This window comes from Falco punctatus, assembly GCF_963210335.1.
Source record: "Falco punctatus genome assembly, chromosome: 3".
Taxonomy (NCBI): Eukaryota; Metazoa; Chordata; class Aves; order Falconiformes; family Falconidae; genus Falco; species Falco punctatus.
This window is the reverse complement of record NC_137582.1, coordinates 72,018,063-73,171,495: the sequence shown is the minus strand read 5'-3', so window position 1 is coordinate 73,171,495 and position 1,153,433 is coordinate 72,018,063. Positions and strand designations below refer to the sequence as shown.

Genomic DNA, 1,153,433 nt, shown 5'->3' with positions numbered 1-1,153,433 from the left:
TGAAATTACAAGGGGAGAAAGCTGCCAGACTGGTTAAAGCCAGGTAGATCTTTAAATCTTGAGAGAAAACCTGGTGCTATTAGATTTTAATCCTGTTTTCCAAACTTTAGTTATATTCAGATAACTCAAATACTCCTTAGGAAGAGAAACAAATGCTATGTTTCTTACAAGACCCAAACTTCCAATAAATCATTTGGGACTGAGGCAGTGAAAGCAATGCCAAACTGGGTTAATTTTGGGGTTGACCCCCATAGCTAATTTGACAAACGGCACTGAAATTTAACTGGTATTTTTTTCTATGCATGCCATTTTTGTTTGGTGACTGTAGGGGTTATTAGCATGGCTTGTTTCCTTCATGTTACTGCTTTTCATAAAGTTAACTAGTAGAAGTGGTGCCAAGAAAGAGAAAAAAACCCCAACACAAACCAATTGGTTCATGAGTTAAAGTAATAAAATGATACAGTATTAAAATAACAACAATCCTGGCCTTACTAAATTGGCTGGTGCAAAACTAGCTAGTTGGTTAAAAACTGTATGCAAAAGACAAAGCAAAAAAAGAGAAAAACATATTTTCCCATTGTTTTACTGAATGTCATAAACAACAACTAAAATTCTGGAAAGTAACGCTCTGCTTGTTTTTTTAAGTAATAGTAAAAAGCAGCTTAACTTAAATGGTATACCATGAGAAAATAATTTCTAATTATTTTAAGTATATTTGGATCAATTCATAGTAATCTTATTATCTTTCATGTTATGTCAGTATTAGATTACTTTCATGTTTGTTTAAGCTATTTTGCTTTTTAGAATGTCAGTTTCAAAGGCAAATTGAGTACAGTTAAAATAATCAATGTCCTTTGTGGTTTCAGCATATGCAAATAACAACAGTTGAAAGGAATGTAGTGCTTTCTTATACAAACTATTAAGCTTTTACTGAAGAAAAACTGAATTATCTAGATAATTATATCATTCATTATTGCTACCTGCATATAGTCAGTAACTTACATCTATTTAAGAAAACTATAGTGAAAGAGATATTCTGTGAGAAAGAACAGTGGCTGGGCAGACTCAAACCTTGTACAGTATTGCTCAAAAAATGCTCATGTGAATGACTAGTATTAAACAGTCTGGTGCTGAAAAGATTGGATTTCACCTGGGAAGATCTGCATTCAATTTTTTGCTCTGCCACAGACTTTCTGTATGACCTTTGGCTGATTATTTCATTGTTTCTGAGCTTTGGCCCGGAGCTAAACAACGAAGCTGAGGTGTTTCCTTCCTCCTCTCCTTTGCCTACAGCAAGACCATAAGAAACTTGCAGCAGGGGTTATATCCACACTTTGCAATGTGCTGGTGTAGTACGTAGCCTGGTAGGGTGCCTGTCTCGGCTGCAGCCACTCTCGCAGGTTGTACAGTGAGTAATGATACTAATCCAACAGGCCGTCTGTACATGAAAGCACTCATTAGCTTCACTAAGATTTCCACCCGAGCCATAATTGCAGTGGTGAAGTGCTGACAATTTCTCAGCATGGGTCACCTTCTGAAATGTTTAATGGCAGTGAAAAATACCTGAGCTAATTGCTAGTGTCTTATTCTTTGTTGTTTTCTCTTCACTTCCTCCTCTTGTGCTTTGTGCCTGACTGTCATGAAAGGGAAATGGACATTTTGCTAGGAATCTAAGGGCTCAATTGATACAGAAGAAGCAATGGGTGTAAAGGGGTGGCAACAGTCAACAGGCCACTCTGTGCTCCCAGTCTTCTCATTATTCAAAGTGGAGAGAGGTGCCTGGGGTATGCTGTGGTTCCTGCTAGTTTATGAATCTAGGATTTTTACTGGCAGAAGAAACTAAAGCATGTCAAAAGAAGGATGAAATGCATACCCAAGGTACAGCTGAACTTTTCCCAGATCCAGGAATACCAAAACACTATTGAGAATGGTTAAAAATTTTTAATAATCATCTTACAGGTTTCTGCTGCTTCTCCATCTCAAATGTAAGCGATGCACGTCATTACAAGATACCATACCATCATCACATCACTGTGCACAGAGAGCATCCATGAGATAGCGCTTTGATAAAAAAATATATTAACTGACCTGCTTGGGTTTAAAATTATTTTTGTTAGTTGATTTTTGCAGGAGAAAGACACTTCAGATTACTCTCTGCAAAACAGTAGCAGACTGTGTTTTCTTAGTAGCCATCATTTTAAACTGCCTTAAAGTTTCAGCTGCCTTTGCATAGATCAGTTAGAAACTTTTTATACTCTGATAAAAAGATAGAGCCTTCTTCACAAGATCCACAGATCAGATTTACTTAAAAAACCCAACCAGTTTCTTATTACTGCAGTTCTTATTATTGCAGTTCTTATTACTGCAATACAAACATAATGTTGGTATATGACAAATTTTATTGCTTATGTTCAGTGGTAATGCTGGTGTAGTATTGTGTTAGCAGACTAAAATATTTTTATTCTAGCAAGTTTCTCTCTTGGAGTTTTAAATTCTGGGCAGTAGCTCAGACCTCCAGACCATTTGGTAGTGGGAGGTAAACACAAGGAGAATATTTATTGCAATAGTTTCAATATGTTTCAAAGAAGAAGATAACTTTTGGGTTTGTATCCCATTTGCATTATTTTTATGAGCTCTGCTGTAAATTTATTTGTAGAGTTCAATATTTTCAGAAATATGCTGCATGTTGAAAGCTGCTGATGGAAGTAGGAGTCATCTTCACAGTCTTGTTTTGGATTCTTTGCTCAAGGGGACTTCTGATTCTTTAGCTGCAGGTTGGTGAGGCGAGTGTGATATTTCCCATCACTGCATAAGAATGGTACAAAATCTTCACTTCCTTTGTAAAAGAGGTGTTCATGTGTGTAAGAAAAATGTTTGGTAACTGTAGCTGTGTTTAGCCAAAATGTCCTGGTTTGCATCAAAATCACTCTCTTTCAATATTCATATGTATTCAGATCTAAGGTTTCAGGTCACACATCACTGGAAATAAAGGAGAAGGTTTCTATGTGGGCAGAAGATCCTCCCCTTCTGAGAAGGGCTGTGCAGTAACAGTAAAGCTACTAGAATCTGTGACTTTCCCAGATGAAGCTCCAGAGGGATTTCCTTCTCACAAAACTGGAAACGAGTGATTCTGTTCCCTTAATTTCTCACCCACATCAATATCCTGGCTAGTCTGCAGGAGCAATGGCCATGGAATTTCAGATTCACAGGCCTCCAAACATTCTCTGTGCTGGATAACAATGGAATAAGAAGGCCCAAAGGAAAATGTGATGACCTAGACAAATATCAAAACAAATGAAGATTTGAAACACTTAGCAGAAATAAACTACATATAGGAATCAAACTTAACCATGAAAATGCAAACTAGAAAATCAAAAAGGAGAGATTTTTAGAAATTGCATGTTCAACCTTTTTGCTGTAATGGATTGTAGGAAAATTATAGATACCATAAACTATACTTGAAAGGTCATGAGGTGAGGCAGAGGAGAAAAATGTATGTGAAACTATCTGAAGAGAAGAATTTTCAATAGCCAGTCAGGCTAGAAACAAATAGTTATTACTACAGAATTCAAAATATGTAAATCAAAACTTTTTATCATAAAATATTTGAATATGCCAACAAAGCAATCTGAAAGTCAGAAAATACTGATTACTTTGTAATATCCTGCATGCAATTTGAACTTGTTTAGGAAAAAAATGCAATCATACTTAACCTGATATAGATGTTCTCAGGAAAAAAACCTAGAAGGGAAAATATATACATACAGAAATCAAAAGGGAAACTATATTTATTCTAATAAAAGATATTCTTTAACTGCACACTTCAAGGCATCCCAAAAGGCAATCATGAAGCAGGGAAGAAAGAAAATGAATATTCTGTTACCTGCTTGTTCTATATGATAAAAAAGGTATTCTTAAAAGAGGTGCAGTGTTAGCAAGCCCAAATTCTCAGAAAACTTGAATTTATCTTTAAAACTACAGACTACACCAGTGCATTTGAGTGGCTGTACTTCAGTGGGACCAAGAACTTATTCTGTGTCACAAGCAACACCAATCAGCAGTAAGATTAAAAAAAAATTAGCTGAAGAACAAAATAATTGTTGCCAATTCTCATTATTTTTTTGCAAACATTATTTATTATCCATTTCAAAGTTTATATCCCTGGTAGTCAGTTTTTTTCCTGAGAATCTCATCTGACAATTAAAAAACAAAACAAAAAAACATTTGACATGCTGTAAATATTTTTCATTCTTTAGAATTTTTTTTTTTTCTTCAGTCTCATGAATTCTGAATGCTTGCATTTGACAATAAGGGAAGACTAAGAATTCTATAAAAGGTTGTTTGAAAAACAGAAGACTAAGAGGCTAGTTAATGGTTAGCATATAATTTAATAATCAGCCTTCATTCCAGACAAGACTAACTATATTTTATGTAATAAATGAATAAGGGAATACCTGTTTATTTCAAGCACAAATTTTAAACAAGTGCAAGGAAATAATTTGCTGCTTTTAAAATTAACTTGTGGGATTCACTGTTGCAGCACATTTTATCCTAAATATGTATTGAATTTATATGTATAATTATTATGTATAAAAGTATAAACAGCCATAAAATCATAATTCTATTAAGAATACTTTCTGATATTTCACTAAGGTACAACTAGGAGTGTTAGTTGTATTTAGTAAACAATGTCCCATTAGTCAGAGAAAGAGTGAAGTATTCTATTGTAATAGAATTCAGGAATTATTGGTGGTTTCTTATGCATTAAATGCTAAGCATTTATCGTAGCTAACTTCAAGTGCCCAGCCTGTGTTATTCCTGGTTTACTTCAATAGTACAATAAAAATAAAATAAAAATAAAATAAAAATTAAAATAAAAAGCAGTGTGTCAGATCATAGCATGTGTTGACTTGCGTTGTGAAGATGGTTATTCCTCTGTGCTGCAGTGGGTCTAGCTTAGAAAGTTTGACTAGAGGACCTCTTGAGGTCCCTTCTATAATCTAACTTACCCTATGAATTATTCTATGTTCCTTAGTCATCTTAACTAAGAATCCAAAGGCTTCATCCACATTAATGGTTTAGTTCAGCTCCTGAAATTTATCTCCCAGTTTTCTCCCCATTCCTGTGCTTTAGTTCACACTGGAACAGATGACCTGGATGAAACAAAACTGGAAGATGCACCCTAGGAGTGCACTTACAGAGTAAGTGGCAAAAGGGCATTCAGTCCATGGGACTGCACTGGATCTACTCCAGACTGAAACACACTGCAAATATGTACAATGAGGATGTTGGTCCTCACCACCAGCTGCTGTACTCTGCATATATAGCCCTATTGTTCTGTATTACTTGTTAATGTGGATGTAGCTAGGGCTGGTAGTAACGAATCCAAGACTCCAGGCTCAGTGTATGAAAGAACCCACAAAACACAGATCAAACATATTTACAGTATCATCTGAAAGTGAAGCGGATTTACTTCATTAATGTTTTAGAAGAACTTCCAGTCTGCTTGTATACAGAAAAGTGCAAGCACCAAAATACTCAGTCATTTAACAGAGTTCAACAGAACCACAGAAATAATTTGGAACAATTTTACTACAAAATTATACAGTTTTCAAAACATTAATTTTCCTTTTTTTATTTATTTCTCTTGGAAATGTTACAGACTTGGTGCAACCATGTATAAATAGAGTAAGTATCAAGTATAAATTTTCTTTAACCTTCTAAAACAGACTTTATTTATGCAGAGCATAGCTATAAATATTGTGAAAAAAATCAAATATTGGCAGCATTTGAAATAAAAATGCCTTATATTACCAGAAAGACTAATTGCGATTTCTGATGCATCCCGGATTTTTAAAATGGCCTAATCCACAGAAATAGGTTACTAGAAATCATGCATAATGCTAGTAAATATTTGAGACTGCATACGTTCATGCTTGATATGAAAAAGTCCATGATCAGTGTTGCTTTTCAAAAAGAAGCAGTAGTGCTGAACATCTTACTATTTCACCTCTAAAGTTACTGGACCGTGTCACAGTAAAAGCAATCAATATTGGTTAATAGGCCAGATCTGTGTTATTAGTATTCTTTACAACCTTGACATACTTCATTTTATGTACAGATTGCCTATGAAAACTTGGGCTTATATCTTGTCTAGACAATGCCTTACATGGCCATTCAAATTAATAATGTGCCAGAATTATCCTATGCTTAATGCAGCTGTGCTCTGTATTGACTCTGAAAATTAAATTTACTCCATGGTGCCTATTGACAGCTGGGTCTCAAGCATATTTAATGGATTTGAATGGAGTTTGGGCTATGGCTTATGCCTCCAAGCAAAATGTTAATAGCTAATAATTTTCATTAAAAGTCAGAAGGTTTATCTATAAACGTTGCATTTCTCAGTATATGAAGTCAGCATAAAAAGAAGTTTAAGATCACCTTTCAGTTCACTCAAAGCACCCAGAATGAATCAAAAGAAATGAAAAATAACTTGTTTGCTGTCTTTAAATGCAATTCGTTGGCTTGTATTGCCAATACATCGTTGCAATGTATTTGCAAATATGTGGTAAGGGAGTCCTATTCTAGTCAAGAAAAATAGCTTTACTTCCAAGAAGGCAGAGACAATACCTCAAGTTGCATCTGAACATAATGAAAAACCTCATACATAATATATTTATTTACAGCCCTGGAAATTGAACTTCTTTATTTATTGACAGCCTATATATGGCATAGGCGGTGCAAGTTTCTTTCACTGCTGAGCCAACATACTTTTTACCTGGACAGAAGAAACTACTTTTTCTGAAGGAAATAGAAATTAGTCACCACATCCAGCTCTTCTTTGGGTTATCTATGAAATGTCCAAAAACGGTATAAGCCAGTACCAATTTTTGTGGTCACTTTTCTACTCCAGAATATGTTCTCAAGAGGCACCTAACAGAATCAAATTTTACACACTAATATAAGACAGACTTCTGCCACTAAAGCCACAGGTAGACACTTACGCATCTAATTACTGGGAAGGCTAAAAGCCTCTTAGGTAAATAACCAACTAACTAATAATTTTTATACTTATTATCAAAATTGATTTTTTTTGTCTTAACAGCCATCAGGTAAGCAGGTAAAACTGAGGGAGTTTTTGCCACCCTCTGTTGTCCTCCCCAAAGTAACAATTTCTTAACACATATCCTTAGTAGGTACAGTGCAAATGGCACTATTTGCTTCAGATAAGGCATAAAATCTACATGGGTTTTTCCTCCCTGTTCTCCAATCTTTAAGTCTGAAATTATGACTTTTTATTTTTAAAAAAGGAAAAAAATGAACATTTCTGCCATTTTAAAACACAAGAATAGTGAAAAACATGCTTTCTAACTTTCAAGTGCTAAACTTTCTTCGGCAGTATGACAGGGAAAACATATTAAAGCTGGAAAATTAAAAACCGAGAGGATAGACCTTCTTGTCAGGCTGCAAGTCTGCAATACATTTTGCACAAGAATATTTCCTAAACTTAGAAACAGTCAGCTTAGGAAGGACTACACTGGACTTTAGCAGAAGTCAAAGCAAGCCTGACATTCAGATGCAAGTGCCACATGCTCTAGCAGGCTTTGTGAAGTCCATCAGCAGATATCCAGGCAGTTTACCTTACATGCAGCAAAATTGTTTTTATTTAGGACCTTCCAAAATGCTGTGTGTGCAGTACAAACCACTGAAAAAAAAATATTTCTTTTTTTGCTTGTTTCCTCTCTTTTTGCTACAGACTCATTCACTTGCTATAGACACATTCTATACAAAATTCTGGTAAGATTAGGAAGAAAGAAGAAAGTGTACCTATTATACATGTAATATCTGTACAGATATAGAACAGAGGAATGTTGTATGTACACACACACATATACATAGAGGTAAACATGCACATAAACATACAGAATAATGCATAACCCAGAGAAATAAAAGTGAGAAATGCATTACAAACAGAAAACAAATATGACACCTGGCTCACCTTCTTAGGAACTGTCAGAAACAACTGCAGTCTCTGACTCACATCACAGGCAGCAATAATTAAAACAAAAAAAATGAGTAGCAGTTTGATGTGGAAGAATGTTTAAAAGATTAATCAGGGGTTGCAGGGTATAATGTATATAAAGATTAAGGATGGGCAGTGGCATACAGGTGAACACACTGCTGAATTGTAATTAAAAAGAAAAGCAAGAAAGCATGACATTACCAGCTGGCACATCCTCATAGTATCACTGTGTGATACTCCATGGTCTCAGGTGAGACTTGTGCTGTGAAAAAAATACACAAAGGCTTCACAGATAACCTTAATTTTCACATTTTATTCTTTTGGATGGTTCATCTTACAGTTAAGCATTTTAGGGATTGATAATATCTTTAATTGGAAGTGGTTTTTTTTTAAATAAATTTCTAGAAGATTCTTCCTCTTGGACTTTCCATTGAACTCACTCTTGATGAGAAGGGCTTTGCCTCCATACAGAAGAAAATCAGGTTCTACACCATGAATGTTTCATATACCACAAGATTTGAGACATCTGACTGAATTTAAGAGCTTTTTAAGCCAGAGTCCCATGACTACATCCTCACCTTGTGACAACACAAGCTGACTACAGTTGTCATACCTTCCACAGCATTTTTTCTGCAAGAAACCACAAGAATAGTGTGCACTTTCTTACAACAGTGCTTAGATATGTCTTTTATCTTCTGACTTATTTTGATTGCTGGTGGTCCTGATATGCATTTTGCCTTTCCAACAATCTGCACAGACTAGAAGTCCAAAGACCATAATCCCATATGTACCTCTTTTCTACAGGGAAGCATTATTTATAACCTGAAATGTATGGGTTTTTTCTTACATTAAACAAATCAAGAAACTATTTAAGTTGATCTTATTGGAAAATGAGTGACTTTTAACTCATGAATACAAAAGTGAATGTCTTTTGATACTCAAGGTGAAACACTAGCTGGACAATATATTCTCATTTTGATAAAATGTTGATATTACTAATGGTGCTTCTTGATGCCAGAAGTTTCTCTTCCTGTGACTCTAAGCAAACAAAAGAACAAAGAGTGTTTCTGTAACACTGTCAGAACTGTCCAAATTTTTCAGTTATGGTTTTTTATTCTTAAGATGAAACCCAGGAAACTCAGCTTGTCCTCACAAGCACAAAAGAGTCACCATTTTTCCTTTTTATGCACTTACCTTTGGAAATGTATCAAACCTTTCAAAATTGTCTCCCTTAAATTTTTGCCACTGCTAATGATGGATGAAGTACATCACATAGAAGTGAAAATGCATCCTGAAGGAGTACTTTAATAGCAGATTCCCCCCTGCAAATGTCAGCAGTTTTTTTCCTGCTTTCCTTTCTCTTTCTTTCCCTTCTCTCTTCTTTCTTTCCGTAGGGGAAAAAAAAGGACCCTGTAGTCTTTTGGGGCTTACCTTGTGATAGAGTGATACAGCAGGACTAGATTCTATAGATTCCACACATTTTAAATGACAGGAATTGGAGGCATATTTTTGGCTCATCGAAGTAAGCCTGCTTTCTAAATCTTACACAATAGCCATACTGTGACACTCTGACTTGAAATTTGCAGGGTGTATACTTTTAAAGTAGAGACAACTAAGACATTCCTTTTACGCTATTTTGCTCTTCCATAGCTACAGAAAACAATAGCTATGAACTTTTAATTAGTTTCTATAATACAGATCCTGATAACATCCACTCATGGGCCATTTTTAATTTTGAAATAAAAGAAACTAAATAAAATAATTTCCTAATAGCTATAATAGATTCCGGTTTGCTAGAATACATAATCTAATGAACTACTGACAGCACTGAAAATTTTACTAATTGTGAGCAGGTTTTTCTTCCTACTCTCTACACCAAGCACACTAGCATTCTGCACAAATCAGGGTCCCCACCATATAGGAGAAGATGAAAATACTGGTGCAGGCTATGGAACATAAGATAAATAATTGAAAATGCATCCTTGCCTCCTCTTTGGATGCTGTAATCACTTCCTCTTTATCACCAGATGCCCACTGCACAGCTCCGTTTTCTATTTGAATGTTACCTGTAAAATACAAGTCAGTCAGTAAACTGTGAAAAATAGTAAATACATAAGTTATATGCATATTTGATATGGGATAGAGTTCAATAGTTTTGGGAGGACCTCAGGGGACACTGATGATGCATGCAGCAGCACTCCAGAAAAACAGTGACTAAAACATATGTTGGTAGCTTGGATTTTCTAATGAAGTGTGTTTTTATATCCCTTTAAATCCTCCTAAAAATTAAGTATATTGTTTATAATTTCACCTGCATTACTTCCAATCTCCAGATGGATTTTATTTGCATAACAGTTCCCAGGAGGGCTTTGCTATAAAGAAGCCTTGCTGAACAAATTACAGAACTAATCATTTCTTTAAACAGACATTTGTAAATAAAGTAAAAGATCTATACAATATGTCAGATGTGAAAGGTTAGCCACTGTGCACAATAACAAAATAATTTAATTTTAAATAAATGACTTTGCCTTAATTAATTAGGAGGTGAACTGAGCCTCAACTCCTAACATAGTTAAGGGAGAATACTCATGCTTATGCCAAAAAGTAGATTGTAAAAAACATGAGGCTGGAAACCACTTTCCTTTTACTAACTAGTGCAAGCCTAAAGTTTCTTCAAGCATGGGAAGCTCTTAAGAGTCAGCTCTCAAGGTTGCTTTGTATTACTACATGACAGGAAAGTGGCTATAAAGACTACAGAATGGACACTTCAGTGCTTTATTTGACCTTTAGATATGGTTCCCAATCAGGAAGAAGAGCCTTCAAAGGTAGCAAGGTGACAAAATCAACAGGATTAAATCTCTTAACTACTGGCAAGCATCTTGAGTGAAGTTCAACAACACATTTGAGATCCATTTTTTTCCCCAATAATCTCTGTAGTGGTCAGCAGAAGTATCAGATTTAAACCCTAATATTTTAATTGTTACCTATAGGAACAAAAGAATTGACAAAAATCCCCAGGGGGTATCAATCTTGATTCTTTTCTACCTTGAAACTTTTTTTTGGAATCATTATCATGACTGTCCTTTGGAACTACAGTCACAGTCCTGTAAACAGGTTCACATGCAACTGATGTTACCTCTAGGGACTTCCAGTAAATCCTGTAACTCTTCACAGAGGCAGAATTACTCATGTGCATAATTATCTGGGGGACAGATAATTATCTAATAATAGTTTATTTTAGTTTGAGGTTTAAAGCATTAATTTATAATAGTAACAGTGTATCCCTTTTAGTGGAATATTATTGCAATTGGCCTAATATGTGGTTTTTATCTTTTATCTCCCAAGACCTGAGGGACAGAGGGAGGGGGGAAGAAGAGGGCAGAAAAACAGTAAACTGGTGACTGCTCTTATCTTTGACATGCTGTGAATAGAAAGGATATTAGACTAATACCCACAAAATCACAGATAAATTATTATCTTGTCTTGATTACTACTGCCCTTTAACAGGCTCTTCCTTTTAGCCAAAGACATTAGTTCTAATTTATTTGACAAAAATTTCAAGGCCTTCTGCCAAAAGGAGAGCAAAAGCTTCATGAAAATGTTCTTAGCATAAATTTGGGACATCACTTGTAAAATGAGTCGATAAAAAGAAAGGTCTTTCTACTGAAACCAGAGGATCTCCCAACTTAAAGCAGTTCCAGTTTCTATATTTTACCATGTATTTATAATAAAGACTTAACTCACCTTTGATGTGAACTTCCTAGCAAAAGCTGAGGCTTAGAGACTGTCTATATTATAAGCACTTAATCATAAAGTACAGGAGAGCACACTTCATACCTTCATATGATTTATTTCCTTACAGGATAACCTTTAGGAACAAGAAGCCTTTCATTTGTTCTGTTGTGTTCCTGTGCTAATTAATTTTCAAGAAGAGTCAACACTTTATTTCAGCTGCCAGGGAAATTATTTGCCTTGCCATAGGAAAATACATCACTGTATTATGAATCTCATCTGCTACTAGTGATATTCCTAACAGCCCAGGGTGTCAGTGGATAATGTCAGTGTTACTTTTTTACGTGTATTTTAAAAAGCATTTTTAAAATTTTTTTGATCCATTTCTGCTAAGTGATATGTACTATCACTTTCACAGTTACACAGGTTTAACTTGAAATGGTTAGTTTGGCTTGAGTTTTGTTTGGTTGGTTTTAACTTTTTGGTAATTCTAATGTCTGGTACATAAGAAACAAAAGCATTAAAAAGTATATTTTGCCCTTGTTACTAAGGGTCTCTGGGTGAGGAGGAAGGTATGTGCAGGGGGATTCTCCAGTCCAGCAGTGGATTTGCGGTTACTGCAGTTATCATTTTCATCTTTGTTTTGGCTGGTTCCTGTTTTGTAACATTTCTAAGCGGTTTTGTGTGAAATGAGGCTATTGTTCAATAACAGGAAGCCACATTTTCTCTCCTTCTGCCGTAGCTTGTTTGGGCCCTGGTACAGGTAGTCCTTCTTCTATTCAACCCACACTAGATTTAATCTTAGATTTATGGAATAATTTGTGTTGGAAGAGACCTCAGTTAGTCTAGCCTTCTGCTTCAAGCAGGGCTAACTTCAAGGTTAGATTGCATTGATCGGGGTCTTGTCCAGCTGAATTTAACCATCTCCAGTCTTTAGTTTTAGATAAACAAAAATGGGAATTCTTCCAAAGACACAGTTTAAAGAGACAGTGGCTACTTCAAGACAACTAATTCATTATAGTATAACTTCTGCATACATACAGTTCTGAGTAGGACCAAATCAATAATGACAAGCACTTTAATTAATATTACCTGAGCATTTTGCAAGTACTTGAAATTTACTAAGGGTCTAGAAGGAAAAGAGTGAACATTATTAACTAAATAAAAAGTTTTGAGTAGGCTACTTTTCAATTTTTTTGCTCCTTCATTCAGAAGAAGCACTCATGAATATTCCCATCAAAGCAGTCTTTTCTCCAGAAATGATAAAATATATTTCTACTCTAGCCTTGACTCTGAAAAGACTCAGATGTCTCATTAAATTCAGAAATTGGGAGTAGTTCCACTGAAATAATCCAGCTACTAAAAATCCCTATGCAATTAAATCAAGGAAATAGTTTTGAAACCCTTATACTTTTATTCACAGAAGGTAAGAATGATCTGATTAGAAAATAACAGAAAAGTAGAGAGAGATATTCATTCTTATTTTCTAAATTGTGTGCAATTTTCTTTACATAGATTATGACATTTTCATCAGACTTCTGACAGAAAGACCAAAATTAGGTAGCTGTAATCTTGGTATCATTTTTGCGTGGACCCAAATCCTCACTTATTTACCCATTGAAATTTCCATTCACCTAATTGGAAGCTCTCTGTGCTTAAGGAGTAAAAACTAACTGAAAAGTTCTTTTCAGAAAAAAATCTGTTTCATATCTAATTCAAGTCTTTATGAGTAAGAAAGGAAATTTACTACAAATGCTAACAGTGACATGTTAACATTGAGACTTGTAGTTAACGACTAGAGTTTTCGAAGACAATTGTTTAACAGCCTTGTGCAATAGGAAGCAAGAGGGTTTGGAATAATATTATTTATTTGGATTAAATGCCACATAAGTGAAATTTGCCTGAAGCAAAATTACACTGAATAGAAAATAGAAGCTGAACTGATTGACTTTAATAAATCTAAAGGTTGAACAATCAAACCTTAACTGAAGAATACAGAGGAAACATTCATCCGGTTCTTTGTTAGAGATTCTTTTTAGAAATTTGCCAGAATAGTCATAATATGAAGGGTAATTAAGCAATCAGCCATTTCAGAGATACATCTGTAATAACTGCCAACAATGGTGTCTTATTGTGGACTCTACTTCATGTAATTTAAGAAAAACAACTGTAATTGTAAGTAAAGCTTATGGCATCATACCTCATGTTTACACAGGTGTGATGTTATAACTTATCAGACTGAAAGCTTCCTTTAGCACAAGAACAGTAAAAAAATATCTTACAACATTGCCAGAACCAATTGCATGGTTAACAAACAAGTGTATTCACCTGTTCGGAAACAGCTCTGCATGCTCTGCATGCAATGTCTGTGCTCCATCACTTAAAGCAAAGTGCTTTGAGCGTGGATGTAAGGTTAAGCCCTTTTGGACTCTTCCGGCTGGTCAGTTTTGTACTATTGACAAGACTGCTGCCACCGGGTCCCAAATACATGAATGGCCTATGCAGTCTGTGGTGGGAATAGCCATCCCACTTTGTCTCCTTTTGTGTCAGTGTTTCTGGACAAGGAGAAATGTTCCTGTTGAAGGCGTTGATGCTGATCACACACAGGGATCCAGCCAACAGCTGGCAGCAGCAGCAGCCACTGGCATCACCAGATGCACTGAGAGGCCGCTGCCAATACCATTGTCTGGGAGCTGCCTGGCTGGGCCAGGCACAAGAAGATGGCAGCAAATCAGGAGGGGTTTCCAAACACTTCTCTCCTCTGTGCTTATTGGTGTGGGCTGGAATGGTAAGAAGCTGTTTTAGGGTGAAGAGTGCTTGCTGTCATGCAACCACTCAGTCACATCCCATTTCCCACCAGCAGGCAGCACCCACTTAGTCCATAGTATTCCCTCCTTCCACGCTCAGCTTTGCTGGCTCGTGGTACACCTGATACAAAGAATATCTCACTGGCACCCTTCCATCTTGCTTGTAATTGCGTATACCACCTTCAGTCTATTTGTCACCAGAGGAATTCCCTGGACAACAACTTCAGTGGGAAAGGATTTGTATATTTTTTGCTGCTTTTGGGCCATGCTATAGAGCAGTTTTGAGCTTCTATTCTCATCTACAGTGGTAGAGCCTGGAGACATAAAAGGACATCTAGAAATATAATCTTTACATATATATATTAGCAGCAAGGGAGCAGAGGACTACTTTTGAAATCAATATTTAAGGGAATCTCATTCACTGGCCAGTGCTGAAACAACATGGCTTGTTTTTTAGCCTGTTGACACACCATCCTTTTCAAAGGGAAAGCACAGTAATCGTGGCAATTACAGTAACTGTTCTTGCATTGGGAAACTTTAATTTTTGCAGAACCCGGGCCTTGAGAGTGTTGCCTATCAGTCAGTTGTCCCACAAAGGTAAAATAAGATAGTCTCCTCTTATTTCCAGAAATAAAATGTGGAGCTCAATACTTGTATATTTCCAGAAAAAAATAATTATAAAATACTAAATTAAGCACTCTGACATCATATGTTCTTGACTTCCAGTGATTGAAAGGTTGGCTGTACCTGATCCATGACACTAAATCCAAATACATGACCCCATGAAGTAAACATAAAGATTTTTCTATTATCTTCATTTTATGTGCAACCTTTAGGCCAGATTGTCAGCTACTGTACTTTAGCTCCTTTTCCCTCACTACAGTTTTATTGTTGATACCACACTGGGACTGTGTCCTTATTTTAAAATGTGTTTTCAGGGTTTTTTTGTTGCTTTAATTTTTATTTCTAAGTGCAGGAAAGAATGGAGGAAACTTATGGGGAGAAAGAGTTGAAGACCATTCTGATAGTTTGTTACTCCTGTCTGAAGTTCTTTTCTTCCATCTTTTTTTTTTTAATTATTATTTTGTAAATTTCACATCTTACATATATTATCATTAGACAAAGATTTAGCAAGGTAAATAACTCCTGTGTAATAACACGCACACACACAGAGATGTAAGTATTTGCCGCTTTCCAGTCTGTTACCTCTGTGCTCTCTGACCACTGCTACACCCAGCTTAGATTAATTCTAAGAGGTGCAAGTATAATGGAAAGAAATGGCGTGTCTCGTAGCAGTAGGGTTGTGTATTTAAGGGACTCCTTTTCTCTGTGGTACCTCAGAACTGAACTGCTCAGGGAAAATTCTGAAGGACTGGCTAGATTATTGTCATTTTCATGCTATTATGAAAAGAAGCCCTTTTCATTTAAAATTAGTTCTCTATTGATATTTTATCTGGGAGTCCAAATCACAGATTAAGAACCAAATATCTACAAACACAAAACAAGGGTGATATTTTTGCCACAAATGGTTTACAAGGCAAATCTAGGTACATTCCCCTTGCCAATGCCAAACTGACGGTTAAAAACTCAGTATTAAAGTTTGATCTTCCCAAAATCATCTTTGTGAAAAAGATGTGGCACATGGTTAGAGCTGACCAAAAAGATATTAAATACATGGGATTGCATCCCTTTTAATATATTGATTGTTTTTTTGCTCCTAATCAGGCAATTAAATCTGATAGTCTCTCACCCTCTCCTAAAAAGTCCTGGAGTACCAGCCTGTTGTCATGAATGATCTAAATCTGTCATGTTGTAAGGGTGGCATCAACTCCTAACATTAGAGTGCGAGAAGAAAAGGATCTAATATTTTCATTAGTTCAGCCCGTTTTTTCCATGTTCTCAACATAGCTTAAAGGAATTCAAGGAAACTTAGTGGGGCCCTGAATCTAATGTGCAGTCTGTATTCCTAAACTTGGAGAGTCTCTCTTGGTGGGAAAAGGAGGTGAGAAACTGGAAACTACCTACAAAAATGTTAATAAAATTGTGGAAAGAAATAATTTGTTGTGCATATGTTGTTGTATGTTCTTTTAAAATATTTTAATAACAACTAATTGGCCAGTTAAATTAATATGGGTATACGGAGCCAAAAAATTCCAGGCATGTGAAAATAAGCGGTTTAACTACATCATGCTGAAGTGAAGAAAGAGCAACTTGCTGCACACCATGAACTATGCAAATGCCAACAGTAACAGAGAGTGCATAAATGGAACATGAATAAAGGATCATAAACAGTAATTTTAAAAAATGTATAGTCTATAGTGTTCTGTTTCAAGATTAGGCTAATTGAATGTGAAATGCCAGTTTAAGGGGAAAAAAGTGATAGATTAAGATTCACAAATTCTGAAGATAAGTGAGTTAAGGAATACTGGCATAACTGTAAAATAAATTTGACCAAAAGAGCATCCAGATAATCATAAGCTCCTTTATCTTCTGGACCTTTGGGTTTAGTGCTTTATTTTTTATTTTACTGTTTGAAAAATAGATTTTAAAGATTTACATACTTGCCACAGAATAATATCTTAAACATGTCTGGATAAAATTATGTCTTAGAGGAATTCAGCCATGATAGGCCTTGTATTGAAAAACCTGCCATAACAAATTTTAATTCATAATTGTTATTGAATATCAAAGACAGATTTAATTATCACCATTATTGACCTGTTCTAAGCAAGTACTTTATGTTATAAATCCACACATTATTGCCAAAGAGCAGGCTGAATGCATAAATTCTCTGCCAGTTCTCTCAGCAGGTTCTTTATGCCACAGGAAAACTTCTAAAGGAATAAAATATGTCCAGCTTCCTCCGGCTCACCTAGCTATGCAGACACAGATTTGTCAGTGTTGCAGGCCCACAGCAAAATAAAATTATTATTTGGGGATTCACAAGAGTTAAATAAGTAAAAAATTGAAATATTGTATAAGCCAGATTAAAAATTCGATGGTGAAAAAGTGTTTTTGATTGGTTGTGGCACCAGACATCAATTACACAGAAACCCTTCAGCAGCTCTGCCATTCAAACCCATCTGTTCCACAGTCATCTAAAGGAGTGATGACACTGTGTGAAAACAGGTAAAATGTGGGATTCTTTTTCTTTGCTGGAGAAAAGAAAAGGGGGATATAATAGCAACGATGACCTTGGTACAGGACATTTCCCAGGGAATTGATGACCGCCGTGGACCATCAACTCTCCCAGCTAGTCATTAATCCACAGGAAATGCCCTGTGTCTGCCTTGTTATTGCTTAATTCAATTATTTGTGGTTGTGGCATTTATTCTGTGAATATTTTATTGCTCAATCTGCTCTCTGTCTTACCTCTGCTCCTCTTAAAGTCCATCTCACTGGTGCAAACTGGCTCAGCTCAACACCTCCCATTTACCAGAGCAGACTACAGTTTACACATTTCTGTGTGCCTATTTAATTAAGATATGATAGCTAGAATGGAGTAATAAAAAATGTACTTTTCTATCTATCTGAAGAATTTCATAAATTGTAATTACCGAACGATGTAGGTGGAATCAGGTTTTACTGGGCATATACATTGTATATATACAAGCACCATAAGAAAGACAATTGATCCTACTACTTGAAATATCATCATTATGCTGAGTGAGTTTTAGCTATGCCGGAATGGTAGGATGCCACAATAAAGGCAGGAAATAGGATGGTGTGATTACTTTTTGTTAGTCTGTTATTTTCTCCTGCCTTGTATCACTCTTGTTCTTATGTCTTGTTCTGAGGATGCAGCATGAAAAGCATTTCACCATCAGCCTTGTTTCTCCCTCAATACTGCAACTCGGTGTTTTTTCCTCCCCTTATTTCTGGCAGTGGGGCTGTTCTGTGGGGAACAGAAAGATAAAGGAGCTGCATTTTAAAAATCTACAGAAAAAAAACCACCCTAGTTTTAACCTCTGCAAACCATTTCACCAAACAGCCACACAAACAGTTGTATTAGCATAATGGAGGGACTTGTCTGGAGCCAGGAATAAGTGGTGAGGAGTTAAGGACGGCTTAGCCAGCCTGCCATGGAAAGAAACACTCCTCTAATTACACTCTGAGAGTTGTATTCTCTTCTCCACCACAGGCCTTCACAGTGCTTTGACTGTTTGAAGGAGCCATTAAGCAAGTCTAAATATAATCTATGTTTGTGCTACTACCGACATGAAAGAAAAAGGACATTTCTGAACCTATGAAAAGCATAGGTTTACAAAAAGAAATTACGAGACAACGTAATCCAATCACAACATATGCACAGAGGTCCATGGGATCACATGCGATGCATGCAAGAGTGTTGGAGTCAGCCAATGTCGTTGTGAGAACACTGTGCCATCTTTTAAAGCTCATGGCAACTGAGCAAGGTTACTAAGAACTGGAATAAAATTAATGGGAACTGGAAGCAAGCTCAAAAGAGTGAATTCAAAGCCTTGCATCTGATACAGAGTAACTACCCACACCCATGCAGGCTGGAGACCAACTGTCTAGTAAACAGCTCTGCAGAAAAGAATCTGCAGGTCATAGTGGACAGCAAGTTGAAGATGAGTCAGCAGTGCAGCAGCAAGGGAGAAGCAAAGATCAGCTGCATCCTGCTCTGTGTTACAAAGATTGCGGCCAGCAGATCTAGAAAATTTATCTTTCCCTGCTATTCGGTGCTTGTGGAGACTGCATCTGTAGTGCTTTGTCCAGGTCTGGTCTTCCCAGTACAATAAAAATACTGACTTATTTCAGCTAGTCTAGTGGGTGCACCAAAATGGTTTAGAGCTGGAGCATGTGACCTATCAGGAGAAGCTGAGAGAGAGCTGTGTTTATTCAGTATGGAGAAGAGAAAGCAAAGGACGACCCTAATGCAGTTTGCAAATGCATTGAAGAGGGGATTCAAATAAAAGAGGTAGAAGCCATGGCAGGGGTGTGCCATGACAGTCCAGAGGCCACAGATACAAGCTAAAACATGGAAAATTCTGGTTAGATATACAGAAAACTGTTTTACTGTGTGGGTGGCCAAATACTGGAGAATTCTGCCCAGAGAGGTTGTGGAGTCTCCATCCTTGTAGATGTTCAAGACTTGGCATGATAAGACCTTTATCAAATTAGACCTGCTCTGAGTAGGGCATTGGGCTATATGATGTCAAGTGGTTCCTCTTAACTTAGGTGTGAGTCTATGATTCCAAAGCCATATTTGAAAAAACATGAGGACAACTTTTCAAGCACACACACAAATGGTATGAATATAACTATTACTACGGGTGCTAGTGTGTCTCTTTCCCTTTGTTCACTAAAGGCCATCCCCAGGGAGCACATCTTGAATTATAACATTTCCATTAAGTTCTGTGCTATCAACACAGTTAAAAGTTCATGTTAACACAGTTTAATAGCTTAAAGAAAGCTACCCTTGTAAAGCTAGTAATTAAATATATTGCCTACATGGATTGGCATGTTAGTATGCCACGTACAATAAGATGGAAAAAGTAGTAATGTTTTATATTTGCACTTCTGCTATACTATAAGCCTTCAGAATCTTAAGATTCAAAATGATATTTTGGAAATGTGACGGGAATTGTTTTTGGTTTCTTCTTGATATCATTGTCACACACAAGAAAATGCAGGAGTTGTTTGCTAGGAAGTAACATTGCTTTGCATCAAGATTGAATAGTGTTAGAGCACCTAATTTCCTTGAGATCCTTTGAAATAGTGCCTAGCCTAAATTTTTGCCATATTCTATTGTTTTCTTACTACAGGCAACCCAAGTGATGGTGTCTCTCCCACCCAACCTTTTATGTTCAGAGGAGTCAGTGAACTATCTGCAAGTCCCACCAGAAATTTTGTAAACCCCCTGCAGGTTTATAGATACAACCTTTAACTTCAGCATAACTTGGTGAGTGATAGGTCCAAGGATGATTGCCTAGCCCGTTGCATTTAATGCAGCTAGGCAGACAGACACCACAGGGATGTGTGATTGAGCTCATTCCCCAAAAATCTCAGTTGTGCCCATTAAAAGTTTATAATCTCCATTTTGTCAGTTTTTCATTAATATCACTAAAGAGGCCATGAATCTGAAGTATAGGGTTGGAACTCAGAAGATTTATACACCGGTCCCAACTCTGTAACTGATTTGTGTGATTTCTTGCAACTCACTATGCATTTCTCAGTTCTGTAACTTGAGAATATGGGGAAAAAAAGCATTGCACATCCATCTTAAGCTGCACATGCTTTACTGGCGATTTTTTCCCCCACTTTTTGAAATGGTTTTATTGTTTATAGACAACAAGCCAGAAGGATAAACTTATGAAGATGCTGTTGTCAGAACCAGTTTGTGACTTTGCTTCTCAAAGTGTTCAAAAATAAATGCAAAAGGCACATGTAAGTCAAGATGGTTTAGACACAGACAGACACATGACTGCCTATACACACACAAACGAAATAGTTCCTAAATTCTTAAATGCTGCACTCCTTTGATAGCACAACCATAGTTAATGTTGTGTCAGGGTTTCCACTATAAACCCTCTCTTTTATAACTAGGCAATAAAATTTTACCCTAGGCATGAAGTACCAGGTCTCAGCACAGCGGCTGACATTTTTATATGTACATGTTTTCACACACATAAAAAAAAAAAAAATCGGTTTCACTACTTTAATACATGCAAGTATAGCTAATATAAAAAAAGTTTAAGATACTTTTCAGTTGAACATATATAATGCACATAGATGCATATATACACATGCATAACTCCAAACAGCTTCTCATTTCTGAAAGACTACTGAAGAAAAATATAGACTTTTCAGGTAGAAAACATTAATTACTTATATCTAAAGAAATAATTGTATATGACCAGATATTTGATTGAAAGTTACTTTATTCAAGAAAATACAAGCCCTCCCACATGGCCCTACCTCCCACACCACCAGCAGGTCCCTCACCCCCGACATGATACAGTTCATTAAACACAGAAGTGCTTTGTTGCATTAGGGGGTTTAAAAGAAGTGGAAAGGTAGGCTCCTTGCACTTCCTATGAGAAATGAACATCAACTTCCTCTGAAGAAAATGTAAATGGATTTGCTTAATTGGACTTGGGGCACTGGAGCAATTAATAATAGATTGTGTCATAGTAAGGGCTTTGTTTATATTTAAAGCAATAAATTACAAGTATTAAGTTTATATTTATTCCAAGTTAAACTCATTTGTAATTGACATGTTACTTAGCCCAAGGCTTTTAAGATCTTTTAGTATAATTAAATTAATAGGGAGCTATAGATCACTGCATGATAAACAAACAGCATGGACTTTAATATGACAGATATGCAGAGAACAGGCCATGTAAGTAGATCATTATTATCGGGTTTACCTTCAGCAGAAATACAACTGGAATAGCAACAAAAGATTCAGTGCAAAGAACGGTAAGTGTGAGGATGGTTTCGAAATAAATTTTCTTTTCCTTTCCTACCTTGATTGTTAAAAAGCATATTTACCAATGTGAGGGAACATTAGTCAGTAAAGTAAGCTTCCCTATCCCACTGTTCCATCATTATTTTGTTTCTTCCACTCTCACAACAAATACTTTGGATTAAGTTTTCAAAGTGGTCACACCATGCAAAGTTTCACTAAAATTTTGGCCACTTTTGATTTCCAAGGGATCTTTCTAGTCCTTTGGCCTTCCATGTGATAAGGTTAAGCATACCATTCCTAACAGATCCTTGCTTAAAGAGTTAATAAAGTCTCTAATAGCTGTCATAGAGACCAGTGATGAAGATCCCACGCGTGCTTTGGTAACTTATTTTGACATCTAATAATCCTGGTTTTTGACATGTAACCAAAACTACTTCGTAAATACAGCCTGTTTCTTCCTGTTTACTGTGACCACGGAGAAAAAACAATTCTGTTTCTCTTCCAGCAGCCTTTGAAGGCTGTATGAGTCAAACACTCTCCCTGTTCTTTTCTGTGCATTACACACATTAAAAAGCAGATAGCTTAGCCTGTCTGCACAGGAGCTGCTTTTCAGATCTCTGATCATTCTCTTTTCTCTCCTGCAGAGTCTCCCACACCTCTGTTGAAACGCCCCATGCAGTACTCCTCCTGAATTCTTACAAATGCTGAGCTGAGCAGAAAGATATACCGTATGTTTATTCGCTTTGCTCCTTTTAATCTTCCCAGGACAGCGCTTATCTTTTTCTCAACAGCATGACATTATTGACTTGTGTTCCACTTGTGATCTACTAATACTTTTAAATCCCTGTCTACTGGCCTGTTGCTCAGCTAGTTTGTCTGGATCCTGAATTTGTGTGGCTGATTAGGCCTGTCTGTCTGCACTGTTTCACTTGTGCCTCTTCAACTGCATTTTGGTTTTCTTCAGACCATGCTTTCAGTCTGTCAAGATCTGTTTGAACTGAAATCCCATCCATCAGTATAATGCAGTGCCTTCCATCTCAGTGCCACCTACAGATTTAATTAACTCTCCCTTGCCATCGTTCCGGTCATTAACAAAAACAGAATAGTGCCAGACCCCTGACAGTCATATGCAGAATCAGACTCATTACTTCCTTTCATTTTAGGGGTAGCCCGTTAATAAATACTACTTAGCAATGATTTTTGTATTGGTTTTACACTGTCCTAAAGTACACTTAATAAGACACTGTTCCCTTATAAGAATATAATGAAATACAGTATCAAAGTCAAGATTTTAGTAAGGCTAAAGTTAAGGTACATATGGCATTTTCTTCTCTGTCCATAATGCATCTTTATCATAAGATAAATTTACATGGGCTTGACATGATTTGTACTTAAGTAACCCATGTTGACTGCTACTAATCTCCTTGCTTTTTTGCAGCCAAACAGTTTCATTAGTTATTCCAGTAGGTTTTTTAAGTTGAACAGTCCATAACTTTCTAGGGGTTTCCCCACTTTTTTTAAAGATGTGTACCACGTCTCTTCTTTTTCATGTTTTTCATACCACTACTGCCCTTGTAAGCTCTCAAATGTAAATGCAACAACCCCCAAAGTGGTATTTTGAGTTCTTTAAATACCATGGGATCAGACATTTCAGGACCAGCATATATCAAAACAATTATATTCTCTGACCTATTCCTTCTGTATACCTTGGCCTTCTGAGTTAGTTAGATGAGTCCTTTCAGCCCCTTATCTGACCTCTTTCCTCTCTGCTACTATGGACATAACAGTATTCTCAACTTCCCACCCAAACCCATTAGAAGGCCAGAAACTAACGGTCTTCAAAACCTTTCTGCTGTAAGTGGAGCTTATGCTGACAGTTTATAATGTTAGAATAGATCTGTTCTTTTGGGATACTTTACCTTTGAAACTATTTGTTACCACCTTCTGTGGATCAAGTGGAGACAAAGGAATAATTTGTTAACTTATGAGGTCAGTCTTTGCATTAAAAATTTCCTCTGCTCCATGATAAAGCAAAGAATTCACAAATTTTACTGACAGGGTCTTCCTTCCAAAGAGTTAAAAATGGATGTTGTTTTCTCCTCTTGTTCCTCATAGACCTTCCTCCTTTCCAGCTTCTTTTACTTTTTGTTATTCCACATCAAGCTAAAATCCATTCCTTATTTACCAATTCTATTCTTACATACAAATGTGTGCATGTGCAATGATAAGATATGGAAATGTAGATATATATGTATGTATATTTTTGTAAATATATAGTTATGAATATATATTTATATACTTTCATATATATATATATAACTTCAACTGTTGTCCTAGGGTTTTTTTTCTAAACTCTCCTTTGTACAGCTTGTCCCATATTAATAATTCTTCATTGGATCTATCTACTCTGGATGTCAGTTTAATTATGCTGAAGTCTGTATTATTCACTGTGTGATGTGAATACATCATCATTTTCTCAACTAATCTCAGAGTTGAGAAAGTCCTTCTCTTTTCTTGTATTCACTGTCCCAAGGAATGACCGTTCAAGGAACAGAAAATGACCTTTCTGTGTTGTTGCTCTTTCTGATCAGCTAATTGATTCCAAATAATAGAAAACATTTAATATTACCTTTTTATCAGCCTTATTTGTCTGGATCTGTGCACTAGGCCTTTTGCATGTTTGTGGGGTTTTTTTATTCAGTAGGTGGCTAATGGTACATTTGTACCCATACATATCTTTTGTGTAGTCTTCTCTGGTCATAATTGTTAACTCAGAGCATTGACATTTTATCAGTATTTTTTATTTTTTATATATATATGTATGTATAAAAGTATGTACATAATGTTATATATTATATTTTAGAGATTTGTGGCTTAAAAAGTTATTCCTATTTAATTTAGAACGAGGTATTATAGTACCTCATTGATTTTTGTCATTGACTATGGTATATTAAGGTCTTCCATTCTCAGGTGTTATAGCATCCTGAGTTTGAAATTTTTTGCATTAAAAACCTGACCTTTTATCTCAGAATATTTAATCAAGAATTTATAGTGAAAGGCCGTGAACGTAGAGATTACTTTAAACAAATAATCATTTTTTGTTCAAACTGTATTGGTGGAGAAGAAAAAGAGTCAAAGATCAGAGTTACAAGCTCCTTAATTTGATGAGAAAAGATGCTAAGCTAGCAGACAAAATCCCTACATTCTATACTACTAGAAATTAATGAAACAGATTGTTTTGGGTTTTTTTATTTAAGATTTAGTGGCAATCATAAAATTATCTTACAATATTATCAATACTGAAACTGAATGTATGAATATGCATTTTCTTTGGTTATGAAGCTTTACTAGCAAAGGTGAGGAAAAAAGACCTGGAAGTAAAGAGAGTTATCCTTTTAGATTTACCAGCTCCACTCATCATGTTGAACATCCGTTTTATTTTCTTATGCATGGTAGCTTTCTTGCACGTGAAGGTCTGTAAATATTAGCAGCCCAGAGAATAAGCATCCCCTTCTGGGATACACGTATGACATTCCAGCATAGATTGCTGTCACATGAAATAATTTCATATAACGAAATTCTCAATGAAATTACAGGTGACATTAATTACTTCACATGTGCCGTAGACACCAGTGTAAAGTAAAAAGCTCCTGAATAAACAGAAATCTAGCTTTAAAAAAAACCAACAACCTAATAATAGTAGAGTTGCCCTTGTCATGTGCTCAGAAACAGTGGGTTTTTCCCTTGCTTAGTACCAAAGTTATTTTTTAATTTCTTCACCTGACATGCTTAAGTCACTAACCTTACTGAAATATACACCAGGCAATCATTTGCTTTCAAGAGAGTTGATAACTGATATGAACATCAGTCTAGAAGTTTTTTCACATCATCACCTCTTTAAAAGACAGCTATTACTGCAAGTACTAATGCCCTAGTATTTAATTTTCCAAACATCTACACTATACACTGTTTTTTTGGCTAGCTAACCATTCCTATCTCTTTTAGGCAGCTAAATCGTTAGCTTTGACTGGTATTTTTCACTGATACAGGCTTAAAAGCAACCTGTGGCTAATTTGGTACCTAAATTTGCATTTAGTGCTTGATTTTGGTCTCTCAAGTTTGAAAACTGTAATTTAAATGACTTTGCCAACCTCATCATGTGATGATAATTGTTACGTTTAGGGCTTACTAGAATTAGACTAGGAAGGAAAAAAACCTGTCTCAGATATTACTGTGTTAAGTACTGACTCTAATTGTGACTGGTAACTGCGTAACACAGTGTCATAACCAAAACTAGTTTCTGGAGGAAATCCTGAGCCCTTGAAAGTTAATGGAAGTTTTGCACTTTTTGATTTCTTGTGGATAACAGCAGCTCATTCTGACTCTGAAATGGAGATATAGGCATAGCTGCCACCTTCAAAAACTGGCCAAGAGCACACACTGTGTCTTCACTTTCATGGTGATCTTGTGTGGAGCCAGGTTCTGACATCACCTGCTAATATGCAGAGCATGGACTACATTTTTAAAAATGTCATTAACAGCATCAGGAATGTCTTCTCTTTTGTATGTTGGGTTAAACTGAGAAATACAGATAACTTGCTTTAGGGACTTCTGACTTACAGACCTGATCATCATCCTTGCTCAGCTTAATTCTCCCTAGAAAATACATAAAATTTTGATACAAGCAAAGATGGGGAAAATATTTCAGCTGTGATGTTATACATCACTGTGTCCGAACGGAAAGATTTGCATCTATGAAAAATCCCATGTAAAACATTAGAGGATTACAGTAGACCACAAAAGTCAAACAATAAACTTACACTGAAATTGTTATGTGCAATTTTCTATTAATATTATCTTCATAATATTTTTAATGAAAAGATATTTTTAAAAGCAAGCAGAGAACAAACAAGGTGATTTTTCAGTGTTGCCAGTATGCCTCTGACTCCATCTTGCAGTAATTTAGTTCTCTAAATAATTCCAGTTGATGTACTCTTTGGAGCAAATCCCTGCAGAGAACAATGGGGTTGATTGTTTTGTTGACTGCAATTGTTTTATGTGTGGGTTGTTTCTCAAACCTCAGTGCTAGGCAGGGAAAGGAGTGGTTCAGAGAAGCCCCTCTAATGAATGGGTAACAGATGACTGTAAACCATAAGTATTAGACCCTTTCAGCATGGATCTTTAGGGACTCAAAATGTTAAAAAAAAAGACAGAAGAAAAACTGTGAACACATCCTAAAAGCTCAATGAATTCATTGTCTTAAACTAGGTAATTTGTGGCCAACCCTAATTTGGATTTTTAACATTTTTGGCAATGTGGTTGATTTTGCAATGCACAAATAGCTATACAATGTAATATCAAATGTACTTTGACATTTTGCAGAAGATATAACTGGCTATAGGGCTTATTAATACAGAGTCTCAGAATATATGATGGTGGTTGCAACATTTCCAGGTTTTTAACCATCATTCCAAGTAGAAAAATTACTTAATAAACCAATAAAAATTAATTAAAATGAGGAACACATTGCAGTAAGAGTTGCCTCAGATACATTCACTCCCATTCACAGCTATGCTCAGCCTACTCCTTTTGTTTGATTTTGATGCAGCATCTCCTGACTCCTGTAACAATTCCTCAGATGCTAAAGTATTTAATTAAATTCCTGCAGTTCACCATGATCGCAGATGAGCTAATCAAATATAGGTCTATGAAATAAGATATCTTCTTTAGCCAAGTCTTCCCCACACAAAGTAAAATAGAAAACTATAGGCACTGCCACTGGTTGACAATTTTAGTGGAAATAGAATTATATAGCAAAACATCCCTGGGATGCTACCCACATTTTTGGTACTTTGTTCACAACTTAAAATCAGCTAGTTTCTACTGTGAAATCTTCTTTGGCAATCATTTGCATTTCATATTGCTGGAGTCAAAGGCAAATCTTAGATTAGATTATGTGGGACAGTTGTCCCATTCTGTGCCTGGGAGTGGAGGCAAGCTAACAGCTAGAAGATCCAGACAGTACATTCTGCCTTACCTGTCTTTCAGACCTTGAAAACCTCATGAGACCAGCAATCCATAAAAATGCCGTATCTTATTAGCACACCTGTATGCTCAAAATGATTTATTTTCTTTTTTTATGCATTAAATTGAGGCAATATTGAGATGAAATGTCACTTCAAAAATCAAGGTACTTTATTTTGCAAATGTTGAAACAAAATCTGGGACTTTGCATTCTTTTCTTTCTTCTAAAGCTGCAATTTTCATCAAATAAACAATGAGCCCAAAGAAACCTTTCCCAGTATCTAACATCTAACATCTGTGTCAATCACAGAAAACGCTCTTATGGTTCTTTGCATGGAAGCAAGCATACCCTATCCTCCTCCTAGCTTCAGTGATTAATGAAGTGACTAAAACGTTCAAGCATCTTAAGGAATGTGGACACCTAATCTCCAGTTATTTTAAGTCAACTGATATGTCCACGAGGGAGCTTTCAGCTCCGTACATGGCCGTAACTTACACATGAGCCTTTCTATGTTTTTCTTGATTTCTTTTCTCTGTGAAAACAAAAAGACTAATACCTGGAGAAAACAGCAGGATTTATAGTGCACTTTTTGAAAGGCTGCAGCACTGCAAGTGTTTGTTTTCTGCTTTTCTCTATTACTGGCTAATAATTGATCACTGGCAGTTTCTGTCCCAGTCTCTATTCACCCCGCTGTTATTCTCTTGCCCACTTCCCTGGGACTCTGAAGTGCACTGTAAAATGTCCGCAGATGGCCTTTACTGTTCACCTACAGAAGTATCCTAATTTCTTTTACTGAAGTTCTCAGATTCATTTATTTTTACAGATACAGGCTTTGTTTTTCATCTTCTGCATTCTCTTGTTGTTCCCAGTACATCGATGGTAACTTCCGCACCTGGACTCACAGTGTTATGATTGCCATTCTCTCTAGCAGACCTGTTTCTCCCATTCTAGAAGGACTATATCATTCATTAGCTTCATTGATTGCAAACCCACTTGGACTCAGGAATTTGCTTCTGTAATACAGGCAGATCTTCTCTGTGGCATTTTTGAAGTCTATGTATACCAAATATACTAAGGCATCTCTTTGCCTCTGTTGAAGAATACCTGGCAAGATGAGGAAGTGACTTTGAGAACTGTGCATATCATTTTGCCTTTATGACATACAGGACTTACACATCAGCAGTTCATCCTGCTCTTGAGTGGCTGTTGAACAGCATCTAATATTAGGGCAGTAATCAATGTTAGAATTCGAATTTCAAAGCAAATTAAAATGACCATCACAGTTTCCTGGTGGATGTCAATGTGTCGTTATTTCCCTGGGAATTATAGAGGCTGACGATTTCCAGAATAAGCTTGGCTTGTGCAATCACAAGCCAGGTAAGGTCATAGCAGATTTACACTTTGCTGCGTATAGATGTATTTTCTTTACTGTGGTTGCAGCTGTTCTTGTAACTAGCTACCAATTAGAAGTACAATGCCCATGCCACTGGGGGTGGGTCCACGCCAGCAGTTTGGGGAGCAAAGCAGAATGAGGAGTGATTCTGCAGGTCTCTGAAAGGCAGGACACGGCAGTTCATTGCCTATTATATCATCCGCTGTATCACCCCTGCTCAGCTAGTCATTTAGATCCCTGTCTGTCTGTTGCTCCTTCTGGGTTGCCATATGCACTTACATAGAGGGACAGCATCCTAATTCTTGGCCTCCTTCCTTTTTCTTCCACTTTCCCCTTCCTTCTCTTCCCCTGTACCTTACATCTCCACACAGGCATACAGAGTCTCCCCTTACATGAGTAATATATCATTACCTTAAAATTCCTTCTCCTCGGAATTATTATGCCATTAATTCTAACACCCTGTAATTTACCATAAAATAATGCTTTAACTCCTGAATCTTTAAACAAAAGAGATATCAGTGGTCTGCAGAGAAGGGCTGTTGGAAGCAAAAATAAAAACTCCCCATCCTAAATCTTAATTACAGATTTTATTTGCACAATGAAGAGTAAGATTTCAGTAGTCTTCTATTTGTTCAGAATGTCTTTATCCAGGTTTTCACAGCAAATTAATTTACACAGGAGGATTTTGCTACAGTTGTGACTAGACTAATGTCATTTTGGATAATCTTTGTAATGTCTAAAACTTCAATATCTCCCTGAACAGTAGAAGCAGTAAGAAAAAGAGAAACTTCTTTCCCCTGCCGTTTATGGAGTTATTTGCACTGGTCATGTTAAGAACTGCAAATAACTTATTTGGTGGAATTAGCCTTTTCTGTTCAAGACATCTGAAAATAAAACCTTCATGTCTATGACCATGTGTTTAGGACACTCTCCCAGAAGGGAAGAACAGGATAAGAAGGTGCAAGGAGAGGTAAAAATGATAACTGCACTGTTTGGCAAAGTATTTGACAAAGAATATACTGTAAACAGATGTTACAGTCTGCATCAATTACATATCAAATAGTTCAGAGAGTGAGCATTTGTACTAAGAACTCCTTTGATAGTTTAAGGCACACATTCTGTTCATTAATTAGATAACATAACCTTTACCAATTAGTTCCACTTTCAGTTGAATTCAATAATTGGTGGTAAAAGGAACTTTACCGACATTTTCAAATCACTAGGCTATTTTGCAACCAGGTTCTGTAGGAAGGTTTCTGCTGGTTGTTGGGGTTTTTTTATTAATTGCAGATATTTATTTGGAGGAATTATCAATTTCTTGGGCTATCCTGGTTTGAGCATGAGGCTGGATTAGCAACCTCCTACGATCCCTTCCAACCTGAATTATCCTATGATACTGTAAGCCTGTAATAGAATATTATTCTATTATAGTTATTGTAGAATATACTAATACTGTATCTTTATATAAAGACAAATTTAACTGTTGCTATCCTCTATTCACGTTTTTCTGACTGTTGTTCGCAGATTGTGCAGCATTCATTAAAAAAAGCTAAGAAAAATAGGTCTTTAATCAACAGACTTTGCCTGTACAAGGGTTCTTATCTATACTGAGAATTTATTAGAGGCCTGCAACAAGGTTTAAAAATAATGAATTATATCAATCCTATAGCTTTTAAAAGTAATCTCCAGTAATTTCTTGAGGATTTAAATAGCTTGTTAGGCTATCAAGATTTTGAGAAACTTGAAATAACCTTCTGCACCCAAACACTGCAGTATCATTTATTTTTAAATACATATAATTGAGGTCCTCATGAGAAGAGCTCTGCCTACTGGGAGCTGCTCAGTCCCTCAGACTGGTGGCTAAGGAAGACATTTACTGAAAATTAAGTCTAAACCATCAAGTCCCTTTTAGAAATTGTTTCAACATTGGCCTCTCATGCCTATCTATTACTGATTATTTGGTTTAAGCAATTTTTGTCTTTGAGAGGGAACACTGATACTGTAATTTTAGTCAGAGAGTTCCAAAGCACTGCGGTTCTTTTCAAGCCCACAAAGCTTGCTTCTTTTTCTTTTTTTCCTAATCTCAAAAAGCTATTCATCTTTTCCTTTTTCTCCTGGCCCATCTCTTCTGCGGTAGCTGCAGCGACTGGGCTGAAGTTAGAAGAATTTAGCTAACAAAGTTCAACAAGTTTATGGTGTTAACAACAGGAAACCACCACACTAATCTGCAGATTGCCTGCCTTCACATACAGGGCTATTCATGAATTTGCGTTGCTGTTTTCCTGCATTTCAGAACTTCCATTGTTTTATATGGGAGCTTGGAGGCTGGTTTAATTAAAGTGACCTGAATAGAAGTACAGTATGCCAGATGTACATTATAAATATAGAGCAGGTTATGTAATGGTAAACCATTAGGAAATATATGGGAATGGTTTGTGATAACTCATTGTTAACTAAATATAAAACCTAATTTATTTCACTGTTTTAATCTTACTACTTTTTTTTTAACTAGCACAAATGAACTTTCTTAGCATTTTTACTTTTTCTTTTTTTTTTTACTACAGCTTTCCTGTGGGGAAAGTCTGCTTCAAATTAGTTCATTCTGGTGAACAGGTACTATTCACTGTGAATAAGAGCTGTAGCATCTGGGCTAGATACACAGTGGAACTGAGATGGTATGCTGCCGTAGTTGCTTCTGCCCACAATGAAGATATCTTAAAGCTATGATTTCTCTGCCATCTAATTGTCATAAAGGCAAAAAGCATTTTGTTTCAAAATTTAAAATCTCAAGGTCTTCACAAAATATAGTCTTGCTACAAAATACCTGCTTTTCATTATGTTGAGCTGCTGAACTGTATGGTCCCATGGTTCACCCATCAAGTGTTGCCTCTCCTAATTTACTTATGTGGCCAGCTCAATACAGAATTTTCAGCATCCTTTTACAGAAAAGGCAAGGAGAGTGAGGTTCTCATTCCTACCTCTTTTTATTTTATTATTTCTTTGCTGGCATACCCCAAACACAACACTAGTTCCCTTTACACTTCCCCTTGCTGAAACTCACTAAAACAGGGTGAGTGGAAGCCCCTGGTTCATGCATTCAGAGCCTTTTCATCTCACAGGCAAAAAGCTCTTTGTGCAACCCTGGTTCAAGACACACAGCACTGGCTTTCATTGGGTTAAAAGGCAGAATGAAGGGTATATCCTTCAACTACCTGTATACTACCATAGAAACAAAACTCAACCCAGAGAGTCAGTTACCGCATAAGTTGTGGGTGCAGATACATTTCATGTATTATTTACTTTTTTCTTCAAAAGACCATGAGCAATTCATTTAATATCAACCATTTTCAGATTTTGGACTATGCTAATTTCTAAATTATGATACTTTTTGCATTTCCTTTTAGACTATTTGTTCCACTTGACTAGCAAAGAGGCTTTAAATATTGGAGTAACTTTTTATAAGCTACATTTTGTATCAAAATGGAAATATTTCTAACAAGAAACATGTTCCTACATATTCATTCAGTGCTTTTTCTGTCTTTTGCCTAATTAAGTTTCACCTGGTAGACATTTTCAAAGCTGACTGGGCAGGAGCTGTAGAGCAGACAAATCCCACTGTTTGCTAATTAATTTCTCTCTTCTTAAGATCACTAACAGAAAAATCAATGGTCATCTAGCACATGTGTTCTTTATAACCTGCCAGTGCTTTACCGTAATTTGTTGAAAGATTACCCAAACACTGTACACAAGAAGGTAAAGGTATTAAAAGGTCATTAAAAACAGAATAGTAAAGAATATTACAAATATTTCTCTAAGTGTGGAATTTTCTTCCTGAAGAACTTACACTTCACAGCAAATACACATCCTAGACTCCTGCAGAAAGCTCCCAAATTTTAACCTGCCTTTCAAGGAGTTTCTGCATCAGACAGAATATCTGACTAGCCTGAGAGAGTGAAAATGAGACACAACTCCTCTAGCTTCATCATCACAACTCGCTATATGATTCCACTTGTTTCAGTGGGTGAAATAGGAATGAACTAGAGTAAGAAATCAGCCTGTCATGTACGAATTGTCTCTTAAAATCCACAAGAGGACTGGATGTGACCTAAAGAATGAGTCAATTGGGCAGTGATTTCCAAGTTTCAGATGTCTGTCTACATCATCACTCACATATCTGATGCTGCTTACTGCAAGAAATTTTGATGAATGATTTTAAATAATTTTCATGAGCTTTGGAAAACTGGATAGGGCTCCTAAAATTAGGCATAAAAGCTTGCATTTATTTATGTATGGTCTTCTAACACTACATATATTCAAATTGCTTAGAAAGCTGAACATGTCTTTTTGTTCTTTTTCTTTTCTCTGAATCATTTCAATTACAAGAAAAGGAATGTCCCCATCCCATTGATTTATTGTAACAGATAAGACGCCAGTTATGTTAAGGACTTCTGTAAGACATTGCTGTTCTTTTAGATTCCTCATAAGCACCCAGCAAAAAGGGAGCAAATGGTGAATTTGGTGATCATGAAGCTATAAACGTGTTGTTTTGGATAAACACAGTTTCAGTCATGACTCAAGGCAGGTGGGAGGTGGGTTGGAACAGCTCTGCCAAAACAGGCTGCCACCAGCTATAGCAGCCAGATTCTAAGGGTCTTGACAATGGGGGATGATGGCCAAGCTGGTCAGAGGACAGGGTATTTCAGCACATTTCTTCTTCAGCCTGAAGCCTCTGCCCATGCTGATAGGAACCCCTCAGTGGTTATCTGTGCCAGTCTTTCCCAGCTGGATCTCTCTTGGAAAATATGCAGGTGATAGCACCTGCTGCCCACACTCCTGACTTGATTTAGATAACTTGAACAGGTTAAGCACAGCCAGAGGCTGCAGGGATGTACATGTTGCAGCCACCAGCTCTGGGCTTGCAGTGATGTTCAGAGCTTTCTGGGAATTCGTTGATGCATGCAAACACTTTGGCAGTTGCATGGCTTAGCCTTGCTTGCTCTTGTAGTTTTTGGTGATTGGCACTCAGTGCATATGCAGGAGGTTATGGAGTACGAACATGGTCATGTTTGTGAAACAGGAAAAGAACATCACCTTGTGGTTATATATTTACTATTATTTTGAATATGATATTCATATGTAGTAACATATTGAAAACAAATCAGAGACTAGCACTGTTCCCTGTAACAAGACACATGGGTCATTTTTAGGTGCTTTATGGACCTGCAGCTGCCTGGGCAGTGTGTGAAGACAGCAGCTGACTCACACCTGCCAGACTCATTGAAATCTTGTCTTAAATATTCTGTTGTTGCAGATTAATCCCTGACTTTCTTCTGGTTGGGGAGTCACCTTTTAGGTCCTGGAAGCAGCATACAAGAATGTTGTGGTCATCTATGACCATGTAAGATTCTTGTATTGAAAACCTGGAAAAAGGCAGCTACTTCCACAATTATTTGGGTTTTATTTGTTGTTTTCGTTTGGTTTTTTGTTGGATTTTTTTATTATTTTTTATTTTAAGTGGGAACAGTACTAAGCCCTCCTGCAAACAGCAAAAGTAAACACAGTCCCAGAGCTGCTGAAAACCCATGGTAAGAACAGTCACTAGAAATGGTGCAGACCTTTACTTCAGTGTGCATTCCCTCTGTTCTAGAGGACAGATATGAATCTCTGTCCTGGGGGAGTATTGCAGGCAGTACTCTCTGCCTCACCAGGACTCTGTCATGTTACACTAGTATTTCAACATTTACCGAGACCAACAGGAAAGCTGTTGACGCCACATCCTTGTATATTGGATCACTCAACTGGAATGAGAGAGACTTAACCATTGAATCTTGCTTTCCAAATATTCACTGGAGCAGTTCCTGAAGAAGACTCCAAATGCAAAACTTCCAAAGTGTTCACCTTGTAATGCATAGTCCAATCTTTGCTCATATCATCCCAGTCTACCAGTGGTACATGGGCCTGGTTTAGTACTTATATACAGTTAACAAAGAAAATAAGAAAGGGAAAGAGATAACCAAAAGTGTTGTATTTCTAGTACTAGTGACAGGACAAGAGGAAATGGCCTCATGCTGCACCAGGGGAGGTTTAGGTTGGATATTAGGAAAAAAATATTCAACAAAAGGTTTATCAAGCACTGGAAAAGGCTGCCCAAGGAGGTGGTTGAGTCACTCTCCCTGGAGGTATTTAAAAGACATGTAGATGTGGCACTTAGGGACATGGCTGAGTGGTGGATTTAGCAGTTCTAGGTTTTCAGCTAGACCCTGTGATCTTAAGGGTCTTTTTCCAACCTAAATAATTCTATGATTCTATTTCGCATATATAGAACTCAGTGTTCAAGATCCCACAAGTTTTTGGAGCAATTTACACTTACAGCATTGTTTTAACTGGAACAAAACAAGAAAAAAAAAGGAAGTAGTCCTACCCCCGGCACTGCCCACTACATCATATGATTGTATAGTGTCATGTCTTACCTAGAGCACAAATATACATTCCTCACAGAGAGAGGGCAGCCTATGAGAGGTACCTTGAGGGGATGATTAGTGTTAAGTGTATATATCTAACACACACATGCTTTGGGTTCCTAAGAAAACTCAGTAAGATCACAATCTTATCACACATGTCATCATTTTAAATTGACAGGCACACCACTCCTCTTATAATTAGAAGCTTTGAATCTTAATTTCCCAAATTCCCACATCATCAGGAGGATGAAATTTAATCTCCACATATGTCACAGTGGACTGAGCCAAGGGTTTGATATGTTAGGAGATTTGTCCTGGACCTTGTGTATTTTTAGGTGGAAGGAAATGGCAACATTTCAGTGTAACACTGTACTGTGCTTGCCCCTCAGGGGAGGGTTTATATGAAGAGTGTTTCAGTAGCGTAGGGTCATTTTTGAAACTATCAGGGCATTGCTTTCTTTAAGATCACAGCATCTAGCAAGACCCCATAGATAGCAGCAAGTCAGCCTCTAAGACTCAGAAACAAAAGATCACTAGAACAAGTGAAGTAAATGGTGGTTGGTGGATGCTACAAAATGTGAGACAGAAAAACAGTGAGCTAGTGGGATACCAAACTGGCTAAAAACCTGTTGCCTGAGAAACTATCAAACTAGTTGTCTGTGTGAAACTAAGGAGTGCAGACTTACGTAGAAGCAAAAATGAGAGAATGACTGTAAATGAAAAGACAACATTTTTTTGATCCATAATAGGACACTGTTGTCACCCTGAAAACAAAAAATCGTGAATAATTTAAGCTGTTATTAACACCTTTTAACAACCTCTAATAAGGTGAACTTTTTATAATTTATCTGGGGAAAAAAAGTAGTCATTTTCATGAACTTTCCAGAGGAAAGCCAGTATGGGCATTTACCTGTGCCTTGTCAGCTCTCCCTACCAAAATTATCTTTATTCTTTGGTGAGTGAGCACTCTGCAATAGTACATGATCATGCTATCTTTTTCCACAATCCCATATGTGAAATAGCTACATTTTTGCCCGTGATTAATGAAATAAGTTCAAATAAAGGTTATGTGTTTAACTAAACCTCAGCAGCAGTTATGAGACATGCATATATTTTTTTTCCTCAGAAGCTACGTGCTGTTCTAATTCACTGATTGCCAAATTATGTCATCCAGCTGAAGAGAGGTTTTTTTGTCGATATTCAGGACTACAGAGATGTCTAATTTAAATAGCAAGATAGAGAGAAACTATTAATAAGAAGGGAAAAAAATATTAAACTACAAAATATGGTTATCAAACATTGTCAATAAATCCCTCTATTAAATGAATAAATATGATCTGAGACTACCCATATAATTCTTATATGTAAGACCATGGTTAAATTAATACATCTCCTACTGGTATAGATTTACTGCATAAAGAAGCAGTAGGCTAGAGAGGTTATGCAATCTTCACCTCTTTGCATTATTTGGGAGAAAAATGCATGGGAATAAACTATTTTTACTTTTTCTTCTAATTTGCTCTCCTTTTCTTCTCTCTCACACCAACAGATATAAACCAGTCACCTCATTCTTTTGAAAGGCTTGTCAACTCATGTCATTTGTTCAGGCATCTTGCTACCAGCTGAAGAATGCATACAATTAAAATATGAGGGAAGAGATAAAACTTTCCCTACAGAGGCTAGAGTGCAGCACAAAGGAATCAGCTGAGGGTTTTATGATAATAATTTTGGCTTATGCCTGCACTGAAGTCTGCAAGGCTGTGCAGAGCTACTAGAGCAAGATTTATATGAAGCTATTAAGCCATGGCAGTACCAAGCCTGGTGGGATCAAGGTGATCACAGCTCTCCCAGGGAATCTTTTCTCACTCCACATGTGGTCTCTAACTATTGGGATATTTCTGAAAGGATTTCAGCAAAGTTTGCAAGGTTTGTATTTGTACCAGAACACAGGAAAAATGTATTTAGGATGTTGATTGCCCCATGCAACTCAGTCAGAACTTGGGCATAGGGAAGAAGGGTCACTGAAGAGCTAGTATCACTCTGACAAAATGTAACGAGAGCAGAACTGACCAGGGAAAACAGAAAAAAATTGACACTAATATGAAATCTTCAACCATGAGTCCTTTGGTTTTAACCAAAGAATCCTTCCTCGTTTGGGAGTGATAAAAAGAGCTATAAGAGTGCAAACGCTGCAATGGTAGATTCAGTCTTTCACGTTTTAGAAAATCTTTGAATTTCAGTTTTGTCTGTAAAAATATTTGTGATAAGACCACAAATTCTTTACTGTAACTCAAAAGGGATAAGACAATAATGCGGGTCCAGAGGATGGCCACAAAAATGATCAGAGGACTAGAACACCTCTCCTATGAAGAAAGGCTGATGTTCAGGCTGGAGAAGAGAAGGCTCCAGGGAGACTTTATTGCGACCTTTCAATATATAAAGGGAACTTAGAAGAAAGACAAAGAGGCTTGTAGTGATAGGATAAAGGGAAACAGTTTTAAACTGAAGAAAGTAAATTTAGATTGGGCATAAAGATGAAATTTTTCATGACAACTGTGGTGAAACACTGGAACAGGTTGCCCAGAGAAGCTGTGGATGCCCCATCATTAGAAGTGTCCAAGGCCAGGTTGGATCGGGCTTTGAACAACCTGATCTAGTGAAAGATGTCCCTGCCCATGGCAGGGTGGTTGGTTGGCCTAGGTGATTGAGGGAGGGGGCTATTCAGCATGAAACCCTAGCCATAAAATTCAGAAAGATAAGTTCTGTGAAATACTATGTGGTGCATAGTCTTACAGCCTGCATGTAATGTGCTATGCAAGTCAACGTGCTGAATTATTATTAATTACTGCCTTTCTTAGGTGTGAAGTTAAGTTCCGTTACAAACAACTTTTCTTTTGCCAGTCAAACCCAAACCTCAACTGGAATTGAGCAATTGAAAAGATTTGCAATATTGTTATAGAAACTTAATGGAATGACAACCTGAAAACAAAATACAGTAGAATTTAAAAGGATGTCATCCAGGTAGTTTATCATTCCTCAAAATATTTTCAAAAAGGCATGCTTGCTCTCTGGACATATCAGGTAACTTCATACAAAATATTCTGTAAGTCTATAACATTATATTGAGTTGACCAGTGCTAGAAATATCCAGCTCAACATCTACACAAAAGCAGGAAAATTAACAATTTCGACAGAGACAAAGAGTGAGATGTGTAATTGTTAACCCATATCTTGAATACAAAAACTTCAGTAGGTAGAAACATTAAAATCACAATTCCATATATGTATATATATATATATGACACAATTCCATATTTTTTATATATATAAACTTAAATATTGATGTCATTTCTTGTTAAACATTGTTAATTCTTAAATGCTTTGTCTAGCTTCCCTTGTCAGTCCCTAGTCTCTACTCATTGAACATGAAATCAGAAAAAACAATAGCAAATATAGACAATACACAAGATCTTAACTTGACAACAGGGCTATTCCTATGCATAAAACTATTATGACTTCTATAAAACACTAGAATTATTACACAAGCACAGGATTATGGATTAACTGAGGGCATGTGTGAAAATAACCATGCACTGATCTGTAATTTTCAAAATAAAGAGAAAGCTAAATTAGATTATTTTCTAGATAAAATGCTTTATACATTAAAAAAAGCAACACTTGAAAAATGTCATATTATCTAATAGAGTAATGAATTTCATTAAGTTTCAAACAACTTCCCCATAAATTTAAATAATCATTGTACACACTGCTATCTATTTCAAGTGCATTTACACAGGAAGTATTATAAAGAACCAATCCTGTGTGATAACTGCAGTAAACATGGCTGAAGTTCACTATGGGTACAGATTTTTAATTTTATAAAACAAAATATTGAAATATTAAGTTCTTCACATGATGAATGGAAGAAGAAAGCACAAAAAAATCCAGATTAATCTCACTTTGCCAATTCATTTTAGCATAAACAAAAATACAAGTATTGCTAAGGGGTTCTGTGCTTGGTCTTACAGAGCAGAAAGAACTTGCTATGATCCATAGATTAACTTACCCATTTAAACATCTTTATATTTTTAATAAAAAATTACAGATTTCACTTGTTAAACACAGGCACATTCTAAGAGATAAACGTTCAAACAATTTCACTTGAAACTTGATTGAGACATTTTAAAGGAAAGGGGAGAGGTTTAAACCACTAGGTTGGATTAATATAAATTGATTTGTCCAAGGTTATTTGTTTAGATAATAGAGGTAATAGAAGGAAGGCCCTGGGTCTCACAGAAGTGATGCTCTGAGACGTCCCATTCTGTCATCATGCTCAAAGCAGGTTCACAACAGGGCATACTCCATTTAGGCAGGGAAAATTCAATTAGGATCATTCTGTGGACTCAGGCATCCCAGTGGGGATCAGGATAGGCAATATTCAGATTTCATTGTCTCACAACAATATACGCCAATGAAAGAAATTTTTTGCCCTGCCTTGTGCTCCCCCTTGTGTTTTCCTGAAGTCTGTTAATAAGATTTTGATATCAGGAAAGAGAAGATTATAATTTTTTATGGTATATTTTATTAATTATACTTAAAATAATTTAAACTAGCAATAATTAACTACTATCAACAGTGGGAAAAAATTGCCAAACTTATCCAAAATTATTGTTTTGGCACTGCATAATGATTAGAATTAAAAAAAATTTCAGCATATACTGAAATACAAAACAATTAAGGAAGAAACATTAAAGGAAGCCCCAACAATTAAATAGTTTCTGGGATCAGATATAATTTTTCCTGCATTGTGCCGTGAACTAAATAATGTATGTCATCAGGGTCTGTATGTGGTAGCAAATACTCAGGAAAGCTGGGAAACACTTTAAGAAAACTTAATCATTTTAAATGTGCAAATACCAAAGTTACCAACCTAAAGTTTCAAAATCATGAGCAAGACATCTAAAGTCATAAGGTTCACTAAAGTGCTGATTAAATGTGAAACTGTGTTTGATCTGTCCTTTGGAGTTTTAATGTCTTCTTACCCTCAAACTATGGATGCACCACAGTTACAGAGGTGTCAATTGTCCGAAATACAGGTGAGATGGTTCTGGTCCACACAGCAAGAGTTGTTATAGCCTGATGACCAACTTCATCCAGCTTTTCCAAAATATGAGTCCTAATTAATCAGTCGTTGATCCTCAGCTACATGAACACCATTTTCTTACCTGTAATTCTTTCCGTCCACTGAAGTGTTAGTGGAGGGAAGTCTATACTTGCAGCAGTTTCTGTTGGCTCCTTTTGCACAGGAGCAGCAAAGGTGTGTATTAAGACACACGTCCTGGAGGTAGAATTGAAATTCGTGTGACTCCTATTAGCTGTATAGTAGACTTCTGTGGAGACTTAAGACACCATATTGAACACAACAGATGACAATTAAAAACATGAAGGCAGAGAAGAAAAGCTTCAAGGACAATGTCCAAAGGGCATAAAATTAATAAACACTATTTTAAACACATCAGGAACAGGAAACTTCTCAAAGCACCTGTAGGGCCAGTAAGTAACCAAGGCATAGAAGGAATGTTCAGGGAAGATAATTATAGTTATAATAGGAAAACTCAGCAAACGTTTTCCATCAGTTTTCCCTGTGGAGAAGCATAGGAAGGACTCTCCAAAAGACCCCTTCTTTATGCAGAGCATCTTGCTCATACTAAACGGCTGGAAGAATGTGGAACGAAAAGAACAAATGAAAAATCTCTCATCAGGATGATCTGATACCTGCTGCAGAGTTCAAGGAACTCAGGTCTCCAGTCTTGCTTCACAGAACTATTGTAGTCCTTTAAAAGAACAAGGATGATCCCATAAGGATATGTGGAGAATATAATCTATCCAGGTTACCAAATTGTCTAAAAGATGCCAAAGAAATGAAACTGCTATGGTGCAATGTGAAGGTCCTAATCTGCACAGGTAATAGATTAAATAATAGGAATAAGACAGTAATAGAAGGTAGACAGCATAAGAGAAATAACTCTGCACTTTCATCATATGCATAGGAAGCAAGTTTATCATTCAGTTACAAATAAGATGATGAATAAAATTAATCTGTAACACACCCTGTCTGCCTCACCATTCACATACACAATTGTTTTTCAAAAAGTCATTGGTCTTAGCTTAGAATTGCTTAGCTCTACTGTTTACCCTTGGGAAGGACTTCCAAAACATACCAACATACATTCTGCACTTTAATTTAAATGCTGTCAAGTTTTAGGAAGCTGCCTTAGCTTCTCTGGTAGGTGTCTGCATTTGTGATAAAGGTAGAAGCCTTCACTATGTAGGTTTCATTCCTGGATGTTGGGTCAATATCTGAAAAGAACAGAGATATAGCAGACAGATAACATTTTGTTTCTGTCAGTCTATTGGACCAGCTGTCTGCATAGCAGACTTCAGCAGATAAAGAAAACACTTCTTGTTTATTGCATTTTAATTATCTGGGAACTGAGAACCAGTCAATATCTTTAGTCTGCAGCTTTCTATGCCGCCATCCATATTTGCTCAATTCAAAGTTGCTGCTTACGTGTTTTCTTGTCCTCTGTTTTCATTTTGGAATTTCATTATAATTTATATATATACATATATATATATATCTTGTTTTAGCAGTGCCATCATTTGCAGTCATAGAATCATAGAATTGTTTACATTGGGAAAGACCTTTAAGATCATAAAGTCCAACTACAAAGCTAGCATTGCCAAGTCCACCACTAAAACTTGTCCCTGAGTGCCACATCCACAAGTCTTTTAAATGCCTCCAGGGACGGTGACTCAACCATCTCCTTGGGCAGCTTTTTGCAGTGCTTGACAACTTCTTCAGTGAAAAATTTTTTCCTTATATCCAACCTAAACCTCCCCTGGTGCAACATGAGGCCATTTCCTGTTGTTCTATCACTTGTAGCTTAGGAGAAGAGACCAACACCCACCTTGCTACAGCCTTCTTTCAGGTAGTTGTAGAGGGTGATAAGGTCCCCCCGAGCCTACTTTTCTCCAGGCTGAACATCCCCAGTTCCCTCAGCTGCTCCTCATAAGACTTGTGCTCCAGACCCTTCACCAGCCTCATTGCCCTTCTCTGGATACACTCAGCACCTCAATGTCTTTCTTGTGGCAGACTGATAATTATGTGGAAAGACCTTAATTTTGGTATTCAGTACACAGCTAACCACAGATCTTTGTTTTCCTTTGAAATATGTGCTGTTTGAATTTCATGTCAGTCAGACTATCAGAGCTGGAAGAGAAGATTTTCATAAAATCCTAGGCTTACTCTTTATACATTGAAGACATATGCAAAAAATGCAGAGAGAAATACAATTGCTTCCAAGTGTTTGCAAGGAAAATTGTATGTATATAGAGATGAATGTACGTGTATTTGACGTGTACCAATGGTTGTATGTGCATAACAGCAATTCCATGTTTTCATTTGTCCCAGCAAAAATTGGTGGCTTTGAGAGCCATGGCTGTGAATTTTGTGTACATAGCAGTGCATCATCCTGATTGCACGAGCAATAGTTTGCACCTGTTGTAAGGGGAAGGAGCTTATATGACAGCACAATATGGAGCTCCAAGAGGGTGGATTACTGAAAATAAGCAGTTACACAGAGAATCGATATAAATTATTACAAATATGGTCATTTCAGTAGGAAGTCAGTAGGAAGAGTGAATGAGATGACTGAAACGATTTAATTCACATGAAAATTAATAAAATGGGACAAAATAATGAATAGTTTTAAAAAGACATACAGGGCACCTCTGTACAGCTTTTTTTCGTAATACAATAGCAAGGAGATATTAAATTATCAGCTGAAGATAATTTGAAGTATGACAAATCTGAAGGTGAGAAATGGCATTATATTTCCAAGCAATACCATTAACTGATGAAATCCATCTATGCGTCAGAAGCTTCACAGGTCACAAAAAAACATTTATATGAATAAGAGAATAACAATGAAATTATTTAAAACTCCATTCTCACACACAAAAAGATCCCAATTGCTAAGTAATTTTGCTTAGTGCATGTATTTCTCTTTTGAACATTTAAAATTTTTCACACATTAATAAACCAAACATGTTTTTTGTTATATAATTCTGAGAAAATTCTGGAGCTTCGCATGCTAGATGGCGTAACAAATTAAACAGGTAGACCTGTTTTCACATCAGTTGTAGCAGTTTCTGTGTTGCATTGCTACAGAACTCAGGAAGGTGGGCTTGAGACTTATCTGCAGCATTTTTCAGTCTGTCCCATGATGTCTAGGAGGGACAGCACTTGTTCCTCCATCTTTCCCCTAAGAACACAATTATGTTTTTGAACCTTCATATGTTTTTGTCCCCACACATTTATGGTTAAAGACTATCACTCGTTACATTTTTTACACCTGCTTCCAACCTATCCCTGTCAGAGATGTATGAGAGAGAAGTGCCAAAGGAAAGAATGAAAACAACAAATCGGACACTATTGTCTCCTGATTAAAAGGAGGAAGCAGAGTGCCTACTGCATGTGCAGGATCACCTTGCTCGAGTACAACATAAGATGGTGATATATTTATTGGATTATCTCGCTGTGGGAGCCAGTGATGCATTTTTCCCCCTCCTCACTAATGGTTTTGATAAAGGACAAGGAAAACAAAGTGTGTTCACCTATTTCTGAAGAATTAGAAATTAGGCAGGGCTGAGGATAAGATAAAGCAGAGTGCACAACTCTACTTGTATGTGTCTCATATAGAATGGACAATTTCTAGAAACTCTTCAGAAACAGATGCCTAATTGCATGACTGCTTTTTACTGTACCGGACAAATCTGGTGACCTAAGTGAGTTTGATGTCCTAAGCGTCTCTCCCAAGCCTATGGATCTTGAACCTGTGTGTTTCTGAACATGTTTGGTCCAAATGCAATGGCCATTTCAGACAGATGGGGAAAAGTATTCTTCAAAATACATGATTATTTCAGATGAAGTATAAGAAACTCCTTGATTCACTGAAGGAAGCGTTGACAATACCATTACAACAGTATTACTATTAGTAGTTTGGTCTATCCAAGTAATGGCTCGCAAAAAATGATCAGCCCAGTGGTGTGTTGTCCTGAGCATTTTCTGTGTTTTGAAGCTGTTTTTCAGCTACATTTACAGTAGAAAAGCAAACAAGGAAAGCTCAAAATTGATAACACTACTATTTTTTTTTTAATTATATGTCAAACAAATTGAACATGTACATCTCTTATTTGGAAAAAAGAAAAGGAGCCAGAAAGACTAGGCATGACACAAGCCAACAACTTAACTCAATAACCAGTCAGTATTTTTCATCTCATTACTTAGAAAATGAGCCTGTATGACTGCCTCACCTGTTTGTACATCTGGCAAACAATTGTCCCTCCCTCTAGAATAACTTTTGAACCAAGTGACCAATTTCAGTCAAATTCAGCTCAGAGGTTAAGGTCTCAAAGGTTAAATTCCTCCAAATTCCTTGAAAAGAGACAGACAGATAAAGCAAAAAGAAACACCTAAATTAGTGTCACCACTAAAGGGAAAATTGGACTCTGAGCTGAAATGGTTTTTGACACCACAGAATCTATTTCGGATAGAAATGGAGTATAAAAACATTATTGTTCACCAAAAAAAAAAAATATCTTGAAAGGCACTTTATATATGATTTTGAACATTGCCAACGATATGAGAACCATGGTGGTTTGCAGCTAATTCAGATTTTCATTCTGGATCATTTCTATAGCGAATATTATAAAAGTTTTGTTAAAATTTTACAAGACATTTTTTCATCTCCTAAAGCACCCAGTATTATTAATTCTCTTAATTACAGACACCAAGATATGAAATACAGAATTAAGATATGATGTAGGCAACAGAAGCTCAAGGTTCATTTCCTTTGATGAATAAATCATTAGTTATTTGATTAATAAATAATAATATTTTGTTACCATTTTTCTCAAGCACTTTAAAAAAAACCCCACACTCCTCCCTGACATTGTTTTATTGGATATTACCTAACAGTACTCTTTTGGGTTCAGGAAACACTTTTGCCTAAATTTTTCATCTGGAGAAAGTGGGGCACATGGTGATTTAGAAATATATTTTGCCTCCCTGGTAAGTCATAGTTTCTGTGCTGCAAGCTCCTGTGTTTTTTCAGATGCTGTGAACAGAAGGAGGAGTGAAGGGAAGGATGCCCAAAATGTGAGCATTTGGGTTTTTTCTAGAAATGGATTTGTCCAGCCAGAGAAGAGATTAAGTGTGTAATTGCTCCATTTTGTGACTGCCATGGAATCATGGCAGCAATTCTACAGATACAAATTTTACTGAAAAAGAATATTTACGCCCTTTATGATTTTTGGCCTGGCTTCCCTTCCCACATGTGGTGTGTGGGAGTGTGCAGAGGAACAGTGCAGCCCGGAGTATTTCTTCTGAGGTCCAACAGGCAACAGTGAGTAAGCAACAGTAGTAAAGCACACAACAGTCTTGTCTTTCCTTTTGTTTTGTTTATTTAGTTCCTTAGTAACTGGACCACCTTGCCTTCCCTTTTTATGTTTTAGGTCCTGATCTTCCTAGCATTATTTTGAGAGACATCTCTGAAGAAGGATTAACACATTTTTCAGCCCTTGTCATTTAAAGGATCAAAAGAATTTCAAATAATAGAAGAGGGTGAAGAACTACAAAAATGTCTAAATTAAGGATACAATGTAAACATTTTAATTCTTTTTTTCTCACTTGAGAGAATCTCAGTAGAACTAAGAGAAAACTGCCCAGCAGGTCTAATGCTGCCTTACTGCATGAACTAAAACCATGAAGCTGGTAACAGCTTTCCAAGCACTCAGTTACAAGCCTATTGAACCAGTTTACCTGTAAGGATACAAAGAGTATTTCCACCAGATCATTCTAACTAAAGGTTGCCTATCTAGTCACTTGGAGTTACATTTCCAAGGATAGAGTCTGGAGATGTCTGCTCATGTGGATATGCCTGGGATAGAGGAACTTCTCATGTCCCTCTAATGGGGTGAATGACAGTTTTCAGAATTTTTGCATTAAGCAGAATGTCAAATCTCAGATACCTTGTGGGACACATATATAAAATAAACATTATTTGCCAGTTTCTTGTCACAAACCTGTATCTTCTGTAGAGGAGATATTCTGCAGCTTACTGTACAGCTAATTGAAATAGAGAAAAATAAATTAGAATCTCTAATTAGAATGTTCTGAAAGATGCACTCAGGTCTGATAATGAACAGCACAAAAAGCTTAGTTTTCAAATAACTCGGAAGAAGCCAGACAGCTAAAACCCCCAGCACGTGTATTAAAGTTGTGATTCAATTTCCAGACTTACTGGCTTAGGATAAGTAAAACAAGAAAACAAAAAAAAAAACCCTCAGAAGCATTTTTATTAGACACGAGTTCTCCTTGGATTGTTACTTCTAAAATTGGTTCATTAGTGAAAATACTTTGATAACTCATCTCTTTGCCAGAAATGTTATTTTGAGAATTTTTGGAAAGGGCCTCCAATCAAAGATAAATATTGTAGCTTTTATTTGTTGGAAGTATCATTCTGACAGTGTTTTCTATTAAACAGTACCATAATTAAAGCAATTTTTTCATGTCCTACTACTGCTAAACATTTATAGTACTTTTCATGTTATGAACACTTTGAGATCTTATACAAACAGAAGACTGATAATGTCTTGTCCAAAAATATAATTATAGCATGCTACAAATGGCTTTATTAAAATGCATTTAAAAGTTTTTCTGAACATATTGTTTGCATTCTTCAACCTTTCTGTGACCACCAGATCTAAATTTCCTACAAAACGGTTTTTGAATAAAGCTGAAATTTTGCTATGGATTTCAACACGATGAACACAACTTATATAGCATAAGCAACTTACACATCTATTTAAATTGACTGTAAAAACTGGCACAAAAACCAGTAATGTATATTGCTATTAAAGAAATAAACATAATAAAGACCTGTAAAAGTATTACAATATTTCTAATATTATATGTGCACTTCAAGCTGCAGCAATACCTGGACTAATTTTAAGCAAACTGTTTCAACTATTGACTGAAATCAACCTCACTGCAACGTCGTGGAGTTTCATGATAGCTAATTTATTTTGCTTTACTTTTACTATGTACAGCGTAGGTGTACTTTTACTTTGCTGAACTTTTGGGTACACGAGTAAAAAGAACATTGTATGTGTGTGTATTCATATATGCTATTTTGCATGAGAAAGCTTGCATCAAAGTGTGTTTCCATAAAGGCAAATGTTTTATTGAAAGATTTTTTTGTTTTAAGGTGAAGTTTTACAAGCTGCAGCAATGAAAGCTCAGTATATGAGGAAATGCAAGAAAACTACTAAAACAAAAATGTGTTTATGCAGGTTATATGGTTGCTGCTACTATTTGCATCTGTCCAACTAAAAGGTCACTTTAGAATGCTAGTGCCATACAATAATATTCTTTAAAGAGTAAAATATATTCACCAAGGATATGTCATAACTTGATGTATTTAGGGATATCGGTACACTGGATTGTTTGCATAGCACATCTTAAACTTGGATTTTAGAATCACTGTGAGTAATAACTAGCTGGGAGCAATGTTATTTTGTGTGTTATTCTCAGAAAAACTGCTGAGTTTGATCATTAAATGAGCTAAGAAAAACTGCTGCCTTGGTTGTTTAATATTTTCAAAGTAGATATTCCAAAAGTGTACAGGACTTAATGGCAATATTAATTCATTTCTTATTACTATGGAATTTAATTGATATTATAGAGGAACTACAGATGGTAACTCTAGAGAAAGTATTGCTAGTTTGTTGTGCTTTATTTTTTTAAGTATATGACTGATATACAATAAAAATGTGCTGCAAACAGACCAGAATTGAAGGGGTTGAAGGGGCAGGAGGAAAAAAATTTTATACCATACTGTTGTGTAGTTTGAATACTTTGCCAATAAAAAAAAAAAAAAATAAGAGAAGACACTACATCATTCCTGGTGATGCCAACTGTTTAGTGAGAGAACTGAAGAATATTGCATTTGAGAAAATTTATGAGTGACTGAGAAAAACTGGACCTACCAAAATCAAGAAACAACTTACCAGAAAAACTGATTTGCTCAAACAAATAGAATTATGATAAATTATTTTGATGGAAACCCATATGCTTTCCAGTCCTAGTAGTTGGTGGTATTTTATAATACTATTTAAATAGAATAAATAATTTTTATAACTGCTCAAAGTACTAGTGCAGAGAAAATGCCAGCAGCAGAAGCATCCTTCCTCCTCTGTAGCCCCTTTCTATTGCTTTCAAATGTGCCTACCAAGATTTTAAAGAGCTGAGACACTGTCAGCCATGTTTTCAGGACCCAGAGGCCACAGCACGGAACTCAGACACTAGCAGGTAAAAATGGGAGAAGAAATCATTATCATGCGATTATAGAGCAAAAGCTTACATTACCGCCAGACATCTTATGCCTGTGTAGTTGTCCTTCTGCTTTCCTCCTGAGTCCATTAGAGCACCCACAATACAAGGAAAAAGTAAATCTAATTAATATAAGCAGTCCTTATTCCTGATAATTTGTTTATCCTCTCACCATTCATCTCTCTTATGTGTTAATGTCATTTTTCTGTTCAGATTAGACACTGAACAATTTTTTTCTTTAGATTTGAACCATGTCTGGTAAAGGTTGGGAGAGAGAAGTAAATTTTGACAGACTTCTTAAAAAAAAAAATTAACGAATTTAATATCTCTGCTTACAAGAAGAGGGGGAAAAATCTTTCCAATGAGAAATCCCATTCTTCCATTTATTATTCCCCACCGTACTAGCTTACAAATACAAAACAAAGCTCATTTATGTTTTTTCTGACTCTTTACTTACTACTACTTAAATTAATAGGGGTATAGTACTATAATATTGGTTATTCTGCAGCTGTGATATTGAGAAAGAAAAATGAAGGAAAGATGTGGATGTTGCCTGAAAAAAAAATAAAATACTGGGCTCTTTTTGGTTTCTTTTTACTACAGCTAACCAGAGGACTTCTGGCTCCAAAATTGTTAGTCTGTGTCAGCTGCAACATCTTCTCAGAATACGGAAGAATTTTCTTTGGAGCACTTTGGTATAAACTATAATGCCCTTTTCTGGGGACTTTTAAAGGTTACTAATGTCACTAAATCACTGATATCTCCCTTCATTGCTCCTGACTCTGAACAGAATACCTTTCCTTTTAGAACAGTAGTCTTCTATCTAGCTAGAGAAACCATTTCCCTTCAAAACTGAGTTGTGGGATAGAGCCATACAAACTGCAGCCCAAAAGAATGCTTTGCATCCCAGCACAGGCACACAGGAGGGTCTATGCTAATATAGATCCTCCTATGGTCAAGATACTATTTCATAATTATGAGACCTCTCCATCTTTTTTTAGCAGTTAGCAACTATAACTGAAGAAATACTCACTATTTCATATACATGCATAGCCTACCAGTTCTTTCTTCCTTATTTAATTTTCATTATCAACTAGCATTAGAAAAGATTATTTAAGTTGCAATATTCTGCTGAAGAATTTGGTAAGTCAGAAGGGACACAGCTCAAACCTTGACTTTTACATGTTTACTTTGGCTTGTAAGCTCACAGTTTGAAACACTCCCTTTTTCTTCCTGACAGACAAACTTGATATGACATTTACTGTAACATGATTAACTCTGGTGCCATTTTCACAGTCACTTTTAGAATATATCCATACTTCTAAAAAAAGAACTGCAAGCAAGAGGATGGATATCATATAGTATCTAGAACAAATTAAAAGCATACAAAGTATAGTTAAAAATATTTTTGGAAAATTTCCACAACCAAGAGAGAAACTTTGTATTAGAAGTTCTGAGATATTCTACGTGTAAAGACAGAAATTATGGAGGTGAAAAAATTGCTACACTTTTCCATGCTTTATTTTTTATAGTTTTGAATTCACTAGTTAATAATAATACTGGATTTTCTTTCTCCCTCTTCCCTCCCTGCACTCCCTCCTCTCTTTCATCCCCTTCAACTATATTCAAGGCTGCCTGATCAAAACAAATTACAGGACAGCCTTATAAATTAGTTACAGTAGACTAATGTCTAATGGTGACATGTCTGTTTTGCCATGGTGATGCTCATCCTCCAGAGGTAATGTCACCCAGGTTGTCAGACAAGCAACAGCATTTTCATAAATAATCCATGTGATGCTAATACAGGATGATTTGTGATGCCTTATAAAAAGTTTGGTTGGGTTTGATTGAGTTTCCCTCAAGATACTGCATAGTTAACACTCTGACCTGAACTGACTTGCCTGACTCTGATTTCTGAAAAGGCTACTCTAAAATACTGGTGTGCAACATGAAGGTACTATGTTACCCAGACACAGCTACACTGGTAATACACAGAAGACTGTAATATTCTGCATACATCTCTGGTAAGATTAAAAATTCACAAATGTGTTAAAATACCTATAGAGCTAAAAAATCTCTCTGACATTTTTCAAGCGTGGATTTATTGGGTGAGGAGAGAAAACAAAGGGAGTTGAATCTCTTTCCCCTGATTACCATGGCCTAATACAGTTTGCATGCTCCAGTTCACATGACACTGACCTGTCATTCAGCTGCACAACCCTCTCTCACCCCTCCTGCCCAACCTGAACATAGCTGACCTGGACCCAGTTTTACCTTTCAGAAATGCAAACATCCACACTGGTACTGAACAGCAGCTAAAACTAGAAAGGGAAAATACTTTGTGAGGTTATATACCTTATTTATAGAATATCACCTCTTTTTCAGCTAAAGGCAAAAGTACAAACACAGAACTGTAATATAAGTCCCTAACTGGTTTACAAATATGAGCCAGATACTTGCTGTAATACTTGAAAAATCTCAGGATGTTCCCCTACCAGAAATGTTGAGCTAGAGACAACCACCAACCTACATGTGTCTCAATGCAACTGTTTTAGTTCTACTGGTTGATTAACTGCTTCTGATTAAGGACATCCTGGGCTTTCCGAATGTGCTGTGGTTACTTCTCCCCTTTGTTTAATAGGATGTATTTTGCCAACATCTTGACATACTTCCCAGTAAATTACATTGGCTTCACTGTTGTCATGGAGAGAAGACCAATCCTGTGACAACAATGTGGCTCTTACTTTGAAAAGAGTATTAACTATAAATGTGATTCTTAGCATCTCTGCAACACTTATCAGGATCTGACTGAGGTATGATACAGTTTAATACTTAGCACTGTTTGATGGAAAGAAATTAACTAGATCTTTAAAAGCCATGACGTATTTTCTTGAGGGTCAGACTGTATGTGTGCATGGGCATGAGAAGATTCAGACAGTAATGGAGAGGAAAGACAGAAAACATGTAGGAAGGTAGAGGACAAAGTGCTGAGCTTAGGAGGAAGAATTTAGGATGGACTGTCTTTACCAAAAGATGAGAATCAGGAATGCCTTCTCAGATTTCTTGTAATCTTTGTGGGTTTTTTTAAATGCAAAGGCAACAATATAATGCCAAAATAAGAGAACAATTCAATACTGAGATCAAGCTACAGAATAACACCCAAGGATGCAAGGATCAACACAACTCTCTATTTAACAAGAACAGAAAGAGAGTTTTAATGTTGCTGCAGTATGATCTCTTGGACATGCAGTTTTCTGAGTTGGTGGCATACCCAAGCCCCAGTGCTTCAGTCATGTAACTCCAATTGTTCCCCTTAAACCCTTATGCTTCACAGTAAGCTGGCAGTTGTAGTATTTGACAGCATTCCTGGAGAAACAGAGACTGTCTTTGTTAAAGTGCTGGTGAAATTTGTTCTTAAAAAGTCAATGCCTTTTAAAGTCCACAGGTTTTCTCTCTTATCTTCTCCTCAAAACCTTTGTGGAAACAAAGGAAGCCATCTTGGTAAATAAAAAGAACTCCAGTTTTCAACATCTGGACTCTATCGTGCCTCCCCTCTGACATTATTAAGGTGCTCCAAGAGCACTTAGACCTCATAAGGCAATTCATTGGTGAAAACAAAACAGTTTTTCCTTGAATCTGGAATGTCACTTCAATTAGATAATATCCACCTCAAAATCAAGACTGTTAGACTACTTTTCTTCTGGTGACTTATTCCAAAGGATGAGTGTAGCTCTGTTAAGCAGTCTGTGCCTCCAGCCATCAGTGCATACCTTCAAATTTCAATTCAGACTTCTGTTTACAGCTATGGTGTGAGGTGTCCAAGATATACAGGTTGCTCAAGCCAGTTCTCTGCATGACAGCCAGCTTCCCTTTCACAGCAGTGCAGCAGGACTACAGAGGACTTCAGAGGACTTTCTGTAAAGCAACACTCCTTGGTTTAAGCAACATCTGATACTGTCCCTGCTTATTCCTCTAAAACCACCTACTCTTTTCAGAGGACAGACTGACACACCAGAAGAACGGCTGCTGAAGATTTTTCTTTGCTCTCTGTGGACAACCAGTCAAGCAGGCACCAGGTCTTTTATTTACCGGGCTGTTTTACAGCTGTAGACCCCTGCTCCTCCAGGGGGGGTTGAGATAGCAACTAGAAGGGACTGTGATCAATTTTTCATTAATTGCGCTTTAACAATAATTACTCCTCTCTTGAACTCACAGATTCACAGAACGGTCAGGGTTGGAAGGGACCTCTGGAGATCGTCCAGTCCAACACCCTGCTAAGGCAGGGTCACCCACACAGCAGGTTGCACAGAGTCACGTCCAGGAAGGTTTTGAATGTCTCCAGAGAAGGAGACTCTGCAGCATCCCTGGGCAGCCTGTCCCAGAGCTCTGTCACCCTCAAAGTAAGAAGTTCTTCCTCATATTCACATGGAATTTCTTGTGTTGCAGTTTGTGCAATTTGGTACAGCTTGTGACAGCTTTTGCAAACATCATTTCCAGCTGGATATTTGCGGTTTAAGACATTTCAACAAGCACACTGTTATAGTCTTTTATTCGTAAGAGTTTATTAATATGAAGACCTTGTGAAACCAAAATTAAAGTTTTAATTACTTAAGGAGAAATTTTATGCACTAATTAAAGACATCTTTAAAACCAGATGTGCCCTCTCTGTTTCAATACAGGTATCTATTATAAAGGAAAACAGTAACCCCATAAATGTCCCATTCTATGATGTTTTGAGATGTTATTCACCCTTCAGACAGCAACCATGAAAATGCTGAGCAGCCTGGAAAGATCTCACCTCCCACATACAATGTCAGTGCCCAGAGGCACTGCCAGCCCTGACTGTCCCTTCCCCCCAGCGTCCCAGGACCTTCCCCCACCCTGCCAATGGCCCAGGACCCCATTTCTGCATCCCCCAGGGCTGTCAGTCTCTGCCTGAGCTGTGCTGTAAGTCTCCCAAAAACAGAACATGAATGAACTTCCAGAAAACTGGAGCCGTAGTTAGAAAGGATTTTGGGGATGATGGTTGAAATGTTTTAGGGTAAGCTTATGCTCAAGATTCTCCTGGCAGTTATATACTGCTTAGAACAAGAGACTGGAAGATGAAAGCAAGCAGCCACTGTTTCTAAAGCTTAAAAACCATATACCAACATCTGTAACTGAGCAACATAGGAAACAGCTTTATACCACAGCCATTGAGCAACATTAGCTGCTGTTTCCTAGTCAGCAATCATTGGCAATGGATTTTCTTCCTTCTCCCAATGCTTTTTTTTTTTAGAGAGAAGTCTTATATTAATCATGTTCACAGAGAAAGTGTTCTCCTGCCCCTCATTAACATCTGTTAATGAGATGCATATTCACATGTCCCAGTATTCGTTTTATCCTACCAATTGCATCAGGGCTCTGTTCTTCCCTGACATAACTTGAATACCTACTAGATGAATACTAAAACCTACTAATTTCTTTAAAAATTAGCTTCAGAAATGTCCTTTGTAACAATTAATAAAGTATGTTAGAAAGAACTAAAATAGTATTTTCCTGCATGGCACTTGTATGGCGTACCTGCAGACTGTTGCAGATCTTCTCTTCTCCGTACTTGAATATACTTTGGATGGGATACTGTTTTTCAAGAGCCATTTTTCTCAGGCCTTCTCAGACTGAATTGAATACAAAGGCCCAAGGCACACAAATTATCTAAGCAGTTCATCTTTGTAGGAAACACAGGACGCAATTAAGGTATAGTTTCCTCAGGAAGAGAATACTGGCCGTGTTTCACAGGAAATTCTGCTTCAGTGTATTTTATGTCACTTGCCAAGTTTCATTCTGTATGTGAAATGGCAGCTGATCTACAGCAAGGAATGGAAAGTAGACATGATCCAACAGAGAGATTTGTTTATTACAAAACCACTCAGTTTTGTGAGAGGTATAAAGAGCATAAGATCATCTGTTTAGCAGACCAGTGCTTTGGGAAACACTGAAGCTAATATTTCTGAATATTTCCATTCAAATTCCTTGATCGGTGACATCTATTCCTGAATTTTATTAATATTTTAGGTGTGAAGATGGATGTCTTCCTACTCTAGAAGTGCAAACCCTGTTCACCAGAATGCCTATATTTTCATTACACTTTTCTGAGTGATCCTAGAAATTGTCACATTATTTTTTTAACTTTTCTCCCTATTCCTCTTTTAATCCTCTCCTTACACTTTTGTTTCAAAGTCTGCAAGATGGTTTCAGTGTGACAATTTCAGTGATCAAATATCTCTCAATCTGAGTGTGGAATTGCCAGAATTATGTTTAGTGTAAAGTTATACCACAAAATACCTCAGAGTCATTCAAATATAAAAAAATACTGACCTTTACAGTGATTAAGTGGTAATAAAAGGCAACATTAAAAAATCCTGATATTTGATGAAACATTTTCTGAAACATAAAAAGTGTTTTCACATTAATATCCAGCAATACCATCTTTATGATATTTTTGAAACTATCAAGCTATACCGCACCTTTTTGTAAGAAATCAAAACTGAAGATCCATACCATATTTATCATTCACTTGATGAGAGGAATAAAGCTCCTAAAGATTTGAAATGAGTTTGATAAACATAAGGAAAATAAATTCTAGTTTTTCTTAAATGACTTTTTAACCAACCAGAATGCATGAATTACTGGATAAAATTGCTGTAGCCTTCAGTATTATTGTCATTTGAGAAAGCAAATGATACAAACCTATTTTCAGTTAGTTGTGTGCCAGTAGTTGTTTCAACGATGTAACCATACCTTCTCTATTCATGAGTGAAGATAACTACAGAACATTCCTAATCCTTCAGCGAAAAATACAACCCTGCTGTCTTCCTGTTTTTGTTCATCCCTCCACAAACACAGACAGCTACCCCTCAACTCAGAGAAGTACAGTCAATTGTCTTGTTATGTTCCTTTTGCATTACAGATGCATTAGAGCTCTGCTTAGGTTTCATAATTGAGTTATAGCAGTCATCCACATATTAGATTCTAGGCTGAGCTTTGGCAACACTAAATAATAGATTGAAAAATACAATTATTGCTTACCTACAGAATTCCTTTGCTTGGGAGGTAAAGCATATCTATCAGAAAAGTTGGTTGTTTTTTTTTTCCTCAGGCCTATTCAATAAATAAACGTTACACCAGGATTCTTACACAGAGTATCTTTGAAATGGGTTTTGTATTGATTTTTGTAACTACCCTGTTAGATGACGTTATCCCTTAGTGTGTCATGTTTAGATGGGTCTGCCCGGAGCAGGTCACTGAGGTGATAACTGTCATTTGGAGGGACAGAAAAGCAATCATAGCTTTTTCATTACTTACTGTTTTCCCCCTGCAAGTGTAGGATCATTTGACATATTATGGCTTCTGTGATTTAAGCTGCATTCTGAAATTAAGTGCTAGAATATCAAGCTGTGGGTTTAGAAAAATAAACTTCATGTCAAAGAAACCACATGCCCTGTAGGTCATAACTTAGATCCAGAAGAAGTAAGAGTCTCCAGCATTTAAAAAACAAAACCAAACCCAAACACACACCTCCCTCAAAAAATCCACCAGAAAAGTAATATGTTTTTATAAGAGGCAAAAGTATCCAAAATTGTTGAAGTAATTGCAGACAACACTTCCTATATAAATGAAAAATTGAAAAGCAATTAGTTTTCCATGTTAAAAGAAAATAATTTTGAAAGTATCACCAATTTGCTAAAACATTCAGTAGGCCAATAACAGTTGAACATTAGGGTACAAAAAGAAGCCAAAGAGCATTTTTTACCAGCCTTCAGAAAAACTGCTGTGCTTTCCTGCAGATCTTTTCTGAGTGTGACCAAGTTTGTAGGAAATTCTAAAGTGAGTTTTAAATCAATCCGAACTCATTGTAAAACAAATCCGTATTAATGGGTAGTTGCTGACAGAAAATACAGAATATGGTAGTTATTAAACTGTTTTGATATAAAACAAGGAAACATGTTATACTTAAGCTGAGCTTTTGCAATTTTTAAAATTTTATCAAATACCAAATTAAAAAACAGGTTAATTAGTTAATAAACTAGTATCCTGTACCAGGTATACTTTTCTATGAAATTATTTGGGTGTTTTTTGAAAAACAAGGCACAAAGTCATCTTGCCTAATGAATCTTGAACACTTACTATGAAAGAACTGTTCATTGTAAGGATGAGACCTAAACTGTCAGGTTTGGGTTTGGGTTTTTTTCCATTTATTCAGCACCTTTTTTGATCAAAATCATATTTCATTCACAAGTCAGACCATATGTCCCTTGCATGAAACTTATTTTTACAATTCTCAGTCTGTAATTCTCTGAAAACTCCTAATACTGTAAACTATCATTACAGCAATGCTCATATATTACATTGCCATTGGATAAAATGCACAAAGAACTCTGGAAAAAAGGACTGGCAAGCAGTATTTCAAAATATCCTACATAAATGCCAGGTTACAGAACTTGCTTTCTCTTGTCTTCTTTCTCCCTCTTCAAACCCTGTAAATGTCAAAGGTTTTGCCATATAGTTTCAGCCCAAGGCGGGTTGTAGTCTGGTGGTTCAGGTACCCTCTAAAGAGCAGAATGTCTTGGTCTGAACAGCTTTAGGCTGAGGAATCCAGGCCACCCACATGCTGTGCAAAGGTTTTAACCATGAAGTTATGTCCTTCTACTATGTTTTCAAGGAGCAAGTCTAATCTATTTCTCCAGAAGAAAGCTTAAAATTCTCTTTTATGATTCCAGAGTGGATGAGGTTCCCAGGCACAGTACAGAGACAGGCATATGCGTATGTTCAAGCATGTCTGTCTGGGCTAGTCCTCAGCAGCTCCCTGCTTAGCAGTCAATTTTGATTTCATGCTGAAAAGCTTAAATTGCCATACCATCTGTGGGGACCACAAATCACTAACTGAAATACTACCAGACAGGGATAAAATTCTCAACAGGTTAAGAGTAAGATTAGCGAAACAAACCACCATCTCTATACCCTTCCACTTTCCCTAAAGTAAACTAAGTAACTCACAAAATAACTTAAAAAAAATATAGAGACAACTGTTACAATAACCTGTACTGACATGGTTATGGACATTTTCTTCCCAGACTCCTAACCCCCCAAACTGATGAAAGTCATAAAGTATTGCTAGGTTTCATTTACCTTAAAATGTTCCACAACAGATTTGCAGTCTTGCAGATAAAATTAAAGCCTTTAATAGATGTCATTTTACATTTTACATATGGGTCTGTAAGTAATGCTTCTTACAGATTGCTACCTCACATACCTAGGAAAAAACTGACCATAAGTAAACCCACTTACTGTTTGAATACGCTCAGAAGTACTCTGTCTACTTGGTGCTGATTACATATAACTGGCCATAAAAATATAATGTGATCGAGTTACATACTTCTCTTTTTCTAGGATTTCTGAACTATTGTTGGATATTAGCACTATTTAAAGAACTACAGTATACAAAATCAAAAGAATAGATGTTATCTGAGTTGAAAAGTAATCATTTGGCAGACCTCATAATAAAAATATTGAGAAAGAAATTGGTGGGATTATTTCTAGTGAATAATACTGGTCAGTGCATTCAGCAGTTCCAACATTCATAAGAAATAACTGATCAAGCTTATTGATGTCACAGTGATTGGTTGACTAAAAATAATGATGAGAATAGGTTGCTTATTCAGAGATATCCAGATCACGTAGCACCATGGGTGTATTTAAGTAACATACATTTTAATATACATTTAATACATTCAGTATTCAGCCAGAGGCATGTTTTGAGAGAGCTCAAAACCAGGTTTCTGATGGAATGCTAGTCAGAATCTTATTAATTATGAAAGCTTTTTTTTTTCATTCAGAGGATAGTTTTGAATTTATTTAAGATTTAAAAGAACTTTTGCATTTTTCTCTTTCGTATTTGCAGGAAAAGATATCACTTGAAAATATTCAAAATCAGTTGTTTTCATTTAGTGGTTTTATCATTGATTTTCTTATGCAAAGTCTTCTGGCTTCTGGATGTCATAAAATTCAAATTGCAGGCACACATTTTTCCCTTGGAAGCAAATGAAATCATCTTAACATTGATTACTGCAGTCATTCTCTGAGATTCTAGAGGAGTTCTGAGAATCTAAGCTTTTTCAAATGATTCAAATGAGCCTCACTAGATATATCTACTGTTAATTATAAGGAATTAATAAAAGATGTACACTATTCTTTTCAGCCATTAATATGATTCCTCCAAAGGGAAAGTAAGAGACTATTGTGAAGGAAACTTTATTGTCCCTACAGAAAGATATAACTGTGGGTTAACTGTCGAGGAAGTATGACAATACTATCCTTTTTCCACTGACATTATATTTTGAAAACACAGAATATTAAATCAGGATACTATCAGTTATTCTTCCTTACTTAAACTGAAGCCACAAAAGGTATTGAACATTGAGTGAAACTGACATTTTTTAACTTCTCAGATCTCTTTCATAATAAAAAATCAGTTGGTTGGATGTTGGTTGTTGTTTTTTTTTTTTATTTTATTAAGCATACTTTCTTTTCTACCTTACTGGGTCATAGACTTGCCAAATGACTTCACATTTTATCATCTTAAATAGGCATTATTGCCTATCATGTCAAATTTCAGAGATATAATTCCAAAAATGTATTCAGGTTGTTTAAATTCCATGCATATAATTCTGATAGAGAAAAACTATAAGAATCTATTGTAAAAAAAAAATCCATTCAACCACAATGTATTTATAACTTGTCACAGACTATTAATATGCATCATCCCAACAAAGACTGTCTTTGTTCCAAACCAAAAATGGAAGAACTGAGTGAAGCTGGGAGGATTCTTGATCCAAAGGCTTCTGTTGTTCATTCTTAAGCCAGCATGCCTTCTTTTTCATGGATATACTTATTTACTTTTTCTTCTTTCAGGAATGTAAAAGGACTTTAAAGTAGCTTTAGCTGGGCTGCAAGATTGGGTTAATAAGATTATAACAAATCTTTTCAATTCTTCAGTCATCTTGCTTTAGGTTTGACTATGTGGTCTGAGGAAGCCTTTGAGCTTCAGCTGAAACAACTTTCACATTTCTCAAAATGCAAAGTTCTTTATTCACTCCAAGCTTCATTAATAGAAGCCAACTTCTAGAGAGTCATTAAATATTCACCATATTGCAGCTACTTTGCAAGTCTACTCTATCTTTATGACATAACTGACCAGATGACCCCATTGTGTCTAACTGGGTTCAAGAAAGTGGCCAGAGAGATAGGAAGCATCAGCACAATGTACTCACAGATTGCTAGATGTTCCATACATTGAGGCGGCACTACACTTCTGGGAGCCTTGGGCAAAGGTTAAGTCATGCATTTCTTCTTCCTCACATCCACACACTGTCTGGCTTCCTACTTAACTTAACCTAGCATAGACCATGTCCCATTCTTCTCCCACTCTCTGTCAGAAAATTCTCTATTTTTTGAACAAAGTATGTACCCTTTCTAAATATGAGCAGACCATTTTGAAGAAATATCAAATGTTTTAAGGAGCTTAGGTACCTTTACATCGTGCTCACCAGATACTGCCCAAGAGAGAAACCTACCATAAAACCTAAAAAAAATACAATAATATTATAGAGTCATCTTTATTTTACTAAAAATTCTTTATAATACAGTGACACCCCATTTTGGTAAAATCTTCTATTAAAACAATATTTCTTTTACTGACTCTACCCTTTTATAGTCAAGACTTTCCACAGAATTTGGTTCAATGCATGATTTTTTGTAAGTAAAGTGTTACATTTTAGGAAAAAAAATAATAATTCTATAAATATGTGTCATTCAATGCACCTAATACAAAGGGAAGAAATTAAATTGTTAGGAAGTCAGTACCAGTCATTCCAAACATTGATTTACACATCTGTTCTTAGCTTATGTTACTTTTGTCAGGAGTTGTGATACATAATACCAATTTCTAAAAAGTGTGACAGTTTGTAAACACAGGATACCAAATTTTTTAAATGGCTACAGTGGAGAGAAGTATCTGGGGAACTCCAGATCATTAAGTATGGCACCAAACCTGAGTAAACTTGTATAAACTATTAATAAAGTATAGAAACAACAAGGACATGTGATTCAGCGGGGAAGAAATAATCTGGTATTCATAGAGAAGCACCACGCTTACAGTTTAGTAATTATCTCTGTAGGACTGAAGGTGAGGGTGATCTGGTTGGCATACTGTATTTGGATTTTTACAAAGTTTTCTACCACGTCTTTCGTGGTAGGCGCTAAAAGAAATTAAAATTTGGAGGGGTGACACAAGCACCCATCTACATACTATGGAACAAAAAGTAAGATAAATGGTGATTCTGTAGAGGTAGGTCAACAATGGAACCTGATAGGAACCTGCACGAGCATCTGCAATGTTCAAAATAGGCTAATGTTACTAAATTATTCAAGGTTCTCAAATTGGAATAGGTAAATGGAAACACCTAGTACAAATGTTCACTATTATTAAAGGGGAAAAATAGAGAATCAAATCAGGTGCCATTCTGCTTCCCACAAAGGGTAAAATAACACTGGAAGAGGTAGAGAGAAGGATGTGTGGCACAGTTTCCATATGAAGAACAGTTAAAGAGATAACACCTCTATCATCTGGAAGATAACAAAGGTCTATAAACTGATATATGAGAAAGTGATATAAAAGCAAGAGTGGCCTAGGTGAATCAAAATCATGAAATAGCCTGTTTAAAAAGGGCGGTATAGTATCACATAATGAACACAAAAGCAAAAGCAAAAAATCCTAGATATGTTTGTGGAAGAAAAAATGCTGTTTCTGACTCACCGAGTCCACACATTGCTGGCAGCTAGGAGGGTACACAGAGGGAATTATCACTGTATGCTTCCCTAGGCATCTGCTGCTAGTCATCAACGAAGAAAGGCAACCAAGATAAGATGGACTCTTTCATCTGATCCAGCATGGCAGCACTAATGTTTTTATTCAGCAGCCCCTGGCATTACAGAGGCGAAACAATGTCAATTGGCTGATTAGCAGTATCTTGCAACAGGGAAAAGCAGATGCTCTTAAACTAAATTGCTTTATTTGGAATGCAGACAGGACTGCAGCAGAAGTTCCCACAGAGATCCTGCAGACTGGCCAAATGCAGTCTTCACCACAAGTCCATGTCCAGCTTGGGGGATAAGGAGGGGAGGGAGGGTTATCACATATCTTTTTGATATACCCATCCAAGCTCACTGTAGGAACACCTATTTTAGAAACGAACCAACCATACAATCCTGGTATTATCTGCTTTTTCTTCTAAATTACTGACACCAAATTCACAAACTCTTAAGATCAAGGCTGTCTGTATACATGAAACAGATGAATGTCAATGTCCACCTCATTGTTTTACTAAGTTTAATGTCCTTCATTTATGGTCCTTGTAATTATAAAAATACTTTGACCCTACAGAAAGAACCTCTCAGAATCAAAGTTGATACATCTCCCCTTAGTTACAAAGAAGAGGTTACCAGTTGGGAGGAACTAAAAGGAGACAGAAGGAATCTAGTGCCTTTAAAAAACTTGTTAATGTAATTTGGATCTCCAGGGCTAGTACTCTGTAATCGTAAGGGTTTGGCCACTGCAAGGCATCATCAGAGATCAAAAACAAAGTCTTTGTGGTGGTTTGTACTTTAATACTCTTGGATTTCTCTTGAGTGCAACTTAGCTCTGAACATCTTTGATTTAAGCATAGCTACTTTATCACTATAATGTTTTATTACCATTAAATGGCACATTTACTTTCAGCTGTAATTGAAGTTTTTCTTGTGTGGTAATATAGGATCTGGTTATAGGACTTTAGCTAAGATTCACAGTTTATAATTCATACAGCACTTTGAGATTTGCAAAAAGAGTCTCGTAAATCAGTTTAAAGAATAATAATGGAAGGCAATGGAATTAAATTATTAACGTTACATATACACTCAATTTCATTTCAATTGACTTTTCATCATGATGGCTTTTTCTTGACACATAAATATGAAGCTCTACAAAAGAAGGAGCTTTTTCGATGTTGTGAGGGAATGAGAGTATTACAAGAAAATTAGTCATTTATATAAGAAAACTTCAGCAAGTAACCAAGTAGTACTACAGGTAAAAGCAGATATTGCTCACAAGGACTGTGCAAAATAGTGAACTCTAATCATCTGTCTTCCTTGTTGCATTTAAGCGTAATCACCTGGAAAGTCTCAAAATGCAGGGAGTGTCTAGGCCACATGGTCTTCCAGCCTACAGGAGGTGTGCGGTTGTCAGTGATCTATATTGCCAAGTAAAAGAGCTGCAGAGGAGGTCTCCAGACTGCACAGAGAGGATGAAAAAGAGACCAACTCTATCTTCTCTGACACCCAACACCTTCAAAAGCCTGAAACTTCAGCTGTAGTGGAGGGGCAGGAAGAACCTGTGTATCTTTTGGATAGAAAACACTTCCCTTGTGTTTTTTCACAGTAATGAAGTATTGGTAAAGACTGCTCAGAAGAGTGCACAAAGTCATACACTTCTCCCACATAGAAATATGTAGAAAAGCTTCTGGAACATTATCTAAAAATGGTGCCAGTACAATAAGCTTCCCATAACTTTCTCAGTTCTTCTAGGAATGCTAAATAACTGTTGTCAAACTCCATTTTATTCAACGTATGATAGCAGTTTCAAAAAATATACTAATTTTTCCAAATACATTAGATTACAACCATATTTAATGAAAAAACAAGTCTCTAATGATGTTCCTAAAGCTGAACTATTAAACAAAGTATCAGCAGTGTCTCACATTGTTACCTGTAGTACAGTTTACGAACTGTAAGACATGAATAAGTTAATCATATCTCTGTTGCCTCAATAACATGAATTAATCAGGTATTGAATGGATTCTGGAAGTGAATTTATTTTACTGAAATTGTATTATATGTTTGTATGGAAAACACTGAAACTCTGTTCTTGAAGCCAAAAAGAAATTAAAGTTTTAATAAGAAAATGCACTGTAGCCTCACAGAATCATAGAGTGGTTTGGGTTGGAAGGGACCTAAAAGACCATATACAGTTCCAAGCCCCCTGCAGGGTCACCTTCCACTAGACCAGGTTGCTCAAAGCCCCATCCAACCTGTCCTTGAACACTTCCAAGGATGAGGCATCAACAGCTTCTCTGGACAATCTGTTCTGTCCTCTTTCGTCTTAATATCATTCCCCCTTGTCCTATCACTACATGCCCTTGAAAAAAGTCCCTCTCCAGCTTTCATGTAAGCCCCCTTTAGGTACTGGAAAGATACTATGAGGTGTCTTGGGATCCTTCTCTTCCCCAGGCTTAACAACCCCAACTTTCTCAGCCTGTCTTCAAGGCAGAGGTGCTCCAGCCCTCTGATCATCTTTGTGGCCCTCCTCTGAACTTGTTCCAACAGGTCCATGTAATTTTTATGTTGGGGGCCCCAGAGCTGACCACAGTACTCCAGGTGGGGTCTTATCAGAGTGGAGCAGAGGGGCAGAATCAATTCCCTCAACCTGCTGGCCACACTTCTTTTGATGCAGCCCAGGATATGGTTGGCTTTCTGGGCTGTAAGCACACATTGCCAAGCCATGCCGTGCTTCCTGTCAACCAACACCCCCAAGTCCTTCTCCTCAGGGCTGCTCTCAATCCATTGTCTGCCCAGCCTCTGTTTGTGTTTGGGATTGCCAGCCTCATTGACCTTCATGAGGTTCACATGGATCCACTTTTCAACCTGTCAAGGTCCCATTGGATGGCATCCTTTCCCTCTAGTGTGTCAATCACACCACACAGCTTGGTGTCATGTCATCAGCAAACTTGCTGAGGGTGCACTCAATCCTGCCATCCGTGTCAATGACAGAGACGTTCAACAGCGCCAGACCTAAACACCAAACTCTGAGGAACACCACTCATCACTGGTCTCCACTTGGACATTGAGCCATTGACCACAACTCTGCGTGTGACCATCCAGCCAATGCCTTTTCCACCAAGTTGTCAAATTCATGTCTCTCCAGTTTACAGACAAGGAAATCATGCAGGACAGTGTCAAATGTTTTGCACAAGTCCAGGTAGATGACATTAATTTCTTTTCACTCATCCACCAACACTGTAACCCCATTGTAGAAGGCCACCAAATTTGTCAGGCATAATTTGCCCTTTAGTGAAGCCATGCTGGCTGTCACCAATCACCTCTTTATTTTCCATGTGCCTTAGCATGGTTTCCAGGAGGATCTGCTCCATGATCTTGCTAGGTACAGAGGTGAGACTGACTGGACCTTAGTTACCTTAGTCTTCCTTTTCTCCCTTTCTATAACTGGAAGTTATATTTTCCCTTTTCCGGTCAGTGGAAACTTCACCGGACTGCCACGAATTCTCCATGCTTAGCCACTTTATCTGCCAGTTCCCTCAAGATCCACAGATGCATCTCATCACATCCCATGGGCTTGTGCAATTTCAAGTTCCTCAGATGGTCTTGAACCTGATCTTCTCCTACAGTGGGCGATTCTTCATTCTCCCAATCCCTTTACCTTCTGCAACTTGGGCGGTATGGCTGGACTACTTGGTGGTGAAGACTGAGGCAAAAACATTGAGTACCTCCTTCCTCCACATCCCAAGTAACCAGGTCTCCCGTTTCTTTCCAGAGAGGACCCACATTTACAGTAGTCTTCCTTTTATCACCAACATACTGATAGAAGCTTTTCTTCTTGTCCTTGACATCCCTTGGCCAAGGATCACTCTAATTGCTCAGATTTGGCTCTATTAGGGCTTTAACTTTCCTAATCTGATCCCTGGCTGCTCAGACAACTCCTCTGTATTCCTCCCAGGCTACTTGTCCTTGCTTCCACCTGCTGTAGGCTTCCTTTTTGTGTTTGACTTTGTCCAGGAGCTCCTTGTACATCCATGCAGGCCTCTTGGCATTTTTGCCTGACTTCCTTTTTGGTAGGATGCATCGTTCCTGAGCTTGGAGGAGCCTTGAACCAATTTAGCACATAAAATAATCACAGTACACTTTTAAATATGACACAACCAGGGTTGCAGCATGGTTACCTCTGGACTAGCTGCTGATATTCTCTTCTCAGCGCATGTTAATTATTTAGATCTTACACATGGGCATACATACATGTTTCAGCTTGCACACTAAATGCACATACACAGATCTGTATATATAAGCTAAAGACTTATGAAGAATATTTTGGAAGCAGCGCTGGTAAAATGGCATTAAGAGAAATAGGAAAGTATAATGAACCAGTAGAAGCACAATTAAAAAAATACAGCATTAAAGACCAAAAGAATTTGGCAAATTATATAGTAGCCCATATACCTAAATCAGTCAGTTATTTTTGTTATAATCTGCAGTTTCCTTTTTTTGCTGGTACTGAGGTGTCTATGCACTGTAAATAGCTGCTTTTATAAACCAACGCACCTGCTTCATAATATAGCATTGGCATGACACATTTCCTCAGCAGTTTTAACCTAATTATTAATTTATCCATAATTCCTTGTGGTCACTTTTAAACATTGTTCTTTATGTCTTATATTACCTTCAGTATTTCACTAGTGATGTTTGTAGCTGCAAAACAAGTACATATATAGTGGTAAAGGATTTATATTTACAATGGGTTTCATTTAACTTGATAAAAGAAATTGACCTATAGCACATATTTGTTACATTGCTTTCACTTTTTATAGTTTTTTTTTTAGAAGAGCAAAAAATAAACTTTAAATTATGTTCTATAGAATCTTAATATAAAATTACAATATTTTGGATCATGATTTACATTCAAAACGAAGCTTGCAGGCAGTCCTGCAAGGGAATTCACACTCGGACCCTAAAAGGAGATTGGCACACATGCCTGCCTTCCCCTAACCTCTCTTCCTTTACTGAAAGACAGCTATACTTGGGAATCTGTAATACAGTTCAATTTTTGTTTTCATTTCAGAATACGTTTATTAGAGACACCTAAATCTGTATTTACAAATTAAATCATATCAGCTGTATTTGTTCAAGTTCATATAATTAATATGTATTATTAATACTAAAATACTTAACTATTCTTTTATTTAGCCGTAGCCTTATCCTTCTACTTCTACTAAAGTCAATATAAAAATCTCCTTTGACAGCCATGAGACCTGGCAGATGAATAAAATGATTCAATTCCTTCAGAAGTAGGAACTGTTGCTTATTATAATGAAAAGACAATTGTTACAACCAAGATACCATTTCTGTAATCTTGACTTCTAAAACCAGTCCCATTAACTGTAATAAAATGCATATATTAGTTTAAGTATTTTATAAATTATTATATTAAATATTAGGAATATATTGGTTACTTATCCATATGCGGTGAAAAGTTTATGCAAACTAATTTGCATTAGGAGTGACCAAGAATCACGTTTTAACTTTCCTGTGTAATATTTATCTTATATGATAATAATTCACCTTCCCCAAAAATAGGTAAAAATGTAGAGGCAATAATTGATATAGCCACAACAGCAATAACACATTCATCTATGCAAAGTACAGTTGTTTAAACACCAGTATGAACTAAATCTGATTTGCAGAAATGTCAGCGTGATCTGACCACCTTACACTCTTGTGAAAAACAGCTGTTCAGCAGGGAACAAGTGGTAGACTAGTCAGTACTCACCCCTTGCCTGAGAGCTGTTACTTTATCATCGATGTGTGAGAAGCTGTGAATGCCAGTGAAGAATTGCCACACGTGTTAAGTATACATTACTTTACATCCCCATATAAAATTAATCAACAAATTATTTTGAGCAGACAATGGAAGAGCATCACTTTTTATTCCCCAAGACTGAGACGCACTTTAACAAGATGTGTTGCATATGAACTGTGTGGAGTTGACCAAAAATCTTCCACCTCAAACCCTGTGTAGCTCAGCAATCTGGCTGAGTGCCTATCCCTGGGCAGACACCTCTGCTGTACCCTGAATAACCCTCCCGTGACACCCTTTGAAAAGAAACCCAGGGAAGTGAATAAGAAAGGAACCACTCCAGTAACATCTCCAATCTGGGCAGTCCAAAAGCCTCATGTGTGCAGTTCATGGGGTAGTTATCAGCCTCACATTGGCAGCACAGCACAGAGACACAACTCTCACAACTAATGTTGGTGACTAAATATTGAAAGAGAGCATGCACCCACAAAAACAGCCGCCACCTTGCCCCAGACATATTACAAGGTGGTTAGACATAAACTGAAACCCGAAGGATACATTAATGTATCTCTATGTCCCTGCTTTCAGCAGGCTGTCTTAGCTCAGATACGGTGTTGTGGGAACACTAGTGACTGGAGCTGGCTGGTGTTAACTAATATTAGGGTTTTGTATATTTATTTAATTTTTATCAAACACTATGGCTTCAATTAACAATTAGCTCAAGACTACTTCTAAAACATCCATTTTTTTTCAAATAGCCTCACATATGAGCAAGCAAACTGGTGTAAGATGTACAGATTCAATCCAGCTGAGAATCTGGCCCAGAAAGAGTGTCCAAAACTGAAAGTGCCTCTTCTGGTGCACCATTTTCCATAGCTGTCCATACAACTTTATTTTCTACAGTGTTATGTTATTATATATAGACACAGCACAGGTGCATACACACGAACAACCATGTGGATAAATTTCTGATGTGATATCAGGTGCCTTTCCTTTTGGTCCAAAGTACTGCTAGACACAGCTGATTCCAAGATATGTGCTTTCAGGAAGTGTATTGGAATAACCTGAAGAACATTTCTTCTGTTTCTGCTAATAAAGGAAAAGATTCAAGCCACATCTGTAATGCTGTATTTCTGAACAAGGTGTGCTTGTTCTGCCAAGGGTATGCCAATAATTCAAGGTAATCAGCAGGGTACATTACAGAGGAAACCCTGAACCAACAAGCTGTACAAACAAAATAGCAATCAGAAGATTTAATGCATTTCTGATGTACATTTAAGGCATTGACACTGGGCCACAGATGTACATGTGTTGTGTTTTATCTTGTTGAGATATGGCCTGTGAGAACCTATTATAGCACATCATCACCCACAACTACTGGGCCCAGCAAAGGAAAAATTCCATCACACATTACTCCTGCAGATATATTAGAGAAACAAATTGTACTTGAAATTGAAAAGTCACAGGCTTATTCTGTCTTAATAAATTCCTGCCAAAAGGCTAAGTGTAAAACTAGAAATACTTCCCAAATGTTGTTACTGTATTATCATCTCTGACATCTCAAGGGCTGCTCAGGGGATCATCTAGATATCATTTCAGAGTTCTCACAATAAATCTGCTTTTTCTTAACCTGTGCTTGGTTTTATGTAGCCATTTCTAGTTTGCTGTACTTGAAATTTAACATCCCCTTTACAAAAAGGCAAAGGCTGTTTTATAACAAGAGCTTTGACGTTTTGGTTATCTGATGATACTATACACTTTTCAAAATCATAGATATACCTTCAATTGTTACTTTAACTTCTCCGATGACAAGGTCTGAAATCCCATGATGCATCTGAAGAATCTTAATAGATCTGATTCTGTCCCTGCACTGTCATCTTCCTATTCTAGATTATGCATTATATTTTGATCATTTTTTATTCTCTTATCAATACTTGCAAAGGCTCTTTTGCACAAAAGCATTGCAACTCTTCCATATATCATTGTAGTATACAGCAATATTGTAAAGTTCTCAACTACACCTGTTATTTCTGTTACCTTCTTTTATGTAATTCTCTACCTCTCTTAATAAATATGAGGAGTTTCTATTATACTGTTATAAGGATAACAATATGCTAAATAAAATGTGAGAAGAACATTTTTTTGAAGTTATTCCAAGAAAAGAAGTCTTTCACATCAACCAGCAAAACCATTTTGTCCCATTTTATTTCTTCTTCAACTAAACAGAGAAAAGAACAGGAAAATGCAGATGGTGTGCCTATGCCATTTATTTAATTGATCAGTTTCACTCTGAGCTCCTTCTTCTTTGACAGGCCACACTTCAGGACTGCCAGATATTTCCTGGGATGGAGCGATGAGGTCCTTACCCAGCAGAGCCCAGGCCTGGCCAAAAGCTAGCAGCACTACCATGTTTTTCTTATATTAGGAAAAAAGGTAAATAGCAATGGTCACCCTACTTTTTCTGTCATGTACCTGTTACGATTCTTCTTGTGCTTCCTTCCTAAAATGTCCCAGCATTTTTTTATATGAAAATGTTGGCAGTTCTGGATTTATGCAGTGTCATTCCCTCACAAGTGATGCTACATGACATAATTTTTCCATCGATCATTTATCTTCATCCTTGTCCATGTCCTTATGTGTTCTTTGGGAGGTGGGGAATGAGTATGGTGCTGTGAGAACTCTGAGTAACCAGGATGCCTTATCCAGTATCTTGCTTGTTTGGGAGGCATCTTTCCTCCTTTTCTTTCTCATAAGTGTCATTTTTCCAACAGTTAAAGTCATACGGCTACTGCTAAGCTTTATATGAGTTCACATATACTGTTTCAAGAGAGCTTCAAACCTCCTCCAGTATAAGTGCCTAATGTGTCAGTACGCAGTGATCAAAAATTTCTCTTTGTTTCAGTGTTTTGCAAAATTGGAACAGCACACTGCTGTTGCGTGCGTAGAGGCTCTGCCACACAATGCTTTTACATCAGCAATCAACAGGTAGGCTAGCCAACCACAGACCTTGAAATAATCAAGTAGCGACTTGTCATTTCAGCTGTGATGAAAGCCAGCCACTGTGGTGTGAGATGTGAAAGTGCACCGCAAAGAGTGATGATCTCATTTTTCTGGCATCTGAATAGGACAAAGAAGACAACCAGGTTTCACAGTTGTGCATCAGTGCCTCATAGTTTAAAATTTGTTAATGTTACCAGGCTCTGGTAAATGAATGAAAAGAAAATTGATCATTAAATGGTGTGATAAAATGTATGAACAAGACATCGAGATACCGGGAGCTTTCTACATACTGAATGTAGCAGCCTTATAAGCACAAGCTTACAATGTACACCTGCAGACCCCACTAAATTGTTTAGATTGCACACTTTACTGTAGGTCAGGGCTGTTAATCACCAGAATGCCCCAGGGCAGCCACATACAGCCTTATTTATGGGCAAATCAAGAAACTGAAATACTGAACCGTGCCTGATTAGCTGCACTAATATGCTACTTGTGGCTAATTTCTGAGCTGCTTAATTCGCAGGTGTTTGCCCCAGCCAATAAATCATGCTTTCTACCTCCTCTTTGCACTCATGACCTGCCATGCATATGTGCAGCCTGTTTAAGTGACAAGCAGGAAATAATTGATGGTGCATTAAATGACTCTAGTGTTTAGTGAACTGGCTCCACTTTGAAACAAGCTTTGCTACGTTCCCACTCCCAGGCTCATTTCAGATGTTATTGTAACCCAAGTCTTCTGCGCCACTGCTTGCAACCTTTCAAAGGTACAATGTGTACATTTCCTCATTTTTATTTGTTTTACTTGTAGAGCACACTATTTGCATAAGACATCTCTATTAAATTTTCCACAACAGCTATTCACCAATACGATGAAGCAGAACAAAATTCTACTGACTGAGAAGTTGGAAGGGAATGTACCAGGAGCCTTAGAAGCTCCAGCCCTGCAGTTTCCCTTTACAAATATTCTTAAACGAAGCTGTCAGTAGGCAGGGGTTCTCAGTCATGTTTTGTATTGATCATCGCTAACTTGATCGCTCCGATTTTTTTCCTTCAGATGAGAGAAAAGGTTCTGAAAGTTGAACTCACAGAAACAATCAACTCCTATCTCACTCTAAGTCAAAACCAGGCAGATTCAGATTCTTCCTTGTATCTTGATATAAAACCACAAAGAAACTGCACAATTCCCAAATTTTAACTGAAAATGCTGTTGAGGGTATACTGGGAAACCTGAAACTAGGGAAGACCCTAACGTCTTCATCTGTCTTTTGGTTCATCCCATATAAGCATGTGGGTACCTGAAACGATTTTTATTTGGGGGGAAACTCTGGTCTTCAGCTTGCATTGCAGCTGATATGGTAGTTCCTCGAGGAATTCCATATGAGTCACATATATCTTTTTTATATGGCTTATGGAGAATGTCCTTAGGAGCAAAGGATAAGAGGCAAGACCTGACCACTTCTTTTTACTTTAAGGAGTCTGTTACCATTGTCCATGATAAAATTCCTTTGCCATTATTCTGGGATCTAAGTAAAATAATTTCAAAGTAAAGAATTTCAGCAATAAATAAAGATTCTGGATTTTAATTTTTTTACTAGCCACATAGGCCTTATGTTGAGACCAGACAGCAGACACTGAAACTATTGGGTTACGAGGTTGTCTGCTTATTTGTGTATCACACAAAAAGCTTATTGGTGTCCTGCAAACCACAAGGTTGCCAACAGTTTTGTGCTGATAGCTAGAAGTGGGGAATTCTGGAGATATTTTTTCTGGGGATACTTAAAAGTGATGATCCTAACTTAGCAAATTGTTACATTGTTTGAGGTGCATTTACCTGAGACTTTTTCTCCTGCTGCAGCTAAGACCAGTAGAAAAAGTTCAGCTCTCCAAAAAGAAGGTAGCTAGTTAAAATTAAATTAAAAGGAACAGCAAAAAGGATAAAATGTCTACATGTGGAACAAAAAATTTTTAAAGATAATGTATTAGACATTGACAATAACAATTAATCAACCCTACCATCAGAAGATACTTCTCATACATTCCATAGGAAAATATATGGCTGAACAGAAAAGGTAAAAGAGGCAATAGCAAATCTGGGGGGAAAAAAGGAAATTATCCTCCTTAGTCATATCCAACTGAAGAAGTTTTTTTAAAAGCATAAAGTGAGACAAATTACATATAAAATCACAGGAAGGCACACAAAAAGAATTTGGGGGAATAACTACACAAAAGCATTAAAAAAAAAAATTAGTAACAAAACAAGAAACTGTTTTGATTTTTGGTTCCAAGTTTAATATGTAACCTATGAAGTGAACAGAAGGTCAAAGTTTATAAAAAAGAGCTTAAATACCCTGTAGTAGCCATGGGTGAAGATGCAATACTGAGTTACATGGATATTTAGCTTGACCTAATATGGTAATTTTATGTTCTTATCTTCTGAGGTTATAAAATGAAAGTTCTGCTGTCAGGGTGTTCTCTTTTGCTTTTACCTGCTTTCCTTGAATGTCAAGAGAGGATTTTTTAGCTTCTGTGGGACCTTTAAAGCCATGTTTTGCCATAGACTTTCAAAAGAGTTGGGTTATGAACCAGATTATGAGACAATTTTAATACATTTGTAAATTTTAAGGCCAGAAAGAGCCATTATGTTTGCCCAAATTAATTTCCTTTGCTATCTGATTATAACATTTTTCCGGAGTAGTTTCTGAATTGGAAGGACTTATTATTTTCCATTATAAATGGGTTTGTTTAGATTTAGAAACTAGTAACTTAACCTGGAATATATTTTTATAATTTGGCATACTTTTTCAATTTTTTTTAGTGGTAATTCAATTATAAAAATAAGAACTATGTTTGAGATATTGTGTTTCAATTTATCATAATTGATTTAAAGGAAGTTATTGACACAAATACCTAACAAATAAACGTAAGTCATAATGTCTGATCTGAAACTTTAGGGTGAGATTTTCAAGCTCTTCTACATTAAATTATTACAAAATATCTAGATGACCCCAGTATAAAGAAATATGCATTTCAGTATAAGGGCTTGATGTTTTTCTACTATTTATTAACTGAATATTTCATTTTGGGTTTGATGCCTGATTTTCTAAGAATCCAAATCAGAAAAATAAAATGCTTGCATATAAATTAATACCATTTTAATATAACAGACTACAGTGATTTGACTCAACAGAGGGTTTTTTCCCTAAAATGGCTTTTGTTGGAAGTGAATGTGTGGGGTCAGGGATTTTTTTAGTTAAAATAGACTTTTCATTTGCTTTCTGCATTACCTAAAAATTTCACAGCCTTCTTATTAAATATTTTCAGTGTGGTTTCTTGAGGATTAGAAAATAGTTATTGAAACTAATTGTTTAATCAAGCCCATGGTTGTACGGGAAGAAAAATTAACATTTTCTGTGATGAGTTCTGCAGATATTTCAGGTAAGTAGCACTGTTGAATCGCATTACATTATTTGAATAAACAAGTGCAATAAATTTAAGCTTGATGATACGTCACAAAAAAAATAATGATATGAATGAACTGGAGAGGCAAAGAGTGAGCAGATTTGTACAGAGCTTCAGTTTTTCATTTATAACCTGTTGGAGGAGTTTGCAAGAATAAATTGCTTTTTGGTCAGCTGAAATCCATGGGAAAACTCCAGCTGAATTGAATGGAGACATGTGAAAAATTACACATGAATGTTGTCAGTATTTATAATCTGACTTGATATTTTTAGTATCTTAGGATTTTTTTGTGCCAATCTAGAGAAGTTTAATGATCATTGGCTCAGTTCTTTGTTCTTTTTAAAGTCCAGGACCTTGTAAACATGATGAATTGGACATGAAAATTGTTTTCTGGAAACTAATCTTTAAACTAATTTTGTTGTTTGTTCTTGGAATTTTTATGATATTTTAAAGAATATTCCTGAAATGTTCATCAGGATTTTCACACAAGACTCAGATCAGGATAATGAAATAAATTCAGTTATTTTTGTTTGCACTTTACTTTTCTTTCCCCACTCACCCTGTTTAATAAAATAGATATACCTCACTCATGTCAACTTCATACTTAACAGATACATGACAAACTCTGACTCAAGGATCATCACTGGGCATTTTCAGACGAACTTGTCACACCTCTATAATTGTCTGGAAGTCTAATGTGAAGTTTCTGCTCTTTCAGAAATAGTATCATAAAATAAAAAGGACTTTGAAATTTCTTTAGACTGTCTTGAGTTTTATATGTTTGTGTTCTTTTTAACAATGTATTTTTCCTGATTAAAACTTTAATGAATTCAATAAAGAGATTCCTCTGAACCTTCAAGGGTTGCGAAACAGTCCCAGGCTGTTACAGAAAATCTCACAAGTATAAGCTGAAACTACAACAAACTCCTATTTTATGCAGTCTTGGAGAGGTTTAAGACAAGGAGTAACATAGGCTTGCAATCACTATTGAGGTGTACACTAGCAACATTCTGATGAGAGTTCATTGAAGTTTCACTACTTCTTTCAAAGTGATGTGGTAGGGAGTCATTTTAAGATTGTTTGGGTTACCTTAATTGCTCCTTTCCATACTCATGATGCTCTGAATGTTTTGCAAAGTAAAATTACCCATGTCATTTTTGTGCTTTATTTTGCTTTTGAGAATAAATCTGAGAATGCAGTCTAAAGACATCTGTGCTAGAAATAATCAAAAGGTATCTGCAATTTAACCCCATATTAACAAAGATCCTTATTATTTAATCTGAGTTTTGTATGTTTCATTGGTCTTGAATTACTTTCTCAGTTTAAAATCCACTCTGTATTTCATCATATTGTGGATAAACACCCAAAGGAATAATGTCTGACAACTCAAAAAAAGGAAAAAGGAAATGTATAATGCAACTTAGCAACACTGTGTAATTGTCATATTGCTGAAAAGTAAGCATCGGAGAGGGATATGGGAATGTCAGAAAACGTGGTTTCTGTATTTAAGAATTAAAGGTGTGCCAGCCTTTGCTGTCAGAATACACTTTCAGGAGGCAGCAATGAAAGTTTATATTACAAAGGTCACTCAGAGAAGAAGAATGTCAGAAAGTTAAGTATATCCTGGGAAGACCAGATAATAAAGAATATCTTTTTCAAGCTAAAACGATAGATTGCAAGAATGGTAAAATAGTGCACATAGCAGATAGATAGAAAGGGAAATCAAGACAAGAAAAAAAATAAAATAGAAGGTTAATACAATATAAGTGAAGCTCTAGAAATCATAAAAGAAATGCTTGGAAACAAGAGTGAAACTTATTGAATAAAACAGAATTTATTCAGAGCATTCAGATGGCAAGATTCAGAAAAATAACCAGCAGAGTGGCATCTTAGCTGATTGCAAGATGCTTGACGAATACATTTTTTAAAATTGTCATGTGTTTTCATATAACACCATATGAATAATTTAAAAGCAATGCCAAGATTTATGAAAAGAGTATTATCAGTGAAATGTTAATGCCTGAGACAAGAAATTGTGGGGGTTCAGGGTGACAGTACAGTTCTAATTTATAAAAACTTACAGCATTTAACATGGACTTCTAAAGCCAGGACAAAATCTTTCTGGATTTCTACAGTATTAGCAAAGATGAAAGCCTGATGATATTTGGAAATTCTGTGATAGTTATCATTTAATACAATCTTTAGCAAACAGAATATGTATAATACTGTCAAAGCAATATCTATACTGAACAGAAGGCCTAATTATTTTTCATTTAATATTTCTTTTCCTTTGATGAGCTCATCATTAAGTGACCCTTTGTACTGAACAAGAAATTTTATGATGTCATTAAAATGTTACAAACATGATCATTATGTAATGTTAGTCTTTTTGCCTTTGGAAAACCTGTAAGGAAGAACATGGGCAGGCAGGTTGATTGGATTGCTTGTGTGCCTGGCCACACCATGACAGACTTCTGGTTTCCTGTGGGAAGCATCTGTTGCACCTTGACAAAGAAACCCACCTGTGTGAACCATCTTAGGCTTTCCCATGACATGTAGAAAAGTTGATGAACAAGCACAAAATTGAGAGTTTTCTAGCACTTCACCTTCCTAGCCCTCATCTGTAGGATTACAACAGTTCCTTGCAGTAATGGGAAACGGTTGGGGAAATTCCTGAGAAGACCAAATGGGTGGCACAAAAATACAGGCAGTGTCTGTTTAAAATTTATGAAACCATAACCATTTTCCAGCTTTATCTGCCTTATTGTCTCTTGTGGGGAGAAGATACTAGGCCGAATTGCCATGGTTGTAATATGTGTATAACCAAGACAATATGATCCTCAGGCACTAAACCAGTGATGCCGAAATCAGAAATTGTGAGCATAATAATTCTCAAAAGAACATTTTCATAGGGAACAACATCATTTTAAGTAAAATTATTTAGACAGTAGAAATATAAATTGTGACCAGAAGAGTATAGATTATGGCTTCAAGCCTTTAGGGCAAATCAGGTTGAAGGCAACCTTTCTGCTAAACAGCATGTTTAACTATCTGTTCTTTGCAAACATACCAGGAGACAGACAGCATACTACTCTGATAATGTGATGTTTTCCACATTTTCTCTACAAGTATTAAAAGTTTCCTCACATCTAAAATCCTGCTAAAGTGCAAATAAGCTCTGGGTCAAAAATTATTAACAAGAATCCCCATTTCCTCTTCCTCCATTGGTGAGCTAAAGAAATAATGCAAATTAATTTGCAAACTACATATAAATGATAGTGTGCTTCACAGTGACTTAAAGGGCATATTCCCTTCCCTACACATCATATGATGTGTTACCTACAATAATTTCTAATTTTTCCAGTACTTTATTTCAATTAAATGCTACACCATCTTTCACCTTGGATTATAGTTGATTCTTAGCTATAGAAATCACATACTTAATGAACATGGACCTCTCTTAGAAAATATTCTAATCATAAAATTTTTGTCAGCAATATAAAACTCACATATACACTGAGATACTATAAAGTCTGGCCATGGCCTGGACCATGGGATACCTCTAGCTACAGGAACACAAGCCTCGTACCAACCAACCAAAAAAAGACATCTTGTGGTGGACATGCTGACTCCCAAATGTTTGAAGATTCTGGGGTCATTACCCTTTAGAACTGTAACAACTGACAAAAAACCAGCTTGGAACAGGCTTTTCAGCTGGACCTCTCCAGAAGTCATATTGACAGGAGAGCAAGAAAAAGCACAGAGAGAAAAAACATCCATGAATCCATGGCATGGCCTTCAGGAATCTTGAGCTAGAAAACTCTGTTCCTTCTAGACTGGAACCCAAACTATGCTGTGTAGTCTGCAAAAACAAGTGTGTAGCATCAAGGACTGGACATGAGTAGGACTTTAAGAGAGAATTTCATGAAGGTCTGTCAGCTCTGAATAGGGTGAAACCTCAGGCTGTTAGTCTTGCTTGTCCAACTAAGACTTCTTTATGTGATCAATTTTTATCTAAAGATATGTCTTCAGCGAGTACATTTAATCATGAAAAGATGAGTTGGATTTTATGCTGAAGTTTTCACTTTTGTAATGTATTTTTGTAGTCCATTTTTAAAGACTGCTTTGCATATGCATGCAGACTATTACACAGGTACTTTATGATTATAAAACAAAACAAACACATTCTTTACTTTCTTTAATCTCTGCAGTGTGGAAGATTGGAACATTCCTGCTTTTAAGCTTTTCAGACTGCTGTATATCAGCCATGACTACCAATAACAGTTGTGGCTATTTTTCTCTTTTCATTCCTTTCCAGTATGTTGTGTCAGATTTTGAAAAACAGCTCCTATTTTGAAACAGAAAACAATTGAAAACTCTTAATAAAAGAATGGCTGTTTTATTAAAATACTACACTTGTATATTGCAGTGCAGTGGCATATGATATTAAGGGTGAGACTCAGGCTGATTAAATAGCTTCTTTACAATCTTATATGGTTTCTTTTCACCACTGTGGTATAAAAGGTCTCACAAAAACTATAATTAGGCCTCAGGGCTTTTCTCCTCTCTGTCTATAAGTAGTTCTCTGATTTCAGCAATCATGATTTATTGCTATGATAAAATCTACTGATTTGTGAGCTGCCAATGTACTTGGTCATCTGTTCCTACACAAGTCATAGGAAATAGGAAAGGCAGAAACTACATGGTCACTTCATCCTTCTACCTGCCCAGGGCTACCTCTGCTGTTATCATTCATGACAGACACTTGTTCCAACTCCTTTTGGAAACTCCTGTGACGGAGATCCCGCAACCTTCCTGGCAGAACTGTGCGCTTGTTACTTTAAGAGAAGGATTTTTTCTTCTTTTTGTTTTAATGCAGAGCACATCTTTCACGGAAAAGAAAAAAAAAATGTTTATTCCCATCATATAAAAACCCTATAGTTATATCTTTCTTTCTTTAAGCTAAATAATACCATTTTAATAACCTTTTATCATAGGACACATTTTCTAAATTTCTGATTTTTCTCATTACAAATTTGATTTTTACATTTTTTTACATTTTTTGCATTTTATTTTACATCCTCTTTCTGAAAGCATGGTAATAACAAATTGAACATGGTACATCAGCTGGGGCCATTCCAACTCTGAGCAGGGTAGAAGTATCAGGTCACGTATTTTTCAGGATATATTCTTGGCAGCCCAAGGTGGTGATTGTCTTTTTGCAACATCACTGGCACTTTTGACTCAGGCTGGGGTCATTAAAACCCTCCAGATCCTCTTGTAAGCCTATATAAGACTAGTCAGCTTGTATTTGTTCTTGCAAGTATTTGTTCTTGCAACTATCTGTTCTTATTTAAGCACAGTGCTCTACTGATTCAGTATCTTTATCTTTTCAATTTGTCAGGAACTTTTTTTTTATTCTAATCATGTTCACTGATGCACTTTATGCCTCAGCCAATCTACAGATTCCTTAAGCATCCTCTCAAGTTCTTTACCCAATTCTCTAGTGACAAACTCAAACCAGGACAGATCCCTGTCAGGTCTCATTCACTGCAGTGCTCCATTTTAAACATATACTACTAATAGCTATAAATCGGGTATAATTTCACATTAGATTCTGTGTGAGTAACAGTTTAACCTAAACATTTTCCAAGCTTTCTTATAAGACCATAGTGCAGAATGTCTTACCAAAAGACATATACATTTAATTTCTTTTTTCATCTATAATGCAACAGTTTTTATATGATTTTCCTCTCAGATTTCCCTGATGGGTGTTTATTCTGCTCTGTTATCACTCAGCTGTTTGCAAATTATTTAATGATTAGGTGCATGGTTTTGTTCTAGGAATGGAAGTTTCTGTAACTACGTTATATTTCCTACTTCTTCCTCTTTTTCTTGTTTATGTCTAAAGACCTGCTTTGCCATTTTCTCATTTGTGGAACTTCCACAAGGTCTCAGAGAAAATGGTTTCTGCTCTGCAACTGCTTCAGCCAGATCTGTGAGCATCACAGGGTGCATTTCACCTGGCTCACGTGATTTACAGCACCTACAGAACAGCACTTTCACCTAATCTTTCCCTAATGTAGAGTGATATTTTTTTTCACCCAGACAACAGTCAGTGTTACCTGTGTGATCACAGCCAGGCCTTAAAAGGCTGCAGTGTTCTGCCTTGTGGTATGCTGCTATACTTTCCAGTAGCCTTCGTGTTACAGCACATCTGTAAATAGCAAAAACATAGAAGAAGAGTGGCAGAGTGAGCTGTTAGCAGACTAGCAGAATATGTTCATTTTCTCTAATTGACAAGCATATTATTTTACATTATTGTTTCCTAGCTTTGGCCTGATATATTTCTTACAGGTAAAGGAAAGCTCTCTCCTTCTCTATCTCTTTCTATATGTCTGCTTTCTTTCTTTACTTCTTGTTCTCTGTCTGTTATTGGGAGTTACAATCTTGCATGATCTAATGAGATGAATGTTATGAAGTGAGAATGGGAAGCTCTGTGCTTTCACTGAACTAATCTCTACCTTGGTCTAAGGGGCTTATTTGCAGCTGAAAGTCCTGGCAGTCTAGAAATAAATGCCTTGTAAAGAATTACTTAATTTAGTTAATAATGTTTGAATCAAGTCATTCTTCATTTTCCATAAAACTAGAATAGGCTAGAAGTAATTCAATTATTTTTTACAAGTACTAATGAATAAAGTAAATGTGTAATTTCCAATAAATTACATAGTTACTTGTGGTGTGAAAAATTGTGCACTCAAAACAAGTAAAAAATGTGTCACTTTTATTTTTATAGTATGTCCTTTAGAAGAGATATTAAAGCACTGTTTACTTTATCCCATGGTACTCTATAGAAAACTGTAGATTAATTTTCCCTCAGAGAAGCCATATAGTATTTTAGCTCTGTAAGAAAAAATGCCTTAGAGAGAATCATTCAGGTACCTTGTATAAATTCTTGAGTAATAAGAAAAAAGTATTTATGCACTTCACACATAGCCTGTATCTGTTGAAGAAACATATCCTTGCCCTGGTAAAGATTTGGGGGTTTTCTGTCTGAGTTTTTTTGCCCCTCTTTTAATTAAAATGCAAACAGGCATAATCCTGCCCTCTCAAACAGTGTTTTTCTGTTCTGAAGCATGTGGTTATACTTGCTTTTCTATGGGCAAAGGGTAGGACGGAAGATTCATAACTGGGAAAGGATGAAATACCCCTCATACAATGCAATTCCTTTCCCTCCTGTTTTCCTTCCAAAGCTCAAGTAAATCTTTGTGTGTTCATTGAAATGACGAAGGACTTTATTTCATATTTTCAAACACAAAAAGAGGCAACTTAGAAGAGTACAGTATTTATAAAAATGTACTTACTGCGAGCTGGGATCCCTCTTGGCATAGCGTGGAAGCACTGTCTATGAGTAATGCATCCACTGATTGTGCTGGTGCACTGGGGCGGAAGGGGAGAATACAGAGATTCACAAAATACATATCTCAGTAACCATAAATGAAGCAAATCCACTTTAGCTTGGCTGTGACCTCCAGGAAGCAGAGCATGAACTGCTTTGATTTATCACAAAATTGTAGCTTGCATCTAGAAATGTAAGTGTGAGATCATTTACTTAAAAGCTGTAGTCATCACCATAATCTTTAAGGAGCCAGATCCTGAGGCAAATTGCTGATGTGCTGATGTACTAAGGCCTAGAAAGCAAGTCAGACTACCGGGATTCTTTACAAATATGGCAATATTGACAGGCTGTAAATTGGTTTCTTTGTGCGTGCTGCCTAGCCAAATAACCCTTAAGGAAAGCGTGATAATAGCATAAGTCACCAAATACATTTCACCAGGCCTCTGTGCAGATGTAACTCTTCAGAATAAAATAAACCAGCTATGCTAGTTTTGAAGACAAGGTACTCTTACTTAGTTGTGAAATAAACCGCCACCTGGCACAATACAATCTCTTCCTCTGCAGTAGGCTTTGTCTACAAGACATGAAACCAGTATCTTCACAGATGGCTCTTGCTCCAGAGCAGAAGAGCGACAGACATGGACTTAGTGAAGAAATGTACTGGCCACTAAGACAACCCAGGAAAAGCCATGCCATGCATTCAGATAGGCATAGAGGAACAATGATTTGTAAGACCTCCAAGCTCTATGTTTCTGGGCCATGGAGGTCAACATAATCTTTGACAGAATTTCTTTAGATGTTATGTCGCTTTGGTCAGAGTGTTTGCACTCCTGGTAGACAGAAGTTAGAGAGTCACCCTTGTTTTGGCTCCACTGATTAATGACCCATCACCTTTTTCCAAGTATGCCTCATTACTGCATTCTGTGCTTTACAGCAAAATTACCCAAATACAGAACTGTTAGTAAAACATTAAATCTATGTTGAATGTGTTGACTTCTTACAATGGATGACTCTAGTATCATCCTTTCGGTAATCTAAAGACCAACAAACATAAAGCACACAGTGAACCAGAATTTAAAAAGGAAGCAGGATGACAGGATGATAAAATAAATAAAAAACCCCAACAGTTTAGGTCATTTTTTTCCCCAGTAAGCTGATTCAGAACAGAATCTTCAAAACTAAACAACACGTAATCAGCATGTGCAGTTATGTACTGAGTCCATATAATAAGTGTTTCTTATTGTTAGAAATGCCTGGAGTACCTTATCTTCTGTAATATGCTAATGACACATGCTGATTTCCAAAACAGTATCCACTGTAAGCTAACTACTGGCAGCTATAAAAATATTTACATAGATGAACAAAACTGTGTGTAGTAATATACTTGCAAATTTATCTTACAGATGTCATTTCCAGACACAAAGACATGATAATTGTTTTCTAGCTAGCTCTAATTAATTAGGACTATAAAAAGCTATAACAAATTACCATCAACATATTTGAAAGCATTTTAGAAATATATTCCTGAATTTTTCAGTCAATGTAGAAATATGGCAATAATTCTGCTCTTCATACTTCTTCTGAGATTTGTTTCCACAGCACACATTATACTTAGAATGAACTAAGAAATTTTTTTTCTTCTTAATAATATCAGTGCTTTCCAAGTTGCCAGTGCATATTTTCTAGTTTATTATCCTATAGGGAAAGAAACAGAGCTTCACAGCTATTTTAAATTTATTTTTGCAAAAATGTACAGCAGAGTAAATCAAAATTGAACCACTCCACTCCCCAAAATTAAGAGTGGCTTATATATCCTGCATTTATGGCAAACTATTATAACAAACAGTTCAAAAAGGAACTAACAAATTCCAGAAACTGAACAAAAAGGGATCTGAATTAGCCAGTAAGAAATGGTGAGAACCATGATGCACCCAGTCCTGGGCAGAAGGCAGATGATCCCTTACCCAGCACAGGGATCCCAACAATTCATTCCTGCCAATACAGCTCTCTGGCCCCATGCTACCAAGTCACACACCCTCTTGAGTTCACCTTCTCTGAACTCAGGGTTTTTGCATTCAGGACTGATCTGTTGCCCAGCTGCAATAAGAAAACTGAGAATCAGTCCTTTCCTGCCAGCCTCATAAAGCCTGGTGGTTATGCTGCATCTCTATGTGACATGAAAGTTGTAAGCTTGAACCCATCTAGGCCAAGCCACCGTTTGGTCCATCTTAGTCACTTTTCATTAAAGTTCCATCAAGACAATTGAAAACCCTGATCAATGTAAAGGAAACTTAGATCAACCCACTGAAATCTATTCCTGAAAAGTGTTACTTAACTTCTAAGTGTTGTACTTTTTTGGTACTTTTTTCCCTAACAACTGTATCCATCCAAAACATCCACTTCCCAATGACTTTCAGAACATGCTCTGTAAATGTTGTTTTCTCATTTCCTCACATTACGTTCATAGAGCATATTTTTAGTATGCTACTATTTTTGTTTTAAAGTTATAGACATACAAGTAGCATTTATATTAAGTTTTGTGCAGATACAAATCTTGGTAGAAGAAAGCGTGACCAATACCAATGGAACAGTTTTAAACATCAGCCTGACTTCTTAACACACAGTTAAGCTTAACTTGTGAGGGCTTATGAAATCTGACATGTCTGAATTGGGAAATCAAGCAAAATTTCTTTTAGAATAGGGACATTTTATTGTGGAAATTGGCTTTTTATATTCCTGAATTATTCCTTTTTAATTTGGTTTATTTTTTTTTCTGTGAAAGGTTTTGAAAAAAGGTCCCTTTTCCCCCCCTTATCATGGAGTTGAAAGACTTTGCAAATATTCCAATTTAAAAACCATAATGAATAATGACAGGAAAAATTACATGACCACAATTTCAACATACTTCTTTCACCAAAAGAAGTACATATAACTTTGGCTACTCTGCTTGGGAACATATGCTGAAGATATTTTGTCCAGTGCAGTGGTGCCATACTTTCTCAGAATATTTAAATGATAATCATTATGTTAAAAGTCAGAAAACTATGATGTTCTATTAGAAACTGAATCAGGACTCTGCCTTATATATGTGCTGTATGGAAATGGTGTATGGAAGCAGTTCTCATGTTGAAACCAACTGTCTAGGACTTGCCTTCCTGCCATTATATGGGTTCTGAGCACCTCTGAACATAAGAAAGTTACATTTGTGGCCCTTGAACTGTTCAGGGCCATTAGGTGCACAAGAGTAGGAAAAATAAGCCTCCCAATGCTTGACCTGAAACAGGAACAGTATCTCACTTACACTGCTCAGCACAACCTCTGTCTGTTTGGTGATGCAGATTGTCTGGTGATGGTGATCAGGGAATGGTACCAGCAGAAGAAGGGAGCTGATCCTTCCGGGGAAGCTACATCTGAAGTGGTGAGTCCAGGTCTCTCCCTAATACAAGAGAGGTGGAGCTACTGGAAAGAGTCCAGCAAAGGGCCATAAAGATGGGGTGGGACTAAAATATCTCTCTTATGAGGGGAAGCTGAAACAGCTGGGACTGTTCAGCTTGGAGAAGAGAAGCTTGGGGGGATCTGTATATAAATACCTGAGGAGAGGTGCAAAGAAGAGGGATCCAGGCTCTTTTCAGTGGTGCCCAGTGACAGGCCCAGAGGCGATGGGCATAAACTGTAACACAGGAGATTCTGCCTCTGAAAGCAAACATGCACTGGCACAGGTTGCCCAGAAAGGTCTCCATCCTTGGAGATACTCAAAAGCTGTCTGGACATGGTCTAGGTGGCCCTACTTGAGCTGAAGGGTTGGGCTGGATGATCTCTAAAAGTTCCACCCAACATCAACTATTCTGTGATACTGTGAAAAATGTCTCAAGTCAGAATTATGGATATGTAACAAAACCAAGCATTTCATGCCCCTCTCCTGGACCCACCCAGGAAGCCATCAGGTTCCCTTTACCCATAATTTTTCTTACAAGGCTATGCACTCAGTGTTCCATGGAGTTCATTTTTTTTATGTCCTTAAACAGACTGTGCTTTCTGAAGATTTCCCTCCATTTCAGAAGAATGTCCCTTCCAAGTTCTCCATCTCATGAATGTCCCCCATGAATAATTTCTCTTCCTGAAGTCAGCATTCCCCCTGAAGGCTGATTCATGGTGAGAGAGTCTTCCTCAAGTTGTGCTCTTCAGTGATTGAGGTCCCATGTTTATGGAAAGAAAAAAAAAATCTTTTGAGAGTCTCAGGGCATTGATATCTTGCATCTCAGCAAATTGCCATGGGGTAGAGCATTCTGGTGTTATCTGTTAATACCAGAAGGTGCAGTCTTATAGATTTTTATGTTAAGATGCAAAACAGTGGCACCTGGTGACTCCAGCTTCTTGAAGAGAAACAGTATTTTTGTATTGAGACTGTTCCATTCCTGTATTCATCAAATCACTTTGCAGAGCAAGAACAGATCAGTTAATTTTTTTGGCCCAGCTTGCTGCATAGCCATAGTAATTGGAATTTTCCATGAAGGATTTATAGGGCACAGTTAAAATGAAATATACTTGCTAACACCTCTGCAGAGGAGTTTATATTAGAAAATAGATGAGGACTAACTGGGTTGGTTCCCTTTAGAAAACAAATGTATATGTATGCACTGCACATTGCAAACCAGATAACATACTTCGTTCAGGGTATGAATTAGACACAGAAAAGAAAACAAGAAGATCAAGAACTTAAATCTGTAAAGCTTCCAGTTGTCTTTTCCAGAAAAATAATAACGCAAAATATTTTTCTACTTGTTTTTCCCACACACACAAGCCAGCTACCTCTCAGCCACCGGGTGGTAAAGTTTCACTCTAAATAAAGCATTGATGGTATAAAAAAACAGCTGCAAAAAAACAAATGACAGTCAGTTCTGAGTGTCAATCTACACATTTAATGAGAAACTCTGCTCAATTTAATGAATTCTGGTGCTTCAGTCTACCATCACTTTAAGTAGAACCTGCATACAGAACCACGTATAGTCAATTTGGGGCATACATTATGGCAGTACAATACACCTCTGAAGGGAGAACTTCATTTTCTGAACTATTAACCATATAAGCAATTGCTACTAATTTACTGTGAGAAATGTGTGTGAAAATGTATGTGCACATGATTGACTTGGTGAGACAGCTTGAAAATATTTAATCAAGGCTGAATAATTCTGTGTCTACAGTAGCAGTTAGATTAAAAACAATAAAAGGAAAAAAAATACTATCACTTCACCAGTGTGTCAGGGGTGAAAGTCTAATTGGTTTGTAGTTGAAGATAAACTAACTTCACTGTGAACTGACTAGTTGAAATTGGGGGCGGGGGAATTAATTATCTCGGGCTTGACCTTTGATTCCTGAGTCTGATAGAAGCTGAAAAGAAGTACCCTTCCTCCAAAAGTGTATTTCATAGGGGGGGGGGGCGAAGAAATAAAAAGGAAAAACTCCAAAAACTCCTTGACAGCTGCTGAATGACATCAGAACGGGGTGGCTGATTACAATGCCTCGGTCAGGACTCATTGTAAGTATACAGATATAATGTTACCTCTAACAAACGCTTACATTTATGCATGTGTTTTTCAGCCAGAAGGGCCAGCACGAACAAAACAGATTATTTTAGGAATCCCTCTAAAAGGCTACCCTTAAAATTCTGCACAGTTACCTATTTTAAAGACAGTGCTTGAAGGCTGGCTCTGAACATCCAAGCCACGCTCGTCACAGCCAGCCATGAACAAGCCCAAACCTCTTCCCCTCCACCCCACGCTCCCTCCCGTAAAGCCATCCTCGCACAGCTATAATGGACTGTAGCCCAGTTCCTCTCTGCGTGAGGCTGAGAACCGGCTCATGTAAATACAAGCTGGAGAATTTAGATTGTGTCACGTAGCAAAAACAATGAGTGGAACAAATGAGTCGAGCAGCTCGGAGAGCTGGAAATCTCTAATTACCAGACCCAGTCACAGACAAACACTGAAGGAGGGGCGGACTATTTGCACCTAGTGCCACTCAACCAGGGTGACAATAAATTTATGAAAGGTCAAAGAACTTTCCATATGTAAAACTTGCCGCGGGAGCGAGGCGGGGCTGTCACCCAGCCGGGGCCGCCAGGCCCGTGGCGATGCTGCCACCTGCCGATGTCGCACCGTCCTCCGGGATCCTTCCCCGGGCTCCGCTCGGCTTTCCCAGCCTCGATGTTTCTGCGGGTAATTTATACTGCATTTGTTCTCATCGCCTGACAGGATTTCCAGTTACTGGCTGAGATTATAACACTTACTTAGGACCTACCTGGGTCAATTTGGCATCTTCTTCTCTGCTGAGAACCCACGAGCCTGCGTGCCGCGGCCGTGTCGCTTGCTGCAAAGGCAAACATCAGTGTTAGACAGCTACTACTTGCCTTTGTTAAATATAGCCTCCTTTTCTAAACAGAGCTCTCGCTCCTAGTATTTGTATCCCTGTGGACTACGGTATACCTCTTGTGAACATGCCCCTTATTGCTTAGTTATCAGACTGTGGAAAATGGTTTTCTTATAAAAATGCCTCTGCCATAAACATACAAAAACTTCCACATCAAGCTGTCTTAATGAAAACCCCTGTAACAGCAATGTCTCATTTATAAAACCTACACAAAGACATGTATAAATGTGCACAAATAAATATACACACAGAGGAAAACAGGATTAGTAAAAGGATTATTTTTTTAAAATTATAAATATAACCTAAACATATTCAAGAAATATTGAATTCCTCCTGCTACATTTTTTGGACAGTTCATGTAGCTCAAGCTAAAAAAGCTGGGGGGGGGGGGGGGAGTGTGGAAACATTGCAACAGCATTCTCATTGCAGCCTATGGATTGTTCTTTATCTTTGGGTATCGGGCAGGGCTCCAGCATCAAGAAGTGCTGAATTATAGGATGAGCACTTTGGCAACTACTCCTGCTGCCCAACTGTACAGCAGTGCAAAAAAGCAGCATAGATTCTGCTGCAGCACTACCTGCACATCATTCAAGATTCATCATTCAAGAGCCATACCTGGACAACGAGAAGGGCTGCAAGAAGCAAAAATATGCTGTAAGGACAGTCCTCGGTGGCACAGGACTTCCCACTGTCTCTCCGGGGCTTTTGGGATGGCTTCCTGACTGGTCTGTGGCCTGCTAAGCTCCCTCTCCCCAGGGACAGCTTTGCAGGGGATTCTGCAATGCCTCGCTCACCCCACGTCTGCACTGGTACAGTCCCATTGCTCGGGTTTGTCCACATCACCAGAGGGCTCTGTGAAGAAGCATCTGAAGCAAAGCTCCTTCCAAAGAATTGCCTGAGTAGGGCAATCTTCAGTTGAATTCTCAAAATTAACTCACCAGCTAAGTGTGTCCTGTGTGTGCTGCCCCTCCCCAGCACACATGCATAGGCACACACACATGTTTTCAAGTAGCTGTTGAAAAATGTCATAAGGTGTTTTGGAAGGACTACCTTGACCCTTCTCCCTCAAAACCACACATAATTATATGTGTGAGACTGCTTAGACAGTGGCATCCCAAGGTTTTATTTAGCTCTGTTGTCTGCACTTTCCTGCATATGTGTCTGAATCTTCATGTTCAGATGCTGCACATGCCATCATTGTATTTGCTTGTTCTGCAATTACAACTAGGCCAGTACTAAGTCACAGTGTACTTTGGACTTGCAACAGCAAGCTGCAGAAGCCAACCCATCTTCACATGACCAAGTGAAGGAAAGGCTCCTTCTAGCTGTGCAAGCAATTGCATCAACCTATGGTGACCACTATGGTCAAACCCTAAAGGCAGCATGTGGCAGTGGCAACAGTACCTGTCCTCAGAGCAAATCCACCAACTCTCCCACGCAGTCAGCCCAGCACAAGCATAATTCTTGTTTCTTTGTGCCTGATTAAGGACTCTGCACCTGAATTTTAATCATGAGAAAATCGTGTCCAATACAGAGCAAGAGACAGAGAGAGGTGCCCTTGGAGGACCTTCTGTAGCAATTACTTGGCCTAAACCCTTGAATTCCTTACATTATGTTTAATCATTATCAGATAGATAGACTAAGGGTAACAATTCCAGCAGTGGACAAGCCCTGATGGTTAGCTAAGGTACCTAAGGGTGTGCATTTTAAAAAACATTTGCATAATGATGTGGCTGTTTAAAAATTACATAACAGTACAATTAAAATGCCAGAGAATGGCACAGTTGAGCTGTTGTTTAGGTTAGCTGATGTGATCCTGAATCTCGCTGCCAGCTGCTTTCTTCTCTGAAACTGCTTGCCCACTTGAAATGTAAAGACACACTTTTCCAGTGGCTCTCACAGTTTTCACTTTAATCTAAATTCTCTGGTGGGCTGCATGGTGCTTACTTAAAGAAATATTTCATACCTATAACATATATTAGCATCTTAAGATTTGCTGCCAAAACAACACCAGCATTTAAAGGTCACCTTTACTGGCTGTTATGAAGTTGTGGACTAAATATTGTTTATAAATATCTATGATAATGCTAAATGTATGTACAGAGCAGTTTTCTTTTTTATTAAAAAAAAAAAAAAAAAAACAAAAACAAAAAAAAAAACACAACAAACCAAAACAAAACAAATACCAGTATTCCCAACCTCCTGCTAAACTTCCAATATATCCTATTACTATAATCGAACTATGGGTCTGACTTAAAAATCTAACAACACTAATGTAGGTTTCAGCACTTCAGCTTCAGCACCGCTATATATGATTTAAAATCTACATTTAAATACCGTTCACCTTTGACATCCACAAGTGTTGAAGAGAGTGCTTTTTTTCTTTTTCTTGCTGAGAAAATTCTTCCTTGTCAAATGTTTTAATAGAGCCACTAACAGCTGTCATGAGTCTTATCTGCTTTGACAATCATGATACCAAATGGAAAGACACAACTACCGTTGCCTCTGATTTTCAAGATTACAAAGGACTCAGACCAGAAGTCCAGAATTAAATATTTCCTTGTTCAGATAAGACTGATTTGTGAGATCAACTCTAAGTTTAAATTTTGTGTCTGGGTTTCATCCTAGTTCGACATGAAGTGGTTCTGGGAGGAACATGATGGGCAATGGAAGCCCACTCTATACTGAACTGTAATGGTGTTTCCCATTTCTAAAAATGAAAATGTAATGATTAAACTTGCAATTCTTGACTGAAAAAGACTATGAGACACTTATTTGTGATCACTGATATTTGCTAAGAAATAAATTAAAATTAGAGGAAGGTCAAATGCAATCTCCTGTCTGTGCTTCAGAGAATTAAAGATACTGACCACTGAGAACCCTGCCTAACTTTAAGAACTAGGCTTCCTGCTGTCTATTAAAAGTTATGTAAGATTAATGACAAATGGTAATCAACAGTAATCTTTCAAGAAATTGCCAACCGGTGGAATTCTTTAACAAAAACCTGCATAAACATAATTAATTTTTTGTAAATAAATAATTCTTTTTCAACTGAAAAGTATTTGATTTAATCCCAATTTCATTTTGCCAAAAAAACACTTTTCTACCATGAATTCTGAACTGCTGCCAGGATTATTGTTATGTAAAAGTCCTCATTTAATATTGAAATTATTTTTTTTTTCTAAGAAAGTTTTAAATTGAATCAGAAGCATCCTTTAACTTTGCCTACCAAACGAATGCAGCTTCTGTGATGGGCAAGAAGCATCTTGCAACGAGCATATGACAAACTGTCTCCAAAGGGACTTTCATCAAGCTAAAAAGATAAGGTGGTTTTCACTTGCCAAAAATGCATTGTTGTTTTAAAGAAGCAAACAGATATTTAAAAAATGTATTTTACATTTAGGAACCATATAAGAAAGGAGAATTATTCCTCAGCAAGAAGAAAATAAATTAAAAGTTTGAAAGCAACTTCCCCACTCCAACACCCTCCTCCCCCTTCCCCAATATGTGTTGACTGACATGCCTTCAGCTTCTTACTGGTGCTACACTGTTTATTTGCTACTTGCAAAGGTAACAACAGGAAAAAGGTATGTGGAAGTAACTCTTTTTCTCAGTATAATAGACCTGAACTGTCCAAAGAACATAATTCTCAGATGAACAAATATGAAATAAGTAGGCTCAAGGACTCTATTAAACAGGTGAGCAGACATTTCACAAGGAACATGTGGCTGCAGGTAGAGACAAACAAAGAAAAAACATGTTTGCATTTCTTTAAATCCTGGATATTATATAGCTATGTTATAACGACTGTAATGTCACTTTCACACGATAGTTTGTAAGAACAGGCCATTATTCAGTGAACTGTGAGTAGGTCAGTGTATTTCTTTTCATAATGTCAATATGACTCTTTCCTGAAGAAATGTACACTGTGCATCCATCAGGAATGGATGAGAACTTTGGAGTCAGGCACAGTGCTACTCCTTCTTCAGAAAGTTGCACTTCTGAAGCCACACCTGCAGTAGAGGTCAGTGAGAGGCATATCTTGACCAACTGGTAACATCTACTGTACATAAATGGCACACATTTGTCAGCTGTTTAAGGCCTGTAATTGCTGGGCTACTGCATTAGGTAGGGAAGGAGGAAGACCAGGTCAGAAACTTTTTTTACATATGATCATTTCATACTACATTTTATATTTGCTTGGGCTGAAAGCCAAGAGAATGGTTTCTTTTTCTTAAAAACAAATAAAAATTGCTTTAATTATCCCAAACATTAATACTTGAGACTGAAAACTGAAGTAGCAGGACAGTTACAAGAATCAGTAGAATGGCATTGTGCCACAGCTATAATGAGAATAAACACAACAAGAAAACTATTTTATCTTCTGGAAATTAGATGCCATGGACATAGAAAGAACAAGATGCAGTCTTCAAACACACATGTATGCTACACATACACAAGGAAAGGTTTGCATGCAGATTTACTCTGAACAAAAGGAAACATTTTGTGAAGGGTGTTTGAATGTTATTTATTCAATCTGAACCATACTGTTCCTATTGAGTAGACAGATTGGAGATATGTCTATTAGAAAAAAATAAAAATCAAACCAGTTGAAAGTGGAGCACTTATTTGTTCATCTCCAATACATGTAAGATAATACCTTATGGATGATCTATGTACTGATCAAGAAGGGTTTAATATACTTATTACTGGAAACCAAATGCAAATAAGTCAAGAAACTGGACTAATTACATTGTTTTGCAGGAACCAAATGAGGGGAGAATCAGTTATGATCAAAAATGTTCTTGTTCTGCAAAATACACTATGATTCTATGCAATATTTTAAAGTTTGTTCAGTACTATGTAATGTAATGAAATGTTCTGTAGCAATACAGATCTTCTACTTCAGGTATTGTAAATCACTATTATTTTCAGTGGAGGCAGGATCAGGTTCTTAGAAATGATAACAAGCCAATTCTGAATTCTCTTATACTTACCAAAGATGGTCGTCATCTCTAACAGAGATGAAGAAATGGTAAGAAAATCTATTCATGTGCTTTAGACACTGGCTTTTAGCAGCAGGAAAAAAGATATCAAAGACCACAGCTTTACAAGCATATGCAAGAGCGGCATTATAGATTAATTTCCTGAACAAAGGCTTGCATGATCAGGCCAAATTGCTTGTGAGGCTTTCAACAAGCTTTCCGATTGCATGAAAATGAGGGGGAAGATGGTGTTAAAAAAGTATTTTTAAACCTGTTGCAGTATACTGACTGGGTTTGAATTAAATCGCAGACATTCAATGTCCCTGCATTAGTACTTTTTATTAATGGACAAAGAGCACTCCATTAAACTTCTGTTTCAAATCACACTACTTGTCATTAGACAATCAGAGCATGTTTTCTTTTTCTTTTGACCTTGGCAATTAACATATAAACTTTCAAAGCACTACACTCAGACCTCTGAAAAGAAATATGATATAGAACACAATTAGTGACATAAAGATGAAGGAGACAAATAAAGGGTATCTAAATATAAAGAAATTTCCTAAAAATTCTTCCTGAAAATGAGACACTGTTATTAGAGATTAGACAGTTTAAAGTGAAAAGACATCTGACATTTGCATTGATGCTGTAGTAGTGTAGCTCTGACTTACAGTAGGTGTAATTAGAGCATTCAGTCTATGGAGGAAGAAAGACCTGTCACTCTGCAGCAAAGCCCCAAGCAAGGCAGGATAGCTAACAATGTCTTATCCTTAAATTATGCTTCTGATTTGAAAAAATATTTTAAAAAAACAAGGTTTGAGGTGGATTGTGTAGTGTTAGTAACTGAACCTTTACCTGCTTCTCTGTTAATGTTATTACAGCAAGTTATTACATATTTTTGGAAGCCCAGAGGACAGCTCAAGATTCATCCGCTTGAGCAAATGCACTGATAGGATTAATTTGGAAAAGCATGATGTAAGCAGGCTCTTTCTAATAGAATGAAACCCATCAAGATACTCATAATTAAATTGATTAATTTGGCTTGCAAAGGTCCACAGTGCCATCTGATTTTGGAAGAAGACAAATATCCAAGATACAGAATATCAGTGTCATCTTTTCCCTTCTTTATTTAGGGTTAACATACTACCAGCTAACATAGGAAACATCTCAGACAAAAGCTGCTTTTCAGTCAAGTTGATTGAAAATAGTTGGAAATTTCAGTTTTCCTCAGTCCTGGACAAGAAAGAATTTCCACACATTGGAAATAGATTTGAATGTTCTGAAATACATGAAATGTAAAAAGTTTGGTTCCTGTTCAACCTTGAAGATATTCCCTGCAAACCCTGCTGTTCTTAAAAACATCTTTTCTTCTACCAACGGAGGTTCAGGCAAAACAGATGAGGCTCTCACTTCTACATGACCAGGGATAAAGTGGATGATACCTACAATGATGCCTTCTGCTTTTCTTGCAATGTTATTGATCTTTTTGTCACCTGCCCCCAGAGATCCACTGGCACTATTTTGTCATTACAGTGCTTGCCGTGAGACAGAGAATGGATAACTTAATGCTGCTTTCTGAAATACCAGTCATTTTACAGACTTCAAAATGGAGAGTGAGACTGAATGTCAGAGAGTTTTGTGAAGGGTGGCTGACTTCCAGATAATGGCCTCACACCTACTCCTAAAGCAAGCCATGAAGGTTTTGTCTTGTAGGGATCCCTAAATCTCCTCTGTTTAGAAGCAGCAATAGCTTTCCAGGGAAATGGAAAACAATACTAAAAATTATTGACAGTTTCAATTTGTAAGGATCCCCTTGGCTACAGCCACAATGAAAAAGAATTACTTGGGCCTCCTTTGCCAAATTCATGAAAATCCATAACTGAAATCTATGCCAGCAAATGAAATAAAAGACACATAACTAAAACCAATGAAATATAATAGAAAATCAGAGCTATTTGGTCAGTAATCAATTTAGGATTACCATGTAACAAGGCAAACTTCTTCAAAGAAGGCTTTCTCAATGGCTTTACTACTTCCGTTTAGTAGGCATTGCATTAAACTTGATCATCATTTGAACTGCTTATGAATAATTGATTTAGGAATAATTTCACTGACAAAAATCTTGAAGTTCATTTTACTACGGTTTGTGGAACATATTTATATCCATTTATAACAATGCTAATCGACAGCAATCCAGACTTTTGAACCCTTAAAAAAATTAATGGAACATTACAAACTCAAATACTGTCGATCAACATAATTTAATAGAGTGTCTTCCATAGATTACCTAACAAAGATCAATCATAATCACAGGACCCTCAACCGCTTCTATTCTCCTGTGGTTATTAAAACAGATGGGATTTTCCAGTATGTCTAGAAGATTAATGAATCAGATTTCTGGTAAATCAGAGTGAGATACTAAATTAGGAACAAGTAGTTCTCCAGAAGAACCCTCACCAGTAGCCTGTCCCCACATGCAGGTTTTGTCAATGGAGTACCACTTGGAATAACAGAAGCGTGTCCCCAGGCTGCAGAATTTTAGTGCTTCCAAGATCCTTAGAGGAGAACTGGACCTACGGGTGCACTACAAGATGAAAAAAATAGCCAATGGCAATCCTGAGATGCTATATGTTGTCTTAATGAATTTTTTATTATTGTTGTTCTTGATATTAATATTGCTATTGATATTAATAGTATTATTATTGATATTATTATTATCATTATTATTATTATTGTTGTGGTGGTTATTATGATTATTATGATTACTACTACTACTACTTTTGTTGTTGGAATTGATAACTGAATGTGACGTAGTTAGACTTTTAATGTGGTATCAGTTATGGACATGCAGATAGCTGAAAAGAAAAATGCATGTGTCCTGTAGCCCTAGACAGTGTCTACTTACATACACCAAGAGATTAATTACATTTAACTCACTGCAATAGCAAGAAAACAATGAGCTATTACAATAGCTCTGGGTTTTATGCATCTCTACATTCGAGCATGTTAAAAGTAAGGTATCTTTTCAGCTAATACTGTTTAACTTTTTGTTGGTTTGAGGTGTGTATGTCTACCAAAGGAAGTAACTTTGCTTTCATAATAAATACATTTTCAATGTAAGAGAGCCTATGCATCGCTCTGTTGGACATACTGAAAATAACAGCTCATATGCAAATCAAAAATATACACACAAGTAGGAGAAGGGTCATCAATACGAGAACTGGTAACAGTACAGTACGTTCTACACAATCAAGAGACATAGCCTAGGGTACCTGAGGTGATTAGTGTAGGGTACTGAGTCTACTTTTCCTCCTGAGTACAAGAGGTGTAATGTTCAGTGATAGCAATATACTTCCTCTTCATAGACCCTTCACATGATGATGAAAGTGGCAGCTGGTATAGAACACCTCTGGCACTGAGCATAAATTTTGGCTACAAAGACATTACTTTTTTCAAGGTTTCTTTTAAATCAAAGAAGAAACTGATGTGTGTACAAAGCAGTTGTTTTTATTACACATTTATCCAGAAATAAGCCTGAAACAGCAATATTACCAAATATTTGGAAAATTACTATGTTCCAAAAGCCCTTGTAGGACAAGGAAATTGAAATCCCTTCTGGAACAGTCCAATGAATCCTGAAAGAATCAACAGCAGAACATTGCTCCTGTCTTCCCTCCACCTGCTTTCAGAAAAGAGGCTACAGAGCATGAGGGAGCCACTGCAATGAGCATGTACATGGTTTGCTTTCCAGACTAGTTTGGTAATTCTCTCCCTGCCAAGGAGAAGAGAATACCTTCATGTTTCAGGAGTGGGGCGCAGCAGCTAGCAAGAGAGATCTTGATGGGACAGCTTCATCAAAGCCATACTGCCACGGGTTCAGAATGTCAAGGACAGGTGAGGGTGAGGAGGAATCCTCTGCACAGAGCAAAACTGAATCTAGTGGCTCATCCCAGATGCAGATTTTCCTGTTCGATAGATGACTGCCAGAAAAGAAGCAAATCCCAAGTGAGTTACACAGTGAGGATGTCACCAGATTTCCTGGCTTCACTATCTCTTAAAATGACCTGAAGAAAGGTGTTTTGTTATCTAAGAAAATTAAAGCAAGTATTTATCTAGAAGACATAATTTCCAGAAGACTGTACCACCACCTTGTAAACCACCTGAACAAAGGTCCATAACTCTCTCCCATCAGTGCAAAGAGAGGACTCAAATGTCACCCAGACCAGTGAGCTTCAAAACAGAATGGTAATGGTCGCAGTGAGCTGGCTGCTTGGCGTGTAAGTGGTAAGGGAAGTGCTGGCGCGCAGCAGCTGCCCCCCTGCAGTGCCAAGTGCAGCACAGAAGTGTTCTGCTTCCTGCTTCCTTGGCTGAGCGGGCAGCAGTTGGCATTAGCTGGCAGAAGACAAGTAACCTGTCACAAATTCCTAGGACTACCAATGTTAAACTGAAAGGTCAGAACAGGGTGAACATTCATTTGTGATATAAAGGTACCAAGGAAAAATCAGAATTTTGTTCTTCCTTTCTCCTTTTAAGATGTTGCAAAGTCTCTTGAGCTGAGGCAGTTAATCATATTTAGGACTAATACTGAAGCAGTCATAAGATTTAAGAATATCATCTTGAAAATGACAGATTTATACTGATGACGCATGCTTTTCCTGTAAGGAGCTTCACCATTTCCTTTGGTGATGCTTGAAATGAACCAGGATCTAGAACCACAACCTCCAGTAAAGAAGCGGCATGAAGCTGTGTAAGTATTTATAGGATACTTTTGTTAACATTTTCTACATATACAAAGAATGCTTACCTTGGTACCTACATATTCCCTTTTCTGCTGCATCCTATCTCCTTTGTCATGGTCTGGCACAAGAATCCAGTTTTGTAACACACTGAAGGTCATTGTCCCAGGAGACCTCTCAGTTGCGTGTAGGCAGTTATAGGGGCAGCACAGCAGTGGGGTTGCTCTTTCCTGAGACCCTCCAGAGAAGAATCCAGTTGTAAGAATGAAAATCACAGCAGCTGCTGGAATGTGGAGGGGAGGTAGCAGGCAACCATCTCCTAAAGCAGGCCTGAAGATACCATGGAGGGCATACAAGCTCAAATTTTGCAGCCCCTCTCAACAGGCCTATTATTTATATATGAGACTGAAGAGGCAAAACAGAGTTGATACACACTGTGGATAACACGGAAATGAATTTTCTTTATCCATTTGAGGCTGTTCTTCAAAATACATGGAAGCATATTTTGCTTCGTGTTCACTCAGACTTTTAATGCTACAACAGGATATTCAAACTGGTAGGAATTTCATATTCTCTTTCAAGGAAAGAAAAGTAAAAGTGAACAATTCAAGAAGTTACAAGACTTTTATTCAGGGAGTAATATGCACTGGCGTGGAACACCAGGAGAAGACTTGGATTATAGGTTTATCTGTCCCTTTTTGTGGATGACCTTGAAAATGCTTAGACAAAGCTAGAGAGAAAAGCAATTACATTTTTGAAATTACACACCACTGTTCTCATTCATCTTGATAAGCACTTTTAAGGAACCCAAAAAAGGCTAGAATATTGCTTTTATAAGAGTTATAGAGACCTTGGTTCTGCAGAAACAGTTTTAAAATAAATTTAGATGTACAAAGATGAATTTTTATTTCCTTTGTGTTGCTAAATTGGCCACTTTTTAAAAAAATGCAGTTCTATACTGAGGTCTTTGGCAAAAAAAAAAAAAAAAATGTACCAGACTTTATTTTCCCTTGTTCTGAAAAGATACACAGCAGCTCAGCTTATGTTGTGCAGTCATCCCTACTGTGCCACAAGCGTCTGCATTCATCCTTTTCTGTGTGTTTATAAGTGTGATTGAAGTGTTGATAGGAAACTGCATTTATAAAAACAGGATGTTATGCAAACAATAGGCACAAGATCTTAGCTATTCTTATTCCTGCTGGTTAAGCTCCCCTGTGTTCATTTAGGCATGATCTGTCTTCGTGTCTCTTTTACTTTCATTATTATCTTGCCTTACCAATTAGGTAAGGCACTGAATAGCCTGTTATTCCAGCCTGGGAGGGCTGGGGGTCAGAAGGAGTCATGCTTAATGTTAAGTAGCTGTGAAATGTTAGAGCCTGTAAATTCATCAGGACAGTTGGCCTAGCCCACTGCAGGGCAAGGGGTGTAAGTACTTTTCTGCTTGAATTACGCATGGCGCGGCACTGGCTTTGAAATGCCAGGATCCATGCTGAGCCCGGCAAACTCTCTCCAAGTGCATAGCTCCAGCTTCAGCTCTAATAGCAGAAGCAATAGGGGTTATTTTTGGAAGCTCTTGGCAGTCAGATAGAAAAAGAAACTTCAAAAATCATTCTGCCACTTTACTGAGGACCCCCTTAGGAGTACTACTGGGAAGAAGTCTGTCGACCTGCCACAGCTAATAGTCACTCAGCAACCCGGCATAACCACCGCTCCAGAATCAATGCGCTGCAGCTATTCAGTAGTATCCCATCTGATGCTTGAAAGGATGGAAAATATGATATGTGACAGCTGCTTATGAGTGATAGTGATAATGAACAAAAAGCCTAACGGGTACTGGAATCTTCCTGCCCTGTGTACAGAAAAGGCAAGGAAGGGTTGATGACTATTTCCTAGCATGGCTGCAGTCTTCGGTGGGCAGCGTCCTGTGTGCCAGATTGGCATCTCCAACAGCTCAACCGCAATTATTCACATGCCACCTCCTAAGCTGTGGTTTGGTACTCACATAATCTCTGCTATATCAACTACCAGACTGCTGACTGCACATCAAGAGGTTTTTCGCTTGTTGGACAAGACAAGAAGGGACCAACAGACAGAAAACAGAAAAGGGCCAAATCTGTTAGTCTAGAATTTGTACAAGGGAAGCAAGAGCTTTTGTAATCAACACGCACAAGGCTGAAACTAAGCAAGTTTAGCTATGGAAAGAAAGGGTTTGTAGTATGGTGTTTTACCACAGGCTACACTGGGAACTCAGTTGTATATCCTCTTGGCCTACTTGAAACTTAACACCCAGCAATATTTAAATAATTTCTGGAATTTTGGATTATTTCCTGAAATCCCATAGTCTCCCATTTTAATGTATATTAAGACATTTCTTTGGCAAAGGCAACTTTGCTTCTGTTTACTGTATGTCTTAGAATCTCAAACTGTTGACTCCAAATCTGAATAGATTCTTACAGTTATACCTCACCTTCATGAAATTCACTCTTCATTGTGTGAAATATAAAAATATGAATATAAAAATATTCACTTGTTCTGAGAGGGAAGCATATTTGTTAATGTGGCTGAAACTTTTTAAAATATGTCTCAAAACAGATGTCATCATCTAGTGTGGCAAGGTTCTATAGAAAAAATCTTCAATATAAACCAATAATGTATTTCTAGCATACTGAATGACGAAACACCTGCCCAAAAGGGAAAAAAGAAGACAAGAAGAAATTTCACCAGTACAGAGACTAATTATTAAAGAGATTATAAAAGCAGCAGAGGTGACTGCATTTGGGGTAGAAAGATGAGTTTGATCAAAGGGTTAGTTCTACACAAGTGCTGCCCTGACTTGTCAGGAGCTCTTCTTGACCTATTAAAAGTCCTAAGTGAGTATTATTTTATAAATCTCAATTGGAAAGACTCCATTAATATTCCTATGTATGAGAATAATCACTTAATATCTATTTTTACTAGTTATTTTTCACTCAAACTTCTGTCATTATCTTCTACTTTTTATACTGTAAGACCTTTTTTAAATCTTGGTTTAAGATACAGAAACACCCTTTCAAATGTTTATACACCACCAAGAAATATTTTCAAGGCTACCTCTGTTTGTGATTTTATCTTCATGCTAAGGGACTCAAAAGGTTAAGATTTTAATCCACTGCAAGGGATTTGCTGAATAAATATCTTGTTTGTAAGAGCTGGATTAAGACAGCACACTAAACCTACTCCATCTAACTACAACACAGTGAATCTTGTCAAGAAAATAAACTCTTCTGTTTATCCTTACTTATGCACAGATCTATGAATAACTCCTATAACCAGCTAGCAATCCTGCCTACATTATCTTGTCTGTAAACATGCTCTGCATGCTGAAACAGCTGAAAGGAACATACAGGATTAGGAAAAATCACAGAAGCTGAAAACATGTTTTAATGCAACCATGGGAGAAAAAAATCCTCTGCTTCAGGTGAAAAGCTTATATTTTCTCTCATCTCCCCTTATCCTATCACATTGCCCAGAATTGCCCTACTTTGTCAGAGAGAAGCTATGATGAAAAGCTCCTTAGGATGACCCAACTTGAAGGAAAACCTCCCACTTTAATTTCCCCTAAGAACAAATAATTTGTTTGAGAAAAAAATGGTACGCTAGCACTAGTTAGAAAAAAAAATAAATATTATATCCAGGCAAATAAAACACAGACCCAAAATGGTTTGTGAATTTGTAAACCACTGCTAAAATCTTAAGTTCCACCATTCAATTTTTAGCCCAGGAGGTCCCAAGCATGTTGCAAACTTCGTCAGCTATCCTGTACCTGTACCAGGATTTTGTTTGGCAACATCAGCTGGAGAAGTAGTGGGCTGCTTGTTTAAGGACAGCATCTAGAATTGGCCTGCAGAGGAGCAGCTGTTTAACAATATAACGGAATGCTGCACAGCAATGTAGGACAAAAAATACATGGCCATATTGTTCTGCCTTCCTGACGTACTCTCCCAGTGACCCAAAATGGACTTAAACCAGAACACATTTCCTGAAATCTGCAACTTCTCAAGACTGCAATTACCCGGCTGTTCTCCTCAAAAGGATTCTGTACTGGGATTTGGAGACACCCTGTGTCGCAGGACAGGCAACTTCATTCCAACTTCTCAGGTCCTACAGGCATCTGTCTTTGTTAGGTGGAATGAGCATAAAGCCTTTAATTTATACTATGATAGGATCTAACTTCTCTCACATTATGAATGTTAGTAACACCTCTGGTTTTGTAACTGAGCTAGGAGACTGTAGCTGTGGCACAAAAGGGTTGCTAATACCATTATTTTAAAACCTGGGTTTCTTACTGAGTCTGTCTGATAGAAGGCAAATGCACTTTACTGTTCAGTGCAGTCTCGAGCACCTCAGCCTCACCCAAGGCATGAGGGTGGCATAGTCATGTAACTTCACCTGTGACATGCTCTGCTGATGTGATATATTTAAAGGCTGCAGGATCTTGAAAAAATCTCATAAGAAAAGCAAATAATGGTATTAAGATTAATTTATCCTACTTTGTGATTGAGTGCATCAAAAACATTTCTTGAAGACCTTTACCTTTCCACAAACTAGCTGACACCCTGAGTCTAGACTGACTGGGGAAGGGACAGCAAGGAGATACTGACCTTCATTCAGAGTTCCAGGGACATGAAAGCAGCTAGGAAAATACATTTCTGGGTATTGCTGCCTGCCCTTTTTGAGCAGAGAAGCCTAATAAGCTGATGTTACCTAATAAGCTGATGTTACGAATATATAGCAGGCTCCAGAGAAGCCCTTCTCTCAGCACTGGAAGAAACCACAGGTTGCAGCTCTACATTTCTTATAAGAACTTGCCGCTCCACACAAAGAAAGAGGTGTATCACCCAAGGCTTAGTCTCGGCAAATCCTTCACATCAAAGATGGAACGATCCTGCGCTTTGCTACCTTGAGACTGTACTTTTGTCCCACTCAATATCTGCTGACAGGAGGGATTGTAAGATGATGCTCTGCCTCCTCAAGAGTAACAAGAACTTGCAAGCAAAAGAAAAAAATGCTTCCTTGCAGCTCACCCAAAATTACCTGACTTGTTTGTCATTTGGTGGGGGAGGGAGGTGGTGAAAGAGAGGAAAAATTTGGTCAACAGCAGCATGTTCAGGGGATGTATGTCAGTTTCAGCAAGCCTCATGATCCCTATGGAAAGATCTCTGATTTTCTGCCTCCTGGTTTCCAGGCTTCAAGCTCTTAGACCCCAGGTTTTTAACTTTTCAAGAAAAAAACATCTGCTCTTGACCAGTTGGTCACCCCACCATAGTATCACATGACATTAACCTGGGAACCCCAACCAGTAAATCCTAACTCACCACTCATGCAAAAGAAGATGAGGTGTTCCCTTCATAGAAACAGGGCTCAACTACCACTCATAGGCAATAATTTCTATTTCCTTGGGTACATTTATGTTTCTATGAACAGGTTTTTGTTCTGGAGTGCTCTGCATGTGAAGGGTCAGATATACAGTTGCATCCAGCCTGATGTTGTCACACATGGTTAGGTTGTGTAAGATCAGAAATACAGGCCAAGGTCCTTCACCCATAGTTTGACCATGGCTGCTGGCATTTCTGATGAAAACAGTCAGCTCTAGCTCAAAGCTGTACCACAAAGATGAAAGCCTGGCATAGTCTATCCTTAAAATCCAGTGGTACTATTTCGGCTTTATGATGCAATGCAGTTAATGTAGCATGGGACACACCACACACAAGACTCCTGTATGGCATTTTTGGCAATTAGCAAAGTTTTGATGTTGCTGTACCATTATGTCTTTCAAAATACTATTTTTTACCAGAAAGGAATACAGTGATGAAATACAGCAAATTAAAACCAATGTTTGAAACCTACCTGTCCTCGTTGAACCCCAGCCGGCAACCAAGCCCAACACAGCTGCTCGCTCCCTCCCCCCGGTGGGGTGGGGGAGAGAATTAGAAGAATAAAAGTGAAAAAACATGTGATATAAAGACAGTCCAATAGGTAAAACAAAAGCCACGCATGCAAGGAAAGCAAAACAAGAAATTAATTCACTGTTTTCCATCAGCAGGCAGGTGTTCAGCCGTCCCCAGGAAAGCAGGGCTCCATCGCGTCTAACAGTGACTTGGGAAGACAAAATGCCATCACATTGTATGGCCCTCTCTCCCTTCCTTCTTCCTCCTCCAGCTTCATATATTGAGTGTGACGCCAAGTGGTATAGAATATCCCTTTGGTCAGTTGGGGTCAGCTGTCCCGGCTGTGTCCCCTCCCAGCTTCTCATGCCCCCCCAGCCTGCTCGCTGGTGGGTGGGTGAGGAGCAGAAAAGCCCTTGGCTCTGTGTGAGCACTGCTCAGCAGTAACGAAAATATCCCTGTGTTATCAACACTGTTTTCAGCACAAATCCCAAACATAGCTCCATTCCAGCTACTATGAAGAAAATTATCACAGGCAAAGCCAGCACACTACCAAAGACTCCTCAGAACTAACAGTGGAAAGAAATTTAAAAACATCAGTACAAATTAATATCTCAACAGCACTGTTAAACTATAATATTTTAAATCCAGACTTTTCTTGCTTAACTTTCTACTGTAGAAGAAGTGCCAAAGGGGCAAAAAATGCCATGACCCTGAATTTCTGAGTGCTAAGAAAATGATTCTTCTTTCCACCTTTACTGGAGAAACCTATGCATTCATATGTGCAACCTCAGAATCAGATACATATGCAGTGTCTGTTTAATAACTGTTACAGCATTTGCCAACACTTAAATGCTTTTCCAATTAGCGTATTTCCCATTTACCTCCTTTAGGCTAAGTTATCTCCCAGGAAATTATCTCAGTAAAGCTGTTGTCATAATATTTCCTCCCCCAGTCTTCTGCTATACACCATTACGTGCTGTACGCATACATGCACACACACACACACATATATATATGCTTTATTTCAATAGTGTTTTTCTTCTCTAGTACTTGGCAGAATGTCGTCTAAGCCCCCTCTTCTTATTTAGTTTTACAGTGGAGTAGTCTGACTGAAAAAAGACATTTTTATACAAACAGTGAGATAAGATCATGATTTAACAGCAACTGAATGACTAATACCTCTAATTCCAGAAATGAGCATGAGAAAGAAAATTTATTCCATAATCAAAGTGTGTGAAATGCTAAAATTAAAATGAAACTTAACCACAGAAATTGCATAGCAAGAGGACTAGTCTGGACAAGGCGAATATGAGCCCTCCTGTGACGGCTTACTGATTTTGACCTGGAGAGTAAATTTTAGGGAGAAAAGGATAACCAATTATGTATATTCATTCATCCTGCAGTTTCTCCTCTGAACCTCTGAGATTCCATAGTAAGACCTAAAATGTGCCTTTATTTTATGTCTCTCTCTTCCCTAAGAGGTGAACTGAGAATGTCTGATTAACAACAGAAGTGCTAAATCTCATCTTTTCCTTAGAGTTCATTTTCTAACACATAAGATTAAATTTTTATGTTCCTAAATACAACTTTGATAGTGCATGGAAATGGTTTTCTGCTGCAAATTGAACATTAATGAGACCCAGCAGAACAGTTGCATGTAGAATGATCAAAAACAAGGACAGAAAGACAAAGATCAATCACATGATCTTCAAAAACAGACAGAAGAAGACAGGAGCTAGAAAGAAAATGTAATGCTACTAGTACTCTCTGGTAATTTGGTCAGTTTTAATTCATACACAAAGAAATATTAAAGGTCCAAGAAAGTCATCCGGAAACATCATCTATTTCATTTACCACACCTCTTTTGACACAAAACCTCAGGCCATAACTGAAGCATGCACTAACAGAAGTTTGGCTCTAATGAAAAAAAGAAGGTTTGGAAACATACATAACTGTTACTCATTGCACATAAGCACTGCACAATGCCAAATGCACATGGTATGTTTTTTGTCTCAACCAGATCACTGCATTTTACATATTGCCATACTCTGAATATTAAATCACAAAATCAACTATGAAACAAGATCCACAGATGTTAATTTTTTTTCCCATTCAATGTCCAGAAACAATTCCAGTGGATATAATTTTGTAAAATTAAGCTAAACTTTCTGTGTAAGATGCTGATTGGGAAAGAGTGGATAGGGAAGAAATTATTGCAAAAAAAAAACCCATGTAATTTGCTGCCTGTAGAGCATGGACTCTAAAAATCTGAAAGATGGTTTTCTTCACGTTTTCTCTTCAAATTCAAAAGAATCCAGCTAAGAAGTTCGTGCAAAGTTAGAATTACACCACTGAGAAAGTATTTCAGATATGATTCTGCATACCTTAATAATATACATGGCCAGAAAGTTTCTACCTTTCTAAATGTGTAAAGAACTATTTTCTCTAGTAGCTATGGAAATGAAAACAGTGAACTCTAAATTTTTCTAATTTCACACTTGCATCTAAATGTTGAGATTTTTTTCTATGAAGACAAAGAATGGAGATTGCAACTCTCATCATTTCTCCTCCCTAATCAAATATCTTTTGCCATTTCTTGGAACCCCTTTCAGAGAAAAAATATTTTTACAATTTTTTTTACAATTTATTGGTAAAACAAAGCAAAACCCTACAGTTCTTGTTGCTAATACGGAAAATACCCTCATTCTGCCTTATATGTTTCATAAGGCACTGCATGATATTAAATATTTTTTTAAGTGTTGCTCTTGCACTATACAGTTGGAGGTACACAGATTTGTCTGGTAACTAAAGCATATTTTATTATTCACATTTTTTTTTTCTATTATACAATGAAAAACAATGTGTAACCACCAGAACTATCAAAAAGGACAATTAAATGATCATTTGGTATACAAACTAGGACATTCCAGTCAGTTAATTTGCTTTTCTACAAGAAGCATAGCTATCTGAATTTCCATAATGTAAAACCATTTACTCTTCAACTGAGTAGGAATTTCTGAACAAAATAACCCTGTGGCATGGTTTAAGGACCATTTCAACAGTAAAACATTCGTTTTCTTAATATATATGAAATAAACATACAAATACGCCATTTCTCTCATCAGCAGAAGTAAAAACAGCAAATAGTGAGTTCAGCAAGTGGATCTCAAGGAATCTTTTACAACTCTGACAGGATTTTTCATTGTCTGGTCCAAAACATCAGCCACTTCTCCAATTATTTGTAAGTAAAGATGTAAAAAAGTGATCACTACTTAGTATTCACTGATGCTTCTACAAGTAAAATTATAACATGGATTTATTCATAAATTAAAGCACACTCAGGATATGTGTTAGTTTTATTCCCTCAAATAGTTTCATAGGATCAGAAGTCTCTTCTCATAAAAAACCTACCATTCTTAATAAAATGGTGGAAAAAATTGTACTGGTGATGAAACACACACAGTTCATAAAGATGAATCACTACATGTACTGGCTAATGATGTCTCAGTTTAAAACAACAGAATTCCTGAAAGTTGTGATCATAAATCATTTTTTCATTTGAGCAGTATTTGCGGATTTGTCAGTATTACCAGAAAAAAACAAATGCTTTTTAATATGCAGTCCTAAAACTTACATGTAAGCATGCACTACCCAAAAACTAGAATCAGAGCTAACAGCAATATAAATGTTAATTTATTTCCAATCCTGTAGAGAGCTATTTTCTCTAATAGTTACAGAAATGGAAATGATGTCTAAAATGAACATACTGTATTTTTCTTCTTCAAACACCAAGTATTTCACCTGAATAGTTTTGGATGAGTTGTCCAACATATTTTGGGAAATACATATTTGTGACATAAAAAAATGAACATCCCAAACAGAATGCAATAATACATTGGAGAAGGCCTTATAAAACAAAACACTGGAAACTTTGAGAATTGCTGAAGTAGGATTCATTCCCTTGGATCAAGAATTTGGGAATGCACATACTCTGATATTTCATATGTGGTTACATATGTATTATTCTTGGGTATTCAGCCTGTATGTATTGGCAAGTCATCCATTCAGCATTGACAAAAGAGTTATGGAGAAGTCTTTCAGAGTGATATTCTGCAATCTCTGGCTTGAGGAGAGATAGGATTTTCCCTCATCTTTCCCATCTATTATAAAAATCATATATTTCTGTGGAAAGAGATGCTACAAATACAACAGTCTATTTCATATGTCTGTGTATGCCAACACCTTAAATCGGGGGATTTTTTTCTTTAAATGCATAACTCTTTCATCACTCCCAAAATTCTGCTGCTCCTGTCTGCATCAATGGACCCAAGACATACTCGGTACCTACACTGAGGACAGTCAATTTCAATCTAAATGCTGAAGGAACAGGAATGAAATCACAGAACTGGGCGGGGGGAGAGAAGTTAAATACATTGTAAAAATAACATTTGCTGATCTATTGAACAGATTGATGAATGATTTAGGCTTTTCTACAGGTATGTATACATGCTTTCAATAGTATACATAATGATTATATTAATTTATAAAATGTCCATTGTGTCAAAATTTTTAGCTCACTGGAAAAAAATATTTTACTCTTGGAACAATTTTTCTGGTGTCATTGATTCCAAATATTACACAAAGAAAATGTGGCATTGTTCTGATTTAAGGCAGGCCATAGTAAAAAGTTTCGTGTTATCACTCAGAGAAAATGGGGCAAGAAACTTAGAGCAATGTCTGGGTGCCCAGCATAATTTTTTTGGATCATTTCACCTCACCTTTGATGTGCCCCAAGAGATGAAATGCATGTTTCTGAGCAGCCTTACACGTTTTGCACCAGAGTCCCATAATATCCTCCTTTCGCTCTTCCAGTCCTCCTGACACTTGTTTCTAGTCTGTGCTGTCTGAAAAAGTCCAGACCTTCCCTTCAAGATCATGAAGAAAGAGAGCCTTTCCCTAGAGGAAAGCTGCAGGTTGGAAGAAGAAGTCATGTATGAAATGAGGACTTAAAAAAAAAAAATCACATTTGTGAAGAGTTCTGTTATCTGAACAGGACTGCATTTTAACTGTGACTTTCACTCAGGGCATCTCTCCACAGTGTACCTTCCACCCACAGCAGTGCTTCAGCAGAGTTTCATGTTGTCCTGGCCCAGCAGCTTGCACCTTCCTAAGCCAACCCAGGTGAATGGAGTCTAATATCTGTGTTCCATTTGTGTGCAAATACTTCAAAGACACAAATAAATTCCACTGCTTTATTATTTAAATTGTTTGGAGCTGTGGCAATGGACAGGTATTGATTCACATTCAGGGCCTTTCTAGTCTGAACAGAAGTTCCAGTGCCAACTGTAAGCCACTATTTGTAGCAAAACTGAGATGCTCATTGAAGGCAATGACTTGAGAGGGGGCATCTCACTCTGAAATTTAAAACATACCACAATGCTGTTGTTACTGGCAATCTGAAATGTATCTCTTGCGATTGTTTTCCTAGGATTACCATCTGCTCTGTAGTGTTGGAAAGCTGGGGTAGGTGGAGAGAACCAAAAATCAGGCAAGAGGGCTTTCTTAAAAGATACCTATACCTGACCTATTCCCATGCCATTCTATTTCAGATTTTGGACATGCTCCAGTAATGTGGGACAAGTGCCTGCCTCAAGGCCAACCAGTTGCTTCAAAATATGAAAACCATTTCTGAATTTTCCCATAACTTTCAGCCTTGCCTAAAACCATTCGGTAACTGTCAACTTTTTGCTTTCTTTGTCAAGGCAGCTGCTCCTGAAAGACAACCTGAACCACCTTATGCCAGAGGATGTAGATATATTAGTACTTCTAGGCCAAGTCAATCAATTAATTGGTAATAACTACTAGAATTAATCATCCTTGCCTATCTGGCTTCATTATTCAGAAACAAAGCATCAGTATCTTTTTCCTGCTGTCACTTCTGTTCATTTTTCCTATTTATTTTGTTTAGGCTTAGATGGCATTACATCTGAATTTATTTAAAAGTCAGGTCTCATTTTTCAGTATCTGTGCTTTGCCCTGTACCATCACAGTTTAATGAAATAAGGTGCTCTGCTGGCTGGGCTGCATTTTTGTGAGTGGAAAGAGAAACTGAGAGTGTGTTTTAGGAACAGTGCAAAACTAGGCAGATCCAGTGATGCTATGGCTTCTACCTCTGCACCTGCCAGTATGCTGAAAGTGTGATGATGGGCTCTAACAGGTATTTGAAGTAGGATTAAAATAAGATGCCAAAAGTCACTGTTCCTTGCCAGTCATGCTATATTCATCACCCTAAATGCAAAGACTTTTTTTTTTGCATAGGCTGTCAGCAGCCACAGTAATACACTTGGTAATATTAATATAAAATGCTGGGGTGAAATCTGTGAGGGTTTAGGAGAAAATAGATTTCACTGCCTCAAGAACAGAAACATATGTCAGACAGCTGGAGGTGATACTGGGACTGTATAGCTTCAGCTTTCCTGTTGTTATCTACTCCTCGTTGTTTATACAGTTCCTGTGCTACAAGTTTGACCCCAGAATGGAAATGCAAATACAGTGTATCCACAAAAATGGACCAGTTACAGCCATTTTACAAATACTGTCATCCAAAAGGGTTCTTTTATATGAGCAAACTCTAGAAATCTTTGTTGAACATACAGCTAGTGTGATCAAACTCACCCATCCAGTCCTGACCTCCTTCACAAGCTTTAGTTATTCTTCTAGATATTATTATTTAAAGTCTTTCCATGATCTATAGCACATTACTCCACACTTTTGTTAGCTTCCAAAGCCAGGTCCTAAATAAAGACCAAAAAACACTTCAAACAGCTTAATCCTTCCTAGAAAAGGCTGTTAGCATTCAAAGATGACATTACATCAAAAGCAAAGGTTAAACTCCAGAATGCATTCTTTGAATGAAGTAACAAAAGCTCTATTATAGCCTTTGATCACTTGAGCTCACCTGTAGGAAATGTTACACCTTTTTATTAAACTATTGAATTGTCTTTGCTGTACAAGTTGGAGACATTCTTGACAGGCTTAAAGTCGTTAACACCTCTGAGGAATGCTCAGCAGAGCCTATAATATTCTTTCATGTCTATGCATGTTAGCACAGCAACTCTATAGTTTCCTAACATCCCAGGCACTCTTTCCTCTTCATATTTGTGTAACAAATTTATTGAAATGAGCGAAATAATAGCACATTGGCAGAATTCTCTATGACACAGATGTGCACAGTAAAATATTTGATGTTTGCAAATAAAAACTCCTAGCACTAAATTAGCAAATTCTTTGAATTACCATGACACATTTGTAAAATAAATCACCGGTTAATTACTGTAAAAAAAACCCAACAACTTTGCATTTACCACTGCCCATTACCAACTACTGTATACATAGTCAATCTATCTTCCATTCATATAACATACGTTCATATTTTCACACAAATAGAAACACACACAATGCACTTTCCCTCCCTCCCTAGAAATATCTACTTATATATAAATGCATAAACATGCAAGTATGGCTTATTAAAATAAGATTAAAGATCAATACTACATCTTTTGTTTCTTTTCTTTTAAAGATTTTGTTATTAAATTATTTTGTTTTAGAAGCATAGCCAACTATATACGTGCTTTTTCTTTAAAATAAATAAATAAATAAGTTTATAAGGATTTTCTTGCAATCCAGATTGCTATTTAGTTCTAATATCTTCAGTAATGAACACCTGAAAGCTATTTTCCCCCCAGCCTCTGTGGATCCTTTGTTTCCTTTCATTCCTTTGGTTCTTTTGCAAAGCTCATCCCTTCATGCTTAAACAAAATTTTTATAGACTAGCAGTCCTACATGGATGCACTCTCTCAGACACACAGAGAACTAGAAGCTGATTCTTCTCTCCTTCTCAAGTTGTGTTATATATACATTCATTCTTACATGTCATAAAGCTTTTGAATATTTCTGATACACTTTACACTTCAGATTCTGAGACATCTGCTGAATAAGCACCCATATACATGAAGGCTTACTGCCAGACCATCGCTACATATACATACAAAAAGAATTCTAATTCTTACATAGCAATGAATGCTATGGGACAGCTGAGAAACATGGTGCAAACAGCTACCAAATATAAATGGTGGTAGATTTTAAAAAGAACGTGTACCCTTTAAAAAAGGAAATGCACATGCTCTGTATTGTAACAAAAGCCCCCCACACAAGCTAATGTAATCACCAAAAAATAAGTTTACATCCTTCTCTCATACTTGGCCTATGATTTTCTTACAGAACTTTTGACTTACTCATGCTTCTGTTCTTGGCCTATTTAGAGATAACTATTCAGTGGAGGCTTATAGTGAGCTTCTGGATCTTAATCCTGTTGTCTCGATTAGTCTCTTTAATGATTACACAGTTTGATTGCCTCAGAGGGCGGTGGAAAAGAATGGGGTAGAGGGAAGGGAGCAGTTTGTATAGTCCCCATTAGCTTCTGATTACAGGAAAAACAAGATAGTGTCATGTTGGCTGAGTTCAGTGGGGAGGAAGGCAACGCGCCTTAGAAAATTCCGTACAATCAAGAGATTAGAAGGATTAAATGTAACCAAACCTTTCCAAAAACAGAAGGATGAGCAATATGTTTTTAAATAGTAAACACTGGCTAATTTGTTGACTCATCTGTGAGATAGTCTACTAACACAGTGAAAACACTAGTAAGAATAAAGCAGCTGCCTATACCTGTTTCCCGGCAGAATCATGTGGAATGGATTTAAGATTGCTGTTCCTATCTTACTTTGTTAATGGAAGAATTATATCTCTCTCCTGCCCTGGACTCAGTTGGGCAATAAAAACTGAGTATTTTCTAAAACTATGAATCTTTCTGTACCTGTGAGTAACCAGAATGAATGACTAAAAGCTACCTCACTTGGATGAATTTTTCGTCATCAGTTTCTTCTTAAGTTTTGAGTGGTTTAGAACTTGTATTTTTCATAAAACTTGAAAATAGCTTTCATAACAATTCAGCCAGAAAAAAGGCCATAATTTCTTTGCTAATTTCCTTTGAAAAATTATACAATGCAAAAATTAGCCTAATACACATTTTCATTTTCCTATTTTTTATCCTTTCTTAAGTTAACAATTAACATTGTCCTTATTTTGAAAATAGCTCATTTTTTGCAGTATCACACAGAAATTCTTCTACTTCAAATGTCTTCAGTTTCTGGAGAATAATTTCATTTTTTCTGTAATCACACTGCTGTCTGATACAGAAAGCAAATGTCAGTCTGCCCAGAGAAGCCCTTTTCAGTCCTCACAGGAACTCTAATACTGGAAGTAATATTCACAGTAGTGAAAACACAGAAACATATCTGGTGCTATCCTCCCCTATAAGCTCATAGGAAGTGATGTCTTAAACTAAGAACAGCAGCTCCTCTGAATGGAAGAAAAAGTCCCTTCCTTACCAAGTACTTTAGTCTGTGCTGCTTACTCACTTTTAAAAGTCATGTAAACCCACTTATGTCAGGCCGCTCTTCTCTTCCAGTCAGAGCATTCAGCAGTGAGGGCTAACTGCAGTGAAGTATGCAAGCTACATGATCCAAAAGAATATAAAAAGTAGTAGCAATTCCCCCTTAAATGTGCAATAACACCCTAAGAGTGGAGGAGCTGTGGCCTGTCAGTTCCTATTCTCACAACATTGAAATCATGACATTAAATAAGACTTTATAAGGAGTTTACACAATGGGTTTAAGACTATGTATCATGTCAACAGAAATCAGTAAGGCAATATCTGTAAGGAGAGAGAATATCTTTTATGAGGTCAGCCAAAGTAGCTAGAAAATGCAAACAAATTTCTGAAGTCCTTCATCAGATGAAATAGAGAAGTCCTTGGCTGCCGAGTATGTTTTAGCCCATGTAACTCCATTTCCATGTAACAGCCAACTCAAGGATCTAAAAATGAAGGTAAAAACACATGAAAATTCGAAGTTCACAGTTTATGTAGACATGTGGGCTGAAGCTCACAGCAAACTCAGACACAGCCTGGAAAAAAAATTGAATTGCTCTTGGCTTCAGATACCTGGCCTTCAGTCATCAGGATGAGCCTCAGATTAGCATTCCCAGATTAGTTTACTTCATAAACTCTGTGTTTACCATAGAATCATAGAATAGTTTGGGTTGGAAGGGACCTTTAAAGGTCTTCCAATCCAGCCCCCCTGCAATGAACAGGGACACCAACTAGATCAGGTTGCTCAAAGCCCTTTTCCAACTTGACCTTAAGTGTTTCCACGGATGGGGCATCTACCACCTCTCCAGACAACCTGCTCCAGTGCCTCACCACTCTCATTGTAAAGAATTTCTTATGTCCAATCTAAATCTAACCCCTTTTAGTCTAAAACCATTTCCCCTTGTCCTATCACAACAGGCACTACTAAAAAGTCTGTCCCTATCTGTCTTATAACCCCCCTTTAAGGTCACAATCAGGTCTGCCCAAAGCCACCTTTTCTTCAGGCTGGACCCCAACTCTCTCAGCCTTTCCTTATGAAGTAAGCACAGCCCTTCACATGAAGTTTCCACCAATGTCTCAACCAGAGGGCAGTCAGCAGCACTCTTCCCATTAGGAGTCAAAATCTGAGGTTTATTCAATTTGTGATAGAACATGAAATGAGTAGGGGGAAAAGGGGGGTTGTTGACACTCACAGGACTGAAGTTTCCAAATACATGCACCCTTCTTCTTGGGAGCTCAGCCTCATTTGGAAAAGTAAATATACAGGCAGTAGCTGAACCAAGGATCTGAAAGATCAATGGATGCTTTAACAAAAGGAAAATGATTATTTGCAAATAGTGACCCTAAAGTTGGATTGTTTTCCAGATCATTTGTTCAGCAACCTTTGTAATCAGTAAAGGAGTTTAGGGATTCCTTTGACACGTTATTCATCACAAGCAGAAACTAGAAAGTCATAACACTAAAAAAAAGTTTGTTGCCCTAGGCATGTTTTAGCTTACTGTCAGCTCAGTCTGCTCTAGTGTTTCACTTGTAATAGTTCCTTTGCTGTACTTACAACTAATAACAATAAAATATTAACAAAATAGTTCTGCTTGGTGGTGACTCTAGAGATGAGAATGAAATGTGTTGTTATGTCCTTTGCTTTGTTTCAAGTCTGACAACTAATTTTGCTCCCAATACCACTGTATTGTTTCAGTGCCAAAAGGATCAGTGACAGCATTAGCACGGTATTCCTCACTGGTGTAAGAATAAACAGGCCAGTATGGTCTCTCACCCTAGAGGGAATTTGTTTTTCTTTGGTGCTGCTTCCTTCTCAGCTTGAACTCCTCAACACTTTCCAGCTTCCTCGCTGATGTTGTTAGAAGACATGGTGATACTTTTCTTCCTTGAGCTGCCTCACTGGCTGTGTTGAGCTCCCTTTCATCTCTTCCAGCTCCTCCTGCACTCATTCTGCCTCCAGTTTCAGCCCTTACAGCTGCTGCAATTCAGTCTCCAGGGTGATGTTTACTTCAAAAGCCAAATCCCTCTCCTGCTCTGTACTACAACAATGGATGTGAAAGGTTCAGCAGTTCTCAGAAGTCACTCCCATAAAATCACCCCAAAATATCTGTCAGATTGCTTTTGAAAATTTTAAAAACATATATTTAAATGATTGCAATTACTGCTTGCTTATAATTGTGCCTACAGGTCCCAGCTGAGATTGGGCACCATCTCTACCATAATAATAAACTCAATGCAGAGTTTGCAGTATAAGCTTAATCAGACCAAAGATAAGGGAAGCAGATACTATAATTCTTATTATCTCATTTCATCCCAAGGTACAGCTGAGTTTGTTCAAAATCTTTTGACAACAGCAGCAGAAGCATTCAGGCAGTACTATGAGCTTGATGCTGGGTATACTGAAATGAGTTTGTATCATTTATATTATTTTTCACAAAAGCTTAATGTGGTTCTAGTACTTACAGAATTATAGTCTACTGGTGTCAGCACTAGTGCCTTATGAACTAACAAGGCATATGTTACGTGGTTTTCAAACATTTCATTTAAACTAAATTCTGTGTAAATTTATGTTTAATTTCTTTGAATAAACTAAGGTCTATGTTTTTAATCCCTTGGGTGATATCACATGAACATACAAATTTATGGGCAAGCTAGAATAGATTCTTAGAATGAGGGGAAAAATTTAAAAAGAGAAAATAAAATTCTTGAAAAAGTCAGGTATTAACAACTGGCTAATATTGAGGTTCACTTTTACATTTTCTGTGTAATTTGTCATTCAAAGCAAATGTTGCCTTCAAAATCTACTTTGCAAACAATGTCACAAGATTAAATAAGATCTGTGATCACACAGTGATCCCCTTTTGTCCTACTGCTGTGGTCTTCACATCTTCAAGGTATTTCAATTTCCATAGTTTGTCCTCTTAGACTTTTGTATTCTGGTGCTTTTTTAAAGTTAACACCAGTTGACTACAGATTGCAATATCCCTTGGCATTATAGTGGTGATATGATTCACATTACTACTGGCAGGTTATCTCCTGACAATTGCATAATTAACTTACTGTGTAATTACCATTGTTTCCAGCAACTTGCTGTATGATTCCCACCTTGTTACCATAAAGTAGCACATGTTGGTTTTGACAGGGTCAAACCATGTGGTGTTTAAAGGCTTGTGAACTTTACGATGTCTGGAGGGCTTGCCAAGTTAGTTTGTCATAGCTGGGAGACTGAAGTGGGAGCTGAGTCAACTTGAGAGGGACCACCATACTTACATGGATACTTGCAATCCCTCTAACCTCCAGAACAGAATATTTTGGGGAAAATACATTTTTAAAAACAAATAAATTCTAGATACATGGAAGCTTCTATCAGTTAGGGAAATCTCAATGCATCTAGATACACTAAGCACTGCTTATTGTATGTTGTTTTTGAAGTTTCTCTAGGTGGCTCTTTCTTATATACTACAGTCCCCATACTTTTCCACATTGTCTGTTCTTTGCTCTTTTTTTCAATCCACTTATTTTTCCTTAAGATTTCTATTCTGTTTCTCTAGCCATTTTTTTCATTCACTCCACTTTCAACACAGGATTTTCAAGCCTATTCAAGAAGAGCTAAATGTGGTCTACTCATCCCACACTCTTCTACAGAGCTCAGGATAAGAAAAGTATCCCTAGTACTTCACTATAATCATGAGCTTTTTAAACATCAGTTGTTATCAGGGAGATCAGTGTTTTCATTTTTCTTATACACAGATTGATTGCTCAATTGTGTTCCAGCTCTGTTCAGTTTTGCTAAATACTAAAAAGAAATAGGAACTCCTTTCAGCTTAAACTGACAAATTTTCCCAACATCTCTGGATTGTACAAGCATTTAATCACCTATGACCAGACCAATCATTGACATAAATGCAGATTATGTCTGCAGATCAGTAGCAGAAGCAGAGGTAGGACAGATCTGAGCAATCTGGGAGTCAATCAACTTGTTTTTTTATGGAGGTACATGACACATTTTGCTTCAATTTCTTATGCTGAAGACCAGGGACACCTATTCTAAGCCAATCTTCTAAACTTCCCAGAGAATGCTGAACAAATTACACTGGATATACCCATATTATTGTTATATATAAATAGTTAGAACTGAGTCTAGATTCAGATGAGACCAAAACACTTTTTCTGTTGAAGACTTCTCCAGCAATACAGGCCAGAAGGGTGATGTTCACTATTGTTTAAATATCTGCCAAACTGCAGCTTTAATATTAATGGCTTATTCAGGTCATGCCATTCCTTAATGTTTTTTTGTATCATCCTCTATGATATCTATGCTAATGGCCAAATGCTTTCAGTGAACCTAATTTCCAGCTTCGGTGAAATAATTTCTACACATCTAATTTAAAAAGTAGAACACTTAATTTAAACAGAATATACATAAAAGGGGTTTTTTTTCTCTCTTTTGCCTTATACTGCTATTGTTAAGCCTGAATCAGATATGAAATCTAAGCTAGTTACTGGGGAAAAAAATCCATTCGCATTCAAAGTTTAACGTTACTCAGCTTTCCTTACAATCACTGTAATAACACTTTATCTGGCTATTATGAGTGTCCTTGACAGAACATTCCTGGAGCTAATAATTTACAGAAAAAAATCAGAAATGAGGGTGAAAGGATATGTATTTATATATATATATATATATGTATATATACACACACACATATATATATGCAATATATATATATATGCAGGTGAGTGTGTATATGTATAAGTATATATACAGTTGGAGTTGATATTTTTTTCTGCTCTGGATGTTTGCAGCTTCTCACTGAAGCCATAAGAAGTTACTGTAACCTAAGCAGGGAAATCAGGGCTTCTGGATGCAGTTATGTTTTTTTTATTTTTACAATTACATACATTGGTTTGAAATTCTTAAAATAACAACCATTGTTGCATTCTGATTCACTACCTGTATTAAAGAAGATATTGCTGTCAAATATAATCCTACTCAGTGTTTATGGTGAAATCATATACCCAAGTGACAAAAACTTTCAGAAAGTTATGACTCCATTCAACTATTTACAGCTGCTGGCCTAATATACATTCTGGTACAACTTCTTTTTTAACCTCCTAATGAAACCTAATACTGCAGATCGAAGTCTAGCTCCTTAAAACTGAAGCTTACAGGATACCTTTGTGGTGCATTAATCTTTTAACCCCTTGAGGCATACTGAACATCAATTACACAGTGCTGTTGCCCAGAGGTGAGATATGTGAGCTGAAGCTGAAGACAGACGACAGCAGCGATTCTCACACACGGATCATGAACAATCCATCTTCTTCAGGATGTGCGGGCAGAACAACTTCAGAAAGCCATCAGTGCATAATACAGTATTTGAGTGCATTTGCAGCTAAAACTAACTTGTCGCACAAGGAAGGGCTCGCAAATCATCCTGACCTTTCTGACTCCACACAGTCTGATGCTGAGGAGCATAGGCTATTAAAGAGCCTTGCAAGGTCCATACAAAAGGAGCAAAAAGGGACTCATATAAGTGCCTGGATTTATCAGAGCATCCAGCTTAGCCAGAGGATGGAAGGTAAATAACACCACCAAAGTTGAGAGTTGCTGTTGGTATTGCTTACAGACAAGACAGATCCGCTCTCAGAAAAAAAAAAAAAAAAAAAGAGGGAAATCGGTTCAAAAAACATTACATGAACTCCCTGCTATTGAGATTTCCCAGCAGTTCCAAACATCATAAAGTGATCTTTTCCAGCATAATAAGGCTCCTGTGGAAACTACAATAACTGTATGTTTCCTCTGTAAGTTCTGCTACATGATAAATTTGTTCTTAAAATGTTTACAGGTTAAGATAGTAAGAGTCTTATTGGCTTAGGAAGTAGAAATCTGAAACATACAGAGTGGTTCTTACAAAATTCAGCATGCTTAAGGATGGATAGAACTGGTACCATCACCTTTAAGAGTACAGGAAGTACTCTTCCTGATAGAGGACTAGCTGCTTGTCATGAATATATGTACGCCTTTCACATGCAGCTACCTGCAATTTCATCAAGGCTTGCCTTGATGCTATGACATCCCACCTCTTTGAAAACTCACCAAAGCAGCTAGTTCAAGAAACCTCTAAAACACTGAATAAAAGATGCATTGACTGAATAAAGATAACAATAGAGTAAATAAGGGATGTGTTAGAGTATGACAGATTTCACGAAGATTTTCACTGAGGCATCCTGGGGCTGAAAAAGGGAGTGAGTGGCCAGGAACCAACACTGGTGTCAGGCTCCAGAACTAAGAATTTATTACCTGATTTTTATTGTTACTCTATTTGACAAAATAACATGTACGTAAAGGAAGTCTGTGCCTGTCTGTGTTCAACATTGTACATGTCTTGATACCTATTGCACAGCTCATGAACTGTCAAAACTAGTACACATTACTAGATGACTTCTTTCTTCAGAAAATTCTGGGTACACCTCTTTGTTGCAAATTTTTGTTAAGGTTGGTATTTAATACTTGCTCAATTCCTTCTGTGAACAGGCTTACTCTGAACTTCTTAGTAATTCTTGTTTCATCTGACATTGCTACCTTCTGTGTTTCAAGAACATTTCCCATTTTAGAGATATCCTTTGATATAAGTAATGCTCTGTGCTGGCTGAATGTGTAAAGGCATAAATATTTCCCTAGCAATCAGATAGAAAAGCCACTACTATAAAAGCCCATTATCTTCTGTTTGCCACAAGTCTGACTATTGCCTGGGACACCCTTAAATCAGACGAGGTGCCTGCTCCTGCTCACAGTCATCAACATCCTTCAAAGGCAGAGGTTTTCAGAAAGAAAACCAGGGACCATTGGTTTGTGGGCCTGCCTGAAGTTTCTCAGTAGCATAGGCAAAAATGAATTTGTCATCTTTAAGATAAGGAACAAGTAACTTTGTTTTCATGCACGTGGTAAAATCCTTATTTCATTGCAGCAAAGCAGGTGCCACCATCAACTCATGCTCAGTCTCTGCTTAAAACTGGCTGCAGTTATCTCTGTTTGCCTATCTTTTCTACTCTTGCCTTCATTTGCAGACTATCAGTATTTAAATACGTGAACATGAAATATTTAGTCATTTCCTTGAACTGTATATCCAAAGAATTAAATGCAGTAAATAAACACCCACTTTATGAAAGCACAAACATTACACAGGTTATAGCTTTTCCTAGATTCATTATGTTGCAGCTGCAGAAACTTGCTGTGCTTGTGAAATAACCCCACACAGTCACAACCTTTATCCAAGGAGGAGGAAGGCCAGATTGAAGTTGGACATTTTGCACACATGTAAATGGACTAGAACCTGGCAGCAACAGTGCTGGACTTGCTGAAGTTTGTGGAGTCACCAGTTTTAGTAGGGCCAGGGTCTCATTCCCTCTGTTTTAGAAAATAATTGGAGTTGGCAGCATCTTTCACTGATGGAGCAGTAAGGGAGAGCCTTGGATCCATTAGTTCTTTATCTTCTAGATAGATAGAGCTAATCTTAAATAGGTTCCCTCTATAGTTAATGGATGCAGATAGACATCTCCAGAAGCTGTTTCATCCCACCTAGTTTTGATGTATACCAAGGAAGAACTGGGTTCAGGAGAGGCATGTTTTCCTGTGCTGATTATAAAGAGAATACAAATGACTAGTGCATTTAGATGTCTAGCTTTCAGATAGCTAACTTTACATTAAACAAATACCACTCTGAATAGATATTTAGAGGTAGATATTTCATAATGTCTCATGATCTCACTTCCAAAATTGCAATAAAAATGCAGAATAAACAAGTTATGTATTAAAACTGCTGTATAGATGCATACAAAGAAGATATCGGGTTTCTCCCAACACCACTAACTTTTCCTTAATATGCTAAATAACTTTTATTTCTTTGGTCAGTCAGAGTAAAGCATGTCTATGTTATGTTATCTATAAAGCCACACAGCTAGACATTCACAGAACGTGAACGTAGACATAGACGCAGAATAGACATTCATTGCCTTCATAGACAGACACATAATATCTTCTCTGTGTGGCTCTCGGAACTTCTTACAAACATTAATGATTTTAACCTCCCTGTGAGCAAAATATAGCTCTATATAGCTCTAATTTCTATATAGCTGTTGAAAGTACAGCAGCACACACGGGGTAGATTCTAGTGCTTGAGAATTAAAAAGTTTCATTTCATGTTCACCCTATGAATGTAAATATGAAACAAAGACCTTTGAAAGCTTCTTTCTGGAGGAAATGGTTCTTGGCAGCAGTGCCAAAATTGCAACCGTCTCTCATTTTTGTGCAACCTGTGATTGGCAATTATCATATAACAGAAGATTAAAATCAGACATGCTGAGATAATTTAAAATCTCGTCAAATGAAGAAATATATTTCTAAGGCAGTTTGGAGGAAAGTTTGCAACTCAATGCATTTCCATCATAGTATACTATGCATAGTATAGTGACTGTATATTATAAGACTAGTTGGGAAACAGGTATCACCATTATTTTTAATATGTTTACTGTTTGAACACAGTGTTTATTCTGAATTAGAATAAAAATAAAAATTATTCTTAAAATCTTTTTATTTAAAATATTGTACCTGTCTGCTCCCTCATCTTACTCTGCCTAAAATACCAAGTTCTTCAAGGTGGGGTTTCTCCACTGCAAGAAGCAGATAGTTCACAGGAGGCTGCTCTTTCTCCAAAAGTGACATTTCTTACCTTCCAGCTTATCGGAGAAGAATAGATAACACTGGCTGAAGACTCAAGACAAAGAACACTGAATGTCTGAAGCATGCAAGGAGTTACAATACAGGGCATTTCTCCCTCTCAAGTTAACTGTCTGTTGCAGCCACAGGGCTTTTCTCATCAGATGAGCTTACCTGCCTTAGCACTGTTTTTGGATCTCAGTGCCAGAAATACCTAGAAAAGTATCTACTAATTATCTGATAAATGTGTTTGTTCATGTCTTAAGTGCAGCTTATCTAATTGCCAGTGCCCTTCCTATTTTCCTCTAAGGGGTGGGTTTAGTTGAAAATTCTCCCAAAGAGCTTGCTTTTCATGTAAGTAATTATGTGTTTTGCTTGCTTGGAAGGGATATTAGCTCATCTGCCAATGGCAGCAAACAAAAAAAATATTTTCAAGGAGATTCAGATCTAAAATAAAACAGAGGCAAAGAATTTTGGATTTGTGGTATTAGACTTTATAGAAATTAACATAAAGCTAACAGTGAGGCTTGCTAGAAAGTACTAGCAGATCTGTGTTACTGGAAGTGCTGTCTCAAGGGCATAAACTTGTAAGGCCAAGTCACTGATCAGCTTTGACTTGGCAGCCAGGAGATTGAAAACTTAATAAAAACAATATAACAAACAAGAAAAAATTAGATGTTATTAAGAGGGTAAACTCTTGCAAACTCTTGCAAACTTTACAAATCCCTTGGCAACCACTTCTAAATCTGAAATTCCCACTACTTGTTGGGTCCTACCAACACAGCTTCAAGGCCCAGGTGTCCCTTTCTTGATGTTTTTTTGTAAGTCTTCAGGAGCTACTATGAACCTGCAGGAGACAGAATATGGTTCAGCTTCTTACCAGGTCTCCTGGACTTGGAACAAGAGGAGAAGGACTCAGTCCTTTTCATAGGATATGTAAGCATTAACTTAGGCAGAATATAGTTCAGCTTTATTCAATAAAATTGAAAGCATTGATCTGGATAATACTGAAAAATATATTTTTAACAGATATATATTGTATACAAAATAAAATAGTGTTTACATTTATCATTGGAACAAGCATGTGGATGAATGGGAATGTTGAGAGTTATAGCAGTTCATTTGATGATGTCCTTCACTAAATGCTTTTAAAGAACCTAAAATTCAGTGGGACAATATATACCTGCACATAGAACCAAGGAAGCAATTAAAAGGCAGGAAGCTGTGAGCAGTTTTCACCGTTTCAAGGGGTTGTAACTGAAGTCTGACAAAGAGCTATGCCATGGATGGTGTTATGCAATGTAAACATTCTTGAAAGGGGATAAAATTTATTGTTGCTTATCAGGGCCGACTGCTAAGAACTACAGGCTAACCTCACTATACTTATTGATCTAATGACAGGTGAACTTCAAGATAGATTAACATATAAAAAAGGAGGGTATGGAGCTTTCCTTATTCCCAGACATGGGGATGGTCCCTTGACTTACCCCAAGATTAAAATAGCTTGAGAATATACCGGGAACTTTATGACTATGTCAAGTCAGTGTTAAAAAACAGTTTGTAAACCAAAACAAATATACAGGCTAGGACTTTTCAGCTTGAAAAAGCAGTGACTGAAAATGATATGACATTTATCTATTAAATCAAAAGTGGCAGAACACAATGAACTGAGAACAGTTGTTCATCATTTCTCATCAATGCAGGAGCTAGAGGCAAGACCTGAGACTAGTAGATTGCATATCAAATACAGCAACAACAGAAGAGATTTCTTGATACAACCCATGTTAAGTTGTGTGCCAGAAGATACTGTAGCTGCTAAAATTCACATGGATGCAAGAAATGACCAACCAATCCATGGAAAACAAAGCTACCACCCACTATTACAGAGCCCATGGGTGTAATTCAGAAGGTCCTGTGCCATAATTTGTTGAATGATGAAGAATATACCTAATAAATAATATCACATATGCTCTTCTTATGCTGTTCCTTATGTTCCGTCTGTTGTGAAGTTACATTACCAAGTTAGAAAAAAATTATTAAAACCATAGAGATGAAGTAAAATACAGGACTTGAAGGAACCTGGTCTGGCTATCAAAGCTAATCAAAACTACTTAAATGTCTTCATACAGTTTTTTACAAAAGCTGAACAAGTTCTGCTTTAAAACGTGTCTGATGGCTAGCCTCCACTACCCTTACAAAATCTTACTTATACAGAGGTTAGAAACCTCATTCTCAGTCTTGAGTTGTTCCAAGCAAATTTATAAGCACTGGTTTTTTAGCTATCACTGTATTCTAAAAGCTCTTTGTCCCCTCAGTGTCAACTGTTTCTCCCTCATCTTCCCTTCATCCTTAATGAGCAACAGACACAGATCAATTATACCTCCTTCCAGACTTCATTTTGCTGTTTAAACAAATATAGCTGTTAATGAAATTAAACCTTCAGAACTGATGAAATTGCCATTATTTTATACACTTTGTTAAAGCTAGAAATATTTCATTTTGATGACAGTACCTTTTTTAACGATGGCATCCTTCGGCCCTTAACGAACTGTGCAAAATGCAAAAATGCAGTCTGGCTGAAATAACACTGCTCAGGAACCCCTAATTTTGTACCACCCCCACTATCATCTGGCATGTCAGCAAAGCTAATTTCATCAGGGAAAAACAGGAGATCACATTTGGTTGATTTTAGTTTTGTGTTTCTTTGCTTTTCTTGGGAGTTACTTTCTGGCACCCTAAATGGAAAAAAAAATAATAATTAAAGATAAAATGGAAATATGACAATGAGAGAAATAAAATAATAAAAATAAAGTCATAAAAACATTCCCTAAAGTAAAAATGTATTAGTAGCTAGTTAGATAACACAGTGATGAAACACAGTTGTAAAGATCTGTATAAAATGGAATGTACAAGTAGTGTGAAAGGGTCATTGAGGACTAGCATGTTGCTGGAAAACGAAGATCATAAATGGGGGCATATGCATAATACAAAAGATATAAAATACATTTCTGTGTGCAATACTGGAGATAACTGGACTTTTAATTTCCTTTTTTCAATGTCTTTATGTCCTTTTCAGCATGTGTGCAATAACTTTTCAATGCATGTGAAAATGTTTAGGTATTCGTAAGTACTACTTGTAGGTTCAATATTCTGCATATATCCATGTGCTTATGGTTTAATATTATTTAGCAATGACAGTCTTCCATCTTGAACATCCTTCTCATGCAGCTAGATACTACTCCTTCTGTTAGTACGTATGATACAGCCTCGTCTCAGCAAAACATATCATAATTCAGTATAATCTCACTGAAGAAGAAATCACAAGATTGATAAAATTCATATAAGACAAGCAAGGATAGGAGATAAATGTATCTTTTTTTTTTGTTTTTGTCATCTCACCATAAGTATCCTCACACATTCAGAAAGAAAAATGGGTGAAATAGAAGTGAATCAAAAGTATGGCCATTGTCCAACACATCTTAATAACAAAGAGGTAAATCTTTGTTTCTCACTGGACTTGACTTGTGCAAACTCTCAGATACCTTCATCTGACTATAAATGTACCTTTCATACACCTGGTCACCCTCTATACTTTTTTTTCTCTGATTAGACTGCTACTAACATTGTTCGCCACAAACCCCACCAAAGTATGAAATTCAATTTAGTAGCTGTCTATTGCTAAGAGTATTGCAAAAAAAGCCGGTATTCCTATAGGAATATATTTCAGCAAGATAGTACAATTTGATGTGGCTGTCTTATCTAGAAGATGTGTAATTTAACCATGGAAGTAAAGTATTCCTGGCTGATTGGAATTATTTACATCTATGTTATTTTGATACATTATCTGTATCACAGCCAATGTCTCACAGCAGATTTCCATGCAACTGCTGTCTTGTGAGCGGGGAGGCCAATACTGAAACAGAGAGGTGCCAGCTCACAGGGGTACAGACCTTCACCGACAAACCTCCACACTATAGCAGCCCAGTCATTGCAGTAACTTAGCAGGGTCTTTAAGCTTTTGAAAAGAGGTGGACAAAAGGTACCCTAAGCAAAATGGACCACTGCACTTTACTGCTACGAGTCTTTGTCCCAGTCACATGCTCCTTTCCAAAATGAGATAGGGAGAAATCCAGATGGCTTCTGTCTGAAGCACTATGGAGAAAAGTGTAAGCAATACTACAACCAGTTCTTTGATGCTCAGGCAATTAACTACAGGGAAGTATGAGGAGCCAATGGCAAGCTGAGGGAGAGAGATGTTCAAAGTTCCCTGCCACTGTTATGAAACATGCACACTCCTGCAAAGTACTTTTGCTTTAAATCTGCAAAAAGCAAAGACTTCCAAGTAGCCTGAAGGGAACTGTGATGAAACCTCCCTTTCCTCTTCTCTTCTGACCTACTCCTCTCCCTGCCTCCTTTCTTACTCTACTGCTTTCTCTTCAGCTAATCATCCCTGAAAATGAAACAAGAAAATAAGGCTTTTTCTTATTGTCAGGCTGGAATGATGCACAAATGCTACCACCAAGGGGGTGCCCCATCATTCTGGCCATTATTTATCTTGTCTTCTGTACTAAGATCATGCCTTCTTTTGGTAGGGAATGATATTTATTCCATGGTGTCTAGAACAACCTCAGGTTTGTCTGGCTCCTCTTAACCATATAAACAATAAACCTAACTGTATGTTAAAAGATATTGTGAAGAATGCACTTAACTTCCTTCAGCTGAAAGGCTTGTCTTCATCCAGTATAATCTGGGATGAACAATGAAGAGAAGGTGAAACATCTGGTATAGTGCCCCCCTCCCTCCTACATTATACTGTGCACTTAGACTATCTAAGTGAAGCAAGACCTGTTCCACCTGGCCAAGAACTTTTACTCTCTACTCGGAAGATTACCTTAAGAAGAAAGTTTTTTTGTTAAGAAAAAAACCAGAATTAAGAAATCAATAAATGCCCAAATTAATCTTGCCCCAAATCCTATAATAATTGAATATTGTCTGACATCCTGACTTGCTCTCAAAATTTCAGCAATTTAAGAAAGTGAAAGAATTACCCAAAAGGTAAGCTTTCTTATACATACAAAGTATCAGCAGATTCTTACTGATCTTATTTTGTCATTTGTGAAGCAGTACAGCATTCTGAGTCAGTGTTACTTGAGCCTTGGTTCAACAAGGGTGACATATTTGACCTGTCTACCAAGTCCTGTTTTTCTTCAATTTAGTTTTTCAGTGTATGCATTCAATATGTCACTTACTTTGTAAGACAACGAGTGACTGCTGATTATCTGTCACAGACATTCATTAAACATTTAACAGCAGAACTACACAATCCTTGCTATGACATTTTGTGTGGGATTCATTTCTTGTTTTAAATTTAGGAGTCTGTATTTAAGAGTCTACAAGTGAGATGGGCATTTGAGCTTCTGTTGGTGGATATCTATGTCTCAATTCAGTTGTCTAAACATAGGGATCTAAAGCTCTTTGGGTTATCTGGGATGTTTATAAGGCAGATATGACACAGGTCCTATGGGAGAGTTGAATCTTTCTGGGATGGCAGCAAAAACCAGGTTGGGATACGTCAGCTTGTCTACAGTGACAACAGAGGCTTGTGTTTAGGCAACCGAATTAAACCACAAATCAGTGCAGTCAGTGCAGTGAAGGTCCCTTCAGTCGGTGTCTATTTTTTGTCAACCGATTTGACTCTTTTAATTGGATCAAGGGCTGTCTTGTCCTCAGTCCACCCTTGGTGGTGGAGAACCTACCGAATTAGAGGGAATTTACAACATGTTTACATCACTGGTCCAGTGATGTGAATTTTGTGATAAACAGAGATCGATTGGGTGCAAAATACAAGATCTCAGTAAGGAACATTCAGAACAATCCTCTCCCTTTCTGAAACTGCTGAAATTCTAAGATCAAAGCAGGATGTCACATGATATTCAATTATTACAGGATTTGGAGCAATTCTTATAGCAACACTGTGCAGGCAGAAAAAGGATGAAGTTTTCCTGCTTCTTTCTGAAAAGCTGGAACTTAAATTGCTTCATATGTTGAGACTGATGTCCAGTCACTTCACATGAAGCTTACCTGATGTTCTGACTGATTCTTATCACTCAGATTTTCAAACCACCACAACCAACCTTCATGATGGAAAAGAGACTGATACTTTGGCTGAGCAACAATGGCCACCTAAGAAGCAACTAGAAGCCTTAGTTGCAGGTATTTCAAAAATAATAATAATTGAAAAAGCCTTGTGCAAATAAGCATCCAAACCATTGAGTTCTAATAACATTTGAGTGTCTAAATACCTTAAGCTACTTTAAAGATGCATGTATAAGAGCATATCTCCCCTGCAGTTGCACTAACTACTGAAGAGAGGCGTAAGGAAATGTTGCGCTAGCTAGCAACACCAGAAGCAGTCTAGACACAGCATCCTGAGGTTTTTTGCAACTGACTTCCTGAGTTTCTCAGGCAGGTTTTGAGCCTGCAATGATCAAGGCAACTGAAGTTATGTTACTTACACTAATTTACTGAGTTGACAGCACACTTAGTTTAACTTATGTATAGTACACTCTTTAATTTCAGTAACGAGTTTCAACTCGTAAGCCTTAATGTTTTAAAATCAGTAAGTACCAGAGCTACAAGTACAGAGACAGTTAAATTATTTCACCATAGCAATACAAAAAAGATAACTTAAAGTATCCATGCCTAAAAGTAGTTTGAAGCCAGAGGCTTTTACCATGGTGGTAATTTATTGTCACGTGAACCTGTCATCTTCTCTAGATGTAAGTTTATATTTGTGAGTTTTAACATAAGAATTCACTGATTTAACATATAGTTAGACAGAACATCACCTAGCATGCTTTATATATATACTAAAAAATGTGAGCTATTACTTCAGTGCTGATATTAAACTGTTTAATTGCTCATAGTTATAAACCACTTTGACCATTAAAGGTACGCAAGTTTCTTATCACGAAATTCAATAAAAACCTCATTAGTGACATGAAGGAAATCAGAATCAGGTTCTCAGTGAATATTTAATGGATGGCACTAGTAAGGTTAGCTGTGAACAAACACTACTAGGGAAAACGGTTTTTCAACTACATTGAATTAGTTTCAGTCAAATAAATATTCAGTTAAATTTTAGTTTCAAACTTTTCAATTACTTACATTTATTACTTTCATTCAGCCAGTAGCAGATACAGAGTTTCCGTTAGATCTTACAGTTTGACTGGCAAACTAATAAAGATCTCAATAAGGATCTTGGTTCATTTTTCTATAGGATTTGAATATGTTTGCCTTTTTAAAATAATTTTGACTCTATTACTTTGATTTATTATTTCTTGCTACACCCTGTCTTGAAATCATTAATTTAGCCATCGTAAACATGAGTATATAACCACTTTATTATAATTTCTGTTCTGATTAATAATCACCAGGCCTATATTTCATTGCAAGCAATCTGCATTTGTGAGAAACATGCTAAAGGACAAGCAATCCTGAACTGCAGTTATTTTACTAGCACATGTCTTACCATAATTACTTTGTTGTTTTGAATGCAAGGAAGAAAAATAGGTTACCACTTCATAATTATCATCTCTCTTTTCAGAGCAGAATTTGAAGTCTGGTTCCAGTCTATTGTACTATACATGGACTACTTTTCAAATGCTTTGATAAACTTACCAAGTATACTTATGTACTGAAATACGAGTTCAGCTGCTTTGAAAGGCTGGACCTAAAGGCTTGATCCTGTACGATGCTGGACTACACATACAGTCTTTACTTTCCTGCTGCCTCAAAGTAAATCTTCCCTACCACTGCAAAATACACTTTCATATTCACACACCCAGACAAACACATACACAACAGTTACCCCTTGTATTTTTTCTGTACCTTCTCTTTCCTTGAACCCCTGTATGTACATCCCTTCCCATCCCTTTAACTTTCTTCTGGTGCACCCTTCTAAGAAAAAGTTCAAAGACTGAGAGGTTTAGCACTGTTTGGATAAGCATGAAATTCTAGTTGCTTATCCCAATTACACAAAACCTCTAAGTCTTTTGAACTCTCCCTTAGAAGGCAGCATGCAAAATTTTTATGCTTATCCAGGACACCTGGATTTTCAAACCTGAGCTGGAATTTTATGAGGACAGTCTCTTTCTCATGGAGTAGTACATGTACTAGAGTGAACACAGAAATAAGAGAAAAACACTGCTTTATAATGCTGGATTTACTGCTGTTATTTGAAAACTTTGCTGACCATCCTCCTGTCTCATCTTATCTTTCTGTAAAATGAAATAAATGAAATTACCTACCTATTACAAAAATGCTGTTGGGGCTTTTAATTCATAACCTATTGCATATGCCTTACTGTACAGAACGAACATAATAAGGCTGTTACCTCTTAATGCATTTCAGCACCAAAAGTTCCAGACTGGCCAGTGCAGGAAAAAAAAAAAAAAAAAAGAAAATTAAGGAGAAAATTATTTTTTTTATTATGGTAACAATATTTAAGTTTGTAAGTATTTAGGTTCTCATATATTTCATACATTCCATTTGGCTCATGATTTAAGTTCTGGCATCATAAAATGACATTCAAATCTCCCTTTATGACTTTGTAGGTTGAACAGAATCTGTGAGATTATGATTTACTTTTCTGTCTTGAAGCTGTCCTCCTGTTCTTCAGCAACAGTGTCTACAGACTGGCTGAGCACTTCAGTTTAAGCTTTCTTTACTATAGTTGTCATTGTTGGCAAAAGTATGATTCTGAGAATGGCATTAGAGAATATTATTGCAATGCAAGAACAAATGGTCTGAGTATTGCCCCACAAGAATGGAGTGACGGAGAGAGCAAGGCTTCTGCCCTTGTGGTACCCATAATAGGCATCTTAGCTGAGTTTCTTTCAGTGTCCCTGGTTATGACAGTACCGTCAGAAACATTTATGTTTCATACCTGTGGTTCTTATAAGAGTGCAGCAGACACACAGTAAAATAATGAAAGTGGCATTATTAACATTGAATGTCATAACACTTGACAGCTTCATGTAAATGAGGACCTTACTAGGCAAAAAAAAGCAATGAATGCTGCTTTTTCTTTAAAGTGAATTCAGGACTAAAATAACAACTGATCCAGGCTGAAACCCAGGAACACAGTGCCTGTGACACAGAGGCACAAATTAGCTTCTCTTACTCTGTCTGCTTTTTAGGTCAGGAAAGGGTAATCTGCCTATTTCAATATGAGTTGCATAATTCTCAGCAAAGCTTTCTGCTATTTTACCCTTTCTTCAGTTGTTAGGGAGGGAGGGGAAGAAAGAGACTGGAAGGAGGGGAGGGAGGGAGTGAGAGGGATGCAGGCTGGGCTGAGTGGCAGCATAGAACAGGACCAGCACTTGGGGTGCCCACCTTCTCCCCCTCTCTGTCAGAAACACAGCACAGGTGCTTTCAGACCTAAATGGAGCGAGTCAGAGCATTCCTCCCCTGTTGTCACAACAGACATAGCAGGTCCTCCTGATGTGGCTTCCAGCTTTGTCATCTTCTTGCCTTGTCAGAAGGTTGCCATCATTTAGAAAGGTACACAGTGTTTTGAAAGGAATAGGGTATAAAACACAACTCAATCCTTTAGAAAAGAGAGACAGAGAAGGGGAAGGGGAAAAGCGAAGTGTCAGGTGCCACAGAGCGACTGGACAAGAACAACATGAACAAATAAAATAGCAAATTGATTGAACCTCTGCTCCTGTGAAGCAGGGGCAGAAAGAAATGATACATGACAAATACTGCCAGAGCAAAGCAGAAGGAGCAAAATGTACATTATGACAACATATGAAGGCAGAGGATTAGGTGACACCAGCAAGGGAGAGGTTCCTTGTGCACCCACCCCCACCCCCCCCAAGCACTAGTTATACATTCATGTAATACTGACATGGGAAGCTTCTGCTTTACTGTTAACTCCATATTAACTGCGGACATTTGCAGTAATGGCAACAAACGCTGCTTATTACTGTAGTAGCAAAGCCTGACAAGTTTCTTTTTCCCTTTCTTGGGCTTTTCTCTTAAACTGCATGTCACAAAACCCCCTTAAATATTCAGGTTGTCCACACCTCTTCCCCCTGACAAAAAATGTCCTTGTGGGGTGGGGGCTGCAGATTTTTTTCCATTCTATTTTACAAATTGTTGCCCTGCTCATGAACTTGACACATTTAAAATATTTGTGCTGAGGAATGAATGAACATTTACTCCATTAAGAACAAATCCCATTAATAGGTCAAACATCTATTATTTCATTGGGTATTTTGAAAGTACTAACAGCAGGATGTATAGTACATATTCTGTTATGCAAGTCAGGAGCTGGTTATGATTTGGCACCAATAGTGTCTAACATCAAACACTGAAACACACCATTCATTTAGAGAGTTTCTCATGTTAAAAAATTGAATACACCACTCATTTAGAGAAAGCAAGATTAAAAAATCACATTTCTCATCACTTGAGTATATTTTAATGATTTTCCTCTCAATTTCTGCAGCAAATAGAAAATGAGATGCAAAGGTTTGCAATACTCTTTTTACCAAAGAGAACATTTTACTTGTTTCCCTTAAATGAATGTAAGGCTGTTCATGGCGATGTTTACAGTCACAAAAAAACATGATTGATCACAGCTAACCAATTCTCAGGGGCTTCAATTTGCAAGAAGTTGATACAGAACAGATTTCATTAGTATCTACTGCCAAGATGTAGCTATTTTAGTTTTAATTTATGTTTTCTCCATTTCTTTCTTTTCTTTCTACGTTACAGTATTTTTGTTTAGACATCAGTGGTTACTTTAGGTAAGCCAATATGACAGTAATCACTTGCATACACAGATTCTGGAGTGTGATACACAACAAACCTTTTTCTACTGTAACACTGCCCAACAGGCTTCACTAAAATGTGCATGATGGCCAGCCAGCCTATCGACTGACTGTTCATGGGAATGTGAGGTGTCTGCAAGTGTGGGTTCCCGGTGCCACAGGAAGAAGTCCATCTTTTGAATTGCCTCAGTCACCTTAAGCACTTCAGAGACCTGAGAAAAACGCCTCCATTACTTTGCCCAGTATTATTTCTTAAGAAAAAAAAAAGAAAAAGGTAATTTCAGTGGAACTAATAGAATTTATAATAGAAAGGCTGAAAGCAAAGAAACAACTTTGTATTCACATGTTCTGAATTTTTAGTGCATCTCTAAAGAGTGTACTGCCTCTCAGCTCTTAAAAAGACCTCTCAATTTTAAAACTTGTTAACACACTTATTGCAATAAAAATTATTGAAATATTTATTTTAAAATACCTCACATCTATTTTACAAGATATTTTAATGCTTTTTAATTAGAATTTATAATATTCAGAATCTTACTAGAATTGTGTGTTTGTTACTAAATGTCAGTATCACACATTTACTCCTTCTATCACATAAAATTTATTGCATGCAGCAAGTGATGCTGTATTCTTCAATTTTTGCTCTAGTTCTTAAAATGTTTGGTAATGTCACTAACATGGCATCTCTCTAGATTGTCTTCAGCTTTCTTGCAGATGTGAACAAGTGGCAAATACAGGTAGGTAATCTCATTCATCGTCTGCTTTAGCTCATCACTATGCAAATGTCTCTGGTCATTCCCTGCCACTACTAGCTTTCTTCTATCCACTTGTGGACAGGATAAAACAGACTTACATCAGCCCTGTAAATTAAATTCTCCCTGAAAGAGAAGCAGCAACCATGCAGAAGAAACCTGTAAAGAAAAGAGATGGCAACGCAGGCCTAATCCGGAGTCTTGCTGCCATAAAGATTTCTTTCAGTCATGGAAATCTGAAACTTCCAGAAAAATAGCATGTATGTAAAATGGAAGTGTTGTTCTTGTCCATTAGGGTTTGTAATAAGGAAGAGATTCATTATCTTTGTTTTGTTGTGGGTTTGTCTGGGATTTTTTATGAAGGTTAGTGGTTACATTGCTCCAGGTTACGTCTAATCATATATTTAGCAAAATAAGGAAACCAGGTCAGCAACTAGATGGCCAAACAAAATAGGTGTATCAGTCTGGCTGTGCAGTGGAGTTTATAAGAAAAGTGTCATTTATGATCTTTTGAGCAGCCTGACCTGCAGAAGGAGGATCCTACAAGGAAATAACTTGGCATGTGCCAGTTATGCAAGAATAGTAAGCACCTCTGCTCAAGGGTGCTTACAACCGATAGAGTACCCACTCAGATTATTATGGCACTGGTTACCTACACTTCATTCTCATTTGTAAATAAATCTCTGCCCACACAGGTGGCCTTCTGTCTGGCCTCTCCTGAAGATGAGTTCACTCCTAAACTCCCAGCTGAGGGTAACTGTCTTATACCACTTCCCTTTATCTTCCCTGTTGCAAACTATATCCTGAGGGAATTATTCAGTGAATTATAACAAGCAGCAGGAAACGCTTTGGTGTGTGATGCAGCTTGAGGTAGCAGTTTCTACTAAGGGAAAGATGGGGCAAGATGATCCTGGAGCATAACCTCCAGAGATACCAGGAAGGCACAGGAGAGCACCAATTCGTTAGCTGCCAAATAAAACAAATCCGTTAGTCTGAAGGATATCGGTATCTTTCATTTCAGATGCCACACTGATCAGTCTCCCCATAGACACTAGTCTTCAATTAAAAAAATAATAATAATAAAAATTAATATTCCGAGGCAAGTAACACAGTTCAGATATGTCTTATCTTTAACTTGTTTTACTTACTATGTTTTTATTTTTTTGTTTTTCCTTTATTTAGCCTTTTTTAAAAAAAATCACTCATCTAATTCACAGAACAAAGAAAACCCAGTTTTTCTTAACACTTTCTAATATTTGCTCCTCTATCCATAGCTGATGAATCCTGGCTGACAGCGAACACCATTGTAATTCTTAAGAACAGGACTGTAAAGCCAGGAATGAGCTCTACTGAAACCAATCAATTTGTTAATTGCTGAGAGGAACTTGACTTAATGTGACAATGCCCACCCTCAATCAAGAGTTTCAAAAGATTTTGTGTTCCTAAAGGGCTGTTTTGGAAAGGATGTTACCTGACTCAGAAATTACAGCAGGATGTTGGCAAGCTTTAAGTACTCTGGGCAGGACTTCAGCAGTCCAGCTAGAGCCTTTTCTATGCTCTCAGCATCTACTTGGCCACAACACAATTCCATTTATCCTGGAACATCAGAACCAGCCTAAGACAGGACCAGTCCAGACAGAAGGGGAGAAAATAGTAAGCTAACTACCCTAAGCACATATAGTTCCTTAAATGGCTGTAGTCTGTCCTGAACATGATTTGAATCAACAATTTGAAGCATGTGGACAGAAAGTTCACAGTAATCTGCAGCTGTGTGACACACTAGAGATCTGAGAATTAAAGGGGAAAGTCCTAGTATATGTCTAAAATATATTCTACTTATTATTTAACTGTTATATTCTATTTTCAGTGTACTTAATGCTGAAATAACTAGAACATTTAAAAGATGTTATCAGATTGCTGTATTAATTAAGAAAAATAGCAGTTGTTATATAAATGATTTAAAATAAAAAATATGTGATATTATGACAAAAAAGGTAGTGGAAGAACATGAATGCAACCCAGCATATGTGGGCAACTAAGTCTGAAAGCAAAAGCAGATTTTGTAAAAAAAAAAAAGTGAGATTTTGTAATACTCACAGGAATGTTGCAGGTATTTTATTACTCTTACCTATTTTGTGTAACTCATCAGAATACACAGAGAAAGCTAACACTCATTATAATGGACAGATACAGAATCTTAATCCATATAATCAAATTTGATTAAAGACTGGGCAGTAATACATAGAAATAAATCCCTAATTTTGACCTTTACTGATCTATAAGTTGGTCATCACACTTCTTTACCATCTTCGGAACGTGTATACTTTGCATGATATAAGTAAAGCTAGCTGACTTTCAAAAGAGTTGTTTTAATAACAAAAGTTATTCAAATAATAACTGTGTGTAATCTGTGTAATTTTATTATCCAGTTTAAGTATGACCCACACTTGGTTTTGGCAGTTTTCGAATGAGGTTTATATACCAGCTGAGTTTGAGGGACCGGTTGCTCTTACTTTCTGATGGCTTTTCATTCTTATCTGTGATGAAAAGGCCAATGATATACAAACAGGCATTACAGAGATGGACCATTCTCTTTTCAGTAGCTGCAGACATTTTTAGAAATAATTTTTTGCAATAAGCTAAACTTAAAGCTTACATAGAAACTCTGAGCTATTGGAGAAATTAACCCTTACACTTTGGATCATTTCATATCACATTTTTCATCATTAGTGGTGTGCCATGTTACTACTCCCTACCAAAACCATTATGGTGTGCTTTAAACAAGCTCCTCCAAGCTGAGAATGACAGACAGTCAGTGCATAGCACATTTCATGATAAGACAAGAAAACTTGGTCAAAGATATCCAGATCCTACTTTTTACAAAATGAAGTTTATAATGAGGTTGTAATCTTCAAGCAGAGCTGTGCAGGATCTCAGTCTATGACGCTTTATCCTAAAACTTGTACTGAGAATTCCAAAACAAATTTGAAAAGTCTGCAGAATTAAAGGGCTATAAACTGACACGCAATGGATAGTGCTTAGCATACATCAAATGTATGTCAGCAATAAGGACTGCCACTCAAGAAAGAAATTTTGCTGGACGTTGCAAGTTGTCATCTTTAAGGCTGCAGTTCTGATGCAGACAGCTCATCTATTATGCTCCACAAGTCTTCAGTTTGGGGATATCTTAGTACAGAACTATCCAATTAATTGCTTAAAGCTGTAGTAATGTTATGCATGACAAGCAGGAAAATTGCTCTGATTAGGCAAAAGTGCAGAGTCAGACCTCAGAACAATGCAGTTGTATTTCCTCGTGAATACACAGAATAGAAAAACCAAGACAGCTCTTTGAGTGGATGTGAAATATGTACTTGATGCTTTCATTAAAAATCAAGTAAATGGCATTTTTATATCACCACTGTCACAGAGGGCCACCAGACCCCTTTTAATGAAAAAGAAACATCTGTTTTTGAATGGCGTGCTTGGAACAACATCTTTTACACTTTCCATTGGAACATAAACAAAAATCCTCTCTACTAGAAATACATGAAGAGAAGCAAGTGTACTTCAGCTAGGATCACTGCAAATATATCACCATTTCTTTCTCTCCTACCCTTGAGAATGATCTCCATTTTCCTAGGAATCTATCTGGATATGCTGGTAGTAGAGACACTGCACTCTGACTGTTTCAGCAGAGCACAAATTCCAGTCCAGCTGCCAAAAGGGCATTAAAACTGAAACAAGTGAATAATTAAATATGATAGAGAAAAATGAAATCAAATCAGCAAAATGTCCTACATTAAGACAAAAAATCAGAGGAAGATTGGACATTCCATAAGCCAAAAATAACAGACACAAATAAGATGGCTCATGTTCTAGTTTCACCGGTAATAGGTACATATTCCAGCAGCAAGACAGAGGTCAACCTGGAACTCAAAGAAAACTTAAAATAAGAAATTAATAACATAAGAGAAATATCATTAATAACTGATTAACTTTGGAAAGCATCAGGAAAAAATAACATGCAAGTAATTAAATGCAGACCCCTGCATTTTGGAATTTCTTTTATTTGAAGTCCATCGACCTCAGTCACTAAGGCCATGAAATGAGAAAGGAAATCACCTAAATAAGCTGAAAAGTCTTAGTTAAAGCAGTAACAGCCAGGATTATTGTAATCATTTTTCACAGTCCTAGTAAACCAATTATTTATTTATATTCTTTTTTACAGTTATATAGGGATATACCACAGTTTGAAAGGTGTATCAATACATGTATGTACACTAAAAATGTACAGTAACTTTCTGACATTTTTCTGGACCAAGGACCTATGTAATAAGCATTATATACATAAAACACTATACACATAAACAGTAAATAAACAAGAAATATGAAGAACAAGAGAAAAGTGATATGACTTCAAAGTTAGGTCTGCTCTGAACAGGAGGTTAGACCAGACAAGTTCTAAAGTTGTCTTCCAGCCTCAACTATTGTCTGATTCTACAGTGGTGGGTTTTTTCCTATAAACTACAAACATCTTGCCTTGTGAAGCCTCTTGTGGTTCACCACTGGAGAGCAGCTTTGGGAACCACTGGCTGAGGGAAGTTGGTGTAACAGGGTCCCACATGATCTTACAGTTGTGGGGCTGATGGCAGAGATGATATTCCCAACACTTAGCAGCCGAAGAGTGAACACGTACTGCCTTCTGCCCATTTGACAGATTTCTTAGATATAATGTTTTACATAATTGTTAGCTCTTGCAATTACTATAGAACCAAAACAGTCAGAAAGTATGAGTGGAGCTATAAATTGCAAAGACAGTGTTAAGCTCTTGAGAGATATAATACAAATGAGACAGATACACAAGACTTTGTGTGTGCAGTTCTGGGGCTACAAAACAGTTTACAGCCACTCTAATGCAAGTCTTTTTGAAAAAAGTTTTTTTCTGACAAATGTTGAAAAAAGCAGGAGAAAACACAGTACAGATAGAAATTATAACGGCCATAGCACTTGGACAGAGTTACAAAAACTAAGGATGATGAGCAGAAAGAACTGAAAACAGATTCCAAAAAAATGCCCTTCAGTGTATTTATGTTTGGGTTTCAAATCAAGTTTGTTCAGTTATCGTTTATTATAGAGATAAAGGGCTCAAAATTATGGAAACTACACCAGGATTTTCAAGGAAGTGGTAAAGAGAGCTAAATAGCATGTCAATTCTTAACTCTGCTGTAAACATATCCACACAACTCCATTCATCCTAAGAAATACTTCAATTAAATGCTACATCCACATTATGCATTTGGCCCATAGTTATATCTGAAGACTGTATTGATGACTTTTCTCTTTCCCTGCGCTAAGCAACCATTCACACTCCAGGTGGACACAGAAAAGCTGTCAGAAATGGCATGTAGAGATTAGTGGAAATCAGGCACGTCTCTTTCTGGAGCCCTGTATTAGGACCAAAAGCAGCTCAGAAACTCAGAAGACAGTTGACAGCGGACCCAGAATAATCCTGACCCTCTGCTGAAGTCACATTAACTACTTTTGGGTTTGCAAGACAGAGGATGAGACAGCACCAAGACAACTAGCCTGGGGACAGGCTTCAGGTTATTAAGACAGCTACGGGGTTAGCCAGGAGGGATACAAACTTCGGTGAATTTTCCTGAGGGGAAGGGGGAAAATGGGAGTTAAGACCAACCAAGTAGCCTGCCTGGTAGCAACTGTTACATGATGGCAGCCCTCAGCTAGCCAGAGGCGTCCATGAAAACTGCACAGAATCAGTTCTGAAATCCAACTGTAATGTCCATTTGTTGTAGAAATTAATTCCCCAAAGAAGAGAGCAAAGGAAAAAAAATCAAACATAGCAAATTTTTCTGACATTACAAAATGAAGTGCAAATCTTTACCCTTCTCTATATACTATCTCTGTTAAAATAAGTACTTCCTTGGCAGTTCATTTCTGATGACAGCCAAATCCCCAAATATTAGTGCCATGAATCATTATTAGATATTGAACCAGTGAAGAAGTACTGTAGCAGAATAAATAGTGACATTGTTCTATTTCTTTGAGCTAGGTTTTTGAAACAAAGCATGGGTCTTTTTGATAGCTACATAGATGTGACAGAGAAGCAGTATGGCTGAATAATGAAATAAAATGTTTTTCTATTACATACATTAAACCAGTAAATGCAGATGAATAGGTACTGCTCACTTGCTTTCCAGTAGCATTGGCTTGCAAATTATTTGCAAGAGGATGCTAAATTCTCTCTTTGGTATGGATCCAGGAAAACTACTGCCAGATCACACCTCCTGGGAAATGTGGGACTTGGCATGGGATTTGGCACAAGACTTTACAAATGTCAGCTTTCCTGTAAAAACATCAGGTCTGTTGTCATGAAAACATCAGTTATGAGTAATTTCTTTTCTTAATATTACTAGCCAATACAAATAGAGAGGGGATGAGATGTCAATCATGTGCAGCCATGCACTCAGGACTGCATTTTTTGTAACACAAATACCCAGAATAGAAATATGAATTTGGGATTTTGAAATGGATGTCCACACTTTGGATCAGTACATGTTGTATTTTAAAGTATATCTGCCCTGTACTTCAGAATACCTGTTATTACGAAATAACTGACAGTCAGGAGGGAAACAGTACTCAGGAGGTGGGTACTCATATTCAGTCCAGAGTTCCTGGGTATCACCCTATTTCATTTTCTTTACAGATATTTGTCTCTGAAGAGCATGTTGGGGTTTTTAATTAATATTCTCTAAGAATATAAAGCACTAAAGAAAAGTTAGGATTTGATCAAGACAGTCATGGCAATAAATTCAGCAGTCTGATAGATTTTTTTTTTTTTTCCAGTTTGGCAAACAACAAGCTGCATGAGTGCTTTACTGAATAAGTACACATAAACTAAGCTCCTGTCAGGTCCAAACCTTTAAGCGGTTAACAAGTAACTCATTTCTAATATAGTGCCTAATTTGTGGGAAAGCAGAGAATACCTGCTCCAAGCAAATGTAAGTCAGTCATCTTTTGGAAGATGGCTAGTAAGTTTGAAAAGCCGGAAAAAACTTTTTTTCTGAATGGACAACTTACTCCATGCAGCAGCCATTCAATAGAACTTAGTCATGTCTGTCTGCATCAGCCTGCCAACACATAAACATTCAGCCCTCTGAGTCACATATATTTGCACTGGGATCTCCTCAGAAATCTCATATTGATAGCAACAGCAGTTACATCTGAACCTTATGAAAAAACACTGCTGATGATCCCAAAATTAAACTTTGCCCATAACACCCTCTTTTCTCAAATTCCCCTTTTAATACAAAATTGATTTGAATGTATATTTTTATGTCTAGCCCTTGTGTAGAACAGTTATCCAGGAAGAGGTACACAGAACAAATATCAGAGGTAAAAGCTTCAGTATGGGACCAGTGTCAAAGTAGGTCAATTTTTAGGACTAACAGCCTTGACAGTGTCCCTTTAGTATGTTGATCTGTTTCTGTAAAGCACATTAAGAAAAGTTTAGCGTGAAAGAGGCTACAAATGTGTTTGATATGATATGGCAATAAGTGTACATTTTGAGCATACTAAAGCTGCCAAAGTACATTTTAAACTGCTTTTCTTTAATAGCTAAGGGCCCAGTTCAATGAAAAAAAATCCGGACTTCTGTACACTGGAAGCTGCAGAAAATCTGGTTTTCTGTTACATCTGTGACCCACTGTATATATTTTCAAGGTGGAATCTACATCTTTCTTCAAGAGATAATGAATATTATTTGACTGTTTGGACCTCTAAGAAACCGCAAGTTGAGGTCAGGGCTGGATGTTGTCCACATAAAGCTGGGCGAAATCACTTGCCTTGAGGATTTAAAAGTCCTGAGTACATTGTTTTCAAGAATACTGCTGAATCACCTCTCCTGCTGCACTGTATTACTAGTGACTTGCTTCTGATCTCCATTATAGGCATGTGAATCTATCTATTTAATGAAAGTTTGATGCTGCAAGAGATATCCAGTCTGCATCACATTTACAGGTTTTGCTAAGGAAAGCACACTTGCCAAAGAAAGTTTTTTTCAGTAAAACTTATATCCAAAGAGATCTTACTAGGTTTTTTGTTTTCTTCTTTAAAACAGATGTTAATTCAATGGTTAATGCATACAAAAAGTGTCTAAATAGTACAGATAGTTCAGGGTGTGGTTCTCTGTAAAAAGGGTAAAGTTTTGAGGCAGTCTCAAATCTTCTAAAGAGCCCTTCCTAAATAAACTTCAGTGAGGAAATCCAGGCTGCTTTTGGTTTTGTAATGTCTTGCGCAGTATCTTTCCAAAGTACTGTCTATTATCAATCACTACTCTTCTGAAGTGCTTACTGATGCTTTATGACTATGTCACACTGGACTTTTCACTGTTGCCACTGTTGTACACTACTAAAATAAGCTGGAAGTACATTCAGTAGTTCTGTTTTACTGCTTTCCTTTTAAACAAGTTACCCTGTAGTTTTCACCACTTTTCTACCATCTCAGTAAAGAGTATAGTAATCACAGGTTGCATTTTAATAATGTTTTCATAATGATAAGCAGACAAGTTTTCAAGCACAGAAGCCCTTCTTCAGGTCTGAAATGGAAACAGCCAAACTTTAAGCACGTAAGTTATACACACATACAAGCCTGTTAAGTGAGCACAATGAAATAAATTTATTTGGATAGCATTGCATTCAAACCATTTCCTACGAACATTTCTGGAGTTGCTTCCAAAATATTTTCAGAAGTGCAAACATTTAAGGAAAAGCATTTAAAAATATGGCAAAGTAGCCTACTATTAGGACATACTTTAAAAACTAAAATCCCATCTCAAAGCAACTACTAAGGCTTAATGAAATGAAGGCTCACACCTTTTTTTTCAAACATAACTGTAAGATCTTTTTTTTTCTTCTACAAAGTATCAAAGAATGGAAAGACATAAAGTATACATTAACACAATTTTTTTCCCCAAATAATATATGTACAACTGTTATTTAGCAGCAAACAAGGATCAAATAATTTTCCTATGCAGAGCCACAATTAATGAAGTGTAAAACACGACTCATTGTTCAGCATAAATATAAAACAATTAGATCAACAACAGGTGCTTAATATCTCCATGTGAACAACTCCCAAGACCTCATCTTCAACCAAAATATCCTTATGCTAGCTTTGATTTATGGCAATGTAGTGTTTCCTTTGAAATGGTGGGGGAGATGTTTCAGTTTCTTAGTTTTACAATAGAGTTTTGTCTCCTTGTATTCACTCTCAGCACAAGTAGATAGTAAGCAGATAACAATATTTTGGCTGCCAATATTTAGTGTTTAAGTTAATTTTTTCATTCTAAAATTATAATGATTAGAAATGTGTCCCTACACCGTCTCTTTATTCTTCCCAGAAACATGCCTCCTACATTGACACCACTTTTATAATGATGCTGTGATGGAATCTGAAAAAAAATCATTTTTTGCAAGAAAAAAATGGAAAAGGGCTGATTCATACACTAGTTTCCATATCTAAATACACACTGAGCAATCCCCAAAACCCTTCTGAAATTCTTGTTAACTGCAGAAACAATGATGCAGGGCTAGTTGTCAGAAATTTTCATTTTATCATGCCTCTGTTTCTTCTCTTTCGGATTTTATTCTCCTGGAAAAGTAAACATTACCTAGCCTTTTTTTCCTCACATACTCTTACATTTTTTTCCACATTTACTTGTTCTAACTGGCACACCCTCTATTTCATTGCTTCTTTCTGCAGTTACAACATATATAAAGAAACTTTTCATTTAGAATGATCGAATTAAGAATATAATATATTACAAAGGCTTATTTCTCTACAATTTCATCAGCAACATCTTAATTAGCAACAAAGGCAAAGAAGTGGTAAGGCAAGATTCATGTGCTGCAGGGCATCTCAAAACAGCTGCCTGATTGCTTGGTATTTCTCTCAGATCAGACCCCAGTGCACAAAAACATGATCACAACAGAACTCTGCACCACTCTGATTTAATGCAGGGCAGCAGAAAAACAGGTGCCTCATCCTTGCAACAAAATCCTTTTGCACTGAACACCTTTGATAAGAAACTTTCAAAAGCAACAAGTCTTTAGGTAAGTGGTCTTTTTAAGTCTTGCCTAGATGCAACTCACCGACTTTTCTACAGAACAAAAATCTCTGAAATGAGATTAAGAAGTGGTGCTCTTAGCCACTGCTGATGTGTGAGAGTCAGTCCTGAAGCTGAGCATGCAGTGGAAGAAACCTGAAAGCTGCAGCAATGGTCTGCAGTATACACCTCTTCCCTACAGCTTTGTTAATGTGCAGCCAAGCCCAAATCATAAATCAGCCCCAGCTAGCCAGAGAGCCCAGCTTTGCATATGGCTGCATCCAAAACTGGGAAGGTGCAGCCACAACAGACTCAGAGCAGTGGGAGAAAGAATTTGAGTGGACACTACATCCCAGCAACACGCCTGCCAAAGCAGGAACATAGCTACTGTTCCTACAACACTGGCAGGCAGCCTTGGATGAAGGAGGAAGCCATAGCCAAGTGTTGTTTAATTAATAATGCTAATGAGGTATCTGAAACATCTCTACTTTCTTTTTCTTTGCTAGCAGTCACATACTGGCAGAGCTAAAGTTTTGTGCAGACATTAATAAATGAGGTACTGAGAAGCTAACTGCTGAGGGACTGGGGAGGGTTTTTGGTCCAATATCAGCACAGCCTTGCTGTAGTGACCACATACCTCGTTCTCTTACAGAGGAAATTCTGCATTCACAGTTTGAAGACAGGAAGGTCAGATTTAGCACTATATCTGAATGCAACAGCTCTTGTTGGATAAGCCTTCTGATCTGAAATCATGTGAATTGGTGTAAAACCAGCTTTGCACATTTGGCAGCCAGGAGCCATAGGTGAGAATCACTAAGTGCATCTAACCAAACATAGCCAATTAAGTAACAATCACCAGAAATTTAAAATAACTTTTTTTATTATTTCTAGGAACCATCTTTTCAGTATTGTGTTAATGCCACCATTCTTTTAGCACAAAGATAACCCATTTATGTAATTTACAGCAAACAGGGAATAAGCTTCTTACAAAGCAGACTGGAGACACTACACACGCATTGACAATCTGCTACCCCAATCCCATACAAAATATGAGAAAATACATAATATTGCACCTTCTCAGCAAAAAGCCTATCACTGAGCCTGGGCAGACAAGAAAACAATCCCTGCTTCAGGGCACCGCATTGCAGAGTTTCAAACACAGAAGAAACAGCATAATGTGAAAAGCAAGTTCCTAAGAGGTAGCACTGTCTTGGAGCACAATACTTAATATCTGTGCACACAGAAGTACAAATAAAATAAATAAAAAAAAATGAACAGAGAACACGGTGGTCATGAAATAGCCTACAATGAAATAAATAAATAAAAAAAATCACAGTGAATGACAACAGCAGAAAGGAGTGAGATATTCAAGACTAAGGTACTGAAATAAATCCTTCCCATTTATAGAGAAATTTATATTGTATTATACAATATATACAAAGTATTTAGGATTTGAGAAGGTAAAGATCAAAAGGCTGAAATTATGTTTCTTTAACTGTGTTTATGAAAGGGTATATTAAGAGCTGAGCTGCACAAATAAATTAGGTTTATGTAGTTTTGACATACGCAACAAAGGGTAATGAAAACCGCAGCTACCACTGGGAAACAACAGCGAGTAACCAGCTCCTGCAAGGGAGCGGTTCGGGAGATGTGAAAATTATGATGATCCCTTGATAAAAAGATTTTGGGAAGAGCAAAGCGCTACTGCATTATGTCTTCTGATACTTCAGATTGCAGCTTTGCCATGTTTTACTATAGTCAAAACACAGGTACCGACACAAAACAGAAATGGAAAGCAAGCCTTGCGCTTACTTTCACTTGAGACAGAGGAGTTGCCACATAAATTGCTGAGAACTATTTGGCCTCCAGAACTCACTTGGCCTCTTTTGACTCCAGGAGATAACAAGGCAAATATAAAAATTCAGACTCCTGCCAGGTGTCTGGAAGTACCTGGTGGAGTCAAGGCTGCAAATACTTGGTAACTTCTTGTTTTCACATCACTGTAAGTACTTGAACTCTTCTCCTCCAATCCTGGCATTCCACACACACGCACACACTCCAGGTGATACTTCACTTGTTAAAAAAAGAAAATAATCTAAGATACAACTCTTTCAGCCCATGTCCCGAGTTACTGGTCAAAAGTATTGCTGAAGAGATTCCAGTGTGTGGGGTACACTTAAAGCCACCATTTTATAACCTATGAGTGTAAGAATACCACTGCATTGCCCAGTAATAGTATAAAACATTATTGCTAAAAGTTCACACACGTTTCCAGCTGCAGATTGATTCACTTGTGTTGGGAATTCCTAGGATTTTTAGTCATCTCAGGCTAGATCAGTCTACCTGTTAAGTGATCTTTTTGCATGGCTTTACAGAAAACTCTTACAATTTATTGTTACACACGTGTTTAGGTAAAATATTTTCATGTTCCTTAGCTGCTCTGAGATCCAAAATGCTAATTTTGGAGTTTCATTCTTTAATTCTGTCATTTCTAAACTTATAACTCCTTAGCTTCCAGACAAAACCATATTAAAAATAATTTTTACTGTGCATAATATTATATATATATCAATCAGTTCAAATAACACAATTTCATGAACAGGAGGAGGCCTAAATTCATTGAAAAATATGTAACAAATAATGCTGCCACTTATACAGCTGATTTGGTACAAACCATTTCTAAATAATTTCATAGCTTTAAATGAATGTGATGCCAATTTTCTTCCACTTTGAATATAACATAGTTACAATCAATGCTTTAAAAGTTAGCACTGAACAAAAGATTTTATATGTCCTTACAATATTTTTATAGATTGACAGTAGTTTAAGGACTTGGAATTAACTAAGTTTATGGTCTTGCTTTAAGTTATGCTTTTTAAAGTGATCAGAATGATCTTGGTCCAACCTGTAAGAACTAAAATAAGACTTTGGAAAAGCTGCAGATGGTAAGTGCAGAAAAGGAAAGAATTAAACCAAGGATTTTACCTGTTCTTTTCACCGAAATGTGATTTTTGAAATGGTTTGGGATATTATCCGGTCCATATAGATTCTCCAGATGTAAATTCCTCTATTTCAAAAGATATTTTTTCCCAGTTTGTGTCATAACAGAATAAAAGCAGTTGAGTATTATCAGTTCTAGCCATTTTGGCATTTTCATTTCAAGAAAATCTGCAGGTGGTTTCACCTGGCACCTCTGCCTAAATCTCCATCCCCAAAAAACCTAGCTATTCTCTGAATTTTGCTAAGAGACACAAAAGGTCTATAAAAATTGGTCTGATAAAAATTAGAAGCACAAAGCACAAATAAAAACTGAAAAAAGGTACGGCTACAGAGCTATCATATAATATGTATGAAGGATAGCACTTGTAACCTACTAATGTTTATGATATTTTGAGTAGTTTAACAGCTGTACCACCTCTTTTGCTTTTTCCACTATTTAATACTATGACATATAAATAGCAGGAATTGTGACTGGGCCATGTTTATGCTGCCTTTAAATTTTTCATTCAGCTTTCTGTTTCTGCATTTGGTATGTAATAAAAATTTCTACAGTCATTCCAAGAGTTCAACATAGCATGCTTCGGTATTGCTACAGAAAACATTTTTATAAGCAGAGATCATGAAGAGATCTGCAACACTACAGTCTGTATTATCACACAGCCATTAATCATTAAAAATGCCCTGAAACTGTAGCCTTACTTAGAGCTTCTGGATATTTCATTAATATTTTCAGTGGAAATAAGAGCAATCATCTTTATTACTTTAATATCAGCATTTGCAACTGATATTTTCCAATAAAAGATGTATCCTTCAGGTTTGGAGAAAGGAGGCTAGAGACAGTGAAGGGAAAAGGAGATACAATGATACGTATTTACTGCATTTACTTTGTAAGACAAAACAGCAAATTTCTGATAGGAAAAGCAGCACTTGATGTCAAAATAAAAGAGAAACCAAGAAATAAAACCTGAGAATCAGGGAAAGTGTTTCTTTCTGCTTCAAATATGATATAGGAGTTAGCTGCCAGCAGTATTAAATATTTTGTGGTTTAAGACCTCTGTTTCATATTTACATTGCACAGTACTATGAGATTTTAACTTTCCCCTTGGAAATTACTCTTCTAAAAATTAAATACAACTAAAAATCTTTTTGTATCACAGTAGCTTCTGAGGGTTAAAATTAATCCTGGAATTGCAGTAGGAGATGGAAACAGGCATAGAAGAACTATTAATTGTTGGTGATACAGTTTTACCGCTCAGGAGGGTTTGCAGGATTTTTTTGTCTGGTTTTGTTTGACTCTTAAAAAATTAGTTTGATTATTTTTTCCTTATCAGGTTTCCTATTACTACAGTCTATACAAGGAAGATCATTAAATAGTAAATGATTTTTTCATCAGCCATATGGTCACCTCAGAGATTTAGGAACCTAGTTTAGGCCCCATCTGTGCCAGGAAGAGTTTAGTGGCAATGTCAAGAACTCCATGCTGTACACAAGTGGACATGTAGTAGAGGAAACCTAAATCTGAGGTGACATAGTGCCATAGAGAGTTTGTGTATGGATCCAATCTCTGATGCTCAAATTCTGCCCTGGGTCATACAAGTAAAGTCAGACATATTATGGAAAAAAAGAAATTCCTAACTTGACTGATGTAAGGTAAGGAGGGAACTTCTGATTCGTATTAAAATTTACCCCAATGTAAAATAGTCAGCAGAAAGAAATTGCCTTTTGGATAACTATGGTTCCATGTCTTGGTATAAAGAAGTTAGTTATTTAGCACTACCTGCTGAAAAGAATTGACCCTCTAACAGTCTTTGAGGTGGAAAAGTTGAAATCAGAACTCACCAATTTGCAGCATCTTGAGATTCAAATCAAAAAAAACAATCCTCTAAAATCAGGGCCCAGCTATGAAAAATTGTGTAGCAGATAAGTTTCTAAATGAGGCCAAAAGTTTGGGTGATTACCTGAAATCACTAAACTAGAAATTAACTCTGAAAGTTTGGAATTCTATCTGAAGCTGGCATTGAAGAAAGCGGTTATGAGTAATCTTTGGAAATAAAGCTTATCAGCACCTTCGTTCTAGCTGATCAGATTTGCAAATAAGGATGTAGATTTTATATAAAGCTGTTCCTTTTGGAAAATTCTCCACTTGTTCATGCTATTCATTACAAGCTAGAAGAGAAACAGGTTTATACTGCTTATGATTGCTTTCATTGATCCTGGGCTAGGCTGAAAATGGGAAGTAAAGCATAAGAAATAAGGTTTTGCCCTACTGGGCTCATTAGGAAAATAGGCTTTCATTCATTCAATGTCATTCATAAATGTGCAGAAAGATATCTCAAAAAAAAAAAAAAAAAAAAAAAGGAAAAACTTAAAATGTCTCCATTTCTCTTTTCTTTTCAGTGAAACACGGGGAAATGTGTACTTTTTTTTTTTCCACATTTTAGAAATTCAGGAAAGAATTGCTCAAACTAGAAGTAAAGAATTTTGTATAAAAATCGGCTACATTTTTTAGATAGCATTCTTAAGTTTAAATGAAAGACCCATTACATTCATTGAGAACCATTCTATAATGAAATGTGCCAGGCAATATAGTAAGGGCAAGATATTTTTTAAAAGTGGTTGTAATTTCCAGATGTACATTTTAGGGCACTGAATATGAGAAAGACACTTTTTTAAGAATATTTTTTTAAGAGAGCACATGGTCTCAATTTCCACACAAAGTTTATCAAGTGGGTGACCCAATTTAGGGAGTAGAGTCACTATATTCATGTCACTGTCATAAGCAATAGCAATAGCAACAGTATAATCACTACGAGTAGTACAGAGTTACTAGTAATCATGTACTAAAGAACAGACTTGAATGGTTTCCATTTCCCGGTAGGACATACCTTGGTTGAAACAAATTGTGACCCTACTGAAACCAACGGGGTTGATGTGATACAAATCAGCACAAAACTTAGCAATGTCATAGTATAGATTTAGTGAGAACTAGCTGTTTACAGAGTCAGAAGATTTTTTTCCTGTATCCCTTACAAAAAATTATTAAGGGTCAAAGGCAATATAAAGAAGTGTCACACTGTCTTTTCAACTATAGTGGCTCAGTTACAACCTATGGTCCTAGCTGGAGCAAAGGTGGCAGTGCTCAAGGCCAAGCCCCCTTCCTTAATTCCCTTTTAAGACTTCATAAATCAAAGGAGCACAACTAGAATTGCTGCTGTCCCGAAAGCACAAGAGCTATATGTGTCTTGCAAAAGGATTAAAAGTGGGTAGCCCCAGTGCATGTGTTCATATACAAAGCTTTCCACTATTCTATGACTACATGCAAATGGAAAATATGCTGCAATTCTATACTCACAGAAGAGAACTCCTGAGAGTTTATACACAGGGTATGATTATTTCAGGTGGATTATCATGGTCTCCTGCAATGTGAAGCCATAAGTTTTTGAGTTTTAGATGTGGTTGACCACAGATTGACTTTTACATGATCTACTTGTCATCACATATCACACTTAAGAAAAAAAAAAGGCAGAAGTAGACTTCTATCTCCTTTTTAAATTCTTAAAAATAAAAATATATTCATGCTATGTGTATGCTGACAGCTGAAACATCAACATTCAAGAAACAGTAAACAAAGAAAAAGCAGAATATCTGCAAATAAGTTTGGAGCAGCTCTAGGTCTGCTGTAATTTAAATGTACTGTCAAAATATGTAGGGGAGCTGTGCTTCAAAAAGCAAGAAACAAACAAAAAAGAAGCCCCAAACTGACAAAGCTATTGGTGAAACTCACAGTGCTTTTTAGGTGAAGGTTCAGAAGTGCTCCACTGAACTGGGATGATCTGGGAGCTAGGTATTGCTCATGTATACGAGCCATTTCCCTGGTGAAAGGCTCTTATAGTTGCACATTTTTAATTCTGTTAGCCAGACATAGTGTTTCAGGATAAACAGTGATGGTTACACCTCAAGTTGGGAAAAGCAACTTGCAAAACTTGCACCTTTCTCCACTCATTAAAGAAGGAGCATACCTTAAAAGAGAGAAGTACTTTGTCTCCATCTACTTTGGGAATTAGAATAAGGACATCATCAGACTTTCTGACATCATTACAGCCCTAGAACGTGCGTTTTAACAATGCAGCTTACAACAGTCTGTTGCTTGCCCTTTCCCAACAATTTTGTGATTGCTTCTCTGTTGCCCCTTACCTAAGTCTCTAACCTAAGCCATAGGAGCCCAACAAACGATTGTGACTCCATGATCACAAACTATCTCACACACTCTGTTCAAGGCTTTCTTGTTACAGGGTAGTACCAATTGTTTACACAGAAAATAAATATGTGCAAGAGAACTTGTATGGCCTAACATCCATCTGAATATTTTACCTCTCATCTGAGACAGTGGTCTACACTTCTTCACTAAGCAATGGTAGATTCATCTCAGGTTTCTTTGACCCTTTCCTGAAACAAATCCCACACTATCTCCTAATTACAGGAGTTTAAGGAACTTAAATTTGACACAGTACTTTAAAATGCATTAGATAAGCTCCACCTATGCACAGTACAGTTTTCTTACTCAAATTCTGGATCTTGTTCAGTTTCCCAAAGCTGTTACACAGTAGATTTGGTATCCTGAGCATGATGCTCCAGGGCTTCTATGTCAAACACTTTGAGAAAAGAAGAAAGAGGAACAGAAGTACTTCCTTCATTCATGCCTTATATACAAATAAAGACAAGTGAAGGTGATCTTATCATTTTAACAAGTGAAAACAAACCTCAACTATGCTAGAGCAACTAAAAAACCCATTTTTCCCTTTTGATACAGCAATATGCTTTAGGCCAGTTTTTGAGGGCAAGTTAAAACTTTGGAGAGTGTTCTCACTGACGAAAAGTTTTTCAAGATCTTGGGCTCCATTGAGCTAGGTGCTGGACAGAAGATGCTGCATACTGCAGATCTCAGAAAAGGGAACATGGAATCTAACCCGAAACAAGATGCAGTTGTGTTACAGTTGTGTTTTGCCAGCTTTCACCAAAGAGAATAAAAACAAAACCTTTTTTTTAACCCTTTTTGGATGCTATAGTTGTTATCTCTCTTGTTTTAGTCCTCTTTCATGTTTAAGAGTATGTGCACTGTAAATGTATTTAGTGTGTATGTACACAGTAAATTTACTATTTACTAATTAAATTTACAATTAAATTACAATTAAAAAGAAATCAAAAAGAAGGATGTCATACTTAGGGCAAAAGACATTTTAATGAGGTTTTAGCAATTAATCATTAATTGGTATTCATGCTTGAATTGAAAGGATGGACGGGTAGATGGAACTATGTCACCCATGGATCCAACAGCAATTGTTATACTATTTTCCTTTCCTCTTCATTTACCTAGAAAGGTTACATAAAAAGAAAAAAAAGTAATATTTGCAGAAGGGGACCATAACTTTTACCTTCTTTTAATGAACATCAAAACCGTACAATGAAAAACAACCACATACAAATACATTGAGGAGTAATGGAATGCTCCTAAATGCTGTGTTTCAGTGCACTAGGTGGTAAGAAATCCAGCATTGCAATAAGGGTGTCTTTTTGTAACAGAAAGATTACCAAAAACTTTTAAGCCTTAGATCCACAGTCTGAGATCGGAGGAGAAAATAAACTCGACTAATCTTGATTCCTGTTGTTTTAATGTATCAGTTTCGACTAACTGAATTAACAACAGTAAGTTGTCTTGTCAGCTTTGTTTCTATTTAAAGTGATAAGGCCTAAGTCCCCCATAGTTTTGAAAAATTCATTACCCTACAGCCTCAGACATCCAGAAAATCTTAGACAGCTCACCAGAGTTCCAATGCTAAAAAGCTTTAAAAACATGGGCATTCATGAGTGAGATATTCCCAAGCAAGGCTGAGAAATTACAAGCCTGGAAATCATATGTAATGACCAAGCGATGGTCACCCAGGTAAGTGTTGAATAGCTGGAGTGCTGGACCTGCATGCCACTTTATTCACAAAAATCAAGGAAGAAATACAATTTCATAAACAAATAAGCTGGTCACCACACCACGTTGGAAGGGATTTCTGGAAAATCATTTCTCTTCTTCTTTGGGACTTCACTCAAGCTTTGATATTTCATTATGAATCCTTACCAAATATAGGCGTGAGTTTCTACTGAAAAAGCAGACTACCCATCCAGAGCACCTCAGGATGCATGCCAAAGCAGATGCATAAACAAACACAGCTGACAAAGCACAGGCTTTTTGCACATCACCATAGGTTTTACATCATCACTAATGCTCCATTTAATTCACCTTTGGCTGCGTTACTATGGGGCATGTGGGGAGGGGGAAGAAAAATAAGCAATCTGTCACGGTTGCAGGGATAGATGCATCCCTCTTCCCTTCCCTATTTCTCTGAATACACCTTGCTGTCTCAAAGGATATAATTCTCTAATCCACCCACTCTGGATGGACCACTGCACAGCATGTGCTTGCCTCCCTTCTCTGCCTGTGCTCTGATCTGGCTGAACACAAGTCAGATCCAGAAGCTGGATAGCCATTACATTTGGCAAACGCCACTGAGACACTAACGGCTGCTGGCTCATGTCCACACAGGCAGATACTTCAGCTCCACCTCAGTATACAATAACATGTGCATCAGCTGCTCTTGTACAGCCTGCTAAGCGGATAACGGCACCTATAAAATTTCTGTTCAGAATTCCATGATCAGCAGTAAATACATCAGATAAACCACCTGATTATTTAACAATGCCTTGACATATGAAGACCAAAATTTCTGTAAAAGGTTTGAAAGTGAGAGTTTACATTCAACTCTACTGCAATTCAAGCCTTTCTATTCTTACAGTGAACAGTAAAGCAAGCTACTCTGGGTGCCTCAGACCTGGTTCCTCCACAAAACTTCCCCCATCATAAATTATTGCAGCCTCACTGGTCATCTGACCTCAAAGTCTAGGATCTACCCTCAGAAATAAGTCTCTGCCTGGGCTCAAGCAAAGCTAGCAGTTCAGTCAACTCTTTAATGCTGAAGAGTAGCTCACCTTGAACAACTGTTTCCTTGAAAACAACAGTTGCTCCCTCAGTCAGCATCTTTGCTAATGCCAGTGGACAGAGACAAGGTAAAGATTAAAATGCTTTCCTGAGCTGTCAGCAGACGATGTGACTGACAGGAGATATGCCCATCCTACCTTCCCTTTGATTTTGCTCTTCCTGACAAACTTTCCCGGTGAAAGGAAACCAGCCTTGGTACACACTGACTGAAGCACACAGAGCAGCTGCTCTGTTGCAGCTCTGTCCCCGCACCACTTGGGGCTAAAAACTGGAAACTTGCCTCATTTCTCAGCGGCAATTCCTTCCTTCCCCATCCCTCACACAACTAGGGTTTAGGTGAGTTAATGGCTAAAACACGGCTTTGAGACTCCACCTGTCAACATCATGATTGATGCTGTCAATAGGAATGCATTTTGCTAAGAGAATTGTCCTGCTGTACATTAACTTCCTATGTGAATTGCATTTCCAAGCCTGAGCTCTTAACCAATCAATTATGCCCAAATATTTCAGTGCTCCTGAGGAGCCAGATCTGGTCCACTGGCTTCAGCCACCATTCAAACTGACAGTGAGGTGGTGTAGAACAACAGGAAAGTCAGAACAAGCTCACCAAGGTAATGCTGTAAGCACTTCAGCTAAACATCAAAGAGACCATCTCTTTTCTTAAATTAACACTGAAGTTCCATATACATCAAATTTCAACAGGTGCTGCTTCATGAAGATTTTACTTTAGGGAGGGGAAAAAAATGCCTACAACTTGCCAAGTCTTCTAACAGTCTAAAAAGCCGACAAAAAAAAAGGTGAGCTGTATTAAAAAACAACAGAAAAGATATGCTGGTGCATTATCGCCTATGATCAGCCCACTGTGCATTGCTGATCCAGCTCAATGTTTGAAGCCAACAGCAACACGCTTTGCCCATTAGTGAGGCCCTGGACAGGATGACTCTGTAGGGGTGGGGTTATCACAGAATAATCACACCCTTGGGTACTGGGTACACAACCACATCTCAAATCTTGTAACACCCCAGAGGTGTGATTATCTGCTGTCATGCTTTAATTCTTAATTAAAACAAGAGCTGCAGCTCAGATAAGATCTGTGAGAGGATTATGGTCATTCTTGGTTAGACAAGGGGGAACGTGTATCTTTGGAATTAAAATTCAGGTGCTTGGGTGAACTCTGCAATGCTGAGCCATGCTTGAATCCAGCTCGTCTTAGTTTTCCCTTTGATATGATTTAACCAGGAGGCAGCACACACAAAAAACTGCAATCCCCAGGAACCAAACACTGAATAACCCAATAAACTGCTCAGAGCTGCCATCATTCAAACATTTTTGTACTTTAATCACGTCTCAGCATTTTGACTTAAATAAAACTGTAAACTTTAAGTGTGCTTCTAATGATGTGAAAAGACTAGGTCTTGCTACTGAACATTAGTACAAGTCACAGCAGCCATAAAAATACTGGAGAAACGTCTTGATGAAATATGTACTAAACTATTCAACTTGCAAATATAAAGATGGATATACGGCCTGAGGAAAAATGAACATAAAGCACTTCTGAAATTTTTTTGAAACTTAATTTTATTTTTAACAAATATTAACCCAACTTAAGGTCTCTTTTAAAGGTTACATTTGCATTTACAAAGAACTTTCAAGCAATTTAACTACAATGAATTTTAACAAGGCAGCTTCCTGTCCTCACTGCTTACCTATTTTTAAATTTTATGAGACTCTTCTGGCAGAGTTTCGTAGCCATTAAGATGAAAGCCTGGATGCATGCATACTTTAAAAGTGGAGGAGGAGAAAAAAGAAAGAATAAAAAGAAGAAAGGAAAATAATCAATTTGGTATCAAATTTATTCCAAAGCCGAAAAGTGCATTTTTTTCTGATTGTGAAAGAAGACATGCAGGGAGGTCAAAGGTCAAGCAAAGAGGAGACAGTATTGTGTAGGAACTGTCACGCATCACCACCTATTTTGACATGCACAGGGCCGTTTGTTGTCTGTCGAACATGCAAATTAAGTGCCTGCTGTCATAGCTAGCCGATATCTGAAAGTGGAAAATGAGACCACCTGTAACCAGTGAATGGAGTGATGGACAAGCATTCAGAACTCGTCATTTCCAACGCCATTCACACCACCTCCGAATTGCATATGACATGTAAAAATCTTTTCTTAATATTCACAACCGGGAAGTTTGGGGAATTATGGAGGCTTCAACTGCTGCATCTAATGGGTTCTCCAAGCAGACAGCTGTGACTGTGAGCTGGCTTGATAATTAGGTGTCCAGGAAGATTTTATGCTATGAATCAGTTAAAAGGGAGAAAAGAAAAAGAAAATAATGGCAAGCAAAACTCGCTGGAATGGAAATCATATTAACCCTTGCATGTCTTCCTCAGCACTTGGCTTTTACAATTCCTGTGAAGCAAGATTTGCAGAAATCAGGCACATAATAATTTGTCTTCTGTCTCTGAGTAGCACTGTCTTCCTACTCAGAAAATTGCACTCCAACCCTGTTTGATGCTTTGTTTTCCTGAAGAGAACTTAGAAGCGTTAAATCTAAATATGCCAATCCCTCTTCTATTTGAAAGCAAAGGCAAGGCTTTATTTGAATTTCTAGTTAATATGGTGCATAGGATTTGAAGGAACACATTCATTGTGCTAAAGTCATGTCCTGTCATGTGCCTGTACATATGAAAATCAAATAGTTTAGCTAGCTCTTCTGTAATCCTTTGTATGTTATCCCTACTTTTGTATGCGTATCTGTCTTTGTGCATGGGATGCCATAAATACTGCAGTCAGTGTAATGCCAAGAAAAAATGTGATCTTCCTGATTTTTACTCCTCCTTGATAAATAAAGCTGCTCTAAAATACTTAGGATAGTTTAGATGCATCCAGCTGCACAACAGGCTAACAAAACCTATTATTTTATTCAGGGCCTAACTAATTAATGTCAGTGTTCATTCCTAAATAAAAAATTAAGCTCTTCAGTCTGCCACTTCTGTATTGTGTTCTGAGAGCTATTCTGGCTGGGTTTCTTTTCAAACATAAAGAAAACATGCCTATGTACTGCAGACAGTCAGCATTCGGGAAGGTTATTCAACCGACTGAGGATGACTCCGAATTCAGCCATGGACTATTGTCCACCAATACTTCCAAGAATAGCTAGAAAGTTTGGGGACACCCATCTGAAGTCCTGCTACACAAAGATTGCAGCCCTTCTCCAAACTCCTAAGGAGGAAAGCCAGGCAGTCAGAACCAGAAACAGGTTAGTAACTGGTATGATAAACAAGCTTCTCTGAGTCATGCAATAGAAAATCTGTATTTATATTGCTTGGTGTCTTTTTTAAAGCATTACAATTCTTTATTTACATTGGGCCAAGCTATAAAACATGGTAGCTGTTCCACCATTGCCCAGAACATGCATTCACTGTGGCTACCATTCAGGTTTCTGGTGATTGCCTCTTCGCCCCTGTGACAGGGAGAGTCTAGAAAAGCTGAAACAGGACTCGACTCATTGACCCCTCTGCCTGGGACTTGTTGGGGAGATTAGAAAAGGAAGGAATGAACAGAAACAGTGAATAGATACCCAAGGGAAAAGGAGCAGAAAAGACACTAGAGAAAGAAAGGTTCTACCTGCACATGTTCAAAAGCCATCCCTATCCCATCTTCTCTTGAATAACGTGGCTACCCTGTCTGTTCCTCTGTGTTCTCGTCCCACTTTTGACCTGCAAGTTTTCTTGGAACCACTATTTCTCTGAAGTTTCCATATGCTTTATGGAGAGAAAAAAAAAAAAAGAGAGAGATAAGCATCTCTCTCATTTCCCAGCCAGAAGTCAGCAAACCCCATTTGATGGTTTACGTCCCTAAGACTGTTGGGAAACAGATTAGGCGAACCTAAATCAGATACCACTCAGCCAGTACTACACTGCTAGGCACAGCTGAGAAGTGTGCAAAGGCATAACTAAACTCAACCCTGAAATACTACCACTCTGTTTCCTTGTTTCTCTCACGCGTTCGTTTGCTGCTGGGCAGACAGAGTAAAAAAGGCAGAAAAACCGGCAAGCTTTCTGTTTCATCCTTTCACACCCACTTAAGAGAATAATCTTGTTTTTCTGTGCCTGAAATCAAGATCCACACAGGACTTGAAGACAGGCAGCGCAAGGGTGGCGTCTTACTAATAATATTCTAATCTACATAGAATAGAAAATCTAAACCACCAACAGTTAAAAAAATCCATAAAATTTCCATAAAACAAAGTGCTTGGCCACAAAGACAGATTAAAGATTTCTTCTTCAAAATGCCTTCCAATTACTATTCACATGCAACACACTCACATGCCCCAGCAGTGTCTTTGCAACTGCGAGACTGTCACTGTGACCAGGGTTAAAAATATCCCTCATCTTTGACCATATTCCAGCCTTTTATCTTTTTTAACTCCCTATAAAGTGGGAGAGGAATAAGCATAAGCCTCACTGATGAGCTTCTGAGCCACCTCACTGCCTGCAAATATGTGTGCTGGCACAAGCAGGAAGGCAGCACATGGCCATGCAAAACAAAACCTGCAGCTTCAAGTAGGACTTAACTGGCATTGTTGTTGAAGGACTATGTAGCACGGATCTACAAGACTGTTCATCTGCCTACTGGGGAGCCAGGTGGGAGTCCGAGAAGTTGAGCTCCACTTCTCAGTGTGGCCCTAGGCAGTCGATTCACCTCCAGCAGCATAGATACACTGGGGCCCTGAGGTCATGACTGCTCTTAAGGGACAACATAGATAGTCAGTAATAACAACCATTCCCTTATACGTACTTTACTTTGTTGCTATTACATGAATTAAAGCAAGTTTCTTTTCTAAGTATTAGCTATTAAAATACAACTCTACAACCTTCAACATCTGGCAATGTACTTCTCAATATGGTTTACTCCAAGTTTCAAATAAAAGCTAATAATTTTCAGACATCAAAAATGGGCCACTGGATAACACAAGGTTGTTATCACCATTACGCAAGAAGTTAGAGATCAAGGTCTGTCAGAAAGCTCTTATGAAGGTGAGAGGGGAGAAGTGACAAGCCTTCAAGTCAAACCAAGGAGTGACTTGGGACCACAGCTGAGCAACATAACGGTGAGACTACCAAGTCTCATTCAGGCCTCACTTTTTAGCCAACAAGCATATTTCCTAAATTTTAATTTCACTGGAAATGTTTTGAACAGGTCACAAGCTGGCACTAAGTATTTTCCCAGCACAGGTCTGAGCAGCAGGGACAGGGGGCAGGTTTTTTTAAAGAGAATCCTGTTTGCTAACATATTGCAATACCAGGAACCCAAAACAATCATATTTGAAATGGCCACCTGCAGTACTTCAGGCCAAGTGTTGCCCGCTCTTCCTTTGCAGTAAGCAACATGCCAAGCAGAACAACTGATTCACCTGTCAACACGGGTAACAAGGGCAGAGTATTTGTGGAAGAAAGATCTCATGAACAAAGTTATGTAAGTCCTCCTACTCACTGTGGCAGGTCACGTTCCTTGGAGCAAATAGTCCGTGGGGTAAAGTGTTATACTGCCATCCTTGTCTGACTTGGACATGCCCAGGTCAATATAAGCCACCAAATACTCAACACTTATGAAAAATCATCCATTACTTGCATTCCTTCAATAAGTATTTTGCCACCTAATCTGAGACTTGTGTTTATGCAGATACTTCTTACGGAGGTTTTATTTGGTTTTCTTAACTTATTTAACGTGCTTAACTTGAACACTTATCCTGTTGGTAGGAACACAATCCAAGGACCCAGAAGTTCTCTTTATTTTGGAGACTTGCAATGTAGGTTGGGCAGACAAATAAGGCCCTTCTCTTTTTTGTGATGTCTTTTATAGAAATCTGCTTATTCTGTCAAAAGAATCTGTCACTGAGAAGCAGTGTGACTGAAAAAGACACAGTAGACGACAAACTGAACTTTATTGAACTAGGTCCAACCTTAAATAAAGCAATGCAATTGCTCCTTCTGTATGTATGGAATTTACCCAAATACAAGACCTGTTTATCGTTCAAACAAAAGTCCATTTAACACTAACACTAAAAGCTAAGTGCAACTTAAAAGTGGTGTAGACACACTGAATTTTCCCTTTTCACAAGGCAATCTTTCACTCTAATTAAGCAAATGAAATAATAAAAATTTTCAAGAGATTTCTAGTAAAATTTCCAGGTTCTTTTACTTAAATATTATATTATCATTAATATATATTTAACAACTACCTGTATTATAAATAATCACCTGTACAGGAAAAATACTTTGCTTGTTTTCATACACACAATAATTAAAATATTCAGTTAGGCTTAATAGTTAAAAGCAGCACCAGACAATTTTTTTCCCTGTATTAATATGCACATGGTACTCCTTTTTTCTGATTATATCCTTCAGTTTCCAAGTTAATATACTGAAGCTTTCTAACAAAAGGATTTCCAACGATAGATCGTGCCAGTAATAAGGGGGGGAAAAAGTACAAACATGCTTTTCCACTCACTTTCTAGATAAGCATAATTTCCCATATCATTTTTAATTGATGGTTTTAGAAGTATTTTTCCATGTGACTAACTGTTTTAGAAATACTCTAACCACTCTCTACAGATTTGTGAAATACATACAAAAGCAACTGAGAAGAAACCAGTGTGACTATAAAATGTGCTATAGGAGAAAGTAAACAGCAACAAACAGCATACAATAAAAAAAGTGAGCCCTGTGCATTGTGATGAAGTCCTCAAACTGGAGTTTTATGATGGCAGCTTAAAGTTTCTTACATGCCCTTGTGCTGCAGCACTGAATGAGCCAGGGACAGCTGCACCAATTCTACACAATTAGTCAAGGTCAGACAGTGGAAAGGGAGGACACTCACTATTTGTCAAGGGAACAATGGCAGGAGGCTCGGCCTTTCTCCACCAGGAATGACTGTTCACTACATGCATTCAATCAGTGGCGAAATTATGCCTGGCCCTTTTTTTGTGTAGTAGAGAGGGGCAACCTTTCCAGACAATCGAAGTGTAAGAACTAACAAGGCAGAGCAACAGCACAAAACCAAGCTTGTTTTAAGTACTGAAAGCATATGTTCTTGACACAAATTAATGTTTTGACACTTGCGGAGGTGAAGGTAACAATTTCTACAAGCTTTGAGTAAAAACACTAAACCCACTTAAAACTCTTCCTTCATTCTCGTTATTGGAGTTGAGATTAAAAAAAAATTAAAAAATCCTGACAAGTTACTGGCAGTTATTTTGCTTATTCTGAGGGCTTTTGCTGTTTTGTGTGTGGTTTTCTTTTAAACTTGTATTTTTTATAAACATACAAACATATTCAGGAAGAAAAAAGTCAAATGTTGGGCAAAGGCACTTCCCTCAACATAGGTAGGCAACCAGAAATGGAAAACAAGAAAAAACAAGCCAAAGCATCTGTCATTAACAGGAGGGGAAAAAAAGAAAAACACAACGTTCTTAAGAATGAGATTTTATTTTAGTATTTAACTATGTGGACTTGAAGCTGTATTTTGAGTTTCTTTATGACACAACATAAATACAGAAAAGGCAAAGAAGTAGCTATAAATAAGGGATATGTAGTAGTTTTGATACAGAACTCTCACAGTACTTCACTGGAATAAACCTGTTTGTGTAAATTCTGTCACTTGTATGAACAAATGTGGGGATACAGAATGTGCTTAAACTATTATGTGGAGAGTGTACTGAGACCACCATTTTAAAAAGAATGCTATAAATTCAGATGTATTAAAAATTATTCACATTCACTGCAAACAATATTTAAGTAAGTTTATGGCAGTTCTGAATGCTAACAGACTTTAAAGTGTTTTATCATATTTGCATTCATCAAAGGCAAACAATTTTTAGATACTTAAGGCAGGAATTCTTACAATTAAGGAGTTTGAAAGCATTACTCTAAGTACGTGCAATTAAAAACATCAAAGGGCAAATATTCTTTTTCTGGACACCACCTGAAAACTAGATCACATTAGCTTTGGAAGAAAGGAATTTCTTCTTCAGGTAGTTCTTGCAGCTACTAAAGCTGCACAAGCCACACCTGCAGTTGCACACTACCATAAAAGAGGGAAGGATGGAAATCCATGAACTATTGTACCAACTCCTTCCTCCCCAATAAGAGGAGTAAGGCCAGCCACCACAATATCTTCCTCTTTCTTTGTTGCTGTCCTGCAGACACATCAAGATGTTTGAAAATGTGGGGTTTTTTAAATGCTCACCATCCCTTTGGTGTTCTTTTCCTCCAAAAATTTTTCCCCCTGTGACCTGAAGCTGCATCAGCCCTGTATTTAAGGAGCCATCTGCCCCAGCAGAAAAACTGATTCTGGAAAGATTCAATAAGGAGAGGAAATGGGAGAGATTTTACCTTGATCTAACTTCATACCCAAAACGTCCTACATTTATGATAAATATTTTCTTAATTATATCTGGAATTTTTAATAGATTAATTTTAGAACATCTTTCACTTGGAGCAATTTAGAGAAATCCCTTAAACTAGCCCAAATTTAGTTCTTCATATATCTAATAAAGACTGAGATTTGCATGTGTGAACTGTGTTTGTTAATTGAGAAAAGAAGCTAGTGCACTAAATCCTTAAAGGTACTTTGTTATTGCATTGTTTACAAAGCAAGGCATCCTTGACTGGTTTATCATATTTCCAGTGTCAGCTGAATAAATTAGGACGGGAAAATGTCAGGGTACAATGTACCTTTTCAAGCCATTTGGCTTAGTGAAGCAGGATAGATTCAGGCAAAACTACCTCTTTTCCAGTCTGGTGGCTTTCCAGGAAGTCAGTGTCTTTTTCTTCGTGTTTAGCAGTGCTTTCCCATCCTCTCTAGAAAGAAGCTCTGTGTAGTAGATGAAATTTGCAAATGGAAGTAACCACTAAGGTCACTTTTAGGCTGCTTGCCATGCACCTTCTATATCAACAGGTAGAGTTACTGCTTCCTGTGATGAGAATTTAAACCTAAATTTTGCCCATTCTAATCTTCCTCTCCCCCAACCCAAAGCAGCAGCTTTGCATCGCCCTCCCCTCACTGGCTCTTATCTATTTGCTACGAGGTGAAGACAGGCCACATGTCTGAAAACAGTGCTGATCAACAGAAAATAGTCAATCTCATCTAACACTGAACAAGGAAATTTATTAGAAAAAGAAGACAGAATTTCTTAAGCTATTCCAGTCTTTTCGCTAAATCTATCATAAATCAAACAGACCAAAAACCCTGCTTGGGAATTACTGGATCTGAGAAAGAACTTATTCAAATGAATTCATCTAGCTGAAGGCAACTGTTATTTAACTGCATATTTTGAATTTTCCGTATGAAAAACTAGATATTTCTATTCCATACTGACTTTTCACTTATTTGGAAGGCTGAATTTTGAAATCTCAGAGCACATTAGGAAATAATATTTTGTGGCACTATTGAGAGGGTTTTTTCCCAAATGTGTCTACTGCCATATCTAGTATCAGTACCTGACTGGTTTGCAAATTTTTGCATGCAGCCCAAAAATGGAGAAGTATTGCTTGAAACATTTATAAAGTATAAACTATGCAAATGATAGCATTTTACATAAAAGTTTTAGCCACAGGTAAAAGCAGAATAATGAAAGCTATACTAATGTTAAATACCTAGTAACTTACAAGCTATTTTTACAACATTCATAGAAAGCCACTATGTCACCTTTTCTCCAAATACCATTACAATCCAAAGAGAAATGTTTCAAAATGGAGCAAAATCTTTTAATAGTATTCTCCCTGAACACTGTGGGCTGCAGAATGTTCCAAACGTATCTATTCAAATATACACATTCCTCACAATGAGTACACAAATGTTTTTACATGAATGCAGAACATCTCTAAAATGCTTTAATTCATTAGCATTTTTTTATGATAGACACATATTCTGCTTAAAACTAGGTCTAAATTTGATCAATCCATATATATCATATAGTAAATAATAATACAGCAGCTTCAGGTAGTTTATAAAACAGAAGTCACCGGTGGTGAATAAAATTCTATAAACATTCAGAATGGTATCCAACCTGTCATTTTGATAGTACAATAGTACATTTATGCTTTTGACAGGGAGTGTCTTCTCTTAAAGAGCTTAATAGAGTCATAACTTATGTATCACCAAAGTTGAACTGATCTATACAGACTGTCAAGAGAAGGGCAGATGGATAGGTAAATTAGAAAATAGTGAAATAACTTTCTCACTGCTATAACAAGGAGGGAAAAGAGGAAGAACGAGGACTCTGAGAATCATTAATTCCTTTCTGATATCACTCATAGTGCATTAACTTAGGTCCCTATTAACCCTTAGAGCTTCAAACACAGAAACGTCAACCAGAAAGACCTGGACATAGAGCAAATTATATACTGATGCACAGTCATACTCCAAACACATTGTTAACTCTTAATGCACATTAATGAACCAGAAGTATCACTGACTGCTGAATTTCTTCATTCTAAATGCTATGCTGTACTGAAAACCTCTGAAATAAAGTTGAAAAAGGACAAACTGATCCAATACCAAAACATTATGGACTGATCAAATAAACCACCTTCATTTAAACCTAATAAATCTATTTCTAATTTAACAATATTCGTTACTAAGAGAAAGCACTGATGCAGGCAAAATGCAGCTCACACAAAATTTGCATCATAAAACAAATTATCATTGGAGGAACTGGTGTTCTTTAAAGAGGAAAAGCACAGCTGAACTCAAATTGAAATAAGAACCTCTTTCTGGCTTTCTAAAATTAAAGGAATCATGATGACAAATGTTCACCTCTACAATACAGAAATTAAAATCTAAGTATTCTCTGAAATTGTATTTGAACCGGCTACAGAAATTCTACTATGAACCTACCCAAATATAAAGAGAATTAGACTATAAAGCTGAAAATAAATTCTTACTTTCATAATACAATTCATGAGCACGTATTACTGGACATCAGCAGGAATTTCTGCTACTATAAATCCTATTTTGTAGAAACACACTTTGAATAATTTCACTCTTATCTGTTAGTTCCCTGGAATACTTGCAGAAAAAGAATGACATAAAAACAGGAGCATCCATCAAAGCATCTAATTTAAAAAGCAATAGTTGAAAAAAATTTTGAATCTGCATTTACTGGTTATTACCTCTAACATCTGCTAAAACCAATGACTAAGATAAGACCTCAGATTCTGGATATTTGATAAAGGGCCTTGACTTTCAGAGGACAAATGCTCACCACTTTCTGAATCATTAAGTAGAAAATTAAGGGCTGTGTTCCTCCATCCTGGCAGAAGCATACCATATGATTTAGGTGATGAGTCACTGAGCTGGAATTTCGATGATCAAATATTCACAATGAGATCCTTGAGAATGAGCTACAGACCAAGACCAAGAATTATTCACAGAAGTTATCGGGTGAATAGTTTTGAATAATGAGCACATATGAGAGTCTTTGCTTATACAATCTGTGAAGAAAAAAGTATCAATTGTGGGATAAAGTATTAATTTTAAGTTATGTATCCGGTTCCAAAACATATTTACTACATTATACTGTAAGCCTGACTGTAAACTGACTGTCCTTTGTATTTTCTAAGTGCAAAGTTTTCACAATAGCCATTCACTGCAAGAATAAGTGTATGAATTGAAGTGATAGTGCGAGTGCATTGTAGAACACAAAATATATTGCTTCTTTGGTCAAAGGTCAAACCTGGAATAGTAATGTAAACACTCACTGGCTTGGCATAGGTAAGAAGTCTTTCATAAATCTAGCAGAAGTGAAAGTTGTCACTAGTTCCTTTTTATGAGCTTGTTTGATGACAGTGGCCTGAGGTACCAATTAAAGGGAGTTACTTTATGACATTATTAGTGCAAAGTGTGTTCAAAGGTGAGCCTATTTGTCATGCCTGATTAGCACCAAGTATGTGAAAAAAATAAAATGGTAACAAACCAAGGAAAATCTGTTTTTAAAAAGAACCAGTCAAATTGATTTGACTTTCACTTGCTCAACTACAAATTCTAGTTTCTGCCGGCTTTGTTTTGGCTTATTGGAGTTTTTTTTAATTAATGATTCAGAATATAATTTCTTACCATCCCACTGGTACTATGACAGCTATTAATACTATAGTGCAGATAATTTTGCTGGGTATTTGGGTGGGAGGTTTTGATTTACTGGAATCTCTAATCATGCTGTTATTTCACTCTTTGCTTTTCTCATTCTAAGCCACTTCAGTAATTCTCCTACCAGCTTGTGACTGAAAAAAAGAGCACGTAAACTAAAATCTTCATCCATTATACTGGGTGACAACTAAGCCTGCTAAGCACATTTTCAAGAAAATCTCAAAATTCCCTTGAAAAACTCCAAGGCTCTTGCAAACTTTTCTGGAGAGTTTAGAACAACACGTTTCATCCTGAAGTGAGGAAAACAGATGAAACTTTGACATTTGATATCCTGTAAGGGTAACCTTTTCCTAGAGTGTAATAGTCAGTGGGATTTTCCCATTTTCCCACTTCCTTAACTAAAGAAGTTTTGTTAACAACTCTCAAAAATTCCTGATTTTGAAATCTGAGATTGATCAAAAGTCAGCCATTTCAACAGCCTCCTATTTTATTAACAATCCATAACGCTTTCTTCTCCTCCTAGTGTGGAATCAAAACAAAAAGCTACAACCAAATTCAATCCTATGTCAGAAAGCTTAAGGATGCATCTGTTGATTTAAATACTAACCCTCAATTTTTAACTTTTAAGTGCACTTAAGAAATGTGTTAACACATCCTTATTTATCTAAAAGATCTCTTACAACGATATCTAGCATTTAAACTCTGAAACTAACTCTTCTTGCCATCTGTACTAAATAGGATTCAACAGAAGCCAAAAAAGCCCTGCATCAGATCTGCATAGCTCTTTCCCTCCCTCCATAATATTAAAACCCAAATTTTCATTTCATTATGAATCCTAAATATCAGTCAGAATTTTGTAAGATGAATGGCATTTCTTAGGCAGTAACATTTTACCTGAAAATATGTACTTGAACCTAGTCCAACATTAAAACAGCAGTTACATCTAATTCATCTTAAGGAACCAGGAGCATGTAGATACATTATATACATATCATGTACCAAGAATTTAGTCTCAATCAGTATGTATGCAATGTATAGTTTCCCACAGATGCCCAGATCCAGCACACAATGCATGTACTGGGTCCTCAGATCACTGGCTGAGATCCCCTTTACAGAGGGAACACACAGATCTGTTCAACAAAATTATGCAACTGCCCATTGCATAGCATTGAAAAGCTTGTTTATACCCTTCTAAAAATGCAAAAGATGTTACTGCTTTCATTAAAACTACTGCAAAAACAGACTTCTGCCACTGAACTGCATATGCAGCTCATGTCTTTTCACAGATTCTATGGGAAGAAATTTTGGCATGATCCAAATCACATTTTCAGCCTAGGGATTTTTTAATGAAAACCCTCTGGAAGTTAAATGTGCCTATAAATATGTATTAAGTTCCGCTGCCCAAAACTTGAAGTGTTTTAATAAATTGGGATTCCACTGTAAGGCAAGACAATTCTATTCAAATCCATTAAAAAAAAAAACAAACAAACAAACAAAAACACACACTCAGAAGTTAAATAAACAAAAAACCAGTCATCAAAAAGAAATGTTTCTCCTTTGACAGAGAAGGAATAAGCAATGTTTATTTTAGATTTTACAAGTCTAGCCATATTTCTTAACTGTATACCTATGTATCTTCATAGCAAATTTTCCTAGGTTTCAAATGGTCATGACTAAACTTGCAATAATTTCTCTTTCTTTACTCTCTCCTTGTCATGTGCAAGCCGACCTGATACTTTAAAAAGTAGCCCCACTTGTGCTCAAACCCTCATTTCTGATTTTTATCCCTTGTTTATGTCTCTTCTTTACCTTATTTGTCATTTGTTCAGTGTGTCTTCCAAAGTTCCCATATAAATGTTAACAACAATCTCCCTTTACATTAAAAACATGCAAGTAAAAAGAAGTGTTGAGAAAAAACAGTTTTCAGCTTCACCGCGTTAATTACAAATGACTTTTGGCTCCAATCTGGGTATGAGTCTTGGAGCACTTATTAGAATAGGAAAATGAAATACTGAGAAAAACTTAGGGGCCAGGTGAGGAAAATGTACAGACAAGAAAAAAATTAGTAAGGAACTGTGGGAGGCCTATGAAATCTCAAGAAATTGTTGTGGAACTTCACCACTTAAAGTCAGGGCACGAATGCAAGATGATGAAAAACAGGTAATTACACCATTTTGTAGAAAGCTATCCCTTCTAATAGAAGGGCCAACCAAAAAGGCAATAAAATAGTTGTATGGAATCCCACATAAGCCTTTTTATTATGAATTAACACCAATAGTAAAACAATTGATTCTTTCCTGAAAAGATTGGGTCACATTGAGTCACAACAGCCAAAAGGTTTACAAACCCAGAGAAAAGAGTTGACAGCAGCAGCAGCAGCAAAGTAATTTCTCATTTTCTTTCAAAGTCTTCCTCTTCTTATTAATTAATGGGAGATTGAATGTTGATCAGCTACTTCAGAGAAAACTGAACTGAGGAAATTTTGTTTTGCATTCTGGTCTGAAATTGTGGAGACTGTCGCCGTTCTTGGAGGAAGAAGCCAAACTAGGATCTGCCTCTGGCGTTCACCAGCTTGCCTTTAATACTTGACATTTCTGCTATCCCATTACAGGGTTTTACCTCATCACCAGCTCACTGTCTGTTGGTGCTCTGTCATCAGCATTTTTCTCCACTGACTCCAAAACAGTCATATTGGTAAAATATGTGAGTGTGTTGCACCAGCATCAGAGTATTATTCTTTAGAAAGTCTATGGTAAAAATATTCTCCAGTGGAAGTGTTTATTAAAATATAAGTAAGATCAAAAAACCTGAAAAGCAGATTGAGATTGCAGTTCTCATAGAAATGCTGGAGCAACTCTAAAAAAAAACTCATTCAAAAAAAAAGAGTTTTGACATCCAAAGGACTGGGCCACAGTAAGAGTCCAAATAATGTTAGAAAGAGGTTAGTCTGTTAGGAAGTGGGCAATAGTTGGGCCTTTCTGCCTAACCTAAATATATACGTTTTTACTCTTTCTCTGTACGGGAGATGCTCTGAATGTTTGTTGTTCTATGCTACATTAAAGCATGAAAGCAAGTCTTCTGTTCCAGGAACTGCCTGTAGAGCTGGAAAGGATTATTCCTCTCCTTCATTGTCTGTGTAGAGGTCTGGACAGGTTAGAAGCATCAGAGACCACGTAATGGCTGAGGCAGGGTATTGAGCAGTGTGAGAGAGCACGAGCTGCAGCGAATGCTGAACATCATTCCCCACATTGGTGTGATATTTCTTGATTAAATAGCAAGCATCACACCAAGCACCAAAGGTGTGCTGAGAAGGAATTATCACCATTATCATCTGATTCACAAGACTACCCAATACAGAGTAATACTGGGATTGTTTGGAGGTATCCTGCCTTATCAGCTCCCTAATATCGCTGAGGCATTTGGAACTGATGATGTCCCAGTCGCTCCTGTTACTTGCTCAACATGTGCAGGAAGGCAACAGAGAAAATGATATTACAGCAATGTTCCCACTGTGTTGTGGACTGGATACCCAGGGAAAGATGACTGCAGAATGCTGGCTGCATCACTTGCACATTTCCCATACCAGCACACAAACAAACTTGATTTCAAGCTCAGTAACATCCCATGTCTCAGGACGTATGCACATTGCCATCCACATGCAAACATAGATCAAAGACTAATGCAGACTGCATACTTTAAAAAAAAAATAATGTTCTGCTGAACTGTTACGTACAGGACATACTGAAGCAATAAGAATTATTATTTCTCTTCTTACACACTCTGTTTAAACACATAGGGGGATAATCAAATGTACCAATGTTACTTTATATAACATTTCATTACCCTATGAAGCCCATTTACTCAAAACTAATTCTCAGACAGCTAGCTCTCGATCCACGATCCTTTGTTTGCGCTTTGGCGCTTCAGAAATCCAAAACTGCTCTGATGATTTTTTTTTTTTTTTAACATGCTAAATTCAGGCAGCTGGGAAATAGCCTAAGATAAAACTCCACACTCCTATCTTGAAATTTAAAAATAAAGTTACCACCCACAACTTACCCCAGCAATGCCTGCTGGCATTAAAACACAGAAAAGAACAGACAGTTAATTCTGAGCTTTGTGCTGCTGTACTCTTTTCTTTCAGGTATTTTCAGTTCTACAAGACCTACCTCTTTCTTGTCAATTGCAAAAATATCCCAAAATTCTGTTGCTTAATGCTGTTAACATCCACTTTGAAATCTTCTAGAACTTTTTTTTTCCCACCAGATTTTCTGTTTTCCAATTTTAGATTTACCATGGAAAAATCAAGAGACAAAAAACATAAAGGAAGTGTAAAATATGCTGTAGTACTTTCATTAGTTTGTTTGTGGTTTGGTTTGGGTTTTGTTTGTTGTTTTTTTTGTTTTGTTTCATTTTTATCTAATAGGAGGCCTTATGAACCTATTCTAATCTTACGGGATTATCCAATACTTATCAGTTTGAACACTAAACCCTTGATGTCCTGTCTGCATTGTTGATAGTCAAGATGACAAAAATCTTGCCTACTTCATTGTGCAGCAGTTGACCTAGTCAATGTATTTATGACTTCTGTTGAACTGTAATTCAAATTTAAGTGTTCCCATTATATTGCAAACTCTGTTTGGTGTACCAAATGTTACAGGACTGTTACCAGATCAAGTGATATTTTTAGAAAAGAAGTAGTTTTATTGCTAAGAACATGTGATATGCTCTTAAACCTAGTTAAATAAGTTAGAAACCATTTTCAGATCTTGAAAAATACAATTGGCAATCTCATCTCACATAGTATGGTGAAAGCTCAGAATCATTAGGAGAAACAAAGAACTGTTTACAATCAAACATTAGACTGCCTTCTGTCCTCTACAGCACCGGCTTCTAAGGAAAACACAGAAATATTCCAAGTTTCCATTGCTGCATATTCCACTTTGTTGTTTAAAAGCTGCAATGTTGAGTAATATTTAAACAAACAAAATACTTTGTTTTCAACTATATTCAGAAAAAAACTCATTGTTTGATCAAAGAGACTTTTTACACTGCCACAAAGTTGAAGTTATCTGTATGTTTGTAAATAAAAACAATAGTAAAAGTAACACAATGGAAGCGCCATTTAACCTGTGAATTGCAAGGTTATTTTTGTAGCTGTGTCCTGTCTAACCAGTGCAGCAGATGATTTATGGTCTCCAGCAGAGCTTCATCATCATTGTTCTCACCTTTATTTCCATCATAGTTAATTAAAGGGAAGGTCATTGTCACCTTATGTTTTAAACCTTCTTAACATAATATATCACCCTGGGTATGCTTTAATAAGGGACCTGTGAAGGAATGCTGTTATAGGAAAAAAAAACTTTACAGCATAATCCATCCTGTTAACAATTACCCTTAGATTTACACATAATGAAAGTTAATAAGCAGACAGAATGAAGGCTACATCTTGATACTCATTCAAATCTTGATTAATTGGCTGTGTGATGTAATGGAATAAACAGTAGTATGCTTTTCTTGACTTCAGGCGTATGTATGAGGAGTGAGATTCTAAAGAGATCTTCCCTTGAAATAATTTTAGCATACAAAACACTGTGCCAGTGGGAAAGAAAAAAAAAAACACCAAAAAGCAAAGCACATATTTTAAATATTACCAAAGAAACCTCTTTTGATGTTAAATGTACAAAATAAACCCCCTTTAAGTTGAAGATTGGCTCAGACAGATTACAAAATATTCAGACAATGAAGACAATGGTTCTTAATACAGTTTCAGTAGGTGTTAGCATTTTTAAACCCCCTGAGGGAAAAATTCAAACTGACTTGTAATTATCTACTAAAGACCAACTCTCTAAAACACACACAGATCTAGGGGGAAAAACTAAATATATATTTAAATATTTACTCCAGAAGATCTCAAAAAATCTTCTATGCTTAATCTGTGTTAAACATTTTTTTTTCAACTATTATGCAGTTTACACAATCAGTCAAAATATGGGCTAAACATACATGGAAAATGTAGTTCCATAGCACTACTGTACTCGTTAGCCACAGACAGTTATAGAAAACCTGAATGCTGAGACTTTTATGGCTACCGATGCTTATCTCCATGCTAGAAAACAAAGCTGATTTTTATTGTAATATTAGTGGACTGTAGTATAAGCCACAGAAGAGACAATGTACAAAAATTGTGGTCCTTGTCATTTGCATGTATAGTGCCTCCTGTCCTCATGTAAATACAGCAGCTGCAACTTGCCTCTATGAAGACAACTTGCCTATCTGGAGGCAAGTTTTTACCTCAGCCAGCTGGCCTGTGAAGGTAAATCACAGACCACAGAATCGATCTGTCCACCAATAGCTAAAAAATGGGATTCAGGGATCAAAGTCCTGCCCATCAACTCAGCTGGAATCACTGATTTTTTCTTCCTTGCTATACACGCCAAAGCTGCTCAATCAGTGGAGAAAATAACTGGTCTATATGGGACCAAAAAAATAGCAATTCAAGACATCTTCATCCTGGCTGAAGTGCTTCCAGTGGCTTCCAGTGTGGAAGCATGCATCTCTGACACATTAGTATGCTTTTAGAAGGTGGTTTTAAGATTTGCCTTATCCCTACTCAGTGGTCTGAGGAGTCAGGAAGCAATTTCACGGCTGCCCTGAAAGAGAAACTTTTATCAGCCCCTTTTATCAACCAGCTTAGCTGGAGACATCAGGAGAAAAATGGCTAATAAACTGCCACTTGGACAACTTGCTCTTGACACCGGCTATCCTTTTCAAAGTATACCTCTCCAGACCATAGAAATATGATAGCAACTCTATCTGGAGACAATATAAACACATTATTTCTTCATTTGTCTTGACTTGTGTCCTGGCAGCGTTAACAAAAGCCCTAAAGGCCTGAGATCCAGACCGGTGAGAACTTCCCTGGAAAAGTCACCAACCAGGTAAAGACAGCACGAAAAAGGGTTGCCATACACCCAGGACCGTGCTGAAAAAAATTGTAGCACCTCAAGAAAAACATATTAGCATATTCATGCAATAACAAAACTCATTCATGCATGTGCAGCATAATTGTTGGAGTGGTAGATTGTGCACTGTATTCAGTCACCAGAGAAGTAGCCTTTGTTTTTAATACACTGATGTAAAACTTTTCTTAAACACCAATAAATAATTTTGGTTAATAAAATAAATAATATATTGCAACAACACTGATCTTTTCAACAAATCCTGTGCTTATGTCTAGCCAGCACTTCAGGAACTCCAGGCTCTGTATTCTGCTATAGAGCAGGCAAAAAAGCAAAGCAGGGAAGTTGGCAAGGATGAATCTAGGTTTATGCTTCCTAATAATCTAGCTGTATGGCTTATTCTGCTGTGAAATTATCAGTCATACTCATTAGAGCAGTTCATTTTGCTTCAGGACAGAGGAATTTTACAGAGCAATGTCTAAACCCAATGTTGTTACTTTAAATACCCAACTAGAGAAACGTAGCAGACTTCTCTTCATACACATTCATAAAGGGAAGAACCATGACCACAAAATGTAATCTACACCAGTCTGAACTGCTGGAAACCTGATGCACCACCAGATGTTTTAGTTCATGTCCCAGGCCTTCCAATAGTATTCAGTTTTCCTGTGTTATTGTACAAAATGAGATGTTTAGCTAAAGAATATCCGTTCCATAATCAGTGTATTGCTTTAGCTCCTCCTGAGATGCAAGGAGACCTCTTGAAGTCTTGAAGTCTTATCGTTTCTCACTTGATACAAGTATTACCGATCTCAAACATTCATATGTCATGAATCACACAAAAGAAAAATTCATTACCTTGATGCCAAAATCCCACTGAAAAAAACTGTATTTCTGTTACATATTTGGCAAGCCTTCTGACCTCCCATTAAGGCAGGTGTGTGCAAGTTACTGTGCCAGCTCTGCCTGACATACAAAGATAAACCTGGTCCCTGCTTCAGAAGCTCCCGCTGATTAACAGGTAGCATAGAACTTAAAACTTCTTATCAAATCTAAGCTACTAATTAACTAATTACTAACTGCATGAAGCTTCTCTGCTTTTCATACACCCATCAAAGACCCACAATTAATACAACCTTCACAGTGCCTATATGGCTTTGCACCCCACCCTGAGAGCAATGTACTCACCCTTGCTGCGCCTTCAGGGTTTCTGCATTAACCTCTTCTCCTCAGGCTTGACATTAATGGGAAAGAGAAAGGATGACCTATACTCTCTTTTCACAATGACTTTCACTACTTGTCCCTTCTATGAAAACTAGGGAGCTAGAGGTGTCAGGCAATCAGGTGAAGAGTCTTTATGGGCACGGAGTCTGGCGCTTCTCTCCCTCTGATGGTGCTTGCAGCAGAGGCCAAAACGAAAGTTATGCAACATGTCAGCTCTGACAGACTTCTTACAAGGCAAGAGAGATGTTATGTTAGCAAACAATGGGATCCTGCCTCAGAAGGATGAGCAGTTCTATGCAGCCACATCAATCATTGTCTTCAGCTTATTTGAACTTTGCAAAGATGGATTTGTTCTGATGTGGTAAAAAATTATCTCCTCTACAAGCAGCTTTGAACAAGGTTCACAATGTCTGCTAACTACACACTTGCCAAAATTTTCATACCTCCACTAATCTGCAATAACTGATCAACCCTGACACCGATTATCCAGTAAACAGCTCTGGTCTGTCTTCACGATGACTCTTGCATGGTTTCTCAATGTGAGATTATGAAAATGAGAGAGATGTCCTAAAAGAGAGACCTTGGGATACCCCTCATACAGGAAGTGTCCTCTACACAGGTGAGCAATTCCCTTGGCAGTACCACCTGTCTCTTGGCACTTGGCAATAAGCCCATCTGCATTAGGAGGCTCTCCTTGGAAAGGAACAAGCAACCCAGGCTCTAACACTGCAGTGACCTAAGCCTTCAGAAGCAGCTGTGGAACAGACAACATGAGGTTATCTTAGACCCTCTTCCAAATATCAGGGTATCATCCAAGCCTCCTTTTTCTCCTCCACAAATTAGATAATGACTAAATATTAGATACCTCAAGGAAGAACTTCTGTTCAGGTGGTCATCATCAGCAAGAATGGGATAAATACAAACTGGGAGAGAAGGTAAGTCCTGTAGTGCCCTAATTTATAGTGGAAGAAAGCATGAGATTTTTGGCCTGAGGGACTTGGAGTCTTTACTTGACACTGGCATTTAAAGTGACAGATGATTACCCAGAGATGGAAATAATGTGACATTAAAATACTCCCCAAGACATACGGCATTTGATACCCTAGCTCAAGAAACCTACTCCAAAAAAAAAAAAATCCAGACTGGCTGGGAGGTAGCATAGGAAGCCTGGCTAAACAGTGGTTAAAAAAAAAAAAAAACACTATTAAAATTACTCTGTATCTATGTCTAAGACCAAGATGTGGTCTTAACGCCTAACAAAACCATATAAAGATTGGGTAGAAATCAGTAATGAGACTCACATAGGAACCGCAGTGAATGAATTTTACTTACTCTCATGCCTGCCTATCCTGATATGTAAGGTCTCATGATCAATATCATATTTGTAGCTGTATATCCGTCTACAGGGACACAATCTAGTATTATATATACCAATACATTCTTAACATTGAAAAAAGCACAATCATAACTCACTGATGACATCCATAGGTTATAAGTTAAGTTTGCACCCCTAAAAACTATGGCAGTTTATTTGCCCTCCCCTCCAAAACACACCTGTTTCTATTTCCTTCCAACACTTAGGAAATTCACACTGTTCAAAAGTACAGACAGAGAGTTCTTCAACACAGAAAAAAAAAATCCATCTGTCAAAAAGCCCCTACATTTTCTAGATTTTTATGGTTTAAAATATGACAACAATGCCACCTAGTAATAGCCTGAGAGTGTATTTACATGACTCTTTAAATTTCCCTGATTGTTAGGTTTCAGAAATCTAGCTGGTCTCACAGTTGCCTGCCAGTTCAGCATGCCCCTCTCCAACCATTTGCTGGAGACAAAAAGTTAAAAATTGTGAAACAACTGCAATTTTCAGCATTACACAATGAGGTTAGAGAATAGCTAGCAATAATACACATATATATTTCAAGTACTGTTTACTATTTATATCTTTATAAATCATGTATAGCATCCTGCTGTATTCATATTTTTACAGCATAAATTACATAGGTGACAAGTTGTGCCAGTCATACAAAATCTGATTTTGTGACATTTTTCCACTTGCTGCCTTTGGTATTAAAAAAATCAGGTTAATGTCATTCTACTTCATATTTATAGTTCCTATAGAATGACATGGAGAAATTTCAGAGGAGGTTAGTCACATTGATATTCATTTGTTTTCCTACATGAGACTGTTTATATATAAAATCAGTAAATTTACTGTAATCCACATCTCAGCAAGCCAACACTGTTTATACTAATTCATATGAAAATCCTGTACACCAAGAAATGGCTATAAATATCCTCTTTGGGATTTCTAAATTCACCTGCCTTTTTCACAACTATTCCCATTTCTCTAGTGACTGAAGAGAAAACACACCAAAAATATAATGCACTATTTCTACTCCCCTCAAAGCAACCAGTATTGTGACTTACTTTAGTGAGAGTAGGACTAGGTAAAACCTTTCTAACTCAATGTAATTTGCAAATCAGGACTAGTCAGTTAACACTTTCCTCTGTATAAATGTTTTCTGTTTTGTTTTGTTTTGTTTTTTTTAAAAAAAAAAACTTGTCCAGATGACAGCATTCCAAACACAAGTCAGATTTTCCTTTTTCTTAAATCAGGAAAACAGCAAAGAACACTATGAATTGCCTCATATAATAGAAAACATACAATATTGCTTATGCTGCCAGTACCTCTTGTAAAACATGTAATAGCAAATACAGACACACACTAAAGAAACGATTGGGGTTTATTACTTACATTATGGCAAGCAACACATCCTGTAGACTTTTTCAAATTATGGCAGGAAGTTCTAGAGAAAATGATGATATAGTTGTCTGGCAAACTTGAACAACTTTCTTATTCTCAGAAGAAAACTAGATAGAAAACTATTTCAAGGTCTATCAGAGTTATCATAACAAAGACAGAACTAAAAAAAAAAAAGCCATTACATTTGTTTTTCACACTACACTTGTTTAGCACAGATGATTGATCAAAATTTCAGTTATGACAAAACTTCCTTGGACATCCTAAAAAGGAAACATGCAAAGCACTTTTTCTGTTTGTATGTTTTTTGTTTATTACTCTTTATTTGGATGATTTGAGGTTTGTTTTGTTCTGGCTTAGTTTTAGGACGATTTATGAATATTAGGGCATTTTGTCTGTTTGCTTGCTTTCCCATTTTTTAATATTACCCTTCCATACAGCATGTTATCCTGCATAATGCATGATACTCCTTGTCTGGAATGCAATTCCTGTTCCTTTTGCCCTGTGAGAAGAAGATTCAGGATTCTGTGCTAGCAGGGTTTTAGGGCTGATTGTCCAAAACAAGGTAGAAGAGGGGAATCCAGGACATAGACCTGCACAGGATCTATAGCATGAGGCAAAAAAAGAGACAAATAAAACCCCCTCATGGGCAGGAATTTATAGAATCATGTACTCCATTTCAGTCAAATGAACATTTCAAATTTAAAATATTTGCCAGATTTCATGTTAAAATAATTTTGAATAGCTAGCCCACTAAATATAATACATTTTTTCAGGTATTTTTTGAGGCTCTTGGACAATTTTTTTTAAAAAAAAAGCTTAAGTAGTTCCTATAAGATAACAGTATTTTTGTATATCTGGAATACTGCTCAGCACTGCAAGTGTTTTTATCTTCATAGCAATACATTGTTTAAATTCATTTACATGCATCTTTTCCATTTCTGTTTTCTTGTAAAGCCATCAGGATGTTTTTCAGACCAATGCAATATTTCTTAAAATAGCTGTATGAAGAATAAGGTTTGAATATCAAGCAGAGCTATACTAAACCTTGCTGATATTCAGGTTACGAGTAACCCCTCTGTGCAGTTTCAATTAATTGGCAAATGTTGTCCTAGACTCCAGAAGGCAAAACTCATTGCTTAGTGAATACTACCAACCTTTTACTAAGCAAAACGTTTCTTTTATTGTAAAATTTGTGATGTGTTTTTTGCATCTTTCATTTTCTTCTGCCAAAGACCTCTCTAACGGTGTCCTTTAACGAAGCTTCCTAAGGCACAGGCAAACATGTAAAATCTCCTCCAATGATGGGAAGCCAAAAGACAAGAGTTCTTGTAAATCCCACTGTTTCACTTTACTGTAGGTCTTTCGAGATGCCTTTACAAAAAACTCTACAGACCTTTTAATCTTTCAACAGGTAATTTCTGCACTTTCATAAAAGGCAATGGTATTTCAGCCCTTCCAACAAGTTTTTGAAGAATATGCTGGAACATATCTTACATCACACATCACTCGGTCACAGTGTTTATTAGAAGACAATCCCTATTGAGAAGGTAAGTACCTTGGAAGAAATGCATTAAGTAAATGCAAAAGAAACTGGTAATGACTATGCAACATGTTAATCTGAAAGAACTACTATCAATATCTCATGTTAATTCTGTCTCAGAGGAGCACCTTCTTGTATGACTACCATATGCTTTTATCTTTTAAAAATGTCGACCCTCTCTAGTGCCTATTAGAAGGATTTCTCCCAGACGTTGTGATCATGTTTCAAACCACTTATACTCTTGGACAGCCAAGGGACTGCGTTTGCTCTATCAGAAACCTGATGCTGAATACTCAATACTTCAATGTGTCAAATTCATGTACTAGCATGAATTAAAAAGCATCAGGCAGTGAACTAGCAAAACTTCAAGGAAAACACACAGTACTATTCTGATCTAATTCGTGTATCTCTGTCAAGCTGCCATCTTTCATTGGTTCAATGGAACATTACATATCACAAAATCCAAAACATACTACATTGGCTCAATAAATATTTTTAACTTCATGATGTTTAGATAAGACTTAGGTAAAAATCAGAAATTTGTATTTCAATTATGTTGGCTTAGAAAATAGAATTTGAAATATATTTTTTTCAACTTAAATTCTGTAAGGAATTTATTTTCTAATTCAAGGAGAAAGATAAGCCAAAATACAACAATAAAACCTCCAGAATTATAACTGTCAAAAATACTTCAAGACACAAAACCTAGCCTAAGTAGTACATAATTATGTGGATACCAGTTACTCCCCCTAAATTCTTACTGGTTTACACACACGTCTTTCCATGCACAGTGTTTCCTATAGTTTTCCTTTCTCTTTCATTGAGCACTGCGTAGTTGCCTGGCTCAGCCCCAGTCGAAGCACAAAAGCAAAGACTTGTACAGTTTTCTTCTCCTTTTTACTGTGCAACTGCTTAAATCATGTCCCCATGCATCCTGGTTGGAGACTTCAACCCTTCAGGCCTGGAGTGTGACATGGCAGAAATAGCCTCTCCCCCACTCCACATGGAGGGCATGAAATCCGGGCGGTCAGCTAGAGTTTTGTCTTCAAGGCCAGGATTTCACACAGCTTGTCCATAGTTGAATGACTGACACAAAAGAACTTGAAAAGTGCTACGCTCTTAAGATAGATGTCACGGCTGACGGTTATGGCATGGAGCTGTCAGCTGGGAGTGACAATACATTCACTGCCTAATATTCTGCTTTCTCTCCACCCCGGGGCTGGCACTGCCCAGCTTTCGGATAACTGCAGGCCAAGATTTGGCGCTTAAGGAGTAATTCATGAATACCTGTACCTTCAGATATTTCATTGCTTTCCATAGATCACCTCTTCAAGTTTTGTGAGCTCTAGGCTAAAATTACAGGTTTGGAGCATGCTTTGTCAAGCTTGTGCTGATCAAGGGAACTGACAACATAATTACTTTATCAAGATGAGTATCTATTTGATGTTCTTTTAAGATTCTGCCCAGCTGGACTGCTAAGCAGAAATTTATGAGGTTTTAGAACAGATGTAACCAGGTTTAGAGCTACGGGGATCCTTTTCTTCCTCCAGATGTACATATACTAATGTACAAAAGTTTCATATTTATTTTCAGCTCGCTCTCCACCCACCCACCTCCACCCCCATGTTTCTTGAGCAGATAAGGCCATGGACATTTAATTATAAAAAAAATGCCTAAAATTATATATTATGTTTGCAGTATTGGGGGAATTAAAAAGATTAATATTACTTTAAAATACTTTCAGCTCTACTATATACTGTTTCAGACTATAGTTATCCCCTAAAGCTATTTGAAAGTTGCCTAATCTTTATATTTGCCAGTACGCACAATGCATGGAAGGAATACAGCAAAGTATGTTCCTAAGACTAAATGCAAACTACTTAAACAAGCATTAGGTAACCTCTTGATTTGAAAGGTAAAGTTTATTTCACTGTAAGGAATATTATGAAATTTAGAAGATCTATTTACTAAGCAAAGTGTGCATCTAAATACTATACTTTTAATAAAGATATTTGAGTAATTTTCTCCATGTAATGACTGCAGTCAGCCCAGATTCAGAGGAAGTTAAACTCACATTGTCATTAATATTTTATATGTGAATTTAAAATACTTTACCAAGAGAATCCCTGGGAGGAACATTTAAAATAATTGCATGCTTACATTAGTTAGTAGCAATTCAGAATGATGGTTCTCTAGCACAGGGTCTGAAAGAACTTTTATGAAGTTACGATGAAAGCTTTAAACCCATCACATGCACAACATTCACTGAAGTTTAATGTGATTAAAGGAAATTATTTAAAGTTATATAAATAATCCAGTATTATATATATATTTATCTTCTGTAAGATTCTTTTGTGGAGAAACAGAAGATGATCGCAGCTGGAAGATCTGTAGGAGGATAGGTCTGATGATTGAGCTTTGATTATGTGTTGTGTTTGAGATAGAAAGGATTAGTCCTTCACTAACTAGTTTACCATCCAGCAATCAAGAGGTGGTAACTACATAAAGAAATCACTTAGTATAAGACTCAGAGAGACTCTATACAAAGGTCTAGTTTATTAAGGTAGACTTCCAGTTAACTAAATAAAAATGTATTCTGTGATAATACAAAATGCTAATAATACTGATAATACTCAATGCTAAAAACATAATTAAATTATTTTAAATAATTTCCTCATTTTAAATAATCTGGTTAAAGTATTTGCATTCAAATATTGACACTAATTCTTCAAATTCTTACATTCCTTCCCCATGTTTTTTTCCCAAAAATAAGAGGTAGCTGGCTCTGGACACTGAAGGGTATTTGTTGAATACAAATTTGATTCGTTATATCTGGTGGGTTAAATTTTAGAAAATTAGTCTCAAAGTTCTTTCTAAAGCTTTTAATACTAGAAAGGTATCAGTGAGTTCAAATGTTACTAAGTTCTGAGCAGTGACATGCTGAGGAAGAGTCATTCAGAAGAAAAGCAAGATTATTCTAGTCCTGGCGTCAAATCTCGGCTAGAGTATTAATTCTGATGTAACAGCATGCTACACCTTGAAAGATATTCTCAAGAGATTTTGGTAGCATCCAAACTGAAACCAGGAAAGGAGCTCTTCCAATGTAGGAGGCAATGGTAAGCAAAGAAGCAGGGGTAGATCCAGATGAAGCAATTAAAATCACAAAGTAATCACCGAGCTCTGTCTCCACACAATTCAAAGGATACTTGTTCACTTTGTTTTATCTGATTTTCATTTGTTAGTTTCTGGGGTTTTTTAAAAGCAATAATTTTCCTTGTTATCTCTTTCCCTTCTCTGCTGCATTTTTTTCTTTACGTCAAGTAAAGCCCCCGTTCCCTTCTGTCTTACACTTTTCACACCCAAGATTCTGCCACTGCAGGTGCCTCAGTCTTCCAGAGATACCTGTTTTCACTACTGGTAAATCTTTTTAGGTGACAAAAAAGGGCTTCACAGCCCAAAACCCCACATATGAAAACCAGAATTCTATATTCCCTGAACTCCCATGAATAAGAGAAGGAGATCTTTATCCGTGCGCTGAAGGTCAAAGACAACTGCAATGCAAAAATTTACAATGTGAATAATTACTCCCCCATCTCTTACTAACAAAAGATTTTTCTCTGAATTTGAAAAGAAGGCAAATAGAAAGGTGAATAAATAATAATTTAATAAAATCCTGGAGTTCTATGTGAAGGTTTCCCATTTAAACTCCTTTTCTTTTTAATATTCTATTAAATAAATTGTCAAGTCATTATATTATCTGAAATTTAAAAAAAATACTAGTTCAACTCTACCTGTTTTTCAAGCACACTGTTACAGTGATTTTAGTAGAAATACATTATGTTTAAGCCTGGGCAGATTATGGTCTATTGTAAATGCCTCCTGTCCTATAATGGTAGTTTAATTCCAATAAAACACAAAACTGTTGTATACACCTATATTCAAACACAAGCTAATATGCATATTTGAATATTCAGCTTTGTTCTTTGCTGTGCCAAGCTCTTATTTATTTTTGGTTTGTAAACCTTTATGTGTGTAAGGAATATGATTAATTTGTCTGAGAGTTTAACTCTGATTTCAGAATTAGCCTGAACCAAATATTCTTATTTGAAATGTCATTTAAATTTCCATCAATATACTTTTTAGAAGAAAAGCCAAGTATGAGATCTTACCCACACACATTGTTTTCTCCCCTACACTACTATAAATCAAAACAAAAAAAAAAAAAAAAAAGATTAGGTAGCCATACGAAAAAAAAGGTAGGATTTCTATAAGACTCCATCTTGCAGCTATAAATGAAAAAACATATGAACGTGTTCAATGGAGCTGAAGTTTAATATTACTACCCAAATTCCATTTTATCCCACTGTCACTGCCACCAAAGGAGGGGTTTTATGTTGGAGATAATATGATACCACAGTATAAGCCCTCCTCAGATTTCAAACAGGTCAACTTGTCAAAGCTTTTTAAGGGAGCCAATTACATTAATTTTCCACAGCAGAGAAATACATATTTCATTTCCATCTCCCACTAGAGATGGGGCCCAGGGATTCTGTTTCGAAAGGCTCTTATCACTAAGTAACATTCGTACCCCCAAAGGAACCTTTGGCAGTCACTGGTCCATTGATATAATTGAGCAAGGTATGAGCTGTCTGACACTGCCATGGCATTGCTCAATAGTGCTGTGCACTAAGCACTCGGAACAATGAAGCTTCAGCAGACGGCCGCATTGTCAATAAATTTCAATTACACTAATTGCCAAGAGTTCAATGAGTGCACTTTCAAAGGGGAGGGGGAAGGACGGATGAAAGATTAAAAAAAGCCTATGCCTACTAGGTCTAAAGAATAGGATGCAATAAATAAACTGCAGCTTCTAATAGGGGTATTAATGTATTTTTTTTAACATGGCTTAACAAGATTTTACAAGCTGTTCAGGGACCCTGTTTTACATTTCTTTGTTACTGTCTCCAAACAACCTATACAGAGACTCAATTATGTGGCATTATCTTTGGGGGAAGAATCATTTTCTTAGTTTTTATGTTGTTCATGTTCTGTTCAGGATGGATAATGCATTTGAAAGCAGAATGCTGTAATGTCAGTTCCATGAGCAAATGAGGCTGCTTACTGAACAAGCATATAGCAACCAAATACATCACCTTACTGGAGTGACAGTCACATATTCCAAATTAATTAGAGCTACGCAGAAAACTTACATATACACGTGTGTATTCACTCCAATCACTATTAACATTAGACACACAGCAATGTGCACAGTATAGATATAAGTAATTGATATACTTACCACTTACTCACAGATTTAGTGCCATGTCTGAACTTGCATTAAAATATTGTTGACTATTCTGAGCTAAATCTGAGAACAGTCAGTTTGCCTTATATGGGCCCAGACCTCAAACAATTTCCTGTTATTTTTAGTTTTGGTTTGGTTTGTAATACAGCCTTCTGCGTAAAAGGGGGCTCAAAGGAAAAGACACTGTGCTTAGTATATTTTCAAAACTTTACAGGAATTCTAAGAGAGTAGTTAAATATTTAAACTAATAGCTATATGATTAAAAAGTATGAGAACCTACAGGACTGTTAACGGTTCCCCCTTCTGTAGGAACTGTACGTATGAATGGAGTGGATAATCATTTATGCCAGGGGAGACCTAAGGTCTCTAGCTCAACCTTCGGCTGGAAGTAGGGTCAGCTCTGAGGACAGAGCAGGTTACTCAGGATGTTATCCAGTTGGGTTTTGAAAATGCCAAGGACAGAGTTTGCCTAATCTCTCCAAGTAACTTGTTCCAGTCCTTGACTGTCCTCATGGTGAAAAAGATTTTCCTTACATCTGCTTGGACTCTCTTATGTTTCAAGTTGGATTTGTTGGCTCTTGTCCTCGCACTGTGCCTCCCATTTATCTTCCAATGAAAGTCCTTGTTCTAAACACTATTTAAGTGCATAGACACTGTGCAACTGTTCTAATGAATATACAGCCCAAAGATATACACAGGCAAGTATGGTGATTTCAAGCAAAGGATTTGAAAGTGAGCTTCCCCCAGTCCAGTCTACTGGCTCTTACTGGTATAAAAAAAAAAAAAAAAAAAAAAGTGACTCATCTTTAAAAAGCCATACATAAAACTTCAGAAAGTTTTACTGCAGCCCAAAATAGAAATCTCAAAGAACTCTGCAGAGGAGAATGACAGCTTCAAAATCAGTCCAGGAAGGAAAATGCACTTGTAGTTTACTATTATTCAAGATCTGTTTCTTTAATAAGAAACTAGATAACGTAATAAAGTCACTTTGGTTTGTTAAAATTAGGTCTTCAACATCTCAGTGCACCACTGAGGGTGACAATGACTAAAGCTGAAAAGGGCTCCATAAGACACCAGAATTTACAATACACTAGCTCAAGGCACAAAAGTTAGAAACAGTCACTTATCTACACAGGAGTTTTTTTAACAATTTAGTTGAGAAACATGAGCAGATGACCTCAGCTTTCTGGGTAAAAAGAACAAATACTTTCTAGCAAAAGAAAGGAGGAAACAGTGGAAGTGGAAGACTGTTTCCTGCTCTGCTTGATTACATTTATGAGTTGATAGACATCTAAAGTTTAAGCCCTTTTTTACACCTCAGAGAGACCAGATCAAGATTTGCCTGTGGTCATACAGGAAAACTAAGGAAGGGTTGAGAGCAGGATTTAAACTTCTTGGAGGCAGTATTACCCAATCCCAGTATGTGGAGATTTCTGCGGCTGGCATGCTAAGCAGCTCAGGACCGAGAAACACCACAGCAAGCAGCTCAGGACCAAGAAACACTACAGCATCAGAATGAGACTCATCACTAATCCCACAGTTAATAAGACTACGTATGCAGACTAGAGGTGAATAAGGTATCGCTAAGAATGAAGGCCAGAAGTGATGTCCTTCTCAGAGAGCATGAGGTTGTGGAGAATCTCCTGGACTGCTCTGGAATGGAAGAAATAATAGGTATTTCCACCTCGAAGAGTAAAGCAAGGCTTACACAGTAGAGTTAATAAATGACATTTAAGAACTATATCCAGCAAGCTGTGAAGATTCTAGAACACCCGAAGAATGACCTCAGATATCACAGTACCTCAAATAAAAAGCTGTTCTGTTTTGGGGTTGCTTTTTTTTTCAAAAATTACTGCAAAAATAAAAGCACATTTTGATGTATCAGGCTTTCCCCTAACCCAAAGAAACCAAATTTCGGAGTATTCACTATCAGATTCCTCTTTCCCATCCATCTTTCCCCATTAAATTTCCAACAGCCAATCTGGAAGTGGATTTCAATATGAAAAACATGAAAATTTTAAAGATGCTTCTGAAAAAAACCCAGTGCTTGTAAAAAAGGAATAAGGACCAATTGTTTTTGCACCAAAACAAGGTGAGTACTGCCATGTGCTAGCCACCTTGCACACCTGCAGATCTGCCTTACTGCAGTTTGCATTGCTGCTTATTTAAGGCAGGGTGCTGTGGCCAAATGACGCAAAGTTTGTTTCCCCTACAGCTCACAAAACAGCTTGTTCAGGGTAAGAATTCTCTGCCAGGCATTTTTTTTAACTCCAGCATTTCCTCAGCGATTTCAAAACTCTAAACCAAAGTAACAGTTTCAAGAGTTTTGAAGTGAAACATGGCAGAACAGTTAATTTTAAACTGCATTAGCTGTTCTGATCGCAGATTATTTTTGTTTACTGATGACATGATATTAATCTTAACAAAACCAAAAAATGAATAGATTTATGCAAATCAAAAGAAGAGAGCATCAGAAATGCTCTATGCGCGTTTGACATGAAAATCTACCCTGAAACAAAATCTACATTATCTAATGTACATATACTAATATCAAGTTACATATGTGTTTCCTGTTTTTCATAGAATATTTTGTTCATGGGTTGTAGGAATCTAATGGAGCTTTTTATACAAAATACCTAAATCACACATGAATTAAATTAACACTTATATGAAACAATTAATTTTATATTTAATATAATAATTCTGGAAAGTTATTCATCCTCTGGAAACTTTTTCTAGGATCAAATTTTGTGTACACTGTGAGGTACTCCACTGGCAAAACAAATTTTTTCTATTCAATACCATATTTATGAATGAGACCTGTGAGACATAACAAGTCAGGAACAATCTCTTCATTTCACTTCAGAAACAAAGATTTTTCCCTAGTGTAAACAAAGAAAAAAAAATATTTGCTTGTGAAGTGTTAGCAAATAATGATGATTTCATTTTTATTATTTTGGAATGTCAAACCCAAGTAATCATCAATAGTATTTATACTATCATTCCAGTTATTTATTCAAGAAAAAGAAAACTATTCTCTTTTGTAGAGAGGCATGCTTGATGCTATTTCACCATAACACCATGAACAGTGTGGTTTATATCAGAAAAGTTTGGTTGTGTGCTTTCTGAGCTTATGGCACAATCAAGTAAATTCATTAAAACAAAGTATTTTTAAGCTTAAATCATGATAGCTTTGGAATACTAACTCTTCAACTTGAATTTATTTAATATCAGCTTTTAATATTAGTATTTTAATTTACTCTGCTTTATTCTTCAAATTACAAAAAATTAAGTACACATTTTCCTGGTTCAACCCCATTTTGCAAGAGACCTCTGAGACTTAATGAGGTTGAAAAATTGGGGTTTTTTAGTAATTTTTTTGGTTCCTCCCACTTACACAATAGAGTGCTACTTCCAGGATAACAGGACTCAGCTATATGCAACTTTCTGCATAACCCTGCAGCATTTCAAGACACTTCTGTTTTCCACAAGCATAAATTAATTTTATAGTATTTACTGTTTATACAGATTGGAATGAATGCTCTTTTTAAACTCCTGAATATTTAGTTCATCTCAGAACTTATGTCTTAAAAAAAATATCTTGTAAGTGTTGTTGAAAACTCTGGGAATCTATGAGAACAGTGTCCTGTCCAAGTGTACTAGAGAACTATGATATATTAAACCTGACAGGATGATGTTCATTAATCTTTGAAATGTAGTCGGGACACTGGTAATTCCAAGAGGCATTACATTAAAATGAAAAGCCCCCTTATGGCAAATGAAGGTGGTTTTTTGTTTCCTGTCATCATCCATTTGTAACTGCCAATAGCCGCTAGTTAAATCAATGCACCTGATAAATATTGCTTGACCGAGGAAATCTAGAGAATCATCATTTCTTAGCACTGGGTATTTATCTTGTTTCCTTATTGCATTTATTTTTCAGCAGTAGTGTACTCTGAAAACCTGCTCATACCGTTTGGCTTTTCAGCAATTAACATAGGCCTAAGGGCAAATTGAGAGAGGGATGGTTTCAAACCAAAGCATATACTACAGCTGTTGCTTTACTACTCTTCCTTGCAGAGGATGAGGTTTGTGGACAGAATTTCTTGATTCATGATGGTTTTATTCAACATCTACCTCTCTCAGGTGTATATAACATTTGGAAGACTGAAACAGAAAAGTTCTATTTCTCATTCAACTTGGCAAAACCAAAATGAAATACCATACCTACAACAAGACTTTAGCAATGGACCTATATCCCAGAAGCAGGTGAAGACTGGATCTAGTCCATCATTTACCCTTCCCTCATCCTTAAACCATTACAAAATTCAGGAGAAAAAGAGGAAAATGTTCCACTGTTTGCTGTTTAACCTTTTTGCTACAAATCATAGTTACAATTTGTAAAGGAAATGCAGAAACTGAGTGGGAGCAAAAGACATGTATACTTGATAAAGTATATTGATACATACTTGATACAGAGATTTAAAAATCTCATTTGTTTGTTGCCTTTGCCTGTATTACCAAAAAATGAAGTGCAAATTTCAGGCTTATCCATATTTCTTAACACTAAATATTTCTGTCTCTTGCTTATAAAAAGGCACTATTTTTCAGAAATGCCCATTTACCTTGATTGTTCCATCGTTTTCTGTGTCTAGCCTGTGATCCATACATTTGGGCAATCCAAGGTTAGTGACCACTAGATTATAAAAGTACTGATATGTATTTGTGTATTTTTCTTCAGTGGTGAGATTCCCAAAGTATTAAAATGTTCCCTTCAGTGACATGCAAAAACCCTTACAAGCTGCTAACTTTTCCTCAGGGCCTAGGAGAAGCTATTTAGTTTAACCACAGAAAGAACCTTATTTTAGTGATTTATTGATGACATTTGTTTGCCAGATAGACAAAGAAGCAGAGAAAGCAGCACTTTGAATGCTATTCTGAAGCATAGGGTCAGTGGTCTTCTCTGCCAGAAATTTCCTGTTTGATCTTGAGCAAGCTAATCTGAACACTAGCTCTCCACCTTTCAAACAAGCCAAAAATTCCACTTTACAATGCAGTAGTAGTGTGTAGATACAGATAATACAGAACATGAGGCACAGAGCTAGCAGCTTTGAGAGCGTTGGAGATATTAACAATATAACACCTAAGCCAGATAATGTCTCAAGGGGAAGTTATTTCACAAGTATGGCATTTGACAAGCAAAGAACTAAAACATACCTGACAAATTTATGAAGAGTTTTGGTCTACAGTTGGTTCTATCCAGTGCCAAATCACTCTTCTCTCCCAAGGGAGAAAATACATTAAAGATTAATTTTGCTTCATTTTCATAAATAGGTTTTGGTCCATGACCTCCACACCAATTTAGCTGGACATGATTTTATTTTGAGCTATACTCTTACCTGAGGTTTTATAGGCAGACTTCAGAATAGAATACTAAGAATTTGTATTCATACCCATAATAAAGTCTCAATCCAGTAAAACACTTAATTAATGCATAACTTGAAGCATGAAAATAATGTCACTGAACTCAGTCCAGCTGGCTACATATTTTAAGGTTGCACCTATGTATACACCCCTTGACCAAAGTCACAAGTTTGCAAGTTTGCCTTGTGTTTTGATCCAGTTACACCACACCATGAAGGCGGCCACTATTTTAACTGAATAACTAGGAAGAAATGTTTCAGCACACACTGTATGGTTTTCCTGAAGACAAATGGCAAGGGAAAGGAGGGCACAGAGACTATACTGCTGCCTGGCACCACACAGGTATGAAGAGAAAAGCTGCCAGAGGACTGCTCTTGCTCTGTGCCCCACCCTGCATGTGACAAACATAATATTAACGCAGATCTCACACACAATGGCCACAAAAAGAGCTATTAAAAAAAAAATCCACCAACTTAGAAAGTGGAGAAAGGAAGCACTGATGTAGTTTGTCAGAAATAACCGATATCAATAGCACATGCATATATAACTGCTCCCATTCCATTTCTGTATCATCTTTTAATATTATTTGGCAAAGTCTTACACTTTTGTCATCACTCCCATTCAGCGGGATTTATCATAACAATGGTCATCATCAGGAATGCTATTATTATCTCTGCCATAAATATAAATCTATAATCTCTGCAGTAAGCTTTAAGATCTGGCTTCAATACGAACAATACAAGCTTACTCCATTGATCTACCTCCACCTGCAAGAACTGAAGGCCAGTTCAGTGCCTCAAGAGCCAATTTTAGTGGAGATGCCTTTAGAAACCTAGCCCTGGCAGACTGGCATTTACTATCATTCTCACATCCTCATTTTCAGTAAGGAATAGCTTGCTCTTATGTTTGACAATATACATTTCACCTTTGGTAATTATTTTTCATCACATTATCATAATGTACCATATCCTAAGGGCAACAGCCCTTTGAGATTCAGTTCTCTTGGCCTCTCCCATTAATACAGGCCTACTGGCTGTTTTACATGATTGAGGTTTGACTCACAGAAATACAAATAACATAAATTTAGGCCACTGGCTTTATAATCTCCCCTTGGCTCCCCAGAAAGGCAGATGACAATATTCTAATCTGTTTTCCATTATAATTAAGGCTCTCATTTAGTTTATGATTTTGTAATTGGAGTACCACACCTCAAGAAAAATCACAGGTCTTTTCCACTTCACAGGCAAATCTGGGAAATTCTGTACATAACAGAAGAGGCCATAGGCAGTTACAAAAAAAGATATTTATATAGAAGAAGAGACATGGTTCAAAAAGGTTCAAAATTCCAAGGTGATGAAAAGCATGTCCACACAGCAGAATTGAGCACATGTTAAAGAGCATTGAGCAAGCTCCGAATTTGTTTGTATCTGGTGCAATAAAAGAAAGCACTGCCCTATAAGCATAGCAGAATTAGCATGCCTCACTGTACAAGCTGTTTAGTCCTACTGACAGGGTCTGGTCTGTAGCCAACTCATTTGATACCAGCAATGGGTAACCCATGCCATGCCCCATGACATGATTTAAATGCGCTCATCACAGTAAAAATAGTTCAGGATTTACAATAAAGCTTCCCTCAGACAGGATCCTTCCAAGAAGGTTAAGTCTTTGTGTTGACTTTGGAGAGCAGTTCAAATTTCTTGGCTTTCACTGAGGGGATGAAGCCAACCGAAAAGATGGTTCTCCTTATAGCAAGGAGCGATGAACAAGGGCTCTCAGCTAAGAAAGATGAGAAGCAGAGATAGGCCAAAGGCTGGACTGGTAATCCCATACAGAACGACTTCAGTTTTGTTCTGAATAAGGTATTTTAGCTGTTAACAACAGTGGAAGCCAGAAGTGTGTGTCCCTTCTGCTGTGAGTCATTAATGTCATTCCAAATCAGGAAAACTCCAGTTAGACCCTTATCAACCTAAACACACACTGTTAGTTAAAAAGAACATTTATAGAAAATGTTTTACTTTTAATCAGTCACAGACAGGACAACATAGGGTTCCAAGAAATAGAAAAGTGATGATACAGGAGGTTTTTTCCTCCAGAGTTCAGAAGAATCAGAGGACAGAGACTTAAGTCAGAAAGAGCAAAGCAACACACAGATAATCTAGCCCTTCATTCAGGGGCAATGAGGACAGGGCTGAACTGTACAGCAGCAGTTAGGATCACTGTATGTGCCAAAAATCATCACCCATCAGCATGGGAAAAACAAGCATGATAACAGCAGTGTGCGCAATGAAGTCAGATTAAAGGACTTCCAGTCCTTTCCGGATGCCCAGAGCTCCTGGACTTCACAAGGGCCAGGACCGCAGAGCTGTTGGAAGGTTATATTCAAAACAAGTGTCTGCCAAAAGAAGTACTATTGTAATGGCATCTCTGGGGGAATTTCTGACCTGCATTTTCTCAAGTAGCTCTGCTTTTTCCAAGCTGCTGGTATATACTCAAAGCTGGTGTTTAGTGAAGCAGATGCTATTGTAACCGACAGGTGAGCTGGCCTCTCTGCGGGAACACCGAGACGCACATCTTTATTAAAATAAGCCAACCCCTGTTATCACAAGGTTATTCCACGAGTCAGGACGTGGTCCCAACAAGGACAATAATGACAGGATTTGTACCATAAGCCTCTTCAAACACTAATTTATAAACTGGGATATGGCCCGCATGAAATAGTAGCTAACTGCTGTTTACTGTCAGGCACACAGTTTAACATTTAACATCCACACACCATATGTCACTTTCTGCATCCCCACCCTCCCACATATTTAAGTTTAAAAGAGCTGTCATTCTTTACCTAACTTTTGGGTTTGGGGAGGTGGTTCCATATCATTTTCCCTTTGGTTCTCAGTAGTATCAGATTAGGTATTACTTACATGAGCTATAAAAATAATTAAGAAAAGCTGATGTAAGAAGTTATTTTGATTTGCTTCCAGAGAACAGGTTAAAATCAACTTCACTTATACTACTACAGTGTTGACTAGCAGTCAAAGAACTACACCATGAAATTATTATGACTTAACTGCTAAGGGAGTATATTTTTACAATTACATGGTAAATATATTATCTGCCATACTGGTGACACAAGAGAGACTGCACATAACACTGAGAGTGTTCAAGGGGAATATGGAACACCTGTACCTATTGCACAAAGCCTGTCCTTCAAAGAAGCCCATTGCAGAGGTGGCTTCCACAGTTCCCAACAAAAACAGCCTTTAAATTTTTTTCTTATATTTCCAGAGCAATAGATGTCTCAACTTTTCAAATGGTGAATCAAACTGGCTACTAACAAAGACTCAAACTGAAATTATGTCACAGACAGGAGAGGAAAAAAAAAAGGTTTGGCATTCTTGTACCCCTTTTTTGTCCCCTATTCAAGATAAAATATAAAAATGAGAAATAGGTATTTAAAAATTTTTTATTGTTATTCTGCAACTTCCTAAAGCTGCAAGAGGCTCTGAAATTACAGAACAGTAAAAGAAAAAACAGGAAGAGACTAAATCACAGATATTATCAATTTCATTGCAAGAAGAAAGATAAGGATGAGAAAAAAACATGTTGGGCCTGCATAATTTTAATGTTGCCATTTCATCAATGTACAGTGTTTTCCAGAAACGGAAAAAAAAGAATCAGATAAAAGTTGCTTTATTTTATATCATGTTAAAGGTACAAATTTTGAAGTTTCTTCCATTTTGGTGAAACTGTTCTGACATTTTTCAGCACAATCTACTGACATGTTATCTGGCTTCATCAAACACATGAAAGACCTAGGAAGACAAGAGAGGTTTAAAAAGGTTTTCTTAAAAGCAGTCAAGTATTTCCAAAGACTATTTGTATCAATAATGTAAGTAATACGTACTGTTTAAGCCAGAGCAGAAGTGGCTGCAAATCAGTCTGCATAACCCTAAAATCTTACCACCAACTACTGACTGAGCTGAACAGTGTTCAACTCAATTTTAATAAACCTTAGAGGTCACATACCCCAGGGAAACAGTTGACAAATGGCAATTTTTGCCAGGCAGACCGCAATACCTGAATTTACTAAGGGGTAAAAATGGATTTTAAAATAAAACTAATTCAAATTTTACTAATTTTGCCAATGTAAAACAGTTTCATAGAAGCTGAACTTCCTTCATTCTTTGTGGAAGTTTTAGAAAACGATGTACCAAACTTAATACTGAGTTAATACTGAGTGTCTGAGCCATGTAATCTTAAAGCGGATAGGACAAAAAAGCACACCGAAGAACCAGAAAGTTTAGGTGTGTACACATGCTTCAAAATTCACAGAATGCTACAGTATCTGTCAATCTTATGTCATAGGGATAAGATGTTATCTCTCATTAATGAAAAGCCTAATTAGCACAATTATCTTGTGCATTAGGTGCGATACTTTAGAATTAATTCATATCACACAGTGGATATAAACACTCCAAAGTGTCATGAAATCCAGGAAATAGAAAACTTAACTGGTCAGTATTAACTTACTTTGCTATACAATTGCATAAAAAAAGTGATGCAAAAAATTACTGCACCTCTGTTTAGCTCTTATGTGGAATTTTAAAACTTTCTCAGAATTCTGCAGCCAAAATCGCACTCAGGTCTTAGTGACACATGGGCCAAATGAAGCTCTTGAAATACAGGAGTCTTAACATTTATGTCAAAGACATTAAACTTAAAGGTCAATAAAAAAATAATAATCAGGAATTATGGCCAAATAGTCTTAAGAAAGGAAGAACAAAAGAAAACAATCACTGGCAAATGAAGTAACAATAAAAATTTAATTCATTTTATGATAGAAACATGGGTATAGCCACAGAATTCTAACAGATATATTTTGTAGTCAGAAAAACACAGTTAATCAAATATAAAGATATATTTTTCCATGGGTAAATTTTTTTTAATATCCTTTTGATACTAGGTTTTGAAGTTGCACTTATCTTCCTTTAAGGATCTGAGAAGAAATTGCAAACTGGAAGCTACCCAAAGGTAAACTAAAGTGCCCAGGCTGGACGCAACCACCACATGTGTGACTAGAAATATTCACCTCTACAATTGGTACTCCTAAATTGAAGGAAGCAGCACACATTTTCCTCCCTGTTTTTTTTAAAGTATTTTGCTCAAAGCATCCAAAAAATGAATACAACAAAAACACAGTCCTAGGAAAGAAGTCAGGACATAACTATCAGGATGTAATGGTACTGAATAGAACACTTTGCAATACCTTTCAAAGAGTAACTAACAATTAATTCCCCTCGATAATTCCCCCCAGGAAGTAAATATTACTATTTTCCACATTATAGCTGGAGAAACAGGGAAAAAGACTGAGGAACTCCCCTCTGGCTGGATATCATGTTAATGGTTTCTCAGAATCTATGTGGTGCCCACCAGCTCACACAACTACTTCATCACGATGATTTCAACTGTATGTTGCACCATCAGAAACATGAGCCTGACCTAGCACAAAATCATGATGCAAACAAACAGAAGACAAAGCCCACTGTAGTGGAAGTAAAACACAAACACAGACGATGCAAGCTAAGTGTTTTTCAGATATGAACACAGGACTTGCCATTCTGGCTCAAACTTGCTACCCACCAGGCCTAATACAGTTTCCAGCAGTAGCCAGCACCAGATGCTTCCGTGAAAGATACAGGAAGCCCCTGCAGATGCGGGATAATCTGTCTCCCTTGAAGGTCTCATCCTAATCCCTTTAGTTATAGATTCCCTTAAATCCTGATGCATGAGGGGTTTTATCCCTTCAAATACTCTTTTTTAGCATTACTATCATAACCCTGGATATTCTTGCTATCCATATAAATACCCCTTCCCTCTCTGAAGCTTGCAAAATTTTTGATTTCATCTTCATCCAGAGTCAATGAGTTCCACAGTTTATATAGGCACCTTCTGGTAAAAGCTTCTTTATTCTTAAGGGACAGGGGAAACTGTAGCGTCCTGATCTTTGTTCTCTGTTGCATTACTTTTTTTTTCCTTTTTTTAAACCATATACTTTATCACTCCCACTCTCATCTGACTCCTCAGGTAAACAACCACTTCAGATCCTCACGGCCCTAGCCTTTCTCTCCACATCTGGGCCTGTCCAATTCTGCAATATCTTTCTCCAGCATGGACTTTCCATTAATGCCCAATAAATTTTATATAACAATACACTGCTGGCTGATACAATGACTGTGCATGCAAGTATTTTAATTTTTTTTATATATATTTCTTAAAAAGAATGTACCTCACGGTTACCTAGTCTGACAGAGTCCATGTGAAATTCCTTAAGGCTTCTCTGGTGTTGATTAACAAGTAACCTACAAAGAGGTTATCTACCAATAATGTGGTGTTGCTGCCTTATTTCTTCTTCCTCTTTCCAGATAACTAATAAATACATTACAAAACAGCCAAACTAGTACAGAAACTTGTGGCTATTAACCTTTTGCCACAATGAAAATGGACCATTTGTTCCTGCTTTGTCTCCTGCCTCTTAGCTATTTTTTGGCCCATTGTCTCACGGGTACTTGGGGGTTTTTTTAGGAGACATATTATCAGTCCACAACATTCCAAAAAATATGTGTGACTAGCCACAGAATCATGCAAAAGCTTATAAATCATGACATACTAAGACATAATAACAATTCTGTTTCTCCTGGTGTCCAGTTTCTGAGATAGACTGACTCATGATCATGATTCCTGAGCTTCTAGGTTGTTTTTTTTAGAATTCTTTATTTTTTACAAAAACTTACCATTCCATTTCTTGACTTCCACAATGAAGAATTTGAAAGAAACAAAATCAGGTAATATGGGGCTTAAGAGAAAACCCCGACAGCTAGCAATGCTGAGTAGTCTCTCACCTATGACCCTGTCAGAAGCCTTTTGAAAGATACTCTTAACATCCCCACTATTCATTTGCTGACACATTCAAAGAGTTTTGTGACATTAGCCAGATAAAATTTGCTTTGCAAAACTATAGGATTAGTTCTAAATTATTATCTTCCAACTCTTTTTTTCTGTTTCAGTGGTACTCCAGCTAAATACACAATAAGCTCCTCTGGAACCTTTTTAGAGTATATGGTCAGCATTTCTACCCTCTCATCATCTGGCTAGTTAGCCCATTTTTAAGCAAGGTGTTGGTTTTGTTAGAAATTCAGCTGAGTCATACTTCAAACTCTTTCAGAACTCTTGGATATATACCACTTGGGCATGATGACTGACTTCTTTTTAAATTATCACTCTTTTACTACACTTTTCAAAAGTATAGGTTGAAAAACTAGCCTGTACTTTAACAGAACCACTGAAAGAAAATAAATGTAAATAATCAAATATTCTATGTTAAAGGATATATGAATTGTATAGAAAACTTTTCTGAATTACTTCAACAGTGAACTTCAAGCACAAAGGGAAAAAAAAAAAAACACAACAGATTAGAAGCAGAGAAAAAATACAAAATATTCATGGCAAGTACCATACCAAGATTACCTGAACAACTGCAGAAGCCACATATATGGCTACTTATATTTTTTAAAACAGCTCACACATTTAGTCGCATTTCCTCTAGCTACCTTTTGGAGAAGAGGTCTCATACTAGGATAGTATCTTGCTATCAGAGCTAGATGAAACAAGTTTTATAAGACAGCTTACAAAAAGTATGCACTCTTTGGAAAGACCCGTGTGCATTTACATTTTAAAATGCACACTGTGAGGCCTTCACTTCTGCTCAGTTGACACTGTCCTGCTCCTTTGAGTCCCATGCATTTGTGGATTTACAAGGGAAACTTGCAAAATATGCAAGTCCCTCTACGAAATTCTCATACTAAAGTTTTGAAAAATCTTACAGGACCAGAGGGTACACAGGCTATAATCTGAGATGGTCTGCATAATTCTGTTATCTGCAGCACCTAAAAGCAGACCAGTAAAAATGTTCTGCACGTTGCTAGTTGCTAGCAACAAGGAAGACAAGCAGGGAAGACAAGCAGATGAAGAAAGTAGGCCAGGATTTAAGGGGGGGGGGGTGGGGGGTGTAAGATAAATAACAAATGTCTCAAGGTATATGATGTGGGATAGAAAACATGGTTCCTTTCTGAAATCACTACTCCAAATACTGGCAAGAAGTTGGGAAACATATCTTGCTCATTTCACTCGATAGATAAAAACCTTTCGTGTGACCAAGTACAAAGTTAAAGATTTATCTTGTGTTACCATGCTTGTTCCACCATATATTTGACATGTGGGTTCCAGAAACTCGAAGTTTCAAAGTATTTGGAAAGTGGGATTTTAAAAACAAGAAAAACAATTCTATTCTCTTGTGAACTTTGACGTGGCAGACTGCATAAGTTCTACTTACCAAAGCTCACAAATCAAAAGGAAATCCTGCTGCTTCTGACTTCCATGTCAATCAAGAACTTCTGAACTGGTCATTCCAAACGCAAAACTATGAAGCATAACAGACGACACGGGCCAAGTCCAGCCATCTTTGTAAATCTCCTGATTTTGTACTGTATATTTTTGTATTGTTATTATGGTCTGACAAGGTCACCATACAATGCCATAGTGATACTGCTGCACCATTTTGGGAATGAATTGCTTAGTTCTCCTGCATCTGGAAAGCACACCACGTGGGAAACATTGGTTTACATATAATTATAAGGCAAAAGTTGATTTCCAATAAAGCCTGTAATTGCAAGAAGATATGAATTTACTCACAAATACCAGAGAGCACTTAGAATTATCCAAGACATTTTTTGCCACAATAGTTATATTACAGTGCCATCCACTGACTTTCTCCTGCAAGTACATGCACTGACACACAGCTGCTTTTACATCGACTTGGCTTAATTCCCACTGAAGGGCCAACCATCCCCAGACAGATATATTCCCAATTCATTTCCTCCTGCAATGATAACTGTGAAATTTACCCAGCTCACAAAGGAAGAGAAATAATTTCTCTAATAGCCTTAATGGGTTTTTAGAGACCTTGGCTAGCAGCCAAGAGAGACTTAGACATGGCTTTGCAGGCAGTATGAATACAGAGCTTACTTTCATATGTGCGTGTGTGCATGTGCACTGTGTGCATGGTTTATTGTGAGATACATTTCAGAAAAAAAATGTATTAATTGAACCCCATCAGCACTGATGTGCCCACCAATAGTTTTCCCTCACTGACATCAAGGGATATGTATGAAAACTAATTGTGCTTCAAAGAAAAGGCAAATCACAAGTCTGTTGTAGGATTAGGTTTTTCTTTAATTAAGATTGTTGAAATAAACAGCAAGAGAGCTGTTATGGAGTTTTTCATGTATACTTTAGTTCCAGTTTCTCTATTGAAATGTGAGACTATCATGTTATTACGAAGAAGATCAAAGAAAAGAATACACTAAAATAAGCCTGAAAAGCTTTCAGGGAATAACAAAAAAAAAAAAAAAAGAGCCAAATCATTAAACTGTACTTAAGTAAAATTCCCTGAAATAGTCCATGAAAGAAATGTTTTTAATATTTCAGTTACAAAGAGTTCAACAATAAACTCTTACAAATAGAATTTCATAGTATGTGCCTTACTCATACTCTCCTTCAAACAGAAGTAGAGCATATAAAGACAGATTTTAGAAGAAATAACTTTGAAAATTCAGGGGCTGCTATAATTACCACAGTAAAATACATTTACTCACTTTTTGTTATAATATGTGCTATTACTGATAGTTACTAAGTCCTCTTTATTTGGCACCTCCCTGAAAGGTCCCCAAAACTCTGTTACCTCTTTGGTTACCTGTCAAGTTCAGCCACTTTGCTCATTTGGTGAAACACTGGCACAGGTTGCCCAAAGAGGTGGTAGACGCCCCATCCCTGGAAACATTCAAGGTCATGTTGGACAAGACTCTAAGCAACCGTATCTAGCTGAAGATGCTCCTGATTGTTGCGGGGGTTGGGGATTCAGGGCGTTGGATTAGCTGACCTTTAAAGGTCCCTTCCAACCCAAACTGTTCTATGTTCATTGGCTGGCACATAACGTGCCAGCACTGGAGGAGGCGTCCACGTACCAGCATAAACCACTGCAGAGACTGTAGAGCTTTAAAAATGCTATAGAGGAGGCTCCATTTTTGTGACAACTCCCGTACATAGAAAAAAGGGACTGAGCCATGAAGAGCTTCACATTAAGAGCAGGTTAGGAAGAAAGGAGCCTGAGGAGTACAAGGGAAGTCCAGCTGGTTCAACTATTCAGTGGCAGTTGTGCATCACACATGTTCTTACAGAGAGTAAGGGCATCACAAAGCACTATGCTATGTATTCTACCATGTCTGTAATGAATACTGTGTGAACAGAGCTTTAAAAATCCTCCTCTGTGGTACACTGTCACTGCCTGCAGATGGATTTGAAACATGTTTAGTTACAACAGAGTTTTTAGCCACTGATGCCCACACAATAGGCAGAAGAAATACACCAACAATGCACTTCCTCAAATTATCTTCCATAAATACCTGACCTGGCCATACAGAAGGTCAGGAAGGAAACTGTGATTTGGAGCAGTTCAGCAAGTACATGTCCTACATCACTTGCCAGTCTCTGAGGCCCCTCCTTCTCAATCTTTAGCCCCTTTCTCATTCTGCTGGTGACAATCACCCACTACATACGCTCTTATGTTTCCTATTACTACCTACATTGGCAATGGAGCAGCAGTTGTACTGCCTCCATACTGTGAGCTGGCTGCCTTCCCACATGTGAACTTTTTAGCAGCCAGGTACACAGTGAGCCAGGAGCCATCATTCAGACAAGAGCTGCAGAGCTTCACAAGCACCAACCACTATAGTGCGACTATTGCTGTTCCATAGTTGCCAATTGCTATATGGCAATATTTGCTATGGCTTCTCACTGTTAGCAATTAAAGAACATACCCAAGTAGCTCGTCAGTCACAAAGTGCTACAGATTTCCACAATCTGTGATCTTTGTCTTTGGGTACAGTTGGGGAAATCTAAATGTCTATTACCATTATATCAAAGGGTTTTAGCACACTGATACTGATGCATGTATGCTTTCATAGTGCCTGCATGGAGGAGTTTTAATAAAGGCTATACTCTGTTACTTTATGAAAGCTGGAAAAAATTACTCCAGGAAAAAAAAAAAACAAAAAACGTTGCAACTGGGAAGTTCTCCCTAAGAAGCTGAATTCTGGTTATTTTAACAATAAAAATGCCCCTCCTTGGATTTCAGGTTAGTTCAGTGATACCCTACTGCAGGGTCCGGGTGTACTGAAAGTCTGCTACATACACACAAGAAAATGTTAAGACACAAAGCTATAATATTTGGAAGGAGGAAAACTTTTCAACAAAGACAAGGGTCATGAAGCCTACATTTATGCTTCTGAATCCCAAGACATTGTATTTTAACCTATTCCTTTTAGCGCTGCTAGAATAGACCAGTTTTATTTCAGCCAAACTTCATATCTGAAACCATCTTGATTTTTTTCAGTTTCAAAATGTGTGAGTTATTTTTCACAATAGCATTAGAAGCATGCACTAATTTTGTCCTCACAGAAAAGGAACAAAAGTCCAAATTCACCAGTTTTGCTTTAAACAAAAATTCTTTCTCAAACCTCTAGTCTCAGCATAGCAGAGATTAAATGATGGTTTAAGCTTGACTCTCTTGAGACAGGTACTTAAAGGTGTTTGAACATATCTGCTTTATCCCCTTTCTAAGAGCTACAGTGCTAAAAAGAATTCTCTTCCTCAAAGAACACTGAGGTCTGACAGAGATAATATCAAAAATTTGCTGGATTTTAGCACTCATGAAAGTTGGAGACTGAGCATATGCCCTAGAAGCATGCTTTATATATGGATCTCCAGAGGCAAAGTTGCCACATGCCCACAGTAATTTTTTTTTGTTTTAATTTAATATTATTTCCAGCACCTGGAATCTCATATTCTGTTTTTCTTGCTTTTTCCAATATCCATTAATGTCGTTTGCTATGGCTTCTGCAGCACATGTATATCAACTGGCCAACATTTTACTGTCATCTTTAGGGGCCAGGAAACTCAAAATAACTTTAGCATAGCCACTAAGTGTAGTAGACATCTTACAGCGCCTAACCTGACAAAACTGTAAAATGAATAGCTGTGATTGGAACCTAACATACTGCATTTTAGGTCCATAACTTTAAATAGCACATACCCAGTACTGCTCATTGTTCAGAACTATTGCAGTCCCAGGTCCAGCCCTGCCAGCTGAAAATCTGGTGCCCCCAAGTACATCCAGACTGTTATTTGAAAGGAGCTCTTTGTTCAATTCCAAATTCACCTTCTATCTAGGTAGCAACCCCAGACATGAAGCCCTAGGCAAAGCAGAAGGCCATCCTCTAAAACACGCAGAAACCCATTTCCCTAAGGACTCTGGAAGGCTTAGTATGGTTAATACGCTGCCAGGCATACCCAGGCAAGGTTTTACTCAGCTGTTTGCAATGCCCAGGAGGTGGACAGAGTGCAGAACACATCATGTCACAAACACTTCTGTGGCCATTTATCAGAAAAGCCATATAGATTTAGCCAACAAAACTTAACTTTAACCAAGCAAAATCCCATTCAGACTTCTCTTGATTGTCATTCTTTTCTTGTTGTTCTTGTTGATTGTTTGTACTCTACCAATTAAGCTGTGTTATGGTTAGGTTTTCTTACCTAAATTCCCCACGTTGCATTGTCAGTTTTGTTCTACCTGGATAAAACACAACAGCGATGTGGATTTATACCTCTTCCAAAGAGCTAGTGGAGAGACAAAACCCACACACATATATAAATTCAAATTTATATGGTTGTCTCCACATCATACAAGCAGGGCAATTTTTCTTCTCTTATTTTAATTTTGCAACTAAATTAATCCATCTTGTCTAAGACTGTAGTTATACTCTATAGAGAGAGAGAGTATAACTATTCCACCTACATGGAAATAAACACATGCTGACCTGCAATATCATGTTCTCCAGGCACTCTTATTATAGTCACAGCAATGGCTTTTCCGGCATCATCTTACAGGAAAACTTTAGATCTTCCCTGTTTGGGGTCAGTTTCAGAATTATCCAAGTCCTCTGTTAGGATCTCTACCTGCATTACTTCTCCTTGAGCTTAAAATTTCAGCATAATTTTTTATCCTGTTTAATTAAGTAGGTGATACATAAGCATTTCAAATTTAGAGGAAATCTGACCAAACTAAGCATTCTATGCATGTTGTTTTTGCAGCAAACCCCTTAAAAGTCTGTGGCTTAGAAGTATACCCTAGATTCACTTTGCATGCTCAGACTTTCATTACTATGTGTCAATGTGTGGGTCAGCCATGGCTAACAGTCAGATACCCACCCAGCTTCTCACTCACACCCCTTCTGTAGCGGTGCAGCAAGAGAAAGTGGGATGAGAACCAGGGAGACTGGTTACCAATTACCATTGCAGGCAAAACAGACTCAACTTGGGGAAAATTCATTTACTTTATGGCCAATTAAAACAGATTCAGGTAGTGAGAAACAGAGACCAACATTAAAACAACACCTTTCCCACGCACACGTCAGTATACAGGGGTTCCTCTCTGCCGCTCCTTCCCCTTCACACTTTTCCACCGCTCTCACTGTGGGCTGCAGTCCAAGAACCTGCCTGGGTGGTGTTTTCCACCTTTTCTGACAGAAGCTTTCCCCGAGGCCCCACCACCTGGGCTGGGGGCCTGGCTGTGCCCTGCAGTGGGTGTGTTGGAGCCGGCTGGAGTCAGCTGTGCCAAACACGGGGCAGCCCTGGCCGCTCTGCACGGAGCCCAGGGCAGGTCCCGGCCAGCACCTGGCACCCACCTGGTACAGTCAGGGTGAGAATTCACACATATGAAGGCCATAAGGGACCAGCCAAAGGCTCAGTCTAACACAGTGTTATGTTTTACTCAGATATGCCCTGCTCTGGCTATAATCTTGCATTCATCTACAAGACATCTTCCTCCAAAAGGTAGTCAGTCTTGATTTGAAGACTGAGGCTCAGACTGCACCACTCATCAGCTTACTTCATTTCACTGTTTAAGATGTGTGCTTTATTTTTCAGCTGAACTTGCTTGTTTTCAGTTGAGTTACTTGTTCTCATTAGTGAGAAAACAGTATGTAGCACTCCCGGCACCTGTCTCACCAGCACTACAAATACACTGCTTTGGGCATCCTGAAGTTCTTATAGCATTCAGTCCCCAATTTCTCAATATTACTTATTACTTATACTTTACCAAATCTCTGACAGTGTAACATTGGTCACTATTTTCTCAGCTGTCAACAATTTTATTGTTTTTTCACTGGATTTGAACAGCTGAAATAAAAGCCTTCTGGGTGAAAGGCTGCCACCTACGTGCTTCTAATCTCTTATTTTCCAGGCAGTGTTTGACTCAGTTCAGTAGCCACCTTCGTTGGGGTTTCTGGCTGTAGAGGACCATTTGTTTTTCTCCCACAGAGATTATGGGCTCACGCATTGTAAGAAGCGGCATTTTCTGTATACTACTTTATTTAGTTTATAATTCTTTACCAATGACTTCTCTGATGGGCACTCAGAAGTTGAAAATCAAAAGAAATATCAAAATCCCTCTCTATAATATTGGCACCTGTGGAGCTGGGGAGAATAAACACATCAGAGTGTTTACACAATAACCACCACTATTTTGTTTCTTTCGGCAAATATAAAATAAACAAAAATAGAAATGGTAAAAGAATCAGTAATGGCTATATTTAATAGAAATAAAAAGAAGAACTAAAAGCTTAGCCAATGTTAAAATAAGCAAGTTGTCCCCTACTAAACAAAGTCCCATATCATCACATAATCTGCCCCCGAAGCATCCTCAAGAACTGCATACAGAAGTAGACCCACCACCAACAGCATCCAATCCAGCACCCAGAGGAGAAACCCCCTCCCCACAGCAAGGATGACAGAAAGCTCCCACACACTAACAGTTGCGGTAATATAGCATAAGTTCTAAGGTAACACTCAAGACTGCTGAATAAAGCAGCTTGAAACTAGAGGTTTGGAAACCTTTACCTACTCTTCCTTGCAGGGATGCCCTTCCCTTTAGCCCTGATTTTCAAGCTAATAACAAACTCCTCATATGCACGAACCTCACAGTACCCTCTGGAGCTCTAAAGCAGCCTTTTACCACCCCAATCACCTCAAGGCTCGGCTGCATGTCTACCCTCCTTTTATGCAAATCCCACATTTCTAAAACCCACCTCACATCCAGCCATCCTGACCTGCACAACCCCACAGCCTGGACACCTTTCCCAGCTGCACAACAAGATTACTCTGAAGGAAAGACACAATCTCCCCTTCATATATGGAGTTTTCCTGATCCTGAACACAACATGCTGCTCAGCTGTAGGCCTGTTAACAAAACAGAGGACACAGTGTGTATTCAACGAGCAAAACAAATAGTTCAACCATCCATCGTGCTGTTCTTCACAGAATTTTAAAGTAATAGCGAGCAAGTGTGATGCCAGACTGAAGTGCATGTACAAATGGACAAGCTGTATGGGCTGAACGTTAAGAAACTGTATGTTATACTTCAGAGAGCATTAGGTCACCACAGTGGGGAAGGCAATATAATAATATTTGCGCACTTGAATAAACTTCACATGGGGCTTTTGGAAGTATCCTCTGGTGGAATAGCACCAGTCCAATGTTCAGTGCTTTAGAAATTACACCTTGCATTTTTTTATTTCTGTGTCATCACATCTGTTTTGCTGTTTCTTTTCTTTTAAATGTGTTCAATCCTTAATTTGTTACTGTTGTTTCCTTTTTCTTTCTTTTTTTTTTTTGGTACTTTCATTGAAGTATTTTTTTTCTGGTTCTCAGGTCTTGCAGGCTGCAGCACAGAAGTGGCGTCACCCACTCCTGGCAAGCAGTACTGCGTATGCCCTCTTGAACTCACTCCACAGATAGAGGAAACAAAACAGCTTCATATTACAGGAGGATGCACTTATTTAGAAGGACCCCTGTTTTATAATACAGAGGGCAATAACTAGGATGATTTACTAGTAAGTTTAAGTTCCTCTACACTGCTAGACCATAGTGGCATATCAAAGCACTGTCAAAGCAGAACTGAATGTCATAACCAGGAAACAGAGGCACAGAAGGTTTAAATGATTCACATCAACTTACACAGAAGAATAAACACAAAGCCAATTAAATAATGGTGTTCTAGGGCATTTAGATCAGATTGAGTCTTGACTAACATGTTCACACATCGCAGTATGGCCATTGTGTTACATAAGACACAGCCAAAATGGAGACAAGTGGGTCTGAGATTAAGAGGTTTGGCTTTTAGTGTTCCTCCCCCCAAATTCTGCCTAAAAAGTTAGGCATACAGCTATGGGTTTCTGGTATAGTTCATTTAGTAGTTAGCTGTGATGTTGAGCTCTTTATTGTATTACTAAATCACAATATCTCAATTATCTTCTGTTATTATACTGAAATATTATAGTATTCTTAACTCCCAAGTGACTACAAGAGACACAAAAATATGCTCCACTGTACACAGCATGAAAATTAATTGGCCTCCAGATATAGAACAGTATCTGGAGAAAAGGGGAAATGTACTGTAGATAATTAGGTCAGACTTGAGGGCCTCCTAAGCCTGCTTTTGACCCATAATATTTCTAACTCATGGACATAGTCACAGTAAAACCGTTATACTCCAGAGGGAGCACAGATTTAATGGTCTTTGCTCATCATAGCATTTGGGATTTTTTTATAGATAGTAAAAAACAGAGACCAAAATTTGTAGGACTGAGGATTAAAATTATATATTTATTTTGGCATCATAACTGAGCCTAATAACATTGTTTTGCATCTCAGAAGAGATGCTAATTTTAATACATTTTAATGGTTAACAGTACATGCAATGGTGTGGGACTTTGACAAATACTAACACGTTTGTAATTCCAGATTTAATTAATTTGTGGAGTAAATATATTTCTCAAATCTTAAACACCTCACTTCATCCCTCTGCTTAACCCACTCACCAGTGCAAGCTCATTCAAAGTAATCTGAAGAGTAGAATCCAGTAAACTGCAACTGCTTTTCTTTCTGCTTTTTTTTTAATAAGAATGTATAATAAAACTTTAATTTGGTTCCATGATTATCTAAAATCTAACACACAGCAAGCCTACTTCCATGAACAATAAGGAGTGTGTCAGTGTTTTGTTCAACTAAGGAATTCACTTTTGAAGCAAACCGCTCAATCTACCCAAGTTACTGCGTTTTCATTTTCCTTGTGTAGCAGTCTCCAAGAGTCTATTTGGATGAAACGAAACTGGAAGATGCTCACTCACCAGCAGCACACCTAATGCACATCAGATGAAATCAGGCATTCAGACCATGTGATCAGCCTACAACTAGCCAAATGTAACCCTGTGGAAATGTGTATAGTAGGGATGTTGGATGCTTTAGCACTAGAAGTCTGTTCCAGTCATGCTGGACTAATTTAATAATTAATATTGACATAGCCTGTGAAGGTGTGTCTATAGGCCTAATTTCAGAGGACAGTTCATCTTGACATGCTTAAGCTTTAACTAATAGGTTTGTAAGCCTACAGCAGTAGAGTGTTATGTATAACAACGGGACAACCTGGGCAGCTGGAGTCTGGCAAGGCATAGATCCATGTTGAAGTACTCTACTTCCCAGGCGGGTTTTATTGTATCAGTTTTATATTAATTTTAAATCCAGTTTTAGCAGTTATGTCCACAAGCTCTGACTGTTGTTCAAACAGACCGTGCAGTATCACTCAAACACACCAAATGCATTAGTCTCTCTATAAAGACTGGGCAGGACAAATCTGCACAGAATAGGAAGTGGAACATGAGAAGTCTTCTAAAATAAATAAAAGCACAGTGCCGATTAGCCAGGCAATCACAGTCTGAACTGGCTTGGATTAATTAACCCTGCTGCTGCTCTGAATGCAGCAGCTTACCTAATGTAAGTACTGTAGTGAATGAGGCTCAAAGCTTTGCATTCCAGGGCTAAATAATGTAAATCCTATTTTACACGCACGCACGCGTGCACACACAGACATACACCTGCTAGTTCATACAGTTTCAGTCCCTCTAAATCTTATGGTCAGTGAACTGGAGGGGTCGTGTCTCTGACGCCAGCTTCTCGCTGTTTCTGAAATTAGCAAACCAGTACAGCACATCCTAACTCTTCCACATCTATAACACTTCTTTTTAAGAGCCTGAAGTGAGTTCCATGGTAAGTCTGGATCTAAACAACTAGAGATGCCTTTGTTTTTCATTCATTAAGAATCCAGTGGTTTCCACTATCTTTGGAGCTGCTAGATACATGGCAGAAGTCCTGAATCTCCTGGAGGATGCAGCCAGTTTACCAAGAAAAAGATCAGCGAACAAAACATCTACTAAGGATTACTCCATGTAGCCAAAACAATCAGATGGTTTATCTGTGGAGTCAGTAGTCCTGAAAACTCAGTTTTCAGAAGATATTAATGGTATGTGAACTCCTACAAAATATTCACCATTCCCTAGTTCACTGTATTAGCAAGATCTACCCAAATAACTGGGTTTCACATGGGTCTTCACAAGGTGTACCTAGAGTTTCTGTGGCTGCTCAGTTGTAAGACTTAAAAATCTCTAACCTGATAAAAATAGAACTTCTCAGGTAGCCTTTTTCAAATGTATTATTCAAAGAGTACTGCTGTTATTCATCAAAACCGTTCTTCAGCAAATAGCTTTTAGCAACATTTGACCAATTCTGTAGCTGGTTGAATATTGTTCACTGAATAAATTAATTAATGTATAATGGCAATATTCATTGGATAATTTATTTGAGGAATATTTTTCAAGTATTTGACAAGCTCCATTAAATTCCAATAAAATCTAAGACATTGTCTAATTAAAAATAATTAGAAGTCTGTTTACAAAAATTTCACTTATTCTTTAGTAATTTGTACATGTTTTATGGCATTTGACTAACTCTCCACTTCCCAAATAAAGTTCAGATAACCTAGACAGGAAAGCAGATTGAGACTGCTCAGAGCTTTATACTCATATTTCACACTATTTACACACACCAAGACATAAAATATATGCTGAAAGAATCAATTCCTATATCTTGCAGGCCACAGTTAAGGTTTCTATCCAACTGTGCAATCTACATTTCAAGCCATTAATATAATACACAAATTATTAGGAAAAATATTAATTTATGAATTATCAACAGAAATAACATCTGATGTAATATATAATGGGGTCTAAAATGTAATACATAATGGGGTCTATAATGGGGTATAAAATCCCCCACCCAGCAGCACAGGGGGACAGGGGATGGGGGCTGCGGTCAGTCCGTCACACATTGTTTCTGCTGCTCCTTCCTCCTCAGGGGGAGGCTCCTCACACTCTTCCCCTGCTCCAGCCAGGGGTCCCTCCCTCAGCCTTCAGAGGTGCAGGTTAGTTTGAGTCAGTAATACTTTTCCCTGTTTGTTTTGCTGAGTTTTTTTCACCTCACTTGTCTAAATGAGGGAAAGCTTTATGTTTCTCTCCTTATAGTGCCCCAATGAATGAGTCCGTACCCAGCTTGAGGGAAGTTTTCCACCACAGTTCTCTGAAAACTTCAGCTGGGCCTTACTGTAAGCTCAGAAAAAGCTGACTTTTTTTCCCAGCTCCACATCGCAGCTCAGAAATTCCTCTCTACAATCCCTTCAGCAGCAGCACAGTAGAGTGAAGCTCCACAGAGGCTGGAGATTTCCTTCGATATACAGGCTGGCAAAGTCAAACGAGAATTCCCAAAACTCTGGTAAGGCCCTTCACCTTTAAAGTTGAGATCAGAGGAGCTGGCTTTTTCCCTACTCATAGTACTCACTCAAGCTTTGCAATAAAATATACAGGGCATACAAACAGTAAACATCCATATTTCACATGGCAGTTAGTCACAAAGGTTTCTTCCTTGCACAGCTCTACCCTACTGTGAGGAAAGAGAGGGGAAAAAAATATCTAGCAAGTACAATCTCACAAATCAGCTCTGTGGTTTGCGTTTCAGGTAGTTCAGTGTGCTGTTAGATCAGTACGAAGAAGCCTTTTTTTCTTCTTTTTTTTTTTTTTTTTTTTAAATTTTGTGGTTAGCATAAGGATCCTGTGTGCTGCTTAAGGTTTCTTTATGTTTAGTGTTGAAAACATCTTTAACCAGCTTCTACATTCTTCTGGCAAAGGTTTGATTGATCTTTTCAGCCTTCCTTTTATTCACATAATAGACAAAATAGAAGAAAAGTCTTAAAAGTAAGGCATTGTTTGATTGACAGACAAGAAATTAAAGGAATAGGGGGCAGAAAGTAACTGTACACACCTTTTATAGAAGCTGAGTCACTGTGCAGATAGGAACAAGGATTCACACCCTAGTTCATGCCTAGCCCTGTGAGTGTGTGTAGGTGAGTTTATAGCATACCTACTAGTAAAGATCAAATGGGATTTAAGTGCTGCTCATAGAGTCACTGTTTGCTGCCCCATCACAGGCAGGTATCTACCTGTGCAGGTGACAGCAAGTACAAAAGGGCAAGGACAAAAGAAGAGCAGAAACATGAGGAACTTCCAGATCAAACTAGAAAGCATCTCCAGTACCAGACAGCTGCTGAAAGGGAAGTCTTTTTCAGATCACAGCTTTGCACCAAGGTGTCCAAGGGTTTTTTTTCTGATATTTGCCTAAGTAAAGGAATTTCAGCTACTTCAAGGCAGGTGTTTTGCGAAAATAGTCCTAGCTTCTGGAGCCCAGCTATTACACTTTAATGGAGAAGAATTGCATCTTTGTGGTTAATGGATCAGTGGCTGAATAAATAGCCACTAACAATGGTTTATTTTACCACTAACTAGTATCATTAATTCTCTCTCCTTTCCAAAAGGCAATGTTAGCCTATTGCCATTCCTCGCTAGGAAGTCATTCACAGTTAAGTTCCTGGTGATTCTGTGTGCCTTGTCAGCTCTTCAAAACAGTGAAAAGCTACCTGGCTTTAACATTTCATAGCATTGTTCATTAACTTAATACTAATAAATATCTGCAATCTACTTCATTATCTCATTTGTAAAAGGACATGGAACTAGAATCCATCTCTAATCCAAACCAAATATGTTACTTTCAGCAACAAGATGCTAGGCTGGCTTAATTTTGTACAAATGCTGCTTAAGAAAATACACACTATCACAGAATTTGCCAAAAAGGAACAGGGATATCTGCAGGGATATATAATTAATTTAAAAATTAATAGCCACCACAAAGAATCATACTACCAAACTACGTAATCTATTAGCTCAAAAGAATAGCTTTGATGAACAGAGAATGAATTACAATGAAAGGTTAAACAGAAGTAAAAGTAGCTATACATCTTCTATTATTTGTGCTTGTTTTAAAATATCTATTTTTCATTTTGGAGTTTCTCATTCCCTTAGGTACAGCATGAACTTAAAAGCAACCTAGATTCTTCATAGGATTTTTAGAGTATATGATGGATCAATAATTTGTTGGTTTGTTTATGAAATATGCCAACTTACTGGGACAGAGTCATTTTTAAGAGGAAAGAAAGATCGATATATATGTGCATAGATTTATGGGTGTTTTTGTTACAATCAAAATAAGTCCTTCTGTTTAAAGAACTCTAAAAGGCAAGCTTGGCTTTTGTTTTTCATTGAAGTATTGGCTTGAGCAGGCCACTCTATTCCACACCATTCTAAATGCTATGAAATGCTACTTGTTAATCTTTCATTCTGTTAAAATCCTTTTGGAGTTTAAGTAAGTTCTAAAAACACAAGCAACAAGCCTACTAAGACTTTTAAAACATTATGACAACTACAGTTTGTCCACTTCTTTAAATATGTGAAATGATTGCCTAGAACTATCAATCTTATCCATTGCTGCACTTTTTCTTCCATCATGTTACATTGATAGAAGTTTCTGGGGAGAAAAAACAGCACTAAATGGGAGGAACCAAGGGCTTAGGCCCCCCTAATTCCTAGTTCCATCCCCCACACAGGGCCACAGGGTTTTCCTAGTTCTTGCAGCAGCAATGCAAATGTGACAGGGAAAAAGATTGAGCCTGATGAGGAGATTGGAATCTCTGACCCCATGGCTGCAGGATGCAGTACACAGCACATGCAGTACTGTCTGTATGGGAGTAGGGAACTTCCTCGTCCACATCAGTCTTGTGTTAGCTTTCAATACTTTCAGTGCCATGCCACTATCTAAAATTTAAATACTAAATTAAACACTTTCTGCTGCCAAATCTGAAGACAAAGAAGTCCCTCAGGGTTTTTATGATGCTAATACTATTATCCAATTTTTTGCTACCAGCAATAAACAGAACTAGCTATCCCCTGATGGCACACAACTCTTTTGCAGCCATTCTTCACAAATTAGCCAGATATTCAGACTACACGCATATCTGCCTATCTCACCTCTAGGGTTCACTTTGATTATTTTCATATTCTTGGACTCCATACAAACCATAATGGTTAGACAGTGATAGTGCTGTATAAACATCCAACCTTTACCAAGCAGATACAGAATTTGCCTGGCATAGAAGTAAGAATAGTCAGTCTTTCCTCTTCCTGGGCAGGCCAGGTCACAAGACAATTCTGTAAAATATTCCTAGGAAGAGGGATAACATCTTCTTAAAAATGCTGAGCAAACCTTTTATATATGCAGCCTAAGGACTAGAAATTTTGTCTCCTAGGTAGTGTACTGTAAGGTGATCCTGTAAGTGATGGGAATTTTGACATCTGTCTGCCATGAAAATAGGCTGGATCCATCAAACCCACCCTAGTCACTTAGCAGCTGTTATCTCACACTGACAAGTAGGCTTGATGCAAATCTCACTGTAGTCAGTTGTTCACTGAATCCTAGTCACTGGATAGTCTTTCACTGAACACAATAGATCTGAGATCCAGACTTTTCTATTTTGTCGCTGCTGATACAAATACATTCTAAATTTACTGAAAAAAATTCAGAACAAACTGGCCACTGGCCCCCTTACCATATCTGTTCCACTCATAACAGGAAAGGTCTGTCTTTCAAATCAGAGTAAACACTGTAATCAAAGATACACCATTTTTTCCCCCCATTGTACACACAAAGGGTGAAGATGAACACATACTATCATGTACACATTATATAATAATAATAGAAATAGAGTATATATTGGAAGAAAATTAACTGTTATTCTATGGATGGATATCTGTACTAAGTGATAAGCTTTTGTTGTTTGAAACTGTCATTAAAGAATGGAATTTAGTACTGCTTATTAAAGAAAAAATATACAATTGCATAGTTTCAGTCCTTCATGGAGGTTAATTTTTTTCCATGCTTTGTCCATAATTACAGTGTAATTCCACAAATTTTGCTTGGAAAACAAGATACCACAAAATTGATTTTTACTGCTTGAGAAACTAAGCTAGTTTATTGATCTTTCAATTCTTTGTGCAGTTTCAGATATCTTCCTTAAAATACACTAGAACAGCCACTTACTAAACACACGTAATTCAGCTGTTTGCTAGATTCTGTTTTCATCCTTAGTGAGCACATTTACTTTCACATTTTCTTTTTCTCACTTTCCCTCTCCCTGTTATAGCATTCAGAGATAGCAAAGGCATCATTCAAGAAACAAAAAAAGAGAAATAAAGGAAAACAGCAAGATCACCTTGTTAAAAAAATTCAAACCATCTACTGAAACAAGCAGAAATAGCAAATAAAATAATTTTTAAAAAATTTTAAAGATGCTATTATTAATGTGTGTCTCAGAGTCAGTTCTATTTGAGAAGCAGAACTGCCTTTCTTCAGTATTATGCCGAAGATTTCCAAACTTAGCTATTTAAACAACATATTTTAACTTCAGTATCTCCTTATTCTCAGAATTAAAACAAATGTGCAAATTATCTAGGAAATTCATTTTTCATTGTTCCAATGTACAATTTCATTACAGTCTCAAAAAAACAGAGTTGCAGAGTTGCCTGTAACTTTATAAAAGTAACCAGAGGAAATTTACCTTTCTTGTCTTATTCTGATTCTTTGGCTGTCATGGATAACATTCTTGGTTGCTGTCCTACTGATTAAAAAAAAAAAAAGCATCAAACCACAACATTCACTTCTGTCAGGGCTGTCAAAAAGGTGGAGAAAATTACCCAAGAGTTCTGGCTGTTCTTTGAATAAAATTAAAATAAAATAACACATTTATTTCCTTCATTTGTATTTTTATTTCTTTCAATGTAGTTGTCCAAATCCAAACATAATTTCTTCTTGGGCTTTTTCTACCACTGTTGATTTTATTGCCTAAGTTTTAAATTAATTCAGTGCAACTTAAAGAGATTACACGTAGCAGATAAGTACCCTGGATGTGAGTGACTATACAAGGGTGGCCAACTTCAATGGATAATTTACATATATCTATTGTGCTCTATAAAATCATATCACACTAAGTGTTAAATATTAATAGTTATTAATCCTATTATGAATTCTGTTAACTGTCAGAACTACAGTGAGATAAGCAAAGTGTGAAACTGTATAACCTACTTTTTATAAGGGACCTGAAATAATATTCTATTAATAGGTAATAAATAATATTCTTCTCTTTTGTCCTTTATAGTTTAATTCACAAACTCACTCAGTGGTAATAAAAAAATGTCTATATCACCCCAGAAATTATATATCTAAGATACTGTGCTAACAGAAAGTAAGTATTGAAGATGTGCTAAATTTTGTATTTATTTATCCCACAAGTCTTCAGATTAATTCTGTTTGTTGAATTTGAGCTGATTAAGATACACACTCCCAAATAAATACATTAGACTTCAATAATGTCTAGTTAATTGATGAGTCTACTTAAAACTACTAAACTGTTTACATTAGCTGTATTAGAGATATTGTTTTCACTTTTATTTTATGCATGACTGTCCAATAATCGAATACATTTATTCTATCAGTCATTGAACTATTCATCTTTTTTCTTAGTCCCTGTTATAGACAAAAATACTTATTTCAAGAAGCTCATGTGTTCTTTAGTATAGTAATACTCTGCTTTTCCAAGTTTCTACAACATGAACAAATGATTCCTAGTAGTAATAATAGGAATAACCTAATCTAATGAAAGTCATAACACAGATGTTGTTTTAGGAATTGTGTTATCATATGGAATGCCCAAGTAACGTGTTAACTGCTTTTGAACTTCCAATATGAAAACTGGAAATTACTTCTTGAGGATGCTTATTTACAGATTTCATTGGATTTTGTTGAACTGAGTAGGAAACTTGTTTTTATTTTTTCAATTTGCTAGGTAAGATGTTCCATGACTGAGTAGTTGTTGGCTGTGCTTAATGTTAGAATTCCTGAAACAATGGCTAGTTTTGTTAAAACTCTTGGAGATCAGATTACACTTCACCTTCAGAGTCCCAAAGGAATGAAATTCATTACAATTGTGAACCCATTCTTTGTGCATGTTGACAATGTCTTGAGAAAAAAAAACCCACAGTGATTGAAAAGACCACACAAAACAATTTCAAAATGCTTTAGGCACAAACTATGTGAGTGACAACTACAAATTTAAGTGCTGTAATTCTTTGATTAATATAAAGAAAGTGATTTAGATTATTTTGATAACAGCCTTTAGGGAAAAATTGACACTTAAAGGAATATAAAATTTGAGGTTTGAATTACTTGCCTAAGATGTGTTTTTATAAATAACCTGTCACCTGTATTTTGTAGGGAGAAGAAAAAAGCTGAGTTACTGGCTTTTACAAAGCAAACTACCTAACATATACTCCAGAAGTGACACTTACATTTTTTTTCTTACCATATCCAAAACCTCAAGAACTTTAAACATATAATAACTTATTACAGAACCAGAGTGTAGACATGATAAGAAAGCAAATTCAGCATTTACTTCTGGTTCACTAAAAAGAGCAAAATTATGCTCTTTTCAAAAAAAAGTTTCCACAATGACTTCTCTTTATTAATAGCAGTTTTGAAGACTGGCTGCACAGATCAATAATATATAATCATTTAGTGCCTAGTACATTTAGATGAAATAAAATTACCTGTTTCAAGAAGTGTATTTTAAGCCCAATTCTGTTCATAGGTTCTACTTGTTTGCCGTAATGGAAAATAATTTACATCACTTAGGCAGTCAAATAAAGAAGTAGACACCTAATTTTGAAACTTCTTGGTTTACCATCATTAATTTTTCACAAATAAATATCTGGTACTTATCTGTGCTTTTAAACAACACCTTTTGCAAAACTCAGTATCTCCTCAGGAAGGTGATGCTTGGGAACTCTGCAGATTTGCAAAGAAATCCAACATGCTCTTCTCCTCTAGTTGTAAACCTCTGAAGCAAATGAACCCACATGCTGCCCTTCTTCACTGAGGCTTGGCCCCTAGAATTACTCTGCCACTCACTGTTATATCTACAGCCTGATTTTGTGTAAAAAGCTAAAAAAGAAAGGGAAAGATCTTGAAAAAGAGTATGTTCCTCCTGTATCATTTGTTTCCCTCTCTGATAATCCAAAAGATCCTTGCTGTCTTAGACTATGTTTCAGCTGTTAGACCAATCAGTGCTGATACCAAGTAATGTACACTTTAACGGGAAGCCAGAGACAGCATTTGCTGAAGTCATCACTTTCTCACTTTTGTAGCTACTTGCACATCTGATCCTTCAACTCATTATTCAAGAAAATAATTCAGTCTTACTCAAATAAGATATTTTTAATGCATCTTCACACAGCAATTTTAATGGGAACTGTCAAATACATGATTGTATATTACATGATTATTAAAGAAACACGAAATTTAAACTTCTTTCAGCTTTCTTGGTGCACATAAGTACCAATAAATTTGGGAATTTGCAGATGTGCCTAACAATAAGCTCAGTCAAAAGTCATAGGTATTTTGTACCTCGTTATTATTTTGCTGATAGGAACAGCAAAGTCAAATAAAAACTTATAGCATGATTCATTGCTGAGGGGCCTAAGAGACAAAGCTCACCTGGGCAACTGAAACTACAGATGTCACAGGCTCCTCTGAATGTGAAGAATCACTGAGTCAAACAGGAAGAGGAAGAATAATAAATTTACCTGTGTCAAGGCATTAAAAAAACCACTTTTATCTCTCTTCATCCTCCTCGGAAGAAAAGACATATATAGCACCAGCATTCACATAGAGCACATATAAAAAACACAAGACAGAAATGCAGTCAAGTTTCTACTAAAGGAACCAACCTATTAGTAAGCTTATATCATCATTAATGTTCTAGGTGAAATTTTAGGTGAAAGTGTCACAAAAACTCCTATTCACAAGGGTTTTGCATATTTGGGATTGTCCACTGTGAAAAGGATTCTTAGGATAGGAGCATAGGTTCTTTGTGTAACTCAGGTTAGAAGGGACTAATCTTGTAGTCTTGTATTTGTACTCTTGATCACAAGTCTGACCTTCTGCATGCTCTGTTGAATAAATAGAATAAAAGAGAAAACAACAGAAAACAGAAAATAGAATGGAATGGAACGAAATGGAATGGAATAGGTAGTGCAGTTGGAAGGGACCTACAACAATCACCTAGTTCAACTGCAACTTGCTCCAGTTTGTCAATGCCTTTCTCTAGATGGGGTCTACAAGTGCTGAACAGGTGGGAATAACCATTTTCCTCTGGCTATATTCCTGTTCATATAGTCCAGGACCTTCTTTTCTGCCAGGACACACTGCTGGTTTATGTCCAGCTTCTGCAGTGCTGTTCCCCTGCCACTCTGTCCGCTGCTTGTATTCTTGCAGAGTTCTCCCTTCCCTTACACAGGACATTTTTGAATTTCAAAAGGTTCCTGTTGGATCCATTCTTTCAGCAGGTGCCTCTGAATGGCATCCCTGGCCTTTATCACAATTGGTCATTGTCGCCCAGTTTGGTGTCACCTGCAAGTTTGAGAAGTAAGGACTCCATTGCTTTCTCCAAGTTATTGATAAATGTGTTTAAAGGGAGAGGTTCCAAAATAAACCACTGCAGCTCTTCTTATTCAGCTCCTGGTAGGTTATGACCAACTAATAACTGCTCTCTGAGCTTGATCATCCAACCAGTCACTAGGGATCTTCACTGATACCCATGTCTTTTCAAAGAAGTCATAAAATCACAGAATCACAGAATGGTCAAGGCTGGAAGGTCATCTAGTGCAATGCCCCTGCTCAAGCAGGGTCACGTAGAGCTGGGTGCCCCGGACCACGTCCAGACATCTTTTGAATACCTCCAAGTTGGGAGACTTCACAACCTCTCTGGGCAACCTTTGCCGGTGCTCAGTCACCCTCAAAGTAAAAAAGCGTTTCTGTCAGAGACAACCACCTGTGTTTCAGTTTATGTCCATTGCCAGTGGGCACCACTGAAAAGAGGCTGGCTCTGTCTTGTTTGCACCCTCCCTTGAGGTATTTATATACATTGATAAGATCCCCCCTGAGCCTTCTCTTTCCAGGCTAAACAGTCCAGCTCTCTAACCCTCTCCTTACATGGCAGATGTTTCAGTCCCTTAATCACCATAGTGGGCCTTCACTGGACTCTTTCCAGTATGTCCATGTCTCTCTTGCACTGGGGAGCCCAGAACTGGATCCAGCACTCCAGGTGTGGCCTCACCAGTGCTGAGTAGAGGGGAAGGATTACCTCCCTCAACTTCCTGGCAACACTCCTCATGCAGCCCAGGATACCATTAGCCTTCTTTTCCGCAAGGGCACTTTACTGGCTCATGTTCAATACGGTGTCCACCAGAACCTCAGGTCCTTCTTTGCAAAGCTGCTTTCCAGCTAGTCAGCCCCCAGCATGTTCTGGTATATGGGGTTGTACCTCCCCAGATGCAGGACTTTGCACTTTCCCTTATTGAACTTTGTATGCCCATTTCTTCAACCTGTCGAGGTCTCTCTGGATGGCAGCACAACCCTCTGGCATATCAGCCACTCCTTCCAGTTTTTGTCCTCAGAAAACTTGCTGAGGGTACACTCTGCTGCATCATCCAGATCATTAACGAAGGACTGGACCCAGTATTGACTCCTGAGGTATGCTGCTAGTTACTGGCCTTCAATTAGACTTCGTGCCACTGATCACCACCCTATGGGCCCAGACATTCAGCCAGTTTTTGGTCCATCTTGCTGTCTTCTCATCTAGCCCACCCTTCATCAGGTCGTCTATGAGGACCTTGTGGAAGATGGTGTCGAAAGCCTTCTGAAAATAGAAAACAGCCTCACAAGAGCTCTTGCCAGCTCTCTCAACAACCTTGGATACAGACCATGGACTTGTATGGGTCAAATTTTCTCAAGTTATCCCTGCTTCTGTCTGTATCCACTGCCCTGAGCCCTTTCACTAAGCACAGAAGCCAGGAATATCTTGTTGGTGAAGACCGAAGCAAATAAGGCACTGGGTGCCTCGGCCTTATCCGTGTATGCTGTTACTAAACTACCCATTCTAATCAGAAATGGGCCCACAATTTCCTTGTTCAGCCTTTTATTACCGATGTCACAACAGAAGTTCTTCTTGTCCTTCATATCTGGCACAGTGTCAAGTCCAGCGGAGGTTTAGCCTCCTAACACCTTCCATGAATCTTTGGGCAATATTTCTAAATTCTTAGATCACAGCCTGTCCCTGCTTGCACCACCTCTGTATACTGCCTGTCTGCAGTGGAGCTCTACCACGAGTTCTCTGCTTAGCTGTGTGGATCTCTTCACAGTGGTGTTTCTAGACTGAAGCACCAAATAGGTACAGGAGTTATACTGACATGTTTATAATAGAATGACAACCTAGAAAAATCTATGTGTATCATCAAACGTATTGGATGAACATAGCTAATGAAAGGATGACGTACTGCCCCCTTAAAAAAAACCTTAGCAGATCCACACAATCTAAATGAAAAGAGAGGTGAGGGAAATATACTTTAACTAAACATCTAATGAGGTACACATTTAAGATTTAACCTGTTGAGGAAAATTCTTAGGTCTGCCATTTTAAAAGGCATCTAAGGAAATTGGGCAGCTAGTCCCACAGCAATGCCAATGAAGCTGAATACCCACATATTCCTTCCTTGCAAATCCCAGCTCACACCTATATAGGTTTGTGAAAACTTTGTAGATTAATGATAACAGAAGGTTTCATCCTCACATGCTTTGAAAGACCACAATAAAATTTTAAAAATTAACATGCGATCTGACAGGGAGCCTATCCAGAGGACAGAGAACAATAGTGGTCACAGCATAATCACTAGGAACATGTGGTTGCTGAAGCATTTAAACATTTTGGCACAGGAAGCAACTTATCTGACAGTGTAAATAGTAAAAAGTACAGTACTGTTACCTCAAGTTGATCAAGCATACACCAAACTCCAGCATAATTCTCACAATTCATACAGCTCCACCTAGGAGTGACCACACAATAAAAGATGCACATATTGTACACTATTCTACAAACAATTAACATCACAGAATAGGAAACAGGCATTTAAATTATTGTCAACACACCACCAGGACCTAGAACAAAAGGCCACTGAAGCTGGCCAGTTCCATTGACTTCAGTGGAATTTGGATCTATCATACTGCTGAAATATTACATATTTAGGGAGAAAAACAAGTACTCTTCTCAAGGAAACTACTGTTTCAAGCAGGCTCAACATGGCACACTAAAAAGAAGATGGAATGCACATGAGGATGCATATGTAATATGTATTACACACCTGCATATGTATATATATACACACACATATATCATTGTATTTATCTGATCAATATTCATGGCTTTTGTTCCTTTTTGCTTGAACAGGATACTAAAACTGTAATCCTGTGTCCAGTCTACATTTGTTCATGGTCAATAATGAGACTGAAAAAAACAGCTAACAGCCTACATACATAAAATATATTTTCAGGTATTTTATAATTACACTAGAAAGCCAGGTTTGAAAGGCACAAACAGGTTAATATTGAGAAGAGTTTGTTTAAATGATCAAATTTTTCTGTGCTGTGAATGAACCTGACGTTATCTCATTTAAAAACACAAAAGTTTTTCTGATTTATTTCAGGAGAGGAAAGAATTAGGACAGGGTTTTTTTATAAATATATATCCATTGTCAGGTGATCTGTTGGTTGGTGCCAAAAGACTATTTGTTGGTAGCTAGCGTTTTCTAACACTAAAAAACAAATCTTTTTCCTGAAACTCTGAAAGAGATGTATAAAAGTGGTTAGTAAAGGTCCCATGAAATAGGTCACGAAAACTTAAGGTCTCCTTTAGAACTCCTTTAATTCACCAAAGTCCTTAAATAAAACATCATCTATAATGAAGATTTGTGCACCAGCTGTTTTAAACTCCATGAACAAGAAAAGGTAAATCCACAAAAGAAAGCTAAATAAAAAAAAAAGCCTCTGACATTAGTGACAAGGTTTTTTGGAGCCGTCACAGTTGCTTCAAATGCAGCTTTGGAAGATCTACGGTATCACTTGGAGGCAACTCAGGCATCATATTTTCCACCCCTCCTTACATACTTAAAATATGATCAAATTAAAATTTTTGCCCAGAGATTTTACTGATGTACTGACAGAGTAATTTGAGCAGTCACAGAGTAATTTAGGTATGAAGGCACCATGGGAGGCCATCCAGTTGAACATATGGCTCAAGACATGCTTAACATCAAAGCTAGATCAGATTGCCTAGGGCCTTGTCCAATCACATTTTGAAGCTCTCTGAGGATGGGTATTTCACAGCCTGTCCAGGCAAACTATTCCTGTGCATTAATGCAGTAACAGTACTAGAAAAGCAGTGGAAGCAATGGGAGCAATCTGACAGCCACTGGGACATTAAGGATTTCCTCTGCTTCCAGCAGTAAGTGATGCAGGGCTCCAGGCCATGCCAGACTGCTTAGATAGTGGGATCCCAAGAAGTGGGCTACATCCAGGATCAACAGCACTTCCACAAAGACTGAAGACTACAAGCCCTGCAACCACATGCAATTCTGGCTAGACCAGAACCTAAGACAACTTTGTAGAGGTGACCCTAGTCTGAAGGGGTAGAATAGTGTCAGTGATGCAAAAAAAAATGATCTAGAAAATTAGAAAACAGTTTATGTTGATATTACAGGAAACAAGAACCAGGTGGAGAGGAGCTGAAAAGCTGTGATAAGCCCCAGGTTCCCTTCAACTGGTCTGGATGTTACCATATGATGTAAAAGTGGGTGAAATCAAGTTGCTTACATGCTGGCAACACAAAAAAGTACGTTGGTCTCAATAAATGTATATTTGAAAGAGATTCTGAACACATATTTAATGTTAGTCATGAGATTGATTTTCTGTTTTGGAGGAGAGGTGACTCCATAGTAGCTGATTGCCTCTTAATGATGTAGTTCTTACTTTGCAAGCAGCCCTATGGCCGACACACACCTGGCTTTTTCCACATTCTTCCTTTTACTGCCCTTCAATCACACCCCAATCAGCTTCCTTTTGCTTCAATTTTTGACTGATCCATCAACCTAAAATTAATTGTGGAGCTGACTAGATGGATCTTGCTATGACCAGTTTACTCCAGTTACGCTTTACACTATTTGCAACTTTTCTATTTAGATTGTCAACTCTGTTTGTACAGGGCTTAGCAAAATGGGGATCAATACTTGGCTGACCCTTAACCACTGCAATAATAAATATGATTGATAACAATGTCAGGCTTTTTCTTTCTTTCCTTTTTTTTTAGGGAGGGGGGGTAGGGGGGGGGGTGGAGGTGGTGGTTATTAGGTCCAAGAACACTAACAGAAACAAATTCTTTGAGGAAGGATGAAAACCACAGTGGTTCCCACTGCTCTATTCTCTCCATTCCACCTGCTGTTTAAATCCAGATTTACAAAGCCAAATAAACAGTCATTCTGCCTCAAACTTTGCTCACTTTTTTCACTGTATGAAAGATAAGCCACTGCTACTATACAGAGAGCAATAGTTCATGCAGACTCCAATATCTGATATCCTTTACTCCCAAAGTTACCTTTAGATCATTAAAGAATTTTATCAGCTAGACCTTTTGCACTCTGATACTCATCAAGAGGAGCAGGGAGCCTCCAGTGTCTGCACACTGATAAGAAAGTCCTGCTCAGAAAAAATAAATTACCATCTTCTGTCTTATTTAACACTTATTCCTTTTTTTGAACTATAGTCTGTCTCAGAGTGTGATCAACTAAGATTATTGCTTTTCATGCAAAACGAGATCATTATGCTGTCCTACCACCTTCTCATCCTGTATTTATCTGCTTATAATCTATTGTGCTTGTCATAAAATTACCTTATAAGCATTTTTAGGCAAGTGTATTTATATTACTTTTTATAAACTTAGCACTTTTTAATCAGGGCACTTTTATTATGAGTACTACAAATAATTTAAAAGTGGGGGAAAGAAAATTCATATTCTTTTATTTAAACAATTGTAATGTTTCTATTTGAAAAGGTGCTGAATGTTCAGGGATTGACAAAGGTTCCTTTGAGGTAAAAAGGAGTCAAAATCTGATAACCCCTTTCACTTCTGTGAGCAGAGGGGACCCAAATGAACAGCTTTTGACTGCGGATGGACCTATGGATATCACCTGCCTGCAATTAGGCACAATCACTATCACAGCAGGCAGTTACTATCACCAGATGTAATTTCTTGTGCAAATGTTCATATTAAAATCAGAAGTGTAAGCAATAGCCACTCTACCCAAGACTGAATATATGTGGTAAAAGTAGTTACTTAAGAATAACTGGGTTAGATTCATAATAATTTTGCCAGAAAGGTTTTTGCATAGGGAAGGGAAAAATGTATCATTGACATCTACTTTTTGCCCTCCATAACTAAATGCATTTTCACCTCTCTTCTCTATACCCTGATATGCTTATGATGTATTCCTAAAAAGCCCAACAGCTCACAAATTGATGGGTAGCAATTTTTCCCATGAAAATTACTGTGACGGAGGAGTGATGCAGGCAAGGACTTAAGAAATACATACATTCTAAGTACATAGGGAAAGTGTGCATAGGGTGGGGGATGGAGAGGCAAGAGTCAGATCATCCTTATCATCAACTGAAGGAGATGCTTTTTTTTTGTGTCTGGCTTTACAGCAGCTGAAATCTTTTGAAATCATCCTTCACCAATCAATTCATACTGAGCTCTGCTAACTCTTGTCACTATGCTGTTTTTCTGTCCTTCCCTCTGGATGGTCTTGCTGACCTTGATTCAGCAGAGGAAGACGATGAGGATGAAAACATAGCTATTCAGAGAGCAAAAGCACTGACGCCAAAAGATTTACACTGGATATTCAGGACCACAGATGAGGTGGCTGAGTCTGACAGTGCATAATGTTCAGAAAGGTCTCAGGTACTGAAAAGCCAGCACCTTCTCCAGCAGGTGAGCCTGATGATCTTGCTGTATGTTTAGAATAGGGAAATCAGGGTCTAAATAGCATGGTGGCTGGGAGAACTAACAATTACAAGACTGTTAAAGCTAAGGAACCAGAAGTTGAGTGACTGAAAGAACTTTTAGCCAAACTTTAAATTTGGATTTTGTTTCTGCAAAAATTATCACATGTAGCAATATCAACTTAAAGACAATGTAAAACTTTCAGTTGTCACACAATTTAATACAATAATACTTACACTAAGGGTTATATTTTCTATTTTTGATCACCGTATTAAAAAGTAAAAAAATTCTTTAGATACAACAACCTTTCAGCATAACTATGTCAACAAGAAACAGAAAGAGAAAATAAGTCCATTTTTAATGTTGTGTAAGACTGCAGAAAACCTAAATATAACACCTGTCTGTAGTCAGATAGGCAATTAAAAAAAAAAAAAAAACACAAAAAAGAACAAAAAAACCCCAAAAGTCTCCCCCCAAAAATGCCCAAACTTGATAAAACAGATTGCTTAAGTCTAATGCCTTTGTGCAACATATTTAAGCAGATTCTTAAAGCATGAAGTAGTTTCATTTGGTTTAGTCATGTAATCAATATTGTCACACTAGGCATTGTTGTAAGAAATAAACGGTACTTACAAAGAGGTACCACAGTGATACTGTGACAATGAGAAGCATCAAGCCCTGCTCTGGATGTTCTGACTAGGGCTGGTAGCATGCTTGCTGCAGGATATTGTCTCACAAAGCTTTGCACAGTTAATCATTTCTACTGGTTGCAGTAAAGGAAGGGATGCAGAATCCTCACACTGCCTCCACATAATTTTCTCTGCTTTACTAGAAAAATAATACAGGTTTAAAGAGAGGAAGATAGCCATATTCCAACTGAATGCAAGGACTGCTTCTAGCTTGCTTTTACAATTGTGGCTTAGTGGCGGATACTTCCCTTACCCTTCAGCTATGATTCTGGGAATACTCTGGCCTCCAGAAAGTTGGCAAGCTAGAAAGCAGGACCCAAGCCCAACACACACAGCAATCAATGTGTTATGCTATCAATACAATTTTTTAAGCATAAGGTAGAAGATTCCTGACAACACAGTTCCAGTAGAGTCAGTCAGTCCAAAGATGGTAGAATATGACCACTGTATCCCTAACATGAATTCCTCAGATATCCACAGAACTGAAAGTCAAATTGTGCTGCACTTTGGTAGAAGCCAACTCTGCCCAGATCTGCCAACCAGAAAAGGGAAAGTGTAAAATGACATTGGCTAGACAGAGCAGGTACCATTGCCTGTGAGGGCTTCTCTTTCTCATGTTGTCAACATAAGCTTTAAATTCAGTGATAAATAAAGTGTGAAGGAGAGAGCTGTATATCAAGCCTGGGGAAAGGCAAGTTATAATGATTCCATATTAGCTGTTAAAAAACCTCATTCAAAACACAAGATCCAGGATTTTGCAGCAGTGCATAGTGTTTCAGGCTTCATAAAGACATATATTCAAGGTTTTAATTAGCACGGTGACAGTTTCGAAACTGCTGTCAATCAATCTTTGGAAAAAAACCCCACTTGTCAAGTTTGCATGCCCAGGGAGACTTAAATTGAAATTAAAGTGAATTTTAAAAGATTGGAAATAATTAGGACACCAGGAAAAAGAATCCAGAGAAAAAAGAAAGCTGTGAGAGGAAAAGTATGTTACTAATTATGCTTTCTACTTTTTCTAATTAATTCTCATTCCAGTCCCAGCCCACCTTTAATAAAATTAATGAATGATTATACAGGGAGTGTTATGCTGTTCAATATTTGGTTATGCAGATTTGCCACACCATGTGCACACACAAAAGCATGCTCAAATGACAAAGTGTGTGACCATCAGAAATGCAGCAGCACAATCTACACTATATGAATGAGATTACCAAACTCATATGTACAGTATATTAGCATATTCACGCAGCCCAGTTTCAAGTGCAAAACCAAAGTTGTGTATTCCCTAAAGCCCACTTGAGAAGATTACAGAGGATGTTCACATAGAGCAAAAGGGTATCAGCATCAAACACTTCCATTTTCAATCAGTGCAGTTCCCATGCAAAAGCTGAAATCTGGGAGGACTGCAAACATTAGCTTGTGAAAAAGAATTGTGGGAAAGGCATAAAACTACTGTGAGACAAGCACCCAAATCAGTAAGCTAACAGAGACTGCACAAAGCAAAAGCAACAAGGTAGTGAAACATGGAGGAAAACCTGACATTTTGTTTTGAACAGACAGCTGGGGGAATACACCAGAAATCCTCACTGGAGAAGACAGGCGAGACATTATTTCACTAAGGGAGAAATTATAATCATTGTCATAGTTCCTGAAGCCACCACATTCATAATAACACATATATTGGAGTGAGAGGATGTGTACATATGTGGTTTATAGATATAAACATACACAAAGCATACAAAATGTAAGTATAAACGTAAAGTTTATACGTAAGTATAAACAAAAACCTCTTTATCTACAAGGTCAGTGAAGAGATGCAGTGTCATTTGCATTTTCTCAAGCATCCAGCTGTGCATGGTGCATACCTGAAATGTCTGTATTGCTTTAAGGCAAAGATCCTGCTACTATTGTCTTTGCAGAGAGGTATAAGAAATAGAATGAAATTACACACCCAGCAAATAAGAATGATATCTATAACTGCTACAGCTGTCCTGAAATGCGGTTAATACCTTGTCTGACTCACTGAGCAAAAGTGGCATCCTTCTGCAATGTTTTGTACACCTGACAATTAAGTGGCAAGTAAGACAGGAGAAGGAAAACTCACATCCCAGTTAGCAAAGGGATTCAGTTCCCATTCACTGTCCTACTTCAGAAGCCCTAGCTTTACCTTTAAAGGAATATGCAAGGTCACTCCAAAGTGATAGTTCATAATCCTAATGTCAAAACAAAAAAGCTTTGATAAGGGTAAACTTTAGGTTACAAGATTTTATACTATAGACTCAGAGGAGCTGCTCTTGCATAGCTGCTTTGTGCATACATGAGGTTCTGCTTCTGGGAAAAAAAGGTGATGCACAGTATTCTGGAGAAGTCTATGTGCACTTTGTTCTTTCATGGCCAAGACCTCCACTAAGAAGGTAATATCCTTCCCAGCTTTTTCCCTTTCTTCTCCAAGAAAGCAAGTAGAGTTCAGGCTTGTTTAAATGTGAACCTAAATGCTAGATGATATTGACACAAGTAAGTCAGAGACACAGTCTCTTTCACTCCCATTTCATATTCATTTTAAATATGAATATTTAAAATCTTACTCAATACATGAAAATAAATCCAGGACCTCTCCATAGCTCACTAATACTTCTTGATAATTCTGCAGCTCACCCGTAAGATGAATGGGCAAGCCAAATCAGCTCCTGCATATTCACTCTTTTTTCTAAGCCAATTTTCTTGTCCTTGCTTTCTCTTTTATTTCCCAAGGTAGAGATGCTGGACCTTCAAACAAGAGACACAACTGAACAGTTTCCTGCAATGCTTCCACTGAAACTGTAACTGTATTTTATCTCAGCTTTTAAACAAGAAGGGTATTGCTGTTTTTAACAGGCATCTAAGATATAAATAGCCAATGTCTACACTCTTTTTTCTTGAGGATCACATTGAAACAAGGAAACGGCGCTAAAAAACGTATTTTATGAAAGTGCTGTTTTATTTCCAAAACACGCAAAAGTTATTGGAACATTTCTCTGCAGAGAAGTTCCACCTGCTTCAGAATGACTGTTGTTAAACATTTCTGCAAGAATATGGTTAGATGCATCAAAACAGCTATGTTCAGTTTCAAAAACTGCTAATACTTCAAACTGCCAACATAAACAGCTTTCCTTGACTCCTGCCTGCCCTTATGCATCCACCGTTCTTCTGCTGACAAATATATAGTATTTGAAAATGTATTGCAAATTGAAATGATATCAGCTGCTTAACTTAGCCCTGTGCATTAAGGCTATATTTGCTGCTACTTCTGAAACATGCCCTGTGAGAAGTATGTTTTTAAAATATATATCTTTTAGCGTCTACAGTTTTAACAGACATGTCACTGCAAACAAGTACAAATATTGTGACACTTGAGTTCTTCATTAGAACAAATACTGATCTATACAGTTTTCTTTTGTGCATAGAGTAAAGCATCAGATAGCTTCAGAAAGACAATTAAAAAGAGAGACAGTGCATCTTAATCACAGGGCTTTTCCTATCTATTTTTTCCAGTAGTTACTTAAAACCACTAACTTGAAATCAGTCACACGCTGTCTTCAGAAGTTCACTCAATCAAAGGGCCAAGCTCTGAGTAATCAAAGATCTTAAATCACTGCAGCTCCCAACATCAGCCACAGGAGGATTAAAAATCCAGTAGCCAGAACTCAATTCTTCGATCTAGCGAGCACCAGCGTATTATGAGAAGTCCCTAAAGCCCTAGATCACAGCCCAGCCTTTGCCTACTGTGGAGCTAAGTGGAAACCATCTTTAATTCCTTAGGAGATCCTATCTTGCCAGATGAAAATAGATATTGGCCTCTGTGTGTAGGATGATTAGAAGAATGCAAGAGGATTAAACAAGATGCAAGGGGAAAGGCTCAGAGTGGCTCATTTACATGGTATTACTGCTGACAGATAGGTGTTAACAGAACAGAGCAACCTAAAGGCAAAACTGTATCTGAATTAAAGCTGTATTTATTTACTGAAGTTATAAAGGGATTAAGTCCTGTTTATTTTACCACATCCAGCACTGTTTTATCTATTAAGTGCTTTGATGCTTACTCAATTGTTCTGTGTCATGCATTGCACAGCTGTTTGGGGATGTGTTTATCTTCATTTAAAACAGAAGCTTTTAAATGTTTCAAACATAAAATATAGATGCTAATGGCAAGTTAAACATTCACGGCTGTCTTTTTGTCTCCCAAAATGGAGACATTTTTAAAACAGACAACAGGAAAAGTAAAAAGCACATTTATAAGTACTTTGTAGACTGCTGACAAGATGAACCAAGTATAGGAGAGTATGTATCACACATACACACTTGTGAACACAAAGGCAGTGTCACTGACACAAAGTCGTTGTATTTCTATTAATTTCTATTTATTCAAAAAGCTTTAATTAGGCAGGAAAATTATTTAGCAAAAATTCCATCCATCCCAAACAATCAGTCTTTCTGGGAATCAGTGAGTTTTCTCAAAAGCCAGTTTAATATCTCATAATGTAGCTACCATTTTACTCTGAATGAAACCCTGTAACAGCTGCTCCCAGGTGACCCAGTTCCTAGAGGACTAGAGAAACTTTCCCTGCTCTGCCAGCAACACTAGAAAAATCAGTTATTTGTAAGACCCAGTCTCAGCACTGCTTGACTGCTCTTGTAGCCTTAGCTGTCTCATTTACCATCACAACTTTGCACATGATCCTTATTATCTTCTGGGAACCTAAAAGCTAACTGTACCACTTTAGCTCACCCTTCCCTGCTTGTGCTCCAGTTGATCTACTTTGCTTCTCCTCTCTTCTTCTCTTCCTGCTCATTGCAATAATGCCCCTTTGCAAATGTTTGTGTCGTAGCCCGAAACTAGCCAGCCGATTTTGCATGAAGTATGGTGAGAAAAGAGGAGATGATGAAGACAGATGCATAGAGTCTCAGTTTCATTTTTCAGTCCCATACAGAACTACCACGGCTCAGTGCTCTTATGTGTTTGTCTGTGTTCATGTTCTCCACAAGGAAATATTTGCAAATCCATCAGGACTCACTTGAGTGCAATCACACTCTCATTAATCCTGTCAGTAGCATCAAGAGTTTTATCTTCTGATGCTACATTTTCTTGTTCCAGCTGAGACAGAACTGATATGCTAAGAGGCTGTGGGAATGGGCTTCTGCATGTTTCTTTTCAGCAGAGAAAAAAAAGAGCGGGTAAAAGACAATGTTAAATAACTTCTGTCCCAAACTGTAGAAACATGTTGCTATTTCTTGTACAATCTGAAAACTCAGCTCCCTGCAAAACCACAGCTAATAACACTTGCCATCGTACCCTAGACCCGTATAATAAAAGGCCCATTCCAGAGGAAAGAGAGGCAAAGCTAAGTGCTTGGTAGGAAAAGCTTCCAGGTATTGCTGGAAAAGGCAGTGCTTCTTTTCTCATTAAGGCATCTAACTCTTCTTTGTGGAAGGCTTATTATTCATAGGAAGATACCCATGCCATGATGGCCAGTAAAGTCTGTGCAAACACTTATGAAGCCAAGCGCCATTCCCCAGAAAGGTTATCATCAAATGGACAAGAAAAACAAACAAGCAAGCAAGCAAGCAACTCCCCCTTTCCCCTCAAAACAAACAAACAAACAAACAAACAAAAAAAAACAAACAGAAAAATGGATTGAAGACGTAAGTAAAAGATTCAGTCCTGCCTGGAGAAAGCACCTAGGAGCCTGCATGTCATGTAGGGCAAGTAACCCCCTGTAGGTATGAGTCTGGAGCTGGATTTTTATCTCCATGTTCATCACAATTAGGTCTTCCTTCCAGTCACCTGACCTGTCCCTGGCTGTCTCAACTTGCTCCTCAACCATCCCAAGCACTTTTTGCAGAAATGTTCTCGACCCTGCCTGCAGTTGAAACATGACCTACTTACAGCTGATTTTGAAAGACAGTGTGACCCTGACATTGTTGAAGATTTTTTTTCTCGGTAGTGCAGTTCCTTGTATTCTCCTACAAGATCAGATTCTACCATTAATACTTTAGATGTGAATACTGGCCCTGTTACATCAGGTACACTATTATGCACAAAGGAAACAAGCTTGAAGTAAACAAGATTTCCAGGCATTAAATAATAATAAAAGAACCCAGAGACTTTAACTAGTCTTTTCATACAGCTTCAGTGCCTCTTAAAATAAATAGGTCAGTGTTGATAGAAAGACCAGCCTCTGATTTTATCCTTCTGTATTTTCAGAATGCTTTCCAGCATCCACACACAATATGAAGAAAAACCACAGGCCTACCTGCTCCTGCTTCTCTAGCTTTAGTATTGATATTAATGCCAACAAAATTAGTAATTTGACAATTAGTTTTCCACTTACCTGAAAAGACATGAAAGGCAGAAAGAAAGTAATTTAACTAGATTATAATGTGGCTGTGACAAGTCAGGTTCCTGTCATGTTATAGCCTTCCAACTTTAACATTTTCATGTCTGCTTGGCAGGTTATTAAAATAAATGAGGGTGTGTTGGACTGCTGTTGCACTTTTCTCTAATGGGAGTTCAGGAATTTGCAAGCCGCTACCATAAATTGACCGATGGTGAAGTCTGAAAGAAGTTGGCTAAAGTGGACAATTAGGAGCATTTCTCCACAGCTGAGTGAAATATTCCTTGTTATTTTAATAATTCAGGCACAGGCTAATTTTCGGAGGCTGAGTTTGTCAAGGTAATGTGCCTTGTGCTTGTCTGCTTGTCATTTTTAACTCAATCCCACATGTTATAGGTGCAGTCTAGCTTACAAAACAGGCAAATCACTCAGAGTGGAATTTGCATATGGAATATAGATATATTATACTAAGGAAAAACAGTCCAAGAAGTCAACAGATAGCTGTGATAGGAATGCACATGGTGATAAAAACTTTTGATGTTTGATAGCTGTTGTATCCCTCTTTATGCTGGTATAATTAAAGGTGTTATTTGGCACTATGCATACACAAATATGTATAATGTAAAGCATCATGTAGATTTCTTCATAAAGAGAGATGCTAAGGCCACAGGAATCCCATGTGGCATGCAGATGTTCTGGGTAGACTCAGTTACCTTTTTGAACTTAAAACATCTCAATGTTAAAAAATGTGTAACATGCAGTTAATTCCTTCAACTGAGAGGGTGAAGTCTCCTTTATAAAAGATGAAGCAGCTTGTATAGACATCATGATACCCAGCTTCTGAAGGCAAAGGCTACCCTACGGAGTCAGAATTTTTAAATCTCCAGTTCTCTTTTCTCTTCTATGTCACTTACCAGTAGCTTCTGAGAATACATTCTCACCATGCATTTTTCTCTCATTTTTTCAAGCTGGATTTCTGGCCTAATCTTAAAACATGCAGAAGCCTGTGCTGAGGTTCAAACTGGTTGAGAAGCTCTGTAACTTGCTACAAGCTTCCCCTGCAGATTTGAAACTTAGCGATGAGCCAGGAGAATTCATTCCAAGACAAAAAAAATGCAAGCTTGCAGTAGATGAAGCCTTTCTAGGACAGCTTCTTGAAAGTTAACTCAGATCTCTAGAATACCAGCCTATAATGAAGACACCAGGAACTATATCATCCTAAGGAACATCTTCACACTGCAGCAACCTTGAGGAAGGCACTGCATACCTTCCCTGACATGCCTTGCTAGCTTCATAACCCCAGAAGCCCATTACGATGACTGTCAGGGATGCACAGCTAGGGAAGAAACACTGTACTCATGAGAGTGCAGTTAGATGTTTACACAGAGGGTAAAGAATTCCAAATTACTTGTGAAGGCTGGACAATATCTGCCTTTTAGCCTTCTCCAACATGAGATCTATACACGCACACACATGTATGTGTATATGTATCCGGTTTTTATATATATATATGAATATGTATTTGTATATATGCATTTATCTATTTTAAGGTGTAGGCAAATTCAATTCATTAGTGCCATTTCATCAACCAGATTTCTCCCTTGAGGTTATGCAAAAGAACTCTTTGCTAGAAGACAACACAACATACCACTTCAAGGTCCCCAGCCAAGAGAGTCATGATGACACCTGATCTCTGGTACTGCCATTACCCCCGAATACCCAAGCAGCAATGGAGAAATACTACCATCTCCTACTATGAAACAGAACTGTAGGCAATTTTATTAACTGGGTTGAGAGAATGGAGGATACGGATCCCCAAAGGCAACAAAGAAGAGCCCATTAAAACTTGCAGGACCATGAAAGGTCTGATGGAGAGAGTGCATTTAAACTTAACAGTGATGTGGTATGAATGCTTAAAATAATGCACCATGAGAGTTCCTGTTCTCAGGCTATTCCTAGAGATATTCTAAACCACCAAGAACAATCTGAATTCCAATATTTGCATGCAAACCAGGCTATCCATGTGTGAACATGAGCATTTATCATATATTATTCATTTCTGATTGCATTTTGAAAGTTTCAGTCGTTCAGTCAGGGCAATTGAGGTGGCCACTCACTCAGCATGAGGAATGAACTGCACAGAGTGAACAGCTGAAGCAAACAGTTTAACAATTCACTTTCAAAGACTATTCGTATAAAATTGTCCATGTGACAATGCATATCCATAAACAAGGAACTTGCACTCAGAAATTTGCAAACAGAATTAATAGAATTAATTACATGTTAGAAATTAGTCTGAACAGCTCTGATCTTCACACGAGGAGCAAAAGTCTTTATATCAGACCTAAGACATTGCTAAATAATGAAATAGTGGAGACAAGGATTTGAAATCTACGCACACTGCCACTTTCCAAGAATTTAACTTCAGAAGCTTCAGAAAGAGGACCATGGCTTCAGTATCTGGACTTGAGGGAGGAAAAGGACAACATAAGCGTAAGACCATTCTCAAGGAACTTGCTATCACTGCAAGGAAACAATGAGCAATAGCAGTAGCCAGCAAAACTCATCTCTGGTCAAGCAGAGCACGAAGCACCCAAAGATAAACACTGAATCAGAAGTTAGACCTCCAGTTCAAAAGATGCCTTCAACAGGGAATAAACCAAAACTGACAAATCACTGTGTTACTGAGATGGCAAAAATGTCTACAGTCTCATCCCCACAACTGTCATCCTATGGTACCTCAGGCTAAAAAATTTAAAGCTTTCCCAGGAAAGGCAACAAAATGAGCAGAAGCAGCATGTAAGCTGGTGACTTCACTCTTCCTGCAAAAGAAAAATGTCTCAAGAAGTTATTGAGGTCTATTTACTCATTTATTTCCCCTTCTCTTCAGCACAGTTTAGCAGAAAGCTCCTCTCCATTGTGTTCCCCAGCCCCCTGGTCCTCTCAGAGGAGAAAGGGGAAGAAGGGGATAGCATTCTTGTTTGAGTCAAGCTTATACCAATGTAAATATGATAGAGTTGTGTTGCTTTGTATTAGGTCACAAGGTCGAGAGGCATGACATCACTTCTGGTAGTATAGATTCCATGCCTTTTCAGGACTAGACAACATACAGCCAATTACCTCTGAAAATAATTGGAGACTCTTGTCTGTTTGTGATTCAAAAAAAAAAAAAGGTACTTCTGTTAAAGACAAACAATGGAATCCAATGTATGTCAACAATATGAATTAAGTGCACTGAATATGGAACTTAAAATGTCAAGAACATTATACCTGACATTTTAAAGTTGTAACAACAGAAAACACAATGTATGTTTGGACCTCAAAATACATTTTAGTGGCCAAGGCGAAGAAGAGAATTGCCATTACCAGCAGCAAATTGAGACCAAAAACTAACCGTAAACAATTCTATAATATTTAGAGATTAAGGAACTTATTCACAAATGCTAGTGTTTGCCTAATTATCTACATGTCTACTGTTGAGCAAATCTTGAGCTCACACACACACCTCTTCAGTTTAACACTAGAGAGAATATCTTAACACTTAGAGAATTGCAGACATTACAGAATGAGACCACACTACTGTGTATGGATGCAGGTATTCCCCATATGTACATGTAAAAATATAATCTTTTAATGCAGATGTGGTGAAGGCCCTTCTATAAACTTATTTTTAAATTAAATTAAAATAAACTTAATCTTAAAAATGCTTACATTAAAAAAATTACATGTAGAACTGATTTCGAAGCAGTATATGTAAATTCTTATGTGCTGTACTATCAGCCTGGTTAATATCTGCACTTGTCTTTTGCAGAAACATACAATTGTTAATTTTCTTACAAAGATGTAGATTCAGAATCCTGAATTTTCCAACAGAACAGAGCAACTGCATTTCTATTGTCATGCTTTCCTCCTTTTTTTCTTCAGTTTAATTGCTAAACAATCCTGTTGTCTGAATCATTTTTGCAGCTTCACCTGATATTTAATGAACAGAGACTGCAACTCATTGAAACTCTCTCCTAAATGAAAGAAGATATGACACCTCTTTTTAACAGGGAAACTGTAGTTCCTTCAAGGATTCATTTACAAGTATACATAGACACAAACATACATCCAAGCCCATTTAATTCTGCATTGTTACACATAATGAAGCCTGAAATATGTCACAGGGAATAAGCATTTGACATTGATAGATACATTTTACTATAAACCATATAGTATGGCTTACCTTGTATGTTTGTAACAGAAATGTTAAGGATAACTATCAGACAGGTTAAAGGAGCCTTGATATTTCTAAATCTCCTATAGAACACCAGCTTGCCAAGACACAAATGTGGACAAAAAGCATGACAAAAGCTTAACAACTTTTGTAAGTAATTATCTCTTATTAAAAATAAAAATATATTTTATATATATAAAAAATAATATCTGACATTATCAGTGTATGCTCATCAAATATATATGGCACTTGAAGCAACTTTGTGATAAAAAGGTTACATTCCTTCGTATTTGAGATTTTATCTACCTTGGTCCATTGTAAAAACGGTTGTCTGGCACCTAATAAGTGAGCCAGTAGAAAATGTAGAAATATGCTGAAATATATTTTCATATATTTCCCCCAAAACTCCAAGGTGACTGTAACTTGGTTTGGAATTCTCAATTCACTGTCTGAACATAACAAATAAGACCGATTATGTAATGGTTTGTTATATCATGATGTATGTGGATGATAGCACACAATCACATTATTATACAATTATGTAACTATTAATATATACATAATATTGCATGTTAACATTAAAAAGAACCTTTCTACAAATAACTCTTCTCTTACTGTCTTTTCCCCTTGAGGAAGCTCTTACAGAGAAACCTACCCTTCACAGAAAAGCTATAGTGATTAGTTCCAATAACTTGGACAGCTAAATAAATATTTACAGTATCACAATATACAGTAAAAACTCATTTCCATGGACCTAGGTGACCTCATATGGATTATCAATTTCTGCAATTAGCGTGTAAATAAACAAACAGGATTAAAGAAGTCAAGGATACTGCATCACAGAGTGTACTTTGTTCATTTATTTTGACAAGCACTGTTTTCTTTTAATTGTGAATAATAATGCTACCAATCATTTTATAAAGTATTATGGGATGTTTGATGAAAAGAAGGTACTTTGAAAATATATCTGCAAGGATACAACAGGGAGATAAGTTCAAAAGCAAATGTGATCTAACAATATCTGTTTTTTCAAGGGAGTTTTAACTTTTTTTCCTTTCATTTCATCACAAAATTTCATTATAAGTTTTAGTTTCAACAAACCATAAACAGTTTTTCCAGTTATCAGTTGCTGAGGCAATTTTTTTTTTTTTTTTTTTTAATTTCACGCTTCCACATGCTTTTTCCTTACTTTACTCTTTTTCCGGTGTTTTCAAGGGTATCAGCTTAGTTGTGTAATGTCTGGCAAAGCAGATTCTCCATGCTTTGGCTTACCCACCTATAAAAACTGTGTAACATGCTGATTGTGCAGAATTAGTATGATGTTTAATCAATCTTCATAGAAGCACTCAGCTTCAGAATCCTAGTAGCATGTATGTAGGAAGCACTAACACATTTGATTTCCTATGTTTGCAGCATTGACAGAGTGGTAAAAATGGAGTGTAGTTCCACTTTTTAAATGTTAAAATTATGAGTCATGTTTTTTGCATTTTAGAGACAGAACATGCCAGTATTTCTCCAAGCCAGAGCTGCCATTTTGCTAATGCAGCACTGAATGTACTGGAAGTGTGTTAAGGTATACATGCATCTCTATAGTAGTGCTTCTGAGACAGAAAGACTGTCAGAATTTTTCCAATATGTTCTATTTTATTTTTCTCCAGTGTGTAAAAATGTTAACGCTTAAGGACAAGACTTGCTATATCTCATCACATTGTCTTTTTAATGTCTCCCTGGTCTGAGCTATGTTCTTTATGACCAATTTTGTTATCAGATTGCTAACACAGCAGCTGCTTAAACAACTGTTAAAGATTAATTATTGCCATTATTTCACAAGGAGTTCCCAAAATATATCAAATGCTAGATAAACTTTACAGCAAGATGGGGACTGTCCCCATGTTCAACTCCCCACCCTCCTGTCCATGTGATGGAAAAAAGCGTTCAGAAACATTCTTAGTGCACTGCTTATGAAAGTCAATGGCCCTACTCTTGCAACTAGAGGTCATGATTAGAAAGTTGGTAACACCGTACTGCTTCATAGACATGATAGCGATTGTAGGGCAGATCAATCAGGCCCTACTCTTGCAACTAGAGGTCACGATTAGGAAGTCGGTAGCACTGTACAGCTTCATAGACACGATAGCGATTGTAGTGCAAATGCTTAGGAAGGAAAACAGCATGTTTTTCTCATCATTAATGTTGTTTTTACCTGCTAAAATATATCTCTTTACATACATTTTTTTGGTTAGTAATATTTTAAATTAATGCCTTGTGTTGATCATTAAAGAACAGATTGGAAACTGAAGTAGCTATGCTTAATTGAGTAACTATTACTACCCCTGTAATGGGACATGGTGAGGCACTTTATCTGCTTTCTTTGCAGATTGTTAATTTAAACGGATGGTATAGTGATAAACCAGTTAGAGTTAATCAGCTGAACAAAACTGTAGAAAGACAATGTAAAGATCATTTTAATACAGAAAACTACAGCTGTTGCAAAATATAATAATTAATAAACTTTATGAGAAACTAATTTCTGAAAAACTGGACATAATTCTAGAGTTACTCACGGGTAAAAGTCCCTGAATTTCTTCAGCATGACAGCCTGCAAAGGTCTCATATTCTAATGAAAAAGATTGAATTGTAGCAAAGGAAACTGGTACTTCTCAGCCTCTGTACCTGCAGTGAAAGCAACTGCAAGGGCCACATACATAGCCACAGCCCCAAAGGGCTCTACTTTGAAACATAAAAGCACAGAAATGTTCTTTATGTGCTTTCAAAATTAATTAAAAACCTCATTACTACCTACTCAAGGTTTCGGTTGCCCACAGACCCTTAAAAAAAAAAAACACGGTGCTTTCAAATTATCAGTGCTGAATAGCAAGGTTTTGCTGCAACAAGGCTTTACCGTTGGTCAGATTCTACTGCCTGTGCTGTTTCACCTTCCTCCAGAGGTCAGATCACACTACCCCTCCTCCATCCAACACCCTCTCCCACACTCCTCAGGGCTATTTAACCACTTAGCGGAACAAGCTGCAGCTGCACATCATCCATGTCAATCAACCCACTGCCTCTGAGGCAAGGCCACAGCTGCATGTTATCAATGCTGATCAACCCACGGCCTTCATTCCTCTACAGGTTTTTTGTACGTGTTTTCTCAAACATTAACAGAAATTCAGAGGTTTGAGATATTAATTTTTTTTCAGCAATACAAAATGGATAGTATACCGCTTAAAGGACTAGGACCCTGGCCCTATTGTATGGATTAATGTCAATTTATCTGTAGTATGGCACCAGTTCTATCAAAGTTTAAAATAACTCTGGATGCCTTTCTTCTGTTTGGAATCAGAGCAGCAGTGGAGGGAAAACTCTCTTGTCTCAATATTAACGTCTGATTTTGTGAACTCAGAAGATGTCACATAACATTGAGGGTGTTGGATGCTCATTGTGATCCATTCCTTGGGAACGTTTGCCTATGCGTCCATGACAAAATATAACTCCAAGGACCCTACAGCTATTAGAGATCTCTCCAAACAACACTTCTATATCAGAACATATGGGAAACAAATGGAAAAGTATTTAACAGACAACCTTTTCAGACCCTATAATTCTTCTTGGTCTATTCACCTTGTGACCACCATAGCAATGTCTTGTTTATAATAGCTCTTCAACAAGTCACTGGAAATATATTAACATGAAATTTGGTCTTGAACTCCTGCCTCAGATTTGTTCAGTTTTAAACAGTAAGTCTCTTTAAAGTTGGCATATTGTAATCTGATTACTCAGGCCTGTAGAGCACGAAGAATTACAATCTGTAAACATGGTTTCTAGGTTAACATTTGGGGATCTCAAAGGGGACAAATCATTACACAAATACACTGAAATCAGTAGGACTGAACAGCAGAAATGATCTGCTGGATCTTAATGAAGTTTAATAATGGTCTGGATTTTAGGCTAAATAAAATCACTATGTCTGAACAGATTTTAAGCTGAACTCCATGGAGATGTGTTGGAGTTCCTATGCAGAGCCATCCACTTCAGATCATGAACAAATCTGGGACTGATATTAAACACTGCCACAGAATGAAATTTGTGATGTCAGGGATAATTTATACAAAACAGACCATGACTTACATAGTAGTTTTGATGTTCCATAGATCTATACTAGAGAAGAGGATGAAAATATCTTTAATAAAATTATGAACATGACAAATATTGCATCTTTTTAGAATCTATAGGTAACAACTTCATAGCAGGGGGTTTAGTATTGTATGTTTTATAAAACTCTTCTGCTTAGAGGAATAGAGAAAGGAAGAAAGCTGGCTTATGTTTTTGCATAAATTTGTGAAGTGGAAGAAGCAGCACCTATGTTAAGGTACAGACATGAAAGATATTTATATACAGGTTTTTAAAGAATGACTTATCAAAGACATTTGCAGGAATATACACTGGGTCACTCAACCTGATAGAATGAGGACTGCAACATTTAAAATCTCTTCTCCTGAGTCCTCTCAAAGTTGGAGTGATGTTTAAAATAAACTATGAGGTGAGGAAAAACAGAAGAGCAGGTAAGCCAAATGTTGTACTTATCTGCCTTGTCAGCCTCCTTTGAACCAGCAGGCAGAACAGCCATGAACCAGCACAAACTCAGAATGCCACAGAGATGCAGATGTCTTTGAAATGTCTTCTTCTTAAACATCTGTCTGGGCAAATGCATCAGGAGGGTTTCTCGTCTCAACAGCCCTTTACCAGCCTGACACTGATGTAAAAATTGCCATTTCCATGAAAATGCCAGCCCTTATTCAGGAATGTATCCAAAGTCCCTGCGAGCACAGAAAGCTCTGTATTCATTATATGCATATTGTTTGTATCACAGACCTGGATTATTTTTTGGTTTTAAGTTGATACGCTTCTTTGCTGATGCACTGTAAAAAGTACGAATGTATTGTTCCTCTTTCCCAGCTGGAAACTGCTTTCTATTGTGAGTATTTTTTAATGATTATCAGCCAGAAAGGCAAATATTGGGTGAATCATTATTAAGCACAGTAGGCGTGACTTTTCCTATGAGTCCTATAGCAGTTTTGTTTTTGTTCAGGGATCACTCAAATCTCTTGATTTAAGTTTTTTAAAACATTGTCCTCTATCTTTTTAAAAGAAAATAGCAAACTTTTCCTTTTATTCTTCTAATCCTCATAATTTCACAGCAACACTGATCCATAAAACTCCTTCCTGCAGGGGAAGCCAGCTGCCACTGCACTCCTAATGCCAGGCAGAGATCAGTGAATGATGGCACATTCCCCCAACCCCCAACTTACTGTAAGGGGATACAAACAGGCAGAATCACTCTGCAAGTCTCCACTGTAATGATACTTCAGAAAGTTGAAAAGGGAACCGTGTCTGAAAAGGTCACATTCCCATTCCTCCACCGTGGTGGTGGACAAAGCTAAGTGATGAACAAACCACTAGAATCTGCTAAGTCCATCTGGGGAGTTATAAAGAAATGGTGGGTTTACTCTCATCCTGGAGAAAGACAGAAAAGTCTACTGACACTTCCCTCTGTGGTAAAAAGAGCTTAAGAAAACTTGGGTTTTGAAGCCATAACAGCACTCTAACATATCTTTCAATTTAAAATTACAGTCTTGTCGAACACTCCACAACTGCATCAAAAATCATGCTATCTTCAGATACGAAATAAAAAATTCTTATTTTTCTGCTTACATTGTGTCATGGGATCAGTCTAGCTACTTGCATTCATGAGGGAAGAGACACCTTAGGAATAAATGTGGTCTGTAGAGCAAAAGCTTCTCTCTAAGAAGTCATCTATCATAACCAACTACTGAATAGCCAGAGAAGATTCATAATTAATCATGCCTAACACTACATGGTACAGGTCACTCCAAATAAAAGGAAAGTTTAATTTATAAATTTTAAACTCCTCTGGTCCTGTCTTGATGTCCCTTTTCTGCTATTCCACAAGTCACAGATGAAAAGAAGAATCTGATGTTTTGGCTCCTTGGGTCCTGTTCAAGCCTGCACAGAAATGCAGCTATTCTAGATGTTGAAATATTTCCTGGCATCAGTGCCTTCTCACAGCTAAGCACCAAATGTTGCCATGATATCTCCCTCTCTCCCCCACGCAGTATTTGACAACACAAAATGCTGCTCATCCAGACATGAAAACCATATATGGATGCAGCCTTCAAACAAGTGCTGAGCACTCCAAATCTTATTTCAGATCCAGCTGCTATACACATCTGTCTGTCAGTACTAAGCTAAAGCTTATTTATGCTTTGTCAGCAAGCAGACTTTCTGTTCCAGGCTTCCGTAATACCCATATTAATAGTCCACCGAATGCTGAATTATCAGAGGATGAGAAGGAAGCAAAGCTGCTCTAGTTGCTTGCTGCAGGGGAGAGGTGGAGAAATAGCAGGAAATCAGAACATTCAACAACTGCACATGTAGGTGGCTTCTCCGAAAAACATCAAAACAAAAAGAGGGAGGACAGATTAATTCCCTTGGCAGCAATCTTCTCTTCAGTTCCTCTAAAGGGAGCATGGTCTACCTCTTCATAATAAATTCAGTCATTCTCAAAGCTTAAAATACAACTAATTCTCCATCAAATACAAAATACCAGAGGGAAAAAAAATTAAAAGGACAAGAATACATGAATGACATGTATTCAAATCTGCAGAGCCTGGCAGAAATCATTTGAGAAGAGATGGCCAATTTTTCTGTAATCAAGGCATATTTGAGAAATTTAGCACCATTCCAGACTTCTGTAGGGAGAGTTCCTCGCCTCTCCTTCCTTGCTATCTCAATCTCAGCATGGCTGCTGTGCTTCCTCTACCACAAGAATGTGCCTGGCAATGATTTCTTAGCTCGGAATCCCTGCTGCCTCAGAATACCTCTGCTGCCTTGTCTCTTACCACTTGCTGAGAAACTGGCTTCCCTGGTCAGGAATCAGTGCCTTGCAACATTTAGGAGTCAGTGTGATCACTAAACCCCTCATTTTTGAGAACTTGGAGAGATTAGTAGAGTAGCAAAAGTGAAACAGAGTACCTAAAAGGAAGGGAAATGAAGGTGGAGGGAACTACAAAACAGCTCTATTTCAAGACCCTAGAATGATGTTTTAAGCAATCGGAGTTTAAGCACACAGAAGACAAAGAATTTGCCAACACATCAAGAACATGTAGCATCAGTTCAAGCTACTTATCTTCCTTGATAGCATAACCGGTGTAACTGAAAGAGAGAAGCAGCAGATGTGATATATTAATTTCTCTAAAACTTGGTATTTTCTCTCATGATAGTCTTGTAAGTGAACCAGCAAAGGCAATGGAGATTGTTACAATAAGGTGACCAATCACTTGGTAGAAACCATGCACATGAGGAATATCAGTGTCAGATCAGGAATACGTTTCAATTGGAGTAGAACATGAATTTGTCTTTGGCCAAATTCTATTCAACACATTAATTTAAAACCTGAATGGCAGAGGGAAAAAAATTACCAGTTTACAAATGTCACTAGTCTGGAAGGCATCATACCAGAGATAGAATTGGTATTAAAATTAACCTAGTAAGTCAGGAAGACATTCAATATGCAAGTGCAGAGAACTGTGGCCTGAAGAAGCGATGTGCATAATATGATATAAAGACTGACCGCACAGCTAAGGCGTAGAGGTCCATAAACTGACAGACTCGACATTGTGATGTTGCTGTTGTGAACAGAAAATCTTTTTTAGCATATACTGGTAGGACTGTCATATGCAGGACCAAAGTGATGAAGATCATTCTACTCTGTGTTCAGCCAGCCTTGGCTGGAACACAGCGCCCAGTTCCCAGCACCACAGTTCAAGAAAGCAGAGAAATGAGAGATATGCTCAGGAGAAGAATGGTGACAGGTTTAGACAACATGGCCATTGAAGAAAGATAGAAGGGATTATGTTTGTTCAGTCTTGGAAAAGAGTACTGAGAAGAATCTCTAAAACTATCATAGGATTTGTAGTAAAACAAAATCATCAATTCTTTCATATTCAGTGAGAGGGAAACAAAAAGTAATCAGCTTCAGTGGAAGCAGGAGATACTCAGGTTAGCTCTCAGGTGAAATTTTAAGAAACATTCCACTCTGGACAAAATTGCCTGAGATGCTGCAGAATCTCAGTCATTACAGCTTTTGAAGAAAATATTACATGGGTATCTGTAAGGGGTGGGTTAGGTATATTTATCTATGCATGGAAAGGCACTAGCTGGCCTTCTTTAAGTCATTCCCAAACTTACATTGCTATGAAAGTTATTATCTGCTTTGTTGATTTTAATTTAGGAATGCCACCAGGACCCTGGGCGCAGACTGCAAGGTGGGGAAAGGTTTTGCACAGCCCAAAGGCCAGGCTCTACAGTGCTTGACTCAGGACTTAAGAAGGACCAAAGCAACCAACAGAGAGAAGCAAGGGCTAGCTGCTCCACAAGAGCAGCCAGGCAGCAAGGCAGGCAGCAGCTTCATCAGCAAGGGCACAGGCACACAGTACCTAAAAAAGAACAGCAAAGCAGGTCTAGTGGCAGCAATCAGAAGTAACATCCCAGACTCTTGGATGAGTCCATAATGATGAAGCAGGTCCACAGTCAAACCAGGTAGTTAAGTCCGCAAGTCAGTGTCTGGCTCAGTGGGGTATGTGGCCAAGAACAGGCATAGCTGCAATAAAGGTCAGGCAGCAGCAACAAGCAAGGATCTGAGCTTAAATATACAGCACTCAAGCAAAATGAGAACAAATCCCAACAAGACTTCTCATAGCTCTTTTTCACACAACTTCTTTCACAGCAGTTGGATCCAAGGCCATGCAGCTGCGCCATATCAGCACCGACACTGAGCCCAGGCTACCAGTTGCGGAGGGGAGTGGGTGCATTTAAGACACCCAACATACTTAGGAAGCAACATGGAAACCAATGCTGCATTCATTTACTTTTCCTCAGTAGATACCTCCTAATATTTTTGTGGTGTAAATTCCTATTCTGGCAAAAATCAACATCTTCAGTTCTCCCTTCAGGGGTGCTAGCACAGTTCCAAGGTGAAAAAACTGAACCAACATAATATAAAAACCTGGCACATGTATGGATAATATTAATATACTAAAAATATTCCCTTCTTGGAATGAATACACATACAAACAGGTAGAAAATTATAACAAATTAATATAAATGTTTAGATTGCTGATAGTAATCACAATGTTTTTAAATGTTAATATTGTTTTAATAAGTTACATTTTATTAAATAGGTCAATTGTGAATGCATTCTCTAATTGCAGTATCATTAATAAAATTAAGAGAGGCAAGGTTTGCAGGTATTCTTATTGACGGAAAAAATGGAAGCACTTGAGAGTATGCCATCTGTTGATTAAAAATCATAAGGTAAATGTGATTAAAACTGTATTAATAATTAGTAGCAATTCAGCAAATACTTCCTTTTAAAAAAGCTTCATATATTTCAAAGCTACACCATTACAGGAGTGGCATACCTGGATTTCATATGGGGATCAACTACATCCCTTTATAGTAGATATTTCACCTGACCTTCTAATCTAAAGCTTGTGCTTGCTACTTTACAGTCAGCTTTTCTTCAAGCCAACTTGTCAAACACATGGGTTGTATTTTCCAAATGCCAGCGATAATCTGAAGTATGATCACCCAGAATGCCTTATCTTCGGGAAAGCAAGAGGTGCGGTCACCCTCTTCTGTTAAGAAAACAAAAATAAGTGTTCAACATGACAAGTCTCAGATCTCTGAGACTCAGCTAGCCATGCAAAGCTTCTCTTATCAGAACCCACAATTCCCCGTCAGCTTGGATTCCTCCCTCCTTTCAAAGAAAAAACCTGCCAGCTTGAACTGCCGCATAAGGCCTGGGCTTCCCCACAAACTTCCTCTAGAATGAGTTGCTCTTCCCTGGCCTGCCATGCTCCTACAGCCGAGTACTTTGCTCAAGTCTCAACAGAAGGATCAGCAGTAGCCTGATGATAGACTGGTAAGAAAAACAAATAGCAACTGCAGTAACAATTATAGTTTTAACTATAAGGAAGCTCCAGCACTGCTGAAATCAAGGGCCAAAGATGCAGAGCAGGATTTTAGTTTTAAGATGGTCTAATCTTTTCGTCTTTATAGTAAATACGAGTTCTCCACTATGTTTATTTCAAATGTTGCAAATTTAATGTGTTATTTGTTGGATAAAACTGTGATTTTCAGAGCTAATCTAGGTAGGTGATGGAGGTGATGATGCTTTTGCATTTGCATTCTATCTGTCCAACATTACTGGCAAATGCTTGAGAAATTGTGCTGCCTGTGGTAATTCCTATCAAATCATTCAATGAATACAATATATGCAACTGAATTATTCTAATATTCTACCATAGAATGTATAATTTGATAGGTTAAGTCAGTTTAGTTGATGATTAAAAAGGTGGAACTTGCCAAAATACACTGACTTGCAATGTTAAGAATGTGCCAAAATTTAAACCTAGAGTTTGGTGATAAATCAGATTATGAGGTGTCATGTTAATCAGTCATTTTAAGATTCCTCCACTTCTAAGTGCAGAGTAGTTTTGGATACTTTGGCATATTTTTATAAAAAGGCCTTTGTGTTATTAACAACATCCCAAGAGCAATGAGTGACTGAAAAAAGGCTCAAGAGTTGTGAGATCACAGTTTGTGGAGCAACAGTATCTGGACACAAACCAGTGAATTGACCAAATGTATTGAGGCAAAAAGGACAAATGAGGACTTTTCCCTTTAGATGTGAAACGTGATACCATTTGATATATTAAATAATAATCCTCTTCTCAATAAAATGCTTTCCAACAACAACAACAAAATGTTGTAGTTTTTCACATTGAAGTTACTTCTAGATTGTGGACTCTGGTTCTTCCCCTTATCTTCTAACAACCCTCATTTTCTTAGAAACTTACTGAAATGATTCCTCTGGTTCTTTTTGTTTAAAAAAACATGCAAGATACTTTTGTTCCATGAAAATTACAAGCAGGTAAGAATTTAACAATTAACACTATGTTTTTCATACTAGTAGCACCAATTATATGCTGTTTAAGCTTATCATCTAATTGCACGCTAGTGCTGGCTTCAGAGATGGCATGGCATTGTCAGACTTGTGCTCCATTCCCCAGCAGTGGAATATTCAATTATTTGTTCTGACTCATGTAATTCCCTGTATTCCAAGCTTGTTAATGTCATTACAGGGCTGAAATAAAGTGATTACTCTAAATGAGTATTTATCCGATAGGCAATGCAATTCCTGACTCCTCCAGCTGACAACAGATGATTGCAAGTGTTCTTCTCTACTCCCTCACCTGCACCTCCCCCTCCTTTCCCTGTCAAGGAGGAAACCATAACATTGTGGTGCTCTGTGAAATACTGTCAGATGGCGTAAAATATATATAATAAAATAAAAAGAAGCGCAACCTTCCCCGGCAGAGTTAAAGCTAATGACCACTGCTTCCACTCCCAGTCAGTGATGACAGGTTGAACTAACTGATAATGGCATGCCTGCTGTTGAGCTGGCCACTTATGTTATTTCTCTTGACATGGTTCTGGGGAAGGCCTAATTTTTTTGACATTTGACCATGCAAATTTGAGTCCTGATACATTATTCTGCATTTACATCCTCCCAGTGTTGCTGTTTAAAATGTGCTACAAGCTCCTTGAGCTCAGCTAATAAAGGCCACAGAATGAAAGAAAGTTAAATATGAATGTAAGAGGAGACCTAAATGAAGGGCTAGCTTGTACATCTCAGAGATGACCTTCTGGAAATGAGCAAGTGGAAAATCCTTTTTAAAGCAAATGGTAAGAAGTGTAACATTGATTTCTTTTCTTCAAAATTTTTTTTAAAGATTCTAAAATATTCGCAAAAAGGAAAACATTAAGTTTTACACAGACATTTCTTCAGTCAGCAATTCAGCTTAGTGTATTTCAAGCCTAGGTTCCATTAATGACTCTTAGTAATACACCTTTCCCAAAGAGCCAGAAATTCATAGTGCTTCATTAATTATAAGGAAAAAATATGGCTTGTTCTCTCTCTCTCTTTCTTTTCACTTGCTCTTAAATTTTTCACACTGTTGAAGTCCAAATGTATTACCTGTGAGCAAACTCAACCTTTTTCCATCTCTTAAAATTAATTTGTATAAATTTACTGCTTATGAACAGCAATAGCTTGACAGCTCTGAGAAAAACACATCTTGTTTTAGCTACAGAGTGGGTGCAGGCTGGACCTGCGGCTCCTCAGCTAAGGCTTTTACATCAAACCTGAAGGGTTCACATGCAGGAAGAGGTCAGCATTCAATGGGCCTTTTATGCATCTGGATTCAGGGAAGCAGTGTAAAACTTTCATTCTCACATTTTCTCTGTTGTCTTCTCTCTTACTGACTCTGTTTATTACAACAAACCTCTCGGTGCAGAAGCCAATATCCACTGAAGTCAATAGAAATTTTTCTGGTTATGTGCTCTGCTTCACTCTCACATAAAAACTCCAGTAATGAGATGGCTGCAAGAGGATTATGTTGCATCTAGCCTCCAGTGTCTGACATGCAGATAGCACCCAGAATGTATCAGATTTCCCTCATTCAATCACTCTGGAAAATAATAGGGTTTATAAAGAGCATAAATCATGACCTCTAAGCACAAATAAAACAGCAATCTACAATGAACAGGAGAACTTTGAGCACTGTGCAATCTGGGCCTCCAAGGAAACCATCAACTCTACAGCAACTGTAGCTTGTTCTTTAATGATACTCATTTATACTCTTCCTACTTTCCTTGCAAGTTCCTCTGATTTCACGTGTTTGCCAACAACTAAACACTGCAACACAAAACGAAAGACACTGTCTGTGTGATATTGGTATGTTTTAGCTAGAAAACTTGATGTTAATATTGCACTGTATCTTGTTGCAATTACATTATACTATAACATACTGTTACCAGCTTAGGATATTATGTTATAAACAAAGCAAAGTAACAGCAAAGGGCTGATTCCATTTTCTTTTTAATTTCTAATATCTGCTGGTATCAAAACTCAGTTTTCAAATTCCTTTTTGATGCATATATTAAATGTGCAACTTAAATCTAGCCCAGACTGAACAACACTTGGAAAAAAGGTCAATGATCTTACGATTGGTCGCGAGCCATGTAAATGTGAAGGTTCTTCCTCCAGTTTTGAAATGTTTCTTTTGCAAAACCAACACCAGTGACAACTTGATCAGTCATGGAACTGAGGTCAAGGAACATGAATGATTTTTGTACTCACTCTAAAAGGATGGTCCCTCCACAAGACACAGTCAATTTGCAGACATCTGATTGTTAATCCTCAATATTGCCCCTCTCCTTCTTGGAATACCTCAGTGAGAAGGAAGCCATTTGTCCCACCTGTGCCCCAAGACTAAGGCAGAGTCTCTCACCATCCTCTTCTCCTGTCTCTGTGGCTTACACAGGCAACAGGGAAATGCCCCCCACACACCCCTCCTCCCCCTTGCCTTGTGGAGAAGCAGGTGACCAGCAGGCAAGTACCCAAACCCAGAAAAAAAAAAAAAAAGGAAAAAAAAAAAAGGGGAATAAAGCAGTCCAAATAATTGTCTGCATATGTGCATATGCTCGTGCATATGCTCATTTTGCTCATTTTTACCCGAGTATCATTGCTTCTCTTGTGATACCTGCCGTTTTTAAAATGTTTCTTCAAGCTGTCTGGAATAACCCAGTTTCTCCTTTCCTCCAATTTTAAAGAAACCCGATTAAAAATAAGTGGTAGATTTATAGCATTGTACTGACCAGAAAGTGCATATCATTTAACAGCAACAAATCAAAAAAAACCAAACTGGATTATGTATTCACTGTGCTAGACAGCGTTGTGAGTAAAAATCAAGGGAAGATGCTAATGACGTTTAAACAGCCAATAACTAACTCAGAAATCAACTAGATTACTACCAGAAACCCACCCCTTGGGCAAATATCGCTATCTCTAGTTGGTGAGAAAGTGTCAGTAACAGCAGCAACATCTTAAAAAATCCTGTACAGCTGTCTAAAATATGTTCTCATCCCGCTAAAGCATGAATCATCCTGAAAATCCCCCCACATCAAGTGCTGCTTCATCCCACAGCAGCTGAGGCTGCAAGGGAAGCCACATGAAACAGCTGACTATGCAATATTCTCTCACCAGTTTCCTCAGTCAAACTATAGAGGATACAATCTAAGGCACATATTCCAAATCAAATAGCATTTCCCTCTGCACTACTTTAATTCCATGAGGACTGATGTCTGAGATACAATTTGAACATCCATGTTGGACATCCATGCTACAATTTTTAAAATGACAGTGTAGGCGTAAGAAGTCCGAAATTTGTTTTGTAATTTTCCTTTGAAATCTCAACAGATACCTGCAACATTTGCTTCACTAAAAGGAAATCACATTTTAGCACTGTATTTCCCTGGAGGGAAAAGTCATGAACACCCTAGTATTCATCACCAGTCTGTTTTCGTAATCCAGTAATACAACAACCATGAATCCAGTAATACAGAGGATAAAAGATCTGAAGTAAACAGCCACTGTCTTTTTAAAGAATTGTGGTGCAGACAATTTTAAAACACTGCAGAGTGTGTTTGGGGGAAAAAAGATCCAAAGGCACAGCAGCATGAGCAGAAACTGGAAATGGGGAAAAGGACACTGGCCAAAGCTATAAACACCTTGAAGATTGATGATTCTTCCCATTTACTACTGGAAAAAATTTCCACTGAGTGCCAGCGCTGCTCAGTAGTTAGTTAGAAAGGTTGATGTCCAGCACTGTAAGCTCAAGGGTTTCTAGACCTACCCAAGCTGTCTCCATTTCACTATTGATATTTCTCACCTAAACACTTTCCAGGGAAATGAAGAACTAAAATAAATGCTAAGACATGACAACAGAATGGGATCCTATTGATCCCTTAGTAGAGAGTGTAAACATGAGAGTTGCTATCCTGTTTCAAATACATAAGGCCCCTTCTCAAGGTCAGTTTACTACACCACTCGTACACCTTTCCAACAAAACAAAAGTTAAAACTTGCAAATACCTTACAGTTCCAATCTAATTAGTATACCATATAACATAATACCACATATTGTATGTACGCCATGTATGCTGTATAACTATCTAATTTTTATATCATGTAATATAGAACAGCACTGCACACAACATGTATGTGGTTTTGGAACCTGGAGGCCAGGAAAATGATGATGTGGATGAAAGCCCATCCAGGCTGGAGGAGTTGCCTAGGGAGAGCTGGTCAACCTCATGCATCACGACTAGCTCTGCTAGGAAGAGAAGAAAGGTGGTTGTCATCAGCGACTCCACTATTAGAGGAATGGGGGGCCCAATGTGCCAACTGGGCCCAACCAACATGGAAGTCTGCTGCCTCCCTGGGGCTCGGGTAAGGGACATTTTTTGAAAACTCCTTTGTCTGGTACAGCCTTGATTACAACCCATTACTGGTCTTCCAAGTGGCATTGATTAAATCCAAATGACAAGAAGGCTGAGGACAGTCAAGAGAGACCTCAGGGCCTTGGCGCAACTCATTGAGGGATCAGGAGCACAAGCAGTGCTTTCATCTATTTTGCCAGTTGCAGGGAATGGTGGGGCGTGTAATCAGAGGATCACACAGACCAATACCTGGCTCTGGGCCTTGTGTCACTGGCTAAATTTTGGGGGTTTTGATCATGGGCCAGTTTACACAGAAACAGGCCTGCTGGCACCTGTCTCAAAGGGGGAAAGGGATCCTAGGTCAGGATTTAGCAGGGCTTATCGAGAAAGCTCTAAACTAAATTCAAAGAGGGAAGGCAAAAAACCTGAGCTCCTGAGACACGAGCCTGGGGGCAACATGCCAGGGTTGGAGGTGAGACGGTTAGCAAAGCTGAAGTGCATCTGCGCCAATGTCCAAAGCATGGGCAAGAAACAGGAGGAGCTCGAAGCCACCTGCAGCAGGAAGACTACAACATAATCACCATCATGGAAACATGGTGGGATAACTCCCATGAATGGAGTGCTGCAGTGGATGGCTACAAACTCTTCAGAAGGGTCAGAAAAGGAAGGAGAGGTGGAGGGGTAGCTCTGGATGTCAGGGAGTGTTTCTACTGCCTAGAGATGGATGATATTGACAGTAGGGTTCAGTGTTTATGGGTAGGAAGCAGGGGGACGGCCAACAAGGCGGATATCCTGGTAGGAGTCTGTTATAGACCACCCAACCAGGATGAGACAGATGAAACATTCTACAAGCAGCTGTGAGAAGTCTCAAGATCGCTAGCCCTTGTTCTTGTGGGGGACTTCAACCTATTGGATATCTGCTGGAAATACAACTCAGCAGAGAGGAAACCATCTAGAAGCTTTCTGGAGTGTGTGAAAGATAACCTCCTGACACAGCTGGTCAGTGAGCCAACTGGGGAGATGCCCTGCTAGACCTGCTGTTTACAAACAGGGAAGGACTGGTGGTCACAGGACATCTTGAGCGTAGCGATCTTAAGAAGATAGGGTTTTCAATTCTCAGAGACGTAAGGAGGGGGTCAGCAGAACTGGACATCTGGAGGGCCAGCTTTGGCCTGTTTAAAGAGTCTAGTTGACAGTCCCTTGGGAGACAGTTCTGAAGGGCCAAGTGGTCCAGGAAGGCTGGACATCCTTCAAGAAGGTAGTCTTAAAGGTACAAGAGCAGGCCATCTCCATGTGCTGAAAGATGAACCAGCAGGGAAGACTGGCCTGGTGAACAGAGAGCTTTGGCTGGAACTCAGGGAAAAAAAAGGAATGTTTACCACCTTTGGAAGAAGGTGTAGGCAGCTCTGGAGGACTATAAGGATGTCATGAGGTTATGCAAGACAAAGATTAGAGAGGCAAAAGCCCAGCTAGAACTCAGGCTGAGCACTGCTGTAAAAGATAACAAAAAATGTTTTTACAAATACATTAGAAACAAAAGGAGGGCCAAGGATAATCTTTATCCTTTATTGGATGCAGTGAAGTACATTGCCACAAAGGATGCAGAAAAGGCTGAGGTAGTTAATGCTTTCTTTGCCTCAGCCTTTAACAGCAAGACCAGCTTCCCTCTGGGTACTCAGCCCCCTGAGCTGGAAGGCAGGGATGAGGGGGAACAGAATAAAGTCCCCACAGTCCAGGAGGGAACAGTTAGTGACCTGGTGCTCCACTTAGATGTGAACAAGTCTATAAGCCTGGAATGGACCTACCCAAGGGTACTGAGGGAGCTGGTGGAGGAGCTTGCCAATCCACCCTCCATCATTTATCAACAGTTCTGGCAAACTGGGGAGGTCCCAGAAGCCTGGACCTTAGCCAGTATGGCACCCATCTGCAAGAAGTGCAGGAAGGAGGATCTGGAGAACTACAGGCATGTCAGCCTAACCTTGGTGCCAGAGAAGGTTATGGAGCAGATGATCCTCAGTGCTGTCATGTGGCATGTGCAGAACAACCAGGGGATCAGACTCAGCCAGCATGGAGTTATGAAAGGCAGGTCCTGCTTGACAAACCTGATCTCCTTCTATGACAAGGTGACCTGCCTAGTGGCCGAGGGAAAAGCTGTGGATGTTGTCTACCTGGACCTTAGCAAAGCCTTTGACACTGTCTCCCACAGCATTCTCCTGGAGAAACTGGCTGCTCATGGCTTGGACAGGTGTACTCATCACTGGGTTAAAAGCTGGCTGGCTGGCTGAGACCAAAGAGTGGCAGTAAATGGAGTTACCTCTGACCTGCAACTGGTCACAAATGGTGTTCCACATGTCTCGGTATTGGGGCCAACTCTGTTGAGTATCTTTACTGATGATCAGGATGAGGTGATTGAGTGCACCCTCAGTAAGTTTGACACCAGGCTGGGGAAGTGTTGATCTGCTTGAGGGTAGAAAGGTTCTGCAGAGGGACCTGGACAGGCTGGACCAATGGGCCAAGGCCAGTTGTTTGAGGATCAACAAGAAGTGCTGGATCCTGCACTTGGGTCACAACAATCCCACGCAGCACTACAGGCTTGGGGAACAGTGGCTGGAAAGCTGCCTTGCAGAAAAGGACCTGGAGGTGCTGGTTGGCAGCCGGCTGAACATGAGCCAGCAGTGTGCCCAGGTGGCCAAGAAGGCAAATAGCATCCTGGCTTATATCCCAAACAGTGTGGCCAGTAGGACCAGGGGAGTGATCATCTCCCTGTACTGGGCACTGGTGAGGCCACACCTCGAATCCTGTGTTCAGTTTTGGGGCCCTCACTGCAAGAGGGACATTGAGGTGCTGGAGTGTGTCCAGAGAAGGGCAACAAGGCTGGTGAAGGGTCTGGAGCATAACTCTCATGAGGAGCAGCTGAAGGAACTGGGGAGATCTCATCTTGTCCAGTGGCTGGGGAAACTGGGGAAGTCTCATCTTCTCCAACAGCTGAGGGAATTGTTCCCTCAGCAACGTATGTTCCCTCAGCTGCTGGAGAAGACGAGACTCAGGAGAATTTAGCCTGGAGAAGACAAGACTCAGCAGGGATCTTATTGCTCTCTACAACTACCTGAAAGGAGGTTGTAGGCAGATGGGGTTATGTCTTCTCCCAGATAACTAGTGACAGGACAAGAAGAAGTGGCCAAGTTATGTCAGGGGAGGTTTAGATTGGATATTAGAGAAAAATTCTTTACTGAAAGGGTGATGAAGTGTTGGAATAGGCTGCCTGGGGAGGTGGTGGAATCACCACCCCTGGATGTATTTAAAAATGTGTAGATGCGGTGCTTAGGGACATGATTTAGTAATGGACTTGGCAGTCCTAGGTTAACAGTTGGACTTGATGATCTTACAGGTCTTTTCCAACCTAAATGATTCTATGATTCTATAAATTGCATGGGCTCTCTGTCTTCTCACAGATTCAATTTAGGCTATTTCTACAGACAATTACTTTAATTACTAGCATTTTCCTGATTTTATCTCAGCAAAACCAAATTTTTGTAGCCATATTGAATAACAGCTACTTATTAAACAACTTATCACCTTTTTCCAAATGAAAATGACTTTAATGTTGTTCATATTTATGCATTACATAGATGTATACATACTACTGCCCTCTGTAGAACAGAATTACACCACCTGAAATGCTCTTTTTCAGGCCAGGGTATGTTTTTAAAATATATACAATAAGTTTAGAAGCATTCAACTGATAGCTATGTATTCACATAACTTGAAGCATACATTTCATCCTTTTCTTAATTAGGACCATGTTTTATGAAATCACATTACATCCATTCATATTTTCACATTGCAATTGAAAAGTATTTAGCCAGCAGCTGCATCTTTAAAAACACATCTTGAATTACTTAACAGTTGTTAGAACATAAGTAAAAGTCCCAAACTAGGACCTCTAATGATAAGTAGAATTTCAAGGCTGTTACAAGGATTTTCAAATAAACTCATAAAACTCACAGATAAGTGAGCACTAAAGATTAGCTCCCTATTTAGCCAGGTTATCAATAACAAAATCAGAATAACAAGTTCAGTTAATGCCTAAAAAGAGAAGACTGGTCTATGTAGAGGAAGCAGGGAGATCCCTTCCAAAAGCCTCTATTTCTCAAAATCCCATCTCTTTACAAGATTAATACAGGATTAATATCAGTGCAGCTGTATTTTTGTCACTTTAGCTAACCACAAATATTCTGCTTCTACATGACATTACCTTAATGCTAGCTAAGTATACTTGCCACGCTCTGGGGTTATTTGCTGTTGCAATTTTAGCTTGCGTTCATACTTTGTCCCAAGCAATAAATAAAATAAACCCTACCTGACTAAAATAACTTTTGCCAGAGCCATTTTGATCTTGCCTGTCCCTACTTGCAACTTCTGCTACCTTTGCAGTTTCTGTTATTAATATATATAACCTCGATTAAGCAATAGAGTTAGGCCACAGGCCTTCTACTCTGTTAGGCCTTGTGCTCTGTTAGACTACAGCCTTTATGTTCAGGTTACAGAAGTGATGTAGATTTTCCATTTTTCAGAGAATCTATAAAGTAGCAGTTAGCTAATTTGGAGAGAAGAAGGAACAGCAACATACAATGCCAAACTATTAACTAGAAGGCATAAAATTTGTTTAGGGCCCAGCCTGAACCAACAGAGAACAAATTAGCAGTGAGAAGCTGAGCAGCAAAGACCAGACACATGACCTGAAACAGTGAGAATGCATTCCCGACAGGGAGGCTACAGTGACAGAAACTGAAAAGGATGTGGTAATACAGAAAAAATAATAAACTCTCAAGAGACTCCTGTTCAAAATACACTCCCTGGTTGCTGCTTCTAAAAGGAAAAATCTACATCAAAAGCAAGAGAAAGACCACAGACTGCAAGTGCCCTGAAACACAGCTCAGCACTGTGGCGGGAAATACCCTCCTGGACTATCCGTCAAAAACTCTGTCCGGTTCTCCCTGCCCTTGTCCTTGGAAGCCTGGAGAAGGTTGGCCCTGGCAAGTCCCACACTGCTTGCTACTTGAATTGACACTCATTTACTGCTGCTGCTTCTTTACTTACACTAAGTTTACTTACACTACCTGCACACACAAACAGTAAGCAGTATGTATTGAACTTAACATGAAAGGAGGAGGGGGGGCAGACTTGAGTGGGAAGTGGGAAGGAGGAGAAGGTTAAATAGTGAAGCACACACTCAAAATAACTTTGGGCAACTCAACGGTAGCTGCAATAAGGCATCACCAACACTTCAGACAATGCTGAAGTATCTCTGCTGTAAAATGACATCCTGATAGAGGAGCCACGACTAATTCTTAGCAAACCTAAAAAGCTGCTGATGCCATTTTTGTGTGGAACTTGAACAACTGGACCCCCTAGGAGATGAAGCATGGGAGCCAGCAATGTGATGCAGAATATGCCACAGCCAGAGAGTATTTCAGTGTTGTCAAGAAGCAACTGGGTCAAACACAGCCTGATCTCAGAACAATGTGCTATCAACAGCTATGCCTATCTTTCTTGAAGAGTGGCTCTCAGACATTCTTCCTGTGTGGTGTTCTGCTTACCTCCCATGTATCTGTCATGTGCCTGATCTTCCCCAGGTACAATGCCTTACTCTACTCGGAGAAGTTTCCACTGTTCCCACAGGAAACACAGACATTTGGACATTTGTCCTGGACTACAGGTCAGCACAGAGGCAGTAGCTTGGACTGTTTGCCAGATGACCAGAACTCAGTCACAAATGACTACTGCATGCCTGCATATCACAATTTGGATTTGCTATTCAGGAGCAAAGGAGTCACTATGGGCACAGAGTTCAAACTCAGTGAATCCACAATATATCAGATTTGCTGCTCACACAGAGCTTGCATGCATGGTGAGCCTGGCATGACCAGTATGGCAGTCATTGCATGTGTACAGCATTATGTGTGTGCAGGCACATAGCTGGGTGCTAAGCTATTGGGCAACTGAAGTCCCAGCTACAGTACAGCCAGGCTGCAGGGCCATTTGCGGGCTCGCTGGCTGTACGTACAACTGACTTGAGGGTAGCAGTAGGACAGCCCTTTGGAGACACTGTGAACTTACCTGTGAATCTCAATATGTTCCTGACCACAACCCTGCAGACAAAATGGTCACAGAGGTGTAGAGAGTAGCAGCTGCCATTGCAGGAAACAAACCAAAGTGACTTCTCTATCAAGAAAAACAGGGATGGAATATCTGTGAAAGAAAGTATCAAATTGCTATCCTCTTTTCCTAAGTTTCATGAAACTGCTTGAATACATGGTGGCTAAATATCCTTAATTTTGCCAAGGATATCAAGTCTACAGAAATGTTATGTCACTCTTGACCTTGCAGTTGGAAATGACAAAACAGCAAGCACAACAGAGCATCGTTTAGTCATAATTAAGTTGGCCCAAATGAGTTGGTCTATCTATGCAAACCGGTACTATGCAGAGAGAATGTCCTGAAAAAAGTGTACTTTCATTACTCCAGCATGGCCCTCTGCCTATGCCAATTGCCTCTTTACAGAGCTAATTAGAGCAAAGCACATTAATCCAGACACTCTGCTTATCTTGCCAGCTGCTCCACTGAGATGCAGAACACAGTTGTGTCCTCTCAGCCAGCCACAAGACAAACACATGATGTCTGCTGTGGAAAATTCATTGTTAATAGCCATTCCATAGCTGGCAAGCTCTTATTTGTTACCAGCCTCATGGATTGACTTCAAAAGATGACGAAATGGTCCTTGCAAAGCTAAGAATCTGGCTACATATTTAAATGTGACAAACACAAAGGTGGATGTATTGACAAGACCTTTTCATGGAGACAAAAGCAGAACAAGCATCAGGGAAATGAAGATGGCATCCAGTCTACCCAGCTGATAGCAGCTGCGTTGGGTGAGTGAGTTCAAATACTCTACCAGGGCATTCACATGAACCAGGAAACCAAATGTTAGTGAACGCAAAGTTGTCATATATGAGTTGCAGCCTCTTCACTAGTATTTCTGGAATGAGAAATACACTGTCCTGTTGGGAGTGGCAGGGGTGGGGGATATAAATTCCTTTCTCATAAAATAAACAATAGAATTTGCTCAGAATTGGCCTCCATATTTGGTTAGACTTTTGGAAAATCCTTATATTTTTATATAATGGAAGAAATATAACTCACTTTGGTTTCCATTTAACTCACAACTTCCATTTGAAAGTGGCCCTTCTATTAATGTCAGTATTGTCTTGTACTGTTTCAGAAGTCAGACTGACCATTTCATGACTTTGCTATAGCAGCCATACTTTAAAATTTCTATTTTAGAAGTGGGGAAAACTGCTTATTCTTCAGTAATAAAACTGTACAGCATAGCAACATTTTAAGATATTGAATTCTACACTGTAATTTTGGTTTTGTACCTTTTAAAGTCTTTGGATGGTACATAACATTTGAAAGCATTTTTTTTTTTTTTTTTTTTTAATTCTGTCCTTGCAGTGCTAGTTTTCTGATAGTTTTCTGAGGATTAGGCTGAATCAAACTCAAGGCTTCTTTTTCTCCAAAAAGAGCTGGAATCTGGTCTGTAGCCTCATTTTCAGTAATCTGGAGCTGCTATCAGGCCTTTGATCATACCAAGCCTTACAGATGGGAAAGTTCTACTTTAAAATTCCCCATGTACTTGGAGATGTCAATGAAGTTCTTTTAAAGTCAGAAGTGATTGCTCTGTTTGTAGCTTTGCTAATACCAATTACGATGGTATTGTCTCCAGTCAGAAGAGGGTATAAAGAAACAGCTAAATGAACCCTTCTTATTCCCCTACCCATTCCAGACAGTAAACTACACACAAACACCTAGGCACATAAACAGATGCACATGCAGGCCACCCTGCTTCTTTAGAAGGAATACATTAAAGTATTTACACTTTGAGATAATGAAGGAAATGTAAATACAGCACTCTATTCTTTCAAGAAAAGCTTTCAAAATGCACATACTCCACTCCCCCTAAATTATGGTAGAGGATGGATCATAATAGCTGATGTAATAGGCAAGAAGGGTGAATGGAGCACAATTCCCTAAACTCAATAAAATAAGCAATTACTCTTGTTATCTGAATGGCTCTGTCAGTGGAGAAGTTGTCTGTGTCATAACAGAATCTAACAAAGCCTGTTGCCTTTAAGCATCAAAGGCTTTGGCCTTATTATCTTTCTAAGATGTGCATGTATAATAAGTTTTCCCAACAAATGGCGAGGAAGCGTCTCTGGCAAAATATAAAATGGTGATAAACTATGTCCAAATGATTAATTCACAGAAATTCTCCATCACACTGCAGCTACATGTGCCCGTCTCTTCTGTTATGCCCTTGGAGATTTTCATACTAAACGTATGTGCATATTTTTCATGGCCACTGATATTTGAATTGCAGCCTGCTCCCATGCAGAACATAAAACACTTCAAACTGCATAATGCTGACTAAATTATAAGTTCTCCAGTGGCCCGAGGTAGCAAGGGCCATAATAATGAGTGTGCTTAAGTGGTTTGTGTAGATTTTTTTCCCCTTTAATTTTAATGCCCTGACTTGCTGCTGCCTTTTCTAAAGCTAGGGATTGTCTCATACAATCATAACAACAGGGAAATAGAAACTGCGTTATGCTTTGAAAAAATGTAGGATGCAAAGCAGAAGCTTTAGTCATCAAGCACAGTGATAGCCAATTCAACCCTGTTGGTCACATGGAATAGAAAATGCTTTAGTGACTTTGTCCATACTTGTAATCATATTTGGGCTGGTTCATATATAAAGACAATTCAGACCACATTTACTGGATACAGCAAAAACCTGCAATCCTTCCAATTACATTCATATTGCACATGCAAAAGAAAAAGAAAACCAAAACAACAAAAATACCAAAGCCACACAGCTGAAATCTCATTTTATTAAAACGATAATGAAAACAGGTGAATGAAGCCTGCCAAAATATTGAGAACTTTACTCATGGCATTACAATAGGTCAAAGTGGACATCTGTATGGGCTGTAATGAACACTTACTGATTCTGGTATTGGTTATTTTTCTTGGTTTTACTCAAAAGACAAATGGATGAAAATGCTTACACTGCAGCAATGCTCACTTCCATGGTAATTGGAAAAATATACACAAACACTGTACTAATATCCACAGATGTTTATAGTCAGGCAGATAAAAAGAGCCTGGGCACATATTAACTGTTTGCATCAACTTCCCCCACCTTTTAATAGAGACTATTTTTGGCCAGCACATCGAGAAGCAAGGAGCTATTGACTTCACGAACCAGTGCAAAGACAGACTCGTTGCGAAATCTTTTTCATGTTCCCCTCTTTTGTCCCACAATGTTTCAGGGAGCTCATTTCTACATTCCTTGCTTTACAGGATTGAGGCAGATGTTTAGACTCACTTCTTACAGGATTCTGACTGACCCCTATCTGCACCTAACCACTTCATCTGGTCTACAGTCCGAGGCCCTCTTCGCAGAGGACTGCAAACAGATGTAGTTTGAGTGTTCCTATATCAATAGAGCTATGCAAATCTTCCTCTGGCACTGGTTTTGGGACCTCTTCTTCATTGTGAAAACACAGACTAAAATTCTTTTGTAAGTAGCATCAAGACTTAAATGGAAGGACTGAACACATGGACTTCTCTCCTACCTCCAGATTGCTCTAGAATACTGATGTGGAGCTCCTTGGTCAGTAAGCCGTAAGGGCAGCTCTGCTGGCATAGCAGAAAAAGATCTGCAGTGGCTCTGCCAACTGCCTACAAGAGGCGAGAACTCCTGACGCAGCACCGAGACCTCCCAGAAACTACTGTCTCTTCCCTCCGGCCTCTCTTATACATATTTTTTCATAACTGAGAGTAATAAATAAATCTATCCTTTGGGGGTTCGGGATTTTCAAAAATTTTAAAAAGTCAAAAAAATTTTAAAAGCTTTTTTTTAAAAAAAGCCATTTTACTTACTCAAAGAATGCCCAAAGTGAGACAACAAAACTACTGGTTAGTTTTTAGAAAGTACAACCCTATTTGTTGCAGTGTCTTGACCTTCTGCAGCTCTTTTCCTCATTTTAATTTTACTTTGTGATTCAGGTATTAGGTTGTAAATAGAGATTAGAATTCTTTATTTAATCTGTCTTCATACCTGAAATAAAAGCATGGCATTAATTCGCAGAGTAACAGTACGGCTGAAGTTGGAAAGGACCTCTGGAGGTCATCCTGCCCAACTCCCTCTACCCCCTCCAGCTCAAGCAGGGCCATCTAAAGCTGGCCGCCCACAACCATGTTAAGATGACTGTTAAGTATGTACAAGGATGGAGACTCCACATCCACTTGGCTCTGTCTTGTCTGCACCCTCCTTTCACATATTTGTACATGCTGACGAGATCCCCTTAGTCATACTTTACTGGACTCTCTCCAGTTTTCAGTCCACTTCACTCTTCTGCTCAGCCAACCCATTCTTCATCAGCTTCTTCATCAGAATCTTACAGGAGACAGTTTTGAAAGCCTTACAGAAGCTGAGGTAGACAGCATCCACTGCTCTCCCCTCGCCTACCAAGCCAGTCATTTCATTGTAGGTTATCAGGGTGGTCAAGCATGACTTCCTCCTGGGGAATCCATGGTGACTACTGATGACTTTCTTGTCTTTCATATGCCTGGAAATTGTTTCCAGGATTAGCTGCTCCATCACCTCCAAAGGGACTGAGGTGAGGCTGATTGCCTGCAGTTCCCTGGGTCCTCCTTCTTGCCTTTTCTGGAGACAGGAGTGACATTTGCTTTCCTCCAGTCCTCAGACAGTTCTAGTCACCATGATCATTCAAAGATTATCAAGAGTGGCCTTGTAATTACATCAGTCAGCTCCCTCAGCACTCATGGGTACATATAAATAGGGCCTATGGACTTAAATATGTCGAGTTTGATTAACTATTTTCTAATGTGATCCTCTTCCAGCAAGGGTAAGTCTTCCTTATTCCACACTTCCCCCGTACTCTGGGCCCTCAGATTTCTGAAGTGGGCCTTACTAGTAAAGACTGAGGTGAAGATGGTGTTCAGTACCTCAGCCTCTTCCATGACACATGTCACCAGGGCCTTTCCACATTCAGCAGCAGACACACATTTCCCCTAGTCTTCCTTTTGCTATTTATGTACTTTGAGAAGCCTTTCTTGTTACCTTTAATATCCCTCTCTAGATTCAATTACAGATGGGCTTTGGCTTTCCTAACAGCATTTCTGCATGCTCAAACAGTGTCTCTCCTTTTTATGTTTTGCCAGGAAATCCTTGTTAACTTCCTGTTCATTGCAACGGACTGCTCTTGAGCTGGAGGACATGATCCTTGAATAACAAACAGCTTTTTCGGGCCCCTCCTCCACCCAGGGCCTTATCCCATGGGAGTCTACCAACAGGTCCCTAAAGAAGCCAAAGTTGCTCTCCTGAAGTCCAGGGTTGTGATTTTGCTTTTTGCCCTGCTTCCTCTTCTCAGGATGCTGAACTCCACCATCTCATGGTCACTGCAACCAAGTCTGCCTTCAGCCTTCACATCCTCAACTAGACCTTCCTCATTTGCAATTATGAGGTCCTGCAGAGTACCTTTCCTCATTGGCTCCTCTATCATTTGGGTCAGGAAGTTGTCCTCAGGATTGTGTACTGTGGTGTTTTTCCAGAAGATATCAAGGCTTTTGAAGTTCCCTATGAAGGCCACAGCCTGTGAACATGAGGATACTTCTGTCTACAGAAGGCCTCATTCATTTGTTCTTCCTGCTCATGCCACCTATAGCGTGCACCTACAGCAAGGTCACCTTATTGGTCTAATCAGTAACCGATACCCATGAGCTCACAGCTGGTTCGCCATCCATCCCCTAGGCAGAGCTCCAGCTGTTCTCTCACATAAAGGGCAACTCCACCACCTTGTCTTCCTGGCCTGTATCCCTCCATTGCAGCACTGCAGTCCTGCGTGCAATCCCACCTTGTCTCTGTGATCCCAACATCATAGGCCTTCAGCTGCACTCAGATCTCTCAGCTTCCTCATGTTTATTCCCCATGCTGTGTGCATTAGTGTACACACACTTCAGAGACACCCCAGGATGCTGACTTCCCTGTAAAGGTCTGGGTTTTTCCATAATGATGTCTTGTAAGCACTTCCTTGCTTATGTGCAAAAGCTTGAGGTGACCCTGCATAAGCCCTGTTTTGTTGACTTTGCTTACTATCATTTTTACCACTGTTAATATTAAACAAGCTCCTGAAAGCCCAGTAAACAGGAAGGTGCTTGGTGTCTGAGCAATTATTTTGGCCATGAGTATACATGGCTACCCATAAGTAATGACATAGGTATTTATTCATGATTGTTGTGCAGGCTATACCACAAAAAATAGGCAAGACTGACTCTGCATGCCTGATTTGATTTCAAGGGGTATCAGGCATATTTCATAATTTCCTGAAACATCTATCTGTATATTTTGGTACCTTAAGCTGTCTGAATTAATTTCCCATTCCTGTAGGCATAGCTAGATCATCTATTTGGTTTTGGAACTTTTTAAATTGTATAATCTGTTTGATACATTGCCTTTAATGGTAAAATTAAGTCAGGCATATATTTTAACACATAAGAAGTCAAACAGGTGTGATGGTTCATCAACCTGAATTCATGTCACAGTGATTCTTAAAATGCAAAAGCCCTAAAATTATCCTATTCAGATTTGTGAAGGCCCTTGCTTTACAGAAAAAAAGAAAAAAAAAAGGAAAAAAAAAAAAAGGTGGTCATCTGGCTTCAATCTGTTTCTTTGTTTCTTTCTGTAGCATAACTTGTCCCACATTTTGAAGAGTTGAAACAGCTACCGTTTGGTAGAGTGAAGTCTCTTGCTCTGAAGTGCTTGAGAGTGCTCCAGGCCTGTAGGCACCTGCAGCACAGCAGTCTTCCTGAAGTCAAAGGTGCTTTGCTGAATCCAAGTGGACAGCTAACCTTCAAAGAGGGTTTCTGAGGAAAGTGCCAATTTTGATTTGTATCCTTTTTCAGAGGCCAGTGAGCTGAGAACTCATCTGTGGCTTCAGACAGATTTTAATTTAACACTACTACTACTACTACTACTACTACTACTACAAGAGGATACTCAACTCTGCTGATGGTATGCCAGGTAGCCATCCTACATATCATTCTTTTGAGGCAGGCATTCCAGCTCTTAAAGCTGAATAAAATGATTCCTTTATTGTACTGAACTTTGCTTATCACCAGAAGTTTTTCAGACAAGGTTTGAAAATAAAGGTGTGTTTTAGGGAATCTCCTTTACAAGACAGTGTGTAAAATAGTCAGGTTTCATTACATTTTAATGAGCAGGTAAGCTTTGTTTAGACCTAACTTCAGAAGTGGAATATTTATACCACCTTCCACAGTGAAACAATGCATCACTCATCTCTTGGGCATTCATGTGTGAATCTTGTCAAGATCTATTGCGGAGTTTTCAAGTGTCGTTTTTAGGATGAAAGATTCTTGGAGAAGTATCTCACAAACAAACTTTCAAGAGCTGATTGATGTTTGAGGCATCTTGCTGTGAGTAAGACACTGTAGTTTGTTCAAATTAGTTTACAAGATTCCTCATTTCAGCTCATTAAAAGCACAAATGCTGGATGCTAACAACTTATGGAAGGCGATTTTTATGTATCCCTTTGGACACACCCTGTGTTCCCTAGCACTCTTAGGATTTAATATGTGATGAAAGGTTCAGTTTGGAAAAGAGAAGACTAAATTAACCATAAAAAGGCACAGTACTTCAAAAGGACATTTATGACATGCCTCTAAAATTCTACCTACACTTTATGTTTTAATTAATTTCTGAGTGAAATACACGCACATTTTTCAGTCCTACTGAACTACACATTTTCAGCACCTATCTCCACCAGGTCTTACGATAAACTAGATCTACCCTTTTCTAAAGCCAAACTTAGTGCTTATCATTTGGATAAACAGTCATAAAACCCAGAAACATATTTTTCAAGCAAAATGCTGCACAAAATGGTCAAACTGAAAAGCTTATCCAACAAGGCCCTGTTTGTGTGGTTCAGCCTCCTTGTTAAAAGATTTCCTTTCCCCATAAGAAACAAATTCAGCTTTCCTACCAAAACCAGCCCTAATGAAACACTTATCAAGACCAGCAAATGAGCTGATAACTTGGTAATGTGGCCACCTGTCAGTTAGGCACTGGTCCAATGTTTTTGGACCAATTTCATAGAGGCCGCAGAAAAAGCATTAGCTTGCAGTAACTTCCAGGTGTAACTGACATGGAATGAATAGATCCAATGTCCCAAAGGGAGTAGGTTGCTTAAGCTACAAAATTTTAGTCTCCCCATCTTGGAGCATCATCTCTTTGGAAGCTGAAATTAACTGGACACATTTTCCCTTTCCTTAAATTACTCTTGTTTGTTGTTGTTCAGAGCACGATTTTAAGATTGCATAAATAAAATACATGCCTGTATGTTAACCAGGAACTGGGCAGAAATATGAGTGTAAACTGGTTCCACTCATGGCTCTAAGTAAATATAAGCACTGTAAGACCTACTTTCTAGCTTCTGTGTACCACCCAGTAAAACCTTTGGCCTGGGTCTGTAAGGAATTATCCACAGCCAAAAGGAAGACACAAAAGCTGGGTACTTAAATTAACCCCTTACACATGCCTGAGTAGTTAGGCACCTCATTCTTCTTAGATTTACATTACAATTACCTAATAGCCCTCCAATTTTTATCTAAAAGCCAGTCAGACCACTCCTCTATCCCACATCTTGCCACCAGCTGAATAAATGTACTAGCTACAGTTCTTGTGGTTCAAGAGACACCATTGTCACTACAAATTTTTCCTATTTGCATAACCGAATACTTTCCAGAGCAGTTTGGCCCTCCCTAAGAAGACATTGTTGAAAGACATAAAAAGGAATTATCACTGATTACATAAATATTCTATTGTTAGAATTACATACAGCATCTGCTCTTTATGTGGTTTAATTCAGTTTGGAGACTGCATCCTTCTGACAATGAAGACAGGTCATGGAGCTTTAGTGATGAAAATGAGCACCTTCACTCCCCTTAATTTATAAAGTATTTAAATCTTTGTACTCTTGCAAGAGCTGTCACTTGTGTTATTTGTCCTTCTCTTTTTAATGGATAGTTGTAGTTACCCTATGTTAATCTGGAATCTGACACGTTCTTTTCCAATTAAGGACATCTAATGGGAAAGTTACACTTTCCCATGATGCCTGCTACAATAAATCCTTCTAATTATTAATGTATCCAGGCAAGTGACATCTCATTATTTTGGGTGACTTCACAAAACCATTTGACAGGAAATAATGATGACTCAACGCCAAACCTAAATTTAGAAGAATTTAAGCAGATCAGAGATTTTTCACTACCATAAAAATTTTTGATTCATATGGCTTAAACTAATATATACTCAGTTTGGAGGGTTTAGAAGAGCTAAATTTCTTCCCACTGCAATGGGGATGCTGACTGCAATGGAGAAAACCACTAGTGTGTTTGGAGGCCTATGTGAGAACATGCCGTTCCTGTCACGTTTCCCTTCATTGAGCTTTCTGTACCCTGTTTCTACAGTAAATATATATTGTAAAGACTGGAGCAGAGAATGCACAAGAGCAATTTTAGATAATACTTAAAATTTTGTTTGCCACTCACTAGCCAGTATTATTTTGTGGGTTCTCCTTTCCCGTACGTAAACAGGGGGAAGCTTAGGTCCCCGCATCTGTTTCAGAGTGTTTTGTGACTTCACCCAGCTTCCCCCGGCGCTGTCAGTGCATCAGCTCACATGCAGCAATTGCGTTAAATGGGAGAGTGACTGCCAGAAACACTCAGGCAGTGGCATTAAGCAGTTATGTCAGCCTAGGCTGGCTCCTCAGCTGCCCTTTCCGACTAAACTCAGGGCCTCTGTTCAGGGTACAGCAAAATAAGACGTTGCAAATGCCTTATGAGACTGTCTCACCAGCCAAGACACTGCTGTGGCTGCCAGGTCAGCCAGCACCGGGTCAGCATGGCCTCCCCCCTGCTGCTGACCCACAGCACCTGGCTGAAGTGACCTGGCTTCCCTGGCCTCCTCCCTGCTCCTTGGGGCACACCCCAGGGCTGAGGGTCACATCAGCTTTCTCCGGTGTATTTTGGAGACCCAGTGTGTTTAAACTGCCCACCGCACTGGAGGGGAGGGTTTCATCCCCACTGGGAAACATGGGCGCTCCCCGAGGGCCATGGCACAGCAGCTGGCCCAGGCAAGGCAAGGTCAGGCAGGGAAGCCTGTTTGCTCCACAGCAGTTTGCTGAGGAAAGGGCCACACTGGCGGCCAGCTACCCCCCAGCTCGGGCCAGCTACCCCCCAGCTCGGGCCAGCTACACCCCAGTTCAGGCCCGCTACCCCCCAATTCGGGCCAGCTACCCCCCAGCTCGGCCAGCTACCCCCCAGTTTGGGCCAGCTACCCCCCAGCTCGGGCCAGCTACTCCCCAGCTCGGGCCAGCTACCCCCCAGCTCGGGCCAGCTACTCCCCAGCTCGGGCCAGCTACCCCCCAGCTCGGGCCAGCTACACCCCCGCTCGGGCCCGCTACCCCTCATCTCGGCTCGTTTCTGATGGCGACTGCCGCGGCGCCAACGCTGAGTCGGCAGCGCCCCCTGGCGGGCGGTCACCGTCATTGCGCTCATCCCGGCCGGGGCGGGGGCCGGGGCGGGGGCCGGGGCGGGGGCCGGGGCGGGGGCCGGGGCCGGCGGAGGCGTCGTGGGGCGGACCGGCGCTGAGGGCGCCGCCGGTAATCTCATTTAATCTTTGATCATTATTATCACGGTGCTGCAGTGCGCTCTCTTGGAGCTTTCGCTGAGGGAACGTTAATTTCTGTGATTGTCAATAGCCATGAATAATTCAAGGCGCTGTCTGGGAGGCTGAGGTGCCCCTGATAAGGGTATCGAGAGATCAGAGGAGACTCAAACTTTTCGAAAGTGAAGGGGAAACTGTTAAACTAAATCTCCGACGCGCGGTCTGCCTGTACCGGCTGGAGCTCGTGTAGCAGTTTTCATCCAGAAGAAGCTCGAAAGGCTGCACGCGCCCACCCTCTGCGGCCCTGGAGCGCGGCCGGAGGGCGTGGGGAGCTGGCAGCAGACCGATGGATGGAGTGGTGGGGTTGCTTCCCTCTGCACCCCACCTGTGTGGAGCTGCTGGAGAGCTGCCCGGTGGGCTTTTCCCAACGTGTCAAGCTTTCCTTTCATGACATGAGGTCGGGGGGGACTGGGCAGCACAGCATCTGATGAAGCCTTTCATTACGGATCCGTGTTACGAAGGGACCTCAGGAGGTCTAGTGCTCTAGTCCAGCTCCCTGCTCAAGGCAGGGTCAGCCAATAGGCAAGAGCAGTCTGCCCAGGGCTTCATCCTCTCAGGTCTTGAAGTCCTGAAGACTGGAGAATGCACAGCCCTGTGGGCAACCTGCTGTGCTGTTTGACCCTCTTCATGCTAAAAAAGCATCACTTACATGCAGTCTTGTTTCAGTTTATGAGATTTGCCTCCAGTCCTCCCACCCTGCAACAGGGAGAAGAGCCTGGCTCCATAGTCTCGATTACTTCCCCACAGGAATCAGGAGGCTGCTGCCTTCACTAGCTGCACAGCTACCAGAAGGTCAGACAAAGCGCTCTTTTCCCCATGCTGAACAAGCCCCACTTCCTCAGCCTCTCCTAACAGGGCAAGAGCTCCAGCCCCCAACCATTTTCATGCCCTTTGCTGAACTCACTCCAGTTTATCCATCCTTCCTACCCAAAACTGGATGCAGTTGGGGTGTAACAAGTGCTGAGGGGGGTTGTCACTCCTCTCAGCCTGAAGCTACTACAGCCTAGGATGTTGTTGGCCTTCTTTGCAGACACTCTATACTGCTGTCTTATGTCCACCAGGCTCCCCAAGTCCTTTTCCACAGAGCTGCTCCCTCACCACCCTGCCCGTACTGTTAATCAGTGCTCTTCCTTCCCAGGTGCAGGACTCAGCATTTGTCCGTGTTGAATTTTGTAAGGTTTCTGCTGGCCCATTCCCACACCTGGTGCACTGGATGGCAGCTCTGTCCTTGAGCATATCCACTGGTCCCCCAGTTTGGGATCACCTGCAAACTTAAGGAGCAAGCAATGCACCACCTCCTGCAGGTCATCGATAAAGACAGGACAGGTCCCAGGATAGACCATTGGGGTACTCCACCTACTACTGGCTGCCAGGTGAAGCATGAACCATTAACTACTACCATCTGAGCTTGATCATCCAACCAATTTTTTACCTGTCTAGTTGTCCACTCATCCAAACTGTGGTATTTCACCTTGGATATAAGAACACTGTGAGACACAGTGTTAAAAGCCTGGTTAAAGTCAAGCTGCTGTCCTTGCATCCACAAATCTAGACATCTTGTCATAGAGGGCAGTCAGGTTGGTCAGACAGTTGGTAAATTCATGCTGACTCTTCCCAATCAGTTACTTCTCCCAGCTCTCATCATGAATCTTGGGGAAAAAAGCATGATCTAAAGCCTGGGGGATGGTGGTGTTCCTGTCTGGGCACCAACACACTTGCAAATGTTTTTATAGTGTTTTTACTTTCTCATTTCAAAACCCAGAAAATATTGAGCAGGTTAAAGAGCCATGCCCAAGCTAATGCCAATGTTAATTCTTCCTGGAGCTTTCTGTTGTCAGTGTCGGTCACTGCACAACCAGCTAAGGATGAAATATTAGTAGCTGTCTGTTGCTGGAGGGAAACTCTGGCAGAAAATTGATTTACTCAACATCACACAACGTGTCTGTTGTCAAGGCAGGAGCAGAACTCAGGATGCACTCCCTCCTGGCCACATACTTATCCCCAAATTCATTACATGACAACTATTGCCAAGAACATACTCTTCCATTCAAACCCATGAGACAAATAAATACTTCTTCCATCCAGTGACCTCAGCCTGAGGTTTCATCACATTATAAATATACATGTCTAATTTACAAATTAAAAAGCTACACAATGGTGAATGATCTGGACTGCAACATGCATTTGGCTCTGATAATAAGCACAAGGAAAACAAGCTGATTGGAGAATATTAAAAATCCTAGGGTGACATACTGAAAAAAGCAGGTACATGACCTGAAAATAAAACTGGCAAAAATATTTTTATTGGAAATGGAAAGTAAAAATTTTTTATTTGTTTATTTATGGGAAATTTTTAAATGTGGGTGGCTTTGATTTAAAATATGTATATATTATACACCTCTCATTCATATTTTTAAACTTTCTATGCAATTTTTAATTTGAAAATACAAAAAGCACAGGAGAGTGTCCTTCTTCTCTTTTTCCCTTCCTGAATCATCCTTGCTCCATCTAAGACACCACTGGTGTGTCTTTGCCAGAAGTCCCCTTAAAGGCAGAAAACAGAGAACCTAAGTTTTTCTGTGTCTGTGTGGAAGTACACCAGAAGGAATCTAGAGTAGCATTGGGAACCATATATAGAAGGTTGAAAATGGCATAACATGGATTCCCATCCTATCATCAGCTCTGGCCTCTGTATTTGCTTTTTCCTTGGTTTTTCCTGCCTGTGAGGAAGAAGCAAATTGCAGCAGAAAGCCAAGAATGTTTTTGTGAAACGGCTGTGTGACCCTTCCTATACTGCAGGTTGTCTCCAGGAGACAAAGAAGGTGTTAGTCATGCTGTGCTTATGCAAAGTTCTTCCAAATTAATTTAAAATACACACATGTACATAATGGCTAACATATGACAAGGCTATTCCTAATTTCCACATAATAAACAGGCTAAATAAGTTGCTTAGTTTTGTTGTTATATCCAGCCAAGTCAGGGTTTTCTAGTGGGGTGGTTTTAAAGTTTCCTTTTGTCCTTTTTGTCCCCTCATCTCTATATATGAATTGTTCTTTGTGTTGCTTTGATCCAACAGAAAAGAAAGGCAATAAAAAGCAAGTCTGTTATTAACATTTGTAATACTTGGTGGCAGGGCCTTCCAAGGTGCTAAGCAATGGCACAGTGATTGCCAGCAGGGAGGTGAGCTCCAACAGATTAAAGTGGTATCTAAAGCAACGTGACAAGCACATTCTTCAGGTACTTCAGGTACAGCCTACTTGCATACACATTGTGCTTGCATAGGAATGATGCAGTCCAACATGGTGTGTGGGATGCTCCATTTCTAGATTATCTCAGCCCAGTCTGTGTTCTAGTCACCTCCAGTTAAATCCAGAGTGGCTTGGATTTAGTGGATTTACACCAGTACAAATCAACCCAGTATTTGGCTCTCTAGTTCGTTACTTGTCCTGATTTCAGCTGCAATAGAGTAAATTTTCTTCTCAGTAGCTGGTGCAGTGCTGTGTTTTGGGTTTAGTATGAGAATAAATTGGTAACACATGGATGTTTTTAGTTGTTACTAATGTCTATACTAAGTCAAGGACTTTTCAGTTTCTCAGGCTCTGCCAGGGAGAAGGGTGATAGGAGCACATGAAATTGGGAGGGGACACAGCCAGCACAGCTGACCCAACTAGCCAAAGGGATATTCCATACCATGGGACGTCATGCTCAGTACAAAAACTGGGGGGACCTGGCCGAGGCCTGCTGATCACTGCTCGGGTACTGGCTGGAAACTGGTCAGTGAGTGGTGAGTAATTTTACTGTGCATCACTTGTTTGTTGGGGTTTTTTTCCTTTTGGATTTTTTTCCTCTCTCCCTCTCTCTCCTCATTACAATTGTTATTATTATTGCTGTTGTTATTATTATTAATATAACCATATTTTATTTTATTTTAATTATTAAATTGTTCTTAACTCAACCCACAATTTTTATCTTTTTCCCAAATCTCCTCCCCATCCCTTTTGGAGAGGGGTGAGTGAGCGAGTGCAGCAACTTAGTTGCTGGCTGGGGTTAAACCACGACACTTGTTCACTGGAAGGTACAAAGGGACATTTCTTTTTTGTTAGAACTTCTCAGCAAGCATACTTACCACAAGTCGAAAAACATAATTATGTTTAAGCAGTACTATCGCAAACCCCAGCACATTTAGGAGCTGTCACAGGGCACTGCCTAATCTGAGAACACCACTGTCCTCTAAACTAAGCAACAAATTGACAACACTGACGTTGTAAGTCAACATCTTTGTCTGATTACCAAGGTTAACATTTCAGGATGCTTCAGAAGGTGCATCTCTCCTCAGGTGGAAGAAATAAGGAAGAGCTTGGCTGCAAGTAAGTATTGCTCTGTGGAAAACAGCACCTGGAGTGACTGGCTTCCCTCAGAGTTGGAGCCAGGTCTGCTGGCTGGCTGGCTGAATCAAACTACTAGTCAACATGACTCCACAGTCTGTTATCTGGATAAAATCCAGGAAAAGACCTGTGGCTACACTAATAAAAGGCATTCTATTATTGCAGGATTTGCTACCTGTTCCTGAATCTAATAACTTGTTTCCAAACTGTGCATTTGCTTGAATGAATTTGTTTTATTGTACTCATCAGTGTGGTGAGTGCCAAGAGTGATGTTAGGTCAACCTAGGAAACACAGGGTATTGCAGTCTTCACTATGCACTAGTTGGTTTTTTTCCTCAGAATATTCAGAGCCCATCAAAGTCTCAGCATTTTAAAATAGACTCACCCACTGCATGATGATGCTGGGCTTGCTTGAATGCTGACAACACAAAAAAAGCGTTGGGAAATTTTAGCTGGAACCTGTTCACTTACTTTTTCCAAGGAAGTAGAACGGGGACCCCAAAGTTGATGGATCACTGTGTAGGCTAAGAAGCAACAAAACACGCCTGAAGAATGGGAGCCATATACTGTTGATGTGCAACTAAAATGATGGATGCTTAGAATATAGCTGACCAACTACTATGAAGTTCACTGTAAGAGAATGTCTATAAACCACCAAGGGACTAGCAGAGGTGTATGCAGAACACCCATGGTGTTGTCTGAGGGGGACATGTAGATGACAAAATACCTTTACACGACATTCCAAGAGATGTTGTATGATATGACTCCACAGGACTAGATGGGATGCACCTACAAGTACTGAGGGAGCTGTCTAGTGTCATTGCAGGGCCACTCTCCATTGTCTTCGAGAGGTCATGGCAACTGGGCAAGGTTCCCGAGGACTGGAAGAAAGCATATTTCATACCTTAAAGAACAGCAAGAGGATCCAGGGAACTCAAACCAATCAGCTTCACCTTGACTGTGGGGAATGAGAAGGAGAAAATAATCCTGGAAATAATCTCCAAATATTTTAATACATTGCTTGGGAGTAGTCAGCATGGATTTACAAAGAGGATATGTCGTCTGACCAACCTGATAACTCTTCTTGACTGTCTCAGTAGATGAGGGAAAAGCAACAGACATAGTCCTGGACAACCAGCTCTAGGTGGCCTGCTTGAGCAGGGAGGCTTTGGACAAGATGATGTCCAAAGGTCCCTTCCAGCCTCAGCCATTCTGTGAAATGAATCTGTGGCATTGTTAAGGACTACAGGTTGTGTGTGTGCCTGACATACACAATTAAAATGCTCAGTAGAAGTGATACAATGTATTAGGAGCATCTATAAACTGGAGCTGTATTTTGTATTCTGTGGCCCAGATGGCTGGAAAGGTAGACCTCTGCATACACCAGTTAATTACAGACAATGATGCTTTCTGTTTGCTCCGTGTCTGAGTAAAGGAATGTGAGCAATAGATTTTGAACCAAGTCTCTGGTAAAAAGTGTATGCGTGCTTTGGATCCCTGAGCTGCTGAAGAGAGTGAGTACCAGGGCGTTCAGTATTAATTCTGAATATTCAAGAAACAGCCTAAAGGAGAGGCAGATCCTGGAAAGAAAAGCAGTAATCACAATCTAGTAAAAATACTATCTGTGCTTCTATCCCTAATTTTTTTCAATTTGTTTTCCTTTTATTCCCTCTTCCCCTTCTTAGGACAAACTGACAGCAGGGAGTGACTTGTAAAAGACATAAGAAATCTGTTGAGAGCAGCTGAAGTCAAGCCCATGGTGATCAAATCCATTGCACTTCGCTGGCTGCTCTCCGTACAAAGTGATTTTGTTCTGCAACTCAGCAAAACAGAAATCTCTGCTCCAGCTAATTGCAGGCCACCAATTCTGCGGTGTTACAAATCACTTAGGCTTACTCAAGAGAAGAACTCACAGCCACATACCAAGTAAATGCAGGAGCACAGAGTATTTTTAGATCATTTGTAAGAAGGTGTCTTTAATGGGTCTGTTTTTCTACATTCACACCTATTTATCACCTTCAAGAACCCTGCTCCAGTACAGCACTAGCCACTCCACCAACAGCCAGATATGGCACTCCTCCTAAGACCAGACAGACCTATTTTGAGAGTGTTGTACATACCTACTGATGAGAACTGAGAGGAATAAGAAGCCAATTAAAATGCAATAGATGCAATGTGGGGAATATGGCAATCATACTTCAAAAATCTATTTGCTTTTGATTTTATGACTGCGTGTTAACTCCACTAAGTTTTAATGCACACTGGAATGCTGTGAATGACAAGTGGCAAAAAACGCTTTGAAACAATTCTTTGCTGTGACACTTTAAGGAGGACATTGCATTAACAGTTTATTTCAATAATAGAAACTTCTGAGAGACTGGAAATTAAGTATTTCAAATGAGCTTTAAATATAGCATAAGAAGTTTCGGATTTAATGGACAAAGGCTGTTCCCACTAAATGTACCCTTGTACTGCCAAGAGGGCTTTGAAATAAAATAAAATCTAGAAGTGGCAAGTTTGAGGCTATTAGTGTCAAGAGTCAGACCAGCCAAGCAATTCTAAACTAAGATGCTCTTGGTATTAAAGAAATCCGTTTGCATGATTTTTTATGTTCCACTTCACTCTGGAAACCAAAGTTGTTCCCTTGAGAAGCTACCTGGCTTCTGAGGCATTTGCTGAAGCGCAACAAATAGTAGAGATGACTGCTTGAATAATTTCCAGATAACAAAGTATCTTTATTTAAAAGCTGATCTTGATTAACGCTCAAAGTGCAGGAAAAAAGAAAATTAAATTCAAAGAACCTTATAAAAGCTTCTTGTAAAATAACAGTACTCCTCAGCAAAATTAGACATCTTAGGGTTAAAACGCACAGATTAGTCAAGTCCATAATTCTAGACTGAGTAAGAACAAGAACTGGTTTTTGTAGTGTTTACTTCTTCTGCAAAACCCAGAAGGGATCACTTTTCATTATGAGGTAAGCAAATTTGCTAACAAAGATTTCACTTTAAACTAATAAGGAGGACACAGAAAATGAACAGCAAACGGGAAGCAGCTTTTCACCTTTGAATGTCTGTGACAAATCAGGACAGGCCAATGAAATGAGTGTCCCCATCTCTGAATGGTCTCTTTGTCCAAGTGACTGCAACAAAGAAACTGACCAGAACCTACACAGAGCACTCTGTCTGACACCCGCACACGTGCTGTGGATGCCTGAGGGCATGCAAGTGCCAGTGGGCATCTGGACAACTGCATCTAGCTTCTGTTCTGGTCTGGCCGGACACTGGCTGAGGCCCTGGTGATGCTGGCCAGACCTCCGCTGCCTACAGTGGAGTTTATACAGCCACCCATGTCAGCCCTTATACACAGACACATAAATGCAGGTGTCAGTCTCAACCTTACCTCTTCTCAGAGCCATAAAACCCAGCCACTGGTAAGCAACCCATTTTGTTTCTCCACTTACAATGGCAGCTAAATCGGGCAGAAGGCACAGACCACCCTGAAGAAGTGCGTGCAAAAGATATGAAGGGTTCCTAAACTCCAAACCTGTGTTCTTCCTATGTTAATAAAGCTAACTCTTCAGACAGTGGCACTTGTTGATAGGACAGTCTGAGGAATCCTTTCTGCTGTTGTGTAGATGCAGAGCCCACACTTGTGCACCAGTAGGTCTCCTTTGACAGTGTTGTGTTTCATTTAAATCTCTTTGATGCTTGTTCTTGGATGCACTTTGGCTAACATTCCTAAATGTATATCATTATTTATCCTCAGTCACTATATAGCTTAGGAATTAGTAAATAAATAGATCAGCTAGAGGAACTAAAGCCTAACTCTTCCCCATCCTAGACCAACATCTTGTGGGGCCACACTCTGTAAACCTTGGATTATTTTCTGCACAGCGAGACAAAATTCAGAGGAACGAAGCACAGCCCTACATTGCCTTACAGTCTTGAGGTTAATAGTCTTCTGTGCAATGGTATACACGAATTTGAGCCCTCTTAGATCTTACAATGCATCTCTCAACCTTGCAGTGTTTTTCATGCTGACCTGTTGTTCAATATCTTATCGAAAAGGACCTTTAAAAAATATGAGTACCTTTAAAAAAAGGTGAGTACTTCTCCTTCCAAAGAATAAAGCACACAAGCTCTTAACAGCTGAAGCCTTCTCATTTTGAGGTTTCCCTATTAGCAGGCTTAAGGTGATGTTTGGATTGCCACCTGTTGCATTAAAAGCACAAAACTGTACAGGGGAATTGTGCTGCCATAAGGCCCACAGGCACTAGGTAGGAGGTGAGATGTTTCAGCTCATTCCAGGGCAATTTACTCCCAGTTACACCGACAGGGGCTCCAAGGTGCCACTGCCTGGTTTTGGCTCAGAAGCAGCAACTGTTTCCTAGTGTTAATAAGAAGCTGCAACTATTTCTCTGCTGCATTTTGAAGTGTTTTAACCAAAACTGCCCACGTGTTTCTTCAGAAAAGGACAGGGCCATTAGCTTAATGCTATACGGTTTGCACCCAACATTTCTGTAGTCTGCCCTGCCACATCATCTTTAGCAGCAACTCTTGAAAACTGTGAAAGCAGAAATCACGTATTTTTACCCTAAAGCTGAAATTAATCCTGAAGCACAATTCTGCATAAGGAGTGATTTTCTTGGGCACAAGACAAGCCAGAAACATAGAATACCATGCTAAATGTTGAGTGTTGCAAGTCTGTTGACATATATGCACCAAAAAAAGAAAAATGGAACAGAAACTATTTTGCATACAGCTACACTGTTAACACCTGAAATGCCAATAGCATGACCACCATGGATGTCAGGGTACCAACAGGCTCCGCTTGCCCTCATCAGCAAGCAAAAACCATCTTTTTTTCTGCAAGAGCCCCTTGCAACCTCTTCTCCTCTTCCTCCTGGGGATTTAGCTACCTGTGTTCAAGGTCTGCTCTGATATGGCACAGCTGCATGCAGGACCTGGTGCAGCTCAGCTGCTCTGCTGTGTACTGTCAGCAACCTGCAGCAGTACCACGGATGGCCAAACCAATAAAGCCATCACATTACCAGCTGACACACCGAGGCACACCTGAGGGACAGCAGGGCCATCACCGCTTTCACTGGTGCTGTTATCTCTGCCTACGCTACACCCACTTCTATACTTATTTTCACAAAGTAGAGCAAGGAGGGTGGAAAAATGTAAAAGCTTTAATTCTGTACAGAAGTAATTACTGGAGATTCCTCTGCACTGGAGTTCCAAGATCTTCTTGACTTTACCAGCATCAGTACTCCTGGACTCACACTGAATTCAACCAGTGGTAAAGTTAAGCATTTGTGTCATCAGAGGTTTCTGATGACTTGTATTTTATTTGCTCAACAAAAATCTTATTTAGTAAGTAGTAATTATTCCCACTCATAATTACTGTAACTATGAGTTATAGTATTTCAAAATTATTTTCAAAAATCAAGTTATAATAATGTATTTTAAGGATCTGCTAGTGTTACCATTCAAAAAAATCCAGCCAGTATGTTAAATGGTTTTATTCTCAAAACAATCAGCAATATAAAATATTTTAACACTATTTCTGTTTAAATATTGGTGACAGATTATGCATTTCCTTAAATAAAGTGCTATTTTTACAAATAGGTGTTTCATATTTACTTTTACTGCTGTTGTAACCTCTTAATACTGAATAGATAGTGTATTTTGGTTAATGAAGAATGCAACATTACTTTTCCTTTATATTCCTTCTCATGAAACCATTACACCAGGGGTCCTCAAACTGCGGCCCGTGGGCTGGATACAGCCCCCAGGGTCCTCAATCTGGCCCCCGGTATTTACAGACCCCCCCGCCGGGGGTTGGGGGGGAAACCAAGCAGCCACAGATGGCTGCCTGCCACTGCATCCGCGTGCCGGCCCCCTGGTTAAACAGTTTGAGGAGCCCTGCATTACACTTTCAATTTGGACTCCTTTATCTGTATTCTAGTCAATAGAAGCATATTCAATTCATAGATTTCTCCATGTAGAAGCTCTCGTAATTGGTGGTGGTTTTCATGCCTTCTTCCATGCTTCTGTTGTTCTTTACTGTGCCCATGTAGGCCTCCTATGGGTTCTTCATCTATAGGCAAGAGCAGAATGAAAACATGAATCTTCTTATATAGTCATTCTTTCTTCATGCTCTTTTGACTTTGTTCTTCTCAAATCCAGACCACTGACACCTTGAACAATTCAACACTTAGGCTGAAGTACAAAAGCAATCTCTTTATTATTTTCCTTGATTCTTTGTAGGATTCAAATTCTAAGCACACTACTGCAGAAAGTCCTATACAGGTGTAGTTGGGAATAACTTCTCAAATTTTCATTTGTACACTCCTATTTACTCAGCCAGATGCTGAAGTTCACCATAAGAAAAACACCCCACTTTTTTCCAGTAGCTACCTTTTAGGAGAAAGAGCTTCTTGTGGTTTTATAGAGCAGCCATGTGCTGTAAAAGAAAAAAAAAAATCTGAAATACAGCAACCAGCAAGACTCACAGCTTTAAAGAAGTAATTCCACAACTAACAGAAACAGGCCCACATTTCCCAATATCATCATTATACCAGACTCCCAACAATTTAACTCTGTAATTAATTTTTCTCATCTTAAGCCCTTCTCTGTATGCAGAAAGTATGAAAAGTCAAAGTCACATGTGAAAAGGCCATCTACTGCCACAAACCTTTCTAGTATCTCTCCCTTCTCAATGTGTACCTTTCCAGCAAGTGACTACCTGAATTCTGTATGATTTTTATTTACAAGTCTGTATTGGTTTTGCTCCTATTTTTACTTCTGAAACTTTGTAACTCCCTTCTTCGGATAATTTCCATTTGCTATTATCTGAATCCCAAAGTGTAAAGTAAATATATAAATGACTCCCCACTCTTCCACTTTATTGTCCCATATTTTAAAATACCTACATAGGCATGTGTAAGTCTGTAATAATATGCAATATAATATCATACATAAAGCAAAACTGGAAGACCGCAATTTCTGCAAAGATTGAATGGCATAATTTTCTTTTTTCATCATAAGCATAGTTACTCTTCATTTCACTTGTACCTGGAAAATATTCAGTGTATTATTTTGGTATCTAAATCCTTTCTTTGTTCAGCACCACTGCCAGATGTTGGGGTGTTCTCTTTTCTTCCCACCTAAGAGAAGTGTTATGTTTAGGTGGGGAAGAGCAGCTGGATGTCTATAGCAATTGATGAAGCTCATCATTTTCTTTTAAGCGTTTTAATGAACTTGATATTAGAAGGTAAACTAAGCTAACTGCCAGTTAGCTTTACTTCCAACAAATCTTTCTTAGCTTCTTTCTCATAATGAGGTTAAAAGAAATGCCCTAGGAGAAAAAGATTGTGTCCTTCAGACTATTTTTCATGTAATTTTTGTAGAAAAGGGAAATTCCGTTACAAGCCCCAGACTTCGGCAAGGGAACGCCATGAACTGTTTCCATGTTTTAATCACAGATCTAAACCGTAACACTTCCTTACATATGTATTATAACTAGCACATGGGATTTTACTTTTACTCTTAGGGAAGAAATCATTTCAGTTGGTTTGCTCCCTTTTTTCCCCCCCACAGAGTTTCATAGAATCCACATGAACTTTTTTCAGCTTTTCATTTCCGATTTGGCAAGTCTTTGTTGAGATACAGCTCTCTCTCCTTTGGTGTCATTTCTTTCAATTAACCTGCAGACCACTGCCAGATCTGTTCCATCCATTAATTATCCACTTGATGACTGCATGCATATTGCCCTCCCCCCACCCCCTCCAAAACAAACCCCTAAACATTTAGCCCTGCCAATCAGGCATTCAAAAAAGTCTGATTTTCTTTTTTAGCAGAATCATGTAAGCAAAAAAGTTCCCCTCAAACTACAAACATAAACATTTCCTGTGGTGATATGATTTCCTAAATCCAGTTTCCTCAGAAATCAGAAATTCATGCTGCCACATTGAAGTTGGAATCCAGACAAAGGAGGAGCGTTTTGTTCCTCAGAGCAGTCGTCTTGCCTCATGCCTTCATCGGCTGGTCATCTGCTCTAAATTCAAATGGTGAAGCAGCAAGCTAATTCTGGGTTTGTCTGACACAGTTCAATGGGTTATAAAGAAGTAGTATCTTCCTAGTAGTTTCTCTTACCAAGGACAGAGTGATTAGCATGCATTGGCAATTTTCCAAGCAGTATTTTTTCCCCTTGAAAACTACCAAAATGTCAAAAAACACACATAACATTCACTCTTGGAATGAATTAATTTTGGAAGAATTTTCTGAAGGTCACTGATTAATTTCCATCAAAAGAAAAGATGGAAGCAACACTCTCCACGCCAGTACTGTTTGCCTATTCAGAATAGGGACAAGAACTGTGGTGCCCCTGAATCCAATGGCTTACAGGTCCAGTAATCACTGAATTACTTATACAGTAGCTAGGGCAGTCATCTGCCTTATGCAGTTGAGGCAAGGACTGGACTACGGAGCTCCCAAAGCCTAACCTAGTATCAGTGGCATGGGCTGGGGAGGAAGCAGTCTCAGCATCCTTCTGCCAGAAAATAAATGTTATGTCAAAGCCTGTTATTTTTTCCACAAAGCAGAATCATCTCACTCCCAGCCCCAGGGATGACACAGCAACTGATGTACAAAGGAATCTTTATCCCAACAGTGAGCTTTATTATAATTGAAACAGCTCATCTGCCAAAACCCAACAAATACTCAGCAACTTTTCTACAAGTTCCTGTAGTGAGTATCTCAGTGAGTTCAAAAGCAATGACCTCAGCAGGAGATGCTGAACCAGAAGCTAGCTGAGGATACAAGCCAGCAATTGATTATGAACTGCCAAAAAAAATCAAGAAGAATGTAGTATCTTCCTTAAACAAGCCTTTTGTGTGAAATTAGTTGTAACATCAATCCTCTACTTCTGATGGCCTTGCTTTTTATTTTTTCTGCCTCCTGTTTTCCTTCAACTGCATTCCTTAGAAGTGTAAATGTAAATAATCACTGCAGATCTCTTTTCCGTTCTAGGAACGCTCATCTAGATGGTTTTCTATTTCTGTTGCCTGCCATCTCACACCAGCTTTGACGAGCAGCAACAGCTCCTGACCCAGTGGCAGCAGGGGAGGGACTGAGCATGGGCAGTGTGGACTGGGGCATTTTCGGGCGACCTGAAGCTAAGTGGGCATTGGAGTGTCTAGAAGCTGTAGACATTCACAGGCTTGGTGATGATAGTCAGCTTACAGACCTCCCACAATTACAAGCCACATTTCCAGAAAGTGAGGATTTAACTTCTTTTCCCCTGCTTTGTTGTTTCTGAGTCTTTGGATATATTCGGATTGTATTTCATTATCTTCTTTACATCCCTATAGGCTGGAAACCTCATAAAAGCAGAGGTACGCTGGCAGCCACTCCGTTTTAGCTACTGAGCTTTTAAAATGACTCAAAATATTGAGGAAATCACAGCAACAGGTGTGAAAACAGTGATACTGACACAGCTGGAAGAGCAGGATGTTTCTATAATCCTGTGAGCTACATCTAGCTTTCTAAAAGGACAAAGCATGAACTGGCTTTCTTGCTAATGGTATCCACGCAGGCTCCTAGGGAGAGCTGTAGAGAAACCAGTGGTAGTAGACTATGCATACAGCACAAAAATTTCAGATATTACTTTTCAAACACATCACAGGAGGCAGCCAGTTAAGAGATACCATGATGCCAATCAATGATTAGACTGTAACAAGCTAGAAAAGTAAATTCACATCACAAAAACTGATTGTATTCACCATGGAAAAGCTTGGGAAGGTTCCCATTTCAGAAGCCTTCTTTATGTGGGAGTCCAAGGTATCTTAACCTGAAGTATTGGTAAAAAAGGTTATGAATACACAAAGCAAACAGTAACAAATTGCTAAACCAGATGTTCTAGAGGAACACACGGATTAGGCAGTTGAACTGCTGAGTACAAAGCGCAGATTCTTGTTTAAATTGCCACATAACTGAGAAATTATAACAATGATGCTAGGTTTTTTTAATGGTTCAAGAGGAGATCCAGGGAAACAAGACCAGTGAGATGGCCAGTAGTACCATGCAGATTAGCATAAACTATACCACAGAATCTGAAATTTTGTGGAAAACAATCAAATAGGGATTTGAAGTGTCTTGCCTCACCAACCTACTGGAATTCCTTGAAGGTGACAAGAGTCTTGTAGATAAAAGAGGTCCACCTGATGCCTGGATTTCTGCAAGGCATTTCACAAGGTCCAAGGTTGGGTCTTAAGACAATAAGGAACCAACAGGGTAAAAAGAAAATTTCTTGTGTGGATAAATAATCAGTTAGGAAGGCACAGAATGTAAGAGATTTTTTTCATAGCAGAGAAATTCACCACTAGCATTTCACAGGGATCTGCATGAGGACTCAGTATACGATTTTGAAAGGGCATATAGACTGAAGTGACAAACTTTCCTACGTTATCGATGTAAATAAAAAGAAAGGCAAACAGATGACTGGCAAAAGGACTTCATGAGACATCAGTGCCCAAACAATAAGATGACAGACAAAATCTGATGAAGATAAATATGAAGGCAGGCATATGGGTAAAATGATGTATGAGTGGTTATATAAAACGACAGGCTCTGAGCTCAGACTCAACAGATGAGCTGGGTTATAAGTAGTTCCAATTAATATGAATTCAGACTCGTTACAGCCAAAAAAGCAGAGGACTAGAAATAACTAGGAAAGGGCAAGTGAACTTGAAGTAAAGAACACAACTAAAAAACAAACACCACTGTCATGTGTAAATCTACAGTATGCCTACCTCTTGAATATCGTATTCTAGGCTGCTATCTACAAGTCAGAAAAAATACAGTAGAAAAGGGGTCAGAAAAACTATGGTATAAGGAATGATGAAGCAGCCGGTAAGTCTTCCATCTGGAAAAAATACGAATGAAGAAGAATATCACAGATATCTGTAAAATCACCAGTGGCATGGAGGCAGTGAAGAGGGCACAACTGTCCACTGTATCTTCTGATCCAGCAGGTTGAAGCAAAAGAGTCAGGACATGGCAAGTTCACAGCAAATGAAAGCAAGGAGCTCTTCACACCATTGTCAAATGAGACTGGATGAAAAAGCTGAACACAACTGCACGGACCTTGGGTCTGACTTGGTACAGCTGCTCTTACATTCTAAAATACTACATATTCCTGGAAATTACTTCAAGTTCCACAGACTGCATAAGGGTCCCACTGCTACTTTTTACAATAAAAAGCAGCTTACCTGGTGTAGAAACTTCTTTTACCTACACGTTCTCTTCCTCTTCCTTCTCAGTTAGTGCTTCTGTTGCTGTTTCACAGCCAAATTTATTTCAGGGAGCTCTCACACACAAAAACTGAAAAGCTACATCTCTGATGGCAACCCCTTTGAAGCATCCTGTCAACTGGTCAGCAGGAGCAACTGTTGCCTCCATTCTTACAAAAGGATGTTCTCCCCAAATCTGTGCCACCATTACTGTCCTTTGCAGTCTTAAAGACACTTTAAGTTCAGCAGTTAGGCTCAGCAAGTTGCTTGGAGTCACGTTACATCCGTATGCTGCTTCAGTTCTTGAGTAATTCCAGTTCACTGCACCATGTTATCAAATCCCAAATAGCAGCTTCTGCTCACCTAGCAGTACCTACAGAAGAGGCTCTTCAAGTTGGGGATGTTATCAAAAGACATCCAGAAGTTTCTACACATACTGATTACTCTGAGAATGGGAAGTAAGATGCACAATGCATACAGTGACACCTGATAGCGGCTTTCAATCAAGCACACTACACAGAATACAGGAAATATCCCACATCAACTAACCAACCCAGCAATGTCCAGTTTTCCCCAAGACAGTAGTAGGACTACAGATAGCACCTGCTTTCACGTATCTAGAGATATTCAGCTGACTGAGATTGAAACAACTAGGACTTGCCATTGTTAAGGCCTCCTAAAGCATATAATAGCTGAAATATTATTTAACATAATCACTACACAAATGAAAGGATTTTGTGAGTGGATGCAAGCAGCAAAATAAGCAACTGAAGGAGAGTAAGAGGCACTTTAACATGGTGAATTTCTTGAGGCGATTCAATGGCTTTCATGTCCCTCTTAAAACTTGGATCCAGAAATACACACATGAATATGTTTTGCCCTATTCCTTAACCTTGAGTAACAGATGCATATCTGCTTTCGGCTCCGGGGGCTGCCAGGACAGAGATTTGCAACTTTTATATCTAGGGGTGACTATAGTAAATGTATTCATTTGTTACAGGTCAGCAACACCTTTCTGTACATTTTGGTTATAGATAGTATATTTTGAAAAGCATTTCCTCCAGCAATGGCTAGCAGTTAACACTGGTGGCTAGAACAGATGTATTCCAAAGAAACTGACCATAGACAACCATATAAAAATACTACCTATACAAAATAATTAAATGCATAGATAGATAAATACACAATAAACACAGCTACCTAAGCCAGTATACTAAACTGTAAACCTTGAATATACTTAATCTACTTGATCACACTCAAGAAAATTGTATCCTATAATGAGCATGCAAAAGTAAATGATGTATGACACAGCAAAGCACCTCTCGCTGCTATATACACACACTAAAACCAGTACTCTATACTATAGTTTACTATACTTACACCCGTTTTCTGTGTTTAGTAATGCATAACAAAAAATCTTATGCGTATCTCAGGTAGTACTGAAGTGTGTACAGAACTCTTACAGATATCTCTACCTTGTTACCTTGAAATCTTCTCTACAGTCTCAGCAAAAGACACAAACATTACCCAGATTACTACAACCATTAACCCAGAAAGCAGTTAACCAGCTTATTTGTCACATTCTGTCTTCTAGCCAGTATTACTTTTAAAGTATTTAAACATTTATTAATTTCAGGTGCTACTTACACTGGGAATGACCTGGAGGTCGTGTGTTACTAACACTACTTTCAAAGGAAGAGTGGAAGTTGTGTATAGTTTCTTGTAAAATCTGTCTCTCTCGTCCCTGTAAAAGCACAATAAATTACAAGACAGTATTTTTAAATTTGTGTTTAAAAAATGAATTTATTAAGAATTCAAAAAAAGAATGTGTAAATATGCGTGTCTACGTCCAGTCATAGTGTACTATTAGGAATAGTAACAAATCCTTACCTTCCAAATATGTAGAAAACCTTTTAGTAATCTTTTCCTGAAACTACCAGACAGCAATAGAAACATTTTCATTATTTTCTTCACAGCTTTACAGCATGGAGCGTACCCACCTCCCCTAATTTTTAGCCTTGCTGCTAACATCATTTGCTGCCGCTGATCTTAACTTGGGGAAATTATGTTTTATTTATCCAAGCTTCCATTATTAGAGAGAGAATGGACCTCAAAACTGAAAAAGCAGCTGAAAGGTGTCAGCAGGCCTAATTAAAGAGATGCTCCAGTCTACAATCCCTCTGACAAGAACACTGCTTACTGTATGCCATTATTAGCAAATTTATGTCAATATAAAATAAAAAGACAATGAAAGTGTAAGGAATGAGAGAAGTGCTATTTACTTAATTGCAGAGAAATGAAGAACTGTTAGGCAAAACAGAGGAGGCCTTTCCTTTTACATTATATCCTCTAGCTGGGCTATAGAAGCCAGATGATTCTTTTTAGCATCACTGAAATCAATATTCAGTAACTGCAGTACTGCCAGTGTTTATGTTACCAATAGTTTCTGATAAAATTTCCAATACTTTGTAAAAGAACTGTACGGTCCCTGAACTAGGAAAGAGTTAATGAAAGAACAGGGAGTACCACACAGGAAGATATTTTTCACTAAACAAATACATTAAACATTTTGTATGGGAAACATTCATTTGGCTTTTCCAACTAACATCTGCAACTGAATTTTGAAATGTATGTTGAATTAACAATATAAGCAAACCTTGAATTAATTTACTAAGTACAGTACTTCAAAATGTACCTTTCCTGCATTCAGTTCAGAAATAGCTGCCAAAATTTGCTGCCTTGATCCATCAGTTTTAATACCTAGCTCTTTCAGATCACCATCAGTAAGTGTAAGAAAGGCTTCCATATCCACCTGCACAATAAAAAACAAAAAAAAAAAGACAAGACAAATTTACCTAGGCAAAATATTCACTATAACAGGTTAAAAGTGGTTTGGTTTTTTTTAATTGTACAGACTTACTGTAAATATTGTGCACACAAAATTTTTGAATGAATTACTAGCACCAAATTGTATCCACTTTACCATTCTATTGTCAGGTTTTAAATCCAATTAATTATCATAGTATATTTGAAATATTAATAGATTTTAGATTTTTCTTCAGAAAAGTTCTATCAATTCAAAACATATACTCTCCACAAAAATTCCTCTACTTACAGTAGCAGCTAGATGAACAAGCCTAAGATTTCTCACTTTTCACCACTCCGTGCTGCGCACCCCCCCACTCCCCCACAAGTACTTTTGGCATTTCAGAATATTTTGTGTAGTGTTCCAGTGTCTCCTGAGGAAAACCTAGGGTTTGTTCATATATCAGTTCTTACTATATCAACACATCCATAAAGCTGTGCTAAGAACAAACATCTAAAACTTTTTATATACATACAACCTTCACACACAGAGCATGTTAATTTCTACCTTGATGCCTCCTTGCCTATCATGTAGGGGAACAATAACAAGCCCAGTGTATTGTGATGCAGCTAAATAATCTGTGCTCATGTGCTGAACCCTGAACTCTGCAGCACTGTGAATTTATTGCATGTCCATTCACTCCCTCTGTCCTTAGTCAAACAAATACACAATTATTACTCATACCTGGTAACAACTTAAACATTGTATTTAATTTTACTTATTTTCAGCAACATTTCCTTTCATTGCATCCTACAGGCAAGTCACTGCCACAGGCCTCATCTACAATGATGCTTAGGTTCCCCAATTTCTCCTGTTGCTTATTCACAGTGGATAAAGAAGAGAAAGGAGCTATCTCGGTGACTCACACCCTGCTTTCTCCATCTGCAAATGAAGCTCCAGCTGTGATTCCAGGGATGATACAGTATGTCCTATAAACTGTTCAGCCACATTGGATATAGAAATACAAATAAAAAGCAGAGTGTAAAAACAGAGGGGGAAACTAGCTATATTAAAATTGTAGGTTCAGTGTACAAAGCACCGATACTTGCAGTACCCTGGAGAATGTGACAAATACTGTTTGGTCCATGTTTCAACATCCTCTCTGCAACCAAAAATGGTTGTAAAACTTTATTCTGGACCACAAATCTGATGCAATGTGTGTCACACCCTACTTCTTCTAAAACAGTAAAAGGATAAATGTTTTTAAAAGACATACCTCTTGTTCCTCGAAAATAGGTTGATATTTCTCAAGGGACAATTTTTTAAGGATGCCAGTCAGCTCATCTGTAATAATAGAGAAGAAAACACACACACACATCCCCATGGATCAGGGAAAATTTTAGTGATTTTTAGTTAACTGCCAAAAATATATATTAAAACATACATTCCACACTATAAAATATGGTAAGAAAAACCCAATCACATTTACTCTGCATCAGAAATTACAACACTGGCTTGCTCATTGTGTTCTCACCTATTTCCACATGCTATAATTCTATCTAATCTTACCTTGCTAGGATAAAATCTTTCTGTTGTATTGCCCTTTCTTCCTCAGTAAAAGGATCTTAAAAAACCCAAACCACTAAGGACAATTTAGGCACTTCAATGCCTATAATGCAGGTGCTCAGCCCCAGATGGCTGCCCCAGAGCGTGCAGGTTAGACAGCAAAACTCTTCAAGGAGGCAATGAACTGATGGTGTATTTCCCTGTCATGATCCAGTAAGGCAAAGTGTAGAGGCAAGGAACCACACAGTTGCTCATTCAAAACACTGATACAAGGGTATATCTGAACCTCTCTTCCATAAGTGCCCAACATCCAGGCATCTTGAACACAGATAGCTGAGCTAAGATAAAACCTGAGCAGAATTCTAAGTTTCATAAGCTTACCCTCCAAGGCTAACAGCACTGGATACTGGGATTCCTCTCAAAGTCTCATGAAATTAAAAGTTTGAGGACCCGATAATGACTCTTCCCACACATTTAAAATGTGATGAGCCAGTTAGAAAAGTTAAGCGCAGTTTTAGAATAACCCACCTTCACCTCTTTATTATACCCTACCACTCTCAACTAAGAACTTGTTTATTTTTATTGCTTTGCTGTCACAAGAGACTAATTTTTTTTCCCCAGAAGTACCAAAGTGGTCAGTTAAACTAAGGAGTCAAAGTCAAAGTGAAGAATATGAATGATTATATTACACAACCAAACTGTATTTAATATTCCCGATATAAATTAATTTTCTTTGTAAAGACATCACTATACCATTCCCAAATATTCTTTGCTTTTATTTCACTTGTCTTCTGACTGTCCCTTTTTTTCCATCATCAGTAGAAATGTGAAAGAGAACCTCACCCTAAGCTTCTCAAAAGACATCAAAATATCTTGAGATGGACACACTTTTCTATGCACTATTCTGGAAGCCTCCTTTACACAGAAGAGCCCACAGAAAACTGAAGTGAAAAATTCTAGTTGAGCCTTATTTTCTGGTAGGGTTTGGGGCTTTTACCTCTAGGACAATTAAATTGGTATGATTAACATGATATGTGAAGGTTGGTATGGTTTCAGGCTAGATGCTGTAGTACTCTAATCAGGTTCATCCATGGCAAAAGGTAACCAGCTTCAAAAACATAGCACGAGAACTTTACCATGCAGTTTGATGAAAAATATCATCTTACAGAAAGAAAACGCAAGTTTCCTCAGAAGTCCTTAGATACATTATTACCCTTTTTTTCTTCTAGGTCGTTAATTAGAGTTCTCATTTTTCATCACACTAATGTGCTTAAATTACAGGTTGTGATACGGGAAGAAACTTTCAGGGTCTGAACCCAGAGCCTTGCTGACATAAACAACTGTAACATCTACCACTTTTCACACACAGAAACAACGCTTCCAGCTGTAGACCTTTCATGTTTTCCTCTTTTCCTCTTTCAGTTCCTGCCTTATACGTTTAAGTTTAAACAAAACCTGAAACCTTTCAGTTTTACAACTCATGCATAACATTGTTTTCCCTTTGCTTTTTCACTAAGTCTTTCTTTTGCTCTACTTGTATCTTGCCTCTTACCTATATCCCTGGAGAAAGCAAGGGTTCTCACAGCTCTTATGACTTCTGCCACATTACTTCTATTTAGCACGTCTTTTGTACTACTCTGAAGTAATAAGGTAAGATTACCTTTCTCCAAGTTTTCAGAGCCGCCTCCTTTTACTCGCACATGGTTTCGTCTTTCATGATTCTCTACATCACTGGTTCTCAAAATAGGGACAAGCTGTTGATGGTCCACCAAGTGGTTGCCTAAAAAGAAACCATTCACACTTCTGAGCCCTGCTGCCTACTGTTCCTTCACAGTAATATTCAATGCAAATAATTTTCTAATTCAATTTAAACTTACGTGGAAGAAAAAGAAAAGTTAACATCACTTATTCTTCTGATTACTGCTGGGCCTATGAGCATTTGTACTGTTGTTGATGAATCAAATCACAGTAAGAGAAGGCCTTGGAAGTAAAGGACCACTTAAGTACAAAAGCTTACAAGCACAAAGAACACAGAACTACTTAGGCTTCTGACAATCTAGCTGTCCACTACAGAGGAAACTCACTGTATCATGGCACATGGTGCAGTCACAGTCTGGCTTTACCAGGTAACATTAGAACAGCTAATAGCTTAGGGAATTAGTCTTGTTATCCAACAGTGAGCTCTCTTGCCTTTTATTTCTAAACAAACAACTCATCAAAATATGAAAATATGTTATCAAGCCGTTATTATAAAACGGCACTAACTAAAATGCAAAAGGATTTTCTCCAGCAGTCAGTAAAGTATGTTACAGCTAAGCCATAAGAGGACAGAGAACAGGTCAAGTACCAGCCCTCTTTAGTGTTGAATGGAAGTACAGTGTCAATGGACAAAGTCAGCACAAATGAAAACAAAACAAAATCAATACGGACTCTTCAAAAAAACCAAAAATAGTACAAAGTGCATCTTGCAGAAACCACATACAAAGTACCTCCATCTCTTATTTAAAAGATTCTGAGTCATGGGGTTTTTTTCACTTTTTTTGAGATGTTTACAGCAGAAAATAAAGTAACTGATAACCAGTTTCCAATGCAGTAAAATGACTTTTTTAAATAAAGTGCTCTAATTTAGACCCAAAAGTTCAATTTAAAAGTTATAATCTTATTGGTAGAGGAATAACATTATTATCCTTTCTTATAACCTAAAGTTAAAATTATGGTCAAAGTAAGACTGTTTTTGCAATTCTAAAAAATATATGCAATACAGCTCTTAAAAATCAATTGCATGTAGCTATGACTTGCTATGAATCAAAACTGTATTTCTGTAATGATGTGCTTCAGTACATTTATTACAAAAAAACAAACAAACATACAAACATTTTCAATCTGGAAAAAGTGTATTTTCTACTCTCAGCGAAGGGTGAAAAGCAGAATTTAAGACAGAAAGGAAAGGAAGGAGGCCACATAAGAGTGGTCTAATGCTTGCTTTGAGATGACAGACCTCCCTCTAAATGAAAGGAATCACAGCGAAACAGCCAGTTACTACAGGAATGCCACTCTCTCAGTAAGTAACACTGAAATATTTTTTCTAGAAAGACAGACAGCTTTCACTTTCATGCAGATACACACTAATCCAGTACAGTTTAAACACTCTGTGCTTTTGACTAATGAATCTCCTATAATTACAGTGACCTACTCACCGTCTTCTGTAATAGTACCACTGCTGGAATCATTGCTCTTGGCCTGTCTGTGAGAAGAAAAGAGCGAGGACTCTGTGTTGTGAACCTTAGGAGACTGGGAGGGCGATGGGGAAGGTGTGAGAGTTGGAGATGTGCTTTTAGATGTAGATGAAGTCCCAGATGGAGGTCTTTTGTTCATCTCCATTTTTTGCTGTAGGTAATGATACAATAATTTCAGTTTTTTTAAAAAAAGTATTTATCTATATATGATGCTTCAATATTACTTAAGTTGCATACCATCTCTGCAAAGCACACAGTCACCACTACAAGCTTCTGCTTGATTCATAGTGAAATAATTGGAGCCATACTGATTTACCCCAGGTGACAGTCTGTCCCTTCAAATTCATCAAGAAAAAGACATTTCTCAAGGCTGTAATTTCGGAATAAGAAAATTATTTCTTATAAAGCAATGCTATGTACAAGCACTACAATTATTCTTTTTATAAAAGGTGAAATTACTTTTGAGTCTGAAAACAGATCTTTTTTATTCAGAGATTTAATCAAATAAATAAAGCCTCAATTAAAGCAGTTCAAAGTGTATCAAATTCTAATTTAAAGTAGCACTTCATGCTACCAGAAGTTTTGGTACAATTAAAACCCCTGCTGCACTGGCATGAAAGTTTCCAGTCAACACTTAAACTTGTTATTATTAACAGGAGTTAAATTATTCAAAAGTTGTTAAATATTTTAAAACTAATACATTTGGAGGCACGGAAAACGGGAAAACAGATGAATTAGAAAGAGGAGTAAGAAAATGTATGTATGTAAACGAGTCTTTTCTAAAAAAGTTAATGTACCTCATATCTCCTAAATTCCTCAATATACTTATCACTTCACATATTTCGATGTTTGCATTATATGATCTAAGAAGTCATCTTAGGTGATCTTTTCCTGGATTACTGAATTCAGAGTTTAACTTTAAATACCTTTTGTCAGTCCAGCTGCTACCAGAAAAACATAAGAAGAAAAATTGAGCTGGAAAACAGGGCAAGAAAGGAGAATGACAGGGGTTGCTGCCTCTCTACTACTTTGCTTCTGTGCTATGGCATAAATGGAACTTCTCTTTCTAATGAAAGATATGCAGATTAAAATGATAAAGACTGATTTGAGTGGCAACATTCTTCTACTCTCTATCCTATGCCAGAACGTACCACCTCCTTAGCCCTGCACCAGACTGAATAGAAGTAACGTAGCATGATACAAATTTGAGAGGTCTCTGGAAAGCATCGTGAACTCATTTCAGTTTTCTGCCCCAAATTTCCCTGTATTCCATTATTGGCCATTTGTGTTTCACAATGGTCTTCCCTCTCTAGCACAATGTCCGCATTTATTTAAATTACATCACCCTGTAAATTGTTATTCAGTTTTTCTTTTCCTTTCTTTAAGGCTTGTATAATCCCACCCCTCACAGATAACTTTTGCAAAATTCATCAGTGTAACATCGCTGCATTTTTACATCAGCTATTTCCAAGATTAGACAGCATGATCCCAAGGGAAGGGCACAAGCATTTCCACAAGGGATACAGTTCTTAAATTTTCAGCATTTATGTTGTTGATTACAACAACCAAGTAGGTTGTTCAAGCTTTAGCAGCCAATGTGGATCCATATGTGATTGTGTACTCCCAACAGACACTGATCTCCCAAAAATCACCTCAGATGTGTGATACATAAACATCTATAGCAAGATCCACACTAATTATTGGTGGATACACTGAAATTCACCTAGACATCTAAGCAAAGGGCACTGAAAGATCTGTTGCCTTTCCAACATACTGGCATCATTTTTATGTAAAAATCTTTTCAACAGTATGATGAACTGCCTTCCCAGAAGATGATCTGCAGGGCACTGTACTTCATTACTTCTTTATTCCCTAATGTCTTCCACTATGAGTGAGAAAATAGTACTTAAAACTTCTTAGTGGCAGCACTGTTGTAACAACAGGCCCCAAGATCTGCAGCCCAAAGCTCACAGGCACGGGTGTTATCTCTTAATAGGCCAACTAATATAGTGGAGAAAAATAAGATTTTTCCAGGCACTCAAGCAACTCTTCTGAAATTATTTCAAAGATAAAAACAAGCTGAGAGAAACTACTCAGGTTTTAATTAGAAATGCATTGGTCAGACCAACTCTTAAAGAAAAAGGAGACTTCAATGAGGGAAGAGGACAATGAAGTGGCTTTGTCTACAGGCAAGAGACCGATCATTTATAACCCAGGGAGCAGTTATGTGGGACAGAAAAGGAGGAAAGATTATCATGCGCCAATGAATCAGTATGAGTCCATCGCTTTTGGGGGTCCAGCGGAGTTATAAATTTTAGCTCCCAATCTCATCTTTGAAAAGCAACCAGTAGCTCCTTCAAAATCAGGACTGATAGATGAGAGACAAATTGACTATTCGTGGAAACTGTTTTGGCATTGATAGTTGCATGCTTTTCTTTTTCTGATTTTTGTCTTCCAGAAATTTCAATTGAAGCATGAACAACTTTGCGATTTCATTATTATTGATATTTACTGATTAAATATATATATTACTTGCTGTTGCCATATAAGACATCACAGGACAAGACAGCAAACGCAGTATTTTTATACTCTGGCCATTTTTGTTTCTTCAGGCATAACTTCAAGAAGAATCTTATTAAAAGATGCAAAGAAAACAAACCAAAGAAAAACGAGCTGTTTGGAGATTACACAAACCAAAAGTTGAGAAATTTTGCTCTTGGTTACGTATTCTAACATTTTCAGAATACCAGACATTAGAACTAAACCACCAAATTATATGCTTTCTTTCTCTTGCTCTCTGAAATGTAATGTTTCCCTGTGTGAAAAAATCCATGTGTTTTACAACAGTGTATCATATCTTCTGTTCCGATGCTGCTTTCTAACTCGTGTCTCTGCAGATTCTGAAGATTTAAAATCTTAATCCTTAAAAATTTTGTAGGAAGCAGTTGTTAAGTTCCAAATCCACGCACAAAAATGGGAAAGTCATGAGGGTAAAGCTATTCCAGGAAATTGGTAGTTAAGTCAGAGCAAATAATATGGCCTGCCCTCAGGAGCAAAACCTGGCTTTGGTAATGACAACTTAATGTTCGTACCATTTAAAAATAACACCTTGTGAGGCAGCCCAGATATACACATACTGTTGTCATCAGCAGATCCTGGTACAAATTATCTCATGTTCTGCACTCAGGTTGTGCCTCTGCAGTGAAACTAGCTGTACCACTTTAGAGTAAAGCCCAGGAATAACTAATATAAAACATGGGACTCAAATCAGGTCCATAGAAAGAAATGAGAAGAAATCAAAATAACAGTGCAGATCTACCCTAAGATCAAGTATTACATTTATTGTTTTTAAATTAGAATAAAATTAATAATAAAGCAAAATCATGGTTTATTATCAGGGTTGACCTTTTGTGGACTTGTAATTAAAAGGAAGTCTCGTGGAGTTGAGAAGTTTCCACTACTGTAACAGGTGTTCATTCATTTTAGGCTGTGCAATATCTCCATGACTAAGACAATTTGGAAGTACAAAAATTTACATTTCTCTGTACCTTTACAACATGTCCATTGCCAACAATTTGAGCACACTGCAAATCAGACAGAGTGGATGAAGGAGTTGACTGGACCGGACTATGCTGTTGGTTGGGTTTCTGTTCAGGTAAGCCTGCTGCTTTTCTTCTTTGGGCTGCAATCTGAGACAAAACATTATCTGCACTGCCACCTATGAAAAAAACAAAATAAAAACAGAGTCAAGGAAATCATCACTTAAAAATATTTATTAATTCTTAATTCATGTCTCTCTACCACTCTCTTTAAAAAACTGACTGGATGAAGGGAGAGAATCTTAAGGTTCAGACCTATTCAGCACCTTTCATGAAAGGGAACAAAAAAATCAGCCACAGAAAAGAGAAGCCAGCCTTGTCTATACACACACAGAACTGACTTTCATAGGCTTGGATATAGGTTCCATGAGCTGCTTCACCATACTGTCTTTAGAGCTGCCAGACCACAATGCTTGCTGCTTTGTTTTTAATTGAAAACAGATTTTTATTTTTAAACAAGCAACATAGATAAGAGACAGCTCAATGAAACGTATGTTGCAATGAACAAGCATCCACCTGAAACCATCACGGGTGGACTCAATAAAATCAACATGTTTTTTCTGAGGCAAGGACTAACCTACTCTGTAGTTCTGTTCCAACAAAGTTTATAGAAGTTTTGCTTATACAGCAGTAGGAGCTCTCAGAAAAGGTTTAGTACTGTCATCACAAACACTAATTTTTTAGCTGAACCAGTTAGAAATTACTTTCTTATTAAAAATAAAAGCAGCATGGTACCTGATCTGTTATGCAGTTCTCCTCCATGCCTGTTAATTCCCGGAATGTTATTGGATCCACCAGAAGAATGGGGAGAATGGTTGAAGTTGTTGGAATTTGAAGGAGATGCAGGTCTTCTTGCAAATGTTGGTAATTTGACTGGTCTAGTACCTTTGCTAACAGATGTCTGCAAAATAAGAAGAAAAAGATTTTTATCTTTCTTCTTTAAGCAAAACAAAGATAAAACTTCAACTGCTATTTTATTTATTGTTAAGTTCTGAAACTTCCCCTGAAGAAGAAAATGGGTATCAGAAACACTCTTACTTTACATATACAAATATATTAAATATATATTTATGTAAATATATATACACTGAATATATATATATTCCACAAAAGAAATGACACCATAATAAAGGCATTAACTCTCTTTAACCTTTGGCCAACAAAAAATAAGCATATACAATGCACCTGAGATATAATATACACAATATTACAAGCAGGGGTGGGGGGGTGGTAAAAAAGTTACCATATGTGAAACTTCTTTCCTGCATAATCACAGTTTTGTCTCTCCCATCTTACAAAACAGCTACCACTTCTCATCCACCATATCCCTGTTTCTTACTAACTACACTGCAATAAGTGACATGAACTTTCTCTCCAACAACTGCATTTTCATATGCCCTTCAATCTAAACATCTACAGGTACCATTTTATTGACTATTGTTAACTAAGGCACTAATGATCTTGCTATACCCTAGCCAAATCCTTAGCCATATCCACATCCTCCTTCAATTCTTTTCTTTTAGACCACTGGCCACTGCCAACCATGTGACATATGGCTCTTGCAGCTCAGCTTCTTCAGGTTTCTTATCCTGTTTCTCAAATCAGTTCTTCAAACTCTGACTTAGTAGGTTTCTCTCCTTCTCCCTACTCCCATAGGAAAACCCTTCTTTCCCCACAGAAGGATCCATGTATGACTAGTCCTCCCCTAATTACCCTGCTCCTCACTTTATGTACAGGTGCCAATAATCCACTTACGTTATTACAATCAGCCTTTTTAGGATGATGAACACTTACCTTCCTGTGATATATCACTTCCTTTCTAGTATTCCACCTCATTCCACCTAAATCACCTCTACTCATATTAAGATAACTTCCACTTAAAAAAAGAAGACAGAAAAAAAAAATTCTCCTAAAATGTCTTCATTTTCCTATTTCTAGAACTGACGTGAAATACAGTTCTGGACTAGTAAAATAATGTCAGGGCAGTAAGCACTTCTTTTCTCCTACTAACTATGAAAGCAAAGGCTGTCCTGGTTGTTCTGCTTCCTCTCTCAATACAAATGAGTTAATTTTCGTTTTGGTTTGCATTTTCACTAAAAACATCACAGAAACCTTCTACAAAAAACGATAATTTATTCAGACTTTTTTCCCCTTTTAAAGTACTTGCACTGTAAGGCTCTACACCTTCAAACCCACGTGATCACTAATTCCTACAATTCTATCTATTTCTAATCCTTCAGAATGTTAGATCTGTATATTTATGTCTTACTGATACTTCTTACTTCTTCCCTCCCCCTAATTCCTAAAAACTGAGAAACTTTCATTGTTTTCTTCTGCCCCTAGTCTTCCTCCAAATCGGAGCAGTTTCTGCCAAATTCCAATGACTGTACCTACTTTGGCAACTAGAATATATAGATGGAACCTGCAGCCCCTTTAGCAGTTCGCAGCAAATTCATCAGGGCTCAACTTTTTTCTGGTTAACAGCAAAGAAATTGTTTTATTTCATACAAAACTATTGTTCCATTTATGTTCCTTCCACAGAGGTGTGTATTCTTCCTAAACAGCTGAGCTTAAAAGGACAAGCCACTACTGAGACACAAGATTTAAAGTAATTTCTAGGCAGAAACACCATGTGCCTCACCAGTCAGCATGGCCTGGACATAACACAGTATTTGCACACGTTTTACTTACTACATCAGAGTTCCCACTGCTGTTAAAATCATGCTTGATTGCTCTCTGTGGCCAGGCAGTTCTCATCTGTTCACCTTTGCCTTCTTTGCTGAGTCGCGTTCGGTCAGAATTCCAAAGCTCAAAACTTGAGGGTGGTAAGAAAGGAGGTATCACTGCTTTCAGTTTATCGCTGGGCAGCCTGGTAAATGGAGCACTACTTCTCAGCTGAGAGAGGGAAAAAAAGAACAGGAAAAAGAAAAGAGCCTCTTCTTAAGAAAGATTACTGAAAGCTGATGATATAGTTTCAAAATTGTAAGTTAAATAGAAAGACAGAGACAAATGCATTTTTAAACAAAATAAAATGGAAATGAGACATGAAAGTAGTATTTGTGAAGATGTATAACACATAATAAGAAAGAGAATCCAATGGACATTCTGGCACCTCAGTATGCTCATTCATTTAATACAATGAATATAGTTCATCAAGTGGCAGAAAACGTCTCTTCCTTCATTGGACTGAATCTTGATTCAAATTGTTTTTAACAGGAATGTTAACAACTGATTTCCAAAGAAATAACAAGGCAGTCCTCTCTGTATTCCCAGGACACCCGGAAACAGTGGACAACTGCCAGCTCCTGCTGTATGTGTTCTCCAGAAAGAGAAAAAACTAAAACAATTGATTTGGCTTCCTGGAGTTCTGTCTTGTCAGTCATATCAAAAATTTCTCAATCTTCTTAAAAAAAGAACATAAAGGATAACCAGGTAATGACAACTTGAGGGAACAAGCTGTAGGGGAATTTAAAGCTACAGCACAACAAATGAAGAAACAAAATAATACAAACCAATATTCCAAATTAAGTATTTAATGGTTGCCTCTACTAATAATTTCTCATTTTCGTGTTATACTAAGTTCCATCCATGTTTTCCTCACAGCATACTGCTTGGAACAACTAATTAGTTGCTGGCATCTATTTACTAATTCATTGCTAATCATACAAAGGTACGGATAACTCTTGAAACAAGTCAGTACTTGTGAACAGCTTCCATACCATACTACTTGTAGTACTTCCTAGTCTAAGAACTACTGATGTATTCACAGCCTGTCAGTTCCTGTCTAGTGACTATGAACAAATGACAGCTCTCTTCCTAATAGTGAGTTGGATAGGAGGTAAAAAAAAAGGGGGGGGGGGGAGGGGGGAGCTGCATGACCTTCTCAATTGGTCTGAACACACCAAGAACACTGTGACATACCATGGTTGTCAGTAATTCATCATCCTTTCCTCCTTTTGCAGTGTTTACACCTGAAAAATATATAAATAAGCTTTTATTATTTACACGCTCCTACTTTTGTCCTCAAGAAGAGCTTACTATTTTCAAACATTCAACAGCTTTACCCTCAGTAAGCACACAGAACCAAGTTTTCCAGTGACACTGCCATGTACCTAAATTCAAGTTAAGCCAATAGCCTAATTCACATCAGAAACTGGGAGGGGGTTTGCACGGAGAGCTGTACAATTTCAGTAGATGTGCTTTACAATTTGGGCTTTTCCAATACATCTTCTCAGAATTAATTTTGTTTCTTTAAATAAATTGGTTTTCATTACATAAATTAGTTTATCAAAGATACCAAATACTTTTGAGTGACCTGTCTCTACTATTCAATTTAATGGTGCTTGCTACAGGACACTAATATAAAAATAGTAGCATTTTCCTGTTTAAATGATGCTGCACTCAGCGTTCAGCATGATCAACAGTCAGGAATACAAACACCTCTCTGTTTATATACTAAAAATACATTATGTGTCTTTTCAGTTATATTAAGCCAAATAAAAACTAAATCAGTAAATTAGAAGTAGTATCATCTTGACTACCCCACAAGAGCACACTTCCCACAAGACAACTCTGGCTTTACCGCTAGCTTTGTTATTTGTGATCCAAGCTGTAGCAGCATCAAGGTTTGCAGAGGTGTCCGTATCACCCTTTGAAACTGCTTTTATGGTGGAATTTAATGATGGTTCAGGCTCATCAGGAAAAGGTGCAAACTGATTGGAAGGAAATCCATGGCGTAATGTCTGAGTCAACTTCAGCTTGCGGAATCGATTGGACATCCTGCTCCACCAGGACTAGATTGATAAGAAGACACAACAATTTAGTTCCAACTAAAAGAAAAAAAAGAGGAAAAGAAACGTACAATTAAATAATCCTTACAGCAGTGATAGATCTGTCAGGGAGTTTTTAAGATAAACTACAAAAGCAACATTAAAGTGGTTTGCAATTATCAATGGATCCTTAGTACCTTCTACTACTTAATTATGAGATCTATTTCTAGGCACTGAAATGCTTCAGTGCAAACTCTTCTTTAAAAGTCTTCCTTTTGCCTTGCCATCTGACAAAAAGAAAGCTAGGTGAACACATGCTACGTTTCATAAAACCAGGAAGCACTGTCAATGAGGAATTCGGAACACACCCCCAAAAAATATCCCAGTTACATACTAGATCCAAAGCACTTAGCAATGACTTTCTCTGCTTCAAACATTACAGGAAATAATGCATTGGTTATCTAAGACTGAATATATTTACCTTTAGACCTCCTTTGTCATCTGGCAACATTGGGACATTTAAGGATTGCCTACTTCTGGAACAAGGCAAAGACGATCTATTGTTCAGCTTACTCTTGTCTTTGTCTACTTGCATGCATGCTGATGCCAGTAACCGTACAAGCTCTGTGTCTAAAATAAAACAAATTAAGAAAACCTTTAGTCTGTTTTGCTTTCCCAAATTATGACTGATATGCTGACACTTCCCCTATAAATCCTGTAAGGGAGTAATTGATTTCTCTCTCAAACACAAAAGCAGATGAATCCCCAAAATCTTTTTTCCTGACCTGTTTCCTATACCTTCTTCCCACACAGTGGGCTAGTGTCTTACCATCACTGCTCTAAAAGGTATTTATCAATATAAATAAGCATGTTATTCTGTCAGAATCAGTCATGTGTGACCAAGTGAACTGCCTTCTCTTGCAGTTTGCAGAAGCTGTGATGCTGCCTTTCCTCACCTGACACAGAAGACAGTAGAGAAAAATGAATGTTCTTTCTTCAAGTGTAGGTTGCAGAAAAGAAGCTTGAAATTAAATCCCAAAGAGAAAGGAGATGTTCAGCCTGGACAATGAAGGGATTGAAAAGACAAGGTAAGAAACAAGGTGGACAAAAAAGGTAGAAAAAAAAGAAGGAAGAGGAAGAAAAAAGAATGTGCGTGAGAACAGGACAGGAAAGCAAAAAAATATTCTGTAAATCTGTATTTCATACAGAGGTCAGGAAAGACTTTCAGGAGGGCAGATAAAACTGACATATATATATATACACACACACACAGGTAACAAGACAAACCACTCTGTCCTACAAGAAGCTAGTTATAAAACAATTCACTGTATTTATTTTCTAAAATTGCATACTATTAGTCATCTACTTTTGATAAAGGAAAGGTATCTGCTAGTGACCAAAAAACACCGTAATGAGTAAATACAGAGAAAACAAACTAATTCCATCAGCAGTAGTGTTGGCTTCAGACAAAAGCAATTCAGATACCAGGCAAGGTTAACAATAACAAATTATATAGGCTAAACAAACTACAACACTAAATGTGTTTCATTGAAGTCTCCCCAAAACACGCTGCCCTTTTCTAAAGCATTCCCATAAAAAAAACCCTGAACCCTGAAGTGTGATTTACTTTCAGCCTTTACAGACCTAGTTGGGAGGTTCAGCCAGGAGTTCACTAGCTTTGTTCTCATTGCGCTCTCTTTATCCTGCCCCTTTACTGCTGTTCAGAGTGGAAACTTCTAGCTCCAGTTCATATCTGTGCTAATAACACTACAGAATACCTGGGCCACCGCCGTCAAATGCCACTGAACTGGTTCTGGTGATACAAATGACACAGTTTTAAGCATCTTCAAAAACAAACAAAAGAGGAATGCACAAAATCTGTTATCCCATAGATGTATACACTTGTCTAACCAATTAACTCAAAACCCACCATTTTCAGGCAGTATCCAGCTTGGACCTCGAAATACACTTCCGAGCAACTTTAATGTATTTTCTAGATTGGAAAGGATGTTTATCTGTTTATGTTGTACATTTCCTCAGTGCTCTTTGAAATAACATACCTGGATCATTCAGCAGCATTATCAGGTCAAAAGCTGTGTATCCATTTTTGGCACGAAGATTGACGTCAGCTCCTTGATTTAACAAATACTTTACAATGTTTTTGTTTCTTTAAGGGAAGAAAAAAAGGCATTGCTCATGTTAAAAAACAAAACAAAACCCCTAATACTCCATTTTCATCCACTTATACCAATGCTCCTCAATTAGAGATCAGAGTTCTTACCTTTTCTATAGCTAACCAAGTCTCAAATTTATTCACAAGCCATTCAGAAGCTCCCATGATTCCTTTGTTAGTTGCAGTTTACTCACTATGAATCACACTAATCAACATGCACAAAGTTAGCCTAAAAACCCTAATGCGAGTAGTAAGTTTCTTAAGCTGACTCTTTGGAACTGACTCTGGAATTTGTTGCCAAACACCTTCACAAGTAAATGCCATTAAGGCCTAAGGCAAAAAAAGCAGATGGAAAGACAAAGGTCATTCCAGTACTCATCATACACCATCATTCTTCCATTCAGTACTTCCCATACAATTTCATATTCAGAACAAGTAAGAAATTGCATACAGAAAAGCTGAATTGACTGAAGATAATTCATAAACTCCAAACAGTACTTCTGTTAATTAGAGATATAAATTATACAATTGAAAATGCACATTATCACTTCCTTGAGGTGTTTCAAATGCAAACCCAATCAGCATTAAATGATAACAAACACAAACGCCTTCCAACAAAAGCTCATAAAAGCTAGCTGCACAAAAGGAACTCGCCATCCCATTCCCATTAGCCTCTCTCCCTTCTCATACACCTGAATAAATAAACAGGACTTGCCTCATGAGTTAAAAACAATACTGTAATTCAGCCTACAAAATATGTGAACAGACAACAGAGCTAGGGAAAATACATTTAATACAAAACTCCTCTTGAGCAGAGACTGACTGTGTAAAACTCCAACATGCATAAGCAACATAGACCAAAAATGTTCTGAAGTATCAACAGGTCACTGCGAATTCTAATACTGAGGCTGACAAACCAATCTCAACCTCTCCACTTCAGAGCATTCCTTCTTATCGTAGAAATTTTTCAGTTCTGAACTCACTCCAGATAAAGACAACCTAAAATGGAGGAAGAGTGTTTCTCCTCTCTTTTAAGAAAAATTCTGTTTATCCCTACCACAGCTCCTCTGCATACTTCCCATTACTTTTCTTCCTTAAAACTCCATGATCCCGCCATCCTGCTTTAGAGTACTGCACTTTGAGGGCACAGAGACACATCCTTTAGCACCCCTGGCTCACACAGACCTTGCCTACTCCCTCCTTCAAACCAGAGACGCTCCACACCACTGCTGCTCCTGAGAAAGGGCTAGCTGAGCCGCTGCAGAGGCCAGAGATTTCCAGTTGTTACAAAAACTCACAACTGTCCCATGCCAACCAAGCAGAAAGGCTAGAATGCAAAGTATAGAATTAGAAGGGTAAACATTTATTCATGCGCATGAGGTGCCCCAGCCAAGTTGGGGCACCCCAAATGTGGTTTTACAGAGGCTTCTTGTATACTTGTGTGCATTCAGTGATTAGTCACATCTAATGTGTTTCACTGAAGTCTCCCCAATGAGACTGCACAAACAAACAAACAAAAAAAAAGAGAACACAATTCACGGAACACCAACACTAACAATCATAGTGAAAACCATTATTTTAGTCACGATCATCATAGTACTAATCATAGTAAAACTTTGCAAAGCAACTGTATTTCTGCAGCTTTCTTGCTGCTTGTCTCACTGATCCAGATGTCCCTGGAGTCAGTCTTGCTATCACTACTTATCTATGGAGAGCTTTAAGTTTCCAAGAAGCCAAGTCCTTACTTCCAGGGATGGGATGTCCTTTTGGTCCTTCTACTGAGCTGGTGTCCTTTAGTTGTTTTACTTAAGCATGAACAATACCAAAGTCTCCAGTAAAATTCCTCTACTTAAGTATAAAGTATGTTAACAAAGCTAATAGAATTTCATACTATAAAGACTAATTGATAAAGGGAACTTTCATAACACAGTCCTCCAGGAAACTGAAAGGGCCATATCTGAACACATGCAGCACTCTACTGGCATATACACTTCCACAGACAAGAGAAGTGCCCATGTACCGGTAAGGGGACATGTCAGCAGCTCTTGCACATCCCATCACCACCGGATGCTGTAGCTGTGCACTGGGGTGGCTCCTGATGAGTGAAATGGCCACACTGGGAAAACTGAGTTTTAGGCACTTCTGTGAAATGCCTATCCCTACTATCGGCATTGCATTGGTGAGGAAGCACAGAATCTCATCTTATGTAGGTACCAGGAACTAATTCAGAAAAATTTTCACAAAGCAATGACTTGACCTCCTATTTTTCTCCTTGGTTGTGCTTTCATAGTCCAGTGAGATCTGCTGGCTAAAAATAAAGGCTGGAGCAGAATATCTGCATTTGTACAATTAATGCGAACATTACTAGGAGTGAAGTGAATCTTCACCTTGCTGAGACCCTCAGCTACAACAGAGAACAGTTCACCTTCCTAAACCAAATATCCTGTATTCAGACAATGCCAAACATATGACAGACACTATATTTGAAGTACCAGGCCAGTTTTTGGGGTCTGACTCTTAAGTGCCTACCTGCATTTAGAAAGTACCTTTAGAGAAAACAACATCCAGTTCCCAGTGGGCACATTTCAGAAAATTCCATGAAAACTAAAGGCTGGATAGGGGAACATAAAAATGGGTTTAAGAGTGGAAAGTATGGCACATAGAAGGGTGATTGCCTTGAAGTTTCACAACTTGATGCAGCCTACAATCCTAGCAGGGGGCAATACCATCTTACAAAACACTAAAAAACGTCAAAGGATGGAAGTTGAAATGAGCACCAAAACTCTTAGTGCCTGCCTGGAGCACTACATTCCCAGCACTTAATGAGCCACCTCCAAGTTCCCAAATGTGCCACTCATTCTGAAACCCAAAGAGCATTCAGATTTGCTCTTAAAAGCTGAAGGCAGTGCAAGAGTCATGGAAAACTGAGGTCATAAGTCTCTCAGTTTCTTGTAAGACCCCTCTGCTTCCAGAGTCAGTGTCAGAAAGATTTATTCTATTGGGATGTAAGAAGAATGAAACTACTTTACTGCTAGATCCAAAGACAGCATATATCTTACCCATGGTATGTGGCCTGCATTAGTGCTGTCCAGCCATGAACATTATCCTGTTTGTCAATATCACCATTTTTCTCAACAAGGAGCTGAACAAGTGGCAGCTGTCCAGTTACAGCTGCAATCATTAATGGAGATGCTCCATCAACATTGGTAATATTGACCTGACTTGGGTCTTCATCAACGATCTCTTTAACCAGCTGGAAGTTTCCTGCAAAACAGTGATAAAACATAATCTACATAAGCAACAGAGAACTGCTTAGCCACTGAATTAATATGTATTTTGCTTTGCTGACACTGGTCTACATGTAGTGGAATTAAAACAGAAAAAATGAAGTACTAGAGCAACTGCAATATATTTGTACTGATCTTTGGTCTTCCAGGCTATATAAAACTGTGGCATAAGCAGGAGGCACTGTTTTCCCGCATTTTCCCTACCTGTACACTTATAGTGCAATCCCATTACAAGAATCATTTTCTAAAATGAACAACTAAGCTATAATAGCTGTATAAACTGCAGTGCATCCCACATGTGAAGACACAAGTAGGGAATATTTCTATTAAATTGTCATAAGATGATGTCATGAAAGGAAAATTGATGAGGCTGAGACACTATGAATTGTGCTTCAGCAGGATGAAGATCCCTGTTCCATTTCCATAGGCTGAAATCACAGCAAGCAACAATTTCAGAATCAAAGACAGTGGGTACAAAGGCACTCAAAAGATAATGGAGGCCATCCCTTGCCTTAAGTAGGCAGAACACCACCCTGTGTCACACTAACCTGTGAGTCCTTACAAAGGTGGTTCACTGATTCTAAAAACCTCTACTGATACAATTCCATGACCTCCCAAGGAATTTATCTATTCCAGTCCTCAAGTTTTCTATATTGAGAAAGTGTTTTTTTTAATTCTGCCTCCAATATTTAAACTAAATCTCCAAGGCAAAAGTTCCCTACTCCTTGCTCAAGCGTAATGTGTTATTCCTGTCATCTTTCTAGTTCTTGAAACTTGAACATAATGTTCAGGTTCCCATATGAAGAGGCTGGCAGTCACCAAGTTCGTGTCTAGATTACGAAAAGCAGTATAAAATATGCTACTGAACATATTTTAACTAAGTTGTGGGCTTTTTTCTAAATATTAGTAGAACTAGGAACAAGAAGTTTTTAAAAATGTATGACATAGATAGGGTTATCTTAAGCAGAGATCTTAAGCTCACCCACCTCCCTTACTTTTTTGATGACATATGCCAGGAAAAAGAAGGCAAGAAGTTAACAGGAAAAAAAATACCTTTGTGACCGAGTATGTACCACTGCAGGAACAGAGTAAAAAGAAGCAAGTCATCAACTGCCATGCAAATGGAAAAAATCTCACCTTTAAAAAAAACCTTCAGATGGTAAACTGCTTCAAGACATGGGCTGCCTTCAACTCAATCATAGGCATGAACACTTTCCTTGGAAAGCCAGTCAAAACCCCACACAAACCCTGCAGGTAGCTGAATGCACTCGCTGAAACCAACACCCACCCAATTTCTTGGAACAGGGAAGATACAAAAGCACAGGACTACATTTTTTATGTCCCTGTTTAGCAAAAGGCAGCAGGTGGCTTTAACACAGACCTGCAGCACAGAATTTGTTAAATAGAAACCCTGGAACCTACAGAGATTCCACGATTATTTGAAATCTGGCCTGGACACTTCTTAACCTATTGAGTTGCTTTTTAGCAGTGTTGCTATCTGTAGCCAAGTATTTCAGAAAAAATCAAAAGGAGTATGCCACACACTATCCATTTGGCTCATCCACTAAGACTACTTCTGACCCAGCACTAACATTTCTAAATCTCAAACTAAAAGTCACAGCAGTGCAAAACAGGCAGATGAACTCTCTAACAGACCTGAGGCCTTCTCAGGAAGAGGTTTTGGCAGCTTACATGTGAAGAGTTGACATTTAAGAGAGCGCTCCTGGTACTGCTACCTATCACCTCTTTCTTGTCCACTATTATGTCTGCCCATTTCCAGGTCTGGTAGCCTGAAAACCCATGAAGCTCCTAGAAGATGACTTACAATGGTTACTTGAAAAGCAACTGTTACACTGGTGTACAAAACTCAGGATATGAACTGAACACTAAGGCCAGGCTTAACCATTTAAAACACACCTCTAACTTCTCAACAGGAATGCAGCAACAATAAAACTTGCAAGATAATTGATGATATAAAGATGCATTTCTGAAATCCAATTGGACAGATGTTTAGAAAAAATGGATTTTCCTTCACAAAATCCACTCATTTGCAAATAATAACAAAAAGAAGATCCATCAGAAACTGTGGAAGTTGCTAACTCAGAGGTCTCTTCAGGGTGCAGGTCCCTGTTGAAAGCAAGAAGGTGAACCACACCAAAGGCTTTACTATTATGTTACAGTCAGGAGTAGGTACGTGGGCAAAAAAGCTGGAATGAGGGGCAGCTGCCCTCAACTCTAAACCTTATTTATTCTGTATGCACGTATCACAGGCAGGAGGGGGAGACTCAGCTTTCAGAGCACTATGATCAGATTTTCTATGCCACAGACACAGAAAGCACAGCAACAGTAAGGATTCAGTCCACTGCACGTGCAAGGCTGTACTACCAAAGTTTTCTCTTTGTCTGGGGTATCTTAGTCCCAAGTAAGTGCACGCTGACTGAAGAAGTGATTCCCCCCTTAGGTATCATGACTTCATTAAACATAAGATTTCATCTCATATGGGAATTACATCTTCCAATATAAAAAATAAATAAATATTACATAGATCAATCAGGAACTTTGCTTTACTACTGACTGACTATTTTTTTTCTGACTGTCTACATAGGTAGGAATGCCAGCCATAGGCTAAATGTACTATCAAATAGCTGAAAACATTTAAAAGTCAAAATACCAACTATAAATCAGGTAAGGTTCAAACACTGAATCTCTCTAACCTGTCAAAGAGATCGCAAACAGTGTGGAGTTTTCTGACCTGCGACATTATCAGGAACCTAAACAAAAACTGAATAAAACCATTTCCCATGTCAAAGCCATCAGATAGCAAGTCTCAGGCCAAACCCTTCACTTCAGCACTTTTTCCTATGCTGCAGAATCCAGGGAAATAGGTAACCAGAAAGCAGCTTTCCATCCACCAGGAGCCTGGAACAATAAATCAACAGGATGGCACTGGCTCTTTCTGTTTGCCACAGAACAGTTTTACCAGTTGTGTGCTCATGGAAGTCAGTCTTGGTCATGGGAGAACAGGCAAAATCTAAGACACTTACTCTTTTCTTGAGACAACTTTCAAGAGCAATTACAATGCTCATGTGGAATAGAAGCCAGCATATTCTTTGCACCAACTAGCACCTTTGCTTTCATACTTCAAGTTTATGAGGAAGGAAAAAAAAAAATCATATTAAAGGTAGCATGGTCTTGCAGTAACTGGAACTACAACATAACACCGTTTTGGCATAAAGGGCACAACCAGAAGTTAATAAAGATTTTCTCATATTGGAACGTAAAGGAAAATAAACTGCAGACATAAATGTATTTTTAAAATTAAAAGAAGAACAAGGAAAAAACAAAGTCACATGTAAAAACAGAACATGTCTTGGTTTCCCATATTAGTAAACAAACATGCTCTGAAGTTACAAGAACTGGACACAGCGCAAGAATCCTCTCAGTACCTACCCAATTTCAAAGCATGAAAGACATCAGGTTGCCTCTTTTCTGTATCTGGGAAAAATATAAATATTTCCATTAGCAGCCATCAAAAAAGCAAAAAAATTATAGTAATTTTTTTATAGCAGAAAGTATTAAATTTACATAAAGGTACTATAAAACTTACATTTAGACATACATTTAATAAGAACAAAGAAAGCATTGATAACCTGTTTATTCCCTTTGTGAAGAATCACTCACCTGTATGGTTCTCTGTGCAGAGCTAACTATAATATACAAACTATAATAAAGCACCAGTATAGGCTTTTGCCTTTTAACTTCCATTCTCTATCAGAAGACTGTATTTGAAACTTTCGTGTTTCCTGCCTGGAAGACTAAAATATCAATTAAGGAACCACAGAATGGTTCTGTGGTCTGGTGCAATCCTCTGTACAACTGCAAACACTCAAATAATACAGGATTATTTTGAAAGGTGACTCAAAAGGAGTTTTACAATTTTACAAGCTGTTCCACTTTTTTTTCCTCTTCAGTATTACCAGGTTAATTTGTGAAGGTCACAAAAATAAATAGGGATGATTGAACTACACACCTTGGTATCTGTGCATTAATCAATATCCTTCAACTCCCAGATCACCATCCCCATAATAAGAACAGCAATTATTTTAATATTTTTAGTGAAGAATCATTCCCTTCACGTCTTCAAAGTGCTTTGAAACTGCTGATACTATGTAAGATGAGGAAAAAATAGTGACATGATTTTGCACCTTCCACTCAAGCCAGAAAAATATATCCTTTTCCATCTTCCAGAACACTACTGACACTACAGAATCAACGGGGTGAAAAGATTTTAAGGAAAACAAGGAGACATTGAGAGATTTCCTGAGCTGGATACTGCTTTTTTTATGGTAATACATAAAAGGTTGATCTTCATAGCTTGACTACAAATGAAGTAATTTGAAAATGCTGAGCAAAAGCCTAGAAAACCATAAGAACCTTTTATTTAAGACTGGGAAAGAGAACAGTGGGTCCTACATTTTCTCCTGATTCAGAAACTGCTCTTACAGAAGGAACTATGTATGAGCTCACCATTAGAAAACTGATTTCAAAAGAGTAGTTTAGGACAACCAGCGCCTGTACTTGGCATGTGAAAAGCCCGTACGAAAGGCAGCCTCAGGGAGCAGGAGACCACAAGGAGATGCCAGAAGGAAGGGGGTCCCTCCAGGTAAGCCAAAGCAATAACAGAGGCAGAACACAGGCAACACCCAGGCCATTTTGGTTAGTTCTGACTTTGCTACTGAAAACAGCCCCAAAAAGAGAGTTGCTTTCTTTTGGGATGCAATTTGCCCTATCTATGGCAATGGGATCAGAAGACAAGTTCCTTTTCTGCTGCCTTCTTTACAAGAGAAAGGGTGGGGGGTTTTCTTCCCAGAATACACAAGACTTCAGTGCTAGGAGACTGAAGCTATGGTCAAAAATGAATGCAGAAATTTGTGTGGAAGCTTAACATTTTTACCCCTCCTCATCCCTATTAGTTACTACCCTTCTGCATGGAAACTCCCCCTCAGCAGAGGTGATAGGAACATTCATCTGCTTTAATCCACTCTCCTAGCTTAAACAGACTTCTTCAATACACTATATTATATGAATACAGAAGACTTTCAATCAGGCCAACTCTGCCTGCACATCCATTCTGTATGTGCACTGTATGGGCAAGGTATAAAGCACTGCACTAGTGAACTGCACTGATTCTCTGTGTGTACTGTAACTGACCGATGTCTACTCCTCAGAGACTGATCACGAGCAAATGTCTACAGTCAGCCGGTTCTGTCTGGCAGCATGGCTGTATGAAAGCCCTAGCTCCAACTTAACCTATGAGCCAACATCTAAGTTAACACCTTCTCCAAAGCAGAAACAAATGTCAGATTTTTGTCCTTGCTTCTGAAAGTATCAGAGAAGCTTGACCTGCAAGAATGACACCAAATGTGAATAAAACCCAAGAATTTTGGGGATTGTGGACATGTCCATATGGCAGTACAATGTAGACATAATTAGGTAAGATTTAAATAAGCCTGTCTCATATTATAAGTGGCAAAGAGCTTACAGTGGGCTATTCTACTCTACAGGCTTTCTGCCACCATGGCTGGGTGGGTGGTAGCACCTGGAAAAGGTTCTTTCTAGGCTAGCCACATCCTTAGACTTCATAGCCAAGAACTCCAAAGCTGAAGAATCCAGATGCAGCTCTTCCAAACTGTCTTGTTAAGCACCTCCCACCACTGATCTTCATCATAAAGAACAAACATCTCAAAAAGTGTCCCCAGACAGCCACATACAGAAATAAGGTCTCAATCTTTGTAATGACTTATTGATGTTCAAATGTCCAACGCGATGTCCAAATCAAACTGCCTGATTTCAGGAACAGATTTAATTATTTTTGTTAGCATAAGCAAACTTCTGAAGAAGGGAAGAGAAGTAAATCCACAGTACTTTAACAAAACTAGCATAAGACATTCTTAATATTATTTCATAGAACCGGCTAGAAAGAAAAGCTAATTTGGAAAAATATGTGGGAGTGATAACCGCAATAAGTAAAAAATAAAAAAAAATTAAAACCTAAATTCATTAACATTTCAAACTGGCAAGTGACAGCAAGTAGGTTTAACCTTTATCTTCAATAAAAACAAAACCCCTAGGTAATTACATCCCAAAAAATTGTCAACAGAATACAAATTTGCTTAGTAATTAAAAAATGGAAAATTACTGGTAAAGACAGACAATATACCACTCTTTCCTTTGGGTTGAGTGTATGGTACTGGACATACAGGTTAAGACTGAAGGAAAAATTTGTAGTCTGTTTGCTCACATCTTTCTAAGCCTTCAGATTCCCTAGTACAAGATACTACCTCTGCCTACAAAATCCTGGATTTCTTACATCCTTCCATGCTCATGGCTAAAGTTACATGACCACCGCACATTCTTTAATTACAGTCACAAAATGCTTCTTTATCACTTGTCTTGTTCAGTGCACATAACAAATAAATTACAAGACAAAATTAAAAAGCATAAAAGCAGCATTTCTTAACTTCATTTTAATTGAGGTTTGTATTGAAATAATGTTATTTTAATCTAGTTTTGTACATATACAAACAGTGTGTGTGCCTACTGTGTGTGTGTGCGCACATAAACAGGCATATTCACATTTGAAGGAAGGAGATTGCTTATAAATTCTAAGTCCTGAAGTCAACTAAGTATTCCCATCTCCTGCAAGGAACATAAAAGTAGGGCACATGCCGACTTGTTATTCGTTCACATTAATACTTGGTTTTCTCAGAATACACACTCCACTATCAAAGGGCTCTGAGGAGTTTTCACATATTCAGAGAGAGGTAGAAGAAAATGTCAGGTTAACCTCATCTGGTTTTCTGCAAGTCACAGGCCTTACATGTGACACCAAGTGAAGACAATCCAATCATGAGGTTTAGAAAGGCACTTAACCCTTGATTACACCTCTACTAAGTCACTCCAGGTCTAAGCTTCACTGCAAAATATAGTGTCTTATTTCCCATTTGAATTCTTCTAACTTTAAACACAGGTTTTTTCTTTGGCTGCCACATGAAAAGGCTCTCCAGTATTGGACATCCTGTGCCCTATGTGGACACTTTATTAATCACACCTCTTAATCACCTCCTCATGAAACCAGACATTTTCAACTTCTTCAGTCTCTCAGGTTTTCTCAGTCTATGATATCCTTTCTTTGATATCCTGGGGTTTTATGTCCCTTTTTTACTGTGATTTCAAGTAGGCCTTTGTAATTTCTTCTTAAATGAGCAACTGGATCGGGTGGTTTAAAAGTAAACATTTAAAATACTTTAAAATGTTTCACATTATTTTTATTGCAGGACAGGGATCTTGTCATGCTAACGTGGAGATAACTTGCTGAAGTTGTGCATTCCTCCCACACTTGAGGTAGGTGTACTTATTCCAACATTTTCAAGAGTCTAGTTACAAATTATAAAGAACATCATGTACATACAAAATAACTCCTTCAATTTCTAAATACACAATCAAAACTTCAAGAAAGTGAAACAAAAATACTAATGCTCCATACCTGTCTGGGATCTGATTGTTGTGAGAGATTCCAGGTAGTCCTTCATGTCTTTGTGTTTGAAGCCAACAGAGATTTCAAAAGGTGTTTTATGTAGTACATTCAGGTGATCAGGATTGGCACCTTTCTCCATCAACTGCTGTGCCAAGCTCACCTTTCCACTAACAGCGGCCAGCATTAAAGGACTCCAGCCCATAGTCTTCACAGCGTAATTACAATCGGCTCCCCAGTCTAATAACAGATGTACCACTGCCTCGTGTCCATGCTGAGCAGCTGCCATTAGTGGAGTGATATCAGGAAGCTCATCTCTGCTGCTGTTAAGCACACTTGTGCTAAAATGATCATAATTGTCTACAAAAGCTCCAGATTCCAGCAACAATTTCACCATGCTGACGTGGCCACCTCTGGAGGCCATTGTGAGGACACTGGCTCCTAACTTATTCTGTGCATTGAGATCAGCACCGTTCTCCAGCAATATGTGAGCCACACTTATGTGTCCAAACCTTGAGAGAAAGAAGTAAGGAGGAGAATTAACACCTTGGATGGCAGAGGCTTCTCAAAGAAAACCGACATACTCTGAACACAGAAAACTGTTACTAAATCTACTGACTAATATACTGTGAGGGACTACACACATACCACTGAATGTGACACAGTGGTCACCTTACTGGAGGGGAGCAATGAACAGCTGAGAACTGTAAAATAAACCATTCCACATGTACCAGTGACCACGCTCATAAACCAGGCACCTATTTAAAAGGATGTTCTGGTAAAGCAGCAAGGTGCTAGCCTCATTTTCAACTGCATAACATCAACATGTAACTTCTATAAACCACAGTGTCACTTTCATCCTCTTATTTCCAGGCCTGTATCACATTCAAGAATCAAAGGCAGTTTATTTGCAGAGATCTTAATTAAGCACCCTCATTACTATTGAACAAGTACAATAAAAACTACTTCAAAGGGTCAATGCTAAAAAAAAAAAAAAGAAAACAAAAAAGACCTTTTCATGAACTGGATAGCCAGACTTTGTATTTGCATCATCCCTTGCTTTCCAGTTGTGAACTATCAATGTACCCCCACAATGGAAGAAGGCTCAGGCAAGGCAGGCATGTGCCCACGAAGCTCAGAACAGAAGAGCACAGCCAGTGACGACAGCTGTTGTAAACTAAGCTGAACTTCTCTCAATGTAAAAGGGATTGAAGGGCGCCCTTTGTTTTAGAGAAACAGCTCTATCAGCAGAGTGGGACAACTGTCTGTGTGAATGGCCTTCCCTAAAACAGTCAAAACTATTATCCTCCTGAGTCAGTCAGACCAGCATAGGGGAAGTGTCTACACAGCTCAGCCCAACACAGAGCACCAAAACTGAGCAACCCAACAAAACAAATTTTGAAGAGAACATGGGGCATGAGCTGGCTTCCAGCCACATATTCTTCCCTGGCAACTGGGGATGACCAGCATCATGACGGTGAGCATACAGGGACTACTAATGGGCGTGCTGTTTGTCTTGGGTCCAACTGTGTGTTTTGGCTGCTATATTAGGCTTGTGTCATGATTTCAGGAGGCTGCTCTATCACTAGGCTAAACTAAAATCCTATGTAACATCAAATATATTCCAATAAAGAAACTTGGTATTAGAGCCTCCTTATGTAGAGTATCTAAAAGAACTTTGTCAGAGTATTGAACTCTGACACCAGTTTCATCCGTAACCCAGCTCTGATACCACTTGACTATCAGAGGCTCTGGTAGTTTGCCAGTAAACAAAAGACAGTCATGAAAGCCATACACCCAACCAGCTAGTTAACCATGAGAAAATGGAAACAGTTTACCATTCTTCTGCTGAGGAATCCCACATTTCAATAAACATAATAGATTGACAAGATGGGTACTTTGGGCTTTTGTCGCAGATATTGTACATTACTGTGTGCTTGTGCAGTGTTTAACACCATCAAACTTTGATCCTGGAAGCAGACTTTCTACACTGCAGCAAAGCAAACGTTAGTCGAGGAAATCCCAAAGAACACTACTAAAGCAGACACAAGACCCCTAGTTTCCTTTAACGAAGTACAGAGCTGCAGGCTAAAGCTTTGAGGACCTGTCTAGTCCCTAGGTCTATCCTGGTAGCCTTCACTCCATCACCTCACTAGGGCCTGCAACTCCTGTACATGACTAATTTTATGCATATATGTATCTCCTGTCCAGTTTCAACAGGACTAACCACAGCCAGAAAATTAAACATGTACATAGTTTGAAACCTACGTCTGTACAAAGCCTGTGTTTCCTTTTTAGTTATCCATTAAAAAGAAAAAAGAAACATGCTCTTCCACTCCATGTTTTCTCCCCAGGCTTCAATGATACAGTACTTTTCAAAAGGCAGCAAGTAATTTCTTTCAAACAATGACAGGGCTATAGTGATTTGAGTTTATTGTTTTTAGAGAATGAGCGTACGGTTTTCATTAAGGAAAAAAATATCTAAGAGTGTTTCTGCAATTTTTTTCCTTTTTTTTTTTTTTTAACCTTCATAAAATAACAAAACTGTTGAACCTTGTCTTCCTTGTTCTTACTGGGAAACCAGCTGTGTGACTCATTCTTTGGGAACTTTCTATCGGCTTTAACCAAAAGGAGAAACACTGACTTTGAAACAGACTCTTTTCTTCCAAGTATTTTAATCTGTTGTAAACCAAATGGGGGGGTGGGGGGGTGGAAATCCACCAAGAAACTGTTCTCTTCTCAAACATTCAATTCTTATAGGAAAGCACTGCCCTCCAACCTTGCAAAACACCCCTGTAAACCTGAGGGGTACTTGTGTATGTAAAGATAATCACAAACACCAGCATCAGCGATACGAGGACCTCCCACAACCCAGCAGTGGGTTACATGAAGCGCAGCACCACTGATGCAGAAAACAATTCAGTTTTGTCATTAAAAGCCTCAGCAATGATTATCCATATCCTCCAGCAACCCACTTAGGAAAACACAGAAAAGCCAAGTGGAATGAATTATTTCTTTCTGCTTCAGTATGTTTTACGTCTGAGGTCACTTCAACAGGTAGGGCAAGACACAAACATACCAAAAAATATGACAGAAAAAGTTAGGGGCATGCGCATATGTTATTTCCACAGAAGGAAAGAGGGGAGTGGTGTTTTCATGTTACCTCTGGGATTCTGCACTGGCTATACCCAAGAGAGAGCATGAACAGCTTCGATTACCACATCTTCAATATGGAAAGAGAAAACCTAACGCCCCAGCGTAACACTTACCCAGATTTAACCTCGACGACCCCTCCCCACCACCCCCCCAGGAAGGTAACAGGTGGCCACTCGGACGCCCCCGGGGTAACGCCCGCTACACGGGTGAGCGACCGCGGCCTACAACATGGCGGCTGCCCCGGCTCTCCCGCACGCCGGCCCGCCTGCAGCCCCCGGCGCTCCCGGGCGCCCTCCGCCGGCCCGGGACGTGTCATTTTGAGGGCGGAGGAGCCCGGCGGCGGCGCCGTACCCGCCCTGCAGCTGACTAGGCCGATGCCCCGCAACGAGGCGGGATGGCGCCCAGAGACACCCCCCCACCCGGCCCGATCCCTCCCCTACCTGGCCGCTTGCATGAGGGGGCTCCATCCGTAGTGGTTCCTGCTCTGCACCGAGGCCCCCTTCCGCAGCAGGAACCGCACCAGCTGCTCGTGGCCCCCCGCCGCGGCGAACTGCAGCCCCGTGTTGCCGGCCTCGTCCGTGCAGTCCACGGGCACGGCGGGGGCCGGCGGGGCGGACGGTTCGCCGCGGGGCTCCGCCGCCGCCTCCTCGGTACCGCAGGAGGAGGGGGCCGCCGGGTCGGCGGTGCCGCCGCCGGGCAGCCCCAAGAGGCGCCGGGCGGTGTCGCAGTCGCCCTGCTCGCAGGCGCGGAGGAAGAGCTGGACCTGGAGGGGCACTCCGCACTCCCCCATGGGCAGCGCCGGCCAGCCCTGAGCAGCTCGGCCGCCGGCGGCTCGGCGGCCGCCGGGAAGGGAGCGGGAGGAGGGGACTCCGCCGGCGGGAGGAGGGCGGCCGCTGCGCCCCGGCCGCTCTCACACGGCGGGGAGGGGAAGCCGGGCTGGGCCGCACGCCACGCTCCCGCAGCCGGCAAGGGGCCACCGCGCCTGGGCGGGAGGCGGCGGTGTCACCGCTCCTCGTCGCAGCCAGCGCCTGGGTCACCACAGCTCCTGCCCCTTCCCCAGGTGCTTCCTGTCATCCACTCGCCTCCGGGCTGCCGCCGTTTGCCTTGCCGCGTTCCCGCTACCATTACTGACTCCCTTACAAAGAAGCGGCTCTGCGTTATGTGTGTTTCTGCCTGTGGTCATCGCAGCAAGCCTTGCCTGTAGGGCTGCAGGGCGTATTCCCTCTTACCCGACGCAGTAACCCCTTTTTCTCGCTTCACAACGGGATTTCTATGGCCTAGCGTGGTCCCTCTGTCAGCCCCACTCTGCGTTCACGATACTTCAGCCTTACTTACACCTTCCTACTTTCTTTCAGCTCCAAACCAGCCTCTTCTGTCACAGAGACACAGGATTCACAGTTGAGTCATTCCCCAACCGACACATTTCCTACCCCCTGAGAGCACTGATCAGTTAGTCGTTTAAGCATAAAATTTGGATTTCTTGTGATCTTCAGCTTCAGCCTCCCAGGCAACTTGAAATCTTTTCCAGGTTATATTGATTTACATATAAAGCGAGGGGAAAAATAAAGCACCGATGAAGTAATTATTTAACTGGACTTGACCAGTCACTTAAGAATAATTGTGTCCTGTCCCTGTATGTTTGGGCAAGTCATTACCTATAAAAATCGGTGACTTCAATGACCGAACATGGCACTTGCTACAGTGGTGGAGGTTTTGGGGACAAGATGACTAGGAGAGGCTATGGGGAGTGTAGTGAAACCACCAAACACCACTAAAAGGAAGCCATCCCCTGGTTTGAGGCATTGGCATCCATATCTTCCAAGTTATATGGCTTTCTGCATCTGGTCCACCTGCAAATCCAGATTGCCAGACCATCAAGGCAAAGGGCTAAACAAGTTACACTTTGAGAAAGGCTCCAGCAACCAAGAGTTCTGGCTGTGTTTATGGCCACTTAAACCAGTCCTCTGGGAAAGTACCATTCACAGCAAAGAAAAAAAATACACCTTTGCAAATTTATCATTACAGAAGGAACAGGACAAATCCCTAGACAGGGTAATTATTGAGTGATCCTTCCTCCTTTATATACCATGTGTTAACTCATGTAAAATACAAAAAAATACATGAATATGAAATGTTTTTATGTTAAATAATTTCCTTAAGCATAAAGATGCTTATAGTGGCCATCATCACAGGAAAGATGCATGGCTAGGTAGACTTTTGGTCTAGCCAGTACAGCCATTCTTACGTTACGATGGTATGAGGAGCTTGCCATCACCAATAAACCTGGACGGTGCAATTCACTGCGTGTAGATTTCAGAGTTTGGAAGAAGCAAATGGCAAGAGTGATTAATGCAATATATTATTCATGACTGAAGAAAACTGGGTCATACTTACCATATCAAAGTGCATGCCTGGACATAGTCAAATTAGTGACAGGATCACTCCAGTTGATCTTTGAGATAAGCTACTGAACATGTTGATCATACAAAATTATGGTATGTAGCTGGTGATTACGCTATCAAATTCTACTAATGATTTGAAACTCCAGACAAAGATACTATGAATGTAATTAGAAGCTAACAGCAAAATATGCAAGTCTTATTTTAAGAAACTCATAACTAAGCAATAGGAAGTATTTGTTGAGATTTACAAAATGAGCAAGGAAATTGTGCTGAATTCTGCTGCTGTCATCTGATGGTCATTACTATTCTCAGTCAGCATCCTAGGCCTTCATACAGATAAGATCATACAGTGATTTCTGTCTCTGATTGAGAATCAAAATATCACGAGGCAAGGGAAAAATAATCAGATCTCTTCTGAAATGAATGAAGTGCTATAGAATATTCTCATGCTGATGTAGTACCAAGCTCTCTGGAAAATACAGGACTCGATTTCTTCACCAATGAAAGAATCAGCCTAACCCTTTCAAACTGTTCATTAGGGTAGGATGATAGAGAAGGCTTAGGTTTGAAGATAATACAGGAGAAAAAAACAACCAAGATTCTCAAGTGCAAATTGTGCATTAGTTATTGGGAAGGTTTGTCCAAACTGCATCTGGTTTGACCAGTCAGTGAAAACAGTGTTGCTTTTGACAAGAAAATCTTTCCTGTCACCGATGTGTTAATTTGTATAGGTCAGTGTTAGATTGCTCTGACGTGAAAATAATTTGAAGTGGCAGAGAAAAACCTGATGGATGGAAAAATTACTGTAAAGGACATGAGAAAAGTACAAGGAACAGAACAGGCCCACCAAAAAAAAACAGAACAGACAAGGCAAGAGCAAACATGTGACGTTAACATTTGTGAATCTTTCCTAACGGAAGACTCCACTGCAAATGATATCAAAACACCAGCAGGGAGGTAAATGGGCCAATGTAAGCTTTATTAAAGCTACTCATAATACAAGGTGACATAAAGGAGAGAAACATAGTCATTGTTCTCCAAGACACAGAACTCATCATCTGCAAAACAAAGCCTAGGAAACCATTAGGGCATTTAATGTAACTGTGCAGTTAGTAAAGTATAATACAACAAATGTGCAGTGATGTAGAACTATGAATCGGCCAGGTAACATAACAAGAAATTCTGTTGCTCTTACAGTAATAATAGGATGTAACATATTTGGACATATCCTTAGACCATGACACACAAGAAAATTTCTTCCTCATATATAACTCAGGATCACATAATAATGAAGACTATAAAATCAGTATCATAATCAAAAGCATCTCAGAAAGGGAAAAATGCAAGTAGTCAAGGAAACTGTTCCAAAGAAATCCAGAAAACTAGACATAGCTGACTCAGTCATAGTCTTCATTATGAAGACCGGGGATGATGGCATCTCAATTTTCATGGCGATTCAAGGAGTAAAAGGCTTATTTTCTACTGTAAAACCTTGCTGATATTAATCACAAGGTAGTCATACTTCTGAGAAAAAGAAAACTGAAAATTTTAGCATGTGTTTGGTGTGAACACTCTTATCTCTGCCTTAATGAAAGGCAGACATATATTAGAAATACCATCATAGAAAAGCAGATGCTTCTCCAGTATCATTCAATTCATATATCATAGAATCATAGAATGGTTTGGGTTGGAAAGGATCTTAAAGATCATCTAATTCTAACATCCCTCCCATGGGCAGGGACACCTTCCACTAGACCATGTTGCTCAAAGCCCCATTCAGCTTGGCCCTGAAGACGTCCAGGGATGGGGCATCTACAACTTCCTGGGCAACCTGGTTCAGTGTCTCACCACCCTCACAGTAAAAAAATTTCTTCCTAATATCTAATCTAAATCTACCCTATTTCAGTTTAAGACACTACCCCTTGTCCCCCCAGACCCTTCCCTTCTCCAGGCTCAAGAACCCCAACTCTCTCAGCCTGTCTTCAGAGGAGAGGTGCTCCAGCCCTCTGATCGTCTTTGTGGCCTCCTCTAGACTTGTTCTAACAGGTCCATGTCTTCCTTATGTTGGGGCCCCCAGAGCTGGTATACATTAACTTCGGTCCTTTCAGGCATAGAAACAGAAATAACCTTGAAAAAATTACTAAAAAAAAATATGTTGTAAGTGCCTACAGCATAGGATGACTAAGAATTCCACCACGTAATACGCCCTTGAGTTCTTGGTTCAGTATATAGCTGGTCTCTATTTTGTCTACTATAACCAGCTGCTATAACTTTCAGAGGAATTTGCTTCATTTATATGTTTCAGAATATGCCATAATTTTGACCAAACTTTCAAAAATTATTTGCAACACAGTATTTTGATTCACTGTGTCTGCACAAGAATATATGAAAAATCAGTTAGGTTTCCAATATAACAGACCTTCAGTAACATGTCACATCATACCATATTCTGTGCACAGAACTGCAGTTTTGTTGTAAGCTTGCTAGCTGTGGCTTCCTTTATGTTACAACATCTCTTCTACTGCTTGTAGTTCATACTTGCTCTTTAGCTAAGGAGAACATTTATATACCAGCAATTCATAACCAATCAATGCCTTTGGCATACACATCCTTCCTACCTTTAAGCTATCCTAGCTTGCATATAACTTTTTAAACAAGGTATTTTGTATGTGTGTGTACGTGTATGTGTATCTATATATGCAGACATACATACGCACATACATGTACTAGAGAGTCTGCAAACTGGTACAGATTAGGTCTTGCCCAAGTAATCCACTGAATGCTGCCTGTTTTTATTAGCACGTCAGTATGAAAATTTCTCACAGCATTCCTCAGTCTCATAGAAGATCCATGAAATAGCTGACAGTTTCTATCTCACTCATCAAGACGCTGTTTTTAATCTATTTTATTTTTAGGCCACTGTACCCACTGTTCTTCCTCTCGACTAAACTCCTGATACGCTCTGCCTCTGACTATGCATCCAGCTTCACTCTTGACCCAAAGCCCACCCCGTAAAACAGGGGCCTGGCTGAAGCACCAAGGACCTCAAAACCTACCCTTGCGGCACCCCGCAGCTGGGAAAGTGGGGTGCAGCGCATTTCATGTTTTGCTTGTGCTATGCAGCTGTCTCAAATAAAGACACTGTCAACACAAACACATGAATAAAAAAACCCGTGGCACTGGTAGGACAATGAGCTGAATAATAATAATATTGTAAAAATACAGGTACAGTTGTGCTGATAAAGAGAGAAAGAGCAGCCAAGGTGGGAGCTGGGGGGGACGGGGGTGGGGGAGGGAAGACTGTTTCTCAGCAGGGCAATGCTATTTTATGCCCAGGTAAAGCAATGGTGCACAATGACCTGTAGGTCCAAAGCTGTCTCTAGTGGGTATGTTTTATAATTTGTCTGAATCTTCTCTTTGAACAAATTTCCTATCTATCTGCAAATTTGTCCATCACGCTCCTCTGATACTCCCCCCCCCCCCTTTTTTTTTTTTTTTAGAATATGTAAGTGTTGGCTGTTACTAAAACTAGGAACACTGTTTTGAAACACATTATTTGTCATTTCTTCTCCCCTGGAAGTATGTATTTAGGAAAATATTTGAATTTCAGGTTTATTTTAAATGCAGTCTCTATCAGCTGATACTTCACACCCCATTTCTATTTTAGAATTTTGCTTTATTTTGACACAAAATGCAGATCTAACAAAAAAAATTCAAAAGAAAACACTGGATGAGGTATATTTTAAAGCTTTGCAAAATTTAATACCTCTATCTTTTTCTGTTATGTATATGTCACCACTACAGAATAACTTTAAATAATAGTAGATGTGTAAAATAGTTTGTCCTTACTTACCACTTTTTTTCCTTGCCTGTAGACCAAGTCTTCAATAAGCTTATGTCTTTTAGGTAAACTAAATATTGTCTGCAATTCAAATGGATATTTCAGTGAGCAACAGATCCTATCTTAATTTCAGTTATTACATTAGCTATAATGTAAATCCTTATGGACAATTGCATATTTTTTAGTCATCTTCTCTTAGTGCTTTTTGAAAGGTTTAGTTAATATTTTGTTTCTTTTTTTTGTGAAAAAGTACAATTTTACTTTTTAAAAATAAATTCTTCAAATGTATTAATTATTCCACCGATCTCCTGTTTTAATTTTGATGACTGAGGGCACAATAGATCTTTCTGGATAAATAATTATAGGTTTTATATGACTTGTCCAGTTACTCTACTTATTTCTGACTGAAATTCCTGAAGTAATGGAGTTTATAGCTCACTAAACATTCTGACTAATCCTTAAAAAATATCTCAAACCCAATTGTTTTAACTTCTGTTGTTAATAAACCTGAAAAAAACAGCAGAATTGCTTAAAAGGAACTGTTACGTGAAAACATTGCTACAAGCTTTATGGATAGCAGGAAACTAATTTGCCATATTAATTGTAGGTGTGGTTTTTTGTTTTGTTTTTGTTTTTTCTCTGGGGCTTATTTTTACATACAAAGGAGAAGTTTTTGTACTTTAAATTTTCAGTGCAAAAATTTCAGTCTTCCGATCTTAACTGAACCCCACGAACTTTTAAAAAGGTTTAGAAAAAGTGTCTTTGACTTCACATTCTTTACATCTTGTTCAAACTTGTTTGTGAATGCAACTGATTTATTCTTAATGATTTTTGCATTAACACCATTATGGTACTTTCCTTTGCTGAATTTCCTCAGATTTATGTGCTTGGACATCACCCCTGGGGAGCTACCGTTTACTGGTGTTACTTTCAATTCTCACTGCAATGATGATCACAGAACACCTTCTCAGTTACTTTGCTCTAAGGGCATTATTACTACTGAAGAGACACCTCCCTTACTTTCCTACCAGCTGTAACGTTTCTTGCTTCTCTGGAAGCAAGCTGATGCTCTCCTACCTTTTCCTCTAAGCCCTTTTTTCCTTTTTAAAATGTTACTGAGAGGAAGCTATGTTGGTTATCTTCAACAGTCTTGTCTGATCGTACCCTGTCTGCCACTGACTGCAGCATGCCTCCTGCAGTCCGGTCACATTCTCTTCTCAATTTCCAATTTTTTAATCTTAAAATTTGTTTTAGTCCTGTGATCACATTCTTGTATTTCTTCCATATTGCTATAATACTTAAAATACTTAAATAAAATAGTTATTTTTCTAATACTTAAGAACCCCTTCAGCAGAACTCTCCTATTTTCTTTCTCACTGTTCTTAATAAACACTCAGTCCTATGTTTTACTCTTTACATCTTCCCAGTCTTTCCCAATAATTTATTTTGGGAGTCCAGGATGATCTCCTTCTCTTTTGATTCATGCCAAGAAGTCCTTGTTGGGCTCCTCATGCTTAATGTTTCTGTTGCCCTATTCTAAGTAATTTGCAACCTTACACAAAGGAAAAAACCCAAGAATATTTGTTCCAGACAACCAGATCTAAATCAGCAGCGTGTTCCAGAAATCCTGGCTGTATCTCTAGGGTTTACCTCATGCCCCGGCCAGAAACTAGGGAACTCCTGCTATAAACAAAATACCAATGACACCAGTTGGGCTTCCTTTGTTCAGGAAGAATGGCAAGCAAGGAGACAATGCAATCACTGGGCATGCAATTACTAGTGCCACCTAACTTCAGACTCAAAGCTTGCTAGGCTTGGCTTTCTTTATATACAGTGCATATTCTCATGTCTAGCGTATTGGTACTTGGTAGTTGTCTACAATGCATATTTAGACACACATACTTTACTAGTATTATGCTTAAGTTATTCCAGATGGTATGTATGCTTTGAAACTAGATTTTATGCATATATAGTGATCTGTGATGGGTAACTGTACAACTGAATAAGTGTCGCGACGGAGGGAAGACACAGTCACTCAATATGAGTGATCAACAGACTTTGTTTATTGTCCCTTACAGTCACCTTTTATGCCTTGTAATAATTAGCTCATACATATTACAAAAGTTAAGCTCATTATTGGTTAGTTGCCTAAATATCAAGTTCGCCCCTTGTTTCTCTTCTGTAGTTATCTGTTCCCACCTGCAACATTCTTTTCCCACCAAAATCTTCCTGTTATTGTGTAACAAAGACAGTGTATTTTGCTTTACTTCAGATAAGCTGAGAGCGATGTGCATTTTTGTCCAGCCAGCTAAACTATGTTTATGTGACCCTTTTCAGCTAGCCAGTTATCCACAAATAAGAAATAATGAAATTATATGTATGCATACACACACATTCATCTGCAAATCCACCTAAACTACTTCATTTATGCTAGTTGGCCAGCACCAGGGTGACTCATTATTATTCAGCACCCTTCTGTCCAGAGTAAGGCCTCCATAGTAGCTGACAGCCTCTGTGTTTGTTGTCACATACAGTATTTATTATCATGTAAAAACAGCCCATTGCTGTGTGGTGTGACCCTGTCTGGTAGCGATGAGGTTCTCCTTCCTTAGTGCCAGACGTGTTTTCATCCACTCGTCAGCAATGCTGGTGAGCACCACCCAGTACCGCTGACCTGGCTGGAGTCCCTGTCTGGGGGTGACTGGAGCCCTCGGCAGGGCTGATCTCGAGGGCCCTCCAGCAGCAGAGGGTAGTGCAGTAAACAGCCCCTTCGTAAAATGCATACAGCAAATCACACCTCAAACCCAGAGCTTCAGCTCCTGCTTAACCTGGGAGATGAACAGAATCAGTTCACGTTACACTTATGTCAGGGCTTTTCAAATGCAGAATCACAAATTCTCATGTAATCTTATGGCCTCACGATCGCAAGTTCAGACAGATGGGGCTGCGTTCTGGTTAGGGGTGGACAAGCAGTACAGATGTGTTGAGTATGAAGTGAATTAGAAAGTTTTGACTAAATGCCAGTGTTTTTTCCCGTAATTCTGTCAAGGCATGAAATGGACTTCCCCGTTATCTGGATAATACATTCGGGATTTTCACTTGTCTCCTGGATTTCTTTCTCTGAGGCCACATTGGCTGACATGTTTTTTTTCAGCCAAGCACACTGCTTTGGTCAGCAGAAGCTCCTGTCATTACCTCCCACGGCTTCTTGGGCCACGTTCTGTTACTGCTGCAGCACCTGCTGCTCTGGGGGCGGCAGCATGGACGAAGCCTGGTTTCCTACCGATTTGTTCCTGCAGCCCCAAAGCTCTTCCGAGTCCCCCCATGGCAAGTGACCTCCCTCGCTGTCCTCCTGCAGCCCCAGCTACCCGGCCAGGAGACAGCAAGCCTGGGGCTGTCCCTCCAAGGGCCCAAGCAGCTCTCTACGGCTGTGCCAGCCCTGCGCCAGCCCAGCTTTCCCGTGCCGGGGTACCCCTGCGTACCAGCCGCACGCCTGCCCGCGTTCGTGAAGGTCCCTCATGCATCAGGGTGACCAGACCACCTCCTCCTAGAAGGGTGACAGCCAAAGTGTACCAGGGGGACGTGCCTTCTCCCTCCTCCCCACACCCCTGCAGCGCACAGCCAGCGGCACCGCGCTGGCCCTGCTCCGTGTCCCCCTGCCCCGGGAGCGGCCGGGCAAGCCCTGGGCCGGCTCAGGACCATTGCTGGCTCCGCCGGCTGTGTCCCCGGGGAGGGCCCGCAGCAAGCCGCAGGCGTGTGCCTGCCCCGGGGCTGCTGGGGCGCTCGGGGCCGAGCAGCCTGCCGACCACCGCGAGACCGAGGAGCGTCGCTGCCGGGGCCCGCCGCGGCCCGGGGACAGGAGGGGCCGTGACCCCGCCCGGGGGCGCCGGCGGCAGCGCCCGTGCGGCTCTTCCGCGCCGCGCCCCTCCGGGTTGGCCGGCGGCGGGGCGGGGAGGGGGGCGGGGCCGCCGGCGGAGGAGCCGGGCGGGTTTCCTGGCGGGGCAGCGCTGGCGCGGGCCGGTGGCGCGGCGTGGGCAGGTCCGTGAGAACTTCGCCGAGTCCGCCCGCGGCGGAGGCGCGCCCGTGTCCGCGTCCGGGAAAGGCCACCCGCGGCCCCGCCGCCTATGCTCGGCATGGCCGGCCGCCTCGGGCGCGGGATGTGCTGGGGCAAGCGGGGCCGGGGCAGCCGCGGCGGGGGCGCGCTGCTGGCCCTGGGGCTGCTGGCCGCCGTCGGCTTCCTCGCCTGGCGGCACGGCCCGCCGCCCCGCCACGCCGCCCGCCGCGCCCCGCCGCAATCGCCGCCCGCCGCCGCCGAGCTGCTGCGGAAGCCGGTGTACACGAAGCCGGCCCTGGACCCGGGGGCGCCGGGCGAGCTGGGCCGGGCGGTGCGGCTGGAGCTGAGCCCGGCCGAGAAGCGCCGCCAGGAGGAGAGCATCCGCCGGCACCAGATCAACATCTACCTGAGCGACCGCATCTCGCTGCACCGCCGCCTGCCCGAGCGCTGGCACCCGCTGTGAGTACCCGCCGCGCCACCTGCTGCTGCCCCGCCGCCGCGGCCGGCCCCGGCGCCAGCCGGAGGGTGCTGGCGGCAGCGGCCGGCGCGGGGGCGTCGTGTCAGCTGCAGCTCGCTCGGAAACGTGGAGGCTTTGCAAACTTGAGACACGCGCACGCACACCCCCCTCCTGGCCCACAAGCTTTCAGATCACAGGGTTTGCTCACAAAGTTGAAGCCGTCGGTGACTTTGCCTGGCTCCCGCTCCTCCACAGGGCAGGAGAAGCGGCGTGGTGGTGCTGTGTGCCGCGGGGGAGCGGGGTGTTCCCCCGGGAGCGCTGGCGGTGGTGGCAGCCCTGCAGCAGCGCCATGCCGCCGCGGCTGCTGTCCCCGGCGTAGGTCCCTAGGCAGCAGCGTACCTTTCCAGTCGCTCCCGGCTTTAAAAGGCTTAAAAAGCGTAAATGTTATGCTTCGCAGACTTCAGCTTTGCATTGTATTCAAGCGTCTTATGCTACACAGTATAAAGCAGGTTGTTTTATCATCAGATTTACCAGAAGCGATGTAGAAATGCTCACAAAAGATGCATAACGTTCTTCTAAACTGTGACTTTGTTGCTGGATACTTAGCTGCTGGGTCAGTTTACACTTACGGATTACCTTTCCAGTTGTGATATTAATGCCAGGTGATGGCATGCGCAACTGTAAACTAAGGATTAGATACCATTCGGTGAGATGATTATAGTTTACAGGCAACAGTTTGGCACAGTGGTGAAGTCAGTGCCACACAGCGGGTCTGACTGTTTTGGCCTAACACAAATGCTCTGTTTAGTTGAGTGGTTCATCTTGGCGTGGGCTGTCCTGTGAGTAACAGCCAGTTTGTTTTGTTGCAACAGGTTTGTATGGTGTGGTAGCAAAGAGCTGTGGAAAAAGCAGGGCTCTGTCTCTACTGTGCATTCAGTTCACATCAGTGTGTCATGTCTGGTAGTTCACCCAACCCTAGTTTTAAGTGCTGAATCTAAAACATTAATCCTATGATAGCTCTCAAAAAATTGCAGTGCAAATGCAAGGCCTTTTTGTTGTAAATTTAAGCCTGACAGTAGACTTGTTTTCCTTAATTATCTTCTGTTCTCCCCTTACAAGCAGTCTGTAGACCACAAGCTGAAAAGGACTGTTCTAGTTGCTTTTCTATGGGAGGAATTTAAATAATTTCAAGAAATTATTTTGGACTCCTGCCATTTCTTTATGACAGGATGTTAGAGGAAATGGGAGATGACAGCTGTTGAGCAGGGGACGTTACAGATGCACGTATGGAGATTCTTGAAATGAAAATAATGTAAATGGGCAGATGGATTTTGCTACAGTGACACACCCTTGAATATTTGGATGCTGAAATGACAAAATGTATCCAAAACAAAAGGATTGCAAAGCATCAGTGACATATTCTCAGAAATAATTGCCTTCTGAGGCAGGGGCTGTGTTGTACTGTTGTAGTATCTGCTGGCAGGTGCTTCGTGCCTTTTCATACAGCCAAATCTAAATTATGGCAGAAACATCACAGAACAGCTATCCAGCTCACACAGCAAATGTCAAAAAACTTCCCTAAAGGCAATTTTACAATGAAGTCGTTAACTACCTCTCTTAAGCAAGATCATGTAAGAGATCAAAGTTAAAAAATAAAAGTACTGAATAAGGTATCACCAAGCCTGTAGTGATAGAAAATTCATTGCACCTCAGTGTAAGATTAGAGGCTGTACAGGTTGAAATGTCAAGTCTAGAAAAAATATGATTTGGTTTTTCTATTTTGAGGTTGGTAATGCTTGACCATTCATGATCTTTAATGAACATTTGGGTGATGGGTAGAGGCTGCAGTGGTAGGAAATAAGTAGCAATGGTAGACTTCAGCTAGATTTCAGCAGTCCACAAAAATGATGTAAAGGCTAAATTTTTAGATGTGATCAATGAAACAATTTTGGTACCTGAAGACAAGAAGGTGACTGTTTTTTTTCATTGGAGTCCCAGAGGAGTAGAGACCAGGGAACTGTGTGCTGGCAAGCCTTGGATCCCTTCCAGGCATATAGTTTACAAACTGTGTAAGGAAAAGAATCAGTAGTAGATAGGTAGGTATGATCTATTGAGAAAGAGTCAGCTTGGCTTTTGTCAAGGATGACGTGTCTCACAAACATATTTGAGCTCTTCGGAGGCTGTAATTACATGGATAAGGAAGTGTGGCGTTATTTCCAGAGGCCTTTGATGAATTCCTTAAACAGTGGTGAAATAATGTGGAAATTCCTTGCATTTATAAATAACTGGGTGAAAGCGGGGAGGCACTTGTTTTATTTATTTATATATTTATTTATTAGTGGAGGGTCACTGGTAAAGTCCCACAGAAGTCTCTTGTTGGTCCCAGTGCTGTTACAGCATGGCTTCCATAAAGAAGTGACTAATTTACAACTCTTTAGCCTGGAAGGCAGGGTACCGAGAGGGTGCCTTTTGGTGAGCCGCTGCAATGCTGGGTTGATGTATGAAATAGATAAAACAAATCCTGGCCCCTCCTTGTCCCAGAAATCCATTTACTGTAATGGATAAGGAAGTCCATCTACTAGAAAATTCAGTTCAAGTATTCATAAGATATTGACAGATACTATGCTTGGAGACTTTATTCTGGGCTATGCACTTTTGGTCAGTTTCACTTATATACTTATGTGTGTAGAGGTGAGTCTGGAAATTTTAGATACAGGAAGATGGGAGGATGAAAGAAAGGGCAATAAAGGGAGGCAGTATCCCCACCGCCTGGATGTCCCACTGTTCCTTTTAACCTTAATGTCCTCCCATACTTATCAGTGAACCCACTCTCTGCATGTGAATTTGTGAAAATCACAAATATTTGAAACAAGTGAAAACCAGAATTTTGCCAGTAAGCCTCTAAATGTGGTCTGCAAAATTGGGGATACAAGGTGTTGCTTTATCAGAAACGGATAACAAACAACTTTTCTGGCTGTCACATGTACATCCTGGACCTGCTATCAGACCAGAAATGTGACAGTAGTTATTTGCTAGTACCTATCTCTGGTGATGCCGTGCAGGAGGAGAAGCAGCATAGTTTGACTGAGATTACTCCCCCAAAGAATGTGGTGTTTGATTACATTTGACTATGAAGCCTCTATAGATGTTATTTACTTTATTACAAAGTTTCAACTTTAGATGCTGCTACTTATGTATTTCTGCCAGTGTAGATATTCAGAAGGCCTTTATTCCTTCTTATTCTCACAGATGTGGCGTTTCTGTGTACATGTGTTTTTTTCTGGGAACTGATCCTGTTTCTATTGAAACACAGACCTGGAGAACTCAACAACTTCTGTTGTTTCCTTTAGACAGTTGCTGCTTCCTTTAACTGTCTGCACTTGAGGTCAGCAGCTGATAATGTTGTGTTTCATCACACAGAAACATCAGTTTTATGGGTGGCTATGGTTATGTGTGTGTATGTATATATATGTGTACGTATAAACAAATTACATAAGCATATATATAAAAACAAACTATTAAAAATGTTCTTCGGTAAAATTTTATGCATAAGAATATAAGGAAATTATTAACTGGTGATACGGTTTGTACAAGGTTAGAAGTGAAATATGCCGTAGGGTCAGGGAATGATGATGGTTATAAGGAACCTCTGGGGTGTGCAGTCCAACGTCCTGCTTGAAGCAGAGCAGCTTCAGTGTTTGTGTCACTAAAGGTCATCCTTGCCCTGTCAAATTTGGAAAGTCTCCAAGGATGGAGATTCAACAGCCTCTCTGGGTACCTCTTTCAAGACTACATCACTGCCCCATTGAACTCCCTGTACTGCCCCCCGCCCCATGTTGTCTAGATGGCCCAGGTTGTCTTCCCAATGTCTATTCTTCATTTCTCGAATTCATACACATACAGGAAGCAACAGTTATAGCAGGTTTAAAGCGAGCAGGCATCCTCCATCAGACAGTGACTTGCTGAGAGCCCTGTTGGGGCTGATGCCCTGTTAAGCGCAGCGAGCTCTGGGCGGTGTGTTTTGGCCACTGCTGCTCTGCAGGACTAGGCAGGCAACTGATGGGGTCTCCTAGGCTTTTGCAGCTTGTTACAATGTGTAAGAAATACATTTCCAGTTGTTCTGCTAGAGTTCTTTTAAGATTAAGGATTGTTCTCAAGCATTGTTCCTGATTTTGGACATTTTACCTTCTTATTTCAGGGATGGTTTCTGTAAAATCACACCAGCCTTCTTTTGGCTTGCTCTTGTTTCAAAAGGAACAAAGCAGGGATAGGCACTTTTGTGCTGGCTCAGCGTTTTGTGTCGTCTCTTTCACGGTAGAAGCCTGAATCACAGGCTTCTTGTGCTTGCCTGCAATACATGAATCCTTGTGCTTGCAAGCAAATGGATTTATAAGTCTTGCTTGTCTTTCCTTGCCTTGCAAATGATTTTGGGTAGCTACAAAAGCCCCCAAAATATTGATTGTGGTCTGCATAATAATTAGTAGCTATTTTAGATGTTTGTTCTTTAATTGTAGGTAATTTTCTGTGTTTTGAGAGAAAGCTTGTTTATATATATGTTTTATATATATATTTATATATATATCAAAAAGTTATCTGTGTGTATATATTTGAAGTGTCTGTATATTGATAGGTAGATATACACAAATACTTAAATTCCTTTGTCACCATCATTTATGCCTATAATGTTATTTATTTTTTGGGATATTGTCTTTGAATTTAGTGTAACAATCTTGCACTAAGATTTTTCCAACTTTCAAAACTGCTTTTCCCATCTGTTCCCAGATTTGAATGTGACTCTCTTATAGTCCAGTCCCACTTGCTACCATGGTGTGTTTTGTTTACTAGGTTGTAGGCACCAAATTATGCAGGCTCCTCATCTGATAGTAATTTGCTATCAAATTCTCAGAATAATCCTGGAGACTTGATTTTAATCCCTCTTCTACTCCAGAAATCACAGCACCTGGTTTTGATGGGCATGCAGCTCCCAGGAGGTTTAAGCTGACCCTATTCTAGGAAATGGTGCAGCAGCTGAGCGTTTCCTCCTCAGCCCACCATGGCTGCCTGACTTCACTCAGGAGCTTCTCTTTCATCTCTTATCTAAATGTGAAATAACTGCAGTGATTCTTTTTGCAGTGGAGAGTTTACCTGCAGCAGCTTGACCTTGCTGGCGCATCCCTTCCCTCTGAACGTGCAGCTCATTGTGCGCTCTGTGCCCAGGGCTTGCTTTGGAGTAGGTTTTGGTTGGTTTTGTTTTTAAATAAGCAGGCTTGCATTTTATAGCAGTACAAAGTACAGCAACGCTTCCACAAGTACTTTGATATTTAGGGTATTTTACTATTTTTGTTTCCTGTCTTCTGTAAAAATGTGTCAGTTTCCTTTGTCATTATGCTTTCATTTAATAGTCACCTGCAAACTTCCAGAAGAACTCACATGATTAGTTTTTGACTGCTTTTCTTTACAGCTTCTGGTAGAGATCTTCAGTTTCCACTGACATCAATATGAGTACTTGGTTTCTGTTGATTTCATTTTTAACCTGGCAAAGTTTCCAGATCAGTGACAGTAACCACAAATTATGATTTTTTTTTCTCTATTCAAACAGTGCTTTTACTATATATGATTGTCTGTAAGAACCAGGTGTACCCACACCTTACTATTAGTGATGGTTACAATAACTTGTTTCAGTTACTGTATTGCTTTGCAAAATGCTTTTCTTGTCCTGAATCAAATTACTCACATCAAAGTAAGTTTCTGAATGTAGGTGTAGGAAATATTATGGCTGTGTGCAAATGTTAAGTGTATCTTACTACCTTGGAAGAAAATTGCAAACATGAGTAAGCATTTGAACAAAATGAAACCGCTGTTTCAATTCAGCAAAATAAACCAAATTGTTTTTTCTCCATGGATGCATGCAGAAATGCCTTCTCATCTGTGTATCCAGAATCTGGGTTAGGTAGGAACTTCTATTGCTGCCTTCTAAAAATTTGCAATTAGAAGGATCTATGGATTTCTTAAATTTGTGAATTTTAGGTATAGATTTAGTCCAGCCTCATAGGTGGACTTCCTAGACAATTTTTTCTTGATATATTTTTAATCTGTCTTAAAACAGATTTGCTTTTTCCCCCCCAAACTTCTTCACAAATATTTTCTTTTAGTTCAGAGTTACCAGCTTTCTTCCTTGCTTCTCACAATGTTTTTATACTAACCAGTGGAGCCCTTTATTATCTGAAATCTTATAAAACGATGTTTGGCAGTCTGTCTTGCCGAGACCTTACTGTCACTGGGAGAATCATTCTTTACAACAAAATAATCTGGAAAACCATTTCACAATCTAGCTAGCCTCTGTTTTCAGAGGCTTGGTCATATCATGGTGTCTTAGACCGTACTGGGGGGCTCTCTCCTAATGTGATAGGTTTCAGCAGACACAACTTAGGGAGCAGTTGCCTGGGCTGCTGGGCTGGGACTGGGTCATGGGGAAGTGTGGCCCAGCATCGCTTTAACTCACACTGCTTACGTGTTTCACCCTTGCCCGGAATAATACAGCCATTCTGGCAGTTATCAGCACCTTGCTGGTATCTGCTTTGCTAATCGGATCAAGACACACCTTCTGCAAATGTCAGTGCCTTTTTCTGCAACATCCGAACACACGTGGGGTATGTAGGTGTGCAAGACAGGGTGCAGCTGCTCCATGCACAGATAAGACTTTTTTTTTTTTTTTAATGTAAAAGAAAAAAACCACAGAACTGGTTGGGTTCTGTCTCTCATTAGCATTGGATGGTGTTTGGAAGAGATAAGAATAATCTGGTTTATCATATCCTTTAATTCCACTGGAAGTGTTGCACTTCTGTATCCTAGGTTTTAATGTAATAGGGCTGCAGTGCTTTTGGCTCACACACTGGATTTTATCCGTAGGTTGCTCTCCCCTGAGGAGGAGTGAGGAGCAGCTGTTTCAATGCACATTCAGCCTGGAGTAGGTAACACAGCCTTGGTAACTCTGCAGAGTGGCTAAGAAACCAGCGCCATGACCCATGTCATGCTGCTGAGCTTGGGAGGCTCATGGATGGACCTGCTGAGCCCTAAGCTGCTGCTGGGAGCAGGAGGGATGGAAGAGGTAGAAAAGGGGGGAGAAGAGGACCCAAGCACTACTGTGTCCTCTGCCGTGGCTTTGGGAGAGTGGGAGAAGGAGGTGTTTTCTCTTGGGTGAAGATACCTGTCTATGTATCTAGGGGTGAAGGTAGCCCTGAGTCCACATAGCCGCCTCTGCAGCTTATAGGGTGGGAGTGGAGAAGGTGGAACTGGATTGAGGTGCCCAGTTTCTGCCATTTGTCCACATCAGCTGTATCTACTTGCAGCCTACAAAAAGCCATGTTTGAGCACGTCTCTGTTTAATTTAATGTCTTAACTCTGTCCAAATTAAGAAAAGGAGGTTGTGTTGTGAGTCGGCATGTCCATGTCCCACTGTAGCAAACCCAGCAAGCCTGGTTCCTAGCCCACTGCGTGAAAACCAGCCTGAAGTTGGAGTCTAACGGCTTTTGCTAGATGACATTGTGACAGTGCATATATGGCAATGCCACGTACTGTAGTCTGTTTAATCAGATATAGCAGTGACACGTGCTGTTTTGAACTTCCTGAAAGAAGCTACACAATCTTGAACTAGCCTGTATTCCCAGGCACTCACATAACAACTTCAAAAGCAAAAGTTAAAGAGTATACCTTTAGAAAGCATTAGATGATTTATGAACAGATTGTATTCTTAACAAAACTTTGAAAACTCACAGGACGTTTCATATTTTTGCTTAAAATATGAGTAACTGTGCATATAGGACATGAAATTTGGAGATTAAAAGTATGTTTTCCATTTCTGTGTTGTTGTTGCAGTTGTGGTGAAAGTTTTACATAGAAGTATGCTAGGAACCATTCCTAATTAAGTCATTGCAGCATGCCTGGCATGCACACATTCATGGTCTCTCCCTGTGTATAGATGTGCATCTCTAAGAGAAACAGCTCCTTACAATGAAATAAATCGAGTGATTACGTTAATTGACATAAATGTACTCCAGAATAGCCCATTCAGTTTTGTTTAGGCATTTCCTCACTGAGATCTCCTTAGTTTCTAATAAATAACCTATTGTAAAGCTTGCTAACAGAAGACTTTGTAGTATAGTAGATTTCAAGATTAAATTATTAAACTTGTCAGCCATGTAATCTTAGCTAGACCATGACTGCAAATGCAGTGTAAAAAGGTAAAACTGAAATCCCGCAGGAATGTGGGTGTGTGATGATACACCTTTACATGCTTTGCTTCGGTTTGTGTTTTGTGGAGTTAAATGTTTCAGTAGATGCTGTAGTGAAAGATCCGGGAAAGATGGTGCACGGTGAATGTGGTTTTAAGTTTGTGTCTGGGTACAGAGCAGCATTATTCTCTCTCTCTCTTCCCATCTAAGGATTTAAAGATTAATGGATTAATATACTTAGAATTTTAAAATGTAGACGTTTGTTTCAGTGTAAATCGATAAACAAAAGATTTGTCTTTCGGCATTACTTGCTTTATACCTGTCCTTTAAGCCACAGTGTGCCTGAGGGAGACGGAGGACAGTGCAGAAGCAGGCTTGCTGCAGGAGCAGGGCAGTCTCCCAGCTCACTCGCTGGGGGTGCTGGGGGCAATCCCAGCCACGTTTTCTCTCGGTGCAGCTCTGCTTGTGCATTTTCTGGTGGGCTGCAGAGAGCAGGAGCCATCGGAGGGCGGAGCCTGAGCAGGTGTTGCACCTTTGCATCACATTACCTGCTATCATTGTTATCCATTATGTATCAGTGTTCTTCAGTGAAATCAGAGTTCTGTTTAAAACTTTATGCCTTTCTTTTCTTGGTTCTAAAAAAACTGCTCACGTGTACTGGCAATAGGTTTTTCCTCAGTGGCTGGTACTGGTATCTGGTGACTTTTTCCAAAATCAGCCTGACCAGAGATATGTGTACTTTTCTGGAGAAAATGAACCCATTCACCATGAACACATTTTTACCTTAGGTGGTTTTTTTTGTCAATATATATAATTATTATCTATGTAAATAGTAAAGTTCCTGTGGTTGAATAAGGTAATGAGAGTAGTGGAAGACCGTGTCAGACTCCAAATGCTGGTGCTTTTGCATTCGTTGCCCATGCTTGGAAGTGCTGCCTTTACAGGCAGCCCATTTCCTCATGTCTGTGTTAATGTTTTTGTGAACCGTTTGGTAGTTATGATAATTAGGTTCAAGGTGATGTATCGGACAGCCAATAGTACAGACTACAGGTAGTTTCCTGTCATTTTAACTTTAGCCTTAGAGAAGTTAACTAGAAGTTAACACAGAAGTTAACTAGAGAAGCACTCTATTTAAACTCGGTAGACAAGGGGGAGGTGGGGACCCACAAAGCCCGTTTCTTTATTCTAGGTGAATGGCTTAAGGAGTATGGGCTGAGTCACCTTCTTGGATCCGTCTTTGTGGATGCTTAGGTGGAAGATGGCACCTAGCTTTTAGATGGCTAACATGAGTTGCAATTAATCCTGTCTTAACATGATCCCTTATATTGGGAAAGGCCAGTGTTACGCATTTGAGGGTGGCACTGAAGAGTGCCTGAGTCAGAAGCCGAAAGCAGCTGGCAGTATAGGCAGTATAAGTATCTTCCCAGTATCTGCAAAACCATATTTTGGGACTGCTGTCACCGGTTTGTATACCCCCTGTCATTTTGATGACATACCATAACTGATACGCATTTGTTTTTCGGAATAACCTGAAGTAGGAGTGAAATGATTCACTCGGGAAGTAGGAGCTTGGGTATTTGGCTGACACATGGAGAATAAAAATACATCCTGAAGTTTGCAAAGGTGAATACACAAGACTGCTAAGGTGGTTCTGTTGTAAATAGGAGTTGGGAAATGGTAAAACTGAATTAAAACTACTAGGCTTTAAGTCAAGATGCATGCTTGTAGTGTCTTTTTTTGAAGCTTCGTGTATCTTGTGAAGTGGTAATGTTTAGTGTCCATATGCATGCCACTTAACTGTTATTCAGCAGTACTTCTAAGCATTTCCATTTCAGGGATTCATTTGGGTTTTTTTTTAAGATTTTCTTACAGTATTCTTTTTCCAGGGTTTAAATGCCCTGAGTTTGTAATTTCCCCAATGGGATTATTTTTTAGGATTTAGAAAAAACTCTTTGAAATTTCTTTCAGTACGGAAAGGTAAGGAAAAGTATGCTTCATTTAAGCAACGATATTTGAGACTACTAATGGTTGAGATCTCGTAGCAATCTAGTAAGGAAGGTGTGTCTTGGAAATAATTTCTGAGATAAACATGCAAATCTGCGTAGAAATTGAATAACTAATTTTTGTCTTATTTTTTAAAAGTAAAAGTTACAAAATTTTGGTTAGTCTATACACGAGGATTAGTTTTCACCAAAATAGACTTAATATACCAGAAAGTTGAGACTTCAGTTGTGCTCTGTGTATGTTGGTATGCAGGGTTTCTTTCTTCGGTGGGCGGTCAGCCTCGTCCCGCCAGCCCGCTGGGGGCTGCAGGGGCGGTGGGCACAGCTCTGGGCAGCCTGCCCTGCTGCTGCCCTGTGAGTCACTGCGCTGCACTTGCCTGCTGTCTTCCACCATGGAGCTAGTAAATAAACCACACTTTTTAGTTTTGGCCTCTTTCTTGACGTCAGAAACCTAAGAACCACGTGCTCTGGTATGTTCCGTAGGAGGCTGACCCTTTTCCACAGTGTAGGGTAAGCTCAGCGCAGGAGGTGGCAATGCACAGTGAATCGCAGACGGTTTGGGGATTGCCTTCCTCTGTGCCAAATTGTGTGTCCTGTCTCTGGCATGTAATTTTCAGTCAAATCCATTGAAGTCTTTAATCTATAATTAGGCTTATAAGCTTCTTTAGACCTTTCGGATTTCCCTTTTTAAATAACGGAATACAACATTATTATCCTGTGAATCTTTCTGACATATTTTCTAGAGAAAGCTTTCCTGGAGGTTTTCTATTTATTTCTTTTTCCTTCAGTTTTCTACATTGGGTAGGTAAAGATTCCATTTCCATCGAGAAATTAACTGAAATTAGCTGGTACAAGTAACTGTGATGTATGAGAAAAAAAATTTCCTGGCAGTACTGAGCATAAATGTTTTTCAATAGGGTAAAGTAAATATGTATTTCTAGAATTGGACTCATACAGTAGGTTTTTCAGCGTTTTAAAAAATAATTAAAATGTCACTCTTTTTTTAATGTGTTAATACATGAACATTTGGCAAAATAAATCACTTCTGTTACCAACTGCTGGTGTGAGGCAGTTCTCTGTGTGAATGCCCTTGTTTGCCTCAGGACAAGCTACAGCCTGGAGGGATGGGCATCTTTGCATTTCACTGTATGTGTAACGTGTATCTACCTGTCTATGTATATCTGTATGTGTATATGCATATGGATCATATACAATGGGCAATGAGTGTTGTTTCGTAGCATCCCTTGCATTTGTTTTGTTTGAGGAGCAGTGTTCTGTGTGCCTCCTCTGCCCAAGTGTCATTTCTCATTGCTTCCTCATTTTCAGGTATTTGTTACAAAAGTACTCTACAGACTTCCCCCCCCCCCCCCCCCCCCCAGTTTTAATTTTAGGAATATGCAGATTCAGATTTTTTTTTTGCTTTCTGTACCACAGTTCTTGATAGATAGTGCCTAATCTTCAAAGAAACCTATAAGAAGTATTTTTCTATTGCAAACAGAACAGCATTAAATAGCCAGTAAAAATATTCTCAATGTGCTGTAGGTAAGCACTTTTCTTTTAATGTCTCTTTCTGGGTATTTTGGGGACTTTTGGTTCCCCTACATTGACCTAGGGGATTTTGCCGTTACGTTTTCTACTGATCAGTTCTGGTTTCCCCCTTTAGCTCCCTGTAGTATGGGCTTTGGAGGAGTCACTGCTGTTCTGTTTTGGTAGGAGGGGTATCCTACCTGCTTCGGTATCTGTTGTGACCAGGCAGTCCACAGAAGCTGAAGTATGTCTTTCTGACCCTTACAAGCCTTGGTGACTCCAGGCAGTAAGCTGGAGACATAAGAAAATTCAATTATCTCTAAACCATTTCAGTTGGTTTTTAACAAAACTGCTTACGCAGAATGCTCGAAGAGAAGGGGAAAAGTAGTAATAAATACCGTCTTTATTTTAAAATTATTTCAGGGAAATCCTTAACAATTTACATACACTTTTGGCTCAACTATAAGTTTCTTGGCATCCTTACATTCATTTAGGGAAGTTCATATATATGTTTATAGGAAATACATTCTGGAGCTTAATCCAAAGGTTTGCAAACTTCCTGGCTCTCCATAGAGCCAAAACCATGCATTTCTATGTCTGTGTCTGTTTTTTGCAGATTTCACTATTACATCTTGGCAGTTCTGTGGTCTTCCCAAATTTTGCTTCAGTGTACATACATCTCAGTTCTGTTGCTATTTTTTTTTCCTTTATAAGTTGCTGTTCCTTTACAGTTATATTTTTACTGTCTAGCACTTGGTTTATTTTCCAAAGCACAAGTTATCAGTAATTTATGCTACCGTTTCTACTGCACTTAGGTTTTCTATTTATTTTGGGTTTTTCCCCCCCTGTAATTTGAGGCATGTTTTGGCCATTGCTTGATCTTCTGCTTGAGGTAATAATGTGCAAAACCATCTACTGCACGTACACCAGCCCAGAATGCCTCCTATTATTTTTCTGTTTAGATTTTTTGGGGGATTGCAGAATTTTAGACATAGCACTGCTGCAGAAATGGGACTTCTGGAAGACCAGCTTCCTGAAAGTGCTTGCATGACTTTTCTTCGTATGTACAGTTCTTTTAAGATCCTTTAGATGTTCTTCCTTACAGTTAGTAAATAGGATACAACATCTGCATTTGAGAATAGTTTTCTGAAAATTAACAAATGGTTTTGCACTTGTACTAAATGTAATCCCCTTCCTTACAGATGCCGAGAGAAAAAGTACGATTATTATAACCTGCCGAAAACCTCCGTTGTGATAGCTTTTTATAACGAGGCTTGGTCAACGCTTCTGCGAACTGTTCATAGTGTTCTTGAGACATCTCCAGATATACTTTTGGAAGAAATTATCCTTGTAGATGATTACAGTGACAAAGGTAGGAAGAATAATTCTAAATAATGTTGATTGTTGATGGGTGTTTTTGGTCAGCCAGTCCACAGGAGAAAAAGATACGCTGTTTAGGTAACATACCATAAAATTATACAACATAGGCATCCAACTGGAAGATAGGTTTTCTTGTAGTGTGCCAGTGAAAAAATTTGACTTCTGGGCCAAATTTAGTTTACAATGGGGAAGCATGTTTGCTGTGTTGTAACATGGGTGCTTGGATGTATAGATAACCTACAGCCTGATGAGAGCATTTCAGGTTTCCTAATGTGAGCAAGTTTTGATTGCTCCGAGGTTGCCCCGGTATGTAGTATAGCAAGAGTTACCTGTTTATCTGTTTTCATTTGACTTGTGGGACACAAAGACAATTCTGGCATTTTCTGCCACAGATTGTGTTAAGAATAAAACTTTTACATGGAAAAAGTTTTACGTAACATTTGAGAAGCACTTAACAATTTGGAAATTGATTAGAGGCAAATATGAAGCATTCAGTTTCTTAAAAATAACCGTGATATGTGTCCATCCACGTGCTGTTTTTTTTTTTTCTTGACCTTTCCTAATGTGGACAGTATAGCAGAATCGGAGTTGAAAATGCTGGTATCTTTAAGGCTGTAAGTAATACGTTACTGGAAAAACAGCTTTCTGTAGCATGATGTAAACCAGTTGTTCCAGAACTATATTCTTCCTTTCTTTTTTTGTTTGTTACAGAACATTTAAAGGAGACTTTGGAAAACTACGTGGCTGGCTTGCGCAAGGTGCGTCTTATCCGTGCCAATAAGCGCGAGGGGCTGGTTCGAGCCCGGCTGCTGGGGGCGTCTGTGGCAAAAGGAGACATCCTGACGTTCCTGGACTGCCACTGCGAATGTCACGAGGGCTGGCTGGAGCCACTGCTGGCAAGGTGAGGTTTTGCTCTGGGCTGCTTTTCTCTCCCGTTGCAGAAGCAGAAGGGACAGTTCGGCACACTTCTGCAGTGGAAAAAATGACTCTTCGCAGTCGTTTACTGAAGGTTACCTTAGTCTGGTCCCTGAGGCGCTGCGAATGTTTGTCTCCTGGCAGTGGGGTAACAGATGGAAGCGTGGAAGGTCAGGAGGTGGATTTTTATTTTCTCCCAAAGACCAGTCTGCTCTTTTTCTTCAGACAAGGGAGAGTTTTGCTTTCAGGAAGAAGAATCCTCTTTGAAGAATCCAGCTTTGAAACTACCTTGGGAATGATGAGCTGTTTCTGTCAGCCTGGGTGGTGGACGAGAAGGTCTGGAAAGATACGTGTCCTGAGACATCCCCTACTGCAGGGCAGTGTGCATGTAAGCAGACTGGAAGATAAGTCAATAAAATCAGCCTTCCTAGGCCTGAGCAAATCTGTGTTTCCAAACTGGTTCTGGTATAAAGCATCATGGAGTAGGATAAGGAGGAGTTAATGTTATGTCAACAGTGATTTTTACTTGGACACCATCTGTCCTGGGACATTGTACTTTACAGCTGTGTAGGTTTTTTTAATCTATACTGCAGATGTGTTGGGCAGTTCAGAAGACTTATGTTAATTAAAAAAAACCAACACCAAACCAAAACCAAAGAAACCCCCCATAACCCCAGCAAAAATCCCTAAACCCCAGAATACTAGCTCTCTAGTACAACTTAGACTATTTATGATGTTCTTGAAGCCTCACCCATGTGTGGTCAGCAGCCATACATGCACTTTTCCTACTGTTGGTTCAGCTGCTGGTATACTTTGCCTCAGCACCTTGCCACCCCCACCTCACATGCACGAGGCTGTATTGCCTTTGCCCCTCTTGCTGACAGCTTACATCTTTACCCCTTTGGATGCCAGTAGCATGTACGGATAGATACAGTACCTGAATCAGGCCTCCCGGATATTGTGTATAGAAACGCAGCTCTCTGTAAAACATAATTAGAAAGAAATCTTTTTCTCAAGGTCAGTGGTTCCATTTGCATCCTATAAAGTTTCCCACCAGGTATTGTAGACTTCAAAGAAAGACCAGAAAAAACAGCCCTACGCAAACTGGGGAAAGATTTCCAAAACCACATGCTGTCTTGAGGTGTGCAAGTCTTCCTCATTCCTAGCAGAACTTGTGTTCCTAAACTCCCCTCGTCCATTTGAAATTGTATCTGGAATGATACTTTAACTTTTTTTTTTTCTTAAAATTGTCATATTTACCTTGTTTCTAAATTTCACACCAACAGCATTCCAGATGACTGTGGATTCACTATGAGCAGTATAGATAGTGTGAATAAAGGAAAAGTGGTAAAGGTAAAATAATAAGCATGATTTTAATGACTGTCCTCTGAAGAAACTACGTAACTGTGGACAAGATGCTGTAATTTCTTCACTTCTTTAGCAAACCACTAGATGGCAGTCTTGAGGAAGGATTGGGATAATTTTGCGTCTAATAAATCGCCTGTAAAAAGTTAGCCCTGGATGCATCTTGGAATTTTTGCCCTTCTTGCTCTAGATGCAGACGTACATCTCTAAGGGGATGTTTGCATGGCATATCTGATTTAAATGTATGGGAGCAATGCAAGTGTTGGCATTTTATGGTGCAAACATAGGTGTATTTGTAAGTTGCATATGCATTGGGCCATCTAGTTAATTCTTAAGTTACAGGACGGGTGATGGCTTTTCACTTACCTGATTCCTTTCATAACTGAAATCACATGAAAGCTACTTAATTTTTACTCCTTTTCCTTTACAGGAGCAACAGAACATTTTTACATTTTACTGGAATTTCTTTTTCCTCTGTGTACCTATCATTCTAGTTGCTTTGTACATAAGTTTTATGCAAAACAGGAGATAATATCTGTAAAAGCCATTTTGTGTGCTCTACCAAACAAGATTTCAATGGGTCATCATTGAGAAGAAAACAGCTGTGTTGCATCTTCCCTCCAGCAACAAGAGACTTTCATACTTAAGGCAGTCTTTCCCAGCTCAGACAATACTTCTTTGAAACCGCTGCTGCTCTCTGCTGCGTTTAACCACCACAGGCTGCTCTGATTTCAGAATCAGAACTCCTTGGTCAGCTGGCAGGTTTTAAGCTTAATCCCATGAGGAACTAGCTTGCCTCAAATGACAGATGCATCATATCTTTTCCCTGTTCGCCAATATAATGTGTTCAGTTTTCCTTATTCTCTGGAATATGAAAATTGGAAGATGCAGGGCTAGAAGTACAAGCATCTGAAAGTCAAACAAGTCACCTTGTTTCACTGAACTAACCGGAGATGTCTAAGAGTAGTGTAGAGAAGATGGCTAAGGAGTGATTTAGGGGAAAGACCTTAGCTTGAGCTTGCATGCTTGAAGTTGATCTCTCCGAGTACTGAGAGATGCCTCTCCAGAAGTTGCGGTAGGGGCAGAGGGTCCCACTGACTTTTGTAAGGGCAAATGCTTTTGGAAAAGAATCTGGAAAATGCTGCATGGTATTGAGAAATGGGAGGAAGGGGCTTGTCTCCTTGCAGAAGTAGACCTGCAAGAAATGTCCTAGGCTCTGATATATGCTTAGTGTGATAAAAATCTTAACTACCTTAGATCAGGATTGCTGATAGGTGTGTCATTCTGCAGTACTATCTTGTTTCTCCTTTTTATCTCCTGTGTTCCCAGGGTTTCTGGAGGTCTCCTTCAGGTTTGTTTCACTGTTCACCAATTCCCATGTTACATGGAGGTTTTTTTGTTTAAGCTTATAACTTCTTTTTGAGTTACTGTTGTACTGCTCAGTATAACTTTCTGTAGATGATCACAGTTGCAAGATCAACCATGACTTTTAAGAGCCAAGAGGCTAGCCAATTTATTCTTCATCTTCACAGAACTATACAATCAGGCCCCTCTCTCAATATCTTAAACACTGCTACCTGTACAAAACAAAATAGACATTGTTGAGAATAATGGCAGCCAAGGCAGGTGCCAAATGTGTTCTCTCAAGCCATCTGGCATACCTCGCTCCCACTGTCCAGGAAGATCGATGCTTGGCCAGGTGCCTACAGCTGAGTCCATCCTGTTGCATTTTCAGCAAGAAATCGGCGGTTATTCTTGTAGCCATTATTTCCTTGTATTGCAGCATGAGTTGAAAAGGAGCAAAACTCCTGTGTTTGGTTATCTGTAAACATTCTCTGTTCTTGACAGTTCTAGTTTTTGAGAGAAGTTTCTAATGGAAGTCACCCTTTTCTTTTAAAAACATGTTAGGATTGCGGAGGAAGAATCAGCTGTTGTGTGCCCTGTTATTGATGTTATTGACTGGAACACATTTGAATACTTGGGGAATGCTGGTGAGCCCCAGATTGGTGGATTTGACTGGAGGCTGGTCTTCACCTGGCACAGTACCCCTGAAAGAGAACAGAAACGGCGCAAGTCTAAGACCGATGTGATCAGGTTAATTTTTTATGTACTTTATGAAACTGTGAACGTTACAAGCGTTTTTGATTTCACTTGGAAATGTCAGGTGCTGAAAAATACTTGAGAAATGAGCATATTACTAAAAATCATGTGTTTTGTTTAGTTCCCCTTTTTTTCCAAAATAGGTCCTGGTCTCCATGCTCCTGGAAAAGTATTGTGCTAAAAGCTGAAATTCCTGGGTAATCTTCCATATGGAATCCTTACTGCACATGTAGTTTCTTGACTCCTGCAGGCAAACTCCCACAGATGCTTATCATCAGGCAGAAAGGCTGTAACTGATTAACACTCAGGGATGTCCTCTATGCAAGGCAGAGAGATCCGCACTGTAAAAAATGTACCATGGTCAACTATGAAAGAAGGAAAAAAAACATCAACCAGTAAGAAGGCAAAAGTAGTTTTGAAGACTGTCTGTGCTGTAGCGATAGTGGTGGTTCCTTGTGCTGTTTTCAGAGGTGAACCAGTTTGCCAGTTCTTTCTTGGGATGAAATGATGTAACTAAACACCAGTTTCTCTCAAGGTCTAACTCACAGGAGCTCATCTCAGTGTCTTCCTTGTGGGTTTTGTTTTTGTTTTATTTTATGATGCATTGCAGTCAGTAGGTATTATTCGTTGTCCCATGCTGTATTTTTAGGAGAGGTAGAGGTAAGATTACAAACAGTGCATCTAGAAAATGGACACTGTAGACAAAATCCTGGTAGCTGAGGGTCTGTTGTGTTCAACCTGGAAGCTGCTGTACTTCAGCAGTGTGTTGTAAGAAATGAAGCAGCTATTTGACATTTTTTAATGCCATGATTGTGTCAGTTCTTGCTTTTATTTATGATCTGTTACCTTATGGACTACAACAAATACAGAATGATTAATTTTTCTCAGTCTTTTCTAGGTTGTTTATCATGATAATAATACCCAGTACTTCACAAATATTAATGAACTTATCCTCAGTTAAGAGAACTTTTTCTTTTTTCAAATGGAGAAAGTGAGGCAGTAATTTATTTTTTCTCAGCATATATTAGTCCACATCCTCCTTAAAAAATGTTTTTAGAGCCTTTAGTTTAAATATGATGCTTTTCTTCTCCATGCCAAGAAGAATTGTCTTTGGCATGCCAAGGGGAAAATGATGAGAGATGAAGCTTCATGGTAGCCCAAGGACTGTGAGCTTGGCAAGTGTCTGGAGAAAGCAGCAGCACTGAGAGTGGTGTCATGAACAGCTGTGTTTGGAAAAATGAGATCTGGAGTGAGACAAAAGAGCTTGACTGGTTCTCGAGTTTGTTTATTTTTTTTCTTGTCTCAGCTCATCTGATTCCGTTCTTTGAAACAACATATGACAGTGTAAGACAGTGTTGCTTCAAAAAGATGGTTGGTAAAATTAGTTTTGATAGATTAAGAGTAACTGATCACAGCACCTAGCATTTGTTAATATTGCAATTTGGTAAAATTTATAAAGTGTCAGCTGCACTTAGTTCCAACCAGCATAATATGCTTGGCACTTTGAAAAGGGACATTTTCTAAGGCTGCAAACAATTAGGAACAATATTGAACAAATACAAATTTATATATATGTGGACACACTACACTACTGAAAGTACATCCCTTAAGTATGCTGTTGCTCTGGGCCTTGTGGTCTTCAATGAGGATCTGGTCTTGACCCCTGTTATTTTTATTTTTTTTCCCCTCAAACTTTGTAAAAATTAAAACAAACAAACAGATGAGCAGATTTTCTTAGAAAGAAAAAAGTACCTCTTTAGAGGCTGTATTTACTTAATTCTGTTCAATTGATGTCTGAGAGGTTTTCCACTTGATATTAATGGGATCAGGAAAGTTGTTATTATATACTAAAGCACAAATATTTGTTTACTTTTTACTTAAGTAAAATATGTGAGGGTATTGCACTTAGAATTTCAGAGATGACTAATATAATCTGGCCACAAAAAAGCTTATGGTCTACTACGTGAAAGTAAGAGACTAATCATTTACTAGTCATAAAGACACTGATTGCAAAAATTTATATTAACACAATGTTTATCGTCTCTGATTTTATTATATTTTCATTTTAATATGTTCTGGAGCTTGTTTCAGGTACATTTAAAAATTGAATTTAAATGACCTGATGACAGCCAGCTATTGACTGGTTATTACTTTGTATCCAGAAAAGACTGAGAAAATGGAAAATAAAAAGTTACTGAATTTTTTTATATCCGTTGCATTGTTTTGTTATTTTTTTTGCTTTTTATTCAATTCAGAGTTGCTATTCTCTTTTATAGGTCTCCAACCATGGCAGGTGGATTGTTTTCTGTGAGTAAGAAGTATTTTGATTATCTTGGTTCGTATGACACAGGAATGGAAGTCTGGGGTGGAGAAAACCTTGAATTCTCATTTAGGGTAAGTGGCTCAACTGGAAAGTTTTTTTTCCTGAGAGTAAAGACAAGTTGCTTATTTCTTTCTTCACACCCTTTTACTTAATGAGATAGCTGTAATGTAAGCAAGTGTTAAGAAGAGAATATTTCGGGAGATGGTTATATGAATCTCTTTTTCCTTGTTCTCACACTTAGTTATAGCTGTATTATCCATCAAAATAGCCATTTAAACCCAGTTTTTAAAAACATATCCTTGTTTTGAATGACAGTATAAAATGTAAGTAGTGGTGTGTGATGTTTGCAATGGAGTTTACATTCTGTGGCTTGAAAAAGATCATTGGAAAGAAACATTTATAATTCTCCTGTGTGACTCAAGGCTCTCGCCATGGTTGATCATGAGCAGGAGGCAGCTGGTGGCAGTTACCAGTGGGGCAGGACAAGGCAGCCCTGCACTTTTTTTAAGGCTTTATTCTTTCTCACTTCAGGAAAGGTTTGTATAAAGGTTATAAAAGGTGATGGGGAAAATCTCCAGAAACTGTAGAGCTGTACCGCACCAGAGGGTGGACCAGTGCTCAGGTGTGAGGCAGATGGGTAGCTGGAATGGATTTATGGCAGGGGAAGAGAGAGGAGATAGAAGACTGGTGAGCAAACCGGTCTTGTTCTCCTCAACTCTGCTGTTACCTGTGCTGCTGCTAATTCCCACTGAGCACAGGCTGCCTGTGGTTTGCTCTGTATCACACTTGGCTTGCTGAAGCAATGCAGTGGTGGTGTAAGAGGTACACTGCAGGGCCATTTTTGGCTTGCAAGGAGTTCACAACTTATCATCCTGGATTTCCCGTGTTTTTCTACTCATTGTCAGGTGTGGTTTATGGTCATATTTGCATTTCTCTGTGTGACTGGATTGTGGGACGGGAGGGTTGATTTTTTTGTTTGGTTGTTTTTTGGTGTTTTTAACCAGGTGACAGAAGACTTCAGGGATAAATAGTATTTTAATGTTAAAAAACCCATGTTCCTGAGAAAGGAGGCAGTGGCAGACTCTCACTTGATGTCTGCCTGTTAACCAGAGGAGCATGGAGTCTTCTTGGCTGCTGTTTCTGTCTTCCACTGCCTGTAGTGCAGAAATCCTAGCAAAAAGGGCACAAAAATAAGGAAAGAAAAGGATCAGGGAGGATAATAAGCACAGACCTAGAGGTGACATGGTTTCTTTCTGGAGGGGGATTTCTCAGCTGGAGATGCTGTTTGATCTGAATTCATGACCACCTCCTTTCTCACACAGGGAAAAGTTCCTGGCACGTAAGTCCAAACACACAGCCTACTTGTCTCGGTCAGTAAATTCAGCATCCCTCTACCTGAAGCTCAAAGCAACTCGCCCACCTCCATCAGCTCTGTGAGCTTCTGAAGTCTCCCAGCTGACTCCAGTTCTGGTGTAGCCCACGTTGATGTGTGCGTTGCAGTGGGTCCCCTCTTTCCACGGGAAGGGATTTCTTCGTGGGGTAATTGCTTAGTCACGGGGTCAGGAGCTGTGGAATAGCTCTGGATGAAATTACTGTTATGCCTCTTTTTAAGAGGCTGCTCAGGGAGCCAGAAATAGCAATAGAGGTTCATACTTGGAGGCCAGAGAAATAATTGTGCTCTTCATCAGTCACAACCCAAGGCAGTTTAAGCTGGAAAGCAGCCTGGTGGCGGATGCCTTCCCCAGCTAACTCTGGCAAGGGAAAATTGTTTTCTTGCTTACTGAGGGATTGGAAGGGGTAATGACAATGAGGAAATCGTGCATTTTTGGGTGCAGATGCTTGCTGACTGGGGCTTGCTGCATCTCTTATTTTCTCAGCTGTGACGCTGTTGCAGCAGCAAATAAGCGTAGATAGGAGAGTGTCAGTTTAGCAGCAGGCTACATGGGAGAGCATGACACTGTCTCCCACAAACGTAGCGTAACTGTGGCAAGCATGTTGGATATGTGCATCTCCTGAGCAAGACCGGCTCTTGCAGGCACTTCTTTGTGCTGCTAGTGCACGTGCAACCGGACTAAGAACCCGTGAGCTGGAGAGAATGCTGCTCTTGAAAGCAGTACTGTGTGCTCTGCCTCTTAGCAGAATTTTGTACCCCAAAGCAGCAAGCTTGGGAACAACAGCCACAGTTGAAGCAACTGGATATGACAGGATCTACTTCATGTTGTTGAAATGTCTGCAGTCTTCTGTCACCCTGGTTGCCACAGATTTGGTGACACCGAGATAGTTGACCCCTAACCGGTGGGAAGTAGCAGATGGCGGTGGTTTTCTTCTCTCTGAGATGGATTGTGGGTGCTTTCTACAACTCCTTATAGAAAGACTCGGACGGCCCTCTTTGAACAAGCAGTTCTTGGCTTTCTGTTCCTCATGTCTCTCTTTTGGGGAGATGAAGCCTTGCAGACAGGACAAGCCTGAGCCCTGCCCTGTATGACACACTGGCCCTGCACTGGCTGCTGCTGCTTTAGACCCAGGCTGTCATTGCCATTGACCTCCACCAGGTTCTGGCAGCAGGTCTCATTTTTGATGTTACCGGTTCTCCTGAACCAGGTGTTTGACGCCATGGGGTGCAGCACCATGTATGAGCAGTGCCTTTACTCCTTCAGCATGGAGAAATGTGACCGCCTCATGGGCCGGAGGAGGCATCAGAGGCTGGCTGGCGCGCAGGGGGAGCGCAGCAGGAGCAGCAGCAGAGTCCCCTGCAGCCGGCGTGCTGGGGGCTGCTCACGGGCGTGCTGCCGTGCCCGCAGGGGCTGAGCGGGCACGCGGGTGCACCAGCCCGGGGGGCTCAGGGCCATCGGCTGGCAGCCACCAGCGTGCAGGCTGTCCTGCACCGGGCTGAGAGCGGGGAGGTGGCTCATGGCAGGTGGGGGAAGCATTTAAATGAGGAAAGGAGAGCGGCCAGCGTAGGGTGCCTGCAGGCTGCAGGTGGATCGAGGACTCTTCTGGGAGGCCAGCAGTTTGGCAGAGCAGAATGTGCAATGGCCGGTGAATATGCCCGGGCATGTTAATTTTACTAGTGCAGATTGCCAGTAGGATCTGGGTGTTTGTACAGAACGTGATTTCCTGTATTTGATTTTGAGCCCCTGTACTTGTGCTTCCTGCAAGTGACAATTTTTGTGGAAGAGAGCAGAGTGCTGTGATGTTGTTTGACTGTGTTGTTCTGGCTGCCCACAGTGCTCAAGAAGGTCAAGAGGGATAAATCCGTGTTAATTCTGTTGTCACTGTGATTTCTAGACCTGCCAGACCTGCAAATTAGGAGCAGGGATACGGAAAAACGCTGTAAATTATTGTTCTCATCTCTGAAAAAAAACACCCTCTCCCGATGACATGAAGAGACTTGTCCTCAAGCCTCCTCTTTCTCATGCTTTGATTTTTCTAAGCTGAAGAAATTCCCTGTGGTTTTGAGAAGTGCAACAAGGACAAAGCTGCACCTAAAAGCCTGATGACTAAGAGAGATGAAGGCTGTGTGCTGAATGCAGGATGGAGTCTGTGTGCCTTGATTTTTTGGATTGCCTAACGCTATTTGGCTGGGTAAAATTTCACTTCATGGGCATAATGGGCATTGAAACTCCGCTTTCTGAGGGATGCAAAACACGTCCTTTCATTTTCTCTCTCCTGTACATGGAATGAGGGGAACCTGGATGCAGCTTTCCGCCCTCACCCCCTGCCCCATGCTCTTGGTCCTGCTAGTGGCACTGCAATATAAGTTTGTGCCTGGGGTTCGATGCTTGATACACCTGTAGTCTGTCCTTCAACCCACCATCGCGGCATGAGAGAAAACCACACATGCAAAAAGGCAAAATTATTTACTGTTAAGTCCTTTCTTCTGTTGGAAACCTTACTACCTGTGAGCCCGGATGATACATGCCTCTGATCGCTTGGAGTCGTCTCTTTTCTCATCTTTTTTTTTTTTTTTTTGTATTGTTTCTTCCTGTATGTATGTGGAAATCTGTCTTGCAGTGGGAGCAGCTGGGATGGGTTCATGTGGCTGGGGAGGCCCCTCCGCCCACCCAGCTCCCTCCCAGCAGATGATGCATGAGCACCACACTGCGGGGTGCAGCCACCAGCCAGCAAGCAAAACGGCAGCAGAGAAAGGGGCAGGAACAGAGTGTTTTCCACAGTTTGTCTTTGTTCAGGGGATAGCATCCTTTTTCTTTTTTTTTTTTTTTTAATTATTTTTTATTCTTCCAGAGAGTCCTAAAACATTAGAATGCAGGTGGTAGAGCTTATAGAGCTTTACTGTACATTGCCCCGGCATCAGGTCAGTTGTCCAGAGACCCTGGCAGGGATGGAGATCCCAAGGAGAGATCTGAACATTTACTGTAGCTTTTCATAACGCCACTATCTGTCTCTGAAAAGAAAAGAAAAAAATGCTGGTAGTCTGCATGCATCAAGATGAAAGTGAAAGTAGAAAGGAATGTCACCTTGTTTTCTTCTTGTGGTGAAGGAATAGAATACACTTTTATAATGAGAACTGCCAGGTAGCCAGACCTAGTAAAGAAATGTATTTTCATGCATGTCAGCATGCAAAATATTAAGAAAATCTAATGTGGTTCTCTGCTACAGAAGAATATTCTCCGGAGTCACTTAGTTTGCATTTAATAATCAACTTTAATTTCTCTTTTGAATTCCTTGCTTTATTTTATGTCTGTTCGTTTGTATCTGATTATATAAAGAGGTCAAAAATTTTCCATCAAAATAAAAATAAATAAATCTTTTGAGGAATTGGTTAGCTGAAATTTAATTTTTTTTTTTGTAATAGGAAGACAGGAGAAGTTTTGAACTGTTTTAATGAAAAGCAGAATTTAATGAGCATTGTTTAGCAACCTACAGTTATTTTTTAGGGAAATTCAGAATTTTAATTATTGAAAATTCAGCTGCTGTGGATTTCTCTTTGTCAGCAGTTTAGCAAAGGTACGGTCCGTCTGTTTTACTCCATTTAAATCAGACTTTATCATGGAAAAGTAGAAGAATGTGCTTCCTTCTTAACTGTACATTTTCACTTAAGTAGTCTTTATGGTCCATTCCTCATGTCTTGTTTAAAAACAAGACTGATCAAAACAGTAATGGTCAATTAAAAAAACGCTTATATGGTATATAAAAAACACGGAAACTGTTAAACTTTAATAAATTAAATTTATGGTGCTTAATAGTTGCTGACAAATCTTGTGTGATAAATTTCAACTTAAAAAAATTTTGGATATAGAAATAATGATGTAAGGAAGCTATTGTTTTGAAACAAATCTCAAAAAGGGAGAACTTAAAGCGAAAGTGGATAGCTGGTTTCATAGCAATTTCAAAATGGCAGTAGTATAACTTACATGTGAAAATATGCAAATTGTTTTAAAGATCAGTACATAATTCTAGATTTCTTGTATAATTCCTTTAAGCATCTTTCTGTTTATATGACAACAAAAAGCAACAAAAAAGGAGAGATACCTCACATGAAAAGCAAGAAATTAAAGTTTTAAGTCCAGAAAGTAAAGATGTCCAGTGCTTCCTGTAGCTGAATGATGAATTCCTTATGCCTTTAAGGAAACTGTTTTAGAAGTAAACTTATATATTAAGAATGTTTACAGGTTTTTTTTTCAAGCACAGTATTGTGCCACGCATGAAGGTTTGACATCATTATCCAAAACCAAATCAGTGGAGGCAATGTTCATTGATTTCTAAATTAAGAAATTTGGGAGAAATCATAAGTAACTTTAAAGGAAAAAAAACAACAACAAAAAAAAGCAGTCTGTAGACAACATCCATCTTATGTATGCTGAAAGCCATCATCTGTAGTGACTTTCTAGATCCCTAAAAGTCCCAGGGAGAGAGATGGGACATGTCCCATCACTGATGTCTTGTTATTGTTAAGTACCAAAGTTTTATTTGCCAACTCACAGCTTTTGCTCCTGCTGTGTTCATGTGTGTGTCATACAAGAAGATTGTCAGGGAGCAAACCTCTGCCCTTACACATATCCCAGCTAATTTCCTTTGTCCTCCATTTACAAAGTGCCACTTATGCACGGTTGAATACGTGAGGAGAATTAGCTTGCTGGAGTGCCAGTTCTCAGAAATCTTTTACAGAAAGTTTATCGGAGCCATTGGTGACAGCCTCAAGTTAGTTCAAGTGCAGCAACGTGTCCTACCTTTCCTCCCATTGGACTAAACTGCACAACCCTTGTTTGAAGCACCCTTCAGGAACGGGGTGTCTGCCACATTGTGGTCGCACACGGTATTAAATAGGAAGTACCTGTCTGTGCTTTCCTTTCATTACCTCAAACCTGAGATCAGAATGGATCATGCCAAAAGTCCATGATTTTCAAAGGAAAAGAGTCTAATTTCAAAAATATGCGGAGTGCTGAGGCTGATGTATCCACTTGGTGGTCATTTGTGGTCTTTATTTGGAGGGCCATACGTTTCCTGACCTGGGGAGCCCAAGACACAAGGATGAGCACAAGGGCAGAGTGACTTCTGCTAATTCCATGCTTGGGTTCAAGTACTTCCCTTGACAGCGAGTAGGAATATTGCTTTAGATAGAGGAGCTTGTTTCACTAATGTTGGTTGGACCACCACGAGTCAGAGAATTACTTCGCTTTTTCTTTTCATGCCTTGGGTCTGGGTTTTCAGGTCAGTTTTCCAATGAAAAACGTTAATTTTATTTTACGACCCAGCACCTGTGGCCTGTCTTCTGAAATGGTGAACGTAGAAATGGAAACACATCTTTGGTATCATTCTCCAGTGATATGACAAAACAATGAAAGTTTTGTCAACTTTCCAGTAGAATATGGGCAAAGATTTCTGGTAAGCAATCAGTTGTTGGTCATCGGTTTCTTTCCAAGGTGACTAGTCGCATGGTTAAGGCAGACAAGGAACATGCCTCTCTCTCCCTTTTTTTTCAGTAGTGCCTGTATACCTTTAATTGTAGACCACAGTGAGACTTGCAGAAATATTGTGGACCGCTTCTTATCATGCCTTCAGAGAAAGTAAAGCTAAGAAAGGGATAATTGCACACCAGATAAAACCAGAGATAGCGTTATCTCCTTGTTAGTCCCAGTGATTTGCTCTGTGTTCACAAGGATGTCATTTTATCCAGCTTATTCATCAAATGAGACACAAAATTATTCTGTTGCTTGTAGTATGGTGCGATATTCTTGAGAAGATATTACATTTACAAAGTCTTATTATGATTATATCCTTCTGCTTGCAAAGATTCAAATTAATGATGCACAATGTCAATTCTTCGCTCAGATATGGCAGTGTGGAGGAAGTCTTGAGATCCACCCTTGCTCCCATGTAGGTCATGTTTTCCCCAAACAAGCTCCGTACTCACGGTCCAAAGCTTTGGCAAACAGCGTGCGTGCAGCTGAAGTGTGGATGGATGAGTACAAAGAACTTTATTACCACCGAAATCCACATGCTCGCCTGGTGAGTTCAAGTCCATTGTTCTTGGAATTTCAGTAGAATTTGATTTAAATGAAATAACTACTAATTAAGCTAATATTTAACATTAATTGCTTTTTATGTTTGCTTATTATTTCTTCTGAAAGTTTTTCTCAAATATAGAATAAATGTGTATATCTAGTTAATTGTATTTTTTTAATTTATGGGTGTTTTAAAATAATTTAATTATAAAAATCAGATTTTTTTTTAAGACTAGAAGGCAGCCAAATCTGTGTCAGTATTAAACAAAGGAGTGAATAAATGAAGGAATAAAGTTAAGCAAGGTAACCCAAGTAAAGAGGAGCTGTTCAGCCAAAAATGTGCACTTCTATGGAACAGCTGATGCAGGATTCTATCAATAAAGAATTACAGAACAAAACACAATTAATGAATGCTAATCAATAAGTTTCAATGGTCAGTAGATACTTAAGTGAACAGCATGGTAATAATCTTTATCAAAATTACCTGTCTTGTGATAATAGTAAAACTTTGGACTGATGTAAGACAAAATCAATTTTTCTGTTTGATTTAGTGCCGCACAATGTTTGATTAAAAAAAAAAATGTAGAAAATCAATATTGCAAAGATTAAATTAATTAAAATCAGTCCTAGGAACTCAGATGAAAATGTTGCTAATAAGATGTTTGAAGTATCAATTCTGGGTTTTGTTGTTTGGGTTTTTTTTAATGTTAATACTTTTATTTTCCATGAGAAAGAAAATACAAGATAATTTGTTTGCCAGATTTTTGAGGAGATAAATACTGTGAAAACTGAGTAGGTTAAAACAGCAAAGCAGTGTGCAATTTCACAGCTTGGATATATTTATTGTGAGGGGCCTGTAGGCTGGAAGACAATAATACTGAAAAATCCTCACAGTGTCTAGAAATGACTTAAATGTACCTCTGGCACGAAGCCCAAAATTCAGGCCTAAAAGAAAGAAATCTCTGCTGTTGCTTGTTTCTGGGAGTGCGCAGTCTCCCCAGGCACTTCTCTCTGCACGGGAAGTTTTGCAAGTGGCTTTCTGATTTTGTGCATGGGGAGAAGTGGGCTGCTGAGCATCTACCTCTGGCGGTGCTGGACCAGAGCTTGGGGACCAGGCAGGGGGACAGGGAGCTCCCCACACCTTTGAGTGGCCTACCCCCATAGACATGCCAGGGGAAAAAGTGCTCTGGAAACCATTAGGCTTTTAAAAGATACTCTGGAGGGCACAGGGGAAGCTGAATTTAGTTAGTTTCCATCTCGTGTTCCTTTGGATTAAATTGGGTAAATGGATTATTATAGTCCATGCATTTGTAATAATTGTTTTACTTTAACATCATAAAATCCGTTTAGGTTTTATTATTAGAGTCTGACTTTCAGAGAAATACAGGTTTTGTGTGTCCGAAGGCAGGAGCTCACAGGCAACGCCAGGCTGATTCTGTTTGTCATGTGCAAAGAGAAAACAGCAATAAATGCTGACAGTTTTTCTTGTAAAGTTCTGGGCAGCTGATATCTATAATGACAGGACTTTAACCTGAAAGGATATATGTGTGTTAGTATGGGAAGTTTTGCACATTGGCTTATTGTAACACAGGGGATGTAAGCTGAGACACGCCGTTTTTCTGTATGTATCAAAGCTGCCACCAGTGCGCTGTGGTTTCCATAGTACTCTGTACACCACTTGTTGCAGCATTTGAGTTCAGACACTTTTACTTCATCTAACCCAAATATTCAGTTCCGTAGCATAATGGAAAAATGATTGATGCTATGGCTGCAGTATTTGGTTCTGTGGAGTTTCACTTCAAGATTAATGTTCGGACCTCAGAGCTAATATGTCATGCTGTTTGTTTATTCAGGCAGGCACCTCTGTCTCTATTTTACATCCTCTTTGTGTTTTCAGTGATATTTCCACAGCTTTGAGAAATGCAAATATATTTGTGGTTTGATGAAAGAGTGTGTCAAGTAACCTGCAAAAATCTGGGGGCTGCAAGTGGTATCTCATGCCTGACTGAAGTCCCTAGTCAATATAAAGATAGATTTTTGAAGACAGACATAAAAAGATGTGAACTCTGCTCCGATCTATAGACAGGGAAGTCTGCAATGAAAGCTTTTCTCTGGAGTTTTAATATTTCATATTCCCCACCCCCTAAAACTATGAATTTCAAAGGAAACATTAGCAGATTTTATGAATTTCATCAGTTAAGTGTAAAACTGTCTGTACAGGTAATTTGCAAATAGATGGTAGATTAATTTAAAATTCTCAAGATTCATTCACTGCTTTTGAGTTTTTCAATTATCCAGCTAAAGGAAGTTTTATTTTCCAATACACCTCAGTTCCCAGCAATCTGTGTTCAAGGGCTTCCTTACTTGCAGATTCGGGGAGTTTTCTCAGATGAACTGTCTTCTAGCATATTTAGAAGTTTTACGTGCACCGTTCCAGTTCTTTTTTGTCAACATCTAACAAACGTCAGGATAATGAAATCAAATCCAGCACCCAAACATGGGGATTTTCCTGGCTGGAAGTCCTACTCCTCACTTAAGCATACGGTTCCTAATAATGTATATAGATAATTTAGAAGAGAGCATCTGTTCTGGTTGGGGTTTTTTAAATTTTTTTTTCTTTTTTTTTCCTTTCAGGAACCATATGGAGATGTGACAGAAAGGAGACTCCTTCGGGAGAAGCTGAAATGTAAGGACTTCAAATGGTTCTTGGAGAACGTGTACCCAGAGCTTCATGTACCTGAGGACAGACCAGGCTTCTTCGGAATGGTACGTGGCTGCTGAGGAGGGGCGTCCTTGTGGTTCTGAGCTTTCCCACTGACTCAGTATGAAGGTGTTTTTCTGCCAAAATCATGCTGGGATTTTGGTAGAATTCAGTTAGAATTGGTAGCCTTTAAAATGTGCTTTCTATTAGACTCTTTATTCTAGGGGATGCTGTTTATGAAGGAGTTCTGTGAGAGGGTAGGAGAACAGGCAAAGCTGCTGTGAATTACACCTTCCAAGTGACATCTTGGGAGTGTTAAAGGCAGCAAAGGATGACTTTTTTATTTCTTGAAATGTTGCATAGCAAAAAAAGAGAACACCAAAGTGCTTTAGTTTTTAGTCGTCGACTTGCAAATAGTGTGTGCTTTGAAGCATGTCTTTCCACATTTTATCTGATGAAAACTATGATGCTGTGATGATGGGAGAGAGAGCTGGTGTTGTGTGCTCCCAGATCATACAGGATTCTGTATGTCAAAACCAACCTGTTAATTTTTAATCTGGAGGTCCATTTAGAGCAGCACAGGTTCACAAGCAATTTTTGTTCGTTCAGTATCAGAATCCTCTTCTCCTTTTTTTAAGAGTCAACAACTTTCTATGCTAATTGCAGCTTACAAATAAATATTTGTATATTTATAGCTCCATGTATATCACATTACTGTAGTCTCATTTGGAAAGGACGAAGGTGGAGATGATGCAGCAAATACCTGCTTCCTCTGAAAAATCAGCAAATATCTGCTGCCTATCTTATTAGGAAGACCAGACTGCACCTTTTTGCCAGGCAAGGATGTATGAAATACCTTCCTGATTACCAGTACAATGCAACTTAGAAGTACTTTTGCTGGTAACTCGATCACTCTGCAGATCTGGCTGAGCTGCATTCCCACACAGCTGCTTTGCATCCAGCCTGTATCACAACAGTCTTGTCTTGCTGCCATCTGTGATTCAGTTAATCAGTCTCTGTAGAATTGCCTTCAGTGGAGGAAAAAATCCTGATCCCTGTGGGCATACAAAACGTACAGGAACCAAGTCTCCCCACAGTCTTCCCTAACAGCTTTGTTACCCACTGAATGGAAAGATCCTGATGTGGAGATGCTGCGGTCTCCCATGGGGAACTGTATTTCCTGGGGGGAGCTGTAGGAGCTCCCATAGGGAGTGCATCAGTTGGCAGCAAAGCCCTTGGGAGCCTCTGAGAGAGTAGTCACCCTCCTCCAGTTATCTTGGAGCTTGCACCTGAGCTGGCGTCTCTCTGTGATCACCGGCATGAAAGGTAACAACCACCATTACCCAGTACCTTGAACAGACCCCAGTACAGCTTTGGTTTGTTGGGTTTTTTTTTGTTGTTTTGTGCTGGATTGCTAACTGACAAGGTCAGAGACAGTTGAAGCAGTAAGATGTTACCAGACTTACCTTCTAGGAGCATTTCAGTAACCTTATCATCCCCTCCACCTCCATCCTTCGCCCTCCAAAAGAAAGCCTGGACTGGTGGCAGTGATGGTGCTTCAGCCTCCTGGGGAGGAGAAGGGATTTGTGCAGTTTCTTTCACAGTGTAACTGCACGTGTCATCCTTAGGAAAGGTGTTGACAATACCTAGAAATACTCCTTGTTCAGAGCTGCTTGAGGGATCTATGGTGTTATTTAGGTGTGCTCTATGTATCTCTCTAAAAACAATTCTTAAAGGTTGTCATCTACTCGTAGGCATAAGAATACACCTTTTTTTGGCAGGAGGAATTCAAAATGTGATTAAAGTACAGTTATACTCTGAGAAAGTGACAGTGCAAAAATGACACCTACTGATTCGACTGATTTGTGGATATTGAGTCCCATCTGCTAACTTCAATGAATCATTGATCGTGTTCTTTACTCTTGCCTTAGCTGTGTAGTGCTTTTCTGGTTCACAAAAATACTGTGTTTAAAAGTGTTGGCTTTGCTAACAGCTCGGTTTAGTGTGAGGCTATTTAATTGTTCAAAGAGATGCAAAGGAATATGGGGATTTCTGCCTCCCTTGAAAATCTTTACGCTGAAGTTGAAAATCTTTCTAAGATTACCCATAGGTCAGCCATATGTTATTGAAATAAATGCAAGAACTGAGCAGCCTTCAGTGCCATGCACTGACAAATAGACACACGTGCTATTTTTTTTTGTCTTGCTATGTAGATAAAAATATCTATACTAAGCTTGGCTGTCTAAAAAGTTAGCGGCCTAAAACTTTATTTAAGTATACTGAATTTTGAATATTTTTGCTTGAGCTATGGTTGCATTCTTATAAACTGCCTGAGGCATAGAGATAAGGGAAATAACTTCTTTCTTGTCCTTGGGCTACATGCAGCTTTGGAACTTTGTGTGGGACACGAACTAACCCTTTTGGCTTTAGTAATTTATTTGGGGGGTGGGAGGGAGCAAAGCTGGTAGGCATTTAGTGGGTTAAAATAATAATACATCAGCATTTCTGGAAAGGCCAATGATAATCCCTTTTAGGTTCTTGTGTAGAGTACTAATGTCTGTCTTTTTGTGGCATAGCATCTGATTTGGCCTTCCTTGAGCATGCACTTACCGGCAAAGTGTATACTGTACTTCTGCAGCAGAAGTGTGACATCTTAAAGGGACTTGAACCCCAGGTCTGTGCAGACTGCCCACCTAGATACCCCAGACTACGTCTGCTGAAAAATCTTAGCTGCCCTTGGAAGGGACGGTGTGGGCACCTTTAGGAGGAACTTTGAGCCATCTTGTGTGTTCAGTATTAGTACCCTGACATTGCTGCATTGTGCAGCTGGGTGAAGACAGAGGAACTGGGCAGCCCTGTGATCTTGTCATGTTAGTGGTGACTATGGAAATGCATGGCTGCAAAGCATAGGGGTAGTCAGGGTTCCTTTCCCCTCAAAGGTGTAGTAGGTATTGCTGGCGTTCAGGGTGCATATCTGCGGATAAAGATTATGGTCGGTCAGTGAATTTGGCTTTGAACTTGGCATCCAAATTGCTTTTAAAAGACAGTGTTGACACAAAAGTCAGGATTTTCTCTCTCCTTTTCTATGTTTGATCACTTGGCAGTGAGACCATATTGTGTTTTGATACAAGAAGTTTTTCTTTGTTCTTTTCAAACAGTTTGTAGCTGATCTTTCTTCCAGCTGAATGTGAAGCAACTAAGCTGATACATGTCTGTTGTGACGATCTAGCCAATGGCTCTTTTCACCACCTATCCTTAAAGGCATCTGTGACTGACTGAATTAGTTGGAAGATCGAAAACTTGAATTTTTCTATTGGCAGCTTCCTTCCGCATTTTGCCCTGAGACCATCTCACCCTCAATGAATTTCCAAATGCATAGACATAATTTTCTTTTTAATTTAGACCAGATATAACCTTAAAAAACCCAAACAAACTCGAGAAGAAAGATTTTAAGCCTTTAAAACTATGAGTAATTTTGTATAGCTTTGACATGAAAGAGAACATTTTGTAAATTACCTAAATAACACATGATGTATAGAGAGAGGCTTAGAGAAGCAGAGATCTTAGCTACGTGGCTTAAGATACGCGATCAAAAAGGCTATTGCATGTCTGGTGTTACAAGTTGTCAGAGGTATCAGGCTCCAAATCAGCCGCCTCTAGGGTATACCTCTAAAACTGCATTGTAACACAATTTGTAGAGCTGCCACTTGAGTTGAATTGGTACCCAAGATTATAGCTGACTAGACCTGGTGATCTGATGCCGAACACAGGAAAATATGCACCACTCTGTTGGCTGTACAGCCTCTGAAAAAGTCTTGAGACAGACTTTTTTTTTAAAGGAAGCAGGAGAAATTCAAGTGTTTGATACAAGTGAACAAACACACCATGGCTTGAGACGTGCTTGTATGTTCATGAGCCTCCCAGGGAGATCTGGACTTGCTAGGGTGAACAACTGAATTCCAACAGCAGTATCTCATAATTGATTCCTTCTAAGGATCTTAGTCATCAGCATCGTATACCCATTTTAGCGTTGCACTTACTCAGCTGGGGCAGAGTTAATCTTCTTCTCAGTAGCTGGTGCAGTGCTGTGTGTTGGATTTAGTATGAGAAAAATGTTGATAACACATGGATGTTTTTAGTTGTTACTAAGTAGTGTTTATACTAAATTAAGGACTTCTCAATTTCTCAGGCCCTGCCAGGGAGAAGCCTGGAGGGGCATCAGAACTTGGGAGGGGACACAGCCAGGACAGCTGACCCAAACTATCCAAAGGGGTATTCCATACCATAGAATGACATGCTGGGTATATCAACAGGGGAGAATTACCCAGGACTGTTGATCACTGCTCTGGGACTGGCTGGGCATCAGTCAGTGGGTGGTGAGCAGTTGTATTGTGCGTCACTTGGGTTTTTTTTTTCCCTTTTGGATGTTATGCCTCTGTCCCTGTCTCTCTCCTTCTCGTTATAATTGATGTTGTTATTATTTTATTTTAATTATTTAATTGTTCTTGTCTCAACCCACGAGTCTTACCTTTCTCGCAGATCCCCTCCCCATCCCTCTGGGAGTGCGGGGGAGTAAGCAAGTGGATGCATGGTACTTAGTTGCCAGCTGGGGTTAAACCACGACAGCTTAAGAAGATAACAGAAATCTGAGGGTATTTATTTTTTTTCCAAAAAGGGTGATACGAAAATAGCATACACTCAGTAAAATCATTCCTTTTGACTGCTCAGATTACTTTTGAGGTAAAAAATTATACCTGGTCAGTACCGTGAAGCTGTTGGCTTGCTGAAAATTCATAACTGTGTCCCACAGTACCACAATGCATCAGCACCAGTGCCACTGAGGCAGAATAAAGAGGATTCTGATCTATTTTGTGGATGAAGAGGAAGATTGGCTGTACTCCACTGCCCGTATTTATCAACTAATGTAATGAAGTTTTAATGTCAAAAATCTGTTGTTGATGATTTGCTTACAGTTATATGAAATGGATTTTATTTAAAAAAACCCAAAACCTAATAATGATTTGCAGAATGCCATCTGTATTGTGTTGTTATATGCAAGTGTCCAGATGTCAGGAAACAACAGATTTAAATTTCTCCAAGCAGTAAGGGATAGAGGTCTGAGGTGAATGTCTCAGTAGTTGCTGTTTACTACCTGTCCCAGCCTCCTAACAGAGTGGTAACTAAATGGAATTGTAGAGTACACCTGCGGCATTTCAATAGGAGGCAAAGAAGCAGCCAGTAATCCTGCATGGGCAGAACTTCTTAGAACTGACTGAACGATGTGTTTTAATGGCAAGGTGATCAACATTTTTTCTTGCTTCTGTTTCTCTAATGCAGCATTCTGCAAGAGAATCAAGGTAAGTCACAGAGAAAATTTTGTTCTTATTGCATGACTTGTTTATGGTAGATGTGGGAACAAAGATAGCTTCAGAAATGAATGGATGATTGCTGTTTTGATAGAGCTGTAGCACGTAAAAGGAACTTGAACTGTGTATTCTCATTTAAGAAGAACAAAATACTATTTTCACATATTTTCTCATACTTTTTTGTACCTTGGAACGGAGGGCAGATTTTTTTTTTTCTCTTTACCATAAATGATTCTGCAATCAGATTTTCAAATGTGATTATTTCCAAATCTTTGTCATTTCAGATCAGGTCATTTAACAGCTTAGAGTATGCACTATTCCCGCAAAGCAGGTCTTGAATACCTATTAGGCTTCCTGATGAAGTGTGGGTATAAAAGAGCATCTACTAATGTCTAGCATCTACTGATGTCTGATAAAAGAAACTAAAAGAACCAGGTTGAAATACAGACCGTGTGTGTTTAGGCATATGTCTGCACGTATCACAAGCATTTCTGCATGAGAAAAATGAGAGAATACATGTGGTAGCATCCTGGGAGTACAGGCTCACTTTTAAGCCATCTGAAATGAAGCTTAGCTTGGTAATCTTCTACACAGATTTTGTTGTCTGTATTTGGGCATTGAGTAGCACACATCAGAGAGTTACCATAGTTCTGGTGGTGGTGGTGCATAGCATTTAAAAATAGGCTATTTAAAATTCCAGGCCATGTGCTCAAGCACATGCTGGGGGCTGACAGTGAAGAATGCATGCTTGGAGCGGCAGCGAAGACGTTGGGTTGTCTGGAAGGGCACCACAGATAAGGGCTTTGCTGTGTTTATCTTCCCTTGGGGCCAGTAGACAGCCAGGCAAAGTCGTACGTTACTGAACGTATGAATGAGAGACCCTCTGAGCCTGAGGACAGCCGCTGACAACCACCAAAACCAATGTATGTTTTTAGAGATACAATTACTGTTCTTAAGTGGTTATGACTTTAAGTTGACGTTTCTTGATGTAGCATGTAGAAATATGGAAGCTTATTGTTTGGTTTATGTAGTTCCATGGTAGTGTTAAAAATCATCTGTAGAAGACAATTTTCTTTCCTGTTTTTCTAAGTGTAATTCTTGCCTAGTGCTATAAAGTTAAAAAAAAAAAAAAAAAAAGAAAAAAAAGAAAAAGACTTCTTTTGACAGCTTGAGGAGGGGTGCAATGGTCTAGTGTGTTCCCATAAAACAAGCAGCGCTTTCTGTAGAAAGGGTTCCCAGGGGTTTTCTGGTAAACTTGAGCACTAAAACTAAGGATGAATTTTACCATACGCCAAATTCAGATGTTAGTTTATCCTGTACTGAAAAATTACACCAAATGCATAGTGGAAACATGTTCAGAGAGGAATGAAGAGGCAAAGCCTGTAAAGATAGGGTTTCAGTAATCTGTTTATACGTTTGGCTCTGACAGGAGAGCCTCACAGCCCCCGGCAGCCCTGCAAGGGGCCCCAGGCTGGCGGCTTGGTCGTCTTCTCCATCCTCCTGCCCAAGGCATCGCTGTTGCCTTGGGCGGGCAGCCCAGGCATGCAAGGTTCTGAGAGCTTGGCTGTCGGTCAGTGGGAGCGTGCGCAAGGCAGTGGAAAGAAGACATCGGGTAGCAATAAAAGTAGACATTGGGAAAGCGAAATGTATATAGAACACCGGTATTTAATTTTCCAACTTGTGTGGTTTTTTTCTGTGGTGGGTTTGGGTCCTGCGAGGTTTGTCGTGTTTGGTTGGTTTTAGCCTTCTGCAATCCCTTTGTGCACATTCATTCTCCAAGTTAAGAATTGAGGATACAGTTATCACGACTAGGGAAGAGGGGTGAAATTACACCTTGCTGAACTAACTCTTCTGAGATATATTCTGCTTACTCTTTTTGTCTGTGATACAATTATACTCATTAACACGGTCATTCAGCTCAAATCTATGTTTACAGAACCTGTTTCACTCTGTAATTTTTAATTTTGTTAAATGGCTAATACTAGGAGTCAGTAATTATTACAGCATTGTTTAACCTATTTTCAGTTACTTTTGCCTTCTGTTAAGGACAAATCCTTGCTAATTAGCCTGATGTTTTTAAAATCAGGTCACAATATTTTCAAATTTAATCTAAAAGTTACACACTTGTTGTGTCAGAGATCAGCAACAATAGTAAAGAACGTTTTATATCACACTTCAATGTCTCTTTCCAAAGTTACATCTTACCCACTTTCATGATATCTGGTCTTAAAATCTGTCTGCTTGTTCAACCTCAAGAGAGTACTGGAGTCCTTTTGAGAACAAATCTTTCTAACGTCTCCCATCTGACAAACCGAGTCTTTTCATAAGAAAATTGAACAAGTAGATCCTGGGGGGGGTGGGAGCTGTTCTGCATGAGTTACTGGCTTGTTGAGTTTCAGCACAGCTTTTCATAGTTCCTGCCTGCTTCATGTGAAAATACACTAGAACATGGTGTCATTCCTGGGGGAAGTCATCGTGTCTGGCTGCTTCAACACCCAAAGTCAAGACGATCCCAACAGTTTTATTTCCCGTTAGTCAGAGATGTTGCCATTGGTTCCATTTGATCTATTCCATTTTGGTTAGTATGTACAAGCTCTGAGATACAAACCTCACAGCCCAGCAGCATGGGTGTAAAGTGACTACAGAATATCTTCCTTACTTTAGTTTAATACTTTAAACATTCTTCTGTTTTGATTAGCTGAAGAATAGAGGAATGGCAAACTTTTGTTTTGATTATAACCCTACAAATGAACATCAAGTAACTGGACACAGGATCATACTGTACCCATGTCATGGCATGGGACAAAATCAGGTAAGATTCATGTTTTATTTTCATTTTGACTAACACGATGGTTGTAATCTAAAAAAGTACAGTAAAAGCATTGCAGTAGGGCTGAGAGAATATGTTGCCACAGTGAGGTGACCTTAGGTCTAATTTTGAATCTTGCACTGAATGCTTTTAATTTTGATGTATCTTAAGGTCAGACTTCCTTCGTTCTGATGATGTGTCTACCCAGACCAGGGAACTCATGCATACCCTAAGTACACCTTTCCACAGAGCTCATTAGCAGCTATAGTGCTTATAGTCTAGTTTGGGCAGACGAGCACATCTTTGAGCTTTTTGTCCATGTCTTCAAAGCCCTTAATAGAATTGCAAACCTCACCTAGTTCTTCATGTGTCTGTCATGATACCTCTTCTTTTTGGTGCTTGTCTAACTGCACAAGAGGTTTTAGATGGCATTTTGGAGTACAGTTTCTCCTGTACTCTACTGTACAGAAATGCCTCCTGGGCATGGGCTCCAGAACCCTGGAAAGCAGGGATCCATTCTAACACGTTGATTCTTGCTGTCTTGATTTAACTTCTGAAGCTGAAAATGCTTGCTGGTGTCTCCTTTCCATACTGATCAAAACTGTGTGCAGCAGGGGTTAGGTATGATACCCGTAAAGCTCTCTGCATAATGCTGTGGTAAAAGTGTTGTGGGACACTTTGTGGCAAACTACGGTGGCTGTTTCACATGGTTTTGAGTGGCCACCTAGAACTGAGGCTTAGTGCCTGATGGGTAGCATGTAACATATACTTACCTATCTAGCTTGATTTTTGTTTTCTAACCCAGATTAGACTATATGGCATGCTCCTAGTGGGGAGGGGTGGAGGAATAGGTAGGGTCTCGTTGAGAGTAAGTCCATAGCCCTGTGACAGTTTGGGTGGCTTGACTGTTTGTTTGGGATTTTTTAAATTAATCCAAACATTCAGACAGGAAAGGAAAAACAGGTTTGGAAGAGAATCAGAGATGTGGCAGATAAGCATTATCTTTCTGAACCCTGCTTTAAAAAGGTATAAAAACTCAGGGAGTAAAAAACAAGTCTGTATTGAGGAGAAAGCTTATAATATGAATTGCATTTTAAATGAAAAAAGGAAAACAACCACCTGAGCACTGTGCTTCGTATCTTAAAAAGAAGTGGATTTGTTTCTGATAGCAAGTTTATTGCCCTAACTATTAGAACTATTGTTTAGTAGTATTTATTAGTTTCTGGCTAGTTTATGTCTTAACTTTCCTGGTGTTTCTGTCCCAGAGGCCATGATGCTGGGGCGGGGAGTGGGGGGTGGAGGGAAGGGTTGGGGCAGGAGGAGAATCTTGGATCATGAAAGCCAAAGGATCTCAGTGCTGACAGATGTATGTCAAGCATATTAAGCCACACCACAGCAACCCATTTGACTCCCTCAGTTCAGCTCCACACCCAAGTTAAGCATACTTCTATACACTTACATTGAAGATGAGTTAATAATCAGATAACCTAGTTAAGCCACTTCCTTATGAAGAAGAGTTGATTGCATTTGTAGATTAAGAAGTATTTCATGCATAGGATTACATGCTTACACAAAAAAGGTATTTATAGATATTTTTTCCCTTGTATGACAGATTACAGTGAGGAGAGGGGTTGAATCTTTTTGTATTTCTCTGAGCAAAATGTTTATTTAAATTTTATCCCTTCCGGCAAGAAAAAATAAAAGAGATAGGATAAAAGCTGAAAGCAAGAGAGAAATACAACTCAGAGATGAATTGTCATGAGATGGCATTATCCTTTGTTTAGCTAGCACTAAGAGACTAACTGTATTGACTGCAAAGATACCACATCACTGGATATTCATGCCCTTGTGCCTCTGCTGATGGTGGGTCCCGGCGGCAGCGGGCAGCGGGCTGGGGGCAGCGGCGCTCGGAGCTGCGCGGTTCGTGCTCCCTCTGCTGGCATCTGGGGCAGCGGGAGGAAGGAGAACGGAGAAACCACCTGGCTGCGGGATAAACGGATCGGAGAAAATACGAGATGACACAAGAGAGTTGCAGAGCCTGAGGAGGGAAGGCCGAGCGCTGGAAATGGGCAAAACACTGTTAGTGAGATGGGCAAAAAGGCATGGGAGGGCTGACAGGAGCCAAGGAGAGGGGGCCGAGGTGACAGGGGGCAGCATTCTTGGACAGAGGTAGGGCAGCAGGGCATGTGTGACAGGAGGAAGGGTTAGTTAGGAGCTGCAGGGAGGGATTGTGACGCGCAGTATCGCTGGACACCTCTTTAGTGGAAAGGGGCAGGGGGACTGAATGTGGGAGTGGAGAGAGCAGCTGGCAAGTGGGCATCAGTAGGAATGACAGGTACTAGTTGCAAGAGAAGTGAACAGCAGGGAGAACTGTGGGTGGGGGAACAGAGGGAGGCTAAAATAAGACAAGATGTAGAAGCACAAGTGAGATGGGAAATGGAAGTCAGGATTGCTGAACTTGCACCTCCTTTTTGTGGCTCACAAATAGCCATGAAACCTACCAGCAGGACATTTCTCTCAATTTCATTCCCGCCCCCCTGCCCTGTTGACAGTAGTTCTTAAAAGGTAACAGGCTGCTCCTGGTGGTGTGCATTCCTTAGCTCAGTCGGCAGATGACAGTGGCAGGACCGAAACAGTCAAATCTCCCACATGTACATCCACTGCTGCCAGCTGATGGAACTGGTGGTGACAAGGTTGGTCATCCTCTAGCTGTATCAGTGCTAAGGAGAGCAAGGCACTTCACCACAGTTTCACACATACTTGCTGACAACAGGCAGCCCTTAACTGCTGTTTTGCCCTTGGAAGGGAATCTGCCATCCTAATCCCAAATTCTTCTGCCAGCTCTCCTCCAGTGGGCTCTCATCACTCCGCTCATTACCTATATACAGCTTTAGCAGCAAACCCTCATTACAAAGCTTTGCTCCAGTCCCCTGCCCTGCACCACATGTCACAGACGGGTCCAGTTTCCTCCCTCCATGCTATTTAACACTTTATTTTCTATGCTGGCTGGCTCCCAGTCTTTCTCTAATGCCTTGCTCTGTCTCTTCCCTCGCTTATTCCTCCCACCAGTTCTTACCCACACTAGGTCACATTTTGCTCCCTTTCACATGCTTTTCTTCTTTCCTGGCTAGCTCTCATTTTTAATCCTCAAATCTTCTCCTTCTCATCCCTTCCTCTAGTTGCAGTTTTTTCTACCACTGAACATTTTCTTCCTCACATAGTACTCCCTGCTGGACATTCACACTGTCTCATGGTATAAAGGAATGAAGTTTACTGAGCTGTACTGTGGTGAATAAAGTTATTCTTAAAAAAAAAATAAGATTTAACATTAATGAAGATTAACTTGGTCAGCCATATGTGCCTCACACTCCAGTGCACCTATCCTTCGGCATGATGTGCTAGTGGCAGGTGGCTGTTTATGAAGGGGACAACTGCAAAAGCTCTTTTCACTGGAAGCAATTCTCCACTTAAAGTGACCTCTGAATATCTGTGTGCACTGTGCCAAGAGGAGAGTTCTGTGCTCTTGATTATTTATAAAGTCCAGCACCTGCTTCCATTTATGTCTGAGTAAGTAAAACCGGTCTCGTGAAACTAAGGTCCCTGGTAATTTGTTGCTATTTTTTCCTTGAATCCATGACCTAAGTAAGAGGGTTTGCTTTAGTCCTTTTGAGTTGCTTTTGTGTAACCAGTAAGAAAGGTATCTGTGGGTTGTTTAAAATTAGTGTGTTCATTATAACAAGAAGTGAGGATACAGCTGTGGTGAAAGAAGGAGCTCAGTGTGTATGGAAGAGAGGCAGAAAATCAAAGCACTGGCTACTCGGTGCTTGCGCCACAGGCTGCTGATGTTTTGTGGAAGTGCCTGCCCCAGCAGACAAGAATGAAAGGGTTTAAAATTCAGTACGAATACAGCCCCTTGCCCTTCTTGGTGTGGCTGGGACGCACACCAAGCGCATGGTGGCAGGGAGCCAACCCGATGTGGTAAGAGGACGGGAAACCACTCAACAGCCGGCTTTGACAGTACCCCCCCAGTATTCCCATTTGCATCTGATAATTTGAATAAAATATGGAGAGGCAAACAAAGAGCTTAGCAAAGCTCCTGGGTTTTCTGCGAAAGGGGTATCAGACCAGGTAACCTCTCTGCTGCTTCTGCCTGTCAAGTGCAGACTTCCTTCTGTGTGCAGAATAACTATGGTCAGTCACAGAGAGGGATGAGAGTGCGTGGATCAGTTTGAAAATGCTTCCTTTTTGCCCACAGAACCCACTGGGCAAGGAAAGAGCTCTAAAAAACGCTTCACCTTTTGAGGTGGAAAAGATTTATCTTGTGTATTACTGGAGCTTGAAAAAGCCCAAAGTCTGTGGTATTTATTCCATTTGAAGCAGTATAGGGTAAAGAACTGTGCAATGTTCATTGGGCAAGGAGGCAGGAATGCTTGGTTGCTAATACTATAACCCCAATCCTTAATGTTATCCAGAAGTCAACCATTTTGTTTGCTCTTCTCCAAAATCTGGTGCAAGTCCTTGAGAGGCCATTTGGGAAAGATGACAGCAGTAAGGAGCACTCTGATCTAGGTAGCTGTTCCATCTACCCTTGATGCACCTAGTACAATCAGCAGCTTGCAGGCTTTAACTGATACTGAATACATGGCTAAAACGAGTTATTATATCTAATGAATCCATTAATGACCAAGGCTCTAAGTGTGGTCTTGTAAAAGTGGCAGCTGTAAAAATGTGTCCACCCAGACACAAACGAGTAGGAGTGAAGTTTTTTCTTTATTGATGAGTCATAGGCTTAAAATGAGTGCCCTTATAGCTCACTGTGGTGCCCAAAGCAGCCGGCGTTCCGTGTGCCAGCCAGGTGCTGAACCTGGGAACTAAAGCCTGAAGGCCAGGGAACAGCCGCTGCCTGTTAAGAGTTAACAATAATATTTTAATAAATGGGCAATATTATCACAACTGATGATGATGAGACATTTCTGGCATAAAGCAAATGGCATAAAGGTAGCACAGCCTGCGTCATAGGAGCAGGCCCCAGCAACAGGTTTCAAGGGGTAAGGAGAGTCTCCTGGGTGTTAATGTCAGCAGGTAGACTTCAAACTTGAAGTTGCGTTCTCAAAACTCTCACTTCCCTTTGGGGCTTACCACTAATGAATGGTGGCAAACAGGTTAATTGTGGGGGGAGTCAGTCACTTGCATCACTGGTGGGGTGAAAAAAAAATATAGCCATGAAGCACTACAGGCTGATGCAGGGGGAAGCACTGGTCCGTGTACAGCTGCAGTGACCACCTCAGCAGAGAAATTCCTGAGTGTGATAAAAGGAGAGGCAGATTTCATGAATCAACTGCTATCAGTGTAGTCTAGATCAGGGCTCTTACAACCTGGAAATGGGTGACTGCAGACTTTGTAATCACATGGTCCTGTTTACATTAAAACTCTGCTTCCAGTTTATCTTTCAAGGGTAATTAGCCTTGATGGTCGTTAAGGATGGTTTTGTGGCAAGGTCAAGTATATACAACACTTCTGAATTGGTACAGCTCCCTTCATAAAACCTTACAGTCTCTTTCTCCAGGGGTGAAACAAAACTTCTGTCCCTCATCCTTGTATTGGTTTCCACTAATGCAGCTATACTATTGGTAACAAGCAATTTTCTGATGTGTATAAAACCCTTCCTCTGCTCTACTGAGAATAATCTGAATTGGATCTAAACACACATCCATGCACTATAGTAATCTAAATTATTTACAAGTGTGCTAAATACAAACAACTTTCAGGCTCTGCTGCTCTTTAATGAAGTCCAAAATTTGGCAAATGTCCATGATAAATATAAAAATTTTAAGGAAGTCTTCAACCATAATTGCTACAGAAGCCAAGATGTTTTAGAGCACGCTCAGAACACCTCTGTAGAATACTGTACAACAAGCAAAGCTAGTAAATTGTCTTTATTAAAGTTCTGTTCATGTTTAAAGGCAGCTGTAGCTGATTTGCCTCAAATAATGTCTTAAAATGTTATATTATAAAATGTTCATCACCATGCATCTTGAATACTTTGTAACTGGAAATGAACCTTGACAAAACTGCACTTGAAACTATGCAGAGAGCAACTCTTTAATTAAAACTAACATTGTTTTGTGACAACTGAATTAAGAAGGCATGATGTCAGACTATAAACTGTTTTTCATCCTATTTTTAAGGGTGATCTAGAATGTGAAAGTAGAATTTTATAGTCAGATTTTTTAAGTTCTTTAATGCTGGAATGTCTGTTTTCCAGGGCATTTATTCAGCACTTCATACATTTTAAGTGCTACTAGAGTAAAGCAGTGCTGTGATGAGATTGATTTTCTGTAAAACACTGAGCAAATGGCAGAAGTTAAGGCTCCTGGAATACTTCTGGAAGAATTTCTCTCCACAACAGCAACTTCAATATGTGAACTTAATTATCTTAGTGTGTCCTCTAAGTACTTTCCTGTGTACATATGAAGTGACTGTTGTCCTTTGTTTCTTCTCTTGGATTTGTAGTTTTTCGAGTACACATCCCATAATGAAATACGTTACAACACTCGACAGCCAGAAGTCTGTGCAGCAGTCGATTCAGGGACAGACTACTTGACAATGTACTTGTGTCAAGAAAATGTCCACAGTATTCCTGAAAATCAGAAATTTGTTTTGAGAGAGGTAAGTGTGTCTGCTTGGTTTTGGGTTTGGTATTTTGGGGAGTGGATGGAAGGAGAATTGTTGAGGGTTTTTTTTTTTTCTTTTTATTTTACTGCTGGCGCATCATGTAGGCTACATTGAATAGATCTCTGGGAGAAACATGTTATCTTGGCTTTTAATATCTGAACACAGAACCAGGGTAGCAGCAGTGCACAGGTGAAGAGTATGCCAGTCAAAGTACGGAAAGACAAGAGGAAGGAAAGTGCCCTCCTTAATCTCAAAGGAGTTGGGAAGATTGGCAGAGGTCTGTCTTTGCCCTGTCCCCATCTAGCACTTTCTGTGGGCTGCTCGGTTCTCTCTCACATCTCACCCTACTGTCTTCTCCTGAGAACTGAGGTGCCTTCATATACGCCTTCCCCAGCCTGTCTCATGGCTATGGTCTGCTTCTGCTCTCCTTTCATTGACTTCTTTTATTTCCCAGTGTTGTACCACCATATCTCTCTGATACTTCACATACCACCATTACTTTACACTCTTCCCTGCTTTTGAGCAGCTGCTGCTGCTGCTTTGCAAAACTCATCTCTCATGACCCTCCCTGTGAGCAGCAGAAGTGCTCCCTGAGCTTTTCTGCAGTGTAATGTGCAGTTGTGTAATTTGATGCACTGTCAAAAAATACCTTCCACCCTACTCCTGCCCCAACGGGACACATCTTACTGGCTGTGGGCAGTCGGCAGATCTGTACCTCTCTTCTTCAGCCTTAATGCCTACTCCCAAAGGAGAGGAATACTGAGAAATATGGAGTATATTTAATAAACATAACGTGATCTTAGAAGACTGCGTTTAGTAGTTTTTAATCTCTGAAGGAGTTCCTGGATGCCTGAGAGAAAAAAATATCGGATGAAAAATGATGGCCTTGTTTAGGTTCTGGAGTGTTATTATTTAGCTAAAGGAAAAGGTCATATAATATATCAAAATGGTTTATTTACATAATGTGTCTGCATAATGCATCTAAACTCTACAGGCTCCGTGGCTGACAAATTTCATGCTTAGATACTACCATCAGTGATAGGTGGCAGAGTAAATTCTAAAGAAAAATATGAAAACAACTGTCCGTTCACTAGATCTAGTCCAGACTGAAGCTCACAGTGGTATTTACTAAGTAAAACAAAATATTTAAAAAACTGACTTTATAAATGATGTTTCATTTTTAATGCTGACTTTTAACAAAATTTTTCAAAGTTATATGCATTAATCCCTAAGATGACATATATTGAATGACCCTCAGTCACTTCAGGAAATAATTAAGAAAGCACAAGTTTGGAATACATAAATTTCCACTGCATTCCTAATCATTAGCTTTTAGCATCTGATACCTTAGGAATTATTTTAAATCTTCTTTCTTTCTTGTGATCACTTTGTGCCTGTGGGTGATTTGAACATACTGCTCTGCTCCAGTTCCCCTTCTTCTGTTGTATTAAATCAAAATCACTGGTCCCCACCTTTCAAGGCAAGTGATGGGTGAGGTGTCAGTACCACATTTCTCTTGCTTTGTGCAGAAAAGTGTCAGACACTGGAAAAGCTGTCCTTATGGATATATCATAATCAAAGATTTGAACAGCCTTCCCAGCAGCCTGGCAGGAATTAAGTTCTTACGGGCACTGAGTCAAAAATCAGTGAGGCAGATATTGATTACTTCACTCAAAAATTTGAATTATCACAATGGAAACAAGAAAGTAATTCAGGAGCTAAGCCCATGAGCAAGCCCATGGGCAAGCTGCTGGGTATCAGGGGCTGCAGCTCGAGGCACAGTTAGCGCAGCGCTCCACACAGCAGGAGGAGCAGGCTCGCAAAGGGGTCAGGGTTATGCTCTGAGACAGGGTGTTGGCATTTTTCTTTTGAAGCTGCTGGAGGCTTTGGAAATGGTTACAGGTGGGAATGTCACCTGGGCCAGAGGAATGGTTCTGGAGCAGGGCAGTTCTCCACAGCTGGCTATGCCGCCTTTTTGCAGGTCGCTATCCCAGTTGACAGCACTCCCAAATTGGAGCAAGGGACAGGAACTGGAGATGAAATGTTCTTGGAGACTCCTGTAGTAGGAGACCCTGAGGCCTCAAAATGTGTTCTTTGGGAAATTTGACTGTGGAGGCCTGTCAGACCCTACACCTCAGAGGCAGCTGTGCTGCCCTCCAGCCAAGCAAGCTAACTCCACACACATCTGCAGGCACCAGGGCATGCTTAGATATTTTTGCCTTTTCCGCTAAAAATATACCCTGTGAAGAAAGGGGAATTTTTTTCCCTAAAAATGTATTCAATAATTACACTTAACTAACAACATTTACGTTTTACTTGTAAGATGTGCAATATGTTGGTGAATTTGGGTAATGCATGTACTTGGCTTTGGTTTTCTCTGCCCATGTTCTGGTGCAGTAACAAAATGCAATGAAAGTGAGTGAGGTTGGCACATCCTTTACAGGCTTAGATGTCAAAACACCAATCACTCTGAAGCACTGTTAGTGTAGGTTTAAAAGCAGGGTCTTCTGATAGAATTTCAGACATCCTCAAGTTGGGCATTTTGACTTCACTGCATGGCCCCATGAGAAGGGTATGTGTGATATTTATTTGTTACAAATGTCTTCTGTTACTTTTAAAACACAGTGATATGCCTGTAATTTTTAAGAACTGAAAAGCAAAAATTATTTCTATGTTTTGCAGGATGGTACCTTGTTTCATCTACAAACCCAGAAGTGCGTACAAGCTGAGTCAAATGCTTACAGTGGTAACCCAGCACCATTGTTACGACCGTGTACCAATTCGGACTACCAAAAATGGTTCTTCAAAGAAAGAAGTTGATCCAGATGTCTTCTAGGATATAGCTGAATACAAAAATGTGCTCTTTCTAGCCAGCAGTTAGTCAGCCTTTTGAAAATCACATAAGTGATATATTTTTGTATGGAAAGAACTGCAATTAGTTTACAAGCCTTGGGTTTCGTTTTCTGGAGCATTAAAAGGCACTAAGCATTGAGAGCTACGTAAAGTGCAGTGTGGTGGTTATATCATTCCACAGAATCTGATCCTCTCCTCTTTGTTTGGCAGCTACATAACTGCTTCTGAAGTGTCTTAGGTTCTTTTCACAAGTGACAATATATTATTTTAATCTGCTGTATGAAAGTAAGGCGGTCAAAGTAATTGCACTAATGTTATCTGCCAATAACTTAAAATGTTTATTTTTCTATTAAAACATTCTGCAGTTGGACCTTTTAACGGATAGTAGTTAATAATTCTTGTCTTAAATACAAAGAAGGTAAATGTCAGCCAGATTCTCCTGTAACTGACTACCACAAAACCCTCACTGTTGTGGATTTGCACGTGAAGGCAGAGTAGGTCTGCATGTTTTTGCACAAATAACAATCTAGATGCATATGGATTGCACATGCTTGACAATGCTATACGTTAAATGTTGTGACAATTTAAGATGCTCATGGCACTTGACGAGTTTCTAATTATGCTTGAGTCTGAGTTTGGAGTAAAATGGGGATTTTCTCATTTTTCTTAAAGAAGTAAGGCAACAATATTCAAAGGTGATGCTCTGGGAAAAGCTATTTGGATTCACATGGATCTAGCTATATGGCTGTGTTCCAGAGTGCACAATGTACTTTATAATGATTTTCAACATGCGTAAAACTTGCAAGATCAGACCTAGCAATAATTCTTTTGACAAATTTCAAAATTACAGTTAGAAGAAATAAATCTAAGAAACTGTATATTTCATTAAATTTTAAACATTTAAATAGTTCATATAAAAAAAATTATATGAACAAAAATGGTTTTGTATCTAATTGATATGATATGCAGCTGATATTAATACAAAAAGAATTGTCTTTCAGGTATCACTTGCATTTTGTCTGGGAACTCCTTTCCTGATAAGTTTGCCATGTCAGCACATACAAGCCCTATTGAAAATACGGGGTTTAAGCTTCACCAGGTACAAGATGTTTTCTGCCGTGGTATGTGAGATCCGCCTTACCCAATCAGACAAATAGCATGTGTAGCAATGTATTTGGTCACTGACCGCCGTTATTACAATGCCGATTGAAAGGGTTTCAGGTCATAAGGAAAGTTTCTTTCTGTGTCAGCTGGAGTTATGCTTACATGCAGAAGCATGAAAGTGCCAGCCTTTTTCCCCTCAGAAGTCTTGGCATCTGTTTCAGTTAGTTTTGGATGTATTTCATTATTTTTGCCTTTGTTCATGTTTTCTATTAAAAATGTACAGCTTTTTGTTTGAATCCTCATAACCTTATGCCATTTTGGCATACCTATTTATATGATTAGGTAGGGGGTGGGGGGAGGGTTTCTGCCTGTAAGTGATGCATATGTGGCTTCTTTGAAGGTCTTTCTAAACCCATGTAGTTAGAATGTTTTTGTGAGCACCTTTGAAGTTTTGTCTCTGTGGGCTGAACTGATGAAATTGATACTAGAATTGATACTAGAATAAATGAAATATTTTGTGATTCAGAAGAGTGGGAACTGTCTTTACAACTATTTTTTTTCCTTATGGTCAGTGTTTTTGTTTTAATAATTTCTCTGATCTCTTAGGCTGTGATCCCTGCAGCACTTGGGAGAAGACAGCTTTGTTTTACGGTCTCTCAAGTTCCCTTTCCTGCACTCAGTAATGCTTCTATTCAACTGTTAGCAGCAGCAGTGAAAGCAGCACTTTCTGGAGCCACAAATCAAAAATGGGTGGCTGCACGAAAGAACTGTAAGAGCTCCAGCAACACAACAAGAATTTTCTGTTCATTTCTGGTTGGCCTTCTTGACTGTTGATTGAATTAAATTGGTAAGTTAATGAGGGGCCAGCTATTACAAACACAGACAAAACTGTCATTGACCTCCATGGTCCATGAGGTTTTCTTAGTTTTGGGACTTCAAGATTTCATTGTCAGGTGGCATTGTGTAAGTGAAACTTAAAATTGGATATTATTTCCATACGACTTCCAACTCTGCACTTGTTTAGAGGGATGTGCTGATGTTTTGAGCTTCTAGTTACGTGTAACTGAGCTGTTTTCTCATAAACCAGCAAACCTGCTAGCCTGGGTTGCGTACTTGCTAAGCAAACACATGTTGAGTTCAAAAGCAGACACTGTACGTAGCAATGTCAGCAGCTTGCTCCCCTTATGTTGGCCTTTTAGTCCATCTACTTACTGTGTTTTCTTCTTGATCTTCTTTTCTTCTTCTTAACTCACTGGAATCGTATTAATGTCTGGGTTCAGGTTTGGAGGGTGAAGGCCTCCATCAAGCATCTGAGTCCTAGTGCATGTCTTCCAGCTTCCTTTGGCAGGAGGTCAGGTTACCTGCTGAGGAACGGGCTGTGGACTTTGGGCTTTTCTTGAGCAGAGAAGGGGCTGGATGCCTCACAGAAATGCAAAAATCAGAGGACTTCAGTCCTAGAATGGTACTTCATCTGGTTATGGCCTCCTAGGGCTTACTTTGAAAAAGAGAGAGAAACGCTTTCCACATGGTCCAAATCAAGAAACAGCAGGTCCCCCCTTCCTTAGTATTCATCTTCCTTTTATATTTAAGAGTCGTATGTTTCTTTTCCCCTTTGCCACTCACTGTGTGAAGCACCCATAAAACCAAAACTTGCAACTCAAGCTTATTGGTAACTTTAAAGTAGTGGGATGCTGGCAGTGCAAACGGGGAAATCTCAAGGTTCCTTCCTCCATTTTGTGCCATCACTGTTCAAAACAAGAAAGGACATTTTTTAAATATAGAGATTGACTGAACAAATTGTCCTAGGAAGGTATTGGTCCAGCGCACAGTATGCCGCATAAAATTCTAGGATAGAGATGAAGAAATCTGTCTTCCAAGTGGATTTTATTCCTTCCCTGTTGCCTAGCTGCAAATACAACCCCTCCCATGCTTACTGCCCTTTTTTAAGGCGTTATACTGGATCAGCGTGATTTGGTGTTCTCCCGGGTTCCTTCCATTTCCCTTGCCTGATGCTCCTTGGATGTCCCTAGGTATGGGGCATATTTGGCACAGTTGAGGCACAAAAGATTAACTCTGCAAAATGTTTTCCTGGTTTTCCATACCCTGTGCTAAGTGTACCTCATGAGGGGGATAGTAATATACAAGAAGTCTTTAATAAATTACCTGATAGGATTTTCATCAATGTGAGAATTTGGGGCTGTAAGTACTAACTGAACTTGCTGGTTTTTTTGAATAATTAAAAAACGTCATTGAAAAATGCTTATTTCTTAGTCTTTGTATTCCTTTATATAAAAAAAAATAATAAATAATTGCAATCCAGATTGCTGTCTGGTGCTGGATTCCTTTGTAACTATTTTGCTGCGTTTCTTTTCTTTTATTCTGCCACTGTTCTCCTTTCATTTAAACATTCTGGGTCTTCAGCATGGGCTAGAACTTCCTGGATTTTCACTTCAACAGGAGACAGTATATGAATCTTCCTTCGAAGAAATGAACTACTAGAACTTCTGTATGTGCTGTCTTGACTGAACCATGGTGATGGAGGATTGTTACAGCTTGAACAAAACCCCAGGAACAGCAGTCATCATTGGATATTTGTTGGGCAAAATGAATTGGAAGCAGTATGTCCTGCTAGCTCTGCTGAAATAAAAGACTCAAAGCTGTGTTCAATTTTTGTTATAGGAAGTTACAGTATTTACTGGAAGGGGAAATTCATGCTGGTTGGTAACACCAGGACTGATGGGATTTCGCTCCTATTCCCTGTGTATGAAAACGGGGGCAGTTACACAGTGGTAGTGCTGGGTTGGTAATTCTAAATCTGATGTTCTTTTAATTTCATTTGGCTTTCTTAAAGCCTTTAGGTTGGGAGATTAATTTGAAGCTGAGCATTGTTCTCGTACCCTGATATAAAGATGTAGCAGTCAAGATGTCTGGAGCAACTCTAGGGTTAGGATCGTGCAGCTGTCTATATACGCTTGCAACTGTGAGGTTTTTGGCAATGTTTGAGAATGCTGTATAGACTCGTAACAAAGATAAATTTTTGACAGTGCTAGAAACTTAGCTGAGAGAGGTGTGAAAGTCCTTGAGAGGGAGGGAAGAGAGGGATAGCGGAGCTCCCCTGGTTCTGTCAGGGTGCTAGCAGTTGACTGCAACAGCAATAGCTGTGTTTGAACTGGAGCATTGCAGTATTCTTCCACTCCCCATTTACAGAGAAAAACAATTACGTATGTATATGCAGTACTAAAATTACTATGCCTAGATCAACAGTTTTCAATATTTTTTTTTCCAATCCATTACTCACTGACATTTATATGAATAGACAAAGCCTGTTTAGACCAGTCCCAGTCAGCGCTGACGGGAATGACGTGGCTGTAAGATGACATACTTTTAGAGGCTTCCAAGACTTCCAAAGGGAGTTGGAGACAGAAACAGGGCAGGACCTTCTCAGTGACTTCTATCTTCAAAAGCAGTAAGAAAGTAAGATGGAGGATGCAGGAAGTGAGTCACTGGCCTGCTGGGCAGCATGACATATTTCATGTAGCATCAGAACATCTCCCAGAATGGGAGAAGGCTTGCGGCAGATGCAATTTCTTTCTTGGTGGTGAGGGAAAAATCAGTTTTCTGGGTTTCCGTGGTCTGAAGATACTTAACTTGCAGCTGAAGAAAAAATGGTCAAGGGAGTCATACCAGTACAGATACTTGGACCTGAAATTCATGAATTAGGTAGTCTGTGACAAGCAAATATAAAGAACAAAAATGTTAACTGTGCATACACTGTGAGAAGACTTACTAATAACTGAGAGAAACTGGAAATGAACATTAGCAGGAAGATACCTGACATAACTGGTTTTATAGTGGAAGGATTCACGTGATTGAAATGCTGGAGTGGGTACTATGTCAAGATGAAAGTGACATTTGATTTTGGGGCAAAGAGAACAGGATTTACAGGCTTTGTGAACTGATATTGTAGCCAACAAGGCATAAACAGATCAGAGGGTGTCTCGTCTAGACCACCAAATAAGAATATAATGCCTTTTTGCATAACAGATACAGGATATGTGCTACTTCAAGGGATTTCATCCTAGGGGATGCACTTTACCAATTTATGGGAGCAAAACATTCTGGGAATTTCTAAGAAAAAAAAAAAAAAAAGGCAGCTGGGCAGGTGGCTGTGTCTGACACAATCTTTAATAAGCAGTTTGGTGCAATCATCCTTTAGGCTTCCTTTTATTTAAAATGAGCTGCTACCTGGGCATCTGTTATGCATAAACATAAGATAGTACCTATGAAAGAAGCAATTTCTCAGTGCCAAGAATTGGAAAGAAGCAGGGTTTGCAAAATACATGTATACGTGTACAACATGAAAGTTTTTGATAAGATTCCAAATTAAATATTTTAAAGTGTCAGGAATAAAGTTCTTTGTTAAATCTAAATTTAGCCTCAGTGCATCTATTACACTATTGTCTTTAATTACATGATTTTCTTTCCTCATGTTCCTGTTTTTTTTTTTACAAAATATGTGGAAACTGTCTTTTTCATGCCTCACTGAGTATACAGGAAGGATTTTGAGAGGCTTACTTTGCCTAATCCTCATTGTTCAATATATGGCCTTATTTACTTCCCCATAGTAATATCTAGCCTGAAAAATAAAAGGTTATTTTCTTAGCTTTTTCTTATGTAACTGGAATGTTACAGTGTCTTAGTGCTTGCCAAATATTTATTGCTCTATCTTCACAGTATGACCGTTAAGATAGAGCATCCCTTTTCTACTGACAGGGAATGCAGTAACAAAAAGATGAAGGTCACAAGTACCACATTATTAAATGCTGTAATTTGAAGCGTAGCTTTGCTTAGTTTAAATGATATCCCAGACTTCTGCAGTTCAGACACAGGAGCTGGGATTCATTTGACCAAAGGTGATCACCTTCAAACCAGAAATGTGCATGTGAATGAACTGTTGCCCCAGGGCTCCTGTTACGGACAGAATAACGCACAGAATGATGTATAGAAAGGATCTGCTGCCAAGTGCCCCCAGAATGAGGAAGGTAAATCTTGGTTTCCCGGGCCTGCTTTTGGAACCGGTTTGTGCTCCAGGGTAAGCATCAGCTCCATGAGATAGCACTTCCCAGGTGTGTTTGGCTGACCTGGCTTCCCTGGAGCACCGTGCTGGCACCACTGGCAGCTGGGCCCTTTCCCCATGCCTGGGCAAGCCCCCAGCTGTACGCCGAACAAAGCTGTGCAATAACTCTTTTTGACCCATGTTTGGAAAGAAGCAAAGAGATGCATTCGATTCTTAAAATAACAAAGGGACATTTGCTGCTGCATCAATAACAAAGAAGGATGTCAAGCAATTGCCAGTAATATTCAAGGTATTAACTCTGTTGTACCACGTAACTCAAACTCAAGCTTTCTTTCAGAAAGACCAAGTTCTCAAAAACTGGGAAGTTGCTTAAAAAAAAAAAAAAAAAAGCAGCTTAGAAAACTGATGGCATTCCAGAGACAGTGTGAGTGCATGTGTCAATATACTGCCAATATTTTAAAATGACAACCACAGTGATCCAGGTAGCTGCAGTCCTGGTAGCCAAGTACTGGAGAAAATCCTAGAGTGATACGGGATACAAGCAGTGAAGAATGATTTTCTGTGAGACAGACTTTGACAAACAAACTGGTTATCTATGGCAGATCAAGTTGAGAATGGTGAAACATCATTTAGCGTAGGAAATTCTGATTAAAAATAACATTATGCATAATCAATAAGGCACCTATTCCTGTTGGCATCCTAGGGAGGTCTGTTCCTGGTGTAATGGTGATAATCAATTTTCTGGAGGAAAATAAGTTACTGATACATTTGCAGGTGACAAAGAAACTGCTGGACAGGCCACTTGTGCAAATAAAGCGGAGTTTGATTTATCCTAATGCCAGATCAGGTGCGCAGGAGCAAAGAAGGATAGGTCATGCTTGTAGGCAGTATGGATTCAAACCATGGTGTAGATTATTCCACAAAGAGGCAGCCCCACAAGGACAGCAGACTGGCTGGTTGGGATTAGCTCTCCTGACCTGCTCGGCCCTTGGAAGCGGCTGGTGCCGAGGGAGGTGCCGAGGTCGCTGCTGGTGGCCCAGGACTGACGGGTGGCAGAATCAGAAAGGCCAGTTCACGCACAGAGTGGAAAAAGGAGAGGTGCCCTGGCAATGCCTCCAGGAATGATTTCTGAGGTGAGGAAAAGTCGCTCTGGTTATTTTACGAAAGCAAAACCCCAGTGATTGATCTTAGCCCGTGCGTGTGGGAGATCACTGGTACAATGTCCCCTTAAGCTGATACAGGCATGAAAACCTGCGGCTGGAGGCTGGAATAAGACAGATGGTTACTGAGTATGAGCTACACCTCTCAGCAAACTAATTAGCGATCAAATGGATTTATCAAGAGATGCCGTGGACTTTTCATTACTGATGTCTTCAAGTCAGCACTGCTGGATGTCATTCCAAGGGAAAGGCCGTAAAGCAGTGAGTGTTAGGAGATCATGGGTGGAGGCCATTTAGCCCAAGGTCACGATGCTCTTAGAATTCGTTAGTCCACAGTGATTCTTTCCAAGTTATCGCACAGATGCCACCGTCGCGTGTGTGGTACGGATTAGATGTATTACGCTGATCTTGCAAAGGTTTGCTGTGAGCAACTTCAGGAGAATTACGAGCGTGTGTAAGAAGCGAGGTGCCTAAGGCAGGGTTAAGGAAAGTTTTGCACTTGCCAGTAGCGCCTCCTGAGTGGGACCCACCTGTCTCGCAAGGCACAGCGACCCTCTTCCTCGCCTCCTGGGGCTGCCCAGCAGGCTGCAGGTGAGCGGTGGCTGCTCGGGGACTTCGCAAGCCACGGCCGCGGGTGGGCAGTGTGCACGTGCTTGCCGGGGCGGGGGCACGCTGGGAGCCAGGCGGGAGCCTCGGCAGGTGTGTGGGGTGCGCCCGGCACCCCCTGAGGCGCGGCGGTGCCCGCGGGGGCGAACAGGCGTGCGGAGGGCTCAGCGCCCCCGGCAGCCCCGCCGAGTTCTGCGGGGAGAGCCGCCGCGACCGCCCCGAGTGCTGCTCCCGCAGAGCACCCGGCCCCTGCGTGCCGCAGCGCGGCCACGGCGCGGGCCGCGCGTGTGCGTGTGAGTGCGTGTGCGAGCGCGTGTGCGTGTGCCTGTGCCTGTGCGCGCGGGGCTGGCGGTGCCCGGCCGGGGTGGCGGCGTGTCAGCGCGCGGGGGCGCGGGTGGGCCGCGACGGGGCGTGTGCGCGGGGCCCGCCCGCGTGCCTGCACAGGGGAGCGCTGTGCGTGTGCGCGCGCGCGCGCGCGACGAGGCGCGCGTGGGGCGGGTGCGCCTCCGCGCGGGGAGAGCGCGGGCCGGGGCGCGCGGCACCCGCCGGCCTCCCCGTGCCTGCGGGTGGGCAGCGGCCGCGCGAGCCACCTCCCCGCGCCCACGCGGCCCTCGCGCTCGCGTTGCGAGCCCCGCCCGCGGAGGGTGCCCGGCCCACGGGCGCTGGATGCCGGTGCCGTGAGGGGAGCGCGGCCCGGCCCGGCCCGGCCCGGCCCGGCCCGGCCCCGCCGCACACTTTGCTCTGCCCCCGGCCCCGCGCTGCGCATCCCGCTCGGCGGCTCTGCCCGGCCCGAAGGGCGGGCGTGGGCGGCACCTCCCGCCCGCGGCGGCTCTGCCCGACCCGCGGGGCGCCCGCGCCCGCTGCGCTGCCCCGGATCCCGGGGAATGCGGCACTAGCACCCCCGCCCCGGCTCGGCACCACTCCCCTCCTCCGCCTCCCCAGCTCTTGGGGGGTGGTGGTGGCTTCTTTTGCTCTTCGGCATTTTCTGCTGGAGCATCCTTTTTTCTTTCTTTTTTTTTTTTTTTTTCCTCTCCTCCTTTTGGAGGAGGAGGAGGAGGGGGGAAGGAGGGAGGTGTTCCATGAGGGCTGCTCGGGCCACCCCTCCGCCCCTCAGAGGTGCTGTCCCTCCCTGAGCGGAGAGGGGGGAGAGCAGCCGGGGGGGCAGAGGCAGGTCCCCCTGCCTTGCTCTGCCGCCGGGGAGAGAGGAGGAGGGTGGTGGGGACCGCGACTCTGTGTGCGTGGTGGTGGTGGGTATTTATTTATTTATTGCTCCTGGTGGTTGCAGCTGACAGACCTGGGAAGGAGTAGGCGCCATTGCCAGAAGGATTATTGCCAGGGGAGGGGAGGGGGGGGACGACGACAGCGAGGAGACCCCGAGGCTCCCGGGGAAGCAGAGAGCGGCGGCTCCTTTCCTCCCGCCTTGGCTTCTGCCGCCGGGGGATGCGCCCGGACTGAGAGGGGCTCGGCTCCCTTCCGCCGCTCTGTCCGTCCCCCCACCCTCAGTCCTCCTCCTCCTTCTCCTCCTCCTCCTCCACCCCCCCCCCCCCCCCCCCCCCCCCATCCAGCAGCATGCATCCCTCTCCGCGGAGACCGGCCGCTGCCACCTCCAACCCTGCCATGCTACTGCTGCTCCTGTGCCTGGGCTGGGCGCCGCCGGGCTGGGGCTGGCCGCGGGGCAGCTCCCGGGGGGCGGCCGGGCTGCCCCCCAACGCCACCACGCCGATCTCCATCATGGGCTTGATGCCGCTCAGCCAGTCCGAGGAGGACCAGAAGAGCAAGATCGGCCGGGGGGTGCTGCCCGCCGTGCAGCTGGCCATGGATCAGATCCGCAACGAGTCCCTCCTCAACCCCTATTTCCTGGACCTGCGGCTGTACGACACGGAGGTAGGGACCGCCGCGGGCCCCGCGCCGCCGGGCGCAGGGGGAGGCGCCGCCGCCCAGTCCCGGGGCGCTGCGGGTGCCGGGGCGCAAGGGCAGCGCGGACGCCCGGGCCGGAGCTGCGGCTGCCGGCGGGGCCGTACGCGGCGCCTCGGAGCCCGCCCGACCCGCCCGGCCCCGCAAGCGGCCGGCAGGTGCGGAGGGACCGGCGGCGGGAGGGAGAGGACGCGGAGCTGGCGGGCCGTATCCTGCTGGCCCTGCGTATCCGGAGCGGCTGCCCCGGCCGCCGGGGCTCGCCCTGCCGCTCCCGAGGGCGCCTCTGCCCGGCGCGGCCGGGGCCGCCTGCAGCGCGGGGGTGGGCCCGGGAGGGTGCCCGGGTGCCGGGGGGTGCCGGGGGTCCGCTGCCCTTGGCACGCACGTACAGCGGCGGGAGGCGGGCTGCTCTCGCTGGCGCTCCCTCGCCCGGTAGAACTGCGGCCGCATCCCTCTCCCACGCGCTACCCGCTCAGCAACAGATGCACGCCGGCCGCTGGACTCCCGCTCCCCGCCAGCGGGCACACGCTGCCAGCCCGGTTTATCCCAGGCAGCGCCGGGACGCGAAGGGCAGCGGCCGCGGCCGCAGCTGGAGGAGGAGGAGGCGGCAGGGAGGCTCTCGCAGGGTTTCGCCGGGTCTCCCTCCCCTCCTCTGGCTGGCGCGGCGGGAGCGGCTGGGCGCCCGCCCGGGGGGGCGCGACGGGCCGCGGAGGCGCTGCTCCCCGCAGTCACACCCGCAGCCCCTTCCCGCGGGGCGCCCGGCGGGGCGGCGGGGGGGGGCGGCGGGGGCGCCCGCGGGGTGCCCCGCTCCGGACCGGCGCCGGCGGGCGGGCTGCGCTGGGAGAGGAGCCCCGCGCCGTGCTGTGCGGGCAGGCGTCTTTCCTGTGCACGGCTGGGAGCGAGGCAGGGAGCGAGGCGGGGGCTTCAACTTGGTCCCCACCACCAGCCACCCGCAACTGCATTGGGTTTCGGCCACAACTTCAGTAAGCGGGCGTTTGCGGCGGGGACGCGCTGGCTCAATACCGAGGGTTGCCTGAAGATGGCAGTCGTTCCTTGTGTAATGCTGGTGCCGGGCGCTCATTTCCAAGACAACCCCCGGTAAAGCAAACGGCGGCTGAAAATCTTCCCCGCTGTAATTTAAGGAAGCCCCTACCTTCTGCCCTTCGATTCCCAGCGTCCGAGGAGAGCAAGCTGAGAGCAGCAATGACGGGCTGTACTGCCTCCTGATAGTGTATCTGCCCCCCAGATTCCTACAAAAGGCTCTCCTTCTAGGGCGGCTGCTCTTTATTGACAGAAATTTGTCATAGCGTATTTTCAGATACCTCTGAGCAGAAATCCACGCAGGGCAATATTGCTGAAGACGTCATTTAGGACAGAGCATGCTGCCGTCCTGTTGTGTGAACAACGCTGAGATATTGAAAGGGGATACTAGCGAGATGACCCTAGAGTAGCTGTTTGTTTCCTTAAAAAAGATGAATCTCAGGGAACTCTGCAATCGTAATGAAAAGAATTATGGGGGATTTTCTGAATGGCATTACCTGTTTCATAAAGTGAGGTACGTGTTAGAAAAAAAAATCACAGTTCTCCTAATCCTGCTTTCATTACATTATGCTGTTTAAATCCTCCCCTTGGATGGAATTGTTACAAAAATAACACATGCATAGGAAGGAGGGAAGCCTGGGCAAGATCTTCCTTCTTCATACAGTAATATCATAATCAATAAGGTGCTGCACTTCATTGCAGTCAAAATATTTCAAAGGTCTTCATACAGATTTCAGGTACTGACCTAGGTACTTAGCATTAAAATATTCAGGGCCAGGGGAGGGAGGGGGGGAACGGAATGAACCCTTCTTTACTCTGGAAAGAGTATCAGTTTCTTAAAAAATGCATTTTTACTGTTTTGTACTCTAGGGACATAAAGAATCGGTCATGTTGCCAGCTTACTGTGTAGCTTTGAATGCTTTTAAGCAATTAATAAATGGATGGTTATGGAATGCTAAGTCAGGCAAATGTATGTATTCGGAGTATGGTTGGATCATTATTGCATGCTTAGTAGTGACAAGTAAATAACTTAGTGTTCATGAAGAACGCTAGATTGACTGCACCAGGACGGCACAGACTAATAGATGGCTGGAATAGCCATCGAATACATGATGGCAGTGCAAACTTTTTCACTTGGTTCAGACATTTCCTTACTCCTTCAGTGCACTTACGGTAAGCAGAAGGGTAGGTGGCTCACCATGCCTACTTGGTCCTCAGCCTATTTTCTGAGGCCACCAATAAATAGACATGCCTGAAGGGCCTGGATCCTTATCATTGTGTAATCGCAGACCAGGGAGTAGTTGTGCCTCTCAGGGCTTCCTAGGTGGTGCTTGTGACATTGTCAGCTCTTGAAAAAGAGAATGTAGAGCATTGAACGCATGGGATTTTTTAATAGCTTGAGAAATAATTGTAGTATATTTATAATGCTTAGGAAATATATGGCAGTGATTCAGAAACTCATATACTCTCTCTCGTGATTTTCCAAAATCTCCCGTTGTTGCAATCTGATGTTTCTATTGCAATTTTGCATAATGCTTTAACCAAAAGCTCTCAAAAATAATAATGACAATAAAAACCCCTGGATTTTTTTTTATTATGCATTCAGGTAGTTGTACAGAATATTTTAGTTTGCTTGATATTTCTGGTTTGTATAACGAAGCATTATGATGACTTAATTTCTGACCAACCATCTGAAGAACTGCAGCATACCTTCCAAGTTTGTTGTTTGTTGGCACTTGATCTTGCTAACCCTTGAGCCCATGAGCAGCAGCTCTAGTGTTTTTCAATGCATTAAACTGAATTAAGCACTTAAGTACAATCCTTAGTCTACGTCTTAAGCAGTTGTGATTGTGTGAATTACATCTTCATTACAAAATATGACCATAGGTTATAGCAAGTGCATAAAAATGCAGAGGCTTCTTTCTTGAGTATTTTTGATGCTTAAATGTATTTGGAGTGTGATCCTGATCCAGTTCGGTGAACTCTGTTTTGCCACCCCATAGGCATATCTTTATCTATTTGGGCATTCCAGTGTAGGCTCAGTCAGTAAAACAAAGCTCAGCCAGCTGTAGGCATTTGCACAACTCGGGTCTTAAGTTAGTGACTTTGTGCTGTTCATTTCAGTGAAAGCGGGAGCAAACTCTAGATGAGACTCTTAGGCAAAATTTTGTAATTATGTTATTTCAGAAACTAGAGGATTTATAAAGTGATCATCTGTAAAGAGTCTCATCCCAAACCCACTGAAATTAATGGCAGTAATGCACTGATTCCAATGGCCCTTGGACCAGCTCCTAGAAGTTAAGGGTGCTTGATAGTTTATGGCTTTGGATCAATAACCATGATATAATATTTCTTCTTTTTCCCATCCTTGTGACTGTAACTTTAGTTCGTTGAAAATGCAGAAAAATGTTTTGTGAAATAATTAAAGAGAAAGCTTTACACACACACATGATGTAGTTCACAACTTCATGTAAATCAGGAAAGATGATATGTGCTTAAGCACCCTGACACACATCCGTTACAAGAAAAAAAGCAGCATAACCCTAAAGTACAGGAATTAATCATGCTAGTAGACAATATTATCAATTTCAACAGCATTTAATTTGCATCAGGCAAAACCTGACCATACAGAAACTAGAGGAAGAGGCACAGTGTCAGAAGACAAGTGCTTTAATGGAAGTTGGATATCTGCCCTTCTGCATCTGGACATCTTCTCTCAAATATGGAATATATTTTCTGATTTCTTGTAGGAGCAGTGCTGGAAGTGCTGCACCGACAAGCCGAATTTGTTTTGAATCTAAACACGTATAGTCAAGAAAGCTGTGTGTGCAAGTTAGAATTCTGTCATTTTTTTCTGAAGATCAAAGTGAGTCTTGACAAGCTGAAAAAAATATTTTCCAGAAGTAAAAGTGGGGTATATTATCACAAAGAGAGAAGAATATTCATACCATTGGGATGAGATTATTTCATGTTCTCTTAACTACTACAAATAAATTGTGGTAATCCTGATATAATCTCATCTTTATGTGATAATACTCTCTAATACCTTTAAATAGCAGGTTGGCATAGAAGGATGAGCTCTGGAAAATGCACAGGACTCCACAATATCTGAAGGAAAATGTGACCTTATTGACAGTTAATATCTATTTGCCTTCTCCTACTCTGTAATTAAGTAGCAAGTACCTTTGCTAATTTATCTGACAAGAAGTTACAGCCTAGGTACCAGTAGCCCTTCTTATTATTTTCTATTTTACTAAAAAATTGTGTGTATTTTCAGTAAAAACCTCCTCCCTCAAAGTTTAAGAAAGTTGTACAGGCTGTGCACCAGTCTGGGTCACACCTACCAGCTATTGTAAGTTTAAAAAGACTCTAAGCCTCCAAATAAACATGCCTTTTTCAAAAAGACCAGTCATGAATGGTGTCAACAAAGTTGACTCATATCTTCTTCGTGCAAGTGGAAGTAAGTCATATTTGCTTATACTAAGGATGGGGAACATATTCTGGAAACAGGAGAGCGGGTTTGTGCCAGTGGTGCAAAATAAGGTGTCTGTCCAGGAGCGTGAAGCTCAGTGTTCAGTAGAACCTGATGGTCCTCTGAGAGGAACAAAGGACTCCCAGTTTCCATCTGACAAACTCTGCCCTAACAGAATTGAGCAAGGGCACCCCTCCCATGCTCCCCTAAAAGAAGTGTGCACAATGTGTTGGTTAGGGCCTTTGCCTTAGGGGGCACAGGTTCAAGTCACTCTGACAACAGCTGGATTTGCGCGGGGAAGTATGGTGTCCCAAAGCCAGGTCAGGACTCTGGGAGTGAGGCCTGACAGGCTTGTGAGTACTTTGAGTAGTAAATTATCTGGAACCTTACTTTAATTTTTAACGTAGTGCTCAAAAAGGGACAGATACGGTGGTGGTGTGGTCGTCTGAAGAGTAACAGTCAGCTAAATACAGAGGAGATGTCAGGGTCTGAGAGAGGGTCCAGGTTACAGCAGACTGAACTGGCAGACATTTGTTCTTGTATCGTCAGATGAGTTTGTCAGGCATATGTTGAAGTAGTTGGGTAATTTCTTACCTTTAAATGTTACCAAGTACTTGTACTGTCTGATGTATTCAAAGGGTGTAGCATTAAAATGCAATACGCTACGTGCATGGATGACGATTACTGTCTACTCTGCTGGCAACGTTCTGCTTGGGAGGGACATTTTTCTTTAAATAGTCACTGTCCCCTTTGACTTTCGCATAATACATAATATGGCTCCATTTGCGGCATAAGCTCTTTTTTCTTTAGAGTTTTGTAAACTTGGAGGGAATAATCTGAAAGTTAAGTGTATATGTTAATTCTATGCTGGCTTCTCCGCTGATGCTAAGATGTGGGTGGGGAGAGGAGAGAAATCATGTATTCACTGCACCCACTCCTCTGGATGCGGATCCCAGACCTGCAGAATGTATATCCTCTAAATACCTCTGCAAAGAGATTAAAGCCAATGTATCATTTTCTGGCATATGTCTTGCAATTTCACGTATAACTTATCCTATGCATACTGCAATGTTATGCATAACACACTGTTATGGAATCTTTTGATTCAAATGCCAAACATGCTCTGTCAGCAGGGAAAAAATATTTTTTGAATAAACCCAGGAAGGAGTTTCCATTTACATTTGAAGAAAGAGGGGGAAGGCCCTATCCTCTGATATGGTTATCAACCAGAGCGAATTACTCAAGTTTGTAGAAAAGATGGGGTGTAATATCCTGGTGATAGCTGTGAAGAAAATATTTGCGATAGGAAAAGGGTGAGGAGGGAGCTAGATAAGAGAGATTTAATGATGTAATTCACACAGAAAGTTGTCAATGTAATATTTATATTGTTTTAATTAAATACACATAAATATTTGGGATGGCAACATAAATAGCATCGCATATCAGGGCTACAAAACACCATCTCACATTAATGATCCGAGCATGATGACGCACGTGTGTCTCAAGCTTTGTTTTCTGCTTTTCAGTTTCATTGCTTTATGGATGTTTTCATGGCATATGGTGGAAGAACAATGCATTTGAGCAAACTGCAGAAGCTGTGAGCTAAACAACTCTTTCACGAAACTCAAGTGGAGGCCATTGCTATCATAGGAAAGGAAATATTTTACGTTAGGAAGAGCTGAACCATTGCATATGGAGGTCTGGCTCAGGGAGTCAGGTGATGGAAGTTAGCAGAGGAAAACCCTTTGCAATCCATTTTGGCTTAAATAACCTTTGGAGCAGCTAGGGCTAGCAGAGACATACATTGAGGCCAGTCAGCACAGGTCCTTTAGAGATGTACATTGATACCCAGCAGCCCCATATATCCCAGGAGCTCTATTTCAGACTGTGGGATCCCAAGCTGAGAGGGTACAATGCACATACATGACATTTTTTTTTCTCATTTATTTTTGTACTAGGAATCCTGAAACTAAATCAGTGACAGAGCCTGAAGCTTTTCAGGAGCCAGATGCACTGTTCCCGTATTTGTGGGTCTGTCTGAGCTAGAAATGAGATTTGCAGACTTTCGTGGTCCCTGGCTCCAGCATTGATGGACCGGTAGCTTGACTCCTGAAGCAAACTGGTTCAGCCACAGCGTTGCTCTGACTTAAGGAAGGTAGTACTCTTAAGAATAGCTGGAATATATTTTCAGTCATGTTGTGTCTCCCCTTGCCATGCCACTGACACTTTGAGGGCTGTTTTCTTTGCTAGACAGGGATTTCTCTATTTGCAGAGGATTTTGCTGTGGGTAAGATCTGCTGGATTTGGGGGCTGCTTGATACTGCCTGCTGAGTGGAAACAGGACATACTGACTGGCAAACATATTTTGTTTTTTAGGTTTTCTTTTTTTCCTTGTGATGTAACAACCATGTAATCTCATTGCCAAGTCAGTGATTGATGTCCAATTTCTGTGCCATTAGTTTTTCATTATCAACGGCCTTTAGTTCTATTTTATCCATAGTATTTTCCAAATAAGTATTCTCAAATGTGAAAATGAAAGCTAACAAATTAAAGGCAAATATCCACCTTCTCTCTGAAAATAATAGTCACAAAGAACGAGGAATATAAGGGCTAATTCAGAAGGGCTGTCCAAATTGTTGTTACTGAGGCTCCTGAGAGATGAAGGCCCAGGTAATGGACTAATTGCTTTAAAGTGAACATCATGAGTTTGAGGGATAGGATTAGAAAATGTAGGTTTCTTACTAGGGCCATGGTATTTCTTTTAAATAATTAATGAGTTATAAGATCAGAGGACCATTAGGATTATCCAGCTCTTACAATATAGGCCATATTTTTCACCTGGGGACTTCACTTGCTGCACTGTGAACTAGGATATGTACTTTAGAAAGCCCTCTGATCTTGTGTTCAGGATCCCCCAAAACCCTCCTCCCTGGAAAACTTTTCTCAGTGATTTGCTTGAAATCCCTTTAAAAGTCCATTGCTATTCCCAGCTTAAACTCTGCTGACCCTGTAACCACTGATGCTGTGAGCGCTCAGCTCCCAGGTTTTGCACACACTGCTCTCCCTGCAGTCCCTTCCTCTCTGCGGAGCCCGGCAAGACGGCTGTGCAGGATGACTGAGGCTTTTTTGGTTTTTTTATGCCTATTCAGGGGAACCAGCCTTGTATGAAGGGCTCTGATGGACTGGATCCTGCTGGAATCGGAAGTCTTCTTCCCTTCTTCAGATGGTCACAGACCATACATGGCAACCTTGTTAGTTTGCTTCTTGGCAAGCTGGGTCTGCTGGATTCATGTGCTCCTTCACAGAGTAGCTGGTTCTGCAGAATGTTTTTTAAGTTCTTGGCTGAACCTCATTTTCTTCTCTACACCCCTTACATTTTCTACCATAGTGTGACCATTTTACCACAGTCCCCATTAGAGGAACTCATCCTGCCTGCCGGATTAAGTTATTTCCAGAATATATGTTTTTTAAAAAATTAAAGAATTACTACCATATATATTTAAAAGAATGTATTTGCTCAATCTTTTAATTTCCTTAAAGTAGTTATGTATTTTAATTTACCATTTACCTACGATAGGCCTCTGCTTCTGCTGCAGCTTCACTGAACTACAGAATTATGTGAAGACTCATACACACAATAGGTGTCTAAGTAACCATTTTACATCCAAAATCTCCAGGGAGAAGTATTAAGAGGCCCCTTTTGGGATGCTAATTAACTTCCTTTCCACTGTTTACTGCCCCTGGTTTCACAGGGAATTTAATGTTTTTCTAGCAAGGAACACATCTTTCTCTACAAATTTTAGTCTGTATAAAGTGATAGTTTTTGACAGATTAACAAAATCTAATATAACATTTTTCAAGCATTTTGATTATCAGACTACACACCCTTGTGTTTCTTGATAGCATCATACAGAGATATTTTAGTGTGCACATAGAATATAAAAATAATGAACTCTGCATTTCTTTGGGGTCTTTTATATAATTTCAAGGTTCTGTAAAAGCACTTTGGGTTTTGCTTTCCCTTCTCACCTGTGAATTCGGAGAGCTCCAAGTATTAATAATTTACAGGAGGCTGACTGAGATAGAGAGCCAACTTCCTCTTTTTTCCCTTCCATTTTCTCCCATTCTAAAAATTATAAGCGGGACCAATTCCATGTTGTTGGTGATAATCTAATCTGGAGGGATGTGCTAGTGGCAGGAAGACATTATGCAATGTAGTAAAATAAGTTAAATAGCAATAGATACTACTATGCAGAAAGTGATACAAAAAGCTTTGCATTCCAGATCTTTAAATTTAGCCAAGCTCCCCTCTGCTCCTAATTTCCTGCTGTGAAGAATGCTAATGGTATCAGCTGCTTTTTTTTTTTTTTTAAAAAAAATAATGTTTCAAGTTAGGTCCCTGAACCAAAGATTTGCTTTGCAAAAGCACCAAGTGATTTGCATTTTCTGTCAACATCAGTGGGAATTGCTGAATGCTCAGCACTTTAGCAAGCCAGCCCACCTATGAAAATGCAACGTGCTTCTATGAGGAGGAGACCTAGAATTGCCACTTTTAATTAAGAACAAAGGCATTCATAGTTGCTTGCTTTAAAGTTTCAAATTGCCTGGTGGAATAAAATGCTGATTTTGTTCAGCCTTTGGGATACAGATCCTTTCAGGATTGGTTTCAGCATTATCAGAATTAAATATCCTTTAGAATTGGATTATTGCATCTCAAAGATCTTGTTGCTGAGAAATATGCAAGGTGCAGGTATTTTTTAAAACAACAGCTATTTAAAAAATAAGGGTTTTTTTGTAATTAACATATATATGGAAATGGTATGTTTGATCTTGGCAAAAATGACAGCTTGTATGATATAAACAAAAGGAGTGACATATGTCCCTAGGGCCTTGTTACTCAAGGCAGGTCTGTACAGTTGCCACAATTATGTCAGTCGTGGGTACCAGGAGGTGTTATCTCAATGTCAGCAGAAGCCCTTGGTGGAGTTAGAGCAGCAAACAGCTCTTTTTAACTGATCTATTAAAGGTTATTTCTTTTAAAGGGGATAATTTGCTGGAAGTTAGAATGTGTTTTCGTTGACCAAGGCCCGCCCCCCCCCCCCCCCCCCGGCCCCGGAGGTGGAAGGCAAATGCATTCCTGTGGCTTTCTGCTTTCTTCTGAATCTTTTACAGCTTGTCATCTTCATTCTCAAAGTGCTGCCACTAGAATTTGATCTGTTGCTTCAGAAATAATCTCACCAATGCTGTATATACTAGTAATTTTATCTCTTTTCTTCAAGCCTTCTGTTCAGAATGGAGGAAATGAATTTGATCTTTGTGCTGCAATGCTGAGGAAGAGGGAAAAGAAGCAGAGATGAGATTTTCAGGCTACATATGAAAAGTGAGACACTAGAATTTGTGGCAAAAATGAATTTTCATTGGCCTTTTCCAGATGAATCTCGGTAGCTAGAAGTCAATCTGGTCAGTCTTGCTTGGCAGGGCAGTTGGAAGTATTAGTAGCCTGGTCATTTGGGTGGTGCTCTGGGAGATAAATAATTTTAGCTGAATAGCCAGCTACTTAAAAAGCTGGGATATATTAGAGGAGATAATAGTGCCTCGATATTGAAGCTGCTCTTGGCGTAGGGAGAGGCTTGGTCTTGACATAAGAACAGGAGTTGCCATCCAAAATAAATCATAATGTTTTCCAATATATTACTAAGGTTTCTTAGGATGTGTGAATGCTCTGTACTCTAATTACACTGAGTGATTAAGCAGCAAGGGCAGAGACACGTGGGACAAGAAGAATGAATGATAACCTACTTTGAAAAAAACTAACGTTTGAGGCTGGGGTTAGAACATCCTATAAATGTTAATGGGTGTTACTCAAGGCGGAGGAAGTTTTGTGTGGGATGTCTGAGGTGACATACGGCTTAAATATATAGTCAGCCTTTAACACAGTTAATACAGTCTATAGTCAACCTTTTACATGAACTAATAACTCTTTAAGTGATTTATGGTTCAGAAATACTGATCATGGGATTGAGAACTCAATTTAAAATGCTATAAAGGCAGAGGATAATGTGGTAAGGAGGACAACACAGGAAAGATTTCTCCTTTTGCCTTTGGAAAGTATTGGCTATAGGCAATAGGTTTATGCCAGGTGTTTGGTGGGTATTTTGCTTTTTTAAGTTCTCAGAGACAGTGCATCTATGAGGGAGCACAATTTCCTCCTACAGTTTCCCTCTCTGAAAATTACTCAGTTTGTGCAGATCTCACAAAGGAGATGCCAACAGTGAGTCATCTGGTCACCAGTTCTGTCCTAAGGCTTTCAGCTAGCTCTTGCAAAAGCTATAGTGATCCTTACTGTGCTGAAGAACAATTATTTATCTTTGGTAAAGACTCCCAAAATAGTGCTGAAGGCAGGGTTTAAAACGAAATGGTCTTCATTTTCTGACACTGAAGTCAAATTTCAAAATTAGTACTATTTCAAATAATTGTGGGAATTTAGCTTCACGTCTGAGAAATACGTATAAGATGCAGTGAGTTGATTTATCCGATCAAGATTTCACAATTTTTATGTTGTGGTAGTAAATTCTGAGGCTGTTGAGTAAACTGAGTTGAAAGACACTGTCTTCAAATGTGTGATGGGCATACCAATCTGCTTTTGTAGGCATTAAGCCTCAGGAGATGTTATTTTAAACCTGAAAATTGTATCTGTATGATCAGTCACATGCATGGCAAACATGGCTTTTTTTTCATCAAAATGAAAACATATGGGCATGTTTTGACACAGGTGTTACAGGATCAATTAGCCATAAAGATACGATGTAAGAAACAGTCATCTGGTTACATAGGTGAATGCTTCTGTCAGATAGCAGATTTTAAGGAAGCAAGTAACACGAGGCTGCACGAGTACATGATCGTGTTTGTTCCTTTGCCAGGCATGGGTTAAATGCAGCAATGCTGAGGAGACCCAAAAGTAGCATAAGGAGAAAAAAAAATTGATCTAGGTTGAAGTCAGTCATATATCTACAGAATGAGGTGGTGCTCTCTGCAATATATGTCCTTAAAATGTATGTCCATCCATATGATGCTGAAAATTATTTCATAGCCTCTGATACACCATTGGTCTCTCATGAATTTAAAGCCATTGGGTTGGGCAATGCGGGTTGAATGAGGTGTGGTGGCATATTTGGTTTCTGAACACAAAAGAGGATACTGGATATTCAAACCACATTTTTTTGTTCCCTAAATGTGAGCCAAAGCTATGACTCGTGGAGCCCCATGTTCCCACTTAGTTGATGAAAAGATTTGGGCATAAGAAGAAGAGCAGTGCAGAGCACCTTAGCTGCTGAGGTTTGGCAATGTGAGTACCTCCCACTTGCCCCCTCTCCTCTCCTTTAGTGTAGTCAATGCTGAAATAATGCTGGTAAAGAAGGCTGGTTCAAGGACTATTCATCAACAAAATCCTGTTTAAGCCTCTAAGAAAGGTATTAAATGGGATTTAAGCAACATCTTGGCCTACACTGGCCCTCTGCTCATGGAAGAATTTCATCCTGAGTTTAAAAGATGTTTAAAAATATGTTTTCGGTAATCACATTATAGAATCATAAGACTAAGCATCAGAAAATACCTATTAAGTCATTGTGTTAAATTGTTGCTATGCTGGACTGTGCTACTGGAATGTGCTTCCTACTAGCATTGTGCCTAGCTGATGTGCTAAATTTATCAGTATAGGGAGTTCCATAACAAATTTTGACCCTGCTGCGTTTGATTTGGTCATAGCCTTGTACAGGAAGAAAAACAGTACCTCCTGCCCGCCATGAAGGGCTCCATACAGTCTTGCTGCTTTCTGACTATAGGCAATGGTGATGAAGAAAAGCAAGGGTTATGCATCAGGTATTTCTATTTCCCCTTGTATTTGTGTCCAAGAATGCATGGAGGGGAATAATAATTGATTGGGCTCTCTTCTTGCCCACCCAGTTGCACAAGTGAGTTGGCAGACGAGGCACTGTGGACGGTTAGTAATAAATTGAGCGTATCTCCTGCTTGGGGCTGTTTGCTGGGCCCAAGGCAGACATTTATTGCTTCTTTACTCAATATTATTTTGCTCTTTTACTTTTATTTATCTATTTACTCCCATGCCCTCATGTTATGCAATATACAGATTGTAATTATAAATTAGAATGTTTATAATTAGACTTTATTTGGAGATTTTCTGTAGAAGCTTTTTAGTTCATGTCAGTTTCAGAATAATGTATTGACCTGGAAACTGTATTTTGAAAATTAAAATTAAAAAAACACCCTTACTTTCTGCAGCAAACTAATACTTTGTTTTGAAATGTCAACTATTCACAAAATAAATTGCCAAGCTCTGAACATGTAATTTCAAATTTGATTTATACCAAATTAAACTTCTGCCTGTGAGCCCTTCCATTTGTTTTCCTTTCAGGTTATTGAGTCATGAAAACCTTTGAGGTTTTGGGTTTCCATCCCAGCTTGGTACAGGGTGTTTCTTTTGAAATCTTTTGAATTTCCACAAGATGGCAAAACAATTTGCTATTCAGCTGCATGTGTAATGACACTGTGCTGAAAGTTGGAGCTTTTTTCTTCTTGAACAGGCATCTCCCAGGCTAGATGTTCCTCATCTCCCTGTCCCTGGGCTTGGCTCTTGCGTTTCCCTCCCTTGCCTTTGATAGCATTCCAGTAGGTGTAGGGGGCTTTCTGTGCATGGGGAGAGCCGGCTGCTTGAAGGGAGGGAAGGGATCACCCAGGTGTCTGCTTACACCATAAGAGTGACATTGCTGCTGTGAAGGGAGCAGGGAGGATGGTGCTTGCCTGAGGGGTGAAGTAAACTGCTAGTGCCAGGGGACAGAGGTTCAGGCTCTTCTCTGGTGTGATGGTCCTGTTTATGTTCCCTTCTCACCCTGGTCAGTTTTGATTTTCCTGCATCTCCAGCATTACTATTTTCTCTGCATTTCTGCATGCGCAGCACCTGTTCCAATCTGTAGCCTGGCATATTACTTGAAAAACTGCAAATAGTGTGATGAAATTACTTAGCTAGCTACAACAATATGTGAAATGCCTGTCAAACGCTTGTACATGGGAGGAACAGGCTTGGATTCTGTATATGCTCACAACTAGCATTGCTTTTCAGGGCTTCTGAGAAAAGCAGAGTCAGGCAGAGGATATACAGCTTAGAGCTGATGCAGCTTTTGCACTAGAAGTGCATGAAATATCAAAGCTCAAGACTGCATGTTCCCTGTTTGGTCTGTATGAAGCCAGTTGAAAATGTGATCTGTTCAAGATAAAACAGACGAAAGCAGTCTTCTGACCCAACAGTGTACAGGTTGCTGCAAATACGAGTTCAGTATGCAATCACTTCCATCAGTCCCTAGAATATCTATTTTCAAAGGAGTCATACTAGTTTGTTTATCAATTTTTCACCTATGGATGAATATTTCTGCTATAGAAATGTTTAAAATGACACATGTTTAAAATTAGACTTGGCAGAGCAATTTGTCTAGAGATTATTCTTGTGAAGTATTGATTCACAGCACTGCTGTGAGCTGGATTACTGTCCAAATTGGAAAGCCAGCCGTAGAGAGGTCTTTATCCTTTAATAACAATTAGCTCCTTTCTTAGAGGGACACAGCTGACTGAAGCAAAGGAAAGCTGCAAAATGTCGGGCAACCAGGGGATCTAAGGCCTGCTCTTCAGGGACGTGGGCTGCAGGGGAAAGGAAGGAAGAAAGAGATACGCACCAACAAAGATGGTTTTCTGGAACTGGAAACTAGACATACTGGAGCTGTTTGTGTTACTAATAATCAGGTGCTCTGAGGAACTGGATCGCACCCGCCTCCCCCTTCTCGGGCTTTCACCCACCAGCTGCCTGATTGATCGGACAAACCTAACGGCAGGCGTGTTGCCCGCCATCCATTTAGCCTTGAAACATTTATACAAGCATTCGTGGATGTTGAAGAACTATGAACTCCAAGTATCATTCCACGACACGCAGGTAAATGGATGTAGGTGTAGAGCTGTGTTAACGTTTGGGCCTCCTTTGTGAGCACAGTTTTGGAAGCTTGTGACTGAATCCTTCCCTGGTGGCTCTGCCAAAATACTGTGAACATGGCTTTCTGGAAGAGTTTGGGCTCTCAGGTGGGTGCCTGACTGTGACAGTGATCTTGCAGTGGAATCATTCCCTGCTGGTTCTAGAAGTAGGAATAAAGAGCGTGGGAATTAGGAGGGATGGGAAACACCTATGGCTCTCTGGGTTTCTGAGGTACCCAGAAAGCGTTCCCCAGATCCATGGCTTGCTGAGTTGCTCTGTTCTGCATTCTGTTCTGTGTCTTGCTCTTCCTGCTTTCTCTGGTGACAGCTCTATAGATTGCCGCCTTCTACTTCTGCGTGAGTAGGAGAGAGGTCGGTGCTGCGCCATCACGGCAGGGTGTTTGTTTTTATAAAGCCTTGCTTGCTGGTTTGGGGAAAAATTAAGAGCTGATTCAAGAGGTGGGGGTTCTCAGTAGCTAGATATAAAGAGTATTAGTATCTTTCATCATAATACTTTCAAATTTGAGAAAAGCTGTGGGTTTTACTTTTTCTTGTAGGACTCAGATAGCTCTTTATCTTCTGTGCAGAAATTAAATCAAGACAATTAATTTCTAAGGCCTGTCTTTCAGGCTGGCCAAAATAACAGTGACAAAATTAAGAGGAGGGACTCACATATCTGGGTGATCTGGAACTGTAAACCTGTTCTTAAAGAGATTTTCACTGGTTTGAACTTATGTCTCCAGCATTGGAGGCGTGTTGTGGAGCAGATGCTCTCAGACTCCTCATATGCATTTACAGGCATATGTGCATACAGGCTCCATATATAGTAGTAAACTGCTTAATATTTTGAAGTTGCAAAGTAGTGCATCTCAATATATTTGCTTATCTATAAACCTTTAAACATGGACTATACTGTAATGATTAAGTTATTAAAATTTGACATTATTACACCAATAACAGTTGCACTGCATTATGTAATGGGAAGAAGGTATTATATGTCTTCTTTTGATGCTCTAGAAAATTATCCAAGGGAGAAATTCTAATGTAATTTTAATTGTGCATTTGGTTCATAAGCACTTATGTATAATTTTTGAAGTGCTTTACATATAACAAACATCATTCCATATGCGATAAAGTTACTTGAGGAGATCTTCCATGGTTAATAATGTAACACAAATCTATCAACTGCATATACTCATTGAGAACATTCTTGCTTGTAAATTATTTTAAATACAATTGACTATTTTATTTATTTGTTTATAATTTCCAACTGGAAATGTAATTATATGCAGTCCTGAGAAATGCATATGTCTTAATTTCTCATGTAAAAAGGTTAAGATGTGCAGCTTAAATAACTGAAAAGTGTAGATGTGAGTTTAAGTGATCAGCAATTAAAACCTACTGGTATTTTCTCAGATTCAGTGCTTTTAATCCTGTTTCATTTGGGCTGGGGGTGTGTAGGTGGTTGTTCGTTAGTTGTGTTTGCATAGTTTCCAGTTCTAGGAGCAACTCCAAAATATTTTTCCTCACATAAATGTTCAATAGATTTGAACTGCAGAATGTCAGCTCTGTTGCACTGACCTCTACAATTTGAATTGAAATACTGAAGTAATCCATAATTCTCTTTTTGAAACAACCCCTGGAAAAGGCATGTCATGGTGGCTTGTCAGGGATTAACAAAATGTGGGGCATTAAGATTTCTGATTTTTCTTCCTGGTTCTGAGAGTAAAGCACACATTCTTGAGTTTTAAATACTGATTATAGACAAGCTACAGAGGTCCTTGAATTTAATAGTTTGTCAGGGACAATATTGATGTGCCTCGGTTTATTAATGTTGTGAGCCCAGATGTGTCGTATGTGACCTTATACAACCTTTCAATTAATTTTCTTTTAAGTAGAAAATACAGATACTTGGCTTTTTGGATGTGAGATCTTTCAGGAGTGAGTGGGACATATAACTGACTTTTTGGCATAGTTAACTAGGAAGAGTTACATCCAAAAATGTTTGTGTTGCTTTTGCTGAAGTAAGAAATGGAAAGAGATCACTTCACCCAATATGTGGTCTTACACAGGGCTTCAACAGTGTTGTAGCTTCATTCATGAGCACAGGGGAGCAGGGCTGTACTCTGTCCTGTGCCCCTGGGTTCTGAATCCACATCCTCTGCCTCCCATGAGAGAGCACTGCCCTACTGCACGGAGGGTGTTTTGGGGATGGTTCTCAGTCTTTTGCTTTGGTACTGTTTTATTTCAACTAATTAAGCTGTCACTACTCCAGAATGCAAATGGTAACTATGAGGCATAGGAAGCACTCTTGCAACAACTGTCTGAGTTCTTTGTATTAAATGAAGCTGTTTCAGCAGGAGCCTTTGGGAAAGCTTTCTTCAGCAGTGTACTTTATAACTTGGTGGCTTTAGCACTGAGCTGAGAACTGAATGCTTTCTTTGACTGATTTCTTTCAGGTCTCCTATGATTTCATGTGCGTTTCCTAATTACTGTGTTGTCAATTCCTTGGAAGTGGGAATCCCTTGAACAGTCATAATGTAGCACTTTCACATAAAAAGATGCTTAAACATTCACTGAGAATGAAGAGCTAGTGAGTGAAAATGATCTTCCAGTTTGGTAGTTGGCTGCTTATCCCTCAAAGAGTACATCTGTGTCTGTAATGTTTATTTATTTATACCAGAAGGACAGTGTTAACAGGCCTGGTATGCCTCTCGCTTTAAGCCACCCCAAGCAGCCATATCCTGGAGAGGGGTGTGATGTGTTTCCCCCCTCCAGCTGAAGCAGCGCTGAACTTGGGTTTTGTAGAGAGCCCTAATCCTTGAAGTGTTGGACAAAGCGTGTGGGAAAGCAGAAGAACTACTTCTGCAGATTTGTGAATCCAACCACGGAGCAGCTTTTTGGTGTAGTGGTGAAAATTATGCCCTTGAGGTTTTTACCCATGGGGGTAGGCAGCCAGGTATAATTGATCTGTCTGTGTATCACTTTATTTCTGTCTTTCACCGTATGACTGACATCTAGAGGCTCGCCTTTCGTGCCATCCTCAGGGTGACCAGGTTGATGGATTCTTACAGACTTAGGCAAATCTAAAAATAGTTATACTGCTGGATAAAGAACAATAATTTTGTCCTTCAAAGCTATTCTTCTGTTATTACCTAGTTTTCTATGAGTAAGTAGCCAATACAAGGACTGTAAAGCCAGTGCTTTGATTAGTGACGATGTTAACAGGAAATGTTCATGTGCTGTAACTGGGACTTGGCTTAGGCATACAAATAGACCTAACTACCACTGGGATTTTCTGAGTAGTGTTGATTTGCACTCAGATTGCTTGTTGACACCTGGCTGAGTCTATCCTAATGTGTATCATCTCTGACAGGGATGATACAACATGTCCCAGTCTGACTTAAAGGCTGGTTGTTGTCTTTTCTTTGGGAATAAACTGGCTCATTTCTAATGGAATGACACAGTAACACGATAGCTGTGTGTTGGCTTATTTAAGGCATACCCTTTATGTGATGAATAAAAAAGAAACCAACCACAAAACAGCAGTGGAACAGTCACTGAAAGTGACATTGATAAGCAAATTATTTCTACAGTGAAAATTTCAAGGTGTGCTTGTTTTCTTATCCTACCTAAACAGGAAAAAAAATTCTGCTTCAAGCTCAAGATGCAGTAAACTGAGGTTTTTTGGATTGTACATGTATAGGAATTTCTGTTAAAAAGCAAGTAAAAAAATAGACATTTTGCAATGGCATTAACATACAACATCATCTATTAGAGTATTATTTCATAAACAAGAAAAAATAGCTGTTGGTTTTCTTGTGTGCAACTGCATATGCAGATCATTATGTATGATCTGTAAATCCTTCTTGTACATTCATGTTTTCTGAGATGCTCTATGAGACCACCTGCCAGGACAGGCATAGGAAACAGAAGCGTCATGTCATTCACATTTGGTAAAGACTTGACATTTTGGAAACTTGTGTAAATTGGTGTCCCAGGAAGTTATTACAAGGCCATGTGTTTGGTAAGTCAGTTCTTGACATCTAACATTCACATGAGCAAGGTATTTTATTTTGCCTCTTAGAGAATAGTTTCTCAATACAGTATCGTAGGCATGAACATTGTGAACCATAAAATACTTGTCAAATGCTAATTTTAGCTTTCTTAAACTGCCATATCACTACCCCTATTATTAGAACTGTCTAACTGAAAACAAGAAGAAAAGGTGTTCTGTTATCTATATTTTTTTCCTCCAGGAAGTCTTTATTATGATTCCTGGCAATAGCTCTTTGTTTTCTAAATCATGTATTTAAGAAAAGGAATAAGTAGATGAGCCTGGGTAAATTCCTTACAAGCTATTCTTGTGAACTGCCACAAAAGATACCCAGTTTCAGTTTTATTCTGTTTGACTTTTCAGTGCAGCAGAAGTTCAGAGATGTACAAAGGCTACACAACAGTTGCCTTATGTTAACCCTTTCTAAATGTTATTTGAGCTAATTCTCATATAGCAAAAAAAAATGTAGTTCTTATGTTTTGGCCCCAAAGGACTCACTCTTTATTCATTGATGTAATTCTATCTTTTTACTCTATCTCTTCAGTGTCTCCATTTATTTCAGGCCTTTGAAGTTGCTTGGTATAATGTGCCTTATACATATGGATGGTGTATAGGCAGACATCTGATGTGAGAAAAATGACTTGTGCTTGGCATTTTTTGTTTTCCTGTTGCTGCTTCTGAGCCATAAGGAGTCTGAGCAGAGGAGTCAGTTGGTGAATCCACTGGGGGCTGACAACTCAGGAGAGGGGTCTGGTGCTGTGAAGCCAGGGGTGCTTCCAGCCATGTCCAGGGCAAAAGGGCTGTGCTGAGACAGGGCTTCATCTGACCTGGGTTTGGAGGTATGAGCTGGGGATATCTCCCTTCAGCTAGTGTGGCGGGGTTTCCTGTACTGTCAAGAAGTAGGCACTTCTATGTGGAGAAATTAATCTGACCTATTTTAGGTGACTATTTTAAGATAAAAAGACTTGTTTCCTAGAGAAAGCTTAGTTCTCTCTGTGAAGTACAAAGGGAGCCTCGGCTGGTTAGTATAGATGTAGATGTCTCCTACGTGGAGATCTGTATTGCGTCAGCTAGAGCCTACCCTAGGTGTCTGTGAGAATTTTAATGTAAAAAGATGTAGTAACAATGCCTTTTCCATCACCTCTGTCTTTCAGTGGGATTGCAGCATATGGTCGAGAGAACTCACTTCCCACCACCCCCTCTTCATCTTTGTCTGTTACAAAATCTCCTTCTTTGGTCTCTCGTGTCTAGCCAGAAAACCTGGAAACCAGGTCAGCAAAGCCATACCGTGTGCTGGGAGCTGGGGTGGTGGCAGCACTGCGGCCAGGAGTGAAGAGCGGGAAGCTCCTCCATGCCACTCCCGTGGGCACCCAGGCCACCACTCACTGGAGCTGATGAAGGGCATGACTATGGTGTGGGTATGCCTCCCCATTCACAGCTTCTTCATAGATTGTATTTTGTGATGCTGGGGAAACATATCCTGCGCTCTGGTCTCGCTTTTAACTCTTTTAACTCTTGTATAAGGAGAAAATTGTGAGGAGAACTATTCATGCAGAGCACAATTTCTTTCAAAATCACAGTTGCTATCACAAAATCGCATTGCTATCACCAAGCCTTAATTTCAAAAGCCAAAGGAAGGATAGTTTAGACAGTCTTGACATAACTTTTGAAATTACATGCACTTACATTTGCCTTTCAAAATTAATTTCAGTTGAGGTGGTAGAGAGTTTTGAACTAGATCACACATGAAAATTCAAAATAAAAAAGAGTAAAAATTTAAATTACTCTTTTTATGAAGGTTAATCATCTCAGTCAACACAAAATGGATTATTTCCAGAATTCTTTTTCATAGAGAAATACAATGTTTGTGATTTTCTATTTCTAATAGCATCAAAACCCCTTGCAAAATTCTTCACAAAATCACTTTCTCCTGTTCTGCACCTCCCTGCTTATAGTCTCCTCGTGGATGTTTTGCTTGTGTGATATTCTACACAGATATATATTTTGTAATGTTTATTGTGAAGGTTTCATAAAATGCCTCTTTTTGCATTGTAAAATGAAAATGGAGATCTATCAGAATAATCACATTCTGGAAAAAATAGTGCATTTTACACTTCATTTAGGGCAACTTCAGTTCAGGTTTTTATGCTGGTGTGTTGTGTTTCAATGAACCCAGATCTCTGGTGAATACTATTGTTCTTGGAGCAAATTACACGATTTTGATTTGTGACTTGTGCAGTCAGCCTCTAAAGAAATATCACCAGTAATGCCTCCATTCTGCTGTCATTCTCAGACACATCTTGCAATTTTCTTAGGTTTCACAGTAAAGCACTGATAAAACAATGCAATGCAGGGACCTGTTTTCCTTCTGAAGGCAAGGAACTAAAAAAAAAAATAATTGAAGTTCTGGATCATTTGCAATTAGGCTAAAGTGTGGCAGCCTGACAAACTGCTCTGAGAATGGTGAACTGCTGGACAACTCATACAGTGTCAGGAGAAGTAAACCAAGGTTTCTTTCAAAGTAAAAGGTGGTCAGACCACTTGTCTGATTTGAGTAGTTCCACTGAAAGATTAAACATTTTGGTTTTGCATCACACTTAAAGGTAATTAATTTATTTATTTATTTTGCACAGACAATCTTTTAAAATAAAAATGTTTTTCACGTTCAGGTGCCATCTATCTATTTCAGATACCATCTGACACCATATCACTAAAAGCATTTTCTTGTTTGACACAGAGGCATATTAAATATTTTAAACATACAGAAGGAATCTGCAGTAAAAAAAGGAATGAAGCACTGTTCTCTGAGGCTCTTCATAGCCAGTTTTTCTGGTGATTCTCCAAATCTTCTATGTCTACCATAGTCAAAGTATTTAGTCCTGCTGTCTGTTTCCTCTGTCTGTGGCTCTTGCCCTATTTTACCACTGCAGGGATTGTCTTGCTTGCTGTTAACATAGGCGTTATCTGGGCTCACATCCTTACTGCTCCAAGCTCCTTTCTCCTGCCCATGACCACTGACTCTTGAGTGCTCTGTGACATCTCATCTGCCTACAGTAAGCAGGAGAGGCAGGGATCCAAGAGAGAGGAGTCATCAACAGGAGGCTGATGAAATGTTGTGAAGAGGAAGTCAGCGTTCCATGGGGTTTTAAAAAGAGAAGAAACAGAAAAAGGTGTTGCCCTAATATCTTATGAGCAGTTTCCAAGCACAGGCATCCTTTAGGAGTGCATGCTTTGGTATCATCTAAACCACAAGATATTCAAAGACCCAAATGTTTTGAACAGTGCTATATTTGAAGAGGTAGGGTTTGAAGCTGTAGTGAGGGGTGTTAACTCCAGAGGTATTTAGCAACAGAAAGATGAGAGAAATGATTTTTATTCACATTTTTGTTTGGAATTGGCTTCTTGTTGCTGGGTGGATCCAATATTACTACAGTACTTTGCCATAACAATATATTTCATGGATTGCAGGTGGAATGGAAGATTTTTCTGAAAATGTTATTAAATGCATTATTTAAGGAAATTCATGAGGTTTTTGTGATTTTTTTCTCAGTTTTGTGATTAAATGCTGCCCAATTAAATATGTGTTCATTTTTACTGTGAAGGGAGGGATGTTGAATTGCATTCACTGTTTTGTTCTAATGATGTTCCAATTCTGAACCAACACTAACAGAAACAGGAATTCCTCAATATATAAGAAAACTCACAAGAAAAACTGACAGGTAGCTGGAATTGGTTTACAATATTTATGTGGTACCTATTAAATTAGTAAAATTTTACTGATACAATCAGTTGTGTAGGTGCTTGTATTACAATGGGAAAAAGACTCTTGATCCAATTCTCATTTACACGAAAGACTGTTTTACTGAATCCTGACAAGGTCAAGGTGTCTTAAAAAGGTCTGATCTTTAAGTCTGCATAGACAGAAACCACATCCACAGCCAGAAGGATGAACTTCAGTGTAAACTTCTCTCCACAAAACTTGGAAAACAGTATTAATAAAGTAAGACATTTAAACTGTGGAGTGGTTAGAAATGCAGTGAGATATAAAAGTCAGAGGGTCATTTGTCTTAAGTGTGGTGTCCTGCTAACTGAAGTCATAGTGGTGCTATAATACAGGCATACTTCTAAGCCAAGTGAAGTACCAAGCCTTTATCCTTGGGACTAAGATCTATTTATTAAGAGGTCGTATAGAGAATTTTCTGTTTGCGAAAACATGAGAAATGCCTCTCCTTTGTAGCACAACCTACATACCAAACAGAAGAGGAAAACCAGATGACAGAAAAGCAAAATGAAACATGTGGGCTGGGAAAAGGATACTTGCAGGTAGATATTGGTTTATCAGTAATATTTTTAATACAGTAATGTTGGCAGTGATAGGCATGGTGGTAGAAGTGTTAGTAATTTTGTTGTGCTTATAAAAGAACTGCTAGTTCTTAGTTTCTAATTTTTGTTGTTACTGCTGTCTGTCCTAACTTGATCAAAACCTGCGAGTAGATTAGTTTGTGAAATACAGTAATCTTGACTTCATTAGCCTGAACTTCCATGGACCATTTCCTCTATCCATCAAGTGATTCCTATGTCAGCTTTACCAGTCTCCCTCAGAACTGTAATTTATCTTTTTGAAAGATGTGCAATTTTTAGTCGGAGTCTTCCAAGGGTGAAGAATTTACTGCATCTTTTGCAAAGTTTTACCAATAGGCAATTTCACATATTATTTATTTCTGGTTAAACTTTGCTGATTTCATATTTCAGTTGTAATATATAATTCTGTCTCTGTTAGATTTAAGATCATACTGTCTTCTCTGTATACTGATTGAGAGAAATTTGAAACCCATCTCCCTGATAACATAATAACTGATTAGCATGAGAAAATGAGGATATTTTAAGATTTCACAGTGTTTCTTGTATCAGTGAAAGTTTGTTAATCTTTATTTACAGAACATTGCATATATAAATATGCAATTCTCTCAACAGAAATGATACGATAGACACGTTGGGTACTTTGACTTTAAGCTTACTAAAAAGCCTATATGTGTAAACATGTGTACCTATGTAGTACTATAGGAGAAGATGTGGGGTTGTGGCTAGTTCTGAATACAAAATCAAAATGACATTTTTCTTCCTTCATGTTTCATCTCTCCTGTATAAGAGCTCTTACGGTTTATAGACATTTCTTCAAATCTCTGGAAGAGAACTACTAATAAGATTGCATAATTTGAAATTACGGTATTTCTAAAGCTCCCGTTACTACTTATTTAAACAACTACTTTCTAATACACTTAACTTGTAGGGCTTTCTGCCTTGATTGTTATTGAGAATACTGTCATTCTTACTTTTATCTATGTACTGCTAGTTTAGCATTATAAAGTTCCTAAATACTTCCTCTTCCTTCTTAAGACCTGATCCATAAGTGGGATGTGTATGTATGGATAGCACCCATCAAAGCTGAACTGAACTGAGATAAGTGATGATGGATACAAAGATGATATCTGATTCATCACACCTATTTTTAGATATGTGTGTCTGAGCTGGTCAGCCTTTATAGTCAAGACATTTAGGTGTATGCTTTAAAATGAGATGAATCCTGTTCTAGAAGAGTCTGTTTCTTTCCACTGTCTAACCTATATAGTTAGCATAACTATCTACATTTGGTCAAATGAATTGCACTATGTATCCGGGCATATAGATAGCCATTTGTTGTTTTTACTGTTCAGATGCATGAAGATCATTTGCTTGTTGATTAGCTCCTTTTGTTTAGTTGTGTATTTATGGTTTTCTTACTCCTTCCTGTTCATGAATGATCTCTTAATCCAGGAAATACCTTCAAGCCTGTGTTTGTGGTATTGAAATGCCTGGATACCACCTAGGTTTTTACATGAGAGATCATCCATTTAGAGTCTGAGAATTAAACCCTTTAATGGAAATACATCTTTGCACCTGAAGGACTGCTACCTCCCAGCATCTGCCTATGTAACCTAATATGCAGATTTTGTGTTTGTCTAATTTTCTGCTTCCAGTGCTGCTTCTAGCACTGTGTTCAGATTTGTTTTTGTTATTGAATATCTTAATTTTGCAGGATGCTTTTGCTAATTAAGGATTTTACAGCTTTGAAAATTTAATGTCTTTTGTTATTTTCAAAACATATTTCTAAACTAAGTTCCTTGCTATTATTTCTTTGTCTTCGTTAGTATTCTCAGTAGCACCCAGTTTAATAGCATCAGCAAATTTCCAGCAAATTAACCAGTTGTTTATTCCTTCCATATAAAAATTAAAATGTTAAACAGGACTGTTCTGACACTGATCCTTTGACAGTCTAATCATAATCAGCTTTCCCAAACTTAGCAATTTGTTGTTTATCATCACTGTGGTACTTCAGCCACAGTTCAGACTATCCTGTCACACATATGTAATCATATATAATTAATTTGGTGAGATAATATAAGATGATATGCTAAATTTCAAATATTCTAAGTGAGTTCAAGTTTAGTTTTCAATTAAAATTTCCACTCAATTGGCAGATGCATCAGGAAAGCAAATTCATTGAAATTAAAGTGCAATGCATAAAATATGAAATAGAAAAATGTGGATACAGTATTAAACAGACATTAGATAAACCAGTGATAAATCTATACATGAGCTGTACTCCATGATAAATATGAGTACAGGAGTAATAGAAGGGTTTCAGAGATGGGTGATGAGGCTGGTCAGAGGCCTGCAGATGCTTCAGTGAGAAAAGACCCTTGTGCAATGTGGATCTGATTGAAGCCCCATGCTGCCTGATTTGAAAAAGGAGGTCAATCCCAGGTATCACATTCCAGGAGATTTACTCAACTAAGTTCTCTGAAAAAAAAAAAAAAAAGGCACCAAATTGTCTTTTTTTTTTTTTTTTTTTTTACTGTTGCATTTTTCTTGGGTTAATTAAATATTAATTGGCCCAGACATCACACGTAGAACCCCATGACCGTGGTTTCTAGTTTCACTGGAGTACCCACATAGATTCTCTGTATTGCCTGTCTTATCTGAGTGTTAGCCAGTCCACTTCTTGTATTCCCCAATGCATAATGCCCAGGAGAGTCACACCCAGACAGTTCTGTCCTGTACCAGTTCCTCTAATTTTTTTGAACTGATATATAAAATTGCTGCTTTCATTCCTATTTCATGTAAAAGTTGCCCCAGATCATCCTTTCCTTTTTTTGACTCAGGATTGCCCAAACATGGCTTTTTTAGAGCATAAGGAAATGTGGGAAAACTCTGTGTCCTTGAAATGGAGCTGCTGTCTTGGAGCCTTTCCATAGCATGCAAGAAAAAACCCACGTAGCAGAGAGCTCTGAAGTGAGTGGTGGAAGCAGTGAGGAAGGTGGTGTGATGAATGGTCAGGAAGCCACTCTAATGCTTTCATTTAAAAATAGACTTGCAGTCTCTTGTGTGGTTGCAGAGTAAAACTTGAAAAGGTAATAAGAATGCATTCAGAAATCAAAAGGCAAATAAACAATAAAAATTTATTATGATTAGGTTCCGCTTCATGATAGCTTGGAGCCTGACTCATGACTTTTGAATATCTGTAACAGCTAATACTAGAAAAATATGATTGGAAGAGTTGTTGATGACTGGAGGCAGGGCTCTATACAGAGGGAACTCAACAAAATTGGGTTGAAAGGAACCAATCTGGGGCTCTTGGGTATAAGACATTGACATAATGGCGTGAGTCCAGCGGAGGGTTACCAAAGTGGTTAAGTGGTTGGAGCACATGATGTACAAAATTTTTTGTAAAATTTAGTTTTGAAATACTATGTGTAAGCGAAGGCAAAACAGATGATACTTGGTGAATCACTAGTATGAAGGTAAAGTGCAGCTACTATACTGAGCTACCATCTCTTCATCTCATAGGCGGCTTGCAGCACTCATGTCTGCTGAAGGTACAACACAGAAGGGTACAAGCAGCTCAGGATGTTTCTGGAGGGCATTGGTGATAAATTCCTACAACACAAGTGATCAGAGAGCTCACATGCTGATGAACTATGGGCTAATGAAGTGGACAGTGAGGTGGACTGAAAGCTGTCTGAACTGACAGGCTCAGAGCGTAGTCATCACCAGCACAAAGTCTAACTGGAGATCAGTCACTAGTGGTGTACCCCAAGCCTCAATACCGGGGCCAGTATTGCTAAACCTTTTAATTATTGATCAGGATGATGGGACAGACTGTAGCCTCAGCAAGCCTGCAGATGATACAAAACTGGGGATAAATGGCTGTTATACCAGATGAGTGTGCTAGAAGGATCTTGACAGACTGGAGAAATGGCAGACAAGAATCTTGGGAAGTTCAGCAAATGGAATTGCAAAGTCCTTCCCCCAGGGAGCAATAACACCAGGCACCAGTACACAGTGGGACTGACCAGCTAGAAAGCAGCGTTCCAGAAAAGGCCTTAGGGATCCTGGTGGACAGCAAGCTGACCATGAGCCAGCAATGTGCCCTTGCAGCAAAGGCAGCCAACAGCCTCCTGGGGTGGCTGCATTACAAAGAGTGCTGCTGATGGGTCAAGGGAGGTGATTGCTCTTGTCTACTCAGCACTAGTGAGGCCACATCTGGAGTGCCAGTTCTGGGTACCCCAGTACAGCAGAGATATGGACTTACTGGAACAAGTCCAGCCACGGGCGACAAGGATGATAAGCATCTCTCGTGTGTGGAGAAGCTGAGGGAGCTAGGATTACTTAGCCTGGAGAAGAGAAGGGTCAAGGGAAAACCTGTCAATGTTTATAAATGTCTGATGGAAGGGTTTAGAGAACAAACAGCTAGACTCTTCTCATTCATTCCCATTGAGAAGACAAGAGGCAATGGCCATAAGCTGTTACACAGAAAATTCTATCTGAATATAAGATTTTTTTTTATTTTGCTGTGAGAGTGGTTGAACACGGGAACAGGCTACCCAGAGCTGTTGTATAGTCTCCATCCTTGGCCATACTCGAAACACAGTTGGACGCAGCCCTGGACAACTTGGTTCTTCTGACCCTGCTTTGAGCAGCGGGGTTGGACTAGATGATCCCCATAGGTCCCTTTCAACCTCATGGTTCTGTGGTTCTGTGATTGTGTAGCAAGATAAGCTAAGTTGAACTTGAGTGGAAAGAACTGAAGGAATTTCAGGAATATCTGGGTATCTGAAGTATTGGCAAACTAATAATTTCCTGCTTAGTCTGTGGTGAAAACTACTGTATAGAAACCAAGAGTGAGGTTACCTAGTTGTACTATTGAATAGGAAACCTGAAAGATAATTGGAATTGCTAAGTATTGAATATTTCACTTAAGCATGTTGTTGTTACTCCATTCACCTTCCAGCTTAAAATTTGCAAAGTCTTAGTAATGTGAAATAGTAGAGCTTAAAAAACCCCAACACCTAAACAAATGGGAAGACAAGGGAGAAAAGTGCATAGTGAAATGAATACAAGGAGGGACATTAGATTCTTATAATCCATACATAATTTGGGTTCTATAAGAACAGGAGACATGAAAATGGATTGATATTAATGAGTTATGAGAAAAACCTGCATTTTGCCATAAATGTTTTGCAAAAGCACAGTGAAGTAAATGAGTGAATTGTTCACTGCCCCTGCACTGTTGCAAGTCATCTGGGAGATAAAGAAGTTCTTGTAATAACAGGCAGATGGAAAGGTCTCCCCAACAAAGCAAGCAACCTGAGAAGAGTTCTGCGTTTCAGTGTGGGGTTAGTTCCTCAGCCTGCCAAGGAGGTAATTGTTTTGCAGCTTTTACAAGTAACTGATCATTTTAACATAACTGGAACCAGTCAGCAGTTGGGTTCATCTGTTACATTAAACTTGACTCAAATGTCAGTCTCTATGTAAGATTAACAGTGGTAGAATCACAGTTACTCATCATGAGGCTCCAAATGTTTTTAGGGCAGAATTTTTAACATACATCAGGAAAAAAACTGTGGAAAAAACTTTATTATTTGAAAACAAGGTATTTTATAAGAAAAAAAAGAGAAAAGAACTTTTCTGGTTATTATAGAAGAGTCTCCAGTCTGGAAGTCAGGGTTGTTCTAAATCTGAAACAATATATAGGGAGATTGTTCTTACATATTTATTGTTTCTGGCAGTAATAGCAGGAGTAGGAGTAGGAGTAGTAGCAGCAACATGTAGTCTTGGGAAGAAGCAGCTGTCAAACTCTCCATCATCCTGAATCATCAGATGGGTACGGTTCAGTTCCTCTGTACAGGGGGGCTACAATACCAGCATGTGTCGGTTTGCAAGCAGTGGCTTGGGTGAATACTCCTGTGGGCTTTCTCATAGGTCACAGAAGCCTACAGTGTTGTACAGTTCTTCACAGATGGCACTGGTGATGCCATCATCTGGTATAATCCCAGGTGGGATCTGACACTTCTTTTGTGGGGCACTGCAGGATAAGGACTTCATAATGGGATTACACAAGTCTGGTAGGAACCTGCGCGGGCAGTGTTTGGAGAGTCAGACAGGGGTGTATCAATGAGACACAAAACACACACAGTATCGTGTGAAGGGGATTCTGCTGGTGTGACCAGAGCCTGAAACCCATGGATGTACCCTGTTTGTTGAATGCCGGTCCAAAACAGAGTCTGTGGGAATGGTGGCTGCTTTGTTTCTTTATTGCAGTCTCCATATGTTACAGGTCCGGTAACTGACTTTTGGTGGTATCCTGTAGCTTCAAGTTGCTTTTGCAGTAGGACTTCCATAGCCATTGAAGTGAATTGACTATTTTAGACTAATATATTTTAAATCCTTTTGAAAGGAAGAAGCAGGCAAACTTGGGGTTATAACCTGTGAACATTTCTGTTGGAATCTAAAAATAAAAATGCAACATGTTCTTCCTATCTGACAGCTGCACAGAAGTTCAGGACAGGATCTATAAATTTGTGTTGAAGCTTTTTCCTTGGTGCTAGCTGGCAGGTGGAATTAGAGGAATCAGAAAAATGATCTGGAAAGATAGGTACAATTTAATACAGACAAGTGCAGAGTTCCAGCTTTAGCAGTGGCCAAATTTAATAAATACTTTCCTTACTTGTCTTTAGGTCTTTGATGCATGTGACTTAATTTGGCAGTTTCCCTCAGTTTTAGGTAAAGGGTTCAATATATCTTTGTTCATTACTGACAAGGGGACTTATTTTAACAAAAATGATCAGAGAGGGTTTGGGACCATCAGTTCTTTCTACACCAATTGTCACATATTTACATCGGCTGTAACACATCCCTAAATCTTTATGAATAAATATTTTTATTTATTTTGTATTTTTATAGTCAAGATCTCTTACCTTAAATGCATCAAAATCTTACAAGAAGAAGTCATCTGGTAAGAACAGGGACCTGTAACATTCACTTAAATATAAAGTGTGTTTGAGAAATGGTCATATGAAGGGCTTGCTACTTTTTTCTTTGCTTATCTCTTTTAGGACTCATTTCTGCCACTTTTTCTCAGTTCTTCAGTGTGGTACAGCTCATTCAATGAAGATCTGCTTTTCTTCCTGTCTTACCGTGCATGAATTCACATATTAACATCTGGCAAATTCTGCCAGATGTCACTGAAATTGTTTTTTAGCTTTAGTGCTGGAGATTTTATCTTGGCTTCAGATACACAGGAGGTTTTTGATTGCTGTGAATCTCTGTCCTGCTGCTTCTATATTCTCCACGCACAGGGTGTTCTGTGGGGGAGCTGCCAAAGGAAGGGAAATGCCAGGGGTATAAATGTACCTGGTGCATCATACAGAAAAACAAGGCCATGTTCCCTCTCCTTTTTTGTTGTGAAACAGCTAGGAAGAAGATAAGAAATATGGAACAGACCTTTCAACCTGTGGAACTGAAAGTATTACATATAGTAGGTTTTTATCATGCCAGGTGTAGTGAAACATGGAAATGTCTCAAAACCGTTCATTTCTAGATCATGAAAAAAAAAAAAGTCCACAGTAGGGGGCTACGCTTATGTCTGTTTATAGGGTGATCATCTTTTCTGCATCTCCTGTTCCTTTTGCCTCTGTCAGCAACCTCCCACGTTCTCACTCTGCTTATGACTTGGTATCCTTACTTTTCACTGTATCTGCTTGTTCTATCTAGTTTTTGCTTTCCTTCTCTATACCTTTTCTTTCACACAGTGCCATTTCACCTTGACCTCGTAATTAGCCAAATAATTGTCTCGAAGTTTTTCTATTCTGTGCATAAAAATAGTATCAGGAAATTAGCTTGCTACTTAAACTGCGCCACTGCCCTGCAACAGCCTACTGAATCAGTCACTCAAAATATTACTGGAATTATTGGCTGTTGCACTATTCCTAAATGAAATACAAATCTATGTACTTTATCTTCTCATGACAATGGTAGTTTTAAATTATACTTTTAAGCATACTTTACTGTAGTTTATTTTGGGTAAATGGTTTTCACACATAAATCACATCATTGTTCCTCCAGCCAGCCTTATTGTAAGATAGAGTTATAAATATTAGGAGATACGGTGTCACTGAAATTAGAGGTGGAAGAAAACTGTTTTGCTGCAGTACTGATCAGGTATTGATCTCCTAGTTGAGGATATTCTGACAATATACAATTTCATGCTTACCTCTCAGTAGTATCGTCATTCAGATCCTTACACCTAATCGTCTGATAGAAGTTACATGCAGAAGTTTTCTATTCCATGTGTAACAGACAGCAAAACGTTACGTCTTTGCTGCTGGTAGAGGATTCAGAGCTAACCTTTGGAATAAAAATGCCAAAGGAAGTGGCTGATCTTTCAATCAAAAGAGACAGATAATTTTTGGCAGCAGGAGGCTGATTCTGGATGATCATGTGTTAGAGTTATACCAGAGACTTATTTAAAAATTACCAGTCAGCCAAATAAGCAAATAAATAAAAGAGATGTCATTATGAAATCAGCTTCAGGCACCTAACTTAGATTTTATGAAATATGAGGCGGAGAACAAAAAGCAAAGTCATTGTGAAAGGCTTACATGCGCCTTGGTGAAGAGAGGAAAATTAAGGGGTGTTTAGTGTGTAATACCAGCAGAAAGTAGAATTAATCCTAGAAGATACTGCAAACATTTTACACAGCAGCAATTCTGCAGGGATTCAAACAGACTGAAGTGACATCACTGATTCTGTGGTAAGTTTTCATGTCCCACAGACTTTTCTTAAGAAATCGAAGTAGCGTCATTGTTGTTCAGAAAGCTATGTGATCTTTGACTGGTGTAGTAATAAAACATGTAGTCTAGCCTCTCTGCAGATCTGATAAGAAAGAAAAAAAAAAAAAAAGAGAATGGGTACTTTGATGTATGCAGCATGGTGTCAGAAAAGACATAAAATATATGCAACCTTAGACTTTGCAACCTCCATTTCAGTCTTCTTGGCAGATTTGGATGGTAGATGATATGCTCCCTGCTTGTATTTTTTCAAGCTCCCTGATTTGTGTATATTTAATAGCACACTACTATCAGAAGGTTATCAAACCTAATGTTGTACTTATTTTTTTCTTGCCTTTGGAGTGATAAATTGGGGATGGAGGAATGGGAAAACAAGTGAATTTGTCTTTCTGCAATCTGAAGTAAGGTTCCCTACTATCCATTTGTACCCTGCAAGGCGAAAACACTCCCTCACCACACTGAATCTGATCTCCACAGTCTATTGAGCAGATAGATGCATCAAACAGTTTTTATTCATTTACTGGGAAATATGCTAAATATTTCTGATTTAAGTCTGTACTCTAAATCTATATGCTGATTCTGATATGTCTAGGTGTTATCCATGCAATACATTAGCACAAAGCAGACAACATAGCTTGTCAATCACACTGATATGCATGTTAATCACTACTTTCCTAGATTCCTTGTCATCCACAAGAAATGCCTTGATGGCATTGGGACCAGCGGCATCAACACCAGTACAACATCCAACTCAACATGCTGTCAAAAACCCTTCTCATCTTCCTGCAGCTCTTGCTCCAAACACTCCTTCCCCTTCCCCCCACACAACAAGATCCTGATGTGAGATCACAGGACAAGACCAGGCATCTGCGCATCAGGTCAAGAGGAGATGTAGGAGAGGCATCAGGTATGAACAACTCTCCTGCAAATAATCCCCCTTTTTATAACTGACACTTTAATATGCCACGTTCATCATAAATGGATTAGCTGCCGTGACTGAACAGACTCAAAGAATATCTGAACTGTGCCTGAGAGCTGGTTGGCTCCACCAGAAAGTGACTCCAGGCTACAAATCTTGCACTTCATTACTCTGAGCGGAGGCCAAATGCAGCAGTTAATGTGATGGTACAGAGAGGGTGTTCCTGTCCCACTGGCACGGAGATGAACAGAGACTGTATTGCTACCAGAGACTGATGGGTCACAGTGGGGCACAAAGCGCGGTTGCCTTCTGCTCTGCCTTGCAATTGCTTTAAATGCCCTCATAATCATCCACTCCGCAGGACTCTTTCACTTCTGTTGACTACCACATTTCCTTGCCTTCTTTCTTTCTCCAAAATAAACCTTCAGGTCCATCTGTGGGCTGGTGAAAGAACATCAGTTTCATCCTTTGGAAAAAAAAATCCAGGAGGTGTCACTTGAATATTTTTCCTTATTTAATCAGATACAGTAACGCAACAGCATTAATTCAGTGAAGCATACTTTAATAATAACCTACATTCTGTAGTGGTTTTGATCCAGCTGTCTGAAAACACTTTAAAACATTAATACATTAAATTTAACACTGTCCCTCTTGTGAAGTAGGTAGACATTATAGCCTTAATTTTACAGATGAGAAAACACAGGCACAAAGAATTTAAATGCCTTGCCCAAGGTCAAATGAGAGATTCCTGCTAGAACTAAGAAACTGGGAAGAGGAAGGAACAGCGTGCTTCCATTAGCACTGCAGCAATCTATCCAGCTGCTAGCTTTTTAATGGAATAAAATGTATGCATCAGTGTAATCTACATACATTAACAAATATATTTGTTTATCTTCATAGGTGTAACAAGGCACTAGTATAAATGACTTCATAATCAAGAACATACTTTTAAATTGAGACACTGCATCAGAGTGAGAAGTAGACCAAAGACGACATTTTGACCAGCAAGTTTGTTCTTTTTTTTCAATGTTACAACCAAATCATCTATAGCATTATTGTTTTTTCTTGTTTCTTTCATACAATTTATACTTTTGATAAACAAATGCACTAAATAAATGAGTCTGTAACCCTTGCAGTGGCTGACACAAGTTAATACGTGTCTGGACTGCTGCCTCTAGAGATGAATGGAAAACCAGTTCTTGGGCATTCCTGCAGTGGTGTTAAAACAAACCATAGGGCGGTACCAAGTTGAGGCAAAAGCTTGATTAGAGAATGCTGTCAGGACTTTGGGTGTTTTCCCTAAGAAAGAAGAAGGTCTGGAGCGCTGTTAGGGGCTGCTTTGCAAGAACAGGGACCTCTGAGACATGCCTGGATAGGTCTGGAAATGTTAGCCAGAATAAAGGATGTGTAAATGAATTTTTTCCTCAGAACTTTTCAGGGTAAGCTTCTGATTAAGCACGCCAGTCAAGGAAGGGCCATACCATGGGTCTTAGGATTTGAAAGACCCTAAAAAAGGGTTTCACCATGTTATTTAGGAGTAGTGCTGATGGGTCGGTGCTGTGTAGAGATGTTATTCCTAGGTTTCAGAAAAAGACTGATAACAATGTCAGAGAGTGTGGGCTGAGAAGTGACCTGCCCAAGTAGCCAAGTAACAGCAGATGCAGACTGTCACACAGCAAGAAGGCAGGACATGGACAAAAGAATGATTATGCGTCTCAGGATAGTAGGTAATGAATGATACTTGTCTCTATGTTGCCTATTTCTAATCTTAGAGTATCCCTTAGCTCTACCTCTTGCAGTATGTTGGGATGGTACCTTTCTGACTGGCCACTTGGACAGATAGAAGAATGGGTTTCAAGCCACTTTACTCCGTAAGCCTTAGTGCTTATCTTCAGAAGAGTAGGTCAAATCTCCGTGCAAAGCAGGTCTTAAATAAAGTTCATTTAACAGTAATGAGGACTGAAAACAAAAAGTTTGATTTTAGCGTATTTTAGTTTTTTATGTGAGAAAGCTATGGTAAAAAGAAGGCTTATATGGCCCACAGAGCTGAAGTCAGTTTTCCATTTCTTTAGTGCTGTATTCTCCCCATTGCATAGCATAGAGGGTGTATGTGTAATCTAACTTCTCTTCTCCCTGGGGCCAAACAAATGATGTTCTCCTAAAGAGATTTTCTTTGTAGCTTTGGAAAATCACTTTCTTCTCTTCAGCTGTTCCGTCTTGTTACATGTCCTAGAAGTACTTGCAAATTCCTGATTTTCCTCCCCTCCTTTTCCTGTAATCAGTTGCCGCCAGCCACTTCCACAAGTGCGTATTAGCTTGTTGTCAATTTGCCCAGCTTAATCTGTGTAAATATGTATAAATGCTTTTGACTCTACTCTCTTCCCCTTCCCACTTAATTTCTTCTGAGATTCTCCATATCTACTCTGATTTGTGTTGCATGCAGCTCTGTTCCCAATTTTGAATAGATAACATGTGCTTATGCTGTACATCTTTGCTGCTACCCGATACCTGCATATTCTGTATGTCTTTCAAGCAGTGCCTGTTGCATTCATTTGCCCCTGTAGAGAGGTTTTAGATCTTTTTAGGAATCATGACCAAACCCCTTTGTCAAGCAAAAACATCCCACTAGATTGATTTTCCCTTGTTCTCTGTGGAGAAGAGGACCAGAACAACATAATACTTAAATAGAAAATACGGTCTGACTGCATATGCAGCAATTAAAATTCTTGCTTCTGAGATGCAAGCAGCAAACTCTTAGCTCCTCAAGCCAAAAGCCAAAAGTCTTGTCCAGAAAAGTCCAAGCTGTGGGTTAGAGACGTGGGAGAGCTGGAGAGCAGTGATGCTTCCAAGTTTGGACCTAGGTACATTTCTAGTTATCATTTACTCTTCTGCATATTTTTTTCATACCTCTTCCCACTTGTTAGTCTATCATATGGTGCTCCATAAATGTCATTTGTCCATAGTCCATCTCACTGTTCTTAGTTATGTAAAACCACCTCACGTCAGGGCCTTCTTCCCTGAATCTTCCTTCCTTCTTCAGCCCAAATCTCTGGCAGAACATTAGAAATGGGAGACCTTCCTTCTTGGTCCATGTAGCTAATGAATACTTTGTCCCAGACAAGCCTTATTCAAGGGGGTGCTTTACGTTGCTGCTCCTGAACAGTACTGCAAGTATCTTGGACTTAGGGCAACATTTGTCCTCGTGGTGTCACTGATCAATGGACAGTGAGAAACACTGGTTAAAGCAAAGCAAAATGAAAACCTCTGAAACCAGCAAGAAAGAAAAAAAGAACTGATCTGTGCCTTACCTCTTGCTTCATTGAAAGAGGCTTCAGCTTCCTGCTGAAGGTTTGTATTTTATGTAGACTGATGCATAATATGAGCGTGATTTGTATGCTGTGCTAGTCGATGATGAACTGAAGCCCCAAGAAAACATCATCAAGGTGTTTTCTTTTCTGGTGCGAAACAACAGATTATTTTTTATAATCTGATATGCATAGATTGGCTTAATCTGTATTGATTTTTATATAAAGATCTGTACAACAAAGGATACTTCTCCTCTTCCTCAGGAACTAACTTCACATCACCTTTCACAGTCCTACATCTCCATAGAAATGGCTTTCATGATGGAAAATCATGGAAAGTGTTACCTAAATGAAAAATACAGAGGGTTGCCAGATAACTTAGAAGAAGTCCTTAGTTTTTAAAACTTATTTTAGAAGGTCCAAGTGTTTCTTTACCCATAAGGCTAAAATTATAGACAGAGAGTAGATATGGCAGCCAGAGGTTTATGCAGAGGCATTTGCTACATTGCTCTTACGAACTTCTTTTGCCATTTATAATGCATTTGATGGTGTATTGTCTTCTCACAAATATATTGGTATGTCAGGTGATACAATAATAGTATGGTATATGCACAACATAGCTTACTATATTGTAGTGTTTTTTATAAAATAAAATGGAATAGTAGTAATATTAAATAATTGTGTCAGAGATGGCTTCAGACCTTCAAGCACATTTAAGGAACTTGCTTAGAGAATTTTTTCTGGATGTATATGTGAGCTAATGCAGAAGGATAGCTCAAAGGTGGTTATGATTTTATCTTTGACCAGAACTAGGTTTCCTTTTGTATGCGGTTAGAATGCTGTATTTTGAAGGTGTTGCGGTCTCCAAAATGTTGTAATTTAAAAGACAGGTATTGGAGAGCCAAAATAGGACTTTCTTTACCACTAAGGGGAAACTCCAATTTCTCAGTCACTCAGGGGCTGAGCTGATGATGCAAGGAGAATGGGAAGGATGTGGATAATCTACTGGTTATCAGGAAGGATGTATTTTCCAGATGAAAAACTCAGGGTAACAGAAGGCAGGTCTGATAGTACCAGAAACATCCAAAAGTGCATCATTGTGTCCTCTTACCAGTTAAAATCTTTCCAGGAACACTTTATGCCGGCTCCTGCCCTTGGGGGCAGTAGGGCTCTCCTTTGCAGTTCCTTGCCCAGCTTCCTTTAGGTCTGTTTTGGAGCCTGGATCTTTTGGCATCAGAAGTATAAGCTGACTGAGTTGCTAGAAGAGCAATTACAGCAGCAGGTTGCCATGCTAGGCTCTTGCACCAATTCATCTGCCAGCAGTAGGAAACTTGTCTTTCTGTTTTAGGAATGTCCGGGATGTCTTTTTTGAGAATGCAGGTTTTAATTTTGATCTCAGAGTATTTTCTGAGTGGTTCAGTATGGTTTTAAAAATTGAAGTCTTTTCAGTCAAGCTCTTTGCCAAAGGGAAATCTTTCCCCAGTTGCTCTCTGCTGTTTTGGGAGCAATTTCAGTGCAAGCAAGGTGTACCATGGACAGAAGTTGTCCTTTCCACAGGCTGCTGTTCAGTGGTTGTTGTCTGGATTGCAGAGATCCAAGCCCAGACACACAGATGACGTCGAACTAGAGCTGGTTTTCAACATTTTTTCTTTTCCTACTATTTTGGTTTAATGCAACCTTAATTTTAATAAATGTATAAGAAAGCTAAAGTGGAAATTATAATAAAACTTAGATCAAAGGTTTTGGTAGAAGATAGAAGAGTGGTTTTGGCAGACATTGTAGCATAATGAGACTTCACAGATTCATTGTGTCCTGTGCTCTGTTCTCAAGACATGTTATTTAAAAACAATAACAATCTTTGTGCTGATTTATTTTAAATTGATCTGTTAATAATAATTTCATTATATGTTACCAGATTCTAGCATAATTTTGTATTTGCACAGTCTGATAAAGACCATGTATGCTTTTGCTTTTGAGATGGATAATTTAAAATACAAAGTTTAGTGTGTTTGCTAAGGCAATAAGAAATGCAAAATGACATGTGGTGTTTGACAGTTAAGAGAATACTGTCACAAAATTAAACAATAATAATTTCAAATGCAATAGGAAATATGATCCAAAACATTCTCCTCTTCTTGCAGAAAGACATGATCCTGGGTAGGAAACCATGTAGAAAGAATCTTTGAAGGAATTTGTTCCACATAAACATATTTTACTTTTCCCCTGACAAGTTCTTTGAAGATGCCTGTTTTAATGGCTGTTGAAAATCTATCGAAGATCTGGAAGATAATCAGCATTAACAAACTTACCTCCTCTGTACTTTTGTAGGATTGTCAAATACAATCTTAATTTGCCGCAGGCATTGTATGTTTATTAAAAGTGACATTTTCCCATTTTCCTCCAAGCAGATGGCTCATATGTGCAAAGAAAACTAAGTTAGAGAACAGAGACTGTATGTAAAGCCTTAATGCTCCTGAGTTGCAATATTTCTGAATTTTCTTAAAGTCAAGACCTGAAACAGACTCTTTCAACTGCTACCTGTGTGGCAAAAGTTTTTAATTAAAGCAACATGAACTACCTGCATAGTTCTTGGGTAACTAATTTTCAGATCACGCACTTCATCTGTGTGTGTGTGTAGGCTTATACTTATATGTATACATATACAGATACACATATACATGCTTACAAACTTCCCACATGCTTGACAGTATTTTTTCCCCAGAAGCCACATTTGCTAACTTAGAATGGGTTGAGTTTATGTTGTAGCCTATTGCTTTGTTTTATGATTAAGACCAGATGCAATATATATTAAACTTGATAATTTTATCCTGGACATTCGCTTTACAAATCTAATGTAATACAGATAGGCTTTTTTGAGCTACCCTATGTAGTCTTATACATACACAGGAGGAATTAGTGAAATTAGTGTCTGTGGGCACTCTGCAGGGGATTCAACATACAGCAGTAATTTGGGTTACAATGCCTTATAAAGTCAATAGTAGTAAGAATTTTTAGCACAGATTTAAGCTGATGCATCATTCCAACAAGCAAAAGTTTTTGGACTTTTGATCCAGTAAGTATCACTGGCAGATCATAAAAGTTTGGTTAACACCTCCTTCTGAAAAATCCATTCATCTGGAAGAGTTTGCCAAAAGTGCCTATAGTTTGATTAGCCTCTTAGGTGGATGGCTAAGTGTAACCACAGGACTTGATGCTAGCTAGGTCATTCATCAGAGCGAAGAGGTTTAAATACAAGACTTTAATTTCTTTGACTCTTTCCTAACTAATCTCATGTGATATGCACATCAGGTGCAAGTGTCTAAGGAATATTAGGGGTAGTGATAATTAGTTTTTTATTTGGATATCTTCAAGTGAATAGCAGCAAAATTGACCAGAAACTTTAATTTCTTGGTAAAACTGTGAGTAGTGCATGAGCTCTTTGCAGAATCAAGAACTTGCTCTTTTGGTTTTCGTACATTCATTTGAAATGCTTTATTTGCTTCAAAAGGATTAATCTTAATAGCTTTAAAAATGAAAGCCTAAAACTAGCAGGAATTGTTGGCTTAGGACCTACAACAGGGAATTAGTGGCTTCCCACTCACCACTAATGAGTGGATTTTTTTAAGCTCTGTTTATTTTAACAAGCACTGTTGAATACAAATTCTTTTTAAACAAGTTATTTTAGGGAAGTTTCTCTGCTTGATTTCGAAAAATATTCAACAACTATATTAGCAAAATGCCATTTGCCCAAATGGCAGCATAGCTCCCATCTCACATTAAAAAAAAAAAAAAAAAAAAAAAAAAAGAAAGAAGCATCATGCTTAAAGAAGAAAGTATATAGATTATTAGCAACTACAGACTTCTGAAAGGTTACTTTCAAAAATGAATCTTTTCTTAGCATCAGGTACTTTTTAGGCAACCTAAGATACCAGTACATGCTATCATGCACTGTCATTCTATATTCAATATAATACACAAACATTAAGGTGGTTAGTAAATTGATATGCTGATACTGAAGACTGTGTGCCTTAAGAATATTAGGGAAAAAAAAAAAGATTCAGTTTTTGGGGTAGCATAAGTGTTCTTCTGTAAAAGCTTCCACTTACACACTGGTGTTATTCCTTTTTAATGCTGGCAAAAAGAAAAGAAATTTGAACAGAATAAAAACAGACTAATAGGAGGGGGAATCAGATCCTGTATTTTAATATATGAGGACAGAAGTAAAAAAAAAATTTGTTTCTTGGCTTTTGGGAATTGACCAGTAACACTCCTACTGTAGGGTTTTCTTCCAGATATCCTATTTTGAATCCACAATGTGTAAGAGTGAACTATTTAGCCAAGCTTAAAGAGATTTTTTCGTTCTTCTACGACCTCAGTTTTTGTTTTAAAATTTTATTTTTTGTCTCTGTTATGAAATGAAAGTCTCTTTTTCCTGTACTATTTTCATCTTCTTGACCTCATGCCTTTTCCCTCTCATGTTTTTCTGCTTTTATATTTTTGATGATGTTCTTTTCCACCATTTTCATTCTTGTGCTGTGACACTGGTGCATGCTGTTTCTGGCATGCAGCATGACAAGATGAACATTTCTGGGTAGCTTTGGTCAATGTGGCCACTCCAGGCTCAGGCAGGGGTCCAAGCAGCCACCTGAGCTGCAGGTGAACTCAGTTAAGCCAAACCTCAAGCAGCCAGCCACTTGCCCCTTTTGTGGACATGCTTTGGTGTTGGGCTGGGATTCTTAAATAAGGGCTTGCATCTTCTTTCTTTACATACAAATTAAAAACAAATTACTTTTCACTGGGAAGCAGACCTGTACAGCTCTGGCCATCTGCTGCTGCTTAGCAGGGGAGCGATTCTTGTCGTGGAACAGTGTACCAGAAAGGTCAGCTAGTTTTAGTTGCTCAAATTACTCCATTGACAAATTTACCTGTAATTGTCCTCTTCCACTGCAACAAAATAAAACTCAGTTACAGTGGGCAATGGTTTGCTCCATTATCTGTAAGATAAAGGTGGGATAATATACTACATTTCTGTTCTCTACTATATTTGCCTATCAGATTAAATTGGGGAAAAAATTACACTGTGATAAAATGTAGCATTAAGTGGATTGTACTCCAGGTCCTGTGTCATCCAAGTCTATGTCTCATTTTGCATTTCTGAAGTGATATATACTATAAAAAAGTGTTCCTTTGGTGTTTTTGTTAAAGTGTGTATACACATGTACACACAGAAGAGCTGATTGTTGTTTGTCACTGGCAAAGGTGTATCTTGGGGAAATAAGGCTCCAGATCATTAAGAAGATATGTAGAATAATTATATATATAATATATTAATTATGTGGCATATATTTACTACATAATTTTTTAAAAAGTTTTAATGATTTCATGCTACCAGAAAATGTTGAAAGGTGTTCCTGCCTGACAAGGAAGAGAATGTCAAGCTTGTAATTGAAATAATTTAGGTTAAAATTGCAATATTTGAATAATAAATAAAATGTATGGAAAAGGAATCATTTCCAGGCTACATGCAATTGTATGAGTATCTGCAAATGTAGCACTGATTTTTTTCTTTGTTTGTCCCTTGGCAGTTTCCAGCTGAACTGCTATGCCTCAGACTCCATCATTATGTCTGGCAGCTGCAGTGCAACATGGTTTTAGAACTTACTGTGATTTCAGCAGTGAAGCACAGCAAGCACTTTACTGGCCAAATAATAATAAAAAAAGCCAAAAACCTTGAATTGAGATATTTTCTGTATCCGTGGTAATGATGCTTAGTAAGGCAGGAAGCCTCCATTACATCGTCATTACTGACAGTTCACAACCACTTAGCCAGCTCTGAGTCGTGTGAAACACACAGGATCAGCTCCCTCACCTAGCACCACTTTTTTCCCAGTTTCACCTGTGCTTCTCATACAACAGTCAGCTCCCCCAAGATTTCTTTTCTGAATCTCAAATGCCATGGTGCTGGAAAGAAAAAAATAATTTTAAAAGTATAGAAGTTATAAAAAAGTATCCATCAGGTGTGGATATGGTTTCCATCAGGTCCCTTGAAATGGTGACCTTGCTTGATCTCCCAAGATGAGCAGATTCTTTCCTTCTGCCCCTCAAAAATGTATTTTCATGTATATTATCAACACTCTTTTAGATGGACTATAGCATGAAAACCGCTGGATAGCCTAGACCCTCAAGTAATGCATAGAGAGGCTAAGTGTTGTGCAAAAGAAGCAGCACATTTGGGAGGTGTGGGGGATATGACAGACAGTAGCCAGAAAGGGTTCCAAAATATACTTTATTCAAATTTTAATACTTCTGGCATGAAGGTTTTTGTTCTGTACTTATGCTTTGCTTTGTTTCAGGGGGTAGCACTTGGGTGATATATTTGAAAATTATGGACCTTTTACTTACTTTTCCAGGGACAGGGCACAACCTTCTTTTTTTGTTTTCTAGCCATTTTCATCAATAGGAAATGTGTACTGTTTGGAATTTCGGGTTCTGTTGTTTTGTTTTAAAATCTGAACAGCATATAGATGGCAAAGCCATGATGTGACTGCAATGAAATATAATTTGTGTCTCCCCCCCACCCCCACCTTTAAAAAGAACAATGAAAAATCAAGCAGTTGAGGGTAGAAAACACAAATAAGAATTGGCTTTAAGTGTGAAAGTAGACCAGTTTATGTAAATCTCTGAATCAGTCTTCAGAGAATGTACTACCATTGAAAGCTATAAATATGTTTTAATTCTTTCTGAACGAGGATCAATGTGAGGAGGCGTATAACTCCAGTTTCAGTTCAGAACAATTTTATTCCATTTTAATTTTAAACAGAGTTATTAAAGTTAGATAGTGCTCACATCTCAAAATACATCTTTAGGGTTTGTCAAAGGTAAGGTACATTTATATTTCAGGTGTAACCACTAGTCAGGCTCTATAGCACCTTTTATGGATTTAAACTTTCCCTTGGGTCCCTTCCTAACTTGTGCCATTAAATGAAAAATTCAAACAAAAGCTGAACTGACTACAGCAAAATGGTTAAAATGGCAGATACGTACAGAAAATACTAAAAAAATACTTAAATGAAGCATACTTCAGGAGACATTTTCACCAGCTTTCTTAACGTATCTGCAAGTAGGTATTTGTAGTATAGTTAAATTTTAGGTAAGTGTCTGTTTTAAGATATGATAGTATGGGCTCTGTCCGGTTAGGCATGTACTTCATTAGAATTGTAGACCTGTTGGTTTGAAGGCACCTCTGGAGGTCATCTAGCCTAAGTCTCTGGCCCAGATAGCACTGTTGCCCACACTGCAGTGGGTCAGCTGAGGCTCAGTCAGCCAAACCTCAAAAGCCTCCAGTGCGGAGGCTCCGCAGCCTTGCTGGGCCACCTGTCCCAGCGCTGCTCTCATGAAAATGTTATTCGTGATGTCCAGCTGAATCTCCCAGGCTGCGGTTTGTAGCTATTGCCTGCTGTTATATCATCTGCCAGGACTGTCATCTTTGTAGCTCCTTCTCCAGTACTGTTGTGCTGCCAGTTAGCCTGCTCTCCTGCAAACTAAACAAGCCCAGCTCCCTCAGCCTCTTCATGCTGGGCTGTGCGCTGCAGGCTGCTGACCAGCCTGGTAACTGGGCTTGTGCTGGAGACTCAAAGCTAGATAGAGTATTCCAGATACAGTACCAAATAGAAGAGAATAATATCTTCCCTCTTACAGTCTAATTACATCTAATTACATTACAGGCTAATTGCGTCATGTCATAGTGGTTGAGGAATGTTTGAGAAATATGGCAAGATATTTTCTAAAATAATGCTGTTCTTTCAAGTTCCCCAGAAGATGGGGTATGCTTTCAAGAAGTCTTACCAGCATAAACAGTACTACGTAGATCAGAGAAATCAGTGCATGAGCCTTCTTTATCAGAGTCATAAAAAGTGACTTTAAGATGCAAGGGCTGTTTTACTTAAACTGAATTTCACATGTGATTAAGTTGCAGAAGGAAAGCGACAGGGAAGGTGATCGTAGGCTAGTTTCAATTTTGCTTTCTGGCTGTGAACTCACAAGATGAGTGTCTGCAACATACACATCTCTTGCATTGCTGTTTGCAGGGAGAACGGCACAGGGGAGATCTGTGACATCTCTCTGCACGCAGAATGCCTTCCATCTCTTCCAAAAGAGAGGTTGTGAGTCTCTGCAAAAGTATTGAAGATGATATGAGGGATTTGCTTCACTACTACTTTTGACATCCATTTTGTTTGTTTAATTAAATGGTAATATTGTTTTTTAAAAAGTATTTTTAAAACAGAGATGATTAATTAATAAAAAAATAGTAAGTAACTGCAGAACCTATCTTAATTCTGTGCAGTACACATAATTTTTAAGGATATTAAGAAAACTGTAGATGCATCCTATCGCAAACTTCATCTGTAAGTCATGTGGTATAAACTGTATTTGAGCACAATCTGTTCTATAACTGCTTCTAACCTCTTTATTTTCTTTGTAGTCCTTTGTCTAGTTTGACATTTACAACAGCTCTCATTTTAATAAAAAAATGGAAACATATTTCCCTTTTTACTTGCTCTTTCTTTCAATTCAACTTTAAAGGATATTGTTTTCCTGTAGAAATGTGTTTTTTGTGAGCAACCAGATCAGAACTGGGGTTTAAATAGAATACAACTTGTCATAAAGAGGCAGGGTCAAGTCTGCTTGCAATTACAAAATGGTTTAGGACTCCAAAATGCTTGACTTTTTTATGTTATGATAACAAGAAGGGTCCTGAAAAGAGTTCTTTTTCATGTGATGTAACTTTAGTAACCAAAAATAAGTTTCTATCCCAGAAATCTTGTTCTTTTGGTACGAGATGTATAGTAACAGTTGCATGTAGCCAATGTGGTAGAAAAGCACAAGCAATTAGTGAAATAAAAAAAAGTTAAACAGATTGACAGGTGCATAAGGATTTGTAAGTGTCTGTTGGGACAAATTTAATGGAAGCATTTGAAAGTGTACTTTTGTGCATAGATGTTTTTCTGTAACAATGTATGGTTGTATGAAGATTTTTGTAGGGAAGATGACAACTGGGCATAAAAAGCTGCTGTTGATGACAAGGAGGAGACAAGACTTGTTGCATTGACTGTATATTGAATTATTTGAGGAGTTATAAACTGTAACACCACTAAAGGGGGAAACCCGCAGCCCCATATTTTATACAGTGAATAAAGTAACATAAGTAAGAGTGAGAAGAGGAGCAGCCATAATAATAAAAAAAAAAAAATAGCGAAAAAAACCCATGCTTGACGACAGGAGGGTGAAAGGAGAAATTGTACTTAATACTTCTTTTACCCCCTCAGAATTTGGAACAAAACATAAAAATTTCCATGTTTACAGGGGAAAATCTCTCCCCCCTCCCCCACCCACCCACACCCCCCATGCACACAGAAAACATAATTTTCTGGAAGACATAAAATAGATTTTTTTACATTAGTGAAATTTTATTTATCTTACTATGTGACAGAATACTCCAGTCAAGTCTCACATCCTGCAAAATTCAACATGACATATAATCTTACATACGGAAAAGAAGTAACTGAATGTCCAAGCAGAATCAAGAGTTTGTTTAAGAGGAAGAGAAGACTGAGTTTAGAGTAGTTTTGAGTACAGCAAGCTGTAGGGTAAGGAAAGACTAGAATGGTGAAGAGGTAAGTGTTGGAGCAGGAGAGAGGACGGGATAAGTTCAGATTGAGTTTCTGGATTGGATGGATGAGGTGGAGGGGTTGGTAAAGAAAATTAACTATCTCAGTTGCACTGACAGACTGAAAAAGTAGTAGGGAAGGGGGTGAATAAAAGCTGGCTGGGAGGCTTGACTGATGGTGTATTTCATTTGGAGTGCTGGGGTTTTTTTTTCATTGTTTTGGTTAGTTTTTTTATTTCCTTCCTTAAATTGGAAGGACTTGTTTGGGCAGGACCTTGTTGGAGATGGGAGGCTGCTGCTGTTGGGGTGGGTGAACAGAGGTCTGCCCCGAGGGCAGCAAGAGGCAGTGAGCCTGTGGAGCAGCAGGAGCATCCAGGAGGCTATGGGTAGGAGGAGGGACCAAAGCACCAGTGACAGAAATGGCAGCAAAAGTTTCCTAGACACAGAGAAGGCTGGGCACGGTTTGCTGCAATTCAGAAAGTCACTGAGTTGGCCAAGACCAGGCTGTGAATCAAGAACCTGTCTGCATTTGTTGTTGTGAGAGTAATAAAACTGAAGCAGGCCCAGAAGCTGTCTCTCTCAACTATCTTGATGATTTCCAACGGTTGAGGGCATCTGTGTCAGGCTATTATTTCTTTCTAGAATGTAACTCTACAATCAATATCTTGTATTAACACTTCCAGTACTAGTTATGAAAATAAAATAATTTAAATACGTAGTCAGGAAATTGTGTCTATCATCCCTTTTTCTGCCATATAAAATAACCCATTTTTTGAATGCTTGATACGGATTCTACCCAGGACGCAGCAGTCCCTGTAGCTTTCAGACTAATCTTCCCTTTCCCCTGCTCCAAAAGGCAGACAATGCAGCTCAATTAGATGAATTTGAATACACCAGCAAAAAAATTAATATAGCAAAAAATATCTTCAGATTCAAAATACTGATGCTTCCTATGCAATAGCAGTTACTGATATTTAATAATGTTTTCCTTCTGAGTTTTGCTTTTGTTGTAATATTGCTTTCTCAATTTATTCCTTGAAATCTCCACTCAACAAAAAGCCTTCTGGTTTTTGACTGACTGTTTTCGGTGGTCACTAAAAGTGCTGATTTCTAACTCCAGCAGCTGGTGAAAACAAGTGACTTAAAAAAGGGTGACTGAAAACACTCTTCAGATAGTTTTTCAAGATTACATTTTTTTCTTCATAGGAAGCCCAAGATTGGTAGTTCGTTTGAAATGATGGTCACAGTACCGATTTCGTTACTTTTTTTGAGAGAGGGCACAATACAAATGTATTCTCCACTTCCTCAAATTGTAATGCTGTAAGCGAGGGTAACACAGCTTTTTGATTTAAGAGGCTACTAACATCTTTTAGCAAAGACTCTTGTTACAGGAATACACTCAAGCTGTGTGTTAGCTAATGAGCTTGCTTCATGCTCTGAAGCACAGGCACTGCACTTGTGCAGATGGGGCAGCCTGGTAAAGTACATGGAGCCCTTTGCTCAGCTCTCCTTCCACCAGGAAGGCATGGCACAAGAAGACTGAGGGGACGGTGCACCATTGGGCCCCATCCCACCACTTTTAGGAAAGGACATGGGTTGGGTGGAGATGGATGCATCTGACAAAACCATTTACTGCTTTTTCAGTGCTTCTTCATACAAAAACACTCAATCAACCTACCTTTGGCCATGTAAAACTTTTTCTGTTAAACAAGATTGAAAGGGGAAGGGTGGAAAGATTACACCTAAGAAGTTTTAATTGCCATCTAATAAGATTTTGCTGGTTTGGGGGACTCACTGTATTGTTGCTTTCCATTTGGAAATGTACCAAAGCCAATCTCAAGCTACATTTGCCTTTCAAAGTACCCTGACCACTGCCTAACACAGGATATTGGCCTGAGCAGATCTTTGGGCTGACCCAATGGCTCAGTTCTTACCAAACTGCTGGTGGGAGGGACAGGTGAATCTAGTTTGCCAAAGCAGACATGGTTTGTTTTCTGTTGTTGTTTTGGGATTTTTGTGTGGTTCCCTCCCCTCCTCCAAATCCAAGCAAGTGTTTATTTGTAAATGTTTATCTTCTAGGATATCATGATGTTTATCTTCTAGGAGTGCAAAACACTGCTACGTTGCCTGTTTTTTTCCTCCTTATCATTTCAGCATCTCTTTGAAAGTATATGAATATACAATACATATCATGCAAATTAGTGTTTATAAATCCATAAATAATAGTATTTGCATTACTGCAGATGGAAATTTTGAGGTCAAATTACAACCATTTAAAATAGTTTTATAAGCACCTCTTCTTTATCTTGACAAAAATAACTCATTTCTGGAACAATGACTGTCATGCCAGCCACTCAACTATTTTAGATCGCATCAGAAGGCAAACCCGTTATTTGCTATACCCCACGTGGCTAATCCGTGCAAATGCAACAGCAAAAGTTTTCTTGGTGGTAATCCTATTGTTCAGAAGGCCAGCCCTTGTATGACATCTTTCTAACACTGCTTGTACAGTGTCTGAATTAAGCAGCGATTCCCTTACTAGCAGAAGCAAACATGATGAGTAAGTTACATGGGAAATGAATTCAACTTGCATAAGCTTCTTACTCCTTGGGGTGGAGCTGTGAAACAAAGAAGAAAAAGTAATTGTACAAATAAAGATCTGGACATCAATTTTAGAGTTAAGAAATTAAAAGCTGCCAGAACGCAGGGAGGGAGAAAAATGAGTGAGGTAATAGTCTGATGTCAGTACTAGAGGCATATCTAGGCCCATGACTTTAATAATGACAAATGTCTGCCGTATATAGAAACATTTATGACCTCATGCTGTAATGTAGGTTGTCCTTTATAAAAAACCTGGATACATTAGGCAAAGCCTTAAAGTGATTTGCTTGAAAATGTCATTTGGCTATCGCCCCTGCAGAAATATTACAACAGCAGTGTCTTTGGAAGAAGAAATCAAACCAAATTGATAGCCTGGGGGAAACAGAAGCTTTAAAGTAAGATCATACAATCTTCAGATGGAACCGACAGTGTAAAAATTTTTACAGAAACACAGGTAAATCCATAGCTACTGACTCACGGATTTTTCACTTCATATGGAATTACTCCTGACTGAAAATTGTTAAAAAGCAAGCAGTCACACAGGCAAGACACTCTGTGTTAGATGCTTCCCTTCAGAATGCTTTCAAGCAACAGTTTACAAAGAAAAATTACTTTTTGGCCTTCTGGATGCCTTTTGGCTGAGACACCTAGCTTTGAAGGACATTGTGCTTTTTTCCTAGTGCCATAGCAGTGCCAATGACATTAGTTTAGTTGCACAAGGCCTCAGGGGGGTTAGATACAAAGACAGATGACACTAGAACGTTTGGCTGAGGAAATTCTTGATTGTAACCTGATAGCATAATGAACAACAGAAGGTGTCAAGTGTTATTACAGTTAATGGGCCTCAGTTTTCTTGTCACAAGCTTGAACATTTCTGGTGCTCTTTGCAGCACAGCTTCCACCATGACAAGGCAGAAAAAAAATTTGTCAGGACTGCCAAAACCCTGGGATTTGGTTTTGTTTGTTTTTTGGTTGGTTTCTTTTTTTTTTTTTTTTTTCATTTTGTCCCTTCCCCCAGATGGAGAGGAATAGGTAAGTAGGAGTGTATCACAATAACAAAGCCTGTAGAAAGAATTAGTAAATTAGAGAAAAACACCAGCAGAAGGCAAAGGCAGCTTTCCAGTACAGCTCATGTCACACGGTATATGGACTATCTTGTTTATAGCAAATGAAGCTTTGAAGCCAGCAGCAGCTGAAAATGTAATTGCAAGCATCAAGCCAGTCGTAGCAAATCAAATATTACTATGCAGAGATAGCCAGATTCCTGGGACTTCCAATATTCTTGCTAACCAAGAATGCAACTGGCATCTAAAAAGAGAGGTAAAGTGCGAAGGGCACAAGACGACACATATGCAAGACTGATTTCTAGCAACAAAGAAGAACTGACAGATTCAAATGTACAACTAACTGGTTCAGCAGCTACCTAGCAATATGGGTTGAGACAAGGTGACCAAGATAAGGCAACAAAGTAATTCCAGAAAATTTACCAAGAGAGATGCAGCCTGAAAACTATTAACAAAGTTACAACATCAAATCCTGTAAAGGGTTGAATAAAGCAAACTGTAAAGCTTTTACTTGTAACTGAAAAAATTAACTGTATTACAGTAAAAGCAATATGAGAAATAATAAGTATGTCCTTTATGAAAGCAATTACTGTAAAGGACAGAAGCCTACTAGCATAAAATAATGCTTTGCTGTTCATTAGTCTGAATGTTTTATGCAACTGCTATTTAAAAGATTTTGTTATATCTAACTATGAATAAAAAGGGAATTAATAGAGATTGGAAACAGAAGGAGCAAAGATAATGCAGCATCATGTGGTTTTATAAGCTTCAAATAGCTACTTGAACCAAAAAAGAATTCCTCTGAAAATTTTACTTTCAGTATTTTGCCAGAAATAAACAGTTTTACTACTGTGATTCCCTATTGCTTGTGGCCAGAGGCACTGGCCAGCACTTAATGATGGAGACAAGAGATTTATAGTCAAGACATAAATACAATGAGTAGCAGCAAGGTTACATATAATGGAAGTGCAAGTCATATTCCTCTACAACCATAATTCTGAAAGAATAAAACACTAAACTGTTGTCCGTAGGGAACAGTTTGAATTATTCCTATGGCCTGGTTATGAGGATAGTTTACTTACTAAAAGCCTTGAGCCCTGGTAAAAATAATGCAAGAAAAATAAAAATCAAAGCATGGAAGTATCTTGAAGGCAATCATGAAATGAAGAGCATCACCTGGAATAAAATCATGGGTGAACAGTAAAGTGGTCTAAAAACCTCTACAGACTTTACATCCAACTAATATCAGAAGTTGTTGGGTTTTTTCTGTTTGTTTTTTGCGGCGAATGAAGAGACGGGATGCAGCTTGATGCAAGCAAATGTCAATTTATTGTACAGAAGCACGAGGTTTTTATACACTTTCAGAAGCTGTGCGTTTTAAACAGATTGGTTCTTGAAGCTAAGCGTTGCATACTAGGCAATCCCTGATCGGTGGTTAACTACCATCAATTAACAACAAGGTGTTATCTTTCCTTGGCGCCATCCTTGGCGCCATCCGTCTCCCACTCCCCTGTGCTCTGCAAACATGCCTCATCATGTTAATTGTTGTGTCTATTCACACTCCTTGTCCTCCCAGGGTTCGTGACCTACAAGCTCGAGCACATTCCCCTCAGCTAACTGATTGCCACGCATGGTCCTAGTTTCCAGCCCGCTCCTGCAGTTTTTGGTTTTTTCCCCTCCCCTCCTTGTAGGGAGACAATAAGCACAGGAGCTTTCCCTTGGAGCAGCTAACTGGGAAGGACTGGCTTGTCACTGTTGTGTATTAACCAGGAGCTTCTGTGGCTCTTGAATTCTTGAAGCTCACAACTGTCAGGTGACCCAAGTGCAATTTTTGTGTTGAAGCAAAGCCACACACCTGCAAAGTGGCACAGGTGCTGCTGTGTAGGGTGCATCCTAGATGCTGCCAGCAAGTGGCCAACAGGGCCGGCTATCCAAGCTCCTGCCTCATGGCTCACCACAGCTCAGGCCACTGCTACTTTGCAGTGACACACAGAAGCTGTTCACAGACAGGAATTTTGAATTCCTTCCAAGAGCTTGGATTAACTCTTTGCAGCCTGCTTCTTCACTGAAAGAAAGGTCAGATGGCAAGCGATGGCTCCTCACAGAAAGAGAGCCAGCTGGAGTCCCTGCAGTGCTGTTGCCTGCGCAGCCGCAGGGCTGGCTGCTCCGGGTGCTTCTCCACCTCTCAGCCAGGGCTCCTTCAGAGAAGACACCTTTAGAACTTCCCCAATTGTCAAGCTGTATATTAACTGAATTCAACCTGAGTTTGTAAATAGTTTACTATTTTCTTAAAAAAAAAAATAATAAAAAACCACAACCCAGGAAACCTTCACAAAACAAACAGCTATCTTGCCTAGCCTTAGTCACAGCTGAACAGCTGTGAAGAAGCATTTCTGCTAATGCAGTGCCAGTCACGGCAGAGAAACACAGCTTTTCACAGGTGGCTCTCATTTTCTGGGTTGCTGACTTGAGACCTCAGTGTTTGATTTGCAGAAGCACTGAGTACTTGCAGCTGCAGCTGAAGTTAATAGTAGCTGGGCTTTGAACATGAAAGAGTACCGTGAAACAAGTCTTCTGAAAAAGCAGTTTTCAGCACTTTCAGACTGAGCACCCAAAATTAGTAGTAAGTATGTGGTGGTGTTTTTTTTCTTTTTTTAATTTAACTTTCTCTCTGAGCCCTGTTTTCATGTTAAAGATGATAAAATTTGTGCTTGCTCTAGGTATGTTGTGAAAATAAATCTATTAAAGGTATGTAAAGCGTGTAGGTGTTGTAACAGTGAATTTTTGGAGGAATCACAGAAGAAATTAATTGTTTGCAGTATGAACTCGAGCTTGCAGAAAGAGAATTAATGGAAGTAGAATACAGTAGAGCTGTGGGCTGAATCAAGTAGGACAGGGCAAAGGGTAGATATCACTTTCTCTTCACTCTGCCTCGTTCTTAGAATCACATGCAGTGGTTTAAATGTATACTGAAAACTGTAAGGTCAAGTACATTCTGTCCATGTTGTGTAACTCACTTCACTTAAATTTCTACTACCTTATCATCACATAAATGGGAAGGAAATGACCTTGAAGGAATGAAGTCCTTCACCCCAGTGCAGAGGTCCTATACTGCCACGGGCCGTCATGTGGTCTGTAAGTGCACACAGAGTATTTCAAGCAATTAGCTCTCATTCAAGGGGCCTGCAGTAGTACCAGGTAAGCATCACAGTCAAAGCCTTAGCTTCAGAAATTGGTGGTAGCTTATAAATAACGGTACTGTAAGCACATAAAACATGGCATAGTGGTTATTCCTAGCTTCTGTGGTTTCTGATGTTTTTGCTTTATTATCAGGACGCTGTAGTGACAAAGATGCATCAGAGAGTCAGTGTTGTGGCAGCCTAATAAGGTCAGCTCCTGTGATAGGAGGAGAAAACAACTGTGTGTCTGAACTTCTAGGTTTCTTTTATTTGTTAAAATGTTAGAGGGGGAAGAGTGACCTGGCAAAAGATAAGGATTCCTTGAAGTTTTGCTTTTTCTTTTTTCTGTATAGCTGTTGCTGATGTAAGAGGTGCTATAGCTGATTCTGATTAATATCTGTGTATCTAATTGCAGTCAGCCTGTTTATAATTGTTTGTGCTTAGGATTTTATGGCGGATTTGCATTGCAATTAGTTTAGGAGTTGGAAGGTAAGTTTTGATGTATCTGCTTGTACTGATTTAAGATTTCCCCTGGCTGTTGAAAATTACTGTCTTCATTACAGTCAGAAGAATGAGGCAAATATCTGTGGTTCAGCCTCTATATTTCTTAACTCAGACTGAAATGCTGATGAGAGTGACTTTCTGGTGAGAAACAGACTGTCAACAGGAAAAGGTGAAGTGCAAGCTCACACCTTGCTCTCTCAGCTCTTTGCTAAGAGCAGAGCGACCGTATTCAGTGCTCATGCTAGTACCCAGGTGTCAGACTCCAATGCTAACTTTTAGAGCTCTTGCCCACTCTCCTTGCTGTGCTTCTAAGGCTTTATTACTGCTGTGATATCAGCCTGCAGATTGATGCAGTGGCTTTTTTACCTCCATACATTATCAATACAAAACTCATTGTGAGTTTAGTGCTCTTACTGAACCTGATATCTGATAAAATACGATGTCAAGAGAATGTTTTCTAAAGCTGAACAATTTTTCATGCTACTGACTAAACAATTCAAATATCGAACATTGGGAGGATTTTGCAATCTAAGAGGTTAAACTCAATGTTATCTAGTACATAAAAGATACAATAAAAAAATTATGAAAGCTTGTGTAGGTACCTTTAAACCAGTGAAGAAAACTATTTCCAACATTGGAAATGTGTCCCTGAAAAGATAGTAATTTTTTTTTTTTTTATTAGCAGCAAACTGAGTGTACTTCAGCAGTTTTCTGCAGAGGCCACTGTAAACTCTGGATAACCATTCTGAGTCCTTCTAACTTTCAGTGCTTCAAAACCAGGATTTTGTTTCCCTGGATTTCAGCCTTGAAATGATTCCAAGCATCACCCCGTGCAGCAGGATGACAATACCTGAAAACTGGGACAGCACAGTCACAAGAAAGATTGCATGCTTTCAGTAAAGTGCAAGTGAAGGAGACTTTCTAACTCCTAGTAATAATCCTACCTCAGATAAGAAAAGCTGGAAGAATTTATTTTCTCATTACTTTGCTAAGTTATATTCTCTGAAATGACTCACCATCAATTCATCTGGTTTGACCCGATTCAAATTAAAGTAGAGGCTCATCTGCCCTGATCCGATCAGAAGCTACATGGCTCTCTATGGTTGTGGAAGCTATAATGGTTGTGGAAAGGAAACAACATCTAATGATTAACAAAAATACCGTATTACACCTACTGCCTTGCTTGGAAATGTGTATAACATTACGTCAGCCTATGGCTCCTTTATGTGCTGGCTTTTTTAATATAATGAATCCTTGTTGCACCTCTTCCTATAAACTTTCTTCAAATCCTGGCTGCTCTCTTTCCCATTGTTTCTGCTTTTTGTTGAGGTATGTTCCCTAAGAGACTTTCATACTGGCCAAATCTGTCAAGGTTTGAAGGTCAGTCACTAGTAAACCAAGCCTCATGGTTCTCACTGGTTTCCAGTCCTAGCCTGTGCTCAGAGCAGTTACTGGGGCCCTGTAGCGTTGCATTAGTGTTTCTCTACATCTGCTTGTAGTTGCTGTTGGCAGGCACCTGGGATTCAGTGAAGAAGGATGCTTTTTAGTGCCCTTTCACATCTCCGCAGGTCTTAAAATGTTTTTGTTTACCTTTTTATTACTGTTGGGTTCATAAGCTAATTTGCTGTGGGCTATAAACAGTGAACGGTGAAACAAGGTGCAGTACGGTACTGCTGCCTGCTCCTTTGGTTGGTGAATCTTAGTTCTGCTGTTCATTGTCTCTTATCCCAATTTGCCTGTGTAACAATTTCATGAAAGCTGCGTATGCTTTGCCATTAAACTGGCTGTAGTGTGGGAAACACGTGAGATGTTAAAGTCATTCTGGTGGCGTTAACTCTGCAAATCCCTGACAGGCAAATCGGAGAGAACTGGGAGGCAGTTTGAGAGGCTGTGTTTTCCATGTATTTGTCCAAATATAAATGTGTCAATTGTAACTGTCACTTCTCATAAGTGTTTGTCCAACCTATTCTTAAAAACCTCCTATGATGGAGATTCAAATCCTTTTCTAGTCATTTATTCTAGCTTTCAGGGTTGGGCAGGGGAAACTTTCTACATTGAATCTGTAATGCAAGACCATGTTTTACTGCTAGCAGACACGGAGGAGACAGTGATACCCATGCTTCCTTTAATTTACCACTTACATACCTGAAGACTCTGAATGATAACCAGTTTTCACTTTCCAGGGCACAAACGGTCACAACTCCTTTAAGCCTTCCTTACAAGCTATACTTTTTCTTCTGCTTGGTCCTATTACTTGCCCGACAGCCAGCTGTGGAGGGTCTGGGTATTTAGTTTTAGCAGCCACAGCTGGACATGCTGGTAAAGACCTTACTAGTGCCACACAGAACAGAAGGACTTCTCTGGTTGTCTTATGGACAATTATATGCCTTCTATGGTGCTTGCTTTTTTTGCTAAGTATACAATACATAATCAGCTGAAAAGAGATTGGCACCGCTCCGTGCGTGCCCTGCCCCCCCCCCCCCCCCCCCCTCCTTTTTTTTTCCTGGCACAGTAATTTTATCCAGCATCTATGGATCTGAAAATGTAGGAATTACATTTGTTCTTACTGAATTAGTTTAGAGACCCATGATTTTAATGGGAACCCCTAGAAGGTTAGCCAAACTAAGATATTCAGTAAGGATGACTATTTTTTCTTTCTTTTTTTTTTTTCTTTATAAAACAAACAAAAAAAGTGCTAATTTTCAATCAGTCGGATGTTGGTTGTGCTGGGCTTTATATATTATTTCTAACCCATTAAAGATGAAGTGTCAGAAGATCAACTCAAAGTATATTTGCCTGGAGTCTAAAATTCAGGTGAGGACTTGAGAAGGCTCTGCTTTCAGCTGATTTCACAGTGAAACAAATGGCATTCACAGACCCATATCTGTACAAGTGCACATGGATTTGTGATGTATTTAAGGCAGTAAGGCAGGGAATAGACAATGTGGTTCTTCATGAAACTCTTCATAGTTGAGAAGAGATGTCTGTTCATCCTCTATTTAAAACAGTGCATGTATGTTGGCTGAATTGCTTCAGACCAGAAGTTATCTCTGTTACACACTTGCAGACTAAATCTTCTGTGGCTTTATTTGATTTAAAAACCTGCTGACAAAGTCCAGCCTCTGAGTCCCAGCCAAGTAACTTTTGGGGTATGGTACTCATGAAGTCATCTGGAAATTCTGACTTCAGGCTGTCAGCACTGAGACCTTAGCAACAAGTATCTTAGTTCAGACTAGCAATTTATGGAATATTTCAGAAAACAGTTTGATAACCTGTCTTTCAAAACCAATGTATCTTTTACTTCATTTTTTTAATAGATCTTTTTCTTTTATAGAGTGCACCCCCATATGTGAGGTGGCATTGTCAAAAATAACATTACAAATTTATTGCCATTTTAGATTGTTTTTTGTCTAGAAGATGAACCAAGATCAGCTATTTGTTGCCATTTACTGGACAGCATCTTTAATCCCACTGAGCCACTACATAAGCAAAGACACAAAATGCAAATGACCTTGAGGTTTTTTGTCTTCAGTGATTTTGCTGGTGATGATTCTGATGTGCTACATGAGGTTCTTGGATCACTTGCAGTGAATGTGCAAAACCCCCTAGTAATCCTAGTAAACTCATTACTTCTTATGCAGGCAAACAATTACTTTATATATATATAGGCATTATACATATATTTATATAAATAAACAGAAATAAATGTGTTTATCTTGGCTGCACTAACATTTTTTTTTGTTGGCCTCTTAGCATTGATAAAGCCATTTATTGCCTACCTCTGTGAAGATCTCTGCACAATATGGCCTTCCTTTTGCATTTTACCACCTTCTAGAAAATAATTCCTGCATTTAAATGATCATACTGAAACAGACTTTTCCTTATCAGCTATGCCCTTGATATACCTACCACATAAAAGCTTATCTGAACCCCTGAGCCAGGGTAAAGGAGGCTAAACCAAAATATGCGAAGCATTTAACTGGGAACTGGGGGAGCCTGCCAATGACTCAGAGTTCTCCTTGCCTAATCTGCCTTACTAAACTCTACATTCAAATTTTAAGTAGAAAAATATATATGAATCTGCAAAGATTTTGTAAAGACCTATAGTTATCAGCTGTGGATCTCGTAGCCTTAAGGAGAGAGTCCAGCCTTGCTGGTAACAGGATTTAAGGTGGGGAAGGAGAAGTGCTAGCAGTTGAGCAACTTGTGTAAAATAATCCAGTAACTCAGGCAGGAGTAAAGCTGGGTTTTAAAAATCTTGGTCTCAAGTGTGACAATTTAGTCCTCAAATCATGCTGTGGTGCAATGATGTACTTGGAAACAAAGTAGTGCTGATTCTGAAACAATATCAGCTAATAAATATGATGGGAAAAATGTTTGCATAGCTAGTCAGTGTATTGCTCAGAATGAACAACATGTGGAAAGCTGCAAAGACAAAAAAAAAAATATGTAGGGGCATCTTGCAGATGGTAATTTATGTAAGGCTAAATTAAGCCTATGTGGTAAACTATGGGTGGAATGGAGCTGTATACTTCTCCAAAAGATCCGTAAGAATACATGATTTACTCTCGTTTCCAGTAGTGACTTCCCAGTTTCTAATGTCCCTGTTTCAAAGATGAGTTACTGCCCCTCCAGTCTTGGCATGACTTGCTGCATGATGCATTAAAAAGCAAAACTTGTGCTTTCTCCTTTCTGTGGTGGTGTGCTAGGCACACCTGTCTCTTGCCCTGCTCCTTTGTGCAAGCTGAGGTCAAGGCTGTAGGTGAAATCTTGCTCCTTGGTTGCGCGCGTTTGGGACAGGTATGATCCATCCTATGCAGTCCAGGTACCGCTGTATGAAGTCTGGCAGCTGACTGGGTACCCTACAAACACAGGAGCTGTGTCTTCCGCCTGAGAAAGTGGAGTAGCTTTTGGAATGAAATACGATGAAAATCAGGAATAGTGCATACCTGTTTGTTCTAAAAAGCAGAACTCTTAGTAGACCTAACATGATGTGCAATCACTAATATTCACAGGTAGAAATATGATACAAATGGAAATTTAAACAGGAAACATAAAGTGCTGAACCATTTTCTTTCTGCCATCCTAATCCTCTGACTAACCTTTTAATTTAACATTTGTTTAATAATTGGATTAAGCAGAGTAAAGAAAATTTTTGCTTAATGGAAATAAGTAGAAGCAATGAAGTGAAACATTTAAAAATAGCTCAGACAAAAAGCTTTAAATTACATCGTGGAGAACGGTGGGAAAAAGATAAAACTAACATAGAGTTGTCTCATGCTTGTTCATGTACATCTGAAAAAGGGCTCTTTTTTTTTTTTTTTTTTTCTTTGTAAGATCTCTATATTTGTGCAAGATTATACCTCAAAATGAGAATATATGCTGACTGGAAATTAAGTAGATTATCTCATGAGGTCCTTTAGTCCTCTGATTCTAAACTAAGTTAGGTATGTCCTAGAGTATTGTTTCTCTGTGTTAAAGTTTTAATCTATTTAAATGTTTCTATCGATTATAAAAGCAGGTGAATATAAAACTGATTTAAACTCAGTGTTCTGTCATAAACTAGAATTTCAGAATTAAGGGGATTGGATGAGATTGGTGGGGTTTATTTTGTTTTCAGTTTGTTCAAATAGCAATGGTGATTACCTGATTATTTTGTCCTGTGAGAGATAAAAAGCAAATGTCTTTTCAGCACATGAGGCTTTCACATAGCATTAAGATGTGATTTCCTTCTAGTAGCTGGCCTGTAGACCTAGTGAAGTGTTCTTTGATCCAATCAAGGTAAGTTGCAAAAGTGAATAGACATAAGCTTTATGACATCTAGAGATGTAGCCTGGATGGCAACCTGGTAAGATCTAACCAGATTCTTAGACTAGTTAGAAATGTGAGGGAGAAAAGACCTGTATACATTTTTTTTTTTTTTTCTTTTCTATATGAAAGAACAGTTTTCCTTTGAGACACAGAACAAAGAATGCAATATGTAGAGAGATTGATAAATAACTACTTTCTTCTCAGCCTTGTTTTTATGTGGAATGTAGTCAGGTAGTAAGATGTAGGTAGTTCCTATCCTCTGTATAAGGTCCACAATCACCTCAATGCTGCTGGCACCGCAAAGTTGCTGATTATCATCACAACTGGTCTCTGTCAAGAGCCAGTGATGAACTAGATACAACTAGTCTGCTAAAATATTTGTGTTGTGTGGTTGTTTTTTTTTTTTAATTTGCAGTTATATAAACTATAAGGTTCAGTGAAAGATGTGTTCCTTGCTGCTGCATAAAGCCAAGTAGCCACCAAAGGGAAGGCAAGAACTTAGATTTCCATTGCCACAAAGAGTTGCTTAGTAACTGCTCTAGCACAGGGGAGATCATTTAGTGTAGTAAAGAAATACTTGCATGTCTGTTGGAAGGTAAAACCTCAAAGAGACCAGCCAGACTGTCTCCTACGTCAGGCAGCAATAGAAGTGTTGAGGTGAAGGGTGAAACTCCTATATAATGTTCAAAGGAGCGCTAGGCTGTAGGAACTTGCAGATGAGGGAAGTCTATATTCCCCGTGATCTGGAATTCTGATACCTCTCTGTTAAGGAGGGATGAGTATATCAACAAATCAACAGAAAGAAGTTTTTCAACAGAATATGAAGGACTTCTTTTGTGGTTGTTTTTTGTTTTTTGTTTTTTTTTTTTTGTTTTTTTTTTTTTTTTATATTATGTATTATTATTTGGTATTCAGCAATAGGCTGATTTTGTTCTAACTGTAGCTTCATTTTTATATTTGGAAAAATTATCCATATATATTCCAAATATAAAAAGCAAAACCTTTCGCTTCTAAACAATTTATGTTTCTAGTGGATGTGTGAGATCTAATTACAGAAACATACACATGCTGCTCTGTACTGAGATTTTGGAAAAATCTGACTACTTCTGTTCCTGTATCTCCCGATTTGTTTAATCTGAATGCTTTTAAGAATAGGAACTGAGCATGCTTCCCTACTTCATTTTTACATAATTGGAGCATACTTATCATTATTTAGGGATTTGAGTCCCTTAAAATAAGTTGTTAAGCAACTTTAAAGCCTACATTCTCAAAATTTCAGGGGAGAACTAGACATGTGAATCACTTCGACATTTTTGAAAATACTGCTTCAATCCTCTCTTTCATCTTGTAATTTTAAAGGATTAAAGGCTTGACTGTCCTTTTGAGTTGCAAGCCTGCATTATCACTGAAAGTAATAGCGCTCTATTTCAAGATGCATAGAGCTATCTATGCTTAGAAGACTTCTGAAAGCATGCTTGTAAACTAGGTAGATGTAAAAATCAACCCGAGAATCGGGATGACTGTGGAGACCCGGACAGCTCCAGGAGTGCTGGTTTGGGGAGCTACACTGTCATAAAATTTTTAAATTTTTATTTCCTTAAAACAACTTTTGCAACTGTTTCAACAGATCCTGTTCTTGGGTGTAGTAGCTGATAGAGAAACTCCAACTCTTTGGGAAGAATAGAAGGGAGGAGACTGGCTTGGGGCTTGCTTGGTCTGAAGTACCACAATAAATACACTCTGATTAAAGGTAACAGAAAAAAGTATTGGTTGGCTAAAAGCACTCAATTTTGCTGTCAGGATAAGACAACAACAAACATACGTATATATTGGGTGAAAAATAGCACTCCAATGTAAGTTGATATCCCACCCCACCCCGGCTGCTCAGTAGTGCCAAAGTAGTATTAATGTTTATGTATCTCTCACTAGTTCCTGCTGTTGTGTGTGATGTTATTGAAACATTCTTTCTCATTCTTGCTCTCTGCTTTCCCAGAATTGGTTGTGCTGTTAATGGCTGTATTTTGTATCCAAGAGTATCGTTAGTTACAAAGTGAGGCAGAGGTCTGTTAAGGCAAAGTATTCATCCAGCGATTTCGTTGGCAACAGCTCTTCTCAAGCACCCTGCTGCAAGGCCCTCAGTGCAGTCTGTCTATCTCACTTTTGTAAACATCGTCTGACCGGGACTTGCTCGCTTAGTGTCCTTCACTTTTACAGTTGCCTGGTTTACCTCTCCTTTCTTAAAGATAGTTCCCCAGATAGTGTTTCCTCCTACTGGTCTGTTGTCACTTCCTTTCCCTGACGTCTGTGCTCATCCCATCCTGCTCTGCTCCCTGGTGCTCTGCGCCTCACCAAACTTCCAAAATGTAGCATCAGTCTTTCCATATACCGCTTCTCCACAGCCAGCCTTCCAACTATAGCTTTGACTTGCACTAAAACAAATTGGGAGAGAAATATTTAGCTACCTTGATTTAGTCTATATCCCAAAGAATATTCTTAAAACAAATTGTTTACCACTTTACAGCAGTAAAGAAGTTTTATTGAAGAGTGAGAAATTGTTATACTTCATATGATGGATAGAACTTCAAATCACAAACTAAATCTCATCGTAAATGCCTTTATTTCAAATCTTCATATTGCTTCTGCTGCAGAGGGAGTTATAAGTTTGCATGTTGTCTGCTACAGCTCCATGAAGTATATAAAGGAGTCTGGAAAACCTCCGTATTGTATTATTATACAGCATGCAGCCATTAGATATCATTAAACTCTGGCTGGTCTCTAAAAATAAATCCTTCCCTATAGACATTTACAAATTGTGACAAAATACCTCTTGATTTCACCCTTGATAAGATAAATGGCAGGAGATCTTTAAACTTATTAGGCATGACCACCTACTGTGACCTGTATAGGTTATATTCACTTAGTAAGTTTATAGGTTGGATTAGTGAGGATGGTCGTAATTACAGTATCTTGTCCACAAAAAGGATGATAAATATCCCTGCTTCCAGCTACTATGCTGGAGAAACAAAAAACAGTAAAAAGTGTTGGCTAGATAACATTGCAGAGGGGCTGATCTTCTGAAGGGCAGCTTTTATTTCAGAAATCTTTCTGGAGGAAAGACTATAACATCTTACGGAGACTCATTTTTTTCTTTCTGATCTCTGCCTGCTTAAGAAAGACACAATCTTTCAGGAGACAACAAAGACTAGAGTCTCACGCTGACCAAAACTTGCTGATGTCTTGCAGCTATTTTCCTATGACTCTCTTTTTGAATGCTGCATTCTTAGGAGGCTGATAAGGAAATACAAAATATCCAGTGTCCTACATCTGCCACTGATGGATTCTTTATCTGAATGAAAATGCCACTCTATCGTACGAGAGCTTTAATTTTTCCTTTGTTTGCCTCCATTTATTTAAACAAAAGGATATGGAAGCAGCATATCTTGGCAGAAAGGTTGCAAACCGTATATTTTAGTATTTTGTTTTTTTTCCAGCCTCAGTTATCTTTATAGCTTATATTGACTTTTCTTGCAGCTAGATATTTCTGGCTGTCAACTGATTTCAGGCTAACTGATTTGAAAGTCTAATAAATTTTAAACTTAATAATAATCAGTTATGTTTTGATGTTGGGATCTGAAATCAGCTAACAGCAATTTACTTATGTTTTTAATTCAGAGTGAGCTACCATAGCTAATTGTGTTCCTTCTTTGTGTACAATATCAGTGGGATAGTGGCTATAGACATTGGGTGTAATGGCAATGGATGTAGCAATCTGAAGAAGGATTTAGGGATCCCTTGAAGAAGCATCTGTAATTCTTGAGTGTATGAGTGTCAAGCAGTAATAGGAACGTTTTATAGCTATTCTTAATTGAACATTTAAGACCTTTACTCCAAGAGTATACTCAGTTCCAGTTTATCCGTTCAGCAAAGAAGCTGGAAAGGATTCAGAGTTTAAAAAAAAAAAGAAAAAAAAAAAAGAAAAAAGAATGTTATGGCATTTGGAAAAATAACTTTAATAAAATAAATAGACTTTCTTTTCCCCTCATGTTAAAGAGTTGCTTAAGAAGTGACCTGATCTCAGCCTGGGGCAGGATTGTGTTGGAGACTGTTGTGCAGGGTAGAATTGGCTGTAAACAGGCAGGGAAGAAACTCCTGTTGCCCAAAACACCAGTTGCCTCCTCGGTGACTGTCTTTTAATGTACAGATAGGTCTTGATTTGGTAGGAAACTCCCAACTTTAACAAAATCCATTAAGAAAATTATTTCATATTTTTGTTTTGATAGCAGTCAGAGGATTTATAGACTACAGACAGCATAAGCAGGTTAACAGGCATATAACATTAAACAGTATGTTTCTACCCATGCAAAGATTAAAAAAATATAAATTACAAGCGATTGCTGAAATTAAGAAACATCCTCTGAGACGTCTGTCATCTTAATTGAAGTGCCATCGTGAAGAAACTTTTTAGAATAAGGTAATTTTTTAATACCTGTAAAGGGTATGTTACAATGCCGCAAATTCAACTTAATGGTTGGGAAAACAGAAACTTCCTGAAGTTCTGGTAAGGAACTAAAACCCCAAAGCCTGTGAGAACAGCAACTCAAAACTCAATCTCCAGCAAATAAATTATGTGTAATAGGACATCCAGTTGTAGCCTGGAAAATGTGGCAGAAACTTAATTTGATGCCTAATTAATAGATCTTTCTGGTTCTATCCAGCCATCTCAGCCTACTGAAGACAACAGCACAGATTCAAGAATGCTCACCAAATTTCCAACTTTCATACTGTGAAAAGAACTTTTTATAAATTTCTGATTAGCTATACCTGAATAAACACAGAGAAGGCATCAATAATGCCAAATACCTATGGGCAACACCTTTCGTGGTGATTGCTGATTCCTAAATCAGAAAAAAAATGGAATTGAAATTACTATTCCACTCTGAATTTTCAAGGCCAGGTCCCAGCCTTGTAATGCTGTATTAGTAAACACTGAACAGATGCATTGCAGCCCAAATTATGTCAGAGTAGAGGTCCAACGTTCACTGTTTATGTGGGCAAATTTTTTGTTTGTGATATCTACTATTAAAATAATTTGATCAGAGATAGGGTATGTTTGAGTAAGGTCTGTCCCTGATGTATAGAAGATGGTATCTTTGGGACAGTAAAGCACATCTGTGACAGTGGGTCTCAGAATTACAACTTAGAGGCTTGTGGAGCAAGTAAGGGGCTACATTTTGAATGAGTGTGTGGGAATGGAAATGAATCAATTTGGGAGAAAGAAGTTCTTTTTTAAATAACCCAGAACCATAGTTAAAGAATCAAAATCTGAGCTGGAATGTATTCTGTATAAATTTACACAAACACTTTCCAACCCTTTTTTATGCATTGAGGCAAACCATGTACTTTTCCCCTGTTGGAATGAGGTCAGAAAATTTTCAGAAGAATGTCTTCCAAGTAGATTCATATGAGATGGGGGAGGAAGGAGGGCAGGCGGCGGCGGCTGCTGCTGTCACATTTGTTATGAGCTGTAGGTGGTTTGCCCTGTTCCCCACCAGCAGGCGCAGGGATGCGGTGGGGGTCACATTTTGGGAGCGGTACATGCTTGCTGGCTGCCGCACAGCACCACAGCTGCTATGGTTTGGCTTGGGAGTCTGCGCTGGTGGTGTGAGAAACAGAAATGAAAAAATAATGCAGATGGCTTTTATCAACAGCAATGAAAACATCTTAAGTTTGTCCACTGTTTCCATGGTGACCATGCCATCATGTAGTCTCCCTGGGTAACAGGCAGGAGGAGGAGAATGCTCAGTCTTGAAACATATAAACCAGCATATTCTTATGAGAAACTGTTTTGCTCAAGCAGTGAATAGATAAGTATGTTTTTTTGAGAACTGCATCTGTGCTTGCACTTGTACGGTCTCACAATGGTGGTGGCTCTATTGATGGGACTGTCAGCTATTCAGAAAGCGATGTGTGAGAAGTAAGCCCCTATCACATCAGGTGGAATTATTCAGAGGCTTGTGACACCTGGATAAAAGGCTAATGTGCACATTGCATCCTTTCTGGTTTTGGGTGCAGTCCATGCATATTCTGAAACTGTGTGACTGTGAACCACCTGCACTGGGGGCTTCTCTGAGGTTTGTCATCAGTGTCTGCTCAGAAGACACCCACCTCTTTATCATGCTGATAAATTATTCTGTGATACTGTTTTGTTTCAGTTTTGTGTTTTAAAGGAGGAAAAAAAAAAGGGGGGGAAGGAAAGGTATCTTCTTCTGACAGGACTGGACCTGCGTGCTGGCTGCTGCGCTCTGAGCTGGGGAGATGTGGCTGCTGGCAGTGTAGGCGGCACACTGCCCTGTTCTTGGGGAAAGGGTGAAACTGGGGAAACTCTGGGTGCCATGGAGGAGCAGTCATGCATGGCAAGCAAAAAGCTTTGCTCGCAGGGGTAGACCAGCAAGGCAGGACCCAAGGGTTTCTGCCTTGAGACCCCAAACTGGCTTTGGTCGTATCACCATGTGCCCCTGTTGCCTCAGTTCCTTGTCGGTCCTGTCTCTCTGTCCCTTTCTTCTTGCAGTTAGATGTGGGAGGGGTGTGAGGTATGACTGAACCTTACTCTATCAGATTTTCAATTTGTTCTTTTTCTTTTTGACTGTGGTTACCTGCTGCCCTGGCTTGCCCTTGCAGGTGGCAGCTCAGGTGGCCCAGTTCCTGGGCACAAAGCGTTCTTATTCAGCTGGGAGCCCAGAAGGACACTCCATGAATATGTGAAAGGCTGGTTTTCATTTACATGAGATTATACATACACAAATATGCAGTGCATATTTATCATCTGCATCTGCAAGACACGTGTACTGTATCTAATGGATCCTGTAAAAAAAAAAAAAAAAAGGTAATTTTTTGCTTTTAAAAGGCAAGCTCCTAGGAAATGCTCTACTTGTGGATTCCCATGTCCCCCTCTGTGTGCCTTAGCTTTGTAGGAAGCGCAACTCCAACAAATTCTATGGACCCAGTGGCCACTGTTGACTAAGTCTGAAACAGTTTGACCTTCTGTTATTCTGAAAATCATGTTTATGTGCAAAAAAGATGAAATAAGCATATACTTTGTATAACTAAAGCCATGCATTTATTCTTAGTATAACTGAGATATGAGTCTGTTATTAGTTGTAGGAAAGCAAGACTAATAATGCCATTAAAATTGTTACGCAGAAACCTCTTGGGTGTTGGCCTGTTCCTGGTGTTATGCTCACACACCCACTCTTCCTCTGGGTCCTGGGGTTGGACAATAAGGTTGGTCTAGCAGGATCTACTCTTGGTAAACCTGTGCTGACTCTTCCCAGTCATCTACTCCTTCATGTGCCCAGAAATGTGTTCCAAGAGGACTCACTCCATTATTTTCCCAGGTTTGGAGTCTGTACTTTGCTTTTTCACTCCTTTCAGGATCTTAAACCCTGTTTCAGGGTCATGACAGCCAATGCTACCACCGATTGCCACATGCTCACTCAGTTCTTCTTTGTTAGTGAACAGCAGATCCAGCTGTGCATCATATCTGGTTGGCCCATCTTGTACCTAAATCAACAATTTATGTCTGACACCCTCGAAAAAAGGTCCTCAACTACTTGTGTCCTGCCATGTTGCCCTTCGAGCAGATGTCTGGGCATTTATAGTCCCCTGTGAGAATGAGGGTGTGATCCAGAGGCTTCCTCAAGTTATTTAAAGATGGCTTCATCAACTTCCTCACTTTGATTGTGTGATGTGGTACATACAGCCTGTAAACTGCAAATATCCATGATGTTCAGCAGCTTGAATTGCATCCCAGGGCCTCTGTGCACACCCTTCATCTGGCAGCAGGATTCAGGATGTGGCTGCTTCATCTGCACTTCAGAGCAGGTTTCTTCTTACGAGACTGAGCAGCAGGCAGGATCACTCACGTTGTGGTGAGGAAATGCTCCGCTGCCCTTCTGGGAAATGGCAGCAAGATATTGTCTGCTGTGTCGTGAAGCTTCCTCCCAGCAGGCCCTGTCTTCTGCAGGAATTGGTGCCCGTCATCTGGATATTCCTTGCAGTCCCAAAGCTTGATTCTGAGTTAGCACCTCTCAAGTGCAATCCTCCCCCTTGAGTGTGGAGTATGTTCTTGTGTGGCAAGTAAGCTGGTCTAGCAGTACTGAGTCATGTTTGCCAGCCCATCTCTATGCTCTAGAAAGCTGTGTAGAGCTGTTAAAAGTAACACTTCACCTGTTTTTTAATTTTTCTTTCCTGTCAGCTGCAAACTTCACCAACAGAGATTTTTGCATTTGCTTTCAGGAATGGGTCCGCTGCCTTGATGACCTTAATCAAGGTAGAGAGGTTTGAGATCTGGCAGACTGTTCATGTCAGAGCATGGCTTGATTGATGGCATAGCTGAGGCATGCTCATTACTCAAAAACTGGATGGTTGGATCTGCTTGTCTGTGTCGCGGGTACTTTCTGAACACAGAAGTTGGTAGCTAGAAGTTTTTGAGAAGATGTTCATATACATATATATATATATATGATCTCTCACCTCCCTAGCCTAACAAACAGAAAATCTGAAAATGCAGAATTAAAGTATACTTTATGTTGTTTTCTGCACTGATGACTTGATACTAGACTATGACATGGCAAAGGTGGGGACAGTGGAAGAGGTGTGAGTAATTTTCATAGGTGGAAAGGAAGAGAGATGGTTGGGTGGTCCCCAGGTATTCTTCTGTGGTACTTAAATTACTAGCTGTCCTGTTATAGAGAATTATGGAAAGAAGAAAAGCTCCTTGCTGTGAGTCTACAGCAGGCGAGCATCTTAATGCTGAAAGCCTTGCCGTTGTGATGACTGTCTCTAGTTTGTTTTTGGTCTCTCTTGGTGCAGGTCTTGTGACTATCGCTTGTTTTGATCTTCTTTTCCTTACTTTAAGTCATCAAACACTTCATAAGATTTACATCTGCATGAAAAAGAATATTTGGGACATATGAAAGGTACTGCTTCCAGCCTTCATGTGGTCACCTCTACAGAGCTTATGAGAAAAGAACATACATATTATGCTCTGGAGTAAATACATTGCCTGCTATAGGCAAGCAGTAAATCTCAGGCAGACCTGTCTGTGTTTGTCTTGCGTATCTTTATTGTGATGTTCAGCAGTTTAATAATTTGTCACTGAATGGTCATGATTCCTTGCTGCTCAGTCTCCACCGAGATGCTTGTTTTCAAGGAGATCTGGATTTTGGAGGACTTTGCAGCACTTTGGGAATTAAAACTGTAAGTGTAGGAGGAAGTACTTTGACCTCCTGTCTGACAGCTTTTACAAATACAGTAAACTGGCATGCCACTTTTAAATAACTATTACTTTCCCAGGTTATGACAGCAATTAAGATTACGTTTTCATCACCCTTAAACTTTGCTTCTGTCTGTAGGCTTTGACAATAAAGCTAAGCTAAGAAACTGCTGCCTTTCAATTTTATTTTCCAGAAAATCATGAATTAAATGCTAAAGTACTTAAGGACGTGGTTTAATGATGGACTTGGCACTCCTGGGTTAATGGTTGGACTTGATCTCAAAAGTGTTTTCCAAACTAAATGGTTCTATGATTCTAAGATGTGGTGAAAAACTCTGGGTTTACTCATTGTTGTGGTTGGACTGGTGTAGAATGGCCAGGCTACTTTGGGAACAGTGTAAAGGGTTGTTTGTTTACTGTCTGCAAAGTTAGAGAGGAAAGGCTAGTAATGCAACTGCAGGGAATGTCACACTGGATCACAATGATACAATTTTTTTTAGATGGGACGTTGGCTTTGTAGATTCTTACCTTGTGCTGAGTGACAGCAAGAAAACTTCTTGGAAAGTTTCATGAAAAATTCTCAAGCCTCCCACCATCATTATCTTCCTCTCTGTATTTCTGTTTTAAGAGGTCCCACAGAATCAATTAAGAGGGAAGTTGATTTCACCTTCCACACTGGTAGGTGTGTCTGCTTGGAAATTCAAAGCTGTGATTTTACTGTTTTGTTGTTTTATAAAGCCAGATAGTATCGTCCAGGGTTTTGATGCTAGTAAGCTAGTCTTAGTGCAAATAATAGGAAAAGTTCTGTAAGTACTCAAAGTTAATCTTAAATGTCACTGGATTCTACCCCTCCCCCCTCAAAAGAAAAAAAAAAAAAGATCCTGGTATTCTGTAATTGATAATAATTCAGTAACCTGTGAAGAAAAGGGGTAGCCACGGTGGAGTTTTCCTTAAATGTGTACAGTGCAATTAGAAATTACATTTTCCTGTGAAAAAAATACATAATAAAGCCTAGTGTCCTGGAGATTTGAGTCCTCTGTCCAACTGTCTGATCTCTGCATGCACTGTCGTAAATACGATTTCAAGCTTTCTTAGTGTCCACTGTGACTTTTGATTTTGTCCCTGTTCAGCCTCAATAGTGCTGCCAGCCTCCCTCGTGCTCCCCAATGCCTTGGGAAGGGGCGGCTGTGGCTAGTTTGCATCTTCCTGATATTTGGTCATTAGATTTCATCCAACTTAAAAGCAATCCTTTGGGACTTCAAAAAGGGTGAAGGGTTATTATGAAAGGAGAATGATGGATAGGAGAGGATGAATTCCTGGAGGTGCAGCTTAAATCCAGGCTGAAAACAACTGGTGCGCTTAGGAAGTCACTCAAGAAGTGGCAAAGCAAAGACCAAGACGTGGTGTTTCTTGCAGCTTTAGCATTCGGTGCCTGGGGATTTAAAAGCAGCTTTCCCTCATAGTGGTGGTTTGCTGTAGGTAAGACAAACCCTCCTCATGTGTTGTGCCCTCAGTCTAGGGGAGAATCGGCACTAACAACCCTGTTAGGGATTGACGGATTGATCCTCAGGGCAGGATTCAGACCTTGCTGCTTTTGGGAACAGGGTGATCCTTTCTGGGTTCCAGTCCCATTCAGCACAAAACCAGAATTTGTAAACAATAACAGACACAATGAACAGTAAAGAGGAAGGTGAAATAGCACTAAAAGGAAGATCCTTCACATTGAAATAGTGGTAAATTTTAAAATCCTCTTAAAGTGAGAGGAAGAGTCAAACCCAACAGCTCAGGGTAATTCTTTAAAAGAAGGAATCTGTTAGAAACTGTTAGGGCAGAATTTAGGAAAAAATTCGTATGGAAAAGTTGTATTTGTACTCTATGGATCCCAAAGTGTTAACAGAAGTGGTATAAATGTGTCTAAAAATACACATTTATTAAGAATGTCAGTGGAGCTGCATGAGTTTTCACCAGGGCTGCCTTCCTTTCATATTTATAAATCTTGCCTGCTTGCGTGGTCTCTAAAGCAATTTGAAATTCCTTATTTGCATATTTATTTCTTAACCTTAACGTAGCAATAAAATGTATAACCATATCCATTTTGTCATGTATTTCATGCCTGATTTTAAATTAAAGGAAAAGAACCAATTCATTAAACTGTAAGCTATGAGAACTGCAGGGATTTTTTTAATGAATTTTCCAGTGAGTGAATTTGTTTCTGTGATTTTAACTGCAGATATATTTTGATATGATCATGAAACATGTTAAAGTTGGGTTTTTTTGCTGTATACGTACAGAACCAATATCGGATGTATACCAGATAATTCTGCATTTAAAACAACATGAGTCTGCTTCTGCAAGAACTGCCATGTCAATACTTCATTAATAAATACTTCTATGAAGCTGCTTTGTGATAGAGAACTTGTGTATATCATTTGCCAGGATGAAGGGCTAGGGGAAGATCCCCTCCACTTAAAAAATCCTTATGAAATCATTCATAAATATTAACTCACTTTACAGGAGGAATGTGTGCTATATAATGACAGCACACCTATTCAGCCAACCAATCCTGTGATTATGACTGGTATTATAAATGAGATTTTTCTAGAAGTAGATTATTACCAGAAGACAAGATAAGAGAAATATTTCTTCCCTTTATGAAACTTCAGTGTCCATAAAAACACATCTCATGGAAAGGCTTATATGACAAATATAGAAGGTGTAAAATGAAATAAATGCTAATATTGTACCTATGTAATTCATCCGTATGATCTCTATATGGAAAACATCCACTAAAAATTATCAGTAATACTGGCATTTTGTACAGAAGGGGAAGGCTGAGTGATTTGGGTAGTTTTCTTGATTGCAGTATGCTGTGCTTATTCCCTTTGGGAAGAAAGAACTGTGCTTAAATCTTCATGTGTTTGAATCATACATATCACTTAAGTATACAAATTGCTTTGCCAGATAACAAGTGTTCTAATAATGGTGCTTTAAAATTAAATGAATCAGTTTAAACTTTAGCATTTATATAGTATTTTAGTGCTGTGAATATAAAAAAAAGTTACATCACAATGTTGTTTTCTCAGTCTCCAATTCTTCCATTTCATGCCCTCTTCTTGTGTCAGGCATATTAGTCTCCCTGAATGTCTTGGACTTTAGGTTTCATCTTGACGTGATTCAGAATTATTACTGTTATCATGTATGAAAGTGTAGTTTTCCTCACATACTGGGCCAGATCTGATCTGCTTGATGTATCTATATACTCTGAAAGGTATTTCAGAATGATTGTTTAAAAAGGAAAGGAATTTTCCATCTTTAAGGTTGCAATGAGAGTCATTAGCCATGATCCAAACATGTTCCGTTCAAAGGTGAAATATTAAAAATATTCAAAATGCTCAAAACAGAATGTGGAAATAAAAATTATCAGGAGTTTAAGTCCCTAATCTCATCTATTTCCATTTATTTCCATATTGATGTAGTTGGCAAAGAAACAGAAGTTCTCTCTGCACCTTTTATTTTGTGGGATAAATAAATCAAACTTATTTAGCCTTCCCCTAAGATAGACTTTCCATTCCCATGATTATTTTAGAAGCCTTTCTTTGATTAATTCACAGTGCAACAGATGCATTCTCGAATGTTGTTATTTGAGATGCACATGGTAGTCCTTCTTTGGGTTGCCATCTATGTCTGGAAACATTTTGATAAATAATTTTTAAAATTATATTTGATGTTTTCACACCTAAATGTGATCAGTTGTTACGTTCAAATATTTGTCAGTTTCCAGCTGATGAGCTCCAAACTTAAAGCCTGTAGTTCTGTTTTATCCATTTATAAGTGTATGTCCAAGCTCTGCTGAATTTTAGTGTTTCATTATGTTATTCCTTAAAGTTGCGCATATTATAAAGTTGCATATTATAGTTATTCCTATAATATGCGAGTGAATATCTAGACTATTGAAATAGGTGAAATAAGGCAGTTCAGTTTGTTAAGGAAACTTACACATACTTCATATTACATCATTTGGTAGAAAAACAGTAAGAGCTTTGGCTCCACTCTTTTGGCTAGTGCAGAGCTGGTGCTGGTCTCTGTGGTGAGCCCAGGCAGGATGCTGATCGGTGTCAGCTGAAAGATTAAAGGGTAAAACTCAAAAGTGACAAAACCCCAATCTACCTTCACCCTCTCTTATTGTGCTGCTTCATGCTTAGGGAAACCCTAAGCTGGAGGAATGTGGCTAAATATGTGCTGATGAAGGCAAAAAGGTGTTGTGATTACTTGAACCTAGTATTTCCTTCTGCAAAGTGGACCTGGTAACAACATTTGTAACTCAAGGAAGAAAGCAGAACTGAAATATAAAACTGCTATCCCAACTTTAGAAACCACTTTTAAAGTAAGAAAGTAACATCTGCCTCTGTGTGCATGACATGGAGCTCCCTAGGTGGTGAGTCTCAAGGCACAAGAGGAAACCTTGAAGGCACCTAGACATAAAAGCTTTCTTTTGGCGTGCCTAAATACAGAGTATCCCATGTCTACGCTGTTGGGTTTCTCTGTAGATTCTGCAGACTAAGTAAATTACTTTTCACCTACATATACAACGTGTACAGATATGTTACGTGGTACAGTTTTTAGCTCTGAGCTTCAGCAATGTTGTTACTGTGCCTGCTGCAGTCAGAAGTGTGTTTGCATCCTGCTAAGCCCAGTCTGAGCAAACCAGTGATGCTCTGGGGCAAAAAGCATGGAGCTACTGAGCCAGTATGCATAGTCCCAGTACAAAGGCAAGGCTACACAAGATGGACTTTTATGCAAGCTAAATTCAAAAAAGCTAGCTTGCCCATATGCCATGCAGCCCTTTGCTGCAGGGCAAAATGTTTGCCTTCAAAGTAAGGGAATCCTGACCATCAATCCCAAAGGAGTTACTTGCCTGGGTGGTCTGCCTGCCGTGGCCTGTTTCCTGCTTCAAAACAACAGAAATATCAAATTGCTTACGTAAGATCTTTCTTGTGCCATGTTAGGTTTCTTGCATTCATTTTGGAGGTAAAGGGGAGGAGGAGAAGAAAGTGTCAGGCTTCTTACAGTTGTAGAAGAAGCACAGTAGAGTCCTCTGCTTAATTTTGCTTCACCAATAGGAAAGATTAGTTGCGAGAGTCAAACTCCTAAGGTCAGATTTAAACTCGGCAGCATAACTGAATATATTAACAAGGACAAAATCTTACCTGTCATTGCAGCTATAACCAGGAGACTGTCTAGTCCTAAATCTTAATATTTATATGTGTCCCAATGTCTAATAAGTTTAATGCTCTCAGTGTCTACCTCAAACAGTACCTCTACTGTAAGGATGCTTGCCCACGCTAGCATGTCTTCAGAAAACTAGAATTCCCATTAATTGAAACAGAAATATGATAGAGGAACAAGAAAACTAGAAAAGAGGTAGATGGAGACAGAAAGAAAGAGTGATACTGTGTGTGTGTGTGTGATGTGTGGAACGAGAGACTTCAAATGCTGAGGAGAGGAACTGGGGAAAGAGTGTAACTTAGAAATGCAAGCCTTAGATTTCTAAAAAAATATTGTTTGGTTTTGGTTTCTGATGTTCTGGAAATTTTCAGGGATTTTGGGGCTTTTTTTTTTTTTTTTTTTTTTTTTTCCCCATCTTATAAAGCCCTAGTCTACTGGTGATCAGGGTCCTCTTATAATATGTCATTTTGGAGATGCAAAGGTAACAAAGATATCTAATGCTTCTGAAAATTTGGATTTAACAATTAAAAAATGCCTAGCTGCAAATTCCTCATTTCCACTTTGTGGAAGCCCCTAGGTTCATTCCTGATTTCAGTTATTTTTAAGATTGTAACAACTTCTGTGTAACAAATATGTGATCTCACATACTAACTGATGGTGAATGACCTGGGTCTTTTTTGCATCTGTAGTGTTTCCCGTTGTTATAAATGACTCTAGTCGGGAGTGCTGCATCAGATCTCGACCTTAGTGCAGGAACAAAATGACTCTTAATAGTGTGCCAGCATTAGGAAGAAGGTTGTAATTTAGAGACCAAAAAGAGAACTAAAAGGTGTTAATTATCTCATCCCTTTGTACATTTGTCAGTTTAACTGGCCACTATAGTTTTCATGCACAAAAGAACCCTGTCCCTTTTCCATTTTGTTACCTAATGCCAATTCATTGGTGTGGCTATGGTCTTTTGTTGTAGTATAACCTTGGTTCCACTTTTTGTGAGCAAACTGAAGAACATTTTTTTCTGGTTTGTAAATCAAGATGTTTTAATCCAAATGAGTAATGAGATGATCTTAATCTTATTGAGAAAACATGTTAAAAAAATTACATCCTTAACTATAATAAAGCTGTTTAATTGTGTTATCTTGCACAATAACTCAGTAAAAGGTGAAAATACATGATGAAAATTAATTAAATTTTAAATGAAAATGTCTGATCATTATGATTTTAAGTGAAAATTATTCTTTTTGTGACAAGTGACGCTAATGGGAGACAACTTCTTTGCCTCTCTTTCTGAAGCAGCTCTGTGTGATTCAGCTTCTATAAATTTCTTTTAACTAGTTTATAGCCCTTAATGTGTTGCTCCAGTACCTATGTTCTCTGGCTATTATTTTTCATTGTAGGTGTTTTAATCTAGAGTTATGGGACAGATTTATGCTGTTAGATGAATAGAGTCAGAAGTGTATGCCCAAATTTCTTTTTAGTGTAAACTTCATGTAAAAATTGAAAGTAAGCTCTGTCCCAATACTTTCAAAACGAACTTGAAGTGTCCTTTAGTCCATACGTAAAGGAAAATTGATACTCCTGTGAGGAGAATGAAGAGAGCATTTTTGAAGTGATATAACCAATGTTGGTATGCATTACTAATAAGCTCACGATTCATTCTGTTGGGGGAATGAGAACAGGAATGAACGTACAGTACTGGAGAAATGGGAACTGGGGATTGCAGTGGGGCAGTAAACAAATCGGAAGTAGCAGACGTGACTCAAACACGAACACGTTTTTCAACTAAGTCGTGCTGTGTTTAACTGTAGATCACGGATACAAGTAGTGTTTTTGTTCCATTTGATGAATGTTCAACATCCAGTGTCCTTGCCACCTGGGTTCCCTGTCTGACCTCTCACTGGTAGCACTAATCTATAGCAACTTCCAACCTCTAGCTTAGTGTTATCTAAAGTACTTATTATGAACTTATATACCTTAATATAATTTGGAGTTAAACCAATAGGTTGTAACAGGGAGAAATGTTTTCTGTTACAACAGTCTTACGAGGGTGTTGAAAGCTGAAGCGTGTCAAAACTTGTTCACCTTCTGATTTTTGCTGGTTACTGTTCTCCAGTGGAGTGCGCATGGACCTAAGCATCGCTATAAACTTAAGGAGGTGAGGCACAATTACAACAAACTTCTAAACAGAGCTTGGCAAATGAAAGAGATGTGTTTGTTTCCTGGCCTTTGCAGTGGTGTACCTCCACCTGTCTCTGGGGAACTGAGTTTCTCATTGCTATTTATAGGTAGAAATAATTTGTTTAAGTAAATGGAGATAATAGCAGTGTAGTTAAGATTCACATAAAGGCATCAATTTCAGCTACAAAGTATCTTTTCCTTTTATTTGGAAAAATGTTATTGCTTGTGTGCAGACTAGAGCTGTCATTCAGGGGTGTCTTCATGTGGCTGCCTTCAGGTCAGCCGAACAGGCATGCAGAGGTCGGTGCACCTCTTCAGTGCTTAAACAAGATCAGAGCAATGGTGTTAAGAGAAACAGTGGAGTTCATCAATTCTGCTCACTTAAATCTATGTGATAGTATAATTTGACTTCAGCAGTTTGCTAGCATTAGCCTACCTCAGCTTCACTGTGTGTGTCTGGCAGCTCCAGAACCAAGTGCCTGAGCCGTATGTTCGAGAGCAGCATGGCGATGCAGAGGCATCCCCTGGGTGGGAGATGGAGCAGTTGGAGGCAGCTGTAGGGACAGGACGAGGAGGCATTTGGAAGAAGGAAAACATTATCTTATCCTCTGTTTTACTTAGTAGATCCAAAATACAGCTGTGACAAATGTTTTTGAGACAGCCGTTGTAACAGGTAATTCTGGGGCTGAGCCTGGGAGTTTTCCAGTGAAAGTGTTCTGTATTTCTCGATGCAGCTCGGAGGACTGCTGTGAGAAGGACTCTGCTGCTGGCACTGAGGTGTGCACAGTCTTGGACACTGCATTGTTTCTGTCCTTAATTTTAAGGATTAAAGGATAGATGTCTAGGTCTGCTCAAAAGATTAATGTACAATTAATATATGGCACAGGTGTAACATATTAATCAGTACAACTTTACGTTTAATTTTGTAAAATTCTGACCATCAACATCAGCATGCTGTAATACTGCATCCTCATTTTGTGCAGCATTCATTGTAAGCAAACTGGTTTAACGTGTTACATTTATAGGATTAAATGACAAATATTACGATTTTTCTAGACAGATTTTTTGATTGCAGTAAAGAACCAAATTTTATTTGAAGAAATTTCTTGCATGGGTAGAGTGGAGTGTAAATAGCCGTGCTAGTAAAAACTTGCCACATAAATATGGCTTAAAAGGCAGAGATTTATTGTGGAAGATTTGGGAGGGATAATTCTGTGCTTCCTTGTTTTATTAGCAATAGCCAGTGTGGTATGCAATCCTGTGCCATGGGGCAGTTATGTTTCTGCTATTGCACAATTCTGTTGCCTTCTGGAGAGACAAAGTCTTGAACTACTGCAGAAGCAATGTGTGTGCAATCTTGCCATGAAAGCACTCTGTTGTATCTTTGAAACATGCAAGTTTAAAGTTTTTAATGGGTACCACTCTATCCTATATATACTGTAGTTTTAGTGCAAAATATTGCATAGTCTCATTAATTTAACCTGAAGTTATAAATATAGCTGGGGGCAGGGGGAGGTCTAAAGCTTAAATTGTAAAGATAAGTTAGTGGTCAAGAAAAAAATAGTTAACTCCTGACTCGAGAAGTAGAGATTTTTCTTTTTTCTTTTTTTTTTTTTTTTGTTAAGATGCATTTAATGAGCAGTTGTAATCTAACTGTAAAATAACCTGACTTCAAGAAAGATGGTGGAGAGCAACGTATTAGTTCCAGTTATGAAGCATGACCTTTCACTGAATGATTAAAGGTGTTTAGAATGGCTAAAGGGTAGACCAATCTATTGATATGAGCTTACTTTGCCGGGACGTAAGACAATTGATAGTGGTTGAAGATCAGTCCCTGCAGGCCTAATTCTGGTGAATTCCTTTTATATTGATGCTTTGCTTATGCGCTTTGTATAAGCAGCAGCACCTGTGTTTTGGAGCATATGCCACCCTTGGGTTTTGTGTGCAGCAGTGCTGTGGTTTTGATTTGTAGCTTTTCTCCAGCTGAAGAAAACTAAGGAGCAAGGAAAGATGTAAGAAAAACAAAAAGAGTGCCCCAACTGAAATGCCTGATCAAAACATGGATGAAATAATCTAATATTCTGCTAATGTATAAATAAGCTTTTTCTGTGATTGCCCCAAGGGTGCTATGCGATAGGAGATGAGAAACTAAGTGATTGCTCTGTTATCTATGGGAGTAAAATTGACTTCCAGAGTGAAAGAAGTGAGACAGTGCTTTTGGAGAAATTATTCATTAAGATGTCATCCATATTTAGTATTAGGCTAAAGGAGTATAAAAAAATGTAATTTGCTGTTGGGAAAGAATCAGGAGACGTGTTTTTGCTACAGTTTGAGTAAGTTTGTAATTGTGAATTTGGATCTACTCACAGAGGTGGCGGTATTTTTTGCGTTACTGAGACTTGTTAAATGTGATCAGATATACATGGAAATCATAGTGAAATCTCTGGAGATGTTTAAATGTTGTACAGAGAGAGGGAAAAGTAATTAGCATGCATAAAAATTTCTGAAAGTGAAGACACATGAGTAAATGTAACCTCATTTGTAGAATTTGCAATTATGCATATTTATATATTCAGAAAATACTGTACTTGATAGTCATTGAAACTGCGTAACTGCTAGGAATAAAAGAAGTTGAAATACAGTCAATTTTATACTGTAAATAGGAAGAGATCTACCTATTAACGAATATTAATAATTCTTAGGATAATACTGGAATACACAGAAGGTTGTAGATCAAATACAAGCAATACCATATACATTTATTATAAAATTTAGAGGTATTTCCCTATAAAATAAGGCATGTCTGCTGGCAATGGAAACACTAAAGGGGGAAAATTATGGACACAGCCTGCATCAGCTGTTGTCTTTTCTCTTTTTCAAATAAATTAGCCTTTAAAGTATAAACCAACTGTAGGTAATCATAAGGTGTATCTCCGAACTTGCTGAGAAAATAGTTTTGAACTTTGGCCTATTTTATTTTGGTGCCATTCAGATGGCAGTGCTTGTAAACACTCTTTGAATGTTCTCATTGCTCAATGAGCATCCAGGTTTTCTAGATACTCCAGCTGCCTGTGAAGCTAAGGGTTCTGAGCAGGAGAGAATCAGGGTAATGCTTGAGGCTGCACAAAATTAAATTTCTCACCTGTGCTACAAGCTGAACCTGGAAAGGACAACTGTGCTAGAGATTAAAGCTCTTCAGTTTTACAAACATGCTGTCTAAATAAGCACAGTTGTTATAGTAAGACTGTCAAAGCTATAAGAATGTTTATTTTCATTATTCACCACTGTATTTTCTAATTCAGCTTGATATACGTACACCAAATTAAGAATCCCAAAGGCTGTTCTAACTTCTTTTCATCCTGCTTGCAGGATGTTTTGTACCTTTTTACTATGGCTTCTTGCTGCTGGCAAAAAGCTGTAGATCTGTCTAGGTTTCAGACTCTGTGACAGTTTCTCAAGGTGATGACTGTTATTTTCTTTGGGTGATTTGTTTTTGTGGTTTTTGGTTTTTCTTTTTTTCCCTTTTTCACAGCACCATGACCTCTTTGCTATTGTAAGATTTTATAGAACTGTATACTGGCTGGCCCTTGAGTTTAAAAATACAGTTTTCCCCTAGATCATTTCTCATTGCTTATTTAGGTGTAGCAAGGGTTCCTAGTGATACAGTACCAGGTTCTTTCGATGATTAAAATAGCTCATCTGTAAGCCATAAGTATTAAGGTATCAAGCAGTTTAAGTACGTATTTCTTGCTCCTCTAACTTGATATGTAATGAGCCTGACACTTTTCAGGATTTCAGTGCTGTACAGTGCTCAGCTTCACACATATCTTGGAGATAAATCCTAGATTCAGGGAGGAGAAGAATTCATGGTTGATGGCTTAATTCCTTTCTTGTCACGTGTGGATTAGCACAGAAACTGGACTGTTAGGCTAAGTAATATGGAGGTGTATTTGTGGATTGAGTGCAAGAGATGTCATCAGAAAGCCTTGTTAAATCATAGAATTGTTTAGGTTGGAAAAGACCTTTAGACCATCAAGTCCAACCCTTAACCCAGGACTGCCAAGTTCACCACTCAACTGTGTCCCTAAGCACCACTTTACGTTGTTGGTGGTTTTTTTTTTTTTTTTTTTTTTTTTTTAACACTTCCAGGGATGTTGACTTCACCACCTCCCAGGGCAACCTGTTCCAATACTTCACCACCTGTTCCATGAAGAAAGTTTTCCTAAATGCCTTTATCTTATGACATGCTAAACAATTTCATGGATACTACTGTTGCAAGTTTTGAAATCCATTTATTTGTATTTCATAACTATGTTATTGAGAGGTGGCAAGGTAACACAGCAACTACTTAGTTTGGAACAATAATCTGTAGGTGTAACATACAAAAATAATATTTTAATAAGGCCAGGAACTGGGGGTTTGTGTGGAATTTTTATAATTATAGCAATGTGGTCTGATAATGTGAAACTTCTAAGCAGCAGGCTTAGTTTTTAACTTATAACTTATTTTCATTGCTGACTGAAGGAAGCAAATGCGATAAACTCTGTAAGGAGATTTCAGTGGTTTCTAATGTACTCCAGCAGAAAATTTTCATCAGAACAACAACAACAAAAAAAATGTGCTCTGGTGTCTTAAGGGCTGCTCCTCTGCTGAATGAAAACATCCATTTATAGAAAGCGGAGCTATTAGGGCTCTTTCCAAATAGAAAAATACAACAGGGAAAGAAATTTATTATCAGAAAGTTTCAGGTGTTGTTGTTGTTTTTCCAGCTATATTCAGGCAAAAAGATTTCAAAAATGGAGTATTATAGCAGGGCACAGTCATTCACGTCAGCCTGGTGTAAATGAATGGAGTTTTGCGTGTTCTCAAGCCCTGTTAGGAATGGTCACATCACTGTGGGTGCCAAGGTCTGGTGGCTGCTATAGGGTTTAATCGTTTTGCCTAATTTTATGACTACGTGATGTTAAACATTATCTCCCAGGCACAGAGATACTTCTTAACTGTATCAGCAGTGTTTAATGCCTTTGCTTGCTTGAAAGAGTCTAATTGCTTTGTATGACATATGTATCATTTTTTGGGAAAGCTATGGTTTTATTGACATAAAAATCATTGCTGTTGTGGACTAATTTTAACTCTGGCAGTGCACCTCCATGTGCCAATGATTGCAGTGGGTTTGCATCTGCTTTTCTCAGGCCTGAAGTTATCACATTACCCCTGCTCCGCCTAACATTCACCTTGTTTCATTTCATATGTGTTATAAGAAAACAGATTGCTTTCCCCAAATTATTAATTCAGGATGAAACTTCAGCTGAACTCAGTTGTTTCCTAAAGTCTTAGGAAATTTAGGCACATGAATAAATGTATGAAAGCTCCAAAGACAGAATTGCTTCTCTGCCAAGTCACTTCCTTGTGATTAAAAGATGCTGTCATTTAATTGAAATAAATTATTGCTTAAAAATCACCACCAAAGACTCAATAAAATGACTTCTAGGATTAGCAGTCTTTTGAAGATGACTATATACCCCTGAATAAAATCCATATTTATTTTATATGTCAAATTAAATGAGACTACTGAAGAGGTTTTGCACTTTGCCCATACTTCATTTTGTTTCCATGGCCTACTTTTGAACTTGAATTAATGTAGTTAGAACCAAGTCCTCTGAAGACAGTGAAATTGCTGTAGCAAATAACTGCTGTAAGGAAGAGGAGAGTCATGCATGTATCTGTAATATTAAAATAATTCTCTTGAAATGGCTTTTACAAAGAGCTATTGAAAACCACAACTTAAAAATTGGGCCACAAAACTTTCAGAAATGCTGCCAGAAAAAGAAATCCCTGTTAGTGTTGGTAGCGTTAGTGGCTACCACCCACTGCCAGTGGGTGTCATGTATGCAGTCATGGATCCAGTCGAAGTTACAGGTTTAATCATCTTTTAGTCAAGCTGAATGTAAGTGGAATTTAAATGTCCTTCTTCACAGTGATAGCTAGGTGTGGTAGGCAGCTAGATGGATGTCTAGTAAAGCCAGCTTATTAGTATATAATAATAATATGTTTATCATATAATTATATATTCTATTAAGTTATCGTTATATATTTTATTACTGTTATTATGTGGTTTTATTACAATTGTAAGCTGAAGGCATATGTTGGAAGGCTATGCGTGTTGTGTGAGTGCTGAAACCAAAACACTAGTAGAGGAAGAATGGGAAATCAGCGAGTGAGCAAGAGAAGAGGTGCGAGTATGCCCTTAGCAGATGCAAAGACATGCCCTTTGCTATGAAACAGACTGGGTAGGCAGTCTTGCAGTTATCAAGAGCACGCTGGCAGTGCAGCCAGCCCAGTGAGGGGCTTGCCATTGCAGAAGGAGTGACTTCTTGAGCCTTCCCTGTGCCACCCTCCCCCCGCCTGCTTGCCCTGGTTTCAGGGCGAGCTGACTGAACTCGCTGATCAGGGTGGGAGTTGTGGGGAGTCACCTGTGTGCTTCTCTTTTATAGCTTCAGGCTATTCACCGTGGGACTGCATGACTGTCAAAACCAGAAGGCCAGGGCCTCTTGTTCTCGTCCACAGCAAGATGTTAGTTCAGCTTCAGTCCTTGGGATAAGCCATACCCTCAGCTCTGCTAAGGGCATGGGTGGAGAAAGCGTATGTGGATTGCTATAACAACTTAGCTTTCAGCATTTTTCTGCTCACTGTAACTTCATGTTTTTCAGTAAGTGTGAAGACTTCTAAACAAGGACTCTAGAATAATAAATTAAATTAAAAAAGCAGCAGACTCTCTACCTTCATATGGGGTAACTTTCACCCTAAACTCCAATATATCTCCCCATGGATGAGTATGGCCATATAGACTGTCCTCAAAGGAGATCTTAGTGACCTGAAGAGCTGCTTCTAGTTTGCCCTTTTGAGGACAGGCTCACGGTGGTTTTATTAAACGTCCCGTGTTCAGCAATAGTCTCCTCGCAAGCTTGAGACACCAAAGTAGCAGAAGGTAGCAGAGCCGTGAAAGCAGGAACATAGATGATGCCACATCCCAGGTGTTCGTGATCCAACAGAAGGCAGAGAAGACTGCAGTATCGTTCGTTTCCTGTGGTGGTGCTATCTGGTTCCTTCCCAGCCTGGTCAGGGTGTCCCAGTCCCAGTTCACTCCTTGTGTACCTCCTGTGAGCCACAGAGGTGGCAGAGTGACCTGCTGCAGCTCTGACAGTGAGATTCAGGTTTTTGACTCTATGAGGCTCCTTCTGCTGCTCAATCTGTTCTCACGGCATCTTAAAGACAGCTAAATGGAGTGGTGAGTGACAGTGGTTCACCTCACTCATTCTCTATTCATCACTTAGGTGTCAAGCGCCAGTTCTTGTGTAATTTCCTTTTGCCTTCCCCTTTTTGTTTTACCAGAAAAGATTTTAGCATGGGCTTTGAATAGATGCATCCAGACCAATAAATCTACTGCTACTAATCTTTCTAGTGTTTGTTGACTGTTCATAAACAATGTTGTGCAGCAGTCTGAAGTGGAGTTTTCGGTACCTTGAACAACTGAGAGTGCAGATTTCTGACAAGACAGCATCATGTTTAGCAAGGAGAAACTTAAAATGCAAAGTAAAAGTCTTTACCTCCTGAGCTAAGAATAATTGGTAGTAGAAGTAAAATATTTTCCTCTGTGTGTGTGAATAGGATAACTTTGCCAGTGATTAATCACTACAGTTAACTAAAAATGTTAGGAATTGTAGAAATTCATCTTCTGTTCTGAGCCCAGAAGAATATTTGTTCTAGTGTTTATTGCTGACAATATTGGGTCTAGCAATGAATTATGATCCTATACATAACTTTGTGGAACTTGAATCCACTGTATTAGCAACCAAAGGCTGGATTTTAGCCAATTCACAGTCTATACAGAAATAAAATGCATGGCCTAATGACAAACTACAGGTCAATATGAGAATCAGGAATGCAACAATATCCCTTCCTCTCTTGCAGATAATAACTCAGGCAAAGGACTGCATACACTGCAGTTTAGCAGACTGAGTTTTGATGCTGGGCTTACTGCACTCTTCTGCTGCCCATCTGCTGACTGGCCGTACTCTTTACTTGTCCTTTAATTAAAATTTTTAAAGAACTCAAAGAGCTCAATCTTAAGTTTTTAAGTTGTTCTACCTGCACAAGGTGGGTGATGGGAAGCTGGTTATTCCTGATGGACAAGAAAGTGCTAGTTATTCTTTCTCTCTGATCTTACAATATTTGCTGAACGCTATCGGGGGGGATGGGAAAGAATAGTACAGAAACTATTTACAGCTGCTAAGTTCTCTGCTGAGGTAATTGGTGACAGTCCCAAAGGTCCTTGTATTAAAGCAGCTTTGTACTAGCCTGTGGGTGCAAGGGCTTGTATTCCACTCTCTTCATGGTCAGTGGGCTAGGAGAAAGACAAGGAAGAAGCAAGAAGAGGCATCTAGTGTGAGATACTTCTGGTCTTGAAGCTCCTAAATAATCTTTATGGGTAATTTATCAGTCAAATAAATATTGGTGTGTAATATTAACATACTCTCTTGAATGTAAATGTCATGAGTATTTGGGACTGACATCTCATTCATGTTTATAGGGAAGCAAAAAAAAGATCATATTGATAGTACTATATAAAGCATAGGGATAGCATGTGCTGCTTTTCATCTCCTTATACTAAAAAAAAAAAATTTAAAATGCAAATTTACTTAAAAATACATTTTCCATACTGATACTTCAGTGTGTTGGACCACTTCCTTTCTATTTGAATGCCAACATTTGAGAATGCTAGATCTGAAAAAGCCTTGTGTAAACTACACTGAATAACAGAGCATACAATAATGAGGCAACATACATGATGTTCTCCCAAGTGAAAATGATGCTGAATACTCAATTAAAAAAAAATAAAAATAAAAATTTGGATGTGTCTTAGCCTTGCCACACTGCTAATTTGGATTTCTATCTTATAAAAGTATTTCATCAGTTCTCAAAAGTCTGTCGCAGAAGTAGTTTCTCAGACGATATTTGCTGTGTGTATGTCTGTTGTAGTAGCATGCCCAGCCTCTTGTATTTAGACACCTAAGGCTGTACCCTTGGAGGAGGGATGCCAGTAGTTGGTGGGAATGCAGGACAGAAGTATTGGTAAGGTACCAAGAGTGTTGGGTTAGGTCTCAGCTCAGGATCAAGTATTAGTGGAGCTGGGATACACAGGAGATTGTATGGTACATGGGAAAGCATCTAGAAGAAGCTGTATAGGTAGGTAATTCTACCACTCCAACAGGAAAGATTATTATTATGCCTATTTTTAATTGGGCTCTGTAAGTCAGCTTAGCCCTGGGGCAAAAGTATGCAGAAGGCATGAATGAGGAAAGATTTTTCAACAGGGTGTGAAGGAGAAGGATTGGAGTAAATGTAACAGGGATGTCTCAGGGCAGAAGCGGTGCTAGGGTTATGTAGTATGCAGGGAAGAGATGGAAAATCTACGTGATAGTACATTCTTGCATACACAACTTTCATCTGCCGTTCCCCTTCCTATTTTAATCAGGTGGTAGGCAACAAAAATAAGTTTTTATTTGATTACCTAAAGGAATTAATTGAGATCTGTCCTTAAAGGAAAAGGGCTCACGATCACAATTTAGATGAAGAATATTTTAGCGTAGATTCACTCAATGATATTTTTGTCTTGCATGATTGTTTTGGGTTCCCTTACCTTTTCAAATTTTACCATCTCTCTGTTCCCACCCATTTTGCTACCCCAGACTAAATCTTCCCCATACTATTTTACCACCTCCTAGATCTATAGAGTATAGTACTTGCGTGAAAGACAAGATCCTGATGCTGAAACACATGAATTACATTAAAGGTTGTTCTCTTGCAGCTGCAGGCTATGAGCAGCAGTAACTCTGCTGTGAAACAGTGTGCACCCTACAGTTGGGTAGTGACATGATGGGGAGAAAGGGTTTGGTTCCACTGGGTGTAGTGTATGTTGGCAACTTCTGGGGCTGGCTCAAGGAATATTCCCGAGAAAAGTAATGAATATATATTAAGAATGTTTATTCTAAATCAGACCCCACTTTTCCCCGCTGTATACCAAGATCAGTAGATGCCTTCTTTCCAGGAATATAGCCTAGACAATCTGGTGTTTTCTAGGGGAAGTTGTAATTACCTTAAGTCATAGGTACCTAAAATAGTTACAGTATTTCAATGTTTCATTTAAATGATTACAAGGAAAATTACTGTCATTGCTTTCACTGAGCTTTTGCAAACTCTGACTTGCAATGAATTATTCTGGGACCTGAGCAAAAGGTAACACATCCTGTGCTTGTGGGCTAAATATTGTCATATTGCATTTTTCCTCACCTGTTTGACGTCGCTGGGTGAACATGAGATGACTGCGTAAAAAATGAAAGAACATAGATATCACTTGCTTGACTAAATGATGTTTAAAAAAAAGTTTTGAACTAGACAAATTAAAATTCTTCTAATTAGAAAAATTGCAGCAAACCAGTCTGACGTTAGTACATCAGATGAATGCAGCAGATGATACCAATTGTTCAACTATCCATAGCAATTTGTAAATAATGTTCTTTATGCTAGCAAAGAACGAATCACAATGGAAATGTAATTTAAAGAAGCAAAACAAGAACCGAGATTTCAAATAAAATCTAACACGAGAGCCAGAGATCATGCTGTTGTTCTGTTAAAATTATTAATGCCAATCTTTCTCAAGAATTTTATGTATGTTCTTATTGCTGTCTTAAGTAAATGCCAGCCAAAGTAATCTTCAGCTTTCCCAATGCAAAGTGATTCTTATTGGTGGTGGAAGGGTGTGATACAAGCCTTAGCCTAGAAGCCTAGCAGTCTAACTGCACAGCTTCATCCCAAAAATGGGGTGAAGACCCCTTATTTTTCTCCCTCCCCCCAGGTGCTGCTCAAAATTTTGCAGACCTTGTTGCATCAGTGCTGGAATACTGCTGGATTAGCTAGAATTACTGCTGCATTGTAGGCTGCTGCAACTGGACATGGTGTTGTGAGGCTCATTTTGCCTGCCTTTCTTTGCTTCAGCTCTTGTGGCTACTTGCTTTTGAAATACCACAAATTAATTTTAATTGAAAAGGACCTCTGGGGTTCATCTGGTCTGCTGTCCTGCTCAACATAGGGCCAATCCTGAAAATACATCAGGTTGCTCAGGACCTTCCAAGGATGGAGATTTTCCAGGCTCTCTAGTTGACTAGTTCAGTGCCTGATCACTTGGTTTGCCCTTTTCCCTCTTAAATCTAATTAGAATCTGTCTTGCTGCAACTTGAGACTGTGACCTCTTGTTCTTTCATTGGGCATCTATGAGAAGAGTCTGACTCCATCTGCATTTCCCCCTGTTAGGGACTAGAAGGCTGCAGTTAGAGACTCCGGTAGCCTTCTCATCCTGAGGCTGGAGGAGCCCAGCTTCCTCAGCTGTTCCTAATGCATCATGTGTTCCGTCACCATTTCAATGGCTCTCCTTGGATTCCCTCTCCTTTATCAATATTTATTTTGCATCTGGAGGCTTCAAAATGAGCACACGACTTGAAATGCAGCTTTAACAATGATGACTAGAAGGGAATAGTCTCTTCCATCGAAGAGCTCTGCTTTTGCTAATGCAGACCGCAGTTAGCACTCACGCTGCTGACTTGTGTTCGAATTCTTGTTCAGTACAGTCCCCCTTTCCTTTCTCAGTGCTACTTTGTCAGTCCCCGGCCTGAACTGTTGCATAGGGCTATTCTCTCCTGCATGCAAGACTTTGGATTTGCCCTGATGAAATCCATGAGGGTGCTGTCAGCCCATACATTTGGCTTGTCAAGGCCCCGCTGAAGGGCAGCCCAGCCCTCCAGTGTACAAATATAATGACTTGGCTGAGCTTATGTAAATGAGTTATGAGCAGAGCACTTCAGTTTGCTGTTCCAACAACTTCCCTGAAGGGGAAGGCTGTGTCTTTCGCAGTCCTGGCAGGGTGAAGTCTTGGCCCCTGCCCTTTTCTGCTTGGCTTCACAGTTTGTGGGGTTGCTCTGATGTTCCCTTTAGCTCATTCAGCTTTTGCCTTTAGGTACTTTCTGAGGGGTTCCTAAATCATTACTGTAACTTACTGAATTCCAAGCTAATATTCTCTGCTTTGCTACCTTCTTACAGAATTAATGACATCAAAAGAGAGGCTTATGTTTGCACATCACCAAACCCTTTCTTCAGGGATCAATGGCATCAAGGTGTTACTGCATTTAGATTCAAGTCTAAAGAGTTAGTCTGACAAGCCCTTGCTGGCAGGGGTTGGAATCTGCATAAAAGGAGGGTCAGCTAGCTTTGACCTTTGTGTTCAGAGCATTAGCTGGTGTTTAGAGCTTCATGTTTATGTCTCTTCTCACCTCCAGGTAGTTCAGTCCTGCCACTCAGAAGAGTTTTTTATCTGCCAGGCCCAAGGTGGTCTGGACAAGGTGCGCTTCTGCTTTACTGCTAAAGGTGTCCTGAAATTACACAGAGTAATGTTTCTAATTTATCTCAAATAGATGTTCAGATAGAAAAAAGGTTATCTTCTATTCAGGTCCTTGATGGCTGGTTTTGTGGTTTATATTAAAAGGAAGCAAAATCATTCCACACAAAATAAACATTTTTCAATAAGCAGAAGAAATATCTTTTTGAAGACATTACTCAATTGTAAATATTCTCTTAAAGTTTGAAGTCCCAGAGTAAGTAATGTTAATAGGAGTGCTCACAGAAATGGTAAGGTTTTAAAATGGGGCTTAGTGGCAAATGGCAGGCAATTACATTATAACAGATTAAAGCCGTGCCAATACCACTTCTGTTTTATTATTTCTAAGTAGAAAGCAGTGCTGTCTGCATTCTTTTGCACAATCTGGCACAATCTGTGTGTCATTTGATGCAGATACCTTATAAAAATGTGATTTCTTGGGGAAAAAACGGTTGTCTATGCTGAACTAATATTTCATATCAGATTAACTTACACAGGTCTTTCGTAAGACAACCGTGTTGTTTTACACACTTTTTGATTAAATGGCCTTTAGAATCATAACATTGTACTTGCTGGACCCTAAATATTTCTAATTAAGAACGTATCCAATATTTGCTGAAGGTGGGAAAATACAGGAACTAATGCTGCTAAATGCTTTTTGAAAAGGCTAAACTAGGATGTTAAATGACGTTGCAAGGTGTGTGTGCAAATTCACTAACAGTGATAAACAAAGGATTGCATTAGAAGACAAATTATTTCTGCTCAGTGAGGAATATGGGGGTGACTGGTATAAGTTGCTCATAATACACCTGGTGGAGTTAATGCACAAAGTTGAAAACCCACCTAAATGACTCTAAACAGTCTCTTAAATTGTCAGGAGACAAGTTAAAAGAAGAACTAGTACTTTGTTAGCTATGATCTATCTCTGTTTTCTATATGTTGTGGTATAGAGCAGAAGTACACAGCACGCAGAAGGTGATTATCAGTACTCTGTGTACCAAATAGTAAGTACTGAATAGCCTTTTTTAGGTTGATTTGAATGTTAAAATACAAACGAGACATAATTTTTTCTGAGTAACACTGCAAATAACTTTTATAGTAGTCTAATTTTAAAAAAAAGTTTTCTATTGTGATCTTAAATAATTATGTTTTTATTTGTTTTTAATACTTATGGTTGAACTGTTCATGAATAAAGTAAAGACATAGAAGTGATTACATGATGAAGAAAGCAGTGGGCAAATTTTCTGTTTTCCTTCCCTCAGCAGAGTTTTGTTATCATGGTGAATTTAAAGCATGAGGAGTTCTGAAATCTGGAGGTGTAGTTGTTTTGTCATATCTGCATCTAACTTGATATCTGTTGAAGAGCTTAAAGCAGTGAATAAATATGGTTAGGGGAAACATATGACGTCCTTCCTTCCCCCCCCCCCCCCCCCCAACTCAGACACATGTTTGCATGCTAACACACCATATGCCACCCAAATCCATGTTAATATTGTGCATTTTATGATTAATACATACCTTTGCTTGTCTCTCTTCTTCTTTGGTGTGGGTGTAAGTCTCCTATCTTCCAACTCCTATAGTAGCTTAAACTACATTTTGAGCATACTGGATGCTGGTGCTCACTCGGTCATCAGTTTTCATCTAGCAGTCTAAGTAGAAGGCAGTGAGAGAATCTGTCTGTGCTTGTTCTGCTGGATTTACTGTTGCTAGGGAATACAGTTTTCTGTGTGCCAGAGGAAGGGGCTGTTCCATGGGCTCATAAACTGGCACCTGAGATGTTATTTATCACCATGTGCTTCTTGGCTCAACAAGTTGACTTGTGCTTCCAAGTCCGTTTGCCGGAGAGATTAGTGGGGTGCGTTTTTTTTCTATTTACTTGCTGGTTTCCTTTTTTTTTTTTTTTTTTTTAGGATTAGTACATAGAAGTCTGCTGGTAAGCTCCTGTTCATGAAGCTGAGATATGGGGTGTTTGAAAAGAGAATCGCCTTTTGACTACTGTATTTTCATTCACCCTTAAAACATAACAGTCAAATAAGTGCTGCAGGAAGGTCTGTGGCAACCAGCAGTGCTGTTGTCCTCCTCTCTCTGTCCCTACCCCTGCATGCACATGCCGATACACACATGTACATATACATCCTGTTGTGCCGAAGTGGAAAAGATGGTGTTGACTCTTCTTACTCACTTCAGTGTGAGGTCAGCAGGCTTATATTTGAACAGCTATAAATATGGGCTGTAGTTTGTCAGCTTGCTTTATCTGAAGTGGGAACCACTCACGTAGACTCTTCTCACTGGGCTGTGGAAGGGTAGTAGCCAGGTGATGGTTTCTGACCACAGCCTAAGTGGAAAACGTTTTCCTTGGTGCTGCTGTGCCATCTGGTCTACGGCGCTGGAGTGTGTCTGCTCCCGTATTTTCTCAACACCTTGGACTCTTGATAAAGGCTTGTTAGCATCCATTCTTGCTGCTGGTTTTGAAATTGGTGCTGTGCCTCCCTCCTGCACCAACACTTTCCACAGCTGTCAATTCTTACGCAGTTTTACATAACCAACCGAAAACCTGTTTAGCTCTGTTTTACTGCACCACTACTTTGTACCAGAAGACTTAACAAAGTAACCTCTTTTCTACCCTTGAGGCACTCTGAGTTTTGTATTTAGGTAAAGACATTTGAAATCTATTCAGGTATTCAGAGCACTGGTTCATTTTGAGAATGGTTTCCTTGGGCAGGGTCATTGTCAATGTAATATTTCACCTGGTCAGGATTTGCAGATTTTGCTTCAAATTGTTGCCTAAAAAACAACCAAGAAAATTTTAACTCATTCACACCATTTATTTTACCTTTATGCTGTCATAGTAAGAAATAAAATTGATCTAGAACTGTACAGAGTGCATTTTTTTTCACTTGACAATGTAGTGTCAGGCGTGCTTGACAAAATGATTAAAATAATCCTATTACTGTTTTATACCTTGTCAACCTGTTAGGATTTTGGGTGAAGGTCAGTACTTATTTGGCAAAGGGACGTCAAGAATTTGCTCAGTTCCTTGTGCAATCTTAAAGCAGTTTAGCTCTGCTGGAGTACATAGTGTAACAAACAGGAAGCAGTATGTCTCAAGGAGCTTGGTATTTGCACGGTGGGGTTCTTTTTTGTTTGTTTGTTTGTTTTTTAAATCTGTGGGCAAGTTGGGACTGAATCTGGCAAAATCATGGAGATTTTTAAGGCAGGGAGGTCTCCGTGGACAGATGGAAAAACTGATCTGTTTGTCTATCCAGGTACTAAACTAGACTGAGAATTTTCTGCTATGATGGTTCAGTGAAGACTGTAGTCGTTTAGAGTTTAGTAGAGTTTAATTGAGCCATTACACAAGTCAAAAAAGTCAATTTATACAGCCATGAATACTACTCAGGCACATGAGCTTTGCCTACAGGGTAGCAGTGCCTAGCAGAGTGTTATGTGCCAAACTAACGGCAACAGTGATGTGCCAAATAAAAGCATGGTGTGAAGGTAATTGGGCAAATGATAGAGGATTTGGTGGTTTGGAACTCCTTCATGGTGTGTCAGTGAGATTTCTATAGAGTTTGGTAATACACAACCAGCAGGAATTACTAGTTCAGTGAGACATGTCTGAGGGAGTTTGTGTTGGGATTTTATTATGAAGGAGAACAGCATGCACAGAGACAAAGCTCTCTCTTGGGCTGCAGCTCTTACAGTTCACCTTGGGTGGCAAATAGGCAAGGAGTTGATCAGACGAGTTCGTCGTGAGTGTGTCAAAAGAATGTACATTTAGCAAACTAAACTAAGGTAACTAAGGAAGAGAATTAGGGTGACCTAATTGGGGTGAGGTGGACAAGCTAGTGGGTCTTAGCTTATGGTATGGAAACTGCAAACAATCCAGAGTTGCACTGAATGTATTTGCTTTAAAACTTCTGGGAGGTTGATCTGGGGCTGACTGCATGGTTGATCTATGCCCTCTGTGGGCATTTCACCTGCATACAGCCCAGCTCTATTTCACTTTTGTTCCACATGTCCTATTTTTTCTGGAGCATAAGGAGGCAACCCCCAAGGGTTGATACGTCAAGGTGAGTAATACCCTGCTCTTGGCAAGCTTAATTAAGATTCTCTGTAGGTGCTCCAAGGGGGTTTTGGTTGTTCTGCTTGCAGAAATCCCATACTACGCTGTTGAATGCGAGTGATGAGGATTTATTTGGCAGTCTGCTAGCCTGTCTTGATCTTGCAAAGGAATAGCTCTTGTTAACGGGGTTGCAATTTGCAGCATGGAAGCAATAGCTTTAAAGCCAGAGAAATTTAGTGTCTATGTGTGAATGTGACAGGACCACAAGTCAAACAGATCCATCATTCCATGTTTTTGAAGTAGTTCCTAATCTCTACTAGTTTCCAGGACTGTAAAACCCAACTAGATCAAGGTGAATCTTAAATAGGGAAAACCCAAATTAAGTTGGGCAAATTATTAAATAAAAGTCTTGAAGAAATGCCTGCAATAACGCCGCCTGTGGTGTTCATGAAGTTCGAATCGTTTCAAAATGTATTTCCATTCCAATATCTCCCTGTACTTTCAGGGCTGCTCCTTTTCTTTCCTTTGCCTCTGAGGCTCAACTTTGAGTCTGCTCCTTGTTCCAGCTAAGCCTATGACACCTCAGGTTTGTGTTAGTCTGCTGGTTCCCTTTCAGAGTCTCTGCTGCTTCTGCCTTCCTGCCCCTTTCCGCACCCAGGACATGCTTGTGTGTGTGGGAGGTGAGGAGTGCACCATTTTCGCACAACGATGTCACACATGGTGATACCATTTGTCACAGTGGGTTTGAACGAGGAGCACATTCAGTTTCTCGGGTGCTGCAGATCACTTTACTGCATTTAAAAAAAAATATTTTAAAAATCCCTCTTTTCCAAAACATTCCCAGTAAATTGTTTGGACTGTGTCATTCTCCTGTGAATAACAGAATTTATTCTGACAGTTTGCACTGCATGAAATATGGTGGCCAGCAGGATCAGGAGAGAGTCCGAGTGCTGTAGGCATTGCAGGAATTTTCCACCTACTGGAGAAATGCGCTGTCAGGCACAACTAGGGCAAGGCCAAGTCACAATGGCAAATTATTGTAGTCTGGTGCTATGTTAACTTAAGCCAAATTAAAACATAGCATGAATTCCATTTGGCTTTTATGTGCTAACTTAAATGGTGGCTTATCCAAATGATCACACGTTATTCCTTCTTAAAAAATATAAGTTAGCTTAGCAGAGTTGTAGTCAGTATAGACAAAGTTCAACTCTTACATCACAGTAAGATTTTAATTAAAAATCATAGATCCATGATGAAGGCTATTATACCAGATTTTCTTGACCTTTGGGTCAAGAAATTTATTTTTGCTATTCTTAATTCATTAAGCCCTTTTTAAACTCTTACTTTGTCTTGTATTGTTCTTCTGACCTGTGCCTGTGTTTCCAGTATTCTTGTTTGAGAATTAAGATTTAAAAAGAAAAAAAAATCAAACAATGTTGATTAAGAAAAAAATATGCTGGGAGCTACTTGTACCACTTAGCACTCTTCATGAAGAACATAAATCTGTAAAGGAAAAGAGTCTAATCTTATTTTCCAAAAATACCAGATGCTTTCTGACCTCTTATTAAAATTGAAATATATTCTCAGAATGCCACAGACATCCTTGTGATAGCTTAAGAGAACTTCTCATGTTTTCCAGGAAAGTGACTTTCAGAAGCTATAAGAACAATTCTGAAGTGCCTCAGACATCTGTGCCTTTTGTCATCCCCAGTCAATGTTTATTTGGAAACTTCTGTGGTTGCGTGCACTGGGAGACAGGCCCTGTTGCTGTGTGACCAAGGCACATATGGGAGATTTTATTTCAACATGATGCTCTTAGCCAGAAAGATACTGAAGAGCTCTTTTTCCATATCTTCTCACACTCGGAACATGTCTTATTTTAATTTCATGTCGAAAAAGAAAGGTTTTTTTGTTGTTGTGTGTGGTTTTGGGGCTTTTTTTGTTGTTTGTTTGGTTTTTTACCCTTATGAAATCAGATTCTTTTTCAGGACCACGTAGGTCATGGGGAAGAAAGAATTCATATAGTACACTTCCCCCACAACTGATTCTTGATTTGCTGAGGGCTAAGTGATTTTTCAAAATATTATTGCACTCCTATCTTCGTTTCAGTTGCAGTTTATTACTCAAGAGTCAGGTGCCAGGCATACTATGATGTATATTGCTGTTATTTCAAAAGTTTTTGCGCTAGTGCACTTGCATTTTCTTCCATCTACATGAGCTTCCTGATTGTTATTTATAAATCTGGATTTTCTCCTTCTATATTCTCCTCTCTTATTTCAGTCCTTCCTTTTATTTGCTGCAAAGAGCACAGCTGCAGTTAAAAGGAATTTCACATTTTCAGTATGCAAAAATTTTCAGTGTACTGAAAAGAAGCAAGTCAACAGTTCAGAGATGGTGATCCTTCCCTGCATTAGGTGATTTTCCTTTCTCCCAAAATGACCTGAGGGCGAAAAAAAAAATAATCCTCCTATTAAAACCAAGTACATAGTCAACAGTAGACATAAGAAAAGGAGAACACTGGTAAAACTTTTTAAAGGCAGTTTCAGAAAATGTATTTTAATAAACATAGAATTAAGTACTTTTGTATTAAGTTTTGATTTATGATTTTGATTATGCTGAATGTCATCTCCTTTGCAGCGCTCATACTCTAGATCTGGAAAAGAAACCCAAATATCATATTTCAATGACGCATCTTTTCACTTCTGTGACTTCTTCCCTATATTCTAAAAAGCACAGGGAATGGAATGAAAGGAAATCTGACCAAAATAGTCCATCATATGAAAACATAGGCTATTTATGGTAGTGTAATAATAAATGGTAATGAATGAAGGGAAGAAAAGGAAAGACGAGGCAAGTACAAAATTGAACAACTGACATTAGTGACTCTGTGTTGAGGCTGCCAAAATTATCTCTCTTAGCTCTTCATTTTGTACTTCAGCTGCAACCAGCAAATGCCTTGTCAATCTACTACAGCACATGTCTTTATTTCAAAATGAGAGGCAACAAAATAGTAAGTAGTTTGCAACAATAAATTTAAGTGATAATGATCTTGGGGCTCAAGCTTCTGAAACAATTAGCACCTTATAAGGTTACTTAAATGCAAAACCAAAACTGATTTCCTGGGGGACTTTTAAAAAGCCTTTTGATGTAAATAAAGGACAGAGATATTTTCCTCATTTGTTGTATTTTTTTTTTTTTTTTTTTGTTAGAAGTCATTGTAATGTTGAGCTTCTTTGGTAAAAATTGGAAAAGCTGGAGAAAACTGAGCCAGCTTATTCTCAACAACAGGACATGTCATTTGTTTCCTAAATGTCTTTGAATATATTATTTTCCTATGCTATTCCTCTGGACTTTTAAGCTTTTCTATAGTTCCTCTTATTTCCATGAAATGTAACAGCAATGGAGCAGTATAGATTATGTAGGGAGGAAGAAGTAGTGAGCAAGGCATTGGTCTCCCTGTTAATACTGTGTGTACCAAAGTATATGATAAGTGAGCACTGGAATGTCATAGAAAACAATACAGTACTAAACTTTGCTTTTTACAAATTTGTGCTATAAAATTGAATGTGAATGTCCACATGCAGCTTTAATGATACTCAGAAAAATGTCTAATTGAAGATGACATTGTGTGTGTGTGTGAACATTGATCCATTTTAATCGATGGTGCTAATTAGAAAACATCTGTAAAACTGTGTTGTGTAATATTGATGTGGAAGTCAGAGTTAAATGAAATGGACTGTATGTTATGGGTGAGCAAATACAATGTGGATGTTATAAAATCCCCTCTGGCCCGGGAATATTTGAATCAACACCAATTTGACTCTGGTTAGATGATGGGTCCAGTTGCAGAATAATCTAGCAGAACTCAGTAACTTATACTGTGGGATCTGACTGATTGCTATTGTTGCACGATAGGATCTCTCTAAGGTCCAAATATTAGCTTTCTCTTAGTGATTCAGAATGAGATGTTAATGTTTTGAATTCATGTTCATCATCTTACAGGTGTCCTGGCTAATGTTACCTGAATTAAGAATTCCATTGCTGTGCAGCCCTAGAACAGCTCCTGCCTTTGATTAGTGGTACAGCCAGGAAAAAGGATACGGTGGATCCTATCTAAAATTACTTAGATGTGGGATGCTCCCCAGACTACAGGGGGATATCTGCTCCACCGTGGTCCTACATGAGCTGCAGGGGGACAACTTGTATCACCATGGTCTTTACCATGTGCTGCAGGGGAATCCCTGCTCCAGTGCTTGGAGAACCTCCTCCCCCTCCTTCTTCACTGACTTTGGCGTCTGCAGGGCTGTTTCTCTTACATTTTTTTCCCCTGTTCCTCTTTCACAGCTGCTCTCAGTGGTTTTTTACCATTTCTTAAATGTGTTATCATGGATTTGCCATCAGCGTCACTGATGGGCTCAACTTTGGGCATTGGTGGCTCCATTTTGGAGCTGTCTGGAGCTGGCTCTGACAGACTTGGTGGCAGCTCCTGGTGTCTTTTCACAGAAGCCACCCCTGCAGCTCCCCTGCTACCAAAACCTTGCCACATAAACTCAATACATTGGCATTATTGAAAGAGAGTCACCTTCCTATCACAAATACACAAAATGCTTCTTTTGATGGTCTTCTGAACTTCTGGCTGTGTAACAGTTACAGATCAAGGAAAGGCTGCAACTTTCTTTGCAAAAGACCTCAACTTCCAAGCTGAATGCAAGTTTACTGTGAAAAGAGGAAGTCAATTTGATCTCTGCTATTACTGCATATTTAATTGTCATGGAAACTTAGAGTCAGTTTTTTATTACACAGGATTTATCTATTTGCTACACTTCAACTCCATTTCATATTGGAGTTCTTAAATTGGAATCATCCAGTGTAAATGTTATATACTTGGAGAACTAGTAACAAGATGGAAAACGTAAGTCAGATAAAAAAAATAATGGGGGAAAAAATGGAGAAAGTATATGTACTTCTCTTATAAGGAGAAACAGGAAGGTTTTGTTTGTCTTGCTGTGTGGACTCGGTTCCTAAATAGCGAATGAAGAAAAAGAAAACTATGTTGAGAAAGAAGCTGAGTCTTCACAAGGTTTTTAGACGGCTTCTCAGGAAGGTGGCACCTGAGGCAGAATGTAGGCTGTTAAATTGGATGCCAAGCGCCAGTACTTTAGTGGTAGCACTCTGAACTATTCCCTGTACAGCAGGCAGGATCAGATAAAGGAGTTGCTAGGTAAATCGTCAGTGTGCCAAGAGGTGTCAAGGTGAGAGGTTTGATTTACTGGAAATGTTTCACTGAATAGATTAAGTCCTGCTCTGCTGTGTCCACTCCTGATCCAAAATGAAATCTGATTGCTAGTCGTTAAAAGGTGATAGATAAATAATATACAGAAGAGCCTGCAGTTAACTTCGGTTCTAAGATACAGAAGTCTGGTATAGTTGTTGGATGGGGTTTTTGCATTTTTTTTTTTTTTTAGACCAGACTCGGTGCAAGTACTCTGTGTTGTCCTGGCAATCAGCTTGTTCCAGGACAGGCCAAGCTTCTAATCCTACATCCCCAGAACAGTATCCTAGATGCCAAAGATCTGCGATTCAGGAGTTTCCTGAGAAAAATCGCTGTCTCTCTAAGACATTTTGATCTGTGAACTCGTTCAATTTATTTTCATGTATTTGTGAGCTTTTTAACATTCATAACATCCCTGGCAAGATGTTTCACTACTTCACTTACACCTACTTTGCACAGTGTGAAGAAGTTTAGAACAAATGAAAGGAAGTGCTTTTTCTTTCAGTGGATAATTACATTGTCACCAGATGTTATGGTTGCCAAAGTGGTGGTTCCAAGAGCAGTTGAACAAAGTCACGGAAAGAAAATCCATTTACAGCAGTTAAATGCAAGAATATAATTTCTGGCTTTGAAAGTACTGATACTTGAAAACAGAGAGGGTAACTCAGGAAAAGCATGCCCTGCCTATAAACCCAGGCAGAGGATGTTAACCTGATCGACCTTTGTTGTAGCTTAGAGCAGTTGTCCATATGTTCTTCACTTAATTGCCTGTATTGCTTGATGACTTTGAACAAGTGAATGAAAATCAAATGAAAACCATTGTTGGCATTCCTCATCTCTTAGCTCCTTTCAAGCTGATAGTCTAATGCACAGTCGGTTCCTGAGCAAGATTTTGCAGCGGATAGGAATAAGGCTTTGTACCTCTGTCCCCTCTGTTCAAGGAAGTCTCATCGTATATTTATGAGCACTTGCTTCTCTTTCCGATGATATTGACTGCAGAGTGTTGCTGAAAGCTCTCATATCACTTGAAAAAGTTTGATATTTCATTATGCAGATGACAGCTGTTGGCTATTCCCTCTCATCATAAAGGATCTCTAACCTCAGTAGTCACTAGCTCAATAGATACCAAAATTGTTCCTCAGGTTTATTTTTATTCGGACAAGTAGATTTGTGCCAGAATATAGCTAACTGAGCAACAGCTGCACATAGCTATCCAACAGCTAGAAATTTAAATATAATCATGCATCTGACCAGTGCATTGGTTCCCAATAGTTCTCATTGCTACACGATTCTAACGAGATCAGTTAAATTACAAGTATCTGCTCTTCTGCTAGCCCTGTAATTGTTTGAACCTGTCAATGTTATAGGAGTCAGCAAAGCTTTATGTATCAGACCCATATGAATTTCCATCCTGTGCACTAATGATTTGCACTGTTATGCCTGTGGATGTGAGGGTTTGAGTGTGCGCCCCCATATCTGTCTGCCAGACAGCTTTCCTGGCAGTCAGCAACCCTCACGAGTCAGTTCTGCTGCTTCTCCTGACTTCAGTGATGTGTGTCCTTCACATGGGACATCCTTTCTCTGGGCTGCAGAGGGCCTTTGGATACAGCGGAGAAGGTCTCACTTGTGCATTGTGCTGCCGTGCTGTTCTCTCCAGAAAGGCTTCTTGTCCTTGTGCATCCCTTACACTTCAGGCAGTGCTTCTTCCCTGTGCATTCAGATCCTTTTCTCTGTGGAGGAGGATAGTTTTTATCTGGCAGCCTCTCCTCTGAAGAGGATTCAGGAAGTTTAACACTTCAGTCCCCAAACTCATTCAACTCCTCTCCTATGCAGCAGTTCATCTGGCTATTTTTCTTAATAAGTGGTTCTGTTTCCATGGTAATGGAAACTATGCCTTTGTCTGGTGTCAGCTGTGATATTAATCCATCTTTGTTGCACTGAGAGGTAGTGCCCTTCAGACCTTTGCTTGGTGATTTTTCTGGTATTTCTCTTTATGAATTATCCATATAATCTGTGTCAAATCAATGTGTTGAGGTACTTATTAATGAAATAATTACATTAAACGTATGTTTGCTATTTTATATGTGACCTATTACTGGCTTTTGGCCGAGACTAAGCACAGCAATTAACGTGTTTGGGGTGAATAGTTCTCAGCCTCTTTCTCTGAAGAAAATTGTAGCATTTTCCAAACGACATGTATTTGGAATTCCAGTTACAGTAAACCTACATTTCTCCAATGAAAGGTATTGCAGCCATCCTCCGTGCTCCAATGTGTGGTCGAGATCAACAGCACAGTGTGGATGTCTGTTTTTATATACAAGTTGAAAGTGAGCTGGCTGCGGTTTGGCTCAGCAAAACAGAGATGTTGATGACAATTTAGGTGAGAGAGCAAAACTAGCTTGCAAAAGCAGTGTTGGCTCCTTTGGGTGGTATTTTTTATCATTTAAGTTTGTGGCTTTTTATGAGGGATTCTTTCCCCTTGACTGCTGTTAGTCATGCTCCAATTAATAAGCCAGTCAGCTTCTTATCAGCCACATGTGGCCAGGGCTTCCTAGCCTCTGCTTTTTAACGTGGATTTTGGCTTTTGGATTTTAACTAGGTCTTTTGTTGTAATGGAATTAGATTGCTGCATGGTGTTGGTTCTGGACCTAGTTGTAGTCACTTGGCATCAACAATTCAGGAACTCGTTTGGTGGTTACGTGGTGGGAATTTCAGTGGTGTTTGTGCTTGTTGTCTTTCAACAGCATTGCCCACTTTCAGGGTTATGTTTGTAGAGTTTGGCAATAGATCATGATCAGCAATGGTGGCCTTCTGGGATCTCTGGAAAAGTTAAGCTGTTAAAAGGGCTCCAGGAGCTCACTAAGCGTATGTTCCTCAGACTAGAGGCAGGAGGAAACCTTTTCTAACTGCTCACCTGTCTGGCTTTGTAGGGTTATTGTTTTTATCTGAATGTTTATTTTTTATTGCTTGTGACAGACTGTTCTGTTGCTTGCTGGGAAGAATGTTATAAACGGGATATGTTATGAAATGTGACATTAAACAAATGTGAAAGTCTGCTTTCTCCCATCTTTCTCGCTTTTCCTTTTATTTCTGTCCAGTTGTGGCCAGCCACAGTATTAAGTTCTCTGTCTCTGAGCCCTACTTTGGACTATTTTGGCAGTTTTGCTAAAGGAGCAGGTTGAGTACTGTAATTATTTGTGGTGGCGTACAAGAGAGAGGGACTAGTCGGGAAGAAAGTACGAAGATGAAAGCATGGTAGGCTTTTAACTGAAACACATTGAAGAGGGATCCACATGTTATTGTACATGCTTCGGATTGATCTGTAATGTATCTTGGCAGTGTGAACTCTTTACTTTGAGAGAGGTGAATAAAGCTTTTGGCATGCCTCCCCAAGAGAATCACTATGTGATTGAAAAAGGGTAGTTGTGCAAGTATCTTCATAAACACGAGAAGATCAAATAAGAAAAAAACACCTTTATCATAATAGCAATTCTGGACCTCCCAGCAAATTGACCTACTAGGATCTGTTACTGCGTAAGTTACTTTACTGCAGTGAGAAACAATTTGTACGCAAATAATAGTTAAAAATGCATCAGTATTTTGTGATGTAATGGTGAATTCTAGTATGAATTTTACTTAAGATAACAGACTGTAGGTCTTATCATTTAGACTGCCAAATTTTTTCTCCATAACTTTTTATGTATTTAGCTCTTCATGGGCTACAGCTTCTGACTGTTCTTTTGCTATCAACATCCTCCTTATTTCATATATGACAGGTATCACTGACTAACAGTTTAAGAAGAATACATTTAAAACGTCACATCTTGCAAAAAAAAAATAATTATCTGGTTTTAGGCTGGTATGAAAACCAGTTCAACAATCTTTTTTTTTCTGTAGCTTCAAATGGTAAGGTGGATGAGGGCAAAGACTTGGCTAAATGTCATTTCAGTTCAGATACTTAAAGCTCTAGTGTCCTTGGCTGGTTATCAAAGTAAAAAAGTAGCTGAGCCTTCTAGTTGCGCTTGGCATAAAGTGGTCTTTAACTAGGGAGTGGAGGAGTAAGAATGGAGGATGCTGCTTGTTCCAGTAATCACAACCTTAATTCCTTTACAATGTGAGCTTGCCACCAATCTGTCAGACTGACAAGGGAGCCTTTGCTGTACTGAATGTTTTGAGGGTTTTTTTTCTGTAAGAAGGAAAATGTTGTGCTATATTATGCAATTTCAAAACAGTCTATGTAGTGAAAATCTGTATCTGTTTGAATAAGTGGGAGCAGTAATTCTATTCTTGCAGATAGAATGCAAATAGAATAATTTTTCTTTTAGCATATTAATTCAATAAGGAGATTAATAGAAGCTTGCAAACTTCTTAGTCAAAATCTTTATTCTCTCCAGAGAATGCAAGACAATTACTACTTGGATGCTGATAGTAAATGAACTGTTTTATTGAATTCTCATAATGAAATATTGGAGGCTGGTGTATGATAGTTTTTATAAAGACTATATTTGAGGAAGACTTTGTAGAGGAGGCAAAAGAGAACAGAATATTTTGTTTCAAAAAGAGAGATAAAGAAGTGATTGCTAGTGGAGCAGTGGCAGCTACTGTTATAGTCTTTTGGCACTCCTGACTTACAGTATGGTTTAGAATCAAATTCTTAACTTCAGGTACATAAGTAGTCATAGCTTAATTCCCGAGCTTAAGTTATTATGAATGATTGATTCTACTTTATTCAAGGATTGATATATCTTTTGCAATACTGACTAGCATCACCCTCTGTTTCTCAATTTTCAATCCTGATCTTGATTTATGCTAAAATTATTTACACCTGAAATGACGACAATTAATTCTTAGTCTTTTTAGAGAATTATATATATATGACTGTTATTTAGAAGGATAACACAAAGTCTATCTACTATATATTTTTACACAGAATACTGAGGTTGGAACTTAAGGAGAGGTCGCTTAGGAGTCTTCATTAGAGACAGAACTTTCTTTACAGAGACCATCAGTAGTGTCAAACTTTCCTCCAACTGTGGAAGTCCTGCTGACATCTGGTGTTAGATTCCAAATTTTACTTTGGGAAATTGTAGCTCTGAATGTAGAAAAAGTTGCGGTCAATCATTTTTTGTTTGGGCTTTTTTATTTTTGTCAGATGTTGGTATCAAAATTCAGATCTTGCAGCTTTGGCTTGGAAGGAAGACATAGGGGTTTTGAACAATGTAAGGAGGGCTTTTTCTGTCCTTTTACTATAGCACATTAGAGGTTCAGAACAGTGTGGTCCAGTTTTTCATATTTAGGTTTCAGAATGTTGTATATTGTACCGTTCTTACATCATGCAACCTCTGAAATTTTTCCTGCCCAGTAGTTTATTTCTTAGCTAATTATGTTACTTGTGACATTGAATATTGCCTCTTTTTTTTTTTTTTTCCCCCAGTGTGACAATGCAAAAGGACTCAAAGCCTTCTATGACGCAATAAAATACGGACCTAATCATCTGATGGTTTTTGGTGGTGTATGTGCAACAGTTACTTCTATCATTGCTGAATCTCTGAAGGGATGGAACTTGGTTCAGGTAAGGCATCGAATGGAATATGTTCAAATGCTGACTATCTTGTATCTGTGTGTCTTTTTAAAATTTAAAAGTTAGTATTTGATGCTTTTCAAGCTTAACATTTTGCGTAATTAGTATATTGCAGTTTTGAAGATCAGTGAAGTTATATGTAAAGAAGAGCAGTTAATTCTATATAGTACTAAATTTTAAGGCTTGGCGTTATGCTCAAAACACTTGTGATTATGGGCAGCAGTCATGCATCAAAACATTAATTAAATAAAATCAACTTAATATATCTCAAAAAACAACCTAAATGAGATGAAGTTTGGTCATGGTAGGCAAGCATATCTAGGACATATCCAATGTTAGTGGAAACAACTTGTAAGGCCTTAAATTATGGTACAGTGTGGTCTTAGTCTTTACTCAGTCAAAATGCAATAATTCCTATTAACTTTAAAAGTGTTGGAAGTGCACAAATTGTAAGTAGTAACTGGGTATCTCAGTATTTGACTCACAAAGTACATTTATTCCCAGCTGTTGTTCTTTCTGACTTTATTAAAGGTCAAGTTTGTGGAAAGGTTCCCTCTGCTGAGGAATCAGAATTTATTAATACTAATCTTTAAAATGCAGATAACAGCATGATTTTCTTCATTTCTTCAGTCATCTGTCCAGTGATGATCTTTGGCTTGATAGCTGTTCATGCAAGGTAGCCAGCCAGTTCTGCTTTTCAGATGTGGAAATGGCCTGGCTTCCTACTCTATACTCATGTTGCCCAAAGATAAGTTTGTGTCATTTTTATTAAAATAAACCAAATATTTTATGGCAAAATAATAGTATATGACAATTACCTGAGGTTTTGGTTACAGGCAGACTCCTCTTTTCCACCTGGAATACTCACTGAGATTAGAGCAGAATGAACAAATGAGGCGTAATTAAGGTTGTGAAGAAGATGATGATCAGAGTACAAATGGGAAAATCTTAGGAGGATAATTAAAGTAGCTTGTTAAATGTATTTGCAATGCTTGTCATATCAGATCTTTTTTTCTTATGCTTCAGGATTTTTTTCTAATGTGGAAAACATCAGTTCTACTGTGGAAACAGAATAATAGTGTATCTCTGGGGAGTACAGAGAAAGCAACAGAAAGCTTGAAACTATCATTTAGTGCTCTTTCTTAAAAATGGCCTAATCCATGCGCTATAATGAAGTATGTGGCTGGAGCTCTGGAATTTTTGGGAATCTGTCACATGGAACTTCCAGATGATGTAGGGTGTTTTAAGGAGTTGAAATTTGTTATGCTAAACCCTTTTCATTTGAAGTCAAGTTCTGCTTGCTAAAGTCTGAAAATCAATTTATTAATGAAGTTGCTTAGTCAATAAAGAAGGGCAATTAGAAAGCTTCTATTTGCTTTTAAATGCCTGAATTTGTCAATATATGTGCTAACTTATACAATGATATGAAGCATTGATACCAGACAGCACCTATTTCTTTGTCTTTAACCTCTACAGCTGTGACTAAGTCTTAAACATTATTAATGATATCAGTACATCAAGGGATTCTTTGCTGCTTGGGCTTAGTATCCTGCAGGCACTAGATAAATTGTCACACGGCATAACTCCACTTTGTGTCAGGTTGACTGTTGATTGACTGCATGATGGAAGAACACAAACAACAGTGTGGCTGGGAAGCGTGGTAAGGCTTAGTGGATGGTATAGCAGCAAGGGAAACAGTTTAAATGCAGTTTGTGAAAGTGTTATGTCATTCGGTGACAGCAATATGTGTATCTGGAAATCAGCAGACAGCATGTATAAGTTAGTGGGGAAGCGGAGTACAAAGCCTTCTACGCCTCGGGATCCACTGTCATAAGCATCTTTGATTAAATGCATAACTTGAATAGAGGGAATAGATAGAAATCTGTAGTTCTCAGAAGTGGAGCAATAATACTCAGTCTGATAAAATACAAGACTGTCTTACCTCAAAACTTGAAACTTCACCTCAAGGAATCACAGCAAAATCACAAATAGTTACATGAATTTGTGATGATGATGAAGTCATTTTATGTTGCAGTCAAGAAGAGAGAAGACAGCATAGAGACAAACAGTAACCTGACATTGTATTATTGAATAGAGGATTTGCAATTGGATGTCTGACTCCATCACTTTGTCCCTGTGCAGGCAGTCACAAAAAGAAATATCTTAACCCTAGCAGGAACATTTGATTTGATTTACACAGTTGTCATGTGGTTGAGCAAAGTGATTGCTGTCCTCCGTATATAAGAAATGCAGAATTATACTGATGGTACCAGGAGGAATAGGGAAGAAAAGAAGAACATAACAACTGAAAAATTACTTTCCTTGGCAAAAACAGTATGAGGCTGGCTACCTGCAAAACTTTTCTGAAAGCCCTTTAGCCCTGAATTCCAAGTTTCTGGGTGACTCCTTTCCTTCTGTTCAGGGGAATTTTTCTTTTCTACCTTTCTCTGCAGTAAAAAGTATCCAAAAGCAAAGAACTAAACAAACGGCAAAGAATACAAATGTGCTGGAAATTATCATGTTCCATTTGCTACTTAGGCAACATTATAATAGTGACGAGAGGAGGGAAAGAAGGAAAAAAAATTTGCAAAGTAGCTTCATTCTTGCCTTAATGTATGCTGTTGATAATATACTGTCTTTTTGACTTAACTGGTTCATTCAGGTCACTGATGGCCTGCAACAGTGTGAGGTATAGAAGACTATCAGAGGCTGGGAAGAGTCTCGCTCTGAAGGTGACTTGCCTTATTTCTGTACCATATCTAAACAGAAGGTTCCTTTCCTCCCCCATCTTGACAAATTTTGATTTACTTATGATCAGGAACAGAAAGGAAGATTCTGTTCTCAACTGGCTGCCTTTAACTGCCGGCTGATTTAATTATCTCTTACTGTAAAAAAAAAAAAAGATTCTTTTAATGGACCGTTTTGTATCTGTGGAGAGAGCAAGTTGTTTTAGTCTGCAAACACTTAGGTCATCCTTAAGGACTCTCACTGAGGTATGCTGGGTGACACAACCTGCAAATTGTTTTCTGAACACACATTCATAGTAGGACAGATGCAGACACCTGTTCCTTAGCTGCTCAAATGAAAATCTTCCCTGTGAGTAATCTCCATGAGCTGGCAGTCCTTGCTTCGTTGACAGTATGAGCATGGGCTGGAGGCTGCATGTGTGGCTTTGATCTCCGGTCTGTGGTGTGGAATCTGTTTGAACCTTTGCTATTTTGGTTAAAATCTGCCAATAATATTCCGTGCATCTGACAGTGGGCCATAAAGGCATGAAGGTATAATACTGGGCAGTTGCTGTGCTGTAAGGTGGATATTTCAATGTCAAATTATTCTGGATTCATCTTATCCCCATTCTCTTTGAATGTGTATTAAAGGCAATTAAAGTGAAGAAGAACCATTAATAATATCTACAATATATTGCAAAAGACCAGTTGTATGTTTTTATTTTGTACAGTGAAGCATTCCTGCTAGTAACCAGTTAGTGCAGAACAGAGATGTTTTGCAGTTCAGTTTATCTTCTATTTCAGGATATCCATAAACAGTTTATCTCTCCATTTGGATATTTTACAGTGGCAAAAGCATGTAATTGTATAGATTTCTGTTTCTGTTATTTTCCATTGTCATCTCACATGTTTCCTAGTTGCCATGTTAATATATGCATTTAACCAAGATGAAGATTTTGGCCAAACTGGTCATCTCTCTTCATTTGTCAAACTCTTTGGGAGACTTGCCTTTTTCTTTCTTTGTGCTGTTTACATTCTCTTAGAGCCTGCTTCATTTACTATTTTCTTTAACTCTGGAAATAAGCCTCTACTAGAAACAAAATGTAAATATTAGTGCTTCCTTGGAATATCCTCTGTTTCTACATAGTTAATGTAATGTAATCTCATAACTGCTGGCTTTTAGACAAGTAACTGCTACAGGTGATCCAGTGATTAGATCATAATGACATTCAACATAGAAATCTTGTTTTGGATTCAGCATCTCATGTTGGAAAGTTTTCTAAGAAAATTATAGGTACCCTAATCATGATGTATTACTTTGTGGGCATATTAATGTAGGGCAAGTTCATGTGTTGGAAAGGAGTGTTAGGAAGAGAATATTGCTTTAGTTCTCTAGCTCGTTTAGTTGAGTATTAAAGAGCCTACCCTGGAATTTGTTTTATTTTCCTAGAGACCCACAGGTATTCAACATCCCATCTCTGAATTACCAGAAAGACTGCTGCTGTTGAAGACATTCAGTGATGTTTTTAGCCCTTGGTTTCCTTTTGAAACAAAGCTGATGTGATTGCAACCGGCCAGTTCCTCCTGATAATTTCTGACCACTGGCTGATTGCAACCAAATTTTAACAGAGGATTTCCCAAGGATTATTAGGTTCCATACATTTCTGTGAAAATGAAGACAGGCACCCAGATGTATGAAGGAGAGGCTGTAGCATGGGCACAGAGAACTTTGGGCCAGCTATGGCATGTGGTGCTCCTTGTCCAGCTACTGTCAATGGGAAGGGGACTGGCTGCGTTCAGAAAAGACTTAAAAAAAGCAGCAGAAAGGAAAGTTGAGAAAATTCAGAGGAGGGGTCAAGCCCAGAAGGATATGAAGTACGAGCCAGGGTGTGTGTTTGTGTGTGCGCAGAAGCCTAGGACACGTGTATCTATAGGAAACAAGGCTTTATTACCTGACTCTGTTACTCATAAAAATTCTTGTTAATATGGAATTTCACAGCTATGTGCAGGTTATAATTGGTGTGTTTTAACACTTAAGTGATGCAAGTCATCACAGAGGTTTCTATACTGGCCACTGAAGAAAATTTCTCCTTGTTAATATCTGAATTTTCTAAGTCCTCAGGCTTGTTACCCAGAGCTGTGGCATGGACACATAAACATTTGATAAAAAATGTGTTTGGTGTTTTGTTGTTGGATTTTCTTTGTTTTGTTTTCATTTTGGTTTGTGTTTTTTTTTTTTTTTTTTTTTTGTGGTTGGTGTTTGTTGCTTTTTTTTTTTTTTTTTACAATCCTTGTCATGTTTGTTCCAGTACAGTGACTTTGTGCTACTTTTGCCTTCACTGCACAATTTCCATGTATTATTAGTTTAAGCAATGAAAAGAGCATTTAAACTAGTTTTTGGCTAAGAAGATTAGCTACTTCTATCTACAAGATGCAGGTGGTCCCACTTGAACAGGTCTTTCTCCCACTGGAATATGACCCAACGCACCAGAAGACTTGAGACTTTGGCTTCTTGGCCCACATTTCACCATCATAAGCTTTAATTTTCATTTTTTAAATCTTTTTTTTTCTTTGCTTTTCCAATTTTATCTCCTGGGATTGGAGGAATTTTATAGGCTTTCTGTACTTGTGTCATACTTTTAATAGTCAAAGTTTGTGAGGAGTAATGCCTCTTAAGGTCTTATTATATTAAAGGTGCAAACCTGATGACATTCTAGTCTTGTTTTTGGGAGTTAGCTGAGCACATAAGGAAGTTATACTCACTTCACCGTAGGAATGCCCGGGAGCTCCTGAAGAGGAAGAAAACACAGCAGGACTGACCTTCAGGCAGAATTTCATGTGAAGTTTCTCCTCATTCGAGAGAAGCTCTGGTGTATTTGGAGGGAGACAGACCTTTTAGTTCTGCAAATCCTCCCTTTGATACCAGCTGCCAGCAGGAGCCCCGCTGTTACTGATGTGGCCCTCCTGAAGCTCTGTGGTTGCTGCTGGGGAGGAAAATGCGTGGGGAGTTGAGACAGATCAGCGGTACCATACCTCCTAATTAGGCTGTGGCTGTATGTGGACAGATGCATACATGCCCAAGGTAGAGCAGACTTAGCCTTGGAAAGTAGTTATATATTCACCTTTTAACTTAGAGAAATGCAGTGCAGGAGGGGACACTAGGGCAGAAGACAATTTAGTGACAAAAGTTCTTTCACAGTGGTCAAAACACTGACCTGATTCCTAGTCCATTATTTCAGCTGTACCCCAGGGGAGATATTAGCATTACTTTGCTATTAATAGCAGAAATTTGGTCGCCAAAGTTTAAATTGAAATTTTCCAGGCTGAGGTATGGTAAGAGATGCACATCCTTTATTTCAAATGCATTGCAAGATTTAGTAGGACCTTTCTTTCCTTTCTTTCTGTTTTCTGCTTAAATGTATGAAATTGGTTTGTATGGCTTAAACTGGCTTTCCATCAGTTTGAAATTGGCTTCTATCCAGTATTTTTCATTTTATTTAAATATGATTAGCTGTTCTTTTTCATTTTTGTCTTGTATTTCTACTGCTGAAGAAAACAGTAAAACTACGGTATGCAGTCTGGTTTTTGCCTTTGATCTAACGTCAACAAGTTCAGTCGTTATATGAAGCGTGAATAAAGGCATTTTAATACAGCTCTAGAGTAAAGTCAAAGCTGTTCAGGACTGAATCTGTATATTTATTCTAACTTTTCTGGCAGAAAAAAATCATATTGTTTTTTTATTTTATCATTCTTGGATACTTTTCCACAATAATTAATTCACTTCTGTTTAGTGTTGGATCAATAATATGGTTGATGGTCTAGGGAACAGACCCAGACTGGAAAGGGAATGGTGTGCAGTATGATTTAGGTTTGGGAAAACATTTCATTCTGATCAAATCAGATATTCCCTCTCCTCCATATACTCTTCCTTTAAATCTGAAAGGTCTGTTGAAGAAAAATAAAATACATAAAAGCCCCCAAACCCATAATGTAACATACAAGCATTGATGTTTTTCCAAACACAAAGCCTTGTCTTTTAATGCTAGCTTAATTTATTGGTAAGGTAAGGTGTTGAAAGCATCCAGCTTAATTTATTATCAGAGTAAATAATGTGTGTGTGTGTGTGTTTTGAAGGGCATCCGCCTGCCCCCCCCCCCGTGATTTTTATGGAAGTGTTCTGTCTCACTGCAAGTCTTTTTTCTTGTGTGACTAGGATAGACGTGACAGGTAGAATCTTACTCAGTTACCAAAATTTTTCAGTATTGCACCTTTCAGCTATTGCTGCAGCTTCCTTCACTGCTACAAAGGGTATTCCTTCATGTCCCCTCAGGCTGGTTTATTACTATTTGCCAGTTTTTCTGGAGGTGGTTTTGAGAGGTAGCTGGGTAGCTTTGATTTCCATCTCTGCCATCTCTTCTCCATCCTGTCCTGATATGGTAGGCAGACTTAAAGTTTGCTTCTTTGGGAAATTGCTTGTGGTTCAGCATCTTAGCTATGCTGGATGAGGACTGTGATATACACGGATTTCTTTTTGAGATTTGAGGAGGTTTTTTATGGCACGTTTTCTAGTACCTTGCCTGATGTCTGTCTTCTGTATGGTCCAACCCACTGGACAGTAGTGCTTCTAAATTTCCTTCTAGCCCATAGCTGGTCAGCATGTCTTCTCTTGACTTCTTCTGGTAAATGTCATACAATTTGCAGGGATGTACCTGTGTGACACTAACACACCATTAATGATAATCTTTGATTCTATTTGCAGTTCTGGCAGCCCAGAGAATCACCTTTTGATTTGTTAGTCCTATTGCTTTCATAGCTGTGACCCACAGTCTTTGCTTGAAAGTCTCCCATTGTGAAGCAGGCACATTATTATAGTTTCTTGGCAGGTGCACCACTGAATTTTGAACTCCTCTTTGCATTTTAACCTCTGCCTGACTTTACACAAATCTTGGTTTTGTGTTTCTCATCTGAAAGCCAGCTCAGAGAAGTTGGATGCTAATTGCTTGCACACAGGTACGTGATTTTTCTGCTTTAAAGGTTATAGTGATTGAAAACTATCTTATTTCACTAAAAATACAATAACTTTGTCACTTTTTGGTTGATTCTTGGCAATCATTATTAATTTACTCCAAAGTGTTGAGATTATAGTATTGTATTTCTTAAACTATTGCAAGATTTCAAATATTCTAGAATGTTGGTTTCAAGCTTCTTTTACCACCAGTTCCCCAAATGTGGTCCTTCTGATTGTTTTCACCATACCTACAGTTTCTGTAAATCTGGAGTTGGTTATTTTGGTATGCTGTTTGCCAGAGTGACTGGTTCAGTTTGTTTCTAAAAGATAGCGTTGATTGTGTTCTACAAGACCAGTTTGATGTTTCTCATCATCCTCATTGGAAAGCCCTGGGATTGCTTTCTCTCCAGTCCCTCTGACCACCCTGGCTTGAGTGGCCCTATATCAAGTAGCACCCTCCTGCCACAGCTGTTGCTGTCCTTGGAACATAGAAACCTGGCCACAGAAAGAAGGTAAATACAATTAAGTCAAGGCAAAATTGGTATGATAACAAATTTGTTGCTTCATAATATTACTCCTATGGTCTTAAATCCACTTCATTTCGTTCTCTTTTACTGTCCTATTGTAGGGCAAGGAAAGCTTTCTCATGTGGTAAATTAACCCACTTTCCCCTGAATGCTGTTTTGGCAGCGGTTACTTAATCACTTACTTTGAGGGAGAGCGTAATTCATACAGAATAGCAACAGCAGCTCCTGGGCATAGACTGAAGAAGACAAAGTCATAAACCAAGCAATTGCAAAACAGAAAACACCTTTACATAATTTTGAAATTGAAATAATGTATTTATTGACCTTTAAAACCAGAAAAAGCTTAATTATGCTTAGTTGAAAAAGTAATACATTGCTGATATATTTTTATAAAAGTAAGCACTAAAGTACAAATCTTTGCATAATAGAAGCTGTTCAAAGGGCCTGATTCTCAGTGCACTGCAGTGTGCTTGGTATGATTCTTCTAATATTATGAGTGGTATGGCATGCATCTTGGTTCTTGGTATTCAGAGTACTCCATACCTGTAGAGCAGTTCCTGGGGACTTGTTAGATCTCGCTGCCTGTTTTTTCCTGGCGTCAGTTGAGTTCTAACACAACTGGACAAATACAAGGCCTATAAAACAAGGGATAGATACATTGTAATTGAACTTAAAGTGATTTGGAAACATTTATTTACTTTAGACTTAGTTACCACAGATAGCAAAAACAGAATCTTACTGTCAGGGAAAATAGGTATGATCACTGCAGCTTAAGAGCCTCCAGGCTTTGTTGGAAAAGCACTTATAAATGCATACAAAACTGCTGCTGAAACAATCCATAGCTGGAGCTAGGAAGGTTTGGTCCTAGGGTTACACTGAAATCAGGAACATATTGTACAGCTCTTAAGCATAGAATTGTAATAAGGCATTTGCCTTTTCCTTCTTGCTACATTCAGGACTTATAGAAAGCTTAAGTATCTGAGTATTTTTTTTTTCTTCTTTTTTTTTAAACTGGAAAACAATTCCACAGTTTCACCTTTCTGGTCTTTCAGAATCTCTTGTTGACTCTCCTAACTGAAGTTGCAAATCCAGATTTGCTTTGATTTCTTGTCTTGCCTTGGTTTCATTAATTTTTAGGAGATTAGTAGCTTGAAGTTTGTGAACTCTGCATTAAGCTGTGACACATTCTGCTCCTAATTCTCAAAGGAAAGTGTATCCCCAGTGACGTGTAGTACTTATCTTTCCTTATTCTGCAGAAGTCCATTAGACCTTGTTATCCTATAGACAGCTTATCACAAGCTGATTACTAAACTACAGCAGGATTGACAATATAACCACTATGAGCTTTGTGTTATGCTACAACACTAAGCTAGGAAACTTCTATGATTATTTATAATTGAGCTACTGTGAGGGCACAATATGTATTGGATTGTTTCCTGAAAGTAAAAAGATTAGTGGCACAGCTTTTGAAAGGTTAATTGAAGTCCTTCAATATTCAGATGAGGGAACATCTGTGACTGGGGAGTGAAAGATCTCCAGTTCAGCAGTTGAAAGCATTGCATGAAGTGCTTGGGACCTACAACTTTGTATATATAATAAATTCATTATTAAACATTGCCATCTTGACATAAAGAAAGATTTAATTTGTTCTATAAAACAGAACAAGAAAGGTATTTGTCATAACGCTTTTGACAACAAAAGCTTGTTAAAGAATGATGATAGTCTCGATTTGAAATAGTCTACAGTTACAAAATCAAAAGCTGGATGCTGGGTTTTGCATTTGTAAACAAACTCCCAAACTGGATCCACTATTCTATTTAAGAATATCTGTAGCCGTAAGGAAAAGATCAGATTTGGGAAGTGGGATAGACTTGCATCATTGATTATAGCACACACACACACACACACACACACACCCATGTTATTAAGTTATACTCATGCTAAAGAGATTATTTTCCTAATATCTGTTGTTTAATTTAAACACTCCCTGCCATTGTCAGAAGGGTTGGAACTAGATGGTCTTTAAGATTCTTTCCAACCCAAGCTGTGTTATGATTCTATGGTTTGTTTAGGTAAGCAGATTTTTGTTGATTCTTTTTAGAAGGCTCTGAATGTTACTGAGAAAGGCAGTGACTAAGCAAGCAATAGAGAACAGCAGCATTATGTTTAGCTCTTATTAAAAAAATGAAAATCAAGTAATAAAGATATGAAGACTAAGGTGCTGATTCTGTCTGGTGTACCTACATGTGTGTCCGTATATGTATAGACACACGTATATATTTAGAGCTATATTAAACTGTCTTCAGTCCTTGTCTCTGTTGCTGATGGGGCATTGTTACAATTCAGATAAATGTAGTTGCAATCTTTTACATTTCATCAGGATGACTTTTCGTTCAGAAATGTGGTTGACGTGTAGGTGGTTGCTAGAGCCTGCTTTGAAATTTTTTTCCTCTGACTTTTTGCTCTCCAGTTGGTTTTGCCCTTCACCTGTTTTGCAAGTTAAAAAAAAATGTAATCTGCAAATCTGAAGGAGAAGAAAGGATCAGAACCGACAGTTTACTGTTATGTAAAGGTCCTGTATGTTATTTGTGGATATTGATATGGGAGGTCAGAAATACAGATTACAGGCTATAATCAGACCAGTCTGGAAGAAATTTGATTATAGAGATGGAAGCTTAAGAAACAATTTTTACCTGGCAAATTTCATGCAATCTTTTCAAATCCTTGTGTCTTAATTATTAAATTTCAGTAATGTTACATTTGCCAAATCAGATAATGCTAAATGACATTAACATTAATGTTGATAATGAGTTCCTTGAGTTTTCAGTGTGAAAACTCTCATGACCAATGTGATTTTGTCCTTGCTTTTGGAATTCTTTCTATGTGATAAACTCCTGTCTTTATGCTGTTTTTTGCTTGGGAAGAAGAGAGAAAATGCAGACAATTATTTCTTGTGTTTTTCCTTTTTTAGAGCAAAGGGCAGAAAGATGCAACTATGGGGCCCTGAGTTTCACTACCTGACACATCCACCTTTATTGATCAAGACCTTAAGCTACTGTTCTTGCAACTATATTTATCATAGAGTCACCTTATACACAGACTGTACTCAAGGTTGCATGAGGCATATCCTCAATTATAAGACAAACCTCTCATAACAAATGTGCTTGCACTGGCTTGATTTGTCTCCTATTCACTGTGTAATGGCTAGACCACAATAAGAGATTTATTATTCTGGTCCTTATATTGCCTTAAAAGGTGGGGTGGGTTTCTCTTTTTCTTTCCCCCCCCCCCTCCCTCCCCCAATTAAATCATCAAGACATATGACAACAGAACTGAGTAATAATCTTTGTACAAATGTTTCTGTTGCTTGCTTTCTCTGTTAGCCTTATTCTTAACTTTTCAGTTTCCCATTGCCACGAGCAGTTCTAGGAGGACTTAAAGGCAACGCATTGCCAATTAGTCATGGCTTGCAGACTGCTTATTTGAACTGTAGGCATTTATTTTTATGTCCAGAGTCCACATTTATTACTGCAGATGAACCAACAGGGTATAATTTCATAGTTCATTCAGTGGTCTAACTGGTTATCTGAACCAGGAAAATGAAACTTTAAATGTTTTTGCCCAATATTGTACTGTTTTACACACAGGTTATTATAGGATTTTAAACGCCTTGGAAAGACAGCTTGTGTCTCCAGTCACAAATGATTTCACACAGAATATGATATTCTTAGCATAGATGTAAAGGGGAGAGGGCACTGAACAGTAAATCTAATGATTCATGTTTACTGAGAATAAGTGGATTGAGATTGCTACTTTGGAAGTCTTGGCTGCCTGTCTAGAAACTATGTACATCCTACCTGAATGTGTTCCCCAAAAGCTGAATTTATGAGACGTATGATCCCAGAAAGCAAACCTCACCTTCAAGTATAACATTATTGCATCAGCTTCCTAGATGAATAATGAAGTGTGGATCACATGAATTCTACAGACCTTCAGACTTGTCCATGTATGAAATGAATTTTGGTAACTCCACTGTATGAGGACACCTCGAGGCCCAATCCCGTCAGTCACCTCATAAACTTGTCGTCAGACTTTGCATCTGACCCTGCACTGCTCTGGAGTGTAAATGTCTTATTCTGTGTGTCATCTTGGTAGTCAGCCACAAGGGCCTCCATGACATGCTGGGCTCTCTCAGGAGGGATCCTGTCCCAGATGATACTGTTTGTGAGTTTGCCAGTATTTTAGAATGCCATTTCTACAGTCATTATTAAAAAAATAAGAAGAGAGATCAAAACAAATGTCACTTCTCTGAATTTTCATCAAGGTTATTGTGGCCAATATTGTGATTTCTGGTTTTGTACCTTCTTTGCTTTTGGCCTTTGAGGGAGGCGATTCTGTCTTGCTGCAAAACATCAAAGGTGCAGTGAACTGTCTAAACCAGTCCTAGCTCAGTGCTTATCCTAGTGAAATTAATGTTGAGGGATTGGAAGTGGTACTGTCTCAGCTGCTTGTTTGGTGATTGCTGATACAACTAAGCTCTGTGTGAGTACCTGTGTCTCTGAAGGGATGGGCTTCCACTTCTCTTTGGGTGCTCTAACCAATATTTATATGGAATAATGAGCATACCCACCTTGCAACTTTACCTGAAAACAGAAGAGTGAAGAATAATGATGTGTACACATTTTCAAAGCATGCTTTTGTCCCAAGAGCATGGAGTTACAAAGTCTGCTGCCTAAGCCCTGTGGAGGGTGGGATTTCAAATGCAGTCCTCTGCCTGGTATGGCTCATTGCTCTAGCTCTAACCACCTCTCTTGATGCATTTGTGTCTCATTCTGAGGCATTTAACTCTCCCTGTGTGCTGTACAGTAAGTTTAAGAGCCTGACTTTGTCTTCCATTCCTCTGAAAAAGCATTGATGTTCTGAGTATGTGTGTTGGCCAGGTATTTCTGAAATCATGTTTGTCTTTTATCATACTGCAACTGCTCGCTATGTTTAATTGCCACATACAAAACTGCGGTTCTAATTTTAACATCACAATTGGCTGTAATATGCAGAATGAAAAGTTATTAGCCAAATCCTTTTTCCTGCTCTGCAATCTAATAGTCATCTGGAGAAATCTCTTCCAAGTTCTTATAACAACTTTATAGGCTTAGTATGGAGGAAGTTGTATGCCTCTACTGAGGTTTTAAGCTAGAATTATACATAGAAGACCAACACACAGATTGAGAAAAAAAAAAAAAAACAAACAACCCGCCAAGAAACCCAAACAAAAAACTCTTCATTCAACCTGATTTTAGAATGCTTAAATGTACAAGGCAGCCCCCTTTTTGTCTCAGGTGGCTCTAGGCGCTGGATCTGTATGACTTTGCTTTTGTGCATCATATCTAGATCTGCTCTAGTCAATGCAGGTTGCTGTCACTTAGCAGCAGAAATAGGCCTTAACAAAAGACACTGTTTTTCAAGACTTTTCCAGCAGATAAGATAGTAAAAGAGATGCTGGTGCTTATGACTGTTAAAACAACAGTCAGAACGCTTGCCCAGAAATTTGAAGGCTTACCATTTTACTGTAAGATAGTCAAAATAACATCTAAGTGCCATAAGGTTACAAAGTCACTGTCCCTCGCATGCTGTTTTTCTAGTCACATGAACCTTTTAAATACTTTGGTGTGCAGTGGGGCACCACTGACATGAGGTAGGAGAAGACTGCCCAGGGTAGTTATCAACTTGAGCTTAGGACGATGGTAAAGACAGCCCTAGTGCCTCGAGCTGAGGGTGGTTCCACATCTACGTTTTGTTTCTCTTGAACAAGACTTACACTGTTGTACTGCCTCTAAAATATGAGTGCTGCTATGCTCTGGCAATCAGTGTGTGTAGATAAAAATAATGAACTGTAGCCAGCTGCTTTGGCAGGACAGGTATTGGTGCCCACCATCCTGTGATATGCATGGAAGTAGGGATCTGCTGCTTCGACTGATGTGCTTGGCTTTTGCAGAGGGAGAGGATTTGGCACTCACCGTTACCCTCAGCGTTCCCGTCAGCTAAATACGTCCTGTTTAGTATATGGCTTGGTTTTGGCTGTGTTTTTGCACTACCATAGTTTCCAGTTCATGTTAGAAGGAAGCTAAATCTGCACAGAGTCCAGGATCCTCTTCTGGGATGCAGCTCCCACAAATTGTACTCTGCAGTGTTTAACTTGTGGGTACTGGGATACTTAATTTCACCTATAACTGAGTTTGTCTACACTGTGCTACCTGAAATTACCTTGTACAATATAAATGTCTGCTAAGGATAGAACCAGAAAATAGCCAGTTTGTGGATGATATAGCTTTGGGCTCATTTTCAAAGATTCTCAGTATTGTAGAAGAACAGTCAGTCTCCTGTTCTTCTGAAGATGTAACTTCCAAGTATATGACCAATCTTGTCAGCTTTAATTTTTCTTAAATATAGGATGTGACATTTGGTATTCCTGAACTTATGTCTGGGTAGAGTATTGTCCGTTCTTCAGACTCAGTTCAAGACAGGGCACTTTAATTGTCTGTCTTACAGGAACAAGAGATTGCATTATTTTATTATTTATATTATTTATTTTTTTTAGAAGGGGAAACCTTTCTAAATTATATAATTTAGGTATTGATTACACTCATTTTTTGGAAATTCTGAGTATGTATTTTCCAGAATCACTACAGTGATTCTTCACCACATTAACACATAGAACACAACATTCTTTATTTGACCAAAAATTGCGGTCATAAGTCATAAGGAAGTCATGGCATTATATATGAAAGTACTCTACGTGTACCAAAAATTGTAATCTTCTACCTCTTACAGTTGTGCACACAATCTAGAAATATAGGCTTTAATATTTCAAAACCTAGACATTAATAAAAAATAATGTTTTCTAAGCTTTTTTCCAAGGAAATTCAGAGAAAAGCATCTCCATATTTTGAAGATACTTATCTGTGTGCTGATTCCTAGATCCCATGCACTAATTTATGTATAAATTTTTTCCTATGGCAGTATCTATTTTCTTTGATATAAAAGCATTAAATTCTACATTGTGAAGGTATACTAGAACATGTGGATCAGAGCTAAAAATTTTGAAGTTTTTTATTAAAATAGGTATAATTTGATGAAATTGAGAAATACAGCTAGATATAAAATTTTTTTTTAATTCTGTGTTTTTATTACTCTGTATGGCTTTCTGTCAGGTGAAGATGTAAATTCTTAATAATTTTATGCATAAAACAGTTTTGAAAATGTTTTTATTTCAGGGAGAAATACCTTAGTATTACGGTTGGAAGTTACAAACATTAGATGCTGAGGTCTTATGTCTATTTGACCTGTTTAATGTTTCGTTAGAAATATACTTGAAATATCTGCAGCCATAAAAATGGGAGCTGTATTTGCAGTGCACAAGGTCGTCTTTAAATATATTCTCTGGTTTTAGCATAAATGCATTTTCTAGTCTGAGTACTGTAATGTTGGAGCAAAGGAACTTCTGAGTAGATAGTAAAAAAAAATTTCTTTAACATAGGAGTGGTCAAACATTGGAAGAGGCTTCCCAGGGGTAGTGTGGAGCCTCCACCCTTTTTGATACTCAGTACTCCTGGGCCTGACTGCATGGGGCAGGCTGTGACCAGCAGGTTGAGGAAGATGATCCTTGCCCTCTTCTCATCCCTGGTGAGACCTCATCTGAAGTGGTGTGTTGGTGTGTCCGGATCTGGGCTCCCTGGTACAAGAGAGACAAGAGCATGTTGGTATGAGTCCAGTGGAGGCCCATAAAGATGATGATTGGATTGTGGTGTCTGCCGTGTGAAGAAAGGCTGAGAGTGCTGGGACTGTTTAGCTTGGAGAAGAGAAGGTCTGGGGGGATCATGTCAATGTGTAAAGATACTTGATGGGAATGAGTGAAGAAGGCTAGAGCTAATCTCTTCTCAGCGGTGCCCAGTGAAAGGACCGGAGGAAACAGGCACAAACTGAAATGCGGGAAATTCCATGTCATTGTAGGGGTGACCGACCTAGAGAAACTGTGAGAAGTCCATCCCTGGAGAGATTTGCAAATGTGACTGGACAGGGCCTTGAGCAACCTGCTCAAGTAGCCTTTGCCCTAAGTAGGGAGGCTGGACCAGACAGTGTGCCGAGGTGCCTTCCTACCTCGGTTCTGTGATTTTGTGAATGTAGCCCCCAATCTTCATTTTGATTTTTGTACTGTAGAGTAAAAAAAAAATTGAAGCAATAGCTGTGAAATTACACTGATGGGCTGAAATCACTACAGATTCCCTTATCAACTAACAATGATGAGTAGATTTTAAATCCGTATGCGTTTGTTGTTATTGGTTTTTGTTTTTTTTTTTTTTTTTCTAAATCTTCATTCAGGCTTTAAAAATCAGTAACAATGAAACAGAGCTATAACCTCTGAGTTGAATTGAATATGACTCCATGTGCAAATAGATATTTGTTTTTGAGAAGTATTGTAATGACATAAATAACATTAGTTTGACCCTCCTTTAAACAGGAGGTTGGACTAGTTGATCTCATGAGCTCCTTGTTCTGTGATCCTGTGATTTTGAAATTGCTGAACCACAGTAATTGCTGTTGTGTTAGGAACACTAAAGATGGTTTATCTTTCATACATTAGACTTATGAAAGTGTTGGCATTATTGGCAATTGCCAGAACATAGAAACTTTTAATTCTGGGTTCATGTATTTCTAGATGATAGCAAAGTATTTGCAAGGTGGTCTCTTTGCTTATTTTTCACACATAAAAACCAGGTTTATTTTATTGTAGTGCTAAGATTCTATCCACCCCCCACCCCCACCCCCTCCCGGTAGAGGGGGTAATGATTTCTCTAGTGATTGTATTGGGAGAGGGGAATCATCTCTAAGCTAAGGATAATGTCAGTCCTTCTACAGAGCTTTCCTGCAGTAATGAATTTTATTTTCTGTAATAGATCATGCATTACTTTTTCTTTGAGCTGTCATCAGATCCATGAAACCTTTAATCTAGTGCCATTTTCTAGATAAGTCCTGAAGTAGTTCCAGCAGAAAACTCAACTCCTGCAACAGCAGTGGCTTTCAAGAAAGCAAAGTATCTGTTGTGAAGTCAGTTTTAATACTTTTCTTGAACTGTGGAAATGATAGTACTTTACAAGCAGTTAAGTACAACTACTATCAAGTGTCCAAATTAGTGATTTGCACTACAAAGGACTGTGAAATTAAAATAGACATTGACAACTGCTTGTTTTATGATCTGCTTTTGGGGCATATGGAAAATATTTGTTTGCCTCAGTTGCACATATGATAATTTCTGGATACAAATGTGGCCTTCTGTGGCTCAATATGGAGGGTATAACTTCTTGGTGAGTATACTGACAAGAGGACTGAAAAACTGTCAAAGTAAATGAGTTTCAGAAAACTCTCTGTGGCAGGTAGACATTAATACTAAAAGGTGTGCAGCATGCGATGTCGGTTTATGTAGGCTTAAAATTATTCTGAAATGAGGAGAAATTGCTTTCCAGAAACTGCGCTGTACTGAAACCATACTGCTTCCCAGCTAATAATAAGCACTTTTCCAAAACCTGCAATAACAGCATTTATGTGCAGATAAACAGAACTTATAACATGTCTTGCCATAATACTGAAGTGTTAAAGCTATTGCTCTACAAGCAAATTTCTTGGGCCTCTTAGTTAGTAACCAAACAACCCTAACAATCAAAAAATATGACAGGCAGTAACATTTAAAAGATCCTTCAAAAAATCTTGTGAAGCCCAACAGCCAAAGAGAGCAGGCAGAAATGTACAGAATTAACGTAATGAAACAGCGGCTGCCTTCAGTCCTGAGCAGAGACTGAATAAATTGTATGGCTTCCTCTTCACTACAACAAGGATGGAAACTCAGGGGAGACAGATTGATGAAGTTGGTCAGAAGCTTGCTGAACTGAAAGTAAAAAAGAATACAGAGAAGAAAGCGTACCTATTTTAATGCAAAATGGTGATATTTTGCACGATTGGTCAAAATATCAATGGTCAAGACATTCTTTACTTGGTTGTACTTGAGTTTCAAATAAGAACAACTATAATTGCTCATCTATAAACATAAATTCATCCCTAGGTATTACTGAATCATTCTGGAAAGATTGACATGATTGGAGTACTAAATTCAACAGTCACAGCCTCTTTAAGAAAGATCAAGTGGGCAAAAGTCAAGAGGGAGCACTCAAATATAGCATTTCTTGTTGCTGTGCCAGTGACCCCTTGAAAGAAAATGAATATTTAAGGGATTACTGTCAGACATTAGAGAAATATGAAGCAAGTAATCAGTATAAAGTTATTTCCTGATGTTTGCAGAAGACCATCATACCAGACTGACAAACAAGAGATGAACTCATGATGTAGTTATGATATGTATAGGGGAAAATGAAGGTGTGATGGAGGACTTCAGTCTGTATGAAATATGTTACAATGTCAACTTCTTGGAAAAAAAAAAAAAGAAGAGGAGGACTATTGAACATAAACTTTTGTTTAAATTAACACAGTTTATAGTTGTGATTTGTTTAAAAATATTGCTCCATAATCAGTCAACTACAGGCTGACCCTATGATAAAAACCAACCAACCAACCAAAAAACTAACTGTCTTACTGTTTGACATTTAATAAAAGCAAAATTAAAAAGGAGAAAGTGATGACATCTGGTGAAAAACAGAAGATAGGAACATTTGTGAACGTAACAAGGTCCTGAGCAATCTGATGTGATTTGCGCTGCTCTGGGCAGAGTTTTGCTCTAGAGGATCTCTTGAGGTCCCTCCCTGCTTAAATTATTCTGCAATTCTAGGATGGTAAGAGAAAGGAGAATAGCAATAAGATACTTAAGTATATTGGGAACCAAAGTAAATCTAACAATGATACTAATTCATTGTTAGGGGGATATAGTATTGTCAGTAACAATGTATAAACACTAGAGGTGTTTAATAGAATTGTACTTTCTTGTCTGTTTGGGGGGAACAGATGACAAAAAAAATGCTGCAAGCTTTTCTGCAATAACCTGTGAGGATGATGATTAGGTATTTGAGAACAAGTTGTTCTGAATAATTTCATATTTGTTTTCTGACAAATTGGTCGAAGAACTTTGTGACTGTCATGCATGTTAATGGCTGGGACCACTGAAGAACTTCAAAGGAACTAGAAGGAAGCTAACACTGCACTAGAAAGTTAAAAGACTGTAGAGGATAGTTTGAGCTGATATAGGCTGAAGTGAGTCCTACAAAATGGAACATGTGATACAGGTTTTTGACTAATAACAAGCAGACAGAGGGAAAAGAAAAAGATTACCCATGTGGATTTATGAAAAATTACCTCCTGCCAAACTTGACTTGCTTTGAAATTATAATTTATATTGAGAAAAAAAATAACTTATGAGTTAGTTTCTAAGTAATTGCTCATAAGACGTTTGCCTTGCAAAGGATAGGGAATTATAAGTAATGAAAACAAGTTACTAGCACAGAGTGATCCTGATTAGTGCGAGGACAGCGTGTCTTAATACGTTTCATACTCATTTCTTCTGGATCACATTCATCTCTTCTGGAGAGCAGTGTTCCTAAAAAGGGCTATAATCTTGGTAGATAATTAACCTGTCATCACAGTGTGATGCTGCACTCAACAGAACAGGATTCTTGGATGGATAGGCAAATAGGGGAACTTCTAGAAGGAATTATGTGTCCAGTTGTGATGCCCATATCAGAAGATATTCATAAATTCCAAAGTTTTCAGAGAACAGCTATGCAAATAGCTAAAATGTAGTTAAAAGATTTTTGTATATGGAGAGAGTCCCAGAATTCTCTTCAGACTCCCAGAACAGATGATGGAGAAATTTTGCCACCTGAACTACGTAAAAACTTTGATAACCACAAAGAAAAATGTCAAGAATAATTCAAAGTGGAAGTTAGAAGTAAGGTATTCATTTTTAAGAGCAGAGATATTTAATAGATTAATTTACTGAGTCTTTCATTCAATTTTACCTTACTAGTAAGTCAAAAGCAAATGTTTTTTTCTAATGCTATGCTGTAGGTTAAAGGAAATGCAATTCAGAGCAGTCCTTTGGCATGTTATGTGTATGAGGTCACCCTAGATCCTCAAAATTATTCAGTCCAGCCTTATCTACAGATCAGCTGAACACAGATGATTTTACAGGAAAATTGAAGTGTTATTGTTTATACTGTGAAAGCATGGAAATTGACCTTTTGAAAAAAAACCCAGAAAATCTTTCTTAGAGAATGGAGAAAGCTACTTATTGTCTTAAATTGAGAAAAAGTATTAGAAGGAAATTATTCATCTGGAAATTGCATGAAGTAAAATTGTAATGGATATTAACATTTCATTGTACACAAGATAAAGTAATTGCAAAAAAAAAAAAAAGAATAAAAAGAATAAGCATGATTGACTGAAGTTCTTCACTGAAATCTTTCAATGATTTGGTAGAATGTTTTTTTTGGTCAGAAATCCACAATGAAAAAATCAAATGACTGTCCTGATTTTTGAGGACAGTCTAGAGGCAGGCAAATGTCTATCAGTAAAGGGACAATATCTGGCCTTTTCATGAAACAGAATATTTTCATTTTCAAATGGAAAACATATTCATGTGAATCTGTTTTCTAGGGGAAGATATGAAGGAAATAGTGTTCCAAATCACATTAGCTTTGAGGGAGAAGAAGGAATTACATAAATGCATATTTTTACCTTGCTCTTAAATGAAAACAGAAATAATCTTTTTAAATGTTTGAACACCGATTCATTAAATCACATAAAAAGATAGACTCCATTTCATCATTAGCAATTTTCTAGCTTTTGTATTGTGAGTAACAGTTTGTATCTCTGCCCCAAGACATCAGAGATGTAACAGATTGTTTTGCAGCTATGAAGGCATGGAAGTACCCTCTAAGGAAAATTATACTTGTGCTTTTCAACTGCACATGGGCCCAGTTGGCTAGGACTCTAAGACAATACCTAGATTAGCATTTTAGTTCAGATGTGGAGTGCAGTTTTGAAATAAATTGTACTACTGTCCCCACTTACTGTGCTTTTGTTCTTACCAAGGGGAGGTGTTGGAGTGCATGACTTAGCTTCCACAAGGAAGAACCAGGAGCCATGTATGCTCCAGAAGCACAACTATCTTTTCTTCCTCTAGAAACGTGCTCACCCACAGGACTACTTTAAAGCTAATGTTGTTGATGTGGTGGATGCTGGGTCCTCTGCACCAACTGTTTTGCTAGGCAGATCAGATTTTCTTTCTTTGCACTGCTTGCTGATGTTCGTGCAGCCTGACAGAACTCAAGCATCCAGCAGATCCTTTTTCCCTTTCTGTGGCAGGAGCAGCATAAGCTGCTGAGGAGGCAAGGGTGATGCCTTTGCTAGCATCTGTGCCTGGTAAATATTGCTCCTGAACAGCTGTTGGGCTGCTTTGTTTTTTTCCTTCCGCACCTTTAGAAGCCTGAAGAGCCATCTTATAACCAGAATCCTGAATGTTCACAGTGTGAGACATGAGACTGTATGGATGGAGTTACCACACAGAGCTTATCCCATTGGGTATCCTAGGCCTTTCACACTTACAGTGGGCCTTACAAACTTTTATTGAAGCTGCTGCTTTGTAGAAGTTGAAAATGATTTATTTACTGAGTCCAAAATCTTCAGGTCAGAAGAAGCAACTATGACAGCTAGTTTGACATCCAATTAAAACTCAGGCCAAAATTTTTCATCTACTCTACATCTTTGTACAGCCTAGTAATTTATGGCTGAGCTAGACCGCATCTTTATAAAAGACATCCATTTTTGATTTAAAATATTCTACAGAGAATCCAGCATACCCTTAGGTGAGGTCTTCCATTGATTAATTGCACTCACTTTTAAAATATTCCCAGTCAGACTTTGCTTAGCTTCAGTCTCTAGTCATTCATCTTCGTGCCTTTGTCTGTCAAGGAGCTGCTTGCCATTGAAAAAATCTTTTAATACGTAGGTACTTACTAACTAAGACTTTGGTGCCCTTGGGAAAACAGTTCAGTAAAGTGACACACATTTTCAAAATCTTTTTTTTTTTTTTTTTTTTTTTTTAAATAAACCAGAACTTTAAACACTTTGTTTTGGTTCTTTCCAATTTCAAGGAATAACAAGGAAATGAGAGGTACCTTTTTTGTTCTTTATATATAGTATAGTTATACTGAGCTTGCAAGAGATGGAGAGAGCTTTTTTTACCAAACCGTGGCTGTGAGTTGAAATGAACGAAGTCTGGAATAGCATTCCTTTTCCTTACCTCACATATGTCATCATTTTCAGAGAGGTACAAGATGGTTATTTTTAATTTTTTTCAAATCAGTTGTGTCTTAGAAATTTGTTCCTATTGCAGCTGCTACCAACTAAAGCTTTTTTTTTCCCCAAAAAAATGACAAAATTAGAAAAACCTCATGGGAAGTGTAGAGAAGGTGGAGCCAGGCTCTCCAGCCTGAGATGTACAATGGTAGGACGAGAGATGATGGACATGAGTTGCAGCATGGTTAGATATAAAGAAATTTATTTTTTGCCATGAGAATAATCAGAGACTGGAACAGGTTCCCAGAGAGGTTTTTGAATCCTTGTCCATGGCAATGCTCAAAATTTGACTGTACACAGCCCTGAGCTACCTCATCTAGAAGACCCTGCTTAAACAGGGGGTTGACATGTATCATCTGCAGGGGTCCCTTCCACCTTGAATTGATTCTGTGAAGTAACACTGCAAGTGGGTTCACACGAGTGTTTCACCCTTGCTTTCATTAAGGGAAGCTGATAAGGGCTCCCTCCTCCGGGTTGAGAACTTGTGTGAAGCTGGTTGAAAACTGATGTATTTTGAGGTTTGGAGAACAACCCTAGAAATTAATTTCCAGACCAACTAAACTTCATTTCCTTAAGCAAGAAAGGCCCAAAATAGACAGTAGGTCCTCATGTAACCATATCACCTAAGCATATGCTGTATGTGAAACAGTGCTTTATTGAACTGATAATCTAAGTTGGCAGCTTTGTTGACATGCAGCAATAAACCACCCATGTTCTATATTGCTGGTTACTAAATCTCAGTTTAACAACTTGATCTTTTGACAGACAGTCACACAGGGGTAGATGGTGATGCCTAAAATTAATTCCACTGGTTTCTTTGTAGTGAGTAAATTGAGGCATGGTGTTTGCGTTTATTGAAAATTACACAGAAAGACACACACTAACAATCAGGAAACAAAACTCGTTTTTATTCGCTTGCAGTTTGTCTCCCAGTCCTCTCTAGCCATTACAAAATATTGCCTCTATCAGACAAGCCAATATACAAGCAATGCAAATTAGTAGCTAAGAGAAAAATGAATATCTCATTTTAGCACAGTGTATTGTATCACAAAATTTAAACAAGTATTACTCTATTACCTAATTCATTCCTTTTAATCAAAGAAAAGATATGCCTGTCTTTGTAATTTTTCTATAAATAAACTGTGAAGTCTGGAAAGTTTCAAGTCAGGGAAGCCAAGGCTGTCAGTGTTCAAATTCAAAATTGTCTCTTAAGATTACACTCTTTGATAGGCATCTGATAAAAATAAACTTGTTACATAAGGTCCTGATTCAGCAAAGAAATTAAATACGTGTTTAACTGTTAGGTATATAAGTGAATGCAGTAGTATTCAGTTAGTACACACATGTCTTAATTCAGAATTATTGAATGTCAGGAGTCATTGTCATTGCTGGGAAAAGAAGTGCATTTCAGGTCTACTGACGGTTAACAGTATGTCTGGTGGATTGGCTGGTTGGTTTGATTATTTGTTTTAGCAAGGTCAAGTATTTCAGTAGTTAAGGATCTATAGTGAACTTACTTTCAACAAAATCTTCAACTCCCTTGGTAACAGCAGTGGTCATGCAAATCATGGTATTTGATCAAATATGGTTACTAAAAACCCCCACACATTCAACTCTTTTAATTCCATGACCTCTTTCTTTTCCTTTGTGCTCTCTGTCCATGTGCAATTATGAATCATGTTTCAGTTAATTATTGCTAATCTCATCTTTTCTCATGCTCAGTTTTTCCCATAATCTTTTCAAGTTCACTGTGACTAAAGCTAAGCCAGTATTTTCATCTAAATTTTCATCTTTGGTCCCTTTTACATTATTAATACTGTTATTGACATCCTTCTTGTATGCAGTGTTGGCTTATTTGTATGTGGGAAGAAAGCAGTGGTGACTTTTTATGAAAGAGATGTTTCCGTTTTCTTATAGTATTCCCAAGTGAAAAATATCTTGAAAAGATTGCAATGCTTATCAATTTCTAGTGTGTTTTCTATGTGACTGGGAGTGTGATTCTTTTCTTGGTTTTGTGGTTTGATTTTTGCCTGGATCTTAGAGCATCATAGAAAGAGAAGCTGAAAACCATTTACATGCTGGTTATACACAATTCCGTGTGCATGAGTGTGGGAGTAACTTTGTTTTATTTTTACACAGAATGATTTTCCAGGTTTTTTACTAGGAAAAAATTTTATTTTAATGTTGTTTTTTTCATAAGTAAACTGGTCAGAATATGGTAATGAACATGTGTTATTTGAAGGTCTTTTAAGCAATTTATGAATTGAAGTTTTCCATACAGATAGTTTGAAATGTAGCTGAAGTAATTTGTATTCTGCTGCACAATGGCATCAAAGTCTCTGACAGCAACTTCTGTATTTTGCAGTAGCAGCCATTAAATTCCACAGCAACATCAATGTATTTTATTTCTAAGTAATACGCTTCCTTTTCCTTGCTTCTACCCCTTGCAAAAACACAAAATATGACTCATGGCTGAAAATAGTCAACAAATTTTATGTTGGATTAATATTTACAACAATTACTGTCACGTGCTCTCCAAACAGTATGGCCACGTGTGTTAGGCTTTGATCACCGAAATCACAACACTAATTCCTGTCTGAACCTGCATTTTCCCGTGTACTAGAGAAGAGACTAAGCTTGAAGCCTCTTAGAGCAGCTTTTCTTTGTCATTTCCACAGGTTTGTACTACTGCTCTGTTCATTAGGTTGTTTTGAGTCTGTGGTGCAACGTCCAGTGTAAGAATCCCTGTGGAACAGACAGCTTAATTTACGTGGCAGAAGCTATTAGCCAGTGTTTCCAGCTCTTCCAGTTCCCTCGTGAGCCTGACACTAGTGTTTGCTTTCTGTCTTTTCGAACCATTCGTTGCAATCTAGTTAAAGTGCTCAGTGGACAAATCTCCAAGAGACAGATGCAAAGAGGAATGGCTGATTGCTTTCTCTACAAGAACTGGGAAGATAAAACATTACCTTCTAGCTTACATAACGTTTTGGTGTATTTACATTGAAATTGAGAAGGTTTGTCATCAGCATGGTGATGCTCTGGTCCTATCTCTTAATAAAAGCAGGCAGGCCTGTAACAGCAAAGGACTAGACTCTGACTCGAGGTCCTGTCCAGTCTATTTTCTGGCTAAACAGTGAAATCAGAAATCACCAAATCAACAAAATAAAAATGGAAAGAGGTGAGAAGATAAAAGACACCATTCAGTGTCAGTGACAATGCTGTAGTTTTAGCAAATAGGTGCAGAGTGCACATACCAATTTGTGATACAAAATTAGTCTCTTCACTGCTATTTAGCTTTGTTGCCTGTTGATTTTGGTGTGTGACTATAAAGAGAGGAATTAGGTACCTGCTGAGCTATAGTCCTATGTTATGTGACTTAATTTTTGGAGAAGGAAGTAGTTCTGGTGTATCATTCTGTGGCAGAAGATGAATTGTGAAAGGAAATGCTTGTGATCTTTAAAAGGAAGAATATTCCTTTTTTTGTACTGAAGCCCATGCTAGAAGTACTTCCTTGAGCATTTTATGCTTTTGGTCATCTTCATAATATTAATTTTTGTCTTTTCAAATCTTTTTGAGCCTCTCTATAGCCCTCGATGTCACTGCCTTTTCCATTATGTATTATGGTAGATTGTTCAAGTCTGATTTCCCTTGAACTTCACCCACATATGTGGAGCCTGGAATTATGGGACCTATAACTTCTTCTTTCATGTAAATGAAAGGGAGTTTTACTAACATGTAATGCAGGTGTAGAAAGCTTACTACTTTTGAATAAATGTGATGAAATAGATCCTAACTTTATATACATTTTCCGTATCAAGCATAGAGTCTTGTAAAAACTCACCATCAGTGAATTTGAAGTCATTTGAGTAGTCTTGGTAGATGAACTGAACAGATGGTTCCATGGTTTTAATAAAGCAAATGCAAGTAAATACAGAGGAAAGAAAATGGGGTTTACATTGAAGTCCAGCACAAGTGGAACTACTGGATTATCTGTTGTAGCTACATCACAGAAACTATATGAAGAATAGTTTGAGGACTGGAATATTATATGCATTAGAAGACCATAAAATTTAAACATATGAAAAAAGTACTGTAACTGTCTGGGAGCATTTTGGTGATTCCCCCCCCCCCCCCCCCCCCCCTTCTTTTCTTCAATCTAGTTTCTCTGAGATCGAATAAAGATTCAGAGACCTTGATTTGTATGCAAGGAGTTGATTTATAATGTCTGCTCAGTCAGAGAAGGTCAGTTACAAAACATAATGTGATCCCTTGCTCAGCTACAAAAATTCAGATGTGTGTATGGGGAGACATCTTCTATGCGAGGGTCAGCTGCAGTTTCCTGAGAGCTGTGGGAGTTTTGCTATTACTGAAAATCTTCCAAACAGTATATTCCAGGTGAAGCACAGGTGGCTGGAGGCTGGTGTGGGAGGTGTTGAACCACCTTCTCTAGCCTGCCTTAAATGAGGAGCCGGATGGTGTAAGGGGCTCATACCCTACACGTCTTCCATGTTAGCCCTGTAGGGACTGCTTGCGACTATGCCACTGACAGGTAGAGATTAAAGTTTGGAATTAGAAAGGGACATACTTTTCTGCTTGTCTTTTCGCAACACCTTTGTTTTACAACTGTTGTGACAGCAGAGCGGGTGCATTGCTCCTTGTGCTCCCTGCTAGCAGTGTTAGCGGCTTTTTAAATCCAAGTTGCAGTGGTTATTCTCTGTGTTACTTTCCAGTGGTTATACATAAAGAAGAAAAGCGTCTAGACTGTTAACTACCTTATAGATGAGGACTTTACAAACAGTGAATTATGTACTCTGTAAGGAGATTTAGAAGTCTCATTTCCTCTATGAGTTTTCAGCATCTGCCATTAAAGAACTGAGTGGTAACTATTACAAAAGGGTTAGGCAGGTGTTGCTGCCCTTCTTACAGTGAAAACAGAGTACAAAAATGGCTTTGTAAGCAAGCAAGAAGACTAAAAAAGGAAAAGCAACTTGCTAGGAAAACACTAGAAAAGGTAATGGATTTATTTTCAAAGGTTTTCAAGGGCTTCTTAGTAAGTTGGCTTATGATATATACCTTTACTTACCTTTACTTGCAAACAGAATCAAGTCAGAAAAGTAATATTGGCTTCCTGCTGACTGCTTAAGTATCCAAGCTGTTTAATTGAGATCTATCATCTTTATCTTTTATTTACTTTAGTGGTAGTATATTTAGGATAACCAGAACAATGGTGGTTAGACTGACAGAAAAGTTACTGAAAGTGATATAATTTCTTTCCTCTAAGTTTCTAACTAATTTTTACTTAATTAACTGAAGTTGGAAGACATATTTTTTCCCAGTGAAAAAGCTACTGCCCTTGTATATAACAAATACATGCTTAAAAACACGCACAATTTTCTTACCAGATTTGTTTTGGCACTGTAGGCTAAATCGATTTTATAGAATGAGTTTCTGATAAACAAGCTTTGTCAGCTTCTTACTTATTTAGAGTAAGCGACTTTATCCTATTTGCGTCGGGTTTGATTTTTCATGTTAGTTTCAATTGCTTAGATTTTTTTATTTTTCTTGAGAACAAGGCAGCGTGTGTTTAAATAAGGTATTTTAATTTTTTGCTCTGTTGCTTTTTTGCAGCAGGCTAACGAATGCATGTGGGTTTTTAATGTGTCTGTTGTTCTGACTAGAGAAATACTTTGCTTGTTGAGACATTTGAATTTCCTCTGAGAAAGTGACTGTAAAGACTGCGTATGACTTCCCCCCACCCTTTTCCCACCTCCCTATTCTACTTTCAGCATTAGTTTGAGGGAATCTAATTTAATTTCATTTATTTATACCAGAAATATTCTCACTGTTTGTACCTGGGGATTTTAGCTGGCGTGACTGTTGAAATTAAAGGTCCAAGTTACAGTAAGATCCTAGTAAAGAAGGAAATCTTTATTGATGTGTGTGTTTGAGAGTTTTTGAGTATTTAGTTTCCATTATTCTGGTTGAAGAAAGCAAAATACAGTACAGTACTATGGTACTTACTGTAAGGCTATTTAAAAAGTTCTTGGAAAAATTAGATCTTTCTGTACACTCACAAAGTTTAATGTATGTTTGCTTTTTTTAAAATGTTGTTAAAATTATTTGGATTTAAATAATCAGATATGGATCAATGTAAATAATACCATGTTTATAATCGGCTAATTCTGATGGCCTTTGTCTAACACAAAGAATTTAGAAAAATTTTAATCATATATGCTTTCTAAAAAGTACTGTTTTAATACCAAATTTAGGTAAAATCTATCGATTGAGATGTTTATACATTTATACATTATTCCACGTATGAAAATGTTAATATTGATAATGATTTTTCTCTTTTTCTAACAGTAATCCAATTTTTACCTTGATGAAGTATGCTTGTTTTATGTACTCAGCTGTGTTTTCAAGTGATAGGCTCTGTCACCCTGATTCAAACACCTTATTTGTTTTCAGTGCCATAGCTTAATACTTGCAGTGGAAGTTTCCATTTCTGATATCAAAGGTACCAAAAGATATCCTCTTGACAATCAGCACTTTCTTTATAAAGATGATGAGCCCTGCTTGTGCTGAGATTCCTTTTAATAATCAGAAAACTCTGAAGTCAAGAGTATTTTTAACTGAATGCAAGTGAGAAATGTTTCATTTATCTTTGTTTCTCTGCAATATTTGGTTAACGTTTACTTGCTGGAATGCCTTTAATTTCAGAGTCATAAAAGAAACCCATTTTTTATGTGTCTATCATTCAGTACCTGGGTATGTTAGAACCAAAATGTGCCTGCAACCTCAGAGCTTTCTTCATGGTAACATAACACATCTGAAAGATGCCTGCTGCTCATTTATGCTCAAATACTTTGTTCAGTTTCTTCTTATTGCCTAATGAACACTTGTCTGTGTTATTAGACAGTGTTGATTATTCACTGACTGGTGCTGTCAGCAGTGTCAAAAGTAAATTTGCTAGCGAACAGTATAAAATGGCCCAGTATGCAGGATTTTGCAACAGGTGCCACAAATTTACACCCTTTTTTAAATTTTTTGTTGTGAGTAACAAAGTTCTCTACTTTCTCCTTCATGTCACCTCATCATGGATAAATGAATATTCTTTATAATGCAGTTACCTTAACTTGCCTATGAAAGCCAAGAGCTTATTATGACTTCTCTGCTCTTGCAGGTTCCAGACAAGAAGGTTTTTTTGTTCAGGAAAGCACATACTGCTTGACTTGATGTCCAGAGGACTAAGCATTTATTTGGGAGTTTTTTTGCACTTAAATATTGAAATGGCCTTCTCCATTAGAAACTGGGACTGAACACATCCTTGTGGGAATGCCACCTTCTACCTTTGCACACAGCCTGTGAACCATCCACTTCCCCTTACCCAAAACAGATTCCCCAGTGAAGTGAGTAGAAAGTTCTTAAGACAAAATAAATAACAGTATCTAAACGGACTGCTGGTACGCGGCTAGATATCTCAGTGAGATTGAATGTCACAAAGAGCTGGAAAGCCAGTTTTAGAGCTTCTGTTTATTGTTTCTCTTTCTTTTCTGGCATTTTTAGCATTTTCTTCCCAGTTCATCCTGTTTCTCATTTACTTTTTCCTTCTGCGTTTTATTGCTTTTGAGAACTCCCAGCTGATCCTCCTGTGCTTTCAATTCCACTTCCTCTCACAACTGCTTTCCAAAACAGGATCATTGAACACTTAATGCTGGCACTTAAAATGAGTGAACAGCCCAGTTAGATTAACAGAGGATAGGGAAATTCACGTCTCGGGCTTTTATTTTCTGGCAACTCAGGAAGACAAAAGAACATCAAACAGCTCCTGAGTTCTGCCAGGCGTAGCGGTGCAATGTATAATTGGGACCATAATGTCCGTGCTGGTGCTGGTGTCACCGTTTCCTGCCTTTAGAGGATAAGGACATTTGCTGGGGTAAAATTAAATAGAAGAAATGGGAGAATTTCACAGGTCCGACCTTTTAGATTTTGTGTGCGAACAACTAAAGGTAACTATGTAAGCCTTCCTGGGAATAAAAGACAGTAACCAGCACTTCTGATCTGTTTTGTGGACGTTCACCAATGCATCCATACCTATGACTGGCTTCCTGTGGATCAAGAATTTGCTGTTTTGCTCCTGAGTAGCACAGGGCATTGGAGGAAGCCGAGTCATGGTGCCTGGTCTCAAAGATAATAAAACATCACTAAAATGCTTTTCTTGTTATTTAGCTAATATGGCTGATACAGAAGGAAGGTGACTTTTCCGGCCAAGAAGTGTGGGGTTTCTTCCCCCACACACTTTCTTCCCACCCCGCCCCCTGATCCAGCTTCCTATATTTCTGAATGATTTTGCAGTTCTTGTGCTTATGCTTAAAATTGGGGAGTTTTTAAAAAAATCTCGAAGACAAAGTAATTATTGAAGCGTAGGTAAAATACTTTTAAATATATATTTACTTCTATATTTATATAAAAATAAATAAAATACCCCTCCTCCTCAGGAAAAATGCTGTCAGGACTAGGATTTAAAAAGTGTGTTTTTCAGAAATGAGTCCCACTGCCACAGAACAAAGGTCAATACCATTACTTTTACCAGCTGGCATGTTCATAACTTAGTTTCAGGTCCTCTCCTTCCCCTGTCAAGTGATGATAATTTTCAGTGCTAGCCAACACATGGACATAGACTAGTCTTCCAGAGGTTTCACGCTGAGTGTGATTTGCTCTTTCCATTGCTTCTCATTGGCAGAATAGAGATAAATTGCCCTGTTGAACTTCTGAGATTAATTCTTACATTGGACTATTTACTGTTCTCTGTATCTTACCCTTGCCTTTCATAACCTTCCTTTAGTCCCTCCCTCAGTGAAGGAGATGGCACAAGTTATTTCTGCCTACAGCAGTCCCTCAAAAATGCAAAGTCAGTTTATTGCTTGTTTTTTATTTAGACATCCTTTATCTGTGCAGCAAGGCAGAAGAAGTTCAGAGATAGTGAGGATATACAACCATAGCACAGGGGGCTATTTCAGCAAGTTGCTAAACACTGTTTGATGTCTAACGTTGTCTCTCATTTGCTCAGGCCGGTTTGTAAATAATCTCCTCTAGGTTTAACTCTGGTTTTGAGTCAAGAAGCTAGTTAGATTTCCACTTAAATGTATTCTGTCTCACTGTAATCTGCATAAATTTCAGAATCAGTGGTCCTGAAAAAGTGTTTCCCATTTGAATTTTTCAGACTTCATACATGTATGCACACACACGCTTTTCTAATTATTTTTTTTCCATACTGGGATGGTATGCGAGTCATTTAAAATTTCCCTTTCTACACCCTCTTAATTTAATTTTTGAAAGGTGCCATTGAAATTTATTTGCAATAATAATTTCATACTGGCATAGTATTTAATTCTTAGGGGTACTTCTGCAAGTTTGCATCAATTTATAAAGCCTAAACAGACCTTAACAGACCTTTGCACTAGAATTCCTATAAAGTGATTTCTAATGGCTAGTTTGTTTAGCCTTCAATAAATCTAAAATTATAAATATTTTTCAAACATAAAGACAAATTTCTAGTATTAGTTTCTCAGCAAGAATATAGTTTCACTTTGCTTTAGTCGCTGTTTAATAAAACATGTCACCTGGCTAATCATCATGAAAGAAGCCTTCCAACCTGCTGCTGCTGTCGCATTAACAGATATCCTGGTTTCTTTGTTAAACTCAAAACATTTTAGTAGAGCTTTATACCTGGGACAGTATCTAATTCCTCAAAGTAATTGCCCTTGCCCAGCTTTCCACACACCAGTTCAGCATGGAATGAGTTTATTAACAAAGGGATGCTGCTAATTTCTAATCCTTCTAATTTTTTTTTTTTTTCTGTAGTCAATGCAGAAAGAGAGGGCAAGAGACTGCCCTCTAGAGAACAAGATCAGCTCCAGAGTGAGCCATTGCCTTCAAGAAGAGTTTCTCCATCGACTCCAGAAGGCTAGAGAAACTAAAATAGCTTGTGTAACTAGCCTGGATTTCTAACTCATTAGGAAGGCTTAATTATATCAACATGTTGGAGATTTTTCTGTGATATAAATTCACCTTCCATCTGCACAACCTTTTCATCCTTATTTTTTAGCTTTTTAGCTTCTAGTCAAAATATCTTCTCCATGAGTGTCTCAATTAATGTGGGAACATCACTGAAAACTGTTTCCAGATTTGTTTTTGAAAAACTTAGAGTTCATTTGCATGGGAAGCAGTAAAACACTACATAGCCTCTTACTGCATGTTGTTCATTTCAAAAGGAATTTGCAAGGAGCTTGGCACTCCTTTTAGCTTGCACACCCAGTTGATAGTATTTAATTTAAAACAGCCTCTGAAAGTACCACTTAAAATGAAAGCTGTTTGACTCACATGCAGAACACCTACCTGTAGACCCATATTCACTATTATTTGGTAAAGATCAGCACATAAACCCCGAATTTTCTACAGTAAGCTAGGTATGATGTATTCTTAATACAACTAACTAGATTTCGCATACTTGATTTCACTTGTTCTGTAGAAACATGTATTTGTTCACATATGTAGAAATATGTGTAGTTCTTCACAAGTTTTAGCTTTCAATCATGGATTTTTTTTTTCTCCTGATTCACTTAAAATGAGATGTCTTTACAAATACACCCTGCACAGTTTTATTCTGTGTACCATGAAGTTTTGTTGAAAGTTTTCCCATACTGAAATGAGTATGCTATGGTGTGTATTTTTAATGGCTGCTCTGTTTCCCATATCAGAAACTACTCTTAAAAAAACTATTAACTTTATATTATTTTTTGTTGAAGAACCCAGGGAAATAAGTCTCTGTACTTTCAGCATGAGTCTTTTTTGTCATCTTTGTGCTGACTCTTTGTTTCTAGCTTGGAGTTGGAAAAGGCTGGAATTTCTGGTTGAACATGTGATTTTGCAGAACTGCTGTTTGTTTTGCTTATCTGCAATTAGTAGTTTTTGTTTGCTTATGATTACTTTTTTGTTTATTCTCTGTCATGCTGCACTTTTACCTATGGAGTTTCCATTCTTCTCCTACAGTTAACAGTTTTGTTTTCATGTACATTTGAAGCCTACTCTTTTCCTGCCAACTAAAGTTTATTTCCCAAAGTAACCTTGCTATATTCAGATTCAATTTTGTCATAAATAAATTTCCAGCTAATACACTTCGATGCGATTTAGCTGCATTACTCAGTTGCCTACCATAACTCAGGGGCCTTGTGGTGCAGATGATTTTGCATAAATAAATAAAAGTGGGTTGTTTCCTGCCTATGAACTTCCAAATACCATTGAGTGAGTCACTCAGAAATTTCAAAAAGGCCATCGGTTTTTGGAGAGCAGATCAGAGAAACTTATACTGTTGCAGCAAGGAGTTGTGCTGAAATTAAATGGTTTATGAAGCTGCAGAATGTTACAGGTGTTTTTCCTGTGAGGTTTGTCTGATACGAGGTATTTCTTTTAGAAAGACTGGCAATATAATTTCAGGGAGATCAGAATGGATGGATGAAAATTAGAAATTTAAACATTTTATAAATAAGAAATTTCACTGTTATTCTGAAACTTTTTTTGTTTCCATTCTTCTGTTGTATGGCAATGAAATATAAAAATTGGACACTAAAATAAGAATTTTAAGCTAGCCCAAAATAAGATTTTGTACAGAATTACAAATTTTGTTACTTTGCAGTTATTCAGAATAAGCTCAACTCTTATAATTCATCCTCCAAATTCTGTCACTCCATATAGTTGTTGTTTTCTGTCAATTTACTGTTCCTACTGGTATTAAATGGAGACCTGTCATGTTTCTTGGGAGCATGGGTAAGAGGATATAACCTCAACTATCCTGGAAAAGAATTGGAAGGTAGAAAATAGTGCCTTTTGGGTTGAAAGATGCAAATAGATGTATTCTGTCTTGAAGTGCTCTATTTCTGTCATCATGTAATTAACAAATGAATATGGTTAAATATGGACTCTGTGTCTTGTCGCTAATCACAGTGCAGTCAGACTGACAAGTAACATCACTTTGGTCACCTGCTGGGCAGATATTCACTGACCTTAGTGACTGCAATGAGCAAAACTGATTCTATTTTAAGACCTAGACTGTAGTTTATGAAAGTGAAATAATCTTACTTTCAAACTCTTAGTTCAGTAAAGCGTATTGTTATAGGTATTCTCTTTGGATTTTTTTTTTTTTTTCATTTTAGGGGATATCAGAATTGGGAACTGTCATGGTTAGATGGAACTATTAGCCTCTCTGATGTACTTCATGAATCTAGAGAAAGGTCTTGTTAGATTCACGTAATTCATAAAAGTCACTGAATCTGAAGATTGTTGCCCAGTGTTGCATTGCAGGAGTTGAGGCAAGACTTTATATTTCATTTAGATGTATCCAAAAGTGGCTGCACATTTCTCCAGTTTACTGTTACTTTACTGAAGTATCTACAGAATGCTGTGCTGCATGTTTTCAGCTACTTACATGTATTTCCATTTTAATCTCTAAAGTCTTGATGTGGATCATAGATTTACGAAAATCTACTTCCATTCCTGAGTTTCATAGCGGTGGCATAATGAAATCTTTTCCTCTGCTTTTAACTTGTCTGTAAACAAAATGGAGATATGCATCAATGTTCTTTATTATCCATTTTTATAATCTTATTTTCTTACAAATTTTTGGCTCTAGTTCCTCAGGTTGTCCATTGTACATTGTGTCACTTCCTTTTCTCATGAGTGGTTGAAATCCCCCTTGCTCCCTCAAGAATTTTCAGATGTCTGCCTTTCCCCTTTGCTGGGCAGGGAATTTATCCTAGTGTCATTGATACTATGACCTGCTTTTGCCTGGATGGTTATGTTGATCTTTTTCCATTTGCAAATCTTTCTGCAGCAGATTTTGTTGGGGTTTTGCGTATCTTTAGTTCTAATCTGGCTACATCTGGATCAATTCAACTTTTTTTTGAAACTACGCCTCAGTGGAACATAACTAAGCCCCATATGATAAGAATAATTTCAGTCAGTATGTACTGTCATGCATACTACTTGCATCAGCAGTTTAATTTTGATATTTTATAGCTGCTGAGGTTTAATTTTACGATCTCTTTTAGAATGTAATATGTAATTCCAGTTTCCATTTTTGAATGAAATGCAAACAGAGAAAAAATTCACCAAAAAATCCTTAAGAGAACTACTTCAGGTTATCTGGGATAGGTTAGAAAATCTTGGATCAAACTTTAGAAATCCATCATTAAAATGATGAAGTTATGAAATGTGTTACTAAATTGTAACCTTCTGTATGGTCCAGGCACTTCTACTGAAGTACACGGTGAGGAGACGTGGTCAGACCTCTATGGAAGACGAGTCTAATACATATTTTTTTTTTGGTGCTTATTTTTTCAGTGATTTAATTTTAGAGTGAGTAGGCATGCAGAGGTAGAGGGTGTTTAGACTATACATTTGGTCAGATGAAGATTATTTCTTTCATGTTAGAGGTATCCTTTTATGTGTCACAGGATAAGATACAGCAAACAGAAGAAAATATATTATGAGATACAAGAACAACATTCCAGACATTTATGTTATCTATAGATAATGAATAAAAAATGTTGACACCACTTGCATTTTCTATTTCAGCTGGTTTTAAGGGTTCATTTATAAGGAGCTTTCTGTCCTGTTTGGCTGACAAATACTGACGTCTGAATCTTGATGCAATCGACATCTTCTCTTACTAAATCATTCATGAATGTTGCACTACTTTTAGTCTCTTTATTCTGTCAGTGACTTTGTGGTAAAAATAGAAATAGAGCCTTTTGATTTCAGTGATTTGGTGCATTTGTAGTTGATGCAGATCATTAGCTTTTTAAAATGCGTAAGTCATGGACTCTGACTTTACAGTCTTCAGGCTTTTATTCTTTTGGTATGTTTGTGGTCTTATTTTAAAGGAATAAATTCTTTATTGTACTGAATGGAATCAATATTTCTACAGTAGATACATATCTACAGAACAGGAGTAGTTAAAATGGAGAGGATCTCCAAAAAGAAAAAGGAAAGATTATTAGCCAAACCCATAAGCAATTAAAAAATCTAATGTTATTCAACTTATAGAGGGGAAAAAAAGAGTAATATATGATAACGTTAAGCACTATGGGGAGCTAAGGAAGATAAGAACTGTCTCCCAACTCCTTGTGTGACCTTCAATTAAAATAAATTTGTGTTTATAACTAGCAGTAAGAACTTAGACAGCACGTATCTTGCAGCATTAAGAATACAGAGATAAAAGTTGGGAAGAATGTTAACCAGAAGAAAATCTGTTGCTGCAAGTAAGCCTATTGTGGTGCATAAATGTTTCTGCAGAACTAGCTAATGCCAGAAAAACAGAGGGACTATGGTAGGGCATGCATGTTTATTTAAAAAAAAAAAAATCGTTATAAAGAGAAGAGTTTGTAGTGGGAACAATGAATCTATGAACTTTCCTAACTTGAATCAGGCTGAGCAGTTGAAGAAAAAAATACCTCATTTATATCAAATATTTCTGACATTCAAGAAACCCTTTTGGGCCCTGAAAAGCTCCATGACAAATATGACACATCTACTGCCTTGTTTTTTTTAGAGAGGTTTGCACTTTTCTGCATTACAGGAGCTTTAGAAATAAAGCAAGCTGCAATACTGAGGCTTTGTATTCAATCTGTGCAAGAACTGCACTACTCATAAAACTTTGCTTTGGGATACCTTAGCAGGGATTGCCTTAAAGTTACTTGATAAAAATAAGGATATATAAGTAAAAGATAAAGCAACAGATAAATATTTACCAAAACGCATCAGGGTATGACAATACATAAAGTTTAGTTTAAGATCAGTTAGATTTATAGATATTGAAAGTATTTTGTCCTTTTCCATTGTTAAACCACTTACCATGATGGCTTCTGTGGAAAATTGAACGTCTTTGGTTTCTTTTTTGAATGTATGTTTATTGCTAAATGAGTTTAAAATGCAAGTCAAGAAATGAGAATGCTTATGTAGCAAGAAAAATAGAATTTAGATTAGGTTGCAGGTTTTTGCTCTTGAAGAACAGGCAGCTGCTCCTTAGTGATTTTTCTTTTTATAGAATTGAAAGAGAAGAAATGAGCAAACTCCAATGGAAAAACCTTAATTTGAATGGTATGAGAGTGTCTTTCACAGCAGAGGAAGCAATTTCTTACGTGAACTGTGTTTATTTTACTCAACGGTTCATTGATGAGAATTTGCCCTTCACTTGAAATTCTGTAAAATATCAATGCAACAACTTACCTCCTACAGAAAAGGCTGTAAAAAGTGACGGTTGTTACATATTTCTTTGTTCAAAGGATTTTCTCTTAGGGCAATGGAAAGGCTCTGCTTGGCTTTGGATTAGGCCTTTGCACAAGGAGTGGGACACCCATGTTATAGAGCACTTCTACAATGAACTTGGATAACCAAGCATGTAGCTGAAAGAGCACACTTGTCTTCTAGAAACTTCTGTCTCCAGTTTTCTCTCCTCTATCTTGAGGAGCTGTGGCTCACCACTATAGTGATATCTTGGGCTGTCAGATGATGTACTGGAAAAAACAACAATGTAGTGCAGTGGAATTTCACATCTGCCAGGATTTTACTTCAACTGTTTGGTGCTGGACTATGATTTATCTTTTCTTAACACACACCCCTCCACCCCCCCACCCCCACCCCACCCCCCCCGTGGAAGTGTAAAAGCATGGGAGAAGGGGCACATAAGCAATGGCCTGTTTTGTTTTTTTTGTTTCTCTTTGTTTTTCTTCTTAGCTTTCACATTTGAAAGATCAGGTCTCTGAATATAAACTGGAAGTGCTGATCTGGAGAATCTAGAAAACCATTGTCCTTTTCTCACTTTACCTGTTTGTTTTGTTTTTTTTCTAATTTTCTTACCATCTTCACAATTATTTATGTTTTCATATCTCCACTGCAAACTCATTTGCATCTCTCACTGGTTTCCTTGGTGTCACCTTGTAGGAATCGTCCCATGATTTTGATCATTTTTGGCATACTTTTGCTGTACCTACTTTGTTCCTGCTGTCTCAGTTTTTAAGTGGAGTATGCAAAAGAGAACTGGAAACATTCAGTATTCTAGGCAAGGTGACATCATGGACATAAATACAGTGTCATAAGGATGTCCTCTGTTTTGTGCTATGACCTTTTTCTAGAAATCCTTAGTATTCTGTTGAAATGTTTTGCTACTGTTGAACGTTAGTGTGATGTCTGCAGAGGCCTACCTGTCATAACCACACGTTGATTAGTGTTTTAATGCTCAACTTTGTATACACTTAATTAGAGCTGCAGGTTTTGTTTGGTTTTACTACATGGATATGGCTTCCCGTGTACAAATACTATTGAGGTACAGATGTGCCTCACTTAATATGTCCACCTTGAGTTTGCTCATCTGCCGGTAGAACATGAAAATATGGCACAATTTGATGTCTTATGTGGACAGATAAATCTGCAGGGATTATTTGCCATTTTCATAAATTCTTGAGACCTCAAAACACTGACATAAAAGCATTTTCAATGTAGTTTATGATATTATATGAAATGCTGCATTTTTAATTTGTTAGCAATTAAGGTAGCAAAAACCCTCAAATCTGATGTAGATCTCTGCAGCTAGGAGGCAGTTACTAGCACAGATGTTCTCACCTGCTGCAGTCTTAAGTCTGAGGTTGACAACTGAACACTATGTGTAACTTTGAATACAAGTGTTAATAACAACTGAGACAGTAAAATGTAATTATTGCATGTTATTATACTATCACCTGTGCAGCCGTGAGGCGTAGACTGACTACTTTGCCACGTTCAATTAGAAGATAAAAGTAGCATTGTAGTACCAAGTCAGTTAAATGAGAATTTAAATCACTGCAACTGAAGTAGCAGTTGTAAAGTCATCCCGCATACTAGCCAACGAGACATATTTCAGGACTATCAAAGCATGGTTTTTCTGGACTTAGATCATCAAAGCTGGTAGTTTAGATGATACCTTATGGGAGTGTTTGGCCTGTCAGGCATGTGTGTTTCCTTAATGCTCCTTGAGAAGTGGTAGTCGGAAGAAATGTATTGTCCTGGCAAGTGGAACAGAAAACTGTCTTCCCACCTTGTTACCAACACTGTCCTTTTGCACTCGTTGTAGTACTTGTCATACTCTTCATTTTCTTATCCAGTCATTAACCAGTACTCCAACCAGCATGGAGAAGTGCATCCACCTACTACTCAGTTTGATACATTTTTCATTGCAAATGGTTCTTGTGGGGCTGCAGCACCTTCTGTTTAAAGATGTAAGCCATAAAGTAATGACATTGTCAACTGGCTTCTGTTCTAGAAAAGAAGTAAGTCACAATGGATCACTCTTTTTTGGTCAGAATTTATTTTATACCAATGTTAAGACTTTTAACATTACCTTGTAAAGATATGCTGTAGTCTTACGGTTGTTGTTTTTGGGTCGAGCAAATGCTGGAGTTAGAGGTGATTGAGGTGTAAAAGCTCAAAAGAGAATTTAAATGTTGCTAAGATCTCAAAAATTTTAGTCATGTGTCAGATGACATTTTCTGTATGACCTATCTTTGACTAAATTGATTTCTGATAAAATAGAGATTCGGTTGGAGTAAATCAACTTAAAACACCACCTAGAAGGTCTTTATGGGCAAAGAAATCCATGCATTTCTACTGTCAACACTTAGACTTACCTCTGTGTAACTGTTGTGGTTTAACCCCAAGCTGGCAACTAAGCACCACACAGCCACTTGCTCACTCCCCTGCACCCAGTAGGATGGAGGAGAGAATCAGAGGAATAAAAGTGAGAAAATTTGTAGGTTGAGATAAATATAGTTTAATAGGACAGAAAGGCAATATAATAATACTGATGATGTTAAAAGAATTATACAAAACAAGTGATGCACAATGCAATTGCTCATCATTCACCAACCGGTGCTCAGCCAGTTCCTGAGCAGCAGCCTTTGGCCAGTTTATCCCCCAGTTTCCATACCATATGATGTCATTCTCAGTATATAATATCCCTTTGGCCAACTCAGGTCAGCTGTACTGGCTCTGTCCCCTCCCAGCTTCTTGTGCTTCTCCTCACTGGCACATCAGCAGCTGAAAAGCCTTGATTTAGTATAAACAGTACTTAGCAACAATATGTGTTGTCAACATTATTCTCATACTAAATCCAAAATACAGCACTAGACCAGCTACTCAGAAGAAAATTAAATCTATCCCAGCCAAAACAGGACAGTAACACAAGCTGTTTAATCCAGTAATCCTCATAACACCTCTATAGCTTCTGTTTTAAGAATGTATGTACTTCCCCACCTGCTGATTTATAAATTGAGACCAATTAACTAATTAGCCTTCTTTTTTGTATGGATTGGTAAGTTTCTGACATGTTGCTCCAGGGTTCGCATCTAAGAGCTGCAGTCACTTCTGCAGGATTCACAGAGTAGTTGAGGCTGGAAGGCATCTCTGTAGATTGTCTGGTTGTCCTGGTTTCAGGAGCAGTTGTAGTGTCTCCAGCCTTGGAGACACTCAAAAGCTGTGCTAGTGCTTGGTCACCCTTACAGTAAAAAAAGTGTTTCCTGATGTTCAGATGGCACCTCCTGTGTTTCTGTTTGTGTGGATTGCTCCTTGCCCTGTCACTGGGCACCCGGAACAGTCTGGCTCCCTCTTCTTCATTGCTTTCCATCAGGTATTTATACACATTGGTAAGTTCTTCCTTGAGCCTTCTCTTCTCCAGGTTGAACAGTCATGGCTCTCAGCCTTTCCTCATAGGAGAGGTGCTCTAGTCCCCTAAATGTCTTTCTTGCCTTTTGCTGGATGCATTCCCCAAAGTCCGTATCTTGCAACCCAGTTTCTTCAGAAATGTTAATTGTTTTTCAGTCTCTTATTTGATATTTACATGGCGTATTCTAGTGAGTTCTCTTTCAGATTTCCATGTCCTTATTGCAAACACAATTCTAAAATCTGTACTAGTTTGATACTGACTGATGCATAAAGTTGGAATCTCTTTTCCATAATTCTCCAAGTACACAGCAAGTAAAATGGAAAATTACTGATCTTAAAATCGGGGCTTCATGTCAACCAAGCCACAACCATCCAGACTTGAAACTCAGAGTGTGTTTTCTTTGCTGTAAACAAAGAAATTGGACAGCTCCACCCAATTAATGTCAACTGAAAGAAAATAGCACTGTCCTATATAAGCCTAGGCAGGAGTGCTTTATTTTATCAGAGTACAGCTTCTTTTACCTAAAGAAATTCTTTCTGAATCCTTCCCAGTCTTTAAACTGTGACCCAGAAAACAGTACCCATACCCCCCTACGAACAGCACCCCCCCCTGCTGCCCCCCCATCCCCCCCTCCCCTCTGATTCCCACTATTGGTGCTTATTTATATTACATAGCTGGGTTTGCTGCCTGGGTCCAATGCACCCCCCTTCAGCTTTAGGTTTTTCTTCTGTGTTTAACACTCAATAGAATGTATTGATTCAGAATACAAATAAAAGCAATAACTTAATAGATTTTTTCCCCCTATTGTTTATTTGAAACATGGGTACAATTTTACATGCTTCAGAGAAGAATAAAGGTAAACCCTAAATATAAGTGATTCTAAGCCCTAAATTCATAAATATATGTCACTGGCTGGGCTGATTAAAAAAAAATATTTAAAATAAGCTTCATGTATCCCCTGGTTTTGAGTTTCTTCTGTTGTCTTCTGATGATCCAATACCGGCCTTTTTCAGGCAGCAGAATAGATTTAATTTCTCTAATTCTTTAACTCTGTTTTGCCTTTTTTAATTTACTTGTCTTACATACTGTTCTAGTTGAACATAAAGTGAATTCTGAAAGGAAAATCATATTTAGGAAATTTGTCTTGTTCTCAGGTGGAATAACACATTGAATATAGAAATGTTGTTAATTCGGGGGTAGTTTTTGAACACATAGTAGCAGTGCTAAGACTTAAAATGCATCAATATTTATCTCATGCAATATCCTCACTTTAGAAATAAAATAAAATCCTAATTTTGACCTTTGGGACAGAGTACTCCAGGTATAGCAGATGGAACTCTGAAGTACAATTTGCAGTGAATTTCCCCTTATCAGGGTGGAAAAACTTGAAAGATGCTCTCTTTAAACACTAGTTTGTTATTGTCTCTTTCTGAAACTTCCTTCTTTCAGTTAATAGAGCTAAGCTGTCACTTTGTTAATATGTCTAGTGTTTTCTTTTTATTTACAACCTTGGTAACAGTGTCCTAGAGAGTGATTTATTCTGATCAGCTGTCAACAGGATGAAACTGTAAGTTGTGATGTGAAACAAAATAGAAACAGGTTTCAGATGCTGTATCAGCTTAAGAAATGTAGGTGCACAGTAGTCTCTTTTGTTTCTACAAAGTAATGGCTAGTCTTGTAACTTCTGCAAGTCTTCCAGTCATCCAGCCCAACCTATTCAGCCTGGTCCTTCCAGAACAGTGGAAACCACTGAGAGGGCTTGGACTCAGAAATCTACTGGAGTGGAAAGTGATTCTACAACAAAGTTATCTTCCCAGAAAATGCCATAACTTTTCTGAGCATCCCTGCAACCTATATGATATATCTGGAATAGGTGTCTGGTGGAGATGTGTTAAACTACTTGAGGGTTTGTATCTCAAACCTCCATGGATCTGTAATCCATTACTGAAAGCAGAAGGACTAAAAATGTTGTAATACTGATAATAGGGGTTGAATTGTTTAAGTCTCTGTAATAACTAAGCGACCTCATTCTACATCAATCGCCAGATTTGATGACTCTGGGTTTTACAAAAATGTTTCAGTTCAGAGAAAGACCGACAAAGGTAACAGCAGCATGATTACAGCCAGAGGGAGAGATCAAAGTGCTTTCAACGTCAGCTACTCTTAAGAACAAATGGCTAAAGAAAAAGAAATAAATCTGAATTTACCTAAATGTAGTATTAAAGACAGAAGTAAAATCAATGAATAAAATTGGCTTAATAGTAAATTCACCAGTAGAGTTGAGGAATATTTTATAACTGCTGTTTTTGTCCCCTGAGATGTGAGAGACAATCCATCTAGAAGACTGTAACTCTGTGTTGCATAAAGTTCCCTGCAGATGTTCCCCTGGAGACCTGCCTGCCACTTTTTCTTCCAACGCTGTCCTTTCTCCACACCAGCTGTGTGCTGGCAGCTCATCTTTCTGGTCAATGAGATTTCCCCAGTCGTGGATTCCAATGAGTCACAGTCTCTGCTCTCTTGCTGTTTGTTGGGGTTTTTTTGTTTTGTTTTGTTTTGGGTTTTTTTTTGGTTTTGGTTTTGGTTTTTTTTCTTATAAGATTGACTGTCCTTCTGTTCCTCCTTAGTGCAGGACTAAGAGAGGATACAAAACTTAATGACTTCCCTCTATATCTTTCTTATAGTTCACATTTTTTAAAACACTTTGACCTTGCCATGTTGGAGGTCCAGAATTCCTAGGAATACTGTGACAAAGCTAGTTTTGGAGCATGGAATGGCAGAGCTAGTCAGTGGCTCTAAGTGTCAGCATGTAGCTTTCACCATAAATTTTTTTCCTGTTGTGAAGCAGGCTAAATTAGCTCAGCGTTGCGCCGGCTTGATTTTAGTGTGCTGGGGATCTGAGCTAGAACTGCTGCCTGGTACTCCACTTCGCCTGTTCAAAATTCTTAGTTCTGTGCTCTTGTGTATGTTGTCCACACTTAGGGCAATGAGGTCTGTCAGGTTATACCTTGTTTTGTGCATCTGAGAGTAGCTGTTTTCCACACAAACATGCACATGAGTCAGATTTAAATGTGTTAACAACAGATTTGTGGCATGCAGTATAAATCAGAGTCCTTGCTCAGGGGTGTCTCTCTCTCTATTTTTTTTTTTTAATCCAATCACATAATAGTCCGCTATCATTTTTCACAGTTAAAGCTTCTTCTAGCATCACAGCAATTCCATATTGGTGTCTTTTTTGAAATTGAAATATACACATCTCAAAGTTGCTAAAATAATACTACAGTGCAAAGATTACAGTAAAACTTCTGTATTTTTTGTATCTCTTAATTGCTCTAACAGCAAGGATGGAACTTCATGGAAACTGCAGATTTTTCAATATAAGCTTAAAAAGAGTCTGTTTAGACAGAAAAGAGGTTTGGCAACCTTTGCAATTACCAGTTTTAGGAGACTTTTGAGTATCTGCAGTTCAACATAGAATAAGACACTTGTGCCATTCATTAGCATTTGTATCTTTATATCTCATAATGTCTGATAATCATACCATTATATATATGTATATATCTAAAACCTTCAAAACAAATGCTGGGCAAATATGAGTCCTTTCAGTTGCATAAAGGTAGCTAATGCAATATTTTGCCTTTTCTCTTATTTTGGTAGAATATATCTCCACATGGGCCGGAATATAACTGTTCGTCTCCCTCACCTCATCTCCCAAAATCTTCCAGTAATGAGCCTAGTTTCTCAGAGCAGTGGCTTCTTATAAATAACATTTTCACTACAGTGAAGGAAAAGCAAGTAGCAGTTTTTTCCTGGCTAGTCTTGCCTTGAAACTCAAAGAGTGTCTATCACATAGCACTTGATTTGAAGAAAGTACAGAGTATGCTTTAGGGAAAGTATGTTCTTTAAAATTTCAGATTTTTTTTTGAGTGGTTTTTGGAAAGCTCTTGTCATTGCACCCAGTAGTAACCAGATATTTCTGAGTCCTTGTGAATCAAAACCAGAGTTTTGTCACATCCTAGAGAAACTCCAGTGTTCACCAGAACTGTTCTTTTTGCTGCATGTTTATAATATTTTTCCCCCTAAATCCCCCAAATAACTTAAATTCAGAATCAGAATACTCCTAGTATTCTTGTCTAAACTTATCAGCTGATTTTATTTTTGAGACTATACATGTTATAATAGTGTTCAATTCTTCATAAAAGGAGACTGCATAAGAAATTTTCTTTCATGCTGAGTGAATTATTTTTAAGAATTGCAATTCTTTAAGCTGGTTCAGAAAACAACTCAACTGAAACTGAAACTAATTTGATTTTTGAAGCTGAAAGTTCTCCTGGTCCTCTACTCAGTGTCATTATGTCCAAGAATGTCATGTCTTCCCTAAATCAGTTTAAAAATCCTGTGCATTTTTCCTGTGGTCTCAGGTATGAGTACAGTGCTGTAAAGTATAGTATAATATTTTCTTAATCGATGTGCCTATTAAGAGATAACTCACGTGTGGCCTTGGAAGTACATACAAAGAAAGATGTTAAGTAAGGCCCTCTATCGTGAAAAATGTACTCAGTGTCTAGAAAGTAAAATTAGCAAATTAAGAACTATATACAAATGCTTAAAAGAAACCATAATCAGGCACTGGAGCAGAGTGATGGTTTCAACTCAGCTGCACTTGGATTATTTAATCAAGACTCCTCCAGCTCCATTAGAAATAGGATAAAATCTAATGTTATTCAGAAGTTCTGATGAATTCATGCTATTTTTTTGCTTTAAAATTCCAGTAGTCCATCAGCCACTTTATAAATGTGATGCACATTGTTCTATGTTACAAAAAAATGCAGAAATTGAAGACAGTCTTCTACATGGTCCTTTTTTGCTCTCAGCTCTTATTTTGCTTGGAAACCTTGGTAACAGTGAAAAAAATGACAAATACATTAGGAGATAGAGGACAGTTGTTCAAAAAATCTGAAAGTAAACAAGATACAATTCAGTAAAGTTGTAACAGATTGTTCAAATGCTGATATGAATTAACTGTGCTTCTTCCTGACATAACAGAACATAAACACACACTTTGAGATCATTAACAAAAATGTTGTTTTTCTTGAAAGTGTATGTGTCCTAAAAGAAAGTTACTGAGACTCCATTTTTTTTTTACAGTAGATCTCATTATGTTATATACTTCAACGTCATTAAAGTACATAACCAATAGAAAACATATGTAAGCACAGAGTCACAGGATAGTTGAGGTTGGAAGGGACCTCTGGAGGTCATCTGGTTCAAACCACTTGCTCAAAGAAGGGCCACCTAGAGTCGTTTGCCCAGGACCATGTCCAGACAGCTGAATACCTCCAAGGATGGAGACTTCACAACCTCTCTGGGTAGCGCATGTCAGTCCTCAGTCACCCTCAAAGCAGAAAGTATCCCCTGATGTTCAGACAGAAGCGCCTTTATTTTAGTTTGTGCCTATTGCCTCTGGTCTTGTTACTGGGCGCCACTAAAAAGAGGCTGGCTCCATCGTCTTTGCTTCCTCCCTTTGGGTATTTATATATATATCAATGAAATTCTCCTTGAGCCTTCTCTTCTCCAGGCCAGACTGCTCCCTCTGCCTGACATGCTCCTGTGCCTTAATCACCTTCATGGCCCTTTGTTTGACTCTCTCCAGTATGCCTATGTTACTCTTGTACTGGGGAGTCCAGAACTGGATCCAGCACTCCAGGTGTGGAATGACCAGTGCTGTGTAGATGGGAAGGATCACCTCCCTTGACCTGCTGGCAACACTTCTCATGCAGCCCATGATATGATCAGTTGTCTTTGTTGCAAGGGCATGTTGTTGGTTCGTGCTCCCTTTGTGAACTCCCTTCAGTGAACAGGGAACTACTGCATAGCTGGTTTGAAATCTTTAGTTATTTATTCCTAAAAATCTAGGTATTTTCTTCTGAGACTGAAGTATAGATGCCATCAAAATGGAAAGGCTGCAAGTTGAACCATGATTAGTTAAGTTTGTAGGAAATATTTATGATGATGTAATAGTAAAATATTGTTTGAGCATGTAAGCATTTGACAGCATCTGCTGAAATATAGCATCTCCCCAGAAGGAAATTCAGGTAAGCGAAAACGTTTAATCTTTGTTTTCTAGTTATGCAGTCTTGGTTCAGTTGTAATAAAGATTCTGAATTAATCAGTAAGATCATCTTAGGAACAGTGATTTTTAAAGTCCTTATCCTGATAGATAAGTTTGGGCATTTCAAAAATAACATTTGTATAGCAACAGTGCATGGCAATGCCCTAATCATTTTTCTGTTGACATATCAAAATCTGTTGCAGTGAGCAAAACCTGATCGTGGATGCCCTTGGAAAACAAGGAGGGGGTATTGTAAAGAAACAGCTTGGGTGGGGGAAGGAAAAGGGGAAAATAAACTCAAACCAGCTCCTTACCACAAGCGACAAACAGGTTGTCATTAAATGACAAGCATAAGGACCTTTTTCAACTTCTGTTTATTAGCTTCCAGACACTTTTCAATCTATCAGTTACCATTACAAATTAAAGGCATAATTAATTATACTGTTCTGCTTAAACTTTGTGCCCAGAAAAGAGATTTCAAGTTGGGTTTGTTTGGGATTTTTTTTGGTGGGTATAAAACACCATTCCTGTGATACAAATCGCAAAAGTGGACTCTGAGTTAAAGCTGTACTATAAGAATGAGGCATATCCTTTGCCAAGCATAATATTTATAATTAAAAAGGAGTCTAAAATCATTCTTGCATAATTAACCAGTATTCGAAAGTCTTCTAGGAAAGAAGAAAAACTACATATTGAGGTAGGATAATCTTGGGAAAAAAATTATTCAGAAAAGGAATAAATAAATCACCAAACCCTCTTTTTGTTGTTGTTTGTTTTGTTTCAATGAGTCTAAATTTCAGAGCTCCTAATGACATTCTAAGGCATAATTTGAATTTACAGCACCATAGGTGACTAGCAACTGGCTGTGCCATAATGTGCATTAAGTGGGATGAGGTGTGCACCAGCAGCCTGCCTAATGCAACTGTTAGTTGCTTGTTGATACGGGTTCTTAATTTCTGCATAGACTGAGCACCCAAAACTGCTTAGCATGTCTGCTCCTCTTCTCCGTGTAAAAACAAAAGAGTTGGTCCATAATTTTTCCCTTATCAGACATTAACAATACAGAGGGCACCGACGCTAGTACATTTCACATGTGCAAGTGACTATAATCTGGGTAGTTTGGTATGTTAATAAAACACATTGCAGCCCTGTGCATTAATCTTTTCAGGGACATATAAATCCTACATTAAAAGGGATAAAATGCAAGTGGGATTATTTTTTTTAAAAAAAACCTGTAATTTAGCACTTCTATTAAACATGAAAATATGGCTTGAATATTAAAGTGTAGATAAAATCATCGTATTTTGAAAAGGTTGACTGGCACGCATTCTCACAGAAAATGGAAAAAAGAGCAACCACAACCAAAATTTTAGTAAGGTAAAGGTGTTGTTTGAAATACTGTTTGAAATATATTAGTTTAAGTTTACACTCACACGCTTATGGGTTGGGGCAATCCCAAGCACAAGCACAGGCTGGCCAGAGACTAGATTGAGAGCAGCCCTGAGAAGGACTTGGGGGTGTTGGCAGATAAGAAGCTCAACAGGACCCAGCAATGTGCACTTGCAGCTCAGAAAGTCAGCCCCAGCTGAGTCCTGGCTGCACCAAAAGAAGCACGGCCAGCAGGTCAAGGGAGTTGATTCTGCCTGTCTGCTCCGCTCTCATGAGACCCCACCTGGAGTGCTGCCTCCAGCTCTGGGGTCCCCAACACGAGAAGGACATGGACCTGTTGGAGCGAGTCCAGAGGAGGGCCACAAAGATGATCAGAGGGCTGGAGCACCTCTGCCATGAAGACAGGCTGAGACAGTTGGGTTCTTCAGCCTCGAGAAGAGAAGGCTCTGGGCAGACCCTATAGCAGCCTTCCAGTACCTAAAGGGGGCCTACAAGACAGCTGGAGATGGACTTTTTGCAAGGACATGTAGCAATAGGACAAAGGGTAATGGTTTTAAACTGAAAGGGTAGGTTTAGATTAGATATTAGGAAGAAATTCTTTACTGTGAGGGTGGTGAGACACTGGACCATGTTGCCCAGAGAAGCTGAGGGTGCCCCATCCCTGGAAGTGTTCAAGACCAAATTGGATGTGGCTTTAAGCAAGCTGGTCTAGTGGAAGGTGTCCCTGCCCGTGCCAGGGGGGTTGGAACTAGATGATCTTTTAGGTCCCTTCCAACACAAAAACGTTCCATGATTCTATGCCTTTCAAATTACTGCTCTACACCCAGTTAATAAGATAGTAATTAAACATTGAACAGAATATTACTTGAGGGCTTGAGCTGTTGCAGTAACAGCTCACCTTTTTCCTGTACCTTCCCAGCCTCTGAGGAGTATCACATGTAGGTTTTGTTGCTCCTTTCTTACTAAAAGCATTTACTCTAAGGGGAGGCGATGCAGATCTGTCCAGCAGTATGTTAGAGGCAGCAGCACTGTATGCCCTATGCTTGTCACACCGTGGGAGGAGGTCTACCTTCTGCTTGTGCTACCTGGGGGGAGAACTGTTCTCTAGATACCACATCCAGCAGCTCCTTGCTTGGCTGGGAAGGAGGAGGAGTGTTGTGGCTGGCTCTGATGAAATAATTGTTTCTTTATCAAAGGTGGCAATGTATACAGCTACAGGGGTGCATTTCTTGTGGAAACCACAACTTAATGGTTTTCTAATCTGTTTTGTTCTCACCACGGAAGCAGAAGGCAGCAGAAGAAAGATGCTCTGTTAGTTGTGACTTATTAATCATCAGTCAAGGTCTCTCTGTCTTTCTGAAGTTGTCTTGAAATCCATTGCAGCAAAAAGGAAAGATTCCTGGGGACAGATACCTTCCCTAAGTCCATATTTAAATTTTGCCATCTTGTGTGAAGAAGTTTGTCTGCCATGAATGATTGTTTGTAAATGTAATTTCAATAGAAATCCATTAGTACTTTAATCCTGTAGATGTAATTTCATTATTTTACTGTGAAATTAAGTTTTCAAGATCACATTTTGTCCACTTTTTTCTTGAAGTCATCAGTAATGCCCTTGCTCGCGTCATGAAGGATGAACAATATGACTAGAGATTTATAGGAAAACAAGTACACACCCATTTTTTTCTGCAGTCTTTGCAGGGATGGATATCACAGGCAGCATAGACTCCATCAGTGCACTGAGTGTTCAGTCATGATGTAGCACAAAGTACAGCATATTCAGTGCTTAGTGTTACTGCACTTTAATGATCAGGGATTGGTGTTTATAAAGTGTTTGCAGTGTCAGGCTCTGTGTGTGTGTTATGTGTATGTATCTATACATAATTTCTGCAGACATTTATTTTGCTTCACCAGTAGCTAATGACAACACACAGAAGGATCTATCTTTGACAAATATCAAAAGCAATATGTGCCCCATATGCATCAAACTTGCAGGCTAAAGCAAAGCCTTTAGCATGACTTTGGCAGTCAGTTTTGGCAGAAAAAAAATCCCAAATCCTAAGATGTCTGAAAGTTAAATATACTGATCTTGTTAGAGAGTTTTATGCCAAAGAATATGAGATCTTGGGAGATATGGCATGTTGTGAAGTAACATATATTTTTCTGTTACTTGTTGACAATATTAAGTACATTGCAGGCATTAGGGAAATAGAATCACAAAAGGCTTCACCCTATGACTAAATGGAGCTGGGGCTTGCGGACAGTGTACTTCCTCAGCCTTAACTGGCAGACAACATTACTTTTGTCCACTAGCTTTAGTAAGAATTTATTTAATAAACAAACAGGAACAAAAAGGTGGATAGGGAATATGAAAAGACCTATGCTACCCCCTGTAGAAACACCAAAAAAGCCCTGACTGTACTTCAGTGGATTATTTCTTTGTATGTGTTTATTAATTTGTATACATTTATACAAGCATCATCCTTGGTTTTGCTGTTTTTAATTAAAATCTGGTTGCGTTTACTATTGGCCTGATGTGACATAACATCCTATGCAGTCCTGATGGCAACTCAGTAGGCTACCACACAAACTGCGGTAGAGCTAATGCCAACTCACGCCTGCAGGCAGATGGGAAAGTAAAACATGCGTGTTATTTCCAAAACACTTAAAAAAATAACTTCTCTTACACCATCAGACAAAAACATGTTAAAGAAAATCAGTCTTTTTACACATTTAGATAAATATGTTCTGTGAGACCAATTATATTGGGTAATGTATTTGAACAAATAGGCAGCAATTAGGGTATTTTTTTTTGTATCTGCCATGACTACCAATCATATTAAAGTCATGTCAGTAGCAATCTTCCTCATTCTTTTTCTTGCTTAAGAAGAAATTCAGATTTTAAAAAAGCTGGAAGCTGAAGTAAATATTTGATACAATCTTTCTTTAACCTATTATATACATTCAGTTAAAGACTAACCAGTTACTGCTCACTAAGTACTTTAAAACTGTTGGCAGTTAGCATCTGCTCTTAGTATGGTCCTTGTGCCATGTTTCAGTTGGAATAGACTGACTTTTTCAACACCATAAAACCAAAACAAACAAGTGGAAAAAAAATCCCAAACCTGCTGTTTTGCTTCTGACCAAGTGGTGAAAATATAAATCTTCATACATCTGTCACTTAAACTTTAAGATATATTATTTGACTGGCTCTCTGTGTACAATTTATATTACAAGCAAAATTACAGATATGTAGGTTAAACAATATATGCAAGTGGAAAAGTAGGAAATTGAGGGGGTTTTTTGTACTCTCTACGTTACATTGGGTGTAGAGTGGAATCAGTTAAAATAATTTCTCATTCAGCTTTCTATTCATAGTATGTTTGTTGCTATTCATTTAACAGTTTCTCTTTTTATTTTATTTTTTTTAAATTTCTAAAGATAGCACAAAGTTTGCATCCCAGCTCAAAAAATGGGCTTATGGAAGTCTGTATGAGGCATTAATTAGGCCATAAGGATAAAACAAAATTTTCATACCAGGTTAGTGATCATCCTGAACTTGCAGGCATAGGCCTGAAAGATAGAGCTGGTCACAGGATTCACGTGGTCATAAAAATCCAGTATTTTTCTGGTGTTTGGGCACTTTATTTTCTGATTTGTTTTGCAAGCCACTGGGACTATATATACTGTGGAATATTCAACGTTTACTAAAATTTTATTTTATTTCTATGTTTAACCTAATAGTCACAATAGAGAAAAATACTCAATAATCATTATCTCATCACTGTGGCAATCCCTGTTGGAAAAAACTTGGAGTTAAAGAAATTATATCGGTATCATTACTGGCAAAGTTCTTTTACTAATCTGGTTTTAAAGCTTTTCAAAATAGTGATTGTGCAACCTGCCTTCTCCAGTGCTTGGCTAGCAGATTTTTATTCATCAGGTCTAGCCAGAATCTCCCTTGCTGAAATCTGAACTCATAATTTCTTATTAAAAACAGAGTACAGATTCTTCTTGATGCCTTTATTGAAGAAGGCTTTTATATTCTTAAACGCTCCTATTAGATCCACTGTCTCTTTCCTACAAAGTTAAAGCTCAATTTTTTGGTGTTTTCTGTACCTCTGGTCATTCCTGATGCTTGTCTTTGGGCACCATCTCTTTGGTCCACAGACTTTTTGACGTGTTATTCCCTAAACTGGGCCAATGTCCTTTTCTGAAAAGCCACTTATTTCCCATTTTATTTTTGTGCAGGTGATTATTTCTGCCTGCAGATGTGATACCTTGCCCATATTTCTATTGAATTCCTGATCTATTTTCAATTTATTTCTTCAGAGTGTTGAGATTGTGTTTATTAGTTGTAATGTTGACCTTTAATTTGCTCACAGCCCACCTTTACCTAGTGCTATCTGATGATTTAATAAGTATGCTCTGTGTTCAAAGGCCATTGAATAGTGAAAGCAATAATCCCGTAGTCAGACCGAGATAGCAGTGGAGTAGCAGTGACATAAAAAAAAAAGAAATAGAAATCTCCAGAAGAATCTCCATCTCCTGATACCTCATGACTGTGCTCAGAAATAACTGTAGCATCACTGTCCCTCTGAGTTAGTTTTGCTTGCTGATGAGTGGCCACTGGGAGGTTTCCCCTATTTTGCTGATTTCTCTGACAGGAAAGGCAATTTTGGAATTCAAAGCATTTAAAAATGGGAACAAAAATGTGAACAAACAGCAAGAAACACCCTGGATTTTGAAGAAAAGTGGAAGAATGTCCTTGAGAAGCCCAGAAACTAACAAGCTCCTGAGCTTTTTCAGCTCTGCTGTTCTGTATTCAGCTAGTTAGTACAGCTTGAACCACCAAGGGCTATTTGAATTTTGACGCTGTCTTTACCGCCCTAAAGGAAACAACATAATAAAGCCCAAATTAGCGCAGCTCACTGACCAATGGGAGAGTGCGAGGGGAAAGATGATAATGGGATAAGTGCTCAGACCCGATAAACCCTGTGTTCGTGTCTGAGCAAAACACTTGAAGGTTACATGGAGAGCAATGAGAATAATTGTTAGACAAAAAAACTTGACCTGAAAAAGAAAGGCCAGAAGAACCGGAGTTACTCAAGGAGGAGTGGGAAGGAAGAATGGAGGCAAGCTTCAAGCATGAAGAAGGTGACTGCCAGGAGGAGAGCAGAGGCAGGATCTTTCCTTCGCTTCAGTGGCAAAGATGCAGCTTAGACTTTAGGAACAACTTTCAAACTTTATTAGGTGTTTGTCAGATTATCTAAGGAAATGGAGCAGTCTGTCTGCCAGAAGAAGCTTAGGTTCCTTCCAGCCCACTGTAGGATCCTCTGGCTTGGCTCCTGTTGCAATATCCTCCTGTACCTGACTTCATGCCCTGTTGTTTCTGCTGTTGCATGTTTAAAGGCTCTTCCTCAGCTTCTTTTTCTTCTGTAGGTGCATATACATAATGATTGTATTTTTTTATCATGAAAAATAATTTTTAAACCTCTAGCCTCATTTAACAGGAAGTCTACGATCACTGATCAATATTTTTCAGAAAGTAATTTTTCTGATTGTTTCCTAAGCAAGTTTCTGCTTTATGTGCTGTACCAAGTTCCTATTCACAGCGAGGAAATACAAACAAATCCCTTTTGGCAAAACAACAGGTTCTTTACTCCATCTTTACCCTTTCACAGCATTTATAAAACAAATCAGTATTCTACTGTCCAGGTTCTTGGATTATCATTTTCTTCCTTCTGTGTCTCATTTAGTGGGTATAGTCCTCTTCCCCCAATGAGTGGAGAGTCTTGTCTTCTTCCTAGAGATATTTTCCAGGTAATGTTATCTTTAGCTTTTATACTGACAGTCAGCACATACGCACCTCTATATGGATCTGTTTTAAGTCTATTAAGTCAAAATCTCTGTGGGTCTTTCTAGTAGCACCTGAGACATAAAATGGACAAAAATAAGCTTAAATTCATTTTAGTGATATTAGATGTGTCAGCTAACTTTTTTTTTTCAAGGAGATGTTTTATTCTGTGTTCCTTCCAAATGTCTCTTAGGCACAGAAGAGCATTGCAGTGGCAAAGACTGAAATCCTCCAGTGGAAGATGTATTAGCGTACATTCTTCTGAATATTTATAAAGTTACCGTTTCCCCTAGTCTGCTTCAATCGCCACATGAATTCATGCTTCTAGTTTTAAGATCACAATCAGCTGCTGTCACAAATCAAATTGAGAGTTCGTGGCCAAACCTCTCTCTGCTCTCAACATAACTAGTTAAACTGATAAACTCTCCCAAGACAATAGAAACCCACTTACGGAACAACTTGTTACAATAATTTTGTGGGATAATTTGAACATGGGATAGCGTGTGTATCTAATGTTGGTTGTAGGAAGGCTCTGAACACCTAAAACAAAAGCTGCAGAAGCTGAATTTTCACGGGGACTCTATGTACACTTTGTTGGCATGTCCCAACTTAGCTTAGAGTTCTGCCAGCACCAACACTACTGCTGGTACATTGTAGAGCAATGAAGACACTGGATTGATCAGTGTTGATAACGTGCAGCTGTGGCCTTGCCTCGAAGGCAGTGGGTTGATTGACATGGATGATGTGCAGCTGCAGCTTGTTCCGCTAAGTAGTTAAATAGCCTTGAGGAGTGTGGGAGAGGGGGTCAGATAGAGGAGGAGCAGTGTGGTCTGACCTCTGGAGGAAGGAGAAACAGCACAGATAGTAGAATCTGACCAACTGTAAAGCCTTGTTGAAGTCTACTAGTCTGGTTGTGCTGCAACAAGTGGTGCCCTGTGTGAGGCTGACTGAGTTGGACTCTGACTGCAACAACTGGTGCCCAATGTAGCTGAGACAAGCGGGGGAACCTGCGACCCATAACAGACACTGTGAGAGGTGAGCCATTGCAACTAATTGATACGGGTATATTGCAATATTTGTTGTCCATTTTGACTCGAATTGCAACTTTTGGTACCCAACATAGATGGGGGCTAATTGAGATAGGTACAGAAGAAGAAGAAAATTCCACTTTAACAATGCTTATAGATATATTTGAAAAAGAAGTGTAAAGTATAACAAGAGGGCAATAAGAACTTTGCTAGGATGGTGCAAAGTAAATGATGTGCTAGTTACGCTGAAAAATGTCTCCAGTGTTCAGACATGGCAAAATGCTGGAAAATTGCTTTTTGAGGCTGCCTCGAGGGGCGATAAAATTGCAACAACCTTGCTAATAACATGGAGATTAGTCTTAGACCTACTAGAACAATTAAATGTGGACAGGGAGACAAATTCTACATTTGCAATACTTATGGATATATTTGAAAAAAGGGGTAAAATATGACAAATCAGCAATAAGAATTCTGCTAGTATGGTGTAAAAAGTATGATTTGCCAGTTGCAGTGAAAAAGGTTTTCAGCATTCAGACATGGCAAAGTGTTGGAAAGGTACTTTTTGAGGCTGCCTGAAGGGTAGACAAAATTGCCACAGCCTCGTTAACAACATGGAGATTGATCATAGATTCACTAGAACAATCAGTTGTGGACAGAGAAATAAACCCTATATTAACAATGATAATCAACCCACTGCCTTCATTCCTCTACAGTACATGTGCCTGAGCTGCTGTCATCTGAGTGGTGTCATACCTGGCTCCTGCTTAAACCTGTTTTTTTGCATAAATATCCTGACAGCAGTGACCAGAGGTCATGCTGTGACAATGTCTGTGCCCTATCAGTGTGGTTAGGCCTACTAGGAAATGCAATGGCTTCTGCAATTTCTTCCAAGATGTGACAAGAGGAGATTGGGCCAAGAAAGGAAGGTATGAATGCCTTGCACGTCTTGTGGTGGCCTTTTGCTGTGTGGCGCAAGTAGCGTGCCCTTCCTTGATGTAGCTGTGGGCTTGTGACTGTGGTGATATCCTGTGTGGTGGGAGAGGAAGATGTGAACACCTGGAATTAAAGAGGGGCGTACATCCTGGAAATCCTGGCTGCTAGGCTTTTTGTGCAGAGGACAGACATCATCTTGGCAGAAAGGCAGTTTCAAATCTGCGTTCCTGCTTGCCGTTTCCCTCTGGGTACTGACATAGCTGAATGCTCTGGGGTGTCTGACTCTTCTCATGTGTTGCCTGCCTAAAGCCAAGGGCCATACACAGGTTTTGCGCCATATACCTGTACAACAGGATTAGGAACTGCTAGTCTGAAGGCATCTGTGTCTGTTACTCCTGTGTCTCCCAACTCATGGTAACACTTCTGAGGACACTGCAAAGGAGGAGAAGCTGTGAATAGTTCTGGATTGAGGGTCTTCCATTTTGCTGTGATTTCCAGGTACTTTCCAGTGATTTCCAGCAGACTCTTGAGGACTGTTAGAATTACTTTGAAATGACAATAATTTGTTTTTGAATCTGAAAGAACCACTGACACATGCAGGATTTGGGGGTGTGAAAAAAGCAAACTTTTTTTCATCTGCCAACCCTGCAGGATTCAACCTGCAGGTTCAGTGAGCTCACAAATAGGTTAACCATCCATGGATGGACATTTTCATTAATTTAATTAAGATACTTCCCTGATATTTAGGTAAGTGATTTAAGAAGGTAAGGGTTAACTTGCAATGGAATTTTATTATTTAGCCAAGGCATAAACCCCCACGTTTTAAAGATCTTATTATTATTCAGACATGGATATCAGGTTTCTAATTTGGTGATTTCTGGAAAACCATAAATCCACATTCACACTACCTTGTTAGTTAGGGCCTTGTTGTTAGTAAGAGATTAACAAACTCAATTGTGTCATCACCCACAAGGTAGTCAGTAGGTACGTATCATCAGATCCTTGTTTGTGCACAAACTACCTCATTTTCAGTCCCAGCTTATCAACTGCCACTGGCTGTGGAAGCATCGACTGAATAGAGCTGTCAGCCCTTAGGATCCAATAGCAACACTTGTGATGTTTGGTGTTTTACTTAACGCCTCGGTTCCTGCATTGCTGCTGTTATGCAAGAATCTCTGTCCTCCCTGCAAAAACAATTTCTTTTCTTTTTCCCCCCCCCCCCAAATGAGTAGGTCAAGCTTGAATTATGAACCTTACAGAACGGGGGTGGGGGGGGTTGGGGGGGGGTGGGGGGCGGGCAGGGGAAGAGAATGCTACTGTGATTTCTTTTTAATTGTATTTTCATTGGGGAAGGAAACAAGTTGGGGGGGGGGGTGTTTATGCTTGATGTTGGTAGTACTGTAAAAATTACTGAGGGTTTATTTTCCTGATCTGTTTATCTCCATCAGCAGTGGTAAACAAATTGTAATAGGTTAACTGTTAAAAATGGCTTCTTTATGTTAATACATCTGTTAATGATAAATGCCTGTTTTTTTCAGTGCCAATCAAGATTCATCCCAGGTAAACCACTAGGAAGAAGCATTTTTCTGTATCTGTAGGGCAGTTGTGATCTGTCTTCAGTAGACGGTTTCTCTTTGTTTAAAAGACCTTCTGAATTGTAGTTGAAAATGCTTCAGTGGCATTATGCTGTGCCAGTGCTGTGCCCCATCCATCCATTTGGTGATGGGGGATTAACTCTGTGATAAACTTCATCGGTCATTTCTGTTGTCATAGCTTGGCATTTCAGGACTATCCATATACAAAGTGGCTTGCCAGATCCTGGTGTATCTTAGTGATTTTTCTCCTGTTGTAATGTAAAAAAGATACATTGTCTCTTCTGAGGCTACCTGGCTCTTGAAGGAGTGCTTTTAAAAAATTTCCATCACTGTAATAGGACGTAAAGTCAAAGTCATAATGCATGCTTTTTGTTTAGCAGGGCCACTGTCAATACGGTCAGTTGTTTCTTCAACTAATGGGACCTCAGGAAAGTATTGACAGCCTTTAAGTTATGTGAACTCACAGGACAGTAGCCCTCTGGTTCTTAAACTATGATGTAATATAAAATTCTCAAAAGCATATTTTACACATGCAATATTATCTGCGGGATGTTTCTACTAACCTTTAAACCTTAAGCTGTTCAGCTATTATGTTTTTATAACGTGTAGGTCTAGGGTGGCTGTCGTTATCCTGAAATGTAACACAAACCAGTTCTCTCACTGTACTATTTGTATTTCCATTCTGGTGTGTCTGAATGTCTGCATCATCATACTACCCGAGTGCATTTTTCATACTTAAAAATAGACTCAATAACCATCTTCCTTCTCTGCCTTTCATTTTACAACTGCAGTAGCAGCTACATTTCCTGTCTCAATAGCACTTACGAAGCAATTAGGCAAATTTGGGACAGATCTTGCTACTGAATGCTAGACAGATTTCTCTTTATACTCACTAGGACTTGTGCGTGTGAAAGCTAACAGATTATACCCTAATGGCCTGGTTCTTTTCCTGCCCCTGCAAGAAGTGCTCTTCTCATTTTACACATGGGCCATTTGATTTGGTGCCACAAAATGAAATTAATGGATCCTCTAATTGGTCATTTGTAATTAATTAGTATCAAAAATTATTCATCTTTGTTGTACCTTGTGTTGTCTTCAGTGACTACTGCTCATAAATATACTGGTGAAGGAAATTATAGTGCGCAAATTGGAAAGATTTATGGAAAGTAAAAAAAAAAAAAAAAAAAAAAAAAAGATTAAAAAACCCAAGCCAACAACTACCTCCAACAGTAAAATTTTTCTGTATATCTGTAAAATCTCAATGTTTCAGCTAAATTGAGGAAGAAAATAAATATTTTTTTTACCAGGTAAAATTAATGAATTTTACCTAGCACCATGATTACGTACATATTAACAAAGCTAAATATCTGTAAATTTCCTTATAAAAGATAAATATAAAAAGGCACAGAAATCACACCGATCAATTTCTGTATTTATGCCCTGTAGTAAATAACAAAATCTAATAAATCAAATAACCTCCAAAACTGAGCATTATTTAGACCATCCCAATAAATTACACTTCTTCCACAACAGCCTAAGCTTTTCCAGCATGTCTCAGCGCTTGCTGTTATTCCTCCTCCCCTCTGCTCATGCGCAGACACACATCTCCTTTAAAACTGTTGTGAATCATAAGCGTGCTATATGCAGATTTACTGCCCTCTTCCTTCTGAAGGATTTCAAACCCATATTCATCACCTTCTCACAAAGACCCCCCAAACTGTTTGTCTGTTGGCTGTTCAACAGTTTGTGGGAAGTTGCATATCCTCTTGTCAAAGCCTTCGTGTTTTGTGTTACTGAGGAGAACTTCGTTGCTGAATTCTGAAGGAAAGACATGCACTTTTGAAAGGAGCAGTAGAAATTATAAGGAAGGGTCATTGTGCAAAATCATGCATTTCAAAATTAATAACAAACATTTCTGCTACAGGCATTGGACTTGAGCCACCTGTGACTGTAAACCACCGGTGTGATATATATACAAAAGATAATTCAGTTTTGTCATGGCAAGGGGTTCTTGATAGGAACAGGAAACAACTAGTATCATAGTACGCAACACTGGTAATACTTCATTAAATCATTAGAATATTCAGAAAAAAATTGGCCAAAATGTTCACAGAATTTAAACTGGAACAGCCCAAAAGAGGTGAATTAGAGAATGGAAGATGAATCTTGGAGGAAGAGATTGAAAATGTCATAACTTGTTTACTGAAATGATGAGAGTGTATGTGAATGTTTTCCAACTAGCTTTGAGGATAGTTGTCAAGGAGGAAGAATAATTCTGCTGAAAGAGCAAATGCTTGTAGGGTGGCCATAAGTATTTAGGTTAGAAGGGTTTTTTAAAGTTTCTAAATGTCCAGAGAGTGAAGCTCTGGGACAGCCTGCATCAAAGGAGGTGGGGGGCAGAGAGAGAGCATGTTTAATGGATGTCTGTAGACTGTGTTACTGTGTTTATATAGGGAAGGGATGAGAAACTGTAGACAGTTTGTGGTGAAATGGCTAGGCATAGAATGTGTCATTGTCTGACTGGTAAACCAGTTAAGAGGTTTAGAGCTCTGTTGGTAGTGGTAATTTGGACAATTATTATATGAATATCACATTAATAATGATATTGCTTAAGGTTTTCTGCTAGGTACCCTCAAGAACAAGGAAGGATTTCAAGCTCTAAGATTAATAACTTTGGGGTTTTCTGCTTGTTCATTTATTTGTTTATTGCCTTACTTTTCAGCTTTGGAAACCGGCTACAGAAAGAGACAGCGAGTAGGATAAGGCGTAATGGTATTCCTATTAGTAGGAAGTTCTTTTAATTGGTTTGTCCTGCTTGAGTGCAGGTGGCTGCCTGGGTTGAGATCAGGATTGTGGCTCTTGCCACCTCAGGCTAGTGGTGACTCCTTCCCCTTCCTCGCCTCTGCCAGGTGAGACACAGCCAACTTCTTCAGGTTGTTACAGTATGAGGTAAAAGGTTAATCTCCATGAGCACAAAGGAGCAGAGGGACAATGGCAGGTGGAGGAACCCCAGAAGTTCCTTTGGGAAACAGAACACCCTCACCCAGCTGCTCACGGGTCTGCTGCAAGAGAGTGGTGGGCGCTGTTGTCCAGATGTGAGACCCATCAAGATCAGTCAATGGGAGATGGCCTTGGGACCACCTTTGAAAAGAGGGAGGTTACTACATATAGGGTGTGGGAATCATTGTAGCATGTAGAGGAAGAGTGTCAGCATTGTGCAAGACTTATTATGGAATGTTTAGAGGAGGTACCACAAGTGATCAAGGCAAACTGGGGAGGAACAAGCATGGGAAATAGCATGGGCAAGGGGTTAAAAGAGGCTGGTTGTCTGTAAACAGGTTGCTGGTCAGTACGCTTGTATGGCCATGCTCCATGCCTGACCACCATTATTTGTTCCACCTTCTCATTAAACTTCATTTCTAATGAGTTTTCTGGCCGAGGGTGCTCTATTCTGTGCACATGTGTGCTTAAGGAGGTCTAAGTGCCAGCATCTGGAGTGAGGAACATGACTCCTGGGGCCCATGTGTCTGCAGAAGCTGGAGCAAGTGAGGGTATGTTTGCAGTGTGCAATCATCAAGCTAGATTAGCTGTTGAGCAGGTTAAGAGTCCTGGAAGCCAGGTACTGAAGCAGCCAAAAGTCTAGGCCAGATAGCGGAGAGACCAGAGGGTCTGAGAGCTGGCTTCTGGAGGGACCAGGAAGCCAAAACGACTACAAAAGAGGCCGTGGGGCCAGGGGGACAGCTCAGAGACACCTATATATGTGTGTGTGTATGTGCCTGTGGCAACTGGAGACCAGAGCGCCCAAGGGAAAGTTATTGGATAGGCGGAGGGTCTAAGGCCACTGGCTGGAGGGACCTGTGTTTTGCATCTGTGTGCCTGAGCACCAGCAGCTGGGGAGGGGCTGTGGGCCTCAGGGGCTTGTGTGTTCAGGTACCAGCAACTAGGGAGACCTGGGTGTTCAGGGACAGCTGCTGGACGGATGAGTGTCCTAAGCCTGGCTACTTGAGGGGTCCACACTGTGTATATGTATATATTTTTTTCACTAAAGCACTTTCATCCTGACCAGCCAGAAGGGGAACAGGATGAGGCCACTGCTGCTGTCTGTGTTTTTGCCAGTATTTGTGTTCGTCTGTGTGGCTGGACATACGTATATGTGTATATATATATATCTATGTAGGGAATAATCCACTCAGCCTTGCTACTGGCTAGACCTGGGGGCACAGAGCTGTAGCAGCCTTGCCTCTGTTGGGCCACTAGATTCAGCAACTCTAACAAAGGTCATTAGGAGTTTCACAGAATAAATTGCCTGTTTCTATGTAGGTCAAGGGCATTGGCAGTGTTTCTCATCTTTCTATGCTCTCGTTTTGTGGCACATCATTGCTGTCTCGATGCGGGTTTTACTACAAGTTTTCAGTTTAATAAAGTGTGTAGGGAATATTCTGTGGCTTTGGGTTACTGGAGCATGTATTCTCTAGATTCTTCTTACTACATGGTATCCTGCAGTTGCTGAACAGGGATTTAATGGTCAAGGTCTAGTTTTATATTGCAGTAGGCAGATTATACTGACTTTATGCCACCAACTAAAAATGGTTGCTTTTTAAGAAGTTGCATCACTTGGAGCTTCTGAGATGATAGTGTGCATAACCTCTGGAAAGAAGTAGAAAAGAAATGGTTGACCTCTCCTCCTTTTGGTACTCCTAACAATCAAATGTTCTTACACTTAGCTGCTGTATTGACATCTATCAGCAGTGGATGACAAACTCCACTCCTGCTGTAGTACAGATAACACTCCTGTTCATACACAACAGCATGCCCTTCTTCCTGCAGGACGGCATTGTCGATTCACATTTAACCTTGTGAACTATTATATGCTCAGATCTTTTTTTTTCCCCATGCAAGACTAACAAGTTGGGGTTTAGACTGGTTTGGTTTTTGTTTTGTTTTTGGTTGGTTTTTTTTATTATTATTATTTGTTTCTAATTTATTCCTACTGAATTTCATCTATTTTTTCCAGAGTGTTTCTCTCATTTACCATTGTTCTCAGTTCTACAACTGCATTTCTGTATCTTGGATCCCCTCTGGACTGTTATCTGCAAGTTTAATAGTTTACGTGTTATTTCATCATTTGGTCCCATAAGGTAGCAGAACAGGAAAAGACTGTACATCCTATGAAATTTCCGTAGCTGATTTTCTTTTGTAGTTTTCTAGCTAGTTATATACCCACTGAATAGTATGTTCAGTTCATATATAGCAGTTCAGTCTGCTTAGAAAATACCACATGATAGTGTCAAAAGACTTGTTAAAAACAAGATGTGTGCCTTCCCTTGTTTCTTCTTCAGGTACAAAGTTTGTTCTCTGCTGAAAAAGGTGATGTGACTGGTTGAGCATGATTTGCCCTACGTTTGTGAAGGAATCAGCAGTTAAAAAGAAACTGGAAAACAGAGTCAGTTATGCAGTAAAATTGTGTACTTTCAACAATCAAAATTATCTTTAGGCATGGGGTTTATATCTTACTGCATCTGAAAGCATTAATGTTAATATCACATATTTAGCTGTATAGTACATAAAAATGCAAACCAAGCTGAACTGAAGAATTGTAGGATAAAATGTTTAAACATTTTAAAAATGAAATTAGGAAATTAAAGGTAATTCACTTTTTCTATAAAGAAAACTTGAAATGAATGACTTCACAGGTATTCTTTAATTTTGAGAGTTTGTTTTCTGCCAATAAAAAAAAAATAATTTTCAAAAACTTCCCTGTGAAATTTGCAGATATAGTGAATCTTGAAGTTAAGGATTTGCCAAGGGTTTTCCTGCTCCTGTAGTAAAGTAATGTTAAAATACACCTTCATATTACAGGATTCAGGGATTGGATTACAGTATAGCTTTCATAATACGTTGATTTTGAGAATTATTTCACTCTAATATTTTCTTGAACATCTCTTTATTAAGACATGATGCAGCAAATCCACAACTTGTTTAAAAGACATCGAGCATTTTCCTTTTTATTTTTAATTCAGATTTAAAAAGAAACAAATCTACAGACATCTTCATGAACAATGACAGTGATGTCTGAATTAAAATTTTCTGCTCAGACTCTCGGTTGTGATAAACACTTTTTAGTATTCAGAAGCAGAGCCTCTTTCTGTGTTCACAGCATCTTGTGTTTTTGGCGGTGTAGTTTTCACTATTTTCACATTGCTCAAAATCTGTGTGACTTTATTTGCACAGTGCTGAGCCTGAGCTATGTACCCTGCTGAGTGAGGGATTTAGCTGCGGCACAGAGCTCTGGCAGAATATCTTCTGATATTGTCAGAATTACTTGTTAAACTCTATACATGTTGTTGACATAGCAGCAGTGTTTTGAAGCACTGACTAATGCTTCCACAGTTGTAGGTAGTATCAGGCACTTGGTTATTATTAGGAAAGTTGCCAACATATTAGCAATGTTTGTATGCACAGTTACTATAGCCAGAGGTACTCCTTGTTGTTGGCCACCAGTGTTAGAAAGGTTCTTAAAATGTCTTAAATCTCCCATTACTGTAGCCCCAGCTGACTGTGGAAGCTAATAGCATTAGCAAAAAGCTCCTTAGAAATTATAAGCAGCACCCATACGCCAGCATTTGTTGCTAAGTGAAATAAATTGTTATTAGCCGTGCCAGGTTGCTGGAACTATTTGTAATGGCTGTGAACTCCAAAGTAGGTGATCAATGTTGGTTTGAAGCGTTGCCGGCTGCCTGACAGAGTTTGTAACACCCAGGAGCTCTGAACTCCACGACTTCTGACAGCTGCAAGCATTGCTGGCTTCCTAGCAATACATGTAAGAGCCACAAACCCTGAAATACAGGATTCACAGCATCTTCTCTTTTGTCCATCTTTGCTTGGCTCTGGTGAAATCTAATTACCAAGATAAAACCTGAAGAACTTTAGAATGTCCATGTAGTTATTTTTGCTAGTAAATCAGCTGATAAGCTTCATTACGTGACAGTATTAAATTTGTATTTTGTGATTTACAGCTGTCCTTGCATTTTCAAGAAGGAAGGGGGCTGGATTCTCAGTTTGACTGTACCCTCTATTTATTGCCAGCGGGTGAGGATGGGCTTTTACGGAACCACTTATAAAATTCTTATCCTGGGAGCAGTTCCATGCTATTTCCTATCTTGGTATAATTGAAAGCAGCCTAAGGATTAGAGATTTAGCTTCCAGCTAAGAATTGCCAGAGTTCCAGCGCTGTGCCAGCAGCTTCCCACCCTCTGTTTGTTGTCTGTGTGGGATGCTGCAGTAAGTATAGGAAGACTTAGTAATAAAACATAAACCTTTAAAGAAGTCAATCTGTATGCATACAAAAGGTCCATGTATAAGCCAATTGTCCTACAGTTTCTAATGTCATGTTGCTACACGGGATTTCTAAAGCATGCAAATAATGATAACATTTCTAACATTACCAATGGGATACACAAAATTACTGATTAATTTAGGATTGTAATAGAACAAGCCCCAGTATTTACCCGTGAACATCTACTTTTTTGTTAGTAGAAGGAATAGTTCCATTGTCTCTGCCAAAAGTGTGTTTACTACTCCTTGGACTGTTAAGCAACTGTACTTGGATCTTGAAATCCTGACTTTCTTATTAAATGCAAATATTGTTTAGTATGATAATGAGCACACTGTATCGCTCAGGTAATTAAAACAGTGTTGGTCATGAGTTCTTGTGAACTTTTACTAAGCCAGTAGTTTAGTCACCCTCTTTTCTAAGCAAGAACTATGCAGTATAAAATGAAACATGAAAGAAACAGGTTCAGACCAAAGTAAAAAAGATGGTTCCTCAAGTAAAGTATGGTTAAACTGTGCATTATTATGGAGGCCAAAAATTACAACTTCAAAAAGTAGCTGAGCTAGATAAATTCATGGAACAACAACAAAAAAAAAAAGGCATGAGGAATATTAAATGCAAAGACATCAGAAAGATCCAAAGAAATCTGTGAGCCACATATTACTGGAGGTTGAAAGATTCCTTTGGGAATGTCTCTTAACAGTGCTGAGAGCAGATGTCTAGGAAAGAGCAGGTGCAGAGGTGAAGGAAATAGCGATGTGTATCTTTGCTTTGACCAGTTGTGGCCATTGCCCTGATATGTTCTTTGGCTTTTTTGAATCAGAGCATGTAGCCTGGGCACAGTGGACCCCTGCGCAGATGCTTGCCTGCCTTTGCAAACAACTTGATTGAATAACTTTGAATGAATAAATTTGAAAGTTGTGTGGATTTTTCCCATTCATCTCAAAAAACTGTCAGCTCTCAAGCTTCATGAAGAGAAGTGAAGCAATAACAAATGTATGGCTGATTATCTTAGGTGAAATCTAAAGCTACTCTCTTATCTGCAGTTCTTAGATGGATGGCAGTTTCTGAGTGCAGAAGCAGTGAGGTAACTGCATTTGTGGGATTCGTGAATTTGCATTTGTGAAATCATGTACTGGAATTATGTGACTCAAATAGCACTGATTTTTCAGTGACAGCCATCTAAATAATGAAGGCAGCTGGCGATCTGAGCCTGAAATACAGCACAGTAACTGCATATACAGAAACAATACAAAGGATTGAGGTTGAACAATGTTAGTTTGGATTTAATAAAGATGTTTTCTGTATAACTGTGTATGAATAATAGGGCTAGGGGGCATAATTCATGTGGAATAATGTGCTTGCTTTACTATCAGTTTGTTGGCAAAGAGGAAAATAGAGGGGTATACCATACATATTATTCTGCTTTAGAGCTTTAACTTGCAACTGTACCTTAGTGATTTTTAAGTCATCTTTATTACTGTTCTCTTTTTCTGTTTTACTTTTATCAAGAATAGTTTGAGAAGATGACAAGCATGGAATGCAAGTGTGCATGTAAGCATTTTAAAATATATTATTTAGTATTTAGACTATAGGGATTGATACTGGGGCCAACAGTGTTTTAACATCTTTAGTAAAGGAAGGAAAGCAACTTCACAGTAAAGGCCCTGGGGCTGCTGGTGGACACCAAGTGGAACATGAGCTGGCAATGTGCCCTTGCAGCATGGATGGCTAGCAGACCTAGTTTGTACTAGGGAGAGTGTTACCCCCCCCTAGGTCAAGGGAGGTGGGTGAGTCTTCTCCTCATCTCAGCCCTGACTAAAGCACATCTGGAGTGGTGTTCCTCAGAGCTAGAGGGATGTGGATATACTGGAGCAAGTTCAGCAAAGGGCCGCTGCAAGGATGAAGGGATTTTGGCATCTATCATATGAGGGGAGCCTGGGAGAGTTGGGATCATTTATCCTGGAGAAGAGAAGGCTCAGGGGAGATCTTATCTATGTATAAATATATGCATCTTACACTGTATAAAATCCTTAGGATTTTTTTTTTTTTTTTTTAATACTTCAATCTTATAAGAGTGAAGACAGTGTTTGGCATTACGAACAGCTACTGCATTTCCAAGAATCCACAACAGGCATAACTCACACACTTGCAACAGGCTGTAGTTATGAGTCCCAGTGGTGCTTGACAGCAGCAGGTTGTGTGCGCTGCTAGTGCTGGGTTTGTGTGGAAGCTGCGAGGCGCAGAGGTGCTGTGGGGGCTGCCTGTCTTGCCTCTGTGCCAGGACATGGGGGCAGGTTGCCCTCTGGTATCTGCACCTTCCCTGACTAGTGGTCTTCAGCAGCTGTGGGGAAGGGGCTAGAGAGAGGGATCACTGCAGAGGGAAGAGGCAGATCAGTCTGGGCATGCACTACTTCTTCCAGCCCTTTGATTTGTTTGGCTGCTTGTTCTACACTCACCTTTCTGCTTCACCTTCCCCGGGAACAGCTTCTGGCTCTTGCCTCAAGAGGAGGTGAGTTGAGGTTATGCCATAGCTGGAAGGATGGCTGTATTGTGCCTTTGTGTTGCGGGTCTCAAGAAGGAGGCAGATGTCATGTGCTGCAGGAGAAAGGGGAAAGGTAGGAAGGTGTATGGGGGAGAGCGGGGGCATGTGTCTGTTCCCAGCCCCACCCTGCAAAAATTGGAGTGTCCTCTCACTCTTTGAAAGCTGTTGTGAGACATTGCTGTACCTTCCTGAAACAAGCATGCAGAAACCCAGAAATACGCAGAAAGTGTAATATTCCTTTTGGAGTTGTTGCCCTCCCCTGCCACATCCTGACCAGCTCCCTTCCAGCCTGAATTGAGTCCTGCAGGCTCAGAACTTGAATAAATGTGTGGTTTTACTGGCAATGAGAGAGATAGAGGCTGTCAATATAGGAAAATTATATGTATTGATCTTTATGTGTAGCTTATGAGTTCTCAATAACATCAATAAGTAATAGCATGAAAATTTCTGAACTATTGTTATGCTCTCTATGTGAATACAGAAAACCTCCTTTCTATCAGCAATGGGGCCATTCCATTTTCTTTTGATCAATAACTTGAAAATAGACATCACTTTAACACAAAAGGGCTTGAAACAACTGTAATTTGAATGACATCCTGACACCATCAGCATATTTTACAGCCAACGTAGGGAAGGAGACTATAATACTTCCATATATTTTTCTTTTTTTCTGGCTCCACTAACTGAAAATATTTCCAGACCATATGTTTTTGAGGCATTACTCTATTTTGCTTTTTTGGTTGTGGCTCCGACTACCTCCATGGAAACTTCGTATCTGCGGTGCACTGTTTTGTGCAAAGAATAGTGAGAAAGCCTTCTACCCATCTGCCTCTCTTCCATATTTTTAGCTGGCTGTCATAGGAGGATAATTGTGCCTGACTCCTCAAACCAAAAATGGATTGGATTTGGCTGTGGTATCAGTCCAGTGTCCTCTTTCCCTCAAGTCTGCCACAGCGCTTCTGCAAAGCCGTGCAGTTTAGCGTAGAAAGGGGTGGGTTAAAGTTGTAGTCCCTTCTCTTTGATTTAGTCATTTTAAAGTACACCTCCTGCTCTTTCAGCTGTGTTGCATTTGTCTTTTGGTAAAGCAGAGCATGTAGAAAACTGACAACAGAGAGTGAGTGCTTAGCTCCGTGACAGTGAGAGCTCAAGTGTCACGCAGCAGTTGGGATATAGCGGAGGTGTGTAGCATTGGCTTAATCCAACAACAAGTGATGTCAGTGGAGGCTCAACAGCAGACTTTCATTGGGCTTGTATGTACCACAGGTCTGCCTGCAGCCTTAGCCGTGTGTATATACATACAAAAGCTTTAAAGGAGCAGATGTAAGTGTTGTAAGTGTATGGGCATTGTTTTGTTTGGCTGTTGCTTGAAGTTTAAGGTAAATAGCTTGCTGGTGATAGAGGGATGTTATATGGACGTGACATATGATGACACTAAATGCTTAATGACGCTACAAAAAAATCACTGGCTCAAATGGCAACGGTTATTCAACAAAGTAGACAGCTGGCCCATAAGTTTCTTTGGGCTGTTTATGTAGAAGTGGAAGTATTACGACATAATGGAAGATGTAAGGATTAAGACTATTTTTGATGCACCTGACTTGAATCTCCAGGTATTTTTAAGATTGAGAGCAATTACAGTGAAAATTCACTTACCTTGATCCTTAGCACTATGGTAAGAATTTTTCCAGACAGTGAAGATGTGGATTTACTTGAACATTTAGTGACATCTGTGTTTGCCTTTTAGTATGATTTTTGAAGAATTAAGGCACCATCAGCTTTACTAACCATTTAGTTTGAACTTTTAAAGACATCAAATAGCTAAAAATCCTTAGGGGTTAAGAGGCAAAAGTGTCTTCTAAGTGCCTTACTGCTTCTTCACATGCTTAAATATCTATATAGATCTGATAATTTGTATGGGATTCATTTGTCCAAGTGCAGTGTAGGTGGCTGCATCTGATACAGTCACTTTAGTCTCCTATTAGTGCCTACAGTATTGAGAAGCAGATGCTTCTAGGGAGTGATTCATCTCACCTTACGGCTTATCCCAGCAAGTCAATACAAGTGATGATGTACTAATATAAATCACATCAAACTTGAAGGTTTACACTGCTGTAAAAAATACACTGGGAGGTAAAATTCTTCATGTAGACTTAAGAAAGGTCTTAGAAACATATGCTGTCCTCTACTTACTGTTCTCTCAGGTCCAAGTGACTATAGACCTCCGTAGTTCCTTCATTGAACATGTGGATATGTAATTGCTCGGCTGGTTAGATGCCTGTGTTTGTGAAGTACTTGGGCTGATAAATGCAAAGCCAGGCTTTCAGCAGATTATAAATAATGCCAAGATTCCTCCTGTTCACTGCATCTGTCCATGGTGTCTGTCCATGTTTTGTTTTGGTCTGTTCATTGCTTTTTTTTTCTTGTAGAGTGTCTGTCTTTTTCTGTACTCTGAACAGCACCTCTTCTGTTCTCTGTTGTCATTTGTCCATCTATCTCACGGTCCCTTATCCATTTCTTGTGCTGTTGCTTATTTCCTGACAGGGTTTCCTCCTTGCTTTTTATCTTCAGAGCCTTGTTTTGGAATGGGTCAAGAGGTTATATTCAAGCTGGCCTTCCTCTGATTGCTCCTTATCTGTACTGTGGGAAGTGATTTTCTACTCAGAGTAATGTGAATCTCTCTACTCTCAGGAGTCCAAGAAGATGGAGAATAAACAATTACTGTGATAGAAATGAAAGCTGGCAATTCCAGTAACTTATGGCTAGTAAACTGGATTAATCTGATAATCAAATTAAGAAAAGAATGCCCTATTAATTTCTAGGACCTTCTGTGAATTTGCTGAGAAGATACTGTATGCACATTAGGAAAAAGTACTTTCATTTTCACTACTGCTCAGTGAAACAGAGAGGTGGCCTTGCACTTGTGGTTTACCTTCTCTTTTCTTACTGGATAAGTGATCATATATACCAGGAATCTCAATTCTCAAAGACATAGTTCTCTTTGAAACATAAGTTTAAAGGGGGAAAGTTTTTTTTTTTACAATTGCTGTTTAACAAACTTAGCTGTCTAACTTCAGAGAATTTCTGAATAACCTGCTTGTAAAAAAGACAGTGAATATATTTAATCTTATCTAGTTTTTCACCCAGATGCACAGTGTATTAATATAGGTTTTTAGTGCAGCTCTTGATATGTGCTCTTGATAAAGCTGATGTTATTTTCACTGTGTGAGGTACTTCAGAATTCATAGCGAAAGTATGTTAGCGTGGAGTAAAGTGTAATTCCCCAGAAAAAGCCATCAAATCACGAATTTAATTTCTGAAACCTGTAGCTGAATATTAATGGTTTATATTTTCTGATCTGGAATTGCACTGGTTATCTTTGTGAAAGATGCTTTCCATTTGCCCTGCTGTTTATTCCATCAAGTGTTTGTCCCATGTAGAGGGGCAGTAAAAATAGTAGAGATGTTCACATTTGGCAGAAATACATCCAAGAGCAGTGTTTGAAAAAGTCTGAAAGAACTCAACAGTACCCAAAGTAACAGAAGCCAAAGTCAGTAAACTTTGTTAGTTTAAACAAAGTTAAGTTGGTTAAAGTTACGACTGAGTAGGCAAAGCCATAAGATATGTGGTTGAAAAAAAAAAGGCAAGCCCTCCAAACAAAAGCACAAATATGATAACAATTTGGTCAAAAATGTTGTATAAAAATAAATGGCAATTCAAAAAACACTGGATCGCAAATGAGAAAGTTGAGAAGAAGCGACTTAAAAAATTACAGCTTAATCACTGTACATGAGAAGCGAGTAATAAATAATGAATTACATGAGATTGAATTAGCAAAGATGGTATTTAAACCAGCCTTCCAAAACTAATAAGCATTACTGAACTCTAATGCATGTACTGAGTTTTCATACGAGTTCCATCTCTCAAATCAATACAACTCTTGAAATATTTAAAATTAAACTGTATTCTTAAGCACCTTCCTGGCCCTGTGACAAAGGTCAAGCACAAAGATATTCCTTGCATGTGAAAACATAAGGCTGCATTGGGTTTAATACTACATACGGATGTGGAGTGTTTCAGTTCAGTTTTTATCTCACCTGGATGTATGTATGTTATGGAAAATATTGTAAGAAGAGTGAATTGATAAGGACTATTTTCAGGAATAGATGGGATTGTTGTGAATAGTTTTGTGGAATAAGTGACAAAAGAGATAACAAGGTCTAGAAAAAAACATTCAGCTTTCAGCCTGCAGGAACTAGGATGATGGCAGCATCTAAGGAAGAATGGTTGAGAGATCTAATTGAAGTGTGCGTAATCTTAAACGGTGTAGATAATGTTAAGGCTTTCTACCCAGCATGCATTCTAAGACCAGGGGCAAGTACTGTACTTAAAATCAAATGCAGACATAAAGAAACGCTTATTAAATTAATAGTAGCTGCTGAAGTGACCTGCAAGGCATAGGTATTGAGAAAAACATATTGAGGGTTACTCAGGCAACAATTAGCTGATGTCCTGGGGGCACTGGCACTGGGAGGAAATGCTCATGGTTTCTTCCACTTCCTCAGTCACATTTGAGAGGAGATTTTTGTTTTGCAACTGTGCTTGGACCAAGACTGTTTGCCTTTTTTTATGTTATAAAAATAGCTTATAATGCCTCATAAGATTTTTTTTTTTTACAACCACTCATAGTTATAGATTAGAAACCACAGAATACAGCTTTAAGTTGATAGTTTTGTGATTTAGGTTGTCTCAGTATATCTGCATGAACATTCCCTAGTTGCATATGTTACTGAAAGGTTTTGTATAAGAGCATGTTGTTAAAGTCTGTATTGGCTGCAGATAAAGAAAACCATAAAGTATGTGTGATCTTGGTTATTTCTTAGAGGAGGATCAATGACATATTTGACATTTAATGCCAAATGTATTATAATCATAATTGTGATTGTCATTTCTTCTGAAGATTTTTAGTGGCAATGTAACCCAAGTTGCCCTTGCTGCTGGGCAAGCAGTACGTATTTTGCTGGCAATGTCTGTTAGCAAAGAAAGTTCCCTGATTTTTTTTATCAGTTTTTATTTTGTCATCTCCCCTCCAGCAAGCCCTTGATTTCTGTAGCATAACCCCTCTTTATCCATTATTAGAGAAGGTACAATTCCAAGTGACTGATGTCGGACTACCCTCTAAACACTCCTGGTGGTTTGTGACTGCAGCATGTAGCACTAAGATATCAGAAAATTTACAGAGCTGAAAGAAAAGGCAAATTAGTCCAAGCAGAGTGCAGAATTAGTGCTGAAGTATTGCTCCCAGGACCTGATAAGGCAACTCTGAGCTGTGCTGCTCATTGAAACAGCTTCTTTATGTGTTACTACTTTGCATATTAAGGATGTAACCTGCTTTGGCTTGAAAAATCTGGGATTTCTTGCTCAGGTTTGAAACCAGAGAATGAAAAAATAAACCACTAATTAATGACTTAGGACTGTGGAAAAAATATTTTAGTAAGGATTTCAGTAAATTGTGAGTTAATATGGTGTGCTTTGTTTCTTCAGATGCTATTTTTCCAGTAAAAGAAATAAAAGATGGAAAGGACAGAATTGGGACTATATTGGGGTGTCCACTCCACAGAAGAACTGGAGAATTCTCATCTTAAATCTCGGCAATGGTCCTTCTCCCCATTTCCAGTAGAGTGCAGGGTTTATTTGCTCACAAGAGCAAGCACCCCTGTATTGTACAATTAAGGTGTCTTTCTGTTGGGATGTTTTTCCCTCCTTCTCATCATTTAGAGGGGGAAAAATAATAAAACAGTTATCTTATTTAAAATCAAAATGTAGACAGAACAGCTGTAGTTTTAACATGTGTTAGCTGAATGAAATGTGACAAACAAACAATACTAATAGAATGATAATAGTTTTGGGCAGTGAGCCAGGAACATGCTGTTGTGAATAGGTCTGGAAATAATTTATTTTTTTAATGGATTATGGCAATATAGCCTGTTTTATCAAAGGTGAAATATTTTACAGAGTTGATGGTTTTCACTAAATTTTGAGGATAATCTGTTGTAGACAAAAGGCAAGCAAGCTGGGTAGCCAGAGTATGAGTGTAGGAGACTGCTTGATTTGGGTTAAACAATAATGCTGTGACTGAAGCAGAGCAGGGATTTGAAGCTGAATTCTGGTATAATCCAGGCCAGTAGCCAAATGCTAAGCAACTGAGTGTGACAAAGATATGCAACCCTCTTTTGCAATGCAGTTCCATTTAGGAAAATGCTCAAAAGATTTTGGTTTTTTATTCAGTTTAGAAATTAAACCAAAATTTGCAGCAACTTCTGTAGATCTGCCATTTAATTTCAATGCTCTGGTCAACCTCTAGCAGTAAGCAGAACACCTGGGTTAGGTGTAAATTATTTATTATAGATCTGAAAATACTTTCTGGAGAGTAGGAAAAGCACTAAAGGATTGCCAGATTTATTTCCTTAGTACCTTCAGACTGTGATACACCTTTTCAAATTAATGATCAAAAGAACTGTGCTATGAAAAAGGGATAGCAGTTGTTTATTTTCCATTAATAGCGAAAGAATAAAGTTAAGCCTAATGCTGAATTTTGACTCTTGGGTGGGGTAATCTGTTTGAGATGATTCTGCCTCATGTTCAGCTGGCTGCCTACTGAAACTATAAACCTTAAAGTCTCTATCAACTTTATGGGCTGCACTGTTAGCCATTGAATTGAAGGAAAGTCTCCATAACTCCATGACGTACTTCCTTGGTATGTCTCAGAAGTAAGCTGAATGCGTTAGGTTTGTTAGGCAGTATTTATTAAAACTTTTAATGGATCCCAGTACTTGGTCTTGGATTTGATCTGTAACTTTATTCTGCTCTGAACACTAATAACTGTTCTCCATTCACCTGGAACATTGTGCTAGGAATTCCTTTAACACATTATTTTCTACAAAGTTATTAATTATAGGCTTTGGCTAGTGTGGACAGATGGGTGGACTTTTTAACCTTTCAGCCCAAGAAGCAGGTGAAGCAATAATGCTAATGTCTAGGTAGGGGTTTTTTTTGGTTGTTTTTTTTTTTTTTTTCAGCAAATCTGCTACAATTTTCAGCTAGTGTTTTTTCTCTTCATTACTTGAAGACAAAAAGCCCTTCAGCTGAGGGATCAGTTCAGTCACTCTTCTTCAACATAACCCATAGACGTTATAGGAGTCCAAAATTTTAACACCAAAAGGCCGAACTTTATCATCTGGTCTGACTTTCTGCATTCAGACATCTGCAGTTCCTACCAGATTGTCTTGGGAGTAGGTCAGGCTACCCAAGCAGGAAGCAAACAGGACTGTGTGCTCCTGTCACGTTAGTCCGTAGGCACACATCTTTTAGCTGAACTGCTTCTCATATGGATTTCATTTTATCAAAACCAGTTTCTAGCCTCAAAAATATTGATTCATTCAGGAGCCAGAATTGCTTCCTGAAATGTCTCCAGAGCTGCATGCAGCTGAATATCAGTCTTATTGTGATTGGATTAATTCACTGGAATACCATCAGTGTGGAGGCGGGTGCCTTCCAACCTTGAGACCAGCTGGAAGTGCTTTTTCTGGAAACTCCCAGGTGCCAAAAGGCAGTCAGTGGAAGCAATTTCAGACACAGAATTAATGAAGGTAACAGCAGATGATATTGGGCAGGAGTATTTGGCAAAAAAACTGATTTTAAAAGGAACAGTAGTTCTAATCAGATGGGTAATATATTATGGATGATGAAAGGGATGTTCGTCTGTGAGATCCATTCTTCTCCAGTGTGTTTAATACAATGTGTATTTTTATGTCCTCATTTGGATGAGGCATCCTGCCCATGTACCAGCTAGTGAGCCATCATAGATATTCTCCCAGACTTTTATTTTGCTCTTGCAACTGTAATAATGAAATCCCATACAGAGTTAACAGAACATTTTAAAAATTATCATTAGTTTTATTTCTTAAAGCACTGAAGTTTGTCCAATCCCATAAAATCTCCTGAATGTAAGTATGATGGAGTCTCAAGAGCTTTCATTCAAGTGAATATTGAAGAGTATTTATGACAGGTAAAAATGTAGCTGGCTTACCAGTGCTGGAAAAGCATAATTTCTTGTTAATATTTTCTTCTTTACTCCCCCTTCTTTCAACTTACATTAGTGCATCACCTGTGTCATTTGGGGATCGGGATTAGAGTGTAGCTAGTAGGGAAGGTTGCCACTTTTATTCCTAGGTCTGGTTCAGAACCATCTCCTTTACTGTCCATATACAGACATTTATCACCAGCAGCTGTGCAGGCAAATTGTCAAGAAACATCTTTGTTTCTTGATCTGTATTACTGTGTGTTGCTTTCACCTGCTTTGAAGATCTATGCAGTGCCTTTGTCAATGAAATTGCTGCACTTAGCTTCTTATTATGTTGAAATATTTTCCAAATATATAGGTGTTTGTGACCATCTTTTCAATTTTATTTCTACATACCTTTTCTCTAAATCATCCATCAAAGCTGCTTAGATGATACATTTTGTGCATTGGGGTGGAAGGAGCAGTCTAATATATCACTTTTTTTACTTTACATGCTATCATGTATTTCTTAAGGTTCTCTTTAATAATCTTCTTGATTATATATATCACTATTTTCTTTGTCTAAAGCACTGTTATATTAAAATTTATTTATAACTTGACTAGTGGCAAAATCAAATTCAGTGGTATTTAGACCATACATCTGGGCAAACTGGCTTGTGCAGTAAGGTTACTGTTCATCTTTAAATAGTGAATGAACATTTAACCTAAATATTTGTATTTTATGCCTTTTAATGTTTCTTACAAAACGTCAATTACCATTCAATTAAAAATGCAATTTAACTGTTACACTTCAATCTATTCTCTCTCTCTGGGTTCAGAGTATAATGTTTCTCTCATTACATGACATCATCTAACGCTGTCTCAAGGATTGCAGCAGGCGAATCTTTTAACTCTTCATTATTCATTAGTTTCCATTCTGGTCCTCCTAGCTTCAGGGACCATCAAGTCGTCACATGCCCACACTTGAGTATTGTTATTATTGGCACGGGCTTGTCAAAGCATTAGAGCTCCTGGCAAGGCACACAAAGGAAGGGTTTGTGGTGTCGCAAGTACATATTGCTGCAAATTATCATCTTCCTGAGTTTCACCCTGGCTATTTTCCTATGGTAAGATTCTGTATGCGCAACCCTGTACCATTGTAAGTGTATTTTCTGTGGAGCTCTCTGACATTCTGCCTTCTTTTTGGAAACAATTATTTGCATTTTCCTTTTTTTTTTCTTTTGCAGAAAATAATTTCTTCTTATCTAAGCATACATGACATGCAATCTTTTGTTATGATAATAATAAACTATATCACAATCGATTGAATCAGCAGTGTATATCCCGTCTAGCAATGTTGATTTATCAGCATAATTTCACTTTCTAGAAAAGGTACAGGAAATACAGGTGATATCTGCCATATATAAAAAGCTCTCTACATCCAGACTAGTTTTGCAGCAACAGAGGCAGATTTAGATTTCTAGGAATCATTAATAAAACACAGTACAGCCTAGGAAAATTGAGCTAGTCTCTCTGGTGCTCAATAAGCTAATTTTCCCCATTTGCAAGCACAAATCTGTTGTCTTAGCATATGATATTTTATTAAAGGGAGATTACTCTGTTACCTGAGGCATTTTTTTTTTTTTCCTTTCCCCCCTTCGATTTATAATACTCTAAGCACACGGCATGTAGCTTTCTTTCACAGCCTTTTCCTTTGCAGAGGCAAGTAGCAAGAGCAACACCTTGTTCTCCATTTGGGATTGACAAAGCTGGATGATACGGCACCTCCTGCCAGATGTCAGGGGCCTCCTTTGAGCCACTGGGGAGCTTGTGGTGGGAGATGCTTCCGATCCTCTGGCCACTCCGCTCCACGGGCCACTCTGCTTTGAAGGGAGTGCGGTTTCCTGCCCTATGGGCTTTATGGAGCTACAATAACTTTGCTAAGGGTTTCTGTTATTGGTTTACTTCAGCTAATACAGTCCTTTTAAATAAATGTGACTCAGGAACAGACCTGTTGCCTGAGATGAGGGTTACTGTTTACCCAAGGGATAGTTCTGCTTTTTTATTTTTCCAAGACTTCTGTAAGTTACAACAGTGACAAAATTTAAACATAAATGCTTCCTAGACATAATAAAACAACTGAACACCAGAAAACTACTTGTCATTTCTGGTGGCTTTCCTTCCCTCTGCTGTTTCTGGGACAGCAGAGTGGTGCCTTCCAGCCTCTTGACTTCTATATGGAATAATACACTCTGTGTATGGTGTTTTTTAATTTTGTTTCAGGTTTCTAATATCCATCCTCTCTTACATAACTCCAAATCTTTCCCATTGACTTCATTAGCGTTGCATCCTATTTTCTTAAACAAATGCTAGAGCTTATCACCTTGCCATTCCAGCTTCTGTACTGACTTTCTTTAAGGGAATGCACTCTTACTTCCTTAAATGGCAGCACTCTTGCTTTACCTTGAAAGCACTTTAGATTGATGTCCTTGGTTTAAACTACCACACCTCATTTCAGCTTAATATAGGGTTATAGAGCAAGCTTTTACTCCCTTTCTGCAGAACTGTTACATCCTACACTTTAACATTTTTATTTTAATCTTATTCTGTCTAGTGTTGATTACAACCCTTCCACGAAGCTGTATGGATTTTCAACAAAATTAATGTTTTCCTATTTCCTTAAGTATCATCATTCTGGAGAAAGTTTAATTTGTCAAAACATGTGCCTGACCCCCAAACCTCCTTAATAAAATCCTTCTATATGTTTTTCAGCAAAGTCTACCAGTGCAAATTCCTTAACCTGGCCATCTGTCATATTAGGCTGAAGCATTTCCCATAATAGTTCTATAACATTGTCTCCACTTCTGACCTCTCCATTATCAAATTCTACTTTCACTCTCAGTGTGAAGCCAAATAAATTTCCTTGACTTCTGCAGAATAATGCTTGGTTGGGTGTTTTTTTAATTCTGAAAGTAAAATCTGTCTCAGTGGCTTTTTCAGAATCGGGTATTTTCCAAGACTCTTTTTTTGAAGTACAAAACCGTCCTACATTTTGCGGTCTCACAACTCTTTACCATAAGACACTCTTTCACGCACATAATACTATCAGGTCCTTTCTATATAATTTTTAATGTTTTGTTGTTTTTCTATTTCACACCATTTCCTGAATTATACTGCTTCGGACTCATTCTGGAACAGTTATTCATTGCTTCCTTTCTGTTCACAGGGTAAGATAAAGTCATTAGCTGTGTTTCTGCTCTGCTTCTCCATTGCTAGCAATGAAGTACAACTGCTTGGCTCACTCTTGAGCCAGGTCTGCGTCTTTCAAACAGAAGAATCTGCACAAATACAGATATGAGTCTAGGCATAATACAAAATGTCAGGATAACCTACAGAGTTACAGTTATACCGGTGCAGGTAAATCTCACTAATTAGATCTGATTTCCAGGTGCTGAAATCACAGGCTTGAAATCTGGGCTCTAAGGAAGTTGGTGGAAGTTTTGGCACTGACTTTAGCGGGGTTGGGACTTTCATCTGCAAGCCAGTATTTCAGCCACCCTATATGGACCTCTCCATTCACACGTGCTTTTGCTGCCATATGGCCTGAATGGAATATCACAGGGAGAACACGGTAGTAAGCTAAACATTGTATATGTAAATGAGCTTCAGGTGACATACTTAAAAGTCCTTTTGTACTGATTCCTTTCATACTGCCTGTATGTATTAACATTATTGATTTTTTTTTTTTTTTTTCTTTAACGTGTGGAGACAAAATGCATTCTGATGAAACTTATGCTGACTGGAATCCACTTATATAGTGATGACACAAGCAATAGAAATAATTTTAGGTGCATTTTAGGTGTTAAAGTTGTTCATTTTAAAATTTGAGCAGAATTAATTATGATATCAATGGCAGCAGAACTTTTACTAAATTAAGGTTTTTATGAAGAAATAAACATTTGTTTTTCAATACCTTGGTCTTTTTGGTTCTCATTTTGTACTATAGTTAATATTCTTATTTAAATGGTAAATGTTCTTATTTTCTATTTAAAAGTTGTAAACTTCATCTCTGAAATCTCCATCTGAGTCATAGCTGATGTATGTTTCCCTGCATACACTCATTTTAAGTTCAGAGGAAGTTGCTCACAATTTGTATCAAATTATAAGCAGATACTCTAAAGAAAGTTTTCTCAGGGATAACCTGAGAAGTAGCTTCAGTTTTTCTTACTGTATTCGAACTGATTATATATAGTGTATATGCATATATAAATGGTATTTTTTTTTTTTAGATCTACATATGCATATACACACACAGAGCCTGTTTGCATATGCACACACACAACCACCACACACACAATTATGAGATATTACCTGGTATACATCCACTGTGCCCTCCATTATAAAGCAATTTGAAAAAAAAATAATCTTGTCTTTCATCCCTTCTTGAAGTTTGACTTTTGGCAGTCACCTTTAGTAGTTATATAAAATAATTTTCTCTGAAAGAATGGCGTCCTACACCCCACAGGAATTTATTGCTGAGTTATAATCTCGCTTATAACTTGTTTATCTTACACTCTTTCTGTATGCAGCAAGGCAGCAATGTGACATGTGTAACAATGTTTTTAGCAATGCATTGCTATGTATGCTCTGTAAATACAGTAATGTGAAAAATAGTACTTGTGGTTTGCAAAGTTATTTGAGCAGTAGGATTGCTATTTTTCCAGATTTTTGACTAAATAACTAAAAGTTATAAAAAGAAATTCCTATAACAAAACCCAGAACTAGATCTCTATGCCTTTCAGTACTGTAGAATAAGACAAAGAAACTATGAAAAGTTTGCTATTCGGTAGGTTCAAGTTTCAAATTACTCATGAGTAAACAACTATAGCTCTAAAATACAGAGGTTTTATGTTCAGTTAACAAGGACTGTACCATCTCAATGCATGTGTGGGTGTACTGTGTTGTGGTCTTGTTTCACCACATAGATTAAGGTTTCTGTTATGAATGTTTTACTGAGATTTCTGTACAGCTGTGCTATATCACATACTTTTCCAGTAAACCTACATTGTGTCAATTTATTAACATGATTTTTTATTACCACTTTTTAAAACCTAATGAGTTTTTCTTTTTCCTTTTCCCTCTTTGTGCCTCTCAAATCAATCTTGACTGCCAGTGATTATTGGGTTAAGTTCACTGCGTGCCCCCAGATCCTCATAGGGACGGTTTTGTGAAAAGTTAAATATTTTAAATGACTTAACATCTATGAGAAAGAAGAAGAAGGAAAAAAATTAAAAATGGCTGCCGTAACTATTTCAGGTTATTCATCTATCTCTTGTGAGTGTCTTATTCTGCATTGCTTTGCCATTTTAATGAGACCAGCCATGGCATGTGTGATGCTTGAAAGAAAGACCTCTGAACATATCCCACATGCTAAGAATTGTTTGAGCATGAAACTTTCCCATTTTATATTTTAATAAAACCTTTCTTCAAAAAGTAAATGAAGAAGAATGTTCTCTTGTAATTCAGATGTCATTAGTATTACATGAGCCTGGAGTCATCTTGTCTCATTTTACATGGCTGAGAAATCTGTTATGGGTAGTTTTCATCTTTCTTTAAACAATGAAGACAGGTAAGGTTTTGCTTCATTGTTTCCCAAGAAAATCTGGGCACTTTAGGATACTAATTTAGGCACTTTTAAAAAGTCACTAAAATGTCGAAGGACACATCTGAATTGCCTTGCTTATATCACAGATCTTTGTCCTAAAGCCAGCTCACAGCTATAGAGATGCTCCTCTTTACTAAGGCTTTTTGTACTTCTGATCAGAAAACTTTACCGTTCAATCTGTGACTCTGAGTTAGTTGAACCTTGCAGATTTTGCTTGTCACTACTGTTATTTCAGTGCTGCTATTAAGGATCAATCAAAATACATTTGATCCAAAACCATAATAACTTGAAAAGCGAGTCCTTTGCAGTCACCATGCTGCAAGCAGCCAGGCTGCTGAGAGGCATTCCTCTTCATGCTGGATTTCACAAGTTGAATTTTCTCTTTTTCAGTCAGATACACAGGTCCATCCACTTTCGTTGTGCATTGGATGCATGATGTTCAGTGTTACAAGGCTAGACAAAAAAGCTGGGTAGGTCTGCCTGGCAGATCTTTATTCCTTTTTCCCTTGAAATCAACTCTTCACAAGCTCCTTTCTGGTTACTAAATGCTATGAAGTTCTAGGTGAGCCAACCAATATAGTTGTAGAAAATCCAGATGACAATAATACAATGCTTCATACTGTAGTTTCTTCATAAAATCTAATAAAATCCCAGTTGCTATAATAAAATTTTTAATTAATAAATAATTAGAAAATTATTCATTTGTATCAATATACATTAATACATAAATTTTAATAAAAATAATCAAAATATTTTAAAAGAATTACATGGCAATAGAAGGTCTTAAAAAAATTCTCTAGCTTCTGACTGATGAAGAGACAGGTAAACTGTACATAACTGGACAGCTTACACTATAAATTGTTTGGGTTTCAGGGGTTTTAATTAGGAAAAAAAAGCCCTATATTCAGGCAGTTGTAGCAATGCAGTATGTTCTTTGTGAGTCTATAAAATCAGAGAATGAGTTCTGTCACTGTCAAGCTAAATCTAGATTTCATAGACATGAAGAAAAAGTTAGAACTGTTATTTCAGATTAAACTTGCCTATTCTGAAATTCAGAAAAGGCTATCTAGCCCAAATATACTGAATGCTTGATTGAATAAAGTGTAAATTTAATACTATGATTGGATGTACTTATATAGGCTTGAATTCACCTACATTTTCTAACTCTTTATTGAGTTTGAAAGACTTAACTGTATTAGGGAGCCTATTTTTTGATACTCAAATGAATTTGCGTTAAATCAGTGCTTTAAAAAAGAACCCTCAGCTGCTATGCATGGCTGGAAAAAAAATGCTTGAGAAACACATTCCTAGAAACCTAAAAAATACTGGAGGGAATGACCACAAGTATCTTTGGAATAGAAGAATTTTCAAAAACTGAATTTGCAGGGGTCTCTTCATAATATTGCCTGAAAATCATTCGCAAAAATATGCTGCCTTTAACTTGAGCAGAAGAATTCAGGGTAGTTTTGTTTGTGTGCATGCGTGTGCGTGTTAAAAGGTTTCCTCTTTTCTTTCGTTATAAGCACTCTCAAACTCTGTACAAATTCTGGTGTTTTCAGATGTGTAGAATTAGCCACTGAGTCCCCTTTGATAACAGAAATCACACAGGGCTGCTTCAGTGGAGAAAACTGGGAGCCAGGCAAACTTCTGAGCTGTAGCCTTGGATGCCATAATTATTTTCTTTTTCTCTGCTACCTAAAACTGTTTTATTACCTGAAAATAGGAAGAAGTGCTACTAGAGGTTCACCTTCTAATTTAAAGACATACTAGTTTGAGAATATCCCCTTGGAGCTATTCTCAACTTTTATGAAGAGAACAGAAGGAAGCTGATGGGGACTTCATCAAGGAGATTTACTTCCTTTAGAGCTCTCCTTCTGTGCAATGTGTAAAATGCATAATCTCAGAGGATTTTGCACCACTGACTTTGAAAATTCCCTAGTTTAATTTGTAGCAGGCAGTTTGTAGAGCTAAGGTATTTCAAAAAGGCCTTTAAAAATAAAGGGGTAAATGATGCTAGTAGGACTCCCAAGCTGTATGATAATTAAAATTCTAATGACTTCAATGCATGGATTATGTCTTGTTGCACTGAGAAGAGCAAAATTTCTGTTCTGGCTGCCTGATGACTTATGGTGACTTTCATTTTTTTTGTTGTTTGATTTTTTTTTTTTCAGCTTTCATTTGCAGCAACAACCCCAGAGTTGGCTGATAAGAAAAAATATCCTTATTTCTTCCGGACAGTGCCATCTGATAATGCAGTGAATCCAGCAATTTTGAAGTTACTCAAATATTATCAGTGGAAGAGAGTAGGAACTTTGACCCAGGATGTACAAAGGTTCTCTGAGGTAAGATTTACCTAATTTCCAGTACACAGAGAGTGCTACTAATCTCATGCTTCCAAGGAGCTAGTTCTTCTGTTAGTAGCAATTAAGTAAAAAAAAAAACCAACAGACCTACTGTTTCAGTCTTGTTTGGCTTTGTCTCACTAGGTCACATTTGCTGTACTGAATAAACGTAATTCCTTTTTGGGGTTTATTTGACTGTCTATAGTAAAAACTACACATGCTTTCCCTTGTCTGTTTTTCATACTCAAGATCATTGCACCCAAGTGCAAAAAAAAAACAGTTTGGGGGTTTTTGTAGCAAAGTTTCCTTCATGCTCTTTGACTTGCCAAAATGTATGATTTTGAAGAAGGTTTGTATCCTGACATTGGTTCCCTTTAAAGAGAGAATAGATCTCATTTTATTGTGTTCCTTTTAAGCTCTGATGTATTATAAGCATCAGTCTGAACATTGAGTGACAAAATGTGGTAGGTCTATGGCTGAAAACAGTGGAAGAACTTACTGAGAGAAATGACTGAAGTCCCCAGTGTTGATAAGATCACATACGATGCATCCTCCAGATCCTCTGAGCTTCACTATGAGCAACATTTTGGTCATAGAAATTGCAATAATATATAGACCAAGTGCCTTAAGCACAGTTTTAACAATAGATTATTTAAAAGAAAGTGTCCTGTAAGTAATTAATCAGAGCAAGACACGGGAAAGAATTGGCCTGTTAATTGATGAGAGGCAAAACTAATAGAAGCATGCCAGTTTCGTGGTTTGTTTTTTTTTTCCCTTCCTCAGCATTCATTAAAAGAAAAAGGCTGACTGTGTTATGAAGACTAGCATAATTAAAACTAATGAAGAGGGATAAGAACAAGTTACAGTCTGCTTAGATGAGTCAGATATTTTCAAATTGTCTGGCACAATTAATTCACTACAGACTACTTAAGAAATCTTAGAGTCTTCCCTTATAAGGGCTTTGAGAATTACAGGATAAAAAGTAAGTGAATTGTAGGGGGAGGGAAGAAACCTTTGTGTCTGTCTTTCCAAAAAAACACAAAGACCCAGGGAATTACAGATCAGTCAGGCTAAATTTAATTCCTGGAAATACACTTGAGCAGATAATCTGTTTGGAATCACTCAGAAGATAAAAAGATGCTAAACAATGGCCAAAATGGATTTGTCAAGAATAAATCATGTAAAGCAATCTAATTTCCCTCTATGACAGAATAATAGGTCTCAAGGAGATGGGATAGATAAGTGTGATGTTTTATGACTTACAAAAATGTTAAAGGTGTTCCTAAAGAAAAGCAGGGAAACTTGGTCTTGAGGAAGATGCAGTCTCTAAGCAATATTCCTGCCACCAAGGTTAATTGACATTGTATCAATTGAATATTTATTTTTAAAACAAATGCTGAAGAAAAAAGTCACCAAAAAGTATGATATGATTTATCCTTGTTTGGCCTGGAATTATAATTTCAAAAAGTAGCTATCAGTGGTTAACTGTCACACAAGAAGGATGGGATTCTGTCAAATGGTTTTCTCTAGAAAGTGATAAGGTTTTCTCTAGATAGTGGAATAGAGAAAATGTTTATTAAATCTGCAGCTGAGACCTACTTGGGAAAAGCTGCAAGCACTTTGCAGAGGACAGGATTAGATTTCAGAAAGATCTTGACAAGTAGAGAAAGGTTTTAATATAAATAATATTTAGGTGAAAAAATGCTAAATGGCTATCTAGGCAGCCAATCTCCAGAGAAGGATAAACGCTGTAATGAACCACAAACCGGATAAGGGTCGAGAAGGTCAAACTGCTTGACGTACTGTAAAAAGTAGAAAGGAAGAAAACTGCTCTCATTTCTCCACCCCCAACGTAAGGCAGTGTTGACACATAAGACACCCAGAGTAAACTTCAACACTAGTTCTCATTAGGTGCAAGTTGGAACATCAGGTCTAGTATTGTCCAAGAAGGAAGTAGATCAGAGACGTCTATAAGAAAGTTCAGTAATTTGGAAACATGTTTTACAAGAAAGATTAGAAATGGAAAACAGTGGAATAGTCTGAGTATGTTGTAGGTAGGTACCTTCATCATATAGGGTTTGTTAAGACAAAGACTAAACAAACATGACATAGGGCTTCTTGTTATTCCTTTGGGACAGAGGGATGGATTTCATGTCTGTCAGTGTCGCTTAAGAAATGTTAAAACTGCAGCTTTCAAGGACTTTTTAGAGTGCTGCACTTGAGTTCAAAGTATTTCTATTTCTCCTGAAAGGTAGAGCAACAACCCTCTGTGTCAGACTGCAAACTCAATTTAGTGTGATTCATTAAAACTTTCTGGTAATGCAAGGTCCAGTTAAAATTCCTTGAATTCAGGTGATTTTTATAGAGCGTGTTGAGCCCAGAGTCTTTGACATTTTTAGAGCTCCATCCTTCCTTTTTCAGCTCCGTGCAGTTTCTCCCTTCCCTGTGCAGACAGTGAAAGCACAGAAAAAACTGGAGAAAATAACTAGTTGGCTGTACAGGAGCAATGAGTGATGGGAGCCACCAGCAGCAGAGGGGGAAGAATATGCAATGGCCAGGCAGAGCCCAGCCCCGCTGCAAGGGAGGAGGACCAGCCCAGAGAGCAAGCCCAGGTTCAGCCAAGTGTGCAGACCATCAGGCAAGGAAGCCCATGGCCGCGAGAGCTGGGAAATCAATCCCCAGGTCACAGTCATGTCTAGTGATTGTTGGGTGGGTCGATGGCAGAGACTGAAGACATAGGACTAAAGGTGTGGGTGGAAGTTCTAGAGGAGGAACCACTAGGGCCTGTTATTGACTTCCAGGTGCTGGTATAAATCTGTACATTGACTGAAACCATAATTTTCCCTCTAAAGGAACATAAGCCAAAACTATCCTTCTAACATTTTTTGAAAGTGACAAAATTGTTGAAAAGCATCTAAAACTTATCTCTTTGTTGTAAAATTCCACTAAGCTTAGGATGTGATTCTTCTTTTCTATACTCAAAATGCATTACAAACCAGTAGACCAGAAGTAACTGTCATCTCTGTTTACTCTCATATAAAGTGAAATAAGCAGAAATAAATGGGTCTTCAGAGAAGCCTGTGTAGTAACTCAGGTGGTTTTACTTTTAGCAACAAGACAGAGCAATTTTCTCTTTTATTTTTCCATCTCCCAGGAAGACTGTATCAGTTTGACAGACCTCTTTAAAAAAAAAAAAATTACAACAATTTGCATACCTATCTTAATTTCTTCCAGTTGTCATTCCACCTAAAAATACGTGGCAATAGATATTGCCTTCTTGTTCATGTTATATAGAGAAGACTTAATACAGCTATAATTTAGTCAACAGGAACTCAGATGGCAGCTGAAGAGATGCAATTAAACTTCTTTTTGGGGGGCTGATCACTTTTTCTTTAGCTGGATCACTGTCTCCTGTTTCTCTGCAATTTGTACTATTATCTTATGTCCAGATAATTAAAGGTCATCTAACTTATGTGCAAGTTATCTGTCCCTGGCAGTCATAAAGCTGTTGCTTTGGTTTACCTTGTCTTGTAATGAGACAGTTGTCTCAATTGCTTAGATTATCAGTCTTACTCCGGTTTACCTCTGGAGGCCAGAATTACAGAGGATCTCTTCTATGTCAGCCATTTTCCTTGGGAAACCTTCCTATGGAGACTGCGTTATCACACATTTCCTTCCACTTGGTGGAAAACCTCTTTCTTATAAATAAATGTTACATCTTCCTCATTCTTCAGGTCACACAGAGAGGCAAAAGCTAGGAAGAGAGAACAGAGATGTTTATGCCAGCATGCTTTCAGTTCTTAAAACATATGGAAAATATCTGTATATCTGATACTGCTAGCATGGCTTGAGGCTTCCTTTCTTGGTGTTGCTTGGATCTCAAGGATTATGACTTTTTAAATGACCAGAAGTCTATGGTTGCCAATAGCACAGCTCACTGTTAGCATTCTGTATGAGTTATTCAGGTCTGTTTGTACAACCAGAAATGTCTCTTCCATTAGTTTAATGTTTGAAGTCTATAAGTTGTCTTGGTATAAGGGTAACATACAAATGTCTTCAGTTCAGTTACTTAACTAGGACAAGTTCATACCTCTTGTGCTCTGTGTCCTAGATTTTGTGGATTGCCGCCCTGTTCTCATCCTCTGGGAGAAGCCTCAGTTTCAAAAGTTAGCAATTCTGTGGCAAAGGTTTATAAATGAGGTTACAAAATATTTTCAGGGTTTTCAGTTTTAAGTATTTGATATGGTATATAATCATAGGGTAATTTAGGTTGGAAGAGACCTCATGAGATCGTACGGTCCAACAGACTGCTGAAAGCAAGGCTAGCTTTAATGTTTATCACCCCTGAAGACTGTTGCACACAGTTCTCAGTAAAGTCCTGACCATAGCTGTTTCCAGTTCCCAGGTGAACTTTCAGTAGTTCAGAAATTTTGTGGCTGCCTAGCAGTAGCTGTTTGGTATTGTATTTTGAGTTAGGCAAACCAAGCAATATTCCTGTGGTCTGTGTTTGCTATGTTCCATGTTTTGGTGGGCAGAATCATGGAAATGAAATCATACTTAACTATCAATAACTCAAAACATTTGGGAGCCACCAGTATTGTAGAAGTTGTAAAGGCTTCATAATGTGACTGTGAAATGGAAGAATGTGTAATCCTGTACTGGTTTTCAGGTAACGCTGTATTTGTTAATCAGTAATTCTAGCTTACCTTACTTGAGAAATATGCAGGAAGGAACAGTAAAATACTAATTTTATTTGTACACACTTTTTGGTTCATAATATGTTTCAAACTGAAAGTTGGCCCTTGATTACACTGGTACGCCAGGAGGGATTCTGGCTTCCTTGTTTTGTGATAGGACACTTCCCTTAGACTGGCTTTGGTCATTTTCTTTTGCTCCTGTAATGTTAATTTTAATTCAGTGGAACTGCACTTTAACTTCACATTTGGTGGCATATTCATTATATTTCTAGATTTAAAATATATATATATATTTCCCTCCCACTGAGTATCTTGTCTGGAATTGTTTTTAAAACAAGTTAAATTCTGATCATCTCAAGTGACTCTTTGTTTTCCTCTGCTTCTTAATAGTCATCCTTTTATGTGATTTCTGTGCTTCTTCCTGGAAATATTGAGAACTCCTAATGCAATTTTATCAGTGTAGGTGGCATTTCAAAAAGACAGAAAAAATGAGAAGTGTGCAGTAAGCTAATGAAATATATTAACAATATGAAAAATAAAAGATGAAGCATTCTCTCTTGTGACTCTGTCACAATCTTCATTGAGTTTAATAGCCTAAAAATACCTTGGTGACAAAAAATAAAGAGGAAAAAATCCTTGTAAGTGGACAAAATAGTACTTTTTCTAGCTGGCATGATTAACACACTTAGGATTTCTTAAGGTTGTACTGCATTTTGTACACTGACATCTACTTCAAAATTCAGCTGGTTGTCAGGGTCCATTTTACCTAACTTGAAAGCATTAGCATCTATAAATTCCAGTTCTCATCCCAGAAAATGTAATACTGGGAAAAGAAGCCAATAGTATATGTCTATTCCTGTAGAGAAAGCAGGGTAGAAGTCTTATTACTCTAGAAGTTTATTTACCGTAGCCTTGCACTCTCACTGTGGGGTCTGCAAACTAGGATCCGAGTTAGTGGTCAGTTCTGATGAAAATTCGTTGGGTAAGCAGATGCAATGAGACAGTTACTGAAGGGGCTGAGATGTATTAGGCAGGGAAAAGAAATACCTGGTGACCTTTCAAATTTCAGCCAAAAAGCAAGCTTGAGACACCAGTTTTTGATGGCTGTAGGTATACACTATGCGGACTTCAAGATGTGATTACGCTCTGCCTTCTCAGGCTTGGCTTCTGAGGAAAGACAGAAGAGCAGAGACTTCTACCCTCCATAAAAGTTTCCAACAGGTTTTAGGGCAGCAAGAAAAATACTAATTTTTCTCTAAGAATGATCTTGGAAGCATCAAATTCTCCAGGTAACATCAGTGTTTAAACTGGAAGTTCTGAATAGCACCTAGTGATTTCATCCTAGAAGGTGCCCTGTACCATCAACTTTGAGAGCAGAAAAGTGGGAGAGGCAGAAGATAAGACACAGCAGGCAGTAAAAGAAAAAGAGTAAAAAAAGTAAGCAGGAAAACTGAGACATTACAAATGTCACTGTTTAACTGTAGAACTTTTGCAAACTGTCTCTTCTGATTTTTCTTATTTTTTTAAGGTGTCCTGTCTTCCTCCTGTATTCTATCTGTCTTTTTGTCTGTTTTCTGTGTAATTTCATTCTTTCCACAAAGCCTTTCAGATTCTTTTTACTGGTTCGTATTTTTTTTTTTCTCTAAAGGAAATGAAAAGATCTCTGTGATGTCTTTCCTTTGCTGGTTCCACCCAGGAATTTCTCCCATCTCCCTGTGCTTAGCTGCTTTTGAGGAAGGAGCAGTCTTCTCTTGATATAGGTTGCTATAGTCAGGACAAAATAAACAGATAACTTCTGTCCAGTGTTCACTAATATTTATAAAGCTGACTGGTAATAAAATAAATTGTTAGATGTTATTTAAAATACTAATATGAAGGTTTTGAGGCAAAAGTTTTGGTCACTGTTACCGGACAGTTATTGACATGGTCTGTTCTTCCTGAGTTTGGAGGATGCTTGAGATGCCTTAATATGGCCTTAAATATTCTTTAAGGATTTGTTAAAATATATACACTATCAAACAAAGAGGGGTTTTATTTGTCTTCATTGGTTTAAAAGAAAAACAAAAGCAAATTTTCACCAAGTATGTATACTTTGAAAGCTGTGAACTACTGATGTAAAAATCATAGCAAAAGAGTGTATATTTAAACAAACTTCACTTGTTATGAAGAAATCACTTGTTTGCTTGGGTTTTTTCATGATCTCAAGAAGCCCCAATCTTCTTTTACCAGAGAGATTTCTAGTGAATTCAATAAGCAGAAATATGGAGACTCTGTCCTACTTGTGGTTTCTAAGTTCTCCTGTAAAGCAAAAGCACAGGCATAGATGAGCCAGAGATCTTCATATTGCCCTATTGCCAGTTCTTGCCTGAATTCTGCAGCAAATTCTTAGGAACAACTTCAAGTTCTCTTCATCTTACGAATATGAATGAATTCCCCTGTTCTGTCTTACAATTCCGTTTTCCTAGAATTCAAGTCGATACATTTAAGATCATGACAGAAAGGCAGTCTCTGAAAATGACTTCAACTAGTATCACAAAATACTATTCATATAAATGGGAAACTGTATCTTCGGTAGTGTTTGTAAGTGGTTTAAAGAGGAAGGATCACTGCAGCAATTTAAAATGGAAGAGACTGAGGCATTTCTTTCAGTAAGAAATTTCAGAATCTGAAAGGAAGATGTTCAGGCATATAAAATATAGGTGGTCACTTGCTGGAATTTTCCGAAAGGCATGCATAAGTGTCTTTTTGGCCTGTTGCGCAAATGTCATCCATGCTAGGAAACTTTTTTTCTTATGGCAGTAATACATTGTTCAATATTTTTCACATTTGCTTCTGTTCCCTAATACATTTCTTACATTTTTTTAACTTAAAAAAAAAAAAAAAGAGGCTAGAACATCACTTGGCAGAGAATTAGCTATGCGGTGGTATTATATTGTTGTGTCCTTGTTAAAATCAAAGTGTCTTCAACAAAACCAAATCAGATTTAAGAATTTTTTAGATAACTGGTCACCATTCTAGCATGTTTAAACCTTATATTGTTCATGTGTGATAGGCTGGTATTTGCAACACAAGATAAATGAGTGGAATCATCAGTACCTTCTATACATCTAATACCTCCTGGCTGACAAACTCCATATAGTTAAGAGTTCTCTAATGGATCTGATATAAAAATCATCCCTTTATCTGAAACAAAGACTGATCCAGACTCAAAGAAGAAAATTCCCATTTAGATTATATTGAAAATGTGTTCCAAGACAATGCTTGTTGTAACAGATGTTAGCATTGCACATTGAAATTTTATTGCTTATACCACAGCATTGTCCTAATTCTTCTTTGGGTTTTGCTGTGCTTTGGTGCTTGTTTTTTAGAAAATGAAAATAAAAGGATGAAATATGATTCTAAACAGTGATTTAACTTGCAAAAATTTCCCCCACGCAATAGTTTTGATTGAGTATCTAATTATCTTCCATTCATCAGGCAATTGCAGGATATTTTCAAATTAAAATCAGTGGTGCAGTGATGAAATTTAAAAGTGGGCACCATTGTGCACATGATGTAGATGAGTGCTAGGAAAATGTGATATTGTCCAAATCAGAAGAGAGTAAGCTCCCTTCACTGAAATAACCATTTCTGAAACAATTTATTAAAATTCAAGGTCTTAATTGCTAAGAGGTTAAAATAAAACCCTGGAAATGTCATAGAATGTCTTTTGAAATGATGAACCTTCCTGGAAGAGTATGCAAATTTAACAGAATCTATTCCCCGTGAAAGGTAATCTGCAAGCACTGGAGTCAAGAAGATAAAGCAGTTGTTAAACTGCTTGAAGTCAGCATGTGCAGGACTGGGGCCATTCCTTAAGTTTGATTTCAAAAATATGCCTGTCTCCTATCACTGTCATTATGAAAGATTAAAGCCTGAATTAGCTCAGGATGTGAGAGTAATTTTTAAGTGTTCCCGTGTGTTTTCCTCAGTGCTGCATGTTCCTGGATACATTTATTTACTGGGATTTGTTTAAAAAAATTGATCTCTTCCCAAGAACTGTGTTTTTTTTTTTTTTTTTTTTTTTTTTTTTTTTCTGTATTATTCTGGTTGTGTCCACCAAAATCTATATTGTATTTTCTCTGTCTTCATTATTGCTTTTAGATTCTTTTGCGGTGATTCAGGATTCGGTTTCAACAGATCGCAGAACCTCTTGTGCCCTGTGAGGACAGTGGAACCTTTTTGGGGCTAGAGATAGCTTTTCCCTAAGAAAAGTGTTTAAGAAAAGACATCAGTCATCCCTCTTAGACTTCAAATCTAGAAATGTAGAACATATGTACTGTCACACAGTCAGAATTCTGCCTTCTTTACACATTATTAATTTACTGTGTAGAAAAAAAAAAAAAAAAAGCCCAAGATGAGGATTAACACAACTCTTCTGAGACTTTTTCACATATTCTCAGTCATCCCCAAAACATGCATCTGCCCCATCATTAACACAATGCCATGCATCTTCTGATTATCTGTGCTGCCGTGTCGTACTGGGGATCTGAGTGAACTGGTGATGTAGACCACTCTGGAGCATATGGCTCAGGCAGGCAGTCGCCCAGAAAAGTAAGAATGTAAGCTGTTAACATCTGGCCAGTCTTTTGTTCATTTGTCTGGAGCAGCCAGATTGATCTCCACATAGTTTGGCTTCCAGTGCAGTTTCATGTTTTATTTACTCCCCCCCTTTAACTGCAGGCTGCTGATGAAAGTGGCAGTCCTCTCTTATCCCCCTGCCAAGTTTCTGCCTTCTCCATTGCACGTGATCTTTAGCAGTCATTCCACTGTCGTGGATCGGCTCGTCTGCCCAAAGCTAAGCTTCCATTTGCAGGGTGACTCAGGCTCTGTGGTTATAATTTTTCTGCAATTCTCATGTCATTTGGAAAAGTGGAAACTTAACTTTCATGGAGACTTACTGGACATCACTCAAAGTGCAGAGTGAAGATTTTGTGTGATGGGAGTCTGAAAGCCAGTGCGAAAACTTTTTCTATGGTTTTGAGAAGATCGTTCACCTCCAACATGAGTGAGTGGGGCATGTAGCAGATCTAGGCGTATGCTTGCCAGGAGAGTTTTTCCATGCTCTATTTCCTTTGTTTGCAAAAATGATGATAATATGATGGAAATGAAACAGAGAGAAGTTGTCAAAGTTACAGTGAGACTCTAGTGGTGTTCAAAACCTTTAGGAGTACTAAATTTAGCATGGTTCTTCTGGGTCCTGGTAAATATTTAGAGGCCATGGGATTATGGGAAAGTCATATGATTATGATATGGGAAATGGGGAGAAAGCAGAGAGAGAACCTTAGCTTAGGTTTGTTGCTTTTTATAGGAAATGGTCTGTGCACATTCAGCTACAGAGTAGAGGGTCATTCATAGGCTATAAGTGCCCTACATTGTTGAACAGAATGTCTTTTATCTGAGTGAGAAAGTGTCCTTGAGAGATGTGACCTGGTAAATTTAATAACATTCCTCATTGCCACCCTTTTTCTTAAGAATTTTTATTTGCCACTGGCATATTCTGAGCCTGTTTGCTCCCAGTGACTGGCAGTAGGCTAACGGTGTACATGAAAATAACTTTCTAAACACTGTCATAGCTTGGAAAATAGTTCCAAATTGTGACTGACAGAAATCAACTTTGTTGCAGAGTAGTAAATAGTTTGAGCTACTGACATGTATCAAAACTTCTAGATATGTAGGACACATCAACCAGACATTTCTTCTTTCCAAATCTTGTGCTTTAGGTCTTGCACTGAAAAGATTTCAAATTGACATCACAAGCCTAATGCCAAGTCCCAGAAAAACACTCTTTTTCAAGGCAGTTTAGACATAACTATGGATTATAGGAGCATTCTGAAACCTAAACTGTTACTCTAAAGTACAAGGTATGGCTTTAAATCTGTTAGCCGTATCTGAAGATGTCCATTACGCTGAGGTAACTATATGCAGGACATCAGTAATGTTTGTAGTGTTTTTGTTCAGAGAATTCCAGAATGGTTGAAGTTGGAAGAGACCTCTGGAGGTCATCTGGTCCAAACCCCCTGTTCAGACAGGGACACCTAAAGCCAGTTGCCAGGACCATGTCCAGACAGTGTTTTAGCATATCCACAGACTCCCTGGACAACCTGTGCCAGTGCCTGGTGACCATCAGAGTTAAAAAAAATGTTTCCTATTGTTCAGATGAAATTTTCTATGTCTCAGTTTGTGTCCGTTGCCTCTGATTTTGTCACTAGTGAAAGCAGCCTGGCTCCATCCTCTTTGTCCCTCCCTTCAGGGATTTATATACATCAATGAGATTCCCCCATTCTGAGCCTTCTGTTCTCCAGGTTGAACAGTCCCAAATCACTCAGACTTTCCTCATGTTGAGATCCTCCAGTGCCTTAATCACCTTCATGGCACTTTGCTGGACACTATCCAGTGTGTCCATGTCTCTTGAATTAGGGTGCCCAGAACTGCACCTGGCCCACTATCTGTGGGCTCGCCAGTGCTGAATAGAGGGGAAGGATCACACCTCCCTTGACCTGCTGTAGCAACACTCACCTCATGCAGCCCAGATACCATTATCCTTCTTTGCCACAAGGTCATGCTGCTGGCTTATGCTCAGCCTGGTGTCTGCCAAACTGCTTTCTGGCTGGTCAGCCCCTAGAACATACTGGTGTATGGTGGTGTTCTTCCCTAGCTCAGGACTTTGCAATTCCCCTTGTTGAACTGCATGAGGTTCCTGTCAGCCATTTCTCCAGCCTGTGTTGAGGTCCCTCTGGACGGCAGCACGACTCTTTTGTGTATCAGCCACTCCTCCCAGTTTTGTGTCCCCAGCAAACCTGCTGAGTGCCCTTGCGGTGCACTGCTAGCTACTGGCCAGAGGGACCTGACCTCCATGTGATTGCCACACTCTGGGCCCAACCATTCAGGCAGTTTTCAGTCCACCTCGTTGTCTGCTTGTCCTGCTCATGCTCTATTTGCTTCTCTGTGAGAATCTTATGGGACAATGTCAAGAGCCGTGCTTAAGTCTAGGTAGATGATGTGCTTGTTGTGGTTTAACCCAGCCAGCAGCTGAAGTACCAAACAGCTGCTTGCAGGGTCAGATGCTCCAAAGCTGCTGGGAAGCTACTCTGTGGAGTGTCATGGCCATACCTGGGACCATTTGTGCTGGCTTGAACACAGTTGCCTCTCTCTTCCACCTCCCATTTCTTCTTATCTGCACCCTTCTGCACGAGCTGCTGTGCTGCTGCTTGTCTCTGGGAGCTGTGCTCTGGGCCTGGCCCTTCCATAGGCCTCTTCTGAGCTCAAGCTGAAAGGGTTCTTGACCTTCTATAATCAGAAGGTGGCTGCAACAAAGGCTCCAGGCATCTTGGGTCAAGGGCATGTGGTCATGCTCATTAGAAGTGGCTAGAGCTTCCTGGGGCCCACACAGTCACGGCTCCCCTTATCTCATCCTTGCCTGAAAGCAGCAAGCACCCTCATGTTTCTCAGAAGGTTCCTAGGAGTTCCATGATCATTCTGGACCTTGTCCCCAGAGGATCCCAATGCAAAGCCCAGAGTCTGCCGCACAGACTGCTGTGTCTGCATGGGATGCAGGAACAGCAAAGTCTTGAAGGAAAGAATAAAATGGTAGGCAGAGGGCAGGAAAAATAAATCACAACACAGTTTTATCAAAGGAAGGCCGTGACAGAGGTGGTGAGCTAATGGATTTCTTAGAACTACTAGAGTGGATTTTAATGCTCAGCTGCAGTCTTAAGTTTGTTGGTACAGTGCCCTGTGGGAGCTGGGTGGAACAGCGATAGTAGGACAGGTGCTGGGAGTTCTAAGACAGTTCAGGAGCACAGCCAGAGGGAAGACTGCAGCAAACAGGGTTATTCTCAGGATAGAGAAGTTAACAGTGAATTTTTTTCTTTTTAAGGAATAGACCTGGGACCAATTGTTTTCAATGTATTAATTCATTACTGTAGGGAGAACAATGTATAAACTTGTGAAAGTTGTATATGACACAGGGAATAAAGAAATTCCCACAACAAGAAGAAACAGATCATCACAAAGGATCTTGTTAACAGGAATCAGGAAATGAAGTGTAGAACTTGACAAGTGATAGGCTTTCCATGTGGTAAGCTCCCTAGAATTTCCAGGAATTTAATTTAACAGATCCCAGCTGTTGCAGGACCCTAGGACTTTGGTGAAACTTTGAAATTCTCTCCCTTTTAAACTCTCTTTCTTTGGTACATTGTAGCTGTAACCTTTAATGTTTTATTAGATATTTAAGGTTTGGTTCTGGAAAGTGTTTTACAGCTTACAGCATATGAAGAGCCTTCCCATGTGTGGATTTTTTTAATCTGTGTATCAACTGTTTGGTTGTCCTAGGCAGTCCCTTTCAGTGGTAAGTTCTTGTGGATTTTAGACACGCCTCATTCTTAACAGGAATCTTCTTTCCCTGTTCTTTCCTAGATCTAATCAAACAGAACTATAACCATGAGCTCCTTCTACAAGTAAAGATTTTCAATTTGTTTAATCAGTGTTCCATCATTTTGTGGAGGGCTTACTTAATAAAAATGTATTTTTTTCTCTTTGATAGAAAATACAGAATTAATTGAACTCTGACTATTGAAAATTTTACAATAATAATCATACTGTTATGATATTGAAGATACACTTGAATATGTTGTAAGTTCACGATAATAATCATATTGTTATGATATTGAAGATACACTTGAATATGTTGTAAGTTCATTATGAACAATTTTTGCCAAATGCCTTTTTTCTAGTCGAGATCAGACAAGCTACTAAGGCATTGTATTAGTATTCCCTGGCTGACTGAATGCATGAGTGCCTCCAGCAGACATATTTCTAAGCTTTGACAGTAGTCAATACAGTTAAAGAGAACTTGAGGCAGCACTTTCTGTAAATGTCAAAGGCTAAATTGCATACATGTTAAATAGGAGTTAGATTTACTTAAAATGTTATTTCAGTGGCTCTCAGCATCACCTCTAGAGCTCTTTGCAATTGCCTTGACGCTAGAGGAAGCTTTAAGGATGCTCATAAAGCTAGGTCTGTAAAAGCGTTTAGGCTCCCTTGTCTCTAGCTCCAAGACCTGTGGAGTTTAGTTGTTCTTCCTCCTTACACAACTGATGGATTAGTGGATAAATGATTTTTAGATTGATTCTCAAAATCGGAGTCAGAGATGACAGCATACAGACCAAGGAACTAGTAAAGGTAGTCAAGAGTCAGCACTAAGATTTCTGTGTATTGTAGATCCTGCCACTTTCCAGGAAGTTAAGTCCTTTCTCTGGGGCTCTAGAGATGTGCTTCTATACATGCAGGAGTCACATCTCTGAATCATTTTCTGGACCCCAGAATGCTACCGTCTGTACTTCAAAGGCTGAATGGAGGTCAGTCCTTTCTATTCAGAAAGCTGTGTCTGCAGATAATGATATTTTTGCCTTAGCCGTTCTTTCAAGAATACGCCAAGGAAGCGGAAATTCTCTTTTCTGTTCCCTTCTCTTTGAATCCTCTGAAAGGAATTCAAACTCGCATCAGCCCACCACCAGGACGGAGCCCTAATCAGCAGTGGCAGACATCTGCATCCTTTTCTGGCAGTGGCTTCAAGTACTTTCACTACTGTAATAAATGGGAATGCAGCCCATTCCAGAAGGGTACAGTGTAGGTGGAAAAAAAGGAATGTATCCAGATACTCTTAAACAGATGCATAACAAGAAATGCTTGTATTTGCTCTGCACTGCTCTGAGGGAGGAAGGTGGGTGGTGAATTCCTGTACTTCGTTCTGCAAATTACACGTGTATGAAAGGGAGGAGGATTACAGAACAGAATTAGATAGTGTTGTAGAGAATGTTTCACTGACAAAACTTTTTTAAAGGTTCAACAGGACATTGAGCTGGCAGTTTGGATGATGAGAAATGAGCAGATACTGGCCTTTCTTCTGGCAGAGACTGTTCTAGTCATTCCTTGGATACACAGTTAGTGATGTGGTATGAGCAGGAGTGTCTTTACTCTGCCTTTGTTTGCAGTGTAGAGACATAGTGGAGACTTGTTCTGACACATTTTGCATCCCACATCTGAACAGGGGTTTCTAATAGAAACTAAAACTGCACCATGAGAGACAAGATGATATATGGCAATTAGCAGGTCCTAAGACAGGCCAAAACTGCCTTAATAATACCCTGTGATCAAGTGCAACTTGCCAGACAGGACAAACAGGTATCGGGGACTGGGGGAAGCAGTTAAGCATCTCGCCTGCATACTCCAGGATGTGATTGCCTTTCCTAAGAAGTAAATAAACAAGAGTATTTAGAAAAATGTATTAGTCAAAGCATATGTGTGGGAGACGTGAGGCTGTGGCTTTGCAGTTATCAGGAGTGGTGCTTTGCATGGTGATTGCTGTAACCATGGCTTCCTACATAAGCAAGAATCTATCCATAAAACAAGCCTCCCATTCCATATAGAACCGTTCTGCCCCACGGTTCCTCTTGTCTTCAAGCGCAAGAAACGCCAAACTGCTTGTTTGCAGTCACTGAGAAGGAAGGAGGAATGGTCTTCCCAGACCTCAGCTGTCCCACTTTCCCCCCTTGCTTTGTGCTGAACTCCTCTGAATATTGTTATGCCTCCAGCCTGAAAACTTTCCTTCCGTGATCCTTCTGCCTATTGAGGTCGCGTGTAGTAGAGGTATGGTCTGCTGTATCCTTCATCTATCTAAATTGATTCTGTATATGAGATACTAATTCTAAACAGAATGGGATTGCAGAATTGAGCTACAGCAACTTTATCAATGAAAAGTGCATCCTTTCATTTCCTCCAAGTCATTGTCAACATTTCTCAGCTTCATCAAGATGTCCACATGTCATTTCAGGATGTCTTCTCTCTCCAAGACTGTAAAATAGCACTTTATATTAGCATTAAAATCATTAGTTGGAAGATATAAGGGAGGAAAATCTGTTTCAAAATGCTTAGAAAAAAATATATAAATCTACATTTTTCCTATAGGGTGTTGTATCCAGTCCTGACAATCACAGTGAGAAATCATGAGCCCAGAGACCCCTAAGCTAACACTGATCCAAATTGCTATACTCATGCAGTGTGCTGCAAAGTTCCCAGCTTTGATCTATTTCCAGCGTACTGAAAAGTTATACTCCTCATAGTACTGGCGGTCGTAGGGCTGTCTGCATCATATTAGAAATGGTATGCCCTGGAGAAGGAGAGGAGGGAAATATATGAATTATCTTTTGATTATGATACACTGCAGTGTAGCCTTCAGCTCTTATTTTGCTTTCCAGTCGTTTTCCTCACTTTAGCTTTATTTCTTTAATTTCAGCCAGTATGATGTTGTGGCGTACTAGCAAACTAATTTGCCTACAGCCTAGTAAAAATCTCATTTTTTGCCTCTGTCAGGTCTAATGATTGCAAAAGTGTTTGCTCTTGTGCTGGTGGAACAGACAAGTGCTCTGTGTTACCCTTGTCAGCCTTCTGCAATCAGTCCTGAGGTCTGCCCTCAGACCAGCGTCACTTCGCTTGTCCAGCTTGCTGCAATGAAAAACCATGGTATTTGCTGTGAAGATTTCTGTGATGGATTCCATCACCCATGGTTTCACAGATGCTTTTGTTTATATGAATATCAGACACTTTAGGACAAATGCTTGTCCAAAGAAAAAGCAAGAACTTGTCAACACTCTCACCTGGAAACTAGTTGTTTTTGGCTTCTTTTTTCTCTTGGATTTAATTTTCCTTTGTGCAGCAATACAAATATAAACCTAAAGAAATCCCCCTGCCTTGACTCTCTTATTTAGCTTAAACTTTGTGTCCTTAAAATGCTTTGCATAACTTGCTTGTTTAGTTTTTAGAATTTTAGGGTTTTTACAGTATCAACGTTTAATCTATCTTTTCCAGATGCTGGCCTCTTGGCACCTCCCTTAACCTCCCTTGTCTATTGTCCCATACTGAAAAATACAGTAGGACCTTGCTGTGTTGTGACATCTATTCTCATTGATCAGAGTATGGTGACAGTAATCAGAGTCAACAAATAAGGCAGTTCTGACTGAAATATGGAACATACTGGGGATCTGAATCCTGGATTAACATACTTGCATAAGAAGAAAATGATAAAAAGCAATTAAATGGATTAATTTTTATTTCTCTCATGGAAATATCACTTCTGCTGAAGGAATGTTTAGCAGTCTGTGGTAATTCGTGATGAAGTGATTCATGTTTACTAGAAATCCAAGTAACCTTAAACAAGGCTTCTAGATCCTTTGATACTAGAAATTCTATGTCAATTTCAAATAAAACTGCAGACTCATAGTGAATGAACATTAATTTTCAATTATCAGTATGAAAGACCTCTTTCCTGTAAAATCTAATGTGAGAATGAAAGAAAGGCAAGGAAAAATAATGCAAGTATTTTCAAATGACACAGTATGAATGCATTTCAGTCAGCAATGCAAGGAAGGAAAACATTCCAGCTGTAGTTACGCCTGTCTGCAAAGTTTTACTGATGAAAAAAGAACGCTAAATACAATTACCTCATAAGCAAATAATAAACTCTATGGGACCTGAGATTCCAAGTGTGATCCCGAGAAAACATCTGCAATAAAATTGTAAGTTCTCACCCATTTCCAAGAGAGCAAGGACTTTCAAAAAGGATTTTGTTTATTAAGACTGAGATTCTGTCAACCTCCATTACATGGTTTTGATGCAGTAGTTTCTGACTAAAGCATTATGTCCTCTATTTTGCAGGAGTTCAGACTGAATGATTGATACGTTTGCTTCTAGCTTTAAAATCTTAGTATTTTTCTTTAAAAAACCTGTTACATACCAGTGGATCTTAGTACAGTGTTGTGTAGTATAATGTAAAAATATTTTCCTGAGCTTTTATTGCTGTCCATGATGTCATGGTAGGGAATATCCGTTTGGTCAGTTTGGGTCAGCTGTCCTAGCTGTGTCCCCTCCCAGTGTCTAGACTATTTCCAGTTCACTGACTTTTGGGAGCAGGGAGCAGAGGACAAGCCTTGACACTGTGTGAGCACTATTTAGCAATAACCAAAGCACTGGTAGGTTGTCGTTGTTTTAGCCACAAATGCAAAGCACAGCACCACACAGGCTGCTGTGGAGAAATTTGACTTCATAACTTCATTCCAGCCAGACCCAATACATCACGTTACTGCTTTGTGCTCAGGTTGCTGCCCGTAAAATGGAAGTCATCAGTGGTTTTCATCAGTGGATCTTAAATAGTTAAAAAGAAATTGATATTTTTATTATCTGCAGGTATTTATTCTCATTTTATCAACACTGACATTGAGGTGCAAATAAATGAAGGGTATCTTTTTGGAGTGGGGATTAGAGTAGATGCCAGTAAGAAGTTCAAAGTATGAAAGTTTGGTTATCTGTAGCATGGAATCATTGTTTCATAGTCAAAACCCAGATATTTTCTTGGTTTGCTAAAGAAAAATGCTACAGAATCTAATTCGTGTATGTATATTCCTGTTGTTTCCTATGTATTCATGCCCAAGAACACCAGGAGGGTGAGAAATTTACTATATTTTTTATCACTGTCCTAATGACTAGCGATACACATTAAAAAATGTACCTTATTTAATCTTTAACTTCCAGTCACCATATTTTATGTATTTTTGTCTGTTAGATTAAAGAGATTGGAGTTAGAAAATCTCCTTAAGTAGGTAATTTATCATGTACAGACTGTATCATCATGATTCAGTTTTGTCTTCATCCATCTTAGTGCTCATTTAGTCTCTTACTGTACAGTCTATTTCCAAATTGCAAATCAATCTTAACGGTTTTCCTCTGAATTTTGAGTTTTTTCATGGCATTGGTTTTAGTGGAAAGACTGGATAGAATTGGCTATCTTCACTCTTGGGAGAGGAATGTATAGAGACTCTAGGTACTGTAAGCATATGTCTTTTTTTATAGGCATATGTCTTGAAGTGTATGTCTTTTTGCAGGTGGGCACAGATTCCCTTCAATCCGTGCTGCAATCCAGATTGATGCTGGAAAACTCTGGACTGTGCCCAGATAAAGCGAGTGGGGCTAAGGATCCCATAGAGCAGCAGTCTCTAAACAGAGGGTTGTGCACCCCTGAGGATGTGCAAGATGATCTGTTGGGGTGCAGGAAAAAGTAGTTGAACTTCTGTTTATAACTTTTTATCAAAAAAAAGAAAGAAATTAAGCTTTACTAATATTTAATATACAGATTGACGCTGGTGCATTTAGTCGGTCTATATGTCAGATGGTCCTGTGGAGTTCATGAGGTGCCCTGAGGAAGGGGTGGGCACTTCGCAACATGGAGACGTTGACAGGGGCATCCTCACTCATTCATTCATGTTCAGCATATTGCCAGGTATTACAGTTTGTGTGTGCCCAGTTAAGTGGACTTAGGGATTATATTATATAGTTTTTACTAAACTACAGAATAGAAAAGTATCTTAAAAAGATTTCTGCAAAGAAACTGCAAATTGAAGATAATATCGATAACGCCGGTAGAAGCGATCAAGAGGAAAATGGGAGAGCTGATGCTTCTCCTGCCAGTACTATGAGCTGTTCATCAGCCACCTTATGGATAAAAACAATGGCAAACTAACCAGACCTGACAGGAAGATGGCCAAAAAGAAAGCAAAATTATCAAGAAGATTATTTGAAATACGGATTTATAGCTGCTGTTACTAATGATGAACCTCACCCTGTGCTGTATTGTGCCTGGAGACATTAGCTATTGATAATATATGAAAACCATTACAATTAAAAAGGCATTTAAAAGTTAAGAATCCAGAACTTGAAGACAAACTACAATTTCTTCAGTGATGTTTAAAGTCCTGTGATACTCAGTCCAGTACTTTACATAAGTAAACATAATGATAAATCTTTAAAAGCAAAATCTGAGGTTTCTTACTTAATAGCAAAAGACAAAAAGCCCCACGCTATTGAGGCAACACTTGTCCTTCCGGTTGCACTAAAAATGGCTGAAATAATGCATGGAAAACAATACAGTGACGAACTAAAGTCCATTCCTTTGTCAGCAAATACTGTTGGAAGATGAACAGAACAGTTGAAGAGTTACTGAGGAGTTGAAGAGACAGATACTAGAACAAGTCACGTAGTGTAGGAGATTTGATGCAGCTGGGTGAAAGTACAGATGTTTCTAACGTCTCAGCTTATGGTATTTGCTGGATTCTGCTTCAATAATGAAACAGATAATGTAGTACTTTTTTTGTGAGCCACTGAAGGAAAAATGTGCTGCAGAAGATACATTCTCAACAGTAAATGACTTCTTTAATAAGAGTAATGTTTTATGGAAAAACTGTGTGAGTGTGACCACTAATGGAGCAGCTGAAATAAAAAAAAATGTATTCCAGAATAAGATTACAGAGCTATCATCACATGTGAGATTCCTTTGCTGTGTCAGTCATAGGCAAGCTTTTGCAGTAAAGAAGCTGGAACCAAAAGTGCATGAAGATGCATGTGCTGCAGGGTGCTATCGATGTAGTTAATTTTATAAAAAATAATACCTTTAAATAGTAGAATATTTAGAATAGTCTTTAATGAGATGGGGAGTGACTACAAAAATCTTTTGTACCCCACAGAGTTTCACTGGTTTTTTTATATTGAAGTGCTTAAAGTTTCGAACTTGGAGATGTTAACTAATTTTTCTCTTACAAAAAGACCAATGTTCCAAACTTGCTGACCTTTTCTGTGATGACAAGAAGCTGTCCATAGCAGATATTTAAAAAAAAAAAAAAAGCAAAACACCCACAATGTGTCCTTTCAGTGTGAAGGTGACACTTTAACAATGAGTGAGAAAGTCACTGCTTTTTAGAGGAAACTTGCACTACAGAGAGAGCATTTTGGAAACAGATGTTTGGAAATGTTTTGATTGTTATGTGATTTTGTTGCTAAAACCGATGCAAGCCAATCACCTAATAAAAGCTGCAGTATCTGTACATTTAACAAAGATGGAAACTGAATTTACTATCCTGTTTAAAAATCTTCCAAACAAGAGTTTCAGTGAGTTTTGAAGTCATTTTTTAAATATATGAATATACAACACTTTCTGATTAGTTTGCAAGAACAACTGATTGCCATCAGGGAGGATGGAAACTTAGTAGCCAAAATACAAGGAAAACCTTTGCGTAATTGGTGGATTTGACTTAAAAATTAATATAATCATTTAGTAAGTGTAGCCAGTGATATGTATCCTCCATTTGGATCTACATATCTTTGTGAAGCTAAAAGCCCGTAAAACCAAGTATTGAAATGAACTGGACTTAGCATACAGCAATTTGAAGGTCTGGTTCCATGTGTGAAACCGAGTGTTCAAAAAATAATTAAGTGTATTAAATCACATTGCTTTAGTGAGAGCAAGAAGAAGTTTTTCTACCTCTAATAAATAAAATTTGCATGATCAAGAAAGTTTAGAGACCACTGCCATAAAGCCAGAGTTTGTTAGCTTAGTTCCCTGCTGCTTCTTGTTGTGGTTTTATAGGTTGAAGTTCCTGCAGATTGCCTAAAAGAATGGGCAGAGCACACTGATACCTGCCTGAAAAATACCTTGGAAATGCTTACGGTAGACCAGAAACTCCAGCACTTTTTGTCTGTCATATATAATGAGGTTATTGCCACCTCTTTACACTATTAATACATCCAAGAAAGTCCATTAACACTTTTTGCCAGAGCTGTAACATGAGAAATGATGTTTATATGTGTCATGAATTTTACACAGGTTCACAGTAAGGGCTTCACCCTTTATGTGACCCAAGTACCCCCTGAATCCAGCATAGCTTCTTTGGGGGAAGTTGCTCTGCTTCTGGATATCCTTGGTTTTGCTAGGATAAATAGCATTAGTAAAAAGTCCTGTTCAGTTCCTGTAGGTTCTTTTCACACTGCACGAAGACACTTGCATGTCACTTCCTCTTGTAAAGCTGCAAATTAATCTATTAAATTATGTTATGTAGCAGTTCGGAGAAATGATTGAAAATTAAGAGGTGCACTGCACCATAAGATATTTTGACTTCCTTCATTTCTTTTCTCCTTAAGGACCATGCTAGGAGTATCACATCATCTGGTGACCTAGGGAATTGAGTCAGGGAGAGGTGGGAGAGGAAAAGGGAGGATTCTCCTCTTCCTTTCTCTGTTACACATTTTAGACCCAAATGTCAGTAGTAACTTCTGTGTTCCCCTTAATTTGATGTGCTCATATAATGTGGAAGAGAATCTCGTTCCATGTCAATGGTTTGATATTTAAAACATTTATTCACACAAATTACTGGTGAATGGTCAGTACAAATGGTGAAATGTCCCCTGTAGAGATATCACAGTGGTTTCTTAAAAGCTGTCATACAACCTACACTGCTGACATTTTGGAGTGCCCCTAGATTTATAGAAACAAGCTTCTCCAGATATTATCCACAAAAGTCTTTAAGCACTAAAATTAATAAATAGATAAAAATTAAAGAATGATTCAGATTGTAGGATCAACAATTCTAAATTTAAATATGCTTGCAGAACTTTAACAGAAATGTTCTGTAAAAAATTAGTATCTAAATAAAATGAATGCTTTTCAACAGAATCCCAGCTTCTTCTTGCCAGAACAGATTTTGCTTGTATGAGCTACTGTGATTACTACCTGTACTTCTAGGTCTCCTCCTTGTTTAAAGGAGGGAGGCTAATGTTACAGGTTATTAACGTTACAGCTTTTTTTTAAAAAAAAATGCTGACGAGCTATTATCGTTCAGACCAATGAAAAAACATGTAATGAATAGCGTGGAAAGCGTGGAATTTGTTTAAAACTAAAAAATAGATAGAAGCTATTTTTAAGGACATTGTTCAATTCTGGTGAAGTCAAATGCATAACCGTTAATGATGCTGTGTGTTTTCTTTCCTCCATAGGAGAGCTAAAATAGAGCATTACATATGCTTATGAAGGTACAGAACATTTTTTCATGCCAGATTGTTGTTAGTTCTTGTGGGGATACAGAATGGTAAAGTCTGATTCCAGGTGTTCTGTGAATTCCAGGTACAATCTGTAATGGGAAAATGAAAAGGGCAGCAACAGTAACATGTATTAGCACACATGGTCAAGGAGATGATCACCAGTCCATAATAAAGAGACATAATTTTCACTACTTGAAGTTGCTAACGAGTTGCCTAAAGACACAGAATGAAATTGCTTGCTTAATTTGTAGCGTAAAACACTTCAAGTAATTCTCAGGTAACCTAGAAGATTTTGTCTTCTGGTTTCCATATGGAATTAAGCACTTCATCTCAGACAGTGCTGATAAACTGCTTATATTTTGTCTCATTTTCCAGTCATGGATAAAATTGGCTTTCCTTTCTTAAACCAAATATCTTTTATTAATGTGACCCTGTGGGATTCCTCTGCAGGAAACAAGAATGTAAAGCCAATGAAATGAAAAGATGCTACCACAGTATTTTAACTACATTGCTGTAAGAATGAGTGCAACCACAGTAAGGCTGCTTAAGACAATAGGCCAAGATGCAGCATAATGTCTATTCAGAATCCCATTCAGAATAACATAAAATAACGTGCAGAAATTGTTTATGAAGGACTTGGTAGAAGATACACCAAGAATTATTGTGATTTAAGAAGCTTCAGAAAAAGGTATTGCAAGGAAGAAATTACAGAACATAGTAGTCTGCCAAAGGAGAAGAGAAAGAGCACAAGCAATTAACAAAGACATTAAAGGGTTCAAAAAGATATGTACGAGATCCAAGGGGAAATTTCTTTTCTAGAAGGACTTTTTACAGGTAACTGGAGTACAGCTTCAGCTGACAATTGAAATCTCAGTGGAGGAAGTATGTGAATCAAACTGAGACACTCAAGTACAGTAAATTATCACCACCATATGGCATCCTTCTGAGGATTCTGAAGTAAATAAGGTGTGAAATAACAATCATACGCCATTGCGGGGAATGTTGCTGCAAGGTTTTCTTCAATATTCAAAAAAAATTTAATAAAGCTTCTGTATTTTTTTTATCTTGGAGGACAGAGGGATAATCAGCAAACTCTGAAATAATGTTTAATCATCTAGCAGTCCTAGAAAATAGGATGAACAGGCTTCCCTGAACAGAGCCACTAATTTGTCTTGTTTTACCTTGCTTTAACTTAGATTAAGAAGTGAATGTAATTTAAAGTTAGTATAGCATATATTAATTGGATTAATTTAACTAGCATGAGTTAACTAAGCTATTAACTATCTTGCTTATCTAAATTCCTGGTTTCTAAAAATAATGTGATTGTGGCTTCTACATGTTTTTAAGTTGCCTGGGTATCTTAACGGAAGTGGTTACTCTCCAAAACCTTCAGCAGAGGACAGTCATGTCTCATGATGAAAGTGCGAGAATTAGCAATGTAATAAATAATAGTGCCATTATCAGTTCCTAGGAGGAAGGAGGGATAGAGAAAGAGAGAGTAGAGGCAAAAATAATAGTTTAGCCTGTAAATTGCTTCTCCTTAGGTGATAGGAAGTGGTGTAGCTCACCTTATGCCAGTGTGCTGTTTATAAACATCAACTTTTTTTGTTGTTGTTGCAGACTTTTAGCAACTTTCTCTCTCACTTCTTTTAACAGCCTTGAACTTGCCACTACATGTAAGGCAAAGGGGTACAACTTTGTGGGCTTCCACGAAAGTATAATTTGATTTTGTATCAGTACATGGCACCTTTTCAAAACACATTTAAATAGTCTTTTATTAGTCTTGAGTTTGCCAGCTTTATTTTTATTTTTACTTTTTTCCTGAGGCAATGGGTGGCATTATCACGCTAACTAAATGTTAGATATTAATTTTGCATCTGATCCACTTCCACTTCATGTGCCTTTCTGACATTTTCTAGGATCACCTCTCTACTTTTTTGGTTTGGAAACAGAACAGTAAAATCAAGACATTTCTTCAGGAAGCATTCAGTGGTAGGTAGACTCAAGTGAGGTTTCCTACAAAGATTAATAGTTGAGAGATTAACAGTAGGGCAGAAGGCCACTCCACTGCTGTGCTTATCTGGTAACAGCAGTAGTCAAAGATGGGTGCACAGCCACCATACAGCTCCTACATGGCTGCTGTTTCCTTCTACAGAGATTGCTTCCACAGAAGTCAGTGCTTGAGTGTCCTGAAGATTAATGTCTCTTCCTCAAAGAGGTGATTAACAACTCTTTATTGAGCGAGTCAGCAAACTCTTGATTTTAATTTGCAGGTGAGATGGAGGGAAAATTGTGTTGAAGGTACACCCTTAATTTATTTTAAACCGTAGTTCATATTGTTGGGTGCACTGATAGCTCACAAAAGAGAAGGACGTGGATCCTACTGGTTATTTTTACTATAGCCAGATCATCATGTAATCTGGATCTTCAGCTCTCGCTTAGGGCAAATCTTCTGTTGCAGTATGCTTCAAGCCTATATAAAGGGTACAGACCCTTTTAAGTTCATTTTCTATACTTTTTTTTTTTTTTCCTGGTCTGTTTACTCTGGCATAGAAAAATCTTACGTTTGAAAATGCTTCTTTAAAAAACAGAAATTTGGAGCTGTTGAAAGTGGTAAAAAATCTATTGTCCTATTCTGTTTCTTTATTGAAAATAAAGATTGTGTATTACTTTCCTGCATATCCTTGTGCTGTCTTGAACAGGACCTTCATCTTTAGCCAGTAGAATCTGTTTCTTAACTCTCCAAATACTAGGGGTAGCCTGGTAAGCAGCTCCAATTTCTTAACACCTCCATGTTTTTATCTAAGAGCCATCTTTAAGGAAGTGTAGTAGTTTCCAAGTGGTACAGCATACTCCATCATGTGTATGGTTGGTTGGTAGAATCAAGTATCAAGGACTTACTCTTAAGGCAGTGTTCTTCCTCAAAGCTGTCTATTCCACAACTGACAAAAATACTTTTAAGGGATTTTATTTTTCATACAGGTGAAGGCTATACCAACTGCGTCCTACAGAAGTCTTAATTGTAGCATTAATTTCTCATTACAGGATGTATTCAAAGGACACAGGGAACAGTTTTACTTGAATGAATACCATAGGAGGCTTTGTGAACATTCACAACACTACACCAAAATGACAGTTTGGCAGAGGTTACTGCACTGAATAATGCATTTCCCAAGTAGAAAAACTGTTGTGTTTGCCTGTCAATCAACAGTTTTCTGCATCAATCAACAATAAAATTTAACTTACCAAACATTCTTATCAGAAATGTTATAGCTCATTGTACAAAGTAATGTAAAATGTAAGATTTACAAATGGAATTCACAGAAGTCCTTTCTGTAGATTAAACCATGGTTGAGCATCTGGGGAAGATTTTTTTCCCCACATACCCTGGGTCGGGGTCCTCAAACTGCAGCCCATGGCCCGGATACGGCCCCCCAGGGTCCTCAATCCGGCCCCCGGTATTTACAGACCCCCCTGCCGGGGGTTGGGGGAGGAAACCCAGCAGCCGCAGATGGCTGCCTGCCACTGCATCCGCGCGCCGGACCCCTGCCCTAGGTTATGTAGCTTTTCTGCTAGCCTGTGAGACAGCATGTGTATTATGTACTCCACATATGTATGGAGTAGTGTGAGGAGATCCAAATGGAAGAATGTTGTTGCCATTTTGAAGACTGCCACTACTAAAACTGTAGATTTCAACCTTCTTTTGGATTGTGGGCTTGCAAGCGAGAAGGAAAGAGATTTTCCTGTAGCACTGACAGTATCTCAATCTTTGTGGTTTTGTAACCCTTCCATTCCTCCAGTACATATGAGTGAGTACTAACTCTTGATGCCAGCAGTTATAGCCAGATTCACGCTCCTGCTTGGGAAAGTCTGAGCTGCTGATGATTTGCTGGGTCCCACAATCAGAGAGGATGCAAGAGAAAACTGTGTTTCAGAAATATTTGTAAAATTATTTTGGTTTTCTGCATTATAAAAATGAATAAAGCAAAGATGGAATCCATCACAGAGAGGGACACACAGTGATGCTGAAGCATTTTAATAGAATGATCAGATCAGCAGTGCTTGCATGTCAGAAGGTGGGCATTTGGGCTTGTAAATCAGTTCTTTCCTCAGACAATAATCCCAGTGATCACAGGAATGGTATTAGTGAGCATCTGAGCATGTAAGGCAGAAGAAAGTTAATCAGTATGTTATGCTTCTTACTTTAAAGACTCCAAAATTATTTTTGACAATTAAACATTAGTGTAAAATTTCAATACATAACATTGTAAGAAATGCATTACTCCTTTAGTGTCATTGATCCTCAGTTTAGTTTCCAAATGGATTATTACAGTTCTCAGTACAATGTGCTACAGAATTCCAGTCTTAAGAAAATAGAAAAGGATGGTGCAATTTAGTAGACAAGTGCAAGTGAAAAATGTCTTTGAAAGTAAATGATACACAATTGAGAAAAAGAAGAGAAATTATTGTTTTAAATCTCCTGATTACTTGCCTCTGCTCAGTAATATCACTCCAGTTAGCATCTACTTTAGTTCTCTCATATAGCCCAAAACTATTCGGGTCAGAGGAGTATTTTTTCGGAAGGAATGAACATGGGGCTGAAGCATGGTTCACATGGTAAAATTTTCATGTCTGCTTATATTAGCATTATCATTTGGTGCAACATTATCATGTGATGATTTTATATGCCTGAAGTGGTGACTGTTTTAGTCTTTTCACCTGGAAGAAGCTATATAGACTCACAAAGTTTAAACCACAGGGTTTTTTTATACAAAGTTGATCCAAACAAAATTCTTTGGAGCAGTGCAAGTGGAAAGTAAGTTAATGAAATACTTCATTAAACTTCTCAAAATTTAAGCAAACCTGTGCCTCCACTCATAAAAAGCCTAAAACCCAGGTGTATTGGAATGAGGACAGCTATTCCCATAGTTCAGGCATAGAATGAAATTAAATCTTAGCTTGATATTGCTGACCTTTCTGCATTTAGGAAGTCGGAGAAATGTTGATTGCTGTTTTGGAGGATTACTGAGATAGTAATAATTCCATATTTTTGTATTCTCACAGGTATGTTTTCTGTAATCTTCCCTTCATCGATATGTCATCTGATTTTTATATTTGGTAAACATTTCTTTCTTTTTAGTTTCCCACTGAGGCTTGTATTCATAGGTTTCAGTTGTCCCAGGTCTTCTGAAAGAAAAAAACCCAGATAAAGACTCCAAAGCTTTTCACAAAACCCATGGTTTGTACAAACCTCCTCTGCCAGCCAAGAAGCCGAGGAAGAACCTGTGTATTCTTTCTCGGTGGTTGGGTGGTCAGATGGGAAAGGATGCAGGGAAGTAGCCCACTCCTTCAACCTTGTGCTGAGAACATTTTATAAAAGTAAAGCATCTTTGAGGTTTCTAAGTTTCAGTGGATGCTTCTGGTACTGGAACACCATTTTGACACAGGGTTAGATTTTGATTTCGAGACCTGGCCTTCAGCTATAGTTCAGCTGTCCGTCTGTATCTGAGAGCCATCTAAGCTCCATTTATAGTTAATGGAGAAAAGAGAGAGGCACTTCCAGGTGCAATTCATCTCACCTGTTTTAGACATCTATTTATGGATGAGGTGACTCATTCCTTAGAAATGCCCATTTATCTTAACTTTAGCAAAATCTGTGTAACACCTTTCCTAGTTAGTATTGGAATAAAAAATATCTCATCCATCATGGATGGAGAGACTGTAAATGTGTAAATGTTACTGTTGCTTTCATTCTGCTTAATCAAGGAGGATTTTACATGAAGACACTTCCTTGTGTAATTATAAATCGTAGCTCTTTTGGCACTAATAATGTTTTCTAAAACAATATTTAATTATCATTCATGTTGCTTTGTTTGAATTATCCCTCTAAATGAATTCTGCTCAGAATTGTTTTGGTAAAGGGCTCTTTCCGAGTAATAAATGTGTGTGTTTGAAATACGTGTGCATTTAAGAATTCCTAATGAGTACTATACATTGTCCACCTGTAATAATGTAATTAGATGTCGAGTCTCTAATTTTTGGTTCAGTAATCAAACAGTGTATTTGCTACATGAAAAATACTACAGAAGTGTTTTTGAGGGTGGTGTAATAGTGCGTGCTTCAAAAGAAATTCATGATAGTTTTCTAAGCTGTTATTTAGTCTTTTTTCTGTGATAGCATGAGACTTTCCACTTTGTTCTGTTCTTATTTCCTAATCTAGGCCAAATTCACCAATGTAAAGCAGATTTAATATGTATTATTTGTAGTTTTTAAAATACTTTAAATATAATAATTTTTGTCTAATCACATACTCTAAAACTTGAGCAGTTCTGTCAGAAGATCCAAATGTATTCTGTATTTTGCATTCTATGTTCTAATTACCCTCCACACATAATAATACAGAGTGCTTTTACTCGTCTGCCTCTACATTCCCCCTAAGATAATTCATCACTCCTAGTAACTTGAATGCTTGCAGAAACTTTCAGTAGTTCATTATTTACTTTAATAAACAAGAATTTCTAAATTCTTGCTTAATTACTTGTGCTTCTGGCACTGGTTTACAAATAATTGAATAATCTATTCTTAATATGGCCCCTATTTACTTGCATAATACCTGGCATGAAAAATACTGTTGTATAATATTACTACCTCCAGACTCTTTGCTTTTGTTCTGCTATTTCTAAGTCAAGTCTGATAAACTTGTAGAAGAGTGGTTGTCCGGTTTGTCTGGAAGCTGTCAGAACCACATTGCCTTCAGTTTTGTAGATGGTACCTCACTCTGAAGGAATCAGAAGTATATTTTGTGTATTTTTTCTTCTTCAGTTTTGTTTATTGATGTCCTGTAAATCTTCATGTAAACTACTGTTATTTATTAGAGCACATATAATTAAATTTCAATCCTTGCTTATTATCTCTGGGATCCTTTCTGGCTTCGCACTGCATTATGTACTTTTTCCTATAAGGAATGTACCATGCCTTTTCCCTCCTTGCTGTACTACTGAGCTGTGCGTTTGCTTATCTTAGCATCCGGTCTTATTGAAGAGAGTTTGTTTCTTTGGACTACTCAAAGTCTTGCTGAACCTATCGTGCTGGTCCTTAACATGCTTGTAGATTAAGCGGAACTTAACCTGTTCATATTTCAACATAGTGCAGATTCCCGTTTCCTTTTCCGAGCTGAATTTTTATTTCAATCTAATCTGCTTGTATCTTTGAAAACCTGATTGCAAGTGATCCACCTCTTGATAAGATGGATTGATTGTATCTTTTTGTTGTAGATAAATCACCTTCTAACTCAAGCTGTTTGTAAGTCACCTTAAAAACCTCTAATAAACATTCCCCCTACCATAAGAACACTAAATTCCTGTTATTTTTTTTTACCCACAACCATTAGATTAACATCAGAGTTCATGATTATGTTTAGTTTCTGTGGGCAAAAAACATGAGAAGGAAATTTTACTACTTTAGAGAATTTTGGGGGAGAGCATTTTATATGTGGCTTTATAAAGATTTATGTTTAAATAGGTGTGATCTGTGTGGTAGTAATGCATATGTAGGATTTATGTGAAATCATATTTACCACGGTTACATTCCAGGCAGAAAGAAGAAAAATCAGCATTTTTTAATTGGAAGGTGTAGTTATATATAAAAAAATAAAAAAAATACAATATCCTATTTTTGTTCTACCATTATTATTGTTGTTACTACTCCCCCTCCTCCTCCTCCTCTAGTCCAAAACTCTCAGTCTGAAACACTCAGGCACTTCTTGCAGGCAAGAGTTTCGAGTTTAGATCCATGTGCTAGAATCCTACTTCAATGAAAAAAGTTGTATTTTTCTTGAAGGCCTATGCTGTCAGTTTTCCCAAGTAAAAGCCCAATATCCCAAGGTTCCTTTTTCCCTTTCTCTCACCCTGAAAACCACACACAATATGTGATTTGTAAAAAATATCTGATTTCTTGTGAACAAAGATGGAAATCCAATGCATCTGTATTTTATTTCTCCTTTAAGTAGTAAGACATAGTTAGGGTTTTAATTTTCCTGTAAATGGGACTCTTTCCTAATACCTAAAATAATATTTTACTGTTTTCTTTTGGTTTATCTATGCTTTATCTTCTGTTTTATGTTGTCTGTCTGCTCAAATTAAGGTTCTACATCCTCTTTTATTTTTGTAATCCAGAATGGTATGTATATGAATGAAAGCATACCTCAGTTTTCTTCTAAATTCAAGGGCAATGAAAAGTATCAGTATTTAGTATTACACAATTTCTCTTCTCCAGATACAGTATTTCTTGAAAGTAAGTTTCACTCAGAGTTTCTAAGCCTCTAAATGTGAGTGTTTGTTTCATTTATATGAAGATAGGGATAATTATGTTTGCTTGTAATGCATTGTATATGGTGAGATCTCTGTATCTTTACTAATCCCATAAATTGTAATTTGGCCTTTACAGTTACAGTTTATGTTTTTCCCATGCAATAAAGAAATATTTTTTCTTATAATTCATGCATTTGTTCTGTACACATATGTTTATATCTCTGTACTGAAAGTCCTACAGTACAGCATTTTAAAGTACATAGTATAAATCTCGTCAGAAGAAAATCTTAGTAAAATATGTGACTGACTGTGTAATCTGTCTGGTTTGACCAGTTCTCATTCATTAGGAGTCTCTTACAATCAACATCTGGTAGGATTAGACTGCCCTGAACAACAAGGATTTAGCTTGCAGTACTTACATGCAGCTTTAGTGAACCAAAAGGTCATCGGAAATATCTGTTAAAAGCAAAGTAGTATGATTAACCTAAAAATTATTAAATTTGTTTTGTAACTGCAGAGCTAGGATTACATGAGTGGACTGTGCCTTTAAATGTGTGATCTGAAACCTAGTTTGAACCCTTGATCAGTGGAGACCCCTCAATCCAAACTACCGGTATTAGATTGACAATTCATGAGGAATATTGCCTTTCTTTACTATTTTCTTGGGAAGAAGGGATAAAATTGGCTTGGTAAAAATTAAATGTAGTCAAATGGATGTTATCTCTTTACTGCTGGTGAGCAGGTGCTTGCACTTAGAATCCTACTGAAGTGAGCAGTATCTATTCACCTCAAACAAAATCAGTATGTGTGCAGCTTTTGTACCCTTGTCAGGCAGGGGATCATTTATATATTGTATGCAGGGAATCATCATACAGAGATCAGATAGGAAATAAAAAATGTGCCAAGAGCCAAAATTCAGTGTCAGGGCCCTGAGAGCACCAAAATCCCTTTCTGCTGCTGTCTGGCCCCCTGAGGCTGCCGTCCTGCACCACAGCCAGGACCCCATTGCAGCTCAGCCTGGCGCCGTCAGCCCCTGCCCCGGCAATGTGGGGGAGCGCTGCTCACTCTCTCCATCACGGCCGTGCCTGCCATGGACCCTGTTGGTCTGGACCCATTTCCTGGCTTGTTCTCAGACCTGTCTTGTCAGTACAGACCTGCCCAGCAGTCATGGGACTGTCTGACCCTGGTTATTCTCACCAGACCCAGTCCTGTCCCAGACTTGTGGATGGACTTCCCAGCTTTACCTTGGACCTGCCTTATCACTGTGAACTTTACTGGAGGTGTAGCCTCATGGCTGAAACTGGCCCTTTTCTCCAAGCCTGTCCTGCTCCCCTTGCTGGGGTGCTGGCTGGTGAGGTCCCTGGTCCAGGGCCGGTGTTACTGCACTTGTGTCCCTCTTCCTGAGGGAGCAGCTGTCCCATGCTGCTCCCCATATTTAATTCCTTTCCTTAAATCTACACCCATCCTTCCTGAAACAGACCATAAGAGTGTTGCAGTTTGGTCTCACCTAGACTCATTTCTTTTTTCACAGCCCATTTAGTCAATTCTATCTACTCTCTCAATTTGCTAGAGATTAAAGACATTAATTTCTTCCTTGGCAATGCAAGTTCTTGGTTCCTCAAAACCCCTGTATTTCTTCCTTCACAGGTGCAGGGTCAGGGACTTTGTTTGCCTCTCAAACATCACTGAATTTGATACAACAGCTATGAGGTAGGAAAGTATTGCTGCCATCCATTTCACAGAGAAAAATAAGCAACCAGACATGGCAGCAAATTTTAAAATCTTGTTTTGGTTATGAGATGTATCACAGAGCAGCTATGGTGGAATGAAGGGTCTTGGCATCCCATCTTCTCTTGTGTCTCAAGGGCCATCCTTTTCTTCCTCAACTGCATCCCTTACACAAGATGCAATCCCTTCATTTTTTGGAGCTTGCTCCTGGGTAAACATATTTGCAAAGCAGTAATCTATGAAGTTGACTGCATATGTAGTGGTTGACCAAATATGTAGTATGATGAAACAGTGATTTAATCTAGCTTTGTACACAGAGCAGTGTATCAGTGTTTTTTTGTTTGTTTGTTTGTTTCTGTGAGTGAAGGACCATGGTCTTTAAGCAGTGGTTTGTGAAATTTCCCAGGTTTTGTTGTTGATCAGGTCTGGTAATTCCTGGCTTGGGAAAATGGAATATTGGTGTCTTTAAAGTGTGCAAAATTTACATAAAGAGACATAGAGCTACCACCTTCATTACATTGTTAGCAAGGGACTACAACCACATGGAATTACATTATTCTGTATTATAAATCAGTGCAAGATTTACTTAGGAGCTGCAGATCCCCACCGGACCTTAATGCAGTTTTGTTACAACTTTCTACAGCAGTTTCCTCTAGTTGAAATTATCCTATTCTACACAATAAAGAAGCAGAAGTGTAGAATACAATTTTCTTTACTCAGAGTTGGTGGAATGAAACAATTACTGCTGAGATTTAAAACTGCTGGTACCACTGGTGGTAACGCTTTCAGGGACTGCAAGCATCTGGTAAAACAAAACATGCAGCATTTTGTATTAATAGTTTCACAGATATAATCCAAAATAGCAACACTTGCTACAGGAATTGGGAGCTCTAGAACTTGGAGTGAGGCTTGGCAAATTCTGACATTGGACCCAATTCCAAATCAGAAGATTCTGTAGTTAAATTTATTTGAAAGAATTGAAGAATTTCTGATGGAAGAATACCACAAGTTACAATTCTGTGAGTGAGAAGACTTAGAAATAAAGAAAAGAACATGAGGATAGTGGGAAAAAAAAGTATGGAAATACAAAACAAAGACTGGAAAATACCCCCAGACCAGGCACAAGATGAGATGTGTTAGACTAGTGGTCATAGCATTGAAAGGGCAGAAAAAACATTGTCTTCTAGAAAAACAAAGTAAACCTTGCAAAATCTTATAAAGCTCCTAATATCTTGTTGTGATAATGGGAAATAAAGCCCTTTTGGCAAAATCTCCACAACAGATGCATCTGAAAAGCATCCAATATCTGATTGTGGAAGTGAAGGGAAACAGTTTCCAACTTCTCTGGCACCAAATCTAATAAGGTGTGTCTTTTGGGAGGTTATTCAGTAGTTCAATGAAAAGTCTAAGAGCTCTGCAAGCTGCAGAGTATTGGCTTCTAGCAGTTGGGGAAGAGGGGTGTCAACGAAATTTCTCAGTGGCTGAATTTAAAGAAGTTTTGCTTGGAAACACCTTCATATTGTTGCTTAGAAAAAAAATTCATATGGAATTGAATACCTTAATTGCAGAGTTCATGAACAAGTTCTGAAGGGAAGGAATCATGGCAAGTCCGTAGTAGACAGTCTGAAGTGTAATTTTTATATTCAGGTGTCAGCCTTGAGCCCTCCACTGAAACCTATCCATAAGCTTTTGTCTATTTTAATAATATTTAATGTGTATTTTTTTTCATTTTTCTCATGTTAATAATGGTCTGATTTGACTAAACATTATTTGGTGAATCAGCTGTTTTCTACACAGATCAGCTAAGTAATGTTAATCTAGTCTCTCTGAGATTATAAGAATGACTAGAAACAGCTTCAGTAAAAAACCAAGAAAATATCAGAAAAGCAAAATTTCTTATTTTATAGAACAAAGTAGGGCAGTCTGGGGTAGAAGCATATGACAAGTTGTATGCCTTTGGAAAGTACAGTTCTGCTAGCTAAGGAAAATTTTTATTTTTTCTAAGTAACGTGATAATTTTAGTGAGCTTCCGTACTAGGTAGAAGGATATTGGACATTAGCTAAACTATGATCAAGAAGAGTCTTATTTTCTTTTGTTACCACTGATGGTTTGTTTCAGAAAAGCAATTTTTCTTTGTATTGATAAAGACCTGTATCATAAGGAACAGTTAATGGTGTTGCTGGAGCTAAAATATCAATTGTTCATTTTACTGGGATACTAGCAGAAAAAGGAGTCACTACTGATCATTTTTGTCAGTGAATACATTTTTGCAGAATATGCTTAAAAACTGATTATAACATCACAAAAGGATGAAGGATTTAACTCAGAACTTGGTGGACTGACCATTCTGACTGTCGCTTCTGTAAAATAAAATATTTTTTAACAAAAAAATCCTGTAAGTACAATTGTTTTCATCATTGTAAAAAGTTATAATGTAGAAATATATCTTCGTAATTTTAAAGCATGGCTAAAGGGTATTAAGATGAATCAGAGGCCATGAAAGAATTAATTAAGGCAGCCAGTGTAGTAATGATCTTCAGGAAATACTTCATTGGTCAACCAAGAAACTTGGCAAAACCAGCTTAAAGGAAACAGCGAAAAGGTGGAATGCTGTTTGAGGATCAATTAATGCAGTTGTTACATTGCAGAAACCAGATTATGCTTCTTTGTCTTGAAGAAATTTGCAAAAGGAGTACAAAGATAGTTTTAATGTTCCTCTTTTTTACCAAAAACTGTGTTGTTATCTAAACCAGATAAGCAGTATACCAAAAAAATATTTTACTTGCATGGTAAACATAAAAGCATGAAATATACCCAACAGAACCACTAACACGCATAGATTAGGAGGATGCTCACAAATGTATATTAAAGAAAGGCTGGAGGATTACTGAAAGGATGGGTTTCTCATGAAAGTAAAGCTGCCAGCAGAATGCAGAGTCTCACCTGTGACCTTTCATACCTTATTGCTTCCCCTTGCTTTTACTGTATACCTAGGCATGAGTGTGGCAGACTTTCAGCAGAGGAAATTTAGCAATATCTAGGTCTTATTTTTGCATGGACGAAATGCCTTCTCATTATATGAATTTTATAGTTAGTTCAAATGAAGAACTTCTCACTCCTGGAGGACAGAGACCATCTTCTTTACTTGACCATGGCACTGTATAGCAAATATTTTCAGATTTTTTTGAGTGGACTGTGCTTATCTTTCAAAGGAGGTCAAGGAAAAAGAGACTTAGGGAGACTTAAAATATGTAATTCCAATGACTCATACAGAGGGTCATTGGAAAGAATCTGTATACAATTTATAGACTTCTAAATTTTCCTGTTTCTCTTCTGTGTATTGTATTTCCTGTATTTGCATTTGAGATACCTGTTTTAAACTGTGATTTGCTTCTCCTATTTCTCTTACAACAAACAAATAAAAAAGACAAATCAGTGCAATGAATGTGATCATAATTTTATTAAATTAAAATTGGAGTGCTATTCTCTTCATTTCAGTCTGTAACCACACTATGTCCAGCTCATTATTTTTGCTCATTTATTAGGAATACTAATGTGAAACTTCTTGCAGTCATGTGGCTGGAGGAAAACTGGCAGTGATTAAGACAGAAAACCTTGAAGTAGTTATATGGAAAAAAAACCTAAGTCTCTAAACCAGATTGCTTTTTATGTTCTCTGGCTTCTTTGTGCTATTAGGCAGCTCAAAGAGGACAGAATCTTGCCCCTATAAAAAAACAGGTGAAAAAATCTGTTTGTACATAGTTTCGTGTGTCACCTTTAAGCAAACCATACCACTTGCTGCCCTGTGATAAAATAACACGTTCTAAGGAATGGGGAGGACAGAGTTCATTAAGCTTTACCAATCTCTAACTGATGCAAGCTAGTTCATGCTCGGACCAGCTGACAGTGGTTTCAAATCAGTATTCAGCACTGAGAATATGTAAGAATTTCCTTGATGAGTCTTTCCTCTTTATACAGCCTCAAACATCACTTTGGCTACAGGAAAGATTTTGGTCTTAACAGCACTGGAAATACACAAGAATTTTCCATCCTCGTGATAGGAAGTGTGAGCCCACTGTGAATGTTTCATCACGTAGGAACACTTTATGTAGTACACCCATTGATAGTAGTTTATGTTCGTAGAAAAATAGTGCCTTAATGAGATTTAAGGTGAAATGGAAAAAAAAATGTGTGTGCGTATATCATCATGGAGCTCGTTGCTTGACATTACAGTGATAAATATAGTCCATCTGCTCCCTCCTCCCTGAGTCTCAGTTTACTAGTTTGCCTTTTTCTCAACTTCTAACAGGTGAGGAATGATCTGACTGGTGTCCTGTATGGTGAAGACATCGAGATTTCAGATACTGAGAGTTTCTCCAATGATCCTTGCACAAGTGTAAAGAAGCTTAAGGTATGTGCTGCTGATTGAGGAATAAAGAGAAAGTGGTGATTATGTCATGGCATTTGATTTAATTTTTTTTTTCCTATGAAGAAGGCTAATGAGACAAAGTTTGCATAAGAATGATATACTACTATACTCCATTGCATAATAAGGTCAACAAATGGCATTTCAGGGCCTAGTCCTGCTTAAGTCAATGAATTCCTATGCATATAGTAAGTGTTTTTATAATTCCCAATAGGAACGCTAAGTAAAGCAAGTTGTTGCTGGCTCAGAGTTTGTACCTAAAGCACCAGTCTTAGTGATGTATGTGTGAAAGCTCTTGAGGTTTGGAACTGAAACCCCTTTAAAGTAAATTATCATGTAGGAAAAGCACTGAGCGTCTTTCCATTAGCTTCATTACGTATTTTAGATTGAATTCTTTGCTTATATCATCTGCATTATTTCATATGAATCATAGGGGAAAAAACAGGGAAATAAATTTGATACCAGAATAATTTACCATCCTTCTTTTATTATAATGATTTATTAGGTTCCTGGCATCTCATAAAATTAAAACTATATTTTAGTATTACCATACAGTGCAACCAACAATAAAGTAGACATGGGACATATGAAGGTTAAACTGCATATGAACATGAGAAAATGATGGAAAAGCAAGAGAAAGCACTTTTAAATGGTGAAGATCAAATAATTAGCGGCATCAAATATGTATGACACACAATCAAAGCCACAATCTGGCAAATACTTTAAGATTTTTAAATCAGGTTCAAAAAAACTTAACAAATTGAATGTTATTAAAAAAATAAAATTTAAGCAAGGATGTCGACCCATATGACTAGAGCTAACTGGAAAAGGTCTGAAGCGTGGTAAACTAAGTGTGCTTTATTCTTCTCACAGTGTAGAGATGCAAGCCTGAATGTCTAAAGTATAAATACGTAAAGACTATGTTCATGGGAAGCCATTTATGTCTGTCCAGTCTAAGCCAGTTTGCATTTCCTGTTTGGGCTTGAAACGACTCCAGTGTGTACTATCAGTAGAGTCCGTATTTTTGACAAGGTCTTTAACCCCTGGCATCAGAAAAACAACAATTCTGAAGGCAGAGCTATCTAAACCAATGGATGATGTAATAAGAAGAAATGCATATAAGCATGTATATTTAGGCTGAAGGTTAGAAGAAGCAATGAGATTCTAGCCTTCCTGTATATCAACAATATAGAACAGGGAGACCAGAAGACCCTAAAAAACAATATATTAAAGTTATTGCTTGGTCTTTTCTTCAAAACAAATTACTACAAGAATAAGTAAGCAAATATCTAGCCAATCACTTATTCTTGACAGCAATTTAAGGTTACTTGTCTTTAGGTGCACGTCATGCACAACTTAGCTATCCAATTCTAAAATTGTTTGTTATTTCCTTCAAGATGTAAACCTAATATGGGTAAACTGGCATCTGCTTACTGTACTTTTGATTCAAACAGACATTAAATATATTTTATTTTTGTAAATACAGTTTAAATTAATGAAGCCAATGATTATGCAACACAAAATAGAAATATCTGATATGGTCAGCAGAAATTTATGTTTCATATTTTTCCCAGCAAAGCTTTAATTTTTACTGCATTCACTCCAGCCTCTTTGAATCACAGTTGTAAAGTAAATTCAGGCTTAAGGCTATCTTTAAAACTCATTTTTGTGTTCATAGAAAGGCATGTTGGAGGATATGCATTTGTACATCAACTTAAATGTTTAAAAATTCTAAGCACGCGTAGGCAAATTGTATGAGCAGTAACGCTTCTGTTTCCAACTTTCTTGTATCTTGCACATAGGACAAAAAAATTGCAACACATAAATTCCAATTCAATGAAATTCAGTTTCCATCTGATTTCACAAATACAGTAGGTGTTTTGGATAGTGACCCAACATGATCCCTCATTCTAAAGAGTGAAGTTAATTAACTTTTAGAATTTGGGGCCATGAACAAGTTTGGATGCAGCCTCAATCTAGGTGAGTGACATGCACACTAGCACAGACATCAGCAAGCTTTGACAGCATGTTATGAGGGTGGGAGCTGACATCCTTTAGTTCACCTTCATCAGTGGTTCCATCGCTTAGGTCAGAGGCTTGTCTAATAGTTCTTCAAGTGGACATCCAGTCATTATAGAAGGCAGAACGTATGGATACCTCACTGACGAAGTTACCCAGGTTTGAGTAGATTTACTGATAATGTCTTGATGGTCAGATACATGGCAGAGAATAAGACAAAGTATCTGAGCTATTCAATTTAGATATTTCATAAAGAGCCTGCCAAGACATTGACTTTTCCTGGCAGATGAGATATTGTAGCAATCCTTCTCTGGAAAGCTGTATAATACAACATTGTGGTGTTATTCATTAGAAATGAGACAGATTAAAATCTGATCACAGAAGGAAAGCTCTGCAGGCTGAAAAAAAATAGCTGCCTATTCCAGCATAATGCGTATCACTCAAAAACTCTGAAAAGGCTAAAGAGTGCCTCATATCTGAGGCTTTTAGAAACGGCAGTGGAGGGGAGAAGTTGTTCTTCATCCCTCAGTGGAGCATCTTAGATGTTTTGATCTTCACTGTCTTCAGGGTTTATATTACTCAGCTGCCAGTAGTACCAAAGGCACTTTAGGGGATGAATAATATCCTCACCTATAAGAAAGAAAGAAGAGAGAAAGAGAATAATTCATTTTTGAGGCTATAGTCTTCATTTATAAAACATGTTTTAATGGACAGTCTGCCACAACTGTGGGTAAATGAAATGTAACTGTTCTTCATTTCTTGTTTGAAGTTTAGTCCATGTGTGAACATACGTATTGCTTACCGAGGGGCAAAGCTTAAATGCTGATATTGCTACTCTAATCTCTGAAAAGAGTAAATATGACAGCTCACCATCTGGCAAATGGGCTAAACATCGGTCTTTTTATCTAAGTGCAGTTTTTGGGAGTTGCCTTCCCCCTGGGATGTTTTTAATCATCTCATAGATCACCTGCCTAGTTCCATGAATTAAAAACTCTTCTGTCAAATACGCTTTGGCTCTATGCAAGCAATTTACAGCTCTGTGAGAAAGGAAGAGTACTTGACACTTGCTGGGATCCAGTGGGTGACTTTGATCCCTACAAGAGAGTTACACTGTGTTAACTTGCATCGGTCCCATGAGGAAATCATACTGGTTGATAGTCAGTGATTGAAGGGAGGAAAAAATTTTGTCCCAGGAAGTATCTGATGTATCTCTTTGCATGAGACTATAATATGGACGTATACCCTGACCCACAAGTGCTGACATGAATCCGGCTCTGATAAACTTCAGTGCAGACTTCATTGTCCATCCAGATGAAATCTCTGCAAGGGATTTGAGCTGTGTCCAGTTGAATGAATTTGAGATGTCAGTGTTTTTTATGCAGGACAGAGCCAGCAGACCCAAGCCTGGCATCAAACGGATCTAAGCCTGTTTACTGTATTAAATGCAATTCTTCAGGAACAAATTTGGGAAAAACATGGAAGGGGGTGCAAAAAGCGGAGTTGGGGAGATAGAGACTTACTGAACATTGTGTCATTGCGCAAAGGAAAAATGTTATGCATGGAAGAGGAAAAGTTGTTGTATGGACTTCCTTAAATTAATTCCTTCTGCATGTGTTCTAACATACAACTCTTTGCTTACATGCACAGCATCTCACTGCATTGTGTTGATATCTGTGTGGTTATAAACAGGAGGAATCTTTTATGATAAAATCTAACCAACTAGAACTATATATTATGTTCCTTATGATGGAACTTTATGAAGCTGGACAAAGAAAAAGATACTCAGGCATATATTTACTGTCAGCTTGACTCTGTGATCCCTTGCTCTCCACTGAACCCAGCAACATCCCTGTCTAATTCTGGATCTTCATCCCAGTCTGAAGTTCCTTGCTTACTCAGTGCTGTGCTGCTTCTCTGATTTCTTATCTCCCTCTGAATACCTTTGTCTAGCCTGTAGTTCCATTTTCTTCTGGATTTACTTTCTGAGATTGCATTTTTCCTAACAGTAATTATTTGTCAAGTTTATTACTTTGCCATACTCATGAAAAGTACTAATTGTCCCTCCCAAACTCCTTATTCAATAACGGTATCAAACCTACTGCTACTTCCCCAGGTCTTTGCTCCATCTTTGCCTAAAAAGTGTAAGTACTTATTACCTAAATTCCTTATGGGAGCTGTCTATCATTCCCATGTGCCCTTTTTTGTCTCACTGGATCCTACTTCCAGTCACTTTATTTATGGACTCTCAGCTTTATCTTCTTGGCTCTATCTCTGGCCAGTATTGAGCATAAGTGAATTGTGATTTTTTGCCACACCTCAAAGGGTTAATACTTGGAAAAATGTAGGGGAGAACTGGGGATTCATATTTCTGCCAGAGAACCTCCTTTTTTTAGCATATTGCACATAAAAAGACATGGAAAAGAATATTATTAAGGTTATTGAGTCTTTGGGAAAAAATCAGAATTTAACTTTCATTCGCTGTAGTCTTCAATGACACAATACTTGAAATGGAGGACTCATGACTGACTGATTCTTTAACGGGGGTAACAGAACATTTCTTTTGATCTTCTTCGTCAGTTTGTGGTTGGATACCATCCAAATCTTTTAATTAATAGAGACATGTTAGTGTCCTCCTTACTTGTAGTGAGTGCTTCAAACCCAGTAATTTATGTGTTAACATGGAAGCTCAATAATTTAGGCAAAAGAACATTTGAGTATTGTGTCTTGGCTTGATCATACATCCAAAGGATGGCAGAACATCAGGGATCATCAAGTTCTAGAGCCATAGCTGACCTTTGAAACTTGTTTAGTGAAGCTTTCTAGTTGAGCATCAGGGATTTTCAAGAACTTGGTTTGGATATGGTTCTCACACTTCGGAGATTTCCTGATCTGGCATTGGAATCTTGGCCCATCCTGGAAGTGGAGATTCCTGCCTGACAGAAAATTCAACTTCCCTGAAATCCTTAGTCCGATATTGAGATGCACTACACTTCTTGTAGTGCTTTACAGTACAAGAAGGGTCATTGTGGGAAATGTACTCTGGGTTTTGTGATAATCGGTTGGAAACAACATCCTAAGGCATGGAACCACACACCACAGACACTTACAGCTGTTGCACAGCCAGCAGGCCTTATTCTCTATACCCTGCCTACAGTCTCTACTGCTCATAAACTATGAGGCCACACATCTTCTGGTGGGTTTTTTGTTGTTTTTTTTTTGTTGTTGTTGTTTTTTAATTGGTTCTTATCATGTTATAAAATTAAAAGGAATTCATTAAAAAATGAGTTTAATAATTATGTGCTGTGCCATTTTATTTTTTAACAAAACTTTGCTACTCTTTTTTCAAATATTACATCTGAAGTTTTATATTCAGAGAGGTCAAGTGATTCAGAGCCGGAGTTCCAAGAGTGACCAAAATTATTTTAAGATGTGAAAAACAGAAATAATAGGTGAGAGGGATTTTTGCTGCATAATTTCTAAAATCTATTTGTTGTCCTTACAAAAACTGTAATACCATTGCTGTAGTTTGTGTAATTTGTTTCTTTATTTTTATGTGACCTGTTAGATTTATTTAAAAAGAATCTAATCTACTTCAGTAAGATTTACATAACTTTATCAATCTGCAACTAAATATAAAAACAAAGACAAGCATATTTCCTGAAAATGGACAGCTTCAGAATGAGCAAAGCATATTATGTTCTTGTGACTTATCCATGCTGAGTGATACTAATTTCATGCATTTAATTGCAGAAGCATTCTAGTATCTTTTTGCTCTGTCCATCACAATATTTTCTGGTGAACAGGAAATAAACATTGAAATTACCTGAACTGAAAATTTTTGATAAATTGATTTAATTAAAACTGAATTTTACTTTTTTTTGCTACTGAAATTCACACTGAATTATCTGTTTCTTTTTTCCTTGGAGAGGCAAAGAGCTGTTAGTAATTCTAACCAAGTGTTTTATAAAAGAAATGAAAAATCAGATTTGCTCAAGCTTTTGTGAGAACTCGGCTTTTTGTGATATAAAAGGTAATATTAAGTCATAAGCAGCTGTCTGTTCTACGTTATATAGATGTTAGCAGCAATTTTTCACAGGAGAAAACTGTTAACGCTGGTCCTTAAGAAATATTTTCTTGCATATGCTCCTGAGTTTAGGAATATTTTCTGAATATATTTCTAAGTATGAAAGTAAAATGATCTCTGCTGACTTCAGTCATAGATGCTTGAAGTGTGATGACTTTTTTAATGTGTGGAGGTGGGAGGGAGGAGGAGAGGAGGGATTGACAATGTGTTATGGTGACTGTAGAGAAGATGTTGTACGAGTAAAACCTTTAAAAATTACTAAAGTGGGCATAATATCAAGGCATTTTATTTCACTTACAAATCTTCAGTCTCTCAACTTTACAGCATTAGGTCATGTAAGCAGTGAAAAACATATTTTCAGCTGGGTTTAACATGCAAGATTTTAAAATAAATCTTGCAAAGTATCAAAATAATATTTGATATTTTAGTGTTATTGAGTAGTAATATTTGACAAGATAAACAGTTTTATTCTTGTTAGTGCTACTGCTTAATAATTTTCTTCAAACACCTCAGCTGCTTTCTCTTGCAGTATTTCAATTTTTTAAAGGTATAGAAAAATGGAGTAGTTCTGATTTAATTTTGCTGTCTGCAGCTGTAATTTGTGCTAACTCTCTACACAATTTGAATGGCCAACTGAAGTGGTTTCTGGAAAGGCTGTGACTGTGTTTAACTGCCATGTATTTTATTCAATCTGCAGGGTAATGATGTTCGAATAATCCTTGGCCAGTTTGATGAGGAAATGGCTGTGAAAGTTTTCTGCTGTGTAAGTAAATATATTTAATTGCGTATCAGAATAAAGAATGTGTTACATTTGAATATAAAGTAATTCGAGCATGAGCATTTCCTCATGGGGTTCAGTTATGTCAAGATTTATATCCTAAAGAGAGATTGCACATGCTTAGCTGCATTTCTGTTTCAATAAAATACTTTGTACTTGACTGAAGTGGAATTTAGGCATGGAGTGCATGGTTAGCTTCTTCTTACTGCTTTCCTGTAGTGGAATTATATGCCAAATCGAGCTTGAGCATTTCTCTTCATGTCAGATCCAGTGGAACACTTGTATATTTAGCAGCAGATACAGAAAACTGTAAGATCTGAATCTTGTCCAGAAGTTGTGTTCTGGTGGTAATGTCTGCATTATATGGTTTTGCATGCTTCGCTTTGAAAGAGTAAGAAATTCAAGCTCTTCCTATACATGCTAACTAAGCAACCTTAAATAGTTTCTGCTACTCAAAATGTTGCTAATTGTACAGTTGTCATTCACTTCTGACTGCTGTACGTTTTACATGTTTTACATGTTTTGTAAAAAAAAAAAATGTTTTGAATTAAAAGAAATACAGTAAGACCAGCATACATAAAATTCTCTATCCTCACTATTTGTTTGTGTGTGAATGTCCTGCAAACGTGCATAGCGTGATTGCCATTGAAAGTAGCAGGATTAAAATGTAGCTCTTTATTTGTACCTAAAAAAAAAAATTAAAAAAATCCCAAACAGGCAGATTTTAGTGGCCTAAATTTTGTACTGGCATCGAATTCTTAGTCTAAATAACCAGATTAATCCTGTATGAGCCAAGAACACAATAAATATAATGGAAAAGCAATAATGATGGCATCTAAATTTCAGAGGTTGTTCTTTAGTGTTCACTTAGAGACAGTTGCCTATCCAAGCAAAGAAGGGAAAGGCAGAAGTTCAAAATCTGAGCGCTACATGTGCCTCAGACACATGTTGGCTCATACTCAGCAGCTGTCCTAGTTGCTGGCAAAATTTGGAAAGGAGATTGTAGAATATATTTGGAAGGAACAAAATCTGTTTGCATCCAAACGGAAAAGGAAAGTATTATTTTCTTTTTCATTCTTCTCATCTGTGATAGGTCTTTGCATATAGATCTTTTTGTTCCAGCATTTAAATTGGATTGACAAAGATAATCTCCCATTTTTCCATTCCTGGAAGAAAGAATTGTCCTTCCGCAGCCCAGCTCCTCCTCTGATCTCTTGCGGTTGGGCTGCATTTCCCCAGCTGAGGGGTCCCAATCGGAACTTTCTTCCAGCCGAACATTAGACAAGAGATTGGCTTTACTTACGTATCTAGTTGCCTTCCTTTACAATTATTTTCCAAATCTGTGTGCATTTGAGGGCACTGAAGAAGTCCTTGGAGGGGCAGGGTGTCCTCTTGTCTGCACCACTCTGGTCTGAAGGGTTTTGGATGTGAGATGTCTCTCTCACATGGACGCCCACTGGAGCTTTCTGTGGCAATGGTTTAGTACTAACATGGGAAGTGTGTGTAACTCAGAAAGGTTTGAAGGGTGAGGGCTGCTTCAAAAGTACATTAGTGTCAAAAATAGTAAGGTGGATTTTTCTGGAGCCTGGAGAAATCTGAGAGATCATGTGTTTAGGCTTGTATAAATGTATGTATATGAGAGTTTCAGCAGGAGACTGAATGCAAAGGAGGGCAGTTCAAAGTAGGTCATTTATATATTAATGCACTACAATATGTCAGTAATCTTGCTATTAGTCATAAAATGTATTGTTGACTCATGCACTCCTACAGCTATGTGTCTAAGAGTACAATAATTTAGATATGCCAAGTTTTTTAACCCACTTCTCCAGGTATCTTCAGACAGGTTTTACTTGTGATTCCATTATATCTAGCAGGGTGTCTGAAATCAGCCAGAGAAAGGCTTTGAGTTTGTTAACAGAAGGTGCTGTTGTACTACTGCAAGATTATTTTTGTTTTCTTCTGATTGTGGTTATAACCAGAATTTTATTTGCTAATGATTTATGTAGGTGGGAAAATCTTTAAAGTCTTCCTCAATTTTCTGTCTGGATTCAACAATCATGTGCTGTGAGGTGTCCTCAGGATATCCATCAGAGTTTATACGGAATCATAGAATAATTCAGGTTAGAAAAGACCTTTAAGATCATCGAGTCCAACTATTAACCTAACACTGCCAAGTCCACCATTAAACCATGTCCCTAAGTGCCACATCTACAAGTCTTTTAAATACCTCCAGGGGTGGTGACTCAACCACTTCCCTGGGCAGCATGTTCCAATGCCCAAGAACCCTTTTGGTGAAGAAATTTTTCCTAATATTCAATCTAAACCTCCCCTGGCACAATTTGAAGCCATTTTTTCTTGTTTGTCACTTGTTACTTGGAAGAAGAGATTAACACCCATCTTGCTACAACCTCCTTTCAGGCAGTTGTAGGGAGCAATGTCTCCCCTCAGCCGCCCTTTCTCCAGACTAAACAACCCCAGTTCCCTCAGCCGCTCCTCATCAGATTTGTGCTCCGGACCCTTCACCAGCTTCATTGCTCTTCTTTGGACACAGTATGCTCATTTTCATTTTGCCTGGCTATTTCTTCCCCCTCCCCCCAGAACACACACACACAAAAGATGCAGGGCACATAACTCAAAGATAAATGGACTAAAAGTCAGTCTAATTCAGTACCAAACTTTAAAAAGGTGACAGGGCTAATTCAAGACAAAGTGAATGTTAGGAGATGTTTCCTACAATGATTTAAATAAGCTTAAGTATTCATTTAACACTAGTGTCAAAAACACTTAGCAATTATAATTCTATGGGAAATCTTAGCTTTCTAATGTTTTCAGCTCAGTGGGATGAATATGATATTTTTCATGCATAGAAATTAGGGTATTTTGGTCGAAACTTAACACTTCAACGATCAAAATGGTCAACTGTGCTGGATAGACATCATTTTTCATTTGAAATTGAATTAACATGAAATTGCAACTTCCCAAGACAACGTCAGTTCTGCAGAAAATTTTATTTAAAAAAGATTGTTAGTGGGAAATTTTCCAACAAATTATCTTGAAGCCATAGAGATAAAGCAGCATAACTATGCACACATCAAGACTGACATAGCTGAGAACAATTATCTGTCTGAAGACAATTAAAGAAGATGACTATTATGCATAGGTCACTGCATGAGATTTAGGTGGCTCTTTTACTAAACATTTAATAATAAATAAAGCCAGACTTAATCAACACAGTTGATATGAAAGGAATGGACCCTATTCTCCTTGAGCTGATAAAGCTTTATGACTGAGTCTCTGTTTTGGAATTAAAGGCACTGTTGGTTTCTAATGACAGATGGAGGTTCATTGCAATTCAGAAGTTTACAGGCATTCTTGTAGGGGTGGGCTATAGGATGTGTCCATGCTGACATGATGGAACCATAATGGAAATTCAGTGGGGATAGGGTTTTTCAGGCCCTTTTAAACAAACTGCCAGTAATTGTTTACTACACTTAGAAATATCTCTTACAGAAATTTCTTTGCTGTAAATAAGCATCTCTTTATGGATACAAACCAGAATGAAAAGTTAAAAAAAAAAAAAAAAAAATCAGTCTCACAAGGGCAAAAAATGTCCAGGATGGTTTCCTGGCTGCTTGACAGCAACTCAGGGCTTTTCAGCCTAGGTAGGACATGTGGGAAAGATTAGGGAAGACATATGACTGTTCTAATGGTACAAAGCATTTGTTAACCTTCTTTGCCTTGCTCTTGTGTGCCAACAAATCTTCCTTTTAGAAGCTATAACCTGTTAAGAAGTGGTCTGTGGGCATTCAAACAATTCAAGAAAGATCTACATATTTCAAGGAAATATACCTTTTAGGCATCAAGGTCATCTCCATTTAGCAGAATCAACAGGGAGGAAATGGCGGCAAAAAGCATTATTTCGAAATAAGTCTTCTGGCACACTGAAATGCCTGAACACTAACAACTGTGCTGTCACTAGAAAAATGACTACATGGTCATGGTGCTCCGCTTTGGAGGAGATGATTTGACTCCTTCTTTTGTCTTCCCCAGACAACCCTTCAGATCCTATCATTTCACCATATCTCGAATGAAGAGCTGCCAGCTCTTAAGTGTTTGTTGTTTTTTTAAAACTAATTCTTGCAAGAATGTGCAAGTTTCAGTCCAGCCTTTTTGGGAATGATCCCTTGTTACCAGTATGGAATTCCTGGCTATTTTGAAACTTTCCATTTTCAGCCCGTATCCCAGGACGTTTAGAGATTGTTCAGGAAACAGGCTCAGGTGCTTATAGAAACTGAAAATTTCCAATAGCTCCAATTTCAGAAAAGTTCACAGCCAATACTTTCTTGCAACACATGATTTGATACTTTATAGAGCAAAGGAAGCTACAGAAGATTGTCCTTCTCTGAAAGCACTATTTTGTGTCAACTTGTGTCCTCAGTGATTTGAAAACTGTCAGATAAAAGACACTATACCAATGAAAGGTCTTGAATGACCTAATTGTGTAATGGAAACTCTTTTAGACATCAGGAGGTATTGCAAGATGGGACTGCTGTTTTACTCGCAAGTGGACCTGGGATGCAATGTCATCATAGCAGGAGTGGAGATGGGCAGGAGGGCAAAAGCAGATGGATTTCTGCAAGGGTAGAATTAATGAGCGAGAGAGAGACAATTTATGTGGATTGTGAAATAAGTAAGATATGAGACGCAAGGCACTGGGTTTCAGACAGGAGCACTTTCAAGCAACGTTGTATACAAATGCATGAAATTTGATTTTGGCTGAACAAAAGCTCCTGCAACCAGGGGTCAAACAAATCTGCTTTGTGCACAATACATTTATGAACTGTGTTGGCCTATATATAGCCTTCAGGTATAATAGCCTTCACAGATTTAAAGCCCAATTTTAATTTGGGTATTAATGTATTTAGGTGGCTGCCCTATTTCACATTTTTTGCCATTCATCTTTATTTATCTGGTAGGTTTCTGGTGTGACTTTTGGGATACTTTTCAGAATGGTTGTGTTCTGAATGACTAATATGTCCTGTTTGCATTCTCACATTTTCCTCCTTCTGTAACATTTTCTGTGAAGATGTAGCAGTTTTCCAGTTAAGAGCTCTAAGGCTGCACCACGTATTTCTAAAAATGGGAATTTTTATCTTATGTCTTGTATCTCCAGTATTGCTTATATTAGGAGCCAAAGAAGCATGAAACCTGCTGTTTTGAAATGGAGTCTGACTGAAATGTCAAAAGAAAAATATCTAGTTACAAGACAGTGAGAGAAACATCAGAGATAAAATTTACCGATTTTATCCTAGAACACTCCTTGCAATGGAATACACTATCTGTTGTGAATATATCAGCTCCTAGGCCCAACAGCATATGTGCCTGACTAATAAAGCATTTCTGTTTCCTGTTGTATGTATCTGCTACGTATTGAAAAGAGATAACCAGCATCTCAGTATCTTGGAGCAGAGCAGGCTGTATTCAGTATTCAAATAATACGGAATTCCACCTGTAGAAATTTCTTTCTTAAAAAGAAGAAATCACTGAGATTTGCTTGCTTTATCGATTTACTGTTGATGCATGCTGCCTGTGGTCTCTGTTTTAGCAGTCACTTAGTTCATATTTGCAACATTGTGATTTGATGCTGCCTAGGATCCAAGTTTTCTTAATTAAACTTATCCTGTTTCATGGTATCATAGGATGGTATTAGGATGATAACAACTTAGTTTAAACGTGGTAGCATGGTGGTCCCACCACTCATGTAATAGTTGTGTTAGGGAGAATTTTCTGTGCAAACGCTGTGTCTTCTGCCAGTGTTCCTCTTTATCTCCCCTTGTTCTAGAATCCAATATTTTATTTTTCTGTTTCGGAAAAAATGTTCTATTAAAAGAAAAATAGGTTTTAGTAAATTCTCTTCTAATGGCCTGAATTTTAAAGACGGGACTTTTAAAGAAAGGAGTCTTAATTATGAGCTACTAATTATTCTAAACTATTAACTTCATTAATAATGGAAAAAATGTGAAAAGAAAGCAATTACTTTTATGTTCAATATGTCTATTACAATATCTATTAGCTTTTCTATTTTTCTTTCTTTGTAGGCTTATGATGAAGAAATGTATGGCAGCAAATATCAATGGATTATTCCAGGGTGGTATGAAAACCTTTGGTGGGAATCCTGGATTAATTCCTCACAATGTCTCAGCAAAAATCTTCTTGCAGCCATGGAAGGTTATATTGGAGTGGATTTTGAGCCTCTCAGCTCAAAAGTGACAAAGACCATCTCAGGAAGGGTTAGTATTTTTCCTTCATCTATTTTATTACACCATCAGTTGTCTCAGAAGTGTCTTGACACAGCAAAGCACCGAGGAGGGAGGTGAAGCTAAAGGGTTCCTCTACATAGAGAGCTGGCAGTCATCATGGTTAGTCTCATCCTTCCACTGGTTTGCAATTTTAAAATATTTGGAAATAAATTCCAATTCTCTACAGGGTAAGGAAGCAGTAAAGTCCCTTGCCTCAAATCTGTTCTCTTTCCCTGGTATGAACATTACAAGTTAAATGTACAGTAAAGCTGGAATTGCAGTCAGCAGCATCATGTGCTGTGTCATGTCGGGTTAAATTGTTGAGTGCAGAAACAGCAAACTTTTATGTTTAAACCTAATCCTGAAAATGTTTAATTTCATTGCTGATTTTTGTGTCTCAGAACTGTGGGGGAGGTAGGCAGGGGTTATTTTAAATATGTAAATATGTGGTATTTCCACATATTTAAAGTACATAACATTTTATCACAGAACAAATTCATGCAAGCTCTGGCCAACGAATAAACGTCCCTGGTTTTGCTGCTTTTCATCTTTTTTTCATCTCTCTTTCATGCCTTGCTGAGTGAGCATGCAAGGCAACTTCACGAAAAGGCAACTCATCATAAGATAGCACACCACAAAGAGCATAGTAAAACACAGACAAATTGCCACTCAGCTAATTTCATATTAAGCAAATAGTTGCTCAAGTGAAGGTTATTTGATTTGCATTATTCTATAAAGTGTAATCAGATCATTCATTTGCAGGGATAGAGACTTCCTCTTTGTCTGGTATTATGTCTGACCAGTATGCTGGTACCTTTGTTTGAACTGAAGCCGTTTGTACCAAACCAAAAAACCCCCGAGAAAGTTGTCCTTCATACAGAGAAGCAGAACAACTGCTTTTCAGCCTGTCTCCTAGGTCTCCCTCCCAGTCTCACCATCAATCTAAGTCAGGTAGCATTTGTTTTTGGAATTATAGTTTCTTTTTTAATTTTTGTTTTGGCAACCGTTTCTGTATTAGTCATGCATGTCTTTAAATTGGAGGGTGCAGTTCGAGGTGTAGGTTAGGATGCAACTCTGTAAAACGTTAAGTATTGGAGTAAACCTGAAGTTTTTCTCCTCTGCAGACTCCACAGCAATATGAAAGGGAATACAATGCTAAGCGCGGTGATGGGCAATCCAGCAAATTTCATGGTTATGCGTATGATGGAATATGGGTGATTGCCAAGACCCTGCAGCGGGCAATGAAGTATCTGAACGCCACCAACAAGCACCAAAAAATTGAAGATTTTAACTACACGAATCACAAACTTGGCAAAATTTTTCTGGATGCTATGAATGAAACCAACTTCTTTGGAGTAACGGTAAGTCCTAAACAGATACTTGCATGGAGGAGGGTTGTGATTCTATGTCAGTAGCTGAAGCAAGCATTAAATTTTAAATACTCTTGAAAAAGAAACACATTATGTATTTCTTGTATCTTCAGAGCTTCCACAGTTCTACTTTATGTTAAAAATTAATGTTGTTGCCTTGAGACTCTTGCTTATTACCTGTCTTCTGATGCCAAGTGATGACACTGTACAGTTCCCAAGTTATCAGATTTTTAAGCATGGATGTCATCTGAAATAACAAGTGAGAGTGGTCTCAAGGGAACCACAAGTGTTGCAAGCCGCAGTGACCATTTCAGTGACTGTTTTAGCAGTTGAGGAGTAGCTAGAATGTGATCTGAAAATGCCTGCTATTTCTCTCCATCATTTCATTTATTTTTGGTAATAGGTATGCTAATGACTCCAACTCCAGTGCCGTACATCCTAGATATTCTTACAACATACTTCAGTTGCCATTTAAGTTTATTTATAATTTGTATTTTTTCACAGTCAAGTGCAAAGCCTGTTGACTATGACTTAAAAAGAACGGGTCACATGTAGTAATAATAATATCATTCAGTTTTCAATTGCTCCATTGCAAATACGTAGTAAACCTTTTTTTTTTTTTTTTTTTTAATTGACATTGCCTCTGGTTTTAGCAGAGTAAAATGGGCAATAGGAGTGTGGCCCTAAAACCTCTTTATTCCTTAATTGCATTTGAGGCAACATCAGTCAGAAGTTAATGGCGCATGTGTTCAGGAGGCTGTAGAGCCATAGTCCTTCACCAAGAAAGATGAGCAGACTCCTTTTTAGGGGGAATGCTCTTCACAGTTTCCCGTAACAGCAAGCAAGGGACTTACAGGGACACGCTTCGTTAAGCATGTACTTGGGCTGCAACATGGGTAGGCAAGGAAATCAGTTTTGAAGAAATATGTATTTCAGTTGTGCGCAGAGGGAGTGCTTTTAGGCACTTCCCTGCAGCAAGAGCACGCAGGAGGCTGGCGTCATTGCTGCCACTGTGCAGTTGCCTGTCAGATTCTGTCCCTATGTTAATTTAAATTGTCTTGGGTATCAATTAACCTCAAAACATGTTGAAGTAGGAGAACTAAGACTGTCATACATGTCACAAATTGGTTCAAGGAGGAAATTCCTATGTATAGACATCAGCAATGAGTACAGGCTCAACTTTTTGGTGTCCTTAATTGCTGAAGAAGCCTATGTTTTGTATCACAGTACAATTGAAGCTATTTTAGGATGTGTAAGTAAAAAACCAATCATATGGCAAGACAATACTAGAATCTAATTTCCTGTTCAATATGAATTTTGCTTTCTTTTTACATTGAATTTGACTGAAGGTTTCTGTAAAAAGAATTGGGTATCCCATTGCATCCATAGCAGGACTGGATCTTCAATAAACCTTTCAGTCAGTAGCAGCTACGAACCAGACTGCAGGGACTCAGACATCTCTGTCTTGAGTTATTCCAAGTACAGTTATCTCTCAAGGTGGTTGAAATTGTATATTGCTATGTAGTTCTTTTTTTTTTGGTGTTTTTTTTTTCTTTCCCTGTCTTAGCATTTTGCCTGCTGTTTAGTCTTGACAGATGATTATGTATAATTTCATTAGCACTGCTTAATTACCCTTCACTGCTTCCCTCCCTCCCACCAAAAAAAACACAACCCCAAAACCAAAAAACAAACCCCCTAAGATTAAGAAAGCTCTTTTTTGTTAGTTTCAGAGACACCAGCAAAACCTCACATATGAACTGCATCCCTTTAGGGAAGGAATGAATCAAAGTTTCACCAACCACATTCGGCCATGTTTACTTACTATATTCCCCCAGGTATAATGCTTTTTAAGGAAATTACCGCACAATTATTCGCTGCATTTAGTGTTTGTCTGAAGCGCTTTGTAAAACATTTCTCTACCAAGTCATCGTGACAATGCACAGCCAAAATCTGGTATTTGCAAGGGTCATGCTTGTTCCTATAATACATTCACAGAAATATTTTGATCAGAAAAATATGAAAAGAAAATCTATAGTAGCTACATTTCCTTATGATATAATTGGAACAAACAATACTCAAGTTTTTCGGGTATGAAGAAGGGTTTTATAGCAGATATGAAATGTTTTGCATTGATATGTTCAGAAAGTTGAAGGAATAGATTGATTCTTGCCAGAAATATTTTTAAACTTTTTATTCTTCAGTCTAATAAATAGCTGTAATTTCTGACCTAATTTAAAACTCTTACTGGAACACAAGTTTTACATCTTGGAGTGCCATATCTCATTTTATTTCTTCCCAGAAAAAATATTTTAGTATAAAATTTTTATAATTTATTTTTAAAAACTTATTCTAAACAAGAAAAGGACATTACTTTATTCTAGAGTATCTGTGCCAAACATAAAATGAGTTTCTAAAAAAGAGGTAGTAAAAGGAAGGACTAAGTCTTACCAATATTCAAAACCCCATCCAATGATATAGTAAACTGTGTTGTTAGTTGTTAGGTAAGAGGAGAAGGTAGACAAGAAGCTGTAGACAAGAATCTAAAAAGGCAAAATCTATTAAGAGGCATCTTTCTTTATGCTTTCTGTGAATATGATATAAGCAATACTGTCATGTCATAAATAATAAATCCCTTTACCCAGTTTTCATTTTCTTTGAAATTATTTATAGTTAACAACAACAACAAAAAATGAATCACTGTTGAGTGCTGTTTTTTTGTGGAATTTTTTAAACAATTTTAAAAAGACTTGCTGGGAGTGAAGTGTGCTAGTTCCTGATTACACAGAATGTCTTTTCTTTTTTTTTTTTTTCCTTCTTGGAGATAATATTTAGAAAACAGTTTAGGCTATTGTCTGAAAACTTGACAGGACTAATCCTCTTTTTGTGCATCAGAAGCTCAGTACATAAATGTTGCTTGTTCTAATTCTACTGTCAGAAATCTATTGCTAAGAAAATTATAGCTATTCCTTAAATTCCTGAAGGTTTTGCTCTTTTTTCTGGATTTTTTCTCTCGTGGTTCCTTCTGTTATTTTTCCTTCACACTTATCTGACTTATAGTCATGTTAATTGCCATATAATTTTCTCGTATATTTTGAACATAGAGCAAAGTAACATACTTGGTGCTTTATCAGAAGATAGTAATACAGTTATCCGCAACACTTTTTCAAAGGTAAAATGGATACTGGTTTACAGGTGCAAAAGGACTTTGTAATGAGAAATGCAATATTTCAGACCTGCAGGGATGTTCCTACAGTTTTGTTAATCTGAATGTCCTAATTCTGCAGTCAGATCCCCTGACGCTGGCTGTTTTCAAATTGAGTAAGGCACTTTGTGGTTAGAATGGTCCATCTGCAACAACCAGCTTTCAGGACAGGATTCCTTTTGATTTGTGACTAGTTTGGCTTTCATGGCTTAGATTTTTCTAATTCCTTGCTTATAAGAGCACTTACTTTTTAATGGGGAAGTTATTGAAACAAAAAATCTCTTAAAGGATTTTGGACTATTTTTTCCACTTAATCCAAATAAAACCAGTTTTGTAAACTGAATGCAACCGTGCCGCCTTAATGGTTTATAAACTGCCAGATGCCTGTTTCCTTGCTAACATATCCTTCTTCTCAAATGGCACACATTCTTTTTGATAACCTAACTGTCAGAAAATGAAAGATAAGAAAAGAAGTACTCGCACAATTTATTTTGACACAGTTTAGATGTCTGAGGAGTCCCCTTATGTAGTTGGTAGAGCCACTGGAAGTAATTTAGAGCTGAAGAATCTACTGAGGTCTCTATTGAAGTGTTACTACTTTGAATCAATACAGAGTGAAAATGTGATGGGAAACAAAAAATATATATGGGATATCTAAATATATGGATTACAATTATACAGCAGTTTATAGCATACTTCCTATAATATGCCCATCATGTATGTGTGAAAGAACAAGAGAATTTTCCACAGAGCTAGAATAATTCTCCTAAAGCAAGATAGTTTGCCTGAAAGATTAACAAGAAAAAAAAATAAAAAAGAAAAATGTCTAACTTTATTTTGTATAATACTATTACCATAGTATAACTTGTAGGGTTGATAATTAATGAAGAATTAGTGCTGTCTTCTCAGGTTAATGAGTCATATTTAGTGCATACTGAATGAAAAGCCATCTAGAGAAGAGAAGGAATTTGTTTTAGTAATTTTTTTCCCTTCCCCCCCCTCCTTTGTAAAGACTATGGGTGGTTACATAGTACCTTACAACAACAACAACGTTTATATTTATTATCAAAAAATTTTGGCTATATACCAAATATATACCAAAATTATACCAAAAATACCAATATATACCATTATATACCATATTTGTTCTCAGTATGTTGAAAGTTTATATTGGTTCCATGGGGTATACAGGTGGTAGGAAAGCCACAATGTATTGATGGAGAAAAAAATTATTTTTTTAATGCAAAAAAATGACATTAGTTTTAAAAAATACTTCCCTCTAATTTTATAATCACTTCACTTTTGTCACTGATGTGATGTCCTGAAGGTTACCAATTCTCCCTGGTTGTTACAGCCTGAAGTCCTGTAACTGTTGCAGTAGGGTTTTCTGCTGCTTGAGTTTATTGCTGTTACTTGTGATTATAAATCGGGCTTCAGAATTTTTAATTTATTTCTCATCCTTATGGCCTTCTATTATTTGTGCATAATGGAAAATGTATTACAGTAGAGGAGAGAGAAAATTAAATACAGTGTTGTCTGTCTTTTCATGCCAACCAGAAACTAGCACAGTAGGATAAAATTCCATCACAGTACCTGCTGCACAATTGAAACCACAGCCATGAAATAGCAAGTCTGTGCCTGGCACCTTGAATTTGAATGGATCCAGTCATGTTTCATAACTGGAAAAATGCTTATTGATATGAAGTTAATTTTCTATCTTGATGCTGATTATTTCTGAAGATTGATTTTAGCAGCTTGCCTCCACTTTCCAGGCTTCAGTAGCCACTGTGCGTACCGAAATCTCAGAGATATAGGAGGTGTTAGCAACAGAATAAGAACAGGGAGAAAATATTTATTTCATGTCATCCTGAAAAAATCACATACCCTAAGACTTAAATTAAGGAATACTTTGCTCTTTGGCAGACAATCAAATGGAATTAGCGTGGATTTCAGCAGACTGAATTTATGTTTAATATGGGGTTCTAACAAACATTTCTGTAGTGGCATTGATAAGTGCAGTTAATTTTGCATGAACAGTTCTGAATTAAGCCTCAAGTGCTACTTATACCTGGAGCAAAATTTTCTTTGTTAGCATGGCTGAGGTAGGGCAGATAGTAAAATTATTGGGGGGAGGGCAGAAATTTTAATCAAGCAACTTCTTGTTAATCTACAATAGTGCTTTAAAAGTACATTTAATTTTATAAAGGGGTGTGTGTGGAGGTTTAGTGTGCAGTGGAATACCTAACACTATAAAGATACCTGTTCCTGAGAAATGCTTTTGAACTTTCCATCAAATTTGACTTGGTTTTAATTATGAGCATTTGACAATTTGCATTTGGCTATTATCCATAATTAGGTGATTTGAGGGAGTCTAGCAAGCTAGCAAGATGCATTATCAGGAAAACACATGTATGTATGTGTATATATATGTGTGTGTATGCACACACAGGCATGTGCTTACAACCCCACCTGACTGTTGGCCAGTCTCAGTTTTTTCCACACCTGACCCCACGGTTTATCAATGTGAACCTTGTGTTTCCTCTTGATTTTTCAGAACTTGCTTCCTGGTACAGGGTTTCTTGTGTAGCACAAGAAAGAACAATACTTGGGGACTAGCTGTGTGCAAGGCCTCCTGAATCTTTTTATGGTTTTCCTGAACCTTGAACCTCCCTCAGTGGAGATAAACATGGTGAATCTCTTACTTCCTTACTCCCTCCTGACTTCTAGTACATTATCCAACTCAGATGAGCAACTGAAAGCAGTACAGTGGGTTGGTTAAATAATTTGCTCTTGACATGGCCAGTTCATTTAGTAGACTCTTTAAAATAGCTGCTAAAGTAAGCCATCAGCAAGTTTGCACAGGGTCATAAACAATGTTTGCTCATTAGGAAAATTCAGTGCAAATGTCTTCATCTGCCAACGATGCAAAACTGCATACAAAAGGAAATCCTAAATTGTTAAAGTGAGAACTGAGATTAACTGTGACATTTCAAGATTAGCCCTCAAGCTAATCAGCAGCTGACGATATAATAGATACAGTTGGTGGCAAATAAAAAAAGGTTTTAGTCTGAAGTTGCAGAACACTTTTTATTGCATCTGTCATTCTAATAGGTGGATATTTGATGGAAATAAATAAACAACATACATTAACAGAAAAGCTAGTGAAATATTTTCTAAGATCTGGCTAATGTGTCTTAGCTTCCTCTGCTCTATATTTAATTTTGTCTGTATCTAGACAGCGTTTAACATAATACATAATATGCACTAGAAGCTGCTTTTTTGCTGCTTAGGGTACAAAGAGTGGAAGTCCCTACAAATAATCAAGAAACAGCTCTGTTGAAGGTGATTGCATTGTCTAAGTGGTGGTGCAGGTTTGTGCTTCACAAAGTAGTTCTCCTTCAAGCTTCTGAAGAAACAAAGCACATTTCAGTAGTTCCACCACCCTGGTTTTTCTGAAGTGTGGTTTGTTTTGTAGCTGCCTGCTTCCAAGCCACCTTTGTTTTAACTTTTTTGGGGTTTATTTTCTCTTTTTCTGTTTTTCTTTTCTGTATTCTAAAGATACTGAAAGGGGACAGCCTATACATGCCGGACAAGCAACATAGGAACTACAGGTTCTGCTATCTCTTGCCTAAGTTAATTGTTTTTCCTGATGGCATTTTGTGTTCTAGTTAAACAGAAGTACTAGGTAGGTAAGGTGTTCCTTTGTCACCCCTCCAGCATGTAGTAGAAAAAGAAGGGAAAATGATATTTCTCTTCTTTCATTGTGATAAAACCCTGTGCCTCACTTCACCAAGTTCTTTTTGACAAGAGATAGGAAATGTTGTTCATGTGCCTGTTGAAAAAGGGTGGTACGAGAATATCTTACAGATACTTATGGAGAAGTGACCCTCTGGCAGTAAGCATACCAATGAGATACCATCTCTGAAAAATAATAGAAACCTGTAGTAGCTCTGTCCACCTATACCATGGCTTCAAACCGTGTCCATATCTTATGATCAAAGGCAGATGACGCATGACTGTGTATCTCTGGTGATGATCCCACATCAGCAAGATAATGTGCACAACATGCTTCTCCTCCATATACAAGCCCATGGAAAAGAGTTAAGGATTTGCAATATATGCTATAAAAACTGTTTTGACAGAGACTCCTCTGCCATTATAATCCAAAATAAAAATGCGGTGCGAGGTGTGTGGTGTTGACATTGTTGCAAATTTCTAATTTTCTGCTTGTGAAATTTAGCAATTTCTGTCACTGAAACTGCAGCTGTACCCTCCCAAGGAATGACTAGAGCACTGCTGTTAAGGGAGGTGCAGAAGGAAAGTGAAGCATGGTGCAGAAGGAAAAGTCTTAGGTGCTTTAACTGCCCTAGGGCCTGATGCAGTTCTTGATAGCTGCGCTAGCATATAATGTGTCAATTAATACAGTAGCCTAACAAACAACTGCAGATTAAAATTATGTCGAGGCTCTTTCAAGTATTGTTGCCTGTAGATTAAGACTGCTCCTTCCCCAAGAGAGAAATATCTTGAGTGCAGAGGGAACAGATGAAGAGTCAGCAGGGTCTGGATTCTGGGAGAGGAATTAAATTTATAGCCATTTCCCTACCCACACACACACCTTTTTTAAAGAACAATGAGTCTAGAAAGAAACATTGCAGGAAAAGGTTTATTTAGGAGAATATAATGGGAAAGGAAAAGATTTCCTGGAAGGCTTTCATGTCATCTGCATCACTGAACAGTTCTGAGTTTTCAGTCCCCAGTGCCTCTTGTTCTTCTTCTGATTTGTTTAATAGTGTGTAGAGTTTAATGAACATCTTCTCACCTGACTGTGCTTTTCTTGAAACTGATTTTACTGTCCTTGTTGAAAAGCAGATCACTAACAGATTATACTTGTTTCATAGAAAACAGACATATATGCATGGGCCATTTGTTTACTAGATGGGCCATGTAAGCGTGTACTAGATGGAGCGTGATGGTCCTGAAGAGCCAGCTAGGCTCTGTTATGGTTAACTGGCAGATGAGGTGTGAATCAAACAAGTACAGACTGGTACAGGCACAGCTGAACCGTGCCTCCAGGTGAGTATTTGCAGATGATGCAACGATGTATAGGTAAAAATCAATCACAGACATTCCAGACTAACAGTGTTTTTCAGTGTTATAATTATTCCTGCATTTGGTGTCACTAAGAGAAGAAAAAAAAGATGTATGGCAAAATTAGGGATGCTACTGCTTCTATCTCCTATGTCTCCATTTGAAATGACAAGCAAAGATCTTCCATGAATACTTCCAAGCCCTCTGTGGCTTGGGGATGAAATTCAGCAAACATAGTACAGCCTTCAGCTGCAGCATATTCTCTCAGTATGCACAGTGGTCAGAGTAGCAAGATTAGTTATCCTGCATCAGCCTCAGTCCGCAAACTCCTCAGACCTTGCTCTGATTTATCTCCCTTCCCTCCTAGAAGACAGCATGGCAGAAGCACCTCAGTTTACACTTGAGATGTGAATGCCCTTCAGTCATGACTCAAGAGTTAAAAACCGCTATGATTTTAGAGATAACATATTTTAGAACTGGTATAAAACTGAATTCCTGAGTGCTTGAGGGTATTACAGTTCTTGTTTTATTTTCCACGGGAACAGATGTTAACCCTGCTGCCTTGGGATCCTTCCAGCTCTGATAATTCCATTCTGTGTACCTAAAACTCTCACTGAGATTTCAGACAGATAAGGAAGTTATTATTTACTAGCTTTACACCAGGACTCTTTTGGGACAATAAATGCCATAAAGATGCAAAATTTTAGTGTCATTATTCTCACTTATTTTAGTATACATTGCATTTTATTATTATTTCACTGTACAGGCAAATTATAGTAAGATTTTACTGGTTTGATCCTGTTCCTGTATCAGTGAGTGGGAAATCACTTAATTTCATCATGAGCAGGAGAAGGTGCTTACCTAGCAAAGTGCTTTAATAAATAATGTGAGGCTATGACTCGAAATGTTATTCCAAAATCCTTTTTGCTCACAGAAAATTTAGAAGCAACTTCTTCTGAAATGCTTTCTAGAATTAATGAATATATTTTAAGAGTGCTGATCAGTTGTAGTGCTGCAAGTTAGTAATAAATGATTAGACACAAGAGCTTGTTCAAGCATATTTGAAGAATGCCTTTAGATAGTGTGCAATGTGGAATTACATGACTTGAGTGTCAACTGTGAGCGATTAAAATAATATGGTGTAGGAATTTAAAAAGTAACATCTAGTGATGCCTATAAAAGCTGCAACTTCTAATACAGATCACGTAAATAAAAAAAATGCTGAATATTTTAATGATCATTTATGCTCATTATAAATATTATTTTGGCACAACAATGTAGTTCTTAACTTATTGTCAGATATTTGGGAATATGAAATATGGAAAAAAGATAAAGGGAGAACTCTCAGAGAGTGTACACATAATATTATGAAGGTTGAAGCAGTAGGAAGACTCATAAACCAGTTAGTGAAAATCTTAATAATAACTTTCTACTGTTCTTTGAAGAGCTGTTATCATACGAACATGTTTTGCTTTATAATAAATACTGAGAGTTTAGAGAATGATTAAAGCACATAAATGATAAATATATTTCTAAATATCCTGAAATCCTAGATCAGTTTTTAAAGAATAAATTATTACGTATAAAATTAGTTCTAACCTGCTTATTTTTATCCTTTACATCACTGATTTGCATACTCTTAAGAAAAGGAATAAAATAAATGAATTTTTATGATAATTTTTGTACCACATTTACAAACATCTGTTGATTTAAGTTAATTGGACAACTCTTCATTGATGAATAGTTGCATGGCAAACTAATTTTTGTTCTATCTAGGCTACCCATCTGTGGACAATTTTAAAAAGCTTTTAAAAGGAGTCTTGTTTTTAATTCAGTGAAAGTGACCCACATTGATGTTATAAGAATTAGAATTTAGACCGCTGGGAATTTTCGTGTGCACCTAAGAGCAAAATTTTCCCTTGGGGAATATTTTGCAATGTGACATTTTTGCTTTCTAGCCAGCAAAAAAAAATTAAACTTTTAAAACTCTATTTTAATTCTCTTCACATCGCAGTACTTCTGAGATTTTGGGTTCACCAATTAACATACTCTCCACTGCTGTTAATCTTTATGACAGCTCAAGGCACAAATATTCCTTAACTTGAATATAGCATTTTGCTGAGTTTGAATCCACCTATAATGTTAAAAATGGTTTTATTAGCTGACTTAGCCTGGAAAAGTTCTGAGGTTGTCAGGTCTGATGTTCAATGGATTATATTTTCATACATCACTGCTCCTCTTTTCTGGCAGTCATGTTTCCTATGATGAACTAGTTTTCTTCCTTGGAGAGGTGCTCCAGTTGCAAATAGGGTTCTTGGAGCCTGCAAGCATTTTAGTGAAACATGGGGAAATTAAAGTATTATAATGGCATTTATTGTAGACAAATGCACAGTACATTTTCAAATAGTTTTCTAGTATTTTTGGAATCAGCTTTTAAAACTTCTGTTTTTGTTACCTTCTGCTCTTCTTCCCACCATCTGCTCGTGGCAGGTTGTTGCCTCAGCCATTGCTGTTGATGTGAGATGGCTTTTGAATTATCTAGCCTCTGCTAGAGCAATGTCAAGATAGCGTTCTTTTTTAAGATTTTGTAACACAACAAAGATCTTGCACTTCGGTAGAGTATATGGTATGGTAGGACTTCCCCCTTGGAGTTCTTCACGTGAAGAAACTCATGGAAGGTGAGGAAGCCGAAAGCGTAGCAAGGCCCTTGCTGGAGCCCCTTCAGTCTAGGATGCTGTGACCTGCTTGTGCTGAGTCCCACCTTCAGAGCTGCCGTAGCAAAACAGGCAGTGGCCAAAGGCAGCACTTAGCAAAGTAAAGCAAGCTGCCTTGCTTTTTTCTTTTTTTTTTTTTTCTTTTTTTTTTATTCCCAGCCACCTCATTTGAACAATTTGTAAGTATTAATGTTCTATAGGTTTTAGAAAAATAGTCTCAGGATTCTGCCTTCTGCATTATCACCCGCTTTACATCTGGCCCGTAACGACAACTGAGGTAGTCAGCATATAAACCCAAAGCACTGGGCAGGAAGCAGACTATTCCCTCATTTTGTTATAAACAGTTTTAATCAAATCTAAGACCCAGCATGCTATACTTGTTCAGTTTTTCTGTGTGACCATAATTTTCCCAGTTTTGTGATAATGACCTCAAATGCACCAAAATTATAACCGTGCCTGCTAACCACTGTCAGGAACCAGATTATTCTTTTAGAGCATGGTCTAAAAATAAGTTCACACATCTCTGTTCTTGATAGTTTTAGCAATATCTGAATTTCTATATATCCAGCCTCCAACATCTAGCCAAGCTTCATGAAATCTTAATTGTCTCTCCTAACAAGTCTTTCTGCCTCTCAACCAAGAGCTTGTTGGACTGCTTTGACAACGTTTGATCTTGTGTATGCAACTAAAATAAGCAAATCTGTACCGAACTCTTTCGCTTACGTGGCATCAAGCCTTTTTGTCTGAGTGACCCTTCACCCTGAGCATAATCTGCATAGTTTCTGTGTCATGCTGCTCATGTAGTAGCAATAGGAGTTATAACAGGTAATCTAGATTAAAACAACCCAGATCTAACTAAAACAACATAGCTTAATTCCAAAGAGTGAATTTACAGTTAAGCAGTTATCATAGATCGTGTAAGTAAAGCTGTCCAGGGCTGATGTTTCCTTGTCACTGCTGAGGACACTCTATGTGCTGCATGGTGACATGTAAAATTCTGAGTGTCATCATAATACTAACAAACTGAAAAATTTTCCAGACTAAATAAACACAAATCAAGAGATCGGAGAGAATGATTTGAGTGAAGAATTGTCTGTATACGGTATTTAAAAATCAGCAAAAACTGCAGTGGTTTTCCATCTATGATGAACTGACATTTTTTTTTTTTTTGGTCAAATCTATTATCAGTAGGCATAATTTAGCTATATAAGAGCCAACTCTTTATTTGGAAAACTTTGAAAAATACAGTTATGGATTGTTTTGCACCTTGTAAATGCTACACCTTCTCTACCTTGTAAATTGTGCCACAAAAACTTCCGGTGAAATTCTTCTGTCTGTGCAATTTCAATTCTGCCTCATTCATCCTAGCTGCGGAATTAGACAGCGGTTCAGTTGTGTTTGCTCATGTAATTTGAATGATGTTGTGCATAAGCAGTCATCATTATGAGTGCTGCAAAATATACAGAGCTAAGAACCACAGCTAGAGTCTGCAAAGAATATTGTCCCTGGAGTGTGAGACAGCAGCAGAGACCCTGGCAATATTCCCTTCCTCCCTCAGCCACGCTTGGTGAAGGACACGCTCCTGCTCCACACAGTGGAGGAAATAGCTTGTTGAATCATTTCTGGCATCTCAGGAGCTGGAGGTCTTGCCTCACCTGGCTGTCTAGTCTTGTGTGCCACTACTTGGCTTGCTTTCTGATGCGTGGTGGTGGTGGTAGTGGTGCGGCATCTGCCTGGTGACTGTGGGGCCACAACCTCAGCATGTTCCTGTTGAGCTACTTGGGTTAAAATGTTCTTCAGGAGTTACGAAGACGGGAAGAAGTTACAGTGATCAGAAGTGCGTGTCTCAGCTGAACGTGAATTCTGTGAGAGAGAGAGGTAAACTGCTGTAGCCTGGAGGCTCTCGTTCTGCTGAACTCGGATGTTTGCTGCATACCAGAGAACCATGTGAGCATCTCCAAAAGAGGCTGCAATAATATTTTCTAATTAGAAGTGTTAGACTTTCTTAACATTGAGTTTTCTGAGATCACAGTCACATCTTAGAGATACCGTTATTGGCACTTTTGTTTTAAATGACCCTGAAGCTTGGTATTTGAAACCCATAATATCTATATTGTCAGTTAATTTCCTTTTTGGGGGGTTGGTTGTTTTTTTTTTTTTTTTTTATAAATCTTAAAGCACCACCTTTTCTTGGTGTCTGGCTACACATTTTCTTCCTCATTGTGACAGTTTCATTCATACAGAAGCAAGGCAAAAGTTCATAAAAAGCAATTATGACACCACAAAGTTTGATAAGAGATTGAAAATATAAATTGCCTCAAGTAAGAACACATAGATCGGTTAAATTGAATCTGGCAATAAATCAGTCAAGCTACACGTACAGCTGAGGAATAATTGTTTGCTGGTCCCTTTGGATGACTGCAAAACAAACCAATGTGCAGCATTAAATACTGTGTAACATACTGATTGTTGCAAGCTGTGTGTAGACCTCAGCATCATCACAAAGCCATTGTAAGGAACTTTCCGTTGAAACCTGAAATTGTTTATTGATTTATGACTGATTTTTGTGTGACTTTAAAGCTACTCCTTTTAATGGAATTTATCCTATAGCCTGTTCTTCGAGTGCAGAGACTGTGGCACTGTGGAAATTTTGATCTCTCGTGGAAATTTGGATCTCTTTGTATCTAGATAATGTTTCTGTTAGTTTCCATGTTGAAGATGCAGGTTAGTTTATATATATAAAGGGCCATTATTAATATTCTAGAAAAGATTCAGTGCTCAGTTTTCAGCCTAATGTTTCAGACCCGTGTGTGTTAGTGTCAAGTTTTCCCTCTTGCAGAAAGCATTTATGGCAAGACAGACATCCTTTAGTGAGTATTTCCTGCAAGTGCAGTAGACCAAATCAAGCTTTTTCTCTGCTTTAGAACTGTTTTCCATAACACAGCTGTAGAGTCTCACGGGACACAGAAGGGGCTGTTTCCCCAATTTGAGGCAACCACTAGCCTGGGAGGGAAGGGATGGAACCTGGTCCAGAGCACTTCTAACATGCATCCCAGCTGCTCCTGAGTTACAGGAACAGGAAAAGCTGTGGCAAAGGGAACAGAAATCCCCGTAGATGTGGTTCAGAAAACATTTGTATAAGTAACTGTTAGGGTGATGAGTATTAAGCATACTTTCCCTTAAAACCTAAGTAGTGGCATCTGAGTTGTTGGGCTCGTAAATTTCTGTAGCTGTTACTGCAAATAGATATACATGGAAGGAAGAAAGGATGGAAAACGTTTTAACTACCTAACCAATTACTTCTTGTCATATCTGGGTTTTATATTTGGACATTTGGGGTTTTTAAGATCTGGGCATTTTAGATTTCCATATTTGTGTGGTTCATCAGTGAGTAAATGTCAGCTCTTTAAAATGTTCAGTAAAGATGCAGCTAAGCACCTGAAATAATACATTCAGGGTATTTTAGACAAGCATTTTGGTAAATTGGTCAAAGGCTTACCCAATGACGAGTAGCATTAGAAAGAAAAATAAACATGGAAAATCCTAACACCATTTACAAATGTCAAACTGCCTATTTCTCTACTGTAAATCAAGGGAGCATATAATGTGTAACCAAATGTTTTAAAACTGTAGAATATTCTTTCTCTACTTCTTAATACAGATACTTAAAATTATCGGGGGCAGAATAGCTGAATTTCATTTTTTATTTCTGAAAAATAGTTTCCCTGAGGCTTTCAAACTGTTTATACTGGTATATCTCTTAGGCTCTGATTAAGTGCAGTGCTTAAGAGCACACTGAGTATTAAGCATGTGTATTCCAAACGGACTGGTGAAGGGCTGTGTTGAAACAAGTCTTAAAAGAGTACGTTCCTTGTTTTGCAAGGTAGATTCTGTCCCAGTAAAAGAAACATTTCCCATATAGAGTTACCATGTAGTATTCTGTCTTTGTGGAACTGTCCTGCAATATCCCAAATGCTAACAGTAAGGGAGAATAAAATTGTTATACAAAATGTATTATACAAGTTTTAATGTGCATCTCAGTGAAAATTAAAGGCATGTCAGACTTAGGTTTTTCAATAAAGCCATGCCACAGCCTGGGGGCTTGTCATGGCTGAAAATGTAGTTTGTGACATGCTTTTCACTTATCTGAGCGATGTGCAAAGGCAGTGCTACATAGAACCCAAACCGCAATGCTAGCAGAGACACAGTGTCTTAGGCTTTTGCAGACTGCATATATTTTATCATCTTAATTATAAATAAGGGTATCAAATGCAGATAATAAAGTTACATTAATAACTTCAGTGTTAGGTTGGCTTTATTCTTTGAGGTCTGCAAATGCTTTTTAAAATATGTAAAACCATGGACTCCTCTCAGTAACAAAACACAGCTGTATGCAATGCAATCCCAATAAAACACAACAATCTTATTTTCTCTTGTGTCTTTCATACCAACTACATCTCAGACTGCTTTCCACAATGCTCAGTAATGCTTGGCAGTGCATAGGAGAGAGTAGCCAGGAAAGAATCTGCTCCAAACGCCCCGTGAGTCACTAGCATAATATCCTTCAATAGTAGATCTCATACAGGAAGGGGAACAAGTGAAAAATTCTGAAACACAGCAAATCCTTCACACTTTAATGAGATTTTAGGAAGGAAGAAGAGGGATGGCTATATTTCTGTGCCAAAGTAAAGTTCTTTTTTCTCCAATTTTGTAAAAAGAATTAACTCATTGTGGTAAAATATTTAAGCTCTTTTACATTCCCAAGATTCTGTTATTGTTTCAATTTTATTTCCATTACGAAAATGGGAAAAGTTACTTGTAGTAACCACAGCCTTTTAGGCAAATGCAACTTTAAGTTCATGTCCTCTTAACTTTTGTTAAATGGCAGCCAAAATAAGGCACAGTTTACATTCATAATTCAGACTACACTATGTTTGACTTAAACACTGATTGTAATTAATCAAATGGGCATGGTTTGCTTTGCAGAGTAACAATGCAGATGCTGTGGTGCACAGCCTTGAAGCCCTGCACACGCAATTTGCTCTTTACCACCATCTCTCTTCCACTCCAAGATGGCACTATCTTCGACTCTTATTTCTACACTTGCAATAGAATCCTGCTGGTCATGACCAAAGCTTGATGTCTTTAGTAAAGACAGATTTCTCTCTCCCAGCCTTCTTTGTGCTGTATATCTAATCTGCTTCTCCTGCTATAGTTCTTCCTTAATTACCTTTGCAGCACCTTAATGAAAAAGCCTTTTTTCTTTGCTGATTGCCTCCTTAAAATATTTGCAGCAATATCTCTTTTTACTTTTATTCAACCATTCTGTATAGATGGAAAGATCTTAATCCTCCCCAGGAAATTAATCCCTGTGTACTTAATTTGATTTAAATTCCTCTACCAATGCTTATGTTAAGAAGTTATGTGGCAGTGAGCAGGCCATTGATTTAAATGCTGTGATCTGAGAGGGGAAATAGTATTTGACATGCATGATGCTGGCAAAAGCTGCTTTTGTGTTGTGGCTTTCTGAATTTCCCTTCATTAATGCACATCTTTCTGCAGTGTCAGTGTTTGTAAGTGATGGGAGTTTTCTCAATACAAGTTATTCCAAAGCTTATTCCAGACAGGCACAGGCACTTTTGTTTCTCCTCCTCTGCATTTTTCCTCATTACCTCCAGTTTCCACATTAGTTTGTTTTTCATCTACCAGCTTTTATTGTAAACACTGACTATTCTCTCCAGATTCCTGAAGGCTGCATGTTTGGTTAGCTTAATCTTGTAATTAAGTGAAGGAGGGTAGTACGGATCTGGGTGGGAACTGCCGGCATTCTCCCCAGCCTTCCTCTGTGCAGTCTCTTAACAATCAGGGTAACAAGGATGCCTTTACTGACAGAGTATGTCCAGATTCTCTCACTCCAATGTTAATAAAGGCAAGACCTGAGTGATATTTGATAGATATTGTATTTCTAAAATGCGCAGTAATCAGCATGTATTTGTACTCACTAATTGCAGACATTTAACATTAAAGATACTAAATATTTCTTCAAAACTTGTATGTATCAAAATTTTCCCCAAGACTACTGACAATGATACTATTGACATTTATATGTTCTACTTGTGTCAGCAAAGAGAAATTGTAAGCTATTTTTATTTGGAGTCTGGGTGAAGTGGAAACCACTTTTTAAAACCCTCCAAAGCCAAAAATAGATTAGCAGGAGTTATGATAAAGTAACAGGAGAAACATCGAACTTTGTCCCTACTCGTTATGTAGGAAAGCTGTATATTGAACGCTGCTTCTTGGAAGCTTTTGACAAATGTTGCTTTTACAGTCCGTTTCAAAAACAAAACCTGACCTGACCTGATTTGACTGTAGAGCAAAGCTTATAAGTTTAAAGATGATGTAACTTGCAAACCATCAGTTTTTCAAAGGCCATTGTGGTGTTTAGTTGTTGGCTGGGGTTAAACCACGACAGTCGTATGTCCCCATACTGGTAAAAGAGGTGAAAATAAGAAAAAGTAAAACTTCCTTAGAAACCAGATGTGGTACTGTTTGCTTCAGTAGAAGGGGTTGTAATCCTCTTCAGATTAGCCATCCAGGACATGAAAGGGAAAGATGATTCATCTTAAAAAGCAGTGTCTTGTGATCTTGTTTCAGCCCTGATCTTCCGCTCTCCCCCCATTTTGTCTCACTGTTTCCTTTTCACTTTTGTGGTATCAGCAAACTCATGCTGGGCAGTAAACTGAGCTCTGATGGGAACTGTGAGTCTGAAATAACTGCTCCCCTGACACTCACAAGGTTGTTTCTTGGTGTAGGAGTAACCCAGCAGCAGCAGTCTTGGGCTGGTGTGTGTAAATCACCATACTGCACCCTGCAGGGGCAGCACTCGAGTTAAGCCTGCTGTGGATTAGGCACCATCTCCAGCTTTGCCTGAAGAGACACCTTGTGACAGGCGCTGACAAGCTACTTGCATGGTGAGATGGCTCTGTTTCGAAGGTCAGACACAAGAATCAGCTCTAAGTGTTGTGGAGTGTGTTAGGCTTGTAAGGAGCAGCCAATCTGAATTTGTATTCTTACGAAAATGATCTGCGTGATCTTTCTTTTTAATGAATGGTGTTTCATGCGGTGTGTCTATGTCGTGGCTTGACCCTGGCTGGCGGCTAAGCCCCACACAGCGGGTCGCTTACTCCCGCACAGTGGGACGGGGGAGATAATTGGAAGAGTCTGAGATAAAGACAGTTAACAGGTAAAGCAAAAGCCATGTGCACAAGCATAGCAAACCAAGGAATTCATCAACCACTTTCCATAGGCAGGCAGGTGGTCAGCCATCTCCAGAGCAGGGCTCCATCACACATAATGGTTACTTGAGAAAACAAATGCTAACACTCCAAAAGCACACACCCCCCCTCCTTCTTCCCCCAGATTTATATACTAAGGTGACACCATGTGGTACGGAATATCCCTTTGGTCAGGTGTCCCAGCTGTGTCCCCTCCCAGCTTCTTGTGCCCCCCAGCCTGCTCGCTGGTGGATGGGTGAGGAGCAGAAAAGCCCTTGGCTCTGTGTGAGCTGCTTAGCAGCAACCAAAACATCCCTGAATTGGGAACACTGTTTCCAGCACAAATCCAAAACATAGCCCATACTAGCTACTATGGAGAAAATTAACTCTTCTCAGCCAAACCCAGCACAGTCTGCATGAAAAACTTGCATTTGTTGTACATGGAAATGAATTGCCAGATTTGACAAAACTTGAAGGTTTTTCCTGGATCTGATGCTTGTTGAAGTACTGCGTTGAAGTGGTTTTGGATGAAATGAGAAAAGGAGGAAAAGCAGAACTAACCCAATACTTTATCCCTGTTGAATGTACCTTGTTTTCAGGAAACATGATGTTTATTTCAGTTGAGTTTCTGTTTTTATTGCTGGGTAAAAGAGGTAAGTAATCGGAACAAAACAAAATGCCTGAAGAGTCGTGAAGGGCTTACTATGACAGCACCCTTAGTTCATTACAGGGCGGGCTAAAGTTGTGGAACGATAACATGTCTCCCCAGTCAGCACCATTCTGAGATACACCAGATTTGATTGACTGCATACAGTGACCAAACAATCTTGACTTGGCACACACAGAAGAAAAAAGTACAATTTTATGATAACTAATATCTATTGGCAAGAAGAAAATCAGGAGCAAGAGTTTTCTAGCATTTGATGTGCAGAAAATTTAAAAATAAAACTCCAATAGGAGGCTGTGCATTTGAAGCATGCTTGCTTTTCTTATCATGGATTCCTTAGATAAATTTGGAACTGAATATGGTTCATATCAAGCTATAATTGGAGATATTATTTTAGGAAACTGTTCCTGATAAAAAGAAAATTTTTGAGGAAAACTCTGTAATACTAAAATAACATAATAGTTACTAGATTGTATTTTATGTGTTGGACTGATAGACTATCATAACATGGAAATTACAGTTATTTTATTAAATATAAACAATGAAAATGGACAATACTTTGTCTGCCATTTCCCTATTCCTCACCTGTAATACTCAGTATATTTGTGATGTGTGACATACTGATTTTTACATACGCTTTTATCTTGCTCATTGTAAAAGTGGGAACATTTTATATCCACTTGACCATCATTTTCACTCAGGAGGAAATAAAGAGTTATCATAGTGCTCTACTACACATGTCAGATGTATAAATTAAACACTGTTGAATAAAGACAGTAGCTGGCTTCTGCTTTAACTTCAGGGGGAATATGTGACTCCACGTAAAACATATTTTGTTTGGGCAAAAAGGTTACAATGGCCTATGGTAGTTCACATACAAAATAAAACGCCTTATTCCTGTAATTGAGAACAGTTAATAAGAAAGTGTCTCTTGCTTAGATGTGATCTACAATATTTAGTCCATTATGTTCCATGGGAATACTTCCATGAATGAAATGTTATTGGAGTGAGTAGTGGCCCGACTTCTAGGAATAAATCTTAAAGAGGTTAAGAGGCTTAGAAAACCTCCAAACTCTGGTCTTTAATAGTAGTGCAAGTTCTGGATAAAAATAGTTGTCATTTGGACACATTTTGACAAAAAAGAAAAGATGAATGCTGTCTTGAGAAAGAAATTTGTATTAATTAGACTTCACTGATGTCAGTAGAAAACTTCAGGTATTTTCTATGATGCTTTTGATCCAATATGGATTAGAATGACTGGAGACATAAATTTTCTCCCCAGACATCACCTTTCAATAGGATACTGATAGTCTCTTGGAGATTAGAAATAAAGAAGCTTGCAACTAGGAGCAACTTTACCACTGGATCCACTGCTCCTTGTGTGCACACCACTGTATAGGGAGCAAAATAAAGTTCACTCTTTAAAATGGAAGAATATGAACATTGTGTCTCTCTTCAAGAGTATGAACATTGTGTCTTTGTCTGTAGGACAGACTGTGTCCACCCTGGGAGATAAATTAGAGAGCACTGGAAATTGCTCCTGGCTTCAAGCCACAGAAATTATTCTTAGGGTTTAGTAGGTAAAATTCCTTCTCCTGAATAAGTTGAGTCAAAATGTCACATCCTCATCAGCAAATGTCTCACCTCTTCTATTCCTGTATAGTCCCCCTGCCACATTGCTGAGAGAAGATTTCTGATGAGAAAAAAGGAAGAGCTGATAGATAAAGCCCTCTCTGTCTCCAGGGGTTACCAGTGCACATTGTCTGATGGCTAGTAATAGAAGAGAGAGAAATAGGATTGAAAAACAGTGCTGCATAAATTCTTTTATCTAACTTGGACGGTAACATAGCCCAGCACTGCATTGTAGCCAGCACCTCCTGGTACCCAGATCTGCATTGAAAGTTCCTAATCATTTCCTACGAGTTCCTGTCCAGAGGATAAAGTTTTTTTGTATTACCATGAGATGCAGGCCTTTCCAGGGAAGTTGACTTGGTTTAATGCAGGGTTCCTCAAACTTTTTAAACAGGGGCCGGTGCGCGGATGCAGTGGCAGGCAGCCATCTGTGGCTGCTTGGTTTCCCCCCCCCAAACCCCGGCGGGGGGGGTCTGTAAATACCGGGGGCCGCATTGAGGACCCTGGGGGGCCATATCCGGCCCGTGGGCCGTAGTTTGAGGATCTCTAGTTTAATGGCTTCAGAAAAAGAGTCTGATATAACTGGTATCTTCCTATACATGGGTATTCTAAGCTTTTGAAAACAAGATAATTTATATGCTAATAAGATTTCCATTATTGCAGCGATTGCTTTCTTGTTCGTTAATTACGTACACTTTGATCAGTCAGCATTAGTACTGTGCATAAAATAGCTTTACAAATATTTAATAAATGTGTTCACGTTATTAGTGTTTTTAAAGATAGCTGTTGCTACAAATTAAGAGATTCCTTTTCCAGCCTAGAATATGAAGATAAAATATGATCTAATTTGAGAAGGAATTGTTTGTGTTAGCTGTTTTGCAATTATTAATTCTTTTTATGAGTGATAAAAAGAGAGTAGAATCTACTTTTAAGCACTATATCCCCATTCTATCTGGAATTCAACATTGTCATATTACTGCAATGTAGTGAAAAACATCATAAATATTCATTGAATGCCAGTGGCAGAGAAGGAAATACTTTCTTATTCTAATACCGCTTTCATGTGAGACATGGAAAAAGAGGCTTCTCATTAGTTATTTTGGGACATTTAATACACTGTAGGAATGCCATACACTTGGCCAATTAACATAGATGATTGATGACAAATATTTAAAAAATAAAGTAACTGATTTTTAAGGGCACCTGTGAATACAAGGTTTGCTGCTATAGTACAGAGCAGTGCAGTTTGTCAAAGTATTAAAAAGAAATTTAGTCCCATTCAGTTCAGTGTGAGTGTGTTGACTGAGATAAGGAAAAGGTTACGATACTGGAGATAGCCAGAGAAAATAATGGAATCTGTCATTTGTCTTCCTTCAGGCTGTTTAGACATTATTGCAGTCTTTCTTCATGTACTCCTCTCCAAGAAGCCAAGCGCCTGATGCCAGAATGCTTTAATTATGGAGGTGTCAACGTGAGCTTCCACTCATTGCACTTATTTAGAATTTGTAGTATTGGATCTTTTCTAGGCAAATGAAGAATACTGCATCTTTAAACAATGGTTTCTTTGTTTTCCAATCAGGTCTCTTTCAAGTATAATGGTTCCTAGACCTTGAAGGTCTGATTTCTCAAACAGGGCTGAAGAAAGCAGCCAAACTGATAAGATAACAGTTTCTATACTGACATGGACCCAGGAGGCTTTTGTGTGAGGTAACCTTTTCTTTCCCTGGGAGCAGAAAAATGGGCAAAGCAAAGGCTGGGCTACTAGACTTCACTTCAAAGATCTTACCTTAAAATCATTTCAGCATCCTCTGCAGAACAGGGTTTCAGGGCTTCCTGCAGCATGAGCTGAGGTCTGCCAGCAGTGGTCCCATCAGATTTTCCCTGGCATCGGCTTGCTGGGTTGCTAGAGCACATTGCTAGGGCTCTAAGAGCAAATCAACCCAGCTTGGCATGACTCAGGGGTGTGGGGCTGGGGTACTGCTTTTGAGACATTGATTGGGGAGGAAGAAAACCTCATCTTCTATTCAACTGAGTATAGTCCTTTCTGAATATAAACCAGGGAAATTAGTGTACATTTGTATATATTAGTCTCTAAAGAGCGCAGTTATGAGTCAATCAGAAATTATCTGTTCTTTTGAGTGATACTCTGCCACCATCAGCCTTTTGATACACTCTTTTTTCCTACAATTTAAATATCCGAATATTTTCAGTATTTCAAAAAATGTAGAAAATTGGTTTTACATTTTCAAAAGAAAACATTTCATCTTTTCCTTTCAAATAAAGTATTTTTAAAACCTGAAAAGTTATTTAATTTCTTTTTCCATGTAAGAAAATTCTGTGGGATTTTTCCCTTTTTCCAGCATTTTTGTACTTTTAAAATTCTTGCTTTTTCCTTTTTTTCTTTTTTTTTTTTTTTTCCAACTAAGTACAAGTAAATATACCAACTTTAGAGTCTCTTAAGTATTAAAAAAATGAATTGTGTTCTTTTGCCAGATTATTAGAGGACAGACAGCCTTAGTCTCTCAATGAGCAAGTGACAGGATGCAAACTTTCACTACACAATTAGTAATGCCTACATGTAGACATCATTTAAACTACATGTTAGTAAAACGTACTAAATCAAACCCAAGTGTAGAAGTTCAGCATCTCTGTTCTTTGGACTATGCTCAATAGAGTCAGCTGTACCTCATGGCAAGCCTGTCTGAGTGCACGGGAAATGTAGCAGAATATACCTGCATTTCACGTAGTCATTTGATGGAGAATCAGAAGAGAAATAAATAAAAAAGGCAGCTAGAATATAGCTGTAGGAGAGGTGACCCCAGGCTGGACTGAAAGGGCTAGGAGAAGGGGCTCTTCTAGCAGAGTTTCTCCAAGACACCAGTATCAGCTCTTGAACTTATATTATTGAATATGTTTATTTATGCCTCATACTAAAAGTAGGAGTGTTACTCATGCAACTTGTTGATAACATGGATTTGAAAGGAACTCTTAAGGTAGAGGAGAATTAAAATATCATATAGGAAGAGCTAAAGGATCTTGAGGGTTCCATTATGAGACACTGGAGGAAATAACAGTAAAAAATGCAAGAGTATGCACTGAGGCAACTGTCTGCTTTAGACATACCAGAGGCATTTAAAGAGAATGTCAGTATCCAAGGTTCAGACAGCAACAGCCCAGTATGGTTCCTCCCCAGTTTCCCTCTCAGAAGGCTGAAATTTAATCCCTGCCTCCATTCTGGAACATGAAGTTCCCTATACACTTTGTGCGTGAGAGAGGGATTTCAGACTGGCCAAGTAAAAGCTTATCTCCTATATAATACCAGTTTTTGTGGTGGAAGGATAGCTAGTTTTTTTCCTCTCCCTGTGGCAGCTCAGAGAATACCTAGTATGCTGAGGAGAATTCCTTGTTCTTTGCATAAATGTCAGCCAAAAACTACCAGGGGAAAAGCTGTTTAGTCCAAAACGTACTGTGATCCTAAAAGTGAGTGTATGGCCAAAAACAAGAGGAACCTGAAAGCTAGAGAAAATCCTGAAATGACAAGAAGATTCAGGTTCAGAACGAGTCTTCTGATGGGAATGGTGGAGTGAAAAATTTCCCATGCTTAGTTTTGTAATTTCAAGAAAGGGCTTAGATATGAATGTGTCCCCTTGCAAATGCATTTATTGATTGTAACTCACTTCCATTTACAAATTTACTGACTTCATTCTGCCTATGCTCCTCTTGAAGCTAGAACTGAGAGCAGTACTTTAAAGATACCTGATGTTGTTTTTTTTTTCTTTTTTGTCCAGAAGCAGTTTAATTGTATCTGAGTTGAGAAAGGGGATTCACTAGACAAAGCTTGGTAGTCTGGGAATCTGGTGGTACTCCCAGACTCAAACTGATCATGTTTTCCTGTGTAGATTTACCAGCTTACTCGCCTGGGTGCATCTGAATTAGTCTGCATGACATGGTGTAGGTATGATGTTGGGTATGAAAATGGGGCTGAAGGGGGAGAGATGTCCTAGCCCTTAACTATTTCATGTCATTAATCGGACTTTGCACACTGCCTTGACTTACAAGAAAAGCAAAAGAGGACTTACTTTACTAATACCTTACACTTCTTCTCATTTCCGCAAATTAGCTAGTGTGACTTAAGGGGTGACAATGAAATATTATCTGTTGCCCTTTTTTCATCTTCATCATCACGTCTCTAGGGGATCTTGAAGAGCTTACAAACAATGTCTTTCTTTTAAAATTACACTGTTTCTCTGTTAAGTGAGTGTGAATTCTAGATAATTGTTGTGGTTTAAACCCGACTGGCAACCAAGCACCACGCAGCCACTTGCTCGCTCCCCCTCACCCAGAGGAATGGGGAGGAGAACTGGAAAGGATTCTAAAAGTCAAGGGTTGAGATAAGAACAATTTAATAGGTAAAGCAAAAGCCGTGCACGCAAGCAAAGCAAAACAAGGAATTCATCCACCACTTCCCATGAGCAGGCATGTGTTCAGCCACCCCCAGGAGAGCAGGGCTCTGTCATACCTAACGGTTACTGGGGAAGACAAATGCCATAATGCTGGATGTGTGTCGTTGTCCCCCCCCCCGCTTCTTCTTCCCCCACTTTATGTACTCAGCATGACGTCCCATGGTATGGAATATCACTTTGGCTAGTTTGGGCCACCTGTCCTGGCTGTGTCCCCTCCTAATTTCCCGTGCCCCCCCAGCCCTCTCACTGGCAGGGCCCAAGGAACTGAAAAGTCCTTGATTTAGTATAAACATCACCCAGCAACGACCCAAAACACCAGTGTGCTATCAGCGTTGTTCTCACACCAAATCCAAAATAGAGCACTGCACCAGCTACTAAGAAGAAAATTGACTCTATCCCAGCTGAAACCAGGACAGTATGTCTCAAAGTTTTAGTATGACATTGATTTAAATTAATTCTAGGCAAAGAATGTATTTGAAACAACAAAGTATTTCACAAAAGTTTTTAAGAGCAACCATCACAGTGGGAAGATGTTTAAATATCAGTAAACCTTAATTTCAGTGTTCCGAAAATGTAGAAAAAGTGATCCCAAAGTAACACCCTTACTCTAAGTACTGCTTTATGGAGTCTAAAGAGAGCTACATCTTTGAAAGCTCTCATGTATGCCAGCTGGAAAGCTGTTACGCTGTGTAGGATCTAATGGTATATGACGCTGATCACTCACAACTCAGAAACTGAACTGAACTTCTTCCAGCATCTTTGGATCTGTTTTCTGAAGAACATGGAGACTCTGTCTTTCCTCAATAAAACTGCTACAAGGATATAAATAGAGAATTTTAAAGTGTCAAAACTATGCCAATTATATCTCACTGATTCTCTGCAGGCTGTTGGCACAGGTTAGAATAGGATTCAAACGGACAGTGAAAAGGGCTGAATTTGATTTTATGTAGAATATGTTGGTTAGATCTCCTTCCTGCCAGTGCCAAACCTGTTCAAATCTCTGTGCCCAGCAACACTAATACTCTTCTCTGCAGCTTTCAGTCAGAATTTGATGCTGATGAAAGCATCACCTGGAGGGATGCAGCACCAAAGTGGAAGAGAATGAAACATCTACTTCATTATCGTCAAACATAGCTGTCTTCAAGAGTGCTTTCTGATATGGAATGCAATAGAGAAAAAATCTGAAGTTTTAAAGAAAAGCAATTCTGAGTCCTAGGATTAGAAATAGTTTAGCTTAGGCTTTTTAGCTTTACAGAAATATCTATCTTAAAACAGTTTTCAAGTAAAGCCAAAACTACAGCCGGGCTAAAATAAAAGGCTGCTAGAAGCTTTCTGTAAATTTATATGAACAAAGATTATCGTTGTTTTATTATGAAATGGAAAACCAGCCCATTTCAGTGACTGTCACTGGGAAATATATATTAGAAAGTTAATGTCCTGGACTTCGTGTGTGTGCCTTGAGCTGCCTTAATTGATTTGCCAAAGAAAGGTTTAAAATCCTCTAGTCACTACAAACATTTAATGAATATTGAATAAAAGGGTTTGAGTTCCTCTGTAAGAGCTTGTACTGAGTAAAGAGGGAAAATCAGTGTTTGTGTTCTGGACATGGATGGCTGTTCACTAAAACCCCAAGCCTTTTAGCTGATTCCAAATAGTCTTTCCTAATTGGCGATCACCCTTCTGCCTGCAGGGAAATTTTTAGATGTATAGTAGCAATATAACACTGGGAATGGGTCTCTTATCGTAGTCTTTTCTCTAGCCAGTAGGAAGAATCATCCAAGACTGACAGGTATTCATACTTAAAAAGAGATTTGTAAAGCTGTCTGGTGTTTATGACTTTTTTTATTTTCCTTTCTCATTAAGGCAGTTTTGAATTAAAGTTCTCACTTAGTAATCTGAAGATACTGTGCTTAGCACTTGCACGTGAATAAAGCCAGTGTGCTCTACATTGGATGCAAAGACTTTGCTAATAACATAGGCTGCCTGCTCATTAGAAAGAACCTCATAAACAAAGTAATCTCCTGTGTCCAGCCAATGTGACAGAGCCTGGGCAGAAAGAAGTGCGTGGATAGGAGGTAATGGCTCTTGTTGTCTTTCGGGTCATCATCAGAATAAATGAAATATAGTCTGTGCATTTGTGCTCTCTGCTGGGATTAATGTAGTTTAAAGAAAATGGAAGAAATTACTTCAGAACATCATCTGAAATTGCACTGTTGAAGAGATAGCACTGCTACTTAATGTGGTGTCCTTAAAAGGCTTTATGCCATCTCTTCTGATTCATTCTTACAAAAGCAGTGAAAAAAAAAAAACACATGGTGGCAGAATATAACGTACTGTTATGCTGTTTCTAGAGACACACAGAGCTAGAAGCTGAAATCATCAGGGACTCAACCTCAAAAGAACAATTCTGAGTTATCACCTAAGCAGTTCATATTTACTTTTCAATACACACTGAAAAGGGCTTGAGTTCCTAGTCCCAGTGCTTCAGACTGTTTCCTCTTCTGTTGCCACCCTGAAAGACTAGTTGTTTACATCAATGCTTTTATGCACATCTGAAAGCGATTGAGTCAAGAGTAAAGGAATTATTTTGCTCATGCTTCAAAGGCCAACTGCAGGTTTGGAGACTAGCTAAATGTTCAGGAAAAGCTTGCAAAAAAGTTTGTCAAGTATGTATGTTTCATTTTAATTTCTTTCCTGTCATGCTTTTAAACCCAAGACCACTAGTTATGACCATATTTTAGGCAGCCCACAAAGAGCTTATATGGGCACTGGAAGAGATGGCTCACAGAGCAGAACAACTCTGTCACTGCATGAAAATGATATGGCAAGAAAGAACAGTAAAAAAGAGCATCTAACTTCTTTGCCTTGTGCTAACCATAAGCCTAGCTGAATGTGTAAAAGCACATTAAATGAGTGACAAAGCATAAAGGTTTCTTCTTTCTTCACCTGCAATGGCCATCAAGTGCAATACTGTTTGATCATGATTTCCTGGGTAGTACCTTTTTTTCCCCACCTTCACCTGCTTATGAATCACTGGTATCTTGTCAGAAACATTATTCGGTTAGACTTGCTTCTGTGCATAAACCAAGAGTGCTCAGATGTTCACAAATCATCCTTTTGCTTGCTGTGCTGAAAAAAAATGTTATGATTGTGCCGTCTCATTTCAGCATAACTGTGTAAAACCGTGTATACACAGCTAAATGCTAATCTAATACAGCAACTTAGTCTGGGCTTCTCTCTTGTCATTGTGCTGACAACAGCACGCTTTTGTGCAGACAGCTGATGGCAGAGGACGCTGTGAGATGGAGGGACAAAATTCCATCTGAAGAAATTCTGCACATTCCCCGTCCAATTCCTGCACTTCCCTGATAAAAGAGATGAAGTTCAGCCCAAAATATGGTAAAGTTCAGACAGAAAAATATTAGTTAGAAATAGAGGCACTGTTCTACACAGCAAGAGCATCTGTGTTTTAGTTATGGATAGCCTTGCTCAGGAAATAAATAGGAAAATTGAAATAAAGCCGTAGAGAGTGGAAAGGGGGGTGGGTTGGGGAGGGAAATCCCCTCTGCTATGGAGAAGAGACTGAATGGGCTGGAACTCTTTATTTAAAAGGGAGTTAAGTGGTAGCATGATGAAATCATGGTGGTAAGACTTACGGTACTTTGTATTTTCACATAATCCTAGATGTGGATGGTAGGTACATAAAAATGTTATACTTGACCACCTTTTCCCAGAATTTGAAACTTAATGTGATGTTCTTCGCTTGCCATTTCTTCCAGCTTAGCTGTGGATTACAACTTAATCATTCCTATCATGATATTAGGAGATGCACAGTGTAGCCATTTTTTTGAGGAAACCTGTTTTTGGAGAAATGCTTGTAATTCAAGACGGTTCATACTAAGGGAACCTGGAAATTTAGATTTTTTTTTCAATTTCTAGAAACTCTATTACTTATTCTATAGGCCTTTAAGGGAGATGCGTGCCTAAACAAAGAGCACAACTGGTCAATGCCACAAAGAGCTTGTATCAGCTGTTGTTAGGATCTTCTCTTGGCAAATACGAGGCACCAAGCTCATCTTTTTTATTAAAATTGCTGGATAATTTCACCCAGAACAGGTTTTGCCCTTAAAAAAAAAAAAAAAAAAAGGAAAAAAATAGTAACTTTTATATGTCTTTCCTGTGTTCTTTATTTCCAAATGGCCTCTGTTGTGAACCTGTACATCTGTTTATCCTGTACTTCACTCATGTTGAAGCAGTTTCTGTAACCTATTTAAAAAATCATGCATGTTTACTGAACTCTAAGATAAAGCTGATTTTATATTTCCCTTTCTGTCTGCCAAAAGTTCACAGAAGCAGCTACATAAAAATATCTGAAGTGACCCGTGAAGTCAGTAGACTGGTTCACTTCCCAGTCCTCTCTTTCTAAACAAAACAAATAAACAATCCCCACTCCGTGCAGATTTCAGAAGTTCATTACAGGCTATGCAAAGGAACAACATGAAAAACATCACTGATTTTTCTGTTTTAGACTGATGTCCTAATAGTTTCTATGAGTGCCTCCTAGTTCTGATATGGGATTTGATGAATGCCGGTTCTTATTTTCCATCACTGTCACAATTACCAGGAGATTTTTTTTCTGGTCATTTCTGTTCCATCAATTTATTTTCCTTCTTTCCCACTTTATTTCTCCAAAACCCATGTTGTTGTGTTTGGAAACTTTCTCGTTCCAGTGGTACAGACAGATATTTAATGCTTAGAAGTAAGCTTTTTGTTTTCCTGCTGTTTTATGCCTGCTCTGTCATAGCTAGAACACAAGTATCTGTTTTGATGGGAATGGTGGTATTGCTTCATTTAGAAAATGTTAGCCCAAGACCAGATTTTTAGCTGTGCTTCACACCTGCTTTTTGAGCTGCTCTGCTGCTGCTGCTCTCCAGACACCAGTGTTCAGCTACCCAAATCTTTCAGAAAATATCATAAGAGAGAAAACAGGCAGGGAAAAGAAATCCCTTTGGAACATAAAATATTTCAAGTTTAAATCTTCAATCTTTAAACATTTGACAGAAACACCTTTTCTGAAAATAGTCTCAAGGCTTGAAAAGCAGCAGTTACTGGGTCTGCTTAGATCAAATGTTCTAGAAACATTTTATCCACAGCAGTCTGAGGATGTAAAATCTTGGATTCAGAAGCATTGATGATTTTATGAAGCATTTTAATTTTTGTCACCCTCTGCCTCCTGCTCTCACTGTTCCAAAGGTGACAATTACCTCTTTATCCCACAGGGGTGACAACTTTATTGCTGTCTCCCTAGTATTCTCTGTTGCACTGTGCTTACATCTCCTGTGCTTAGCTCTTTGTCTCTGGCTAATTGAGTGATGTAACTAGGTTGAAACCAGAAGAGCTGTGCACAAGCTGCCCTCAGCTGGAAGTTTGCTGTTTTGTTTCAGAAGGGAGGTTAGACTTGCAGAGCTGAAAGCTTGTTGGGTTACTCTCAACTATATAATTTGATGGACTAAATGATATTCCTTTTCTCAATAAACACTGCTGTCTTAGATGTGATGATTGGAGGGTGGAAGAGGTTATGAATTACAGCATGTAGCTCTTCACCACCTAAAAGTTGCACAGCCAAGAGTCACAGAATGCCAGCTTGCTGGTTTTTGCATGCCAGGAAAGGCATGTCAGTAGCTAAGAAGTCCTGTATGAGTAAATTGAGTGTAACATACGAGTAGTGGGTTCTGTGGATTGCATGGTAACACAGAAAGGCTTTTGAAAGGAGCTGGGACTAATAGAGGGTGCCTCTCTCCCTCCCTCCTAGCTCTTTCTGCTGGCACCTGCATCTGGTACTGGAAAGCAATTCAGAAACATCTCCCCCACTTGCCAAACAAATACAAAATAAACCCCCCAAAAATCACAGAATACATTTTGCTGGTTTAATAGGCCACTAGAGCTCACATGGGGCCTGATGAATGCAGAGCTATGACCAGGTGGGTGTAGGAGGACTGTGCAGCTAGGAGCAATGTGGGCGGACAATTCCTGCCTGCCCTTTGGGTGTTAGCAAGCTCTTAGGTTTGCTGTCCTGTGATGCTTCACCCTCCTTGGCTCCTACTTTTATTGGCCTTTGTCCAATAAGAACACTACAGGATCAGAAGTACACCTTGATTTCAGTAGGTGTCACAGAACTTAAAGGGACAGTTTTAATTGTATACTTATTATATAATAATGCACTCTGTTTTAAACTAAAAATATAACTTCAGTTGCCTTAGGTATCTCACTGCTTTTCAGGTGTTCCTGCATGCATTTATTTAAATGGTTTACTTTATATTAAATATCTAACTCAAGAACTCCAGAAGTGACTGAGTTAATTTTTGGAAAAAATACTGACAGTCACTTTTGGAACTGGTTAGACTGTGTAGGCTCAGGCATTTCAGGGAAAGCCACTGGGGATAAACACTATTATATGGGGAGATGGCTTGCCTTTAGGGCAGCATAGCCCAGATTCCTGGACAGTAAAGCAGAACTGAGGCAAAGTCCCTGAAATGTATTGGCCCATTGGAAAATACTCGGGGGACATGAGTCCTGAGGCATTTAACTGTCTTGCATCCAGCTGTGATGTGTGTGTCAACATACTCATGATCTCTCTTCTAATGAGGATTATTTTTGTTATTAATTTAACTTGAATATCTAATTATGACTTTTGAAGTCAACAGTGTAATAGCAAGTATAAGCTTAGTATTTAATACAAATCTGAATAAATAAAAAATTGTTTGGTGCCATGTGTGGAAGACTATTGGAGAGTGAAGCAAGTAAGGTCTAAAGCAGATCTTTTTTGTAGGTGTAGTACTGAAAATCACAGAAATAAATGCTAGATGTTTATTTCTCTGTTTATTATATTTGAGACATTTTGGAGAAGAAAATACATGGTAAATGAAATCATGGTCAAAGTGAAGACCTGGCCCTGTCTGCGAGAGCAGTTAAGAATCTTCTGAACTCTGATTTTATTGACTTATGAAGAAGGCTAGAGACATGAAAGAGAAAGTGTGTTGGCTGTGGATTTCAGTGTATGAGGAATGAAAGAATTCTAACTTCGGCATGGGCCTATGTCCAGAGATGAATAATAATACTGTCAGTGATAATGCAAAAGAACTTCTAATAAATACTAGTGCTCTATAGCTCGAAAAGAGCTTAATGACATGTTCATAATATAGCAAAGATAATTACTTCTTATCCACCAGGAAAAAAATAAAGTATAATAAACAGCTGCTTCCAAGTGTAGACAAATGACTGACTGCTGTAAAGGCAGGGGAAGTCCCATGTGTAAAATAAAGAAAATGTTGTCTAATATTTTGTGAGTGCGAATGGATGAGTCCTGTGGACTTCTTATTCTGACCACAAATAAAGGACTGATGGCTAAGGAACATCAATTCAAGCAAAAAGGTGAAGATTGTACATCCAGGGATGGTAAAGACTGTCTTTTTAGTAATGACTTGAAAGGCAGTTATGCTGTATAATAAAGTACATGCAGGTAGCACGAAAATCTGTGTTAGGCTTGTAAAACAGAGCACATAGAAGAGAGTATGCAGAAGAAACAGGGAGATGATGTTGTTCTATGTGGCAATTGTGAGACTGACACCATTGAAATGTTTGGTCCAGTGCTGGTTTTCATTCATGGTTGTTGTGGTTCAGCCCTGGCCGGCAACCAAGCACCACGCAGCCGCTTGCTCACTGCCCCTCACCCAGAGGAATGGGGAGGAGAACTGGAAAGGATTCTAAAAGTCAAGGGTTGAGATGAGAACAATTTAATAGGTAAAGCAAAAACACAAGCAAAGCAAAACAAGGAATTCATTCACCACTGCTCATGAGCAGGCATGTGTTCGGCCATCCCCAGGAGAGCAGGGCTCTGCCACGCGTAATGGTTACTTGAGAAGACAAATGCCATAATGCCAGATGTCCCCCCACTTCCTTCTTCTTCCCCCAGTTTATATACTCAGCATGTCGGCATATGGTATGGAATATCCCTTTGGCTAGTTTGGGCCACCTGTCCTGGCTGTGTCCCCTCCCAATTTCCCGTGCCCCCCCAGCCCTCTTGCTGGCAGGGCCCCGGAAACAGAAAAGTCCTTGATTTAGTATAAACATCACCCAGCAACAACCCAAACATCAGTGTCCTATCGACATTGCTCTCACATCAGAGCCAAAATGCAGCACTGTGCTAGCTACTAAAAAGAAAAGTAACTCAGCTGAAAACAGGACAATGGTAAAAGATTATAACACTGTAGATTTTTTTGGGGAAAAAAAAAAGCACCAAATAATTACAGGAAAAGCAGCTGGACTCAGAGATGTATTAAAAAAAACAACACTCAACCAATCAAATAAAAAAAACCCTAAACCGCACCCCTCTTCCCCAACTTAAGCTTCTATATATTTCTGTTGTCCAAGACACCTAACTTGCAATGTGCAACTAGTATTTTCCCTTGTGAGGTGGTTACACATTTAGGAAAACTGAGTAAAGCATAATCATTTAAGGCTGCATTATGAGTTATGCAGCTGCCATGGATCCCAAATATAGGTTATTGGGATGCTGTGTGCAGCAGTGGCTGTACATAGCAGCAGCAACAGCTAAGAGTACCACGCTGTGCAGACAGCTGATTCAGCTTCTCTTCCCCTCTCTGTTCACATCACTGTCTATTGGACAACAAGCCACACACTTCCAATTTCCTTCCCATCAACTTTTCAACAATAATTACTGATGTGAAGATCCTGTCCACAGCTCAGAGTTGGGCAGATCAGTTACATAATTGGTATTTACTCTGTACTGGTAGAGAAAGGGGAAAAAACATATCTGTAGATGGTAGATTGAAGAAAATATAACAGGCGCTAAGATACCAGTGTGGGTTCTATTGGTCTCCACTGGGATGATCTGTGTGTAATAGAGGAAAGGTTTGTTGATTAATTCACTATTTTAATGTATCGTAAAATACATGGTTTGATCTAAGTGCAAGTAGTCCACTCATGCACTTGATTTAAAAGTTTAAGGACAGAGATCATATTTTACATCTCTCGAAGCAAAATAATTACTTGACTGGGAAATATTGACAGTACCTAAATATGCCTATGCAATGTCACCAGAACACAACAGAAGGTAAAAGGGGATTTTGTGTCTTGTATTCGTGATGGGTCACACCGTCTGGAGTCTGTACTAGCATATATGCTGGGGTATGTGGTAAGGTGAAAAGAAAAGACGAAATAGTACTAAGATTGGCTTTTGTAATGTCAGAGCTTAATGTGTGTGTTAGTAATATCTATTATTAAAACATCCTCTACCTTAAATAAAGAAAAAAACACTGTCAGTAATTTATGAATCTGAAGTCTAAAGAAGATAATTCTAGCTAAACCTTATGGTATGTTACCTCAGTGGCAAGGAAATTACTTGATGTGAGCTACAGAGCGTCATTGGATTATAACTCACTTCTCATGCATAAATCTAAAAAAATGACTAAAAAGTCATTTCTACAAAACAGGTTTCTGAAACATTGGTTGGCTTATTTCTTACTATCATTGCTCTTAGTTTATAAAATCATGTACTACAACATTTTATTATATATTTATATAACATTTTTTACCCCAAATGTAATTGCCTTATTTTTCATAAAATAGTGGTGAAAGCATGGAGCAATAGGTGACTCTCATTAGTTTCCTTCCTATTTCTGTTTTAAGAAATGAAGTTATTGCTAGTTATACAATTTCTCAGTATTCATGAGGAGTGCTCCTTTCTGCCGTGTTGGCAGAACCAAATACTGCAGCAGCAACACTACATCCATCTCCTGGGGATGCCTAAAGTCCCAGTAAAAATCTAGGAATTTTTCTCACCCAGCACACAGGAATTTTAGTCTTGAGGGGTTTAAATTACTTGAGATGCTGTAGCCACTTGTTGCATGTTATGAAGCAGCATGTTCCTGAGGGGCAAAGAACCAAGTGGTATGGTAATGATGCCTGGGTAATATGTACTGTCATTCATGGATTGCACTAGAGATTCCTGCTTTGAGGCTTATTGCTGATATGGGGTTTGTTCATTTTACCTTTGAAAACAGATTTATTCATTGGATTACACATGGAATAAATAGCCAATTTCAATTTCTCAAAATTGTTCTTTTTCCTGTTAATATCTGCGTGTATAACATACAGACTCTGTAGTTTGGGAACAATATCCAGGACAATGTCAGACTTCATAAAATAGTATTTAGAAATTGTTATTCTTTATAATAACCCTTTTGACTTTTTAGCATTTTCCAGTAATCTTTAATGAAAGTAAAACACTGTAATTGAATAATTTTGCACATAACAATGACATTTTCACGAGTTGTTCCATAACTCTTTCATCACCATCATCCATATCTTTATTTACCTACTACTTAGATATACTTAGATAGTATAACCCACCAATCTTAGCAAAGGGAAGTTGATAAAAACAAATACTTCTAATTTTTTTTACATTTATTCAGAACATTCAGAACTGATTTATGTTTTGGTGATAGTTTCAGAACATGCCAATGAGGATGTATGTGTTTAGTCAGTAGATGCGTATGATATTTGCCTGTCCTACTGAATGCTGAAAATGTGTGTGATTTTGCAAGCAGCATTGATAATACTGCAAACCAGTTACACTTGGAAACTAGAAAATTTCTTGAGCCGGTACATTATACTATCAATAATAGATGACAATTGCAGATGGCCATCACCATAGATCTCCTGTGAAGACAGGCTAGAAGAGTTGGGATTTTTCAAGAGCTGGAGAAGAAAAGGCTCCAGGGAGACCTTACAGCAGCCTTCCAGTACCTAAAGGGGACTTACAACAAAACTGGAGAGGGAATTTTTACAAGGGCAGGTAGTGACAGGGCAAGGGATAATGGCTTTAAGATCAAAGAGGGTGGATTTAGATTAGATATTAGGAAGAAATTCTTTACTGTGAGGGTGGTGAAGCACTGGACCAGGTTGCCCAGAGAAGCTGTGGATGCCTCATCCTTGGAAGTGTTCTAGGCCAGGCTGGATGGGGCTTTGAGCAACCTGATCTGGTGGGAGGTGTCCCTGCCCATGGCAGGGGGGGTTGGAACTAGACAGTATTTAAGGTCTCTTGCAACCCGAACCATTTTATCATTCTATGATAGCAGTGATGTTTGTGCTCCATGTTTAACCATAGATACCACTCTAGCAGACTACAACTTACAGTTCTATTAACTTGTAATAAAACAATAAAAGGAGATAAAGTTACAGTAAAAAGCAGTAAATTTAAAATCAAGTTAAAAACTTTTCCACACAGTGAAAAATTTAATTACAGAATTCTCCGATGCAGGTCACAGAATCAAGAATTTAGCAAGACTAAGACTGGGTTGACTATAGCTATATGTCTGCAATAAGTGACGCTTGCATAGCATCTTTATAAGTTTTTAATATTATCTGTTTTTTGCTTAAACCAAGTAGCCACTTAAACAAAGTAGCCAAGTGCATTAGGGTGATGCTGAAACAGATGAAGGGATAGTAAAAACTGCTCCAGACTAAAGGAGATCTGGATGAAGGCCGCTAAAGTGCACACATAAATCTGCCTGCTAATGATTTAGATTCTTTCCTGGAGCTGTGTTAGCAGCCACTGGATGAGACTTAAGCTTTACTGGATTTCATTAGGAGTAGCTCCCGTATCCTTCTGTAGCTGTCACCAGCATCTCTCCCATTACTAGTATACATGCCTCTTGCTCTCGTTTTGTCACAGATAGGTGTTTTTGTCTTTTACTGCTTAGCACAAAGTTTCTTATATTTGTTGGAGGGTGTCATTTTCTGTTTATCAAAGGGAAGTTGTGTTTGGTTGCTTGCAGAAAATGTGGAATGGGTATGCTGTACTCTGCATCTGTTGTACAGTTCCTGCAGGCAACTGATTTCAGTAATTCAGATGGTTGTCTTCCATGCATCCCCTTAGTGACCAGAAAGGGTTATCCAAAAAGGGGCTGGCTTGCACAGAGAAATGCATTGTAGCCTTAAATACCTATCATTTGTTTTCTCTTACCTTGATTCCTCTAAAACAAAGAATAATGTACATGATAATAATAAACCAAACTAGGGATGCAATAAAACAGCAATCCACTGTGGGTTCAAAATATTAAAGATACTTCTTAGCATAAATGAATGAAAACCTGTTCTTTCATACTCAATTATGAAATAGCTGAAGTAAGGAAGAAATTTAACAAGATCTTTTCTTAATGTAAATTGGAAAGATGGGATGAAAGATGAGAATAATTTGCTAGGGATATGTGAGGAGGTTTCAGTGTCATGTAGCCATTATTTTGAGGAGTAACAATGAGTTGCAAAACAAAGGGTAGTACTGACTTAATGGCTTTACATTTAAAAAGAATTCTAGGACATGCATATTGGTGTAGTACAAAACCAGGCCACGAGCTACTGGTATCCATAATCAAGTAGAATAAGTATACAAGATAAGATATAAGTAGATTATAGAGCCATTTGGAGAATTGGCTGATGAATGAAATGGACAACGATTTTCTTGTGTGATCTTTGATAACTCTTACATATCCTTGATAAAAACAATCACGGAGTGAAAATCAATTGTTTGCTTATCTCTCATCATCTGAGGTTGAGTAAGTTACTGGCTTTATTGTACCTAAATTTCCATCCCTGAAAAGTGGGTGATAGCATTGGTCAATTTTCTAAGGCCATTTGAAACATGTGGAAGAAAACTTTAAGGAGGTGTAATTGAGTTATTTTAACCTTTGTTGAATCTGCTATCTTCAAATTTAAACCTTACTTGGGTAATTTTAATTGTGAACGGAAAATAATTGCAGTGCTAACAAAACTATATTATGAAAGATTTATGAAACTTATAAGGCATTTATTTATCTTATTTAGGGTCAAGTTGTTTTCAGAAATGGAGAGAGGATGGGAACCATCAAATTTACGCAATTCCAAGGTAGGTTGCAAACAGTTCAATTTTCATTATAATTATGTATGCAGTTTCAAATTTGTGTTGTGTTTGTTTCAGGATGTTTTAAATAGTACAATTATTTTGAAAAACAGTTGCTCAGAAGATGCAGCAGAATACTTTGAAAGTTTTGTTACCTGCTTAAAATACTGTGTTTTTGAACCCTGAGTGCTCTGAGGTATTCCCAGATATATCCAGGAACTTTTCTAGAAGAAAATCCACATATTTACAGAAACTACTGATCTGTAACAGCCAACAGCTGTTGGAAAAACTCTCCTGGTCAGCTAATCATCCACTTCTTAATACAGTTTCTGAAAACTGAATCTGGAGAGGAATTTAGAGAGAATTGTTGCTGCTAAGCTCTTTCAAGTTAGTGTTGTGCTTTCTAAAGACTCATTTTTGACATTCCACAACTGCTTTCTAAAAGTTGCTTCAGGAACCAGTCCCTCAGCATGCAGAGAACACAAACTGCTGACCCCATCCCTTGGAGGCAACACACTCCACAGTGCGACCTGCCAAGCCCGCTGCATCCTCTCAGCCTGAGCTGCTCCTGCAGGGAATGGTCTCAGCAGCAGAGACCACAAATGCAGCCATGGGAATTTGTCAAGGGTCGTTTGCAGCCCAGACAAGGTGCTTGCTTGGGAGAGTTTCCTGCAGAAATGGTGATTCATAGAAGACATGTTATAGTTCTCTTTACAGTATATAAAATACAATTCATGTTTTTCTTCCTGGGCTGAGGCTGAGATAAAACTGGAGATGATTGCATTTGGATGGTCTCATTAGAGTAGTGGTGAGAATGCTGGCAAATCCTTTTCAGACAATGCATGAGAAAGAAGCTTGCGCTGCCTTTGTCTTCAGGAGATCGCTTTAAACATAATCCTGCTGACCATGTTACAAAAGCTTATCCTTTAAACAGAAATTGTCTGCTGTATGGGCATTATTATTAATGAGCAGCAATGCACTTGAGGGGATCTGTTACTCATTCTAATTTACTGAAGCAATCTTGGGGATTGCTCTTGCCTTCACAGCTATAACTGATGCTATTACCTCATGTTCCCTGAAGCATTTCTGCCCACTAAAACTTTGCAGATGTCATCTCATGATAATATAATTTAGAAATTCTTGCTCAACACTAATGATAAATATTGATTGCTTCCTCTTCTTCCCCCCACACCCTCCCATTTCTTCATAGTAGTGGTGTTTACAGCCACATGAAAGAATCATGAGAAAATATTGTAAAGGGATTTTACAAGAGGTGTTTATTCTTCAGAAGTCTGAAGGAGCCCTTATGCATTATGCCTAAGGCAGCTGTATGTACCTTTCTAGAACATCTGAACAAGGAGGAAGTTTGGCACATTCCTTCTGCACACTGAGGATGTGACTGTGGATTATGTCGAGGTGCAACATGTATCATCTGGACAAGTGATAGAACTCCGGGATACCTGATTTGTTATTTCCAACAATTCAAATTGAGTTTCTTTACAATGTTTTCAGTTTCACATCGGGTTTACATCTATTTCAGAACTAATTCAGGCCCTTACTTGGGATTTGATCATTAACCTACAGGAAAAAATAACCAAGGCAGGAGACAGGCTGGGTTATCTCTCATGCAAACAATAGGCTGTCAACACATCTGAAGTCTGGTCTTAAGTTTTGTTTCATTTCTTACTAATTTTGGAAATGAATGTACAAAAACATATGAGAAATTGAAATAAGGAACAGTATAACAACATAGGTGAAACTTACCTATCTTTTTTTAACTATAAATGATATTATATTTTTTCTGTTCTTTCATTGGTATTTTTTTTATACAAGGCTTTTATACTCAATATTTGTGGTATAATTGTAGAAATTATTAATTTGTTCAAAAGAACACTTTATTGGTTAGGAAGCTTTCTGAAACAGTCTCATTAACTTTAAAGAAATCTTGGACCATTGGGGAAGTTCCTAATAATGGAAAGAAATTAATTAAGTCCAGTACTTAAAATGGTAAATGGGATTTTCCTTTGTCACTGGAGCTGTTAGGTGATATTGAGCTTAACACCCATATAAAACTCATTCATTAATATTTTATTTTAGAATATCACACAAATCACGATGATTTCTAGGAAAAAAAGACCACATCAAAGATGTCTTGTAAACGCTTTTGTGAGATTAAATGTAATTATGAGAATAGAGTATATAAAGTGTATTAGTAACTTTTTATTCAAACATCATAATTGGGAATCATCAGTTTTAGTGTTCTATACCGCAAGAGTTATTTCTTCATCTGCAATAGTTTATAGTTTTGTTAACAATTTGAAAGAAAATGCACAGTTATTACAAATAATTCAATGCAGAAAAATAAAATGGGTAAATAGATAATTGTATCTCAGACGTAGGATTCCTTGGCCAGCAATGCTTTTCCTCATTTGCCAGGGTAGAAAATTTCTGGGTAGACTCAAGACCTTCATTTTCTATTCTTTGCTGGCAACTCTTGTGTTAATGAGACTATCTGCAAACATCATGGCTATGGAAAAAGCAGACAACCATGTCTGCCAGGGGCAAGGGGAAAACCAGCCTGTGAGAGTTTAGAAGGTAACCGAGGTATGCCTGACGCACTGTGATGAAATTTTGAATAGCTGGTTTAATTTTGAATCTGGATATAGTTTTTCCCAAATTCACGCTAGTCATGTCTGTTTTTCAGCTTCTGTGCAGCCTGTTAGTGTTGCAAGTGGCCAAACAGATGGTGCCAGAGATAGCTGTGACCAAACTACTTACTGCTTTATAGATCATGAATACCACCCAGGAATGATTTAGTATGCAGCAGAGAATACAAAGCACATTTCATAGCATTTTCTTCCCCTACCTTACTGGCATATAAAGAGCAGTCTGCCAGTCTAGCTCAAATATCCCAAGTGATGTTTGAAGCTGGCATCCTTCCGAATGAATGGCAATTTTTCCACGGGTGCAATAAATGGACTATTCTCTTTGTCAAACATGTAGTTGAAGTAGATAGCCAAAATCTTTTGGCTGGTGAAAGCTGAAAGAGTCCTGGCAACTGTTGTGTGCATATCAAGGAGCGGGGAGGGAAGCAACAAAACTGAGATTGTAGATTGCTGTGATACAGGACGCTGCAAGAACAGACACATACCTGTCTTTCAAAGTGTTTCACTTTTTCGCAGATCTTTTCTGATTAATCTGACTGGAGCCTAAAAGGCGCCTTGCTTTTAGCCATATTCCTATTTCTGTCAGACATTAGAGAAACTCTTAAGAGACTTCTGTGCTGTAATAGGTTAAAAAGGAAAACTAAAGCTGAATTGTAAACAAATACCACTGAAATGTGCATAAATCACACTTCTTGTAGATAGGAGCAAAGTCTGTGGTACTGCCTGTTGAGAAAACTTGAAGAAAGTGAGTGGTCATCTGCTGTGTCTTTCTGGGAAGAATTTAAGAGTTTCAACTCATTTAACCGGGTAATATGATAACAACATTTGCTTGTGTTGAAAGCTAATCTAGGTACCAAGCAAGAATGAGAGCATGGCTTGTCAAGTGGTCTTCTTAGAAAAGGCCTCACTGAATTTCTGCAGTAAATGCCCCAGATATTCTTCTCTGAGTTTAATCAACAGAAATAGACAAACAAATGTCTACTCTACAGTGAAGAGCAAGCTACATGAGAATCCAGGATTTCTTAACTGGAGCCTCGGTTCATCTACTTAGTTCCTAATTGTTGTCCCCAGCTGCTTCAATGAAGGAGACATTAGCAATGCTCCAGAACTACCTACAGATACAACAACTTGTTCTCCAGGGTCATCAATCCAACCCTGGAAAAGTTTCCTTCTGTTATTCTAAGTATGATCCAGCAGAGTCTTAACTACTTAACTACTTAACTACTTTGGTTCTTCATATATATATGAACCCATATATATATGGGTTCATATAAATAATAAGACTAATGGCTTCTGAATATTTTTTGTATATTTACACCTGTCCAGTATATACCACACAGAACCAGTCTTTGGATCTTCTTTCTGTGATAATGTTGAAGGAATACAATCCAATAAACAGAAAATATTTAATGACCACTCTAAAAACTCACATTTGAAATATCTCATGTCATATATGGAATCCGTGGTGTCGAACATCCAGAATCAGTGGATTCAGATTTCTCTGCTTCTGCAGCATATTTACAAAGTGAGAATAAAATCTCCTTATAAATATCAAAATTTTTGAGTGATTAAGGAGTACCTTTGAAGAGCTATATATGAACTTAGGGGAAAAGTAAACAAAGAATTTCAGAATTCTGTTGGCTGAGCAGAATCTGAATGGTGAACAATAAATAATCACTAGTGTCACATTGTTCATGTGATGAACAATAAAATATGTAAAACTGTGTGATGTTTATCCTGGGCAGCTGCATTCTTCTGGAAAAGATCTTTCTGTCATTAAGGACTATTATTTTGCATGCAAAAAAGAGATTTAAAGAGTCAGAAATCTTGCTTCTGTCACATCCTAACTGGAGTACTTGACTGAAATCACAAAAGTGTTTGGTAGACTTGGTGTGCAGTATTGACTCCATTCTGTCTCCTTATAAATAATGTAGCTAGATTGTAGCTGTTCCTATCTTAGCCACCACTGTTTTTGTTAGCTTAATGATCAATTCATCCTGTCAAATTAAGCCTGTTTAACAGTACCCGTGGTGGCTTGTAGCAATTTTCCAGCACACCGCACACACAAACCTCCCCCCACCATGTCCTAAACAAGCTTTTTTAGCTCCAGGGCAGTTAGTGGTGGCTAGGTGGAACCTTTAATAGATCCCTCCCATCTGAAATCCCCCTAAACAATAGTTTTCTACATGCTGTCAGATGTTTCAATACCAGTTCGTCCTGATAGTTTGAACTGTGGTATACAAAAACTTACTGGTGCTATCTTGTCTTATAACTTGTCATTTAGAATGCTGATTCAGCAAATAATTTAGGCAGTGCATTTCAGTCACACTACCTTTGTGGAATACCACTTCCGTCTTTTGTTGGCAATGATGTTTTCTTAAGCGATTTGGGTTAGTATAATCTATGTGAAACTTACGAAACTACAAGGTGTCAGCAAAACTGATTTAGAGTCCCATTTCAATGACAAAGATAGTCGTCTAATATGGAGAGATGTGCCAAGCAGAGTGCTGACAGGGTGTGCCTTAAATCTGGAGTCACTGAATATTGTTATTGCTGATTAAGAAGATGACCTAGAATATGTAATTATCACATTAAGAGTGATGTCTGAGGGAGCCAGCAAGCACAAGGGGGACTAGACAAGGATTCAAAAAGATATTAAAAAATTGAAGAAGTAATCAGGAAAAAACAGGATGCAGTTTATTTATGTCAAATGCCTGGCGCTACATTGGGAGTAAACTGCTGTACAAATACAAAATGGGGAACAATTCACCACGCCATAGTTACACGTAAAAGCAACTAGGGGTTACAGTGGGTCACAGGCTGAACATGAATAAGCAAAAACATGAAGTTAAAAGAAGAAAAATCCTGTACTGGGGTGTAGAAATAATATCCTTTTAAACTACCCAGTGCCAAAAGGCTACAGCTAACTACTGTATCCAGTGCTCATTTAAGGAAAATGTGTAAAGGTGACAGAATATTAAAAACATACCTCATTACAAAAAGCAAAAGATCTAGGCTGCTTAGAGAAGACAAGAAGGTTGAAATATGTGACAGTTGCTGCCTACCTTCTAGAGCTGTAACCCACAGAAGTCCTCCAAGTAGGTCCTTGAAGAGGCCAAAGTTAGCTCTGCTGAAGTCCAGAGTTGCAATCCTACTTACTGCCCTGCTTCGTCCACACAGGATCCTGAATTCCACCATCTCATGGTCACTGCAGCCAAGGTTGCCCCCGACCTTCACATCTCCAACCAGTCCTTCTTTGTTTGTGAGCACAAGGTCCAGGCACCTCGCCTCATTGCCTCCTCAGCCACCTGCATCAAACAGTTACTATTAGCGCTCTGCAGGAGTTTCCTAAACTGTGTGTGCCCAGCTGTGCTGGTTCTCCAGCAGATATCAGTGCAGGTGAAGTTCCCCATGAGAACCAGGGCCTGTGATCAGGAGGCTCCTGCCAGCTGTCTGTAGAAGGCCTCATCGACTTCCTCTCCCTGACCAGGTGGCCTGTAGCAAACACCCACAGCAGTGTCACCCATGTTGGCCTGCCCCTTAATCTTTACCCATAATCTCTGGACTCATTCTGCACCCACCCTAGGCAGAGCTCGACACATTCCAGTTGCTCCCTCACACAAAGAGCAACCCCACCACCTCGCCTTGCTGGCCTGTTTCCTAAAAGCTGCATAGACACCCATGACAGCGTTCCAGCCATGTGAGCTGCCCCACCGTGTCTCTGTAACTGCAATGGGGTCATGGCCCTGTGACAGCACACAGATCTCTATTCTTCCCGTTCACTCCCTGCGCTGCGTGTGTTGGTGTACAGGCGTTTCAGAGAGGTAACTGAGCATGCAGGTTTCCCGGGAGGGGTACAAGAGGATCCACCATAGCCACAGACACCCTTGAGGTGGCTTATTTGTTGTAGATCTTTGAATTATTTCTAGTAAGAGACATAGGTAAAGTATGAAACCCTAGACTGGTGGTTAAGGGTATTTGTAAGGAGGAAACAGATTTATTTGCTCTACCAACATCGGTTCTCTTTTTGTTTTCCTTTAAATCCAGTGTATTATTTGAATGTAAAATGCTTAAGTAATCTTTGGGTCTTGGATCCCTCATTCAAGTGAGGATCATAATAGGTTATAGTGTCAGGCCCTCTCAGCCTTTGTCTCTGGTACATCAATGTCAATTGTTTTCCTATGTTGTACAAGATTTTAGCAGGACAAATAGTGAAAGTTGTTATCCAGATGTATATATATAGCCTGGTCATAAATAGAAAGAGGTGAAAATTACAGTTCTTCTCAGGAAGAAAGTGAATTAAATCTGGGATTCCCAAGTGTATGACTCCTCTAACTATTTATATTGAAATAGGTAACTATTTGAAAGGGAAGTGCTTCACCACCCCTTCTGCTGGTGTGTTTTAAAGAAGAGACTCCCGGTCAGTTCTTGACAGAAAGAGGTGATTCCTCCCTCTTCAACACACATACATACACATGCACACTAAAAACCCCACAACCACTGATAATGAAGAAATCTATCAAGAGATACTATCTACCTCCTGGAAAGACCAAATAGAAAAGTGAAACAATCCTTGTCTGCATACCAAGCAAAGGCATTTGGAGTGCAGAGGTTTTGGTGTTTCAGTGCCTAATGATGTAACACCTGATAATCTGTTTGACCATATTTATTTGTGTGGCTAGTGCATGAAGAATTGCACTACTGGGTCAGATAACGAGCTCTGCCCAGCTCAGTATCCACTCGAGGAAAGGATACGGCATATGCCATTTATGGGTATCTGTGTCAGAACAGGCATATATAGAAATGATTTTTCTTTATTTTACACTCTGAGTTCCCAAAGGCAAGTGTTTTCATTACTTCTTGAGCTGGAGGGTGTCTTTGGACCATCAAGTTTAACAATTGCATGTGGATTTATTTTCCATCAATTTGTCATATCTTTCATGAATCCATTTATACTTCTGGCTTTCAACACATCCAGTAGCAATGAGTTTCACAACATAATTATGCATGTAAAGATTAAAGCCCTTCCATCTGTTTGTTTTCTTCTTTTAAACCAGCTACCTCAAAATTTCATTGGGCATACCCTGCTTCTTTTAATGTGAAAAGCAATGAATAATTGTGTCTAGCTCGCTTTCTTCATATCATTCATGTCTTACAGATCTCTCTTATCAATGACACTCTTTTAGAAATGCGTCCTTGTCATCTATATAGTTTTTTCATCACGTATAAGCTGCTCAATAATTTTAATATTCCCTTACCTTTCTTGATACTTATTCCCTTTTCGTGAGAACTTAATGAGAGCCACACATCGCACTGAAACACCTACCTCCATACCTCACGCTGCTGAATGACCTTTCCGTGTTAACTGCTTTCCCAATATTCTGTTCTACCATGTTCATCATATCTTTGCCTATTCTGCCACCAGTGAGCACAGCACTGATGTTTTCAGCCACAGTAAGTCTAAGGTCTCATCCTGGATGCTATTAAGTAATTAGTACCAACCACTATGTACGTATACTTGAGATAATTTCGCTTATATGTTACTCTGTACCTTACTAGCACTGAACGTCACCTGTCATTTTATTATCAGTATCTCAGGCACCCTTATACCAGTCCTCTGTCAGATGAAAACATAAAGGAGATTATATTTTTTATATGTTTGTACCTGTTTCCCCCTGTTATTGTCAGGTTATTTTGGCACATTTCCTGTTCAAAACCTCCTAGCAGCACTGTTTTCCCTGAACCAGTTATTCCTCTTGTAATCTATTCTATTGGTACTATTTACTCATAGTAGAGTTTTTGGTTTGTTTCGTTTGTTTTTTATAAATAAACATGGAATAACATATTGAGATTCAGGTACCTAGGTTCTGCATGTGTGCTGTCAAACTGGAGGAAGGAAAGATAATAGCTAAAGAAATTGTTTGGGGTCTTAGGGCATTGCTTATAAAGGAAGATTAATGGGATTAAGTGTGTGGAGATGCTAGAGTCGCCTCATTTGGAACAAGCTGTATTGTGTGGATATAAATTGCAAGGCCAGGGAGGACGCACTGAAAGGGTATGCTGATACTGCAGTTGCTGGTTGTCACAACAGCTTATTTTGTTTTACCTGAGCTAGCTTTAAACAGGCCAACCGGGGTACTGCTAGCTGTGTAGCAACAATAACATTGAGCAGACTAATCTGGAAATCTGCCCAGGAGAAAATAAGCATTTTGGTAGGTAACCTTTCCTTTGGGAGCGTGACTATGGGAGAGCACAGCTTTGCAGCTATCAGTGTTCAAGCTAGTTTAAGGCTAGCTGTGTACTTCTGTGCTACCCAAAGTTGCAGGAAGCATGACAGAGTTGATGGGAGGAGTTGAATTCAGTATTTTCCCCCAGGCATGAGAGACAGACACGTGTGAGGAGCAGGGGAGACCTATTTATCGCTGTGTGTCTGTGCCTGTGTTTTAAAGAGCAGTTCATCCCTTGAGAGGTGTGTTGGACTTTGCAAATAATTATTTCTGGGACAAACACACACATTATAGAAATAGCTGTAGTTTTTATAGATTCCACTTCAGTTCATCTGGCATACTCTGAGGCACAAAGTGTTTCATAGGAACCGAGAAGTCGCTGTCACTATTTTGTGCAAAAATGTCGTAGGAGTTGACTTTAATACTAAGGAAAAGGACTAAGATTCAAAAGTAACAGCAAAGAAAAAAAGTTGGAAAGCAACAGAAAATAATTTTACAATGCTTAATCTCTATGAAAATTTGAAGTATCCAGCTCCAGAAAGTTAACAGAAATCAGTACCCCACTAAAGAAATGGTGTTTGAGAAGGACCTGCAAGAATTGCCAGCTGTCTCCTTCAGAGCTCTCCTACTTTTTATTTTTTTGCAATTGGTATTCAGAATCCTACTTCTACTAGAGTTAATTTGTCCAGATGTTTAATTTTAGGTGAGGTACAGTGCTGTCCCACCTTTTCACCACCCAGTCCTCCCCATCTTTTGAAGAAAGGCAGTCTCTCTCGAGGGCTGCAGAGCCGTCCAGACCTGCTGCTCTCTGCAGAGCTGTGTGCTGGCAAGTATGTCCCCTCAGCATCTCAGAGAGATGGTCTTCTCTGGAAGGAGTTGTGATACAGCTACAGGAGGATAAAAAGAGACAGAAAACTTATGAGAAATCCATCAGATTCTGGTATATCTTATGGGAAAAATATTTCATTTGACATAATTAATAGAGAATGCAGTCTATTGCAATGACATTGTCCCTAACCTGTAGGTTAAATATTTCCCCAAGAGAAACAAACCCATGAAACAGAACAACTTTAATTCTTAATGAATGGAAAAGAAGAAAATGAAGCTTATCTAGGTCACTAAAGGAACGTAGATTTATTGCTTGACATTACAGCATTTGAACAGACAAAACCAGAATATTGTTTAGTAGTAGTACACCATGCCAGCTTGTGAAGGTTTGCGTAGTTGCAGGCTAGAGATACTGAGATAAGGTTATAATGCCTGACAGATTTCTAAGTCAATGGAAATTTATAACAAAGAATATTTGACAAAAATTTCCTTTAGGCACCAACTTCTGGGATGGTAGGCTATATTAACACAGTGTTATGAGAAAACAAAAATGACAAACAGACCTATCATAGATAAGGGAGATGAACAAGGAATGCTTTTAAAAAAAGCAGTGAAGATGTTTTTTTTTCACTGTGTAGGTGACCAAAGGCAGTTGTGAATTGTATGCTGCAGAATCCATATAGGCATTCATACTAAACCTTTGAAAACACAGGAACAGTATTAATCCACATATTAGCTTCTTACTACAGGTACAAAAAGACTAAATTTCTTTTCAAATTTACTAGCCCCCCTTTTTGCACCCTAATCATAGTTCCATTTTGTTCTGTCATTACAAGTGCTAATTTAGTTTCAAGTCATGGCTGATCATGCAGTCACTGTATTGGCACCTTGTTCTCTAAGCTGACATTTTAGTTTCTGTAAAAACAATCTGTTTCAATACATCGTCGCTGGAATCTAGTTCAGAAATTAAAGAGTTCTGATTCTGTAAACACGGTAATAGAAAATAAGCACATGTAATTATTAGTTTTAGGATAAAAACTTTTGGATTTTGTTTGTCATAAAAGTCTGACCTTTAGTAACACTCTATAACAGCACAGGTGTCATTTTCTGGCTTGAATCATGTAATCTAAAATAATGATATTATATTTGTTATACTTCTATGGTAAGCATCTCTCTGTTTATTTTCAGTGAATCTTGTTGACTTGCTTTAACAGGAATTTATCTCCCTCCCTTTCACAAGAAACAAAATGGGGATGTCAGTTCAGGAAATAGTAGCATTCCATTTCTTTATTCCCAGTGATAGTATAAACCCTTTGTAGTTACATAAACTGATGGAGGGCAAGCTTATTTTTCAGAATTCCCTCTAGCAGACTCTGGGGGTCAAAAAAGCTGTAGATAATTAGGACTTAGGCAAAACATCTTTAAAAAGCTTACTATGGACCCTAATGTCCCCTTGCCCCTGGAGCAAAAGGACTGGGTCGTATTCTTCCTGCTCTTGAGTTATTGGTTCAAAAATTGAAACTAAAGGGAGATCATGAATGTGGACTGCTGAAAAAAATGTCTCCTTAGAATTCCATCCATCTTGGTATTTGTTATCTGCAGCTGGAGTGCGTGTATAATTTTTTCCTTAAATGATTATGGAGGACAAGGGATGAATTCTTCATAAGTAAATTATTTCATTAAATTGATCTAGTACATCTACCTGTAAAGAAATTATTTCACCACAGATGATTTAGCAGTGATTTAGTTCAAACTACTGCCAGAATGAAAAATGCATTGTATTAATACTGTACGTGTAAGAAACAGACTCAGGCACAGGAATAAGGAACTGTCATTTGTACATAAAACTAAGTGCTATTTTATGTGATCCCTAACTACCGACACAAAGCTGTTTGATACCTTGCTGTGTTCTCACTATATTTCTCCCCGCTTTTTTTTTAACTTCTATGCCATGGACACATTTTTCCTTCTTGAGCTACTTTCTGCGTGTCCATTTCAGAGCTATCCAGGCCATGCTTGACCTTGACAGGTCTGCTAGCTAATCTGCTAGCAGTCTGCTAGCTAATCCCTTGTGTAGTAGCATATATGTATAATAATCAATTTCTTTTTATTGTACCAGATTTAGGACTTGCCTTCTCTGACTAGGTGGGCTCAGAAGCCCCACTTGGCATGAGAAGCTCTGGCACAGCCTCCCTGTCCACTGCAAATAATCTTGGGGCTACCAGTAAGGGTTAGTTTGAAGAAGGAGGAAAAGAGCAGTATCTCATTAAAAAGGTACCCCCTAAGGTCCCCCTGGCTAGCTGCATGCCAGCTTTTGCCCCGAGCAGGCTGGATAGCTTTTCCCTGGGAAACATATATTTCCATCTATCATAAAGCCATGATGGATCCTTGCCTCAATTAGAAGTATGCTATAGGTCCCAAATTAGTAATCCAGATTCCATGTTCTGGCCGTTTTTAAAGGTCAGGTTATTTATAAGCCTGGTGAGGCAAATAGTTCCACGTTCTGCCCTGAACTGTTAAAATGGAAAGCTGACTATGTCAAGGGAAGCAGATTCCTGTGCTCCTCAGCCTGCATATTGGAAAGAACACGGTGTCTAAGATATACAGAGACCCAAATCCTTGAGCAATTTTACTCTTTTACAAGACTGCTTGTACCACATAGGTTACAAGATGGAGCCGCAGAGAGTTCGGTGTATTGCAGGGGTGTTGCACATTCATAAAAGCTGAAGCATGTCTTTGGCAGTCCCGGGTTATGGTTGGACTTGATAATCTTAAAGGTCTTTTCCAAACTAAATGATTCAATGATTCTATGTGCTTCTTGCATTTTGGAGAGAAAATAAGGAGAGGCTCCCTGCGCAGAGCGAGGGGAACTAAGTCTTCCTCTCATTCTGGCCCTTCAAAAGGTCAGTGCAGAAAGTGTTATAACACAAAGTGATTTTAACCTGACTTTGCTAATGTGACATTTGGAGCATGGTTGTGGCAGTCTGATGTGACAGCAGGCGAATATTGTGTTGTGTTAGTAAATGACAGAGGCCCTGATAAAAAGGAGGAAGTTGTTCACATATTTAGTCTGTGCTTCCCCCCTCAAAAGGGAAAGACTATGAAAAGCCCCTGAAGTGTGAATCACAAAGGTCAGTAAATACACAAAGGGCTTCTTGAATTCAGAGGAGAGAACAAAATTTTTGAAAAATCATTCATGAATTTTCTCATCCAGAAAATGTTAAGTTGGATTTAAGGTTGCAGTTGTATATGGAAGCTATAGATCATCAAAAGCTATTTAACTGCTTATATCCAGGTTTGATAAATTCAGCTGACAAACAAAGTGATAACCTGCAGCCAAATGCTAGATTATTGTCTGTGTGTTACAGGTGCGGTTTTCAGCACTCTAGGCCTATTTTAATCACTGAAAACCTCCCAAGTCTCAGGCAGCTTTAGGCCAGCTGATGATGTACTATGATAGCTAAAACCAGTGGTGCTCATAACTCAAACTGTGGGCTGGTCTGAAATTAGTGGGGCTTACAGAAGAATGAGTACTGGGAAGGACTCTGGGCTTGCAGTTCATAAATATGTATACAAGTGTCCTGTGGATATAGAGTGCCTTATTGATGCCATGGACCAGCAGGTAAGTCAAATATTCCACCCCTCTTCTGGGCTTGTGTTGGACTTATGCTTCTGTTTCCCTTATTGATTCATGTTTTGTTTTGTTTTGTTTTGTTTTAACCAAAGTACGGTATTTCTTTTTTAGCCCTCTATGACCTATCTACATGTATGGAAGATGCTGATAAAATGTAAGAAATATAAAATATTAGGGGGAAAGACAACTGAGTCACAAGACTTGTATTTCCAAATCATTCAGGCATTTTGAAAATGCTACCCAAAATGGATTCTCCCTAAATGAAGCAAATCTGAAACCTACATGTTTTATAAGATGAAGTAGTCAGATAAATGCTTCTCCCTCAGCTTCGTAACTGAAGACTTGAGCATGTAAGCAGTTTCCCAAGTTTTTTTCGCCTTAGACATTTGTTGTGATTGACAAAGGAGATCTTGCCAGAATAACAATAATGTTTTCTTGCTCTTTTCCTGAATTAAAAAAGAAAAAATGGTCTAGGTAGGAGCATCGCAAAGTTCCTCAGTTCTGCCTTGTGTAATTTGGTGTTAAGCTTTCTTAACGTGAGATCCTAAAAGGAATAAAAGTTTATCTTAAATGATCTGTCAGGTCCAATTTATTTGTGGTAATTGGCCTGGGGCTCTCCCATTTAGCAAAACCTTGGCTGCTTCTGCGTGGGCAGAGAAGCTGGAAGAAAAGGCTCTTTTTGCTGCCTACAAATGCACCCATACAAAGCAAGTCAGCTAGCATCCCTGGCAGGACTTCATTATCCCATAGGGCCATGGACAGATGTACTGGAAAAATAACTTTGAATCTTCGCAATCTGCATACATACCTCCATGCGTTGGGCAGCAGATACCAGCACAAATGCATGCTGCCCCTTCCATGACAGATTTGAGGAATTACATGCAGCATCCTTCCCTCAAACAGTGCTGCTGTAGCCAGGTATGGGCACCAGCCTCATCCCAGGAGCTGCTGCCAACTACGGACTCTTCACATGCATTAAAATATGCTTGTTTGAACCACTGAATTTGCAGTGCTTTTTCTGAACTCCAGATAACTACAGGCTGTGGATACAAAGGACAATGAGAATAGAGATGATTTCTAGGCACTAGCAGTATGTGTTGCTCTGTGCTTTCCCAGCTCACTCATACATATACTAAAAGAACAGGTGTGGAAGTGGCTCGGCAGTATCCTTCATTACAAAATAATTGATTTCATGAATGTCTGTAATTTACACCCATTCAAGCAGTATTCATTCCAGGTGGCATTTATATTCTCATAATTTTCTATAAATTTAGGGTGAAATACTATGAAATGCTTTTTTTAAAACTAGGTATATTCCATTTACTTGCTTTCCTTTCATCTTCTTGGCTTTGCAACTATTACTAAAAACAAGCAAGAAAGGGGGACAACAGGAGTAAGGGAGTGAAATGTGACATTTGCATGCCATAAACCAAGCACTAAAACGTCAGCAATTATAGGATCAAAGGTAAAAGCTCACAAGTATTTTTTTTCCCCTTCTATTCTTAAGTATAAAATGACTAATGCTGAAAATCTCTAGCATCTTAAAAGTTACAAGCAGCTAAGGAAAGCTCATTTGAGGTCCAGATAGAGAAACTGGAATACTCTATGCTGACTGATTCAATTTTAAGTAGGTGAAAGATTAGATCACGGAGTGGCTTTTCATCACTTTGCATGAAGAAAGTGAAAATCTGTCCCTGTTTTATATTGCTCAGGATGGAGATGGAAACAGAGTTGAAATGTTCCACGTTAATTCAGTCAAGTAGTTTGCCACTTAGCGTTTACAAATAGTTCCTTGACTAGTACAGAAACAGGAAGGCTACACAAGGTGGGCAGAAAGGAAAAAAAAAAACCTACAGGGCTCTTTGAATTTCCCCTCTGTCAGTCCTTTTTTATTCATCTTGGTTGGTATCCTCCCAAAGCAGAGGACTGCTAGAAAACTAGACCTTGAAAACTAGGTTCGATTCTTCCTTTGCTAAAAATGCTAAGAATTTAAAAATTTGTTAAATTTTGTATGAAAATTAGTGATATACATACACTGTTGTCTTAGATCCAGCATAAACAACATACAGTGTGCCCTCTGTCACAATCATGTGTGTGTTTTCCATGCTTTGTAGAGGGCCAGTCTCTGAAATATTGGTAAGTTCCTTTGTGCTTTGACTAGAATATTCTCCTGTGTATTCCCTTTTCTCAGATGATATAAGTTTACTGGGAATTGTCCTCATCTGAGATTTGTGAATTGCTGTTCAAGTTGCCACTGATTACCCAAAAAAGAGATGTCTGTGCCTCATAAAGGGCTAAAACAGGAGGAGAGCTTCCTGACTTGTACACATGGTAGGTTTACCTTCCTGTGCTACAGTTTAGTTGCCATTCTCAAGAATAGGATTTTTGTCTCTAGTCCATAATTATGAGGCTAGATAAAGACGTAAGGGAATATTTAGATTAAATGTCAGCCAAATCACTGGGTAACTCTACGTAACAGTCCAGCAGTAGAACAAGCTGTGAAGAAGGCTATGCCATCCACATTTCATTTTTCAGAGCAGGCTAGCATTTTTTTCTACTAAAGATGATGTTAGATAATTAATCCTGATGGAGTGGCCAAGGACAAACAAAACCGAACAACAGATGTTTCTCCTTTTCATCTGGAATGATTCTATAAATTGTGCTGTTCTGTAGAAATCAATAGCTGATCTGTTAAATAGATAAAACCTAATCAACAGATAAAATATAAATGGAGCTGCATCACACTGAATTGGGTCAAATTGTATTGGAAGTGGGTCAAGCCTTTAGGAGTCCTTCCCTACTGTTGATTATAATGAGTGCACAAGGTTTTAAAACCAGCTTACTGGTTTTAATCAGCAATAGCTTATGGTATGATGAATTACTGCTGTGCATATAAATACTTTAATTAAGCAGTGCATTATTAAGACAGTGTAGTTGTACTGTTGTAAACTCTGAGCCTGATCCAGCAAAGTTCTGAGTAGATCCCAAAATGCTAAATTGATGTGGCATTCAGGACTTCCAGCACCTCATGCAATCAAACCTATAATCTGAAAGACAATGCATTGAAAGACCTCATTTTGCACATGGCTTAAATGTTCTTCTGGGGCTATATGGTTTTAATTTTTAAGGTATTGTTACACAGTCTACTTTGATCTCATTGCATATAATAAAAAACCTGAACTAATATTAAAAATACACACCCAATTATAGAAAACATGTTCTTGAGGCATATGAAATACAAATCCTTATTTCCTTGTAGCAATGCAGGGATATATCAGTCATGTGAAAGTCTACTGCAGTGCCTTCTCACAGGGGTACAAGTGCAAAAGGTATGCATAGAATTTAGTGTTTGCACAAGTGCCTGTACAGTTAATTACATGTCATTTGGAATGTTGCGGGGAGGGGTGTGTGTGTGTTTTTGACACATGCACAAACTGACTGTGCTTGCCTGGTGAAAATGATCTTGTATGTCTGGATGATAAATCTGTTTTATTCTAATTATTCTAAAGTAACTAAATATTACGGAGTTCATTGAAAGATTTTAATTGTTTTACCCTGTTATGTAGGATTAAGAATGTAGATCCCCAGAGCCATTCCTCAGACATTTGCCTGATCTTGAACTCCCTGCATACCCATATTCACACCAGTATTTGCCTGCTCTAGACTCACGCTAAAATATGGCATCTCTAGGCCCTAGTACCTCAGCACAGAGTAGGCATTTTCTTACATTTCTTGATGGTCTGCAGTTCCAAGAAAGCACCATGTTGAGTGCAGCTTTGCTCAAGGCATCCCCATTCCTAGCAGGCAGAGCACCCACATGAAAGGTACATAATTCATATTTGGTTCCATCCTCTGCTTGATGTGTAGCAGGGATTTGCATAGAAATGTCTCTTCTGAACTACTGAATTGTTCCTGAGATATATCTGGGGGACATTTCTAAGTCTTTCATGTTGGATCTTTTTTTGCTATGTATAAATAACTAAATATTAATTTACCACAAAGAAAGCGCAAAATGATGATCCAGGAGCTGGGGCATTCATCTAGAGTGAAGTAGGGCTGAGCTTTGATCCCTCATCCAGATTTTTCAGAGAAGGAACTTAAACTCTTATTTACTGTATCTCAGAGAACTGTTCCTGTGACTGACCTAGGGGGCTAAGTGGGACTAACAGGAATTCTTCTTTCTTGTCACAAAAAATATTGGACCAGTTCTAAGATATACTTGCACTGGTAATTATGTCTATACTTGTGTTTGATCTCGGTGCTTAGGCTTTTGGTAAGCCTTGTCATTGAACCTCCTGGCCAAAGCAACTGGAAACAGAAGTGGAAATTTCTTAATTTGTATTTCAACAATCAGAGGCTTTTGAAGTGTTTCATTACTAGGAACTAAACAAAGCTTAGACTAGTTAAAACAGAAAGAGATTTCAAGAAATAGCCTAAGCCCAAGCATAATCAATGGAACAGCAGTCCTCTTTGGCTGAGCTCAGTTTCTGTTGTTTGTGTGCTCAGCTTTATTTGTACAGGTTTAACTCACAGCAGAATTTTATTTTTTTTTTTAATTGTGAGCAAGTATTGTTTTCTTTAGTGGCCTTTTAACAAAAATTTCTTCTAAACATTTGTTCTTTAACTCTTTTCAAAGCTATGCTACTACCCATGACAAATCTCTGTGTAAGAAGGGAATAATTTATTAGATCTATGTTTGTTTTCATTCATCTTTCTTTTGCAAGATGGTCATTTCAGAAGAAATCTGTCTCACCTCTGATACCCATCAGAAGTCAAATAAGTTACCCAGATATTTGCACCTGGGCAAGTTGTCTTGGTCCACCTGAAAGAAAGATATAGGCAATTCCAGAATGAAGCTCAATCATATCCTTAGTTATGTGTCTACAGTAGACCAAGCAAATTGTGCTGTTTAAGAAGTGCTTGTTCCCTTCAACTTCTTGACAGGGAGCCTGAACACAGTAGTTGAGATACAGAAGTCTAGGTCATACTCATCAATGTTTGGGCAGATGAATCCCACCAAATCTTCTTCTAATAAACAGTGTGGTGGCTATGAAAGGGACAAATTAACTACAGTAATAATCATGAACTAAATCAGGCACTGTTCAGTTGCCTGTTATGTAGGTTTGAATTCTGCAGTGCCTTCTCATGTAATAAAGTTTAAATAACCAAGTTCAGTCAGTATTTACGGCCCTTAGATATTACAAAAATACTTTGATGCTGCTGAAGAGTAAATCAAACAAAATTAAATCTGTAAATTTGAGAACGCAGTATCCTTGCTGAGAAAGACCAAACTGGATTCTTTAGTAATACCAATTAAGATTAAATTAAGATTAAATTCATTTTAGATTCCCCCGCCCCAGCACAGTAATTTGGAGAATGAAGCAAATCTGAAGACTAGTTCCTCAGAGCAGGACTATTAGGGATATCACCCTTAATGACTTACTGTAGCAGGACAAGGGAAAAAAAGAAGCTTTAACACCCTAATTTATACTGCTTGGGTGCATAATGTTTTATTGCACATGCAAATTATAGTAAACTCAAAATGGTTATGCCATCCATAAACAAGGACGCTTTCAGTGAGATTGTTAATTGCAGGCTGTATTGCACTTCTTACCCTCCCCATGGGAACTCCAAATGGGAAGATCCATCCACAGGTGAAAAAGACTTTTGTTAAGGTCTGGCTTCAGCCTTTAAGACTGGCTTTGAAGGTGGTTGGGAATAAGAATTTATTTTGAAAAATTGAAAAAATTAGTTTTCTAATAGATAATGGTGTGAGAAATTATTTTGAACGTGTATTTATGATGCCAAATCTCAGTTTTACCTCAACAGTGTGGTTGAGGTAGGGACTAAGCAGTCTGTGAAATAGTGAGACTTTCTCATGTGTGGTAGCTTATGTCTTCAGCAGAAGGCTGTCTTGGCTGAGCAGCCTTGTGGGATGTATCATCTCAGGCTGATGAGTTCAGTGCCAGAAGGTACATTAAGAGCACAGAAATCGTTAGTGTCATACCTGGGTTTTGGAGACTTTGTGGGCTCCCTGAAGCACCTCCATAATTGCTTGTTGTCTTAGACTTGGTGAACAGCTCTGGCTGACTCTGTTCCCTTGTGGTGCCTGCTGCTCAGTTCAGTAAGCCAGTCCGGTTTCTAGTGGCCTTAATACAGGCTCCAGTGTCTCTCATTAAATTTGTTATCAACACAGAACATTTTGATTACCACAGCTCTGCAGAAAAAAAGAAAAATAAATTACTCTGTGTTTGGCTGTAAATATAAAAATTTAAATCTTTCTTTTCTGCTATATTATTTTTCTTTTTTAGTATTTGTTAAAATGTACTAAATTTAGCTAAATGTATTAATCCTGTTTAATACCTGGGAAAGAGATCTAAATAATTAAAAAGTTATGTTTTGCACTTTTTGTTTTTTCTTGGCAATCAAATAAAGTTGAAAGATTATTTTATTTTTAGTAAGAAAAGAAAAAAATATAATTTATGCAGTAATGAGTACTATAAATTGATTTCATTAATTCAAGATTTATTTTCTCTAAAAACAAAAGACTGAGAAAGATTGTGACTTGATTTGGAGATAGTATTGTTAAAACTGGCTTTAAACTCTTATTTTTGATTTCTATAAAAGCTATAGTAATATAATTTTAGAAAAATACCATCTGAGCTGGCATGCTTTTAGCAAAAATTAGTTGTGATAATTCTGTACTTTATCTTCAAGAAGCTTGTTTTCTTTCTGATATAGTACTAAATTAGTCATACACAGATTCCTCTAAAAAATGTCTAATGCAAGAAGCAGAAAAATTCAAGATTCTTCAAATGGGTTTTTCACCATTTCCAATTATGTGTATAGCGTTCTCTTGATTATTAAATTATACTCTGTGCTAGGTCAAGGTATAGTATAAATTATTATCATTTGTTTTAAGTGAATGGGAATTAGATAATTAAGAAACATATTGGGTTTCAGATAGCAGGTAATTTGGGTTTTAAGCTCAGTGAATGAATTGGATGGGGTGTAAAGAAGGAGGCTTTTATTAAGAAAATAGGAGCAGGAAATTGGACCACTTTGAAACAGAGTTACTCAGTTTCTCATACTGAAATCAGTGGGCAGATTTTCACACAAACAGTATTAACTATTGAAAGTAACAGAAAGTTACAAGTAGACAGAAAGTACAAGCTAGATCATAAGATGAGCTTAGTTTTTGCTTTCAGTTGAATGCATTTATCTTTCTGTAGTGTAGGTTCTACAGCATTTCTTGTAAAAACCTAAGATATGGAAAGCCCCATTTGAAGGAAAAAGAAAGAGTACATCTGAGAACATCACACCCTGAGTTAAAAAAATCGTAATGATTTTATACATTATCAAAAATGCAGTATCAGTTTGTTATCTGTTGATTATTTCATTTTTATAGGCAAAATCAGGAAACTCAATGGGCAGATTTATAAACAAAAATCACAAACTGAGCAGATACACTGTTCTGATTGGTGAATTGCTGCTTTTGAACTGGACCTGATTGAATAAGACCTGTAACTCTTTGGACCTTTTCTGGGAAACTTCAAAATGGTAGCGAGATGCCTGAAACAGTTGATTAGTTTTGAGGAGCTTAGACTGTCCAGATATGAGAATATTAAGGACTTGATGGTAGGTAAAAAGGCCTGTAAATAATCTTTCTTTTGGGGGTATACAAGGATAATGGGCCTATATGGCTGTTTCTCAGGTCTCTGGTCTCTCCAAGACTAGCTGCAATAGCTTTTGGTAATGAAGCATGGCAATGCAGAGTCCTTTTCCTCCCACCATCTCTCTGCACCTCCTACCACTTGTGCCGTCTGGTACTTTGGGCTGTGTGGTTGCCCTACCTGACCACTGAGCTGCACGTGTCCCGTAGCTGTACGTGTGTTGTTAGCCTGCTGTCTGGTCTCTCTCTGCTCTCTCTGTCAGTCTTGCAGAGTATTTTTCAGCCCGATAACCTGCTGAAATTTAAAAACAAACCATGAAAAACAATGACATTCTGGCACAGGCTTTTTGTTGGCTTTATTAGGGACAGTTGAGGTGTATTGCAATATAAACATGATATTTCTGGTATATTGGATGGTGTGGTGTCAAAGCTGTGAAGGGATTCAGTATTTTGAGGGTAAGAGCATGAACTGGAAAGGACTGTTTTGTTAGTGGCTAGTCCAGAAGGGTCCATAAAATTTTCATGGTAGCTCTACCACCCATCACTCCCATATAGACACACAAGGAACAGCAGAAAACCCATGATGTGCTTGCTATCTTTGGATAAAACAGCAGCTTCAAAACCTGCCAGAATGACTTCTGGCACACTACACAAGAAAGAAAGAACCCAAGCGATGCAGCAGGTAGACAAGGTCTCGATAACGGTTGCAGAAGTGAGAATGGCTTTCATCCTGGTTGCATGCATTGCAACACTGTTATCCCCTACAGCTCAGGTGTGAAAAGTGTCTGCAGAAGCAGTCTTATCTCCTGAAACAGGCTGCGAAAGTTATAGAATATTTTCCATCTAAGTAAGAAACTTTCATTTCTAGGAATATATCCACTGCTGCGTGCCAGAAATTATTCAGCAGAGCAAGGAAAAGCAAGCTGCAGTTTAGTGTTGGTGCTGTACATGGGAAAATGGGGTGCTGCCAAACAGCAGTGCTCTCCCATGAGTGGCGTGGTTGAAAAGGAGCCAGCGACTCCTCTTGCAGCAAGACCAGAGCAGAGGATGCCGCACGAGCACTGTTCTGTTCAGTAGCTGTGTTTTCCCCCATGTTTACACATGCTAATACTGCAATGAGGAGTAACGTGGTCTAGATGAGTGAAAAAGTGATTTAAGCAGGGTGGGCTTCTGGCACAGGCAAACTCTGTCTTAGCACATGCAACATGTGCCATAAATCCTGGCCCCTTTGTTGTCTCTTCTTTTTCCTGGTCCTACCAGGACCAAGACCAGGTCATCTCTGTTCCTCCAAGAAAGTCAGGAGGTGCTAGATGCTGAGGTGGTAAGACTCTTGAGGTGAGGAGAGCATCAGAAATAAGGGAAAGACTGTAGCTGGAACTTGGGGATGCCAGGTTTCTGAATATGCAAGTGAAGATCCAGGCACTGGTCTACACAAGAAGTGTGACTGTTTCCCTAGGTTATGTTCCATATGTTTCTGGCTGCTGTGTCCTCATGAGTTTTGACCTTTATTGTCTTACATCCCATTATTCTTGCTTACATCAAAGTTATTTAAATCTAGAAACAAAAGATTTGTGCTAGATTTTTCTGAACACAGGAAAGCAAGATAATATTTTTACCTTACACTGAAGCAATTAGTAAGAGGATTTGACTTGCATTGCAAGCTCCCAGTAATATGTAAAGGTGGGGTCCTCAAACTACAGCCTGCGGGCCAGATACGGCCCCCAGGGTCCTCAATCCGGCCCCCGGTATTTACAGACCCCCCCGCCGGGGGTTGGGGGGGGGAAACCCAGCAGCCACAGATGGCTGCCTGACACTGCATCCGCGCACCGGCCCCCTGGTTAAACAGTTTGAGGAGCCCTGCTGTAAAGACTATTGCAGTAGAATTGTACAAGTACAATTGTGTACAAGAAGGTGAAGAGAAAAAAACTATGCCTAAGTTTAAGTAGGTTTTTTTTTTCTAATATAGGTTTGTACAGAGGTTCTTAAAATTTGGGGCGTTAAAGATTTATGGTCTAATAGGTAAAGTACTTGCTTTTTGTAATTCAGGTAACTATATAAAATGCATGACATAGATTATGATTCTGCTCCATTCAATCTTTTTTTTTCTTCTTGAAACATTTTGTAATTTAAATTTCCATTGAATGCTGTGACTAGTGAGGGATTGGTAGTGATTTCTTAGGTACATATGCACTGAGATACACACTTGCTTCAAGTAAGATTTAAATCCCCTTCTCTCAGTTAAATCACTGTGTTTTGACTTTCAAACTTGTCACAATTAAAATTTGTGGGACAATTGATTTTGTAGCTTATAGTAATACTTTTCGAACACTTTCAAGAGAAAGCTTTTTGAACTATTTTATCCTTGAAACTGTTTCTGGCCTTTCTTGCTTCCAGAACGCCTCACGCTTTCATACTCCAAACAAACCTCAGCTTTCTTTACTCATCACACGTCTACAATTTTAACTTTATTTCAGGCAAAAGGCAAACCACCCTATAACAGGGAGATATATATCCCTCACATTTGAAACACTAGAATTCTTCAAGCATTGATTCTAGTTGTAATGAAAAAATGATAACATTAGTTTTGTGCAGCCATTTTCCAGAGTTTAGTGCATCTTCACAGGTAATTCAGTCTTTTGTGCCCACCCACTTGTAAAGTCTCTAGCAGTCTTCACTGTCATACTGCAGTGCAGTGATACATGAGAAAAAAATGCATACTTCTGCTTTTCTAGTTTTAATCAGCTTTTCAAGACTTTTTGCCTTATATTATATTGCATTCCTACAGGCATAAATTCTGTCCTCTTTTAAAAAGTTAATATTCAAACCAAGATCATCACTGCTGTATGCTATCAATTTTCTGGCCAGAATAGATTCTTTCAGACTACGAGTGTTTTGTCAGACTGTTTTCTCTCAGTACCTGTAATACCACTTTTCATTCTGGAAACTCTTAGAAGAGTGTATTTAATGTTATGCACAAAAACAAAGCTATGCTTACACGTAAATGGTTGCGTTCTCTGGCTCTGCTTTGCCAACTTTATTCCAGAGCTGTCTGTCAGGTGTATTATATAACTGCTCTATATTAAACATTAAATCCTTTATTATTTAGAGTAATTATAATTTAATGGCTGTAGCTTTTCATGGGAGTTTTTTTTCTCTTAATGCAGACTTGTTTTCTGTAGCTATTCAAACTCCAGATGAAGAAATAAAAGGAAAAATAAATCAGAATTTAAAATTAACCAGCACAACATAGTGTGTTGTAAAATATACCGTATTTTAGGAAAATTTTGAAGCAGTCATTAAAGATGAAATCAGGAACTATCACTTCAAAACTCTTCTTTTTATCTTAATCAGTCTTCTACACCACTTCCTTTGCTTTTAGTAAAATATGTGTTATTCCTAATTAGTACTGAGAGATTACTGTTGGCTCTTCTTCCTCCTTTCTGTTTTTTCCAGTGGATTAGTAATACAAAGAGATTACTCAAAACAGTTAGAGCAGGTGGAGGTTCACTGAAGTAGCGGGAAAATGTAGTTATTTCTCTGGAACTTTGACTTTTAACAGGTTCCAGTTGGAGTGTGTTCCTTTCCTCTTGAATACAAGATCAGTTTACAGAATCTAACCAAACCAAAATAGTTTCCTGTATGAGCCTTCTTTTGCAGAGATTATTGTAGATTTTTTCCCCTGTAAGTTTTAACACAGTTAGGATTTAAAAGGAAAAAGAAATAGTTGTGATAAATGTTGAAGTTCAAGACTAGAATGCATCCTACTAAAATGTACTGGTAGTAACTGAAGGAAGTCAAAGAGCTCCACCAACATGAACAATATGCATCAGGGTGAGTTAAATTCTGATTTGACTGTTACTATCATGTTTCAAAACTGTTTTGGCCTCATCCTGACATACAAATCACATGCACTTACATCCAAAAAAGAGGGTGTCAAATGGAAATTTGTAAAGTGAGAAATATCATTGTAGGGGCCTATTGGGCTGGGCTGGTACCCAGAACATTTCAAATACTGCTTTTTGAAAACCTGTCACTTCTTTTGTAGATCAGCAGTCTCCTATGAGTGGATTCATCTGCTGTATCTGTCTCTTAGAGCCTGTGAGAACTGAGTAGGGCATGGTCATTTTTTCTAGCTGGTGATATTTCACACAGAGGTTTCATGTCTTCCAGTGCGTTAGGGCATGGGGCTGCACAGCCTCACCACCTGCACCCACAGCCAGCATCCCAGGCTGCAGGTTGCTCACACGTGTGCTTATGGTCTCACAGAACCACTCCTCCTGGTAGGTGCACCAAACTTTCCAAACTTCTCAGGTAGCCTTTGGGGAATCATGAAGACAGGCAAGAAAGACTGACTTTGAAGAGGAATTTCCCAGCAGCCACTTCTGCTTGTAAAAACACTCAAAGCAGCACTCTCCAGCACACTTTTCTCACCCTATGAATCACTCTGTTCTTGGGTTAGATGGGTGCCCTGCGGTTCTGTAACATTTCTTGTTTTCTCACTCCCTGGTGTGCCATCCCTAAATGTAGTGGTGACAAGCCTGTCCCTGGTGGGGAGTGTACCTCCCTGAGAACAGGGAAATGCAATCTGTGATCCCGCCTGGCTCTAAGCCCCAAGGCAGGCTGCTTCCTGGGGAGCTGACTGTCAGGGGAGGGCTAGAGCTTGAAAGGCTGAATGTCTCTGGCTTTTGATGGCTCTTTGAGTAACAGCTGTCTTGTTCATCTCAGCAGTGGAAGCTGGAAGAGTGATTTAGGTGTGCATAGCTACTTGGGTGCTGTTACAGTCTCCCCTATGTCTTGGCGAGGGGTGGCTTGCAGATGCAGGTTATTGCACAAGTGGGCTTTTTGTTGCTCTAAACGTTTTTCTGGAATGCTTCCTCTACTCTTCCTGAATAAAGTGTCTGGAATAAACTAGCCTGGGTGAGTCAAAACTGCTTTTCCTGTACAGGAACACACACACACACACCCCCCCCGGCAGTTACTGTATGAATTACAAGGGCTGAAAAGAGCATGGAGTTTGCAGCTTTGTATAAACGTGTTTAGTGCTGCCTCAGCTACCTTACTTTGTACCTTAGGATGAGGGCAGTGGGAATTCCGCCTTTGGTTTTGCCCCAGGATCATGAAGAAGGTATTCAAAGCTCTTTATGTGCTACAGTGTTTTCACAGGCCACCTGGTGTAATGGCAAGCATGGATATTCAAGGACGTAGTAGTTCAGATCTAACACACGTAATACAACAGTTGCTGCTCTCCTCCCATCTCAGGCATGGTAGTTGTGAAACTCCAACCTCTAAATAATGGACTCTTAACTCTGAAAAAGTTTAAGGGTGCAGTACCTAAGGAAGAAGCCAGAGCATCTTGTTTTCTGACCTCTTGGCTGGAGCAGGCCCAGCACAGCTTGCGGTGAGGCTGCTCAGCATGTGCTGAGCCCTGCCCTCCCAGAGGAGGGGAAGCACAACCCTGACAGATGGCAAGGGAAGGCCCTAATCATATAACCGTAGGTATGCATCAAAATGTGTGACAGCAGAGCCTTTGTTTTGTCCCTGCATTGTGCGAGATTACCAGAAAGCAGGCATGCCTTGCGAAGTGGAGGGAAGACAACCATGTTGCAAGGTTCTCAGTCACTTTGTCCCATCTATGCAATAGCTGGCATGCAGCTCTGCTCCTGCCCTCTGGCCAAGCACCTGTCTTCTGTGATGGGGGGACATTTTTATTTCTGCCACGTTATGCATTAAAGTTTGGTTATCATGTAAGTTAGGAAGGGCCACCCAACCCTCAAACGGAAGACTGTATCATGCGGCTTGTGCTGTCTTTTTGGAGCAGCTTCAGAAAACATGGTGGCAGAGGCTTGGTGGCACTGTTCAGGTCAGTTGAAGTTGTCCACAGACTGGAGCTACTGTCAGCGGCTGTGCTGTGCATCACTGCACTGACAAGAAAAGCCTCTCTGGGGAAAAAGGTAACCATCCAGGGGTTTTGAAGTAACTGATTTCCTTTTTTTTATTTGTCGTCTTAACTGAAAAAAATAAGTGATACTCTACATTGAATTGAATTTAAAATTTCAGTTAGGTAAGTAATGTGTTTAGGTAAGTGTAGTGAAACATTTCTTTCAGACATAGACGAGAAAATAAAATTAAATGCTAGAATATTAAGCATATCAGAAGAAGAAAAGGTCACTCTGATATTCTGTCTCATTCAACCAGAGTGTGCAGCAGGACTGGAGCCAGGGTCATCTAGGTCCCCAGGGCTGGCTTTCCTGTCAGGTGGCCACCTGGTAGTGGCCAGTCATGTCTTCTGTCAGGTTTGTATGGAAGGTTTCAATGCTGACCCAGCAGATGGAAACTGGAATTAGGCTACTGTCTTGGGTGTCTTGCGTTTTCAGCTACAGATACACTTTTTTACCTGGCAAGTCAGAAAAGACTGACAGCAGGGCTGTTCCCAGTTGTTTCTTCCCTAAATGACACTTCTTGGTGAATTTGACTTAAATAACTTTTGAGTTGACTAAAAAAATATCCTCTGTTAATCTGGTAATGATTCAAATCTTTCTTTTGCCAGACTCTCCTGATAGGGCACACCGTGCCTACTCAGACTCAGTTTCCAGGGCACCAGAGAGATAATAATTGCATTTATTCTCCTTGGATAAGATATCTGGAAACACTGCCACTCTATCATCTTGGGTTTCTTTGGAAGTCTCATAGACTGTCAAAATGGATACCAGCCTATGGTTTGCTGTCCCTTATCTTTGAATTAGTGCAGTGTCATGGTATATCTTGAATTACGCCTCGTGGTCTCTGACGTTTCAGCACTCTCAAATCAAGCTCAAGAGGCAATAAAACACAGCCACAGCCTCTCTCTCTGGCACCTACACCTCCTGTGGAGTTCTTGCTTCAGTTGTCTCTCTCCCAGAGAGACTTTTGACAGATGGAGGTACTGCTGGGCCCTGGGCTGCTGCCAGGGGGACTTTTCTGCATATCAGTGGCATCTGCATCCAAACCTGTCACTGCCTGGATGGCCCTTCAAACCTGGGAAGCTCCTGGGAGGTCTCCCAGGAAGCCAGCCCAAGCCTATGTATCTGCACAAGTTGATTTTCTGGCACACTGTAGAAAATGGACTAGTGTATGACAGTAAAGGTACTTAACGGCACGCAACAATTAATAAAGTTGTAATATTATTTCATAATTGAGAAAATGCCTTCTCCTGGTGTGGCTGCCTGTAGTTTTACATGTGCAGTGCTATTTCCCGCTGTAAATTCTGAGTCAAGAAAAGCACTCTGTTTTTGGACTCTGCTAGGAAGAGATGATTCCAAGTGATAAGTGAAATAAATACCAATTTTTGTTTGTAGACCATTGTATGTTTAGATAAATATTAATATTTTAAAATTTAATATTTAAAACCACATGTACACTTACGTTCTGTATGTACTGTATGAATACACGTATGTATGAAGTACTGTATGTACTTCAAAGAATAATTTACTTTGGCAAATAAACTCAGAATGACAAGGATTTTCAAAACTTAATCAAATCATAAAAGAGAATGAACTATAGAACAGGAATAACCTTAGCTGGATTGAGATGTTGCAGTTATTGCCCATGCATGTGTCCTAAAATATAATCATACCGTACCTATTTGAATATTTGTATCTGTTAACTTCCTTGGTGGAATTAAAGGTAATTCGAATTACTGACATATGTTTCAGTGGTTACATAGTTTGATTATGATTGTCAGTAAAGACTTTATGCTAGAAGTATTTAAACTAAAAAAATTGTGATCTCATATACAACCACATTTCAAACTATCAAGGAATTTATTAAGAACCTAAGAAACAGGAACTTCTTTTTAGAAGAATTAATGTAACTTCTGTATGCTTGCTTCATCACACCAATCACTATACTTCATAGATAACCTGCCTTCATTACTGTAGATTTGTTTATACCTTTCTCAGTTTCCTGTATGAAAGTATAATGATAGTGTTAACATTTCAGATTTTAAGACGTAATTATTTTAAACTCAAAGCCATTATTTTTTTATTTAATTGTATTTTATTTCATAGTTCTTTGATACATAATATATAAATACCTAAAATATTTAGGTATTAAATCCACATGAACTAAATTACTAAATTGCTATGCAGAGCTAGAAGCCAGTCTAACAAGCAAAACAGGAGACATGTAAAATCAGAAAGGTAAAAACAAAGGTTAAAATGAATCAGTAAAATTAATTTTTATAAGCTTTTAAAAATGCATATGCTTGAACTTTTTATGGAAAATTTTTCTTGGGCTATAAAATGACTAGATTTTTATGAGTTCAAGATACTTAATGACATTTTATGTGCTGCTTGCTTACTTGCCTGCTATGTCCTGTTGGCTAAATACCATGACTAACTAGTGAAATAATACCAGGTTTAAGATTCTTAGTTTTTTTCCTGGCTCTAAGGCTGACATACAGTGTTTGGCCTTTGACTGGTTTAACCTTTATGTATGTTTTGCTTTATGAATAAATGAAAGATAGGACCTGAGAACTGCTATGAAGAGTAATTAGCAGCTGCTATATGAGCTGCTTTCATAACTCAAGATTTCCTGTATATTGTGTGCACTGCAATCCAGGATTTCAGAAATAAAACAATAAACAAAAAATTCAAATGAAGGAAATAGTTATGCCAGAGTTAAAGATGAAGGTAATATTTCTTTGGGCAAAACAGTTTTTTTACTCTAATTGCAAGGGTAAAAACTGTGGTAATTCAAATCCTTGCAAAGGTAACATATTTTTCTTCCTTGATTCTTTCTTTTTTGGCAGCTTCTGCTGACGAATAATCTTCTATCTGACCTGACATTTTCTTTGTTATTTGAACTGTGATTCTTTATCTCAGCATTTCTGTCTTTAAACAAAGAAATGGTTGCCTACAAGTGGATAGAAATTAATGAAAAAAGCTTTGCTCATTCATTATTTATAAGCTTCTTTTGTGATATTTTTTTTTTAATTGGAAACTTTCAACTTGTATTGGTTATTGCTGATATGTGATAAGGATAACTGGAAAGCTTCCCAGTCCTGTTTGACAAGGATATATTATGAAAATTAAGATTACATTAATTTGCTAAGAGTTTCTACGGGATCCTAAACATGAAATGTTTCTGTATTTATTCTGAAGGAAAATAGCTTTCATGACAATTGGTTTAATTTGGTAATATAGAGGTATTAAAACATTATTTCCAGCTTTTGTAGTATGTCATTATATTGTGAAACAGCTTTCAAAATGAGTGACACAAAGGTAAGAGAGGTTAAAAGAGACTTTGCAGGCAATTTACACAGGACTGACTGAGATATGGAAAGTGTTCTCAGATTTGCCATCAGTTTGCAGTCTCCGGCTTAGGGTTTTCACTGCTTGTGTTCCACCCATATTCTTTCCTGGGACTTGTTCTCTGAATTCCCTTGGTTGCAGGATTGCTGTCACTAAATGTGGCACATTAGTTCTTCAAAAGCCTTTGCAGTAGGCAATAGAGGGAATGAGAAAGAAGAGCTAAGACATGTCAGTTACACATGATGGCTAGGTGACTGACAGTTTGAAGTGCTAAAGAAAAACATTCACTCTTTAAAAAGGAATGTGACCAGAAGCCAAATTGCAGAAAGGCAAGCCTCAGGACACCATAATGTAATGTGTCAGTGTACCCTTTGCCCTGTCTCTGGACTGAGTCAATAAGTTGCCAATAGCTTGTGAATGGTGAACTTTCAGATAGGTTAGATGTGTCTTTGAAAGTATGAGTACTTGTGCAGTGACATGATTTTTGATTCATATCTAAGAGATTGATTTGAAATTAAAATCTTTCCAAATTTAAGTGTCATTCTCCTCCTAAGGATCTTTAAGCATTTCAGGTGCGTATGGTCCATGCTCAGTTTCACCTATGGGCAGCCACTTGGGCATTTTCCAAAATTCTTCAGATCTGATGAGTAAATATTCGCTATAGCTGCCAGCAGTACTGTTGGGCTGTGAGGCATGGGTGAGGAACAGTGTGCAAGAGTTAAATGTTTCTGTTGTAGGACAAGGTTTAATAATACTGGAACCAGAGATAGGCTAAGTGCTGAATATGCAGCAAGATTTTCTAATGCGCTAAGCACCTAATCATTGCCACTGAATTACAATGGTTAAGCAAGAGAGGCAGCTGACAAAGAGAAGGGATTTTTAAACTGGTGTCAGGGGAAGGTTGTGAGAGAAAACACTGGTAATTTCCTGAGTGAAGAAAAATTTTCAAGGAGAAGGAGACATGGAGGCAGTACCTTATGCAGGGATGTTTTTTCAGGACAGAGTAAGACCTACATATTGTGTATGCTTTCAGCTGTAGGTTTTGTCTTTTTTCTGCTGCTTTTAAGTTGAGAATAGCCCAAGTGTCCTTTAGATAAGACACCTCAGTGACCCTTAACTTATCTGGAAAATAATCCATAGTAAATTTATTAAATTTACTTTAAAATTTAAATTTACTTTAAAATTATGTTTGTTGAAAAGTGGGTACTCATTACTTGCACATGTTTTCTTTGTAGTTTGCATGGAATTATAACTTTATAAAAAGCTGTAGTGACATTACAAAGTATTAGTCATGTTAAGCTATGGTAAGCTGTTTAGAGCTTTGAAGTTCTTAATTTTTATTTACAGCCATGTAGTTTGAGCACCATGGTAATGTTAGGGCAGACCTGCTAATTTGTCTTTGTTCTAGTGGCCTAGACATACTTTTTTACATTGGTATCACCACGTAGATGTGTAGGACTTAATGAATGCATTCACATATCAACATTAATCTTGTAATTTTGTAGGATTCTGTGTTGTTTCAGACTGCCTTTGCCATTTATTATAAGCATACATTTTACTGGTGATTATACTGCTGTAAACACTTTTATATTGGCTTAACTGCATCACCACTAGGTTTATCTGTACTGTTGCAGTCAGACTGACATACCTGAAGGAACTATAAGCTCTAGATTTAGACAAAGTCTTACTGTCATTAGAAGCTAGCCAGCATTGTCTACATAGAGGAAAATAAAGGAAATCCATCTGTCTCATCTCTTATACATTGCAAGTGCTTTCTCTCATCCTTAAACATCTCAGTCAAAACTATCTTCATGAGGTGTGAATAAATACATTTCTAAAAATGTAATGGAAATGAAATTATGACATACAGTGAAAAGAACTGAAATTAAGCATTAGTTAGCAACTTATCTGGTAAAAATTCTCAGGGTAAATGGGTAACAGTCATCCTGGCAATCATAATACTCTCGTGCATTTTAGTAAGTTTGTTTTACTCAGCTGATGTTATTTGCAGGATTATTTTTGCTTTTATTCAATAAAAACATGTAACTACCTGATATGCAATTAAAAATCTGTTGTATTTTGTGAAATGTGGCCCAATTTGTTAAGTAGTAGTCACTTTTTTGTCAATTTTCTTTTTGTCAGTTTGTCTGGAGTTGCTTAAAGTAGGCTACAAAATTCTGTAATAAACCATGTAGAAGAAAACATTTTAATTCACCTTTAAGAGTAGTTCAGTTCTTTGGTGGCAGAAGGCCTTAATCTTGGCTGTATAAGTAATCTATTCTGTGACAATTAATTAGCAATAAGGATTGGTTGTTTAGGATTCTGTTAGATAGGCATAACTTTCAGTCACATACTTCTGGGCCAGTTTTCTCTGGGTTGGTTAGTTTTCATACTTTTCTCTTCCTGTATGAAAGAACAGCTGCAGAGTTGGGTTCTAAAATCCCACCACTCCTGTCATGGTATTATCAAACATTATCTCACAGAACAAGTATATTTTCCCTTATATTTCTTTTCCACATTTTAACCTGAGTGGTTTGGGGGGGGGGGGGGAGGGGATGGGGGGGTGGTGGTGGTGTATCAATACAGTCTCTCTGAGTATGGAAAGATCATGTTAAAAATAATGAAAGCACTACAGAAAGAAGCCAACATCATATTCTGAATATTGCACAAAGCACTTTTTTGGTGTCTTTATTTGAAAGAGTTCCAATTCCTCCTGTCCTTTTGTGCTGAACACGCAGAGATTTTGACAGATATGAACTACATGGTACAAACAGTATACTGATTTGAGTAATTCAGAATTTCCAAAGGGAACTTGAGGTAATGGCATATAGAAGAGTAGAGCCTGCAGTCCCATCCTTAGCTGTGTTGGCCTACGCAAGAGAAAAGAGGGCTGTAATGCTACCTTCTTGCTTCTTCTAATTAATATTTGGGGGTGACTTTGTCACTGATGAGCGCTTATGCCTGGAGAACCAACAGCTGTAGTTGTACTCCTTGCTGGCAGTACAAAAGAGCACAAAGACTGTTTGCATCTCCCCCTTAGCACCCCTGTAACCAAACTATGAAATGGATAGTGTATCCTTCCTCTCAATACAAATGCGGTTTATTTCCCTCATAGACTACTTTCCACAACTGTAAGTACTTTAAGATATCAAATACCTCCATGGCTTTTCTTGACTTCAGTAAGCCTTGGCACGCAAGACTTTTCTCTTTGTTGTTCATCAGAGCTATCGGGTTTTAGTGTGTTGCTGTAAAGTGGTGACTAGACCCAAACCAAGGTGCATGGCCTCCCCATTTGGTATAAGTAGATGCTGTGGACTTTCTGGCATCTTTAATGTTTTGGATCTACAGGTAGTAGCTGTCATGCAACAAACATAGATGGAACTGAATCGGTGCAGTTTTTAGCCGTAACCATTTTAGTTTTTAGATGACTACTGGGAAGATTTTATTGTTTAAGACTGTCAAGGATTTATTCATATATCTAGTTCACAGAGAATTTTCAGCCAGTTACAGATAGTATAAACTTATATTTACACTTAAGACTGGGTAATGCTGTGTGGATGGGCTTTGTGAAACTGCTGCTGGAGACCAGGGGCTTGCACTTTTGTTCCTAACTAGGCTTAGGGCCCCACAAGTGGATCATGCTCCTTTGAAAGGCAAATCAGTTTTTAGAACTGCAGACTCCAGCTTTTGATGGGGGTATAACAAACATCTAGGTATCTCTACCAGATTTTCAGCCCAGTATACAATCCTGCGTAAACAATTTTAACAGTAAGAAGTGCGGTTTATGTAAGGAAAACTTTTGCCTCCTGTGAGCTGTCAGATTAATATTAATCAGCCTGTAGATTTTACTAAAATGGAGCTAGCTGCTCCATTCAGCAGGGCTGAACAGGCACAATCACTTTGAGTGAGAAAGGAGAAAAGGTTAATGTGGAGCTGTTGGGGGAAATACAGTCTTTTCAAATTTGCCATCTAGTTCAAGATCATCAGCTCCCAAAACAGTGTCACAAATAGGGTCATGAGCTCAGAATTTAAATGTAAATTGGGTTTTGCATGCCCAGACATAGAGGCCTGAAAGGAAATTTTTGGCTCTGCTGAACCAGCTCATCCAATTTAGCCAATGTGCTTGTGGTTTGTAAGTCTCTGATCAAAATGTAAAAGTTTTAGTGTAAAAGTGATAATTTAGTAAGTTCTTGCACTTCTAAGCCATACCAAAACCCCAACAGAAATAGCAGAAAGTCATTGATGACAGATGTTATCAGAAGGGTGGGACAAATATGTGCTGGAGTTCCAGCTGTAGGGGCCAAGGCAGCAGCTGAACAAATTAAGTATCTGTGTTACTCTACTCCGTTAGGTGCAAGAAGGCCATATATGTGATGATAGTGCCAAACAGTAGATGTGAGTTAACAGCATAATTTTAGCGCAAGCGCACGTTGGCTTTATTTATGTGACATTGTATGTTTTGCAGTCAGGGTACTAATGAGTTGCTAATTCCCAGTCAGAATAAGAGATTAGATTCCCAGAGTATCGATTAACAAGCCAGTCTACTCCATACTGGTTGGAGCCTGCCACTGTGGGTCCCCTGGGAAATGCTTCACTAAACAAGAAGTCCTAGTTGTTTAAATGAGTGGAATGTGTGATTTAGCCATGTCTGTTTTCCCAGCAAAATGTCCTGCATAGTGTGAGCCAGTCAGTAAGTGTGTGATCTTTAAGCTGGAGATGTTTGTGCCCGATAACAACAATTCCCTGGTTATGTAAATGAGTTCTTGAAAATACTTTGCATTTCTTTAAAGAATTAGAAATACTTCTTTTAATGATGTTAGCTGCCTGGCATTCTGCTTTAATAATTCATGCACTGTTCTTGCATATTTCTTTTCCTTTGACGTATTGTCAAAAAAGAAGGCAAAATCAGTTAAATAATTGAGAACATATGAACTGCCATAAACAATCACTTTTGTCTGTTTCTCTGCAGAAAGAAAGGAAGTGAAGGTGGGAGAGTACAATGCTGTGGCTGACACGCTGGAAATAATCAACAATAGCATCAGATTCCAAGGTAGGAGAGAAAACTGGAAAGAGGTACAGGAATGACATGGATAACTGCATATAGTTTGTAATACTGTGTGCTGGTAAAGAACTGTTTTAAGAGTTTTAATATCAAAAAGCTATGACACTGTGTGAAGAGAAAGGGAGCTGAGCTGTGCTTAAGAAAAATAGGAGAATTTTTTGATACATGTTTTGATATTGTGTACTTGTTTTTCATTCCAATGACCATGACAAATTCAAATTCATATATGTACACAAACTTTCTTTGATATTTCAACAAGCTGCAGATAGGTCTTCTATTTCATCTCTACCAATCAATAATGTTCTAGTTTCATCCCCAGTTCCCACTCCCCCAGCTCATCTCACCTGAAGGATGCTCTAGTGTGCTGTGTTTGCACACAACAAGGAGGAGGTGTTTGTTTTTATTTGGGAGGTGTCTGTTAGACAGTTAGAAAATAGAATTTTAAAATACCAAGGCTAGCTTTAAAAGGGCCCATGTGAAACACAGCCAGAGAGGCTGTTCAGCCCAGCAGCACTCCCAAGGTCCACAGCAGGCATATAGCCTAGGTTGCTGTATCTTGCCATCTTGTATCCCATGCTACACCAAAGTTAATGTGGGGACTTCCTCTGCCCTCACAACAGTTGGAGTGCAGGCATACCCACAGCTTTCTGAGCATATGATCATCACAGCCAGATGTCAGCTGAAATGAATTTTTCACGTTCTCTCCTGTTGAATATGGGTATATACATTATTTTTAAAGCTAATAAGTAAAGTCAGCTTAATGAGATCTGTTTGGTTTCCCCTGGGAGTGGTGGATGAGTACTGAGCTGCTGTATCCCATGCTCTACTAAACCTGCCTCCAGTGTCCCACCATCCAAGGTCTGCATGAGCATGACTGGAGTTTCACTGCAGTGATCTAATTCATGGCTGCATGTCCATCTGTTGGAGCTTTCCACCTTTCCTTTTGGTATCCTTTGCAGGACTTAAAAGAGCACAGCTACATGCACTTCTCACAACTGTCATGGAGGATGAGGCTTTGGAAATGAAGAGTGCAGAATCTGTCCCAGCTGCCAAAGTATGGGACCCAGCAGATTATTTTTGCTGCAAGGAGGAACTGATGGCGTACTTGAATACAAATTCAATACAATTAATTTCCAGATAATATATGCAGGATGAACCATGTAACAGAAGACAGGTTTTGTTCGTAACTCCATGCCTTAATAGACAGTAGAAGATGGGGAAATTCTCTGTTTTGGCTTTTCTCAGGATCAGACTCCTAGATCTTTTTCTGACTGCATCTGGTGTTTCTTCCACCCATAGCCTGTCTTATATTTGTCTTAATGTGTATTATGTTACTCACAGTGAAACTTTCTCCATTTACGCACCTTCACTTTTTATTGAGGTAGTATTTGATGTGGAAGACGCTGGTTTTATGTCTTCCAAGTAGTATAAAAAACTTAGTAACTTTAAGTATTTAAAATGTGGAGTAGTAAATATAACCCTGTTTAAACCATTGCATAAAATTGCACACAAAAGAACAATAATTCATATTAGAAGCAATAGAACTAAATAGCCATTGCACAAATAAAAAAAAATAAATTTTATAGAATCGCGGGTTGTTTATATTTAATAAATACAAATCAGCAGTATATCCTGTATATTTTACATACAGCAGAGTGGGGTGTTTTTCCTTTAATATCAGTTCTTTTAATTCAGGCATGTGCACTGTTGTATTTTTGGCTAGGTACTTGTTGCCTAATTTTGTGAAGCGTCATGCATTGTAAATGTGTGCTCTGTGGTGGGAAAGGGAAATGGAGGAAATCTCAGGTACTTTTGTCCAATATCAAATTGGCAAATGGTGCCTTTACTGTCACTTTACTGTGATCACCTAAAAGGAAAATTTTTTTCAGAAATGTTGGGCATAAAGACTGAAGGATAGCAACTATCCATTGTCTGAATTGTTTCAGCTAAACTAATAGAGATAAAGCTATTTTATTGTATGAATCCTTGAACATTCTTCTAGGTGCAAAGCAGAAGAGTGAATGTGAAATTTAGCTATGGTAGCTGCCAGTCAGTTACTTACAGCTCTGTGGTCAGTGGGTCCACAGATCTCTGCCTGTGCAGCAATTTTGTGAAATGAAGCTGCTTGGCCCTGTGTGGTAGACGTAGAATCATAGAATCGTTTAGGTTGGAAAAGACCTGTGAGATCATGAAGCCCAACTGTTAACCCAGGACTTCCAAGTCCATCACTAAACCATGTTCCTAAGCACCGCCATCTATACATTTTTTAAACACCTCCAGGGATGGTGATTCCACCACCTCCCTGGGCAGCTTGTTCCAGCGCTTCACCACCCTTTCAGTGAAGAAATTTTCCCTAATATCCAACTGAAACCTCCCCAGTGTAACTTGAGGCTGTTTCCTCTTGTCCTGTTGCTTTTTACTTGGGAGATGAGACCAACCCCCACCTGCCTACACCCTCCTTTCAGGCAGCTGTAGAGAGCAGTAAGGTCACCCCTGAGTGTCCCTTTCTCCAGACCAACCAACCCCAGTTCCCCCAGCCGCTCCTCATGAGACTTGTGCTCCAGACCCTTCACCAGCCTTGTTGCCCTTCTCTGGACACGCTCCAGCACCTCAATGTCCCTCTTGCAGTGAAGGGCCCAGAACTGAATACGGGATTCAAGATGGGGCCTCACCAGTGCCAAATACAGGGAGACGATCACTCCCCTGGTCCTACTGGCCACACTGTGGGGGATAATAAGCCAGGATGCTATTGGCCTTCTTGGCCACCTGAGCTAACTGCTGGCCCATGTTCAGCCGGCTGCCAGCCAGCACCTCCAGGTCCTTTCCCACCAGGCAGCTTTCCAGCCACTCTTCCCCAAGCCTGTAGTGTTGCGTGGAGTTGTTGTGAACCAGCTGGAGGACCTGGCACTTCTCCTTGTTGAACCTCACACAACTGGCCTTGGCCCATCAGTCCAGCCTGTCCAGATCCCTCTGAAGAGCCTTCCTGCCCTCAAGCAGATCAACACTCCTGCCCAGCTTGGTGTCAAACTTACTGAGGGTGCACTCAATCTCCTCCATCCCAATCATCGGTAAAGATACTAAACAGAGTTGGCCCCAATACCGAGACATGTGGAACACCATTTGTGACCAGTTGCAGGTCAGAGGTAACTCCATTTACTGCCACTCTTTGGGCTCAGCCAGCCAGCCAGCTTTTAACCCAGTGATGAGTACACCTGTCCAAGCCATGAGCAGCCAGTTTCTCCAGGAGAATGCTGTGGGAGACAGTGTCAAAGGCTTTGCTAAGGTCCAGGTAGACAACATCCACAGGTTTTCCCTCATCCACTAGGCAGGTCACCTTGTCATAGAAGGAGATCAGGTTCATCAGGCAGGACCTGCCTTTTGTAACCCCATGCTGGCTGGGCCTGATCCCCTGGTTGTCCTGCTCATGCCACATGATGCCACACAGGATGATCTGCTCCATAACCTTCCCCAGCACCGAGGTCAGGCTGACAGGTGTAGTTCCCCAGATCTTCCATCCTGCCCTTCTTGTAGATGGGTGTCACATTGGCTAACCTCCAGTCTTCTGGAATGTCCCCAGTTTAAAGGACTATTGATAAATGAGCTTGGTGAGCTCCCCTGCCAGCTCCGTCAGGTGGATCCCATCTGGCCCCATCAACTTGAGCACATCTGAGTGGATCAGCAGGTCAGTAACCATTTCTCCTGGACTGTGGGGACTTCATTCTGTTCCCCCTCATCCCTGCCTTCCAGCTCAGGGGGCTGAGTACCCAGAGGGAAGCTGGTCTTGCTGTTAAAGGCTGAGGCAAAGAAAGCATTAACTACCTCAGCCTTTGTGGCAATGTTCCCCAACTCCCCCCCCCCCCCCCCCCCCCCGCATCCAGTAAAGGAGAGCTGATGTGAAAGGACAGGCTGAGGCACTGTAGGGCACACAAGACCTTTTGCCAATCCCCTGCACCAAGGGAAAATTTAGTACGCAGGTAAAATGGAGTGTGGGAAGTAGGGGATGCAGAGCTTTATTACAGTTGTTGGAAAGTAATCTTTCTCATTAAACTGAGAAGCCTTTAATTAGTGGGAGCTGGCTGTCGATCAAGCACATGGCTTTAAACAGAGTTTTTAAGTTCAGGCTTTGAAGTCCACATCTGCAGGGATTTGCAAAGTGGGTCTGTCCCCATAAAACCTTTGCTGTTCATTTTTCCATATTGTTCCATACTGTAGAATCCTGATGGCACCAACAGCCCTCAACCTCCTGTACCTCCTGAGACTTCCCTCACCCTGCCCACAGCCCAGGATCCCATTTCAGCCCCTCAGAGCTGTCAGTCCCTGTCCCAGTGATGCCATGCCAAAGCTGGTCTCCAGCTGCGGTAGGTATCTAGACAGGCAGTTTGAATTTGCCCTGATAATAATCAGAATGTGCAGAGAACACTGCTTTCTGTTTTCTGCTCATTGGTCTGTCACTTGTTTCAGGGAAATATAGCTTCCTGGTAGAATTTACAGTCATAGTATGCATTTTAGTGTTTATTTACACTTTAAAATGAGGATAGTTAGCATATATTTTACAGGGTTCTGCATTAGGGTTTTGCTGTAGGTTTGTGGTTTTTTTTTCCAAAGAGGATGCTTACCTGCTCCAGAAATGCAAACCTTCTTATCAATCAATGTGACTAACTTATGTCTGTCCAAGTCAATGATTTCATCAGCTACTGATGTGATTCAAAATTGCTAAACTGAGGTATAGTACTTAGGAGAGACAAATCTTCTTATAGAAAATTTACATCTGGCTGAACTTTAAGCCTTTTTTTCTTCTTGTAATTCTAGGCCTTGAGCCTCCAAAGGACAAAACAATTATCCAAGAGGAGCTACGCAAGATCTCCCTGCCTCTCTACAGCATCCTCTCTGCCCTCACCATCCTAGGAATGATAATGGCCAGTGCTTTCTTGTTCTTTAACATCAAAAACAGAAATCAGAAGTAAGACACTCATGTTACATCTGTCACTACTTCTTTCATATTTAAATACCATGTTTATAGAGTCTGTCTCATATATATGTGTGTACATATATAAGGAAAATGTTAAAACTGGAAAGATTATATTTTAGAACTATTTAATTGAAATCACTGTGTAATATATTCACACTGAAACAGATTGTCTGTCTGTTAAGACAAGTTCTTTTATACTGTCTGGAAAGTGTAATTTTTTTATTTATGTTTGACTGTCTGCAATTAACATTAACTACCTAATTAATCCATCAGTAAAATAGGAGATCTTTATACTAAACATTCAAAAACCTGAAACAATGCTAGACTTTATAAAATATCAAATAGTGTGCATGCCTATAGATTGCATGGAGTTCTACAAGAAGGGTTATCTGTTTGCCTGATTACAAAAAGCTCTTCTTTATTGCTTTAATAACTTAGAAGTAATCACTTCCTCTTTAATGCACTATCACCTTTTGTCTATAGACTAATAAAGATGTCCAGTCCCTACATGAACAACCTTATTATCCTTGGAGGGATGCTTTCTTATGCATCTATTTTTCTTTTTGGTCTTGATGGATCCTTTGTCTCCGAAAAGACATTTGAGACACTTTGCACAGTAAGTAATTCCATATATTCTAGTTGAAGATAGTCTTACAGGAAGCTCTGCAAGAAATGTAAACAGAAAAGTTCAGTAGTTGGATGTCTCATTCCATTTAATCACTGATTCTTTTAGTCCTTTCCTGAAATGTTTTCTGGGACCAAATTCTAAAACATGCACAAAACTGTATGATTATTAATGAAAGCTTCAGGTACATTGGGGATTTGGTCTCACACTAAAAGAGTAGATATGCTTCCTTGTTTTGAAATTATATAAATTAAGTTGATTTATTAAAGGTTATGTTCATAGCATGATGATTAGTAATATCTGTGAAGCTACTATGTTTTCTTTGTAGATTTTTTTATTATTTTAGACTTCATGACTGCTGCTTGTCCAAATGTTTTTACTCAATCCTTTTGGCTAAATCTCCAAAGACTTCTAGTATTATTTCCAGACTACGCTATAAACTCACACAAGCCTAGATCCATGTAGAATATATTCTAGTTGAAGCAAAACAAGCAACTCAAACCAAATTAAATATGTCCACGTAGAAACTTGTAATGTCTTAATTGCTCACTGTAGTATGCAGCCTGACTGACAGAGGCCATTTCAAAGAAAGGGAAAGAACTTCACTGCAAGTATATTCCTTCCAAAACCAATACAAACAGCATTTAAATTTATCAAATATTTTCTCCTCAAAAAAATTCAAGACTGTGCTTTGCCCATTGTCTAAGAACATCAGACTTGCTCAGGAGTTATCCTTACTGTGGTTTTGATCCTTCTTGAAGTCTCTAAAAAGTTGCAGTTCACATCATCTTTTTTTAGGAGTTTGAATTTCTGTTGTCATCACTGGAGAGAGAGAAACTTTACTTCCAGAGAATAATTCAAAGCATGAAAGTTGGATGCCTAAAGCTAGTTCGTGCAGATATATCCCAATATTTCAACTGAAATCCTCCATACTGACTGGAGCCATTACAGAAGTGAAACTTCATGTGACATGTTCAGTTATACCATTTCAAAGCACTAGAGATGTCTTTAATACATGCCAAGATGCACTAGACAAAGTATGGGTGAAAATACAAGATTTTCTGTGCACAGTCTTAGCTTCCTTAGTTGGGCCTGGACACAGCTGTATTTTAGACACCTAAATGTTAGCAGCAAAAGAAAGGAGAAGAGAATATCCAGTCTTCCAACAGCTAGAGTGCAAATCTTCTATACAGCTAGTAGAAAGAAGTGCCTGAAAGGCTGTAGAAGGATGATCCTGTTTACCTCTCCCAGACTATAACTCTGAATACATAGGAGCCAATAGGAAGTGGAAGATGCCAACATCCATTTTTTATCCAGCAATTATGCCCTTTTTAGTGAAACAGCTTCTAATGGAGCAGAAGTGTCATTAGGAAACCAGTTGTTGATGTCAATCCCTATTCTTTTCTTACCCTCCGTTGCAGAAGAATCTGGTGGCAGGAGTAGCAAATTTTAGGTCCTGATGTCTGCTCAGCCTGGAGGGCCTTGTGTTCAGAGCCCCTGACTGCACTGCCAGGCTGTGGGCCATTGTATGACTAGGCTACAACCCTTTTCTTGAAGCAGCCAAGTACAGCTGAACGGAAGGAAAGAAAGTAGGAACCAGAGGTACTTACCAGCACAGAGTTGTTCTAGGGAACAGGTTTCCATCCAGATTTAGCTATATAAAAGTACATTTAAGTCCTCCTTTAAATGTGAAACAGCTCAGTCTTAACTCTGAAAAATGAACCAACATTCAAAATCCTGTGCCACTGAGTGAGAACATCTCTGCTGATTTTTCCCTAATTTGTTTCTGAAAATGTAACTACTACTCTCATATTCTAAATGCAACAAAATTTATGTGAGGGCTGTTTTTTTCTGTCTTATCTTACATGTCTCTTCTTTTTTTCCAATTTGTCACATTACCTTAAGTCTGTCTGCCAAAGAGAGAAAGTTCTAGATGGGCACTCGAGTAAGATAACTACCTGACTTAACTGACCACTAAAAGAAAGGGGTGGGGGAGAACATTGTGTTCTTAAAGCCAACTTTGATTAAGAACTATCACCACATGCCTTAAACAGTGATTGATTTTTTTTTTAGCATACTTACATTTTATACCAATAGAGCAGAGTCTGGGAGATTTCTCCCCAGTCTAGGCTTTCCAGGTTCAGTTCAGAGCAGAAACATTTCTAATTGTGCTTTCCTGTACACGGCTACTGATTTAACTTAGGAATCCCAGCTCTCTCAGCAATTAGAATTACACTCGTAGGTACAAGAAACCCTTCAGAAGCAACCTATCTAGCCTTCTGCTCATTAAAACAATTCTTACAAAATTTCTTCCTCCATTTATAATTTTGTCTGTGGGATAGCTTATGCTTCTCTTAGAATCATCTTTACATGGCCACTATTGACTGTGGCCATGCACTTTCCTTATATCTAGAAAACTGAATTAATGCTGGGGAATTCATAAATATGGGACACAAATCCATTCTTCTGTTCAGTAGCTCTTCTGCGTCTCCTCCTTTCTCCCCAAAACATCTACTAGTGCTGGATACAGCATATATATTCTGCCCCATGTCATGAACATCTGTATTTTCATATAGGCAATATGCTTAGTGGTTTCATAAGGACTACTTACAGATACAGGTTCTTATAGGATCAGACCAACACAAATCTCTCTTGATCATCCATTTAACTGGAAATGCATGGTTTTGATTACCCATTCTAGCAATATTAAAGATTAGTTAAAAATTCCCATTTTAGTTAAGACTGTGGCTTAGTCTTTAAGAGAACCAGCTACAATGGAGGGTGATCATAAGAACCCATGGAGACAAAAACTTGTGGGTGTAACAACTACACCCCAGGCATGGAGAAAAGTCATGTCAGTGAAGGGAGAGATTTTTTTTTTTTTTTTTTGGGGGGAGTAAAAATTTTGATTCAGCTTTTATAAGCGCATGAAAACCTAAAAAGCTGTCATTAGTGTTATCCCCTCTCTAAGCCAAGTAATCACCCTCTTTGTCTTCTGTATTTCAGAAGCTATTAGATCTCACCTGAGTAGCAGTATGTATACGATAGCAAGTTTATTTAATTAGGTATGTTACATATGATATCTATTTAATATTCTGGGTTTTTTGACAACGCTTATAGGAGGTCCTCAAATATTCCTGTGTCCACGCACAAAATTCAGGAAAAATGGTTTCTAAATTGTAGCTATTACATTCCAAATCTATTGTGTGTGCTTCCTCTATAGCACAATGTTGCAGTACTCTCCAAGCTAGCCGGCTGCAACAAGGTCTTTTACCACCACATACCAACATACTCTTCATGCCAGTCCCTCTGCTGCCTCCTGGTCTCTCCTCACCCAGAGCACACACTCACCCTCTCTCTTCTCTCTGCTTCTTCCTCCTCTCTCTTCCCTGGCTGCTCCCTCTTCATTGGCTGCCCAACCCCTTAACAGAACCCACCACAGCTCCACCTTGTCTACATCGGCCAACCCACCGCCCCTGAAGCCAGCCCATAGCTGTATATTATCAATGTTAACTAACCCAGCTTCATTCCTCTACAACACAGTGTTTAGAGGGTGAAGTGCATTGGAATCACCGGTCTTTTTGACTTTTCTACAACCTACATCTTCTTATGGCATATATGTTATGCTGTAATATTTCAAGGACATTGAAACATCATCCAAAATTAGCCCAGTAACACTTGACAGTTTTAAGGGATTTCTTTGATAAGTTGTACCACCATTTCCCACTCTGTAAAGTACTGGTTGTAGGAGGATGTAGTATATAAATCAGTATGAGTTGTCATATTATAAAACTCCAATTACATGGAATTGAAACTTCCAAAGCAGTGAATCCTGGTAAAGTGGTCAGTGTATTACAGAACCATTAGATCATGGCCTACTTAATAGCAACTTTTTTTGGTTCTACAGAAAAAGGAGAAGCAATACAATATTTCATTAAATGCATATGTATGCCAACGTAGAAAGTGCTTCAGATATGAGGGAGAGAGAAAGAATGAGAATGAGCTATCTTTGTTTTTAATCTCAGAATTACCATGGTATCATAGCAAAAAAGAAGGTAGAAGTAAGGGTGTGAAACAAGATGTGATGCCAACTGGAAAAATGCAAACAAGTGGAAAAATAATTGGAAGCATTTATTATATGGAGACAGAGACTCAAAATTAGCAATGCCAGTGATACATCCTATGAATAGAGTTTAAGCTGACATACTAAATAGAGATACTTAAAATAGAGAGAATATTAGATATGATCATAACATTTAGACTGCTGTAATACATTCTACTGAGAATTTCACACTTTACATTTAAGACGAGTACTGTCTTCACAAGTTGGAACTGCTACTGATGAAAGGCTACGAAGGCCCTAAGGAGGAGCACAGTCTCCTCTGTTATGCATGTCCCTCAAGCAGGTAAATAAAATTATGTCCATATTCTCTGGATATAACTGGTTAGGTTGGGGCTGAAAAGAAGATGGGTTTAGGTACTCCAGGTTGCAGCAAAATGCCCGTAGTTTCCAACCAGGAAGGTCTGTTGTATCAGATAGTGGTAGACTGAACAGCTCTGCTTTTGAGTCCTGGTAGTCCTGATGTGTAGCAGCACTTTCTCCTAGGGAGTATGCTGCACTGGGTGATTGCAATGATAGGAAAGTGGCAAATGATCTGTTTGGAATAGTTCAGTATAGGAATCACACTGTTCTGGGAGATATGTTTTCTGGAGATAGCAATTGTCTACCAGTCTCCTTTGCACTCCAGAGTTCTGCATAGTTGTTATATCACAGATAAGAGGATCTAAGTCTTGTAATTTACACAGACACAAAAATTAAGCATGCTTTATCTTATGTCATTAATTAGAATGATTGAGATGAGTTGCCAAAACCAGGCAGGTATTCTGTGATTCCTGGTGATCTCACTTAGCCCTGTCAGTGTTTTGCCTTGGATCAAGTAAACAGTGTGTGAAAGTTTTTGCACACCTGTGGTGTTCAACGGTGCCCTCATCCATCCCAGGTTGTGCCCAGGTCTTCAGATTTCAGTCAGTTGCTCTCAGCTATGATGCAGGCATTTGGAAACAGGCTTTGTATGGAATGAAGGAACCAAACAGCAGGGTGGGGTGGAGATACAGAAAGAGAGAAGGAAAGGGGAGAGATACCAGTGATAAAGTTCAGTTACCTACTGCAGTGTGTGACTACTGGACCTTGTGTTTCTCTCAACCAGACATCCTGAGAACATGTACATTCATGGCAACACTAGATGTTATAGACCTTACCTTCTTAAAGGTGTACTTTAAAATGGGACCTTTAAATGTCTCCAGATCTTCAAAAGCACTTAGGTTTTTTCAGCTAATAGTTATGGATCGCGGACACTTTTGACTCTGCATCTTGTAGCAATGTGAAAGGCAGGTTTTGTTCTTTTTTACTGATTTTTCATAGTCTTATGTCTGCCCTGCTGAGAGAGCAGCTAGGCAGGGTGGAATTCCGTGGTCCACATTGCACCTTTTCTTGGGAAACCCTGAAACTGTGCAAGTTGAGGATTGCAGGGTGGTGTAAGAGTGGAGGGACATTGTGAAAACCCCATCCAACAGAGATGAGAGACTGCAGTGAGGAGAGGGAGGAAAAGCCAGGTGTGAGAGGTTATGGAACAGTTTTCTAGGAATGGGGGCAGGCTGCAGGGTGAGGCAAATCCTGAGTAATTTGCTAAAACTCTGAAAGTCATGGAGCTGGCTGAGAGCAGCTCTGGAAGTAGGGACTTGCTTTTACTAGTAAACAGGGAGCAGAAGATGTATGAACCTTCTATCTATTTATTTATTCCTGCTTTGTCTTGCCTTGTCACTTTGAGTTTTCTCTGTTTAACCATTTTGGGGGGAGCTGACTGAAAGGAAAATGTCTGAGCAGTGCCACCTGGAAGCTGTGGCTGTCTTGGTGTACTTTGGGCAACAGCTACTTAGACTAGACCCTGTGCTACCAAATAGCATCTAGCCTTGTTATTTGGTTAGTAGTTGATGATGTATGTGCTCCTTATTCATGCTCTTTATGCTCATTAGGCATTGCCATAGATTTTGGGGTTTTCTCCCCTCTTGGGGCTTTATATTTGCCTGATACTTTTCCTCAAACTGTTTAATTTTGGCCAAGAATGAAAAAAGCAACAGATAGACACTCAGTTTCTACTGAACTGCAGAAGGATTTGGACCTCTAATCCATTTCTTTGTCTCTGGAAACTGTAGCCTTTGTTTGTGTCTTTAGTCTGGCCTTTTAATTTTGCATGTATTCTTTAGTTTATTTCCTACTTAATTGTTTAGCTGTTAATTTTAATCTCCATTTTCTGTATAATCAGTTTCATAATTGTCCTCACTATCGTTCAGTCTGAGGCGGATTTCACTCCTATTTAATTCAAAGGCAATTCTATTACTGAGTTTAACATGAGCCTGATCAGCTTCTATTTTAGTAAATTACTTTTTTTTTTTTATGGGGGGGGGGGGGGGGGGTAAAGCAAAAACTAAAGTTACGAGGCTGAATAGATCCTTGAAACAAAATTAATTCATATGCTGAAGCAAATACATGACAACCTTGCCAGAGATTTATTAAGGTAATATTTTTAGAACATTTTGCCTCTCCTTCAGTAAGACAACAGCTAGATTTTCAAGCCTCCTTATGGAATCAGGAGCAATTGTAATATCTTTTACACTACTCATGTATTAATTCTGAAAAATGGTCTGAAATATATTAGGAAATCACTACAGGAGATCTCACAGCATGTGAAGAACCACTGTACTTAATTTATGTGAAAACAGCAGGATTAAATTCTCTAATGTTATTGCCACTTATGTTTTACAAGAACCATGTCAGTGCCACACAGATTCTAAAGAATGAGTTAAAAGTTGTGAACTCGTGTAAAAAAATGTTTTATATAAAAGAGAAAAGTATAATTCAAATAGATGACCTCATTCTTTGTGGCCTGCCTGTGCTCACACTGGGGATTTTGCCATGGTTCATAGAAGCAGGATCAAGCCCCAATGGTAACTTGTTGAGAGCACACATTTTTGTTTGTCGTAATTATCCTTTATGTCCCCAGTTTGCCAGGAAAAATAGAAGGTGCTTAATTTTCAGCTCATGAGTAGTCCACAGAAATCAACAGATTTGTCTGCTTAAAGACAATTATACTCTCCAGGGCTAAACCCACAGCATGGTGTATTCTCACGTTTGTCACTTTTAAGATGCCACCAAGCTGCTCAGCACTAAAGTTCAGCTGCAACCTAGTCCTGTGGGTACTGCAGCTTCCAACCTGGTACATTTGCAAAATGGGATAATTATTGATATTCCCAAAATGTATCAAGCTGAGTCTCATAAACTAAGCTGGGGAGTGTCTCAGCTGTCAAGTCCTATGAAAGAAAGATTTGAATGTTTTTATTTAAAAGAAACCATTAAAATTAAGGTCTTGAGATTGTAAAAATTTTGTTTACAGGAATCTTAAATCTGAGTGACTCCTCTGCAAGAACATAATCTAAATGTTTTTCTAACTAAAGAAGACATTGCTAAAAAACCAAGCTGTTTCATTATTCTATTCAAAGAACTGTTATTAAAAAAAAAAAAGTAACTTGGAGAGGTGATAAGAAGTTTGTAGCTCTTTTTGCAACACATGGAAGTTCTTTGTGTTGATATGTGGGAGTTTTGATCCTTCATTCTGTGTCTTTAATCCCATCTTGTTGTTTGCTTAGTATTAGCAAACTGGATTAGTATAGCAAATTTAAAGCTGCAACACAAAAAAAAGAGAATATGTAGTATACTCAGTTCAGAAGGTATTTTTTTTCTTTCAATTTAACAGGGGAGTAAAATACATCACTTTCTTGATCAGCTGCATTTGAAATTTTTATTATTGCTTTCATGAGCTCAATACCTTCCCAGGTGTTCATTGTCAGCTCAATACTGTGTGGCCTTCTGAATGCATATGCAGTGATGTTCAAACATGGGAAAACAATGGAACTTCTTTAAAAATGAAGCTTTTTACCTTTCATCAAGTCAGCCCATTTCCCAAAATAACCTTATTTTATAATTTTATATAGAATTGTATTAAAATAAATTATTTGAAATAAATTCAAATAACATTGAAGTTTATCTGAAAGTTAACAGTACTCAAAATAGTGTTTTTCTTTGTTAGCTTCATTCTTAGAGTATATAAACAAGGAGAGACTTTTCATTCTTTGTTCAGGATGTTTCTAATGTTTTCACAACTTACTAACTTCCCCTTACTAATTCATTGTTAGATGGCTTCTTTTATTAGTAACAAATTGTAATATCAAATAACCTTGTGGGTCTGTTACACAGATATATAAATAGTAACCATTTCACCATTCACGTAACAAGATGATGGGAAAGATGCAGATAGATTTGTGTGAAGTTATCAAATAGCAGCATTCAAAATGTAGGCTGGCCAGCATACTCTCAAGGTTGAAAAGAAATATGATTCAAATGGAAGTAACTTTATATAAGGCTGTTAAGCTATCGGTGCTTATTATTATGATGGAAGAACAGTCTTACTTAAAAAAATAAAAGCTATTTAGGACCTTATGGATAAGTTTAAAACAGAGGCTTTTTGCAGCAAAGGGAAGTTGAAAATAAATGCTTCTACAAGATGTAAGGAGCATCTTGTTCATAAATGCAGTGACTGTTTAGCTGGACCTTACATTGTTTAAACACATTACAACATTTGTTTAAACACTTATATTTGACAAAGGTGGATTTTTGTTTGTTTTAAATAAAAATCATATCTGTTCCAAGTCTGCAAAACTACCCTGAATGGTTTGTTTCTTTGCAGACCCACTTGCAGTGTTTGGTGGTTGTCAGCTGTGTTGTCCACTAAATAAGTGATTTCTAGCTTTTTCTCTTATCATAATTTATGCACCTGTAAGAGCTTCTGTCAAGTAATTTATAGGAAGCACAAATTCCATATACATACATCGTATTTTAAAAAATAGATCCCAAACAAAAAAGGTGTAGGAAGTATAAAGCAAAAAGAAGTAGGAGACTGCATTTTAGCATCTGCATAGACAAACTTGATTGTTGTATACCAAGCCATATTATCTCTTTTGACTCTTGTGAGTTGTCTTTGAATGATGGATAACAAAAAAATTTGTAGGAGATATTCTGTTAGTTAAAACATGTTATTCAAAAAACCGAAATAACCAAGAAATAAAGGCAGATAATTGAAGGTATATCCTAAAATTCAATGAAAGCATGAGGAAATTTGTAATGGTCTAACCTTTTAAGAAAAAGATAAACAGTAGCTATTTTTGCATGTTACCCTTCTATAGAAGCATAAGAATGTTGTCAGGTTTTGTGTCTAGTTTGGAGTAGGGACTGGAATGCAAGTTTCCTGTCTTCTAAGGAGATGCCTTACCTGCTCGGTCGGTACTCGGGGGAAGGCGATCCCCCTCAGCTTCTTCTTTCAAAATGCATTGTTAAAAATTTCCAGCATAAGAGAATTACTGATTGATTGTATAACATTATGGTCATGCTCTCCAGTTATTTTCATTGTGTTCTTTCAGATGAGTAGATTTTGGAGGTATAATACATTTAATGATATAAATGGGCAGATGTATGAATTTCAGAGGCTTTTGCTGTTTTGTATTTTTTTAATTTTGCTTTAAGTATAATTTAAGTATAACTAATGAATTATAGGAGACAAATTCGAGGTAATTTTCTTCAAAATTAAAAATTTATTTTCATCTGAAACTTGCCATCTCATTCTTAGCAACAGCAATCTCATTTTGACAAAATTTCCTGGTATGTTTAAGCTAGAATGTTTCCAATATAGCCAATAGTTATATTAATTCTAATTTGCACAATCCAGATCAGGACTACATAAAAACTTGTAAACCAAACATGCTAGAAATAATTTTTTCTGAATATCAGGTTAGAAACATATTATGAGCATAATTGAATTTAATACTATTCCCAAGAGGCAATTACTGTTTCAGTGAGAACAAAACAGTCTTATTAGAGACATGAAAATACCATGTATCTGTTTGCCAAATATGTCACTAAACTGTACACAAACGAGCTGAATACTTATTAATAACAACAAAAACGATTGAATGCTGAATATAGTTATCACAAATCAACTGATGTGAAGTCAAAAAAGATGTAACTGGCTAATATGAACATGTTGACATGAAATATATTTTTTAAATCACTCATAGTTGATCTACGTGTGGTTTTACTGAAATTACTAGCATAATGATGTACGATAATAGTTAATGGGCAAAGACTTGAAAAAATATTTGAGTTAAAAATAATGCTTTTCTGACCTAAATATCTATTCCTATCTATTCCACCTTTTTTTTCTTTTTCAGGGGGGTTATGGATTTCTTTTTCAATATCCCATTCAAGAATGACACAACGTGGCAAAACTCATGCAGTTTGAATCTAATTGCAGTTGGTTACTGGTTTTATTAACATCAAGGTTAACCAGCAATCAGTGGACTATACGTTCCAGGGTCAATATCAGAAATGCAACAGATAAACCACAATATCAGATGCTAATAAAATGTTAATATATGCATAAAAATATCTAAACGGTCTCCTGTATATTTTCCCAATATTTTCGAATAAATGCACATGCTGAGTTACATGCAGACAGCTCCCACTCACAGGACACAAGTTACCCTCCCAGCCTTTCTTCTGGGGGTGCAGGTTCCCCTATACACACCTGTCCTGTAAGAGATGTAGGCTTCGTACCCTTGTGTGTATCTCTGCAACCTGGCAATGCCCACACTGGTGAGACAGCACCTCCGGAGTTCACACTTCCACACTTGAGGTGTGTGTCCCTGCATGGTGCAGTGTTATCAGTTTGGGTCATATGCCTTCTCAGACAGTTTTTGGGTGTCCATTTGTGTACACTCTTCTTTGCCAGGACCCAAAGTGCCGTTTCTGTGTGTACCCTTTTCTCACTAATTCACCATTATTGACCATAGATATCATATTTATTTATTTTAAGGAACTATAGTCATTTTATGTCTCTTACTGCTTTATCAACATTTTTGGAGTGAATCATACATTTTTTTTTCTTTTCTGCCTTGATATCCAGTCACTAATGCTTAGTAAAATTCAGAATTTCTATTCCACACAATATTTTTTTTGGGGGGGGGAAATCACTATTTGAATACAAAAATGAAAATTCTGAAGATTTTTGAAAAGGCAAAAACTAGATAACATGTATCTGGAAGTGGAACATTTTGATTATTCCTGATATTTATCTTAGATCCCAAGTTTTGCAACTTACTACAATGCCTAGTTCCTCATCGATATGCATGTCCTAAAGTTACAAATTAAAAATCCCAAACTCTCCAGAAGTCAGATGTGAAGCTAAGCCAGTTTCCAATGCACAACATTGCCTTTAGGTCATCTAAAGATTTTTTTTTCAAAGTCCTTTCTCAGAATTTCCTAGTTTCTATAAATCAGGCTTTTATATCGAAAAACAGCTCTACAGGCCAAGGATGCATGGCCAACATGGCCAAAACAAGGATGCCTTTCCCTCTTTCTAGCTTTGCCTTCCCTGTCTCTCTCCCCCAGTTTTTCCATCTGCAATGTACAAAGCATTTTATTTTTACTTCTTCGCTGTCTTTTGTGCACTCTCCGTTTTTGACAGCCCAGTCCACGTGGAATCTCTAGAGGGAGCTGGACATTGATCCTCCTCCTTGTGATTTCTCAGGCTCTCAGATTCAGCTGTAGGCTTCCAGCTCCTTGTGGTACCTCTTGCATGATTTTCCACCTGTGCTGCTCTGTAGTCTTCAGCCCCTTTTTGGGGAAGAAAATGGTCTGTTCAGGGCAGAAAAGCTTTCAAACAGCCAAACCTCCAGGGTAATGAAAAGAGAAACTTCCAAGGAATTAGAAGGGGCCTCACTGAGCTTCCTGCAACTCTTAAAGTCACTGGCTTAGTTGAAACCAAGCCTGAAAGCGAGGACCTACTTTCAAGGATGCTGTGGGCAGGTGGGGAATTGCTCAAAAAGCTTTTGTAACTTGTGTTCTGTCCTCCCTGGTCCAGATAAGGTTTTTCTATTTAAAAAAAAAAAAAAAAAAAAAAAAAAAAGTCATCATCATTCTACTCATTTTCATTCTAAAGACAAATCTTTGTTAGTTTTAAAATCTCTGCTTTTCTCTGGGAAGCTCACTATGAGGAAAATGTCTAGATAGGTCTATGCCAAAGCTGTGGCCAGCTCAGGGTCCCATTACTTCTATGTAAGCTCACCATCTCCTTTTCCTTAGGCCAATACTGCAGGTGCTATCTTTGATTTGGGTCTTGCCCCAAAGGTCTGCCCACCAAGTCTATGTTCCTGTCTTGCCATTTTCCCCTATATGATAATTTAAGGTCAGTTTCTCTCATCTTTCCAGAATGCTCAAGGGCTGCATTAAGGGATGCATACGTTACATAGTACGGTTTCCTCTTATTTAGTCTGAATAACTTCTCTGCTCCTCTGTTCAAAATGTTGCTGTTAGTATTGGCTCCCTGGATACTTTTACAGTCTCAGTCTCTTGGTTTCCTCCACTAGTTCCTTCCTGTGTCTGCACAGAACACAATAAAAGTGAGAAAAAAATACAGAATATTGTAAGAGTTGTATTTTTTATGTATGGAATTGATTGTTAATTCAGCATCCAGATTTGTTATCATGGGAGATGGGGCTGGAGGGAGGAGAAAAAAGGCAAGCAAGCTATGAATTAGGCAATTCTGAAATGTCAACATTTTTGTGAAGTTCTTTGAATAGTTTTTTGAAGTCTTGAAAAAAAAGTTGGCTGGAATGATGATATCCATATTGTCTACTGAAAATTAAATGGCTTTGTCTTTTTTTATATATATATTTTTTTAGGTCCGAACATGGATTCTTACAGTGGGATACACAACTGCATTTGGAGCAATGTTTGCAAAAACATGGAGAGTTCATGCAATTTTCAAAAATGTAAAAATGAAGAAAAAGGTGAGGGGAAGTAAACTCTTTTCTTGTTGCCCTGTAATACAACTCTCTAACAGTTTTGCTACATTACCTGGGTGGCTGTACTTGTGCTGACTCTGTTCATGTGTCACATTCAAAGATCCTGAATGGTTTGATATTGAGGCTTTCTTGGTCTCCTTTGTAGTCTCTAAGAGTTGGAGTCAAGCATCAGCCCTTCAGTCTTTATAATGAGAGGTGGACAGTAGGGATGGCTGTAAATTTTCAAAGTTAGTTCAGATCCTCACTTTTATTCAGTATGTTTTTTATGCATCCAGAGGTGGTCTTCTGGTAGATTCATAGCTGTTATGAAATGTTTTCTGTATATATCTGTTTAGGATGCAGGCATTACACACAATTTTTTCATGGATTTGTAGGAGGAAAGAAAGGAAAATGCTGTTTATACAGCTTTCTATTTGTAATTTTGATTGAAATTGTGTAAGTTTTCCTTAAGACTGCTTGGAATTGAACCACACTAGTTGTCTCTGGAATTTTTTGTTCAGCACGTTTTCTCTATAAACAATTAGGCTTAGCTTAGGAGTACTACAACAATTCATGTCTGTATTGTTCATTTCATTTGCTTTTAATCAGATGGTTTTATTATAAAATGACAAAGCTGGTGAATAGAAATCAATCTGATGGAGAAAACAGTAAGAGGAATGTGCATGAAACAGAAACAAAATTGATATTATTATAGTGAGAAGTAATACCAAATGCATTTCCTATAGGCAGCTGAATAGATTTATTCTAATAAGTGGTAAAGAGTCATTTACACCCAAAATAAGTAGAATAATATTCCAAAACCTTGTCAGATTTCTCAGTTTGTTTCCCTCTGTATGTGGTCATGGAAGAACTGTATTACTACTATTTTTGTTAGTACTATGTTATTTTTTCCACAGTTGCAACATGTAGGGAGATGCTGTCACCACAAGATACACCTTTCCCTGGAAAGGTTTTGGATTTAAATAGACAGAGAGAGTTAACTCGGTTTCTTAAAAGAATTATGTCTCAGTTTATTAAGGAAATACATGACATGGCTGGAACTGGACCTAGCACTCTGGCACCTTTACATAGCCACCTAGTACTTTACTATTTGGTCATGCCAGATTTGCTTAAATGTGTGTTAATGAAATCCAAAATATCATTTAATGTAAAAAATAATGAAAAGTAAATAACAAGTATCTTAAAAATAACTAAAACTGTAAGAATTTTATGTACCAGAAATAGTGTATTTGGATGGAGGAAAGTGGAGACCACGCTTTCTGCACCTGTGCAAAGTGACCACATAATATATCAGTTTATGCTAGCAAAGTCCAGTATATATTTCTAAAGTATCTTACACTACCTGTATTAAAGACTTTTAACCAAAGCTGAGTCAGTATTTTACCTTCTTGAAAAATGAAATTTTACATTGCAAATATATTTTCAGCTATATTGGTAAAAATCTTTGTAAATTAGTGAAGTTACATACTGGTGGGGTAACACAAAAATATTTACTTGATAACCTTTATTATCCTAAGATTTTTATCATTTCTACAATACATATTATTTCAAATAGGAATGAGCAGGTACTTCAGTGGACTGTCACCAAGTATTTGCTTTGTTGTTTTTTAGAAAACATTTCATTTTAGAGCTTCAAGTTGCTACTCGATATTAAATATCACTGTCTTTTAGTTAAATGTAATCCTCAAAGTCTGTATAGTGGCTGTTCTTCAACAGGCTCATCAACAACTGCAAATTGCAATTATTTATTCACAGCTGTTTGTTAAAAATTGCTTAACATCAGTTTAAAAGGCACTGACCAGTATAAGGGATATAAACTTTCAGACACCTGGATGCTGACCTATGAACTACTTCACTGTAAGTGATACTGAAAACATCAAGGCAATTACAGCATCTTATTTAATATTCTGGAATTCAGAAAATAACACATTTTGTTCTGTAAACTTTAAAGGATCATAGCCACAGAATTATCTTGGTTTGCTTTATTTGGATTTTCCACTCCAGAACACAAACATGAATCATAAGGCAACAATTTTCTTGATGCAAACAAATTAGCTATACAGGGTAAATGTTTACTAGTCCTACTTTTTCTTTGATTTGCCAGGATAGAGCATTTTTAAGAGTTGATTGAAAAACATGGCATTCTTTACTTACGTCTTACAAGGATATTTCCATTTTCAGCAGATGTAGTTTACAAAGTATTTTGTATCTATGGAAGCATAAGCAACAGAAATTTTCACAAACAATAACTAACTGATAAATAAAGGTAGTCCTGTGTGAAAAAGCACATTCATGTTTCTTGAATTAGCTGTGCCATGACAGCACGTGACATGACACACAGCAGTTTCAATACAAGGAGTACAAAATTCCAAAATTATTTAAGTACTATGGAGCCTATTAATTGGGATCGCTTCGGTTTCCACCTGTATATAAGTATGACAGTAAAATCTGATATTTATGCCTGTCGTCCTGAATATTTTAATCAGGAAAATTTTCCAAACAGCAAAATTTCTTCACAGAGTGGAAGGATGTCTGTGTGGCTTTTGAAAATACAGGTTCATTCATTTCATGGAAGTGGGTATTAAGTAAGGGAGAGAAGAATATGGTGAGTGAATCTATTTATATTCATCAGATAGGGCAAAATTGCTTCTAGACTTTTACTGGACACTTATCTTTGTGAAGAGATGAGTAGATTTCTGTCTCGTTGTGAGAAAATATATAGAATTTTAAATAATAATACACTATAGCTCCATTTTAGCTCAGTGGAGAGTGTAACTAAATGATTTAGAGTATCTTGAATTAGCTGAAGATTTTTATTTACTTCTGTTCATAAAGCTCTCAAAAATCTCTTCTTTTTTCACCCATTTATACATCTACTCCTTTGTTATTGCAAAAAAATAAACAATAAAATTCAGATTACACTCCTTCTTCTATCAGGCTGCTAACTGAGACATTTTGCAAGATTCCCAGAGCTCTGTTACCATCTTTGATCTTGCTAGAGCTCAAAGGAAGCAAATTTTAAATGTATTCATTTTAGCTGGATCTGAAACAGAGGGATGCAAGGGAATCAATTTTTGTCAGATGGAAATGATAAATCGGTAGGGGAAAATAAATTATTTTTGAGTTTTTAAGAGGTTAGTAGAGATAATGGAAAGTAAAATGGAATTAGTATCAAAAATAACTGTAACACTTATAATTGAGGTGTAATTCTGATACATCTTTCTGTTTATTTTGGGCTGCAGAATGTCTTCTGCTCAGAGGAGGGCAAAGTTTTTATGTTTTCCTTGCCAGCAGGAGGACTGCCAGTTGGTAAAAGAGGGAGAAGAGAGTATCCGTGGCAAGAGAGCCTATAGTGGCCTGGGGAAGCTTTAGCTAGCTGAACCATCTGAAGAAGCCAGTCTTTGTGGTAAAATTTAGAAGGTTGTGAAGCTGTCTTTTTTGATGGGAACTGCACGGTCAGGTTTTAGGGGGCATTAAAGCAGTCCTGTGTAGTGACTGCTCCTGCACAACTCCAGTATGCCAAATAAAGACCACTCACTTTTGACAAATACCACCATAAAAAATCCAAAGCAGTGGTATTTAAAGATTCCATAAGCTTTATATATTCTGTTCCTTCAAAAACAAGTATTTGACCATTTGTAGGTGAACACAATAAAACACGATGATCTGCATCACAGTGCTGCTTGTTGCAGTTAGTATTTGAAAGTACCATAGTTCTCAGTTGCCATTGCTGTGATAAGCTTGTCTTACCTTTACCATAGTACATTCTAGCTCTGTCTATTTGTAGTTAATCCTTTAACTGTGACATCAGGGGAGGGATGATTTATGTTTAATTTTCACTGAAAATATTATCAATGTACTCAGTTATTGCTACCACTGTAGATTTCTGGTGGCATATGTTTTTATGTTGACAATGTTATTGCAAGGTAAATATAGAATATAATTGCACAAGGGATGTTTAACAGCATCTTTTCTTAAGACTTGTTTTGCTACAGCTTTGCCAATATTATTCTACTTGATGATATTTCATAAGTTTTCTCTGTTCTTAAATTTACTGTGTGACTGCAGAGTTCTCAGAAAATAAAGGGTTAAAAAGCTTAACAAGTATTGAGAAAAGATACTGGTACTATCCAGGGTTAGAAAGCTACAACCAACCACAACAGAGAAAAATGACTTACTAGTCCAGCCTGACTTAGCTGTGTCTGTCAGGCTGCAGTCTGGCAAACTAATCTTCTTGCATTCAGCCTGCTAAATCCTTAAAAGACTTCTGAAGAGAGCTGTGGTCTTCATGCGTTGCAAAGATGGATAAGACATTGCACAGACTGCTTTGGTGACACTAGCAGACGGAACGGAGACTGGTACTGCAAGGGGAACCATGGGGCACAGAGGCTGGGAGCAGGGAAGAGGCTGAGAATGAGAAATCAGGTTAGCTGCTAAGGGCTTTGGAGGAAACGGGAGCCTGTCCAGATAAAAAGAATGGGGAAGAGCCTGGGATTATAGACTGGGAGAAGGAGTTGAGGAGGGAGACTGAATTTGGATTAAAATTCTGAGACGTGAAATAACATTGAAAGCCAGGAAAGAGTTGAATGGGGCAAGGAGGACGGTAAGAAGTGGTCAAGAAAGCTGAGTATAGTGGAACGTAGAACCTGAGTTTGGGATTCAAGTGCTAAACTCTTGCTGAGGGACTAGGTCTGCTTTAAAATTAGATTAAGATTGAAATTTAGAGGCAGGATGGCAGACCGAGAAATAGTGACATAGACTGGGAAAGAAACATAGGAGTGGGAAAGGAATAAGAGGCAAGAAAAAGTTGTAATTAGGTGTGGCCGGAATGGTTGCCACAGAAGTTTGGGCAGAGCATAAAAACTGAACACAGGATTTTAGAGTTTCCCTGTTGTTTTTAATATTACTATGTATCTGTAAAACCTAAAAGCGAACTCTGTTCCTTGTCTTCCTGCTATGCTGTTGTACAGCTTGTGATAGCTACTAGTTATTCTTTTAGCTCAAGCTTATGAGGTGTGCAAAAATCTAAAGGTTCCTTTTGCTGGTGTGTGAACCTCACTGTAAATTATTTCTCTTTCCTTTTGTTTAAAAAGAATGAGCTCATGAAAATGTTAAAAGGCTTATGTTGTGGCTAAAAAATCAATCATTGAAAACCTACAGCTTGCTAGGATCTCTACAATGTACATTTGTTCCTCTGCATGCATTATTAAGTGCAGCCTTAGTTTTCTACAGGATGCCAGTGTCATGTAGCAGACACAGTGAGTGCTCTGGGCAGGCAATAGGGCTGTGTAATAAAAGGGGCAGTCTTCTGTTGCAGTCTTTTTCCCTTAAACCGGAAAAAAATACATAATGAAAAAGGCAGTAGGAGTTTTGAGAAAGGTGATCTCGTGTATAAGATAGTTAAGAGACGACATGAAGAAAAACAATTAATTGCCAGAATTATGTGTTATGCTTTAGAAGTCTCTCTGAGCATGGTTTTTGAGAAGCAAATTTACTACCTGAGTGAAGCAGAGCAAGAATTCTCAAACTTTTTAGCTTGTTGCCTTCCTACTCCATTTTTTAACACAAATGGCCAACCCACCTCAATTTCTATACTTAATGGTCCATAGACAGAAATGCATGGAAGACTGGAAGGGGTAAGACACCATCCATATCTTTCTGGGCAGCAGGACACATGGGTTGCTCCAAGCAGCCCCCAGTTCTGACCCCTCCAGTCGGGGTGGGCAGTGGCTGGCTGTGTGCTCTCACCCCGTGGTACCAGCTGCAGGGAAGCTGTCAGTACCTGCAACTGCACAGAGTGCCCTGGGGGAAAAAAACAGAGAGAAAAAGGCAGTTGGATGCCACACACTTAAAGGTTTATGTGCTGCTGCCTTCTCCTCACAACTTGTCTGTTTATTGCTATCCCAATCCCTCTGTGAGAAAGTTTATAGGATGAGTGTAATCTCTAGTTGTAAACTTTTCTATAGGTTTTTCAAGCCATCTATAGAATTTAAAATTTATTAGAATCTATAATCTTTCTCACAGAAGTCCTAAAGGGGTTTTAAAAGAGATACTCGTTATCTCAATCATTTAAAGATAAACAAGGCAAAGTTTTCCAGATTATATTGACAGAGGGATTAGGTCAGAACCTCACAGGCCATATATTATTTGCTCACTTAAATGCCTTTATAGATGTAGTTCTGTATTAGTGTGAATGTAGATCTTATTACCTAATCAGTGTTTTCTGTAACTACTGCTAGAAAATATTTTTTGAGGTCAGTTTTCAGATTGTAAATATTTACACTTTCCCGGGACATTTATTTCAATCTAGCTAGGGCTTTTTGTGTGTATAACAAAAAGCTATATGCTGGATTTCCCATACATACATAACATGCACGTGTATTTCATTAAGTGTATATTAGAGACCATAAGTCTGAAAAGGAGATGTGTCAAGGTCCAAAAATTTGCTTTGGGTAACCATACCAGCAGTAAACCAATCTATAAGGGACCATCTGCTGCAAATGAACCAGCACATGGATACCTAAAGAAATGTTCTGTGTTACTGTTCAGTCTTTGAGAGTAAGCAAGACAGTGGTTTGAAATTTGCTTGTTTGGGATTTTTTTTTTCCTTATGAATATTTACCACTGGACCAAGTAATCCATGATACTTACAGTGCAGCATAAATTATTCAGGTATAGCTTCATGGGTTATTAATATACAGATATAGTACTTCCTAAAGCAACACAAGTGGAAACCAAATTATCTGATTATTATTTTTTTTTACCCAAATAGCTGTAACTATAAATTTTAAGTCCAAAGCTTTGAAAATAGTCAGTGTAATCCTAGAATCCATATTTAGATGTAAAGTAAGCATCCTGTTTGTCATAAAAGCTGATCAGCCAAAATGCCAGCCGGGGAACAATAGGAATCACATTTCTAAAATTTACATTCATATAAATATGGATCGGGGAGCTAAATCTCAAGCTTCTGTCACAGAAAGAAGTTGAGCTAATGAACTGTACATCTAGGAGAAAAATCTGCTTTTGGAGTAATTTATGTATGTAAATTTCTGCATGGTACAGTTTGATAAGGCTAAACCTCAGTAGCAATGAAAACAATGAAAACTCTGTGTGAGATGTAACTGCTCATAAACAGCACTACAACCATAATTTCTATGTATTATGAGACTAATGGATGACAGAGAAATAAAGAACATGTCGCTATACAGTATGAAGCAATTTATTCCTGAATAGCTTGAAATTGGATTGTAAATGTAATCAAGTGCATTGATGTCCCCAGCTATTTGGTAACAATGTAGTATGCTTTCCCACAGAATTGTTCATTAAAGAAAATATTAAAGTCTAGGTATTTTAATGTTATCTCAAACAAAATCAGAACATTTATTCCAGACCATTCAAATCCTTTGTGCACTTTTTTCCTGAAGATTGGGATCCCTTTTAACCCTAAAGATGAGCATTCACAGCCGTGGTAGAAATTCCTCCACACTTACCGCCGTGCAATCTTGGGCTCTGCAGATGCATTTCTGTCAAAGGTGAATTTGACCTGCTGTGTTGATGGGATATGCAGTTCTCTCATGACAGCATATCTTGCTTTACTTATGGTAGTTCCAGAAGTGAACAGAATGTTGAGGTTTGTTTCTAAGAGAGTTGTCATAGTTTAAACCCAGCCGGCAACTAAGCACACACAGCAGCTCGCTCAGTCTCCCCTCACTCAGAGGGACAAGTAGGAGAATCAGAAAGGAATGTAAAACTTGAGGGTTGAGATAAGAACAATTTTAATTGACAGAAAATAAAAAATAAAGAGCAATAATAATAACAACAACAACAGTTATAATGCAAAGGAAGGAGAGTGGGAGAGGAAGGAAATCCAAAGGGAAGGGAGGAAAGAAAACAAGTGATGCACAGTACAACTGTTCACCATGCACTGACCGATGGGCAGGCAGTCCCTGAGCAACGATCCCCAGGCCCCAGCCAACACCCCCCACCCCACCCCCCACCCTCCCAGTTTACATACCGAGCATGACATCCCATGGTGTGGAATGCCTCTTTGGCTGGTGGCTGGTTCAAGTCAGCTGACCTGGCTGTGTCCTCTCCCAATTTCTTGTCCCCCTCCAGCGTTCTTGCTGGCAGGGCTTGAGAAATTCATAAGTCCTTGATTTAGTGTAAACATGACCCAACAACAACTAAAACCATCAGTGTGCTATCAACATTGTTCTCACACCAAATCCAAAACACAGCACTGCACCAGCTACTAAGAAGAAAGTTAACTCTATCCCAGCTGAAACTGCCCTACAAAACATTGTATAGCAAGAATAGTTGGTTCTAATGCTGTGAAGTCAAATTTCTTCAGTGCCATTTGGTTTTTAAGACTACAATGTTTTTTATTTTTGTCCTTTCAAGAGTTTTGTGAAACTAGCCATGTTATATCATTCTGCATGCTCCTTATGGTTGGATCAGCAATGTTAGTAAAACAATCCTCTCTCCAATTCTCTAATGCACTGTAGCCATAACTAACTGTAGCCAAAGCTCAGGCTTTCAAAGATGAAGATTTTTATATTTTTTTTAATTTGTCACTGAATACCTCTCCTTCTCTAACCTGTGTAAAATTTTTATCTTCTATCCCCCCTAGAGAGCATCCCCCTAGGATGTTCCCCCTTTCTTTTACATGAATTGGAAGAGAGGCAAGATGTCTTCTAATCAGATAGCTTCTCCTGGCAGCACGGCATAGATTCAACACATCCACATTTGCAGTGCAGTTATTGAGAGGGTCAGTTTGGCCAAAGTTGCTCTGAAATTATCCTAAGCATGAGTCAGAAAAGAAGACACGTTCTAGAAATAAGCGCTTTAGCAGGCTAGTGACTGTAGCTATTTAATTCTCAAAAACAAGCTTTTTGGTCATTTCCAATTGTCCATTATTATCAGTAGTACCATGCATTCCACTATCCTGGAAAGCAGTAAAAATCATCAAGTTATTAGACTGAAGGGGGTCACAGCAAATCCTCACAGAAAACATTTATTTTTAAGTTTATAAGTAGATATACAAATCTTTCATCAAATTAATCAAAATACCTCTGAAAGAGTAAAATGTCTTAAAGCTTAGCTATTTACTACCAGTGACTTCCTGGTCAAAAAACCTTGCTACTGCAAAATATGCTTTTAAAGTGTTAGCATTCACTCATTAAAACTAATGTAATTGCAGTGTGAAGTGTTCCCAATACTAATCATAGAACCTATTATAGGAAATACTCATAACAGCTGTTCAAAAAGACCATTGTAGAGCTATTGGAAACAATGGATAATGTGTTTTCAATACTTCTTTTTTCTCATTCTGCTACACAATAGAAATTAAGAGTGTATTACAGAATAGATCTCTAAAATATTAATGGCTTTAATAACCCAAAGATAGATATCTCCATCAGCCCATGTATGGCAAAGTTCACCTATCTACTACTGACTGCATCACCAGCCTCACAGCACCATCCCACTTGTGCCGACCCACTAAACATAGGGGAGCAGCCCTAAGGTATCTAGTAATCGTACTGTGAGAAATGAAAGGTTAGTTTATGCAACAGAGACACTATCCTGAAGGCAAGTTTAGGCGTGGTTGTATGGTCCCTTTTTGCAGCTTTGCAGACTTTATAATTTTTTTCCCCCAAAACTCTGTTATTTTTTCACTTTCCCCTTCAGTTCAGAGGGAGGACTTCTATCAGCATGATTTCTGTATGTACCAAGGAGAGGAAGATTGGGTTTCAGATTTCTGAGAGCTTCAGTAATTGCTGTCAGTGCTGTTCATTTAATGGAATAAGGTCTAGGAAGCTTCACAGAGGGATCCTTTAAAGAGGGTTTCTCTCTACAGATTCCATTCCAGGAGTCAGGGAAGAGACAACTGAAAAAAAAGTTACTGAATAGCGTTAAGTGTTTATCCAGCTAGTGCCAGAGGCAAGGGACAGATCTGTCAGCTAGACTAGAAAGGGTTGATCTACCTAAGAGAAACCAGAATTGCCTTCTTAAACAGAAAAACCCCTAAATTTTCAAGGAAAAGAAAATGTATGTCAAAACCTATAACAAAATAAAAATACTCCCAGCCTTGCTATGCTTCTATGAATGCAATTAATAAAACCCCCAAACAAATAAACAAACCACCAATATTTACCAACAGATCTTCCTTTAAATTTAAAGAAATTTTATTCTGAAAAAGGGAGGTAAAGTTCCTGATAGCAAAGAAACTAACTCTGAAAAAAAAAAAAAAAAAAGACAAGAGGAAATTAACTATTTGATCCATGCAGAAAAGCTCTTTGTGGAACTCAGAGTACAATGCTAATGTTGCATCCTGGAGAAGAGAGTAAGTCTTTACGTAAGTCTCCTTGTTCATGGTTTAGAATGGAGCTCAGCTTTAAGGTCCCTGTCATACACATTTGCAGAGTTGGTTTCTAATAAGGAAGAAATAACAAAGTTTTCCTTTGCCCAAACTACAAAGAGGAAGCCTAATGTTGAATTACTGTTTTTTGCCAAATTGCCACATGATCCCATAAGCAGGTGGAGGATAGCATCCTGCAGGGCACAATGGAAGCAAATGAAAAAAGCTGCACAAAAAGTCTGTGAAATAATAACCAAATGGACAGCTGAAGTTGCTGTGGCAGGTGGTACAGCCTGTGATAATTCTAGAAAATCCCCAAGGTTTTCATGAGCAGAAACTTCATCCCAGAACTTCAGACAGATTTTATATCTCCTATGATCAAACTGCAAGGTCTATAAAAGGTAAGGACTTTGATCTTAAACTTGTCTTCATGGTCACAAGTTCTCAGAAAAAATTTGATTTGCTCATACAGTGATGTTCTGAGAAGAAAATGGCCTACCAGTTTCTGTTCTGAGTGAATTTGTTTTGAGGACAGATAGCTTCAAATCCAGATATATAGTCCAGACTGGTAGCAATGGCATTTATAACAGTGGGCAGATCTGCCAGGATGAGACAGATTCACCTATCCAATCACAGATGGTAGAAAATATTACTCACAGATGCTGCTGTATGAGAGCTTGGCTTCAGCAAGGAGTCAGCAGCACTCACAAAAAATGGATTTTATTAGCTACCCTGCATTTCTCCCAAGGCTGATCTACTGTATGCTAGAAGGAAGATAAAAAGGGGAAAAGCAAGGATCTTCCTCTGAAAGAAGAATATTATATTTGATTGTAAGGAGCCTCCGTTGCTCATGACTTTCTTCTGTCAGACACAGAAATTGTTGGATTCACAAGATCTGAGTCAAGACTCCTTCAGTGCATCTGGTGTTTCCCAAGGAGTGGATGTACTGAATTAAGGACTGCTGGTGTGTGGGAGTGATGGCCGGGCAGGGGGAAAGCTGGGCTTTCTGTGGGGGGAGGGTGGAGATCAGCAAGCCTCTTAGAGATGCTGCTAGTGACACACCAATGGCATTTCTCAGAGCAAGTTTATGTTAGGACGTTCTGCTAATCACTGTCAGAAGTGAAAAATAATTGAATCGCAACACCTCGTTACGAAATGCTAGCATTTTGGTGAAGAGTGCTGCTGCAGAGCTGCATTACCGCTGTGGCTTTGCCAGGGACAGACCGTGGTGGCGATGGCTCCATGGGGCAGCCTCAGGAGCCCAGCCGTCAGCCCGCTCGCCCTGCGTGCAGCACTGGCAGCATGTGCAGATCGCTTCCTCAGGTTATCTCATGGGCTTTTCTTTTGCTTGCCTTCCTTCTGGCTGTCTGGTGGATGTAAGGGATTAATAACACCTGCTGCCAGTGACAGCTGCTGTTACGCGCCTCTCCCCTTCTGTCCAGAAAAGGGCCATTCACAATGTAACACAGGAAAAAATGCTCCAAGAGGTATCCAAGGAAGAGCTCCACTGTTAGCTGCATTTCTGCTTTGATTTGTTCTAATAATTACCCACCCCCCAAAAAAGGTTACCAAACTTACATGTGAACTAAAATACCAATATTGACCTACAGTAGTGCAGGGTCAGGTACAAATAGAAGATGCACACAAGCAGGAAAGGGCAATTAGCGATGTGATTCTGAATAGGAAGTGTTAATATGAGATTTCTTTTGACCCTGTTAGTGAGTGGATTATCCGTATTACTGCTTTTGATGGTATCCTTTTACTCTTTTGCTTCTGGAATTACTGTACCACTTTGATTAACATTACTGAGTGTTGGCAAATCTGCATCTTATTCAACCCAACTTGCAATGTCAATATAATTGGTATCAATTTGGAAGGCAGTGGGCTAGCTGTCACATGCCTTACCTGTCCCTGGTAAAACGTTCCCTATTTTCATGAGAAAGATAAGGCATCGTTACTGATGTTATGGGTTTTTTACAAGGAACTTTTATAGTTCAGTAGAGCAGAAAGAAACATTTCTGGCAGATTCTTTTCACATAGCTTTAAATTTCTCAAATGCATATTTTTAGATGAAGTAAATTGTTTATTAACACCTCTCTGGTTGGGGAGCAAAGGGAGGGGAATATTTCAGAACACTAATTTCTCTGATCCTAAATTGTGCCCAAGATATGTGGAATGAATTGTCCTTTAAAGGCTCCTGTTTCTGCCCATCGGCTACTGAGAGAGGTTAGACATATAATGGTTAAACAGCCAACTTTAGTAAAATAAACCCCATCCGTTAAAAAAGAAAGGCCAACTGAAATATGCCAACAAAATAATTTATCTAGCCATTTAAGAGGGAGAAAAAGAAATTTGGGTTGAGGGTCTACATTTCATCTAAATCCAAATTATCTTTGGACTTGATTCCCCATGGTTTTCTTTTCTACATCTCCACTCGCACCAAGAGCAGCACTAGGTATGTTTTGACAAGCCCTGTTTAGAGGCTTTAGAAAAGAGATAAAAAATGTATGAGCTTTTTCTGCAGAGGGTAACCTCAGTGATTAACAGTCCTGTTTCAGCTTTGCTTGCCACTTGGTAAATGACTAAAAGGTTAGGTATGGTTATGTTTTCCCAAAGAAGACAAGGGACCAAGCTGTATCTGAGAATCTTTGCTTAATACCTGCTTTCCTTTTAGCCTCAGGAGGAAAGACATTGCAACAGTCTTCCTCCTCCCTGTGCACCTCCCACCAAGACAACTTTTCCTTGAAAAGTTCTCCTTGCCAAACCCTCCGGCAGTGAGACATACCACCATGAAAGCTTCATCTTTCCCTTTGACCCACCCTCTCCAGGCATGCCTGTGCTATCTCTGATGAGATGGACACACTGCCTTATCACTGCTGCAATACTTTATTATGCTGCAAACATGTGGAAAGCATCATTTTCTGGTCCTCTATGATGATGGTGGCTACATGGATTTAAATAACTGGTCTCAGGAGATGAAAATAATGCATCAAGTCCTTTAAGTCATTCTGATTGCTAGCCTGTTTTACACTCATTTTACTCCAAATGATTTATAAAATGAACTAGCAGATTAACAAAAAGCGGTGCAAAATATTGCAGAAACACCTTTCAAAATGAAGAATATATCTCACTAAATAATATGAAAACCAAACTTTCTGAAGTTCCTCTTGCATTATTTCAAATCATATTCATACAATTCAATAGGTATTCAGTGCAAATACAATTTATTCTAGGAAGGCATACCACCCTCACCTGTATTGATATTAGCTCACACTTCTGGCTTTATAAGGCATTTTCAAAATCCTAACAAGTTTATCAAATTGAACTGAAATAATTGCAAGTTTATTAAGCTGCTCAGGCTTGATATTTTTGAATATTTAATTTGGATTAAGCCAACTGTTTTTGAGAACCAAAACTAGGTGAAAATATGTAGGTTTGTCCGTGTTGAAACAATTTGGCAATGTCTTTTGAATATTGGATGAGTGTTCATTAGTAATAGAAGTACATATTAATTTATAAAACATGAACATAGGTACAAGAGGACTGACACAAAGTTAATTTAAGCCTGATATTTGAACATGCTTAGAGCCTTGCAACTGAAATAATGTACTTGCAGTGTATTTTTTCTGTGTTGCTACTGTGTAGCAGTAGAAATAATATAGATATTGCATGCAGCTATACAAGACTGTAAAACATGGTTTTGCTTGTTATTTTTATTAGCAACTTGTTTTCTTTTTTGAACCTAAAATCCATGCAAAATTAAAAACGTGTTTTAAGTTGCATGTGAATAAAATCTTCTAATCTTGATAATATTTAAAAAACATAACATCCCTTTCTGCTCCCTGGGTAACAGAGGCAAATGTTAAACACATACACACAAAACCTCAAAAATTAACTTATCTTTTAATACCTGGCAAGTGTGTCAACAGCAGTGATCTCCAGAGGTCCCTTCCAACCCTGACCATTCTGTGTTTTCCACATCCGAGAAGGTTATGAAGAAGTGAACACTGTAAATCTTAGTGAAAACTGTCTGAACTCCTGCTGCTCTGACAGATGTAATGAACACTTTTGCGCATTTGCATACATAAACACCATAGTGACCCTCTAGAATATGAGTGGGTTATATTTTCCAGGACTTAATATTAAACCTGGACTTCAATATCAATATTTAAGAGTCCTCCCAATTTCTTTTTAGAAATTGGAATGCACTTTAGATACTTCTAACAACCAGGAAACAAACTAAAATAATTTGTGTCTTCTTGCTTTTATCTTTTGATATTTCTGAAACTTCTATTTGTTCATTGTTAAAAACCCTTTTTATTAGCAGCCTGTGTTTTTCTCCCTATATAGGACTAAAACTGTACAGGGATCTATCTATGGCTCATGGGAATCTCCCCCCCTTTTTTTTCCCTTTTTTTTTTTTTTTGTCTCTCCAGATCATTAAAGACCAGAAGCTACTGGTGATAGTTGGAGGGATGCTACTGATTGATCTTTGCATCTTGATTTGCTGGCAGGTTGTGGATCCTTTGAGAAGGACAGTGGAAAAGTATAACATGGAGGTATGTCCTCAAGCCCAAGTAATACTTATGGTTGCATATCAGTATCTAAGATTTCTGTAAGAACAAGCTAAAGTTGCACTAGGTTATATGAAAGCAGGTCAAGCTGTGTATTTGGGGGGAAGCAGGATTCTGTTTTGTAAAAGCAAATACAAATTAAGTAACTGCAACCAAAAGAAATTGTATCTGTAGTTGAAGGTGCCACATTTCTGTCACTTGTGAGAGATTTTAGATGAAAGTGTTGTAAACACAGGAGAGTCCTCTGCTAAGACTCTCTATTAGAGTCTGTTGCAATAAATAATAGATTATCAGAACCCATTAGCAGATTTCAGTAAGAGCTCATTCAAGATAAGTGCAGAAGGGGTCACTGCTTAGACTGCATTCTTTATGGAGATGTTCAGGAATTATGTTACCTACTGCTATATTTATTTTCAGTAATAGCATGAGCATACACACACTCCGTGATTGTTCCTATTTTAATGTCATTCTCAGAAAGGTCATGCTAGAGATTTTGATAGGGAGGAGGTAATAACTTAATGCCAGCTGTACAAATCTTCCAGCATTCAGGTAGGTTTCTAGAAGAAAAGCTTTCTGGACAAACTGACAGCAGGAAACACGGCAGCAACAGTGCAGAACTAGGATATAAAAAAAAATCTATCTGTATGCAGATTAGGAGCATTTGAGAGTTTATTACCTCCAACATGGAAACTGGTAATAGCTGAAAACTAGATTATTTGAGGACAATCTAGAAGTGTTATTCTATTCTTCAGTATTTGGCAATCAGTAAGAAAAAGAATGGTAATTTTCCCTTCTGATGTTAACATTTGCAAGAAAAGATATATTTTATTCCATTATTTTTACTTTGGTCTTACTTTGCAGTGTAGCTCTGGAATTTTAGTAGAAGTATTTACTTTTTATTTGAATATAATTTGTATAAGGTGTTTTAGAACGATGCCTCCTAAACTGCAATGGATGCTTTTCAATCATTTTAGAGTCTGAAAACATACTTCTCAGTCATTCCCTAGCATTTGAACGTTTTTTTAAGAGACTCCCCAGTTACTATAGTTGTCAATAAAAAATGAAAAATGTAACAGAAACTTGTCTTGTGGAGACACTTCTGCTTTGTGTTTGTAGAGCTTGAAACAATAGCAGCTTGTCGATAGACTTGTTTGCTTCACTTCTGCATTTACTGCATTGCAACTGATATTTCAATTGCCAATGTTGTTAATGGTTTCACTGCTCATTTAAAACCAAATATATTATGATGGATGAGTAGTCACAAATTTCAGTTGAAATAATGCTCATTTCAGTGCTGTGGGTGAATGAGTTAGAAGGACTTTTACTTTTTTCCCTGATCAGAGGGAAGCCATAAATAAACATCCTGACATCTGGTCTTATCAGAATTACCTTAGTGAAATTTCTGCAGAGAGCAGCAGTAACTGTGAAGTTACCAAAACATAAGTACCATATATTTGAAAAATAATGTTTATTGCGGTTTTTAAATCGTTGCAATTTCCATCTGAATTATCAGTGTATTCCTTGGTCGTGTAGTGTATACCACTAAAAATTCAGTGTGTTTGTCCCACATTCGGTGCTATCTAGTCCACAGGTCTGCAAACCAGTTGTCTGAACTTTGTATCAGAACTTAAATTCTCTGGAAACTATGTAAGGCCATGTAAACTCACATTCATTGAATGCACACACAAGGATGTGTAATATTTTGAACACTCAGGATAGAATTCAGTTAAACTGACTGTAAGTGCTCTTAGCTATTATTATAAATTCCCAGAATGTTTTTTAAGCTAATGGATTTGAGGAGGGAAGGAAATAAAAGTATTATGCAAGCAAATTTAGTCATTTAAATCCTGTACATGTTTTTATCTTGTAAAAGCAGTGAGGTGAACTGCAGTTTGCTTTCCTGAAACACACCTCTTCAGGTCCCAGAAACTCCTGAGTAAAGGCAAATGACAGTTGTATTTGCTTGTTAAATTAGATTATTATTATTATAGTTTGCTTTTTTAAATTTTAGGGAGGTTAAGTGCATTCTCCAATGGTGAATTCTTTAATTGGTAGTTGAGTTTGCCTGAGCAGGTATTACCTTTTGCATGTTTGAAAAGCACTTACCACCATAGTAAACACTACTGGAGGCCAGTTTCTGCCTTATTTCAGCAATACTCTGTCTCATATATTCCTTGTCCCACTTGCTTCTATGAAATAATTTTAAAGGCGTATTTTCTTTCAGTTAAAGTTGAATCAAGTGATAGAAACTAAACTAAATGTAGGCTCCAAAGTTATGAACACAATCAGTCATTCTAGCTAATGAACTGTTTGAGTGCTGTTTTAGCTATGAATACTCATCAGCTTCCTATGTAGATGTTCTGCATTTGGCTACCATAAGGTGGTCCTCTCTTAACTGTGTCTCAATAAACAAGTCTATCAAAGAAACCAAGACGTGGAGCCTAAAAACTGGCAGTGTCCTTTGCTGTTTGGCATTATTCACAAAATAGTTTATTTGAATACCAACGCCAGTGAATTATCAAGCACTTTTTAAGAATTCAGACTCCTTTTCCAGAATTGTTTGTAAAGTCAAGCTATATGTGCCTTAAAAGCTGAGGACAGGCAGTCTACATCTAAAAATGCAAAGGGAAGTGAAGGCACTGGTGGTGACTCTGCCCCTGACAGAAGTAAGGTATCAGATGGGATGTTGGGTCTGTCAGCTTTCAGACTTGCTTCTGGCATCCTGACTCTAAATGTCAGGCATCCTTATGAAAAGTACATCTATAGCTTCCATAAGAGACTAAGTTAAAAGTTTTAATGGCTGAGATGTAAAAAGCATCTATACCATGCAACCACCTGTAGGGCAGTTATTTGATATATGATATATAGACAATGTAGTCCTTGGATAAAATCAAACAGGTTACAGGTAAAGGCAGGGACCACTTTAAAATTTCCTTAGCTGTATGCTGATCTGCAGAAGACCTGTAAGTTTTCACCCATGTATACTTTATATAGAGTACTGTAGGCTTGATTTTCATATAACATAGAAGTATTTTCTGACACAAAATGTTGCTTAACTTCAAGCAGCAATGTAAAAAATGGGAATTAATCATATAATTATCTCTATTTATCTGGTTTGCTTGTTGCACTAGCTGTAACATTTCTCTTTTTGCTAAAGTTTCAGCCCAGTGAAGAGACCAATTGCTTTTTTCTCACTAGCTTCTTCCTAGGCTGAACTTGGAACTTGCTTTTTTAGATCGCAATTCACCTTCTTTGTTATAGTCACAGTGCTCTGTGGACATGATCAGATTTCGAGTAGGTTCCTGCCAGACTGTTTCTCCTGGCTGTGTCAACTGGAGTGCATCCTCCCTCACCATCCTGCCAGCTGGGTTCTTGGGCTTGACAGGCCATGAGGAATTACAGTGCTTTTGTGTATGCAGCTGTGGAAGAACTTTACCCCAGTGGCAAGGCTCTAGCACCTTTTCCCAGCCATCTGGGTTTTGTTCTGCTTTCTTAAGATGGCAATGTTTATGTGCAAGGGTGCTCTTTGTGTTTTTTTTCTACTGCCCAACAAACTTTGTTTGCCAGTTTCAGTCAAACCTGACAGAGCAGATACAGCTTTTAAGGATGTAGCACTTCTACAGATTTGATGGAAACAGCCAGCTGTGGGTTCTGGTAGTGTATCCACCAAGAGGAAGGTTGCAGAGTGAGTTTACCCCTCTGTATAAAGACAAACATTATAAATTACATGCTATAGGGGATCTTCATACTTTATTAGACGCAAAGAATCCAGCCACAAGACAAAAAGTATATAGGAAACCAGCTTGCTCTAATTTCAGTTGCTCACTGATACACCTGCATTGGAATGAAACCACAATCTGAAACAGCAAAATCCTTTACAAAGTGGAATATGTTCTCCTTGTGCAATAGCCATATCACAATTCAGTTAGGTACTTACTGCAGTTCAGTAAGTCTGTGTGTAAACATACAGTCACACTCACCTGTTGCTCATAATACAACGGTGTAGTAATTGTTTGGCTCTAAAGTTTAGCTTGAAAGCCTGTTACTGGCTTGTCTTCTCCCAACACAAATGTCTATGACACAAATTGAATCACTGTGGCCTTCAAAGGTAACCAATGATAATGTTCAATAAATAAGAACTTGTATACTAAAGGAGAAGTACTAGACTTCATAATTCCCAAGCTAAAAAGATCTTGCATTAGACTCGATAGAAATAATACTTTGCATATGGGATGCCAATATTTCTAGTAGAATTTTAAAACCTGTTGATCTAGGGCAGCAACCTTTGCATTTCTTGATGTCTTAATGCCAGTTATGTAGTTACCTCTGCAATGTTTCCTCTTATGCAACCTTATGATAACTTTACCTTTATTTAAAAATAAACTTCATTCTGGAATCTGGAGTACCAGTATTTAAGGTTTCACACTGAATTGTCCTGGGATGGTAATAAACATGAAATGGAGAAAAAAAAACCTAGAACAAAGTGCCATTTTAGAAGATACAGAAGAGAAAAACAGATCGATGAGACACATCCTATTTGGCCTTGTAGCATTGATGTAGAAATAAAGTGTGGAAACTAAGAATGCCCAACTTTATATGAGGACATTGCTATAACAAAAATGTCAATAGGCAGGAAAAATTGAGTAGTGCAGTCTGTTGAAGAAAATTTGGAGTCAATTCAGATTAATGAATTAATCATTGCAGTGAGTGAGGCAGAATTAACATGCATTCCAAGTGTGTAAGTATGCTATCGGACACATATTGCTAACCAACAAGTCAGGTCAGCTTTGACTGGTATGTTGAGGGAGTCATAAACATTGCAAAAGCAAAAAATGGCTGTGTAAACTCAACAAATGTGATGCTCAGACTAACTTATTTAGGAGTGATGACTGCTTTGTAATTCAACAAATTAGAAAATCCAAAAAGACAGAATTAACCCTTGAATTCATTCTGAATAGCATACAGAATCTGTTCTGAAGCGTTGATATCTGAAGGACTTTTCTGTAACTGCAGACAGATCGTTCTTAGCTTTGATGGCTTTGAAGAAGCAACAACCAAAAAAGGTCAGTGAAGTGGTAGTCAGCTTCAGAAAGGGGAGCAACATAAAACTGAGGAAGCTTCTTAAAGAGACACTAAAGATGACACTGTAGAGAGTTAAATCTTTGCAGGTGGCCTAGAGAGTGTTAAGAATATCATATTGGAGAGACAAAGTAAAGGCATGCCATGCAGCAAGTAAGACTTGAAAAAGAGACTCAGCATGATGAAACAGCAGGAAGACATCCTTCAAAAAAACAAAGTTGTATCCAAATGAGGATAGAAAGCTTCATAAAGTCTGGTAAGTTAAATATAGAACACAGTAAAGCAGTCTAAAAAAAAAATTTTGCAAAAAGCAAAAAAAATTAATAATAAATCTTTCTCTAAATATCGGTAGCAAGCAGTTTGCCAGGGAATCTTTGGGGACAGTATTTGATCAGAATGTAAGAGCATTACTTGCAGAAAACAAGGCTGTGTAGTATGATTAAATGATTGCTTTGCTGCTTTATTTAGCAAAATTCTTTGTGGAAGAGCTTGTAGAGCTTGCTGTGCTAGAACCCTTCTGATGAACTCACCGAGGAGTGACTGTAGTTGCCAGTAGGAATAGAGAAACTGATCAGAAATATATCAGTGGAAACAGACTATTCTCCCAGACTTTCTAAAGCAATTCAAAGGAGTAATAGTTAAACTACTGACAGCAGTGTGTAATCATTAGCTCAAAACTGCTTTGATATCTGAGTGAGAAGTTGCAAATGACTTGCCATGTTTTCAAGATGGAGTGGAAACCTCAAACTTGTAAGTTAATGTCTGTAGCAGTCCAGCTTATAAAAATCATAATCAGGAGTGGAATTAGAAGTCGATATGCTATGTTGAGGAAGAGTTGACATGGCACTTGTGAGGGAACAAGTCATGCAAAAACTCAGTGAAGTCCTTTGAAGAAGCCAGCAGGCATATGAATGGAAGCTGACACAGCATGCTAGGTCTCCAAAAAGGACCCAGCAATTTCTTTCATCAAAGGCTGTCATGGAAATTAAACAGCCATGGAATAAGAGAGAAACTCTCAAATGGATATAAAATTCTTTAGAACAAGGAAACAGAATTAAGAAATAAATAAAAGTTCATTTTCCAGGAAGGAGGGGTGTAGCCTGCAGAGTCCTTCAGGACAAGTCCCAGTCTCTGTGCTGGGACCTGTGTTGTTCAGTGGAAGAGGAAGTGAATGATAAGATGACAAAGGTTTAGTAAGTTATTCCAGAAAATGGTCTTTCCTGATGGCAACTGCAGCAGCAAACCTAAGGATTATTATCTTGTTTGCCATGTGAAGTCTTACTGATAAAGAGAAAAATGGGAGCTTAGGTTTTGATTTTAAGTTCAGCTGAAGGAAACCAATAAATAGGCCAGGTAAATTCAGATGTCTTACATCTCTGTGGATAAGACTTAAAACAATTACAACTGCCTAAGTTTTTCATTCAAATAACTAACCCAGAACAAAATCACAATGTTAGCTGACTTGACACAACTCTGTGATGCCCAACAATGTTGAGTATATTCTTGGTGGATGGATGAAAGTGCAACAAGACTGGAAGAAATGTTGTTCCTGGATCTCTGATTGTCTTTTCTGTGAGACTGCTCCTAGTGTAGTACCTGAAGAAATGAATATTCCACAGATATTATTTGGACTGTATGTGAATGCAACTAAATATATGATTCTAGAAGTTACTCACAATAGGAATGCCAGGCCACTGATAAGTGAGAGTTTGTGAACATAACTGAGATGTGAGATAAAGAAAACTCAGGAAGGAGTTCATATATTAGGTGTGAAAGAAAAGGAAGAGTAAAAGTGACATGTGGAATCAGAATCCACAATCTCATCAGATTGTAAAGTAGGTATGTTTATTCAGCGGAGGGTGGGGGTGGGGGTGGAGTCGGTGACTGTCACCAAAGCCGTGCGTGCCTGGGGCAACAACTTGCCTCAATTTATGTAATCAAATGTTGCATATACATAAGACTTCCAAATATGCCTATACATATTCATAACCTACTCCCGCTTCATATTAAAATAAGTTCCAAGAAGTCATTTCCATAAATCCCTCCCAGCTGCGCTTGCGTGGTGCCTCTTGGTGGGTGTCGTGGGGATGAAGGCTTGGTAGTCTCCCTCACTCTGAAATTTTTACCTTCTCTCTTCACACAGACTCTGTTGTTCCTTGATCCTTGTCCAAACTATAGAGTTGGTTTTAGCTAGTTCTCATCATGAACTGTCCTTCAGGAGGAACTTTAGGCTCCTTGCTTCAGTTAATTTACACAATGATTAGTAAAACAAAGAATTATTTATCAACAACGATCTATGTAATTGTGAGCAATTAGATCTGCTAAAATTTCTTTAACCTCTTCCCTCAAAAGCATGCATGTCCAAAGTGAACATGGTACTGTACCCAAATAGTTAGACTAGTTAACTAAAAGCAGAGGCCACCATATATAAATATTTTCTTTAGGACAGCCTTTTGTCTTGTGAAATAGATTTTTCTTTACATTTTTCAACAAAATATATGTGAAAATTGGGATTTAATTGCACAGATGTAGATCGAGTATAATTTTCATAGAAAATTTTACTTAAGCCATAGATTAGTTGCCTACATGCTTTTCCAGGGCTCTTTTATGTTCTTTAATACAATTTTTAAATATATTCTTCATTATTATTTTTTTCTTTAATATTCATCTTCAGTCATGACAATGCTGCTGTAAGAACTGGAAAATACCCTGGCCCAAAATTATATATGGAGAAGGGTGCGTGTGTGTGTTTGCATACACATGATAAAAATATGGGAGTTGCATAGGTCTGGAATTGGTAAAGATGTCTGATTCAAATTCATGTGCTCAAGTAGATTTACGCAGATTCTTCGCTGTTTTGAAACAATCAGATCACGTTCTTTTCTCTTTCTGCATATGTATATATGCATAAACAGATGTGTTTAGGGAGCGTTGTTTACATTGTGCTGTTGGGCTATTCAGTCAGCTAACAGCTGGCTTAGTGAGAACTTTGTCAAACGTATATTATGAAATGAAGAATATAATTGGCTGAAGTATTTTCTGAGGGTGTTCAGCCTAATGCAGGTCAGATCTTGTTAGTCAATTTGTTCTCTAAATATCATTACACCCATCTGTTTCCCCTACTATTTTTTAAATAAATTTAATTTCTTTCCTTCCAATTTGAAATATTACAGACTGTGGGAGCCAAATGTCTCCTGAAATCTGTAGCCTGCTTTCAAACCCTGCCATTGTAGCTCACAGCAGGCGGCCCGCCAGCAGTAGCTGAAACTGAGAACTCTTACTTGCATCTGCTGGGGCCCACTGGTGGCTGGCAGCCATTCCAGAGAGGAGGAAAATGAATGGCCATTAGAGTCAGCTGTAAACCTTCCGCCGACCCAGAGGATCTAGAGCAGGTCCAAAGAGAGAGTAAATATTAAAGTGCAAAATCTGCTTTACTTCTCTTTCTCATTTGACAGCAGTTTCCAAGGAAACGGAACAAAACGTGAGAAGTGGGAGCCAGCAGCTGAGATTGACTCAGCTGGTAGCTAGTCCTGCTTCTGTTCCCATGGAAACACGTATCAAATTGGCAAAAATAAAGAAATAGGGCAGGGTCAGTTCCAAAATGGCAGGATGAATGGCTGCTGCTTCAGCTACTTAATAAGATGAAGCTTACTAGTATTTATTCCTCTTCAGTAAGTAATTCCAATTCTGGTTCTGGCTCCATTATTCACTCCCCAATAAATGCTACTTCCTAACCTCAGGAACATAGGAACCACTGTCATTGACAGGGCTTGTAATTTGTCTTGTTCACTGGCTTGTTTGCAACAATGACTGGCACAAATACTTTCAGAGGTGAGTGCTGGAAACATGTAGTGCAGATCTGAGCCTTCATCTGTCATTGATAAATTTTCAGCCATTGTTCATAATGAGTAGTGACTTCAAATGTACGATTGCGTATATCTCATAACTGTTTTATATGCTCACTATTTGAATACTTTTGTTATTCCCATAAATGTCAGTTGGTTTTGACTCTTGCTAACTTTTTACAGTCCAGTGTAACTGCTAACTTGGCACTGTGTGAAGAACTTCCTTTTTCGGTTTTGGAAATGTTGCTTTTCCATCCTATTGAACATATTATTTTTCTTTTAAGGGACAAAAGAGTTGGATCTTCCACATCTATTTTTGCAGTACCATTCATTATACATCTGTGTGTTTACTGTACAACCTTATTTTCCTCTTTTCTCTTTGGTAGACAGTCTCTATCTTATTAAGCTCTTTTTCCTATGACATACAAACTCTAAAGCATCCTTTTCAGTTAGGATGACTAATATTGCATATTTTAGAAGATCTGTGTAATGGTTTTATCTATTATTTATCCTGTTCCTTATATTTAGTGTATTCTTTTTCAGTGTTGTACACCATTAAACAAAATTTTGGACTTTACTGTCAAAGTGATTCCCAGATCACTTCCATGCACTAATTAAGACCCTGAGAAAATGTGTAAGTAGTTCCCCTGGTTTTGGGTGAAAATGGCTTTACAGTTAGAGATATCAAATTCTATTTGTCATCATATGGCCCACTCAGTTACTTTCCTCACAGATCTTTAGATTCAATTAACCTCAACATTTTCATCTGCATATTTTCCTGCTTGTGCTGTTGAGCAACACTGATTTTAGTAGGGAATTACGGTTCTTAGAGTGGAAGTATTACTCTGGAATATAGAAGCATGATACTGTGTTTTTTAAACCTGTAATAGTTGTTACTTGTACTGCTGTTATGTAGTCACACTTCTGGCATGTTGCTACTACCTTGCTAACACTTTGCTGTAGCTCCTCCGTTTCTGAGGACTCAGCTACCATAGGTACCTGACAGGACCCATCCTTTCCACTACATTTGGCAATCCAGATTATTTTTCTTTCTTCCTTTGGGATTTCGAGGTATAATCCCCAGTCCTAAGAGAAACAGACTATTGGACAAAAGGAAATCAGATGGCAGATATCTAGTACCAGTAAAGTCATTACATACATATGGATTAAAAGCAGCCATTTACCACTTTTGGTAACAACACTACTGAGATTGCTGTGTATAGCATGAGACTACCAGTAAATGATTTAAAACCTAATCACTATCAAAAGCAACAGGCATACCATCTATCAGTGATATCTTGCTGGTTCACACAGAAGACACTGTGACAGTTTTGTTTGTTTGCTGAGGAGGCTCAGTATGTGTTAGATCCAATAGCACTTCTTCACTTTAAACTTCAAATACATAGGATACATTTGTTCAGATTTATTTCTCTGAAGGCTGAAGCCAGAGCCAAACTTAGCATTGATTTTTATGCTTCCTTATAAGGCTGCAAACAACTACAGAATTGGTTTAGGACAACACTGATGCTTTTTGGCAGTCAGTTCCTGACTGCCAAATAGCAACATACCTGGCTTTAGGATATTTCAGCATTTGTTCAGCAGTGCCACACTTGCAAGAGTTTAGCAGCTCATCTCCTCACATGTTTTCCTTGTTCTTTCAAGGATAAATCTCTGAGGGATCTCTGGACACATTTTTACTTGAACTGCATATTGTGTCAAGATTTGGGGGCATTATAATCCAGACAGGAATATTTTTCACTCTTTTGTCAATGATTTGAATTGTTCGTAATATCAGAAGCAAGAAAGACAAGGAAACTCTCCCTCCATCAAACACCACAGCCCGATTAAGAAAAACTTCCAGAAGACAGACTCCAGGAATGTATTCATCTTCCTTGTTGCATTATATCCTGGGTAGTCAATGTTCAGCCCTTTCTAGCCCTGTAACATCTCTCTGTTGTTTTGTGGAAGCGAACACCACTGTACAGGGAAAGACAGACTTTAATGCCTATGTCAGGAAGCAGATGCTGATGCAGATTAAATGAAGCATGATGAATTACTGCAAGAATATGCTGAGACTGCAATAGAGACCAATAAAATCCTTCTATCAGACTTCTCTGAAGATAAAAAATTCTATGTTAAAATAGCTATTTAGGATAACAAATCATCTAATGTAATTAATGATTCTTTGGGAGAAGAATACTCCCTTGTTCCTTCAAATGTTTAATAGATGGATACTGAAAAGACACACCTAGGGTATCCTGGTAAGCCTTTAAAACTATATGGCTAGTCATGAGCAATCTTATTGAGAAGGCAAGCCTCAGCTTTTATTAGAAGTAATTATAGTCAGCATCGTTCATCTGGAATGTCGTGACTGGTCTTCTGGCCAAGACCTTGTAGTGAAACGCTTTAATGGCAGCAATGGATCGGTCCTGCTGCGCATGGGGATAAGGAAGCCATCTAGTCACCCGCCACAAGATCTTTAGGCAGTGCTTGACCATGAAATAATGCTCTCATCTAAAAGGTGCGCCTTGGCTTTGCACTGAAACCACTTTAGTGCTGCTCAAACTTAATAGATACTGATATACTCAGTGGCAAAGTGCCACATGGAGCACTCCTGTTTCTAGCATACACAGGGAGACACTCAGTGAACTAGCTAGACAGCACGGGCATACACACAGGTAATAAGCAGGTGGCAGAGTGCTGGAAACTTACCCATGTAAACCAGACTTTATGCTGGTGGGGAGCGGGCCTGAAGAAGAACTTCCATACACAAAGCCATTCACTTTATGTCTATGCTCTACAGGTCATTTCACTTACATATTTAGTTCTCCTGGATTTCTCACTGTTGCTAAGATTTCTTACAGGACAGCAGCCATAAGTAATACTATACCATATCTGTACCCAAACCTTGAAGACTCTGTCCCACCCTGGCAAAGCAATGCAGTCCTAGTTGTTTGTACCTTATCATCTGTAAAAAAAAAAAATCTCAATTCAATATATTTGGACATGAGAATATAGATATTCGGAAAAACTATTTAAAAAACCTGCTAGTCCCAGCACAGGACATTTACTGCAAGTGCCTTAGTCCGTTCTGTTCTTGAGTTTCCCATACAGCAGTAAATCAAGACCTTTGTCTGCCTGTATTTTATGTATGTAAAGATTGCTTCACTTTAGAGGGTAAAGTTGTTTCTTCTGTGATAGGCATAGTCAAAAAATTCAAATGTATATTTCATATATAAGTGAGAAAAATCTTTTTGGGGATCTGCCAAACACTAGAATGAACTTTTCTACAGAAATTGCAGATTATCACAAATCTCCTCACTCCTATAAAAGCAAGGATTGTTTCTGAATTAGCTCTCTCCAGCATCAATATCCAGAAGTATGTGTTTATGCATATGTATTTTTATTTTAAAACATCCTTCTGTATAGTCTTCTCTCCCTGGAGAAAAGAGAAGAAACACGTAATAGCTGTTAACCACATTGTTAATGGGACCAATATGCATTAGCAGTGCTTCAGTGACAGATATATATTCTTAAAAGCTATAAAACTGGGGGCTTTTTGCTTTATAATGGCCTGAGTCACCCTACAGTCAACTTTCCAAACTGTCTTTGTTCTTAGACCTCCAGCAGCTGCATGTGTACTCTGGGAAGTGCATGCCTTCTACTCCCTCTTGTAAGGCTTTCTCCTGCCTGTGTCCATGAACTCTCATGCTTACCAAATCTTACATCATGCTCACTCTCACTACCATAATCTGCAGGTCATTGATAAAACTGATTGTGTGAAAGGACAGCAAACTCGTGGTTTGGGTCAGCACAGTTTTGGATCAGTACCTACATGTGAGCAGCTATTAAAGACTGGCATGACCTGACTGCAGGTGGCCATGGTTTAGGTACTTCCAGGCTGGTGTTAACATGCTTGTGGACAAGCTTCCCAGTAAGACCTGATTTAATGGTTTATGGTAAGAGTTGAATACAGATGTTTACTAACTTAATTATGTGGAAGTGGTGGAGCCAGCTCCTAGTGGACGAGGGTGGGATGGGGCCTAGGATGAAGGTCTTGCAGAATTTGGGAAGGTGATGCTGGCCAAAGGTAACTGAGAGTCAGAGATGTGGAGGGGACCCGGGAAAGTGCTGCTGACACTGATTGTATGCCAGAGAGATGTGGAAATAGTACCTCATAATGAGAGAGACCAACTCCTCACAGCTGTAGCTGCCTGGCAGCCCTCCCTGTCTTGTCTTTTTTTAATGGTAGTCTACACAGCACACATTGTCTCCTCTTTGTATAAGCTAAGTAGGCAGCAAGAGTACTGCATCTCAAGAGTGCTTCTATGACCTGTAGCAGCTGCCTACCTGTCCTGCACCACTGCTTGTGAAGTCTGTGTCTAAGTCCATCTAAGTCTATCCCTGTGTGAGAGCAGTCATCTCACAGTTTGTATAAGTGCTTCTTTGTATTCCTAGACATTGTTCTCATACCATATCCCTTACAGCCTTTAAAATATAGGAGCAGTGCTTACTACCCTTCAGCCCTCTGGTTTAAAAGCAATTTGCATGAAAAGACTTTTTTTGTCAGTTTTTGTCAAACTACATTTTTTATTAGCTTATTAAACAACAGTATTATCTCTGGGCATACGTCATATAATGAATACTTAATGTATCATTTTATTTAAAATCTTCTAAATCTTGGTGGAGTAGTTAATCTCTGTTACTTGAAAAGAATGTTCAGGTGTAGAAATTTTGTCAACAGGTTCTTCACCAGAAAATGCTGAAATTTACTTCTTTTCTCATCTTTACCTCTCACCTAAGTCCAGCAATGTCATGGATCCAATTTTCTGATTTTCAGGTACATTTAAAGAAACTCAATGTTGTCTTTTAGCTGTTTGTCTCTAAAACCTGTATTAGAAATCCTATTTTTTCTCATATCATTTCTACTCTAATGTAAAACTTTTTTGTAGCAAGTTCCTTACTATAATTATATTATAAGAGACTCCTTGTTATCTCAAATAACACTTTGGTTTTAAGTGCCATGGTGTACTGATTTCTTTAATATTGTCATTTTATTCAACAGTTTCCATTCATTCAGAGATATTTTTATTGCTTTCTCACGCAGCATCTGACCCAAGAATGTTAGAGATCAGAGAATCTTTCTAAGCGGTTGATCATTCTTTTATTACTATGGCTACATCAGGTTAGGGTTTATGAGGCTAGAGTCCTCATTTTATGGAAATGCCCTTCTTACAATTTAAGATCATTATGCCTGCTTTTTTCATTAACAAATAAAATATTGTGTAATTCTTGGCAGTGTGGAAGAATCTTTTTTGATGTGTATTACAGAATTAGATACTACAAAAGGCACATATTTTTGAAAAAATGCTTCTCTAAATTTTATTTCAGTATGTTGTATATAGATGTACATATATCTGTATGAATGAATGTATGTGTTATTTATGACTGTTGATGTTTCAGTTCTGGTATCTGGTCAGGAATAACTCTGATGGCCACATGTCCACTTAAGTAAGTCCTTTTTTTTTTTTTTTTCCCATTTCTATAACTTGATGTACACCTATTTTTCCAAGAGGCAGAGAACAGGGAGTCTGTTTTGCTTTCTGACCATCTTGAATGTGTGGGCTTTTAGCTCATGGAAGTTTCAAGAATCTCTTATGGAATGGTAGAGGACCTAAACATCATTGAAACAACTCATGGTTCTGATTGTGGTAGGTGAAAAGCTGGATATCTGCCCTGTTACATATTTCTGTGTGCTGGTTACATCTCTGCAGAAAAGGAATTTTGATCTTACAGCTTTGATTAGTCCTCTCTCATTTTGTAGGACTGTTGAAAATAAAAGTGGAACAGAACACCTACATCATAAATCTATAGGGCTAATAATAGATAGTAATTTACTATGGAATTTTCTATTTGGAATAATACTGTTGAGCTAGCACGTAACTTTGTGCAGCAGATGAAAGCAAAATGAAAATTCCTTGCTCCCAACGTCAAGGTGTTCTTCAGACTTGTTATATAGGTTGAAGGCATATATCTTTAATGATTTCATTGGGTCTAATCTTACAATAATGCTGTGAGCAAAGTTTTGAGACAAAGTGTTTTTCATACTCTTCATTTGCATATACTAATATAGAAGAAAAAACAGCCAGTTAAAGCACTGTGGAGACACATTCAGGATGGAAATGTGTGTGTGATGGCAGATCATCAAACAAGATTATAAGAAATGGCATTACAAAGGAACTAGGCTGGAGCAAGATGGAAAAGATCACTTCAGGAACAAAGGTGTAATAATTTGCGTATGTTTCCTAATTTGACAGTGTTTGGGTTTTTTAATAAATTCATAAAATTTTAATTAATCTGAAATGAGAGTAATATCAGAAATTATCAAAGTAATTATTTCAGCTGCTGAAATTATGAACTTTGACAAGTAATTTCCACAAGTCACTGTGACACTGATTTCATAAATTGAAATCACAAGCAAGATTCCCGTTTTCAGTGAAAACTGAATAAAAGGTAGAACTGAATGTAAATAAAATCCTGGTCATGGTGACATCTTGATACAATAGGACATAGTTATAAGAAAATGTCATCTTGATGCTCAGTAGGAGTCAAAAGGCAAACCAAGTGTAAGGAATTCTAATAAGTAGAAAACAAAACATAAAGCAATACTATGCCAGTTTATAAATCCAGTTATACCTCACTGTATACAGCTCCAGCACACTTCCCTACCTTCGATGGAAAACATACAGAGCTATGCAGATGATTGAGAAGTGTGGAATAGCCTCCATCCAAGGAACAGACTGGGGTAGACTGCTGACTGGAAGAGAGATGGATGAGGACAGGGAAGTATGAAGTCTTCAGTGGTGTAGAAAATGTGAATAGAAATGATCACACCTAGTTTATTCAAATACAAGAATTAAGGAGAATGAAGTGGAACTAGTATGCAGTGGAAAAGGCCAGTTGCATCACGACCCCCAGGGCTTTTTCTGCAAAGCTGCTTTCCAGCCAAACACTACCCAGCCTGAATGGGTTGGTATCTTTGGTTCTTCCTTTCCCGGAGCAGGACTTGACATTTCCCTTTGCTCAGCTCAGGAGATTCCTGTCAGTCCAGATCTCCAGCCTCTCAACAACCCACTGAAGAGCAACACAACCATCTGGTGTATCAGTGCCTCCTCCTACCTCTGTATTGTTTGAAAACTGGCTGAGGAAGCACTCTGTTGTCTCATTGACATCATTAACAAGCAGTATTGGGCACAGCGTTGATCCCTAGGATAAACCCCTCGTGACTGGACTTGAGTTGAACATCATGCTGCTGGGTATCATGTTCCCTGAATCTTGCAGTTCTGTCAGTTTTCAGTCCCCCTCAGGGACCACTTGTCTAATCCCTACTTCATCTCTTTGTCTCTGAGAATGTTATGGGAGAGTGTTGAAAAGCCTTGCTCAAGTGGAGATAAACAGTGCCCACTGCTCTCCCCTCATCTACCAAGCTAGGCATTTTGTCATAGAAGGTTATCAGATTGGTAGGACTTCCCCTTTATAAATCCTTGCTGACTACTTCAAATTGCTTTCTTGTCCTTAATGTGTTTGGAAACAGTTCCCAGTGGGATTCCCTTCATCACTGTCACAAGGATTAAGGTGAGATTGGCTGGCCTGTAGTTCCCTAGATCCTTCTGCTTGCCCATATCAATGGCAACAGTGATCTTTGGATTTTCCAGTCCTCTGTAACCTCCCCCAGTCACCATTGACCTTCCAAAGATAATCAAAAGTGGTCTTACAATGACATCAGCCAGCTCCCTTAGTCCTGACATGGATGCATTCAGTTGGATCCCACAGATTTGTGTACGTCCACTTGATTTAAATGTTCCCTAACTTGATTGTACTAACTGAGCATAAAACTTCATTGCTCCAGACCTTCCCACTCTTTCAGGGCCTGTGATTCCTCAGGCTAAATTTTAACAGTAAAGTCTGAGGTGAAGAAGGCATTGGGTACCTCATATTTTTCCGTGTCCTTTGTCTCCAGGTCCCCTGCCCCATTCAGTGGCAGGCCCTCATTTTCTGTAATCTCCCTTTTCCTGTGGAAAGACCTGTAAAAGTCATTCAGGTTACCCTTTCTGTCTTTCCCAAGATTTAACCTCAGATGGGCTTTGGCTTCCCTAATCCCATTCCTGAACATTCAGTGTTTCTATATTCCTCTGGTTCCATCTGTTCAGGCTTTCACCTCTTGTACAATTCCTTGTTAAGTCTGAACTCAGTCAGGAGTTCCTTGTTCCTCCATGCAGGCCCCTTGCTGCTGCTGCTTGATTTCCTCCATGTAGGATGGCCCATTCTTATGTTTGGAGTCAGTGATCCTTGAAAATGGACCAGCCCTCCTGATCTGTTCTTTTCTCTAAGACCATCTCCTTCCAAGCAAATCTTTCAACAGGGCAAAATCTGCTGTCCTGTAATCCAGGGTTGCTATCATGATATTTTCCTTTTTTCCTCTTTTCAGCATCACAGACTCTACCATCTCATGGTCACAGCAGCAAAAGTTGCCACCAGCCTTCTCCTCCTCCACCACTTCTGCCTTTTTTTCTAGGTAGCCTGTCCAGAAGACTGCCTCCTCTCATCAGATCATCCACACCTGTGTCAGGAAGTTCTCATCACTGCAGTCCACAGTTTTCCAGAATCTCTGGGTTTGTGTGTTGTTTTTTCAGCACGTATCAGGGTGGTCAAATCCCCATGAGAATAAGGTTCTGCAAAAATGAACCTTTTTCCCATTTTCTGAACATGGCCTCATCAACTTCTTCCTGATCAGGTGGTCAGTAGTAAACAGCAACCACAACATACACCGCTTTGTTCTGCCCTCTAATCTTAACACATAAACTCTGGACTGGCTCATCATTCATCCCAAGGCAGAGTCCAATGTATTCTCACTTTTATCTCATGTAACAGGCAACTTTCCCTTTTTCCCTCCCCAGCCTGCTCCTTCCTATTTATTTGTTGCAGCACCCCAGCCGTGGGAGCCTTCCTACTGCATCTCAGCACACAAACCACACATTCCACGTGTTTGTTCTCCATGCTACATGCATGCTTTGGTGTACAGGCACTTCGAAGAGATGCTCCATCATGCTGACTTCCCAGAAAAAGTGTGAACGCTTCCCCCACTGTTCTCTTCACCCCTGTCCTCCTGGCATTTGCATGCATATGCTTCATGTGGGCTTCCTTCCATCCTGTTTTGTTGTTTTAAAGCTCTTTCTTGTCTACCTCACCCTGCCTTGTCTTTTGCTGTTTGAGAAAAAATCAGTGAGCTATTGCCCGTATCTGGTGAAATTGTCAGATACCTTTGTTTCTGAAAACTGCCCAGTGCTTGATGGAACTTCACTGTGCTTCATTGACTTACAGAAACAGAAATGCTTTGTGAAATCAAAAGTCTTTCAAGGTTCAGTACAATTATTAGACAGAAAATCTGATTTCCACAAACTTTGTTATTAAATTACAAATAATGTTATTTTTTTTAAATCAGGTCACCTCTGATAAAAAAACGACCTCATAAAGGAACAGGTACATGCAAGAAATGTTGTGCTAGTAAAAAAAAATGAAAACCTCTGTTATTAAAATAGTCTAAAAAAGTAGAGCTTGCTTAATTTTGCAGAATTGATGCCAGGAAGATATATGATTACTATTTCTAATATATGGAATGTTAAAGAACAGGAGAGGAGGTGAACTATTCAAACTGTATGTCAGTGCTGACACATGAGAAAAATAGTTAAAAATTGAGCATGAGTAAACAGAAGCCAAAAATTAAAAGATGTTTCTAAGGCACTTGATTAGTTGAATATCTAGAATTGCCTTGGTTTAGGGGGTAATGATTTAACATTTGAAATTCATAGTTTAATAAGTATATGATATGGAGACTGGACCCATGTTTCTGTGTTTAGGAACAGGGCCCCAGATTTTTAGAAAGACCTTGTGAAAACTGCTTGCGTTCCCGTTACTCTCCAGTTAAAGGCTGGCTAGCTTCATCTGGATTTTGTGGTATTTTTTCAGCCACAAATGGCTAACACAAGAGAGAGAATACCACAGCTATCACTGCATCTCCTTTAAAATGGTTCATTTGCCTCAGGCTTTAGGATTTAGCTGTAATGAAGATGAAAGATTGATGGCTGACTGCTGACCTACTTTGAGGAAATGAAAGAGCAGGTGGCATGCTGCTGACTAGGAAAGTAAAAGGCTGTACTAAATGCAGAGAAACAAAAGCATGGCTAAATAAAGTCTCTTTTAGATCACAGCTACTTTTCAGTAGCCCTGTGTGGAATAATACACATCTGGGAACCTCAAAACCTCTTTTATATATTTAACCTATTTGAAATAATTATTTTCATTTTACATAAGAGTGCTGTGTGAGTTACTGTTAGGGCTTTGAATCTAACAAACTGTCACAGTCTATTGTAGAAACTAATAGGAAAAGCTAAATGAGGTAAATTAAAAAAAATATGGCTTAAAATGTGACAGATTTGTGTCAATGCTTGCCACAAACCGTTCCCCAAATTTTGTTTAACCTTTGGTGAAAGAGAGATATGTTCATCTGAACTCAGAATTAAGGTGCTTCCAACTGTGCAACAGAAGGGTTTAATAGATGGTGACAACCAGTCCTTCAGCAAAGAGCTGCCACCTTTTAACTAGGAGCAGTGTAATCTAATTTCTGTCAGGAACTTCATACATGAATCAGAAGAAGCTAAAGGAGAACATTTCAGTTTCTTGCAGGCAGTCCTGTGTTTGAAGCAAACTATAAGTACATTAATGAATGAACCTAATGCTGACCACCACCACATATGGCCACAACTTCTCATGACTTCAAGTTTATAGAAAATGGCATCATTTTAAATGTAATTGCTTTCATTACAAAGCAGTTATCTTCCGTGGTTTGGAGCAGGTAGAGAAGAGCCATATTGCCTACCTTGAGGTCTAATGGGAAATGGACTGAGCTGCAAGCCAAGAGACTGGGTTGTAAGTGAACATCCTCCACTTACATCTTGCATTTCTGCACTTCCGACAGAGCCCGTTGTTAACTACGGTATCATGCTGACATTCTGAAGTGAAAGGAAACTTTAAGAAAAATTTCAATAGGTCCCCCTGTGTTGAGCTTCAGATGGCAACAGGGGCCTAGTACGTCATTTAAGAGGTCCAATTCTCATGCATTTGGAGGAGAGTCAAAGGTCTATGCCATTTTTAAATCAAGTCTGGCTCTTACTTTCCCTTCAGCGTATTATTATAAAGGTTAAAGAATGTGATAAAAAGCAACTTTGTAGATCTTTAGACTCTTGGTCTTTTTACATGGAGAGCTTTTAGTCTAGTCTGTGGGTGCAATTCGAACATGGGATATACCAAGCTATTAGGCTGTCCAATCTGTAACTGTTCCCAAGACCTTTCCTTCTTTAAGTCTAGGAATAAAATCCGATTTTAGCATCTGACATTCAGCCCATATTCTTAAATAGCTCAGTAACTCATTAGTCTTTTTTGTACTATCTTCCTTTATTTTCCAGTTTTGAAAGCAGAGACAACTAGAGGAAGTGGCCGCTTATTATTTCGGTGATGTTCAAAGCCTGACAGTGATTTAGAGGGATAAAGGGGGAAAAGCATGTATGTGTGTATCAGGAAAAGTGCCAAGTGTAGGTACTGAACTTTTTTTTTTCACCCTGTAAAAAATTCTAGTTAGAAGAAAAATTACAGTTGTTTTTTATATTTCTGGTGGGTGAGAGAGAGTTGCAGGAAGTTTTGCCTTTGTATCCAAATAATAGAAGGCATTACATATGGGTATCCTGTAAAGGGCAAAATCTAATTCCATCATTTTTTTCCTCAAAAGAAGTTTGTTTTCCAAGTTGTTGTATTAATAATTATGGTTGCCTTAGGGTGTAGGAACTGTGCTATCGAGACTTCCTTTTCTCTGATTTTGATGTACCTCACGAGGTGTCTGATAGCTGTTCATGCAAAACAAACTTGTTTGGTTGCAGTCCTACATCCTGGCTTGTAAACTTTCCATCATATGTCTGCACCATCATACATTTGCACAAAACAGATTAAGAACTACATATTCATCTTTTTAAAACAATCTAATGTTAGGATGATTCAGAATCTTTTAAACTTTTCTGAATGATAAGGCTGCCTATATACCCTAGTCATATTGAAAAACGAAAAGCCCTTTTCTATTGATTTTACTTGACCAAAAACATGTGAAACAGAAGTGACGGTGTGAGTGACCTAAGGAAAAAAAGGTAAAAAGAGCAGAAGACTATTCTTCTTCTGGATCAAAGTCCCAGAAGCCAGCAAAGAGAACAAGGCAAAAATATGTGGCTACTGGTGAAAATGAGTGTGTGTGGACATACCTAAGATACATCTATAAATTACCAAGATAACTCTTCTCTTGTCTTAGACAGAGAATGTAAAATAGTAACTAAATAGATTCTTTTTAAAAGGTTAATGGAGTCTAGCCATTAAAATTTTGGGGTTTGGAGTGTGTTTTGGAAGTTAGGACTATTTATTGCAGTTAGTAAACATTAATTCAAATGAGGACTCTTGCCTTAAAAGATAAATTCAGAAAATTGCATGATATCAATGTTCTTCTCCTGTCTTAGAAACACCCTGCACCTATGTGAAATGGATGCTATTTTCCTTTTGTATGAAATCAGAATCTGTGAAAATTTGCTTCATGTCTCTGTATACCTAGATATAATTTACGTATGAAGTTGAATTTACGTAAAGGTTTATTCTAAAGCGGGCATATTTTGTGACAACTCTAAATTGATTTTGACCTGGCTTATAGCTGTTTCATTCACATCAGAACTTCAGAACTCCTGCTGATATACTTTTTTCACCAGTTTAACCAAAGTATTTTTAACTTATTTAAATTAAGCCAGTGATATTTATTATGTAGGGAAGCCATGAACTTCCAAGATAGCAAGTTACCTGTCACAAAGACAAACTTTAGGTGAAATAAGTTGAAGAACTGGAATCTTGTCTATTAGAGGTTGGATTAGGGTCTATTACTGGTTTGTATACAAAGGGATAAAAAGTATGACTTATGGAAATCAAGTGAAAATTTAGTTTGCTTTGGGATTCAGTTTTTTCTTGATATTGCCAACTGATTTATTCATCATAAACAATTTGTGGGATTTATGATAGGAGTGGTCTATAAAAAAAAATCGGTAGTGATTTAATTATTTTGTTGCCCACATTTTTGGTCACTACCTTCCTTTTTCTTTTTTCCATGTTTGCCTAAGTCTTTCAATGAACAGAACTGTAGCTTTTTCTCTTTGATGTGTGTCCCTTTTGATTAGAAGATCATCAATTATTTAGATTGTTCCAAACCTTGCAGCCTAATACTTTGAACATAAGACTGTAAGTAGAGCATTTTGAAGATCAGTGTTTAAAAATAGGTCATGGTTTTCAAGAGACCAGCCAATTCAGTGCTTGAAAATCTGGAAAATCTCCTGATTAACATTCAGCATTTGTTAGCCTAATATCGGCTTCTTTTTAAAACATTAGCCATATTATTTTCTCTATTTAGAAAAGTCACCTAGCCTATCATAATATTTAATGCCAGTTATATTGTTAACAGAATCTATTAAAAACCAAGAACAATTATATTTTAATGGTTTTGCTGGAGGAAAAGAAGGTATTTTCCTAACTTCCCTTTAACATCCAGTTCATACAGTTTGGGGACCTTATAAAATTACCAGTGTTGTTTTGCTATGATAATTATTTGGTGCATGCTCTTTATTATTATTATTAATAGTAATAATAATATTTTGCATTTCTGAAGCACTTTTCATCTGCCGACCTCAGTTCTTTTTGCAAACAGCTAATTAGACTTCAAAACACAGTAAGTGGTGTTATACCCACTTTTCTGCAGGGCAGTACTGGAGGGCAAACCATGCTGCCTCTCAGTAGGCGGTCCGGGATGCTTGAGAGGATGAGTAGGAACCCCCATGAATATGCATTGTGAATTAATATGCCATGAGGGAAGTTTTCTTACTTATTCCCACTAATTAGCTCATGGCCTGATAAATGAAAAGGACAGAAATTTCGAACTGTTCCCTGCAACTGCATGCTTAAAAGTTTTCATCTTATCTTGTCATATGGCAGTGCAGTCATGGCAACAGCAAAGCTTTTCGTGGTGGCTTCATATGCCAGAGAGTTCAAACAAAATTAACTGCTTAGAGTTATTTTTGTATTAAATGGCATTTTTCATCCTAACCTGTTTAAATGGTGACAATTCTATTTCTTCCAGCTTTAGTTCTTTCTTTAGTTTTGTCTTGGTTTTTCAAATAAGTGCTGGCCAAGTGCTTTCAACAGCGTAGCTCCTGATACTCAGCTAGTTTCGGTGGCTTTCCAAGCACTGTGGTGTTTTAAGAAGTGGCTGTTCCAAATAGGTGTATCAGCAACTTTCACCCCACATAAATCCTAATACAGAACTAGTTATCTCATCAAACGACACATTCAGTTTAACATCCTCCTTTTTAAATAAGGAGGATAAACTTCTATGATGAAATGACTGGCCTGGTGAACGAGAGGAGAGCAGTGCTTATTGTCTACTTTGACATTAGTAAGGCTTTTAACAGTATCTCCCATAAGATCCTCACAGAGAAGCTGTTGATGTAGGGTCTGGATGAGCAGGCAGGGAGATGAACTGAAAACTGGCAGAATGGCTGGCCCCAGGGGGTGGTTATCAGTGGCACAAAGTCCAGCTGGAGTCCACTAGCTTGTGGTGCACCCCAGGAGTCAATGCTGGGTCTAGTCCTGTTCAACATCTTCATTATGATCAGGATCATGGGCCAAGAGTGTACCCTTAGTAAGGTTGCGGATGACACAAAACTGGGAGGGGTGGCTGATATAACGGAGCGTCATGCTGCCATCCAGAGGGACCTTGACAAGCTGGAGAAATGGGGTGACAGGAGCCTCGTGCAGATCAACAAGAGGAAGTGCAAAGCCCTGAAGCTGGGGAGGAACAAGCCCATGCAGCAATACAAGCTGAGCATTGACCAGCTGGAAGGCAGAAAAGGACCTGGGGGTCCTGGCTGACACCAAGTTGAACATAGGCCAACAATGTCCCCTTGCAGCAAAGGCAACTGATAGTGTCCTGGCTGCATTAGGGAAAGCATTGCCAGCAGGGGAAGGGAGGTGATCCTTCCCCTCTACTCAGCACTGGTGAGGCCACACCTGGAGTTCTGTGTCCCGTTCTGGGTTCCACAGCACAAGAGACGCATGGACACACTGGAGAGTCCAATGAAGAGCCACAAAGATGAGGGGACTGGAGCATCAATCCTGTGAGGAAAGGCTGAGAGAGCTGGGATGGAGAGAGACCTTATCTGTGTGTATAAATACCTGAAGGGTGGGGGCAAAGGGGATGGAGCCAGGCATTTTTCTGTGGCACACAGTAACAGGACAAAAGGCAAAAACTGAAACATGGGAGGTTCTGTGTGAACATCAGCAAACACTTTTCCACTGTGAGGTGACTGAGCACTGGCACAGGTTGCCCAGGGAAGTGGAGGAGTCTCCATCCTTGGAGATATTCAAAAACCTCCTGGACACAATCCTGGGCAACCTGCTGTAGGTGGCCCTGCTTGAGCAGGGGGGTTGAACCAGATGACCTCCAGAGATCCCTTCCTACCTCATCCGTTCTGCGATTCTTTGATTCTGTGAAATAAAAAGGTGGATTTCCTAAGATTCTAGCTCAGGGCTGCTTGGGATTTCCTCTCTGCTACTAATTTTACCTTGGTTGCCATGGAACCAAAGGCAGAGAAGCAGAAGACGTCCAGTAATGAAGCCTACAAATAGCTTCTCAAGGGAATGAGGATCTGAATAAGGTAAATTGATAATAAATAAACCAAAAACTATTGTTCATTTAATTGAATGTTTGAGAAAATAACAGAAGTATGTCTTTGAATGCAAAACTGTCTGTATTGGTATTTTGCATCTTTTTTTAATATCTCTAATTTCTCCCTGTTATCTTGGATTTATTACTAGTATCACCTTTACACAATAACACAGTTTTATGTTTTATGAAATCTTTTGTGTGCACAAAGAATATCAATAAGACCACTAAGACTACCCACCATTTAGGGCTTGTTTTAAGAGAAAATTGAGGCTTAGATGATGGCCCTACACACAGGTGTATTTCACTGTATTTTTTTTTACTTATATTTTTAAAAAGAAAGTATTCTCTGTTCACAAATATTTTTTCCTGGAGGCTAGGTAGAAGACCATTGTAAAATTAAGTACATCATTAACGTGGCCAGCACAAACTGTGATGTTTATTGTACCTAATGTTTAGTATTCAAACCAGAAAAGAGTAGGGTAAAACTACTGGTAAGAAATCCTGTCCTTAACACCCAGAGTACAGAATGGCCTTTTGTTGTCTGCATCCCATGAAGCAGCTCCTCATAACATATGCTGTATATTTTTGGTCTCTGTCTTTTTATACTCTCTTATGCTGCTGATTCAGGCCCTGACTTTGCAAGCTATTCTGCACAGCCACCAACATGTGCTCAGTGGCTGAACTGTGGCTTTTCTGAACACATGCACTATTCCTTTTACCGCCAGATTATGTGTGAAGATATTGAAGATTATTTGGGGAGAGGCGGTGTTTTTTTCTTTTCCTTCTCTTTTTCCTTCTCCTTCTCCTTTTTCTTTTTAGTTTTCTTTTTTGATTATTTGTATTGCTTCTCTTCAAGAAAAATAAATATTCACTTGAGACAGTCCAGGTGAAAGAGTACTGCTTTAGGGCTCCAAGGTGAAGTACAATTACAGAGGGCAAAAAGATGAAGGTGGCATGTTGTAAAGTCAGTAACTACTGGGAAAACTCCAATGAGAGGGTGTTTATCAAAAATTGTAATGTGTTATAAGGAAAAGCATTAGGAAACTGGCCAGCAGTCTGAAGTATTTTGTATTATTTTTTTTTTCTAACTAATTTCTAATAAGCAGAAACTCTTAAGAACTCAAAAAACCACTAAGAACCCCAGTAACTGCAAATTACACGGATCATCAAAAACAGATTATAGACTCTGTGAAAATCAGTCTTCTGCTGATTTGTTATGGACCTACATCAAATCTGGGTGAGAATAATTTACTTCATAATGCTAGAAAGAATGGATTATCCCAAAAGAATGTCTCCAAGGTCTTCAAGCTACAGAATAACTGTAGCCCTTTATGTGACCTATTTTCTGTGGTTTGGTTGGTACAGCTGAACAGCTGCAGACCCTCTGATTGATTTCCTTCTCAGTTAGTTTTGCAGAGTAAAGCTGTTGGGTGTGTAGAGATCACCATTTTTCAGGCTATTCCTAGGCTGCAGTATTTTCCTCAGGAATACTTCTGATGGAATGAGGGCTATAACAGTAAGTGATATCACCTGCTGAGAGAATAAGCTGAGTAATAGAAATGATCAGAGAATTTTGTATAGGCAAACTACAAATCCATCTTTTTCTTTTCTAGCTTGTTGTTTTAATGTAACAGATATCTGTTATCAGGACTTCTTCTCAATATTCAGCTATATTGGAAACACAAAAAACTCCCCCCACTTCTGTGTATTTTGACTTTTTAAAAATTTGAGAAGCATTTGGCACATATTTTTGTATTGGCAAGAAGAAGTGGTATTTTTCCTTTCTCTTTAGCATTATGGCAATACCTGTGGCTGTCATAGCTGGGGCACTAAAATAATACATAAACTTTTAAGTTATCACATGTTACCTAGCCATAAAATATACTGGGTGTTTGGAGGGCATGACTTCTACTTCAAAATTCATCTGATTGCAGATGTATCTGCTGAATTCTTCCTATAATGTAGAGCAAGTACAATGGCACTTGGTGCAGAAGCTCAGCCTGGTCAATACTCTTCCCAGAAGCCTCCAGGCTCTTTGCTGTAGCTCTTCTGAGGCCAAAATATATTGCTGCCCTGAGAAAACATGTTTTGAAGTGACTTGTGGAAAACTTTTATCTTCTTACGTGCTATTAATGTACTACAAATTTTGATTTTCCACTGGGTGGTTTTGTTATAAGAAGTCTAGCCTGCTTATACTCTTCCCACACTCTTTTTTTGATTCACCAGTTCAGCAATTAATTATGCGCCCTGACAACTTCCAGATCAGATGTCTCCTGTGAAGTCTGCTTTCTCCCTCTTTCCCCTGGTTTTCCTCCTACACACCTCCTCCCCAGGCTTGTTGCACTGATAGAAAGAGGACAGGAGGAAGGAGCAGAGAGGGGGGGATCCATTTTTCAGATAGGAGCACGTGGGGAGAAGCAGGCCTGCTGCCAGTTATCAGAAGTCAGACTATCACTGTCCCTATAAGCTACATCTGCTCCTGAGTTAGGTTTGCTGCAGCTGTGGACTTTGATGAGCCAACATAATGAGTCTCCTTTAAACTTCTCAGGAAAAAGGAATTTGGCCCTTTGGGTTGATTATTTTATTTGGCCTTGAAGGAAGGTGGAATCTGAAACTTTATTGTTTGAGATTAAGGGTCTTGGATTTTGTTTGCTTCTTTGAGTGGAAAAATACATGATAGTACATGTCACTAAACTGAAGGAACTATGGATTTTGCATACCTAAGAACTGAAGAGGACTTAGCTTCCAAGCCTCACTTTACTTCATAACACTTACAGTATGCATTTCCACCTCGACATACATCCACTCCTTTTATGTTGTGTCCTGGTTTCAGCTGGGATAGTTTAATTTTCTTCTTAGTAGCTGGCACATTGCTGTGTTTTGGATTTAGTATGAGAACCATGTTGATGACACACAGACGTTTTAGTTGCTGCTAAGCAGTGCTTGCCCTTAGTCAAGGACTTCTTGGGTTCCCATGCTCTGCCAGTGAGGAGCTGGGAGGGAGCAGAGCCAGGACAGCTGACCTCAACTGGCCAAAGGGACATTCTATATCATAGAATGTCATGCTCAGTACATGAACGGGGGGGAGTCGGCAGGGACTGCCAGTCACTACTTGGGGACGGGCTGGGCATCAGCCAGCAGGTGGTGAGCAATTGTATCGTGTATCACTTGTTCTTTTCCTTTGGGTTTTATTCCTCTCTCCCTCTCCCCTTCATTACAGTTATTATTGTTATTGTTGTATGTAATATGTAATTTTGTCATTTTTTTAAAAAAAGTATTTCAACTATTAAACTGTTCTTATCTCAGCCCACAGGTTTTACCTTTTTCTGATACTCCTCACATCCCACCAGCAGGGGCTGGTGGGGGGAGTAAGCAAGCAGCTGCATGGTACATAGCTGCTGGCTGGGTTAAACCACAACAGGTTGCAAATATCAGACAAAATTGCCTGCTATTTCTTGCCTCCCTCTCCCAGATACAATTTGTCCTAGAATGGATTTCTACTCCAAAAAAACGCTACCACTAAAGGAACAGTGAGGTGTGTGTTCACTGCATATGCACAGTCTTTCCAACTGAACCCCAGTGAAACACACATAAACCCAGAATATGCTCTAAGCCATTTTATTGCTTATTTGGGCAGAATTCTTTTTTCATGGACTTGTCAGTTCTGCTTATCTTGAAACAACCAGATCCTTCAAATTGTCTTCCTTTTGCTGCACACAGTTACATGACTAATAGAAATATAAACTCAAGTTATAACCATGAGACAACTTCTGTTGAAACTGATGAAAATGTATTACAGAAATTAGTGGCTTTGGACTGATCCAGCTAAGTATTTGAATGTTCTTCTTCCCTCCCCTTCATTCCATGTTTTCCTCTTTCTCTCCCCCTCTCTCAGCGTATATTTTGCATTTTCTCTTTTCATTCTTTCAGCTGCCTCCTTTTCAGATTACTCCTTTCCTCTTCATTCATTCATTTTTAACTTACTACATCTCTTTTCTCAGCATTTGCCATTGAAAGCTTGCATTTACTCCTCTTTCAAGGAAAGATGTTTTTCTCTCCTGTGCTGAGGACACACCTGTGTTTGGTTAACTAAAGTACTTCCTTTTTTGCTACTTTACCTCTGTGTCTAGTGAGGCATGCACTGATTTTGCCCAGCTGAATGTTCTTTAATGTGGTTCTACAGCAAAAATGTTAAGATCACTGCTACAGGGTTTATTTATTTATTTTTATTGCTGCAGCTTTGAAGCTGACCATATTGGTGCAAAACAAGCTAAAAAATGCACCCTCTATTTTCTCACTGCAACATCTACATCCAATACAGATCAGATCTTTATTAACCTCTTAAACAATCAATTTTTTCTCTTGTTTCCCCACCCCACCCCACCCCCAGAAGCTTGCCTTTATGTTAATATGGTTAACAATGAGGCACATAGATGTGCACCTACAACTGGGTAGACACTGGCCTTCTCACAAATTTCCAGCATCTTAATAACAAAATAGAAATAAAAAGCTAATAAAAGGAAATCATCTTTAGGTAGTGAACAATACACATTCTTAATAGAACTCCATCATAAATGTTCATACATGCAAAAAATGCTGGTTTGGAGACAGTTCTAAAAGGGCACTCTTCCTGTAGTTGCACTGTCGAAAGTGCACATACAGGTATTGGAGCAGACAATGTACTTGTTTTTCTAGACTACTCTGCTCAGTACAATGGTTCATTCGGATTTCAACATTAGTATTACCCTTCTCCCAGGCACTTTGCTTGAAAGCTTTTCCAGCCGTTGGCAGTTGTCTGACCCAATCTTCACTTCCACATAAACTTTTATACAAGTTTAACGCCTTCCTTGGGCCTTTGATTTGTGTGTCAGCCTTCAGATATATCTTCTTGTGCTGAAGAAAATATGCAAAATACTTGATCTCCTTCAAATTGAGAACCCCAAAATAAGCAGCCGAAAGAAACGTTTCGTATGACAGCCTGTCTCCTACAGAAAACAGAGCTGTGAAGTGCATAGACAGATGGCTGCTGCAGGCAAAGCATATTCTCAGTGTGTGATAAATCAGATTTTTTCATAAATATTCTTGGTGTTTTTTTTTTCAAATTGCTGTTATATAAAGATTATTATTAACGTTGAACAATGGGCTATCGATTTCATCCTCACTGCTGAGTGGGAGAACATCGTAATTCACTTGAGACTCCTCACTGGCAAGGATCTCCTGGGAGGCAGGAATGACTGGTTTGTGCTCCAAGAAATATCCTACTTTTGGAGGTGACATCCAGATTATAAACCATAGGGCCAAACACCTTTGACAGTTTTAGCTGTATTCTTTCCATTAACCTATACATGCTTATTATTAGAGTCCAGACATCTGACACTTCAGGAAAATCCTGTTGATCCTGCCCTGAAATACAGAATTTTGTGCTGCATGCTGTTATCAGCTCATCCCAACAGTAGCAACATTTCTAAACCGGTATGATATTTTATGGTGCTTATCTTTTTCCCTTTACTCAAGTCTCCTCTCTCACTGTTGCAGATTTTTCATCCACCAAACTTAAGCACTGACAGTATCAAATTAGTACATACACTGTCTTTAGTGTGAAATTTTGCACAACTGCATCTAATATTTTAATAGTTGAGTTGACAAATATAGAAAATTTGCTTAAATAAAATGTATATTGTGAAAAGCTGGGAACTATCTGGACGACTATGCTCTGTAATTATAAATGCAAAAACCCCTATATTTTTATTTTCCCATAAGGAACTTGCTTTTCCATTGGTCTCTCAAACTTACAACACAAATTGTTTTATCCAACACTGCACGCTCAGAAAGTGGGACCCTGTGGACTGTTTTCCTTTCTTCCTTTTCTGTTCTTAATAGTCCCCTTGGCACTCTAATACGTTTTGAAAGAGCCATGTCTGCTTCTCTAGCCTGGGCAAACTGTCAGACCTGACAGACTGCTGAGCTTCTTCCCTTTAGCCATCCAGGCCAGGTCACAGATTGGGAGGGGGGGGGGGGGGGGTGTGTGCAGGGAGGGGAAAGAAGAAAAAAAAAAAGTGGGAAAAATTGGAAGAAGTAGCATAAAACAGAAGTGCTGTTAAGTTCATGATGGTGAACATGGTTAATGACCACTGTCAAGCAAGGTCAGTGCTTGTCAGCCCTGTTTGACATCCCAAGATGGAAAGCCTGTTGCCAAAGACAGTAACAGTTGCTGACCTAGGAGTCTAAGCTGTGAGGGAAAGGACCCGTCACCTACTGCTGCAAATGTAATTGTATTTGTTTATAGTACTGTCCTTTATTCTTCTGGAGTATCTGTTTTGTATCTTCTGCCTTCATGTTGTTGCATGAACTAATTAATCATCATCCATCCACCTCATTTCAATATCGGGGGTTTTTAAGCAGTGCTTGGATTTAGGTGTTAAGTCATGACTTTTCGACTTAGAATAAGCTGTACTGGTCACAGGAAAGTTTCCTACAGTATTCAAGCTATTACAGGAATCCAAATCACATCTGTAATCTTTCAGGGATAAAAGTCCTATCCTCTAAATACTCTTTGTAATGATATTGATATTTTCTAATGCGGGGGGGGAAGGGGGGGGCGGGGAGGGGTGTACATAAGGTGTATGCAGTAGCATTGTATGCATGCACTAAGACAGAATCTTCCAAACATCACCTTTGTCATTCTGCCCTTAAGATGAATTCCTTTCCTTAGCTTTTTATTTCTATTTTATGGTTAAGATCCTGGAATGTTATGAGAAGGACAGTGTCCTCCCGGTTGTCAGTGCACATCTGCATGCCTCATTGCACAAGGAGAAAAGTAGTTAGGAGCACACAAGTGAGAACTAGGAAGAATATAGACAAAGAAGGGCAGCAGTGATGCTGGTTGGTTATGGTAACTGGCAAAGATGAATGAATGAGAACTACAACTCACAAGTTCTTACATTTAGTAAAATATGTATGTTTTAATACATCACTTAGGGGTTTTGATAGGCCTAACTCTTAGAAAGCAAGAATAATATTCTGCCCGTGTGTTCAGCACTCTTTGCAGTAGCATATAATCCTGTATCAGTTTCTGAAGTGCTCTCATAACCAAAATATTGGTTCTTTTTTACCATTGCTTTATTTTATGGGTTTGCATGCACTTTTTTCTAGCATGTCTTACTCTGTTTAATATGATTTGCTGTGCAGCCTTTGACGCAGGCTCTGGCAACCTTGTATGTATGTACTCAGCCCAGCTATTATAGTTGTCTAATTCAAACTTCACATGTAAGTTACGCCATAGTTTGCACCTCTGCTATTTACAAAAAAAAACAAAACTACCTTTCATTATTTGTTTGGTATTTCCTTCAGTTCTATCCTTTCCTTTTTCTCAATTTCATCTTCTGATAAGACAAAATACTTAGACTCTTTCTGGGGAGCTTTAGTAATATTTATACTTTGCTTAGAAATCCCTGCCCCTTGGTCTGCAGACACTTAGGTTTCACTTAGTGAAATTTTCACTAAAATTTTGCATCTCTATGAACTGCATGTAAGTGGAAGTTCACTACCATGTTGTGCCTCAGGCCTTTCTCTACATATACCCCTTTAGATACTCAGTCTAGTGTATGTCATCAGAGCAAGTCTAATATATACAAGTAGAATGAGGTCCTCTGAAAACACAGCAGTGTCATATGCTTTTGTTAAAAAAGTAGAGGAGCTGTTCTTGGTTCAGCCACCCTAACTGGGATGTTACCCATCAGCCTACCTTTAGTACTGTGCTACCTTTTTCTTTCTCTTTGTAGCCCAAGGTAGCCAGGACAGTTTCTGTTAGGACCCACAGTAGTGTCTGCAGGTGGGACTGCAAGTGTGATGGTGGTTCAGGTTCTCAACATCTGCAGTTCCCTGCCTGTGTCCTCAATAAGACTTGTTATACAGCTGGGGATTAATACAGCTGCCCTGTCTGGGTGTCCCTGTCCAAAAAGTGTGGAGTAAACTCTCCACAGATTTTTTCCTGAAGCTAAGAAGATGGTTTACTGTACTGGAGACACTCCAATGCATGACTCCCCAGCACCACTAATTCTCTTCTGGGAGTCCAAAGCTGAAGGAGGGTGGGATTTCAGACACAGCTGTTTCGTTAGCTTTTTTACTTGGAGTAGTGTTTGTGGCCCACTGCTCAGCGTGCTGCTGCTTTGAATCTCATGTGGAAGAGTACCGTAGAGGGTGCAGGCAGCTCACATGGGGCTGTGGATTGCACTTCAGAAGCAGATGCCAACCACTTCAAAGTCAGACACCTCAACACCGGGTCTCACACTGTGCCTGCATCCTTTTGCGTAACATACCCTTAAATTTTTAATCTGAGACACACAGAAACCAAATGCTGAAAGATGTCGCTTGAGTCATCTCTTTCATCTACCGTGTGTTGCAGGAATGCTCTTCACACTAAATGCCTTGGTTCTGTCCACTTCAGCATGCAGCAGGCTGAGGCAGCCCCATCCAGTCACGGGTTCGGTTATCAGGCAGGCTGGCAGGAGGCCGGGCAGGCCTTCTTCGGATGAGCCACTTGGACAAGCCAACGGGCTCCAGGCATGAAGAATCCCCTGTCTTCTTTTCTTGTTGAGTCATGGGGGCACTACCTGTACTTGTTAATCATTACTGCCCACCTCTGCTCCCTTTCTGTGCAGGGTCTTTCTTTGCATGCTGGTGCTCAGAAATATTGAACATGGCAATGCTCGCCGGACTCAGTGTACAGTATCCTCCAAAGTCATCATAGTTCCAAGACCATTTTACAGCTGGAGATACCTCACTTTTCATAAAGTATAAGCCTTTAGCAATCTGGGTCTTCCCTTGTTTAGTTTACTTGTAAACAGTTTTTAGGCATACCATTAATATAAATATGAATAAATACTTTATTGATGTTTATCCCTTTTAAATTCTTGCAGGTTGGTATCCAGGACACACTTCTACTTAATATAACTGTGCTAATTATCTTTATTTCTATATTCAGTACTAAAGTCCTGCCCATCTTATGATCATTTCTCCTCTTGTTACACTGCTTTTCCTATTTCGTCAACTGTTCTGGCTCCAAACAGGGAGAGCCATAATCTGATGATCCCATCACGGCCTTTCTAGAAAGTGTGATGCCCCATTACAAACAAGCACAGGGATGAAGATTTTGTTAATATTTCATTAAAACCTTTTATCTTCTTGGTTCACTCTCCCCACAGTTATTCTCTTAATATTATGAGTTTCTGGCATACAGAATTTTTATTGGCATTGGTATTACAGTTATCCCGAGGATAGTTTCACCTTTTTATCCCCTTGTATTTCATGCCTGTAATCATCCTCTGCAAGTACCTTAAGTCTGCTTTCCCTTTCCTTTTATGGGTATGATAACACTTCAGAATCATGTATCACCTCCAGATTTCACATACATACAAATTTTCCTATAATACCATGTTGTGGTTTAACTCCAGCTGGCAACCAAGCCTCATGCAGCCACTCACTTATTCCCACCGCAGTGGGGTGGAGGAGAGGATTGGAAGAGTAACAGTGAGAAAACTCGTGGGTTGAGATAAAGACAGTTTAATAGGTAAAGAAAAAGCCACACATGCAGGCAAGGCAAGACAAGGAATTCATTCACCACCTCCCCTGGGCAGGCAGGTGTTCAGCCATCCCCAGGAAATCCGGGCTCCATCACGCGTAACAGTTACTTGGGGAGACAAATACCATAATGCCAAATGTCTCCCCACTTCCTTCTTCTTCCACCACCTTATATACTCAGCATGATGTCCCATGGTATGGAATATCCCTTTGGCTAGTTTGGTTCAGCTGTGCTGGCTGTGTCCCCTCCCAATTTTCCATGCCCCCCTCCCCCCCGTCCGTCCCCCCCCCAGCCCTCTTGCTGGCAAGGCTCAAGAAACTGAAAAGTCCTTGACTTAGTGTAAACATGACCAAGCAACAACTAAAACCATCAGTGTGCTATCAACATTATTCTCACACCAAATCCAAAACACAGCACTGTACCAGCTACTAAGTGGAAAATTAACTCTGTCCCATCTGAAACCAGGGCGTATCATTAAGAAGTGCATTAGTAATATGATCCATTTAAGTTTTCTGTGACAGGCAATACCACATGCTTCAGAAGATGGTGTGAAAACTTCACTCAGATACACACAAATCATGCCGTTATGTACCCATATAGAAAGTTTATTTCTTTGCCATTGCAGTCTGTGGCTGACTTACGGCTGCATTGTGCCCTGTCACAGGTCCTCTGTCCTTTCCAGCTGAACTTGCGAAAGGGATACCTGCAAGTATTTAGTTCCCAGGTCTTACTGAACACTGGTGATGGTTGTGTTACTAGTTCCTTTGAAGTCCTAGGATTTTGTCATTGCAGTAACCTCTTTTTGTAGCTTTTTATTCCTGCCCACCCCACCGTCCCACACACCTGTTTGTGAAATTACAGACATCGTTATCTGGTTCCATCTGGAGCTGTACGTTTCTGCACAGATGTTAATGTCATTTTGATAGTGTAATATCTGGGTTCTGAATGAGGACACAAATATTTTCTGGGTAGCTTACTGAAGTTCTCTGTTCTCTGCCTGGAGCCATACTGACCACATAGTAACACACAGCACCTCTGAACCTGTATTTCATCACAGAAAAATAAAGAAAAGTTATTTGAAAAGAGATTAAGCACCAACAGCTAATTTTTCCTAGGAATAAAAAGCCACAAAGATTAATAGTTTCTGGTCTGAGGGAGTACTAACTGAAGAAAAGGCTTAAACATGAAACTGATTTTTGCTTGGGACCTTTTTTTTTTTTTTATCTGACCTATAAATCAAAGACTGCCTGCACTAATAATAAAAAATTTTCCTATTCCAAATTCAGCAACTAGAATTTTTACATGGAATGACAAGTATGTATTTTACTATAAAAGGACTGTCATTTTTAGTATAGAGAAGATAAACTGAGAGTATTTTGAATATTAGTGCTTTCCCATCAAAATAAAATGCAGGGGGGTTGTTATACTTTGAACTATACTGTTTTTCAAAGACTAACACTTCCACTTTAAATTTCTGTAAGTTTTAGATTTAAAATTCTTTTCAAAATGATGAAAAATGGGAGACAATTACAGATTTTCAAATCTTGGTATTATTTATAAACATTCTCTTCATATGGGAAGTACACTTCATATTTGTCAATGTATTTATTTGTATTAGTATTCCAAACAAAAAAGTTACAGTTATGATTCCAGCTATTTTAAGGTTGAAAATGTACTCCCAATGCTGACTTTATTTCTTAAAAAACCTGAAGGTTATACACAATGAAGCAGTAGGCTGTGAACCAAACTCAGACATTGGAGTATGTGTGCTAGGAAAATGTTATTCGATTTAACAGCTAAAGATGTTTCCTTACCAGAGACAGATCTAATAAGACCTTAAAGGATGTGAGGCTAGATTTAGATAATGTGTATGTACGGAGGGTAGGATGTCTTTGTGAGCAACAGTCTCTAGCAGTAATGACAATTTCTTTGGATGGGAAAATGGCAAGACGGAGGTTGCCTCATGGTGCAGTGACAGGAGGGCGCTTCAGTGCCTAGTGTTTCAGGCAGACACTTCTGGGCTCACCACTTACCACCCGTCTGGTCTGTTGCCTTCTGTATGGATCATATCCCTTCTCACCAACTAGAAATGCTGTGGTTGTAGACAGGCTTAGGCAGAGGCAGGTTAGTGCACACATAGTCAACAGTGGGCTGTAACCAACCACTCTGAGCTGCGAGATCTGATTTTTTAGGAAAATAGTAGTACACAAAATTAGATTGATATAAAATTAATTGGATCCTGTTATTTAACAAGCCCAGCTTTCTTTGTTTTTGTGTAAATTATGACAGAAATGCCTGAATATGTTTTCTAGCAGTTAAAAAAACCAAAAAACTAAAACATCATATAAATTTGAGACTTGCTACCAAAGTTACCGGCCACCATCACTGCAACACATCACTGGCAACCTAACCTACATGTTTTATAATTGTCTCACCAATTGAAAGCGATTGTTTCAGTAACTCCTTTTTTTAAATAATAAAGATTAATTAACACCCACTGCTCTTCACAGAAACATTTAATGAAAGTTATCAAGTGAGTTCTGACAAAACAAATAAAGGAAGATAATTTATTATTTCCAGAAGTGTGTATTTACAGACAGATAAGTTTAGTGATTTGCCTCAGACCTTAGAAACTGATCTCCAGCACCCTAGTTGCATATGATAGGGTGGGTTATTTTGCTTCAGAGTCCAGCTGTCTGTTAGGTACACACTACATCTTTCACTGTTGTTGTGTTCAGGTGGTTTTTGGGATCCTGATTGCTGCCCACCTTAAAATTTCACTAACTGGCTAAGGAGGGTACAACTTCAGTGTTTACCTGATATAGTAGCTACCCAGAATTGTATAAACGCAGTGCTTTTGCCCTGGTTTATCAACCTCTGAAAATGAAGGTCTGAAATAAACCTGGTGATGTATCCTTAGCTACAGGAGAACTGAAAGTCATTTCTCTTACAGCACAAAGAGAGGACATTTTTTTTTTTCCTTTGCAGCATTGTGGGATGCTTGGACTGAGTCATTTCTTTGATGTGTAAATGCACCTTAAGAAGGACATTAAATATTTCAAGTAATTGGTATGAACATGAAATCTCTCATTAGTGTCTGCTAGACAGCTGCAAAGTGCAGATAAGAAAATACATGTGCTAGTACAAGAAAATATTCCAAAATTCTTGAGGGACGCTTTCTGTCTAGAACTGCCCCTCTTGTTTTTACCCTTCCAGTGTATGTCTATGCAGCCTGTGTCTAATGCAAAAAATTCTGGTTAAGTGGAAAAGTAAAGCACTGTCTATGTTAATCTACTTGCCACAGAGGCTTTTCCTTGCAGTGACATGACATCCAGGATCTAGGCTGCAGACCAAAATTTTTTTCCCACCTACTTGCAGGACATAATTTGAATGCCACTTATTTAAAACACTTTAATTTGTCACATTTTGATTTTCAAACACATTTTCAATAACATCCACTGAAGTCCATTCCACAACTGATATGACTGTCTAAAATTAAATGACAACAGTAATTAACATTCCACTTCATGGTTAATTAAAACAGATTATATACGAAGAAAACACAAAATTCATATCGTAGAACTAGTTAATCTGTCTTCTCAAAGCTGCTTTTATGAGGTCTGTTGCTTTCATAAGTTTAAAATCTGACTGTTAGAGGAATACGGATGTAAAGATCTGGGACTGTTTCTAGGAAAAGAGAAAGTTTACTTCCCCACACACACTTCTGACAGTTTCTAAGAAAGTCTGGATTTATAAAATCACCTTTACTGACATTGAGCAAGTTGTCATTAGGAATTAAGGAAGAGCCTTGGAAGCAAAAGGAATTTCATAACGGGTTGATTTTCAGTATTCATTGTGTTTACTTACTGCACTAAGTGAGAGAAGGGCAGTCAAGTGTATACTGCCAGTATAACCATATTGAATAATCTAGTTTAATGGGGAGACCAGAGAAGAAGGCTGGAAATAGAACTTGAGTCCTTCAGAGATCTGGATGTTTTCCAGATACATGGCAGGGTAGAGTGAAAGACTTTTTTTAGTGATGCTCTGAAAGCAGGTTAGTAGGTTGTAGGCAGGTGAGGGTAGGTCTTTTCTTCAGGTAACTAGCAACAGGACAAGAGGAAATGTCCTCGTTATGCCAGGAGAGGTTTAGATTGTATATGAAGGAAATTATTTTCATGGAAAGTGTGGTCAAGTTTTGGAACTTGCTGCCCAGGGAGGTGGTGGAATCACCATCCCTGGAGGTATTTAAAAAACATGTAGATGCAGTGCTTAGCAACATGATTTAGTGATGGGCTCGACAGTCCTGAGTTAACAGTTGGACTTGATCTTAAAGGTGTTTTCCAACCTAAATGATTCTGTGATTCTATGTCCTTTGTACTGCAGAATACCAAGGTAATGAGAGTAGCTCGCTCTATTATCTGCAGTTGTGGTCTGCATTATGCATTAACCATTATTTCTTTTAATGTACAGATTTCTCTGAAGATTACCTTCTTTCGTGTAGATTTAATAGTGATGAAAGAGTACCAGTTGGCAGTTTTGGTGAATGAAGCTTTATGTCTACAGGTTGGGATTAAAGCAGATTTTCTTCTGCAGTGGTCTGCAAGCAAACTAAAACAAGGAGGCAGGGGGAACTTCTGTAGGTAACAGGCATTTAAATCACAATGATTTGTGCAACACTGGCTTTCCAGTATGCATGCAGACCATGCTGATGGATAGGGAGGCTGAATCTGACAGCCAACGAGGTCACCTCTAGAGTCTTTTAAGCAAGAATGGCTCTAGCATCCTACTGAACTAGGCTGCAGTCCAGTAGATACTATACAGAAGAAATGTTCTATTGCCAGTGAGACCAAAAGAGAAAATGCTACTTTAGTGTTACTTATAAATAAGGTAAATTTTACAAGGCCACAATAGATATCTTTAGGTAATCAAAATATAGAGCAATGGTTGAGCTAAGGTACTCCTTAGGTCAGCCTTGTTGCATTTATGTGTCTAATACCCTGGGCCATTGTGCTGGGTCTGGCTGAGCCCCACAGCAGCCCTCGTAGAGCTGTGCCTGTACTGGTAGCTGGAAAGGTGGTGATAACACAGCAGGGTTTTGGCTACTGCTGAGCAGCGCTCGCACAGCACCAAGGCTGTCGCTTCAACCTTCCCCCCCTGCCCTGCCCCCAGTAGGCTGGGGGTGGGCAAGATCCTGGGAGGGGACACAGCCAGCACAGCTGACCCAAATTAGCCAAAGGGATATTCCATACCATCTGATGTCTGCTCAGACACAAAAGCTAAGGGAAAGGAGGAAGAAGGAGGGGCATTCATTATTTATGATGTTAGTTTTCTACAGCAACCTCTACACATACTGAAGCCCTTTCCTGGGAAGTGTCTGAACATCGCCTGCAGATGGGAAGTAGAGAATAACATCTTTTGTTTTCCTTTGCTTCCGTATGCACAACTTTTTCTGTTGCTTCATTAAACTGCCTTTATCTTGACCTATGAGGGTTTTTTCATCTTATTTTCTTTGCCCCTGTTTTGCTGAGGAGGGGAGTGATAGAGCGGCTTGGTGGGCACCTGGTGTCCAGCCAGGGTCAACCTGCCACAGTCATAAGTAGTTTTTCCACTTTTAGATCTCTCTGATATTCAAAACAAATGTTTTCCTGTAGTGCTATAAGAAGAACCATAGCACAGCATCTAGTAAGAAGTACAGTCATGAATGATGCTGAGATTGTAAATTAGATATTTGATACCTGGGTCATCTTCCTCAATCCAGGAACAAGCAAGCTATAAAAATACCTGTGGTGCTAACTATTGGTTCTAACTATTCATCTGTCTCAAGTTATCTTAAGTACATAACAGCATTAAGTTTAACTCAGAACATTTTTTTCTCTTCCTATTAGTTTGAATGATTGCTGCCTTTTCAGACCTGATGACAAGCTTATAAATCCATAGATTTATTTGATATTTTCCAATAAATCTAACAAAATATATCATATTCTTCTACACTTTTCTTATGTGATTAAAACACTAGAGCTGGAACAACAAAATATTGCTTATCTTCTAACAAATTTGTTCTGTGGTGCAGTTTAGTAAGGGAAAATATTTGTAGATGTTCATTAAGGTCCTGGGGTTTATGCCTAACTGCCTAATATCCTTATGTAACCGCAAGAGTAAAATGCATGATATGTACTTACTCTTGAACAATACCACTAAGAGGTCTTCCTTGACTAATGCTAAGGAGACTGAATGTTCAGAAATATTACCATACGTAAGTGGGAGACCTGGGACTGCACAGCTCAGTGAACATTGTTCTGAGCTATAAATAGCTTTAGGAAAAGGTATCAAATTTTAAAATGCCCAAATACACACAATTCATAACTCTGTTGTCTTGCATTACCGCATATTTTTTAGGGTTTTAGAGCCTGAACTAACTTCTTTGCTAGTTACTGCAATCTGGGTTGCTTATTTTCAGATATAATAATAAGATGAATTCAGAAATACTTATACACAGAGGAAAGATACAAGTTAACTAGCTTTTTGATCTGGCAAACAAAATCCCCATGATTTACTGAGTGACAATCAAAATTATCAATGCTCACATTAAGAAGCAAGACAGAACATTTTAAATATACCAGTAATTAATTAGGCCATGCTGGTCATGTAGTGAATTACTCTCTCTTTGCAATCTTCAATTCAAAACTAGATAGCTTTCTCCAAAATTTACTCTAGGGCAGATCATTTTCATTTGCATAATAAAAGAGAAGGTTCTTTCTGTGAAGGTATCACTGAGTAAAAGTTGTCTCATTGATGCAACAAGGCAGATTATTTAACTCTAATGGTCTCTTTTGGCCTGAAAACATATGGCTTCTGTGATTTGAGCATCAACATAGCATTCATCAGCCCAGTAACAGAGTTTACATATATGAGACATACTGATTAATATATAGAATTATTTTGATGAGACAGTTGAGAGCTTACATAACTAAAGTTAAAGCTGAATGCCTACGTTGGTATGATTTGTAGAAAGACAGGAAGATGACAGTTTTCTTTGCTAGACTAAATGTAAGATACCTAGCTTACTCAAGTAAGTCTGTGTTTTACTCTGTTTTTCCTCATAAAACAAACATAACTGATATTTCCATAATTGACCTGAAACTATATTGCTTGCTAATGAAATAATTCAGATTTTTATAATGTCTTACATATAATATTTTTCATATTTGCTGATTTTGTAGACTTTCATTGTTAATAAGAGTTCACAGTAATGAATTCATTTCAGTATGTCACCTTGATCTTAGAATAAATTGGGAAGGAAACCTACCTTTACACCCTTGCAACTGTAATTCATTATTGCTATTAGCTTGTACTGTGATTCAGTGATATTTTCCCTAAAGGACTTTATTGCAAATGATGAGTGTGTAAGAACTGAAGTTGTACTCCAGATATTATCTGACATGTCTTAACTTTTGCTTGGTAGTTTTTCAAACTTCATAGCATTAATTTAGCTGAAGGGATCAGCCTTGAAGTTGGGGAATTTTGGTATTTATTAGACATTAACCTCAAGGATACCATTATAATCTTGCATTTCCATATTTATCTGCCAAAAACATTCAATGTGGTGTTTCTTCAATCTTAGAGAATTATTTACTGACTGGGCAAGAGGTAGGAAACTTGAAATTAGAGTGCCCTATAGCATTCAAACCACAAAAGACATAGTGATACAATTCTGTTACTGTGAATTAATCTCTTTCTAGTCATCCCAGAATACAGAAGTTTTCTTGCCATTCTGTAATCCCTTTCTATTTCATCTTCTCAATTAGGTTGATAATTATTTTCTATTTTTCATTATCCTGATACAATCTGTGAATCTTTTGCACGGGGAATGTCATACCATTTCAGGTCTCTACAAGAAGGATATATCTTGTTTCTAACTTTGGTTCTAAACTAAGAAAGTATTTCAATATGTTGTACACCTTCAGCATATGGGTAGTCACACTGAAGTCAACAGGTGACTCATACTTAAAGAGTAGCATATGGTTAAGTGGTGAGGGTTTTTTCCAGATTTGAATCTAAAATCATGCTGGAAAATCTTGAATATAACAAAACTGCTGTTATTCCGCTGTGTGGAAGAGCAGGACACCTGACATATCTCCATGTTTTCTTTCTGTGTGCCATGAAACTATATTTTGTGGGATTTCTTTCTATATATGTGCATGAAGTTAGAGGAAAAACTGATGTAGCATGATCCTGTACAACCACAAGCAAATTACGTAGTCTTCACTATGTGACTAGAAGGCTGAATGAACAGTTCTACTAATGCTTTGCAGAAATAATCTGCGTTCTTTGAACACTGACAGAGTAATCTCAGGTTTTGGTACAATAACCAAGGTTTTGTTGTGTAGATACTACACAAGATTGTATCCCATCCTGTATTTCAGGTTTATATCTTTGTACAGCTCTGCAAAGAGTTTCTATTCAGGTCACAAAATAGTGCTAGGTTTTCAGCGTGCATTTCACTCATTAAGTGAAGTGGCTAGACTCAAATGTGTCATTGTTTGCTGCTTCTTTTTCATATGCATTCTTTATATGTAATTGTCGCAGATGAATGAGACTGTATTAGGGTAATCTATTTAGCATAATTCATTCGTTAAATTGGATTTTTTTGTGTGTTTTATATTGCCCATCTCTGTGATGGAATGCAGACAGACTTCTAGAAGCAGAGTCAAAATCCAGCTGTGTTCTTTCTGTCTTGGATTTTAGCTAACCAGTAAATTTTTATTCTTTGTCATTTATGTGGAGACAGGTCCATGTAACAAGAATACTAGGAAATCCTCTTTTTTGGTGAGTTTGCAGTTACTCACTGCTGTTTACTTACTGTAAATACAGTCTTTCTTCTGTTTGAAAGGAGGCAGGTAGCTGCAGAGGAGGATTCTCAGTTCTGTATCTAACCAGCCCAAAGGGCCTACTGTACAACTTTCATACAAAAGCTGACGCATCTGGGAGGGGTTTTTGGTCAGGCACAGCTTAGCTCTTTTTCTAGTATAGCTTCCACCATGGAAAAACATTGAAATGCCTTTTAGAAGCACCTCACTTGCCATCAGCTGTGTTCTAACAGATGGTCTTTGGGCAATTTACTGCCACCAAACATCCAAGCCTGATATCTGCTGAGGCTTTCCAGATCTCTAACAGAAGTGACAGAATGACATTTTGGCTGCTGCAGCGTGCCACCTAAGTTATTAACCTAAAAGAAGGTCAGCAGTGATTTTAAGTTAATGTGTGAGTACTGAATTGCAGCAAGTATATCATCTGTTCTGCCATGTACGCTACAGTGGCAATAAGCTGTGCCAGAGGTAAACAGCCCAGATTGGTGACCTCTTGAATTTTCATGAATTCCCAGAGACCACAGAGAGACTGTAAATCCATCATTGACTGCACTGGGAATTTAAATGTCTAACTTACTTCGATACTTAGGTACTTTGAATCACACTTTGTTTGAAATAATAACTAAAAACCTTCATAACCCTAACTCCCTGCCCTATGCTTTTAAAGCAGATGTTTGGAATCAGCCCCTTGTGTCACGTGCATATTGATATTATATTTTTGCAGTTCATTGATTTTGTGTGTATTTTGCCCATCACCTCACACCTTTGCAGTTACCTCTTCTGTAGAAACTTGGATTTTTAAATGAAATATATGAACTTTTCCTGTCATAGCCACTATTTTATTTACACTTAAAGAACAGTAAGAGATAATTCCTTGCAGAATCCATGCCAAGTAGATCATGTTAGCAAGCCTGGTCTCTCAGGTCTCTTTTCATTCTGCTTAATTTATCATTTCAGCCCATTTGCCAGGTTTAGATGTGAGGTTTATTGGCCTAGATTTGCTGCGATCAAGCCCTGGAGTTTTTAAAAATACAGGCATAACTGTGGTTGTGCTTAAATTGGACTTCATTTCTGTAACTACTTTTTAAGTATATCTGTTTCCAAAACAGACTTTTTTCTCCCCAGACTACAATATTTAAGGGATGCGGAGGAAATATGCACTGAAGTCCCAGTTGGTAGCTAAGGGAATCAGGCACTTAAATCTCTCAGATTCCTTTGCAGTCCTACCCTTACACTGAAATTCTAGCAGGACAAAGGCTTCATATTAAGGTACAAATTACTGTACTAAGGGTGACTATTAGATAAATGAAAACTGTGATCTGCCATTTTAGAAGGTGTTTGCTGAAGAATGATTTATTGTAGAGGATGATTCCTGAGCTGAGCATCCAGGGTCCCTGCAGCAATATGCTGGTTTCACCTCCACACTTTTCAGCGTGCCGCGTCCTGTCATTAGGTCTTCAGGGGTCCCAAAAGTGCTGCCGTACCTGAGAGTTCAGCTAAGCAGGGATGTGTCACTGTCGCTGACTCATGTGTAGGTCTTGGTTATTGCATCAAGAGTTTACTTCACTCTGATGTTCTGCTGAACACAACAGAACCAGTAAATACTCTTCTGAGTCCAATGGATGTTTTATCACATATGAAAAATCTGCTGTTATGAATGAGTGTAAATCACATCATTTCAGATAGAAAAGTATCACATCAAAATAAAAAGTCCTTTATGGTGGATCCTACTGTTCCGTTGAGCTGTAAGAGATCCATGGCTGACTATCTAAATGCTGTTCCTGTTGTAAAGAGAATGTGGAAAATATTTTATGTCATTTAACTGACAAAAACTGATCACAGAACTTTTACTACAAGACTCAGCGTATCCAGATTCCTGCAAGAGCTGAGGCTCCTTGCAGGTCATAACTGAAGAACTCTTACCACAGTAATGAACAAACTTAAAACAAATTAATGATGAAGTGTTGCAGTTTGGACAGTAGATGTTATTTCATTCATTTTTAGATCAGCTGTGTAGTGGCTATTCAGGCACAGCAGATTTTAAATACACCCTGTCCCTAACCTCAGGTGATGGGTAGGGGAGTTGGTAGTTGTCAGTGGGAAAGCTCTAATGACCGTGGCATAAACCTGTACAATAAACTATTAAGTATTGTTATATATATATATATACTTTATATTAAATATAAATATCATATATATATATATATATCAAAATGTTAATTTCAAATAATTAAAACTAGCAGATTAAGTTAAAGTACAAGAAAAACCCAGCACTCGCTCACATCTGTTGTTTTCGGCACAGTCGTGTGGACATGCCTGATGAATTTAGCCAGAACTGACACATTACTTTTGTAGCTTTTGATCCTTGTCTCTAATGCTAGCTCCTTAATATTTTAGCTCAGCTTATTCTGAGAGGCCTTAACCATTCTTATTATTAGTTTACAAATATTGCGTCAGTGTTAAATCATTGAAGTAGGCAAAAAACTTCGGCACAAAAGTATAAAAGGGAATATTTTGCTATGGGTGCTAAATGCTTCTTATGTGCAAACCATGAATGCTGTAAATTGCTGTCTATAATGTTCCTACATATAATCCATTTAAAAACTATGAAAATATTTTCTTTATGTCCTTAAATGGGTAATAAAAACTTCATCTCTATCACTGTTAGCAAAAAGGCAGAATAGCAGTGACCCTTAGGACTATTTATCTCAATCTATTCTGATTAAAGAATATGAAAGAAATAAATATTATGGAAGGATATCTTTTACTAGCCAAGGTAGTGCTCATCCCTCTGTCTGAGATGGCTGGTGGACCAATATACTTAGTAGTGTAATTGCTATTTACTTGGATAAATATCAGTCTTACATTTCTCTTGACCTTTTAGTCTATTTAAAGCAAAAAGGAAATAGATATTTATTATTTGCCAGCCATTTTTTCTGTCTCATTTCGCTGCCTATGTTCTGGAATCCAGTGTTCTAAGCAAACTGACTGCATTCATTCCATTCACCGTTCTGCCATCTGTGAAGTAATTAACTTCTGACTTACAGAAAAATATCAAGAATTACAATAATTTTGTATGTTTCTCAGTACCCCTGAAAGATAAGTAGTAATATTATTACTGTTTAAGCCAGGGGCATGTGTGAACATCCAAAATCTGGAAGTTACTTATGGCTTCCTTTACAGAAGCCATTTTAATGTTATTGTAGCTAAAATTTTACTGTCGTTACTATGAAGACTGCTACAGTGAGCTGTATTTCTGCATCTGGGTTGAGTGTGGCGCTGAAACCTAATATGAGGACTGGATTAAATAGTTTAATACAGACTGACATCCTCCTCTGCCAAACTGCAGCACCACTAGAACCAAGATTTACAAAACTGTTTAGACATTTGAAATGTTCTATGTGTTTTGGGGTAGGAAAGAAAGATATTATCATTTCTGTTTGTAATTTACAAGCACATTTATATTACTACTACTGCTAAGTGAAGATGCTGCTGACCATCCTTACATAATATTAGTTTTCGGTTAAAAAGAAAAACACCTTGCAGGCCTGTTACAGTGCTGATTGCATTAGAAGAACACAAGCCATGTTCTGTTGTGCAAAAGAGCAGATTGCTGACAAAACATCTATTTACATGCTCTGCCTATACCAATTCACAGTCTGATGAACTAGCCTGAAGCACTCAAGTTCACGCTATAGAGAAACCATGTAATAGCGACCCGTCTAGGTTGGTGCACTGATTACCTTTCTTCCCTGCTGTTTTAATCCAGTTGAGTTGACACAGGGTGAATTAACAGATATGGCAGAACTGTGCATGTTGCCTTTACCAGTGCTCCCACACTTAATTCAAGTGTTGCCCCTTCCAAAGCAGGGGTGGCTAGACCACACATGAAGTTTGCAACCCAGAAGATGGAAAAAATTATAGTCTGTATCAGACTGTTTTCTGCAGTAGTTTAGGGACTGCTTCAGGTGTGGTTCAGCCATCCTTTGGCATGGGTATACAACAGCTCCAGGCATCCTATTGCAATCCTCTCTGAGTCAACAATATCAAGACTACAGTCTTTCCTTTAGAGCTGCTAACGTTGCAGAATACGTTCCCTGGGGCGGTCATTTCATGGCCTTTTCCCTGCAGTTCTTTCTGTGGAGAGTCTCTTGTGTCAGGAGCAAGCCTTTCAACTAACTCTCTCATCTGACTGCCAGTGATATTTCACCTATCTAACGAGTGAGCTGAACAGACTGTATGGATGATAACTGAGGAAGCACGGTTTCAGGCCAGGGGTGGCAGCAATTTTACCTGAAATAGGGTAACAGCATAACAAACTGTCCGTAAGCCAGCTGTCCTGGAGAAATGAAGGCAGTGCTACCAGCTAAAAAAATAGACAGAGCCAAACAAAGATAGGGTAGGACTAAGTCAGAGAACAGATGTACTAATCCATGCTTAGGCTCCATAAGATGGGATTTGAAACCGCTGTGTCTGTCAAAGGCCTGGAAAAAAGAGTGGCAGAGCCCGTTTCTGCCTTTCCACATATTGCAGAAAGGAAAGGATTCATCCCAGTTAACCATCAAAGCACAGAAGCATCCCAGCTGCTCATCTCTGCAGCCCTTGCAAATCCTGTAAGTAAACATAAGTAAACTGTTAAATGAAACAGGTTACATATACTTATTTTCAAACAGGTTCTCCATCCCAGATGCTCTGAAAATTGTCCAGCTATGTTCAGTATTTTTTTCTGAGGGGATGGGAAGGATTGTAATAAACAGTACATAATTTTTAGTTTGACATCAGATTTTAAATGGCTGGTGAACTCTATATTGCCCGCAACAAAGTTTTATTTGCCTTCCAGCAGGCCACAGATTGGCATCTTGTTAATAAAGTTTAGAAATGCAGATTTGTTTATGAGGATTATCTTACAGCTCCATCTTGCCGTTTCAACTGTGCATTCAAAATATATAAATATATAGATATGTATAGTGTACTTGAGAAATATGAACGTGTGCCCTGGAACTGTTGGAATCCAAAATCTGGCATAGATTAGCCAGCATAATCTTTTGTCTCAGTTTTCTCCCCTGTGTCATAAAAGTTATTTATTCATACTCCTGCACAGCCCAAACCGAAGTAAGTTTTTTCCAGGGATTTAGTTAGTGTTCACATAGTGCCTTCAGAAGAAGAGCTCATTTCTGTAACGTCTTGTGTAAGATGGTCCAATCCCCCCAATTTCTGCAAACTCTTCTGCAGTTTAGTCCTTTGTAATATTTTAATACCTGAAACCATTTAGTACAATCAGCAAACTTTAGTAATGCACTAAAGTTCTCTCTTTATAAAAATATGTAAAATAAGTATTGCTTATATTAACTCTGAAGGGTATAGCTTTTTGACCTTCCACCCTGATGAATAGGGTGAAAGTGGCAGTTTTCTGCTGTTGTGTGCTCTAAGCCAGTATAAAACTAGACACATTGTCACTCTATCGATTTATCAGCTATACTTTGGGCACCCAGGAATGGGATTGGCTTTTTGGGCAGAGTTTACTGGGAGTGCTGCAGAGACGTTTCACACAAGAAAAGTACCCCTAGGTACATCCACACTTGAGAGAGAAGAAAATGTGCCAAAGTTCATGCTTCTTTTCATTTGTTTGTTTTTTGGTTTTATCTGATAGAGCAGATGTTAAATTTAATAATCTCAAATTATATCTATCAGTGTCTTACAAACCTATCAACTAGATTCTCAGACAGTTTCCCTGGCTGTGAATTAAGTTGGTTCTATATACACTTCACAAGATTGTCTTCTTAGGAGCAGCTTTGCTATCTATAGAAAAAGAGTCTGCTTTTAAGAATAACTTGCGTAAACAGTAGGTTTAATTGCACTGGATTATGCACAGTGTATTCTGAATATATGGTAGAGATAGCTCAATATGCAGAAGTGCCCAGAAAATTCTAGCTGTTAACTGTTAGGGGTTCGTTTCATCTTCAGTATTTAATCAGTTCTTATTGGCCAGCATAGCATGGCAGAAATATATGCACATTCAGTGTAAAATCCTATGTATGTTGCCTATTAAAATAGTTGCTACCAGTCTTGAAGGTCTGAATGCTAGATATTAACATCAGTGTCATCTAGTCTATATTTTACCCAATAAACCTTTTCAAGTCTTTACTATTGAATATCAGATTATTGTGTCATATGTAGCGATCTGTACAGTCTTGGGTCCACTTCATTATTGCTATCATAAACCCAAGGCTGCTTAGTTCTTAACCATTAGTGCAATGGCAATTAAAGTATCACACACACCCCAAATGTCCCTCTTGAATTATTGTGGTAGATGAGGTATGACACATTAAATACCATTATACTGCTATAAATTAAAACATTTATATATGTCTTTATTCATTTATATGTTGGTTGTTTTTTTTGTTTTATTTCCTTTCAGCTCAAGTTTTCTTCTCCACCATTGCAGACAAGAGGCTTATGCTAAATTTTGGGCAGCTAAAAAAGCAAATGCACAAAACCCAGTCCCAACTTTGAGAACATGAGACAAAAGTTTTTATGGTCGACAGCCACAAATTTTTAACACTTAAGAGAATCAAGAAGAGTTTCACAATTCAGAGGGAAGAAGTGGTTTTAGCTCAGAAGAATCATACAGTTTACACTGGGATTGGGCAACATTGCTCTGGGTAATTCTGTAGTCCTGTAGCCTGCCCTTACTATGAGAGTTGCATCGCACCTGTCTGCACATTACGTATCAGCCACAGTTTGGCCCTTTGCACTGATACATCTCTTACTAGCCAGAGTTTTGTATTTACTTCACAGATCCAACCAATCCACCTTGAACCCATGGCTTACCTATTTCAGGAAAGAACAAATGCAGCACCTTCTGCATTTCTACTAGTTTTGCTATCTGAGTTTGTGGTAAAGTTGGTGAGTTTCACCTTGGCCTCTTGAAACCTTTTTGCTCAGTAGAAATCACTCAATGTGGAAGTCAGATTTTCTTTAGAGTCCAAAGCTGTTGACTTTCAGAGTTACAGTGTAAGACTCATTCCTTTACTCAGGGAGCAGCAAGTACCCAGAGACCAAAGCTCAGTCTTGTGTAACCAGAGACTCGGTGGACTATTCAGTACGCTGTTCATTCTGCTGAGAGGGTGAAGCCTGCCTCTTTGGAAGCTGCAGAATAAATATCCTCTTCAGTAAATTCTTTCACATTATTCCTTTCAATCCTTGAATGAAATACCATCTGGTCCTGATGACTTACTGTAATTGCATCTCTAATTGCTCTGTAACTTCCTCCTCAGAGAGTTCAATCTCTATGAAAGACGTATTCTGATTTACCATTAAAATTGCCTTCAGTATAGCAACTCAGTTATCAGGACTCTCCTCTTTCTACATCTCACTGTATCCAAACTGTGTAGGAGGATAATGGCTACCGTAAGGTAGGGTTTTTCTGGCCTAGAGGAATCCTGCTTTGGTTAATAGAGGTGTTTTTCTTGGAAAATATGTTACAGATCAGATGAGTAAAAGAAGGGATGGATTGGGAACTCCTTAGCATTGAAAAATCTGATATTTATTATCAGTTCTGTTGCTTACATCTCTCTAGACTCAGGACTGACACTATCATTGTCAATCACATTGACATACCTTTAGTGTGGAATGCTTTCCTGCATTAAATGTCTCTGTCCCTGTTCCTTAATGCTTTATTCTGAGGTTGCTCAGTCACACTGACTTGCCCTATATTTTCAAGAAATTTTTTTGATGTGCTGAAAATAATGAAAATGCATCAATGCATCAATATGCATGCATCTTTCTGGCCCTGTAATTATATTGTAATGCCTCATGGCTTATAGATACAGGTTGCTGAAGCATTTCAGTTAATGACAGATGCCACCAAAAGGTTGAAAGTTCTTTGTGAAAGCAAAACATATATTCTTTGATAGACTTCAATCCCACACTTCAATTAAAGGAACAGGTAAGGGAAAAAAGAAAACCTTTTTAGATCCATGAACCAGTAATGAAGATCCTAACACAAAATCATCCTGCAAGCAGGGCAAGACACAAGACATCTTCTCCTAAGAAAAAGCAGCATGTTTAGCCCTACCTCTTGCTTCCACATTTTGGAGTGGCCATTTCTTCTTCTCCCATATCTGAAATCATTTGCAAGTAGGTTTTGTAAAACAATGCCATTTAAAGTAATGACATATCTTACTTCCATCTCAGAGCTACTGAAGAACTTTCTGTTGGTAGCTGTATCACTTCCTACTGTACATCCAAGACAAAATGTATGTAACCAGTACAGCTCAGTCAATTTCCCCATGTGGATCTTCAGCTCAGCATGGTGACGTTGACCTTGCTCATGCTTATTAAGATCTCAGGGATTTTTTGCAGCTCTTGAGTTCAGCTCCATTCTTGGTTTCATAGGAACAGCCTTGGGATCCTGAGAAGATTCAGTAAGATTTCAGGTCAATATCATCAATGTGGTCAGCATAAATCATTGCATCACAATGGGATTAAAATCACTATTCCACATTGCTTCTTCACCTGAGGCTGCTTCAGAGCCGGCTCTCAGTCCAAAGCAACGTATGGACATTTATAGTATCACTTCTCTAGCGCTGTCTTCACACAGGGTTGAGGAGTACACACAGTTTCAGAATCGTATTTCCTTCCCTTCAAATGTATGGTCTTAACACATGCCTCAACACATGCAAACAGAAGGCATCCTCAGCTGTCCACTCTTCCTGAAAACGTGTTGAAACTCAGACGATCCAGTTCACCTGCAATGATTCTGTTCTCCTAAAAAAGAAGTTGCACTTTGCATCCTGGCAGGCTGCACTATGCATGTTGCATTGGCCATATTCGCCGTGTAAGGGAGCAATTTTCAACCTTATACATTCAGCATGAAATAATTTGCACAGCACAGCACAGCAGTTACCAGGTGTAAATAACCACCCACCAGACTATTTTAAACACTCAGCAATCCCCAAGGTGCCAGGTAATGTGAAAGGCCAATCCAGCCAGTACAAGAAGGAGAATGAGTAATGAGTTGAAAACATACCATTTTGTGCATAAGAGGCCACGCTGCCGGCCCTCTCTGAGATGCCCTTTGGCATCCATGTAGAAAAACATGTAATACCAAAGTCCAAACCTATTTGCTGTTAAGAAATGACAGTTGTTATTCAAAATGTTTGTCTGTGTGGACCCTGTTATCTATTTTTCTTTCTCTCTACACCATCACCTTGCCGTGCTTCTAGGGTGACTGAAAGTGATAGATGGAATACAAGCTTCTAATGTCTCTGAGATGAGACATTTGAAGTCCTTAGATGTAAGCACCAGCCAAAGAGTAAGAAAGATATGAAAGTGTCCCCACATACAAGGGATACATAGAGACAAATATTTCAGAAAACTGTTTTATAGTAAATTCAGTGAATATATGAAATGCAGCTGCTTTGGTTGGTGGGAGGAGGGGTTATATAGAAATAAAGTGGCTTAATTCCTTTTTGAAGTTCTCTCCCTTTTTTGGCGTCTGTGCATGTGCAAATCTGAGTGTTATCTTTGCAATTGTTGTTGTCTCTCCTATTAAGCTATACCAGTGCCACAAAGACATTTATACTCCTGACATTATTCTAATTAGTATAATGAGTTATCTATTGTATTAGTTAGAAAACCCTTCCCTAACTAGATTAATATGTTTCTGTGATTTGTAAGACCCTGACTTCTTCTGGATTCAAGCTTAAAAGAATCAGCAAAATTATTTTCAAATTGTGAACTTTATGGCAAATCAGTACATATTAATAGAGCAAATTTGTTTTTCCAGTACTGTGATCGTCCACTATTCGTCTTTCTTTTTGTAAAGTATTAATCATCCATGCAGGAAATTCAAACAGTACTCATGTGATAGGTGATAAATCAGAAAACATTATTTCTCTGTTGTTTTGATAAGTGGCTCGCTATTTGTTTTCTGGTTATTTCTGGTGTGAGGGAAGGTGCTGGCATTTATCTGGATTTGTTCAGCAAATGTTGGAATGGAATATTTTACGTTGAACTGCTCAACACCATGACAGTTTAAAACCTATGAAGTTTATAAATAATTCATATTTAATAAAGAGAAGAATAAATGCTGGCAGAAATCTAAGAGTTATGGACCCTTTATTTTAAGATACAGAGCCAAACCCCATGATTTGTCTTCAGGCTAGAATAATTGAAATGTCATCCAAGATCCACGCACCTTGACCTCTTTTGCTGAGTAACCCACCAGTTGCATGACAAGTGAATTCGAAATATTAAATGTTGTTGGAATGGGGAAGTGCAACTAGAACTAGGTATTTGTATCAGCAAAAATGAGAGACATGGCTAATCTACCAGGAACAAAAAGCTATTCTACCCACTTCAAACAGACCACCCGATCAGACACTGTATCACTGGAATGGTGATAGAGTTCCAATCAGTTTCTCTGATAGTATGATGAATTCTGTCAGACTTTTACAAGCAAATGACATGGACTCACCAGACTGGGATTTGAGGAGAAAAGTGGATTTAATCCAGAAGTAACTGACAGCATGAGAGATTGAAAGGGTCAAAGGAGGGAAAGCAGAAAGTGCTTTCTTAGAAAAGTAATTTTTTATTCAATATAACTAAACCAATCTAGATGAGCCTTCCAGAGAGTCAGACTAGATAAAATATTCAGACAAGCTATTTTAATCTGGTCTCTGTCTATACTGTATAAATCTGTTTTTAATCTGTGTTCCCTCACCCAATATAAATAATATAAGAGTAAGATTGTATAGATGAGATGAAAATACAAGGCCATAATAATTCCCTAATGGTCTCAAATCCAGCTTAAAAATTGAATATCTGAATTCTGAAGCCATTTTCTAAAACTGTTGCGTCTGCCATCTTACCAGTAGCTCCTATGGGGAACTAAAGTGGAGGTGTTCCTAATTTAATGGGGAAAAGCATTTTCCTGACTTTTGAGGCAAAAAGGGGTTTTCCCAGAGACCTCACAACGATATGTTCTGATACACTCATAGGGTTGCTAGAGGCATGCCTTTAGCCACACTATTTTTAAAAAGAACAATATGGACCATTACATGCAGTCGGTTAGCCAGAGCAGCTCTGCAGAAGCGAATATAGTGGGAATTCTGGACTAAGAAGCATGTTTCCAGCTGATGTGATTGTATTTTGTTGCATACTAGCAATATTGGCCTCTTCTGCATCACCTGAAGTCAGTCATCAGAGCAAACCAACTAAAAAGTTGTTTTTTTCTGAGAGATGACTCCCTTTCAGCGCAAAAGGCACACCAGTGCTCCAGCAGTACTTATCTGCAGCACTTTATTGGAGACATATCCAGAGATCCTTTCAGGCATTACTTTGCCTTATTTAAAGAGATGTGAGCCGTGACCATGGCCTCTCCGTGCTGTGATGGAATAAAGCAGCAAAAAACTGAAGGTGAGACACCACCCCTCCACACCAGCAATCTCTGGGGCCAGAAAGACCAGTTTCTCTCTTTTTCTGATATCTGCAATGCTAAAGCTGCAGTTTGATGCTTTCTACAAATAGCTTGGATTCTTGTGCATAACCATCAGTGCAGCCAACTTCATAGACTGAGTTATATTAAGGTTGAGTAAATTTTGGTTTACGACTTGAGGTTCCATGATGAGAAGTTTGGGCCTACAGAATAATATTACTGATCACCTTCTTTGGTTCCTAGTTTTGTAATGCTGGGCTGATATGCAGTATGAAGAAAAAAATCTAGAAGGTCAACAGATATTAAAAACCGAAATTAACCATAAGAAGTTCAAGCACCTTAACTGGAACTTGAGCAGAATTGTGCAATTAAATCTAAAGCTGCTGAAGACTACTGTGCAGCTGTTACCTAAACCATTAACACTCCATTTGTTGCTTTAAAATCATCCAGAATGATAATGTACATGATGAGTTGCCTCAGTCTTGGCAGGGTGGAGCAAATTCTTACTTTGCTTTACCCCAGTACTTGGAAAGAGAGCTTAACTCCTCTTATTAAGATTGAGCAGCTGAATCCAGGAATCATTAGGTTTAAATCACTCTGACAAACCTAGACTTAAAAAAAAAAAAAACAAACACCCACCTCTGTGACAGTTGCCCCTTCCTTGTGAAACATAACCCTTTATATAGCGCAAGATGATGGGGAGCTTGTCTGCCCAAGAACTGGACCACCAGTTTAAATTCCCTCCTCAGGATTTAAGCTCCCAGTTCATCTATCAATGCCCTAATCACCAGGCATTGACTCTTCTTTGTAGGAACATTTGTCTGTCTCCTGGAAAATTATGTCACTTTGCATTATTGGATTGGAGACTCAAACTGTCTTTGCAGATGTTTGATCCCTAATCTCAAGGTTACTTTGTTTGCATTTTATTCAACGAACCAGGAAGTAGTTCCCCTCTCCCATGTCAGCGCTCTAAGATACCAATTTTTATGTGGAAATGGTAGACCGCTTCTTTTGTTAGCTTCATTTTTAAAGAAAAGCTCAGAGGTGTGTTTGATGAGTGGATTTTGTGCTAGAGAAAAAAAGAGGAATCTGGTTGATATGTCTAAGAGGCAAGATTCAATGATCCTGCTATTCTATTGCCTAACTCTAGGCAGCTTTTCACTCAGGATACTAATTGTTCTGGTTCTCATTTGAGGATATCTCTCTGCATCCACATATCTAATCTAGCCACCAGACCCGTGAAGGCAGATGCCTGAAAGATAGCCATTCCTGTCCTTATTTTTGGGATCATCATTTATTGGATCCAGCCTTGAGAGCACATGGCTCTTGGGCAGCAACAAATTAACTTTATGAAATATAGTCTTTTAAACTCCTTCTTATCTATCTAATATATTGCAACCTTAAAAAAGAGAAAGAGTCTGGTCTAGAGAGTTAAATTTATCATGACATTAATCTGACTATGTTTTTACTCTGCTTAAAGTTTAATTTGATTCTTTCTCTCTAATAAATCTCATTTTAATTAAGACAACCCAAAATAAATTATAGGGACTGCTACTGGATGCTCGTTGAATATTTCAGAGATAAGCGAAGTGGACTCCTACCCTCAAGTGAACCACAAATAGCATGAGGGTATGAACACTGATGGACATGATATGGCAAATTGTAATATGAACTATGAGGGTCCTACCAGTAGATCTTAGCTAGCAGACCCTGTACAGAGAGCGACAGAGCATGTCATTTCTATAGGAAGTACATAAGACATACTGTCAATCCTATTTAGTTGTTCGGGTTTTTTGCAGTGGCCATCCATGCGAGTACCACATGTCAGACGTACATAGCATAGCTGGAATAGCATGTACAAATTCACCTACAGATTTGGCAGTGTTGCATTACAGCTGAGCCAGTGAATTTCAACGTTTATCCATAACAATCTGGCCATCCCCGTCAAGCACTTTAGCACTTTTCCTCTCCTTAGAAGAAAACTATTTGTGATGCCAAACTATACAAACAGCACTCAGTTCTTCTTTATAATTTGCACTGGCTTGAAATGGAGTTGTTCAGATATACTTGAAGGCAGAATTGAGTCCATAAAGGCCCCATTTCTGCAAAGTGTGGCATGCATGCAAATAAGTCATCTTTCAAAGATTCCCATTGACTTAGAGTATTAACTCTATGGCCAGATGTACAGTTTTGTGAAATCAATACCTTTGACAAGAGGGAAGGTTTTTGAATATGAGATGCATGACTTTTCACAGCCATTAGAAATGACTATTTAGTAAAAGTTCCTGTATTTGGGCGTTAGAAATTAAAAAAAAAAAAAAAGCAGTATATTTTCTTCTTCATAAAATATGACTAGATACATAGTTCTTCTGGTTTACTAGCAGATATTGCCAGCTATAAAGCAAGAAATTTCTTTGACAGTGCATGCTGTCAAAGAACATTAGTTTAATACTCTAAACATTTAGTTTCATACTCTAAAACTATCTTTTTATTTAAAAGTGTGTTGACCATTAAAGGTTCATATGTCCTTAGCAAGTTTATTAGACTCTATGAAATGTGTAAGTGAGAACAAAAGATTTCTATTTCAGTATTGTGCAGCTGATGCTGTATATTGTAGTATAATTAAAATCAGTTACTGAAATGGTAATAAGGTCGCAGTTAGTATCTCTATTAGGATAATAAACTTTTCTTCCCAAAGGGATGAACTCACAGGACTGGGGTTTTAGATGAAGAATGCACAAATTTTATAAAGCAGTAGCAAATGGTAGAATAATCAGTAGAATTGTGAAAAGGTAAAGCAACAGCAACTGATTGTGTTATAGGTTGATGCCATCCAGTGGTTCAGTAGAGCATTGAGGGACAGGTTTTGAATAGTATCTGGTACAAGATACCATTTACAGATCAGGCTACAGAATTGCTCGTCTCTGGTATTATCATTCTTATTGAACCTGATTGTGTTTAATGATTATGAGTTTACTTACTTTGTAACCTACAGTTAGGTAATACTCTTCATATATGCTTTGGCCTATATACACAGGCAACACAGGCTTGCATGTGTTGTGTGTCTGTGTGTACATACACGCACATACATGCAATAGTAACATTATATAGTGCAGCTTCCACATGAAAGGGCATGCCTCAGAAGAGTACAGTTATTAAAAGAAAAAGCAGCTAATTTTTGCTGACGTAAATCAGGTTAAAAATATGTCCTCCGGAAGTGGAGAAATTGTTTTATTTCAGAGCCCTTCACAACAATAAACTTTCTATCTTACTGGGTGCCTGTAAATGGAAGACATACTAAATTAACTGTGTGCAGTTCTGAATGCTGTTAGAAGTAACCTACCTACACCATCATAACAATGCTGCAATTTATTTGTAGCCTGTGTTTAGAAAATAAGGAAATACCAAAGGACTTGGTGTAATGTGGGTTTCAGATTGATGCATTGCATTTCCAAACTGCGGAAAAATTGCCTGTAGATGTTAATTTTATAGTGTTCAGTAAGCAGAACTGATATTCTGATTAGTTTCAAATTAACAAATCAGTGCAAAATTTAAAAAAACTAACAAACCAAGAAATCTGCTTGCTAGTTTTTTATTAGGTACAATGTTCCTCCAAAATATTATTTATTCTCTTTTAACAACTTGAGTTCTTCGGTTTTATATTAACAGGATTGCTGATTTAAAAAAGAAATACACTTTTCCTCACAACAAAATACTCCTCTAGAAGAGTACTGGTTGCATGAAAATCCATTGTTAATCACCAAATGAGTAAAGAACCAAATAGCAAGACACTTGTGTCAAAGAAGACTGGATTATGTCCTGGGTTTGTGTTGATCCAAAGTGAATCTCATACTTGCAGGAAAGTGTGAAAGAAGAATACAAGGCATAATCTGAATTTCCATAGTTGAAGAGTTCTTATATCAGGTGGAAACATTAAAAAACAAAACAAAACAAAACCAAAACCAAACCAAACCAACCAACCAACCAACCAAAAAAAAAAAAAAAAAACCCACCACAAAAACCCACCAAAAATACGGTGTAAAAATCAGAAGGAAGTAAGAAGTATCAGTACTGGTTATCTCAAAAGGAAACGCATTAATTTCAAACTTCTCTGATTCCATCTGTCTGCATTGTTAATATCTTCTCCTCAGCATCTTAGAGATAGGAATAGGGTGAGCTGGAGGAGAGGAGTGGATTTCTTTTAATACTGATTGAGTGTGTATTTTTCCAAGGTGTATTTCGATTCAGAAAGTGATCTCTTCATGTTAATATGGGCTGCAAAACACAGTATAGTTGTTCTCGATTACATGGTGTGCAAAGACACATGAGTTTGGCAAACCTGATTCAATCTTTTCAGACATTTTCCCTTAAAATAAGCAGGAAGAAAATCCATGTCTTCTATTCATAAGTATGTTTATATGGTATAACAGTTTACTGAGGGGATTGAAGGAGGCATTGAGACTTGTTTCTTTTTTTGAGAATGGAGGTCAGGGCTAAACAGCTCTGAGAGATCAGAAACAGCTCAAGCTACTTTTCCATGCAGAAACCACTTCAGGAGTGCTCTGTATTGGAATGCCTGCAATTCCCTGTGGAATGACAAGTGATAGCATCAGCACATAGTAAACACACTTTGAAGTGCATTAAAGGAATTACTAGATTATACTGTCCTCTGTGGAAATTGCATGAATTTCAATATTGCAGATTTTAGTGGGAAGGAGTGTGCAGTTACAAAGGAGAAATTTTTTGTGTGTGTGTGCTCCCTTTCTTCTTCCATAAATAGCAGAAGCAGAAAGAGAAAGGAGAAGGCTGAGAAAATGCAAAATGACTGACAAATAGAGTTATCCCACTTCAGTTTTGACAGGAATGTAAAGGGTGTTGAAAACAAGCCGGTTTTCTGGCAGTTTCATAGGAATTCCTGTCCACTAACAATGATTAAAACAGCAACTAAAACTTTAAATTCAAGTTACCAAAAAAGCCTTTTGAATACTTAATTGTTGCAGCTTTTCTGTCACCTTGAGTGCCAAGCAGCATGCAGTTAATGTCACATGAGCCTTCTCCTAACTTGTGAAGTCCACAGCTTTCAAATACAGACCTAACAGGGAAGTGCCTTCTCTCATTTAGCAATTACTACTTTTCTCCCTAATCTCAGCCACAGGCAGTTAAATTTTACTTTGATCAACTGTCTTGTCTTTATATCACTTGTCTGGGATCTGAAGAGAGAGAAACATGACTGAGGAAATGCTTGTGAACTGGCATTAATGTGATTTAACTCGTTTGAATAAGTTTTGGATTAAATTTGACACTTTATCTGTAATTTTGGATAGACAGTTTTCGTACAGTTAGGATGGGAAAGCATGAACACATGGATTCACCGCAATAGTTACAGGTGTCCACATATGTCTGTGCTCTGTGGAAGTTGTAATACATAATTCTGTGCTCCATTGTGTATTTATGTCAATTATTCCCCACCTTCTCTAACTTTGATCTTCCCTTTTCTTCTGAAATACAAGAAGAGCAATATTGGTTGTTACAACATGCTAAAAGTTCACAAATGGCATGGGTAAGGAGAGTAAAACTGAAGTTCTCTCAGGGCAAAATGCTAGCTGCCTGTCACATCTTCTGCAGAGACTCTGCTTCTCTGGTACCCTCAGAGGCTGCAGTATGGAATAATGATGTCGATAGTGGATTTTGCCATTATTTAGATCTTTGTCAGACTCTTTAGGGCTTTATAGGCTTAAACTTTCCCTTTTACTTCCACGCAGGAGCTCACTGGAGGCCAGTACAGTGGTGCTGAAGGTAGCAGTGTATCTTAACTCCTACTCATCCTTCCCTGTAACCAGGCATCACGGGCAAGCCCTTTCAGAAAAGTGTGTGACGGTGGCCTTCTTTTGGCAAATCCTGCAGTGGAGATGAAGCAGTGTGGGGGAGTGGAGCAGTCTCCACATTAGAGTGCAGGAGCAGCCTGGCCAACCAAAAGAAAGTCCAGTGTTACAAAAAGGAGTTTCTCCTGTTTAAAAGAAGTTGCCGATAAAAATTGAGATGATGTTCTCTCTGACTTGGTTAACTGTGTAGCACATGATGCTAAGTTCATCCAAATATTGGACAATATGTTCCACTAGTCCTACAGCTTCAAACAAGGGGAAGCTGTAGAACTGTGTACCACAGGAAATTCCTTGCCTTCCCGACTCCATCCAGAGCAGTCCTGGGAGTCACACAGTAAGGGGTTAAGACCAGACAGTTCACAACATGATGGTCTAGCCTGTCATTCAAAGCATCCAGATTTTTTTCAGCAACTTTAAAGTGTTTTGTTACTGATGGCTTTTGTAAGAATAACGCTTGTCAGCAATATTGTCTCAAGGCTGAAGCACTTCCTAGTTTATTATTTCTCACAGTCCTTTGCTGCACTGCATCGTACTATAAGCTAATTAAAACTGTTGTTCCTCAGAAGTTAGAGATTCCTCATTCCATGTTTATTTAATCAAGTTGAACATGGAGAAAAAAATTGTAGGTAAAAGTGGATCTTTAACTGAGATTGCTGTAGACAGATCTTACTGGATTTTTTGTTTAGTCCTGTCAGGCTGGAACGTCCAAACAGTGAGACGGTTTGAATACCTGAACACTTGTGATGTGCAAAGGCAATTGGCAAAGGAAGGATGAAACATGGTGGTTCTGTTTTGCTAAGTGTTGTTAGGTGTTTGCAGACATGCCCATAGCAAACTACGTTTGTTTTGCTTACTCTGGTGTAAGGATCATGAAGGAAGACCTTTCTGAAGAGGACTTGGAAGGAGAGTAAGAAAAAGGATTTGTGGCCTAATACAGAGAAAGAATTCAGAAATGCTTCTGTAGAGTCCTTACTACTTTTTCTCACAGTGTAAGAAACAGACTTGGAGCAGGCACAATTGCAACAGTAGAAGAAATAAAAGGCAAAACCCAAATACAAAAGCAGGGACAGAGATACATGACTTCTTGTTAGAATTCATAATTTAGTTAAAACAATGTGTAACATTTACAATCACATTGTGACTCGTTGACTTTGAACTTGGGCATTCAGGAATGTTTTGACTACAATAGAAATTACCATGATTTTGTGGATTATTGCTGATGACAAAAAGAAACTGTAGAACAGTCACTCTGCCTTCAGTAGCCAAAAAGTTATGAAACAAATTGTTAAATAATCAGTTTATAAAGCACATAGATAATAAAATAACAAAGTGATATGAAACAGCCAACATCGATTCATCAAGAACAAGTCAGGTCAAATCAATCTGTTTTCCTCTTTGACAGCCTAGTGGATACAAAGGAAGCAGGGGATGTGATATATTTGAACATTAATAAGGTTTTTGACATACTACCAGTTACATTCTCACAAGCAACTTATGGAAATGTTATGGATGAAATTGCCATCTGGTGGGTGCCCCCACTTGTTGCAGAAATGTACTAAAACATAGTTATGACAGTTCAATGTCAGATTGGGAAGATGTTTTATATAATGTGCTTTACAGATTTTTCCTGTGTTTTGTTCCAGTTTCATTAATGAGCAGAAAATGCTCATCAAAAGTTGTGATCTTTTTTCCCAGTGGTAAGAAGGGAATATTTTGGAAAAGTTTGCTGCAAAAAAAAACACCAGAGCAGATGTGTTGCAATGTTTACATGTAAAGCATGCGAGATAGGAGGTATTTTATTTTACATATGGCATTTTAGCTAGTGTTATTTTGGATGCTTGGATTTCAGGAAAAGGTAAAAAAATTGCTGGGAGTCCAGAGGAAAGTCAGAAGAGGTATGAGAGGTTTATAAAATGGCTTATGAGGGAGGTCTGAGAATTTTCTGGTTTGTTGTGCCTTCTTTGTTCTAAACTAAAAAAATATGAGAAAGCTTGTCTTAAAAAGAAGAGTAGAATATTAAGATTATTATAATGACAAGAAATCAGAATTTCTTCCTATCCCCACTGAGTATAGGACAAAACTAACAAGCTGAATTTACCCAACAGAGAGTTAAGTTAGATGCTAAGGAAAAGTAAGTGTAGGGACAGATTGTGCTGGAACATGCTAACTGTGCAGTCTGCCTCACTGGAGATTTCTGAGGACATGTTAGATGAATGTGTAATCAAGAGTGAGCTGGGTATACTTTGTCATGTCTCAGAGGTTTCTTTCAGCCCAGCTTTGTGTGATTTCTACTTAGTAATGCAAATGTCTGAAATTAGTATTTAGGCAGATTCTAGAAAATAGCTCTTAGGTGGATTAAGGCAAAAGCATCTCTGCCAACAGACAGGCGGCAAAGCCTGCTGAGGAGACCTGGAGCAAGGGGGTGAAGGGAGTTGATGACCCACAGTCCATTGAGGAAGTGATGGGCTGCGTTGGCAAGAAAGCGCGAGGGGTATGGCCGGCAAGGCAGAGCCTATGAATGACAAATCAGAGTGAAGGAGGCCCACTTCAAGCACATGCACACAAACAGGGAAGTGCTAAGAGAACAGCATCATGGAGGGAGCTCTCATACTTTCTGAGAAATCAACAGGCTGGAGCACCTCTCTGAAATGTCTTTACACTAATGCATAGATGTAGCATGGGACAAAAACACAGGAGGAATCAAAAGCGTGTGTGCAGTTCCAGGACTATGCCCTTGTACAGACATGGTGGGAAGGCTCCTGCGGCCAGCATGCTGCAATGGATGGACACATGCTCTTTAGAAAGGAGAGGTGAGGAAGGTTGTGGGGACATTCAGCTTTTTGTGAGAGACTAGCAGGAATTCATGGAGCCTTGCCCTGGGACAGTTTATGGGTTAGGATTAGAGGGCAGACCATGTTGTCTCAGATGTCTACTGCAGGCTGCCTAACTAGGAGGAAGACATTGCTGTCTTCAGACAATGGGAAGAAGCCTCACATTCAGAAGCCCTGGTTCTCATGAAGGACCTAGTGTGTGCTGAATGGCAACACAGCATTAAACAAGCAATCCTGGGGGTACATGGAATGCATTGATGAGAACTTCCTAGCAGTTGTCACTGGTGATCCAACAGTGGTCAACACTCCATTGGACTGGATGCTTGCAAACAAGGAAGGGTTGGGGATATGAAAGTTAGGGGCTGTCTTGGCTGCAGCAACCATGAGGCAGTGGAGATCCCAATCCAAGAGAGGAAAAGGTAGCAAACAGGAGAAGCACAACTCTGGATTACAGGATAGCAGACTTTGGCCTGCTGAAGGATCTACTTGGCAGGATCCCAGAGGAGATGATCCTGGAGAGAAGAGCAGACCGGGAGGGCTGGCTGGTTTTCAGGGATCGTCTCCTCCAAGCATAGCAGTGAACCATGCCAACATGGAAGAAATCAAGCCAAAATGGCAGGGAGGCTTGCACTGATGAAGAAGGAGGAGATCCTGAATCAACTCAGTCCTAAAAAGGAATTGTAAAAGAGGTGAAAGCCAAGACAGGTGCAAACAGAGGACTATAGAGACACCCTGAATGTGCAGGAATGGCATCGGGAAGACTAAAGGCCATCTGCAGTTGAATCTTGGGAGAGACAGAAAGGACATGAAGGACTTTTACAGGTCCATCAACAGCAAAAGGGAGATTGCAGAAAATGAGGGCTTGCCACTGAACAGGGCAGGGTACTTGGTGACAAAGGACATGGAAAAGGATGAGGTACCCAACCTCATCTCATTTTTTACTGCTAAAATTTGCCCTGAGGAACTGCAGGTCCCTGAGATCAGTGGGAAAGTCTGGAGCAATGAAGCTTTACCCTCAGTTAGGACAATCACATTAGGGAACATTAAACCAAGTGGACATACACAAATCTGTGGGACCCAACTGAATGCATCCATGACAACTAAGGGATCTGGTTGATGCCATTGTGAGGCCACTCTTGATTATCTTTGGAAGATCATGGTGACTGGGGGAGGTTCCAGAGGACTGGAAAACCAAAGGTTCAATAAAGGCAAGCAGAAGAATCTAGGGAACTACAGGCCAGTCAACCTCACCTTAATCCCTGTGAAGGTGATGGAGCAAATTCCCCTGGGAAACATTTCCAAACACATTATTGTGTTTCAGGCATTTTCGAATCCTTTGTAGGAGAATACAAAACTTTTTTTTTTATTTTTAGTGTAATGCACAGAGGTTACATGTCCACAATGTTGAGGCTCTATTCGGTTCAGTGATCTTGCTAGTCAAATGTCACTTACCCTTTTCTGTATCAACAACAAGCAGACTATAAATTTTATCATCTCACAAATGCTGATGAAGCTCCACATAGACAGTATCTTCAAAAAAACACAAAAAAACGCTACTTTGTAGTAGGGATCAGATTTCCAAAAAAATGCCTCCTTATTCTGAGCTCACCCATATCTGCATGACCATCCAATGCCATAGTTAGACACAATAAAGTGGAACCATCTGGGACTAGTAGATATTTGTGAGAGGGAGTGAAGTTGAGGTTATTTGGGTGCAGAGTGATTGCAGTTGCAGAAGTAATCAATTCATTTTTAAGAGAAAACTTTTCAGTAAGTTGAATTTGCAGAGTGAGAAAATTAATTGAGAGCATGGGTAATTTTCATCTTTCCATCCAGCAAGGACAGAAAACTAAAGGGAAACAGTGAATATAATCAGAATGACAGCAAAAAGAAACAGTCACTCATAATTGTTCTTGGTGACAGAATAATTTTTTCAAGAGTCTGATCAGAGGTGTCTGAAAATGAGTTTCAGTAGCAGTGAAAATGTGAGTGATAGCCAGTCAACTATTTATTATGACCAAAACATTTACACAATAAGTCAGACACTTGGAGGGGACAAATCCATATTCCCAAATTTAAATTATCTTTAAATCAATAATTAAGATATAGATGAGACACACACACACAAATTCTGTGTCTATGCAAAACCTGTACATTATGCTTGATGCAAACCAAAAAAGTCACCTTTGTAATTCAAGGGGAAGAATTATACAGCTTTATTAAGCAAGGCGCTTCAGCGGATCTCTATTGAGGCTGTGGGGAAAAAACTGTCTTGAAAAAATTAAGATATTTTAACGCTTGCATTTGTTCCAAATTAGCATAAAATTAAAATACATAATTATTTCATAGAACAACATGACTTTTCGTAACAAGCTTGTTTTCACATGCATGATGATCATGGCTGAGACTGCTTGGTTCCTGATTCTGGGGATGGTTCTGCATGGGTTACGGTGTTTGCAGAATTTGGTGCTGTTCTGAAGACTGCTAATTAGCAACTGACCTAAAGGAGTTCTTTGCCAAACTAGGCAGAGTGCAAGAAAACTACAGCCCTTTCCCACACATTTCCTCTGCTAGGAATGGTGGGATACTACTCTATTTGTGATGATAATGAACTGCCTTGTACCAAAAGAGTCCCTAGCTGGCAAAAAGTGTGTCGTTTTGAAATCCTCCTACTAGTTGAATTGTGAAAAGTAAGTGAAGCAGATCTGATAATCTGGCCCACATGACTCCTTTACAGAGTAAACATTATCAATGAACACTTGATTTCCTGTATCCTCAAGGAAAATTGCTTTAGAAGAAAAGACTGCTCATGAGTGGCTTTTGATAGCCTCTTTTCAAATGCTTATCTTCCTGGATCAGCAGGCAAGTCTTGTCTGTTAGGAGGGCTCCACTCTATCTCCTTGTTTGGGACACCAAGGGTAATTCAGATGCATCTGTATCTCCGTTTTCATCATGCTTGTTCTGCTGTAAATATCAGTTTTATTGGCAGATACAAGCCTCTCTGATACTCCTCTGTTGGCTGGAGATGTGAAATTCCCCAGCTTCATTTTTTATAAGAGCATCTCCCAGAGATATAATAAACAGCAGCAGGGATTGGAAAAAGCACTTGGTAAGTGCTCAAAACCCAGCTTTGTTCATTCTTTGTGGTAATTTGCTCTAACATTTGCCACCTAGTAGTGCTTACACTACAGAACAGTGCTTCCTACATGATTAGCCTTTCCCACTATTAAAATACTGCATTCTTTGTGTTTGACCTGATTGTAAGAATTTCCACGTCAGGCTGTTGCTGGTATTCTTTTACATTAAAAACACCGGGACTATGTTTCAGGCACTCCAGAATCTAAAAAAATAATAAAATAAATAAGCTGTCACTGTCAAGGACAGAAGACAAGTTCAGTCATGAAAAATATGCCGTTTCTGCACATTAGGGGTATCTGTATAATCTTTGCTGCTTGGCACAATTATTCTGCAAATTGTAATGCTTTAATTGTTAAAAAATATGTCTTTAATGGCTAAAAATAGCTGTCTTTCTGAGTGTAATGTTATGCATTTCTGCCCTATAGAATTAGCCTTGCAGAAAAATGCCTCAAGGCAAAAAGAGGCAAGTCTGAACTTGACCCACATCCAGAATTTTTTGTGAAGATGAACCCCATGGGCTGTTGAGTGGGTAACGATTTGAATTGCAGAAAGTTTTTTCTTACTCTGTTTTTCCTCATGGCAATGCAAAGCAACAAGAAGAATGAATGCAAAAACTGCATCAGTACATCCATATCACAAATATAAAAGCACTAAAAAAGCAGAAAGTGAAGAAATAATACTCTGCCTTCAGAAATAATACCAGGTAATACTAAAGATGGTTAAGTATGTGTCTATAAATCTAGCTGGATTTTAGTCATAGAAAATAAGAAAGATTAGCCTACTACCTTGCAGTTTTCATGATGTTATCATGAGTTTCATGCTTTTGAGAGTTTTCCTGGCTTTCTTATATCCTCTCCTGAAAAATTTTGCCTTTATTCAAAATGGTTTCTTTGTCCTATTAATTTCAACAAGATACTTCTCATGATTAACATATCTGTCATGGCCATACTTCTTTGAAATTAGAAGTGAAGTCATTCCTGACATTACACAGTCTGCTCTTCATTGCATATTTTAAAAAATGTGGGATTGCTGCTTTGTTCATTGTCCCCTTAATTATCCTTAGGGTATATGTAGCCTTCTCATAAAAAAAATTAAATATATTTAAAATTTTGTTTAAGTGCCTGTGAAGTCAATACCATAAATATTTTACAAATACATAAACTAAGATCAAAGTAGGGATAAATTAGGGTCATAAGTGAAGTTGTTAAGTGCTATATTTTGCTTTGGCCCTTGCTCCTTAAGGTAGAACAGAGTATTGGGAGAGAATTCCTGTATTTCTTTAAAATCCTGTCAACTGTAATTCCATAGAGTGGGATCGGGTGTATGTGTGGAAACACACTTGGTGCTGGCAGAAAGCATGCCTGGGTCGCCCATGCTACCACCATCTGTGACATATGCGCTATTTGGCAGATGGATTTCTTTGCATTTCCTAGGAGGCAGCCCCCATCCGTCCCTTTGCTGTTGCCATGGCCACATTCTCTCTCATCCTTGAGTGGAGAAGAGTGTGATCCCGTTTCTTCCCCAGGAGATTGCCTATGTACTTTCCACTACCTTGTGTGCAACATCAGTGTGCCAGAATGATGATTCTTGGTGATATACCCAATAAAATACAGCAAGTTAATGAGACTTTAACCACAGAAGTGGGCAAACCAGAACCTGGTGATCAGCTGCAGGCAGTTTGTGCTCCTCATTTTAGCATTGACTTTAGGATTTTTCGTACTTTAAAAAAAATAATGCAAAGGTGTATTTATAAACATATACTCCCTCTAAAAAAAGCAGCACCTGTGAGCTGGTTCAGGGATTATCTCCTCATACACTCACCATTTTAGCTTATTTCACAGCAATCCCATAATATTAGTAAATATTCCTATTTTTTGTAAGAACAGCTTTGGTTTCTCAGTAAATGAATCTCTTTTTGTTAGCTTGCTTTGGTGATAACATTTTACATTACAAGCAGCTGCTCTGTAAAGACTGAAATGAGGACTATGTGATAACCCCACAAAGAAGCAGCGCCAGGCTGTGAAGTGCTCTTTCTTTGTCTGGGTGCCAGCATTATGAAGAATCAATACAAAAAGAAAAATTAGGATGAGAGAGAAAACAAACATAACTGTGTCTCCATTGCTGTTGCTCTCAGACAAAGCTTGTTTCTCAGTGTTAAAGCCTTGTTGGTAAACAGGCAGAGGGGAAAAGCTGATGTCATGCCGTGAGGTATGAAAGAATGAAGCACTCCGAATTTAGGACTGTGTGTTCCTCTAAAATGGTGAAGAAGACCAAGGTCATTTAAAGTTAATGAAACAGGAGCTGTTCTGCTGTGCCCTTCAATTAAAGCAGGACTTGGGTACACATGAAGATGATTTTCTCTGCTCCATCCTTTTCAAGACTCTAACCCAGTAATGACATCTCAGTTTAGCCTGATGACTTTGATAACCATTGTTATCTCAGGTATGCAGGGGCAGGGAAGAAAACAGTATCTTATAAATGCCTGCCACCATAATAAAGTGACAATATATTCCATGATTAAGGAATGGCAGCTTATTTCAGAGAAATCATGGAAACAGTTTCAGCAGTCATGGGTAGAAAATATTTCAAGAGAAATACAAGTTTCAGCCAGGGAGCAGATCACATGATCCTTTAATTGGGATACTAATGGTGCACAAGACTTTTAAGTGTATTATTTTTTACAGTAGATAGGCATCCAGCAAACTGAGACAAACATCCCATTTGCATATACTGTGGGATATGGAGTTGAGTAAGGGGAGGGTTACAGTCTTTCCAGATCCAGAACAATAATGAAAAAGCAACAGCCTTAAAACGAATAGAAGAATTGAGTGTGAGGCTTTTGCACCATCTCTGAGGCTGAGCATCTGTTCAGCAGCTGAGGTGGATATTTAGGTTCAAAAGCAAATCTTAGTAATTTTGGATATGCACAAGCCCCTTTCTTCTATGAAAAGGGATTTTTACAGTCTGCTGTTCTCCAGAGCAGAGAGCCGCCTGGTGTGGGTGAGCCGCAATGCTTTGCTGTGATCACATACAGAACCCAAAATACTCTATTTGCAATGTTCCTTTGGTTATTATTCTGAGGATTTCTGTTTGCAAAATCTTCATGGCCTCTTAATATTTTATGCTGGTTTTTTTTCTTCATTTTGTTTTTGTGTTCAGTTTTCTAGGCGTGCAATTGTACTTATTCTCTGCTAAACAGTATTCACTAACGAGGCTTATTGTTATGACAGAGCTGGACAAACTGTTTTAGCAAAAAAAACGGGAATGACTTTGAAGTGCAAATTCACTTGCTCTGAAATATCTTACAGATGTAAACCCAATTCACCAAATAATTTCATGTGGAAAAAAAAATGCTTCAGCCAGATGCATGCTTGAGCTAGACAAGGGGAATTAGTACTTGCCTGCCTGCTGACTCAGGTGTTAGAGCACCGTGGCAGACTGGACGGGACTTGATCCAGTTCTGTTAAAATCCACCCTCTGCGGGACTGAGGGCTGGATGTGGGCTGAGGAGGTGGTACCGATAATCAGATTACATGACATTCTAAACAAGGGCTTCTGCACTCTTTCCCATTGAGGTTGTTTCTTTATTTATTAAATACTGACATAATTATACAAAAAAAAATGAGAGCAGTCTAAGACTGATTCTCCAGCCATTTGGCTGGGACGTTTGCTGGGTAGGCAGTGTATGCATCAGTGTTCACATGAGTTAGTATCTATTAATACACTTAGCATCTATTAATACAGTGAAATAACGTAACAGGTGAAATGCAAAACACACTGCCCATTATAGCAGCAGGGTAGGGCACTTTCTAGGGAGGCAGGAACTGGGAATTCAGATTCCCTCAAGCAAAGGAGATATCTGAGCTTGGAGATCCTGATCTGTAAATCCCTGAATGGTTGAATGAACCCATCCTTTCTTCTTGGTTTGGTGAGTCCAGGCTTTATTTAGCTTTGTTCTTTTAACGAGTTTCTGAAACAGTCTTTCCTTTAAAAGCAAATGAATTTTTTTTTTTTTTTGACATACAATCACTTTTTTTAGGCGCAGTGGGAGAAGTGGGAACAATCTATATGATACACATCAAATGTGGATATTTGATTCAAACCTTGTTTGATTCAGCTATGTTTAATAAAAATCTTACAGCCTTAATTCCAAGTAAGGAATGTTTTATTAAGTACTTGCATTCCTACTGACATTTCAAAAAGAGCATTCGTAAAGTGCTGCACCTCTGTTTTGCATCAGAGTTTAGAGAGCGTGTTGGAAATTCAGGCAGTGAGTTTTCTAATTTCCAAGTCTTGCAGGCAAACGGAAGCTTCTTTCAGAATTTTGAGGAAGTTTTATCTCTTGGCAGGAAATAATGGCAAATAGAGTTATTCTGGTTTTGATTGTTTTAAATTGTCACGTGTATGTAATTAATTAAATAAGCAATGCAGAACTGTTATGAGAGTTGAGTGTGCTAGATAGTGTAGCTCTTTCCTTGGAAGAGAGATTGGAAAACCACTTATTTATATCCTTCTGCAGGGCAATCCACCTTTCTTGCAGTGTCTGGGAGAGCTACTTACCACATCCTTTTCCCATCTCACCTCATCCCCTTCTTTATAACAGTTGCATTAAACTCAGTCTGGGCCTGCATAACACACACCCTGCTTTCCTGAGGCATCAGGTGGACTGCATATCCTGGGATCAATCGCATTGCACACGTCTGGCTGCTCTGACGTTGCTGCTCATTCACCGTAAAGGTCTAGTGTACATTTTCTGCCTGCGATCCGTCTCTTTGTTGGTCTTAGGAGCACATGGGGCAGCTGTGGGCTGGATGGGTGTTCTGGCAAGGTGCGCACAGCCTCAGAAGCACAGGCTAAGCACCCAACTTGTAGAACAAAAGTCAGTCCAGATTTACTGTCCAGCCTCTCCAAATTTCTCCTTTTTTAAAATACTGATTCTTCAACATTTTTTTCATATTTTTGGTCACATTTTTCTTTCCTTAATTTTTAAAAACACATTCTCAGTTTAATATACTTTATGTCAGAGACATTCTAATCTGACTGTCAGAGTAACAGTGACCTTAGTTCCTCCACTTTGTACATGAGCTGCTGTTCTGTCTAGAAAGTCTTTCAACAAGGCACCTCATCATGTCAGAAAAAAAAAAATGGTTAAAGAATTCACCATGACCTTTCATCATGCTTCAAATTATATAATCTTGTTGCTAACTATTTTCACTGTAAAGACAATGAAACAAAAAATTGTGTTTGGTGGCATAAAATAGATGATTTCTTATGTTGGACATCAACTTTAAAAATCTTTATCTCAGATAACATCCAACCCGTGAGAGATGCTTCAGATTAAACCTTAACTACTTTGTACTTTTCACCTGGTTCGTTGTGTGCCTTTTGTTGCAGTTCTGTCTTACAGAATCAGCTACTCACTGTGAGCATTCAAGTAGAGTTGCTGATTTTACAAACATACAGATCCACCTGTCAAAACCATAATTCACATTAAATGGAGGTTGTAAAATTAACATTCTTTTGTGAGCTGGGTCACATGTGATCTTAAGTCTGATGAAGCAAGAAACTAGGACAGAGCCAGTTTGTGGTCCTAACATTTCTGCTGTTAATGTCTAAAATACCTGTGATTAACATTTCAATTGGCATGCCTCCTGTATCACTGGTGATTCAAAAAATTACAGTTTTGTTTGGAATACCATTTCCTTGGCTTTTAGAGTTCCTGTACTGTTACAGAAATCGAAGCAAAGCACTATCACATTCTGCACATCCATGAGCTTTTTACTGAAGCAAGTTCATCAGAGGGCCACCAACATGGTGGTCACTGGAGAGCACTTGGCCGGAGAAGAGAGGCTGAGGGAATGGCTCTTGTTCAGCCTCAAGAAAAGGAAGCTTCAGGGTGGCTTAACATCAGCCTTCCAGTACCTATGAGGATGTTATTGAGAAGATGAGGTGAGCTGCTCCTCAGAAGTACAGAGTGGGAGGATGAGAAACAATGGGCACCAATTGAAATGAGAGGCTTGGCCTAGATGCAAGAAGAATCTTTTTCTCAGTGAGCACAATCCTGTGTTAAAACAGCTTGCCCAGAGAGGTTGTACAGTCTCTGTCCATTTTAAGGTCAGACTGGATGAGTAACTGGGTCTGATTTCATAGCTGAGCCTGCTTTGAGCAGTCGGTTAAACTAGAGACAGGTCCCTGAGGTTCCTTTCATCTAGAATTTTCCTGTGAAACTATGATACATTGTTTTAAAGGAAAACTGTCTATCAGTATGTCAGAAACATACTTAAACACGATATTGACACAGTAAGAGTCACATGAGAAAGCCTCTAAGGTTTAGCCATCTCAAGGGACCTGCAACAATGTCATGCTAAAGTGGATTTGTTCTGATAAAGGAGCTTTGCTGTGATTATAACTAATGATCCTTAAAGCTGCAGGAGAATATTATTTCCCCTCCCTGTCACAGGCATGGAAATTTCTACAGCAAGGCTGACATTTGGAAGGAAGAATTACAGTCATAAGAAGTTCTGACAGGAGGAACTTGTGAAGTATCTTGTTCATGTGTCACATTGGCTATGCACTGGAAAGGGTTCCTTCTGCTTCTATCATTCTTTCTAAAGAATTTAGCTTAAAGAATCTAAATCTTTAAGGCTCTGTAGCCTTTGATGGAGTTATTTGCATTTTATTTAGATGTAAGATTCAAGTTAAGGGGAGTTGTTTCTGCTTAGTCGGAGTGGATTCTTCAAGACATTCTTCAAGATTCTTCAAGGCTGTCATAGTTTTCTCTTCTATCCCAGCCCATGGGGTAAGGTCCTATGTGAGGTGTGCTTACAGATTTCATGTACCGTTGAGTTGCATATTTAAAACACGGGTACTTTTTGGTGACTGCAGAATAAGCTCTGAACATAACTTCCCTTTTCTGTATGCTCTAACTACACAGTATAGGGAAGTTCATTTCAATAAAGTGCTTCCTGAAGGCTTCTTCTTCTTGATGTTGTTTTTCTGAATTAACAGAGACTTGCTTTAAGGTAGTAAATCTATACTTCTGTTGAGGATGAATTTGGTCCTGGATTTATCATGTCATTAATTTAGCACCTATGAACAAAAACGATTAAAATCCAAACTGAAATATTCAATGAAATATAACACTAGCATAGCCTCCATCTAATTGTAAAATGATGGGTTTCTGCAAAGATACATGTTCTTTCCAGGCATATAAGAAATATTTAGCTGACCACCTCGGTATATAAACCTTTTCAAGAATAATTGCTTTGAAAATTAAGAGAACAGTCACAAAGTATGAGTCAATACATCCAGTTGTGGAAAACAGAAACTAAATATATCCTACATGCTCTAATAGTCATATATGAAGAAAGCAGAAACTTTCAAACACTTTTCTAGGACAAACCTCCCACTTCCAAGTATGAAGCCTAGAGAGAAATGTAATTCTAATAAATGTGTAGTAGTCAATGAGAATACCTTTGGAGTTTCACTTTTCAAGTACAGCAGAAGGTGAAATAGCTTGCCTTCAAATACCTTTTAGGTGTTTTGAAAGAATACGAGATTACCATTCCTTTCAGACATCACAAAACAGCAAAGCATTCCTGTGCTTTGTATTTTCTGTAAAGCACTTTCTGCATACGTACATTATACTGAAATACTCTCTTCTCAGGAATACTTGAGAAGTATGAAAAGCAGCAGAATTTGAAAATATACAGACTTGAGTAACTGCATACATTTTCAAAAGGTTTTTTACAGTATCTCTCTCTTTTATCACAAGACACTAAGTTCTAGGTATATCACAAGAGAAGATGTATTACGTAAACTGGTCATCCAGGCAATCATTACTCTACTACTAAAAATGCATTGTGGTATTATCTTACATTTTAATAGTGGAAGTTAGAGGATGGTGCTTTTGTTCTGCTGCTTTAATTCAAAAAGCAGCTAACAGTTCAGAAAAGGCTGCCTTCGTACATCTGTTGGTTAGAACTTAACAGAAAAATTCGATCTAACAGTGGAATGCTTCAAAATCAGTATGAAGATCACAACTACTTAACAAATTTGAAATTTGTCATGAGTATTTTGGTAGCAAAATTTACAGCTGGCTGCAAGTTAATCAGTTCAGTTAAACTGTGTGAAACAGTTTAAAAGGACTGAGGAGAGGGCAGCAAAGAGAAACATAATGTAAGAGTTTCCATTTTGAAGAGCAATTTTATAGCTGATAATGGCAGCTGTCTGTGGCACACAGTGATGACAGTGGAAAATGTAGGAAGGCAAGGACAGAGAGATGAAAGAGAAATTTCAAATAATAGGACAACAAAAATAGTAGAAAAGGTTAGTTCAGGTGCTTTCTAAAAACTCAGAAATGACATAGGAGCTTATATGATAGCAGTATATAAAATAGTGGTGAAAAAGGCCAACCTGTGAGTACTCTTTCTAATATGACATAAGCAAACTGCCAGTAGAAGCCTTAATTTTATCAATACATTTTAAAAGATAAAAGGGTGTACTCTGTAGACTGCATAATTAACCTGTTGAATTCACTTGTGTAAGAAATACAGAAGAAAAAGGTGTAGTAGAAAAAAATAATAACAGATCTGACTTTTCTACAAGTAATAAAGATTTTACCACTCCTTCAGAGAAAACCAAAAATTCCAGCAGCTTGGAAAAATGATTATTTTTTTTTCCCCTGGAAATATGGTTAACTAGCAAGTTTTGTACATTTTGCAGAACAACTCTGGAAGCAAGATACCAGCTAACTGGGCTTCTGGTCTTTTATACAGTGACAGTTCCTTTTTCTTTGCTGTGATGCAGTGCAGATATATTAATTAACCTAAAAAATGTAAAAACAGTGAGAAAAAATATATCTTCAAGTGCAAATTCACACCCATCTCTGTGAAAGGTGGGCACTACTTCAAACTATCAACAGCAATAAAGACGACCTGATATTTTTCTGTAATGTTCTATTTAAAGTCCACTTAATTGAAATAAAATGTTCTTTACTAGAAGCAATAAATTGTTCATGTAAATGAAGCAACTCTGCTACCACAGCAGAAGCTTGTGCTGCTTATATGTTGTCAGGACACTTCTGGGTAGATCATTCCCCTCCCCCTGACTGCCTGCCCCCAACCCCACCCCCCATTTCTCAGAAGAACTTTAGATATCGAAGTGTAAGGTTGAAGCTTCGTTTCTGACCAGGTTTGTCCTTGATATTAATTCAATAATTTTCATTTATGCTGCGAAAAATGTTTTGCAGCAGTGGATCTTACGATGCTCAGTACAAAATACAATCAAAGCTGTTGATAACCAGGGTATGTAGATTGGCATAACTAATATTGGTCTGATAACTAACTCAGGATTCCAATTAAGTCCTCTGGAGTGTAGTTACTGCCTTTGTGACTTTGGACGACCCATTTAATCTTTCCCTTTCACAGTCCCCCACCACTAAATGGGACAATTGTTCCTTTCTTCAAGTTATATTGGAGGTACTCTGGTGTTGGGATTAGGAGTGGGAAAACTTCAGTAAAAGATGTGTTTATTTTTTAAAACCATCAATATTAGGGTATCATTTCTTCACTCTGTAGGGGGTTTTAAAAAGGTATTATTTTATATTACTTTATAAAAACATGAATGGTAAAATGTCTTTGTCATTTCTGTCATCAAAAAATAATTCTTGTCATCCTTACAAAATTTCTACTAAAAACGCATGGGTTTCCTCCTCTTTTTTTGCCAGCCAACTGAATGATGACACAGATAATTGAGCAGTTTCATATTCTACCGAATGTAGTTTACCTCTAGTCAAGTGTTGTCCATGCATGAGAAGGAATACAATGTTAAGGACTTAAAGTCAGGATTAGCTGTAGAAGCTGTCTTCATCCTCAGGAAAGAAATTAAAGGCACTGACTGTTGATTGAAGAGATGATTTCAGAAGGTCAATGTAGACAGTACACATGCATCTTCCTGTCACCATCTTTTCAAAAAGTGACTAGTATATGAATGCATGACAGCATTACTCCCATTTAGAACAAATTGTTTGTTTCCTGTGCATAAGCAGGCACTAGAGATAATTTTATTTTAAAAGTATAAAGAGATCTGTAGATGGTAGTTCAGAGTGTTGATGACCATGCTGCCTCTTTATTTTATTACCTTCTTGGTTCTTTGAGTCATACAGTGATTGGACAAGAAATGTTTAATTTACCTTGACTTCTACCACATTTTGAACTTGTTTTTATCCTTCTTAAAGCCAGCAAAACAGCTGGCAGGATGGATTTCTGTGCCACATGTAATGAAACGTTAGACCCAATATAGAAGAGGATTAGAGACATGCAGTGGCCAGTGATTTCTGTATTCCAGCACACCATCTCAAAATTTTTCAATCTCCTTCCTATTTGCATACCCTACCACTGGCTAGCTGCCTTCTTTCCTCCCATTTCCTTCACTGCTGCTCAGCCACGTAGAGAACCAGGTCCTTTTCCACATACTTGCAGCAGTTAATAAAATTCCTGACCTAAAATTAGGTTTTAAAGTGCCTTATTTCTGCATCTCCTATCCTCCAGCTGACAGCTATACATCGAGGTGTAGGGTACACAAGGAGGTGACAGTTTCTCTCATGCTTCCTCTTCCCAATTTGGGTATAAGGTTTTAAACACTGCTGTGCTCCGGCAGGTTAGAGTACTTAAGTGAAAGATGCTGGTTCAAGTTTGATGATGTAGAAGAGAGTTTGGAGCCTATCTCTCTTCCGTCCTGATAGATAAGATTTAGGGTGGGGGGAGGAAAGAGGTAAGGGACACCTCTTGTTGCCACAAGCTGTGTTTTACACAGGGATAAGTACTGCCTCAGCAGCTTTACTAAATCAGACCCCACAAGTAAGCCACTTGGGAAACATTTTGTGGTAATACTCATCATAAGACAAGCTACAAGTGAATGGATGTCCTGAGGTGCCATGCATGCACCTAGCTGCAGAAGCAGGGGTGCCTACTAGAAACGTTTGCAGAGGAAAACTCAGGTGTCACAGGGATCAGATGCCTACAGAGCTGGCCTGCCATAGGTACTAGTGATATCAAAATGATGGACATGCTCCTGTCCCCTTTCTAAATACAGCCTTGAGCATCTTTGTGACAGTTATCTCCACTGTTCTGTTCTGTTCCGTTTTGCTGTCTTTGGTCCTGGTAAGGATGATCTCATAGAATGTCCTCCATCTTACACATCTAAAAGAATTGCCTGCTATGTATTCCTGTGTCTATATACCCATTTGCTCTTCATGTTCTAATGGCTGTGATTGAGATGGATTTGAATTTTCATGATAGATATAAATAGGATTTGCATTGTATCCTTGTCTATTCTTCTCCATGGAAATTACTTTTAATTACTATTTAAGGTTCATCTGTAGTTACTGCTAAAATGAACTTTTCCTAGCTTCAGGACTGAGAACTGAGGTGCAAATAAACATGAACTGAAATAATTAAATCAATTACTACCTTGGTTATTTCACTGTTAATCTGTGTAGCCTTTATAGTTTCAGAATAATAACTTCCAAATTCATTTTAAATGAAGTAATTTTTTTTTTTTGTTGAGATTCATGCCTTCTCAGTACACAGAACTAGGTCTTGCTTGAGGCAGTCATTTAATTTGTAAAGAAATTTCTCTAAACTTTGTTCCAATGTGACTTTTGACCAGTTTGTGTGTGGAAAGCTGAAATAATACATTACTGACAGTTTATTAGCTTCAGCTGCCATTTATCTCCTTTGGTATTATATGTTCAATACTTTTTAAGATTGAGAGGCTGTCATTATAACCTGCTATGTTGTATTTCAGATGGGCTGAATACACATGTAGTTTTGAAGTTAAACATAATAGCTTCTGTTTGGTTTGGGGAGCTCTGGATGCAGTGGGCGATTATTGCCAGGTTTCTGTAGTCTTGCTGTTAACATCCTTCCCTCGAACATCTATTTCCCTTTCCCACATGCTGTGAGTAAAGGATTGCCTGTCACTCAGCCTCCCATGGGCTGAGCTGCCCGGGACCTCACAGGTGATGTGGCTGCCTCCCTGGTGCTTCCCAGGTTTTGTCAGCCTTGTAGCAACCTGGCTGTTTGATTCTCACCTCTGCCACCAGAAAGGAAGGAAATTGTAAAGCGGGAATGTGCCCACAAACACCAGGGATGCAAGGAATGAAACTAATTAGCTACATGGAAAATGTTCAGAGCTAAGGAGGGATTCTCCTTTGGAGAGGAGAAGATGGACAGTAGCAAGGTGAGCAGAAGAAAAGGAGCTGGTGATAGCAGACACGTTGGCTGTGCATTGGCAGTATTTGTTGCATGGTGGTGTATTGTTCATGGAAAGCCAGCATAAGCCGAAGCACTGCAGGAGGTATGTCAGAATACAGGGTCAGGACCCCAAATTGAATCTAAATTCTTAATTGCCTAGATGCCTCATAGGCACCTAAGTACAAATTAATTTTCTCACAACCTCATAATAGTTTCCATTTGTCCTTGCAGGCTTCTGAAATCCTAGGTCTTACACTTTCCAGATGCACAAGTGCCATTTCTAGGGAAGAGCTGCCTAAGCCCTGTTTGCTGTTGAGCAGCTGGGCTCCTCTGCCTCCGCCAGGGTTCACAGTCTGAACACTCCTCCATCTGACCTGTTTGCACTCTTGGAGCCCACTGTCAGCATTAGAGGACTCAAAACAGATCGCAGCGGCAGTAGTCTCTTTAATAATCTGTGGGAATATAGGATGAACATTTATAGATTTTTCTCTGGGCTTTTATCACATTTCTTGGAAAAGTACCTTGGCCTTTCTGTTTGCGTGATCAGGAGCTGAGGCTACCACATCCCTTTAACCAAGTGCTTAGTTTTTATGAATCCTTGTCTGACATTGTTCCTCCTCACTACTCCATTTTTACCTAAAAATAAACACCAGATCTTTAGGTTGTAACAGTTAGTATCCTAGGCCCTTGCTGCAAACCTCACCCATAGTCCCCGCTCCAGAGGATATTGCAACTTACAACAGATTGAGCATGGAAAGCAGAGGAAATGCCTTCCATTTTGAATCTTTTTTTGAAATTTCTATCCACAAATTGAGCATAATTTCCAATGTTACAGGTATACATTCACTGTAAGTCTGACAACAGTTTGATTGTAATGGTAGGCTTTATTTTTGAAGCCACCTTTTAATTGGAAATCTAATCCTTGCTGCCTGACTGAAAGGTGCTGCCATTTATGGAAGTATGTAGCAGCTCCACTGAAGCCACTGGAGTTGTACTGGGGCTGCTGAGAATACTGTTGTCTTTGGAACTGTATAAATTTATTAGGAAAACTGTTTGATCTTGAAAGTTAATTCAGCAAGCTAAAATCACCCTTCTTCTAAAGCAGATAATTACATTAGGGTTAAATTAATTGATTTATTTTGGTGATTACATCCTGGAGCCTGCCAGGATCCTGAGAGTACCTCTGTCTCTACTGCCTCACTTGCTTCCTAGGATGAAAGTGAGGGGACTGGAAGGAATGTGCGAGCTGCAAACAAATGTGCCACCACCCACTTCTCTGTTATTTATTGCTGTTTACATAGCAGCTCAGGTTTGTGTGACATATCAGGCAAGTAAAGCGTCAGGTTGCTGCCTGACAGGGTAGGAAGCCTGATTGTTCACCACCTGGCTTAGGCATTACTGCTTGCACAAAATGAAGGTGATGTCTGCGTAACCTGACGGCAAATTTAAATTCTTCATTTGCTTACTCTCTGTTAGATTTGTGCTTTATGCAGACTGTCCATGGAAGTATACCAGTATAAAAGATGCACGCTGTACCAGCTGTGGTCCTGGAACAGAAATCAGATGTGATGAAAGTCTGATATTGTGACAGCAAAGGGGCAGGAAGAATAGCTTACAATTGTGGGATCCTTTTCAGAAATGACATTCAGAAAGGCAAAATGCAGATGAGAAAGAAGTGAAAATTTGCAAGGAAAATCTTTCCCATACCTCCCCTGTTTTCCTTTCTTTATATATGTTTCCTTTTTTTACCTGTATTGTATTTTTATTCCTACTTGAAACTCTGATTTTTTTAAAGAGGTTTAAGGTTCCCCATACAGAAGTATCAGTCATCACTTCATTAATGCTGGGTGCACCATAGATCACCTCAAGTCCCCTTAATTTTGTTCCAGACTTCAGCATAGAGTTATGTTTGTTTTACCTGTCTGTGTGTTGTTATGAACACTGGTTGAGTATCAGGCTTCTGGTGACCATGTTCATCCTTTAGACTCTCCTGACAGTAAAGCATCTGTGTAAAAGACTCAGAGGGAGAGGGAAAGAGAGAGAAGGAAAGAGAGAAGGAGAGGAGGAAACACATCTTTGATCTATTCCAAGAGTGAAGAACATCTTGGTTGTGAATTGGACCTTATTAAACCCCTGCATCTATCAATCAAAAACACTGATTCTGAGCAATCAGGCTTCATTAGCTCCATTTGATGCAGAACTACTTGTTTAAACACAGAGTGAGATGGAAGAAGTCATAAAAGTCAATCTGGTAGATGATCTGGTAATTTTCATTGAAAATGAAATTGTAGAAAGTCACATGAATGTGGCTAAACACAGCCTGGGAAATTGTTCTGAGAAGAATATACTCTGTATCATAGGAGAAAAGTAAAACATCTTCAAATCTAGCAGTTTCTATGGAAATGCTTAAATTAAATGTAAAGCATGCATAAATTTTCAATATACCCAGCACTTTGGGAATGGGGGACATATGTTAGGGGGAAACCCATATACATGAACACCAAGCGGAAGATAAGACATGGGATTTTTTTCTGTGGATCTGTGCATGGAATATCTGTACTTCATTTTGCGTGCACACCAAAGCCCACACTTGAATACCCGACTATTTCTGTGCGAACTTCAGGACAAGCCAGAAACTCGCGCCTGAGCTAATTGTGCCACCAACTATCTTATCTTCACTTGCAGCACTGCAGCTTGGCCAGCTTTGGGCAAACAAGCTGAATATGAAGTTCCTTCTAGAAATGGTGGTCCTGCATACCACCACAGAAAATCACAGTATGTGGTTGACCCTAGCTGACCCTGCGTGGAGCAAAAAGAACAAAATGACTTCCAGAGGTGCCTTCTGACCTCAACTATTCCATGGTTCCCTGAAGCTGGAGTGTGGGAATACCCTGATATCGTCCTTCCAATAGTCTGTCCACCAAGCTACAGATGTTCTTCAGAAGATGTAGATATTAAGCAAAATAGATAGGAAAGTACACTGGGCTAAATCCATTCCCTTACCCCTATTCTCTGTGCACTGTGGATTTGGCATAGACTAAGGATTTGAAAAGTATGCAGTCTGCATTATACTCCAAAATTTGCCAGTTACCTCACAAGACACTCTTTTGACCTTAAGAGGGAATCCTTGGGGGGCATGCTTTTTACTAGGTGTTCAGATTGTTGGCTGTGTATGCTCTATGCACTACAAAGAAGAGAGCACACCGTGGCTTCTTTCCTGATCATCTTCAGTAAATTCTGGGCTTGTTGCACCTGCAAAGGCATACCTGCACATCCTGCAGTATCACAAGTGACTGGTTGGATGCAATACCTCTAAGGAACTACCGAGAATCACTAGTGTTCTGTATTTCAGTATATAGGAGCTACCTTCACAAATCAGATCAGGCTTACCATGCAAGACACTATGCTATCACTATTTGACAGAAGTTAAAAAACACAGATCTAGTGAGGGTATAGCTAAAAAAACCCTCCAGGTTTCTGTCTGTGGTGATGCTGTCATGGCAAATGTCTAATCAGCCTGAAGACAGCAATTTACAGAAACATTCTAAATCTCTACATGCTTGAAAGACAGCTTTTGTAAGGTGGTTTGGTTTTCTGTTTTGATCTTCTTGTTAAATTATAGTTCAGATTTCTAATGCAAATTCAAAGAGAAACTGAATCTTCAGCTTGCAGCTTCTTAAACGTCAATTTCCTCTTTAAAAAAAAAAAAATCCATATCAGAGAAACGTCATATGAAACTATAGACACAAATACACACGTGTACATTTGAACAAGCGAGTTATTCAGTTTAATCTAAGTCTTGACTTATGTTATGAAGTAGCTTCCCTCCCCAAGGAATTTCATGTCTGTCTGCATCACCATTTTGATTTGGGAATGCACTTCTGGAGTAGTTCTTAGATATGAAGACAAGAACTGGTGTCCTTTTCAGTGAAACTAAACCAGGTGTGCTCCAAAGGCGTGCCTGATGTGCTCCATCCACTGATGGGTACTCAGACCACAGGACTTTCTCTGAATAGGTATGTCCAGCCCAGGAAGTGATACAGATGGTGATTCAAAGTAGTTGCAGTTGTAGGAACCTGTCAAGCTTGAAAAACGGAAAAGATCACAGGCATAATCCTGACTACACTAAAATGAAAAATAAGATTCCCATTCACTTTAGGGAAGGTATATTATGCTTGGATTAGGCATTCTCCCTACCCTGGCAGATGGTTGACAAGAATAAACAACTACAGCAATTGATTTTTAGATACAGCCACTGGATCCAAAATCATAATATAGTCTTAATTCCACTTATCTGCAGAGCTAGAAAAATACGCCCTCTTGCACCCTTTAGTAAATGGACATTAGCCCTGGTGGACAGTCACATTAATGGATAGCTTTAATAACATCATATCTTGTTTGTTTGCCACTGTCCATATGCACAAAATTAATTCCTCTGCTAACACAGCCTGCACCTGCCTGTCTTTTAAAGCCATTTAAAACACTATTCTGTACAACTGAGAGTGTTCATCATTTGTTAATAAGTGGCATGATGAAGTTAAGAAACTATATTCAGTCATGTCCTTCATCTGTGTATTTATTATTTCTATTTTTATTGTTTCATTCAGATAATGCTGGAATGCTAAGGGTTGAAGATAGCCATTCACATGTGTAGATAACCCCACATCCTGTTCCAGGAGATGCCAGGAAAGATACTGCTATGTCCATATAGGCAGGTGTTTGATCAGGGAATTTCAGGTATATATTTCTATTAATTCTCCACCAAGCAAAATATTCTAGCAAAAAAAAAAATAAATTCTGGAAACAACAAACTGTACACAGTGGATTTGACTTCGGTCTGTAAGCTACATGCTGTGTCTTCGTAACCTGTGGCATCGGCAAATGATTTTAACCATAAAGTTAAACATTACTGGATTCCTTTGAGACTATTTTGGCAAACATAGAGCATATTAAAGAGAGAATCAGGAGTCATATTTGTGAAAATATGTTGTTAATAGAAATTAAATGATAAAATCTGCATTATAAGAATATACTTTGTAATTAAAAAGAACATATTTACACAGCTAATATAGATTAGAGAATATTGGAGGAAGCTGTTATTGCTTGTCACAAGAGACACTGGTCCTCAGGTTTGGTTTAATTCACATGAGAATAATGTATATCTCGACGTTTAGATTCATGGTTGCTTGATTCAATCCAAATTGCATACTGTGACTATTATTTTTGGAACAGTACTTGAGAGCAGTGTATTTAAATATACTACATTGAAAATTAAAACCTTTTATTTAGTTGTAATTAGCAGACTTTATTTCTTTGGGGGGGAAAAAAAGTATTTAAAGAACAATAAGAACTTAATATGCCTCCATAAAAATTTAAATGCATAGGGCCAGATTGTGACAGTTTGCTCCTACAGCACTAAAGTACTATTTAATGTGCAAATTAGGTAATGTGAACTAACTGCTTTTGAAGCACTAGATTCAGATTTTCTTGTTAATTTTTCCTTATACTTTATTTCACATGTTGTCTTAATTACTATAGCGAGAATTATTTGTGGAATATGGTACTATTTAATTGAGGAAGGCTATCATAAACTGTAAGAAATTGGTTCATGTAACTTGAAACTGGTAAAAAGTTCAAGTAAAAACATGAAAACTCCAATATTCTGAAACTTAAAGAGTTTGTTGGTTTTTTTCCCTGAAAATAATAGTACAAGTGCTTCAAAACAACTGTATTTTGGTGGTGCTTTTAAAATTTTTCATTAACAATAGATGTTCTAATCCCTAAACTGTATGCCAGCAAACCATGTCACTTATTCACCCTAATATATAAATCTTGGAGTTTTAGCAGTTTAGCTAAAACATGATCCACTCAAATTTTGCATTTTTTCATTCCATTCATGATATCCTAGCACTGCTCAGTGGTGGATACACTTTTTTGTTCATAAGTGTATGAGTAACTGTCATATTTCTTTCCCTGTCCATTCTTCCCTGGGTGGGAACATTAGATGGAGGTTTTTCAAGCTAATAGACACTGCCTTTGTTAAGTCAAGATCAAAACACTGCACTTACATTTTGCCTCGATAGGAGTTCCTGTTTCTAAAATAATAATAGAGTTTCTGATTTGTATAGAGGTGAATTTCATAGCCTTCAACTACCTTCAAAGAAAGCAGTTTTCCATTTCTAACCAATAATTGCTATTGTTTAATTTTTTGTATTGAATGCCTGATGTATTCATAAATTAATGTCAAGGTGATTGTGGGAACATCAGGCCTTGTTGCCATGGAAATACACACTTATTTACACAAACACATTTCAAAATGAAAAATCACTTTTTTAAAGGTTAATGAAAAGATAAAATTATTTTTTTAATACTGATCAGGTTACGGAAATAGTTTTTTTTTAATATGTTAACTGGGGGACCGTGTATGGAATTGGTGCTGAGTCAGTTCATACCCCACTAGCTGTCACAGTGGCAGGAGATGCTTTATGTATATACACACACACACACACACATATATATAGATATGTTTAGTGGGAGCATGTGAACCTGGCCACTTTCCACTGTAGCTCTCGCCTTCCTTCCTTCCTTCTTAGTTTGGCAGGCAAAAGGGAATATTTTCACCACTATTTCTTTTCTTCCCCACAGTCTTCTTGAAACAAAATGGTCTGATGTTTCAGTTGTCTTAAGTTTTTAGTATTTTCCTTGTTCCATAAGATCTCAGCATTTCTTCCAAGGTTTATTTCTATCCTTGATGTACTTGTGAGACTCTTTATTTCATCTTCCGATTAATTTACTCAAAGTCTGTTCTGCTGTATAGAGAATCAAGTGATCAAGAATTGTCACCACTGACACTTTTTCAAGCCTCAGCTGAGCTGTGAACACAAGCTCAAGCTTCAGTTTCTCACTGGTAAGGAAAGCTTCTTCCAGCAGAGGAGCTAAGTTGTCTAACCTTGCCAGGTTGGATCATTTGGTTCTTTCCATAACTGCTCCAGAGATCCTCGGTGTGGGTTTATTTAGGGGAACATCAACTAGGAACTCTGTAGCAGAACGTTCTGCATTTTCGTTAGCTTCTCAAAGCACATCAGCAAAATGAAGATATCCTGGGGCTGTACTGCTGCTGCTTAATCTCACTCAGCTATTTAGGCTGGTCCTGCTCCAAGGAAGCCTTCTAGCACTGCAGCACGCAGGCCAGTGCAAAGTGCTGGAAGATTGCAACTCCTGCCTCTCCTACAGTCGCGTCACACTGCTACCTTACAGGGGATACAGTGGCAGCGTAAGAAGGTAGCTCAGACTGGAGAGGTTTGTCCTGGAATGTGTGACAGGCTAGTGGTGTAGCTGAGTGCCGCAGAGGAGGTGAATGCCAGGTCAGACAAACCTAGCTGACACCAGCCATCACCATTCAGAAACACGCTGCTTTTCTTGCCTTTGTGCTGATACTGCCTGCCTGTCTGTGCTTATCTCGTCCTCTGCCTGTCTTCCAGTGAGCAGTGAAAAATGGTATGGAAGAACAAAGGCACTGATCCTCTTGCTGCTTCTTTTCAGTGCCTTGTTCTCAGAAATGAAAACTTGGGTGCAAATGTAAGCTGTCAGAGGTTGTGCTGAGGAGTTTTTGAGGGCTTTCATGTCAGCTCTAGAAGAATTATATATGCTCACCCGCTAGAATAAAATTATGTAATAAGCATTCCTAAAAATATAATAGGAGGAATGATAAAATCCTTACGTACACTCTATTAAAAAAAAAAAAAAAAAAAAAAGTGTGGATGGATTCAGAGGACAGCGGAAGCACTTTACCTCAGAAATAACCACCTCAATGAATTCTTCAAGGCCAGGAAAGATTGCAAGCTTTGCTGCCAACACTGGATCCTGGAACAATGCTTTTACAATGATGCCTGATAGATCTGTACTTGGAAGATGCTTGTAAGGAAGATCACCTGTATCTACCAAGACAACTTAAAGGTCACATGACAAAAGGAAAAATGCACAGCTATAGATACACTGTATAGTTAGCTACAGAAAAATATTTACAGATACATCAGAGAATGGTTACAGATCAATGCTTCCTATAATTCTTTAGTTTGAAAATAAGCATTTTGTGTCACCCAGATATTTTAATACAAGAATTCACTGAAGAATAATCTTATAAATAAGCAAATGTACTACTTATGTCAAGAAGATGTAGGAATTGCAAGGTAGAATGAATTCACAGTTATCTGTTTGTACTACATATATACCAAACATACGCTTCAAAAGCCAAAAAAATCCACTATTATGATATGAAGCTTAACAATTTAAAAAACAATTCTATGGAAATATAAAATAGATTTTATGGTTGCTAGGTTTTGTTTCACATTGGCTTGCTTTCTTATCAACTGAAAATTCTTCTGTTGTATGCCAGAGCAAAGGACCTGCAACAAAGTGTGTGGTAGACTTGTGTTAAATGAAATCTGGTCTGACAGATGCTGAAAGAAGATAAATTATTTAAGAAAAATGTTGCATAAAAGTTTTACTGATCTGAGAGAAACAAAAAATTCCCATGACTACCTGCTTTGTTCTGAGTAACATCAGCAGAAGTGGCAACACTGAAATAGCTATTTATAGAAAAAAGACGTAATAGAAAAATCAAAAATCTCCATAACTGCTCTCCTTTTTTGTGTTTTGGAGGCATGTAACTTTCAAGGTAGCTTAGTGCAACTATTACTGGTTCCTACGTATGTCAACTATTCCTATGTTATCAGGAGAAATACTCAGTGAATAAATTTTCAAGGTTATCTATTTTGTTTTCTATAGCTTTTAAACTATTTTCACATTTCTCTATTCATTTAGAATAAAGAAGAGAGAATTGAGAGGCTTTATGGCATTTGTGGTTTCACAGATACACTTTGGTCTAACTTAACCTTAGGTGTTATGGTGGTTATTAAACCTGGATATGACTCCAGGCAACCATGATAAGCGTAGTGTGCTCCATTCCATTCTGCAGAATTCAGGAGATCTGCTGGTATGACAGTTCAGTGAAAAGCAATGAGATTTTTTAAAGAAGGTAAAACATGTCCATAGTGAAAAACACCAGGAACTCAATATTTAGCCTATCAAGGACTACATTAAGAGTTTACTCGGCTAAAATCTGTAAATACCAACAGAGGGAAAAAATTCTATTACATAGCCTTTCAATTTACTAGACAAAACATATTAGGAACTAAGGGAACCTGAACTAAATTCATTTTTAGAAATGAAGAGCAAAATTAGGTCCAATTTTTTTGCATTGACTCAGCAAGGGTTATATAGGTTCATGGTCAGTGAATGTTTTTTCTAGAAGAAATGTTTTATTTCAAGCTGGAGTTAATGAAAAGGAAATCTATATCCTGTGTTTTGCTGAAGATGAAACAATTATCAAAATGGTGTTATTAAACTGTAATGCCAATATAAATATGGAATCCTAAACCTTATTTCAGATTCCTTCTTTAAGGCAGAAAAGGTGTTGATTTAAGGTTCCAAAAGTATTTTTAGTTTGCCAAGAGCTATGTCTTTCACAGCTGAAACAGGACTCTACCAAAGATGAAGGCATACTTTATATACTGTTAGTCACCTTGTACTCATCTCCAGTCTATAGGCTTTGCTGGCATTACTATGCCAGTAAAAGTTGTAAAGCCATGTGGTTCATTCATTAGTGTCCCTCTGCTTTAATATACCATCAATTATACTATCAAGTGTGAATCTTCAGAGGTAACCCATCAAGACCATGGATTTACAACCTTATTGCTGATGATATTCCTTAAGTATTGAGATATTTTTCTCAGAAAACATTGAGTAGTCGTAAGATTTATATACTTGCAAGAAAAAGGGAGTCTCAGTGAGTTTCCCCATGCAGAATAGTTTTGGTGGAAAAGTGTTAAAATGTTCCTATTGACCTTTGTTAACTAAAGAAAATCCCTTAATTCAGAATTACCTTTCTTTTCAAAATGGAGTTAGGTTCTATCAAGTAAGGTTAACAGTTTTAAAAGGTCAAAAAACAAATTAAATCTTTTGAAGTAATCAAAATATTTCTGTTGACCTGACCTTTATTTATTCATTCATGTATTCAGGTTTTGGATGATATTAGGTAAAAATGTTTATATCTGAGACATTGCTAGTGTTGCAAGGTGGGAGAAAAAACATTGAAATACTCAAAAAGCTTATGACAGACAAACGTTTTCATGTACTTCCATATATTAAGATGCACCTTACATCTGACTGTCAACAAGAAACCGAGTTATTTTAATCACAGCAACTTTTGTGATGGGGAAGTTGAATAACCTAATTCTAGAGATACTTTGGAGGAGATGTAGGTGCTTCTGCTGCAACTATTGTGATGTAATTATGAGAATCTACTTATTAAGCTAATCTTAGCATTTAAAAACTAAATATTTGATTAATTTTTTTGAAAACAAAGGAAAGACCTCCACTTAATACAACAGTTTCTAAATTTGTCTTAGTGCAGACATAAAACTAGCAGCAAAATCCTCCAGTAGTGGATTGATGGACCGTCATCTAACCATTTTGGATGGTTAATATATGTGTGTATATATATATATATATATATAAAAAATAATAGGTGAGGAAATTAAAATGTCCTTCGTGTTGAGAAGTATTCCTTTTTATTTGCCATGGCCCAGAAACTATTCATTTGTCAGTGGCTGTGTAGGGGGACAGTGGTCTCCATTGATATTGGCCTCTGAAGATGTCATAAAACGCTACTTTATGCTTCCCTCTTCTGCCACATCTCATATGTATGCTTTAAAATCCTCTTAGGGAATGGATTTTTCACTTTCTGCAGGAAGATAGTGTCCATTTGTTGTTGTCACTGCAATGCAAATAGGCATAGTAATAAATATTGTCAACATCCATAAATCAAAGGAATTATAGCACTAAACAGCAAATATAAGGCAGTTATAGAGATGAGGTTGTTGCCTTTCTTGGCCCAAATAGCTGGCACAATTGAGAACCTGAGAGTTTTTCTTGTTGGGAGGAGCGTTTGATGATAGTTTCCATTAGCTGTTGGGTGCAAATCTGGTTTATTGAGAGGAACAGAGCTAAATCCTGTTGCTCTTAAGTTCCACAGAAAGAACAATAAGTCACAGCCTTGCTTACAGCTTAAAGCCAACCCATTAGCAAACTATGCACAGAAAAGGTCTCTACCTTGGTTCCTGTCGGGGCCGCACTAACAGTTTGTCTATGGCTGTCCTCTGCATCTTTGCTTTACTGTTCTTCATGCATTTGCCATACTTCTACATTAATGCTGCCTGTTTCCATTACCGTAATCAAGGAGGTACAGAATTGTTCCAGCCACCAAGAAAAGTGGCTGGCATGGCCTCCTGCATAGCAGGAAATCTAGCTAGGAAAGGAAAAGCTAAAAGAAACTGCAAGTCCAGCTTGTCAGCCACGATTCTGGGCAGCTTCACAGGAAAGGAGAGGAAAACATCCTTCCTCAATTTGTGAAGCTGAGACCAAGAAGTACACATTTCTGGAAGAATCAGTGCAGCACAGGGGCGTCTGGGTAGCTACAAAGGTCTTCATTCCTTTAACCTGCTTTTCTTTCATACCTTGCCCTTTTGCCCTCCCTTCAAAGAAAAACACGTTCTACTGCTGAGAATGCTTTCTTAAGTCTTTGTAACACTTGTCCCATGGCTTCCGTGCACATATGCAGAAACAGTTCATTATCCAGTCCCTAGGTATGTAACTGGGGAAATCACATGGTGTAAAATTTCTACTGAAGAGATCACTGAGTGCAGAGTGGGAAGACTTAGTCACAGTTGTTTGAAACACTCCATGATACAAGAGAATTTTGCATTTTCCCTTTCACTGCTAGTCTGCATTTGTTTGCAGGGATCACAGGGGTTTCTTTACTGAGTCTAATCTATTATTTTGTATATGATGTTAATGCAAATAAATGAAACTGCTTGGATTAGGGGATGATAATAATAAAAATACCAAATCACTGGGAACATTTTGGCTCTCAAAAGACAGTTTCATTTGAACAGAAATGAAGCACCACAACAGCAAAATAAAAATCATTAAGTAAAGTGATGTTACAAATAATGCTGCCGAGACGTTTTCTTTAAGAACAGGTGTATGGACACATTTACAATACAAGAACATATAAATAGGTCTTCTGGTGTTTCTTCATCTTTAAATCATGCTAACTTACAGTACTTACTTAAGTACTTACTTATTTACTTACTTTTGGTTTACTGCTTTATGGAATTATTTGTACAAGAGCCAGATGGGGAGCTAGAAAGTAGATTTGTTTTAAAGTTATTATGGTGTGACTAGTGTGACTATCACTGTGACGGTATTTCCAGACCTTATTGTTTTGGGGTAGTAGGAATTACAGTGGTGTATCTCTGATGTTTTCTTTTTTTTCCTCTCTCTTTCTTTCTTCACTCCCATCCATTTGTAAATTTAGACTTGTCTTCTGTATTTCTAGCGAGATGAGTGATGTAAAATAACTACATTAATATCCTTTAGGCCCCAAATTTGATAATACTTTTTCCTTGGTTTATATGGTACATCTTTTTTTATGTCTTAGAAAAGCAAATTGAAAAATAAGTGACGAGATAAAAAATAGGGATATATGTGTTGGTATTTCAGCAAATGTCATTTCATTGTGTGATGACTTCTAGCTAGCCAACCATTACAGAATTACTGTCCCATGCATATGGTATACTAAAATACCACTAGGAGTGAAGATTTTTTAGGATTTACAATGTAAACAGGATTTCTTCTGAACTGTTGGAAGAGTTTAATTTTTGAAGTTTTTGTGATGCCAGATAATGTCTGAAGTCTAGTCCCTTGGCTGAGGTGGGGAGCTTAATTTCAGTATAAGAAGAAAATTAATGAAGCAGAAAATACACTGTATTCACTGTGGATAACCTAAAAATATCCTTTAATTCACCTCACAGGAGCAGGGGGTGTATATTCAGATCTACGTGAGAAACCTTGCATTCCAAGACACTTCATACCTCAGCTCTGTGCAAATCCTCCTCTGGATTTGCACACAGCCCCTCCTGTTGAGGGTTTGGGAAGAAGATGCATACTGTGCCCAAGGCTGGCTGCTGTCCCACACAGTTCCCACCTGAGCCTAAGCAGTGGGGTTATTTGAAATAATATTGCTATACTGCATTGCTGCAGTACTCATCACCACTGTGGAACCATTGGAAGTTTCAAGAGCAATCCTTAGAAGCTTCATTCATTAACATACCTGAAATGGCTGGAATCATCTCTATTACAAATTAAGATAAACTGTCTAAAACTTTCACAAAACACAGAGCAAATTATTATGCTTGTTTTGCATGAATTTGAATTGCCAGTAATTTACCTTTAATCTGTGTAGTTAATATAAATAAATACTGCTTTAAAAGTTAATTACAATCTAAAAATCACACCTCTTCGATTTAAGTAACTTTGCAGGGGAACATTGTAAAGAACTGCAAACCTAACTTTAAATGTGAGTTCAAGTCATTAGATTTATCAAAATCTGATACTTTTCCAAACAAAAAAAGATTAAAAGAAAGTTCTCTCCAACACTTTTCTAGTTTTTAATTAAAATTTAGAATTAGAATTTTAGAAATTAAAAATTCTAAGTAGAAATTTACTGTAGAAAACTGCTTCAATCTCTTGAGCAATAAAAACTGGAGTGAGGATATTTATATTCATCATAGTTATCAGAAAGAAAGATGTTTTTTCCAACTCAAAGAAGTATGGCTCAATAAGATTAATTCCTCTCAGATTTCCTAGGCATTTGTTTAACCTTCACATGAAAACCCCTCCTTATCTACAGAAATGACATAACAGCTCCCTTTCCAATAGCTCCAGGAGCATTAATCTATTATACTGGTACAAAGTAAGTAAATCCACAGATTAGGAGCTGAAGCAGTTGTAACTATTTCATGAAAAAAATAATTGTCTTCAACCTCAGATTATGGAAAAAAAATCAAAAAAAGCAGCATTCTTAAACTTTAGATCCTTATGAGAACTTTTTCTGTTCAATGAGAACTGATATAGTATGCTATCTTGATGCAGTTGTGTATTAATAGTCATTGTAACAGTCAACTGTAATTGTCCTTACAAATATTAATAATATTTAAACAATTTGAAAAAAACAAATCTAATTTCAAGTCTGAAATAATTTTCTCTTTGGGACCTGCATGAGAGAGCATCAAGTACACACACGGGATGCAATATATGTGATTGCTCAGAACCTCGTCCATACCTTCTCCTGAGGTCTGAAGATTCATGTTTGTCATCTGTCTTGTCATGAAGGGGCCAGGTGTAAGGATAGTCATTTAGTTGAAAGCCTGCTCTTATTAACAGAATCCTGCATTCCCCTATTAAAAGCTGATTTTCTGTTCCATGATCACATTGTCCCATGACTCTGAATCAAAGAAAAATACATTAAGAAAAAGTCTTTAAATCAATCACTGTCCTGGATCATTAGACTATTACAGAAATGACCAAACTTCCTTATTAATCTTGAAGAGAAATGAAATTGGTCACTGGACTGCAAGAATTCAGCAACAGTTTTGTACTTGGCTGAGCTAATATATAACATACAATGTGATTCATAATGTATCTGAACCTAAGCTCAGATATAAACAAAGGCAAACAAGTTTTTATTCTAAAAAGTTTTAATTGGAAGACGTTCCAAGTGAGCTACCCCAGCTTAGTATTGTGTTTGCTATTTTGCATTTTTGGAAGATGTGACTACAGAAAGTAAAAAATATATAAAACAAAAGGGATCCATTTCCTCAAAAAGCTCTTTTTTATATCACAGTTGTTTTTCTCTAAAAATACCCTCAAATTACTAAGTAACTGAAAAGTAGACATCCTCTGATCCTTCTGTTTCTCTTTTCATCAGTAATTGAGAGCCTGGCTGCAACACACTGCATCTGAAAACTTTAAATCCTTTTGTGGAACATCTTTCATACAGATACGCAGTTTAGCACAGAGGAGGGCCTGTTACAACATGCCAGTAAATTTAATTTCTTACAGAATATATAGTGTAAACTAACTATAACTGTCCTTGGGGGGGGGGGGGGGGGGAAGTGTATTTAAAAAGAAAGATGATCTTCTAATTTAGCAAAGTCTGCGTTTTCAGATAAGGAATCACCGTTAAATGTGCCAAATTAAAAATGCCAGAGATGTCTAAATCATGCTGCAGACTAGCAATAGTATACAGTCATTATGCCAGTTAGATGGAAGTCATTTAAAGGGAGGATAAAGCAGAGAGTGGGTTGGTATACGAAGACTATTTTAACAATGTGTCCGAAGAGTATGATCTTATGTTTTCCTATACTATAGGAACTTTACAGTGTATTTTAAGCCTAGTAAACAGAAATTGCAACTATTTATCTTATGTTTCATATCCATCTTTGGAAAAAACTGAGGCCTAATGTTCTGATTTCCTCACTGGTAAAACTGCAGATGCAGAAATGCCAAAACGTCACGCTGGAAATCTGCTGCAAAGTTTCTTAGAAAGCTTATTGAGATTGTCCACCTGTGAGCTGTGTTGCACAGCAGCACCACAACTCTATAAATAAGGATCATCTGCTGTACTGGCAATGGGACCTGGAAAGGTGACCGTGTAGAAAAAGTAGCCTAGGAAGGTCAAGGATTTTGGATACTGCGCAGTGGCCCAGTCTGTTCTTCACAGACATCTGCTGGATGAAATGCCTAGTGGAACATACACCCATCCTCCTTTTAAGACCTATGTGGAGCTATAGAGAAGAAGTGGCAATAAAGACACAAAATAAGTCAATGAAACATTAATCATAATACAAATATCTCCCCACTGTGTGTTGGTCGTTTCCTAAGAGATCTTGGCTAGTATAATAGACACTAAGAAATTGTACTTACAGATGAAAAAAAGGAGACAAGAGCTGTCTTTATGGGTCAAATAACATCATGCCCAGAAGGCATAGGTGCCTCAGGGTGGTTTGCCCTATCTTCCCACACCTTAGCCTGGGACAAGGAAAGCTGTCCATTGCACTGCATGCATTTGTTTACTGAAGGGGAGCCAGATCCTTAAAGGAATTGGAGATAATTATTCAACAAAAACTGCACTTGCACTTGAAGCAGCCTTGCTTCTTCCCTAACATGGGCCACTCTGGAAAGCAGCTTAAACTGAGCCTGTAGTTCTGTATTGCAGTCCATAGAGACATGAAGGGAAGAGAAGTCTCATTGCTGCTCAGTTATTCAGTAGAGGTGTAGGAACAGAGGAGGCACTCAGCAGTCTTATCATTGCTCCTGCCAGAGTCCCTCCTGCAAATTTCCCTGTGGTGTTTCCATGTGGTTTTAAGCCTCACTCCTCCTTCTGGCAGTACCACCTAAGCCATCGCTCACCTATTACGACAAGGATCTGCCAGCCCACCAGCAGACTGAAATGCCCACCAGCAGAGAAAATGATAAGGCAACAAAACCACAGAGTTGACTAATAATAATTTGAACGTGCCCAGAGAGGGGATATAAACATTCTGTAGGTAATCTGTTTACTAATTTGGGTTGCTTTCTAGACCTAGCAGATCTCATGTAAAACAAGCATTTTGCCAGTGATGATACACAACTCTTGGATGAAGTGAACAGATTAAACTGTTTATGTTCAGCTGCTGAAAACACTCCAGAAATTGAGGTCAATGTCAGAAACCTTATTAGATTTCAAAAGAGGTAGGAAAGCTTCAGCCTATTCACAAGACAGGAGGTCTTCAGGCTTTTGAGAATGACATCTGAAGGACATTTAGATTGTTTTCTATAAAAGGAAAGGGCAAATTTCCAGTACATATATAATCACTGGTAGCATTTATGTTGTCATCCTCTCTAAAGCAGTAACAAAGTGCACAAATGGTGGATGATTAGAGAGGTCAGTGAAGTGCTCCATTCAGCTGTAATTGTAGAGTTTTTAAAAATTCTTTTGACATCAGAAAATATCATATGTTTTTTTAACCCAGCTTTTTGCTATGATTAGTTAATTCATGCAAAACCAGTGAAGAAACAGAATGGCAAATTAAAAAACAGGAATGTAATTTTGCAGTAGCAATAAGTAATCAGCAAAATCAGTTCACTGTAAAATTACTGCTACCTGCTACACTTAACTCCACACACACAAGACCTCAGCAAATTTTTCTTTAAAATACTACTACCTTGCAGATCTGGAAAGTGCTTTGAAAGAAGTACTGCCCCATGTACACTTTTGCTGATGCTGCAATCAGTATTCTCTCTTTTCCTACTCCCCCTAGAGCAAGTCACAAGATTTCCTTATCTCACATAGAGAATCTGAATACACAGTTTTATTTAATTAACATAATTTTAAAACTATCATTGCCTTATAAAATCTGACAAACTTCATTACAAAGGAAATGATGCAACTTCTTTCTGTTTAACAGTATTTGAAAACAAGTTATGTTTTCCATTTTGTCATTTTTCTGCCTGGGTGTCTCAGTTTTGAGAAATGAATGGACATATGCTTTTGAATTTTGAAGCAAATTTTCATTAGAGAATAGCCACATAGTGAAAATAAAAATATAATCTGCCACTGACCAAATAGGAGTTCTCATTTCAGTAATATTCTTCAAAATAAGGAATTGTCCATTGCACCAGGTGGAAGTCTACATATTTTATGAACTTTCTTGTTTCACAGAAGTATGAAACCGAAATAGATGGAATACATGGCAGGAAGGATGTAGAGCTGGAGAAACAGAGTCCTGTGCTGACTCCCCAGTGTGAAGGGGGGGGGGGGGGGGGGGGGGAAGGCCAAAAAAAAAAGACATTCTGATGATGACAAGTTTATACTCGATGTAGCTTCCATAATTCCATAAGGGATGCAACTGTTAGCATACTGTAACTCAAAGATGGAAAAAAAAATAATATAGCAAGCTTAGGTGTAGTTTGGAATTTCAGAAAAAATGTCTCTGTAGTACAGTCCTGTTCACACATCAGTTAAACATTCAGAGCTGTATTTGAATGATTTGCCATGTGAACTTCACTTCATACCAGTCAAAAATGATGTTGAACATAGCAAGTTGTAACTTTGACATGAAAGGGTACTTTCCCTTCAGTGCACCTAAATTTTATCATTGGGCTTTTGTCATTGATGGGGAACAAAGAGATATTTCAACTGGTCCCCAGACAAACATTTGTAGCACCTTAGATGTTGTGATGCCACTTCATGTTTGCAGTCATTTCAATTCTTCAGCTAATGGTTGTTTGCTTGCCATTAGCAACCGTTAGGGTGGAGTCATAAGCTCTCTGGGAAAGTTAGTATCACCTTCTTGGTGTTTATCTTATTTTATTTTAGGATACCTTCCTTCAAAGTTATTTTTTCTCCTGTTCAGGGTTTCTACAGAAGTCCATGATAGGAAAAGGTTTTAAATGTTAGTGCCTTGCCTATTGCACAATTTGCAAAGAGAATTGTGAATCCTTTGACTGTGCAGTGCATAGCACAACGTTGTTTGTTTTTTCCCCCCACTGTGTCTACCTCCTTATTTGTTACATTATTTTTTTACAGTGCATGAGGTCAGGGGCAATGCCTGACATACAAAAAGACTGATGGAAGAAACTGAGCTGCAGATTAATGCTGTGACCACTGAAATCCATAGCAAAATTCATACCAGCATCAGGGGCAGCAAGAATAAGCTTTAGGAAATTATTCAGACCTCTCTGAAGTCCTTCCACATACAATTCTATGTTTCAGTTGATGAAAATGGAATTTTTCTATATTCCATATAATAATCATTATACTTCTGCATGAGGTATTTCACATGTGTTATTCATCAAAAAGGGAAATTTGAAAGCCCACTGGGACAACCAGATACAGAAAATTATGTCTGGTTTGATCTTAGTTTAGTTGAAGTTCAGATCCAGTGTTTCAAAGTAGAAAGGAAAAACAGCTTTTAGTATTTCAGTGCTTTCTATAAAGCAAAACAGACTGTAGGTACACACAGCTCAGAGCAGCCAACAGGAGTATTCTGTGGTATCTAACTAAAACAGGATCTCTTAGAATCCCATATGAGAAGCACCTTGTGTTCTTATACAATGTACACCATTAAAAAGCAGTTTGACCCTAATTGTGTTCTAGTTGTAGAACGCATAGTCGCTAGTACCTGTTTGCTCTTCATGTCGACTGTTTTTCCCTGTTTAAAAAAAAGAAAGAGGTGAGAGGGGGGGTGTGTGTGATTCTTCCAGGTTTCTCTGTTGTAATTACAACTTCTCCCTCATACAAACAGTCCCAATAGTCTAAAAGTACTCTTGATTCTTCACTTTTATGCAGTCTCCTTTTCAAAATAAATTGAAAGCTGCAAAGCTTCCAGTGGCATTAAATTTTGCATATACGTTCACTTGCTGTAAAGGACGTTTTTTCCAGATTTTTGATGATTTATACTTTCTTCTAAGCTACTGCTGTAGTTTCCATAGTGAATGGTCTTTGATTTAGCTCATGGTTATCAATGAAAAAAGACCTGAAACACAGCAGTGCTTCATACATTGTTTATCAGCCATTTGCCAGTGACACGAGAACCGCAGGTGAAAGGGTGGCTTTAAGTACATTTATTTTCATGCCTATGCATTCAAGCTGTTTACCTTGTAGAAAAATTAGGTGTCTTAGAGCTGATAAGTGTGACTGACACTGTTAAAGACAGAGTGACTTCAGACATTTTCTTTCTGGTTTGCAGTAGAGGTGAGCTCATCTGGTGGTAGCTATCATGCAGTTGTTTCCTCAGATCTTTACTTTTCACTGTATTCCTTTGCAGGTGCATGGGTCTGCATCGTCACAAGTTGCTTTAAAGTTTTCCACTCTGTATTCTACACATCCTCCATCTACTAAGAATATGTTTAAGTACCTCTGAGGTGTGAATATAAATGAAATTTGAATCCAAATATTTCACCTTTCATTTTTGCAGCCGGACCCTGCAGGCAGAGATATCTCCATCCGACCGATCTTGGAGCACTGCGAAAACACTCACATGACAATTTGGCTTGGGATTGTCTACGCCTATAAAGGGCTGCTGATGGTAAGCATAGCTTGTTCTGCACAACACTGACTTCAAACTGCTGATAGGCATGAACCAAATTATATTTGTTTTTCTGATGGCTGGGAGTGAGTTCAAACTTCCTTGAATACACCTTTTATAATTGGACCTGCTTTGAAGTTCATTAGGTGGTAATATATGGATATAAGCATACCTAAAATAATTAAGACATTAATTGCCCTTAAGCTGAATACTATAGATATACCACAAACCAAGGAATTCAATAGTGAAAAGATGGGTCTGTGAATGAGACAACTTTATAAATAAAGAACCCAAATAATCTCAATTCCTTTGGATTCTCCAAAAAGGTAGGACTAGGTTATTCTAGATGTTTGCCTCTGAGTTGCAGATGTCCTTCAGGAAAAGCTGCAGGAGACACATGATTGATTCAGTCTGAATCAAAATAACCCTTTTGTCACTGAGGTCCATCTCCACAAAAAGGTTTACTTACTGAAATGGATCTCAGGAACCAGGAATCCTGAATCCTCATAGTTTAAAAAAACAAAAAACCACAAACAAAACAACCTGTAAAGGTGACTATTAGTGATTAAATCTCCTAAGCCTGAAGGCTCTAAAAACATCTGGTTTTGACAGCACTGACCAGCTGAACAGCTATCTGAACAGAGCCCCATCTGGATCCTAAACCTAGATAAACATTAGTTTACGCTGCCCGAAGGGTTCAATCTGTTCTGTGTATTTGTAGCATGCCCGTTCGTTAGGACACCCGTGAAAGACTGGGTCAGCTGCTTCCACTTGGCCTGGTCAGTGCTGCTGCCCTGGGGGAAGCTGCGGAGAGGGAGCTGCTGGTGGCCGGAGCCTTCCCTCTCCACAGCGAATGGCTGCTCCGCTGGGCTGCAGAGTCCTGCTGCTTTTCATGCTGCTTTTTTCAGGCTGAAAGATCTTTAAATATGAAATATGAAGTTCAACAGGAAGGGATGAGAGCTTTTCCTTTTAATGCGAAACAATAGCTTTGTGATAGACTGATCTGCTGTGGAGTGCCTTCAGGCAGAGAAGGCACTAGAACCAAGTGCCTCCGGTTACCAGATGAGAGCTCTGATCCTGGAGCTACTAGCTGAAAAGAAGTCTTCCCAACTTCCCATTTAAAAAAAAAAATAAAGAAAAAAAAATCAGCTTTGGGTGTAGATGCTTATTTTTCAGAGAATGTCCAAGCAGGCTGTGAAATCAAGAGCTAGGACATACTTGATCCCACAAAGTGATTAGTGGTTAGGAGAGATTCCACATCTCAGCACTATCTGAGTAGCTCTGGATTCAGAGTAACCTCAGCATGTAACACAGTATTGAGGCATTTGTGTTTTGAAGGCAAGGTTGCCAGAAATTAGGTGTTCTGACATTGACCAGCTTTGAGGCCACAGTTTGACAGTAAAATCTAACTGTCCATTGGCGTAAAACATCATACTTTGTGCAAAAACACAGCACACCACCCAAAACTTACCAGTACCTTATATGTGGAGCTTCTTTACACACCCGTGAACTAGTCCAGCTCAAAAAACATTTCTGCAAATGAAAGGGAACAAGGGCTCCTTCAGGCTGTCAGAGACCCTGCACCCATCTGCAGGGCCCGTCTGCAAGTCCCTGTGTGGAGCTGGGAGCTTCTGAAATTCCTATTCACATTTCTTTGTTTGATTCTTCCTAATCTGCAAAGTGCCAGTTTCTGATTTTGTATCTTTGAAGCCAAATCTTCCAAAAAGGTACAGCTAAACTAGAAAGCATAGCTTTAGTACCCAGTTGCTGACAAGGTGTTTAACTGTATTGCAGTAATTACGTTGTGTGGTGATGGATTGTATCTCTTAGGTCATTTAATTATCTTTAGGGATGAAGTTCTTAACTTTTCATCTCTTCTCTAGTATATTACTTTATTACTGCTTTGACATATCTGTCAATAAATTCCTGCTTTTCACCTGGGAGAGTAGTTTTCACTTTGCATATTTAAATTTACAAGATTTTTCCTAGATAATTTGCTAAAAGGAACAATGTTTTCCATACTTTTGTTACTTTCCAGTCGCCTTGTATAGAAATTTTGAACAGTTCATTTGGTGTTCCTCCAGGTAGAATTTACCAGTGTTCCTCATAAAAGTACTTAAGACATTTTTCTCCATGGTTCTGTTTGAAAAGTAAACAAGTAAATACGTTTGCTTCACTCACAGCAGTGGAAATGAACAAATCAAATTAAAATTCCTTTAAAAATAGTGAGACTCCAACAAATAGTGGTGATTTGTGAGACTGAAATGGTGGTGATTTTTTTTGCAAAAATAACTTCAATAATGTTTCAAATTAAAAATTAAAGAGGGAAAATAACATTGTATATTTTAAAAATACATTATCAGATAATTTTCTTTGACATTTCTTTCAAGATTGAGTTGTGCTGGGCAGTAACCAAACTGCATTGGTTCTCACTAGTCCTTTGCCCTAGACTGGTTTGTTGGCATGTATGTTGGACTGTTTCCTACACGATATGTGAGTGTTGAAGTTTGCAAATGCCATTTAGCATTACTCACTGTACTTATTTCAGGCACACAGTGTTTCATAACTGCCAGTGAAATATACACTTTTTATTACTCCAGTGCCCTTTTATCACACAAATCACTACATATGAAAAAGAAGATACTCTTTGGAATCACGTAAATAATTGCTATGGTGAGTTATATGAGGACAGCAGGATTGATGCAATTTATTTTATCACCAAGGATGTTTCTGTGCGCCGCACGCCACACATACTTTACCTTCAGAACAAAACCCAGAACCTCTCATGTTACTGTATCATTTTATAAAGGTTTATCTAATATGAAATTCTGCAGTTTGTAATAATAAAATACTTATCTCTAATTTAACATACTTTATACTAAAGAGCTAGTATTGCTAATTACAGTACAATGCAATATTTAAGGTGAAATGGCTTAATGATTTAGTCAGCCTAAAATTATTTACAGTGACCTCTTGCTATCTATATAGCAATACTATAAGGGAATACTATAAGTTGGGATAACCTAAAAAAGTACTTTTTTTTTGCTTGAAGATATAAAGCAGTACTGTCTATTCTGATGACTTAAATGCACTGATGCAGTGAATCAATCACTCAGGTTAGGGCAGAGCATGAAAGGGCAGGATAGGGAAGGCCAGGCAAGGCAAAATAAGGGAAGGCATTACTCGCCAGGATGCACGGGTTCCTTCTGTATTAAGGTGAGCTAACATTAAAAGTCAGATTCATGATTCTTCAGTTGCCTTTGAAGGGGTGTGAGGAAATGTTTACTAACTGCATGAAGGCTTCTCAGTTACTGTATTCAGATTCCCGAGGACCAGTGACCAGAGAATAATAATAAGATGACCATCCTAAATCTTGCCATTGTCATTGTGTTAGTCTTCTTAGTGACCCTGGGCAAGTCCCACCACACATAAGAGACTCAGTTATTTTCCCACCTCAGGTTCAGCTTCTAAAATGCTACACACAAGCTCAAGGTCTGGCTGTGTGTACCTGGTGACCATCAGCTGCAGTATGTCTAGGTTTTGATTTTTGATGATCTAGACATGGTTGAAAAGTACCTTTACTTTGTATATTCCAAAGGATGATAAAAATTGCACTATCTTACTTAAACTTGCCAGTGGTACATTACTTGTGATTGCACTAACATCTTTCTGAGGGTCATGAATTCTTTTTCTGATCTCAGCCAGAAAAATACCAGATTAGGGATGGATTGGACTCCTCTAGAGCACTTTTGATTATTAACCACAAACACTAGACTTGTCTACAGTTTGATTCTCCTCTTCCTGATAAGGCATTTGATTAACATTAGACTCAAGGTGTACATACATTGAAAGTTTCTTTGTGTTGCTGACATATATTAGTTACTTATTTTTCAGCTATTGAGAAACAGGTTTTCAAGGCCAAGGTATATTTTCAGTTTGGCTGTTGTGCTCCCTATCAAATCCTAATTTTACCCTCTAAGTGTTAATTGAGAGGTTTTCAAGCTACAGCTAATATCAATGTGAATATGGGAGAGCATTAAGTTAGGAATTTTTGAAAACCTATGCTCTTATTTAGTAGCTTCCCATTAATAGTTACACATTGTGATCTATCACCTAGATTTCAATCAGTTTAAATTTGTTGTATGGATTTTGAAACATACTATTTTAAATAGCAATACCATGCAGTATTAAGACAAACACTACTGAGAAATCCACATAAGCTGCATAAATATAATCGTTTTTATTCAATCTTGCAATCCTATTAAAAAAAAAAACCAAACATGTTCAATTGTGTCACTACTTTTTTTTTTTTTTTTTTTGTTATTTATTGCCCAAGTTCATGTATCAGCCATTTCATTAATTTACTTAGGATAGAAATTACCGTAATAGCTCTGTAGTCACTGAAGATGTTCCACCTTCACTTTTCCCATATGGCCTCTTTATATCTGAAGTGCAGCTTTGCCAGAACACCAATAAATATCAACAATTAAGTCCAACAGTCCAGACAACTTCTAAATCAATTCCTAAAACTCCTGCATGCAAGTTATTGGATCTCTCTGATTACAACAGTTTGTCTTGGCAGGGTTTTCAAGAGCTCTCTTACTGCTGGAATAAGCTGCATTTCTCTATTTTGGCAGGACGTGAATGGATTGTTCCATCTCTATATAAATATAGAATAAAAATATTCATTAAGTATATCTTATTATGTATCATTACTATTGAATTTGTCATTTTCCAAGGAATGAATCATTATTAGGATTCTTTTCTCTCCACATACATTTTTAGAAATCCTTATGAATTCTGTTAATGCTGCTAGCCATTTGTTTTCTACTATATATCTAACTTTCCTTTCCACTATCTGTGTTTTAGAACTTTATTTCATAATCATTATTATGAATTTCCTCTTTTTAAACTTGTGTTACATTCAGTCTAGTCTTCAGCCAGTTTTATTGCTTGTTTGTTTTAAATTCCACAGCAACCAAAATAATTTATAAGGTAAGGAAAGCTTCTTTACACTTATGAAGTTTAGGGCAGATTGTTTACAGCACATACTTAAGCATCTTTCAGTTGGTATTTGTAAATATTCCTGTTGCTTCCCCTGCTCCCGTCTCCAATAGCTTCCTTCACTTTGATGGCTAATCCACAAACATGCTCCTCTCTTGGTGAGCAGGAGGGGAGAGCGTCTTCGTCAGCTGAATTCCAGCAGAGGTTGGTTACATGACAGACACTGGTAAGAAAATACCCAGCCAGAGTCCAGGCAGTTTTCAGTCTGCACAGAAGCAGAAACTTCAAGGCTAATAGTGTTCAGGTATCTACAGATGGTACTGAGGGCTGGCCTGACCATCCTTGCTGGATGCTGGATGTAGATTCCCACCTTAGGTGCTTAAGCCCTCTCTGTACAACTAATCCAGGAGCTGCTTAGGAACAGTACAGCTGTGGTGTGTAACATACACTCCTCATTTTTACTGTTTTACTATATTTACTCAATATAGACTGCATATAACAGAAAAAAATTTCACTCCGAGGGAAGTGGAGCAGGATGCCCAGGGAGGCGGATCAACCTTCATCCTTGGAAGGTTTCAAGACCAGACTGGATAAAGCTATGAGCAGCCTGGTCTGACCTCAGACCTGAGCCTGCTTTTTGTGCAGGAGGTTGCACCAGATGATTTCAAGTCCCTTCCAATTATCTTATGATAATGTATCAACAATATGTCTATTCTCAATCTCTTTATCAAATTGATAAATTTTATGTGCAGAAAAATTGAATAGCTTCCAAATTACGTTAAAATTCCTGATTATTTTCTGAAAATACCTTTAATTTTTAACACATTTACTTGCGTTCTTTCCTAATTCCCTTCCTGATCGAAAAGAGTACTCGGAAGGAGCGACTCCTCCTTTCACAATTAATTTGCATGATTCCAACTCATACTTATGGTGGGTTTAGCACCAACCCATCTGTCCCATCTTACAATCATTAAAGAGGAAGATAGTTAAGCTTTGTGGTGGGGGAAGGTAGTTTGTAGTGGTACCAGATATTTGTTTTAGCTTTAATAAAGCATTGACAGGGTTTTAGCATCCAAAACATGTTACCATATGGTTTTGTAGGAAAAAATTTTCCCTATGACCATAAGAAAACTTCAAATATATTCTTAAAATATTGCAGATATTACAGTATTCCCTTACATGTCTCTTGGCATCAATTTTTAAATAGCAGAAATAGATTTAAATTGTAGCGTACACTTGTTTTTATCAGAGATGTTTCATGGTTTTACAGTGTTGTGATTGTGGTAATCTTATGCCAGAGACCATATAAAGCTATTCCAAATGGATATTCGCTAATAACCAATTGCGTATTTGCTTCAGCTTAGTTACTATAATGTGTTTCATGACTAAGCAGAATTTTCACAGAAGAAATTCAAATACAGTCTGAATAGAAGGAAGGGGAAATATTTTATTAACCTGTTGATTTGGGAGGCCTGGAGTATAAAGTGGAAAATTATTTGTGGATGCATGTCAGTGCCCATAGCTTTGGGCAGCTGCCTTTCCATCTTGCCCTGGGCAGGACCCTATGAAGCGCCCTGCATCATGAAGGACTTTGCCAAGACTTTTATGAAGAAAGAGCCCTTCAACTGAATAGCTGAATATCATATCTTGCATTAAAAAATATCTAGCCGTTATCCTAATGCTCAATAGAAATATTAAGCTTCCCTTTAGCACTGTCTATCCAGAGCAGCTCTGTGAAAATGAACTAAATACACTGCCGACTCATACCGGATCAGGGGAGGGAGCAATGGTTTAACATCTGATTGTACTGTGAAGGTAGGAGAACTACAAGGATATAGTTTGTCTTTCTGTCTGCTAACCTTACTTGGTGTGCTGGCAATTAAAAAGAATCACTTTTCTATGCATCTTCCTGAAAATGTCTCAGTACTTTTTACTGTCCGATTCTCTAATGAAAACCTGAAAATCAAAATGCTTTTTTTTTTTTAAGCTTTGAAAATTCTAATTGAAAAAAATCTGCATCATTTTCACTGAAATAAAAATGTACTTATGTCTGTGATGATCTGGGTTTAATAAACGAACATGAGTAGGGAAACCCACAGGTCCAGCTCCATGGTTACTTCACACTGAGAGGCCTTTACAGTCCAGAGTCTGGAACCACCTTTGTTTTAAGGGGTGGCAGGAGGGGAAATCTCCCAGTAATCCAGATAGGAAAAAAAAAAAACAACCAAACAACCCAAAAAACCAAAACAAACAAAAAAAAATCCCCAGATGTGAGATCTTTGAAGTAAAGGCTTGCTTTTTTTCTTTGCTGCAGCACAGCAGGGCTGTGATCCACAAGTGAGCATGGTTAAGGGATACTGCAGGACAGTAATTAGCTGCAAAGCCGGAGCCTGGTCCAATGCATAATCTTTCCAAAACCATACCCTCTAGTTATTGGCAAGCATGCCTTCTGACAAGATTGGACACTTTTCCTCTGGTATTTGTTTGCTCATTTCATATCCTCAGTATAATTTTCTGTCTTTATCTTGCTTTCCTAATACTGTTTATAACCCATGTTCAAACTATAAGCAGACATGACTTTGAAATGAAATGTGTAGACAAAATGGTTTAAGGGCAGTACAGTGAAAGACAGACTATAGGAGAATAAATAATTTCCTGCCGGTAGCTGCCGTTCTATGCAGTCCAACAGCAAATTAAACACTTGATTATATTAATATATGTTGTGCGTCGGTAAGCAATTGTCACTGTGTTTAGCAGTAGTTCTGGTGAACAAGATTTAAAATGAACTAGCTAGTAGAGTTTTGAAAAACAGTGTTTATTGTTTTCCAACACTTCAGCTACAAACACTTTTGTCATATTCCCAGCCATCACAATTTGGTCAGGTCAGTACAAGATTTTTAAAAATTAAAGTTTGCCTGTTAAACTCTCTAAACACAAATATTGTATTCTCCATAGTCCTGTTATCCCTCTAAGATTTTAATACAAACGTATTTCAGTGACCAGTATTCTATCTCTAGTCACAGTGGTATAATCCTGTTGTCTTCAGATACTGTTTTCCACAAATTTTTACAATGGTTGTCTCACAGCCTTTTTAGCTGTAGTGACAACACAGTTTAAACCCACCTTTTCAACTGCTAGAAAGGTAATACTCTAAATCAGAGTAGTGTCAAATGGAAGCTGTCTAGCCTCAAACAACAGATAAAACAAAGTAATCTTGCCTGCACAGTCCATACCTTCAGAGAAAACCCAAACTAACATTTTACACCACTTTCTACATGAACAAGATGTATACTTAGTAGACCAAAATGGGAAAAGGCTTTAAGTTAATGACTAATGATGTAGGAAGCATTCATAGTTGTATTCTCAATGTGTTTCTGGTTGAGATCCCCAAAGGGACTTACATTAGACCGTTAGACTTGACAGTAGACTATTGTGTTCCTTAACTTTCAGGTAACTGCTTTCTGTAGGAGAATGCATAGCCCTAAGTTACTATGCACAGGATCTATGTACTATGCACATACTATCCTATGATGCACAGGATCCATCAGGAACCTCAGGACAGGAATTGTAACTGCCATCAAGGAGCTGCCTAAGCGAGCTGGTATAAAACAGCAGGGACAGATGTGTCCTATCCCTCTCTGAATCTATTACATTAGCGCTGCTAAGAGCTGCCTGCTTCCATCCTGATGTGTTCATGCACACCTTCTCTAAAGACTGTTTAATCAAAATTCTCAGCAGAGATCGTAACTAACATCCCACGCAAGTGCCCAAGTAATGAAGATAGTCAGTCTCTCATTACATAAAATCTGAAAGCTCTGAAAGAAGTTTGAGAGCTCCTTCTGAAGACAGCCTGTACTCTGGGGCTAGGGAGAATATCCCAGGCAAAATCTGGAATTGTGCCGTGTTGTCCAGACCTTAAGCTGTGCAGTGGTCATCACCAGCATGATTGTCTTGAATGAAGACGGCTGCTGCTGTATTTTGTGTGGGACCCAAGCTGGCAGACATGCTCTGAGAAGCCTTTACCAGCTTGAGCCCTCTAGGAGCAATAGGAGGAGAGACAGCTGCATTGCAAATCCCAGCAGGCAGCCTTAAATATCAAATAGTCCTTAAACTGCACAGCAGTGTCAAGACTCAGGTGTCCCCAAGCATAATGAGAAGTGTGATTTAAATAGCTGGGCAAGACTAATGTTTAAAGTTTAGGTACTAGGAGTAAAGAGCAGCTGAACTGGGGTACTAAGTCTATGTTTTTAACTGGAGGTCATAAGTTTCATATTTAAAACTTGTCAAGTAATCATCACTAACATCTGCATCACATTCCTCAACCAAGCCATTTTCAGGATTTTTGCCGTCTTAAAAATGAATCTTTAATTTGCGCAGATTGGCTGAGACTCAGGAAGGGGGACAATATGAAGGGCAGGTGGAGGGAAGGTGTCATGTTCCCTCAGGAAGGCTCTGTCACAGAGGCGAAATCTTACCAACCCAACAGAGCCCTGCAGGCACCTGTAGCAAGCAAACAAGGAACACCTCTGCAATCACCACTGTCCTGGCGGCAGGTTGCAGAAAACTCTCAGTTTTTATCCACGTTTGAGTCTCCAAGATGAACTGTGACTTTTAGAAAAGGAGAGCTCACTTCCTGAGGCAAGCATTTTACCCAAAATGCCAATAAAAATTAAAAACAATGCTCTCAAATTTATAGTGCATTATTCTGAGGAAACCCACTCCCTTTCTGTAGTTATCATATAAATAAATATCTTCCTTTCATCTGGAAGATACTTAACGATTTTTCACGCTGTTGTCAATTATAAATGAGAATGGGCCAAACCATAGCCCCCACAACACTGTTCAAATGATCTTTTTCCATTATAATTGATATTTTAGATCGCTTTATAACTGCTTCAGCTATAAATTCATGCCCATTATTTGTAATAAGTGCTGGCCTCATTTAAGTATGTTGGCTGTATTCCCGGCATAATGCTTTTGGAAGGGAATGTGTTCATACTGGGCGAAGTGGGGGAGAGTGAGGGATGACCTACAACCCTAAAAATCTCATTAATAATTAATTGCAGCAGGAGAAGATAGTCATCTACTCCATAGTTAATTAGGATCTCATCCCTTTAAAACATGATGCAGACATACACGCGAGGATTCCTTCTACCCCTCAAAACTGCTCAGCCCAGAGCAGCCTGTTTGTCAGTTCAGGGGCTGGCAAGGTGTAAATCTGCAGCACAGCTGAGCTGTGCAGCACCAAGAATGCAGAACAGGCAACCGCTGAGATGGTGGAGTGTCCGGGAGGAATAAGTTTGTGTCCTGAAAAAAGGTATCACCAGGGTATATCCCCACACCAGCCAGGTCAATACAGTGGACAATTTGCCTCTGCGGAGCCTGTAGAGGAGTCTGTACATTCCCCTGCTCTGTCTGTGCATGGTGCCAGACCCAACAGCAGAGTGCTGCCTGCATCCTTCCTTATTGGAACTATCATCTTGGTTACCTGAGGAGCTCTGAAAACATCTTAGGGGCTGAGCTGCTTCTCTGGCACAAAGCTACCGACCTCAATAAACAGCTTACCCACCTCAACTGCCCCACCTGAATGGCTCCGAGACCCCTCACTGCTCCAGGTAGCTGTCTACATATACCTTGACCCCTCAAGAGCAAAAACCTCCCATGCTCCACCTGCAGCAGCCACTACTTTTCTTCAAGCATTTCTTAGGCAGCTGGGTAGGGCAGGAGAAGGGGCAAGGGACCAGGGTGAGGTGTGGGCTCTAGTCCTGCTAGAGATAGGTAAAACCAAAGTGTTAGGCCTGCAACAAGAAGACAAGGGAGTGCCGTGGATAGGACCATGTTCTTCAGGTGTGTGTGGAGGAGACAGCGTGGGAACGGTGCAGAGGAAGGCTTGGGTAAAGATTGCAAGGGCAATGGCTGCTGCTCTTGCTGGGAAGGGCCACCCCTGCCTACATATCTTAATACAGATTGCAGCAGTGATGGCAGCATTGAGAAGGTGGGTGAGCAAGGGGCTTGCCTGGACTAGGCAGCACCTCCAGCCTGCCACACGCCATGGGCTGAGAATGGATGCCTCATCTGCCAAAGCCTTCCAGCCAGGTCTGCTCATGAACATGTGGCAGGGTAACATATGTGCTGTAGGCAAGAGAACAAAATAAGCTAGCAGACAAGCTCAGCAATGGGAGGGCAGGGCTGGCAGTGCAGCAGTAAGTCCTGGTATGAAGTGCCTGGGTGAGTAGGTAGGTGGATGCAGCCTGCTCAGGCTCCCTGTCTGTGGGAGTGCAAAGTAGCTGAGTCACAAATGGCTGGGTTTGTTGCCATTGTTGGCTGAGGAAAAAACTGAGCAAATAAACAAGGAAATTTGCAGTTATTAACATCCAGTTGTTACTACAGTTGAAAGCATGTGAGGGCAAAACTGAGTTTGGACAGCAAACATAACTCTGTCAGTTCCCTACTCTCTTGTGCTTGACTGGCAAGCAGTGTTCTTCTAGTCCAGGTTATTTGCCTTTGAAATTTTTTATGGTTTTTCCCACAGGAAAAAAACAGAAGGTAAATTTTTACTAGGCAACTGCAATTAATCCCCATCATCACAGACCTCTAATTTCCTGCCTTGCCACGTGGGTTGCAGCTGTAGAAAAGGAAAGATTATCTCCATCCATGACATGCAGTGGACAGATGTGGTGGTCTGGGAGGAAGGATGTCAAGGTCAATGGGAGTGTGCCTTTTTTCTTTCTCCTTCTTGACTGTCTCTGCAGTGTGATCAGAAAAGCTAGAAAGCACAGAAACCGTGTCTTGGGTCTCAATAATGGCTCCTCTCTCTGTCCTTCCCTTCCCTTCGATGCCATCTGCTGTCTGCCATCCTTCCCAGGGCACCGTACACTCTTATTGGGCTTTGCCTAGACTGTAGGCTGGGTTACCTATTTACAACATCTTGAGTTTGCTTGTGGTTTTACTGCATTGCCAGAATTTCTCTGAGGAATGCAAAAGCAAGAAAATAATCCTTTGCAGCACTTCATGTTGTAGAAAAATCTAATTAAATTTCAAGGGATGAAGACAGCTTCCTTACACTAAAGACTTTCCCCTGCTGAATCACAAAAGCATATTGGAAATAACAAAATACACCAAAGAAAAAAGCAAACAAAAAATTGCCACAAAATGTTTTATGCCAGAAATCATTAGACAACTGCAATTGAAAGGCCATTACCAACTCCCACTATAATAAAAGACTTTATAATTGCAGTCTGAACAACTAGGGTGACACTTTCTACATTGTGTATTTATCTCCCATGGGACATATCTTGGCACTGCTGTTTATTAATGTAGATGATAATCATATAATGAATGACTGGATTGATAAGAGTATTTTGAGAACAGCTGCTAAAAATAGTTAAAAGAACAGAGCACATTATATCTTTACTAGAATCCTTGAAAACAAACAGGAAGGGCTGTCTTTAAAAATTAGTAAAAGTATAAAATAAAGATAGTCATAGCATTTAGAGAAATTTGTTCCCATCACAAGTAATTCTAGGCTTCATATTTTTCTTGTAAGAACCGAGAATCCATCCTAGTGAGCAAAACGAATCACATGGGTAATTAGCTTTTGGGTGAGAGGTAGGTGTATATCTCTTTATTGTAGTATCACCTGTATTTGTCAAGTTAGAAAACATACCAGTTTTAAATGAATGTTTTTTCTGGATGTCAGCCAATTCCTCTTATAATTGTCATCTTTTTTCCTTCTTTTACCATTTCAGTTATTTGGGTGTTTCCTAGCCTGGGAGACACGGAATGTCAGCATTCCTGCTTTGAATGATAGCAAGTACATTGGCATGAGTGTATACAACGTGGGGATAATGTGCATTATTGGTGCTGCTGTTTCATTCCTTACTCGAGACCAACCCAATGTGCAGTTCTGCATCGTTGCTTTAGTCATCATATTCTGCAGCACCATTACTCTCTGCCTTGTGTTTGTACCTAAGGTAGGTGAATTTGTTTAGCGTGGGTCTGGATTTTTTTCCCTTCTGTTTTGTAATTGTGATTTAATGTGTAAACGTTCATTGCCTTTTCAAGTACAGGGGATGTGTGTGACTCCTAACTAAACCAAGCCCATCTATAATCTCTTGCCTCTGGATCCTGAGAGGAAGAACAAAGCTTCATGAGATTTTGGAGAAAGCAGTCTATGCAGAGTGGCAGGAGAGTGAATATGCGTGTTTCTAATGCCTATATCTTTACTGAATCTTTGCCTGGGGAAACACAAGTTATTTTCTGTAATTTCAATGGAATAGTCTCCATTTCCAACTTGTAGGAACTTTCTAGAAAGCGTGATCAGTGGGGATTCAGGAGGGACAGGTCCAGTTGTCTACTCTGCCATGTTTCTTGTGTACCCTAAGCAAGATAAACAAGATCTCTGCTTCTATACCTGTAAAACAATAAGACCTTTTTAGTTCACTGGCATGCTCTAAGGCAAACTGTGTTGAGACTTCTAAGGTATTCAAGTATTGTGGTACAACAGAGTTTATCAGTACTTCAGAGGAAAACTGCATGTATGCTGCAAATGCTGACACTGAAGATGTATTTACTAATGGGTATATTAATGGACTAAGTAAGGCACATACCGGGAGGCACGTGCTTTCATTTGGTTTTGCTCTTTCGGGCTCTAAGGATGTGTTTGTTGTGCATTGTTGGAAGAGCTGAGAAGACACTTACCCAGAGGGGTAGAATTTGATCATTTCACTTGTGCATTTAAACCTTAGACATGAGTATGACAGATCTTGAATGAAGGCAAAACTGGTTTCTACATAAGTTTACTTTAGAAAAGCCTCGGGTTCTGGAGAATGTATTTGGCATTTTGAAGTAAAATGTGTAATTATATTCATTTTAAGTGACTTGCATAAATCTAGATTATCACCCTAAATCAGATGCATACGCAGTTGGATGTCTGGAATGTTTGCAAGGCAAGAGTCAAGATGCAGGTTCTTTCACCTCTGGAATCTGTTTTTAGGTTTTTCAAATGAGTAGTGATAAAAAGGTTATGACTCTTTACTGGTCCACATTCAATAAATGTATGGAGCAAATTACAGTGAATAGGTTCTAGTGCTAAGTGGCATCCCTGGTGATGGTTCTAACAGGGGCAACAAGAACTATATGTGTAAAAGGAACAAGAAAATAAATTTATCTCATAGTGTTCCCTCTGAAAGAAATTAGAAGCACATGCTAGCAATAGAAGCTGACTTCTGATCTGCAAAAAAGAGAAGTAATTCATTCTCCAGGAACAACTAACCAGCATAGCATGTTTTTACAAGTTCTGCACTTCACCTCTCAAATATTAAAAAACTGTACAGACATATATAGTTATATTTTTATTCTGGACCTTGGAGAATAATTGTAACTTCATTCTAAATTAAGGGAACATTCACAAACACAGCAATGGAGAGTACTTTGAAATACTGCAAGATTTAAGTGTGTAAGCTGAATGAAAATGCATATTAAAACTCTGATGCCAAAAATACCTCCATAGAATGTCAGAACTCTCTTCAAAGAGAAAATATTATTAATGCTGTGACATGCTCTTCTGCCCCTGTGCTTTCATGCTCCTTTGACCATCCTTCTTTTCTGCTGCACAGTCACTGAAATTACTTTTCTATTTCCTTTTTTAACCCCTTCATCTGCTCTTCTTTTAAACCCCAGTTACCCTGCCCTCATTTTTCCTCTCAGTTCTTTCTACTCAAAATACAAATATGAACCGTAGCCTTCCAGCATGAAGTAATTCATCTTATTCCATGTATTGTCAGGTTTCCAAATGCTTAGCTATTTTGTATTAAAAATGATCCTCACCTAAGGTACAAAAATAAGATGCTGAAGCAGGAGCTGGAGTGCAGCACTTCCAATGCCCATGCAAGTGCTTTCACAGCTGGAGTTCTTCTTGCACTCATATGTTTTGCCCTACATTTCTTCTCACCGTGGTGTGCCACAGTTACAGCAGGACAGCTGGCAAGCGCTCTTTCCTGCAACCTGCTCTAGCACAGGCTTCTCAATAGCTTGTCTGGACCCCTCAGATGATTAGATCCACACCACCCAGTCTGTACATCTAGGTAAGATGTCGGTGCGAGAGAAGCACCAAATCTCTCCCCTTAGCAAGTATGTAGTGAATTAGTACAATTTTGGTGACACAGGAAGATTGCTAGTGAAATACTAAAGCTGTGGCTTATCAAGCACGGGAGAAGCTAATGAAGACTTGAAGACTGCCCCTTTTCATTTATTACACTGTGGCCAGACAGATGCAAGCAGTGATGTGGGTTTGGGTCCGATGAGTACTTCTACTTCTCTGCTCTACAGAGTAAAACACATTCCTTTTAACTATTCTGCAGCAGTCTCCTGAGCCAACAGTGCTGGAAATCCCGTTTTGCCCCACAGTCTTTTTATAAACATGAATAGGCAACTATTCAACAATGTAAGCAAACTAGAGAATGAAACATGACATTTTCCCTTTACTTCTTGTCAGTTCTACTAATCTTATTTACTTATAACATGGTGATCACTGTATTTCTCCAGTTAAATGTCCACCTCGTTCACTGCCATTTTGTTCAGCATCAAGCACCTCAGAAAAACATGAGGAAAATCCCATAGTGGAGTAAGATAAATCAGGGGAAAATGATCATCGCTGTCCTCAAATACAAAAGTTAGTATCTATTATACTGCATCCTGCTTAGAGTAACTGTTGACATTCTTGTTATCTGATCAAAATGTCCAAATATTTTTAAAACTGTCATAGATTTCTGGGTTCAAGCATATCTTGTAGAAGTGGTCTGCAGAATTCAAACATACTTTATGTGTATTTTTCCTGTTAGAAGTTAACTGCTATGTCTAATCATCTTTTTAAGGGCGAACATATCTGTAGTACTTTTCAGCATACTCATCACTTCTTTAAAAGAAGCAATCCTAATATGTATTCTCCCTTCATGAAGTGATTTTCTCGTGTTTATCCATGTTTATCAAACTTCCATGTCCTTCATTTTTTCTGTTCCATTCCTTTTGAGACAGAACATTGTGCTCACTTCTAGTTGCACACCAAAAGCATACCATTGCTGGCTGCAACAGCATTAACACACTGATTCTGATCTGGTTTCCTGTAGAGCAGCAAGGCAAAATCAGTTCTAGGGGGCCAGGATTAAAACATTAATTTTCTGTGTTGGTAGCATTTTTTGTCTGCTTGCCATTGACTCTTTATAGATATTCATCACTGACTCTGTCAAAATTGAAACTACACAGATACAAGGCAGCAAGACACAAACTCCACTGACTTTATGGCTAGAAAAAGCCATAAAAGCTCATCTAACCTCATCCCTTGAACATGTGAGCCAATAACATGGCTCATGGACTTTTCCATCTAATCCATATCATGTGAATGAATTAATTAGAGCATATGTCCTTGTGGTAAAACATCCAGTCTTTAGCTATAGACTTCCAGATGAAGATGAGTCTATTGATGGATGGATATACTTCTATCTTATATTCAGTTTGAACTTAGATGACATAAAATTGAAGAGCTTTTATCTTGTAACACTTTTGCCTGCTAATTTAAGAAGCCTTGTAATTACCGTTCTTCACCTTTAACTTCATTTTAATGCAGTTTTTGGTCTGAGAGTTAGACACACCAGTCATTACAACCAGCCTAATTAGAATCAAAAAAAATGGGGGAGGGGAGAGGCAGAGGGCTCTAGGAAGACTCAGTTACAGCAGGTTACTCAGGGTCTTGAGCAGTTGGGTCTTGATTATCTCCAGGAATGAAGACTCCCCAACCTCTCTCAGCATCTATACAAGGATTTGACTACACTTACAGTAGAAAAAGGTTTTTTCTGATGTTTAAATGAAATTTCCTGGTTTTCATTTTGTGCTTCCCTTCCTTTCACAGGGCACCGCTGAGAAAAGTCTGGCTCCATCCTCTTTACTCTCTCCCATCACACATTTATACACACGAACGATGTCCCCCGATCTCTTCCATCTCAAGGCTAAACAATCATCAGCCTCTGCTTGTATCATAAAGGCTCCAATCCTTTTCAGCAGTTTTGTGGCCCTTCATGGGGCTTCTATCAGTACACCCATGTCTTTCGTGGGCTGGGGAGCCCGAACCTGGACACAACACTCCAGGTGTGCTCTCACCAGGGCTGAATAGATTGCCCCCATTGGCCCAAGGCACTGTGGGCTTGTGTTCCACTTGGTGTCCACCACAAACCTCAGTGCCTTTACTGAAAAGCTGCTTTCCAGCCAAACACACCTCAGCCTGTTTGGGTGGGTGTTTGGGGTTTCTTTCTTCCTAAGGGCAAGACTTGGTATTTCCCTTTCCTCAGCTTTAGGAGATTTCTGTTGGCCCAGATCTCCAGTCTCTTGTCATCACAGTGAATGGCAGCACAATCATCTGGTATGTCAACCCCTCCTCCTCGTTGAGGATCATCTGCAAACTTGCTGAGGGTGTGCTCTGTCCCACCATCCAGGTCACTAATAAAGATGTTAACCGGCATTGGTCCTAGTGTGAACCCCTGAGGTACAAGCACTAGTGACTGTCTCCCACAATCCTTTGAGCCTGGAAGTTCAGCCAGTTTTCAGTCCACCTCCCTGGCTGCTTACCTAGTCACTACTTCATCTGTTGGACTGTGAGGACATCGTGAGAGACAATGTTGAAATCTTCACTTAGGTCAGGAAAAACAACTCTCTCCCAAGGGACCTGTGGCAGGCCCAAAACCACAACCCAAAGTGGCATCTCTGTTATTCTGCACAGATCACACCACCTCACTTAAATACAAATGGAAATAATGACGTGGTGTCGAGACGCTCACGATGTCTATCTTCAGAAGCTTTTATCAAAGTACAGCCCTAGTCCTCTAATCATTCTTCTAGCACAGAATAAGAATTTGTTCTTCCTTTAGGGGATCTCATTGCATTAAGCAGACTTTAAGAGATACATCCTCCCTTTGAGGAAGCTGTCTACCAGCCCAGACACCTCACTGAAGAAAGCTATCAGGTTGTTCAGGCAGGATTTCCCCTTCAGAATCAATGATGACTGCTTCTAATCACCTTCTTGCTCTTAATATGTTTGAAAATGGTTCCCAGGAGGATTTGCTAAAGCATCTTCCATGGACTGAGGTGAAAGTGACAAGGAAGTATTTGCCCAGATCCTCCTTCTCACCTCTCTTGAACACAGCTGTAACATTTCCTTTCTGTCAGTCCTCAGCAACATCTCCCAATCAACATCACCTTCCAAAGGTAATTGAGAGTGGCCTCACAATGACATTGGCCAGCTCCCTTAGTCTTCAGAGATACACTTTATCAGGTTGCATGAACTTGTTGTGTTCAAATGCTTTAAGGGTCTGGGATTTCTGAAGGCAAGTTTTAACAGTGAAGTCTAAGGTGAAGAAGGCATTGAGAACCCCAGCCTTCTCATCTCCTTTGTTACCTGAAAAAGGAAATTTATCATCTTCAAGCATCATCCTGATCTGCAGACTTGGTCTGTAAATACATATGGTGCTTCAGCATCTGATCGGTCAGATCTCTCTCTAGCAGGAGTTAGGTCCTTATTTCATGCCACCACAGCTGCAGAACAGGTTCATTCTCTGAAGAACAAGAGGAACCAGTTCCAAAATGGGGCTATACCACAAAATCTGGCTGTGCTACACTTACAAAATGATGGCCTCTTCTCTCTTTCCAGACAAGTCAACAGCTTTGGAATTATGATGCCATGCCTATGCTCTCAGGGCAGGGAGCTCCTTCAGCTTTGCCTGTATAGAAATATATATATTTATGCTGCTTGGCAAGTAATCATAAATTCTGTATTCTCTAGAGTAATCTGAGTAGCTCTCTTCTCTGTGCCAAACAGCTAGTAGCTTTCTCTCCTCATGTTGAGGTGATATTTTCACATTGTCACCGAGTGTTAAATCTCACTTATATTTGCTTTAATTAAGTATGTTTAAGGTTAACCTTTTTGTAAGTGGCTTATTTAATTTATTTGAACAGATTTGGTTTATTTTGAGTCACTAAAAGCTAATGAGTTTTCTGTTATCTCCAGAGTGCAATCTCCCATGAATTCTTTCAGTTAATACTCCTGCTTCATGCCTCTCTCTGCTTGAGTGTTACTTGTAAAAGTAGGAAAGGAGAAATTTCAGATGAGACTGTACCTGGTAAGAGAAGGGCTTAGTGGATTGTTTTTTCTTAAGGAATATATCCTTCAAAACTATAAAGATATCAATGAAGGAAAAATATATTTTTGATGAAACATTAAAATATATTTTAATATAATTAAAATCCAGTTAAATATGCTTTAGATTAGTTTTTCCTAATTTTATTGAACACTTCCCTTTGCAACATCATTTTGGTTCAACCTGTTCAGAAATCATCTCAAGTATTGCACATGGCAAGCAGAGCTGACTTTCCAGAATTTTGTAGTTGAAAGTCAGAAAGGAACTCTTGGTTTGCTTTTCAATATTTTGAGATACAAAAGAAATAGCTGCAAAATTAAAACCATGGATGGGATTTCTTAGGATTTTAAACCTTTCAGCTCATCACACTGAGGACAAACCCAGATGCAGCCACACAGAACAGACGATTTCAGTTCACTCAAAATCAAAAGAAAGAAGATTCAAAAACATCAACATCAGTCACCAGCGTCAATCAGGCCAGCACATCTCGACTAGAAGGACTGCAGTCAGAGAACCACCGCTTGAGAATGAAAATTACAGAGGTATTGTTTATTGTATATACTGCCTAGGCATTTTTGTTGTTGCAATTCTCTAATCTGCTTAAATGTGGACTACTTTTTAGAGGGGAAAAAATTGCTTTCCCAGTAGAAAAATATTGAAATCATAGAAAACAGATTATTTATATGAATAGCCAATTAATACAGCGAATACATGGTAGGTGTGATAAAATGAAAATGTGCCTTAGCAAATTAAAATGAAACTTCCCCTGTTTATTTGTAACAGGCAAATTACCCTGCTGCTTCACACAGGTGTGCTGAGCAGCACAGAGCAACAGCTCTAGAACTGCAACCTTTACCTGCAAGCGTAACAGAGACGTGCAGCCCCAGGGGCACCGAAGAGCTACCTTTGTTCCTGTTTATGGCTGAGCTCAGAGATTGCTGCTGATGTTATTTCTCAGACTCTTTGAAAGTTCCCACAAAAACTTGCTAGACAGTTTTTTACATTTGCCACAAAAGAGAACTACAGATTTTCTTAAGGTGGAAAAGATCTTTACGATCATGTGGGCTGACCCTTTTGGCACAAAGGCTGTGAAGTTTCTTCACTCTCTACCAAGAAAAAGGATAAGTGCATGGAGTGCATGAATTTCCGTAGATCTATAATATGTATGTTTTTCATTGTCCATCCTTGCTCAGGCGATCTCAAACAATTACAAATCAGCCTTGAAGACTGCCTATTTTGTGTGACAAGATAACCATAACTGATCTATGTCTTACAAAAAAATTAACCTGTTCTTGCCTAGTCTGTGGAGTATTCCTATACCTTGAAGAAAAGGTATTTTGATGCAACCATTGTTTCTTCATCTTAACTAACAACAATTGCCTAGGTAACCAAAAGGTGTTTACGCAGACTACCAAAGACTCCAAAAGCAGAAGTTACCTCTGCCTTGTTAAAGAAATTTAGTTCAGCTTTGCCAGGTCTCTTTCATGTGAGAGCCTTGCAGTTTTTAATGAAGGCTCAGCTGGCTATACTGGCTATTTCAGTTTCTATATTCTGCTGTAGTTTTTTTCTGCTAAGCCTCCTAACTCACAAGATCTCAGCCTGTGCCTGGCAAGGCTCAGGACAGTGATCACAGGTAAGGCTGGTTAGGGCAATTGAGCCATATCAGTGCACACAGGGCCCTGCTGATCTTTCTAGGCTTTGCTTAAACAGATCAAATTAAATCCTCAGAACCAGTAGGTCCAAATAAGAATTTCATTATCTGGGGGATCTGGAGAATACCCTACTGTGGCTAGCAGCTAGACCTCTAGCTTATCTACCTTGAGTTGCTATGTCCCAGTTCTGTAAGGAAAAAATGTAAATCTAGATTCAGCACTTCTAAAATTCATTTAAGCCAGTAAGGAGTGGGGTGTACTCTGGGTATCGCATCCTGGGCAACTGTTCACAGAGAGTATCCTAGATCACCATTAAGATGTTTGTATCTGGTTATTTTCTACTGGGGCTGTAGCCAATTGAATACAAGTTACCCTCTGGGGAGAGCACCCCGTGTTCAGCTCAGTGCTAAAAGCTAGGGGTGTACCAACCTGGCATTTCTGCTGTGGCTGTGTGCTTCTCTCCCTGTCCCTCTAGTCTTAAAGGATGCTTCTGGGGAAAGAGAGGACTGGGATTTTTGTTTCTTCCCCCTCTTCTTACTTCCATTTTTTTCCCTTTTGGAAAGTTATGTTTGCAATGGCAGTTTAGTGCTAGCTATCAGATTACACAGTTATTACACAGATTACACTTACAGAAGACACAAAAAAAAATGAAAAACACTGGAGTAATTGTAAATTCAGGAAAGCATGGAGTGTTCTTAGCCCCAAAACCAAAAACTGTGAGTTGGATTTTCTTCAAAATTTCACACACACACACACACACACACGTGTAGAGGAATGAAGGCAGTGGGTAGATTGGCATTGATAACATGCAGCTGTGGCCTTGCTACGAAGGCAGTGGGTTGATTGACACGGACAATGTGCAGCTGTAGCTCGTTCCTGCAAAGTGATTAAATAGCTCTGAGGAAGTATGGGAGAAGGAAGAACTTAGATGTAGCAGAGAGAAGGAGCAGGGTGGTCTGGCCTTGGGAAGATAGAAAAACAGCAGGGACAGTAGAATCTGACCCATGGTAAAGCCTTGTTGCAGTTTGCTAGTTTTGCTTGTGCTCTGAAAATTGGTGCCCTGTGTGAGTCAAACTGACTTGGACTTCAAACCTCAACACACATGAACACAAACAAAAACTCTAATAAGGGTGTGTCTGTCTAAGAAAAGTAAAAGGAGTAAAAATAATCTTTAGGACAAAGTAACATTCCTGGTAGAGTTGACAGCAGTCAGTCACATGGCCGGACATGTCCCTAATGACATAGTTCACTTATATTCTCCTGTATGTTTGATAATTTGATTGACTCAGCAAAGTGGTTATAGCTGTGTATGCTGTATTTGTATGCACAAATAATAAACATTTGAGAGGTTATCAGACTGGGTTTCCTAATGCCTATTTCTTTCTAATTCAGCTGGATATCTGAATTGCTTAACATGTCAACTACTAAGATTATTCTTCTCATATGCCCTCTGCAACATCACAGCTGAATGGTTTGTTACTTATAGCATGATTTTTAGAGGTAACATTGTAGTGCTATAAGAAAATTCTATTTGGCATAGTGTGGCAATTGCATTGCCACCTGCCTTCCAGCCTAATTATAGAAAGCTATGCAGTTACTGCAGTTACCTGAAGCAATGAGTCACATTTTTAGGGATTCATACTCTTTCTGTTTTGCAGCTGGACAAAGACTTGGAAGAGGTCACAATGCAACTTCAGGACACTCCTGAGAAAACAACATACATTAAGCAGAACCACTATCAGGATCTTAATGACATTCTTAGTATACGGAACTTTACAGACAGCAAAGGTGAGAGCTAGTAAAAGCCATTAGTAGCTTAACCTGCCAAGATTTTAAATAGCAATCTTATTGGATTGGTTCAAGAGCACTCAGACCTTTGTAAGATAGAGCTTTAAATATTTTGGTTGCGTTACAGAAAGCATGCAGATTCACATAGTAAGCTATATGTTATAACTATGTATATGTATAGTTATTTATCTGTATGTATGTCTTCTGTTTTATGTCCTGTGTGTATAATACACATGGTAAAGTGGGAAACTTTCAGAAGTATACTTGTGTTCAGAAGTCAAGTTTTCTGTGCTGCATGGAGAAAGGAAAGTCACAGAACGTTTCAGATCTTGTGAGTTAAGCAAGCCAGCCTTCAACAGTAGGAAGCCCAGTTTAGTATGTGCTTGTCTGTGCAGGACATTCAAATCCTGCTTTTGGAAACTGCTGTCAAGCACGTAGGACAGAAACGTAAATATTTCAGTGCTAGTTTGGACTCTAAATGTAGAGTTGAAGGCACTCATGTATGAAAATTCTTCCCTAGGAACTGATAAAAAAGGATTTAATGATGACTGTAATATTCCTAAGTTGTTTCTACTGTGTCTCTTGCATTGCTCCCTGAAGAAACACATGCAAAAGAATTGCTTTCATTAAAGCTATTTCACTTTTGGAAAGCAATAAGATCTGGTGCATAGCGCAATAAAGTGGAAGCCAGGACACCCAGCTTCCATTTCTGACTCTAGAATGGTTCTACTTTGTGACTTTTGGCAAATGAGTTTGTACAACTGAATATTGCTATGGCATGTGAAAAACTAGTTGTCCTGTGTTGGGAAGTCATAGACTGGCATGTTTGCTGCAATGCTTGGCTCAGGCTTCCTATTGATGTGGCAGTGTAACCTTGGTTAAGTGGAACAGAAGCTACTCCTGTAAATACAGTTGTTGAAGAATAATTTTAGAGCAACAGCAACAATTCACATATGCTTTTGAAATATATTGAAATTTTGGTTGGATAAGGTTACTTTTTCATGTGCCTTTTGTTTTTGCCTGTGTATACACTTGGTTGTGTAACTTGTGGCAAAAAAAAAAAAAAAAAAAAAAAAAAAAAAAGGAAGAGCACCATAGAGTTCCCAGTGTCCTTTTTAAAATTAAAAAACAGAAGGGGGGAGGGGGGGGAAGGAGGAAAAGGAAAACGTAAATAGCTGCTGGAGGCGTGTGATTGTTGGGCTGAGATCAGCAGCAAGAACTAACATCAGTGAGTGGGATGAGGCAGTTTTACCAAGTGTTTGAAAGGAACACATAGAATGTTCCACCCATGTCAGATGCTCCAGGAGAAATGATAAATCATGAATAATACTTCAGGCATAAAAGATACATTACATTGTGCCAAATGCCCATCTGAGTTTGGGTATGTGAAATAAAAATGATTCTTAAGAGATATGTCAGGTGTAAATTTAGGATGGGATACTTCCCAGAGCAGTTTGTACTCCATTAACAGTAGGATGCTGGCAATGAAATCAAGAAGAAAATATAACCTTTCTGCACTTGTGGCTATATCTACAAAACATATTGATGCCTAATGGCTGCTTTAAACAGCAGCATCCAAGATTGTGTTCCTAATTTTTCCCCAGTACATTTCCCCAGCTTCTACATTCCTGCTGCAGGATACATATTTAAAATCACCTGTAAATACAGAGCCTTAATGTAGCTTGGAACCATGTGTTATTTCATTTATATCCTGAACCATATATCAGGATTTACAAGGTAGATATTCTTCTGCATACTGAAGTTGCTGGACACTTTTCTGAACAGACCTACCACATCAAGCTCCACGCAAAAGAGAGGGGTGAAAAAAGAAGGATGTTTTTCCTTGGCCATCTTTATATTGGAGCATCCATACACCTGGGAATGAGGAAGACCTGGATCCCAATTTGAAGCAGGTGTTTGAAGCTGGTGGAGAATGTCCCAAGCATGAGTATTATGGACTATCCTGATCCTTACTTGAGTGACATCAAATATTCATACTTCCAGCCTCTGAGCCACCCTGTTCAATGACCCTAGCTAGCCTTTTTCTGTCCCTCCATTTGTGTTTCTTCGGCCTCTTGTTTTCTCTTTCCCCACTTCCCTGTTCCTTAGCTATATATCTGAATCTCTTCTATATTTCTTTCACCACATCCATTCCCAACAGTCAACCTATGTGCTTAATTTAAATTTGCCATTCCAATCAAAATAACAAGGCTTTGGAGAATTCATGCTGCTGAGTCACGGCTGCTTCTGTGCAGATGCAAACAGACATCTCTTAAATGATACTTAAAAAAATTCTGGCCCTTACAGCTACAGGAAAGTTAACTCTGACTGACATAACTATGCTTTCTGTAGCTATGTATTTCATGTAACTTTCTGTAAACGATAGTACAGAACCTTGAAATTATGCCTCCCTGATGCTACTTGAGTGAAGCTTTGGGATTGTAAATACTTTATTAGCATGACCTAGAAGTGACCATGTCTCTCACCTCCACCATGCAACTAGGGAAGCCAGTCCAATGTTGTTTTTAAGGTGATGACAAGGTTTGTGCCTACCTTGGACTTTGTAAAAAATATGAGTGGAGAGTGAGTAGGACAGTGAAGAGAGATGCTAAAAATAGCAGTTAACTTGGAGCTAAAAATCATAGCAGATCATTTGCCACATTTGCGTTGTCAACACAGCTGAATCCTATGTCAGTCTTTATAAAATATGTTGCTGTTCTGAAGGAGTTCACATAGAGAAAGCAATGTCGTGTATCCCCATCACTATTGCTTACACAGATTCAGGGCACTGCACTTCAGAGAACAGATAATAGCATGGGACTTATGCAATGCATCCCGGACAAGTCCTAATCAAACTTTAATGTCATAGGACACTTCATTAGGTTTCTGATCTGTAAAAATTGTCCAGAGTTAAAATTTCTAACTCCTATAAGTGCCAAAGGAAGTTATTTCATTGAATGTGGAGGGAGGCAACAAGGAAGGCTAAGGTCTGCTTGGAATTAAATCTGGTGAGGGAGGTCAAGGACAACAAGAAGGGTTTCTTCCAGTATATCAGCAGGAAAAGGGTGACTAGGGAAAACGTGGGCCTGCTGCTGAATGAGGTGGGTGCCCTGGTGACGAAGGACACAGAGAAGGCAGAGTTACTGAATGCCACCTTTGCTTCAGTCTTCAAGGCCAAGGCCATCGCCTTAGTTTCCCACACCCTGGAGGTAATAAAGGAAGTCTGGAGAAAGGAAGACTCTCCCTTGGTCAAGGAGGATCATGTTAGAGACCACTTAAGCAAACGACACGCACAAATCCATGGGCCCCAATGGCATGCACCTCTGAGTGCTGAGGGAGCTGGCAGATGTTATTGCCAAGCCACTCTTGATCATCTTTGAAAAGTCATAGAGAACAGGACAGGTGCCTGAGGACTGGTGGAAAGCCAGTGTCGCTCCAGTCTTCAAAAAGGGCAAGAAGGACCACCCAGGAAACTACAGACCAGTCAGCCTCACCTCCATCCCTGAAAAGGTGATCATCCTGGAGGTCATCTTGAAGCACGTGGAGGAAAAGAAGGTCATCAGGAACAGTCAACATGGATTCACCAAGGCAAAAGCATGCCTGACCAACCTAATAACCTTCTGTGATGGAATGACTGGCTGGGTAGACAAGGGGAGAGCAGTGGGTGTTGTGTACCTTAACCTCAGCAAGGCTGTTGGCACCGTCTCCCATAAGATCCCCATAGGTAAGCTCAGGCAGCGTGGGTCAGATGAGCGGGCAGTGGGGTGGATGGAGAACTGGCTGATGGCAGAGCTCAGCGGGTTGTGATCAGCAGCGCAGAGTCCAGCTGGAGGCCAGTAGCTTGTGGTGTTCCCCAGGGGTCAGCGCTGGGTCCAGTCATGTTAAACTCCAGTCACTGCTGACTGGGACGAAGGGGCAGAGCGTGCCCTCAGCGAGTTTGCTGATGGTACAAACCTGGGAGCAGTGGCTGACACACCAGGCGGCTGCGCTGCCATTCAGGCAGACCTGGGCAGGCTGGAGAGCTGGGCGGAGAGGGACCTCATGAAGTTCGACAAAGGCAAGTGCAGGGTCCTGCACCTGGGGAGGGACAACCCCACGCACCAGCACAGGCTGGGGCTGACCTGCTGGGAGGCGGCTCTGCGGAGAGGGACCTGGGAGTGCTGGTGGGCAGCACATTGCCCATGAGCCAGCAGGGTGCCCTGGTGGCCAGGGAGGCCAGTGAGATCCCGGGGGGCATTAGGAGGAGGGTGGCCAGCGGGTGGAGGGAGGTGATCCTGCCCCTCTGCTCTGCCCTGCTGAGGCCGCACCTGGAGTGCTGTGTCCAGTGCTGGGCTGCCCAGTTTGGGAGAGACAGGAACTACTGGAGAGGGTCCCGTAGAGGGCTATGCAGGTGATGAGGGGACTGGAGCATCTCCTTCATGAGGAAAGGCTGAGAGAGCTGGGCCTGTGTAGCCTGGGGAAGAGAGACTAAGAGGGGATCTTAGCAGTGTCTACAAATATCTTAAGGGTGAGCGTCAGGACGACAGGGCCAGGCTCTTCAGTGGTGCCCAGTGACAGGACAGGGGGCAACGAGCACAACCTGAAACACAAGAAGTTCCTTCTGTATATGAGGAAAAACTTCTTTACCTTGAGGGTGACAGAGCTCTGGAACAGGCTGCCCAGGGAGGTTGTGGAGTCTCCTTCTCTGGAAACCTTAAAAAACTGCCTAGATGTGACTGTGCAACCTGCTCTGGGTGAACCAGCTTAACAGGGCATTGGACTAGGTGATCTGTAGGGATCCCTTCCAAACCTGACTATTCTGTGATTCTTTCCTTCCTTCCCCACCACTGTCATTTACACAAAATATGGATTTGGGTTAAAAAATCTAAATTACTGGTTAGTTACTACCAGCAACACGTGTAACCCAGGAGAACTGTGCTGGCACAGGGACTCCTTCACAGCACATTTCAGTACATCTCATTTAAGGAGAGGTATTATCTGAGACACTCCTCTCTTATTCACAAACAGTGTCCCTGAGACATCTACAGCAATTGGCTGTGTAAGAAAAGCAATTAGGAGAATGTGGTTTGTAGTTTATGGTTTGATTGCTTTTTTTTTTTTTTTTTTTTTTTTTTTTTTTAATGCAGGCTTTTGTCTGCATTGCTGGATAGCTTTGTGTGGTCAAGCAGTTCATGTGCTCCATGGACTGTAGCTTTGGGACCTCAGGTGGCTTCCCCAGTTTAACTTAAAAGGCCATGCCCTTAACTTTATTTGATACGTTCCTCAGATGATTTTGAGTCACTGTGTCTGCTAGTGACCTCATCTTTATGCACAGCACAACATTAGCTTCCCCCCTGGCATTTGTGGGATCTGGTCACCTTGGTGGAGCAGCAGAGCCACATTACAGCCTGGGCTTGAGGAAAGGATGGGCTGTGGGTGAGACCAACGCTTGGCTCAGGCAGTTCCTGTAACTGGCAGCGTTGTTCAGCAAGGAGAGCCAAGCTTGGAGACTCGGCTGAGTATTCCAGCTTGACATTTGGAAAAAGGAGGACAAATGCTTATAGCTGTGATGCTGTATAAAGATGAAGGTTGTGCCACACAGCTCCAGGGAAGAAATACCCTGGCACAGGCACAAACCAGAGCTTCCCAAAAGGGCTCCCTGCACCCATGTAGCCAGTGTGCCAGAAACAGGAGACACTTCACGAAGGTAGAAGTTATTTCTGCTGTGCAAGTTCCTGCAGAGATAAAAGTTACTCAGGAGAAAAAAACATAGGGAAGATAATATGTGGTTGGGGCCTGTGTGTAATTTTGCTGCGCTTGGAATCTTACTATCTTACTCTATTTGACTTCTATTTGACATTTTATTACATGAAATTATTTCTACATGAATGATTCATAGATTTTAAGAGCTTCATATAAAGCCATGCCCAGAAGAAATCCTTCAGAAGAATCTCCATTTATTTCTACCTTTGCCAGTACATTTCAGAGTAGCATATTAGGGAAATTAATGAATTACAGTGATTCTATGGAAAGTACATAAGAAGCAAGAGACAGCCTTGCAGTAGTCCCTCACTTATGAACAAACCCTTATTGCAAGTTCTTTCTCTGCAGGCACCTTTGCTTGCTCAGAAAGCCTTTTCTGTTTTGAGCCAGAAAACAGTTTTTACTCATTGCTGTAAATGGACTAGGAGCATTCATTTACATATCAGATATGCCTACATACTGTCACTTGTCACCCCACTCCAATGTTTCCTAGTGTTAGTTTTTCCCCATGTAAAAGCAGCTCAAAGGAAAACAGATCTCAAAGGCATTTTGCTCATAAATACGAAGCAAAACAGAGTTCATCTGTGATAGAGGGGGGAATATTACTTCTATGAAGTTGGTGTGATTCAAGCATTAAGCTTAAAATTGAAACCACAGATTCAAAGGAAAAGCTTTCAGGAATAACTCCTCTAAAGGACTGACTGCTGTTTTAAAGAAAGTATATATTTCATTATATCCCTTGTATATAGAGATATATAGAGATATGTATACTAGTTTCTATGAAGCCTGGCAAATGGATTCCAATCCTGAAGCTGGAACTTGTTTCTGTTTCAACAGGGAGACCAAACTGCCAAAGGTTCAGTGCCCGCCCTTCCTTCCACAGAAATAAATCTGTAGTAAAGGGAGTTTCCTCTGATTTAAAGTAGTATAAATCAGAGGGGAATCTCGCTGGCTTTTCTTTTTAAAATATCTTCCTTTCAAAACATAACTATCAAAAATCATGATCTAGACTGCTTTGTGCTGTGCACTTAGTTCAGGAGAACTTTTTCTGATATACCCAGCAGATGATGTGATCATTTTAATTTTGTCTTTTGTTTTATTTTCTTTTCATCCTATTAATGAAAAGCAGAAACTGGCTAGTCATGTTTCACAGTCCAAACAACAGAACTGTGAAACATTACAGTAGATGTTAAAAATCTACCTCTAGCTTTAAAGTTTCCAGAGTTCTTTAGTAAATCAGCAAGGTTATCTCTGCCAGCTGTTATAATTTGTTATTAAACCACACATACTTCTTTGTAGAGCATAAAATATGCTTTCTAGCAGACAGAAAACAACAGTGGAATTGAAAGATGTCGGGTGAAGAGCAGTTCTGCCACCTAGTTGTAAGCCATCAGAGGAATAATGCCACTAAAGTGTAGTGATGAAGGTGTTCAATAAAGTTGCAGTTTACAAATGTCAACAAAACAAGCTTCTAATTAAAGAAATACAGTTTCTAAAACCTTGGAAGAAATTGCAGCGGTGGCGGTTACCTGGTGTTTTCTGCCTGCAGCTGAACAGGAGTTGTTAAAATGGATGATGCGTTTAAGCCAGCCCAGGTAATTTTGACAGCGCAGGGCACAGAGTGATTATACGATTATAGGTGCGGCAGGTCTGAAGTGTCACCCCTGGCAGAGGGAGAGATGAGCAGCTGGGAGCAGCAACCTCCTCGCTGAGCCTCTCCACAGCCAGCATCAGATGTGCTCTTGCAGCTCAGGGCTTTGTAATTGAAAGTTGCTTCTCCGCTGCAGGTAGGCAAAAGTTCTGAGCTAAAGCCTTCTGGCTCTTGCCAACAACTGGGCAGCGGGCTTTGTTTTCTAATGAACTCATCAGTGAGTGCCGTGCAAGGCCCTTGAGATCTATTTGTCTTTTCTCCCAGCGGTTTTCTGAATGGGAAGTGCTCAGGCATCACTTATTCAGACTTCTGAGTTCCTGTTTGAGGTCTACAAAGGTAAAAATTACTTAGAAAGCGCTTCTGGGTAATGTAAATTCAGTACTGAAGGTAGTTAGATCATCCTGGTGCAACTTATTCAGTAGCATCCACAGTGGCAGACAGCACCCTAAGAATGAAGGACATTTTTCAAGTGGCGTACTTAATGGACAAAGGAGGAAAAGATGGGGAAGTACTAAAAGCAATGCTACACTTTCCAGGGGAAACTGGGAACTCAAATGTTTGCATTTACCCTTATTTTCTTTCCATTGTTCAAGTATATAAAATCAATTTCCTCCATCCTTAAATTTTTTTTAGCGCATATGGTAATAGTGTTTTTCTTTAAGCTCAAGCTTCTGGAAGCATATCACTAAGTGAGAATCTTGCTGTTCATTATTTAAATGAAAGGTAAATAAAAAAAAAATAATAAAAAAAGAAAGAAAAGAAAGATATTCTAGTTTCCATAGCTGCAGAATAAAAATCTTAACAGCTCCTTTCCCAAAAAGCTTAACAAATATGAATTACCCAACTTTTCTGTATTTTGAAAGAAGCATAGGAAAAAGAAAAACATCTCGACATTATGGCAGTTTTATGTGGATTTTCTCTGTATTTTATACATACGCATTAAGACTTGTATATGGTAACCTTGATACAGAAATTTATGCAGTGTATTAAGGGAGGGAGAGTCATCTGCAAGAGTGGTAGAAAAAGATCTATTAAGAATAACATGCAGTGATATACGGGCAGTTGGTGTTGAGGGGTGAGTAGGCAGAGAATGTATGATTTCTGCTCTACTTTAAACTAAATCCCCCACCTTTTGGCAGGGACCATCTCCTTTCTCTCTCTCTCTCTCTCTCTCTCTCTCTCTTTCTCAACACAACTGAAAGCACAATAAAACCTTCAGGGGCCGACAACACATTAATATATGAAATCACATGCTCTCGAAGCCCAACAGTTGCATATTCCAGTCATTTGTTGAAGAATTGCATCTTCAGTGGCTTTGTAACAGGTTAAATTGCTTATCTTGGCCAAAGGAGTTGGAAGCCTAAGACAGTTAAATAATAAAGCTTTTCCATCCCTAATTACAAGGATTACTCAAATTTTAACTTTGGTCTATATCATAAAGTCAGCAGTTTTCACTGTCAGCTTAGATCAGCTCAGGATTGAATGTTGGTTTTAATCATGGAAGTAAAAAATGTTCTTTTTTATGTGTCTGTTTATAGATATCACAAGGCTTGTATGCAAATGTCAAGCTCAATATACATAGAAATGTGATATATGGAAAATAAAAACTGAACTCTTGTGACAGCAAATGGGACACCAGCAAACTTCAGGCTGTCCTGAGATGATAGACATCATTGCTTATCTTAGCCACTGTCAGATGTGACTCTTTGTGACTCCCTTCACATCTAAACCATCACTGAATCCTGTCATATCTTCCTTCCAGGCACTCTTCTTGCTACAGCTGGTTCCTTAGCTCTCTTTTACTGACATTTTCTGGCCCCTGCAGATGCAGCTTCATGTGTTCTGGTCACCTCCTTTCTCACCCAGACTCTTCTCTTCCATGCAACATAAGTGAAAAATGTGCTCTCCTGCTCTTCCATGTCTGTGATCCCCATGTCTGTACATTTTTACATCATTTCTTCATGAGTCAGATTTTTCACAGCAGAAAGTGAAGGCAACAAAATAACGCCAGGGATGACCATGCTGAGAGAGCAATTATACATTTTGGAGTTTGCCCTCAAAATATTCCTGTTTCTGCTTCCAGCTTCTTTCCTCACTCTTTGTTTCTGCTGCTTGTTTTGTCCCACCAGTGCTCATTGATAACATACATATTCCTAGCATGCTGGGACCTCAGCAGTATTTGGGGCTTCCGAGTATTAGTAGAACAGAAAAGCAGCTTAAGCCTTCAGTACGTACTGGGTTTTTCATGCTATTTTCATTTTCTCTTCACTATTTTCCTGCTTTTTCCCCTCATACCTGTTTTTACATTCAAAACCTCCAGTGTCCATTTCAAGTATTTACCTTTGAGTCCTCTTCCATGCTGCCTTATTGCCTGCAGCAGTCACTGTTTCTCTGTGTGTGTGGCAAACTGTCGGTGATGGATTTGGAGCTGCTCTGAAATTATTTATGAAAACTGTGCACTGTCCTCATTACTTAGATGTTTTCCATGTGACTTTATTTGGCTTAACAGGAGGAGACTTTGGAAAAGCAGCCAGGAACAGAAAGGATCCTCAGCAAAGACAGCCTTCCTAAAATGGCTGTGTTCGTCTGTGTTTCACAGGGGGACCGATGCCATAGCCTTCAGCACAGCTAGCCAGGGACTCCCGGGACACCCGGGGGAGCCAAGTGAAGCTACCTACAGGGAAAATGATGATCTTCTATGTTATCACTATGCAGAAAAGAGAACAGCAGGAGAAAGCTTAATGAAATCATTAGCTGTCTTTCCTGCAGACAGCCTATGGACCAGTGCAACTGGTATAAATCGTATTTCTGTGCTAAACGATAGCAGATAGTTACATGACAACACTCAATTGCTTATGTGATTGCAAGAGTACCAAGGTTTTGTACATCGATGAGATTGTAGTTTTTCTAGGAAAAGACTTAAGAGGTTTTCTTTGTATGAAAAGGTAACAATTTCTGAGTGTAAGATAATATGATGGTGCAGTTACACTAATTTTTTACACGGCCTAAGACTAGGTGACAGAGCATGATAGGGCTACATAGAGGTGGGAAACAAGGTTTGGTTTGTGGTTTTTTTTTTAAAGTGGGGGGAGAAGCAGAGGAAGGACAAAAGATGGTTTGTCCCTTTTCTGTTTCTTCATGGTAGCTCCTATGAAGAAGCATGTAATTGAAAGCAGAAGCGTATGAAAGACTCACAGGGAAACCTAGACTGTATTAGAGTACAGGCAGGCAGAGTTTACTTTGTGGCATTATGAACATCTGAGAAATTTTAAAATTAAACAATTTTAAAATGGTCATTTTGTTACAGTACAGTAAAATTGAATTTGTTGTCCATTCAGATGGTGAGAAAGCCATTTTGAAAAATCATCTTGATCAAAATCCACCAGCACAATGGGGCTCATCAGACCCTTCCAGAACAAACAAAGATCCTATAGAAGACATAAACTCTCCAGAACAGTAAGTATACATCATTACTTAATGGTACAAAAAGAGACACCCCTTGCTTTCTCAGGTATGCATGTGCTTGGCGTGCACACTTTCTACTTGTTTTAGCCATAAATTCCACCCTGGACAGCAGCTCTTTTGCTGATAAGACATTCGTTTAAATTACTACATTTCATCAAAACCCATATTTCTCTTTCATACATTTTTGTGGGAAGACCTTCACTGTAAACCCTTTCAGCCAGCTCCAGCCACAGAGAGAGCCTGTACCATCAGCAACAGATGTGAATGGCACCTCCTGAAGCACCAGTGGGCAGCAACATTGTACTGTAATGCCTCCCTGCCACCAGCTCACCATCACCACCAAATTTAGAGGAAATCAGGGGCATTGGATCCTAAGGTGCCCCAAAGGCAAACTAGCATACTTCTTTTTTCTTGTCAGAAACATCCTTTACATGATATCTAAAGCTGTTGTAGTGAGTTACAGGACAAGCTGTGCCCAACCACCAATGTATATTAAGGAGAGAAGAGGGTGTACATATGTGCACACACTTGTCATGACTGTTGTCAAAAGTCCAAGTCCTTCCACACATCAGCCAGAGGAGTTCATGGTGTACATAGCCATTTTGTTCTTTCAGTCTTAAGCTAGCTGGAAATAAAAACAGTCTGAGGGCTTTTCATTGTTACCATAGCAGCTGGACCTGAGTTTTGGCATAGGAAAGCCTGAACCACGTAGTTTCCCTTAGAAACAGTGCTGTGGCTATAAGGAAAGGATGGCACAAAGCACTTGCTACATTCATGGAGGGGAAAGAGTTCTATGGTATCAGTTTTTCTTTCCAGGAATCTATAAAATAAACTCACATACTATCCTCTATGAGCTCAGCAGGGCCTGCTGTGGGCCAGAGCTTAGGGAAGCACCATGCTTGCTTGTCCCTGGGTCAGGTGTTTCTCCACAGCAGCCTAGTTACATGGGCACCACTTCATCAGGATCCGAGTTAATAGATGTCGGACTCCTGTTTTCTACATGGGCAACTTAAATGCTTATTTAAAAACAGAATAAATTAAACAAATTACTAGAATGAGTCACATGTTACATCAGTGACAGCAAACCTGATTTCAGATAGCAGTTAATGCCTTGTACTACCTGGTGCAGGAAAATAACATGGATTTCTGACTCTGTCCTTGCACTCAGAAAAAAACCCAACCCCAACCAGCACAGGAGCTAATCCACACACACACATGCACCAAAAAAGGCCCCAGCTAGCTGAATATCTGGTTATTTCACAAAAGCAGAGCTCTTGCTGAGAAAGTTCTTCTGACTTTATGGGGTCAGCAGCATGTTTTAATGCATAGCTATTATGCCTTTTTCCAGCACCATTTGTCAGAAATAATGTAGTCTGAATGCAGTCTCATCTGCACGTGGCCTCCTTACATTAAAAGAGATGCTAAGAAAAACAGACACTCAGATAATCCAGTTCTCCCGATAGAGATTCAATACAGAAAAAAGATAAAACCATTTGGTGATGACAGAACTTCTTCTAGGCTAGTGGTAACTGATGAGAAGACTGAGATTTCCTAAAGGTCTTAAAGAGTGGGTCAGTACAAATCTGAGCAGTCACTGACATTTATGGAAAGAAATTAATAAAGGCCTGCTAAATCAAAACAGTGTCGTTCAGCACTGGCACAGCTGTGACTGTGCCAGGTCTAAAGATCAGTGTCTCCCCAGAGGATGTGTGGGCAGTCTGGGTACAAGACTCACACCACCCAGGCACACTGGACCTGCCAGAGAAGGGAAGTGTAGCCGTCTTCAGGACTAGGGTTTTTTGATTCTCTCTCTTTTACAAGAGACTGCCTTTTTCCAAGGTTTGTGCTCTTTAAGAAAACGCTTCCGCACACACAGGCTTTTTTTTCAACTTACCAGGCAGCACTTCTGGCCTTCCATGGTTATTTACAGAAACATAGAATGGGTTGGGTTGGAAAGGATCTTAAAGATCATCTAGTTCCAACCCCCCTGCCATGGGCAGGGACCTTCCATTAGACCAGGTTGCTCGAAACTACATCCAGCTTGGCCTAGAATACTTCCAGGGATGGGGCACCCTCAGCTTCTCTGGGCAACATGGTCCAGTGTCTCACCGCCCTCACAGTAAAGAATTTCTTCCTAATATCTAATCTAAACCTACCCTTTTTCAGTTTAAAACCATTACCCTTTGTCCTATCGCTACATGTCCTTGCAAAAAGTCCATCTCCAGCTGTCTCGTAGGCCCTCTTTATGTACTGGAAGGCCGCTATAAGGTCTGCCTAGAGCCTTCTGTTCTCAAAGCTGAAGAACCCAACTGTCTCAGCCTGTCTTCATGGCAGAGGTGCTCCAGCCCTCTGATCATCTTTCTGGCCCTCCTCTGGACTCGCTCCAACATGTCTATGTCTTTCTTATGTTGGGGACCCCAGAGCTGAACACAGTACTCCAGGTGGGGTCTCATGAGAGCAGAGTAGAGAGGGAGAATCACCTCCCTTGACCTGCTGGCCACACTGCTTTCTGGGCTGAGTGCACATTGTTGGGCTATCTTGAACTTCTCATCCACTAGCACCCCCAAGTCCTTCTCCTCAGGGCTGCTCCACCCAGCCTGTATTGATATACTGGGAGTTGCCCCGACTCAGGTGCAAGACCCTGCTAAGGTTTGCTGAGGGTGCACTCAGTCCCAGCCTCCATGTTGCCAACAAGGATGTTAAGCAGCACCAGTCCTGATACTGACTGCTGAGGAGTGCCACTCATCACTGGTTTCCACTTGAACACCAAGCCATTGACTGCAAGTTTTTGAGTGTGACCATTCAGCCAATTCCTTATCCACCAAGTAGTTCATTCATCAGATCCATGTCTCTCCAATTTAGAGACAAGGATGTCATGAGGGACAGTCTCAAATGCTTTGCACAAGTCCAGGTGGATGACATCAGCTGCTCTTCCCTCATCCACCAATGCTGTAATCCCATCATAAAAGGCCACCAATTTTTTCAGGCATGATTTTCCCTTAGTGAAGCCATGTTGGCTGTCACAAATCACCTCCTTATTTCCCATGTGCCTTAGCACAGTTTCCAGGAGGATCTGCTTCATGATCTTGCCAGGCACAGAGGGAGACTGATGGGCTTGTAGTTTCCTGGGTCATCTTTATTTCCTTTTTTTAAAATGAAGGTTATGTTTCCCCTTTTCCAGTCAGTGGGAACTTCACTGGGCTGCCATGACTTCTCAAATATGATGGATAGTGGCTTAGCCACTTAATCCACCCATTCCCTCAGGACCCACAGATGCATCTCATCAGGTCCCATTGGCTTGTGCACCTTCAGGTTACTCAGATATTCTCAGACCTTATCTTCTCCTACAGCAGGTGGCTCTTCATTCTACCAGTTCCTGCCTTTGCCTTTTGCGACTTGGATGGTGTGGCTGGAGCACTTGCTGGTAAAGACTGAGCCAAAGAAGTCATTGAGTACCTCGATCTTCTCCATGTCTTGGGTAACCAGGTCTACCCTGTCCTTCCAGAGAGGTCCCATGTTTTCCCTATTCTTCCTTTTATCACTGACTTACTTATAGAAGCTTTTCTTGTTGCCCTTGACGTCCCTCACCAGATTTAAGTCTATCAGGGCTTTAGCTTTCCTAACCTGATCCCTGATTGCTCAGAAAATTTCTCTGTATTCCTCCCAGGCTTCCTGTCCTTGCTTCCACCACCCTCTGTAGGCTTCCTTTTTGTGTTTGACTTTGCCCAGGAGCTCCTCGTTCATCCATGCAGGCCTCCTGGCATTTTTGCCCAACTTCCTCTTTGTTGGGATGCATCACTCTTGAGCTTGGAGGAGGTAATCCTGGAATATCAACCATTGGGCCTCTCTTCCCTCCAGGGCTTTATACCATGGTACTCTACCAAGCAGATCCCTGAAGAAACCAAAGTCTGCTCTCCTGAAATCCAGGGTAGCAAGCTTGCAGCACACCCTCCTCACAGCCCTAAGGATCTTGAACTCCACCATTTCATGGTCACCACAGCTAAGGCTGCCCTTGAGCTTTCCATTCCCCACCAGCCCCTCCTTGTTGGTAAGAACAAGGTCCAACATAGCACCTTTCCTCACTGGCTCCTTTATCACTTGGAGAACAAAGTTATCATCAATGCATTCCAGGAACTTCCTGGATTGCCTATGCCCTGCTGTGTTGTCCCTCCAACAGATATCAGGGTGGTTGAAGTCCCCCATGAGGACCAGGGTTTGTGAATGTGAGGCTGCTCCTATCTCTTTTTATAGAGGGCCTCATCTGCTCAGTCTTCCTGGGTAGCAGATCCCCACTATAATGTCACTTGTCCCTTCCTTCCCTTTAACCCTGAGGTATAAGCTCTTGGTCAGCTCTTCATCCATTCCCAGACATAGCTCCATGCATTCCAGCTGGTCATTGACATAGAGGGCTACACCCCCTCCTCACCCCCTTGCCTGTCCTTCCTAAAGAGCCTGTATCCCATTCTGATGCTCCAGCCATAGAAGCCATCCCACCATGTCTCCATGATGCCAGTAAGATCATAACCCTGCAGGTGTGTGCATGTCTCCAGCTCCTCTTGTTTATTCCCCGTGTTGTGCATTTGCATAGAGGCATTTAAGTTGGGCCCCGATGAAGCTGGCTTGCTGTCTGGAGTAGTTAGAATTCCTTTGTGCTGCTCTTCAAATGCTCTCCTGCTGACCTGTGATCCCTCTCCAGGCTCTGGGTATCTCTTGCTGGCACTGGCACCCAGCTGGTAGGAGGAGGATGGGTTGAGGTTCCCCTTCCCCGGCAACTTTAGTTTACAGCCCTCTTCACCAGCTTGACAAGCCTATGACAAAGGATGCTCTTCCCCTTCTTTGTCAGATGGGACCCATCAGCCCCCAGTAGACCAGGTTTTTCAAAGTGAGTCCAGTAGTCCGAGTAGCAGAACCTCTGCCTGTGGCACCAGCCCTGTAACCATTTGTTGATGCCCCAGATTCAACTGGCCCTTCCAAGCCCCTTCCCTTTGACAAGGAGGACTGATGAAAAAACCTGCCTGTGCTCCATTGTCCCTTACCACCACTCCCAGAGCTCTGAAATCCTTCTTGATACTCCTCAGGCTGCTCCTGGCTGTATCACTGGTGGCCAGTGGGACAGCAGCAGTGGGTGATGGTCAGTGGACTGATGCTGGTCTCTGGGTGACACCCCTGTCACGAGCCCCTGGTGAGCAACAGACCTCTCTAGAAAGCGTGTCAGGCCAGCGGACGGGGGCTCCGTGCCCCTCAGAAGTTGCCTGCTGCCGTCACCTGTCGCCCTTCCCTAGCGCACTGGTGTGGCTCGGGGCAGGCCGGGCTGCCTCACTCCGCTCCAGCGCCTCCTGCGCCTCCTGCGGGGCCAGGGCTTTCCTCGTCAGCCTGCAGGGCGGCCAAGTGGCTCTGCAAGGGCACCTCAGGTGTCAGGGGAAGGATTTTCCTCCTGCGGGTCCTTGCTGTTGGGAGCTTCCATTTTCTGTGTTATTGTCCCCGCTCCCTTCTGTGTGTGCTGGTGGGAGAGGTTTTGGCTATTTGGCCATGGGCTGTGGGTCCACTGCAGGCTGTGCTTGGAACCAGCTGTCTGACCACTTCTCAGCCTCCCTGAGGTGACGCAGCCTCCTCACCACCTCCTGCAGCTCAGCCGCCTCTGCAGGCACTGCTCCAGCTGGGCACCTTCTGCAGGCAGGTCCCTGCCCCCGGAGCAAGGTCGAGGCAGTTCCCGCAGCCCGAGGCCTGCCCTGCAGCCGCTGCCTTCAGCAGCTCTGTCTGGGCAGAGGTGTTGTCTCTGCCGGGGTAGATGGCACAGACCCCCCTGCTGCTGGGGCTGCCGCCGTTGCTCTCAGATGAGTGCCCACCATGCTTGCCTTTGAGGGTCAGTAGGATGAGCACCCTTGACCTGTGCAGATGGTCACAGAATGGTGTCCAGTTGCTGGGCTATGTGGACTTCAAACCTCTCCACTTGGCCAGTGGAAGGTCCCTTCTTCAAAGCAGTGCCCTCCAGTGCCAGCTGCTTCCCCAGGCCCTGTTTGCCTGACCTGCTGGTAGCGCCACCCAGGGCTGCCCTTTGTGGGAGTGGGGGGCTGGCCACCACCACTCCGGCCACACTCACACCTCATCAGCTGCTCTCACAGGAGAGGCAGATCTCCCCTACACCCTAGGGTCTTCCAGCTCAGGAAATCCCCCCTTACTTATCTTAACATTGCATCAGTCAGCTTATCTGCATTGGTGGCCACACAAATCTATTCGATATGATATCTTCTGTCACCCTTAAAAGATATTCTTCTGTGCATCTTCATTCCTGCACATGGTCCCATCTCATCAGTGGCTTACAATCATTGAATTAGGTTTTGGCACCTTAAAATTTATAGTGTTCTCATTTTAACAGCAACAATATATAACAGTCTTCCAGATCTCTGAGTGAAAATGATGACAGATTTCTGCAGGACCCCACTAAAACCTGCCATTTTGATAGAGTATGTCCTATATGTGGTCATTTTTGTAGCCTTTAAAGTAGGTAACCGCTGTGAAGCCACCTGGATATTTTTTTTTTTGAGCTAAGGCTCGCTCTGCTTTTAGCAGCATTTAAAAGACAGTCAGATACCCTGCTGGAGCCTGTTATGACAATTTTAGTAACAAAAAATTCTTATAAAAAATGTTGGTTACGACTGGATTATTGCATTACAGCCACATGCCTTGGCATAAACATGCTCTGTTATTCAGTTTCTTCACTGGCAGTGGTTCGTATTACTCTATGTATGGTCCTATTCAAATCTGTCACTAAAATAAGGTGGATTTAGAATGGTTTAATTACTAGTACAACATCTTGCTTTACTGCAGTCTTTTAGAATTTCTCCAGCTTCCCAGCAGTTCCTAAAACTCAACATTAATGGGCTGAAGAATCAACTGAAATGATCCCTGAATGCTTAGACACAGTTTACACACTCCCACAGATCTTCGGATGTTTCACTGTAGCAGCAGTTGTCTCAGTCCCCCAGCTTACCAACAGATCTCACCAGTGGCTTTCTATAGCAGAACCAAAATATTTTTCGCATGACTCTGCTCCCTTTGTAGCATCGTGCATTCCCATGTGTATTGTATTGTATTCATATGTACATTGATACTGGAAGTCAAGTTTTTACTTTATTTTAATTACCCCTAATAAATGGCATTTCTGTGCAGAGCTGAGGATATATGCCCTATTCTAACACAGTAACCTGATGAGTAGCTGCTCTGTGTGTGGTACACCACCTTTTCTTTCCATCTCCTTCAGCGGTTGTCTATGAGACTAAAACCACTAATCATTAATACTAACCATTCCCTCCCCAATATACTTGATCATATATATATATATATATATATATGCTTTGACTTATATATATTGTATGGACAACTTGAAACAAATTTATATAATCACAGAATGGTTTGGGTTGGAAGGGACCTTTAAATATCATCCAGTCCAGCCCCCCTGCAATGAGCAGGGCCATCTTCAGCTAGACCAGGTTGCTCAGAGCCCCATCCAGCCTGACCTTGGATGTTTCCAGGGATGGGGCATCTACCACCTCTCTGGGCAACCTGTTCCCATTTTTTTTCACCACCCTCATTGTAAAAAATTCTTCCTTATATCTCATCTAAATGTACTCACTTCTAGTTTAAAACCATTACCAATTGTCCTAGCGCAACGAGCCCTGCTAAAAAGTTTGTCCCCATCTTTTATATAAGTCCCTTTAAGTACTGGAAGGCTGCAATAACATCTGCCTGGAGCCTTCTGCAGGCTGAACAACCCAAGCTCTCTCAGCCTTCCCTCATAGGAGAGGTGTTTGATCCCTCTGATCATCTTTGTGGCCCCCCTCTGGACCTGCTCCAACAGGTCCATGTCTTTCCTGTTCTGAGGGCTCCAGAGCTGGATACAGTGCTCCAGGTGGGGCCTCACGAGAGCAGAGTAGAGGGGCAGAATCACCTCCCTTGACCTGCTGACCACACTTCTTTTGGTGTGACCTAGGATTCAATTGGCTTTCTGGGCTGCGAGCACACATTCCCAGCTCACATCCAGCTTCTCACCCACCAGTACCCCCAAGTCCTCCTCAGCAGGGCTGCTCTTGATGCCTCCATCCCCCAGCCTGTATTGCTATCAGGGGTTACCCCAAAAGCATTGACAAAATGTGGTAGGAGTGGGGGAAGGGAAAAACCACTGATATTGGAGAAAGAAAAAAAAATTACAGAGAGTGAGGTAAGGTACAAGATTTACTTTCAGTTAAGGAGAAAATGGCACATTTGTTTGGACTTTTTTACTTTTTTTGTTTTGCGTTCCTCCCTAAGAGTTTTACCTAAACTCTTAATTGTGTGCGAGTCTCCAGGCTACAGTCCTCTGCCCCAATTCCAGGAACCAAGTTTTCAAGTGAAAGTAAACTTTAAGTACAGTTAAAGGAAAATTTGCCACCCACTGCAGCCACCATTGGCATAGTCAAATAATCATGCTTTGTCCATGGTATGGCTAACACTTAAATGGGGGGGAAAAAAATCCCATTCACTGGATTATGCAACTGGATTCTCTTGGAATAGCTTCAAAAAGCTCTTTAATGAGAAGTCTGTAACAGTAGAACAAAGTAAGCATTTCCACTGGTGGGAAAATAAGCGCAAGCAATTCTGCGTTTGACCCTGCAACAAGAGACAGAATGACAATCCACAGCGTCAGGCTCATAAGGATTCAGCACATGGAAGCAGCGAGCCATGCCACCTCTGCACTTCTTGGGAACGAGGCATGATTTCATTGATAGCACCAGAAACAGTCAGGCACAGTAGCAAAATAACAATGAATGGATTTTCTTTAGACCCAGAAATGCATTGCCAGCACTACAATGATCAATGCATCAACACTGTGATTAATATTGCATCAAACTTTTAAAGGGAGGTTGGGGGAGGGGGAATGCGAAAGAGTTTCCTGACTTAGGCAGACTACAAATGTTTCCGCTACATCTCTGTATAAACAAGCCTGAATTTGTAGTGAAGAAACCAAAGAGAAGCAGCATTACATTTCTTTCCGTTTGAATTTGAAAGCTATACTGCTTGGTCCCCAAACAGTGCAATGGATGCCTTGGTAGCTGTCTCCGCTTCCTAACACAAAGCAAAAAAGAAATGTTTTTTGAATCAGAAAGGCTGTCCAAAGGCAAGCTTTCAAATATATACTTCTTATAAAGGCCTGTCTATGCACAGTCATTGTATCAGTCAACAGGGAAACACAAATTTGAAACTCTATTGTACTGATACAATGCTTTGTATGGGCATTTTTCTCCTGGGATCAAAAAGCCAGTCTTTGGTTCAGCTCTGCCACTTTGACATCTGCCTTCTCTTTAAAAAGTGCTTCTGTGTTTCAAGAGTGAATGTCTTCAAATGGGGAAGCCATCCTGGTATGGTAACATCTTAATCACTGAAAACATCTCTAACAAACCTCAGCTGGATTTTGATTTTGTGAAAGGTGCTAGTATATCCTCAGCGTGGGGGTAGCAGAGCCCTTGTCTTATGGCACCATGCTCGTCACAAAAAGTGGTGAGTTGGGATATCTGTGAGCACAGTTTAGTATCCTTTCAAAAACAAACCAAAACCAAAACAAAAAAACCCAACAAATCATGGTGTCAATCTGCTTGGAAAACTGAATAAAGAATGCTGGGTTCCTAAATACTGAATTTTGGTGTGGGTGGTAGGTTAGACTGCTTTTAGAGCGCCAACTCCTCAGTCCCAAGCACTGTTTGTGGGAACTTGAGAGCATCCAGCACTTCAAAATCACAGACCTAAACTGCAAAGAGGAACTACTTGGAAAAAAAACATCAGTCTGAATTCCCTTCCTCCACGCATCTGCATCTGCCTTAGCTGGAGTTGCAAAAATGCTGTCCTTAGTTCTAACATCCTTGTGCTAAATGATGCATGGCTAAATCTCAGCCTGTGATCTCATGCATGTCTATGCAGTTAGCCGGGGCTCTGAATGGAATAGATCACTTTTCAAGGGGTGCGGGGTTGCTAAGCCATATGCCCTCATTGCAGACTTAAGGTTTTCCCTTTTTCTAGTATCAGCAGTCTGACAATTAAGCTGAAAGTGCCTGGGAATTTCAGAAGGTTGTGGGATGCTGAGAATGCATCCTTAGATTCCTTTGTTGTATCTAGCCTGTCAGAAAAATTCCCCAAGGGGAAATAACACTGTGGTGGCATAGCTCTACAGCAGCGAGTGTAATGCTCTTGGCATTAACCCTCTCTATCACAGCAGCAGGCACAGAAAATATCCTTGCAACAACCTGCAAGCACATCGAGCATGTAATGTATTACATTTTCCTCTTGGCTAACGCTCCTCTCTGTCTCTCTCGCAGCATACAGCGTCGGCTGTCTTTGCAGCTGCCGATTCTTCATCATGCCTACCTGCCATCCATAGGAGGAGTTGATGCTAGCTGTGCCAGTCCATGTGTAAGCCCCAGTGCCAGTCCTCGGCACAGACACGTGCCGCCCTCCTTCCGAGTAATGGTTTCGGGGCTGTAGGAAAGGGAGATCAGTGCTTCCTGAACTGCTTTTAAGTACTCAAATGACTGGACTAAACATCTGACCTAGAACTCTGCTACAAACATGTAAGTAACATTGGCTCTTACCACGGAGGAGCTACTGCTGAGGCCGTTCATCACAGGAGTGCCCGTGTAACTCGTGTGGGAAGGCAAAGGAGAAGGACACAAGGAGTTTGATCTGTAGCCTTATTCATGGAGTTTTTATTTCTTCACGTACAAGTCACTGAAAAACGTTTCTTCCCAAATTTCTACTAGCAACAAGGAGGCTGGGAAATATGGATCTTGCAAAAAAGACACTAGGGAAAAAAAACCAACAAACCACTCAAATGTCACTGAGCTTTATGTGGCTGCTGAGAACATGCAATTCTATACTGTATCCATGTAAGAAAAGTACAATGGTTGAGCTATACCATATTTACTGAAATAGATACACTCATTTTCTCATTTTTACAAGAGTTGTGTTAAATTGCTGGAAACATTCTGCACTGGTTAGTCTTGCTTGTTTTCATTTCAGGGATGATGTTTGATAGGAAAGGAGGACTGTGAGAAATGATTCATCGGGTGTCATTGAGACTCTGCAGTGCTGTGAGCAGGGTCACCTCTAACTTGCAGCTGTACATAAAACCCAAGCAGAGGCTGAAGCTCCAAGCTCTGAGTTGTCACCAGCTGGAGAGCTGCTAGTTGGAAGCGGAGCGCTTCACCCTTCTCCAGGGATGATGGTAGTGACTGCTGACCATCTGCAGTTTCATTTTTAGCAGTTTCTGCACCTATTTCAAAATAAACACCACCAACCATAAGGTACTAAACTGTCTGGAAAAGTCCTAGGGCTGGTAACTCAAGAAGCTGAGGACAGATGGGTAGTAAAGTCTTAATGTCACAGGACGGATTGTTTTTCATAGTTTGTTTGAATTATGTCACACATAATTACAATCAAAATAATTCAGTGGACTTGGGGGGGGGGGGGGGGAGGGGTTAGGGCACAGCACTTTGCTGCTGCAGGCAAACCTGCAGAGCACATAGATGTGAATATACACTGTTTGCTTTGTACCTGCGTGTGTGACAGTGGTAGTGGATAAGAGAGAGGACAAATCAAATTCACCAACAGAATATTTTATCTGAATCGGAAGAGGACTGTGAAAAAACAATGGGTTTTATACATTAGCTCCATCCCCTGAACCGAAGTAATTAGGAGGAACTGTAGTGGCATATTATCTGGACCAGCACTGGAGCCAAACCCTCAGGCACAGGTGAGATACACATGCAGCTTCTTTTCCAAGGGACTGGAAATGTGGCACCTCACTGCCAGGGCTGTTTGCTAGGAGTATGGGGCGAGGGGGGGTGGGGGTGGGGGGTGGGGCGGGGAGGGGGGGAAACACATGAAGCTCCCACTGGGCTCTCAGTTTTCTTTGACCAACACCTGTGCACCTCAGACCGAACCTTTGGAATGACATTCCTACAAAGGTTTAGAAATCAGCAGTGACTGAAGCACAGCTGAAGAGGTTCATTAGCTGAGGGACTTAACCGCAGCTTTGACAAGCTAGCATAAATCTCCATTAAAAATAAAACACACCTCATAGTGGCCAAAACCAACATGAATATGTATCCGAATCTTACAATCAGGAGCATCACAAAATATTTCACTTGGCACATACAGTAAGAGAGGTTATGGAAATATCTGTAGCTTTTAGAACAAAAACATGTAAGTATAAACACAGATAAAATAGAACTCATTACTCTGTTTAAGCACTAAACACTGACGTTGTCACTCAATGTGTGTTGACAGTATTCTCTTGCTTTATTAATATCATCAGGGCCTGGTTTATTTTAAAAGGAATGTTAATTTTTAAAAAGAGAAAATTACAATACTGTATATAATGTATACACAAAGATCTCTGTAGAAATATTATTCCAACTTAGCAGGAAAAAAAAAATCAGAAGTATTGGACCATTGGAGGTGAGTGTGTGTGTGTCTGTAACTTCGTGAATACTGACTGTGTGACGTTTATTAGGTTTAAACCATGCAGTACATTCTTTGTCTCAATGATACTGTAGTTTCTCCCATAACATTTTTTTTTTACTTTACTGCAGATAACAAGACCAACCAAGTGAATATAGCTATTTAATGTTTCTGTTCTTTTATACTGCAGCAAAAATGTACTGTAAATTTATGAAGAGGCTGTGCCCCAATGCCATTTTCCAATGATGTTAGTGCACAAATGCTTTAAACTAGACTGGAACTGCCAGAATAAAATGTAAATGAAGAATTTCTTGTATAACCTTATACTGCATGAGATCAATTTTTAATAAATTGTTGCAAATCTGTTTTTATGAATAAAATATATAAAACCTATCTTCTTGGACTCAGTGCTCGCTTCGCCCATAGCAAAACCATTTTAATGTGTGTGTGTGTGTATATATATATATATAAACATTCTATATATAAAAACCTCCCTGGAGAAGGAGGAATACTATTACAACACCACATTATAATAAAAAGTCAAAATGTGCATCCTAGTAGTTGGAGGGTTCATATCTAGAGAAAATAGATAGACAAGCTTCTGCCCTGAAATACAATTACTGCAGTATTTATGAGTGTAGTCTAAGCCCTTTTTCAAATGGGGAAATAATCAAACATATGCTGAACATTTACATCCAAACCACACGTAATACATCCACTATTCTCTTCTGCACCACAATGAGTGTGAATTCAGGAGAAAAAGATTTTACTATTTCACATAAATTACTGAAGTTGAGCGAATCTTCTAGCTCTATACTAAAGTCTCTGCTTCAGCAAATGAGAAGTTTCAGAGAATAATCACCAATTGTTTCATGAAGGCAAACACTGAACCTCTCCATCCAGTTTCTCCACCAGCACGTGGTGGGTTTTGTGTCCTAAACCGGGTTCTTTTGCACCCCAGAACCGGAGTAGTGTGGGAACGTGGTGCCAGCTAGAGGAAAGAGCATTTTTAGTTGTTTGCTTTTTAACAGATGCATACTCAAGGCAGCACAAAATGACATAAAGCCCAAGAAGAGGGAATTCAGAACCACCAGAAATGTTTTTTCTGCAGATTTCTGATGCAGCTTAGTGGTCCCACCGAACACATGCAAAAGAGAAAATACCAGTAAGGAGTTAACAGCATGGATCGTGGCTCTCAATGCAGAATACCAGATGGCAGGAGAAACTCAGATACATCAAAGCTGATTCAAGAAAGGAAAAAAAAGTCTAGAATTACTTTAATGTGAAACGTATATTCAACCAGAAATTTTGGGAGGATGTGAACAGCTCAGAGTTGCACAAGAATAATGGGAAACTAGAACAAAGCAAAACATTGCTTTAAGAGGTCAAGAAAAAAAATGAGAGGTCAGGGAAGTAAGTTTGCTTGAACTGTTGAGTTTCCACAGTCACAGCAAATACACTTCCTATAAAATCACAAAATTGCTACTGAATTCATGGAAGATTACTAATGCAGCCCTTCTTTCAAATAATTAATAAAATAGACGTTGGTAAGGCAAGAGCAAGACAGGCACTTTTTCAGCTTTCTCTTTCTTTTAAAAGATATAACACCTTTTCTTAAAGGTTTATAATCAAATTTTTCTGGCCTTTTCAGAGCTTGTTTGTTCATTATGAATCCCAGCATGGTGTGCCTGTTCTCCCCAAGACCGGATTAGCGTTTCTGTTCCTTTCTGCTCAGGCTTGCTTAGCTCTGGAAGCCAGCCCAGCAAGACCTGTCCCAGCACTTCCACAGCACCCTATGGATATCAGCAGGGCTTTTCTGTGCCCTCCATACCACAGCCCAAAGAATGGACCAGTGTGCTGTTCAACGAACTGGCTCTCCCTGTCGCTGACTTGTTTAACAGGGATTTTCTTCTCACTGGCTGAGGATACTGACAGGTTTATTACAGTGGCTTTAAACATCATGATTTTTATCTGAGCTCGGTCTTCAGTTACTGACTGCCTTTTCCATCTCTTTAGATGGTGAACAGTACTTACAGCCATTACTTTAATACGCATGAATGCTATTCATGAGTGCACTTTCAAGAGCACTCTGTCTCTTGAGCCGATCGGGATTCTGCCAGTGCGCTACTGCATTCACCACTACTCACTAAATGACATTGCAGAGGAGCAACAGAGGGTCTAGGGCTGCACTGCAAGAGTTGGGGAGGAGGTGGCCGGAGCCCATGTTGGGCTGCTGGCAAGGGCAACCCTGGGTGGCAGTATCCTCATGTCAGTGTTGCCACAGACCTCTCTTGCCTGCAGAAATTTTGAGCCACCAGCTTTGCAAATTGCAACTGGTTTAAAATCTCTCCCCTAGTAAAGAGGCACTGAGGTGGGCCAAATGAACGGAAAGAGTGAAGAGCAGGCAGGAGAAGAAAGGTGGAAGAGGCATCTCCAGTCACTGAGCACGTCCTTCACCAGCCCCAAGAAAGTGGCTGCTACTGATGCCATCAGAGCCAAGCATCACACAAGATTTTAAACAAATTATTGAGCTTTAGAAGCTAAATTCAGTAGAGATCAAATAGATCTGAGGACAGGAGCAGGAGGTGGGAGTGCCAGTTATAGGTACCAGCAGCAAGCAGTCTCTGGGCTGGCTCACTAGCAGAAGCACAGCAGAAGGGAGCTCAGATGATCTTGAGCTTCAGGAGAAAGAACAGACACCTTCATGAGTCGGCAAACACAGGCTTTAACTAGAACTGAGGATTTTATCTCCTGAGAAGAGGTTGTGCAGTAGGAGCCCTGTACCCACATGCGCTGGGTGCAAATTAAGTTGAGAGAAGTATCAACCACATTTACAACCTACAGCTTTAACCATATCACCCACCTACCTATTACTGCAGTCAGCAGTGTGGGATGGCTGCTTGAATAGGGAAGCTGCCACTGGTAGCAAACTGCCCCACAGACATGAAGTTGTCCATTCTGGCAAGTTGGTTTGACTGGAAAATAGTGTGTGTGTTGCTGAGAGCACTGGCCACGGCAGGACACCGAGCAGGCGCAAGCAGCTCAGCATTAATGGCCTGGAAAACACCATGAGGGCCAAGGCAGAGACACCCATGCTACCTCCTGCTTTGGGAATTTTTCATGCATCTATGTGCAAAACCCATTCTGAGGACATAAACACACAAGCTCAGAATGAATGCTCCTTGGCCCTGGCCCACTCTGCCACACAGTGCAAAACCATGAGCCTGCGCAACTGAACACCCCGTTTGCCTAGGCCTACGGGAAAAGGAGCATGAAACAGAAATGAAAAACTGGGAAAGAGTGGGCAGGAAATAACGTGCATGGCTTTGTAGTCATAGCAGTTACCCAAGTGGCTCCTACTCTGCCGGGTCTTAGGGTACTCCAGTATTTCCAAACACCAGGGACCCCTCCCTGCAGGCAGAGGGGTAGAGACATCGGTTCTACAAGAGGGAGGAACCTCACATCCTCAGCAAGTCAGTTAGCTGACATAATAATTAGTCCACATTATTAAGTCATCTATCAACAGGCGATACAAAGCTGCACAAGCCTTGTAGGAAGAAAACACTCCTCTCCAGCATATAAACATCCCTCTTTGGGAAACCTTGTGTTTCTATTACTTTGGACACATCTGTACAACACAGCACCAGCACAGCTGTTGCTACTCCAGAGAACAAAACTGTTCCTCCAACCAGAGCAACCCTTCATTTTATCCCCTACTAAAAGACCTGCTGAGAAAAGCAGACTGGCTGAGCATAGGTCAGCTTCTCTTCAAGAAAGGTAAAAGGAAGCAAAGTCTTAGTTGCTCATTTTAAAGGCAGTCACATTTCCAAAGTTGTTGACTCTCCCTATGATGAGTGGCAGGTGGAGGGACACTAACAATAACGAGGGGGCAAGGACAGGAGCTTCACACTAGGGCTCTGGAGGGAGGGTGACAAGATAGATAATGGTTAAAGGTTAAAAATCCCATAATCCGCACAACTCACCTCACCTCTAAACACAGGAAAGAAATCCTCTTTGGTTTATACTTAGGTCACTGAAAGACACTCTGAGCAAAGTAGCAGAGCTAATGGGAGAAAAGGGGGAAAAATACCAAAACAACCAAAACACACATGCAAGAAGATGGCTCGAGAGTCATAAGATGCAACTGAACAAGGAACTCAGCTGCAATCAGTTCTGAGGAAGACACATCAGTGTCAGCATCAGATATGAGCACCCCTAGCAAAAGATAGTCACTGTCATCCCACAAAACTAGCTGTACAAATGAAGCTGTTAAAATTGTCAGAACTGAAGCCAACACTATCACTAACTACCTTGGTGTTGCTGGTAACTAAAATGGGAGCGACTTTCCTCCAAATTTTGACCTCAGCTTCTAGTAGGCTCAGAGTCTGAAATTTAATTTAGTACTTCGGTAGCTTTTGTTAGTACTGGAGGGCTGCAGGAGCATGAAGTTTGAAAATTACCAATCCTTATGAAAATTTTGCAGAAAATGGTTCTTACACACACAGAGAAACATGTTTTTTCACTGGACTGCCTTAGTCAGGGTGTGGGGAGAGGGCATATCTCACACTATGTATACACATTTTACTGGTTTTAGAGGCCTCCACAGAACTTCCCATTGTGATTATAGACTCTCCAAGTTGAAAGTACAGCTGAAAATCTGTCATACTGCTGTTGAAATAAGAAATGTTTCTCTAATAAGTGCCCCCATTCTTTGAGGACCTTTAAGTCTTTTCCCTCCCCCTCTCCTCAGCTGATATTCTATATGTACTGCTTCATTTCAGTTCTAAACCCCAAGAATTTATTTACCTAAGAATTAACTGACATTTGAACTTAAATAAGCAGTTTATGATGAGAGTGAAGCTCAGCATAGCGGAAAAAAATGCATAAGTTGTTCCGACATGTTCCGTGCAAACAAATGAGAACAGTACCTGCTACAGTTCAAAACTTTCAGGGGTATTTCGCTGGGACAAATTAAAACAATTTCAAAACAAAATCCAGTAAATGTATCCCAGGTTTAATTGACCATTGAGTTAGAGGACAAAGTCAGCTCTCCGTTATCCTTGAGCGGCCGATTCAGGTTGCCACAACCTGGGATCAAACCTGACTGCTCCACCCGCTGGGCTTTGATTGCTCACTGCTAACTAAAGCTGCCCTTATCGCCACAAAAAATAGGCTTGTAAGTTTTTGAAGATGAACAAATTCACTGTGAAATTCGGAGTAGCAGATGTGACTTCTCCATAGAACATTTATTGCTTTGTGTTAGCCTACCACTCCTCCCATCCCATTATGCTCCTTACAATATTGGCATTTGATATAAAACTACTCCTATTAGGGACAAGCAAAATTGTAATGAGGGTAGAAAGTCATATGAAGACATTCATTTAATGGGTCTGTGCCACCGCATTTCAGTATTAGGAGTGGTGAAGTGATGAATTCAAACACATCTCCCGGCGTTGAGCATTGGGTTATTTGTTTTCTCATGGGATGTGCGCAGTTGCATTAGATGTCCACCAATTCCTCTCAACAGAAGTTTTCTTCGCACTTTATTCTAACCTGATCCCCAGGCGGTAAGACTCATTACTCCTCTCTGCTTCCAGACTTTAACAAACTCTTCTGGCTGAGTCTTAAATATACCACAAAGGTGAAACCTCTCCATCCTCCTGCACCTGCTCAGTGCTTAGGCAGGCAGTGGCCAGGACGTTCAGCAGACAGATCCTCTGCGAGCGTTTCCCTGCAATGCAACATGCAGAAAGGCTGCACTGTTGCACACACCCCTCTCCTTTTCTTTTCAGCTTTTTTAACAGTTTAACTCCATGTGCTATTTCCATTGTTCTTTGTGTAGTTGTTACCAATGCTGGAACGTCTGATAAGCTCAAATCCTTCTGCAAAGCCTGTCAGTCCTTACTTGAGAAATCATTAGAAGCAAACACTTACTTCAGGAGTCCCAGATGTGACAAAAATAGTTTCAAGAATTAAAAAGTGCCTATTTTAATACAGTCTCCTTTTAAATAAGCTTTCTATTTTTTCCCAGTGTACGTCAGCAATCATCAACCACTCATTGTCTTCTACAAAGAAGTGCGCACTCAGCTCCATTTCAGACCTCACAGGCATGCTTGCATTATTTTTTCAGACCCCTTATTTTCTACCCCTTTTATATACATATATACATATACACATATAAAATATATATGGTCATGTTGCTGATCTACTGTTTGTTTGTTTTCAAGCAAGACAGAAACAAAATGAACTTTCCCATATGGAGAACACCAACGACAGAGCACTCACGTCTGTGCCGTACAAATGCTCAAGTACAAACTGCTTCTCCTCATCCAGCATGCAGAGTGCATAGCTCAGGCTGCGCGGGTAGAAGCTTAGAGCTTCAGACAGATAAAGGATAATAAAATGAGCTTGGGCCTCATTAACTTACCCTGTTGATGTGAATATTAACATAGATTAAAATTCAAGCTCCGAAAAGAAAACACAGTCCCAGCCCTCATCACAGGCAAACTGCAAGCAGTAATAAATTCCCTGAATTAATTTAGTTCCTCATACTCTAAAGCTACAGTAGGACACTCTACATAAAGGCCTTCTCCACATGGTTTTTAAAGTTTTGTAGCCAAATGCAATTTCAAGAATTAAATCTCTGGTTATGCACTTTACTTATGGCTTTAATGAATACTCTGCTGCTCTGGCTGCATACACAGAAAGAGTCTAGGAAGGCACTTTTCTTTCTTTCAGGACCTAGTTCAGCATGATATGCATAAAAATGTTTATGAACGTATCAGAATTTAGACAACCTTGCTCAACTTAATTTAATTGGGTATATTCAAAATGATGAAAAGATGTTTCTCGTTAATTTCTCTCTCTTTCCTTCACTGATACTCAATTCTTTTACTCTGTTTCAAGTAGATGTTATATTACACTCATTATGATTACACTACTAGCACTACACTAGTCATGCAAATACTCTTCATCTACTTTCTCTTTTCTACTCCTATAGGGGAACAGTGTTTACAGTACACTGTTTGTACTTAGTAAGAAAAACTAAGGTGAAGAAAGGATTTGTTGGTTTTTTTGTTACTTACACTAAAAACTTCATGTTTATCATGGAAGTTCAAAAAGTGTTTAACACCAAAACAAAGGGAAAGAGATTTACAGAGATCATTAGTTCCTCCAAAAGTCCTTTCCAGTCTTAAACTGGCCCTTTGGTACGCATCACCCTCTCCCTGGGGTAGGAAGTTCATTATATGCAGCAGTCATCAGTGATCCTCAGCCCAAAGCTTTAAGCCATCTTTTAGCTCTGTTAATCCTAGTCACTAGCTTATTATTTAAAAAGTACTTTCCTCAGACTTCACTGCCTCACTTGACTCCCATCATGAGATTCCTCTACTACACCACATGAGACTGCTCTCTTCTTTCCTGACATAGCTGGCACGGTGAGACACTGAAGCTGGTTTTACCCTCAGCCTTCCCATGCCGAGTGTACAAGCACCCTTGGCCAGGGGCATTTTATTCATTATGGAACTGCCCCTCCTCTTGGCGATACATCTCCATGTTTCTCCACTTACATGCCATGTTGTAAGCTGCACCGTGTAAACTGTGGTGGTCTAAGACAGGTGTCTGTTCCTGCCTCTGTGACAGAGAAGCTTCCTATCAGTAGCTCGTATGTCCCAGTAAGACAGCATTATGCCGCGAGAAGGGTAGAGTAGCCCATCATATATTTTTCAGGGATGTATTTACTTAACTGGCAAAGATATTTTTTGACATTTGTGGTACATCAAGCAACACACTGCTTTGTGTACTGTAGTTTTCTTTATATCTAATACACAGATCACTGGCTTAGCATACAATGGATGCCTCTTTGCCGATGACAGTCCTCTGTCATATATACCTTCTTCCTGGCACTTTTCCTGATGCAATTGCTGTGGGCAGAGTTGCACTTCCCTGAACACAGACCTTTCTGCATAGAAGCATCCCACTATCTGCGAACATGCTTCTGCACTTCCCAGGCAGCCATTTGGCTACCCATAAATTACATTATTCTTTCTTACCCTATCTACCTAGCATCCTCCTCGCTTTTCTGCAGTCCTGTTTGTGAGAATTTGTGGCTTCCATACCTAAGAAGTCTCTTATGCATTTATATGACTATTCACTTTCCTTTCTTTGGGCTTCTTTGGTGACCAAACTTGTCCTCACAGCTGCCAAGCACATCTGGACACCTAATAATTTGCCAGACTACTGGCTGAGCCCTTCTTTTGCAGGTGAAATGGCATGAATCCTAAGAAAAACTTCTGTCAAAGAAGTAAGCTAAAACTAGTTTATCAGTGTCGCTGTTCCCAGTGGCAGGCTACAATTGCATTTACTGGTGGATGACTGCTATCAGGACTTAACTGGGTTGTGTTTTGGGCAGTTCTGAGATGGGTTTGCCTATGGTTGCAGAATTACTAAAGGGCTAGGAGCAACTGCTTAGCTTGTTCTTCTTTTTAGCCTGAAGCTGACTGCAATTATAAGGTTTAACTGTATACAGTAAAGGTCTAAGAAAACACCGTGACCATCATGTAACTAGTTCAGCAACAAGGAAGAGCGGCCAAACAGACCGTTTAGGAAGATAGGATAACCCCTCTAAGCCAACCCAGGACTGGAGGAACTCCTCCTGGTGAAGAATTTAGGTGACCAACAGCTCACCACAAGCCTTCTCTTCTGGGGGAAATCTGGAACTGTTGACCTTTAGGGCCCAGAAGGGCACAGGAAAGGCATGCACAAAAGCCTACAAAAATTTCTTGGTGTCTAATGCAACAAAGAAAAAGTGATATTTCTTTCATCTCAAATCGTGCAATCACCCGAAAAAACATGTGTTTGCTGCTCTTTTCCCATTCCCCAGCATTAGGACCAGACAGCAAGAGGGCATGGACTTCACTAGTGCATGTGAGATGCAAGGTATTTTCTGCACAAACAAGTCTATATCCTCAGAGTTACATAAACTGAATGATTCAATGCTCGCTAAAATCATCATAAAAAAGACTGAAAACACTGAGAAGTATTTTCCTGCTTCTGCCTCAGCATTCACCATTATTACTAGTATTTATGCCACCGTAAATTCATCTTAGGTTTACTCTATGGAAACAAGTTCATCTCGTATATAAGGCAGAGCAGACTGTTGCCTTATTATGATCATTTTTTAATCAACACTCTGAACATGGGCAAGTATCCAGAAATGAAAATTTTTAAAAAAGAGAACAAGGGACTACATGAAGAAGGAAGAAGAATGTTAATGTTTTCCCCCTTCTTTTTCCTTGAGAGAAAACATTTTTATGCTAGGTTTGTAGATCAACCTGAGCAACATCTCAAAATAGTAAAAACAACAAAAAAAAACCCTACAAAAAAAGGTGACAGTGAGTTTTCCAGCACTTACCCCTCCTCCCCCAGTTGTTATGCTGGTCAGACCAGCCACCAGACAGAAAACATTACTTGCTGAGGGAAAAGACGATTCAATATTGAACCATGGTTATTTCATATGGTTTCCCAGATGGAAAAACATAAAGCGGGGTGAGGGTTTACTGCAAAACAAAACAGTCTGGAGAAGGGGGAAAACATATGTATGGATGCATATATTAAAAGCAGTTAGTATTCCAGAAAATTATAAGGAAATACAGAATGTTTCCACATTTTTTTCCCAACCAAAGCATTACACCAGAAACTATTTTCTGGACATATTGACAAGTTGCGTACGTACACACACATTCATTTTCTATTGCAGAATTAAACCTCCCTGCTGACAAATTTAGAACATAGAAGAGAAAATTTAGAACATGTGCAGAGTTGATATAACCCATATTCATGAGCTTATAAGAAATATTACATAAATATTATTTTGATTTATCAGGTAAGTAATTTTTGACAGGATGTTCTGGGCTCCTTTTTGTAAATTGTTGTTACTTTGGTAAAGCAGTAATGTGGATTGAACCACGCCAGCAAATAGTTAGGATTTCCTGTATTGTTACTATGCAACATGCCAAGATTTATAGCTAACTTCATCAATAGGTTTCATTGTCCTGCCTTTATACATTTTCCCCACTCTGTTGTTGGTTTTTTAATCATTAACTTCCAATTGACATCCTTGGGCCAATTCATTTTTAATTTAGGAGTGTGAAACAAAAATAGCTCCATGAGTCAAGAATTAAACGAATGAGAAATGAGCATATGGCAAAACCCAAGCCCTTTTAGCTGCTCTTTGAATGTACTGTGATTTATAATGGTGAGGTTACGTGGTAAAGTTTAGAGTACAAAGCTTACTAAATAATGAATACGGTGCTTCCATATAATTTTGCTGGCAATAACCCCAAGCAATTTTAATTAGCTTCACCTCTCCTTAACAGCAAGGACAGTCTGGATGTGCAGCCTTCCTACAAAAGTAGAGTTCTGCGAGTTCTCTTATCTAGATTAAATTTTTTTGCTACCGAAACTCTTTGCAACTGATTTACCAGCTTTGCAACTGATCAGCTTTGCAACTGATTTACCAGAGGTGAGCCTGGATTTGTGTCATTTCTGTTAGATTATACAGTTAAAGAATCATTCCCACCACGACAGCCAGGGAAACTCCAATAACCCAGTGAGGGAAACAGAGCACCCTGACACTGCTACTGCCCAGGCACCACTGGAGAGCACTCACATCAGCAAAGGTCTGTGTCCACCAACACAAAGGAGCAGAGGAGTGATGACAGGCAGCCAAACCCCAACATCCTGATCAGATACTCCCAGACCCACCACAGGAGGATGCTCAGCCCACTGTCCTCGTGGGAAACCCATCATCAACATGAGGTTTGGTAGGAGAAGCTCTCCAGATCACCTTACAGACTGAGAGGGAGTTACTGCCTTAAGGGTTGTGGAATTCTTTGCAGGATGCAAGGGAAGAGCACTTGGGGATTTTGCAAGGCTTACTTCAGGTTGTTTAGAGGAAGGACCAGAGGAAGGGACAGTAAGGGATCAAGGTGGTTTGAGAGGAATAAGCATGGGAAAAAAAGTCAAGAAAGGGGTAAAAGCAACTGATTGTGTGTAAACAGGTTATCACTCAGTACACATCTCTGGCAATGCCCTGTGCCCGATTACTGCAGCCTGTCCTCTATTCTCATCAAACTCCATTTCTAACTACTTGCCAGGGTGAGGGGCTCTCCGCTCTGTGCGCATGGATGTCACAACGTCAATATGCAGGATGGGGGATCATGAGTCACAGAACCCATTTGTCTATGATGCCAGCAACTGGAGAAACTGGCATGCCTGCATGGGTGTGTATACTGCTGTGTAATCCCTACCAGATGTGGAGCCAGAGTAGCTGTTGAGCAGCATAAGAAGCCTAGGAGCCAGGTGTTGCAGCCAGAAGTCTGGGACAGATAACAGAGAGACCAGAGAGCATGAGAACTGGCTGCTAGAGGGACCAGGAACCCAAAACCAGCTGAAGGAGAGACAGTGGCATCTGGGGGTCGACTGAGACACCTTTACATGTTTGTGTCTGTGCCTGAGGCAGCTGGAGAGCAGAGGACCCAAGGGCCAGCTTCTGGGTTGACTGAGTGTCTGAGGCCAGTGGCTGGAGAGACCCGTAGCGTGCAACTGCATGCCTGAGCACCAGTGGTGGGGAGGGGCTGTGGGTCTCATATATCCAGGTGCCAGGTACTGGGAAGACCCGGGTGTCCGTGTCTGGACAGCCTGTCTCTAAGCTCAGCTACTGCAGGGGTCCATGCTATGTGCATATATTTTTTCCACTAAAGCACTGTCATGCTGATCAGCCGGAAAGGGAAACAGGATGAGGCCACCGGTGCTGTCCGTGTTTTTGCAAGCGCTGTGCTCTTTGTCCATGCCAAGCTGTGCAACCAGCTGTGTGTGTTTGTGTCCTGCATGCCCGCAGGATGTACCTCCTCAGCCCCACTGCTGGCTGTGGCAGGGGACACAGAGCTGCAGCAGCCTCACCTCTGTCTGGCTACCAGATTTGGCAACTCCCAACAATTTCCTCCTCAGCTTGCAGCTGAAAGGTGCAAAAAGCCTCCCACATCATTTCCTCAAGGAAGGTTTAACAGAACATCTTGGTGCTACTGCAAGGTCAGAGTCCCCAGACAGCAGCAAGTGCTAATCCAGCAGGTAGGTCACTCTGCCGCTTGTCTGACCTGGTAGAAGCAGTGAGACTTGTGTCTGTTACTATCTGCTTTCTGTGAGACTTGTGTCTATCTGCTTTCTGTGAGACTTGTGTCGGTTACTATCTGCTTTCTGAAGCCTGGTGTTCACCTAGATTATTGACCTCAGCTGCAGTCCCCAAAAGGCACCACTTAAGCAATCAGCCAGGGTTTCATACTCTTTGTCCTTAACCACTTCACTGCTGCCACATGGAAAATTCACATAATTTATGTTCTTCTGCCCCACTAGCCAGCTTCCAGCTTGATTTGTTTCCCCTCCACTGCTGAAGACTTCCGACAAATTTCTTCAATGAACTCAAGAGATTGCTGTGACACCTAAGGAGCAGTGTGCCACCTCTCCACTGCCTCTGCCTGCCATGCGGATGCCTGGAGAGCAGACCTCCTAGCTCAGTTGTGCAGCACAGAATCTCGCCTGCTTCCAGCATCAGAAAAATCTGAGGAGACAGCAGTAAGCAGAAGTAACTTGCCTCATGACCAGAGACCAGGTGATCAGATGATGACTATGGCTAGATCTGCCCAAAGAGTTTTTAAACTGTCCTTCCTTGAAGCTCGAGACCTTTCCAGCCCCAACACTGGATATAACGAGTATCCCTAGTGCATGTGGATTACCCCACAAACAAACGTGTCGCAAAATGCAACACGGATGGTCTGTTCTCTGCCTGTCCCAGTTTTCACTTACTTTAAAGGAGGAAAAAACAAATAGGTTGAGGGTTCTTTTTTTATTTTTAAATAAGATTTAATGAGATTTCTGTATTATTACCAGAAGCATGTTATAAGAAACATAAATCTGACCTCATAGCTCTCATTACCTTCTGCTGTCTGGTAGAAATTTTGGGGGGCTTTTTCCAGTCACTAAGGAAATGAGAAAATTGGACCTATTCTGTTTCAGTATACCAATTTGCTACAAAAAGTTGATGTTCTTAGACAGCAGATGCTTGGAGTTTTGCCAAATAGGAGAAGAAAATTGACATAGGTTTTCTGTTGTTATTACAAGACTACTGTGTATTTGTAGGTCTATAACATATTCTCACCTCTGCAACAGTCTGTCAGACAGCTGGAAGATTTCTAAATTACATGAAAATACCAGTTTTAGGTTCTGTCACTACAGATACTTAGAGCGGCCAAATCCAGAGAACAGAGCAGAAGTCTACACCAAAAGGATGAGCCAGATGGGAGGGCTCTACATGATGGCAGACCCCACAGACAGTCTGACTACACAGCGAAAGCTGAATGAATTACTGAAGTAGTTTTTCCTTAGACATCCATTCATGTTTGCTGTGATATATGTAAGCCCAGATGTTTTCCCTTTTTGTATTTTAAAAGAACTCTTATCACAATGGATAAAACAGCATATACATTTAATTTCTTCAATAGCTGCTGGTGAATCATGCAATGGTTCCAGCTACTTCACTGGGGATGAGAAACATCTAGTAAAACTAACGAACGAGAAACACCATGTGGCAGAGGGACTTATAGGTCAATTGGTGCCTTGTTTTCCAAAACCTTTGTTTTCCAAAACGTTTCCCCCCTAGCCTAACCACCTCCAAATCAAGAAGTGTTAGCTAGCAGGAGATGCTCAGGTCATGCCTTCACAGCCAACGCTTTCTCTGCACAATTACAACACTGCAGGAGCGTACATGCAGGAGGCTGCTTTGGCAGGCTAGGCATCCTCAGAGCAAGAGGCTGCCCTAGCAGGAGGACAGGTAACCAGGGCTTAGAGTTGCTAAAGCTGTTTTATTTGATTGTACCTCCACTGTCATTTCACTGATGACTGTATAGCAGATTGCTTGAGCCTTTAGAAAGGTAGCTTCCTGGAGGCAGCAGGATAGCTTTTGCAAACTTAAGGGGGTCATCTTTATTTTGAGTACTTTTGAAATTCATGGCAAGAAGCGGCATATTACCCAGTAAAACTGCAGACAGAATTAGCAACAAAGAACAGAACACGTACCTGGAGAAAGCGACTTATTCAGTATAAGACAAAAGCTACCAGCTACGAGAAAACCAGCTGAAGAGGCTGCCCAAATGTATTTAAGGGATTTCAGTTTTCAGAGCCACTTGATTCTTAGAGTAGTCTGTAATCAGACATGCAAGACAGAGGTATCTAAAAATCACCAGTCATTTCTGAAAACTTAAGGCAGGAGGTCTCCCTCTCAAGAAAGGGAGGAAGCGCTGTCTCTAGATAGCTTTCTAATTTAGGAAAATATGTTCTTTTTATACAAAGATGTTGGCAATCCTACCTAGCTCTTATCAACTCTTGTTTAGGCTTTCTAACAAGATACCACATGGTGTCTTTAGCTACAGAGTTAAAGAAAGTTTCTGGCTAAGTGGCTTACTGACAAAGTTGTCTGCTTTTAAACTGTGCATAAAACAGTTATTTAAAAAGTCACCCAAACCTCTGGGCTGAAAGCTAAAATATAAGAAAAGAAGAAAATAACCACACATATGCTAACATCAACCATCATCAGCCATTCATGAACCCCACTAAGTCTCACCCATCAGCCTCTCCTGATCTATCCCACCCTTCACATCCTCGAAATTTTGCAGCCAAACCTTCAGATGCACAAGTACAGTCCCTGGAGGACGAGCACAAAAGCTATTTCCAAGGTCAAGGTCTCTTCTGTTTAAAATACCATGTGTCTCAGCTTCCTTCAGCTAAGCTGGGAGATGTCAGCTTTAATGCTTCAGGCAGTTGTAGTTGTCACCAAATGACTCAAGAGAAAGCTGGTCTTTAAAGTATTTGAGAACTTTAACTGCTTTCTGGAGTACTTCAATTTGCAACAAAATGAAATGAACTCAAGGTCAGTATGTAATGCACAACATGGGGTTAATCACAATTTAACTGATGGGCTCCTTCACACAAGGAAAAACAGCGCATTTGGAAAAACAAGGTAACTAATGACTAATGGCAAGGTAACTAAGAGTTGTATTGGGTACTGATTGGCAGAAGTAGGACTAGTCCATTTCTGAGAGGTCTTCACTAAAAGCTTACACCTAGAAATCTGGAAGTTAAGTTGTACTTTCTGAATGTAGAAGTGGTGTTGTCAAAATGAGCTTTGAACAATGGACAGGGAGAACAGGGGAGACAACACATCAGTATGGAAAACCTGAGTCAATCCTAAAACTCAGAGCATTCACGTCTTCGAGGACAGCAGTAAGAGCCTTGACCACGTCCTCTTTCAGCCCTGCTCCTGGTCACATCAATTCTCACTTTAATGCCTAAGTACAAAAAAAAATCCATGTAAGGGACAAATCAAACTGTTGCACAGAGTAAAATTGCCTTTCCCAGCTAGGTAAGGAAATCTTATCAGACTTGGTGCTTGTCATGTTAAGAATGGGGGGTATCCTCGAACCCTTCATATTTGATCAGCCTGTCAGTTTCCCAAGTAAGACGAGACCTTTGTGTCCAACCAGCCCCTCCACTACCTGCGTTTTGACAGCCCACTGTATCAGAGCAGGGTTTGACAAACCTTTTCAGGGACCCCCGCTGGCAGCATCACTGAGTCAAATCCCTTGTAACAACCACTCAGATCTCTGGAAGTTTATACAAAATGAACTTCAGCTGAAGATTTTTTTTATACAAAATACGAGTTTGTGACAGAATAAGGTTTGAAGATTGCCAGTGATAGCATGTTGACTGTAAAGCAAGATTAAAACAATACACCTAATAAGAGCTAGCATGAGTTAGTCACAGAATAAAGTTCTTACACAATAGGCGTCCCTATAGGGGAGAAGACAGGTTCAGCCCATTGACTGATCCCTCAAGTTACGATGGAGTCTTCCCTAACTTCTCCTCTCATTTGTCCATTTTTTATACTTCATAGTGTATTGCATATTCATTATCATACACAGGACTGGTTACAAGTCTCTTGCTTCTAATACGAATTAGTACACATCCTCAGATAGCAGTGCTGAAGTTCTTTACTAACTACACATGCTCCTCAAGCAGGGTTTTGCCCTCTTTTGGGGGAACTATTTGAGTTGGAGGTCACAATCTCCCACTACCATAATACTCTTTGTACTATTTTCAGCTAATTTTCTGTTGATGTCAGTGGATTGCAACACCTTATCAGCCTGTGTCCTCTTATAGCCATAGCTTTCCTCACTTGAAGGCTTCTTTCTGCATAACTTAGATGATGGTGTTCTTTTCACTATCTGTTCTCTGTTTCTCATTTCTGAAGGGTAACTCCCTTGATCAGAAGTCCCTTCATTCGTAACAACTTTGGAGGGTGGGTCAGCTTGGCCTAACTTTATGCACAATTTGTATATAGTTAAACACTAAATCAGAGTGTGGTCGTTTGGGAGTTTAGACAACAATTCCCCCCGCCCCTTTGGACTTATTTCAGTCCAGAACTAGTCCATTTTCTTTACATTTAGGTAGAGCTTGAGTGGCTCTAACTGTACATATTGTTGTTAGCGATTAGTATCACATACCTAGTGAGGTGCAGTAGACCTTGGAGGTGGGCAGCTTCGAGATGGAGGTGTGCGTTAGTATTTCAGTGAGATTATTTCATCCGAGGAAAGCAATTTCGCCACAATGTTTGGCTCAGCAGCGGGCATCTTCTCATAGATTCTTCATGTGGTGACTACTATGTCAGCTGTGTGGTACCAGCAAGTTCCCAGTCCTGCAGGGAGCACAACAGAGCCTGACCACTGGGTCTCCAGTCCACTCCACACTCCGTTGCCCCTACCAGCAGGTGCTGAGCTGGCAGGGTGTGTTGCTTAGGGAGCTGTGGTAAAGCAGACTCCGTGCATGCCAACCATCCTGAAAGCGACAGCTGTATTTTACCCTAACAAGCTTTCTGTAATACTACACGTCTGTTATGTTCCAGTTTTCTCCAGTTCCCCCCCAAAAGGGATTTTCCCACAGTGCTCCAGGCTGCTAATCTTGATGATCTGACTCCTCTGTCCATCGCCAGCTAGGATTGCTTTGGCCGCACCTGCTGCTGTTATCACGAAGCGCACATGCCACAAGCCTTGCACTGCAATTACTTTCCCTGCTCCGTATTGCTGGGCCACCCTTCACAGCAACCCCGTCATTCCTTAGGTGGGTTGTACTATGCTCCTTGTGAAAGCCACAGAGACCCTGAGTGCAAACTCTCTCTTCCTTTTTAAAACAAAAGGAAAGATGCCACTTAAAGAGACTTTTTTTCCTGCAGCAGCTTCTCCCAGGCAAGCAGGTTGCTGTCGCTGACTAAATCAGTACTGGACCCTAGCCCACCTCCAGGCACACTGGGCACAACCTGGACTAAGAAGTGATGAACAGGGACACAGCCCTGAGCCCAAACAGCCCCGAGCCTCCCAGGCAAAGACCCCAGGACAGAGGGGAGAGGTGATATCCAGAAAGGGTTTGGACTCTGCAAGGAGTGAAAAGGGCTGGGTTACTGCTCTTGTGTTCAGCTTTCCCCCGACGCCCACATCGCTCTCCCGGCTGTGGGATGACAACCCACCCAGGTTCAGTTTCCCTTCCTTACCAAAAAGAGGCCCCGGCAAAGTGGCTTCTGGCCTGAGCACTTCCCACATGGAAACGGGAGGCCCCTTAATGACACAGATGCAGTCTTCTAACCATGTGTAAAGAGGAACTGCTAAGGCCAGCCCTACCCGACCCACGCCCTGCCGCTGCCGACACCTGGTGAAGCTGTACAGACTAGCCAGGTATGGCTTTCCTCTTCCCCATCTAGGACTTCTGTAGTGCCTCTCCATCTCTTCCCTCATCTCTGTCTAGCAGAGAAGGGCATTTTCTTCTTCTTTCACCACCCCTTTTGCCTGATTGTTGGTTTAGGCATCAGTTTCTAATCCAAGCCCAAACTGGAAGGGGACAGGTATATAGCGGGTATCTGAATAAATGAAACACTCATAAGAACATCAGGATTTTGAGATCTCCATCTCAGAAACAATGACTTAAAATGCCCTCAGGGTGTCAGCCTGTCAGCTGCCTCCGCCAGGACCAGGTCTCTCAGTGGGGCAGGGCCAGCACTGCTGTTTCTGTGGGTGGGGGCTGCCACTGCAGCAGCAAGGCTGCACACCCTTCCCCACCAGTGCCCTCAGCACTAGAGGGGTGGTAAACCCACCTCCACGGCAACCACTGCCAGCTTTCATTGTCACCACCATGGTCATTGCTACTGCCTGTCCCTTCCTTCATCTGTCGTTAAACCACAGGCACGGTAAAGCAAGGGACTCCTCATGCCTGCAGAGAGCAGACTTGATGTTGCTGCTTTCACTGTCCTGCCCCCTAAAAAAAAACAAAGCAAAACAAAAAAAAACAACCAAAAAAAAAAAACCCACCACAGAAAAAACAAACAAAAAAAGACGTTGACAGATGGAGAAAAAGCATTTTCTATCCTCTTCCCCTTGCTCCTTCACAAACAAGCAATAGCCCGATCCTCCTCTTCACAGAAAAACTGAGGTAAGAAGGGACTTCTGGAGGCCATCAAGTCTAAACCCCCAGCTCAAGCAGGGTGATCTAGAGCCAGTTGCCCAGGAACGTGTCCAGATGGCTTTTGAGTATCTCTAAGAAGGCAGACCCCACAACCTCCTTGGCACCTCCTGTACCTGTGTTTGATCACTCTCACCATAAAGAAGATCCTCTTGATGTATAAATGGAATTCCCCATATTTCAGTTTGCGCCCGCTAGCTCTCATCCTTCCACTGGGAACCTCTGGTGATCGCGTTGAGGCAAGGCCTCTGCTGTGTTAAGGGTACTTGCTCGAGTCACCGCAGAGGACCATGTCCTGCAGCGTGGCACCTGCACATGCCCCCCAGCAGACCCTGTCAGCTGCCTCTGTCAGCACCACTCCTACCCTCCCCCTGTATTTTCAGCTTCTCCTAATTAAAAAAAAAAAGTCAGCACACAGCTGCCTCTCCACGTCCATTTTCCCCTTCCTCAGTTTCCTTCCTTGTCCTGTTGCCTGGATTATTCCTGTCTCTGCAGTGCCTGTCCCTCCTCTACTACACCTTCCTCCCTGCACCCTACCACTCACACCTCTGCGTGGTCTCTTCTCCTTTACTAGCTGCACCCTCACATCAGCCCCACCATCTCTTACTGACAGTTCAGGGCAACCAGAGGTGAAGTTATCCTTACTCTCAGGCAACCCAGGTCCTCACAAATCTTTTGGAAATCCAAGAGGATCATACCGAGCAGCCCAGCCTTACCCACCCTCAGGGAACTCGGATACGTTTATGAGACAGGACTTTGGCACAAAGTCACACTAACATTTCTGTTTGTCATTTTTACTGCCTGTCCACTAATTCTCTTATTTTTATAGCTTCTATTAGTTTTCCCAGCACAAGTGTCAAATTTACCAGCCTACAGTCTCCCCTTTTTCCCCTGGAAATGATTTTAAAAAACAAGCATCGTGCTTGTAACAGCCTTGTAACAGCAAACTGGTTTTAGACAAGAGGTTGCACACTGCTGCATGCAAATGAGCTCTTGCATCCTTACATTCTCCTTTAGGAGACCTGGGTGAGTATCTTCCAGGCCTGGTGGTCAGGCAATACTCATTTTGTCTATTTCTTCCATAACCTCTCCTGCAATCACTTAAGACTGGGCAACTCAAGGTGCGACTTCTCTGTGATGTGCTAATCAAAGATGAACTCTGCTGTCAGGATCCTTTCCCCTGAAACGTCCACCCTTTTCCAGATGGTGGGAATGGGGAGCAAACACTCCACTCTCTCACACACCCACTCCGGGCCTACTGAAAATGTATTTATTTTTTTTTTTATGCCCACGCTCAGAAGGAAGAAATAGAAGTGCTGCAATTCCAGTATACTCATTTTTTGTTAATTTATACAACCTGCTGGCTTTCTGCTCCCCCCACCCAAAGACTCAGAGTGCCAAGCAAGATGCTTTCACTGAGGCACGCTGGCCTCGGGTGCTGCATCTCCCCAGGGATGTACAGCCCAGACCGACCGGGCTGTGGGCTGGGATACAGTGCAGGCAAGTCCTCTGCATCAAAGATTAAAACTTAGCTCTTACATAAAATGCTGGTGATTTCCTCTGTCGTGCAGAGGATGCCTTTGTTTAGCTCTGAGTCCTGCCCCAGAGGACTGCACAAGTGAGATGTAAATCCATTCTTGTTCCACCAGCAAAAGAGGTGGATCCCGCCTGCTCTGTTTCAGAGGACCGGCTCTTGCATGTCTTTGCACATTTGCATTTTAGGGTGTTTGGTGAGTTTTTTTCTGCAGCCCTCACATCACCTTAGCTCACATCTCTCCTTACTTAGAGGGCTGTCACAGTTTTGAAAAGGCCCAGCTCTGCTCCATGGGCTTTGACAGCAGAAAAAGCCTCCTTTCCCGAGCCTCACGCTTACAGGAGAGCCCATGCAGACTCTTAAAATATGTATCATCCCACTGCCTTTTATCGAGGAGGACTGCTGTGGATTTCCATTGCTTCGTTATGCAAAAAATATGTAATCAAATATTCTGCCAACCAAACTGGCTGTGAAAATGAAATGTTACAAGTGACCCTAATAAAATTTAACCACTATGTTTCTCATTCACTTGTAGCAAAGGTACAGCCATCGCCAGCTCTGATCCCTGACTACAGATTATGGAAGCAAGATTCCTGGCATACTTCAGCCGTTTGTACATTTTTAAAGAAAAACAAACCAATTCATTTGGTGCAGAGTGATTCAGATATAGGATTCTAATCAGCATTTCTACAGTCTTTCAGGAAAACAATTGTTTCTGCCTAAATGGACATAAGCTTGCTGCTTGGATGATAATGCTGATGCGATTTCACATTGATTATCAAGGACTTCTACTGTGGCATAGCTGATCAGAGGAGAAGTGGGCTCATAGGTGAATCTGTAGCTGTCTAGGTGGTATGCAAAAGCATCTTACCTCCTTACTTCTCCATTTTTAATGGAGAATTAACCAGAATTGTTACATATAATGCAGCAACACAGAATAAAGAAGTAAAAATACTAAAAAGTGGTTTATGCAGTGTAAGCAGCAAGGTGGTGATGAGACCCTAGAGGAGCCTGCTGATTGATTTTATTGTTGGAGAGCAAGACAATCTCATTGCCTCTTGGCACTGAAATTTTGCCTCAGCATTGCTGAGGAGGGAGGAATTGCTGATAGCACAGCAGCTCCACATAGCATCCGTACTCCTTGTGCTTGGGCAACAGCATGGGCAGCAAAGCACAGGGATACCACCAGTGTCACCAAGACCAGCTGATGGTTACATTCAGTACATCCACAATAACCATCAGTAACCACTCTCAGGTAAAGGACTGAAATTACATAGAACAAAATTCTGTCAGGAAAGACTTCTTTTGAAAAATAAGGGCAGTGGTTACTGGTCCTACATCTGATCCCTCACCACATTGCTCCTGCCCTCCTCACTTGGACTGGGAGCCCATGCGTGGCTTCGTGCCAGCCTGCTGGGGTCAGTTTCAAGTATTTAAAAGCCTCACTTTGAGCTGATTTCTATCAATCACCTCTAGCCCTACCACAAATGGAGAGTTTTAGAGAAGGTCACAGCCAGTTTCTCACTAGCTCTTAGTCTCTGCCTCTGCACACCTTCCCGCCTTGCTCAGAAGTGCCTGGTGCTGGGCTGCTCCTCTCCCTCAGCACCAGCTGTCCCAGTGAGAGGCAGGTTTATTTCCACAACATTACCTCCCAGGCTGGGATCCAGGACAGTTTCTCCTCTCTCTAAGCGCAAGGGAAGAAGGAAAGATGTCTCCTGAGCAGTGTGGAAATGCAACCAATGCTTTTCACCTTGCACATCTGGGATTTCAGCTTCATGTCTAACATTGCCTACTAGGAACTCGTAAGCACACACCCAACACATTGGTTTACGTCAAATAAAATCCAGGTACTTGTTTCATCCTCTAAATGGAAACATTTTTGTACTTTCCTACAAGAGCATTAATTGTTTTGTAACGTCAATATTCAGCTTCTTTCCCCTGTTAGTTAACAGTGTTTCTGGAAATGCTCATTCATCTGCTGTTTTGAAGGACAGATAAAACACACAGCAGCAGCAGTCAGGGTATATCCACTTATAAGCCAAAAATAGGACACTCTCCTAGCAGTAAACTTTCTTTGTCATTTAATTTTGCAGTTATATTGATTTATTTTTTCTTAACAGTTTAGGCCACTCTTTGCGTAAAAGGTAGTTTAGAAAGGTACACTATATTGGTTTACAAATAATTTGCTAATCCACTCCTCTATACCAATTTCTGTGATCTTTGCTGTCTGTCACGCTATATTACACAGGGACTTTAAACAACTATCCTAATTCCAGAAGAAATCAGACAGCATTGCCAAGATACATTCCTTCTGTCCACTCCTGCCATTCTCAGCATCACTGAATTGTCCAGATTCATTGCTGCAGTTCTTTTCAAAATCCAATTTCACAGTTTCCGTTGGGTTCCTTAGACGCACAAGTGACTTTCCAGTCAACACTTAGGCACAGAAAGTCATTCAGCAAGAACACCCAACACATTCGGTACTCCTAATGAACACACGGCTTTTTACCTGCCCTCTGGTAGCTTTACCCAGTGGATTTAACAAGACTTTTTCTCTTTCAAAGCCTGCAGCAGCCTCCCCAGAAATGCAACAACACCTCCACAGCCACCCTGCAGCCAGACAACCCAACTCTGCATAGAAATGCAGGATAATTACAGCTTCATTTCAGCAGCAGGTGCAACTCATTAACCCACAGGCGCTTTGCCATCTCCAGGGGAGCAAAGGCAACTCGACTTCACCAGAGAGAGAGGGGCCCTGCGGGGAAAGCACTGTGAAAAGCTGAGCCTGGGGAAGAGGTTTAAGCCGCGCACTGGGCCTTGTGGCAGCTACATCTGTTCTCTTTCCTCTCGGTCTGTCTCTCCCCGTAGCCAGGGACCCTCAGACCTGCCAGTTTCAGCTCGGTACCTGAATCATCCTCAGGTTTTCTTCACCTAGGTAGGTGGCAGGTGGGCAGGCATATTACTGGCCAAACACGGACAAGTGGTGGCTGGCACCCTCGCAGCCAGACTCTGAGGCACCCGAGCCACGGCTTCCCTTACGCACGCTCTGCATTGCAGCTTTATCCTTTTCCTGATCACCCTGGTGCTGCATTTAAATGTCTGATGCACTCCACGTACCGCTCATCCACTGGGCACTTACACCTGGCCCTTTCTGGAATTATCCCAGGTGTCAAGGACCCTTGTCAGCAAAATACGGTGTGTATGTAGCAAGTTGTGCTGCCAACCTGGGCCAGGTCTCTTTGTTTTCATTCATCTACTGCCATTAGCATTACTCTGCCCATGACAGGAAAAATGGCTTTGTCACCTCTGTTTTTGTTTAGTTACTAATAAAACCAAGCAAGGCTGGAAAATACACTTTTTCACATGGCCGGGAATTGAATGCAGACTAGCTGCTTAACCAGCAAGAATGCCATCTTATTCTTTCAGGTGCTTTTTCCTTAGCCTAATTGCTAAGGTCTGTTTTATATTTGATTAATGTTACTTGGTTTGTTCAGGCAATTTTAACTTGCTTGTTCATCCCTCTTCAGGTAGGAGGTGTCCTTTGAGAATACCTTCAAGTCTGTAAGACCAACAGTAAGGAAGTCATCGTTTTTAAATAAAGCATCTTATAATCACTTAGAAAATAAGTATATAAAGTGTTTTGAAATTGCAATCAGATAGTCCCCTCTACTGAAGCAGAAATCTGTTGGAGGAACAGGGATATTGTCTGAGGGAAACCGAGGAACAGAAGTCTAGCGACACACTGAAAGTTTCTGAAGGAAAAAAGACAAATAAAGCAAAGTTGATCTGTATGCAATTCAGCCTCCCGGAGGTCTGCATGCATTACCCTCTACATCTCCTTCCTTCCTTAATTATCCAGCCAGCTTCAGTGGCTCACAATGTCAGGGTCACCAAACCCACTTGCTAGTAACCTGATTGCCCACAAAAGACTCAGAGTTGCCTATTTTGATTATTATTTCATTTTCTTTCAATTCACAGCCAGTCCATGGTGAGGAGGGCTTCTTACTGTCTGTCTGATGATCTGGAAATGCACACCAGTGAGTGAAAATAGCTGTCACTCTGAAGAAAGTACAAGTCCAGAGCTACTGGTCACTCGAGGACCCCCAAACATTAGTGGGAGCTGTTTCCTCATATGTGCCTGTCCCAGATGTCCCCTTCTCCATCACCCCTAGGTGATACTTCAGCTTCCTCTGGTAAAACTGTCTGAAAAATATTGCTGAGCAAAGATCAAAAAGAAGCAACAATTAAGACTGGGTGAGGGTGATGCTGAAGTTTAAAGGAGAAATTCTGGAAGACATTCAGAGAGAGAAATGCAGAGATGATGGGCATGTTGTTTTGCAACACCAAAGCTCTTTCTGATGTGTGATTTCGCACGGCCGTAACTGGTGGAAAATTTTCAGAAGACCTTTTCAAAATGAAGCAAATTTCAGAAATACTCCAAACCTCCTCAGGCACAGCTCAATCAGCCTCGAGTGGGGGGATGAGAAGGGGAAGATTTAAAAGAATAATGGAACACAGGCCAGTACCCCTCCCTTTGCTTTCTAGCTTTTCACTACCCACTTGTCCGGTAATAGCAATGCTAAGGCTGCTACTATTGCAAGCAGCCAGTTTTCTCTGGGCCCTCCAGATCTGGTTGGGATTGACAGCCTTACGCAACCGAGCTGCGGGAGCCTGTGAAGAAAACACCGTCAGTGCTGAACTGGCAGCTCAGTGCAGGAGGCAGAGCTGGCAGAGATTTAATTTGTCTTCCTTGCACAGGCACTTGCTTGCTGCAGCCACCACCGAGGTCCCTAGAAGAAGGGCTGAGAGGTAGAAGCACATGTGAGAAAGAGCAAGGTTTGGTAGCTGGCCAGTAATGCTCCTGTTGAAATATTCAGGGAAAGAAAAAGTTATATTCCTTCAACCACCTCTTTTTTTATTATTATTATTTTTTTTATTTTATTTTTTTGCGTCCTGAAACTTGATCTCGGTGGTTTTGTGTGAGAACCACTAGCTACCTAGTAATGCCTTTAAGATATTTAAGGTCTCATCCTCCTGACATAAACACGAGAAGGATATGGATAGTTTCAAGGTGTTAGGGGGAATGGAGATTGCTGCATAGAAATGGTAATGCTCTCATTCACAAGAACTGGTGAGGGCCAGAGAGATGTGTCTTTTAATGAAAAAATGTAGTACCAACAAATATCTGTAACACGACTCCAAAGAGGCACTCAGAGTGGCTTTTAAATAATTGAAGACTGAGTTTAGATGCTGCTGAATAGCGATGCTCTGGCTTTCAGGCTAAGTTTTCTGAAGTTTACTACAGACTCCAATGATGGAGTGCATTCTAGCTTGAAAACAGAGCTGAGCAAGCATCAGGCTGCACTGGGATCAAAGTCTGTTAATATTTTAATGTTTCTAACATGATGCAGAGTGCATGAAAAGTCTAAGCCTCGGGGACCATCCTGCTTAACTTATGCAGTGAGTCACTACCAAAAACCAAAGCTGCAGTTCTGCCTTCCTGATGGCAGACTAAATTCTGGCTATGCTCAATAGTCCAATACTGATCACTAAAACAACTTCTTCTTCCCCTTCTATATTTTTAACAAAGAAAATAGAAGATTAATCTGGTTGAGGACAATAATAGGCAGTCAGGAAAAGCTGTTGAAGCTGACTGTCATCAGCCATACTGCTTTTCAGGCTAGTATAGAGATAAATCAGATCAGCATTTGACAAATGAAAGAGTCATGCTGGTGCTGGAATAATTGCACGCATTGTCAGAAATGCAAGTGAAGGCCCTTCAAACATTGTCTACTTAAGGTCAATTCTGGTCTATTTCAAATAGGCATCTACAGAGCAAATGATCTAGTGAAAAGCAGCATTGTGAGGTATGAATGGGTAACAGTAATCACAAAAAAACTCATATTTGCAATGCACTTGTGAAGGACCCAACTGCTGGACAAGCGGCAGCAGCGGGACACACCGGTGGGTTAGGGAGAGTCCACTCAGGGCTCTTCTTTGCCCCTAACAATCCCACACACAAACAGGCAAAGCACTGGCTCTCCAGCTCCATGGGCAGAGGTTTTAGGACAGGAATCTTGGCAGTGAAAGGGTCATGTAGCACAGAGCTCTTCCCTGTGTAAGGAAATTTTTTTGTCAGCCTTAGCCTACGAGCCTTAGCTCTGCAGTAAGCAGAATGAAAAAAAGTCCAAAGCTCCAGATAGCTTTGGACACCGAAAACCACTGTGCCATCCATGGCACATTGTGGCTTCCTGGCTGTCCCTGCTGCCTCTTGTAATTCCATTTCACTCAGAGCAAAATGTCAAGGTGAAATCCAGGACAACTCATTTGTGGCCAGTCAAATAGTAAGATAGTTGATGAGAAGTGCTGTGCTTGTCCTCCTGACAACAAACTTGCTGCAAGTCAGAGATGTCCTGGGAGGTATCCCCGCCGCCCCCCAAGGAAGTCCATATGGACGACCCTGCATTGCAATTGCTACTGCTTTCCCGCTCCCAGTATACAACACTGGGCATTAGGGGAAGGTCTGTGCAGTGGGCATTTGGATGCAGTTCCAGCTTCTGGTCTCCCAAAGCAATGAGCTGTCTCACCCTGCCATGGCTGCTGCCCTGCAACATTTATGGTGGTGGGATGGAAATGGAAGTGCTGGGTTTCCATGGTTAGGGTGGGACCTTGTCACTTTTTGAAGTGTCTTGCATGCAAGCAAAGACTATTTGGCTTAGTCACCAGCTCCAGAACCATCTCACTTGTACAGCTGCTGCTGGCCAAGCTATAAACTGAATTCAGCTATTTTAGGTGAGCTTTAAGCCTCAAAGAAGAAAAAGGGAAAGCAGATTGATGTTTTCCTATATCTGATAAAGCAACAGACTTCAATATATCAGGCAGTCTTTTGACCTCACAAAGAAGTAAAAATTGTACAGTTCCACATATACTGGTATAACTAGCTTTTGCCTCATTATAAAAGACTATAGACAGTGATACAAGTTTTTACTCTAGTTTGAAAAAACAAAAGAATCTGATGATTTTTTAGAGCTTTGCTCATCCCATCACAAAGCAATTCCCCAGAAGGTTTCACTAAGAATGATAAATTCTTCTGTTTGTGTCATGAAACACTATCACATCTCGGAGATCTTGCAACACGACATTGGTTCGGTGTTCATAAAACACTTCATAGCAGCTAGACAAGCCAAGGGCTTGTGGAGACAGAATGGCACCGTGTAGGGGCCAGCTAATCCTGTGGCAACCTGGAGAGCACTGTTGCCTGAAGCTTTTAAAGAAGCACCAATCATTGATCTGGGCCTGCAGTGGATCTCCCAAAATAGCCTGGTACTCGCTATCCTAATGGAAAAGAGAATAGCACAGCCAAAACCCTGCAAGCATCTGGCACCAACATGCCTCCACATGTCGTGAATGCCTGCTAGCAAAGCTTCATATGGCCATTATCCTATGAAAGGTTCATTTGCATATCTGTGCCACTTGGGAGGTGAATATTGTTTATATTAGCCAACAGCTGATGAGAAAAAAGAGACTGCCTGCCCGGGACATGGTGTGCTTTCTGAAGCCGAGGTGAATTGGCTGTCTGCAGACACACTGCCACGAGACACTTTAAACTGCTTTGAGATTTGAACACGGGAACAGCATCACAGTCAAAGCCGTAACTCTGGCCAGTTTCAGATGCTACCCTGTTGACAAAATATTGTACATGCTTAAAAAAGGGTTTCCACCAGCCTGCAGTACAAGGAAGCTGTCTGTAAGGAAAAGACCCCAAAGAAGAACAAGCCCAAGCCCCTACAACTGGGCTTGTCACCACCGCTAGCTGATGGGCTGGTGCAGAATATGAATCTCAGATCCAAAAGCATGTCAGCTTCCATACTGACCTCTGAGCCGCCGCACCAGCAGCGCTGTCAAGAGCTACTGCTGTCACAGGGTAAGCTATGTCCCAGTGACTCAGAGCGCGCATATGGCACCTTTAGAAGAAAACATACGAGAGCTTCTTCAAAAGCATATGTTCACCTTTCTCCCACCCCCACACAGAAGCACAAGGTGCAGAACAGGCTCCACACACACATCATCGTCATCGCCACAGCAGAGCACAGTCTGCTCCCAGGTGGGACAGGGGTTTTGCAACCACCGAGCCCTTGGGCAAATCTCAAGACTCTGTGACATCTCCCTTTGTTGTGGTTCTGCCACACTGAAGTCGTGCTCAGGCTGGGATCAGGCAGTTTTGCCTGGTTTGGGCTGGCTCTTCGCCTGTGTCTGGGACACCAGTTCCCACCCCCAATAAAACAGCCACTGGGGGAGGAGGGGACAGGGACAATTCTGGGCAATGTTTTTCTAACATATGTTTCCTCTTAGAGGCATATCAAAGCCAAACTTTAATTTGTTTCCTCAAGATGTATGGAGACAAGTGGGTACTACCTTTTCACATGACTTCTCCTAATGGTTAGTAGACCACGTTTTGGTGTCTTACAGATGACCAGTCAACCCCACCACCACCATAACAGAGCAAGTCTCCAAAATAAACAGCACAACCTTGCGAGGCTTTCCTTGCTTTTGGAGAACTTCTTTTAGCTGCATTATAGTGAGTGAGTTGTGGACAAACAAGGAGGTGTTTCAAACTTCGTTTACTTTTTAAAAGATCTTCCTGGTTAACAAGGTGCTGCCATGGAAAAAAAAACCAAACCAAACCACGAGTCACTGCACTGCTCAGTAACTCAGCAGGGTACAATAATTCCCTCCTATGTTACGTAAAAAGACAAGCTGAACAGCTACAGCACTTTCCTCTGGACTTAAAAAAAATCAATGATGTTTTTGTTTTATAATCTGTAAAATCCTATGGAGACTTTTTCCTCTCCACTAATTTTGTTGGCAGGGTTGATTGGAAAAGGTTCCTGGCACCCGACACATCTGTTGGGAGGTCTTCCACGCAGTGTGAGAACCCCTCTCCTGTCGTGGCTGGGAAGGCTCTCACCGACCCACAGAAGTCACTCACCAGCCTCCTCTATTTTTACTGAGCCAATAAAGGAAATTCTCACCACCGTGACTGACTGATTCGACAGACCTGCAAAGACGCAGGAGGCATAATGTCAGCTGCTGCACTGACATCCGCAACACACGCTGCCAGTGCCTTCAGTCTGGGGTTGCAGCTACCCTGTTATTTTAGTATTAGGTTTATCCTTTAACAGCAAGTGCTAACCGTTCCACCCCGTGCGGCCATTCTGAAGCCTCTGCAACTTGTCGCTGCAGACCAGAATCATATTAGAAAAATCAATTTATGACTTAAATGAGGAAAGAACAAAACAGTCCAAGGACAAGAAACTACATTCTGTCACAAATACCCAAAAGACAGCATCTAAAGCCTTAAACGCTTCAAATAAGAATGTTTTGACTTGTTTCAAAACAAAAAAGAGAATGATTTGCCAGTACTTTAAATAGACAGTTTAGTTGACTAGGCACTTCCAGACAAATATTAATAAATGAAAAGGTACAAAAAGAGTAACAAATACTTCTTTACTGGTAGAAATATGGTAGCGCTGGGGAAGAGGCAGTAAGTCAGATGACAGGAAGAGTATGGCTGCCATAAAAGGGACACTTAATTACAGCAGGACAATTTGGACTGGATAAGAAACCCATGGATGGGGGATATGCTAGAGGTTTGTAAAATCAGGAATGACATGGAGACAGTGAAAAGCAACTAATCCTTTTCTTTTCTAATCCAACAAGGCGGCATTAAACATTCAAAACAAAGAAGAGATGCATCTGCTCACTGGCACAGACTTAACCTGGGGAATTCTTCCCGTCTAGCACCGGGGGAATTACAGGTTTGCATAGATTCAGAAAGCAATTGGACAAACTCATAGAAGGAAAAGGAAATTCATCAATAGCTAATAGGCACAGGGATGCTTCCTCTGGCTTAATATGTTCCTGAAATAAGTCACTGGAGTCTGGAAGAGTTTCATCATATGATCCAATACGGTAACTCTTCACTTACAAATCACAGCTGCCTTCAGGAGGCGCATGGGACTTCAGGAGCTTAAACCCTTCCTGGGGCATCCACGTGGTTAGACAACCTTTCAGAATGCAAAAAACAGACAGTAAAACAGATGCAGGAAAATAAGTCCCATTTTACACTTTAACAAGATAACATAAGAAAATTTCAAGGTTTTTATATCCTCTTCAGATTGAGATGTTGGGGTCAGGGAGAATGTACATAAGAGACAGTAAGACCCTGTGTGGTTAGGAGGCACTCACCATTTTCTGAAGTTGTACAGACAGACTCCCAACTACAGGACCAAAACAGAAGAAAGAGTATTTTCAAAATCAGCATTTCATTAGGAGAAATGCTTATCGCTGAAACATTGCATATAAACAACTCTGAGGAGACCAAATACCTGTCTTCAAATATATTTGTCATTTATTTTGATTTTTTGGGTATACACAGCAGGTGCTGGAGACACGCACTTATCCTTTTTCTTATATTGCCACCTGGTGGTCCTAGGCATATGGAAGCAATAAACTGATTTTTCAATTAAATGACACAGTCTAGGCATTTAAAATAGCATCCATTTCATTTTCTCTGAGATACAAAATAAATACTACTTTAATACAGAATTTTTAGGGGTGAGAGGCTTTGGATTTACCACCAGTATGATAGTTCCTGTGTGTATCATGGTCAGCTCTAGATTACCTAAATTAATGGCTGCACTGGCCACCCCAGGTCTCAGGGAAATGGTGAACGTGGATTGCAGCTCTGCTGTGGGCTCTGGACACCCACCTGGGCTGGGTGCTGTGCTCCTGGTGGGCAGATGCCCTGGGCTTGGATGGAGGCAAGAGATGGGCAGTTTCCAGCCCCAGCCAAACCATCATATCTTTCTTCTGTCATTTCCACCTCACCAGTGGTGGAAACACAGTGCAAGGACACATAACTAGTATGAAGAAGGCTCTTCTGTTCCCAGAAGTAGTGTTGCCACGTGATCGGAGTGATGTCTGAGTTAACATCTCATTGAGATATTGGAGCACACTGCGCAGCAGCTCACCAGGAAGGCCCCAGCTCTGCAGACACACACGTGCTAAAATCTGCAGCTGTCAGCCTCAGCATTCCATTTGCCACCAAAGAGAGTCAAGTGCATGCAAAAGAATATTATAGGAAAAGGACATGATAAGGCTAGTTTGAAGTAGAAAGCTTTATAGACTCAGGCTTCATAGGGGAGGAAACTGTACAATAGACTTTAGACTGGTCTATTGTAATGAGACTGTGTGTACTGGTCCAGTTTTGGTCCCCCAATACAGGAAAGATGTTGCTAAACTGGAGCAAGAGCAGCAGAGGTTCACCAAGGTGGTGAGGGAGCAGTTGCCCTGTGAGGGGAGGCAGAGGGACACGGTGGTTCAGCCTGCTGAAGAGAGGGCTTTGAAGGCACCTGCTAGCAGCCTTCTGATACTCAGGAAGAGGCCATGAAGGAGACGGAGCCCAAGTCTTCACGACGGTGAGCTGCAAGAAGATGGGAGGGCATAAGCTGAAACAAGAGAGGGTCAGAGCTGATATGAGAAGAAACTTTTTCACCATGAAGACAATCAGCAGTGAAACAGGTTGCTCAGAGATGCTGCACCATCTCCATCCTTTGAGATTATCAAGACCAGACTGAAGGAAGCTCTAGGCAGCCCCACCTGGAGCAGTTTGGACTAGAGACTTCCTGAGCTGCGTTCCAGTTTTAAAAATCACTGTGACCCTATTGCTCTGTGAAGCACAATCTGTTTTTATTCCAGCTAACAAAAGCTCTGTGCTAACAATTTTCCATACTGCTAACCTACAGAAATGCACTCTTGAGCAATTAACAGGAACCACAGAATTTCACATCCTAGACATAACTCCTGCTTTGAGTTACGATAATACTTTTTACATGATAAAATATACGCAAATTCTTTTTGATGGGTAGAAAAGGTTGAAGCTGGCCTTTGCCTAATAGTAGCTAGGCACCAACATTTATACCTTCTAATTGGCTTTACCAGACTATATTTTATGTAGTTATGACAATAGAGATGGTCTACCAGCCTGAATCAATGCTCACAAGCTGTAGAGGAGCTCCCACCTCAGCTAATCCCATTGGCTTAGTGAACTGGGACTGTTACTGAAGGCTCAGCAACATCTGCGATACAGAGACTGTATGCACACACCTTAGAAGCAGAAGTTTGACCGAAGCACCCATGGCAGGTTCCTACATCGCACCTTTAGGGTCACTGTGGGTTGGACAGGCCCACCCTGAACACCTACACGGAGCAACATACAGGCATCTCAGGTGACTCCTTGCACTGCAGCTTTTTCAGCCTCCCTGGCTGAATGTCTTCGGCAGAGAAAGAGAAACATGGGGCAAAGCTCAGTGCTCTCCATGGATGGTGGTGAAGCCTTGTAGCACCTGGAGACTTGATAGGCAATTGCCCTATATAGGACTGCCTGCCACGTTGAAACAAACAGGCTAAAAGCTCCTGTGCTCTAAAAAGTGTGTCGGTGGAGTACAGATATTCTCTCAAAGAGGTACATCTTTATATGAAAACTCCTAGGATGGAGACTGTCCAAGATTATGAAATGGAAAGGCAAACATAATGGTTGCTTCATCTTGAAAAGTGCTAGGAGAGCTTCCCTTGGGGAGACTGCAGTCAATTCATTTTTGTAGAGGAGAAAAATTCCCCCCAGTGGCAGGTAGACAACTTATGCATTAGCAAGGGAGGGAGGGTACGCTGCTCACACATATGCCAGTAATTCTCAGTCAGGGAAAAAGGAGGTAATGAGACTGGACAGCCTATGTAAATACCAAGAGCCCAAAACCCAGCAAAGGAAGAATCAGGCACAGAGGCATAGAAGGCAGAACAGAAAATACCAAGAGGATGTTATACTCAATACATATAAACTCTCCTAGGATCATGTATCAAAAAGCATAGGGTTATCTTACAGGAACAACAGGAAGAGAGAAGAGGATGTTGATAAAATAGGGATTGATTATATGAGGATTTAGGGCCTTGCAAGAATGGAGACGGGAGTAAGGTGGCAAAACGCCTTCTTAGAAGAGTGGGTGAGTAAAGAGAGAAAGCTTAGAAAAAACCCACAAGATCAGGCATTCTTGTGTGCACAAGCTCTTGACTCAAGGAGAAATAGCTTCTCTGCAGTAAAAAATCTGGTTGCTGCATCCCTTGTTATTTCAGTTGGGATCAGCTGGAGTCTATATAAGGGTGACGCTACCGTAACATGGCAATTACCTCAGGCATAACACCTCCTCTCCTCTTGTCTGTGCAGCAGTAATGTTGGCTGAATCACACAAATACCAATTACATGGAGCAGCTCTCTTAGAGGACTTCAAGTCCAGGGCATGCCCAGTTGGTACAGCTACCCCAGGGTACTGGGGCTGACCCCGCTATTACGGTACAGCATCAGGGTTTGTCATATGGTCTACCCTAAATTCCTTCCAGAAAGAGCAAGAGATCATGTATTGCATTACAGAATAGATGACTTACTGCAAAAAATAAAATGATGATGCTAGCAAAGTTTGAAAATGCCATTGAGTATAAGCTACTCAAATACAGTCACCAGAGCTGGCCGCACTAGGTAAGAACAGGAGCTGTGTTTGAGTGTATCAGGGAACCGCAAAGGGAGCCCAAAGCCCTCCAGGCTTTCTACCAGAAAAAGGAGGAGCAGGATAAGGGGAACCTGGTGGCTGGCACAGGCACAATAGCAGCCCCTGGCTAGGGAAGGGCAGTGTCTGAAGGAAGGCCCCACAGCTGCACAAAGATGTGCCGGTACACAGGGCAGAAGTGGGGATGATTGGAGGATCAAGGGCTGGGAAAGTCATGGGGTAAACACACCGCCCCGACACCTCTAAACCGCCACTGTAGATCCTGGTGAGTAGAGCATTGCTAAACCACGCTCAACAACTCCCACCTCCAACAGCTTCCTAACGCACTAAAGGCAAATTCTGATTTTTGTACTGTCAGAGATTTTGTCTCATCCTTTGTACAGCTCCAGATGCTCCTTAAAACAGAGAAGCAATATTTTTGCTGCCCATTTCAGTTATTTTAAAGTTTCCTTATTTGCAACAGCCACTTCTTCTTTAAAGTGAGATTTGAGTCTAAATGAGGACACAGCTGCTTCCTCCTCTTCCCTCATCTCTGCAATAACTGCAATCGGCAGTGAGCCTCACAGCATTCTTATTTTTTTCCCCTGTTAAATATTTGGGAAAACAGAGATTACTCAGTTGCCAAAGTGATGTTTTCAATAGCTGAGAGCTCAATAATTTACTTCCTTGAAATTTTCACCAGCTTCTAGTTCTGAAGTCTCAGCCCACAAGACAGATGACAGCAGAAGAATATACCTTTTTTTTTTTTTTTTTTTTTTTTTTAAGGCTTAGCATGATGTGGAACCTGCTCCTTCTTTCCCATTTCATAACTGAAGAAACAGGCAGAACTGATAGCTGGCCACTGCCAGCAGTGTTTAGACAGCCTGCCACATGGAGCCCAGGCAGGTGTTCCTAGGGCTGAATGTCAGCATCGCTCATCTTCCATTTACACGAGCAGTTCATTTTGTCCTCCAGATCCCAGTGGAGTCCACATGTCCTCACCACTAAGGTCAGTGTTAGCACACCTTTTTCAGCCCAACACAGACTTGAGGATGCCTACATCCTGGACTGACAGATTTAAGATGGCTTTGCATAATCTCAATAACCATTTGATTCTGGTTATAGAACTCAGATTATAAACAAGACCAATGCCATTTCTTACTTGCATTTTCAGATGCCTTTACTGTAAAACAAGACAATCCTACTCCTTTAAGTCTGACAACATAAAACTGTTCATACCCTTGGCCTTGAAGTCTCAGAACAAGCGTAAAGCCAATAAAATACTTTTGATAGTGTGCATCTAAAATATTGATGGGATGGCTTTACCTCAAATATATCAAAAGGTTATTAGAATATTCCTTACAAAATTTGAGTTTAGCCCATCAGTTTTTTCAACCCCATTCTCAACAAGGAACAAATACCTCACATTTGTTCTCCATGGCGCTGTACAAGCAAAGAATGACAGAGCAGCACATACATTGCCAACAGCTCATTTCTTAAAGCATTATATCAGACTAGTCCAAAAGACTACAGTTTATTACACCGTCTTCTAACGCATGTTTCATAATCAGTAAAAAACAATTTTCAGTTATGCACTTGACTAGTGTCAAGTCTTTTAAGTTTTGATCTTTACATAATTCTAAAGCTTCACTTTCAGTAGCAGATGTGTAAGGGCTCCTACATGTTCACTAAACCAAAGGAAAAGGCCCCAGAGAAACTACAAATTGTTTTCTCCGCTTGTCTTTCCTGTATACTAGCACTTTAATTTATAAGCTTAAAGAAGTCTTTAAACATCTTTGCTCTGCGATAAATGGATTTTTTTTTTGTCCACATAAAGATGCCAGAATTGAGATTTCCCGCTGCAGAACATGACACTCTCCTTCCCCTTCCAGCAAGTCTTCAAAGGGACACCTTGGAGAGGCTAATGGCACCAGCTCCTTTACACTGCCTTTGAATCAGGTAGGGGGAGATAAAGCAGCAATATAACTTTACAATGAAAACTGGAGTTGAAATAAATACTATGGTGTGTAGTATTTGAGAGCAAATGCCACAGAGATTCAGACTGGGAAGATTACAGGCTTTTGAAATGTATTTATGGCTATAGTTGATGCAGAAAGATGCAACAGCTCGTTTTTTCAAATAAAAAATAAATAAATTGGAAACTTACTCACCAACTGCAGCGCAGGAAGCAATTTTCTCCCTGGAACTGAGATTTTGGGATAAAACCTGATACCACTATTGTGATATTTTTCAATAGCAACCATACGGACAAAACAATAAACCCATTTTAAAGCTGGATCTTCTGTGTTGTTTTTCTTCTGGTATCATACAAGCTTTATATTTATCAGTAAAGATCATTATTAAAACAAAGACAATTAAACCATTAATTACATAAGGGCAAAATATCAGGTCAGTGTTGGCGTTTTGTCAGAGCTTTAGTTAGATATTTGTAAATAGTTTTTTCCCTGGTCTTGTAAAAGCACACCAGTCTTGTCTCTCAGTTTACACACATGGGCACACATCCTTAAGCATTATTTTAATCAAACAGGTTGTTTCAACTCAGGGCTGTCTGAAAGGTAGCATGTTCAAAGGTAAAAAGCCACAGATTTTATAGGCTTGAAATAGAAGAAAAAAATCCATCGATGTCGAGACAAGAAGCTGTACCTTGGGCTCACACGCTGGAGATGAAAATCCACACGTAAGAGCTCTAAAAGGTAACTTAGCACAGGAACTAATGAAAACCCACATCCTCCAAGGAGCCCAAATCTGTGGGAAACAAGGCCTCATCTGCATCAGTGCTTAGAGCAACATTTAATTAAATGTATGCTATTATTTAGCAGTAAGGTACATGAGCACATATGCCAATCGGCCCATGGTACCTCAGAAAGAAGCACTCAAGGGCTGCAAAGGCGCTAAGCGGCTTAGCTCTCTAAACCTGCATAGACCCAGTTCTGCGCATTTTGGATGCAAAGGTTGGCTAAAAAACCTGGACAGTAAAGCGCAAATAGTGCTATGGAGAGCCTCTGTTTATAGAAGATGCTGCATCAGCTTTGTATCCTGCTAGATCAGAGAGGTTTAAAGTAAACACACTGCCCTTGTCCAAACCTGTAACAGAAACAAAGACAGAAACTCAGAAATATGTGACACTACTGAATTCATGCAGAGGATTAGGCTGCTGTAGACAGGTGCATTTTGATGTGTACCATTTGCCTCTGGGCTTTCATCACTGGAATACTGCCACAAAATCACAGAACGATCAGGGTTGGAAGGGACCTCTGGAGATCATCCAGAGCAAACCCCTGCTAAAGCAGGGTCACCCAGAGCAGGTGGCACAGAGTCACATCCAGGTGGGTTTTGAATATCTCTAGAGAAGGAGACTCTGCAGCATCCCTGGGCAGCCTGTCCTTACACCTTACCTTAGGACTGGCAGGAAAGGGTAGTGTGAGGCTGGGACCGTCATGATTCCAGACAGCAAGTTTTTACCCCTGACCATTGGATGTGGTCTCGCATCGCATTGTCAAGGGAAAACAAATGCAATATCAGAGGCTATGTCATGAAAGGTTGGAGCTTCCTAAGACTGGCGTTGGCAGGGCTTATTTGACTGTCTGGAAGATAAATGGGGAGAAACAAGAAAGATTACACTTCCCTCAACTTTGTTTTTATTGTATGACATTGAACTATCTGCTATAAAGAGGACGATACAAACAACTTGCAAAGTAGAGAGGCTAACTCCATCTTCCAAGATACACCTGAGCGAAACTAGTTCTCACTTAGGGAAGGCCATGAAAAATAATCACACTTTTAGAAAAAAGCAAAAAAAACCCAAACAAAAAGATGGGTAGGAATGGAAAGAGGCATGGCACTTTGCAAGAGAGAACAGCAATGACCAAGCACCAGGGAAGCATAGAATAAAATGTAGAAATAAAACTGGATACATACAGGCAGTTAGACATTTTGGTAGGTAAACAGGACTACTGTCAGGTCAGTCAGGTAAATATGACTGAAAGCTTAATTTTTAGATTTTTTTAAAAAACATCTGAAATTGTACATGAATGTATGCACTATATATACTATGAATTAAATAGAGTCTCTCTGAGTAAGTATATACAAAAGAAAAGCACATGGAAGAAAATAAAAGCAATAGTCATTCATTGGACAAAATTAACAGTAAAGTCTTTCAAATAAAAACTAATGAAGACAGTTCTGAGGGCAAAACAAAGGAAATATAGCAAGAAGGCATTTGATTCCAGCAGCATTTATAAAACCAATAAAAAAATAATGAAGTAGACTGAATAAACGTCTGGCAAATGCTTGCTCTTCTCCATTTTTTAGAAGAAAGAAACTGAACAAAACCCCAAATTTTCTAAGGACATTATAATAATCTTAAAGAATACTATTTTGCTGTTTAAAAGGTAGCCAATGCTACCCCCAGAATGACCACTATAATTACACTGATTTTTCCTTGCTCTCACACTTAGTTGAGATGATGAAATCAGTCTCTGACTTGTTACCCGGTGCTGATTTACATGCTGGTTTGAAAAGACTTCAGTGGATTTACTGAGACAATCTTAGAATCATAGAATGGTTTGGGTTTGAAGAGACGTTAAATACCACCTAGTTCCAACCCCCCTGCCATGGGCAAGGACACCTCCCACCAGATCAGGTTGCTCAAAGACCCATCCAACCTGGCCTTGGACACTTCTAATGATGGGGCATCCACAGCTTCTCTGGGTAACACGGTCCAGTGTCTTGCCACCCTCACAGTAAAGAATTTCTTCCTAATATCTCATCTAAATCCACCCTCTTTCAGCTTAAAGCCATTACCCCTCTTGTCCTATCACTACATGCCCTTGCAAAAAGTCCCTCTTCAGCTTTCCTGTTGGCCCACTTTAGGTAGTGGAAGGCTGCTATAAGGTTCCCCTGGAGTCTTTTCTCCAGGCTGAAGAACCCCAACTCTCTCATGAGCTCATGCTCCAGCCCTCTGATCATCCTCGTGGCCTCCTCTGGACTCACTCCAACAGGTCCATGTCCTATAAAGGCATATGTAAAAGTCACGCCCACTAAACGCATAGCAAAGTAATACGTGAACAAAGGTAACTTCACACATAAAAAAAAATATTAATTATGTGTCAAGGTGTCTCTTGACAACCTCTAACTTAATTGAAAATAAAAAGTGCCTATTACAAACATTTAGACTTCAGAGAATAACAGCCTAATCTGATGTATTTAAAGTTGTAACAATGAGGTATATTCTTTACCGTGATTGAGTCACAGAAGTCCCAGGAGCAATGGAATGGATTACTAAATCATGTAATACCTGGTGCTTGCTGAATGATAGCATTTAACAAAATAAAAGAGAGGGACAAATATTATGACATTTCACTTTTGCTTATACACAAGAGTGGCCGCATGGCAAGATGTGCTAGTATTGGAAAGTATTATCTGGTATTGTCATCAGATTGTAGGTAAGACACCAAATTACAATCATGAAATGGAATAAAGTTCCACTTCTGGCAGCTTTTTGAAACCTCATGACTGATAAGCCATGTCTTTCTTTTGCCAGGATACAGTCTATGGTGGTTTAAAAATTCCCAGACAACTGAAATACACTACTCAAATTCTTCAAGCACACATGTAAGGAAAGCACTGGGTACCACAAGCAAAATGTAGCAAAGCATCTTTATTAGGAAGTTGGGGTTTCTTCCCCTAATTAATTTTTAAAAATTATTTTTTTAGTGCTGAAAACCAGAATTGAAAATAAAAAGCTGAAATATATAAAACCTTTAAAAAAACCTATAATTATTCTGAAAAAAGTTTAGCCCACTCTGAAGGAACTGTACTCTTCATCTAAATATGCAACACAGTAAAGAAGTTAAACCCCATTCCAATTACTTCTGCACTACCAATTTGGGTAGCATGTGGTTCTAGAACAAAAATAATTTCATTCCCAAAGTTCAGTAATTTCTAAATTAGACTTTGGAATCAGATACAGACCTGCTGATGTAAAAGCTTCTTTCTGAAGTATTCACCATCTATTACCTTTCTATATAAATTACAACACTATGGGACAACTAAGCTAACCTCTTTTCACCAGAACAGATACGGAGCACTCAAAAGTCAGGAGGAGCCCAAAGGCAACAATAAGGGATGGCTGCCGCCACTTAGCTCCTGCCTAGTGATATTTGGAAGCTTTTCCAGCCCAAACTGTACAGGACAGCACTCAAACACAGGAAGAAATAGGTGGCTCTTCTACGGCACTCTGCTCAGAGTAGGCTCACCAGTACACAGAGGAGACACCAGAAGATTTACGTGGTCTGTGAGTTAGGCTTTAAGACCCATGAAACCAAGAAGCATGAGCCCCACACTCTGCACAGCAGAAAGAAGGAATAAAAACAAACCAACAGGCCTGTCCAAGCATGCAAACACAAACTACTCCTTCTAAAGTAAGGTGGTCTAAGACTTGTACCAGGGTTGTAATACACATTCAGAAGGCCATCAGAGAAAGTTGTATATTTGATCTCTGGTTAAACACGCTTAAACACACCATGCCAGCACTGGCATGCCAACTGGCAGGTAAGTTTGATAGGAATAAGAAGTTCAAAACAATTCAGTACTCCACTTGCAATCACAAGCACAGAAGAACCCAAGTACTGGTAGCTTTCCACCTACCCTTGGAGTCACAATGAACAAAGCTGTCTCTTTCTCCTTCTCCCAAGCCTTACACCACCTCCCATCCCTCAGTTCCAGGACAGTCACCAACCAAAACATATAAAATACTTCATATTCTTGGAACTGCAGAATTACAAAAATATTTGATATTGCAAACTACCACAAGTTGCTTTAATATGTCAGATATTTCACTTTCCACAGCAGAAAACAGAAAATTCAACAATCAAAATAGCTAAAAACTGAAATAAAATGTTTTGCACAGACAGGCCTGCTGTCTTTGCTAAAGAGCAAATCTGTTGACATTGAATATCTTAACACAGTGATCAGCTCCACAACTTGCAAGCTGCAACCACTCGCTGCTGTTCTGATCATTATGTCCAGCTCTACCCGCATGACGTCTCCAACATAAACGCTTCACAGCAAGAGCATGACTTTGGCTGCAACAAAAAGAAATCCATACATAACTGCAAAATGTCAAACACAGTTGGGCATGTGAACGTAAACATCAACATTTATATAATTAGTACTCTTCTGTTAACACTACCAACTGAGAAAAAACTGACTTGTGGCAACCAGCAGGTATTAAGATCTTAAAATAAGTAGGGTCATTAACTCTAATGACGTTTTATCCTCTCACTCATCAATAATTTAAACAGCTATTGATTTCAAGTTTTAACGCATTAAGCTGCAGGTCTAGCATCTCAATTACTGAGATATGACAGATTTCTGGCCTTTAGCCAGCGATTTCCTGTTATCTAGTGTCTCTTTCCGATGCACTTCAAGCACACACAGGCCAAAGCCACCATCAGCTTTCACTTCTGGTACTACCAATGCCAGTATGTGAAAGAAGCATCTAGGAGAGTGCTTCCAGTGAAACATTCGAAGTCTCTCTACAGAGAGTTTCTCTAGCTGTCGCCGCAGCAGAACCACGTATAGCTTGTTATTCCTTTGGTTTCTGCTAGAAGCTGCTCTTGAAAGCTTGCTGTAATCCACTCCAAAATGTTTTGCTGATGTATACAGTGATTCTTTCCTCCCCTCTTCAGTGTCTTCTATCATCTTATTTTATGGCTAAGGGTTCTAAAGCTTGCTTTTTTTTTTTTTTTTTTTAAGTGGGAGCAACAAAGGCTAATAATTCTCAAAGAATATGCATAGCATTAAGTATTTTGGGATTAAAGCCTACCCCTCCCGGTTTTCTTTGGAGTCTGTTGGGGTTTTTAGTAAATTTAAATAACCAATATTTTTATTTCCAGGTTTTGCTTCAACACATCATAAGACTGTCAGGGACCAACCTTTTCCTAAAAGGTTAACAATTTCTGATATACAAATAAACCATTTTCATATGATTTTATACTATAAGAACAGAACTCCAGCACTGTTAGTCTCAAGAATTATATTTCCTTGCTTCTAACTTCCTTCAAAAGACGTACCTGTTATGCATCTCAACACATGTGGTCCAATCAGCCAGTGCTGGTTCTTGCCCACTCTGCTTCCATGTGTACAAGATAATCTTCCCATTCTCTAAGCCTACTGCGATGATATATCTATCAAGAGAATAACTGCATTAGTTCTGAAAGAGATTACAGTAGGCAGCTCAGTGAAGCTGGCTCTAATGCAAGCCAGAAAGAACCAGCACTCAAACACTGTGTTGTACCTTGCCCCTTCAAATCAATATTTACTTTTCCATGAGGGAAAAAAAAAGTAATCACAATTTAAATCAAAGCTACTTCATAAAAAACAAGCAAAGCAGAAACCTGCAAAATATATTGGGTTAGGAAAAAAATAAGGTTATTACATCAGATCAGTCAATATTGTTAAAAGAATGAATGTGTTTCCAGTATGTTCATGCCCCCCTGTACCCCCCTTTTTCTTTTTTTCCTTGTTACACTGTTTGGAGAATTCACTATGCACCTGAAAAGAAGGCTACAAAAGAAAAAAGTAGTCAAAGAATGGTCAAAATGATTGACAGGTAGATTTTAGGTGCTGTTTAGCCACAGAAAACTCTAAAGGGGAAAATATACTGATTTTAAATTAAACACAACATGGCATTACAGAGAACCAGCAATACCTTCCATCGGGAGTAAGGACATGGCTGATACTAACTGCAGTAACAGCATCCCCGGCATCCAGTACTGTTGAACAGGGCTTGATTGAATCCAACACATCCCCTTCAGTAGTCACAGATAAATTGCACTGGCCCCAGATAATGACCTGTAAGAAAGAGAATCATCTAGGATTTTTCACTTCAATCTTTCTGTAAATGCATTTACAAAAACATAAGGAATAACTTAGTTAAAATACTTCCAGAGCACAGAACAAAGTGATGTTGAAAATACAAAAAAATATCTATCTACAAAGATTCAATTTTTTAGACAGTCTGTCTGATTGCATTAACAATACTGATGACAAAACCTGATTCTGTTATGAAAGTTAAAGAAAAACTTAAGAGACCCCTGGGAGTTACGTGCTTGTCTTACAGTATGAAAAAAGAATGGGAGAAAATCCAACTGGCCGACCACAGTCTTGTACATACATATTCAAACACTTTATTTAGCATATGAAAGTCTCACTGATATCTGTGGTAATACACACAGTAAGCTTTTTGTGTATTTATAGAATACGGACTCATTAGAACACAGTATTTGCTAATCTAAAATACATTTAAATAATTCTAGGCTTTTAAAATTCCTTTCATGTTAATTACCTTTTTGTCCCGACTGCCAGTAATAAAATACTTGCTATCTGGTGTCCAATCACAAGACCAAATGATTCTACTATGAACAGCTGTATTTTTGTCTGTGTATGCACAGCAACTGAAGACTGGTGGTCCTGGAATAAAGCATACAGAGGAAAACCCTTGCTTCAACTACTTTACATATTAAAAGTAACAGTTTTACTTAGCTCTAGGTAAGAACTCCAGGAATACTCAGACATTATTCCACTCATCTTTAAAGCACTTGGGAATACTTAGCACCACATAAATATTTTTCTCCCCAACATTTATCACAGTGATACTTACTACCTGTTTAAGACTACATCAGTCAGCCCATACAGAACTAAAACAGCAGTAATTGTTTTATCTTTTATGCACGTAGCTGTTTCAGGAGAATTTACAAGTCCAAGTATAAGACCTATACAAGTTTTTCATAAGAACGCTGACTTCAGAAGTTTTAGTATAGTGCAATGCTTACCATGTGTAGATGTACCCCCAAAAATTTCACTACAGTTCCTATTTACCAGTAAAGCCCCAAGAGCTCCAATCAAAACGATCTAATTGTAAAGATTCATCTGTTCCCAAAGAGACAGGCTACCATTTCAGTATGCGTACAATCAGGCAGTAAATCTGATCAGCAGATCAGTAAATGGGAATGCTTTTCCTAAGTAGAAAAGGCTGTCATGTTGGAGCATGGACTTTGAATAACCAATTCTTGGGATGCCAATACCAGCAGGTTTGCTGTACACTGATAATGATGTTCTTCATAGACAGAAAAGTTATTGACAAACAGATGAAAAGAGGATTTCTTCTACTTCCTATGGGAATTCATACTTCTTATCCTGAAACGCTGTGTAACTACTTTGACAATATGCCAGGCTTTAGAACAGAAGTCTGAACAGAACAGAAATCTCAAGGCAGGATACAACCAGACACTGTCTGAAGGGGCTAAAACTCACTGCCAAGTCTCGAGGAAAACTCTATAGAGACCAGTAGTGTTTATGTGTTATTAAGCCAACAGTGCAACGACAATTGTTTTCAGTACGAACATCTGTTCTAGGAATCCATTAAAGGGTTCAACAGCAATCTCCTCATGATTTTGCAAGGCTCAAAGTCTAATTGAGAAAGTCAACTGTATCTTTACTATCAGCTCCTTTTCGAGACAGAGCCAGTCCTGGCCAAATTAATCAATTGTGCAGGATTATCAGAAAGCCACATCAAAGATAGAGATTAATCCTGTCAAGAGTCTCAGTGTCATGCCCTGCAAACAGGGACAAGGCAGCTCCAAGACATGGGTGTAGCAATGAACCTTCCAGCCCTGCCTGCATAGAACACTGAGATTAAGGTTTTTCTTGACAGAATACCAGTCTGCAGTTCAGACATTACACTCCAGCATGTATACTTGATTTCAGTAAATCTGAAACATACAACCATAAACAGAAGACAGGAGGATGAACAGCAGACTTCATTACATCCATCAATTAATAGCATTTAAGGCCTGATTATATTGTCCTCCACGTTTTAATTCCCATTCTAGCTTTCCTGTACACCATCAATTGCACTTCTTAAAGCCACAAGAGTCTACAACACTATTGATTCTTAAAAGTTGTAAGGACAATGTCCATTAAAATATTTCAGCAATTCTCTTTCAAATATTTTGAAGCCAAAAATATTGAACTGCAAAGTCTTCAAATGTGTATACCCACTTCATATATCTTACCTGACTCTGATGAGTCTTGTTTCCTCCACAGTGACCAATTCCTGTCTCTAGAAACCGCTAATAAAAATTTGTCATTAGGAGAAAATGCCAGCTGAGTAACAGTCAGATTGTGATATGACAAACTCTGCAGTTTCTTCCAAGAAGCAGTGCTCCACAAAATAATTGCTGCATGTTCTTTTTTGGAAGCCTGTGTTGATGCAAAAAATACCAGTGAGAATTAATGAAAGCAAATATAAAAGATACATGTTTCAAAATACTAAGATGTTAGGAGGCTTGTTTAAAGGCTTGCAATCAAGTCAAAGTCAGCTTTTGTCGAGGAAGTTTCAAGATCGTTTCACTACTTTCTACTAATGCTAACAATATACCAGTAATAAAAGGTTTTATACCTAGATTTGTTAGAATTTATCTTACAAATATCTTCAAATGGATCATACATAATTTATGAATAATAACTTGTATGCATTCACTCTCACCTTTGCAGGGCAACTGTCATCTACACAAAATCTTTCACGTTTAAGTGAAAGAACAGAATTCAGCCCAAACTGAATTCCAACTCATGCTCCATCAGCCCTAAAATCTGGTGGTACTTTTCACTAGATGGTGCTAGAATCTTTCCTTACCTTACATGCTGAGGCAATTACAGTGCTTGAATTATTGCAAGCAACACAGAAAATTTCATATCCATGTCCATATCTGAAATAAACGTGAAAAGATATTTAACACATCATAGGCATTTCTGCAGTGTGCATCAAGGTTCTTTTTAAATCCCTTTGCAAACATGAAAGGTATCTGCCAGGAACTTCTCACCAGTGTTTCAGTATTATACCACAAATAATTCCTAATAATGCTCAGCATTCAATTTAAACACCTGCATAAATTGTTTCACATTTAGGAACTGACTACAGAACAATCTCTCCAGCAAATTCCATAGTCCTAAAGCATCAGCACTGCAGAAGCTATACTAATGATTAATTAAGCAGACTAAAGCAGCATTTAATGTATTCTTATTCTCTTGTAAAGCCATTTTAACACTACCAATAAAAGTGAGAAGCCACATATTTGAAAATCACCAAAGAAATATACCACAAACATCCAGCTAAAGGATGCCTATTCTGTGAAGTACTGAAAGAAGATTTCTGAACTAGAGAGCAAGAATCACGTTGGAAAAGGAAAACAACATGGTAAGAAAATCCAAAACTTCTAGCTTTCTCCAGAAACACATTTTTAATCTAACTTTGCATGAGATCTGCTGGAATTCAAGCTTACATATCCAGACTGGGATTTAACTAATAAGCAGAAATACCACACAGACTAACACAAACTAAAATCAGTCACAAAACAGACTGGAAGTAAAATGGGAGATGCAATCTATAAACAGTGGGCAAATATCAGCTAAATACCATTGGCGGAGACTGGGGGTGGTGGGGGGTGGTGGGGGTGGTGGGGGTGTGGTGGTGGGGGTGTGTGTTCCTTTGATTCCTAGCTCTGAAGAGATGGGCAGTTCTCTTAATAAACTCCTTCAGTCAGCAGTGTTGTAAATAAGCTCTGATATGAGGTTGATGTTCATAGGATTTCACCTGCAGCCAAAAGAGCCATCTGCTTAAATGACAAATTACTGTCTGTATCTGTTGAATGGAGCCCAGAAGAGTCGCTGCTGGGCATATCCCATAGGCAGCCTCCCACACTCACGTCTGGGGATGCACTGGCTTTTCATGCAGAGTAATTGTGCCTGGGCCTTCAGGGGGGAGAGGGACTGGTGGCTGCGCTTAACTGGAATGTTAATTTGCAAATTTGATTATATCTTGTAATGATGAAGGTACTACGGTGTGTCTTCCTCTTAATCTGCCACCAGCAGGAGTTTTATCATAATGCTTACTTTTAAAGCACATTCCTGGAGACTATTTTGTAGTAAAAAACATTGAAAGTCAATTTTATAAAACTAAAGAGTATTTATTCCATGAAAAATACAAATGTCCTGAAATTCAATGAAAGAAAAATAACCTGTGGAACAACCTGTAAAACAAGTCCTTGGTTACTATAGTTTTATCTCCTAAATGCAGTACTGAAAGACACTTGAAAGAAACATTTTGAGCTTCTGCATGCAACTTCGTTCTTGCTAAATAGAAGCATTAAAATGTAATTTTTCTCTTTAAGTTAAAATAAAACCTAAAACAATGTCTTTTGCAAAGACACATGAGCAGGACTATCACAGGTCAGACTGACAACCTGTATAGCCCAATGCTGTCTCCAGTAAAGAGAGCAGAAATAGTGGCAATAGGAGATGCTGTTCACAAGCGTGGACGAGCCTTGCAAGTATAGAAGCTCCAGTACAACCCCTTCCCCTGCCCCCATACACAGAATCTGATCCCTTCATTATGTAGTACACCACAAAAAATGCATTCAAACGGAGCAAAGCAATTGCATGAATGAATAATAAAGTGACATTTTCAAACACAAGTGATTTTGTCTTAGCAATGTACAATTCATAACATCTTTTTTATACACAGGTGAACAGACTTTCAAAGTGTCCAGACAAATGATTACAGTAATTTTCTAGTGTCAAAAAGGATCTCTCAAAACTTCCAGGTGTATTTTATGAAATGCACATACATATAAACATATATTTTTATGTCAACACTCAGGCTTTAATCTCAGCCTGCTGCATATAAACTCTCTATGGTAATTTTCCAAGTGCATAAATAAAGATCAGCATACTCTCACAGGATTTATCATATTTTTATTTTAAAATTATTAGATTATGTAAAAAATTCAGCAAGTTCTTCATACTAAAACCTACTCAAGCAAACAATTTGCAAAACCCAACACTAATCCTTCAAAATTTGGTGTCAAGTTAGAGCTGGGAATATACAAATGTCAATGACAAACAAGCTATTTTTAGCAAGTCAGCTCCTCACACTGTTTTTCTGCTGCTATGGCAACTTGAAATCTACATTATGCAATTTCATGTTACTTCTTTCAAGATTATCCTGAGCAAAACCCCTGAAATTCTGTGAATGCTTTACATCTTGTTGCCCTTGCATAAAAGAATACCTATCATTAGCAGTGTCTCTAAAACCAGAAAAAGATTCTCAGATAACTCCCCTGAAGATCATAATAAAATGCAATTATTTTAATGAATGCAGGATATTAAAGCAGATAGGCAGTACTCCTGTAGCAGAATATCCAAGATTAATTTCTTACTAAACATCAAGAAATGTCAAAGGCAAACAAAAATTTTGGCCTTGACTCCTTTTCACTACTTAAAGAATCCTCATCAAACTACTTATGTGAGCGGGTGCATCAGCAGCCATAGCATGCTCAGGAGAACCAGTTAACCTAACAGAAATTACAAAATATGCTGATACAGTCTAACATCCACTGGCTTCCCTCCTAGAAACACTTTTGAATGCAAGCACAGTAAAAGAGCTTAAAAGCATTCAGAGAAGATTAACTGCCCAGTTGAAGGTACAGATGAGCTCTCACAAAACCTCCCACTCAGTCAAATTAAAGCAACCTGAAAACTGTTTTCCCAAAGCTTTTTATTTCCTGCCCTCCAACTGAAGTCACAAAATTGGGAACGTATAAAGGTAGCTGTAATCAGCAGCAAAGGCTCAATATCCTCCTTCTTCCTGCCTGAGACCACTCCTTCAGGAGATTCAGATAAAAAAAACCCAAAACATAAAAGCTTGAGATGATTAACTTATTTGTGCTACTTTGAAGACTAAAACTAAAACTTTGAAGATTGTAAAAGTGTAGCCTAATGTTACCGGGATCCTTAGGGAACAAACAGGGTGACAACCTTCATTTGTAAATTGCTGTCAATCTCAGAAAAGAAGGAACAAAGCACAGCTGAAGAATTCTAAAATCCTGCAACCTCAAAACAATTATTGTCATGGCCATGTAACTCTATTGCCTTTGCAACCCACAACCCACTCTGTCAGTGTTCAGTAGCCAAACGGGGTTTATAACCATCTTACTCAACAGTCATCACTTTGCTTTACCACTAGACACCGTATTTCTGCTGCCGCTTCCATCTATTGCGTCTTACAGATCCGTTAGGCTTTAGGGGGAAGCTCCTCCTTTGATGCCTCAGCCTTTACTTCCATAACAGAAAGACAAACTTAATCTGCAAGTCTGTGCTATGAAGTGGAAAGAAGCAGAAAACTCTCTACACAGAGAGACCTTCAGTATAGGCAAGGTTTTAAGCAGATGTGTTCAGCAGACAGACATAAACAAAGGCTGCAGCATGGAAAGACAGGCTCATCACATTCCAGAGCACAGATAAGACCATGAAAACATGCCACAGTTTCTTACAGCAAACCAGAAACCTTATTATTCTCTTGGAACAAACAGAAAAAAAACAAGGATTGGTGCCCTAAACAGACCTTCAAAAGACAAACATCAAAAGGGACAACGAAAGTCTGATCATTACAGATTCAAAATAATAAGTTTATGCTAAAAAACATACATATTTCACTGGTACAGAAACAACTAGGAAATAAAATTTTGTGGCACATCAATTCTGACTGCCATTTTCTGCATCGTTTCCTAATTTTTATATATACAATTTATTTATTTTACAAGAAATACTGCACACAAAGTCAAATCAGGTAGTAAACCAGGAAGAATTACAAGATTAGACTACATTAATATGTTGCAATAGCTTTCTAGAAATTTTGTAAATTAATTGAAAAATAAAAATAAATCTTACAGTTTCTGAATTTCAGGCCACAATGTGTTCTGCAGCAAGTGATCCTCTGGGGGAGGTTCTAAAAGACATTTGTACAACATATTCAAATTTGGTACTAAATAATCTAAAAATCAGTTAAACAATGCTTCAAGTTTATATCCAATGAACCTCATTCCCTATTTCCTACAACAGAAACTAATCTCATACCTGTAAGGATCAAAGGTTGGAAATAAACCTCAGGATACTGATTTGAAATGGAATTAAACGTTTCTTCATCCTCAGCTTGCTGAACAGCCATATCTCCTGTTCAAAGCAAGGACTTCATTAGCTAGAGAGAATATACTTGGCAGGAGGGAAAATATGAACACTTATTATACAAGTAACAAACATCTATTGTTTTTATAATGTAAGTAATTTAAATTAGGTTTCTCTGCTTCCAGAGTTACACTAATATTAGAATCTAGTTATTCTAACGCACATGAGAATGAGAAAAGAAAATTAAAAAAAATAATCTAACTTTTGGACTAAATTCATTTTGAGGCTGACCTCTCTCCATCAGCACAGTCTCTTTCAGAGATTCTTGAAGAGACTTTGATTTACCTGAAAGAAGCAGTCCCCAGGAGTTGAACCTGTGCTTCCCCGATGTTAAATCTTTCTGTATTTGAAAATGTTTACAATAAGAATCTCAGATGCAAGTGATGAATTCCTAAATTTAATATAGGCGCCTAAATGAAAAGCCATACTTGCAGAACTGTATCTATGATTTTCAAATTTCAGCAAAACTGCCAAGGGCTCAGCCTTTAGCTTTAAGCAAAAGTACCAGAAGTAACTGAAACTACTTCAGTTAATTTTAAGTTAAAATTCAACTCTGTCCTTGGTATTATTTTAAGAAAAAGGTACAGAGCTGGGGAACAGTTGCTCTCAGGCAGAATCTAATTTATTGCCATATACACATTCCAAATACAGCAGTTTAAAAAAGCAGGTTCAGAAAGACCTGAACAGAAAGACTATCTTCCCATTCATCCTGTATCCTCTCCCCTTGAAAATAAAATTAGCAACATTTATCTAGTTTGAGACTGCTATCTGATCATCGCTCACCAGACTAAGCAACAAGAGAGGTCTGTGGGGCTTTAACCTAAGCCATCGGTGCTGACCGCATTGAGTGGGCAATGGCGGACAACATCGGAAAATTTGACAGCTTTTCTACTTGTAGTGCTGCTTCTGGGTGTGCCACATGAAATCAATGGAAATTAGTTATTCTCTGTGTGATGATACTCTAGGAGAAGGAAGTCCTGCTCCCTGTCTCAGCAGAAGGACTCATGAGAAAGCAGAAAAAAAGTTTTTGCCATTTTTGCCATATTTTATGTGTTACTTCAGTTACAACTATTTTTCTCTCACAGAAGATTTAGGAAAATTTAGCTGTATTGCCATTGAAGACCCTGGGGACAAAGCTTATTAAAATGCTTCCTTTTTTAATTCACACCTTCTGATAAAGCTTTAAGCAGAGAAAAAACAGGTCTGACCTAGTTTGTAGATTCTCGTATAAGTGCATTTTTACAAGAGACTTCATGAAATATCAGACTACCAGTCCGATCTCCAGTCTCAAGATAATACTCAGTTATGTTTATCATTCTAGACAGATGTTTGTCCATCCTTCCTTGTTCCCACATAATGCAATCCCCATCACCTCTCCAAGAAATTCATCTGGTGCCTCACCAGCCTTTACAGACAGAACATTAGTTACTACTGGCTAACTAATTCTTCCTTCCTAAACACTTTCACAAAACACCATTTACCTGGAGGTTCATGGCTACTTTCACTGGAACTGAAAATGTGACTTCTCCTCCTCAAAGCAGCATTTCTTCTATAAGCTTCTACAAGGGTGCTAACATTTGACAAGAGTGTGAAAAGGACTCCAGAATGTAGCTTTGGAGGTCAAGGTGTTTTACAGAGCAACCACAAGGAGCAAAAGGTAGTCTTCCTTTAACAACTCTGAACCTAGTTTTCACCATACTCGATTCAGTACTATCTTTTTGGCTTTAAGTCATCAGTCTTAGGGCGGGAGAGAGTGGGTAGTGAGCAAAGGAACACCACCAGGTGGGAGTATTCTAATAATATCCTGCCCTGGCTACTCCCAAACCCATCACAGTAGAGCAATGAACACCAGCATCCATGTGAAATTCATAAAGATCAGTCCACAGGAGAGGCTCTTAGGAGCACTGTGCAGACTGAGCAAGGTTACTTCCCACAGGGGTGTGGGACACAACAGGAAAGCAGGGAAAGAGCATTTTGGGTTTGCACAAGACATTAGGGGATTAGACCCTCAGGTGTGCTTTCTTTTTATTTTCAAGCACCATATTTAGGTGCTACCAGAGAATTAAACACTTTGCACAATTTTATTTCTAGATTCTAAACTTGCAGTCAAGCTTACAATGAGAGATCTAACAAAAAGATGTACACAAAAGCAATCATTTAAAAGTTTCCACACAAAACCCACGACCATTATTTCTCATTTTACCTTCAAAAACAGCTTTATTGGACAATCCCAAAGCTGGCACAGTTGCACCTTCTGGAAGATCAGATGACTAGGGGGGAAAAAAAAAAAAAGGTTACACACAAATTATCATGTAGGTTCAAATTTCAAAGGCCACAGTTTAAAGAATCCCTGAGAGTGATTTTTCTAGAGAAGTGTAGGAGGCACTTTGAAAAACTCCCAACTCATCCAGAATATATCCTGGACAAAATGAAGACCAGTACGCTGCCAAAAAAAAAAAAAAAAAAAAAAAGCATTTCTAAGGGCTCAGCTCAAGGGCTTTGCTATACAGCATGCACCTTCATTCCTCATTACAGTACAGGTTTTCTTCCAGTTTTGTTTATTCTAGGATATACATACTTAATGGATTAACTGAGAGCACTGCAGATTTTAACACAAAAGGATCGGGAAGTAGTCTGTTCTGGGGTGAAATAATAAAGCAGCATTTTGGAAAAGGGGATAGAGGATGAGTGCCTGTGCCCACAGCTTCAAACACCACTCAGTACATAGCAGAGAGATAGCACTGGACTACCTGCCTGTTTAGAGCAGCAAAAAAAAGGCAAATAAATCACCAGACAGAAAATACTTCCATAAAGGTATGGGGGGGAATGTCCTGTTTTCAGCTGGGATAGAGCTAATTTTCTTTGTAGCTGGTACAGTGCTGTGTTTTGGATTTAGTAAGAGAACCATGTCGATGACACACAGACGTTTTAGTTGCTGCTAAGCAGTGCTTGCCCTTAGTCAAGGACTTTTGGTTTCCCATGCTCTGCCAGTGAGGAGCTGGGAGGGAGCAGAGCCAGGACAGCTGACCTCAACTGGCCAAAGGGACATTCCATACCACAGACCATCATGCTCAGTACATGAACTGGGGGCAGTGGGTCAGGGCCTGTCGATCGCTGCTCAGGGACTGGCTGGGCATTGGTCAGCGGGTATTGTGCATCACTTGTTTCTCTTGGGTTTTATTCCTCCCTCTCTCTCTTCCCATTACATTTATTATAATAATAACAACAATAGTAGTAATAATATTTTACTTTATTTGAACCATTAAAATGTTCTTAACCTATAAGTTCTACATTTTTCCACTTCTCCCCATCCCAGTAGGGAGCAGGGTAGGGGGGAGTGAGCAAGCAGCTGCGTGGTACTTAGCTGCCAGCTGGGGTTAAACCATGACAGTCCCTTTTGGTGCACAACATGGGGCTAGAAGGGTTGAGATAATGCTAGATCTGACTACAGTGTGTTAAAACAAGTTTGGTACAAGTATTTATTGTATTGCTTTAATAATCAGTGGCCATAATGTGAATTTATTTGCTCTCGGATTGGTCTTGGAGTTGTGTTATGTCACACCTTACTTGCAGCATATGATTGCTGTTTTGGTCCAGCAAAAAGGTCCTTCGGGCCTGGACCAACGTCCTCGTTTTACTGTACTGTGTAGTAGTGGCTTGTGATACGCTGTGATCGTTGATCATGGACTACGCACGCAGGGCTGTCATCGCCTCTGGGCTACGGGTGCCATCTGGCGGGGACTATGAATCATTGCACCTTCGGCTTTTCCTTGGGGAGCCAAGCTATGGGGGAGACATCTATCTTCCCGTACCTTTCCCTTCTCCCACAGGCTAATTACAGAAGTGTTTTTAAGACTCTGGAAAATTTTGAATATCCTTGGGCCGTTGAAACCAGCATATTTCTGGCATTGATCCTATTTCTAGGAACGCTGAATGTTCTGGTCAATATTCTGGCCTTGTTCAGAACTAATCAACTCGCTGCAGGTATTCCAGCTGCCACGAAAGGCACTAACAGCTGCTTCAGTCCCCACGACAAGCACTACAGCTGTTCAAACCTCAGCAGCAGGCACTGCAGCTACTCAAAACCCAGCAAGTGGCACTACAACTTCTCACACCCTGGTGACGGGTGACACAGCTGAACCAGAGGACCAGCCTGTGTCAGTATCAGTCATCCCTATACATCAGAACAAATCAACACAAAAGACAGCTCGTTCAATAGAGGAGGATGAAACAGGGCCATTACAGGAACAGGAGGAAGAGGCAGAACAAGAGGTAACCACTCAAAGCCTTGCCCTGCATGCTGTAGGTTGTGCAAAAAGATTTGAGTCATCATCCAGGTGAGCACATTATCACCTGGCTGCTTCGATGCTGGGATAATAGGGCTAATAATTTGGAATTAGAGGGTAAGGAAGCCAAGTAGCTGGGATCACTGTCTAGAGAACGGGGCATTAACAAGGCAATTGGAAAAGGGCCACAAGTCCTCAGCCTCTGGAGGCAACTCCTGTCCAGCCTGAAAGAGTATCCCTACAAGGAAGATGTTATACATCGCCCAGCCAAGCAGACCACAATAGAGAGGTATCCAGTACCTGAGATTATTATGCTAGAGATTATTTATTATGACCCAAACAACACACAGTTACCCACAGATCCTGACGAAGCCCAATGCACACGAACCACGTGGCAGAAATTTGTACAGAACGCATCACTGTCATATGCCAACTCATTGACAGTCATGAGCTGGAGAGATGAAGCGGCACTGAACGTGGAATAACTGGCTTGCCAGCTCCACGAATATGAAGATAACATCCCTACCTCCCTCACCTTGGTTGTGGAGGAACTGGTTCAGCAACTTGATGAGGATAGATTCTACTCCCCACCAGTATGGACCTGCATCTCTGCTATTAACAGGAAGTGCCCTTCTGCTCAAGAGGGAGAATAGAGAGGGTACACACCATGGGGTACCCTGTTGTTTTACATGTGGGACCACAGAAAGGACATAAGGAAGTGGGATGGAAAACCTACCTTGACCCTTGAGGTACAGGTACCTAAATTGCAAGAAAACCACTCACAAATGGGGGTTCCTCTAGGAAAGTTGCTGCTCCAGTCTCCAGTGGGCAGTGTCCCAGTCAAAGTGGAAGGGCTGATCTTACTCCTGATCTCATGAAAAGGAATTCTAATGTGTTTTCACAAAAAGTGGGCAGGGCTGCTCCACTCTACAGCCACTCTGCACTGCTCACTACCCTGGTGGAGAATAACCAGTACTAGAGGGGCCCTGCCTCCAGCCAGGTGGAGGAGAGGGACAGACTCTGTGGATCCAATGGCCTGGCATGTCAGACCCACAGATACCAATGCATAGCGTACCCTAATGCCATCAAACTATAATAAAAGGGGCAGAACCCATTTGTATTTCTGGAGTGACAGGGGGATCCCAACAGCTAACTATATCAGAGGCAGAAATAAACCTGACTGAAAATGAGTGGCAAAAGCTCCCATTGTGACTGGCCCAGAGGCTCCATCCATCCTTGGCACAGACTACCTCAGGAGACCCCAAAGGGTACCGGTGGCCTTTCAGTATAGCTGCCCTGGAGACAAAGGAAATTAAGCAGCTGTCTACTTTGCCCAGCCTCTTGGAGGACCCTTCTGTTCTGGGGTTGCTGAAAGTCAAAGAACAACAGGTGCCAATCGCTATCACAACGTTGCACTAGCGGCAGTATCACACCAACTGAGACTCCCCGATTCCCATCCATAAGCTGATTCATCAACTGGAAAGCCAAGGAGTGATCAGCAGGACCTGCTCACCCTTTAACAGCCACATATGGCCAGTGCAAAAGCCTAACAGAGAATGGAGACTAAGAGCAGATAATCACAGCCCGAATGAAGTCACACCACTGCTAAGTGTTGCCATACCAGACATGCTGGAACTTCAATATGAACTGGAAGCAAAGGCAGCCAAGTAGTATGTCACCATTGATACTGCAAATGCGTTTTTCTCAATCTCTTTGGCTGCAGAGTGCAGGCCACAATTTGCTTTCACTTGCAGGAGCACCCAATACACCCAGAACCGACTACCCCAGGCATGGAAACACAGCCCTACCATCTGCCATGGACTGATCCAGGTTGCACTTGAATAGGCTGAAGATCCAGAACAGCTGCAGTATATTGATATCATCATATGGGGCAATACAGCAGCAGTTTTTGAGAAAGAGAATAGTCCAAATCCTTCTGAAAGCTGGTGTGGCCATAAAACGAAGCAAAGTCAAGGGACCTGCAGAGAAGATCCAGTTTGTCTACAAAGTAACAACAATGTTTCCACCAACCAGTAAGAAAGAAACACAAGCTTTCTCAGGCTTGTGCATTTTTGGAGAACGCACATTCCAAATTACAGTGTGATTATAAGCCCTCTCATCAAGTGACCCGGAAGAAAAATTATTTCAAATGGGGCCCTGAGCAATGACAAGCATTTGAACAAATTAAAACAAGCAACAGTTCAAGCAGTAGCCCTAGGGCCAGGCCGGACAGGGCAAGATGTAAAAATTGTCCTCTACACCGTAGCCAGAAAGAATGGCCCTACCTGGAGCCTCCAGCAGAAAGCGCCAGGGGAGACTCGAGATCAACCTCAGGCTTTTGGAGTTGGGGATACAGAGGATCTAAGATCTACTATACTCCAACTGAAAAAAGATATTAGCAGTTTATGAAGGGGTACTGAAGTGCAGCTCCACCTGGCACCCTGGTTGCTGGTGCTGGGTTGGATGTTCAAAGTTTCCTCTACACATCACAAAGCTGATGCTACATGGCGTAAGCAGGTTGCACTGATCACACAATGAGCTCAAATCGGAAATCCCAGTTGTCCAGGAATCTTGGAAGTTATCATGGACTGGCAAGAAGGCAAAGATTTTGGAATGTCACCAGAGGAGGAGGTGACACATGCTGAAGAGGCCCCACTGTATAAAATATTGCCAGAAAATGAGAAGCAATATGCCTTGTTTACTGATAGGTCCTGCTGTTTTGTAGGAAAGCACAGGAGACTGAAGGCAGCTGTATGGAGCCCCCCACAAATCGCAGAAACCACTGAAGGTGAATCGAGTCAGTTTGCAGAGGTGAAAGCTATCCAGCTGGCTTTAGACATGGCTGAACGAGAAAAATGGACAGTAGTTTACCCCCTGTATGCTGATGTATGGATGGTGGCAAATGCCCTGTGGGGGTGGCTGCAGCAATGGAAGCAGAGTAACTGGCAGCAGAGAGGTAAACCCACCTGGGTTGCCACATTGTGGCAAGAGATTTCTACCTGGGTGAAGAATCTAGTTGTGAAGACACGTCATGTAGATGCCCATGTACCCAGAGTTGGGCCACTGAACAACATCAAAACAACCAACAGGTAGGATCAGGCTGCTAAGACTGAAATGGCTCATGTAGATCTGGACTGGCAACATAAGGGTGAACTATTTAGAGCATGGTGGGCCCATAACACCTCAGGCCATTAGGGACAAGATGCAACAAACATAGATGGGCTGTTGATGAAGGGGTAGACTTGACCATGGACACTATCGTACAGGTTATTCAAGAATGTGAAGCATGCACTGCAATTGAGCAAGCCAAGCAGTTACAGCCTAGCTGGTACGGAGGACAATGACTGAAACAAATATGGTGAGGCTTGGCAGGTTGACTGCTCCCACAAACCTGCCAAGGCGTGCTCACAATGGTGGAAGCAACCACCAGGTGGCTGGAAACATCCTGTGCTACATGCCACTGCCTGGAACACTGTCCTGGGCCCTGAAAAGCAAGCCTTGCGGTGGCACAGTATGCCAGAAAGAACCGAGTCAGACAACAGGACTTTTGCCAAAACAATCTCCATAGATGCTTGTGCCAAAGAATATGGCATCAAGTGGGTGTATCACATCTCCCATCATGCACCAGCTCCAGAAAAATCAAACAGTACAATGGGCTGTTAAAGACTACACAGAGAGCAACGGGTGGTGGGACCTTCAAACATTGGGATTCAAATTTAGCAAAAGCCATCTGGTTAGTCAACACTACAGGATCTGCCAGTTGGGCTGGCCCTTCCCAATCAAAACTTTTAAATACTGTAGAAGGGGTTAAAGTTCCTGTAGTGCACATAAAAAAATATGTTCGGGAAAACGGTCTGAGTTATTTCTGCCTCGGGCAAAAGTAAACCCTTGTGTAGGATTACTTTTGCTCAAGGACCTGGGTGCACTTGGTGGGTAACGTGGGGGGATGGAAAGTCCAATGTGTGCCTCAAGGTGATTTGATTTGGGGTGAGAATAGCCAATGAATTAAGTTTATGACGTTAATTGCTATGTAACACTGTGTATTATCATTTCTATGGTGGCTATATGCCAATCACCACAGTGGGCACCTTGTGGCATCCATCTCTGCCACTCCAGATTTGGGGATTTGAACCCCGCTCCCTTTCAATTAAGAATGAGCTTTGATGAAACCAGACCAGCACAGCAGTGACGGAATCAGAACTGTCTTCAACATGCAATAAGCCAACACCACCCACCATCTTTGCTGCCCTGAAAGACTGTTACGACAGATGGAGCCCAACATCATGGACTAAATGAACTCAACAGACTTTTGAAGAGGGATGATCCATAGACTAAGGGGAATGATAACTTTTTATCAAAAGACAGAAAAGCTGATGGTGTATTGAAAAGACATACATGGTATGGAATAAGGGCCAGATGCTGTCCTGGTTTCAGCTGGGATAGAGCTAATTTTCTTTGTAGCTGGTACAGTGCTGTGATTTGGATTTAGTATGAGAACAATGTCGATGACACGCAGATGTTTTAGTTGCTGCTAAGCAGTGCTTGCCCTTAGTCAAGGACTTTTGGTTTCCCATGCTCTGCCAGTGAGGAGGTGCAAAAGAAGCCAGGAGGGAGCAGAGCCATGACAGCTGACCCCAACTGGCCAAGGGATGTTCCATACAATAGAATGTCATGCTCAGTATATAAACTGGGGGGGAGCTGGCTGGGGCCTGCCCATTGCTGCTCAGGGACAGCTGGCCATTGGTCAGCAGGTGGTGAGCAATTGTATTTTGCATGATTTGTTTCTCTTTGGTTTTATTCCTCTCTCTCTCTCCATTACAACTGTTGTTACTGTTATTATTACTATATTTTACTTTATTTCAATGATTAAGTTGTTCCTATCTCAACCCACGAGTTTTACCTTTTTCTGATTCTCCTACACTTCCTACTGGGGAGCAGAACAAAGGGAAGTGAGCGAGTGGCTGCGTGGTATTTAGTTGCTGGCTGGGGTTAATCCAAAATTTAGAAAGGGTAAGTGAACTTGGGGCCCTTTATGCAGAGATGGAAAAAGATTAGATTTAATAGCTGTAAACCCCCTTCCTTATGGTCTCTGAGAAGTTCAAAGAAAGACTGTTTTAGAGAACTGGATTAATAATTTAGCTGACAGCTTAAAATACTGTTATTTATCTAAGATGTTCATAATTTGATGAGAAATTTAGGAGACACGCACATGTCTAAATCAAAAATCGTTCTTCATTATAACCCAAAGTATAATACGATCCCATGGATTTGAACTGAATATAATCCTACTCAACCGTTTTTGAATATAAAGCTGGCTTTTTTGGTTTTAAGTACTTCTTTTGGGAAGGTGCTTGAGCTAAATTAAGAAAAAGCTTACCCACTTTAATGAAAAATAGCATTCACAGAAAACAATTCCAATAAAGCTATATAAGAGTAGCTGTATCATCAGAGCTCATAAAGCCTTCCTCTTTAAACAAAGCCCATGTGAAACATTTTGTGGTATCATGAATCAAAAAATAGCATTCAGAGGAAAAGCTGATAAGGGAAGTCTACAAAAGGTAAAATAATGACATCTGCCAGCATTATAAAAGCACAATATTATTTGTACAATATCATTAATGGAAGTGCTTATGAAGTCTTATGGAATTAAATCACTAAACAGCTACTTATGTAACTTCTTGCTATCAAAAATGAATAGATTTTTTTCCCAGATATTTCAATTGCTGAATGAAACAGAAAGGCTAATCCACCTCTGAGAAGCTGCACAGAAAACACTGCTTTTGAGCCAGAAATGCAAAGAGCATGCAAGGCACTGTACAGAGGCAACTATCCTAAATGAGGTCTGCTCTACAAAATGCAGAGAAAAACAGAATTAGAACGTAAAGTAAACAGGGAGCAAACAAGGGACAGCAACTCTGCAGTCTTATCTTTCCACAGAATAGGAAAATACACTTATCCACAACTAAGAACTGGAATACGAAGGCCTCAAGAAAATTCCAATGCCAACAGGAAATAAAGAATGAGCAAGTACATATTTATAAATATTTATATGTAACAACTAACAATAGTGCTGAAAGCTTTATGCTATTTCCAAGCATACAATTAAAACAACCCAACACAAAACAATAATTACATCTAAATAAGACCACTACACCCTTAAATTAAGGGGAAGCACACTTCCAGGCTTATTGTTTGCTTTCAAATCAACACATGTGTACAGTAGTCTGCTTGGTCTGACTTACTTAAAATTTACCTACACTCTCTGCAACCTTCTGACACCAGGTCTCCAGTTTCAAATACAACATGTTTTATAAGACATCACCATAAAAATACATATGAAACAACACACATGGAAACAAATAGAAGGGAAAGGAAAAAACCAAAGTTAAGGCATCAGAACTATTAAAAGAATTTTTATGGAGTTTAGTGCAATTTGACATTTTCTAAAGCATTTATTTACATGAAAGAGGCTGTCTTCACTTAGCATTGCTTTAGCACACTTACATGGGAGCACAGCTTCTCCAGTGGAATACCAGTGATGTTACTGAAATTTTCTATAAAATTCTTGGGAGCACGAAAAACTCGAAGCACTTTTTCATCTGCTCCTGACACAAACTGAAACCTGCCAATCATTGCCAAACAACGCATGTCGTATCCGTGTACTTGAGGCCTTGCAATTTCATGCCAGGTTACCTAAACGAACACACACACAGTAAAACACCATTCTTAACCAGAGAGGCAGCAAGATTTTGAGTTCCAATACAGTACTAATACTCTACTTGCTGATATTAACAAAAAGGAAAGTTAATAGCTTCTACTGACATTCATACAACTGATGTATGTGAGCATACGTCAGTTAAATCCTATTTTTCCACCAAACAATTCCTGTAATTAGTAAACTACGTCCCTGCACAGGTATGTTTAAGGTATTTACTTACCTTTGTTAGTAATGGCACATTGCGTTTACTGCGACTTCTTTATGCTAGACAGTCAGGAATAGGACATAATTTGCTTAAGCAATACAAGGAGTATATGCTACTTGCTGCTTACAGAACTGTAGCTCTGAAAGATCTATAAAAGGTAGCAACAATTAACTTGCTTCCTTCATCTGTCTTTCACAAAAGCACAGCAGCACTGCTGTCAGCAGGCTACAGATTCCTACTTCCCCCCTTTCTGTAAATACTTGATTTTAGTGAGAGCATTTAATAGAAGCTTTGCAAAAAACTGACAAAATCAGAACAGCTTCTTATAGGAAAAACATCTGGAAAATGCTGATGATTTTAGAAGTGTTTTCATCTGAAACATTGCTTTTTTTTCCCTAGTTTCCTGAAATATTCATATCCATGCTTCAAGTACTAATCCATGAAAACCAGAATTAACAGCTAACCAGAAATTAGACAAGTTATATAGTCAGACTAAGCAAAGAATATTCGCAAAAAAATGAAATTATTTAAATTGCTTTTCTAAAAACCTAATTTATTCCACATATGAAAAAACTGATTCTTTAAAAAAAAGTTTTCTAGCAAATACACTTTCATTAAAACATTTTTAGTAAGTGTTATTTCCTACTACTCCTACATGATACTTGAGCTGGAAAAATACAGCATGCACTTTTGAGTCAACAGCTAGCAGAATTAGAATTAATTCAATCAATTAGAATTGTATTAGAATAGTATTACAACGCCTGGAAAATTGCAGCCAAGACAGAACTTACATTGTATTAGATACCATACAAACATGTTCAGTTCAAAGTCAGTACAGTGCCTTCCCTTATATCACACTAAAAATTCAACTGAGTATGTCAAAGATTCTGACAGAACCTGAAGGGGATATTTGAGAGATTGTACAAAATCTCATGTTTTCACAATAGCTTGATTATCTTCCAATCAGGAAAAAGCACTAATTCTTTAAAAACAAACAAGCTAGCAAGAAACCTCACTTACCCTTTACTAGGTGCATCTTTGCATACTTTAGAACACAGCACATAACAGGAATGAAAAAAACAAAAAACTCAAACCCCAAAACAGACGAAAGAGGGCTACATAAGTCATTCAATGAGCTTCTTCCAGAAAAACCAGGCTGCAAATCTGCATGACAAATTGAAGCTGACTGTTATCCCTTTCTGATATTTGAACCCAGTAAAATATCAAAATTTGAGATTTTAAGAAGGGATAATTATTTGCATTTAACACTTAGTTCTCTTTTTATAGAGGAAAAACATGAACATTGAGCTGTAATACTAACTCTTCACAGACATCTGAACCATGCATTGTGTGCTGTTAAGACAAACATCAGATGTGACCTGTTGTAATTTTTCAGATGCTAAAGAAAGTAAGGCTTTTTAAAAGCTTATGTTACATAAGTTCATGAGCAGCAGAACTAAGCACCTGGTTTTCAGGGTTCAGAAGTCCTGAACACATCCCTTCAAATGACCCATTTCTATCTCAACCCACTAACAGGATACTATAGCTTTCTCCCACACCTCATGCAGCAGCAAGTGTTGATGCTGCTTTGATTTACACCTGAACTAGCCCGGTGGATGCTCTGTGTCAGAAAAGGAAGGGGAAGTACACTAATACAGTAAGCACCAAACTTAGGTATGAAGACAGCAATCGCTCTGCTAATCAATTAATTCAAAAGTTTCAGGGGCAGCAGGAACAGCTGTACAGGTAAATCATACAAAGATTAGTTTTTCAGAAAACAGGATAAAAAATTAGCAAGCAGCAAACATAATAAAGAGTGGTATTTCAGTAGGTCACAGAACATGATACTGACAACTCTTTTGAATGTTGCCAGTTTTCATCATTTGCTAGTCTTAAGACTTTCCCTCCATATCTTTTCCACCCTCCAGACTGGAGGTTAGGGGAAAAGGCAGGGAAGCAAATTGGACATGACCTTCCTACAAGACAAGACAAAGCTTAGCACCTGAGCTGGAATTGCCACCACTTCCATGTGACCTGGAAGAAGGAAATCAAGGAATTGCTGCTCAATTCACCCTCTCAAAACAACAGAAGCTTTGGTGAGACAGTTGTAATAGCCACCCTTTGCCTCCTCCAACTAACGGCACAGCTTGCACAGGCCTTATATGACTTCAATCAGTCTAGTTTCTGCCAGTTTCCTGAACAGAACATTAGTCCTGTTCTGCCAGAAAAAGCTGTATTTGTAGATGAGAGAAATGCATGAGCAAGTAGAAAAAGGAACTTGTGCATTCCTAGACAAGTTTTCCCACACCAAAATTTAGACTTATTTTGGAACACATAAAGTTATTTAGGAATAATTATTCCTGAAAAGTTGCTTGCACAGGTACAAACTGCACTCATATAGTCCAGGTACTCATTCCAGCAAAACAGAGTGATAAACAACATAGTGTAAAAAATACAGTGAGAACTTTGCTTAGATTAAGCTTGTGTGAAAAACACAACCAAAGTTAGGTTTCTTTATGCTTACCTGCAGCAGTGCTTAGGCGGGTGTTAAACAAGGGCAACAGATAATTATTAGAATCAGCCACATATTGCTCCTCCTGAATTACTGCAGAGCCTGGTTTTCAAGACCCTGGGAGAACACTAACCTAACTCAGAAATGGACTCAGGATTAAACAACAATCATGCTACATGATTACTAGAACTCTGCCACTAGTATTTTTAAAGTGAAAACAGCGCACACTGAACAATCAAGCCAAGCATTTACACAAACAGTTTTGAACAGATCTCGCTTGGGGAAATGTAAGCTTTGAGTTACAAGTTCAGATGACTTGTTCCAAACTCAAGAAAGACAAGACATCTTTAACAAGCTCACAAAATCTTTGAAGATCGTACCTCTGTCTCTTGTTTTCTTTTCCATGGAGCGAAGAGTCTAGTAGTTTGATCAGAACCAACACTGATGATAAATTCTCCTTCTGGATCCCACTTCACATCCTCTACAGTGTTAAAATGTCCTGAAATCACAACTTCTGGAGTCCATTCTTTCTATTGAAGTCACCAAAGAAGTAAAGAGTTTTCAAGTGACTGATTAGCATATCCTAACCAAAATAGAAGTATCAATGTCCTTATTAAGAAAGCAAAAAAAAAAGTCATTTGAAAATTGCAGATTATTAGAACTCAGTGTCTGAAGAGACACAAATACTGTTTTATTGCTCTAGCTTAAAAGAAACATCTTACTGGTTCAGCTGCCACTTCTGAGCAAAGCACAACCACAACGGAGTTCAGACTAATCTACTGACTTTATGGTTCCCACAGAGAAGCAACCAGCTTTAGAGACTGGCAGACTGCAATCTCCCTTCTTTGCAGAAGCCTCCTACAGAATTTTATATTCAGAGTAGGACTATTTCAATAATTAATTTTAAATTGTACTGGTACACTTTCCTATTAACAACAGAAAATACTTCAAGTGACATGTAAGTCATTCTTTTAAGTACTACTACTAATAAAAACCCAGCATACCTTATTAACTGTAGCCTGTTTCCAAAGGTGTAGTGCTCCATGAAAAGCATGAGCAATTATCATTGAACCATCTGGACTAAACTGGCAGTCAAAAAATCCAAGGGTATTGCCACCCACTTCACCTACCCGTACCTGAATGAACGATCAGAAGTGAAATATACATGAAAAGAGCCTTCCATTCATATAAACTCATCCTAATCTTATGAGGTGAAAATTAAGCTGTAAGCAAGAGTTCGTATTACACACAAAAATACATTTAAAGAATATTTTAATTGCAAAGTTAAGCACTAAAATATGGGCATTCAAGCTGCGTACCACTTTAACTGAGCCTCCCTTCATAAACATCTCAGGATAAGATCTTGCTCAATCCCCCAAGATAAAGAAAACAGTACAGTAAATGAGATACAGTACAGTATTTATGTGTTTCAGTCCAGCTTGTTGGATGCAACAGTTACCTGTCATCTGTTGCCTTGCTACTGCTCTGTTGCACAAAATGGAAAAATGGTCCAAAGAAACAATAGTTTCCAGTTACTCTTCCCCCCAATTAATTTCCAAGATTCACTACCTTATTTCCACTTCCCTGTTTCTCCATGAATCCCTGCAATTTGCTCCACATTCCTTCTGTGGCCTCTGTTTTGTGCTTCCCTTGTGATTTTGCATGTATGTATGCACACACACACATATACCTCATAGTTGCTCTAGTGCTCTTCCAAGGTTTTAATTACATTAAAAGATTATTGAAGTTACATTTTCAGGTTTTATTCAAGAGATAAGACCACAATTCCTTTCAAGCTGAACTCTTTAAAAATTCCCCCATTATTATACTGTTGCTTTTAAGATCACAATGAAATTAATTGATACCTCATTCTAAATGGCAGTGTGGACTAGTACGTCCATTTTATTTATTACCACTCATCCAAAAAAATCCCATCCATAAGGAAGTGACTTTCATATGCAATGCTAGAGGCAGAATTCTAGTCTCGCCTCTGAGGAGGGGAATGATTTTGTGAAGACTTCTTGTTTATTGTATCAAAATGGGAGAGAGAAAACAGGATATTTACCTTGCGCCCTTCCTCCCTGCAGGCTTTCAGCTCAGCTACCCTCCCCTCAATGCAAAAGTGATTGTTGCAGTTAAACATGTCTGATTTGAACTGCAAACTGCACATCTGAGGTCTAAACAATGCAAACAGAAAGTTGAAAGGAAGAATAAAAACTTGCAACAAGCTTTACTGCACAACCCATTTTTAGAAGCTTGCAAATAAAGCCACAACTAAGCATTATAACTAGGGACAACAAATGGCATCTCTATGTGATCACCCTACTATGAACTAATTTCTACTTCAAGTAGAAAGGCACAAGAACCTTTCAATGGAACAGGGGTAAATTAAATACGCTACTGTAATTCTCTCTTTTTCACCCGAGAGGATTAGAACTTTCTTTGTGACGGGAAAGATCATAAACAATGGTTGGCATAACCCAACACAAAAAAATTCAGCCAAAACACTGCAGTTTTGAAAAGCAGGTCAACTGAAAACAAAGGCATCTACCGAATCACTAGATAAATCTAGTTGTACTACCTGTTTATTTAGGATGATCCACATTAGAACTGTGTTCAAAATACTACAGTGAAATGCAAGCATCCAGCTCAAATGGAAGAAAAACCTAATGACACAGCCCATGAACAAGTTACTGTGAGTAAAACCAGGCTTGTGAATTGCCTGTCAGCTGCTCTGTGGTATATGCTTGAATGCACACTCCCACAAGGATTAATTACAAATAATTCAGGAGGGTTTCTTCCTCTTCTCACCAGCAGTACACAGCGTGTTACCTGGCCTGCTATACTATGAATGACTGTTAAGCACAGACTCCCCTTAGAATCTCCCTGCTGTGGTAATAAGAGAGCACAGAAGCAATAAAAATCATACTGTATCACATAATTTTTGGAAAATATAATTTTACTCACAACATGGCATCAGAAGGAGTATTTTTGCAAGAAAATGCTTTTGTCTTTCCCAGCATTTTACAGAGTTTCTCTTCTCTACAGTACACAGATGATGCTGGAAACACAACTTGAACACAGTACGTATTGTGAGAAAGACTGACACTTACCTGTTCCAACCAGACTCCAGATTCCTTATCAGGTTCCCATACGATCACAGTTTTGTCCATTGATGCAGACAATATCCTCATTGGTTGTTGCATGCTGCCATCTACAGTACAAGGAAAATGATTACCCTACAACCTACGCAAATGCTTCCTAAAAGAATTGGGTCATTTTGAAATCCAGACACGCTAAGAAAATTGTTCAGCATCAGAGATGTGCAATGCAGTACTTAAATGCCAGACTTAAGAGGCTCTACGTTCTTGCCAGGCGTTCATTAGGAGGTATTGTATTTTTCAGCCATAATCTCACAAAGGAAATGTAAAACACATACATGAGAACAACCATATTCTACTGTTTATTCAGTCCAAATTGATATTGAAACAAATGTAACTTGGAGGAAAAGCCAGGGCTTCAAGGACTGCACAGCAGCTCTCACTTCTATTCCTCAAATAAATTTTGATGAGAGAGATTGTTTTGTTTTAAACTGTAAATCTATGCCAGTATTCACTGGGCCTTTTCCAAATTAAGTGTTAGGTTCACTACAGACCTCAAAAGACTGTAGCACCTTGTAATACATACAGTAGTACGGACTGCTCCCCAAAATGCAGGGAAACACTCCAGACAACCAGCCAACACAGCCAGAACCGGGAAGAGGGAACTGGTTCATCACCCAGTTGCAAAACCTGTAGAACCACTGAGGAACCTTTCTTGAGAATAGAGATATTGGTGGGCATCTCATGAGGTGGTATCTCATGTCAGCACCAGACCTTCTACCTTCTGCACTGAGAATACGTCTCTCAGATCGATCTGCCTCTACTGAAGAAAAGAAATCTATTTTGGAGAACCCAAGACTGAGCAGGCCATGGAACACAAGCAGCTGCACACATGCAGAAGCATGATGTAAGATACCTGGAAAAAATCATGGTTTAAAGGACAGTTTTTCAAATTGCAGTGCAAGACTTAATATGTCTATATTGTGCCTAAACATTGCTTTAATTGTCTTTTATTAGTGTCTAAAAAAAAGCCACCAAAGTTAAAGAACAGGTAGTTAAGCCAATATTTCTAAAACAAGTCCTGTGTCTTTCACTACAGGTATTTTGACATTCTAATTGCACTCTACCGTTCAAGTACTGTATATACACTGGCAAAGCTGTGCTTTGCACTGGTGAAGTCACCTGCCATCAGTAACACTAAAACATCTCCCAAATAAAGGCACCTTTGCCAATACAAATACACAAGAGCATTCTGATTGTGCAAGTATGTCAAATCAAGAATCTCCTTCCCTTATATGCCAGGCAGACACACACCAGCAGATCAGTACTGCAAACCAGGCTGTCAGGATATACAGATTTAGAAAGGTAAAGACTTGAGCAAAATGCAAAATTAAACTGTAAATAAGTTTTTTCAATTAAAGCCTGCATTAATGTCCTAAAGCTACATGCCAGAGAAAACATACTCAAGGAATCCCTGGCACGTCATATTACTGCACAGAAGACTGAAGATTAATCTTCTGAATGTTGCTATTTGTTCCTTTCTGCTCCAAGAGAGGACTGCTCTTGGGTTAATGCTTACCTTCCGAAGAACAGACATTTCAAATACATGTATGAAGGTAAACTATTAGAGCTACTAATTCATACGGATTAAACAAACTAATTTGTATTCCATAAACAACAAATCCATTACAATAAAAACTGTACAGCTTAGTTATTTTATTTCATTCATTAAAGAAAACATGAGTAAAGGGGAATAGAATATCCTTTTACTTATAAAACATTATTTGCAGAATTAAAACATTTTCATAGACCACGGTGACAAGAGAACATGCAAACACAATATGAAGACATATGACTTAATTAACCGCTAAGTGGTATCTTTTTACCTTTGGAAAATGAGGGTTGCCAGTGAACTGCATACACCCAGTTTTCATGACCAGCCAACACCGATTCCAAAGTAATTGCATATGTTGTATCAGTATCTACCACAAATCAAAGAAAACCACATTTCTTTCAAAAAGCCAAGAAAGACCAGGTCATTTCTGGTATCTTCAGTGAAAAAAAAATCAACCACTTCCATCATCCACCAATATCTCAACAGCCTATTGACACTGAACAAGCCCCTTGAAAACCTACTTTACCACAAGTCCTCAGTACCAGACCGATGCTAATAGGTCAGCCTGTTGCCTCAGAGTGGCATCACAGAATTCCTGGAGAACTTTCAAGCAGTTTTGAAATAAATGCTCTGACATTAGCTCTACCCATACTCTTAAGCACATTTACATCTCCAAATGACTGTAAATACAAGCATTAAAATACTACAAAGAGCAAATCCAGGTTTGCAGCAAGTATCACGAGCACTTTTTAGAAATAACATCATACAAACTTCATTATATTACCTAAGTTGCCTAATAATCTACCCCACGTCAGCATTGTGAGCCTCTGATATTACAGTGCTCAAACAGTATAATAACCATAAAAAGCCTGCACATAGTTATCTGTTCTCTCCAGTACTGTCCTAAGGTTTAAGTAATAGTAGCACCTCTTAATGCATTTAATTTGAAAGAAAATTAAAGGTATACTATTAAACTGGAGGAGAACTGCACAACAGCTTACCTCCCACAGACAAATGTATCTCCCTTGTACTGCATTTGGTGTATGTGTAACAATACTTGTTGATACTAAGCTCTCACTGCTTTACCACTTTTTGTAACACATCATTAACTTTACATAGTCAACGTTTTAAAACAAAAACTACACTTTTTCTAACACCTGAATAAAACCAATGCAGTCAAACTGGTCTAGTAATCTTTCAATGCAAGCAACAAACCAAATTAGATGGTAACCACCCTGTTAGGTTCCCTGAAACCATAAACAAATACACGAGTGAAGAGTTGTGTGCAAGAATCTTACAGCTGTTACCTACTTTTGACAGTAAAAAAATTCTCTTTCAACCTTATGGAATCATCTTCAGTTTCTGGAAGTTGCTTTGATTTTGTACACACTTTCCAAATTCTTATCAAACAATCCTGAGCACAGCTTGCTAAGAAAAGGTCTTCACCTATTTGGTTTAAAAAAAATTAAAAAAAATCATTAGAGCCACGTTTTCATTGCTTCTTTATTGCAATCACTGCCATGACTAACATACCATATTTTCAAACATGCACTACAGCATTACCCTAATTTTTCCTATTGTACACAGTATCATAAACTGCTGTTTTATTTTAACATCAACTCACACTACTATTTCAAACTCTCTGCTAGTTTATAACCCACTGACTATGCACATTTCTCTATTTATAAGACATGGAAGACATGATAAATACTGTAGATATTGTATATATACTTCCCTACTACTTGTGGCCTTTGCTTTCAAAATTCTGACAGCCTCAATACTCTTCAAAAACTCATGTCCTCCTTTTCTTTCTTCAGGATTGTAGCATCCTCTAATTCCTTCTATTTTATTTTTGGCATTGCTAGAACTTTTTGATTAGGTAATATCTGAATAAGTCCTCTTCTTAATCTCCTATTACTTAGAAAGGGGTGGGGAGAAGAAAGTACTATTTTTCCCTCTTTCCGCACCTTTGAAAAAGCAGCTAACTCTTCCTCATTCAGATACAGACATTTGCATATTGAAAACTCCTATTAATTTGCATTTAGGTACCAGTCAGGTAAACATACTTGAAGTGAGCAAGACAAAATGACGTATGTGAGTGTTTCATATCAAACTAACTGTAGCCATAATTTTGGTAACTAAATGTAACTGTAGTATAGGTTCAACAATTCTTAATGTTTTAACAGCACACAAAGTTCTATCTTGATTTTTAATATTTGTACCAGCATCTCAGAAAAAAAAAATAAATCACAAAGTTGGAAGGATAAAACAGTAGTACTGTCATTAAACCAGTATTTCACTTTACTAATCCTTCATACTGACCACAGACTGCCCATTCAACACCTCTTATCCAATCTTCGTGGCCAGGGAGTATTAATGTTTTCTGAAACTGAATAGAAATTCCTGTTATATCATAGATATGCACTTAAATTACCACACACATCAACAATAAGCCTTGGATTTTCAAGTCTTTTATATTTACAGGTTCTATTATTTGAAACTGGAAAAATAAGTTGCAACTAAGGATCGTAATTTATTGATGTATTCTGAATAGGCCTTTTGAGTTTTGCCACCACTGGGTAAACATGTATCACATTACGGCACTTCCCGTATATGGGCAGGAAAGAATGAGAACTCAAGGTGCTCACCTTCAAGAGGCTACAGTCTCTCTATGACACAGACTAAATTTTTAAATTTATCAGACTTATAATGGTACACAAAGAATAACATCCTGCAAACATGACATGGTAAGCAATTTCTATTACATGTGTGAAGTGGATGCAACTGCAGATGATATGGAAAATTAATATGGGTAAAATCCAATGTAAAAAGAGGAGATGTTTTGGAATTATTTCATTCATTATTTCAAAAATACTATTTCAAAAGCATATTATATTTGTAATATAATACTATTAATAAGAAGTATTTATGGGGCTAGAAATATTCTGTGTTTCTTAAGTTTATCGACTAAGTTTCCAAGAAGATACACATCAAGAACTGTTACCTGCTGATGGAAAACTGTATGAACACAGGCTCAAAAACACAGGAATGTAAACAAGTCTGGATTCCCTTTTAAGAATTTTCATTAGTAGTATATTTACATTTGTAACATATATAATATTGCCATTTTATTTTGATTCAATTAAGATACAAGTGTTTACTTGTATTTATTAAGCATTTAAACAATTTCTATTTTTCTTTGCCCAGAAAAAGCCCAACTTCCATGACACTTTTTGATCCCAAGTTGACTTAAAATGTCTGAAATAACCACTGCAGTTAAAATGTTAGTGTAGTTTAGTATGAATACCACATTTTTTCTGGCATTATATTCTGCTAAATCCCTTACCTAGGCCTACTAAGAGTTAAGATTAAATGACAGCCTCTGCTATCAGCACAAGTCTGCAAGGAGGTCTCTTTCCCTTTGGGGGAGGGGGCAAAAAAAAGCACCTTTCTCATTGTGTTGCTGCTCTTTCTCAAAATACCTTTGGCTTCAGAAGAGGTGGTGAGCAACAGTAACTCACTCAAAGAAAAAACCTGTATGAGTATGAAAAAAACCATACTCACTGATCAGTGTTTCTCTCTTTGGCACAACATCCCTGATATTCTCCAAAATTCCCTCCCCACCAAACAACGTCGCTGAGCTTCTCATTCTACATTTGCAGTCTTCATTTATCACAGAGATCATTCTGTAACATCACCAGAGTAGCTTAATAGAGACTTCCAAATCAGAAAGTTTTGGTTTTAAGCATGTGTTCTCACAGCCACCTAAGCCTCATTTTGCTAGTCACTCCTGCACTCAACAAAACTTTTGGATGTGGCGTTCCAGATAGACATTTATGTTAAAGACCCAACTGGTTACGTGTAAATAAAGGCAGGAACAGCCAGGAAGCAAAATCAAATAGTGACCTAAAGGTTTTTCTGAAGACTACATGTTTCCAGTAAGACATTAAAAATATATATTTTTAGCAATTAATATTTCAGATAAGAAATAAAACACCTATATATTCGTTCATTTACACAACCTCTGACATAATGCTCTGTATTTTACACTCACCAAGGTTAGTTGGTAAATTTATTCCCAACTGAAAGATTGGTTCAGGCTGAACTGTTGTTAACATTCTTGTCTTTTATGATTCCTTTCATGTTAAACAGTGTGCATTTCTCCTGAAACTTGACTTTAATATTAATCTAAACACACACATCTAATCATTTTCCCATTTTTAACTTCAAGGTGTTGGTTTGCTTTTTTCAAAAAACATTACCCTCATCCTCTCACATCAAAGAGAACTATTAAGAAAAGCAGACATTTGTTTTGTCTTTAGAGTAAAACTAATCACTTTGAGCTTATCAATACCACCCCAGGTTTCCAAGTCATTTCCCAAATAGGCTTTTAGGCTCTACTTCACCTTAAGTCAAGCATGCAGCTCTTTTGTGCTATAGAACAAGCATTTGCTCAAGATTTTCAACATACTGTTTTCCATAAAAATAAAGATTGTCCACTGAAGCTAAGCAAGGAGCAGTGTTGCTGTTATGTCTTCTGCTTGGCCTTTTTTTTTTTTTTGTATGTTTTTGCCATTTTCTTTGTCTCTCGGTATCACACATTCAGTTTCTTCAGATGTATTCTGTTCTAAAACTACATCAATTTAAAGCTTCTTGCAGACACACATGGTCATCATTTTTAGATGATACAGTCAAAATTTTTATTATTGTCTAGGTTATATTTAGAAGTATTTTGACCTGTCATTCTTTTGTTTCTATTTTCTGCTATTTTTCCTTCTCTATTTCAGTTTTCCCCTTGGTCCTCACTGAATACCTAAGAAGTTACAGTACCAACAGTTAAATTTAACAAAACCTCATGGTCCAACTCACTTACTTCACAGGCTTACCCATGCCTTTTAACTAATTTCTGAACATTTTTGCATAGCAGCAATCTGGTCTTTTTTCCTTTAGGCAAAAAATAAAGCTGTTTTGTAGGTAGCAGAACTAATGAAGCCAGGTTCTCTGTGGATATGCCCAGCACACTCTGAGCAACTAACTCTGCCCACACACTGGGTATACGTCCTTCAGGACCAGGCTGATAGTATCGTTCGGCAAATTTGGCAACAGAGGTCTTCTCAGTTTTTCTCTACTGGACACTATTCAGTTGTTATCTCATTGAATTAGAAAAAGCCTGAATTATCTTTAAGTGTGCCACTTACCAATTAGGCCAAATTATTTGGGGGAAACACAGTCAAACATGCACCACAAAATCTCACAGAAAACAAGCTCAACATAGAAAAATTTTGGTTTAAAGCTCTATTTTGATCCTGTGGTTTACTTACTTCACCTCCATAAGCCTGTAGTATCTCAAGCAGGAAGACATGTAACAGTTTCTGAAAGATTTTCCCCTAGGTGCTTTTATTAATCAATACCCTCTTTCAAGAACTCAGAAAAGCAAAAAGCCCATTTTCTCTCTACTGCTCAGCACAGTAAAGGACCTATGGGTAGAAAGTCTTAATAAGGATTTGAAGCCTGCCCACTCAACTTCCAAAACCAAGCCAGGTTTTATGAATAAATGTATTTCAACTGTAAAATCAATAAGTTTATCAAAAGGCTGCCTGAATCAGTTAACTGAAGATGCCTCATCCTCCTCCCTCAAGAGTATAACAGTGTCCTCCAAGTTTCATTAGAATGTCCCATTATGAACTTACATTCTACTACTTTTTTAGGATGTTAACTAAAAGAAGTTTCCAAGAATCACAATTATCAGGACAGAGCTACAGACTTTCACCACTGACGGAATGACAGAGAAGTTTAGATTCTAATTACTCTTCTGTGACAAGTTCTAGTAAAAAATAGCAGGGTAACAGTATCACTTCCTTCAAATACTTTTAAAAGGTACTACAGAAGCCATAATAAAAAGGTGTCAGCAGATGTGAGAGAACCTGACTAAAAAAAAGAGAATCTCCCTTTAACAGCTAGGAAGAAATTTATGTCAGAAAGCTTACAAGAACGTTTCATTCTGTTAATAGCTGTAATACACTACACAGGCACTTCCACATGGATTCCACATGGAATCAAATTTGGGCTCTTCTCTTTAAGGTCTGTACAGTCTACTCAGTTAAAAGAGGTGTTCTGGAAAATTAAGATAGACACCAACCAGAAGTCCCACCTCATTTGAAAAAGAGACTCTGAAGAGACCAATTCTGCCATGACAGCTGGTGAAAATACTTCCTAAAATTGAAGGCGTGAAAAATAACAAATGTAAAGTAAGAGTAAATTCCTTGTCCCTTGTATGAATAAAGTCTCCTACCTCCAGAAAAAAGACAGCACCATAAACACGCTTACAAAGCTGAAGATGGATCTTGCTCTTTCCAGCTACCTTCCCTTATCCTCCACAGACTGACTGCATTTAGGAATGGCTAAGAATGCCGTTATACTCAGAAGTTTGGTCAACAACTGAAAAATAAGTTACATATATCTTAATATTTTTGGCAGTCAAACTGCATATTATACGTTAATCTGAACAATACAAGAAAACAAGTTCCAGATTTCGAACAAGGAAAATCAGCTGCACAGACCCCGAGATAAAAGTCTTTCTTTAGCACACTGAGAATCACGAGTGGCATTCTGCCATTGCTAATTCCCAGAGAACGTCATTAAACTGATTTAACTCATGAGCTGGGATGGGAGGGGGAGGCAAAAAAAAAAAGCTAAGAAAGCAACCATTCTTAGTGGTCAAGAAATCAACAAACAGAGCAGATAAAGGATGAAGTATTTACTTTATTGACAACAAAAAATCTTATTATTGTATAAGGCAACATAAACAGGCAAAATTATCCATAAAGTAGCTTTTCTCTCTCTCAAAACGCAAAGACGAGTATCTATTCATTAATCTCCAAGGGGACTGTGTCTGAACAAATCCAGAAGAGTAAGTGGTTCCTACACATGTCAGTTTCAATGGGGGTTCCTGAATGGTAGTTCATTGGTGAACTGGGAAGTGTTTGGGGTTTGAAGTTTTTGTCTAAGGGAGTGCTAGACAGAAAGAAGTAACATTGACTTCTGTTTTGGAAAACAGTCATTCAACACATGCTTTAGAGTCTAACAAAACTTCTGAACAGATGCAAGAAAGGACAGAATCTCTTTCTATTGCTCCAAAGGAATATTTATCTGTACAAAACAACTAAAGATTGCCAGCTTCCAAATAATACGTGAAAAGTGTGTGCGCTTTCAGAAGACCAGATACTCCTTCAAATACTTCTTTTGCCATTCAGAAGCATTCACCACCAAGGGCTTACTTAGCAAGAAACATGTAATTTCAGATAGAAATCGTATCACTTATAAGAATTTGTAGACTAGAATTAACATAATTTCTGTATGAACCATTCAATGCATAGATACTCAATGAAGAATGACAGTCATAGCTGGTTTATATCATTGGGAATAGAAACACAAGCTATATTCACACAGGGATAAAGTAAGAAAGACTAACTTCTATGAACTGAATTCAACTTCAACATTCTGTATGTGCACTTCATCACTACTCAGAAAAATGGATGAACTATTTGAACAGAGGCAGTTGTATGTGATGGCTATCTAGAGACAGACAGTAGTTATTGAAAAAGCTCAAAAAATATTCAGCAGCACATACAAAAAGAAAGGAAGTAGAAGAACTGAGTAATGTTGTGAGCAAGAGACAAGATCTGTAATTACCTGACTATTCTGCTGTATAAACAAACTTATTTTGCAGTCATCACCACCACAAGCCAGTATTGGTACTGGAAAGGAAAAAAGAAATAAGTCTTCACTACTCAGGTTACAAACTCTAATATTCTAGGATATAAAAAAATTATATAAACTGTATAAAAATCAATATAGTATCAATAAACATATTAATAGACTGATAAGCATAACACTTTTTATGTTTTCTCAGTTAGACACCTAATACCGTTTGAAACAAACTAGTATCTCAAGAACACAAAATTCAGAAGTTACTTTGGCACATAAAGAATATCTAGAAACTACTCTTTAGCATCTTAAATATTTCCTTCAAGTTCACATATCTGTAGGAAGTTCCAAGTATTAGAGATTTTTTATTAATTATTTTATTGGCATCAACAGGCATTTGTTCTAAATACAAAAAGAGCAAGAAGCAAAAGAAATACTCTGAACTAATACAGTTCAAGTCCCTAAATTAACTGAAACACATATACAGATGGAATTAGCATAATTATTATACAGCAAATAAGACAGACAGACCAAAAAAGTCAGACAGACCAACACCCACTGTACGCAATGATATGAAAGCAATTAACTTTATTATACACACACTCAAGTCTGGAGTAGTAATTTACTTTGTCCAGCTATCTAGAAAAGTGTGCAAAAAAAGGTAAGTCAATTGAATCAAACCAGACAAAGTTATGTCTAAGGACAAAACCAGAGAAGTGTATTACTTCATCTCTCCCACAGAAGATGACAGGGAAGAACAGCTGACCCTTACTCCACTCTTTCTGGGTCATAAGGTTGAAGTAGTACTGCTAGGGACTGAAATTGTAAAATGAAAATGAGTTAATTACAGAATTATGAAAAAATAAGTTATCAGGGCTAGACATCTGCACTTCTCAAGTCTGGGTAGGAAAAAAAACAACTAGCTTTCACTAAAATCAGCTACTTCATTTTTTAAAAAAAGCCATCACTTTATAGAGATAATTTTATTTTTACTATGGATAGACCAAAAAACAACTTGAGTATTTATAAGTTTATGCTCTATACTAACTTCCTCGTTCTGCTCGTACCAAATCTGCGCCTAGTTATCTGCTGTTCCTCTCACATGTTAAGTCACATTTCATATTCTTACACCTTCACCACTTGCTGCTTCGCTCTAGCCTTTAAGTCACTTTTCACCTCCATCCCCTCCTTGCTTTGCCAAAAAGGACTGCTTTGGACTGGAGGCAGCGAACTGTTTTGAAAGAAAACCTGGTCTTCAGGTCCACAGAAGTTGGGCAAGAGTGAGGTTTTCTTCCACAAACTACAATACAATGTATGTTCTTGGAGCTGGTATCCTTTCCCGAGAAATACATTTTATGGGCCACTATACTATTTACACACTTACTCAATGGAATAAAAGTTTGACTAATAAAAGCAAGAAGAAAATTATGATCTAGTTGCTGTATCAGACAAACGCAAATACTTTCACTCAAAAAGTCCTATCAACAAATATATAACTGGCAAAAACAGACTAGTATATAGTTTTTCACAAATGCTCTAGAGTATTAGAATTTGGATCTGATTGAGATATAGTCCTGCAAAGGAAAATGGAAAAAAATAGTTGGAAACTGTGGTCCAATTGCAATGGGTAGAGTGGGATCAGCAGAGCTTTTTAAATTTTGCCCATGCTTTTTTGATGTGTTGCAAATCTGTTCTGAGGATACAATTCTTACTGTCAGAGGCCAGGCTACGGTACCCCTATTATCCAGGTGGTAGGAAGAATCACAGTACGTGACAGAAGAGCTGATCAAGATCTGTAAAATAGTAAATCCTATTCCCAGCATTTTAGAAGCAGAGTTTCTGCAGACACGGCAAGGCAAAAAGCAACCAAACAGTATGAAGCTCTTCTTCAAGACACAGAAAACAACTGCAAAGAAACTTTAACTAAGAGGCTGCCAGTAAAGTGCTTAAGCTACCCTCCAGCTGCAAATAACAGTTCAGGATTTTATCAAGTCTATTGGCTTTCTCCTTTTGACTTCTTCATAAAAAATGGTGCTTTTTTTTCCCCCCCCTATCATTTATTTCCAAGGACAATCTTAAAAAACTAGGTATCATGAACTTCAGTGTCTTTTGAAAGTTAAAGCATCCATTACGTACGAATCAATTCGCAATGTGAGTTTTAAATTTCTTTGCTTGGTGAAATTAGAGGTTACTGTATATGCTTCTAGTTCAGTAGTTTACAACTTTCAGAAAGTAAATATGTATTTAGTTCCTGACTTAAGAACTGAAGATTGACCTCAAGAGAAAAGCTTCTTTAAATTTTAATACAGCTGCCAACACAGCCTTCATAAAGATTTCAGAGCAACTCCTAGTTATCCCAGATCATTTTCCCCTGAGGCTCATTAAAATTCCAAATTGCCATCACAGATTAATATTTCTGACAAAATGATCAACAGTGAGATTTTTAATAATACATTTTAAGATATTTTATTTAGATTTCCAAATTAACATACTCCTCTGTACAAAAAAACAATTCAGTTATATGGATTACTATGTCAGGTTTAAGGCGAAAACACAGAACATGGCTATGCTGTATTAAAAGCTCCCTTATAGATTTCTAGGGGAAACATTTCTAATTATATATTTATGGTTCAAAATCTAAACTGTTCCTCAACAATTTCACCAGCACAGATCATTCATACTGGAACAGGCATTAAAACCATAATGTATAGGTTTTAAAAACTCTATACAAAACCTACACAAGTAATAACTTACTTGAAAATAATTTTAGCTCTTCAGAAAAGTAAAGTATTCTTTTTCAGGTTATGAGCGCTGTGTTGGTTTGCATAAGTAACTTGAATTGGGATGGGAAGAGGCCAGAAGGAAGGACTGTCCTGTTCCGAATGCAACTTTAAGCAACGCTGAGTTTTGGGGACTCAGAGATTTTCACAGCAAAACAAAACGCTTGCTACTCCAACATGTAAAGAAGTTCAAGCACTCCAATCAATTTTGTTTACAGAACCATTTAGTTTTAAGAATTAATACGATAATCTTCATTTAAGGTGTTTCCAAAATGAATGGTCACTTCTCTTATATAAAACGTGATTCCAACATTAAACAGATGCAGATGTAACAGAGCGTTACAGTGAGAATTTCTTGCCTGTACAGTATCATAAATGAAAAAAAATAATCTATTGCTTTGCAATACGAATTTTATACTCAAACCAGCACAGCAGATAAACTTTACTTGTAACAAAAATTCACGCTGAAGGTAGTGATTTTAATTTACCCTCAAGCTTTTTAACTTCAGCTCAACTACCACCTGTTAGTATATTTACAGGAAAAATAGAGAGAGAGGTTTAAAGTTCCTTAGTGGTGAAGATGCTGCTTTCGATATCAAGCACACTCTGGAAACGGACATTAGCATTTCCAAATAACACAACACATCTTGTTAGAGCTTTTATATCTCCCATAATTATCGTAAACTGAAGAATAAAATAAGCTTCTGTGTAACTGCTCTGAAGGCATACATTCAAAGAACACACCAATGTGGAACACATGCAGTGAATAGCTGAAAGCTAGATACAGTTAAGAAGCCTCAGTACTTGGCCTCTTGGGAGCCTGGCGTTGCTCCACCCAGATGAAAGGCTGTAATGATACTTAAACACAAACCAAATTCAACATATGTATCTGGCTTGAGGATACATTTGGGTTGGGTGGGGGGGTGGAGTGTGTGCAGACTTTTACGTATTTTCGACAGAAGAACGTGTCTGTGGCAGGCTACAATATCTGAACACTTCTGTTAATAGAAAACTATACAAACTATACTGAACAGGTTAAACTTGTTCAGCATCTCATTTTTTTCACATTGAAGAACAAACCGGAGATAAACACTGCTTGTTAATCTGCAATTTTTTGATGCAGGCCTGCAGATTCTTTTCCTGGATCTTGCCCTTCAATCCAAACAAGAACATATGCAGCAGCACCACAAGGAATGTGTGAAACTAACAGCATCATCCCATCCCGTTCACTTATAGTCCTGTTACCCTCCTTTTAAGCTCTCTGTCTCAAAAGTTTAAAGCACTCCATTTTGAGCACCATTTTGAAGACACTGTAATCAGCCAGTATTTTTCTAATTGCTAAGAAGAGTTCAGTGAAAATCTTTAGACAGAATCACCAGCTTAGGCTGGTTCCATAGAAAACAAGAAATATGGCACAAGCATCTGGAGTCAGTCAAATGAAAAATCTATTTGGGGCATTTCTTCGATTTTACATTTGCTGCATTGATATTCAGTATGTGCAGCTGTACTTACCATTGCTGCCAGGCAAGAAGGATAAGCAGACATCCATAACAAATCCATTTCCAAACTGCAGAATTTCAATGCATTTAGCTGGAAAACAAGAACAGACAGTGTTGATCTCATTCATCGTTAAGTATTACAGTTACACTGTCATTTCCTCCTACATTATGTAGTTAAAATTTCCCATTCAATTTTATTTTAAGGAGCTGAAAAACTACTGCCTTTTTTAGAAGCCTAAACAGCAACGTTGTCTTCTGCGGGGCCACAGAAATTCATCCAGCATTAGCCGAGTTGAAAGATAAGTCACTGTTCTCTGCTGAGTACTGAAAGTTGTACAGCTTCACTGTGGTAACACATTCAGAAGTGGCAAATACTGCAAAGTATATCCTGTGGCAACAGCATACACTACACAAGAAGCTAAATCCATTGCCACAAGAGCAGATAGAGGGATAAGCAAAAACCTGCAAACACCCCTGAAATCCTAGGAGTGGTTAAACTGGTAAGCCATCAGGACCAGAGTAACCAGCAGGAGAGCAGAAAAACCCTCAACAGAAGCAGAATTGATCCAGACAAAAAGGAAAGGACAGGACTTCATAGTGTTCTTTGGGAGCATGAGAAATGCCTTCCACAACATTGGACTGAAGACTGGCAACTCCCATCTACTTCCCTCATGTAGGGAGGACAATGTGAAATCGTAGAATCATAGAATAGCTTGGTTCCAAGGGACCTTAAAGATCCTCAAGTACACCAGATAAGGAAGAAAGTAACTTGAGACATGCAGTCAGTACAACTCAACTAGCAAGTAACACTTCAAATATAGATTATCCTCCCTATTTATTTTCTTAGGTATTTCAAAGAGCTGTTCTCCCATGTGTCTATGGCAAGGGTCTAGTTCACCGGAAGGTCAAGATCCTATTATTCCAAAATTAATTTGACTCAGGTCAATAGTAACAGACAAATTACTAGTTTAATCTCACTTTTCTAATGCCAGCATTAATCGTTTTACCAAGTAATTTTACTTCACACACACATACTTCTAGTCTGCCCCCATGTTACAGGCCAAAATGATGGTTTAGATTACCAGATTCTGAGTACATATTAAAAAGAAACACCTAAATTAGCCAACACATCACTAATGAAAAGCAAAGAAAAATCACTCTGCAGAACAAATCTGACTCAAAGCTGTTAAACTAGTATAACCTTCAGCTTCCAAAAAGCAATACAACGGTTTGATGTATCAAAGTCTGAAGAGAAATCAATGTAGCTCCATTAAAAGATGTTAGTATTTAGCCAAGTACTTCAATGGGTATTCATCATTCATCATTTTTATTAAGTAAGATATTGTCCCTATTAAAAAAGAAAAGTTACCTTCTGAACCATGCCGAGACCAGATTCTCACAGTAGAGTCAGAAGCTGCAGAAGCTATTAACAGATTTAAATCAGGTTCATCTGACTGGTAGACAGCATCCACAGCACAAACAGCTTCAGCATGGCCTTTGAGAGGAATGCTTTTCACAAGCTAAACACATCAGAAAGTTTTACACTTTTAAATTCCAGTAACTTAGCCCAGTGAATTTTTAAAGCCATTTTAAGAAAGAAAAACAAAATTAATACTGGAAATAAGTTGTATACCTGCGATGGCAAAGCATCTGCCAAGCTATGCTTAAGCCACAGCATATTCTAGGAAAACACAGAGAAGCGATACAGCAGTAATGAGTATTAGCTTGATAAAATTTTGTTCAAAGTTGAACAGAATTAAATGTTCCTGTGTACACTGTACAGACCTCACTATTGTTTGAGGAAAGCTGGAAATAGTACAGAAGTTAGGAAGAGCAGCTTTCCTCCCTTTTTTCCTTCTTTTGCCCCTCACTGTAAGGAACATCTCATAAAGGTTTGGATAACTTCAGTGAAGTAGACAGCGCAGACAACACAATGGAATAAGTAGCAGCTACAGCAGATCCAGCAGCAGTTTCTTAGTGTGTTCTTGGAAATCAAAACAGCTTTTTCCTCATTTAAAATACCGCCATGAAAAAGCAAAAAAATCTAAATTTAGACTTAAGTACCTAATTTCTTAATGAATGAATACAGGTGATTCCATTTGTAATCTGCTCCTCAAATACAAAGAGCAAAATAAGAAGCTTTTAATTCTGTGACCAGAAGTCATCCAGCATTTATCCAAATTTTGTTATAAAGGCATTTGACATATCTTTGCAAAATATAGCCTGACAAGCCCCAGTAAGAACTTTGGTTGGTCTGATACAGAACTTTGCCTGTTTTTAAGAATTTATACTAGTCTAGAACTGTCATTAAAATGTGCGCATTTAGCTACATTCCTTTTCAAAGACTGCCATAAGGCTGTGCATCACATCAGCAGCAAAGGTTAATAAAGAAATCTGAAAGTTATTTAGAATAACTACATAAGCAGTTACAATAGATCAGGATAAGAAATTACTTATTTCTGAGAACATTACCCATCAAACCAGGTGCATTTCCCCCCAGTATGCATTCTCATGCATTTTAAAATGTCAAGTCTAATCGAGTTTGAGATAACCTATGAAATGGGTTACCTACTCAGCCATTCCCAAACCAACGCCTAATAAGTAGGATTTTAAATGTTAGATAACAAAGTATTTTTCACCTAAATTTCAGTTCATTCTGAATGCTCTTTTACACCATATTCCACTTATTTTCCCTTAGATTTTATAGTATGAATAATAAGTTAACATGTCTCCTTATTTCTTCAACTTCTCTGACAAAACTCAATTGTTGCACAGATTTATTTGGGGTTTTTTAGAACATCTGCCCCACCTTGCACATCATCCTGGTAAGGTTACCTATACATAAACATTACACTGTTACACAGGTTGACCAAAAATCACTAGAAATGGTTATAAAGAAATGAGGTAGGGTACAGGAACTGCCAAATCAAAATGAACCCTGTGGTTTAAAGATTTTAAGGCAGTTTAAGGAAAGAGATCAGAAAGCTGATGACTCAAGAACAAACAGGATCTTTTAGACATGCTAGAAATCCACTTGATGACTGGTTAGCTAATTTCTTAATGAACGATGATTTTAAAAAGATAAACTACAGAAAGGAAGAAACAACATTTAAAGTAAAACACAGCATGACAGAATACCAACAATTTGAAGGAGATATGTGGTTCAATAGTCAAGGCAAAATGAAGAGGTACGAATAAGAAATACAGACAATCTATGGTATGTGTGAAACCAGGGTGGGGGGAGCTTTAAGAAGAGGTTATTCCTGCTTACCTGATTATTCCATGTTCCTGTTCCACTCCATTCCCAGAGAATGAGTTGTTTATCAGACCCACCAGAAACTAATTCTGCTTCAGGAGCTAAAAGTAAGTTTTGGTATGTTTTTTTTGGTATGTTTTGTGAACACTTACTTTGTAACAGCAGTCAACAACATAAGCAGTTACAGTGGTTACCACTCACAAAATACCATGTCTCAACTGTACGCGAAGTTTCCATCAAAATAAAGCATGGCTAATGAGTTGCCCTGTGCAGGACAGCTAAAGAACCAAGGTATTCTCTAGGACAACATAAAGAGAAAAGCCACAGGAATATTTAAACTTCTATATGAATATGATAAACGTATCTTTCCAAAAAGATTCTCAAATGCTACAGTGTTATATTTTCTTTGTTTGGACGTTTTGGAGGATTGGAAAATAAAGCAAGAAAAATCTAAACAAACAATTCAAAGCTTCACATGCAAATGTAATTCCCAAGTTCGCTGAAAATAATTTCTTTTAATCAATTTCAAGAGGAAAACGGTTTAGTACTATTAAAAAAAAGTTTTTACCTCAGTACATACCTCCCAAAATAGCAACTGGCACATTACATTAACAGTCTAATCAATGGCTCTATTTCTCTTTGTCAGTGGGTTTGTGTAAATGCCTAAGGGCAAGAATATGTGCCTTTGCAAAGTCTGCGCTAAGCAACTTAAAATCCTGGAATTGCTATCAAGCAAAAGCCTCATGGGGGTCTCAAACACTTAAGGGTTTTTTTGTGGTTATGACCTCTATGGAACTTACAGCTTTAGAGTCAGAGATTTCTTAAAAGGCGTTGCAAATCCGTTTACCAAGTCAACACACGCAAAACTCCAAGCCCCTACTGAAGGGTGGCAGCACAAGCACCACAGCCGCCGGTCTGTCAGAGCCACCGCAGCCCAAGGCAAAGCAGCCTCCCGGGCAGCCGCCGGCTGCGGGGCCCGCACACCGCCCCACCGGATCCCCTCGCTTACCGGGCAGCTCACCCGAGTCCGGCGGGTCGGACTCCTGCGGAACCACCTCTTCAAATCCCTACCGGGAAGTAGGGCCTAAGGCGAGGGCGTGCGCTGGAAGCGCTGCAACCCCCCGTTCCCTTCAGCAGGCCCCACAGCCCCGCACCGCCGCCAGCCCTGCCGCCTCATCTCCCCAGCGACCCCCGGCCCCCGCCCCCAGCGGAGGGGAGGCGCGGAGGAAAGGCCTAGGTACTCACCGCCGTCCCGCCGGCGGACCCAGCGCACGCAGTTCACTCTGCCGGCGTGGCCGCGGAGGGCGGCGGCCGCCCGCCTCCCCTGCGGGAGAGAGAAAGCACCGAGCATGAGGCCGCGCTGCCGATCCCGATCCCGGCCCGGCCCGCAGCGCACAAGCTCACCGCCGGCTCGTAGAGGATGACGTCGTGGCAGCTGCCGAAGGCGAGGAGCCCCCCCCGCCCCCAGGACACGGCCCCGCCGCCCGCCCGGTTGGCGCAGCAGGCGACGTGACAGACTTCCACGGGCGCCGCCATCTTCCTCACCGCCGCGTGCGCGACCTCGCGCAGCGCCCGTAGCAACGACGCCCGCGGGGGCGGGGCCTCAGGCGGGAGGGGCGGGGCTGGCCCGCGGCCGCGGAGGGGCTGGGGCGGGGGCGGGGGCTGCGGCGCGCCCGGGGGCCGGGGGTCAGCGGTGTCCGGCGGGGGGCTCCCGCCGCTGGGCCTGGCGTGAGGGGAACGGGCCGGGACGGCACCGCACCCCCCGCCGGCCGGGGCGCCTCGAAAGGGGGCGCAAACCCCACCGAAACGGCCGTTAGTTCGGGTGGGTTTTTTTGTGGAGGGGGAGAGTTTTAATCTTTATTGCACCTTTTGTCAAACATTCAGAAGTTTTAAAACGTTTAACGCAACGCTAGTTTTGTAGGGTTTTTTATATGTTTGTGCGTGTGCACGTAGCAGTTGGTTCCACATGTGCTAGGAAAGAACCGAACCGCCCGCCGGGGATCGTGTGGTTCCTGTCCTTGTCTGATGTTTCCATCACCTGCCAAGCCTCCCTCTGATAAAGAGTCACTCTTAAATTAAGTCACTGAGCTCAGGGTGTGTTTAATATTACAGTGTATTATGATGTCCTGAAATAACCCCCGGAAAGCCTGAGAATTTGCAGCTGAGCAATGGCCGGGGCACCAATGGGGTGATCTGAGTATGTCCGAGTACCTCGTTTTTTTAAGAAAAAAGAAAAGATCATAGCAGATCAGTGAACTCCACCTGCTACATTTCTATTTTTTGATTTATTGGTATGTTTTATCGCCCTCCCTGCCCAAGAAATTAAAACCAATCACGAAAGATAAATACTGCAGTAGAATTCTGATTTTACTTGCACGGTCGCCAGCCTGAAGAAGGGGGATTACTGGAGGCTGTTACACTACATGGGTGCACGACGAACTGTTTCAGCACTTTGGCTTCACAGGCTCCAGGATTTCACTAGTTCCCAGTGGCAACGTATGCAACCTGCTGTCCCAGGGCTGCGTGGAAGGCTCAGCAGGACACCCAAGGCGCCCGACGCTCTGTCCCACACGCGCGGGCGGCCCTGGAGCAGAGGCCAGGCTGAGATACAAATGGACTGCAGAAAGCGCAGAAAGGCAGAGGAAGTGGCTGCCTGTGGCTGCCTTGTGCTTCCCGCCCCCAAATCACACCTGGGACATCCTGAAATAATGGAAAGTGAACTGAAAAGCTGGAAAGCCCGGGGTGGAGGGAGAAGACAGCTCTGTGTGGCTGTGCAGGGAACAGGGCAGGCGGGAAGAGAAGCAGCAGAAAGCAAGCAGGCATCCAGGGGAAGCACTCTGCGTGGGGCAGGGAATGCTTTGGATGCTAAACCACTCCTGCCTGGCCTTTATCTCCCCATGTGCCTGCACGTTCACTAACACTGGCTGTCAGCAGCGCTTGTAACCTGACACAAAAACGTTGCAGCTGGGCACAGTGGGTATGAAAGGAAGGAAGCAGTACCTGATCACATGAGCCGGCAAGATACAGCCAGAAATGCTAGCTGCTAAGGGAACAAATGATTCCTTGCAGAAAAATGCATGGATCCAGTCATCAAAGCATGCTTTGAGTGAGGGGTGCTGTCCCAAGCTGCCAAGGATGGCTGTGCAGCAGCCAACCTCCTTCTTGCCGTGCCCTGCCAGCGTCCAAGGCAGGGCTCCTGCAGGAGCAGGTCAGGCACTGCCAGAGAGCTGGGGCATGTTACAGCAGTTGTGCTTGTTGCTGTGGGAACAAAGCTGGCGCTGGCTGTGGTTGTGGGTGTAAGTGTAGGCTTTTTCAAGATGGATTTCAGGGGGGGATTCCTCTATGACACAAAAAGTTTACTCATCTGGCAGATAAGCTGCTGTTGCACTTCTGTAAACAGAAGGGCCCTGGGTGCTGCTTGTGGGGGAGAGATTTGGAGATGTGAATCATGCCCGAGGGTGAGAGAACACTGTGGCCCCATGCTGCAGGGTTTTGTGGGTCTAGTTCTCAAAGCCTTAGGCCACCACCTCTGGAATGTGGGATGGTGCTTCCCCAGGCAACTTGAGGGAGCACATTGCGGTGGGTGCTAGCACCAGGTATTGCCAGTGATTGCCTCCTTTCTGCCACAAAGACCTGTCACTGTCACCTGTGTGCCATCCCAACACCTCCCAACACTAAGAGAACAGGGATAAATGGAATATGGGCTTGGAAGTGCTGTGGGGAATGATGTAACAGCACCATGGTGGTATTGCCAAAAAGTACAGGGAGCTGGGTCTGTATCAGGACAGATGAGCCTAGACGAACCTAGTTTCTTACCTCTTATAAATATTACATTTGAGACCAAGTCCTCACTCACATGGGATGCTGAGCCTTTGGCCTAACCCAATAAAGTTTTTTGTGAGTTCTGAGTTTACAGGATCTTCTTTTATCTGAAAACTGAAATATCTGGAGGATAGTGTATAAGAAATTCAGAATATTGGATAATTATAACAACCAATACACCTTTTAGGAACACATGCATTGTAAGGAAGTAATGCCGGTGGTCAGTGATGATACAAGGATGGAAAAGGACGTATTCTGGGCTAGTCACCAACTTGCAGTCTTAATTTGTAGCTAATGCCCTTACTGAATTCAATCTGTCCGTGCTGTTTTCCTTCATATTCCCAAAAAATAACTTACTCACTTTTCAGAAATACACATAAAAATAACCTTCCTCTTTTTCCCCCTCTTTGGTGTAATTTTTGAGGCACAGCAAGAACTCAAATCACTGAACATCACAAAAGGTTGTGGTGGTGCCTAAGCAGACTTCAGAGTTCACTCCATAGCCTTCACGTCTTTCTGTGTCCCAGTGTGGTTCTGCCAATGGAGTTATATCAACAAATTCCCAAAAGGTAGATCGTTACCTATACTACCAAATATATATACACACTAAATGGATATATAGAGATACATATAAAAAAATACACACACTCTCACACTAAACATATATATATAAAAACATATGTATATACGCACTAAACAAAGGTTTCTGGGGGTTAAAATAAATTCACCAGTTAGATATTGGAATAACTTCTGTTATTACAATAAGAAAAATAGTCATTTTAATGGATAAGCTCATGTCTACAAGTCAGGTTTTGCAGGCAGAGACAGCTTAGTGATCTTCATGTGCTCCCTACTCAACTCAGTTATGCCTGCAAGCTTTTATATAGAGACCAAGGAAATTCAACACTAATCAGAAAATGATATATAGAGTTTAATATATTTATGTAACTGTCTAAATAATTACATGAAATTATAATAATGTTGCAAATATGTTTTCATTTCCTGCAGAATGTTTCCAAACTTCTATACAGCATATTTAGTCGTATCTTTCTTTTCTTGTTTTATGAGGAAAATACATGTTGGATACATATTGCATGTATTGCTAATTGAATGCATGTTGAGGAGATATCTGGTCTTTGACTGATTAAATCAAAGTTTGATGCTTTACTTTATTCGGTGAGGCCTTGTTGGTGTAAAGGAATATTAATAGGCACCAGTCATTCTCCACGATACTGTGAAAAACAGCAATCATATGTTAGGTTTAAAGTTTAATTATATGCAGTATAGTTCTATAGAAGAATGTTTAAAAGTTGTTAAACTAGCAAAGCCAAGTACTCAAAGGCTGGAAGTCTTTTTCTACTTGCAAGTTGTTGAAATTAGCCTATCTTTATGTGTCTTCATTGTATACATGCCTTATGAGGTAATCATTAATGAGGTTACTCACATTACCACCTGCTATTTTTACTGTAGGTCGCTTGCCTCCAATAGCAACCTGGATGAGTAACACCTGGTGAATGAGTTAGCTATTCAGTATTTCAATTTCTCCTCATTAGTTATATCATGGCCCTAGGCCTAATTTGCTGTACAGTATTCTTAGCACAGAACTGTCCTTTTTTTGCCTTTTTTTTTTTGTGACTTCTACTGCCACAGTGCCTGAATGTCTCAGGAAAAAGGTATGAATTATATTTTTCTTTATAACATCACTTCTAGGCAGAGGGGCTTTATTGTATTCATTTTCTGGGTGACAGTTTCTTCCTAGGCCAGAATTCATAACAAAAGCACCATAGTTCTTCAGTGATGGAGTGCCCAATGTGGAAGATGCAGAATGACACTCAGGAGAGGGGCTAACCACCCACAGCACCCATTGCCTCTGGCTGGAATTGCAAGCATTCAAAACTTGGGAATCTGATTATAGCACTGGGACACTTCTGACAGCTGCTGCAGGACCAGGGTTTCACCTGACGGGATCAGAGCTAGAGCACTGTGGGGAAAAAAAACCTTCCAAAAACTTTAGTGACCAAACCCATAAAAATAACTTTAAATTATTTGCCAGCTTTGTGGAGGGTAACCTTTACAACAGCTAGGAACAGCTCCATTGCCTTTGATGTATAGAGTACAAATCCAGCCTCTTCCTTTTTGCCAGCTGTGGGATCTGCTTTGTAAGGCGTTTCAGTGTGTGAGGAATACTAACTTGTGGGTTTGCTGGGATTTCTTTGCCTTGAGCCTGTGCCGACCAGGTTCTCTACCAGAAAGGATGACCAGGGACAAGTGTAATTCCCAAAGTTACTGACTCAGTCCATTAAAATCTCTGTGTCAGACTAGTTTTTAACTGCCACTGATTGATTCTGGAATTGTTGGTCCTGTGTTCAATAAAAGTTAAGATCTCCAGTGTATCTTGAGCATAATGCAAGCCCGTGGCATCCTTTACAAATACATTTCTCAAGATTAAAAAAAGGCAGATATTATCACTTGAATGGCTTTAATTTAAAATGTTTAGAATAAGTTTTTAGAAACAATTTCTCTTTTAATTCATCTCACTGAAGACTAAAAGTTGAATGATGCTGGTGAAAGAAGTTGAAGTGAATAAATTTTGAATATAGTTATTTCCATTTTTCTTGAAGACTGTATTTGAAGAATTCTACAAATGGCTTACATTCCCACTGCCTAAATGGATTTCTGATTTTCCAAAGAAAAAATAAACTAATTATTTAGAAAGATCATCAAAATTTGCTCTCCAAACAATGACTGTAATTGCTGGCTGAAAGAAATTCCATAGAAGATCTCTCTGACTTTTTTTGGTTGGTTTTTGTTGTTTTTTTTAAGGAAGACCTAATGCAAACATGACCTAGAAAATTGCTTGGAAGAGGAAAAAGAAAAAGGATGAAACAGCTTGTCACATAATCAAACTGATTATGCATTATGTTTTTGAAGCAGAAGCTCTAAAAGGAGACATGATAATAGGCATGCATTTCAGAGGGTGTACATACACACACACATAAACACACACACACATACACATAAAAGAAAGAGTATGTGGAAATGCCACCCGGAATATTAAAACCATATTTTGTACTTATTCTTGTATGACTTGTATAGGGTATTGTTCTATACCATAGACTAACATTTCACAAAAAAAGAAAAATAAATTCTGTAATAATCTCCTGACACATCTCTTCATGCACTTTAAAAAACAACAACAAACAAACAAGAAAACTAACATGTTGAATTAATATCAATGGGTGATTTTATTTTTACACATACATATGTATGTGCATGCAACTACACCCACTGTATTTTAATTGATTTGATCACAAAGGCTTGTTGCACAATTTATATGATATTTAATAATCTCCAGAAGGATAAGCTTGATCCAAAGCCTTCAGTGGTCAAAGAGATTCCCAGTATTTGATGAGGCTTTGAATCAAAAATGAGGTTACTCACACTAGGAGCTGGCAGCCTTTTTGATCTTTATGATAATGTCACTCTTCTCTGCTTCTTGTCACTGTCTCACACCCAGTAACTTGGTGAGTAGATGTATAAAAAGTAATACCCTTCTAGCCCGCTGGTCTGGAGCTGTCATGGCTTCAGTTAAGGGGAAATACAAACAGCATTACAGGTTTGTAAGGAAATCCTGGTACCCGATGCTAAGTGCACAAAGTCAAACATCTGCTGAGTCTCAGAGCTGCAGGGGAACGGGTAATAGGGCACAAGGTATCCAACGCTCATGCAGCAGCCTGCTCGTGTTGGGTAAAACTTCGTTGCCCAGGAAAGGTGCTGAAAAACTCTGATTTCTGTCAAAATATAGTTTCCTTTTTAAAATTAGTGGGGTGGGTTTGTTTGTTTGGTTGGTTGGTTTAATGTGAATGTTGGTGTATATTGGTGTACAAAGCTTCCATAGTAGGCAACGATTTAACTGGAGAACTTAATGAACTACTTTACCGTTTGTTGTAGATGAAGCTGTAAGAAAGGCTTGAACCTGTCCCATCACAGTGGCCATGAAGCACCCTGTGCCATTCAGGTTGGAGTTGGCATCACTGGTGACTGGTATTATTTTTCCTTTCTGTCACCCACATCAGGATGCAGCCTGGACAGACACGAGAGGCAACAGAGGGGAATTAATTTTATTTTGAAGTGGGGGGGAAACTGCTTTCTATTTATATGTGGGTCATCTTAAATAAGTGGCTCAGAAGAAGACTTCATACCACACTAGCGTTAAGAAAACATTGTTAACAAGAAAGATGTTTCTTACAGAGATATAAGACTGAATAATAGTTGATGGAAAAGAAATTTAGAAGAGAGAAATATTGAGTGAACATGAGGAAAAAAAATCCCAGTGGTGAATCAGTCAGAGCATGCCAGCTACAGGAAACTGCAATGTACTGAACAGGAACTTTTGACACATCTTCAGATTTGAGTTCTGCTTTCATCCTATGGCTGGAGTTCAGCCTCCTTGTTATGCATAATAATTATAAAAAACATAGTCTTTGGACACGGAGTAAATATTCTTATACTTGAAATAATAAGACATCCATCAATAAATTTCCTATCTACGTTGTTCTTTTCGTTATGCAAAATCACTTTATGAGATGACACAGATACTTTTCACATATGAAAATATACAGCTAAAGCAACCAAAAGAACTTTAAACAGCAACCAACCACACCATAGACCCCCAAATACCAGAAATAATAATTAAACAAAGATATAGATCATTATTTTACCATTCTTGTTTCCTACCTCCCAAATGGAGAAAGCCACCATATGAAACCTGCCTGGTTTGTCAAAATAACTTGAAGAGGTAAAGAGAATTGTTAAGACCAGGTTCAAATCACCAATGTGACTTAGGCATCCAGTTTCTATTCAATTGCCTAAATGCTTCTGAGGATCCATGCCTACATCACTTATCTTAATCTGCGATGTAGTTAATTTAGCTCTCTGAAAATGAGAATGAAAAAATGAAAATGAGTTTGCATTGGGAAAACACCATGAAATGGAGAAAATAAGAAGAATGTTTTACAGAAACAGCAAAAGCTGCATCAGTGTAGTCATGTGGACAATCACAAAACTCAATATGTGATATTGTGATGTATGTGTAATAGTGTGACTCAAGTTGGCATTTCTAAGCACCTGAGTTTTTAACTCTCACTCATTCTGCTAATACATTTTGAAGCAAGTTATTTTGTTTCATTTTTCTTTACATTTCCAATCACAAATATAACCATTTAAAGAAGTAAAATACGAAGCAGAGATGTCTAGAGAATGAAGGCAAAAGCAATGTCTGCGCTGGTGAGCCTTAGAGGACATTCTGCAAATAGCTTTGCATGAAAGAACCAAGCAGAAGGGGCATATTCCAAAAGCCTGCAGTGCACACTGAAATGCACTCATCAGAAGGAAGCTTCTGCACAGTCAGCAGTAGTAATGCTTAGAGAGTAGATGTGTACCTTTCATGCTGCATTAACTGTCAACAAAACTAAACTTACACAGGGCTAGGATGAATATTTACCTCATTCTGAGTGCATGAAAAATTGTCATTTCACCAAGGAACACTGGCAAGGTAAATTGCAATATTCCTCATAGTTTCTTCCCCCCTTGTCCCATCCAAGAAGTCCATCATCTACATAATCAGCAACAACAAAACTTTTCTTTTGCTTCAGAGTATCTTCTACACGTGAAGAAACCTGCATCCACATACTATTCCAGTCTCTTACTTCAGGTTCTTGAAGCTGCAGGCTCAGAGAAGATCCTATGCCTCTCTTTCTCATCATCTCTGATGCTGCACAGTCTGCTGACCTCCTGCAGCTCCTCAACTTGGTGACACAGGTCCTCTGGGTCAAGGCCTCTGGCTTTGCTTAAGCAGGGAGTTTAGACAAGATGACCTCCAGACGTTCCTTCCTACCTCAACCATTCTGTGACTGTGATTCCATTACAGGCAAATTGCTCCAGTGTCTGCTGGGGACCATGCCCTGCAGTACATCACCACCATTGCTGAGGACATGGATGCTGTTCAGAGTCACTGTGTGTCCTTCTGCACAAACTGCTGCATCCATTTTCTGCCTCTGTCACCTCCTTTATGAAACATTTTCCTGATTGTGCAATATATCCTCTCTTTTAGTAGCACTTCTTTCCCTAGCAGGACCTGCACCTTCAGAGATCCCATCCAGCCTAAGCCATTGCATGAGTCTCATAGTTGCACTAGCAGATGATTGTATTTTCTACAGCCATTGAATTCTGAGTCTGTTCAACTCTTCTACTCCACCTGGACAAAATGTCCCACATACAGCTAGACAAGTCCGTAATACGATGGGTGAGCAATTGGCTGACAGGCTGCGCTCAAAGAGTTCTAGTAAATAGGGTTACATCAGGCTGGTGGCTGGTTCCCCGGGCCTCAGTTTTAGGGCCATTGCTCTTTAACGTTTTTATAAATTATCTGGATACAGAAATCAAATGTACATTGAGCTTGCCGATAAACTAAGAGGAGCTGTGGAATCCTTCAAGGGTAGAGAGGCCTTACAGGAAGTCCTGGACTAGAGAGTTAGGCAATCACCAACCACATGAAATTTAACAAAAGCAAGTGCCAGATTCTCCACCTCAGATGAGGTATTCCTGGTTATACATACAAACTGGGGGACAAAAGGCTGGAAAGCACCCCCATGGAAAGAGATCTGGGGGTTTGGGTTGATGGCAAGTTAAATACGAGTCAACAGTGTGCCCTGGCAGTCCAAAGGGCCAGACGTGTCCTGGGGTGCATCAAGCACAGCGTAGCCAGCTTGTCAAAGGAGGGGACTGTCCCACTCTGAACTGCACTGGGGTGGCCCCACCTTGAGTGCTGCATGCAGTTTTGGGCATCTCAATGTAAGAAGGACATCAGACCATTAGAGTGTGTTCAGAAGAGGATGACCAAGATGGTGGAAGGTCTTGAGGACAAGACTTCTGAGGAGCAGCTGAGGTCACTTGGTTTGTTCATCCTGGAGAACAGAAGACTGAGGGGTGACCTCATTGCAGTCTACAAACTCTGCAGTGGAGGGGGAGGTGCTGGTCTCCTCTCTCTGGTGACCAGTGATAGAACATAAGGAAATGGAATGAAGCTGCATCAGGGGAAGTTTAGAGTGGACATTAGAAGAAGGTTCTTCACTGACAGGGTGCATTGGGTCTGGCTGAGCCCCACAGCAGCCCTCGTAGAGCTGTGCCTGTACTGGTAGCTGGAAAGGTGGTGATAACACAGCAGGGTTTTGGCTACTGCTGAGCAGCGCTCGCACAGCACCAAGGCTGTCGCTTCAACCTTCCCCCCCTGCCCTGCCCCCAGTAGGCTGGGGGTGGGCAAGATCCTGGGAGGGGACACAGCCAGCACAGCTGACCCAAATTAGCCAAAGGGATATTCCATACCATCTGATGTCTGCTCAGACACAAAAGCTAAGGGAAAGGAGGAAGAAGGAGGGGCATTCGTTATTTATGATGTTAGTTTTCTACAGCAACCTCTACACATACTGAAGCCCCTTCCTGGGAAGTGGCTGAACATCGCCTGCAGATGGGAAGTAGAGAATAACATCTTTTGTTTTCCTTTGCTTCCGCAGGTGAAACTTTTGCTGTTGCTACATTAAACTGCCTTTATCTTGACCCACGAGGTTTTTTTCACCTTATTTTCTCTCCCCCTGTTTTGCTGAGCAGGGGAGTGATAGAGCAGTTTTGTGGGCACCTGGTGTCCAGCCAGGGTCAACCTGCCACCGAGGGTGACCAGTCACTGGAACAGGATCCCCAGGGATTTTGTCATGGCACCAAGCCTGTCAGAGTTCAAGGAGCATCTGGACAACACTCTTAGTCACATGGTGTAATTGTAGGTAGCCCTGTGAGAGACAGGGTGTTTGCCTTGATGATCCTTATGGGTCCTTTCCAGCTTGAGTTATTCTGTAATCTTTTCCCTGTTCCTAGTCTGTCCTTACCTTCTACAAACTTTTTTTTTTTTCCTTCTCATCCCCTTTTCCCCTCTCCTATTCACTTCCCTGAACCTCTGCACCAGGTGCCTTGCAGAAGACACTGCATTCGAGGAGCTAGTGACCCTGAACGTGCTGCTCTGCTGGGCCTGGCACACAGGGCTTGAGCAGCCTGCTCACCAGTGTGACCAGCAGCTGCGTGAGAGCTCGCTGCCCCACACCAGTGTGAGTTGTGCTGGTGGTGTGTGCTAGGACAGAGATAACCTTCCAGCCTGTCCGGAAATGTCTGTTAGCTGGACAGCCTGCTCAGATAATCTGTAACTTGTAAGATGGCTGAGAAAGGTAACATTTGTGTGGATCAAGGGGTGGACGCAGCTGTCATGTCTGGGAGAGGGCTGCCCATGGAGGTGCAAGCAACCCCCCTCACTATTACCCCAGGTGGGTGCGGGGCTGCGTGCCTGGCAGGGTCCACGGGCTGTGCCAGGCTGCACGGTCCCCGGCTGTGGGGTCACCTCAGACACATCGTGGTCATGGAGCCAGCTGTGGGCAGCTCCCACGCCATACCGGCAACCTCACCTTCTGCGTGACCTTGCCTGTATCTGACCATGCAGCAAGAAGTTCTTATGTGAATGTCCTTCAGGAATAGAGCTGTGTTCTTGTGAGGAAATCTCATAGTAGCTCAGATGATCAAAAGGGGGAAAGCGTTAATCCGTAGACAGGATCTGCTCTGTGCAGCATCCCTTGGGAACATCCATCTGGGCTCCATCCAATGCTGCGTGAACACAGAGTGCTCAACATCTGAAGGCATGTAGAATGTACTCACTGTCTATATTCTTCTTATCCTATCTTACACAACCTGCTGTTTTATTAAGCCATTTGTTGTCTGGCCTTTCTTGATAGTCATAATAAGTCCTGCCTCCATCCCTCTTCTCCCTCACTTCACCCCCTCCCTGCTGCAGAACAACCTCCTCTGCCTTTCCCCCACCCCAGGCACCAGCTGCTGGAACCCTGCCCCTCAGCCCGCTGCCCCCCTGCACCCTTAGCTCACTTCCCACCACACAGTCCCGAGAGCCAGCCTGTAGAATGACACCAAGATGCTAGTGAGACGGCATAGAGTTCAAGCACCAGGAGCTGAAAGACCCTGTCATGCACCTCAGTGCATCTGCACTGCATTTACATTTGTCAAACTCTAGCATGTTCCTTAAATTGTACAAATCAGTTGTGTTTATACTATTAAAAAAAAAACCAAACCCCAAACCACCAACCCAAAAGAGTGCTATAGAAGTTGATAGATCTGCTCTGAACAGTTGCATAGATGCCTCATACAGAAACCAGCTACACAGAGCTAGGATGCTGGGTAACATTCCCAGACTCTTCACGGTATAGCATGTGCTTGATAAAAGCTACCAAGTCATCCCAAAACATATATATAATAGGCAAGAAAAGAAAATGGGAGCTGCTGAGATTAATTCTGCCCACTCACTCTTGTGCTTCTTGTTTAGCACTTTGTGAGAATGGCTTTAAGTTAGTCTGTTTTCAATGGCCTTTTGCCTTTTTTTTTCTGTCATTAGTCATTACCTGACTAGTACTGGAAGCGCTCAGGATCCACGGAAGCCAAGGCATTTTGGTTCAGTTGTTTAACACCAGGCTTGTGACAGATGGCAGAACTTTATTCTTAGTGAGAAGTTTTTCCACCACAGGTCTCCAGCAAAAGGGTGCTCCCTAAGCCTGCAGCAAACCCAAGGTCACTGCAGTAGGACAACCTGTGGTGAGTATCAGGAAAAAATACCCTGGGGCGGTCTGTAACACTCCGCACATAACATGAGTTTAACAGATGATATTGTTGCCCTTAGCACAGTTTTACCTTTTGAGCACTGGAGCGTAATAATAAGGATGGCAAAAAAAAAGATAAACCTTTAGCCTTGAGGAAAACTGAAAAAGAAGCTGGCACATTTATGCTGGAGCCAAAAAAAAAAGAAAAAAAAAGTGTTATTTACTTGGACTTTATTACAGCCTGCATCCAACTGCATCAAGTATTAGTCATCTTTATAGAGTGTTTAGTAGAAGAAATTACTAACTTAATTGTAATAAAACTACATTCTTACTTCATGATACAATACAGAACCAAAGAAAATATTAACAGGTAAGCTCTAAAACCACAAAGCCAGCTTCTGGTCATATTGGAATGACATAATCTGTAATAACTCTGTCATGCGTAGGTATATTTTTCCAGATGTATACCAATGGAATTGTTATCACAATCTTTTCCAAATTCTCCTGATAAAAGACATCAAAGTGAATAAAAAATTATGGTGTAAGGTAGTGATTAGCTTTAGGTTATGTAAGAGTCATTAGGATTTTTATCTTGTATGTTTGTCACTTTCTGTATCAAAATTTGCATCTAAAAAATATTTTCTGATCCCCTTTTGAGTATGTAACATCTGTTAAACACAGTAAACACAGATTTTCTTGAACCGTATGAAAGATGTTGATGTTCAAGAAAATGCTAAGAAAACATTTTAAACACTTTTTTTTTTAAATTAGGTGCTTTTTTCCCCTCTAATATGCTGTTTCCATCACATACAGGAAAATTTTGTTTTCCTTTATTTAATTCATACATGATTCAGGGATTTTCTAAAATAAACCTAATCTCTCTCTAGACATGTAAAGCATCACAGGAGTTGTCCCGAGCTGATATAAATTTTTACACTTCCACTGGAGAAAATCTTTATTTGTTTGCATCTTCTGAGGGTCTGCCTCTGGACTATGAGAAAGAAAGTGGCATTTTATTTTTCACTTTAGCAGGTGTTCAATATTCCCAGTAAAGTATGAAATAAATCAATTTTGCTATCTTGTAGCCATATCACATTATAAAAGTCCTCTTCTGAACGTTGGAAGTTTGATCTGCCTTTTTCAGTGCTGCAGTTTAAAATCAAATTTTAGGTGGGTGTTCATGAATTTTTTTAAAAAATAGGATCAGAGACCTCTTGGGCAGCATTTTTTCTTTTCTGTTGTTTTTTGGGTGTTGCTTTTATGGCATACAAACAGGCTCTACCTTCCCTATTTTATCACAGATTATTGCATCCAAATCTTTCCAGATACTAAAACAGATCATCTTCATGTATCTTTGTAAAATACCTGGGTTTTTTTCTATTTTCTGCATCACTATTGTTCCGCATATTGTTATTGCCATTTCTCCAGAACTATTCCTTTTTTCAAAAGAGATCATTAGATGCAATTTGACAATATGTTGGAAGACATTTTAATAAATGAAAAATACTAATGAGGGTTTTACTATTATTTGACATCACTGTTCACTTCCAAGCAAAAACATCAACCTGCATTTTTAAGGAAGTTATTTGTATGAACAGCCTATTGATTTATTCAAATAAACAGCATAAGGTTGTCATTTGTCTTTTTGTCCATATTTTCTCATATAGTAGTTCCCTTTCTTTCCTTTCTTTCCAGTTACTTTAAGTCCTACTTTGATTCTTACAAGCACTTCATCACATGAATATTTTACTTTAGAGTACGTGGACATCCCTCTGCTATTGTATATTTTGGCCTTTCAGAACTTTAGAAATCATATTTGTGTCTAAGGGACCTAAATGTGTTAGCTGCTGTTTTGCTAAGTGATCTGCTTCATTTTGAGTATGACTGAATTCTAAATAAGATCTAGTGGCAAACCAAATATTATAAACAGCTACAAAATATATTAAACTACAAAACTGAATGATGTGGCAATTATTTAGTATTTATATCTATAGTAGTCATAAAAGGAGAATCACATTTTAACTCAAAACTCCCCTTGAACATTGCAGCCTGAGATAATCTGGTTTAGGGTTTACAGTTTGTGATTGCTCTGTCGATTTATGTCTCATTTGACAAGAAGGTATCTGATAAAGGGTCTTTTGAGTTATAGGACAGGAAGATTAAAGGAATTTAAAGTTTTCACATCTTTGGAGCATGAAGTTAGGCTCCAAATCCAAGTTAAGCATCATAAAACAGGTGACCTACCTTGCAAAGGTGGTAACTTCTAGTTTGTGTGGACTTCTCACTCATTGCATTATCCCACCAAAATCCTCATTTCTTGTTCTGTCTGCTCTCTGTTACATGTAACATGTCTTCTCTGATCACACATTCCCTCACCTAGTTCTCTCCCCTCTAATTTGGATCCCAAACCTCTTTTCTCCTTAAACCCTTTCATCAAAACTCTGTGTATGCTTATAAATAATTTTAAATTCCATATAGAATTTTAAAAGTAAAACTTGACTACCACCTATGCTTCATAGTCTGTTCTTCCATAGCCTCCATTTTTCCCATGGTGTAAGTATTTCCTCTGCTCCTACCCTATTTAGATATTTGCATTATTATGTTTCTATATGAAGATTCCCCATTTTGCCTTCTTCAGACAATATTTTATTCCAGGCAATGAAAGTTTATGTCCGAGCAAATACTTGATTGTATCAATGCATGACAATTGCTCACCATCCTGTAAATCTGGTTGAGTTTGGTCATTTGCAGTTCTTCACTTACGTAGTCAGTGGTAAGTTGGTCACCTACAGCCTTCTTAAATGAAACTAAATTTTGTATTTCCCAAAAGAAGAAAAGTTCACTGTAAAATATCTTTAAAAGGAGAAATATTCCTTAGAACTGTTTGTGTTGCTTAACACCCTAACACCTCATTGTAGCAGCATTAATTAGATCTACCTTCTCTATCACTGACCAGTGAAGCTGGCTCCTTGTCTGGCTGTTCTCAGAGGCCAACCTTTCCAACCTTTAGAAGTTCTTCATGTTCTTTTTCCAATATTATACCTGTTGCTGAAATTCCTAACACTAAGTCCTGCTTCTCCAGTCGTCCATATCATGGGCTACTGTCTGTCTTTCCCATCCCCGTGTTCTTCTTGTGGAAAGAGGCGGACAGTGGAAGGTAATGCGTTTCTCCCTTCCACCTTCCCCCACCACGTCAATCTGATCCAGGGATACACGTACTAACCAACAAGACTGAAGGTGATCTGAAGCCCAGTATCTGAACGCAGCTTAAGATGGCAGGCTTCACACTGAAATTCTGAGCAAACACTTCTGTCCTGCCAGCTCTGCCCTAGAGAGCTGTTACCTGCAGCCGAGGTGCACAGTGGGTTGGTGCATTTTGTTATTTCCTAAATTGCTGCAGTAACTTTTGCCGGAGTTTTTTTGATCAATCCCCTCCACCCATAAAGCAGATATATTAACCAGGCAAGACACAACGTTCATAAATGAGGACATTTCTTATCTGTCAGAAACATTATTATTTTGTGATCTGTTTTCTTTTTCAGCAGCCACATACTAAGATACAGATTTTCAGAACTGGCATCTTTTGTCATGAGACGCGATATTCCTTATGTTTAGGAAGCAACAGAGTTCCTTCAAGGCAAGTACAGTTATGTTTTCGATTAAAGCACAAAGTCATACATTTGTTTCCATTCCCATCACATTGACAGATACTGGAGGTGAAGAACATATTTTCATCCAGTTTATATTCAATAGTCAGGTATTTAAGTACCACTCTCAGGTAGGCCGGGCCACTGTACCTCAGTGCCTATGTAGCTTCTCACACATAACACAAATTTGCACAAGCACATCTAGCTCTCAAAACATACCCATCTTTTCAATGTCATTTGGTTTCAAGTAGTCATTGATTTCAGTCATTCTACATCATTCAGGTAATACCTATAACCCTAATGTTCTCCTTCACTTCTGAACACTGTGATCGGTTTGATCTCGTTGGGCGAGTGCCCTCCCATGCAAGGCAAGTCAGAGATGTGATACTGGTCTTCACTACCCAGACACCTATTGCTCTGACATAAAAGTATTTTGGTTCCATTCCTGAATCCAGCATATTTTTTTACATTTAATGTTAGCATCTCTAATAAAAAGCATCGTCCTTATGGGACTCGTTTTGGTGGCACTTAAGTGCAGGTTTTGCTTTATTTTTGTTTGAGTATAGTTTGGTTTAAAACAAACTTGGTTTGTTTTACTAAGCATCATTTATAAAGGCCTGGAAGGAGGTAATGAAGATGTCTGAATGTTATGTGCTCTGACCCCTGCATCTACTGATGTGCCCCCTGTATAAGCTGCATGATATACAGGGTGCACGGTGGAAGCTAGGTAGCCTTCAGCATGGCTTTTACTGCAGTACGCTGAGGTTGTAACTTTGCTAATGACAAAAATGAAATTAATCTCCAAAGCAGAAGCTACGTCCTTCTGCTTTTTTGAATGTAGGGCTGTCAGGAGTCTTGGATACAGTCCTGACTATTGTCAGCTGTATAAAAGCAAATCACCCAACACTGACTGAGATGTTCTAGAAACTTTTCCCAGAGCTGCTTTTGTACTATCTACACAGGCTGTCCTCTGCCTCCCATTGACAGGCTGGTCACAGCCCTATATGGCTAGTTTTCTTAAAACTTGGCAAGTGGATCTCCTTATTTCTTCCCCTTGTTGAAAAGAGCTTTTGCCTGTAGGTTGCTTTTTGCTGTGCTATGAAGGCACACATATTGTCTGCTAATGAATTATGCTGAAGTGCTGATCTTTGCCCCATTCCTTTGATTTTCTTCCTCTTCATTAACCTTTGAAAAAAATTCAAAGATTTTCAAACTTTTTCAAGAAACTTTAATGAGAAAGAATTTTTGCATGGATCATCCTCCCACTTACACGATTGTTATGTTTTTTTCCTGTTATTTGAGGCAACAATATTTCGAAGACACATTACTTATGTGGAAAATTATTACTTGGAAAAAGGTTTCTTCTCTCACTATTATTTCACAGTTTATCAGGTAAGTTGCAGCTAAAATGCCTTATCCTATATCCAGTTTGCAGGCTGTAAGCCACATATAATAATCTTATTTTGATTATATAAGCAGCAGATATAAGAAGCTTTGGATGACTCAGAGGAATAAAAAAGGCTGGGTGAGTATCTGGAAACATTTTCTTGGTCAGTCTGTAAAAGATTAAACAGAGTTTTCCCCAGGAGGGGAAAAAAAAAAAAAAGGAATTTTCAGTAGCTTGAAAGATTGAAAACAAGGTTGGATGCGATAGCTTATAGAGGAAGAATGTTGTACTAAAGCAGATAATAATAAGCAAAAGGGCTTGAGAGTCCTTTCTGATGTTTCATCTCCATGGAAGGGTAATTAGGTATGTGCACAATTATAAAGCAAATGGCATGCATGATGATTTCCTCAGTCAGATTTGTCTTTAATTAATATTAACACAAATAGTTTTTTTCTGAATACAAGCACAGATATATACTGTATTAAAGTTTTAAATCACACCTGTGATGCACTTGGATAATTTCTATTAGTATCAGGGAGAACACCACTTTTTCTTTATGTGTGCAGGTGGAGCAAATGGTACCCAAGTACAACACCAAGAGTCATGCTTAGTTGCATGTGTGAAATTTAGCAAAGGGAATTAACAATTTAAATGAGTGCTCCCACATGAAGGATAATATTAAACAAATTTAGCTTTAAGTCCTGACCTTCCTACCCATAATTCCTGTCAGGAGGCTTTGAAGTCTGATACTAAAAAGCCTATGAAGCTTGAAAACTGCATTTCACAGGTATTAGTGTGATAATTAGTAGTCTGTTCTACACATCATCTTAATTTGAAAGTAAGTAATCAGAGTTTAGATGACACTTTGCTTAATTATATTGAGTGTTTGACATGAAAGTAAATTAATAGCAAATTGATTTCCACCATCTGCTACTAGGAAAACCAGAAGGTCTTTGAACACTATCTTTGTCCATTTTTAATATTATTATCTAAAATAGATGTTGCATCTTTGTAAGAAACATCACAATGCACTTGATGGAAGAATAAATCAGCCAAAATATTTCTCCAGAGACACAGGAGAAAAATTTGGGAGTCTGGGAGCAGAAGACAGTGGGGTGTGTGGCTGGGATTGAGCCCATAGCACCATCACTGCCCACAACGTGCAACTTCCAGACTGTTCAGGAGTATTATGGTGCCACTGTATGGGAAAGGGACTACAAACACCCAACCCTTTACAACATGGAGCAGATTGGAAACTAAAAGCACATGTCTTCAGGTTTGTCATTACTCCTTATTGTTAACCAAGGCTTTATACATCCCAGCCTAAGATAACCATCAAGGCTTGGCACCCCTCAGTTTTACGGACAGGTTAGTGGAGAGATTCTTTTAAAATGTTCTGCCTTTGTTATTTGTAGGGATTTTTTTAATCTCACAATGCAGATTGTTTCACAATTTAAATATAGGAACCATTATCACTTTAGTATTTTTCTTATGAGGATTATGTAATTGGAAACTGCTTCCTCTCCTGAAGAGCACGGTTTTCTATATAAAGTATACAATTCATACCCAACAAAAAAAAGTACAGTGAGAATGAGTTACAGAAATAAAGCAGCAAAGGTATTGTTGAGTGTGAATGTCTATTTGCTTTCACAACATAATTTGAAACAGCTGGACAAAATCTGGAATATTTCAAAGGCAAACACCATTCACCATCTAAAGCTGACGTTGTTTGGGTTCCCTCACACAGTGGGTACGCTTCATTTAAAACCTAGGACTATAGTGCATCCGGCAAACACTTGCTATTACTGCAATCTGATAAAAGCTGGGACAGGCTGTGCTCACTTTGTTGAGGAGTGGCACCTTTTAAATATTCACATTCCCACACCTGTAATACAGAGACCATGACAGAGGTGGGTCAAGTGCGGTACTAGTTCACAGTAGCCTAGGCGTAAAATGGAACTGTCAGATTCTATCTCTTGAGATTAAGATAGAACTTTTTGAGAACACTTTTTCAAATTACGTGAACACTAGCAACATAGCTCTCTCTTCTTTTACTAAACAACATGTAGAACTACTCTGCTTGTGCTGTCTTATGCTGTCTTGTGCTGTCTTCTGCTTGTGCTGTCTTCTTTACACTGTCTTTGGTTAAAGGTTTTCAGACCATTGTAGAGAGCAGATAAGCTAAAAGTAATTATTTTAGAGAACCTGAAAAAGAATCCCGCCCAAGGAAATAAAAAAGCCCAAATGAAAAAAAAAACAACAGTAACTAAGTGGAAAAGAGACAGGTCATGCAGAGGCAGAGCAGGACACTTACTGCCACCAACATTTAGTGCTTTGTGGGATGCTTGCAGAACAGATTTTGACGGTTTCTCCTTGTTCTTGTTCAGCACTACCTGAGCCTTCTCCTCAAAATTCCTGTCCTGGTTGTAATGGTTAACAGCGTTACCAATCTACAGAAATTATAGACATTAGGGACTGTAATTCTCTGGGATCCCAAATGGGCATCTGTTTGAGCACCTAGGAGAAAAAAAAAAAAAAAAAGCCTTTTGCCAAGGAATACAGCATTATCAGTTTCTGAAAGTGGAAGCAAGGCAATTTCCCCAACAACCTCTGAGACTCCTGAACCATCATAAAGGCTTTATGAAGGCATCAATAAAACTTGAGAATCTCCTTGCAAAGAGCATCTCACAGTGACCAGTCAAATACTGTTTGTTTTCCCCTGTTTTTTCTCTCACCTGCAGTAGTCCTTGTGCTGGATTCATAACTGGAGTACTTGGGTCCCCACCTCACATCAGAGACTGGGACTCAAGTATCCCTCATCAGCTGCAGGTTTCCTGCCAGAGACACTTGCCTGTGATCATCAGCCACCTCACGCACGCTGGCTGTTCTGGCCATGCTGTGAACATGGCTCGTCTTTACAGGGCAGAGTAGAGACAGAATTTCCTTTAAACTTCTGTATCTGTGCTTTTTTGCTCACAATGACAGTCTTTAAACATATTAATAAGGAATCTAATTTTTTTAAGCTTCTGGGCACCCTCCTTAGTGAGTACATTTCTTAAAGCTTATTGCATCTTGCTAATTATGGAATTTAATCTAGTGTTTGAGTATAGACATTTAACATATGCCATCCTCAGAAGGATTATAGTAAAACCTTTGATTTAGGCTGTAGTGACAATTTAAGCTACATGGATTGTGGGTTTATGGGGGTCTGTGAAGATAAAAATATCAACATTATAAATGATTCTACATTAGCTAACACCTTGCAAAACAAATTAATTTAGGTCACATAACTCCAGTGACAAAATTCAAGTGATCTTTTTACAAGAAATATCCTTAACATCCAATTTCATTTCAGACAGTATTCAGATAGCTCCTGAGAATGCCTGTGAAATTCAGACCAGTTTATCGATTATCACTTTGACAAAATAGTAGTTTTAAGTCCATTTTCCCTTGAAGGTCTCTCAGATCAGGTGAGAGAAAAGTTTGAATGGGAGAACTGGAAAGAATTTCTCTTTCTCTTTCCATTTTTTTTAAACATTTGAATAAACAGGTAGTGGTTGTGCTTAAATAGAACAATTCAAATACTATTCATGAATACTTCCCTTTCATGAACATACCACATCTGATTTTACAAGCCCAAAAAACCAGGTTTATAATCTATGATGAATTTTCATTTGAGCCTTATCTGGTAGTCCCTCCCAGATTTCCTTGCTGCTTACTGGCAGAACATTATAATAGGTGACACATCGCTAAAGTTCTCATATATGCTCTCACATAGCATGACAGGAAGGAGGTCTAGGTCCAGAAGACTTGGTCAAAAATTCAGGCAAAGAGATCTGACTTTCTGAAACAGTCATCAAGTTTATGCCTGTCATCAAGCATTCAAAGAAGCAACCCAAAAGATAACTCAGGGAGATTCCTTTTGTTTTTCTTTTATTACTCTGTGTATAATCAATTTTACATATTTTTTTTCATCAACTCTTCAACAGACCATCCTGGGTTTCCCCATCCTAGTGGTGACTTGCATGGCTTTGTAACAATTACAATTTTAACTGGACAAATAAGTGAGAAGAAAAGAATCATTATCATACCCAGAAAATAAAGGCAAAACTCCGCTTTTAACAAAAGAAATGGATTTGCTATGCTGAGTTTCTGTGAGAAGACTGGATTGTTTCCACCCCAAAGTGGAAGCAGTAGCTGCTCTGCTTATACAGCACAACTGCAGAGTCGGTGTGGTGTCCCGGGGTGGGCTATGGGCTCTCCCTCTGCCAGGCACATCGTATGTGATAAGAAATTAAGATATTAAATTGAGAGGCTTAGATTTTTACAAAACCTCTTTGGTGTGACATTCTAGGGGGACAGTACTTGCAAATGGTGTTAGAAGTAGGCAGAAATTATTAACTGATCCTGCACATATACTTTGCATTTTTGGCATGAAAAGAACTTAACTTTTTTACTTCATTAAATATGTAGTAAAAAAAGAAAAAAAAAAAAGTAAAAACCATAAGATGTTTCCAGCCTCTTTTACAAAATGAATTTAACTACAATAACGTCTGAATTTTTATGACTGGCTGCTCTGAATTCTGTAGTCAACATAGGAAAAGTCAAGGAAAAAGAATATCTTACTCTCCTGGGTCTGTCTATACTGGGAATTTAGATTATTCTTACAGGCACACAAGGCAGACTTACCTTCTCTTTAACAAGAGAAATAAGGAAAAAATGCAACTGAATTTGGGGTAAGCCTGCAAAATTTTTCAAGGCAATGGTCATATTAAGAAGCACAGATTTGTTTCCTTGGTGGTGATCCTACGAATAAAAGATAAGTCCTTTATACCTGTATTCTATATATGTATTTTTAAAAGGTTATGGGCCTTGGCGCTCAGGATAGCCATCAAAGGCAAACTTGTAATTTTTACTTACTGGTTCTCATGTCTAATTGTAATGCTTTGACATTCAATTGCAAATCCTTGAGGGAATACAGCCTCCCAAACACAAAATGTGTTGCTGAACTGATTTTTAATGCATAAGATCAATTGCAATGGTCCTGACTCCCAGGGCAGATTTCTCTAGCGGTTATACTTGTATAAATCCCATACTGGAAGCAGATCTGTTTCTATTAAACAGTTAGTCCTGTGAACACCAGGCTTCAGGAGGCCTGCTTGCTTTCGGTGGGATCTCCTGCTGAGATGCAATCAACAGAGACACACTCTGATGGAAGACTAGGCTCCCCAGCATCTAATAACGTGTGAACTCCAGCTGAAGCTTTCCTGAAGCTGAGGCACTGAGACAGCACCTGACAGGCTGTTTGATGTCAGCCAGGATGGGGTGCTTTGGGCAAGGGTGCTATATTAGCAAGCAAGTGCAGACTATTAGGACCAGGTCTGTGGAGAAGAACAGGACATCACAGTCTCTGCTATCTACATTTCAGGGATTTTTGAGTATCTCTTGCCTGGTCTCATGGACTATATGCCCTTATGCAACTGAAATACATTAAATACAATTGTGGAGAGCATCTCCCACTTCAGTTTAATCTGAAAGGAATCTCTTTCATTCACACTGAGACCAACCCATGACACAAAACTACACAGAGCAAGAGTGGGCAAATGGGAAATTTGCTTAAAAATTAGTACTTCAAAAAGTATGAGAGTACTACCCATACATATGGTCTCTCTCATTTCTTACTTGCTTTCTTCAAATGCACAGGAAACTCGTATCTTTTAAACATCTGTCTTTCCAACACACACACACACACACACACCCATATCTGGTTGAAATATACTGACAGATAGAGTCCTTGTCTGTGACTTTTGTTCAAAGGTTGTTAGAGGGAAAATGAAATGCATCCACAAAAAGCAGGATCGCACACTCTACCTACATTAACTGGGGGCAGTAAAGTATAGAGTTACATGGGCTTTCCTATCACATGTGAGTGTAAATGTTAACTCTTAAGGCCAGGACATCAACTTATTTAAATGTTCACTGACTTGAGAGTAGATGTGGTGTTTTACCCAAGTCAGAGACTTGGACCTCTGTGTTTACAAAGTGCAAACTCATTTAACTCAATTGATCTGAGTAAGACTCCTGATTTAAAAGACTTTATTAGGGATAGCTGTTCATTATGCATACCCACAGCTTCCCAGAGAAACTCATTCTTGGCATCCTGCTGTGACAGAGCTTAGTCATTATGCAGTAAAGCTGCACTTCTGGGACCACATTTGCATTATTAAATGAATTCGAGTATTGCTTAAGAAAAAGCAGTCCCATAGCTGTGATCACCACCTCCAAACCCAGGCAAACGTGGCCAGCAAATGTTACAGGACACCTCTGACATTTGGAAAGAGGACTGCATCCTCAGTCATCTGTCACAGTTAATCAGACATGCACTGGCATCTATAAAGTGCAATATAAGGGAGGCCTCAGAGATTTTACATTAATAGCCAAGTACCTGTTAAAAAAAGCAAATCAACAGCAGATACTGCTTATGAAACATTACAGTAATGAGTTATGAGGTTTTTTTCTCCACTGCACAAAGCCTGCAGCACCACTGAAACGTGTCTACATCTGAGCTTTAGCATGGACCTTTCTTGCGGCACGCGGCTTGACCCGCTGCTGCCCTGACCACATCACATACAGCTGGGTGATGCTCAGCCAGCCAGGAGCAACTAGCATTTGAGGTGCAGTCAGGAAAACCTTTTAAATGATCTTTACACAACCATCTCCTCTCTATGGCACGCTCCTTCTTCATCTTAGCACAAGTTTAAGTAGGTGTGTTGAAAGCATCTTTTTTAGTTTGAACTAAGGGAAACTAGGACTCACCCAGTCAGCGTGTTTGGGGAGACCACAAAAATGAGCTGAGCTATTTCGCCTTCTTAAATGGCCTCTTGGCCATCCCAGGACACTCAAATTTTTCCAGTCCTTTTTAAGGCAATTTTAAAGACAACTGTAATAAGGTAATGTGTTTGAATTTGAACCTTTGTGAATTAGAAGCCTTCACATGTTCGGTGCAGTTAAAAAAATTACCTTATTTCTACACAGCTACAGCCTGCCACCTTTTAGCCTCTGTTTCTTCCTGACTTACTCATTCAAGCCACACAGCAAGCAGAACGTGGGTCGTGGCCACCTTCAGAAATGCTGGCAGCATCTCTTGCCTCTGCTCTGGACCACACGTCCAAGGAGATTTCAAGAGCTGGGGTGGAGGACACTATAGTCCAGGGCTGGTAGCATGGCTGGATAGTAAATGAGGGCATATGCTTTTACTCAGGTAAAAGTTTATCAGTTCAGGCACTATGTGCTGTAATTCATACAAGCCTGGAAAACCACGTGAGGAAAATCAGGGAGGAAAACAGAGCTGCAAGCACGTCCTGGCCATACAAAGGTATGAGAAATGAGTGGTGGCCAAATGCAACTAGCTGGTGCATTTTAGAATACAAATATCAACTTCAGAAATATTTTAGAAAGAAATGCCAAAATCATGCAGTCAAGAAGCACACGGTCTCTGTCTGAAATGAAGGTGGCTTTTTACCCCCCTACAGCAGCCATTACTGCAAGCTGTGAGTAAATAGGTGACTTGAACTCAGTTCGTATTTTCAAAGTTATCAACATAATCATCATTCCACAGAACCAAACGCAGTAAGGTATAGATCCTGGCTGTTACCAAACTCTTCGAAAAGCAAATAAAGAAAAGGAAGTTATGAGTCTAACAACAGGAGCCTAAACATTTTATTAAATCTGGCTCTAAATGCTTGAACTGTGGAGACTTTGGGCTATTGCAAATCTACTGTAGGTCCCCAAGGGTTCAGTCAGAACAAACAGACTGATCTGATCCAGCAGCTCAGGGCTTCTGAAAGGAGCAGTCCTTCTCCCTCTCCTCCTCCTCCTTTTTGTCACCAGCATCCTCCTTCTTTGCCTTACCCCCGTGGTCCCCAGCTCTCCCCTGGGCTAACTGGGTGCTGTCTCTGACCTTTCAAGGGTCAGTAGTACTACATGAAAGTAGTAGAAATCGACCCAGGAAAAGAAAAAATATTTTTTAGCAATAGTGAGCCGAGAAGTCATCTCAGCCATCTCATCTGATCGCATCTTCAGTCCTGCTGAATGTAACACAAGAAAACACTGGTTATTCTTTAAAAAAAAATGTGCTGAGTTTTTCAAACAGCAGTATATGGCCTTTGTTACTCATGCAAAGTTGTATGAAGGTGCGAGACAGCAGAGCGAGTCTGGCTCAAAATTTGCACAGTTCCCTTGAGCTAATTAAAAGTGGTCTTTCCTTGTACCAGTTCCAAGATGCTGCCTGAACTTCCGAGTGTTTTTGACGACAGCTGCAATTTCTTGCTTGAAATGGAGGACCAATGGCTTAATATTTAATCTGTAGCTGTTGTCAGCTATTTAACCTTGTCCAGAAGTGAATGGGTAATTCCCCTTTGCTAACGAAAGTGTAAAAATACCTTAAAATGACCTTGTGCTGATCTTATGGTGAAGTCACACTTCAGTAAAGTTGCACAGCTAATAACAGTGTTGACCTTTTGTTCTTAGCCATCTAAAGACGTTAAAATCTGACTGAAACACGATTATGCAATCTTAGGCTCAAAGTGTAGTTAAGTGAACACGTATGCTTAAATAAAAAAAGGGGATAAAACAAGGGGGCAGCAGCAGTGAGGACTTGCCAGGCAGAGGCAGAGCGAGCTGAGCCCTGCTCCTGGCAGCCCTGAGGAACAGCTGTTCTAATTTTATCTCACAGATTCTTGGCTGGTTGTAACATTTTTGTTATCAGAATAGACTTTTTATTTGGACAAAGAATGACTAAGAAGGGGTGATTTATTCACATTAACAGACAGTCAGTACTAATGACTCATTAGTATATGATTAGAGAGGGTTTGTAACCCTGCAGGCCCGTGAACAGGACTGAGCAAATCAATGGTTGAAGAAAAAACAACGTTTGAAAATTTGTTTTAGGAAAGTAAGCCAGATAAGAAGGTCATTAGTTATTAGGAAACTAGACTGGTGGATATTCCTATCAAGGAATGAGCATATTAAGATTTATCAAACTGCAGTGTCTTTGCAGTCATATGAAACTTGAGACTAGGCTGCAAACAAAGGGCAAAAGACCTTACACATGGCCCATGGAAGCAGTCTTGGGTTCTTAATGGCTTGGAGGTGCCAGCCTAATTATTCGCACATCCAAAAGAAACAGGAGATTTTGTAAAATGCAGTTCTTTGAGTTCAGTTCATGACCCTGAAGGCTGACACTTGCCCTCTGATTTCACCCTATCAGGGTGGGAGCTACCTGCTACCTACCACAGGCATCCCTGCGAAAGCTGTAAGGGGTAATTTCAATTTTAGCCCACTGCTCTGCTACCAGCCTCTTGGTAGTTTTTAACAAAGTCAGGCACATCTGGATAAGAAATCCCATTTCTTGGGACTCTTGGTCCAGCAGTCCTGCTGATTTTCCTCGCTGCCAACCATGCAAGACCTTGCTTCTCTAAAGAAAGTGGTGTACAGCTCTCTACAGAGAAAATCCCACTGCCTTCTGACTCAGCCATGAATAAGAAAAAGATGTGCTTTGATGTAAAATTGTTTCTGAATGCACATAAAGAGTCAGGGTTTGAAATTTTGGTGTAGAGTTTGTCCTTTGGGTAGGCAGAGTTTACTGTCTGGCGTAATTATGTTTTGAAATGCTTGATTTTGTCATACTTCTCTCTATCGCTGGACTGGATTAAGTCAAATTGAGCTCTTATCCTCTTCTCCTGTAACCAGGCAAGTCTCACATCCACTGTAACCAGAGTGGTGGCTCGGCATTTTCAAAGGAGAGAAGCTACATTTAATCTCCTAGCTCATAAGTTATCACCGTTAAAGTCTCTTCAAAAGTCTCCAACAGCCAGAAGCAGGATCACACTGCAAGTTTAATCTCCTCCTTATCACTCATCCTGGGGAAGGATTGCTATGGGAAACAATGTCCTGCTCAGCACCGTGGGCTGGAAATCCTGGCTCTCACCCCAGGCAGCACAAGCTCCCCAGAGCGATAGACCCAGTGCCACGCTCAGCATCGCCTATGCAGGCAGCCTGGCTGCTTCCCACCACTGCCAGAGAGCTGTGGTGCCTCTGCCCACGCAGGCACAGCGGGATGGACTGGAAATTGCCCGGGGACCATCACGGTCCATTCCACAGGCATGGTAAATAAACAGAAAATAATAGTTGGGAGTTTTCATCTGTGAATGGAAGCTTCAGCATGGCCTGCTTCAGTTTCAGGGTGTTGGGAGGAATCTGTGTTTTGATTGTTCAGATTTCAGAGCAGCTGCTGTAAACATGACGTGCCTGAATGTTTCTTCTGGGCAAATGCTGGCGACAATGCAGCTCACAAATTCTGCTGAAATAGATTAACTCGTATCTTCCTGCTCACCCTTCTCAGGGCTAACTGAATAGTCATTAATCCTTGAAAGTATAAGACAGCTATAGGTCTCTTTAATTTGCACCTAGCTTCCTTTAACCCAAAATGATTGTTCCAGGAGCCAAAAATAGCTGCCGCACATATCCAGCTGTCCCTTTATTTTATCAGGGATGACCTAAATACCAGTGGGGACAATAAGATGCTGCATGGTTTTCTGCTAAATATCTATGTCATATCACATTCCCTCCCCATTGATAAAATTTTCTTGGGGCCCATCACTGGCTTCGAGTCTGCTTGTGGCAGTGGAGCAGCAAAACCATATCACAGCAGAAGGGAAAATCAAAACTCAGAGGACATGACACTGACACTGAACGCAGCTATTTACTTAAAACTTGCCAAGGAGTGAAACGCAAAGCTGTTAAAAATGGTAACACTGCAACTTAGAAGGCAGGGTTTTTTTCCCATTCCTGGAAGATCAGCCACGCTCTATTTTCCAAGCAAGGACAATGTTTCACAGCAAAGATGTGCAGGTGCAAACATACACCAGCAGTGAGTGACCTCCCACTTCATTTAAGTTGTGTCCAGTGCACAGACTGCTGCTTTCTTTTAAGGGGCCAGTGAAGTGACCCATTTTTTAAAATCAAATTTTAATTTGCAGGTCTTCTATGGCTTCCCAACATCCAGTCTGAAAGCACATGCCTGTAAACAACATGACTTAGTTAAAGCTTCATTAAAGACAGGATCAAGCAGCTTGAGTCTTTTGGCCACCTCGAGGCTATAGAACACCACACTGTCCTCCCAGTTTACTGAGTCCAAAACCCCCTTTTGATTTCAAAACCTATTATGCAAACGCAGGAAGCGTGACAACTAGAACAATCAACTGTGAACAGAGGACTCTGCCACCCAAAAGACATTTTCCTCTGACCCCTAAAAAAAAAAAAAAAAAAAGGCTCCGTAGTTCTCTCCTGCCAAGGCTATGTTGACATTAGCAAGTTGTGTGATACAGCTGGAGCGAATCCAACTTTGTGGATTGCAATCTGAGGTTTCGGTGATGATCCAACATTGACATTAGATGTGCTTCAGCTTTTGTCTGGTCTCCTGGACTGACTGTGCAGTAGTGGCTGGAGCACACTTTGTGCAGTCCTGAAGCATACCATTTGATGCAAGCAAACCAAATATTTGGTTTGCTTTCATCCAAAAGGAAGGGTTTTTTAGGGACCTTAGGAAGACCTTATCCACACATGCCAAGACTTATCTGTGATGCAAACCAAAGTGCAGTAAGTGAACACAATCAGAAGACTCACTTCAAAAGCATAATTCTGATCTGAGCTACATCACTAATGACAACATGTTCCAAGTGAGCCGGCATCTGCCTTGGCTTAGCTAACCAGATTTAGGTTTTAATGACAATGTAAAAAAATGGGCAGCTTCTGATGCACTCAAGTCTGTAAAGGCTCATGAGACCCCCAACAAGGGTCAGCACTCCCGGCTGGCAGAAGAACCTTTTTTACTATGGGTGCACTCCATCCTTAATTGTAAGGGACATCTCTTTTCTCATGCACTTGGCAGAAGGATATGGAGAAGGCTGAACCATTCAGTCAAATGATACTGGCATGAATTTTGCCTGGCAACCCCAACAGTTCTAACTGCTGACTAAAACCTGTTTCAAGCTGGAGTTCAGCCTGAGGAAATGAAATCTTACAAAAACGATTTGATCTAAAGACAAAGCCTAGGATAAAATATAATTTTCTGTTATTCTGTGGCTATCATGAACTACAGACTTGAAATATAAAGTCGTGGGTGTGGAGCTGTATTTGAGCCATTAGCTATTGAAAACTGATGTTCCTTTACTTTTTTTATGCATTTATAACTCCATTAGACAAATGGCATGGAAAATCAGTAACCTTTCAAAGGCTTCATGTAAGGCTATATGAACGGTAAATGTTTAATGTTATTTGAAGTCTAGTATGTCTTATTGCACATGTTTAGTGAGTACTGTGGAAAGGGCAGAAATATGAAAAATACCCAGCCCTTCTGGTTTGTCTAATTTATTTATTTTTTAAGTAGCAGTTTTACTGGAGCTTTATGGAAGTTTCATAATAGCCTCAACATCCTATAAATAAAGGACACTTTCAGCAATGGGGGATTTTACTGTGTCATTGATGTATTCTCCCATACATAGTATCACATTGTACAAATAAGAATTATAGCCTTTTGAGGGAACTGGAAAGTGAGCTGGGACCCATCTGAGCTCAGGAGAAAGAACACATGAGCATTCCAGAAACCACACATCCTCCAAAAAAACTTGAGATGGAAATTCCTTCTGTTTTCTGAAGAGTAGGAACAGTTGAAGAAGTATGATGAATGTTCACTCCTATAGAGATTTCCGAGTGATTAAATTAAATCCTGAACCCCAAATTTTGTGTATTTGTTCATAAACCTCATATGGAAAGGATTTCAGCTGCTGCTGAAGTGTAAGATGTTACATTAGGTATCTTCCAGAAAAGCTCTAGCTGAGTTCCAAGATCTTCAGCTTGAATTACCCTCTATAAAGATTGTGCTATCCTACCTGTTTAAAATGTTATTTACAGTCAAATATGACGCCTGTCTACGGACAGGCACTGTAGAGGTAAGTGATCCTGAGTTAGGATTTGCTGTGGCCCTCGTGTTTCTATTTTGTTGAATTGTATACCTATATACATGGTGGCTATGAGTTTAAAGATGATAAAAAATCTCATCTGCAAAAATGAGAGCTGCTCCTTCACTGCAGAAGAATTCTGCGTAGATCAAAAAAAGATAAGAGATTTTCAGTTTTTCATGCTGGGCTGTCAGACATAGGACAGCATATTAAAAGAGAAAATCATAAAAATAAATTCCAGCATTTCTGCTAAGTAACAGCTTATTTTGTTGATAAGATAAAGGCAGAAGTGACTGTTACAGAAGCAATAAAAAGTATGCCAAGCAAAGAACTCATGATTGTGGCAGTAGATTATTTAATCTGAAGTGGGTGACTTTTTCTCCTGTGACTTGGAGGGAAGAAAAGTTTTATATAGTTCAAAAAATATAATAGCCTCTCCTTCAAAAGAAGAAAGTAATTAAAGACTTTGATGAAAAGGATGTACTTTTCTTAGTGGCCTCTGACACACTTGATAATTGGAATTAAATAGTTATCATAGTCATGTTAATTTCGGTTTACATAGGGAATATTCTAGTATCTATCTGAATAAGTACAAGAACATTTACTTTTATCTAACTGCTCAGATCATATGCTGCATAAAGCAATGACATATGTAAGTGATAACTCTTCATTTGGAAGTTATGTAACAAAACTTTCTAATTACTCTCATATGCCAGAAAGTCTACGAATTTCAGGATATGTTTCATTTTTTCAGGAGAATACACAAATATTCTGAGGCTTATTCAACAAAAATCATTGTCTGTGTGTAATGGCATTGAAAGGCACTTAAAAGCTTTTCCAGCTTCTGTAAGTTGCTTCTGTATGTTAGGGGAAGATTTATCAAATGTAATCTTTAAATTGGTTAAAGATAATGAAGGTGTGGATGATGGCAAACCACTTTTAGTAACTGAATGCTACTTATGTTCTTTTAGAGTGTGCTAAAAGTCTTTTAGCAGTGTGATATTAAAGCAGTTTCATTTTATATACTGAGGTTTCTGAAATGATGCATTCACTGCGGAGAGTGTTATGACAAAGAACTGATGACAAATTTCTTTGTCATAGCAGTAACTTTTATCTAAGAAACAGCAGAACAAGCACAAGGTGTGGGAAGGGATTAATTTGGTAGTATACCTCAACTCTCAAAAAACTGACTTCCCATTTTTGTATCAGTAAACAAATTTTCAGCCACCTCCTGTAGAAAAATGTCTCACTTTTCAACATGTCATAAAGATGACTGAAGGGCTGGAATGTGACAAAAGGCTGGAACTGGATTGTTTAATAATAATGTGTATGAAGAATAATACGTGTTGAGAGATTCAGTAGAGAATTACATTTCTGAGGGAATAGTGACTGTACACCTAAAGCTTACAGAGAAAAAAAATATTTTCCGATATTTTTTATAGCTATCCTCTTCCCTTCCATCTGAAGGTGATCACATTGTTTCCATCACTCTTGTCAAGTCCAGGGGTTTGAAATCCTGCCCAGCAATTCTACCTACAGCTTCAAATACCTACCACAATGAGTTACTACCACATACCTGTGAAACCCAATGTGGGTTTGGTACTTTGGACTTTGGGAAGAGATCAGAGGTGGCACACAGAAAGGACCTATGGGCTCCATCAGTGCCTCCCAGCAAAACTTGGAGAGCTCTGGATATTTCTGTTGTGGCATGGTGGTTACCTTAATCAGGTGTTACTTGGGAGCAAGGGTAAGAACTTTACAAGTACAGCTCAGGAGGTGGTAGCTTTCCATCAGTATCTTACTGAATGTCATACATCTTCAGACACAGGACGGGGGGGTGGCTGCACTGCATTTCTCACTGGGCAGTCTTCCTCAGTAGTATAACCTGCCGGGGATCTTCTGAAAGTGCAATGACTATTTCTTGCACATCTTTTCCACAGAAGAAGTGATGTTTTCTCCTAACCCAGTGGAAGTGCTCTCATCCCAAGGCCAGCGAAAGGCCGGTCATCACAAAAAAGCAGGGAAACTTCTAGTCACTTAGGGGTGCTCACCTCACACCCCAGACCCAAAACCAGGATTTTGTCATAAGAAACTGTTCGCACATACCACAAAAATAAAAGATGCACGTCAAAGGAAAAGAGCATAAGAGAGCTGTAAAAAATAATTCTGCAGCTGTTGGTCTCAGTTCCCAGCTCTCTGCCATTCCCCCTACTTCACAACAGCTGCTGCATAGACCTTGTGGCAGATTTCCAAAACCTTCAACAGAAGATGTTTTACCCTACAAGAAAATCACAATTTCATTCCTATTTCCAGTTTCAGAAGAAAACAGCACTAGGTTCTGGGGTATTTAACCCACAGTCTCCTAAATGCTGAGAAAGCTTTCTAAAATCACCTGGAAATGGCCACTGAGGGGGCTGTATGCGAAATTCAGCGCAACTGAAGAGGCATAACCCAGAGCAGTGAGGACACAAGACAGCAGTGCAGCTAAAACTGGTCAGCTGTGACATAAACATTGTACTTTCCACATTCTGATGGCTGGCAGCCCGTCAGACTACTCAAGTTGCAGGCAAAATCTGAATACAGGTCAGCAGCAGCTAACACAGAGTGGAGGACCACTGAAATTCTCTTAGCTGAGCAGTTCCTGCAGGCATCCTAGCTTCACACGCCTCAGCTATACCAGTATGGGATGGCAGCAGTAGCTGCTCATCTCGCAGGTGATGAGTGATTTCCCACTCATTATTCTTGGTTCTTTGAATAGTTATGCCATTCATTTAACATTATTCTTGGTTCTTTCAATAGTTATGCCATCCATTTAACTATCAGCCGTATCAGACGTCAGCGGAAGGGACAATGATCAGTAGCAATGCTTTGACTTGAAGATCCTTCTTAAACATTTGCAGTGTCCTACCAGAAGCCAGTTACAAGAAGATTATTTATTTCTGTAAAATGAGAATGGTGACACAATATGATGCAAAAGGAAATTAGCAGAAAAGCCATTAAAGAAAGAGTCCAAGGTTCTTAAGAACAGTGCTGAAAAGGATTATATATTAAAAACAGACGCTCAGGTGCTGCTTTAGAATTGATATTTATCATTATTTAAATTGTCATTTATCATTAATTTAGGTTTAGGATTAACTACTAATTCTAAAGAAGGAGGAAGTATGTTGGATGGCCCTTATCTCTTCCTGTCCATTGTGTCTGGCATACACATTGCTCTCACTTTCTCTTGATGGCACCGCTCGCAAGCATACACTAGGTTTTAGCATGAGCTGTGTATTAGGCCAAAACTCCAGGCATTGAGTGAACACTGATGCCACTCTTCCCTCTCCCCTCCCCTCCCCTCCCCCTCCCCCTTCCCCTTCTCCTTCCCCTTCCCCACACTCCTAATTTTCCTCTCTGTGATCTCTCTCTTGCTCCATCTTCCCCAGCATCTCGCATAACCAAAGCCAATTTGTACTTCCTACTCCAAGGCTTTAATACTTTTTCTGCTTTGCTTGTCCAACAGTTTGTAAATCCTCTTCATCCATCCTCTACCTCCTGACCTCATTCATCCTCAGACCTTCCTGAGACTTAGCCCAGCCAGTCCTTTTATCTCTCCTTGGAACCTGGGCAAGTATCAATCTCTCCTCACAACTGCAGTCCTACAAAAAATGCAGATAATCCAAAAAGAAAGGAAGTCAGTGTCTCATGTCCAAGAAGAGAGTTTGCTAGATCCTCTCTTACACAGAAACAGAAACCGTTGGCCTTGGAAGAAAAAAAATGCTGGTTAGCATCAGGCAGGAGTTTGTCTTTGTGGAGACTCTGTGAAAGATGGTGATGGGAAGGTGATGATTCTTAGTAATGACTGTGATAATGTTTAAAAAGAGGAATCCACAGACACATGCTGAATGGAAACAAGGCAAACAAAATGTCGTTCAGCAAGGGTTCAGCCAGTGGTCTTTAATAGCAATGTCTATGAACATGATCTTGTATGGCAGTGCATATTAGAAAGTGAAATACCTGGAAGTATTGCACAGTTTAGAGGTAGAATTCTTCTGAATAGGTTTTTATCCACATCTATTAAAGCTTTGCTTATTTCATATTGCGGGCTGTGCTCTGGTTCTGTGTGAACAGAAGGATGTACTATCCCCACACCAAAATGCAAATGCTCTGGAATAACACAGAGTCCTGGCTATGCCAGCACAGGAAAATATAGAAATTGGAAGGCCTTGGGAGGAAATGAAGAAAACTGTATTATGAAAAAAATTATGCTGAACAGAAAAATCATCATGATGGGATTCCTCTGCTTGTAGAAATGACAGCACTTCTTTGCAAGGAACCAGTCCTAACTGGTTTGAGCCCCTGTAGGGACTGGTGTATATGTAGTAGCGCTAGCTTGTTCCAATAGACAAGGTATGCTGGCTGTCACAGCCGTGGATATTAAATTTGTCTTTCTATACATGAAACACGGGCTTAGGAAGCCAGCAAGCAGCCAGGCCTAGGAAGACAAAACTGGAATCCAGATCCCCTAGGTCTTAGTCCACTGTTTGCGCGGTGGCCTGCCATTTTGTCTCAGGCTAGGTTCTCACACCATAGTAATCACTGCAGCATGGGCATAGGACTCACACAGGACAGCGCAGCTGCTCAGGACCCAGAACTTTCACAAAGCTGAAATAAATCCTCTGAAACAGCACTAGCAATTGAGCAATTTGGAAACCTGTTACTCTCCTGCTCTGTGACCTGTACAGCTGAACTCTAAACCAGAGCATACGTTCATGTAAAAGACATTTAAGAGGTCTACCATTTATTTTAGTTTCTAGCAGTATTTATTAAAAATGAAATTTTGTAGTTCCTCGGGATTCAACCATTGAAAAATGGATGATAACCAAAAGCCAAAGTATTGATTTATTAATTTTCGATTTGTAAATTTCAGTTGAAAAATGTAAACCAATGTAATTTTGTCTTGGTTTGAGACTAACTTGTCCCTTCTTCTCTCGGTACCTCAGATGCAACTTGTCTTCCCATTCCTCTCTGTGGTGTGGGCTTCCCTGACAGGTTGCTTTTGCCATCGCCTGTGGCCCCCGCAGTGCACTGTATCAGCTTAATGATGGGAGAGACTGCACGACTGACAGTAATTTGAACTAAGAAATAAAAACATTTCAAACCAAGCTGTCTCAATTCAAGCCAGCCACCCCTGAAATCTCCTAATGAAATGAGTGCATTTTTTTTTGGCCTAGATGTCTTTCCTTAAGAAAATAAATCATGCACAATTATCCTGGCCTACATCAAGAAAGAAATGCATCTCTAGATAGGTGTTTCATTACTGGAGTTTAACTGGAAAGTAAATCTGGTAATTTTCTTTTAATCTCTACTTTCTTTTTCAAAAAGATATTCAAAGAAATGATAATTTATGCTAAAGTGGTAGAAATACAATAATTTAAAAGTTATCTTTGGGGAATAAATCTTTTGTCAAACTTTAGCTATTTAGAACAACTGTGACATAGTTCATATTCATATCCACTGTCCACAATAATTTTTCTGTTTCGATTTTTCTGTCATGTATATTACCCAGTATAGCTGCCAAGTACAACTTATAGTGTGCTCAGCTTTCATGAATTTTTCCTTTTATGTTCTTGATGAATTTATAAAGCAGTTTATAATGAAAATTCACCATAAGAGAAAAACGTACAAGACATTTTTATGGAGCATGTCAGAAGTTTTACAATTTAAACTGGAAGCAGCAATGGTGAAGTCATTGCCATACCCACAGTATGTTTTAGTCATCTGTCTACAAGATGCATAAGCTGGAAAAAAAAAGGATTTTTAAAATACTAAAGGAGATTTTCCCCTTCTCAAGAAGCAACAGAAATAAGAATGAAATTCTGAGATTTGGAAACTATTGCTGATACCAACTCTCTGTAAAGGTAACAGCAGTGGAATATTGCTGAAGGATTTGATTCATTGTTGACTCTTTGGTTATGTAGACACAGATAGATAGAAAGGAACCATGATACAATGATGGAACTGGTGGTTTCCACCATGCTTGGAAATCCCCTTCCAAACAAATAACAAAGACACAAAGTGCACTGCCACTAGATCCTTCAGCTAGAAGTTGCTAACTGGAACGTGACAGTTGTGAGGTAGCACAATACAGAAGGAAATAATCTCACGAGAATAAGTCATGGACCAGCTAGAGATTTATATACTTAAAGCAACATTTCTGAATCCCTAGTCATAATCCTCAAGCAGCTTCTGAGGAGCAGAAAGCACTAGCACACTTGCTCACAGTAAAAAATCCTGCTTAATGAAGCCATCCATCTTGTAACAATCTCACACTCCCAGTGGGCTGGAAGCCCCGTCATGACTGGGTTGTTGCTGTCGTCCAACTCTGAGGTGCACAGGCAATGTGTGGATATTTGCTGGAGGGGATCACTGTCACCATTTGATCTGTCCCCAGTTTGATTCAGTACATAAACCAGCAGACAGGAGAGAAGAAAGTTTGATCTCATTTGTGAGGACTCCTAAAGGAGTAGGACAGAAGAGGAAGGGAATGGAGTAGATTCTTTCCTAGGCAAGAAACTGGGGGACAGTTATGCTGTGTTTTAAACTAGTTTTGGAAAAAGAGAGTGCTATTCCAGAGAACTATGGGATCTAGATAACTGGCATCTAGGTACTTAGTACCTGCAGTACTTTTCCCAGTGCTTTGAGTTTGAGGGAAACAGGAAGAGAGGGATGCAATTTGGAGATGTAGAGGTCCAACTTAGAATCATAGGATCATCGAATGTCTCGAGTTGGAAAGGACCCATAAGGATCATCGAGTCCAAATCCCAGAGCTTACCAAACTAGGGACCAAATGAAGAGATCTGCTACAGACCTGGATATGGTTTATGCGACTTGGAAGGTGGGCCGGTGGTGAGGTTTGTGCCGCAAAGGACCAGCACCACATCAATAGCCGAACTCATGATGCTTTGCTTGACCTTAAAAATTAATTACAGCAAAACTGAGAGCGTAGTCTTCAATTTAATTTGTTCCATGGGTGGGTAGGAAAGGAGATCAGTAAACCAGAACTGAAGGTCAGGTTTGGGAGGGCTAGCGTACTACCTTGTCCACACACTCAGACGCAGCAACCATATGCGATGTATCTGAGTGGCAAGTACACCTTTTCTGGCACCCTTAGCAGTATATTTGAGATAAACTGAACAATAGAAGTTTTCAGCATATTGAAACTCCTGAAATTGTGCCAAAAATTAATAGTAAAGTCACTAAAGTATTAGTCAGATTAGTAACATTTTAGTTTATTTTATGGAGTTAAAAACACCACCCAGAATGTCAACATTTGCGCAAATATTTGAAGCCCATTTGTGAGCCTTTTTGAATGCCTGCACAGAAGAGCAAGGACTACCTGCTGTCCTGTATGAGACTGCAAGGAGCGGTTAGCTGTAGATTTATCCTCTTTTTGAGGTGGGCAGAGTACATAAAGCACCACAGCCTCATGGGTCAGCAGGCTGGGCTGCATCCCGGAGCAGGAGAGGAGGAAATAGGCTGTGCCAGGAAAAAGGGTGGTGCAGACTGTTTCCCCTCTACAGCAAGGAGGACGCCTGACACTGTGAGTCAGAGTTCCCAGGGTGGTTTAGCTATGCTTCTCCTTTATATAAGTTGAATTGCTTGGTGGAAAGCCAATGTTCTGGGGTTTTTTTAGAGAGAAACAGATAAATCCTTTTTTTTAAAAAGTATCTGATCTAGGTTTCCTTTGGTTTAGGGTAGCAATGCTTCTGCACTTTATTATGCAAAGATTGGAATGGTTCCCTGTGAGATTCAACAATGCCAGTGTTTGAAGGGTGTTTTTCCATTTAGCACAGTGTTACAATGAAGTGTAGCTGTTATATTAGTCAACTTTCCAATTTGCCTGACAATCAAAAACCCCTGCCACTCAACTCAACCTCTATTTTTTTCCTTGCCATTATCTGTCTCTGCAGTGATCCTTCTGTTCTGTAATTACGAAACTTTATTAAATGTCTGAGAACTGATAACTTCTCCAATTTTTTGGCTGGTATAATTTCTCACTGCATTAATGGTAATAATAGCACGAAAGTAAGCCTGAAGCATCCTCAGGCTTTACTATAATAAATATGCCTATTAAGGAGACATCCACTCTACATGTACTATCTTTGTGTGTATGTAATATTTGGCATATTTTGCCTCTATAATCAGAACTATATTCTAGATATAAATGATGCCTAACTGCCTCTCCTGTAGCTCTTAGGCTGCTGGCTTCTCTTAAGCAGTATATTATAATATCTTAAGAGATTTGCGTAAATAGTGGAGCATACTGCAAAGCAGCTTAGAAATGCCCTCTGGCAGGAATGGAATATAAGCAAATGGATGGGCTGCAAGGAATTATACAGCCAAGCTGATGCAGAGTAGAGTGAATGACGAGATGATGACACCAGTTAAAAATATAATCCACCAATGACTCGGCTTCTGCTTGGGTGGCTTCCGAACTATTCAGAATGCTATAGGTTTGAAAGCCATGAGCTGTCACATGTGTATTGGCAAAAAAACATGGTGAATCTCATGGTTAGAGCAGGGGACAGAAGAACCCAGGCATTTGTTTCTGACTTAGCTACAGATCTGCTGTGGAAATTGAAGGAAACTGAACTCTTTATGTACCCCTAACTCAGTCTGCAAACTAGAGAAAGAAAAAATGTCTAGTTATGTTGTAAAATAAAAATCTTGCCTTTAAGGAGTTAAAGGAAAAGCAAATATGTTGAAATTAGTCCTAAATCACTAGCTCTTTCTGCTGTAGCTACTACTAAATTCCTTTCTGTAAGAAATGCCAAAACGAATTTAAAGTTCAGTCTCTCCTGGAAGTCTCTTGCTTTTGAGGAGGGGAAGGGAAAGGCAGGGGAAAGGAAAGGCACCAGCCACATATAAAGGCATTCACTGTAGAACTGCAAATGAGCCTGCACAGTGTTTTATCCTTCACCAGTCCTCTTTGTCTCCTCTTCTGACTGCATTCTTGGAACATCTTGTACATGAATTTATAAGACTATTTGTTTTATTGCCACATTTTTCAGTGCACAGACCACATTGCAGCCTGCGAAATTAATCTGAAAGAAATGGCAAACTGTGTTACTTTGGTTAACTAAAACTGAAAGCTATGTGTTTTCCTCACATTTGATTTTTTTTTAAAAAAAAACCACATTACTTTGGCAGAATCAGGACATGAAAGGCAACTGAAAAGTTGAACTGTGTAAAGACTGAAATGCTATCAGGTGGAGTTTAAGTTGGAAATATAGGATGCAGCATTGATTACAAGTACTCATGAATTTTATATATTTAAAATATACAAACTCCACCTCAGTTTTCTTACAGTGAATAAATGTCTTTTGTAACTTGACAGTTATAAGTGAACATAGTGCACCTGTTGATCAATAGGATTACTATCAGTCAGAAATATTTAGAATTTGAGTAATATCTTTATTAAAAAAACAAGCTGGAAGTCATAAGAGTGCCTGGAAGAGGGTGCGTATTGGACTGATTCCCAACATCATGGTGTAAATAGCCCTTTGCAGGTAAGGTCCGTCCAGGTCTCTCACTTCAGAAGGCAGCAGCAGCACTCATTTGCTAAAAGTGATGGATGTGCTGCTCACCTGATTATCTGAGCAATGGCAGGGGATGGGAGTGACTCAGGCACAGGTCCTCCAGCAATCTTTTTGCATCAGCGAATATTTCAGTTGCACTGGGTAGATTTCATTTTGTGGAAAAAGTGACAAATGCCAGAGAACTAATCCAAGTACAGAGATTTCATCAGTAGGCTTTTGGTTATTGCAGAGTGCATTATTGGATGACAGGATCCATAAACTATATGTTAAATAATAAAATAAATTATCAAACCTATTTCATTAAAATTACGACAAAATAGAGTCTGCTTGTCTGAGTCATTCAAATTCCCTTGAGATAACTCACATAGAAAGTGATTACAGAGAAAATACAGAAAATAATTACAGAAAAGAAATACAGATTAGACACATTAGTTGATGAAAGAAAATAAGAAATTTTTTAAAATACATTTACAAGAAATTAATAAGGAAGGCAAGACTGGGGGCTGCAGGGCTACACTGTGATATAAATACATGTTTCTTTAACAACATCACTCCAATCCCTAACCAGAAAAGTCTGTGGGATTGGCATTTTTTTTATGAGAGGATACAAAACCTGTTGAAAAGAGTATTGGATAATTTTTTTTTCCCATAAACATTTAAATTAATTTGATGCAACAATTTTATGCATTATTTTCTACACTCGTTCATTTGAATGGTACCATCTGTGATATGTTTGCGTAAAATTAATTTCAGTCTCACTAGGAAATATTTGTTGAAATAATTCTGAATTTACTTTGGAAAACATTCACTGTAGAAATCTGATAAAAACTCTGTTTTCAACCAAGTAGTCAAAATTACCAAGGAATCTATAACCAATGATGTTAGCCTAATTTCTGGCTTGCAAACAGCAAACAGCAGAGTAAAAGAAATTAAAGAAAACCTTTTTTAATGTTTTCCAGTAAAGCCCACACTGGGAAAAAAAAAAATGAAAGAAGTGATACTCATTGCACCAGGCTGTTATAAATAAATTATATTATATAGGCTGTCAGCAAACATCACTAATGCTCTTTATTGCCTTCCCTAAGACATCACAGGTGTCTGGACCACAGTACTGATACATATGTAGATGCTGCAGCACAAAGACACTTCCAATTTTATGTAACTGCTTGTTCAGGTTTTCTTTTACCATGATTGATATACATAGTTCCCAAGTCTTTCAGGTGTAAAGGCATTTTCAGGAACTACCAGCTTTCTAACTTAGTACTAGATATTGTAACTTAATTCAGTATCTCTTTATTTTGTTGAACTAAGATGTTTTACATACCTATAAACATTAAGATCCACACTCACAGAGTATCTGGGAACTTAGTTTGCTATAGGAAGGCATTTTCAGGAACTACCAGCTTTCTAACTTAGTACTTGATATTGTAACTTAATTCGGTATCTCTTTATTTTGTTGAACTAAGATGTTTTACATACCTATAAACATTAAGATCCACACTCACAGAGTATCTGGGAACTTAGTTTGCTATAGGATTGCAGATTCCTGTTCGAATCTCAGATTTAGTGATTCACAGTTTTCTCCAAGTATTTAAGTCCTAGGTCAGAAACAGTGATAGCTGAAGGTTCCTTGCTCTATGCCATACTGGAGTAATAAGTTCCATGTATATTCAATTTACAGCTTAGCAATATATGTTAGATAAATTGTTCTAAAAAGAAACCTTAGTCTATTAAACCTGCCTAGTCTGCCTGCCTTCCCTGTCCTCTGTGCTTTAGGGCTGTGGAATACAGGAGGCTTGACTATCTCTGTTTGCCAACAGGTTTAGATTTTAAACGTGCATCTGAAAATACTGAGCTCTTCCATGAAATAATATTAAAATTGGATGAAAAATGCCTTCTCAGATTGAATGGTTACAATGAACTGGTTATTGCTTAACAGCTGCATGGTTGGAAAAGTATGAAGAGTTTAAATGACCATGCTGGATCATACTGATATGGAAGCATATAACCTAAACTGCATGACCTGGCAGAAAGAAAGGCAGCTACTTACAACAAGACCTTGACCTCAGATGAAAAACTGCAAGGAGTGGGCTAAATTTAGCCTTTTTATCTTTGACTGTAGTTCCTGGTATTTTCTTCTACCAAGGCTGAACTTAGCACAGTCTTACTTTCCCACCTAACAAACTCTTCTAAGTTTCCCTTCAATTAACAGTTTCAAAATTTTGTCTTTTTGTCCATTGGAAAAGGAAAAAAGTGTACATAGCAACAAATCTCCACTAGAAATCATTAAAACACCTACTCAGCTAAACCATGCATAGCCTTTCTTCTACTTTTTTTTCTAAGTAGTATGAGGTCCTGTGGGACAACAATACCATTTACTACTTCTTCTGACCTATAATGCTCTTGAAGTTTGGGATCTATAGAAGGAAAAGCCAGAGAATGTAATACATTAATTCTCCCAGCAGCCTCACATAAATAATCCAGAAAAGGGAACTCTAATACGGTTGGATCAGCTTTCAGTGCATTCTTAGGGTCAAATAAAAAACTCTTAAATATTCCCAGAAAATCTGTGACCAATTCTTCTGAAACAAAACTGCTGGAAAAGTACAAAAGGAAGGTATTGTCTTCCTTCTGGGAGCAAATCTACTTCCTCTCTGTTGGAGTTTGTCATTGATCTTTGACTGGAAGAGTCTGTATCCCTGAAAAGCAAAGGCATAACAGATATTCATCATCAGAATGTGAAGTCAGTCCCTGCGGTCACTGGGGTACTTGTTGTTCACTAGAGTTCAGGGGAAGCAACTGTGTCACATAATCACAGAGAGCAAGGAAGGGTTTCCTACCCTACCCCCCTTCCCCCCCCCCCCTCTCATTTTGCATCCATTTCATTAGAAAGGAAATAAATGTAGAAAGAGCTGAGCAGGGATGAAATGTGTCTCATTATCAGCCTTAGAAGCACAAGATGAAAGTAGAGTCACAGTGACTATAAATACTGTAATGTTTAGCAGGATGTTCCCTGCACCTAATTCCTTCTAGCAATCTTTCCATATTAGCCTGCCAAAAACTGAGAGCATCCATAGAGATGAACAAGGATACCTTGATAAGTAAGAAAAGTTATCAGGTGGTAGGAAGCCAGAATACAGCAGTCTCTGAAGAACAGAGCTTGAGATTACTAGAAGATGTGCTAAAGGAAGTTGGGATTCACAAAAGTGCCTTTTATTGACCTGTGCCTGATGCAGAGAACTCCGGAGATGACAGCTGACTTCCATGGGAAAAGTTTTAGGCTTATGGCTGAAGGGTTTTGACTCTCACCAAAGAATTTCCTCCAGTGCAATCCTAATGGGAGAAGTGTAAGGTAGCAAAACATTTTGCTGTGTTTTATCCTTCTTTGCTAGAGGAATTGCAACCAAGTGTAACAGAACCAACTATAAGCAGGTTTGCTGTATTAACATGAGGAATACGACAAACTGCTGACTCTAATCATATAAACGTTTTGCTCTGTAAAAGATGGGAAAAAAAATCTCCTAAGGGATAACAAACTCAAGACGAAAACGAGGAGAATATTAACTGGAAAGGAGTAGCGGTAAGAGATATAAAAGTAACAGTCTAATGCAAACTGCATAGCTATTGTACAAATTCATCACGTACATTAAGTCTGTTGGGATCAGCCTACATACACAAAATTCCTGTCTGAAGACAAGTGCTCCTGCCTTTTATAAGGTGCCCTTGGAATGCTGGACTTTCTCTGAAACTCCTATTTCATATATGACTTTTTTTTTAGGAAATTTTTAAGAGGAAAAACCAAAATGATACATAACTGAGAAGTCAAAAGTATTCATTCAGTTTCCACTAGGAAGGTGTTGGGGGGAAGTGTCTTAAAATATCTTCAGATGTTGAAAAGAACATTAGGAGTGAAGAAAGAAACATTTATATTAAAATCCATAAGTGGATTCCAGCACCATTTTTTTAGGATGAAAGGTAAACCAGCAGGAACATTGGTAAACATAACATGGGCTGCTCCAGATCACACTTTTTAGTCCCAGTTCTATTTTAAAATAAAAAGGGCAGTAAATCGTAAGTACATTACTGAAATATTAAGACTGAAAATTTCCTATTGAATCTATTATTTTTTTATAAATTTAGGTAATATTTAATTGTGGGGAATAAAGCAGTTTTGGTTTTGTATCAGGATGAAGATAGAGCCTGTCTGAGATTTCCTCAAAAAAAGACACCACCCTGAAATATACTGAATATACATAGCTGAACATGCACATGGGAAGCAGAAGTTTAGTTTCAAGACCATGGTCTAAAGCCAGCTGAGCAGAGATTTTAATCAGGTTCTATATGCTACATGTGTGACCTGGACATCAGGCTACACTGATCTATATGGATTTTCACTTTCCATCTTGTCTCTGCCATGCGCATTTAAAAAAAATAGAAATGAATCCCAATCAGCTGTCTTTCAAAGTCAAGGACAAGCTCTGCTAGAGCTAGAAGAACATTATCGATTGCTGTATTCCCTCAGCACCTTGATCATAATTTTTGAGGACAGCGAAGTAGATAAAACACAGTTGTTGCACTGTTCCTGCTGAAAGGGCTGAGATTCCCTACCCATTTATTATCATTATTTGAGCATAACAGGTAGAGTAGGGAGCAATTCCATCAGGATGTAATCATCAATACATATTACTCTATGATATTTTAAATTTCAAAAAATACACTGCTTTAAAATAGAGTGGTTTCTAATAACGCTGCTCTGTTAAGATGCATAATGTTGTAAGACATCAGAATGGGTATATATATAGGTACAGACACTAAAGGAGGTCCTGGGAATCCTGAAGGTACTTGTAGGCCAAATAGCTGACAAGAAGCCTGAAACTCTGAAAACACAAATGGTGTCCTGTTGATTTGTTTCTCTTGTCTTCAAAGAAGCAGGACTTTTGCCATTCTTTATAAATAAACAGGATCTGAGAAATATTTGATTAGGAAATTATTTTTTCCTTATCCAAAGCACACAATTAGATTTCACGTTCTGATTAATGGCTAGAAGAGGTTGAAACAAGAAAGTTTGGACTTTGAAGTGACTTCCATCTGTGACTTGCAAACTTGTTCCTATTAGAGGAACACGTACAGTGTCCTGAGTATACCTAAACATGCAGTCCTCATTTGGTACCACACCAATATACATCTATGGAAGTGTTGGCAAGTCAGGACTACCGTTAGTGAGTACAGAAAAAAAAAAAAAAAAAAAGGTCTGTCAATGTGCTCATTACATTCCCACTACCTCATTACGCTTTCAAAATTTTTGCCTATTAGGCCCCATCTACATTACAATATTTCCAAAAAAAGGTTGATATTGCACTAGCAATTCAGTATAAATGTTAAGTTCTAAGAAATACTTTTAGTACTTTGAACATGACTGAAAAACAGAGATCTCTAAATTTTCAGTTATTTACATTATTGTTTTCTGGAACTTTTTATATTTAGTATAAACTCACTGAATGTACTTATTACAAAAATCTTTGTGTTCCCTTGGCAATAGCTTGCTGCTCCCCTTTCCATTTCAGCTGCACTTACAATTTTCTGCTCCAATTCTGGTACTCCAGCATGTACTCTCCTGCTGCCAGAAACAGAATTGAATCCTACCAGCTGCCTGTAAGGGGTTAGGCTTAGGATTTTTCCAAATAGTACAGTAGTCTAATTTAGCAACAATACACCATCTATCTTTTAGCATTAAAAGTATTCTGTTAGCAATGCATATTATTATGTCTTTGTTGGGTTTAAGTTGGTTTGTTAACTGAGAAACTACAACCCATGTTGTAAAAAGAACATATATTGAAACAAAGTATTTTTTAATACCCTGTTAACGGGGAATTTTAAGTAATGCTGTGACCTTAAGTCTAGAAGCTGTTCTTTTTTTTTTATAATAGATCCATGTTAATTTAACAATGACACACGAGTAAAATTCTCTAACAAGTGTCAACAGTTTGGAGGTCCGGGAGTCATGAAAGACACAATGTCCTTGGATAGCCCCAGTTTCTTTCCTTTAAGGAGGTGAAAAAACCTGGAGGAAATAGAGCAATTGGGATAACTGATGCACAGTAAAACATGTTCTTCGATGTCTGCAAAGACTTATGCATGACAGCAGTCTAAATAGAACCCATGTGCATTAGCATCTGTGTAATTTTTTCCTACTATCTCATTAGCATCACAAAATGCAGACCAATGGAATTTTGATAGTCAGCCAGCTCATGCATGTTGCAATTACCTTTGCTCTGATATAATTCCCATACTTTCCTCACATATCTGTGCAAACTAACAGAGCATCCATGAGTGTATTTTTAAATCGTTAACACCTACAAATGGGATATTTAAAAGTAATACAAAGATAATTCAAACTTCTCAAGGAATGTGGTATTTATTGCGTGACTAAGCCAGCAAATTCAAATTTGAAAAGCAAATAGCTTCTAATCTAAGTATTCATTTGCTGATGAATTAAAATCACTAAGTTATTCAGTGCAATTCAAAATGAAAAAGCTGACATATCATTTATTGTAAAGGCCACAGCTATAATAGGAACGTCATTGTTTCCCTTTCTGCTGGTCTCACACATTCTTTTTAATCTTGATTATTTGTTACCCTGTTAGGGACTTCTTATGGTAATGAAATCCTTTTGTCAGTGATGTAACTGGAGCCTTTTACTGCATTTTCCCTTCCTACATAAGTTACAATTGCAGTTATAAACACTGTGGAGGTTTCTTCTGAATCACACAATTGCAGATTGTTTGAAGGAGACACACGTTCCTGGCTGTTGCTAGGTGGCAAATGCTCTTAAAGATTTTGCAGGCTAGAGATTTCTTCAAACCTTTAATCCTCCATATTTATTTTATAACCCACAGGAGCAGTTAAAAAAGACAACACTCAGTGCTAGGATGATAGACGATTTTTAAAGAGATAAAACATTTGGCATCAAAGCTTAATCCCATCCCTAACTACAGGTCAGTTTAACTTTTATGAGGGATGGTTATTGTGTATCTGCATACTGCAAGGCTGCTCATGCTTTCTTTTAAAACTAGTGTGCTAGCTCCTGTTTAGAACAGGGTCCTAGATATGATGAATATGCCTCAGACATAGTCCTTTGAAAAACATACATGTGTGAAAGAAGAACTTCACAGACTGCAAGGAAATAAGCCCAAATTATTGCTTAGCATCTAGGAACTGATCTAGTTGATCTTGCCTGTTACAGCAGCACTGGGAGTTTTGAAGAGTATATTAACATTCTGATAAATATATATAGTGGTAGTCTGAAAAGTTTCCTGTACTCTACTATTCCTAGGGTATGATTTCACAAAACTGCATGTTAATTCCTACTAACGGTTCAAGATGAAACTGTGTATTTCAGATGTCTCTTTTGAAATAAGGCCAAATTCAGAGCTGAAGCTAAACTCATGAGACTTTATACCTCCACCAACATCAGTGTTAGACTCATGTCCTTATACCAGTAATAGTTAATAAAGGACAGCACAGGAAACTAAATAAATAAAGAAAAAATACTAGACTTGATTACAGAACAGCTTCAGTTTCCCCTGCAGTATGTCATATCTGTGTAAAAGTCACAAGTCCCTGCCTGACACACAGCCAAGACCTTGTGAAGGTAGTTTCTTCAGATATCTGAAATATCTGACCAGGACAGTACTTGCTTCCGCCTACAAGTCTCCCTCACAGGCTGCGCTGGCTCTTATTCTCAAATCACTTGCTGTGCTCTCCTGCAGCCTGCCTGCCCTTTTCTCATTAATTCCTACTCCTTGTGTTTGGCCCCTACACTAGGCTTTCAAAAAATAGTCCTGCTCAATGTATGTCAAGGTTTCAGAAAATTTACTTGTTACTCTACAAATAAATTCTTCAAAATGTATAACAAAAAAGTTTTCAGAAACCTACTCTTCAGCTACATTTAGGAGAACTGTTACAGAGGCGTTTCGCTGACTGTCCTATCCCATTTACATACATGTCACTAAATTTCACCTTTGTGAGCCAGCCTGTTTCTTCTCAGCAAAACAATGGTAAGAATTATTCCATTTTGACAAATGTCTTTTTTTCCCTAACCTCACTTTTTCTTTTCAGACAGAGCTATGTAATTTCTTCTGAAAAATAAAAGAATGAATAATTCTGAGACAAACATCTGTTGGAGAACCACACTAAAGTTTTTAAGTTCAGCATATTCACATACAACCAAAAGCACGGGTCTTACACTGGAAAGTCTTGGGCAGCTCCAGCAGTATCCATTGGTGTAGATCTTTTCTTGCCAATAAAATCTCATACTATCATTTTAAACGTAAAATCTTACAGGATTGGAAATTGTTCCCTCACTCCTCCCTACCTCAGATATGCATCTGCTACAACTGTAGGAAACATCCATGCAAAGGTCGGATATATTATTCAGACCCTGATTTTAATGTTCTTTCTTTAATTCTGATCGGTTGAATAAAGCTTCTGAGCTCTTTGTGTTCAGCATGTCACAGGAAATGTATGTTTTATGGCTAGGTGTATTCTCAAAAGCAAGTTACTCATTGCAAAAGCCCCTTGATAGTGCCAGGATTTATGAAGCGTACTGGGTCCTTACACTTCTTGGAGAACTAGCATGGGTAACTGTATTCTTATGTACTCTGTAAAAGAGGTAGTCAAGCCACGATGGGTTATCAATAACTGACCATCCAATCAAGGTGCCTCATTTTCTTTGTGACAGTCCTAGGCAACAGAAGTATTTTGAGGGGGTACCACATTTGGTATCATGGCCAAATAGATGTTATTTGCTGAAGATTTTAACAACTACCACCTTGTAAACTCAAAGGGAGCCACTGCATGAAAACACCCTCTGGCTGTATAGGCACACAGGCATTCTGGATGAACACTCAGAATAAAAATAGACACTAGCTGTAGTCCTTTGGATATGTCCATACATTATTTTTACATCCTACTCTTCTTCATAGTTCCTGTAATAGTGCTGCAATCACATTGTGAAATGAGTAACTCACAAAATGGCAAAAACATATAGTCACATAAAATGCTCTCTGTGTAAAAAAAAAGTAATGCTATTTTTGTAAAGTGAAGTATTTTACTATGGGCTATGAATTAGACATAAAAGATTGTTTGGTTTTATAAAGTGTAATGTCCTTTGGAGTTAAAAACGACTGATAATCAGGATTAGACACTTCAAGCAATGCTTGCCTCCCGTCTTTTGACATTTCTCAAAACCCTAAAATTTTTAGTTGTCCTTAAAATTACTAATTTCACAAGTTGCCTGCAAAATATCCCCACTGAAACAAAAAGAAATATGACTTTGTCAAGTTTTAGAAGAAACTGGAGGTAATCAAGAGAAAAGTTTAATCTTAGAGTGGATTTCTGTATTTCATCTGGAAAGATGATTGATGTGCTTTCCCCTCCCACACTGCTCTAACTTTAATCTCACCTGGAGGAAAGAGAAAGGAAGCAATCTGACATTTAGCCCACTCAGCTCTGCTTTCCAGACTGCAGCTGGGAGATAAGAAAGCAATGGAGGCACTGCTTATGCTCACCCCTGGATATTTGGGATGCTCTCTATGGGAGGATAAAGAGCAATTACCCGCTCTTGGAATTCATCCTCAAAGTGTTATTAACTTAGATAATTCCTATGTCTTATCTGATTCACTATAAGCATGCATGGAAAAGTGCTCATTATCAAAACTTACTGAAAAGCCCTCTGATCCCATCAGCTGGATTTTACCAGTATTTCCTTGTTCTCCCTGCAGTTTGTGTTTCCTAGACCAACTGCTCCTCGTGGCCAGAAACTGTCAGGCTCCTCTTATGAACAGCACGCAAGTTCAAACCCGCCTTGACTAGTTAAATGGCATCTGCTTTGCTGCATGTGCCTCAGCAGCAAATATGCAACAACAATAACAACCTGTTTCCTAAGGGTTAGACACAAGGTTTCTTCCTGTGGAAAAGGTTTCTGTCCTCATCACTGACCTTATGCCAGTCTAAATGACCAGATTAGCAAAAACATTGTTTAAAGCCTTTAAATGTTACCCATCTCCTTTTGCTTGAAACAGACCATGGAACACACATGCCTTAGTTGGAAAGTAAGAGCAGGTGTTAGCTAGTCCATCAAACTGAGGCTGACTGACAGCTTCTTCAAACGAGCCATGGTGCGGGTAGAATAAGATGTGCTTACTCATTAGTACATTTCATGTCCTTCCCATCAAAGCTAAGAGGCCAGCATCCATGGTCAGAGGTCTAACAATGCATAAAGGCTTGAAACAGCCATCCTTCTCAGAGGCATTGTCACTGTTGGGGTGTGGGGGACATTAACTTGGAGAAAAGTCTGAGAATTTTGGTGCAGCACGGTGCTGGACAGTAATGTGTTCTCCTACAAAAGGTGCTGCAGATAGGGAAGATGAAGGTGAAGAGCTAAATGAGGGAAAACTGGTTTACCTCCTGTGTGGGAAGCTTTCACCCAGTAATAGAACCCAAGCTTGTGGGACACCACAGACAGAGGAGAAGGTGTCACATTCTTGAGTGAAGACTGGAAACAACATGAGGAGGAACACATTATTTGACATGTTCATAATGCTACGAGGATATGAATCACTTCCTTCCCCTTGACCACCGACAAAGTTATGAAGTTAGAATTATAGTCCATTAGGTGCTACTCTTGTCCTCTGTCCTTATACTTCAAATGCTTTTCAGATGCGAGGCAGAGCTGAACAGTGGTAACTGTCCAGACACTGCCATGGCCAGTGGACCTCATGTCCTACAGGCATGAGGGACACTCTTTTTGGGGTGATGGGCTATTGCTTTCCTGAATCCATCACATGGGCTGAAAACGATAGTATGCAAAATATTCTGGTGCTGCACATTGCACATTTAGAGTGCTCCCTCAGAAGTATGTGTTGGCTTGCCAAAGGTGTGGTTGCAATCTATCACACTGGCTCATTCAAATTGTCTCAACATAATTAAAAGGTGCAATTAAGCTCCGGGCTATCATGTTTGAAGATCTCCTGAAGGCATCTTCCAAGACATTAGTCTGCAGCATGCTAGAGCTTTTCAATTGTATTAAATTAAAACCATCACAACAGGCATTCTGTTTGCCCAGCAGAGGACCCAGAAGCAGAGCATGTGGTTTCCATATTTAAACTGGAAGCACCTGAAGAGGAGAAGTGGGAGAACTAGACAGTGTTGTCACTAGCACCACCCACTAGTGCTGCTTCTCCAGTGAAAACAAAATGAAAGCAGAACAGAGTGGTAGAGTTGGAATAGGACTTCTGTCTGCAGAAAGGCTTTGCAAAGTTCCCACCATTTGTCCAATCTGTGTACAAAATTATTTTTAAACTGCTAATTTTGCCACCATCTTTTACACCAACCTTGTTTTCTTTTTCAGTGTGAAGTTAAAATCTTTTAAATTAATCATTAACCTCTGCTACTAACTCTGATTTGAATCACAAAATGGGAAGACCGATCTGCTATTGCATTGATGAACACAGGCAGCCATCGTTGAAATTAGGGGACCCAGACTTGGCTAACCATATCAAATTATAAACCACTTGTGCTTTATGTATGTGCTTCTAGTTAATTTCTGATGTGAATTGTCATATATGTAGATGATAATGATGTAGATACTTTCTGCTATGATAATGTTCATAAAATAGTCAATGAGTGGGAATTAATTCTGAAGGAGGATACAAATTCAAGTAGAAAGGGGAAGCGGGCAAAGCAATGCACTTCTCTCTCTCTGGTATTACTGACACTTTGCCTGGTGTATGCTTCAGCTTATGTGAGCCAGAAATCTCCTGCACCCAGTGTAGAGTCCTGGGGGGGCTGCAACCTAACCTCGATACTCTACCAAAACGTAAAAGTAAACAATAGTTCTTGCCAAAGGCTTAGAATCTGGGTACTGAGAAATAAAGGGAAAACAAATGAGCTGAAAAAGAATGAAAGAAATGAGAATTTAAGGAGAAACCCCCCAAGAAATCTGAAGTGTGCTCTAAGCCACTTTGATCAAGCATGAATAGCATTTATTTCAGGTCTACACCATTATTTAGATGTTTTTGTACCATGGCAGATTTAAGCCTTTGGTTCTCTCCTGTAACGCTTGATGTTATATAAGATGTCATTTTAGAAAATATGAGACCATGTTGGAAACCAATTTCCTGAAGAGCTAGGTGTAGGGTCATACCGTTATCTAGGGTTATACTTGCAGTTCTGGCAATTTTCTTTTGTAATAAATATGGATAACTCGATAGGACTCCAAAGGACAACAAATGCTGTCCTTTATCTTATGTCTAGGTTTCAAAATTGTGCAAAAGACACTTTGTGCAAAAGAGGTCAGAAATCTTTCCCAAGACAGAAAATGATACTATGTCCTTGATCTAACAACATAAAAAAAGCCAAAGACACTTTTACGGAGTTGTGTTGTGTGAGAGCTGAGCAGTCAAAGACAAACCATCAGCTCTGACCAGGAACTAAGCAGTTATGTCCAGAGAGGTTTGCTAGCCCGGACCCTGCATAGGGCTTGCTGGCTCACGCACCGCACTGCACTGAGTTACCCCAGTTCTGGGCTACAGGTGCTTTGCACCTTGGTAGTTTGGATCACAGCCAGAAGAGCTCTGTTCTGTTTCCACAGTTTTGTGTAGACAAGCATGTAGAAGAATCAGCTGTACAAAGTACATACAGCCAAATTAGACGAGTAAGCATCTATGTATTAATGCTTTTTGAATACAGGTTATGAACTAATGTGAAGAAGTGAGTTTAGCCCATTCTAAACCGGAACACACACACAAAAAAACCCAACAACCCGCCAAAACCAAGAAACAAAACCAACACACTTTTATTCCATTGAAATTACTTCGCCACCTCGCTAGATCAATCATAGCACCAAGGCTGCGCAAAGCCAGATACACACACTAGCTGATCTCTGGAAGCAGCCCGCGTGCCAGGTATGGAATACAAATCACTGCAAGGCAGGAGAAGCCTTTTTTTCCCTTCGCTGGGAGACTACTAAGGGAAAAGCTGATGGAGTTTAGTTGAAGACAGCTCACTAGTCCCCCCAGACGCTACCGAGTACGCGAATCGTGATTTCAACACTCCTCAAGGCGAGAGCTGACTCTCCCTCGCCCCCGCACCGGCGGCCCTGGGCCCTCCCCGGCTGGGACCACCAGGTTCGCGCCGGCCGGTGCCGCTGCAGCCCAAGGCCGGTTACCGGCCCGGACCCCTGTTTCCCCGGGGGCCACCCGAGCCCCTCAGCTACCTAGTCTGACACCTAGGCTGCTGTCCCCGCTCGGGCAGGGACCCTCCGCCCGCCTCGAGCGGGAGCCACTCAGACGCTCTCCGCTGGGAGCGGCGGCGACACGCCCCGCTTTGGCTCCTCTGGGGCTCCGGGCTGAGGGGCCGGGGGCTGCGCGCGCCCGCGAGGCGCGGGAAGTGGGGAGAGGGGGCGGGGAGAGGGCGGGGGGCGCGGAAATGGGCGCTGTCGCTTTAACTCCCGTCCCAAGGGGCGTGGAAGGGGCCGCGGGAGTTGGGGGCGGGCGGGGGGGTGGGGGCTGAGCGCGCGCGCGCGGCATCGCCTGGCGCCCCGGCGAGGCAGCGGTGCCCTGGCTGGGCGGGGCACGGGGCGGGGCGGCGGCGGTGGCGGCGAGGCGCGGAGCGGCGGGAGCGGAGTTGGCCCGGCGGTAGCGCGGGCGGCGGCGGCTGGGGTGCCGGTCCGCTCCCCGCTATGGCCACGTCCCCGTGCAGCAGCAGCGGCGTCTCCTCGTCGTCCTCGTCGGGGCTGGGGGCGGACGCGGGGCTGGAGATCCGCACGCGCTCCGTGGAGCAGACGCTGGTGCCGCTGGTGTCGCAGGTAGAAATGCCGCCGCGCGAGCCCGGCCCGCCCCCCCGCAGCCCCCCGCGGCCGGGGGCAGCGACCGGCGCCCGCCTGGGGCCCGCCCCCCCTTCCCGCCCGGGACGGGGCTCTGCCGCCGCCGAAGTTTGCGCTCTCGGGTCGCGGCGCTTCGTAGCCCCCCCCTCCCTCCGGCCGCTCGGGCGGGGGCGGCTGCTCTCCGCCGCGCCCCCCGCCTCCCTCCCCGGCGTCCCGGGCCCGGGGTCCCGCCGGCGGCGCGGGGCTGATGCTACTGTGCTGGCGCGTCCCCCCAAGGAAGGCTCCGAAGTTCCCCGCAAGGTCGCGGTGCCGTTGCGTAACGCCCGCGGCGCGGAGGCGCTGCGGGGCCGCCGGCGGTTTGGGCCCGGGGTGCCGCGGCCGGGGTGCCGGGGGGCTGCGCCGCCGCCCGGGGTGCCCGGCCCGCCCGGCCGCCCGCCTGAGGGCTCCCCGCGTGGGGTCGGTCGCGGCGTGCCCCGCCGGTGGGAGCGGGCGCGTCCCGGGGGTCCGGCGGAGCTTTGTGTTTCGCGGTCCGGCCCCAGCGTCGCACCGATTGGAGCTCTCGCGGCGCCCGGGGACGGTCCCCGAGTTTTAAGGAGTTAAATGAGACGCGAACTGTGCCTGGGTGACCTCGTAACGTGCTTCGCACGGTGCCTAACGAGCTTGAAAAAAAATCAACATCAGGCTTGCGGGTGGTCTGCTAAGTAATTACATGCCCGCCGCTTCGGTGTTGGTCGTTTGTCTGGGTTTTTTTCCGATCTTTAGTTAGAAATTTGGCGCTTGATACACCCAATGCAACTTTTCTTTCTTGAAAAATAATGTATTAAAACGGCATGGTGCTTGCCATATAGCATTTTTGTACTTTTGAGCACTGATTATTAAAGTGAGCAAGTCAAGACTTACCTGTACAAAATCTTCTAAATTATGCGTATGGAACAGCTGTGCGAAAACAACTGGTCCTGGTGAGGTCAAGTTATGTTTATACCATCATAGCCCATCTGGAAGCAAACTGTTGTAAGCCTTGTTTTGCATTTGTACAGCTGGGCTGCAGGAAGGGCTTGTGATGGATAGCTGTGTTTCTGGAGTTAGTCTTTTTGTTTTCTGGAATTTGTCTTTCACTGTTTAAAGAAATCGTAGTCGGTTTGAAGAAGCCCATGGAAGGGATTAAACCACTTGTTCCAAGGCGAAGTAAAATTAAAGTTTAGTGGATTTCCTACTCCTGAAACAGTTGATAGAGGTAAAATATGGAGCGAACTTTTAGGAAGTGTGAGAGCTAACAGAAACCATTCCAATTGCAGAGGCGGAATTTAATTGCGTATGTTAAATTCTTCATTTTAATAGATTTCTGCGAAGATGGGCACATTCTCGTTCCTTTGGAATACTCCTTATGAACAGTGGTCTTATTCTCTGTGGAATCATTGCACATGTAATATGTCATGTATGATTTTTCATTGACCACAAAACCTAAGACTGCATCTTCCAATGTTCAAAGGATCTTGTACCTCCCCTGCGTACGGTGTGAGGTGTCTGAGCATTTGTGAACACTCAAAGCTTACTGTTTTCCCGGTAAAGCGCTCCAGACTTCAGATGAGCTTGTTCCCTTGAAGTGTGAGCCCCGAGCTCTGTTCAGATACAGGCTGAAGCTGCTGATGGTATCGGCAGTAGCTCCCTACACTTGCCTGATAAAATACCCCACTGAATTACCGGTTTGTCAGTTCTGTCTGTACTGTTTTGTCTAGATTGTTCAGTAGAGGTCTCACTGGCTGGCTTTGTTTGGGTACTTATGCAGAAATATAGAGTACTTAATCTCAGAGTTTGGTTTCATATTCTACATGAACTATGTATCAGCAGTCATAGGACCTTGTTCTTCTGCTTGTATGAAATACACTTGCAAAGGGATTTGTTCTTGCTGTGAAGTTAACTCGACACTTTACCCTTTTAAAAACTAAGAAGCGCTATGTGATACTTGCATACTACTGAAAAAAGAATGTTGCTGCTGCTTTTCTTTATTTACTTTGAGCAAAGAGGAAACAAAAGGTGCCCTGTTTGACAAACTCACTTTCAGTCTCTTGTGGAGCTAAATGTATTCTTTTAGGGGGAGGAAAAAAAAAGGCATCTGCATTGATTCTTATTTAAATTCTTGTACTGTATAAGTACATCATCCTAATTAATGTGTAATACTGTAAATGTGTGTTTGACCACTTGCCTCTTACTCAGAAACTGTGAGGGTTGTTTTTGTTTATTTTTAATTGTGCTTTGCAGCTTTATTTCTCTTACACAGTATCAGAGTGTATTTGCTGCCAGCAGTAGGATAAGATTCCTATTTTCCTAGCAGGAGAAATTACCCTTGGAGTTATTACTGGATATATTTATTAATAAATTTGTTTTTACACTTACATTTACAGAGTTAAACTAGGTCTTCGTTTTCTCTAGTACTGTTCAGACCCTGATGTGGCACTATTAGAATAGTGCCACAGACGACAAAAGAAGATGGCAAATTTAAGCCGCAGTATTAAGCATATTTGCTAACGCTTCTTTTTCACTATCTACATATCTGTGCTGTGAAGAGATTCTTTCTACAGTATTGTGCAAAGCATGTGGCATGCAGTTCATAAAATACAGCTTGTGAGGTCAAAGCCCACGATTTTCTTCAGAACAAGTAGAATTCTCTTCTCCCAGATGGGTGACTTCAGTTCAGTGTTTTACATGTAAATAGTACAGCATTCTTCAAAATCTAGACATCTCCTTCACTGCTGCTACTCATTTCCAGTCTAATTATGTTGGATTTTATTTTTTTTTTATGGAAGGTTTTTGGCAACACAAGTCAGGAAGCATGTTTAAAGTAGTAAATGAGTCAGCACTGACCAACAAGTCATTTAAACAGTTGAGGAAAGGCAAGGACGGGGAAAAAGCACTTTCCAGGATGTGGCTCCACCAGTGGCTTCCTCAGTTGCCATTATGTATCTGTTTGCTAGTCTAGCGGTAGTTGGGCTTGTTCATGGCTGTAGGAGTCTGGATCTGCTCTAAGAAAGCACTTTTGAGAGACTGCAGAATAGGTTTTTGTCAACCTTCACTGTCATGCACTTGGGAAAAGTTCACTGAGTGGGAACTTTGAGCTCTGTCTTCGAATGTTCCCAAAAAAACAAAGACAGTTTTCTTAGCTGAAGGTGACCTATCCTCCAGCATCCTGACTGTAGACCTGTGTGATTATAGCTAGCTGTGCAACCTTCAGAAAGGCTGTTTTGTCATAGGAACTTTGGAGAATGTGTGCCCACATGTTACTGAACATGTTTTCCCAACCTTCTCGGTACAGGAGATCCTGTCAGAGGTTTGGGAGTTGGCTTGATCTATATAGTCAAAATAGAAGCCTAAATAGCTAAAAAAAGCCCATGAGACCAGTGTTTCTGAATTTTGTTATTGTCGGTCACAGATTCTGCATAAGTTAACAGTGGTACTTGCCTTGAGGTGGATGAAACCTGTTCTTTACTATGGTATTGTTTCCTTGCTTAATCTGAAGCTAGGTAAAATAATTTCCGTTTCAGTTAATGCTGTCTAGTTATGTAACATTACATAATGTTCTGCCAGTATTCTGTTTTTCCAGAAGTTTCTGGAGTTACATATTAAAGCCTAAAGAAGAACCAACAGCTAATGTTTTCCTATTTATGTACAAAGCTTACTGATACAGTTTTCAGGATGAAGTTAATGACTTTAGAATAACCATACTAGATCAAGCTGGAGGTCCATATATAATCTAATATATATCCTATATCTAATATAAAATTTCTCGATTCTTTTTGTCAGTTACCAGTGGCATCCCTCAGGGACTGATACTAGGGCCAGTATTGTTTAACATCTTTATTAATTATCTGAATGTTCCCTGGATGATGGGCCAGCATGTTCAACAGGCATGTGAACTCCCCTACAGTGAGTTGGGGAGTGTGTGATAACGCTGGAGGACAGGGCTGTTAGACAAAGGGACAAGCCAAAAAGATGATTGACAGGAAGTTTGTGAAGTCCCAGCAAGGCCCTTATGCCAAATCCTGCATGTGGGCCAGGACAACACCACGCAACGGTACAGGCTGGGATCAGCTGCCTAGGGAAAACCTCTGTGGGGGAGGACATGGGGATCCTGGAGGACAGAGTGTTGAACAGGAGTCAGCAATGATGGCCGGCTGCACGCTGCGTTGTTAGCGGCTGCAGGCTGCAGAAAGGATTCTTCCCTTCTGTTTGGCACCTGTGAGACAGCATCTGCAGTACCATGTCCACTTCTCAGCTCGCCGGTACCAGGGAGCACACTGACATAGTGGAGCATGTGGCGTAAGGGGAGAGGATGAAGGAAGTGGGTTTTTTTCGATCTCCAGAAGAGAGGTGTAACGGTCAGCTAGGACCTAGCACTTTCCCATCTGTATCACTTTAATCTGTGGTGCTTTTTCATCTGGCCAATGGCAGAGTTTACTGCGGACTACAGCTGCCCACCTAATGGGCAGGTACGGAGAAGACTGAGACAGACTGCTCCCAGACATGTATGGTGATAGGACAAGAAACAATGGACAGAAGTAGGAACATGGGGAAGTCTGATGAGATGTAAGAGAAGGCCTTTTCCAGCGTAAGGGTGGTCAGATGCTGGATGAGGTGTGCAGAGCACCTATAGAGTCTGGAGTTTTGGAGATGTTCAGAACTAATTGGACGAGGTCCTGAGCAAAATGCTTTAAGTGGGCCTGGTTTGAGCAGGGAGCTGGACTAGATAACCCTGGAAGTCCCTCTCATCATAAACAAGTCTGATTCTACACCACCCCATCCCCCCCCCCCCCCCCCCCCCCCCCCCCAGCTATGTATTGTATTGGAAAGATCTTGCATAGGAAGCTAGATTGGTACTTTCCCTTCTGTATCACTTTAATCTGCAGTGATTTTTTTTGTCTGACATTTTGTTCCCTGTCAATGTTGCAAGATGTTTCTGCAATTTTGTAGTCAGATTTTATCTTTACTGTCTTGAATAACTTAGGATCGCCAGCAAATTGTCATCATTTTATTACCTGCTTATCTCTCCTCCCTCTTTATGATCATGTAGAATAATCCATAGCCCAGCGCATGTTTCTGTGAAACTCCATTGGTCACTTCCCTCTATTAAAGTAAGCAATCATCTACTTCCCGCCTTCCTACATCTTCCTTCTCTTCATTCTGTCTCTTAGTGAGATTCATACAAAGGGCCTTCTTTCATTTTCTTCAGAGACTTGCTTGGTGTCCTTTGAAACCTTTGGTATGGACTTTGTTTTCTAGTTTTCTTTCAGCAGACTGCCTCCTTATGCATATAACCAGTGATTTCTACAGAGAAATCTGGTGGTTTTGTGAGGCAGGAATTCCTTTAACAAACACATGTTGAGTCTTTGCTGGTACGTCATATTTATTTAGGTGTCCACTACTTCTGTTGTTCCTAATTTTTTGTATTGAATTGTAATGTACAAGTGTTGGGCAACCTCCGTACCTTAACTGTTGACCTAGTATTAAGCAGCAGATAGCATGAGAAAGTTGATAAAATCTGTTGCATCTTTCAATCTCTTGAAATCCTAGTGAATAACATGTTGGCAAGTTTTTCACGTTCATTTTATCTAATGTTTTCATAGCCTATTCTGCAGTCACTTTGATTCCACACAGATTTTCCGAGTACATCACATAGATACCTTCTGGAGTAGGAATTGCTTTACTTTCTTTTATAGTTGAGCACAAGTATGAATAGCTGCTCTGCTCTGTTCTTATTTTCTGTCAAAGGGATGGGGCAAAGTTGTGTTAAGTACGTAACTGGTTATATCAGGCTTACAACTCCTGAAGAAATGGACTGTAATAGCTGGTAAGCTACTGTATGTTTAGTGGAACTGGTTATTTTCCATGGAATTGAACAAGCATGTTCTATTAAAGGGATTAAAGAGAAGTGTGAAACTGTGGAGATGGGGGAGTTTGGACTCCTGTTCCATGACACTGGTCTTTGAATTTTGTCTGTAGGCTAGCAGTGTCTTCGGGGAAGCTGTCTTGTGGTCTCATTGGCTTGAAAATCCTCAAGTGACTGGGAACTACTACATTGCTCGTGTTGTACTCAGTAGCAGCAGAACGATGAACAGTAACTCACATACAGTTCCTCAATATACCTGTACATGTGGACCTTAGTATACCTCCTTAGTGAAGGGTGTTTCCTCTGGATATAGCAAAGGAGCTTCATAAGGCTTTATTTTTTGGGGGATGTATGCACGCGTGGTGTCAACACTGGCCAGTACCTATGTAAGAGATTTATATGTGTGATATGCGTTTATGTGATACCTTTCAAGGAGTGTTCATTTCTCTACACTTAATAGCTGCAACACTAGTAACCTTGGGAATTAGTCATGGATTTGTCTTAATGGTTCTTTTGCTTACAGGTTTAAAGCACTGTTAGACTTCTTAGCTGGATTTCAAGAACAACTGCTTTTTGTTCTTGGACATCTACAAAATCTGGCGGGGGGAAGAACCTGCCACTTTTTCCCTACCTGTTTTTCTTCTACATCATGCATCGGTCTTTATATATAAGCTGATGTTTGCATGGCTGTAGCTGTAGTATTGTATTGCAGTACAGGCTCATTACATACCTACTTTTGCACTTATTGCAAATCAAACGTGCTCTCTCTTCTTTAGAGGCTAAATACGAACGTCTCATATACTTTCTGTACAACAGTCATAAAAGTAAGGAATATGGTCTTATTCCCATCCTGAACTTCAGCATTTAGTTGAAGCTCTCATCCCTTTCAACTTCTTTGCATTTCCCATGCAGCAGATGCACTGAGAGATTTGTTCCAGCAAGTCCCTTGGCTGCTTTGTTTCCCTAGGCATTTTTGGTACCTCTAGGCCTTTCTGTTTCCCAGCTCTAAGGTGCTAAAGGGTTCTTATATTGTTGGCTGTTCTTGCTCCCGTATGGTGCTAGGGGGGCTTGCGCTTTGCCCCTTATGGCTCTCTTTGGAGTGTGGGAAAATTCCTTTTTGGAAAAAGTAGGGTAATCCATACTTGTCTTAAACTCTTTGCTTTCTTCAGTTCATCTGTGGGGCAGGAGGAAATCTGAGTGCACTCCTTTTGAAATGCTTCTTGGGTACTAGTATTTATTCTTCAGTACCTCAAAAATTCTAGTAACTTGCAAGCTTTAAGAAGCTATTTCTCCCCTTTTCCAGGATTTTCTTCTTTATGAATTAATTTGGTACTCGCTTTAGACGTGAGGCTTGGCACTACTGTTGAGTAATAAAATTAGGAATCATGGTGTAGAGGCTTGTGTTGTAACTTGTACTGAGTGCAGCAAACCTCCTGCTAAATTCTTCATAGTTTACATCCTGTACCACAGAGAAACTATGCCATGGATGCAGAGTCATACTCGTTAGCTGCTATCGAGTCTGGAAGCATGTGGTGTGCTGCCTGTGTGCACAGTTGCACCTTGTTGGTTTCAATTAGTCACTAGCTCACTGACTCTTCCTCTTTGGTTTCATAGGTATTGTGGGTTAAGTTGTGAGTTTGTGGTTTGTATTACAAAACTTTCACTCCACAAAAATTTTTCTTTTTTTTTTTTTTCTACATGAAGCTTAACTGTTCAGCTGTTTCTCAGCCTACACTTGATATTCTGTGCCCCTAAAGGCACCTGATTATTTCTCTTTGATTTATGCAGAAAAGTTAATGTGATTACTTTAGTCACAGGATCAGTTGTATTTCTGGGCTGATGTGGTTGCAGGTTTCCCTTTACTGAGGCTAGTCTTTAATTGACAGCTATTTAGTTATTGAAGCTACATTATTATATAACAGTGAAAGGGAAATAGATAACAATTTATAGTTGTGGTTTTTAAGGTATGCTGGGGAGCACAGGAGTACCTTAGAATATCCTAAGTAGGTAAATTATTTTGTTACATTAGTAATTAATGATGTTAATATCACTAATGATACCCTGCTTTACAGGAAAAATGACACTTGAACATTTTATCCCATCAGCAACAGTACTACCATGAAACTGCACTGGTTTCAGGGTTTTTTTTCTGTGACCCCTTCGATGGTGAAATTGGCTGAGTAAAGCTAGGCTACTGCTTTATAATGTTCAGTACCTTAGTCTTTGATGCAATAAATGAAATCAGACTAATGTTTCAAGTAGTTGGGGTAAGATGCTTCTTACTGACATAGGTGAAAATCAATTGCTCTTTTTCAGTGGCATCTTATCTTTCAAATTTATGAGATCTGATTAATGACTTTCCTATAGATTAAACAAATCTTTGTAGTTCCTCCAGTAGAATGAGTATTAAATCAAAACTGCCATACAGTGATCCTGCACAAAAAGAATTAGTGCAGCTTTCTTGCTATTCAGCATTCTTAACAGATGGTTTTAGACAGATTAGGTAGGGAAATCCCCAAAGGATGAATTATGAATTAATGATTGCAAACAACTCTGATTATAGTTTAATAAAACTGCTGTATGGTATTATGAGCCTATGGCTTTCTGCATGGGTTTATTTTATGTTTATTAATTAATTGACAAAGTGCAACCCTTGCTAGACAGAGCCTTAAATGATAATTTTTGCTCATCGAGTTATATTGCATTCCATCACTAGCCTTATTTAAAGCTAGTGAGGTAAATGAGTAGTGATACAGACTTTAGTGCCAACTTGTAACTGTTAATCTTCTCTAGATACTGAATGGGGTGACTTCTTGGTTTCATACATAAAATTCTCAAATGGTAAGATAACTCCTAAGCACAAGTTAGAAAAGTCATGTATGAACAAATCCTAAGGTTCTTTCAGAAGTATATGGAAAAATAAAAAAAATATGGAGTTGCTTTTGTCTTAGAGAAACATTTTTGTATTGACTTTCTATATTAAGTAGAATAAATATAACCAATTATAACCACACAAATAGTGTATTTTCAAGTAACAGTAAAGTAAAATTGTGCTGTAGTAACAGGATGTAAACATTGGGTTTGGGGTAGTGTTTTAGTTGAGGTTTTGTTGGGTTTTTTATTTATTCACAGGTGTCAAAATTCTTTATGAGAGTAATATTGTCCAAAGTTGCAAGTGCTTAACATGTAGTAGTTTGACCAGTGTAGGAAATGTTCCCTTTTAATTAAAGACTCTGTATTGTATCTCAATGACACAAATAATCTTAAATTTTCCAACTAAATGAGTTTTTGTTGCCCTTGTGCTCTTCAAGGAAGCAATCAGAAGAATATAGAGACTTGTTAACATAAATAAAATGATGGTCCGTGGATTATATGAAGTTTTTGTTTGGTTTTACACTCCTGTAGGTGGATAGTAGTTGGATTTGCATAGACTTTTTCCAGAGCACACTGTACTCCTTCCTGTTAAATGCCTAGGGCAGGTATGTGCTTTTCAAGGTGAAATACCAGGTGTTGCTCTGAATTGAAGTGGTATGTCAAAATGCCGCTAAGGAAGCCTTCTCTAAAAAACACTGGAGGAACCTTTCTTTCTGCAACATGCCATGCAAGATGGATTGAATGGCTGATACTAGTGTCAGTGAGGCTGCCTGTTTATGGGACTAACAAGCAACTTTTTCCTGCATCTTCAGGAGCCAATCCTCATTTTATTAGAAAGAATTCTCAACTGCATGTGGTATCAGTGTGTTGTTCCTGTTAGATCCCTTATTGCGCTGTCTGAATTTTTAGTTTTTAGCTTTTTTAATAATCAGCTCAGAGTTGGCTTGGGCATTGTTTGCACAAGGAGTAGAAGGTTAGGGAAATTAACAAAGATAAGTTAGGGAGGAAAGCCACAATGATCATTTGCCATTCAGTCTCTGGTTTTGAGGTGACCTGATCATATTAGTAAATTGAGTGGTTTCCGAGACTTGCATCTCTCTGCTGAAAACATGTCTGCATCTGTTTTAACCACATCTGAAAGTGCACTTTAAACAATGAACTTCCCTCTGAGTTGGTCTTGTTTACTTGGGCTTGCTTATGGCCAATATTTCTAGGTGCAGAATGAAAAATGGTAATAGTTTTGGTTTTGAAATCTGCCCATTTAGGTAAGAAGATACTAAACTGAAGGGCAACAGGAGGGGAGGAAAATGTACTGACTTATACGCCCCTGAAACCATTTATTGGGTCTGTTGGCTTACGTTCACTTGTTCTAGTGAGGTAGTTGTGTGTTTCTGCAAACTTCAAGACAGCAGTTGAGTGAGAAACACAATTCACAATGAAAAGTGCAGTAAAGGCCATTTTATTTTTGGATGCATTTTATGATAGGTAAACATGCTCAGTATACTTGTCGGTACACGGATCATATAATCAGAAGAGGTTACACTGGACTTCCAATTTGAGCAACTTGACATGAGTTGGCAAAAATAGTTTTTCAAAGGTCCAAATTTCAGTCTTTAAACTTTCATACATCTCTTCAAAAAGAGAAGGAATCTTGAACTTGAATTGTCTGAAAATTAAGATCTTTATGATCATCATCATTTCTATAGAAATTCTGAAGACACCTTCTTTGGGTGGAAGGTAGGGTAGTCCTGTGTCTTGTAGGGCATGTGATAATAAGAGTAAACAAGGTAGCTTTGATCAGTGGTGAGGCCTCACTGAGCGTTCTCCAGTGATCCTTCTACTTGTCTTCCATGTGTGGAAAAAAGAAGGGAGGATGGCAGGAGTGCAGGTCAGGTCAGTTTTCATGTACTTTTCTGCCCCATATCCGCAGATCACTGTGGATCCCTGATTTTAAGGAGTCTGTGAAAAGTGAACGTTGGAAAGCAAGTGTATTTTTCCTTTACAACAGTGTTATGCTAGTAACATTATTAAAGTAATTCAAGCCTCCACATAATGTCTAATCTACAGGCTGCTAGAACTAGTCAGTTGTGTTCATTCCTTTTTGTTTTTTTGGTGTTCCTTTGGAGTTCCTTTTCACAACAACTTGCAAAAAAAAGTTGGAAATAATTTAATCCCACTGAAAAATGTTTTCTGAAGTTTCCAGAGTTTTCACTGCTTTGGAAAAAACCCCACAAATCCTCAAACCCAAAATAACTTGCACTGGAGGAAATAAATTGGTGTCATCAAAGTACTACCTCTCAAGAGAACAAGTTCCTCTGTGTCACATTTTGGATAACCATTTTCTCAATGGTGTTTGGTTTGGATCTTGAAACTTAAAGGGCCATTGGTTTTCTAGGAGTGCATTCAGCACAGAGAAAGGGTATTCACTACTATAGTACAGTCTTGCTGTGAGACGAATCCTTTCTTTTGATCTCTGTAACAATTCCAAGAATGTGTAACAAGTACATAATAATCTGAGTTGTGTGTTTGAATTTGAAGCTGTGTACTCTTGCCTTTCCTGGCAAACTTTAGAAGAGAGTAGGTTTCGAAGCTTAGATCTGAAGGAGGTGAGGAGGACTGTTCTCATCCCTTCCAAATAATATTTTTTTACCTGTTGAAGCTGGTGTGCTTGTGAGAAGTGCACAATTACACGTTGTGGTGTTTTAAAATGAAATGTACACTTTGCAGTTACCCAAATGTGTGCCGAGAAAAGAGCACAAGAATAAAACAAGCAAACAAGACACCAACTACATTGCAGTCATAACTAGATTTTTGGGTATTACAGGAGATACTAGGTTAGGTATACCAGTGATCTGATTTGGTAGGGCTGTTCTTGTGTTGCTTGTCAGCTTTTACTTGTCGCTGCAGGTCCTGGATTGTTCCTTCTTCCTTTTCAGAGGTGGCTTATCAGCTTGTTAGACACTACAGGATTGCCTGGGGCTCTTCTAAGCATGTTGGCATTTGCCTACAGATAAGTGAACCAGCTTACAGGTTGTTAGTCTTATTTCATTTGCTTCCCTGAAGGCTTTTATGGAAGATGTGTACAAAAGCAATGAGAAGATGCTTTTAAAAAGCCTTCAGGTAAAGATACAACTACAACAGTCTCAATACCACAAGTGTAACAGAACTTGGCAGTCTTGAACTTGCAGCTTATTTGTACTGCCCTTCTATACACCAGTGCATAGGCAGTATGAGGAAAATACATAAACAGGGAGTTGCAATCATACCACTCCTTGGAAGCTGTTCTTTTACTGACTTGTTGACTTGGGGTCTTAAATAATGCGTTGAGATCTGCACAACTTAGGCAAGAAGGGATTGATCACCCTTTTGAATAATGTGTAGAAGAAACTGTGCTAGTTCAAGTGTCCATAAAGCAGAGGCAGCTGTCTCAGTGTTTTCAGGATAAATAGAATATGGGTTCTTACAGTTAACTAGCGCATTAGTAGTTACTGCAGTTGCATTTAATTTTGGTTAATCTTTTCAAGCCTTTGGAAACTTTAAAAATTGGGTTTCTACAGTTTATTTGTAGGGTTTTTCTACAGAATAAAGCTTGAGTAGGAAGATAAGGCTTTCCAATTCTAAAAATTCACAGAATAGCCAGACTTCTAAACAATACTTTTGTCCTTGAATTTGTAGAAAATGCGTAGTAAGACTTTGACTGGTGCCTGGACAGGCATCTAACCTTAACAGACTTGATTTCTAGGACAGGTAAGCAGGTAGTTCTTGTTCACTTCCTAAGATCCCTGAGGCTCGTCTTGTGTGACAAGTCAATGTGTAGACACTTCTACTTGTAGACCTTATGGACTGGATGTCAAATGCCAGCTGCTGCTTCTGTGCTCTCTGACCTGTGGTTGTATTCTGTAGCAGATGTGGGTGTTGGAACAGTGTGTGATGCTTCTGGCTAAATGGGTCTGAAGACCTGTTTGTCCTTAAGTAAAACACAAGACTAATGAGAGACAGTGCCTAAAATGTAGTATTAGAAGTTCCCCCTGCCCCCAAACTCAAGATGAACTAATAAGAGTATGAGCAGTGTGGGAAAGGCCTTTTTGACCAATTTTTCCACATGTCCGGTCAAATGCAACTAAATTTACTTACAGCACACTTCTATTGTAGGGTTTTGTAGCTTCTTCCCTAGTATGCAATGCTGTTACATTTTCTTAGCAAAGGCTTTCTATTCCTGGTAATAGGTTTTTTTCAGAAAGGAATTTTCTACCATTATGAAATTAATGGAAAGCAGAAGATACACAAAATGGAAGAGGAGCTGTGGTTCTAAGGATGCTGATCCTCATTGCGTAGATAAAATATTTTGGGTATTTTTTCTGTCAGGACAACTGATCAGTATGAGGCAGTAATAAATACTACTCCTGAGAGTCTATAAATTGTTCTATGTACAACACGGGTACTTACCCTATTCATCTCCCTCCCTGTGTTATCTTCCAACATGATTTCTCAGTTTAACTCATGTGTTTGTAGCAGTGGCAGTGAAATAACTATATTTTGCCTATTTTATGTATAGTTGTCCAGAAATACTTCCTGAAACCCAGTCTCTTAAGTATCACTTAATTCTGTCATGCAAGACTTAATTACACTGACAATAAATAGACATTAGAATATTTTTAGCTAAGCATGCTGTCATGATGCTTCCTGTGCATGAAGCATTTAACGGCTTAAATGTCAGTATCTGAAGGCCCTCAAAAAGCTCTGAAAACAGCTGCTCAAAAACTGCCACAACTGAGCTTGTTTCCTTAAATACGAAGTATATCTTGATACATTATGGTTATATATATTAGTTTCAGTGAAGTACTTGTGAAAAGGCCGTTTTTCAGGGGCTGCTCATAACAAGTGACAAAAGATTGTAATGGACGTTTTCTTGAGACTGTACACTTCTTAAACTGGTTGCCTTAAATCTCAGCTAAGTATGCCATGGAAATACTGTAAGAGCTTGCATTAAACAGAACATGAGTACCATCAAAAGGACTGCTTCCTTTCTAGGACCTGATCAGTAAATCCTTAAGTAAACCACATGTAACTTATTGCTCTTGTTCAAAGAGACTTGCAGGTAATCTCTTCAGCTGTTAACTCCTGCCCAGACACCACAAATTAGTGACTGGGTAATACATGACCAGAATACAACGGATTAAATACTGGGGAGGTGTTAAACTTAAAAGAGAGTTTAGATAATGTTCTTGGAGTCCCAGGGGTTTCCTTCTAAAAAAACCCCAACAAAACCCAACACAAAAAAAAAACCCAAAACAAACAAAAAAACCCTAAAACACAACAGTAATAGTTCTGATCTGGTTGCAACTGGATGGGCTGCAGGGGAAAAGGAATTCTTCGTAATCTGAAATGTCCTTAAACACTGCAAGTTTTCACTGATTCAGTTTTTGATATGCTCTTAGAATATCTTTGAAGGAAGGTGGTTGCTGAGGAGAAAGTGCCTTGTTAGGTTTCTTGTGGGTCTCTGCTTTTCTTCTTTTAACTGGTCCAAATTTATATCTTTGCTTTAAATGTTTAAAAGTCAAGAGCAAAAACTTTGCTTATTCTTTGTTTTAGAAGCCTGGCTTACTGGCCTTTTAGTGCTCACTGCTTTGTCTGTATCCTGAAGCAGATAATACTGTATGCCTCTCCCCAACACCCTTCCTATTGTACTGCTTAGGGATTTTTTTTTTTACTGTGGTCTGAACTAGATTTAAATATACAGTCTTTGTGCTGCTTCTTAGCATCACAGTTTCCTTCAGTTTGTCACTTAACATCCTAGTGAAATTCCTCTCTAAGATCTTGTTTACTAGTTTTTCAACCCTGATTGTTAATTACAAGTTTAAATCTTGAAAAAATCTGAAACTGCAGTTGCTATTACCTCTGCTTTTTCATAACTTTACTTCAAATAGAGGATATGCCTGAGTGTATACCTGTCACTCAACACTTTGTGAAGGAAAGAGAAAGATACTTCTCAGAATTCCACATTCTCCTTGTTTATACAGCAGTGTTTTCTGCAGGTGGCAGGTTACGAGAAGCCCATCTGTATCTGAAGAACTTTCCTCATGCGTTTGAAGTTATTAAGCATTTTACATTTGGTATAGGTCTAACTCATGTTTCTAGAACCAAAGACAGCCCTTTTCCTTTAGCTGATATATATTTCATATATTCCCTTATGACTTTCTTTTATCATGACTTACCTACTCCTGTTTCAGGGCTATTTGTTACTTACTTTTTTTATAACAAACATCGTATACACATTTTACTATAATAGTACAAGCTGCATTTGCAACATAACATTGATCACACTTTAAATAGGTGTTGCATGAAGCTCTTTGTCTTGGTCAAGCAGTCTGAAACATACCAACTTCTGTTTTAGTTCTTTCACAATGTTTGTTTTTAACTGGAAAAAAAAAAAAGAGGAAGCTCAACAAACTTCCCACTGTAGTGGCCCTAAGTTAGCCAGTCAGAGAAGAAATGATACCAGTTCATTATACCAGGAGGTATTTGCAAAGCCTCAGCTGCTGTGTATAAACATAAGCTTCCAGACTGAGTTTAATCTGCATATACAAGCTGCTCCGGTGGGTGTCTAGAGTAGATCATAGAGTCGCAGAATGATTTGGTTTGGAAGGGACCTTTCAAGACCATCTAGTCCAACCCCCCTGCCACGGGCAGGGACACCTTCCACTAAATCAGGTTACTCAAAGCCCCATCCAACCTGGCCTTGAACACTTCCAGGGATGGAGCATCCACAACTTCTCTGGGAAACCTGTTTCAATGTCTCACCACCCCTACCTTAAAGTGTTCTTCTGATGTCCAATCTAAAACTGCTCTCTTAGTTTAAAACCATTTTCCCTGTGCTGTCACTACAGGTCTTGATAAAAAGTCTTTCTTTGTCTTTTTTTATTAGCCCTCTTTACATATTAAAAAGCTGCAGTAAGTTCTCCCTTGAGCCTTCTGCAGGCTGAACAACCCAAGCTCTCTCAGCCTTCCCTCACAGGAGAGGTGTTTGATCCCTCTGATCATCTTTGTGGCCCCCCTCTGGACCTGCTCCAACAGGTCCATGTCTTTCCTGTTCTGAGGGCTCCAGAGCTGGATGCAGTGCTCCAGGTGGGGCCTCGCGAGAGCAGAGGGGCAGAATCACCTCCCTTGACCTGGTCACACAAGGGTTGGCTTTCTGGGCTGCAAGCACATGTTGCTGGCTCACGTCCAATTTTTCATGCACCAAGTCCTTTTCTGCAGGGCTGTTCTCAATCCATTTATCCCCCAGCCTGTATTGGTACTGGGGTTTGTCCCAACCCAGGTGCAGGACCTTGTGTTTGGCCTTACTGGTCTTCAAGAAGTTAAGATGACAGTGGTAATGGACCTGCGAAAACAGCTGCTGATTCTTGCTTCACTTTGGGGTGGGATGGGGGGAGTATAGGGGGTGTCTTTTTTACAAAACTGTTGATTCCTCTGAAGAGAGAGCTAAAGAAGTGACAGAATTGTAAACTTCTGTTGTAAATATCTCAAATGAAAGTGTTTCTGAAAAAGTTCTGTTAAACTTTATTAAAGCAACATAAACTGTCACATCTTCATTTTTATCATTTGCATACCTCTACAGTAACATACGGTATTAAAATGCCCTTGATAGTGTTGGTAAGAGACAGCAGGATTCCTTTCACTCTGCAGTATTAGTTGCATATGCATTTTTTTTCAGGGTTACGTAGAACATGTTTAAACTTTCACTAGTATAGAATGCTGTGGAAGGTGAACTTGCAGCCAGCACGTACATCCAACTAGTATTCCGTTTGTCTTAGGTCAGTGTTATTTTATATATGCTTCTGAAAAGTCGGTAAGAGTATGAATGTAATGTTGGCCCTTTGTTTGCATATAGCATTGGTTTGCTTAGAAATCAGTTGAGTAAACAAAGTTGTGACCCTCTGTCAGATTGGTTTTCTTCAGTGTTTGGTCCAGTGCTCTCTGTAGGCTTGCTGCCCATGACTAGTCAAGAATTTGCCACCTGGGGTTGTTAGATTAGCTGCTGTCAGGTGTTTGATCTACAGTGCGAGAATTGAGGAGAGCTGCATAGTGCAGTTGGTTTTAATATCCATTTGATATTAATCTGAATTCCCACTGAAGTGACAGTAATTGTGTGTTTTGGGGAGTGTTATTCCTCCTGTAAAATGAACGTGAAGCTGCTCAGATGTTTGCTTAGTTTACTCTTTAATAGGACACTGTTTTCATCATCAGGTAGTATTTTCAGTGGATGGACATCAGGGGTTCATCGGTTTTGGAGCTGAAGTTTGGTGAACTGGGGGACTCTTACAGGGACAGATTTGTTGTATGAATTGTGGAGAGTGGCATTCCTTTAGAGCTTAGGTACAAGCTGGAGAAGTAGGGCGTATATAAGAAGGCAGTGGGCAGACAATGCATTTATGTAGTGTTGTTTTGTGTGAGGACAAAATATTTTTCTGTTCCCCTAGCAGTTCTTTGATAGAGCAGCACTGTTTATTGGAATAGTTCTGAGCTACACCCCCCTACCCCCCACTTTTTTTTGTTCAGAGTGCTCTGTGAAATACTGACATTTTTCATTGCAAAGAGTTTAACACTGCAAACATGACCAAACCAGTTCCTGGCATTCAAAACCAGCCCCAGCAAGGTGTTAAAAAACACCACTATTTCCACTGCCCCCCTGTCCCGAAATATGACTCAGTCATTTCTGAAGGGTAAGCCTTGGGCATTGATCAAATTATGAAGCAGAACAGTTCCTGCACTGCTTCCTGCTCTGACCTTGGATCCAGTGTGAGCTACAGCTTCTGTGCTCTTGCCCTACTGTAAGCTTGAATGGTAGGAGAATATACGAATGAATGATGATTTCGATTTTTTTTTTTTTGAGGAATGGGCAAAGACATATGTGATTAAGCTGATACAGCTGAGGTGTTTGAACACTGGAATTAGTTCACAGAATTCTGAGATTCTGTCAGCAGACATCTTTGAGCTCCTGGGCATGTGGCTTACAATGAAATTCTGTGAGCATTTTAAGCTATACTTCTGCTGAAAGGAGCACTTCTGCCCATCTTTCTCGAGTCTGTACCTTTTCCCTTTTGCCAACAAAAGTGTTCATACAGCTATGCAGTGGACTGAACTGGGGAACTGATTATGAGGAAAACTGAAATAACAATCACCTTTTCCACAACTTAAGTTTAACCCACATTAGATAAATTAATTGCAAAAATGAGAGAGGAAGGCAAGGACAGGCACGACTGTCTTCGTTGGCAGCAGTGATGACTTTTGTGCTGGTTTAGGATGTTTGAAACGACAGAGTTCAGTTTCTGTCCTGCATCTCACTGGAAAATGGTTGTCATACTGAAAATGTAAAGCTCATGTAACTGATTGCAATGCAGTTTGTAATTAATTAGTTCTGGGGTGGCAGGATTGCATGCCATTGTTGTGTTTGTTTAACGTCTTGGTTGAGAAGTTGCTTCTGCAATCCTGCCTTTCTCTTTGGGTGGGAGAGGGATCTCTTTGTTTCTTCATGTTTGGTGTTTTGGGCAAATCTTTAGTTTCCCGCAGCCTGTGTGCAGCCCATCTCTGGTCAGTTTGATCCGAGAAGGAATGTGTAACATGATGTAGTACCAGGCAGAAAAGCCAATACAGGGTGTGGAGTTCAGAATAAAAATGCCATCACAAATTGTTTTACTGATAATTTGCATCAAAATGGCAACCTTTTTCTAAATGATAGAAAACACACTTATTTGAGGATGTTTAAGTTATGTGTATGGTGGATATTTCAATGGCGAGAGAGCTTTAATACTTCAGATTATTTCTAAAAGGCAGATGGTTGTTCTTCTAGTGTGAAGGCTGCTACTGGTTCTTAAAGCCTGCTGTAATCAATTGAATAAAATGTGATTTATAAAGGTTTATATTCATAAAGTCCTAGAATGATAGAATGGTTTGGGTTGGAAGGGGCCCTAATGGTCATCTAGTTCCAACCCCCCCTGCCATGGGCAGGGACACCTTTCACTGGACCAGGTTGCTCAAAGCTCTGTCCCACCTGGCCTTGAACGCTCCCCAGAACAAGGCATCTGCAACTTCTCCATGCAACCTGTGCCAGTGTCTCACCACCCTCACTGTAAAGAATTACTTCCTAATATCTTATCTAAAACTACCCTCTTTCAGCTTAAAGCCATTACCCCTTGTCATATTGCTACAGGCCCTACTATAAAAAGCCTGTCCTCATCTTTCTTATAAGCCTCTTTTATATATTGAAACACTGCAATTGGGTCTCTCTGGAGCCTTCCCTTCTCCAGGCTGACTAATCCCAACTCTCTCAGCCTGTCTGAGAAAAGAGCCAAAGCTCCCAAATTGTAGTTGATGAGTTTGGTTAGTTACCTGGCAGTACAAAAAACTTCCTAAGATTTCCAGTGCTGGCAAACCCAAAATGATGTTTATGTCTCGTATTGGACTCTTCAGCTTTTACTGTGCCTGTAGTGTGGAAGCCTGTTGAGAGACCTAGAGCAGTTTATTTTAAATGAATTGAGGGATTTTCCCTCCCCCTCCCATTTGCAGTATTAATGTGAGATAAGCTGAGATGAGCAAACTTAATTATACTTCAAAAATATTTTTTTTGTTCACTGAGAAGTTAAACGATACCTTATGACTCAACACTATGTTTTATTAGTGAAGTATGGTAAAAATCTGTTAACTGAGTTCAGTTCAAAACTTGCCTTTAATACTAAAGTTAAAATGTCATCTTGCATAAAGTTCTAATAATTAACTTCTTGTTCACAGATAACTACTCTTATTAATCATAAGGATAAACCAAAGCGTTCAGACAAGACTCTGCAAGCAATTCAGCGAGTGGGCCAAGCAGTTAACCTGGCAGTTGGAAGGTTCGTTACAGTAGGTGAAGCTATAGCCAACGAAAACCATGAACTGAAAGAGGAAATGAGCGTTGCTTGCATCGAGGCAAGGAGAGCAGGTATGTAGTTACACATGAGATTGTGCTTGTCCCATTTTTGGCACGCTATTTTTAGTGTCAGGAATAATGTAGGAACTTTATCATTTAATTGCTTAACCGTCTTCTGCTGGTGCAGTCAAGGCCTGATCTGTTACCTGATTTTGTTGCTTACTTAAATTGCTGTCATCTTATGAACAGGGAATGGAACTGTGTGTTGGCTTTGATTTTTATAGGATCTTTTACCACAAGGAATTACCCGACTGCTCTTTGGTTTATGATGTTACTGCAGACAAAGTGCAGAGTGTTGAGAATACAACTTGAGAGTTTATTGCTCTCAAGCTAAAATAATGGAGTATTTAAAGTAATTTGAGTGTTGTGCTATTGATGTCACTACGTTCTAAATCTGAATGTCCGAATGAAGGTCAGTGTCAACCCGTATATCATCAGGACTCGGTAAGATGACTCATATCAGTCATGTGATGACTTCTCTCAGTAGAATGAAAATAATCTTACTTGCCTTTTTGCTGGATTCAACTTTTGTTGCAAACTTGCTCTGTGCATGGGTTGAATGTCAAATATGGATAATTGATTGAGCTGCCTGGTGTCACCCTCCTCCCCCCAGAAGCCTCTGTTCAGGTGAATAGTGGGTTACATTCTCTGATACTGTAAAAGAATGTCAGTGTCATACTAGAAATTACTCTCCTAGATATTGAGTGCTATTCCTTACATAATATTTCAGTGGCTCTTAGTAAACGCGTATTCTTACATCTGCAGTGCAGCCTTCAAGAAGATGACGTCTAGAAGAACGTTCCTTTTGTTGTTAGTGGTGGTGCGGGTTTTTTTTTTTCTTTCAAATACTTTTGGATCATGGGAAATTCTCGTTGAAGCTTTTCCTGTTTGAGCAGGTAGATATTGTGACAGACATTATGCTTACTGTGGCTTCAGGGAGGCAATCTTGAGCTTCTGGATGTGGAGGCAAACAAATGACATTTGAACGCTTACGTCTTGATGACCGCAGGAAAGAGTAGTATTTTACTCCAAGACATGGGTTACTGCACTTAAAATTGATCTGTTAAGATAAATCGTAAACTTGTGGGTGGGTGGGTGTTTTCTATCTTTTAAATAACCTCAGAAGCCTGAGAAACTTGTGTTTTGCTATCCTAGCTGGTGTATTTCTTGCTGAATCACTGTGCTGGCCTCAGACTTTGGGGACACAGTTCATACTTCTTTTGTGATTTAAAAAAAAGAAAAACAACCAAAAAACCAAAAAAACCTTAGCAGTTGGGCATGGTACTTCAAGAAATACTCTGATAATCCCTCAACAATGAGTCACAATGTCTAGAAACACGCTGGGGTGATGAATGATTGTTTTTGTGATATGAAGGACTATTCTAGATAAACCTCAGACTGAAAATTCATAGTCGCCCCAGTAAACTTGGCTGCGAACAGAAATGTCCTAATTTGAAAACATTCCATTTGTTATGTGAAGCATGTGTTTTCTCTTCAGAGATCCAAGTAAAATGCTGGCAAGCCCAAATTGCTAAAGTTTACATCGAGAATCTGAGCCGCTTAGAAGAGCGGTGCAGTCTGGATCTCTTTTTCTTGACTTGCCAGTTATGCTGTGGCTGAGTGCTTTTTCTCTGTACTGATGTGTCCACCAGGAACTCTAAAAATCTAAAACCAGTCTGCAGTATTTTCTCTCACCAAATGGTGATACTTTTTTACTGTGTAACAGGAAATAAAATTTACAATGTAATGTGCCTCAGTCTAGAGGAGTGAAGATACAGACTGCTTACTTTTCTGGCAAGCCTCACATTTACCTTGGCATAGGTCAGTTATTCTCTGAGCTACACATTTGAGATCTCAACCGAAGACTTAAGTGCGAAATTCAGTACATCAAATGTGATTGATGCTGTTTTTTTCTTTGTTGTTTTTTTTTTTTTCATGCCAGTATTGTCTCTGTGGACTGTTAAGTGTTGGACAAGGTCAGATAGTCCTTTGTGCAGATAAATTCTTACGGATAATTGTCCTGTAAATTCAGTCTCTGAACACAGTTGCTCAAGTGCCATTTTGAACAACTTTGGTGTTCCCAAGCAAGCCAATATAATCTCCTGGCCAGTTATAACCAAGAATATTGACATGTATGAAAGAATCCTTTGGCCCTTGGTATGGGCAGCAGAAAGCCCTTGCTGTATATGACGGAGGATATTGTAGAGCTGTTCGTAGTTCTTTTTAGCTGATAAATTAGATTGTTCCTCAGAAATTAAAGGCATACTTTGTTAGGCGTAGAAGATAGATTTTAACACTAAAGGCTTTAGAACATGAAGTGTCTCAGTTGCTAAGAAAAGTAGCGAGTCTTTAAATCAACTGCATATCCTGCAGAGGCTTTGAAGGATGGCAGATGTTGTAGCTGTCTCTTGTGAAGGGTATAATCAGTGATCTTCAGTGTTTCAGACTTGTTAGGACTATTTCCTTGTAATAAACCTTGTAATTTGACTCAAAATAGAATCATAAAATATGGCAGAGGGTCATATAGCAGATTTTGCCTAACGTTACTCTTCCACTGTGTCAGTGTTTACAGTGACAGTATAGTAGTGGAATGTAACTCAAAGAAGTACATTTTTAGATGCCCATCTGTGATTTTTTTCTTTTCTTTTTTTTTTTCCTCCAAAACTAGGAAAGACTGGTTAATTTAAGAGAGAAAACACATGTCAGGAATGAGTTGGTGTCATAACATTTTCAGTATTCTCTGCCAGTTGACTGCATAGCCCTAAAGAAAGACATGGAGTAAAATGGAAGCAATAAATAGCTCTCTCCTATTTCTGTCTTGTCTTATAGTACAGAGAAGGACTAAATTAAGAAGGCTGAAAACGAACAATTTAAAATGGGTAAATAGAATCACAGAATAAATTAGGCTGGAAGGGATCTTTAACTTCCAAGAAAGGAGACTGCAATTTCTGGTATACCTCTTATGGTGTTTCACTTAAAGTGGTAAAACTATTTTCTTATATGTTGTCCATTGCTTTCTGTCCTATCACCATATATCTCTGGGAGCAGTCTGTTTCTGTATTCTCCGTACCTGCCCATAAGATAAGCAGTTTGTAGTCTGCAGTAAACTGCCATTGGCCTTCTCTTCTTGAGGTGGAACAAACCCACTTCCTTCATCCTCTCCCCTTACGCCACATGCTCCGCTATGTCAGTGTGCTCCCTGGTACCGGGGAGCTGAGAAGTGGACATGGTACTGCAGATGCTGTCTCACAGGTGCCAAACAGAAGGGAAGAATCCTTTCTGCAGCCTGCAGCCGCTAACAACGCAGCGTGCAGCCGGCCATCATTGCTGACTCCTGTTCAACTCTTTGTCCTCCAGGATCCCCATGTCCTCCCCCACAGAGGTTTTCCCTAGGCAGCTGATCCCAGCCTGTACCGTTGCGTGGTGTTGTCCTGGCCCACATGCAGGATTTGGCATAAGGGCCTTGCTGGGACTTCACAGACTTCCTGTCAATCATCTTTTTGGCTTGTCCCTTTGTCTAACAGCCCTGTCCTCCAGCATTATCACGCACTCCCCAGTTTGGTACTGTTAACACACTTTCTGAATGTGCTGGCCCATCATCCAGGGAACAGTTTTGATGCCTTGTGTCGGTCCCTACAGGACATCGCTGGTAACTGATGGCCCATAGGACTTTGCACCATTTATCACCATCCCCAAGCCCAATAGTCAGGTCCATTTTCTACCCACCTCATTGTTCACTTACCCAGTCTGTATCTCATGATTAAGTTACAAAGACATGGGAGATCATGTCAGAGGCCTTGCTAAAGTTGAGATGCACAGTATCCATTACTTCCTTTTCTAGAAATGGTGTTATCACAGAAGGCATTCAGGCTGATAAGGGACTATTCCCTCTTGCAGGTCTGTGCTGGCTCTTCCCTATTGCCTTTTACTGCTTCATGTGGTAATGGCATCCAAAATGATTTTAATAATAATCCTGAAGACTGATGTGAGGCTGACTAGCCCATAATCACCTGAATTTTTCTTGTTACCCTTCTTGAAAATGAGTGTTGCCATTCCATCACTGACAATCTGTCATTGTTACAGTCTTTCAGACATGATAGGAGAATTACAGTGACACTGAACTGCTCCTTCAACGCTCTCAGATGTATCATATGGACTTGTGTGTGTCCGGGTGGCTTAAATAGTCCCTAGCTTAGTCTTTTTACCTTAAGAGATCTTGCATCCTCATAGCTTATTCCCAGGGTAACTGTAGTTGTAGATCTGCAGGCAGAGGAGGAAGCCTTTGGCTGGTTGTCAGAAGTCTCAGGTTTCTAGGGCTGTTTGGAGCTTTTGACAGGCAGATTCTGCAGGTCTTTTTATGTTCCCTGATTGCTCTTTGTATGACTAGATGCTTCACCTATGACTTGATAATTCATCTTCAAGGAGGTGAAGCCCACAGCATGAGAAATGGAATAATGATGTCGTGCATCCTTCCTTCATTACCAAAAGCACTTTACATCAATTTTAAAGGTTCTCTGTGTGTTTCTACAACATTTTATGTTGTCACATATATTTTGAGGTCAAAGGAGAAGATTGAGGTTAATCTACTGACAAAGCTGAACAGTTCTAACTAGCGAGTGGCCTGAACTGAAATGAATTTGACTGTGCAGAAGGCTATGGCAAATCTGTTTTGCTGTTAAATTTCCTCACCTGACTGGAGGCTTGTCCTACAGCTTCACTGCTAGTGTATCTGGCTGCCCTTACTGTTTGAATGATAGCCGTACTTTTATAATTCCTCTTGCTTCTATTCATTTTCAGGCCCTTCAGCTGTGGAACTCACCATCTCAGAGCAGACTGTTTATCATATTGACATACTAGAGAGACCCTCGGATTATTTGTGGTGTGGCTTTTAAGACCTGGTCTGATGCTAGCCAAAGTACTGGAAGTTCCTTGCTATAGTGCAATATCTATTCAGACAACTTAGGAACTCAAGGGATTACGGTTGTCAGAGGAGAGAAGTCTGTACATGAACACTATGAAGCATGAAGCTCTGTGGTTTGAAGGATGGTCGGGCCTTCTTTGTTCCATAGTATTTGTGTGTGGTATTTCTGGAGCAATAACGCACCCTCAGGTTCTTCATATGGGACCTCTGGCTTGATCAGGCTTTTGGAGTATCTTGTCTGCTTAGGTGAATTACCTTAGTTGAGGTTTTGAAGACTAGTCATAGGGTTCTAAACATAGATCATATGTTTATGATAGGGGACTAAACATAGATCAAATGCTCTAGGTTTTATCTTCAAGGATGATCTGCAGGTTAGTTGTGCATTGATCATCTTATCTTGCATGCTAATAAAAAGCATATCTCTGAGCTTGCCTGAGTACGGTCTCCCAGCAGTCCTCTGCAGTGGTGGAATAGGAGACTGCTCTGTGTCTTTCCTCTGTTGCACTGTTATCTGGGGTACTCCAGAAGATTTAATTGGTTAGGGGCCTGTGATTTTTCTCAGACAAGGAGATCCGTTGGATTGTAGAATTTTTAACTGCATAAAAATAAGTGGGTCAGGTAGTCCTATTTATTATCATACTAAATGCTACTTGAATAAAAAGATACTTTTGAATGAAAAATCAGTGCTTCGCCTTTTTTTCTCTCCTGTCTCTGACAACATACTCTTTGGTTGCCTGACTGAACATTAAAGCACAATGGTCTTACTATTGGAATCTCTTTATTCTTCATGCCTGAAGACTGCTATAGCAATAGGAAATCCATAAATTACAGGAATACTAAGTGAAATTTGGAAAGTGGAATTTGTAGTCCTTCCTTCCTTCCTTCCTTCCTTGCTGCATCCCACTCCTTCAGTGGGTTGATGCTGCAGGTGTCGACACTGATTTGACTTTTGCTATTAAAATTGGAAAAATACCTCCCCTAAATGTTTTCTCTCTCCACGCTCCCCAGCTCCACCTCCTCCACATCAAATATCTGTAGACTACTGTAAGAAAATTAGTGTACATTACAGATGGAAGAATGAGGCAGTACTGAATAATAATCCAAACTCAAATACGGAGAGGGTGCCACCAACAGTCAGTAGAAGGAAGTGAAGCGAAATAAAAAAGGTTATAGGTAGCTCTGAAATTACTGTTTTATCCCTCAAAGGTAAAAGTTAAGAATGCTTAACGGCCCAGTATGTTTTCTAGAAGTATGAAATGTTAATTATTTCTTTTTTCCCTCTAGGTGAAACAATTGCACAGCTTACGGACGTGGCGAGCTTGGATCATCCAGAATCTGACAGCCACATAACGATCTTTACTGACAAAACGGGTGTGGTAAAAGCTGCGAGGTTGTTGCTTTCTTCTGTCACAAAGGTGCTGGTGTTAGCAGACAGAATTGTTATTAAGCAGATTATAACTTCAAGAAACAAGGTATTTGTAGCTTCTTTTTTGTTTTGTTAAACTGATACCTGCAGTCAATGCAAAAGAGTGGGGGTAAATTAAATGGTATTTTCGTTATATCTTTAGGAGAAGTGCAAAATAATGAGGTAAAAATTAATGTCTTACACATGCTCACCTACCAGATATCTAAAAGGGGATGGCTCTAAGTCAGGAGGAGTAAAATACAATTTTCAGTGACTTTCTACATTTTATGTGACCTATATTGCTCAGTTGACTTAGTGTGCTGGAGAAGACACTGCGTTACTGCTTATTTAACTTTGTTTGCTGCAAGGTGGGAAGTGTGTCTGTCACTAAAATGACTGATAGAAGCTTCTACATGTGAAGGTCAGGATGTTTGTACTGTCAGGATGAAGATGAGAGCACTATGAATATGTCTAAGGCAAAAAGCTGCGAAGAATGCTGATAAAAGTATGTGCTAGTGAAGTGAGCTTTGCAGATTAAGTTTTTTGTGCAGTTTAACATACATCTTGAAACTTAGCTTGAAACTACTTAGTTGATTTAAATAATGTATGAAGGCCCATTTAACCTCAAATGTAATATATTTCATGTACTGCACTGTCTTGCCTGTAGGATATTCTTCTCCCCGCGCCCCCCCCCCCCCCCCCCCCAGTGTGCTAAAACAAAAATAGAAAAAACTCATGGTTGAAAAATGAGAGCCTGATAGGGCATGGGTTTTCCCATTAATTTTTGACTCATAATCCAGAGCAGTGCCCCTCTTCCCCTTCTGATTCCTCCTGCTATCACTCTTCCTTTATCCCAGTTTGTTTTCCAGACATGCTGGTCTCTATTTCACAGCCTCTAGATCCAAGACACTTAGTTGAGTTCAGGATTCAAAAACTACCATAATACCTGCTTCAGTGTGGCTTTAGATTTGGCGGCAGTGATTTGCTGCTGTCTTAGTGCTCTTTTCTTCTCCCAGTGGTTGGTGAAGGTGACAGCGGTTTTATCAATGTCAATTTGTTCAGGTTACTTACAGCTTTGGTCTTTTCTTGCACTGAAGACCAGAATGGTGCATTTAACACCTTTTGCTGCCATTTGTGAGCTTTTCTTCTGCCATTGTCTGCAGCCATGCAGTGATCTGAATTAATTTACCTTTCCAAAAGTGGCTGATGTTAACACAGATTTAGGCTACAAAGTGACTGTTGTATTATGAAGGGATAAGGAGGGTTATATCCTTTCAGCAGCAGGGCATGGTTTATGGTAGTCTTAAATATACATGAAACTATTGTCATATATACAGTGACAGGAATATTGTAAGCTTAAGTGCAAGATTTTATTTTGAAGGTATTTAAAATGAAGTCTCATATTCCAGAGTAAGTTTGAATGCCATAGTCACTCTAATCTTTGTGGTCTTTTGGGTTTAACTGCATTCTCCTTTCTGTGCACTCTACATGTGTTTGAGAATGTCTGCTTCTGTTTATGGTACCAGTAGAGCAATTCACATCTCTAGGACCAAATTAAACAAATGATGGTGTCTTATACAGTTATACCCTGATATTTTCAGAAGTGTACTCTATAAAGTGTGTCAGACGCTGATATGATAGCAAAGCAGGTCTAGCAGTTCTTCCTTTAAGAAATATTGTGGTAGAGGGATGATGTGGTCAGGGATTTAAGAAGTGCACGCAAATACGCAGAGATAGTGTAGTATAATATGGCATAGAGGATGGAAAGGCAGTATTGCTGATTGGAGCAGATGCTGGCTTCTTGAAGCGGGTCACTGTCCCAGATCTCAGCTTCGTCTTCGGCTTAAGAGATTGAATGCCCAATGTTAAACTTTTAGTGCCAGTTTTCTTGCTGCCTCTTTCTGAATGCCTTCATTTTCGTTGCCATCATAATTTTCCTCATATTAATCAAGAATAGTTAAGTCAAGGGCAAAGGACGGCAAAAACCAGCTTAGTAGTTGGGTGTCCAGTCTCATAGACTAATGAAGTGATTGAGATCTTCTGGAATGCTGATCTGCTCCAGAACCCAACTTGTGTTTGATAATCCTTCTCCTGCTTCTGCGTCCTCTGTACCATATATACCCTCCCTGCGTTCTTAAATCCTGTGCATTTCTTAAGTCCCTGCCCACGTCTTTCCCACCTTACAGAATTTCTTTCACTGTCCATCAGACTTTGTCACTACCTCACTGAGCTTAGAGCCTTACTCCTCTTACTGTCACCAGTCAGGTTAGGAGTGACTAGGGAAGTGACAGATAGTGGGGGTGTTGCTGCACTATGTGGATTGGATCAAATATGGATGTGCCCTGAGGTGATGTCAGTCTGACAGCCGTCTGAAAGGTGACATTCACAGTGCAGCAGTAGCTGTGTAATACTAAGTTCTAATTTAGATATTAATAGGAACTTAAAGCCTTTTTGGATATGTTTTTGTAACCTTGTATTTAAAAAAAGTACATTTTAATTACTGTGTGTTTCATGTTGAACAAAGTTTAGAATGGAAGGTTATGAAGACATCACAGGTTATTTTGTGTTTTAACAGCTTCTTGAATAAGCTTTAGACAAATTTAGAGCTGTCTATATGTTTTCTCCCTGTATGTAGTTTCTTGGAACGTCAGCTCTGCCTGGAATGTCTAGAATTGGCGTGTGCTTTCATGGAAATTTTTATTTGACAAGAGATTTGTCATGACAGAAACACTTGCCCTGGGGTATACTGTAACAGAGTTGCTTGCAACGAAGACCATACTCGTGGAGTACTATAGTTGCCTAAACCAAGAATGATTGAGTAGAATTACTAATTTTTTTAAATCCATTCTTAGAAGAGAAAGTTGGATCTTAACTTGTTTTTTCTCCTTTCTCCACATTCACTTTTCTACATCCTCACTTTCTCAGACCTGTGGTTCTTTCTCTGCTTCTTCCACTCTCATGCTGCTATTTGCACATCTTCATCTCTGCACAGCTTCCTTCCAAGTCCTTCATACCCCAGCCTTGCTCATGTGTCAACATCTGAATCACAGAAGTTCCTGTTTCTGCAGCCTTTGTGGAACTGGCTGCATAACATAAGATACTCGGACAGATCCTTCAGTCTAATATTGCATGATAAAGCAGTCAGTTCCACAGTGCTCACAGGATTTAGTGGAACATTTGCTTTACATGGATTATGAGATTGAGCCAGCTGCTCTATTACAAAAGAATGGGTGCTACTAGGAGGGTTTGCTTGGGTTGCAGAGAAGGGCTAATTTCTCATAATTAAGTACATTGACTGCTTTTTTTAGTTGGGGGAAGATACTTTTGGCATAGGAAAAGAAAAATAAGTTGCGGTTTCTCCCTTTCAAGTACCGTTTCTTAAATTTTCGTGCAGTATTTTATCTCCAGTCTGAAACACAATAAAGAACTGCTTTGACTTTCTTTCCCTTCTGAAGACATTGAGTGGATTTGAAAGATCATTTGGGGATTGGCAGCTATCCCTCTAACCTGAAAACCCCTGATGTTAATCTCTGTTATAAACCATATTGTAATGACTTCAGCAGAATAGTTTCAGTAATTTATAAGCTCTATGATAATTTTTGCTGAATGTGTTAAAAATGCTCATTTCACATGCTTTTATGTATCTTGAGTAAAAGCTTGATACAACTTTGGTTCATTTAGTTCTTTGTTTTATATAGAGAGAATAATCTTCAGAGCTAGAGTAAGTTGTTACAGAAAGTATAAAACTATGTATTTAACTCAGTCGTAACTTGTTTTTTGGAATGCTGTTGCTTTTTTCTTTTTTTTTTTTTTTAATGCATACAGCCGTTAGAACACCTGTCTGACTGCAACTGTGGTTTTAAACTATGAAAGCTAAGCATCCAAAATTGAACTCTGAAATTGAGTTACAATATAGGGATATAATCTGTATATTAATTTCAAGCACTTATGCTTTTAAATTTAATGTGACAGTAACATTTTTGCTAAATCTGGAAACTGAATCCTGTAATACTGCTACTCTTTATACTGGGAAGAGTGAGGAAAATATTTTTTGAGGGCTGACAATAAATGACTGGTTTTGGTTGAAGCATGATTATTAATTCAGACTTGATTTCCAGCTGTTGAGTTATTAATGCTTAAATAGTGACAAAATATATAAATTTTAAACAACACAATTTAGAAGTGTCTGCAAATAATGATGTTCCTAGTTCAGTAATAATGTTTTCTATTTAGCATCTTGATAATCTACAGTATTTTCCCTTATCTTGCAGGTTCTTGCAACAATGGAACAACTAGAAAAAGTCAGTAGTTTCCAGGAGTTTGTACAAATATTCAGCCAGTTTGGAAATGAAATGGTAGAGTTTGCCCATTTAACTGGAGATCGGCAAAATGTAAGTATTAATTAAAAGCTGTGAGAGATGTTGTAAGGTGTAATTTTCATCTGATTCACCAGAAGATTTGGGTGGTTCTGGGATGTTTAACTATTACAAAACAATTGCTGGTGTCCTATCTCTGAAACCTAACTTTTTCTCCTTGCTCCACTCAAAGGACATCTTTTGACTTTACAGCTCAGCCTGAGAAATATCACTGTGTTGTTTGATCTGTGTATCTTCCAGAAGCCTGTGTGCTTGTTATTTGAGATGTTCTTTGGTTTCAGTCACTGTCCTTTGGCTCTAACTTTTCTGGCTTATTACTCTGATAGATAATTTGTCTGGTTTTACTTGACAGAAACATTTGATGTTTGTACATAATGAAGGGATCTGAAAGGAGAGTAATTATTTTAGAAAACTCCAAACATGAAATCTTTAGATCCTAATAAAATATTTACTCAGGTTTTTATTAGTATTATGGAATAGTTTTCCAGGTTCGGGTCAAAACCTTTTTATGGTGGGGTCATGGTGTTTTACTTCTTGCACGCAGCTACTCTTTCAAAGCTTTTCATTCATGCAGAAAGCTTTTTACTGCTACTTCCATGAAAACAAAAGGTTTGCTGAGGCTTAAGACTTCTCTTGTGAGCTCTGCTTACTTCCCCTGGGCAATCAAATCCTCCTTTCAGAACTCAGTTAGGGTCTGATACAGATATACAAAGTCCCTAATGTCGAGCAAATTTCAGAATTCAATTTGTATGAACAACGTGCCCACCTCATGCATCTCCTTTTACTGTTGATGTGTTCCAAGTCTGCTAAGTACATGCTCAGTATCAAAGAATCAGTTCTGGAAAAGCTATATATAATCAAGGGAAATACCTGCTTGGAAATTAACTCCGGTTTTCCCTGAAATATTCATAGCAGTTGTTCCCTGGAAAGAGAAAGCTGCATTACTAGTAAGTGATAATCTTTTCAACTGTGTTTCATTGATTTTCAGTGTTAACTGGTCTTTGGCTCTCCCCTCCTTTCCTACTTAACTGTTTTGGAAAGAGTGTTTCATTACTGCTTTTTAGATGTGCACTTTCTTGATGTGCTCACTTCACAGTGTGTAGGCTATGTGGCACTATTGATTTTATTGGGAGGAAACAGCCTTCAAAGTATTTTTCCTTACTGTAATTATAATTAGTATGCTAGAAACACTTGAGTGTGGTCAGATTTATCAGAGTATAACGTCAGAATCTCAGAAATGAACTTTTTTTAATGTGGTGATTTTGATCTTAAAGATTTTCTGTAGTTGCTAAATAAGATTTTTATAAAAATGTCAAAACAGACTGCTGCTTTGATTTATCTGGGGTTTCTTGCTAATCTAGGGTACGTTAGGATTAATTCCATCCTGTACTCTGTTCCCTTTTCAGCTGGTGGCATTCAGTTGCCTGTTTAACACTCAAACAGCACTCAGCTTTCTTTTCGAGCATCGAGAAGAACTTGGTTGTAGCTTTGTAATTCTTCCTTTTGTTAGACCTTCTGATGTGTTGATGGTTTCTCCCCTCCCTCCTACCCCTATCCCAATTTGGACTCTAAATTCTTTCCTTCTGATGAACTTTTCTGGGGCTTTAGTTCAGTTTTGTGGGTCTATCCTTTTCCCTGGAGAGTTTTTGAGAAGTTTCTGTACATAATGCCTTTCTACAGAGGAATTGCTGTTTTTTAGCCTGTTATGTAGTAAATGTAACACTCAAGTAGACAAAAGATTTATTTTAAGTTTCTTTCACTGCAGTACAATGAAAAGCTGGCATTCTCTGTCTCTGCCTTACCCTCCCCCCACTTCAGAAAATTTTTAGTCAGCTATTCTTTTCCCCTCGTTTTTCTGTTTTATGAATAATGCTATATGATAAAGGTGGCAAAATTAGTGACAGTTTACATAAGCTCTGTATCTCTGAGATCTTCCTTCTTTGAAATCTGAATTGAATAGAGCCAAGAATAAAGGCATAAATTAAAACCTGTCTGAAAAGCAAGCTCTGGATCATGAGTTAGGCTGAAAATAGCAGTTGTCAGACATAAAGAAGCTTTCTCACAACCCTGTCCATCAGCGAGAAATTTTCTTTTCCAGGATCACAGATAGTTAACATTTTAGATACTGTGTAATAGTCAGTTCATTTTTTTTTTTTTTCATTTGGTGTTTAGGATTTGAAGGATGAGAAGAAAAAGGCTAGAATGGCAGCATCTAGGGCTGTTCTTGAGAAGTGCACCATGATGCTTCTAACTGCTTCAAAGGTGAGTGGCTATGAGCACTCCTATGCAACTTGTATAAATCACAAAGCATGGCATCTGGCAGGATAGCTGACTCTTCTTTCTCAGCCCCACTTTAATAAAACTTCATGGTGAAGAAGGGTGTCAGAGTAAATAGTAAGTAGAGGAAAACCTTTATATTCTGAGTAATGGTATGAATTCTGATTATCACAATGCTAGTTTAACAGAAAGAATTCATTATATTCTAGTGCATTCTGCAGACTTGGCTTAGCCAGAAACATTAATTTTGCTACACTGCATGTGTACTCTCTCATAATACTTACTTTGCTTTCTTTAAAAAGACTTGTCTGAGGCATCCAGACTGTGAATCTGCTCGTATAAACAAAGATGGTGTTTTTCATCGAATGAGATTAGCTTTGGAACAGGTAATAGAAATTGTAACTGACTCTACACCAAATGGAGAAAATGAGGTGGCCCCCATCAGTATATATTCTGGCATCAAAGAATTCAAGGTAAGAGTGGAAAAAGTGGTGTTTTCTACAGCCTAATACACAACCTCAAAACTAGAATTTTTGGGAAAAAATATTTTTAAATTCAGCATGGGGGAACTGCATCTTTTCAGCTTAACTTTTCAGTTAACTTTAACATTTTGGGACAGTTATTTGAGAATCTGACAAGAGGTAATCATGATTTCATTGTCGCTGCCAAAATATGCCTTCTGATACTTGCAGTCTCCTCCTGAATCAGAATGCGTTCAGAACTCCCAATTTTTTGTTGAGGTGATGCCTTGACATTGAATAAACTTAAGTATCAGCGTACTGATCAGAACTTCTTTAAAATTATTATTGAAGAATTATTCCTTTGTAATTGGTAGTATTTTTAAAACTGCACACAAAAATAGTCGTCCAAACATTGAAAAGAGCAAAATGTCATTCAAGGGAAACGTGATGAATTGAAGTTGTATCTTGTAGCTTAGTTGATTTTTCCTCATAAAGGCTTTTCTGAATTTCATAATTGGTTAATGAACAGCTATGGCTTATTTAGTCTGTCACTTTGATTTTATTATTATTTATTTATTTATAACACACACACCCCCCTTTAGAGTTTGGTTGAAATTTTTGCTAAGTGCCTCAAAGTATTCAATTTGCTACATGTACATTTTTAGAAAAATATGCAAAACAGATTATGTGGATGTGGAAATATCAAACAAAATCTGAATACACAATCTCTGAAACTTACTGAACTTAAAAACTTTTTATTGACATTAGTAGAACAGTAATGTGTTTGCTGTTGCTTCTGATAAGTGGCCAGTAATTGGCTGATGGTATTATTACATTAAAAAGAAAATCCCAAACCCTAAACTGGGGGTAGGGAGACAGGCAGATTGTTGGATTACTTTGAAAATAAGCGAGTAACAAAAAAAGAGCAGTGAGGAGAAAAGTAAAATTTAAAACGATGCATCTGCTTTCTGCATTTGCGTCACAACTGTATAACCACATAAATTCTCAAGGGATGTATATGCTTATTTTTCAGAATAAGGTGGAGGGTCTTCGTGAGAATCTTTATTTTCTCTCAAAAGACAACCTTTCGACAATGCTGGAAGTTATCCTGGAACATACGGAAGACTTCACAGACTCTGCCTATACCAGCCATGAGCACAGAGAACACATTTTGGAGCTGTCTAAACAGGCTAAAATGGAACTAGAGCAGCTGGTTTCAGTGTGGATGCAAGCTGTAAGAGCTTTTTAGCAAAGTAAATCTTTTCACCTCTACTTTGGAAAGAAATTTTAATGCAGTGTTTCTTCTGGTCTAGGAAGAGAGAACTGTGTGTATTCCTCACAGTGACAGCTGATCAAGGAAGCCAGAGTTTGTTCTGTGCTTCTGCAGCTTCAGTGTGTTCTGTCCTCCCCCTGCCCTAGTGGTATTCCTTCATTGCTTCTTTGCTGGTAAATTAGGCTACTAGTGGTGGTAGGCTTATTTTAGTAAAGCTGTAAGTGGAAGCAAGAAGTGAGTGGAGGTATCATTGCACAGTCTTAAACAGTTAGGTCTTCTGGTGGAGTGGTTCAGAGACATCTATTGTGTTGGTCCCATGGCGGTGACCATAGTTTCAATTTCTTGTTTTCAACAGATTTTGAAAACAAGCTATTGAAAAGGGAACTATTCTAAAAAATAGACTGATTTTAATCTTGTGAAGAAAGGAGAGAGATGAAAGAGATACTAAGAGACTTACAGGCATTTTTTTTTTAAATTTGTAAAATTAATATTAAATTGTAAAAAAAATTTACAAGATTGAAATGATGGTAGTTTTCCTTTTTAAAGAAACACATTAAGTCTCCCTCTTTCATTTGTCTTGTCTAGTTCCTTGAAGATGATACAAGATAAATGAAAAAGGGGGAGGAAAATCAGAGGTGGAAATGCAGTTTGTTTTTGATTCTGATTTGCTTTCAGTCTTGTTCCTTGGGCAAAATACAGCACAAAATCTTATCAATACTCTGAAGTATGGCAGATGTGTACTAGTATAGGATACTTACTTAACTGAGTGTATTATGAGAAAGCATTTTTGTTCTTTTTCTCCTCTTTGAATCACATGCTGCAGTCAAGTGTTCATAACACGGTAGTACAATTTGAAGAGCATATAACTTACTGATGATACAGACTGTTGTTATTACAAAGAAGGAACATCTTGAATATTCATTGCACAGGCTCTCATAACTATAAGAAACTAAAACTTTGTTAGGCTTGGTCGTGGTGTTGAACCTCGTTAGGCAGCTGTGTGAGCACTGCTCAGCAAGAGCTAACACATCCCCATGGTACGGTGCTGTTTTGGATTTGTGATAAACACAGTGTTGATAACAAGTGCTGTGGAGAAAATTAATTCTGTCCCAGCCAAAACTACTACACTGGGTATTTCTGAGCTCTGTTACTGGTGGAAAACGATCACCTCTAAATAAATTTGCATACAACACTATGCATATATAAGATCCGTGAAAATACTTGGGTTTGCATGTGTGCTTATGCATTAAGTATTTTCATTAATAAATCACTCAGCCCAGCTGTGACTGAAAATGCAGTAAGCAGGTAAAATACCATCAGCTCACTGTAGTGGCTTTTCAGTTTCAGCTCTGCAGCTTCATTGGAGGGTGAATGTTTCCTGAGGGACTTAATGTTATTCAAATGGGTTTGTTGATTAAAAAAAAAATTAAATTATTATGCCTTTGGATACATGACCTGAGGGATATGTAGAGATCTTAGTGCCCAGTTATCTCAGTTTCCACTCACCATACTTCCCTTTAGCAAGCAGAGTAACTGTGAGTCTTTGAAGAGAGTATTTTAGAACAGAAGTGTCTTGTAACCTAGTTCAAGTCTAAATTAGACTGACATCACTGGTCTACTCTTCTTTGTATTATTGTATGTTAATGAAAACTATCTGGAGCGCAACAGGTAATCTAATGCTGTTGATTGAATTTTAAATGTTTCTGAAATCCCTTCTGTGTGTGTTTGAGCTCATAAGATCACAAGCAGCTGTCCCGTTCAGGTTTTCTTGTAACCTTACTTTGGCTAGCAATTCCTTCACTTGTGTAGTTTTTCTTTTTAAAAAAAAGTTGATGTAGAAGGAGCAAACGTGCACATTAAGCAAGTACAAGTAATAAAAAGGACACTCTACTGAGTGCAAAACATGTTCCTTGTTTTAAAAGTGATTTTGTGTTGCTACACTTTTACACAAATTACTTAAAGGAGAGCGTTATATTTGAGGGACAGGTAGCTTTGAGACTTAGAACAGATGAGAATACCTGAGAAAATTATCATATTAGCTTGGGTGGGTGTTTTTTCCTTTAAATAAAATGCAGGGTCCCTGTGTCTATGCCTTTGTGTTATGTGAATTTAGACTCCGAGGGGCTCATTTCTTTGCAGCTGTGGCTGTGTTAATGGTCCCACCTAGGAGAATAGTTTCCAATATATTTTGGAGAAGAATGCAGAATCACTGATACTTAATTCTTTTTCCAGCGTGTGCCTCTTGATGTTTGGGTTGTTCCCTAGTTAGGTGCTGTTTGCAGAAGTGGGAGCTCTGTCTTGAAGCTACCTCAACAAAATGTTCTCAGCTACTGCACCTGTTTGAATTAGATGATGACATATAGTCGTACAAGGATGCTTTAAGTAACCTTTTTGTAATTCAATATAGAGCATCTGGTATAATGTTTTAGGTACCACTTTATTTTAAAATGGCGTTTCTATTTAAAAAAAAACGAAGAATTAAAAGTGCCTCAAACTGTTTGCTCTACTTTAGGATGTTTAGACAGAAGATTTTTGGAAGTTGTAAAGCTTAAGAAAGCCCTTTTCCTCAAAAGAAGCTCTGAGAGCTTTAAAAACAAATTCCTGTTGAACAGAAACAGTCAATTAGCTTGCGTCACTGTTATTTTTAGGTTTGATGTGGTGATAGATGTTTCTATAAAAGAATTTTTCAGGTAGACTATACACAGGATATGCAAATGAAGACATTGCATCTAGAAAGAAAAGGCTGTCTTCTAAAGCAACTTGAAGAATGACACGATATGAAGGCGAGATTTGCTGGTTTTTTTATGTAATCTTGGTTGCTTTCTTTGGCTTGTAGCAAAATCAGAAGACAAAAGATCTCATGGAAGACTTGGAAGTAGCCATTTTAAAAACATGCCAGTGCATGAATGAACTTAAAAGAGAGGTAAGTCTAGTTTAAGCAAGCATAAACTGAATACAAGCTTTTAATTCTTGTAGTATGTGAAGTTGTAAAATAGGATACTGTACCCCAAAAGGCTGTTATCTATTTATAGACGAGGCTAGCTAAATCAGAATTCCATCAGGGAGCTAGTATGCAGTTATCTTCTGTTCTTACTTAGAACTGATTAGAAATCTGTTGGATACACAGGATGTTTCCTAACTCTGACAACAATTGTTTAAAAAAAAAAAAAAAAAAGAAAAAGAAGAACAACGTTTGGAAATAAGTACTATGTATATAATCAGTACTTTAAATGTAAAGGCTAAACTTCCCTTGGGGATGCATGCATTACTGTTTTGAATACTTTTTTTGTAGTGTGTGCTTAAAAGAATAAATTACATTTGCTGTTTGTTTGTACTTAACCTGTTCTATTGATTTCTATAGCAGAAATTTGCTATGACAGTGCCTTATACTCAGGTATTTTTCTGGACAGTTGGCAGCTGTGGTGTATGTGCCTGTTGTAAGTCATTCTTTTCCTAAATGCTAGCATGCTGGGTATCAACTTCCACACATACAAGATAGCTGCCTCATTTGGTACATGGGATGGAGTGTACTTGCTGATCAGGGTCCTCCCCCTGCCATTAACGGATAGCATTGCTGCCTTGTCTGTTCCACAGATTTGAGACAAATACAGAATTGTTTGTGCCCGACAGCTTCCAAAATATTTGCAAAGCATTCGGATAGCTTTTCAGCTACCTCATGTTATTGTTCCTTTTAAACAGATGGAGAAATGGAGACTTAAGAACAGTGAGGATTTCAATACTAGGCTACAGAGCAGTACAAAGATGTTGGGGAAGTATGGTGAACTCACATAGACTGAGCTCTCAGGAGCTGTAATTGGAAAACCCTGACTGCTCAAAAAAATCATGCTGGATATTTTTTGATAGAGGCAAAATGAGAAATTTTGTCTTCTGGAATATAATTCCTGCAGCTGTCCAGAAGATTTGAACAGTGTTTTGAATTTTTCAGTTGCGGTTACGTGCCTTGTGCTTCTGCCGTCAGGCAGTGTGTTGGGCTCCCAGAAGATGGAGGATACATAATTTGTGCACTTTGATTAATAGTTTTTTCTTTGGTCAGCATTATGTAGGAAGTCAGTAGCAGAGCTTTTCTGGAGTGACATTCAGCTGCTTTAACTTAAGATCATCCTTTTTGAGTAACATCGCTCGCATGTGTTGAATGAGAAGAAAGGGTTCCCAGTCGAAGTAGCATGCAACTATGTAATTTCATAAACCATAAAGCCAAAGGTGGCTGGAATATAGTATGTGGAAGAAATCATTAGTATCTTGACTTTTCTTGCAGCTCCATACATTTAAATCTTACCTTATCATCCTGCCCACAGGTTTCTATTTATGAAAATATCATGCAACAAAGACTACACATTTATCACACTTACAGGAATTTTGTCAGCTTACAGTAATAGAAAATTACCTTCTGTAAACCAGCTAACAGAAGTGGCATAATACACAAAATAGTGGGTTACCTGTGCCTTGTGATGTAGCTCCATATTAAAAGCAATGCAGGTGAAAACATCGCATGCTGTCATAGAAATTGTGGAGCAAATTGAGTGGGTGTGAATTTCTAAATTAATAAATCCTAAGTTCTGTATGACTTGGTTTGGTGACCTGTAAAGTATAAAAGCTTACTTAGTAAGAACTTTTTTAAAATGCACAGGATTCATGCTACCTCTGCAAGTAAATTCAGAGTATTATGTCATTTTCCTTGTTCTCTATGTAGTGATTGGATTGATCCCAGAGTAGCCATGCTTCTGTACAAAGGCTGAGGGGGACTGTCCTGTTGGTCTGACTTTGGGTGCTGCAGCGTAGCAACCAGGATCCCTGTTGGTGAAATTTAAGTGTTGTGAGAGCTGGGTGGCTGAGGACACAAGACAGCCTTGTTAAAAGTAGTTCTTTCCCATCTCTGTCACTTTATGGAAGAAACAAAATGTATGTTCCTTCCTTGGGATGATTTTCCTGCTGAATGATCAGAGACAGCATTAAGTAGAAGTAAATTTCTTTTTTAGATCAGGATGAAAAGAATCTCTAATGAAAAGGTAATCTCTATGTGGCCTATATATAAATGAGAATTACTTGTTCCTACTCTAACACTACAAGCTTTGCAGATACCCTTTCTTCAGAGCTGACTTCCATTTCTGAGGGTAGTGATTTATGCTAATTTTTAATAGCATGCAAGTAATGCTTTATAGATACTTTATAACACATTGTCATAGCTTTTTTTTTTCCCCCTCTAAAAAACAGTTTTAGCAGGTTTTGAGGCAACAATTCAGATTTCTTGCATGAAATTAAAAAATACCAAGCAAACAAAAACTTAAGTCTGGACTGCACAGGAAGTACTGCCCAGGAAAGGGGTAAAAATAGTAGAGTCCAGTGGAATAAAACCCTCAGCATATCTTTCTAGTAAAGGTTCTTTCCTCTCCAGTGTCAAGGCCCACCAGTGTCACAATTTGAGGCTCATTGTATTCATAAGAACTTGAAAAATACTTTCTTGAACAGGCAAGTTTTGTTGTATATTCAGCGCAGTCCAGCAAAGTGCATAAAATATTGTAAGACTTGTAATCGTCTTACCAGAATGCCCTCCTATTTCTAAAAAGGCTGCAATTTTGTTTTTACTTATGCTTTTAAAATGGGGCTGATTACAAGGCATAGGTAAACCTCCTATGACTAGTCACTAGAACTAGCAGCAGCTGTCACTGATAGCTGTTATCAAGCAGAGTCCTTCACAGCACAGTTTCAGCAGATCCATGTGTCTGAAAGTCTGCCTGGATTTATGGTTGTGTTTCAAGGGGAAGCTTCTCCTTGCTTGTTGGGATATAGGGAGAGTGTCTGAGACTTCTCCAAGACCCTTCTCTGGCTTCAGTCCCCTTGCAGAAAAGACGCTTTTTACTTTTTTAAGGCTGTGTCACAAGCTGATTATAGTCGAGCTTTTCTTTGCATCATTGAGAATTCAACTTATTCATAGGAACTTAATTTCTAATGAATTATAAACTCAGGTGCTGAGTGACTTCATTTTGTCTCACACAGTTTAATGTGTGTTCTTCGTGAGAGGTAGCGTGGCTATTGTGCCGTGATTATGCTGAACTTGGTGCCCTGCAAATTCATGCACCTGGGTTTTTTTCCCAGCTGTAACATCAGAAAGCCGCAGTGTGATCATATCCTTGTTTTGTTCAGCTGCTCTTTCGTTTCTCTCCATATTTGGTTGTGTGTTGTTTTTTTCTTTTTGAGTGTGGTGCATTTTATCTTTTTACTTTGAATAGTAATTGAAGAATTAAAGCCCCAGCCAATATGCAGGCTGTATATGAGCTTTCATGACAGCGCATCTTTTTGCTTCTTTGAAAAATCAATCTGTCTCTTAAGTTTATTTGACATGGTACTGGATGAAATTTTTTCCTTCCAAGGTTTATGTCTCTTTCTTATTTTAATGCTACTCAAGGTCCACAGTGCAGCAACATCTTTGGCAGCAGATCTGCTAAAATACCATATGGATCATATGGTTCTCAAAGCATTAAAAATCACAGGAGTAGAAGGAAACCTTGAAGCTGTAGCAGAATATACTTGCAAGCTATCAGAGCAGAAAGAACAACTTGTGGAGGTGAGTTCATGGCTGCTTTCATTTTGTAAGGCACTTATATCTGAGTGGCTGGATTTGCCTTTAATCTATTATTTAGGAAGGCTTTGGTCTGTGGTTTTGTGACTTTTATTTTATTTTGAATTCCTAGTATACTGTTTAATTTTGTATTGTTCTTGGTAGGGTCTGAGCCAGAGTTGTCACTGTGGCATGCAGTTGCTGTAGAAGGGATGAAGAGATCTAGTTCTCCTGGATCTAGACTCAATCTGCATGTATATACTGGAGCTAAAATAGTCATTAAAAAAACCAGGTTTCTAGCTCCAAGTAGAGACGATAGCCTTTTTCTTTCAAGCAGTAGGCATCCAGCAACAGCTGAATCCAAAGACACAATTTTAAGAATACTGGGAATGTAAGGTTAAGTTTCTTAATACAGTGAACTTGACTCTTTCGAAGATCTTGTGTAGTTTTTGTCAGTCATTAAAAATCTTTTCTCCTTTGTGAAAAACAGTGCATGTTTCATGTACTAATACATTTGTGGTTTTGTATGGTAGTATTCATACACGTGAACAAATAGGACTTCCAAGACTACTGAGGGACCGTGGCTGCAGAGGCTGCCTCCCCTCTGTGTACCTTGTTGCTCTTTTGTCTCAGATGAGCAGATGTAACTGTACCAGTAGGAGACCTACAAAGATACCTCATTTTGATCTGCAACATGGTGATGCCAGCAGCTATACTTATATGGCATCTTACACTCGCTAATTTCTGAAAAAATCCGGTATCATGTGGGGCTTGAGGATTCGGCCCAGAAGTATGAATATGCAGAAGCAACCCTTGAAGTTCTGGGACTGGCAAGTCAGCACTGTGGATTTTTAATTTCAGCTTTAATGTCCCCTTTTTCTGTGACTAATTAGTATCCTGGTGAGACACTGATTTTTTTTTTTTTTTTTTTTTTTTTCAGGCATAACCATGAGATTAAATAGTTTTTGTATAGGAAGCCTTATGGCATTTCTGATGATGGACAGTGCAGCTGGTTTCATATCTGCTGTCTCTGTCTTACAAATTCTCTTTTTGATCTGAAAACAGCAATGTTCCTCTCCGCTCAAAGTTCACTCTTAATCTTATTGGGGGGGGCAGGGGGGGTGGGAAAGATGACTACATTTCGGTTACTGTGAAAGCAAACAGTATTTCTTCTATAGATTTAATTTTACACTGATTTGCTCAAAGATAATTCAGTCCTCTGAATGATAAAACACTAAATTTTTCACATGGTTGCTAATTGCTGAGTAAGCCTGTTTTGGTGAAATCATTTGTGCTACAATTTTTCCAAGTTCCTTAGGTGTCTGATTACTTTCAGGTTTATTCAGTCACAAATATGGGAAATTGTTGTTGTATTTATGTATAAAGACTTTTCTTTCTTTTGGTGACTTTCTACATATTCCAAGTCAGGATTTAGCCCTGTTAGTTTTTATTGTAAATGTTTATTGTAAATTTAGTTTTTATCGGAAATGTCCCCTGAGAAACACCCAGCTGTGTGGTCCCCAGTAAGTTTCTGAAAGGACTATAAATAACTGTGTGTTTGTGTGTGTGTGCACCTTTTCTTACTACTAATTCTATATTTTTTACCATTCTTTTCTTTTTGAATTTTATAAAAAATATTTAGATGTGTCGCTTACTGAGGCATGTTTCTGGAACTGAGCCCCTTGAGATTACTTGTATACATGCAGAAGATACCTTTCAGGTCACTGGCCCACAGGTATGCTTAGCTTTTATCTCACCACTTCTGCTGGACATATATCAATAAATGTTACTTGTATGAAATTTTTTGAGACCTAACATTGAACTGTTCGAAGCAGCACGAAGAAAGAGTTACGCTTCAGTGTTGGGCAGTAGCCAAAGGAATGCACGAGGAAGATCATCAAGCCTGCAAATGTCAAATGAATACACTACAAAGACATAATAGTAGCAGTTTAATTTTGTGTTTTGCCTGTGTGAAGGCATTTGTGAATTCATCTGCAACACTATGTACTAGGACTTCCAATAGCAAGTATCTTGTTCTCTCTACAGATAATTTCTGCTGCAGAAACACTGGCATTACATCCATCTAGCAAGATTGCAAAAGAAAATCTTGAGGTGTTCTGTGAGGCCTGGGAGTCTCAACTGAGTGACATGTCTATGTTGTTAAGAGAAATCAACGATGTGTTTGAAGGAAGAAGAGGTAAGAATGCCATGTAGAAATAGAAAAATGTAAGTTTCAAACCACATAGTCTAATAATTTTAAGTGTCATTTCGGAAATACTATTTTCTTAAGAGAAGAGCACAATAAACAGTCCCTCATCCCATATGGCAATGTGGAATCTAGGTGGCAATATGCAAATCCATTGGTTTTGTATAGATGTTGACTTAAGCTGCTTATTGGATTTTTTTCCAAAGAAAAAACAGCTGAAAATTTAAAGGCCTGATTTGTGTAAAATCAGGTATGTTTAAATTTCCACACTGTGATTAGTTCCAGCAAAATCAAATGGAACTGTTCAAAGGACACAAAAGTATTTGACAGAGCTCTTTGCCAGCAGTGTTCGAATATTAGGGATACAGGGCTTTCATCCTGCCTTTTGGTTTGTCTAGGACATATCTATTCCTGACTATCAAGATATAACTTAAATTGTGTGACATTTAACTTATTTCCTGTGTTTCTGGAAAAAAAAATATATATACATATATATTCTATACTGTCACCTTGCCTTGTATTCGCTTCATAATGTAGTGAATGTAGCTATTTGATTTTTAAACTGCTGTCCTTTCTCCTGGATGGAATCTCTGACGACTCTGCACAATCTTGGGATATTTTCTTTGGTTGGTAAGTTTATTGGTATTTATACAACATGTAGAAGAAAACCTTGGAATCTTAGGAAAATAATTCTCTGTTTACTTTTAGCATAGGGTAATTTACCTTTAAAATGGAAGCCATTTTGTCTTTCATTTTTATTTAACAGGTTTTTTTCAGATGATGTCTTTAGTGTAGCCTGTCATACTACTTGTGGCTACGTGTTTGTTTCAGTCTTTAAGGTGTAATTGCATACAGACAGAATGTAATATATAACAATACTGAATGTCTTGTATTTTTAAGAAAATCACTCAGGTTTAAAAGTTTAGGTTTAGTTAAACACAGAGACTTCATTTTTCTGTATCTAATATACAGAAAAAGTCAATCCTTATTCAGGTTAGATGACACTTTATCACTACAGTACTTCATCTTCCTATTAACATGAGACCTTTTTTCATTTTTAGAGTTCATGTTGTCAGTTTAACTTTCTGTACTTGATCAGGTGTTTGTGTAAGCGGTTCTTTTGTGCCAGCTTTGTTGTGAGGACAGTAAACAACCAACCACAGAGCGCAATGTCTTAAATTGCTGCTGCTGATTCCTAGATGAACGTGTGTCTGAGCCTGAAGACTTGTTAAAGGAAATACATGATTGTTATCCTGTCTGTTCTTCCACCTTGGTCTGGAATGCCATGTAAAGATGTGTAGCAAGCAGAGATCCTGTTTATGGGCCTTTTAACTTTCAGTGGTTTTTTGCTTTGTTTTGAGAGCCAAGGGCATACTGACTTCCTTTAAACGTAGCATTAAATTTTATATAATACAGCTTAAAATACAGTATTACTCTAATATTCATGTGTTACAATAAATTTGGAATTTGGAGGGCTGATCATGCAGTAATTTATTTTTTCATATTCATACAATGGTCTAGCAGGATTGAATCGTAACCTTTTTATATATTTATATATGTGTGTGTATACATATATATATTTATTACTATTTAAATATAATAAAATTTACTGTTTAAATATAATAGGATGACAATCATGTGGCCACAGCAAAGCATATACTTGGCTCTCCAAACAAATACTTTTTGAAGTATTGCAGCAGATTCCCAACCACTCCTGTAGTTAGCCACTTTTTCTTCTCTTGTGGCTGCTGACAGCAGATAACAGATATTTTCCACAAGTGGTGCTTTCCAATTTCTTTGAAGTATCATGTCACAAGGCAACCCCATGTCATTGCTTGAAGGAGAGAGAAGTGAATGGGTAGGTGCTGCTGCGCGTGTTGGAGGCTATAGTGTGCGTGTGTGGGTCTGGGTGCGATGAAGACTATCTCCTCCTGTTCGGCATCGCCAGATGAGTCCGTTCTGATTAGCATCTATTATTTTCTTAGTCGTTCTTTCAGCATAAAGTGTTCTGATACCATTGGTAAGATATTAAGTGTAGCTCGTTTTCTTTATGTGGCCTTGGGCTTGTATTAGGTCTTGTATTGCCAAAACGATGCTTAAGAAATCTTGTCTCCATTTTCCTTCTCTCGTGTCCTGGCCTGGTAAGAGACCTCTCTGAATCTAAACTGTTTCATATTAACTGTCAGTTGTCTCCTTAGAAATAATGTGGTCTCCTATATCCACCTATCTTTTACAAAGTTTTTCTCAGTTATTGTGGGCTAATCCCTTTTTGTTTGCTTGTGTTCTGTTGTTGGACTTCAGAGTGACTCTTGTCAAAGAAAAGAAAGGAAAAAACCTCACCCAAACACTCCCACCTTTTTGCTTCCAGAAAATACCCTAAAGTTACATTGCCACTTTCAACATTTCTTTTCCTCCTTGAAAACATGACTGACGACCCCATAAATAAACTAAAATGTTTGTTTTTCAAGAGATCGTAAGAGTGGCATTCACAAAACTTTTGCCTCCAAACACAATTTTCACAATATTATATAAGGTTTTATTCTTCTCATAACTCATGATACTTGTCTTAATGTTGAGATTGGTAAAAGTGTCTTGATTTTACAGACTAAAATGTAACAAGTGCTTTATTCCTAGTAGAATGTGATTGCGTGTACCAAAAGATAGAAATACAGTAAGAAGGTATATTTTTTTTTCCTCCTCAGTTTAAGAACTTGTATTTTTGTACTACCAATTTAAATGTTTGGCTTTGTTAGAGAGTTCGGAATACAGCTTATGAGGCAAAAATTGAATGGTGACTGAATGTGCTGGACACATCAAATAAAAAAAGCATTTTTCTGATAACACTAGATTCACATTGTTTATACTGGTTCTTTATTTTTACAAGCAATTGCATAACTCCTTATCCGGTGTTCCTTTCATATCAGCAAATTAGGTATTTCTCATACTGAGGTTCAAAACTTGCACGTGTAGAGAGCCAGATTTTGCTTGGAAATGAAACTCATTTTTGGTATAATTGCATTAGATTGTGCCCAAGTTGAAACGGGCTGGTCTGGGGGAGTGGGGTGCACATGCACCTAGAGGTAGGGGGGTAGGTGGGCACAGCCCAGCCCAGTAATCCTCACCTGTGTTTTGAAAATGTCCCTTGTGCTATGCAGAGCTGTACAGTGAGGTAGAGTCGGCTGCCTTTTGCTTAACCCTGAAACGCTTTAATCTAGCGGTGAGGCAGCCCAGTCTGCACAGTTGGTGTTTGGAACTGGGCTGGGCTGGGGAGAGTGCTGGGCTCCTCTCAGCTGGGAGGTTGGCTCTGGTTTGTTCTCAGAATTGCTAGTTTAGGTTAGATACTTAACTTTGGGGTTCCTGCACTTTGAGATCAGTCACCTGATGAAAGTACCTCTCATTGTTCCAATGTGCTGGATGTCAGCCAGTCTCTTCCCCCACCCCCAGTTTTCTGGTTTCAACAGGCTGCAGGAGAATGTGTTGAATTATCCTCTGATCGATCCCTTGTAGCATGATCAGAAGTGAGAGAATGATTTATGAAGATAACTTCTTTTTCTGCCCTTCCGTTTTGTTTTGCCTGTTTGATTTGAGAGGAGTTAAGTGACCATGAGGATTTGGGAGGGCTGTAGCTGATAAATAGGGGGTACAGAGCAGAATTTCAGAACGTAGAAATTAGGGTACTAAAAAGAAGGGTGAAGCAGGGATGCAGTCATCCTACTCTCAGGTAAGAAATGAGATCAAAAGCAGAATTTAGAAGTTGAAATAGAGATATTTTGGAGGGAAGACCGTGACTGATACTACTGGAAAGCAGAGAATTGGAAGGCAAAGAGGATAAAATAATAACAACTAATTTTAGAGGAAAAATGAGTTTGAGAAAACATTAGGAAAAGCAAAGGCAGGCTTAAATAAATGAAATGAAGATCATAATATTGCAAAAAGCCTTTTGCTATTACAGCAAAGATCTGACTTACAAACTAAGGAACTTAAATACCTGAAAAAAGTGTATGTGTATTCTATTAATTGAATCAAATATAAATTCTGTGATTATACCGATACAATTTAATATTTTCTGATGAAGTAGGATTATCTTTGGCCCAAGTTGATCTGCGCTTTTGAAAGATCTGGTAGCTGTGGGTCCAGTGGGGTGGGGTTTTTTTGTGTGTGTATGTTTTGAGTTTTTATTAAATGTTCCAATAACGGTGAGATCCTTCCTCTTTCTGAATATGGTGAGCAAATAAACCTTGTAAAGCCAAATAATGGGAATTGCTTGAAGAGCAAAACAAAGTAATTTTTTTTTTTATTATTTCTGTTTACCACCTCTTTCCATTCGGTTTCCATAATTCTGAATGCCCACCTTGTATGAGTGAGTAGTATGCCCTCTCAGTATGCATTTGTATTCCATTTGTTATGTCAAAGCTTTCTGTGTTTGAACTTTTGTTTTGTTTTGTTTTTAAACATGGCACAACAGGTTTTTACATAGCAGCAAGGAGATCTTTTATGCTACGGCATTTTAAACTTACAAGTTGGTGTTTGTTCTTGACGTGTCTTACATGCCCTTTAGCTGATGTTTTGATACATAGAATGTTGTAAGTCACTTCTCATAATTTTTGTCAGCCTTTGGTGAAAAATCTTGCTTGAATGCATATTTGGGCAATTAATTCTGAATAACTCTGCATTCTGAAAAAAATAATTAGGCACCTTGTGCCCTGGTAGCTCATTTCATCTTTTCCCAAACTGGGTAGGGGAAGGAAGAAGTGATCTTAGGGAAGAATTACATTTTTCATACTTATCAAGAGGGTTGAGGGACACTTGTCAACTTACTGAAATTAGTTTTTTAGGTGTTAGTTGCCTAGGCATGGAGCACATGATCTTTCTGTGGTGTCAGGAGATAAAGAGCATACTTTCAAAAATGACGAATGCACAAGAGAACTGTCTTCTGAGGACTCGGAATGGAATTTCTGTAAGAGCTGATAGAAGAGGAGGAAATAGCAGTTGTAGTGGGGTTTGTTGCTTGTCCTTTGTCTGTCGAGGTGCATCATGTCTATGCAAACCTGGTCCCGATATCCATTATAGTAGCCCATTGTTTCTTCAGGTAAAATCTGTTTTTCACTAGTTTTTAAGTTTTTATTTTATTTTTATTTGATTTATCAGATTTTCTTCTCCTGAATCTATTGTAATAAATATGTCTTGATAGATAATTAAGTCTGCTGGTAACTGGAGCTCTAAACCTAGGCTGTTAGCCCAGGCGCTGTTTCCTCTTGCTGATAAACTCCTCTTACTACTTCTAGGTGACACCTAGAAGGACTTTTTTCTTTCTCCGTTTGTTTTGCTCAGGCTTGGAATATCTGAGGCTCCTGGGGATATAAGAAATAATTCAATAAGTGTGTCAATTGCTACAGAACATTTTCCTTATAAGGTACAGTGCGCAAAGGATACGTATAGTACAGTACAACATGAGAATTTTATTGGCATTACGTAGAAAAACCTGCCTAGGTATTTCTCGCTAGTGGCATTGCCTACTCAAAATTTTAGACCATCCAACCCATGCCAGCCTTATGTGGAACTACCATTGTATATTCAGTACTTTGGAACAAAATGAGTGCGTGTGGTGATAGCATTTAATGGTAGTTATTGGAGAGAGTTGCTTTACTTGCTTGTGGATTGCATGCAGGGAACCAGAAATCATACTGAGGGAAACTGTTCAGAGAAGCTTATCTGCCGGTTTCTGAGAGCTAAAATCTGAACAGTGCAGTGTTCTTGGCTTGTCTGTCTCTGGAAGCATGAGACAGAGGGGGAATCCTCTGCAATAATCAAAGAGCAGGAATTACAGGTAAGTAAGTTGCTATTATAGTACTGTAGCTTAAGGAGGGGTGGAGTACGGCATGTGATCTCATGATTAAAATCTGAATACAAATCTTGGTGTAAACGTATGTGTTCTTCATAGGAGAGAAGCGTGTCTACCTATCACTGCCCAGACCAGGGGTAAGTTGCTTTTAGGATTCTTGTATTTATTCTGTATCTGCTGTTAACTAATTGATTTCTTTCCATGTCACACCTTGATGAGGGCATAGCAATACCGTGGTAACATGCATCCTGACTGGGTGGGTGAACAGTAAAATATCAAATTTTGTGTATTTATTAAATGAATAACAAACATACTGAAAACTAGGGTAACTCATTACATAATATGCTTTAATCACTTTGATTGTACATGAGCTTTAATGCCTCTTCATATTTTTTACCACTGACTTGACTGTCATGCTGTATAATAAAAAATGCATTGTGACTATTAAGAATAGAATGAATACACTGAAACATACTGAAAATAAGTCTTGATAATCTGATTTTTCTTCAGTGTTGTTGCCCGAGTTGACCTATTAGGAACAAATGGACATATTTAAGTCTGTTGTAGGGTCTTCAGAAAATGGGTTCTTGTTTCCTTCTTTATCTTAAGTGCGTTTAATACAGAGAAAAAAGCTACACCAAATAGCGAGTTTTAGTTGTGAGGTAATCAATATCCTTAGCTGATCATAATTTATATTACGTTGTATCTGAGCATCTGTGTATTAGGAAACCTCCTAAACCTTATTAGTATTGTGTAACCAGTCATTTGATTCACATGCTACATACTGAATCTTTTCAGAGGTGGGAAAAAGGAAGAATGATCTCAGGAGGTACAGTAAGCTCTAGCTTGTTTCTTTCTCTCTTTGCTCTCTTTCCATAACATGTAGTGTTGAGGAATTTGGGTGTGAAATGATCCCATCTCCATGTCTTCTGTTGTACAATTCTGTGACTTTAAACACAATGTGCTACTTCTGACCTTTAATGAAAAGACAAAAGGGCATACCTTAGAAATCCAATCTTCAGATTTAAATAGAATGTGTGTGGCTGGGTGAGCATGGGTGAATTTCACGGGTACAGAACTAAGTATTGAGGCTGGAAAATAGATTGGTTCCATGACTTTTGATAGGGTTTGATAGGGTCACTGCTTTGACTAAGCTACATAGCTTCTAGACTTCAGCCAAAATTTAAAAGACGAGATGTTTGAAGTCAGATTCCCACTTACTGATTCATGCGTCCTTTAAAAATACATTCAATAAAAACTTTGTTCCCAGGTTAAACAGTTCTGCATTGTTGTTTAAAAGGTTACTGCCTTCTTTTGAATTCTGCAAGATGCTTGGATTTGGGGAACTTATGAGTAATATGTGTTTTACAAGTAGACAGGAAATGTAGATTACATCCATAAGACAACAGCATCTTCACAGGGTAACTTCTTTGCCTAACTGATGCACTGACCTTTGGAACTGCCTCTCTTCCCAGTGCTGTGACTCTTGCTACTGACTCTTCCCTCCCTGCTGCCATCACAGACATCTTGCTGTGCCTGGCTAATGCCCATGCTGTCCCTGCACAGAAGCCACACTTCCCCTGTTGATCCAATTTGATCACATATTTTGTTACATCTGTTTAATTGCAACTGTGCTGTTTGCTGGTAATGAGTGGCATCCTAGCCAATGGCATAGATGAGGACGGAGCAGTAGTGGTGATTCATGTGTGTGCTTAATGCACGGGTATATTCTTCTCCATAGCATTAGGTGTCAAATCATGTTTTAAAAGCAGAATAATTTCTTATCCGATTTGTACTGATTCTTCTGTTAAAGTAGTGTAAGTGAATACGAGAATAGGGAAGACTACAGATCTCAAACATTCTGAGGTTTCTTTAGTTATTTGTGGATAGAAAAACTTACCTGTTCTAGAATGCTGGTTTTCTTGAATACCATTCACTCAGCAGCTTAAACACTTGCCTTACTTTGGCCCAACATTTGTGTTTACATACAAATCTAGTTTGGCTTTGTGTTCCTTTCTTCTTTTAAGACTGCCTTAAAACCAGCGTTTCTTGAATTGCATCTCTAATATGCACGTGATCAAACTTAATTAGGAGTATCAGTTCTTACACTTTTTGCCAGATCTTTCAATGAGATCGGCATTTCTAATACATAGGCAGTATGACAGTGTCTAATCTGGGTAGACATTCATAAGATTCAGAATAATTAAAAATTTGGGGATGAGAAAAGGGAAATGGCATGAAAGCTAAACTGAGCAGCAAACTGCAGTAGGAACTTCAATTGTAGTATTTTATTTCTGCTTAAACTCTTGAAATGAGAGATGGAGATGGCACCTGAAGCTTATTTCTGTTGCTGTTCACAATGAATAGTGGCTTCCCCCCCTGCAGGGATTACTGAGTTTAATTTGCCCAAGCACTCCCACTAATGAATAGCAGCTCTTTTCAGATTCTCAAACAAGGATCTGAGTCCTGCACTCTTATCATCCAGCCTCCTCCAGTGGCTCACTCCTCCAAGTTATGACACCAACTTTGTACTTTCCATTCCTCTGCATTCAGAGCAGTTTCGGAATGTGGACTGTGGCTCCCGCATCTGTTAGTTTTTGATGTCTGCACAGTGACAGCACCAGCACATGAAGTTAAAGCCAGGAACTACAGCTCTCAACATGCTAGTTAACTGATTTGAAATAAATAATTTATTATTGTGTATATGTGTTACACAATTGGCAAGCTCTGCCTTACCGGATAGCCCACTTGCATCAGTACCACTAATCATTGTTTAATCTGAGCCAGTATTTGGCTTGCAGCCAGACTGGTATTTCAGGTAGTTCATGACTTAAATAAAAGAAGGAAACCAACAAAAAAACCCCAAAGTGTCAGTATTTGTTTCCAGCTACTTCAACAAAGTGACGCAGAATAATGAGGTACATCATCACACTAGCATTTACGTGGGTTGTCCCCTAGATCAGCCTGCTTCTAGCTAAATCAACTTCCAAGTCCCTGTTACATGAGAATCATCTTTGATGGAAACATCAGTGCAGTAGTACTTGATTAAGACTGTTTATTTAGTCCAAAATATTACCGAGGATTTAGAGGGTAAGGGGAAGAGATGTTTTTGTGTGAAGAAGTAGAGTCTGAGAACTGTGGAAGAGGTCTTTTCCTTGAAACTTTAGGACTTTAGGGTGTCTGTAGGCACAGAGACCCTGTTTGCATGTGCCATTTGAGGACAGCCAGATCAGAACAGGTTCTCAGCTTCTACTGAGAAATTTGTCTGAACAACCGCAACTGTCCTGCAAAGTCTGCCTCTTAGGCAGAGCCACATCTTAGGATTTGTTAGTAAAATGATTACGAATTCCTTTTATTTAAAAAATATTATTTTTTGTTTGAAACAGAAGCATAATGCAAATCTGAAAGCATTAAAGCCAGTCAAACTAGATACTGAGGTAAGATGCCTTCATTTTAGTAAAAAAAAAATTATTTTTTCTTTTCTTGTCAGAAGAATGTATTTTCAAGTGCCGTAAATATGGTTACCACTTACAGGAACAGGCAAAGATTGCAAAACTTGGATTAGAATTGCATCTGCTCACATCTGATGTGGATTCTGAGACAGAGAAATGGGAGGATCAAGAGAATGAAATCGTGCAACATGGACAAGGCATGTCAAGTATGGCCTACTCCATGTATTTATTTACCAGGTAATTACGCTGTATGCAGCATGTTTTGGTGAGAAGAGAAGCATTAAAAGAGTTTATAAGAAATAAGACAATTTAATTTTAAGTGTATAATAATAGGGACGCATTCAGAAAGGACTTTTAATTTTACCTTTTTGCTTTATAAATTCTTGTAAATTTCTAAGCTGTTCAATAATAAAAGTAGGGGTGGTTTAAAGTGCTAAACATCTGTTTTGTTGCAGAACAGCTATTTAATTATCTCTTGGGTACAGAAAAAAATTTAAGAAGCATGTTCATAAATACTTTCAAAATTGAAGGAATTAAAGCACAGCTCTATAACTGTAGATGAGAATTCACTGATTTTGGCTGTATTGAAAGGTGTTTTGAAACTTGCCCATGCAATGTCATTTTCTTATGTGAAGAATTCAGGGGTTTTTTTTGTGTAAGAGATGAGATTATTTTTCTTACCTGCTAGTCCAGTAATACTCAGTATGCCAGAGACATGGATTTCTGTTGTTGTTCAGCTGATGAGAACTGAACCGTTCTTAATTTCCCAATGGTGCTGTAGCCACTGAGGTGTTTATATAATATTTTGAAATGCCATTCCTGTAGTAAGTTATTGTTGTGTGTAGTATATTCTAAAGGAGTGGTATTTTACAGTTCAGTGGTGTGAATGGGGAGGAGAGAGATACTATAAATTGTGCAAATAACAGGCAATATAATCTGCAGCCTGTACATGGCATAATATTCTGCTTTCATTATTTCCCACAGAGGAGAAGGACTTCTGAAAACTACTCAAGATTTATTTCATCAAGCTGAGGTAATGTATTTTTAACAAAATAGGAGTCAGGCAGCCTGAGTTGAGAACAAATTGGAACTCTTAACTTGCCAATTCCTTAAACATAAATACAGTGTACCATGATCTGAATGGCAACTGTAGATTTTAAGCAGCCTAACCCTGGTTACTCTCTGCTGGCTCTCTACTTTCTGAAAATTAACTTCTGAGTGTTCCCATAGTAGGCTAAGACAGCATTCATTAAATTCCAATTGGGAGTAGGAATAGCAAACTGGCGTTATGGCAAATAGGGTGCATTTCAGTGCATCAGTAGTACTCACTGTGTCACTCAGCTCGGTCCCTGATGGTGGTAATGGATGCTCCATCCTAGTCTGAGCAGCAGCAGCATTTTCATGGGAAAGAAAGACTATGCAAAACTGAATAATACGAATGAAAGACAAGAGGCCAAATGAAGGCATGTGGCGTGGTATTGCCAAGATAGATGTCTGTGTTTAACAGGAGACTGGTTACCTTTGTCTGGACAATATAAACAAACACAGCAGGTGTCACCTACCCACAAAACTCTTGTGAGCTGCTACAGTGCAAAAAATAATTGGAAGTCAGGTTTTTTTCTGTGTAAAGGGAAAGCCTTTAAACCTTGCTTATCTGGGAGAATGGCCATTTGTAACGTAGCTTATTATTTCAGAAGTCACTGCAAACTGCTAACTTTGTTAATTATAAATGTATACAACTACCACAAATATTGCCTGTAGCTTTTTTACTTTAGAGCACGCTATTGAAACAACAAGGGAAAAAGAGCCTCATCTTTCATTGTGGTTCATTTTGTTACACGCTTTCTCCCTTTTTCAGATTTTTGCTACAGAGGGCACAAAGCTTGCTTCGGCTCTTCATGCCTTTTCTAATCAGGTGATGTATGACCTCTAAAACAGCCATTCAGCTTATGGCACTAGTGATACCACTTAAAACCTGGTTGTGCCATCTTCTCCATTAATATCAGAGCCTTTAACAAAATGGTTTTGTCTTCCTGAAACTTTTCAGGTACACGATGATGACAAACCTTTGCTTCTGTTGGAGGCTGAAAAACTGATCTCTATGTGCAAGCAGCTGCAAATAACAGCTAAAGCTTCTGTTCAGGGTAAAAGTGCTACCTTTACAAAGGTAAGGTAAAAACTATATCTGTTCCTGAAAGTAAGACCTAACTTGTTTTGAAATATAGTAACTTATTAATTAATGTATGCTTCTGCTAAAATATTAGGCAGTTCATGACAGTGGAACTTCTTAGATTGATAGAGGAACATGAAAATTAGTAAGTACACATTTTATGGTGTTGTGCAAGCATTTTTCTGCTGTGCAATATGTCATCGTTGCTGCACCTTATGTAGAAGATGAATTTACTTCAGCTTGAAGTACTGGTTTGCACTTAACATGTTTTGAAAGCTGATGTGCAAAGTGTAGAGGAAGAACAGCAAGAATTGTTCCACTTGCTGAAAATGTTTTGTCTGTTGGGACATCCCTTGTTCATAACTGTCATACAAGCCATTTACTGCACTGTCTTGTCTCAGAGGGATTTTCTTCAATATGGGTGATAGTTTTCTATCCTTTTTTTTCATTTCCCCTCTCCACTATCAGAGCAGGGCTTCAGTGACATTTATCGTGACCTCACCCTCTCATTCATGCCGAGAATTTGATAGGAGGCAAAATATGGTACGCTGGCAGCCAGCGTGCCTGGAAGCCTGCCAGTGGTAGCTTGGATAGTATTACTCTGCAGGTGTATATGAATGTTTTCGTTAGAGAGCATGGATATCCAAATTCTGTGTAACTGGCCCAGTGCCCACAGACATATCGTTGATATTAATGTTTTAAGGAGCAGTTTGCCTACCCCTAGCTTATCAACTTCAGAGTCTTAAGAATCAGTAAAATAAGTAATGGGATTTTTTTCCTTCCTATTATTAAAAGCAATGTAATGATTGGGGTTTGGATTTCACTGTTAGTGAAGGAGTTTACAGAAATGTTTCGCAAGACAGTGATGTTCCTGGACTGCTATTAAAATAAATAAATAAATAAATAAAAATGTGGAAATGTGTCCATAGGCTTCCACTACTTTATATCGCTTTTTACTGCCAAGAACTTTTTTCAAAGAACTTCTGTCAACATCTCCTTCAACTTATCCACTAGATAAAGAGGGATACTGGAATTTTGCCATGCTGCAACTTGAAAATTTTCAACTGAATAATATGAGATGGAGTAATGTGGTATATAGTAATACTGTGACCCACTAGATTACAGTAGTAATAGTGACCCACTAGAACTTCATTCAGAGAAATATGAACTGTAATTAAGTGTACATGGCTAAGAAAGGACTTCAGCAATCAAAGTAGTAATGAAGGTAATTTGTATTTCCACCACTGTAGTAATTATTCTGTTGTTATTGATGCTTCACATAAATGTAACAAATTCCAAACCCCAAAGACTCTATTATGGAAATACATGCTTGCTTTTCAGTAGGTGGAGTCTTACTCTAGACTGCCCAGAGTTTATTTTGACATTATTCATATTTGTGATGAGTAAAGGTGTATACAGCTGCCATAAAAGTTTCAGCATTGTTACCACAAGAACTAGATCTGCAGACCTTGGTGGGGAATAGGGGTCAGGCATTTTGAAGAACTTCAAGTATCCCTGAGCAGCAATGTGATCAGTGTGAGCAAGACCATTTCTGTGCACCTGGATGTTTGTTTCCAATGAGCTATGGAAAAGACTTTTCAATTTTACAGCAGGGACTGAAACAGACTAGAGCATCCAAGCCACTCAAAACCAAACTGAGCACCTCAGGGCTGCTGCTTGGTTTGTTTTACGCTCTCTAGCTGAACTAAACGGGAACTCCAGTCTGTTTATACAGTGATTTTATCACTTTACATAGTGATAACAGGCTATCAAATTAATGTTTGTTGAGGGCCCAGACTTGTGACTTGTGCTGAGTGTTAGACTCGAAGCATAAACTTAAATGCTTTAAGATCTAGCTAACTTACAGCCTAACATATATCAAGGTAAGGTTTACATGATGCATGGCTCTCTAAATCATGCTGACAAGACATAAAACAAAAGGAAACACATGAAGAATTGTGAGAATCATATCTAAGATGGTAAGGGCTCTTTTCCAAGACACTTACTACTGTTTACTATGTTATTATTAGTTCCTTCTCCTGGGACGTGTGTCATTCCCTTGTCTTTCCTAGCTCAAGTCTTGGGTTAACAGAAGGCATGCTGTTGCTTTACGTGCACTATATAGAGAAATTCAAAAAAAGTTAGGCAAACCCTTTTGATTAGAAGGGATTTATGAAAGACAAATATTACATATTTAAGCTTGAAATAGATTATCAAGTTATGCATTAAACAATTGCCTAATAAAAGTAATGAGTGGTCTTATTCTACTCTTAACGGTCTTGTTTAGGTTGATGCATGCATTCTGAAAACAAGGAATGTGATGACTCTGTTATGCCAGCTTCTTCCACTTTGCTGCAAATTACTGAGAAAGGTGAGTACTTGGTTCATCTGCAATATTGTAAAGTTCTTTTGATTTGTTTTTTTTGTTGGATTTTTTGGTTTTGTTTGGGTTTAAGAATATTTTTTTATATATATATACAGAATAAAGCAGGAAATGGATGTCTTAAACCTGCTCCACCATGGAGAGAAGACAGACTACAGACCGGCAGAAATGCACACACCCCAGAAAGGAGAGCTGAGACATTTGGCATCAAGTCTTTAGAAAATCATGTAACAAACATGACGTTTTTAGAGAGCAAGTAATTGTAGCACTTAGAAATGCAGAAACTCCCATTTGAAAATAACACTTGCTGAATTTTAAATAATGCTTTCATTTGTGGAAAGTCAGACCAGGTTAATTTGAATTAAAGCTGTTGACCTTTGTCACATCTAATAGATGTCCCATTACTTAGCAATGACAACACCAGCTAGTCTAATTGTTACATATTTTTATAATGTGAATGCCTTTCCTATGCTCACTATTGATACTGGTTTTGTAATTAATGCTTATGAATGTCTTAATGGAGGTTTCAACCCAAAGATGCTGCTAATAGACATTTTATATAAAGAACCTTGTGCTGCATATGCTGTATGTAACACTACTGTTGAAGTCTGTAAACTCATCTCTGGCCTATTTCAGTCTATGTATTTGATAAATCAGAATCAGGAATATAGTCTGAAAGGCTGTGGCCTAAAGCACTGAAATGTTATCTTAGTTACGATTTATGCCTGCAATTAAGTACTTCTAGGAAAAAACCCCTCTTTTAATAGCTGCGCCACTGAATTTTAATCTTGTTGACATGATTCGTATTTCCAAAAGTGTATTTCTAAGTGATTAATACTCTTGATTCAAACCCCTTCTCTTTTACCCTCTTTATTTGTAGATGGCAGTTGTTGCTTCCTTTTTTATTAAAACTTACTGAGCAGAATTTGAATTGCATGTAGAACCACTGAAGTATTATGTAGACTTTACATTATACCATTTAAAATTTAAGAAAATAGATACTCATTATGACAAACTTCTGTACAAAGGGCATTACTTGACTTCATGATGCCATGAAAATACAACCTGGTGTGAAATACATATTTTCAAGTTCATCTGCTCTTTGTACACAGGCTTCTGTTGCATTTTTATTTCCAGTTCACCTTTGTCAAACACCATATTGTATTAGTTTAGCTAAATTAAGTGATGGCTAAATCATGATTTTTCTGTATGTATTATGCTTGCACTGAGCAGAAGCAAAGCTGCCTGTGGAACATAAATACTCTCCAGCGTATCATTCTGTGCTTATTTAAAAACTTGTAGTGCTAGAATTCAGAGGAAAAAGTGGAAGCAGATTTTCATATACAAACTTATTGGAACTGGTTTATTCTTGTATGAATCAAGCATTTAATTTCCAGTTTTAAAAACGGGCACTAGGCCTTCCAATACCATGGAAATTACAGTATATAAAAAAAGTAGCTCATTTAGTATCAAATACAGATGATAAGTGTGTAATTAATTTCATGAAGAAGAATTAAGACGTTTCAACAAAACCTCCCCATACTCCTTCTGTGTCAGCAGTCCTTGAGTTACACTCTTGCTTTCTTCAAATTTGGGTAGAACCACTGCAATGTATCCCTCGGTTGATGGCTAAAAAGCAAGACTGAAGTTAGCAGTGAAATAAAAGTTAGAAAGTAAAAAGCAAGAAAGTGTCCTACCTTTTCTTGCAGAATAGCAGGATTGCTAAGAATGTTTTCGTTCACTTCGATCAACCGCCCTCTTATACAACTGCAAAAGTGTTTAGATTCAGTAGAAATGCACAGCATGCAAAGGTAAGAAGAAAAAGGGGAAAACCTTACCTGTAAACTGTGTATTCCTCTCCATCTGAGGAAGATATCCTGCACAGAGGGGCAAGTTCTGTTAAAAACTGAGCTCCCTGCATTGGAAAAATAAACATATATATACTTTTAATTACACAGGGCTTTTTCAGGTATTACCATGAGCAAAATAAGTTTGTAAGCTTCTCAGAACAAAGCAAGGAAGTGTGATAGCTACAGGTCATTGCAACTCACGTTGCTTTCCTGTGCTTAGTTATGTGCTGACTTAGTTACGTGCACAAATCAAACAGAAGCTTGTTTAAGACCTTACAGGTTTAGTCATAACGTTTCTTGCAGAATAACATGACTTGTAGTTTGATCAGATGAAAATCAGGGGATAGGGGAGAAAACCAGAACCATTTATTTCAGTATAACCAGGTTAAACTACACATACTTGTAAAACTAACATGAAACACTCTGTACTAGCCCATCAGCTATCTAGGTATGCTTGAGGAAAAAGAGTAGTCTCCCAATCCTCTGCATTTTTGTGGAAAAAAAATTTCTATCTTTTCAGGGATGTTTAAGCCCCTCTGTACGCTATGAAAAAAATGACTAAAAGCAACTGTTAGCCTTGGTTTGAGCAACACGGGAAGCTGCTGGTGCCACAGGAGCACTGCAAGACATCGGCTGAGTTAGACGTTCTCAAGAGGTGCCTGTCTAAATTCCTCAGCTGTGTAGTATTTGTTTTAAAATAAAATGTAAAGGCAACTTGGTAAGTTTCTATCCCAGAAAGGACAGAAAGTCTCAGGCAGTGTGAGAGATTAAAATGAAAATGAACAGAATAAAACGTCGCACCCTTTTTGACTTCCCAGAGACCTTATTCTGGAGTCTGCTACAGTTGGCACTGATTTGGTAGTTAACACTTTTAATTGTTTTTCCACTTTGAAGAAGAGGATGGGCTTCTGCCAAGGTGATGACACAGATTCTGCAAGGAGAAACAGGGTTATTACACTGCAGTTGTGAGAAGCCATGTTCTTGTGTGCTCTAAGCAAGCTCCACAACCTCCTCTGCCTATACTGGTAGGATTTAAGACCAACACTGACTTCTTCATTTTGGCTCCTAGTCTAAAATGCTAGCAAGGCCTTTGGTGTTGTGAAAGCTATTGTTTACTGCCACTCTTTAGAGCACAACATTCTTCCCTCTGCAGTTTAGCAGGAAAATTAAGCTTACTGCAGTGGGACTCACAGGACGGGCACTTACCAGACTGAGGGAAGAAGCAAGGACAGAGGGACGGGTCTGGGTGACAGCATGGGGGTTGAGTAGGGTAATATCTAGGACACAATTTACCTGAGCTAATGAAGCAGAATGGCAGATAGTTGCCAGCTGTAGATCAGAGACAAATTTTAGTTTCCCACTTACAAAAATATCAGATACAGGATCAAACTGGCCTCACTTTCCTCGGGGCATCTCACTTGATGCCTGCCATACCAAACTAAATGAAAACTGCATTCTGGCCTAAAGCAGCCCCTACAGGAGGTGCTTTATTCTGAGGTACCAGGCTGGACCACCAAAAGCAGTACACTGCTTAAGTTTAAACAGAGCCACAGCTTTTTAAATAGGCTGGAGATGTTCTGTCTGGTGCTGTACCCCATGGGAGCGTACCTGGCTCACTTGCACGCTGATAGCTGAAGGAGATACTCGCTTAAGACGATCAAGTAAAGCACCGTACTCTTTTGTTGGAAAACATAACGCAAGGCAATGTTTCTCAGAACAGCTAAAGGCCGACAGTGGTGACTAGTTACGGCAGATGAATCCTTTGGTGATCTGGGCTTTAGTTAACCTGCTGTTTGCGTTTTATTTGATTCTAAAGGAGAGTTATTTCTTGTCATGCAGCTAGAGAGTTTGAGATGCAGCCAGCTGTAGAAACTAGGCCTGCCTTCACCCCTGGGCTAGAACCATGCACAAACACGGAAAGCCCAGAACTTGTCAATAAATTAACAGAGATGAAGCTATTTTGTTTAAAAAGAGTTTATAACCTAGAGCAAGGACCAGAATTAGCAGAACAGGAACTGCAGAGAAAAACCACGGCACAGAACTAGATCTTTCCCTGTGGATGGTGCATCTGTCTCCCTGCACTCCTCCTTCGGCTGCAAAGGTGATGAGGGGACTGGAGCATCTCCCTGATGAGGAAAGGCTGAGAGAGCTGGGCCTGTGTAGCCTGCAGAAGAGAGACCGAGAGGGGATCTTATCAACATCTACAAATATCTTAAGGGTGAGCGCCAGGAGGACGGGGACAGGCTCTTTTCAGTAGTGCCCAGCGACAGGACAGGGGGCAACGGGCACAAACCAAAACATGGCGAGTTCCACCTGAAGATGAGGAAAAACTTTGCCTTGAGGGCGACAGAGCTCTGGAACAGGCTGCCCAGAGAGGCTGTGGATTCTCCTTCTCTGGAGACATTCACAACCCACCTGGACACGATCCTGTGCAACCTGCCGCGGGTGACCGTGCCTTAGCAGGTGCCCAGACCAGGTGATCCCCAGAGACCCCTTCCAACCCCGACCGTTCTGGGATTCTTTGCAAGTTCTTGCCGTGCAGCTCCCCGCAAGAGGGAGCTGGATCCTGGCGAATATTTTCAGCATGTCCCAGCATCTCAAAGGGACCAGAACAGCTCCCTCCCCTCCACCCCTGCCTCTTTCTCAGGGGAAGGTGACAAATCATCTATTATTTCAAATGTTGCCTGTTAGAGCCGAGACCTAAAAAACCAAAAAAATCAACAGAGAATTTTACACTGCTTAGAAATACCGAGCTGAGCCACAGCTCCATCTATAACGGTAAAATACTTTAACAGAGCATTTGGCTAAGCTGCTGTAGAGGCCAAGGGTCCTGCTATTTCAGAATTCAAAATAGCAAAATCTTCACAGACATTTGAACAAGCGTTTATATTTTTATTTCCTTTCCTCCATATCAACAGGGTTGAAACTGTCATTTATATTAGACATCTGAGACTAATAACTACATATTTAGTGCAAATGCGAGGGTGTCCTTTCTCGCTGTTGCTGTTATACCTGTTATGCCCAGGTACTTGGGTTTCTGTTTCCAAAGAATGAGAAAGCGAACTGCATGAGATGGCCACAGGGGAGCCCCAGCTCTGCAAGCTGCGGCGAGGCGATGGCTCTGCCCTGCGCCAAGCATGCCTTCCTGGTCCCCTGAATTCCTCATGGGAGCAGGCGACCCACCGGGAACAACAAATTCCTCCTCATCTTCCCTCAACGCGTAAGGAACTGGCACTGCCAGTTTTTGTGCAGGCAGTAGTTCAGTTCTGCTCTTCCCTGGGGGACCGGACACCCCAGAAACACTCAGATGCCACCAGTCCCCCTGCGGTCAGAACAGGCTGTAGCAGAAGGGCAGGAGCTGGGTGGGTGAAGGTACCTTACTAAGAGTCCAAAGCAGGTGCAGGGTTGATTTGCTCCAAATCACTGGATATCCAGCTACATCGAAGTACCAGCAAAGTATGACGTTTTATTTCCTACCTTGCTCTTGCTGTCCATAGCAAACATGTACAATTAAAAGCAATTGAGTTGTAAATAGGAAAAGCTAAATGTTTGTTCAAATTGAGCCCATTCATTTGCTAGAAACCAAGTTAAACAAACTAATTCTAAATGTTACTATGGAAAAGCCCTCCGAAATGTTGGTCACCTGCTACCAAAGGTGATGTCAAGGGCCCTTTCAGCGGAAGAGGACACAGGGACCCCAGGGCAGCAAGGCAGATGCCAAATGGCCTTTTTACAAACCTGCTTGGGCAATATGGGTGTAATAAGTAACTAAGGGTAATTTGCTGATCAAAGGGGTTTTTAACAAAAGGAATGATCTTGCTGTAATAGATTTGAGAATGTTTTGTCTGGTGAGAAAAGAGTTAACTGTTAACCATGAAGTTGCGAGATGTACCTTCGCAAGGCCAATGTTAAACCATAATCTCATGTTACTACGACAACCTTTGTCTTCGTCTAGACTTTAGTGTAAAAATAGTTTAGTTTTGTAATATACAGCTTCTTGCTCCGGGACTGAGAGCATAACTGTTTGCTTAAACCAGCCTTGAAGTTGAGAATAAAAGGGCTGTGTTACTTGTCGGAATTTGCGAGCCTGGATGGAGCTGTGATTCCCCGACTGCCGAGCACGCTGGTTTTGCTTTCCTGCCTTAATAAATAATTAGTGAATTTATTTCGGGCTCTAGTTATTTCAAATTAAACTATAACATGGGGGAGGGGGTGGGGGGCAGGGACCTCCAGCTCCCCTGTTCTTACAGGTGTAGTAATTAACGATGGGACATGGTTTGGCGGTGGCCTTGGCAGTGCTGGGTTAACAGCAGGCCTCCGTCATCTTAAAAGGTCTTTTTGCGCCTGAACTATGGCTCTGGGATATAGGAAGGCAAAGGTCTGTCACTCCCCCATCCCCGCACCTGGAAAAATCCCGGTTCGCCCGGTATTCCGCGCTGCCCCCGCCAAGCCCCCGAGCCATTCCTGCAGGAGTGCTGCCCCCGGGTCAGGAACACACACCCCCCACCGCCCGGTGCGGGACCCCCGCGGCGCGGGACCCCCCGGCGCGGGACCCCCGCACGCCGCCCGCGAGCGCAGGGCCAGGAGGGGGCGCTGCCGCGTCCTGCCGGGCTGCACCGCCCGCTCCCCGCAGCGGCCCGGGCTCCGCAGCGCCAGGGCCGGCCCGCGGGCACCGCTGCTCGGGGACGGCGGCCCGCGGCCCGCACCCCGCACCGCCACTCGCCTGTTGGAGTGCTGCAGCACGCAGAAGTCCTCGCACGGCCGCCCCTTCACGTCTGCAATAGGGCACAAGCAGCAGTGAGCGGCCGCCCCGCCGCTGCCGCCCGGCCCCGGCCCCGGCCCGGCCGTACCTGGCTTGTACCAGCGTGTAAAGTACCGCTCCGCGCCGCCGCCCGCCGCCATCCCCCCGCACCGAGCCGCCCGCCGGCGCGCAGCGATGACGGGCGGGGGCGGCCCCGGGACGGGGGCGGGCGGCTCCACGGCACCACCCACGGCACCCACGGCACCGCCCCCGGCAGCACCCCCAGCAGCGCCCCTTCCTCCCCCCGCCCCCAGGTATTGCCCGAGGCGATCGTTTTCACTAACTGTAAGAAAATATAATTTTACCCAATTAATTATTATTTTTTTCTGAGAAGGTAAATGAAGGGCGCAGCTGCCCATAAGGGCAGCAGCGAGGAAAACGCTCCAAAATCGGCAACAGCGTTCAGTGGTTTATTTATGTTACAGCAACACAGCAATCATACACACACCAAAAACGTGTTTTAAGTAAAAGCACGTTTCATGAAAACATATTTTTGTTTCTTGTTTGTGGCAAACACAATGACACCCTTTTTCCACTGAAATTTTATTTATGCTGGTCTCTTGAGTCCAGTGAATTCCATTTTAGCCTTGACTGTTTGATTTAAGCCTGCTGGAGCTGCATTCCCACAGCACATCTGGCATCACCCTCAGTGTCCCGGCCATGAAGGAACAGAGAAACCCCACGGGCACCCAAACCTCACCGGCCAGGCAGGGAAGAACCTCCACAGCTCCACTCCAACTCTCGCCACACATCATAAGGACGCACAACCCCTTTTCTGTACAAATTCAGGCCAAAACCAATAGAAGAACACATTACAAAAAATGTAACTTTGATTCCAGCATTGTTTGCCTGTTCTGTTTACCTGCATTCAGCACAGGCACTAAGGCGGCTGTAACATTAAGGTCTGTATCGTAATAAAGGTACAGATGGATACACAAAACAGAGACACTTCCATTTATCAGCTGGCATGGCCAGGCACATTACAAACTGCTGCAGAAAAATATACACATAAAAAGCTGCTTAGAGGCTCTGCCCCATCGCTTTGGCAAACCACAAGTATTTTGAATGCGAGTATGTTGCAATAGAAACAAACTCTACTTTATAAGGCTAAGGAAAAAAAAAAAACAAACAAAAACCCAACAAACTCTTGTCAACTTGCTGGTACAAACCTACAGCAGGTTTCAGACTACAGTCTTCTCAGTCACTAGTCTGGACAGCTGCCCGCCACAGACATCTCTCCATCACAGACCGAAGAACACTGAATGGGTGGGATATGCCTGTGTCTAACGTATCGAGCCATTTCTGTCCACGTGCTCTAAAGGCAATTTATTTTGCATGTTGTTACATTAGCAATATGTTTTGATATGTAGATATTTTAACGTCAGATGATTACATCGAAAGCCAGCCAAGAAGCCACTAGAAACACTAACTGAAATTTGTAGATTTATCTCTGTCATTTGGTTACTGATCTTAAAATCTCTTGGGCACCACGAGGCTACACGCCCGCTTCCCCTGTCACACCCAGCAAACAAACAATGCAAGCGCAGCTGAACTGCCAGCTATCGAGGTTGTAGGCTAACAAACCACCAGTAAAAAATTCAAGGTGAACTGAGCTCATCCAAGTCCAAAATCCCTCATGACCGAAGAGAGGGAGCAGGACAGAAGGCAGAAGACCCACAGGCTAAAGCCCGCTGGATGTATGGTGGTTTGCCACACCACTGGGGTAAACAGTGCCCAAGCCCTACCAAACCCGCTAGGATGCAGTGAGGTTGCGTTTCAGCAGAGCAGAGCTGTGCTAAGAGGTCTGGAGGGAAGGAGGGAAGAAGCCTTACTTCTTTTGGCCTAGGAATGTATCGTGCTCCTGAGCAGCTGTACAGGAACACGAACTGAAGCACACCGGCTCTGATGCTACCAGCACCGTTATCCTAGCAAAGGCAAGACTCATTTAGACAGGTCAGGGCCAAATCAGAGCACTCTAAATGTTGACACATTCAACTGCAATAAGGAGACATCAGGATGAGACAGCCAGAGGAAAAGCAGCCACATTTTGAGAAACCTGGAATGAGGCAGGACTGCCAAGACAGGAGGTCAGTATAGGCATGAAAAATTCCATTTTGGCAGGTTTAGAGTGAGAGTGAGAGAGAGAGTCTGTGTGTGTCTAGAGTGTGTGTGTGTGTCTCAGCATGGTGGTTCTGCTAAAATAAAAAGCAGCGACATGTATGTGCCAGAAATGAAATAGCTTTCAAGGAGCCAAAGATTATGGTATTCAAGCATTACAGGTAGCAAAGGAAAGATGAAGATCAGCAAGTGGGTTATTTATAGGCAGTTTAGCTACAACAAAGTAAAAAAATTAACATAGCACAGTGAGGGCAGAAGTATTGTAAGAGTTTAGACTGAAAAAACAGAAGTTACTGTGTCTTCAGAGAGTTCAAATAAGCTAACAGTTTAAGAGCACAGAACATACGGAAGCAATAAATCCTTTTTTCATCCTATTTGCACATACTACTAATTCAAGTTTGGGAACACTAGAATATGACTGCCATAAGGGAAAAAAAAAAATAGTAAAAAGAGTAAGGATGGGTGGGTGATTAAGGAGATGCTATAAAAACGTAGCAGACAGCCATTGTCCTGTGGCATCACCCTTGTGCTCTGAGTTGTAAAAGTCCAGAAGCTTAATCAAAATGCAATAGCATAGAATAAGAAACACACAAAATTTAAAGTACTTGATGGAGGGAATGCACCTGTATTTTGTCACTGTTCTTGTTAAAGAGATGAAAGCGCAGCACCAGAGCAGCATCCAGCAACAGAAAGTTAAATTCTGGGGGAGGAAAATGAGTGCTTCCAAAAGACAAGTCTGTTCTCTTCAAACAACTGCTCACCAAGCCAAGAGATGCACAGATTCATCCATGTGCAGATCTGGGGGAGCTGGCAAGACCCCACCACAGATTAGTGCTTCCCTGAGGATGCATCAGCAGAGCTGAAGGAAGTATGCCTTTCTCTAGCCCCTGACTTCAAAGGTGGCAGGGAACAGGAGTTCACTGCTGCGGGCAGGAGATTAAATCTCAACCCTGTCAACTTCAGGAAAGACCCAAGGAGGAAGAAAAAGCTAATACTCCACTGGCTATAGAAACTCCAGCAATCCTCATTTCTTAATTAGTAAAAAAACCTCCAAAACCTCTCAATTAATTCTAAACATCAACTTCTGAAGGTGATAGAGTAGTTTTTGCTTTCCTTTTATGAAAAGCCAACATATGCCACTGTTTTAACCTGTCAGACATGGCACTATCAAACACCTCCTCATTGTTCAAGCCTTTTGTTCAGCTGATGATTTGAAGCAGCAGTAAAGTTGAATTAGAAATACATTCTAATTATATTTCTAGGATTTTTAAAGCTAACTAGTTAAGATGGCATAATTCCGTAATTTATTCATGATCTAAAAGTTGTCTAGTGTTTACCTTCCCTGCAAATTCAGAATTTTTTTATTTTGGCATTGTCTTTTTCATCCTTCTCCTTCCTTCAGTTACTTTCAGAGTGGTTAAATACTAGGACTGCAAGCTCCAACTACATACTTATGTGTACACTTACAATTATCCTTAACATGCTGCTTCCCTACATATGCTGTCAAAGTGGGCTATTTTGGATTTCTCAGGTTTAGTTGTTGCAAGGAAATGTAGCTGTTTTGCAAGCGCAGGTTTGTGTGTAGTCACCTGTCCCACTCAGCATGTTTCTCAAAGTAAATCAACACTTAAGGAAGCTGTTGTAGTAAATGACTGTTTGTTTCAGCCTGTATAACTCCTCCCCTTGATATCAAACAGACTTCAATACACCCTTGCCCTTTCAGGCAGCATAAGTGGGATACAGCACTACTTTTCAAGTCTTTGATAAAATTCATGTATATTAGAGCTAGAGCTATGCTTTTGCAGTCTAATCTCTGTACGTTTGTTGCTGATTTGAGAAATTGGTCAAGAGCAACTCACATCAGAAGGGACGAAACAAGTAAAACATTTGGTGCAAACACTTAAAATGGGACTTCACCAGAATTTGTTTGGAGTATAAACCAACTGGAATAAGACACAAAGAATCCACAATCTGTTAAGAGAAGAACCACCACAAAATGAGCGGATTCATCTGCCATTCCATGTAAAGTAGGTGGATACGAAGAGATGAGTTTCTACCAACAAAAAGACATGCTACCCATTATGTCTTTTTCTCGTTTTACACTGCTTACTGTGCTTTGTATCCACTGATTTTGATTGTGCTAAAATAAAAACCACTGTAATTTTATTTCTTTAAACAAGCAAAACCACTTAAGTAAAAAAACCTGTTACATATAATTACATACAGTAAATAGATTTACCAAAAAACCCCCACCCCTACCCCCCAGACAATATTCCTTTAATAGACTTGGCACTTTCACCGTGTTTTACTAAGTACAATTTTCCACAGTACCATATTGCAATGCTAAATCCTAAGTGGGAAAAAAACCCACAACCCAACACCTTACAGTGTTCATTTCTACCAGAGGGAGAAGGGAGGGACACAACAACAAAAGCACATCAATAAAAATACCTAGTCTATATCAAACGTACCTCCCCATTAGGGAATTTAATAGGAAAAAAACTACCTCTTATAACTTAACACCAAGCTCTCTTCCTGGCAACCAGGATTACAGGTTTATGCTGAACACAATCTTATGTTCAAATACAGAGATAAGCAGCATTATCCCAAAACCCAACAGAATCCCAGCATTCTGTAACAGGAAGTATCCCCAGCGGCTACATCCACGATCGCTGGCATCATTGTGGAGCATTTCAGGCACCTAAACAAACAAGAAAGTTAAATGCCTTCAAAATAAAGTTACTTCAAACCCAGTTCTTCAACCATGAGGCAGCAGAGTATTACTCTTCTAGTCTTTCTTGATGACTGCATTAATACTACTCCTTGAATTGGATGTCACTCAACATGAACAAAATTATCAGCGTCTACGTTCATATTTACAGAAAACCTGTAATGTCCTAATTACTGTTTTCACAACAATTATGCTAATGTCTTAGGTTAGGCATTTACTCAGGATATTATTTACCAACTGATTTAATCATGTCACACTAAAAATTTTATTCTTCAGATAGTTAAACTATGCTGAACACCCCCAAATAGTTTGTATTTCTGTCCAAACATACTTTTGAGGTATGCTGAAGTTTTAACACAACCCTATCTTCATCCCAAAAAGCAATAACGATTTAATGCAAAAAGCCAAAGTGCATTTGTTGGTGCCATTAACGCACAACTTGCACTGTTACTTGCTACCTGCTATACTAGCCACTGTCAGAAGCAAATTTTTTCCTCTACTTCTGCTGTTAACTGCCTCTGTTTAACAACTAAGGGTGAAACAATCTCTGTTCCTACAGTAATTAAATAAAAGCAATCTTCCACCTGAACATGTAACTGAGCACTTACACTGCATACTCATGAGCACCTTCAAGCACAGAAGTTAATTGAGGGAGACAAATTTATTTTGAGATCAAAATACAATTAGCCTTCATTCTTAAACTATGTTATATAAAATTCAAGTCGGTCTAGCCACTTACCATGTCCACAAGAGCCACATACATGAACAAGCCAGCAGTAAGCGCAAATATCCACATTGAAACGTTGTCTGCGTAATGACCGATAAGAATCCCAGTCGCCATTCCAAGATAGGCCAGCATAGCTGACAGCGCGTTATACAGCACAGCTTGCTTGACAGTCATACCAGCTTTTAGAAGTACAGCAAAATCTCCTACAACAGGCAAAAAACAAAGCAAAATTTTCATTCTCAGGTAACTACTGCAGTAGTCACCAGTTCTCCTCTTACAAGATTGCTAAACTGTTTTTATGCTGTCATCTGCCTTCACTTTTTCCTTCATAAAATCAGAAATCATTGGGGGACACAATGTTAAAAAGCACACAGCAGCAAACATTCTAAGTTTATAACCTTAAAGTCTTAGGATTTTTGAAAGAAACAGTTTTTAGTGTAGTTTGCATTTAAACCAACACTAAAATACTGCAGTGCCTTATGTGCACAAGTGTTCTAAAGAAGTATAAAATAAAATATTCCCACTCAATTGCGTAAAGCAATGGTGATTATTCCATTTATTAACCTGTAACTGCTTTTTGTACTTCAAGTCTAGCTGTTTCATAAATTCAGAAATAATTTCTTTATTAATTTCTGTAAGTCAAACTTCAACTTTTTTTTTACTTGAAGGAATTACAGACTACCAGCCAGAAACAGGTTTTCCATAATTCAGAACAGATTTTTTTTTTGTTTAGATAAATTAGATCTAATCCAGAGTAAAATAATATAAGCTTATTATTTGGAAATAAAACAGATTCTATATAAAAACATATAGAGTTTTTAAACTTTTAAAGTTTTTAAAGTTATCTCCAGTTAAAGTAAACAAAAGCAATCTCAAAGCCAAGTTGAATAATTTGTTACAACAGCTTTTCCCACAAGATAACTGCAATTAAGATGGAACTAGTATGTTATAAACATTGTTTATAGTTAACAACAGATGATCCAATTTCATCCCCAGCTAACTTCAGATAGTCCCATTTATTTCAATACTCCTATGCCACTTTATGTCCCGTTAAGGCATTTCTATCAAGTTTTCCACGCTGATTAAAGCAGCATGATACAAATTTTAAAAGATTTTTCTTGCTTCCAAAACCAACAGAACATTCAAACCTACATTATCAGATGAATAACATGAATGTATTTTGTATGTTTGTACTAACAACATTTAGTACATGTAATTAATACAAGTTCCATGATTCCCAAGGAATTTATATTAAGATGAACACGACTCAATTCCTCCCATGTCATAAAACCAGGTACGTTTTCTCCAGAGTAATGCATTTCTGTGTAACATTATTGTACAGGCAAATACATCAAACTGTTTAAGAAATAGTTTGATGTATACACATACTAGTTTGCAAGCTCCATTATATCAAATGGAATGTTCCACTTTTTAGGGAATGAAACCTTAAAAAAGGTGCAAGCAAACTGTTCCTTTCCTCATTCTATACACCAGGTATGACTGTGGCTGTGACAGCTACGAAAGAAATACCAGTGGCACATACAAAATGATTTGACAATCGAAAAGATCAGCTTCATTCCAAAACAAACTAAGCAGCTGCATCCTGCAAAAGGGCCAAATACTAAATTTACAATGTAAGACATGCGCATTTCCATGAGAAATTATGGTCATTAATTTAAATCACTTGAGCTTGAAAAGCAAACTATTTCTAGGAAAGGTTTATAAGTAGTTCAGAATTTAATTTAGAGTAGTTCTTTGTAAGACTTAATGAAAAAGCAGCAAATGTTACGCAGAAAGGAGTTCAGCTAATTGTGAACTTCCTTTTAATACCACAAACACAAGAATAAAATTAAACAGATGTGAGAAAAGCAAGTTCTGACATGCATTCTCCTGCAATTCATAATTTATGTTGCTAAGAAGAATAAAAACTACAAGTGAACTATACAGAACAAATTGTAAGTAACTTCAAGAGACACTGAGTTTTAAACAACGCAGCTTAAATATTTAGATTTTTTAAAGGAACGTTAATTAAATTAAGAATTAAAACAGTCTTGAAATAAGTTAAAAGTATTCTTGATTGGACATTCCAACACAGATGAAGTTTTCTGACCAAATTTTACTGTGACATAGAATAAAATCAATTACAATTCTCTAAAGCGCAACTGTAAGTACCTGTACCTTCAGCATATGGAACTACTCAGGTCTTACCTAGTTCATGAGGTAATTCATGGCAAAATACAGCCACAGAAGTGCTTAGCCCACTAGATAACCCTTCAGTAAAGGCTGCTCCTATGAAGCGACAGGAAAAAAAACCAAAAAATATTACAGCATATTCAGGCATCAAGTGCAGAAGTATTGTTGCATATGTGTGTATCAGGTTAGGACATCTTAGTTCCACTCAAATTTTTCTTATGCTTGTGGAAGCATTTAAACTTTAACTGAGCAGCTGTTGTTTATGATTCCTAAGTTTCAAAATCCTCCTTCAGAATCCTCCAAATAATTAAAGCAAACCAAATTTTACTATCTTACTTCTGAACTAAACCAAATACCTTCCAACAACACAACCCTCTCAAAAAATGCAATAAATAGAAATACAGTCAGAAAATGCACTTTTTTTTTTTAAAGATACAAAAGGAAGAGGCAGCTCAACTGCCTCAGTCAGGGTACCAGAAAAAGCAAATCCATTTGAACAGTAAGAGAGGCTATATAGTCTCATGAAATCAGCAGTGAAAGATTGTGAATTCTAGGCAGCTTGCACATATGTGAGCTATCACACTTTACGTGGAGGAAAAAAACTCACAAAACCCTCTTAAACTAGACCAACCGTCCTCATCTTTCTTGTTTTCTCCACTCCTGTTGCTTGCTATTTTTCTTACTTGACAGCAGCTCAGGAGGAAGCAGCATACAGCAGGGCTGAAGAGCTGAACCACAGCTCACACACAGGAGGTCCCTGGCTGCACGGAGAGCCTCACCCTGGGGGCACAGCAGAATCATGTCCAGCTTCTTCTTCAGGTGCTACCAGGAGTGTGCCAACAAACAAGGCGTTGCCAATAAGCAGTCAAAGAGGCACAAGGCCACGTCGCAGTAGCTGGCACACAAAGGACCCAGGAGTACTACTGACAGAGGAAGAGCTACAATGGCTGTGAGACCACGGGAGACAATCCCCACTTTCTGCTCGCATGGCCACCCCCAGTACTCCAGCAGCCTCTACCCAGATGTACCTCCTGAGGGTGGACACTGCTATCCAGGTCTTCATCTGCAAGAAATGCCTGATGCTCCTCCCTGCAGTGACAACAGCAGCAGCTTTACCTCTGGGATGCGTGCTGTGGCACACAGCAATGGAGACGCAAGACGTAGTGAGCGGGCACCTCTGGATGAGGGATAATGCACCGGGGATTGAGAGGGACTTCAGAAGAGGTTCTGCAGAGGCAAGAGCCAAGCCCCTTCAGGCTAAAGAAGGCAGCAGGACCAAAGCAGCACAGGAACATGAAACCCCCAGATGGGTAAAATTTGAAAAAAGTAAAGCCTGGCAACGGAAAGAACCCTCTGTCCCACTTGCAGCTGCTAATCCAAAGAACACTATGATGAATGACCATGGCAGAAGAGAGGATAAATGAGTTCTGCCTGGCCTAGAGTATTTGCTCAGCACATCAGATTAGGGTCAGCAACACAAAAAGAAAGGAAAAGGGTTTAGTGATAGGAGATTCCCTCCCATGCAGGACAGAGGGCAGACACAGATCTGTCAACCACAGCTACTGCCTAGGGAAGTCCATTGCTTGCTCAGAGCCTGCCTTGATGATGCTGTGGAGTCACCAAAGCTGGCTTGGCCCGTCATGTATAGATACAGACTGCCTAGAAAAGACAGAATGCAAGTAACTTCCCCCCCCCCCCATCTACATAAAGGAGTTCCCTTGACTGCACAGAGCTCCAGTGTAAAACTACACATGAATGCAGTTCCTTGTGCCTATTGAGTCTCGGTCAAGGTCACAGTAACACTAGGAATACAGTTACAAACCACCTAACCAAGAAGAGGTGGTGGGTAAGGCTACCTATGAACAACACAAGACATCACCACTCACATGAGATTTTTCAGCTGTGAAGGTTAACAGCACTGGGCACACAATCCAGGATGTTGCTTAATTGTGTTGGCGACAGTTTTCCCATACTAATGATAGAAGAGCCAGCCAGGATTAGAGTTCTACTTGACCCGCTGCTCACAAACGAGGAAGAGCTATGGCAAATACAGCAAAAAATGGCATCTTGAGCTTCAGTGAGCATGAGGTAACTGAGTTCAGGATACAGAAGGAAGCTGGAAAAGGAAGAGGCAAAGTTAGGACTCCATAGATTTTAATGAAGCAGAGTGACTTATTTCAGGAATTGCAGAGTAGAATCCCCTGAGAATCAGTCAAAGGGCAAAGTCCCCAGAAGAGATGGGTGATTTGTAAAGCACGCTCAACAGAGTGCAGAAATGAACTACCCTCTTTGTGCAGGAACACTAGGACTTCCAACAGAAGATGTGCCCATTAAGCAAAGTACATCTTAATGAATTAAGACTCAGAAAGGAGGCACATGAGAAATAGAAACAAAGACTGGCAACAAGGAAGACAAAAGCAGTGGAACAAAAAGGAGGAAGACCAAAGCCCCACTGGAGCTAAGACTGACAAGACACCAAGGATAACAAGAAAGAGTCCTACAAGAATGCTAGATGAGAAAAAGTGCAGGAAAAATTTGGGTCTGTTGAGGCGTGGAGGAAGGGAACCAAGCAGCAGACATAAAAAGAGGCTGAAGCACCAGCACTGCCTTCATCTCAGTCTTCACAAACAGATCCCAGCATCATTCTAGAAAGAAAGGGACAGTGAACAGCAGAAAAGCAACAGATTAGAGATACTTCGAAAAAACTGGAAGTGCTCAGATGCATCAAGATGGAACTCACCCACAGCTGCTGACAGAGTTGACTGAAGCGACTGCAAGGCTGCAGCCTCTATCATCTATGGATAACCATGGCTACAGAAGGCCCCAGTGGAACTCTGGGAAAAGTATAACATGATTCCCATCTTTAAGAAAGGCAAAGAACAGTCAACCTCACCTCAGTTCCTGGAAAGATCATGTTGAATATTCTCTTCAAATGCTTGACCCAGCTTGAGGAAGTAACTGACTATAGACATGGCGACAGTAGTGAATATAACAGAACTTGACCTTAGTAGGATTTCTGACACTTATCTCCTACAGCAGCCTCATCTGGGAGCAGAGGAAATACAGGATGGACAGTTAGATGACTGCACACTGGCTGGACTGCTGGGCTAACAGGGCCTGATGGCTGGCTCAGGACAAATACCGCAACCTCATTTTCTTCAATATTTTCACTAGTGATCTGGATGAAACAGACTGCACCATCTGCAAGTGTGCAGATGATGCCAAGCTGAGGAGCAGAGGGAAAAAGTAAGGGCTGAGCTGACACATCAAGCACTAGAACCTTGGTAAACTGGAAGATTAGGCCAATGGAAATCTTATGAAGTTCGAAAGAGGAAAAGTGAGAACTTCATACATTAGTACAAGGTAGGAAGTGACTGGGTGAAATAGCAGCCTTCCTGAAAAGGATGTTAAGATTATGATGGACAACAAGTTCAATACGAGCCAACAGTGCGCTCTCATTGCAAATACAGGGAACCACAAACTTCACAGTCTTACGGGACGCGAGGCCAGCAGGCTAAGTTCCTATCCTCCTCTGCTAAGCGCTAGTGAGGCTGTTCCTGGGATTCTCTGAACACTTTGGAGTGTCCCAGTTCAAGGCGGATATGAAGACCATCCAACAGAGGCCGACAAGCTTATCTGAAGTTTACAGCATAAGGCCTAAAGGCTTGAGGAAGCTAGGCGTAATTAACCTTCCTCTCCACCAGACTAAGCAGTGGTCTAACAGCAGCTTCTAAGCATATTTAGTACAGTCACAAATAGGAAGGAGCCTAACTATTCAAAGTAGTAACAGACAACAGGGGGAGAGGATGCAAATTATTGGTTGGAAGCTTTTGGATGGACATAAATAAAGCTTTCCTTATTAAAAGACAGTAGTGCAACACTAGAAGAGGTCAGTCACAGACATGGTGGAATCTCCCCACCTGTGGAGGTTTTCAAGGCTTGGCTGTGCAAACCCCTCACAGACCCAATCTAATGGTCACAAGAGCTGTTCCAAGCAGACGATCTGACTAGATTAACTCTAGAGGTGACCCATCTCTATGACTATTTGTAAAGCCCAATTCCGAGGTGCAGAGTGTGCAAGACAAAAGCTATTCTGACTCGAGCCCTCAGCAGGAGCATTTTCCACTGCACTCTAATAAAACAGTCATAGCAGTCTATGTAATTAATAGGTAAGCGACAGCAGTTACTGCGCTACATGACTAGCAAAAGAAGAGGTTATTAGTGAACGCTATCAATCTTTTCTAGGTATCAGTCTGTTTCCCTCACCTCCAAACACTGCTTTATAGTTTTGGAGTCAGGTTTTGAAAGACAGTCACAGTTATCTCCTACTAAGACAGGAGAATTAGTCAGCATTCAATTGGGCTTCAGTTTCTGAGAAGACTAGATAAGTAGAGAAAGGCAGAAGATAATTACCTTCTCCCATGCCTGCATCCTCCATAATCTACAAGTTCCTCTATATTATTGTCTCTACACAATGTTTTCCAAGTCTTATCACTTATTAGAGAAAAATTAAAAATACAAGAATCCAGCTTAATCACACACTGTAAATCTGATTTTGGGACCACAAAGGCATACCAAACAAAACCTGACTGCTTTGCAAAGTTCCTGGGTGGTTGATATGGCTGTATACTATACAGATACATAGCAACCAAAGTACAAGTTTAAATAACAGGAATATCTATTTTTACTTTTCACTGCTAAAAAGAGGTCTTGAAACATTAACAAACTGAAGACTACATTAATATATCTGGTATTATCGCCTCTCAAGAAGTTGATTTAGTAGCGTCATGGTATCTTAAAATACACTTTTAAGACATCACTTCTCTCAAAGTGCAACTGAAGAAAAAATATGCATGCAAGGATTAGTGTAAAAATAGTGTTCTGCATTTTAGTCATTTAGTTGAAGCTACAAAGAAAAGTTCAAATCACAGAACATCCCTTTGTACAAATTAGTCAGATGCAACAGTTCCATGCTTTAATAAAAAAATAAGCGCTTTCAAATCTTATTCCTACATAATTAGCACAACAGATTTGAGGGATAAAGTAACCGATGGAAGTTATGGAACACAAATCACATTAAATGAATGAAGTGTTGCTCTGGCTAAAGTTATCTTCACAGAGCATTCACATCTTCATTTAAATACAGGTAAAATACTATACAAGTAGTATTGGCATTTTCACAACATCATCAAATCAATGTTTTTCAGTAATACTTCTGAGTACATCCAGAACTGAAGGAGACCTACATTTCCATTAGCATGAACAAGCTACACAGCAGGACTTCTAAAAGCTACTCTCACACTTGTTCAATAAGCCTTTATTAACCTTCCTCATACTTTTCCCTTCATAACTATTAAGCCATACCTCCTTCCCAAATCTCCCTAATGCTAAGAGGTAATTGATTCTGTGTGTCATTTGTATGCAAATCCTCCTCCTCCTACCTCATTTTCACTACTGATCTGCTCACAAATTTACATTCCATGCTTCAATGTTCATCAAAAATGAGATTAAATCAGAAAGTCTCTTTTCACATTATACTTTGAATTGACTGAATCTGAACAACTGCAAATACTGCTGTGAGAAAAGTTATTATTGGATTTTCTCCTCAAACAAGAATGAACTTGTTTCTACAATAAAATTTATAGAAAGACTGATACCGCTGAACTGACCCCCGTATGCTATATAAGCTGGAAATTAATCCAATACCTGTAAAGTCTTAAATACAAAGTCAAGATTACAAAAGCCTAGCATAAAAACTGAAGATTACCGATTTGACTTCACTGGCTATAACTTACTTTAACCTTTTAAATTTAAAATACCCGTAGTTTAGCTCTCCTTCCAGAAAAAACAAGGCAGTTCCCAAACCTGACCTCCCAGCCAGAAGTCCAGAACATAATACTTAATCTGTTATTTTTGTGATAAAGAAATATTTTCACTGAAGCACTGTCAAAAAAAGGCTGAACAACTACAACATGCAAGGGAACAATAGGGATATGAACAAAAAAAGGAACAAAAGGATAAACGTTCTGTTTACATGTAAGTGTTTATACCAGTTTAAATAAAAAAAGAAACTGAACACAAAAAATGGACTATTACACGCCATTCAAAAGCTTGTTCTTCAAGTTGAGTATGACTGGTGTTTAAGAAAATTATATTTTTAAAAATACTTTTTCAAGAAGAGAGACTGAGTCTGTTTTGAGACCGCGTACAGCACATTGAGCATCTTAAGAATCTACTTATGCTACACTCCTCTAATTAATACAGACACTCCTAATCCTAAAGTCTGCATAAAGGCAACATATAGTGACTTTATTGGTATCTTCTCCATGAATCATATTTCTGACAGGTAATATCTAACTAACGCCTGATTAATTAACACCCTACTCACACACTCCCAGGATATAAAAAGCAGCACAGACCTTCACTGGAAGGTTAGTACAAGCACTAGGAAGAACTGCAATGCTACTCTTCAGTAGATGGTAAGATCTAAGAATTTAGAATGTGACAAGACCGATATGCAAAAGTGAAAAAGCACCTTATGAGAACACAATGCCTTGAAATAAATTCATTTTACAGTACAAATGAATGCTGCCTACATCCCACAGCACAAAAATCACACATAATATTGCGTAATCCATTTGGGTAACCCTCAGGCTAAAGCAGACCAGAACCAGGGTCCCATCTCCCTACTGACCAGTGCTCTGGGAAAACTTACACATGATGCGTAACCAGGGCCCAGTTTAGGCAAAGCCAGATATGCCAAGTACAGAACCTGATCTTGCTGCTTAACAAGTGAAGATGGAAGTGAGAAACAAAGAAGCCAGTGATGCTAGTGGCCTGACTGAGGTGGAAAAAACACAGTCAATTTATATGGGACCAAAAAGACAAGCCTAAAAAAAAATATTTTTTTTTAAATTGCTGAGCACTTGCAGGCACTGAAATACAAAGTCAGCTCTAAGTCCCAAATATTGTTTTACAAGCCTAGCTTTAGTTTTGAAAAATTTTAGCTTTAACTTTGCTAAAAGGAGGAAATAAGCAAAGTTTCTAGATTCCCTAAAGAAATAGCTGTAAGCACATAACTTCCATTTCATTTGTCACTGTCACATTAAAACTGAAGATCTGTCCTACTCATTCAAAGCTGCTATCAGATAAAAGTTTAGGCTTCAAAAACCCACCACTGATTAATTATGTTCCTAACAGAGAGCTAAGTGACAGCAAGAAGTTTGCTGTCCTCACATACAACCAAGTTGCATTGTCCATGCTAACACTTACCAATTGCTAGGCCATCACTAAAATTGTGTAGTCCATCTCCCATAATCACCATCCACGCCAGAGTTGCTATCCCCGCATCCTTCAGTTCTTCACGTGAGTAGCGCTGACTGTGACTGTGGGGATGATGGTTCTGATGATGATGGTGATGCAGAATATGATGGTAGTCATGGTGATGATGACTAAGATGATCTGTCTGTCCTAGAGTATCGTGTAAGTGAGAATGACATTTGTTTCTACAGCCCCTGGACACATATTCATTGTCAACCTCCTCTTGATGAGAATGAGCTATCATCACTTCTTCTTCTTCTTGTACAGTTGGCTGCTGAGAAATGAAGGCTGATGGATCTTGAGAGTCTGTCCCTAGATAGCCCTCAGGCCCTGTTAGAAAAAATCCAGAGCATAATATGTTTTTTAAATCACCTCAGAAGCAAAGATACAACAAACAAGTTGAGTAAGTGATGCAGGAAAGAAAAACCTAGTAAGTCTAGAAGTTGAGACTGATACCCCAGCTTCTTGTACCAGAATTTTTTCCAAGGGTTTCCACAACTTATTTTTCCTGTAATTACATTTCTGAGATAATTCCCAATAGTTCAAAATAAAAAAACCCTTTAGCTTCTGTCCCGTTACTGAAGCAGACCCTACATTAAGGCCACAAATGCCTCCTAAAAAGGTGAATAAGCTTTTTATCTAAGAGTCAGTGCAATTTATACACAACAGCATAAGGTTCTACGTCCCAGTTTCACAGCATGAAGGCTGTTAGTTCAGTTGCTTCTGAAAGACAAAGTGCCTACAAAACTTACACCATTTATTCACCTTAGGGCCAAAGAATAAGACTGCAGAAGAGGATACTAGATATATATCCTCTTATAGGTTATTTTAGAAATTCCTGTATTTCATATGAATACAGGAGCTTAAGTCTGAACACCTGAAAAATAAAAACACTCAAAAATAGTCATCAATACAGGCCACCAAACGTCCTCATATAAACATCAGTGGCACACTAAGGTTATTTTAACTAATTTTTAAAACTTGTTAAATTCTTCCCCTGCAATTAAATGAAATACTTTTTTTCCTGCACTATTGACAACTCTTTCATTAGCTGTAAAATTATTCTGAAAAACTGAACACCTCTTCTAGCTACAAGAGCTAACAAGTATCTAGTGAGGTTTGTTTTGGCTTACAACATGATCTTGAGGACACATGATCACCTGCAGTCCAAATACTTCAAGTAATCCTCTAGGATTTTAGATTACCAGTTTCATAAATAAAGTAAACTTACAAAATCCAGACTTAAAAGATATACAGGAATCTGAATAATGGATCACGCACAGAGCACCTAACAGTCTAAAGAGAAGCGTAGAAGCCAGTAGGTTCAGCTGTGTTTGCAACAGGCATAGCTAGAAGATCTTCACCGAATGACTTCAACTTCCACTGTTACATCCAGAATTAGAACACTTCAGGTTTCAAAACTGTGAATTCACGACTTCCAACCTATCAATACTTGTTAAAGAAAAGCAGCAAATAGAGCTAGTCCTCTACCCATCAATGCACAGACAGGTCTTGTTTTATAAAGAATTCAAGTAGGTAGTGATGCAACCTACAGTAAGAAGTAGATCTATGAGCTGCCATTAATCAGGTGTTTTTTAAACAGTGCTGCCACAAAATAACAACTGTGCAGTATCACCGAGACTTACGATCATCTGTATCTAACTTTTCTTCATTCGCTGAGAACTTCTTACTTTCTCCATCCTCTTCATTCTTTTTCTTATTCCAAAAGAAAACAGAAAATACTGTAGTTATGAATATTTTACTTATTTTTCAGGATATACATGAGGAACATTATATTCACAACATTTATGCAGCCTGCACAGTAAGAGGACAACATGGAAGCCATGTAGAGTGCAGAAGAGGAACATTAGCAACTCAGCTAATGTAACAGTAAGATGATGAAGGTTCCTCAGGCTCCATAGGATGGAGGGAAAAAAACCACCACAAAAAAACCCAAACCCACACACATAAATACTCCACATTTTTGCATGAGGATAAGCAGAGGGGTTCATCTGGGAAGCAAAATATATCTAATACCAAGTAAAAGTTATTCCACCAATTCTTTTCCATTTTAACGTCACGAAGTTTTTTTCCTAGTGTACTGAAGGAAAACCAAGTAAAATGTTCTAATTGCTCACTAATGTCTGTATCACAACAATTTATGATCAGTGACTCAGTATCTAGAAGGGCATTAATTAGTCTAACAGGAAATCTATTCCCAGTGGCTGAGAGGACAAAGAAAATACTTGCTTTGCTTGGAACATTTCATACCATCCCTTGGCAAATAAATTTAACTAGGGACGGGGAAAGCGGTTCTATCACTCGCAGTTAGTTTAGCTTCAGTATAACCCACATCACCACAACTTCCCATGACCAGAGCCAAAGAGTTTACATAGCATCTGCTCTAAGACTGCTATCTTAATGACCAATTTAACAATAAAACTAGATGTTATCAGCCATTGTGGTAGCCTAGAAACTAGCTATTTTTAAGCTGAGATTAGCAGTTTACTAACTTTCTTCAAGCAAAATTAAGATTCCGCCAGCTTTGATTGTATCTTTTTTACTGAGTCAACTTTTACAACATTTGTTTATTCCTGGCTAGGCTAGTCTTTAAAGATCTCTGTTAGCAATAATTGGCAAGTTACCAACATTTATGACATGCCAAAACTAATTTATTATCTACCTTCTACACAAAAAACAGCACAGTAATCTGAAAGCTGGATTGCTCTTTTTCGGGGGAGAGATGGGAAAGAAACAAGGGGTTTGGCAAACTATTTCCAAATGGAACACTATCTAATGAAGTCACTTTATACAGTGTAGTTGGATGCTTACTTATGTAAGCACTTACTACCACCCTTACCCATTTTCTGCAAGTGCCTCCATTAACAGGAGTACACAAACTGTATAAGGCCATCTTCTTTCATCCAGTATAAGAATTAAAATAATAATAATAAAACCAGTTCAGATAGTCAGTTATATAATGGCCTTGAGATGTCAGAAGGAAGTCAATAATGAACAGTAACTTCTTAAATCACTCTGTTAAAACAAAGGGCACAATTAGATGTCTGCTTGTCAAACAGTTCACTGTGGTATCAAACCTGTACTGTGTATCTGGTTAAGGAAATAGCTCAGAGCTTTTCTGTAACGGGACCACACAAAAAGTTACCGCGTAGTTTAAAAGTATGTGTGTCACTAATATAATTGAAATTATAACACTGATCAAGTCCGCAATCACTATTAAATCCAGATACATGATACTCATAAAAGATTTTTATAAATGTGTTCAGAAGTGATCATGCAATATATTATAGCTTCAAAATAATAGTTTCTCTACCTTTTTCTTCTTGTCTTTAAACTGCTTTATTAAAGTGATCAAATGCTCCACAAGGAACATGAAATATAAGCCTCCAAGTGCTGTAAGTCCCTTCCATGTAGAATCCAGGTAAGCACTCTCCTCTGTACTTTGAAAAACAAGATGTTTGAATGTAGAGCTTTTATTTTGTTCAAGTAGAGGTTTTTCATGGTGGTGGTGATGGTTTCCATGAGACTAAGGGGAGAAGCAAATGAGGAAAAAAGTCATTGTATTATTCAAAAGAACTGGTAACATGAGAAACATAGCAAGTATTCTTCACATTCTTTTCCTCGAGTCTGGAGTACAGACTTGACAATTTTCATGGGGTAAATACTCTGGGTATAAACTCAGACAATTACAAAGAAATCTGTCAACGAGAAGAAACATTGCAAGGACTGAGATCAGGCCAGCAGACCATTCACCCTCTCCCTGAAGCTACATGCATACTGTCCAATACAGTATGTACAACTGCCCTCACAAAAACTCTACACTGCCAAGAAAACTGCATTTTAAGTAGTAGTCACAGCCAGCACACCAATTATCTTCCCATCTAATCAGCTCATATACATCAAATATCTTTTTCTACAAGGAACTTAACAGTAAATTCCTTCTTTAAAGTAAGTCTTACATTCTTCGCCTCCTCACTGGCTACTGATATGTTCAGAACCAAAAATCTTCTAGGACACCTCAGTCCCACATATTTAGATTTACATAACCTCACACAGCAAATGAAAAATTAACTGAAAGGAAAAAGAACACCCCCGTAAGTTACAGGCAGGGCTTGGAAACCACCACAGGATCTGCAGTCCTTTTCATCCATCTTATCTGAAAGCTGGACCAAGTTACCTTGGGGTTGGGGTTGGGGGAGGTGAAGAGATGTCTGTTCAAGAGCTTCAAGAGAGATGAAAATTTAGCAATTGTATTCCAGTTTCATTGTCCATACTCCATAAAATCTGTATGTAACTCCAAGGTTATTACCAAGTAACGTTTTCCCAGGACTTCATAAAAACTTGATTCAGACCAAAAATTACAATGGATAAGCAATCAACATAAGTGGCCGATAACAGAAAATAGTGGACCATCTATTCCACATTTAAAGTGTACAGTGAGTGATTTCCACTATCTATAAAATTTCATTAATCTGGAAAAAGAAATAAAGAGGCAGCATTGCAATAAGTGACTAAAAACATCTATGCAAAGTTCTTGCACACAAGGAACAATGAGCGAGTGATTTGGCAGCATACATGACTAAGAACAGGAAAACAAGGGATAATGGGTGTGATGCTCTTACACGGTAAGGACTGCAGAATTAATAATACAAACAGTTCCAAATGGGAAACCTTTCCATCAAATAATCAACCTTGTAAGGTTCAGAAATGACTCACCAAATGTTGATAATTGTAATCCCTATTAATTAATACCTAAGAAGTACAGATAGGTGTCAAATTCTCTGCTTTGAGATATTGAAACAGTAATTAATACTTACATGTGGAAGGAGATGTAAGAAAGCATCTCCACTCAAAGTCCCCACAGCCAGTGCCACAAGAAAACTTAGAAGAAATTTGAAAAATACGCGATTCATCAGTGGTACCAATATAACACCCAATAAGGAAAGAAAACTGATGACAGAGATGGATATAAAGCCACCAATCCAAGCTGGCAAAAAAAAAAAAGTAACAAGAATAAATAACAGCTGTATGATTTGCTTAACATTCCTGTTATCAAACACTCCTGACCATTCGATTAATCAGATGTTAACAAATAGTATGCCACAAAGATTTCTCTCTAGACACAGTCAAGTGTCAAAAGAAAAATACAAACTTCTTTCAACTTTAACATATGTTCTCAAACTTATAACCAGCATAAATGGGTTTCCAGTAAACTTTTACTCCATGTAAAAAAAAAACCCACAACTTACCTATTTGCAGAGAGTAACTTTTTGGAGGCGTTTCAGCTTTTTCACTAGTTGCATGGACTATGCAATGTTTGCCATCGATCTGGTTAATGAGAGCTGGACAGAGGTAACTAAATTCTCTAGCAGTTAACAATACTTGAGTACCTATTCCATGGGACTGCATCAGTTTCGACGCACTGGAGCACTGTGAAAAGACATATGTTAAAGATGAACCAGAACCAAAACACCATGATGTATCCCAAGAGGACCAGAAAACCCATTTTTACAAAAATGCAGTGGCATCCCATGAAAACAGCTGTATCAATGGTAATTAAAAATTGGTAACAAACCAATTTAGTAAGAATTGTACCTGCACCCCACTTCTGGCCCAGTAAGCTAGTTCAGGAGTCCTGGCAGATGATGCGTAATTATCACTCATTCTCAGCACAAGGGGGTCAGATGCTCTGCTGTGCAAACAGGAGCAGCCTGACACCTTTCCCTCAGTTTTAGAGGCCGTATAAGGAAGTACTAACAAGGTTAAAGAGCTGTTTATACAAGTGATTACTACGGAAAGTCTTGTACAGAACATGTTCTTAACACACTTCCTCCAGTACAGTCTTCCCTACTGTACCACCTACAGTCTCGCTGACTTAAGTACCAGTAGTACTTCTGCTCCAACTGTGCAGAACACAGTAACAACTTGTGAGTTCGGCACCTACAATCACATGCTACACAACACCCACTCAATTACCTGGCATGGCTGGATACAGCGAGACCTGAGAGACACTTGCTTTTTAAAGCCTTCAACGGAGAAGAATCTGATTATGCAAAACTGTCTACAAAACAGCTACAGACTTTATCAGCACTAATTTTTTACTATTTTAAAGTAATACAGAACGCATATTGCAGCAATCTTTTTTACAGTTGGACTCTACGTACAATCTTAAAGAAGATGGGGAGGGAGTGGTTGAAGGAGGAAGGTGCCAGTTACTTCCCCACAGTTCTAAACTATCTGCCATAGGACTATCAACACCTGTGAGGCAGCTTCGATAAGAATGACAATATTTTAACCGGATTTTATTTTTACTTTCACATTATTAGCAAAGCAAGACAGATTCTGGCTTTAAGACAGAACAGCAAGTTTTAAATTTGAACTGTTTTTCATTTTTAGTAGTATTTTAAAATAATATATAAAACAAACTGTATGTTTATACTTAATATAGGTACTTATTTTTTTTTTAGGAAATAAATATTAAAAATAACTAGACTGTATATTCTCCTCTGAGTTTGTGAATCAAACACAACTTCCTCCAAAATGTTAAGTCTCAAGGAAAGTTGTTTGTGTGTTTATCTATGAGTACTGTTACCCCACAAAGCTTGTACCCAGTTAAGTGAAAAGCACACGACAAATAAGACAGAACATTCCCGCTGGATGTGGATGCCCAAGAATACAACAGAATCAGTCTCACCTCTTGGGTATTTTGGGTTTTCAGTTTAGAGTACAGGTAACTTCCTCTTTCTGATTCCTTCAGAGAAGTATGAGATTGATTTGCTTTGCTGCTAGCAAGCCAGCTGGCATTGCTGCCACCTGTAACGTTAACAACATTCGCGCTGGTCAAACCTAAACGAGCAACCAGCTTGACTTCTCCAGGTTGCACATTCTGCAATTCAGAGCGGCCATCTGTGGGAGCACTGATGACAGATGCAGTTATTTCATTAACGGTGTTCTTGATGCGTACAAAGTTCTGCTGATGTTCTACGTTCTCTACTTTATAAGATTCCTTTGAGTGACTGTTCCTGTGATCTTTGTTAGCATCAGATTCGTGGTTTGGACAAACAGTCTTTTCAGAGTTTTTACTCAATGAAAAATGATTATGATGAAGGTGATGATCATGGTCATGATCATGGTCTATTTTAATCCTTTTCATTTTATCTATACCTATGTTCTGGAGCAGTTTTCTAAACCCTTCAATCGACAGGGAGTTGTTTTCTCCATAACGATGAAAAAGTTCTTGAAGGTGAAACTTCTGTATTAATCCTGCCAAATCAGTATTAATGCCAGCTGCCTTTTCTTGGAAAGTTCTCTCTGATGCATGCACAACAGTAGCCGTCTCCACTCCAGGATGATAGCTTTCACACAGTAGTATGGAAAACAACACAAAGAAAGTGACCGATACTGTAGTCTCCATTGTAGGTTTTTTTTAGCAGTGAGAAACTCTAGAAAAAGAAGAAAATTTTAACAGTTTGCATGACACTGATCACATCTTCCACTGTAATAGATGTTCACAATTTGCTTAAACGAAAGAAACCCACAACAAACCAAAACAAACCCTGCTCAAATTATCAATGCGGTAAGAGAAAATCCATTTAAATTTCTTACACATTTAGCGTTTTTCCCAGATGCAAAGCTGTGTACCACAGTGAGGTCACTGGCCATAAACAGTCCCCAGGTGTAAGATTACTGTTGTTTAGCTTGGCTTAAGTCAGTTTTCTAACACAAGCTAAACAATGACAGCATCCTCAAGGGTGCACCAACTGAGATCTAGGTTATGTCATCCCGTAGGTGGGTTTGCTACTCGGTGCACAGCGCCAATTCACACACCAAGCTGAGGCATTTCTATTCCTTTACTCCAGCTTTCACAAAGAAGGGAGCTAGGTGGCCACCCACAAATGCCTAGCTCTGATTGTCAAAACTTTACACTATTACACAGGTCGGCAAGCAAAGGTATCGGCCTTCATGGTTACAAGTCATGTAATTCCTTGATTACTTAATACTCAGTCTCTCACTTGTCAAGTAATTCTCTCACTTCTCATGTTAATTAGTTTGCTTGTTCAGTCTCAACTTCTTTTTGGGTCTGGGGGGGTTTCTTCAGCTGGTGGTTGCAAACTCCCCTGCCGGAACTACCTTTTCCCCTGCTTTCTTCACAGTGAGCTTCCAGCCTGCTCATCTAGCTTGTGGGGGTGCTTCCTTTTGAAAATACTCTTTTAAACAAGTATTTACCGGTGCTTAATGAAATGCTTAGCAGGACATACAAAATATTTGTATCTTGAATTAACCACTAACGACTCATTTATTTCAACAGCCTTTAAGTCAAACATCTAATAATACATTTGATTTCATTAATCATTCCCTTAGTCATTTGATGTCATTTAGGTTTTTGCTTTGCTTAAATGAAGGCTTGTAATTTTTTTTTAGGCAAGGAATAAGTATTACGTGCTCCTGCTTAAAAAACAGGGCTCCACACCTTTCGCTACCGTATTTCCCAGACCTCCTGGCAAGCCAGCAGGGTGAATTTTCAGCACTAGCACTCCACAAAAAATATTTTTCGCGCTGTCACGTTCCACCTGTGCTACTGCTATCACAGTGCTCCCTCCCCCAGGCAGGCAGGCGGCTGCTGCGGGCCTGATGTTCACGAGCGTGACACACGCGTGGGCGTTTGTCCCCTGCACACCCCGCCGAGGCCGTGAGCTCGGTGGTGCCAAGCCGCGCGCAGCACCGCACAGCCCCCAGCGAGGCCGTGCTCGGCCCTGACACCCGCCACCGCCGCCGGGACCCGCGGGCGGGGCGGCAGCGCCAGCGCTCACGGCCCCCCTCGCACACCGCACCGGCGGGAGGCGGCGGCCCCCAAGCCCCGCGCCCGCCCCGCGGCTGCGGCCGGACCCGGCCCGCGGCCCCCGGCTGGCACAGGCTGGGCGGGGGGCGGGGGGGAGCCCGCCGCTCCCCGGGCCGCGTGCGACCGCCACCCGCGGCTGCTAGCGCGCGCCAGGGGCGGGGACGGGCGCGGCCCCGCATCGATGCCGCGGCCCGGCCCGGCCCGGCCCCGCCTCACCCGGCGGCCGTTGCTCCAGCGGCGCGGCCCGGCCCGCGGCTGCCGGCCCCCGCCCTCCCGCCAGGCGCGCCCGCCCGCCCCGCGTCCCGCCCGCCGCCGCGGCAAGCAGAGGTTACCTGGCCCGCCGCCGGGACGGGCCCTGCCGCCGCCGCCGCCGGACCCCGCCACCGCCCACGCGCGCGCGCCAGCCGCTCCCCGCCCCCTTCCTTTCCTCTTCCGGGTGCGGCGGCCGCCACGCGGCTCCCCGGCGGCCAACGGGGGGGCGGGGCGGGTGCCGCGTGGCGGCGGCCGCGGCGCCCGGGAGGCTTCGACGGTGGCTGGAGCCGCCCCCGGCGCCCGTGAAGGCCTCGCCGCCCCGCGCGGTGCGGGTGCCCTGCGAGAGGGGCGGTGGGCGCGGCTGCGGGGCCCCGGGGGCTGTAGGGGCGGCCCGGTCGCGGGAGAGGCCCGTGGGCCGGAGGGCCCGGGGGGGCCGTGCTGGCTGCGGAAGGGCACGGCGGGCGGGCGCGCGGTGGGGAGGGGGCGGCTGAATCCTGGGAGGTCTTTGTCTCCGAAAACATTGACATTTGATTAGGTGGCGTTTTGAAGATGGCGGTTTGGTGGGAGGTGTGAAGTGCTGCCAAGGGAGTAAGATCAGCTGTGGGTGGGAGTCGGAGGAATTGAAAGGCCCCAAAAACAAGATGTTTTGAGTGCCTTGTAGCATACTTGGTTGAACAAAAGAGGCTCTGGATGGGTGTAAGAGAAGGGATGGGTGTAAAACAAGGGGGCACCCGGATGATCTCATTGCAGAGGACTCCATCTTGATCAGTCTTGAGAACGGATACACAGGACCATAAAGATAAGGTTACAAGAGAATGGAAACAACAGCCCCGGAGGGTATGGTCTGCTGATCCCAGAACTGCGTCTGGAAGTAAGGCTCTGTCTGTGGGTGCAGTGAAGGAGACTGCAAGCCTTCATCTGAAGACTCCGACGACCACAACTCCACATGTGGACCATGCGTTTGCATATGTTAATGAGTTCAAGGAAATCTCATGTATATGTAAATGAGCTCTCGGAAATCTCGTGAATATGTATAACTTCATGGTATATAGCCTCTGAAAGCTTGCCAGATTGTTAGAGCATTTATGGTGGAGCTATCCCCAGCGTGCCCCAGCGCTGCAATAAAGGGTACCTTGCTTAATAACAGTCTGCTGTTAGTGAGTTTTATTATATCGGACTCCTTACCCAGCTGCACCTAGCTTCCCTCTTAGGTGAGGTTAGAAAGCAAGGGGGTTTGGATGCTAGATCTTTGTCTCACAACGCTCCCTGAAAACACAGCTCGTTCTGGGTTTGCAGCCGTGGATTGGGTGAATGTGCTGGGTGCGGTAGCCTCCCTTAGAAAAGGGACTAAGTGTGAGGACTCCCAGTCTTGAAAAAAGCATGTGGGTAGGCAAGCAAGGACTGGAAGTGAACTGACTGGTTGTAAACAAGAGGTGTGAGTAAATGGCAAACAATGTTGGGGTTTGATGTCATCCACGATGGTATTGTGGGGAGTAGTCTTTTTATCTTTGTTATAAATAATGATCTGGTAGAAGAAAACTGCACTCTGCACAAGTGGAAAAAGACAATAAGAAAGGACTGAGATCAACTCAGAAGAAAAGCCTGAAACTTGCTAAAAACACGTTGCTTTCTTCTAAGCAGGCATACTGTAGTTTTCAAATGTTGGTTTGCTGTATCAGGTTTCTCAACTGGCCATGACTCTGTGATGGCTGTATGCCCCAGGCATAGGCTTTCTTGCATTTTCTCTTTCTTCCTCCAACTCCAGAGTTTTACTTTCTGCCATCACATCATTTAATAGTGCTAGTCCAGTGGGTGCAGTTCTGCTTACCCATCCCAGCTGCCTTTGGAATCTGGCCTTTCTCGTGTGATTGATTGCCAAGGTTTTTCAGCTTGCTGGAGTGTGAAGGCAGCACTGAATCCTGCCCTGGGATCTTGGCTTTACTGGTGGGTCCTGAATGTTATGCCTTAACATTATGACTTAACACCCAAACCGTTCTCAGCCATCTTTCTCCTGCTGTCTGCTGCTCTCCTCGCTCGCCAGTCAGGAGGTGACAGCTCTGTCTTTATGCTTAATACCTCCAACTCTCTGATTTAGACCTCTTTGTGAGTTCAGCTAACTGAAGAACAGAAGGGAAATATGTGTTGTAAACTCCAGAAACAGAGCACAACACGTCAGAAAGTTATGGATTTATTCCATGCAGTAGCTTTTGAAGTATTGAAAAAAATGCGTCCCTAAGCATTTTTTTTTTTTTTATGAATGGGGTTTTTTTCCTCAAGGAAGAGAGGGAGGCTACAAAGTGCAGGAGTGGGTGGGGTTTTTTTCTTTAGTGCTAATCCATTTTGAATGAATACTGTTTACCAGGTGCCTTTGTACTATCTCAGTTAACACAACATTTATGCCTAAGATGCTAATGTTAGCAATTTGATTGTTGTAAATTATTTATTTAGTTTTTTTTAGTCTTTTCAAGTTACAGCTGTTAAATGATGGAGCCTGTTTATCTAGCCTCTTGAATGCATCCACTGTCTTCGGCTCTTCCACTGTACCAAATCTGCAGTTTGCTCTCACATCTTGTCAAGGTCATTCACAAATCTAAGTGTCAGAGCTTAGGTCACACAGAAACTGGTCTTCAGTGCTAAAATGCTCTCCTCTCTCTTTTTTTTTTTTTTTTTTTAATTTTGTTATAATTTGAGTAATTAACACACATCAGCTAGGCAAAAAGAACCCATGCTGGTAAAAACAATTTACCTAAAAACTTTATTTACAGTAAAACTTGAGGTCAGGTCTATTTTACAGTACCTGAATTGATCTCAGTAAGTTTATCTTGTGGTAAAATTAAAGCACTTGAGTCGTTTTTCCCATTACCAGTGACTTGGTCTGAATACATGTGCAACCATGAGCTCTAGAGTAGCTGTAATCATGTAAAACAAGGCTCTTGGTGACCCTTGTGGTTGGTTTAATGAATGTATAAAAATCTCTCAAGCTGTGGACAAATGGGAAACATTATTTAGAGTCAGCAGAGGGCAAACCAGGAAGTGGTTTCACGGCTGTCTTAATCCATCATGGGACTGCATCTTACCTAAAGTGTGTAGCTCCAGGTCTCTATTTCAAAAAGGGTATGTTGGGAATTGAAAAGATCATCCTCGCTGTGATGCTTTTCTTATTTTTTTTTCTGTTCAAAAGGGGTTTTCAGGAGGTGACGGACTTTTCAGCTTGAAAAAGAGATGAATGAGGAAGAATGTGATGCAAGTGGAAAACTTCATGAAACACCACCTGCTTAACTGTTGCGATTATGGTGCCCAAAAATATCATGACTGTTTTGCTAAGTATGTGTCTGGGCAAATGCTTTAAAACTTACCAGTTTTGGACCAGTAAGGGACTGGCTGTTCATGCAGTTCTAGACTTTTCTCCTTGCAGTTGCTATCTATTGCAGTTTCATCAAAAGGCTTCCACAAACATGCTGTATGAGCACAACGTTACACACTTAATGGAGGTGATGATGAGTAAGTGAACAGGGAAGTGGCCCTGAGCACAATACTAAGAACCACTCTGTTGTGGTCCTTCTAAGCTACGCCTGAAAGTTTCTTGAGGTTTAGTATTTCCTTGCTTTTTAACTTTTCATTGAGAACAGCTATGTGATTAGAAATACTAAATGCTGTGTAAGATAAATGAAAACTCTGAAAGTTACAAAAATATTTGTTTTAAACTAAAAAGCTGTTACCACACCGTTTCTGGACAAGTGTAACTTCATGCAAAACTCACGTGTCTTTTCTTTCAGATCTCCAGCCATCCTTTTATTCTATTAACAGCATTTCACAACTGTAAATAAATTCCCAAAGCAGGAATTCCTTCTGTTATTATTCCAATAGGTTCCTCTCTCTGATACCATGCCGTACAACTAGGTGGCAATTGTGTATTTGATGGTATTATATTCCAGATCCTAAAGATACACTTTAATGTAGCAATGTCCTTAGTTCATGTGTGTTCTGTGTTGGTTTTCAAAATAATTAGAATTACTCTACAAAAAATTAATATTAGTCTGCGGAATCACTGCAGTTTTTCAGCAACCTACAAGTTGAGCTTTGGAGTTTTCTTAATTAGCATGTGTACAGAGCAGTTGTTTCTTAAGTAACAAAATCTATAAAAATACATCCTTCAACAGAGATGCTAACAAGCAGTACACGAGTCCTATAAGAATCTCCATATAAGAATCTTCTACTGTGCTCCTGTCTCTCTTCAGTGGCTCATTCTCATATCAACAAATTCTTTTCCTTTTCCATCTCAGAAATAAAGAAGTTTTAACAAAAGAAACAATTATTTGGAAGCTGCACAACAAGAGCATTGAGTCTTTTTGTGCTGTGCTTAGCTGCACAAATGCCTGAAGAAGCACTAACTGCCAGGGTAGGGTTTTGACTTGTATCATTTCCTTACAAATCTTGTCTATAGTCACAGCATATCAATTTAGACCTGCTTACAAATAATTTCTAAAGAATAAGCTCTGAATTGATTACAGTAGTAAAGAATAGAAACAAAATATTGAAGTTCTGCTATAGATCTTTCACCTTTAGCCTGATCCATCAGTTACTGAAGTCAGTGGAATAACTCCTCCTGATTTGAGCATGTGATCGCCAGGTGTTTATAAACCAAGAGCTTTACAGTTTGGGTCTGTTGCAATTTTTGTTTTCAATAATTTTGATTGTATTTTGTGTTCTTCAATGCTTATGATGCATCTAGAGTATCAGTATTGAAATTAATTTGTAAATTGTTAAGCTTTGCTTGATACTGCCACAATAACACAGGAAAGTATCTTAGTGTAAGCTGTACATGGTGTGGTCAGAGGCTCGTTGCCATGAGCCTCATGCATGATCATGATCAGCCTCATGCCCAAGGGTGAAACTTGCCAGATGAGTCAATGGTATAGGCTCCCTGGGTCACTATAGACAGCCTGTCACCCTGAGAGGGACGTTGGAGTCATTATGGGATGCATTGATAGAGGTTCTTGGGATTGTGCAAGACTTATAAAATGTTTAGGGGAAAGACCAAGGTGGAGAAAAGGAGGATCAAGGTGACTTAAGGAGAAGCAAGTGTGAGAAGATGGGGAAGAGGTGACAAAAAGGGCCAGTTGCAAGGCTGCTGGTCAGTGCACTTCTCTTGCCATGCCCTGTATGTGATCACAGCTGCTTGTCCAGCGGTGATACTGAGCTGCATACATAGCTGTTTTCATAGGTGAGGGTCTGTGTTCTGTGGGGGTGGGCATCTAAGTGCCAGCGGCTGGAGAGGGGACTGGGGGTCACAGAGGCCCATGCTTCTGTGGTACCAGCAGGTGGAGAGACTGGACTGCGTGGAGGTCTGAGTGCCAGCAGCTGGACAGAGGGCCAAGGGGAAAATGACTAAGAAAAAAAGAAGAGACAACCCCTCCAGAGACATGTATTAGAGTTGTAGAACATACGCACTTTGTTATATAGCAAGGCTATATACATACAATATATGCAATATATACAATATACACAATACAATAATATGGAATAATTTTATACATTGTTGTAAACACTATTGACTGGAAGATGCTGAAGGAAGAGAATAAGAGCATTTATTCATGCATGGCGTGCTTTTAAGTAGCGTAAGTTATTGCATATCTTCACAGGGGAATCTACAACATAATTACATGGTATCCCAGGATGGAGATTCTGTACTTTGTGCCATAGGAATACAATAGTTAAAGTGTCTGAGTGCAGTTTATCATCTGGAGCTTAGAGCTTTTATTTACTTCTAAAAGTTGCCAAAGAGATTCTGCATGATAGAACGTGTACATTTTATGTGTGCCTAAAACACAGGGGTAGCAACAAATTTCTACTTAATTAGAAAAAGTTATATTTTTGAAACACAGAAGCAATAGGTTCTTCATTTGTCTGTTCCTTTTTTCTTCATTTGAATGCATAAATAGAAGCCTGAATCTCAAATGGCCTGGTTCAGTCGGCAAAGGTGTGCTACGAATCTTACTGGGATAGCATTGAGAGAACTCGTTAAGATCTTTTTGATCTTAAAGGTCTTTTCCAACCTAAATGACTCTGTGATTTTATGATTTTAAAGGGTTGTCTTTAATGAATAATGTAAGCTTAAATTCTGGTCAGTAAAGCTTTTATGACTGCCGTTAAAATAATATTTGAATCAAACCTGTTCAGACAGAAGGACTACATCACAGATGCAGATGTTTACTGTGTAGTCTATAGCATTAAAATTATGGCAATGTTTCTCTCTGGCACTTTCTGGAAAGAAATAGCAGCACATGTGTTGGGTAGGTCCTGGGACATGCCACAGCTGCTTGTTTATGTTCTACAGAATAGTGTCCAAAATGCGTTGAGCTAATTGTACATAGCTAGATAAACTCTTAACACTAAAAAAAAAAGAAGTGCGTGTAGCACTTCCAACACTAGGTATGCTACACCTCTGCAACTACTTAGCATGTGCACGGTTTACAGATGTCCAGCAGCCCAGCTCTCATGTTCAGGGCTTCCTGTAACTTTTCTAGTAGGAAAAAGGAGATGTGCGTACGAGACTTGTCGTTGGCCTCAAGCTTGCCTGTTTTGATAAACCGGTACTCTGATGTCTTCACTCTTGTTAAATTATTGCTGTTTTCAGGTGTGCTTGTTTCAAAACTGTGATACAAAAATAACCTCATACAGATGACAGATTCCACAATAATGTTCAGGATTATTGGCATGCTGGTTTCTTCTGCCTCATATGTATTAAGTCTGGATGGTATAATATCTCTTGTGAAATAGAACACTAGTAGATAACTTGAAAATGTAGCACTGTGGGGTTTTTTTCCTATCAAACTAATTTCCTTTAAAGCTGCCTGTTCTTGAAGCAGCATTCATCAGATCTTGTCAGCAGCACAAGAGGCATCTACTGTATATTGTCAGTGGAATACCAATTAGCCTTTAATTTCACCACACATCCAATCAAAAGAGCTATTTCTTTCACATGATGGCAGAAGGTCATTAAAACAAATGATCTTTCTGCCAGACAATGACAACAAAACCACAGCTCAGTAAGTAGTATATCTGTTACTGGGCACTGACAGCACACTAAATGCAGTGCTGCGCTCGCTTTTTCATTCTGACTTGATTCAGGTGGTCTGATGGCCTGAGAGCTATAGGTAAAGCATGCTTTCCTAACTTAACCTTTTAAAACACAGTATTATTTGCCTCAGACATACAAGTACATGAGTACTTTTAATGTCATAGCTGTCAAATTCTGTAGGTCTTCCTTGGCTTTCAGCTGGTCCTTGCAGTTTTAGTTCTCAGCAATCCCATCCAGAAGAAACAGCAGCCTGTCCTTTAGTATGGTGGTTCTTCAGCCCTGTGAAAATGTGTGCTGGTGGATTACTTGAGATGTTACAGTTTGTCTGGATTCAGTCATCTGGATTCTCTTGAGTCTTTCACTTCATATTCTGCTGTGAGCCATGACTAGTTCAATGCTTGCTTCTGTTTGGGACATCAGAGAATTTCCAGATTCTAGCCCTTCTTTCTCATCCTACTCAGTTTTGAGCTTTCTTCTTGTAAGACAGTTTGCCTGTTTTCCTTTCTTCAGCTTGAGAGCAAACTGCTTTGCAAAATTCCAGAGTAATCCAGTTACTACTGTATAATTGGAAGGTGCTATTCACAGGTCTGAGTCAATTGCACACAGTTACTAAAGATGTTAATGCTTTTACATTCAAAAAATAACAGAACTGTACATACTGATAACAGATACTAATTCTGCTACTATTTTTGCTTTCAAGATGTCTGTGCAAAAGTAAAATAGAGAAACAAAACTGGAAATAGAACATGAGTGACAGAAAAAAAAAATCTTACTCTATATATGTAAGAATTTCAGTTCAAGCCTTTGCCATTTCTTTTCTGTGCTGAGTTGTTACACTGCTTTTGTTCAACAGTACCATCCACACTGAGAGCTCCTGCAGAGATGCTACACTGGTAGCAATCAGAAAAAAAAGATTTTATGCTTACTGCACAATAGTCTAAGCACCCAGTTTGTGATAATTTTTTTCTGTTTGGGGTTTGTTCCCCCCCTATCCCCTCCCCAGTATGCTTTCTGATTAACTTCTTGTTAAAAAGTAAAACTTACACTCAGGGTAAATGGTCCTGTGAGAGGTTCTTGGTCTGTCTGTAAATCAGGTTGCAAGTGAGCATCCAGAAAATTAGTATTGTGTAATCACCGACCAGATGACCACATCTCTTCCACCTCCTCCACAGCTGAAGAAGTTTATTTTCTTCAGAGTATCATCAGAATGACCAGAATGTTTTTAACAGGGAATTAAAAATTGTTGTAGTGGTTATACAAGTCAGTTATAGTCTCCAGGCCTCCTGATAATAAGCAAATCTCTTGGTAAGTGTTGTCCTGAGAAAAGATGGTGCCTCCAGTCTGCTTAATTCACCAAATGCAGAGATCAGAGGTTTGGGCTACAGACCTAGAGATATAAGAAAACCATTGCCTAAACCATGTGCTTTAACCAATGCCAGGAGGGTGTCCTGACTTCACGGAGTGAGAACATCTGCTAACGCAGTGCAGCTCTAGTAAGTCTGATTCCTCACTGAGGTATATTCTAAAAGCTCCACTTAAAGCTGTTGATCCAATGCACAAGGATTAGCTTTGACTAACTATCGCAAGTTGGTGAAAGGATGGAGTGAAAGCAAGACCTGAAGTGAGAAAGTCCTGTCCTCCAAGGAAAATGTTTTAACTAACAATGTAATTGCAGGAAAAAAAGAAAGGTATTTTTTCATTATCTTGTGTCTCACACTGCCAGCTCAAATTTGGTGGATTTAAAAAAGCCTTCAAGTATTCTCTGTGCTCTGTCTTCTGAGTAGTTGCAGATTAAATCATAAAGGGGAATGGAAACATGTAAGAATTTGCATGAAATATATTTGGTATACTTAGTACCTACCTGTTGTGAATTCATGACTCCATATTGAATTTTGTTTTCTAATGTCTATTTTAAAGCCTTAAAGTACTGCTTATTTAATCATGTCTTTAGAAGTGAATATCAATGTTCATGTCTTTAAAATACATTTCTAGCTCTTGCAGTTCCAGGGGAAAAAAAAGAAAATTTCAGAAACGAGCAACGAAAAAAGGTCAAGGATCATTAATAATAAGTACTAAAAAACAGAGCCAAATGCTGAAAGCAAGCCTTAGTAAAATAAAGTATCTGCTCTTTCAAGATTAAAATGATAATAAAAGTTACTTCTGATGTCAGAGACTCAGCAATCTCTGCCTTCAGATTTTTTGCAACCATAAGCCCAGAAACTCAGAACAGACTTTTTCAAATAACTCAGAAAGCTGAACACCAAGTATTTCTGAACCATATTTCACACTTCATCATGTATTTCTGGACTCGTGATAAAACATCCAGAATTGCTAGCACTGCAGTCATCAGCCAGAGAAAGCTTCTGTAGGAAGGTACAAAACACAGAAAAATCTAACACTGTATTTAGAGCAATGGCTGCTGTATTATTTCCTGCAAATGCTTCCCTCATCACTTTGTCCTGTGACCTGCGTATACTGGTCTTTTATTCTAACTGCTTTCTGCTCCTTATACAAAGACATTTCTTCATCTAAGTATTTTTAATGAACTTTACAAACCTGAAAACAACAAAAAAAATCCATGCATGTGCAACTGCATTTTTCTTTTTGGGAGGTGAGAAAGAAATATGAAGCTTTACATATTTGAAACCAACCAAAATAATCCACTGCCCATGCAGCTGACTCTTTGGGCATAAACTGGTGGATCTGATTGAAGGGGCTTTAAACTAGAATCGATGGAGGAAGGGGATACCAACAGGATTGCAGTAGGTAAGCCAAGAGTTGGCATGGCCTTGCCTGAGGGTGGCAATGCTGGTGGGAACATTTGCACTGCTCCTGGGAGCACGGAGGGCTCAGGAGCATATCTGAAATGCTTGTACACCAACACATGCAGTATGAGAGACAAACAGGATGAACTGGAAGTGTTGGTTGGTTCCCAGAGCTACAATATCATCGGTATTAGCGAGACTTGGTGGAATGAGTCCCATGAATGGAGTGCTGGGATGGGGGGCTGCAGGCTCTTCAGGAGGGATAGGCAGGGCATGATGATGTGGTTGAGAGCTTCTGGGTGGGGGTTAGAGGGATGGAAGACAAAGGAGATGTTTAAGTGGGTGTCTACTACTCATCATCCAGCCAGGGTGTAAGCACCGATGAGTTATTTTCAGGAAAGTAAGAGAAATTTCTGGATTGGTAGCCCTTGTCCTTATGAGAGATTTCAATTTCCCAGGCATCAACTGGGAATATCGCACTGCTGTGACAAGCAGGTCTTGGAAATTCTCAAGGCTGGTGGGAGATGATAACTTCTTGCCACAAGTACTCAGTGAGCCAACTAGGAAAGATGCCCTCCCAGGCTTGCTGTGTGCGAATAGAGAAGGACTTGTGGGGATGTGATGGTAGGTGGTTGTCTTGGCCGCAGTGATTATGAAAAACTGAGTTTAAAATTCTCAGTGTAATGAGAAAAAAGGACAGCAGAGTTGGTACCCTAGACTTGAGGAGAGCAAACTTTAAGCTATTCAAGGAGCTATGTAGCAGAGTATCCTGGGAACCTGCTTCTGAGGGCTTAGGGGTCTACAAGTGCTGGTCAGTTTTATAGAAGCCTCTTTTAGAAGCACAGGAGCGGGCAATCCTTCCGTGTTACAAGTCAGGCAAGTGGGGCAGAAGACCAACTTGGCTGAACAGGGAACTCCTCACGGAGCTCAAGAGGAAAAAAGATTGTATGATCTCTGCAAGCAAGGTCAGGCTTCACAGGAAGGTTCCACAGCCATGGTTCTTATGTGTAGGGAGAAGACACGAAAGGCCAAAGCTCGGTTAGAGTTGAATCTGGCCAGTGTTGTGTCCAACAACAAGAAGGGTTTTTTTTAAGTACGTTAATAGCAAGAGGACGTCTATAAAAGCATTGGACTGATACTTGTTGTGAATGGTCATCTGACTCCTAGGGAAGAGGAAAAAGCGGAGACATGCAGTGGGTTTTTTTGGCCTCAGCCTTTAATAATACTGATGCACCTTGGGCTGCCCAGTCCCCAGAGTCAGAGGACCACGACTGTGGGAATGATCATTTTCCATTTGTAGACCCTGAAGTTGTGAGGGACCAGCTGTATCATCCGAATGTTCCCAAGTCCATGGGGCCTACTGGGATTCTCCCAGAGTGCTGAAGGAGCTAGCGGACGTAATGGCAGGACCCCTCTCGATCATCTGCCAAAGCTCTGGGAGTCTGGGGAGGTCCCTGCTGCCTGCAGGCCAGCCAGTGTCACTGCAACGTACGAGAAGGGTGTGAGGGAAGACCCAGGAAACTGCAGACCTGCTAGTCTAACCTCAGTTCCTGGGGAAAATTATGGGGAAGATTATGCTGGGTGCTGCTGAAAGGCATTTAGAGAATGCTGCAGGCATCAGGCAGAGTCAACATGGGTCCACAAAGGGAAAGTCCCGTTTTAACTAATTTGGCATCCTCCTATGGAAAGGTCACCTGCCTAGTGAGTGAAAGGAAGGCGCTGGGTGTAGTTTTTCTGGGTTTTAGTAAGGCTTTTGATAATGTCCCTCACAGCATTCTTCTGGACACGTTGTCCACTCATTGCTCTCTGCAGCTTCCTGAGGAGGGGAATTGGAGTGGGAGATGCTGATCACCTCTCCCTTGGATCCAGTGACAGGACACATGGGAATGGTTCAGAGCTGCAGCAGCGGAGATTTAGGCTGGACATTGGGAAGCATTTCTTTACCAAGAGGGTGGTCAGACACTGGAACAGGCTTCCTGGAGAGGTGGTCGATGCCCCACGCCTGTCAGGGTTTAAGAGGCATTTGGGCAATGCCCTTAACAACATGCTTTAGCTTTTGGTCAGCCCTGAATTGGTCAGGCAGTTGGACTAGGTGATTGTTGTAGGTCCCTTCCAACTGAAAATATTCTGTTCTAAGTTTTCATTTGGGCAGGAGAGAAGGGAAGGATAAAGAAGAGGTCCAACAACATAAGACGTAATACCAAAGAAAGTCCTCATTGATAATGCTCAATTAGTTTGTAGGCAGCTCTCTAAAGCACAACTACAATGTTGTATGGGTGGCGGGTACGGACCTGCATTCTGAGTAATGAGTCTGTTCTAGTCCAAAAGCCAGAGACCACGTTAGCAAGTCACTGAGTCGGAGCTTGTCTCTCCAGTCTTGTCAGGTAACTTATTAGTTCAGATTTGGTGCCAGATCCTAATGCTGTCACACATATGTCAGCAAAATGAGCTTGCACCTGCCCACAGGGTTATACAAAAGTAAAAAAGAAACTTCTTTATGGACAGTCCATTTCTCATACTACAAAGTGTGCCTAGTAGGTTTGTGAGCTGAAGCAATTTGAACAGTCAAATGTGTAAGTAAACAGTACAAACACACACAGACATACATACATACGTACAAAATGTGTTTCTGAGAGGCTTAGGATAATTTGTTTGAAGATGTAAAGGTATGAGTTTAGTTGGCAGTATCCTCTTGACTATAGGTAAGATCTTCCTGTCAGCTACATGAGCTGCAAGAGAAGGGGTTAACCACTGAGTCATTATTACTGGAAATTTGTTCCAGCACCAAAATAATGGAAGCCCTAGACTTTGATTTTATGTTTCCTGGCAACTGAAATTCATCTTGTGCCTTAGTTAAGAATCAAACTGGGGGGTAGGGAAGGGTGATGGTAATAATGTCACAAAACTTATTGAAAACTTGCTGCATGCTAAGTAGCCATAGAGATGGATCAGACAATTTATTTAGAAAGCATAAAATAAGTAAGAGGATGAACTGAAATTAACCTGACTACTGAAGTCTGATAATATTTCTGGGCCCTACATGGCTTCGTTACGCAGGCTTTTGATCAAGCCTTTTCTAAACACGCGTACGTTTTCTGATTTTTTTCTCCATGGTAGCTATTCAGTTAGCTGAGGTCTCTGGTTGCCTGCTTGCGTAACAGCGGGTTGTGGACATCAGTCTGTCTCATACTTACTTGAAGTAATGGAAGTTTTCATTTGGGAGTGTTACCAAGTGGAAGAGGGAGAAAGATGTTGCTAATAGAATAAGGACAACCAAAAGGCATTTTAGAATGTAGTATTATTTATGGAATACCTTAGCTTTCCTGCAGTTTACTGTAAATAACATTGTTAATCATGAGTCAACTCATATGTTAAGATGTTAATTTTCACCTTTCTGTGTTGATAATTTTGTGCCTGAATGCATACTCTACTAAGTCCACGTAGGATGTTGTTCATTTGAAGCTGAGCACAATGCCAGGACAGATTCCCAATAATTATTGGGTTTTTATATATGTACTGTTCATTCTAATTATAGACAGCTGAGAATGCAGCTGCAAAATCATCATATTGTTCAGTATACTGTTAGTATTCATTACTGGCAAGATATTTTAATTTTTAGAATACAGTATTTTAAGCTCTCTAACATTCCTTGTGTCTCTCCACAGATGTTTTGAACATTTTTTCAAAAACTAAATTTTACAGACTCTGGACACAATATTTTCATATTTAGGGTGGTTTTGTGGAAAAATTAGTAATTTTTGAATTAAGTAAATGCTTATAAAAGCGTGTATACAAACATTTTAACAAGGCAAAATCTTATAATTAGGAACTGAAAAGCAGAGACTTTAAACAAGTCTACCATTTCCTTGAAAACAGATAAATAGCAAGAAAAAGCAGAAGAGAATCTTTAAGAAGTTTCTAGGTTTGAAAGCTTTGAAAATGGTAAAAGGATAATGGATTCTTCAGACCTAAAGGTATGTTTCTGAACTGGGGAAAAAAGGCACATACTCCCTACCAAGGAGAAGGAAAAAAAAGCTGCTGCCAATCTTTAGTATTTTGGATACTATATTCTTGCATAAGCCTTAGTAGCTTTCCATTGTTAGCATCTAAAATTCAATTTTCTTTTTCTTACAAATAAATCTTCTAAAAGCAGTTTATCTGTGGTGTCTTTAGCCACATTTGCAATAGTTATTTTGACTGGAAGTTTCCTCTCTACAGTTGTGGAAAAAAACAACTGCTAAGAACTCTTTCTCCTAAAAACATCATTCCCTTTGCTACTGTTACAACTGTATAATTTATGATACCACTGTGTATAAAGTCTAATAGTTTTAACACTTCCTATTCTAAAAGGGCAAAGCAGTGTCCCTTTCCTTTCAAACTTTTTTGCTCCCAAGACAGTTTTGCTCTCATACGCTGTGTGTTGATCCAAATCTGAAGCTCTCAATTCTGTTGTCATTTTCTCTCTGTATATTTTTATGTAAATTGCAGATTTTATGTCTTATAAATAGCACTGTTTACTGTTTCTTTTGAAATATACCCTGTCTTCCCAAAGCTCTGTTCTCAAGGCTAAAATCCACTGATGTAAATGAGCAAATTTTTTTGTATTTTTCTTAATTTTCTATCATTAAAAATAGGGTTAGAAGCCGAAGCAAAAAAAAAAAAAAAAAGATCTGCATTAACAGAGGTCATTCCAACAGGTGAAATTCACAAGGTCAATTATGCGGTGCTTGTCAGGCTGCACATGGAGTACTATGTTCACTTCTGGTCCCCGCAATGCAAGAAAGATGCGGACTGACAGGAGAGGGTCTAAAGGAAGGCCACAAAGATGATCAAAGGGCTGGAGAATCTTCCCTGTGAGGAGAGACAGGTGGAGGTGGTCTCTCCCTAGAGAGGAGAGGGCTTGGAGGTATCTCATCACAGTATTCCAGTACTTAAAGGGTGGCTTTGAAGAGGATGCCCTTTTCTTCAGAAAAAGAATTTGTTGAAAATATTCCTGCCTGATTCTAGAAGTGAATCAGAAGCTTGTAAGTCTCTGGTGCCTTATCAAACTAAATGTAGGCACTGCATTTTCAATCTTCATTGTAGATAGTGTTTTAGAAGCATATATTAAAAATTTGCAAGCATATTTTTATTCAAAAAGCAATTGCTTGACATAATGGTTTCATTATTGTATAGGCACTGTGATAGAATGAACAGCAGCTGCTAACACAGTTTGTCTAATGCTTTCTGTAATTAAAAAAAAATTACTATAACTTTAACAGCCCAATTCCATCATGATTACCTGCATGTTTTAGAAGCTTGGCAGGAAAGGGTCTTTGGGTTAGAGAGGTGCCTTTTACTGCCATTATAAAAATATCTATACTATTGACAGAATTGCAGACTGTCAGGAATCATAATTTTTTTCCATGGACTGTATATTGTACAGATCAGGGCTTTTCACTTCCTGCCAAAACCCTTGACAGATGATAGTGCTGCATGCATATCAAGAAGGGATCCTTGAATCTTCATTCCACGCAGAATTCAAAATCTGAATGGATCATCAATTAAATGAATCTTCTCTTTAGAAAGCATGATGGTGTGCTCCCCGCACCCCCAACCTGACTTTTATTTCCTGTAACCCTGCTCAAGCAAAAGCCACCAGTGAAGGTCGGTCATAATGGATGTGTCTGGTCGCGATGGCTGCATCCACTCAAAGTGGATTCAGAAGACCGATAACAACACAAGAGCCGAGGGCTGATTTGAACAACATGCCCACCCAGCCACTGTGCTGGTTAAGGTCCAACTCAAACCAAGTTTGGAAGAAACTGACTTCTGTAGTTGGTATGAAAATATGATGAAGTCAATTATCTCACTCCACAAATAGTGGACAGCCCTGAGCCTGCTGAGCTTCATGCACGGCAGCGGGCTGCACACCAGGATCTCCCCTGGAGTAGGGATGCCTCTCAAGGTCAGTCCTCAAGGTTGAGAGAATCCTTATTGTGTCAGATACTCGGTAAGTGACTTGGGAATAAGCATGCTGAAACTTTGAAATCTTAGTTAAGTGATATAAAGGACTGATTGATCGTTTAGCCATAAAACATCGACCAAGTCTGGTTCTAAGCCTGGATCCAGCCACACCTAAACTCTCCACTGAGAAGTTTAGAACGCAAGGGGGTCCCTTCTGAGCCTCCTGACTCAATGGGAGGGTCTCCCTGACAGTTTTGTCTGACCCTGTCCTCTATGCAGTAAATAATCAAATGTAACTTCCCACTGAATCTTGTTAAACCACTTTCACATTTACTATCAAACTTTGTCAAATCGCTGTTTTATATCAATAGACATATTGCTGCTTCTCTCTTATGAGTGAAGCGCATCACTTCATCCGTGACAGAAAGTCCGTGGGGAATAGACACTGATTGAATAATAAATTAATTCTGTACTTTACTTTTTGTCTTCACTATGATCTGTACCCTTTACTCTCCCTATTAATAAATACATCTCTTCACAAAGAATATGCACCAGCTTGAGTGAGAAGACATCTAGGATGGGTACACCAGCCACTGTGAAGTTACATAAGGAAAGCACTACTTAAAGATTATTTGTCGTTTAGCCTATTAAAACAGGCTTGCCAGGTATAAATAACCCTTTAAAAAGGAAAAAAGTGATTCTAGCATGGGTTGGAAACCTTTGTGGATATAATAACTAATCATTGTAGGGCACCATCAGAACATCTAATGATTTAATATCTCATTTTAAATAGGATCAGTATTCTCTGCAGTTTTCCCAGTTTATATTCCACTAATTTATATTCCTCTAATACCAAGATGCTAAGTTTACTGATAGAAAAAAATGCAGGGAAAAGATTAGAGAGATAAATCAACCTGACATTTAGAAAAATCTGAGCCATGCCAGTCAGTGCATGCATCACAGTGAACTTTTTCTGTCCTGTAGCATTACAAAATTTTGGTCAATAAACTTGCAATAACAATAACTTTAATACAGCATGGATTTCCTGAATTGTAGGATTTGATTTTCATAATCACTGTGAAGGTGCCAAGAAACTGTAGAGCTGTTGTGGCAGTAGGGGCTTATGGCATATACAGGTATATTTATCACATAGGATCACCGTAAAGTGACTGAAGGTGGCTGGCAAGAAGTAGGCAAGGGAGTTCTGCACATCAGCTGATGTGAATACAGCAGCCCGGGCTTGTAACAAGGGTTAAAAATCCCTTGCAGGCAGATCCCATGGCCTGTTTTCAGCAGGGCCACAGCCAGTTTACTGTCATAAGCAGGGTTCAGCATTCTTCAGAAAAACACTTCTGCACCTGACAAATCCTCTAGAGATTCATTGTGCTGCTTTACAGAACAAGATGTATGCAGTTTTCCTTTATATATATTTCTATGTTAAATCAGTGATTCCTGGAAAAGTTAGGAAGAAAGTATTAGTATTTGGACTGTGACAGCAAGGCAATCAAATGTCCAGCTGCTAGTTGCCAGTCCAGTAGTTGTGAAATAATGCAGTATAGAAACAAACACCATAAATGTAGTAAATGTACTTCCGGGAGATACGAGTTTTAAAATTATGACTAAGATCACTTAAAATGTAAGGTGAATTTGTGCAGCATTTTGAGTTCTAGAAGCAGAAAGTACTTTAAAGAACAGCAAACGATCACAAAAATTGATGTGAAACGTAAGTAGGTGAAAAAACCAATTTGTCACAGATTATATTGGTAATGATATGTATTGGATGCTTAGAACATTGATCATATCTAAAAGGCAGAGTGTTTTCAAACCAAAACAATTTTAAACTGATCTAAACCCTTACTTAAGCAGATTCATTGTGTCAGAAAAGCTGCACAAGTTTTCAGAAGCTAATGAATGAGCTAAAACAAATTTGCTGCTGACTGTTGTAAAAATTCTTAACTCTTCACCAAAAATACACCAGTTGGGAAATCCTTTCTTGCTCCTACCAATTAAGTTTTTTATTTAGAAAGGCACTTCTGAAAAGATGTAGCTTGTCTTCTGCACTGGTACTTTATTGTTTGGTACAGTTAGCACATTTTTCTTCTCTGGAATGTCCCATTCGAGGTCACCAAATAATTTCCTGTTTTATTTAATTAAACCTTATAATTCTGATTTAAAAGTATGTACTCTGGCCTACAGAACTGATTATGGATAAATTTCCAGTTACTTTTAGACACAAAGAGATTGAGAGATGCGCAGTAATTTATTTTTTAAAAGTGTGTCCAAGCAGCATGGACACTTAATTTATAGATTTCAGTGGGAGTGACATGTGTAACACAGTGAGGTGCATTTGAAAGTCTAGATGTGCCCTCCTCTACCTCTTCAGGGTTAAGAATTTCAAAAATATTGATGTGCTAAAGTGAAATGTCTACTGACATCTCTTTGCCATAACTATGTGGGAGGTAGTAGTAGGTCTCCAGACATCTTGTGACAAGATCATGCTTCTTTGGAAACTCAGTGCTAACTGCTTCTTCTCATAGAAGAGCAAGTTATATTCTTGTTCATTCTTAAGTTTTGTGATCTTTCCTGTGACTACTTAACAGATGCTGGTAACAGCTATATTAAAAAAAAAAAAAAAACCCAGCAAAATTTCCTTGGATATTTTTAGAGGCTTGCTCTTCACCCACTTCATCTTCTCAAAGAATTATGAAAGATACTATAATAATGAAATTTATTTTCCAGAAACTTAACTTAAATAACCATCACTTTCTCTTTACTGGTAGTGTATCAGCACAGACTTTGCAGCAGTTTTTATAACTAAGATATAGCCAGACAAATATGAACTCCTAATTGAATTAATGGTATTTTTCCTCATACCTTTTCATCTATGGGTTTTGCAGGATGTATGTATTTGTATTTTTAAAACATCCTTAAAATACAGAAATTAATTCACATAGGAAAATGAGGCAGTGCTATTATCCTTCTGCCTCTACAGACATAACGCTCTACACATTAGTCAAGGCTTAATTACAGTGGTGAGAATTTTTCTTCCTACACATAATGCACATTTTAATAGATCTTATTATTTGGAAATGCCTCTTGATAGCTTCACCTTCCAGAGCTTGAAGTACTAAAGACCCTTTATCTTTTATTTTTGCCTTTACTGTAAAAGTTAAGCAGGTACTGGTTGACCGTCTCTGTTTAGCTTTGACTGAGGCTAAAAAAAATAAGAGACCGAGGGACCCCTTCGAGCATTGAAGTCTGAACTTCCCAAATAGCAGAAAAGGATGCGTTATTTCTCTCTGAAACATAAGGACTAGATGCTTCAGTGAACTGCTTTCAAAAGCTAGTTTCTGAAATGTAACTCGAGGAGAACTATAAATTATTCTGTCTTTTGACATTCTCAAAAGGTTAAATCGGAAAGGAAACTGCCTGTGTCTGAAGCTCTGGTAGACGGAGGGGGAAGGCAAGGGCTGAAACAGGAATCTTGTTTTCAGTCAGTACAAGTTTTAAGTTTTGTAATGCCTTCAGTAAGAAAACACTAAGTATTCAGAAATAATGTTGCTTTGAGTAAACCTGGGTTGTGAAGGTGAAAAGATTAAGTAATCACAGCTTTTGTAAAGTGTCAGTGAAGACAAAACATAATCATACAGCAATTGTACATGAAGCAATTTTAAGACGAAAGTTAGAGTAACTCATTTCAGCACCACATGGGCAAAATCAGTACAAGTGGAAGAAGGTCTGAGGAGGTGGCCTGGATCTTACAGCCTACATTCTTCATAGTCCCCAGTGTTTATGGATGTTCACATACTCAACTCTACTTTAACACCAGCTACTCCCTGCTTTCACAGGAAATAAACCTTCTAAGTATAAATTCAGAGCCTTAGTACTCCTGTGAATCTGATTCTGTACTTCCCTCTATATTCAAATATCTGTAAAATCAATATTGCCTGCCTTGGTTTTATCTCTTTTCAATAAGGTGCAATGATTATGAGTCCCTGTTGTGAAATGGCAATGGTCTGGTGAAAGGATTTCTCAAAGAATAAAGACTAGAAGTGATATCTCCAAATAACCTTACTAGTAAATTGGAATGTAGCTTGGGGACAACAGAGATAAATGTAGAAGTGAGAGTTTTTAAGCAGTGCAGGGAAAGCAAGTGATAAATGGGTTATTGTTCTAGAAATACAGAGAAGTTGTATTCAGAAATCTCAAATAACAGCTGGTGTTAATTTAGTAATTCTTTCTTCCAAACTCAGTAGTGTACATGAGTCTCTTTCTACATGTCTCATGTGAATCCAGCATTGCCATTGGCAGTTTGTCCAAGCATGTATTTATTTATTCACTTTTTTTGGGCTGAATTTTGCTCAGTAAGATTGTTCACAGATGCCAGAAATATTACCTGAATGTGTGAGTCATTCACAAGTGAACAGGAACTTAATTATTTTTTCTGTTGGTGTTTAATTAAAAATAAAGTCCTTTTGATTGTTTTCATTTCTACTTCTGTTTTTATTTTTAAACATGTTACAGGTTTTTTATGCCTTATGCTTTTCATATTTTATGCCTTGAATCTGAGGTGATATGTCTGATATATAAAACAAGGAAAATAATTGTAAATTGTATTTATGATTCTAGGATCTTTTATTCTTTTCCAGCACCTGATAAAATGTTTGTATATTTACCATGCAGTCTTATCTTTAAGTATTAAATATACTCAGCTGATCCTTTAGTTGGTTTCTTACTTTGTCTTTTCATCACATCTATATATAAATCAGCAGTGTTAAGTTTACAGCATCAAGATTTTAATTTTAGTGCTCCCATGATTTATAAGAAGTTAATTCATTTGGTAAACTACCTCATTTGTATACATGCTGTACAATTTTTAATGCAGTCAAATTGCAGATCAGTTACTCTAGGTTTCAATTGTATTGGATTCGCTGAAGCTTTAACTATCCACCCTCATTATTTACAGACCCCTTGTGGGTAGTTACGACCTTGATTACTATAGACACAGGCAGAATGATAAGTATATCATGTACAATATATAAGATAAAAGCAGGAAATATGTATCAATCAAATTATACAAAAATGTAAAATGGATAAGATCAACTCTGTATGCCTGGAAAATTAATCCTTAACCTCTTCCCTCATATAGTTTTGAATACACCCAGTAAAGGTTTTTCCACTATTTATTGATGGGAACTGTTGTACTACCTGAGAGTTTATAAGTTCCATCTACATTTCATTTTTTGTCTTATTACTTATAGGATAACAGTGTAAGTGCTAAATTAGAAACAAAGCTGATGAAGTTGAATTGGCTTAAGAAATTTTACACAAACACGCATCACCAAACCTCGAGTTATTCTAAACCATGACAGCCACAGGGCTGCCTGGATGCGTACTGCAGCAGTTCCAAAGCCATTCTTGGCAGCAGGAAAATCGCAGATTGCCTTCTGTGTCTCCCCAGAGGCCCTGAAGAAATTATAGCAGGAAAGGTCAGTTCTCCTGATGGCCTACCCTAGTCATCCATAAGGTAATGTTATTCAGAAGTACTGTCAGAAAGCAGGTACCAAGCGGACTACTCCGAATGAGCTGTTTGTCCAACAGCGCTTGAAATCCTGCCATTTCTGTAGTCTGTCCGTGTGTCATAGTTGTGCATTCAGTAAGGTTAAGTATTCTGTTTAAAAATAACTAGGACGTTTCTGCACTCAGAAATGTGGGGAAAGTGGATGCCACTACTTTAGATGGGGCTTGTAAGAACCTCCTGGCTTACGAGGAGACTGAGACTCCATCAAAATGTAGAAAGTCATAGCTGCCTACGTGCCTCTCTGGAGGCTTCTCCCCTGTCCTATGAAGGATACTTCCCACCTAATCCATAGTCAGTCGGTTTTACTGAGGTGCTCAGTAGGCAGCACCTCATCAGAGTTTACTCAGATCTCACTTCAGCTTCCAGTGCTTTTTATCACAGAAGCTCCTCAGAAGTGGAATCAGAAATTTGGAGGGAATCCTGACTGCGTGAAAAAAGACCTGTCCTCATTTTTGAAGCTCTGTCAGAGCCTACTGTTCCATCAAATTTTCATATTTGTTGCAATTGTTTTTCAAGTATGTCTAGAGTGACTGAGGGAATGTATTTATCCAGATAAATATCTCTGTAACAGTACTTTTCCATTTGTGTACACAAAGAAAGAATGGAGCTCTTTCAGCTTCCTTTGTAGGACTTGCTTTTGAGAAACTGTAGTGGGAACCACTCTTTTCCATCAATCTCCTAAAAAAAATGCATCAGGATCTTCTCATTCCAGTAGTCAGAATGAGAGTGTGTTCCACCAGGCAGCTGGTTTCCTCTTAACATTAGCTGAGCTCAGCAGGGCAATCCAAGGTAGGCTTATTTCACAGTGTTTGTCTGAGAGAGTTCCAGTATTTGCTTCTTTATGGCTCTGCTTCTACAACTCAACCTTTGTGTTTGAACGTTGCTTTTAGAATGCACATACGCTTACCTTCGAAACAGCTAGTTGTGCATTGTACATTTAAAGGAATTCTAAATTTTCATTAGAGTTGCATTTGCAACTGTGATCAGTATCGCTGGTCTTTTGCTTCTTGTGGCTATTCTAAAATTTCTCCTCTGCAGGGATGTAATGCATTTTCTTGTGGCCTGCTTATAGCCTGCTGCACATGTCTGAGTTTCCTCTGCAGGTCAGGTCAAAATGAGTTTTAGAATCTGTTGTTTCTTACCTTTTGCACTACTTTTGAAAGTTAGATAGCTGCATCACAATGTCTTGATTTTGGGAGTGGAATTTTTTCTCTTTTTTTCTGTAGAGGTGGTTCTCTAGCCCACAGGCTAATTGGAACCACAAGCTGTTTATAACCAAAGAAATTTTATCTACCTAAGCTGACAGATAGCCTGAAACAGCTGCTTTGAGATGTGAATTGCATCATTCATGTCAAGGAATTACCAACACCAAAAGCTGCTTCTCTGATGCCCCCACTTCAAGAGTCAGCTGTGCTTGTGGCCATCTGAACCTACACACCAAGATGCTAAGGTGAAGAGTCTTTCATGTTGCAGCCAAGGGGAGGAGAATTAGCTCATTCCCTTGAGAAGTGTATATAGGAATGCTTTCACACCTTCCTTTCAGGGCAGGTGTCCTCTGTCAATGTCAAAATCTTTCTTGAGAGTAGCATACTAGCTATTTTCATAGAAACAGAAATTTGATCATCTACATTAATGCAACATTTCTTAAGGTGAATAAAAGTCCAGTTTCTCTAACACGGTTAACCAAAATCACATTGAAATTCCATACATCTCCTTCCATTTTAATGTTTCTAAGATTTAGTAGAATGTGTTTAATTTACAAGCATTATTTTTTTTTAGAACAGTTAAACTTTGAGCTCAGTTCTCATAATAGTACATGGGGAATTTCAGCAGATAAAATATTAATAATAATGACATCAATTCCCTAAGAGCAAGAGCAAAAAACTTCAAGAGCTTTCAGAAAATACCTTCTGCTTTCATAATGTAATTAAATTGTAGTTGAAGTTGCATTATACATTGTTAAAGGGGGAAAACAGCACTAACATCACTAATTAGTTTTTAAATAGTTTTAGCTTGAAGAAAATAATTACATTTAAATTTCCTTTAACTAAACATTTCAATCCAGATTCTCCCAGGTCAGAGAGGAGGGCTGTAGGCAGGATCCTTTTCACATGCTGTGATCAGCATAGGAACCACTAAGTCACACTCACGGAACCTACTTTAAGGGCAAATATGGGACATGTTTCTGTCTCTGTTGTTAAAAGGAGTGATGACCTACATTATTTTCACAGCAGTCTAATTGGTGCAAACTTTCTTTGAATTTTTGAGGGGTTATTTTGAAGGCTAGAGTATAAACTCTTTGAGGCAGGTATTGTATGCTGCTTTGTGTTTGCACCACGCCTATTATACTGGGAATTCAGCCAGAATACAAACAGCCTTTGAACCTTACCCCAGACAAGCAGGCTCAAGTTGAGAGATACATATAAACTCCCACAGGAGACCCTAAAAAAGCTCCTTTTGGGAGCTCCCTTTTTTCTGTTCTATGCACACTTATAAGGATCAACCCAGTGGCAGCACCTGCAACAATCTCTACAAGGATACAAGCCTAGTAGGGTTTTTTTTTTGTCACTTAAGAGTTCTGTACAGCCGCTGACTATGGGAGTCATCTTTAATGTAAAATCAATAGCTATGTCTTAAGCGGATTTATGGAACAGCTGTAGCCTGTTTCTGGAGCTCGTACAACTTTGTTCTTGGCTTTGTGACCTGTTTAGTGCCATAGGAGTCCAGCTATTTCCTGACTGCTGTACAGTCTGTAATGGAGCTGGGCACTGGCCCGTTAATTTGGTGGAACGTTAAGATGAAAATAGTGTAAGCCTCAGAATCTGATCAGGAATCAGTGAAGAAAGGCCAGGCTGCACTTACAACAATAGGTTATTTTCATTAGAAATTTCTGCTTATCAAGGCCAAAATTTTTCATGGAAATGTGTAACATTCAGAGAAATTTTGGTAAGGAAGATTATATAGGTGTTGAATGGAATTTCTGACCTGATGATAAAAAGTTCAGGTCCTTGCTCTTTTCTGACTCAGACTATGGTTATTTTTTTTCTGCAGTTTTTTTCCCATATCCAGATTCAGACCCCACCAGTGCTGGGGAGGCAGAGGGGACAACAGCCTAGATAGACTAATGTAGTTAGATGCTTATGCGGAAAGAGTGCGTGACATCTCCTGGAAAACTGGGCATGAATTAGCATCTCTGTAGAAAACTGACTCAGTATGGCGTGTTGGATTTCTCACTCAGCCTAGCAGGGCACAAGTGAGCCCTCAGGCTAATGAGTGTGGGCTGTGTGCTCTTCTAAAGCCTCATAGTTGAAATGATTTTTGTCTATCTTATTAATCTACTGTGGGTTTTACCCTACATTTTACATGGCTTATGTTCACCAGGATTTGTGTAGTTTTCAGAGAATTTTAACAACTAAGTCTAGCCAACAACACAACATTTCACACAGAAGGGGAGGCTGGTGCCCACGGGGCAGGACCAACCATGCAGCCCAGTGCCTGGGCACCCCAGGCTCAACCAGTGCCCCCAGGTGCCTGGTGGCAAAGGCAGCGGCCAGCAGACCCCACTCTGCAAGAAAGGTGGGAGCCAGCAAGGCAAGGGAAGCGACTTCTTCCCTCTCCTCAGCCATTTGTGACACTGCAACTGAGGGGCTGGCTCCACCCTTGGTGCTCCCCACCACAAGAAAGACACCAGCCCAGTGGATGGGGCTCCAGAAAAGGGCAATGATGGGATTGTACTGCCCATGGAGTCCAGTACCCCAGGGGTCTGTCATGGGGGCTGTGCCATTGAACATCTGGAGGAGGCAACAGAGTGTTTGATCCTCTAGTTTGCAGATGACACCACACAGGAGGGACCGATCAGTGTGTTCGCAGGCAGGGCTGTTATCCAGAGCAACCCAGACAGACTGGAGAGATGGGCCAGCAGGGACATTGTGAAATTCAGCAAAGACAAATGCCAAGTGCTGCACCTGGGAAAGAAAGAATCCTTTGCAAGAATACCAGATGGGATCTCAATGGTGGGGGAGCAGCTCTGCAGAAAAGGACCTGGGATTCCTTGTGGACGGCAGGCTGGCCATGCGGCAGCAGCACTGCCTGGCAGCAAAGGCAGCCCACAGCATCACCAGCTGTGCCGGCCATGTAGGCATTGGATGGAGAGAAGTGATTACCTGCCTTGACTTGGCGCTCATTATACCCTCTCTGGAGTATTGTGTCTGGTCTTGGGCCCCTTATTACAAGAGAGGCATGGATAAAGTGAAGGAGGTCCAGTGGAGGGCCATCAGGGTGGCCAGGAGCTGGAACACGTGCCCTGTGAGGGTAGAGGATGAAGAGGCCTTGTTCTGCCTGAGGAGAAGATGGCTTTGGGGGGCACTGTTCTCATAGTTATGAGCAGGTCATGAAGTAGATGGAGTTCACCTGGGCTCAGTGGTACATGGTAGAATAATGGGAGAGAACAGGCATAAACTGAAACCAGGAGTGTTCAGCGTTGATGTAGGGAGAACCATTTTCCCATGAAGGGAGTCATGCATTGGGACAGGTTGCCGAGAGAGTCTTCATGCTTGGAGGCTTTTGAAACCCAAGTGGATAAAGGCCTGAGCAGACTGGTCTGACCTCATAATAGTTAAGTATTATGATATAATAACTGCTCTTCTAGGATGCTGGTCTACTGTGATGCATGATGGTGTGCAGGAGTGAAAAGCCTGGACTTCTGGTTGCCTCTAGAAACTTGGACAATGCCACCAATGCACAGGACAGCAGGGAGGCCTCCAGGACTGCTGTTGGGGCTGGCTTCCAGCACTGCAGGGACACCCAAGCATTCTTGCAGCGTCATGGGGTAATAGGAGGGATTGGTGGAGCAGAGGCAGTTTCTGATGCCTAGAAAAGAGAGCACAGTGCCCCCCACCTTCCAGGTGGACAAAGGGGAGGGATGCCAAGTGCATCTCTGCCAGCCATACTGCATAGTTGACTCTGCTGGTAGCAGGAGGTTGGATTAAATGACCTCCTGAGGTCCCTTCCAACGTGAATTGCTCTGGTATTTTGTAGCAATCCACTAGACCAGAAGTGAGCTCGCAGGCTTCATGAGGTCATCTGCCACCTCCCAGAGGCCAGACTTTTGTAAACCAGGGCTGATCACATCCCCTGTGTTCTGGAGGCAGCCCTGAAAAGCTGTAGCTATGGGGCAGCTTCCTAGCTCTCCCTTCCCAGACCTCCCTGGGCTCTGTGACTTGGTGAAATGGGCAGGAGTTTAACTCCTAAATCTTTGCTCTCAGCCCATACCTACTATGTTTGAATAGTATGTCTCATTTGGAGCTGATAATTCCTATACAATTTAATACTGTCTTCATTTGCTGGTTTTGACCCTGTCTGGGTTTCACCAGTATGGTGTTTAAAGCAAAAATATGACCCTATCATTACATACAAAGAATAGGAAGGTTTTAGGGGAAAGGTGCCAAGTTCAAATTTTTTCATGTTTAATTTAAAAGTTTGTCAGATACAGATGCGGAACTTGGGAGAAGGCAAAACAACTACTGTTAGAGAAGAAAAATCTGCGAGAGTGTAATTGAAATGGGGGCCAGGAAAGGAGACCTGTGGATGAGCATGGTGTATTGCAAACAAGAATAAGATGTTGAAAACAGTCATCTTTGAGCTGCACAAATGAAAAGGTGTGCTAGAGAGGACTGTGCATGACAGAAGAACTTGAGTTCCTAGGTTTAATTTCTACTCCCTTGGACAAATGCAGCAGCAGGACCTTTGCTAGTTAGGTTTAGTTTATGTTCTGTTCAAGTGAAGGTTAGTCTAGCTTAAGAGACTGCCACAGATTGAGGAGTATAGGCTGTTTTGGAGGTCACAGGTGGTGGCATCATTTGGCTTAACTGGGTGGTGGATGATGTTGAAGTGGAATTAGTACTGCTTGGAGTCACTGAACTTTGATTTAAGAATTTGTTCTTGAAATCATAGAGTCCTAACTAGCCATTACAGTATGAGGAGAATTGACCCAGATCAAGAAGAGTATTAAGGCATGTATCTTTCTGAAGGATACAATTTGCACTATGAATTGCTTAAAAATGCTAGGTCCTTAAAAAATAGAAAAGGTCTCTTAGTTTTTAACTTTTCCTTTGAAAAGCATAGGTAATTTCCCAGAAATCACATAACTTGATAGCCCAGCAAACGAGAGAAACGGAACTTCTGTAAATACACTGGATTAAAAGTCTGTGCTGGGGAATAAGGTTCTGCAGAACAGAAAATAAGAAAGTGCCTAGGAAGAAAATGCACACGTTTAGCATCATATGGTCTGCATGTAATCTATATCCTGGTCACTTCTTTCCTAAGATTACAGACCTGAAATGTATATTCATAAAAACTTTCAGACAGTGCCTAGTACAATGAAATTACAAAGGTACTTGTAATTCCTCTGAGTACTACTGCACTGTAAATCTTAAATTGTATTGAGATAACTATGTGAAGGGACTATTGGATTAAAAAGTCAAATAATGAAAAATTAGAAAATTCCAAAACTCATACGTTTATGCCTCAATGTACTAGTTTAATCCTGCAGGGCAAGAACAGCGTGCAGCTTCCTGAGTCCTAGTCTACCATGAGCTATAAGGAAAAGTCAAGAGGTCTCATGGCAAAGGCCATTGAACACTTCAAAGGAGTAGATGTGCTTTGTGATAGTGAGCACATAGGGACCATCAATGCGTGTGCCATTTGTGTAGTGGTTTAATTATATGTTGCAATTGCTATAGTATGCTTGTGTTGTGATTTGAGCATTTTGCCGTCTCAATCAAAACGGGCATGTATCAAATAAGTAAACTTGGTGTTAAAGCATTAAACTCTCCTTGTGTGGATTATCTAAAAGAACTTGGTGAGAGACTGTTGGACTCTGACACCATGAGGGGTCTGGAAATAGTTCAAATGAGGCAATTTCATGCATTATTTACAAATACTTTGTAGCATCCTGATAGCAGATTCTGCCCACTAATAGTACATTTCTGATGTATGCTTTTTTCCCCCCACTGCAATGTGGAACACTTTGTTCTAGAACGCTACATTTTTCAGGACTTTGATAAGTAGTAATGGGTCATATAAACTCACTAAATAGACTGGATTCAGCTGTAAACTTAATATTTGTAATTCCACACCAAGAAAGGAAAAGCTTTTTGTGAAATACTTGAGAATGAAGCAAAGCATTATTAGACTATTCATGTTTATTAATGTCAAAATTATTATTCTTTCACATATGAAGTGCGTGGCCACATGAAGTAGAAACCAAATGATACATTTCAGGTTATTGTCCAGATATAATCTGAAATGATGTGTCTGAGAGCTTCAGATATTTATCTGGGCTAAAAAAGATGTGAAATTAAAGTATAGTTTGTCTCTCCAAAGTGTTTCTCCTTTTTACCTTCTTTGGGTTAGGTTTTTTTGTGTCTGTCATCTTAGCTAGGCTACTCTTTTGGCCAGGTATTGCAAATATGTAAATAAAATTGGATTAATATCAAATAAATGCTCTCTTTCTTTGCCTCTTTTTTTGTGTGAGTATACCACTGAATATTTTTAGTGTTAAAACTTGGTTTTCATCATCTATTGTAGTACAGCTTAACAGTCACAGGTTTTCTATAACATCTATTTATTTTTCTAGGCTCTATTTAATATATTTTTTCATATCGCTAGACTACAAGTCAATTTTCTTACAAGGACTAGTTTAAATTTGGTCTTGGCCTGAATTAGTGATTGCTGAACCAAGTAGGATAAATTTAAGTGTAAATTCAAAATTACAGTCAAATTAGCATTGCTTTTTTTGAGAACTTTGATATGTTTGTCATGTTTATCCACCAAACCACTTGTGATTTAGGATAAGGTTGGGCATTCAGTACATAAATATTCACTGAAAGTATATAAGCTTAATTAAAACATGTAAGTGTGATTTCAAAGTATGAAAGTGTAATTAATATTACAAAAAAAATTAGAAGCTATAATGTCACAAATGCAACCATGGCTTCACAAACTTTGCTTAGAAAAGCAATCACATTACAGTAATAACAGTTATTACTAGTAAGTCACATCACAGTTGTGGTATGTGTTGAAAAACACCTGTGGAAAAATTTTAGTCATAGTATTAATAAAAAAACTTGTAGTACATGTCATTAATAAGATGTTTGGAAAGTTGCTTCATAAATAAGCGCTTTAACCTGTCCATTTGGAATATTCAACAGAAGAATCTCCTCTCTTTCATTTCAAAGAAATCTCAGAATACATCAAATGGATCTTTGTCCCTTCCTTTGCTCTGTAGCAGCGGTCCTCAAACTGCAGCCCGTGGGCCAGATATGGCCCCCAGGGTCCTCAATCCGGCCCCTGGTATTTACAGACCCCCCCCACCGGGGGTTGGGGGGGGGGAAACCAAGCAGCCACAGATGGCTGCCTGCCACTTCGTCCACACACTGGCCCCCTGGTTAAAATTTTGAGGACCCCTACTCTGTAGAAAACATGTTTTACTACATCTGGAGTGCTTCTCATCTATTTATGTATATATTTGTGTATATATATATGTATATATATACCCATCTAGAACAAACCAGCACCCACAACATCGAAGTGAACAAGCCCATTATACTTCTGAGAATTGACAAGTGACTTTTCAGATGAGAGTACAGTATTTTTTCTCCTTTTAATGAAAAAGCTCAAAAATCTTAAGCGGAAATATTCACTGTGTCTGTACATGAGCACTTTTATTTTCTTTAGTTATGAGGCTAATAACCCTGTCAGCTTAAGGCGGATTGACTGATGGCCATGGATAAGCAGAAAGTTTCCCTAGCACACTTGGACATCTGACCAGGGATCATTTCGTTTGCAACAGATCTGTCTCCATAGAAGAACTGTACTGCAGAGTGGGATGCTTCTATTCCTGGGTGAAGTGGTTTGATTTCTTTCCCTGAGCTCTTCTAAGGCTCAGTCTCCTTGTTTTTCCCCCTAGAGTAACTTTTCTTATGGCTTCCTCAGAGCAGCAGTCCAGGACTATAGTTTTTTTTACTTTTTTTTTTCTTTTTTTTTTTTTTTCTGACAGGCTAAAGGTTAGCATTGCTAAAAACTTACACATGCTATATTGACCTTCATGAAAATTATTCTTTTTCTATTAATATTGGTTAAACATAGTTATCCCTGCATAAGTTAATATGCTACCTGTTGGCATCTGCTGTTATAATGAGTATGCATTTGGCTTCAATATATGGCCCCATTATTACTGAGGAAAAAACAAGACCATTTACAAGTTATCCATATTCTCTGCTTCTAAGCAGGAAAAATAATGTTGCTGAAGAACAGCTGATTTTACCCCATCTGTTCTATCAATTATCCAAAGAAAGGAATGGCAGATGCAGCGAGGGTAAGAAGAAAGTGCCATCAAATTCCTGAGTAGTCACTGAAAAGGGTTTTGCATTTCAGTTGAGCAAAAATTGAATAATCTCAAGTTTTTGTAACACAGCAGAAGAAATGTATTTATCTAATTGTGCCCTCCAAACACAGTTCTGTAAAAACACTGTGAACTGAAGAATAACTTGAAAAATAACTTGAATTAAGTAATTTTACAGAGATGAGCTTACTGTTCTCTAGTATTTTCTGCAATATAATACTTTTAATGAAATTTGAGGAGCCTAGTTTTTACCCCAAAACTTACTAAAATTATAGGGGAATGCTGAAAGACAAATAAACCAATGTAGTTTGAAAGTAGCTGAGTTACATAGCTGTTATTTCTGTTCTTTAAAACTACACATCAAAAATTAAATCATAATGTATCAGAATAAAGAGGGTAAGACAAGCAAAAAGGAACATCGTATTTTTAGGGCAAAATAAAACTGAATTATACTAACTATATGACCCTGACTGTGTACTGGGTCAAAGAGAAATTCCTGAAGAAGATGCATGTTCTGTTCAAAAAAGTCCAGAGGAGTTCATTAAAAGATTGATGAAAGTGATCCTTTAACGAACTTTTCTAAGATGCATTTGAGATTCTGGATGTCTGATGTCTTCTACATCTGCCCATTCTAGCATTTTTCAAGGATGCCACATACTGTGGGGTTGAGCAGAGAGTGATGGAGAAATTCCATGCAGGAGTGGACTCCCCATGGAGTCAGTGGCAATGTGTTCAAAGAAAAACAGATGATGTTAAAGGTTTAAGCCAAAGATTAAGTCATCCTACATTTTCCACAGTGCAGCATTCTCTGTCTTCTTTCCTACCCACTTTCTCTTGTATTGCTTTGCCAGCCTTCTCCTTCTAAAAGCAGCTGCAGTGGCAACATGAAGGGACAACCTGCTATTTATTTTTTTTTCTTCTGATGAGAGCAGAAGCATAGGAAAGACAATTTTAGGTCTTCCTAGTTGAGGTAGTGGAAGAAAAACATCTCCTGCACATCCTTTAGTGGGGCTGGTGAGCAATCTGAGTAAGTATAGGATTTTAAGGTACGTAGCATACCTGCCTTTTCAGCAGTAATCTGTGATCTGCCTTACTGTGGCAGGGGCATATAGCCATGCTCTGCCATAACCATGCTTTACAATACATATTGTCACACCTCACAGTGCTTAAGCAGATCAAAATCCTTTTAGTGTTATAGGATAGGCAGTAACCCTGACTCTACCTAAGAAAATGTATGTAAAGTGTGACTTGCTCTATTGCTACAGCATATCTGCAGCCTGAATCCTTGGTTCAGATTTAGTTATTTTTCTTGACAAGCTTGACAGAAGTGATAAAAATTAAGAGACTATATGTGGGAGAGGAGAGAAATCTGTATATAATAAGAATTTTAAAAGAGGAATATTGTGCATGTTCTATATATTGAACACTGTAAAGTAAGCAGACTTTGTGAACATTGAGAAAGTAACGAAGCAGAACACAAAACGTGAAACCAGAATATTTAACATTGACAATAGGTATACTGCAGCCAACACAAACACTTTGTTAGCGATAAACATTATGGAGTCAGAAAGTCCAGTAGGCTTTGAAAGGCAATTGCAAATTTTACTGTTATGGCATGGGAATATATGGAAATGAGGAAAAGCAGAGCTAAGTAGATGCAGTGTTTGTTATACATATACTTTGGTTGAAAGTGAAGAACAGTATCCATTTCTAATACACCATGTCTGCAATACTACATGATAATAGTATGTCATCACAAGACATAATATCATTACTGTCTGCCGTAACTGAGCTATGCCCAAGATCTGATCCAAAGTTCACTGAATGTCAATAAAAACACCTTCAGTGACTTCAGTATCCTTGGGATCAGTTGGTACAGAAATAAGGGAATGGCTTATGCTACTCCTGCTTCTAATAGCTTATCTAATTAATGCTTGATTGCGGAGAACTCTCAGACGTGGTTGCAGCAGCTCAATGATAACCCAAACACCCTGCGCTATGGAAACAGCAGTCTGAATTTACCCAAACCATGCCACAATCCTGCTTTACTGAAAGAGTAAAGAAACAATTAGTTCTTAGCTACTACTGAAGTACCTGTGAACTGATTGTCACAATCCCTTAACATGTTCAAATGGATTCTTCTTCACCATCCTCACATATAATTTGTAAGGACATATGCAAACCCAAGGTGAAGCCAGCATTTGAGTCCCTGCTTGGCTAATACCCAACTCTTGGAAACCACACTGGGGCCCAGGCTGAAGCATTGGGCCATGTACAGAGCATGATAGCAAAATTCAAGCTCCTACACAGTTGCTTGTTACTGGCATTTTTGGAGTATGAATGGACTGCAGATAAAGTGAGGCATATGTGTTCAACCCAAATTCCTTACCACATAATCCATAATACCTTGCATCACCATCATGAGACCAATATTAGACAAGTCTGCTTTAGGATGAGTAAAGTACCAAAGGAAACATGGAAATACACTATTTTATCCCCATCTGATCTAAGATCTTTCACAGCAACTGAAGCTCATTCAAAAATTAGGGGGGAAAGCCTTGCATACGTACATGCTAAATATTCAAGATGAAGCATTGGAAGGAATCATAGTATCATAGAATCATTTAGGTCGGAAAAGGCCTTTAAGATCAAGTCCAACCATTAACCTAGCATTGCTAAGTCCACCACTGAACCGTGTCCTTAAGTGCCACATCTGCAAGTCTTTAAAATACCTCCAGGGATGGTGACTCAACCACTTTCCTGGGCAGTCTGTTCCAATGCTTGACAACCCTTTTGGTGAAGACATTTTTCCTAATATCCAATCTAAATCTCCCCTGCCACAACTTGAGGCCATTTCCTCTTGTCCTGTCACTTGTTACTCAGGGGATGAGACCAACCCCAACCTGCCTACAACCTCCTTTCAGGTAAGTTGTAGCAAGTGATAAGGTCCCCCCAGAGCCTCCTTTTCTCCAGGCTAAACAACCCCCTGTCCCTCAGCTGCTTTTCATAAGACTTGTTCTCTAGACCCGTCACCAGCTTCATTCCCTACTTCAGACGCACTCCAGCACATCAATATCTCTTGTAGTGAGGGGACCAAAACCGAACACAGTACTTGAGGTGGGACCTCACCAGTGCTGAGTCCTCCTAAGGTGGTGCAGCAGACAAAGCAGCTCTGGGGAGATGAGAGAGACACACGTGGAGACGAAGCATGCTGTGCCATTTGACCTCATGTTGCCAAAGAACGGTCCTTGGCCCTGTTTTAAAATATGTAGCCTGTAAGTATACCAGATTTATCAAGGGAAAATCTGTAAGAATATGTTAGCTGGTGATAATCTTCAAGAAAGGAACGGTATGCTGCAGTTGTCAATGTAACAGACTGTGTAATGATTAATAGTATAGGTAGAGAAACACATTGTACTTACTTGTTTCCCTACATTAGATTTATCCTACTGCTATGCTATGCACATACGTCTTAGAGGAATGAGAATTGTGTAAAACCAGTCGCAAATGAGAGCTCAGCAATGCTGTCAGGAAGTTCTCGCCACCACACAGACATGAACCTTCCCATTGCCTCCTGAAAAGGTTATTACATTTACTGCCACATTATATGGAATGAAAAGCCAGATGCAGCACTTTCAAATGTTCATATAGGATATTCTCAGGCAGGAAATGCATAAGGTCTGGCTATACTTTTAAAGACAAAAGGATGCTTAAAAAGGGTTGCAAGTTAGAAAGTCTGGAAAGCATGTGGAAGTATGTGTGCTGTTTAACTGGCGTCTTTTGAGAGATTAGCTTCAATATTGTCCTAAAAGAGATATTTGATGTTAGATCTCAGATTGAAGTCTACATCACTACATAAGACTGTGGATTTGAGTATTAGTTAAAGCTTTTTTTAAAAAAAGTATTATTTTTCTTTGATCTTTGGCTTTCCCTGTTTGCCATCACTAGAAGAATGAAGCAGTGAGAGTGGCTACATTTGTTCCTTGAAGTGTTTTAACACAACACTTGTTTTAGAAGTTTCATTGTACTAGCTGCCCTGTTTTCTTTTGAGTCATTTATTATGGAGACAAAATATTCTTTATATTCATTTAAAAAATCTGGTGTCTGTAAACACTAGCAGGGATCTCATTTCTTAAGCTGTGAGTTCAGCATGCTGTGAGTTTTAATAAAGCCATTATAACTGGCTACTCAGTTCTCTCATGAGTATATATTTTTTTCTTTTAAAATGTTAATAGCGACATTTTTATTTTGAAGGATCTCTTTTTTTAAAGTACTAATATTATGCTCTATAAATCTGAAATATTTGGTGCTATTTTTCATACAACAGCAGTTATGGAGACTGAAAGGTGCATGGCCTGCAAAAGAGCCACCCTTATCTGGAAGACCCAGGACTTGGCATCTAACGTACTGATGCATCAACATGGCCTATCAGTTTAAGGGCAAGATTACTTGCTGATGTTCAGTATGTTACTAGCGTACCTAATTCTAAGCTAGAAAAATCTGTAAGAGCCTACTGTATTTCACATACTATATTTTCTTTCCTTGAAGAGATATGGGTATCTAAGATCAGGATGCTCAAAAGTCTGCACTCGTAACTGGGAGTCTCTTCATCCAGTTGGTAGAAAACTCAGGAGCCTTTGAAGTAGCACCAGCCTTAGCATTTAGCCGTCTAATGCTAGACTGCAGGGGTTTAGGGTTTCATTGACGCAAAACATTTTAACTTTAATTTGAATGTCTAAGCCCTTTCTATAACAAACAGAAAAGTGTAGAACAGCCTTTTGTTTCAGAGGGCTGTAAAAAGAGGGATGTTGTGCATTCTCTTTCATTCAAAACCTGGGGGAACACCACAAATTTTACAGTCCACTGAAGACAGCTGGAAGACCAGAGTCCAGTGCCCTGCTCTGGCTAACAGCATGTAGCTCACCTTTTCCACAAAGAGAACATTCTCCTTGGCCCAGCAGGTATGTAATTGTTCTGTGCAAAGTTAAACAGTCAGGAAGATAGAGAAAAGGGAGCAAGATGGTCCCATCCAGAGTAGTTTGTAGCAAGGTTGCGCAGCTACACTGCATGGGAGAGCACGTGGAGGACTCTGATCCCCAGAGCCATGCTGGGGATGCTGGGACAGGTCTGCATTGCTTCACTTTTGTCCAGAGATGTAAGACTTGTTTTCTAAAGGCAACGTATGTGGAGAATATCAGACTGATTTTGAGTTACTTTTATGTCCAGCTGTTTAGTCCTCTACGTAAGTGTCTGACAGCACGTTTCTGTAACACCATCTGCCCTGATCCCAGGTCTGAAGCTTTTATATCCCTTTCCAATCCCTCTGGCCAACAGAAGCCATACAAGTTCTTACCACTCCACTGTCCAGCCTCCAAACCCTGTTTTCCAACTGCATGCTACCACTTTACCATTTCCAAGCCCCAAGAGTCTTTACCGCATACTCCTACCTTCTTAGCCTCCTCTTCCATCTCACACTCTAGTTTTTTATCCTTCCACCTTCCTTCCATGTACCAGTGAGCCTGTCCTCTTCATCTTGAGCTTCCTGCCCTACAGCCTTAGCCAGAAGTGCTGGTGTTCAGATGGATCCAGTTGCTACAAGGGGTTTTGCTGGCATTTCTGGGAATTGGCAGCTACTGTACTTGTGAGGGGAAATTACAGATCCAGAAAAAACTTGATGAAGGGTGGGAAATTATTATGCGTCAACTGCTCCATGACAGTGACCCTGGTTCACATTATTTCCTCAGGGTAAGCAGGAGATGGTTTGCCTCTTCATGAAAGCGTATGACATTTACTCTGGGGTAGGAATGTGCCCCATGGCAGTTACCATGATAAATTTTCTTTGTGTGTCCATACAGCTTTCTCTACTGTCAAGCTAAATTATCATGCACCACATGACTGGTAAGCTGGTAATATCAGGTACCACACTTGATCTTAGCACCCTGTTTCCTCTCCTTTGCCCATTACCAGGGATGGGGTTGAAAGGAGAAACTAGAACAATTCACAGAAACCAAAACAATTTTCTGGTCCAACAACCAGGAGAATTATGTGGATTATGACTAAGGAGCAACATAGAAAATAAATGGTTTAACAGCATGTGAAATGGTTTGCAAGACTGATCAAAATTACCAGTGTAGCTGCACACTTCAGTGTAATTCTGGTACTAATTACCAGCTGATCCCTGAGAAGCCAGATTTTTGATTTAGGCAGCTGAAATGGCAGTCACTAACAACTTGTGATCCAGTGCAATAAAATTTCCTGTATTTAAATTCTGAATTTCATGATAACTAAAAAATAAAAAACTCAAACCCAGAAATGTTTATGCAAGTTCTCTTTCTGATGGAATCCATTAGAGAACAATTCATTCTAATGTTATATTCTGGCACCGATTATTGATACTGATCCGGGATAGAAAGATGAGGAGGTTAATTTTCTTCACTAGTTCTTTTCTGCTTAACAGGATTTCGTTTAGGAAGTACATGAAAAGGCCACTATTATTGTGGAACAATTGGCCCCAGTGAAAATTTAACCTCAGATATCAATAATGCCTTCATACCTTTTATTGATTTTGGACTACATTCTCTGCTGTTAAGACAAATAGTGTCTTAGTTTGTAAGCAGTGGGTGCATAATATGTACAACTGGCATGTGTCTGGGAGTACTTAATAATCTCCCTTAATATAGAATATGTTTGTGTTGTTATGTCTCAGTTCACTAAAAGTACAATCTATATATATGTTTTCAGAATAAATGGTTTGTTTTAGACAAGACAAGAAGATTCTTCGAACAATGTCCTATGTGTCAGTCCGCAGAAAATTTCATTAACTGTTTACCTCAACTGGAAGCACAAATGATTTACATTTCATATATAAGTTGGAAAAAAGCATACCAATTTAAGTAGAATTATACACAAATACAGGTTTCTGAAATGTGAAGATGGAAACAGGTAAAAAAAATGCATCTTGTATGACCTAGAACCCTCAGAAGAACATATAACTTTCTTTATGTACACAAACTGACTTCAGCTTTATTATAATTTTGTAAGTCGCAGAAACCACAAAATCCAGATGGTTTTGCTTTCTTTGATCTATAATAGTAAAACTGATGATGACTCATACAGAAGAACTGTAATTTTTCTGACTCAGCATTGAGGATTCAAAAGTATCCAGCTGATATAAATCAGGTTTCCAGCATAGCTGCAACACTGTCAAGTATGAAGTAAGCAAACAAATGCAAGCACATTTTGTAATTAAAATCTAAGTCTGAATCTTCTGAGGCCTTGGAACAAGGGCAGCAATTTCAAGATACATACTGCTTACTTGGGGATGGTGAGGTTCAGAAATTCCAGGTGTACTTCATGATTGGAAGGCAACCAGTGGCTTCCCAGGTGATCTGTTGAGGAATAATGGTGGGCTTGGTGTACAGCTGGATCCTTGAGGGGTCTGGCACTTGCCAATTTGCTTCCTTGTACTGCTGAGGATTTACTGAGCAACCTCTGTTCCATCTTTGCCCAGTTCCCAGTTATGTCCACGTAGTCCTGGCTTAGGGATTGCTCTTGAAATTTTCACAAAGCCACAAACAGTTTGTCAACCACTACTGAGCCCTTCTGTCACAGAAGAATGGAAATAGCCTGCCTAAAATTCAGCTGGAAACTGACTGATCCTACCAAAGGCTTTTGCAATTTTTTCCCCCTAAGTTTTCAAAAATTTTTCAAAATGTTTATTATAACAATCACTAAACCTTTCAACTGAACTTCAGTTGGCAAACTTTAAAGTATTCTTTATTTCACCTTAAAATACATGATGTGCTCTGCAGCTGTTAGAAGTTGGATTATACAGAGTGCCTGTATTTCCAGTCATAGACTCAAGGCAACATCAAACTCCCATGAACTCAGAAGTCATCAGGTTTCATGACAGTATGTGATTTAACTCTCAGCTTCCTAAAATTTTCTGATTGCCCCCTTCTAGCTGGACAGGGATCCTTTCTGGTTGTGGTGGGCTGCCCTTGGGCTGCCAGCCACCCAGCCAGCGGCTCTCTCATTCCCTCTCCTCAATAGGATGGGGGAGAAAATAGATTGAAATAGCTCATGTGTCAGGATAAGGACAGGGAGATCAATTACCAGTTACCGTCACAGGCAATCCAGACAACTCGGGGAAGATTAATTTAATTTGTTACCAATTAAAACAGATCTGGATGGCAACAAACAAAGACAAAAGCTAAACCACCTCCTCCTTGCCCCTCTTCTTCCCAGGGTCAAAGTTGCTGCTTCACCCCCCAGCTCCTCTACCTCCCCCCAGTCCTGAGCGGCACAGGAGGATAGGCACTGGGGGCTGTGGCCCCTCCATAAATCTGCTGCTCCTTCCTCCTCATGCCGTTCCCCTGCTCCGGCATGAGTTCCTTCCCACAGGCTGCAGTCTTTCAGGATACACCTGCTCCAGTGTGGGCTTTCCATGGGCAGCAGTTCCTTCAGGAAACGCCCACCTGCTGTGGCACGGGGTCCTCCAGGGGCTGCAGGATGTACAGCTGCTCCAGCATGGTCCTCTCCTTGGGCTGCAGGGAAACACATTTGCGTCATAGCCTGGCACATGTCTGAGAAGAGAGTTAATATGTGGGGGAAAAGATGGATCATCCTGTACATCTGCAGGGTTTGTCATCCCATAGATATTCTGTCGAAACAGAGATCACATCTTTTTGTCTGTGTGGTAATGTACTACCTGAAAAATTAAGCACAAGTTAAATCTGGCTCAGATATGATACTGCCATCATGAAGGAAGAGCTGCCAAGTACGGTGACAATTGCAGGCAGTGCTCTGCTAAAACCCTGAAAGGCCAAAACACTCCAAAAGTGGTAAAAACACTCTGCTGAAAAAATGTTTTAATGTTGTTTTTCAAGTGCTTGAATGGAAGGCTGTGCTTCTCTCCCAAGGTACCATAAGATAAAATAAACAATAAATAGAGTTCAGCATTTGAACCCAACAACTGAGAAAGTTCTAGAGCAGAGTGGGGAAGTTAAAGAAAGGGACCAGTGATCCAGGATGATACAATACAAGCAAATGGAAAAATGAATGTTTATGTAAGGGGCATATGGCTGATTTTCTGTCTTCCAGGTCCTGGATGAGCAGATCTTTCGAGAATATTATCTCCTTATTTTTTGCAATCTGACCAGTTATGAGTACCTCACATAGGCGTTTTCATAATTAATGCCTCACAATACTAGCCAAAGCCCTTAGTGAGGTGTTGCATTGGGCTGTGAAACTTTTTGCTTCGAATAAAAAGAAACTTCCACTTCAGACACACTTTTCATGGTGTCTGATCAATGCTGGTTCTCCAGGCAGTGTGCATTTCTGCCAGGGCTGAGCCTGTGTGATCTTCCTGGAGCCAGAGCTCGGGGTGAAGGGTGTTGGAATAGTTTGTTCAAAATCAAAGGATGATTTAGCCACAGCTGCCACGTATTTGCACTTCGCCAGCTGGGCTTTGGTTTCATTGGAAACATGATGATAAAAGCTAATAGAACAACTCTTTAAAAGATAAATCGATACAACTATGCTACACAATTCTACGTTGTAAGATGGTCAGTAAGGGTGCAGGAGTTAACAGTGTTCTGTAAACACGTAACAGTATACTATCCCTTTCCTATTATCGCCTCAGAAACAGAGAACAAAGCTCAGAAGCTATGCCATTTGCTTTTCATGGGTTCATACACTGTGTTACTAAGAAATACTCAGTAAGTAAAGCAAGTGTTCAGACTAATATCGCTTCAGAAGTAATGTTTGCTTGTAAACACCAGTAGATGAGCCTTTTTGTCACTTCACACCTCCCCAGCACTTCAGTCCAGCTGGGGAACCACAGCAATGCACTGGAGCCACAGCTCTTCGCCTGGCATTGGATTTTCATCACCTTTCTCCTGCGAGTACACCTCTCTGGAGAGAAATTACACCTTTCAGACAGAGGAAATACAACCATTTACTCTCTTTTGAGTACCTCTACCTTGTTACGTGAGTTTGGACCAGTAAGCAGACGCAGAGTGCATTTCCCAGTCCTCCTTAATGATCATGCCTTGATTCATGTGATGGAGGGGTCCCTGCATACATGAGTTTTATTCTTTTTTGCATGAAACTAAACTGGAAGGTGCAGCCCAGGTGCAAAAAGGTGTCCAGCTCATGGGACCAACTTTAACCTGGCTGAAGGAGGACTTCCTCAAATGTGTACTGCAAGAATGGAAGGTCCTCAGAGCCAGCTGCTTTACACATCTTCTCTTGCTGGCTGCGATACCTGCAATAAGGTGAATGTAGCCTTTGTGGTGACCTGTAGAGGAATGAAGCTGGGTTAATTAGCACTGATAATATACAGCTGTGGGTTGGCTTCAGCAGTGGTGGGTTGGCCAATGTAGGTAAGATGCATCTGTGGCTAGTTCTGTTAAGGGGTTGAGAGCCAATGAAGAGGGAGCAGCTGAGGAAGAAGCAGAGAGAGGAAGAAGCAAGAGGAGAGAGGAAGAAGCAAGAGGAGAGAGGAAGAAGCAAGAGGAGAGAGGGTGTGCCCTGGATGAGGCAAGACAAGGAGAAGGTAGCAGAGGGACTGGTATGAAGAGTATGCTGGTATGAGATGGTAAAAGGCCTTGTTGCAGCTTGATAGTTTGTAGAGTGTTGTGATAGTGACCTGCCTTGACCTCAGCAGTTCATCACCAACTTTTTGTCCTTCCAGCTACAGGTGTGGCTTTGAGAAACTGTGGGTGCTGCCATGTGCCCTGTGAAGTGAGCAGATAGATTGTGTGCAGTCAGTCCAGGGCACACCCCTCAATGACCACGGAATGTTCTGGTGGTCTGAAGGGGCAGAAAAGTGGCTGGTTGACTGACATCTCTTCTTCCTCCTCCATGCACAATCCTATCTTGAAATGCTGGAACAGCATAGGCATGGGGGTTTTTGGTATTTTAAAAGATTTTGCCAATTTTTCAGGTTGGATGAAACAAATCATATGTGGAAAATGCTAGGGCCTGGAAGTTGGTAACTTGCCTTTTGCTGGCTTTTTGACTTAAGGCCAACCCTGGTGCCAAACAGTAATTCATGGAGAAACCACAGTTCCTTAAATACTGCTGCAAGACATTTTATAATGGAAAAATGCTGGTTATCTTAAATAAAGGTCTCACCACTTCTTGCCTTACCATGGAGTTTAAAATAATACCACAGAGCTTGCTGATTCAATTCAAAAGAAAATGCGGCTGTGCTGAAAGCATATTAGAACATTACTACCCAGAATAAATTAGTATACCAATGATAGGAGCAGTTAAAAGGTGGTGGGAAGATTCTGCAATGGAAGTTGCATTTCTCTGGTAGGCAGACCAGTCTTTGCTGCGGCTTTTATTTTAAATAGATGATCAAGGAAGTGGACTCTAAGCACCAGATTTTTCAGAAGAGTTTGGCAAGCTATCAACATTTAGACATCCGAATAGGAGGACAGGTTTTCCAGAGAGCTGGGACCTGGAAACTGCTGGATCCTGGGCTCTTTGGAGCATGAGGGTCCACTAGGTTTCAGGGCGTTGGGAAGCATTAGTAAAATATTGCCACACATATCCTAGGACTTACACAAACTTCCAGGTGTCATTCCTAAATTTCCTTGTACCTACTCTTCTAAGATCAGCTTTTCTGTAGTAGTTCGTGTATTAGTATGCACAATGTATACAGTAGTTGCATGTACTAACAGTAGTTTGTAGATTCTGGTCTGGATCTAGCCAGGACTTTTTGGGGGCAGCACAGTATCTCCCAATGCAGCAGGGTTTTTTTGAGATGAGACTGGCCTTTTGTATCTTATGAGTCAACAAATTTATAAATATGTCTTGGAGCCTACACATAACAAGTACCTATTTTTATATCTTCATATTACATTTATCTTAATTTCATATTAAATTTCCTTGTCTAATTACATTTTTTGTAATATTAAAAAGATTATCTATTCCCTAATAAAGGTCTTGCTGTATCTCATTAGTCAGATAGCTCAAACTGATAATAAGGCATTTGAAATAGCAACATCATGCTATTGTAGTACTGGATTATTTTATTTCTCTCCCCTGGTGGAAAAATGCTGTTTCAATGTTAGAATTTTGTCTCCATGTATCTAGCCATAAAAATAAGAGCTTTTTGAACCAAATATAACAATTAGTTCATTAAAAAAATATTTCACTTCTAATCCACATCTAACGCATCATTCCTTCCAGATACCATAAATTAACAGATTTTTTCTATTTTTCTCACAATAGTCTTTAGAACAATGGAAGCAATTCAGCTGTATTGTTTTCTTTTTAGATGTCCAAGTCCATATGATAGAATTAGATAGGATTGTTAGCTATGTATCATAGGTATTTTTAAGCTGCTTTTCAACTCAGCATCTAAATACCTAAGGGAAGCACATGTTTTTTTCAAGTGGGTAGTTGTATCATCTTTTCGAAGAACGTAACACTAAGTCCACATAAGTGTTGGTTGGGGGGAGATTCTGAAAATTGAAACATTTTCATCTTAAGATGATGGAGGAAAAACGTGCTACCAAGGGAGTGATATTTTAGAAGAGTGTTTATTGCCTACAGGAGTCAGTCAGCAAATAATGAACATGTACAGCAATAGTTTTCTAATAAAATACGTGTTCATGTGCACTTGTGCTGTTCATCATCACTATGACTACAATGTTCCTCACAGTTCAGCATCTTTCACTTCAGTCATAAACTAAAATAAATCAGGGATGTGACAAATCCATTTCTCTCCTGATTTGTCAGAACTGGTGGTTTTGGTAAGCACCAGCTGCAGTGCTTCTTGCTGTGGCAAGCATCTCAGCCTCGGGGGGACGTCTGTCAAGTTACCCATCGAAGAGCTTTCAGTCTCTTTGCAACTCCAAAAACAAAGGCCTGCATGGCAGAAGAGGTTTCCTTTCCCTCCCTGGCTCACCATCTGCCTTGCAGAAAAGGTTTTCAGAAAGGCAGTGGAGGATGTGGCTTTGACAGCTCCGAGTACTGCAGATTCCCAGAAAGCAAACAGAAGTTGGATTTTGATCCTTCCTAGTGGTGCACAGTGAAAGGGGAAGGACATTGAATCCAATTCCAAGAAATACTCGTAGATTTATCCTTTTCGGTTCCCTTGGTAGCAAGCCTGTCCTCTTCACGTGTGTGAGTGGGTGAGCAGTGTGACCTCAATGTATGGGTCTTGTCCTGGAAGAGGAAGTGGAGACTACGATAAGAAAAAAATCCTGGTGGGGTGGGAGCCTTATGTATGATGAGACTATGAAAGAGTGCATATGCACTCTGGAGGGCAAATTCAAAGCACCTAGTTTCTTAGCGTGAGAACAGCTGAAACGTTTTCTCCTCATACACTGACCATATTTGGCGCCCAGCTCATCCCAGCAGCAGTTATGCTGGAGGAACTGTGATATTGTACAGCATAAGGAGACTTTAACAGCCCTTCCACCATTTGTTCCCAGGGATAGATTCTTGCTAAAAGTGGGTATAACATGAAAAGCTGGTATGTACAGGAAGCTATTTCAAGCGATACCATCCTTATCCACAGCAGTGCAAGCCAGTGCGTATCTGGGGGTACTGGAAACAATGCATCTAATACATCTGTCTGGAAAACCTACTTTCCTGCACACTGAAATTTATTTCAAAGTAATGTATGTAAGTAAAGTAGATGTTGCACATTTCAAACACCTCAAGTAACAGAGGTAAAAATAGAATCAAAAAACCGTGACATATCCTTTTGCTCAAGTTAAAACATTATGCTCGATAAACAGAAACATTTCTTATTCCAAGAGTGGAGCCTTGAAAGGGGATTACATGCAACCATCATTACTACAAATTCACTTAAACATTCTTTAAAAAATGAGTTATCTCAGTGATACTGGTCACTAATCAATAAAAGATTTAAAAACGGCTCCATAAAATTCAGCTCAACTAATAAAAGCTATTTATTTCTCATTTCCCCTCAGCCTTCATGTGAAAGTTCACTGTGTGCAGATTGAAATTCAGAACATGGTTCAGAACCAGTTCTCTTTCCTTCAGTAGCAATCCTATTCTCAAGCTCCACATGACGTTCAGAATCATGTTGTACTGTTGCAGAAGGAATATAAATATCCAGAGCTGTGTCAACAATAGGTCCACTACAGATTATGCTACTAGGCATAGAAAGTGCTTTGGTAAAATATGTCTTTTTAGAGCAATCTGCAGTTTTTGTGGCTCTGATGCAATTCCATTTCTCCCTTTGTAAAAGCAAGGAGTGTAGCAAGTTCAGGGTCTTGTGAAGTAAAACTCCTTTCATCATTTCGAGCATCAATAGCAAGCATGACTTGATGCAGAACAAAAGGATTAATGATATTCTGAAAGTTAACTATGACTCACATCGATATCCACAACATCATGTCTTTTGGGGAAAAAGGAGATAATCAAATACAAATAATAACTCGTTGCCTCCCCTGGGGCTACACAATAGTCATATAATTTCTCTCTATGTAAGATGTAGCGCATCTCTCTTCATCGTTTTAGCCAGTACTTTCATATTGATTGATATATTTCAGCCAATTTAGCTTGCTCCCTACTCACAAGCAATTAGTGCCCCTTCCTGACACAAAACATGTATCCTGGGCCAGGGAGAAGGACTTATTTGAACCTTACAAGCTTAGAAGCATCCTGTGATACAGACAAAAGTTCCACATTTACGAGCTGTGTGTAATTGATACTATACTCCAATACCTACTGAATCAGCACCCTAATGCTACTGGTATTTTCTACAAAGAACCCTGCCCATTGAATACAGAGCAATTCTGCTTCAAAAGCATATGCAAATGTTATACATTGAATGTGTTTACACCAGCCACATGCCTCTGAAAAGAAAAAGGTAGCCTCAACGCTTAAGTTGAGAAACCGGGATATATTAAGAGACGACAAGGACTCCAGATATTCAGGCAGCTTGATGATGAGGTTTCATCCCTATGACAGAGTCATCTGCGCCCAAGTCAGGTGGCAGAGTAGCCTGAAGGAGGAAAGCTCTGCAGCCCGCTGGTGGCCAGGGAAGTCTGGAGAGCAGCACCTGACCACCACAACTCAGCAGAGCTGTTGTGGGAATATCCTGCAGAAGGAGCTCAAACTTTAAACAGAAAGTACTTTTAATCTGTCAGAAGCAGGTGGTCTCTGAGCAAATTAATGCTCATCACAATATATCCAGCTAGGGGAAGAGGCATAACATTTCTTGTGGGGAAGCTAGGACAGGAGACACTGATGCATGCAAACAAGTCATGTGATTACAGTAAGTCAAAAGATCTGCTCTATTTGCAAAAAGTTATATTTATTTCCTGTCTTTCCAAGTAGAAATTTAACTATTGATACTAAGGGACTACTTATTAAATCACTCTGTCAAAAAGATTAAAGCTGAATTCAGATCTTTGTTACAGTTATGTAACTGGCTGATGGGAAATGCTTGGTACAGCTAGCTTCTTTTAAAAAAATATGGACAAGTAGTTGCAAAATCATCCTAATCCACTACAAAACCACTATTATAGAATCATAGAATGGTTTGGTTTGGAACAGACCTTAAAGATCACCTAGTTCCAGCCCCCACTGCCATGGGCTGGGACACCTTCTGCTAGAGCAGGTTGCTCAAAGCCCCATCCAACCCGGCCTTGAACACTTCCAGGCACGGGGCATCCACAGCTTCTCTGGGCAGCCTGGTCCAGAGTTTCACCACCCTCACAGTAAAGTGCCATATTTCCAGGTGCACCCTCATCAATCTGCACCAGCTGTCACTTGTCAGCTGGCATGACAGCTCACCCAATGAGTCCTGTTCTTATCTTGAAAACTTCCAGCAGGCAGACCGAAACACATGGAGCAAGGCAGATGATGCTCCGTACAGTCTAAATCCCTAATGGTCTCATACTTCTGGGCACAAATGTAATCATATTAGACAAGCTCCTATGGAAGTGTATTCAGTTGACTTTATTATCCACCAAAGGAGATTTCACAAGGTTCTGGAAATCCAATAAACCTCCCATTTATAAGTCATGGCTTGCAAATACTTAGAGACGTGCTCCACTGGATAAAGTATATTACTCTGTTAATGGACATGCTCTGAGCTTCCATGAGATTTGGAAGTTCTTTCTAAATTTTTGTGGAGAAATAAGATAAGAATATATTATCATTTAAGAATGTAATTATTCTAGACCCTAAACTCTCATTAACCTGAACATGCATTATGTTGGAGCTAGCACCTTGCCTAATTCTTATCTTATATGCCACAATCACTGTGCATGTGAAAAAAATACACAGTTCTGTTTCTCCTTCTTGACAGTTATTTTTTCTAAGTATATATTTACATACTAACATAATGATAATTTAATTGCTTTTATGTTTACAAGCATTATATATAATGTGGATCAAGAACAATGTAATTTGTCTCTTGTGCAAACATTAAAGTAACAAAGAAAATGAAGTTTGGACAGTTTGGTAATGATAGAAGCATGAGAAATACGCTTGGAAAGGCTAACTGTATAATGATCAAAATCAATGTACAGCATCATAGAAATGGTTAATAAACTTTGAAAAGCTATGCAAAACTAGAGTATGAGAACATCAGAAGGTTAGGAAAAATTAGACTGGGAAATGCAATGCAATATAGTGATATAGAAAAGCTTATGCAATTCTGAATTACACACTGTCACAGCACAGGGAAGTAATAGTCCCTTTCTGTATGTCTTCAGTGGGCTGACAAGCTGTATGCTGCATACACTTGTGTGGTTCTGTAGCAAAAATTAAAACAAAATAAAATTGAAATTACAGAGCCCCTTGACAAAAATGTTTGAGAATATTTTACTATATAATGTACTACTAAAACCAGCCATTGGGGACAATTAAATGCAGCATAAAACATGTCATTCTTTAATCTGCTTTTACATTTTGATTAAGAATTGCAGATAACAACGTGAAGGGTATTCTCAAAGCAAGGGGCATAATTGGCAAGAGCCCTAGTACTCATTAACTGAAGATTACACTTAAAGCAAACTGAATACCCATCTGATTCAGAATACAGAGAGCTGTTGGGGCAATGCAGCTCAGGTTCAGTGAAATATACTAAATCTTTGTCTTTGAGGATGCCAGAAGCTGAAAGCAGTATTGAAAAATTAACATAATTTTATGGATACAGTGGAAGAACTGCAAAACTAAATAAGGTGTGGCCTTCCTGGTACACCAAGGCACGTACAGGTTACTATGCTGTGAATTAGCTGCAGTCTAAATACGGTTCACTGGGGTCCATGCTAACAAAGAATTGAAATAGTCTGATCAATAAGTGACACAAGCACTCACTTCTATTGGAAATCACTTTTACTGATCAGCAGTCAGAGTCTGGTAGTATTTGAGTAAAAGAAAGATGTCAACACATTAGAAGAAACTGAGAAAAGGCTAGCAAACTGATTAGTGTGCTGAAGAACTGATTAATGAGGAAAGATTAAAAGACCTAAATATGTGAAGGTGCTAAAGGACAGCTCGAATTTTATCATATAAGCCAAGATAGGAGAAAACCTGTTTGGAATGGATGAATGAGAATGAGCAAGATGGGTAGACATATTTGTGCCAGCCCTTAAGAATGTTTTGCATCTTCCACTACTGTTCCACCTCGCCCCCCCCCCCCCACCCCCCCCCCCCCCCACCCCCCCACCCCCCCCCGAGTAAAAGTCAACAGAAAGTGTTAGCATTGGGAGGAACCAAAATGCACTGGAGAAACATGTGTTTGAAACTGGGGCTTGAAAGGTAAGGATTTGGTTTTGCAATGGCTACAGAATCCTTTGTGTCCTGTGGCTGTTACTGGTAAAAAGAAACATCTTGGTCCTTCAGTTTTCCCAGCAGCAAAATGGGCTCAGTAATATGCCCTGATTCACAGGGACACTGGGACAGGAAATTCAATGAGAAGAAATGTATCTCTGGCTTGGTTCTTAAAAATCATCTTATTAACCAAAATGGGCTTTTAGTCCTGCCTTTTGACTAAATAAAGATATTCTGGGAAAAAGGAGGCAAAACAACTGCAAGAAAATAAGCAGATCTGGCACCATGTTGAAGGGAAAAGTGAAAAGCCAGAAAATTAGGGGGAATGGGGAAAGTAAGTAAACATCTGAAAATTCAGAGGTTAAAAGAAAAAGAGGGAAATAGAGACAAGAACTACAGGAGTGAATTATAAGATGCAAAAAAGAGTGGCATAACAAAACAAGGGAAAGAGATTTCAGCCTCCCAAGAACAACTAGCCTGAAAGTGTTGGTACCTCAAAAACTGGTGAGGCATTGAGGCAACTTTATGTTCTGGGAAAGGACACTGCTGCACAGAGCAGCAGGGTGCAGGGGGGTCAGTAAAATGGCCACTGCCCCACTGCCTGTGTTGCTTGCCCCAGAGCCATGATCAAGTTATAGTGGCAGGGGGAAGGCACAGGCAGTCACCAGCCTTCTCGTTCCCACCTCCCAGGAGCAGCATAATCAAGCCTGGCTTTCCTGAGCTCTTGCCCTCTGTTCTCATTACTGTGCCAGCAAATTCAGTTTGGCCTAAACTGCCTTTTTTCCTAGCTTTCAGAGTTGTTAAATACTTGAATCACTTGATCAAGCTTCTGGATCATAACTTAGATACGTGAAACTTTAACAGAGGGCAAGTATTGATCTGAGGCTGAGGCCACATACATAGTCCTGGACTAAAAGGATCAAGAGAATACTACACTAAACACTCTTTCTATTTGGGAAGAGCCTGCCAGGCAAGGAAACTTCTCCAGAATTATGTTTGCGTGGCACATGGGTGAGTATGGCAACATAAACCTGTGCAGGGTCTGTTGGATAAGCTCCCATGTCCTACACAGTGACCTCACTCTAAATCCTGGGCCACACATTTGATTGCTGAAGCACTCGGGAATAACACAGAAGAAAATCTGTGGTGCTAAAACCCAATTTTAATGTCAGTTAATTAAATACAAAATGTAAAGGCTAATGAACTATGTATGAAACTAAGTGACATAGTCAGTACCACCTGGTCCTTTCTTGACTGTTTTGATTTTGCACTCATTTTGTATTATCAGAATATGTTGGGCCCATATACTGAAGATCCTTACTTGTATTATCCAAGTTACAGATGCTGAAGGTGGCAGGTTTAGGTAGGTGTCAGTTGAGATTTTGGGCACAGATGAGTAGAAAAAAATAGGGGCAGATAAATGAGTTCAGCTATTGGATAAACAGGATTTTTGATGAAGTAACAAAAGTGAAATAGTTTATATGAGAGAACTCCTGCATCTTGAGTCTTTGTTGAGACCGATTCTAGATTTGGTTAGACGACATCTTTGGTTCAGGGCCAAAGGCAATGAGCATAAACTGAAACACAGGAGGTTCCTCCTGAACATCAGGACACATTTTTTTACTGTGAGGGTGGCCAAGCACTAGCAGAGGCTGCCCAAGGAGGTTGTGGAGTCTCCATCCTTGGAGATACTCAAAAGCTGTCTGGACATGGTCCTGGGGAACTTGCTGTAGGTGGCCCTTCTTGAGCAGGGGGGGTGGACCAGATGACCTCCAGAGGTCCCTTCCAGACTCAATCTTTCTGTGATTCTTTGATTCTGTGAACGCTGTTTCAGTTTATACGTTTAATATTTTTATGTCTTGTTTGGGTAAGAATGAAAGTTGAGATTAATAAGTACAATTCTTCAGCAAAACACCTGTCAAGGGCAGGATTCTACTGCCTGATGCATAGGGGCGCAGCGGGCTCCAAACAACACTTTAATAGTTTCACTAAATTATAGATCTCTGTTCTCCATTTTGTTCTCTAAGATGAAATTAAATAGTGTTTTCACAATTAAGTGTATCTGTATTGCATCCAGATCTCTGTGGCAAATGAAATCATTCTTACTGGTCTGGCAGTTTCTCTCTGCTTTTGTATATTCACTGCTTCCCTTTGGTTGTGCGTCTTCCTTCTTACAGTTGCTGGAGAAAAATAAGGGAGGGCACAAATTGTATGTGCGCAAGCAGCAAAATGAAAAACTGTTGGTGGTGTTCAAGAGCTCACCAAGAATGACAATTTTTGACAATCTGTAGAGCTTCTTACTTTCACAGGAGAGCAGTTGGAGGTGAGCAGAAGTGAAATTATTGTATAATTGCAGTAAAGCCATATTTACTTGCCAAAGATGGAAAGTACCAAATGTGGCAGAGTTTAGCATGATCTCAAAGATATACCAGATTTGTCATTTTGTCGGTGTGCCATTTCATCCACCTGTAAAAATTTGTTCAAATTCTTTTGGAGTTCTTTTGCTTCTGAAGCTGGCAGGGAAGTGTTCTGGGTTTTTTGGTTTGGTGGATTTTTTGGGGGGTTGGGTTTTTGGTTTTTTTTTGTTGGTTGGTTGGTTTATTGTTTGCTTGTTTGTTTTTTAAATATATGTCTCAACAGAATAAGAACGAATACCCAGCTGGCACAGTGTGAATATGCCAATCAAACATGACTGTATCACTCACTTAAGACTAGCTAAAGATGCATCCAGACAGATAGCACAAATCAGACATGGCTTTTCTAGCTAAAAATGGCATGTCACCCATCCCAGGAGTCAAAAAAAAAAAAAAAAAAAACCAAACAAAAAAACCCAAAACCCAAAGCCAAACCCCAAGATTTACTTAAAATCTATCTGGACTTATTTAAAGCTTTGACAGGGGTTGCCTAGTTAAGCTGAAAGACATGAGGAACTTAAGAAAAACTGCAAATTCAGTTGGGAATTCACCACAGCTGACTACCCACTGCCCTGGAAGAGGAATATTTAAATTGGGAGAAGCACTGTTACTGTTTCTTAAAGTTTGTTCTGGGAGCAATAGTTTGTGTTCACATATATTTTTGTTATTGTGAAGGTGGGAGTGCTCTAGACACAAAGAACTGGGCAGGACTGTCAATAGAAAGGAGGTTCAGAATATCCTATGGAGATGACTAAGTAATCTTGAGGACTGGAATAACGGAAATGAGATGAAATTCAATAATGGAAAAGATAGGGTCATGCATTTAGACATTTATAAAAAGCATTTTTATTAGGGACTGTAAATGACAGACAATTAGAGGGAGTTGCCTGTATTAGTCACTCACAGCATGATCCCAAACCATCGGTGAGATTTGCTCATATAAAAAGCAAATTGGCTGTATGAGAACAAGTTGCTTTGGAAGAAATCAAGGGAGATTACCCCCACTGCGAAGACTGGCAATACTGTCTGAAAAACTGTTACATGTTGCCTGTCAGCTATGCTGAAGAAAGCTGAATTCAAATTGTATCTATTGCAGTAAAATCTGAGTTAACAGAGTTCTAGGAGGAGCCTAACAAAACTTACTGGCAGGCTAGACAAGCTGAGAGAGGCAATGCCTCGTGCCTATAAATATGTTATAGATTTAAATGCAAGGGAAAGAGAAATGCCTGACTGAAACATTGCACAGCACAAGGGCAAGCGGGTGTGAGCTGGTCTTGAATGTGTTCAGGCTGGGCATTAGAAAGGCTTTCTAATGTAAGACGTGAGGGCAGTTCTGGTCCAGCCCTCCAGCAAGAATACAGGAAAATAGCATATTTAGTGTAAGATGCATCTAGTTGTGTTTATGGAGTGGGTTATACGGAGTATTTGCTCCCACAGCAGCAAAATGCTACCTTCAAAACACAAGATCTGTGCTGCTCCCATGGCCTAAAGATGCAAAAGCTTTACCTGTTTAGCAGACCAGATTGCAGTATGCAGATCTAGCAGGTTTTAAACTTCCCAGCCAATGTACCTCAGCAGCCCAGTTACAGCAGGACAGGCCCCATGTGAGTTAATGCACCTCAAGTTACCGAGGAGCAGAGCTCTTCTGACATCTAGCAGCACTGCTGGCAAAAGGAACAAGTGATTTCTACAGAAGAGTTTCCTTGGCAGAGGCAGTCAGTGTTAAACCCCATATGCCGAAAGGAAATTGCTCTCTCAGTCTTAGTGATACAGGACTTACCTCTTCATCGCTGTATTTAAAAACACAACAATCTGACTTTACGTGTCTCACCACTGTGCCTACCCAAAGCTTACTGCTGGATTTATGGCCTTATTCTTGACTGCTCTGGCTAACAAACTACTCAAAGGTCTCCTCACAGAAGAGCTATACCTTAGAGCAAGCCAGGTCTCCTGACACAAGCTCTATACCTTATGGCAAGCTGGTGGCATGCAGCAGCAGAGAGGCCAAGGAAACGGGCAGTTCTTGTCCCTGAAAAACAAACGTACAGT

General features: G+C 39.2%; 7 protein-coding genes and 1 long non-coding RNA gene across 21 annotated transcripts; 4 read left to right on the top strand and 4 right to left on the bottom strand.

The window, feature by feature from the left end:
• Nucleotides 1-277,246: 277,246 nt before the first annotated feature.
• On the bottom strand, nucleotides 277,247-319,767 carry ANKS6 (ankyrin repeat and sterile alpha motif domain containing 6). Of its 6 annotated transcripts, none has more exons than XR_013926637.1 (19): nucleotides 315,597-319,767; nucleotides 312,013-312,512; nucleotides 307,917-307,961; nucleotides 304,239-304,443; nucleotides 301,067-301,173; nucleotides 299,488-299,636; nucleotides 298,820-299,030; nucleotides 298,159-298,208; nucleotides 296,929-297,132; nucleotides 294,973-295,138; nucleotides 294,187-294,356; nucleotides 290,600-290,789; nucleotides 289,063-289,182; nucleotides 287,113-287,180; nucleotides 285,726-285,842; nucleotides 284,678-284,774; nucleotides 281,522-283,403; nucleotides 278,157-278,202; nucleotides 277,247-277,836 (listed from the first exon to the last, which is right to left on the bottom strand). XR_013926637.1 is itself a non-coding variant. In XM_080378578.1 (18 exons), the coding sequence occupies exons 1-18, from the start codon at nucleotides 315,944-315,946 to the stop codon at nucleotides 277,833-277,835; spliced, it is 2,799 nt and encodes a 932-aa protein (XP_080234704.1). In that variant the 5' UTR covers nucleotides 315,947-319,767; the 3' UTR covers nucleotides 277,247-277,832. The 6 variants fall into 6 exon arrangements, 1 of the variants encoding a protein (XP_080234704.1); XR_013926638.1 differs by having other exon boundaries at nucleotides 277,247-278,202; nucleotides 281,522-281,589; nucleotides 283,010-283,403; XR_013926640.1 differs by having other exon boundaries at nucleotides 281,522-281,589.
• Nucleotides 319,768-319,792: 25 nt separating this feature from the next.
• Nucleotides 319,793-375,256, top strand: GALNT12 (polypeptide N-acetylgalactosaminyltransferase 12). The gene is made up of 11 exons (XM_080378607.1): nucleotides 319,793-323,391; nucleotides 323,745-325,912; nucleotides 338,874-339,043; nucleotides 339,763-339,952; nucleotides 343,240-343,425; nucleotides 345,708-345,825; nucleotides 353,048-353,224; nucleotides 355,855-355,986; nucleotides 363,986-364,099; nucleotides 370,610-370,765; nucleotides 373,454-375,256. The coding sequence occupies exons 2-11, from the start codon at nucleotides 325,524-325,526 to the stop codon at nucleotides 373,589-373,591; spliced, it is 1,770 nt and encodes a 589-aa protein (XP_080234733.1). The 5' UTR covers nucleotides 319,793-323,391; nucleotides 323,745-325,523; the 3' UTR covers nucleotides 373,592-375,256.
• Nucleotides 375,257-382,054: 6,798 nt separating this feature from the next.
• On the top strand, nucleotides 382,055-884,384 carry GABBR2 (gamma-aminobutyric acid type B receptor subunit 2). 5 transcript variants are annotated; one of them, XM_080378573.1, is made up of 19 exons: nucleotides 382,055-383,455; nucleotides 486,238-486,375; nucleotides 570,433-570,603; nucleotides 607,606-607,707; nucleotides 614,523-614,588; nucleotides 620,702-620,893; nucleotides 622,027-622,263; nucleotides 660,216-660,276; nucleotides 695,557-695,637; nucleotides 700,459-700,609; nucleotides 701,102-701,234; nucleotides 714,093-714,200; nucleotides 729,009-729,131; nucleotides 827,841-827,951; nucleotides 840,704-840,928; nucleotides 847,498-847,680; nucleotides 850,449-850,578; nucleotides 861,310-861,427; nucleotides 871,783-884,384. In XM_080378573.1, exons 1-19 carry the CDS (start codon nucleotides 383,141-383,143, stop codon nucleotides 871,946-871,948), a joined length of 2,811 nt encoding a protein of 936 aa, XP_080234699.1. In that variant the 5' UTR covers nucleotides 382,055-383,140; the 3' UTR covers nucleotides 871,949-884,384. The 5 variants fall into 5 exon arrangements, with proteins under 5 accessions (XP_080234699.1, XP_080234700.1, XP_080234701.1 ...); XM_080378575.1 differs by having other exon boundaries at nucleotides 382,721-382,805; XM_080378576.1 differs by lacking the exon at nucleotides 382,055-383,455 and adding an exon at nucleotides 393,097-398,135.
• A 28,953-nt stretch (nucleotides 884,385-913,337) lies between these two features.
• Nucleotides 913,338-968,825, bottom strand: ELP2 (elongator acetyltransferase complex subunit 2). 2 transcript variants are annotated; one of them, XM_080378582.1, is made up of 22 exons: nucleotides 958,860-968,822; nucleotides 958,701-958,779; nucleotides 957,471-957,556; nucleotides 955,569-955,719; nucleotides 954,213-954,290; nucleotides 949,906-949,970; nucleotides 944,536-944,602; nucleotides 943,525-943,659; nucleotides 942,485-942,580; nucleotides 940,611-940,711; nucleotides 938,502-938,633; nucleotides 937,878-938,027; nucleotides 934,567-934,755; nucleotides 925,980-926,046; nucleotides 923,669-923,764; nucleotides 923,483-923,540; nucleotides 919,392-919,464; nucleotides 918,772-918,958; nucleotides 917,043-917,167; nucleotides 916,407-916,549; nucleotides 915,769-915,882; nucleotides 913,338-914,778 (listed from the first exon to the last, which is right to left on the bottom strand). In XM_080378582.1, exons 1-22 carry the CDS (start codon nucleotides 958,989-958,991, stop codon nucleotides 914,622-914,624), a joined length of 2,481 nt encoding a protein of 826 aa, XP_080234708.1. In that variant the 5' UTR covers nucleotides 958,992-968,822; the 3' UTR covers nucleotides 913,338-914,621. The 2 variants fall into 2 exon arrangements, with proteins under 2 accessions (XP_080234708.1, XP_080234709.1); XM_080378583.1 differs by having other exon boundaries at nucleotides 914,643-914,778; nucleotides 916,442-916,549; nucleotides 958,860-968,825.
• A 43,416-nt stretch (nucleotides 968,826-1,012,241) lies between these two features.
• On the top strand, nucleotides 1,012,242-1,071,038 carry CTNNAL1 (catenin alpha like 1). The gene is made up of 19 exons (XM_080378593.1): nucleotides 1,012,242-1,012,482; nucleotides 1,032,044-1,032,233; nucleotides 1,038,427-1,038,614; nucleotides 1,042,819-1,042,938; nucleotides 1,045,096-1,045,185; nucleotides 1,045,503-1,045,673; nucleotides 1,046,695-1,046,895; nucleotides 1,049,771-1,049,857; nucleotides 1,053,359-1,053,517; nucleotides 1,055,154-1,055,246; nucleotides 1,055,558-1,055,708; nucleotides 1,061,659-1,061,696; nucleotides 1,064,946-1,064,996; nucleotides 1,065,094-1,065,248; nucleotides 1,065,996-1,066,044; nucleotides 1,066,870-1,066,926; nucleotides 1,067,059-1,067,178; nucleotides 1,069,469-1,069,552; nucleotides 1,069,663-1,071,038. The coding sequence occupies exons 1-19, from the start codon at nucleotides 1,012,357-1,012,359 to the stop codon at nucleotides 1,069,822-1,069,824; spliced, it is 2,292 nt and encodes a 763-aa protein (XP_080234719.1). The 5' UTR covers nucleotides 1,012,242-1,012,356; the 3' UTR covers nucleotides 1,069,825-1,071,038.
• ABITRAM (actin binding transcription modulator) lies at nucleotides 1,070,899-1,076,406 on the bottom strand. Its single transcript, XM_080378637.1, has 6 exons — nucleotides 1,076,265-1,076,406; nucleotides 1,076,138-1,076,189; nucleotides 1,072,216-1,072,345; nucleotides 1,071,403-1,071,479; nucleotides 1,071,262-1,071,331; nucleotides 1,070,899-1,071,193 (listed from the first exon to the last, which is right to left on the bottom strand). The coding sequence occupies exons 1-6, from the start codon at nucleotides 1,076,314-1,076,316 to the stop codon at nucleotides 1,071,065-1,071,067; spliced, it is 510 nt and encodes a 169-aa protein (XP_080234763.1). The 5' UTR covers nucleotides 1,076,317-1,076,406; the 3' UTR covers nucleotides 1,070,899-1,071,064.
• Nucleotides 1,076,407-1,076,611: 205 nt separating this feature from the next.
• SLC39A6 (solute carrier family 39 member 6) lies at nucleotides 1,076,612-1,100,627 on the bottom strand. Of its 4 annotated transcripts, none has more exons than XM_080378595.1 (10): nucleotides 1,100,497-1,100,627; nucleotides 1,098,020-1,098,767; nucleotides 1,096,575-1,096,755; nucleotides 1,096,143-1,096,312; nucleotides 1,094,639-1,094,851; nucleotides 1,092,951-1,093,020; nucleotides 1,091,257-1,091,634; nucleotides 1,084,000-1,084,080; nucleotides 1,081,804-1,081,994; nucleotides 1,076,612-1,081,034 (listed from the first exon to the last, which is right to left on the bottom strand). In XM_080378595.1, the coding sequence occupies exons 2-10, from the start codon at nucleotides 1,098,737-1,098,739 to the stop codon at nucleotides 1,080,882-1,080,884; spliced, it is 2,157 nt and encodes a 718-aa protein (XP_080234721.1). In that variant the 5' UTR covers nucleotides 1,098,740-1,098,767; nucleotides 1,100,497-1,100,627; the 3' UTR covers nucleotides 1,076,612-1,080,881. The 4 variants fall into 4 exon arrangements, 3 of the variants coding, with proteins under 3 accessions (XP_080234721.1, XP_080234722.1, XP_080234723.1); XM_080378596.1 differs by lacking the exon at nucleotides 1,100,497-1,100,627 and adding an exon at nucleotides 1,099,796-1,100,380; XR_013926643.1 differs by lacking the exons at nucleotides 1,076,612-1,081,034; nucleotides 1,081,804-1,081,994; nucleotides 1,084,000-1,084,080 and adding exons at nucleotides 1,084,087-1,085,211; nucleotides 1,085,871-1,086,100.
• LOC308060202 lies at nucleotides 1,100,606-1,101,562 on the top strand. The gene is made up of 2 exons (XR_013926645.1): nucleotides 1,100,606-1,100,742; nucleotides 1,101,167-1,101,562. It is a non-coding gene; the product is annotated as an uncharacterized lncRNA (long non-coding RNA).
• The last annotated feature ends 51,871 nt before the right edge of the window (nucleotides 1,101,563-1,153,433 follow it).

What these genes read in the sequence shown, in the direction of transcription:
- GALNT12 (XM_080378607.1), top strand. Translation starts at nt 325,524, where the DNA reads ATGCTCGGCATGGCCGGCCGCCTCGGGCGCGGGATGTGCTGGGGCAAG. An exon ending in GAAATCCACATGCTCGCCTG is followed by an intron (nt 353,225 to 355,854) that starts GTGAGTTCAAGT and finishes TTTTCCTTTCAG; the next exon opens with GAACCATATGGAGATGTGAC. An exon ending in GACCAGGCTTCTTCGGAATG is followed by an intron (nt 355,987 to 363,985) that starts GTACGTGGCTGC and finishes TGTTTTGATTAG; the next exon opens with CTGAAGAATAGAGGAATGGC.
- SLC39A6 (XM_080378595.1), bottom strand. Translation starts at nt 1,098,739, where the DNA reads ATGGAGACTACAGTATCGGTCACTTTCTTTGTGTTGTTTTCCATACTA. An exon ending in AAACCCAAAATACCCAAGAG is followed by an intron (nt 1,096,756 to 1,098,019) that starts GTGAGACTGATT and finishes GTCTTTTCACAG; the next exon opens with TGCTCCAGTGCGTCGAAACT. An exon ending in AAAGTTAGATACAGATGATC is followed by an intron (nt 1,091,635 to 1,092,950) that starts GTAAGTCTCGGT and finishes TTTTTCTAACAG; the next exon opens with GGCCTGAGGGCTATCTAGGG.
- CTNNAL1 (XM_080378593.1), top strand. Translation starts at nt 1,012,357, where the DNA reads ATGGCCACGTCCCCGTGCAGCAGCAGCGGCGTCTCCTCGTCGTCCTCG. An exon ending in TGCTTCTAACTGCTTCAAAG is followed by an intron (nt 1,045,186 to 1,045,502) that starts GTGAGTGGCTAT and finishes TTCTTTAAAAAG; the next exon opens with ACTTGTCTGAGGCATCCAGA. An exon ending in TCCATGTATTTATTTACCAG is followed by an intron (nt 1,065,249 to 1,065,995) that starts GTAATTACGCTG and finishes TATTTCCCACAG; the next exon opens with AGGAGAAGGACTTCTGAAAA.
- ANKS6 (XM_080378578.1), bottom strand. Translation starts at nt 315,946, where the DNA reads ATGGGGGAGTGCGGAGTGCCCCTCCAGGTCCAGCTCTTCCTCCGCGCC. An exon ending in CCCCTCATGCAAGCGGCCAG is followed by an intron (nt 312,513 to 315,596) that starts GTAGGGGAGGGA and finishes CTTTCTCTCAAG; the next exon opens with GTTTGGACACATAAGTGTGG. An exon ending in AGAACTGCATAACAGATCAG is followed by an intron (nt 294,357 to 294,972) that starts GTACCATGCTGC and finishes TTTTTTTCATAG; the next exon opens with GTGGCAGTGCAGATAATGTT.
- ELP2 (XM_080378582.1), bottom strand. Translation starts at nt 958,991, where the DNA reads ATGGCGGCGCCCGTGGAAGTCTGTCACGTCGCCTGCTGCGCCAACCGG. An exon ending in TCATCCTCTACGAGCCGGCG is followed by an intron (nt 958,780 to 958,859) that starts GTGAGCTTGTGC and finishes TCTCTCCCGCAG; the next exon opens with GGGAGGCGGGCGGCCGCCGC. An exon ending in AACAGGCTACAGTTAATAAG is followed by an intron (nt 938,028 to 938,501) that starts GTATGCTGGGTT and finishes TGACTTCAATAG; the next exon opens with AAAGAATGGACTCCAGAAGT.
- ABITRAM (XM_080378637.1), bottom strand. Translation starts at nt 1,076,316, where the DNA reads ATGGCGGCGGGCGGCGGCGCGGAGCGGTACTTTACACGCTGGTACAAG. An exon ending in GTGCTGCAGCACTCCAACAG is followed by an intron (nt 1,072,346 to 1,076,137) that starts GCGAGTGGCGGT and finishes TTCTCCTTGCAG; the next exon opens with AATCTGTGTCATCACCTTGG. An exon ending in GAGGAATACACAGTTTACAG is followed by an intron (nt 1,071,332 to 1,071,402) that starts GTAAGGTTTTCC and finishes ACACTTTTGCAG; the next exon opens with TTGTATAAGAGGGCGGTTGA.
- GABBR2 (XM_080378573.1), top strand. Translation starts at nt 383,141, where the DNA reads ATGCATCCCTCTCCGCGGAGACCGGCCGCTGCCACCTCCAACCCTGCC. An exon ending in CTGTGAAAGTTTTCTGCTGT is followed by an intron (nt 614,589 to 620,701) that starts GTAAGTAAATAT and finishes CTTTCTTTGTAG; the next exon opens with GCTTATGATGAAGAAATGTA. An exon ending in TGGAAAAGTATAACATGGAG is followed by an intron (nt 729,132 to 827,840) that starts GTATGTCCTCAA and finishes TCATTTTTGCAG; the next exon opens with CCGGACCCTGCAGGCAGAGA.